The sequence below is a fragment of the Cuculus canorus genome, chromosome 1, assembly GCF_017976375.1.
Source record: "Cuculus canorus isolate bCucCan1 chromosome 1, bCucCan1.pri, whole genome shotgun sequence".
In the NCBI taxonomy this organism is placed as follows: Eukaryota; Metazoa; Chordata; class Aves; order Cuculiformes; family Cuculidae; genus Cuculus; species Cuculus canorus.
In genome coordinates this window covers 53,086,087-54,022,474 of record NC_071401.1, presented here as the reverse complement: position 1 = coordinate 54,022,474, position 936,388 = coordinate 53,086,087, and the positions used below count along the sequence as shown (strand labels likewise).

Here is a 936,388-nt window from a genome sequence, read left to right as displayed (position 1 = left end):
GAAGAAAAACAATTTCTGAAGTGTTAACTATCTTCATTAGCTACATAAGTAATTTATATACTTACCGTATGAGGACTGATATTCTATACCATCTGATAGACTGGATCTGTTGTCTAGTCTTCTATAGTAGCACACAACATCTTCACTAAAACTGTGTAATGTGTAGCCTTGAAACTGAGTGAAAAGATTTGAAGGAGTGTTTGTTTCTTTTTAATTTTGGGGGGGAAGACAAGGAGAGACACCATTTTTGGTAAATAAAGCCTGTACATCAATTAGCCCTTTCTAAATGAAGATCTTAGCTTGAACAGTACTGAGGTGGCTAAATAGCACTGGAAGAGACAAGTAGAGAAGTTGCTGTGGAAACATGCAGAGTTGAAGGCAACACAGTCCTGTCTAGCCATATGGGGCCTTTGAGAGTCCTGGGTCAGAGGGGAACTCAGTTAGTTAGGTGGAAACACTTATACAGAATTTACTTACTGCCAATAGTTCACCTCTAATGAACAGTTAACACTGATCACGCTTGCCAAAGAAGGTAAAAGCAGTTCAGGTTGTCACCACTCATGAGATCTCTCTGCTCAGAGGGAAGATGAACACTGTTGAAGCTGAGAATGGTAGGAACGCCCTGTAAACCACCTCTTTCGGTAGCAGAAGTTGGACCCCTTTGTTTCTGGAAGGACTTTGCTAAGAGGAAGAGTTGTACCACTGGTCAATAAACCATGAGTAAGACAGAAATGGATTGAGAGTTGTGACTACCTGTCTTAGCCTCCACACATGCCCTTGCAAGTGTACTTTGAACAGTAACTTTGTCTTTCTAAGATTTCTGAGGTTTACCAAACTAATAGCTTTTTTACAGTTTGTTTCTAACTTGACCTCTTTAAAGTCAGACTTAAGTAAATTCTCTTATATAACTTATTGCTCTCTACCAGGCAAATGTTTTGACACACAAACACTGCAAATTAGTATTCCATTATCCTGGGTGGGCTCTTAGCCCTACTTGCCTATGAGTTTAATGGACACTACTACAAATGGAGTTTGTACCTTTTTACTTGGAATCTGTTTCTGCCAGTGTTAATATTGCTATAAACATTAAGAGTGCTAAAATAATTTCCTCCCCTTTCACCACTGAATTTTATCCTCACCCAGTTTCCTAAGTATCCTCCTTGGGTAGTTTTGGATTTGGATGACCATCTTCACATCTAACACTCATCAAACCTCATATATAACAGCTTTTGGCGCACCCACCACGGTTCAGTACTCACACAAATGCTTTCTGATGTGTTTCTCTTGGACATCTTTTTCCCACTCCAGCACTGATGGACACCACACACACAGAGATGAAACAAATCTAATCCCAGGGATTTACTGCATTAAGAGTAAAGATTTTCAGACACCATCAATGAATGACAGCAGGAGGTACAAGGACTAACCATCTTACCAATAAAAAGTAAAAGATTGAATTCTAGATTATTTTATTATTTTCAGTACAAATTTTAAGATAAAGATAGAACTTCGGAAAATAAACATGCAGTATTGAGCAAATTGTGGCTTAACTCTACAAAATCTTTTCAATTTTTGAGAAAATCTGAATGTGGAGACGAGGCTCCTCCAATAACAAAGTTGGATGCGGCATTAATGACAAATGTGTAAATCACACAGAGGAGATACACATCTGTTTCTGGAAAATTACTGGAAATATAGATCGCATTATTTGAGAGTTTATAATTCTATGAACATGCTTCTAATCTGAGCAATGATCATTCCTGTTTCAAATTTAGATGGTGTAATAATGAAGAAAAAAGACCATGCCAAATTCTGTGGCTTACCAATACAATTCAGATGAAATCTGCTTGTGTCTACTGAGATTTTTTCTTCACTTTTCTGTAATTTAATACAAAAGCTTGAAGCCAAATTCACTGATTGTCACTCAATAAAATCAAGATCAAAACCAAAAAAAAAAAAGGAAAAGAAAAAGAGGGAAAATATGACATTAGTCCAATTGTTAAAAAACTGTGATGGAAGCCCTGGGAAATTTCATTCCTATTCCCTAAGTGGTTTATGCATTTTAAATGTAGGTATTCTCAGATAAAATATTGGCACAGTCCAGAGAGATCCAGTAAGATTTCAGACTGTCTGTGAGCAAACCTCATTGTCTGTGAGCTCTTATGTTTGAGCAGCTTTTTGTTATGTGCCTCTAAATGTGCTTTTGTCCTCCTAGAAGGTATGATGTCTGCTCCTGAGTTACCACAGCTTACAGTCTAGCAATTTGCAGAAACACATTAGAGCCTAAATTGCTGTGGCAAGGACAAACACTTATATCACTGCTGCAAAGGCAGTAATCTCCAGGAGAGAAGAGCCAAGACCAGTAATAGTTTCCCTGGTCCTAGTGGAAATTCTCTGTTAATGGGAATCGGAATTCCGAGTGCTAAAAATGTAGCCAAGTACCACTTCCAGCAGAAATGAGAAAAGGAAAATTGTGCACTAACTTACACTAATACATATATAGACATGCATCCACAGATAAACAGGTATGGACTAATGTATCAGCTAAAGATCACCGGCACTTTTTTTTGTCTTAACAGATGTGATTTCTTTTCCTTTAAGACATAAAAGGATTTTGGAAAGGCATCTTTCTGTATTTTTTTAAAAAAAGACAAACTACAACCGACAGAACAATCAGCAAAGAAAGGCAACATAAACATTAACTTCAAAGCTATTTCTCTCAGGTGCCCACCTACTAGTCTTCAATGAGGAACACTGGTCACCTGCCCACTAGAATACCTGGTTTCAAAGACCATAATTTGACTCTGAGAAAGATCCAATGTCATCAATATCAATTGTTCTTATTTCTCCTAGTTAAACTTAAACCACACCAGGCCAAAGTAGTAATTAACGTGCAAAACAATGTTATCCTGAATATTTTCTAAATCCCTGCATAACTGGAACTTTTTAGTTCTCTGGCAATACAGATACAAGCAGAGATGTATAACCTTTTGCATGCTAATTTTATTTAGTATTTTGTATATTTGTCAATTTTAGCACTTTATTTTGTATATTTGTCAATTTTTGCACTTTATTTCTCATTTGACTGTTGATTTTCAGAGCAGATGTATTTCTTGCTTTGTTAATTCGTGGCCTACTCAAAGGAGATCCCAGTGTTATTGAGGTCTGTAGAGCACACTTCAAAAATTATGGATACAAGGGAAAGCCAGTCAAGACATCAGGTACAGGATACTACTGCTGCTATGCAAAATTCAGCTTTTGCTTCCAGACAGACACTTTTCATTTGGCATCTGTGGATAATTTTAGTTTCAGACAAGAAATTAGAAGAATCCTCTAAATTCCTAAAACTGTGAATTTCTTCATTAGATAGCCTGATGAGGCAAGTGGGAAAACCAGCAAAACCCAACCCTCAAATTTCATGCTTTTCAGATAGGCCTGGGTATGTTTAGGCTATTATGTCATTTCTATTGACCGAGATAGTGGGTAACTGCATTTCATGAACCAAGAGGTCCTCCCCAGTCTTATGTTCACGAGTACTTTTTACTCCATGATGCAGCATACATTTTTCAACTTGTAATTCTCCTACAACCACTGTCACAAGGCATTTTATTACTTATAAGTGCCACAACATTTACCCCTCCAATCAAAAGATATCAAACCCTTGAGAGCAGATAGAGTAAGGCTGAGGGATTCCAAAGATTTCAGACACTCTTTGGTCTCAGAAGGAAAACAGCATTTATTCATCCGCTGCTAAGTGACAAGATAGGTTGCATTTTCCATATATCCATCATACACATCTTTGTAAGCAGCAATATTTGAGATTTCTGTTTATTTACTCTGTCTTCTCCATCACAGCCATCTTTTTGTCTTTCCCTCTACCTTCATTTATAAGGGTGAAAAGGCATATCTTACCAGTGACCCTGCCACCCAGAAGGACAAATTTAAGTCTATGATATGCCACTCTTTTCCAAGGAATTTAGCCCAATTGTCACAAGAGCTGCACAAGACAAGAATCTGATAAGGTGTTTGTGAGAGCTTTCAGTTTTAGACTGGTTGTACAATTCTAGGAAAATTCACAACACCACCATTTGCTTTATTTGATAGCTTTTTTTCTGGGCTACATTGAAGAACACTGTGGTATTGGGCATGTTGGAACCAGTACATTTGGCAGTTTCAGCAAAGAGGCTGAGATTTTAACAAGCAGAAGCCAAACTAGACCAACCTCTATCACTGATTCTTCCAAAATGGAGCTGAAGACAATACTTCTATAGGGCAATATCAGGAAGGTCATAGTGCTGCTGTGGGTGTTATTTGTTCAGTGTCTAGATAAAAGACACCAGGTTCTTTCACTATCACTTTGACGCATTTCAAAAACACAAAAATGGCTTGTAGAAAACACCTATAAAGCTATCAAATCTTAAGGCTATTAAATCTACATTTCACGAGGGTGAGTAATTATCATTTCTCTAACGTTGCTAGCTGGTTTAAATAAAATGTTCTTGGAGATTTGTGATCTACTGCACGTTGTATTGAAATAGCTTTACATCAAAGCCTGACACTGTCTTTTCACCTAATTATATCTTTGCTATATGATATATACACATAGAGAGCCTTTCAAATTGTGAGGCCAAAACCAAAACCCTTGCTTGCAGACCTAGCTTTGCCCTTTATTTCTCTACACTTCAGGCTATATCTCATTTATTGAAACAGCTTCAAAACAGTGAGTCTAAATAAAATTGAATTTGCTAAATTCAAATACCCAATCTAAATGTTGCCTTACCCTTTATTACACAGTAAAGTACATTGTGAGATCTTATGTTCTCACTTTCATAGCAAGAATCAAACAACTTGAAGTAGAAAATCCATAGTGCAGTGGAAGCAATGACAAATTTGTTACAAAGAGAACCTCTAGTAGATAAAAACTCCTAAAAGACTCCATCTTATGCCCTCTAAGAGAACAACCAACCAGAAGCTCACTCCCTGATGCCATACAGGTATTCATAGCCCAGGTTTAGATAATGAAAAGACCTATGCAGGAAATTATTCCAGTCAAGTATCCAGGAGGCCACATAAAGTGTCGCAGATTTTTTCTACAGATTGAAAATGGTTGTACCCATAATTTGCAAAACCTTGTAGAAGGATTTATTCGTTTCAGGAAGTATTAAGTCACTACTAAATTCTACTTAACTGATTAAGTCTTTAGATATACGTATGCAACACATGGTGGTTCCTTTCATGGAAAGATTGAAAATGTTTTATCTGTGCCTCTGTGGCAGAGATCATATTTAATCCTTAGCACTCTCTCTGTGTAGTCAGTACTTAGGACTTGTATTACGTCTCCAGATTTGTTTTATGTTTCATGTTTTGATTAAAACTTTGAAAGTATACTAAGGCTTCTTTCTATCTTTGCATGTCAATTTTCATTTATGTTAGGGTACTGTGAATGAATACCCATTTTAGAATGTCAGAATATTCCCCTACTCCCAGCTACAACTAAAAGTTGTTTGAAAAATAAAAATAATTTTTTTAAAAAACACTACTTCATTCAAAAAAAACCTGTAAATAACTCACAAGATCTATGTAAAAAGTTTCTGGCTTCTAGGCCTAAGTGCACTGGTAAACCTCTGTCTCACTTCTGCAAGTGCTGATAGCTGTAAGTCCCCACATAAAGGTAATAATTTATTATGAATAATAATTCTTCCTTAAGTCTATACAGAAAAAGTAACATCATTTGAGAACAAATTATGTATTTTGTCATGTCATTGATTCTAAAAGTAAAAGCAGTCCCTGGTTCCTTTGCAGGGAAACTTCTGGTGTTAAAATTCAAGGCTTTGCCTTCTGTTTTGTCAAGAAACAAAACAAATGTGATTAAATTCTATGAGTTTTCATAAAAAAACTAAGTAATATATTTTAATCTGTTAGTATGTAGGAAGATGAGTACTGTTCACTGGAAAAATATATGAGCTATTGAAAAAAACTTTGAGAAACCAATGCCAAAAGGAAAAGACATATTTCTTTTCCACCAAAAAAGGTGCTTGGGCTTTTTTTAGGACAGATGTATGTTTAAAGGAAGCATATGGTTCTTGGAAATCTGCTCCAATAAACTTTGTGTTTTAAAATCTTTGAATGAGTCAAAGACCTTGCTAGGAATGTAAAATAAGTTGAGTTTGTAGACAGAACAGACAGTAGTCATCTTGCCTTAGTTGAGTTGTCCAAGCCTGCCCAGACACCCTTTTAGTCATCTGTGAGATGTTTGCAGTACATGTTAACATAAGGTTTTATGACATGAAAAATGAATTGTCCTCTGGAAATGCAGGTCCTCCTCAGCTGTCTGTAAAAAAAAGCTTAGATGACTAAATTACATAATGTAAGCCTTTAAACAGCAAATAACCAGACCCATTTCCACCTCAGGTGTCCAGCATGAGTAAGATGAGTAATACTGTCTTAATCATCTCTTCTTCAACTTAAAGAATTGCAAATACATTTATGATTATGGAAATCTTTATTTGAAGGTAAGTTATTATTTTAAAAGGAAATTAAATTGATGTCAAATACACAAATTAAAAATGTTGATGCCTTTCCAAGGTCTAGAGAATAAATGAAAAACATAGGCTTAACCGCATCTGTCAATATAGTCATTTTTCCAATGTGTTGATTACAACCAACCAACACTGGAGCTCTATCAGCCCTGTGGCTGGAATGAATTGGAAATCATAACCTGGCCTTTTGCCTAACAATTAGCACTGCTACAAACTCCATTTGACAGGAGCACACATAAATTCAGCTTTCTGCTACTAGCTCTAGACTTCAAAAACAGCAGTCATTTCCAAGTGATATTAATGGAGATGGTTTGGACCTAAAAGGAAAGGTTGGTGCACTTTAGATCTTTGTTAATGAAATTAATGAACAAAGCCATAAAGTCTAATGGATTAAATATTACATTAGCAGTCCATTTCCAAAGGATTGATGAGTTCCTTGCTTGTTTCGAATGGTACTTAAAACTGACGACTAAGAATGGCCAGCAATCTGAAGATCTGAGTATCTCCAGTTTTGTTTACCAAAACACAACTTCAAAAGCATCAAATTGACCACAACCACCACCACTACCAAAACAGCAATAGGAAAACCTGGTGAAGTTCTTCTTGAAGGTAAGACTGCTGAGTAATGCTTCTTCAGGATATGGCTTAGTTTCACAGATGCCTTAAAGAAAGGCAAATGAGCCTGTTGCCAGTACTGAAAACACTATTTGCTGGTGGCAAAACTGACAGTATGTCTATATTACCACTAATTTACTGTCTATTTTTCTTCATTCACTAGCTCATAAATTCCAACAGTGCTGCTTCTAAGGAAATATCAATTGCTATGAAAAAAAAGCATGTAAATACGTCATAACTCTAAATGTTTTTGTAACAGGATTATTAATATTTGCAATTCACATAGACAGAAAACATGAAAGTTAATATTTTTCTAAAATATTGAGTCAAGGAAATCAGTTTGCTTGGATTTAGAAATGAACAATAAAGAGGACAAAATTACAATAAACAAAGTTACATTATTATTATATCTTCAAGTGATTTCTGGCTTAGTTGCTTGAGAGGAAGAAGAGCTAAAGCTTTCCCAACATATAAACACAAGAGTTTTCCTGAAAATACTACTGTACAAATAGTCTGTAATAATGCTTAAAGTATAAATAAAATATTTATTTCTGCAGTATATAATTTGTCAACTATTATTATCTTTATTGATGGAGAATTCCTCTCAAAAAAGAATGTAAAAGTTAATGGCAGGAAGTTTTGACTATATTGAACAATTGTTGTTTTACTATGACAGAACAGAAGTGAGCAAAGAGAGCCTTGTATTTATTTGCATTAACTTGTGTTTTATCTCCAAAAACTTTCCTCTGTAAAAGGTCAAGATCAGCTTGGATAACAAACATGATATGAATTGAATGATATCTAGTCAGGAGTAGACTTTTTATTGGAACAGCTTGGTTTGAGTCTAAAATTAGAGAATTTTAGAGAGAAAAGGTACACTTGATAATGTGTTTTCTTCCTTACCATAAAAGTTGCCTTATCTCCAGGCAAATTTTCTTCACAACACATATTAAAAACTGTTAACAAATGAAAGAAAGGTGTGTTGGGAGCAGGAGGGTGGATGGGAAGGAGAGAAGGAGAGACAGAGAGAGAAGGAGAGAGAGGAAGATTGAGAGAAACAGTGGGCCAGAGAAGGAAAGAGGGAAAAGGAGGGATGAAGGGGAGGAAGGGAAGAGTGAAAAGAGGAAAAGAGGAAGGAAAAAGAGAGAAAGAAAAGACAAGGCCAGACAAGCAGAAGAGAACAAAAAAAAGAAAGAAGGGGAGAGGAGAGGAGAGGAGAGGAGAGGAGAGGAGAGGAGAGGAGAGGAGAGGAGAGGAGAGGAGAGGAGAGGAGAGGAGAGGAGAGGAGAGGAGAGGAGAGGAGAGGAGAGGAGAGGAGAGGAGAGGAGAGGAGAGGAGAGGAGAGGAGAGGAGAGGAGAGGAGAGGAGAGGAGAGGAGAGGAGAGGAGAGGAGAGGAGAGGAAGCAAGTGAATAAGGAGGGAAGATTGTTAAGGTTCTCCTCTGTGTAGGTGTCTAAGTGTGAAGGTATTCCTGCCAAGCGGGTGTCCAACTCCTATTTTCAGAGGCAGCTGAGATGATGTAGAGTCTACAGGATCAATTCAGATGGCTAACCTGTAGGTGTTACTGTAGTGCAAACTGCAGCACTACAGACATCTTAGGGATATCCTCTAGCCACCTGAACAGACAGCTAGCCCCATCTGTGGTGCCCAAGGCATCCTGCCTGACCTCCAGCTACCACTCTGGAAGGTCACCAGTTACCCTAAGGTTCCTTGTTAGGTCTGCCCATGTTCCACAGATGCTTTTTGTACCCAATGGGGCCTCAAAAGGCAGGAGATTCTTCTGTTTAAGCACCTTAGGTTGCGCCCTGTTGGCTCCATTGATTGCAATGGGAGCTTAGACACAGGTCACACACAGACATCCATGTGTACAGATTTTGGTCATGTTTTACCTGCCTCGACTGCCATTTGAAATGCCTGCTATATGTCATGGGCCTCTTGCTGCTGTTCCAGAGATGTGTCTCCACCACAGATCCCATGTACTGTTGGTCATCTGTACTGGGTCCTTAAATCAGTCATCATAGTGTGGAGTAGACTGTCAAAGACAAATTTGACCCTCGTTTGCAGTGTGCTGTCATACAGAATTAAGGAATCGGGCACAGCCTGTTGGGATTAGTTAAGTCCTGTCTTTGAAGGGGAATCTAAGAATGTTGATCTGTCATAAATCTACAACACGGTAAATTGACAGCCAAGCAGATGGATGCCATACTTGGCTAAGATGTGACTGAACTGCAGTTCTTGTCGCCAGATTTTATTAGTATAAAAGTTAAGTATCAGGAGTAGTAGCTTGTCACCTGTAGGAATTTGGCAAAAAAAAATTTACTCTGAAGTGTCTCCCAGAAGTCATAAACTGGAAATAATAATTTCTTTTATTTTTGTTCCCATAAAACTGGTAAAAAAGATAAAACTCAAAAAGAGGTACAATTACACTGTGATTTTGAATTTTGGCATGATTTCATCTTTACCTCCAATGGCTTTTCACGTGTAAAAAACATATTCCAAAACATTGGAGCATTATTTGTAGTTGTCAATTTTTAGGCCACGGGAACTCTTAAAAATGAAATCATAAATTAGAATAATCAGCATTTAAAGTAATTTCTGAGGTCTGTTGTGGAACCATGGAGAAAACCTGAAGTTGATGTACACTTCATATGTCATTCCTATCCCACTGACTTTGACTGAGGAAGGCTTGCGATCAGATTTTCATTTCATAAAATCTTCTTCTGCCAAAAATACAGATGTAGCAATAACAATTTTTACTAGCTTGTCTTGCTGAATTGTCAAAAACTATAAAGTACTGTTAATATGCAAAATACTGAACTTCTAAATAGCATCAGATTGAAATCTGCGTAGTCAGTTTTTCTTTCAGAGAATCTTTCTAAATGTTTAAAATATCTTCAATGTGAATGAGAAAATGAATACAGTTATGTTCAGCCTTAATTTTTAATTATATTTTGCAGCAGCCAACATACCATAAGGTCACTGCTGCAGTGCTCTGTTACAGTGTGAAACAGAACTATGCAGTGTTCTATCACAGAGCTATCTTCCATGTTTTTCTTTATATTTGTTTCAGTACCTGGCTTTTTTTTTTTCACCATATTTTGTATTTTAGCAAACTGAAGAGAAGTGCAAAACACTACTGAAACCAGACGTCAGAATATGATTTCCACTCTAAGCTTCTCCTGGATTATAAGAAACACTATATACAAAAAAATACGGTTGGAAGAACCTACTGTTCCATGTCTTATTAGGAACTAGGGAATGTACAGTTCTCATGGTGCTAATAAACCCTTTTAACGCTACTATACAAAACTGCTGGGCAGTTGGTGATACTATGTAATGTCAGTACCGTGTAAGTGAAACTATGGATTATAAAGCTGTATTGGTGTGACATGGAGATTTTGAAAACCTGGAAAAGCTTCTTAAAACAAGGAGCTAGGGAAATACAACATATCAATTAGGAGACTTTCTTACATGATACAGAAATGTTCAGTGAGAATATGCAATCAGAAATTTGCTCAAACAAGTGTTGTCAGATGTGTCCCAGATAGTCTAGGACAATAAAAATGAAAATGTGTTTCAGTCTGGAAAGGGATTTTTCAATATTTAGAGACATCTGAGAAGTAGCTTGTTTATCTTTCCTTTTAAACAAAATAGCAACAACTCTCTAAGAGTTTTAATTGAGTGTTTAGCACTTGTGACAAGTAATTGATTTTCTTGTCATTTAATGTCAGCTATCCATAAATTTTGTTCCTAATGTGTTGAAATTTCAAGCAAGTTCAAGTTCTGAAACAGTAACTGTGCTGGTGTTCTAGGTAGCTCTTGCTTCCTGCTTCCTTTTTTCATCACACATCAACAGCAAATGACCCACGGTTATTTTCTAAATAACCATCATCAGATTTTATAAGTAGTTTGTGAGGTAGACTGATCTTTTCTTCATCTGTTTGACCATTATTTTTTCGAAAGGATGGGAGAATATAGTTCTTTCTGCTGGAGAAGGTCTCACTTTTCCCAGAGATTCCTTCAGCTCATGTTTGAGTTTATCTTCAGGATCTCCAAAATTTCTGTAAAGTAAAATAAGATAATTAATATAATTAAATGTATCTTTGTTAAAAGCCTTTCTTCTTTCAGGGCCTCTGACATTTCTTTTAAATGCTTTATAAAGAATACACAAGCTGCATACACAACTTTAGCTGTTTCTTGTTGTGTTTCTCTGTGCACTTGTTTACCTGTATTTATAAGGTAAAAGAATAGGAGCTACAAAGCCATGTAAATACTTCTGCGTAACATTTTTAATGGCAGCATTGGCTTGTCAAACACTAAATTACAGAAATAAAAGTTAAATTAACAGATTTGGTAAAACAAGTAACTTTTCTTCATTTATTAATTTAAAAGAACAAATGAAAACCTTTAGGCAATGCAACCTGTCATTTCATGAAAATTGTTCAGTTGTATGGATTTTCCTTTTGATGTGCTTGACTTACACATCTTCATCATCCAATCTTGGCTCAAGTCTGCCTTCAACAGCAACAGCAGTGTACATTTTTGAATCATCTTCCCTGTTTTCTTTTGCAAGCAACATAATTAATCTCCCTTCTGGAAAGGAAGAGACATTCTTTTATTTGTATATTAGCTAACTGTAGAAGTGTATGCAAAATAATAACAAAGAAGTAAATGCTTGAAGTTGTTCAAATTACAGCAGTGTAAATACTGAGCTTCTTTTATTCTTAATCACAGGTGGTTTAGTCAGTGGTTCATAACTTCCATTTATTGGAACCTAGTGTGTTTGTAGACCATAACCAAAGGACTAAAAAAGTTAAATAAGAAAGGCAATCTGATGTAAGTAGGTTTATGTTCCAAATAAAGGGGTCTGCATTTTCAGTGGAAAACTTAGGGGAGTACTGTTTGCAAAAGACTGAAAATTGCTGGTTGGATATAGCTATGGCTCCCTAAAAATACTCTCTTCAAGACTGAAAGGCGACACTAACCTGAGGAGAACAACCTGGAGAATTGATTTAGTATAAAGACTAAATCCTGCATGTGATCCAAAAGAAGTCTGTCCATTTGAGCCACCCTGTGCTCCATAATGTCAGCTTGAGTAGCAGGGCAAAAACTAGGTATTGAGAGAGACCTGTATTTTAGTAGGTGGAACAGACAAAACCAGCAGCAGTTAGAATAGCTGAGACCCCTTATTCTTGCTTTAGCCTTGTGAACTGATGCCCTCAGAGAAAAGTGGCTTGAATTTCATTTTTTTTTTTTTTCTCCCTAAATTGCAAGCTATAAAGCTAGTCTTAAGAGAGGAATTTAACTTGTACATTTAGCTGGTTTAGACTTCAGGATAAGCCAAGTTTAAAAGGTCTTGTTATACAGTGAGAAACATGGATGCAAGGAATAATTGGCAGGAGAGTGCTGACTGCACAATTGCAAATGAAAGATATTTCTCTCGATCCATTAAAAATGTCAAATCTTGGCATATACAATTAGCTGGCTTAAAAGTCTTGTCATTATACATTCAGTAGATTGTCAGTTGTGCATAAAACCACAATGCCTGGTTACATTTACTCCATCTTTCTATAGATAATTTTGAATTTTAATTTGTTATATCTGTCTTATCTGCCGTTTCATCTCAGGCAGAATGAACAAGAAGTTGCATGTTAACAGTATGCTGCTTTGTCTTCACTGTCCATGGGAACTTTCCAGGTTTTTTCTGTGTACCTAGGATGTCAGAAGCATGCTGGAACAGATTCTCATTTGCAGCAACCTGTCACTGGAGATACCTGACTGCCTGGGAATACATGCATTAGTATTGCAAGAAACATAGCAATTAGCTGCTTCTGAAAAGGAGCATCACCGCAGCCACATCTGAGTGAGGATGCATTTGTGACTGTGTTGTGGGGTGGGAAACCAGAACTCCAGCACACTCTGGGATGGTGTGAGCAACTGACTGCCTCAGTTCTTGTGTTTCATCAACTCGAGGCCCTAGAAAGTGGTGTTGATTAGTTGAACAGACTGGCATTTTTAGCCCTTGTCACCCAAGCCACAGAGTGATTCATAAAATGGGGCCCTCTCAATGTGTAGGAGAAGCAGAACGTGGTTGCAGTATTAGAGGGGAAAACGATGACCGCATTCTACAGTTTAATACATACAACAACCTCAGTTATTATGAGGCCCTGAAACTAAAACCTGCCAGGTCATGTGAATGCCCTGGTATGGAAACGTTTCAGGGAAGGTTACCCCTTTCCACCTTAAAGTAGCAGGCTGGTAAACTCTCCATGCCTTTGCTGTCCAAAGGTTGGCCAGCCCTGTTGTAGGACATGGCACTGAGACTAACAGGAAAGTGACCATGCAGGATCTGCAGGGCCAGACAAGGGAAAAAGAGGTGGCGGCATTGCCTTCCTCCTCTTCAGTAGTATCCGTGGTTGCCCACTCCCCACTGCTCAGCACCTGCAGCTGACCCAGGGCCTTTTCTGCCATGCTGCTTTCCAGCAGCTGACCAAGCTGCATTTGGTCACAAGTAGGTGTGAATGTGTTGCTGGATGCTTTCTCCCCCACCTGATGACTTCCAGAGTTAGTCCCCATCTTTTTCTGCAGGTCTCTCAGTGCAACTTCTGTGTGGGTGAGAAAGGTGTGTTTCCTCCAGCCAAAGCAGTGGTCCAAGTGGAATGACTCTGTCTTTTTATAGTGACTGGAAGAAGGACCAAATTGTGCTCATTTTTAAAAAGGGTAGAAAAGATGACCCTGGCACCAACTGACCTGTCAGCCTCACCTCTGTGCCTGGGAAGTTCATGGAATAGATCCTCCTAGAAGCTATGCCGAAGCACATGGAAGACAGGGAGGTGATTCAAGACAGTCATTATGGCTTCACCAGGGGCAAATCCTGTCTGATCAACCTAAAGGCTTTCTATTATGGTGTGGCCACTTCAGTGGACATGGGAAAAGGAATGGATGTAATCTATGTGGACTTCTGTAAAGCCTTTGACATGGTCCCCCACAACATCCTTCTCTCTAAACTGAAGAGATATGGATTTGATGGGTGGACTGTTCAGTGGATAAGAAATTGGTTGGATCGTCATTTTCAGAGAGTAGTGATTGATGGCTCGATGTCCAGCTGGAGATCCATGACAAGTGGTGTCCCTCAGGGGTCTGTACTGGGACCAGTGTTGCTTATTATGTTCATCAGCGATGCAGACAGTGAGATCAAATGCAATCTCCACAAGTTTGCATATGACATCAAGCTGAGTGGTGTAGTTCCCGCACTAGAAGGTGAGATGTCATCCAGAGAGACCTGGAACAGCTGGATAAGTGGGCCTGTGTGAACCTTGAGGTTCAACAAGGACAAATGCAAGTGCTGCACCTGGGTCAGGGCAATCTGAAGCTTCAACATAGGGTAGGGGATGATGTGATTGAGAGCTGCCCTGCAGAGAAGGACTTGGGAGTGGTGGTTGATAGGAAGATCAACATCAGCCAGCAATGTGTACTGCAGCCCAGAAGGCCAATCGTATCCTGGGCTGCATCAAAAGAAGCATGGCCAATGCATTGAGGGAGGTGATTCTCCTCCTCTACTCCACTCTTGAGGCCCCACCTGGAATATTGTGCCCAGTTCTGGATCACAAGCATAAGAAGGATATGGGACAGTTGGATTCAGTCCAGAAGATAACCATGAAGATGATCAAAGGGCTGGAGAACTTCTGCTATGGGAACTGACTGAGAGAGTTGAGGTTGTTCAGCCTGGAGAAAAGAAGGCTCAAGGGAAACCTTACAGCAGCCCTCCAGTACCTCAAGGAGGTGTACAAGAAAGCTAGGGAGGGACTTTTCAACAGGTTCATGTCGTGATAGACCAAGGGAGAATGACTTTAAATTGGCAGGGGAAAGGTTTAAATGGAACATTAGGAAGAAATTCTTCATTATGAGGTGATACACTGGAACGCCCAGGGAAGTTGTGAATGCCCCATCCCTGGAGGTATTCAAGGGCAGGTTGGATGGGGCATTGAGCAGTCTGGTCGAGTGGGAAGTGTCCCTGCCCATGGCCAGTGTGGTTGGAACTAGATAATCTTTAATGTCCCTTCCAACCCAAACTATTTCATGACTCTATAACAAGGAGAAAGAGGATGCACCCTGGCAATGGTGCAGAGTGCAGAGACAGGGTTTCCACAGAATTCCATCTTTGTCTTATTTCATTAACTACAACTTAGGTTTGTGTTCACCTACATGTAGGTAATGTGTGCAGACGTTTATTCTGAAGCCTAGATTTAAAATCCACTTGAGCTTCAGCGGAGGTTTTACTTTAGCTTGAAGAACAGTGTTTTTATGAAGAGAAGATTGCAAAGACTTCCTTGAATAGTATATGCTCGTAATGTATGCAGGGGTATAAGAATACCGCTGTCTGGATTTTGCTAAGATTTTGCTTTGGTGAAATTATGGGCAATAAATTCTATTGGTTGATAGTGCATTTGATTAAAATAAGTATTTCTTTGAGTTTAAACCTAATGACATTTTATAGGCAAAAGTAACTTTTTTTAAAATTATTTTTTTTTTATTGCAGTGCCAGAGAAGGGAGTTAAATCTCCATTTTCCTTTTTCTACTGCTTTTACAGGAAGGATAAGCTTCTTAATGAGCATGTGCTGGCATCTTTTAAGTATTCCCCTTTTGTATCTCCATAGCTGGCTAATGTTGCAAGATGTCAAGTAACACAGGCCTGAGAGAAAATGCAATAAAAAAGGCATTTAAATACTACAAAATAAGGGCTAGCAGTTTGCAGAGAGAGGTAAAGCTATGTTTAATATTTTGAGGATGAATTTATCGTGTGTATTACATTTCATATTCCAAACTCCTGTAAAAATCCATTTTCAAATCCTATAGTTCTCTAATGAAAATCACAACACTGTGCCAGAAATCACTGCAATAAAAGCTTTTATCCCTGGATGATAGGAAAAAACAACTACATTCACTTATCTTCAGGTAAAAGAAAAATTTCTGTTGAGTTTCCTAACACTTCAAACAATATGTGCTTTGCCTATTTTCCATTAGCTTGCATAATGACTTTTAAAACCTCTGTAAATCACCTGTTAGGATTTCCTACATGGGGATTATTCTGATACGATCAGCTGTGTTTGGTAACATGATGAATCTTATAAATGTCCTCCATTTATTGTATCCGAGATGTCTAGAAATTCCTCTAAAAAGCAGGCTAAATGGAGATCACTGGTTTGATTGAAAGAATTCTGGGGCAAAATAGACTACCTGGAAATGCATTATAACTGACACTTGTGAAAAACACTGCTGCAAATTCTTCTTTCCCCTGGGTGGCATCTTTATTTCCACTAGTCCTGGTCAGCATACTTCGGTACATTTGTCCATAGATCTGTGCTTCTCGGAAGAGTCAAGCCACCATATGGTGTATTAAAGAACTTGCTTAATAAATCTAGCTAAGAAGGCCTTTCTCTCAAGCTGTTTGTTCATTTGTTTGTTTGTTTGGTTGTTTTGTCACAGAGTTTCCTGGTTTGACAAACATCTGGGTCTAACAATGAGGACTGTACATTTTGCAAAGAGATTCTGAACCTCTATTATCCGCATCATTAACTTTCAGTGTTAGGAACTATATATTTCTGCTGATACATACCTGCCTTTGAGAGATTCTGAAAAAAAAATGAAATCTAACCCAAAATGTGATATTGACAAGCAATGACAGTATGTAGTGTTTGCCTGGTTTTCTTCTTTTTCTCTTCTGATTTTTTTCTCTTTCAAGTGTCGGTGAGAAGGAAAATTTCCATTCTGATTATAAATCCAGAAGTTAGAGGTAAGTGGCAAATTAAAAAGAAAATTGATTCTTTGACAGGATGTATACTAAATCATCCATCAAAACTAAACAAATATAATATTTATGATTTTCAGGACAGCTGACATTTCATATAATACCTGAAACCCCCCTTTTTTTAAATATGACTTCCAGTTTTTCATATTCTCTGACTTTTCTTTTATTCACCTACCAGAATACATCAAGGTATAAATTTCTGCAGATACTTCTCAGCTTCTGATGCACAAACATAAAAACTGTTAGATTGTTTTTGGTTTTGTTCCCTTTTCTCTGTAAGGCTCTCTTACTGAAAGATTTCAAGATGTGTGACACTGTCTTTTGTGCTTATCTCCATTTGTAGCCATACCAGTTGTTACTTGTAATTAGCCACCTAACCCACTTTTGGTCCCTCATGTAGTCCTGTCACACTTCAATAAGGCATAACACAAAATATTTTTGTTAAATATGTTGTCCGAAATACACTGAATCCTAGCATTTCCTTTGTTGTTTTATTTCTGTTCTACTATTTACCTCATTTATTATTTTCTTTTTTCTTTTCCCTACTTGTTCAACATGGTAAAACATGGTCTGATCTTTCCCTGTCCTGTAAAAGTCAGCATCCTTAACTGATCAATCATTCTAACCTCTTCTCTGTCACATAAAAGCGAATACGTCTGCCATCATCACAGAACGTGATACAATTTTATTGTAGAGTTCCTTCAAAACCTGAGGGAGGAAAATACATCACAACTAAAGGTCTCAATGATGCTGCAGAATTTTTCTCTCTATAAGAATTGTGATCTTTTCATCAATGTCTATCTTTTGAGGTCTGCTGCCACTAAAATTAATTTCTCTTTTATCATTTGAACTTGTTTTCTGTCTTTCTGCAATCTGGTTACTGACTTGCCTAATTTAATTCCACATTCACCCTCTTTAACGCTCTATAGCTCCACTTTCTCTGCTGTCTCTGTGCTTTCTATTAAATGACCCTCTGTGTTGCAAGAGTAAACACATAATCATCTGCTGTATGACCTTCTTCTTTGTCAAATTGCTCCCTCAACTGCACTTACACTGTGAGAACTGTTCTCACTGCTAAGTACACTGTTACAGGTTTCCATTGTCCTTTACTTGCATATATAGCAATGAATGTACCTTAATATATACAACAGTTCTGTAATGAATGCATTTTTCGCATTTCTTGGCTTTCTCTGTGGTCACTGAAATCAGTTCTTTTCCTTCTTTGTTCCTCCAGGGATTTCAGTGCTTCAATGCACTTTGAACTAGGACCCTATGTTGAGTTTTCCTGAACAGTGACTTTGTCTTTAGGATATGACGCTTGCACTCAATGTGCTTTTAAACACCAGGCAAGCCACCAGTGTAGCAGTGCTAGGTCATCTCAATAGAAGAGAATCAAAGGGAATGATTCTTTCCAAATTTTGAATGAAGCTTTGTTAAAAAAATGGCTGAAATTACAGGAGGTTTGTAAAGATCTTAAAATGCAAAGAGGTGCTGCATGGTTGGTAAAAAAAAAATTACTGGTAAAATTTAATAGCAGTCAAGTTAACAGCAGCCACTTTATCAAAGTTTTTGTAAAATTAAGTATCTTCTTGGTATACCAGCCCTGTACCACTGAGTCTTTTCAGTTGCTCATTGAAATGATGCTACTACCTACTACTTTTGGTACTCATAGAACTACTGTAAGTGCTACTGTTCGTAACATTACAGCATTAAAAAGAGACCTATTCATCAGGAGAAAACTGAAAGGAGAAAAAAAAAAAAACAGGAAAGGGAAAGAAAATGTTAATAAATATTCAAAAACTAAATAATTACTTAAACGAGTGATTTAATCGTCATCATGAGTTTAGCTATAACAATTTCCACTTACCTGATCTAGAATGGTCTACAAAGTACAGAGGAGTTATGCTTGGTGTCTATTACTAGCATATGCCCATCAATTTTTAATATTTATAACAATTTCTTTTATATTATCAATTTGTTTGTTTCCATTTTAACAAGGCTTGGACTGGCTTCTGCTAAAGTTTCCTTCCTTGAAGCCTTTCTTACTAGAATAAGTTATTTTATTTGATGTTTTGTCAGTTTAATGTTTAAAGTAAGCACCAAAGTAAACTGTACTTAATTTTGGAACAATTCAAGATCAGGCTTAAGCACCAGGTCAATACTATAATACTGTTCCTTCCTCATTAACAACAGCAATCATTTATTTAAATTGAGTGTAAAATAAAAATTCTTGTACATGTGTGCCTGTAGTGAATCTCTAGTGAATATGCCTGTTTATCCAAATCACTGTGTTTTCCTTGTCCATTGTATCTTATATTCCTTTGGAACACTATAGTGGAACATTTTTCCCAGAAGCAGATTTAGTTAACATTTTATGAGACAGACAACTTTCAGAATTCAGAAGTTATCAGGTGTAAGAACAATGAAGTATTTTGCTAGTCTGGTTTGAGGGATGAAATCACATGGTGCTGTCCTAGGAACATTGATTTTAGTCACTGTGAAGTGCACCATTATTATTCAGTCTGATTGATCAAGGAAAATATTCACTTCATTTAGATCAAGAAAAGCCATAACCAAATGTTACCACTTGATTCTTCTGTACACAGTCAGGAACATGCCACCTTTCTCATCTAAACCAATCTAATACACTATTCCATTTTGTTAGGAAAAGTAGACTTGTTCCAGCAACCAAGAAGTAGTGAGTGGATGATAAATAACTCAATGATGGTTAAGCTATATGAGCAGAAGTGAATGAAATAATAAAAAGGACAGACAACGTTTAAATCTTGCAAGTTACAGGGAAAGAAGGACACAATTCTGTTGATTTTATTTGAAATCATGTCTGTATCAGATATATCTCCTGCCAAACCGTTCTGTTTTGGAAACATATGGAACATTTTTATATTATCAGACATACTCGGTGAGAAATAATCCGCTATGACTATTTGTAAACAACTCAAAGTTGTTCCATTATTTTCTTAGACAACTGTCAATAAAGCTAACGTGATGTGATTTGGTTTTAGATGTGATGAGGAAGTTTCTGAGCTCCTGTAATGCTGAAACTAGAGGCAGACGGATTTACAAATGTGGTTTTACAAAATTTTGTTTCCTAAGTTCTCTAGATTTATTGGTAAATATATATATATATACACACACATATTCTGAGATCTAGAATGCTTTACCTTTCATGCATCGTAACGAACTATACTTTTCATTTATAGTATTTAAAACAAGATTAAACCACGATGGAGTCAGTGAGAAAATGTCACTTGTGTTGTACCTGCACATGCATTTCCTGAACATGATTTAAAACTTTGCTTTAAGCTAAAAGGTTAAAATGTAAATAGCACATTATCATTTGTTGCATATTGACTCTGTCCTTAGCTATGTGTGAAAGAGAGCACTATTCATACCCTAAGAAGCTTGCAATCAATGAGCTAAACCAGATAATGAGCAGAGCTTATTTTTGAAGAAAGAGACTACCTCTGTAGATCAATGTGAGATTTGTTCCCAGACTTTCATTCACCTAAGGCAAGTACAGTATTTGAACCATTTTATCAGATTTCGCAGAGTTGCTTTCCTACATTAGTAACTCTTATTGCTACAGAGTAGCAATAGGGGAAAAAGAACACAACCTCATTGTTTCCTGTACCTCTTTAGGGTTCATCATGGATATTCCACACAAATGGACAACACTGACCTTCAACCAGTGTTTTTTAGTTCTGCATTATGATACAGAGGCTATAATAGCCTAAGTGACAGGCTAACAATGAAACAACAGCAAAAATAATTACTACCAGAAATTAATCATATTGTTTTCAGAACACGGTTTAAATAAGTTGCAAATGAGATATAGGGCACACCTTGAAGAACAGTGAAAGTAAGATAAATTATCAAATGGTCATTAGACGTCTGTGTAAAGCTTGTTGCTGTTGCAGTTATCCAATAGTGTTATGACTATGACAGCTGAGAAGTGCAAAGCATGGTGAGATCTTCATAACAGGTTATCCACAGTGCTGGCATAAATATCTTTGTAGAAAAATAAGTCTCCTAGTCTAAATCATTAATTTTCTGTGAAAAAAATGGACAATAAACAAAGATTAATGGGTAGCAATTAACTTCATAAAATTGGAGAAGTCATTCAAGAAGTTTGAGGAGATTACTCTTTCTCCCAAACTTCAGTTTTATCTCATGTCATCTGCCATCTCTAATACCGAAGTCAAGCCATGGTGGAGTTAGAAGTGCAAAATTTGTGAGTACAGAATAAAATCCATATCCAGAAAGCAACTGATTCTCACTGAGAATCCTGATCCTACTCTAAGATTGCTGCATATTTTATAGTAGATAGTCACTAAATACAGTACAGTAATACTTCAGAAGCAAAGACCATACGTGTGCCTGCCATGCATTTTCAAGCCCACATTTCTCCAAATAATTTCAAGATCTACTACCTGAACACAGGGATTTGGGGATTTTAAGTGGGATTTTGGATTGGAATTTTGGCATTAAATTCTACTTCTATATTCCTGTATTTCATAGAATCATAGAATAGTTAGAGTTGGAAGGGACCTTAAAGATCATGTAGTTCCAACCTCCCTGCCATGGGGGAGGGACATCCCAATACAACAGGCCGCCCAAGACCCCATCCAACCTTGCCTTGAATACCTCCAGGGATGAGGCATCCAAAACTTCCCTTGGCAACCTGTTCCAATGTCTCACCACTCTCAAGGTGAAGAAATTCTTCCTAATGTCTAGTCTAAATCTGCCCTTCTCCAGTTTATAACCATTCCGCCTGTCCCTATCACCACAAGCCTTTATGAATAGCCCCTCTCCAGCTTTCCTGTAGGCCCCCTTCAGGTACTGGAAGGTCACTATAAGATCTCTGAGCCTTCTCCAGACTGAACAAGCCCAACTCTCTCAGCCTGTCCTCATAGGGAAGGTGCTCCAGCCCTCAGGTAATCTTTGTAACCTGTCCCAACAGCTCCATATCCTACTTCCGTTGAGGATTCCAGAACTGGACACAGTATTTCAGATGAGGTCTCACAAGAGAGGAATAGAGGGGCAGAATCACTTCCCTTGACCTGCTGGCCACGCTGCTTTTGATGCAGCCCTGGATACAATTGCCCTTCTGGGCTGCGAGCCCATATTGCCAGCTCACGTTGAGCTTCTCATTGACCAGCACCCCCAAGTACTTCTCTGCAGGGCTGCTCTCAAGCACATCATCTCCCATCGTGCACTGAAAATGGAGATTGCCCCAACTCAGGTGCAGGATCTTACACTTGGGCTTGTAGAACCTCAAGAGGTTCACACAGGCCCACTTCTTCAGCCTGTCCAGGTCCCCCTGGATGACATCCTGTCCTTCTAGCATGGCAACTACACCACTCAGCTTGGTGTCATCTGCAAACTTGCTGAGGGTGTACTCAATCTTGCTGTCAATATCATTGATAAAGATATTAAACAGCACCAATCCCAGTATGGACCCCTGAGGGACACCACTGGTCACGGATCTCCATCAAAAGCCATTGACCACTACTCTTTGAATATGATCATCCAACCAGTTTCTTTCCACTGTACCATTCACCCATCACACCCATATCTCTCCAATTTAGAGAGAAGGATGTTGTGGGGGACCATGTCAAAGGCTTTACAGAAGTCTAGATAAATCACATCCGTTGGTTTACCTGTGTCCACTGCTGCAGTTACTAGGTTTGTCAGAGGGGACTTGCACCTGGTGAAGCCATGCTGGCTGCCATTAATGACCTCCTTGTCCTCATGTGCTTTAGCATAGCTTCAAGGAGGATCTGTTCCATGATCTTCCCAGGCACAGAGGTGAGGCTGACAGGTCGGTAGTTCTCAGGGTCGTCTTTTCTGCCCTTTTAAAAAATGGGCACAATGTTACCTTTCTTCCAGTCACCAGGGACTTCTCCTGACTGCCACAACTTTCCAAATCTCATGGAGACTGGCTTGGCAGCCACATCTGCCAATTCCCTCAGGACTCTGGGATGCATCTCATCATGTCCCGTGGACTTACATATGTTCAGGTTCCTCAGGTGGTCAAAAACCTGATCCTCCGCTACTGTGGGAGGGGGTTTACCCCCTGGTCACCATCTGCTGTCCCATGATCCAGGAGGGGTGAGGAGAGAGGTTAACAATATTTAATGTAATTATAAACTGTCAATAATTTTCTGGTTCTTTCGCCATGATATGATTATTTTTAGGTACAGAGCTTCTATTAAAGCACTTTTTCCTCAGGTTTATCACTCTGAGCTTGCTGCTGCAACTGCCAGCACTACCAGTGAACAGCAAAATTGAGAATGATACAGCTGATAGGTTTTAGCCTTTATCAGCTTCATGCTAATTTAATGCAACACAGACTATTATTTGCATTACTTCAAAAGCAAAAAGATACTTCCTGTGGGATTACATCACTATTAGACTTTTCTTAGTCTATTATGTTTGAGTCAACACAGCATTCAACACAGGGATTGTACAAACTTCATTTATGATAATAAACTTAATGAGCGGCACTGAGAAATGTCTAAAGAACTGAATTATGATGACATAGTATTTGCCAAACAGAGCTTTGTGGCTTTTTTGTATTGTTTCATTAAAGACACACTAGCTCTTTTGGCACGCAATTGAAAATGAAAATAACAATGTGCATTTTAAACATCTGTCACACTGGGCAATCACTGGAAGGGAAATGAAAACAGATATCACATGTAAAATTATAACACTCAAATTTGTTCCTTATGAAATAAGATGGTTATAGTGTCTTGTAATGCTTTCTGTTACCGAAGCAACAGTTTTAGTGTGCACCGTTGACAAGGAAAGTAAGAAAGGATCAATATACAAAACCTATTTTGTTAGCAGGTGTAATTACAGTAGCCCAGTTTAGTATCAGAGGGAATGTCTGAAAATGGTAGTACATTAACCAAAGTGAATGGCACCAAATTTGGTTAATATATGCAACCACAGAAGAAAACTAATTAAAAAAAAAAAATTGCAAGGCTTCATGCTAACAGACTAGCTTTTGTCTGGCACCCAATGATCCTTTCTGGACCCAGACCAGAGGGGTTATCCACTGGCTTCCATGCCTGAGAAATTTAGCATCTGCAGGACACAATGTGGAAGAGCTACTTCTTCCTAGGAGAAAGCTACTCATTCCCCAGGAAAGAAACACAACGCAAACTTAAGAATCAAACTTAAGACTCCTTAGGATATAGATACAACTGAAAAGAAACTTCATCTTTTGCCCTAAGAGGTTTCTGAGTAGATTTAACAGTTATGACAAAATATATACAGGATACTCACAATAAAAGTGGCATTTAAGAGCACAGAGACACTCCAGGGAATTACTTTAAAAAAATAACTAAACTTTTAAATGCAATATTATGCAGGTGGGGTTGAGGGGAAGACACAGAGACAAGCTATATTAACCCTGCTATAGACTACAAGAGTTTCTATAATTTCCAAGGAAAATGATTATGGATGTCAGGAACATGAGAAAAAAACAGAATAGATATGCTCCATATATCAGAATTCATACTGCAACTATCTGAGGCTGAAAAATTTCAAAATGCTTTTGCTTCTATTTTATATAAATTGGATTTTATTTTATTTTGCTTACCATGCCTGATAGTCTGTCTTCTGTCTTTTCATTTTCTCTTTGCCCTCATCCTCTTGATCCCATTTTTGTCACTCTATTCTCTGTACAAATAAGCACATTATAACCTATTTACTCTAAATGAAGTAGCCACATGGTAGGGCTTGGCCATATCAATAATTTATACTGCATAGCAAAAAGGACTGGAGAAATACCTGTGATCTCTGTAAATCACCTTTAAAACTGGTTATATCTAGGATGTCAGAGATCAAAATGATTTGTGAAACACTGCATTTGGGGACAGAAATGTGAGAAGACAGTTTTCTCACTATGAAGGAAAAATACATATTAATTTATGTATTTTGTAGAACTTCTGGTGCAAATTTACCTGGTATGGCTTTTTTCCATCATTTCCCAGGACCAATATTCTATTCTAGCTAACAGTAATTGTCCAGTTTTACAAAAAAAAAAAATCATATGGAGCAGAATTTCAGACTACATTTTCCACTTGGGATTTCATGGCTAGATAGGTACATCTTCATTTTTTCTATTTATACTAGCTTTGCTCCACAGAAATTTGACAAGCCCGCATATGAAAAATCAGCATCTCCTGTTCTATGCCATATATTTCTGAAAACTACTTATTTTTTCCTTCATTTGTTAAATCCTTTAGGCAATTTACTTAAAACAAATTGATCGGTGTCATGTGGAATGTGCTGAAGATAAAGAGTCTTTGAGTAGGATGCACACAAGGTAGTCCTCTTCTACCAAAACATAGCAGAAGTTTGTAGCAGATGTTAGATGGGGCAAACTGTAAAGAAATAGGAGTTTTGAGTTAATGGAGCTGTGATCTGTGTGGCTTGTAATGAAGTCTAGAAAGAATATGTGTTATAAAGTAACAATCACAATTGACCCTATTGACAGTAATAACAAAAGCAAATCTAAATGCTAAAGAGAATGGTGGAATAATTTGGTCTGTTTGCTTCTTTGATTCGAGGTTGAGGTAATTTCATAAATGTCCCTTGTTATGTGTGTTGTAAATACCTCTACCCATGTTATAGTGATAAAGGCCTTGAACTATTTTTTTTTCATTAATTTCATCCCAAATTCTGCCTATGTCATGAAAAAAGAGGCCATGTCTTCACTGCTGTACAAGGCAGGTTTTCTGTGGTTCCTATGACTTAGCGAATGCCCAAGCCAAATCCCAATTAGTTATACATCAGGACAAGTTATCAATATGTAATAACATTTTCTTGCACTCCCAGTTATACAAGAGCAGGTTTTCGGAGCACAGGAGTTATCACTTTTGTTGAACGAGTATCCGTCTGGATGCCTAGCCTGGGACACCAGGCCATGGAACACATTGATGATAAGGCTAGGGAGAGCCACAGAAAGATGGAGAGAAGGACTAATGCTGAAAAACATGAAATTTTGTCTTTTTTCAGGATTTCTACATATGGTCCTAGAGCCTATTGCAAGATAGAGTGAGAGCAGGAGCTCTTCAGAACTCCGGGTTTAATTAGCTTCGGTCTGAAAATAAACAAAGAATGGATATAGAGTGACAAAGAGCAAGAGTTAATCTACAGTAAAATGCAGTCAACAAACGTGGGCCAAAGGTCTCCAATTAATAAACTGATGATTTAGACAGACTGTGTCAATAATTTCTGTGGTATTTAGGCAGCGCAGATTTCTCTAATTAAGGTCTCCCAGATGTGTGAATGCGTAAAAAATTCAGATGCTTTTTGTTCAAGAAAGAAACAGTTTAAGGAGAACTCACTGTATGAATGTCATACCTATATCACTAGTTTTGTTGTAATGTGGTTAAATGAAGAATAATTGTGTCCTAGTCCAAAAATGTCCTAGTCAATGAAGTACAGTAGTTACGCTTTTTTAGTCTGACATCTATCAGTTGTTTAACAAACATCAGCTCCTCATACGTTACTAATACTCTCTATTGTTCTCACATTTCCTTGCATTTTATAGTATTTATATAGAAATTATATGGGAAAAAAATACAATTTCTAACCACTGCAGGAAGCATGGAAGGAAGATCATGCTTGTGCCTAACATTCCAGAATATTTAGGGAGATTATTTTGGGAGTCTCTTTTTATCCTTAAAAATAACCATGCAGTTCCAAACACTACTTGTTGTGATTTAACCCTAGGAGACAGCTAAGCCTCACAGACCCACTCATGTACAGCAAGAAGGGTAAAAGTGAGGGAAACTCATGGGTGGAGATAAACCAGTTTAATAGAAAAGGAAAATCTGTGTGCACGAGCAATGCAATACAAAAAATTCATTCAGTTCTACCCATCAGCATTCTGGTGTTTTGCTATTTTGAGGAAAGCAGAGCTCCATGTAACGGTTACTTGGGAAGGCAAATATAATGACTACAAATATTATGAGACATCACCTAGGTCAGTGGAGATTAGCGGTCCTGGCTCTGTCCTCTCCCAACATCTTGCACCTCCTTATTGGAACCCAACATCTCATGCACTGGTAGGGTGGGCTGAGAAGCAGAAAGGGCCTTGACACTGTGCAAACACTGCTTAATATATAGCTAAAACATCAGCATGTTATCAATCCCATTTTCATCATAAATCCATAGTATCTCATAGTACCGTATGAGATACTATGAAGAAAATGGACTGTAGCCAAACTCTATCAGCCAACCCTAGTGCACCACCGTACTACTGTATAGTAGTTAGTGATCAAACTTTAGTCTTCTGTAGGGACCATTCCAATGCTGCATTAGCAGAATACAATTTTTGCAGCCTACATCGTGTTTAGAGTCTACCAGAAGATAAGTAATTCACAGTATATGCAACTTATAAACTTCTTGATATGCAACTTATAAACTTCTTGGTCCAACTTCAAACATGGCTAGAGGAAATGTTTACAAGAGTATGTTGGATTGCTCTGCTGCAGTTCACAGAGCCATTTTGAAAGAGCTATTGGCTGTTTTAATGTTGCATTGTGCAGCTAGGAATGGTGAAAGAGGAAGGTGAAAGCAAGCCAATAGTTATAAATCACTTCCAATTGAGCCTGATCTTTGAAAATAATGTAAAAAAAGGATTGCAAACACACAGAATGCTTAAATCTTGTTTGAAAAAAAACCAAATAAGTAAAGAAAAAATATAAGAGTGAAGTGACTATCTGCTTCAACCTGTTTTAAGATTATGTCAGTAACTATAGTCAGACCAAGTGTTGAAAGAATCTTAATGAAGTGGTACAAGAAACACAACAGAAATTTATTTTCCAAATAACCATAATAGCAGACTTTTTATGAGGAGGGTATCCATAGGAAAACGTATAGTCTTATTTTCTGCTACGAAATCATATCCTATTCACTGCAATGCCACTGACAATCTAAGAGCTTTTTTCCTGTCATTAACATAAAGAGAAATATTTCAATAATACCAACATGAATTTTGCCAGAAAAATTAATGATGATTTTTTTTCATTCCTGGCTTTTGTTGAAATAATAATAAAAATATATCCAGCAATCTTTAGTACCTGAATTTATTCAGCTTATAAGTTTTTGCTTTCCAGCACACCAACCCATTTTTTGGCCCACGTAAGCATATGAAAACTGAGCTACACTATCTCAACATAATGCAATTCTGGGAAGGCATCCAAATTCGGGAATGGTGTTTTATGATCAGCACATCAAAAATGTATAGATAACTCAACTCATAGTAAACTAAAAAAATATACAAGCAAGGAGTTTGAAGCTGAGATTATGTATTTTATAAAACTGATGCAAGAGACTATTCTGATTCTTTTCTAAGAGTGTCAGAGACCCTTTTCCATTTACAGTTATTTTATTAATGGGCAATGTAGTTCAAAAAGTCTTTTATGCAGCCAAGATTTCTTCTATGCAAATATTAAGGATTTGCAGACAGAACCACAAAACAGAGTGTATTGTCTTCTGTTTAAAATCTACCATAGCAAAGCTGCAATTAAACAATGTCTCATTACTTGCAAAATCTTTCCAGTCTAACAGTCTTTCTGCTTCAGTCATTTACTGTTTTCCTCACTCTGGAATCTGAAGGTTATTTGAAAAGAAAGAGACAGACAGTTTGTCTTTGCAGGAGAATTAGATTAGGGAAACAGTTTAGAAGGGATGAACTCCGGAAGTAGCAAACCTGAGAGTCTAAAATAATATTGAAAATTGGTTTCCAGTGCTGTTTATGTTCTCTGGCTGCAAGAACATGCAGTTTGGGATGATCAGTGTCAGCTAATAAACATGACAACTCCAAGAGGGAGTCATGAAATGACAAGAAAAACACCTGGTGAGTACAGCAGTACAGAAATCCCAGAACTTCAAAAGCACAGATTTGTAATAGCTGAGGAAGGTAGCAAGATATTAAATGTGCAGCCATTCTTTCACACATCTGTGACACGTTACTTGCAGTGGGAAATAACCTACAAGTCAGGTTTTCTTGCTGTTGGCCTTTCCGCCTTTTGATTTTGGGGCTTGTAGGATACCCAGAACACAGTCGCACATTTTAAGTTACATTACAATTTATGGAGCCTTTATAAATGAATCACCTAAAATAATATACTTAGTTTTAGGTACAATGAACATTGATTGGTAATGGTTCTCTTAAAATGTTCGCTTTAACCTTTAAGTTCTTTCTTGCAATTAAAGGGCTCATTTTAAGAGCAAATTTAATTATTACATTAGGCATAAGAAATGCTTATTTAATCTTCTGAAGAACAATTTTCTCTGGACAGATCACCCCAAATGCCATTGAAAGCTGAAATCTGCCACACAATTTTGTTTATTTTTACTGAAGAATGAATGACAAAGTCCAGGCTTAATTACAGAGAATAAAGTCCCCCTGAACCGTAAAGGAGTGAAAGTCACAGGTCATATTTTGGAACAATAAGTTAAAAATAATAAGCACATAAACAAATAATCCAAAAAGGAATCACCTCCAATAACAATAAAATCTAGTCTTTCTTTGTAGCAGTTTAATAGAATGGGAAAGAACAAACCTGTTGAATGAACTTGACTGAAAACATCCTTCACTCCATATCATGGAGTTTAAATTAAATTCAAATAAATTTCTGATCTCATCTGCCCATCACATTCTGCGCAGACAGTTAGAGTCTGAGGCTAAAACTGATGAAAACAATAATTTGTAGAACAACTTGCTTTGACCTTAAGAAGGCTCATGCATATCAAAGCAATAGAAAGAAATAGGGCTAGGGTCAGGCAGGCAGGAGAAAATAAGCAGCGCATCAAAAAGCTGTGTACTTCACTGTTCTTCAGGAAGGCAGTTTTATATTAAATTTTATCTCCCAGAAAAAAAATGTCATTCAAGATATTGAAATGATGGACAAGTAATTAGAAATTATTCCTTTTGAAAAGGTAATATGACTAAAGCAAAAGAAGTGAGGTGGGGCAAGGCAGGGAAAGGATGAGGGCAAGAAAGAAAAGTTAAGGGCAAGAAGGAAAGGAAGGGAGAGGAGGGAAAGGGGAATGGGAAAGGAGGGGAGATAGGAAAGGAGGGGAGACGAGGAGATGCAAAGGGGCACAAGGCAAGGCGAGGCAAGGAGGAAAGGAAGGATGTGCTTTCTGACTGGGAACATCTATCGCTTTCTAATTCTACTTATGTTGGATTCTGCACATAACAAGGTACATCTAATGAAGTAATTTCCTGTGTCATTTGAGACTACATAAGACACTCTGACCTCATTAGAGAGGAAAAATTCATGAATTAGACATCTGTATGGTGAAGTACAAGCTTAAAGAAAACTGTGGCAGATGCTATACAGCATAACATGGAGGGAATATCATTTTAGCAATTTAATTAAAACTGCAGATATTATAGCCAAATGGAAAGTTTAGTATGCCAGTTACAATTTAAAAGGGACAGAAAGAAGTTGAACTTGAAGACTCTATTACAGGATCCAGAATCTTGTGTTATGTAGCACTACATGTCCTGATAAGTGTGGTAGCAATATTGACTAATTCTCACATATAAATATATGTCTTTTTTAGTATGACAGGACTAATAAAATGCATATATTAGTGAAAATACAAGTTTTCATGTTCAAGATACTTACATCACTAAAAATAAATGATAGCGAAAGATACAGTACAGAAGGAAAATATGAAAAGTTAGTTGTATCTCAGAAATATACTGCAGAATTAAATCATAAAGATAGCAAGGGAAATGATTATGTTTTTGATAAAGAATATGTGGCATCTCAGCCTAAGTCAGACTACTCAGATGGAGTAACCTGGTAAATACCTCTACGAAATTAAAACTCCAAAATCATAAAGGTTATTAAAATCACTAACTGAAATAATGCATTTTGGTAAAAAATGGCTTGCTCACTTTTTTATGGCTGGAAAAAAGATTGTTTCATATTACTCAATAATTAAATCATCAGTGAGGGACATATTCCTTCATCAAAGGACTGCATCTTTCACTGTTCCTCATCCTGAAAGAATTCTATTTTGAAATATACAGTTATGCTGCTTCAATATATGGCATGTAAGGGATCCTCTGTTGATTCTGTTGCTTTACAGACTGCTGGTTATGTCCTCACCTGAGAAAACCTACATTGCAGTTGACTTGTCCACTCCTTAAAACGCCCTGCAGCAACGATAGAATTTTAGCACAGTTGAGACTATGTCTGAAGAGGAGACAGCTTATGTTGTTACTGAGGGCTGAACCTTCTACATTTGACCTCGGTGCAGTCAGAATTAAATTGCCTGGATATAGCCTACTGGAATTAATCTCTTTGATGCTGAAGTAATAGACAATTCAGAATCCCTCTGCTAATCTGGAGCTTCTCTGGACTTTTTTTAAGTTCTCCAGCAATTTATAGTGAATAGGATTTGTATTACCTATCTTTTGAGAAACTGGAAATATGGGCAAAATGTAGTTGATGCCTCATTTTGGCCTGATATTTCTACGATGCATTCTTTCCATTACTTACGTAGTGCAACAGGAAAGGAAATAAAGTTAAAATTTCCCATGTCTCCTAAGCATTCTCCTTATACTGACTATAGAATCAGAGTCATATAAGTGAGAAATGATTTCCAGAGGTGATCAAGTCCAACCTCATGCTCAGAGCATGTCTAGGAGATTGCTAAAGGCCATGTCCAGTTGATTTTTAAATATCTCTGAAGATGCAGGTTCCATGTTGCTTCTCTGAACAAGTACTATGGTATTTGACGACCTTTATGGTTTGGGTTTTTTTTTTAGGTAAAAGGATTTTATTTCATTTCATTTCCTTCTTCTGTGTTCCAACTTGTGTCTGTTACCTCTCATTTTCCACTCTGAACTTCTGCGAAGCTTGCCTTCTCTACTTTCTCACAATAAGTGCTTGTACGTGGCAGGAATAACCCACTTACCTTCTCTTCTCCAGGCTAAACCAACTCCATCCTTTCAAAATTTCACCCCTCCTCAACCATCTTGGAAGCCATCTCATGATCTTACTGCAAAATACCTTTTCTCTCGCTAGCTCTGTGAACAGAACCTGATACGTACCATTTACCCATCCTACGTACGCATCTGCAGTTCTCTTTTCTTAGTTCAAGGAAAAAGAAAATATTCACTGTTTCCAGTTGCACCCTGGATTGTTTACGAGAAAGAAACTCTGCTGACCACTCTAACAGAACAGAGGTTACACATGCTTAATATTATCAGTCAACAAACGTTACAGAAATCTCTTGGATAAATTGCCTCACAAAATGTTTTGAATAAATTATGATGAATTAGTAACTTCTTTTGATATTGAATACTTTTCATTCTTGAGTTGATAAGTATATAGAGCAGAATATACTACGCCCAACATACATACATACGTATATGGAAAACTTTAATTTGAATTTTCCTTTATTTCCAGTGTAAGTAAACTAGAATAGCTCAGACTCCTTGGAGCCAGAGTTTAATCAAGGGCTAAAGCTTAGGCTACTTTGTTCATTAACTCTAAATTTAGCCCTGGGTTTAAACTAAATGCTGAAACAAATGGGGTTTTTTACAACGTTACATCTTAACTCTTATAAAAATAAGTTGTTTGTATTAGTCTGCTCAGAACACAAACCAGAAAACAACTGAAAAAGGTTCCTCTTTGCAGGAAAAATTATTTTAATGGTTACATTTCTTTAAAACCAGAATCTACTCCCATTTTATAAGATGTCTGCATTGCGAATGCTTGACATATTTCACTGGTTATGAGACTTCATAAATCATAGAATGGAATCATACCATCACAGAATGATATCAGTTGGAAGGGACAATAAAAATCATCTTGTCCACCTTCTCCTGCCGTGAGCAGGGACACGTCTCACCGGATCAGGCTGCTCAAAGCCCTGTCCAACATGAACTTGAATGCTTCCAGTGATGGGACATCCAAAACTTCTCTGAGCAACCTGTTCTAGCGTCTCAGCACCCTTGTGCTACATTTTATCCAATCTAAATCTAGCTGCTTTCAGTTTAAAACCATTTTGTCTTCTCCTGTCGCTACTGAGGCTGGTAAAAAATCTCTGTCTTTCCTAAGCACTTTTGTATATTGAAAGGTTGCAATAAGGTCTTCTTAGAGCCTTCTGTTCTTCAGGATCAACAAGCACAACTCCCTCAGTCTTTCTTTGTAGGAGAGGTGTTCTAGCCCTCTGGACATTTTTGAGGCCCTCCTACGGACCTACTTTAACAGGTTCCTGTCTTTCCTATACTGGGCTGGAGGCAGTACTCCAACCAGGGTCTCACAAGAGCATAATGGTGGTGGGGAGAATCATCTGCTGGCCATTCTTCCTTTATGCAGCCCAGGATGTGATTGACTTGAGAGGCTGCAAGCGCACATTGCTGGCTCTTATCCAATTTTTGTCCACCACTATCCCCAAGCCCTTCTCCACAGAATTGCTCTAAATCTATTAATCCCACAGTCTGTATTGATACTGGGAACTTCCCTGACAGAGGTGCAGGACCTCGCACTTGGCCATGTCGAAATCTAAGAAGCTTATATGGGCCCACTCTTTGAGTCTGTCAAAGTTCCCTTTCCTGCTCCACTCAGCTTAGAGTCATCTGCAGACTTGCTGAGGGTGCACTCAATCCCAAAATGTATGCCATTGATGAAGATATTAAACAATGCTGGTCCAAATATGGACCCTTGAGGGATATTATTCATTACTGGTTTCCACTTGGACATTGAGACATTGAGTTATTGACTGTAACTCATTGGACATGGCTATGCAACCATCATTATCTGCCTAACAGTCCGTCCACTAAACACATATCTCCCCATTTGAACAGCAAGAATGTTGTATGGGCCCATATTAAAGGCTTTACAGAAGTCCAGAGAGATGACATCTGTATCTCTTCCTTTGTCCACTAATGCAGTGTCTCCATCATAGAAGGCCACTAGTCAAACAACATTAACTCAAATTATGTCCCTCTCTTCCATATATTTCCATATGTATTCCAGGAGGATCTGCTCCATGATCTTACTGGGCACAGAGATGAGGCTGACTGTTCAGTAGTTCTTAGAGTCCTGGTTTTCACCCTTTTACAAAATGGGTATAATATTCACTTTTCTGCAGTCACTGAAATTCACAGAGTCTTCTTTTGACTGCCATGGCTTTTGAACTATCAGTGAGAGTGGTTTGGCAACTACATCAGCAATTCCCTCAGGACTCTGTGATCTATCTAATTAGTCACATTGGCCTGGCATGTTCAGATTCCTCAAGTGGTCTCAAACCTAATCTTCTCCTATGGTGGAAGGACTTTATTCCCCCAGTCCCTACTTTTAAGGTTCAAGGACTTGAGAGATGTAGGAAGAGTGAGTACCAGTGAAAGCTGAGAGAAAATTTGTTGAATGCCTCAACTTTTTTCATGTCAGCTGTCAATAGTTCTCCAGTCCTATTTAATAAAAGCAGAGTGTGTGAATACATTATCTTTAATCTTTCTTTTTTGAGCCATGCAGCTGGAAAAGCCCTTAGTAATACACTTCAGACTCCTTGACAGATTTGACTCTAGCTTTGCCTTAGTTTTCCTGATCTGATCCGTACACATCTGGGAAGCATGCCTATATTCTTCCCAGGAGACATGTCGCTGGTTCCACTGCCTGTGCATTTCCTTCTTACGCTTTAGTTTGACCAGGAGGCCCTTCCTCAGCTGTGCAGGTCTCCTGCTTTCCTTGCTTGATAATATATTATCTTGCAAGAGAGTAACCAGACATTATTCAAAGGAAGAAAACTCTTAGGAAAATAAGTTCAAAAAAAAAAAAGATACATCAATGAAATTATTTTAGTCATCTGTGAGACTGTATTAAACTAGGAGTATGGTTAAAATACCCTTATGTTTTAAATGGTGGATTGTTAATGGAAGGACAAAGATTGCATCAAGCTCAGGTGTCTAAGTTTAAATTTCTTGTATTTCAATAAGTTTATAGGAATAATAAACTGATTTGCTAGGAACTGAGAAGAAATTTTTTTATAGTTCTTATAAGGCCACAAGTTCCACAAAAAAAAAAATCCCTCTAGGTATTCACAAGATTTTTTTTAAGGAAAAAAAAAAAAGAGTACAGTAAAGTCATGTTAAAGTATAGTTTTTATTCCTATGAGTAAGGATTGGATTTGCACAGAACATTTCATTTCTATTCTAGTGGGAATTCTGGGTTGGGTTCAGTTGCTTAAACATTAGCACCTAATGTCATCTGACATACTACAGGTTTCCCAGTTGTGTGAGTAGGATTGGCAGCCAGGTATCTGGACTGTCCGAAGATCTATGCCTTGCTGGAAGAGTGGCTGAGGACCAGGTAGGATTCCTCACTTCCTCTAAAATAACAGGAAACACCTAGATGACTGAAACCTATCTCCAGCCTTGTTTTCTACTTGCCGTCTCTTAAATATGCTATGTCCTCTTTGAATACATAAAATAAATTAACAAAATGCATAGGACCTTAAGTAGTAATGTAAATTGCATTAAAAGTCACTCAGATGTTTAACATATGCATTGTTGCAGGCTTCTAATATAGTTACTTGGTTAAAGATCTTGGACTAAATGCCATAAATTTGACTCCTGTGTTTTTGTCTTTGACACATCTATCTCTCTTCACCCCTTTTTCTCATCATCTGTTGTTCTTGTGGCAATTTAAGTGAACCATGTACTTACACACACCCCTGAACAATTAGTCTTGTCATATAGTCCTCCTGTAGAATTTTGATAACTTTTTTATGAATGATAACACGCTTTTCCATGACTCCAGTAACATTCAGCAGGAAATTGAGGATTTTATAAAATACATTTATTGCCAATTTTTTTTATTTTTGCTTTTTTTTAACATAACTGGGCTGTAGACTCTGATATTTATCTTTATTTTACTTCTACTGTACAGTTTCTCTTTAGTCTTTTATATACAATCTGTGTGATCAATGTGTTACTGACTATAAAATGTTGCTTAAAAATTTGTTCTGAATTTGCAAGTCTAGTTGCTTAAGTCTTTTTCTAACTGACTCTACTTCTGTAATTGCTATCTGCATTGAAATTCAAAAAAAAAAGAGAAGCTTATTGTTAAAATCTATTAACTTCTTTTCAATATATTAGATGCTGTATCAGGCAACGAAGTAGTATCATCACCCTATGAAGCTTTCATTGCAGTTCTGTATCCCAGAAGATAGTCCAGTTTGATCACTGGTTATAATGTAAATATTTAAGAATTTGCAACTAATTAAATATGGTATTGTTCCTACTAAATGTATCATAAACTGTAACAGAAGATCTTCAAATTGTTCAGAAAACTATAGAAAATTCAAAAGTTTGATTTATATATTAATATTAGTTGAGGACAGTTAAAAGTTTTTCCCCCCAGTAAAAGGCAACACAAGTCATCAGCAAAATGAAATACTGAAAAAAAGTTAATGATGCTGTAAACATTGTATAATTGTCATATTGATGTAAAATAAGTTGTATCTTCCTACCTGGTCAAGCCTATAATGGCAACATCTCTTTTTTCTATGTTGTATTCTTCACTGGACAGAAACTTGAAGCACTGCCAAGTGATAACTCCATCATTTTGTGCAAATGAAATTTCTGTCCAGTCGTTCCAGATGGTTAGGCTGGCATATGTCCCATCTAATTTTGGGCAGATAATCTAGGTGCTTCCTCTTTAGTTGACGATGATTCTTTTCATAACTATACATGAAGGGAGGACAAATCTGATGATAACAGAAAATGTTAATTACCTTTGGCTCTTTTTCAGTGGGTGCAGAAAGGTAGAGCCCAGACCACTAAATTCACAGTAGTATGATCAGTAGACAAGAACTGGCCAAGAGAGCTCATGGGAGTTCAATTTCTAGGAAATTAATTCAGGAAAACTATATGAAAAGCAAAATTAAATGTAATAGTTTAAGGATCTGGCACAAGAGCTTGCTGGTCTTGGCTATCAAAGGACACCTCAACTCAACTTTTCTTCAAAAAATTGTTTCAAGAGCGTAGTTTGTATGATAAAAGCATGTATCTTCAAATGTTCTACTTGCTCTTAAGGTCAAAATGAAAAATCTCTAATTCAAAGACAAATTCTGTATTTTGTGAGACCAAGAAAGGAAAGAAAGCAGGGTGATAAATAATGGAATCATTCGGATACACAGCAGTTTCAAAGTAGCAATTCTCAGACAGGAATCAGAAATCCCTTTGAGAAAAGCAGCTCTTTCATTCTTTTTACCACCTGTTTCTTCATCTCAGGTTTAGAAAGGACAGGTCATTAAGTAGAGAAGAAAGACAGTGCATTGCAGCTACTCCCACCAGAAAACTACCTAAAGCAAATTGTGCAGTGTTAAGCCCAGTATTTAATCTTTGAAGACCTCAGTTAATTGAAGTCTATGAGGAGGCTAAATACTTGACATAGCTAAATATAAGGTTACAGAGTCATGGTTGAGAATACATATTTAATTAAATAAATTTTGCACATTATATATTATACCTATTCAGAACAATCACTGTTGCTACAGAATGGCTTAAAAAATAATATTCAAACTGAAATGACCATTTATATGCCCAATCACTGATAAAGGGTGACAAAAAAATCTAAACTAATCAAACTACTCTATTTATCAACAAACTCTTGGTGCCATTTTCACTGTAGCTCTTTCAGAGATTTCATATAAATTCAATGCTTTTTGCTTTATTGACAGGTATATTATTAGATTAAAAAAAAAAGAAGGATTTAAAATTACTTATTTTATGGAATGTTAATTTGACTGTAATATAATATGTCAATTTTATTTAATAAAATATTATATCACCTTTTTATTCTGCAGAAAAAAAATTAAGGGAATGTATAATACTGAGGGAAAAAATAAGAGATTAAGAAGGAAATTTATGAAAAATGATTAGACAAATGAAGTGGCTATTTGTTTTTCATTCCCACTGCTATTTCTAGAAATATCAATGTTTTCTCATATAAGTCAATCTCGTTATACTACCTGCTTGATCTTGTTTTGCTCAGTCTTGCAGTGAAGTAATAATAGAGGATTGAAATCCTATACTCAAGCTGGCTATCATGGGACTTATTGTAGACTGCAAATAATGGGTTAAAATTGGTTTTGAGGCAGGAAAAAGAAGGCAGCTTCTTTAAGTATTGTACAAACATGGCATCTTCCCTTTTTCAAGATCTGGGCGAGGCTCCACAGGAAAATCAGTGCTTCCTACCAGAATACAAAAAATTTGCAAAATCTCTCTGTAAGTTAACATAGTGGTGAGTCTCTCTGTAACTTAACATAGTATCAACTGAATGTTCATTATTTCAAACTAAATTAATTCAAATCAGGTTAATTTGTGTAAATAACTATTAGTCTGTAGATTTTATTTAAACAGTCCTTTTTAAGAGTTCAAGCTTCACTGACCAGGTTTTGACAGGAAACAGTCACTAAGAGAATTTTTTTATCCTCAAATGAGCACAAGTAATTCATATAATATTGCTTCCTTTCATCCACTGTAAGACTTATACTAATCTCACTTTTCATTATGTACAACTGCACACACTGAGATTAGTCCTATTGATTGCAACTTGTTCTATTTACAGCATGTGACAAGTGTGAGTAAATGCGTGCAGCAACAGGGCGAGAGGACAATACAGAGCAAGAAATTTGGTTAAATTACTAGTAAATTAATATAGGCACTATGCAGTCCTCATGCATTTTGCCATTTTTTATACTGTAAGCATCCAAAAAACCTCATAACTCAATCTACTATTTTAAAAATTTTGTCACAGTTGCCTTTCTCCTTCTTGTATTTCTGTCTCTTCAATTGTTAGCAGCTCATTCATTATTAGTGTTTCTTTAAATGAGTGATTTGAACTTTTCATCTTAAGTCCAATTGCTCTCCTTCAAGATATTGTTATTGCATCTGTAGTACGAGACTTGTACTTTCATGCAAAACTGTCTAAGACTCTGACATAGTTTTCAAAAGTACACAGCTTTAATAATCTAAGGCACTCCATGGGAGGAGCAATCTGTGGGTTTTAAGTAGGACATCACACATTTTTATATTATTAATATTTCTATAGAAAATCATTCAGGTGAAGAGTAGAGGAAATAAGACAAAAGATGCCAAATAACTCCAATGGTTGGCGGAAATTGCAAGGAAATTTAAAAAAAAAAAATTACCTTTGAAATTTTAAAACTTAAGGCAGTTTTAAAAGTAGGATGCATTTTAAATCACTCCCTATCTTGCAATCCCCTTTTCCAAAGGAGACATTTGCAACTATCCAGATCCTCAGCAGAGAAATCATTTTAATACTCAATGCATAAGTCTTCAGGTAGATATTATATATCTATTTATAGATATATTTATGTAGATCTATATATCTATACATCTATATATATATAGATATATTTATCTTTGAAAAATCACAAAATATATTTGCAGGGGTCAATAAAGATTACTAGATGTCTTTCTTCAGAATGTTTTATTTTCAATATTTTTTCTATCATCATCTAGTTTATATAAGTACTATAATTATATATAGAATTATATTTTTTATCATATAAGCTAAACAGTTTTAAGTACAATTTATTTTTTTAAAAAAACAACGTTTCTGTGATTTGAATAATTTTCTTTAATTAGCTCTAGGAAAAAAAAGTTGTGTTCTTCCTCGTAAGATGTTTTTCCTCAAACAGAGGAACCACTGTTTGCATTAAGAGACTGTGGTCCCTATGCAAAGAAGACGAAGTTCCATTGCCTGACTTTCAATCAGAGAAACAAAAGCTGGTGCCTCAGTAGGCAGGACAGAAAATGTCCAACTGTGATAGACTCAGGGCCCCACCGCACCTGACAATTGGCTGTCACTGTGCTCACAGCCCATCCCTCAGAAGGCTCTCACATGACCCTTTTCAGCTTCATTACAGAGGAGTGTTTGGATGTACAGGGTTGCAAACGGTCCTGACCCTGCCAAAGAGCTGCACAGGCATAGTTTGCCCTTGGTAAAACCTTATGGGCTGTTTCTGATCCCTTCTTGTCCTTCATGTGCATGGGCAAGGGTTCCCAGAAAATTTAGCCTATACACTTCCCAGGGCTTCAGGTGAGCTGGTGGCTTTCTCCTCATCTGTCTTCAAAAGAAGTGTGAGTGATATTTGCTTTTTTCTAGTCATCAGAGACCTCCCTCTGTTACCACTTACCCTTGAAGGTGATAAAAGCCACTTTGTGATAGCAGCCAGGTCCATAACTACGTTCAACTCCATCTGGTTTACTGCAATGATCCCTAACTGGATCATTTTCTGCTGTGGGCAACCACCCCTTAAAAAATGTGGTGACATTATAGCTATAACAAAACAAAATATTGTTTTGTGTGATTTATTCTATCTTCTCTCTTCAGAAACTTAAAAGATATGGGAAATTCCAGGAAATCTGGGGTTTACAATTCTACTTAAAGATCCTGTGACTGGCAGGTAGGAAACCTGTGAATGTGAAAGGCTGAATAAGGGCAATGAATAGCTCTGACAGCATAAGCAGTCTAGTCATTCAAGCAGCTTATACTGAAATAAAAAAGAGAAAATAGAAACTTGATTTGCAAGCTTATATTTCTGGTTTACAAGACCCAGTAACCACAGAGGTCATATTTTGAGTTATCTGGGAATGTGTATTGGAAGCCCTCAATGCCCTGTATTGATTGCTGCTCTAATGTTTTAGAGTTCTTTATTGAAACCTCCTAAAAGTTCAGAACCCATTTCTGATCCTGCAAGAACAAAGCCCTATCGAAACCAGTTTCCAAACTAAAAAATAATACAATAAAACCCATTGATTTCCCTCTCTTTTTTTTTTTTTTTTTCCTGCAGTGGGTAGTAAGGGTGAAAGGAAAGCCTCTCTTTTGTCTGACTGATGTTACAAAATCTCCTATAAAATGCAAGACTTGTCAAAACACTTTGATGGAGAAACATTTTGTGGAAAAGTGGAAAAGAAAATCCCTTTCTTCATCTCTCAAGATTAAACATGGGTTTGAACTAGAGTTAAAAATTGAGATAATTCTTAGCAATGAACATACTAAAGGCTTGATTTCATCATTAGAGCCCGTGGTCTATAGGTTTCAATACAGCAGGAATTCTTGAGACATTTTTTCTGATCTTCAGAGTTAATGCAAAAGCAAAATCAGTGTTTCAGAAAGTTCTGCTTTGTTCCGTGACTGAGCCCTTTCTGCTAACTCAGGAACATATGAACATTAAATTCTGTGCATTGTATGCCATGACTAATAAAAAACAAACAAAAAAGAAATATATCTCTCTAATAATATACAAAACAAAAGAAAGTATTCTTAAGGGAACTCTTGCGCTACAAGCTGTTTTTCTAATGGACTTTTGGAATTAAAACATCAGTAATAATTTGGACCTCTGCAGATGCGTCAGTACATCAGTTCATTTCAAAACCCTCCCCACTTCCAGAATGATTTGATCTAAGACAAATCTCTCTTCTACATATTTATTTTCTAAGAAGCTACACTAAAACGTATGTATTTATATAATGACTTTTTATATTCTATATAGAATTTCCATAATGTATTAAAAGAAAGTAAATGCTTTAAAAACATCTATAAGACAGCAACCCACAAGTTTGTAGACCTAATTTTTAAGAAACTGGCATTACAAACATACTCTGTCTTTTAACTACACACTTTATTTTTAAAGCATTTATTCATCTAAGTGCCAAATATATTTAGCATGATTGTACATCTCAGTGTATTTCAGATATCAAAAAAAAATACGTCTCTGTAATTCCACCAGTAGGATTTTTGTTCTGCACATTTGTTAGATAAGACTATAAAGTTGATTTACTTCAGACAGACAGTACATCTCAAATTGGATTCGGAAGGCAAATTAGTATCTAAAGGGTTTGTGTGTCTCATAGCTTTCTATGGGATACTTCCTGGCTTTAGACTTTTCTCTATTTATGTCTGAATGTTCTGGTTTGACCTAAAGTAGAATCAGTTTTTTTAACTTCAGTTAAATGGGAGTGGGAGGGGGGAGGGACCTGGAAGTCCATCAGCCCAGTTTTAGCTGCTGAAATTGGCCAGATCAGGGCTAAACCATAACACTGACACCTCCACCCCGACACCTCTTTATGTAGTTCCACTTCAGAAGCACACTTCTATGAGAACTGTTAGCATTCTCACAAACTCAAGAGATAAGCCTGGATTTGCTCACTTATCTGAGGTAATGGTCAATTACATACAGACACTCTTCCAAAAGGTTTGATTTAGCAAATTCTTGAATCACATGAAGAACTGTAAATATTCATAATTTCCAGTTCTGGAGCTTGGGTTTTTTAATGTTTTTTTCCAATGTATTTCTGTTTCTTGAAATATATTTTTGAAAAAGAATTGTGTGCTATCCAAGTAACAAACTATCAATAAGTTTACAGCACTCTTACTGAGCAGATATTTATATATATATATTTACATATTTGTATATGTGTTTTTATGTGTTTATAGAAGCCCATTTCCACAACAGACTAAAACAAAATTTGGCCTCCTTGAAAAGAAGATAATATAGAACATACTGTTACTTTTGTCTACAGAAGAAACTGATATAGCTCCGTTTCTTTTTTTATTTTACTTAATTTTATTTCATTTATGTACTATGGTTACAGAAGAAAAAAATGTAAACAATGAAGACAGGACAAGGAGGAGGAAAAAGAAACAAGAAAACAAACAGGAATACGCCTTTGAGTCTTTTCTTTTTCCTAAAATACACTGAGAACAGGTGAAAACAGAGAGGACAGAAAAATAATTATGATGCAAGTGGACTATGAAAAATCTAAAACCATATTTGTCATTGATTTCATTGGCGCATCCGCATTACGTGGCATAGTAAGTTTTATCCTCAGTGTCAAGCATTTATAAGATTGTATCCAGAAATTTCAGTTCCCAAATTTAGTTGCAGTTTCACCTTACAGGCCTGGTTGGCAGCTGGATTTTGGAAATGGCATTGTGAAGCAACTGTTCTTCGCACTATTCAATTTTATAGATAGCATGATAGCAAGTGAATGTAAAATGCAGTGGAGAGACACAATGTCAGTCCTGGATTAATAAAGAAAGCTGAATAATTTTGCTGCCTGACATGACACACTGGAAGAAACTCACTGAAAATTTTCCATAAGATTACTAATTGTCTCATCCCCGTGTAGTTTAAATTTTGAAGAATGTAGAGCACAGATATATAGTACACCACAGACCATTTCTACCCAGTCTGTTTCATTAAAAAATAAATAAAACCTCAAAAAACTATAAATATGGAGGCCAATAGAAAAAAAGTCTCACCAGATTCTTAACTTCTTTCTATGCTTTCTACAAGCATATCACTGAAGAATAATTACCCATCTCAAGGTCTAAATTGAAAAGCCTTTTAAAATTCGATTGTTACACACTAGAAGGCAGTGTATTTGAAAGGCTGAAACACTTGTTGTATTTGTTGAGTATTTTCATAAGCCCCAATAAACATTGAAATTCATCATTGTGCCATGATATGGAAACTACTGTGAATCTAAACTATTTCTCTTCTTCAATCAAAGGCTGTCAATTTGAATTCTATCTCTTTCCATTACCAAGCTATTGTTTATATATAAAACTCACAACCAAAAAACATCAGAGAAGAAAATAGGAACTGTATTTACTCTTACTATAAACTTTATGTCTTATGCATTTTTATTTCTAATTATTCACTTTTTTTCCTTTACAGGAAAAGAATTTCAGCTCTGTGTCAGAATTTTGTAATAACTTTGGACAACATTTTCTATTTATCCAAACTAAAAAATATTTTTAAAGAATAATCTCCTAAAAATCTCTCCCTTTTAAAAGCATCAATGTTCTGAAATTATCTCATTTTTACTTTTTCTGTAACACATCTAATTTTCAGATAACACTTAATTTTTAGTTTGAAAAATTAATTTCATTTTAGACATAAAAAAATCGCAAAACCAAAACAAATTTAAAAAACCCAATGATATAAAAGAATGATGCAGTCACTTTTTGATTTGGAGGTTTATCAACAATGTGAGATTTTGACTTTCCATCTGACGTGACTTGTGGTAACAGGCACAACCAGGGCAGAGAAGAAGGCTGATTTCCAGATGTAGTTACTGGTGTCCTTGGCCTGATGTTGTTCCCGTGTTCTTCATGGGACTTTAAAGGCTGTGGTAACATAAAAACATAACACATTCCAAGTAGTATTCAAAATACCAAAAAGCTAAATGCTGTTTGGTCACATCGGAAGCAAGGGGCACTCAGGGTGTGAGAAACGTGCTTGGGAGGCTTGGGAGCAGGAAGGTCAGCAAGGGCCAGTAATTTAGCTGAGAGGTAGGAGCCATTCCCATGGAGAAATGGCTAGCTCATTCTAAAAATGGCCTGAGAGGAAAACGAGTTGAAACAAGGTACTCTGAACTCAATTGTCGGGGCACGAGGATGGCGACCTGAGGCATATGATGAAGACAGTAGAGATTGTCACATCTGGTTCAGCTATCTGGAAGGAGGCATTTACCTTCCCTTGCCCCAGTCCTCTGTTTGAAAAATGAGAACAATCTCAAAGGCTGGAAAAACGCATACTGTCTGACAGATATATCATAACAGATGACAGATACGAATCATGCCACTATTGCAACAAAAGGAGAAAGCATTTCTAACAGCAAACAGTGTTTCCTTATCTAGGATGTTAAAGGCTATTTAGGTCTTGTACACCAAGTCGTTAGAAGTCTTGTGTCTCCTTCTCTGTCTGCATGTTTGATTTCCATCTGAAGAACAGCATGGGACAGTGCACTTTCTCCGTTGCTATCAGATAGTTGGGATATATATGACTACTGACAACGTCAAAGGATTTGGAACTCGAAAGCACTCCCCAGTCTGAGAACATATGAGGGCTCTTCAGGAACTTAAAACTCTCTCATACATGTAGTGAATAGTCTTATGGCTCAGCTTTGAGATATTTTGAGGAGAAAATGACTGGTGTAGTAAGTCAAGGCTCCATTATGTACTTTTTTTCTTGCTAGAGAAAAAGAAATGATGAGAGGTAAGATAACATTTTAACTACAAGCTTCAGACACCAAGACTTTCAAAGGAATGATGACAATTGTGATGTGTACTGTGAATATATAGACTTTTCTAAATTATTCACTTTCTGGCATGCTGAAAAAATTATTTCCTGTCAAGAAAGATCAAATAACTTGTTATAGAGAGCTACAGAAGACAAATATAACAAATTGTCTTGCAAAGTAACATATCAGGGAGTTCCCCTGCCCACAGTAGTTAGAAAAGCACAGCAGGAAGCCAGAAAGGAAGCACTCGTTTTTTAGACAAAACCAATTTTCTTTGAATAATTAAATAATTTAATAAAGTAGTAATAATAATGCAGTTAGAAAAATAACATAACATATGCCAACTCCACGAGATAAAAGTCCTTTCTTTGCATCTCATAGAAGTAGTGTATAACGTGACATCTGGAAGAAATATTATAAATGGAAATAGTCACAAATTCTCATGTGGAATTTTTCAATTTAAAAAGTCATGATTTATTGAAACAATCTCTTAGTGAGAGAGTGCTACTGAATTTTCTGAGTAAAAATTAATTTACAATTGTCAAAGCTTTTATCGCTTCTTCAAAACTGTTTTCTGTTCTTCAGAAGAAAAAGATTTTTAATAGTAAAATATAAATACACTTATAAAAGCCAAATCTGAGATGGAATGTTCTAGAAATTACTGCAGTAGAATGCTCTGATTAATCTTTACAGATGTTTTTCTGTCCTGCATTTTCATTAAGATATATTTCTCATATATTCAGCATTTCTTTCCAACTCAGACGGCAGAAGTAATTTAGTTGCTTAAAAATGGACTTAGTTGCCATTATAGATGCTCTAATATTTTTTTTCAGATAGTTGCGTGGACCTAGCATGTCTCATCAGGAACCAAAGCAGTCGTAGGGCAGCAGATGGGTACCTCAAAGAAACCTTCATGTCTGCATTTAGGCAACTGAATCCTGCATTTTGTGACACTGCAAGTTGAAATTATTCGGTGAACATACGTGTAAACATCTTCACATTCAATTATGCCACTTCTTTTGACTTTTTTTTTGCTTTTTGCAAGAAACCAAGTGAAAAATTCATTTTTTTAAGTCTAATGCTAAATAAACAAAGGAATTCACAAAACAATTATCTACTTCTACTCTGATCATGTAAGTTACAAGAATGTTTGAATTGTCTGCCTGCTTTTAATAAGTTTATGTTGTTCACCCCAGGTTTTGATGAGTAAAACCTGCAAATGGAAGATTTAATATCTAACTTCATTGTTAGATAATTTTATATTATTAAACATAAATTTTCAATGTGCAAGGAAATCAGCTTTTGGACTTTTTTTTTGGTGTTTGTAGGGAGAAAACCAGTAAAAATATATGCACTAAATCAAGTAAAAAAAACCCCAAATTACTAGCACTTTCGGGTTTAGTTGTTAGTGTTCTGATCCTTGATTTACAAACCATATATCCTCATGAGCATCTGAAACTAAAATTGGGATATTTTAAGAAAACTTTGATTTTATTCTTACATTCATGCTTGCAATAAATCAAATTGCAGCAGTCACTCCTGAGCACCTGGATCACTTAGGAGAAAAATGTGGTTGCAGCAACCGGCATTGTAGTGTCTCAGAGCCAGAGAAAGCATCAAAACCATGGACAAAATGTCAAGAATTATTTTTTCTTCTCACTCCTTGTGAAAAACATACTATTTTTTTTAATATTAATTTTTTTTTTCCTCAACAATTTGAGGACATCCAGTGAATTATGAACTAAAAATGCTTCCTCTAGACTTGTTTTTTTTTCAAATTAATTGTTGCTCTGAACCAAAATCTCAGTTCTTAATATGTATTTACTTTCACCTTACATAGATTTGCAACTTGACAACATACTTTCTAATCTCCATCATGGTCCAACCCAGATTTCTGTATCTCAGCTTTTACCAGCTTTGGACAAATGAGGACACAGCATACCTTCGCAGGTCTAACTCACTTTGCAAACCTTACAAGAGTGATGTATTCAGAGTTCTACACTAGTTTTGCACTAGTAATAAAAACGAGCCTGCGTTTTCCAAACAAACAAACTTTTGGGGCAAATATAACCTCTTTTGTAGTCAGAAAAACGTAGTTTTAACCCTGCTAGTTTTTGTGACAGGTTTTACATGTTAATGGAAATAGTGAAAAATCTTGACTGGGAACAATAAAAGGGTAAATGCTTGACAAGATGCACGGTTATATCTGTTATGGTAAACAAATATTCTTAAAATATGTACTGCAACTTGTTGAAGGACTCGAAGGTTAGTTTGAGGCAAGGGACTCAGTAAATAGAAGTCATTTTGCCCACAGAACTTCTCTGTCATATGATGTATTTCGTTCCAGAATTAACTCAAAGACACTTCCTTTCCAATACAATGCATTCTTGATTTGTCAGGAATGTGACACACTCTATTAAAAGTGGATACTGGTGAGTGTCTTCACAGAGCAAATTCTGCTGAGCAGCCTGCAGAACTGTCATACTTTGTTAGAGCTGCTACCCTGCCCTCATGTCTCATTATGCATGGACAACTATGCAGGAAGGTATCAGTTAATGAAATTAATGCTGAAAATGAAACAAACCCAAGATCACTGTATGACAATGCCACAATATCTCTACCCACTTTAGAATATGCTACAAAATAAAGGTACAGCTCTCACTATTTCAGCTGGCTTCATTATATTATAATTGTTTTTGATGGGGTTTTAAATCACTTCAAATGGCTGTGGAAGGAATGTGTTACTTTTGTTGTTTATGCAAACATGTCTGAATTTACTATTCTCTTTTCCCTCTCCCTTTACATTACTCTGTTAAATCTCCTATTATGAGTTGTTAGGCAAAGATTTCTTCCAGTATTTGCCTCCCTTAATTTGTCTATGCTGATTTGAATAATCTGAACCTAAAATGCATGGGAACCCACAGATACTATTCACGATATACGTAGTAGATAACAACAGACGACAACTGAGAAAATCATGCAAAAAAACAGGAATTACAGTTCTAGCAATACTAATGTTGTTTTACCTGAATGTTCTCTGTGATTGTTATGGAGTTTTTCATTCTTGAAAGAAGGATCTGTCACTGAGTGTTACTAGAGTTCCCTAACAAAGCGACATCTGTCAGCAATAGCTACAGGAGCAGTTAGGCAATAATGTGTCCTCCAGCATCTCTAACATAGCAGTGGGAACCTGTAGGAATATAATGGAGTCCACTGGTTGTGCAAAATGGATTGTTTTGTGCTGTCTTCCTAAAAGGCAATTCCTGCTGCTCTTAAGAAAAACATCATTGGTTTCGCTTGGAGAGACCTTTCTTTTGTTCTAGTGATAGGGCCAAATCCAAATGCCCCTAAAAAACTTCCCCTTTATTCTACTCCATCCTCCATTTGGAAGGTTAGATGGGAAGGGTAAGACAAGCACAGAAGAGTTTGCTGTTGAAAACTCAGCATTCAACAACTAAGTAGAAGAGATTTACAAGATAAGAGAGATCTTAACTTCACAGTCTAGTGCTTAAAGCACTCCATAAGGCAATGGAGTCCTGGTTTAAGCTCTGCTTTTCTGTTTTACATTTAAGAGCCATTGATTTTAAAATACTTGTAGTAGCATAAAGAACTAATTCTCATCTGGGTTTTTAGCCACTCGGACAGTTAATAACGCTTTAGGCCTTTAGCTCTGAAGAGAGGCAATGAAGTGTTCTGGGACTGTTGTTAAATAACAGTATAGATTCTTCATGTTTTAAACTTGGATCCTACACTGCTCAGTCCTACAGAGATAATAATTTATGATAGTCATAATCTTTGTTATCATCATGCAATTCATTTCATTTCATCTTAGCTCAGCACTCATGATTATAACTTTTATAAAGTAATTTCAGTCAATATTCTGCAGGACCTTGATTCACAAGGGCATATAGGGATGGGGAAGGGGATGTAATATATTACACAAAAAAATCCAGATAATTTCTCTTGGTATTGTTTTATTCACTTCCTTTTCTATTCAGCCAATATATGTATTCTGCTGCTTGGTTTTTTGGGTTTTTTTCTTTCCTTGTGTCAGGTAAAAGGGAAGTCATTTCATAGTGTACACCATATATTCACCTGTTGTTTCTGACATAATGAATAAAGTTATGCACATTTGGCATTTATTTAGCTCATTCATATGCTAGATTGTGCTTTCTTGAATAATTCATTATGCTCCTTACACTCACGTAGACAAATTAAGATAGGCAAAACAGTCTGGGAGAGAGATGTGAAATTGTTGAGAAGTTGCCATTATTTGAGTAGAGGTTATAAAACAAAGCTGAACCTCTAGTAAACAAAATACATAAAAATGATTCAGAAATGCAAGATTTTTCCTATAAAAAGCTATACATTGAGGAATTCACAATATAAAACTCTCAGGATGCAAGTCTGTTAATAGAAAGATAATAGATTAAAAGATGGCTCTATAGGAACAGTACACTATAATTGTTAGATTAGTGCCTCACAACCACAGCCTTTTATTTTATTTATAGAGAGAAATCTACTCTTCTGAAAATAAAAAGGTTATCTTGTGCAATGCTGGCAGAAATGTTTCCGTTTACATCCTATTTAAAAAAAAATAAACTAAGCACGGAATCTTCAGTTGCTATTTTTGTATTTTCCTAGTCTGATTTTTTCCTCACCTATATGTGAACAGGTATCATTTCACGAGCTATTTGCTCAGACCCTACAGATCACTGAGAATCCAGAGATCATGAGTATAGAAACAGCCCTATATTTGGCTTCTTTCATTAGTCCTACTCAGATGAAGTGTCCTCAGTAACATAAGCTTCTGTAAATCTTTAGGAGTTAGTCTTTTGCTCAAAGCTGTTCGATAAAGCAAGGAATCAAGATTGATGTTTTGTTACATCATTAATGTGTACTATTCATCTTTACACATATACAAATACACATGCACACGTGCACATATTTTACAACATCTTCTCTTGAGGTTTGATTGAAGTTGGCTAGTAAAGAAGACATTCTCTGTGATTCTAAGATAGTAATGGTTTCTCTGAAGGTGTGTAGGACTTAAAAGTTGTAAAACGCATTCATACCACATGACATCTGATCCTGCATTTGGAAGTGTATTTCTGCAGCTATAAAATCTGTGTTTCCTCCTGCTGACTTCATTGGAATCTGAATTGCGCCTTCGTATCAAAGTAAACAGGGTCACCAGAAAGACTGCCATGCATGTGAATTCATAAATGACTAGAAACTAAAAAATATTTCATTCTATGCTCAATATATTAGGAGATGGGGGTTTGTACTATTTTCACTAGCACAAAAGAAATGGCATGAGAAGAGGGAAGTATTCACTGTTAAAATCCCCATGGAACTAATTATAGACACTAATTAGTTACAATACTGAATTAAAGAATGAAAAATAGACTGACAATAATGGGGTTTGACCTTATATTTTAAGTTGCTTTCTTAATATGTTCTTGTTTTGTTGCATTTTGACATTTTTTTACTTGGCCATCACTGAAAATTTATTTCTGGTGTCAGAGAGGGTTCAGAAAAGAGCGTTAGTGTTGAGAGAACTCAATGATTTGAACTGATATTTCGGGGGAAAAAAAGATTTCCTTGTTGCTTTTCAGAAAAACTTTTGTTTAGTAACAGTACAAAATACGAACTTTATTGCAGACACAATGACAAAACATGAAGAAAAAATGAGGAAAAAACCTACAAAGATCCTACAGGATTTTCCAAGCATAAAACTCTTAGGTGATAAGCGTGAAGTATTGTTAAGTTTTTTTTCTTGCTTGTAATTTTGGTTACAAAGTCTTGGACAACTCTGCTCTAGATGATCCTGCTTGAGCAGAGTTGAACAGGGTGATCTTCAGAGGCCCCTTCCAATACGTACTGTGCTGTGATTCTATGGTTAAGAGCTTTATCATCTGATTTTGACACAAGTAATTTTTGTAGAGTAATTTTTTTTTTCTCTTACTGTCTTTAAGTCAATTATAAGGACAATCCAGAGGGAAATCAGATTTGCATCATTCACTTTGTTTCTTCAGGAAAAAGAGAGTTCCTACAGTACAGCTGAGCTTAGTCTGAAGATGCCTGTCAAGTCCATAAAAGGTGGAGTTTAGTAGGGTACAAGTGTAGTGTTTTCATTCTGATGGAGTAGCACATCCAAGTGAAATGGTTTATGAATGCCAGAATCTCCCTGCTGCCTTCATTTGCCTCACATTCTTTTTATGACTTTACATAAACAGATTCATGAATTGCAGCAATGTAGAAGAGATGAAAATCGATCTTTCAATGCATCTAGATGATCTTTGAAAGGCAAGCACAGCCCTCAACTGCCATTCTCTTAAATTGTTGTTGACTTTTCTAGGCTCAACCAACCTACACACTGTGTTGCTGTTGTTAATGTAATGATTTCCCAAGCTGATGTGTTATTGAATATTTGTATTCAATGTGTGTATATATATATAAGCATTTGATCAATGTGAAAAAAAAATATTTTAACTCAAATGATGCAGATTCTTCTTATGCAGATTACTTTTTCAAATTAGCTATGAGAATATGTTGCTTAATTTTAAGTTATTTATCCATTGCATATAAAACTGTATTTATTACGTGATATTACAGTTACTTGGTTATGAATGAAGATAGATGTTAATATGCTTAGCCTTTTTTAAGTGTATTTTTTCGGGTTTTTTTCCTATCAAAATTAACTCCCTACAATCACTAGGGAAACGTATGACAGATATGATCAGTTCATGTTAACATACTAAGAGTTGTTTCTGTTTAACGTAGTATTGACTCTTGTTCTAAATCCAGGTATTAAAAGATTTTATATAAGTGCAAAATGCAAACTCTTAGGGTCAGATCCAGTTGACAAAGTAGATCTCAAGTAAAACTTGAGCTGCTTTGGGATATTTCTTCTGGTCTGCAGAAACCTGTGGTCTGTTTATAGATCTCATATGAAAGAGACCATCGTACATAGTTGAAATATCCATGAGTATCCAAAATAGTACTTGGCACTCATATACAGGCACTCAAATCTTACTGCAAAGTTATTATTTGCCTATGTGCCTATCTTCCCATTACAGTCAAATGGGAACCGGTATAATTTCATCAATAATATCACTCTGTAGACTGTACTGGGTACAAAGCAATTACAACACAGTAGTGATTGGCACTATTTTAAATACTATATGTCATTCGATTCAGTCTATACTCTTCCAGAAGGATATGGGACTTAAGTAGATCTTGTGTAAGGTCTGTCAATGTGCAACATCTCAAAAGGTACCAAAAGCCTTTGAGCGGACACCTGAATCATGCCTAGAATCTTCTGCAAATACAGCGGCATGTTCGATACAAGCTTACGAGGGGACACTTTTAGGTATCTAAAACTGGTTTGCAACATTTCCACATAGGCAATTTTCTTGCCTTCACTGTAAAGGACAGCATGCACAGCAGTTGTTTTAAAATTGAGAATATTACATACAATTTCCTGACAGTGCATTGTGTTTGTGTTACTTTTGTGCAGTTATTGGCTTTGGAGACCCTGTGAATTGAAAACAGAGCACCAGCTGACATTGCAGGAAATTATCTAATGGGTAAAAATTATAGTAGTATCCAAAAATTATAATCAAAATTTTAATAAAAAAAGTCTCTTTTGTAGAAGAAAGATTCCTTGTAATGCAATCTAATTTAAGATACTGTTGATTACAGCATTAAGATTACAAGAAATACTAAACATAGAGACCTTTTCAATCACTTTGCATTAAATTTCTCAGTTACTTTGCCTTGAAGTCCATATTTGTAGCTCATGACACTTGTTCTTAACAAGATATTGTATCTGTTCAATTAAAAGGAAACCACATATTTCCTTTTTTTATCTTAAATAATTAAAATATAAAATTCATCAATTCACATTTTAAATTTCCTATGTAATCAGAAGCAGATAGGAATCTGAAATATTTTATTCATTATGCTAGACAGTCATCACTTTATATGCACAACAAAAGCTTAAGTATAGTAAGTACCTGCAGCTGTTTTGTAGCAGATGGCTATAGTCATCATTTGGGGTTTTTTTATTGCTATCGAGTGCATAGTATTAGATTCAATGGCTCAGTTAAAAAAAAAAAAAAAAAGAAAAAGAAAACAAAACTCACTAACCAGTTTTGAAGATATAATTTTTCTGTTTCCTCCTTTTGCCTTACAATTGGTATATAGCTTCATCATACTATTCCCTCAGCTTGGTTAAGATTTTTGGGGTTTGATATGTTTCAAGACTCCTGCTAGATCATAGAGTCATAGAGTCATAGAGTCAAAGAATGGTTTGGGTTTGAAGGGACCATACCACACAGCTTGGTGTTGACCACAGACTTGCTGAGGGTGCAAACCATCTCACCATCTGTGTCACTGACATAGATGTTAAACAGCACCGGTCCTGATATTGACCCCTGAGGAACACCAGTCATCACCGGTTTCCACTTGGACATTGAGCCCTTGACCGCAACTCTTGAAGTGTGACCATCCAGCAAATTCTTTATTCACCGAGTGGTCAATCCACGAAATCCATGCCTCTCCAATTTAGAGACAAGGAAGTCACGTAGACAGTACCAAATGCTTAGCACAAGTCCAAGTAGCCAGTTTTTTAATTGTGTTTTATGCACCCCCTGCAGACATTCTCTCCTCTGAAGAAAAATTATGCTGATAGTATTTAGATTTCATTTCACAGCTTCAAAAAAATTACACACACTTCAGTCTTGTTTGGAGAAAGGCTGCGAATTGGGAAGGTAGTAATCAGGTGAGATTTTTCCAAGTACACTATCAATATAAAATTTATCCACTTGGTCTGAAATGTCAAAAAATAAGACAAATGAGTCCTAGCTACCTTTGGCAAATTTTAGCCCATTCCTCTTGGAAGGCAGGAAGGATCCAGAGATTACAAGGCTTAACAGGTTTCTTAGGTTATAGTCTGAGTCCACTGCTGATCAGTAATGACAGTTAAAGCAGAGCAGATCGATATTTTCCTCATAATTGCCTTTTGTTTCTCAATGAATTGTGATGCACAACTGCCTAAGAAAGTTTATACATGTACGCACTCATATGGAAATCTTTAAGAATCCTTGACTGGACAATAAATAACCCTCCCATTAGACTGTATTTATTATTTTCTACCTTCATAATGACCCTTATTTATATGCTAAGTCTATAGAGATGTATATTTTTGCTGAAGTTCCTTTACTGTTCTTTACACAGGTTTAGTAGGCTCTTCATGGAGAAAATTGCTCAGGTCTGGCAGTTTGAATTTCTAAAATTTTGCTGAAGGTCAGTAATTTCTGCACTGCATTCAATAAGGAGCAGTTGAAGACTTTGCATTCAGGAGTCTATAAATCTCAATAAGTAACTACTTCTAAAAGCTATGTTCTGCCTCTGTAAATTTCAGAGAATTATCTAAGAAGCATCTTTGGAGTGTCTTAGAAACTAGTCACACTTTGTAAGTTGACTGACTGATATATTAGGCACCCTTAGGCTTGCCCTTGCCATCCTTACAAACAGTATTTTTTCCTTCTCATTTGTACTTTACTTTACAACTTGTTCTAGTACAGTCTAAGCTAAGTGAACATCATGAGAAAGGACAATGAAGGGAGTAGCTCCAAATGAAAGTTCCACAGCTGTTTTATTCTAGTCTGTAGCATATAGAAGTAGAGAGTCTCATAAACACAGAATTAAAAGTGGAAGAAAGTCATAAAAGAGAGGAAGTCAAAAGATCTATAAACCATACTAAACAGCGTATCAGGAGAAGTGCTTGCTTTAATACTAGTTTTCCTATGCAGACTATTAAATGGAATAATATATTGATAGATGGAATACAACAATCTTACAGTATCTCTCTAGTCTCAACAGCATCTTTTATAGTCATTTTAAAATTGTTTTGAAAACTGAATTATTCCTCCCCCTCCCACCCAGACAGTGAACTAAGCTCACGCATGGACAAACCAAGATCACAACTCTGTGTGAAAGCTGCTGCAAAGTAACTTGGGAAGAGTTACTTTGAAAGACATTTGTGATACTATCACTTGGGAAAACTTGGCCCTGCTTTAGGTAGGGTTTTGGAGAAGACGACCTCCAGAAGTCCCTTCCAAGTAAATAATCCTATGAATCTGTTATTCTAAAGCCTGTTTTATCTTTCAAGGAGATTGTGGCTTAAATGACAACAGATCATAATGGTCCATCCTGGAAAGAAAGTAAGGATCAGAGCAAAACAATACAAACTACCATACTACTATATCATGCAACGATCCTCACACACAATATAGAATGAATGTTTACAGGGAGAGTGAGCTATAAGACTAATTCGTCCAACTGGAAAATTACATCAATAACCGTCCCCTACTTAACTCAGGGCTTATGCATAGGCAAAAAGAGGGCAGACTTCAAGTGCAACATCTTGTGACAAGACTACTGAGAGCCACCGAGCTTGTTACTTCATTGATAAATCTACCCGAAGACTAGACTACTGCTTCCAAATACCTAAGCACCTTTGTAGACATCACTGCACTGGCTGTCCTTGGTAGAGGCTTTTAGTGTTTTAAAGAGAGCACTAAATGCACTGTTGTGTGGGTTAGAGTCTGAACATGGTAAAAGAAGATTTTCCCTTCTCTTCATACCTTTCTTTTCCCTCCTTTAGTCAAAGGTAGACAGTTAAAAAGTCCTTCAGACCTAGAAAGGAAGGCCTAAGCTTAGATTTTAATCTGCCGCTGGAATTTCAAAACATGATGAGTATAATAGATTTTTTTTCTTTGAAGTACCTATCATAGTTATGCTGTTCTAATGTAAAGGACATAGTTTACTAACTTACTTAACAGAACTAAACGACATCGATATCTTTGCATTGTATCCCCCCATCACTGTCTAGTTAAGAGTACACTGACTAAATTCATTCTGTAGGAACAGATTGTTATTTGAACATGCTTTTCTGAAATTGTTATGAGTGCTTGAGTGATAACTGATTGGATGACCTACCTACACTCTAATAATGAACAGAATATAGAAAGTAATACAGCATATTAAATTGAGGCTATAAATCTCTTTCTATTACTACTGTCTTCCACAACACTAATGGAAAGTTCAGCTTTTTATGACAGCTTAAATAAGAACTGGAAAATGATGAAGCAGGAAGGATTAATTGAATGCCCAGGAGATACTGCTGTTGCTGGTCTGCTTTCTCTGTGTTGGTCTCCTTCACTCACTCAACAGTACAGATATGCATTCACCCTCCATTCAAATTGTGTATTTGTGGCAGATTAGGTTTAAGGGTCTTATTTTGCTTTGTTTGATGAGATTAATTTTTTGCAAAGTACATGGGCCATTCTTGTGATGACATTATTTTGTGCATGAAACTCAAAATTTCCAGTTAGGATACTTGCCCACTCTGCAACTATGACAAAACAGTGGTGTTGGGAAAAAGCCTTATTGCTAAAAATAATGAGATTGTGCTGTTGTCCAGTTCAAAAGTGTGTCTCAATCATTTGCCTTAACCACAGACTTTCAAATTCTCTTCAGAACTTAACATTCTTGGGTTTCTCCTGCATGATATCCCACCTGATGTGCATGTAAATTAAATTAACACTGTGAAGAAAAACTTGGTGTATGACATTTAAAAGGAATAATTATATCTGATGTTGACAGTTTACCCTTTTATAGAGGCCTTGCAGACTTTTTTTTTTTAGAGTGAATTTGGCTTTGGCAATAAGAAAGAGCATTTTTTTGTTGGCTTATTAAACTGCTTTGTTGAAGTATATTGATTTAGGGTTTAACACCAAGAGTCAAGACAGAAATTAATTACTATTCAGTATCTTTAATTGCAAGTTACCGTTCAAATACTCTAGGACAAGGTAAAGCAAATAGCACTTGTCACTAGTAATTGCAGACAGTTTTCACCATCTGTATTTGAAGGCACTGAGCTACTGCTTTCTTAAGAGGTCACAAAGGGTAACTGAGTGAAAAGGAGATAACACTTCTGAAACATCCAAATAACACTTCACTTTGAGAATTATTTTCTTTGTCCCCAAGTATTGCTTATATTCATTTTAAAATTGTTTAAATAAAAAAACCCAAAACATTTCATTTCTACTCTATTGCTCTTAGGAATTTCAGGAAGTCTCCATATCATTTACTTTTACTTACTGTGTAGTACTCAGAATGTCTGAGGTAAAGCGTTGGTGGTTGTCCCTTTTTTTAACAGACTCCTAGAAAGACCTAGTAGGCAAAGTACACCCTTTTAAGCAAAATGTGCACGAGAAATGTAAACAGAAACCTCTATAAAAATGTAATGGTCAATGGGAGACTGTGATTGCTTCTAAAATTCACAGATACCTCTCTTTCTGCCATGCAGCATATGTTGGAAACATAAGCAATTAAATAGAAGAAGGAAATTTACATCAGGCTGTTTCTTAATTGAGCTCTAATGGATCCCCTTTGAGACCCATCATAACAGAGAAATTCATATGTAGTCTGATTTGCATCTGTGCATTGAGCTGGCTCACAGGTGTTTACCTTTGCTGTCTAGCAATAACAGCCAGTTTTTAGGACTGATGTGATCTAAATCTTCTCAACTCTTCTAAGCAACACAGCACAGAGCCTCAAAAATAAGTGTGCTGATAACTCTCTGTGTATTTTCCTTATATACCTGCATCTAAGAACTCCTGTTTTTAAACTTTCCTCATGAAATTGCCACAATGTAAAGGTTCATTGTATAGTTAAGAGTAGAAGACAGAAAGCATAAACCCAAAACATATCTCTGCTACATGGTTCCTACCAACACCACTAGCTTTTGTTGCTTTCTAATGACTAGAAATTGCCACTGACAGAAGAGAAGTGAATGTGTGGTGTCAAGACAGTACCCAGGGAATTAGCAAGCATAAAATTTCCATTTACAATGTATTCATAATTTTCCTGTGTATGAAGATGTGCATGCATTGCACACACAGTAATGTAAACAGTTAACTAGTATGGATTGATGTGGAAAATGTTCAACCTTTTGAGAGATTAATACTGTAAAGAGATGAGCAGAGCTTATATTGCCATTAAAACTGCTCTATTTAGACAGACTTTTATTTCAGGTGCCAATCTTCACTCAGTGACCACAGACTATGTGAACTGCCTGGAAGCAGTAACACCTTCCTATGATGTTCGTCAATGACTTTGTTCTGATCAATCAAGTAAGCTATGATCTGCTAGGTTAGGCTCTAAACTGCTGTTGTACAGGACTGGTTAATGCTTATTCTTCTGTGTCTTTTTTTCCTCTAACTTTTGTCTGCCCCTACTGCTCAGCTGTAGTAAGAGAGGAGTTACTTGCAAGCCAGTTCAATGGATGCTTGTTTTATTCCAGACCGATCTCCAGAGAGAACTCTTCATGAAGCCTGTATATGCTAGCACATATGAAATTCAAAAGAGTAGCAGGACACATTAACAGCTTCTGAATCAAAACATGCTCTTCTTATATAGGATCTTTTGTGTGCTTTTCTTCAATATTCGTCATCGAACTTTGTTTTGATATTATTTAAGTACTTCAGATGTTCCAGTGTACAGTTAATACTTTGTTCAAAAGAAACTCATACAGTCAGTTAAATAATCCCTATGAAAGTCTTTTTGACACAGACATAAACTGAATTTTCAGAAAAATTTTTGTCCTCAAGTTCATTTCATAAGTATAGGACTAGACTTACAGTGATATGGAGTTGCAGAGCTCATCAGATTAACAAATAAACATACATACATATATATGGCTGTCAGAAGAAGTCCCTGGTGACTGGAAGAAAGGCAACACTGTGCCCATTTTTACAAAGAGTAGAAAAGATGACCCTGGCAACTACGAACCTGTCAGCCTCTCCTCTGTACCTGGGAAGATGTGCAACAGATCCTTCTAGAAGCTGTGCTAAAGCACATAGAGGACAGGGAATTGATTGAAGACAGCCAGCTTGGCTTCACCAAGGGCAAGTCCCACCTGACCAACATAGTGTCTTTCTATGATGGGTTAACCACAGCAGTGGACACGATAAAAACAATGGATGCAGTCTATCTGGACTTCTGCAAAGCCTTTGACACAGTCCTCCACAACATCCTTCTCTCTAAATTAGAGAGATATGGACTTGACAGGTGGATTGTTCGGTGGATAAATAATTGGTTGGATGGTCACATTCAGAGAGTAGCAGTCAATGGCTCAATGTCCAGATGGAGATCTGTGAAAAGTGGTGTCCCTCAGGGGTCAATACTATCCATATTGAGACCAGTGCTGTTTAATATTTTCATCAATGATATAGACAGTGAGATCAAGCACACCCTCAACATGTTTGCAGAAGACACCAAACTGACTGATGTAGTTGTCACACCAGAAGGATGGGATATAATCTAGAGGGACCTGGACAAGCTGGAGAATTGGGCCTGTGTGAAGCTCATGAGGTTTAAAAAGGCCAGGTGCAAGGTCCTACACCTGGGTCAAGGCAATCCTTGGTTTCAATAAAGGATGAGGGAACAACATGATTGAGAGCAGTCCTGCAGAGAAGGTCTTAGGGGTGCTGTTTGATGAGAAGCTCAACATGATCTGGCAATGCATCCTTGCAGCCCAGAAGGCAAACTGTATCCTGGGCTGCATCCAAAGAAATGTGGCAAGTAGGTTGAGGGAGTTGATTCTCCTCCTTTACTCCACACTTACAAGACCCAGCCTGGAGTATTGCATCCAGTTCTGGAATCACCAACATAAGAAGGAGATGGAACTGTTGGAGTAGGTCCAGAGGAGGGTCATGAAGATGATCGGAAGGTGGAGCACCTCTGCTGTGAGGACAGGCTGAGAGAGTTGGGGTTTTTCATCCTGAAGAAGAGAAGGTCCCAAGGAGACCTTATAGTGCTCTTCCAGTACCTGATGGGGGCCTACAGGAAAGCTGGAGAGGAACTTTTCACAAAGGCATATACTGATTGGACAAGGGGAGATGGTTTAAAATTGGCAGGGGGGAAGGTTTAAACTAGACATTAGGAAGAAATTCTTCACAATGAGGGTGGTGAAAAACTGGATCAGGATGCCCAGGGAAGTTGTGGATGCCCCCTCCCTGGAAGCGTTTAGGGCCAGGTTGGATGGGGCCTTGAGCAGCCTGATCTAGTGGGGAGTGTCCTTGTCCATCACAGGGGGGTTGGAACTAGATGGTTATAAGGGCCCTTCCAACACAAATTATTCTATGATTCTATGGTAAGCATGTATATAATGTTATATATGTCATACATGTATATTCTTCTGATTTTTTTCAAAGTTTCCCATCAAAAAAAAAAAAACCAACCCAAAACAAAACACAAAAACATAAAGCATTGTCTGGGGACAAATGACCAGGGAAGAAAACATAAGAAAACATTGGGAGAACTGAATGTTTGCTTACCTTAACACCATTTCAGTTTGTGTAATTGTGGGAAAGGTGCAGATGATCAGATGTCAAGTGCGAAGTAGTCAAGTGAATCAGTTTATTAAAAAGGTTGCCTTCAAATGAGTCATCAAAGGCAAATAATAATGTGTTTTATCTTCAGTGGGCAATTGACAGTCATGGTTTCCTAATATATATGAAGAGGCCAATCTATTAAATCTCATAACTAGTTTTCATTTCAGTAAGAAAATTATCACAGAATTTGAGATACAAGCTAGAAGTTTAGGAAGTAAATAAGCTGTCTGCAAGAATTTTGAGGGCAAGATTTCATCACAAATAAATGAAGTTGATAACCCAAAATTCTGACAGTAAAAAGAGTAGATTGTGTTTCAGATACTGCTAAGGATGCATCAAAATGCCTCTACCAATTCACTACTTAGATAAAGGCTATTAGATTAATTATTTTCTCAGTGACTAAATAAATTACGTAAAAAACACAACTTTCACTTTCAACAATATGTACCATGAATGTGTTTTAGAGACTTAAAGGTATCTTGCATCATTTCCATTTTCCTGACTTTTTATAGAAAGATAATCATGCCTAAACTGTCAAGATCTGGACAAATACCAGATTAGGAGAATTAAGTAATCCTTGAAAAATGAAGGGGTTTAATATAACAATCTACTCCAGGATGATATCTTACTTGTTTTGTATCCATTTTACACCTGACATGTTTCTGTGTATCACCTTAATTGTGTTCAACTCCTCAGCAGGGCAAAACTCAGGGTGACAGTGACAATGCATCAAATATGAGGAGATGACAGACATCAACAAACCTGAACTGATATCTTCATCGCTGTTTCAGTCATGCCAAGCGCTTTGTCAGCAAAGCCTCTAGCGTATATGCAGAGTATAAGCAGAAAGTGCTTTTCTGCCACCATAGTCTCACTGACCCTCTGAACTACATAAACTAAGTCTGACAAAGACTCTTCTCTATCAGCATAAATGTCTCTGCATAAGTTATTTTTCTGACATAATGATGTCAGTAAGAGGTGAGATTTTTTTCACACCTCCAATGGAAGCTCTACAGATAAAAATTTTGGGTGTAATTTAGACCAAGACTGCAAGACTAAGAAATCAGCATAAAAGAACCCTCTCTCCTTTGTGCCTGTATTGAGGAAAAGCTGAGATGGCAAGAGCAGGATTTGTGAGCCACAGAAGGATAGCATCAGCATGAGTTTGATGGAGGGCTGTAAAATTAAGTGTTCGTGTCACCCTCATTCAAAGATGATGTCAGGAAGCTTGGGGAGAACTTAAGTAGCATTTGGGGAGTGTTAGTGATGCTAACCTGTGATGCAGTTTTCAAGATGTCACTTTCTGTACAGTGATATATTGGAAAGATGTTTCTAGGAAATGGTCCATACAATGGAGGATGTTGTCTCCTTTACTATCTACAGGATGCTACTGGGTCTGCTGCCACTGTTCTTAGTCCAATGACAGTGCTCCGCCATATAAATGGAATCTATTATGAATGCTATCATAAATTATAAAGTTTCATAACTTTCCCTTCTCAGCTACAAAAATGTGCTACTCTAATGGATACATAACAACACAGGCAAATAATGTGCAAATATATCATGCATACAGGTACATACAAACCTAGATAACACATGTACCACTATATTAGATATAGTATATGTAAACATACACATTTGATATTGATATTGGTATTGATATTGATATTGTATCTAACCCATGCCTTGAGATGCTAATTTTTAGATGGTTTAGACTTATTTAGTGAAGCACAAAATGCAGTTTTGCTGGAAAAGTCCTGATATACCTTTCCCTACAGTGACAAATTCAAATGCCACTAGACATGCTCTAAGGTCTGATCCAAAAAATTTGTGTATGATAATTAGTTAAGTGTTCATTTATCATTATCATTACACACAAATATATGGTCTTATAACAGTATATCCAAAACAGTACGATATCTTTATGAAGGCAAGGCTGAAGTTCAGGACAGCTTCTTCTCATCTGACTGTTACATGTTATTTTAAACCTATAAAGTATCCCTGGAATAATTCTAGCAAAGTTGAAGAATTTAGCCCTCATGGTTTCCAATCATAGTTCATTATTAATGGTACTATTATAAGGCATTGCTTCATTCATAGCATTCATTTCAAATTTTAGTTCTCACGAATATTTGGTTTTTTATTTCTGGTGCCTCCTATTAACTATTTGTATTCATTTAATTTGGCATGGCTGCTTTGTCGGCAGTTCATAAACACATTATTACTGCAACTAGGTAATTGAACTTATGAACTTGAACTTGTCACATGGACAAGTAAGTAAGTACAAGTAAGTGCTTCAGACAATGCCCAATTGTGTAGAAGTCATTTTTGCTAGTTCTACTTGAATATCCACTCAGACCATGTAAACAGGTTTTCTTTTCTTGCTATCCATCCTTCTGTCTCAATGTCTCTTGTGTTGGTGGTTACAGAGGGAAACACAAAAAGGAATGTTCTTTCTCTAGAAAGAGGGTCTGCTAGGGAAAGCTGTTATTCAAAAGATGAGAACTTAAAATCTTTATGAAAGTTATTTCAGGCATTTACTCTTCTGGGCAGGCCTAATTTTCTACAGCATGAATGGTGCTTAACAGGCATCTCTGACTTACTGATTACACGACAAACCTGTGCTCCATCAGTCCTGTTTGTTGGTTGTGGAAGTTCCTTCTGCAGCTGGAGGAGTTCCAGCATCCTCTGAGGGAGTCTCCCTGGTCTCTTGCTGGCCTGTAGATGAAAGCCTAAATATTGAACCTCTGTGGTCTGAATTATCACTTAGTGAAAGGTTCCTCATACATGTGCCTGACTAGATAAATGAATCTTACCTTTGGCTGATAAATTAATATGTTGTTTTCAAGAAATTTTGCCTTTTAGGAAAACTGTATGGTGTTGAATACAGTACTTACAACTCCTAGTAATGTACATAACAACATTTTATTATTAATATATAATAATTTCTTTTAAAACGCTAATCAAACCTAATTATATTAGTAAAGGTTCAGCACTTGCACAGCTCAGATCCTCTTCAGGGATGTGTAGGTGTTTTCTTTTTATTAGGTTTATCAATGATTTTAACATCAATAAAACCTCAAATGCAACACAACTAACATTAAGTTGCTGTGGCTTGCATTCCAAGTCCAGTTTTAAAGTTACAAGATAAGAAGAGAAGGGTTGAGTCAGTCTTTTCAGAACCCAAGGGCGGAAAGAACAGGGAAGGGCTGTCCTCAGATCAGAGGCTCCTGGTGTTTGAAGACAGTGGACACGGCTGCTACATGTTTAAAGTACGTGAGCACAAAGAGCATATATTATACATTACTCATCCACCGAAACAAAGATGAGCAGGAGGGTCTTCCTGAAGAGCTTTCCCACATGTGAGAATCTGCAATTTGCCTTTGGAAAGCACAGCACAGCATAGTACAACGCCAGGCAGAGGCCGTCCCATCAAGTTCTGAAAATGGAGGCACCCTCGTGCTGCGCCTGTACCTGCCAGGGGTTTAGTGTGCTTTTGTTGCTTCTAATGAAGTATAAATCTACAATTGCAGTATGGTGGTGCACTGTGCAGCCACATTGAATCATTTAGAGCCAGCTGAGTCTAACAGACTGCGTGTTACTTCACATAAGCATGTTCTTAAAGCCCTAAGAACTTGGACTGAAATCAATTCACCTGAGACACTTGATACCTCTCTTGGCTACAATGACAATGTTATGCTGTAGTGGTTATTGTATTACCAAATGCAATTTCTTTGTAGAACACAGAAATGACAGTTCTGTGGATGGACATTGTTCTTTGTTTCCCAAAAGAATATGTACCACGTTAAGATGAATCTTCAAATCAAGGATTGTCAGTATAACAGTGGTTTCCAGACTCTGCAACAAGGATTTGAAAAGGAAAACTCATCTAATAGCTTGCCTACAACTAAGATCAGGCACATTTTTAAGTCCAGTTCAGTAATTTCTCAGAAATATGTAGATTGTCTCCACTTTTTCAACGTCTGCAGCTCTGAGATGTCCTTTCTATCAATGTCTTTTCTATTTCTTCAATCTTACAAATTTATTAGACTCAGTTATCTATCTGTTATGTCCAGTTACAATCTCAGTATTACAAGAGTATTTTGATTTTTTTCTCCTAATCAGTTTTCTGGATGATATCCTTGTTATCGTCTCTGTATATGAGACAGTATTGTCTTGGATTTTAACAGTAAAGTTTCAGATAGCTCACTTTAATACTGTTTCTCAGGCATCATTTCTTGTAACAATTACTTAAACAAATGTAAAATTCAGTTTCTAGAGTTATCAGTGGGGTTTTTATTTATATTCACCCAGTGAATATAACAGTGGACTGTTGTTCTTGTTTCACTAGTATTTGAAACATATTTCATATCTTTTAGCTCCAACAGCTGGAATTTCTGCGTATGAATGTGATATTGATGACCATCTAATAGATTTTTTTATGCTTCATTTCAGACAATAAATAGCTTAGCTGCTACTAAAACCTTTATGAAGGTTCCTTCGAACACCATGTAGTACTATTTTTAAATTAGTCATTTTCAGGAAGGTGAATCTCTTTCAATATGTCTAAACATCTACAACTACCACTTTTTAAGACAAGATGAAACATTTGCACACAGTTGGCAAACAGAAGGACTGGAAGGTAGAGGAGGTACAGCAGACCTGTGCCTCTCTGGACTAGCAAAACCAGGCTGAGCAGCATGCTCTAGGATTATAAAAACGGCTCCAGACACCTTTCTTTAAGCAGCTGAAGCTGTTCTTAGAGCATTAACATGAAAGAAATATGGGCACTTTGTGCATTTAACATTTATTTTTTTCCTATAGATCTTACTCACATATGTAAGGTGATGTATAATAGGGTCTTGTGTAAGTATATGTGTCAGCCACTTCATGGAAAAAACATACAGAGTTCATTTCTGCAGAAAAAAAGTACATATCTGAAAAGACACAGAACTGAAGCCCCTTTGAAAATGACAGATAAAATAATGCATCAAACTGAGTAAACATCTCAGTGCATCTGCACTTGTACAGGGACAACTGGGAACAGAGTCTTTTTTTTTTGTGAAGATTAGTTAGAAGGTGATGAGCTGTACTATCGATTTAAGAATTATAATTAATATTTTCCACCAAAAGAAAAGAAAAGAAAAGAAAAGAAAAGAAAAGAAAAGAAAAGAAAAGAAAAGAAAAGAAAAGAAAAGAAAAGAAAAGAAAAGAAAAGAAAAGAAAAGAAAAGAAAAGAAAAGGCTGGAAACATTTTTGTCTTTGCTGGCATAAATGCACAGCTCTTTTCTCCAATAAGAAGAAATTCCTTCTCACAATAAAGTCAGTATTTGATCTTACTGTCCCAATACTGCACTGAATTAAACTTATGGGTCACTTAGCACTTCTGAAATGAACAGCATTTATACCTGCAACAACAGTCTGTAATTAAAGTATTCCACAGTCTCTACTATGTGCCTTACAAAAAGGTTCAGGAGAGTAATTAACACTCTTAACTACAGCAAAAAGAGTTATTAACCAACACTAAAATAAACACATGGAAGCAATTGTAAACTAATAGGTTTGTAAATTAATAGGTTTGCAATGTGAAGATCAGTAAAGTTTAGCAGGCTTTTGAGAACTTACTGTAAGAACATCGCAGTATTTTTAAGTTCCTAACAGCAAAGGTGAACATTCTCTATCTTGTCTTAGGTAGGTATGTAAACACTTCTGACCTAAAAATTTCAACACAGAGATGAACGTCAGTTTGCATTGCTACCTGATTTGATGGTAAATTATACAGGCATTATCTTTACTATTTTATTTGTTAAAACGGAATAATTTTTTACTCCTGTCAGTAGTCACATGAGACTTGATAATTTTGAACCAACATGTAAGTATAACTATAGGTATAATGAATGTATCAGAACTACAGGTTTAATGAATGTATCAGAGTTCAGCTTCTCACTTGACATATTTCTTATAAAGTTTGATTTTTCAAGACTTTTTTTTTTTATAAAATCACAGCATTTTTCATATACAGATTTTTCCTGATTTTTTTGCTTGGCTTTTGTGGAATGAGGGCGGAAGGTACCTATTGGTCACTTAGTGATGTTAAGTGCCCTTCTTGTGCTTTAATGCTATCCTGAGTCCACTGACCCTTACAGGAATATGCCCCACTTTTTCTTTAATGGTGTTATTGGAGAAAGGCCAAGTTAGCACCACAGGCCTGAATTTTCACAGGAACTGTACAGCCACCCTCCTTTCTGCAGGTCAGGCTGCCTGTGCTCCAAGCCAGTGTCCATGTGGTACAACCACCTAAACTTGCAACAGACTAATGGGAGAACAGCTTGGGTGTCAGAAGGATGTCACGGAGGCCTTGCTGGAGGTCTCTGCTTTATTGCTCTGAAGATGCACTTATGCTCAGACCCAGAGCCCTGGCCCTTGTGTGAGCTGTGCTGTAGGCATGACCACACCTGACATGATCCTGGCCTGCTGATCCAATTCCTTGGCTCCACCTCAGACTTGGCTGGCTACTGCAAACTTGTTCAGTTATCGCAGGACTCTTGACTGGCCTTGGTGACCATCACCGATCCTGCTCTGCTCTTCTTGCTCATAAATTGCAGGACACTGCACTTCTCAGAAAGACTCCACTGCTCTGTTTCTCTCATTGTTGCCTTTGATGCCATATACGGGGGTGGAGACAGTGATGTTCAGAGAGACCCACCATTGCTGATAAGCTTCCTCCTAAATGTTACTCACAAGCAAAGAAATGCAAGGTGTCTGATAGGCTGCTTGGAAGGCAGCTTATCGAAAGTCTGAAACCGTGGACTACTTTCTCTCATAATGATTTACCAGAGTTACAGCTTTTTCTTTTAACCCTTTATTGAAGATCTGTGTTTGTTTTCTCAGCTTAAAATGAAAGAATCAATTATTATTGTTGATACAGGGTTGTCATCCTCTGGTGCTCAATAATCAGTCTGAATCACAAGGTAATTTTAAAACCAGCTCTGCTGGATATCGTTTTGCCTTCAGTCTTCTTGATTTATATATTCCAGCTTTTCTAATAATTTTATAATTTCATGTTTCTTTGCCTCTTTCTAATGAAAATACCACATTATCAGGTAATGATACAAAAGTTAGGACATATGAAAACAAAATAATTTCTTTTGTGAAATTTAGTGACTCTGAACAATGGTTTCATGCACTGTCATCTAAACCAAGATTGTTGGTACAGTGAGTTCAGAAAAACCCTTTACCCACAGTTCTGCAATGCTTCCCCATCCCCTGTGTCACATTTCATATGAATGAAAATGTGAGAAACCTTCCAAAATTTTATTGTAAATTCTTGGCTGTCTTATGCACTGACATGCAACATGCACCATGGTTTTTATTGTAAATGGTTCCTTGTGTCTTTCCAATCCAGTTTGAAGCCAAATCAGTTGGGTAGACCACATTCATGTAGACCAAATGATGATGTTGGTACAAAGGAACTTACTTTTGCTTTCAGCTTCACCTAATACATGAGGTAGTAGCAGATCTGTCAGCCAGTATAAATGTCTTGGAAAGAGGCGTAAAACTGGCAGCTTTTACAACAAAAGTTGCCTAATAGTTTCCTTCAGTAAGCAAGAAAAGTTTCTTACAGAAATGAAATGTTAAATAGCTGCCATTACATTTCTTTAAGCATACAATGTATCAGTTTTACCTCCCTGGAGCAGTATAAAAAGAAAACATAAAATGGTTTTAAAACTCAGACAAACACTGTAAAAATAATTACTCAGCTTTGCAAGCGTTATTATTATCCATTATGAACACATCATCCTGAACGAAGCACTCATCCTTTTTTTTTGGGGGGGGGGAGGTGTATAATAAAGTTATGCATTTTACAACACACAGGTTCATGTTTTCCTAATTGTGGTTTTATGAGCAAATAAATACTTAAACTCTTACTTGATTATGAAGAACAAGGAAAATTAATAGGGAAGACAACATGCCTCCCACTATACCTCCTAGAAACTTCTTTCTTATCCTAAAAATAGTCAGCAAATGCAACAGCAACTTCACTCACTCATATATTCCATTTTTACCAGTAACAGTAATCTAGTATCCTGGATTGCTTTGGGAGGTCTGGGTTCAAAAGTTCAAGGCAAATAGGAGACTTGGATTTCCACATCAAGTCCACATTGACCAGAGACTGACTGAGAGGAGGACAGAGGAACTTCCCATTATGATCTCTGGTACACCCATTTTCTGCAATGCTATTATGGCCTGTGGCTGTATGAACGCACTCACATTTTCTCACCCCTGCATTTAGGTCAAGACTATATCTTCCTGTGTACTACCGACTGCCAGAAATTGAAGCCACATAGCAAGTCCAAAAGGATCTATCAGTGAGATTCATCGTCACAAGGGCGTGAACACATGCAGAAATAACAAATAAAAAAAAAGTCAGTAACTTCAATTCTAAAAATTAAAGCATTGTATATTCATCTGTGCATAATATAAGGATGGAAACAATGTGCCATGATCTAAAAAAAAAAAGTATTTAGATTTCCATGTATTTTTTAAATGATTTTTTACCACTGCAACCCTCTGTAGGTAATACTGCATTTCCATACACACTGTTCCAGATTGCTGAATTTTCTGACAAAAAAGTAATTGTTTGTTTGGGTGTTTTAAAATGAGGAATATTAGTCTCCTAGATGGCTGTATATGTACCTTTTTCTAAGGTGTCAAAGGTATTCCAGAAAAAAACTTGCTTTTGTTTAAACCCCTTTGTTTTCCTTGAGTTTTTTAAATATTTGTTTTTTCAATTACATTTTTTGTTGTTGTTGGGGGTGAGCTTTTGATTTTGTTTTGGTTTTTTTTTTATTTACTTTTTTGTTGCTGACAGTTTTTTGTTCAATAGTCCAAAACAGATTAATATCAGGACTATTTATTAAATACTGTCTTTTGCTTTTCTTTACAAGAGAATTTTCCATTTTTTATGGCACTGGTTTGTACTGTATTTTAAACCTTGATTGTACAAATTGCCTAAAAGCAACATAATACTAATGGAGAAGTACAACTGAGAAAGGAGCAAGAACATTTCTTACATGTGGTTACTGCTTGAATTCTTTTTTTCCTTAATACAAATTAAACCAATGCTAAGGCTTGTAATGAATGTAAATTTGATTTAAATATGATGCAGAAAGTTTCTTTCCCTGTGACTTTAAAAAACATTATCAGTATGACCAATACTCCTAGTTTTCTTTGATCTTTTAGAAATATATATTTATTACCAGAGAGGTTGCTTTGATATAAGAAGAAGTTTAGGGATAATTTAATCCCTTTTCTTCACTTGGAAATCTTTAACAAATGACTCAATTTACTTCCTTACAAATCAGTCGATGACAGTAGGTACAAATTAAAATCATTAATCTCTGTTTAATGCATGGTGAGTTTGGACTGTATCCAGAAAGTGTGTTACCTAAATGCACTGGTCCAGACAAAAATCTTTGGAAATTACTGCAGTCTGGATAAAATAAAAGCAGCTGTCCCATTTCTACAGTTTAAGAGTAAAGACGTACGTTTCCAAAATCTTCACATCTATATACAGGTACAAGTTTTACATAATTTTGATGTCCTTCCACTTTGCTCTAAAAATCCCACTTTTATATAAAAGGGATGGATAAACAGTTAAAATATGTAGCAACAGAGATCAAAAAATGTACAGCATATGCAATAATGTTCATTGCTGCAAATAGTCATCAAGATGATTGTATTCATACTTCTGTATTTCCTACATGTTACTTCAGCAGTCAGTTGAACAGGCCTGCCCTTGAGTAGGGGGTGCTTTTGTTTTCTTGGGGTTTTTATTCCTGTTTTTTTTTAACAATTACTTTTCAGGCATTTCTTTTCTAACCGTGTGGATCCGTATAAAAATCTATTTCCAAATCTCGGATTTTCAGGGTCCTGTGGCAGAAATGATCAAATGTTTCTGACTTCAACCACTGAATCTTTGACTTTTACTTACCCCTTTTCACACGGACACGTACACCTTCCTGTATGCTGCTCCTTATGTGTTTTATACGAGCTTCCTGAGAGAAATTGAAGGAAGACAGTGTATCACTTTTGGCATAGCAGTGTGTTAATGCAATTAGCCTGCTTCTGATGTGCAAGGTACCTCTGTCAAGCTTTATTTTTTCCTTAATCACAGATATTTATGAAGCTAAAATGGCTTTTTTTGTTCTTATTTCTCTTGCAGTATAATTCAGACATGCTTCAGAAAATGTATACCTGCATTTATGACTTCCCTTCCCTAACTAGTGCTTTCTTTCTGCCTTCCTCCAAGTTTACTCCCAATAACCTTACAGTCGATGTTTCAGTTAGGAGTGGCCTAAATTTCCATGAGATTTTTCCAGTATATTGATCATTCTTTCGAATAGGAAGGAGTCCTGGAATTTCAGTGAATCAATACACTTATCTCCTCAGTGCAGCATCACTAATTCCCTAAACTAATTGAAATCTGACCACTTCAAACAAAGAACACTCGTTACAGAAATACTTTGCTTAAAAAAAAAAAATAAAAATAATCTAAACTGAACAATTCAAGATTATTTTCTATTAAATCTTTACAAGGATATCCAGATCAGTATAAACTCAGCATCATTTTTGCTTGATTCATAATGACTTAGCAAAGAAATATGCCAGCTGCCACAAATCTGAATAGCTGCAGCTTTTCAGTGCTAATACCATTATCAGTCACATTTGTTCTCCAACACTGTATTTAAGAAGTTTAAGAAGTTAAATACTTCTGTAATGATACCATTTCCAATTCATCATTTGTTGAATGACAATTGGTCTTTATGCAACACTTACAGCAAAATTAATAATAAGTATATTCTGTGGTGATTAAAAAACTACTGTTTCTTGAGGCACCAGCTATACAGTTTTGTAATTGTGTCTTCAGAAAGGTGGGAGTGAGAAAACAGCCTAAACCTTTACGAAAATTTTAAACAAATTAAAGAGTGCAACAAAATATATAAATCAGGAAATGCTGGTGAAAAAGGCTAGAAGACCCAGCCTGAAAAAACAAGAAACCTAGTTAAATTATCCAAAAGCCCAATTATAGAGAATGAGGAAGTAAATTGTTATAACAGCAACTTGAAGACTTTAGCTTTAATATGATAGAAAGAAAAAGAGAGACAACCAGCTTCCTAAACTAGCTAATAGACACAGGCATTTCAAGAAGTACTTTAAGGATGGGAAGTGACAATAGGTGACAAAATTCAAATAATATATTGGCAAGGGAATGTGGTGCTGGTACCTCCATTCTTTGATACCTGAAAGGTTCCTCTGAAGTCAAATCTGGATAGAAGACGGTTCAAGAAAAATTGCACCTATACTTGAATATCAGTAAATGTAATTTCTGAGACACCTGTGAATGTGAGTGGGAATGTTACCAGAATTAGTGGTCCCATAAAACTGGACTTCCAGGAAAAGAATCATATCTGTGAAAGTTTTCCGTGGGATCCCACGTTTGACCCGTTCCATGTGCCAGACTATTATGAAGTCAACTACACTGTGTTGTAGAACCCTTCCCGGTGCATTTCCCTTCCAAAACAACAAAATCCAGCTGGGAGATACTTGAAAAAATTATCATTCCCCTGGTCGCAACAAGGTAGAAAACACCATCGTATTGTCATTTCACCCCCTCACCATGGACCTGATAGTCCTCTTTTTAACTGCTCCAAAGTTATTACCTGTGAAGAAAGGCCAGGAGAAGGCCCTGAAACCTGGTTTGTTAACAGTATAAGAACTTCTAGAGACAGAACTGATTAGAGAAATGTGCATCTGCTGGGGGTACCCATCAGCAGGATGGTGAAACAATGATACCACCTGCAACTTAGCATATACAGCTTATGATAACCGATGTGCAGCTCCCTACACACGTTTTCCCCTTAGAGGCATTCCCCTACACACACAAATAGCAAACACCCTATCCAATTGGACTGTATGAATGGGATCTGTATGAATGGGATACCAGTAAGTATCCCACTCCCTTTGGGATGCTCTGATGGAAAATTTTACCCATATCTAACATTGATACATCATGCTGGACTAAAGCGTGCAGTGGGTATCCCTTCCATATGTCCCAATCGAGTCCAGGGAGGAGGCACATGTCTGAGCCTGTTACCTGTCCCACTTGATCGGGTGAGGGGTGGAGACAGAGAGTTTAAAAATCACCACGAAAGCCTGCAACCTCTCTGTTTGTCTGTTGGTCTTTCTCTGTTTGTCTTGTTTTGTGTTCGTGTGTTGCATGTGGACATTCACCACCTTCTGGACCCACCGGACAAAGAAACAGGTGCTCCTACATGCGAAGTTCCTAGGGTGGTGACTATCTCTCATCTTTCCTATTTCTCTTGCAATTCTTTCTTTGTTTTATCCTTTCCTATCTTTTCTCCCTTTTCTCTTTGCAACACATGTGGCTGCAGTGGGCTGTAGCTGGTGGTTTTGGCTTGATTTCGGGTTTGACTCCAGGCAGCGTTAGGTCTCCCAGTGCTGTGTTGGAGGTTCAGCTAAGTCAAGCAGACTGTTACAATGGTGCCAAGTGTTGTAGAGTAACAGGTTGTTTCATTCACTTTCACTGCTGCAGCTTTTCCTATCTGTGCTCTGTCCTGTAGGGGTTGTTTGAAGGTTTGAATCCAGTGTTTTAAGGGTATATATCTTGTTTAGTAAAAACTTACACCACTTCCCCTGAGTGATTTTGAATTGCTCTGGCACCATGCTGGGATAAAGACCTCACTTTCTTTTAAAGTGGGCTGTGACAGTATATTCTTGCCTTAAGGTCTCTTCTGCAGTATTTTCCTTAACATGATGATATTTTTTTAGTTTTAAACCCTGTCCAGCAGAAAACATTTTCTGGGAGATCTGGCAGTGAGAACTGGGTAGATGAATAGTAGCTGGGTAAAGCAGTGAACTCATTCTCCAGAAGAGAATGGACATGCTTCTCAAGAGTCTTTTCCTAATTCATTTTTTTGTGTGCTTGCTGGCTTACATGAGAAAGGGGAACTCTAGAGACCTGGCAAATATTCAAGCAGCTGCAAAGAGTCATTTTTGGGGCGAGACTTCCCAAATACCACAGTTGTGGTTTTTATTGTTGTGACAAACAAAAAGAATATAAAAATTACTGTTGTGTGCATGATTGTCATGTTGGACATTATATCCAGATCTGGCCCAACGGACAAGAGAAGACTCCCAAAATGAACCTGTAAAATCCCCTTCATTATTTGTTTCTGCTCTGTCCCCAAAAGATTGTCTACTATCCACATCTTCTGTGTGCTGATGTTTCTATGGCAATAGGACTGTTACATGAGAATTTCTGATAAAAATAAAAATATATAACGGAAGCATCAGTAGAAAATGAGTGGTAAAGTATCATCCATGTTTTCCAGAGCTAAATCTTTTAAGATCATCATTCCTGAAGCAAGTTAATTTATCTTTAAAAGATGCATAAAACATAGGCCAGTACTTGTTTCAGGACTCAGCCTCTGTGTCAAACATAGATTTCCTAACCTGTTGTGATAAAGCAATTAACTCAAGTTTTGAAGTCATCTATAAAAGAAAATACTTAAGGTTTCCATAGTCCGGTGGAGATATTTGGCTGAAAGGCAGAAATTACTGCAATTTTATTGTGCTAAGCTAAGATACATTCCAGCCAACAGCCTTAACACGGCACCTGAAGATTTTCATGACCAAAAATATAATTCAGTAAACAGTTTCTGTAACTACAGTGGATATTTGGGCCCTAAAAATAAATGAAACTATTCACTTCTTTGGAATTGTCTAAACTGTCTTATGTTAGGCAACAAAGCCTTCAAGATTAACTGTTTAGTGGAATGTTGATATTATTTTTTTCATTTTAATTATATTTTACCTGTAACTGTTTTGTCCTTCATGTTTATTAAAAGCAAACCAAATTATCGTTATAATGTGAGTATTCAATGATTATTAAATATTCAATGATTTTCAGTTTTCCTATAAGTGGGATACATCATTCTGGGTGACTTCTCATAACTTATAAAGCCTTCAAAACCAACTTAAAATGAATGCATCATTTTAGCGGTTAAAACTGAGTAAGATGGACTGCATCTTTACTATTTAATTTGATATTTGTACATTTTGCCAGATCCCCTTCTACTTTTCCAATAACATTCTTCAAGACGCTTAAAACAATTCATCTTGATTTCTTTCATTCAAAGAAAATTGAGAGTCAAATGATGCCATTTGTAAAAGGCAACTTTCAATTTAAACCATAACTGCTTTATTTATTAAAAATAACTTTCAAACTGTGCAGGCTCTAAAAAAGAAACCAAAAAAAACCACACATAAAAGCCAAAAATCATATTTCAGAAGACCAAGTTTATACTCATTTTCTTAACTTGCAGATACACCTATGTGGGAAATTCAGAGGTTTTCCTGTCTTTATGAACATTTATATTAACTCTTTTATCTCAATAAATGTATGGGAATAATGAGATTATTAGACATAACCTGCAGTATTTCTTTCAGATTTTAAATCTTCATCAATCCTTAGCATAATCCTAAAATTACATCCTTTTAACATTCACTTTCCATGTATTTTTAACTTGACCCATATTTTTTCTACCATGAATGGCTCATAAAATAAATGTTACTATTTTTGTCATTGAATTACCTAACCTGTTTCCTTTCTAAAGATTCTACCGACAGTGACTAGACCCTTCAAAGAGATTGTTTCCTTTGGGTGGTTACTTTCCCAGAAGCAAAATACCTAAATCTTTACTTTTTAATTTAGTGATTAACCTTAGGGATATAGATAGCAGTTTTTAAATGGTTAATTCAAAATTCTGGAGTTTGTTCTATTTTGAATGCAAAATAAATTATTAAATCATGCAGTTCTCACAATTTAGGTAGAAATTATTTTTTCTTAGGGTAGAAAATCTACTAATTTAATTAAACATAAAAATATTCATAAGGTGCTTGTATATAAACCATATTTGGTATGATACGCCAACTAGGTGCTATCTGCATGAGATAGGTGCTCTTCTTTCTTTCTGATAACAAGTTATTTAATAAACTTTTCCACTAGATCTTTAGATCATCTGTTTTTCCTTTGAGCTCCGTTTACATAGTTTTTGCTAGCACAGAGAGCAGTTGATGCACAATTAGCTGTTCGCTTAGGGTACCTTTGAACCTACAATCTTGCTCTCTTAATAGGACTTAAACAATAGGATAATAAAACACTGTCTGTTTTTTTTCAGGCTATTCATAAGACTTCTAGTAATAAGAGAGGTTAGCAGACCAACAAATGTGAAAGAATCCCTGTTTTCAGAAGTGACTATGTTTACCTTGAATCATGATGAACGGGCTTGATTTCTAAAGAACATTATGTACATTTAAAAATTAATGTCAATCACTTCTGAAAATGTATGCCTTATTATGAAGAGTCTAATTTGCTTCCTTGAAATTAGAACGTTTAGTTCTCTATTCCTTTAATTTTCAGCTATGTATGTACACTGTGACCTGTATTATTACTTCAAGTGATTCAGATACTATGTCAGGCTGAAAAGTACAAATAATCTAACAAAATTTGACATTTTAAAAGCAACGTTCATTCTTAGATTAAGAAGAGTGGTGTATTTTCGTCAATTGTAGGGACATCTTTTTATAAGCTTTTGACCTTTTGTAACCAAATTGTATTCTTCTGTTTATTGGGAAGACCAGAAATAAAGAACAGTGGTAAAGTACTTAGGGGTTAGCAAATTGATATCTGGTTTAAACCGAAACTATAGGTTTTGATTCCTCAGCAATTTTGAATGAGAAACTGTGTATAAACTCTCTGTATTGACATTGTGGTTTAGCATTTATATTTTCACTTCACCTGGAATCTCAGTTCTATGTACCTGCTTTGACAATACAAGTTATATATTTGCATTTCTGTGAAGTTATGGAACCAGTAAAAACATAAAAATCTTCCCTCGGTTAGCTTTTAGACATGACAAAATAAAAGAAAACAGATAAAGAAGATGAACAAGTAGATGAAACTAAGATGTCTTAGTAATATAAGCTTGCTTACATGATTAGGTGACCCTACCATATGAAAATCCTTTTGCCAATATGAGAGAGAATGGGTTGTGGTGGCTAGGATGGCTGACTGAAATCTTCCAATATGCATTGATTCTTTTTTTCCTTTAAGTGTTTTTTTTTCCTCATGATTTCCATAACTTTAAATTATATTCTCCAATGAAGAGTAGGTGCCTCTTTGTACCAAAAGTATGAATGTGTACAGTGATGATATGAGTGACTATATATATATACCGTTATATACTGTTACTATCTACATAGAGGTAATATCTCACAGAATAAGAGGTGAAAAGAGAAAAGGCTGAAGTATAAAGATAGCCTCAAATTAGGTGAAAGTTTTGGACAAGCACTTCACATACTTTACTCTGTGTTCACTTTTGTTAAAAGAGAAGTCTTCAACAGTTGTGCTCAATAGCGCCAACAAAGTCTAGTCCCTTGTATAATTGATTGAGAAAAAGGTAGGATCTCACTGGAAGAATCTCACTTTATAGACTAAATTAGCAGCTGAGAAGCCTTTGCTGTCTCCGTTGACTGTTAAGGATGAAATGAAGATCAGTCTCTCTAAGCACAAAGCAGTCCTTAAGAAGACCTTTCACTTAACTGAATCATGCCTCTAAGATGATGTCACATTTCAGGATGGTTCTTCAGTGCTTCCTTAACGCCAGCAGCCCTGTGTGATAGCTGTCTCCAGGGATAGTTCTAGGAAGGCAGCAAGTAAAGGAACATTTGGCAAGCTACATCATGGATAGAAAGCAAAGGGTAAAACTCAGGATATGTCAAAGTGAAGGGAAAAATAGAATTCTTTGAAACACGGTACTGATATAAAAATGCAGGAATTTTCTTGCTGCAGATTGTCAGGTCTTTCTGTGATTTTATTCCAGTGTTTTATTCCAGCTGTGTAGAGATTAAAAAAAAAAAAAAAGCAGTCCTGTGCACACATTTTTTCTAAATAACCATTATTGTACTGAAGAAATACACAATTTATATTTCCAACCAGATATAATATAATTGCATAGGCTTATGGTCAATATTGCCAAGACAGCTCGTACTCTTAAATTTGTGTTCAATAAGATTTTATGAATTTGGAGCTACGTGGGGGTAGATTTTGCTTTCCTGCTTGTTTTGAAGGTTTAAAATGGTCTGTTTTGCAGGTTGTTTTCTTCAGAGACAGCTGGAATCAGATGCATTTCTGTAAATGAACTGAATGTATACTTAGTTTCAGAGAGGTGAAAGCTTCTTTCAGCTGGAAGCAATTTTTCTCCTGTGGCACTCAATTCTGTATTCATATGAAAATACAGGGAAAAATGCTTGATGCCCATAGTCAGGCTCCTTAATCATCTGTATCTCTGAAATAGAAACAAAACATTTATACATATTTTTCTTATATATATAAAACTTACTTTCAGAAAACAAGTATTTCACTAACAACAAGGTCACTTGCATAGAAATGTCTACATTTGGTTGATCAAATCTGCTATAGGCAAGCTTTAAAGTTAAACAAATTTACCAGACCATTGTATCCATGCTTCACCAACCTAAATGTCTTCTGGAACTGTACAGTTGTCTGCAAAACTTGGAAAGTTTCTCTTGCCAAATAGATCCCCAAACCAGGCCCATTGTAGTGGGTTGTCCCATTGTAGCAGGCTATGGCTTCTAGCCACCAGCAATGGGAATTAGAAACAAAATGTCAAGCCTGAAGCACTTGAGGATCCTATTTCAGAGTGGTGGTTCCACATCAGCTGGGACTCCCCACTGCCCACAAGTGAGCTTCTCTTTCCAACTGGGAATGGGGTTGCATTTGAACAACCTGAAGTGCTCCTATTGCTCTTTTTTGTTTAGCTCTATTAGCAAGAGAATAAACTATCAAAATGCAATTTGTACCCACAGCTATTTAGAAGACATTCATACATATTTAAACTCTTAATTGTACAGGAGATATATACACTAAAAATTATTATTTATATAAGTTTTATAGTAATTACTTAACAAAAGACCAAGTAAATCACACTTCAATCTTCAAATGTGTGAAGGATATAACTACTGGTTCTAAAACTTAATTACAATTATTTCATTGGTGTAGGACTTTTCGTATTACACCGTTCTTTATGTTCCACAATGCATCCTTAATTTGCTTATGGTAGGATGTTTCCACCTTCACCAGTAGGAAAACATAGTAACAAACTAGCAAATTACAATTCTAGCATAAAAGTTGCAGCTGGAATTCAAAATCGGACTTTTTCTGTTCTAAAACTGTGCTTTAAAGGTGGTGTGTGTCTGTAACACAACACAACAGTAAACAAACTTCTACAAGAAACCTCAACTGAAAACTTCAGTTATCAGTAATGCTTCTACTTATGGACATATTGTGAACTTCCTCTATTAATCTCTCTATTTGACTGGAGTTGATCAGTCAACCCAAGTGTGTAACCATGGATAAAACAGGGAAGCCTAGCACGTCAATAAATAGTCCTTCTCTAAAGAGACAATGTTCATGAATAACTAACTGATTAACTCAGATCCATTCATTGAAATTTAGCACAGTGACATTTTTCTGGGTTTATTTATGGACATTAATTTGTTTATCTACTTCAAACATCTAATGACCACTCAGGTTTTAGTAATTAAACAGCATTTGAATCAAAGAAGTAATTTTCAGTCTACAAAAAGGAAAACAGTTGGCTAAATTCCCACTTCCTTGATAAGAAAGAGACTCATTGCAATATGGATATGTTTGTATGAGTCTAACTAGGAAAAAATAGGACAATAAGATTAGAAATAATGTATATAGAAAGGAAGACTTCAATGTGATATCTGATTCTTGGCTATTTTATCAAATATATCCCTAAGTGAAAACAAGAGCTGTGACAATGGCTATATTAAAAGTAGTAGTCTGTCACATTTGTAAATCTGTATGTTAACGTTTGTATTACAATCACTTTATTTCTAAATATTAAATGCTTTATAGTATGTCTTTAACAAAATTTATAAATACTGTACATCAAAGATCTTTGTATAGCAGACACAAGCCACTTTTTAAGAACTTACAAGCACAAATTCCCCCATAAATATAATAAAAACAGATCATATCTCAGAGGAGATGAGTAAAAATTCAGTTAATGCAAGAAACATTACATTGGACTAAGTACAAATTTGAGTGGTCACATGCTGGAAGCACTTGGAAATACACACAATAAGTACTTCACTCATATTTCAGTCTCTGCTAAACCACATTTGATGGTGGCAGAAATAGTCCTTTTGGTATTACTGTAGGATACCAGCTCTTATAAAACTGGGGTTAAAATAATCTGGACTATTGCTGACATGAAGATAAACCATTTGCAAGCAACAATTCACATGCACACCAAACAAGTGTTCTCATAACAGAAGAAAATACTGGCATGAATCTGTTTGTTTGTATCTCCAAGCCATGATTCAGCTCATCCTAATACAAATGTCAAAAACTGGGAGAGTGAATTCATTCCAAAAGTGCCCAGTCTGGAATTCCAAAATTAGGAAATATATTTCTCATCCTCTGTGATTTTGAAAGAGGTTCTTGTTAGGCTATCCACGTTGCTTAGTATCTACCAATAAGAAAGCTTTCCTCAGTAGTGAAACATCTTGTCTACTAGGGTAGGATACATCTCACTTAACTTTAGATAGCTAGAATTGAATTCAATTGCAATGCTCCTTTCAGAGTTAATAGAGATAAACAGGCATCCTGAAACATACTCATTGTCTATGAAGATCGTCTAGAAAACTAATCAAATGTAGACCTTTACTTGTTTGAATCCTAAAATAAATTACTAATTCTAGATACAATGTTTCCAGTGACAACCAAAACCATCTCTCTTTCCCTTTTCTCTCCCTTCACAATTCTTATAACTTAACGATATTATGGAGATACTTTGCAGTCCTATTAATGGTTAAATACCAGTTTAAGTAAATAACCTCATGAAATCCAACAAGGACAAGTGCAAGGTCCTACACTTGGGTCAGGGCAATCTGCAGTTTCAGTACAGGATGGGGGGTGATGTGATTGAGACTAACCCTGCAGAGAGGACTTGGGGGTGCTGATTGATGAGAAGCTCAACATGAGCTGGCAATATGTGCTTGCAGCCCAGAAAGCCAACCGTATCCTGGGCTGCATCAAAAGAAGTGTGGACAGCACAGGAGAGCAGGGAAGGGACTTTTCACAAGGACATGTAGTGATAGGACAAGGGTGAATGGCTTTAAATTGGTGGGGGAAGATTTAGACTAGACATTAGGAAGAAATTCTTCATTATATAAGGGGTTTCTCTTTGGCTATGCTAATGATAAGGCCTGTATTGAAAAATAATCAGTTACTTCAGTTTTCTGCTCAAATTCCAAATATTTCCTTCCTTTCTGACTAAGTGGAGGCTCCACTTTTCTTCTTTTATTATGACTTCATATATCCTCTGATCTATTTCTTTAATGATGCCAAACTGATGTGATGTTTTGCTACTTTGATGTACAGGTGACTCCAGAAGAAAACTCCAATCAGCATGGAAAGGCAGGTCCTGCCTGACTGACCTGTTTTCCTTCTACGACAAGATGACTTACTTAACAGATGAGGGAAACCCTGTCGATGTTGTCTACCCAGACTTCAGTAAGGCCATTGACACCATCTCACACAATGTTATCCTGGAGAAACTGTCTGCTCATGGCTTAGACAGGCATACTCTTCATTGGACAAAGAAGTGGCTGGATGGCCAGGCCCAGAGAGCTGCAGTGAATGGATTTAAATCTATTTGGTAGTCAGTTACAATTGGTTTTCCTCAGGGCTCAGTGTTGGGGCTTGTTCTGGTTTGTATCTTTGTCAATGATCTGGATGAGGGGATTGAACACACCCTCAGAAAGTTAGAAGACAACACCAAGTTGTGTAGGAGTGTTGATCTGCTTGAGGGCAGGAAAGCACTGCGGAGGGATTGGGACAGGCTAGATTGATGGGCTGAGGTGAACTGTGTGGGGTTCAAGCATCGGGTCCTGCATTTGGGCCACAATAACCCCATGCAATGCTATTGGATTGGGAAGAGTGGCTGGAAAGCTGCGTGTCGGAAAGGGACCTGGGAGTGCTGGTTGATAGCCAATTGAGTATGAACCAGCAGTGTGTCCATGTGGCCAGGAAGGCCAACAGCATTCTGGCTTGTATCGGGAACCGTGTGACCAGTAGAAGTAAGGAAGAGATCGCCCTCTGTGGTTGGCACACGTGAGACCACACCTCAAATACTGTGTTCAGTTTAGGATCCTCACTACAAAAAAGGCAGTGAGGTGCTGAAGTGTGTTCAAAGAAGGGCAATGAAGCTAGCTGATATAGAGTCTAGAAAAGAAGTTTGATGAGGAGCAGCTGAGCGAAGTTGGGTTAGTCTGTCTGGAAAAGTGGAGATTAAGGCGAGACATTTTCTTTACAACCATCTGCAAGAGGTTGTAGTGAGGTAGGTATTGGTCTCTTCTCCCAAGCAACAACGGATAGGATTTGAGGAAATGGCCTCAAGTTGCACCGGGTGAGGTTTAAACTAGATATTAGAAAATATTTCTTTACTGAAAGGGTTTTCAAGCACTGGAACAGGCTGCCCAAGAAGCAGTGGATTCACCATCCCCAGAGGTATTTAAAAGATGTATAGATGTGGCACTTAGGGTCATGGTTTAGTGGTGGATGTGGTAGTGTTATGTATAGAGTTGGACTTGATATCTTAGAGGTCTTTTCTGATCTAAACAGTTCAGTGATTCTGTGATTCTATGATTCTGACTGCACTGCAGCCTCTCCCTTCTGCCACCACTGGGGTAGATAGTGCAGGTCCCTTTGATGGAGCTGCAGTCTTTGCTCTCAGACGAGTGCCCCCCATCCTGCCTTGAGGGTCAGGTAGGGTGAGTGTTCTTGACCTGTGCAGATGGTCACATAATGGTGCCCAGCTGCCCTGTCGTGTGTACTTCAAGTCTTCACTCAGCCAGTGGAATGCCCCTCCTTCAAAGAGGTGCATTCCTTGTGCACTTTCTGACATGAATTGCTGCACCATGCCCCTGCTGACGTGGTATGTTCTTTCCACGGCAGTCATGTTCACTAATACTTCCTAAGGCTACTTTTGTGGGAGTGGAGTGGCTGCCAACAACTGGACAGCAGAACAACTGGCTACCATGGATTGCCTGGAGACCAATACTGCATAAAATTTAGAAATAAGATGGCTAGTTTTGTAAAGACAAGTGGTGGCATGCATGACCAAAAATTTTAGTCCACAACTTTCCTACATATTTTGGTATAGATCACCACAGTCTCTGACACCTTTAAATGAAATAAGTTGAAGACAAAGAAACCCACCTTTTTGTCTTTGACTTTTGTATAATCAATTTTACCACAGAATATGGGTAGAAACTTTTAAAGGGTGGAAGACAAACCCCCTTTTTTGTACCTGTCTGCTGCTCCTATAACCTATTTCTTTATGGAGATATATCCTACTTGTGCTTTTACTTGCAGAACTGCCACCTTCACACAGATTTCTGTGATACAGAGCTGTGTAAAACGGTGTACTCATTTACTTTCAATCTTATGTGCAGCTGAACAGAAACTTTTCTTTTGTACTTCTAATGCTTCAAATAGCTATCTTATTTGAACTTTACCACAGTCACGGGATAATGTGGCCACATGTGCATGAGAATAATGGCATTTTCTTCTCTCCTCCCTGCCCTCAATATCTGCCTAATTTATCCCTTTATTTCTATATACTTTATTTGTGTTCTTGCCAAGAAGCAGACTGTGTCTGCTTTTAGTAAGCAGAGGATAGGAAAGGAAGACAAGACTCGACTTCTACAACAATCAGGCACACAGAATGATTTTTCATAAAGATACCAAAAGGAAATATTTGAACACATTTTAGTATCATTTATGACTAAAAGCATGTTGAGCAATAGACAACTATGGTCTGTTGTCCAACAAGTGAATAAAATAGAGGCAGATGGCAATGCATTAACTCTAATGTGTTTATTCCAAAGAACCCAGTGCCAGCTGCGCTCACCAGAACTTCCCAATATAAACTTCCTTGTCCTTCATTGACACATGCCACCTAGTGACTTAACGCTGAATCACACCTTAAAAGCTATTAAGACTGACTGAGATTTACAACGTACCACGAGGACGATCTTGTTTCTCAATGTTTAAGGATATGAAATTGGCAATAGAAGTAGTTAAAGGTACAGTATGAAGCATAGCTTTACTTCTGAATGTAATTTCTTTCACAGACCTTCAAGGGCAAAGAAATGAAACAACAACAAAAAAAATCAGCCGTATCTGAATGATCCACATTTTGTCTTCCACTACATGTGTCTGTGAAACTGAAATACAAAACCAGAAATTAGGTCATTTGGGTGTCAAAATTAAAATAAAATTGTAAGACAGCATGTTTGCTAAAAGGCCAAGCAATAAATCTACTTAATGTATAAAAATAACAAACATTCCCTTCTTCTGACTTAGATTTAAACATTTTACCTAACTTTCTTATTTATCTATGTATATTTTCAGCTTTTTAAATGTCATGCTTATGCTCGTATGAGTTCTGAATTTTTATTTTTTTTATTTTACAGGAGAACACAGAAAGTGGAAGAGAGTACCTCTTTCTGACTGCTATCTCAGGCCATGTTACAGAGGTGTTTTGATTTTTGAACACAGCATCACAACTCTTACATAGAAGAGTGACATTGTGGTCTTTGTCTCAAAAACTAGAGGTTCATAAGCCATAATTTTAACTGTTTTAACAGTAACAGCAGCCCTAGAAAGTCACTAAAAGATACAACTATAGTAGCTTTAAAATAAAAACTGTTGTGCCTGAGCAGGCATTTCTAAGAAGAAGAGATGTGGGGATCTCTAAGGATTCTTCCTGCTTAGGAAACAACCAGAAAAACAAAACAAAACAAAACCATGGGGTACTCATGGTGCTAATCAAAATACTGTGTCTGCCTTCTCTCAGGAGTATTTTGATTGAACACTGTCTGAGAGGTTCTTCATTACACAGGCAGTCCAGGCATTAGAGATTCAGCATGACTTTATGTAATGCAGATCAGAAAGCATTTGATGGCAACTTAATAGTTGAAATGTAATGAATAATTCACTGTGTGGATACAGAACATCATTCTGTAACTTGCTATGTTAATAAAATTAAACTGCAGAGAAGTATAATCTCAAAACAAAACAGGATAGACTAAATCAAAATGACATTTATCATATAAGACTGTTAAAAGATCTTGTAAATTAATACTGCAATGTATTCCCCTTTGAGGAAGGGTTACTGTGTGACTGGTAATATAATAATTATGCCATGTTTGCCTATAATATTTCTTTCATCTCGCAGTTTTTGACCTGTTTCCCCAGAAGAAACTTCCCCTAATCTGCATCGGGGAAGCCGAAATCAAAAGGAATTTCTACTGCTGTACCTGTTGCCTTATTTGCCTGCAACTGTATGATATTCAACACAGTCTGTATTTCAACAAGATTTAGGAATTCAAATCTGAAAGATATTTCCCCCTCTGTGGATTTTGTTAAGGCTCAGAGCATGATTCCACAGTTTTAGTGGTGCAAGGTATTGCCTTGCCCAGCAGATGAATGCTTACTGAGATTTCAGGCTGCATTCAGTGAGCAACAGTATCTATAATCCTGAACCATGTCAAAATCATTTGTAACCACATCTGAGAATTCGATCATTTGGCCTGTTCGCACTGGAGAGGACTAACCAAAATTTATTTCTTTACGTTATTTAAGCTCCATTCTTTCTCATTTATGAAGTCAAAGGTTTACGTGTAGTTCAGAAGAAGTCTCAAATGTCTAAATTAAGAGTACATTTGTAATGCTGATGTTACATGAAAACAAACCTGGATTGGTGCTAAAGACTTGGGCTGGTGCTCCATCAGTATTTGACAAAAGACAGCAGGAGAAAGGCAGTTTTGTGTAAGCTTAGGCATTGATAGCAAACATTCAATATGCTCTTTACTTCAGGGGCTAAATATTCTTCCATGAGTGTTGGTTCTCCTTCAGCCTGTCATGGATATCAGCCTTGATAAATGGGACGATGGGAGTGATTCATCCTTCCTAATGTTGTGCATTACAGCTGACCTCAGTCTCTCCTGAGAATTCCCAGAGTCTGCTGAATTTATCGGTATAACCTATGGCTCATAAATAAAATTCTGAAGTAATTTTTACTGCAATTTAAATGTATTATATATATGTGTATTGCAGTTAAGTGTTATCAGAGAGGGTAATGAGGGCAACACAGACTGTATTGCGAAGGCTCTCCGCCTTTGAAATGCTGTGTGTTCATTTGGTGTTTAATAACCATCTGTTTTACAGAGGAAGAAGAGAGCGTACAGTGTAATACACCACAGGCTGTCAGTGCTATATTTACTAGACAAGGACAATGCCAGTCAGATTTGAATGACAACTTATTCTGGTCAAAACTAGACAGAACAGCTTCCTCCATCTTCTTTGCAGGTGTGGCATTTTGGACAAAATCTCTCAGGGTTTGACAAAGTAACTGAGTTTTTCAGAAACCTCACAAAGAGAAAGAGAGAGAAAGAGAGAGGGAAGAAGAGAAAGAGGAAGAGGTAGGATTTGTAGGTTAATGACCAACTCTGTGAGAAGAATAGGAACCTGAGTTCATTGAAGGATATTTACCTAAACGCTGGAGAATTTTTCCAAATGGTAAAGAAGCTGCGGCAACTGTTGCTTGGGGTAGGTTATTTTTTTGTTCATGTCAGCAGCATTCCCTATTTATCATGTCTCCTGCCCTCATAGGGATGACTGATAATAATCCCTCGGGTAGTATGAAAGTGTATGCTGATGCTATCAAGTGATCACTATGTTGGCCTAAAAGGGTTGCAGACCTTCAAACAAATGAGTAGTAGGTTAATAGTATAGTTCAGACCACCTACATTCTCCTGAGTCCTAAAGAAGAACTGCAGGTTGTCTACATTGGAAAGCAAAAGAGGTTAGGGAGCAAATGCAAGCACTGGCCTCTGATTACCACACCACACCACTGTAACTCCCCCACTAACCCACTATTCAACTGTCACAGCTATTTTTTCCAAGATTAAGCCTGAGCTGGATGAGGTATATAGTCAATTGGTAAAAGCCTAAGGATAAGAATACAGCAGGATTGCTCTTCACATCCTTCAACACAATCCAAGGACATCTTGGAGGCTCACATATACCTGAAGACCCTAAGGCATGCAACTAACATCCTTAATTTCACACTAAGACACCATTCTGGTTAGCTGCATAACGGCTCTATTTTATTCAGGCATTCCTAATGAAAACAGAATTGGAGGCAGCATAGATTGCATGTGTGGACTGTATGTATAAACTGCAGGGCTATATCTTATAGGACAGTCCTGTCTTCCCTTTAATAACTCTATCCATGTCTGGAGCTTTTAAAACAAATGAGCATACTATCATGCTACACTGCAGGAAAATATGCTTGCTTGAGCTATGTTGCAGTTCAGTGGTCGAAGTGGAGCAGTCTAAACTAGTCTTTAGCTTCTGGTAGGTTAAAACTGGCAGGCACAAAACCTGTTCACATGAAGTCTAACACAGCACAAAAGGCACAAGTGACTGCTAGTCACAGAATAAACAGGGTCAGAGCAGTGTGAAGAAGGCACATCTTAAAGATCTAAACTTACTTCAGGCAGCAAGCTTGGAGTGAAGCAATAATGCACTCTACTGCTAGTAACCTACTACATACAACTTACACATGGAACATTACCAGGATGTGCACTAGAGGAAGAATAAATTGAAAATGTCAGTTGTTTAAGATATAAAGAGTACTAAACGAATTTCTTTTAATGTAACTTATTATTAGTTGTTAAGGTTATATCATTACTACGTATCATTCCACATACACATTAGTAATCTAATAATAAACAAAATCAATAATATAAATCAGTTAAGAACTTTAAATGAAATCAACATAATCCATTCATGACTGTGTTGGTTTGGGTCTTTCTTAAAATGCAGTAGTTTAATGCAATTGAGCCAGAGGACATTGAACAGCAAAAAGTAAGCAGAGACACAGTGTATTAACTATTTACATTAACATTTACAAGTTATAATGCTCACTATATCAAAATACAGTAGATTTCAAAGTGCAGTCAAGGGCTTATACAAGTTAAGTCATTGTGGTGCAACAGCTTCACACAACTCAGCTGATTTGTGGTAGCCGCCTGTATACAGGCTCTTAGCTTGTGGTAAAGTAATTTGAGTTAGCTTAGCCTCCTTTCATTAACTTCTTACCCCGTGGGAACTTTTTCATGTAGTTAAACTTTCTGGCTGACACTTCACTTTCAGACTAATGCACAGCACTGAAACATCACAGCAAGACCAGTACGCAAGCCTATCCAGATTTGAAAACATGTACATCATTTTAACTTACACTGAAGGAGAGAGGAATTATTGGGATGATATTTTCTTTTTATTTGTGTCAGAAGAACATATTCTAGCCTTACAATACAGTGCAATACAGTGAAACATCCAAAATAAAGTTAAAGAAATCCAGATGCATATACTACAAATATTTTACCAAACCAAGGGATACCTTGGTAAAAGCAGCATTCTCCAACACTGTTAAAACTCCTTCAACTTATGAGCTATCATCAAGAATTTATCAGTTCTTAAACAATGTTTGACTATTGAGAACATTTTCTTTCTGATCTTTCCATTGCTTTTTGTCAAAAATAACTGAAAACAATAACAATAATAAGGATAATTATATTAATAATAGAAGTAAAATAATTAACAAAAAAGTGTTCTTAACCTTAGGAGGGGGAAACAAAACACCCTTTCTTGAAATGAACCCAATACTTCTAAATTTATTTGTATTAAATATTTTATAAATATATCTATTTTTTATATTCCCTCAAAATAACAGTTGTTTCCTGCTCAGCTTATCCCATTTTCATGGATGACTTACCTATTTTTTCAAGTTTGACTCCTTTTATCTGGTTCATGGACGAACTAGAAACTGTCTCTTCTGGGTCCCATTAAAAGCTCTCTATTCACAGTTCTTCTCCTCTGTGTTTTGTGGTTTATCTACTTTTGAAAGGGTTCAAAGTAGAAATATACTTGGTTAGGGAAAATATCCCATTTTGAAGAATGAGGTGGGTGTGCATACTGGTCTTTATTTTGTGAATACTTATGGGAGATGTGGAGGAAGAGGTATTATTCTCACCTAACTACAGACATCCAAAATGTCATTCAAGACTGACATCATCAAGTTTTATTGAAAATTGATTGAAAGAGATCATGAAGAACAAGTTAGGCCACCCCAACATAGGTAGCTAGGACAGGCCAGTTCAATCTGAAGATGCCTGTTTCTTTCCATCCATCATCACCAAAAAGAATTTACGATGACTACTTCCAACTTAGGCACCCAGCTTTCAGACACCTGAACTATGAAAGAGGCAAATGTTGTCTTTGGAATTATTCAACCTTACTGAACTGATGAATTTCATGCTGCTGAGGGTACTATGCAACCAAGTTAAGAACACTCCCTTTCATAAGCATTCTATAATGTATATACTCCTAGCACTTTAACTAGCCCATTGTTTTCATAATTTATTTAGGCAAGTCACCCAGTTACCTTTTAGACAGATTTCTATAGCCTCCCTTTCTTTTCCTATAAATGCAGTCTTTTTTTTTCTACCAGAATATGACATGCAAAATAAGTTTTCCATATATGTAGCACCCTTGTCTTAGCATCCCTCAATTAAAATACAATCTGTCTTCATATCGTATTCGAAAAGGGCATTCGTTCTGCAATAATCTTAAACTGGCATCTATCAACTACTCAGAGAAGTCTGGAATTTTCCCATCATAGTTAAACTATTGAAAAATGTCAATTAGCACTAAGTTAACTATATATTAAATACGTATTATTTTAAGTGCTTCCTTCTACAGTACCAAGAACTGGTTTTTAAACATAACAATGCTTTATTGTTATCTCTGTAGAACACTTCTGTAGCTATTCCTTTAAGTAAAAGAGACACCAACCAAATGAAAATATTTATGTGTAAGCAGGACCTCACAAAAATATGTTATATATGACTAGGAAAGGAAAAATGAGCAGGGCTGGAAGAATAACAGCAACAAGAGATATCACTATCAGAAATAAAATTAAATGTAGACAGGAACATCAAACAAGACTGTTGTATTATAAATAACCGTGTTCCTAACTGAAACCATAAATCAGACTTTACTTATCTTTAATCTCTCTCTTGAGCATTGTAGATGTATCTTCAGCTGCCTAAATACAGCCCTGACTGTCATTTGGTCCCTGGGACAGTCCAGTTAGCCATGAAGCAATGCATTCTGTCTCACATTTATCTATGCCTTGGACTAGATTTAGGCTTCATTTCTACTCTAAAACGTATATTTTCCCAGGCTGTTTTCAAATGACTTCCCTGGTTCACCTCAAGGAAAATTTTGAGAATATGCATTCTGTATGATTCTCCAGGAGTTGTCACGCAGCCAACACAATATGGTCTGGCACTGGCCCATTAGGGCTCCAGTCCTGCCTCCAAAATCCACCCCTGCCTGCATTTCATCTTCAGCTCCCACCTCAGCCCAACTACCTCTGCCAGTTTCACAAGCCTTGAAGGGTTTTTTTGGTCAAAAAAAAGATCAGAAGTGAGTATTTTAAGACAAGTGAAAACCACAAAGACTAAATGTACAACAATAATCAGAGAAAAAGTAATCCATTGTACTAGCAGAAATAACTGACACAACTTCTGAAAAAAAAAAAGTGGATACAATGTCAGCTACAGCTAATAAATATATGACTGCCTTTATGAGTTACAGATGTCTTAAGCATAATGTTTCTAAGTTAAAGCCCTTCCTATCCACCCATAAAACACACAACTTTATTTCCTTCTTTAATGTCTGACTTAAATGAATTTTTTTGCCTTGAAAATTGCAATATAAGTAAAAAATACCCATTCAAAATGTTCTTGCAAAGACCATTCTCCTTGTACGCAGCTTGATCATATTGCCTGCTGCTCTGCGTCCTTTATTTGACTGTCCATTCTTAGCTCAACTATAAGCTACTTGTCTTTCAGAGGGTTATATATGTACACCCACCTGTTATTTTGCTTTCTTGAATACCTACCCATTAACAAATTTAGGTGACTAAGAGATTGCAATTTCTTTCTTATTATCATCTAGCTTTCAAACCTATAGTTAATTATTTTTTAAATATAATCAATTAAAAATGAATAATAAAACATGTAAAAATGGAGGGAGGAGAGTTTATAAGGCAATAGAACTGAGAAAAAGTCAGATTCAAAGATTTTAGCTCCTGTGGTGTGTTTTCTATTGTAAGCACAACATTGACATGCTCTTATTACATGAAAATAGAATTTAGTGCTGTACAACTTCTGGTATAAAATTATTTGCAGAAATTACACCGCAATTTCAATAATAACACACCTATAAATAACCATGTTGAAATTATACTGATACAAACTAAACATGAAAAAGTAGTTCCGAATTTTTAAGTCTTTAACTGGTGAACTGCTATAAAGTCATAGAACAGAAACCATGATCAAACTAATAAATAAGAATGATATATTTTAATATTTAAAACAGAGGAAATTAAGATGAGAAAAGGTTTAGATATACTACATCTGGGGTCATTAGTTTTTAATTTAAATAGCTAAACATAATATGCCTTGGTTTAAAACATTAATTTTCCCCAATAAACCAAAAAATAATCAGCATCATCCAGGTGTAAAAAGTATGTACTATTGTCCTTTTTCAATTACTCCACTCTACTGTCCTGACTAATCTGCAACATCATTGTGATGAATGAATCAAGAGAGAGTAATATAAAATGAAGGTATTCGTTTTTACAGAGTGTTGTAAGCAGAAGCATAGAGGATTGTGATGTGCTGATGGAGGAATTTGAGAAACAAATTTAAAGAAGAGTGGCAGTACTCAGAATCTTCAAAGCTCATAATGTTGCAGTATTGAAGGAAGTAGGATATACAACACCAACCAAAACGTCTTGATTTTGTCAAGTTAATAAGAAACATGTAAAGCATGATGGATGCACACTTCAGCTTCAAGTCCAGGTTGGATGGGGCCTTGGGCAGCCTGATCTAGTGGGAGGTGTCCCTGTCCATGGCAGGGAGGTTGGAATTAGGTTACCTTTAAGGTCCCTTCCAACCCAAACTGTTCTATTATTCTATGTACTTCAGCAGCAGAATTACAACACGGTTTAGTATGTGCTATGACCTCTGACCACAATTCCTTTGAGGATTCTATTTAATATCATTCCCAAGTCAAGTTAGGCATTTGTTTTCCTAAACAGACTTGTACCTATCTTGTGCATCTTTTCACACAACAGAAAACAAAGATCTACTTTCATAGTGTGTTTGATTAATATTAAAAGACATTTTCAGTTCTCCTGCAAGCACTTTTGACAGTTGAATAGCTTTTATTCTAATACAGACATTAAAATCAACTTTGGAAATTGAAAAAATATGCTTTTGACTGTCGTAGAGACAATTGTTTTCTGATGGCTCCAAATTAATTTGCAAACATTCTTATTGAAGATATTCACTTTCATTAGCATTTTATTTTGAAGATTAATTAACAAAAACATATAACAAATCCATAATTAACAAATGTATTTGCTTTTATGTGAGAGTAGGTACAAAACTTGAGGGCAAACTCATAAGTTTATTACAAATGTTATGGAACAAAAGGGTAAGCACATACTTAAATGTCAAAAATTATTCTTAGTGTGTCTCAAGGCAGTTTTAAATGCCTGCTTTTTGTTAATGTGATTAATGCGCTACCTTTGAAAAGATATTCACAGAAGTGTGGCAATAAATTTGGTTAAAAATAACCAGAAATATTTCAGGTTTTGCCCTTGATTTTCATTAAAATCAGTGGTTTTTTTCTATAAAGTTTACCTATAATTCCTGACAAAAGTTTGTCCTTTGAAGTTTCCAGAACTGGCATATTTTAATAATATATATAAAAAATTCCCTTCCTGAAATCAGCCTCACATAGTCTGTCTACAACAAACATGGAAAATACTTTTCTTCCCATCTAGCATTCAGAATTGTATCTTGCAATGTTTCCATTGTTTTACAGAAGCATTTAATTACAGGAAAATTACAGCTGCAACCTAGACACTCTCCACCTGGTCTTCATCTGCCCTACCTTGTAGGTGAAAGCATTTCAGACAAAGTCACATAAGAAGGAAGTCTACCAAAAAAAGCAGAAAGGGGTACATCCTGTGCCTCTGAGACTGCGTTCGTATTTATATATCTTAATAATAGTGATAGTTACATTTTTTGCAACTGCATGACATGAATTCCTGTTTAGCTTTTATCCTGATCCTTTTTTGCACAATGTTACCTAGCCTATCATTCTTACCTTTGTGAAGTAGCACAGAACCTTGCGTTTGTGCTTGGAGAATTGCAGCCCATTCAGACAGAGGGTCTTTTTTCAGATTATTTACCCCATTTAGCTAGATAATTCTGAATTTTAATCTTATCCAACAGTGTGCTTGGAGTACATATATCTTGATAAAGATATATTCTTTTCTATCATTAAGTGTTTCAAGCATTCAAATTAAACACTGAAGATTGAGAACCTACTTTTCTAAAATGAAATATTCACAGAAGATTCTCAATAATGGAGGTAGAAATGAATTAAATAGAACTTGACCTAAGGCAGTAATGTGTTCATGTAGGATCACTGTCAGTGCTAGTTGACATTTTTTTCCAAAAAATACTTAATTCAGCAAGAACGCACATTTTGATACAATGAAAATAATTTGCAAATTTAGAAGAGTTAAAATAAAAAATATTAAAAGAAATATTTTGAGAACAAGCTGTTTTGTCTTAGAAATGAAAAATAATTTATTTTTTATATTTTAAATGAAACAATTTAAGATGTTGTATCTTTTTGGATATTTATCTCCATTAAAACCAGAAAGGGCTCAATAACTTGAAAATGAAACCAATATTTTCATACAATGAAAAGAAAATGTTTGACATTAGCCAGTTTGGCAGAGTTTTCGAGTTTCAAAAAGAAAAGAGAGGAAGTGTGGTAGTTTGATCCACAAGAACTGCATTTCCCACAGTCATTTGGGGGAAAATATTTAGTATCAAATGAAAAAATATATTTTTTCCTATCTTATTAATGTTAGGTGTTCTACTTTCATTGTCATATCATAGTTTCGAAATCAGAATATTTCCTTTCACATTTTTAAAATAGTGATAACTGTAAAATTAGTGGTTTAATAGTTGTTTATATACTTACATTTAAAACCATGTCTTTAAAATAACATTTCAAGTAAAACAGTTCAATTCTAAGATCAAAGATTAAGTCAGACACAACTAAGGTAATCCTTCATATTCTTCCCAGTTGTCCCCATAAATATCTACCACTGCTACTCCAGGATGAATGTCATTGTTAATCAAACAAATGTCTAAGCAATTGGATTGGAATAAATTGGAAAAATATAAAATAATCCCAGTATGAAAACACCGCTACACCTTTTCTGGCAAGTCTCATTTAATTATGGGCTGACTATTCATCTCTGGACAGTGATAAACAACAACCAATTCACCACAGCAGTAGTTAATTACTCCTCATTAGTTTCTTTCATTTCATTTTCATCTGAGAACTTAACTGCTTGAACACCCAAGCAACTATCTGTCCTTCCACTGCTACTGTTAGAGCAGCAAGAGGTCTTTCAGCTGACAAAGGACAACAGTGCTTTTCCCTCACTTAAGCACAGTGAGTGACCCAGTCATGTAGACTATAATCTTGCTGTGAGACCCAGGAGCCCAGCACCTTCCCATTGCATGTCTGAGCAAGAGTCAGACACGTTCACGGTTCCTGGTCCCCACAATTGCCATTGGCACACCATCTTCTGGAATCACAGGTGCAAAAAAAGAGACTTCAGTGTGCTCTAACAGGTCCTTTGGAGAGAGACCAAGACTGCAAAATGAAATGGGGAGCTACAATACCAAACAGCTCAAAAGTAATCACAGACTTTGGAGTTGGTCAATGCATTCTTTCAAGTACTTTAGTTTTATAATTTCAAGACAGAATTTTGAAATTCCATCCAAGTTTGTCTACATGTAATAGGTTTCAGATGTCTGCAAGATGACTGCAGTGTTTCTCTCTGGTGACAGTGAAGAGACAAAGTCTGTAGGACTGCCAACCAGTACTACCGCTATTGTCTAGAACTGAAAAAAATTACCACCATTTGTTTGCAAGAGCAGACGTTTACCAAAATTTTAGATGAGTCCTCGTATAAGCTTGAGCAAAGGCCTTCACCACAACACCACTGGCTGGGACTTGACTTGGGACAGTACAATTACTGTAGATAATTACTATAAATAGTAATATATGGCTGTATTATAGAGTTGGAGACATGCTGTACCACTGCGTGACAAAAATTTATTCAGCTATTATCTTATCTGAATTGATGTCCTGTTCTTTTTGAGCACTATTGATACTGATCGCTTTGGATTGTTGTCAGGAAAAAGACAAACGACCATTTAAAGTTAACCAGTTGTGGAAACGACCATTGTGAAACCGTGAAATTAATTGCTGAATTCTGACATTTCACTTCTCAGATTTCAACAGCACCCTCTTTTGAAGCTACCATGAACTATGTAAGAATTTGCAGCTATCATCAAAAGATCTTATTCCCATATAAAAGGCAGAACGTTCTCCCATTATGATTTCCTCCTGGAAATACTCCCTGCAGGAAGATAAACATATGGTAAATGTGAAAAAGTTAATTGGCTATATATTGGCTGTAAAAGTTAATTAGCTGCATAGTGTTCCATATATTGGTATTTTAACAATTTACCTTTGGATGTCAGAACTAGTCCTTGCATTTTCCTAGGTCTGTTACTTCAAAATAAGCTTTGAAAAAACTTCAAAGCAATAAGCAGATCTTTCTGTCCAGAGACTGCGTTCTTTTGTTAGCCATCACAGTAAAAAGAAGTGCCTTGCCATCTGAATTTGGAATGGATACTTAAAAGCTAACCTGGCAAAAATGTAAATTTTAAGCCAAATCAGTTCCCTGAATCAATTTTCTTACCACACAAATGCAAGGGCTCAACAAAAGGGGTAGTAAGATAATGACAGACGTGATTTGAATGGCTTTAACCTACCAAGAAACTATGGTTTAATTCTTGTCATATTCTGTCACTATGACTACTCCACTTTTTAGCCTCCTATGCTCAAGCTCAAATTAGTCTTGGATTTAGACTTTGAGGAAGCTTCAAAATACAGTGTGTTGGGAAGAGAGGGGAGCAAAGATCCCTTATGACAGTGTATCAAAGACCTAACTGAGCTGTACAGACACTCGGTAAAGGCCATAGCCAAACTCTCCCTACATTTTTCATACTTCCTACAGCTCCAACATGTGGCTAATGTCAGGCAGACAAATCCATCAGATTTCTTCATTAGAGGCTCAGTAGGGCAAATCAGAATTGTGGATTTCTGTGTAGAGGAAAAAAATCTGTTGATATTATGATGCCCTGTCATAGCTCCTATGAAGAGATGCTTACGCAAAAAGCTGCCAGATACTTGAAAGTCAGGTGTCAGTAAACTAACATGAACATCACGGTGGTCAAAACTCAGAGCACTGTTAACAAAAACTGTCAAGACCTGAATCCCTGCCCATGAACAGCACTTATATTTCAACTTAGTTCTCTTTGTCTGTTATGGACTGCTCCAGCTGGTTGTTTCCAAGGCAAAGCTTCTGTAGCAATGAGGCTGTGGCAGTTTTTGTTGAAGAATATAAAGTTCCAGGGGCCAGAGAACAAGGAAATCAATGTGTCCACTGGGACATGAGGCTCCAATTTTGTTCTAGCTGAGCAGGGAACAGAATTCAGGCTTTTTATTTTGTGGTTGAATGCTTTACTAATTTTGTAAACAAGTCCTGAAAAGCAGAAAGTACATCACTGCTATGTTCGCCTGATCCTTCATCAGCTTACTTGAGTCTTTCAGTGCACAGTCATATATGTAGTTTCCAGGATCTGGATCCTAAGTGGTGAAGATGCTTGGCTTTTTTCTCCTAATTTTGGTTTCCTAAGAAACTGGTAATTCTTAAAGAATCGGGATTTCAGGTATGTGTAGCTATTGGTTAACATTAGGCCTGCCACTGCTTTAAACATGAATTTTTTTTATTTTTTTTTTTTGATGGACTGGACTTTTTCCCTGTTGACTATATTAAGATTTTCCTTCCAAGTTCCTCTCCTACATGGGGTTTGGCCTCCAACTCTGGGAATGATGAGTTCAAGGAGTATTAGTGGTAATACCACTAATACCATACCTTAAAGTATGACTGATTAATAGTCTTTCCTAATGAAAGGGAACTTTCCCTTAGCCTGTCTCTATAACATGGATACATGTTAAAATCCGCAGGTCACTGCATGCCCATCTGCCCCAGTCTACAAGATTTGGAACTCCCTCCTGGTCCATTAGGACTACACACTGAGATGACCTCAGACTCAGATTTGCAGGTCACGTCCTTTCTCCACAGGCTGTTTTTATAGGAAGAAGGAGTTGCATCACATTCAGGTGAGTCCCCTGATCTGGGCAAAAAGATCAAAAGTGTAATCATTTTTCATAGTGGGTTTGTTAGCTCGACTTGAGGCTACTTGCAATGCCTGCGTGCCTGGTTTGGTAATGAAGCTTAGTTGCCCTCTGTAAACATACACCAGCTGCGGAGAGACTGATAAAATCTAACAACGCACGTGAGGTGTCAAAAAAGCTTCTCTCAAGTTCCTGTCATCTGTCACTAATCTATAAAAGTGTATCTGAGGACTTCATCTAGACTGAAAAGAAGAGCTTTCCTTTGTGTTGGAGATGTCCAGACTGACCTGGTAGACCCACAAGACCTTTCACATTATTCACTAGAAGGATAGAAAAAGCCGTCTTGTTCTTCAGGAGGATATTGGTTCATACAAATATAGGATATCTAAACATAGTGGGCATCTTTTAGCATTTTGGAGACTCCTGCAAGCAGGTTTATGAGGAGTGATTCACCAGAAAACAATGTTCAGAATCTCACAGCCCATTTGTAGGGCAGTAGCTTGTGCTGAAACTTAGGCGCTTTCTGTTTTGATACAGCATTGTATATATTCTCAGAGTGTAGATGCTTGCATTTTAGATTGAGTATTTTGTAAGGGTCTTGACCAAGCTTCTTGTTGGCAGATTTTGTCCTTGTGTCAGAATGGTGAAGCAAATGTCCTCACTGAGCACATTACAGAATCACAGAATCACAGAATCACAGAATTCTGTAATGTGATTCATAATTAGAATTACAGAATTCTGTAATCTGTGATTCTGTAATGTGCTCAGTGAGGACATTTGCTTCACCATTCTGACACAAGGACAAAATCTGCCAACAAGAAGCTTGGTCAAGACCCTTACAAAATACTCAATCTAAAATGCAAGCATCTACACTCTGAGAATATATACAATGCTGTATCAAAACAGAAAGCGCCTAAGTTTCAGCACAAGCTACTGCCCTACAAATGGGCTGTGAGATTCTGAACATTGTTTTCTGGTGAATCACTCCTCATAAACCTGCTTGCAGGAGTCTCCAAAATGCTAAAAGATGCCCACTATGTTTAGATATCCTATATTTGTATGAACCAATATCCTCCTGAAGAACAAGACGGCTTTTTCTATCCTTCTAGTGAATAATGTGAAAGGTCTTGTGGGTCTACCAGGTCAGTCTGGACATCTCCAACACAAAGGAAAGCTCTTCTTTTCAGTCTAGATGAAGTCCTCAGATACACTTTTATAGATTAGTGACAGATGACAGGAACTTGAGAGAAGCTTTTTTGACACCTCACGTGCGTTGTTAGATTTTATCAGTCTCTCCGCAGCTGGTGTATGTTTACAGAGGGCAACTAAGCTTCATTACCAAACCAGGCACGCAGGCATTGCAAGTAGCCTCAAGTCGAGCTAACAAACCCACTATGAAAAATGATAAGGGACAATAGGCTGGGTGGTAAGAGAGAGATATGCAGATCAGATGTGTTGCCTGAAGAGGCCAGAATCTGTCTCATTAGGGAGTTTATAGACATTTGTACATTATTTTCCTGGAACAGAACTGACGTTAGTAGCACTACATACAGTTGGACTAATGCTTGGAGACTGATACTGTGAATTTCAGAAAGCTGTCACTGGACCCTGGGTTTGCTATTTTTTGCCTTGCCTGTAACTCTGAGTAAAATGTAGCTATTGATCTGTGCTCGTTTTGCTTTTTATGGATAAACACGATCTTATTATAAACTATAGTATATTTGACTTAACTGACTTTTCCAAGTGGACGATCATCTTTGCTGTTTAATATCCCTTCATAGGTTATACTTCTGCATGCTGTGTATGTTGGTCAATATAACTGCATAGTACTTGAGTTACAGAAAATTACTCAAATAGACTTGTCCCAAGTCATTCAGCTGTAAATCAGAAAATGTAATTTGCATTTATGCTGAGAAACACTTGCATATTCTTACCTTTGAAAACTTTAATTGCTGAACTATCATTACTTTCCACAAAGTCTTTTAAATTCCTATTTTGTCTCTTTATTGGTAGACAGTAGTGAAATAGTTAGCAGCATTGAACCTCTGTCCTAACGCTTACAACCCACAAGCACTCAAAGAAACATTATTTAGATCTAATTCTCTTCTTTACTGCCTTTTTGCCTATCATCTCCTTCAAAGCAGTCACATTTTCCAAATACATATGTAAATACACTGGCACTCATATTGAACCTCCGTTCCAACTGTTTAAATTCCATGATTCTAAGAAACATGTTTAGATAGGAAAAGATATCTATCACCCCATGATTTGATTTCAGGGCAGGTAGTCTGGTATTTTTTCTCAGTTCAAGGTTAAAAACATATCTCAACTATCAACATTTCATGGTTGTCTAAATAAAACACTCTCATTCTAAAAATAGAATGTGCATATGCAGGCTGCACAGAAATGAAAGCAAAACATTATTTCAATTCTTATTAGTTTGGCAAACCAAAAATAAGTCATTCTCAAGCTAAAATTTTTTATGTATTAGCTAAGGGTAAAATCAATGCACAACTATGAGTAAAAAAAAAAAAAAAACAAACGAGAAACTCGGAACCAATTTCTTTTCCAAAGTTGAGGAAAATGGAAAACTGAAATAAGGGATAGCTTATCATAGGCACAAACTTCTTTTTAAATTTTTTTTATTTTGATTTTGCTGGAATACACAAAACTTCCACTCTATTTTAAAACTGCTGACCTCAGAATCTCACAGAATTGCTACAGCAGAATACTTTTTTATACATACATTTTGAAGTAGCTTTTTGGAGAATAAAGTGGCATCCACTTAAATTAGGGCTGTATTTGGAAACATAAAGCTGTCACACACAGGATTGGACAACTTCATTGTTCGTATACTGCTTTAGCCTTCCTTCTCTTTATGGATAAGTGAAAAAAATCTATTTGCTCCTACAAAAATTAAAACAAAATTCCCAGGGCACATCTATGAGACTATATATATGAGATGAAGGGGATCAGGCTCACTTGTACTTTTCTTGTTCAAGGGTTTTATATGTTCTCAGAGCTGGGATCAACACTTCTTCCAGACAGACAGACATGATACTGGAACTTGAATGTAACTTCACAAGTAGTTGTAGCACATTGATGATGCAAATTTGAGTAGGACATTGATTGCTCACTGTACTACACAACCTATTCCATGTTGACATTTTCCAGCTTTTTCAAAAAACAATGTGATGTATTTGCTCCTGTATAATTATTTTTTTGTTAAATGACAAATTTTATAAAGCTCAAATAACAGATACAAGAGAGTAGAAGAGTAAATTCTATTTTTAAGGCAAATCTTATGGTCATTTCAGGTTTCAATAATGTGTCTTAGTGATGAGTTTTTGATCCAAATCTTCAGAGGAATGACACTTTCAAAATACTGATTTTGTACTTTCTGAAGGGTAGTCTGCTTTTAAAAGTTTGAGGTTCAGCAATCAAAATAATTACTCTTTACAAAATTTAACACATATGGATAAAAAAAATCATATTTGACTAGAATATTATTTCATAGTTTTTCTACACTTCCAGCTAAACACAATATATGAATAAACAAGCCTGACAAACATCTGTGAATATTCCCTGATAATACGTTTGTTTTGCTAAGTCAGGGAATTATTTTAATATAGATCTTTTTTCATATTTTTCTTCAGGAAGGATGATATTGCTACATAGTGAACTCAGAATTCTGGTGAAATCTCACTGCTGTAAAAGGTGGATTTATCTTATTTAAACAGTAAACTGTGCTCATCCCTTTGGAAGACAGGTTCTGTCAAAGAACTTGCATTGATTCAAAATTAAATCCAAATAGAAGGAAAATTAAGATCTGAGGTGATGTTAAGACTTATTTTCTGCATATAGTATGCCTGCAAGTTATAAAAGAAATAGAGAAAAATTGCTCCTTTTCTTTTTAATGTAAAGTTTATGTTTTTAATGAGATTTTCTGCTTTCCAGAGATAGACTCAGGCTAATAATTTAGCTGAAGCTTAATTTATAATCTGGTTATGTCCATTTTGCATATTTAGATACTATTTGCATAAACAATGCAGCTACTATTACCAGCTTTTCCCTAAAGATTACAAAAACACTAATTAGTCTAATTTACATGAGGATAAAGATAGTTACCTGAGCTCATTTTCTGTTATTTTTTCCTTTTTCAAACTTAGTAAAATGCCTCTTTGTTTACAATTCACATTGTACCCTTATAGAACTATGTTCCTATAAATATTGTTGTTTGAAGTTTTTGAACATGGGGCTAAGTTCCCTCCAAATGGATTATTCTGTGCTTATATTCCCTGGATACCGATATCATGCACCCATTCAGCTGAAAATGAAATGTTGGAGTCCTGAGCATTCTCAGCACTATAAATAGCCTCCCCTTTAGTCTTATATTCTCACATGCATGCTCATAAATGAAGAATTTGTGGAACAAGTTAACCCCACTGCTGTGTTTGCCTTTGAACACCGAATTCCTCTTTTTTCTTTTTTTATATCTTTGTGCTTCTAGTTATGTCTATACGCATGTTTTCTTCTCCAAAAAGGAGACACAAGGCTATTTTAAAATTTGTGTGAGTAAAAAAGCATTTGCGTAGCTGAGTGGCTAGCAGGGTCAGATAGATTTAAATCCTTAGATGATTGACAGGTACATTCTTTGCATCCAGCATCATTGTAGTCGGTGAGCTAACGGGTTTCAGGGAGAGTGAAAACAAAGTTCATACCCAAAGGACTGCTTCTCCTAGTACCAGCAATAATAACCTCAAGTTTTATCCTTAGGCGACATACATGAAAAAAGGGTATACATAAATAATTTACAACTATCAAACATTAAAACACAAAAGGTTTTTTTGGAGGGTATGATGTGTCAATAAAATAAGACAAAAGTGAATAATAGCATACTTTGCTGTACTCTCTGACTGGCATCCAAACTGAAGGGAAAGTGGCAAGGACAGAATTTCCAAACTTATGCTGTGAGTAGTTCCTTGAGTTATAAGTGTGGGTATAAATTCATATAACTCGATTCTTCTGTTATCTGTGGTATAATTTTTTTCCATGTAGTACACATTTTCTTGTGGGTTTACAGGATCTCTCACAGCATTCCTGGTATAATACAATTACTATGGCTGAATAAGTATATTTTCCTGATTTTTTTCTATAGCTGTGCATCATAGATATGAAGCAACCATCGTGTTATGTCACAATGTAAAGGTGGAACATCTGTACAGGTTTAGCTGTATACTATACTATTTGAGGTGGTACCAGATACATTTCCCTTGGTGCCAGGTTTCCTTCTTCTGCCTACTAAGACAAAATCACCCAATTCCCATACTTTTGGGTTAGACTTCATGTATCATCTCTTCTACTATACATCCCCATGGTTACCATGATGGTCTGGTCTTGTACCTGGGATCCTGCAAGGATGCTGGAGCATACTGATGAGGCAACTGTCCTAATGCCAGTAGGAACAAGGATTCCTAAGGACATAAAAAGAAGCAAAAAGCTTAAAATATCAAAGTGCATGACTAGCTCATCTTTCCTTAAAGGTGCACTTGTTTCTTTAGATAGTACTCTTGTTTGCCCAAACTAGTTCATGTGCCTTTCTGAGAAATTAAGCATGAATCTTTTTAGTCTTTGGCTGAACTGGCTGTACCAGTACCATAACATTTCACTGTTGGTCCTTCAGAAGATTTGCGCTATACTTACCTGTTCCTCCTGCCCCAAATTGTCCCCAGAACACACCCTTTTCCTGACATTTTTTTGGAAGGAAGGTGAGGATATTAGTTTTCAGTGGGAACAGGTCCCTGAATAAATAGACATGTTGCATTATTTCTGTGGGACTATTGCATTAAGAGACAGGAGGTGATGGAAGAATAATCAGGTTTTGGCAATTATGTTGCAAACAAACTAGTTTTCTAGCTAATAATTTTTCCATCCTGCACTGTGGAGCAGCTCCATATTTGTCAAGAAACCATTCTCTTCTTCTCAGTAAAAATTAATAATGATTTTTAATGTAGCTTAACGTTGAATGAAAATGGTGCAAAGTACTAAAATTGTATAGATTATTTCATCAGAAAAAAAGTTCAGCAAGGATTTTGAGATTTTTTTAAAGATTGACTTTATTTGTAAACACTGCATTTTCATGCAGCACATATACTTTAAGGTTTATGTGTCGTACATACACTTATCCCAAAAATATTCTCTCAGCTTGTTTATTGGTCTTTCATTTCTGTTTCTTGTTTTAAATGCCTCTGTGAAGTTTCAGCCTGCATTACATGAAAAAGCCACAGCACTTGCAGCCAAAACTTTCAGAAAATATGAGGATGAATAACATATATTTGAATAGCAACAGGGCAGAAAAAAATATAACTTCAATAAGATCCATTTCCTCTTGTACTTTTAAAACATATTTTAAAACTTGCTTTAACTGATTAAAAGTTTTAAATTTTGGTCAGTGTCTACAATACATGCTACAATGAAAGAGCCAAAAGAAAGTCCTACATTTATCATAATTTTTTAAATTGTACAGCAAACGAGCCAACCAAACCACCACACCTCCATGTCTCTTTGGAGGAACTATGTGTTGCAGTCATGGAATTTTGAGGCTTTTTAAATGCCAATTTATAATGTTTTCAGAGTTTTGTCTTGTTTTGATCCCTAAGGTTGCTTCGAGACAGTACAGAGCTGCATAGTAACCAAGTGAGGCTAAACCTTCATCTTTTTTCTCTAAAACTCTCCCTGACAATCCTGATGTTGTCAGACATTCCTGTGGATTCATCATTTTACATGTCAGTTGGGGGGTCTCAGGAATACAATGCATATTATACTACTATATAGCACTACTTTTGAATGTGGATGGTACAGCCACGACTGTCCCTGAGCAGCAGCTGCAAGGAGAATGACTAGAAGGCTTTGAGATACTGAAATTCCCAGGCATGAAACAGGAACTATGTGGTTTGAAAGTTTGCAAAAATGCTCATGGCCCTTGAATGAGAAGTCAAAACAAATAAAGCTATAAGCACAATGTTAACTTTACATTTTATACTGCCTTACTTTCCATTTCATTTATTTATAAGAAGGAAAAAGAACAAGTGAAAAAAAGATACAAAAATTTCAGAGCGAAATGAATGATATAAAATCTGAAGGCTGCTTAAACCATGAGAAATAAGGCATATGCAACCTTTTCAAATATATCTGTTAAGTACTCTTTTAGGAGAGAAAGACAAAAGAAATGCTGATGATTTTATTTATAACTTCTAGTCTTAAAAACATGAGGCATTCATTACTGACTCATTTACTGATTTCAATATGATAATTTCATGCATGCAATGTGTGACTTGTACACATACATTTGCTTCAAAATTAGGTGGAAACCATGTTGTCAACTATTGTTGACAAGTTATTTCTTACAACATAGTATATGGTGAGGTGGCTGCGACTTTGGCAGCCAGAATGAACCTTGAGTGTTACAGCAAAATCTTGCAGTCTTTGATTTACAAAGTTTGAGTGGCTTGACTTTGTTCAATGAGATGATTTAATATGATTTAACAATGTGTGTTTGCAATTCTAACCATGAAAAAACATAACTCTGTGTTCCCTGATTTCCTACTTGACCCAATGAAAATTTAAGCCCTTGGTTTTCACTCATCACAGATCCTGTATATTTTTATAATATTTACTTTATGCAAGTAGGTCACCAAGAACCTCAAAGTTTCTGTGCTGTTTGGATGCTGTTGTGTACATGTAAAATGTTATTTCATTTGAAGATATGCAATTTGCTAAAGGGGTTTAGAGAAAATTACGAAATTAGACTAAACTATTTGCTGCACTGCATGCTTTTTTACTCTCCCTCTCCATTAGTGAAATAAGCTTGAATGGTCATCATGGTAAATTACCTGAATCAGCTAATATTAAATTGCTGTTAATTAAACTAATTTATGACTTCACCTACTTATTTTTATTAAGGTCAGTTCATACTTTTTAGTGTTGTTTGATTAATATTTTATCTCCCCATTTACTAAATCAACTCCTAACTGTTGGTAAAAGGATATATTTCCAAGTATTCTGGTTGTATCTTTTAAATCCCCCTAGTCTGTTTAACTGAATCCACAATGTATTTTATGTCAACAAGTGGCAGACTTTACAACCTCACAACACAGTCAAGGATAACACGTTCCACAGATATAAAGTAAATTGATTCAAAATATTGTTCTATTATGGCAAGAATGAGTTACTGGTTTTTCTCTCAAGGGTTTGCTTCCGTACATTGTCATATGCTACTGATGTATTTGTACATTAAGTACTGACCAGTGAGTTGTTCTATTTTGTGTTGTCTTTTTATTACTGACTGGAACATCACAAGGGCTGAGTTAAATTTTATCATGTCCAACTAGATTAGGTGAATGAATAGTCTCTTTGTTGTTTTTGCTCTACTGTCCACATATTTGAACCCCAAATGGTAAGAAACAGGATAAAGAAATCTCAGTTTCAAAGAATATGGAATAAAATCTGAAAAAAAAGTGTGGTCTCAAAAAGCAGAGAATCTGAGGCTGACTGAGTGGCTTGAATCTTTCTCTTCTCTGCAGACAAAAAGGAAGTGGCACTGTGTAGGATAATGAGAAATATATTGGTGGGGAAAATGTTTTCTGATTTAGGATTATTAGTCACTCTAAAAAATATTTCCTAAAAATTTTGAATGCACTGATTATCACATTTCTGTTCAGCTACTGGATAATATTTCATGAACCATTTAATCTGATAAAATCTGTTTTGTAAATGATAAGTACTTGCTCTTTTAACCTATTATCTTTAACTATGAAGAGGTTAGTACATTAATATGTGGGCCATTAATCCAATCCGATAGTGCAAGTTGCATCACAGAGGTTACAACAGGGACAGATGCCGGGTCCTGCACTTGGGGCACAACAACCCTATGCAGTGCTACGGACTGGGGAAGAGTGTCTGGAAAGCTGCCCGGAGGTGAAGGACCCGGGGGTAATGGTTGACAGCCGACTGAACATGAGCCAGCAGTGTGCCCAGGTGGCCAAGAAAGCCAATGGCATCTTGGCTTGTATCAGAAATGGCGTGACCAGCAGGTCCAGGGAGGTTATTCTGCTCCTGTACTCGGCACTGATGAGACTGCATCTCGAATACTGCATTCAGTCCTGGGCCTCTCGCTCCAAGAAGGATGTTGAGGCTCTGGAGTGTGTCCAGAGAAGAGCAACAAAGCTGGTGAGGGGGCTGGAGAACAAGTCTTACGAGGAGCGGCTGCGGGAACTGGGGTTGTTTAGGCTGGAGAAGAGGAGGCTGAGGGGAGACCTCATTGCTCTCTACAACTACCTGAAAAGAGGTTGTGGAGAGGAGGGAGCTGGCCTCTTCTCCCAAGTGACAGGGGACAGGACAAGGGGGAATGGCCTCAGGCAGTGTCAGGGGAAGTTCAGGCTGGACATCAGAAAAAAATTTTTCACAGAAAGGGTCCTTGGGCACTGGCACAGGCTGTCCAGGGAGGTGGTGGAGTTACCATCCCTGGAGGTAGTTAAAAGATGGGTGGATGGGATGCTCAGGGGCATGGTTTAGTGGTTGATAGGAATGGTTGGACTCGATGACCCTAGAGGTCTTTTCTAACCTGGTCATTCTGTCTGTGTGACGGTCCTGTGGGGAACAGGTTAGCAAGGTAGGGCATATATGTCAGGAGCACACTCCCTTTACCAGACCTCCCAGGGCAGGAGAGTGTAATGCATGTTACAGAGTTTTGCGTAGAAAGAATTATCCCCTCTCCCATTATAATGGCTACTGTCTATCATATTTTCCTTCTACTTGGCACTTGGAGACAAAAGAAGACCCAGGGCAGCTTGCCGGCTACATGTGGAAATCCAGCCTACATAAACTACGATGCATCCACTGCAGTGGTGTGTGTGCATGCGCTTACAATTTCATCCAGCATTTCCTGGACAGAAAAATGAGATGCAGCCCCACCCTCTACTATCTTAACAGCACTTTTCCTTGCTCTTGTGCTGTTGGCTTGTCACAACTTCTTTTCCCAAAGTACAGTCAAAGCTTGTGTCATTTTCCATTTGGTGAGGTGCTGGAACAAGTTGCCCAGGGAAGTTGTGGAAGCCCCTAACCCTGGCTTAACCTCACAACTGCATAAGAGCCCACTTAATAATCTCTGTATCCAATCTACAACTTCCATCTTGGTTTTCGATATATACAACTGATTTAAAGATTTTCAAGTTATAAGGAATTGACCACTTCCCAGTGTAAATTTCCGAGGACTAAATTACCTCATCATATACAAAAAAACTATGCTCTCTGTTTCAGATTTGTCCACCTCCAGATCTCAAGCATTGCACCTGTAATGTTTTTGAGTCTTTAAGCAATCAATTTGAAATCTTTTCCTGTATGGGTATAGGTAGACTGTAATCCAAAAATCTCTTAATTTTCTCTTAGGTAAACTGAAGAAATGGAGTTTCTAAAATCTAATATTGACTAGTACAAGAGGGATTTTTTTTTCATGTGTCCTCTAATCCTTTAATGATTCAATAGGAATCCTGATGGGTGAATGTCAGAATTGCAGATGGTGTCCCAGTAAGGGTAACTTATTGCAATAACAGTTTCATTGCATAAGATATGTTTGTAAATGACTGGGTCAAGCACTGTAGTAAATTACTCTGCATGGTGAGAAAACACAAAAGTTGTTACCATCATTTAAAGTCTCGCAGTTCTACTAAAGTCTACTCATTTTATGAAAAGGGGCCTCAAGACTTGTGCTAACATACTTTGAGTATATTTCCATTTCCTTTATACGTAATGTCTAAGGGTTTGGAATTTTTTCAATCCAATAAAATTAAGTATGCACAAGAGAGCAGGCATAGTGTAGCAAATGTAGGGTTTGTTGAAATGAAGGATAAGGAATGATTTTCCTGAAAACAGGAAGGTTAATTTATGCTTTTAGAATCTTCTTCATTTCCTGTTCTCTGCTTTTTTTCTGGGACAACTTAGACGACTTTTGAACAGTGCTGAAAGCAAGAAGAGTGATGCCACTGCAAAATTTACATACTATATCTCCACTATCACAGAGATGGGATGGAATCTTTGAAACTTGTTCCTATGTTGGAATTCTAAATGGTTTGTAAGCTAGGATTCAGTACATTAAACCAGCTCAGATAAGTACCAAAGCTGAGATGATTAAGTAATACTTTTGTTGGCTTCTTTAAATAGGTAAATATTGTTGGTAAAATTCTGTCCTTTTCCAGCATCTGGAGAATTATGCTGTGACTCAAACGGCATTATTCTACCACCCACAGAATGTTTTTGCTCAGAGTTCACAGAGAGATTGAAATGATAAAAATATATTTTAGCAGTGAATGCGTTACAGGAACATTTCTATTGTAGGGATACCAAAATCTGAATCAAAAGAACATCTACTTTAACCACTTTTTTCCAAAGAAGATTATTTCCTTTCTTGTTTTCTCTAAAACTCTAGTGAAAAAAAAAAAAGGATTTATTCATCCTGTATAGTATTATTGTTGTGTAATATTCTTTTTCCTATTTTCCTCCTGTTAGCTAAGGTTTTGATTGCTTACTGTGAATATTCATTCTATATATTTTAAATTGTTATTAAAATGAATATTCTTATTACTCTGTCAACATTTCATTCCATCAGCGTAGTCCTTAGTGAGAAAAAGTTTCTTTAGTAAATTCAAACTTCTTTTATAAGGTTTTTTTTCTTCCTAAAAAGGGTAGCTATCTTTGTTTTTTTAAGTTTATGTGGATAAAATTTGTATTGATGTGTTCAGCACTTCATAATTTGTGGCATTCACAGGATATTTTATAAAGGAAAATCAGAAAGGATAAAACACTAATATAATGAGTGGTGAACCTCAGGAGGAATATTAGTTCCACATGTTAAATGCAGTCTTCTCTTTCCCAAAGTAGCAGATAGGACAACTGAAGCCTTGCAGGTTGAAGCTTGTTTCAATTTTGTATTTTGTGGGATCTGCTGGCTGAAAATATCTGGTTTCACTCATCAACTACAATCACTAACATTCTGGATTTGCCCTTTTGGAGATTAAGATGTGTTTAGTAGCTAAACAGATAAGGGAAAGCGGAACTGTATGGGGTCACTTAATAGGTCACTAATGTTTTGTTAACAATCGTTTAAGCTAAGATCACTGCTCTTTCTGTTTAGAGACTTTGTAAACATCACCCTCCTCTGCAGAGCTTAAATACTTTATTTCCTTTGGAAAGTAACTGTCTTGTAAAATTCTGAGGTGCTAATACTTCGGCCCAGATTTACTAGGTTCAGAACATTTCGCCTACTACTAAACTTATACCTCCATAAATGTCTCTGGTACAAGTCTGATGGTCATTTTACACTGAGAACATTTTTACAGTGATCACTGTCAGAAGAGGTAGTGTCTGATTAACACTGGTCACCTTTTCTAGCTGTATCACAGACTGCAATGAACAGATAAGTAAACAATGAAGTCGCAGATAGATGAAGAAATATAGATGGGAATTAAAAGCCTATTGATAAAATCAGGTGATTATTTCCCATCAAGACTTCATGTTGTTATCCTCTTCACATGTAACACAATCCAGCAGAATTGAGTGGCCAATTATTAATATACATTTTCAAGCTAAAAAGCACAGAAGAAGTTCCTCTCAGATATTTCTTAAGCCTTATGTTTATTTACGTGATCTAGTTTTTTTTTAATTTAATTATTTCTTTTGTCCCTTCCTATGAGATTATTTAGTAGATAATCATTTATGTACACTAAATTGAAGTTTGCATCATTCATCATTATAATTTTATTGTAACTTAACATTTCAGGTGGCCAAATAACTTAAAGCATTTCTAGAAAGTGATCAAATATGCTCATTTAATGAAAGAATCATAGATTTGTTTTGCTTTCCAATAAATACATAAAATTATTTTTATGCTAAATGTTACAGCATATAAATTTTTCAGAAAACCACAATCCAATTCCCTTATGCCAATTAATGTTCTTAAGCCCAGATTCCTCTTTTCCCTCTTCATTTTTTTTTGTAATACTCAGAGGGAAGAAACCCAAAAGCCAAATAACAACAACAAAAATCAAACGCCCCAAATATTAAATATGATAAATGAGGTTTTGTATTAGAATTCTTTTGTTTATTTCTGTGGGAGTTATATCCAACCATCAAGGATCTTGGGGGGAAGAGGGAGGAACAAGAGGTGTTTGTCTGAAGTTTGACTTCTTTCTTAGCCATTAATTTAGTAATAAATCTCTCAATGTAACAAATGCTGAAACTCACGTCATAATCCAATCTATATGTGCATCATATAGAGAATATGTCTGAAAAATCTAAACGTAAAGCATCATTTTAAAGAAGTAAGTTTATTGTTCAAATCTCCTTTCAAAGCAAGGAATGACACCATTGCTTTTGATAATCAGGGAACAGATGCAATGTTTTCTTCATTTTTTTATCAAATAGAATAAAAGTATGATAAATATGTCTACTGTCCCATAAATTCATGATAAACTGTCATTATTTTCCAAAACAAATTTCTTGTTGATAAACTTAAGCTAGCAACTGGAGCATAAACTTCTTGGGGAAGAGCACAACTTCTATAGAGACACATATGCCTATTTGCAGTATTCAATATCTTGTCATTAATTATCTTTAAAACAATATCCTATTTTTACGTTCAAAAATCTTACACTGTCTCTGCAAGAGCAAAGTAGATTTCTTTCTTGTGTTATCAGTGCTTGCTTCCAGAAATACTTTGAAAAATATGAAGTTGTGGTTTTCAAATTCAGATGATCTGCCATTTTTCTGAGAGCAGATAAACATATTTCTAGAAGATTTGCAAAGGTATTTCAGGGTTGAATTCAAGATGACAATGGATTTAGTGAGTGAAATCTTTCTTATTCACCACAGCAGAAAATGTGCACTGCATGGTACTCATCCTGCTCTCTTTCACTCTGGTAATCACACTGTATTTCAAAATGCCAGTGTAACTTTATTACAAACTGACAAAAATGAGAATATCATGTGATGAACAGATTGCATATGGGATATGGAAATGTGCTCTTCAGCTAAATATTTGCATGTGCCTTACGTGTCCCCTGCGTTAAGACTTAAATTATTCAGTCTCCTGCTTAATCCTTGCATTTTTGCAAGATGTGTGTACTTTAGTATTCAAGTGATGTTCAGACTTGTAGATTACAGATATGATGCAGCAAAGCTCTGCCTCAAACTTCTCTGACAAGATTGTATGAAGTTTTAGGCTCGCATGCAGATTAAGTCCTTGGGTAGATACACAGAGAGGAATCACTAGGACATGGACTAACATAAATTCTGGGGCTCCTCAAAGCTCCTGGGCTGCAGCACTGGGTACTCAGGACACAACTCTTCCTCCTTACACGAAACAAAGGCTGCCTTTTGGACTCATTTGCAACACTGATCTTAAATAATGTGAAAGAACGCACAGACTTATTGAAAGGGTAAATTCTATCCAAAGCAATAGCTTTTTTTGATTTTCCTTCACCTTTTTTTTTTTTCGTATGTTTTATTCTACGGTCTGGTTAATTATATAAGGTGCATTAGCCCATTTTATATCTGGCCATTGTTCTAGTTGCTGCTATCTATTATTTGACAATCTGGTTTTGTATTATCAGTTACCTGAGTTGTTTATTCTGGGTATTGATTTGAAATTTTTCAGCAGCTAGAGTCACAAGACTCCAGTAAATCTAACCTGAAATCCAGACAAAAGGACTCTGCACGTGGATAGCCTATGCATGTCTAAATGCAGTCTACTGCACACAGCTAGACAGGCTGTACAACATTTAGCCTACCCATTTAAACATATGCAATCTGCATACATATAGTAAGCTACATGCAGGGCTGGTACGTATGAAGAAATCAATTATAATAATCACACTGAGATCAGAGTAGTTTAATACATATTTTTTTAAAAAAAAAACAAACAACTTATGGCTTTTGGAAGAGCTTTGTTAGATTTTTGAGGTTTGCACTTAAAAATTTCAGTACAATTTGTAGGAAAAGCAACCATATAGTGTTTTGTAGCTCTTCCCTGGTAAAAAGGAAATCATATCTACAAAAGGATCTGCATAGTGTATGTGCCAACATACCAAGATACCCTTAAACTGACATTAAGATCCCTGTGGTTTTAAAGAAGGTCTCCAAAGGCACTTTAAGAATTGTGAGTTTTGTTACATGAGTTTTCTGTAAATATTTATTGTGACAGGATTTATATATGTTTTAGCTTGAAATCAAGCAGCAGGAAGCCATTTTAGCGAGACAGAAGGATGTGCTTATTAAAGAAACATAGGAAGGGCATGAGCTAATGCTTATTTGTGAGCTGAGTCCAGTCACTCCACATGAACTGAAAGACAACAGGAGCTAATTAAAATATTCAGGAAGAAAAAAGTACAGAAGATTGCATTCTAAGCATAGATATTGCAGAGTTGCTGCTCTGCGCAGTCTCAAAGAAGGACATCCCAGTTTCTCAAGCCAGCCTCATCGTTCCATTTCAACAAGCAGCAAGAAATAAGTTGTTGCTGTCAATAGAGGCATATTCACGACCCCTATAGTTGGCATCTGTTCTACAGAACCATAAAGATGGAGCATGGCACCAAGTTCTTTTCAGAGGTTTTTTTTGCTTCTTCCTGGAATAACTTCATTGCCCACCCAAAAATCAGCATACTACGCTGAGGTCATAGAGTCATAGAACAACTTATGTTAGAAGGGACCTTAGGAAGTCATCTGGTTTGAAAATAGTGATAGTAATCTGTAAGAATTCCAAGTTTTTTTATAGTAAGCACAGAGAACAGTAGAAATGGGCTTATAAATGACCTTCTGCATATTCAGCGATCTTCGTTTACAAAACTCCCACTGGAATCACAGATAACACAGAAAAATGTCTTTTACATTTCTTCTGTTTGGAATTGATACCTGACTTGATATCCTGACTCTGCAGAGAAACTTATCTTCAAAGATTTGAGGCTGAAACTGATTCCCCAGCCACTGATTTCCAGACTCTTTCTTACCTCAGCACCTTCTCTCCTCTAGGGAATGCTGCCTTCACAAAGACACCACTCTAAGACTTTATCAGATAACAGAAATGTTTTAGTCAATTATCTGCAGCTTGTCAGGTTAGGCAAATGGTCTATCAAAGGCTGCCTGGAGGCAGCTGGCCACCTGCCATGCTGCATTACATGCCCGTGGGGTCATATGTTTTTTAGGTATCACTGGGGAACAAGCCATGCACAAGGAGCAGGTAAGACTGCTGGATGCCAGACAAATATGCACACCTTTATCTCCTGGGTTCCCACAGTTTCTCTGCTGTGTTTTATCTGCTTTGGAACTGATTTATTTTTAAGGGTCACAGCTTTGCGGTTGCTGCAGAGGAAACTGCAAAGAAGTACTTGCAGTAGGAAAAAAAAAAAGTGTCCTGCTTATTTTTCCTCTTGCTTTCTTCCAATAAATTCCTGCCTTTCCCACTCCCAGCACTTTTTTTGAAATCCTAACATTAAGACTGAATTTTGGAAAAAAAAAAAAGATGGTGATACCATTACACTCATGATAATTTTGCTGACAGAGCAAAAATGTATCAAAGGAAGATACACTGAAGTATCTTGATGAAGGGTTCATGTGGGGGTAATGAAAATAATCTCCAGAGAAAGAGGCATTCTCCTAAAACCTGTCAACCTGGAAATAAAAATAAAGCATCTGAGCTACATAAGAAATACACATTTTATAATTAGAGCCAGCTACTCTCTGAAGATTGGAGGGCGGCTGAATATGATACCTAACTTTGACAGAAGAGTTAAAGGTAATGCCTGGAACTACAAAGCAGTACTGGAGCGGTACAGAAAAAAAAATAGCTGCCACTAAATTGACCAACAAAGAACTGAATAAGGTTAGATCAACACCCATATCTGATTTTTCTGTAAAAAAATTACAAAATCAACAGAAATCCCTGAATATGAGTATTGTTAAAAGAATACAGTCTTTTCTTTTGTAATATCCGCAAAAAGTGTTCTGAAGGAAGTGAGGTAAACTTCTGATGAAAAAAACCTTTTTTCTCCTCCCGAAGCTTATATTTGTAGCTTGCTGAACATGAACACAAGGCTATAGGAGCCAGGTATTTATCTGAATTAGGTGGGTAAATATAGAAGAGAGGTTCTGCGGGCTTTCCTTTCCCTAGGAGGAGTGATTCTTTTATTCAATTAAGTGTGTGGAATTTAGTGTCCTAAGGATAAAAAAAAAAAAAAACCAAAACCTAAGACTTTCACAGTGATATTAATAAAAACTTCGTAGTTATGCCATTTAAAGGTCAAATGGACAGGAGCTGTGTTGAATCAAACTAGAAGCTACTTCTGGGACTGAAAATAAATTCCCTTCCACGGAATACCACTCAGTAGTCAGTCAGGGTGACCTCCTGGAAGGGAGGCAAAGGAGGTAGGGACTCTGCTTTCCTGTGAAGCAGAACATGCTTTTAGAAGGAAGATGGTATATTTGTTCAGTCAGTGATCTTGTAGAATATGTTAATTCCCATGAACTGCCCTGACCATGAGAGGTAAAAAAAAGTTTCTTACAATCTCTGTAACACTTGCAGGGTGTGGTTGGTGAACTGGAGGTTTATGAGGGATTTACAAGGTGTGTACATTCATTTGTTGGGAAGCGTCTGCTCTGCTTCCTGCTGGAAGTCAGAATTCACTGAACACACTTTAGAGTATGTTTTTTCCATACCAAAAGACATAAGTATTTATTTTATATTTAGTTTATCATCTGTTCTAGGCACATAGATCAAAACAAAATTAAGACTATAACATATGGACAGCCATACTGGCTTTGGCCAAAGGGTAGACCTAGCAGGTTGTTACTTCTCTAACAGTGGCCCAAAGAACATGCCAATGGAAAGAACAAAAAAGGACAAATTTGTCAACATAATCTGTCATCTTGAGCAACAATTGAGCAACAAGTTGCTCAAGTTATTCCTAACACAGAAGTTGACTCTGTGTATTTAGCAAACCTGGGCTCATTCTTTTCCATTAACTTGTCTAATCTCTCCAGGAACCCACATAAATCTGTTTAAAACATCCATGGTGAAGAGACCAGATTATCCATTCCTTTACATTCTATACAATATTCTGGTTTTATTATTAGGCATACCATGACAACCCCGTGACAAGAAGGCCGTGACCTTCTGTTAAAAGTGCCAAGAAAAATAAAATTATATAACTGTGCCTGAGGTGTATTTTACTTTAATCCTCACAAGAGGTTTCTCAGCTGTCTTTACCTAAGAACCTGGCCTTTCTTTTCTCACAGCCTTCACGTACATGTACATGTGCACAGGAATGAAGGCACCATTGCAACCTCCTCCTCCACCTTATTCACTGATATTCCTGAAAGATATTTTGTTTTAGAAAACTAAAACACCCAAGAAAGCTGACAAGGACAGCATGCCAAGAAATTAAAAGAAAATTTACTCTCCAGTAAAATCTCAGCTATTATCATAATGCACATTCAAAGTCAAGTCTAAGAAGTCCCATATTTTTGCTGAATATATAAGACTGAATATGCGAATCGTTAGACTCCCATTTGTTACAAAAATAAACCAGTAAATCACTTCTTTTGAAAATGTAATCATTATAGCTGTAATTTACCGACTATATTAAGACCTTTGATCTTTGTCAAAGAACACATCATATACTTTTAAATACATTGCTCCGAAATCGTAATTTAAAAAATATAACCCTTACATTCACAGCTCTAATGCATACATTATACTGTAGTTTTCTACCAAAAATAACGTTCATGTTCTGTCTACTGCATAACATTGCCTCAAATTTCAGTTGAAGAGAAAAATTATGATTCTGCAAATTGATAAGATATGAGCAAAAATTGTCGCCAACGGACATCTGTTGGCTTTTGCATCACTCAGGCCTATGATCTAAATAAAGTTAGTCTTTCTAGTGATAATCTATTGCATATTGAATATTTTCAGATCTGCAGTATTGGTACAATATACCTTGTTAGTATCTGGTATATGCTTGTTTAAAAGTAAATACTATTTCTCAAAGATATTAGTAACTAACATTTTTCTTTGACTTTGTATAACAAGCGCTTTCTTGTTTTAATTGTTACTTTCTAATAATAGTAAGATGGTGCAGGAAAACAACAATAAAAAGATGCTTAGCCATTCTTAGGAATCTCTAAGATAATCTTGTACACTTGAGAATCAGAACAGATGTTGCATCTTATCCATGGATTAACTACAGAAAAGCAGATTCATACAAGTATGTGTTTGAAAATGAACTGGATTTTGTGTATATGTGTCCTCATGAAAAAATGTATTTCCTTTTGAAAGATCTAGTATAAACTCAAAATGTGGCCTGAGCTAGAGACCAGTCAATTAGAAGAAAAGCATCATAACAGCACAAAGAAGCAGTACATAACAGTTAAAATTCCATCCCTTGGTCAGTGTAAGATCTACATGACTATATAAATGGTTGGATTTTGGAATTTTGCCATTTATTCAAGCTTTAAAAATGTTTTAGACTTCAGTGAAATTGACCATAAGAACAGAATTCATCTATATACCTGCACATCAGTCTGATGCTTTCTTTGTTTATTGTAGTGAAAAGTTACAGTGTCAAAAACCATTTCATTTTCCCCCTATTTTTGGAACTGGCCTTTCCTAGGGAAACAAGACGTGGGCTTTTTTTTTAAGAGAGAGTGTGCCATTGTGGCCCATTGCTTTTATTAAAAATAGGCAGATTAAATGACACAACATTAAATAAAGAGATAGATAGAAAATTATAGTTTTAAAAAGTTATTATTATGAACAACAGCCTTGGACAGTTTGTTGTAATCTTCACCTAAAACGAAGATTTTGTCTGGAATGGTTCTGTCCAGCCTTCGCGTCCTGTTGCTGTGAAGCCCAGGCATTTCGACTTACCCATTCAGCTGCTATGCATAAACTTCTAGCATTTGTTCACAAAAGATTTCATAAAAAGAACAGCTAAAATAAAATGCTGCTATTTGCCCAAAAATAGCATAGTCTGCAGATTTCATGAGCAACCAAATACTGCTTATAATTAATACGATATCACTGATTACCACTTTTAAACCTTTATTATAGGAGCCTAAGCCTCCTATATTATGCATAACTGAGCATATGGAATCTTAGATCATTTTTTTTACCTTCTGTCCCCTAAAATTTTCAGAGGAAAGCAAGCTAGATGTATTTCATTATTCTATATATTTAGCAGGTCTGTTTTCCCAGCCAAGAGTCTGAAAACCTTTACTAAGAGGACTTATCTAGCAGCTGTGTTGACAATTCTACTTCTGAGTGCAACATCAAGAGCAGGATGAGTTCTTCACACCTGTGCCTCTAGAGATTGCCTTTCGGAAAAAACTGGGCTTTGCATTAATTTTGCAGCAAATGCCATACAGTGTAATGAAAAAAAAAAGTTCCCCCTTCTAGCATAGAGTGATAAAGAAGAACAATTTATGCTGTGTTGAGGAAGTTTTTCTGTTAAGACTCTGAACACAACATGAAAAAACAGTTAAAAGGGACCTTTTGCTGTTGCAAAGTATGCCGTCATTGAAATGATCTTTGGAATGTTTCACTGGGACAAATTCATAGCTGTTTCAATCCCAGAGTGTTACCTCACCACTATACAATTAACTACTCTTAGGCTTTTAAAGAACCATGTCTACCTGTAGTAGACACTGTAGACCTACGGTAAGAACATTTTCTTCATGTGATTTCTTCATATTTGTCCAGACAGTTTTACAGAAAAAGCAGCATGTACAGACTCCGTGTTGGGGTGTGCAGCCTGGAATGTGTGTGACCTCATCTTTAATATCAAGGACATGTTCTCTATTTTAAAAAAATACATTGGAAACCTTTAGGGGGATGGATCTCCCCGTAGCATGAAGTTAAGATCCTGTCAGACCCCAGAGACAGAGCTACAGCTTCTGTGGTGCTTCAGGGCGTGGTAGTGCTGACAGAGGTTAGTGGTACAGGAGCAGTCCTCCCGCTGCAGAATCAACTGAAACATCAGAGCTATATCACCAACAGCAATTCTATTGGATGTCGGAGAATCTCACTGATTACTGCTCCAGCCCACGAAGCCTTCTTGCTAGAAATCCATTATGTGAAAGCTGCAAATCTGTGGAGCACAGATTTAATGGTGAATCTAGAAGTCAGCTTCTTGTTTTTGTGAAGTTGAGTTATAGAGCATTTTGACATTTGCCAAAGGTTTATTGTCAATTCAGATGAAAGATGCTTTTGCCTATGCAGTCCCCTTAATACCCATGACATTAGTGAGAGGTTTTTGATAACACCTGATAATAAATCTGTGTATCTTTCAATGTAACATTGTTTAGCCTGTATCAAAAGAGAAGTAATTTTAAAAAACCCCAAAACTTACCAAAACTTCCCTGCACAATCTCAATCTCTCGTCTATGTACTACATACTATGTTTAAAATCCACAACCATGTGTTTTTCCATCACATCCTTGAATTCTTTAGAGCTCGAGACGATGGCTGCTTGGCAAATGATGCAACAATTCAATATTTATTTTTGTCCTTTTTATTTAGAGATTCCATAGCTCCTTTACTGCACACAATAAAACTGTCTCAGCCATGGGGGGCAGAGTGTTCCAGTGGTTGGAGGAATTAATGCTGGCTGCTGCTCCACTTTGCATTAATATTTTTATTATGATGGAGTGTGAATTATCACTTTTAATCCCTTTTTATATAAGCATTTGGAAACAAAAGTTAAAATTCCTTTGTCTTCAACATTTTTGACACAGCCTTAGTAAAAAGTTTGCAAGAAATCAACCAGTACAACTTGATATGAATGAACACCTTCTATTTGGAATACCTTGGAAAAAAAAAGCCCAGTTGTGGTGAACTCAACATGTAGATGCACTGCAAAATCTTCATTTTAAGCAATCACCTATATTACTACATTGAACGTGTTTGTCGGAGGGGCCTCTCTAAGAGGGTAACTAATTGATTTTCAGTCTGACTGCCAAGCAACCAAAAATATTAAAAATATTTTTTTCAGTGCTATTATTTCTTTCAACAGAAATGCAAAAGAAGCAAAAATGTTCCCTGGTGATTAAAATGTTCCATTTAACTAAAATAAAATGCTTCATTTTGGTGCTTCTGCAAATGAATAGAATGTGTTGTTGCCTGTTACTAATGAAAGAAAAGCCAGCCTTCTACCCAACAACTTAGAAGTCTGAGTATTCACTAATATGCAGCAACAAAGATTCAAGTCCATCTCTGGAAAATACTAATCATCTTGTCAAGGAGGAGGATGGAGGACTTTATTCACCATCTTATATGCATTAATCTGTTTCTTATTCAGCAACCAGTGGTTGCTTGTGTCTCCTTCTGCAAAAACAAACTAAAGGGGTACTTTTCACGAGGTTTGAGTTTTCATGAAGTAAAATAGCTGAAAAACGTGTGGCCATCTCAAATAGCCTAATAGTGTGGGTCCTGAAAAAGGGGAGCTTTTAGCTCATGCCTATGATGTGCCTGGAAGCAGGTGTTACATTTCTAAGGGACTACTAAAGCCACTGTTTTAGAGCAAGTTCTGATCTGAGCTTCCTTTGGAGCTCTTCCACTTTGTACAAAATTAATTGCATGTGTACTGAGAACACACAACAATTCTCCCATGTGATGAGTAGATTTGTTGAAGCTGTAAAAATATCTGTGTTTAAACACGAGCTTTTAGGAGAATATGATGTCCCTTCAACATGCGGGACTATGATGCAACCGACTTGTCTAGGCTATTCACATGCCAGGCAAGGTTTAGGGGTGGAAGTGAGCATGATTTTCCTATAGCAGGTTTCCCATGCTATATAGAGGTTATAACAGCTAACATCACCTTACATAAAAGTGCTATCACATTACCAATGGTGTGAATTCAACTTGTATTTGGAAAAAATGCAGGGGTGAATAATCCCCCCTTTTTCCTAGAAAATTTACACTTTTCCTAAAAAAAATATGTAGCTGCACTCCTGAGTTAATCATAGAATCTCTTTTGCTATTTTACAATGATTTTTGCACTTTAAATCACTTTGCTGCTTTTCCTTTCTGCATCTTTGAATTTGTGTCAAATAAATTTCCTGTGGGTTGCAGAAATGTTGAAGACTGGGTTGTGGGGGAGTCTGTCATGCTTGATATGCGCTAAGATGCTTCTCTACTTTGACCACAATGCAGAGGAAAGTTGGAGCAATCCTGAAGAAATGAGATATCTGTAACATTTGTAGCACTGTCTTCATTCTATCTTGCAGTTAATCCTATGTATCTTACAAATGATCTGTCAGAACTTTTCTACATAATAAATCATAGAAACATAGAATCATAGAATCATAGAATCATAGAACCATAGAATCATAGAATAGTTAGGGCTGCCATGGGCAGGAATATCCCACTAGATCAGGCTGCCCAATGCACCATCCAACCTGGCCTTGAACACCTCCAGGGATGGGGCATCCACAACTTTCCTGGGCAACCTGTGCCAGTGCCTCATATTCTCATAGTGAAGAAATTCTTCCTCATGTCCAGTCTAAATCTGCCCCTCTCCATTTTCCCCCCACCCCGTTCCTATCCCCGCAGCCTTTATGAATAGCCCCTCTCCAGCTTTCCTGTAGTCCCTTCAGGTACTGGAAGGTCACTATAAGATCTCCAGGAGCCTTCTCTTCTCCAGGCTGAACAAGCCCAACTCTCTCAGCCTGTCCTCATAAGGAAGGTGCTCCAGCCCTCCGATCATCTTTGTAGCTCTCCTCTGGACCCGTTCCAACAGCTCCATATCCTTCTTACATTGAGGATTCCAGAACTAATATAAATATAAAGACCTTGCCTAACTTTTCATTAATATGATGTCACTAACATGAACTAAGAATTTATTATTTGTACTGGGCTGGTAACACATGGAGTTTTCTGTTTGGGGATTGCTAAACCAGTGACTTCCATCATGTCCTCCAGGAGCTGAGGCTGAGTGATAGCATGTGACACTGTTATAATACCTATCTACCAACTCCCCTCCTCCCCATCCCTAATTACTGCTAAGATTGTGGTATATAATTAAACCTTCTGAGCTAGCAGATCCACAGAGCTTTAAATGTCTCATGGACTGGAAGAAAGGAAGTATATCTGAAGTAAATTTCTTTTATGTTAACCTCCATCCCAAACCCTTGCTTTCCAACCTGCTCTCACTGGAGTGTGGCAGCTGTGCCCTAGAGACATCACACCTTAGAGGGAGGTTGTAGGGACAGGTATTAATCCCATCTTTCTAACCAGATTGTTCGATTCTAATAAAAACCACTCCTTACTCACCCCTTTCTGGTCTCCACTGGCCCTGCAAACATAGGAACTTTGATAGGAAGAGGGAGGACAAGTGCTGCACACACAATTGCTGTTCCTCTGCTGTGTACACAAGCAGTGTCAGAGCATCATCACTCAGCTGGTCAGGAAAAGGGGAGAGAAGAAGAAGGAATGGCAATGTGGAAGAGGGAAAATAGGGTAGGGAAACACATGACATCAAGTAGGACCTGGCTGCATACACTTGCCCAGACTGAAGACCGACACTGCAGTTACCTGACACTGCAGCAGTACTGGCATCTAATAATGTCAGTCTAACTTGAATGCATCTTGAACTACGATAGTGGCATGATGTTGCTCTGCAGCTCCTCACTGATAAGACAGTCTCTACGTCAATATTCTTTTATCTCTTCTGTTGGCCTTCACTTCATCCTGGGTCTGACATATTTGTCTGTATACCTCTGACAAAATACCACACTTCGATACAGTAGCCATAAAAAGCACAACAATAAATCCTTTCAAACTGTAACTTTGGATTTTACTATCAAATGCTAAAGAAGAGAGTATTTTTCTTACTCCCTAAGCAGAGACTGAATCGACCTTGCGGGAATTTTCTTCACTTCTCTCATTCAGTTCTTTACAGATGCCGTTTTGCAGGAGGGAATTTATGGTTTTGACGCCTGCTCTCTTCTCCTAGGGTGACACAAATTACCTGGGTCAAGGATAGTCTTTCTTGTTTGCTCCTCGTTCTCCCCTGTTTGATTCACAGAAACATTCTTCCTTCTCTCTCCTTTAGATGATGGACTTATCATCGCCATAGCTCTTCAGCCTGGGTGTATAAGCGTGCAACAAACAACAATTAATGAAAAAATGTACTTATGGGTCCCACTCCAAATCTGACATTACAGAGACCAATACCAATGAAGAGGATCTTTTTTTGACTTCTCTCTAGCGGGCTATTTGTAACTCGAGGGCTCGAAGCAGCTGGATTCGTGGTGAGGATGAAGTTTTCGGGGCTGTAGGTGCTTTTCCTTCCTTCTGCCAGCAAAGAGCAATCCACGCCAGGATTTGCTTTCCGCTCCCGTATTTCGGCAATGCAATGTGTAGCACGTTCCTGCATGTGTGTGTGTGTATATGTATTTGTACGTGTGTGGCTCTCCCTGGCTGTAGCTGTCTCCAGGATTTCTTCCTGCCTGGCTCTGGAGGCTGCTCCAAGCGCTGCGCGGAGCAGAGGTTCCCTCGGATCCCGTAAATGCAAGCACACGCATCCAGTGCAGCACACGCACCACACACACACACACACACGCACGCACAGAGCCGCTGTCCAGTCCATCCCCACGCCGGCTGCTTTCCCACCACCTCGCAGAGGCGGCAGGCGCAGCTCCGCGGCGGATCGCGCTGCCCGGGACTCCGCTCGCACCAACGCTCCTGCGGTGTCAATCTCCACAACCCACATTTTTAACCCTCTTCTTCCTTTTTTTTTTCTTTTTAATTTTTTATTGATTTTTTTTTTCTTTACCGGCGGGGGCTGAGAGCGCTTTGCGTTTGGAGAACGAACCGGGGGAGACGACGACAACGACGAAGCTGCCGCTCTCCTTGCGCCCTACCGTGCGCGCATGTGTGCGTGTGCGCGCCCATCTCCCCCCCGCCTGGCAAAAGTTTGCCTCGGCGACCGGGGGGCTCCCGGGCCGCCCCCCCCGCAGCTTTGGGGCGCGGCGACAGCGGCGCGGCGGCAGCGCGGCGGCAGCGCGGGACCTGCGCGCCTCGCCATGCCGGGGCTGCTGCTGCTGCTGCTGCTGCCGCCGCTGCTGTCGCTGCCGCCCGCGGCGGCGGCGGGGGGCGAAGGCAAAGCGCGGAGCTGCGGCGAGGTGCGGCAGGCGTACAGCGCCAAGGGCTTCAGCCTGGCCAGCGTGCCCTACCAGGAGATCGCAGGTAAGGGGATAGCGGGGAACAGAGCGAGGGAGGAGGAGGGTGCGGAGCGCTCCCCATCCTGAATCGCCGCGTTGGCTGCGCGTAGCGGCTCTGCCAGCCCGGGTGGCGCCCGGGGGCTTCTGTGTGTAAATAAATGAATAAATCGATATAAAAAGTAAGGAGGGGGATTAAAAAGAAACAAAAAAAAACCTCCTAAAAACAAAAAGGGGGGCTCGGGCAGCCTCAGCCGCGGTTCCGTTCTCCGGCTGAAACTTCTTGAGAGTTGCAGCGGGGCTGCGAGAGGCAGCGAGCGGCTCCGCGGCGGCGCTGCCGCCCTGTGCGGGGGGAATAACTTTGGCGTCTGCCAGCGGGGACAGGGAGGAGGAGGAGGAGGGCGAGGAAGGCAGTCCCGTGTGTCCCCTCGCTCCCCCGGATCCCCTCGGACCCCGCGACCCCCGGAGGGGCCAGCCCGCAGCGCAGCCCCGAGCCGGGCAGAGGCACCGGCTGCTGGGGAGAGGCGCCCCCGGCACATGCGCTCCGCCGCCGGGGACAGCAGGCAGCCTGTTACTTAGCTCTTCCTTCTGCCGAAGCGTGCCTACAACAGGTTATATCTCAATCTGTCTGCGAATGTGCTGGGGTTGGTGTTTTGTTTTTTTTCTTTTTTTTTCTTTTATTTTATTTTCCAGCTTTTCCCTACACCCTTATCCATATTGCATCTTTGAGACTGAATGAATAAAAACACGTACAGGGTACATAATCCTTTAGCAACGAGCGAGCGCGATGAAAAGAGAGAAATGATATGGGAAGGCACGAGCTTGGGCTGCTTGGTAATTGGGCTGCTTGAGTCCTCGAGAAACATTTCTGCTGTGCCACAGGCACTTCGCTGTTGGGTTCTACTGTTTGCAGAGTGAATTTGATGCCCCTCGGTTTGTTTGCTCCCTTTTTAAAGTTGGAAGCAGTAGATTTATCTTCCTGGAGGTGAAATAAAGCCACAGTCTTTCACTGTGCAGTATCTAGCTCTTTACATGAGGAATGATAAATCTGGGAAATCTCAGGACAGCAAGGATTTAGTTAACAAAAATAGAGGGAAGATTGTTCCACGTTGCCAGTGCAGAACAGACCAGATCTCTGCATAGCCACGTTGGTTCCTTCAGGCATATAGGTCTGACCCGCTGATGTGCTTTAGGGCAAAGCGGGAGAGTAAAGGGCCTATGAATCTTAACTATTCCACAGGCACCTTCATTCCTAAGGCTCACCAATGCTCTGGTCTTTCTCTCCTCTTTTTTTAATTCTTTTTTTTTTTTTAGGTTGCTCATCAAATCATCAAATCTCTCCCGTGAGCCACAGATACTTTAAATGTGCAGTCATGCTTTCCCTTCGCATACTGTTAACTCCATCTGTTTTGAGAGAGGGTGTTGGGATATGCCCTGTCCCATTTAAAAAAGTAATAATAATTTCTAGTGAATTTCACTCTTATAGTAACTTCAGGTAAACACTTGTTGCTTTCAGCTCACAGAGAAGTTTTATGGTCTTATTTATTTTTTGAATGCATGGTGCAAAGTTGAAATGCGTTTTTTTAAGGAATCCCTACATTTGCGACTTTCTGCTAGCATGTGTCAGGACACAAAGACTCAGGGTAGTCAAGTATTTGATAGTGGTTGAATCCAAGCTTACTCTTCAGCTTCCTGCTAAGCTTCATAAGTAGTATCTGCTTTTAAGTTTAAGAAGTACATGATTTGTGCAGAAATGAGGATGAGCTATTTTTTTCTGAGCTTCCTATTACAAGTTGTTTGCTTTCTTTGTGGTTTATTTGCCTTGTTGCTAGTTAGTGTATATCAATTTTTGAGCAGTTCTCTGTGTGTGGCTCTTCAAGCGACTCAGTTGTTGGAAGACTAGGATCTCTTTAAGATGTGTTTTGTAGTATGCCCTGCTTGTGCGGTGCTGAGATTGTGTAGTAACTGTTCATGCAGCATGTGCTCTTCTTAATGTGAAAGCTATGTATTTGCAGCCTTATTGAAAGTTTAATTAAAGCAATCAACATACAGATTTCAGAATAAGATTTTTTTTACATTATTTTTTCCCACCATACGGACTTAGTTAAGGAGACAATTTGTTACTGTTAGGAAATAAGTGTAGTCCGTCAAATATATCACGTTTTAAAGAGTTCAGAGAACTTTAATGGGAGTCATATTTCTGAACAATCGTGTTTTCATAAGGTTTTTCATCAATGGCTTGAAAATATAGTGGAAAACTACTATACAGTATGGTTTATGTGTTTTGATTTAACAGTAGTCATATGTTTTCATCTGTCATTTGTTTAAAAGCTATTTTCTAGCTAGGACTGTTGAAACTTGATAAACTGAAGAGGTGGTGCGTATGTACTGATAGAAAGTGTGTATGTACTGATGCAAAGAGCTGAGGAATCTATTAAAATTAGAGAAGCTACAAACACGGGGTACCCCCCTGTTGAATTGAGATGCAAAGCCAAACTTGTCAGTTAACTTTTGTAGAATTGTTTTGGATGGAAAACATAGAAGTGAGAGTTTTAAAGCCTGTCAATTTTTGCGCTGTAGGGCAAGGTTTTCCTACAGTCTTTTGTTGCATGTGAAATGTGTTGAGGTTGGTAATAATGTGATCACAGTTGTCTGCTATGCTTTTACAACAATGCTGAACTGTTCAATGCAGTTTTATAGTACTTATTTGTAATCAGCCTGCTGCGCCTGACATCTTGTCTGATCACCAAATTGTGGTGCTGTGACCTACATTCGAGTACAGCATATAAAGTTGGTTTCCAACATAGGTTGTCACGATAAGTCCTCAGTAAAGGAACTTTGCCTGAGATTGGGGGGGAGGAAGAAAATCTAAAGTACACAGAATATGCTGCTGTGGGCTTGATTCTGTGCATCAGTCGCATGCAGGGTGGGTAGCAGTAGCTTGTTGTGTATGCTGAGCCAGCCTTGTAAAATTTGCCCTCTCGTAGAGTGGCTGTATCCTGCATGTGAAAAAGAGTAGTAGTGTCAGGCTCATGCTGCTGTGACCCTGCATTCATGAGCACTGAGTGAAGCTCCTGAGGAATTTGCAGGAAATGTTTTGCTATGGGAATATCTTTCACTTAAAAGTCAATACAAAGGAAAAAAATTATAGCACATATCTGTTCGCAGTACTTGTTTAACTCCAACCATGATTTCGATAACTTACAGAATCTTAGGGGAAGCCATGAAAATATTAGATTTAGAGGTGGAATGTGTCTTTGCCTCAGAGTTTTCTGAATGTAAGCGAATGACTGTTTACAAGTAACGGATGTGTCTCATTTGTGCCTTTCCACTTCCAGCTGATTTAGAGATTTTGAAAGGTAAAGGGTGTGTTGTGTTTGGTTGTTTTTTTTTTTTCTTTTTTGTGGGTTGTGGTTTTGTTTGGGTTTGAGGGTGGGTTTTTTGTTTGTTTTGGTTTGTTTTTTTTTTTCCTAGGTGCTGATTAATAGTGTATTTAAAGAGGGACTAGAAGTTTTCTGGTAAAACATCCAACTGTAAAGATACTGAATTCTAAATACTGTGTAAGTTAGTGAGCTTTGTTCTCCTGTGTAGATGATGAACGAGGTGAAGTTCTGGCAATACAGAAACACCATAGCAAAAGTAACTGAAATGAAAGGAGAAGCAAACCCTTCATTTTGAAGGTCAGGAGTCACTTGAAATTGTGCTTTGATGAATGGGCTTCATACTGGCATAATACAGAGGCGTTGACTGAAGAAAGCTAGCAAACATAACACAGTTGCTTGTAGCTCTAAAGTGGTAATAATAATAATAAAAATAAACTCAGTAGTCACTCATGCAATTGAGCTATTAGTCCGTGTCAGATGTTCCCAAGATACTCTTGCTGAATATTTTGCTTTCCTTTAAGTAGCTCTAAAATGTAATGGTAGATTGACAGGAGAACAGCGGAAAATCCTCCTGGCTGAGTCTGTATCAAAGCACTTGTTAATTAATGCCTTCTTTTACTGTTTCTCCAGTGATGCCATTGAGATCCATGTGAAAAAAGTGCCCGTAGATCAGGAGATTCACAAATGAAGATTCACAGGCACCTTGTGTGGTTGTCTCAGGAATGTAAACAAAGGAATAGATTTACTGAAATCAATAATATAATGAATGCAAATCTGTGAAATCTGAATTGGGGCATTGAAGATTAATTCATTCCTGGTCTCAGTAATGACAGTGAAGACAGGCGTGGAATTTCATGTAAGCTTTGTACTTTTCTTGTTTTAGCGTTGTTGTAGTAGTATCCTCCACTTTGTGTGTGGCTGCTCATCACCTCTGTGATTTCAGTAACGGCACCATCCAGAGAGTCGCTGGTCACCTCTCTGTACAGACTCCCTCTTTTTCCTGTTGTGAGTACATGGTGCACACTTATAAACTGGCGTGTGCATTTAGCTAGGAGAAAGTATAGCTTTTCTAAGACCTGGCCGTGCTATCACTTTTGTGCATATATATTGGTTTGCATGTGACTGATGCCTTTAATAAGAGTATAATTTATGTATACACATCTAAACCTAAAGGAGCTGTTTGTAAGATTAGGGCCTTTGAGGAGAAATCGTGTGTTTTTAATGCTTATAATGCTTATAATGCTTATAAATAATTCATTTTTGACAGAGAATTTTAAACCTCAGCATCTGGAGTTTCATGATGTGACTTTGTGGTAGAGTATCTTTGAAAGAGGGACTTTAAAATAGGAAGGGCAACACTTTAATAATTAGTGTAATGATGAATTTCAGTGTATTGTACTCTAATCATCTTTTTTCTTTCTGTCGTCAGTCTGATTTATAATCAAAAAGCATACCTAAAGCTATAATATTTTCTACACTTCTGATTGCTAATGTGTTAAACTGTTCTAATGATGTATTAGTACTTATTTCATCATATGCTGTTGTGAAATACTCCTGAGATTAGGTGGTGTTCAGGCACCAGAGAGGTCAAGCACTATGTTAAAAGCTCAGGCGATTCTTTTTATATTACTGCAATAAAGAATATATTCATTTCATTTATATTACCACTTGGCTCTCATAAAAGGTCAGTTTCAGCTGAATGTACAATTACTTGCAAATGGCAAATCTTATAACAAGTGATCAACAATAAAAGCTTTTCTGGGTAATTTGTCTTGAAAATTACCACCTGCCATTTCTTTTGAATGACTTGAGCATCTTGCAGTATCACTTGGAGATCTCTGTCTTATTCCCCAAGATACATGTAAGAAAACTATGCATACTAATCTTCCTTTCTGCTTGGTAAAGTAAAAATACATAATTACATTATAGTTTCTAGTTGAAATAACAAGCTTGGTGCTTAAAACTCCATTATGGTATCAAAGTATCAGCAATCCCATTACTAGCAAAATGAAATCACTTTTTCAATGAACTACGACTGTGTGCTCCCCTTTGTACCTGGTTAATGGGTGCTGTATCCCTGGAAAGGGAACCTTCATACTGTGGTTTTGACTGTTCATACTACCAGGCATAATTATTTTAGCAGCTTAAGTAAGTGTAAAAGAATTAACACTTCTCACAAATTTCTAAGAACAGCGTATAAAGGTTGGTGTTTAAAAGCAGAATAGTTATTATGCTAAACAGAAAGAATACATTACAAGATGCAAAAGCAATTTAAAATGTGTTGCAGATGGCAGGAAAACATATGTCTGGTAAAATTCTTAGTACTTTATTCCTCTATATGTAAAACCAGCTTAAAAACTACTGAGACTACGGTTTACTTTCTTCAGTACTTACTGCTCCAGAGCTTCTGCGTGCATTCAAAAAATAAGTTTCCTTAATAATTTTTTTACCTCTCATTATAGGCGACTGTCACAAAGACTACTAGCACTCTCCAATGAGCTTCTTTCACTAATGTGACCTTTTCCTTCCAGCAAAGTGAAACAGTAGTACTTCTTTCTGTTGAACAATTACAAAACACAGAAGATGCAGCATTTGAAGGCAGATGTTGCAGCTCCGAACGGGAGCTCCCACTGCCTGTCAGGGCAACAGCAATTCAGGCCCTACCACTATGCCCCGCAGAGCAGCTCTCGGGTGAGCAAAGTCAGGAGTTATTAATAGCGGTGGGGAAGTTCGCATCCTGTCCGCTTGCTGTAGAAACTCAGGTGCCCGGGAGGAGGCTCTGCAGCACAGCGCCAGTCCAGGGATGGAGACTGCGTCTCCCCTTCCTGGCATCAATGGATTTAGGACAGGAGCCACTTTCGTTCCGTCAAAAAGAAGAGTCGAGGGCTGATACTCCTAATGCAAATAGCAAATTGCTCTCTGACTCGCCTCGCCTGCGAGGTCTGTCACCTTGCGCTTCTAATGGCCTTTTAACCGTGTCTCCAGCTGAGCAGCAGATGCAAAGGATACCAAGCATCTGGAGCTGGTTTGTTGTTTTTTTTTCCCCTCCTGAAAGAAGCATTTCTACAGATGCTCGACTGACAATGGATCCTTGGACCTGTTCGCTGACCTGTTGGGTTTAAAATAGCAGGGCAAATCTCCCGAAATAAGTGGAAGTCTCGACTGCTTTTAAGAGGTGCCTTGTAGGGCTGTTACATTAAATTAGGTATGCTTACAGTATAACACAGTTGTATCTATGCATGTGCATGCATGTGCATGCAGAGGTGAAATCATGTCTTTTACATTTAAGCACAGAAGGAAGTAGCAAAGCTGCACATTACCAGGATATGTATTTGCAAACCCGGTTGAAATGTTGTTTTACAGGCCCCATCTGAAAAACATGCGTGCAAACACACATGAGTGAAAACGTATGCACAGTAAAAAACTACATAGGGCTCAGTTCATATATGTCAGAAAGGTCAAAGGGTAAATCAGCCACGCTATTCCTACAGTTTGGGGAGTCCAATTAGTCCAAGCCTGATGCTTGTCTAAGGAGTAGGTAATATAACTTGCTCTCTGAGTCAAAAGCTAGAACTCTGTTGCCAGAAACAGATTCTTCATCCATCTCTGTAGCTGTAGCTCTTGCCATATCTGCGATGGTGGATTAAATATTTCTCTGCTATTTTTGGCCATGTCCTTCTGACTTGTATATCGACTTTCTAACATACAAGAGACTACAGGGAGACCCATCTGGCTTTTGTCTGAGTTTGTCTTGGAGTGAAGTCAACTCATGGGATGAAGCTGTTGTGCATGTGGATATCAGACAGTAGTATAGTACAGCACAAGGATGTACGTGGATACTGCCGTGGTTGTAAGAACTACGGAGGCATGTAGAAGTTCTGGCAAAATGCAGTCTATGAATGCCGTACTGCAGTTCTCATGTCATATGTCAGTGGTTTGCTTTTGAATTACGGTATCCTTTATGACCTTTGAGTTTTCCTTTGAGAGCCCATGAGCAGTCATTAATGTAGGAAAACAAAATGACTTTCTAAAATGGAAAAAAATTTTAAAGAAGTGAAGCATAACATCAGGGAAGAAGAGATCTTTATCCTACTAGAAGTCCAGTCATGCTGTTTGATGGTCATGGACAAGGAGGCTCCTGTCAGGTTTGTGTACATCTCCTGTAGGTTCTTTTCTGTTTAGGATTCTGTTTTCTGACCTCAGGAAATGTTTGTCTTTGAGCTACTTTCAAAGACTAGTACTACTAAAAATTTCATTTTTTTTTCTGGTGATATTAATCAAGTAATACAGGTGAAATTTTGGACAAAGTGTTGATGTTTATAGTTGCAGCATTTGAATCTAGAACAACGGTTTATCTTTCCCAGAAGATGCCATGTTGATCTGTGTTTTGGTTTCTAATAGTCTTTTGTGGATGTAGCAATCTGTGGTCTTGGAGTCCAAGTACACAACTCTAGACAGGGGTAGTGAGGCTAACAAAAACCTAACTGAGAGAATCAGTGAGACAATATAGAGTAAGATGAATTGTTGGAGAAAGGACCGTTATTGGAAGATTAATGAGATAATAAATAGGAGTACTTCTTTCTGTCATTGCTTGAGTCACTTCACATTCATTGTGCTAGGTATTAAGACCTTTAACAGAGTTAAAGACCTGTCTAGGAGAAGGAAAGAAGACTGGAAAAGTGCTTTCATGTTTTCTTGCAAGGATTCAGATAAATAGAGTGCAGAGAAGGAGAGAGGGAGTAGAGATGCTCCAATTATTTTTTGTTATTTTATTTTTTATGCCCCGCTTGGTCTTTGTCCATACAGTCCATCAATTTCGCTTTTTCTCACCATATAAGTGGTTGAACATCTCATCTCCAGCAGATTGTGGCAGCCTGACTGATCTCGTGCTCCAGAATGGAAAAAGTTATAATCAAAATGTATTGGCATTTTCATTGTTGAACAGTTCCTTCAGAGCTTGTTGCTTTGCTAAGTGGACAGTTCTCAATAATTCAGCCTCAGTATCTAATAAGTAATTCTACCATTGCAGAGAGAACAACACAGATTTATCATGGTTCTGTCTCTCATCATAAGTTTATGTAACTGTGCTACATAACCTGAGAGAGCAGCCTATGAGTTTCTGACTTATACCTCCTTTAAACCTAAAAAAAAATAAAAAAAAAATGTAAAAGGATTTAGTTCAGACTTCAAAGCTTTTTTTTTCAATTTTCATTGCACCTCATTTCATGGGAGTTGGCTGTCAGCAAAGTTTTACGTTCCCTGTTCCTGCCTCTTGACTGCTTTCCTTGCATCAAGTCTGGCTATCTGACACACTGACTTAGACCAGCAAGTTGATCTGATAGCTAATCCGAGAAAAAAAATCTTGAAGTTACTGAAGAGAATATATGGGAATGTGAGCCTGCAGTGATGATGAGAAGGTGATTGCTTTCAGGTAGATGTCTTAGAATTATCATGAAATTGCAAGAGGAAGACTGTCCATCTTTTCTGACATGGGAGCAAAATGTAACGCAGCAGAAATATAGTACTCTTATGGTGTAATTGAGAAGAAGCTACCAGCAGCTGAGCATTCTTGACTATTATCTCCACTTTTACACTTGACTGTCTATCTGCATCACCAAAATTTGACAAGTCATTCTAGCAAAGTCATCTGTTGTCCAAAACTGAAGGAGCTAAACATCTGCTTGGGATAAGGGATCATACTAGGAGTGCTTCCCTACCTTAGGGAAACTCTCTACTTTCTCTCATGTCAACATGTGATAGTCAATGTGGGTGTCTGCTGATTTTATGGTACATGGAAATTGGGGTTTATGAAGCAGATGGATTGGATTATTAGACCACAGGTTTATATACTGCTATTTATCATTGGTTTTGTGTTTTAAATCTTTTCTACACTTGAGAGTACCCATTCCCAGCTACACGCGGCTTTGACATGTAAAATAAAACTGCTCATAGTAGTGCTGAAATACAAGTTGTTAAAAGCCATGTCAGGACATTTTTATACATGTGGTAAGTATCCAGTTGTCAGTCAGCAGACTTCCAAAGCTTTTGAACAATTTTTAAATGTCTTTTAGTTTGTGAGTACCCTTATTCTTAAATATATGCTAGTCCTTAAGAAGCTTAAACACTGTAGTGACAAATCAAAGGTAAGGAATGCTGAGCGTCCTATGCCCAGTGGTTAAACATGAAGTGTTTACCATCTTTTTTCTTAAATTGACACAATATCTCACAAAGAAAGCAGCTGTATATACAAACTGGCTGTATCTTATTTTGTTGCATAAAATTGATTCACATTATAAATATGTAATATACATATCTATCTGATATTAGCTTTTGGCTTTACAAATTTATCCTATAATACTGCATATGAGCAATTTAGATTCCTTTGATAAAAACAGCTATATATCATTTTGTCTGTCAGCATTATCTGTGTTGTGGAGAAATACGGAGAATACCTCTTGAACAGTTTGAGATTTAGACCATATTCTCTTTCACCGGTTAGATACATTGCAATTTACTGTATTATTATCTGGTCTAAACTTTGCATGACATGCATGTATTTAAAACAGTTTAAAAAATGTAAAAGTAGATGCCAAAGGTGGCCTATGGGAAAAAAAAATCCTTACTAAAAGGAGGTCATGCTCATCAAATTTACAAAATAAGTTTTGTTGGCTCAACAGAGATTTATGTGTTTCTGCACAAAGAATCAAAATCTAATTTAGAAATGAAGGTATTTAAAAGAATGATGCAGGTGAGTTTTTTTTAGTGATTTGGTGAAAAGCCAGGAGCAATATTCCTTGGCTGTCACTATTCCAAGATATTCCATCATGCTGGCTATGGGCTGGCAATGAGCACTGTTAATTGAGTACCTGGAATGTAACTAAAATGCATTTATTAAATACAAACACCTGTCTTTGCAAGGTAGGACAGGTGATGAAGCGAAAGGACTCCTAGAAACAGCTTCCTGAAACTGAATGCTCAAATAGTGATTACTTTGTTCTTAAAGCTGATCTTCAGAAGTCCCTTAGCATTCTTTGAATAAGAACTCCAAAGCCTCTTTCTTCTTTAATTACCGAGACAGCATACTAAAAGCCATGTATAAATTGACTGTAATCAGATTGGTTGTGGGGCACGTGTACACTTCTGTTGCTAACTTTTTGAGTAAAAGACCTGATTTTTTTACTATCTCCATTGAATAAAGCTTATGGCAGAATTTGATCAAGATTTAATTGCAGGGTTTTTTTTTTGTTTTACAAAAGTGAGTAAAGGAGTAAGATTACAATTTAATTGTGTGAAGCACTGAATTACAAAGAAGGGACTGTCCTGTCTGCAAAGAGCTTCTGTTTTCTATTTATGCCAATATTTCTTCATGAGATTTACACAATCAGTATGTACTTAATGTTTAAAACTTTTTCTGTTTCTTAGACAACAAATGTAGTACAGATAAATATAATGCTTAATTTTTTTAAATTGTCCTTATAAAGGACACCAGCTTCATAGCCTGCTGAGATTACTGCAATAATTGGTGGATCCTTTGTGGAAGCATCTTTGTGCCTTGTTAATTAGTAACTTAGAGCCTGAATTTGCTTTTTAAAGCAGCTCCAGCTGGACACTGTAGATCATTGTCTAGAGATCTGTGATCAGTACAGAAGCAGGCCAAACCACAAACTCTTCGCACCTTTTGTACCAAAATCTGGTTACTGGTGAATATTTAAACATGTAAATACAGATCATTGCTCAAGTGGAGTTTTTCCTTATCTGATGAATGGATATAAATAACTCTTCTTGCATGATTTGCCTAAGAGACTTCTCTTCAACTGAGAAAACTGCACAGAAATATGTCCACAGTGTCTGGACATATGCCTATCCATTCATATGTACATCCATTCAAATGAACATCCGTGAATCCGAACAACCTCTTATGTTCAAAAAGTCTGTTGAAATTGTACCATATACCAGACAGTTTTTTTCCCAGGGTATATTATAACACTGTAGATAACTTCTGGATTATAAGTGAGGTCTAATTTTTCTTTTAATATTTGCATAGTTTTCCTTTCATTGTTACTTCTTGCTTCTTGGTGTATTCTAGAGTAATTTCCATTTTTCTGGTGACAGGATCGTCATTGCCATTACCATCATATCTAATGTACCTTTCAGGCTAAATCTGCTTTTGACAGAAGAGGAAACTGCAGAATTTCCTTGTCCTTTTTAGCAGAAGCACCAACAAAAAATCAAGCTCAAGATGAAAAAAAGTTATGTAGTTAAAAGCAGATGCATCCACATTTTAGTCTGTAATGTAGTACAAATCCAATACAGGTCCGTAAACTCTGGCTGGGCTAAAGAATTATATATGTAACTTTGCTACTGATTTATATACTTGTAGGGTATTTTTGTATAGTCCTTTCAACCTCATTATTGCAGGTATTGTACAGTACAGACAATAAACCTTTCTAGAAAGACTAATGGTGTTGGCAGATTAGGATCGTCATCATCTTAATGGCTGATGCATAAGTGCTAATCTTTTTGTTCGTTCTGTGGCTTGCCTGGTGTTCGGAGCTGATCAAAGTGCTGCATGCGATGACTGTTCAGATGAGTCATGTGGAAAGGACTGATGTAGCAGAATTAAACTTCTCGAAAAGGTACTTAGAGTTTCTATACCTTTGTATTAATTCAATATGGAAATATAGAGGTACAATCTTAATTAGTTTAAAGCAGCAAATATGAGATGAATTATTTACAGTTTTCAACAATAAGCTTCTTGGCAAGATGATAGCAACCACTAGCAGCCACGTTTTCTGTCTAATAGATATTTGTATTTTTCACTCTCATATGAAAGGCGTATTTGTACACATTACTAATATTTATTCCACAAATATTTGTTTCATTTTTTATTTACCCTACTGTGATCTACAAGTGCTAATCATTTGGACCCCTTTGGAGCAAAGGTACTTACTAACTTGGGTGGGATATAGCAGGAACTCGATATTCAAACAAGTTTTTGTTGAAAAACCATCTTGGTTGGTCTGTTTTTACAAGAGATACTCATGCATGCCTTTCAACAGAGGTAAGTTAATTTGCAAAGGCAAGCTAAAGAATATATTCTGTATATTTTCTCAGTTGCTTATGGGGGATGACTCTTCTTCCTTTTCTTTCGAAATCATTCTTTTATATACTGCCCAGAATATTTTACGTTTACATGAAATACACAGATGCATACACACCTACGTATTTCAAAAGAAGAAAAAAATAACAGATAATTGATGTTTTAACATTACTTGTGTTTGCTGGAACACTTACTGCTTCTACTGTGAGTTAGGATATTGATGTATTCACTGATACAGTCCCTTATTTTTAGGCAGCTTCCAGCCTTGCAGGATATAGTTTTCATGTAGGCGCATACTCCTCCAGGACATAATGCATGGGGAGAGTTAGTTACAACAACTGGGTGAATCTAACTTAGGAGAGAAGTCCCTCAAGTGATGCTGATGAGTGACAGAGTTGAGTCCTCATTCCTTACCTTTTGGGAAGACATCTTCAAAGGCCCTTTTTGGAGGGATGCATGACTTTCCTCAAAAAGTGATATTGACTCAGCGAAAGCACCTACACACATTTCTGTTTTCTGCAAGAGTGAGTCTTTTTGTGAAAAAGCAGTTGGTGTAACTATTGGAAGTGTACATGAATAATGTTATGAGTTTTGGGTAGGTTGTAGTTACAAAAATTGGTTGATTCTTCCTTAAGCACGTGCATGAAACAGAAAGCATTCTTGGAAGATGTTTTTATTTTCCTGTTAGCGGCAATGGGTAGTGGTGCAGACTGGTTCCTCAGACCACTGCTAAAGGGTTTATGTTTTGCTTCCTGTAAATACGTTTGTTTGGGGTTTTTTTGTAACTAATACTAAAAAAACAAATAAAAAAACATTCCATTGAGAATCAGGAGCAGAAATCTTAGCGTTCTATGCTGAAGGTGAAGCTATTTTCCTTCTAAGGTGTTCCACTGAAGTTAAGGTAGAAGAAAGAGGTCTTGAACATCCTGTGGGTTCTGTCCATTTCCTCTATAAGTTTATTTGCTTTCTGAGCCTAGACACAAACTTGGCAGTGGGAATAATAGCAGCTTTAAAATTTTCTCCTGGGGAAATTGTTTGATTTTAGAAGCACCTTAGAAGGTTGCAAAGGTATTGCTGGCCAACAGGCACAAAATAATTTGAATTAAAACTGAGCTCCGAGTTGCTGTTGGAAACCACCGGGATAATGAGTCAGTTTCAGAAAAAAATAGGTTCATTATTTTTTAATTGGGCTGCTTTTCAAGAAATCCAAGGTCTGCTTGTCAAAATGCAAGAGGTGTTCCAAATATCATGAAGTTTAAAGATACTAAGTTCTGATGAATTCTATATACCTGACATGACATGTACACTGCAAACTTCCCTAGTGAGTTTTCACTCATCTTCAGATGTCTTCTCACTTGAAAAACAACACAAACATCAGTTTAAGCACTATATAAATAGGAACGGAAGTAAGTACTTAGAATGAAACTTTAACAAGACCAAAAACATTTTGGCAAGATTATTTCAGGGAACAGTTAAAATAAATGAGAATAGCTTTCCTTTGTGGTTAACACCATTATAGTCTCATTCATTCAGGACATTATATTCATTCAGGACTTACACAGCAATTTTCAGACGAGTTTTGTAACAACAAAATGAGAAAAGCACTAGAAATAATAAGGCACTAGAAATAATAATTCACTAGATATTCAGAGAAAGCAGGGTGCCGAGTGGGCTGGGAGGACTGGGGTATGTCTACATTAGCTTGCTGCAGAACTGTCGTGCAGGCAGACGTAGGAACTAAAGAAGCATTTCTTGTACAGTTACATAGATATAAACATAACTGAGTAGGTGGTTAATTGGTGAAATGCGAATGGATGGACTTACTTTCTTGGATTGTTTTTTTTTCCTTTCACTTGAAGTATGAATTCACTCCTTATTGCCATATAATCCCCCTCCCAAAATCCCTCCCTTACTAAGATTTTTTTAGTAATATGATAGAAGCTTAGAACATCCCGTAAGTTTTCAATGTCTCCACATCCTGCTTAACACATCTCAAACATTTCTACCATCTCAAAATGCTCTTCCCTCTGCATCCTATAAGGAGTCCTTTACCTCTGTAGACAATTACCCTGTTTCATGTGCACAGTGTTCTAGGGAGAGTTTCTTTCTTTCAGTTATTTTGGTTTCATATTAGATGCAATAATCTCATCAAGAAATCATTTTTCTTGGGCAGTCAGGAGTAACATACTCAATGTCCATGGTTTTCGCTGACTAAGCTACTAGAGTTCCTCCACCTATATTGTTTCCTTGGTCCTTGCCAGGACTTTGTATTTAATTTGTTGCTTTTATAAAGATAACCTGACAGTAAATACCCAGCAGCTTCACTCCCTCTCACTTTTTTCCTAGTTGCTCAGTCTTTTACTAATGATTTGTTGATTTTTGGTCCATCCTAGTCCCCTATACCATTTCAAATTATTCTGCTTCTGCAACTCCGAACTGTAGTTTTATCTGCCAGTTGCTCCAAAAGAGGTGTCACTGAGTGTAGTCTTTTTACTTTTGTGATTTAGCCCTATTTAAGTGCATTTTCTGTCAGCCTCTTTCTGGAGCACTTTCTTACCATGACACACAGAAGCCTGGTTTTATCTGTATTTCAGAAATCATATGAGTATAAGGTCCATCATTGCAGCTCCTCCTGACTGTTGGATATACTAATGATTTTTACCAAAGCTGGTCAAAACTCTGTTGGATTTTAGTAGGGCCAGGACTTCTTTCTCTGCTCAGACTTTTCTTTCCTGAGCTGTTTATTTTGGGAGATTTTAATTATTTGTTCAACAGTTAAACCAATATGTAAGAAACATATCCTTGGGGATATGAAGGGAAGAGGAGTACCTTAAGTATTTGTGAAGGAACAAAGTGTTGAGGAGCAAAAGGAAGACACCCAAGTTTGCTTCTGCAGAGTTGTGTGCCAGTAGAGGAACACAGTCCACATCCAGTGATTCCTGTCGGAACAAAAGAAGCAATAACTAAAGTAATCTTTTGTGATTTTAGTGTGTGTGCTATTTATAGTAGGTTTGCTTAAATTTTGACAGTACCAGAATGTTGTTTACAAACTCTGATCTTATGACCCTTCTATAATTATAATTATAATATCCCTGTATTTTATTCTTAGACCATAACACTAAACCCCAATGACTTCCCATCCTTTTTCAAAAGGGATATGAAAACTGCTATCTATCTGTCCATGTTCCTGTCACAGCAGAGGTCCTAGGAATTACATGCCAAAATTCTCATATACCCACAAGAGCTGCAGGGGCAGCCTTCATGAGACAGCAGAAAGGGCAGGTCTGTGAAGGCTTCAGGAAGGAGATGACCGTGGCTTCCCAGTGGTCCCCTCACTTAGCTGTGAAGAGGAGTCCTGGCCTCACTTCCCGTATCCAGGTGACTCTACTCCAGGCACCCATGCTATGCAGCCCGCTTACAAATGATGTGGTGTGATCCAGGTAGGGAGGTCCCACCTGACCTGCGGGAGACTCAGGCTGGTCGACTTGACACACATGCATGCATAAGCGTGGTTTTGAAATTCACAGAATGTCAGGAATTTAACTTTAAAAATGCCCTTAACCACTCCTGACAGAATATATTTACTTACGCTGAGTAACAGCACCTCTTGTCTTATTCAGTAATTTGATACTGTGTGGATATCAGCTATGCAAGAGTGAAAGTGGGTGTTAGGATTGGTTTGAGTTTGGGTAGGAGGTCAAATTTACGTGTTAGGAATGACAGATTTATTACTTATTTTTCCTCGTGTTTGAAGGAGGGAGAAGTATTATTAGCAAATAACAGTACAGATGTATTTTTCCTTTCAATCTTCAGCACCGTGGGAAGAATATAGACAAAGGGCAAAACAAGAAAAGAGCAGTAGCAAGACAGTGTGGAAGGATGTGTTGAAAAGGCACTGTCTTTGCCATTCTGCTGTAGTCAGAGAAGTCAAAATCCACTTCAGAATTCAGGAATAAAAAATAACAGTTTGCTAGACTGAAACCTGACAAAATTGCCATGAAAATAAGCTAGCTCCAAGGAAAACCCTGCATGTCAACCCTTTGCTATGATGTTGACTTTTAAGATAAGAAGTATTATATATATATATATCTATATATATATCTATATATATATCTATCTATCTATTTGGGGAGTGGGAAATTATTTTTTCATTAGTACTGCAATTTTTGATGCTGTTATTTCGTAATCACTCTACCACGTTTGGAATAGAGACTTTTTTTTTTTTTTTAAAAGAAAAAATATAAATTCTCTCTTTTTATTGTCAAAAGGAAAAACTGGAGGTTTTGATCCAAAGGAAGCAGTTTCAGAATAATGCATGAAATAAGTCATCATTACCTGAAAGTGTAGAGCACCAAAAGTGGATGCAGTCTCAGTCTAAATCAGGACTGTACGAGCACACAGTGTGTGGCATCACAGGGCTAACTGATACTTTGATCTTTCCTTCTGGCCAGCACATGGCCAACAGGCATGAACTTTGTTTGTTGACATTTTTTTGCTTTAACTGTGTTTTCAATAACAGTGAATAAATCCAAATTTTAGGAGAGAAACACCAAAACTTTTTTTTTCCTTTAATTTGTGTAACCCCCCCCATAATTTAACACAGTAGCATATTGTGATTATAATGTGAACCCATGTGATGTGAAAAATATTCAATCAGCAAAACTCTTCTTATGATATATTCTGGGCTTAACATTAAACAGTGCTGATTTCCTGCACCACTTTGTTTACCTGTGACTAATTTGCCCTTATAATCATGATATAAAAACTAATGGTCAGGGTATGGCTATTTTACTAACTAAGATAGGCAGAACAGCCTGGAGTTCTGCTTTTTGGCATCATGCTATATATCTGTAGAACCAGGAAACAGTTCAATTAAAAATGAAAAATCCACTTACTCATCCATTAAAGAAAATTAGTTGTTATTACTGATCCAGGTTGTGGACACAAACAATGCAAATACATATGCTGAACCAGGTACTGTGATCACCGTTGTTTAAAACTATTTCTTCCACTGCAATTCATGAGTGTATACTGGTAGAAAAAAGCTTTACTCTGAACAGAAACAGAGCTGGAAAAAAAAGTAGGAGATAGAAGTCTGTGAAGTGGACTGAGATGATGGTTCAATTAGTATTTCTGTACGATGCAAGTAAAGGCGGCAGAATCAAACAGAAATACACTTTAAAGCCCACTGTCTATAGGATTGAAAGGAAAGCGAATGGTAAATTAATAGGATGGGAAAAGGGAGGAGGCACTCCGTGACAATGCATAGCTGCGTACAGAGGGAAATGGAGGTGAAGGAAGTGACATGTGGTACCTTCCCTTTGGATGTGAAGTTTTAATTTGGTTTGGTGTGTTTTGCACATAAATTCTATAGAATTGTATTTACTTTCAAAATCTCATCAAGCACAAGTGCTTGTTTGAGTATTTCTGACAGGATTCCTAGTCTCTGAACTTCACAGTTGTGATTAGTTCCTTCAACAAATCTTTAATACAGTTGCTTTGATTCTCATAATTACTCACTCTCACTCAGTCAAGTACCTTTTTCAAAGACTGAAATTGTTAAATATAAACTGTTCATGGTCTCATAAAATAAACGCAATTTTAAAGGATTTTATTCGCAGTGTGTGTTCCTTCTATGAAGAGAACATGACTACCTGGAAATGAACAGAGTGCCGTGTTCCAAGATACTCTCTTTAAGGATAGGTTAGGGGTTTGTTTTGTTTTTAATACATTTTTAATGTGTTAAGATGCCAGTGAATTTCCAAATACTTTCAAAATCCTGGGTTTGTTTTATTAAAGATGGAATTCTGTATTGTCTTTGTGATGTGAACATATGTATAACTCTGTGTAGATGGCTAAAGCAAAGCGTTTATTTGCTGGTGTCTGAGAAAGAACTTTTTTGCCCTCTGTGTGTGGTATCAGAGAGTCTCAGCTTATGAAATGATGTGCGATCCTAGCAGACAGAAAAGCAAGCAGAATGGAAGGTGCTGTTCCACTTGGAAATGAAAGCTGGAGTGGAGGCTGTATTACAAGTGTTCATTGTATGAAAGTCCTATAGTGCAGTGCAGGATCTATGTATATGCAGACCGCCTAAATTAGAACTTACAAGGGCGTTATGCATAATTTAGATACTAAGAAAGCGGTTGAGGCTGCTTCTTCTCAAGAGCTCTACGACCTCGGTAAAAAAACAGCCCTTCCCCCCCCAACAATAGCATTTTGTGTTGTGGGAAGGAACTTCAACTTGCTTATACTACTGAGACAGAGGACTGCCATTCTTCTGTGTATGTTTATCACCCAAAAAGAAGTGTTTAGCACTCTGAATCCCAATTCAATTTGGGCATCTACTTAATCAGGTTTATGAGCACTCCAATGGCTGGTGTTCTAGCGTATGGATGGATGCCCTGTGATTTCTCTTGAAAGTATATAGGTTTCTAAGATCTGTATGGTTGTTGTTTTGTTTTGTTTGGTTTTTTTTTCCTTTTTTGTAGTACATGAAAAAAACATAAAATATATGTATTTTTTCTGTTGCAGTTATTTGTAGTCAGTGGAGAGGGGAAGACTTCTAATTAAGGTGTTCTGCCTCATTCCCTAGAAGCGTTGAGAGGATGTACCTGCACTAGCATTTCAGTACAAATTAGGAGTGTGCTTTTGAAGTATAGGTCCCTATTGTCTCTACTTGCTGTTCTTGGATTCACATCACAGAGCAGTCTTGGAGAGCACAGGATGAACTTTTTTTCAGATAATTAGAAGATGTGCTTCAACCATTACCAGGTACTCAAATCTGCAGTCCCAGATCAGAATAGATCCGAAGCCTTTAATATGTATAATGTAGATATCGGGTTCTCACCACCAGTGTTTTACCCTACAGATTTACTCCTATTGCGCTGCACTGCTTGCTGATGTAGATGTAAGCACAGATTTATTCAAAGCTTTCTCACTTTTAGCTACTGGGCAAAGTCTGGGTCTTAAGCACAGGCAGTGTGAATCACTTTTCTGCAGTGAGGTGCCTGAATTTAAGACACTGAAACATTCACATTAGATGTCTAAAAGTCGGTGATATAAAAACAGTTCATCGTGTTTGTATCATAAAATAGAACAAGGCAGTGCAGGCAGCAGCTCTGTATCACTTCGTACTTCAGCCCCTTCAGCGAGTTATTCTCCCTGGGGGAGAATGCAATGAGAATCATACCCCATCTGTACTAATACAGGTCTTGACTGTTTGTTGTTTGAGACATTATAATATTACAAAAAATATGAACCAATAGAAAATAGTCAAATCAGCCCTATCTATCTATCTATCTATCTATCTATCTATCTATCTATCTATCTGTTGTTTCTCACCCTTCTCCACACTTAGATTCACTGGCTAGCAGAAAACAAATAGTTTGATCTTGTGCTAGGACTATTAACTAAACCATCTGAATTGTTACTAGTGTTAACTCTGGTTTCCTACCTTGTTCTCTCAAAGGCTATTTGTTTCACTGTCAATTTAGATATTGTTCTTCCCTCCCAGAAAACACAGAGCTCTCCATTCATTCAAAGCATAGTTTAACAGTATGCATTTCTTATGCTAAGGACGTAATACATCAAGTAGGGAATGATTCAGGCTTTTGTGATGTACTTTTTGACAACTTACTGATTCTTATAGCATTTTTAGTGTAACTTTCTTTTTAAAACTTAAAAAAATACTACATTAGCTCATATGTAGGACCAAAAAACACCCGACCAATACACTGACATATTTTTAGAAATTTAGAATTGTAACGTTAAGCATTAAAAATTTAGAAAATTAACATTATTGCAGGAGCTTCCATTTAGCTCACTTGTATTTATGAGTAAAGATAGTTCTAGCAGTATAATCATGCATAAATCCTCATACACAGTCAATGATGCTTATACAATAAATTATTCTCTTTGTCTCATATCTTACTCAAATTTTTTTCTGAATACAAAACTATAGATATTCTCATAGCCTCTTCTCTTGTAACTACAATGTCTGGAAACTCATTTAAACCCCTTTATTTTCACAATATTCTCTGGGGTGTTGCTTTCCTTCTGTAAGTGAGAAAGAAACATTTTAAAAGTTTCAGATGATGAAAGAATAGTTAGCACTTTATATTTTCAGAGCATCACTAACACTGGTTTCAGCAACACTCTCCAAGTAGATCTTCTGCATGTCAGACTCCACTGTGTCTGGTTTTGGACACCAGAAACTGTAAATGTAAATCTAAATGTTAAGTGTAAATGTAAATGGGGAATAATTTGTGAAAGTCTGACTGAGATGCAGAGAACTGTAGCAAGAAGAATGGTACAATGCAGTTCTCCACGGAAATGTTCTTGCTCTCATACTCACAAGATTATGCTTTCCCTAGATGCAACTCTCATCTCCATTCACTAAATGCTTTCCAAGTTCAGGGAAAAAGAAGACTGCATAATACCCAGTCCCATTCATTCTAAAACTAGCTTAGTCCTTTCAGCATTGTGATGTTTATGCACATGGGACAGGAGGTACAATTTTATTATATATGAATGTTTCATTTTCTATCTTTCATAATGATCTTTAAACAAGACTTCTTAGATGTGTATAAAAAGGTATAGTGAAGGTGCTGGAAATTGACTTTGTTATTGATATGCGATGTTTCTGTATAAAATTCACTCCACACCTGTTTCCCTATTGTCTTTGTTCTGCCCAGATCACATCTTCAAACATTAAAAGAAATGTCCTCTGTATGCTCTTTGTATTTCCCTGAAATCCATATAGTAGTATTGTAGTGAGAATTGTATTAAAATGGACAGGGAATATGATGACAGTCATGGAAAATGTGAGATCAATTGCACACTTAAGTCTTCTGTGACTTTGACTGGTAGATAAGATTGGGAAATCTGCTTCCAATGATGCCCAAAAGAGCATCACTGGACACACTATGGCACTCTTGTCTTAGCAAGATAAGGAGGAACTTTAGAAGGACATTTTGGGGTGGGGACAGGGATGAGAATAAACCCATAGTGTACAATTTGATTCTTTAAAGCATCTGAGTGGGATTCACATCCATACATGCAGGAAGAGGATTATTTGGGATTTAACTCACAGGTCCTCTTCTTTGTGAGGCCTATTCTGCTCCAAGGCTGACTCTCACTGGGGGTCCAATAGACAACTATTAAAGCACATCTTGCAAGTGGAGCAGATTTGTCAGCAGAAGGGCTGGGGAAGTCACAGTTGAAGAATGAATGTTTGGTTTATGCCCGAGGTCTTCCAGAGAGGAGAAAACCACAGTTTTCAGATCAGGTGGCAGCTGCTAACTGCTCTAAGTGCATTGAAGCACCAGGCTCATATGGATGCAGACTTATTTTAAGCACTCCACAAAAATGAGGACAATTCTTCAAAGATGAAAGCTAAAGCATTCATAATGTTTCTTGTAGAATAATTTACTTTTGGAAGACTAGACTTTCAGTTTACTCTTCAGTAGTTTATTATTGTTTCTGTTTCCTTTTGAGAGTTAACTTCGGGTATTGTATTGCAAAGCTCAGGACCTCCTCGAAAAGGAGAAAAACTGGCTTGTCTCCTCTTCTCTGGTTAGTGAGAATCACAGAATCACCAGGTTGGAAAGGACCCACTGGATCATCGAGTCCAACCATTCCTAACACTCAGTTAAACCATGTCCCTAAGCACTTCATCAACCTGTTCCTTAAACACCTCCAGGGAAGGTGACTCGGCCACCTCCCTGGGCAGCCTGTTCCAGTGCCCGATGACTCTTTCTGTGAAGAATTTTTTCTGATATCCAGCCTGAACCTCCCCTGGCGGAGCTTCAGGCCATTCCCCCTTGTCTTGTCCTCTGTCACTTGGGAGAGGAGGCCAGCTCCCTCCTCTCCACAACCTCCTTTCAGGTAGTTGTAGAGAGTAATAAGGTCTCCCCTCAGCCTCCTCTTCTCCGGGCTAAACAACCCCAGCTCTCTCAGTCACTCCTCATAAGATTTGTTCTCCAGCCCTGTCACCAGCTTTGTTGCTCTTCTCTGGACACGCTCCAGAGCCTCAACATCCTTCTTGCGGTGAGGGGCCCAGAACTGAACACAGTACTCAAGGTGCAGTCTCACCAGTGCCGAGTACAGAGGGAGAATAACCTCCCTGGACCTGCTGGCCACACCATTTCTGAAACAAGCCAAGATGCCATAGGCCTTCTTGGCCACCTGGGCACACTGCTGGCTCCTGTTCAGTTGGCTGTCAACCAACACCCCCAGGTCCTTCTCCTCCAGGCAGCTCTCCAGCCACTTTCCCTCAGGTCTGTAGCACTGCATAGGGTTGTTGTGCCCCAAGTGCAGAACTTGGCATTTGGCCTTGTTGAACCTCATGCCATTGGCCTCAGTCCAGCGGTCCAGCCAGTTCAGATCCCTTTGCAAAGCCTTCCTACCCTCCAGCAGATCCACGCTTCCACCCAGCTTAGTGTCATCTGCAAACTTGCTAAGGGGGCATTCAATGCCTTCATCCAGGTCATTGATAAAGACATTAAACAGGGCTGGACCCGGTACCAAGCCCTGAGGAACCCCACTTGTAACTGGCCTCCAGCTGGAGTTAACTCCATTGACCACCACTCTCTGGGCCCGGCCATCCAACCAGTTTTCAACCCAGGAGAGTGTGCGCCTGTCCAGGCCAGAGGCTGACAGTTTCTGAAGCAGAATGCTGAGAGAAACTGTGTCAAAGGCTTTACTGAAGTCCAAGAAGACTACATCCACAGCCTTTCCCCATCCAGTAGTTGAGTGATTTTGTCATAGAAGGTGATCAGGTTAGTTTGGCAAGATCTGCCTTTTGTAAACCCATGTTGACTGGGCCTGATCACCCGGTTCTCTTGCGTGTGCTTCACGATAGCACTCAAGGTTACTCAAGTTATAGCTGTGAGGTTACAGCTATAACTGAATGACATGAGATGAGCAAGTCGTAAGGTTTAGGAGACATACCATATTATGGTACCCCTCATCCAATGTGTTTTAAATGGTACAAGCCTCTCCTTTGTTATCAGATTACTGGTTTTCCTGTTTCACATATCTGCCTGGATAATTTTTTTTTCCCTATTATTATAATATTTCAGCCTCATGAAGATTTTGTTTTCATTGGTCTTGGGAATGTTTTTTGTTATGCTGAAGTTTGAAGCGCTTAATGCAGCTTCTATCTGCAGCTCTGTGACCTTGTACCAGACAGCAGTATGGTGTCCCTAAGAGTTTTCACTTATTGGTAACAAATGCTCCTCCTACTCCATAATTTTACCTGTCTCCACAGCAACTGACAGCTCAGATGGATTTCCCAGTAGAAGATCTTTCATGTTGAAGGCTTAATTTCAAGGCTTAATTTTAAATTCTAATTCTACAATGTGTGTGCTGCCCACATCTAATTCCATTTGTGCCTTCCCTGCGTGCTGAAAAAATTTCATCTTCTCTCTTCTCCCTCCTGTCTTCTGACATAATTGTAGTAGCTGGTGCCCCCAGTAGATTTCAAGGAGCATACTAGCCACAACCCCCGCAAACAAACAAAGCAATACAAAATGAAAACCCCTACCCTAATATGTTTTTCTCTTATTTAACTTACACCTCTATCCCTATGTACACATGTAACTACATAGAAGCAGTTTGCATCGTTGTCCTGAAAAGGCAGGACCAAATCAGGAAAGAGTATATAGATTACTTCAAGACATGCATACAGTAGTCAGTATTCCTAAAATAAAATCTAAATATCTGGGTTTTTTTTTTCAAATTAAAGTTTCTTAATCTATTTAGGTTTTTTTCAGAGATTAATTACAGAGGCTTTTCATAATACTGATTCATTGTGGTCTTCCTTCTTTATACTTTGCTAAGTATACCATCCTGTTGAAATTTTTGTGTGGATGTTGTGCAAGGTAAGGTTATACAGTAAATAATTTTCTGTTTTGTCTTGTTTCTAGTTACTTAATAATTTCTATAATTGCATTTTTGTTTTAACCACCACTAGGCATGAAGAATGATAAACAAAGGGTTTAATTTGACTATTAATACTAATGAAATTTATAGAAGCCTATGATTGTTTATCTGTAGTTAAGGCTGTCCTTTTTTGCCTTGCACATGCAGTACGTTGCAAATACCTACTTTGAATTTCATCTGTCCTTTTTCAGGGGTCTTGAACTAGATGATCTCCAGAGGTCTCTTCCAATCCCTGCCATTCTGTAATTCTGTGATTCTATGATTCTGTGTGAGTCAGTATTCTGAGATTCTTGTACAGCTCTTAAAAGGTAGTTTTAATTCTTCCTGTTCTGATTAACTTTTTATCATCAGGCTTTCTTTTCACAAATCACCCTCTTTTCTCAAATGCTGAAAAAGGAATTTCAGTGGGTCGAGAACCTGAGAGATGTTGCTGAGTACTCTTCCTTCTTTGTTGTGAATACTGACCATTTACTTCTAACATGCTTCCTGTCTCCTAGCCAGTTATGAAGCCATAAGAGACTAGTCCCTCTCCTCCCATGACAGTTGAATTTAAGGCCCTTCAAAGGATGTTATCAGAAAGAAAGCTTCTGGAAATCCAACTAATCTTTGTAAATCAGTTGCATCTTGCACACAGTGTTCATTCGTTTGGAGAACTGATACTTTGTGAGATGTGACTTTTCTTGTTATAATACATTCAAGAATTTTCTATTCATTTGATTCATGAGACTGACTTCTGTTGATATATCTGATGCAGAGGTTGGGATTCCTCTTCCCGTGTTTCTTAAATCCTTGTGGAGGTAAAAAACCCTCTCTGATACAAATGCAGCCTTGCTCTGGTGTAGAGCTTGATTTACCTGATAAAACTGAATGTGCTGTATGCTTTCCTATGTTCTAGACTAGTTTGGGGTACAATGCGAGATATAGGAATAAGAGAACCAGAGATGCCTGAAGAATTATGAAGAATCTGTTTTCTGGACTGAGAATTGCCAGAGGTCTCACACTGCTAAGAGATTCTTCGTTCAGTTATCTTACTTCAAAGAGGAAACTGAACTCATTCTTATCAGGAGTCCTAGAAAGGCATAAGCAATGCATTTTTTAATGGAAATCCCAGAAATGTGCACTAATCACCACGATAGATGAACAGACACATAGTTTTTAGATTGGTAAGAAGGACGTGTTGTGGTTACCTGACTTAGCAAGAAAGCGGTAAGTGAAGTTGCTATACTGTGATATCAGCATATTTGAAGAAAAGCCTCTTTCCTAGAAATGCTAACATTAAGTTCTTTCTTAAGGTTACTTATTGTATTTCAGACCAGAAAGATTAAGACATTGCAACATTATTCTTTTAGACCCAGGAGGATCAGAGAGAGAGAGCTTTCCTGAGATACCACTGTAAGGAGGTCAGTTTGCCTGGAGAAGTATACCCATAATCCTCAAGCAAACATCTTTTTTTTAAGCTAGAAGCACTTACCAATAAGATACGGGATCTACATTATTAATTCAGATGAGTACTTGCTATAACTCACATCGCATTAATTTTCAGAATAAATCCAAACAGCATTCTTCCTTTCAGGTAAGGAACAAGGCTTTTGTAATGACACTATCAATCTGAGGCAGAGAAGTCATGATTTCTATTTTGAGATCTATGGGAATGAATGCATGACTATCTGTACGTAAATTTACCATTTCTGCCATTGGTCATAAAAACTACAGGGAAAAAGAAATTATGTATAATATATGTTTTGTTTTGAATTTCCATATTTACAGTATGATCTTGTTTTCCAAGCAAGATAGATCTTTCCAAGCTAATAATTGTGAAAAATTGCACAGTAATTAATTTATGGACCCTAGTGGGATGGAAAGTAGAAAAGTGTAGCTGTGCTTACCTGGAGGTTTCCTTTCTTCAACAATAGAAGTCCTCAGATCAGAATATTCTAGAAATGCTGTGTAGAAATGTGGAGATTTATGTCATTATGGTGAATTCTTATGCTTGACAGTACTAGAAACCTTTTTTTTCGTTTTTCCTCAATACGTTTATTTGAAACAGTCTGTTACTTAGGAATGTAACATTGAATTAACTTGGTTGTCAAAGTCTGCTGAGGCGGATTGAAACTTCAGGGAACAATATAGGGTATCACTTGTTTGATTTTGGCCTCTTGTTGCAAGGACAAATCTGTGCCAGTCTTAATAGATCTTAACAGACTTCTGATCTTTGTAAAAAAGAGGAATTTCAACAGCTTACTGTGACTTAAGGTCACAAGGATGGGAATTTCTGTTCTTTAACTCATTCATGACGAAACCTTGTTGTGTATATATGAGGCCTATTAAATAGCCCTGGAATATTCTGATATTTTTCTTTTAAGCAGCTAAAATGCTGGCACTAGAAGACATATGAAACTTTCAAACATACTTAGCTCTGCTTTCTCTGTTCCAGTTTCCCCTAACACCAGGCCTGCAATTCAGCTGAGGCATTTTATTACAATATTCAGTTATGGTGTGCTTGGGTTGTGGAAGTTTTCACGATATGGTTTGCATATATGGGATTCTTTTCCCTGGGCTTCCCCCCTTCTAACCTCACCCCATAATGCAATGTGTTAAACTGTGGGTTATGGTAGACAACATTAATGGTAGCCTGCTTTCAGTGTGTTTTTTGTGAAGTGCCAATAAAAAATTAGGAGTCCCACAAGATAAGAACATGAAAAATTTAACCTTCTAGTTCATAGTCTTTTGATCACAATATTATTTGAATCAAGGAAACAATTATTATGTGCCATAAATGCCAGTATTTTTAAGGAGCGTTTCCCAAAATAATTCTGACAGATGAGACAGGCAAAATTTTTTCACATGGTCATCACATACCAAGGGTTTCTAAATACCTATATATGTTGCAAGAAAATAGTAAAAAAACTATTGCTGTAGGTAGTAGAACAACTAGCATGGTGGTCTGGGCTTTTGATGAGCCTTCCTCAAGAGTATTTTAGTGCAAACTAGTTGAAAAACGACCATGCTTACCAGAGATAACTGAAAAGTGTTGGCCTTGCCTATATCCTGGTAAAACAGCGTAAAGGTATTAAGCTATTGGGCATTAGGAAAGATTTATCATAATATAACTTGTTAAACCTCATCCAGCTGTCTCAGCCCATCGATCCAGCCTGTTCAGATCCCTTTGCACAGCCTCCCTACCCTCAAGCAAATTGGCACTTCTTCCCAGCTTAGTGCCATCTGCGAACTTGCTAAAGGTACATTCAATCCCTTCATCCAGGTCATTGATAAGGATATTGAACAGAACAGGACCCAGCACTGAACCCTGGGGAACACCACTCGTGACCAGCCTCCAACTGGATTTATCGCCATTTACCTTGACTCTTTGGGCCTGGCCATCTAATGGCAGACAGTTTCTCAAGCAGAATGCTGTGAGAAATGGTGTCAAAGGCTTTACTGAAGTCCAAGTACACTATATCCATAGCCTTTCTCTCTTCCATTAGGCAAATCACCTTGTCATAGAGGGCGATCAGGTTGTTTTGGCAGGACCTACCTTTCATAAACCCATGTTGGCTGGGTCTAATCAGTGGGTTGCTTCTGTGTGCTCTGTGATAGCCCTCAAGATGACCTGCTCCATGACCTTCCCCAGCACCAAGGTCAGACTGGCAGGCCTGTAGTTCCCTGGATGCTCTTTCCCACCTTTCTTGTAAATGGTCATAAGATTCATCAACCTCCAGTCAAGTGGAACCTCCCCAGTCAGCCAGGACTGTTGGTAGATGATGAGAAGGGGTTTGGTGAGCACTTCCACCGTCTCCCTTAATACCCTTGGGTGCATTCCATCCAGCTCCATAGACTTGTGAATGTCCAGTTGGTCGAGCATGTCTCTTAACTATTTCCTCTTGGATCATCAGAGCTTTTTTCTGCTCCCCCTCCCTGTCTTCTGGCTCATGAGTCTGATTACCTAGAGAACATCTTACCTTACTGTTAAAGATTGAGGCAAAGAAGGCATTAAGTACCTCAGTCTTATCCTTGTCCTTTGTCACTGTTGTTCCCCCTGCAGCCACTAAAGGATGGAGATTCTCCTTGGCCCTCCTTTTGTTGTTCATATATTTGTAGAAAGATTTTTTAATTATCTTTCACAGAATTAGCCAATATAAGTTCTAGTCGGGCTTTAGCCCTTCTGATTTTCTCTCTGCATGATCGCACTTCATCCTTGTAGTCGTCCCAAGATTCCTGCCCCTTCTTCCAAAGCTCATATGCTTTCCTTTTTTTTCTGAGATCCACACAGATCTTTCTGCTCAGCCAATCTGGTTTTCTTCCCTACTGGCTCATTTTTTGGCACAACTGTTGCCTTGCAGTTTTATGCCCAGGTTTCTTCTAGCCAGTAAATATAACCTCAATCCACATCCTATCAGCCAGTTTCTAACTTTGCTTCACTTAAATCTCAGCAACTTCTTTAATAGTGGCTTCTGACAAGAACTCATTGTACTTGTTTCTAGTCTAAAATCACTCTCCAGGCACTATGGAAAGTTACTCTTATTTGCCCTATGTGGTGAGCGTAAAAGTGGTTTTGGAGTAGGATCAGGTATCCCTAGTTGATGTAAACTACACACTCAGACCCCGCTTGTAGGGTCTTGGGGCCACAAGAGACCCCTTGTGTAAAAAATTCTCATGAAGCAGAATATCCTAGCCCTATCCTAGCCAGTAGGACCACATAACTCTATGGTTAAGATACTTCCAACCAGTTTCTAAGGCATGGACATAAGTATCTATGTGTTTTCATATTTACAGATGGATTGAGCTATATATATACACATATGTAGCTGTGTACACTTATATGTCTAATTATGTACGTATACTATAGATACATGTTTCATCAAAGGGAGATTGCACCTGGGAGGTCTCTGGCCATACATGAAATGCATTAGGAAGGTTCCCCTCATCAGACTTAACAAAATGAATGGCTATGAACACCTTTTTTTTTTTTTTTTTTTTAGGGTAGGAAAATGTCTAAGAAACTCCTCAGTATTTCCCAGACCCTTTTCCCCCTAACTAAACTTCCTAGAGCCAGTCCATGTCTCTCTCTGATACAGGTCCCTTGCAGCTGCTTTAGAAGACTGTTATGGTTCCTGGTTGATTCTCAAACCCCACAAATGTTTTGCTGTCAGATCAATGTTGGCTGTTTCCCGGACTACTTTGAGGGACTCATATTCACCATTGCATTAACCATTACTGAAAGCAAGTTGACTGAGAAGACTGAGTTTTCTTCAGTAAGGAAATTACCAGTTTTCAAGTATGTAAATTCTTTGAGAAAAATGGTTTTAAGCTCTCATGTTTTTGTGAGCGACATAATGCATACATGTGATAGTGACTGTGCAGGCGAGTGAATAGAGCTGATGCATTGTGCTGTCACTGGAGCAGCATGGATGTTACAGATTGTGACTACAGAAAGGTGTGAGAGTGAAATATTTGAGGTCCAGTAATGAAGCCGAGGTCAGTAAAGTTAAATCTAGTTAGCACATTTATTATGTTGCTTGCTAAAAGGATGAAGTCGATTTAATTCTTGGGTGGGAAAAAAACCCAGACTGCACATCTCAGTATTTTATTAGTTTGTGTTGTTTTAATCCTTCTGTCATACACTAGCTTAGTTTGCATGTATGCTGTTTACTGCTATGTAATGTGCTGAATAGTTTTTCCTTGGTATTGCCAGGGAACCACTGAAAAATGCTTCTTTCTTTCCTGTTTGTACTCATTCTTAATGTATCTCATTCTGAATGTCATTCCTTGGATGCCCTAGAAATAGTCTGTTGTGGCGATGGGCACTTTTAAGCGTTTCTGTACCTATATTTCAAGATTTGCCATGCACTTCCATCAGGAATGTCTTCTTATCTGTCATGTCATCCAGGCAGTGTTCTCTGTTTAAGAACTAAATAGCATGTCTTTAAAATACAAATTTGCGTTAATGGGACCTAAGACCAGAACAACAGCAACATAATTAAGTTGATGTTTACTAATAGTGATCCTCCTTGGCTGCTCTAGTCTCTCTGGAAGGTTTCATCGTTATTGCTTTTCTTTCAAGACAGACTCTCCCTCTATTAGTTGAAGCTTATTATCAGACCCTTTTTAGTTTGCTTGTGCATGAAGAAAATGTCTTGAAGTAAAAGCTAGCACTTCCTCCTCTGCCATCCCTGAGCTAGAATGCTCCTGTCTTTTTACTCTTTATGTCAGAAAGGCTCCTTCTTTTTTATTCTTTGCTGAGCACTCTTGGTGATGACTACTTCTAGCACCGAGGAAGAGGTGAAGGGATTACTTTTACTTCTTCCCCAAGGTTCTCAGAGTAATGCTTCAGTGATTGCTTACTTCAAAGAGGTGAACAGAGAAGTGCCCAAATGAGATGTGTGTACTTAATTTCTATGAGAATTATTCCTAAGAAGACTTATAAGGATTTCTCTAGGATCAGCAGACTATAATATTCCCCTCATTTACAGAAAAGTGAATTTTGTGCCTTTTCTTTTGTATTAGAAATATAATGAGTCAACAGATGTTTCAAGCTTTGGGCATAATATGTAATTTTTTTAGGGCACTCAGAATATATAGCTTTAGCTTTTATAGTATCTTTGACAACAAAAAAGTTAAAGCAGGTGCAAAATCTCAGCCTAGAAAAATAAAACAGTAATGTAACACCAAAAAAAGTCTGAAGCACAAAAGATGTAAAGATTTGATGCAGGCATTGTAACAGCAGTTTTCTGTATTTTATTTCTGAATATCAATAAATAGTTTTAGCAATTGGAAACTCTCACCTTCAGCCACTGTTTTGCTCCTTTTTATTGCTTGGGAGAGATTCGGTAAATGAGGTCATAAAAATTAATCCTTTTTTAGTCTAGGAACTCTTCAGAAATAGCAAGTCCACAATCAAAAGAATATGTGAGGGAGTCCCTGGTCATTGATCCTACCAATTTAATTCACATCATAATACGCCATTAGGAAACCCAGTGTGCATCTCCTGCACATTTATTTAGGTTAGGCAGATGTTGGTACAGTTTGGCTTATCACACTAGTTTCTGAAGACTTGCATGCCTGCTGTGAAGGTTACATTTCAACCACTGGGTCTCTAGATGGGAATGACATCAGACAAGCAATATTAAAACAAGACAAAACCAAACAACCTTCCTTTTCCATCAACAAAACCCACAGATTTCTCAGAGAATGGGAGTGATGATCTGATGGTAGTTTTTACAACAATACAATAGATAGAACATACCATAGAGGTACATTTAGATCCCTTTCAAAACCACTAAAGAATACGTGTAATTTCAGTAGTATTTTCTGCTATTGCTTGCTGTGAGTAGACTGCACTCCCTCTTCTAAATGGGAAGAAACTCTGTCCCTTCATATACATGTGCAGTTCCCTAAAAAAAGTGATGGCTCTGTATTAAAGTGGTTTCCTGAAAATGTTTTCAGCTACGGAAAGGCTTAGAAAGAATGGGTGATATACCATGTCTGATTACCTAAAAGCTGTACTTTAAGGATGGAGCTTTCAGAAGCTCTTGTTGAGGACCTTCATAAAACCTGTGGGAACAACCAAAGAGAATTCTGTGCCATTATGAAAATCTGCCTTAAACATTGAGCTCTCCATGTGCTATATGAGAATGTGAATTGGGCTCTCTTGTCACCAAGAAAAGACCTTGAGACCACTATGGATATGCCTTTACTCTGTCATGGGGGCATTTCTGCCTTCTGCCAGCACTGCAGAAATGGGAGTTGCCATAGCATTCAAGTACTGTCTTAAAAACTAGCAGTCGAATCCACATGGATTCAACTAATTTTTTCCTTTATTTAGTTCCGTTTTCTGGCTCTGTCTAACAATAAAACATGTTATTCCTTCATGAGATTGTATTTCTACTGTAGTTCCTTTAATTAAATGACATTAGATAGGTACTGGTATAGGATAAAAATACGGCTAAATTAGACATTCAGGGGCATGCAGACATTCCAAAGAGCCCCGGGCAAAAGTTGAAATTATGGTCTTTTCTAAATTGGGATTTATTATTAGTGTCATCACACAAAGCTCACTGTGCCTACTCAAAATATTGCAAACTGTCTTTCCAGCTTCCTCAGCCTCATCTCCTGGGGAGCCCTGGGCTGTATTTATGAAATACCCTTTTTTCCTGTTTTTTTTTTTTCTTTTCCTGTTTTAAATTTTTTCGGTATCCTTTTTCAAACCTGATGTGCGGTCATTGCTATAGGGATGGCAGAGTATATAGTGGAATGTTTACATGTGGTTGGATTTAATAACAACAGGGAGGACAATATGAGGTCCATTTATAAATCATAACAGATTGAAATGCATTGTATATAATAGCTTGGGAAATATAGCAGATGTATTGCCCAAGTTCAAGAGCAATTGATTAAAGTGCTATCGAGAGAGACATACTTGTAAGAGTGCAGTAACTCTGAGTCAGTGCTTAAATTCTGTTTTCCTGCCTGCTGGAAGACTTGTCCCTCGTTTTCTGTGTGTGTCATAAAAGCTACATGAATGTGTTGCTGTCTCTCCTAGTTTGAAGAAGCTGTGCACCCTGATCAGTGACACTAGGTATTATCAAGATACACAGTGAAAGGAGCAATTGGTAACTGTTGCATAGATTTCATAGAGGTGGCATCACTTTTGATGAGGGTCAGCTCATTCATTGCAGTGCTAGACGGTGCTTCCTGCTTATATTTTAATTTCTTCTCACTTGAAGAAGAGTGATTTTAATTCCCCCTCAGTACTTGAAGTCTTTTATCTCCTGCATTATATATTGGGTTTAAAATACTATATTAATAAGTATTTAAATATTTTATAAAAATACAGGCTTTATAGTTAATATTGTTCCTGCTGTTTCTGCTAGTTGACCTGTATTGCTAGTTCTTTCTAGATCTGAGGACAGTCTAGCTCTTTGAACGGGCTCCACTGAGGTTCAAAAAATGCAGGGGAGATTCCCCGGAAATTAGTAAATCTGTTGCTTAATCACAGGTAAAGCATACTGGCTGTGGGCTGCCTATCAGCACCCATCTCTCACCTATTGTTCCTTTCTATGTAAAGTCAAATTGAGTGTGCAGTGAGTTAACTATGGTATCTTACCATAGTGTATGTAAACATGCTGTCTGCAGATTTCTTTTTTCAGATGCCATTGTCAATGTCACTGCTTTTATATCCTTACCACCCCTGCAAGTATATGTTTCATTACAAGCCTTCTGTACTTTTCATGACTGCTAATTTTGCCTCTTTTATAATGCTGTTCTGCCGTCTGCTTTGGATGGCCTTTTTAAGGAGGTTGGAAATACAGTTGCCTTTGCAGTCACAAGAAGAATTAACCAACCCCCTCCCCACCTAATAAAAATACAGATTTAGCTATTGAATTCCTAGCATAGCCACTGCTAATCTTTAAATGCAAAGATTGGACATTATGTTAGGCATCACAGCGCTTTCTGTCATGCATGAGAATAGTATAGACTGCAAGGGTAAGAACTGAATGTGAGACACCGTAAGTGCTGTCAGACAAACAGGGAGCTGAGGGTTTCAAACCTGCCTCTGGATTGGGCTAGTTCCTTATGTTAACTGCCTGTTCAATAAACGGTTGTCACACAAGGAACAGCAGCATACTTCTCTTTCACCTGGCTTCCCTACCCTTGAAACTACAGAATCATACCCTTTGCTTTTTCTTTCTCATCTGGACTAAGATGAGAAAGTGGGCTCTTTCCCAGCCAGAATAATGTACAACCCACTTGTAAAGACACTTTCTAGGAAAGCTGGATGTTGAGGATAAAGCTTCAGCTCTCCCACCTCAAAGAAGCATCAAATCCATTAGACAAGAGTATATTGGGGAACTGGAAACATCAGATGAATTTTTACTAGTGCTGCCTGATGGAAAAAGAGTGATCCCAAGTACATTATTGAAAGAAGAGTTTTTTTCTTCTTAGGAAAGATTTTTGCCTTGTGTGTCTCTGCTGAGATCCAGAGAAGGATAGCACTTAGGGTATATATGGATATGCTTTGCTAATTGCTGACTACTTCCAGGCTAGCTGCTGCACTGTTCTCTGAGGTTAATTGGATCCTCCATCAGCCTGGGTTGAGTATCCACTTCTGTGATAGTACTGTACAATGTAAGGAGCTGTGCTGCAAATACCTGATTTCTTAATCAAGTCACACAGGCTGGTGCTTTGCATAACCTGCAAGGCAGTGAGAGACAGGGGCTTGAATTGCAGTAGACAGAGAAAGGGGCTCAACCATCAACTCCTGAAAACATCATGAGTATATCCTTGACCCACCGAATTGAGAGTTTGAAATCTTTTTTTTCTATTATACTATTCTGGCTGAAATGTGTAACTGTGGCAAATTTAAGTCTATGGGTGATGACAGGTGTACTCTTAGTTATTTTTTTATGGATTACCCTGAGATAGTCTGTTGTTGATTAACACCTGTGCAAATTACAAATTGAAAATGGGTTAAGCTACGTTCAGGTATTGAAAACCTGGAAAGCTGGCACTTTGTGTTAGATTTTAAAAGTGTTTGTTAACACTGTACTTCAGAGGTACTTGATCTTGGTCTGGTGAGTCATGAGAACATGTAATGAATCCAGTTCTTTGTGGAAGGTAGACAGGAGATTATCAACCTGATTTTTATGTTTGGATTTAGCTAAATGCTGACTTCTCAGTGTTTTCAGACATGGGGAAAATCTGTGTATGTGCTAGAGGAAAGTTTTAGACACCTAGGAACTTTTAAAATAGTAAAAGTAGTTTCTTTAAGTAAACTTTGATGTGAGTTCAGGTCTCCAGGATTATGTTCTTGAGTACAGGCATCTCTGGTTTTGTTTTGCTGAGCTACCTTAAGTGCCTGATTAACTTCTTTATTTCTTTTAGCTTTTTCCACTTGGACAACATGGATTAACCTTACAGTGTGCCTACAAGTGAGTGAGTAAATACCAAGGCTATGCTGCTCACGACTACCTTAGCATCTGGCTGTCTGTGGTCTAGCAGCAAGCTCAACTGGACAGCAGCAGCTCCTTGCATTAACGGGTCCTGCTGGCACCATGCACCTGAGTCCCAGCCTGAGCAGAGGGGGTGCGAGGAAAAAGCCATCTGATATTATGGACAAGAAAAAAAAAAAAAAGAAAAAAGAAAAAAAAAAGTGAAAGCAAAGTTCATCTTACTTTTCTTTTGAGAATTAATAGGTAGAGATCAGTTTTATTTCTGGAACTGCTAGCTGAGAAATACTTTTTAGATTTTGAAATTTTTTTGGCTGAGAGCTTGAAATTTGTGTCTTCTGTCTTGAGAAATCTTGGAACAGAACAGTCTTATTTATAGTAGACACTGGCAGAATATTGGACATATAATGAAGAATTATGCTATTTCTTTGAGTAACAACTTCTCATATCACTTCCCTCAGTCAGTGCATGCATTTCAGCATGGTATTTTTTTCAAGTCCTTTTGAACCAGAAATGCTGAGATAGATAGATAGTTATGATAGACCATCTCAAACTAATCACTAAAGATCTGCAAGAGCGGCTTTGATAGGGGAATCCCTGTTTTTTAACCATTATGTTGCTGTTTAGCTGTGGAATACAGAAAATGAAAAGAAAATTATTTTCAACTTAGCCTCATGTATCTTCCTGAAAAAAAAAATGGATCGTTAAACATGTTATTTGGTTACAAACTCCTGTACATATATTTGTGTAGGCGTGTCTGTGTGTGTTTGTTTGTGGGACTTGTGAACCTCATAAAATCTGAAAGACATTTAAATGTACATTAGTGCCTAACTGTAGAGGCTGTCCTGGTTCTATAGTAGTTGATAATCTACTTATTCCACTTATTTACTCTTTTCTTTTGCTATGCTCTGTGTGATTTTTATTTTTATTTAATCTGTTCCTATTTTTTGTTTTAGTTTTTCCCTCATCGGCCTGGCATCTTGGCTGTCTAGTCAAAGGAGAGACGTGCTAGTAGAATCAGAACCAAAGAGGGACAGTTTCTTATGGATTTATGTCTCTTGGTTAATAATTGAATCATAGAGATCTTCTTTTATCCCTGAATATGCATATATTCTGGTAATACTATGCAGACTGACACACTTGTCAGCAGAAATGAGCTGATGAGACTGTTAACATTCTTCATGTTAATGCTAGGATTCTGGTCTCTCTTCTATCCAAAACCTACTGTTTTTAAAATTTATAGGAGTGTAACTATCTTTTAGATTTCTGTCTTCTCAGTCACATTTGGTGGAAATTGGACTATTTAGTTAAAAATTACAAGGAGACGACAGGCAGACTGTATGATATTATTGTGCATCCCTGTTTCCATAGGAAACTAGGCAAAAAATAGCCTGATAGAAGTCAACTTTATGTTCTGCAAAAACAATGCCCTCCTGGTTTGCATGGGATAGGGCTGTAACATAGTTGAGGATACTCTGAAGCATTTACTTTGAGGAAGACAGTATGCATAAGCACACATCTGGAAATCCAAATACTCATCTTCTATTAGAAAAAAGCTTTTCATCTGAGCAAGTGTAGATAGGAGTCATTCAGCTATGGAAAGCCTTCTCTGCCCAAACCTTCCTATGATATCTCTTATGGATGAAGGCTGGCATCTTGTTCCATGTGTCTGTTATGAGAAAAAATCAATGAAGAAAAAGAGAAGAGGACTACAGAAAGGTAAAATGTTTTTTTCCCTATCTGCTATTGAAGATCCTTTTAAGTCTCTTCTTCTGCCTACACTGCCTCTCTGTTCAGAGCTTCATTCCTCTACAGATGTACAGGGAATATTATGAAACTAATTGGAAGTACATTATGAAAGAAATCAGAGGTACAACTTTCCAGTTGTATATTGCAGCTATAAAAAGCCTTAACTGATATATGACAAAGTGAAAGAAAGAATATTTGGCTAAAGTAAAACAGTGACTAAAACTCAGCATCCTGTACATGACTCAGAAGGCAGGAATAATTAATTGGAAATAAGAATAATCGGAAAATAATCTTATATACAAAACACTTTTGAATCATAGGATTATAGAATGGTTTGGGTTGAAAGGGACATCAAAGATAATATAGTTGCAATGCCCACTTCCATGGACAGGGACATCTTCTGTTAGCCCAGGTTGGTCAAAGCCCCATCCATCCCGCACTTGAACACTTCCAGGGGTGGGACATCCACGACTTCTCTGGGCAGCCTCTTCCAGTGCCTCATGACCCTCCTAGTAAAGAATTTCTTCCTTACAACTAGTGTAAATCTACCTCCTTTCAGTTTAAAACTATTACCTCTTGTCTTATTACTACATGCTCTGGTAAAAGCTCCCTCCCCAGCTTTCTTGTAGGCCCCATTTAGGTACTGGAAGGTTGCTATAAGGTCTCACCAGAGCCATCTCTGCTCCAGGCTGCACAGCCTCAGCTCTCTCAGCCTGTCTTCACAGGAGAGGTGTTCCATCATTCTGATCATCTTCGTAGCCCTCCTCTGGACCCACTCCAAAAGTTCCATGTCTTGCTTGTGCTGAGGGCTCCAGAGCTGGTTGCAGTACTCCAGATGCGGTCTCACCAGAGCAAAGAGGACAAATCACCTTCCTCAGGCTGCTGGTCACACTTCTTTTGATGCAGCCCAGGATACAGTTGGCTTTCTGGGCTGAAACCGTACATTGTCAGCTCATGTTGAGCTTTTCATCTGCCATTACCTCCAAGTCGTTTTCAGTAGGCCTACTCTTGTTCTGTCATCCCCCAGCCTATATTGATACTTGGGGTTGTCCCCAACCCAGGTACAGGATCTTTCACTTGGCCTTGTTGAACTTCATGAGGTTTGCACATGGACCCATTTCTCAAGCTTGTCCAGGTCCTCCTGAATGTCAGGTCTTCTCTCTAGTGCGTTGACTGCACCGCACAGCTTGTTTAATAACATGACTTCACACATCTCAGAAAATACTAAATTGTCGGGAAAAACAATACCATTATTTCAATGATACAAATGAAACTGGAGTAGTAGTCAGAGTCTATTAACCAAGTACAACAAAATCAATCAGTAAAAATAGCTTAACTTGAACAGTGCAAACTTTGTAGAATTTTGGCTGGGCAGACTTGTTGGAAATTTCACTTAGTGCTTCTAATTTGTTCTGTATGCTAAAATATGTAACACATGACAAGGGAAAACATGCCATCTCTGGGCTATTGATGAGTTATAGAACCTTTGGAGTAAGTACTCTTCACTTATGTTTCTCAGAGATTGCATGCATTATACTTGCAGTACATGTAACAGGCAAGTTATACGTATATTGGCTTATTACCTTCACTGTGCAAACTAAAGGCTTAGTCAATAGGAAGTATCTATATGTTTTTAGAAATCCAAATAATGATTGTTTATATAGTAATGCATTTGGAAATGCAAAATTCTGTGAGTGACCTAGTATGTCTAACCGAAGACTCTCATAAATCGAATACAGCCATAGATAATCCATCTTGTTTATATTAGATGCACAGAATGCAGCAATTTGTTGCAGGATTAAGCATCAAGCCTTACAATAGTTGCCTCAGCTCCCTCTGTAGTCAGTGGAGAGAAAAGAGCATCTCCAGGATGTGGTTCATCCCACGTCAAGTGTGTGACAAGCATAAAAGTGGACAAAAAAAGATATGTCATCTATTGAAGATAAGCAGTGTTTAAAAAATTGTTGCTGATATTAAAGCATGTCTTTTACATTCAGAGCAGTACTTCAGAGACACGCTGATTTTTGTTGCAACATTTGCAGCACGTAACATACAGGCAAATTAAGATACCTCTAGGCAATGGCAGAGGAACTGTTAGGTGAGGATTTCTTTTTTCTACAGCATTTTGCAGATGGACCAAGCTATGACAAGATGCAGGTATGATACTTCTTTCCCTCCAGTTTTCTCATAGATACTTAGTTTGGCTTACTGAATTCTAAGAATCCCTTTTTATCTATTGTTATTTAATCAGGCTAGTACTAGCAAATATATTCAATGGCAGTTTTATCATCTAAGGAGCAGACTCCGATTGCAGATTCCCAGAGTAATGTATCCGAGATATGATGTTATGACAAGTGCCATTTTTATTTCATTGATTGAGGACAGTAATGAGGTCAAAATCATACATCTAAAACTGGTTCATTGAAGCCTCTAATGAGCTGTGTGATATGAAAGCTTTTTTCATGTCTTATAGTATAGACACATACTGTGCAGTAGGAAAAATACAGAAAAACAAAATGCCTGAAAATTGTACATAATCTAAAGTCTACAGAAATAGCAAGATCATAGCAATACATTTTGAATTTGTTAACAGTTCTAATAACATATAGGAAATTCATGGTTGATTAAGGAGTTTCAATGTAGTAAATTGAGACTGCAATGCCACATTGGCTTGCAGCCAGAAATTATTTGCCATCGTCACAGGAGGAAGATATGTAAACCGAAACACATATTTATGAAGTTTGTTGCTGCCCACAGGTTGCACTGTGTACAGTCAGGGGCCCATTGTGTGGACACCTGTGGAGATGCGGATCAGGAGAGCAATGTTGATTGTCATCTGATTTAAGATGCAGTTGAGGAGGTAGGAAATACTCTGGAAGGACAGCTGAGAGCAGGAGGCTTCCAGTGCCAAGGGAACAAAGCCATGGGAACTAGCCCTGTGCAACGGTCTTATATGCATGTTTTTGCTTATTGGTATTTTTGCTTATTGGTGTTCTTATAGAATTTTTAATTATTTTTCAAAGTTTACTGTAAAATGGTAGGAACATATTTGTATCCATTAAGAGACAAGTGTGTTCACATACCAAATACATACTTACGTGGCTTCCTAGGTGTATCACTCCTACTTTACAGGATTGCATTCCTTTGGTTTGCAGTTTATAATGCGCCCAGTAAAACCACAGATGTGTGTTACTGTCCTAAGAGCTTATCTTAAAACAACCCATCTTGTGGTACCTTGCTTCAGACTACTGCATCTGTGACATTAATCACAGCTGAAAGAGTTGCAATTCAGCTTTATTCTGTAGGCTAAACTCAGCAAAAAAAAAAAAAAAGAAAAAAAAAAGGCAAGGGTAGAAATTATTTTTTTTTTTCGTTCTGCATTCATTCATGCAGTATAATGGCTCCTAGTCCCAATGTGCTGATGGTTTCATTCACGTCTTCCAAATTCTGTAAAAAACAAGACCAGAAATTAATTTTCTTTAGTTGACAGTAATTTATCTTAAAAATAAGTACTGAACTTAGTAATGAAGTGTTAATAGTTATAATAAGAAGAATGAGTAAGAAAAAGAACCAACTGAGAACCCCCATCCTTGAGATTTCTCCAAGTCAATCCGTCATCAGTGTCATGTTTGCTCATATTTGTCTGTAATTGAAATTATTTCATATGGTGTTAAACGTAGCATTTTATTCTTTATTATCCTCCTCTTACTGTTTCTCTCCGTCTTCTAGGGAGATCACAGTCTCCTTATCCAACATTTTTTGCATCAGGTGGACCTGACATTTTTCTTTCTCAGTAACTCATCGTTCTAATTTTTTTTTTTAAAATATATTTCTTGTAGATATATTTAGCATATGTTGTTTTCCTCTTGAATGCCAGCTGTAGTGTGGAGATCAAATTTTAAAATATTTAAATTAACGAATGTTGATGAGTGAAGGACAACTCTTTCTCTTGTCTATTTTCTTCTGATGATATACTGTAATACAGACTATATTAACTGTTTCAGCACTGTTATTCAAAACAATTGCATTACATTGCCAACCTGAAACCTAATATAAAAGTTTTTTTTACATTTAAAAAGATTCCCTTTAAGACAACACCACATTGACTGCTTTAAATCTTCAAAGATGTCTCTTGAAAGACTATCTTTTATTGTTAAGACAGGCTGCCACTGCTGTTTCTGTTATGCTTGCCTCTCACTGATTTTTCTGGGATCATAAGTAATAAGGCACTGGAAGATTTCTGTCCTCAGGGAGAATACCAACCATTATTACAGGATCATTCTATTTATTTCAGCCTCCTCTAATGTTTTTTTTCTTTCAGCCTAAGTAACCAGCCTGACCTGCCACAGAGGCCAAGCCGCAGTCATCTGCTCTCCTCAGGAGATGCTGGATACTTTGCAAAGGAAAAAGAAGCAGCCAATGCCAATGCAACAGAAAGCTACAAGGCCAGAAAAAGCCTTGCAATTTTGGTGGTGGCTCTCTTTCCCCACTGCCCCTTTCTTTTTTCTTCTTGAAAACTTGTGACTGTCTTTTAAGTTCATTGTCATCTCTATCCTTGGCTCTCCATACCTGGAAAAGGACAGGGAAAATTAAGACCGTTTTAAGCCATCTTTCTTCCAGGCCTAAGAAGAGTCTCAGTATCGGTATGGATGAAGTTGGGTGTGCTGTGTATGGACAAAGATGGATATACTGAAAGAGCGGAGCTACTCAAGAAGTTCCCATGCATCAGCAACCAGTTTTCTTTCCCTCACCTACCTGATGCAAAGCTTTCCGTCCTTACCTTGCATGTTTAGTGTTCCTCATCCTTCAGTTCTCTTCACACTCCTTTTTCCATCTTTATCTCAGATGTTTTTTTCATTAATAAGCTATATCCATGTTGGTCTTACATACCTTTCTTCCTCTCTACATGTCTCTTCAGTTTACCACATCCATGTGAGCTTTCCTGTAGATAAAAGTTTTATTCCAAGCTGAAAGGTGGGCCACAGGACCAACACTTTGTTTTTTTTCTCATAGTGTTTTGCATCACTTCTGTTTTTGAGATGCTGAGCAGCAAGAAGGAATACCCCAGGGGATGTCCTGCTTAACCATGGCAGCCTTGAACCAGGGCACCTTCAGGCAGTGGGGGATTTTTTTGAGCATCTAGTTGCCAAATTCATTTCCACAGAGCATGTAAGGAGAGAAGTCTTCCAGAAGAATTAGTGTTTTTTTCAGTCACTACTGTTTTTCAAGGAATCACAGAAAGCAGCTTTGTTTACGTATTTCAGTTTGCTGCTTCAGACTGTTAAGTGACAGTTATCTGATGAGACTGGAGAAGGAATTTGTAAAGCTTTGGCAAAGCAAATATTTTCCTGCTGTTCCCTGTCTAATTTTAGTCTGGAAGGGAATATCTGAAGAATTTTTGCAAACTTAAAAAAAACCAAGAAACCTCAACCAGATAACAAGTGACAATTTTTTTGTTGTTTAAAAATTATTGGCAAAATTAGAAAATCCTGAAAGTAGGAAATGGCATAGAAAATTCTGAGCAATAAGTGCTGAAACTTCCCATTTCCTGTAAACAGCTTCAAGGTTTTACTTTTAGCAGTATCTCTAGGAATATAAGAAATAATGCAGAAGATGAATGATACTGCTATGATCGTAATGATGATTTTAATCTGATACACATTATAATAGCTTCACAATATAATTAGTAGTTCAGATTAGGATTATTGAAGGTGTAGAGGTTTTGAATTTTACGAGGGTTTATCATGGTAGTTGCTTGCTGTGACAGATATTTTTTATAGCTTTAGCAAGCTTTAACAGGGAGAAGTGAAACAAAAAAGGTTCTTCCTTTATGCAGACTGCTGTTACTTGATAATTCTGTTTATACGCTTAGAATAGTGGTAGAGTAGTAAAGGAAGAAAGAAACTTTTTCTATCTTACATTTTAAAGACATTTCTAAAATTACTGCATACCGTATCCCTCTAATAACACTATGTACAAGGCATAACAGGACTATTACAAAGTGACTGTGAATGAGTAGTCCACCTTCCAGCTCCTTTGAACTTGTTTTTAACATGTGGATGTGCACATAAATTGGCACCAGAAGAATCTTGTTTTCTAAGTATTGCTGGGGAGAGAGAGGGAATGAGCGAGACAGACAGACAGGTGGACAGACAGGTGGTTCCAGCACTGCACGTTTTGTGTTTGATAGTCACATATACTCCAGCATGGATCTGGGATATAATTTTTTAATGTATTCAGCATAATACAGAGTGGATGCTGTTTAATACACATGGAAATGCTTTTTATGTCCTTTCCTCAGACGTTTTCTTGCAGAATTTTAATTTAGTTATTCATAATCCTCTGAGTTATTTAGAAATCCGTGTATTTTCAGCTACTATTGAGCTCTACCAGTTTATCTTCAAATTCTCGTGTTTTTCAAGGGAAGACAAAAACCCCGCATGAAGAGTAACAGCCTCGTCAAAAAATTAGTGCTGTACAATACAATTAATTTTTACATAGAGATGTCTCCATCAAAGTGATAATTCATATGAAAAAGTATAATAAACGGGTAATTCTTTAGTGAGAAGACACCATATTTCTCATGCAAAACCAATTTTACACAAAAAATACAGTCCTTGACAGAGCTTTTGTTCTTCTTTGTTGGTTCTAATTTAGAGAAATATACGGAATGAATATGGGGAGCAAAGAGAATTTCAGTAATTTGCTAAAAACACTGTAATACCGGATTATGCCTCCTGAATAATCATGTCCAGTATCTATCGTAGTCAGAACATCTTGCAGTCTCTTTGTACATACACTCAATGGTGTTTTAAAAGTAACGAGCACATTTTGCATTTTTTGTCTTTACTTACTCCATTCACCTGTTTACTGTTCCATTTTCACTTCATTTCACATGGTTATCTAGCAAAAGTATCCCAGATAGGGTGCATTCTGAAATAGCACAAGCTCTATTCTCTTTCTGTATGTTCTGAGGATAGTACTGTTCTTCCTTTATTTTTTTATTTTTATTTTTTTTTTTTGGCTTCATCATCTTCTTGGCATCTCCTAAACTTCTGGGCTGGATTTCACAATGTCTAATCTGAGTCACCTAAAAGGTGAGCCTCCTTGGTGTCTAGCTTAGGTTAAGCATCTTTCAGATGTCTGCACTGGGTAAATTGAATGTCCTAGCCCGTGACCACTTGTATGCAAAGACTTGTTGCTTCTCCTGGTAACAAAGTGAGTTCCTTGTGCAAAAAGCCAATAAATACATTTATTTATAGTATGCTGTTGAGGAAAAAGCTGTGCAGGAGCCAGAGACTCATTGTCTTTATTCCTGCATCTCCTCCATTTTCACAGAGCCATGTGATACCAGCTATACTGAAATAAAGTGTCAGTCCACTAAAACCATGTTTATTGTCAGATTTTGAATTAGTGCACTTCTGCTTTATTAAAATTGTTTCTTCTGTCTGTATTGTTTCCCTCCAAAATTACTCTTGGGATAAAGTGGTGGATTTAACCTTAAGTGATAGCCTGCAAAGAGCTACATGGGAGAACTGAATACTGATATCTCAACAAAACTGAGATAGCAGATTTCTAACTATGAAAGCTGTGAAGAAATACCACAAGGAAGTTGCATCAGTAAAGTGGAAAGCATAGCTTGAAACCTTCTTGGTATTCTCATTCTGAAAAATCAAATCTATGAAGAAGAATCAACATCTAGAACTCTTCTGTGGTTTTCAGATACTTCAAATTTTTCACCAGCTTTAGTCTTAGTGTTATCTCATGTTGCAGAAACACCGATAAAGTAGAAGCTTAATTTTTCCTAGTGCTTTATATAGAATTATACCCCTCAAATACAGTTTTTTTATCTTAAATAATTGTTAGAATGTTTAAAGTGGAGTTTTAACATTGATAACTGTCAAATAAGTTACTCTCAAACTATTGTTTTTTACTCTTGGGAGAGCTCATTGTTGTCTTTATGAGCCTGGCAGCCTGCTGAAACATTGCCAGATGATTAAGTAACTTCCCAATTAAAATCAGCATTTGATACCTAAATGCTGATACTGCATTGATAACCAACTAGAAAGTGGAATGACTTCACTGTTTTTATACATTAAACGCCTTTCTTTATACCTGACATGGCATTATAAAGGATTACTATTAAAGGGTGAAATATTTTCAAATTTTGGGGAGAGTTTTTATTTAGTATTTAAAATGTTCTTTAGATGTAGCAAGAATTTCCTGTTGAATAATCTCAACCATAAAAATTCTTCCTAATATTTGAAGTGTGAATGGTTCACATACTTTACAATACATACCAACAGGAATAACAGAGGACAAAGTTGAAATCAGTGCCTAGTTTCTTGTTGTGGGATGTATTATGACAAATAAAAACTGAAAGTACTGTAGGAGTTGAATATAGAATATCATTCTTCTGGGTGATATGATATACAGTTTATCTAAAGGTTGTACACATACAAACAACTACATCTTAAACGTCATTAAACCTTGAAGCTTGTGATAAGGTTGCTTTAAAAAATCAGTAGAATTCATATTTTTAGCTGGCTTTCTTGTCAGTATATTTATTATCAGTTTCACCGTTACGAGAGTCACTTTACTTCTTTCATAGCAACCAAAAAAAAAATCATATTTATCTTGTAGTAGCAAGAGATAATTATGTGCTGGTATTTCCCTTTAAACTGGGAAATGCAGTAATTCCTAGATTAAAATCTTCTCTTACCTGTACTATTCTGAATTTCCACAGGTTTGCAATTACTTGAATACAAGCACACAGTGTAAAGAAACTGTGACTATGATTCTTGAATGTTTTATGCTCAGATGATAGCAGGAGATTAAGATACCAAAGCTTCGTGACTATTGCTTATCAAATGAACCATGAGAACTGATCATGACTCTGTAACTATAGTGACCTGCATGTCTGAACTAAAATACACCAGGGGCACTCAACCTTTTTGATTGGGTTGACAATGCTTATTATAGGGCCTCAGTGACTTATGTCAAGAAGCACCCATTAGGTGAACAACATCAGTAGGAACTGGGTCAGAAGAAGGCTGAAGTGCTGGAGGTGTCCTGGTGGCTGTAAGAAATATAAACCAAGCTTTTGCTTAAATCCCTTTGGAGCAGGTAATGTCAATTGTAGCTTTTAAGTTTGATACCTGAGTAAATGAATTTCTTTTGTTCTCCCAGCAGTCTGTAGGTACCAACTTCTCCTGACAGACTATTTTAGGTGATACCTTTTGCTGTTCACTCAAATGGACAGTGGAAAGAGTCATGTGAACCATAGTTTTACTAGCATGATATGACATCTTACTCAAATGTGTTGGCGTGAGTTTTAGCGTGTGCTGTGTGAGGCTGGTGGGGTCTCTGCCTGCTGAGCTTTTCTGCCAGGGTTGATCTTGCGGTTTCCATTTCTTCACTGCTGTTGCTACAGGGTCACCTGGATTAAAGCTAACATGAATGCTCCTGTCCCAATTTTAGGTACAGCTGTGTGCACTGTGTACAAATGCCGTGTTCCCATTCATGGGTCATCAGCTTTCATAGTATTGTGGTAGGGCAAATCATATTAATACGTGGATAGTTGGTATTCATAGGATGTGATCATACACTGCTCTCCAGTTTCTGCATCAGAAATGATTTATTTAACTTTCATGCAAGTTTAGAATTTTTCTGTTGTAATTGACCTTTGCCATGTGCAATTAAAAAGCTATGCCTCTACCTGGGTTTGAGCTATTTTAAATTTATTTTCAAAGTCCTCGTTCCTTTTATTCGTAGAAAAAAGAACCAGTATGCTGTATCTACTAGTGATCTTTTTAATTGTTAATTTTTTAATTTTAGATCATGTCCTTAACATTTCATATTCAATGTTGCTGCTTCATGGAAATGCAAAAGCACTCATAGACCTGATTAATTTTGCTTTTCTTTTTTTTTTTTACTTAATTCATTTGAGCCCTTGGGTGAAGCTAGAACTTCCATAAATATGTGTTGCATGTCTTTTTACAAAGAAGAATATTTAAGTTCTATTTGGACTTCTTTTTAACCATGCAAATAGGAACATTATTTCTTTGCTTAAAAGGCTAAAGTGTTGGTGTTTTGAATCATCTAAAGTGTCTTCCCAGGTGACAGAGAGTATTCCCAGGAGAGAGCTATTTGACAGAGTTTAAAAACTAACAAAGATGAAGATGAATACTGCACTGATTCAAAAATATACAGAAACAAATATATGAAGGAAAGTTCAGGCCACTGATATTGGAGAAAATGCATATAGTAAGTATAATATGGAACTAAGGGACACATGGAGAAATATACAATAGTGGGTGTCATTCAGCATGACTTCTGTTGAAGGAATTTATGTCACTGTCTGTTAAAAGTCTTCTGAAAGAAGTAAAGAAGCATGTGGATCAAGGCTTATCTAATTAATGTAGTCTGACTGGATTTTCAGAAATGTTTCAACAAAATTCCTTATCCTTTAATAAGAAGTTAAGCTTCCATGGAAGGAGAGGGCAACATCTTCCCATAGTTCTATATTTAAGGATAGGAAGGAAAGTGAAATAATGAAATTAAGCATAAAAATAGTCAGTATTTGCAATAGCAGGACAGTGGAATGCCAGAGCTATTTATCCCAGTTTAGGGAGGTGACAAAATACTGAACTATTCAGAGTAGTGTACACAGAAGTGAACTCAAATTTTAGGATGCTGTGTAAGTAGGTGATAAAACTGCCGATGAAGTTCAGTAATGATAAATCCAAAGATGGGCATGCTGGGGAACCTCAGTCTTACCTATTCATATGTAGGTACTCTCTCTAAACCAGCTATTGAAGCTGTGAAAATGCATTTTCAAGCTTGATAATTCTATAAACACTGGAGATGGATGACAAGCTTGATCATAGGTGTGGAGGGATGTCCGGACAAGGAAATTCAACTAGACTAAGGATTCAGTAAGAAAAAAGAAGTGACTAAAGGTGGGTAAGTTAAAAGCATATAAAATCATGGTGGGGTTGAGTAGAAAAAGTTATTCACTTTGAGTTGTATCATGCATCATTAAATTATCAGGTAGCAGGCATAAAATGAGGAAAAGGAAATATTTTTCATTCCTTGCATAATGAATTCATGGATTTGATTTCCATAGGAAATTCTGGAATCCAAAATTACACAGAGGGTCAAAAAGTGACTGAATTCCCAGAAGAAGATTCCTACAAGGAGTGTCAGACCCTAAGATGCAAATCTAGTTTGCAAAGTCCTGAAATCGCACATTGCTGGGAACTGGAAGCACATGTTCTTGAAGTCTTACTATAGGATTGTTCTACATTTAATAGATTTGTAATGATAGCTATATTCATTGTACTGTTTCAGACACAGGATACTTTGGAGGACCTTTGTTCTGGATCATATGAAAATGTGGAGATTGCTTTCGCTGCTCTGGGCAGGTAGACCAGTATATATACGGTAGTGTCATTATGCTAATCTTTGCATCCACAATAACAAAGAGGAAAGCAGGAGTAGAATATAAATGAATTAATTGTCTGAATAAAAAGAAATATTTTGAAGGGTTTTTTTTTTTGTTTCAGTGTTTTTGCAGTTAGTTCTAGTAATATAATTGTCATTACTTGAAATGTAAAATGCACATACGGGTTAGTAAAGATAAGGGTCCGATGAATGTTCCCTTCTGTCTTCACGTACTGGCCAGGCATGGTTTCAGATCTTAGAAAGCTGCAATATAGCAGGTTTTTTTGGTCCAATAGGCAGAAAGGCAATGACTTCCACTGCAGCTGAAGAAAGGATTGATGAAGGAGACTGCAGAGCTGTTCTGCCCTCCTGGTGCCTACATAGGGGTTGCATGGGGACTCATGGCAGAAAGGTTCCTGTTTGTTGAAGCAAATCATGCCAGACCTCAGACCATAAATGTAGTGTTTCTCACAGTTGCGTTAATCCCTGTTTTAGGTCTTCTGTGGTATCTGAGCTGGGATTAATCCTGGCCAACCTGAAGGATAATAATGTTCTTAGATTTCCAGTTCTCATCTGCATTGTTAGCTGTACTTATCTTTATGCAAAAGTATTATTTTTTTCTCATATATCTGTGCCTTCAGAACACTATCAGGAACAAAAAATATCTCTTCCTTTACACTGTACAACATCCTTTGCACTTCAAATTAATCTTCAAATCCATTACAAGATTTGTTAAATCCTTCATTGTAACACTAAACCTTTCATGGTTTCTTTTTTTCCTGATTTATTCTTCTTTATATTTTTCTGTTTTCTTAGGTTGTAGGTTTTGGGATCTAACAATATAGTCAAAAGCTTTAAATTAGAATCCCCTAATCATAGAATTGTACTAAAAAAGACTTCAGTATTTGTAGTAGGTCTTTTTTATACATGGTTCTTAACTTTTTTTTTTTTCTTATAGTAAGAGCAGTTATTTTTTCAAATGAAAGGTGAGTCTTGAATAGTTATGTTTAAATGGATATCTAAGGAAAGTGCTAAATAATGTAAGACTTCTGGCAACACTGTGTAAGCTTAAGCCTCTGATGATATTTCGTGATCTGTTTGAAGTATATTTTACATTTGCACTCTGCAAATTTGCTGTATTTATGTAACAGAATAAAAAATAATGGGTAGGAGTGGAAGGTGAAGGTCTGCAGACAAGACTATTTTCTTAATCAAGGTCTTTTTAATTTGGACATTCAGAAGAAATCACATTATATAAAGATATTCATTCACTTGAACAATGAAAAAGGGAAAGACTGAACTGCCTGTATTATACCATTGGCTCCAGAGCAGGTTTCCTGACTCCTGTAAAGTATTGCTTGTGTTTTTTGTGTTTCGACCCTCAAATGCTGGAATGCTTTGTCTTTTTATACTTTAAGGAAGAATGACATCTATGCTATTAAAGGCATAGTGGAAAATAGTAGGCATTTTGATCTGCTAAAGAAAGAGTTAAAGATCTATTGGCAACCAAGGCCAGGGATTTCTTAAAGACTCTTTTTTCCGTATGTATACTTTTACAGTAATAAATAAATAAATAAATTCTTTTTTGATATCATAAAGGGATGAAGCCAAGATAAGATTTAAAATTTTAAATGGGTTATTTTGTATCATATGATTGTCAATTTAGTTTTCACAAATTACTGTGATTATATAGGCACAGCATACTTGCTAAAAATGTACTCTAATTATGTGCTAGGCTACGGTTGTTTTTTTTTTTTAAAAAAGAAATAGTACTATTTATAGAAATTAAATTACTATATTACTGTAATAGTAAACTTTTTTTCTTTGACATTTGATTTAGTGCAATTACTCACACTGACTAGGTACTTTAAACATGAAATTAAACAGTATTTTTTAATATGTGCAATTTAAGCAAAAAAATGGAATGATTCCAAATCCTCTTCAGTCAACGTATGCAAATATTATTTTTAAAGCATAATTTACAACTCTGAAAAAATATTTTTTTAAAGATTTCAAACCTAATATTATATAGGTGTTACTGCTTTGAATAATGTTATCTGTGAAAGGTTAACAAGTAAAATGCAGGAAATCTAGTGTCAAGACTGATGCCCTATATTTATATTTTTTGTGACATTTTCATTCAATTATATGAAAGTGAACTTTTCTTGGAGGTTTTACTGATTTTCCAGGAATTTAGACCACATTTTTTAAGAAGCAATTACTCTGAAAGCTTTAACCCGTTGCACTGGTCCAACCCTTTCTGACCCTTCTACTTATTTTTACCTCAGAGTCAATTTGACCTGAACAACACAAAACAGATTTTGTAACATGATTAAGAGGAAATGACATTGGGGGAGGGGGAGGATTTTATTACCTGGAGTTGTACCAAGATAAATCACCACAGTTCTGATATTTTTCCTTTTTTTTTTTTTCTCCCATTAGTTTTCACTGTTTCATGATTGTGTCTTGCAGCTTCAAAAAAATAAAAAAAAAAAAACAACAAAAGATCACATCCCTTCAACCCCCAACAAGAACAACAAAACCCCCTCTCTATCTGCTAGTTCAACTTCTTTCATTGTGTAATACAATAACGAAAGCCAGTGATTACGATTAGGGTTAAAGCTCTTATGCTGTTGACAGTGATCTACCAACATTTCTCTTGCTTTGAGGTGAGACTGAGAACAGAACCATTACTTCAAGCAAGTGGATGGAAATTAAAAGCTTCCTTTTCATGCTTTCAGTCACTGTGAAGTCTGTGGAAGGAATTTAACCTCTAAAACTGTATTGGTTCTATAAAAATAAATTAAACACCAATTCTCTTGATTTGCTTAAAGTTGTTGCAGGTTTTCCTTTTCTCTCCAACTGCAAAGACACTCCCTTGTTGAAATGGACATTGGAATTTGTGCACTGGATTTCAAGCTGTCACACTTGGCAAAATGATGCACCAAAATGCATGGCCAAGATGATGTCTTGATGGCTGGTTAGATAGGGCTGGGATTCTGATTCCTTCCACATATAGAAGATGGTGAAGCCCACTAGAGGGCTCACAAAGTATTTGAAGGCACTGTGTTCCTATACTGCACATTCTTCCCTGCAGGATCTGACCAATAGTGGGCCTGGAAAGCACCTGCTAGCATCTGGCATATGTGTAGTGAGTAGAGATCTCAGTTTGTTTTAAGGTCTGCTGCCGTCTACAAATTCCCTATATTTTATTGGGTGCACCAAGCCTCTGTAGTACCCTTGTACAGATGGCACTTCCTAAGAACCAGATTCTGCTCATACTTGTGCACAGGAGCATTTTCATTTGCCAGGAGCAGTTCAATTTTCTACTCTACCTCCCAGCACATAATTGAAACGTTATTAAAGATTGGATTCGGTTTCAGAATAAACACCTCACACAAGTACATACTCTAACTAGGGGTGAACTAGGGGTCTAGGCTCCCCATATAGTCAGTGTAATTTTAGGGAGGCCCGTCAACATGACCAGGAGCACTATTCAGCCTACATTAAAGTTAACACACTGAATATCATTCAGTTGGCTGTAATGGTCCCGTTTGAGATGCCCAGCTGGTTTACAGATGCTACTGCAGAAGGTTACATGCAGCATATCTGCTGGTTCCATTGGAGTGGTTTGAATGTGCTGTAAAGCCTCAGATGGCACAAAGCTCTTCTGTGCAGGCAGCTTAATTAGTCACCTTTGTTCAGCTGAGTAACTCTCAGCCTAGGGTAGGTTACAAATTTCTAGGCCATTATGATCAGCAGAATATCTGTCTCAGTGTGCATAGAGTTTTTAACTAAAGCCAAAGCAATTTCTAATAATTGATTTTTGCCCTCCTGTTGCTTTCCACAGAGAATAATGATATACATTCCTTAATTTATAAGTATGATTGTTATAATTCATTCTTTGTGTATTATCAAGACAAAAATTATTGCTGGTAGGGTGAGAGGACTGGAACTCCTTATCCTGCCTATGCTGCACTGTTTTCCCCATAGGACCAGGATGAAGAGTAACAGTTCTTTGGAGAAGACTTCCTGTTAAATTTACAATGGCTATCCATAATATAAGTGCAGTGTGCTCATCAGGACTGACAATATCCTAGCACCCTTGTATTGTGTATCAGCACAGTTGGGTCTCTTGACAAAGAAAGAGCTTCTTTTATGACTGGGAAATCTCTGTATGTCCTTTGAATATCAATTCAGTAAAACCAGTAGTACCAGAGTAAGTCAAGGTCATCAGTAATCCTCTGCTTCTGTCTGAAAAATTAAATATGAGAGGTTGAAAAGGCTATAAATGTTGAAAAACACCAAAACAGCTCCCAATATAGAGAAGTCCTACAATACAAATATCAAAGTGAGACAAAATGAGCCGCCATAATTTTTTTTCGGACTCGTACCAATGATAGTATTTTAATTTTTAAACCATTTTTTTACAAGTGGCTGCTGTGCACTCCCATCTTGAGGGAAAAAAGGCTTTCCAAGCCCTGAAAAAGTGTTTGGAAGCACATAGCTCAAACTAGAATGACGTGAAGGCAACCCTCTGTCCTTTATTATGCAGCAGGTAAGATTAGAGGATCACAAAGATCTTTATGGCCTTATAACCTACGAATAACATATTAATTTTTAACTGTGTGCTTTGGTCCAGTTCTTTGCAAGAATGCATATAAGCTTGTCTTTGGAAAAGGTGGAGCTGATGCAAGGGGTTAAAGTCAGGGAAGTGCTTTGCAGGCTGGAGCTTGAATCCTGGTGACTGAAATTCTTTCTGCCTTTCAGAATGTTTTTTGACTTCTCTTTTTTTGACGTGGTGGGCTTCATGCCTTCCACTTTATTTAAAAAAACAACCCCGTGCTTTAGGGTTTAAATTAGATCTATGAAAAAATACAACAGAACTAAATAACATATCGTATGTTTGCAATAACCTATTGAAATTTTAAAAAGTACTAAAAGTGAAGATATTAGATTCTTAATTAAACATCAACGGTAACATTAAACTTAAATATGTTGACCCATGAAGAATATGTCTTTGGCAGCAGTAATATGAATTAGCTGGCTTATAAAATGCAACTAGTTCTTCAAATATGTATTGGGGTCGTTACTTCCATTACGAAGTACATGTGCCAGCTAAAGTCAATAAATTTGTAGCAATGTGGTACACCTTGAAAAGTACTGAGAAGAGAAATAGTAAATGCATATGCCTACAATAAAAAGGACCTACATCTTTCTGTAGGAAGTATTTGTCTTTCCATCTCTCATTCCTGCCGCCTTTGGTACTGTAGTTTATGTCTCTGTAAATGTTTCTATAATATTACAAGTAGAGTTGCAAATGTAATTCATAGACAAATATACAATCAATGATATTTTTCCCTTTGTAAAATTTCTGTCAGTTTTTCTTGTAACAATTTGTTATTCATTCACACAGTATTTCCAATAACATTTTCACATGCTGTTGTCATCAGTCTTCAAAAATCTCAGATGTGTTGAGTTTACTGCTTCTCGGACAGTCTTCAGCTGCCATTCTCAGAGATGCCAGTTTTTCAGCTACCCACATGCTACAAGTTCTGCTGGTAGGATAGGTGCATCTATTCCATTTCATCTGTATAGATGTCAACTGATATGTTATTTAGGACTATGCATAGACAGCAACAGGAAAAAGAATGCATAGGAGCAGTAAGAGGGTTTGTCCTGGTCTTTACATGCTTCTACCTTTCGGCGAAGTTTTGTTTTTGCAGTCTTTACAGTTAATGTTTGTTTGCGATTCTTAGCACGTGTACATTAAATGTCCAAAAGTCTACAATAGAGTTAAGATTGCCAAGGGCACTTTCAGCTCTTGAGTTTTATTACTTTAAATTCTCATGCAATATGGTAGTGCATTTTAGAACACCAGAAAGTGATGAATTAAAGTAATGCTGACTTCAGATTATGAAAAACCCTTGCAGGTATGCCACAAAATATTCTAACAATGCCTGCCTGAACTAGGCAGTAGTACTTGTACAGTAGTATACTTAAGTAGCAATGGAATTGCCTGTGTTATATGAGAAGTACTTGAATTTGTTGCATATGACTTGTCGGTGCTCCATATTCCATTCACAGTATTAAGTGTAAATGTACTGAATAGCAAGAGATTAGTTGAAGGAGGTTGTCAGTGTTGTGAATGATGTATTAAGACATGGTGGAAGCCTGAGGCTTCTGGTTATTTTTACCTAAGTATAGGTAACTGCAAGTGAATTTTGTAAGCGAGGAATTAGACTCAAGTTACCCCAACTTAGGTATCTAATGCTGTTTGAGATGTCCTGGTATGTCTAAGGCAGGCACACAGGGCTTGTGAAAGTGACCCAGGCTCAGATGGAAATTGGAACAGTGGAGCCAGGTTCTCCTCTGTGTCTTCAAGAACATCAGGGGCAGCATTTGTTTCCTGAGTGCCATTTGAACTGGTCTAATGCATCCCACTGATGAGTAACTAATGAATACTAGTGAAGCTTACAGGTCTTCTATAGAGACTGTGTTGTATCTGTGTTACATCATCTCCGTGCATGCGTTATTGGTACCTCACAGCTTCTCAAATTGCTTTAGATGCTTGTATTGAAATAGTCAATTCTACACATAACTCTGTTTACAACAGTGGGAACTTCTTTGTATTTAAATACCTAAATATATCTCAATGTAGAACTGAGCATATCTCAATTTCAGTACTAAGATTCTGTAACACTCAAAGAAACAAAATAGCAATATGGATGATATAGATCACTGCCATAATAGGATTTTTAGGAAAAAATATTCTTGTACAAGGAATAAGTGATGAAGTTTGTAAGGGTAGGCTGTTTGATGAGTAGCAGATTCAGAGATAGAGTGGAAACCATACTTAAGTGTTTTCCTTTTGTCTTGTGCCTAATGCGCTCATCTTACTTTCACATAATGCTTTGTTTTCCCATAATGCTTCTATACTATTCAGTAGCATCTCTAGTGAAAACATTCTGACCCTGTTGTTACAGAGGGCAGAGCTGTGGTTAACATTGTTAAATCTTTCTTTGATTTTTTAGAGGTTTGGGGATATTTTAGTTCACATTTTGACACTGTCAGATGACCTCGACTATGCATGAGGTGATGAGTCAATCTTGGCCAGCAGCGAGATGCTCACCTTGGCCTCTTGCCACAGAGGTCATCACTGCAGCCCCCCACATCTACCAAAACCTTGCCACCTACATCTAATACAGTCAGAAACAGTAATTTCCTTTCTGTGCCAATGAAGGAAATACGTATTTTTCCCTTCTACTGCCTGTAGTTGTTTGAACATAGTTCTGCTGTTCAGGATTAACCCTTTTCCTGCTTTTTCTTATTCTTTTATCTTTACTTTTGTTTGACCTTTCTTTTTTAGGGTGAGGAAGAGGAGTAAATAGGGTTTGATGAGCTAAACAAAAGAAACAGGCACGTGAGAGAAACTGAATGAGATCAGTGATGATATACTATTTGAAAGAAAGGAAGAGAAAAAGAGATCATCCTGACATGTACATCCCACATGTGCAAACTTACTCTCCTCTTTACACTGTCCTGTGTTGTTGGCAGTACTTCTCATCCCTAGGAGTATGTTCACTAGCAATTATGAAGAGAAAGGGAAATCTGTAGTTCTCTGCTCTAATCACAAAGCAACCAAGGATCCTCACGTGAGGCACTGCAGCAGATGCTGAAATAAAAAAGCAATTATGGAAAAATAGTCTTTTTAAAGGAGTTTGTTAAAGGATGAAACAAAGTCTCTCATCTCTTTCTTCACATTTGTAGTTCTCCTTTGCCAGAATTCCCAGGAAGCAAAGGCCATTTCAGACCATTATTCACTGATGAGTCTTTATTTCTAGAAATAGAGTATTTTTGAATCTCTACTTCTTAATTAAAGCTACAATACCCATATCATATACTCAACAATTTAGCAAGGAATACCGGTAATGCAAGTAAGCTTCAGCTTTGCTTGACAGTGTCGGTATGAATCCTAAGTCAAGTTCAGACTGAGACAGAAGTATCGTGTTGCTCTGTTAGTATTTTTACCCATGTTTCAGTGGAAAATTATTATTAATGATATCTTGAAAGAGCTTTAAACATTTTAACTTAAAAGTTTGAACTTTAATCTTTTGTATTTAATAGAAAAGAAAAGCAAACCAAAACAAATTTCAAGCTACTTTCCTAAATGTGAACATCAAAATGTGTGTAAGATTTTAGCAATGTTGTAAATATACATCTTAATACAGCTAAAAGTAGCATTTTCTATCTTAGCTGCAGCAACAAACTTGAAGTACATGTTTAGTTGGTCATTTACACTTGATTTCAAGTCCTCAACTTCACTGAATTCCATTAAAATTCTTCTGCATGCAAATATAATCTGCATTCTCTGATTTGAGATACAGCCTTGAAAGTAAGCTTAAGAAATTCATACTGGTTTAGATACTCCTCATTATCAAGGAATCTAAATTTATTTATAATTGACCTTTTTCATTGTTGCTTAATGTCTCCAAGAAGTTTGGATTATCTACAAATATTTTCTGTACTGATTTTTTAACTAGCAAACACTTGTTACTACTGAGATGATTTCTGATATTGCACTGTTGTGATACTAAAAAAACACCCATATTCAGGAAAAACTAAAAAAAAAATATAGTGAAGTAGAAATTTATGGTTGTACTTATTTAGGTATGTTTCTTTAAAAATATTTCTTCTATTCATGCAGGTTGACTCCGGAAGTACCTTGTATTTATGTAGAAAATAACTTGGAGAAAAAAATTAAAAATTGTAAGACAAATCCAGATTTTTTTTTATCAACTGTTTAAAATCTGAAATTTCAGATTCTTGAATATACATGCAACACCAAGTACTAGAATAGTTTTAATTCCTAATCATCTTTACGGCATTAAGTTATCTTGCTGAGAACAACAGTATTTTTATGTACCTGTGGGAAAAGAGATAAAAACCTTCAATTTTAATCTAGGTTTTAAAAAAACCCTATGTGAGTACAGCTATTGCATTTTTGCTGATTTTACCTTAAAATATATATTTTTGATTACATCTTTCACTAGAGTATTTCATTGGTAAGGTAGTGATTTGTACCAGCTGAGGATAGAGCTTATGATCTCAGCTGATAGCTGACATTTTCCCCATACTCTCATAGATAATACACGGAACTTCAATCATTGATTTTTCACACAAGCAAGATTTTCCCATCAGTAGCTTTACAAGGTTATCTGTTTATGATCCTTTCTCACTTCTTGAACATAATTTTGCTTTTAATGCTAATGTTGAATCTTCTTGTAACGGTTGTATTCATCTTTTGTTACAGGGGTTTTAAGTAGGGTAATAAAATCTAGTGATGTGGTCATTGTCATATACTAAAAGCCTATAGTCAGACAACTTCTGCCAGAAGTGAAATTGGAAGCATTATCAATGATGATGTTTTGTAAGATAAGATGGGTTTAATTACGTTTTATAAGCTCTGATGAGAAATAACTGTACTTATAAAGTACCATTTCATCCCATTTATTCACTACACTTCCTTGAATGTACAGTATATGTTTCACAGGAAGCTCACCAAAGACAATATTTTTAAATTAATTATTTTTATGACTTAGTCTTTTAGCTTTTTTAAAAAATAGCACTACAGAAAATCCCTGGACTTCCCAAGGGCACAGTACTATGAGCACTTTTGATGCAGGGAGGGTTGTGGGACAGTAAGAATGCAGCTTGCGCTTTTCCAGGTTTACAAACCCGAGATGAAGAAGAAGATTAGTGAAACCGTTGCTTAATCTGCTTGGTGGTCCAACTGAACTGTGTTGCATGAGGGTAATTTCTGTGCCTGCTTGTCAACAAAGAACTCTTTTGTAAGGTTTAATTTTTGTGAATTGGTGATGCAGTTCTTCGCTTATTCTTTTTCCTTTTGCCCCTGAAAACGCTAGATCCATTAACTCTTATTCAGTGAATACCCTTGTTTCTCTCTTTATGTTCTGCGTTGTAAAGCTTGCAAAAAGAAGTCTGAAGTCCTCAGATAATATAAAAGTTTTTAGCAGGGATAAAAATCCACTGGGACCAAAAATATGTCAAAGCCTTGAGTTTTCTTCTCAGAAGTTGGTAAGTGAGTTAAATATTAAATTCTGTCTTTGCAAAGTATTCCTGTTGTATTAGTTATACAGAGCTCTTCAGAAATTTACTGCCTTTGCCAGAAGCTCGCCTTGTGTTGGCTAAAGGAGTAATGGTGATAAAGCAACAGGCACACACAAAAAAAGCCCCTCTTACCTGGCTTTAAATGTTTGCATCACAGATGAACAGGACAGTAAGTGTAAATGCCATTTTATGGAAAGAAATAAACACTTCTTGAACAGTGTTAATCTGGTCAGCTTTAGGGTAAGATACCTACTTCTCTAGACTAGAAAAAGTGCCAGGATAAATTACTTAGAAGTAGATGTCTGTGGTATAAACATTGGGACAGATAAATTCCCATTCAGAACATCTATCATTTTACACTGATGAAAACACAACATTTAATTAATGCTAACTGATATTTTGCATAAATAGAGGCAAATACACATTCATAACCTACATTTTTTGGTATCATTTAAGGAGATATTTTTCTTCTAACTGAAAATTCCATTTAAAGATGAGTGCTTCTGGAAATCAGTTTTCAGCTTGTTTATGGGAGGATTGATTGAGTTGAGCAGATTCTGCATTTAATGGCAAAATAACATAAAGCTGTAATATTTTAATTCCAATGTAAACCTCCTTGGTAAAATATTTTAAATACGATTGAAATGCAAAAGGAAGATATTATTAAATGAAATGGGCATGTTTTAATGGCACAGAAGCACAAGTTACTAAGTCACTGAGTATATTTAGGGAACTATACCAAGATGCAAGCTGGCTTTCAGTATATGTAAAACATAACAAACTCTTCATTTTCGAACATTTATATATTAAGTTAAATGTATATATGAGTGTAAACAAATCAGCAACATTTATGTGACTTACATCTTCTGAAAACTTCAGGCCGTGTGTCATGTATATCCCAAGAAAAATATTTAACTTTGAATTTGAAACGATGCGTCAGCAGATCACGATTTTTTAAAAATCACCTTTCATTTTCAATACTTATTCCAGAGAAAGTGCTTTTGATATGGAAAAACTTTAAATTAGAATTTTTGAATCCAGTACAACAAACTAAATTCTGTCATACTATCTGATACTTACAGACAGTAGTAATAATACTCTGAAAAGCAGGGAACATGAACTGAAGCATGTTTTAGAAAAGCTATTGTTCTGATTGGTAATGCCATTCATGTATAGATAATCGATACCAAAGGGGTAATGTTTTTAAAGTAAGTTCAGTTTGATGGACATGCCCAACAACTTCCAATTTCTTCAAAAATTGTTCTGTTTAATTTTATGTTTTGATTGGACAATTTCCGAGAACAGCAGTTTTCAAAATGTCTTCTGGCTAAGTATGAAGTTATGGTGAAGTCTCATTTATATCAGTGATCAAATGCTATTTATACAGTATTTCTATCTATCAAGAATAATCAAAATCCCTACTGCAGGGGAAAAAAAAAAGTGCCTCTCGGGCCTTCCTGGCTGTCCGTGATAAACAGGGCATGAGTGAAAGGCCATGGAGGTTGTCAGAAGGATTCCCATCTATCTCAGCACGTTGGATTTGGCTTGCTGCCACTTGACTCATCAGAATTAGCCGCATATTTTAATTAACAGTTGTTGGATGGCAATAGGCCTTTCCGAGTGATGAAGGGAGAAAGTAGCAGCATTACTTCTGTGGCAGAGCCTTCTTCACTATCCAAATCATGCTGAGACAGTCATCTTTCAGGAGCTATTTCCAAGCTAAGTAAAACTGTTGTAGTGCTGACAGAGGCACTGGTTTTCCTTTTGGACTGTAACTTGTGTCTGTTTTTGGAAAAAAAGGAATAATTGATGAATGAGGAGTCTTCCTTCTGAACTGCCTTTGGACCTTCCTTGGCCTTCTGGTTGGAGCTAACTAGGTTCTGAGTTGGGAAGCAGCGCAGGATTTTAGTTCAAACTGACATTGATGGCTCAGGTTTGATTTTGTCTTTTTAGAATCACAGAATAATACAACATCCCAGGTTGGACAGGACCTCAAAAGACAGTGTTGTCCAACGTTTTTAGTATAATAGAATTGTAAATTGTTCCATTAGATCTCTGTAGACCTGCAACACTGATACATAAAAACCCCACTGCTACTGACTGATATTTTCCAACAATTTCTTGAAAAGACTTTTAACTGCCTTCTAGGCAGCATCAAGGATCATTTCACAGTCACAAAATCACAGAACAGTGATTTTCCACACCAGGACGTGGAAACTTGTCCCTCTGAAGCCTGTGGTACCCAAGCCTACCCAACACAGGTTGGTAGCATCATGGCAAGATTGTATAGCAGCACATGGCCCTACTACCTTGAATCTAAGCCTTCACTGGGTCAGTTTTGTGCCCCAGCTAATAAGCATTAATTCTTCATTGTTGGTCTTGTGGGGCAGATAGTGACATAACACTGCAGGTCTTCAACACGCCTGTATCAAAGATCAAAACCCAGGAAAGAGTTATAATGCATCCAAGATAAGTTTTGTGCTTAAGTGAAAGGCCAGAGAAGATCTAACAGATTTGAAAGCCCTTAGAATATATATATTTTAAAGTAGTCATAAACCCAAATTGTAGCTAACCACTCCTTTACGACATATGAACTTTGAAATATGCAGTAGCATAATAGTTTCAATCAGAAAGCTCTGTAAGAGAAAACTGATTATTAAGTTTATGTTTACAAAAAAAGTTCAGGATTATGGTACAGCAAGAGCAAGTCTACAGGGTAAATAATGTCTCTCATAATTTTGTTTCATACGATTAATGTGACGTTCTGTTGGCTATAAATCTGTTTTGCTCTGTACGTTGTTCCGGGGAATATTTAAGTCGAATATGAAAAATGCAAAACAATATTGTATGAAAGTGGTTTTCACAGAGTATTCAATTCCTCTTTCTTATATATTTTATTTACTTTTATGTACTTTTTACATATTGCATAAGAACAAAGTTACTCGCATTTAAGAGTGTATTGTATCATTATAGAATCCAAATATTTCTGTCAAATGGATTACATAGTAAGAACCAAAAGATCAAAACAAATTTTTGTGGTGAGTGAACTACAAATAAGATGAGTGGCTAGGAAGTGGAAGTTATTAGAAGTGTGCATTTACTGCATTGATTAAGTTGCTAATTGAACAATTATTTTAGATTATGAAAAATATTAGTTTTTATAACTATTATTTAACTAGAAATCATTGTTGATGAATTATACCTGCTAAACAGCAAGATCACTAAATCCTTAGTACAAATAAAAATACTCAACCACAAAACTATGGGAACTGAAATTAAAAGTCTGGTGCTCTCGGATGCAGGAGAAATTTATAGAGTATTAAATATATGTTTATGTTGAAATTTATTATGCCATTAATAAAGAAAATACACATAATATTCTTTTTATGCAGTCTAGACTAGAGAATGAAAAAGTTACCTGCGCAAGGATCTTTCTCAACCCCTCCCCCAACACCAATGAAAGACTAAGCATTTTTTTTAAAGTCAGTTTGGTTTTCAGTCAGATGTACTTCAATCGTTTGAAAGTTGGTGATTTTTTCACTTTGTATAAAGGTTTCTAGAGTGGATCTTGTTCATATATGGCCTAACAATAAATTTGTTTAAGGAAGTAAATGGGCATCTGATCTCATTGATAAAAGCTTGTTGGTTTTATTAACAGCTGCATAAATCAGCTGCTTCACATGAATGCTGCCTTAATTTTCATACCATTTTACTGAAACGTATAGGCTTTCCTCCTAAAAGATGAGAAATATGTTAGAAGGCTTAATTTTGCCTGATAAGATGAAAATATATAATTTGTTTTATACTTATTACTCTAATTCTCCAAATGTTTTGTGAAATAGCAATAAACTATATATCTTTTAACAGATTTTACTAGTGTGTATATATGCTTTGCATATATATTGGTACAATTAGCTTTTGCCAGTGGGCAGTAAAATGGCTATTACGTGCTCTCCTTTCCATATGGGAATTAATTTCAGAATTAAACTTAGTTTATTGCAGAGGAAATGTGCTCATCCACTGGCAGGAGAGTGTTGTCTGTACCAGTGTTCGTCAGCACAGCCAGGGCAGTGGTAGTTCTGGCACCAGTACCTGGTAGGTGCTGTTGTGGCAGCCAGCACCAACACCTGGAAAGTGTAGAAACACTGGCAGGAGGAAAAAGGTAGTCCAGGTGACACTGAAACAGTATTTATGCCCTTCAAAGTAGCGTGTGTGTGTGTCTGTGCACGTGCGCGCATCTGTGTGTGTGAAATTACGATGTGGGGTTTGGTTTGTTTTTAATGATTATTTTTCTTTTGAGATCACACATGAGAAGAAGAGTAGCAACATACTCAGTCCTGAGAATAAAGGAGAAGAAAGTCCACCTAGTTGACACTGATCAACAAAGGGATTAGAAAACGGACTTTTAAGGACTCTGAGCAGAACCTGCCATAGCATCTGCATCAAGATTCCGGTATTATACAGGTTTCTAGTTCAGTGGTACTTTTGAAAACCTGTTCACTTACTTTACTATCAAGTTAGCTTAAATTATGTACATCTTGGCCTTCAAAAGCTTTAATGGTCTTTTCTGAAGCTACTCCACTCTGGTTTACATTTGATACTGTTTTAATATTTTAGCTACTTCCACAGAAATACTGCATGGAAAAAAAACAACCTATATCACAGTGATGAACAGAAGACGTAAAACACATCAGAAATTCTCTGTATCTCTGATGATGGGGTAACATAACCTTGAATAATAAATTTTGTAGTGTTGTTAGTTTATGAAATTATGAGTTGAGCATTTCTAATGTCTACTGACAGTGTTTGTTGACAGAAATCCTGCTTTGATGCATCCAGCCAGCTGTAAGGCCAAATGGTTTGCAGGACTAGAAGTGGGATGAAGAACAGTAAGCTTTGCATTCCTAATTCAGAACGTTGTGTTATTATTATCTTTTAATTGGTATCCTAGAATTTCTTGTTGTGGCTAATTTGTTGTAGAAGCTTTTTTTTTTTTATAAGCAAATATTCATATCACAAGTCAAAAGTTTCTCAGACAGATGAAATCATTAAATCATGGAAATGTAAAGCTTAAATTGACTTGAAGAGATCATCTAATTTATCACCTATACTGAAAGCAGGATCAAGTGTGTCCATATGTGACAGATGCTGGTGTTTATTTGTTTCCTGAAGTGAGAAAGCTTTTCCCAAGATCGGACATAAATCTTCTTTGCTGCAAATGAAGATAATCTCTTTTTATCTGCCACAGCCACAAGGAAGAACCAATCACTGTTTTCTACACCAACTTCTGCCTACTGCTAGTTAAGTACCTCTTTCATTACCCATTCCCACTGTACTTCACAGAATCACACAGAATCACCAGGTTGGAAAGGACCCACTGGATCATCGAGTCCAACCATTCCTAACACTCCCTAAACCATCTCCCTAAGCACTTCATCCACCTGTTCCTTAAACACCTCCAGGGAAGGCAACTCGACCACCTCCCTGGGCAGCCTGTCCCAGTGACTCTTTCTGTGAAGAATTTTTTTCTGATATCCAACCTGAACCTCCCCTGACGGAGCTTCAGGCCATTCCCTCTTGTCCTGTTCCCTGTAGCTTGGGAGAAGAGGCCAGCTCCCTCCTCTCCACAACCTCCTTCCTCTCAGATATACCTTCTGGGCCCCTTTCAGTTTTCCTTCATTAAAATTGGATGCTTTGGTCTTTTAGCATCTTTTTGTTTTCATTTGGGCTCTTCAATTTGTCTAGACTAACTTGCCCGAAACCACTGACAATTCTCTAGAAAAGGTGCTAAGTGGAAGAAAGATGCTTCTGGTGTTCCCTATAAAATATTTGTTATCAAATCCAAAGCAATACTCCTTTTTTTTCCTGCAGTGGTGTTACGTACATTCAGTGATGACTCACGTACATTTAAGGATTCATTGTAGAAGGCCAGAACCTTTCTATCGTGCCTCTGAGTTTCAAGGCTGTTGTAATTTTGGTATACATTTGAACCCTCTTTTTAAGCATCTCACTTAACTCTTCTGTATTGTAGGTCTGTAGTTAGATCAGTAGATTTCTTTGTCTTGCTGGGTTCTAGTTGTCTGCACAGTTATTTAGATGCTTGCATGGAGTCCTGCCATACCGGTTGAGCACTGTAAACACTGTCTCTTCTATAGCACTCTGCAAACATTGGATGAAGCTGGATCCAGGACAAACTTCTGTAGAGTTACAGTTGTCTGTTGTCCATTTTCCCACAGGTTGTTAAAGAAACTTCAGCAGCTTTTTGTGTGTTGATTTTCAACATGTTTTGCACCGAGACTCAACCTGCGTGTCCCATATAGACATTAGATGTGTTTGAGACATCTTGTGTTTTCTGCTTGACTTCCACCTGCCAGGACTCATAGTCTAGCAGGATGAGGAACTCCCAAAAGGTCTTTGTCTTTTCTATGAGCCTTGTGTCAGGAAACCTACTGTCCCTGGATACCTCTTTCTTTCATTCCCCATCACTTTTCAGATATTATTGTTGCCCTCTTCTTCCTTTTGCCTCTGACCCTATTTCAAAAACAATTTTTATTTTTCACTGTGTCAAAATATACATAAATATGTAAAACCTTCCTGTAGGCTCTTACTTACTGCAGGTCTTCAGACCTAGCTGTAGTGTTCCTTATTGCTTTTGGGGAGGTTTGGCAAATGAGTGTGTTTTCTTATTTTTCTTAGGAGTTGAAAGAATCCTCTGCCCCATGTTTATTTTCTTATGCCTTTTATTAAGACCCATTGGGAAAGAATTTGCACAGTCATTATTCCATTAAGTTGTTAGAGCCATGTTAATCTACAATTTGGTATAGCAAGTAAAAATAAGTTTTTTTAGTTTGATCTCTTCATTTGCAAAGGTAAATCGTTGTGTTTGAAACAGGACAGTAGCCTAACTGGAATATTGTTAGATTGAAATGTCAGTACTTACAGAGTTGTCATACATAAATCAAAGATTGGATTCAGTGATATTATATAACTTTCTACTTTTCTGATTTTAATTTCTCTTTACGAAGGATCAAATGCTTTTAGAAGAGATCCTTTCAAACTACATAACCTCTATGTAAAGACAATGAGCAACATTGATAAGGATAATTTTAGAAATGAAGCTGAGTGGCTCACTTTTTGCTATGAAAGACATGTATAACTTCAATAAATGTGAATATTTATATTTGGCTTGCAGGTTGCATCATTTGATTTGAAGCAGTTGTTGCTGATCTTACAGTTTCATTTTTAATATAAATTGAAACATTTCCAGTAATGTCGGGTATGTCGATGTGAAACCTTTCACTGAAGATAGTAATCATATTGGTAAAATATATTGCACAAGGATAGTAACACTTAGAAGAAGCAAATTTTGTGTTAATCCAAAAGGGATAGATAGAAATAAGTTGAAAGCCCTTCCTGGGTATTATTTTTCAACATTATTTGAAATAATGAGGATTGTTTGAACCTTTTTTATCAGTGTGGCTCCAGAATATATGCATCCATTTTAGTTCTCTTTGAAGGTGATCGCCACAGGAAATTAGCTTTATTATTGCATTGGTCTTACGCAGCAGAATAAAGCCTGAAAAATAAAACAAAAAAAAAAAAGAAGAAAAAAAAGTACTTTGCTTACTACATCTTCATTTTTTCTCCTTCATTTTTTTCAATGGAAATAATGGATTAACGTCTGGTTAAACTAGTTCCTTCTCATTTGGCAGTGTTTTTAAATTATGTTTGAGATTAAATGAACTAGCTATAGATTGAGTAGATACTGCTGAGACTTATAAATTGGATATAGATTCTTTTAAACATTTAAGTGAATTCCTATTATTGAACCTGAGAAATCTTTGTCAAGCACTAGGATTTGCCATCCACATAAAGAAATTTTTACCTTCCCTAATAATTCTGTTTACATTCAAGAGTTAAAATCTATGTAAAGTAAGAAAAAGCAATCAGAGGGATCATATGAAGGAAAAATACATGTTTGTTCTTTGGTATGTTTTAAGCGATGGCTGAATTTTGTTTGCAATCTCTTTATTGTTTCTGCTGAAAAATAAATATTTACTGACATTTTAGAGACCCCGTACAACAAACACAAATGAACACATCTATATTGTAAATTAGCTAATTCTATGGACTGTTCCACAATATACAGGAGAAGCCTTCTTGAGAAAAAGAGGGACACTAGAAGGAGTTAGAAAGACAACTTCTAGCTGCCTTGGCAGGCTCCAGTCCTGATTTGAACTCTTGTGGGCTGCAGTGGAAAAGTGTGATTTGTGACTGATGAAAATGGATTAATGCTGCTGTACACAGAGGTATCCAACAAACATTTTTTCAGTGGAGATACTGGACTTCACAGTCAGACAGTTGCTGTCAGCTTCTGGGTAGAAAGCAGCTGAGATGTGCATTGCCCTGACAGCAGCTTCCCAGGCTGCCTTCAGGTTGCTGGGTCCACCCTCACCCCCCTGTTATTTACTTTGACTTGTGTTATTTAATTATTTCTTTCCAGTGGTTGGCAAAATCCTTGCAAACTATCTAAGCCTGTGTATAGGTGAGGTTTTGAAAAAATAAGTTCACATGATGCTTTGTAGAAAACACCACTATATCATGGCCTTATAGACATGAACCCTTTATTCTATTTCTAGTGCCAAAGTAGATATTCACTTTTAAAAAATAAATAAAGCATCTTTTTACAGCAAAGGTAATTATACATTTTGAGTATGAGTGCCTCAGCTATACATCCTTATGTAAGATTATCCCATAGAGATTATGCTATATTTCAATAGTAAAGTCATCTTTCTGGTGTTTCATTACTGGTTGAGGTTCTAGAGGAAAGTTAGACAATTAAGTTTCTCTTTGCCATAATGGGAACATTTTTGTGACGACTTTTTAACATACTGGCCTCTGACACGTAATGCAGTTGCCTGCAGGAAATTTTAAAAGTGTTTTGAAGTGCAGTGTTGCCAGTAGATGGTTTTCAGTATCCCAGTTTCCCTTTTAACACTGACTTAGAAATGTACAATGTTCAGTCATTATGCACAAGAATAGACACTAGTTTACCTCTAAAGCAAATGAGATTATATGGAATGAGTTAAGGAAAAAAAAATTAAACAGACAGCTAGGAACTTCGTAGAAGTGTTTGAAACAGTGAGGGACAACAAGAGAATAAAGAAGGAGTGATCTCATAACAAACTAACTCGATTAGTCTGGAAGATTTGTACAGTGAGTTGCAAATAATAGTAGCAAAAATTTCATTAGGTTTACAACTTTAATATAATTACCTGTATATTGAAAATTAGAAGTTGATGAATGTGACCTCCCCGTCTGTGGGGATGAGGATGTTTCATGAACTATTTGAATTATCCAAAGCATAAATTTTCAGCTAATGGCAAACTCCAGCCATCTGCTGAGAGAGGAACACAGCAAGATGTGGAAGTGCTTGCAGCAGAAAGATTTAGGCAACATGATGATGCAGGGCAGGGAAAAGACTGGGATGTTCACTGCCTGCCTTCTGCTGGATCTGTGCTAGCAAGTCTTATCTCAGGTCTATCAGTTATAGGAGTAAAGTTTTAAAAGACAGGTGCTGTCCGCCATAGATAAGGACCAAGTTAAGGGCTATTCAGGTGAGCGGAACAGACACAAATCCACGGAGAGCAGCTGGCTGATGTTATTGTGATGTAATTGTATTTTTGAAAAGTTATAGCAACTGGAGGACATCCCCATGAGGGAAAGACAAATGTTATATGCATATAAAAAAAAAAATAGGAAAGAATATCTTGGGAGCTATGCACCAGTCAGTTTCATAGAATCATAGAATCATAGAATCACCAGGTTGGAAAGAACCCACTGGATCATCAAGTCCAGCCATTCCTAACACTCCCTTAAACCACGTCCCTAAGCACTTCATCCACCTGTTCCTTAAACACCTCCAGGGAAGGTGACTCGACCACCTCTTTGGGCAGCCTGTTCCAGTGCCCGATGACTCCGTCCGTGAAGAATTTTTTTTCTGATATCCAGCCTGAACCTCTCCTGGTGGAGCTTCAGGCCATTCCCCCTTGTCCTGTCCTCTGTCACTTGGGAGAAGAGGCCAGCTCCCTCCAGTGAACATCTAGTTGTAGAGAGTAATAAGGTCTCCCCTCAGCCTCCTCTTCTCCACGCTAAACAACCCCAGCTCTCTCAGCCGCTCCTCATAAGACTTGTTCTCCAGCCTCGTCACCAGCTTTGTTGCTCTCCTCTGGACACACTCCAGAGCCTCAACATCCTTCTTGTGGTGAGAGACCCAGAACTAAACACAGCACTCAAGGTGCAGTCTCACCAGTGCCGAGTACAGAGGGAGAATAACCTCCCTGGACCTGCTGGTCACAGTTTCTGATACAAGCCAAGATGCCATTGGCCTTCTTGGCCACCTGGGCACACTGCTGGCTCATGTTCAGTCGTCTGTCAACCAACAGCCCCAGGTCCTTCTTCTGTGTACAGCTCTCCAGCCACTCTTCCCCCGGTCTGTAGCACTGCATAGGGTTGTTGTGCCCCAAGTGCAGGACCCGGCATTTGGCCTTGTTAAACCTCATGCTTTTGGCCTCATGCCATTTCACCTCAGTGCCTGGAAAAAAATATGGAGAAAGCTATTGCAGAAACCATTTACAGATTCATGAGCACAAGAAGATGATTTGGAGCAGTCAGCATACATTCGCCAAGTGAAAAACCACATTAGATCAGGCTGATTGCTTTGTATGATGAAATAGTTGTCTCTTTGTACAAGAAGAGAGCAATAGTTGTTGTTTACCTTAACTTTAGAAAGGTTGTCTATGCAGTATCCCATTAGACAAATCAGGGCATCATGAACTAAAGGAGTAGACTGAGGGTGGGGGAGAGGAAATCACTTGAATCATCAGGCTGCAAAGGCTGCGATTTGCAGTACCAAACCCTCCTGTCTGTGGTGTGAGGGGTGTTGATTCAGGCTGAGAGGAGGGTTCAGACTATTTACCTCATTGGTAGCTGTAGGGAGTGTATAGCCATCTGGGAACAGGGAATGATAAGATTCCTCTGCTTGACACTGGTGAAAATACATTTCGGAAACAATGTCCAATTTTGGACTTTCAGGTAGGGGGAATGGCAAACTGGACAATGTCCAGTGGAGGGCCATCAAGAATCTTGGTAGACGGGAGAATTATGTCCAAAGAGAAGCAGAGAGACATGGTTTGCTCAGTCTGGATAAAAAAGTGCTAAGTATGATTTAACTCCAGTTTGTCACTACCCGTAGGACATCATAGAAAAAAACTAAGCAGGACTTTTTCAGAAGTACATAATGGAAGGACAATAAGGAACTGTCACAAACTATAGTACAAACTATTCCAACTGAGTATAAGAAAAAAACAATTTAGAGCACAATTGGTGTATCATTAAAAAAGCTGCCCAGAGAAGCAGCAGAATTAACTTCAACCTGTTCCTTGGAGATATTGAAAAGTCCGCTGGCTTGAAGCCCTGTAATCTAATCCAGTTTTGCAATTAGCCTTGCCTTGAGGAGAAGCTTGGACTAACCGCCTCCAGAGGTCCCTCCCAACCTTGTTTGCTTTATGGTTCTATGAAGGCAGCTAGCAGGAAGACCCTAGAAAAAATGTTGTTGAAAATACAAAGGGGGTTTACTCTCACTTTCTTTAACCTGCTTAGTGAGGACATAAAATGGTGTATTGCATCAAGGAACAGAAAGTGCAGATCATAATAAAACCAGTAAATTACAAGAAAACAAACTAGTAGGGCTGGTGATTCAGATCTCATAGCAAATAAATCAAAGGGAAGAACATTCACAAGCACAGACGGTTCTACCTAGAAGTTGTGTTCAAGGGAGATGCACAAACCATCTAAAAAGTGTGAAGCAGTTTCCTTAAGTAAACCCTGACTTTGGTGGCCTAAGGCTCAGGAAAAGAAATCCCTCAGCAAATGGATAGTAGGTCAAATTACCAAATGAGTGTAAATGAGGTAGCACTAATGTGAAGGGTGAAAAAACTGGAAAGGCCAAGACACAGAATTATGCATGGCATAAAAAGGACATAAGAGGGAACTACAGTCATTTTATAAATACATTAATAATAAAAGCAGGAAAAAAGAGCAGCTGATATTCTATCAAATGAAGAAGAAAAGAATTAAAAAAATATATCAAACTTGCAAAAATGTTAAATTTTTTTTTTCAGTTTTTCTTAACTGGGCCTACTCTACTCATTTAACACAACCACTAATCCTGTGAAAGGGTGAAGATGTCAGATTGGAATGATAAAAGAGCTTCTGAAAAGGCATGTAATGAAATCAGATAATTTTAAATGAGTCAAGTTTAATGAAGTTTATGGTATGTTATTTAAGTAACTAGATGACGCATTCTCAAGATCCATTAGCAGTTCTCTGTTGTGGAGAATGGAGGAATTTTCGGGAAACACAAAATGTGCTGACTCAGTGTCTTCCTTTATAGAGGAGAAGTAAGAGCTGGGGAATTCTAGGCCCATCAGCGTAGTTTAAATTTCATTAGAAAATACTTGAACAAATAATCAAATCAAATTATTTGTAAGCACCTGTAGAAGAGCAGGGAGATGAGTAATAGTCAAAATGAATTTATCGAGGAGAAATTGTGTAACACCAGTCTAATATCCTTTTTGTGACAGGTTAACAGTTCTGAGAAGTGGATGAACAGGAGATGTTATCTGTCTTGACAAATAAGTGTTCTGTCATTATCTCTTATGACATTTTCATAAGAAAGCATTAAAAAAGTAGAAATTGCATTGCTATTATGTGAGAGTATAATTAGTAAGGAAACTATGCAGAGTGTCAAGCTAACGTGTGTTCTGTAGCAATCTGCCCTTCATCTTGGATGTTTTTAGTAATGACACGGACAATGGAATAAAGATTAATCTAATTGAATTTCCACAAAAATGGGTGGGAGGGGAAGACAAGCTGAATCAGTAAGCAGGATGAGGAGTCAAAAAGCAAACAAAACAATTCTGTCATGACAAAGGGAAGTTCTTATTTCAGGTGCAAAAAGTCCTCATACAAGGAGGAACATGCACAGAATTGAAGCTTAGATGATCTGGGTTTGTCCTTTATTGTCATTGATGTAGTTTCCATGATTGTAATAATAATTCTTGGGCTCATTTTTTGAAAAAAAAATTCAAATAATTTTATTGAGAAAATTTTACAGTAATAGTTCATTAGGAAGGTAAATATATGTAAAGTTCATATAGATCTTCCAATATCCTTAACTTTGATCTCTTTTCAAAGCTGTTGCTTGCTGGAACAGTAGAGCTTACATTTTGGAATTCTAGAAAAGCATATTTTGCTTCTTCCCAAAACTTAGAATACAGGACATTTTGTTTCTACCTCCATGACTTCTTGATTTCTAGATAATGATGATAATTTTTTTATGTGCCTGATTTATAGCCCATTGTTGTGAGTTTAGGCTATAGTCTCATAATAATGGTTTTGGTTACTAATACAAAAAATCATGCAGTTTTTATAATGTTTTCAGCCAAGAGTTTTCTAGATTATATTCCTGAGAAATGTTAAGGGCCCAGTATTTTTATCAACTCCTCATAGGTGCTCTAGAAAAGCTCTATAGTACGTGCAAACCTGAATTTTAGGGCATGGATTTTCACCATTAGTAAAATATTGTAATGATCTTCTGTATGAGTTACAAACCCATTGGAAAGGAATCAGTATCAGTGTTGTTAAAATGATACTTCTGTAGGTGTGGTTATTGTAGGCTCTTTATTGTTAACATTTTTATTAACATTACATTTCTACACAGATAATTTTTTTGTATTTTTTTTTTTTAATTTTCATCATTCTTCACTCTCTGCTAACAAAGTGTATTTGGGAGAGATGTCTCATATAAAATACAAAAGGGAGAGTAAAATTACATAGTAAGTTCATCAAGACTGAAAAAGGTGCAGCAAATAAAATGATACCATTTATTAGTCCCCTTAAATTTTGGTTAGCTAAACTAATCTTATTCTAAGATGAGTAAACTAAGAAAACTTTCAAACTAAGAATTCTGCAATCTCTGCTCGAAATGCAGAAGACTTAATGTGAAATTCAAAAAAGAGGCATTATCTGCAGTTCATATTGGTTATTTAAATACATCATGTTCTTTAAGAGGAGGCCAAAAGCAGTAAAGTTCCAAATGCTTTATTTCACTCAAAGCATTCATCTCTAAAGGCTCAAGATTTGAAGCAAAGGGAGCAAAAAGAGCAAGCTGAGTCATGAAAGCTACCTCTTAGTTTCCTGTTCCAGAAGATTGGTGTGCACAGATAGTTTAACATTTTGAAATCTTTGAGCATGATCCGCAGAGGACCAGGAAGGGGAAAAAAAGGGGTTGCTGCTAAAGTCAAGAAGAGTTTTGCCAGATTAGTGACATACAGGTTAGACTCCAGGGCCTTGATTGAGCTCACCTAATTCTAGATGTTTAGGTATCACACCTCTTGTAAATCAGGCTGGGTCACTGTCACTGGAAAATGACAGCACTGAACCTCAGCTACTTCACCTACTTTGAAGCACTGAACCTCAGCTACTTCACCTAGATCAGATCCTCTTCTGAATGCAGCAACATCTCAGTCAGCAGTAATCTTATGTTTTGTACTGCATACTTTGTATTGCAGATTTTTTATTTCACCGCATCATATTGCATACAAAGTAATGTGACTTTCAGGTCAATCTGAGATGACGTTTCAAAAAGACAGCGTACAAAGCAGGCAAAAGCCACTAAAATACTTAAAACCAATAGTAACACTCTACAATAACAACTTAATCATTATCAATTCCTTTGGAATTTGTTTTAATACCATGGATCATAAGGTAATCATTTGGGATTAGTGTGGATGAAGTACTTAAAGGGTTTCAGTGTTAACTGACCACCATTTTGAAATGCTCCAACATGAATTTTGAACTTGGGAGCATCACACACTGAAGATGACTTGATTGTTAGGTAATTGCAAAGCTGTGGAAGCATGTTCTGTATGAGGATATGATTTAGGTCTGGGGATTGTTCTCCATGCTTACTGCACAAATTGAAAACTGCACATGGCATCTTTTTTTTTGAACTTCATTGAAGTTGTTGAATCAAGTAATGTAGACCTATTTACGTCGATGAATACCTATGCATAAAAAGATGGGAAGCTTAACGAGCAGCAATGAAGCATTTACAACTAAATTGCCTACATTTTGGATTAATTGTCAGCCACTGGCTTTTGAATGATGTTTTGTCTTTAATAACTTTATCTCCAAACTAAGCTGCATAATTCCAGTATAATATTTAACTGTTAAAATTTTGCTTTTGATTCAGAACCAGCTTCTTTCATATCGAGCACCTGTCAGTGTGTAGTAGATTCAAAGAATCTGAAATCAAATGGAACAATGGTGGTAGTAACTGCAAGTGATTATCTTTATGGTTGCAGACTGGTTTTCTGTGTACCTCCTTGGATTTTTTTATTTCATTCTCACATCTTTCTGAAACAGTCATCTTTTGGACTTCCCAAATTTAAGTCCTACTTAAAATATGTTTTCAATTTCCATTTTGGAAAATCTTTAGCGAAGTTTGAGTTCTTCCTGTGAATTGACACCTTTGACTCAGAGGTTATCATTCCTCTTCTTCTATCTTTCACAGTCTTTATTGAATTGGGAAATTTGCGTTTTTGTCTGAACTCAATTAGTTCTTATAAGAATGCCTAAAGTTTTAGGTATAAGAGTACCTAAAGTACTATGCAGCAGAATGCGGAACAAAAGTTACTAACCGTAGCCTGATTTGCATCTACTGTGTGTCACAGTGCAGTACTGTACAGAGACACTAGCTGTTGTCCCAGAATGTGTATTAACTGAAACAGTTAAAGTAGCTACACTTTCTAACAAGAGATTTTGAAGGAGAACTGAATTTTCCAGAACTGATGTTGAAAAGAGACAAAAAAAATATAATTCATGCCTGGGAAGTGATTAAGGAGATTGCTGGAGTGTACTAGAAAAGCAAACAGAAGAGGTTATCAACCATATTGCCCAGAAGCCAGAAAGCTTATGTGTTCTCTCTCTGCAGTGTCTGAAAGGAGGTGTACGGTTTGTGTGTGAGTGAGAATATTTATGGCATTCTGTATTTTGGGGCTGAAGTAACAGAATCTTACTCTTGTAAGTGAAAAAGTCAGAAAACAGACTAAACCCATAAGGCACTAGGGTTGTTTTGTTTCAAATTCTCTTGGTTTTGATCATATCCTTTGTGATTGACAACTGAGAAGAAATCTGAGCAAAATTCAGCACTTGCAGTGCTGTAATTAAAAACAAAATCCGAAGCTGAAAATAACACTTGCTCAAGTATTTCTCAGTTGTCAAAGTTCACAGGCAGTGCAGACTCAGCTGCCCATTTTTTTCAATAGCCAAAACAATAAATACAAATCTAATTCAGGGTGACTGAGTAAAATCTAGAAATTTTAGAGAAATAATTGAGCTCATATATGATATTAAAAAATTCTAATATTATCTCACTAGAGTGTGAAATATTATTTAGGAAACCAGAGAATGTTATTTATAGTTTTGCAGACTCCCTACTCTACTCATTTTGCTAAATGTCTCCTCGACTGTAACATGGAGCTGTAAATGTTTCTGGGTAGACTTTATGAAGAAATGAAGCGGTAAATTGCATTATGTTTTGTATTATCTCTGTCTGCCACTAAACAATGCAGCATCAAATTGAACTCATATGTACAACAGCTTTTACTGGAAAAAACATCAGTTCTGATAAACTCATTCTGTAAATAGCAAGTTCTCTTCCTCATACAATCTTAAATTGGTTTTTTTTTTGCCCTCCATGAGTGTTGTGCACAAGTTTTGAGCCCAAGTTCAGCAATTTTTGAGGTCTGTGAAGGTATTTTGTTTAGCCCATCAAACCTGCCATGTCCAGTTCCTGGGAGCTACCTAAATGGGGAGGGAGGATGCAGTCATCCAGCTGAATTTTTCTGGTTGTGGCACCCAGCTGAATGCCCTCTTACATATGGGCCCCTCTGCAACCCTTATGTGATGTGGGTAGCACACAGTGTAGCCCTCGGTTCCGACAGCTCCAGTGCAGCCGTATGCTGTAGGAAAGTGGTGGTAACCCATTTTACCACTGGGAGTATATCTGACTTTGAGAATCAAAGCAGCTGAACCAAGAATAAGAATTTAAAATGCATTAGTTGAGGAACGCTAAGTCTCCTTCTGGATATTTTGTTAAATTAAATGGTGTTTCTTCACAAGAAACCTGTCTATATCTGTGTGGTTGTATGCTTGTGTGTATTTAATATGCATTAAAGATACACCGTTGGTCAGTTGGTTTGCATCCCATCTAGAAAAACATTATTTCTTGTGGAAAAAGAATGGTATAGAATACCAGACTGCTCAATGGTTTCTTTAAGCCCCTACAAAGGTCAGAGAAATCATAAAGCAGTTGTTTTGAGTTACTCCTTTATCTGCCTCTGAGCAGGTAAATTTCTTCTGGAGTTAACCTACGGTGATCATTCTGTTGACAGTAACACTCGAAGATCTGGACATACTCTAGGCAAATAAATAAATAAGAGTATATCACTGACTGTGATATACTGTTTAATATACAGTGGGTTCATGGTAAGTCACAAGTTAAAGCAGACCGATTCCAGTCATCACAGAGTTCATTATTCTTCATTACCACCCGTTTAAAGATCATTACAGTGTAAGTGAAAAAAAGCACTTTTGGAAACAAAGAGGGATGAATGAAGTCTGAAATGTAAGCACCCAGAGGTTTTTATGTTTCCCTGCTGTGTGCCACTTTTTAGTGGCCCTTGTGGCATGTTTTCTTCCATTAAATAAATAACTTCTAAAAATTTGCTACGTCTTTCACCTCTAAAAATGAAGATGCAGTGCTCGGTATCCCTTAGCTCACAAAAAAGTACCTTGAAAGCTTTTTCTTGACAAAATTCCTTTCAACTTGTGGTAGAGGAAGAGTATGACATAAAAATAAATGTTCTATGTCATTGGTTGTCTAAAGAATTTGAAGGAAGCCTTCCTTCTTGGTTGTCTGTTTCGCTGTGCATTTCATTTCCACAACTCCTTTATGTATGTTGTAGAAACTTCACTGCTTTAACTGTAAGGACACTGATGCTGATTTAGTTCTTTAATTGTTTGCAGATAGTTAAAGAATTCTCAGTAAAGAAGCCTATAAGAGCAAAGAGATTGGCCAGTCCTTATGCAGATATTAATAAAAATTAAATACAGAATTTTAGAAATAAAAACCTTGTAGTAAAATCGTGTTCTAGAAGCTGTGGTATGTGTGTAAAAAAGCCCTACTGGTGTGAAACAGTTAAACCATAAAACAGCTGCATGCTCTGATGGCTGAAGAAATTCCCATTTTAGTGTAATGGCTCATATTGTTGAAAAACTCTACTGAAGATGATGAAACAAAAGAACAGTAAATGTTTTTTATTATAAAATATGATTAACTTTTCACATGATTGGGCCATATGAATGAGATGGAAGAGGAAAAGTTAATTTAAAAAATAATTAAAATTGATATTTGCAAAAGGTTTATTACCTTGATTTTTATTAAGGTTTTCTGCTAGCTGCCCTACTCCCTGCTGTGCCAGATTTTTCTGCGAGAAATCAATCATAGATTTTAACAGTAATTTGCCTGTCACCAGGAATTTTAATTGTCAGTGTGATCATTTGTTAAAAAACAGAGGTTGATCTGCCCTCTGCTATGCAGCATGTATTTCCATAGATTCAAATTAAAGGAATTGTGCAAGCATGTGTTATACAATAGAAATAAAACTGCTGGAAGAAAAATTGCTGTGTATAGGCAATTCTCTAGTGCTAATAATGCTGAAAGTGTAGATACCACTGAGGGATTTAGTACTATGGGCTATGGTATGTGCTAACGTGGAGGAACTTCTTTTGTATTACTACGGAAATTGGAAAAGTCTTTTAACCAAAGGAGTCTGTGCGCTAAGAAAAAGGGATTTTTCAATAAGCTGTCCTTTATCCCAGCTCTGTTCCAGGAAGCAGTGGAGGAGCAGCTGGGTGGGGACAGCTGCTGCCCTCCTAGGGTTATGGATGCTTTGATTTGGAAATTGAAACCCATGGTCCTATCTAAGAGGCCACATGGTTAAACTTACATGGATCCTCATTAATAAGGTCTGGAACTAAGTTATTTTTGCAGCAAGGAGAAAAAAGAAGATCCACAAGAAATAGAGATCTCTTTCCCAGAAACTGTGACTTCTAGTCTTGTTCTTTAACCATGTAAAAATACTGTTGCACTTTTTCATATATGAATTAATATTTAAAATATAATTTTGGTACAAAACCTACATGCATAAAGAAATGTGCTCTTAGTTGTTGGCAGCGCAGGCCATTCTCGTCTTTACTTTAGGCATTTGCTTCAGGCACTAGAGCTAGAAGGGTTATTGGCTACAAACCCTCTACCACTAGAGGATAGTGTTAGGACTTGAACTGCTCTGAGGAAAAATGTGTATATCCTTCCTCATTGGGTCTAGAAGGAACTTCAGGTCATTAAGCTTCAAACTTAGATATGTCAGATTTCATAAATGATGGAAGTTGGCACCAGATTCTTCGGCTCTGTTTTGAAACAGTCTTCTCTGACATTGTCCGCCTTTTTTCCTATAAACCAGATAGGATTTAAGGAACAAGGAAGAGAGAACACAATATATAGGTGAAACTTTATTTACTGATTTTAAGACTATGCATATTTATACACAGTCATTACTTGATGAAAACTGTGGAAGTATTCCTGATTTCTAAGTGTCACCTTGCTCCCATATGAATGGAGAATCTGGCACATACATCTAGCCATACAAAGACTGAGAGTAACTATGAAACTTGTTAGACTGTGTAAATCGCTGTGCCCCCTTTCACATTCTCTTTGCAACAGCCTTACACTGGTCTGATTCCATTAAATCAAACAGAATTTGACTGAAGTAAAACTGCAGCAGCACAGGTATGAGCCAACACAGTCCTTTGAAATCATACAAAGGTACTTATTAAAACAGATTATTCTATTGAACATCTGTTCAATAATAAACAGGCATCATTATTTAGTGACCAAGAATTGCTTTTAGTGTAATTCTCTGCACCTGTGGATGTTTTAGCTTCCTCTAGAAAGAGCTTCCTTTCATTGTGGACTTGGTGGAGTCTTTCCTATGAGGCAGAAATCTGCTCTGTGATAGAAGGAGGACGTTGGATGTAAAGGATGAAAGCACTCCTCACAAGTTCTCAGAAATGAGTACGTCAAGGACAAATAACCTACGCCAGAATCCAATATATACCTACTTTGTATTATCTGTAAGTAGGAAATTAGGAGGACAGTGTGATGTTAAAGAGATCTCTTTCAGATACTTTTAAGTATTGGAGAGGGCAAAGCTGCAGCCATGCCGTTAGCTAGGACAGCTAGCATTCGAAGCATCTCAACAGGCTGATTGTGAGGGAGTTCCACCAGGAACTTCTTTCATAGGTTGGCTTTCATCAGAGATCTCCCACCTCTAGCAGGAGGGATTATCTAGGCACTGAAATATAACTGTCATATAAAATAGAATAAAACTCACTCCCCTGTCCTGCATACACCAGTGTTCGGCTAGCAGGATATTTAGACTAGGGAGTTTAAAACATCCCTCCAACAGAGATTTATGTTAAATGGCGAAGACTGATACCCAAATGAAAAATACTAATGTGCAGCATGATGTCTGGAGTCCACAGAATGCAGAATGAGTTCAAAGAGCTGAGGCTGTAATTTTCTCTTCTCCTCTGGACACTAACCGGGTTTACATTTCTCTCTCTGCTGGTGAACACTCTTTTCTGTTGTTCTTTTTTACTTTTCTTTATGCCTCATTAAAGTTTTCTTGCAATATTTACTGAGGCCAGGATCCCACACACCTGGATGACTGCCAAGAACTCAGAATTTCACTTAGCACCAAAAATTAATGTAGTTATGATCAGGAAAAAAAACTTCATTGGTGGAAGTGACAGTCGGATAAATTCTGAAAGGCAAAGTTTATTAAACCCTTTCCTTTTCAAAGGAAAAAAAGATTTTTAAAAAAGGTTTTAATTTTTTTTTTTAAAAAAAGAAGGATTATGTAATCTATTTTATTATTTGTATGGAACATTGCTTCAGCTAAAACTGAACTAGTATTAAACTAAGCAGTTGTCTAAGTAATTTTTATATGACTCCTAGCTCTTAATAAAAATACAGCTGTTCACGTAACTCAGTATAACGCTGGACAGCAATAAACTGTCTTCCTCATTACAAGCTATGAATAGCAAAGACCTGCAGCTTTCCATGGCCTTTCTCAACCAGCAGCCTCACTTGGTGGTAAGGAAAATTGCTATCATCTTGTACGAAACCATTTTAGCATCACCCTGAGCTTAATAGAGCAGTCTTTCATTGCCTGTTAACAAGCTGAGCTATTGCCAGAATGTGTTTAAACTGACAAATGTTGTCAACGCTCTTTTCTAACAAAGGTTTGTGGTTTTTTTTGGTGTGTTTAGTGTGTTAACATTAGTTTGAATTCTGTCAAAACACATGTTGATTATTTTATTTTGAAAAAACAGTCCATTAGTTGAGGGTACAGAAATTCTCTAAGTAACAATAGCCAGATATCAGCGTACCGGTGATAAGTTGGAGCCCCATATGCTTGCAGTTAATTTCATCATGACTTCAAGTGCATTAAAATGTGAAGCAGGTACAGACATTAAGAGCAGTATTCTGTAGGCCAATCTTTTGCAGAGTAGTCAAGTCGTTGTTCCTATGCAGTACACAAGACATTGCTGTTATAGTGACAACTCACATATATCAAATGTGTTGGAATGACAAACACCTCATAAAGGCCCGATGTGCTGACATTCTACAGGCATTTATAGTCATATATGTGCTTGCATACTGATATAGCATGCATAAAATAGGACAAATGAAGGTACATGAGGTTTATAGAGGTTTTGTGTGATGTAAATGGTCGCATAAAGAGATTCAGGAAAAGGAACATTCCATTGCTCTGTATTCTGGAAAGGAAAAGATGAAACGTAAAACTGTCCAAAATTCTTAACAGGAAAAAAATTGAACATGAAAGCTTTGGGTGAGCATATTTCAATTTTATGATTTCATGAGTTGGGAGTATAATAAAGATGGATTATTTGTGCGGCAACAACTTTCAAATTGCACAAATGGTCAAGCTGGCTTTGACCATCTGCCCTCCATTTATGTAACACTTTCACGGGCAGTTAGAGACAGGAAGAGACAATAGGACATGCTAAAGAAGTTGATGGGCTGTTGTGCACTGCTGTAGGCAGCTTTCTTCCTGCTTTATTTTATTGCAACCTGAATTCCATAATTTACCACTAGGTAATCCTGTTCATCCTGCATGGCACAAAGTTATGCTGTAGTGTTGTACTTATCCAGCTGCCTACTTTGCTGAGTGCACGTCAAGTGGACCTAGTGGATGAAATGTATCATTTTTTGAGTGTTATAGAACTAGTAGTGGTTTTACTTGTAAGACTTAAGGTCAGGTTTTTACTTTTTAGTAAGCCTGATAAAAAGAAGTAATAGTTTTTATTTTATATTGGAAACATACTCATTTTATTCTCAATGTCTCCCCAGGAGCTTGAAGCTTCACCCAGTTTTCTAGATTGTAAAGTGAAATTGTATGTGAAGGGGAAGGAAGACAGGATTGTTAGTCTGGACTTTCTAAATTCAGCTGGTTTTCAGAAAGTAATGGTAAAAAATTATTTAGTCTTTTGATTTGAGCTGGAGAAAACAGTTATTAGGCTCTTTAGAGAGAGACTTCATGCAGTCCAGAAGCGACCAAAAAAACCCTTTAAAATAAATTAAGGATCTTTCATTGAGAGTTACTTTTTCATTCCACTTTCTAATATAAACTGTGTTGTAGCTTTTCTGTGACAATGTGGTTAATGTGTGGAAAAAAATAATTCTATAAAGATAGTTTTTCTTTATGCTTTAAGGAATGGCTGGAACACCGTAGTGATTAAAAAGGAGGAAAAAGAACTAATTAACTACCTCTCTTATGCCAGCTGTGGGTTCAAATCCATATTTCTTGATACTTTACTCAAGATAGGCAGATCTAGAAAGAAGACTTCAGAGCAAAGTAAAAGCTAAAACATAAAGAGATACAGAATTTCACAAGGAGGGGAATTGTCTGCCTTCTGCACTTTAAAAATCACATGAGGTCAAAAGGGGGACAGAGCAGTGCTATATGGTCCCCTGAGAAACAGTCTTCCTCTATATTCTGGGGAAGGAAGATTGTGCATCAAAATCAGGTGCTATAGCAAGCCTCAATACAAGCACTGTATTAGTTGAGGCATGGGGAAAATGAGAGGAGGGAGTAATGAAAAGGGAATGATAGAGGAAACTCCCACTTCATTTAAAACACTTGCAAATCACTAAGTTTCTGAAGTAATGTTTGAGGCAACTCTGAAATTTCATACATTATAATTAAAGAAAGCAAAATAAGATAGAGGTTTTTCAAGAATCTGATCTCCATTTTTCCTTTCCATGTCTGTGAAATTCCAGTGATGGTTAAATTGAGTGCTATTACTGCATAATAACTATGTTCTTCTTCATAAAATGTTTGTTCTATTATAGGCCAGGGTTTTCCTCTTTCCTTGGGCTATGGGATTTAGCACAGTTGTGTTAGTACTGAGAACTTTGTGCAAAACCCAGTAATTTCCAGTAGCTCTGCTTCTAATATCATAGAGATAGCAGAAGTTTTAACTAGCTACATTTTGCACAGTTTGTGAGAAAAATTTGGGCACACATAATTTAATTTCTAGTTCTTCTCCTTCAGGAGTTTCTGAAATACATGTTTCAGAATGCTGAACTGATTTGTTTTTTTTGGAAAGAAAATACATTTTTGTTAGCTGATTTGTAACCATTTACCTGAGATACGTCATTTTGAATGTGTAAATAAAAAATGGGCCAAACCAAATGATCAAAAATAGTGTATATGGATACATGAAGTAGAGAAAATGTAAAAGGTTAGAATACAGCATACTACTGGGGATGAGACCAATGTTTCTGTCATCTGGTCCTTATGACTATTTAAAAAAATACAGAAAACATTTAGATACAACGTACCATAAAGCAGTTTGGAAGCAGAAATGCTTTTTTTTCATAAACACATAGTTGTACTTCTGTTCCAAAACATGTTTCTGAATTGGACTTAGAAATGTTTACACTTACTTTCAGCAGATTTTAATTTTTGAAGAAGATTGTCAGCGCTAAACAGAAGCGTTTTCACTGAAGACTGCAGCTGCTGTAAGGAACAGCAAAGGAGTTAATATCAGCGAAGATACTTGCACATGGGGGATTTTTGTGAAGTTTGCGTAAAATATCTGGGACATTTCTCGACTTATCTTCCTGTGCCAATACATAAAGGCTTTCCAGAACAGCAGAGATGTTTTCTTTGGGTTTAAATTGCATTTATAAAATGATGATCAGATTCCTTTTGGTCAAGTAGATTTCAAATGGTCTTTATAGGTGCAGAAAAAAAAAAATTGAACAGCTTGCTGGCCACAGAAGGAAGGGATTTACTGGAAATCTGAGGGTGGCCCTAGCAAAAGAGTAAGGCTAGGGAATCTGAATTCAGATCAAATAGTCTTGGAAGCATGGGGAATTGATACAAATATAGGAACTTTGTCTTCTGAGAAGTGGAATGAATGTCTTAGTTAAAGGTTGCCATGCTAATTGTTTAAGAAATCCTTGTTTGATTGCTTTTGGCTGCATGTGGGTGAAACTCCATTATTTAAAAAACCAAACCAAACCAAACCAAAAAGAGAAAAAAAAACCCCTATGCACTTTCAGATGGTTTGTGGTTAGTATGTGGCTTCTGCTGTTTTATACATTAAACTATAAGCAGCGTAGTTGGCTGAAGAAAGGCATATGCAAACAATCCTATGGTTTGGAAGCGGATAACTGAAATCCACAATGTACATTTTATTTTCCTGCTTAAGTCATTTGGTCTCTTTTGGAGAAATAATTTAACAGGGCAATTACAAGGAAATGTGTGCACAATTTCATGTTAACCAAGGCAATGCTGAGGTCTGCTAGGAAAGAAGAGGATTTATTTTGGAGTCTTTTTATAAAAATGTGTCCTAATTAATATCTCAGGACTGTGTCTGGAATTTGGTTTCCTGTTTTGACTTTCAGTTTCACAAGATCTGCCTGTGTGAGACCCGAATCTCTCAAAAAATGCTTACATTAATTTTTATACTTCAAATCCAGTTTTGAGAGAAGTTTTTACTGTGGGGAGCTGAATTAGGGAGCTGAATTATAAACTGTATAGACTGTGATGATAAACCAAAAAGATGCAGTAGCTTTCTGATTACAGGCTTAAATTTTCAAATACTTGACACTGCTTGAAGCTTTATGAATGCAGACTCATTAATTGTCCTCTGAATTCTGGATGCAAAGATGGAAACATTACCTGGACAAACAACAATTCTGATCCTCTGTCTTCAAATGGAAATACTGAATGGAAGCAAAAGCCCATGTGACTCATAGGTAAATGTCCAGGTTTTCAAACAGGTTGCAGGGAGAAGCCTTACACTGACAGTTTAAATTTAGTGCTGTTAAAGAGCATGCTGTCATGTTGCATTGCATCCAGGAATGGAATTGCATTAATACAGCACAAAACCTCTGCTGCTTTTCTGTTCATTTCCATGTAAGGTTTTGATTTCATTGCTATCTCGAAACCTGTAGCTTTTGGTTCTCAAGCAGATTTTTGCCCTTCATATAGTCTGCAGTTTAGCTGCGATAGTAATAGCATAATTTATTTATATGAATACAATTTTGAGGAATGATCACGCTGATGGAACTTCCATGGTGGAACTGTGTGACTACTGGGCTTCTGACTTCGCTGTCTAAAACCAGAAATTCACATCTAGTATCTTCAAGGGCAGACGTCTGAAGCACTTACAGGATTTTGTGTTGATGAAATATTGCAGCAGCAGTATATAGATGATGATTAAGTGATATTGACAGTCATTGGTAAATTATTGGCTTGCTTTTACTATTACTGCTAAAAACCTTCAACTTCCACAGACTTCTTACAGCACAGGTAAACAATTTTACATAAAAATTAAAGGATCAAATAGGGAGCTGTGTATAAATATGTTAACTGACAGTAAAATTACGTCTCATTTATGAAAAAAAAGGCAATATTTTGTGTTGCAGGATTCATTCTTTATGTATGGATTTGTGGAAATGAATTTACAATAGTATCAAATAGTTTGCTAAACATGCCAACAAATGTCTACTTGCATTTCAAGCACAAAAATAAGTAGTGTTTTGTCTTGAAAAAACATTTAGTCTAAAGCCTGTTAAACTCAATAAGAGTAATTTTGTTGACTCTTAACAAAATGGATTTTTGCTTAATAAGTTTTCAGCTTTCCTCCCCAAACTTTATGTTTTCTAGGCACTTCATACCTACCATAATTACACTGTGTCTTCAGTGATTATGAATAGATTTACATATGATATAATCTAACAAAATACTCGTCATGCCCTTTCTGCCCATTATCCACTCTTCATTTATTTATGCAGTCTCTCAGAATTTCTGTTTTCTGGTATTTTCTAGTTAGGTCACATTTGTTCTGACAGATATGCTACATCCGTACTACAAGTTGGTGCGTTGAATCCATGATTCAGTATGTTCCTGAACTGTATATGGTGTCAGGAAAATTAACCAGTCAGAACTCCTTGATATGTTGATTAAACCCATGATCATAGAAATGCAGTGAGCAGATCTTTATCTGTCAGAAAGAGATCTAAACCCAGTTCCTTGGGAATGCTTTGGATTCCCCAGAGAAAATTGTGTTTTATAGTCACTGAAAGACATGTCTTCATTCCTCAACTCTTCTGTTGCAAGTTCTGAAGCTGATTTCTAAGGAGAGAATGGTTTCTTGTGCTTTGAATGCTCTGGAAATTGTGCTGGGGAGATAAAGCACTTATTTTAGCATGTTGCAATCCCTACTTATTATTTGCTAAGCAGTCCTGGATGAAAAATCCTGACTTCCACCTCTAGCTCAAATCTAATAAAAATAAAATAAAAATGGAAAAACAAGAAGAAACATTGTTAACATACTGTCTATTTTGCATGTTGTAAATGTTTGATCCATAAGTGGAAGAAAAAATGTTTTGTTTTCTGACATCAAGATTAAAACAGAAAGGCTTCTCTATGTCTGTATGCATTACATAGACAATTATATTTTCTACATGCCATTCAGGTTCATTTGGGGAAAGAACTGCTTCTTGGCAGGAGTGTTAGCTTTATAACTAATCTCCTTTCTTGAATGTCAGTACGGCGTTGGATAGATTTACTTATTCTCCTTCTGATATTTCTGCCTTACTAACTTCTGCCTTTATTAGGACTTAGTTTTACTGTTCCTCCAACTGCAACAGACATTTTCTAAAGGGAACAAACAAAACGTTGGTGGGTCAAATATAGATTCCTACATTTGACTATTGCCTCTGAGTGAACGAGATGAGGTGTTGCACTGCCCTCCTATCTGATGACCCGCTGAGAAGTGTCCTCATCCAATAAGTGTCCACTTACATCTTCTATAAGTCTGTATACTAAGAATACATTTTATGCAAACATGTATAGGGAGTGATGTATGTAGTCATTACTGACTTTTGTTAGCAGAGTAGTAACTAACAACTTTGAGAGGACAGAGAATTTATATTCTTGAGAATCTCCATCATATTTTTACAAAATACACCACTTCTGATTCCATAAACTACAAATGAATCTAAAATGTACAAGAAAACTGTAAGGTTCATAACACTGAGGTGTGGGTCAGCACAACATATTGCACTTGCCAGACTGCTAGTGTAGATAACCGTATTTCAGTCTAAAGGTGTCACAAGTGCTTAGTCGTGAAACAAAGCCATAGTTTCACTTAAGCAGTAAGAGCACGAAAAAAGGTCTCAACAAGACAGATGAGGTAGCGTAATGCTGAATGACAGCACTAAATACAGTAAGATTCAGCTGGAGAGTGGAAGAGATTATAGCATCTTTTGTTTCTACTGTCCCTTCTTTCTTTTTTGCATTTTTTTTTCTGCCAGCTGAGTAAAACACAAGCATCCATGTAATACACAATGCAGCCCTGTGTTTCCCACTCAGTGCTTCCCACTAGTCAGTCCTGTAACTGAATAAAGTCTGCCATCTGTAATCATTCTTTCATGGACTGTTATATGGGAAATGCTGCATTCCAGCCAGGAAGACAAAATTATTCTTAATGACTTTACTTCTGTGTTGACAGAACTATCCTCAGATTAATATTATTTTCAGTAGGATGAAAGTTTTACTAAGGCAAAATGAGATTTTGTATGCCCCCGGACTCTGGAAATGAAGACTACTTTTAAGCAGAGTTTTTGAGACCCTTAACTTTATTAGGGATAAAATTATCTCATATTTTCCGTGTGGTCCCTATCCTTTAAAACATTTTGTTGGTCAAGACCCTTAAATTCATGACTTCATATATGATTCTGAATCTTTGTAAGGAGGAAATGGTAACTGATACTTATGTCTGGTAGTAAGGCATGAATGTTATATTATGCTATTGAAATACGTTGGAGAGAAGGTTTTTGGAACCAAAGTATTAGTATTAGTGTTAGTATTAGTATTAGTATTAGTATTTATTAGTATTATTTTCTCCAGACTTCTAATAAACATGCTGAGTTTTACCTTATTTTCTTTCATTATTGTTCCATGTCTAAGACACAGTATAAAAGTGTGTGTTGATGTAAGGAAGGTAGGTGGCTTAAAAGTTGTTGAATAGCAGACACAAAATACTATATCATAACAATACAAAAAAAAGTGTTATTTTATTTAATAGAAACATTAGGAGTTGAGTGACAGACTGAATTTTTGGTTCAAACTAATGATTCAATTTAAGATGGCTCAGTAGGTGAAATAGGTGTGATAACACAATTCTGGAAAAATATAGTCCCAACCAACTATGCAGTATCATTTTCCAGATGTCATAGTAACATAATTGTATTTCTAAGAACTAAAGTGACCAAAGAATGCCTGAGAATGAAGTTCCAATGACGTTGAAAAAGAGATCGTATATCAGTGAGGTGACTGAAGAAAGATGAGGCTTCACCAGTCATCTGGAGAATGGAAAAGTCTTACAATAGCACAGGAGCTAGAAAAGCATATAGATTTTTTGGAAGGATCTCTATCCTATTTGAAAAGTAAGATTATAAAAGAAACTACATTGTTTTTCAAAGAATGCTATCATGTACCAATTCCTAAGTAGCAGATGCGCATTTTGTCTGGATTCACTGAGGACAGTTTGGTTATTACCCGTGGAGATTATAGTCAAAGATCGTGTCTGACTAGCAGTTTGGGAAGAAACATTTTGGCCTTTGGTATACATGTATAAACTGGGAAGCTGGAAGATGATTGAGCTATCCCAGAACTACTTGGAATTGTGATTATTTCAAATTTATACATGAAAACAGCAAGGAAGGAATAACACTCATGGTGATCTGAGGAGGGAAAAGTTCGGGGCGTTCTTAAAGTTAGTTTGAATTCTCATGAATGCCATCAGGTGCCTGAGTACTTAAATTACATATTTTAGGAAGCTAGTCAATCATATTCCAGCAGTGCTTTCAATCTGTACTTTTCACTTTATGCTCTAAGTAGAGGAATGAAGTTATACTTAAAGGAAGACTATAAACATTCTGATTGCCTGTAACGGGAGTGATAGATTTTATGTTGTACATCTTTTCATAGAGTTCTCTCAGGGTCCCTTCCCCTCCACAGTATTTTAGGATTTTATGAATTGATTACTGAAGCTAAAAAAAAAATAAATAGATCTTTTTCAGGACCATTTTTGCTGCATCTTGCTTTTCTGTCAAATGGATATATGGACTTCTGTAAAAGAAGTTTTTGAGATATGTGAAAAAGGACTGTTTGAACTCTGCCTTCCCTAGTGAAAAGTGCAAACAATTATGTTACTATCTCTTTGCTTATTATAGAGAAGTGAATAAGTAGGTGAAACAGGACTTACACAGGATGGAGGACAGGATTTTGCACCAATGAAGACACAGTTTCAGAATCTAAGGAAGGCACAGGCTGTTTATTTGGATATGAAAGGCTGTGTTTCTTAAAAATTTTGCTGAAAAGAGTCTGCAGGTTGGAGATACAACCTGAATATAAGTATCAAGAACTACCACTTGAGATAAGTCTTGGGTTTTGTATCTAACGATGAGGATGATGGAATTATTCACAGACATATAGAAAAGAAAGAGTAAAGAGCTCTCTGAGGGAACGGTAAAAGGAAGAGTTCTCTTTGAGTCATTATTATCTTAAGCTTGTAGTTAAAAACTTCTTGAAACATATTGGAGTGTTATTAACATATTGCTATGTTAAAGCAAAATTAGAGAACTAGTAATAGAAGTAGAAAGGAATGATCTCATCAATCTTAGACTCTGCTTTAAGAAAAATCTTGTGACAGAAGTATATGAAAAATGGGGGGGTGGGGGTCGAAATTAAGCTTTGATTCTGCTTTTGGCTGAGAAAAAGCACATGGAAACTTTTGGTGAAAGTTGTGTCAATGGAACACAAAGAGAGAAATCATGCAGAATCAGGAATTCCAGACAGAAAGCATGATTTGAGAAAAGTATCTACTCAAAGATAACTGTAAGAGAATATTTAAGATGCTGGTGTCAGGGAATGTATGTGGTTGATTATAACTAGTTTCTCTTGTGTTTTTTTATAAACCAGAAGTGACTGAGGGTTTGGACAAATATGTTCTGCCTAAAGAAAGTGCCATATCTATCTTTATTCTTATGTACAATACTGTATATCTGAGAGCCACCACTGTTAGATGGAGAGGGAAGAGGAAGGGATCAAAGGAGCATACAATGATGTCCCCGACTACTTGCCCAGACTTCAGCAGTTTATGTCTTCTGTCTTTTTTTCATAACAGTTCTTCATTTAATTTTCTTCCATGATTTATGCAACATTGCATTTTACATTACAGTAAATTCGATAATGGGGCATAGCCTGACATAATCCTCTCAGTCATTTCGGTGTGGAAAAGATAGCTATAGGTAGAAGCTGACATCTGCCCTAGTTGTGCTCCTGACTTGCTGTAGCAGAAGACTTTATCTTACAGATGCTTAACTCGGTCTGTTTCTCTTTGCATGATTTCCTTATTCTTTTTTACTTTTTCTGATCTACCTTGATAGCAGAAAGACAATATCAATAACAAGATTTCGAAGGGTGATGAAAAATTAGTATTTTGTGCCTTTGTTTTGTGAAAGGTGAGAAAGTAAAGGATAGTTCTTTTTGGAAAAGATTCTGTTACCACATGTTCTTTTTTATATGGCCTTATAGCTCTGAACTTTAATAACTGTGTGTTTACACAGCTAAGTACCTCTCAGATTTTGAGGATTTGGTCTGAGAATCAATATTTTAGCATCAGACTTTCAGGCCTATTCCTCAAATCTCAGGTCTTAGAATAAAACCCCTAAACAGCTGCATGACAAAAAGCACATCATTCTGCTCTTGTCTTGAAACGCTATGAATCTTTTTCTTTTTTCAAAAAGGAGTTTGAGTATGTGATTGTAACCTTAATTTGTTTAGTTAGTTTTATTTTTGAAAAATCTGTTAAAACTTAAGGTGTGGCATTTCTCATAAGTGACTTTTCAAGTGATTTTTTGAAAAGTAAACCCATTATTTTTTCTTCAGCTTACTGAATTTCCAAGAATTGATATTCTACCATATAATACACTATATAATGTATCTAATGTGCCTTCTTATGCATGGTACTTGTATATCATGTAACAGCGTATTCTTTCTTCTGTCTTATTGTGATGCAGTTGATTATTTTTTTTTGACAGGGAAATTTAATGTAGTTTAGTGAAGGTCTTATATGACTGGAGACTTGGAGGGGTGAAGAGATATGCCTTCTTTTGGAAGTCTGCTGTGTCATCTTTGTTTAATCATAAAAAATATGTGTCCATTGTCCCCAGAGTTTGGATTTACTGACAGTTTGACTTAGTATCTTAAGGATTTCTTAGGATCTTTTGTATTTTGTCAGTGAAGGTTGTAGTAGGCTAAATTAAAACAAAGTAAGTCCATAAAACCACTCAATCCCTTTTGCGTAAGATGTGACAGAAACAGCACTAATCCATGTCATTGATACCAGCTATGCCTGTACTTGAGTGAAGTTCAGACATTCATTTTGGTATTGATAAACCTAGTCACATTGATTATGAAATGTTTTTGAAGCCTTACACTTGCAATTTTGACTTTTTTTTTTCCCGGTACTTCAAAGAAGCAATATGACTAAGGCAATCAGAAGAAAATTGCTTTGCTTTGTTTTGTTTTGTTTTGAACTCCCATAAATACTAATTTGGTCATGGCATAAGAGGGCTGACTTGAGCTGAGTTATATCCGCATATACACTATTTGGCCCAAATTAGCTGATGCAGAGAAACACCATGTTGAATAGTAAATCTGAAAAATAGACTTCTCAACCCACCAAGGTATATACTGCCAGCTGTAATAGGGACAGGGAATCAAAATGAGAGACACAAGTATTACTAAGGCAGAACATCTTAGAATGATCTGGGATTCATTCTTCCATAAAAACCCTCAAACCCCTCTTTCTGTAACTTCAGTTTAAGAATCTTCATTTTTGACACAAATAGTTCTTAACAGTAGGAGAAAGCAAATATAGTGGGGCGTGCACATACCTTAGGGACTAAAGATTACTATATTACTAACATGACCTTCTTTAAGTGAGCATGAAAAATGTGACTCCCAAATTTTGTACTCACTAGAATGCAAAATAGGCTATGAAGTAGAAAAATAAATTACCAGTAGCAGAAGTAAAAAACAGTGCTGCAATCTAATGCACCAGTCATTGCAAAATAATTCTTGAAGCTGTCACAAATAAAGGAAGGATAATTTCTAACATGTGCATAAGTTACTTGAAGTGCCTGTAGTAAATGTTTGTACTTACAAGAAAAATGGAATTTAGGCCCATTTATTTCCATGTATCTTAAGTTCATTCTTTGGTAATATTGAATCATTTTGCCGTTTCACTACATTCAGACTGTTTTAGGGCATTTTTATGTTAGCTGCCAGACAACACTTTAAATTAGTTTATGCAAGTTGATAATATTTGGTTGTATTTGATTCACCGAATATGATTGGTTTATAAATAGATTTATTATGAACACCATGGCAGATATAGCCTGTATGCATGATAATTATTTTTTAGTTATGTAAACCAGTTATTTTGCTTTACCAGATACAGAATTTCTAAAATTACTAACCTACAATTTGCTGAGTTCCTGAAAGCATTAGGAAACTCTTTACTGGCATCAGAGAACCTGCCAAAGCCAATGAAGAGTCTTACCACACACAGAAATTATTTTCTCAAGGAAGGCAGCTTTCCAGTTTGGTGAAAATGATCTGAAACGGTAATTGTGATTTCATATGTTCTACAAGGCTCTCTTTATCAGTGATCTGGATGAGGGGATCAAGTGCCCCCTCAGTAAATTTGCAGATGACACCTAGTTGGTTAGCAGTGTTGATCCACTAGGCTGAAGGAAGGCTCTGCAGAGGAATCTGAACAGGCTGGGTCAATGTGCACAGTCCAATTGATGAGGTTCATCAAGGCTAAGTGCTGAGTCCTCCACTTGTGCAATGACAACTCAATTCAGTGCCATATGCTTAGGGAAGAGTGGCTGGAAAGCTGCCTGGAAGAGAAGGACCTGGGGGTGTTGATCGACAGCTGACTGAACAGGAGCCAGAGTGTGCCCAGGTGGCTGAGAAGGTAAACAACATTCTGACTTGTAGCAGAAACAGCGTGGGCAGCAGGACCAGGGAAGTGATTGTCCCACTGTACTCGGCACTGGTAAGGCTGTACCTCGAATACTGTGTTCACTTTGGACCCCTTGATACAAGAAAGGTACTGTGGTGCTGCAGTGTGTGCAAAGAAGCACAGTGTAGGCAGTGAAGGGTCTAGAGCACAAGTCTTACGAGGAGCAGCTGAGGGAAATGGTGTTGTTTAGTATGGAGAAAATGAGGCTGAGGGAAGACCTTGTCACTGTCTACAGCTGACTGAAAGGAGGATGTAGCAAGGTGTTTTAGTCACTATCCCTGGAGGTATTTAAAAGATGTGTAGATGTTGTGTTTAGGGTCACAGTTTAATGGTGGTTGGGCAGTGCTAGGTCTATGGTTGGATTCGATGACGTTAAGTCTTTTCCAACCTAAGCAATTTTATGATGTGTTTGTTCATGCCCCTTTTGCGTTGTTTTATAACCTATGGAAGCCAAAATAGTGGACTATAGGAGGATACTAAGGCCCCACAGAGATCAGAATATGATTTTTTTAACTTTTTCCCTGTAACTTTTTGGCTATTTTTCTGTATGATTTAGTCAGCATATGGTGGTTGTAGTCCTACAATTTTTCTTTTTTACTAGTTTTAAAATTAATGTCATCCTTTTGATCATCAAAAATACAAATTCCTGATAGATATTTGAAAAGGCCTTATTCCCAAGCAGCGTTTTCAAAAAAATGCTATATATTAATTTCACATCTTCCAAACATATTGTTCAAGGGAATAATATGATAGTGAGTTTTATTGCTAACCTTGATATGTGACTTTTAACAGACAGAGCAACAGTCTGTCTACAGCGGACAGCTAAAACAGTAAAGGCTACTTAATATGATGATTTGAGAAAAGGACACTGTCTGGGATGTTTAGCTAAATATGAACTTATTTCTCTAATTGAAAGAAAATCTTAGGAAACTTAGGTTAGTTCCTTGGCCAGGTTGTCCTCTGGTTGTGAAGTCCATTAGGTTGCCTCCCACTGCATGAATGACCACAGGAACCAGAGCAGTTTGCTACCTACAGAACTCTGCCAGAAGCGAATCGCAACCTGCAGTACCCATTACCTGTAGCAATAACCTGCCATAGTTATTATCATTTCCAAGCAGAAATAATGTTTCCTTTCCAGCTGTTTTATTTGGAACGACACGTTTCAAGCTCAGTGCCATCCTCCCTAATTAGGAGGCCTTGAACATCTTAGCCTAGGGGTTGTTCAAGCAAAAGGTATTCTCCAATACAAACATATTTTATTTCCAGTACAAGTATGCTTTTGTGGTCTAACTGCAGTTAGTTATTATAGAGACATATACATTTAGCTTTGGGCAAACACCGTGAGCAGCATTTGTATTCAAGACAATAGGCACTCATCAGTGTAAATTCCTGTCTACTATGCAAGGTGCATCTTTTGATCTTTTAGAAAGAGCTGGAAAATTGGATGGTGTTTGCAAAAGTCTTTCAGCTGAGAAATGTCAATAGAATAATCGTGTTGAGACCAGTACATAGAATTTACTTCTTGGAGGGGGGCACAGGGATAGTTACAGGTGCAGGAATGTAACTGTAGCTCTTTATTTCATACCCTGAAGTTCACAGATGCGAAATTGTGCACAGGCTCAGCATCTCTAGGCTGTACCACAGTCTCTCATTTGACATGGTGAATTGGAATGGAAATACTGAGATATAGGTTTTCACACTTCTTCTATGCAGTGTGTATGGAGATGCTTTCTGTGATAAATACTTTGCCTTCAACACACTAATGAATACATAAAGGCAACAATGAAGTGTGATTGCACTGTTATAGTTAGTGCATGATAACAAATGGGAGTAAATGCATAAGATAATTTCTTACTGAAATGTTGTTTCACAGTTTGGCTCCCCACAAAAACTCTTCCTCTGATGATTTTTGCAAATATACAGTGTTTAATATGTGTCTCTGCAAGTCTCTGCTCCCTATCCACAGTACTTCCATTAATAAACAGAAATAATTGGTGGAAGTTTAGCATTATTTTCATTCATCTATTGCATGTGATGTTGTTGATCCATTACTTGAAAACATTAATGTTGGAGTTTTTTTTATTTTTTAAATGCATCTGGAAAAAGCAATGTAATCAGTATACTTAAGTCTTTTCTCCTTCTTCTTAGGCATTGCTACTTTGAATGCAACACTCTTCAAAGTTTATTCTTTTAATAATCCTATAGAAGAATGTCAGGATGTTTGTGAAGTACAAATCCAAGTGCTGTACTCAGTGCAGCATTGCAGAATTGCCAGGATAAGCTGGTGGTTCATTAAAAGACTGGTTTTAGTATAGGAGAGAAGCAATCAAGAAGTGGAAATGAGAAAATAATCCAAATGGAAATATAGGGAAAGTAAAAAAAATGGCTTAAGGGAATGTGTAATATCAGTTCTTCCTTGCTAAGAAGGTGAGCATATAATATGTAGGAAGGTGAAAGTGATAGCTCGACGAATCCACTGCTAGAAATACAAAATATTCCTGATATCAAATGAAGTTCTTCGGTTATACTGATTCATAAGTGTCTTCTTTACTGTTCCTGAAGTATCCAGCAGCATGCAGAAGTTTAACAGTGCTTGAGCTGCAGAGGAGCACTTCAAAATAATCTCTCAGTGGTTTGCACATTAATATCTTCCTTTAATTTTCAGTAAAGTAGTTCTCAGGAAGGATTCCTTAGTCACTGGCCACAGAGGAGAGAAGGAGAGAACCTGATGATGCTGTAGCAACTGCTGAAGATACATCTAAAGATGACATCTAGTTCTTGAGAATGATTTTTTTTTTTTTTTTAAATACAGATATTTTTAGCTGTGGGATTGTACCCATTAGTTTTTTCAGATTTCCACATGAGAGTTCTGGAATAGAAATACTTCATTTTTTTATTTGTGTTTCTGTAAGTAAAGATCATGCTTAAAGAATAGAAAACAAACAGAAGATAGATATTATTGTACAATACTTGGAGATTTCAGGCACAGGACAGTGACATAAGAATATATGTAAGGGCGTATCAGATTAGACCAAATGTTCAGCCAGTTTATATCTTGACTAAAACAGATTAGCAATAGGGTATTGACAGCCTGGGCAAGAGTCTAGCTGAAAGTAACATTGCACAGAAATTTTCCCAGGACTTCTTGAGCCATAGTGGTAGTTTTGTAGTTAGTGATCCCCAAATGGGCTTTTTTCCCCTAAATTTGTCCAATTACTTTTGAGACTTTGTAAAAAATTTTCGAAGAGTTCCTTACCTTAATTTCATGTTGTATGAGACAAGTTATGTCCCCTTTCCTTCCTTCCTTCCTTCCTTCCTTCCTTCCTTCCTTCCTTCCTTCCTTCCTTCCTTCCTTCCTTCCTTCCTTCCTTCCTTTCTTCCTTCCTTCCTTCCTTCCTGGAAGTCTTCAGCAAGTCCATTAGCTTATCTCTGCATGACTGGCCTGAGAAGTCCTGGGCCACTTAGGGAATTACAGTTGGACTTGCTGATCTTAAAAGTTCTTTTCCAGCCTGAACGATTCTGTGTTTCATTACTGAGTGTGCACACAGGCACGACCATAACATCCAGTTGCACCGCAGTTACGATTGTGGACAAACTTGAGCCTCTTCATCATGGAAATCGTGCTGTACCAATCTGATTGCCTTCTACGATGGCATAAGTGGATGGGTAGATGAAGGGAGAGCAGTCACTATTGTCTACCTCAACTGCAACAAGGCTTTTGATGCTGTCTCCCATAACATCCTTACAAAGCTTAGGAAATGGGGGTTAGATGAGTGGACAGTGAGGCGGATTGAGAACTGGCTGAATGGCAGATCTCATAGGGCTGTGATCAGGGGCTCGCAGTCTAGCTGGAGGCCTGTAGCTAGTGGTGTTCCTCCAGGTCAGTACTAGGTCCAGCCATGTTCAATATATGCATCAATGACTTGCATGAGGGAACGGAGTGTACCCTCAGCAAGTTTGCTGATGATACAAATCTGGGAGAAGTGAAACAGCAGAGAAACTGATATACCAGAAGGCTGTGCTGCCCTTCAGCGAGACCTGGACAGGCTATACTGCTGGGTGGAGAGGAACCTAATGAAATTTAACGAAGGCTTATGTGGGACTCTGCACCAACCCTGCACCAGTACAGGTTTGGGTTTGACTTCCTGGAAGGCAGCTCTGCAGAGAAGGACCCGGGAGTCCTGGTAGGCAACAAGTTAACCAAGAGCCAGCAATGTGCGCTCATGGCCAAGAAGGCCAGTGGTATTCTAGCATGCATTAAGAAGAGTGGATCTTACCAATGCTTATAAACATCAGGAGGATGGGGCCAGACTCTTTTCAGTGGTGCCCAGTGACAAAAAAAGGAGCAACATGCACAAACTAGAACACAGGAAGTTCCATCTGAACATGAGGAAAAACTTCTTTACTGTGAGGGTGCCAGAGCACTGGAACAGGCTGCCCGGGAAGGTTGTGCAATCTCCTACTTTGGGGATATTCAAACCCCACCTGAATGCATTCCTGTGCAGCCTGCTGTAGGTGAATCTGTTTTGGTAGGGCGGTTGGACTACATGATCTCCAGAGGTTCCTTCCAACCCTAACTATTCTATGATGCTGTGATTCATAATCGGAGTTTACTTTCCATAGCCCGTGCCATAGAAGAACAGGGGAGGTGCCTTAGCTAGAAGGGACATGGAAAGAGAACAATCATGAACTTTCCTGCTCCCCTAAACTCTGTTATATCCAGAAAACTGTTAATATCTGCAACCAAATTGCCTTTCCACCTTCAAAACCTAAATATTATTGTTCCTTGTGCCCGTTTTTAAAAAGGGTGGAAAAGATGACCCTGAGAACTACCGACATGTCAGCCTCACCTCTGTGCCTGGGAAGATTGTGGAACAGATCCTCCTAGAAGCTATGCTAAAGCACTTGAAGTTCAGGGAGGTGATTAATGGCAGCCAGCATGGCTTCACCAGGGGCAAGTCCTGTCTGACCAACTTGGTGGCTTTCTATGATGGGAGCAGTGGACACGGGAAAACTGACAGATGTGATCACAGAATCACAGAATCACAGAATCACAAGGTTGGAAAGGACCCATTGGATCATCGAGTCCAACCATTCCTAACACTCCCTAAACCATGTCCCTAAGCACTTCATCCACCCGTTCCTTAAACACCTCCAGGGAAGGCGACTCGACCACCTCCCTGGGCAGCCTGTGCCAGTACCCAATGACTCTTACTGTGAAGAATTTTTTTCTGATATCCAACCTGAACCTCCCCGACGGAGCTTCAGGCCATTCCCTCTTGTCCTGTCCCCTGTCACTTGGGAGAAGAGGCCAGCTCCCTCCTCTCCACAACCTCCTTTCAGGTAGTTGTAGAGAGCAATAAGGTCTCCCCTCAGCCTCCTCTTCTCCAGGCTAAACAACCCCAGCTCTCTCAGCCGCTCCTCGTAAGACTTGTTCTCCAGCCCCCTCACCAGCTTTGTTGCTCTTCTAGACTGTCTAGATCTGTCTAGACTTCCGTAAAGCCTTTGACGCAGTCCCCCACAACATCCTTCTCTCTAAATTGGAGAGATATGGATTTGATGGGGGGACTGTTCAGTGGATAAGAAACTGGTTGGATGGTTGTATTCGAAGAGTAGTGGTCAATGTCTCAAAGTCCAGATGGAGATCCATGACAAGTGGTGTCCCTCAGGGGTCCATACTGGGACCGATGCTGTTCAATATCTTTATCAATGATATTGACAGCGAGATTGAGTGCACCCTCAGCAAGATGACACCAAGCTGAGTGGTATGATTGCCACACCAGAAGGATGAGATGTCATCCAGAGGGACCTGGATAGGCTGGAGAAGTGGGCCTCTGAAAATCTCATGAGATTCAACAAGGCTAAGTGTAAGGTCCTGCACTTAGGTCAGGGCAATACCCATTTTCAGTGCACGATGGGGGATGATGTGCTTGAGAGCAGCCCTGCAGAGAAGGACTTGGGGGTGCTGGTCGATGAGAAGCTCAACATGAGCCAGCAATGTGCATTCGCAGCCCAGAAGGCCAACTGTACCCTGGGCTGCATCAAAAGAAGCGTGGCCAGCAGCTTGAGGGCCCCTCTATTCCTCTCTTGAGAGACCTCATCTGGAATACTGTGTCCAGTTCTGGAATCCTCAATGTAAGAAGGATATGGAGCTGTTGGAGCGGGTCCAGAGGAGGACTACAAAGATGATCGGAAGACAGGCTGAGAGAGTTGGGCTTGTTCAGTCTGGAGAAGAAAAGGCTCAGAGGAGATCTTATAGCGAACTTCCAGTACCTGAAGGGGCTACAGGAAAGCTGGAGAGGGGCTATTCGTAAAGGCTTGTGGTGATAGGACCAGGGGGAACAGGTATAAACTGGAGAGGGGCAGATTTAGACTGGACATTAGGAAGAATTTCTTCACCGTGAGAGTGGTGAGACGCTGGCACAGGTTGCCCAGGGAAGTAGTGGATGCCCCGTCCCTGGAGATGTTCAAGGGCAGGTTGGATGGGGCTTTGGGCATCCTGATCTAATGGGATATCCCTGCCCATGGCAGGAGGGTTGGAACTAGATGATCTTCAAGGTCCAACCCTTACTATACTATGATACTGTGATACTACTATGATGTTTTCCCTTCTGCTTACTAATTATACAGTGTTTTTATTCTTAGTGGCTGTATATGCTATGAAATTCTTGCTTTACAATGCTGTGGTGTAAGGAAGAATTCTGAATTCCTGGTAATATATGCACTATTGGAGGTCTGTCTTCAGGTTTAGGGGAGTAATTCCTGTGGTTCTTTTTGCTAAATTGAGTGAGCATTGCCAGTTATCAGTAGTAGGACTGGGCCTAGTGGGTACAGAAAATGGTGAGTATGAGAAACAGCAGTGACTTCTTTTTCTGTGGTTATGTAATTAAGAGCATACCTCCTGGTTTGTCTTTAAAATAAAATTTGGATTAAAATATCCACACAACATCACTCAAGAAAACCTCATAGTATATCGCGCTTACTAGTGGTGCCAGTTGACAGTGACACAGTTCTCAAGTCAGTCACCAGCCTGCCTGGTTTGCTTTCATAAATTTAAAATACCTCCAAAGATCCCTGCAACAGTTAGGTCTACTGTTTTGTATCTTTTTGTGCTAGTGAGGATACTTCGCCCATCGAAGGCAGCTTTGCTTTGAATCATCTGCCAGGTATGATATCTAAAATGAAATGTTATCTCATAAGAATAAATATTTAAAAAATATATCATTCGGTTTGGTAATGCTTGGTTTTAAAATTAAAATATGGAGTCAGTACTCTTTTAGAGAGCTCTTTTTATTTTGTTTTTTTTGATTTGACTTTTACTAGTCTAAATAGGTTGACACTTACACAGTCACCATACTTTAGCAATACCACTAGATGTTTTTTTCTCACCTCTATCATTTCTGCAAGTAAAAAAATTAAAAATTTAAAAAATAAATTTTATATATTGCAGAGTTACACATTATTTTGTCCTTGCCTGACAGTCTTTCGGTAATGTGCAGAATGTCAATGTGGCTTCTTTAAAGTTCTTGCAGAGGTGATGCACTTTGAAATACATTGTTCCAGACAAATATCTCCCTACTGAAATTTGGATCCTGTTTTATCTGGGATGTTATGAAAATGTCAGAATTTCTGTTTCCTCAAGAAAGCTGCTTAAAATGACAGTTTTTTAGCTGTTACATAGGTGACAAGATGCTGTAGATGGAATATTTAGTATTAAAAAAAATGTTTTGCACACCTTCTACCCCTCTGCAAACCTTACCTCCTGTTTACTACACTGAGCTTCAGAAGCAGCTAGTTACATGCCACAGCTGAATTATCTTTTGACGTGAATGCTGGGTAAGTGCCTATCTTGCTGTCAACAATTTGAGTTGACACAGTAACTTTATATTTTTTAATCTGAGCAAGATTTAAGTTTAACATAACCTGGAAAGTTGACCCCTTCCTAATTGGCAGATATGCCTGGGAAATGCTGTACCTTGTATGCCAGAGGAAGAACACAAAGACTGCCAATGAATATGAATGTAAATTGATACGAACTACCACATGTTTGCCTAGATTAAGAGTATGTCAGTGATATATTTAAGCAATTAACTATGTCTCTCAGTTTCTGCTCCGAAGGCCTTTATAGATTTGTCTTTTTTTTTGTTTGTTTTACTTCGTGTGGTTTTGTCTGACCAGTGTCTTTCTGTTTCCTTTTTAAACAGAGTATTCCAGTCTTGCTGCTGTGTCACTAATTGGTTTTGTTGCTACAGTAGCATGATCTAAAAGTAAAACACTCTGTACTTGGAAAAAAAAAGACCTCTCACATATGCTTCAGTATTGCTGGGGACATACTTCCATACATTTTTTTAGACCTGTACAAACCTTTACTTTAATTGCCAAAATCTTTTGAATTAGTGCAAAATATATTCACTGTTGTGTTAATAGCTTTTTTCCATGACTGATTTTTGTGTATGTACTTCTAATGACTTGTAGTGTAGAGATATTAAATCTTAGTGGCCCAGTTATACAACATTTTATATAAAATATTTCTAGAGTGTCCCACATTTCATGGCTTGGCTCATAATTTTCATAAGCAGGCTCAAGCTCACTGCCTGCAGCAAGAACTCCTTCCATTCATTTGCTCCCTTCTTCCTTCCCTACTCCGTATCACTGGGGCATTCACGGGACATCTTTCTAAATTGACATTTTTTTATCTTGCAGAAGTGCAGCAAATCCTCCTTTCCAACCTCTCTTTCCTGAATTGGCAGTGTTTATTCCTTCACCAAGGCAAGCATTTCCATCCTTAGTGCTATTTAAAAGCCTTGCCTTTGATTTTCACCCCCCTTCCCTACCTCTTTAAAAGGTTCTTCTTTTATCTTGAGATGTCCACAAAACTCAAACGTGCCTGAAGATGGCAGATTTCCCTGGCACAGATTCCTGAATGTCCCTAACCCAGGACATCTGGAAATCCCCTATTTCAGAACAAAAGTTCAGCTAGCATTCACAGAATTAGGTTATTTCACAGAAAACTTTTTAAATTATCACAAACAGGCTGCTGGTCACTTCACTAGTTCCTCTGATGCTTTTCTGCTGAAGCCTTTTATAACTGCTAAGCCAACAAAGGTTTGACACTGTTTTTAAAGTCAGCTTCACATTTTCTCAGAAACTACCAGGTGCTGCTTTGATGCACTTTTGCATCTCTTGTCTTTTAGTTTTATTTAAAATAACTGTGTCCATTTTGAAGTTCTTAAAACATGCTCACATCTGCTCTTTTGTGGTTCATTGGATAAACTGGCTCACAGTTTAATGTTCTTAAAAACGAAATTCCACGTCCCTACCAGCATTTGCCTTTCTTGATATGACAAGTTAACTAGTGATTACAATCTTGAGGATCCTTTGTATTAGAAGAGAATATGACAATGTGGTTGAGGCCCTCTTTGTACTTCTTTTGTGAAATAAATAGGATTGTGTCAAAGTACCATTCCTGATGCACACTGTGGTAAGGGGATGTGCTTTTTATTCACAGATTTAGTTCTTCCACCTTTGCTGCCTGCTGCATCTGCTTCACGATGCATTTTTTAATCACCCTACCTCGGAGGTAGGTGGGCCTTTGTAGAAGGGAGCGAGCTGGCGAATCACCGTGCCCATGTCTGCCTAAAGGCAGCCTTTGGGCAGGGAAGTGGCTTGGGTTTGTTCTGAGTTGAAACTCTTGGTTTGGCAGTATCCTTCCCTGGAGCTGCTCAGGGGCTATCCCAACCATCCGAGAAACAAAGTGTTGGCAACTGGTTAATCTCTACAGTAACTTCTTAAAAGTCATGGAAATATATCAGAAATGTGAGCAAAAATGAAAGCTTTATTTTCTAGCTATGCATAATTTGGTTAAGCTGTTTCACTGACTAACATAATGTGAGTAATAATATTTAAATGAAATTGTGGTTGTTTTTCATAAAGAAATAGATGAAGTCTGGTCTGGATTGAACAGCCAGAGGAGGAGACAGAGTAGATTAAAACTGTATGAAGCAGAAATCCATATAGGGTGAAAGGATTCGATCAGACACTTATTGCCAGTAACATAAACATGCAAATGCATCCCACAAACACATCTATGCTTGCAAATACACCAAAGCAACTATGTCAGCATCTAAAACAGAACAAACTTTTTTTTTTTTTAATTGTTGGAAGAGCAGTTGCTCAGAATACAGATCGTCTGAAAGTACAATAAAGACATTTTTCCAAGGCTAATCTAATCTTACATTGACAGCACTGTACAACTGTACTGCATAATGGTAGCCACTGCAGAAATGCTGAAGCCGGCAGCATCTCACACCATCTCTGAAATCATGGAATATAACTTAACTAATATAAAAGCAATCCAGTATTTGTATGATATATATCCAAACTGTATTCTTGCTGAGAATTGTTCTGTCTTAGGTCTAACGTTACATTCTTGTTAAGGCATGTGCATCATGCTGATCTGCCTTGTGCAGACACAAAAGCTTGGTCCTCATTTGCTTCAGACCTCAGTCATCTGCAGTGTGGTGGAAGAATGCCCGCTAGAGTCCCTTCCTTATGGATAAGAGTGCTTTCTCTGACTGTTTGAGAACAGAATTGTTTATCGAGTGTGCCGCTGAGAAGGCTGTGCGATAATGAATTCTCTTTATTTGCATTTTTATGATGAGTGATGAGTTATAAGTTATCAATATTCTCAGAAGTTAATTACTGTTAAAAATCTGTGAGTCATCTAAATCTACAAGGAAACTTATTTATTGTGCTCCAGCAGAACATTCATCTTTGGTCAGCTACGTTTGGGCAAGCTCTGTTGAGGATGAACACTTGAGTATATTTCACTTACAGGGCAGCATCCCACTGGGAGATATCATCAATGTGAATACTGTACTGGGAAAAAATGAAAATGTAATTGTTACTCCTTGTATTGATATTAAGCATTGCATTTGTCTTCTCCTCTTTAATTCTGTCATTCAAATTTCTGTGTTTGTCATCAAGCATACAATGTGCAGAATCTTGTAACAGAACAAACCGGTATTTATATCTCATTGCAGGCTTTTGTGCTGGGAGAGCTGTTCCTGAAGGACATACCAATTTGTGTATTGTGCTTGTATGTAATTCTGCCGTGACTAGACAGATGGGTGACTATAAATGAAATATCCTCCTGTTCCCTTTGAGATGTATGCACTGATGTCCTTCTTTAGATGTTCTGTCATGGCAGTGCACACAATTAGCCACAGAATATTAGTTACTCTGCAGGATGCAAATCACCATCTTTCTGCAAGAGCAGTAAAGGCACAAACCTATCAAATGGCATCAAGATACTAGATTTCCACATATATCCAGCTTTTATTAGTGATTTGGTTGCTCACCAGCTGAGTCAGAGGGAGAGAGTATAATGAATGGACGATCTTATGTTTATTAGTAATGAACTACAATTTAATGTTTTCATCTCCTTGCCCATTTAAATGCAAAAGAGCACATTTCACTTTGTTATAAACCACATTCACTGATGTACAACTTCACTGAAATATCAATTTCTTCCAAAGCTTTTCATTGAGATGTAATAGCTTCACAGGGGAGAGTGACATGGTGGTTAAACACCAGTAATGGTCTAAGTCAGAACTAGACTCTTCCTTAATGTCCTTTATATAGAAAAGAAAAATACATCCTGGTGTTAAATTTAATGTTTTTTCAACCTGGAAGATTTCCCTGAAATTCTTTCTGATCTTAGTTACACCAATAGGTTTCTGACAATCTATTATCAGTTTGCTGGGTAGATTGCTTTAATTGAACAATAGATGGGTTTGATTAAACACTTTAATCTGATATGTGTATATAAAGAAAGACCTGATGTCTGCCAAGAATCATCAATAGACTTGCCATATTGTTCTTAGACATAAAATCTAACTAATATCTCTTGCAAAGTCCAGCTTTGATTCTAAATGTCTAGTGTGTACCTTGCACACTAGAGAATCAGGCTCTAAACTGGGACCTGAAACCCCAGGACAAGACATAATTTTTGACGAACAAGGCCTTTGATAGCTCCTGTAAAATGCTTATCTTTCTCAGTCACTGAGCAAATGTAGCAATTCTGTTCATGCATATTACATTGTGAACCATGTTGTAGAAAGATCTAGATCACTCTTCTTGCATTAGTTCTGTCTTGGGCAGTTAGTCATCTCACACTACTCAGACAGAATAAAATTAATGATGCTCTGGAGAAGCTAATTTCTCTCTGTTGATTATAAGGTAGCATAGGGATGACCAGCTAAACAAAAGTGTCATAGGTTGTTTTCTAAATTGGTGTTCAATAATTTTGCCCTTAAATACAGAAAAACCTTTTAATTATATACAGTCTGTATCGTCATGCTACTTTCTACTAGCGCTTCACTCAACAAAAAAATACACTTATTCTAAAGGTTGGGTGTGGTTTTTGGAAGGACTAAGTTATCATCAATTTTTAAATCATAATGTGAGTTCAAAAGTTAACTTTTTTCACCTAGACTTTTTTACTGTATTCAGACAGTTCCAATACCCATAAACAGAGATTCCTCTCGCCTACTCCTAGATAACAGTTCTGTATGTTCAGATCTGCTTTTATTTTAAGCTTTCTCTTGATATGTGATGAAGCACCACAAATTTACATCCAAATCTTACAACTGCATATTAAGCCCTTAGAGAAGACAGACAATATTATGTTGTTAACAATCCACTTCTTTCCTATTTCCACGAGAACTTGTTGATAAGCCTGGATGATATTGTAAAAACAGGAGATAGAAAATAGATCCATAGCAGTTAAAATGAAAATGCCTTTGAGAAAATGAGTCTTCAGCATGATATGCCAGGAATGATCTTGAGTGTTGGCTCAATATTTCTGGAAAGCCAGAAAACTGATTTCCATATCAATCCAATGCAAGCCAAATTTTAAGACACTTCTGGGACTCTGTGAGTGGATTAAGTAGTTTATGTAGATATCCTTACTATACTCTCCTGTCACAGTGGGAATATTTGACTTTGTTACTCATGGTAGATTTCAGAGTGACTGTGTTTTCCAGGCATTTTTTTCAGTCATTTACTAACAAGTCTATTAGAATTGGGGGGAGCTTAGTTGTCGTTGGGGGTTGTTTTTGTTTATTTGTTTCATACCTACTTTGCAGAAAACCTGCATTTGTTTTGGATTTCATGGTAGATTTCAGAGTGACTGTGTTTTCCAGGCATTTTTTTTCAGTCATTACTAACAAGTCTATTAGAATTGGGGGAGCTTAGTTGTCGTTGGGGTTTTTTTTTTGTTTATTTGTTTCATACCTACTTTGCAGAAAACCTGCATTTGTTTTGGATTTCATGGTAGATTTCAGAGTGACTGTGTTTTCCAGGCATTTTTTTCACTCATTTACTAACAAGTCTATTAGAGTTGGGGGGGAGCTTAGTGCAGAAAACCTGCATTTGTTTTGGAAGCGTTTTCTATTTTGTGTTTGTTGCTACAAGTAGTGATGTGTTCCAGAGCACAAGTACCTTTCAACAATTAATTATTTATTCTCCTGCTTAGGGCAGTATATTTGGTTGTCCAGTGAAGTCACTTCTGAAGGGTTAAGGCATTAGCATTACCCTACTTGTATTTAAGCCTATTATAGTCCTGCAACACTGCAAATGTCAAACCATCTGTTAAGTTGCTTCTGAGATTCCTGACTCAAGAGAGTTCTTGAAAGGGGATAAAGCTCACCCTGGTCACAGGCTTCTTTCAACGCAGATAATGCTGAAAGCAGTTTAGTAACATAGACATTACAATCACCTTGTTTTGGGTTTTCTCCTCCTGGAAAAAAAAAGGAAAAAAAACTGCTCAAATCCAGAATTTTTCATGGCAATAATAGAATAGTTTGGGTTGTAAGGGACCTTAAAGCTCATCTAGTTCCAACCAGGGACACCCTCCCACTAGATCAGGCTGCCCAAGGCCCCATCCAACCTAGCCTTGAATAATTCCAGGGATGGGGCATCCACAACTTCCCTGGGCAACCTCTTCCAGTGCCTCACCACCCTCATTGTGAAGAATTTCTTCCTAATGTGTAATCTAAATATTCCCCCTTCCAATTTAAAGCCATTCCCTTCATCCTGTCGCTATATGCCCTTGCAAAAAGTCTCTCCCCAGCTTTCTTGTAGCCCCCTTCAGGTGCTGGAAGGTTGCTATAAGTTCTTCCTGGAGCAGAGCATCTCTTCTCTAGGCTGAACAACCCCAACTCTCTCAGTCTGTCCTTATAGTAGATGTGCTCCATCCCTCTGATCATCTTTGTAGCCCTCCTCTGGACCCGTTCCAACAGTTCCATATCCTTCTTGTGTTGGGGGTTCCAGAACAGGACACAATACTCCAGGTGGGGTCTCATGAGAGGAATAGAGGGGGAGAATCATCTCTCTCGATTTGTTGGCCACAGGTAATGGTAATGAACCATTGCCTTCTAATGCTCTTTTTCATTCTTGTGCTGTCTTTTCTGGTACATTCGTTCAACTCTAGAAAGGTCTCAAAATCAGGAATGCTAAAACAGGTGCACCTGCTAGACTTCAGGAATTCATTTTGTCTGCTCGTAGCGGAAGTGATTTCTCAGTCTGTACAGAAATTGATGTAAGCATGGCAAACCCAAACATCCACAATTAAGATTAGAATCATAGAAAGCTCTTCATTTCTACAAGGCTCCACTGAATCTAGTAATTTTGTACCACCTAGATGTTCATTTTGTGAGCATAAAGTTATTGTGTATTACCGCTTTGAGACAAATTAGGTTTATTTCCATTCAATTTGAAGATAGCTAAATAGCCTTGCACATTTTTAAAATATGTTGCTTCTAGTAGAGTTACCACACTTTAGTTATGTCTAGGTGTATTAACGAGGCTAAAACTCACAATTTATCCTTTTTTTTTAATCTTTAAATGCACGTCAGCTCATAGAGGGTATACTGTGCTGGATTTGTCAGTACTGCCTTTGCCTTCATTTCTCTTGCCTGACAGTAGCTTCATTCTCCTGCTTGGATTTTGGCCAGCTTGTATTAACTTCTTACACTGATGCATGTATTCCAAGGACTGTGCCAGATCTGCATAGTATTGGCAAGATTTTGGAGTAAGCCTTGTGCCCCAGAGATCTAACATGTCTAGCCAAGTTGGAGTAACTGTTGGGAACCCCAGTCCTCTTGTCTGCCACCATTCGTTCTGGCTGTAAGTTGATGAAGCTCTTCCTCTGACAAAAGAAAAGAAAAAGAATAGAATTCAGAATTTTTGAGTCGGAACAGCCTCATGTCTCTTCCTTTGAGTGTCACTATATTATGAAGAGATGTCTTTAATGTATAAAATCTGTTAAAGTATTATGCCAAGCTCAATTTTGTATTCAGACTGACTAAAACTGTATTTGCGAAACACAATTTCCGAGCTTTTAGGTTCAAGTTGTAGGTCACTTCCATTAGTGAATTCAGAACAAAAGTTCAGCTAGCATTGGTTATTTCACAGAAAACTTTTTAAATTATCACAAACAGGCTGCTGGTCACTTCACTAGTTCCTCTGATGCTTTTCTACTGAAGCCTTTTATAACTGCTGGGCCGACAAAGGTTTGACACTGTTTTTAAAGTCAGCTTCACATTTTCTCAGAAACTACCAGGTGCTGCTTTGATGCACTTTTGCATCTCTTGTCTTTTAGTTTTATTTAAAATAACTGTGTCCATTTTGAAGTTCTTAAAACATGTTCACATCTGCTCTTTTGTGGTTCATTGGATAAACTGGCTCACAGTTTAATGTTCTTAAAAAAGAAATTCCATGTCCCTAGCAGCATTTGCCTTTCTTGATATGACAAGGTAACTAGTGATTACAATCTTGAGGATCCCTTGCATTAGAGGAGACTATGACAATGTGGTTGAGGCCCTCTTTGTACTTCTTTTGTGAAGTAAATAGGATTGTGTCAAAGTACTGTTCCTGATGCACACTGTGGTAAGGGGATGTGCTTTTTAGTTCTTCCACCTGGCTGCTTTGCTGCCTGCTGCATCTGCTTCACGATGCATTTTTTTAATCACCCTACCTCAGAGGTAGGTGGGCCTTTGTAGAAGGGAGCGAGCTGGCGAATCACCGTGCCCATGTCTGCCTAAAGGCAGCCTTTGGGCAGGGAAGTGGCTTGGGTTTGTTCTGAGTTGAAACTCTTGGTTTGGCAGTATCCTTCCCTGGAGCTGCTCAGGGGCTATCCCAACCATCTGAGAAACAAAGTGTTGGCAGCAGCGCTCCATTTCCAAGTCGTTTAACCAAAGCATAACCTGTCAGAGAAACTGTCTGTGAAACATAGCTGGAGTCGGGTAAGATGACCTGCAGAGGTCCCTTTCAACCTTAGCCATTCTCTGATCGATTCTGTGACTGTAAACAAACTGTATGGAAATTCTCAGTTGGAAAACATGATGGCCCTCAGCTATCCATTTAAGAAGTTGAAGTAGATGCATGTCTCCAGACTAACTCATGAAGATCTCATTTTTGTCTGTAAAACACTGTCTTTCTTCTTTTTGAGAATAGTGGAAATGTCCTGACTATCTCTCTGCTAACAGTTTGCTTAAGTTGTATGACTGCCCCTTGTTCCTCAGTTATAGATGAAGATATTGGAGTAAAACACTTTGCATGAATTTGAAGGGATGTCTGATCTTGACAGACGTGTATGTTTGAAGATGTCCAGTTATTATACATTAGAAGGAAAGACCTAGAAGCCGTCTGTATAAATTCAGTTTCTTATTTTGATCAGATGACTAAATAAACACATCCCATCCCTTCCTACGTTACAGAACTTCTTTTCTGCTAAACCACTTTTTGTGGTATTCTACATGTTTTGATCTTGAGAAATTGTCTTTATCAGTTTTAGTATTGGAACAAAACAAAGGGAGTTTCTAAAATCTAAATTGTACAATAAAGATACAGTCCATCTTTAATAGGCAACTTAGAGTATAAATTTACATAGAGTTTGATAAACATTTGCAGCATGAATTTCTGTTTCATAATATCCTTATCTGAATAATAGATTTTCCAAGAATTCTTATCGCCTTCATCTTCAATATTTTCCTATAAAATACCAATCTAATTTATCACAGAAAAAAAATGAGATCCATGGTTCTATCTTTTGCTGCTTTTAAACACATTTTAAGTAGCAGATTGGTGTGTAGTGCCTGAAAGAAACACAAAACCAAAAGCTTCTTCAAATTCTCTTTTTGTAACTGCTCCTTGGTCTTTCACTGTTTTTAGTCAGTTGTTCTGTTTCCATGGAGCTGTACAGATTAGTAGACATCTGTGTAGGGAAACAGGGAGAAAAGGCAGAAATCTGGAGTGTATGTCGTATCTGACATTTTCTGAAGTTTTCTTTCACTATCAGGTATGTAAAAATGGGCACATTTTGAGTGTTTTGAAAGTTTCAGTTACTTTTCAGGCGGAAGTATCATTACTGGAGCACTTCAGTAGAGCTCTTTTCTCCCCATTGAATTGTAAGCGTTCAGCAGATTATAGTAGCTGCAAAAGGGTTTAGATTTCATCCCTTCTTTTGTTGAGAGCAAAATAATTCCCTTTCAGTGAAAATAGCATTAACAATACTTCTCTGTATTTGTCAGACTTTTATTATGGTTTTGTGGTTGAGAATTCTGTAAAACAAGATTTTCCTTGTTGTTCAGGTATTCTGTGACATGATCACACTGAAAAGATTCATCAATCAATCAATCAATCAGTCAAGCTCTGTATGCCTATACAATGACTCAACAGTTAGTCAGTGTGTTAATTTAATTGATATTTACCCCTTGCCAGGTTAGTAAAGATGCCATTCTGGTCCAAATAAATTAAAAGTAGTGTTGTGTTAACGTAATAGCAGTTGTGATTAATTATTCATGAATTCTTATTGATGTGATTATTCTTTTGACTGTGATGTAAATGATATTTAAATCCTAGCTTCTGTTTTTGGAAAATCTAATGGCAAAGAAAGAACTGCCATTTAATCTGAGGTGAATTGAATCTCTGAAGAATAAAAAGAGAAAATAAAAGGAACTGTGACCCACATCCTATTATTTTCTTCAGGTCCAGGGACCATTACATAGTGAAAAGGTTAACAATTGCCTCTAGAATAACAAGCTTCAGGTTTTTCTGCTTTAAAAATGCATTTGTTATTTTCTCAAGTGCTGGAAACTACCTAGACAACTTTTATATCCTTATAGCCCTCAAATAACACTGAGACATACACAAAAAGCAAAAAGGTGGGAGTTGCACCCATTAAAAATAATGCAGGACAGAAATAGCTAAGTAGAGTTGACAAAGTAAGACTTTCTATCTGTGGACTTTTGTACTTTACAGTGATTTTCTGCCAATTCTGAGAGCAGTATCTTGTAGCAAGCGATACTGCTGCCCCTACACTTCCACTCCAAAAGGATGCAGTGACTTTGAGGTATTTCATTAGGAACTCATTTATAAAGGAGGAACATACGATCTCTTTCTAATTCTCAGATTTGGCTAATACTATCCGGTGCACTGGAAGGTACCAGAGTTATTCAGGGTGAAAAACTGATCAAGTTCCTTCCTTACTGTGGGCAATGTGGATAATTTGTTAAGCAGCATTAACGTTTACTGCAGAAGAGGTCCCTTGACCCTGAATCCCAAACTGTGTTATAGCTCTGCCTTCCAAATCCCTTCTCTTCTTCCATCATATTCCTCAAGGAAAAATGCCCAAATTTTTACCTCAAAACATTAAATGTCTGCTACTTAAAGTGGTGCATTGTGATTTCACTCGCTTCTTTGGTCTCGCTAGTTCCTGAAGAATTGTAGGAGAGATCCAGGCTGGCAGAAAGCACAAAGTGCTTCAGCAGAAGTGTTGACATTATACGAGTAATACAGAAAAGTGACCACTGGATACAGTAACCTAAAGAGATAAAAACAACAAAAGATGGCAGAAGACTTCCTGCTGCTATTGCAATTTAGTTTTGCCGACTCTTTTAAGGTGACTATTGTTCTGACCCAACCAGGACAGTCCAAGGGCAGCAGGATAAAACCATGGATCTCTCCATAAAATGTGTATAGTCCCCACCAAACTAGTGGAAGGCAAAACTATGCCAAACAACTGGTCCAAAAAGGAATTTATTTGTACAGGCAATCTTGGGAATAAAATTGGCATTGGCTTGTTAAATCTGTGCTCAGGGAAAAGAAAGAAAGTGAGAAAAAGGAGGAAAGGGAGAAAGAGAAGAAAGTGCAAGGACATTCCTTGAACTCCAGGTGCTCTTCTTCTCCTCCCTGCCCAGCCCTGTATTACCAGTGTTATTTATAGATTGAGGCCCTAAGGCGGAGGGATTCCCAGTGAACTTGTGCAGTGCTCTTTCCAGAAGGTTCTTGAACTGAGTTTGGTGGGGCTTAGTAGGGCTTTGGGGTCCAAGGTGAGTCCAAGGTATAGTTCTGCCCTTGTTCTCCCTGCCTGCAGGACTGCGGCATAACCTATCTGGGCAGCAAAACACAGCCAAGCTGCTCGTGAGAGTGAAATAAGGTGCTGAAGGACACTGCCTCTGCTGCAGTCTTAACACTAGAAAACAAATGGTTTAGAGCAAACAATCTGAGTTGCAAAAAAATCAGTCTCTGATGACTATCCACAGCATTCTCACTGTATTAATATCTGTGAAGACTGCACAGTCTGAACCCCAGGAATATGCCGTTTCCAACAGCTGGCAAATATTCTAACCAATATAATAAAATCTCTTCTGGGGGAATCACACGACCTAGAACAGGTAAATTATTTTTGTGAAGAGTCTACAAAACCATCTTTATTGCTGCTGCTTTTGAAAGAAAAAGAGTAATATCGCTGTGTTATGAGGAAAAAACAAAAGGTTTTCTCTCTTTGATTAAACGCAGTGCCTCACATTTGTCTTGCCCTGCCTAAAGTGCAAATGCAGGAACTTCACACAGCCTTTTTTTGAATTCGAAGCACTACATCCCTTCCCATCAGCAACGTAAGAACAATGCAATTTGGTTTGTGTGTTTTTTTTCCTTATAACTGTTAAAAAAGAGATGAACTCTTTCCCCCAACTGCAATTTAAGGTGTGGGGGGGGAAATGGGTGTATAATGTAGTTGGCAGCACTGGAATATCTCCAGGATGCTGGGCCTTATTTCCCTGAATTCCTAAAAACAAAGATGTCATGGGACCTCTAATTATAAGCAATCAGGGCCACAGTTCCATATTTGACATGAAAGATTGCCTCCAGCAGCTTAGGGCACCGGTCTGGGCATTTGCTCACTACTGGCTCAGAAATGCTGTGTAGTCACAGCCATGTTTCTGTGTTTGGTTGTTTGGTTTTTTTTTTTTTTTTGTTTTAATTTTGCTATATACATGGAGCCTGTCACAATTTCTTAATAACCAACACCTGTACATTTCACAATATTCTGTTCTATGGTCAGTAAAACAAGATGAACCAGTATGTATAATCCGGTCTATACTCCTTAACATCATTTTGCAAGAGAAGTGTGTGGAAAATGTAGGGCAATATTTTTATCTTAGTTCATGTGATTTCATGTGATAGAAAGTAGGATGGAAATGAATTTATAATTACAAGGAGTTTTGAAAACATTAGTGTATGATAAACAGTTACAAATTCAGCAGAAAAGAGCTGTGAATTAGAAAACAATCTACCTTCATACTGTCCTGGCTATAAAATCTGTCAGAGACTCTGTTTTACAACTCACTGAGAAAAGATAGATCCATACTTCAGTTTATGTGATGAAGTTGATTGGCATCTATCAATGAAAAAAAATTACTTCACGTGAAACTTCAGTTTCCTCAAACAAATCCTGTTACTCTTGTGTAAAAAGAAGTCACTGGTGTTTTCAAAGAAAAGGATGAGAAACTCCAAAAAAAAAAAAAGAAGTTAAAAGGGAAATTGAATGGGCTTGCTCTCACAGAATTATTTTTACAACATACATCAAATAGGTGATGAAAATGGAATAAATGGATCATGGTTCGTGTGCCAGTTTAATGAAATAACTTTATGAATTCCTTGAATTGAAGTGTCTGGGTGAAAGAAAGCATGAATGTGTGCAAATCTTCCCCTTACAACTATGAACAGTTCTAGTTTTTACTTTCAGAAGGGAAAAGTGGAAAATAATATCAATTCTAGAAAGTATAGAAAAAAATCTTTATTCACATACTGATTAATTAAGAAAAACCCACAAAAGTTATTAGATCGAATGTACGTATCTAATTTTTGCTTCTCATTTATGTTCAGAGGATATGGTAAACCAGTGATCTGCATGAGTAAATGAAATCAACATCAATGTATTGACTTCAAAACGAAAACTATATCAACATCAATGCTGCCTATTGAAATAAGTTTGGAAATGACTTTGATTTCTCAAGTTATTTTCTGTTTTAGAAATCATACTGCTTAGTCCTTCCTTTTCCAAAATTTTCTGTCAAGCTGTCAACTTTATAAAACGGAAAATTCCCAGCTAGCGGATGCCTGGAGAGAAAAAAAGCGGGTATCATCTCCATAGTCTTCGTATGTCAAAGAGGATTGTGCATAAGCAGTTTCCTTTTTTTATATGAGGAACCTGTAATTATTAAACCTGTATTTATTCAAATTCATGTATTGCTGAGTTTAGCTTAAGTCTGATCTGGCTGGTCTCTGATTAACAGTAAGTCAGCTCCTATGCATTGTAAGGCAATAACAACAGAAGGTTGTATAATAAGCTTTTATACAAGAATTGCATCACTTTGGGACAAATTATTTAAGTCAGCTGAAGTAACAATATAATTGTGTCCAGTGAGATTAAAGGCTGTGTGATTGCCTTGAATAACTCTAGGTTTTTGTCTGATGCGCAGTGCAGCGAGATCATTTTTGAAGTCATGTTGACATGCAGTGGACATCAATACCCTTTAAAAAAGGGTCACATAATCTTCGACCTTAGAATTTAGGAGGATCAGGCTCCCTGTCTTTGTTATACACAAGTTCCATTAAAGAAGCTTGCATATGTGAAAATAGGACAGAATGAGACAGACTTTCATCCGAATTTAATAGTGGGTTTTTTTGGCCAAAATTTACCCATAGCGATGTGGTTTTCTAGGCAAATTCTTGTCTGTTTGTGTCAACTAAATTTAGATTATGTCCCTCTTTGTGGGAATGTCAAGCTGAAAGCAGGTCAGGACAGATGTATTCACAGATGTAATTCTCAAATTTTCAGGATATGTGTAGGTGGCATCCTATGAGGGAGATCAAAATTTAACAAGCTAGCAACAGATGAATAGGAAAAGTTACATTTGACAGAAATACAGCTATGTGTTGTACAAAAATTTAATTTGTTGTTGTTATTACTAAATAGCTAATTTTTAACAAACAAACTATAACCTGGCTCTGGAGCCTTACCAGAGTGATAGTCCATGGAATAAGTTAAGTGGGTATTAGTCTGTTAATTATTGACAATTTAGTTGTAGTTGTGAGATATTACTTCACTGGACAAGCAAAAGAAAAAGGTATATAGATAAAAACATGGTTTTACTGGTAGGACCCACCTCCTCATTCAGACAGTCCAGGATTATTGTCCCCTTATTACCCTGTAATTTGAGGGCAAGTTCAGTGAACAACTGTGGATGCCACTAGGAGCTGTCATAGAGAATTTATTCGCCTTTGAACGGAAGGTGGAAGCAGTAGGACAGAGGCTGTGCTGCTTCAAAGTGGATAATTCTCCTTTTGCAAGCTTTTTAATACTATGTTTATAGTTTCTTAGTATGTCTCCCTAGGCTGTTCTTTGTAGCCTTTGCTGCTCTTGTCAGGAATAAAATTTATAGAAGTGTGGCCCAGGAGAACCAATCTTATTTTGTGTAGTGACTACGCTAGCAGCTCACAGTGTGTCTTACTGGAAACTTGCAGAAAACAGTAAAATACACACCTCTTCAGAAGCTGAGGGTCTGATGACAGTTTTTTTTTTTCTTCACTGCTGTTAAATACAGATAGTTGTGGTAAAGTAGGCTCTTTCTTGCAGTGTTTTAACTCTAGAGCAAATCTCATCAAAGTTTGTAAAAGCAAATTAAGTCAGTGAAGTTGTTGCATCCTACTTTATCAATGTAACCATCTGACTTGCTATGAAAGCCCTTGTTGCTCTTGGATTCCCTGAAGCGTTACAGACATCTTGAACACAAGAGAAAAATCCAGTCCTTGCTTTAAATAATGCATTATATGAATTAAAGGCCTAAGAAGATATGTTGATATTGAGAAGATACTTAAAGCAATAAGATCATCCAGTTGCCAGTGTAGGAGACGCGTCCTGGAAGAAGTGGTGCTACTCAAGAAGGGGAAACAACAGTTTTACTCCAACTGTGTTTTGAGGGTAAGGGTAGGAGAGAGAAAAGAACCTCTTTTTTTTAACAGACACTGTATATTAGATGTGAGTGATACCTGTAAATTCTTGTCACCAGCACTTTATTTAATTCATATACCCTGCAGATGTGCTGTATTACAGAAATGTATTTTATTTATTCTAAGTGAAATCAACCATTGGGTTTTGAGCCACTTTATAGGTATGCAGTGTCCTTACCAGTGTTGCTTTTGCAAATGTCTCAGAGAAATAAAATTAAAAAAACCATAAATGAATATGAAAATATCTGAAAAAAAAACTTTTTCAGATCCAAAGTCAGCCGGTGGGTTCAAAGGCCTTAAATTCATGATCGTCTAGACTAAGTGTGAGACTTGTGTATTTCTTCTCTAGTTTGCTTCAGTTACCACTCACTATTCAAAAATTATGGGATCTCATTGTGGAATTGATAATATTTATTCAAGTAAATATGAATTGACAGTTGCAGTGCATCTGTGTTTATACTGACTAGTTTACCCATTCTCCTTAATACTTTATCAAAAAAGGGATTTTTAAGTGGATGTCTGTGCAGTCACTATCAGGCTTACTCTCTGAACTTAAACACCCTTTTGTTTTCCTGAGAAGTGCCATGTTCTTGAAATATTACTGAATTAATCTAAATTCTTTAAAACCTGTAGTTAAGCTAAATCAGTACTGTCATTTATCTGAAAAAAAAAAAAAAAAAGTTTACCTATACAAGAAGTAATTCCTGTTCATGGATCTATTTCCTGCACAATAATGCTCCATAATTATAACATGAACTCTTAATAATATTGATATACCAAGTCTTCTAGTCCAGACAGAAGAACATAGTCGCAAATACTTTATTAACTGATCAGCTGCATACAATCAATTACAAAGAATCTGGTACTAATTATCTTTCCCTTTAGTTGCTTTATTAAGAAAAAATAACGAGTATTAACTTTTCAGTTGGGTAGTTCCGTGAGGCATGGAGTGCTTCCTTTTATAAATACGTAGACATTACTTAAAGCATTTCTTTCAAACACTGGCTTATAAGGCATACATTTTCATTCTGCTTTTCTTCTGCTTTTCCTTCCTTCTTTCATCTGCAGAGTTTTAAACAATTTCTAGAGGCACTAGCAGGGGTTTCTTGTGATGCTCTTGATAGCCTAAAGCACAGTTTAGGGAATAGCAATTATAGATACAACCTAACATAGAAAAAGTGTTGGAACAAAGTTGAAGATGCTAAATATTTCAAACCTGAAATTACGTGATTTCCTGAAGGACAAGCAATAGTCGTTTGCTAACCACCAGTTATTGATGTCAAGGTTGTTTTGTGTGTTTTTTTTTCCCTAAATTCTATCCTAAACTGTCTCTGTAGCAGACAGCTGAGAAAATATAGCCATGTAGCTGTTATCCTCTGTGTTTAGTTCTGGTGAACAGCAATTCCTTGGTGAGCAATGTGCTTACCTAGTGGTAAATGATTAAATCAGTAATGGGAGAAGAGAAACCTCTAAACATGAACAAGCAGTATCTAACACTCCCAAGTCATCATGGTCTGGGCTTACCTTTCAGATACTCATTTATTCGGCTGCTGTCGTTTGTAGTCTATATCTACAAGGCTAAATGCAGGGGTTCCTGGAGTGTTCCCTGACTCCTCTGTGGAGTGATGCAGGGTCATCTGGCAACACTGGTCACGGCTACCTTTCACTGAAGGAGGCTGATTGTCTTCTGTGACACAGTGCTTGGCTGTGAGGGCTTCTCAGAACCCCACATAGTGCCCAAGCGATCCTGATATGTTACTTACTCATCTGTACAAGTATGTGTGTACAGGGGGGAGGGGAAAGCTCTTTTCAGTTCAAAGTATTTGAAATTACCTGATGGTTATTTTGCATTCCAGTGTTGAGGTTTTTTTTATAGCATGATATAGAAGGTGTGCCATCTTAAAGACTGGTGATCCCCTTGTTCTCCACAATGAAAGAATTCAGTTGCTCATGTGTTACTGCCCATTGTACAACAGCTGGGCCTATGCTATAGCACAGCATTGCCTTCATGGTCTTTATATTTTTAAATACACAGTACTGGACCTTCACTACTAGTATGCATGCTCATACTTCCCAGTAGAGCTGCTGCCCTGAGAGGGCAGTACTTTACATCCACTTACTTGCATCTGGCATGGTTAAGACCAACAGGAGACTGCACTTCCTCAGTAGCAATGTTAGCAGTGTTAGAAGAGCTGCCAGGTGAAGCTCATTTCCATCATTACCAGTGACTACAATCTTAGCTGCCACAGCACCATTCCCACTGGCCCTGTCCTTAGCTGTGCAACCCTCTACTCCTACTTTCATGCTTTACAGGACTGCTGGCACACCGTATGTATGCTTACAAAAACAGTTCCTGCAGCTTTGGTGGAAAAAGGCACTTTGGATGTGTTAGCAAAGTCAAATAAATCAGCTTCTTTTTTTATGAAGTGGTAGATGCAGTAGTTAATTTCCAGGCTCTCCAGTGAAGCGTTTACACTCTCCAGGGTGAACGCAGCTGCAGTTCAGGAGATACTTCATTCTGAGGACAAATCATTCCTCAGCCAGGACCATGCAAAATTTGAGTTCTTCTGCCCTAGTCCTCTACGTGGTTCCAAGAGGCCGTGTACTTTCAAACACACCATATGTTCTGATGCCATACCCTTTGTTCATTACACGATGTGTACATACTACTCTGCACTGAAAGACTGCACAACAGCCTTCCAACTATTTCAGGTATTCAAACTGAAAAGACTTTTTCTAAAAAAAAATCAAACAATTATGTCTAATGGTGACAAAGACATGAGGGAGTGGGACTGGACTGCAGGCCACTGTACTGTTAGTCTGACAGGGGGGGAGTTTATTCACTGCATGTCCTGGGGCCCATGTCTTTAACTGGCAGATGCATTTGATCTGTCTGCTGCAGGATATTTACTTGCACGGTGTAACTGCATTACCAGAATTATGTGAAAATGTGAATCATGTATCAGAAGTGGAATAATAACCTTACAGTGGCTCCCTTTTTTACTGTTTTTACATTGCAATGTAGCTGGCCCATATCAGAAGGGTCGCCTTAGCCCTCCTTCATTTCCCTTACATTGGTGTGAAGAAGTAGGACTTGAAATCAAGACCTGAAAGAATAGCTGCTTGAAGTCATGCTCACACATGATGCCTTTTAATTCCCTGATTTTCAGAGAACGGGTTGCTCTTGCATGTCCACAGGGCATACCAGTGTCACTTTATGGTGCATCATAGCTTCATAGTGCACTCAGAGGGAAAACCACTCATTAAGAAGATGAACAGTGCCTGCTTTTCAATGCCTATTACTATCAAGACATGTCTGAAATATGCAGTGCACATTCTTAATGGGTACTGACAAAGTACTTTTAAGCACGTTGATGTTTTAAATGTATATTTAGACTAATGAACAAGATGTAGTTGAAGATTAACCTTTTGAGTCTATCAATTCAGTGGGACAGTCTCCCCCACTCCTGAATCCCGCTGTTTGATTTCTTAATGTTTTATGCATACAGTGATGTATTGGGGAGATAGTGAGACTCCAGTTCTCCTTGAAGCAACCCAGATCATAGAAAGAGTGGTAGTTCACCTGAGTAAAAAAGAACTGCATAGTAATAACATAGAGGACAAAGCACAGTCAAGATTAGTGAAAGTATGATCTTGACCTCAACAGTGACTTTGCAAAAATGGCACCGTAGATCTTCATATGGAATGTGTCTTTCAGAATTTTCAGCTTAAACATGCTTAGGTGGAGAGTGAAGCATTGTTGGTCTTCCAGACCTGCCATCCCTACCAACCCTGCCTTAGCTCTAGTGTTGCAGTCAAGCTCTCTCTGGCATAAGCCACTTTAGCAGCCAGTGTGCTTCTACTAAGCACCACCCACCTTCATCTGTTTTTTTTCTGCAGTTCCTGTGAAGGCCCACTTGAAGGCTATGACCATGCTCTTCCTGCATTCTATGGATGGGCACAAGAGCAACAGGTTTCAGTCATGCCATGAGGAGCAATAGTGGACTCCAGGAATACATATATTGACAGCTGCCTCTAATGTGGGCAATCTGTCCAGGGTTCTTTCCTTCTGTGTAGGCTAGACAGAGGGTGCAATTTGTTCTGTCCTGGTTTGCAATGCATATGAAACCATTAAACTAGAAAAGAAAACAGAGCTTTGATTACTTGACAGTAAAAATAGGAAGAGATGGATAATATTTTTGTTCAGTCTGAAGTACTGGTTGCTGTAGCAGTCAGCGTAAGAGCGGAGTGTTAGTTTGGGGAAGAAAATTTCTAGTTCCATACTTTCTTTCCCCTACTGTTGACTACTCATTTGTTTCTGCTAATTTCTAGATCCCACTTTCTGATACAGTTTACTCTTTTCTCTACTGTGTGCAGATGGTGCTTATAAAACATGTCATGACGGGACTTCTAGGCAACAGGGTCTAAGTCCTTCAATGGCTTGTCATAAATGCAGGATCATCCACCAAGATAAAACAATAAGAGAGACTCCCTAGATCATAAGTGCTATTGAAGTTCAAAATACTTAGGGTTAAGCCTTGAAATTATGTGACTAGTTTTACTTACCTTTCTCCTCTATTTATTGTCTTAGTAGCAATTTTCGTCACACTTAGCTTTAGGAATATTCTTGATGTCCCTAAAGTAGCAGGTTATTTGCCCCAGACTTCCTTAATAAGAAATGAGGGAGACAGATATGTTTAACAAACAGATCAGGCTAAATGTAAACATTAAATCTTGTATTTCGTTTATCACTGCAGAAAAAGGATGAAAGTGATTTTAGACTAGATCTCTGTTAAAATTTGCACCCTAGAGACTCTAATGCTAGGACTCACTGCATCATCTTTGTGTTTGAATTCTCAGATACACAGAAATGTGTCTTCTGACCTAGATAGATTAATCCGAATATTAGTAAAATAAGTCATGATATATGAAAAGCTACCTTAAGAGTGTGAGTATTCTACATTCACTAAGATAATAAAAAATAATCATTATAGTTAAATACCTAAACTCACATATGCTTATATGTGTGAAGTTCTTATCCACTCTTTTTATAAAAGTATGGGAACAGTAGGGGCTTCAGTAGCATACACTGTTCGGAACTTACACTTGCAGTACTGGTGTTCATTTCCAAAAAAAATTCCAAACCTCCACATCCAAAGCCTCAATGCCTTAATGAACAGTTTTCCTTTTTGTATATTCAGTAAGCAGAAACTGTGTTTATAAGCTTTCCAGATTTTAGTTGAACGTTTTGTGTGTGACAGCTTGACCTCATAGTAAGTGTGCCACCCTGCCCAGATTATTTCTTTCTACCTGAAACTTTTTTTCCTTGTACTGATTTTCTACTAATTTACCCGTTACTTTTTTCAAATACATGTAGTTCTGCAAGACTGTGGGATCTAGAGGACCAGACTTAGTGGGCTTTTTGTTGATGCAGAGTTGATAGGTTCCATGAGTCACATGTCCTTCTGGGACATCCAGTGCTTCAAGTTAAACCAGTTTGAATATTTGACTGCACCTTCTTAAAAGGACTTCAAGAAAAAATGTGCTTTTCCTAATAAAGTGCAGAAGATCTAAGCACTGGATTCCAACCACATTTGCTTTATTTTATACTGTTTAGATAAATAAGAACAAAAACAAGCTATAGAGAAAAGAGCCTCAGTGATCATGCAGATTTCATTGCAACACAATCTTCTTGCAAACCATATCAATGAAACACTTGTTATTTAGTAAAAAAATGATATACAAATCTGAAATTTGAATCTTTCACATTCTTCTCTATTGCATTTTTTAAAAATTGTAAAAGTATGAAGTTCCACTGAACTTTTGTGTAACAGTCATATAACACTGCTTTTTAATTCCACAAAATACCCTTTCCTTTAAAATTCGCACATATTGTTTACAGATAAGCTTATTGTGAACTCTTACGTAAATGTCCTATTTAAAACTAGAAGTCTTAGACATTTTGTTCCTGATACAAATGATCATTTACAGGAAATTGATGTTTCTCATTCAGTCTCCCAACTTGTGCAAATCTGTGTGAAGTTATTCACAGTCTTCCATACTTCATTAACTGAAATGATCACCTACAGGCTTCAACTATTTAGTCAAATTTCTCTTCCAGCACACTAATGAATAGGTCTCCTTAGCATATTGACTTTTAACTGTCTCTCTCACAGAAGATACTCTATACTCTACACTTTTATAGAGTATCTGTTTCAGTTAATTTATTTATTTATTGGTAAGTGACCCTTTCATGGGATTGTGACTTTTTAATTTCTTTTGTGTGCTAGGTCATGCTTTGATTGCTTGCCTTTCTAAAAAGAAGCAGATGATATGCTAGTAACTGTGTAGTCTGTGGTACTCTATATAATGACTATGATGGAAAAGGGATTTTTTCCTGGTGCTGAATATATAGTCAAAACCAATTTTCAATGAAAATGGAGCCATTAACACATGGTATTTGCACAAGTCAAGAAACACGTGTTTGGAGTAGGTTGGATTGGGTTCCTTTGCATCTGTAGGTGCAAAGACTTCTCTAATTTGGCCCTATGTACTGATTTGGGAACCATGGGCAGATAGATTAATAACATTCCTTCCATTATTTGTGGCTTCATGACATAAATGAATCTATAGTGAATTATCTTTTTACAGAGCTATCCAAGTATCTGATTTGCAGTCAGTGATTTGCCGCACTTAGCATTTTCCCTAGAGATTTCAGTTTCTAAGGATCAGGTTGTGAAAAATGTCCTTAGGAGAGCACAACAACTCCTCTCTCCCTGTTTAAGACTGACATTAGCCACTGTGGTTGTTATAATATCTCCCCTTGAATTGCACTTACCATATTTTCCAAGGGATATTTAAAAAAAAAAAAACTAAACCCAAACCCAACCAAAACTTATTTTGCCACTAGTTTCCTCTATTAAATAAGGTTATGTATGATGTCCATTTTCTAATATCTCCATTCCTCTTGATGCAGCTGGATGTCTTTAGACTTTTACTTTCTCTTGCCCACTCATGGGCTTGTTAAGAATTTCAGTCAGTGTAGTAATTTGAGGATAAAGGAGATTAGAAGAGAGGCAAACCATGTCTGTGCTCACCAGCAATCTCTTCATTAAGACAAGAGCAGAATAAGAGAAGAGTAGTAGCTGCTGTCTTCATACTTCCCTCTGATTTTGAAGGTATCATTTGGTTTGGGAAATAATTTCCTCTCATTGGAACAGTATCTTCTCACACAATGGAAGAAACACTGAATGTGTATACATTTTTGTGTTTACTAACTTCCTAATGATCACTCAAAATCAGGTATTATCGAAAATCTTTAGATGGAAATCACAAGTCCATTGCTTGTATGTTATGAAACAAATTCTTTATTTCACTAAACCTTGCATTTTTTAGCTTGCATTTTCTATTTAATGGGTCCTATCTGGGATGGATGAAGGAGGGGAACAGTATAGAAACAATATTGGACAGTTTAATGTCTTGAGCAGTTATTTCTCTTTCTCCCTCACTTCAGTACGTTGCTGATCTGATCTGAGACATGGCATTTGCATTTATCAAGTTGATAGAAATATTGTAGGTTGCTCTAATGGTTCTGAAACACATCAGGAGAGCAGCTTTAAAACCTGCCTGAGATTACACAGGGATCTCTATTAGGCATTTAGGAAGGAGACAGTACGTTGAAATTTTTCTGCCAACTCTGGTTCAGTCTCTTTTGGGGCTTGAACAAAGTCATTATTGGGACTCGTGCCTACGCCTTGCACTCTCTCTCTATGAGAACTTTTGGCAGAGTTCCTGCTGCCAGGGGCCTTTGTTCTGCTGTCACAGAGATTGAAATCTGCCTTTACAAGTGACAAATGTCTCCCAGGCGTAATTCCCTCAGCTTCAATAGAGCTACACAAGAGATGATTTTGGACATTTTCAGCAGTACTTTGTGATGCTAGTACCTATATGCATACAGTTTGGAGCACGTATTTAATCTGCACAAGATATTTGATAGCTGTTCAAGATAGATAAGTCACCTTTTGTCAGAATTATTGCTCTGTATATTCCACATTTAAGAGACTATGAAATCATTTACTCTCAGAATTTAACATTCTCAAACTTTGAGACTTTGCTTTCTTCAAAGAAATATAATATCTAGTCCAGCATAATGTATTTTTTCTCTTGATTTTTAATAAATCCTTGAAGAACTAAATAATTAGTAATATTGAATTGGGTTAGGACGTTAGGCAAATACAGTTTAATAGGTCAAACGCCAGAAATCTGAAAGCCCTTTTTTTCTCTTGGATTGCTGCCTTTCCAGCATACTTTTTAGACTGTGGCCTGATATCCACTAGTCCTGTGACTGAAATCAATTGCTTTTTCAAATCCTTTGTATGTGACCACAGTCAGGAATGAACTAGCAATTGAGCAATTAAGTGAGTGATGAGAGTTCCCATGCTTGAGCTTTATCTGTTTCTTCTTTTAGTTTGCAGTATGGATATGCACAATAATTCAATCGTGGAAGCTTTTAAGCTAATTGTAGCTGGACACAGTCTGCATTTTTAGGTCTATGCGGCCAAATATCAGGTTTAGAACTCCTTTCTGACCATCTTTCTAATTATTGTTGAGTAGCTCTGTCCAAGCTCTGAAAAATAATGTCTAATGCATTTTAGTACTCATAGAGTTAAAGGCAGCCTTTTGATGCTTTGGAAATCCAGTCTGATATATCCATTTAAAGATGATAGACAGTAAAATGAGGCTCAGCAAAGGACCACTCACTGGGACTTTTCCTTAAAACTTTAGCCATTTTGGAATATCCCATAACCCTCTGTTGCTGTCCCTTCAGTGACTGTGATGTTTGGAATTTGGGCAGAGGTGGTTCCTGCAGTCCCTTGCTTTTACACAAGTCTGTTGGGTAGCCAGCAGTGTTTGGTTTCCCCTGCCTTGACAGATGATATCCCTCTTTATGACCAGTGGCTTTACAGAATGGAACAGTCCAAGCAGTTAAGCAGTTCTATTCGTAATCTACTCACTCCCTTTTACAGCCACCTGTAAGCTTTTTTGATGATGGGTTTTTTTTTCGTTTGTGTTGTGTTTTGTGGGTTTTTTTTGTTCCAGTAAAATTTTAGTAGAGGAAGAACAGTAGCAGTGTTTAAGCCTTTCTCTAAGTAATCAACGGGATTTCAAGGATGGAGAAGTCCCTTGAGATGTTTTCAGGGCTGTGCAGGCCTGTGGGATCACAATACCCCAACATTTCTAAACTCAGACACAAAAGAGATGGTGAGTTGGTTGGGAAGATCTGTCCTCTAACAGCTTTTTCTCTGTTTATTTGTGTTACAACCTCTAAAGCACTGCAGACTGATCAAAAAGTGAAGGTACTTCATCCAGATATGGGTTGTGACAAGTGAAAACAAAAAAGTATTTGATTTTAGTGGATGTTTATTTGTGAACTGTAATGGTATCAGGAACACAGATGTTTAACAGATACTTACCAGAAGGCAAGGCTGCCTGAACAGGAGTAGGGGGTTTATTACTATTAGAAGCAATGCTAACTATTCATTAGGATTCTTTGGCACACTGGTACGCTGTATGAGAACACTTTATTTTGTATTCTGGGTTTAATTACCGCATTAGACCTTAGACCTCTGTGTGAACGAAAGCTTCCTGCCATCCTGCCAGCTTATTTGATAGCAACGATTGTTAACCTTGAAGGGAAGGCACCTCAGATGACATTTGAATAGTGTTATGGATTTACACCACACATTGTGCTGTTTTGCTCACTCTCCATTAAACCAAACGAGACACCTTCAAAAGGCTGTATTGATTGTTGACCACAGATCCTGGCTCTGCAGGATACCAGTCTATTCTTCAGAAAGGTCGTGCTCTCTCAGAATTTTTTTTGCAGAAAATACACATTGCATTGCAGGCAAGAACTCTGCAGATGACTACTTAACCTAGTTTTAATGAAGGTTACTGTCCTTCTGATCCTATTATATCAACAGTGCAATACCTTTTGCAAAATCTATGCATACACAATTTTTCAAATTCAGCTTTATTAGTCTAGTGAGTAGCAGTCATATTAAAGCTGTCATTGTTTTGTGTATGCTTCAGTGAGTTCTACCTGAATTTTAGAAGTAGAAACATCTCATTTACTTTTGACGTTTTTCTTCTGTTGCCCTTTACGTCTGCCAGGTAACACCTCCTCCTACATCTAGTCTTTTCCTGGTTATGTTCTATTTCTTTGCTCTTGTGAAAACACCACTGAGAAATGGCAACTACTCTGTTCACTTTTGACACACCTTACAAAGGAGGGGAGCCATGGATGTACCGATATATCTGCTTTTGTACTTTGGAGAGGTTTGAAGACTTTTCCGGTTTATGTATACATTTACATAAACATCTGCATCTAGTTTCCTTTAGACTTTCCTTTTTACAACTAGAGGAAAGTGCATGTTCAAATAACTGCTTTGCAGAACATGTTTAACCATACAGCAACCTGTAAGAGCAGATAAGGCAAAAGAAATCAGACAACCATATTAATGACAAATATCTTTCTGGGATTTTTTTTTTTTTCTATTTTCAAACTACATGCATTCTTGCCTTGTAGTCTCAGCCTTTGTGTCCTGTTAGAGGTACTGCATCACCCATGCAGACAGTTCCTAAAGTATTATATTCAGTATAAAGTTAAACCCTTGTTCCCAAAAAAAGACGTGACTTTGAATTCAATTGTAAACTGTTCAGGCACTTCTGATAGACATTTCAAAAGATAGGTTCATTTTTTACTTTCTCGGCTATATTTACCCATCAAGAAAATTACCTTAACTTGCGTAGCGTAGATTCTGCTACAAGTATCTAGATAATGCAATTTGCTAAGTGATTTTAAAATCCCATTGCAATAAACTAACATAACTGATACCTTCTGTTAAAACCAAATTAATACAATTTTTATAAGGACATACTAATAGTTGAATGGTTTGCTCTGATTGACGATTCACGTTAATGGTGCCTGTTCATTCATACATATACACTTGATTCTGATTTGCAGTTGCTGGAATATTATCTAGAGGACTGGGATTAATAATTGTTACAGAGAAACATGGTAGTTTGATAACGTCCAGAGATTGTTGAGAAATGGACTGACTTTTGGTTACAACTCTGAGTAGCCAAAAGCCACTGGCTCTGCACTGTTCATTAGAACACGATCAGAGGATTAGTAGCAGTACCCTGGGCACTAAAGGTTGATCTTCAGAATGACTGCTAGCTCCTGACTTCTGCCAGTGGTTTTCATGAGGCATTGTCGGTATTTTTAGCTATAATGTTAATTATAATACTATGCTAACGCTCTGTGAAACACTTTATTTTCTTTTTAGTGATGTACCAGCAGTTTTTCAACTACTAGGCAGTAGTGGGTTGCAAGCTGGTCTGTTAACATTTTTCTAAAAATTGTCAGTGGTTCTTTGCTAAAGCAGCATCTTGAAAAACCTCTTCTGTTGATGGTGAGGCATTTTAATGTGGCATTTTAGAGCCACCAAGGGCATATGCATTTGCAGTTCTCTTCTAGTAATCAATAAGGACCTCTGGGACTTTTTAGTTCTGTTTATCAATCACATTAAGTCCTGAAGTTTTGGTGTAAAGCGGCTATTAAGAATGAAAGCAATGAACAGAAGCGTGTGGGTGTTGATGCATAGAAAAAAAAGTTGTCTACTAGGCAAAAAAGAAACAGAAAAGCAGTTTTTGTTATAGAACATGTTGAGATTAGTTTGCTTATTTTGATGGCATAGTCAACGAAAAACAAACTTCAAAAAAGATGCTGCATTTTTGAATGCACAAGTTCATGAAGCTTGATGAAAAATAAAGCAAGAAACTAGAAACCTTCTAAGGTTATTTCTTCTTTAAAAAGATCAAATTACATTTTTAGACTGCAGTTTTTCTCTTTTGCATCTGCTATCTATTTAAATATGTGTTCATTTGCTTTGATGCTAATGACATCATTTCCCTATTTATAATAATCTAACGTGATAAGTCTAGTGAATCACAGACTTTATTTCCCCGAGGTCTGGAGTCCTTTCTATGTAAACTGAAGCAGTTGCTGATATAAACAGAATAATCAAAGCTACTAATCTGAACATGAGGCCTGAATTAAGGCTATTAAGTAAAACAATGTTATTAGAGACCTGAACTATAATTTACTTTACATTAAATTAAATTGAAAACATTAGCATTATTATTGTGTAAGAAATTAAATACTTCTACCTTCCAGACATGCACAAATACTGGTGAATTTTCCTGATTGCTTTTTATTGTTATCATTTTGGGAAAAATGCAGTCCAATATACACTTTTTGGTTTTGGCTCACTGAATATCACTGTAAACGTTAGAAGTAACTTTCTAGCAATTGAACAATGATATTGTAAAGGGATGTAAAAAATGAACTAATACATTACAAAATGTTTGAATAAAATATTCTAAGAAGAAGATATAATTGACTCTTCCTTTTTAACATAATTCTACAAATTACTCCCCAAAGTTAATCAGAGATCATTAGAAAATCCTTGATTTGTTTTTCTTTTAGTAAGATTATCAGGACACTTAGGAGGTGTAAAATGTAAATTGATCATTCTCTGGTGCTTTGGTAAATTAAAATTGTCTTCCACTTTTAAAACATTTTCACTTTTAAAATTAAAAAATATGAAATTAAGTTAATAATTATGAAATATAGGAACATATTTCCTTTAGCAGTTATTTTTCACACTAAGAATCGCAAACATTTTGAACACATTTCTCAGAATTTTTAAGAAAATTCTCAAAAGCGTTCAAATTTCTCAGGCATTTTATAATGGATGTGTGTTATACTTTGGAGTGATACATCTAATTTTAATTTCATTAGCTGACTGCTTCAAAAAGAAAAAAATATTTCCACACAGAGTCCAGAACCAGCTGTTTTATTAGTCTTCCCAGGTTCTCCCTAGTGTTAATGCCAGGGTAGCCAACCTTTTTTCCCCCCTCACTTCTGTGCTGATAGAAATCAGTGTACTGTCCTGTCAAAAGGTCTTATTTGGCCATCTTGCAGCTAAACTGTTTATGTGATTTAGGGACAAAAAATCTGTGGAGATTGTGTTGAGGCAAAGGAACTATTCGACTGCTATCAAAGCCTGCTTCTGCTCTCCCACTGCTTTTCCTGCTGACATATTTATTTGTTTGAGGCATGCAGTGGTTTATAAAACCCCTCTGGTCTCTTCTTGATTCTTCACAGCTCTTTCCAAATATGCATGCTGAGTAATTTGCACACTGAAGAGATGTCTGAGAGTTGTGAAATTATATTCATCCAAAAATATCCATATTCAGAAAAAAATTCCCATCTCTATTTGAGGCATCTGTGGTAGCTTATGGAGACAGGGCTTGCATATTGCTTCGTTGAATGGCAAGTTAGACTGAAGATGCATGTACAGATTTTTCCTCTGTTGCTATCTCTACTGCAGTTTATGTAATGAGTCTAATTCCAATGTTTCAGAAACTGCTGGCATCACTGTATCAGATAGTGCAAGTAATACTGACTGGAAACACTGTCATAAAAGTGGTGGTTATATCCTCAAAGTGGATAAGGACAAATTTGCTGAGCTGTGACAGCAGTTCATTGTTAATAAAGGCTTTATTGAATTGAATCTAGGTAAGCATATTTACTCCTTTGTGTGAGGAAAGCCATTATAATCAGTAAAGAAAGTATTGACTTGCAATATTAAAGTTCCAATGCATTGGCTATAATAAGTAATAAATATAATATTTAATAATGGTATACGTAACGATTAAGGAATAAGGAACAAGGAATAAGGAAATAACTTAGGCAACCAGGTATTCATTGGCGTCGTAGACTAGCTGTTTCTCCGAAGAAACTGTGTTGTTCTGGCCAATCAGAAATCAGTCTGCTGCTGGAAAAAAAATCCCAGCACCTTGTTTCAAAGAATATTTCATTTATTTATTTATCCATTACGCTGTTTATTGCTGTTTCAAATGAGAGAGACGGGTGTCACTTCATTGCAAATGCTGGCTGAACATTCCTTCTCCTTGCAGGGTCTTGGTCCCCTGTGCATGCCCTTCCTGCATATGCTTTAGACATGAAGCAGTCCTAGATTATCCCACCCAGAGGTGTGTGAATTCCAAGTGCGACACTTCGTACTCTTGCAGATATGACTTGGGCATTTAGGAAAGTCACTGGTGACATTTAGGAGGTCCAGCTCTTCTGGGACTATCAGCTGGAGGCCATGAGGTGTTGTTTCCTTTGAGTGGCACCAGGCACATATATTCAAGCAAGTAAATTGAACATTTGGTTATAATGAGGAATAAGAAGGACCCTGGGAGTGTTCACCTTGTGGCTGACACTGCTTTGGGCAGGAGGTTTGACTAGAGACCTCTGATGTCCCTTCCAAACTGAATTATTGTGAGATCCTATGAGAATAAGATAAATTTTGCGTTTGCACTGGTTTCTGATTACAACTATCTCTAGGGTGGAGATACTACTGTAATTTGGATATTAGTTTTGAATTCAGATTCCTAAAGGAGACCGTCCTTCAGCCTGACTGTCTTATTTTAGTACTCATGTTTATGCATAAGTGAAATTAGTAACTCTGAGATTGTGCACGGATTCTACATCACTTGTATTCCCTTTGCTGGGAAACAGAAATGAAGAGTTGGTGCTTTGCTGCTGAGATCAGAATTATATGTTACAGTCCTTCTTGTCACTGTTGGAAAGTCCACCCAGGCACCACAGAAAACACAAGCAAAACCTGCTGGTCAGCCATTACGCTTTTCTCCCACTGCTACAGAAAGTTATCTCAGATAAGCAGCTTGCTAACTCAATTTCTTTTAAGTATTTAGAGAAAGATTACAGTCATACAGTTGAAAAACTACTTGGAATGAAACCACAATAAACTGAATTGAACTGTGTTCCTGTTGTGAAAAAAATAGCCAATATGAGCAAACAGGCTTGGATAATTAATCATTGCTTGATGAATGTCATCCTTCTGCTCATTTCTTTTTAGCTGAGCAATAACTTGGTGAAAAGAAGACTAATACTAAAAAAAAGCGAAACAACTGAATGTTATAATGCCCATAATTGACTCATAGCTAAAGTGTAAACTTATTTCTGTAAAAAAATTTACCTCCTACCACTAGAAATAAATAAGCCCATAAAAGCAGCAAGAATGCTGCAACTGTAAAAATTGTTAGACGAAATAGTACATTGCGCAAGAAGGCAGTAAAAAGTGTGCAGAAAGAAAAAGCCCATACTTAAGTATTTACAGAGCGGAGATATTTTATACTCCTGGTCATTTCTGATGTCAACAGTTCAGCCAAGACGTTCATGCAAAGGTTGTGTAGGGATTGCCATGCAAAGATCTCAGGAGATTGAGAAGGTGAGCTGGGGTCATTCTAATGCAATGGCTACTGTCTTCAGAGATTCCTCTATCGCTTGAAAATGATAGGTTATGAAATAAAAAATTGCCATTACAATTAAAAGCAAATTCTCAAACAGCATTATGGAAATCTGTAATTAGGTGTTGATTCTTTGTATAGGGGAATGTAAATATTGCATTTGAGATTATAGACCTCGATGAAATGTTCTCATGACTTGAGAAAAAAGTTAAAATAGTTGTGTAGTAAATAAACTATTTACATTCTCAGCTTTTAAGTAGTTTAAAGCTGAATATTCCCTTTTACTGACAATTTTTAAAGGAAATTTTTTAAGAATTCGTATTTTCATACTGATGCCAGAACCATTATGCAGTGGTGTAAGACAGACACATTTACAGAAGACATTTGTTTTTTACGAAACTACAGAAAGTAACATGCCCATTCTTGCAAAGGTTGTCAATTCTTATTCATGTCTTATTATTTTTGTGACACTTATTTTGAGCTCTTTTTTTTGTTTTGTTCTAACAAGTAAGCATTCTCATGACATCAGTGATAAGGATATGTTTGGGTTTTTTTTTTTAATTTGAAATAATTAATTGCTTATAAAATCCTGTTCTTTTGTGCTTCTGGGTTTTGTTCTACCATGCAAATATATTGAAATAGAAAATTGTTTTAGTAAAAGTAAGTACTTATAATATCTGTAACTAAGCTAAACATTCTGGGATTGTTAAGTAATTCTGTTGCAATATGCAAATTTGAGGTCAGTGAGTGAATTAATGAATTTGGGCCAAAACTGGTGAACAATTTTCCCCAAGACATAAAAGAAATGATAAAATAAAATCAAATCTCATTTTCTAAAGGCATCTCAAATTCCATATAAAAATATTTTGAGACACTAATAAGTTAGCTTATTTCATTAAAAAAATCTTTTTAGGGAAAAAAAGCTTTTTAGGGAAATCAATTACAGCAGATGTTGATTGAAACTGAAATATGCAGGAAATATTTTTATCTGTGAAACTGAAGAAAAAGCCATCCGCATGCTGCAATGAAAATTAAACAGTGCTTGATTACTTTTTCCTAGTTTTAGAGTCACAATATTTAATAACATTGAGCTCTTACCCAGAATATTCAATTAGCAGATCTCAAAGCATCTAGAGAGGATTTAATTGCAATTATATTCATTCCACCCAAGATCTTTGAAAATAATAGAGTATTAAAAATCTGAAGACACAAAAGAATTGAAGGTAATGTCTAATGAGACATCAGATCTACCCCCCCGAGGGAGATTTTGCCTGTGATAAGTTTCATACAGAGTTTTCTTCAGAACTCTGAGAAGCAAAAAAACCCACTACATTAGATCTGTGACCAGACATTTAGTCTTTAAGGCATTGATCGTAAGTTACATATGTAAAAGTAATTGACTGCCTACATTGCCCTACTGAATATTCTCGGTTGTTCTCTGTTGGAGATACTGCACTGTTATTTTCCATACTTATTATTCATTTTATTTACCAGTTTCACTAGACTCTTGTAAATAAAAACTATAATTTATCTTATCACAAAGGTAGGTGCTCTGCTTGATGTGGGTTGTGTTGGCACATCATGTTGGCGAAGGCAAGAGAACAAACTGACTTCAAGTGTATAACATACAAAATATTGTTGCATGGTTAAAGAAACTTGTAAGTTGTGTTCAATTGTGAGAATAGTTTGGTTAAGCAAACTGTATTTCTGCTTGTAAATGTTGTTCCTAATGATCTTTCATCCAACTGTCATGTAAAGGACAAAACAAATTATCTCCTCCGCTGTCATATTCTGGACTTTGGTAATGTGTGAAGACTAACACAAATAAAGGTAATGGGAAACATTCAGTTAATGGTTAGTATTTCTTTATCTTTTAGGCCATTCAAAGGCTAACTTGCATTTGTTCTTGAAGCTTTTTCTGGCCCATGTCTTTGAGTAAAATAGTGAACTCTATTTAGTTATTCAGGATAACCATCTGATGTAATTACACCTCAGTTAGCTAATTTGTTCCTTTGTTTCATTATAAATAACCAAAAAAAATTGCAAAGCAGTATCTAGAAAGAGATTATTTCACAATATTTTTGGGAGATTACTGCCAACAATATTTTTTGCATATGTTAGAAGCCTCAGACTGAAAAAGCTAATTTGGTGATGCATTTATTGCTTCTTTGTTGTATAATAATGATGGTTTTATTTCATGGTAACCTGATTTTAGAGGACGCTGAAAGGAGATTTATGCAATCACACAGTCTTCCCACTCATGTCTCTTTAGAGCCCACCCAAGCTTAAAGGACAGTAGAAATCTCACAGACACATTCACAGACTTGGGGGGAAATCAGTGGTAGGGAACAGGAGAGAACGCAAAATTTATTTTCTTGTTGCAATATTCCAGAGAATTCAGCTTGGCAGTGTCTGACTGTGTAGTTTTGTGATTAGTGCAGCATTGGTCCTTCCTTATCAGTGGACATAGAGAGGGAGGTGAAGCTTAATGTGGTTAGGGAGAAAAGAAAAGAATAAATATTCTTTAGTTCCTAATGCTGGCAAACAGCACGTTGCTCTTCTGCTGCTCTTTTTCAGATGTGTTACAGAGTTGCCTGTAACTGCCTGGCAGTTGCCTGTAGTGTTTATATGGAGTATATCCGTTGGAGTGTTAACTATATGATGAGCACAGAGCAGTCCTATTGAGGAATGCAGTTGGCAGGAGATTTTTAATTCAGGAGTGGGCAATTCAGGAAGATCAATAGGTTTCTGACAATATCATTGATTGTGGGAGCACCAAAACACTATGTTCAAGTACTATTTTTGTTATCATCTGCCAATTTTAACAGCACCTCTGGCCAGTTAACTGAAGGAGTCCTTAGAAATAATGTATAGGTTACATTCTGTAGGTCTTCTACAGGTGAGCACCATTTAAAATCAATAGTAAGGGCAAAAGTATGTTTCCTGCAATGGAAAAAGGCTAATGAAGAAACAAGCAAGAAAATAAATGTCTTTGTTTCACAGTATTTTATATGCCATAAAAACTGTGGCAGGGTTGGGGATGAAGCAACCTTCATACACAAATATATCTGCAATTGTTCTGATTGCTAGTTCATGTTACTTAATGTGTTGGAAAGGTAAGAAAGCACTGAAAAAGTGCCTATGCCTCTGTCAGTTAGTGGAGATATACCTATCGCACTATTCATAAAGCGAGCATTATTGGTGAAAGAGGTAGTTATGTATTAGGAAACTCATAGCCTGAAGACCTAGTGTAGAACTGTCATTAAAGTGAATTTGAAATGAAGTTCATTCAGCTTAATTCATACATGATGCTGATGACTGATTTTCACAGTCAGGCTAATAGATCAGTTTTCTTCAGTCCTGCAATTACATTACTGTTAGAGCTTTCTTAGTTGGTTCCTTTTTTCCTCTAGTATTATGATTCTAATAGAATTTTTTAGTCTCTTTTGTTGCACATAAACTAGATTTAATTAGATATTGAAATCTCAATATTGAAAATTTTGCCTTTTATTCTTTGGAAGAAAAACTACTTTTTATTTTTATTCTATGCTTTTATTCCCACTCCCTCATCTGACTAACCTTAAAAAGATAATCAGTGCTTTCACAGACGCAGATATTTCGAAAAAGAAAATGCTTATGTGGCTTAAACTCAGTCATATAATTCATCAGTAGAAATGCTATATGAAGAAAAAAAACAGGATAATATGTCTTCAATCATTTTAAGTGAGGTTAGAAGTCTGCACATTTATATCAAAATTTATAATGAGAACATATTTTGTCATGTTAAGTGAACAGCAGACATTGAACAAATAGTGTTTGTTTTAACAATTTTCTTGAAAGAGCTTTTCTTTTAAGTAGCACGGATCAGACTGATCCCTAAGAGAAAGACACGAGAGTCCAAACAAAAACAAATCATTTCAGATGGATAAAAAAATTAGCAAAGCTGTATGTGGTTGTGCTAGTGCTAAAAACTCATGAGAAGAAAAGTTAGCAAGGCTGACTGGTTAATCACATATCATTAGGTAGGTACATACAATTGGACAAGTACTGGCATATTTGTATGTTGAAAAAGTGGCAGAAAAAATTCTATTGTTACATCGCTATTTCATATATTGTATTCTTACTGAGAGTCAATGCAGACAGCTTTTAATACTTTGTATTAAAATACTCTGCATTAAAATGATTTGTTTAAAAGCAAGAGTTCTCAAAGTGATATGTAGTAATTAATTTACTGAAATAATATTGAGACATTATTTAGATTATTTTTCTACTTCTTGAAGAATACTTTTAAATGAAGTTGGAGGCATGCAGCTCAATGCATTGGCATCATGAATCAAAGCCAGATCTGGAGGCACTATCTGTAATGTCATCAAGGTCCAAAGCACAATTGATACACCCTGCATAGTGAAAAGAACAGTGTCTCCTTTGGATTCATTTGATCTCTGTGGTTTATAACCCATGAAAGCCAAGATGATGCTGAATGAAAGCAGAATGCGAGTATGCATTGAAGATGAACTCTTCAAACTGTATATAGATTATAGACTAATTTCTGCAAGAAGTACAAACGATCACCAAAGAAATTATTTGCATATACTGAAGCAAAAGTCTTTTTGCTTCATACTGTTTACCTTGACATGAATAAGAAGGTAAAAACAAAACAAAAAAAGAATGTGTTTTACATGGTAATTTTTACAAAAGCTGGAAGCAGCTCCTAGTTTCTTTTCAGGTGGTTGTACAGAATTGGATGATTATAAGAGTATGCTATGTAAATATACTGATGAATAGTTTGTATCACGTAAGTTATGTGCCTGGTGCAAAAGACTGATCATCAGCTGTATATTTGGCAGAAGAAGCAGCATGACCTTTTCAAAAAGTATTTGGGTCTGCTCCCCAGATGCTAAATCTAACAAGACCAACTTTGCATGTATTTACACATTGTATTTGAACGTGTTTAAAATTACAAGAAGGTCATTGGTTTGGAAATAACTAAGACAGTCATTTAATGCAAAAAGTTGCATTTGCATGATTCACTTTCAGAAGGCTTAATGTGAATAAAAATATAAAAATCGAAAGGTTTTTCTCTAGTGATTTGATGTCAGCCAAACCTAGAAATGACTGGGGTTCCTTGTCCAAAAATATCTGCATAATAATGAGAGAGGGCATAGGCATTCAACATGGTATAAAAAAGGGAAAGCCCTTATTAGCCTGTTTCTATTTTCTTCAAGTGCCCCTGTAGTTCTCTCTCGGTTTCTGTAGGTGTCAGCCCCAAGAAGAGATGTCTGTTCTTCAGCCAAGGGATACAGAAACCCTTTGTGCACACATTGTGACCGGGAGGACTGTGTTACTGCTGTTACAGGAGGAGCTGTGCACTGGGACCCATGCTGATTGCTGCGATGCCTGTCACGAGTGTTTCTTGAAGTGCCTGGAATAAAGTAAGGGCCAAATTGCAGCCCGGCAAAGTGATATTTTCTTAGCAGAATGGTTGGTGTTGCCCTGCATGTCATGGGATTTAGCCTGAGAAGGGCAGTGGCTCAAGGTCTGATGTTATAATGATGAAGTGCAGTGTAAGGAGCAAGGGAGCCAAATCTATACTTCCAATAGTGGGCTCTCTAAGTGACATACACCAAGGATGGTGTCTGGGTTTCGATCTCAAGGGGAGTTTGCTAGTTCACTATAAAAAATAGGTAACACATTTAGGCTGCTAATTACCAAGAATCCAAAAGTGAATTGATGAGTGAAGTTATTTGAGTCAGTGGATCCTTACAGTGTTTATGACAGTGAGATCACCATTACTATTAAGTCATAGTTTCACAGGTAATTTGTGGGTAACGGCTCTAGCACCCAGATCTCCTATTTCCTTCTCTCTCTTTCAGTCTCTCTCTCATGTATCTGGAAAATTTTCCCGCAGCACAGAAGAGGTGAATCTAAGAAGATTTTTCTTTATTATGGCTTGTTTTCACAACCTAATAAATAGTTTCAGGAATCCAACAAAAATTCAAAGACTATTTTTAAAATTATATGCATAACACGTCATAACAGATTATGCTAATCTCTAAAAAATATTCAGGTTCAACAGTAAACCATTAATACAAGATGCTGTTTTCAGACTCAGGCTAGTGGTTTATGATAAACCAATTATATAAAAATAATTTGGGGGGTCTGATTGATATGGCCTATGTGTATCTGACGTTTATGGCCAATAAAGCTGAAATAACAAAATGGAAAAGTGTGTTACAGTACAAAGTCATTTTTTTATTTTTCAGGATCATGAAAAAGCAGAGGCTAGTCTGGTTTCTTTTTAAAATTTCAGATAAATTTATAGCCAGCAATGACATCTGAAATATTCCAGTTCCTGAAAGATTAATAAAAGTTTAATTTGATGGATAGGAAAGGTCCACATAAAACTGTTTCAGAACATTGCTAATACATATCCCTGGGTTTGTCATTATATTGAATTGTTAGACCTAGTAATGCTAGGTTCCTGTCACTCGATTCTGTACCGATCAGGCTCACTTGAGCAAAATACTGTTATCATGAATGTCTGCTGGTTTGCAGCAGAAACAGGAGACATAAGCGTAACACACTGATCCCGGTCAATAGCCTGTAGAATAAAGAGAAGCCGCCAGCTTCCCTTTCTCAGCTATATCTCTCTTCAGGTGTGATGCCTGTTTAGATATTTTTTTATGAGATTCAGTGTCACTGTTACTTCTGAGAACAGTTGAGAGGTGATGGGAGATGAGCTGCTTTGCACTGATGAGAAATGCTGCTCTGCTGTGGCACTTGTTAGTATTTCTAACCACACCAGACCAGTTGTAGCGTCCAGTTCTGCTCTGATGCTGATAAAAGGCAAGAATAACTTCACTAGTTTATGTAATTGCATTAACTTTAAATTCAGGCAAGTACATCATAGGCAGGCTTCTGAGTTTATTTTAGCTTTTCTGAACAGTCTTCTTGATAGAATCATAGAACCATAGAAGGGTTTGTTTGGAAGGAACCTTAAAGATGATCCACCGCCCCCTGCCATGGGCAAGAACACCTCCTGCTAAACCAGGCTGCTCAAGGTCCCATCCAGCCTGGCCTTGAACAATTCCAGGGAGAGGGCATCCACAACTTCCCTGGGCAACCTCTTCCAGTGTCTCACCACCTGCATCGCAAAGAATTTCTTCCTAATGCTCAATTTAAATCTTCCGCCTAACAATTTAAAGCCATTCCCTCTTGTGATATTACTACATACCCTTGTAAAAAGTCCCTCCCCAGCTTTCTTGTAGCCCCTTTCAGCTACTGGAAGGCTGCTATGTCTCCCTAGAGCCTCCAGGCTGAACAGCCCCAACTCTCTCAGCCTGTCCTCATGTGGGAGGTGCTCCAGCTGTCTGATCATCTTTGTAGTCCTCCTCTGGACCCATTCCAAGAATACCATATCCTTCTTATGTTGAGGATTCGAGAACTGGACATAGGACTCCAGGTGGGATCTCATGAGAGGAGTAGAGGGGGAAAACTGCATCCCTTGACCTGCTGGCCACACTCCTTTTGATGCAGCCCAGAACACGGTTGGCCTTCTGGGCTGTGAGTGCACATTTTCAGCTCATGTCGAGCTTCTCATCAATGAGCATCCCTGAGTCTTTCTCCGCAAGGCAGCTCTCGATCACATCATCCCTCATCCTGTATTGAAACGCAGATTGCCCCAACCCAAGTGTAGGACCTTGCATGTGTAGGGCATGTGCTGGGCATGGACATTTGTGCTTGCAATATCTGAATATTCTGAATATTCTAAAACATGAGACTATTTTTATATGCAAGAGGACAACAGTAGTGCAAGAGTTGTAAGAGTCCTCAAGCAATTATGTATTATTTTTCATACCATGAGACGGATGACTCACTTGCTGTTGAATACTTTATTATAGTTATGCCTATGCACTGCTATAATATAGTTCTCTCCCTTTTAGGGTAAATATTCAATAGAACAGTGAACAAACATTTGAACAACAGAGTGAATTTCTGAAAATTCAGTTAGTAAAATGATCAGACATTTTGTGCGGACAGTCTCTCAACTACATGAAACAATGTCTGCCTGACTTCAGTAAGAATGGATATCATAAACAAGTCAGTGTGAGATTCTAGGAAATTCTTTAAAAAGCCTTTTGCAAATGAATGGGCACACATCACATTTTGTAGAAGAATCTTGCCAGTGTTGTGAAATTATGTAAGTGACTGTAAGAAGAAAAACCAATCATGAAGTCAGACCAGGGCTGAAAGAAAATTCGAATTTTAATTAAAAATGATCCAAACACCCACTGTTAAGAGCCTTTCTCAAAGAGAGCTCAGTGGGAGTTACAAATCCTCGACATACAAGTTATCTCCCATTAACTAGAATGAAGAGCTATTTGTCATTTTTCAATTGTCAGTACTTTTCCTCTTTTGAGTCTTTAGCAGTCTCATAACTATGTGAATTAACATAACTTTTGAGATTAAATTTTATTTCCATTAAGAAATCTTTCCATGGCCTAGTCTGTTTGTCTGTAAATGGAATTTACTAAATAAATGTAATAGAAATAAATTTACTTTTTTAAGACCAGTAAAAATAAAATGCACTTTCATATGTAATCAGTGTTTTGAACATTTTATTACATTTAGGCAATATGTTCAGTTTCCTCTGGAAAAGCTCAATATAATTTGAGTGGCCTATGTGTGATTTTGGGTAATCTGGGACCTTTAAATGCTGATTACACCTAAACTGTTTGCATCAGTGATTTTGCATTGGTAAATGACTGCAAGATAGATACCACAGAGTATGCAGTCTTCAAAAAATAAGAAGAAAGAAAGGAAAAAAGAAGAAAATGTCTCTGCTTCATCAGTAAGCACAAAGTCTTGGTTCCTTGATATGCAACATCCTCACACCCTAGCTGTGCAAGAGTGAAATATTCAGTGTCTCCAAATATACTCAGATTTTCTTCAGGAGATTGTGCTGTGTAGGCAGTGAGGGAGCCAGGATGTGACCTAATAAATGGAGAGTCAGTATCTTGCAGGGTACCCGTGCTCCCTTGTGGGACAGAGTGGGCCAGTGAGAGTGAAGCACAGGGGTTCGTGGCGCAGGGCAGAGTGTGCCCGATGGCCTGTCTAGCTGCAGACAGGGTATTCACCCAAATTAATCTGATGTAAATTCTTCATGAAGACAAAACAGACCTGTAACGTTTGTGTCAGCTGGCTAATGAAGTTAAGCCCTTGGCCTTTGTTGCTCCTTTCTCGTGTCAGAAGTTTTTGGCAGAGCTGAACATGCTCTTCTTCATCCCTTGGCTGTTGTGGAGCTAATATCCAGTTTTTGTGAGGGCCTCTATCATCCTTCCTAGAAGAGTAGGAGAAGGGAGATCCCATTGACTTTCACTGGTCATAGGGGCCTTAAATGGTACAACCAAACAAAGAACAACCATAAAAAAACAAAATAAAAGATCAATATTAAAAAAATACATTCAAATAAAACATGAGTATAAAAAAGAAATATATGGTTCTTAGTACAGTCCATTGTAACCTATGAAACTGTTTACCATAGGCTATTGTGGATACTAAAACTGTTCAGGAGTCCAAGGGATAATCCCAAAAGTTAATGAAATAAACACCTTCAACATTTCCTGATTGCAGAAATGTCATCCTTGAATCAGGAAATCTGTGTGCTGCAGAAATGCAAGGACCAACTGAGTGTTAGAAATGTCTCCCTGTATGCTTACCTTATTCATATACTTTGATTTTGCCTGTTATTGGAAACAGGTTATAGGACTAAATAGAGTGGTTTATGTTGTTAATATGCTCAGCAGAGCTAAGGTTTCCACCTGTATCCTTTTGCCTCTCCGTGTGGAAGTGCTCTGTGTTACCTGTGTTTGTTTTTTGCTGGCTTTAAGAGGAAATGACTTATCTATATTATCAAGAGAGAGATACCACATTTAATATTTAAGAAGAAGGGCAAGCCTAAAGGGTGTACTAAAAAGGCTACAGAATCCTGAAAATGTATTTCTCAGTTTTCACTGGGAACAGTTGGGGTGTTTAAATTAGTCAAAACATGTCCCTGTAGGGACTTAAGCAAGGACCAGAAACCGTGAAAGCAACAATTGGCCAGTAACAACTCTCATAAGCATTTGGAAGAACATTAGTGAAATCTGTTTTCACATGAGAGAAAAAACAAGTGCTAAAGAGAAGAGAGATAAAGGGACAGGAATTTTACACAACATGGAACATGTAGCAATATTATACTTGCTATTGAATTTCAAGAAAAGATATCTCTGTCTTGTATTTTCAATTACAATGTGAGAAGTACAGGACATCCTTTAAATATTTGCTGACAAACCAATATTCTATATACGTTCATTGTTGTAGTAGTTATACATTTAAATAGTACTTGTAGTTTTACATAATGATCAATATTGAATAAAAAGTGAAAATGAAGTAAATCTACAGTAAAAGCTAGTTTGTAATGATAGACCTGTGGAAGAAATGTTTGAACGTATTTTTGAAGCCATCCAAAAAGAAAGTTAAGGCTTAAAGAAACTAAGACAAAGTACCTTATATCCATGAATTCTTAAATATCCTGGGTAATTATGATTTTCCATAACACTATTGGAACGAGTGCACAGCACACCTGAAAATCACATGCCTTATTGAAGATACAATTACTTCAGATTTTTTTCAGCAGGGGACACATAAAACTGTTCGGGTTTTTTTTGGTGGTTTTTTGTTTTGCTTTTTCTTTTCAGTGCACAAACATTTCAAACAAACTGTGATAATTGACATTTTATGTGTCGACAATGAACGCATACTATCTTGCTTTGGAAGACCTGTTCAAACATAGTAGTCATGTGAGCTGTGAAACAAATGAAGGAAAAAGAGAAAAAGACACTTTAAGGCTATAATTCTAAGAGTGTGTTTCATGCAATGAAGATTTCTGAGAAGGCTGCTTCACTTGAAACCAGAAGGTAGAAGATGATGGCAACAGACATCAAGATGAATAGATACAATTAGCCTTGAGTCTGGAGGACATTAAAGCAAAAGGAACACCGCAGTAAACATCAAGTAAACTGTCAGGGGGAGTGTATGCTCTGAAAAACATGAACTGGGAAGGACTGGAACTAATTTTAATCTACTGCCTCACAAAATGAGTTACTGCATTGCTTTTAATAGTAAGAGGATGTAGTTAACAGCTCACTTTAGGTAATGCAGATGATCTGATAAGTTATTAAAATTATACTGAGGCCTAACCAAAACCAGAAATTATGATGCTTTTAAAGAGGCCATTTAATTGTATATTTACAAGGAAAACATAGATGCATAAAAGACAACAAATTATTGTGTAATTTAAATATAATAACATATTTATTTACAAGAAAACATACAAAAAGGAAAAACTGACTTCTGATAACATGATTTTAAGTATAGGTCAGGAAGGCTTTTTGCAAGCAACTATGCCAATCCTTTTAATTCAGTTCCAGTCCTCAACTCTCTTCTAGGAGAAGCTGTATTTTTTATTTGTTATGATGTAAATTTCAAAACTCTACATTTGAAATTTAGAAAATGAAGTGTGCAAGAAAGATCCTCTGAGGAATTGAGACAGAGACTCAAAAGTGGCAGCATGCTATTGCCTACGCTGTGAAGTTTAGCTGTCCGTTGAAACAATTTATCTAAGGTTGTGTTCATGTTTCCATTTATGTTGAGCAATACAAATTTAAATCCATCCAGGCAGTTTTTCTCTGACATCAGAGGAGGAGAGGAGGGAAGGGTAGGTAGTAATTTCATGTACTAGAGGTTGATATTATAAATTACCAGTTTTAGTAAGGTCCAATAAAACATCTCGTAGTCAGACTCTGGTTCTGTATCTTCCTTCTGCACTGCAGTGCAGACGAGTTTGGAAAGTGCCTACCTGAAAAGTACATAGAAGTTAAGTATATATGAAATGTACATTTGTTCTCACCTCGTCTTAAACTCTTTGTTAGTATCTCCCCAAAATGGGGTATTCAGACTGTGTCTTACGAAGGCTCTGAAGGAGGAAGATATCGTCTGGGATGCAAAAGTGACAATACATTAAAGTGTAAGATTCACCTTTTCTCTTGCACCTTTGCTTTGGGAGCAGTCATCTCTGTTCTTAAATTCTGTCAGTTTGGATATTTAAGGTGAGATTGCTACTCATTTAGTGTTTTAAGGTGGTTGGTGAGGTTTCTTCGCTCATTTAGAATCTGCTTGTTCAAATTTTTTTTCAAAATTGTTTTTTTTCTGGAAATTGGTATTTGCAGTCCTTCCTGAAAACCTGTTGGGAAACTTGACTTTTGTTATCTAAGACTATTCAGTGTAGTAAATTGTTATCTATATTTTCATAGTGTTTAATAGCATGAACTGAGCATCAATTTTAATTGGAGCTGTAAAAACACAGATGGAAAAAGAAGGTCCGCAAAATATGCAGAAGATAAGAACTGCCAGATGGACAAATTTCAGTTGTGGAATACAAAGAATCAATTAGCTAATGCAAGTGCATGTTGCTGGCAGCTCACTCTTGGATTGGACAGTGGTTTGAAATGAAAGTTTCTTTCTAATCTGGAAGTGCAAGTGATTGGGTTTTAGTGAATCTGAGGGCTAGGCCAGTGAATCTGGGTGAATTTACTGTTCAAAGGTTGTGTATACACATGCTATTTAAAAAATTCTGCTTTCAAAGTTCCTGTGGTCTTTCTAATTGTTTAAATGTTTCCCTTGCTCAAGTTTTGTATTCAATTTACCACAGTGCAGGAATTAGTAATAAAAAGAGGAAAGGTGCAGGTTGCGTGAGTATTCTGAAGGCAAAATGAAGTAGAAAATTAAAGATATTTATCTCCATTATTCTCTTTTAAACTTGTTATTAACTAATCCAAAATGCAAAGAAAATGATAAATTATTATTCAGACTCTGAGAGCAAGATATATTTTAATGGGAGGAAAAACGGGCTGCTGCTTGTCTTTTGTGCTCCTCTCTTTTATGGAGTAAATGAGGTTACAACCATTTTGTGGACATCCTTGCCTATGTCAAGCAGGTGTTGAATTATGTGATGTGTTTTCATGGCAGACTGTACCAGCTGGTGCCAGTAGACATGTCAGTGATAACTAAAACACCTTACCAGTGATAAGAAAACATGAATTGCCTCTCGTGCTCAAACTAGTAATGGCATTAAATGAACCCATACATTTTTAAATATCAGTAAATGTCAGATAAATTTTAAAGAAATAAGTCAGAGATACATGAAAAATTACACTCCTGAATGTGTGATATGTTGGATTGGACCAGGCTGCCCAGGGAAGTGGTTGAGTCACCGTCCCTGGTGGTATTTAGAAGATATGTAGATGTGGTGCTTAGGGACATGGTTTAGTGGTATGGAGTTGGCAGTGCTAGATTAAAAGTTGGACTTGATGATCTTAAAGGTGTTTTCCAACCTAAACAATTCAGTGATTCTGTGATGTGCTTTTAGCTTGAATTTAGTGCTGCTTGTCTCTTAAACTTCACTCGGTGAAGGGATTTTATCATTTGGTTACCAGCTTTTACTCTGACTCAGAAGAAAAGTTATAGACTGCTTCTCTGATATTCATATCTTTCAAGTCATGTTTGCTGGATAAGTTTACAAACACATACTGCAGCAGTCGGGATACCAGAAGGTCTCCATATGCTGATGCTCATGCTGTCCTGGCAGGACCCCCAGAGTCCTGGCTATGCCTCTAGTCCCGCATGTTGATATGAGGGATCTGGGCATTATGGAGGAGTCTCCACAACATGAAACCAGGCCCCAGATCTCTTTCCCATCACTTACTGATTCCTCTTCTTAACTAGAGCAGAGTGGGTGAGTATTTGGTTTCCAGTAATCCTCAGAAAAAAATGTTTTCCCTGAAGGGTGGTAGTCCTGTGGATTAGAAATGCTTTGTGCTCCCTGGGGCCAGGTAGACGCCTGACTCTTCTGTCTCCCTAGGCTACATGCTGCTCAAAGAGAGAGTCTTGGATGTTTAATGTGAATAACAGCAAAGTAGTGCCATGTTTTACCAGCAGCAATAGCACTCCTTTCTCTGAAAACCAGAACTGGTCTTAGCTGTTTGTTGTCAGTTCAGCTGGCTCAGCTGGCATACTTTTTATCAGTGATGATTGTATATCAACTGCTCAGCTACAAACCTTTTTTTTTTAATCAAAGCACATACAGGAGTAACCCCTAAAAATTGTTTCAGCTCATATTGTACCTATTAGATTACTGTATATTGTGGTTTTAAACATTCTTTTCTTTTTAACCTCAGTTGTAATGCTCCATATTAATATTTTAAAAACACACCAAACAAATTTTCGGTCATCCTGGAACGTTGTACTGTCAGGTGATCTTGATGGATTAATGTCTTTGCTAAAATGTAATAAAGTGTATTTTACCTGAAATGGTTTTAATTGGGAAAGCATCACAGATTTGTATAACACCAAACCATTAATCTGAAAAGGGAATTATAGCAAAACCAGATGAACACACCTCATCAACTAAAACCAAATTTGCTATAATTATAGAAAATTACATAGTCTCTTTAATACATAAATTACTAGATAATGAAATTAGAGGTCACTACTTGAATAACAGGGATTGTTTTTGGAACAAATACACACTACCCCATATAATGGAGTGGAAAAGGGGCTATGATAAAAGCTTTTCAGTCTCTGCTGATGATCATAAGCTGAAAAAGACAAAAATGATCTTGAAGAATATTACTAGAAAGATGGTCATTAAATCATAATAATTATATAATACACTGTTATGCTCACAATATGATATGTTTAAGATGTAATTCTAACACAAAGAGGTATTAAGAAAGGTCTCGAAGTTCATGTTCTCCATATTGTTTTGTATTCTTTTCTAACTTCCTTCAGTCATAAGATGCACAATAAAAGGGAAAAAAATTCCCTAAGGGAAGGAGGGACTTAGTGACAAAATTAGCTCTGTACGTAACCAAGTTTAAAATGAGAAAGACGAAGTGTGTTAATAATAATAGTTAAAAGTCTGTCTTTTATAAACTCAGTGTTGTTTACTTACTTAATGAAAACCATGTCTGTGAATATCCAAGTAGATCACAGAAGAATCACCATTATGTATAACCAACAGAGTTCAAAAGACCTGAGGTGATTTCTAACTTCATGTTATCAGGACTGAACTTTTCATTAACTTTGCTTTGTAGTTTTCATACAACTTGTTTGTGGTTTCAGAAAACTTGTGGCTTTTTTTTTGCCCTCTAGCATAGATCCTTAAAAAGCACTAACACGTTTTATCACTTTTGTCCTAGGTAAGATTCAGCCAATGACCTCATACAAGATTTTGCAACTTTCAGTAGTTCTGGTTCAAACCCAGTCTTTGAACCACTGTTTCCTTTTTGCACTAGCAAAGTGCACTAAGGACAGTTCCCAAATTCAGGTGTTCAACACATGTGCTACTAACGTATTCAGACTTCTATTTTATTTTGGAGGCTGAAAGTAGAATACCTATATCTGTCAATATATATATCTGACAATATCAGTCACTGTGGACTAACTATTATCAGCATTGCCTATATTTAGCAGGTTAGCAAAAAGTTTAGTGAAATGCAAAGACTCCTATAGGTTTTTGACCAGTCTCCTGACAAATTCTGACTTTAGCTGTGTTACCAAACGGAATCCAGCTACATGATAAAGAAAAGTGCCACATATTTGAGATCGCTAAATATGTAATACTGACTGTCAGATTCCATTTGTAAGTCATAAAGTGATAGTGTAACTAGATATAAACCAAGCAAATCCTTGGAAAGAATAAAAATGCCTTGAAAGGCCTAGGTTTCATTTCATATTGTGATAGACTGGTGGATCACCTTCTGAGAGTACACATTGTTCATCAGAAACAAACAAAAAAAAAAGCAATGTGATACCAGAATTCAATCTTTATACATATTTTTCTCACTTTTAAAATATATAAGAAATATATACATGCATATATATGTATAAACACACAAACACACATATGCTTACCTAAATTAAGAAGTGAGACTGTAAATGAAAGGTGACATGGTTTGTGATTACAGTTGACCAATTAGGTAAAATAGAACCATAACATCCAGAAACATAGAAAGTGTTCTAACCTAGACTGTCTAGTTTCACAGAAATTACAACAGCTATGCAAACGTAATTGTATTAAAATGCCTTGACACAAAAATGCCACCTCGTCTATTAATATTACTTTAAAAAAAAAGACCTCTTGCCTTTTATTATTATTATAGAACTGCTGACACCATATGTTCTTTGAAAATAAATTCCATTGGTATTTCGTATGTCTCAATGATTTATATGTCAAATGAAATTACATGCACATAGTGTAATATAACATCAAATATTTTTTCATAGAACTTTTTATGACAATGATTAACAACATTTCTTTCCAATTGCTAATACTTTGTTTTCCTCAGTCTGTTCAAACCAATAATTCAAGGTTATTTAAGTTGCATTAAATGACTAATAAAAAGGCGAGTTAAAATATTTATACATGTATAAAATACACACATATTTTAATACATATAAAATAAACACTTATATGTAATATATGTGTATATGAGTATAATATATGCATACGTGTATGCATGTGTATTTAAGATAGTTTAAAAACTTTGTGTTGAATATCTCACAATATACCAGGGTTAGAAATGTTTGGATCTTGTTTTGCAAAAAGGAGTGTCTGCTATTTTTATATAATCACAGAATCATACAATGATTTGGGCTGGAAGGGATCTTAAAGATCGTTTTTTTCCAACACCCCACCATTGGCAGGAGCAACTCCTGCCAAACCAGGCTGCTCAAGGCCACATCCAGCCTGGCCTAGAACAATTCCAGGGAGAGGGCATCCACAACTTCCCTGGGCAACCTCTTCCAATGTCTCACCACCCTCATCATAAAGAATTTCTTCCTAATGTTTGATTTAAATCTTCTTCCTGCCAATTTAAAGCCAGTCCCCCTCGTCCTATCACTACAAACCTTTGTGACCAGTCCCTCCCCAGCTTTCTTGTAGCCCCCTGCAGGTACTGGAAGGTCACTATAAGATCTTCTTGGAGGCTTCTCTTCTCCAGGCTGAACAATCCCAAGTCTCTTGGCCTGTCTTCATATGGGAGGTGCTCCAGCCCTCTGATCATCTTTGTAGCCCTCCTCTGGACCCGTTCCAAAGAATTCCATATCCTTTTCACGTTGGAGGTTCCAGAACTGGACACAATAGTCAAGGTGGGTTTTCAGAAGAGTGGAGAAGAGGGGGAAAATCACCTCCCTTGATGTGCTGGCAATGCTTCTGGGGAGAAGTCTCATGATTGCTAGCCGTAGTTCTTGTGGGAGACTTCAACTTACCAAATGTCTGCTGGAAATCTAATACAGCAGAAAGGAAACAATCTAGGAGGTTCCTCAAGTGTGTGGAAAACAACTTCCTGACACAACTGGTGAGTGAACTGACTAGGGGAGGGGCCCTACTGGACCTGTTGTTTGTGAACAAAGAAAAGGCCTTGTGGGAGATTTGATGGTTGGAGGACACCTGGGGCATAGCAATCATGAGATGGTAGAATTCTCAGTTCTGGTAGAAGTAAGGAGAGGAGGCAATACAATGGCTACCTTGGACTTCAGCAGTCCTGGCTGACTGGGGAAGTTCCATTGGGCTGGAGGTTGGCAGATGTTACACCCATTTACAAGGAGGACTGTAGAGGGGATCTGGGAAACTACAAGCGTGTCAGTCTGATCTCAGGGCGGGGGAAGAGCATGGACAGGCAATCTTGAGTGCTATCACACAGCACACGCAAGACAACCGGGTGAGCAGGCCCAGTCAGTGTGGGTTTATGAAAGGCAGGTCCTGCCAAATTAACCTCATTTCCTTCTATGACAAGTTACCCTCTTAATGGAAGACTGTGGATACGGTGTACATGGACTTCAATAAAGCCTTTGGCACTGTTTCTCACAGTATTCTACTGGAGAAACTGGCTTGCACTGTCCTGGACAGCTGTACCCTCTCCTGGGTTAAAAACCATCTGAATGGCCGAGCCCAAAGAGTTGTGGTGAATGGAGTAAATCCATCTGGAGGCCGGTCACAAGTGGTGTCTTCCAGGGCTCGGTGCTGGGTCCAGTCCTGTTCAATATATTTATCAATGACCTGGAGGAAGACATTTAATGTACCCTTAGTAAGTTTGCGGATGACACTAAGCTGTGTAGAAGTGTCAATCTGCTGGAGGATCTTCAAAGGGATCTGAACAGGCTGGACTGCTGGGCTGAGACCAATGGCATGAGGTTTAACAAGGTCAAATGCCAAGTCCTGCACTTTGGACAAAATAACCCCTTGCAGCACTACAGGCTTGGGGAAGAGTGGCTGGAAAACTGCCTGGCAGAGAAGGACTGGGGGTATTGGTTGACAGCTGACTGAACATGAGCCAGCAGTGTGCCCAGGTGGCCAAGAAAGCCAATGGCATCTTGGCTTGTATCAGAACCACCGTGGCCAGCAGGTCCAGGGAAGTGATTCTGCCTCTGTACTCAGCACTGGTGAGGCCACACCTCAGATACTGTGTTCGGTTTTGGGCCTCTCACTACAAGAAAGACACTGAGGTGCTAAAGCGCATCCAGGGAAGAGCAATGAAGCTGGTAAAGGGGCTGGAGAACAAGTCTTACGAGGTGCAGCTGAGGGAATTGGGGTTCTTTATCCTAGAGAAGAAGAGGCTGAAGGGAAACTTTATCATGTCTACAACTTCCTGAAAGGAGGTTGTTGAGAGGTGGGTGTTGGCCTCTTCTCTCAAGTGACAGGTGGTAGGACAAGAAGGAATGCCCTCAAGCTGTGCCAGGGGAGGTTCAGATTGGACGTTAGGAAAAAATTCTCCACTGGAAGGGTTATTGGGCACTGGCACAGGCTGCCCAGGGAGGTGCTTGAGTCACCATCCCTGGAGGTATTTAGAAGAAAGGTAGATGAAATGCTTAGGGATATGGTTTAATAGTGGACAGGTGCGGTTGAACTTGATGATCTCAAAGGTTTTTTTTCCAACCTAATGATTCTATGATTATATGATACATTGGTAAGGAAAAGAGATAGAAGTAATATTTAAATTATGTGAATTATTATGTGAATGCAAGATATTAAATTTTCTATGAATATTTTTTCTTCCTTATAATAAATGTCATAAATATTATAAGAACTCTTACATATAGAGTACTGCTTCAGAACTTCATCTTGTGCATGTTTTTCCTTCATGTCTTCTGGCCACAGTGTTAATGAAATTAACTAATGTTTATTTCTGCTTTATTTTTTCCTTATTTATGTAAGGAGATGTCTACTGCTCACTTAGGCAGTCTAGCTCCACTAGGCTAGTGGCATGTTAGAGTCACTACAGAAGCGTAATGAAATGTCTACAGCAGCTGTGTATTCTGCACAGTATTAGACAAATTGATTTTATACTAACTTTATTTTTTTCAGATCAGCCAGAGGACATTTGTTTCATTGTCTTCCCTTGAAAGGAACATAAACAGAGAGATTCTCAGTGTCAGCTCCCCAAAGTGGTCTATGCTTTACTTTTATTCTAGACTGCAACTAAAAAAAAAAACCTATTTTAAAAAAAATCTTTGTTAGATGGTAATTTTGTGCTTCTTATCTTAGACTAAAAAAAAGTTATTTCCAATGTTATTTTTTTAATTAGAAGTAGGATTTTAGGTTAACATTAAAGAAGACTATGCATCATTAAATATTCTGAAATCGTTGGGTCATCTTAGTCTTGTCCTTGGTAATGAGCAACTTAGTACAGGCTGCAAAATTTGACTAAGAAGATGGTAGAATCTATGTAATGCACTGTGCATAATCTTGTGTCATCATGGCTTCATTTGAATACAAATGTTAGATACATCTTGGACTGCAAAATGTACAGTTATATCTCTTTACCACTCCATTCAATTTGATTTTCAGCCATCTAGAGCTGTGTGGAAATTCATATCTATTATGAGTTAAAATTTGACAGAAAACATTAACTGTTATGAGAAAAGTTTTGTGTACTGTGAGCTGTTCTTCAATTAGCCTTCTGTACACCAGTTTCCTTCACTAATTTGTTAGGGCTTTGTGTATGTAAATCCCAGACTCTAGTATGGTCTATAAAAATACTGTGCACGGGTCACCCAGATACGCATGCTCAGCCTTTCTTATCAGTAAAATCTAGGATAACTGAAACCTCCAAATTCAGGACCAACTGCTTCATGGACATCAATATTTGTTCATACTTTTTCTACCATGAAGTTAGTTTGTCTTTACCACAGTAACTGAAAACATGTCCCAGGAAGAGCAGTTGAAAAGAACATATAGTCAAATAGCAACATTTTATGTTTTTTTTCTCAAACTAAAATATTCTTATGTCTTTAATCTTTTCCAGATGCCTTACTTGCTTTTTCTCTTCATGACAATTTGTAAAAGGGAACCAAATAAAACCCAAGAAAGGCATCAGACAAAACCCACATTCAAGGTTTTCAAATTTAAGCTGTTTGTGAGTCTACATACGGAAAGCTTCATAGTAAATGCAAAGGATATAAAATACAGAAATGGACAATAATATAATTATTTACAGACATTACAGAAAGTAAGGAATTTATGGTACTTTTGAGGTCATTTTGGAACACACCCTAATTACAGAGTAGCTATCAATCAAGAAAAACAGATGAAACTCATGATTCTTTAAGCAGTCTAAAATTACACAGTATACATCCAAATGGGGTGCTTGTCATCATTAGAATCATTGTATTCATGGATATTGTTAAAGAAAAAAATAAGTTTTTATTGACCAAAAAAAATTTTGTTTCTTCTTATTTCAGTGAGTAAAATACAAGTAACAGCTCCTTCGATTCTTCTGACCTTAAGTATGTTAATTTATATGAAATCTTTACGTGATGATGAAGTCTCAGAGCTTTTGTTTATACGTAATATAGACTGATTTTATACCAAACCCAGTAACACTAAGCTATCACTATTAGAGGGATGTAGTGTAAGGAAAAAATTGACAGAATGAGTCTGTATATTAATAGTGAAATAAAATTATTGAGAATGACAGGATGAGGCTGAAAGATATGAAAATGGCATGCAGAGTGATATACAAAAATGTGACTGTGCATAAATTTGGTTTTGTTTTTTCCTCTGATGTTTTCCATTGAAGAACGGTTCTAAGATCCCTAAGTGTTGTCAAATGTAACTCACAAGATTTGGAAGGATCACCAGATGCTATTTTTTTCACTTTATTTCTTGGAGCTTCAGAAAATGCTAGGGATACCTATAGACAACGATTATTTAACCATCGTTGAAGAGTATTAACATAGACACTATTAAGAGCAGATCACATATAGCCATAATGATGCTTTGCTGGCAAAGGTCAGTTTAAGGGCAAAAGGAGTTGCTGGATACAGACTTGGGAGTCTCTTGGATGTAGTAAAAATATCATTCGTGATATATATTGGGCATTTCAGACTAACCTAAACATTCCAGGTGAACTAAGAAGGCATTTGGATTTCACACTTTAACTGGGAGAGGTATTTTTAATGCCTTTTACTAGCATCTTATTGAGGCTGTTAGTCTACTGACCTGAGCCTGGAGAAGTTTTCAAACCTGTCACTCATAAGACTCTACTCTGAAGGCATGATTAGATAGCTGCTAGAAATGAAAGATGTAAGCAATGTCATAAATGTCTACTGTCTCCCAAGACATCCTTATTTTGCCAGAGGAGCAGAATATTGCAACTGGACAAATGCAGCTTCCTCATTCTTGATTTCAGTTGGGATGACTTACTAATATAGAGAATAGGTAAACATGCTGTGTCTGGAGGGCACATAAATATGACCTAGTAATAATAAGCAGCAAATCTCATTCAGTATACTTCAGGAATACAGTTTTTCTTCATAAAAATTCATGGTGAGATAACAAGTGGTAAAATGCCTGTAGCATGCTTCAGGATGGTACCGTATTTTCTGGTTTTCCATTAGCTGGGTGTGCTAGCATGGACTTCTAAATTTACAGATTTGCTATGTCCTGGGTTAAAATTAGAGATTACATGGCCTGTAAATTCTGATAACCATTCATAAAATATCTTTCTTTCCCTCTTTCTTTCTCTCTTTCTCTCTTTCTTTCTCTTTCCCTCTTCATTTCTCAAAATTATCACTTAAATTACATTGTACCTTTTCTTTTCCAAAATAAATGCAGTTGCTAGAGATTAAGGATAAAGTCCTGTCCAACACAAAATTGTCAGTGACTTATGTGTACCTAGAATTTACATGAAATCACTGAGTTTTCCTTTCCATTGGGACAAAAGGGCAGATTCTGAAGCAATTCATAGAGCACTACTAGATATTGTAAAATGTTATTTACTCTTGGTAGCAAACCTCGAGCCCTGTTGAATGCACCAAAAAGAAAAAACCAAAAACATCCAAACATTGCATTTCCTCAGGTTTATCAATCTACGTATTTGAAATATGAGGTTTTTTTGTCTTAGAGGGGGATTTTTTTGTTTGCTCTTTGGTCTTCTATCTGAATGTATTTAGCACATTTTCAAGATTTTGAGGTTTACATTAATAACAAAGATCATGATTACTGAGTCTTGCATTCAGCGTTTTTAGTGTCATTCCGATAAAATGGGAACTAAAGCAAATTAATCATTCTGTAATAATGTTCCCAGAAGTCTTTGACCTCTCAGAAACAAAAATATTGGACTTTATAGCAGACAGATTCTGAAAACCAGCAAGACATATTGTTTGACAGATAGTTTTAAGAAAATTTCTTCTGATGAAATATAAGTAAGAACCAGCTCAGCCTTAAACAATGCTAATATAATTTTATTTAAAAAAATATTTTAACAGTTGATATTATACTTCAATAGTATAATATTTAAATAGCATAATGTTTAAAAATCTCAATTTGATTTCTTGTAGAAATATACCTAAAACATGAATAACTTTTAAAGATTTTTACTGTCTTTGTTGGTTTCATAGTATGAGAGAATTCTATGAGTTTGAATATTCTGTTATCAGGAGACATTGTATTTTCTAATAGTGTTTTTTAGAATTGTAGTTTAATTTAACAGTTCTGAATTTGAGAAACTAATGAATAGCATAGCTTTGAAATGATACCTACGGAACACCCCATCAGCTTTGTCAGTGTTCCCATTACTACTATTCTGACCTGCTTTTGTGCAAAGACTGGTTACGGAAGTGGTAGTTTGTAGTCTGTAGGACTTGAAGCAACCAAAGGACAATCAAATGCACTTTTCCCTTTTTCCTCAAGGCCTAAACTTCTCATGCAGAAGCACAAATCTGGTATTCTCACTCTGCAGATCTCAGTAATAATGTCAAGAGACCATTTAGCGGTAAAGCCTCTGCTTCCTAACATCTGGGTCCTCCTATGGAAGTTGAGGCTTTATACTTAGCCACAGACGTAAACTACCAGACTGGGTTTCTGTGCTGAAGGTAGAGTAGAGAGAGTACTATGCATACATACTACTAAGAAGAAGCATGCATACAAGTGTACTCATATGACAGTTACAGATATCAAAAGGTTCTTAGAGTTCTAATTTTAGTTTGGGAAAAAAAATTAAAAATTACATGCAGATAAAGAGATGTCAGATGTGAGAAGCTGATCAATACATTCAGGAGGAAAATTAGCCAGGACACTATCAGCTCAGATAGCTGAGCTATACTTGGATATTTACACTTTGAAGTCAAGTGTAAGTTTTTAAGTCATTAGCCTCCAACCTGTCTCTTGAACTGAATCACTCAGCAATATTTTGAGTTAACATTTATTCTATATTCCCTGTTTTTCTCATATTACTCTGTACTGAGACTAGAAAAGAACAACTATGGGACAATTACTTTTCATGGCACTGAACAGCTGATTTTTGATCAGTTTTTTTACTGTATACTCCTTTTTCTACTGTATAAATGATGATAGTGATATATAGAAAGAACAGTCTTTTCTTGTAAAGCCAGAATTTGAGAAAACAGTAAAGGAACTTTGCTCAAATGAATGATGAAAATGTCCTTTTCTTGTCTGTAAATTTTCATGCTAAATCTTTTTTTTCTTCTTTTTTTCTCTGTTCTTTGACATTTAGCTGTTACATTCAATAGCTATCATTAGGTCAAAGGTACTCTTTTGGAAGAAGAACATGACTCTTACTTTCCTTTCGCCTTAAGATTTAGTGCTGGCATTATTTATACTTTTATTCAAAAAGAGACACTTTCTAGAAAGTGATTCATATTCTGTCTTTTTAAAGAATGCAGAGGCAATACTCCATTCAAAGAAAAAAAAAGATTTTTTTTGGCCTTTTTTTTTATGTCATGTTTATCCTCTATTTCATTTAAACAATTGCTTCAGTTTTATGGAATGGGGCTTTATTGACTAGTCAGTCTAAAATGCAGTGGTAAATATTATTTATGAGCTAAATAAGTTGATTGTTATTTTCCAACTAGATGTCTGAAAAATATGAAACTCCTCATTATGATCGTCTAAAGAGAAAGCTCATTTAATCTCTGAAGAATAAATAGTAATGTTACTTCTTGATTTTCTGTGCATTTATTGCCAGAAACAAACTGAAGAAATATAAAAAATTCTCATCTGGGGAGAAAAAGCAATATTTTAGGAAAAATATTTGTTACTTTGATTGAAATAATAGTTAATTCCTTACATTTTGTAAGCAGTTTTTTAGATGACCCTTCCTCCAGTAATCTGAAATAGACATTGGGCTGCTGAAGGGAACTCCATTCTTCCTTAATATATATTCTTATGATACAGCAAAATTATTATGATACAGCAAAAAACTGCTTGCCTGCTGTTTTCCTTCTTCAAAACCACCCCTTAATCTGGCTAGTTACTTGCAAATACTGATGACATAAAAGCAGCCTCCAGATGCCCAATAAGCTAAGCTTGTTCTGAACCTTGAACTACTGTGAGGAAAAGATTTTCCAGCTAAGGAGAGGGAACTCATACTAAAAGGCTAAAGGCTACCATAAATCAGTTTACTTGCAGATGGAAATTAGGTGCTGCTTATTTGCAGGGGAATATATTTTGAAATTTGTCTTTGAAGATCTCACTAGAAGTGTTTAGAACTGCAGTGTTCCAGCATTGGTGGAACTGGACACCTGGCTTCTGTCTCCAGGATCAGAATACCGGGTGACTAGTATGATTGAAAAAAATGTTTGAGCATTAAGAGAAAATTTTAATTTTTAGACATTTAAAATTCACGTTATCATTTTTTTGTATGCATTTTGGTTGATGGGTCTTTATTTCAAGGAAAGCTGTAGTGATTATGGAATCACCTGACTGCAGGTGGCTGTGAGTCTAAGGAAGACATTAAATACTATAAAACTCCTCATAAACTCACAGCAGTGACTGCCCTGTAGCTGGTCTGAGAATCATTAGTGTCTGGGATGAGGCAAAGCAAAAGTTATTAACTCATTTGATTAGCTACAAAAGAAGGTGGGGCCCAGACTTAGTGCTTTTCAATCTATTAGAAACTATTTTTTCCTTCCTTTTCGAGTGATACTGAGTTTTGGAATGAGTTGAGAAGGGTGCATAGGTGGAGGTGTGTAAGAAGTATTAGCAGAAAAGTTCATAGATTCTGGCATCTTTTAGGGCCCTTGAGACAGAACAAGTTGAAGAATCACTGCATACAGTGTCTTGACAACAGGCATATCTATTTAGCATTTTATTTCTGATTAAAAGTACTATTTTGAAGGTGGTGTTCTGGCCATCCCACCTTTCAAAGTTTTTATTATTATCATGGAAACAGTGCTGGAATGTAGGAAGCAAAAGCTTTTTGGATGGAACTTAACCAGATGGTCTTCTGCAAATTTCATGTGCACTGCAAGAATGAACTAGAGTGAGACTGTAGTAAAAAAACACTGAAAACTCAACAGAAGGTGCTTTGTTCTACAGAACCCTCTGTTACGGTATAATGAATACTAATGTAAAGATAACCCACAATGCAAGCACAGATACAAGCCCAGGAACTGATTTTCACAGACAGCTAGACCACTTCAACAAGTCCCATCACTTTAAGAGAGAAATTGATGTCATGATGGATCATTTGTAGTATCAGCTTCTTTGTAGCTGAACCCATACAAAGTGTTTAGGATGAAGTTTGCAGGTTGGAGTTCAGCCAGCACAGGAGCTAATTTAACAGCATCTGGGCAGATGTTTGATTTCCTTCAATGCTGGTGTTATACGTATGGGGTTGTGATTTGTTTTCTTTGCAAATGTTGACACTGTTAAACTAATGATCTGAGAAAACTTATCCTAACATATTTATCTTTATGTGTATAAATGCACATATACAAACATATACACATATGCATCAAATGTACTGTAATGTTCATAAAGCCCTGTATTCTAACTGCCCAAGTGCCCTTCTTCCAAGTTGTTTCTCACAGAAATCTTGCTGAAAGAACTTTCACTGGTACGTGAAAAAAAAAGTGTGCTTAAATAGCTGTTTCTATGTAAAATGCATTAATGCAGTTAATTAGTATTGACCTTTTAGAATATTCATCATTCCATTGCTTTATTATGCTGAAAGTTCACTTTAAAGGAGGTATAGCTGGTCCTGCAGGGAGAGCCTAAAGGAAATCTCAGTTGGGTTTTATTTTTATGCTAATGGTAGAAAAAAATGGTTTCTGCAAGGTAGCCTTAATTTGCAACATCATTACACTTTCCATACTTATTTTGTGTTATTGTAAACTTTCTTATATTGTTTTATTCATCAGATGATTAGTTGGATAGAACATGGAAATTATTTATACAGAAATTGCTTAAGAGTCATGCTTCAGCGTATTTTTCTTGAAGAAATATCTTTATCCAAATAAGCAAAATAGTAATGATCCCCCAAATACATCACAAGTCCATTGAAAATTAATATTTGGGATTAGTATTAGGGATCTTTTAATACAGTATATGAATGGTTTCTTACAAGTCTTCATTAAGTTTGTGTAAGGATGCATAAGTTTACTGCAGGTTTCTACTTGAGTTTCCATGTTTTCTGTTTATATTTTTCTGGAGCTCTACTGTGCATATTTCATCTGTTGTGTTATGAAGAAACTCAAACGTGGTAAACATTTGAAACTTACATGTGATTTTTGATAGTGAACCTGTCCAAAAAAAGAGAGGTGATGCAGGTCATATCCATGGCTGGTCATTTTTGTACTCCATCATTCAGTCTTCCTACACGAAAAAGAAATTACAGTCTCTTGAGATATAGTTTCTGCATCTGCAGCGTTCAAGTTACAAATACAGGTTCCAAGAAACAAACTTTAAATCTACATGGCTTCTTATGCACATATTACTTATTTTGCAGTTTGGGAGTGCTAAGATATGCTTCCTATTGCATTGGAGGCTTGCACCTTACAAAACTGTAGTCTGGATTTCTACAGTTAAGAGTTTCTTTCAGTTCCTGCTGCTGTATTAGGGTTATTCCAGTGGTTCTTACTTAACGAGATGCTGGCACTACTGGATTTTCCATTTTACAAGTTACTATGGTATCTACCAAAGATAGGCTTAAGGGACAGGCATTCCAATACAGCTGCCATCTCAACAGGATTAATGCAAGTGCTTGATATTTGTCTATGAGGCTATGTAATGCACTAAACACAATTATCCTGCTTTCATATTAGTATCAAGTATATTTGATAGTCTCCAGTTTACCATAAATAATGCATCTTATTTTATAAATGTGAATGGAGTCACTGAAATTTCTGCGCTGAAATTTTTACACAGGTTAGAAAAGGAATTATTCATACATCAAAGAGTTGTTAGTTGATCAGTCCAGTGCAGGAAGCAACACTGTTCTGCTGCATTAGTGCTTGCATCTCTACAGCAGCAGCAGGATAACCTTCCTTTCAATTAGAAAGCTGTCTAAACCATCTGCCCAGTAAGTCAAAGAGGTAAATAATGTGTGAATTGGAAAGAACTGAATGTGTGTATAACTCTCAGACAGCACCTAGGTAAACAGGCTATAAACCCCAGTATGTTTCGGTGGGAACAGATGCTCATTAAGGATGTGCAACAGGAATGCAGGACAGTAGGATTTGTGAGGATGTCTCCAGGAGCTGGATATACACAGAAATAGTGTAGGTTTGATGTTCACATGTCTAGTTTAAGTATAGATTACTATAAACATTTGCAAATTATTTCTATTTTACATTTGCTTTTAAGGGCTTTTTATTCTAGCCTAACTAAATTAAAGGAAACGTTGAGATACATCAAAACACTCCTCAGCCATTTAAGGGAGAAAGAAAGCTTGAATACAAAATCTGGACTTGCTGGAGACACTTTTGCAATTGCCTAGCTTTGCAGTAAGTTATTTTAAGACTTGACACATAGCAGTAGCTTGGCTTAGTCTGAAAGTTAGTCCCACAGAAGCCAGGAAAGGGACTTTCCCACTCAGAGATGAGTGACAATGAGCAAGGCTCTTTAGTGTGAAAGTAACAGAAAATTCACATGAATATCCCGTGTCTCAGAGAAGCCTACAGTTGTACATACTAGAAATTAGAAACACAGCCTGTTACTAAGTGTATTTTCAAAACGTATCACAGAGGGGCAACACTTTGTCTGGAGTCTTTGTGTGATACTGTTCTGCTATATAAAACCATTTCTGCTGTATAGTGAAAATGTGAATTTTTCAATAGTGAAAATGAGCTAATTGGGCAGAGCTAGGCAGGTAAATACATAGAAGTATGGAGATAGCAGTATTCCCCCGAACTAGTTTGTTCTTCGGTGTCTGGGTTAGGTTCCAGGAGCAGGTATCCAATAAAGCATGATTAAAAATCCTAACTTGATTTTACTACTGCTCCTGTTCCTTCTGCTGCCATTCATGCTGTCAAAGGACAATTACTCTCATTAACCAAATGAAAGTACTGTTTAGGGGAATGCAAATTCAACCAATCTTACTCAGCACTTGGACTGTCATAAAGGTGAGCAATCTCTGACTGACTGATAAAATTTTGCACTTCCCATGGGCAGTGAAGCAGTGAATTTTTAGCCAATGTCATGCTTCTTTTTATGTCCAATGATTAATGTGCTGGTAAAAACTTTATACACACTTAATCTTTCATAAACAAACATATCTGACTGTCCTGCTAAAAGCTTCAGCATTTATAATTAAATTACATCAGCAGAAAGAAACCAGCTGAAACTAGAAGTAGGCAGTTTGAAAGCTTAATGATGATGTTTAAATCTTCCTCCATATTGCACTGTGGCATTTAAGTGAGATTCTTGATGTTTTTTATCGTGAGGGAGGGGGACATAGTAGTAGCTCCTTCACAGTGTTTTCCTGCGTGTGCTGTGTTTTGTTCTTAAGGAGAAAAAAATTGGGGCAGTGCAAAAGCAACATAAACATTTTTACAGAAATATGTTTGAAGAAAAAACTAAGGAAGACAGCTGTTGGTTGTGAAGATTGTAAAGAGATGGGGATTGACAGTCTTGGACTCTGCTTTACTAAGTTAAGGTGTTCGTAAGAAATAAATTAAAGCCAAAATTGCAAGACAGTCCCATCTGCAGGTCCTTAATCTGTCTCCCCTTAGAAAAGAAGGAAATTGAACTTTAACCTCCCAGTCTGTGAGAGGGGTCTTGAGCCTCTGAAGGACTGGGTAAAAATTGAGGCATTCAGGCCTCCTTGTCAGGTCCTACTTTTAACGACAAACAGGGACTGCAAAATTGGGGGAGTATGCAGGATCTCAGGTCACACCCTAAGTGCATGCTCAGTTTAGAAATAACACAGTTCCTAGATGTTTATTTTAGATGTTTATTTTGCCTAGATGTTTATTGGAACTGTCATTTCCCATAAAGTGAATTCATGAATACAGCCTCATAATTTCTCATATTGTTTCTTCCTATTACTTTAATGATTTATTATTACACATTAAATTTAGCATATCTTACATTAAAAAAATAAAGTATTATGTAAAACGTTTGTATATTTAAGATAATGTACGTGTGCATATAAGGTGTTTTCCGGGAGTGGTTGGAAGGAGATTTTTGTATTTGCATGTAATCCACTAAGTAAATAAATAAACAAACCCACTTTTAAATCCGTTTTTTTAAATACGAATTTACAGGTTTTTTTTTCAGTTGGGAAGATGTTAAGCTATAGTAAAGGAGAATAAATGACAAGATGAAATATTTGCACCCTGATTCTTTTTTTCCTTTTTTTTGTGGTTCCCTCAAAGCAGGTATAATACTCAGATCAGTCATCTAATTTATTAATTCCCTGAAGCTTGAAAGAGATATCTCAGGGCAAAAGAATGTAGAAGCCATCTGAAGCAATGCAGTATTCAATTATTTATTTGTCTCTCCCCTTAAAGACTGCTTCAGTTCCAGATCTTCCCATTTCTCCTATATAATTAATGGGATGTATAAAACACGGTTCAGAGAAACTTGGCTGGATTTAAAAGCATGTATGCATGTTATTTCTTTCCTACATCACAGAGAGTACATAGGCGTACGCACACCAGTTTCTGCTTATTTTTTCAGTGAATACATGACATGTGTTTCACTATGTGCTGAAAGTGAAAACACCTGTTTCGCCAGACAGGTTAATTGTAATTATAATTTCCAGGAAGATATCTGCATAGATGTATAGAATGCATTTATAAATATGTAAGTGGATGTATTTAATTTAGTCCTGAACCATTATTTTACTTGGTAGTACTGAGATAGATAGACCTCAGCAAGCTACGTATTCCTATTTATTTACTCACCATAGACAATAAATATTTTTTCGAATGGGAACAGAGATCTTCTTTCTAAAGTGAAGGCAAAAGGAAGATAAAATGTTTAGGTATGCTGGCTGAGTAGAACTTTGAATCTAGATTTTAAAGTGTAGGCTCTAAGGTGAGAACTACCACTGTGTTCTTCAGCTGCTTCTTTCCTTCTGTTTCTTGAAAAATAAAAAGAAAACAACTGATTGCCTCAAATGTGATATGTAGAATCATTGTTATGTCATTCAGGAGATTCCAAGTTGTTCAATGCAGTCCTTCATAAATTCCCAAATAGATTTCAGATCCTCTTCTACTCTTCATTCTTGTTAGCTTGGCATAATCAACCAGACAACAGATGCCTTATTCCTAGACATTCTCTTCTCTCCCCCAAGGGAAATGCCCAGATGGGAATAGATAGCTACAAGCTCACACTGCCCATGCTCTGAACCAACTTGGCATCATACTCGTGAAAGTAAGACTTTCAGAAATCAGGGGCTAGACTTTTAAAGGTATGTATGTGCCAAAGAGTATTTTAGAAACTAGGCTTTGCACAGCTGAGGATCTGAAACTCTACCTTTTTGTGCTTGTGGCTCTTTGGCTCCTAAATACGTGGAAGGTATTGAAATCCATTGACTTGTGCACCCGTTCATCGTAGTAAATTGTAGATAGTTGTTAGATTATAATAAAAATAAGGCTGGGTGTCAAGCAATGTTTTCAAAATACAAAAAATGTTTGGTTTTTATTTTGAAGTTGATTGTTTTAGACATTTAAATGTGATAAAGAGTATTTAGGACATTATAATTAGATTCCTTACTCTTGGCTGTCACATATATTATTAGCCATACTGAGGTAAAGATTGTGTGTGTGAGTCTGTGTGCGTGTATGAAATGCATAAGCTGATTTGTAGGTACAGAATTCTGTAAGAAATAAGTAAACTGAGTTATATGGTTAAACACAGGATGTACTTTGTATTTGGGTGTCCTACATAGTTTCTAGGTAAGTAAAATCCAATAAATGGAGTACTTTACTACTGATGAATCCTTCGGCTTCTAGTAATCATCAATTTCCCATAACTGAAGACTGGCCAGTCTTGTCGGGAACACTTATAGAAATTGTTTTCCACAACAAATATTTATAAATGTAGTGCATACTTTATGCTTATATCTCAAAAACCTATGATATGAAAAAAAATGTGCCTATGGATAAATGAATTCTCTTTCAGTGCAACCTCTCTCAGGTGTTTTAGACTGATCTGTGTAACTCGCAAGGTTCTGTGTAAGGACACAAATTCTCTATTGAAGTAGCAAGGACTACCATTTTCTTAAAATTCAGATCTTGTTTTACACTCTAATGTACTAATCTAAGCCTTTCAACAGAAGAAAACAGATGCAAAAATCATACTATTAAGTGTGGTAAATATAGTGATTTATAGAATTCAGCCTTTGCAAGCTGTCTATACAGAGGTTAAAAGAATTATTTATTTCTCTTTGTCTGGAGCTGATTTAGCACTAGAAACTCCAAAGCAAATCCAGTTTGCCCTTGAACAATAGTATGGTTTAGAAATGTAAGGCAGTTTCTTTATTTTGAAAACTGTGAGCGGTATGAATAACAGGTGAATAACAGGTTTCTTAATTTGCACACATTAAGTAGACCTTTCATGTTGTTTTTAATATGTAGTTTACAGTAAGTCAGGTCATGATGCACGGCACTGGAAGCAGGGTGAATGAAAGCACAACCTTTCCCTCCTCTTTGTGAGAATGGAAAGAGTGGGGAGGAGGATAAGTGTCTTAACAGCTGTCATTGCCAAAGATTATTTAAAAGCTGTAAAAGCTTTCATTTGCCTTCAGGAGTTGTGACATATGGTCAGAAATGGTTTGAAGATTTATTGTCATCTTTGTTGGATGAGATTCAAAGTGTTCCTTAACAAGGATATTGTCCCTCATCATCCTTGGAAAAATCCTTCAGAAACTGTAATGCATACAGAAAGCAGACAGAGAATAACGAGCCTCAGGTTTTTTTTTTTATATTTTTTTTTATAACGGAAGGTGATAATGGCAGGGTTTCTAGATTAAATAACAGACATATTCATGGTAAAAGTGAACCTTACTTTTTTACTTGCGGTCTAGTTTTTTATGACACCATTTCATCATTTGCATCAATGACAGATTGTTCCTTACCCAATTAATTCAAATTTCAGGTGCAAACTGTGCACACTACACATCTCAGGACCATTCAGTCACGATTTAGAGGCATAAAGCTTCTCCATGTGAAAACAGCTATCCGTTTTGTCTGGACCTCTCTCTCCCCACAGTTAACAGATGTGGATTTCACATTTTGAAGGCACAATCAGACCTTTCCTCCCATAAAAGTCCATCAAAACTTCTAAGGCTAAGAAAGTGACAGGAAGGTACCAAATGACAGGCCACCTGATCAAGCAAAGCAGAGGCTAGTGGCAAAGGGAAGACAACTGCCTGAGCATAGGAATGCTTAGAACGAAGAATAGCGCCAAGTATGTGCCTTCAAAAGCTAATGGGCAAATTTTCCCTAACTTCGTTTTCCAAGCTGAACTACATGGAATAAAATTGTGCTTGCTCTTGCTTACACTCACTACTGCACCTGTGGGAATTCAAAATAAAACTCATTGCGATGAATATTGAAAGGCACATTGATCTCGAGGTGTACAAGGTACCAGTGACATATGGCTAAAGGGCACCTATCTTATCCATCTTAAACTTTGCATAAGTGAGACGGATTTAAGCTTTAGCTAAATAAAATCCTCCAATTTTAGCAAGCTTGACAAGAATTTATTGTGTTCCAGTAAGAAAATAACACAGAAACATAATAGAATAATAGAATCATAGAATCATTAGGTTGGGAAAGACCTTCGAGATCATCAACTCTAACCATACCTGTCTGCTACTAAATCATGTCCCCAAGCACCACATCTACCTACTTTTTAAACATCTCCAGAGATAGTGACTTAACCACCTCCCTGGGCAGCCTGTTCCAGTGCTTGATAACCCTTTCTGTGAAGATTTTTTTCCTAATGTCCGATCTAAACCTCCTTCTGATGCAGCTTGACGCCATCCCCTGTTGTTCTATAACTTTTGACAAGAGACTAACATCTACCTCTCTGCAACATCCTTTCAGGTAGTTGTAGAGAGCAATAAGATCTGCCCTCAGCTTCCTCTTCTTCAAGACAAACAATCCCAATTCCTTCAGTTGCTCCTCATAAGAATTTTTTTTCAGCCCCTTCACCAGTTTTGTTGCTCTTCTGTAGACATGCTCCAGGACCTCAATGTCCTTCCAATAGTGAGGGGCCCAAAACTGAACACAGCATTGGAGGTGTGGCCTCACCACTGCGGAGAATCCCTGGACCTTCTGGGCATTTCTGACACAAGCCAAGATGTCATTGGCCTTCTTGGCTACCTGGGCACTCTGCTGGCTCATATTCAGTTGTCTGTCGACCAACATCCCCGGGTCTTTCTCTGACAGGCAGCTTTCAAGCCATTCTTCCCTAAGCCTGTAGCTCTGCACAGGGTTTTTGTGTCCCAATACTCCAGTCATATTTTTAAAGGTAGATTCACAGGTTAAATTTATGGTGTTTGCAAGGTAGAATTGAATTCAGTGTCCTTGACTGTTCCTAAATAATAATGATATATCACATAAGTGGGAAATGAATCATCTACATATATAAAACTTATCACTGTCTCCTAGCTGGGGTTACAACAGAGTCATCACAAGCAGGAGGAGGACAGGAGAATGCTGCTACATTAGTACTCCACTGGCTTATAGTGGTAAGAGGTGAAAGTGCTGTGCAAGCATTGTATGCTTTCGTGATGGCCCTGTGAAGACCATAAGGAAGGTGATCCAGCAGTAGCAACAGGCAAAGAAACCATGTAAATGCAGTTTCACCAGGGCTTCTTGGAGCACAAGAATCAAAGGAAGAACATTAAGGGAAAGACAGACTTGGTCGGGGAGTTTTGTCACCCCTTGACGTTGTCACTTATTGTCACTGAAACTTTCTACTCCTTTTGGGATGAGGGAGCTTATCCAAATCACTCTTGGTTTCCAGGTTGGATGAAGGCTCAACCAAGATTACATAAACTACTTGTTCCAACAACTGCTTACTATCTGAGAAAAAATGGAAACTACTTCATCAAATCTGCTGGAATATTTTAAACTAAACCTGTCCAGAACCAATCTTTTGCATTGGGGCTGGCAGACCTGCCTCTCATTACCTCCAGATGTTGCTCCATGCAGCATGCACAGTGGCTGCCATGTGCAACTCAACTAATTTTTTCCATACCTGCCACTGCATTAGGAAAATAGGCCACAACTCCCGTAACTTTGGTATATTTACTTCTGAAAATGTTTTTACCTGTTTTGTTAATTCTTCAGATTTTCCCACCTTTCTATGGAGCTTCATTCCTCCCAGCAGGAGCTTTGTTTTCTTGGCAGCAAGGCCTTCCTAAACCTTAGGCTGTACAGTTCTGGTTTTCATAAATGTGCATAAACCCACCAATTCAAGGCCTCCTATCTGTTTGCATTATTATCACTGGGTGGTAGGCACAACACAAATATTTAAAACAGAGCTGCTAGTCCTGCACGAGATGCTCTCTTCTATCATACCTGGGACACTGTGGTGCAGCAACTTGAAACCAAACTTCTAGGCATGAAGAGCACCCATGGCAGTGAAAAACATCCTTTTCCAGTGTATCTAAGGATTCCTAGAGGAACACAGCAGCGGTGGGAACACCACCAATAAGAAGAAGCCAAAGTGATATAGGTCCTCACAGCTGCCCTGGTATTCCTGATTATGCTGACAGAGAATCCCCTGCTGTCAGCAAGGCATGTCTGTGCCAAATACCGGGTCAGTAAGGCAGCCGCTGTCTCTGCACTCTTGGAGAGGAACATTTTCCTGGTGCCCATCTCCAAGTCGGGAGTATGGGATGGAAATAAGGAAGGATGCATAAAACCACAGGTGTCCACTACAGAGTAGAAGAGAAACCAGCCTTGATAAGAAGGGCAAAAAATCCTTTTCTCCTCACGTCTATATCTTGAATGAATAAAGATGAGCTATCCAAGGCTGTGGCAAAGCAGACTTGGCCTTTTGTGAGAGATGCATCAGTGTAGACCTGTGTATGGTGCCTCAGAAATTGCTTCAACAAGGCATGCATCACAGTATTATTCACACTTTCTGAGATGCAGAATTAAGTTCTAACAGTTTTTCTGAATCATTTGAGATTTACTCCTTATTAAAGCTAGTTTAAATCTTCTTGAGGGAGTTGGTAGCAAATATGTCACAGGCAGCATTTTTATTTTTTCTTTTATTTTTTATTTTTTATGTCTACTTTTTAAGGAAGGAAAGATTATACTTGGAAGCAAATCTTAGTCATTTTCATTTGATTTTTACGTGAATCACTGAGGTACCACTCCATGACTTAAATTAACCTCGTTGATACAGTTCTACAGAATCTTAAGACTCTCCAATGGTCTTTCTTTAATTTCTAATCTTTCTTCACACATGTTTTTTTGAACACAGAACCAAGTAAATATATATAACATAATGCATAAATTTATTACTAAGAACTTGAAATATCCCGTCCCATGGATAGTTATTGTCTTATTAAATAACTCATGAAAAGAAGTTTGAATTATCTACTTTAGCTGATAGCTAAAAGACCTGTGTAATGAATTTATAAATTTATCCTAATCAAATGCTGTTTTCCAGATATAATTTCTTGACTGAGCCCTGGGCTAGGGACAGGTCAATAAGGGGGTAATTATAGTGCTGCTACTAGCATGAAAAATAGTTGCTGTCCCTTATGGGAAATTTGCTGTAGACTACTAGGTCAAGATAATGAAGCACTGTTTGTCAGTCTGCAAAACTGCAAATAACAGTTGCTTTTCTTAGAAGCCGATGAAATCTGTGAAATTCTGTGAAAGACTTGCCATTGTTTCTGGAGAGTAATTCCAGTGAGAGGAACAAATAAGCTACTGTGCTATATTTAAAATATTACATTGCAAATGTCAGCATGCATAAGAATAACATATCATGTGGGTGAAGAGATCATTGCTTCTAAAATCAAATCAATATATAATAAATGCTACTATCAATCCTCTATTCAGTGTAATAGGGGACGTTTTCAAAGACCCTGCAATATGCCTGCAAGGAACACTCACCTAGCACTCCAAGAACAAGTGCTCTAAGTGATCTTGCCGTTCACATATCATGCTGCTTGTTTGTCCCTTACATTTCTGAGTTTGCACAGTGATCTGTAACTCTGTAGATAAAGAGGAAAGTGGCCCTTTTTTGCAGCTGTATGTTAATTTTACTTTTGTGCATACAGTGTAAGGAGCAGAATAACAGAGTTAGAATCTTTGGATCTGAGATAATAAGCACGTTGGAGAAACCTGAATTATACATATTACAGAATATTAGGACAATTAGGCTTTTGGCTTAGGCCTTGACTACTATGTAGCTATTAGTGTGTTGCATACCAAGGTCAGGGAAGATTTTATCTTAATTCTTTTTCTGGAGTAAAAATGTATATTTATGTGGTCTCAGAGGAGGAATAGGGAAGCACATAGGTGTTTAAATTCTTCAGTGTTGATTAAAGTCATTGAGACTGGGTTCTGAAATTATTTTTCATGGGTTTTGTTGCCACTGCATCTACTCTGTTTCAGTTTTAGTTTAGGGAATAGCTTAATACCATACTCTCAGTGAATCATTCATTTCCCATGAAACACTTACATTTTGAAATACAGAATGTAAAGTCAGTGACAAAAATACTGGCGTGTGGTTTTCTAACATCAGTTGCAGTTCATTGTAGTTCTACAACTATGTTGTCTACATGGAGGATGAATGAATGTGCATGGCTTATAATGGGATTAGGTCATATGGATCTTTTGAACATCTTTTGTGTCAAATCTCTACCCTATGAAATGTAAGAAGTCGGTAAAAAATTGTTGGAAAAGAGCGTGATCTTCCCAATACGCAAAAAGTGTCAGGGAATTTCTCTTATTATTGGTTTGTTTCTGATAGAATCATCCATATTTTTATCTCTTATTTTATGACATTTTTGTTATGAAAATTGTTTCCTTGACTTAACCTTTCTAATGGTTAAACATGGTTGGAGTAGTGTTGACTTTCTTTTGTCTAATGTAATGCTGCAAAAATAGACCTTAGAGACGTATCTCTTTCTGTCTCTTTTACTTCCTATGAGAAGGTATAAAGAGAAAAAGGCTGATAAAATATAAAGCCATTCACTGGAATGAAGGGCTGCTTTTCAAAAGCAGTACATAACCTGAAGGGATTATGAAGAGAAAAAATTCATCAGAAATAGAAAACCACAGAAATACATACACCGTATTTGATTACAATCTGAGAATTCCTGTTTTACCTTAGGAATGTTACGAATAGTTATTTTTCCTTCTGTATTATAGTTAATAAAACATTTGTAATTCTTATTAGGGACAGACAAAAGCCTCAGAAAAGAGAATACTTGTCTATGTCTGCATTCATAAGCACATGTTTTCTACTATGATGGAAGCATGGACAATGAAGTACCTTAAATTACAGATGAGGATAAAATAAAGAGTTTGGTTTTGTTTCAGTGTTGTTGAAAGTCTTCCTAAGACTTTACCACACAGCTCTGAGGTATTCTTTTCTACAAATTTTAGACCATATGCAATTTTTAAGAATTCATATGACTCCCTTCTCACTAGATTTAAATGCCAGTAATACCAGTAGTGACTTAGCATTTGACAGTATAGTTTAAAGAAATTTGAAGTTAACAAGTATATATTTTTTTCTCCTTGGTGCCCAGGCATAACTGTAATGAGGTTTGGAGATACTGAGTTTTGAAGCAAATCCATTTCCTTTCAAAAGTATGAAAAGCAAACTGATGTGCAGGTCTCTGCAGTGTATGGAAGATATGAGTAACCCTGTCAGATTTACTCTTTCAGTATTCAGCAGACTACTTAAGGAAAGAGATATTAATTCATTTTTAATGTTAAGAAAATACAGTCATTAAAAAGCAGATAACATAAAATGCCAGAAATGCTTTTAACATTACATGAAGTGCGCTACTTGCCTAAATAGCTCACTACTTTTGGAAATCTAGATATGCTGATGTATTAAATATTAAAATAGAGGTTGCTTTTTAAAATGCAGTGTTTCTTATCAGAAAAACAGTTTGAACAAGCAGTGCTGTTGTATAATGCATGATGTTGCTAATAAGAGAGTAATGGAAAATAATTTTTCACAGTGTAAAAATGACTAGTATTTTGAATAAGAAAGATTCTTTCTTTGTTCATGTTCTTTTACATGTATATAACAGTGCTGTCAAGCTGCACGTGATTATAAATTTGCAATACATTCTGAGTCATATGATGTCCATTCTGGGTTTTTATCCTGTTTTTGTATATTTACTGGTTATCAACTCACTAAGCAGGCTATACATAACCTTGATTACAAAGTCATTCTCAAAGAGTAATTATTAGTGTTTCAGCATTGGTTTAGATGAATGTGTTGGAAAGGTTCTGTGGGGTCTGTTCTACGTCTGGTGTTATTTAATATTCATGGTATTGATTTGGTTGACACAATAAGAACAATGCTTATTCAATTTTCAAATGACGCTAGCCTGTTCATGGTTGAACCTGCAGCATTAAAGGAAAATATTATGATATGCTGGAGAAACGATTCAAAAGAAAATAGGATGAATTTAAATGAAAAAAAAAAAAATCTGGGAAAACCAGCAGTTTAAGTACAGACTAGGGAATGATTGATTATGTAACATTTTAAAGAAAAAAGTTTCTAAGGCCACAAGGCATTGCAAACTGAGCAGAAGTAAAAAATGGCTTGATATTGCCCCCCTTTTCACCCCCAAAGTATATGGTAGGATGGATGAGCAGCGGGAGCATTTTCAGAAAGATATATAAAGATACTCTGTGCTGTGATACAGACACATTTTCTCCAGGTTTGAACACAACTGAGAAAAAGTAATTGCAGATAGTCCAGACAGAGTAATAAAAATTATGAGACAATATAGCCTCTGAGAAACTCAAGTTTTTCAGTTAAGAAAAAATCTTGAAATGTGAAAAAGTAACTATTGAATATATATATATATATATAAAGTTCTTCAGATTTATGGAAAAAAAAAGAAATAGGTATTTGGCATCATAAACTTTCTAACACTAAGGCCATGGAATGAGAATTCAAGAGCAAATGAGACAAAAATCTTTTAACAGTGGCAGAGACATTGAGAAGTGGGAGATGGACAAGAGCTCCATATTTGGTTCTGAGAGATTTCCTTGGCACAAAGAACAGTTCTTGTCCAGCCCAGGTACCATTCTTCGTCCTGCAGAAGACAGTAACCATGGTCTCACTTCAGGATAGACTTGGAGTTTATCGATAGAGGCCCAAACCTTTGACCTTATAAATCAGTGATATTTGAATTTTTTTCATAGTAGAAATTATGTGTTGGTAAGAATTAAGTAGCGTAGCTGTGTGGTCTTTTGGGTTGTGACTTTGAATTTGTATTCAAATGGACAGACTAACACAGTTTTTATCTATGCAAGTATTACTTTGAAGCAAATTCCCAAGGCACTGGATTTTTTTCCACCAAATAATTAGGAATGTGAAGTAGATGGAAATAACGTGTTACTGTGTGCTTAAGACCATGCATGAAGATCTGTTTTTTGGTTGATTGGTTTGGTTTGTCTTGATGATAGCAGTCAATTATATGGCTTAAGAGCAAGTACAACAATGTTTTCTCTCACCATTAAATAATAAATGATCACTATTATGGGAAATTGAGAGACTTCAAATAGGCCATATCACAACATGGAGCTAAATTTCTTGAGAGCAAGGGCCATCAGACTGGGAAGACCTGGGATTCAGTTTTCGCCCTTAACTTGCTACTGACTTTGAACAAATCCCTTTGTCTTTTCCTTCCTTTCCCTTAGGCCGCACTTGCCTTCTGTAAGCAAATTCTTTTGAAAGGAGTACAATGCGTGCCTCTCGCTGTGTGTTTAACAACATGGCCACCCTTGTTCCATTGGGTACTTTAGGGAACTATTATTATTTAATAACAACAACACTGTAAGACAGAAGAGGAAAGGTTGTAAGTAAGGTTCGTATGCACAGCACACATCTAGTCTGGGTAGACACAAGGCCTTGCAGTGAGAGATTATACTATTCAGCCAGAATCTGCTTTGCTGCTTATTCCCTATAAAATATTAATATTCATTGCTTACTATGTTATTCACAGCAACAACAATAAAAGAAACTGAGTAAAAGATTTTCATAATAGTCACTCTAGTAATCTGTATATATTCCTTGCTTAATCCCAGTCCTGTTGTCTTTTATCTTTGCCAGTATTATAAAGCTCTTAATAAGTACTTTAATTAAGAGATATACTTAATGTTATAAATATTAATGTTGGACATTGTGAGTCATAGCTCAAAGAAGGTAGACATGTTATCCCCAGACCATTTTATGCATACAGGTTTTTATTTAGATGGTGCATGCATTTTTGTTCTGAATCAAAAGACTTGATATGGTAATTTTATACCCATTGGTTTTGAAGACTACAATTCATAGTTAATATAAAGTTTCCAGTAATCCATTATTTGCAGATACTGTAAGTGAAATTTTTGGCTGCCTGTGAAAGGGATTAGATCCTTTAAGGCATTTTTGGGGGTAACAGAGTTACCTCAGTGTCAGGTAGAATACCTTTTCTGCATTATTTCAGTAGACTTATGCCTCCAATCTAATCACTAATCTAAAAATACTAATATTGAAACATGGGATGATGATGAATGGAAAGGCTGAGATGTTTAGGAACACTTGATCGAATATTTACTACTGCTAATACATCAGCACCTGGAGATCTAAAATCTTATCTAGGCCCAGTTTCTGTTTCAACCTTCAGTCAGTTCATGATTTCTCATTAAGAAGGTAGAGGTTGACCTGCAAGTTTAATATCAACCTTCGAGTAAATTTTTTTTAATTCAATGAAAAAAACCCCCAAAACAATGCCTGAGGGAAACTAGGTATGGCCACACTGAGATGCTGAGGAACAGTGTGTTCTTTGACACTGCATTCAATAGGATTATATCAATATGGTTATAAAGCAATAGTAGTAGTTGCAGATCATATTTAGATGAATAATTTTAAAAACAGGCAGATTTCTTAGGGAAAAATATTTTTCTAATATTTTTATACTGTTTTTAATATTTGGATGATATTGATACGAGTTTTTTGTAGAAAAGACTGGTTTCAAATGTTTTAGCCATTTATAATTTAAATTATTCTCAAATATTTTAATGCATTTTCCTTTTTCAGAAAGATGTCTCAGTTATATTTCTGAAGGTTAATGTTTATTTTCTGTGATAGCCAAGCACTATTGACTGTTTCAACTTGGTGCTTTTACATTCACATCAAGTTTCGGTTGTTTGAACGGTCTTTTGTATCTTGCAGTTACCATGAATAGCTTTAGACCATTTTTTAAATAACTGAAACTTCAGTGGCCAAGCTTGAACTCCCAGATTCTCTTTGCAGTCAAGGAAGAGGCATTGCCAGAGAGCAATTCATCTCGTCGTGAAATAGGGAACTAATCAGTCAAATCGATTTCCTTCTAGTGAAGTCTATTTTTCTCATTCATTTTAGATATCCTAACTCTCAAATTTAGACATATAATTTTTAGATATTTGAAATTATAGGAGATAAATCTTTTCCTATTTGCCAATCACTACTGTACATAGAAAAAATTTATTTAACAGAGAAGTGTTACCTTGAATTTCAAAGTTGTTCTTGATAAACTTTGTAACTTACTGGTTGAATTTCCAATGAGATCTGTTTATATTGTCATATACTTTATATTGAAAACAGTCTGCAGTATTCAGCAGCTGAGAAACATTTTGATTTCTTGCTTTGAAATATCTGAAGTCACTTATTCACAATATGATATTGTATGCCTGTGCTGATGAAAATTATACAGACATTTTTCATGGCCAGATTCCAAAGGCGAGAAAGTCATAGTTTTGTTTCGTATCAAAAAAGGAAAAAGGATTTGATTTTGTACTGTCCTTCAGTTGGGAATCATTTACGCGTGTGGCAAGAATGAAATTTCAACATGTCAAAACAGTTGGTTTTGTGTAATTCAGATGTGTCAAATATCACATGCTGAACATGAGAGTCCTGGCCATCTACTCTTTTGATTCCTTATGCTTATGCTTCTTTACATCTGCACCTGTGTATTTGCTGTACAATGCCACAGTCTCTCTCCTGCTTCATGACTCCCTGTGCAAGTGGTGCTGCACTGCCTGGTCTGGCATCTGCTGACCAGCTGCGTTTGCAATACGAAGTCAATAAATAAATAAAATATTAGCAGTGCTGTACTGCTTCCAGGACATTTCTCATAGCTTGGTCTTGCTTTAGAGGACCCATAAGTGGGCATTTTCCCTTTTTGCAGCCGTGTGTGCTATTGTGTAGCAGTCATGATAACATACAGAACCTGTCATCAGAAGTTTTCTGTAATAGTGTAAAAGAAACATGTACATTCATCTTTACTGCAAAGACGAAAATGGCAACTAAATGTATAAGATTCTTGTGACTCAAATCCAGCCAGTTTTCTGAAGGTTTATGGCAATACAGATATAAAGTGAATCTGAAAAAAAAAATTATTCGATTCACTAGGAAATAGCAGATTCAATATATTTTGTTGTATGTGAGTTTATCATAACTATGTGGCTAAAGGAGGCAATGTGATGTATCACAAAATAAGAAAAATAATTTGGTAAAGGAAAGAGAAATTATTACCCCTTAATCCAAAGCAAAACTACTGTGTAATCACCCGAGACTGGAAAGCAAAACTGTTAAAAAACCAAATCAGTGAAGCCACAGTCTGTCACTTTCAGGGGGTGAAATCTACCCACAAGAAGCATTTCTTCTCCTGTATACATGAAAAAGAAATAAATGAGACATTCAAATAATGGAAGAATCTGCATATTCATCATTGATACGGAAATGAAATTTGCTATGCCGACATGATAAGAGTTGCATTTCAGTAGCAATAATAATAAGTGAATGTCAAAGCATAAATTTTTAGGAGACAATTTGGTTACTTTGGCAACTCAAGCATTGTTAGTCACTTCTGATAAGGCATCCTTCTTTCATTACCACCTGTGGCCTTTGTCGTTCTGTTTCCTAGTAACATCAAATTGTTTTGATAAAAAGTAATTAACATATTCAGTTTTAACAAGACTATACATAAATTTGATCACTTTTTATTTTTTCTTCTCGAGGCAGCATATCAAAATTTGAAAGTAATCTTTGTTTCCTTTTCTTTGCCTTATTCCTAACCAAGCCTTAGAGAATTATACTAAATTACTGAAGCATCTATATATACAAGTCCTTTAAAATAGTACAATTAGGTTTAAAAATGTCAGTTAGGATTGCTCCTTTAGAGCAGGTGATATTTCATTAACAAGGGGAAAAAATAGCCTTGAGGTATAATAAAATAGAAAATTATTATTGTGAGAGCCTTGAGAAAATTGCAACAATTCAGAGATACAGAAAATAGTTAAAAACCCTTTGAAAGTGTAATTATGAATTATTTCTATTGTGAATTACTTTGATGTGTTTAACCACATTTTAAAGTCCTGGTGGTCCTAAGTCAGGAAAAACACTAACTTTTAAAAAATTTTGTACAAAGAATGCTGTTAATTTTTATCCAAAGGTTTGCTTGTTCTAACATACAGGCTAAAAAAAAAAAAAGAAAACCAAACCACATTTGTATGTATGTGTACATGTATGTGCTACAGACTCTGTTTTTCAGGATGTAGGTTTCTTTCCTTGCTGATGCACTTAACATGGCACAGAAGTCAAGGCAGGGAACTTATAGTGCTGGTGGCAGCAGCAGTTTCCTGAATTTAAGTTATTGATTATTTCAGTATATTGCACAACTGCACAATGGTTCAGGTGAGGAGTCCCAGAAGACCATCTTGTCCAACCCCTCTGCTCAAAGCAGAGTCAACCATAGAAGTTGCCGAGGATGGAGTCCAGCTGGGTTTTTAATAACTCCAAGGCTGGAACATTGTTGGCTCATATTCAACTTCTTGTCCATCAGGCTTTCCTAAAAATCTGCTTTCTTGCCAGTCAGCGCACAGTCTGTAGTGGTACATGGGATTATTGCTGCTCCAATGGAGGATTTCCCATTTCCCTTTGCTGAACTTCGTGAGAGTCCTTTTAGTCCATTTTTCAGTCCTGTTGAGGTCCCTCTGGATGGTAGGACAACCTTCTGATATATATGTTTGTTTCCTTTTCCTTTCCTCTTTGTTTTGTATAATCTGCAAATTTGCTGAGGGTTTACTCTGTCTCATCATCCATATCGTTACTGAAGTCAAGAAAAAACACATCCTCTGTTCTGTTCTTCCTTCATCCACCAAGCCAGTAATTTTACTGTAGAAAGCTATTGGTTTGGTCAAGCACAATTTACCCTCCATAAATCCATGCTGAGTACAACCAGTCACCTCCTTGTCCTTTCATATGTTTAGAAATGGCTTTTGGGATTATTTGCTTTATCACCTTCCCAGGGACTGAGGGGAGTCCTCTTTTCCCTTCTTGAAGGTAGAAACAACATTTGCTTTCTTCCAGGCCTCAGAAACCTACTTGGCTTGCCATGACCTTTCCAAGATATTCAAGAGTGGTGTTGTAATGATGGTAGCCAACTCCCTCAGCATCCATGAGTGCATCTAATCCATGTCTAGATTGTGTTTAGTTTACATGTTCCCTAACCCAATCCTCCTCCATTGAGATTAAGTCTTCTTTGTTCCAGCCTGTTTCAAAGGTCTCAGGACCGGGATTGCTGAAGGCCAGTCTTGCCAGTAAAGAGCAAAGCGAGGAAGGTGTTGAGACCGCAGCATTTTCCTTGCCCTGTGTTGCCAGGTCTCCATTCCTGTTCAGCAGTGAGCTCACGCTCTCCCTAGTTTTCCATTTCCTGTCAATATACTTGCTGAAGTCCTTCTTGTTGCCTTTTCTGCTGTTGCCAAATTCACATTCAGGTGTGTTTTGACTTTCCCAGCCAAATACGCTTTAACTTTAGACCAGCTAATTTTTTTAGGGGAAAGAGCAGTGCAAAATGTGTTAGTGTACATGTGGGTGTGTATTAGTGTGTGTGTATATGTATATGCCTGTATATATTTAATGTTACTGAGTAAATATAAATACATTGTCAGTAAATTCTACTGACTACTCAAACAGACTGAAAAGAAATGTGATCTTGTTCCATATTTTTTACATATTTCAGGGGCCTGAAAGAAAAAGAAACACTAAAAATTAGTACAGATAGCAGAACTGAACAGTTGACTGCTTGCCAGACTTCTGGAGTAGCAAGAGGTAACCATTCTTTTTCCCTGAAATATGACCTCACTGCTCTTGAAAAATAGGTATCATGGAGGGTGTTACTCATTTAGACTAATGTTGGTGAAAACTTATTGGCTTAGGAGCCTATTTTAGAAAATGTTTTCCAACTGCAAGAGCAGAGGCATATAACGACAGAAAGGTTAAGTATCTACCAACACCATATGCATCCCAGAAGTTTGTATGTAAGTAAAAGTCACCGAATTAATTTTAAATTCAAATAGGTTTAATTCAATTTGTAATGTTGAAATGGCAACTCAATAACTGGTTAATTAAAACCTTGTAAAACACTACATGCTACACTCATTAAACACACAAAACAGAAAAATCCTGTCTGTATATGAACGTGAGTTTGAACTCTAGATTGATGTATATTAAAGTGTTGGCAGTATCAATCCCATTGATTACAATCCAACAGCACCAGTAAATAGCAGTTTACAGAGAGATGAAAGGAATATATTCTTCAATATCTATAACTGAAGGCATAGAAATCGAAGAATACTTTTTTCTGTTGTAACTCAGACAAATATGTCAAATATTTTCAGTATGTGGGGTGTTTTTGTTTTGTGAAAAGTGATAAGTTCTGAATATATTAATCCACAAAGTAAAGCGCTCTATAAAAACGTCAAAATATTTACCATTTTGTGATGTCGCATAAAGCTTTTTATCAGTCATTCACAGTTTTTTCTTTTTTTCTCTGTAGATCTATACAGTTGCTAGAAAGTCCTGCATATGACAGCTTCTGATTAACTGTTCTTTCTTTATTAATAGTCTCTGATTTTGTATAAGTGTACAGAAATGTGTCAGTAAGTTCCTTCTGAGAATGCACTGAATATTGATGGTAATTGCCCTGGCATTTTTTTGGTATGCATTCTAGATCTTGAAGACTGCAAAAGATTAGAAACCGACTTGGGAGACTCCTGTGAATATGCTATGTGACCTTTAATCCTCTGTGCAGTTCACTGTAAGAGAATGGCATAAGTTAAAGAAAGCGCTGTTGCAGAAATTGCCATTCAGTAGTCTTTTTTAAGTATCATTTACTGTTTCGCTTCCATGATGAAATAAGTTTTCAGAAGCCTGACTCTCAATTTCCATGACTTTGTACTATTTTTATTGATTGGCTTTGCAAAGAAAGCTCTCATTTTTTTAGAAGGAATGGAGGAAAGCAGCTAGTTTTATGTTAGAATGTAAGGAGGAGAAGACTGCTTGCTATCATCAGCTTTATTTCTTAACATACTTATAATTTTTATTCAGTTTTTAAAGAACAAAGCTGAAAACACTTTTTCTAACAACATGTTTCTTATATTGGAATATTGCTGCAACTGAACTGGAAAGTTTAATGTGAATTGTGAATTGTTTACAAATGTTATATAGTATTTGCTGAAAACAAAACACTGCAATTTTAGAGAAAGTATTCCCTTCACTCATAAAATATAACGTAAGATTCAAGTCAAAATTTGTTAAAAAGAGAAATATAAAAGTATTAAATGTCACTTTTTTTTGGATCACAAAGAGTAATGTATTATGAAATTTCTGTTGCTCAGTCTCAATGGTTACCTTGAGTATGAGGTCTTCATGATCAGAGAAAAGGACAAAATTAATCAGATAAATTATTCATTAAAAATGATTGTCCATCAATAGTGACATCGCGGGAAATAATGGTCTCTTTTTATATTATACTGTTCAGGCCAAACTTAATCCACAAGGTCATTAATATTTGAATTTGATATTCTGAACTGGTTTAGTCAGCATTAGGAAGTTTAATGGAAATAACAATTTAAGGCCTTGATCTTGCTGACTTGTTCTTCAGAATAGGTTCTTGCACACCTCATGCTAGATTCTTCACAGTCTATGTCACTACAGGAAGGACTGATGAAAATTTAAAATAATGTTGAAGCTATAATAAACATGGGAAAAACTTCTACACAACAATTGAATTCAAAATTATTACATCATTTTACACAGTAAAAATCTTGGTTCAGATACCAGTGAGATCAGCAGAGATCCTTACTCTTTATTACAGTATTGAATTTGTGCCTGGAACTGTTAAGAATTATTCAAACACACACTAATATATGTTCAAAAAGACATTTTTTTCTCAGCTTAGGTAGAAATAAGTGCTATGATGCATCTCATCTAATTTATAAGCCACTTTAATTAGTCATTTTCTCTAAGTTGTCAGCTAGGATGTATTTGTAGGTAGGAGACGCAACCAAGAATTTCTAGAAGGCAGCTAAATTATCTCAAGTAACTACAGAGAAATGACAATGGTGAATGCACATACATGTACATCTGGTAGAAGAGAAACAAGAGATGTGATTTCATGTGACTTGGAAGACGAAACGTTTCTTTAAGTACTGCCATGATCATACCCTTTTTACCTGATGTAGACTTCTCTGCATCAGACGAATCCTCCCCCAGTGTCACTTATTATCACCTCTGACTTTGAAAGGTTAGAGCTAAATGTGGCTAACCCAAATGTAGACACCTACAATGTAGGAAGTTGTATAGCTGCAGCAAATAAATCCTACCTTCTTTGTCTCTAAAGTTAAATTATATCTACAAGAAGGGCCACTGATTATGTTATGGTAGCGTGAGTCAGAAGTTTGGTACCAAGTTGCTTGACTGCCTGGTAGAAGGCACTTGATGCAAAATCTCTGTGACTGTCAGCAGCTGTTATTTTCAGTCTCTGTAAATGGCAAGGGACATTTTACTCTGACTTTAACTTTAAGAAGATATCTGAGATTATATTCTAGAGAAACGCTACTTTGGGGACAAAATAAAGCAAAAAATCTGAATAATTTCTATCTTAATTCCTGATCCTTTTGCAGTTCCTTCAGTTTTGAATAGTGTCGGAAATGAACTTACTCCCTGTCTGCTACTATACTGCAGTTACATGGAATGAAAAAAGAACTATAAACTTATACATGAATTTGCATATTTATTTTTAACAGAATCTTGATCTGAAAATCATATAACGAAAGCTAAATCCTAAATACAAATTATATATATTATAACACTACTCCCATATGAGATGTGTTGAAATTAAAGGGCTACAGGCGTAGTGCAATTTTAGCGATATAATTATGGATCAGGACTTATAATTGGAAGAGAAAATAAAACAAACTTATCTAGCTCAAGCCAGCCATTCTCAGTATTGCGAAGATGCTTCACAAGTATTCCATCCCTTTAGACTAAAATCTGTTTGAAAAAATCTTTCTCCACCAAACACAGTTTTGTGGAACTAAATGCAGGTACACTTTTAATCCAGGAAATAAGTTACTTGGACAAAATAGTAACTGAAATGTATCCCTTTCCAAGGTGTAAAGGGATGAGGAAAGAACTGAATATTTATCTATGTGAATGACAGTGTAATTAATATTCTATAATTTAATTTTGTCCTCTGTAACTTGAAACCAGATTTTGGAGTTATGTCAATGTTAGTAATCCCTATTTTTGTCCATTCAAATATGATAATTTCTACAAAGCGTTGATGAACTGACTTTGTATATTTATAAGTATTTCTTTAGAGGGAGTACATTCGAAAAGCACTGTGTGTTGAAGTGGAGATTTGATTTAAATGCCACACCTACTAACAGTATTTGGATTTTTAGCACTAAAAATATGCTATCAAAAGGAATATTTATGCTTAGAAATTATATTTTTCTCTGTAACCAGAGTATTTTTTACTTTTATTTGAAGCTTGTTTAAGTAAGTGAAAGTATTTCAGAGACAATATTTCCACCAAAAAAAAAGCTGAAGATGCAAGAAGACAGTTGCAAGTATAGTTAATGTAGCAATATCACCTTGAGATATGGAAGCTGCATTCAGGGGACAGCAGGATATTAGGAAACCTGAGCTATGACTATAAGCAGTTCTTTAGAAAGAATGAGGACTGTGATAGGAAAACAGATATTCAGCTTTATCCTCCTGTGTGCCTGGGAGTTGATGTAGTGGAACAGAGTACTCTGCTGGGATCAAGGAGAGAAGGCATGGCCATCGTCAGTAAGATGAGATGCAGCTGACTCAAGAAAGTCCTTTTGCAAATAAATCAGACTTCCAGGCTAAGAATAGGAAGATAATTTTGCTTATATTATAGTACTGCAAGAACACAACGCTGCTGTCTCATCTGTGGGTGTGATCGAACTCTTGGATGAGCAGTAGGTTCTTTTAGGTGTACTGACTGATAGGCAAATGGTAGAAGCTAAAAGTAGTGGCAAAACAGATGAAAAAAAACAAGGAAACAAGAAGTAAAAAGTGAATAACCTTTTTGTTTAGAACTGGTGTTATTATGGTTTTACTACTATATGTTTAAATTTTGCTTTCGAGTATTCCTCTACAGTGCTTTGAAAAACACTCCAGAGGGAAATACAGCCAAGAGTGTGAGAACTTGAGTGGTGACTTAGTAAAAAGGAAAAACCAAAAAGAAACAGAATGCAGGTAAAATAGAGGTCAAACAGAAGACCATCTCAGGGCTGAACAACTCTCTACTGTATTTAAATTTACTGCTTTCTTTCTGGGGATAGAATTGGAAGGAACTGCCTCAAATTTACATGCCAGTACTATTAAGAACAGTGATAGTAGTAGTAATAGTATATATTTTGCTTACGTTTCTTCAGTTTCAGGGACATGGGAGAGAACAATTTAAAGGTGACCTTAAAAGATTGAGGGGAATATAGGTCTGCTAGTTTGACTTCTCTGGAAAAGAAGTTGTAAACATATTTAAAATTATGACAGAGAGGAGAATTAATCATCTGTTACTTACAGAAGATCACAGAAAAAGGATTCATAAAGGTCTTAAATATACTTGATTTTCAAGAATAACTTTACTCAGTCCTCCTCAGGTTTTCTAGGGGAGTAATAGCAGTTTAAAGGATAGGAGAGTAAAATTAGGAATAAATGGTCAGTTTCTCCAAAGTAGAAGAGTTCCGCTGCTCAAGCATGAGATGAAGCTTGTGCTCTTTAACCTCTTTATGAATGACTTAAATGAAAAAAAAAAAAAAAAAAAAAAAGAGGTAGCAGAGGGGAGATAAAACAGAAGTGATTAAGTTGTTGAACTTATCAAATTATCAAGGGCAATGAAATTAAAAGAAACCTAACTAATATATATTATAGTTATAGCTCTATGTAATAGTAAGTATCTGGGTGCACAAAGATGATCTGTAGATTAGATGTTATTTTTCAGGAGAGTTTGTAGAGGACAGTTACTAAATCTCACTTATCAACAACCGCAAAAAAAGAGAAATAAATCTTTGGGAATTTTTAAGAGTGGCCAGTGGAAAAAATCATCAACTTTCTAATGTCCAAATAAAAGTTTTGTCCTCATCTTGAATATTGCATGCAGTTCTGCTTGACTCTACTAAAAGAATATTAGAAGAGCTTCAAAATATTGAAAAGCAGTCAGAAAAAGATCATCAGAATTACAGACTTCAATGCAGCCACAAAAAGGGTTGTAAAAACCAATGAAGACTTCTTCCTCCAGCTACAGGAGGCTCACAAGTTCTGGTCCTACTGGGGGACTTCAACCACCCTGACATCTGAAAAGTAGCACAGCAAGTTTTAGGCAATCCAGGAGACTCATAAAGTGCATTGAGTATAATTTCTTAACTCAGGTAATAGATGCCACTACTTGACAGGATGCAATGTTGGACCTGATGGTTACCAATACAAGTGAGCTCATCACTGACATCAAGATTGGAGGCAGCCTGGGCTGCAGTGATCATGCATTGGTGAAGTTCACGATCCTGAGGGTTATGGGACAAGTGAGGAGTATAGTCAGGACCCTAAATTTAGGAAATCAGAGTTCCAGCTCTTCAAGGAGTTACTCGGTAGGACCCCTTGGGACATGGTCCTTGGGAACAAGGTAGCAGAACAGAGCTGACATGTATTTAAGGTTGCTTTCCATACAGTGCAAGAGCACTCAGTCTCCAAAATGTAGGAAACTGGTCAGGGAAGGGAAGAGACCAGTGTGGCTGAGTCAAGAACTGCTGATCAAATTGAAGAACAAGAGGGAACTGCGCAGGCAGTGCAAGCAGGGACAGGGAACCTGTGAAGAGTATAGGAACGCTGCCCGGTTCTGTAGGGGTGGAGTCAGAAGGGCCATGGTGTAGCTGGAGCTGAACTTGGCAAAGGAAGCAAGGACTAAGAAGAAGGGCTTCTACAGGTCTGTCAATCAAAAGAGAAAGGTTAAAGAAAGCATATCCCCACTGATGGATGAAAATGGTGGCCTCGTATCAACAGATGAGGAGAAGGCTGAGGTACTCAACAACTTTTTTTGCTACAGTCTTCACTGACAACCGGTTATGTCACCCCTCCTGGGTCAATGGACAACAAGATGGGGATGAAGGGGTATAGCTCCTCCCACTGTAGGGGAAGATCAGGTTCATGACCACCTTAACATATATAAATCTATGGGAATTGGCTAATATTGTTGCCAAGCCACTCTCCAGGATATTTGAAAACTCATGGCAGTCAGGGGAAGTCCCTGGTGACTGTAAGAAGGGCAGCATTGTGTAGAACTACTGACCTGTCAGCCTCACCTCGGTGCCTAGGAAGATCATAGAACAGATCCTCCTAGAAGCTATGTGAAAGTGCATGGAGGACAAGGAGGAGATTTGAGACAGCAATCATGGCTTCACCAAGGGCAGGTCCTCCCTGACCAACCTAGTAGCTTTCTATGACGACCACAGCAGTGGACACGAGAAAATCTAATCTGTCTGGATTTCTGTAAAGCCTTTGATACGATGCCCTACAACATCCTTCTCTCTGAATTGGAGAGATATAGATTTGAGTGGACTGTTTGGTGGTTAAGGAACCGGTTGAATGGTCACATTCAGAGAGTGATGATCAATGGCTAGATGTCCAGATGGAGATACGTGACAAGTGGTGTCCCTCAGGGACCTTACTGGGACCAGTGCTGTTTAATATTTTCATGAATGATATAGGCAAAGAGATTGAGTGGACCCCCAGCAAGTTTGCAGATGACAGGAAGCTGAGTGGTGCAGTTGTCACAACAGCAGGATGGGATATTGTCCAGAACCTCATGAGGCTCAACAAGGCCAAGTGCAAGGTCCTACACGTGGGTTAGGGCAATCTGTGGTTTCATTACAGGATGGGGGACAATATGAGTGAGACCAGCCCTGTGGAGAAGGACTTGGGGGTGCTCATTGATGAGAAACCTGATATTAGCTGGCAGTGTGCGCGCGCAGCCCAGGCGGCCAACCATATCCTGGGTTGCATCAAAAGAAGCGTGGCCAGCACGTTGAGGGAAGTGATTCTGCCCCTCTGTTCCTCTCTTGTGAGACGTCACCTGGAGTATTGTGTCCAATTCTGGAATCCTAAACATAAGAAGGATATGGAGCTGTTGGAATGGGTCCAGAGGAGGGTGACAAGAATGATCAGAGGGCTGGAACACCTCTCACATGAGGACAGGCTGAGAGAGTTGGAGTTGTTCAGCCTGGAGAAGACATGGCTCTGAGGAGATATTATAGGCCTTCTAGTAACTGAAAGGGGCAGAGAAGAAATCTGGTGAGGGACTTTTTACAAGGGCATGTAGTGATGGGACAAGGGGGAATGGCTATAAATTGGCAGGGGGACGACTGAGATTATACAGAAGGAAGAAATTCTTCACAATGAGGTGGTGAGGCACTGGAAGAGGTTGTCTGGATGTTGTGGATGGCCCATCCCTGGAAGTGTTCAAGGCCAGGTTGGATGATGCCTTGGGCAGCCTGATCTAGTGTAAGATGTCACTGCCCATGGCAGGGGGTTGGAACTAGATGATCCTTAAGGTCCCTTCCAATCCAAACCATTCTATGATTTTATGAAAAAAGACTAAGAGTCTTCAATATTGAACTTAGATAATTGAATGAGGTCAAAGGATGTGCTGGAGATCTCTGTAACATACAGAGAAAATGGCCAGATCATTATGGGTCACCATGTTTTATTTCATAAGGAAATCTTATTGACATTCAGTTAAATTGTCAGGCAGTAAGTTTAAGAGAAAACCTAAATTGGCACTTGTCTCGCATGACCCACAACTGTGAAATAAGTGTGGAACTCACATATGTATACAGGGGATCAGCTTACCTTTAAACTGCGAACTGCTGGGAGTTGGAAACGTGGAAAAAAAAGTATCACTACTATTCCCCTTTTCTTAAACTCCTCTAGGTATCTGCTGTTTGCTCTAATCGTTGCATCTGCAATGCTGAACAAAAGAGGTCCTGGACCCTCAGGGTTTGCAGGTTAAGTAACTCAGGGACTGGCTCCTTTCCATTTTTGCATTAGCCCATCTAAACTAGATTGGCTATATCTGGTTACATTATGCTGAGTCTCTTCTCAGTGTCATGATGGTATTACTACGGCCCTAGCATACAATTCTTTGTGTGTGTGTATGTGTATAAGTATGCATTTTTTTACTAAGTGTGCTTGAAATAAAATGAAGACTCTGTTGCAGCGTACCAGAACAGGCTTTTCTGACATGCTACGGAGGGTATGTGTTGCATGCCAGCAGCCATAAGGAAGTGATTATTTCCTCTACTCAGAAACCATGAGATCACATCTGGAATATTGTGTCTACTTTTAGCATGCCTAGCGTAGAGCAGACAGGGAGAAATCTGTGGGGCTGCTTGTCCCAAGGAGTAGATTAATCTACTCCCAGTCAACAGACATGTCTGATCTGAGTATACTTGGCTTTTTTTCCCTTGATTTGAAAGGCTGAGACCTATCCTGCCTTCTTTGAATTTGTGTGATGGATACACCTATTTACCAGAATCGAGGACAGATTTAGAGGAAAGACGGTATGTGAAGGAAGGTCTAGCTTTTACAAATAATACAAATATAGTACAGTAGTGTGTTGGGATTGTAGCTACACAGCTGTAGGTTACAAACTCTGACTGTATCCAGCACAAAGAGATTGCAGGTAGAACTGCTCCCATAGGGCAGGAAGAATATCAGGGGAGAAGAGAGGTACTGTATTGCAAATTTGTGGTCTGTAGGAATGCCTGGGATATCTCACTCAGGCTCAACACCAGCAGCTTAACAGGATCTTGATCTTTATCCACACTTAACCAAAGTATTTACATTATTTGGCATCCCATATAGGACATGGCTATAGCAGCAAACCTATGGTGCAGATGCAGGTGTACTAACAACAGCATTTTGTCCTTCATTAAATCAGTGTGAGTTTTACAGTTTATTTCAGCTGACAAAACATAGCATGATTTTTAAAAAACTCACCTAACACTTTAATTTGCTGGAATTATTAATCAAGAATCATTAAGAGGTGATAAAAAGTAGAAAATGTATGGGAGAATTGCCTTGACTACTGTTCTGAGATGTCTTTATTCATTTTTGCTTATAAAGAAAGCCAGAAAAAATATCAAAACATTTCCCTGTGGCTAAAACAGTGTTATTTTGCTTTCCTTTCTGGCAAAATACTAGCTTATAACATTTACATTCAAACAGTGTTTGGATCAGTGAAGTGGAAGTAAAAGTAACAGGGTTGTTGGGTTCTTTTATAATTGTGTGAAAGGAGCAATCACGTCACTTTATGAACAGCAAGTTCTTAGGTCAGGGAACATTTAGAGACAAGCTATAAAATAAAGACTGCTATAGTGAGGATATCAGTAAAATAGTAGAATCAGCACTTCTTACTCTATTTAACTGGAAAAGGATGAGGCCTACCTTGGGAACTAATGCTTCTTAACAGTATTTGGGCAGAGCGCCAAAAGGAAAATGCATTTCAGAAAGAGAAAGACAGGCTGGTAGTCAGTAGGTTAGGTAATCACAGCAAGCCACCCTAAAGCAGCTAAATCCAGGATTTTAAATTGAGCATGAATAAGACTTTCAAGTCCTTGTGGATGAAACTAGAAAATCAGCAGTGTATTTATCAGATTACTCGTGAAACAGAAGCTTGAAGTTTAGACATTCGCTTACTGTCCAATCCAAAATGGAATTTATATAAGTAACCTAACTAGTTACAGAGAAATGTTTTTACAAAAATACTGAGTTTAATACATTCAGTTAGGTCTACACGGGCTTTGGAATTTGTAATTGAAAGATACATTACCTTAAGAATGTACCCATCCTTGAATGGTCCAAGCAGAGTTCATGAAATTAAGTTTTTCAGGTCGTTACCACTTCATTTCCTTATGTAGTTTGTTTATTTGAAATTTATTATAAAGGGTAATAGATTAAAATAGTCTAAGTATAAATGCAGATTACTACTCCTTCATCCTTTTCTCCCTTAAGTTTTTTTAAACTATAAATGCTTTCATAAAATACAGCAAATGTAACTCTTTAGGCACATGCTGGGGATTTTTTTTTCTCAAAAGTAACCACATTCTTACATTCAATCACAATGAAGAGCTGCTGGAACAGAAATCTCCCTTCATGCTGATGAAAATCTTACTATAGTAGCTTTAAATGTGGTTATGATATGTAAATAGCAAAGGTAACACCTGAAACCTGCTGATATTAGAGTGATAGTTAAGGTGCTATTTCATTTTAAGAAATATTGGGAAAGGCTCTGGATGTAGTCTTCTTGGACTTCAGTAAATCCTTTGACACAGTTTCTCACAGCATTCTGCTTCAGAAACTGTCTGCCTCTGGCCTGGACAGACGCACACTCTCCTGGGTTGAAAACTGGTTGGATGGCCGGGCCCAGAGAGTGGTGGTCAATGGAGTTAACTCCAGCTGGAGGCCAGTTACAAGTGGGGTTCCTCAGGGCTCTGTACCGGGTCCAGCCCTGTTCAATGTCTTTATCAATGACCTGGATGAAGGCATTGAGGGCACCCTCAGCAGGTTTGCAGATGACACTAAGCTGGGTGGAAGCGTGGATCTGCTGGAGGGTAGGGAGGCTCTGCAAAGGGATCTGAACAGGCTGGACTGCTGGGCTGAGAGCAATGGTATGAGGTTTAACAAGGCCAAATGCCGGGTCCTCCACATGGGGCGTAACAACCCTGTGCAGTGCTACAGACTGGGGGAAGTCCGTCTAAAAAGCTGCCTAGAGGAAAAGGACCTGGAGTGTTGGTTGACAGCGACTGAACATGAGCCAGCAGTGTGCCCAGGTGGCCAAGAAGGCCAATGGCATCTTGTCTTGTATCAGAAATGGTGTGGCCAGCAGGTCCAGGGAGGTTATTCTCTCTCTGTACTCGGCACTGGTGAGACTGCACCTTGAGTACTGTGTTCAGTTCTGGGCCCCTCACCGCAAGAAGGATGTTGAGGCTCTGGAGTGTGTCCAGAGAAGAGCAACGAAGCTGGTGAGGGGGCTGGAGAACAAGTCTTAGGAGGAGCGGCTGAGAGAGCTGGGGTTGTTTAGCCTGGAGAAGAGGAGGCTGAGAGGAGACCTTATTGCTCTCTACAACTACCTGAGAGGAGGTTGTGGAGAGGAGGGAGCTGGCCTTTTCTCCCAAGTGAACAAGAGAGAATGGCCTCAAGTTCCTGCAGGGGAGGGTCAGGCTGGACATCAGGAAAAAAAATTTCACGGAAAGGGTCGTCGGGCACTGGAACAGGCTGCCCAGGGAGGTGATTGAGTCACCTTCCCTGGAGGTGTTTAAGGGATGGGTGGATGAGGTGCCAAGGGGCATGGTTTAGGGAGTGTTACGAATGGTTGGACTCGATGATGCAGTAGATCCTTTCCAACCTAGTGATTCTATGATTCTATGATTTGACACTGCTTTTAATTCCATTCATAAATATTCATAGCCATTAGTTAACTTTGACATCAAGGCTAATTTTGGTTCCCACATGTTAGTCTTTTTAAATGGGAGATATCTTGTGTGTCTTTATGAATAGTCACATCTATTAGCAGATGCAAAAGAAATCTAAGGGTTTCAAGTGTAATTCCATTCTTATATTATAAAGCTTAACAACATGTTAAGGTTAACTTTCATAACTTACTGTCGACTACTAGTAGGCCCTCTACTCTGCTGCCCATTTTTCTTCTCTTCAAAAGCAGAATTTAATGAAGTATTTGATTTTGCTGATTTGATGCAAAATATTTCTCTGACCACTTTTTTAAGATATGATTTTTAGACATTCTATTTGTACATATTTATCTTAAAAACATGTAATTTTCTTCCATAGCAGAGTTGTAACTGTCCTTCAGTCTACTACCAATAGTTCTGTTGTCTGAGAGACTCAGATAAATCCTGAATGCTGCATATCCCCCACATCAACCTGCTACCCCCTTTTAACCCACATCTCTATTGTATCTTATGACCTACTGTCTTAGCAAACTATGATGAAATTTCTCATTTTGAAGAAAGAAAAAAAAACCAAAGCAGCAGCCAGCATTTCACAGCATCTGTAATTTTCTCTTCAGTGTGAAGGTGCAGTTTTCCTTCTCATTGCAAGGCATCTTGTAACCATAGATGTCAGAAATAAATGGAAATAAATAGACATATGTGTCATCAGTTGGTCTTTAGAGCTGAAAGATTCTCAATACTGTGAATTGCTAAAGATGCTTTTTAAATACAATAATAATTGAGTTTTGATTTTAGAACGTGTTCTCTGTACATTTAAATTGACATCTATAGATATAGAAAAAATATATGAGAATTTTTTTAATACGTTATTGTGGGTTCATTTTGTTCTTTTATTATAGTAATCTTCATAGTAAATTATATCATCAATTTTAATCTGTCTGCAACTTAATATCCATCTTTCGCAAGTCCAAACACCATTCCTTCGTTCTCATTCTTGTGTGTAAATCTGCACAAGCAGAGGTGGAAGCTAACATGCAGCTGTGTCAAAAGCATGTGGTACATAACAGAGAAACTTATGACTGTCTCTTATGACCAGTGGAGGCAGTGCACTCTTCAGTTTTTCCACGAGTAATCAAACCAGAAGGTTCAGTGAATACCTAGAAATGTTTAAGTCAGGCACTAACTCTTCTATGAATGTCTACTGGGACTGTAGGGAATTATTGCAGAATCTTTGTGGCTCTGCACTCACTAAAAGGATACTGGGTGTTTTCTAGAGAAAAATTCTGAGGAACTGAAATAATTTTTAAGCATGTCATCCTCATGCTTACATTTATTTGTCTAGTGGCTTATGAAGACTTACAAGACATGAACTGTTCTTTGTTGTGAGAAAAGCATCAAAAAGGCTGCTAATCCAGATCTTAGGTAAAATCTTAAGTAAAGGTCTTGAGGGAGAAATGTACTAGCTCCCCTGATTTAGATCATAAGTATCCTATAGCCTTTCTGCTAAGATCAGCTCTTTTACAGGCTCGTCTTTCATTATCTTCCTAAGTAAAGCCGTAATGAAGTAATTGATTATGAAAGAGTGGTTAAACATAGAGTTTGAACTTTTTTACTATCACTTCAGATGATCTGTGTATATTTTGCTGCTAGAACAAGACTGAAAAGAATAGGGTTCAGCAAGCTCTTTCTGTCATTTTATTTAAAAGCGGTATCAAAATGAGTAATGTGGCTTAATTGCTAATATTTCTTTTATTTTTAAATTATTTTAAAGGATTTTCAGTAGGCACGACAATAGTGTGCAAAAATACAGTTGTCTGTAAAGGGCAAAAATGGATTTCATGGCAGCTTTTTGCATGCCACTGTAGAAGAAATAAAACAACATTTTCAGCATGAGAGAAGGTGCAAACTTCTGCCCATGAACACTTATTTAAACAAAAATTCTAATCTTCTAAAATGATCTAATATTTCCAAGTCGGTAGCCTTTTCCCCATAGGATTACCTGTGTATTATGAATACACAGTTGCAGCACATATGTCCTTATGCTGATCTTCTAAACCTCTAAAATCATACCATCGGTATCCATCTTAGATAAGATATTTAACATATCTTATGTATATTAATCTATTCCGTAGAAAATTGAATAGTTTCAGGAGAAGAGACTGAGAGATAAATACCCTGACTGGCATTCATCTCATGAAACTTTAGGTGCTGAAGAACTATTAAAGGTTTTAGTCTGAAGGTGGAATTTCCTTAATAGGAAGAGTGAAGTAGTTGGAAAAAAAAAAACAAACAAACCAGAAACAGCCATTAGTAAACCGCTCAATCCTAAACTGGTCATCAAGACTAGACTGCTGTTGAAGGTATTGAAACAGACAACAAATGACATTTATACAGCTAAATACAGGTGAGATGTATCCCACCAGTCTAGAATGGACAATCTGAGTACCAGAAAAATTTGGATCATGTTCCCTCAGGCAGAGGTAGAGAACTGAGCTTGGTTCTCTTTCATCTGGAGTGAAGTCTCTGTCCCGTGAAATAACTGACAGAGAAGCATGCCCAGCAGTGTAGCTCTTGCTCTTCCAAATTGTCTCTGCACCATGTAAACGGTGATGTCTTTTAAAGCACCTACTCGCTCCATCACTTACAGAAGATAAGTGGAGGAATACTCAGTTAGTGAACCCAACAGTAGTTAGATGCGTGCCAGAAACTTACCTGCTTATTTCAGTCAGTACAAATGCAGTCTGAGTGTGATCAAAAATGGATACTGGTGCTGGAAACACACCTGTGGTATTTTAGGTACCTGAGGGAGTCATGTGCTGACAGTGTTAGCAATAGTGCTGTGTGGGTTTTGAGGAGCTTAATTTTCTATTGAGGCATCTGAAAATGGCAACTGAAGGTTTATGTCCCGTTTGGGAATTCAGTGTAAATGAAATAAATCTGTTCTAGCTCTTTCCTAAGAGAAGTGGGAATACAAAGTAATTGTTTTGCATATTATTTCTGATGTATTTTGGGGGTGATTCTTGTTGTTCCTTATAGTATTCCCGAAGGATGGTCATAAGAAACTGTATGCTATAGTTCCTATATATAGTGACTGTCTTTTTTCATTTTTTTTTAAATCTTTTAAGAAAGTGTATCCAGAAACAACGAGTATGTTTAAGTACATCCTTAAAAAAGAAGCACACAACAGGACATCTCTTTGGCCACTAGAAGCAAGAGCTGTGCTTTAGTTATTGAAATTGTGTTAATATACTTCATATGCTGTCATACATAGTATATTTCTGTGTACTTTATGCAGTTACTCTTCTGCTCTGACGTATGTGTCTCTGCATAGTACAGGAAACATAAGAACCTAATTTTGGATGGTGAATTTGAACTAATCTGAAAATTGGGACTCATCAGCTTAACATTTAATATTGCATCTCTTATTCTTCAGTCCTCAGTGATGATTTTGGAGAAGGGAGGCTGAGAACAGTCATTTAACATAGATTCTCTATCCTCAAGTTTACAGAATGTCATAACAGCCTCATTAGTGATCCATACGTTTTCTTCTCCACTCAAATAATTTCATACTGCTTATTCAAAAAGATAGCAGTTCCCCAGCTGACTCTGATCTCTGACATTAATTTTGGTCTCTGTTGCCAAACCAAGGACTATTTTGCTTGGCTACATTTTCTTTAGTCCTAGATCCTAGTAGCCAATAACAATAAAAAAGCGTGTATGGGAGGGTGAATGATAAAGAACCAAATAGCATACAGAAAACTAATATCTAGTGAAGCAGTTCAGATGTCAATATTCGATGCCATTATCTTCCTTCTCAGATCATTAAACAGCTGATGATACTGAAATGGAACACAGAACTGCTTTGGCAGTATTTTGCGTGTAGCTATTATGCTTCCCTTCCTAGACTATTTGTAGAGGCATTGGGTGGAGTTCTTACTTGCCCCAAGGAAAACTTCCTTTACACTTTCATAAATAGCTGCTGAATTAAATATCCAATAATTTTCAAGCTTTCTGGGAATTTATGGGCTGAGTCATCCTACTCAGAGCTTTACAAACATGCATCATTTGAATAAAATGCATCTGGTCCTCTATTTTTCTGTATTTTTCTTCTAGAAGAGAGAGTAAATGGGAATCAACACATAAACAGTAGATAAAGCATGTGGATAATAACATTAAACTGGGAAATATGAAAGCACCAAAGCAAAATGGTACCAAAGTAACAGGAAAGGTAACACTATGCCTAATAACTAATTGTACAATAACTAATAGAAGCTCAGTTGCAAAAACTGTGTCTTATTATTAGAGTTGAAATATTTTAAAATTGTCTTTCAGAAGAGATCTGAGATACACAGTATAAAGATATTTAGTCACCTGTATGTTCAAGAAGTAGGAAGCGCCTGAAAAGCAAAATTATGGCAGGAATTTATTATAAATAAAATGCCAGTGCATTTGGGTTTGTATGTTTGTATTCTCGTGTGCCCTTCAGTGAATGAGATCATTTCCATCAAATTCTGTTCAATATTTCTCTGTCCTGTAAGATGCTTCAGAAAATATCAGCTGCTTTGTTCTTAAGAGGCCCTTTCTCTCAATGAAAACCACTGGGGATGCACTAAACATTCTTTTAAGGCCATATTTGCGGCTTTATAAATTTACCAAACTGATGCTATAATCAAAAAATAAAATAATAAAGTAATCTACCAGATAAATTTTGGAGCAGAAAAGAAAAATCCTTTCAAAATTAAAAATAGAGAACTAACATTATAAAAGTGCAGATCTGTACTTTACAGCTGCTGGGCTGAAGAGATGAAGATCAAAAGAATAAGAAAAAAAAAATCCTAAAGGAACTTCAAAGGTTCATGTTCCCCATTTCGGTCCAAGACTGGATCTTATACCTACAGCACTGCAGATTTAACCTTTTACTGAGGATGACTATTTCACAATTTCCACAGACTGTCCATTCCTGTATTCAGTTACCTTTACTATTAGAGAATGCTCATATTTCTTAACCACATTTTTGTTGTTGGAATGCAATATCATTTTTTCTTTTGTTATATGCTGAGGGCATGGAAAGTGGCTTATTTTCTTTCTCTTTACAACTGCTTCTTAATATTGGAGACTATTCTTATATTCCAACCTCAGTCATTTTTCTTCTAAGAACAATAAATCTGGCTGTTTCTGTAGGTTATGATTATTAGACATCTGTTTGCTCCCCTGTAGGATCTCTCTAATTGACCAATTTTTCTTTGAAATTCAAGGCTCAAAACTACACCCAACAGAAAGAGAAGGCTTTGCTAATCCCAAAGAATTATTGCATGTGGCTTGTAAAAAATATTTCTCTTTATACATCTCAGTATGGTGCCTTTTTCCAGTCACTTGGCGTTGACAGTTTACTATCAGCTGAGAATTCAATATATGCCTTAGACTTTTCCCATTACAGCTGTCTCTCTTCCAGTTGTTTCCTGTCTGGTATTTCTGCAGCTGATTGTTCTGTCTCGTTGAAGAACATTATGGGGTTATTGGGGTTTGGTTTTTTGTTTTTTTTTTTTTGTTTTCCATCATGAATCCCATCTTGTTTCTTTTAGACTACTTTGTGAATTTGTTGGTCCTGTTTCCTAAACATTTTTTTTAATTTATGTTGTTGTCTGTGAATTCAATAAATATATTGTCTATTCTGTCACCCAGGTTGTCAATAAAGTATGAAGACTATTGATGTACTACTGGATCTACATCTGTTGACTGTCATATATCCTTCCAGTCTTACAATGAAGTTCACTTTTCCCTGAGTGCAGTTCTCAAACCAGTATTGCATGTGTCTTAGAACAGTTTTGTCTTTAACATTGCTTTCTTAAAAAAGTGTCTTGCATAAGAAATGGCAAGAGCATTTTTTAAGTTAGTGTATCTTCTGCTACTCTGTTTTTCATAAGGCCTTATTCTCAGAAGGAAATAGAATTGGGTTTGTTCTTGACAACTATAGGTTGGCTGCTATTCATTTTCGTGTTATCTTTCAAGTTTCTAAAATTATTAATTTCTTCCAGTATTGTTTCAGGAACTGAAAGTAAGCTGAGTCATTTATAATTCCTTGTCTCTTCCTTTTCCTACTTGCTAAAGATAAAGGTTGTGTTTGACCTTTTTAAGTCTTTTGAAATGTCGTCGTCCTCACCAAATTCTGAAAGATAACCACAAATGCTTCTGACATTGTTGTAGTCATTGTTTCATGTACTCTGAGGCAAATTTCCCAAGATTCAGTTGACTTGACATCTTCTAATTAAGCCAGATATTCTGTTCTCCGTTCTTCTCAGTTTCTCTGTTCTCACATATTTCTTGGTCTCTGTTAAAAACGTTAGCTGCCGGATATCTACCTAGTAAATGCAGTAACCACCCTCTGATTTCTCCAGTACTAGTGAGACTCTTGAGCTTAGGTAACTAGTACAGATTGGTCTTCAGTGCTCTTGTATCTCCTTAAACCAAATGTGAACCTTTTCTTACAGATACTTTTCATGCTCAGGCAGAACTAATCTCTCTCCAGATAGCCATCATGACATATTATAAAGGCAGGCAGAAACTTTCTTATGGTCCCTGATAGGAAGTGGTTCTGGTTTTATTGTTTCTTTGGGTTTTTTCTCTTTTTTTTTTTTTTTTTTTTTTTTTTAACCATTAAAGGTAGGATTCATATCTAGTTTAAAGCTCTGTTAATGAGCCCCGTTAGCTTTTTGGTAATTATCCTTTTGCCCCTTGGGGACAAGCGTACCACATCCTTGGTCAGCAAGCCTGGTGTTATATAGGCCAACACATGATCAAAGGACCCAAAGTTAGGCTCCTTACACCAGGTGTGGAGCCAGGTATTTATTTCTTGGCTCTTCCTATTCCTTCCCTTGTCATTCCTTGTAGTTGGAATGACAGATGAGAACACTACCGGGCACCCAATCCCTTCACCGTACATCCCAAGGCCCTGAAGTCCCTTTTAATTGCCCTCAAAATTTTTGTTTGGATTTCATTACTACCTACGTGGAAAATCAATTGAGGATAATAATTGAGAAGCCTGATCAGAATTGGAAATTTTCTTTCTACATCTCTAACTGAGGCCCCAGGTAGGCAGCAGACTTCCCTATGTAATGGGTTCTATCTGCAGACTGGGCCTTCTGTTCAGGTAGAGAAGCAGACGGAGAAACAAACAAATTCTTAGAAATAAAGATTCGACTTGACATAAGTATCCTTGGTAGTGAATACAGTATTAAAGCAAAATTGTTTCTAAACAAAATTGTTTTTTCCAAAATTCTCCAAGATATATGACTATTTTTTCAGCCATCAGCAAAATTGTTATTTTTTCATATTTCTATGTAAACATCTTTAATAAGAGAAGAAGAAACAAAGCAGAGAATACATAAAATACAGTGAACAGAAGTGTTCTAGTATGTATCTAAAGTGGCAGGAAAAAAAATCGTGAGCTACAGATGCTGCTGGCATGCATTATTCCTGTTTCTCTTGCTTAAAATTAAAACATCCAAAAATATTTTTCTCTTAATCCTTTTTTTCAGGTTAGTGGGGTGTTTTTTTGGTTTTTTTTTAGAGAAGGCATATGGTTTATTTCATAGATGATAAGCCTAAAATTAATCTTGGAAAAAAAGTGAAACAAAGTAAACTAGATCACTTTAGATAGAAAACTGCAATAAATATAATGATTTGTCAGTTAAAATCCCGAAATAACTGCTTATTTTAGGGTAAAGGGAGTAGTGCTGCCCATTTATCATCATATGTAAATAATATTGGCAAGCCTATCTCTTGTATGTTGAGAGCACCACTAAACATTCACTCACAGAGGTTTATACTAAAACGTTTTGACAGCTTGCAGACTTTTTAACCCAGAGACAAGTATTTCTATGTGACCACTAATGATTCTAATGCATGAAGGGCAGCCACTAAGATGAAACAGTCAGAGGAGACAAAGCTACTAAATTAAATGTAATTATCAGATATTTGAAAGCATTGCTGATAGTGTACACCCTAATTGTGAAGCCCAAGATCCAGCTCCTAAAGGCATATGATTTATTTGTACTTAAGAAGTAAATAGTGTTGATGTTCTGTGCACTACTTTGGCTAAATGGATACGTCAAGAAGAGATAAAATCTGAGGTTTTGTTTGATCAGACGTACTTAGCAAACAATTGTTAGAGAATTAAAGCTGGCATTAACAATCGTCAACACTTAGCTGTTGGCTAAGTTGGTTGATCAGTTCACTGATCAAGTGTAATTAATGTGTCGTGTCATATGTGGAATGCAGCTTTAAATATACCACATCCTTTAGCTGTAGAGCAATATTATAATACATTTGGGAGGGAACTAACTATATTCAGCACTCCACTGAACAGTGAAAGGAGTCTGTTCCCAACACAGAGGAATTTACATTGCAGTCGGGTTAGCTTGTTCCTGTTTCTTTTTTCCTTTCAGTTGTCAGCGTCTTCACTGCTCTGTACCACTGTTACTGTCTCCCACTTCTATGTCAGTACTGTCCCAGCTGCAGGAGGTGATTTGCAGACAGGCACAAAGAATGAATCTCAGGAATCCAAGAATACAGAGAAAATGCAAAATATGAAAGCAGGAAAAAGAGACAGAATCTAAAAATTGTGGAGGAAAGAGGGTTGTTATGAACCATCTGTGTTTCATCTGTGCAAATTCATATTCTGGACAAGGCATTAAAGACAAACTCCTCAAAATCGTATCAATCGTATCAAGCCATGCTAGACTCCCTCCTGTGTTGCTGGTCACACTGTGAGCACCAGGCCATGTTTCTAGAATCTATTCACCATAAATCTGTGCCCTTAACCCCAAACTATCGTAAAATATCCTCCAAGTTTCAGTATAAATCACAAGTTTTGTAGGTTTATTTTAGGGGAATGAACCTCAGCATTCCTACCAATGCATACAGGCATTGCAAAACCTCTAATACTCAGGAAACAATGATGACCAATCTGCCTTCCTCAAACTTCGCAGCAGTGCCATGAAAATGTCTCTAATGTTGGCATGCAACAATGCAAGTTTTAACAGATTTCTTACGTGAAATCTGTGTGCAGTTGAGTAAGGAACTTAAAATATGAAACAAATTTCAACCTATTGGCTTAATTGTCAGTCAATTAATATTGCCACACCTTTATTTGGAACCCGTTTTGGCACTTAGAGAGAAGTAATAATCTGGACTCATTTTGATCTGAAAAGTACAAAATCCTTAGTCTGTAGTAGATCTTGATTTCTCACTTCCTTGTACAACATAAAACTATTAGGTCAAACCTTAACAGATACTAAATAGAATTTTTACAGGTCCAATAAAATACTTTCTTTTTTTAAGTTCTACTCCAAACTTTATTTCAGGTTTAAGAAATGTGTGGTCATTGCAGCCAGTTTGTTCACACAAACTTTAATTGCTCCCTTAGGATCTTGTAGGGCGTCTTTAATTTGCAATTGCTGCCCTAACAGTCAACGGTGGCTTTTAAATTTGTGACTTCCAGCACTGTCAACAGAACATTTATCATTAACTTTCCTATCACTGCTTTCATTCTGAGCCTTCGGTTAGTTTCTCTTTTTTTTTTTTTTTTCATTTAATTTTATCAAAGTCAAACTGAAACAATACAGCTCATCAGTGTTTACAAAATAAGGGTTGTGGCTATGTTAGCAAGTAGTGCAGTTCAGTAAGAGTAGATCCGTAGAGTCAAAAAGCTGCTGCTGAGGGCTTGATGTCTATATTATATGCATTTTAGAGTTTTTATTTCATTCTAGCTGTAATGGTTCTGTGGATTGTTTTTCTGTTAGATGCTGGAATACCTTAGGAGATGTCCTGCAGTGCATCTTTTCACTTGCTGCAGTTTAATTGGAAGGGAATGCAGTTTGTGCCTGCTGTTTGAGACATGGCATGAACCGAAGCACTGCAGGTGCAGGCACAGCTAGATTCACTTCAAAAATCTCACTCCTGATCCAAACCAAAACACTGAAGTAGCATACCCAAGGATTAAATACATATAGGACCTCTATGGGGCAAAAATAACTAAGGGAAAATGTTCTTTTTTTAAAAAGACAGAATGTCCCATGATTCTTGATCAAACAGTAGCAACTCCAATATGTCCACCCTGTGTTCACAGTGCTATTCAGCTGTGTGTAGAGGCACACAATAGTACCGAGAAACTTGCTCAGCCTTGAGGACATTAGTGAATGTTTGCTAAGCATCACCAGAAAGCCAACCTGCAAGACACAGTTATTAAGCAAACTGAGCAGCTAGAGAACTTTGAATCTCCACAATCTATTGAAACTGAATTCAGGCTACTCAGCTTGAAATAGAAAAATACTTCGTGTTGTGCTTGGAAAAAAAAAGACAATAATGTGACAAGCATGGAATGACCTGTCCACTGGTTTGATTTTCTGCTTTCTTAGCAGGAATTTATATTTGTGTGAATATATTCTGTAGGCATCTTATTTGTCCAATATATTCTGATCCCATTTAGAATCTTACCACCCAGGCAGAATATGTGGCAATGAGTCAATTACTGAATATCTAATTTTTAAAGTCAGTACTTGATTTGATGCCTTCTGGTTTTGCAGTGTAGGATATGCAATAGAATGTGATGGAAATGAAAATGTAGTATGAAATAGTTCATGCTGATGGCCTGATAGCCGTGATATGTATTTGAAGGAGTTTTACTTCAAGCTCATGGTAGTCTGTTTCTATAAACGTGTTAATGACCGAATCTTTTAAGGTGAGTATCTGGTGTGCATCTTTCAGTTCATTTTCCTTTTACATGTTTCATGTGCACTGAAGCTGCTCCATATTGTAAATCAAAGTGGATATTTGCTTCAAGCATTTACCAGATTGAACCAAAACACTCATGTGGATTCATATTGTTAGTAAAAGTTCCTTACTCTTCTCTCTGCTAGTTATCATTTTACAGATCTCCTTCACACTTCCTCAGTAATCTCTTTTCCTAGCCTAGCTTATCTATTTCCTCTTCGTATGAAAGTATGACGTACTTTTTATCATCCATGTTGCCTTCTTATTATCGCCTTGGGAACTGAACTGCAAAATTCAAATCCTTCACTGCTTAAAGAGCTCTCTAACTGTGTTACAGCAGGACTAAATGATGAAATTGCTCTTCCTTACTTGTGGGACCCTGTTCTAAGTCCCCGAACTGAAAGCTTATCATGTTCTTGTTCCTTAGGTTGGCACATGGTCACTGTGGAGAAGAAGCCTCATTCAAATATGGGGACAAAGTGAAGGAGAAGTGGAAGGAGGTAGTCAGGAAGCTGGCAATTTGCATGACTAAAGGAATAAAAATCTGACAAGGGGAAATTTGACTAAATTAAGATAAGGAAAATTAAAGAAATGGGAAAGACAGAGTAAGGAGGTCTAAAGTCACACATTTGCTTCAGAATTTGGATGAAAAGACAGTATTCCTCTTCTAATATCAGTCAAATAGACTGGCAAAACAGCATCCTGCTTGCACAACTGCTTCTGTTAGGTTGCCTATATTCATTGTTTACTTTGAGGCAGAGCTGGGCAGAGCCCAGGTCACCCCTTCTTGCTGCCCATGAGAGAGCTGGGTCACAGAGCTCCTTGCATTTTCAGAGGAAATGGATAAAATCTTCAAAATGTGCCCCCTGCAAAAAAAGTCCACTCCAGGTGCAAGCCAAATATACTTCAGCCCTTCTTGGAGATCTGTTTTGATCTGCAGATCCTCTTATGTTGTTCCAAATTGACACTAATATATATGTAGCCTGCAAAACTAACCGTTAATTAGCTTGAACATACAGTGTGTCTAACATTTAGTGGAGAGTTCATTATGATTTCACAAAGCATCTACGATATTTACTTTCCTTTGTTTGTATACAGAAAAAAAAAAAAAAAAGTGAGTTTAAAAGAGCAATAGACCCTTCCATAAACAGGGTCTGGAAAGGCTGGAAAGCAATGTGCTCAAATATTAGGAATTGGCAACATTATGGTTGCAGAGGTCCCTAGAGGTCACAACTGCAAGTCTAATTGCAGTTAGAGCAATATGACATACATTAAGTATTAGTGCTATTAAAACTCAGGCTCTGTGTAGCTTTAAAAAAATGTAGTGTACAATTTGGATGGCTTTCCTTTCTCTTTAATGAAGTGCTTTTTACTGTTAGTTCTTTAATACTTTCAGAGCAATTCTGCTATCAGAGATGTGTGCATATATTGTTGCACAGAATACATGTCTATCTCTATGAGTTTTACTATCCTAGTCACTGGTAATATCTACCAAATTACAATCATTTTTTAATTACAGGAGAACTGTTGTAGGACTGAGAATAATCCTTAATAGAAATCAAGTTATACTGGCTGTCCTGCTGTGGCCTTTTCTGCCCTGCAAATGGAGTAGTGCACTAACACTGGGAGCAAGATGCTGCTGAGTCACAGTTTTGCTGTTCTTCTGCAGCAGTGGACACAGACTCTCCTGCCACTTCCCATACAGAGCCTGTTGGTTTCTATTTAGTGAAAAAAAAAAAAAAGAGATTTGAGAAGGACTCCAAAACTTTGTCCATTTTGATCATGTTTAAAAATGTGATCTTCCTTTTAGATGAATTTGCTTAATATTATATTCTGCGATACAGTATTTGCTGAACTTACAGCATTGTCGTGTCAAGTTTTCAATCTCTGTTTACAGACATAATATGGAATTCTTGTTAATGTTGCCTAGCAGTGAGATTAAACACCTGCTAAGTGAATCAAATATATTGGCTTGCAGTTCTCCTGTTGTCATTAATTTGCTATTCGCTTTAATATGCCTGTGACCAACTGTGCTATAGTGGACACAAATTGAAAATACACGCCCCAAAATTTAAGTAAGTACTATTTGGCTGTAGTGTTTTTTTGGGAGTAGTAAAATACAACGTAAATCAGGTTAAAAAAGGTCTTTTAATGAGAATTTTAAAACGATACAGGAAGATAAGGTGCTTTTTCAGAGACGCTTCTAAAAAGATTTTTAAATAAATCTCTTTTTGTGTAGATTTTATCTGCTTGTGTAGTTTTGGAACAGAAATATAAATAAAACGATTGTATGATTCTATATGATGATATGAATACTTTTGTAAGTCAAGTAAAAGACATCTGAATACTTCTTGTGTGGAGGAGATTCTTTCAAATGTCCAAGAAATATCTGCTATCCCATTTTAATTTGCCTTAGTAAATTGACTCCATTGTTATTTGTTTCTGGTTTGCATAATAGCAACTTATACTCAAATTGTCTCTTCTAAGGAGGGTTTGCAGATGATATAGGCACATAGATTTTTTGGTAACATATAATCTGAATCCCTTTCATAAAAAGGTAACTTAAAGATAACATTGTGGTAAACACACTAATGCTAAAATGACAGATTTTCTTTAGAAGATAGGATAATCTTAATTGCCTTGTCATTTTAATGATCAGCTATAATAATTAAAAAATATCTTGAGGGCATCTTCTCATTTTAATCTACTATGTGAATAAATTCAGCAATTCATCTTGAAAGTAAATCAAATTAATAAAAAAATATATGCTACAGCTGTTGGTATAACAACACAGAAGTTCATAAGACGATAAAAGAAGTTACAATAATAAGAAATACTTGGTATGTCAAAAATTACAATGTTTTCTTGAACAATTTTGTCTGTCTTTTTCTTTTTATTTTGAAGTATTTATTTGTTACAAAATCTGATTTAAAATTTTCTGTAACATGAAACTGCCATTTAAGTCTGCTTTGTTAAATCTCAGGGGTTCTTTATTGTATGCTTCTGTTCTTCACATTCTCCTGCCCATTTTTTCTGTCACATAACTCTTAAGCCATGTCACCCGTTTCATGGGTGATTCCAGTCCTAAAGCCCAGCTGCTCTTCTGCTGCTTTTGTGGTCTCTTTGCATGCCTCTGCAATGCACTGAATATGTTCCCAATGAAGCACATCAAGTGTGCCATCTGCCTATGTTAACACAACAGGAAAACCTCTCTTGTCTTCTTGTCATTTGAAGCAAACCTCCTGCCATACTTATGCTTCCTTGTTCATGCAAGATGTGAACTGAAAAGGAACAAAATATCCCCAGGTTATTTCCCACTAATGTTTTCCAAGCATGTCCAGTCTAGCAATTTATTATTACCTTGACTGATTCTGTACTACGTGTAGTTCTAAATCAACCTGTTCATGTTCACAGCAGTTCTATATGCAAAAGTTTAGTAACAGGCCCTGCTACAGGTGATTTGTATTATCCAATTCATGTCATATTTTTATGTCCATTCCTTTTTTCTAATACTCTCAAAATCGATAATGAACAATGAAAAACAATAAAACAATTCATGTATTATTGTACTGTGGATAGGATCACCTCTATTTCTGTGATAAAGATCAAGTAGTTCTCTGATATAATGATGTGTTTAATTATCTGAGACTGGCAAATCCCCCCAAACCAGAAAAGCAGGATGTCAAGTTAGGCCCAAATAGGAAGACAGTGGTAGATCAAAGCTCAGGAGGTAGACCCTGTTTGTTTTCAGAAAAGTGGCTGTGGAGCATTGGAAGAAAATGTACGTGGTAAGGTGGGAGAAAATTTAGATAGGTGTCTTTGAAAAGTACAACAGAGGCTCTAGCTGTCGTGCTGCCATGGAGATATCCACAATTGTCACCACTTTAGGATATAGAACAACCCACCACTAGGGACAGACCCTTACCTTAATGGACACATGTTCACTGTCCAAAAGTTGCAGTATTTGCTGTTGCAGTGCACAAATGTCCACATAACAGAGTGATGTGGAGACTAGGTCTTTCTCTGCCTTTGAAATCCATATCTCAGTGGAGCCTATGTGCAACAGCTGCCTTTGATCCCTACTCTTGTAATGGGAAAAAACTACTTGTGCTAGTCAAGTTACCATCTTAGACGGATAGCTGAAGTATTTGAGAGCTAGGGTGTGGCAAAAGATAAGGGGTTCAATGAGGAGACAGCATGACTTCATCTGGTCCAAAGAAGAAAAGTTAATACTATGATGAATGAATTATATTATTAAATACATGCTTTAGCATGTATCCTATGTAAATCTTGAGTAGCCACTGAAGCTATTCTTTTTTCAAAAAAGAGTGCAGTTTCAAATAAATACTTTTTTTTTTTTTTCATTTTATGCACTTTTCAACATGAATCCATTTTATTTTTTTCACTTTCTGGTATTTTATGGAATCAATTATATTACATCTAATTAGGTGTTAAGTCTAAGTGAAAGTAATCAGAAGAGTATATCTTTTAATTACAAAGTAATTATGGAGTTATTGTGTTCTACAATTACATATTCATCCTCATTAAAACTATCACATGGTATATCCATAAGCAAAATTTCTTTTGAAGTCAGTATTTTCATAGTTTCAAAACATCAAGAATAATTACCCTAAAACATAATTTTCATTGCCTTAGAAGTGCAAAATGCTTAGAAAATCTGGATGTGAAACAATATAGGTGAGTTTCGTTTTGTTTTCTTACTAATCCTGTAAGCAGAAAGACCATTGACACATCTTCAGGTTTTTATCTTTTTAAACTTTTTCATTTATGGAAATAAAAAAATCTCTTTCTGGAGGGTTAAGTTTGCAGCAAAACTTGAAGCATTGCCAGCACTAAGAATAAGGAAGTATTTTACTTATTACTATGCCATTTTATTTAGAAAACAAGCTGCATCAGGCTGCCGGACAAAGCAAAGTGATACATATCTTGTCACTCACCCTTGCTTTAGAAGTGTAGCAATGCAATTCAGAGTAGTTGTAACCAGTGGTGCTTCACAGCAGCTTCAAAGAGCAGTTCCAAATCATCTCGCTAACAGATGGGCTTGTCGACTTGATCAGCAAAGTCTCAAATCCCTGCAGTCACATCTTCTTGGTTTGTTTCTGCTGGCTGCTATATTTCTTACCATGTTTATAGTTGACAAAAAATTTACAGCAAGTGATTTGTGTTGATGAATATTTCTTATCCCTAATTCTTTGCTGCACAGCCTTATTACATCTCCATTGTGGTGTTTCAGGCAAACATTTTAATTAAAGGTTGGAAAGGAAATTATGATTTGAATTGAAACCTTAATTTTATCATACATATGAGATTTCTAACATGCAGGGTTGTAGCTTTGTTCTAAATGTGGGAGCAGCAGGAAGTTGAAAGTTTGATGATAATCGGTGTATCAAAAACTCTAAAATCTAAGCAATAACTAAAAGGATTTCTCATACTGTAATCCAAATGGCAGAAAATATAGCTGTAATTAGTAATAATTTTAATTGTCGCTGTAATTTGCCTGTGATGAAAATCTCAGTTTTATTTTTCCTGCTTTCTTTATTGATGGCAATTTTCAGAAGAGTAGCATTCAGGTATCATTTTAAAAGAGCATTTCAGTACAAACCTCAGGGACTAGTCTCATTCTTTGGCTCTTTCAAAGAGATTTAACTTGCTTGACTTATTATGTTAAGAGATAAATCCTCTTATTAAGGAAAATAAACCAAATCACCGTATTTCTACTTCTCCGTACTTCAAACTTCTCATAGGGAACCTCTGTTAGATACCTTATGTTTTAGAGATATACTGAGAAAAGTTAGTGATGAGTTATTGATCATTGGAAATTGAGAAATTATCATTTTTTTTTAATTCATACTCATATGAATGAGATACCTAAAGATGATCACAATATTAACGTGACAGAACATTTATATTTCCTGTTTTCTATGGCAAAGAATGGCAAATTAAAGGTTCACAAGTACCAAAGGAAGAGTACTGAAACTTAGTCTGGATAACAATCTGTCCAGCTTCTAAATGATGATTATGGTTATTACTATGATTATTGGTTTTGTTATCAAACATTGGCTTAAGTAAAAGTAGGTATGTAGGTCAGTGAAAACCGTATGACAGATTTGATCTAACCTGGGAACCATTTATACTGTGAAGAAAAATAATGGAGCTATAAATTGCATGAAAGAATTTGTATACTAAATTAAAAAAAAAGCCCTGTTTTCCCATATTAGAGCATGATCTTTGATATAGCTGATATTCTTTAGACATTCTACAGATAAAATACTAAAAGTAAACTCTCAGCAATAGTTTGGGATTTTTTTCCATTTAAATGGAATAAAGACTGTTTGGGAACCTGCCCTGTGTTTGGGGTTTTTTTTTTGTTGTTAATATACTGCTAATGAAAAGGGGAGAGTGGATAGGATAGTCTGGCCTTCAATATTTTTCATAATGTATTTCATTCTTGAAGAAAAAGCTATTTCTTTCAGTAATCTCATAATGGAAGTTTAAAAAACTAGGAAGGAGAGAAAAGGTGAAGGCAAATCCTTTTAAGTGAAAAAAAAATGCTTTAATGAAGTGTTCTGAGTAGTTTGCTGGAGCTGTCACTCAAGAAATATGAAACAAACCAATCATCTACACTAATTGTTTTCCCCTGTTTGAAAAATATTTTATTTGGAAAAAACACAAAATCGCAATTGTGAAAAATGTTTCTGTTACCTTGAGAAATTGTTTCTTCCATAAAAAAGTTTAAAATTAAGGACTTATTTTTTTAATTAGCAAACAGCTCTTTTGTTCCATTTTAGCTGTACTCCTTTTTAAGTTTAAAGTAATTGAATCTTGCTGAAGAAACAACCCAAAAGCTTTAATCAGTCTTTTGAAAGGTAAGCCCTATTTCAGTAGTATGAAACTTCAGTTTCACTTAGTCTACAAAGCTCACTGGCAGATAAGTTAAACAGCAGATATCGTTTGAATTTTCCATTTTAGAGTAAGGACTGAAATGCTACCAGTAGAGTTTTCTTTTGGGTAGAGGGAGATATTTTCAGTGATGAGTAATCAAGTCCTTTTAAATTTAAACCTAATTTCATTTCATTCTGTTTCTCTCTCAGGTGCTTTTGAATCTTCAATACCTCAATCTTTTTTGATAGTCAAAATGCTGCAAATTAAATTTACCTTTGACAGTATCGGTACAGAAAAATAATTGGTAATGTGCTTGAATTATTCATGGAATAGTATTTTATTCTTTTAGTAGTATGTAAGAAACATATAATAAGCAAATGTTTTTCAGTGTGGTTATTATTGCCCTAATTAGACCTACAAACTTTGAATGATGGAAACTGATGATTTGGGCAACTGATTAACCTCTGGAAGCAGTGTTTAATGGACCAGTTTTGTTTCAGTTTTTTTTCTTCTTTCTACTAGAAAATCATTCCATGCTGCCTTAAACCCCCTAATGATAGAACTCCCAGAAACTTAACATGTGAACTCTTAGTTTAATTAGAGAGTGTACACACATACGTGTACACACACACACCAGTGCTCACACACTTATGTATACACACACACACCCCTCTCAAAGAAGGAAAACATGAAGAATTTAGATTACATCTATATCATCATCATCTGCAGCTTAAAAGTGCACACAAAGGAAATAGTGCTTGTAATGTACAAACTGGTTTGGATTTTGGTGCCCGTTTTCCAGAAGAGCTTTTCAGGAAAACTTAAATAGACTCTGCCAATGTATTTTTTTTTAGTTCAGCAACCTTAAAGCAGCAAGATGCATGTACGAAAACTCTTATGAAAGATTTATAAATAAAGGCTAAACAGCTCACAGTCTCTTAAATCCCTGAAATCTGTAGCAGGCACTCAGAATTGAGATTTACTGTATAGTTCAAATATACCATAAAGTTTGAACACCATTAGCTCAACCTCTGCTAAACTCCCCCAAAACTTAAGGTTCCTTGTAAATATCAGTGTGGCAGATGATAATGACATTTGTAAATAAAGACTGGTCTTTTGCAATGGGGAATAAATAAAGCAGAAAAGTATTGTTATAAACTACATTTTTCAAAGCTTAAAACACTGTGCAAGCTCAATTGGTAGACCAGGCCACAGTATGTGTGGTTAAAAACTACATGAGAATATCCTAGCTATAAATCAGAACAATAAATCAAGTTGAAGTCCACTGAATTTTTGTCAGCAGAGAATATACACAACAGAGGCAGTGAGCAATCCATGTAAAAATACATTTGAGCCTGCCTGCACATTTCTTGTGCTTCTCCTTGACCTCTCCAGCTCACAAGTGATGTATATTTCAAAAACAACATTAACAACAGCATACCCAAACACTTTGTGGATTTCTGAAATGCAGAGATCAGAGTTAAAGGCTTGCAATTAAACTTCACTTGCCTTTTTCCTGGAGAAATGATGAAAGCACACATATTGGAGAAGTATTATCAACAAGTCCAACTATTAAATAGGAAATGATCTCTTTTAAAGATGGATACTGATTCTATCATTCCATTTTAAGGACATCAGTACAGATAGAAATATTTTTGAAAGTGCTACTACTACACCATTTTAACTGCTACTGGTTGTATTCCTGCCATTCATAAAAGGTTATGTTGATTTTCTTCATTTGTAAATATTACTGTGCCCTGTGTGATTAAAATTTTTCTCTGAATTGCTAACTTATACTACAGACTGGAGAAGTGAGCCTCTGAGAACCTCGTGTGGTTCAACAAGGCCAAATGTAAGGTCCTGCACCTGGGTCGGGGCAATCCCCGTTTTCAGCACACGATGGGGGATGACGTGCCTGAGAGTAGCCCTGCAAAGAAGGACTTGGGGGTGCTGGTCGACGAGAAGCTCTACATGAGCCGGCAATGTGCGCTCGTAGCCCAGAAGGCCAACTGTATCCTGGGCTGCATCAAAAGAAGCGTGGCCAGCAGGTCGAGGGAGGTGATTCTGCCCCTTTATTCCTCTCTTGTGAGACCTCATCTGGAATACTGTGTCCAGTTGTGGAATCTTCAATGTAAGAAGTATATGGAGCTGTTGGAACGAGTCCAGAGGAGGGCTACAAAGATGATCGGAGGGCTGGAGCACCTTCCCTATGAGGACAGGCTGAGAGAGTTGGGGTTGTTTGTCCCGGAGAAGAAAAGGCTCAGAGGAGATCTTATAGTGACCTTCCAGTACCTGAAGGGGCTACAGGAAAGCTGGAGAGGGGCTATTCATAAAGGCTTGTGGGGATAGGACTAGGGAGAACAGGTATAAACTGGAGAGGGGCCGATTTAGTCTAGACATAAGGAAGAATTTCTTCTCGATGAGAGTGGTGAGACACTGGCACAGGTTGCCCAGCAAGGTTGTGGCTGCCCCATCCCTGGAGGTGTTCAAGGCCAGGTTGGATGGGGCCTTAGGCAGCCTGAGCTAGTGGGATGCCCCTGCCCATGGCAGGGGGGTTGGAACTGGATGATCTTTAAGGTCCCTTCCAACCCAAACTATTCTATGATTCTATATCCTTCAATATAATGAAGTATGTCTCTTGATAAAAACTGAGCACTAATCTCAGCTGGTGCAGGAATTTTGATGTTCTGAGGAAGAGTCTATACACATCTTATAGTTCTCAGTAAATATGTTTCATGAGTCACAATGAAATAGAAAATAATGTGAAGAATGTGTTAAAGTCTAGATGAGGCTTAATATGATACTTATATATGTGTTCTGCACTCATCACAGACCATGGTGGAAAGCATTATTCAGGTGTAGTTCTGAGAAGGGAATTTTTGATTTGTTCCTTTTCTAAATGTACTTAGAACTTGAAAAGAAAAAGATCTTTTTCAATTATTTATTGACCTTCCATTGCCCTTGTATGAGACTAATGACACTGTTTACTGGTAAGTTCTATTTACAATACCAAATTGGGCAAATGTGAAATAGAGCATTCAATTTCTAAGCACATAAAGCATTTTCTTTTACCTGAAAAAAATCAAAACATACATCTGATAGATATAAAAACATGCTTTAGATATTTATGCCACATAAACAGACACTTGTTTTTCTTTGTTAACTTTTTAAAGACAGTGCAGATGCATGCTTCATAAGGAGGAAAGACAGTATTAAATATGAAGATTCCCAGAGACTGTTTTTGGGATAAGGGAAATATGCTATTCTCCCAGGCAATAAGCAGTGCCACTTGGTGACATAGATAGTAAAAGGTATTAAACCCCATTTTGTTATAGTATCCAAGGTACTTTTTTTCCTCACCTAGTAGAGAATTAGCTTTATCTTTTATTTGACACAAGCATATTTGGGAGTCCCCCTCCTTTTTTTTTTTCTTTCCCCTTTTTTACTGTTAAATCTTACATCTTTTTTTAAATTCTTCTGTCATGCATTGCATTTCATGATTTATTTGTAGCTAGTAATCAATAATCAGGAACAACACTGTTACACAATACCTTTGGCTAACATAGATGGCATTTCATTGGCAGGCAGAGTAGAAGGCGGTTTTAGAGGGTAACTGATAGCTATATAAAAATAGTTTCAGAATATGTGCATGTTTTTAAATTTTAAAATATTGTTACAGTAACCTTGATATTCCACAAATTTTTTGATTACAAGTCCTGGAAATATTCAGAAGTCAATTATACAATTAGTCATAAATTTTCAAAACATTCTGTCAAAAAATATTAATTTCTTTCAGCATTTTGCAGAAAGTGTGGCTATGAAGCTCCATCATCAATCCTCAAATTAAAGTCCTAATCCATAACATAAGAGATCTGTTTGCTTATGTTAGGATAGGACAAATTTGTAGATAAGAAAATTTAATTTTCCATCAGGTATTGAGTACAAACTGCTCTCCACTGATCTAGCATAAGGAAGTCTTATTATATATAAAGAAGTACTGTTTTATTTACATATTTAGATAGCATTGACAGTGATGTGTACTAACATGCTCTGAGTTAGAATTTTAACATAGCATCATGCATACTATTTTAAGCCAGAGTTTAAAAAAAATTATATGGGGCTGCCTTTTCTCTGTATAATACTGTGAATACACATTTATAAGTTACCAATTTTAGATAAAATAAGATGAAGTTTTTAAGCTTTGAAATAGATATGAGATGTTTCATGGGGAAAAAAATGAACATGCACCAAGAAATTACAAAATATAAAGAATTTCAAATTGTTCTCAACAGTGACTTTAAGTTACAATGTAAGTCTTAATATTGATACTGGATTCAAGGCAAATATAGAGGTTTTTTCTAAGGTAAAATCAGCAGGGTCCTTTTTTTTCAAATGTGAAATCAGCAGCTGTGAAACCAGAGGATATAATATGCTCAGAAGATAAAGGCAACCCAGACAGAAAGTTGCAGCACCTTTCAAACAAAAAGAAATGTAGAATTCATAGGTTTTAGTAGGTTCCTTTAAAAACATTGGTGGCAGATCATAATACTACTACCTTAATAGATGCTGGGTAAGAAACTTATGTCACTTTTTTTCCCTTTAAACAATCTGAAGGGTTAGATTAGTATTGAAAACTGCAATAAGTGTTTTGAACCATACATTCTTTGCAAGTGATTACACAACGTATGTTTAAGGATGGTGGCAACTGGCAGTAACTATTTCACAACTTGCAATTCTCTTAGACTTATAGATAGTAGTACAACTATATAGTGTGGTAGACTCAGTTACTGACCTGAGAGAGAGTATTGTTGCAAATCTGTCAAACAGGAGTATTGTAGTCTTTAATTAAATATATACATTAGAACAGAGTATGAGGATCCAGTATACCATCGTAGTTAGAGCTTTTCCTTCTGTTTTCTGATAAGGGGTAAACCAGGTACAGGACAGGTGTAAATATACTGTAGAATAAATGTAAGAAGTACTGTTTAATACTGGTTTCAGCTATCTTAACTAACTTATCAAATTAGCTTAACTAAAAGCAAAATACATAAAACTATTTAAAATTATTATTTACAGTGAAACTTACAGCAGATAAGAAAAGGCAAAGTATTCTTGGGTTTCTTATGTCTATCTAGATATTGTTTCACAGAAGTCTCAAGAGAATTTGTTTACATTTCCATTGGATTAATGCACAATAACTGGCATTCTGCCTTAATTTTTTTCTTTGGGAGGAATGATATTTTAAGATTTTTTCCATGTGTCTTAATATCCTTTCAGCATTTTCATTTATATGATTTATCATATATTGTCAAAACAGTGAGTACATCCTTCAGGACCAAAATATAAACATGTCAATACAGTGCTATTTATTGCCACAAATTTATTTGCCTTATGGTGTTGTCTCTTTTCTTTTTTATCATCTACTGAATAAATGAATACATAGATCATTGGCCTTCACTGTTTCTATATTTGTAAATGATGAGCCAGCTATGCACCACGATGCCTAGGAAATATCAACAGTTTACCACCAACAGAACTTTCTGTTCTGAGAATACCGAGGTTTGCACATAAACACTTACGAACTGAAAGAAGAGCACATGTAGGTTTCTCCCAGTTGACAATTCTTTGCATTTGTAGTGCAAATTTTCTCGCATTTAATTTTGACATTTATAATGCTCTATTTAATGCCAATTTAAACAAATACATGAACAGTAAAGTAATTTCTGAAAAAGAGCAGCATCTCAGAAAATCCTTTTTCTTATTTCTGTGTAACTGTAACTGCAAGTCTCTACTTTTCTACAGGACTAACACATTTCACTTGCAGGGAGAAACAAATGAAAAAAAAATGTTGCCTAACTTTGAGATTTGTTATGGAATTGGTTGTCAAAACGACAATACCAATGTAATTTTTCTTTGTAGTCACTGAGACAAAAGTTAGTAGTGGTATAGTAACTGGTGATCTGGCAGGATTTGCAAGCCAGGAAGGGAATGTGAAGGAGGCTTTGGGAACTTCCCAAACTGTAGGGGGTTCCCAGAAGGTTTTTTGCAGTTATGCTTAGGGAGATGTTCTTGAACTTCCTGTAACTGGCAGAAGTTGCATGTATTTGAGTGTATGTTGAGAGTGTTCCTAGAGAAAAATTGTAATTGAGTGTGTCCCGGAATGTATAGGCTCCCAAATTGTAGTGAAATGGATTCATATCCTTCTAAAGTAGTATATACTCATGTTGGGCACTGTATGTTTCTTTTGAAATATTTTAAGTCAGTGAAATAAAGCAAATACTCCCCCATGAGCTTCCTTCTTGATAGCATATTTTGCATTTTTTAAATTTAAATTCAAGTATATTATTCAAGCATATAAAGCGCATTTTTTTCTACCATTCCTTCATTCCTACTCATTTATATAACTCATTCTGCCAATAAAGAAATTTTCAGTAAATATGCGGTAAACAAACTTTATTATAATGCATTTAAGTACCTGAAGCAAATTATATTGAAAGGTTATATTTTTCTTCTTTTATTTTACAAAAAAAAAAATCATTGAAATATTCATTTGAAACACTTCAAACTGGAAATGTTTTAGGCTTTCTGATTTTTTTTTTAAATAATTTTGGACCAGTATTAACCTGTACTTTCTTGCATTTCTGTTCTTGACGTAAGTGCTTTGGTATGAATCTTTGCACTTTGCTTTGCTTTGCAGAGATGTAAGACCTTACAGATGTGAGTTTACAAATTAAGACTCTGATTCCACCAAAATTACTAAAATTTTGTCAGCACACTTGTGAGGATTATCTGTCCAATGAATTGAAATCATACAGATCATCTTCTGTGTAGTAAATGCAATACTTTATGTGGGAGAAGTTTTTTCCCTTCCCCCCCCCCCACTACTATGCACTCTTTTTTTGTTTTCAAGGACAGTGAGATAATGCAGAAACAATAGAATAGTTTTCAACATCAAAACAAGTGTCTGAATATTTATAAGAGATGTAACTTAGGGAGAGGTGAACCCAGTAGACTATAACTTTAACAGGCAGATAATTTTAGTCAGATGTAAAAAAGTTGAAAAAGAACTGAAAATGGTCAGATCTTGCTTTTATTTAAATATATTGCTTAGACTGAATTAAAGACTGATCCCAGGTGAATATACAAACTGCTGGTTGTTTTCTGAAAGAAGAATGGAAACATAGCAGTAGAAGTCAGAAAGACTGCTTTTCCAAAGTGTCATAAGAAGCAAAACACACATGGAAAACATTTGTGCGGAAGAGGTATCATAAAGTTATAGATTTTGAAAACTGGAGAAAGAAAAAGATTTTCAGTCTGTTGAGTCATGCCAATTACCTTATCTGCAGTCTGTTCTACGGAATTGAACTGAACAGAAGATGCAGACAAGAAAACTCTCTTTTCATTCCGTTTGCATTAAATATTACTCCGTAAAAAAGTTAATGTACTGAAAAGAAAAATATCATCTTATTTTCTCTCTTCAAACCTTTATGAAACTGAAAAGCATTTTAATTTATTTTGTGTGCGAAATATACTAGGTAAATTTGTCACCTGGAGGCATCTACAACATAATACTCTCAGCATGTAAATCTTTGCATCTTGATAAGACGCTACCTTTACCATGGTTTGACAATGAAAAATCTTGTCTTCATTTTAATTTCTTAGTGGTATAGGAATATGATCATAGAAAAGAACTTTTAGCTTGCAGCAGTATTTAGGTGTATTATTTTAAATACTGTAAGGTGAAATGCAGGTTTTTTTTATCCACAGTTTTGCGAAGTCCTAGTTGCCTTAACTGTAGTTTAATGGCTGAATTGCTTAGGATATTTTTTTCAAGTTTCAGACTAAAACTGAGCTTTAATTCATATTTTTTAAAGTTTCATCCTGCTGCCCTTAGATAATTCATGATTTCAAAAGAGTGATTGTCCTTGAACCTAGCCAATGTAGTAGATTTCGGTGAGACTGAATAGTTAGCTCTGAAGAGTGAAGGCATTTATATATGTAGGACCGAGTGAATAAGGAAAACTATATGAAGGCCTTCTACATATTGTATATCTAAAGTTATATGGGTTTATAGTTAGAACCATAGAATAGTTTGAGTTGGAAGGGACCTTAAAGATCATCCAGTTCCAACCCCCCTGCCATGGGCAGGGACACCTCCCACTAGATCAGGCTGCCCATGTCTCCATCCAACCTGGCCTTGAAGACCTCCAGGGATGGGGCATCCACAGCTTCCCTGGGCAACCTCTGCCAGTGCTTCACCACTCTCATGATGAAGAAATTCTTCCCTATGTCTACTCTAAATCTGCCTCTCTCCAGTTCATACCCATTGTCCCTAGTCCTATCACTACAAGCTTTGTTATTGTGGTACACTGAAAACTAGCAATATAAATATGAGTGTAACTTTGAGGAAGAAACATCTGTCAGTAAAGTAAAAAAGGTCTGAATGAGACTGTTTAAACAAATTTCAGAAGTCTGGAATGGTACAGATTATATCCAGAAAAATAGTACCACAAAAAAAATAGTACTACTTTTCAGTATTTCAAAAAAAGAAAAGGCTAAATTTCAAATGAAGAGTTATCTGCTAGCTCTTCTTAAATGCTTTCACTCTTCCTTTTCACACTCCATATGCTTGATTTGTTACCCCTGTGCAGTTATAAGAGCTCCTAGCTGTTTTCCTCTTTTGGAGGGCTTTTGGCATGAAAAGATATGCTAATCAACATAACCTCCTCAATGTTACTGTGGAAACAGGGGTCCTGTGAAAAAAAAAATCAAGGTATTGCATTCACAGCAAAGCTCTACAGCATTTGGCAAAATCTTGAAAGCAGAACAGAATTACCAGCTGCAGTGTGTGTGTGTTGGAGAGTGGACCTTCAGGAAGGACGACTGCTTGTTCCTGGAGATCAGCAACCGTACAGTTTCCTCTAGATCTGAACCCATTCAGTGTGATGTTGGATCTTGCTTTCTTAAGAGCCATGTCTGAATTAGGGAGATGCAAGCGTGGCTTAACCAGAAAGCCGCTAACAAAAGAGGTTAACTTGTAGACCCAAAGCATGTGGCATAGCCAAGCTCATACCCACATTACTCTACCTCTTCTGGAGCAGAAGCTGCCTACCTGATTCCACACTTCATAATCCTCAGCTGTGCTTCTCATGTGGTCCCATAATAGGGTAATGCTGTGGCATTATTGGTGCATTTAGTGAGTTCAAAGTATCTGAAATGTGAGGTTTTGTTCTGTCTAATAAATGAGTGTAATTTGATTTTTATATTCTTCTTCAGTTGAAAGCTTATGAAAATTAAAATAGCAATGACATGGTTCTTTCTGGACAAATGTTACATTATTTATGTTCTCAATTATTAATATTCCTTGTCAGTCTCTCTCCTTTCATTTCCCTTTCTTTCAGTCCTGCTTTCCTTCCCGTATTTCATAAGCATTACACCTTTGTTTGAGAATTTAATTACTCTATCTAAAATCAAGCTGACGCTATCTAAGGGTTGTGTTTGAATCCTAGGTCACAAGTGAGCCTCATAGTTGCAAATGTATGCTTTGAATAAGTGGGTAAGAAAGGAAAATTTGACAAGTTTGACTGAATTTTCTTTTTGAGGTTTGTGGGTTCATTCACACTTAAAAAAGGACAACTTAGGCAGATCAAAACTGATGATACTACCTTGACTCTGTGAAATGAAATAGGTGAACTTTGTTCAGTTTTGAGTGGCAGAATTAAAGTGCAGAAATGATCATGCAATGCTATAGGAGCATTTAATAAAGTAAGATGTAGTCACTCAGAGAAAATGTAGTTCTATGGTATTTCTTTGATCAATTGCACTTTCACCGGTGTGGATGTGGCTCACTGTATTGCTTCCACCTTTCATCTAATTAACCTGTTCTGATGATACAGCCTCTTGTAAAGGAAATTCTGCAACATTCAGAAATCTGTTTTGCTCATAAGATATCTGACACAATTTCAGTTTGATCGTTTTATACTCTTAATGTGTCTTTTTAAACAAATCTTAGATGGTGTCTTGGCTCTGAATGACACATCGTATTAGCGTTAAATCACTGCTTGCTGCTTCTCATTTCAAAGTCTTCATTCACCAATCTGCAGCTTGAGATGAAGTCTGCAGTACCTGCCTTTAAAAACGCAGGAAGCTCAGTTCGTATCTTTACTCTAGAATTCATTCCTGAAGGAGACAGTTTTGGTATAGCTTTGAATCTCTTTTTGTATTACTTGTTTCATCTTCATATCTGTAGTAAACTGCAAATCAGCTTAGATATATTATTGAGGAACCACACAAGATTCTGTCACTAGCATACAGCCCTAAGTCTTACTATTATATGATTACCAGTTATTTTAAACTTTTTAACAGAATTCTGTGTTTCAGATTATTATAGGAATTTAAACTCTTTATTGTACAGTATTTCCAGTTTCTTGCAGTGGAAGTTTGCCTTAAGTAGTGCATGAAGTAAGAGGATGGTGCAGGTACTTAATCTGATATTTTCTTAGTTATCTTTGATATCGATACACTAAGGTTTTCTCAGCTGAATTTATCACCAGATTATGCATGAGTAGTCATTTAAGTGTGACCACACATTTATAGGTTATAATAAGGAAAGATTGACTGGCAATGTATTTAGCATGAATCATGCTAAATTATGACACATCATATTAGCATTAAATCACTGCTTGCTGCTTCTCATTTCAAAGTCTTCATTCACCAATCTGCAGCTTGACATGAATCATGCTAAATAATTGTATCTGAAATAAAACTTTACCAAAGAGCCAGTAGATTTGATTTGTTTTAGATCCTGTTTGGCCAAACCTAAAGAAAACAGAGTCTTGGGATTCTTGCATGGAGTTCACGATCATCCCCGGAGCTTCCTAGATTTTAGAGTGCTATAAAAAATGAAAATAAATAATTCAATAATCAATAAAAGGTTAATTGTAATTACATTATAAATTTTAAATGCAGAGATCAATAAAAGTTATGTACTCCAGCAGCTTGTGCTGCTGAATTTATATTTCTGGCATTATTTAACTTCAGATGTGTAAGTCATCCCATGGACCTTAGTGGAACTTTCAGGTGCAGAAATTATTGCAGAATTATCATCATCATCCCTTCAGAAATTTATTTTGAATGTTGTGGAGAGCTTTTTCATGTTTTAGGAAGTACTGTTAACCTAAGGTAGTTGCTTTATTGGTTGTCAAATGATAGCAAAGAGTAGCCTAGACTGGCTGTTTTACGACTTGTTTTTAATAGTTTTTATGTAAAGTTTTAAAACTTTGTCATGAGACTGCAGTATGAAGTATGGATGATAGCTCCATCAAGGTATAATTTTAGCTTTAGATTCTTTGTAATCATATTGTGAGTAGGTTAAATCTACTCAATCCTGCTATGTTGTTTTTAAAAGTATGCTGTCCAATGGGAAGTGGAATTCCTAAAGAATTCCTAAGATGTTGAAGAATGCAAGTAGCAACTTGATTCTCCCTTTAGGACATTAATCTTTTAACAGCAATATCAGCTAAAATTGGCATTGATAATTCAATCACTCAAGAAGCGAATTTGTATTTGGCAGAAAGGGGTTGGAAACATCTGCAACAAGTGCTCAAAGCTGTTGTGCTGAATAGATGTAGAAAATAGCCGTAAAGTTTCAGAGAATATTCATTAAACACGGTACTCATTAAGTAATTTGGGAACTCCACCAAATTGATTACACTGGTTAGAAGTCACCTCAAAGTGCAGACTTTCTTCCTTAGAAACCAGTACACAAGGAAAAACTTTAATGAAAAGCTTTCATATTTTCTAGTTAATAGAAGATGTACAGTACTTGCTTTTCCTTTTCTTTTTATGCATAGCTTTTAGTGAAGTTAATAGCACCTGCACTATAAAGTTCCTCATTATAAACTATAAATCTCTTTCAAAAACATAAAATGCAGTGAGAGCTATTAACCAGTAGTGTAGTGTATTTATTAGGATCATGAATCCCTGATTTGTAATTTAGGAAAGTGCCAACTCAGTGAAGAGCTTATTTACTGGCAGGTGTATATATTTTTGTATATGTCTTTTTTCATAAACCAGTCTAAGTTGTTTTTGTTGATCACTGAGTCTTAGCTTTTACAGACACGATTTGTTGCCTTATCTCATAAATCCATTATAAGGAGACCAGTCTTGGTGTTTTTCATCACAGAAGCAGCCAAACTTGACTCCAAATTTTCTGAGAATGGCTATCAACAGTCTCACAAGAATAGAGTGTAATTTTTTTGTGCCATGCATTTAATTACATATGTGTTTTTGTGCAAGTGTTCATCATTTGTACATAATATTTCCAGCCTGATTGTTTAAATCACCATCCCAGAGTGAAGCTCCATCTTCTGGTATCTCTTTATTGCTCATAAATCAAACTCAGAAAGAGTCACTACACAGGCTGACATTCAAGGTATGTGACATAGTTGTGCAGTGACTTAAAACCATATAGAAACAGAAGGGCATTCTTGTGACAGTGGACCTTTCTTTAGATGCTTTACACAGCTTATCATATGACTTAAGCTTTATTTTTTTTTCTTTTTTTCCCCCTCTGTAGCTACAGGCATTGCCTTTACTTGCCAAGGAGAAAGATAACTCTGGCAAGACTGGAAAAGACAATGTAATGTTGTTCACACATATAGTTTAATAGACATATACCTTAACTGAAACTTGTCAGTCAATTTTTATAACTGGTTTTTTTTTGTGATATGCAAAGAAAATTATATATATATATATATATATGAGCTCCTTTTAAGAGTTAATAAAGACAGTGATAAGGAAAAGCATAGTGTAAGTTTTATTAGGACATTTTCTATTAAAAATAATTCTAATGACAGTAAAAATCAATACTGTTAATGGAAAATAACAGTGTTACTAGAATTAGCAATTTAGCAATTTCTTCACCGAAAGGGCTGTCAAGGATTGGAACAGCCTGCCCACGGAAGTGGTTAAATATCCCTTGGGCATTAAAAAGCTGTGTAGATGTTGTGGATAGGGATGTGGTTTTGTCATGGACTTGGCAGCGTGAAGTTTAGGGTTGGACTTGCTCATCTTAAAGGTCTTTTCCAACCTAAACAATTGTGTAATGCTATGATTCTATTCCTACTAGTAACTCAAAGAAAAAAAAAACAGTGGTATCACCTGGTATGTTTTTTTATCTCTTTGCTTTTTTGCCAAGGTGACAAAAGAAAAATATTCCAGGCGATAGATTTTAGGCATGTATTACTCCAACACAGCATCAGAAAGTACTGTAATGTATGTACTACTGCTGCTATTGGGCCCACAGTAGAACTATATAATTCATACAGGGGGAAAAAAAAAAAAAAAGCCAAAATTTTACTCTTCTCTAAATAAATAGATATGATTCATACTGGAATTATGTGCATGTGCATTATTTTACAGATTTATTCTTGCTGTTTGCAGAGATTTCTATAGGTAACTATAGCCATTTCCTGTTACATGTGTAAATGAGCAGTGATTTATGTCAGAAAGCTATTCTACTTTGGGAAAGGGGTAGCAGCAAACTGCACAGGCCGTCCTTGGAAGTGAGAGCCACAGGGCTCCTTCTGAGGACAGCCTGGCAGGAGGAGTGGGGAAGGATGGTGTGAAAGCAAGGCTAATTCAATCTGTTTAATCAAAGACACCTAGAGAAAACAATACACATTTCCACGGGGAATGAGAAATCTTTAGATTTAGACCTCCAGAAATAATTGTAAGACCTGGAAGCATTATACCTGCATCTGCAATGCAGGCTCACATTTTATTTTAAAAACTATTTTATGAGTTTTAGAGCTGGGTTTTTACGGTTTTTGGGGTAAGGTGGGCAAAATTATTTGAGGTTTGTACTGATACGCCCAGAGATTCCTTTAAATTTCTACCTCTCAAATCACCAATGTAATTCATCTTACTGTGGCTGCATGCATACAGCAGAGGCCAAGGAATGCCTTATTTTGTGCACATTCTGAGAAGAAACAGAGATAAATGTATTCACGAGGCTTCCTCCATCTGCTATAGATCTGCGTAGAGTTTTCTCCATGAGACGAGTACTCTCTTTGAGTGATATCTCTCCATATTATGTCAGTTGAAGCGCACAGAGTAAATGGGAACTAAATAGAGTTTTGTCATCTTTGTAGGTAATAGCTGTTTAGCCATAATGAAGAAGTATTACCAAACACCTTCAAAGCAAATACAGTGTCTATCAGACCCAGAATATAATGTTCTTTCAGAAAATAAACAAAGAAAAAGGTTGGTTGTTGTTTTGGTTTTCTTTATTCCCAAACTCTGGGTAATGAAGATAATCACAAGTTAATCAGAGGTCAAGCAGCTGGTAAAAGGTTGTGGTTGTACTGGACAAATGTGCCCAAAAAGCATGTTTATAAGGTAACAGTAATTCTGTTATGGACCGATAGAACCTTTCTAGTTTATTGCTGCATCCTTCTATATTTAAGTAAGTGCTTTGAGTAAGTCTGTAAAAGTGCACAGTAGCCTTTTATTTTTGCAGTCAAAAATGTCCATTCAAAAAATAACTGTTACATAATAGAAGATTTAAGGCATAGATAGGGATTTCCTTGTAAGCTGACCTTTAGTCATAAAGGTCAAACCTTTGGCATAAAAACACTGGAAGGGTAAGAAACTTTGTTATGTTCAGTTATTGATTTTTAAGAGACTGACCCTTGCCAAGTATCACATGCCATAGAGGGCATTGTCAATAGTACAGTTATATAAGAGCTAAAAAAAATTGTTCATTCTTTTTATGTCTTAACATCATCATCATAGTCTAAAGCAAAACCAAAACCCAACTGTGTAAGACTAACATTAGATTCAGATCTCAAGGACTATTGGGAATAGTGGAAATCAGCAATCGTTGCAGCTGAGCTACTATCCTCTAAAAAGCTTTCATTTTCCTGTTGGCAGCAATTACTATGGCTGGCTCATATTATAGTTGGCTGGCATAGTTTCTGTTAATTAGAGTGAGCTAAAAGTTTTCAGAGCAAACAATATTCTGTTAGAAAATATTGACTTAAATAAATCCATGATATTGTAAGCAGATTATTTTTAGACTGCCGGACTGCCTACACTCACAAGCTTGCAGCATCAGTAGTGCAGGGCGCACCTACCCTGTGTCCTCCTTCAGACCAGGAGACCCCTTAAGTCAAGGATGATGTCATGCTTGCTCTGCATGGCTTCTTTAATCCAGAGTCCTTTCACCCTGAAGGACTCCGCTCTAACTGATTGTTAGAGTCATAGAAACATTTTGGTTGGAAAAGACCCTTAAGATTATCAAGACCAACTGTTAACCTAACACTGCCAGTTCCACCACTAAGCCGTGTCTCTAAACACCACATATACATGCCTTTTAAATACATTCCAGGATGGCGACTCAACTACTTCCCTGGGCAGCCTGTTTCAGTGCTTGATAATCCTTTCTGTGAAGACATTTTTCCTAATATCCAATCTAAATCTTCCCTGCAGCACCTTGAGGCCGTTTCCTCTGGTCCTTTCATTCATTACTTGGGAGAAAGGTAAACTATCTCAAGGACTAGTTTTGGAAGTACAGCATTTCCAGTTAGCCCCAGGCGACTACCTCTGCTCTGTCCCATTATGACTGTATTCTGTGGGTTCACAAACTAAGTAGCGCAGTCCTATCTCTGATATATCCTGTACTGCAATCACATCCTTGGATTTCAGCTTTATGTGACAAATGTTGATTAAAGTCTTTATAAATGCATGACTGTTTACAATTTCATCCTGTTACCTTAATAATAAAATTGTTCTGAGAGCAGCTGAAATGCAAAACCTGCTTGTACAGTGTTTTATGGTCATGGTAAAGCAATGTGCTGCTTGTATTCTCCTTCTCACTATAGTGCTATATAAGATATTTCTGCTATTATAGTAAGGGACATAATAAACAGCAAAAATCAGTTGTGGGGGAGGGGAAGTTGGCTGCTGTTCCCAGATGGAAACATGCTTTGAAATCAGAAAATTGCAGCCCTGTAGCCAGCAAGATGATGAAGCTGTACAGCCTTACCGTTTGCTTTTCACAAGGCACTGAGCACGACACCAGTAATACCCCCCCCCCAAGAGGTAACTAAAGATTCTTCTCACAAACTATGCTATCAAAAAACAATTGTCTGAGTGTGTATGCTTGGAAAATAAAATGAACCTGAGTGCTGGAGTAGTTTAGTTAGGAAGACTCTAGGGACTTCAGCGCTTTCTTTAGCATCTGTATAGTCCTAGTCTGAACAGGTTTTCCTCGGCCTCCACTTCGTAACTTATTACTGAAGCCTTCCCAAGGACAACAGGGTCAGGGCTTCTTCTAAATGAATGTTCCCTGTGGGACTCATAATGAAGAGACTGTTAACTAATTATCAGTCTGTTTGGAAGGCATTCATTTTTTAATTGACCTCAAGGCACTCAAAGAATAAAAGGAATCTGAGCAAAGATTATTTGGGTCTAAGGCAAACAAATGAGTCATTTTTTTCATGGAATAGTTGCACAGATTTATTGGAGTCCACTGGACATACCGTTTTTTCAACTGCAAAATTCCATTGGTTAAAATCAGGAGAATTGCGTCTGATGACATGATCTGTATGTTACAGACAGCTTTTCCTCCATTTCTACAGCCCATCATCACTTGTCAGGCCAATATTACAGTGGAATTAGTTTAAATCATTATCTGTTTCCTTTTAGTTTAGAGTAGGAAAGTTCAATTCTGAAACTTGAATGTCAGGTGCAATTTTAGAGAGGCTGCTTGCAGGGCTATTTTACCCCACAGAGAAGATAATTAAAAAGTCAGAAGGAGCCTTAGGACTTTGCAGTTAGGGAACAGGTTTTGTCAAACAAAATGATATTTTAATTTTCACCATTTGAATATTGGCTGAAATGATGATACAAGTTGCTAATTTAGTTTTAACTGCTAAATAATTTAATGCAGAAATTATGATACTGCTGTTTGGATTTTTTTTTTTTTTAAAGTTAAAGATGATTGTGAGTCAAATTCTTCTACAGCACTGGTGGGGTTTTTTTTTGCATGTATGAGTGACAGAAGGGTAAAAGTGTGTTGGAAGAGAATAATTTTCTATAATGGAAAATTAATGTGTGATCATGAAGAGTTCTCCCATGCTCCTGAATTCACTCGTAGAGCATTTAAATTGAAAACTAAAAAAAGTAGATGTTCAGAGACATCATTGCTGATATAGCAAAAAAAAAAAAAAATCTGAACGTTGAAAGAGTGGGCAAGGATCAAAGCTGAATGAGCTTTGGTTTTTTTTTAACTGTATTAATCATATTTTTAAAATAATTTAAAATATTATTTCAAAATAATTTTAAAATATACAGAAAATGAGGTGGAAAATGATAATTTAGGAATAAAAGTCCAGCTGTTCCCGTCCTTTATAATTCTGAGAGGTAGGAATTGTAGATCCATAGAACAGCACAGGTTGAAAGTCACCTCAAGAGGTAATCTGGTCAAAGGCATTGTAGGAAAGGGAGCCTAGATGGGATTAATTAGGGCCCTGTCCAATCATATTTTTAGAACCTCCAGAAATGGAGGCTCCACCACATCACTGTGAAAGTTGTTTCAGTGAACATAACTGGAATACCGTCATGAGATCCCTCTGAGTCTTCTCATCTCCATGGAGAAAAGACATAACTCCTTCAGTCTTTCCTCACAGGGCAGGTTCTCCAACCCTTTGATCATCTTTGTAACCCGACTTTGGACTACATCCAGTCTATCTTCCTTGGACACAGTACACCAGGTACAGCTTGACAATCTCTGAGTAGGGTGGGATAGTCATGTCTATCTCTGCTAGCAATGCAGGTGTGAATGCAGCCCAGTATCTGGCTTGCCTCGCTTGCTGCAGCAGTGCACTGCTAACTCGTGTTCAGCTTGTTGTCTATCAGGAGCCCCAGCTCCCTTTCATCAAGGCTGCTCCCCAAGCATGCAGACCCCTATGCAGTGCTATAGACTAGGAGAAGTGTGTCTAGAAAGCTGCGTAGAGGAGAAGGACCTGAGGGTGTTGGTAGAGGAGAAGGACCTGAGGGTGACAGCCATCTGAACATGAGCCAGCAGTGTGCCCAGTTGGCCAAGAAGGCCAATGGCATCTTGGCTTGTATCAGAAATGGTGTGACCAGCAGGTCCAGGGAGGTTATTCTCCCTCTGTACTTGTCACTGGTGAGAACGCACCTTGAATATTGTGTTCAGTTCTGGGCCCCTCACCACAAGAAGGATGTTGAGGCTCTGGAGTGTGTCCAGAGAAGAGCAACGAAGCTGGTGAGGGGCCTGGAGAGCAAGTCTTATGAGGAGCAGCTGAGAGACCTGGGGTTGTTTAGCCTGGAGAAGAGGAGGGTGAGGGGAGACCTTATTGCTCTCTACAGCTACCTGAAAGGAGGTTGTGGAGGGGAGGGATTTGGCCTCTTCTCCCAAGTGACAGGGGCAGGACAAGAGAGAATGGCCTCAAGTTCCTGCAGGGGAGGTTCAGGCTGGACATCAGGAAAATTTTTCACGGAAAGGGTCTCTGGGCACTGGAACAGGCTGCCCAGGGAGGTGGTTGAGTCACCTTCCCTGGAGGTGTTTAAGGGATGGGTGGATGAGGTGCTGAGGGGCATGTTTTAGGGATTGTTAGGAATGGTTGGATTCGTCCAACCTGGTGATTCTATGATTCTATGGTTCTATGACCCTGGCTTTTACTGAGAGTTTTGGTTATTCTGTCCCACATGCGGGACTTCACATCTGTCTTTCTTAAACTTCATATTGTTAATAAATTACCCTACCTTCTCACAAAGGGCTTAATGAAAGCAGGTCTGAAGCAGATCTATAAAGACAGATATGTCTAATTTTAACAAACAGGGTTAATGAGGAAGCGAAATCACATTAATCTGCAGGATGAAGGATGCAGAGCAATGTTCTCTTCCTTTAGGTTCTGTTGATGCATAGAGGGTGACCAAGTTTGAAAGCACATGTTGAATTTACCTTATTTATTTATAAACATTTATACATTGTTGGATTTATGAAGGAGTGTGGTAACTATATGTTTCTATTCTTACTAGTCATGCAGTTAGTCTTACCATTCTGCCAACACAACACTATCAGTCTTTTTAATTTATCATTAGGATAGAAACTATAAAATACTGACTGCAACAGAAACAGTTATTTCTGAAATTATTAGATTTGCAACATGACCCATAACAAAATTCTGGCTGATGCAAAATATTTTATGTGATGGTGCTCAGGAAATCTGGCAGTCAAATTGTTAAGGGTAATGTTATATTCCATAGCGTTTACTGCTCCTTCAGATTGTATCTTCTGCCAGTAGTTACCATGTTCAAATCAGTTCTGGCATTTTGATACACAATAGAAGCCTTTATTCAGCTTGAGAGTTGTAAGTAGCAATTTTTTAGACTTTTGTGAGTTTTGTAGCATGTTATGGGGACACCAAACTGCTATATATCTGAATATAAAACAAACACTTTATAAACTATTTTATCACACTTCAAAGCAACATTCTAGCAGGATTGCCAAATTCAGCTGCAAAACTTGCCAATATGGATCATGTGAAGGCAGGTGTGAGTTTACAGCTGTAATAAAACTGAAATTGAATACTGCTAGCTGAATTTGCAGTAGGCAATTGATTTGGTTTATGTAACATAAGTCACATGAGGAGAGAGATGTAGGTCAGCATCTTCAGACAGAAGTGGTGGTTAGAAGAGTTGAAGTAGGTCGTGGGGAACTGCTGAGATAATACTAGTTTGGTCTGGCAAAATGCTGGTTCAGTGTAACTGTGTTCGGTCAAACTGAGGAAACACCATTTTCAACGAGGAAACACTAGTCAGTGATACCCAATGCCACTTGTACCTTAAGAATATTTGCTAAAATTGACATAAGAACATAAACCATATGAAGTTTCCCAGGGCAAGAATTGGTAGATTAGCTTCGTGCACATTTTCAGCCTGCAACATACTTAAGGTGTGTAAATGCACAAATTAGTGATTAAATTCCTTTTAGAGTAATAGAACAAGATATTACAAAATACAAGTGGTAAATGAACCTGTTCAGGGAAACAGAGGAAGTACAATCATATAGCTGGCACTTATTTCCAATCCAAGCAGTCACTTACATCAGATATTTGCACAGAAGAATTGAAAAAAAAAAATCCAAAATAAATCACATATCCTTAACTGAAAAGAAAAAAAAAAAAAAAAGAAGTGATCAACAATCTACTTGTATTTTGAGAAAATCATGTCTGTTTTATTTTGTTCAAGGAGAGAACTGATGACCTGGTAGCACTAACATGAGTTGAAGGTGGCAGTTGAATAAGAATAAGCACAAAATGGTCATCACTGCTTTTAAAAAAGAATCTGAGATACAGAAACTGTTAGCGAGTTTCCATTCACCATTTCCAGGAAAGGGTCTAAGTTTTCGTTGTGACCCTGCAGCCAGTCATGGTCAGTACAAACGTGCTAGGGCTTATGAGACACATTTTCAAAAGAATTAATCTTTGCAAATGCAGGAATGCAAAATGCTTTTGGTTTATCTCTAATCTAATCTGAGCCTCTAGTACAGGAGACAGGAGAAGGAAAAAAAAAACAACTTTAAGCAGAATAAGATTAGTATAATATTTACATTATTATTTCTTTCTGCCAAAATGCAGGGAGTATATGACAGAAGAGGAAAAAAAAAACCCAAACAAACTAGAAGTGTTGGTTTAAAAAAGTTGATTATGGTTTAGCAAAGTTTTTTGATGAAGGCAGGTGGTTGGTATAGATGATTTAGGAAGACAGATCGCAAGGAGAGGAAAGCAATGAGGCGGTGTAGAAGTTGTGAGAGCGATTTTCATATTTCAGCAGTCAAAAGCCTCATGAATCAATGAAGATGCAGTGAATTAAAAAGAAGAAACGTAATGAAAATGCATGTATAAAAATAAGTGCAATAGGAATCTGAATGAGTTTGTAGCAGCCAAGCTGGGAAGTCATTTTTAGTAGTATAAAGTGTGACCATAAATAAATAAGCATGAGAAAAATTAATACTGCTACAAAAATGATTGCTCTACTGAGTTCAATATGCTTTAATTTGTCATAATACTCAGCATAACATAATGTCTTAAAAATCTAGACCCATGGCTGTTACTCGCTAAGCACAGTGACTTGATTAGCATTAGTTCAGCTGATGGTCTGGCAATTCTAAAGAACAGAGCCAGACATAAAAGAAAAGTCTTAACATGAATGGAGAACTGAATTTGTTTAAAAAAAAAAAAAAAAAGACTGCTACAGCACTAGAGAACATTATCATTATAGAAAGCATAAACTACCACTGTGGCTGGAACTGGGATAGTAGGTTTAGACAATGCTTTTCAATGAGCAAAAATCCTAGATTTATTGAGCAAGAGGGTTACAGACGTTATGGATTGGGTATATTTTTTTTTATTTAATCAATCACATGGCACTTTTTCTAATAACACACTATTTCAGCTTTCTCTGTCTTTCTGAGACTAGTAAAAACTCAGAACACAAATGTTACTAGAATTTCTTATTTTGTCTTATCGTGATACCTCCACAGTCACGTTACTTATTGAATAGCTTCAGATTAATGTGACAGCGACGTAATGGATAAAGCAACCATTATTTTGTGATTATCATTTATGTTTGACAGCAGTTGGCTTACCAGTCCCTGTATGTGTTGTTTATGGCTTAGATGCGTGATTTTGAGAATGAAGAGGAATTATTGTGTTGGGACGGTGTAGTCAACATGGGAAATAATCCGCACAATATTTTGATTGTCATGGGGTATCTCTTTTTCCAGGTTTATACAGTGGTTTTTTTATCATGGTGCTTTTTGTCATGACTGGGATTTGTGGCTAATACTGCCAAACAGTAACTGATAATAATGAAATGGTCCTTCCTGAAGATGTATAGCTGTGAGCTTTTAAAAAGTCTTGAGGCTGCTAAAAGACAGGTCACAGCATTATAGTTCACGTATTATGAACTCTTGCAGATAAAAACAAATTAAGTGATGGGTCAGGACTGAAGAATGACTAAATTTCTAATTAAAAGACTGCATTCAAAAACTTCAAACGAAAACTGGAACAGGGTGAAGGCAGTGTTTATTCTAAGCATGTGCAAACCTCTTTTTGATGCTGTTTTCAAAATGATGCAGCAGCTAAATATATGATACCCCCGGGAAGCATAAACCTTAGGGTCTGATTCTCCCCTCTACATAATAAGAATGGTGAAAAGTAGCCTTAAAGTAGGTATAAATTGCATTTAAATCTTCTTTATGGTTCAGTAGTGGTAGAAAGGAGCCTCGATATAAATGAGAATCAGGTCCCCAGTATTTATTTAACCCCTGGGCTTTGTATATCATTTTATTTGCACCTTTAAGAGATTTGCAGAGGGATTTTTAATCACGGTTCGGTGTACGGAAAGCTAAATGTTTTCATTGCCTTACAAGTAACGTTAATCATAGAGGCAGATCATTCTTTTTATTTCTCAAGAGGGAATGGTAGAATTTTCTGCCTTTGTACAAACTGAGCTAAATGTTTCTGACACCCATGGTATAGTGTCAATTGAAAATTCACATTTCATGTAATAACAGACCATTTTAATTTCATGAGCTAAAGAATTGGTTTCCACTTGCAAATTGTACCAAAGCAATATTGTCAGAAGAACTGCCACAGTACTTCAAGAGATAAATCTGTTGAATTAAGTAGGAGGTTTTCATTACCTTTTACATTACGTTTCCATATAATTTAAGCATTAATTAAACTCTCCATTGCTTTCTCCTATTCAACAAAACATTTGCACAGTCTGACAAGAGATGCTAGCCAAGAAAACATGAGGCACCCAAATATAGTCATTAAAATAAACTTACCCAAGTAGAAGGGAAGAAAGAGTAGAAGAGGAGACTGTTTTGGTGTGTTTGGACAAGTGGACCTGGACAAAAATACATAGCTTCTGATTTTAAGGTTTTGACAGCAAGACAGCTCTGATGACTTGTAACAGGTCATCTCAGTAGGTATTTCTCCAGGCATTTCGAATACAAACTGAAAGTAATTGAATTTTGAAGTATATATCTCTTTATGAGGAAGGCTTTTTCAGCATGATGAATCACTTCTGGCATGAGACGATTTTGCCTTCTGAAGCATCAAAACAACTCTGCAAAATGTGCCTCCTCTCCTTTATGAGGAATACCCAACTATGGGCATTCAAAGTGGCCCAAATCAAGTGGTCAAACCTTAAAGAGCTCTTTGGGTAGCCCACATTCCTTATCTGAAAAGACATCAAGTATATTTGGTTCTGACCCATTTCTATCTGCATTCAAATGTTTCTAATTCCTTTTTTTTCTTGTGATTCCAGGGGAACATTTGAGAATCTGCCCTCAGGAATATACATGTTGTACCTCAGAAATGGAGGACAAGTTAAGCCAACAGAGCAAACTGGAGTTTGAAAACTTGGTGGAAGAGACAAGTCACTTTGTACGCACCACTTTTGTGTCCCGGCACAAGAAGTTTGACGGTAGGCTGGTTATAATTTACTTATTATCAAGGTTATGGGATTTAAAAGTCAGTTATCCAGAATGAATTCCAATGTTCTTTTCTTTACAATTAGATATCATATTTGCAGTTGTCGGTTTGGCTAACATAAGGGTTAACTTGCAGCTGGTACGCTTATCAGCCTTGTGAGTATTGTCTTTAATTACAATAACATCAAGAATCGGACTGTCAAGCGCCTGCAGGCTTGGCTAATGTTGAAATAAGAGATTAGATATGCATAAAGAGGTTTATAGTTTTTGTCTCCTAATTTCAAATGCAAAATTTAGGTTTGCAATTATGTTCACTGTTGCAAGATGAACTGTGGATCTCCCATGATTTTCGTTATTGCAAAGCAGTTTTTTTTGTAGCTTGACTTTTTTTAGCTTTAAGGCTGCAGTTTTTCCCCGCATGATCTTCTTGTGATGTACAGTGTTGCTTAGAGGGCTTCTGGTGGCATCAGTTGCATTTGACAGGATTGTCCTGCAAACCATTTAAGCAGTATTGAACACATCTTTTATACTTAGAATTGGCAAGGGCAGTTTAGGGGGTTTATTTGTTTTTTAATCAGTGCTCCAAGCTCTTCTGGTCCTCAGCCTTTGTAAGATCTTTGCAAGATCAAGGGTTCAGTGTCAGAATTTGCTAAATACTTGTCTTTAATAATCAACATTAAGCAGTTTTTATGGTTGTATCCCTGATTGCAAGTCACAATGTATTGAGCTTTTCTCATGAACTGCAGATTAACAAAGAGCAAGAAAGCTTCAGTATATTCAGCCATGGCTTTTCCTAAATACGAAATCTAATTTTGTGTTCAATGTGTGTCTCTGCACATTTCTGCATATATGTAAGTAGAAAATACACTGGCACTAAGAGGTATAAATCAAAATTGCAACAAAGATTGCAGAGCTGCATCTTTTCATGTAGGTAGAAAGACTGTAAACAGGTGCAGTAAAGCTGGCTAACCCCAGGTAGTGGGGCACATGCACACATGTAAGAGAATGGCGGAAAGTTTATCCGTGAAGTCAGAAGCTTACTTAGAAACTCTAAGGTTGCATTCAGAAAAAAAGAGTGAAGATGTCACTAACTCATTAGGGTAATTCTGTATCATTCTCCTTATCTAATTAAAGATTTTTTTTCCTAATATTGATTATCCCAATATGACACAGAAGGGAAGATAAGTTTTAAAAGGGGAGAAGGGAAATGTATAATATGAGGATGAGGTGGATGGCCATTTCAAAATAATCAATATCTGGAATTTCCCTAATGGATGCATGACGATACAGAGAGTCTTCTTCTGAGAATCTTGCCTAAGAAAGCAAGCTGTGAAATGAGAAGAATTTGAAAAAATCTACTTTGAAACAGTAGATGCGTAATGTTCCTAGCAGAGATTGCAATGACATTCAGCAATGGGATTCACAAACCCTTATGAAAACTAGGAAAAGGAGCAAAAAACATGTCCAGCAGACAAGAAACACACAATATTGAAGAGTTCCAGCAGATATGGATTTTTCTTTTACCTCAAGGCTTTGGGTAGGACTAATCCAAATAAGCAGAACTATAATGATCAGCTGTTTCCTGTTCTGAGCAATAGACAAGTAATCATGCTCCAGTTCTTGGGCCCCCACTGAATACCTCAAAGAAGCTTAAAATATATTATACTCCCAGTGTAGCTGTAATAGTATCATCTTATTATCACTGATTCCCTTGCATAGTCCCATTGCTGAGCAGCTGTTTCACAGAGAAGCTGATTTCTTTTAAGTATTGCTCCATCAGCAGCCAAAACCAGCCCTTCCGGAAGGTTTTGTCATGAATGTTAATGAGGAGACAAATAGCTGTTCAGTGGCATTTTCTCATTAATCCTTTGAGTAACTACAGGAAAATTATAGCAAATAATTTTAATTTAAGCTAAAAAGATCTGAACCTGATAAAAGAGTCACTGTCTTCTCATTCTCCTTAAAAAGAAGTACAGTATTAGTCTTGGTAATGGTGTTAAAAATGAAGGAATGTCTAAGAATACCTGTCATGAACTTGAATGGATATGGATAGCCTTCAGCAGAATGTGTGAGGCACGATGCCATTTAAGGAAAATAACCTGAACAGTGTAAGAATCGATCTGCAGCTGCATTGATCTGTCTTACGGGGTCATCATTGCCCATGCTCCTTTTTATTTTACAGTATAAGAGAACAGGGATCCATACCCATTAGTGCTGCTTATATTCTTTGCAGTCATTACCACCAGCAGCCGTGTAAATTACAGGGCAGGAAAAAGTTTCAAAGATAATCCTCCAAAACAATAGCTGCAAGGATAGTTAGCATCCCAGAAACGCTGTATTCTCTTCTTTTTCTTGCACAATTTATGAAAGAAATTGGTGAAAAATAGTGGGTTTGAATCTTTCCTTGATATTAGAGCGGACAAAAATGTGTTTTGTGAAGCTGATTTCCAACAAACTAAGAACTCTTCATTGAGGTGAACTCTTGTAGCCAGATATAACTATCTCATTAAACTTGGCAAAAAAAAAAAGCATGGAAAGTCAAATAAGGGAGATGCTGGAAACTGGAATACACAGAGGTTCAGTTGTGTGGCCAATGCAAGTCTTCTGCCCTCTGCCCTTCCTTCCTCTCATTCTTGCTCCCCAGCCTGCCAGCCCTGCTTCAGCTTCAGATCACTGCCTGGAGCTTCACTGACCTCAGTGGACTTTGGCAGAGGAGAGGGAGTGCAATAGCATAGGAGCCCAATGGCACACTGGTGCTGTCATGGTCAGAGGGTGAAGAATGAACTTTCAGCAGGATGTTTTTTTCATGCTTTGCTTAATTTGAATGTGAAAGGGCACAATGAAACAGGAAGATTTTGGTTTTGTTTCTTTAACTTTCGGAAGGAGTGAATCAGAAAGGTTTGCCTTTTCCACAGACCTTTTTTGGAGGCAGGAGGCTTCTAAGGAGTGTGGGAAAGTCAGATAGATATAACATAATCTGTGTACTTTATGCAACTACTCATATTATTCTAGTGCTGCCATGTCTGTGACAGAACATAGGCTCCACCATATGAAAGCTGGGATTGCAGATATTTCAGCGTTTAGTTCTGGGTGAGGAGGTGGTGGTGTTTTGTTATGTTTTCTTTGTTTGTGTTACAAGATTTCAGTGTCACTTTGCAATGTGTTTCCCATCAAATGCAAAATCCACTGCAGGACAGGTGGGCTTTTAAAACTCCACAACTATTTGGCTGTAACAATGCTAGCAGGGCCAAAATTTCCATGTAACTACACTACTGTTTTAGCACACTACATAACTTCTGCACTTGCCAAAATACAGACCTTAAGAGCAGCTAGAAACCTTATATAAAAAGGTAACATCTCCTGGCTTGTAGTATGCAACTGTTTGCAAGCCTTCATTGGGCTATGGTGCAAGTTTCTAAACTTTACAGAGACTCTTTGAAAGGAAGGATTGGCTCAGTAGTAAGAACAGTTTCCAGCCAGAGGTGGAAAGTCCTGTAATCTGATTAAGTTCTGTACTGAAAAGCAGCCCTGTGGGGACTGGTGTCTTCTGCACGCTTCCTGCAGCTGGAAATGCACTTCATGCATTTGGATGGTTTGTTCTCTCTGCTGTTCCGCAGTTTCATTTACGAAGGTCAGTGGAGCATGGAGTCTTCTAACCACCTGCATCAGGTTTATGAAGCTGTAAAACAAAGGACAAGTTGCCTCCCTGTGCTGGAACAAGCAGACATGACCCACTCTCAAATTAATCTTATTAGAAATCATGTTGTCCAAGAATAGCTGAATCTAAACAGACTTTGAGATGGCAGGTATTCACTGTTTCTCTGCACAACAAAAAGCAAAATTTGCTTTGCTGAAGATTAGATGTCCACAGTATAGGGTACTTCTGAAGGTACCCTCAGCAGTCAATGGGGAATGATAGGTGCAAGTCATTACGGTCTAAAGTTTATACCTCAACTAGTTCAGGAAAATTCTCTTCCTTAAGTGCTTATTTCTTTGTGTGGCATAGAGAGGGCATTTATTTCAGACAGAGTTGCCTATACTGTGGGCTTACCCATTTATTCAGACAAATTCCACCCCAAGGAACGTAAAATAGGAATGAAACATTGATAGCCCTCTTGAGATTCTCATTGTACTTTATCTGCCTCTTTTACAAAAGTCATCTTCTGCTTTTTTCTTTAGTAATTTTTTGGGAAAAAGACATTAAGAATATTGAAGCAAGTAAGCACTATGGTGGTCAGTAGTTATCTTATGCTGTTAAAAAATTGCTGTCCTGCTGAATTGAAATGATGTTTAATCTTTGCTGAAGCTCTGAATAGTATATTTTTTTTAGTATTTCATGAAGGATTTTTTTTCTGAATTTGATGTCCAAGCTTTAAAAATACTAAACCATAAGTAAAATTACTGATTTACAAATACTAAAAATCCTGCGACTGAAGATGCTTCATACGCATATGGACAAGAATAGGATTAATAAGGGAGACAGCCTCAAGTGCATAATGCTGATGAAAGAAGTCAGTCTTCTGAGAACCAGCTGTCAGAGGCTCTTTTACTCATACCTGATTTTTACTCTGATGGTAGGTGCTAACTTGGCACACAGCAAGGACAAAACCATGTTGTAAGAGTAAAAAAAATCAAAACTGTATATAAAACCATGATCATATAAAACCAATACTCATATTTAGTGTCAATACACTGGACAGTAGGAACTATAGCCTTATAATTTCTCATTTGTTGTTCTCAGTCCTCATGAAATGCAGAAATACTGCTTTTTTAGATTAGCTGTTGACTATATTGCACAGACTTTATTGTCTTTTTGCTGCCACTCTTTTCTTAATTCTTTTGCCTGTGTGTTGAAACAACTGGAAAATTAAAAGGCACTGTAAAATATAATATCATGAAAAGGATCCTGGAATATTTGAAAAAATATTTAGTAGATCTCTGTCCCCATATTTCTGCTAACTAAAAGACTTTTTAGAGTTTATTTTAAATGAAATTAAAATTTCTTTTTTTACTACGGTCCTGTAGCTCACTGTAAAATAGGAAACGGCCCTTTTTCTCTGAGAAGTGGCATAAGAACATCGCATTTAGCAGTAAGATAGGTCCTTTAGGGAAAGAAGACAACTATATGCATATGTGTCATAAAAATACTTCTAGAGATATTTTAAAACTAGACAGATCAAGGTCCACTTGTGCTATACTTAGTGGTAACTATGAAAATTCCATATGTAAATTACAGCTCTGAGATCTTCAGGAAGAAGATGGGAAAGATGTGGCACTGCAGTATTGCTTCTGAATTCTTCCCTGCTTGCTATACGTTAGCTCTCATGCCTTACTCATAGCTGAGAGATAAAAATAAACATATGCTGCCTGCTCTCCCCTAGTGCAATCTAGCTGCTTGTCTGTGTAGGTGCTGGTAGAAAGGAGTAGCAGTCAGTCTCCGTGTGGACAGCCCCACTTGGTGCTGATGAGGGCTGACAAATGCCGTGTAGGCAAGCTGGTTAGCATAACACCATGCTTGCAGCACAACCGTTGTTAGATGTGACACCACCGTAACAAGAACAGTCGCTATTGCAGAATGCTACAGACAAAGCAAAAGCAGATAACCTAGACATAAATTCTACTAGATTATCCATACTGCAGTATTTCTTGCTTGTTTGTACTGTGCATGAACATTCAGGTATCATTTTCGAAATCTTGAAACTTAAAAAAAAAAAGCATAGCTCAATAGATATAGGCACCTAAATTGTTGAAATGTTCCAACTTTCCCAAATATATTGAAACACTAAATTTCACTGATTCTTCATAAAACTTTTTAATGGATTCATTTTCTGACATTATTGATACGATTCCCACTATTTCACTTCTTGGGATATTTAGATAAATTGGGATTTTTTATTTTCAACCTTCCCTTCTTTTCCAAGTTATATTGAAATGGTTTTGCTCTTTATTTTACATGCTTCACATGCTCACTTTACTCTGGGGTATATAGAGATTCATTTACAAGCTTTATCAGAAATAAACTCTTTCATTTTCTTCTAGTTGTAACCTGTGTGCTTTATGCATTCAGAATAATATATCACTGAAACATCAGCTGAATGTTTCAACAACATGCAGGTCAGTTACCTATAATTAACAGCAGGGATATTGTAAGAGCAATACATAAAGCAGGAGATTACCGGGGAAAGAGAAAGAGAGAGGAAACTAGGACTAAAAATTCTGTACAGTGAGATATCTATTATGACTATAATAACGTAAAGGACAGTATATACCTTACAGGACAGTCTTAGACGGGTAACTTGATGCAGCTTTTGTGGAAGATAGTCTTCATATTAATGGAGAGACAAGTGGTGGACAGCATTGCTACTTGAAGTATGTTTTGAAGCTATACCAAGAATTTTAATCAAATGAACAACAAATCTTAAGGGATGAAATATATCTTCTTTAATATATTGTAGGTTATTAATTTACTATCCTTGAATGAAGTTATTTGCTGTGAATTGGTACTTTTTTTGTCTTATCGTGGGAGCACTTAGGAGCTGTTTGCTATTTCTGGCTTAGAAAATTCATCAATGTGCAGCTAAAAGGCTGTCCTTGTTCTGAAAGAGCTACATTCATAGGGAAAACATTAGGCATATGCAAAGCAGGAGGGAGGTGAAAACAGCTTATTTCATTAATACAGGACATTTTTAGACCCATGAAATTTCAGCAAGATTATGGCCTAAAAAAAAGGCAACAGGAGCTAGTTGTTGAGTACTAACTTCAGTGAGTTTGTACAATGTATGTGATTTAATTTTCACTCTGATAAGAGCAACGTGACTACACAGGTACTAAAACTGTGCTGAGGAAATAAATTCTGTTTTATCTGTTTTTTCCTTCTTCTCACATTGAAGCATTTTCATAGGGGTATGTGGCTTAAGGAAGGCTTCAGCTCAAGTGGAATCAAAGTTTGGTAGCACCATGGAGTAATCGCTGGAAGACAAGGTGATCCCTGCTTGATGTGAATTGTTTTTTGGAACATATAAAATCTCTAGAGGGGAAAAATATGACAAGCTTGCATGTGAAAGAAAAATCTAACTTTTGCATTTAAAAATGAGGAAACAAACTATTATAATTTTTTTTTTGCGATAGTATATTTTATGGCACAGTGAAATTCTGTGAATTTGTGAAAAGCATCAGCACCACGTTTTTAATTTTTTCAAGTTTCTGATGTTAACACTTTGATCAGCTTTACAAGCTAATCACAAACTCTCCCAGGAAAGTAGTGGGTTTTTGGTGTCTACTGATGTATACATCTCCATAAATTTCCTTGTACCCCTGCAAGTAAATAACATTAATTTAAGCTCTCATTAAATAACTTGCAGAGGGAACCTGTATCACTTTCTCTGTCTGGTGCCTAATGAAATTTCAGTACTGGCCATGAGCTGAAGATCCTTCTAGGCTATGAGGAGTGGATTCTAGAGTCTCAGACATCTCAGGTTCATTTTTGGGTTTTATGCAGATCCAGCTAACTGGGATCTGTCGCCTAGTGAAAAGAGCTACAGCTAGTGGAGAGATGGAGCTGTGAAATTAGTTCTGTTTTCAGTCTGATACTCAGGAGCCACGTTTTTCCTATAGGAGTCTATCTTTGATATTCAGCTTCCTAGTCTGATGGCAAAACATACATGACCTAATATTTTAAAAGGCCACCGTGCACTTGTAAGCATGTTGATATTCAGCTTTTAGAAGTTTTGATTTATTTATTCACATATTGGATTTTAAGTCTAAATAAAGGCATACAGGCTTGACCATTCTTATCTAATTGTATATCAATAGAAGAGGAGATTCATTTTGTTTGTTTCTGTTAGCTGGAGATGTGAACCAGTGAAAATTCCATGTTAAGGTTCATTACATTCCTGCATGCTACTTAGTCCAGTTTTCCACACTAACCACAATCTGATCATTCTTGGAGATTACTTTCTGGACTACTCTTCTAGCAATGCAATCAATGTGAATGGTAACATTTCAGACAGAGACAAAATGCTACTAAATCAAATAACCTTCTTAACTACTCCACAATTGCATAGTGCATGCTATACCACACGTGGTATTTTTCTGTGCCAATGTGAAGCTTGAAGTGCCGTGTCTGAAAAATCACAGTGGCGTGAGAATGGTTTGGATTTAGGGGAGAAGAAACAGAGACATGATTGATGCTAGCATCAGCTTTCCAAATAGTCTAATGAGGTACATCCAATATCACACATCGCTGTCTCTAGGATGCATCCTGGGATTTGTTCTTGAAATGTCATTAATTAATAGAGTCCTCCAACAAATTCCTCCTTAAGCAGTCTTCCATTGTTTTGGCATAGTCATCATTTTGTCAATGCCAGCTATTAAGACACTGTAAAGTTTCAGTATCATTCTGTTCATTCTGTTGACTTAAAGATATTCTTTGGCAGATACACAGTTGTACTATTCAAATGTCGATAAATCCATGTCTATTTCATACTCTTTACATTGAGCATAGATATATTTCCAAATGCCAATAAGTGTACTGAAACAGATAAATTAGTATTCTGTGGAAGCTTATGTCCAAGCTGAAGTTATTTTATTATGTTGTATATTTTTTCAGCTGTCCACTGCCAGAGATTAGCTTCTCAAGCAATTTGTATGGTGACGTAATTAAAGATTGGGTTGAAATAAAATGTTTTGCAGGATAGGGTTACCTACATGATAGTCCCTCTGTTAAATAGAAATGAAGTGTTAAATATCAAGTGATTAATAAGGAAATTTAAATTAAGAATTTATACAGCTGATAATGGAAATTACCCTACAACAGACTTTTCTTTCTCTTACATTTTATTGTCCTGGTACCACACTCTTTGAATAAATACAGGCATACTTTTAGTACTTTTAGCAATTTCAGTGTCATGTAGTATCTGTATAGATGTGATCATTGGATCAGGACCTGCCTTATTAAATCTACGTACCCTTGTATAAGTACTTTTTTTATGCCATAACAAATTGTTATGAAAATAGAGAAGGCTTTGGAAAGTGAAAGAGAAACAGGGAAAGGTTTTCAAATGGCCCTTTAATAATGCTTCTTGTGGAAGGAAGGTACTTCTGGTCTGAATCACCTGTGTGTACTTGAATTCTATTTTTCTATTTTTTTGCTTAGTTCTTGAAAAGGATAAAAAAAAAAGTAGTATTAGTTCAAAGTAATAATTGACCAGTTCTAACAACAGAGCCAGAGAGACGATACTATTCTTGCTAGGATAATATCATGTTTAAGTGTTCACAGGAAAATCTAAAAGCACAGAGATTTATTTGGATTTTCTGGCATCTTACATTCCTACATTCTCTTCTTTTATGTGACCTTTTTTTTGAGCTGCTTTCTTTCATATGCATTGAAAACCATGACAGTACATAAAACTGGAAAAATCCCTGTTCAGTTCTCAGCCCAAAGATAAGTCTGTGCTAGACCTAAATATGTGCAGTCTTAATGCCAGGTCTTTGCATGGGGATCAATTCCATTTTCAGCTGATGCATGAAATAAAATACAGCAAGCCAAAGCAATGTTGTGCAACCATTTTTAATAAAGCACTTTGAAATAAAACTCCTTATCCTCACCTTCACCTGGACTATGTCTGTGATTTATGTAGTTACATTGCTGAGAAATGTGTTTCTCTAGTGTGATCTGGTTTTCTGCTTACGCATCAGTAGGTTGCTTGCTGAAACTTTATCACTGTTTTAGCGGAGGAAATGTTTTTGTTCATCTGCTCCTAAAGACACAGGCACATGGAAAAAAGAGTCATGCAGAAGAGGAGGGGAAGATCAGAGATGAGAGAAACACGGATGAGAACTCACTATACTTTTATGATGGCCTTAGTCCCATGAAAGGATAGATAAGCGTTGAAACCTGGTGGCCTGAGGAAGGCACCTCAGCAAAAGTCTCTCACTGGGCAATCCAAAGGGCTTTTTTGCTATTGCAGTCAATAGATTTATTTGTCAAAGGTTGCAGGATCTGGTAAATAAGCTAAAGGTATGAGCAGGAGATGGTGGCTATTGCCTGAGGACTGTTTACCAGCAGAAAGCTTTTGTTGTTGATTATTATGTAATATGTCAGTCTGACCTCCTCCTGGTACCTGCTTTTCTCCTTCAACTCGAAAGAGATTTTAGAATGTAAGGAGTATCTGTAATTAGGCCCTAAATGCACAGCTTGAAAGGAAGAAAACTTAGCACATCATAAACAATAGCAGTTTCCTGTTTGACTAAAATTTCATATGTCTTAATCTCTGTGATTTGCTTATCTAATGCTGATTTTGCAAATTCCCTAAACAGAAAATGTGTTACTATGCAGAGTGATAGTGACCTTATTGAAAAACTATATTGTATTAATTTATTTTTCCTACTTTTAAGTATACTTAGGAAAGCCATAATCCATATTTAAATTAGGACTAGCAGTGATGTGAGAGGCTTTTTATGCAATCTCTAGAATAAAAACAAATATGACATTACAGGAAAGCAGCACAGTCCCAGTGAACATTTACAGGAATTATTTGTGCTTCCCCAATGCAGTGCTGTAGGTGTGAAAAAGAAGATATCCCTGGGCATCCCATTGGCAGGTCTCAAACTGAGACTCAGGTGATAATACTTCTTTTGAGTTTGTGCAGTACTGTTCATGCCCATGTGAAATAAAAAAAAGTTCATACTGTGGCCATGTGTTATTTCTTGCTCTTGCTTGCTCAATATTATTTCTTTTGGCTTACAGAAAATTCTTTCTTTTTTTTTTTTTTTTCTTTACATAAGGAGACGAATATCAATCTTGCATTCTAAATGCTGTACCACTACTAGACATACTGGTAGCAAGATAATTTTCTGATGGCCATTTTCTGATGGCATCTTGGTAACATAAAAATTAATTTCCTTCTGCTTGCAAAGATTAAAAGATACTGCCTGAAGTTACTCTTGTAATTGACCTTAGTTTTCCTTGCATACCGTATGTATACAGAACCTGTGTTTGTAGGTGTGGGTTCTTTCCTTCTTTTTGTAATCTCCTTTTGCTACTCAAACCTTCCATCTTTCTCACCTGATAGACAGGTTTAGGGTGGTTGTAGTGAAGTGCATATTGTGCAAGAATTTTAGATGCCAAATGTCACCTTATTGTGATGGTCTTGCATACCGTCAGCCAACTATAAACCAACTGAACTGGTTTAGCTTGTTAAATCAGCAAAAATATATTCTATATTTTTTTTCAGATAAAAGAAAGGGAAGGAAGGAATAGAAAGAGAGAGAGAAAGAGAGAGAGAGGGGTGAAAATTCAATGGTCTGGCCATGTAAGTAACTCTTGCAGATTAGAACATAATAGTGTCGGAAGAGTAACAAAATTAGGAGGTGGAAATTTTGAGAAGGAGGAAAACCATAATTGAGTGCTTAGCTGCTTGCTGATGTTAAGTTGTGACATAAAAACATCAAAGCACCAATGCAGATTTCTCTTAGGAGAGAGCCAGACCCTCCTCCCACCAGTGCCTTTACCACTTAGTCTATTAAAAGACTTTATTAGACTACCCAGCGAAACCGGACACTATCACATTTGCTAATAGACCATCTATGAACAAGTGCAGCAAGTTCTGCAACAGCTAAAAGGTTTCTTCTCAGCTTCTGTTTGCAAAACATGTGTGAGTTAATGGAGTATCACATTTATATAGTGCTGAGGCATTGACCTGAAGTCTCTTCAGGAAATAGATCTAGGTTTTACCTAGATGTACTGTGCTTAACAATGGAAACAGCCCACAGTTTCTAATAAGATGATAATATTACTTGTTCATTAAATAATAAAGGTGGATGACAACTTGTCTATCCCGGAATCTTTACCATCTATACATTACTATGCCATTCCTTCTTGGAGGAAGGGAAGTTATTTTCCAAATAAGTCTCATTTCTCTGTGATTTCCAACTTCATTATTGAGTAAACCAGGGCAGCTCAAAGTTTACTGTAATAAACTAAGTTTGTGTGACTAGGGAAATAAAATAACCTGGTTTTGCTTCCAGAACTCAGTGCCATTTGGGAAGGAGTTTGGGGAATGGCATAGAAATGCCTAGACAGTAATCACTTCTAAAGCCACATTCCTCATGAAAGCATGATTCTGCGATTAGTCGCACAGATAATAAATGAACAGAACTTTTTCTGATGCTGGTGTCAATCTGTCATATTTTAACTGTTGAACACGGAAAATGCCTATGGGTTGTCAGGTTTTCCTGTTGATGTCTCTTCTCAAGTAAGATATGAAGAAAGGCTGAAAACAGATGTATCAATTAGTATTCAATAGATAAATTAACATGGTCTGAAAAATACTATCCACTACCTCATCCACTACCAAAGAAGACAGTTCTGAATTGCATATTCATTCTTCAGATGACAGCGATTGTTGTCAAATCTGCAGTTCTGAAATCAGGCTCAAGACATTTTGCTGAAAAGAAAATTTGTAGTCATAGTTGTCCTGTAATGTTGTATTTTAACCAAGTACATGATTCTCTCTAGCCACATAGAAAGACTTCACACTTTTTATTCACAAGTGGATGAATATGCAAAGGATCATTGTGCCAGAATGACAGAGATGGAAATCATGTGTTTTAAATTAGAACCACAAGGATGCTAATTCATTCTTTCAAGCAGCTTAACCTATCCAAATCTTGTCAAGTCTTTTGTCTGTGAAAGTACCTCAAATGTATTTTGGTTTTCGCTCCATGTATTTTCATTCTACTATTTAAATTTTCTCTTAAGTCGAATTGAGATTAGTTAATTAAAGTCCTGTAACTTCTTTATGAACTACAAAAAATATGATATTCATAAACATAAAGATGATGAAGAGACTGTGGCACCTAAAAGTAATCTGACTTTTCTGAGGTCACACAATTTGGTAGCAACAAAATTGCAAATAGAACAAGGGCTGCTTTTCATCTGCATTCTCTCATACCCTTGGATAACCTCACCTTTCTTGATGTTAATGACAAAGTTTTTAGAGAAAGTCATAGTCTTTCTTCATTTTCATTGATCTAAGCTTTTACTGCAAGCAAGAATTCTTTTGATTCTCTCTCATGAGTTTAATTTTCTCTCATAGTTACTTTTTAGTACTTCTTTGTAAACTACTTTCAGTTCACATTTTCAGTGTAGAAGTGTCCAGGTCTATACACAATATTCAGTGAGTACACCATATTGCCATAGAAGGGATTTCTGGTTTACAATGTTCTTTGCCTTATGAAGTGAAACTGTGTTTTTTTCCTTACTGCAACAGTGTGCTACACATTCACATTAAACTTACTACCCTCAGGTCATTTTTCCCCAGATATTCCTTTTGAATTTTTTCTTATTTTTCTTAAATGCATTCACTTGTATTTTTCTAGATGAAACTTATTTCACTATTGATTGCCAATCTGTACTTTTAATCAGCACAAGGTTTTTGTCTTACCTCTATGTAAGTTGTTGCAGCACCTCCCAATTTGGAATCATCTGCAAATTTAATTAATGTGCTGTTTACTCCTTCTTCCAGGTGATTAATAGATGATCCATTTGAAAAGAACACCCATTCTTTGTCTGACACAAGCTCTTTGGAATATACTACTAACATAACTAATTAGACTGCTGAAATTTTTCCATAACCTTCTCTCATCATTGATCTTTCAAAACAACAGTGTTCTTACATGAAACTTCTGCAGTGCAACTTCATGCCAGCTCACCACAGCTAAAGTGGGTCATTGAACCCTAGTTATTTATCAAACAAGGAAAGCCTTTTTCTTCAGATTTGTTACCAAACTGCAGTACTCTCTAGTCTTCTTAGAAACAGTGTTCATAAAAACGTTTGACTGGCACTAAAATTGCTTCCGTGAGTACCATTACTGCATTGACCACTCCATTTTCTGTATCTCACTGGTTATGATGTGTCTAGTATATCTTTAAACAGTAAATAACTGCTCATTTTTTATTTCCTCATTTTTTCTCCCTAGTAAACAAATAAATATATTATAAATAAATGTATTATTTCACTAGACCTGTCTGGGCTTTGATTTTAAGCGGTGAATTCTGTCCAAGGCATAAAGGCACCATTCTGTAGTGAGCGAACTATAAATAATGAATATTAAACTTCAGGATATTTTGCAGCACTCCTTAGCAGTTATTACTTCAAATACAGTTTCTCTGTTAGAAATTCTGTTTCAGTTGCCAAATTCTTTATATTTACCTTATTTCTGTGCAGAACTGGAAAACCAATATTATCCTCATGTCATACCTAACAATAGTGAACAACAGTTCAGCTCAGTGGTACCTACTTATTCCTCCTCTTAAGACTCTGTCTTGTTCATAAAGGCAAGGGAAGGCTGCATTTTAGGCTGGAGGGAGATTTTATGCCGCTTTCTTCTGGCATGTGCATGATTCCCAAGAGCCAGCTTTGCTCATAACTTTCAGAAGAGGAAGAAGGGTATTGCTTAACAACACATGCACTCAGTATAAATTCATTTTGTCGCAGCTTCAGGCTTTTACTCTTTCTTCTCCTCTCTGCCTATGCCACATTATTTGTCCTCCAGGAATGTGATCTGATATCACAGATACTGGAAGGTGGCAGCTGTTGCTAAATAATTGTGTTTGAATGATAAGTGTACTCTCTGATAGAATTAACTATTACAATCACTGCTTACTTAATCAGATATAAATAGGTGTGAATGCTTACCCAGAATATCAGCATACCTGTATAAAACAAACAAACCGACAAACAAGCAAACAAAAAGTAGGTTCAGGTGAAAAAATAATAAAGAAAGATAAGTTTACCATTGCATCTCCTCAGGACCAGAAGTGAGTCCAGAGGCTAAAGCGCAGGTGTACCTAGCATAGTCATACAGTCAGAAAAAATTAGGGATAAAAAATAAAAACAACCAGAACACTTGAAACAAAAATGTATTCTATGTTTTCAAGAGATGAAGATGATAGGAAATTTGTTTGCAAATACTACAAGTATACTTAAATGTCCATTCCTTCAACTGACAGCACGCAATACATGTAATTTTTTTTTTTTCTGACTGTCCTAGCACCTGTCATTATAGCTCTGAGCTATGCAGCATCTTAAAGCTATGTTCTCAGAGGACTGGTGGGACTCAGGACGTCATCTTGATCCTTTTCGCTTCAAACATCTGTGCAGAGAATACCAAGCTAAACATTCTTCCATTCTTTATACAGCTATGCTTGAAGATAGCTCACTAGTGAAATGATTGATTTATGCTTTGACCTTTACTATTCAGTAACTGATCTGTTTGTCTTTGCCTCTGAAAGACAGAATTGAGTGTCTTATAAGGTAGTCCTGCTGCAATTTGAAGACATGCTATTTTAAATGGAAACAACGAAACCTGGTATTTGAAAATGCTGCATGTGGAATCTCTTATTAGAAGTGATGGTATTGACAAAGATACTAACAGTCATTACTGTTCATATACTTTTGTGTGACCTGGAAACTTGACTAAGATTTATGTGTATTATATATTGTTTACCTTTGTAAACATGAATAGATGTAATCATTTATTCACAGAAGATTGCAGTAGAGGAATGCTTTTAATTGGGTATCGCATGACTAATCTTTAGAACATCTGAATGACTCTGAAAACACTTTCTCTGTTTATTACTCAGTAATTTCAACTTAATTTGATTTAGTTTTAAGTCTTGATTTGGGAAATAAGACTCCCCCAAAGAATGAGATGTGGAGGTATTTAGGAATGTAATATTCCCATTATTGCTTGTTAATATGCAAGTATGATCTTACAGTCTATTGCCATCCCTAGAAAGAGCACTCTGAAAAAATGAATATGAATCCATGATGTCCTGAAGTGCAGCAGGTGCTGCCTGTGTCATTTCAACATCAGTTTGGGGTTCAACAGCCTTGCAGGACTGAGATTGTCAGTTTGCAGGTGTTAAAATTAAAAGACTGTGAGGCCAGCTGCATTCAGGCACTGTGAGTGTTCATGGCAGGCATTCAAGGGCAAATCATGGTTGAACAACCTGATTGCTTGTCTGACAAAATGACTGGCTGTGCAGATGAGAAAAGAGCCATGGAGGTAATATACCTTGACTTTGGTAAGGCTTTTGACACTGTCTCCCACAGTGTTCTCATTTGGTATCTGAGAACACCCTGACTGACTAATCTGATTACTACGTGGGCAGAAAATTGTCTGGGCTGTCAAACTCAAAGGGCAGTGATCACTGTCTAACTGCCCAGTGGGCAGCTGCTGAAGAGGGGGTACTTAGCATCCTCCAGAGGACTGGTGCTGTGGCCCATAGTGTTCAGCAGCAGCATCTGTGACCTCGATGGTGACGCAGAACAAACAGCACAAAGTTAGGGGAATGACTGGCATGAGGAATGAGCTTTGATCCTGCAGCTTATCAAGGCATACCTGAATTAATTTGAGGACTGAGTCAACAGGAACCTCATGATATTCAGTGAGGAGAAGGCAAAAGTTCTGCACCTAGAAATGATAAGCCATGTGCAGGCTGGAAGGCACTTGCCTGAAAATTAGCGCCGCTGAAGGGACCTAGGGGTCAAGGTGGATGCCAGGCTGAATGCGGGTAGTTTGATTTTTGCCTTATTGCAGCAAACGTATACAGGGATACACAAGAAAAAGCATAGCCGGTGGAAAGAAATTATAACTCCCTTTTACTTGGTACTTCTGAGGCCACGTCTATAATACTTCATTTTTAGGCTTCCATTTCAAAAGAGGTATGGAGAAACGGGAGAAGGTCCAATAGAGGGTTACGGAATAGTCAGTAACTTATAGCACCTTACACAAAGAAGATCAGAGACAATAGGCTTGTTTAGTCTGACAAAGAGGAGTAAAAGAGGAACTGAAATAGCTGCTTAGAATTCCTTAAATGATATCTAGTGCCAAACATAATAGAACCAAACTCTCTTCAGAAGTGCCAAATGATATAACAAAGGGCAATGGCCACAAATTGCAGCTTGAAAGCTTTAAGTAAAAAAAATACCTATGTCTAGGAGGCAGTACAGCCCTGATGCAGGTTGCCCAGAGAGCCTATGGCATCTCTCTCCATGGAGGTTTTCCTGCTCTGGCGAAACAAAGCCCATTTGCCTGGGCTTTGAGTGGGAAGTTGCATTAAATGACATCACTTCCAATCAGCATTTCTGAGATCCTCTGGTTTGTCTGATGGCAATATCTGGAGTTAGCCTTCTGTAGGAAGATGAGGAAGTTTCTCTTCATGTTGTAGTCTAGCTTCAGTGCTTTGTGAACATTTATACCTCTCTTTTCTTGCTTTCCTCAGGCTTGGTAATATAGTTGTTCAGAGAGAGAGTTTTCCTCTCTGCCTTTGGCAGTTAAATCTATTCATCATCTTGTTTGGTTCTGAATCATATCCCGATGTCAATTTATCCACAATTTTTTCACTAGCATTTCAAACACTGGCCTCTCAGTTTCTGTTAATCAAGATATTTATGTTGGTTGCCATTGTTCCAAGTTCTTGATGATTCTTCTTCTTCTTTACATAAGACTCAGATATTAAAGATTCATCACCCTCCTGATACTACATCTTTTCCATTTAGCTTTGTTTTGCTCTGCATTTTTGGTACCTCTCTCTCCCTCCTTCTCACCCTCCTTTTTCTCTCCTTCTCTCTCTTTTCTGTATGGGGGAGTCAGCCAGCGTGTGAATGACCATCTGACCAAATTGTCACAACTCCCTTGATAGTGGAAAGAAATAGGAACTCTCGAGGCACAACGTATTTCCTATTTTAGAGTAGGTTAGTTTAGATGAATACATCTTGTATGTGGCTCCTTTCCTCTAATGACTACTCAAGAAATGAAAATTAACCCTCTCAGGGGTAAAAAAGTTAAGTAAGATGATATCACAATAAATCAGAGTGATCACAGTGAGAAAAACACTGTCCCCTAGTAATGGGAGCTATTCCTTCTTCATGTCGTAAGGACTCATCATTCCTTCTGTGTTCAGTTTCCTCTACCTAAATTTCTGTGTTGGCTTTCATCTTTCCACATATTTTTAAGATTTTTTTATTTACAGGCACAGTGTATGGAGACATTACACCCCTCCATTTTATGGAGCATGTTGTGTGTGCATGTATCAGAAGGCTTCAGGCGGTGAAATAGCTTTTCACATTCATAAAAATGATTGAAGGATTACAGTACCAGTTACATCACTGTTGGCTCTATAGATGCAGATTTCACCCAACAGAAACAAACCAGATTAAATACTCTTTTTCTGGTTATTTCCTTTCCATCTTTTATATTCCAGTTAACTTATTGGCCTCTGTTATGTTGAATACTATCAATGTTCCCTAGTCTAGGAAATATTATAATGTTACTGGCTGGTACAAAATGCTTCTGCTGTGCTTTAAGTATAGCAATATGCAGCCAATGAGATTTTAATAGCTCTTTATCACAGCTAGACTATAGTAATAATGCATCAAGACTTCAAACACTAACTTTCTCCTTATATGTGACTGAGGACATTGAGGAGTACAATTACACGGGAAACATAATTAGGATATTTTTACTCACAATGAAGTAGCCAATGCTATAACACTTATTTTCATTTTCCTCAGATTTGAACTTGGCTCACTTCAGATTTTAATGCAGAAAAAAAAAATCAATATTGGGCTAATTTTATAGATATAGCCACAACCCTCCAGATTTTTTATTTCCAGATATTCATAGAATCTCTGGTAACTCTTACAAGATGAGCTTTTCAAATCATATATGATAATGAAGCCATCTGCTTTTAGAGATGTAAGATCATCAGGTATCAGGTTTCCTACTCTACAAGATTTCATTAAAACTATGCTTTAAAAGAGGAAATGTTGGCCTAAAATTTGTTTATTAATTCAGTGACCTGTTTGTTTTTTTCTTTCTTGTTACAGGCATGTTGTCATCTTTTGGCTATCATTCTTGTAACATAAAATACAGCCCAAGAAATTTGCATGCATATGTAAGCATAAACTTGGGTATGTTATTAAGTAATATTGTATGAACATGGACACATTTATCTTTCATTCATATTGAAAAGTGTGGAATTGTAAAAATAAACTCTGATAAATTCTTGGCCTTCAAGTTACTGGGTGTTTCAGATCACTGAAACTAAAGTCACTTTCAGTGACAGCATAAACAAAGTTAAATGTGAAGTTAATCTGAAAGAGCAACTTTTGCATAAAATGGAAAACTGCATTTTATGAAATAGCTTGATAAAAGCAGGTTTCTTTCTACCTTTTATGAATTTCATGTGAGTAGCACAGTCAGAGACAATTGCAAGTCACAGAAAATACAAGACAATCTCCCATAATGGAAATTTTCTGATCTTTTTTTACTAAATGGTAGTAACTTTACCTCTGAGATGACACCATTCTCAATGTCCCATTCCTTTTTATCTCTTTGACACTTTAGGATAATAGAGTCTGATATTACTTATCCTGCCACAAGCCTTCCTATTTTACATTTGGTTACTCAATCAAAAAGTCTGACGGTAGAAAGAACCACTGTTCTAGCATAATGCTGGATGACCCATACTGACATGTTTGCTCTTTATCTTTCACAGGAACAAAGATGCAGTGGTATCTTTGCATTAGCCCAAAGATAGTTTGGGGATACTCATGAAGTGTATATTTTGTATTGTCTTTGATTTTCACTCCAGAGAAAAATCTTTCTTCACTCGGTCCCTATCTGCAGCTTGCATGCAAGAATCCATGTCCATTCTCTTTTGCAGGGTAGTGTTGTCTAGATTAAGAGATTTGTTGTTTTTTTCCATGTAAAACTGGTTCTGGAAAAAATCCACTGACTAAGGCTATTCTATGTTTTTTTTAATTTTTCTGCTTCCAGTCAATTGTGATGCCTCAAGCAGTGATTGTGGCAAATGTTGGAGTGTTAAAACATTATTGTGGTTTCTCCACCCTATTCTGCCTAAGGGAGCTTCCTTGCGTATATAAGGGTGGTCTGAATTGTGGAAATGGCAAGACAATGCTACACAAACGTTGTGCTCCAGAACAGACAATGAATATTCTGAAGTTCATACTATAATAGACAAAGTGATAAGTGGGTATTTTAGAATAGGCAAAGTGTTAAGTCAGTGTTTATAACAAAGATGTTAGAACTTGAGTTCAGCAAGATGGTTTCCTTACCACTTCTTAAATAGCTGATATGATTTATATGACTTACACCCTGGTCTGAAGCCCATTTTCCCTTCCCTTTCTGATTATTACATACAGGTTTAGGTAGTTTTATTTAAGTATTCTTAATTATTGCTTAACCACAGTCAGGTATTCCATTGCGGCACACACAAGTAGGACTTCTAGCATATTTTTGAAAATGGTACTTTTTTCTGTTTCACTTTGAAAAGCAGAATGATTTTCCTGACCCTGGATTCTTAGCTCTTGTTTTTGTTGGTTTTTTTTTTTTTTTTTTCAATATATAAGAAAAGTAGTTAAAAACAAATCACTGCATTGTTTCTGCCTTCAGCCAAAATGCTCTCCAGCATATTAACCTCAGGTAGAGTTCTTGAAAGAAAGTCTTTCAAAAATTAGGTACTCGTATGCCAAACATCTACTGTTTAGATGTTTAGATAGATTAGACTTTGTTGTAAACATTTTCCAGTGATATCTCGCTATGGTCAATCTTAGGCTGCTTTATATGGCACATTATGGCATCTCATAATAATAATAATCTCATAATAATCTTATAATAATCTCATAATAAGCAGTGATTGCTCTCCTTCAAGGAGAGTGATCTACCAATGAAGAATGAGCTAAATTTGTAAGGAAGCAAAATTTGCTTAAGGGCAGATATAATATGTTTCCCGATGATTTTACTCACCATTTATTCTTTTGTGATTATGGGATTAGCAAAGTGTATTGCTTACCTCTCTTCTCCAAAATTAATATAACATGTTTCTGTAGTAATAAAATTATAGACAAGAATGTTCACCCAGAGGCCATATGCCAACTTTGTTAGCTCTGTGAGGACATCGTGCATACCCTAAAACACCTCAAATGACACCAGACCCCTCTCCGTGGGTAACTGAAGTGAGCCATCAGCTTTTTCAAATGCAGGATAAGGCTACAGCAAGGAGATATGGACTGGAAACCTAGGAACAATGGTTTTCTTTAGGAGAAAAGGAAAAGGCAGTGTTTCTGTGATCAAATGACTAAAGAGAAGAAATGGCAACTCAAAACAGAGTAGGAAGAGTTTGTGACTTGTCTGTGAAGCTGTCAGGTGTCTCAGATGGCTTTACCAGTGCATGGCAAACACAGCACAGTAGAAGTTGAACAGGATTTGTATTTTGCATTGGAGAGTGCAAAAGGTGAGATAGTTTCCGCTGAGGTGTGTGGAATAACTGCCTGAATACCAGGAGGTCACATGAAGAGGATGTTACAGTGAATCAAAACTGGAGTTGTGTAGGCTAAAGTCCAGAGCTGGAGCAGCCAGGGACATTTTGCCTCCTGCTGTGTCGTGGAGGATGGTGAGAGGAAAATTAGATACCACTTCTAAATACAGAGGGAGTAAAGTATCATCTCAAAGTCAAAAAGCCTTAGAGGTCAGGTGTATATATGGCTTAGAGCAATAAGCAATACTTGTAAGGCAGAGAGAAAGTAATGAGAAGATGACAATTTGGATATTTTGAGACTTTCGCCTATCAGTTAAAAAAACAGCAATACAAGAAATCCTTTTGGGAAAGTGGCGTTGCTCATCATCGGAATGACACTAATTCAGGCTTCATTAGAACTGACATATTTTCTTCCTGAGATTTTTTTCTTTTTAAGCAATGTTTGTTTTCCTGCTCTTATTTCAAAGAATGCATTTTCACTTAGGTAAAAGTCAGAATCTCCATATAAATGGAAATCCTTCAGCACCATCACAGGAAAATTTCATTTTCTTGTGCAAGGATAATATTATTGTATACACTTCTTAATACTGAATGAAGTATAAACCAGAATATTTTATTTAAATGTAAATTTTGAAAAATGCGTTCAAGGGTATCTCTAAGTTCATTCAGCATCAAAATGCTGTTATTGGACAGAATGAATAAACACTGAAGCAAACAATACTTCAGCTTCTTTCTATGTATCTTTTAATATAAGATTTTGAACGAGTCTGGAAGCACTGCTACTTTTGAAAAGCAGCTTGTGGCAGGTAGGACATAAATCTGTAACTCTTTGTTTTGTTTCTCATTTGTGTTTGAGAAAAAAAGCAAGAACTTCCAGTGTCCTTCTCACATAAGGTATTTATCAAGAAAATTAATAATGGCATGGCTACTGGTACGGTGCAATGACTCTGCTTATCTTAATCCCAATTTCCCTCCAATTACTTTCTCTGTTTTACATATCTGCTATTGTATGCTTGGTGTTGGAGACAATACATTGAACTGGACAAACTTTTTTTCTGTTGGCTTGTTTTGTGGGGGTTTTCCATATTTTTTTTTTAAAGAAAGAACTCTTCTGACTTGTTGAACCCAGAATATTTGCCCAAGAACAATAGAATTGTAGTGCCCCACTCTCTTTCTTATTTCCTTTTGCCATAAGAAAGCTGTTTCAATAATAATTTCTGGTATATGAAAATTAAAGCAAGATCCTGCTATCAGGATTCTGTCTTCTTGCATCCAAAAAGGAGGAATGAAGGTGATGAAGAGTCTAAAGCATAAGTCCTATGAGGAGCAGCTGGGAGAAGTGGGACTGTTTGGTGTGGAAAAAAGGAGGCTGAGGATAGACCTTATCACTCTCCACAGCTACCTGAAAGCAGGTTGTAGTAACGTGGGTGTTGGTCTCTTCATCCAAGTAACAAGACTGGAAGAAAAGGCCTTAAGTTGCACCAGGGGAGGTTTGGATTGGATGTTAGGAAAAATGTCTTCACTGACAAGGCTGTCAAGCATAAATGATTCTGTGATTTTGTTCTTAGTTATGATGCACATTCATTGTGACATTCACAATCACACCTGGCAGCTTCTATTTGCCATTTTTAAATTGAGGTAATATTTAGTAACTTTATTAAGATTATGCCACACCTTGAATGAAAGAGAATGCTAAATACTGCCGATATCTTTTTCCTAGCTTGAGCAATTAAAAAAACATACTATTTGGTCACTACTGAGAACCAAATTGCAGCAAAATCCGATTTACAGCTGTACACAGTAATTATTAAACATCCACGAATAACTGTACATAAACAGATCAGCATTGAAATGTAATAAAATAGGAAAGTGTCATTAAAACGCAAACTGTGGCAATGAACAATTATAAAAGTCATCACTGTTGTAAAATAACAATAACGATAAATCAGCTGGTATTCAGAAGGATTAGTTTTGATGCCATTACAGCTTTTTCTCTTTCTATATTTTGCAGTGACATATGATTGTCCACTCTCTAACTCTTCATCTGTCTGCAGTACTGAAGTCTATTATATACCAAACCTGACTAATGCAAATCCTTCACCAAATCAATGACTCATTCCTGCAAGTAGAGACACATTTTACTTGAGAAACACAGCTTTCAGTAGATGGCTTTGAGAGCCTTAGATTCTGAGAGTATCCTCAGGTTCTTCCATATTCTTCAAGGGTAGGAGGATCAACATCTGGCTCCATTAAATATCTGAGAAGATCCATTCTTTAGGGAGTACTAATGAAAGAAGGATAAATAACTATCTCATTGGACCATGGAAGGAGATTTGCAATACAAGAAAAATAGTTTGGCAGACACAATGCCTAACATGATGAATATTTTATGACAAATATTCACCTTCTTATTGGCAATAAGAACTGCAGTATCATATGGTTCTGTCCCCCTCCTTCCCTTTTCTTCCTTTGAAAAATCTAAAGCAGTGTTTGAATCAAATAATAAATGAATATACTTGAATAGCAGTATTTGTCTGACTACAATTTTCAAGTATCAGGTAGTCTTGAGATATTACATTTCTTAGAAGCCTATTGTACTATAAGGAGTGAGCAGAAGTTAACAGAAAGAGCAAATATGCAGTGAAAAATCATATAAACATTAATGGATTTCTTTGGATTTCAGTAGTCTTTTTGTTGCAAACTTGAGTCCAGTATTTTTACATGCAATAGGAGCCTTTCCACAGACTGCAGTGAGCTTTGCTTTATTTCTTGCAATACAGGTATGAAGAGACAAAATTAGGGATACGTGTGCTTAGAAAGGGAACTTTCAATTTCCAGGTTATGCTTTCAAGTTATTATGATAACACCGATTAATAGTTTAGCTAATTGTAAGCTGATAGCAGCATCCATGTTATAAAAAGTTCTGCAACTTATTCTTGAAAAAACTCCAAGCTTCATAAGCTCTACCTAGAGAGCTCCTGTTCTCCTGTTATAAATTACCAGCTCCAGTATTATTGCGAATCCAAATGAACCCCCTGGTGATTACAGATTACAGTCACAAATCCAAAAGGTACAACACAATATACTTTTCTTAGCTAAATTAATTATTTCAGTTCTGGGCAACTCAATACTAAGAATTGAACTACCAGCTGGCTAATATGTACAGTCAAAACATTTAACAGCAGGTTTTTACATTAGTAACAGTAAGAATCCATTTCACGGAAGACAACAGAGAATAAATGATTCTCATTTTAAGAGTCCTTAAGGCTAAGTGCTTTATCCTCCTTAAATGTTCTGACTAACTAGCTCCACATGATGTCATCAAGATTAATTTAATGTCGGAAGTTTCTGCTGCAGAAGTACAGTAGATATGTGTACGAGGCTATGGGAAGTCAGGGAGACAAAGCAGAACAATTCACATAAAACTGAATTGTCGAATTTCATAACCAAGCTTTACAAGTCTTGGTTCTCTTTAGACTATGAGTGTATCTTCTTTTTCCAGTTGCTGATGTGATTGTAAGCTCAAAGATGGAATGTACTGAACTCCTCCCTACTCCCAAAAGTTTCCTCTTCCATGAGTCAACATGTAAGCTAGGCTTTTTTTTAAAGACTAATTTGCAAAGAAGTGGTGCCAACGTTCTTCTGGAAAGCATGCAAAAGAGTATATCTAGGAATGTGCAATCTTAGTTGGCTCTACAACTGAGCCAGCAAAGATATATGGTAGGTTGGATTTCGGTGGGGCTTTTTGGTCCTCCTCCACCTCACAGCAAACACCTTTTATCATATAGTTTGAGGAAACTATGTTAGTTATTAAAAAAACCTCTTATTCAACAACACAACCAGTAGCACTTTTGCTTTCTGGACTTCCATTAAAATGAAAGGATGCATAAATCAATTATGTAAGCATGAATGTCTAATTTCATTGGAGAAAACCCATAATACCTCAAATACTTCTGCCAGAGTAGCAGGTATATAGTAAGACTGTTAGAGACATTGATGAGTTTGCCTTGTTTTATGTTAGTTTTTTTTTCATGAGAACTCTGATCCAGGCTTGTTGCAATGGACAGGAATTTGTCCATTAATTGCAATGGAAAGACATGACACAGGACATTTTGAAGACCCACATTTTTCTGGTGTGACAGTTTGAGGCCGGGGAGATTATAGTAATGCATTTCAAATGACACTAGATGCCTCTGATAAAGAAGTTGAACTGAATGCTTACAATCCAGCCAAAATCATCATTTTTTCAGCTCTCTAGTAGGATGAACGGAGTAGTTCTCCAGATGCACTGATTCATTTGCCTGAACATATACAAACATTAGATGATTACCTAGTTGCTTTTGCCAAATTCTGCATTAGGTGTCCTATATGATCCAAGGTACATCCTCAGTGTCTCAACAACATTGTTTTTTAGCAACTGTTTTTCAGCAATTAAATTGAGACCCTTCAGCTTTCCAGATCTGCAGTCAATGTGGCAGGAAGCTTTCCCATTTCCAAAAGATTACTCAGATATGGTGGGATGCTTTGAATTACACACTTGCTGTGGAGGCACAGCAAGATTTAGATTCATCATGTCTGAAGCTAATGCTTGGTGTGGGCACCAAGAGATGCATTGGGTAACCTAATCCGGGAACTTAATGCAGGACATGATGTTCCCTAAAACTGAAGATAGTCAGTGGGGAATGTAGGATCTTCCAAAGGAAATTTCAGAGTAAAAGCATTAAATAGATGTTTTTTTCCCTCCATGCTATGCAGTTAAACCACAGCTAGGACGGACAGAATCAGTCGTACATTTGGGCCATTTGAAATTCCCTAGATTATCTGCCACATCATCATGAGACTGACTGATAAACACCAGATACCCCCAGTTCCGCAGCATTCTGGCATGGCAGCTGGATGCCAGGCATAATATTTTGGAGCATCTCAGGGTGCACTAGGTGTCATGTCCAGGCATCATTTCTTCTTGAATGGGAAAATGCAATTTTGTGATTCATTTGGGTTTTAGCAACTGGTTTTCAACAATTAATTTGATACCCAGCAAGGAATGATATGCACAACTTATGAGTGTAAAGCAATTATCTTCTGGCTAATATACAAAACAGATTAACTGGGACTAATGAACTACTACGCTAAGCATTAAGACGATCCCACAATGAGATAGCCAAAACATCTCCACTGGGCGGCCACTTAACAGTCAGGTGAGAAAAAGGCTGATGCTCGGCATTGCTGGTTTCCATTTCTGCTTTTTTCCTTTGAGTTTTATACCTTCCTATAAGTGCCCTTTTTCTTGAATTCTTCATCTGCTAAGCAGTTGCTCAGCTGCCTCTTTTTTTGCTTTCCTTATATTGCATAATGTAGTTAAGGGACTAGAATTTTGTCACTAGAATTTTGTCCAGCCTAAAACTGATATTCTGACAAACTCTGTCTAGATATTCCAATTTTACAAGACACCAATAATTTTTTTTTCAAGTATGGTTAATGAAAATAGTTACAAGAATTATTTTTAAAAGATTTTTTAAAATTATTTAATCTTACTGAAGAACTTTCTATATATTTTGAAACCAAGACATGTCACAGTGAGAAATAGTGACAGAGAAGAAAATGGAAATATTTCTGTGGCACACAGATGCACAGATATCTGGAAGATGTGTTAGAAACACTATTTTCAACAAGTACCTTGCATTTCATATAACTCACATTCCTCTAATTATGTATGAAATATCTCTACAGACTTTTTTTTCCAGAATGGGAAGGACTCCAGTTTGTCTTTTGAAAGGCTGGGAAGATTGCACCAAATGTTGGCATATAAGATTACGTTCTTGCTAGGAATAGCAAGAACTTAAATATTATCTGTTCATTTTTTATAAACTTGCCTGTGTATTACCTGCATATAAGCACATTAAAATATTGCCAAATTAAAGAATATCCCACAAATATCCCACTGGCTGTGAAATTACGATAAGTAAGTACATTAAATAACTCTTACAGAAAATTAGAAGACTATTTCAGGATCTGATGGAAGCAATTTATTTTCTTTTTTTTTTCTGTCCCACTTTAACTCTTAGATGGCCTATTTTTTCTTTCATCGCTGGGAGAGGACATTCTTTCATTTAATGAACAGTGGGATGAAAATGAGTAGAAATTTAATATTTTACTGTGGTAGAAATTATTTGTAACATTGTCATAATGATGATGATGATATTATGGTTTCCTTTCCTTTCCCTTTCACCAAGAGATGTAGAATATTTTACATTGACATCCAGATGACTTTCAGAGCTGCAGAAATGAGAGTGCTTAAATACATTTTGGGTTGCTCAAGGACAAAAAGACCTGTGAGAGAATACATCTATGTTTATTTCCTAAGCGTGCACATTTATGTCACCGGAATCAGTGGGATATAGAGAGGTGATTAAAGTATTGCTTGCATCCATTCCTTAAAGACAAAAGATATCATCCTGGTCCTGTCCTGCCCTATCCTAGTTAGGTTTGTAATTTTCCTTTGTTTTGAAAGCTGATTAGACAAATCAGAATAGATGAGGGAAGGATGTATCAGTTAAAAACTTAATATTCAAAAACTCAAATTTTCTGCAATTTCTTTATGAATCTGAGAACTGATTACTTAAGAATGAAAATTTCAAATAAAACTAGGCATTTTCGTATGTTTCAAATAGCACTTTAGAGCAACGACAAAGGACAAAATACTTTCAATTTAAAAAATAATATCCTGTGGCGATGAAGGAGACGCAGACTTCAGGTTTCTTTAAGCATAATCTTTTAGTCAGCAAGGCTTACAGAAGTCAAATTAAGAAAGTTCACTGGCTTCACTTTTTCAAGCAGATTTATACAGTTCTGTGGTTCCTGAACCAAGAACACAAACAGGATATTTTGTTTTATCTATTTCCCACCCATACTCTTTTGATTGATTTCAGTCACTTCTCCAGTCCACTTTTCCCAGGTGGGTTTTTCCAGACTAGCTTTCTCACAAACACTCAAGATTTGTTATCCTGTGTGTCTTGTTTGAAACACCTGGTCTTTCAATCGTGTTTGTTCTGATATACTTGGAACCGGCTTCATGCTTTATCTTAATCTGGATTAATCTTTCACATACTTGGTGTTGCTCCCACAATATCCTACTTTAGTTGATTTTTTTTTCTGAGTCAACTAGTTAAATTTCCTGAAATTCACAAAATGTTTTGGTTTAGGTGTACCTTATATTTTTCACAAAACAAAGATAAATCTGATTTTTGTATTTTGCCACTTTTAGACGAGGATGTCAAATGCAGCACATATTGAAATAGTTTGTAGACTTGATGAGACAATGTCTCAAATATCTTAGGTATTGAATCCCAAAGTCAATTTTGCAGAAATTTGAGGAGTAAGACATCGTGAAGGATATTGAGAGTTTCAGGAGAAACTATTTCCAGATGTTGAAACAGAAGCCAGATGAGTACAAGAACAAGTTGGTGCAGAAAATCATAGTAGAGAGAGCCTTAAAGCAAGAGGATAATAATAATGATATATTCAATTTGTCCAATCGCATATTCTTTATATGATATGATTTCTCATTTGCAGATAAATGAGCCATCAGAAACCCTGTCTGAAAAAAAAAGACATAAAACAGCGAAGTATAATTTTAATAGCAAAAGTGGTAGTGCCAAGTGTAAGGAAATCTAGCTATTTCTATCGAAATTAATGTGAATATTGAAATTATGTAATATATAATAATGTGTGCTACACCAGAACTGTGCAGAGCTAAAGCTAGAACAAGTTAGGTTAGAGCACCCTGGTTGTTAGACTACTGCTGTTAGAGATAAAACAAAACAAGGTCTAGGCCAGAATATCAATGCCTCATTAAACGGAATACACAGTACAATCACTTTGCTAGATGAAGAAAATTAATTTGTAATTGTAATCTAGTTCCTGACTTCCAGATAAACAAGTTAACAGACTGATGTTCAGTTTTGACTCCTCCTCTGAAGAATTTATCTTAGGAGTTGGGTTCTTATAGTATTATTATAGACAGAGGGAAAAAATAAGAACAAAGTTACTAAAAAAGGTCAAATTAGAAATTGCTCAAGGGAGACCTAAGAGCAGATGTCTGGGAAAAAAATATATATTTCAAAGATACAGAGAGATTTGTAGACCAAGGTGCTGAAGTCAGACCATGGAGTCAGATTTTTTTAAGGAATATTTGAAAAAATATGACAGTTCTGCCCACTGCTTATCTTACATAAGTACTGAAGATTTGTAGGATGGATTCTCTCTCTTTCAAATGATTGGACCCAAGTCTGTTACCTGATATGCCTTTGTTTCTTGCTGTCATATGGCACTATATGATGCAATAGCATGATAAACACATGATTTCATGCAGAAACAAAAAAAAAGAAAACTGAAAAAATCAAGGTAAGGAAAATGAACTGAAGATGTATGGAACAACTTTTAAAAATATCACACGGGCTTGTAGAGAAAAATATTTTTCTTAGAAAAATTGGTTTAACACAAAATGAAAGGGGCAAAGATTTGTGCTATTTCAGATATTGAATTTTGGATGCTTCTTCCATTATTTAATTCAAGTTTTTCATTATTTAGGCTCACATTTAACCAATCTCACTTTTGTATAATAGTAGGAGGGAAGGCATGGATTTAATATTGAAGAAAGAAATTTCATAAGCGTACAAAGTTTACAAAGTAAAATCCCTTAAGCTCTTTCAAAGGGCCGTAGTACCTTAAATTCCAAGAGGTTTATGCTTTCTGATGGTTTTTGACCTTTCAGTTGTAATTCTCCAGAGCATTATCCCAATGTAAGTTGTTTTAAGAAGAATAAAGGGAAAGCGGGAACCTGATGCAGTTCAACAAACAGAAGCGTGAAGTCCTATGCCTGGTGGGGAACAACTCCATGCACCAGTGCAGGCTGGAGGCTGACTTGCTGGAAAGCAGCTTGGCAGAAAAGCACCTGGAGGTATAAAGACATGGGTATTCTGGAGCAAGTCCAATAAAGAGTCAATAAGATGATTAAAGGACCAGAGCATTGGATATATAGGGAGAAGCTGAGCACTGGGACTGTTTTGCCTGGAGCAGAGACAGCTCGGGGTGGATGATCTTGTTGATATGTACCAATACCTGAAGGGAGAATGCAAAGACAACAGGGCCAACCTCTTCTCAAGGACAGGACAAGAGGGAGTGGGAGGGAATGGACACAAACGGAAATAAAAGAGGTTCCTTGTGAACCTCTGGAAACAGCTTTGGGGAAAAAAAAAACAACGTGAAATTCAATAAAGTTCATAGTACTTCAATGTTGGTGATTTGTGCAACTAAGAATTGAAGAATAACTGAGTGTCATAGGTAAGTCAGTATTTGCTATCAACTAGGGCTCTATGACAATTTGCAGAGCATCTGTTGATTTTAACTAGTGCTATCTCTGCTACCGTTTCTTAACTTGGGGGAAGTTCATAAGTTTTGTACTGAAATACTAATTAATTTAGAAAAAAGCTGTAAAAAAGGAAACCCTTCCCTCCCACAAATAAAGCACTCTTGTAATAACAGAACTGTAAATATAAAAAGTAGGTTCATTCTAATACTTGTGAAGTTGTTGTGAGAATATTATTTTAAACAACGTAAAACAAATACAAGTGTATTTTATTTTCTAATACATCAATAAATCTATGCAAAAAAACCCTCATTTCTACATTTCTAGGTAGCCTCTTATGTCACTTGTGAAAAAAGATTAAAATTTCTGAAGAGTTTTCAAACTGCTTTGTAAGAAATCTTTGCCAACTGTAGGCCCCTGATTCAGAATAAAATTCCCACATTCTAACAAGGAACTGTAGGGTATTTTATGAGATAACTTTAAATGTTAAATACTGTTATCCCCAGAAGTAAAATCTTTTGCCATTTGCTTACAAAAATGTTCTATGATTGTGAAAATAAGTAAAATAATTGCTATAAGATATCTAGAATTCCAAATATAGCTCTACATAGATGGGAGTGTGTAATCATCTTCATGATCTTTCAGCGCTTAGAAGAGCAAGTTGAGTTTCATCAGCATTTACGACTTAGACAAACAACTTAGGAAAAAGGAGTTATTAGGGATAGCAATTTGCTTAGCAATATTTTTTGATGAAATTGTAATTTTGTACTGTTGTTTTCTATGTAGCTGAGATTTTTGTCTATTTCATTTGAATGAAATAGCTGTTACTGGGTCAGAACAAGCAAAGTCAGAAACTGAACTAGGTCCCTTGCATCACACTGCAATATTCAAGTATTCTCTTTCATCTTATAATTTATATTCTTGTGAGAAAAGTTTCAGGGAAGTAAGAAATAGATGTACTTGCATAGAAGTACAAAGCAGGTATATTTTGCTTTGAATGGCATGCAGCAAAAATGCTTTTCAGTGCATCTTTCAATTCATGCCAATTTGCATTAGAAAAGTGTCTAAGTAGTTAACATATTTAAATGAGAGCTTAGAAGAGAGGCTTTATATTCTGCATTAAAGATAGGTATTTAACAGTGTTTACTGAATTTTTTAAAGCTTTGAGTGTTAAAAACAGTATCTTTCAAGAAGAAAATCTATTTCTTCACGTACATGCATGAAGGTTTTTTATGGAGACACAATGCTAAAAGCTCAAATTTGAGCTGATAATTTATGGAAACAATCAAACAGTTAAAGCAATTTTTAAGAAGCTGGTGTAATTAAGTTTGTCACATGCAACTTCAATAGTGTTTGGGGTTATATTTGTAGCTGCATCTATTCATGAAAATGTTGCTGAGAAATCACAAGTACTGCAGATTTTAAAATTAAATTGTTATTAATCTGAACAGTTGTTGAAAGAATCTCTGATGTATCAACCTGAGTTTCAAAACTATAATTCACAGCAGCCCATCGATGTATACAAAATATCTGTGTTACAGCATCCACTTAAAATCTAAATACTGTTTTGAAGAAAAGCTTGCACACTCTGAGGAGATGATATACACATGTTTGATTGTATCCTGTTGACCCCATTTTGATGGGACATTAACTTCCATTATGCAGTTCACTTGTATTTCACCTGATATGTCAGCCACAGTCTATATTGAAGACTCAGGGCTTCACAGGGTGTTCAGATAATATAGCCAAGATTTGCTGGGAGATCAAGACCAAGGATTTGCTCTGAAAGCACATAGCAGAATGGTTTTAGTGTAAATAAAGTTGTGCAAGGAAGCATGAAATTGAGAGAGTTCTTGAAGCCTCTGGGAATGGAGGAAGCTAGTGCTCCTGCCACATTTGACTCTCTTGGTTGGGTGATTTGTCTTCAAAATGGGGTGAAATGGGATAAGAAATCAAGAAGTGCCCATTATGCAGACCTTTTAAGTTCTTAGAAGGTTATAATGTTGGGAACCAGTAAAATGTATGGCAAAGGGAAAAAGTGTTCTTATCAGCAAAAGGTTATGGTGATATGAAGTGAGTGTATCAAAAACTTTACTGCAGTTTAATTTCAGCTAGTGATTTTTGTTATTTTTATTCTTTAAGTAGATCAACTATTATTACCAGCGAAATGCTTCACTATTATTAGTGCTGCCTTGCTTTAATTCTTTAAGGTAGTTCAAAAGTAGTATTTATAAATTGTTTCACAGAACTTTGGATGGGTTCCTGGCCTACTAGGCATATCACTGCAGCTCAGCTAGAGCATGTAAGAAAAATAATTAGTCCATGTTTTTGGAAAGAAGCAATTTTAGAGTCTCTGAACAAAATGCATCTGTGTGAAGTGATGTAAGGTTGGAAATGGGCAGGGTCATAGTTGGAGAGAGCTCATCCAACTATAGATTTAATATCAATAGATATTTACATTAAAGTCCTGATATTTCATTTAGAATGGATAAACAATGATTGTAGATCAATTAATTTATAGTAAAAGGCAATTTGTGAGGCTCTGTTTCTTGTATTTTAATCAACTGAGCTTATATTCTTACAGTCATTTTCTTTGAAAGTACAAGATACAGAAAATATAAATTTCTTTTCTGATCTTCTCTACGGACTTTCTTTGATTTGAAACCTTTGACTTCTCAGCGTTTAAGCCATACACGATTCGGTTGGCGGGGGGTCTAAACTAAAATGTCTGTGATCATGCTGGAAAAGAATTTGAAATGCCACGGGACACAGTTTTTTATATCCAGCTGTGTCTTTAGAAAAACATAGGCCTTGATATATCCTGCGGCATAATGCTTCATGTCTTGAGTGTCCTAGAATATCACAAATAACACTAGACATGTTTGTTTAGGCCTGAATTGACACCGAAACTATACTACACTTTTGGAGAAGGATACAGTTGCTTAAACATAGGTGCCTGATGTCATTCAAAGTGCATGATACTGTACGTAAAAGGTCACTAGAAACTTACATTTAAGGAACAGTATTCTTTGCGTGGGACTTAGTTTCAAACTAGAAGGCTTAAATTTCATTGTATACTGTACAGGTGCTTACAAGTGAGCCGAGCGTCTAAATTCCTGTCGTAGTCAATGGAGGTATAGTAAATACAGACAACAGAGTCTAACAACTTATTTATTGATCTCAGTTCAATGTCCATACTTGAAACTCCAACAGGAAGTAGACACTGCTTAGGTGATTGATCAGGGATTAGCTTTAAAGGCCCTGGTTGACTTGGCCAGAGGACCTTCTGGTTCCTGCAGGACCTACTTAGTGCCACTTGAGCTAGTGTGGGCTTTCTGGGATGTTTTTCCAGGGCTGTCAAATTTGAGACAGCACTTGCATCAGTTCTGGATTAGCAGCTGAAGGACAGGCAGGGATATGCTGGAGAACTTCAAACGGTGCTAGATACTTATGTTCAGGCGAATTAATCAAACTTTGCATCCCTGCTGATGATAGTGGGCTCTGGGGCATGAAATAAAAGCAGGAATCTTTACCTGAGTATTGAGTCTTATCCTTTATGTCTGCATTTTTCGCCCTGATATAGTTGTCTGTGTTCTTTGAGACACTTGTAGTACTCTGCCTGTCCTCTACTAGTGAGCCCAGAAGAGCATGAATCTCTCATAGATCTTGCATCGCGTTGGACAGGATCACGCAAACAGCTCAGATACAACAGGGCGTGTCAAAAGGCCCTAGACAATTTAGTTTAGGCAACTGTGGGAAATCCTTAGCATATATGTCCGTGAAGTGGTAATACTTCCAGTGCTTCAGAATCTGAAAGTGATCCTTAATTCACAGAATCACAGAACCACAAGGTTGGAAAGGACCCATTGGGTCATCGAGTCCAACCATTCCTAACACTCCCTAAACCATGTCCCTCAGCATTTCATCCACCCGTTCCTTAAACACCTCCAGGGAAGGCGATTTGACCACCTCCCTGGGCAGCCTGTTCCAGTACCCAATGACTCTTACTGTGAAGAATTTTTTTCTGATATCCAACCTGAACCTCCCCTGGTGGAGCTTCAGGCCATTCCCTCTTGTCCTGTCCCCTGTCACTTGGGAGAAGAGGCCAGCTCCCTCCTCTCCACAACCTCCTTTCAGGTAGTTGTAGAGAGTAATAAGGTCTCCCCTCAGCCTCCTCTTCTCCAGGCTAAACAACCCCAGCTCTCTCAGCCGCTCCTCGTATGACTTGTTCTCCAGCCCCTTCACCAGCTTCGTTGCTCTAATTGAAGTATAATGGCAAGTAGTTTGCAAGTATAAGTTTGTGAAGATTTTAGGGCATTTGGAAACAGGAGGGGGAAAAAAATTACATCAGCCATACGTCTGTACAATGAAAATAATAATTACATTTTTTTAAAAGTGTTATCTTTCCAATCAATTATAATAGATATGTCAGGTATCCCCTAAGTAAGATTTACTAAGATTTTCACAATGAAAATAGGCATACAATTTAAAATATGTGCACTTTGCATAATTGTTTACTATAACCCCATGGCTTTATGCAATCTGAGAAATGATCAATTCAAAACAATAAGGACCTGAAAGGAAAGGAATTGTTCATCACAGAAATGTTACTATTTTAAAAGATGTGTGATGAACTACAATACTTAAAGAGAGTACTTCTCACCTTAAGGTGAGGAGTGGAAGGACAGGTACTTGTTTTCCCACCAACAGAGATGTCAAGTGCTTCCAGCTTCGTTCTTGGCTGTATTTGCTGTAACATTCTCCATCAAATTACTTAGACAAAGATATGAATCTCCTCTGGGAACATATGAGACATGAACCGTGACTTTCTTACTAGGTATTGAAACTAAAGAGCATTGACACTAGTAAGTTTTATAGAGAAAAGAAAAGAATTAGTGGTTTTTTTACTTTTTAAGTGCTCATGCTGTTTTTTGATTTGTGTCCTGTGATATAGTGGAGCTTTACCAGTATATTGTCAGCTAACCAAGAATATCTCTTTTTTTGCTAGTTAGAGAGGGCAAACAAACTGGCAAAGAGTTGGTTTTGGCCGTAAAAGTAGTCGTATAGATAAAGCTTTTGTGAAAGGGGAATAAAAAACATATGATGAAGATATACATAGAAGTAGATTAGAGTGAAAGAGCATTGCTCTGTTATGGTTCAGGAGTCTACTTCCTAAATACTTGCTATTATGAGGAAGTGCCAAGCCACTAATTCTCTGGCAGCATCAATTATAACCTCAGATGCTCTTTTCCTGTTTTGCTTTGAGAAGTTCTTGAGCACAACCGATTACCATCAGTAAGCCAAACAGTTCTTCCCTATCTCTAATCCTTGCTGCTGCTTTGAAGAGTCTAGTTTCATTACATTCCAGTGTAGAGCTACTGGAATGTTCTTAAAAGCCATCAATTACTCATCATTTGGAACTGCTGTCTGCAATTAACCTGGGAGTAAGTTCCTTAGGTTCTCTACAGGCTCTTGTCTTTGCCATACTTCTTGGCTTTGATTGATTTGCTAAGTGTTTTCCATAATCCTTGTCCCTATAGGTTTTGTTTCTTTGAGTCTGCTGTGTTGTTACAGACTGCCTCTGCAGTGATGATGTGGACTTTTTATCTTTATGGACTGTCCTTAGGTTTCTGGCAATCAGCATTTACCTTGGTACAAAAGTTTGGATCCTAACTGCATCTTCCTTCATTATGTAGATAGGATGTAGTTATACATAGCTGCTTATCTGTAGGTGAGTTTAGGCTCTGACTGACCAACATTCATAATCAAACATAAACTGGAACAGAAAATTGCATGGTTTGCAAACTATAGTTCTGTCTTTAGACAGAAATATAATTTTTATAATTCGCCTACAACTGATATTCTTTACTAATAGCAAGGTTTTGGTTCTACAAATGAGGAAAATTAAATACTTTATTTGACTACAGAGGGACTAAAATAAATTCGCAGTATTTGTCTCTGGTCTGCTAATTTTCTGGGTTTTTTGTTTTGTTTTATTTTCCTTCCTCTAAATTGGCTCCATTTAATACTGAATTAATGTGCTGTCTCTCCCTTGGTCCTAATTTCTGCATCAGAAATTCTGCTTCTAATGCCACACATTACTGTATTTCCAAACTGCTGCTGTTCTGGGTGATGTGATTTGATACCATGTGTGAAGGACTTAGATCAAAGTAGACTTTTATTTGTACAGGACTAGGAGACCATATCCAGTGAGAGACAGAGGCTTACCCTTATTCATTTATATTTAGTTAAACAATTATACTTTGATACGTGTTCTTTGAGACCCATTGTTCTTAAGTGGGAATGTAGAAAATCATGCTGAGGCAGTTTTGTGGTATGTGCATTTTCTGCATTTTCTTTACCTATACTGCTTAGGAATAACTTACAGCCCAGTTACCTATGGCTGTAGTCTCATTGTTTGGCAACTTCTGCTACATTGCTATGGAAATACTGATTCCTCTGTCTGCTAGCTTTTCCTTATGTGGATTCTCAGGAAGTATAAGCTGTGATTTTACTTAACCTCCTCAATCTCTTTCATAGCAGGGAGCAGGGGATGACTAAAGAAAAAATATGTAAGCACCATGACATGTTAAAAGCTTATAAACCCTTCCAGTAGGTTTAACTCTGTCGTAACACAATAGAGCTGTTGCTGAAGGGGGACCGGAGGTCCTCTGCAAACTCTGCACCATTTCTTTACTCACCTACACTTGAACACATGCGTCTTAAAATTATAAGTACATGAGGATATCTATTTTAACCTGTAATGAACTTCAAAGTGCCATCTCTAATCTTTTGCAATTGTTTTGCTTTGCTTTCTTTTGCTTTGCTTTGAATGACAATTTTAAAGTGATGCAACCAACCCAAATTGCTTGTGAGGTAGAGAGACAGATGGCTGTGAACTGATCTTGTTAGAATTTGTTAAAATAAAATGACAGATGTACCTTAGAAATTGAATACAGGTGTTGCAGAGAGAAAGTTATTACTTCATGTCTGACTTTGTCTGGAGACAGCTGGTGCTACATCTTTTCTTCATTTTTTTTGATAATGGTCAGTCGGGCATTTTATTTTTGCTCAACTGATATGTCACTTTCAAAACAGTTAAGTGGCTCTAAAGATGACTACAAACAGTAATAAATAAAGAAGGAATTCATTTTCAGAGTTTCCAAGTATCCACAACTCCCAGTGATTTCAGTATTTTTTTTTCAAATTGAGGCTATCGATAAAAAAAATAAAATGGAAGCATTTTGTTGCAAATATATTTCTCTATCTGCACCTGAGTGCAGACTAATCAATAAAAATGTACCTAGGCATAATACCTATATTTTTTTTGCAAAGGAGATGGGTATTGATACATCAACATACCAAATATTAAATTGTTCTGTACCTGGTGCGTGGTACTTCCCATGTACTCTTTATTCTGGGCAGAGCTAACTGCAGAGTTATAGCATATATTACTTAATTAGGAAGATTCAGTGGGACTCCGTGCCTATATATCATCACGATTTACAAATTTTTTCAGAAAGAAAAAAAAAAAAGCAAATTAGTGTCTTTCTTATATTGACTCATTCAGCTGAAGAGAAACAGGGCACTAAAGCACGTGGTTTAGATGTGGATCAGAAAGAGAAAAGTGAAAAATTAGCTACCTGTTAGAAACAGTAGTGTTTAGTTTCATTCTGCTAATCAGTAAAGCAATTTAAGAGAAAGGAGTGGTTGACAGCTGGTGAGAGAAAGGAATGTTAATAAAGTAGAGGTGGCAAGATCATTATTCTGCATGGAGTTGACGGAAGCGGGTGGTGAATGCCTAGGAAATGTTTAGGAGTATATGGCAGAGTGTCCCAGGGAAAAATGGAATGTGCAGTATCTTTATTCAGTCCATAACTTTTACTGTCCAGTATAATAATTTGTTTCAGTTTCCAGGTTCATCTGTTGAAGGTATTTTATAGGTCTCACTTAATGCTCGGGACAGAGAGAACAGTGATAAAGAGACTGTTGTGTGAAAAATGGTTTCCTCTGATGACTGAATGTTTCTGTCTTCTGCCAACTGACTTTTCTTTTTGAAATGCAGCATTTGGTTTCAACTGTGTGGCTTCTACAAGGACATTCTGTACAGTGACTGAAATATAGCATGGGATGAACAGCTATAGGGTATATAGATTTTGATGACTCAGTTGTCCAACTCATTAACCATGGTAGCTTAGGAGATAAATTGAAAAGTTTTACACTTGTTGGTCTTATGTTGCTATTGTTTGTTGATTTGGGGAAATTCTCCCTCTAATAATGTTAAGTGAAGTTAGAAGATGCATTCTAGTCTAGGAAAAAACAGAGTGCCAGAGTGCCCGGAAATGTTTTTCCAATATATAATCTTATTTTCTGTATAGATTGCAACAAGTTAATTACATTAAAAAAAAAATAGGCTTCAGAGTAGAATGACATGTAACACTAAAAATGCTTGGTTAAGCAAGGTTGGAAGGTGTTTTTCATGGCAGGTTTCAGTACTGCAATAGTAATATGTAGACTTCATGTATAATTCATGTCTGTTTTAAAATATGATCCTGTTTTGTCAGAGGAGTACTGAGTGGAGGTCATCTTCCAGTTATTAACGTAGCGTTGTCCTCAAATCAAATGCTCTTGTGTTTGAGAACCTAATTGTATACCACTTTTCTCTGATTGGTCTGAGTGGTTCCTGGTGCTATACATACATAGTATTATACAATGAGAGAGGCTTATAGGCATTCAGCTAGGCACTAAATTTAAGAAAATTTTGAATATCTACTAATGCAAAAGAAACACCTCACGACACATGCTTAACTTTGAGCCCCTTCTAAGGAGGACACCTAAAATGATCAGTCCTCTTTGAAACACAGCAGCGTTGTCGTCATTAATTTAGCCAATTTTCTTTAGAAGTGAATATATAGAAATGCAGTTTGAAATTCTTGTTTTGTGTTCTACATTTACCTATATTTTATCTTTGGTTGAAATCAACATCATTTACATTAAAAAATTAAATATCCTTTGTGTGAAATATTAGAAGTTTTTTAAATAACTAGAAAACTATTTTGTGGTTTACTGATATATCTCTGATAATGATGCTAGCTGCTCTGGGAAAAATCATACTTTGTGCACAGTATTGTGAATCACTGGGTATGTTGATTAACCACTGGAGTAACGAGAGCTCTTTGAAACACCAGTAATGTAATACCTGTATTTACACAGCTGAACAGATATAAAAGTCTCAGAAATTATCATCAATTTTCTAACTAGATTTGTGTAACTGATATAGAGAAAGAAATATTAGGATGGGAGGAGGCTTATCAGATGATTAACTTTTTTTAAAAAAATTCACAGTGATGCATTGGTAGTATCCAAAATCTGTAACTGTTAGGCATTAACACATGGCTTGTGACTTATTATTTAATTTAACTGTATTTTTCTGCCCTGATTCATATTTTTTATCTACGAATAACATTTCCAACTAGATCTATGGACAAAAGTTTTCTTTGAAGTCCCTTTCATTAGTCCCTCTGAATATTGTTGATCACTTCTGCTTTTCGAAGTGATAGCATAGAGTCTATTTCTTGTAAGGATTATAAGTAAAAAGATTAAAAGTGATTTTTCTGCGGTATCACACTGTACTTGGTATGTGTCTGAATTACACTATCAGCAGCTGAAGACTTCATCTGCTTTGCACTGCCTATCATATTTCCCATTGACCACAATTGGATTTAATGGAATGAATGAGTGTGTTAGTACCAAAAGCATGAAAAGGATTTTAATTACTAAAAAAATAATTAGAGAACCCACCACACATTTGAACCTTAAAATGACCAAAATTAATATTTCAGTATGACAAATCTACTGTGGTAAAGGTGCTGGAAACGAGAGAACAATGCAATGTTCAAAAGTAACTGAATTAATGAGAAGCTGCAAGCTGTGCTCTATGAGATTACAGTGAGATGTGCAGCTCTGTAACTTGCAACGAGGATACTTCGGGCACTGGATCTCTGTAAATTATTAAAATGGTGATAAAGGCCTGATATAGGACTTCAAAATGATAGTGATAATAATCCTTAAATGAAATAGATAAAAGGCTAGGAAAAGACAGGACTGCATAAAAAAGTACCTTGCATTTTTTAGTTTGTTAACTGTGTTCTTATATGTATCTGCAACGACTGGGTAAAATTTTCATCACTTGAACTGATTTAGTCATTCTTGTCCCAGGAAAGCTTACCTAATCACCTAATCAGACAGGTATCACACCTTACCTTCCTCCTTATATGTTCTAGTGCAAGGATGGATTCAACATTGCATTTTTGCCTCATGAACTACATTAGAAAACAACGAGATTCCTATACTGGAATAAAATTGCATTGAGATTGTGCCGGTATCATTCCAACAGTTTGTCTCCATATCTCGTTTTATATGCATACAACTTTCCTAGCTGGGAAGGTCCCTTAAGTTACATAATGACTGGAGCACTCCCGAGACTGTGACTTCAGGACTCTCAAGGATGCTAGTTTGCACAGTTTGATCTAAAGTCCTCTGGAGTTTCTAGAATTGCTTCAATGCAATTTCCATCTGACTCGTGTGTAATTCTGAGCCCCTGTGTGACTACATTAGAATAATAAGTTATCCATCATTTTTGCAAGTAACTGTTGGCATAGTCTGCTTCTTTATAAGGGAAAACTGCTTTGGCAGAGATTTGAAAAACAGATAGACTTACTTGGGTACTGGCAAGGAGAAGTGGTCTTGGGCATTATTCTTTTTCTTGGGATAGAAACATTGATCATCTATTGCTCCGTTTTTCTAGAATGTTATACTGTTACCATAATGCTGAAATGCTGTTTGCGCACTGTTCCAAATCATGACTGTTGGTCAATCTGTCGTGCTTTTGTGGAATTTCAAGATTACTTTGGAGGCAACTATGTCTGGTCTCATACTTCCTTTTTTTTTCTTTTTTTTTTTTTTCATTTTTACCTTTTTCTGTCTCTGTTCTGTTATGCAGAGCCAGAAATGTTTTTTGGTCCCTTCATATTTCATTACTTGTGACAGAGTGTGCCTTGGGAGGTTCAACATCACTCCAGGTAATTTCATCAGTGTCGAAATGGATGTTAGCCAGTGGCCTTGACACTGCAAGTTAGTGTTTTATGAAAGATTTAAACAGACAACAATAATGTGTAGGTTGATATCTTTAGACTAGACTGTGGAGAACTCAAATGTCAAAAGCATACAGCATTCTCTTTACTGTTTTTCAAATTCTCTTGAAGGTTTTACATTTGCAAAAAGACACATACTTTGAAAAAATCAAAGCAGTAGTGATAATTTCCAATGAGTTGTCAAATTTACATTTCAGAATCTCTCTTTCTCTCCTCTTGCTTGGATGTAATAAAATGCCTTGAAGTCTGATAGTCACCCACACATACTAAAATAAGTCCCTGTTATATAAAACCCTGTTAAATAAAACCAGAAACTTTAAAGTGTTGACTCTTAGCTCTTGCAAGTGCTGTGTGGTAATCACACAAACACAGTATTTTATTTGTACAGTATGAAAGTTAACTGAGTCTATGGAATGTGACAATAATGAAAACATTTCTGAGTCTTTATTTAAACTGCAATGTTGTTAACTACTACTCAGCTTATGTTATTAATACGCAGTATAAAAAGACTTCTACAACTGAGAAGCTTGCGATATGTTGTTTGAATTTTGTATGTTACATTTTCATTTTGTAATAAAAGTGAGTTAAAAATATGGCTTACTATGTAACATTTCAGAAAATATTCCATAATAATCTATTTTTTCTAATGTACTGATAATTCTTCAGCTAAACAACTAAACATATGATCTCAAGTTGTATAAAAAATAACAGAAAATTTCTCCTACACTTGAATAATTTTGTTTCATTTATAAAGTTTTTTCCATTTTGATTTTCACAAAGTCCATTAATGAGAAATTATCTAGGTACATGAATAGGAGTTATGTGAGTTCATCTTGTTACAGGCTGAATTTGTTTGTTTTTTAATAATCTGACTGTAATAGGTCAGTTTGCCTCTTGTTAGGAATCAGTAAACAAGGGGGGTGCAGCCCTACGTGATTAGGGCTACAGATGCAGAAAAAATAAGTTCAAGTAGGTTCAGGATAAGCTTTTGTTTAAGGAACAAATGCAGGTTTTTTAGTCTCCAGACTAGGTTCTGTTTGCATAACTTAACATTATATCAAGGACTGTCTGACATTTAAAATAATAATTATAAACTAATGAATAAGAGAAAAGCAGTCCAGACAAATATAATCTATGTCACTTACTCAACTGGTTTCCAGAGGCATCTCAGAAGAAGAGCCAGGATGGTAGCTGAAAGGGCACTTTTTCCTAAGTATCACCTTTTGTATCTGCTGTCTTACTTTATGTTTTGCCAACTTTATTTATTTATTTAAAAAGAATTTTCTTTTTATCAGTTTTGAGTATGAGACTTACTTTAATTTAGGGTCCCTATTTTTGGCAAGTTAATAATCCTCCATCTGCTAGAACTATTAGTGTTACTTTAGTTGGTTACCATGGAAAAATTGTCTACAGTCTGTCTAGGCTTAGAGAATGGTGCATACCCATTCTTTATCTGAACAGATCCCTTCTTTGTATTTATTACCCACAGCACTCTGTACTCCTTCTAGAAGAATGCTGAGTCCTTGTATTTGAATCTTGGTTTTGCTTATGTATCCAGTAATTCTGTAGCCCCCGTTATACATTTATGTACAGTTATGCAGTACTTACATTATTACTATTCTTACTGTAACATACACTTCTGATAATTGTATCAGTGTTAAGTGCATCGATGTCCAGTGATTAACATATCTTGTAAAAAAGAAAAGTGTTTTCAGTTTTGATGGTCACAGAAGCAGCAAGAAAGTTTTAAAATATGCCACATCTGTATTAAAAAGTAGAGCATAGTTAGTCCTTCCAACAACGTGACTCATACTGGAAGTGTGCAAGGATATAGAACATGACAAGGCACACTGAAACTTTTATCAAACTCATCCATTGAGGTTGTTGACTGACAGATGAGGGACAGCAGTGAGAGGTTTTGTGTAATACAGCCATTGCTAGTGCAGTATTTTCCTTTTTTGAGTCTCTTTTATTATTAGATTTGCAAAAAAAATGGGTTAAATGATGCTAATGTAAACTCATCTTCCCTGAAATTATTTAATTTCTAATGTGGGCAGAGTCACTTGTCTTGCTTATATATAGTATGTCTGCAAATGGTTTTCTGGAGGAAACAAGTCAGTTAAATACATCTCTGTATGAGTTAATGTAACAATATCAGGCATATATTAAAAATGATTAACAAATAATTAAAGACAAGAACAAAAGAAGAAAAATTAATAACTTCAAACTATGTGGAGGTTTCTGGAGATTTCCCTCATTATGATATTTCTGATTCGGGTCTTGCTGACACGATGTTAACCAGAAATTACTCTGCCTTCCCATGAAGAGTTCCAGGCTCACCAAGAGACAGCTGTGAAAGAAGGTTTCCCTCTCAAATCCTCTTATTTTTTGTGTTTCTTATATTGAATTCTTAACTTTTCATTGCTGTGGTTTATCTTTTTGGTGTGTTTGTGTGTGACAACGGTACTCTCCTCTCAACTACTAGAATTATATAATGCGTTTACAAGTAATATACATTTTAATGATGGAACAAAAAATACAGCAAAACAATGCATTTAGAAAGAACATGAATGGGCTTTTCACGTATTTTTAACTTCTTTAAGGATATGCAGGATTCAGTAACAAAAACGGAAGCACTTCCTTATGTTTTTAAACAGACTTAGGGGAAAAAAACCTCCATACTTGGAAAGAGAGATTAGTCTGCCCAGCCTTGGCACACCTAAAGCATAGATGTGTAAAACTCAGCCAGTTCCCTAGGCTTCTTTTAAAGTCAGCAGTGATAAGCATTCCAGAGAGTAATTCGTCTTACTCTTAGATTCCTTTCTTAGCACGAGATTAATTTTCCTTTTTAGATTGCAAAGGGAGCCTGGAATGACTAGTTGATCTGGAGATGCCTAATCTAGGGCTAACTAATCTGTCCCATCATTTGAAGCAGAAGGCACTGTTGGACCATTTAGTCTGAATTTCTATATATCAAATTTCACATGGTGTCTGAATCCACCAATTTCAGCTAAAGCTGACAGGAAGCTGAGACAATATTAAGGTCAGCTTTAGCTCATCTGTTGCAGAGACTCTTGTCATTACATTACCAATCTGAATTCCCAAACCTGTATTAGAACACTCGCCTCTGCAAGAAAGTGAATGGGTGAACTCTCAGCCTTCTATTTTCCTGTCTCTGATGCTGAACTATAACAAAATCTGTCCCCAATGCAAGTGTAACAAGTTTTCTGATTGTAAATGATGAATATGGAGAATTATTCTATTCCAGCTACTAAGATCCTGTTTCATTTTAGTTGATTGTCTTGCCTGCCTGTGGCCTGGTTCCAGACATGAAATAATTGTTCCAAATTGTTGCTCTGCTTCAACAGCTTTTTGTTCATTTCCCATGCAGTAACTTTGTTCCCTCTCAGGCAATATCTTTCAGTATCCTCTCAAAACAGGATTGCCATGTATTAGGTGTGAAAAAAGTCCCTCTGAATACCATGGTTTCCTATCTATTTTTGAGAATGCTTGCTGTATCTAAAGTTTCATTTTCCCACCTTCAAAATATTGCCATATTGAAGCTCAGTTAATACCAAATGCAGCAGCTTAATCTTGTCTGACTCCAGTGTGTCTCATTAGATTACACCTGTTCAAAAACTCTCTGTACTAGTTTTTCTATAAAATTTTTTTATAGACTTAAAAGGGGTTCTTTTTTCCCCTTATAAATGCTTCCACAATAGTGTTCCAATATGCTGTGGCTCTCTGACCCCCTTTTATCATGTCACTATTTCTCCATCTAGACATGTATGCATCAGACTGTTATTTGAAATATCCTCATTAACAGCTGGATTTAGTCTTAGCAGCTATAGCTCTGGCTGTAGAGCAAATGATGCAAAGTTAGCAAATGGACACCATCCTGTCTTTCAAGTCCACATTTAAGGAACACAGGTATGCTGGAGATTTTTAATGAGCTTTTAGCCTGTGAAGTGTACAGTGCCTACTGTGAAGAAGGGCCTTGATGTCTGTGGTTTTAGAACAGAGAAATCTGGGATTTAATTTATGATGTAATAGTTAGCATTAGCCAGAGGAAATCACGTCATGTTTATTTTGTTGTTTCTTAAAGTATGTTCAGTTTCAGTGAATCACTGACTTTGCCCCATTTCCACAGATGAGGGAAATTCAAAGGATTGACTGGTCATCTAGCGTCATTGTCTCAAAATATAGGGTAACTTAAAATGTGCATCAGTTGCAATGTTGCTGGAAGTATTCCTCAGCTTGACAGTTGGCAGGGTTTGGTTTTTTTTGTTTTGGGTTTTTTTTAATCTCATTTGACATGTTTTCATACTGATCTGTAAGTATGGCAACAAGCTTTTTTTCCTATCAATCTAACTTTGATCAACTTCTGACTCCTCAAAGCAGAGTTTCACCAGCAGAACGCCTAAGGGCCACAGGGTACTTGCTGACATCCGTGCAAATCTCAAACAACACACTTTTGCTTTGCACAACTGGGATTTACATGTTCTTGTTTAGCTTCCTCCGCCGGCTTACTCACCTTTCACAGAGCAGCTTAATCTTTCCCAGCCTTATCAACCATTACTATCACATGTATACAAAGTTAAACAGCAATGTTTACACTCCTTTCACTGCTGGATGCTATTCTGCTTGATAAATATCAGCCACTAAACACACTTGGAGTCACAAGGTTCATCAGGGCTCAGATTTCTGCCAAAATTAATCAATGTAGATGATATTTATGTGAGTATTGAAGGACACGAGAGGGAAATATTTAATGAAGAAAATCTCCTGCTCGTCAACCTTTGCCATATCTTAATGTTAGTTATTGGTTTTTCCTCTTTCCCTTTTACTCAAGCTCTGGTCTATTTATTCTGACATAAAATAAGAATTATGCCAGTGGATCAGCAAGTCATGTTAGCAACCTGTGCCATGGTGGGAGAGGGGATTTCCTGCAGCACCTGGGAGTAGAAGGCCTTCAGCTTGGGCAGCAGCTTACCCTTCCCTTGTCCTGACCATCTGGAGCACTGGTGGGAAAACTAGATGCATGGTTATGAAGAAGAAACAAGGAGCTGCATATGACTAAACAAGGAATAAAGAAGTTTGAATCTACCAGGACTATGTACCTTCAGAAGTCTAAGAAGTCCAAACAGATACATATACAGCAGAATCACAGGTATATGGGGGAAGGCGAGAAAGAGGGCAAGGGGAACAAATAGCATAAATGCAGGTGAGGGTTAGCTGGAGGTTGGCTGTCAGCTGGTTTAGTTAGTTCTTATGTAGTAGCAATACAAGTAGCTAGTGCCAGTAGGAAGTTTGGCTATTCTTTCTGACACAGGAGTTCCCTGTTTCTACCAATCAGAGTATTGACTCTCCTTCCAGTTTCATCCCTTTGCTATTTATGTGCTAATATTCATTCAAAAGACAGTGCTTCATGCTAACCAATGGGAATGACAGTATTAAAATATCTTTTTAAATATACTTCCAAATGGTTCAGTGAGATTTGCTTATGTTCATAGCTAGCCAATACAAAAACACAAATGAGACTATAGATGTATATATGCTTTGTGATATATATGTGTTTTACATATAAATATGCAAACACTTTTAAAAAAACACAGTAGGGCACATTACTGAAGTTTTACTTAGAATCAGTGCTTAGAATACAAAGCGTTAGGGAATGGTATAAATCAAGGTATGCATACATGAATGGTAATAGAGTCTTTGCTTTTGTGTTCACATACATTTTTAACAGAAGCCGTATTCCAAAGACTCATTCTTTCAGAATGCATTGAAAGAAGATGCTGTCTGTAGGTTTCCCGGTTCTTTTGTTTCTAGTTTGAAGATGTGTACGATGGAACTGATGTCTGTAAATAGAACAATACCATCGTTAGTGCAGCCATCTTAAAAGTAGTATCTTTATACGTGGAAAAATAGGGCAGGCTTTCAGGAACTGATGCCCTTTTTCCATTCTTAAATTGAAGCAGCATGTTTTAGAGTTTAATACCTCTGTTGAGAAAATTTGCTCAGGTATCTATCAGTTAGACCATCTCTGGTAGGAATAGGTAGCTTATGAGCTGAGAGCCACAAGAGGAGAAAGTGAGAAGTGATAGACTAGTTCTCTCGTAAGGGAAAACGAAGGACAAAGTTGTAAAGAATAGCAGAGTCTGGAGGAAAGGAAAAGGAAATTCCTGGAACCTACATCTGAATATCAAAAAGGTATTTTTTACCTAGTGGATGAAATGCTGTTGTAACTATGTTTCTTACTTTCTGGATACACTATAAAAAATGAAGTGCCAGATTTGCAGAACTGTTGTGTTTCCAGTTGAAATAAAATCAATTAAGACTGCTCTGAATTAGGACAATATTATAAATCAGTGTATGAAGAAGTCAGGTCTCAAGTGATCAAAACTGCATGCCCAAAACTAGTGGGCATCTTAGTACAACTGCGATTAATTTTCAAACTGAAAAATGTCCGTAATAAATTGAATGTTAGGAATTTGTATTTATAAGGCATTCATTCACTACTGCAAAACCACCATAGAAACAATGATGAAGAAAATAATTTTATTCTCAATATGAGGGTTGAATAAACAGTGCTATGAGGTTTAGGGTCAAACACTGAATAAGGAAAATAACAAAAAAAACCCATCTTGCATAAAAATAAAAATAACTAGAAGCTTTGAGGAAGAAATATAATGAGTCATGTAACTAAAATATTATGATGGATATGTCAAAGAGGCTATAAAGTTGCATATGCATAGGCAATTTTTCTGATGCTTCAGAATGCTTGAATACATAACCATGGCATTATATTCACAAAGGGGTGTTCGTACTCTAGATTAATAGAATTCTGTATATTTCTAACTTCTTAAAAAATAATCTGCCATGTGATTGGCTGTAACTGTGTTGGTAATGAATCAGGATTATCAACGTTTTTCCAGACAGTGCCATGATGTGCTTCAGCTTCAGGAGTAATAAGTAACAATAGTATACTATGCATCATCTATGTACCAGCTGCTATAGAAAATGTGACATAAGGAATCCAAAATATAAAAATATTAAGAAACCTAGAAGTTCAATTACAATTTCTTTAAAGAAATGTACCTTACTGAATAGAGGCACTTCTGCCTATATGATGTTGGCTATAGTTCAATAGTAGATATTTTGTATGCAACTTTAACATATATGTTCATTTTACTTCACAATAGAGGATCTGTCAGTTAAATCACACAATATAATGTAACATGTGAAGGCTGATAATATATTTAATATGAGAAGCTTGCTATTAAAATCTTACTAATATTATCATATAATACTATGCAAATCTGTGGATTGAGGAAAATCAGAGGAGATAAGATCAAGGATAAATTTGTCTCATCTGATAACTACTGCATATTCTGGGGATATACCGTAAGGATTTACATATTCTGTATGAATATCTAATCATTATGAAAAGTAGGGTTGTAAGGTTGCCAGACTCCATCCTAGTAGACACAGGAAGTAGGAGTGGTGCAGTAGAAAAAAGAGCTTGGAATTTAATATCTTCGTGTAATCACAAATTCTGAGATAAAGAGATAATAACAAAGCCAACATTTTCATCACTATTCTGTTACCTTAGGCTTAGAAATATGGTGGTTGATTAAAACTTATAAGAAAGTGTGTGAAGAGAAAATTAAGATAGGGTGAAAGCTGTGTTCTGAATTCCATGTCATCATAGCAATGCCATCCTCTTTATTAACAAGAATAGTGTGTATCCGGGACAGGGCATAAAAGTGGCCCTCGGACGGTAATGGCATGCAGCTGCTCGGTCATCATCTATGGCAGTATTCTTTTATCACCATCACAATTGAAGTCCATTCGTCTTGGACAGCCAATGAAGATACATTGAATTAGAATGCAGTTTAGGTCTCTGAAGCACCATACTATTTTTTATCGTAGTTTTAATGTTGTTCCAAATGTCATCAGTCCTCAGATGCAGCAGAACCTCAACAGAAAGAATGGCTCACTAACAATATATAGTCCATTACACTGTATAGAAAAGAAACGCATGCCTTTACCTTGTTGTTGTGCACTTAAAAGAAACAGTTGAAAAGTGATGCGTTGTTCAGAAATCTTCTTTTCTTTTTCATTCTTTCATACTTCCCCTTTAAAATAAATGGTTTATCAGTACTCAAAGGGGTACTATTAATTCTTAAGTAATTTTAAAACTACTGGTTTTCATACAGGTTGTGTTGTCCTCATGTATTTTACAGGTCTTGTCAACTGAAATAAGAAACTTTGTTGTGTTAAACCTCCTCAAACACCTGGTAGACTAAATTCTCACTCTGAAGCCCTGATCTTTTGAATTCTGATGACAGAATATATTAGAGTGCTTCTGTTACTATTTTAAGTCTTAGAACATTTCACATTTTATTTTGCATAATATTTCGCACTAGCCAGTCATTCTTGGAAATATTTTTTTCCCTTTTTAATCATAGAAACCATGTCTTTTTCTCCTCTTAATGCAGGAGATAAATATAAATTCATAAGCATTTTGTTTGGGTTGTTTCATGGGAGCAGGAGGTTGTACTCCATTAAGTCTTTTCCCACTCCCTTTAAATCAAATTTGTATTTGTTTTATTATATGTAAGCAGGGAATATGTTAATACATTCTTTTACTGTGTGTGCTGAGCTGTAGCACCTGTATGTTGAAATGTAAGTGACAAGACAATCAAACAGAGAAAGAATTTAATTCAGAGAACTATAAAATATATCAAATTGCCTAAAGTAATATTCAAATCTTTGTCATATTTCAGCTGCATCTTCTGTAGTGATACATTCTTGATTCAAGGAATGTTATAAATGGATTTGATGGGTGGACTGTTCGATGGATAAGAAAGTGTTTGGATGGTCATATTCAGAGAGCAGTGGTTAATGGCTCAAAGTCCAGATGGAGATCCACGATGAGTGGTGTCCTTCAGGGGTCTGTACTGGGACCAGTGCTGTTTAGTATCTTCATCAATGATATAGACAGTGAGACTGAGTGCACCCTCAGCAAGTTTGCAGCTGACACCAAGCTGAGTGGTGCAGTTGTCACATCAGAGGGACTAGATGTCATCCATAAGGACCTGGACAAGCTGGAGAAGTGGGCTTCTGAGAACCTTGTGAGATTCAATGAGACCAAGTGCGACGTCCTACACCTGGGCTGGGGTAGTCCCCGATTTCAATACAGGAGTGGCCCTGCAGAGAAGGACTTGGGGGTGTTGCTTGGTGAGAAGCTCGACATGAGCCGGCAATGTGCACTGCAGCCCAGAGGGCCAACTGTATCCTGGGCTGCACCAAAAGAGGCGTGGCCAGCAGGTCCAAGAATGTAATTCTGCCTCTCTATTCCTCTCTTGTGAGACCTCATCTGAAACATTGTTTCCAGTTCTGGAATCCTCAATATAAGAAGGATATGGAGCTGTTGGAACGGGTCCAGAGGAGGGCTACAAAGATGATCAGAGGGCTGGAGCACGTTGCCTACGAGGACAGGCTGAGAGAGTTGGGGTTGTTCATCCTGGAGAAGAGAAGGCTCCGAGGAGGTCTTATAACGACCTTCCAGTACCTGAAGGGGGCTACAAAAAAGCTGGGGAGGGACTTTTTACATGGGCGTGTAGTGATAGGACTAGGGGGAATGGGTATAAACTGGAGAGATTTAGACTAGACGTAAGAAAGTCGATAAGAGTGGTGAGACACTGGCACAGGTTGCCCAGGGAGATTGAGGCTGCCCCATCCCTGGAGGTGTTCAAGGCCAGGTTGGATGGGGCCTTGGGCAGCCTGATCTAGTGGGACGTGTCCCTGCCCATGGCAGAGGGGTTGGAACTGGGTGATCTTTAAGGTCCCTTCCAACCCAAACTATTCTATGATTCTATAAAGAAGGAAGGTGACTAACAAAACTAGGATACCAGAGGTAAATATCACATCAAAAATTAAAACAAAAATAAAAAATAGAGTAACTATTGTGTTTCAAACCCACTTTTTACTACACTGTTATGTCTTGCATTAACAAGGCAATATATGAACACTATTTAAAGGCTGGTTGACTGACTACTACAATATGTTTCTGTCAGCATAGCAAAGTGCTGCAAAGCACAAAAGTTACTGCAACTGTGAGGCAAGAGAGTTGTCTCTAGTGAGGAGTAGAGATATGCTTCTAACAGCATATGTATAAATTTGAGTAAAAAGGTAGTAACTGTTACTAGTTACAGCAGAGTTTATCTACTGAAGTATCACAGAACTTAAACCCGGACAAAAAAATAAAATATCCAGTCTGGCCTTTAGGTTTTGTCTTGGCAATATCTGCGTCGAAGTAAATATCAAGATCTCAAATGCAATGCAGATATACCTCTGTAAAGCTATATGTGACCATATAACACCTATGGAAGACATTAGTTGGATAAAACTACTCAAACTTTCAGGAGACCAGTCACTGTGCTAGAGGAAGAATACAGTGTGCAATCAGAAGTGCATCAAAAGGAGAAATATATTTGAATGAGATATGCAAGATTTGAGTGGGTCAAATCTTGCCTTTTGAAAAAAGGTGCAAAAAAACACCCAAACAAACCCAAATCCAAATTCTTCACTCAGAGAGGGTAAGAAATTTCTTCCAGATCCCAAATTAGCAATCAGTACGATTTTGACATCTTAGGACTTTTATATGAAGTGTCAAACATCCTAATAATGATGACCCAGCAGTACTGTATTGAAAAAACTACTCTTTTGACAGTTGATGTTAACAGCCACCCAATATTTCCAAACAGAACCTGAGACAGCCTCGTGATTCCTTCTGTGCATCTAGCATCAGGTGGTAGCAAGATGTTCCTGAATACTCCACTGGAATGTAATTTGCAGACATGCATTAAGTCTGCACATGTGTTCTTGACCTCCAAGGCTGCAGTCTTATGTCCTCCTGGATGAAATTAGTCATTTGGGGGACCACAGTTATTCAATAAGAGAGGGAATTTTAAAAAATGAAGTGATTGCTGCTCCAAATTTGGAGGTAACTGTTCAGGGAACTTGTGTGTGATGGAGAATTAAACAAAGAACATTACAAATGTGATTTAAAAAAGCTCTTCAGCACCTTATGAACATATTATGTTTTCATTTCATTTCAGAACTGTAAAGCTGGGTAAGTTTGATGAGGTTTCAGGAAGGTTTCCAAAGCCCTGACATTTACTGCTATGGTCTTTGAATCCAGGTGTAAATGTGCCTGTATATGTTGGCTCATCTGGACTTCTGGCAGTGTCTGGGACTAATTCAGTGCCTCCTCCTATGTGTATTCTGGCAACGCCAGGGGGCTGGGCAGCCATATGCCACTATATTAATTTTGGCAAAGCTAGCATTGCTTCAGTGCACATTCCAAAACACATTCATAATGTAGAATCTGCTGTTGTCCCCATGGTGCTGGTGGTGACATTTTGAAATCCTAGAGGAACTCAATAGAGTTTTTTGTTGTTGGAGGGTGGGGTATGATTTTTTTAGTATTATTATTTTAGTTTTAAGTGTTGCAAGTAAGCAAGGGAAAGATGTCACTTGTGAAATGCTCCATATTTCTATAGAACATGTTTAGTTTTGCCTTTGGATAAGAAACATGTGATGACCCAATGCAGCTGAAGCTGGACCTTAACTATCTGATCCAGTTTAGAAAAATATTAGTAAATTCCTGGCTTCAAGTTTTAGAATTCGTTCTTTTTCCTAATAAAACTAAAACTCCTGTTTTGCTTGCCTTCAACATGAAATAGCCATCTATCCATGTGCTTTTGCTAGCTGAACTGAGTCAACTATTGCTCACATAAAATAATAGTAATAAAATAGAAAAAAATCTAGTTTTGAATTTTCATTATTTTACAACTAAAAAAGCTGTCTGAACAAGTCAGATCAAAATAAAATTATTGATTGTTGAAAATCTGATGTGTCTGATTCAGAAAGATTCCTCATCAAAGAATAATTTTGATTCTTTTGATAAAATAATTTATGAAAGCTAACTCTATAGCAGAGTGGGGATAAACATAACGGACTTGGAAGTTCTTGCAGATTTCTACTTTTACTGAACAATGCATCATAAAAACAAATTCAGATTGACTGTGGGAACTGTGGTTTATGGCTTCTTGGTCTCTAGGTGTTCATAAAAAGTGTTTTAAGAGAGCACTTCATTTTAAAGGCATTTCGGTCTTAACATGTCTCATTGCAAGGTAGTTTTTATTTAAATGAGAACTGTCTATTTTATTTTATTGCACATGCAGTTAAGAAAAAGGTAGAATTGTAATGCTGTGTGACAAATAATGCTACCGAGAAGATGAACGTGCACTTGACTAACTGTGAAAAACTAGTTAGTGAAGCATAATTTTTTTGACTGTTGTCTGATCTTTTACTGGTGTGTAAAAAAAACAGCAGTGCATCTTAACATTCTGTGGAGCAGTAAGGAGCATTTTAGAAGCTGCTCTTCTCTACAGTTTCCTCCTTTTTACCAATAGTTGTATAATGTTAATGTAAACATTTTCATGGCTACCCTAGTCATTTACTTCTTGCTGATTCAAGTTACAGACTGTAGCAATCAACTTGGTTTGTGGTATGACCACTATGGTATAAAGTAGACCATAGAGAAGGAGAAACATATTCTTTCCATTGAAAAATGATATTCAGTTACATGGTTTAGCCTGTATAGCAGTGGATATTTAAAGAATTGTTCTGAAGATTCAGAAAAAAAATCTAAGCTATTCTAAAATATTCTTTGTTTACTTCTTTAACACAAAGCATTTGCTTTTAATTTATGCATAATCCTGTGGAAGGAAATTCACTCATCAATCCTCTATTGAAGTTGATGCAAGATGTTTGATTTGAGTAATGGCTTGGGGAGGAAAATCTACCTGACATTTTTCTCTGCAAAGTAATGCAAGTTTTAGTGTAGTCAGATAAAATCCAGTTTCCATACATGCCTCATTAAACCAAGAGGAACTGTAGGCTTGTATTTTCAGAAGTGTAAAAATGTCAAAGCAAAAGTGTGCTGTCATTCAGAGGAGGAGAATATATAGGTTGATCATCCATCGGAAATACCTAGGGTGAGAATATTATATTAAATTTCTTTCTCCTTCAGAATTTTGCGTCACAGACTTCCAGTTGACATTTCCTTATGTTTCTTGTATTTTAAGTTCTTGTTCAAGACCTCTAAGGAGTGAGATTGAGAGGGCCATTGGATCTTCCATCTTGGGTATGACAGTATATGGTTAGTCTTGCTATATTTCTTCTATTGCACAAGCCCACATCTTTTAGCTGGTCAGTTTTGTTTCTCAACAAGTAGAGATGACAAAGACTAACAGAAAATTCATTGAGAGACATGTGGTCGGTTGGGTAAATATTTGCAAGAAGGGCTTTGGAACCACAGGTGAACCAGTACTTCCCTACTACATTTGAATTTTTATTTATGTTGTAAATCTTGCCACAGAGCATGGAAAATCAGTTTGCACAGGGAAATATTTACTAAGATATGTATCTATTTTCAGTGTTGTACTGGGAGCAAAATCAAGGCAAAATCTCTTCTTCATGGCTGAGTAGCACTGACCAGTGTAAATGGGTTTGCAATTTACACAAACAAATGTGATAATGAGGAATGAGGAAATATCAAACACGTTATCACAAATCAAAAAAACTTCATCAAAAAAAGACAAATTCCACAGAATTCTGTGACTTTATGTGGTGAAAAAGCAGTTTCTAGGTGACAGTTGCTTGTCCGTAATGTTACAAATATTATTCAGTAAGCAAAATCAAATGTGCTCTATAAATTGTGCTGGCAGTATGTCTAGTCTGTAACTTATAAAGAGCAAAATGCCTCACAGTCATGTTTCTTGCAAATAATTCAAATTTATTGTTGAATTGACTAATTTCTAAATGTGAAAACATGTAAAAGGGAGTAAATTAAGTACAACATTCCCTTGGTATTTTCTTTCTCCTTGATTCCATCCTAATAATGCTACTGTTGACATTCTTTCTTTGACATTTATTTTGCTCCATTCGGTAGTTCTGTAATTCTGTGAAAAATTAACAGATTAACAGATTCCACCGCTTAGTTTTATTCAGTATTTTGTTTTTATTGGCAATACTGCTTAATTTGGATGAAAGAAGTTTATCTTGTTTCTTGCCCAGAAAAAAAGTGTTCGTGAAATAATGGAAACCCAATGGGATAAGCTAGTCTAATTCTCAAATGTTTATATTAATCCAAACAGGTAAATTTGCTTAACTGCACTGCTGCATCCAAAGCTTAAAGTCAGAAAGAGTTTGGACCTTTCTGTAATTAACAATGACCTTAAAAGTCTTTATGTTTAATGATGGATTAAAGATAATGCGCCGCTACACTCGGTAAGACAGATACTGTTCATTATGACTCAGAATAAAAATGGGAGTGATCTAGAATGTATTTTTCTTTAGTTACTTTAATAATAGTGAACATACAGTTTTCTCAACTTAAATGGGAGATCTGGGGTAGCACAAGATCATTTTTACTTTCAGAGGTTTGACTGAAATGGATTGTAAGTTTTTTGCTTTAAATTATGTGATTATATATGGACTGCCCTGTAGGCTTTTAATTATTTTTTTTTTAATATTTGGGTTTGTCTATTTAATTTTACTATGGTTTCATCTTAACACTGATTTTTGGAAGTCATAATTTTGACTTCAAACCGTGCAGACATCATTCTCTGTTAAATTGTTGTAATTCTTTAGGCATTCTATGTAGTTTGAGTTTTTTTAAAGCTTTTTTAGCCTTATGAATTTTTGGCCTTGTGAAGGCAGTGAAATGCCTGCTTCCTTATAGACACAACAAGGGAAGGGAAGGGAAGGGAAGGGAAGGGAAGGGAAGGGAAGGGCAGGGAAGGGAAGGGCAGGGTAGGAAAGTCAAGGGGCGGGGAGGGGAGGGGAGGGGAGGGGAGGGGAGGGGAGGGGAGGGGAGGGGAGGGGAGGGGGGGGGGGGGGGGGGGGGGGGGGGGGGGGGGAGGGGAGGGGAGGGGAGGGAAGGGAAGGGAAGGGAAGGGAAGGGAAGGGAAGGGAAGGGAAGGGAAGGGAAGGGAAGGGAAGGGAAGGGAAGGGAAGGGAAGGGAAGGGAAGGGAAGGGAAGGGAAGGGAAGGGAAGGGAAGGGAAGGGAAGGGAAGGGAAGGGAAGGGAAGGGAAGGGAAGGGAAGGGAAGGGAAGGGAAGGGAAGGGAAGGGAAGGGAAGGGAAGGGAAGGGAAGGGAAGGGAAGGGAAGGGAAGGGAAGGGAAGGGAAGGGAAGGGAAGGGAAGGGAAGGGAAGGGAAGGGAAGGGAAGGGAAGGGAAGGGAAGGGAAGGATTTTTTTTAAAAAAAAATCCCACAATTTTCTGTTCTTGCCATCTCATTTCTTTTCACAAATATTGTATACTATTTGGAAGCTCTCAGCGTTCCATTCGGAAAAACTACTTTACATGTTAGATGTACCTCTGTATTGTACAGTCAAGTGCCATCTTAGCTCAAAGATAAAGATTCTGAATAAAATCTTAAGGAATGTATTTTGAGTAGTTTCTGCATTCTCTCTATGTCTAAGTATTTTTTATTATTATTATGTAAAAGAGTAAGCCTTAGCAGACTTTGAAAATGTGAGGATTTTATTTTCTCTCCTTCTATGTACAAAGCCCTCTACTCAACTTTTCCAGCTACATCATAAAATACTGTATTTGAGATTAGCTTCTAGAATGAACTACCACTCTTGTGGACTGTAACATACAGCTATTCCAGAATTTGAAAAGAAGTTCAATAAAATATTTTTTTATTTGTGTTCAGTTTTCTCTATTTCTTCATTCATAGATATATCAATGAATTTATATGTTTTTCTCCAGTCACCCCTAAAATGTAGAAAATTATGCTCATTTAGCAAATGAAGATGAATTATTTGAAGATTTGTTGATTATCTTTCGGAGATATACCTTCCTGAGAGGTTCTGATGTTGTTGGTATTATAGACACATTGGAGACCAAATAGAGCAAGTTAGAGCAACTTCAGTGTCAGTGACCAGAAAGCCTTCTTTCAACTGCCTCTGAAACTGTTTTTAATCTCCTTAAGATGCTTACAGCCTCTATGTAGACTTAGAAATTTGTAGGCACAGATCTCCTCCATATCTATCTAGATTTACTCCAGAAACGCTGTCCACATCTATGTGGGGTGAATAAACAAAATGTTTTCCAGAGAGTCTATACTCCTCTACCTTTAGAAATTTTCGGAATTTGTTTCAGACACGGATAGGTATGTTTGATGATGTAGAACATGTGGCAGCACCTTTACATAACATAGTGAAGTTTACCCAGGAATGAGGATATCAGCGGGTACAGTACTCAGGAGGGAACAAAAGCTGACTGGCAAGTAGGCTGGATGTGGAAACTTTCCGTCCCTCTTCATAAATCACTTCTATTGTTTAAAAACTATCTTTAAATGTTGTTTAGCTAAAGAAAGAGTATAAAAGGAAACATGGCACTTTGACCCAGTAATTAAGGAATGCATCTGTAAGAAGGGATCTTTTGTGGTGCCTGATGCAAGGATTAACCTTTGTACTTTACATAAAACAATCACAGGAGAAAATATAAAAAGTAATCATCTTTTCTGACTCTTTTTTTTTAAAAAAAAAGTAAGTTCTCTGAAAGATTTTCCAAAATTATATTTGTAGACTGGTGGTAGCAAATGAAAAAAAACAGTTTTGCCAAAAGTCCAGAGCATGTTATCTGTGTTCCATAGAGGAAAGGTTGAGAAAAGTTTGCAGAGATGCTCACTGCGCAGTGTTTTCTACAGGCTGACTCAAACTGAGCTCCAGCATGCTCCTTGGTTGGATCACCTTGGCTCTTAGTACTGTACTAGCAGGAATTAAAGCTCCTTGAATTCTCCGTTGGAAATAAGACATAATGGCAAATAATATATAGGCACCAAAATCTTCTGTTAGACTGTAATCTTACCATTGCTTGATACTTAACATTTCCTAAAGCAGGCCACATATCTAAACAATTATGACTAGACAGAAGGATTAGTTCATTAATTTGCCTTTGTGGAAGAGTCTCCAAAAATCTGGAGATCAGAGTTTTACGAAAAAATCAAAAAAATACATAAAATAAGAAATAAATAGGGGAATTGACCATAATTCAGCAGTCAGATTTTCATGGCTACATAGATCCCTCCCTAAAGAGGCTACTGTACCAACAGTGATTTGGCATGGTACAACTGTAAAAGGTTTTAACAAGTTTTTTAAAGAAACAAAGTTTCTCCTTAATTAGGAAGAAGCATTACTTTGTATGCTGCATCAGTGATATTGTTACTGAAGTACTACATTCAGTTCTGGTGATGATGCTTCAAAAGCTGTTGACTCAAACTAATTACTAAAGGATTAAAAGTGGTTGCATTCAGATTTATCTCTTGTATTATGATTTTAAAGCAGTTCTCTAGTTTAACAGGTAGAAAGTGACGAGTGGCCTGTTTCAAGGTTCCAAATGAATAAATGATTTCTGGCAATAAGCAGCTTTACAATGTAGCAGAAGTAAAAATAACCTGTACATGGAAACTGAAACTAGATAAAAGATCAGTCTAGTTGAAGGCACTGTACTTTCATATGTAATCACTGGGAAAATGTTCTCAGTGGTATGGTAGTTGCTCCATGACTTTAAATTCAAGCCATCACATTTCTCTCAGACAAATATGATAACCCTAGAAGAAATGAAGGACTTAATTCCTGAATTATTGCATGACTTATTTATAGCCTGTGTTATGAAAAGACCAGATGACTGTAAGAGTTCCTTCAGGCCTTTAAATCTAAACCTCTGTGAAGAGGCTACTGAAAAGAAGAGTTCATAGAAATTGAAGCCGACACTGGAATATAAACCCATGAAATAAAGTGAATGAAATATTGGTCCACTGGAGAAGATGAACATTCCCTTGCATTCTTTAATTTCATCCCGCATGACTAAGCTTTTGAATTATAGTTCAAAGACATAAAAAGACTGATTGTCAGAGCATAGCAGTATGTAATATTGTCATCTAATTAAATCCTTTTCTAGATCTGCATTTATTACTTGTGTTCATTACAAAAATATTGGATTTATACTTGTAGGGAAACACCATAACCAAATTTATCAGATATGTGTTTTGTTAAATTTAATTGAAAATTTTGTAGGAAGATGGGATATTTGAAGGTTTCATCTGGAAGCCTTGCACTTTTCAGATGGCTTTGCTGCTGCATCTAACCATGGTTTGCCTAGGAACAATAACTAATTAGATGGTTTAGAATTTTGTTGCTCATGATCCATCCAAGCTGAAGTTAGATGCTGTGAATTAATAGTATTAGTTCTTATGTAAAAAAAGGACAAGCAATGTAGTATTTAATTTGCTAATTTATTTATATATAACTAAGCTACATAAATACTTAAAGCATTAAGTAAGCTTTATGAAGATGAGCTCCAGTAGCATTGTAAGTACTGACAGAAACCCAGAAAGAGTCTCAGTTTTATGTTAATTAAAAATCACCTTGACAACTGAAGAAATCCTTTTGTAGACTTCTTAGAATTAATTTACATGTAATTAATCAAATCATCATTTGAGAAGACTTAAATTCATTTCAAGGAAATATACAAGTGTTATTTCCTGTTTTCAAAGTATGTTTGAAGCATTGTATGAAATGCAAATTTTTTTCTATTGACGCAGGTTTCCAAATTTCTTTGCTGTGAGCAAATGAAAAATCAGTGGAACATTTTTTGAAATGATCTATAAAAATCTTATTAATAGCTATTTTCTCTTTTATGGAATACTTTTAGCATCTATAAGAACAGAAAGAAATACACAGGACCATCCCAAAGGTCATCCTGTTTGTATAACCACACTTTAAAAGAACAGTTAAAACTGTTATTTGTTTCCTACAACAGGAATTGCATGCTATGCCACTTGTTCGCTTTCCACAAGCCCACAACCCACAAGACTGAAAAATCTATTAAGAATCACATATGAGTGAACCCACTAGCCTTTAACGTGCAGGAATAGTCATCAGTCATTTCTCTATCCCTTTGTTGTTCTAGTCTTACTCATCAACTAGGAATGAGCACTGCATGATTATTACTATATGTAGGATTCCCTGTTATAGTGGCCAAGACCCTTTAAGTTAATACTGAAATATGAAAGCTGTGCAATGAAAATCCTTTTGCAGTTTTGCAGTTTTGCTTGCTCAAAGTAATGTGTGTCCATCCCAGCTGAATTATTTGTGTGATAATCCAAGAAATTTTCATAAAGCCTAATTAATTTTATGGTAGTGTGTGTAGAATTAGTCCTGTAGATGCAGTGCACTTATCTTTATAAGCAAGACAGGCTTCACTGTCATAAAGAGTTTGCAAGTCTAAATCATAAATTTGTAGTATAAAAAAATAAGATTAGTATAAAAAAATAAGATTAGTATAAAAGTGGCACTAAAGCTTGTTGTAGATAATATAACTTCATGTTCTCTTTAATGTGTCAAAAGATATAGTGTGTCAAAACACAGATATAACAGTGGTCAACTGGATACCCAAGGAAGAATATAAGTAATCTTAAACTCTTAGACTGAACCATTGCTATACTCTCAATTGCTTTTCAATAATCTTATGATCCATAATCAGGTATTTTATGAGCCAGGGGTATTGTCTTTTCATCAAGTCTCTTGATGGATTTTTCCTTCCTATCAATGGAGCCCTTTTTGACCCTATGCATATGCCATTCACAGTTTTCAGATGATAGAAAAGTAGAATGAGGAAAATGGGTTTTTAGAGGAGCTAATGAACGCCGATTAGTGCAAGTGAAGGAAAGGTACTGTCTATTGTACCTTAACTGAAATGTACCTATTCCAGCAACTCGTGTCATCACTACAGATGGGTTGGCAGGCACTCAGCTGAATTAACACATCAAGCTGCAACCAAATGCATTTTCAGTTACCAAAGGGTAAATTCCGGTATTTGTCTATGATGAAAGAGGTGATGCCTTTAAATGAAAATATAGTGTGGTTTTACTAACCAAGCTTGGCCAGGACTGAGACTGTATTTCACACCTGAAATATGATGTCCCCTGCATCATTGTCTTGATGCTGCTTTCTGCATCTGACAGGTGTTTCATCAAAACAGAAGAGCTGCCATACCAGCTGAGCATAGAAGTCCGTCTAGCCCAGAATTTGTCTCTGACAGTTGCCGGTAATGGATGATTATAAGAGCAGGGCAAACAGTGATCAGTCACTACCTTGTTTAGGTTTTAGCTTACCACAGAAAACAGGAGAACTGCAGACTAAGGTGCTGCATTTTGACATATTTTAAAGCTAGTGCTTTCTGATGTTGGAAACCACAGATATCAGTTCAGCTGTTTTCTTCAGCAGTAGGAATTCAGACAGCAGTTGTACAATGAAATGTGATATAACCATTGTGCATCCACCATGTTTGTTGAAGTGCTAGCTGCTGGTATTTAGGGACTCCTCATTTCTATTTCTTTTTTTGTTCAAGCTGCTTTTGTAAGAGGAATAGGCTGTACACTAAGTAATTTTCCCCCTACAGCTTCTGGTGATAAACACCAGCTGTCAACAGTGAATGCAGTGACATGAGAAGCATACAATGATTTTCAAGACAAGGTCAAATGACAGGTAGTTAAATAATGTAGAAAGGATAATCTTCTGAACAAGAAAAAAATCTGAGGTTGGAGCAATGATTTTCACAAAATTTACAATCAGCAGATGGCAATGCAGAGGTCAAGCTCCCAGAAAGAATATATCATGTACCTGAATGAATAATTTGTGTTTAAATGATAGTCTATGAAAACTAATTTTTGCTATTGAGATACCTACCTGACCTTGTGATGTTACTGTTAACACTATTTAAATTGTTGTGTGAATCGCATTAAGAGATAGTACTTGAAATGATCTATTGCTACTATAGTCACATTTATATTGTTATATGTATGTTCAAAGGTCTAATGGTGCTGAAAGCACGAAAGTTCAGTTTTCTGTGTTTCACAAGCTGCTCTGCATCCCTAAAAGTGTCTTATGATGGGACTAAGACAGAAATCATGTACTTCAGAATTTAAGCTAAATTAGCTAGTTCTGGGATTTTGTCTAGCTGTTTTAGTGCCCTTCCTTTTATGTTTCTTTTTTACTTATGTCTGGCTTCCTGTATTTCATAGTGTCTCTTGGGAGGTGTTCTTTTATGTTGTCCAAAAGCCTACATTTAACTGATATAAAAATAAGCGAAGTGTTTTATAATACTTCCAGGACTTAATTTCAATCCTCCTTTAAGCAAGAGGATCTTCAAATTTCTTTATATTAAGAGCATCACGTATAGTTATTATGCAAAAGTTTAAGTGAAGTCAATAAATATCTTCTTATTTAGAACATGCTTTTAGAACAAAACCAAATTAATGTTTTTCTAAAGTGGACCTCTTATGTATGTTGAAAAAAATGCCATAAAACGATAATCTGAAATCCGCATGTAGCCATAGAACCCACAGTGAGCTGTCACAGACACAATAATATAACAGCAGTGGAAGATTTTTTTAATGGAAATGTCAAATACAATTGTATTAATAGGAAGTTAGTTCCCTATGGCAATGTAAGTACTATTTCATTGTCAGTTGGGAGCTTAAAAGATTCCTTTCCTTTTATATATTATATTTTAATAAAGGAAATTAAAACATCAATCAAAATCTATGGTAAAATCATGTTAAAGGTTTTAAGGAACTATGCAATGTAAGAAAATTCACAGATAAGGCTGCCACAATATCCAGAGATTAAAAGCAGTGAAACAATCCACAGGAATTGCTTGTCTTCTGTGAATTGTCAGTTGATGATGAGCTGATAGCAAAGTGAAATATTTCTTCCCAGTGAGCTGAAGGTGTGATATTGACTTTCGGAGGTGCAAAGATAACTTGATTAGGCTGAATTTATTCTGAATTTGCTTTCTAGTTTTAAAGAGGTAATCTCCCTCAGAACCTCATACACCCAGGACGTTCTCCAAAAGTTAAGGACAATTTATGAATTAGTGCAACTATGCTGATTTTTAAAGAGAGCAAAGTCGTCTTAGACCATTGTGACAAAGTAGACGGCTTTGAAGATGGTGTTTCCAGTAACCCTACTTACTGTTCTGAAAATAATCTTACCACCTAGGTTTTGAAAAGTAAGTTAATGCAGAGTATGAAGAACTGGGTGATTTTTTCTGAGTAACAAGAAAATAAATGAACTTCCATGCTCTACAATCGACTTGTGTGAGTCACATTCCTTCACTGGTCCAGAAAGTGTAAATAAAAGTGGGATTCATTTCCAGCAAAACAAGAAAAAATGTTATTGAAAGCTAAGTCAACAAACCTGAGCTGGTAAAAAGCAATTGAGAAGTGGACAATGGGATTCAAGTTTTGTATTCAGTATCTTGGCTTCCTGAATAGAAAGCTGTTTTTAACAACTGCGTTTCCTCCACTGTTACAAAAAATTTGTGCAGATCACATTTGAACCTCTAATAGAAGTAAGAAATTGTTATCTTTTTTCTTTTCTTTTTTTTTTTTTTTTCTGAATCTTATATCTTTATATCAATTCTCAATAAGAATTTAGCAATATTAATGAAATACAAGACTGGAGACCAGAACATAGTTGCAGCTACGTCAGAAGTAAAATTTACAGTGAATTCAGTTACTGAGTATTTTTTCCTCATTTACAGATTTTGGTGAACCTGATTCTCCTGAGATCTTAAGTGATAGCCTTAAAGAATTAAGTCTTCTATTTAACTGCAAAATAGTTATAACACAGAAGCAACAAATCATGAGACACATAATGATTGAAAATATCTGTAAGTAACGGAATCAGGAATTCCTTTTCATTGCATTACCTGCTAAGATCAGTGAGAGAAAGCAATAAAAAGGAACATTTAACACAACAGCATATCATGCTCAGTGTATAATTAGAGTCTGATACAATTCATGCTTTTAAAAGTTGTTAGCTTTTTTAAATCTTTCTTGTACAGAAAAGTGAATATAGAGAAACTTAACTGCCACTTTGCAGATTGTGTTTTATATGAGGAACATTGCAGGATCAGATTGCCATAGACATTTAATCAACTAAGTCAGTGAGGAAAGATCAAGAAAAGATTTTGATCTGAGATGTCAGGGAACTCTTCCAAACCCAGTCTTAAAAATAAACACTAAATATTGTTAAAGCAGATTCTCTAATGCTGCCAGTATAGTAAAATGTAGTGTAGGTAGGGTGCCATTACACGGAACCATGGTTCTCTTGTCATCCAACTTAACCATATCTTTCATCTGTTCCACCAGAATTATGTTTCAGCTGACAGTCATTTTAAATGATTCCACGCTATATTTTTATAATATTTTCTGATCATAACTTTTGTCCATTTGCATTAAAATTTGTATTTTTACTGACTTGTCTTCTGATCAGGTGTAATCTAGGGTAAAAATAGTAATGTATATTTTGTTAAGAAAGCTCTCCAGTGGTGTCAATCTTTCTCTATAAACTGATAATGGAACCTACATAATCAGTTCTGGGTGACTGCTGCCAGTTATAGAAAAAGTATAATTAACAAAAGTTAAGCCAAACTTGTGTTAATCTCTACCAATATGTTTGTTTTAAAACTTCAATCTCACATAGAAATGAAACTTCTAAAGAAGTGCTTCATATTGGTATAAATATATCCATATATGAGATCTTTATTTAATATATTATTAGAATAATTTACAGTTCTGTTTTTAAGGATAATTTATTATAGAGGAGATTTATCTCCTGCCATTTATGATAATGTTAATATTTGAGTTTCACTGAGAGTCTTTTAGGGTTTTTTTCAAGGAATTTTTTTTTTTCTTTCATAGAGCTACACATTTAGTTTGAGCATAATGGTTCAGTATCATGCCATATATTTAAGAAGTAGCCTTCTACTAATGTATAAGCATTCTGAGGTATTACATCTTGGAAAAAAATATGAGTGCAAGAAAAATATTTTACTACTGCATGACGAGTTTAATAGCTATGTGACTTCCTGGATGTTTGAAGAACAGAAAAATATAAGTTCCAACCTGCTACACACAAGATAAATATGCAAAGATCTAGGTAGTATCCTATTTCAGAACCAGAAGGAGACAAACAACTATGAAATTAGACTGATTAACAAGGCTAAGGGTAACCAAAATAAAAACAGTAGTCTTATATGAGAAATGTCATAAGGATCATAAGTAGGTAGGTAAAAGTTGAATATTTCTAGATACACTTACTAAAAAAATATTTTGCAAAATGAAATTAAAAAAAGGAAAATGTTTTTATGGCATCTTGTTATTACTACATGTTCAAATGAAAGTGAATATAAATTAACTTAAAAAGTGAAAAACAACATTAAAAAAAACCCCACATGAATGGAACATACCTCATGATCAAACAATTTGGAAACAAAATCACAATGCCATTCTGTAATCCAGTAATGCAGTGAAGGTGAATGAAGCACTGGCATCATAATGAAGTTTCAAGGGAACGCTCAGTTCAGACTAGACTAAAGGAAAATACATCCTGGAGATTATCAGAAGAAGCCATTCACCCTCAGAGGAATGTTCTTTTCTTTTACTGTTTTCAGAATATGGCTCATGTATGCTCAGTTTATGCTGATTTACAGGACAGGGTTTTTCAGGAACAGCAGTCCTGACACAACAATGATTCAACTGTCAGAAATGTTTGCCCTATCTGACAGAAGGGATGTGGTCAATGCTTCATAGAAAAGCAGTGATTAGGATCACACTTCTTGTATTTTCTACAGAAGGATAAACTGTACAGTCAGGCTATAGTTTCCATCTTCGTGTTCTTCTATGGAAAAATCCTGAAGAAAATGTGGCTAGTATTTTACTTTATCTTTCACTGTAGGACTGCTGTCTGGGTTGTAAGAGATAGCATGGGAGGAGATGTATACAATTTGTGCTAGATATGATTCTGTATTTCAAGATGATTCTATATTTCAAGGTAGTCTGTAAGGAGACATGAAAGGATGCAAGAAGCAAGATTCAACTAATTTCATAGACAGAGCTCTGTCATCACATTTCTTCAGAATAAAAAAGTTTCTCTACCTTTAAGTAGAAGTAATCTACCTTTAGCACCAAATAGTGGTTATATATGCTAAAATTCTAACACGTGTGAGCTCGTCTCTGACTGAATATATTCTGTTCGGCAAGCTGCCTTCACATCCTTTGCAATCACATTTTTTCTATGCTTTAAGTGGTTTTAGTTGTGCATGGAGAACATTTATATATGAAGATAACCCTGTACAATGAATAGTGCTGTCTTCTATTTTTATTCCTTCTAAATACTCTAAATATAAATAGGTAAAAAATAGAAGTAAAAAGGTACAGGGAGAAGAGAAAGCTAGTTAAAAATAATTCAGCATCAAGAAAGTGATTCAGTCGTCAAAGTGGAAGTTATACTTCTTGTCATACGTCACTTTGAATCTTTGGAGAATACTCAGATACCGTCATGATGGGTATTAGTGTAAGAATATTAATGTAATTGCTATTAAAATGCATCGGTGTGGGCAGGACTCCATTTCAGTTACATAAGAAGCTGTGAAATAATCTGTGAGCAATTTCTAGAGTGATAAGGAGGTAAGAGAAAAGAGGAGAAAACCCTGTTTCTGCCAGTCAGGATTATAGTTGTTCAGAGGAAATGGGCAAAGACGTATATTATGTTCTCATTGCTATTTGTAAATATGAATATACACATTCTTTATATTGTAGTTGTTGGTGATATCCAACAGTGTAACCATATGAGAAAATCAGAGCATGCAGTAGCATACTGGTTAAACTGTTAGAAGCAGCTCTTGTGGCATAGACCTAAGATGTGATACAGGTAAAGTGTATAATGAAAGCATACAATCATATGCTATGAACCCAAAACAAAGGAACTACCACCACACATCTAAGTCATAGCTTTCTTCATGTGATTTTGTATGTTCATATATATTACATGCAATTAATGAAAGTCTTATACTTTGCATGTTGGTTTGAAAGAATGTATTAGTCTGAAATTGAGTCAACACACCTGGTGCATTTACACTCCACAGTACAATATTTACAGGAAAAACTGCAAACTTTATCTAGGACAGTGTCAGGTAGTGATGAATGAATTTAGCGGTGGTATAACCCCAATTCCTTTCCCATAGGAGCTTTTGGCTCCCTTGTAAACATTTCCTTATTGGTTTCAGAATATGTAAGGTTTTCTACCAAATATTTTTGGACTTCTAGCTTTTACATGGCTTCTGAAATGTTTCCTTGTCATCAGGAGGGAACACTGTATGTAGTGGAGTACTGTTTTCAACAATCTGTGTAGTACTGCATGTCATTAATAGCAGTTGAATAGTTCTTTGTTGATGTGTGAACTTATACAGATTCACAGTATCCCCTATCAAGTTTAAGAAATAGCATTTGCATTGCAGTAAAACACAAAGTCAACACTTGAATAATTATATAGCAGTCTGCTACACTACCTCTGATGACTTTTTGGAATACTAACTTTATGCTGAAATCAATAGACATGTGGTAAAGGTCACAGAGAGTAACTGATATAGCAAATCTACTGTAACGTTACCTAATATATATTTTTCTCAGTTGTGAGAAGTAGCAATTAACTGTTGTATTTTCTATTTGATTTGTGAGTTCCCTTTTGATACCAAGCGGTTGTATTTATGCAGTGTTATAATTGAGTAATGTGAAATTAAAGTTTAGTTTACAATATGCCAACAGTCAGATCAGAGTTTAAAAGGGCTAATAGATGAGATTTTAGGACTTTAAGACCTTCAATAAAATGGTGTTTTGCTGTGTTTATTTCAGATCAGCATCATTCTCTCAGTGAAATGGGCATTTGGGCATGAATGCCAGTACAGGCAAAGAGATAAAAGATTGGTCCCTTCCAACTCAAACTGTTCTATGATTCCATGATTCTATGACTGACAAGTTCCGATGCTGGACTAGTGCACTTCATGTCCATACAAATTACTTTCACATAATGTCTTTAAAAATAATTATTAGTATTTATAAACATAAGAAAAATATGTGATGTAGATCTATGTTAGCGTACAGCAAATATATCTAAATTCTTGTGATACTCAATTTTATATTTGCCAATGAACACCAGTGCTTCCTAACTGCTAGCCAATACCATAGCATTACAAGAAGAAAACAAATCAGATGATAAAATATTAATGAATTCATTATAGTGGCCTTTTTTCCCTCCCTACTGAAGAAATCCAGCACCTGTTAATAGTACTTAGAACAAGAGGAAGAAGGAGAGAAAATGTAATTTCTCTGCACTATCCATTAGCAGCAGTTTTTAAATCATCAGCTGAAAGATGACACTATTCTTTGATTTCCTCCATGCCTATGGAAGAAGCATGAGAAGTTTACAGTGAAATCAATATCTCCAATTATATGGTGAAAATCTAGCTCGAAAAAAGGAGCTAGTCTTATCTTCTTCATTCCAAATAATAATAATAATAAAAACAAAAATGAAAACCCAACAGTATATAGCATTTTATTTCCCACCTCCTTATTTTGTAGAAATTATGCCTTTTAGCAAAGAATTAAATAGTAAGAAAGCGGAGAAGGAAAGTAGAGGCCTGGACTAAATAATGTGTTTTTGAAGACCTTCTGACTGCTGCCCGTTAATGACAGCATTCATTATCTGTCCAGATCGCAGTTGAACTCTCTTCTTCCCCACCGCCAGAGGAAGGGGAAAGGGAAATGAGAGGAAAGAGACTTGTGGGTTGGAAACTAAACCTACAGCTTTAATGGAATTATAATAACAATGACAAAAATAATTAGAAAGTAATAAAATATATACAAATATATGAGATTTTACCTCCACCCCACTCCTCGATGACTGTAGGTCACTACAAATACTGTAGAGCAGACATGAGGGGATGGGTTCACAGCTAGGAGGAAGCTGAGCTCAGGAACTGGATACAAGAATGCATAGATCAAGGATCAGGAACAATCAGACAGGTGAGGTCCTCACTGGATGTTGGCCATCACAGAAGAGAGCGAGACTCTCTTGATCTCTCAGTTTTATACCAAGTATGACATATATGAGATGGAATACTCTGTTGGTCAGTTTGGGGTCACCTGCCCTATTTGCCCATCCTCACAGGTGCGGCACCTTTTCTACCAACTCAAGGATGGCCTTGGTTACTATAGAGATGAGCGTAAGCATTGGCTTTTTGCATACCAATGCCCTGCGTTATCACTTTGGGAGACTGGTATCTCAAAAACATGCAGTTAGTTTTCAGGGAATGAAGTTATTACAGCAACAGAGTTAGTCACAAAACTGACTCTAATTTAGCTCAAACCACAACAGCAATCTTGTTTTCCTGTAAAATGGCAGGGAGCTTTGCTTCATCATCCAATCTCTTCAAAATTCTATTGCAGGGAAACATTTTCCTGTGGTTTCAGTCTCCTTACTTTTTCTCAGTTCTGAGGACATTTAGTAATGCTAAATATTGATGGAAAATAGATTCCCTTTTTCCCTTTAGCGGAAACAAACAAACAAAAAGAGATGCTTATGTTCTCATCTCTTCTTGTCTTTTTTTCCTGAATATGCCTACATATTTGTGCTGTCTCTGTATAGGCACATGCGTATATGTTCAGTCAGTGTACTGTCAGACAGAACGCACAGAACTTCAGAGACCTTGTTCAATCAAATGAATGCTGAAGATTAATGAAGAACCAAATATTCATGTTCATTTATATTGTGAGAGATCTTAAAATGAAATATTCTGACAGATTTTTACTTCCTTTTTTTTTTTTAATGGCAGATGTACCCTAATAATTTGAAATCCCTTTTACCATTTTTTTCTTCTGTTTTAACTTTCCCTTTCAAATGCATCTCTCTCTCTTCCTGTACTTAGCCCTTTTGTACCAGTAGTCTCCTGAGTCAGAAAGAATCAACATGACCTTGAGCAGAGATCGACACAGATGTAGTAAATTTACATAGTACCATGCAGTTTTCCTTGAAAATATATCACCTAGTGGAAAATGGGGACATGCATATGCCTAGACAACATGAAATGAAGGATAGCGTTGACCGAAGGCTTTTGACATATTAAACTGTTCTTTATAAAAAATTACAAACTTGCACAACTTTTTTCCCCTCTGAAAATCCAAAACTAAAGACAATGGGTCAGTATACTGAAAAAATGATGCTGAGTGAGGCTAATTCACACAAGGAGGAACCATAGGGGTTTTGTCATCTATGTGCTATTTGGACTCGTTAATTTAAAAATGAAATTACTTAAAGCAGTCCTTTCTTCCAGTTCCTGTCCCTTTGCCCTTAGTCCAGCTTACACACACCAGCATACAAAATGTTTTTCACATTTATTTTCACATTCTCTTAATTAGATGCAACTGTTAGCCTGTAACTTTTCCTGTTGACAAAGAACAGCATCAGCAGACTGATCCATATGAAGTGGTGGTGCATACTGCTTGGGTGATAACAGTCCTTGTGAAACAAGTTACAAAAACTATTCGTATTTTGTGTGTTAACACTACTACAGCTCTTGCCTTATACAGTAGATAGCAGCAGGAACCTTGCTAGTGACAGAGAAAATGGAAGAAAAGAAATCTTTTGTGACTACACATGGTATCCCAAAAGTACCTCTGAAATCCACCTATATTTTGAAGTTTCAGATTGGTCAGGCTGGCTGAATTCAAGCTACTATTAATATTATTAATAGGAAGTGTCAGGTAATGATTTCCTGCATGGTCCAATCCTCATAGTTCATCAGACGAAGAGAAGAAGAAAACTTGAAGATGTGTATTGGAAAACCTCACGTGTAGACAAACTGGGTTAGGTGCAGGTGTGTCAATTAAATAAGGAACACTAATTTTGACACAGTGCAGATGTGTATTACATTGGCACAATGAATCAGTCAGTCAAAAGCATAGTTTGCAGAAGATAACATAGAAGATAGTGTTTCCGCATTTTTTTCTTCGTGTGCTTTGACTGTAATTATAAAAAAAAAAAAAAAAAAACCAGTCAGTAGCTGGACTGCTCGCATGCAAAATGAGAGTTAAGCAGTGACCTTCCTTTTGCATAATTATAATTTTCCCCCCTGTGGCTTGACTGGAGTCTATCATTTTGCAAAATGGAGTTCAGAAACTGCTCTTCATACTTCAAGTCTTACAAAGTGAAAAGCTAATATGTTAATAGTATGGGTCAGTGGATGCTGTCATGATTTGTAAAAACCCGTACAACCTACAGATGTCTTACTTCTGCTTTTGCATTGCTCTTTGGTTCTGTTTTATACTATATAGCTGAAATACGAGGCATCCAAGCATATTAGAGTAGTCAGACTTCTGGCGAATTGATTTATATTTGCCTGGCAAGACCATTGAGCTTTTCTGCAACATGCAAGGAAGACAAAAATTAATATCCCTCTTGTAATACAGTGGTACAGATGTTTCTATGTTACAGCTACCTTCAAACACCAAGTGCCAAACTCCTTTGAAACCGAGTAAAGACACTGAAAGTTTAAATATAGTCTCCTCATGGAATACATTAGCTAGCTAAATGTTTCCTTAAACTTTTGCAATGCTTGTTGAAATTATGCATCAAGCAAATTGTATACTGATGGAAGTAACATGACAAGAGACTGGGGAATATTAGCATACATGAATAAATCATCTCATGTTCCAACATATTTGACTATGATAGAGTATTGTACTGGGCAGTTTCTGAAGTAGATTAACTTGGCAGAGAAATGCTGATATTTTTGAAAGTATCCTCCATATTCTGCTTAACTAGCATTTGGAAACATGGATAGTGGTTGGAAAAATACATTTAAAATATTATGTTGGTTAATTTTGAAAGGCTGTTTATTTGAAAGAAAGTAAGTCCGTGCTGACTAATCAGGTATGACCTATATATCTACATATGTTTATTTTAAACATGTAATCCTGTATTATTTCATAATCTAGTACTTTAAAATGGTTTATTCTGGTGACAGTACTGGATTAATCTTTATTCTTTAAGTATCTGATCCAACGGCCATTAAAGACTAGCATCAGGTACTAACAGAAAACTGGTTAGCCCCCCCCAGGACTCAATTTATGTAAGTAGTCTCTGAAAAAATGAACTTGGATTTATGTTCATTGGTTTTTTGGGGGGAAAAAAGTACTTGGAAATTTAAAAAGAAAAATGAAGTAAGATTTAATTTTTATCTTGTTTGATCTATGTTACAGAAAGAGCTTAAAACAAAGATCCCTAACAATTCAAAGATTTCTTAACTACATAAAAATATTGGAAATTGCTACTTTTTAGCCAGTTTCATGAATTTTTCATGTTAATTAGTCCCTGTGAAAGGTTCCTTTTCTGGTAAGTCATACCCACTCTTCACAGAATTCTTACTCTTTAGATAACTATTTTTGTAGCTTGTTTATCTGTCAGCTGTTCATTTTATTATGGTCACAGGCTTCTGAGACGCTAAACTTCTGCGGTAAACTAAGCTGTCATAGAGGCGACATACTTTTATGTTTGTTTTTTATTTCTTCCTGTCCAATGCAACTCTCCCTCTCACTTAAGGATTCTCGGCACTTAGCTAGAGTAACCGTTAGAACAGATTTTGCTGGCCAAAGAGTTTGTGGGGCTTTTTTGACTTAAAAGAAGAGTGATCAGTTAGAAAAAAAATTACCTCCTTCCTCAGGAAAGGTGTGACAACAGAGCCCAAATGTTTCTTATTTCAGGGAATGATTGTATGAAGACCTCTGAGCTTCATTGCTGCAAAGTGATACAGACTGTCTCGCAGCTATACTGCCTATGACTTCACTACCTCCCATATCATTCCTCTTTTGAAAATAATCTGTTTGGAACAGTTCAAAATGGAATGAGAAAGTAGACTAACGACTAGACAGTCTGGTATCTGATGATATGACTTGCCTGACCCTTAATTTATGCTCTTAAACCTAGACTCAGAGGCCCATTGTGATCCACATCAGCTGCCTCGACTTACTCATCTTTCCAGGCCTACCCAGAAACTCCTCTTCCTTCCAGCCAGACTTTTTGCAAATCATATAATTCCACATCCCTACCTCAAGTATTTGGACACTTTTCAACAGATGAAGCTTGGTTTTTACTGTCACAATGCCTTGATTCCGTATCAACTGCTGCTTCAATTTGTAAGGCTCCATAGTATGCACATATATTTCACCCGTGTGCTTAGTATATATAAATGTGCTTGTGTACATTCACATCTTGTGTCCACATTTTGTGGCTATGATGTCTTAAGCACTAATAATACAGAATTATATAAAACCTAGAGGAAACTTCATCAGATTAGTAAAACTAACTGGATTTGGTAACCTTATAAAGCTTTCCAGTCTCTTAAGGTTTTGGTTAAAGGCCCTGGTAGATAGCATTTTTTTTTTTTTCAGTAAGCTCATAAGCATTAAAACAATCTGTAGCGCAGACAGCATCCATTCTGCTGTTACTGAACAATTTGGAAAAATTAGCTCTTTACTTTCCAAAGGTGTACTTAGATAAGATATTATATCTTGGAATGAAAATAAGGAGACCACTGAATTAAAAATGAACCAGTGGAGCAGATCTGTTAATTTTGTTTAAGAGAAAGAGAAAAATATCTTATTATTAAAGGGCAACGTGAAATCTTTACCATTTTCTGCAGCTACTAGTTTATGTTCTTCTTTGTTGAATGGGGACCTGGATGAGCACCCTGCGTTGCCTTGCAGAAGTTTTTCAGTCATCAGTGACAAAAATATAATAAATAGTCAGGGTAAAATCAACCATTTCCATATGGAAGTAATCTCATTATGTAGGTCTGTTTGCAAATGGACCTTCTAAAACTTCAATAGAAGCACTAACTTTTTTCTATTACCTGCAGGTACGTGCATGTAAAGAGCAATTCCCTCCTCTGCTACATCTCTTCCTTAGCTACAGGAGATGAACTCATAAGCTTTAAACTTTGGCGTTCCCCTTTACTCTTTTGTATTGCTAATGTGTACTCATCATAGGAGTGAATGCACTGAGCTTGGAACAGCACACGCCTTAGGAAATTTCCTTGTAGGTAGCATTGCTATTCCTGACCTCTCCTTTGTAACCTGGAACACAACATTTAGGGTGCAGTTGATGAATCTGCTGGGTTTAGAGCCTCACTTGTGCACAGCTTTGTATCCCTGAATGACACCAAAAGATGCTACATCTGACCAAGATAGACCTTTTTGGGGAAAAATCACAGCTGTGCACTCAGAAAACTGGCCAGCACTTTTTCTGCTCATGGGGTAATGATGACATATAGAGCACTTTGCATGACCAGAGGCAGCCAAGTCATCTAAAGAGTCTTCAGTTTCATGTGGATCTCTGCAACTTAAGGGTTTAGGGAACACTATATATTTCTTTTATGGGTACTGTAGCAATTTGTGCTGGCCAGTAGATCAAGAAACTTCTATCAGTTCTCTCTTATTCCCACTGTTTTTGTTTTCCAGCACTGAGCTCATGTACCAGTAAAATCTCTTTCCCACCAAAGCTAAACAAGTACAGTTGTTTGGTTATTTTTTTTTCTCTGGGAGAACTCAGTAAAAATGTACTGAATGTTTTTAGACACACATAATAATGAGTATATGTAGAAATTAATTACATGATCTTTCTGAATAGGAAACTACCAGATTAAAACATAATTATGAAGTCATATAATTTTCAGTAAGTAGATCAAGTTTTAATTGCTACACTAATTATAGAAAGACAAGATACCTTTGAAATTATTGGACTGAACAATTTATCATATGTGGGAGTTGTGTTTTTTCCTCTCCTTTCCCTGTTCTGTTCCTTTACAAGAAATACAAGTCTTCACATAATCATGTAATAAAAGCTTTTTATTTAGTCATTTAGAAGTTTAACTTCTTGGATAAGACCAATGAACCATGGCATTAATATGCTAATTGGTACTTTAGGGATCTGTAAATGATTAAAGTCCTAAAGTATTTATTGCTGTTTCGCTTTCAGCCAATGAAAGAAGTAAGCAAACAGTCTAAGTTTAAAGTTTTGTTTGTAAGAAGATTTTGAAATGGAAAGGACTTTTGATAGTATTAAGAAAGGTATTACTTATTTGGATATTTCAGCCTCTTCAATATTTTTGCGTGAAATAAGACAATCCCTTTTGGGTATAATTTCATTCTTTTAGGATGTTTTTGCTAATTAAACCATGTGAAATATGAGACAGTGTCATTCAGCACTTTTTCTCTGACTATGAAAAATAATACAGAACCTTAAGGAATGAAAAGATCTATTCCAATGACAGAGTTTCCATCAGTCCAGGAATGAGACTCTATGGGGGGGCTCTGCTACAACTCATGAACACCATGAAACACTATACAGAAGGGCTTATATTACAGAGATAAGCTTGAACATAAAGTATTTTACAGCTAAAGGAAAAGTAGCTCCCTTAAGAAAATCAAGATTAAATTCAGTTTTGAATTTCTCAAAAAAAATGAACATCAGATTTATTTTCTGATATTATATTTTCAATAAACTGTGATTTAATGGTATGTTCTCTAAAACAGCAAATAAGTGTGTAGAATAGAAACTGTATTATTCATTTTTTTAAAAGGTACAGTATACGGTACACTAATCTGGTTGCATAAAGCCATCCCTAGAGATCTGTGTGCTTTCTGAACCTGTTTGAGAGCATGTTGTAGCTCTTTGTGAAGGTGGTTTGCGGGAGGAGGTGTCTTTCTGGGGATGGAAACAGGTACGATGATTTTCAGATTACGAAGAGGGAAATAGAAGAGACAGATGCTGACTATGATAAGGAGATGATGATGTATATATGATTAATATATTACTAAGTATGTTTTGGGACAGTTCTGTGTGACCTCTTTATTCAGATTAAAAGCATGTTCTTTAAATAACAGTAGGCTTTTAACTTAATCAGAATTTGCCTTTATACTGTCAGAACTCAAATGGAAATGTCATGGGCATTTAGGTTGATGAGACGTTGCAGCTACTATATCATTCTTGCTAAGGACAGTAAATGACTACGTTTGACCTTTCCTGCTGTATCCAGTTACATTGTAGACTGAAAAATTACAGGAGTTGTAAGTGTCTTCATTGCACACTTTACCAATACAGATCAAATCCTGTTTTGTGAGTATCCACTTCATTGTTATTCTTGAACACTGTCGTTTGTTGTTCACGTGGAATCATAAACCACCTTGCTTTCATGAGTCTGAATTTAAACCTATATGAAATATATTGTTTAACATAAATGCTGCGTACCAATTCTGAATGAAGCCATATATTAGAAGTTTGAAATCACAATACCAGATTTTTCATAAATTCAACAGCAATTCCATGCCTGGGAAATTAAATTACATAACTGCAAATTAAAGCCTTGAGTTTTATTGAAACACAACATAAAAAGAAATCCACAATATATATTTTCTATCAGACTTCATCTTACTTCAAAATGCATATAAGAGCATGTTGTACATGGCTACATTTTGGGATTTTTATTTTTTTTCTTATTCCAGGATCATTAAAAATCTGTCTTGATAAACAAGAAAAGACCAGTCTATCTTGTTATATGTTCTGTGAGTTCTATCATGTCATATTGATACATAATTCTAGCAAGGAAACTACTTTTTAGAGGCGAAACATGCTGCTACAGCTCTGATGACATAGTGGAAGGCAATTATGCATGTGTGTCACAATGGAGTCTGCTTTTAAAAACTTGAAATATCTGAATGAATTTAATAAAGTTTTCAAAAGACACCAGACAGTACTAGAAGTGATCAGAACATTGAAACAATCCTATAATGAAGTTCAGGCAGACCTTAATCATGCAGTTCTTCTGTGAGTATTTCTAGGCTAAATATCCACTACAGTAGCTGTGGCAGGTGTTGAATGTAATGACATTTGGAAGAAAAATATTTTTAATTAAATATAAATTCAAGAATTTATGAATTTCAATTCATTTCTACTTGTCAACATTATTTTATGTTATTTATTCTAAGAAAACAGTCTTCCTAATTTCTCTGATGAATGGATTTTATAGTAGGTTTTAAGAGCATAGACCTCTCTGTAAAGCTGCTTATACAGACTGCTCAGTTCAAATAAAATTTGGAGTTGTGTAATATAGAGAAAACTTCAGTGGTTTTGTCAAAATACAATAGAAGGATGCAGGTTAGATACAGTCCCACTGTAAATCACAGAAATATTCTCTAAAGAGAGAATACTCTATGTCTATATGAGCAATTTTGACTAAAACTATTCCTTTTAAGATGTCTCATTGTAAAAATTTCTTAAACTTCTTTCATTTTATTCCTGTTTACAAAGTTTAGCTCTTTCATTTACTGAGAGGAATCACGCTGTTTCTTTCCTCCCATGCTTCTGAATTGTGATAGACATGAGCATGACTACGTGTCCTAGTGAGAAAAAGTGATTATCTACACAAATAAGAGATAGGTTAGGTTTAGCATAGCGATGGCTGTCTTGTGTGTGGTGTATCCATATAGATGCAGAGTGCATATTTACCTTTACAATAATAAAGTGAAGAGGAAAGCAGGGTAGCTACTTCCTTTCCACTTACTCAAACAATGCTCTTTCCTGCTTCTATAGCACCATCCTATCTGATTATCTTCCATGTATCCAGAGATAAGCTTTCTAGAGCTATACTAGAATTATTCCGATTGATGGCTAGGAATCATTTTTTCTCCATTTTGATTAACTCTTTCGAGTTGGATCTTGACTCACAGCAATATGAATTTTCTTTCAATTCAAAGTGTGTTCTCTCAGTCATTTCCAAGATGAAACGTGTATGAGAGAAATAAAAGTATAGAGCTACAATGTGCAAGTTTTTAGTTTAAGACCACAGAAACATTTGATGAACATAAGCTGTATCATCTGAAATATTAATCTGTTGCTAGGTTTCGGTGCAATGGGCTGTTTTGCTATGCTCTCCACTAAGCTCTCCTCTGCCATACAATTTAGTGTGGAGCACAGAACAGCTCTGACTTAGCTTCCTCAAAAACTGGAAGCAACATAGTTGTTATGCTGGTATAGAACTGAATCTGAACTCATCAAAACTCCTTCTAGGCAGCAAAGTTAATTAGGGCCACACTAATGAATTTATACTGCTTTTGGGACCTCAAGTGGTTTTTTTGCCCTGGTTCTGCACCAACTGTATTTAATCTGTCTCCTTTAGGGATGTTTTGCTTGCTTCCATGCCATGCTCCACTGAAAAATACAGATATGCTAAGGAAAACTGTGTGAATTCGGTGCTCACAAATATGTTTTTCATAGATTAGAATATCAATGGATTTTGAAATATTGCTTCAAGAAAAGTGACAAGGGCTCCCTCTGTTTCTTAAATTAGACAGGAAATGTTTTGTTTTCCTTATTTGTGCAGCTCTCTGCAATAATATCCTGATGCATAAATCTGTGTGCACAGTTTGTAGGTGAATTCATGTAACTGAACACAGATATCTAAAATATAGATGTCTTCATCTGAGTTTATCATATTTACTTCCACTTATAATCCGTGGAGACCAAAAGAACTTGCAGAGTGCAATTCACTGCATCCTAAAATACGCTTCTAAATCTGACTATAGGATTTCAGTGCCTGTTTCTCCCCATTGACTACAGAAGAATCATATAATGACTAGCACAGATACAAACTATGTTGCAGATATCTTAGGTCAGAAATCCCATGCTAAATGACCAAAATATTTTCTCACTTAGCACGTATTATAAGGATCTGGGTCTCCCTGGAAATAACATCATAATGAATAATCAGTGTAGGCTTTAAAATACATAATTAAATCTGTAATGATAACATCCCTTCTGCATGTTTGTCAAAGTGTTTATGATAATGATAAATGCTTCTAATATTTTTTTAAAAATATATTGCAGATTTTCTTCACTTTTCATTAAGAAGTTTTAAAGCAAAATGGCTGTCATGTTCAAACATTCCAGTAGGTCAGTTCAGGTGAATCTGAGTGCCTACAATGATAATATTAATAATCATATTAAAAAAGTAATAACAGATAAGAAAATTAGAGGAATTGTTATGCAAATGTGAGGTAAGGGCCTGTACAGTTTTTCTATTTATCTACTAAGTGTCTGGACCTATGGATGGCTTCTTGGTTAGCAAGAGAGATTTTGAGCTGTTATATATTAAAGCAATGTAGCAGTAGGCCATTTCGTTATTTTTTTACATTTGTTGTCTCTCATATACCTTTCTAGTGTTGAAGTATTTGATTCAGGGGATCATCTTTATGAATAACACCACATTTTTATCAAAATACGCCAAGGAAGCCTCTTAACAAATTACCTAATAGTGTTTACGAACGTACTGATCATTTTTCAAGTATGCAGATTTATGTGACCTGAAGGTATTGTTCCAAATTTATGGGAGGATGATGTTTTAGAAGAAAACCTGACATCTACAGTCTCATTGCTAAACACCTGGTTTTGGTCTTAAATGTATTGGTATATCTAAATATACAAGTATACATAAATATAAACTGTTTTGTAAAGAAAATTACTGTTTAAGGGTCAAAGAAAGCCAAACAAATACTATGTGTGGAGGGTTTAAGTGTGTTGCTTAGATCTAGTAGTAGCAGCTGCCAAAACCAACAGAGGCCTTGAAGTTTGATGTCTGAACTTTGGCTAGTGACTGTAAGTTTTACGGTAGGCATCTCTATGAGGAGCCTGTGAGGAGAGGTTAGGTTATTAGTTCAGGTTTAAGTGGTTAGTTTATATGTCCCTGTCTGTTGGAAACAGCATGCCCAGAGCTGAATTCAGGTGCCTAAAGGCCACTCAAATCAGTAGAAGTAAGGTCCAGACTAATTTTCAGATTATTATCACTTTCCTCTCCAAAAGTGAGTTGGGCTACTGCAAAAAACTGTGCCGAGAGCATAAGCGGTCAGACATGTAGCCATTGAGTTATAAATCAGCCAGAATAGAGCATGGGCTATCCCTTGGAGCTGTTGTTCATTTTAAGGAGTTTCTTCTGCTCCTGCATCATAGGATAGAGGCCTTATTCTTTCTCTCTGTTGCTCAGTGCACTTTTCAAGCCTAGAATTATCTACCTACATCTTGCTGTGAGCTCGTTTTATTTTGTTCTGCTGAGTCTAGTTATCATTTCCTGGGGTCCTTTGCTGAGAAGGAAAACTACATTGCTATTCTGTATAATGAATTTAAATATCCTAATATCTTATATCATTGTTCGTTATTAGAATTTTCTGATAGGAAACACTTAAATGGGAATTTTAAACATTGCTCAATATACTATTGAAATCATTAACACTGAAAATATAAACAAGTTGTCTTCGTGCTGAACGTAAATCTCAAGGGGTTGAACTGAAAGTACATCATGTAATCATAATCATTGCATAAAAAGGAAAGATGATAACAATGATGGTAAGAGAAGCCTCTGGAATAAATTATAGCTGAAATTATTTTCATCTCTGATGTAAGTATTCTCTCAAACCCCTTTTTCAACACTTTAATAAATCTAGATCAGTGCAGTGAGGCAAGAGCATTCTTAAAAAGAAAAAAATCCTTTCATTGTATCTGATAAGGTGATAAACAGTGGCAGAGATTGTCTTTTACTCTTGTCCAGTCTCAAGATATAATATTTGTATTGCTTAGTGCCCAAGCAATGGGCATGTCAGTTCAGTGAATCTTCAGCAGAAATCAATAGATGCTTATGTATACAGAGGTAAATATAAAGAGGTTACATAGAAATAAATTGAGTACTAGGAATTATATGGTTACTGGCTGCTCTTATTGGAGACATATCTAACGCTGATGCTAAAGCTTCCAATTACAGTGTTTTCAGTTGGTTGAGTAGCTGTGAGACATCAGCCATTTGGTTTTTACTGAAGGCAGATATTAGTCCTTTAAAAGTTTTATTCAGCTTTATTTATGGAACTTTCTAAGCCTTACATTCCTGAATTTGAAGCAGTACTCTCCTTATAAGAAGGTTGGAGGTTTTCTCATTTTAAATAGCAGCATAATTCAATAAGCAGGAAAATACCTTGTCAGAGATAGCTATCAAAATACGTGCAGTGTTTACTGCTTACTTTCCCACTGCACTACCTAGAAGACTTGCACACTTGATTTCAAAGGAAAAAAAAAAAGTAAAAATGTATCTATAAAGAAATTTGTAGTGTCAGAATATTTTGCTGTATTTTTTGATTCTTTCATGAAGATTTGTGTGGTGCTTTCATTAAGACATTGAATCAAATGGAAAATTTTCACTTTTCTTACCATTTATGATATGTTGCTTGCCTATTACATTCTCTCTTTAAATGCTTGTCTACAGTATGTAGATCCTCTAGACTTATTTAGAATTTCCTCCATTTGTCAGATTTTATCCTTGGAGCTTGAAAGTATGACTTTCCAAGGCCCATGCAGCATTGCTTCTACCTCTCACAGCTTTGGAAACCTTCTATAATATAGGGTTTTCATTATTTAAAGTAGCTGATAGATCACTGCATAATGATAGAGTAATAGAAATGCATAAATAGGAAAGATCTCTTTGCGTGGCAAGAGATGGAAATATTGAAAGAAATAAAGCTAGCCTTTTGTGTTGAAAAAATACTTCACAAAAACTCATGGAATTGTCATATGTGGTAGCATTTGAAGGGTAAGAAGACATTTCATCTGGATGTGTTATCAAAGGGAATTTGCTGATATTATAAATTAAAAGGAAGGGAAAATTACATGAAATATTAGAAATGGTAAATTTCTTCTGAGAAATAGAAAATTGGCTTACTCATCTAATAATACTTGTGGTTAACCTTGGAAAGAGAAACAAACCAACAAATACCAAATTATTCTGTAAAATGAAATGTCCCAGGAAGAAATCCTTTCTTGTGGATATATCTCATTCTTTTAATGGGATGGGGGAAACAGTTAATTCTGTGGTTGAGATGCGTTTTCTGCCTAAGTGGCCAAAGTATTTTGTTTGTGTCATTAACTCTTATCACCGCTCAGTCACAGTGCCTGCACAAAGCATAGCACATCAGACAACCTATTTTCCAAATCTGATTTATTGTTCTTTTGTTGTCTTTTGTTGTTGTTATTGTGACATCCTGTCCAATTTCCATGGTCATAGTAAGTACTAATTTTTTTAGGGAATGAAGAGGAAATCCAACAAACAGATTATCCTCTTACACTGACCACAGGCAAACCAGAGTAAAATATGAAGTGGCTTATGGACCACTAAATTGAAACCATCTCGGTAAAAATACAGTAAAATGACAGTGCACAGGCATGCTTTATTTCAGTTCATTTCCAGCCTGTCAGGAAAAATTTGGGATATCAGTCCTCCTTTCCATTTGATTATTCTGTTACCGTAAGAATGGAGAGAGCCAGAAACATACATGTTGATTTAGTGTTGCACTGATGAAACCATTTTGTTTATGTGATGTGTCATTTTTCATTGCTTTCTTATCAAGGTGTTTCAGCTGCACCCAAGCCAGGTCTTGTAATTGCTTCGGTTGCTTGTGGCAAAGTTATGTCAATGTCAATTGCTAAATAACTTTTGACTGCTTCAGTTTGGATCAGTTAGAAAAGAAAGACAGTGCAGAATGGACTTATATATGCTGATGGTGTATCACTGTGGATTATAAAAGAATGCTTTCTACCAAAGAATGTGGCTGCTAGTAAATATGTTAAAGTATTAAACATGAAACTCTGACATAAGGTTTAGAGGAGTGAAAAAAATACATTTATATTAAAAGGAACTACAAAGCCATAAGGAGATCAGATGACACACACTTAAAATATCACGTAGAAATCTAAAGCTAAACCCTTACTAGGTAAAGCCCCTGATTTTAGCAAAATATATGTCCCCATCTGTGACTCAGTGGATGTGCAATACTTACTTAAAGGCAGAGATAACATCCGTTTGGGTACTGTCCACAGTCATTCCTGCACTTTCTTGAAATGAGGTGGTGGTGCAGCAGGGAGGGGCTGTGCATCAGTGGTAATTAGCAGTTAGTGGAATATGGAAGCTTGTTCCTCCTGCTGAGTAGACAGCTGCTGAAGCAGAGTCAGAGAAACACTATTTGTTTTTCCTCATGCCCATTAGATACAGGGTATGAAAATTTCAGAATCTGGTATCAGCCCTACACTATTTTAATATCATATATCAAAATGAAAGTGGAGTAAGTGTGAAAATCAAATGTGCCATCTGTCAGGCAAATCAATGCAGTATAGTATTTATCTCATGTTAACTATTTAACTTACTGCAACACACAGTCTTTATGTATACATGTAAAATGTAAGAGAGAGACAGGCACAACAGCTATTTTGCTGTGTTACAAGTTTGGAACAAAAAACTGACCATCAATTCTCAAATTAACACTTGTGAGTGACTCTCTGTCAGAAAGCCAAGTGGAACATATTTCTAAAAATACTATCACTTTTTTACCATTCTGAATTTTTCATGTCTATGACATTCACAAACTGCTATAGCTCAGGTAAGAAAATGCTCAGCTTAAAGTGATTATGTTTAGGAGCCAAGAAGCTCTGACAGGCCAGGAACTGAGATCCCAGTCTGTCATGAAGACATGCAGTAAAAGCACATGCGGGAAATCTGGTGAGAAAATACAGAAGAAGAGAAATGGCAGGCTCATTTTCAGTATCTGTCTTTGCTTTGAAGATATGACCTGGAAGTACCTTGAATGGTCTGAAATCAGAACAGGGTCCAAGCCAGAAAGAGAAACAGACTTATTGACGTGACCACCACTAGTGTGACCGTCTAGCACCAGTCAGTGACTTTCGTCTTTAACCATCCAGACTTGTTCTACATCCTGGTTTTGGCATCCCTTAGGAATGAAAGCCACTCAATCATTGTAGCAAAGAACCAGAAGACCATGACAGATGAATTACTGAGTTTCTGAGCTGATTGGAAAAAAAAATAGTAAACAGATTTTACTATAGAACTTCTGTGTGTCTTTGCTCCCTTGCTTGAACAGAAATGAGGGCTTCCTGAATACTACTCTTCTGTGTTTTCTTCATGTCCACTGTGAAACATTACATTTACAAAATAGCTCGTGTTCTTATAGTTACTGTGAACTTTGGAACTGATTAAAACTATGTGACTCATGAACACGTGCAAATGAGTTCACAGATAATATTCAAAGAGGAATAGAAAACAGTTTCCTTTACACAAACTGAACAACACATTCAGATAAAGGTAATATTTCTTGGCTCTATTGTGTTCCCTGAGGCTGAAATCACTACAGATGTTTAGTTCTGCAGAATGTGGTCTTTAACACAAAAATAGTGTTTTCTACACACACACAGAGGGGACTAGAATAGAATTTACTGCCTACTGCTTGCTTTCATTCTGAGGGAGACAATTATGAATGTATTTTACCTTCTCAAACAGGCTCTGTGATCCGTGCTTTGATGGTAGGTGCAAGAGCTATATCTAGTGGTACTGCCTTGGGCAGAATGCTCCCTATTATACAGACTTTCAGTCAGTAAAGAACAGTAAAGATAAGAAGATAGATTCTTCAAGATATGATAACTATATGAAGATACCAGGACTCCCTGGTCTCACAGGTCCTTGGTCAATATGAAGACGTTGCTTTCTCTATCTATACTTAGCAGCCCAGTTCTGCTGCTAATGATCTGATTTCAGTCTCCTGACCCCACCAGACACATATTCTTCTTGATTCTCACAAGTCAAGTTATGCATCTTCAAGAACCCGTTAGCTTTTCTGTAACCCCACCAACCCATCCAAGTTTTTGCTGTTCTTGTTGTAAATTGTTACCACATATATATTACACCATTCCCTAGAGCTAAATCGGTAGTGCAACTGAAGATACCAACATAAAGATTTTGGTGACATTCAAGGTCCTTTGGTAAGGATCCATGTTTGTGCTCTTTTGAAACAAAAAAATAACCATTCCAACTTCTCCACACTGGAAAAACTTTAGAGATCAAATTGCTGTGCAACATTAAGTGACATTTACTACTGAGGTGATTTATATTGCCAAATTAACATGGCCCAGAGTTTCTTTTGCCAACTCATCAGAAAGTTAATTTCAACAGTAATCAGAGAATGACATTTTAATATTATTTTTAATTTTTTTTTTAAATTGTTCTAAATGATAGTTTTGTTATTTCATTCCAGGAATGTGGTTTTAGAAAGGATATTCTTCAAGTTTTAACTGAACGGAAAATAAGTATTCCAGGCCACTTCCTTTGTCAGGATTTCATTTCTCTTTGTTCATTTAACATTTCTTCCTAAGTCTTCAAAAGTCTGTCATTTCGGATCCATGAGATGAGTATAGAAACAAAGCAAGCTATGTTTCAGTTGGATCAAGGCAATAAAGTATTTCTTGTTTTTTAAAGTTCTTGCTAAATGACTGTGCTCTTGTATTCCCAGAGTTTTACGATAACCCCACTTTTCAGATTTTGGAGTGTTTAACTTACCCATACATTGATAATCTTTGTGTGTTTCAAAGCCTTCCAGACTATTTTTGTGTTCACTATTTTCTTATGATTGCTTTTAATACTTTACATTCACTTAAGTCCAGTTAATTGCATTGATTTTTTGAGTCAATAATTCTAGAAGAACAGATTTTCAGTTCTTTGCCTGAATAGGCTTTATTATTTCCTAGTGATTTTTAAATGCAATGTTTAGTCTGATATGTAAATTTGTGCATGCTCCAAGATGTTTATGTACCTGTTGAAGATCAAGAGAAAGTAGGAGATGTAAACATCTCTTTCGAATCTGTATCTGCCTCTAAGCTAAAGAAGCTGTCAGGACAATTTAATTAAGCTTATGTTTTGTTTCTTAGACACATTTTGCTGTGCAGTATCAATAGTTTACACATAGGCAGTGAAAACACTTCAACATTTCAAATATGTTGAAAATATTTTATTTTAGTTGACTATCTTTTAGTTAATAGTCACTGCTCAGCTGCTTGGAGTGGTTGCTGTGTGTTTATACAGCAGATGCTTGAATTCCTCTTTCCTTTCCATGGTTACTCCACAGTTCCAGTTTGTCATTATCCTGCTTTTGAGATGGATGGATGTGCAAAATGATGGCTACTGTGGATATTGGTGTACCTTGAATAACCATAACTGAAAGAACAAAACTTTGTTAGAAATTAAATATTAACCCTCATTTACAAGATGGGTAAATGTCAAATATTGTTGTAAACATATTTATAATTTTATTTTTAAAAGAGGGCTAGCTAATTTTCATATATTGTGTCTATCACTATAGATTCCATAGGAGGAAAACTTGTCATTGTTGTGGACAGCAAGACAATGATAGCTAAATATATATTGGTAAAGCATATTCTAATGAAGTCTTTAGGAGAACTTTATACCATTTTAATTGTGGTTAGAGCCAAGCTTTATAGCTTTCCTCCAAGCTCGGACAGGAGTGATGTGTGATGAAAGGAATCTTTTATACCAGTGATATGGATTTATACTGCTCTCACAATGGGTGCATCTATACTGTCAGTTTCAATCATTCAATTTTTCAGTCCAGAAACCCGTTCTTCCTGGTTGTTCACACTTCATGCATGCAGAATCACTCCTGGAATCCGTTTTGAAGTGGACCAACTGTGTCTGCCTGCAGATAAGAGTCAGGAGGGGGTCTGTGCAGACTGGTCCAAGGATTGCTCCAACAGGCAGGAATGTTGCCATGCATTTTGGCACGCTGCACATCCTTTCATCTTCCTGCCATTGAATCAAAAACTTGACAGGCGCCAAGGAAGCCATTTAGCTTGTCTATTTCATAGACAAATATAAATTTTTAAAGAATTGTAAAAATATTGCTACAATGTTTCATACACTAAAATTAAAGCGACCTCTGTTAAGCCCTTGATAAGAGCTGGTGTCACACTGTGAGACAAATGCTATATGTGGTGTGCTGAGTGTGTTGAAAAAGCCTGTGAAATGCCTATCACAACCAAATTATATATAGCCTGAAGATGCATCTAGACTAATTTAGAAAGAGCAGGATGGGCTGTAATCATTCAGGACTCATTGACTTAAGGGAAGGGTCACTCCCTGGAGTGCATCATGAAAACCACGGAACTCAAATGTGTATATACTTACTTATACACGCACACACACACACACATATGCATTTAGACAGAAAGGCAAGGTTTGGTTTTGAAAATCTAAAAATGTAACCTAGTTGCAGGCATGATGAAGTGAATCGTTCTTTTTCTTCCAGTAGGACTGAGGTGTCAGTTTTAAAGACATCTAAGTAAGTCATAATAATGTAAATGTGAATTACCATCTTAGAGAACTTTTAGGTATCTTCCCTTGTATATGTGATTTTGATGTTAATAGTTTTAATTTGCTTATCAAAGCTAACAGTGGAAGGTACTGCAGATTCATTAACTTAATTTATGAGGACATACTTATTTTATCTATGTGAACTGGACCAGAACCAGCCCCCAGACATTTAGAGAGAGAATAGTCTCTCTGCAAATGAGAACATTAGACTCATCATTGGATGCAGGATGGTGTTTTTTTGACAAAAGCTTCAAAATTAATGTGAAAATATGCACTTCTTTTTAACTGTGTAAAGCTAACATACGAGCTCCACTGAATCTTAGCAGATCATTAGTATTGCTCTTTAAAGCACAGTGCTAAACAGCAGCACTATATATTACCTCTGAATAACATAAAAGTGTTTTAACATTCAGTTAAATGAATTCAGTTTAACTAACAACTTAAAACCATTGTACAGGGGAAAAAAACCTGAAATTAGGATGAAAACAATGAGCGAAGGCTGCACAGACTTTCCTTAAAATCTGCCTAGGACAGTAGCTGACTATCTCTGATTACAGAACCAATATTATTTTCAGGTGTTATTTTTTTGCCTTATATCCTCATGTTACTGCATGTATGCTAATGCATAGCTTAGTGCCTTGACTGAAATGACTTATTTAATGTCATTCTTTAAATTTCACTAGACAAAGCACGAACACACGAAATAAGTATCTTCCTGAACTTAACTGTGACACTGTATATTATTTTCCCCATTTTATATATATATATACATCTTTCCTTTTCTATGTTAAAAATATTTTTGCATAAAATTTTATATATGGACCTTATGTTTTGGTTTTTTTTTTTAGTTTCTGAGAACGTATTAGTAAATCTTAATTAAGCATCAATCAAATAGTTGAAATGCTAATGGAGAGTGAAATTATGAAAAAGATAAATATTATGCTATGGAGAGCTGTCAGTGTCTGGAGAAAAACAAAATCAAACATTCTCTCATTTAATGTTTAAAGACTTTTAACAGACTAAAGTTGTGGGTGAAGAGAAACTTGACAGCATAATACATTTTCACTTTGAAAGCCACTCCAATGAAGTCCTTCACAAGCAGCTGTTAGCAGAAGGGTATCAAGGACCACACTCAGAAGTAAGCTCAGTGATGTCTGATGAGTAATGTAGAAAGAAAATCTCTGTATTTGAAGGTGATACAAAATTATTCAGGTTATTCAAGAAAAAAAAAATTGTGTAGAACCTCAAAGACAGCTTTACAGATTAAGAAAATGGGATCATGGTTTCAGATAAATTTGCTGTTGAGAAATACTGGGAAATCTATTTAAAGAACATATGAGGTGTTTAACCAGCTAAAACTTAATTGCCTGTATTCAGGAGAAAGGGGAGACCAAAAAGACTTAATAACTTTGGTAAAGAAATCACAGAGAATAATAGAATAATAAAGCTACCAAAAAAAAAAAAAAAAAAGGCTTAGGTTTCTCACTTTAAATATACAAATGAAAGGATTAAAACCTGCAAAGGGAAGGAGAGAAGTGATAAAGACATGTAGAATACAGAAAGTTGGTTGGGCGCTGTGGAACGTAGATGGTCTGTACTATACTTTAGAAGTTTCAAACAACAAAATAGAAACATTTGGTACAGTAAAATCTAAAGTTTATGTCAACATATAAACTATGTAGGTGCATTTTCTTTCAGGTTTTCCCAAGGAAGTTGAACTTACAACTGCAAAAATGTTTGCAAATACTTACAGAAATCATCACAGCAGAAGTGGGTTATGTGGATTCTTCTGTCTCTTTTGCTAGCCAGCCTGGGAACTGTAGTAATTTCATGTCATCACCAAATGGATGGAAAGAACAGCAGATTTCTGTTGCATGCCACAGGGAGAAGTTCAGAATCTAGTGGCCAGAGACTTTTTTTTTTCAATAAATGTCCAAGAACATCATACATATACTTATGTCAACTTCAAAAGATGAACTTTACTTGCAAATAAATGCAAAGTGAGAGAGAAGTTACATTAAATAACTTGGTCATTTTAAATGAGATGAATGCATTAACAGTAAATCACCTTCCTAATATGTATTCACTGAAACTGCACACGAACTGAAAATATTTTTGTAGGATTTGTAAATGGATAACATTTCCTTCTGCAAAATTATAATTTTTATGTCTATGTATTTACAATATTATTTTCCCTTCTGTTTGTTTCTTCCCATGTCAACATAGGAAGAAAGACTTCAGCCTCTGTTACCATCAGTAAATGTGGCATATGGTGATATGTGTATCAGTCTATACACATTGATTTCTTTTTAAGGTTCCACAGACACTTTAACAATAATAAGAATAATAAAGAAAGATAGATAGATAGATAGATAGATAGATAGATAGATAGATAGATAGATAGATAGATAGATGAGCCTCGAGTTTTGCTCTTATTTTTATTAAAAATAAGTCTTTATAGATAGGAGCAATGAAAACTGATGTGATACCTAATGATTTACATGTATTGTTCTCTACATTCATTCTGTAGAAAATGACAGAAGACTTCATGTCGCATTACTTTATATTTTGCAAATTTACCCAGCACACACTTTCCAAGCCTTCAATTTGTTCTTCACTGTAAGGCACAAATCGGAGAAAAAGTCAGAAGAAACTGACAGAAAGATCACTACAAACATCAAAAAGTTAGAGGTGTCAAAGGCCAAGTCCACATAGGGAACAAAAGTGTCTGGAGAAAGAAATTTTTTTAGGAAAAAAAAGTAATATTTCTGTGTTGGGAATAAAATGATTGAGAATTGATATCTACACGGTCAAAAAATTGCTTTTGTAACCATGGGCTTGTCTGAACCAAACTAATTAGATGTGGAGCATTTACAGGTGAATGTTAATTAGCAAAATAATTTTTCATATAAGTCAAGTTAATTTTTTTACAATGATTACCTCCTCTTTAGATATTGGAAAAGCTAAGTATAATGAGGGAGGGTTCACCAAATATGGAGAACGAATGGTTATTACTGTTGTGTATTTTGTTTGTCTTCAAAACAGGATTGTTTATTTATGTTTTTTTAAAAGATTGATCATCTATGCCTAGGAAACCCTGTTTACTTTTAGTGTTTCCTTTAAAAAATTCTGTCTGACTCAGCATCTAATAATCTTTTTAATGTTAAAGTATTTTCTTCCCTATTCTATTTTCCTGGCTTCAATCATGGTACAGACTTGCATGTGAATGACACTACCAGAACTGTATTTCATCAACAATTAGAAAAACAAACACCTGTTTTTTTAGAGTTTATTTTTTAGATAAATATTAATTTACTGGATCCATCTGTAGTACATACAGTACATCACAATTGGAATATTCTTTTTAGATTCATTACAGATTTATTTTTCTTTATGCTATAGATAATATTTTGTGAACTATTTTACTAAAGTAGGGCAATTTTCGAGAAAAAGGTTTCTTATTATTGAAATTTGTATTAAAAATGTTAATCTTATGCTGTTAATATTCTAATAGCTGAGGCTGAGGTATTTTTGCCTGTGAAAACGTATTCAAAAGCATGTAGCGGTTTGCTGCTTGGCTTAAGGTAAAAGAGTTTCTGAGCATTCTGTAATGAGAATGTAATCCAGGAAAATTATTCATTCTTAAGCACAGGTTCTTTAGTACAGTTTTGTTACCTTCTGAATATGGTGAGTGTACTTGAAAGGACAGAAATCATTATTTTCCTGAGCTGTAAATGTTTCTCTTACTGAGACTGGGAAAACTTTGAGTAATTGGGGATTAGTGGAATAGATGGAAAAGTCATAAACTCATCTTTTACACACAGCTTAACTTGCAGAATATGTTTATTAACTACCTGGGATAACTTTGTGGAAAGGACACATTTTAAGAAGTTAAAAAATTGTATTAGCAGATGACCATTTTACATAAGAGCTGGAAGTGCAGTATTTATGAATATCCTGATTAAGAAAAATATTCCTACTGAGGAAAGTATACGCAAAGGTCCATACGGTAAAGCTGACTCTGAAGTTCAATTAGCAGAACTTTAAGTGGAAATATGTCAGTAAATTCTTCTCTGCTTTAGAGAAACACATACACCGCTGTTTTACACTCAAATATACTGTGAAGTTCTTTCCCAAAAAGTATACATGAGCTGTCATGGGTCTAAGTCAGGAACTTCTGTCTATATACACACACCACTGTGTGTGGCATTACACTCATAAATTTGTTTTATTTTGATGCTTTTTTTAAGGATTAAAACCATACATGAACCAGCTTTCCCAAACCTCATAGATGTGACTTTCAAGGGGGTAGCACTGAACTTGGTTCTAAACTGCATCATGCCATCAGAGACCATATTATGATTTAAGGAGCATGTGTCTTCTCCCTGATGAAACTTTTTCCATTTTCCCTTCCAGTCCTGATGCTTGTCAAATGCTTCATATTCAATTAGGTAATCCTACAAAAGAGGAGTTACTGTCTTATGAATTCTGGAAGGTCATTTGATTGTCATAAAACTCTATACCTACAAATATTGTTCCCAAATGAGTGCTCCCTAATATAATCCTAAATAAGTAGCTGTCCTTTCTGAAAGCCATGAATATTTTTTTTTTGATAGAGATGATGGAACAAGTAATACTCAGTTAAATGAAAGAGATTTCTTTAGACCAGCTTTGAAGGTTACTAGATAAACAAATTGTTGAAAGGTGAAAGGTGTGCTTATCAAGCTGGCATGCTCAGGCTGTGACATTTTATGTAGCTGATATCATGTCTACCGTCTTTAATTATGCATATTAGATGGTTTACCTTTTTGCTGCTGAGACAATATAAAGTGGTATTTGAGAGGCTTCTAGATCCATTTCTACTTTGTCATTTCAACATTGATTTCTATTTAACTGTGCATTGTTTTGAAACTAGCAATTGAGACTTCAACTATGAGGACATAGTAAAAGGTGAGTGTTAACATTTAATAGAGAGTATTTAAATGCCTCCGAAGTGCCACTACAAAGTCTTCAATAAATTGATCTACCCAGCTTAGTATTAGCACTATAGAATTAATGAATAAGAACAAAATTTATGGTATGATTGAAGAGAGTTGAGCAGATAGCTTTTTTAGAGACTTTGGGGATGGATTGATGACAGGCAAACAGACAGGTAGAGAAATGTATGTACACATGGGTACATATGCAAGCCCATAAATTCTGCTAGGTGTCCATTTGTGTATTTCGCTGCGGAAGTTTGTGCACAGTTCTTACATCCTATCCATGTGTCAGGATCTTTTGAAGAAATTAAGTGGAGACCACATGAGCATCAGTGTTTCTTGTTTAAAAACAGGCTTTTAAGCTGCTCTTCACTTGGAATTTGCAGTTTCTGATTTTTATTGGGATTTAAACACAAAGAGGTCTGTAAGTCTGCTGTGCACAGGTGTATGTCTGACTGTAATATAGAAGGGGATTGCTAAGAAAGCAGGTCAGCAATGCTTTAAACTGAAAATAAAAATAATCTGTAATTCAGTATTTCTTCATCTATTTTGGACTTTTGATATATTTAGGGTCTTGATTCTTCATGTTTCAATATATACAGTCAGTTGTGTTCCACCTGAAAGATTCTTATTACTATGTAAACCAGAAAAAAATCAAAGCAAGCCAAAACCAGATTAATTTTAAAAATTAAATACTAAGTACCCCACCTAGTAGGATTCCCATTTAAGCAAGAAGGGACAGCTGTCTGTTATCTCATATCTGTTTCCAAATCTTTCAAGATAAAGAGCAGGAAAAACATTGATGTCAGACACTCACTTACCTTGCCACTTCAAACAATAAAGACTGAGGATAGGACAGCCGCAGCATGTAAATAAATAATAAGATCTGATCTAAACCATTCTCTGCCTTTCAAAATATTGCAAATGCTAGTGATGGTGCACAGGCAGACCCAATGTCACCTTCGAGTAAATGACTTGATTGCACCCATTCCATTTCTATTCACTCTTTTGTGTGGCTTTTTCTTTTAAATTTATTTTGGTGGAAAGTAGGATTTCTAGGGACTTTTGCATATTGTCTTTTACAATGGCTCACTGAATCTTCCCTGTTGGGAGAATTGTGCTGATTTGGGTGTGTTCTGTCGGAAAGTACACTACACATTGAAAGTCTGCTGGTAACTGTTGTATTTGTGTGTTAGTGCAGCAGAAAGTTTGCCCTTGCTAGAGAAAGGGAAATTCAGAAAAGAAATTTCAAATTTCTCTGCCACAGGTGTTGAATCTTATCTTATTGGAACAAATGTACAAATAAACCCCTACAGTGTGATCTCAGGTTCAGTAAACAGCTTATTTATTAAGGTTAAACAGTGCTCCTGAGAGATATGCTAATGTACAACTTATTTTTAACAAACATAATTTGAACAGTTTTGCAGTCTGAAGGGACGCTGGGTTGGAATGGCTTATGTAGGAATGATGTGTGATTGAATCTAGCACTGGAAAGTAATAGGATATTTTGAGAAATTGTTTTTTTTAATGTAGCAAATGTAGTTTAGGTAGCAGATACCTTTTAAACATATTGATAAAAATCAACTCCATTTTACTTAGTAATTAAAATATATTGCATTTTTTCTTAGTCCAAATAAATATTTTAAATGTGCAGTACTTTCAATAAAGAGATTCCTTGAAAGGACTACATTTCCAACCAAAGGAAAAAGTAATTTTTCTTCTAGTACTGAAAATGTAATTCAATTAAATACTGGCATAAGTTCAAGGTATGAATTGAATTAAGAGTTAATGTAGTTTAAATAATGCATTGATTTAAAATTGAAAAGATATAGATACTGAATCTGTTGTAAAAAGTAAAAGGTTTCCTAATACTTCTGCTATGGCAGTGGTGGTTTATAAACCCAGAGCAAAACTATTGCAGCAGGTTAAAAAGGAGTATTTAAAAGCTTTCAACATAATGATGTACCTTATTATAGAAAACATAGCTGCACTCTAACAAATATTCATATATTAAATACTTAAATAGCATACTTATAAATAGTAATTATTTTCTTTGAAATATTCTTGGCTAAAGGGAATTATACAGCAAATTTTTAATGTCTAATGAAGCAAGTCATTCTTCTGGCCTGGAGAAATAAAAGCATAGATCACTGAAGGGCAACCAAATCTTCAGTTGTGTAAAGACTTGATATATGTTGAAAAGTAGTTGCAAAACTAGCAAACTGTTCAGCCATTGTCATTTTTTTACTGTTTTTTCAAGACACATCAGGGGTTTTTTGCATAAAAAAGAGGTGATTTTGTAATTGTCAGAGCTGCAGAATAACTCCAGATTCTCAACATCAAGGTGAACTGTCTTCCTGCCATTCACCTGTTGCCAGAAGGCAGCAGAGCAGTTGCACAAGTTTTACTAGGGACATATGTTGAAGATAAGTGTTACTTAGCTGTAAGTTAGGCATCATGTAACTGGAAATTCTCTCCTACTAGAAAGATGGATGGGATAAAAGATGTTAGGTTTGATTGTTCTTAGATGGTGTGGGAATTTATGTAACCAGGAAATATGCTGTATTTTCATTTGCAAACTGTGCAATTTTTGTGCAGAATGAGAAAATCCGATGTACAGAAAGCACCAGAAAGTTCATTTTAAGGTTCAAAACTCCTTTTAAGATTTGTGTCCACAGAAACTGTCTCAAAATCTCAGTGCTCAGACCTCGGAAACGTGGCAAAACAGGTTTTTTGTTGATGAAAATCAAAGTTACAATATTAAAGTCAGTAACGACAGAAGTATAAACATGAGATTATGCTGTCTTATTTCAGTTCATGGTCAGTCTTAGGTCTCCACTCTTTCAAACTGTATTTTTGAGTTTAATTTATTTGTTCTGATGATTGCATCATCAGATCGAGAATACAAGTGAATGAACTGTAGCAGCCCTGTTTCTGAATGTGTAACTGATGGTAGCATCACTCTTAAACAAGCAAGCATCCACCACATGCTATGCAAAGTACCATGGCTTTGCAACTGTCACAGAAATACAGTCATACATACTACAAATCAGAGTTATTTGAGACTGTATTTCCACACAAAAAGACAAAACTACAACAAGAAAATTGCTCAGATAATTTCAATATCCTGATGTTCTATCTTTTTATATATGCGTTCTCTTGCCATTTGTATTGGTAATGTATAAGGATCGGTATTTCATGCAGTTCAACATATTTAGGTTGGTTCTATAGCTCATCCCACCATCTCATTAATTATATGAAAGTGTGACACTGCAGTTATGGAAATAAGAAAATAATTGCTAGTAGTAGAATTCTACTATTCTGTTTATCAGTGTGAAATTTATAGATTTTGTTTCAAAAGCAGTTGAATGCTTTGTGAATGTAACTAAGTAAATTAAAAGATATATTGAAGTGACCTCTCTGTAAATAATATTTAACAGAAGTAATCAACACGAACTAAGTAAAGTGAGAAAAATCCCAGTACAGATTTATATATTGCTTATGAGAAGTTTCTTCATAGATCCATCAAGGTAATTTCCTTGTCTTTGCAGTGGAATGAGAACAGTAGATACATTTTTCTCTTTATTTTCAAATAATCATAATCTCAGAGCAGAGCTTTTATTTTTATTTTTGCAAAAATCAACAAAGAACAAAGTAAGGATGTGTATTTATGGATACATGTGTAGGAATAGGGTTTGTCTATGTGAACACAGCTTACTTTTTTAGCATCAGACTCACTGTGGATAGACAGAAAACACATTGCACAGAAAATGCATTTGATAGAATGGGCAGTGTTACGTAATTTATGTATCAGGGGAAAAGAAACTATGAACCCGTCCCTTAAATTCAAAAAGAAGGGCAGAATTCTTTTGTAAAATGCCATCATCATACACAAATGTAGAGCATGAAGACTTCCTGAAACCCTCTGGAAAATGTTAGATGCTTTCATAATGAAGTTGACTGCTTTAATAAGGATTTTTCACAAGAAAATTAGTAAATATTATTCTATACCTGTTCATGTAGATTTCCAGTTAATGATCACTAGAAGATGCAGGAATCCTCAATAATTAGAGTTTCCATTAAGCAGAACTTTGAAGAAATTGGGGAGGGGAGAAACAAAAATAGCTTTTTTTGCTAAAATCTGAACAATTTCCTTTCCTTGCCCTGTAGACTCTCCATTCAGGAATTCAAAATATTTATCCCTATCATGCTATATTTTAGTTAATGAATAGGATTTTTTTAATTAAAAAACCCCGATGTACCAACATAAAAGAGACTGATAACTATATCAACTGCATGCATGTTGCTTCTGATCGCAGCTTGTGACCTAACTATGAATTTGTCCAATTATCATTGATAACTATCAGTTATTTTCTGTAGGGGAGTATGTGATAATCCTTAGATCCTTTGGCATTTCAGAGCCTGACTAATCCTTGAGAAAGCCTTCTTAGCTGCCCAGATTATCCTTATACTTGTCTCTGACAGTTCTAGAGGAATCAAAGTTTGACTATAGACTTTGTCTGAGAGTTTGAAGTGATTTACAATTACCCAGGCCACTTGGTATTCAGAAGTGTGGAACTGAGGCTTTATACTTTATTTCATAGATTAAACGAGGAAAGTGAGAGAGTTCTGTTTTATTGTTCTTCAGTAATTGACTGTGCTCTAGACATGACCTGCTGTGTTTTTTAATTCTTGATGGATTTGCTTTAGTGATGGAGGCTTCCTGTTCAGGAAATTTGTGTTGCTGTAGTACAGTCGAGGGATATTCCAGAACAAGCAAATGTCAGGTCATCATCTACTGAGAATGGAATAGATTATTCTCATCAATGAAGAGTATATTCTTCATTCATTTATGAAATCTCCTTACCAATGAATAGTCTAAGAGTTTTCCTGAACTGTGGATCAAGCTGGCCAGTTGTGGACATGTGCTTTCATAGGAAGGTGATGACTTTACAGCTAATTTTTTTTTTCCTACATCGTTTCTTGGCATATTACTCACAATATGCACAGTTCTTTCTCTGATAACATGACTTTTCCTTGGAGCTTCTATTAATTTAATTGAGTCCCATAAGAAATTGGCTATGAGGATGTGGAGAAAGGCTTTAAACTAAAAGTACTGTTGAAGGTATCTGATTGCTTAATCCCATTATTACGTATTTTTAGCCGTGCACTGGAACAAACCATCCATTTTTATTGGACCTTTTAAGAATGCTTAAAAACACCTACAAAATATTTGCAGAAGGATTACCCAGGTTTCAGAACAATATGTTAATATTATGTGCCTCAGCATGCTGGAGAGGACACCTGAGCAGGAAGATCAGTTAGTTACTTCAGGGTAGCAGCCATATTTCTTCAAAGTTTATTCTATCAAAGGAGAACACTCATGAAGGTAAAGCTTAGAAGAAACACTTGTAGGAGAGATTATGAAATAAATCAGTCAATAGCACTGATTAGAATTTAAAAGAATGAACAGATGGTCTTTATGTGGCTGTAAGTATGAGGATAAAAATCAGCACATGTGTTTGCTAATACAACTCTGCTCTGAGAAAACACACCTGTTTACTTTTCTGATAAAAAAATATTGTTGATACATTTTTATTTACAGTTATATTTACAGTTAAATTACTCTACAGTGCTTTAGTCCCTTTTGTAATCAACAGATAAATAGCTTTAAACCACTTAATATTATTCATGTACGTGTTTTTCCCCATGGGTCCAATAACACTAATCATAACATCAAAATAGCAAGGTGATCTTTCCAGTTTCCTTAATCCTGTTTACACCATATGGCAAAGACAATCTGATTAGAAATAGAATGCACATTGTATCCTCACAACTGGAAAGCTGAGTTTCTTCCAAGTAATAACAAATGGAACTACAGTCTTTGTTGGGATATATTGGTAATTGGTCTCCATGTTGCTTATCTTCCTAACCACAATGGAATCAAAATGTAGCTACAACAAACTTTTCCTACATTGCCTAAAAAAAGAATGGACATTAAATATCTTTCCTTAACTTAGCCAAGACACAAGTGGTGCTGTGACAAAAGGGTTCACTGCCCTTTCCTAAAAAATGCCATCAAAAGATTTGCTGTGACAAGACCTCAAAGCAGTTATTGGATTTTCATGAAACAAGATCTGATTACAAGTATTCTTGAGCCATTTTGAATTTCAGAAACCGAAGAAGTGTGGCTTTATTTGGAATGTGAGAAAACAGATTGCCTTCTGTGTTCAGGTGACCTTCTGTGTTCATTGAACAAATCTACTAAAGTGAAAACAGATTTGACTATGAAACAAATATGTGAATATTTAACTACTAAGTTTGGAATGCAGTTGTAAAGGGAGAAATGAAATAACATGAATGTGTGTGTTCTTAGTGAATTTGCTGAAGGTCTTCCTTTGTTGCTTTCACGTTCCTGATAACTTTGAGAGAATTGACACCTACAGAGTTTCCTGAAACTGCATTTTCTTACTAAAATTCTTCAGGATATAAATCTTCTCTAGTGTCTTAATTCATGCCTTTTAAGAAATTTCTTCTAGTTCATCTTTATTCTACAATTCAATCAGAATTTAACATTACTAGACTAGACCTCTTAAATAAGTATAATTCAAAGTTTTCTCCAACTCTGGGTTCTTTTGGCATTGGTCTTTAAAATGGAAAATGCAACTGTATCATTACTGTCTAACCAGGGAACTTCTTTGAATGTACCTTTAATCATATTTCTTAATTAGCCTTTGCATGCTACGCTGCATTCATACTCCTCAATAAATTTTCAAATCTAATAAACAACAAATACTAATAAATAACAAGTAATAATAATAAAAATCAACGAAATATACATTTTCATGAGAGCTACCTTTACATATTTCATAATAAAAGAAACCTCTAGTCATTAAGGACTAGAATTAGATTAAGACAATATCTGCTAGGCACAGAATTAACCTGTTAGGCATGAAAGCATGCTTCCCCTTTCCTTTTCCCTTTGCCACCCTTCCTCCATCCATTTTACCAGTTTTAAAGCTCCTGATGTAATGAGAAAAACATATTCTGTCTTTTAGTCCAGCTCACATAAATTCAGGTGCACTGTGTGTACTTGCTAAATGGATATACATGATAGCGTGCTTTCTTAAGATAGCTAGCTCTGCAACTCTACTTTTAGCCATGATAGTTATGAAGAGTCATTAACCATTTGTAAACTTTCTGATATGTCATAATTTTTTTAAATGCATTTAATTAAGCACAATGCCTTTTAAAGAAAAAGATGCTAATATACAGCTTCAGCTTTTTAATTTGCAACAAAGCATGTGCTGCAGAAAAATAATTGGTACAAGTTCAACATTCATAAAGATTCTCTGATTTGGGACCAATCAGAGGCCTGATTCAGACCAACAACAAAAATCGTATTCTTTGATCCAAAACTCAGTAGATAGCTCAAGTACTGGGGCTTATTCTTACATCTCACATTTAAAATTACAGCCTTTGCAGGCACAGTAGCTGCCAATAATGGAAGGGAGTGGCACTGCGGGAAAACAATACCTGGTGAACCTTAAGTAGCCTGTGAAACAGAAGGAATCACAGAATAATTTAGATTGGAAAAGACCTTCATGATCATAGAGTTCAGACATAAACCTAACACTACGAAGTCCACCACGGTGTTGCGTAAAGTTGTTACTACAGCTGACTTCTATTGAAAGATCTTTATGAATCTCTAGGTCTCTCAGGTATTTTTTCTACTTGGCTTAACAGTATTGTATTGAAACTCAATAATTCAATTCATAAAATTCAATTAATAGTTACATTAAAACCTTTTCATGCAGACTGGCTTTTACTGCAAAGAACATTCCTGTGCGCCTGTAATCATTTGATTGTATTTATCTTAAAATCATAATCATAGAATGGGTTGGGTTGGAAGGGACTTTAAAGATCATCTAGTTCCAACACCCCTACCATAGACACGGACACTTTCCACCAGGTCAGGTCGCTCAAAGCTTCATCCGACCTGGTCTTGAACACCTCCAGGGATGCTACTTCTCTGGACAACTAGTTCCAGTGCCTCACCACCCTTACAGTAAAAAATTTCTACTTCATATCTGATCTAAATCTCCCCTCTTTCAGCTTAAAACCATATCCCCTCATCCTGTCCATGCAGTCCCTGATAAAGAGCCCCTCCCTTTTCTGTAGGCCTCCTTAAAGTACTGCATATGAACATATGAAAATGAAAGCTAATGGTTGTAGGCAAAATTACTATGCAAATGGCATTTGATATATTTTTAATGTCAATCTAACACAGAAATGAAAACCAAAGCAAATGTCTACAGGATGCCCTGTAGACTGAGGGTTTGAGAATCTAAAATCCCACAGGTAGGATGGATTTTTGGTCCAGGTCTGAGCTCTTACATACATTAAACTGAGCAGAAGAAACTTGGATCTTAATATTTTATTTTATTTTATTTTTTTTCCTCGGCTGGTGTGTATTTTTAAAAAGATATGAAAACACAGAACTCTCCAGCTGCTAGTAAACCTTCAGTATGAGAGCAGTTCAAACTACTTCATAATTAGATCAGTAGCAGCTAACACAGCAAAACTTCATGGCTTCTTGAATAGTTGGTCCCATTTCAGGTAAACAGTTCAGAAATCAGGTCAGAAGCAAATCAAAAATACACATCATGCCCTCAAGCCAAGAACCATGTTCACTATATCATTTACAAAACTTCATTAACTTGCTTACAAACCATGGGTAGAGAGTTATAGGAAAAAAACGTATAATAGAACAAAGGTAATTAGAAGATAATTTAGCCCCCCATATGCCCCACAGAGTTTAGCAGTTGGAAATCAGCCCACACTGTGAGTGAATTTCATTTAAGCTTTCTTCTCTTGCTTTGGAAATTGGAGAGCGACAAAAATATACCTTGTTGATAGACATCAGCCTACATTTCACCCCACTGAAAATTTTCCTTATCATGTACTAAATCTTATTATCCATATGGCTGTCATTTAGGCCACAGCTACCCCATTTATCTTTTATTGTTCTTTAATTTTATCCATATATAACAGAATTTCAGAAAACTTAATTCTTGTCATCTATCACTATACCTAACAAGCATAAAATTAACTAGAGAAAACAGTAGCTTTGCACAGATGGCCAAGTCCTATCTGATAATGGTTCACACAATGTCTTTCATTACCACCTGGATATATATTGCTGCTTAAGTAAAATATATATTGTCATGCTTTTGAGCTCCCCAGATGGCAACGAAGAGCCACATGGCCACTAGCCCCAGCAGACAACAAAGAACCATGTAGCCACTTGCTCACACCCTCTGCTTCTGAGTCCCACTGGGGAGCAGAATCAAAAGAAACAAAGGCAAAACTCATGGTTTAGGTAAGGACATGGAGGAATCATTTGCCGATTGCCACCACAGGCAAAACAGACTCCACTTGGGGTAAAAAAATCAGTCTAATCTATTACAAATAAAACTAGAGGAAGATACTGAGAAAGAAAACCAAATCCCAAAAAGATCATCTTTACGTGACTCCTCCCTGCTTCCTGGGCTTAGCTTCTATTCCCAATATTCTCTACCTCCTCCCCATGAGCAGTGCAGGAGGATGGAGAATGGAAGTTGCAGTCAATTCATCACACATTGTCTTTGCCCCTCCTTCCTCCTCAGGTGAAGGACTCTTCATACTCTCCCCCAACACCAGCATGGGGTCCCCCAGGCAGGAGACAGTCCTCTATGAACTTCTCCATCATGAGTCCTTCCCACAGGCTGCAGTCCTCCACAATGTGCATGGGTTTGCACAGATTCATGGCCTCCTTCAGGTATCCAACAGCTTCAACATGGGGTCCTCCACAGGCTGCAGGCGGACGTCCGCTGGGACTCCTTGTGGGCTGCAGGAGGACAGCCTGCTCAGCCATAGTCTCCTCCAAGGGCTGCAGGGTAGTATCTTCTTGGGCATCTGGAGCAGCTCCTTGCCCTCCTTCTTCGCTGACCTTAGTGTTTTCTGCAGTTCTCCCATCTGATGTCCACATAAATGCTTCTCTTGCAACTGTTGTCTGCAGAGCTGTTTCTCCCACATCTCACTTCTCTCTTTCACCACTGCAATGGACTGGACTGGTGCAACCAGTCACCTGTGTGCCTCCCACCTCTCTCTGCTACTACACCCTGTCCATTTATTTTTTTTCACCCCTTCTTTAGTATGTTACAACGGAGCCTGTAGCAGAATCTGCCCCTGCAGCCCCATCATTAGCAAAACCCTCACCATGCAAACCCAACACATATATACGTATAACCTTTCTCATTGAAATGTTCTCATCTGCCTGGTATGAAATTTGATTATAACATCCAGATCAGCTTCATTTTGTTCTCTACCATAGCCCCAGACCTACAGAACACTTCAGCCAGAGATAAATTTAAGAATGTGAACATCACTTGACTCTATTGGCTGGTGGTAAAATATATTTCAAATTAGAAGCTTTCCTTTGAAAGAGTTTGGATCCTAATGTTAAAAACGCCCTAAGTGTTTCGCTGAATCAGAGCTGCTAGGGAGAAGTTTAGAGGGGGAAGAAGTGATTGCCTCCATTTTCTAAATTTGATACTGTACAATTCTTTTCTACACAGCGATAGTTGTGATGGCTTGCAGGAATTCTTGATAGATAGATAACCCATTCAATCAATTAAGTAGTTATCACCTCATCACTCTTTGTTTCATTTATGGCTCATTTTAGAAAAGAAGTTTGTATTTTCAGTCTCTTTAAATGCTTTTAGAAGTGCTCAGAAGATGTTCTTTAGCAATTTCCCATGGGAGTAATTTGTACTTTATGTATTATTTCCATGGTAACTTCAGAGAACAAGAACAGGGTTGTATGCTATATTGCATCCATCTTAATTTAGTTAAGGACATGTTGTTGTTGTTTTTCTCAGGGTCAGTTTTCATTTAACAAAATACTAAACGGCCTGTAAAATGAAGATTGAAAAGGCAAATGTCCTTTAATATAATACTGTACTGAAGTCCGTTTTCACAGTACATTAGTTTTCATTTTTTAATAAACTACCGGGGATCTTTTTATTATTACTACTTTTAGCAAAGCAGCAACTGAAATCTATCGTATGTTATCTGTGGCAACAATATGGAATTTATCCTGAATCACTTGGAAACTTACTCCCTGAGCTTTTCACTGTGCTGTTCCCAGTTAATGAAAGTACTAGTAATGGACAGAGGCATCTTTTTTCAAGTGAATCCAAGCAGCTGATTAGTTTGATATATCCTTAGGAGACATCTTCAGGTGCTTCTGTCTTTCCCTCTTTTTAAATTACAGTGTTGAAGCAGTTTTCTCTGTTACTACCTGGCTCCACATCCCATAGATTTGTTCAGTAATATTAACAATTCTTGCACTCTCTATCCTCTTTAAACCAACCAAATGCACTTTAATTGGCCACAATGATTTTATGATCTTTTGGTTCTCCAATTTGTAAAGAATTTCTTAGAAATACTTAAATAAAAATATAAATATATATCAGTCAATGGGACTTCCTATTCAACTAGCATTGTACTGCTGCACAGGTAATGTAATTCTCTCCAGAGCCAGACTTTTTATTGGTTAACTTCATATTTATATGTGGCTAAATATGTATTCATTTCTAAGCAGATTAAATAAGCACAGGGATCATGAAGGACCTGAAACAAATGAAGCTACAAGAAATGAAAAAAAAAAAAATAAATAGAAAGCAGGTACTACAGTTGGAGATAGTGGCATTCTAGATAAAGATATTTCTTAAAAGATGAGGTTTCATTTCTCGTGTTTGTGTCCTCCTAAACATTAAGAAATACTATGTAAGACGTCTTCATCATGAAGCTCTCAGAGTGTGAAAGCGTGTTTTCCAGATCCTGAAATATACTGTGTGGAAGGTATTTTTACAAAATATCAATAGAAAATATACTTCAGGGAACAGTTGTGCTGTGTAGAGACAGAATTACATTATAGTTGTCTCCATTAAGATGTCAGTAGCCACCGATTGATTCTGTGAAGTCATTTCCTGTTTGCAGCAGGGGGAATGGTGATCTGCTGTACGATGGAGACAGTTGCATTTAATTATACATAATGTTAACTTATCAGCAGTTTAATGGCAGTCACTGTATTTGCATGTTTCCTTCACAACAGGGCCGTATTTTCATTGGAAAGCCTCGAGGATTTTAATATAATGTAACTCTTTATTTTGAAATTCTAAGTGATTTATACTAGAAATTTTCGAGGACAAACAAGCTGAAAATTGAAACAATGTTTCAACAAAACGTTTCTATAAGACTCCTCTTATTTTTCTAATTTTTGTAGGGAGACTGATTTGAATTTCCTGATTTGTTAGTTCTTTTTTCCCATCTTTGAAATGTTTCTCACTCCTGTTTTAGAATGCATTGATTTGAACACATGGATTCAAGCCCATGGCATTTGCTGCATTAAGTTTCCTCTGAAGCAGAGAAACGTGGAGATAGTATTTCATAGGAAGACTTTTCTGTCTTTATCTGTACACAGACACCTTCATCTGTAACGACACTTTCATCTCTCTTCAGCTCTCTTCTACTCATTTCAGCCTCTTCTCACTTCTTACAGGTCCTCCCACTATTTGCTCAACTTGGTGCCTAGAAAGGGGCAATGGAAACACTTGAGCATGTTTTGCTCATTACATGCCTTTTACAGTGTGTTTTCTTTTTATACTGTATTTGGGACTGAAAAAAAAACCATAGAAAACCACAGCTGACATCCAGGCTCACTTTCCTGTGTAAAAATGATCCCTTGTGAACAGCTTTGAGCGAGTGCATTGGAAGCAGGGTCATTGCATCTCTACTCAAGACTGTGATTTCAAACAAAGAGAGGAGAGACTCAAAATAATTGGTTATCAGTGGAGGTACCAAGTTCGTATATTCTGCATATATTGCAAATCCCACAGGATCCACAAGGATTGGATATTATGGTGAAACAAAAACAGAAAAAAATCAACTGCAAACACTATAGCAGAATCTCAAGGTTTTTTACATCTTTTTTTTTAGTCCCTGTGAATAATTTTACTGCCTATCCAGAAGTAATATCTTCATTAATTAAAAGAAAACCTCAATATGAAATTAACAGAAAGGTAATATTTGGTGCTTTTAAGTATAATATGTGGTTTAGCTATTAACCAAGGCGGCATTAAAGCAAAACATAGGATCACATTTTGTTTGCATTAAATGCAAGCTGACTACAGACACCTCCCAAAGATAATTTCCTTGAAATCATTTAATTTGGCATCATCTTTGGCTTTCAAAATGACTGCCTCACTCTTATTTCAGAAAGCTATTATATCAGAAGAGGCATCCAATCTCTTTTATCATAGAATCCTAGAATCATTTAGGTTGGTAAAGACCCAAGGATCATTGAGTCTAACAATCTAGTATTTAGGATGCATACTAAAAAGTAGCAGACCTGGGTTCTCTTCCCTGCTTATTCTATTGGAATTTAATTTTGTATTTCCCAGGTCGAAGGTAAGTTCTTCTTGAAGCTGTGTCTTTGTATTGCCAGAAATGTAAGGCACATGGGGCCATGAAGTGAAGTCTTAGGGAGCCTTTGTGCAGGTCCCGAGGTTGTCTTTCAGTCTGTGAACCTTTGAAGAAAAGAGTAAGGTATTCCTGCAATGCTGATCATTATGTGTCATGGCATTTCTCCATGGGACCTTGTCGTTCTCATAACTTACTCTTTTTGGTGCATGGGTTCTGTGAAAAATGTTCTATTCACAAATTTAATGATTATTGCAACATGTAATGATGCAAACCTTAACCAGCACGTTACTGCATATTTGAGAACATTAGACAGAGGGGACCTCTAAAGTCAACCTGACCTACCTACCACAATCCTGAACTGGGGGAAAAGTCTTAGCGAGCTCTGCGTTGTTCCATGATATTATAGATAAAGTCCTCTGAGAATTTAGGAGCCAAAATCTAAGTATTTGTTTAATGTATGAGAAATGTAATTTTTCAAAACTCTGGTTTTGACTGAACTTGGGTAGATCTGCGTTAGAGGTGACAATGATTACTTACTGGCAGAAAGGCTGTGCAGATGACCCTCTGTATTCTGCTTGCAATGGTAGTGGAGGTAGGGTCAGTGTCTGAAGTTTCAACTTTTTCTTCTAACTTTTAAAATTATCTCTACTTTTCAACATTTTGTGTTCTAAATCAGCTTTTGGGGCTATTTTTACCTGCAGTGCAGTGACTGTCTGCCAGTTCTCATTAAGATATATTTACTATCATTTGCAAAAGTAAAACTAGGCCATTAATCCTCCCTTATAGTGTGACCTCATTGTATATTGAGCTGGTGCTGCTGCTGCCGCCACTATCAGTGCTTTCCTCCTGAAGGTGACAAAATGCCTTGAAGATGCTAATGAGGTAGGAGTCCCAACACCCCTGAAAGATAATTAGTTAACTTTATTCTGCATTATAGATGGAAGAAATTCAGGTGCACAGAGGACTGATGATTTTCTCCAACAGGCATAATATTTTGAGACATAGTAATTCACAGGGCCAGAGTTGAACAAAGGCTTCTCTGTAGCACTGTACACTCCTATCATGAAAAGATATTACGGTGGCATATTTCAGTGTGAGAATGTTTGCTTTCTCCTTTTTCAGTCATCCCCTACTAATTCAAATGTATTTCAAGACGGGGTTTTGAATCGTCAAAAAATTAAACCTATTTCCATAACTCTTCTTGAGTCTAACTTACACAAATTAAATAGATCTAGGCAGCATCTCCAACTGTGGAGATTTCAAAACCAGACTGGAAAAAAAAACAGCCTAGAACGTCATCTGACCTCATGGCTGACCCTGATTTGAGCAGGAGATTGGGTGTGAGACCTTCTGTATTCTCCTACGTATTGATATTTTTGTGCTCTTTACTGCTAGAAACTGCATGCCCGTGGGAATTACGTGCACGTGTTATTAGCATATTGTTATATGTAGGAACTGAATATTCAAAATAAGATTAATGGAGATGCATTCTATTTGTTGTAATATAATACCATACCAATAGAACTACTTAGCATTAAAGGAATGATGATGTCTTGTAGAACCTCTCCTGCATTAAATAAGCAAATTATTTAATTATAACAAAAATGCTTCCAAATAGAAACAGATAATAGTCATGGAAGCTGGAACTAGAGGATGCAAAATGTAAATGGCTCAGAAAGCATTCATGCTACCTGTAATGTACATTTTTAAGTTGACTTAAAAGATATTAAAAATCTGAAATCAAATTATGATTCATCTGTTTCTTCCAAAATAATTGTAAAATATTTTTTGTCTCTGAAGTTACAAGAAGTTATGCATAACATTTATACAATGAGTGTGAGTTTACGTTGAGCATAAATTTATCATTAGCTTGCACCATCCAAACCCTAGAAGACTAGGGGCTGCAGCCTAAATACCACATTCTTTCGACAGATTAATGCATTAATTGGCAGACAGTGTATGTAAGCTTGTTTATTTAATGAAGTTCATGATGGTCTCTATGGGTGAACGCACACATTAAAATATTACAAAGCATGCCTAACACCTTTTCTTCCTTTAATTCCTGGAAGTTTTTTGTATTAATTTTCAGTTATTTTCTAGACTCTTCAAGCTTCAGGCAGAGGTAATCCATAATTAGGGAAATCTAAGGAGACCCTGAAATCAGGATTGTATTCTCTGTCTCTCAGTCTGACTCACACTGTGTCAGCAGGGAACTGAAAATAAACTATCATAATGCTCCATGGACCTTAGGCAGATGAGAATGCTGCCCTTTGTGGTTGACAGATTATTTCACCTCCTGCCTGTGTAGGCAAGCTATCCTAAAAATCTACTTTCTGAGGGTGAATAACTAGATCCAGGCTCTTTTGCAAGGTCTTTTCACAGACAAGAAGACAAGGAAAAAGACCTAATGACCCCATTTGAATGTGCAGTTCACGGTACAAAATCTGCAGCCTGTCAATCTAGTAAGAAAATTCTGCCAGTGAAGGTTGCTACAGAAATCAGTATAAAGAGACTGCCAGAAAGGAAGAATAAAGGAAAAGTTAAAGAAACGAAAATGCTGTACCAGGACAAGCATTTGCCGCCAGCTGCTGTAGTACATTACTTGTAAAACTTGATCCAGAGGTCAAACCTATTTAGCAGTGACTGCCTATAGGTAGTGTCAGGGTCTCGTCCTCGGTGCATGACTGTAAAGCACAGCATCTAAGTCTAACTCAGATCTATCTGAACTTTATCATCTGTCCTCAGTTGTCCCAAGTAAAACCAACAAGCATGATCTTACTTTGTTCCATGAGCAATGATATATTCGGAAGAGGTAAAAGAGAATAACAGAGTACAAAGCAATAGTCTCCTCTAATTTTGCTCACATGAAATATTCATAATTTGCATTCACTTTCTGTTTTCCACTCATGTTGAAAGCATACAATACAATACTTACAGGGAAAGCATATATCTTAGTATTCATCATCTTGTGATGGAACACAGTAGCAATCTGAACTCTGACCTCCTGTCTGTTGTCTGGCTACTTATTTGGAGATGTTGTGGGACAACTCAGAAAAGCATTTGAAGTACTCTATTTTTTGCATGTATTTTGTATATTTGACTATCATAATGCTGCCAAGATTGTAAATGCAGCGTATAAGCACAGTCCGGATAATGGCCATACAGCTATGGCTAACTGGGGGCTTCTTTTTCCTAAAGAGAGACATTTTAGTGCTGTAGCTCCTCTGATCAGAACATGTTCCATGACAGAAGAGACACAGTGTTCAGGCAATATGTTGACTGCCCAGCTTGGATATCCTACCCTGTTCATTAGCTATTTTCTGAGTGTGTCTGTACAATATGGATATTAGTCCTGCAAAGAACGCCTACGTATTTAATACTTAGCAGACTTTCAGGGTCAAGTCTGATTAACTTAAAACCATAGCAGCAGCTAGCAAGAAACCTGTGCCGGGGCACTGACTGCCAGCACTGATAACATCAGTGGACCAAATCCAGAATCAGCAAGCGAGGCCGACTTTAAGAAGTGGTCCATAAATGTGATCTTGAAGAGGTTTGCTACACTGCAAGACCTAACAATATTTTTTTTTCCTCAAGGAAGAACAAGATAACAAGAGGTGAATACGATTAGTGACAAAATTAATCCACAGTGCAGATTCTCTTTCACTTTTCTCCTGCCACAGTTGTACCAGCCCAAAAAACTTTTTCTCCTGCCACAACTACTCTTCTCCAGCTCCTGCGGAAGGCTCTGCCCACTATGTTCTTCTGCCTTCCCCAGTTTACCTCTTTTGCCTTTGTCTGTGCATGGGGAGCATGGACAGAGTCGGATCCACCTGGCTGTTCCTTATTTGTGATTTCTTCAGAAATGCCACCCTTGAAACAAACCGTATAGTGTTTTTTCTTTCATCTGCTTGATAATGGGAAGCCCTGTGTGTTTGGAATGCACAGCCTCAGCAGCCTCCTGAATCCTAGTTGTTTGCTAGGTCTTCAGAGAGCAGACCAAGAGTTAGCAACAGGCAGCAGAAAGCTCCAGCCCTCCTACTCTCTTCTTGCAATATATTTGGTCACCACCTCTGTCTTGGGGATTAGATGATTTTGTCAAGATAGCCATGACTTAAAAAGTCCCTTCACAGGTCTGATGCTAAGGCTATGCAAGCCACATGTCATGCGTGAATCTTTTTTGCTTTCTTCCTTTTTGTAGCAGCCCGCACTCTCAATACTGATCAATAAATTTCAATTAGCTACAGAGGCTTAAAAAATCCAGGCTTAAAAACAGTACAGCAGCTTTTAGCACTTTCCTTTGTCATTTTTTATCTTAAAAAAAAATGTAGCAGAAGTGTGGTAGAGCATATTAGTATCATGCAGTTAGATAAAAAATAAAGTCTTTATTTGGGTTCTTTCAATCTTTTTAACTGGTATGCTTTCGATTTAAAAGGGCACCACCAAGTTCCTGTGGAAAAACAATATCAAATAAGCAAGCTATTCCTTGCAAGTTGTTGCACTTGGTGGATGCTTTTCTGTTCTCTGTTGGGGTTTACCTTCTGGTCAGGGTACATACAGTGTAAGCTGATGCTCCATATACAATAATATTGGACTTTTTGCTATATCAAATGGATCTGATAGGAAACACATGTGTATTTCTAACCAAAAAAAAAAAAAAAAAAAGGATTTCTGGAGAAAGAGAAAACAAGAAAGAAGCGAAGTCCAACAAAACCAGACTTTACCAAACCAGCAGCTGATCTGTATTATGAACTAATTCTTAAAGCACCAACTTTGTAGCTGAGCCTCCTGCTTTTCAGAATATGTTACTAACCATATAGATCTTTCTATCTAGAAACTTTTGAAGGACTTTCAACACATGCAGAAAAAGAACTGGGGAAGGTGTGGGCATTTTTTCTATAGGATGGGAAAATTTTCCTTCTCAGGATTTTTCTTCAATGTGATGTTTCTTCATTGCTGGATATCTTACTTGAATTAGAAAAGCAGAAGCTTAAATAACCTATCATGGCAACACTGTACTACTTGATATTTCCATTCCTACTTTTCCCTCTTGAAAGTATTCTCATATATCTAAGTAAATTTTGGTATATATAACAATGGATGAGACCCTATCCCTTCCAAGTTCTCATTATGAGCCTATAAATTCAAAGGCATTCTGTGTGCTTAGTGCTTCTTGGAATATATAAAAAGTAAGGAACAATTTTTCAACATGGAAAGAGTGAATTATAATGGTGAAACTTTGGTTATTAGCTGGCATAGTTGACGTCAACAAGTCACACATCCATTCTGACCTCAGGTGGATTGAAGAATAAGGGTGACGTTGTCTTTTCCTATCCTCATCTAAAATCCATACATCATATATAGTAAACGGCTGTATCTGTTAATATTTAGTGTTATTGCACAGTTTCTATGACACTGGTTTCAGTCATATTGGTTTTGGTTTTTAATAACCCACAATTAACTGAGTCACTAAGCTGTCTTCTAATGTTCCTTTAACTTTGCTAAAAACACGCACACTGATTTGTTTGTTTTTTTCTAGTACACACTACACATATATGGTGTTTCTGAGATGCTTTGATTCACCATGCTGGGTGAAGCACCAATTGTTTAGAAAACAATCTCTGACTCCCATTGCAAAAAATCACACAGAAAGAACTGCCTACAATGTGTGGATAGATGAGCAGTGACCAAGCCTGGCTATGCATCAAATTTATGTCTCAGGAACTTTACTATTAATAATTTTTACTGTCAACTTTTAATATCAAAGAAGGAAGTAAAGCATAGTGTTTTAACACACTCCAGAACACTTTATTAAACAGCATAGTGGTATGCTGTTGTAAATTGAGGTCAGGAGGAAGGGTAGCAGTACTTTACAGGCTTAGGAACTCAATACTCTGGTATACCACTGGGATAAGAGTCTCTCTTCCAAGGCTGTTTGAATCTGACAGTGCTATCAACAACTCCAGCTCATTAAGACAACAATAACAATAACAGAGTGAAAAAAAAAAATAGAAGTATCAGAGATATAGGTAAAACCAATGATTTTGTTTACCTCAAGCAAAAAGGCAACCGAAAGGTACCCCCGGGACACCTGAGGGAAGAAATTCTAATGCTAATTGACATGATTTAAAAAGATGACTCTGTTACTGCCAACAGTCTAATTTGGTCGTTAGCTCCCCAATGTTGAAATAATCAAACCAGTTGTTATAATTTCAGTAGTTGTATAACGAGGTGTGCCTCAATGCACAGATGTATGTGCTAGAAGATAGGCTAAGAATGTGAAAAGAGCTTTGTAATAAATACATTTTGTATATCTTTTTATGAAACTCCACTCTTTAATGTAATTTGTCTGCTGAATGAGTTTCATTATATTTTGTGCAAATATGTAGCAATAATTTCTCATAAGGCCATAGAAACAGCAAAACCAAACAAAATTATCTACGTCTCCTTATTCCACCATTTCTAGTATTAAAAGGCTGACATTTTTACAGGAAAATAAATATTTGTTAAAGGGAAAATGTTTTGTGTTTTTTTTCCTCCCTATACTGTACGATTTCTTTGCAGCAAATGTCCCTGTGTTAAAGAATTCTAGTGTTTGCCTGGGTGTTGTCAAGGATGCAAGAATTAAAAAGCAATTTTGCTTACATCCACGGCAGATGTTACTGGCTTTCTAAGCTCAAAGGTTTGGTGCAATACTGTCCTCACATCTGATCCCCAAGTACGCTTTCCACTCTGAAAGTGTGTCCCATCAGTATAATGCATTTTTACTAAATGATGTGACAATGTCCTGTAATGGTTTACACCTGCTCTAACCAGACTTTTTGCTAAATCATGAGGTTCAAATTAAGAGTGAGAGGGGAAATAGATGATAGATAGATAGATAGATAGATAGATAGATAGATAGATAGATAATTTCCAGGCCCCAGTACTTCTCAGGAAAGCTGTCTGTTGTCCGCTGTTGACTTTTCTCTTTAAACTTGCTATAAACTTTTCCTTTTCTATAAGTTTACTACAACACAAAATGCCTGTTGTCATAAGAGCAGGCTTCAATAGAGGATGCTGAAGCTTTGAAATCAAGACTCTGTCTCAGTGAAAGGATTAGGTCAGTCAGGGTATGAATGTCTGAGTGAGAAGGGAAGCGGCCAAAAGCTCCAAAGATAACATGATCTTCTGTCCTGTGGAGATCAGAGATTCAGTCTTTAGTTTAGGTCAAGCAAGATATGAACAAAAACATATATGAATGTCTCTATTTCCAAATTCTTAAAATGTAAAATTTTGAAAGGTCTGTTTCAAAAGTTCTAAGTGGTCTTTTTTAATTAAATTTAAAAAAAAAAGTGCAACCCTCAAAAAAGTTGAAGTTTGAAATGAAATATTTGATACTAGGAACGGGTGGGTTTTCTTACACCTTGTTTTGGGCAGAGCAACATAAAAATACTGAAGATGAGTTTTTGAAAACAAATCTCTTGTTTATTTAGGTGGTATCTGCCAAGAATTCTAGCAAATTTGATAGAAATAATCCCCTTCCATGACATTACTACACTTTATCCCTGGATGGTATAAATGGGCCTTAGAAAATTACACTGCCAGGAATGGATTAAGAGAATTAACTTGCATAATGAATCAAATCTCTGACCTCTGCTTTGATTCACCTTTCAGGAGTGCCACAATCCACTGGGAGAAAGATGGAAGTGATAGCCTTTACGGAGCAGAGTAGATGAGTGCTCTTGCATGCAGAAGGGTTTTAAGGAGTCGGATTGCATGTGGGTCAGCCCAGTCACAATTTACTGCTGTCTACTGCTAGGGCAATTTGCATAGGGGAGATTTTTGTACAGCTTGTTAAAACAAGTGTAAGGGCATCATTGTAAGACAGGAGACTACACAATGGGAATATTAACAAGCCTGTAATCTGTCATTTGCTGTCTGATTTTTTTTTTCCTAATAATATCTTAAAGTATAAGCTCATTGTAACCTACAGAATGGGCAAATATCATAAGATTCCTCTTTCCACACAAAAACCTCCATCTCTGTTTGGGAGAGTAGCCTCACAACATGCCCAAGTAGTAGTTCTCCACTTGAGTAAAAATAATGCCCATGAGCTTTGCTGGTGTCTCCAAAGGGAGTAGAAGGAGTAAGGGCAGGAGGAGAGTTCTGCAGCTGCAAGCAGTCATGAGTCAGGGTTGGATTTCTGTGAGGTTCAAAGTTATGGAAGTGTAAAAACATGCACAATGTGGACAAATCAGTCATTTTAGCATGAGTTAAAAACAACCACAGTTCGCACCTGGATGTCAGCAAAGCATTTTTACCCCTTGATGTCATTATCTGTATGTGTGACAGAGGACGATTAAGCATATGCTTTCTGATATTTGAACCATGCAACGCTGTACCTGGTAAGGGAAGTGTCTGTGTACCTCAGACAGAAGGAGATTTGCTAGGCTTTCGCTCTTGTGTAGGGTTGTAGTGCATTAAAATTCTGTTCAGTATTGAGACAGGCTGGAACGAGGATTTGAATCTAACAGTTCTGATATTTGTAGCATTATATCACAACAATTGCATTTTGACTCCAGGAAACAGTTTCTCAATTTATTGAGAACAGATATTTGTGCTGCTAAGAGGAAACGCGCATTCTCTGAGCAAGGGAAGCCCTTGGTGGTGATGCAAGTTACCTTCCAAGTGGTCCCTTGGTAGCCTTAGAGCACACATACCCTGCTATAGCTTTGATTATACAACTCCTAAGTAGGAAAACACTGGTGCTTTGATAAGCTTATTGCTTTGTTTCTCTACTTGGAACAGAGCTGTCCTCATGCTGTCACTGCTCGCTTGCCTCATGACTGCTGTTCCCATTCTTAACCTCTGACTGATGCAACACACCACGTCTTGTACTGTCACAATCCCACCAAAGAAATTTCTAAACTTGTCATTCAAAGCTAAATCGAGTTTGCATGTAAACTGTCTTGCTAGTTGCTCTCTTTCACTTATTTTATATTGAGTTCTCATAGATCAAAAATCTTGGGCTTGCTGAGAAAGGAAGGCTACCATACCCCTTTAACTTGTAACAGTGAACTCTTTGCCAAAGCTTCCCGCTCTCTGGTGTGACCTGCACCCTTTGTGTGCCCCATATAGTATCACACATTTCACCAAACTTCTAGATAACAACACAGTTCTGCATTGCTTAGCAACCTTGTTTTTTCCCAATTACGCTTTGGGATTTAAACATGATGTGCAAACACAGAGAATGGGTCACTAGAAGTGCTCTAATCCAATAATGCTATCTTAATGAAATGCCAGTTATATCAGTCCCATCATTGTCATAGAGAGTTAGGTGGTTGTATGAAAATATGGCATTTTTATAAAAACCTGTCTATATTACCTCCTGGAGCTTGTACGGTATTACTGATGATGAAAAAGGCAAAGGAGTGGTTTGGAGGCTTATTTTTTCATAAAACTGTTTAATCAGGAAAGAATTAGGGCTCATGCTGATGTTATTCTTTATTCAATAAATCCTGTAGAAAGACACTCATATCTTAGGTAATAATTTTGAAGGAGAAAATTTCTGCAAAATAAGACTTTAGAAATCAGTTTTTTTGGGGACTGTTATTAAACAACAGAAATACATCTTGTCTGTTTTTGATAAGGGGACATGTATTAGCCGTTACCAAGAAGACATCAATGTTTAATATAGTTTAGTCCTCAAAGTCTCCAGTAATTTATATTTCAGCATTAATGTTTGTTTATTTGTGTAAAGCCCTCAAAGTACGTGAGAGGCTATATATGCATGCAGCAATGATTCTGCCTTGGAAAGCTAAAAATCCATTGAGGTGCCAGCAACTAAGGGACAAAAGAATACATTGCACTCAAGGAGGTATGTGGTTTTTACATTTAAATTTACAAAAATTTTAATACACTCCGAAGATTTGTAGCATAACATGTTATTTTTCAGAGTACATAAGATAATGCAATTCAAGTCTTACTGTTAAAATACAGGGCTCCTTCTGAAGAAGGTCTAGTATGACAATGACCTAACCCTTAAATTATTTTTTTCTCTAGTATTTCAACTGTCACCATGTGTACAGTGTCTAGAACAGCTCTTACTTTGTAAGTCTTTAAGCACCACAAGATTTAACATAATTAATAATGATAATTATAGGAAGTATATGCTTCTTAAGCACGGTGCAACAACTGAACAACATATGACAAGGGGACTGCCGGTGGTAATGCAGTAAGCAAACAAATGGGGCAACAGCCTTGTTTTAATGTACTACATTACGAGATGAGAAAGATAAGCTTGAGTGCAAGTAGAGAAACAATCCAATACCCCAGTGGGATGTTGTGCATCAGAGACAGAATGCAGTGCAGATCCTTTGAGATAAGAGTCCTCTGATCATATTTCTTGACTCTCAGCAGAAAACAAAGAGGAGTACATCTAAGAATGCAGATTGATATGCTGAGTTTAGGAACTGAGTTGAATGTCAGCAAGAGCTGGGTGAGGTAGAAATACGAAAGTAAGGAGTACACGACACACCTATGTTCTCCAGTCCACACACGTTAAGGTAGAATAAAGTTAGGCCCTTTGGCTATGTTCATCTGAGGAATATATTTATTAAGATAAAATGTAGTCTTCCATATATATGCAAATCTCCAAATAACCACAGACCATTTTAGCATATGGTAGAGTAAACCATATTTTTAATTATTAAAATTTTCAAAGATTTTATTTAAACTGTTAGTTTCAATACCATTTAAAATATATTTTGGGGAAAAAAACCCACACTAGTTTTATCTTTGTAGGCCTTTGAATTTTTATCTGAAATTCGTGCTAATCCAATACAACTACAGAATATTTTTATGGTTTGATGAAGTGCAGAGCAAAATGACAAAAGAAAGTAATGACATTTCTTCACATTTTCCTTGTCATTTCCTCCATAAGAGGAAATTTGTGACCATTAGCTGTTAAAGTGACCTGTATATCTTTTTAGAATATCTTCATATCCATAGGACCTGATACTTATTGCCAGTAAGACACTGCAGATTATATTCACATAAAAGGTTAATCATGTGCATAAGTGTTTTCAGGCAGAAGCTATTAAAATGTGAACTGCATGTGCCCTGGTAGCAAGGCAAACCTTGAAGAAAAATGAGACAGAAAAATTCCATTCTTTAGAACTTGCTGCTTATCTTGCAATTGATAGCCTTCATCTCACAGCCATAGTCTGAAGGAACGTCAAGCAAAGGGAGAGAAATCACATTACAATTATTTGGAATATTTTGTACCAAAGCTTAAAAAAAGCTTATAAAAACTAGGAGGCAATCAGGACCAACATCTCACTCCTAATGAATGAATCAGTTCCTCAAGTTTTAATGGCTTTTGCTCTCAGTGACATCAGAAAAAGGATACTGAATTACTTGCCTTTTGCCATAGGTTTGGAGAACAGTTGCTGCACATCAGCTAATACACTGGTAACACTCTCACACACTAAAATCTTCAGATACAGTTTTCAACTCACTGCTCAACAGAAGTGGTCACACAGTCCATTCTCACCTGCATCTATCAGTTCCCTCACTCTGATTTCCCTCCTAAAATGTTTTTAGAATCCCTAAATGCACCAACAAAAATATCTAATTTTGAAATTAAATAGAGGAGTTCAAAAACACATGTGGAAGCATGAGCTGCGAAAGCTAGGCACAGATTGTCTTTAATTCTAATAGGTGTGACAGGATCTTCTGTAATTATAATATTTTCATTGTGTTTTACTTATAATCAGATCTTCAGTGGAGGCTGGGTCCTATCCTCTACATTTCTACCCTTAGAGTTCTCTTCTGAGGAACACCATGATAGCAGAACTAGCATATAGCAGGCAAGAATGTTTCATTTCTTAATTACTATGAAAGATCTGTCTCCTGATATATTGCACACAAAGCATGTCAGCCTTGAAATATTTTGCAAATATCTCTGTCCTAGTTTTATTGGTACATTTTCTCTGGTTCGGCTTTGAAAGCACTCCTAAGAAATATTTTTTTCTAAATGAAGCTACGACTTTCTCTTTGCCCATCTGTACTTGACAGAGGAAGCTGAGCATATTAGTTGATTTATATAATGAAATAGCTGGGTAACGCAGTGGAATTCTTTCAAAACAATTCCTGTCAATATGCATTTGCCAGGCAAGGCTTGCTTTCTCTTTAGGTGCACTGGCTGAGCCACCACAAATACAGGAGCATAACTCGACTGCAGACTCCAGACAGGATCTAGCCTGAGTAAGGCTGCAGGGTTTTAAGATAAAAAGCATAAGCCCAGTGCAGCCAGTGAGGATTTTCCTGAGGCATTCACAGCCCTCATCATCCTAATACACTGCAGGAGGCTGAACAGCGTTAGAGGCAGCGCACTTGTCGTTACAGAGAGAGCAGAATTTGCCAGCGCAGGAGATGCTGTATACTTTCTTATAGCGGGGATGGGTTCAGCATCAAACTTTTTTAAACAACCGTGCCCACACAACTGAACAGTTACATGTACTTCAAATTCAACTACCAAGACCCAAGTCTCTGTGATAAGCTGCTAACATGGAAACCATCTTTTTCCCTTTTATTAAAAGTGCAAAGAAAAGAAAAGAAAAAGTCTCAAATGGCTGAAAATGAACAATATGCAGCAAGTCTTGCAATTCTAATGACCTCAAGACTTTTTTTTCAAAAATCCTTTCTGTTCCACAGTTTTCAGATTGTAATGCTCATAGTCATTACAGAAAAAGGTTAGCTGACAAGGATTGCAACTTTCACTACTCCAGATCTGTCTTGTTTCCCTGAAGACAAAATAAATCAAACACATGCAGAAGTGAGAAGAACAGATAGCCAGAGCAGAAAATACATCAGTGATGAGGGCTGAATGGTGCATCGCTGCTTTTGAAAAAAAAAAAGACAGGTATTGCACTCAATCTAGCCAGCTAGTCTGACACTCAGCAAGCTTTGTGGCACTGTCGAGCTGTTTGAGATATTATCATTAGCTGCCTTTCTAGTGATAAGCTTATTGCAATAGAAAAAAAGAAATAGAACATTGTGAGCAGCCAGGGCTAGCACACTTGCTATGAAATAGATTTGAAGTCACAATCTGCTAAACATATCTTTTGACATTCCCTGTTAATAAATCATGTAACTCATCGTGTAGCTGTAAAAGACATACTTCAGCCATTAGCAAGAGCCCAAACCTAATATATTGAGTGTTTCCATCCTCCAAGTCTATGAAACACAGCCCTAGTCTGTGGCTGAGTTCATCACATCAATAAGTCACTGAGTTGGTGGATGCAGTTGTACAAATACAGTGCTGGTCAGCTTTCTCCACCTTCCTGGTTTACTTGCACTTAATTTTAAGGTCTGCTTTCCACTGCAGTGTTTTTCATCTTGGTGGAAAACATGATAGGGCTTGCTGGTGTGATTCTGCAGTTGAAAAACATTGAAGAGTAGGAATATGAGGTGAAGATGAAAAAGATACACAAAAGCCAGTGGTGTTAGAATCCTAAGTGTCACATTTCAAATAAAGCTTGATATCTGACTGAGAATAGGGAAAATTAGGATACCCTTCATATGCCTTTTTGGTTTTGGTCTGGTTAGGTTATTTCTGAGGGTCAGGATGAGGAAGAGTGGGTTGGTGAGGGGAGAAGAGATAAGAACAAACTCCAGGAGGTGCCATGATCTATAATTCTCATTCTACCACTGCCGGACTGTGGATCTTCATGACTGTGGATACTCTCTCCTCTTTGTTTTGTTCATTAGTTAGGTGTCATATTTTATATCAATTTAAAGTAAATAATTTCTCATCCGTAGTACATATGTTCCACAGTTATTAGGTAATAGATATAGAAAATTTAGCTCTAAAATGTTCTATTTTGATATTGTAATTGTTGATGGACTCTATAAATCACTTTATGCAAATAGAAGAGTCTGATTTTTTCATTACCTTGGACAACTAAAATAATAATTTTATGAAAGTATGGTGCCAATTAGTTCCTCACTGTGAATTGGTTTACAGCTTAATTGGAATAAAGCTAGATTAGACACCATTTCCTCTATGGTCTTTGAAATATTCTGGGAAAGAATCTGGCCGAGTCCAAGATATAACTACGGAACAAAAAATGAGCTTGGAATTAGCTTTAATTAGATTAATGCAAAATCGACCTAAACCCAGCATGATGGCAGCCCCCAGCTATTGTGTTCAAGATGAAGAAGTATGGCAATGGGAGAATGTTTGGTAAAGCTGAAAGAAGGGGAAGAAGTCACCCAGAAGAATATCCTGAATGTACTCCATGACACCTCGCCATCAAGTCCTGCAAGAGGTCTTGTTGACTTGACAGGTGAAAAGACCTGGAAAAAATATTGCCATTGCAATTCAACTGCTGAAAACAGAAAAGGCTCCATGTAAACTGGAGACAAATGTAGACTGATGAAAAAGGCTTTAGTTTCTTTACATGATATACTTCTTTGTCTACTGGAGCAGTTATTTGCAATCAAGCCCAAACAGAGAACTTGCTAAAATGTAGAGAAGGATAGACTATTATTTCCAGAAAAGAAAAACAGTGATAGAAACATGGAAGAGTGATAAACTATCAGATGGAGAATTATAATTGTAGTATAGAAGAAGCAGGTTAATTGCTGTTTCCCTCCTACTTATAGGTAATAAGAGAGACTGAAATTGAGCATCAACACGCTTAATTTAATTTTTACAATTATGGCATTTTAAATTCTTATTTCTATTACTTGTAAACATTTTATGAAGTGGATCTTTGCTACCTATCGTGGCCCTTGTGATTATACTAGTACATTTAATATTAATAAAAGGGAAAAAGTTATTTCTGGATGTGATATTTCATTACCTGTTTAAGAACCTCTAAAGACAAGGAGTCTGCTGGGATTAAATGTGACTTTTTACCTCTTCCCCAAACAGACGATAGGCCTGTTCTGTTTCAAACCCCAGCCGATCAAGTTGTACTTTAGGTAAGCCTGAGACTTGCTTGGGAATATACTTGATCTTTCCGCTCTCCTTGATATTATGTCTCCAACTGCAAGCTGTATTAAATTTCTTTTTTAAAATCAATAATGATAAAGGAAGCATGCAAAGCTCATCCAAGTTTTACTCCATTGAAGCACCCTGACCTTCTATTTTCCTGTGTATCACTGCTTTAAATCTCAACATCTTGAAGTGCCTTGTCATCAAGATATCTGACTCCCTCTTTTTTCTGAAGACGCATAAGATCTGTGAACAAAGAGGTGAGATCTATATGTGGAGATTTCTTCATGTCAAAATCCAAGAAATCTTTCTGCTAACAGAGATAAATAGGGAATCCTAACCATTTTCTTTTTTTTAAAATAATAATAAAAAAGATTGATGGGATTTTAAGAGAGAAAATTATCTCTATTTAAAAAAAAAAAAATGTTTGAGAATAGCCAAGGTTGAAAATTAAAGAGGCAAAAGACAAGTCATAGAGAAAAAGGTTTAGCGTTAAAGTTAATAGTAATTCCAGATTTTCTGGTTACTGAGACTGAGACATGGATGAAATAGTTGAATCCCTGGCTCAGTACAAGTTTTATTACCCTAGAAAACACACAAAAGCACATTGGTGGAAAAAAAGTAAAAGTCAGTAGTAACTTATTCCTATTTCTAGAAGAGCTACTGGAAAAGATGTTGGTTCTGTGTCCATCAGTGAAATGAATGTATAATTAATTTGCTCTTTTTGCTTGGAAGACATTGTCTTTTTCTGTGACAGTTTTGATCAGAACAAACCATCAGACCTCTAAACCACCTCCTGCTGTGAATGATTAACGCTCAGAATCATAATAAAGCAAAAAAAGATTCTTCAGCATATGTTTTTCGTGGCTTTAACTTAGCATACCAGATTCAGCTTACGTCTTCTGTCATATTAAGGGCTATATTTTTGCACTTACAAGTGTCTCACAATTTCAACAGAATCATAACAACCATAATGCCTAATTTACTTTTCATTGTGAATTTTATACGCTTTGAAAAGGTGTCAAAGACTTTTACTGGGTGCTTATTCAGTGTTAGAAATAGACGGAAAACAAACCTCAACAGTTTGAATATTTCTGTTATTTCTTTGAAACAATTGAATTGTGCATCATTGTTGTAGAGCGGTATCTTTCCACACATTTTAGTATAAATTCATGGTTATTTTATAATTGCAAAGCTACTTGTAGGTGATATTATGGCTCTTTGCATTGTTTTTTAAGAATAGTATCTTGGTGTTGGCTCTATATCATGAATACTACAATATTCTCTCAGTGGAAGTAATGTAAAAAAAGTCCAAAATAAGAATATTGTCTCTGTACAACCAAATATTTTTTAAAGAATCTTTCAAAACATGCATTTTTAGTTGCATTGTGTAGTTCATGTATTGTATGTCAGTAATTTATAAACAATCATGTATTCGTGAATATAAAATTATTCTCTCTGAGTTAAAATCATCAGAACTGTGTTATTCTGTTTCGCTTTAACATCTAGACCAGTATTACCTTCTTTAAAATTCAATTAAATATTTTGGAGCACTAGAAATTGCACACATTTTGTCACTGAGATAAACCAAGACTAATAAATGTGTATTTATGGAAAACTGACTGCTGGTAGAATCTATCCATATTGTTTCATTAATTGAATAAAGTATTAAGCATTACAAATTGTGATGGATTTTAAAAGCTATCCTAAAATTGAAGTATTATAGTGTAAATGGTGACATCTGTCCTTCAAACTTCGTCTAACATGCATGATCTCTAATGTCCAAAAATATTTAATTGAATTCAGCTCAGCTACCCATACATGCAAATTCTGTATTGAGCGAAGTGCTTGCTGGATGAGACCACTGTTTGGATTGAATTACATATCCAAATATTTGTCATTTTGTTGCCAATTTGTTTTCCTCAGTTCCTACCAAAATATACCCCTGAAAAACTGACTTTATTTACAGACCTCTCGTCATTTTGTCTATTTCACATAAAATAAAGTGTTATTTACAGAACTTTAAAATATTTACTCTCCTTGAAATTGAATTTTACCATATGATTCAACTTTCTGGAACCACAAGCAGTGAATAAAATAGTCATGTTCAAAGTTAAGGTAGCCTGAGTCTACTTCTAGTAAAAGGCTTGATGTTTGTTCTTGTAGGTGAATAACACTAATTCTATTTTCTAACTTATGTTTGAGTAGCTGTTGTGACTATCAATCCAGAGCTTCTCTAATTATTCTCCGAAATGACATGAGGCTTTGGTTTCCATTTTACAGATGATAGAAATTTACCATGCCAGCACTGTAAGTAGAAGCACTATTTCTAGCAATTAGTTCTAATCAGGTGTTTGTTCCCTAAATCACATACACCTGCTTTTTACGCTATAGCATTCCAGTTACTGAAATACAGAATTCTCTTTGCTTTTCACTTGTTTACCTGATCGCATCGTCCTGATTTTTGCAAATATTTGTGAATCAATGGATGCCTTGTTTAGAAGCTCTCCTACAGAGCTTGAGCGTGAATCTTAATGTGATTTGGATCTGTTGTAAATTATCACTCATAATGATAAGCATGAAGAAATGACTAATGTTCATTTACACTATAGTCATTTTACATTCTATTAGACATATATTAAAAATCTCACTTGGGCACTCTTTGAGAAAGTCAGGGCTGTAAGGTCACAGATTTCATGTTAAACAAACCTCGCATTAGTCACAAAAGAGACAGCCTGTAGCTGTGCAAGATCTTATGGGTTTTATTTTTTGAGGAGACAAACCACTAATATACAGTATTTACATCTGGAAACTTCATCCTAGCAATGGTTTCTTAAGATTAATCTGTACTGAAACTGAGTTTTCTTCAGCTAATTGATATTCACTGAATGAGCTGAGTTGAACTGCCGAAGAATCCTTAATCAAGTATTTTTGTCATCCCAAGTCTTGATGTTGTGACAAAGAACCCATGAGTTTTGAAAAGGAATTTTAGATTATTCCTTATTATTAGATTATTGAGTCCTCTTTTCTTAGGACCCAAACCAGAAAGATGGGCTATTCCCAGTGCTATCATGGACCACAACAATTACTGGCTAGATACATATTTGCAGTGACACAATTATTGGGGTAATATTACTGCATGACTGAGCAATGTACCCATCAAACCTACAACTGAAGTTTGTGAATTAATGCTCAAATCAATTCAGCAAACTGTAATACATTAACTTGCAACTAGTCTTAATGCTGGAGATGGAATTGGTCCAGGAGTTGTTCTGTGCGTATTAAAAGTGGTCAAGAACTTCCTGACAATGTTTTGTTTGTCTTATTTTAGTTAGGAAATCCAATTATTTGAAACAGAAGCTTGTTCTTGGTTTGTGACAGTGTAAGAAGGCTTCTGCTGGAGTTCCTGGTCAAAACCAGTGGTGAGAGAGAAACTGGATTTAATGTGTAGGGCTGTGGTCTCCAGCATGAGAGGACTGTGCTGTGATGAACAGGATATTCATTATTCTGGATTAGCCTTTTTCAGGATTTCCTGCTTTAACTGTTCCACTTCATGTAACTAATTATGTCTTAGTTGATGAACCAGCGTCAGCAATGTCCCAAGTAACTCCCCTGACTACTGAATTTACCCTTGATAATTTTATCCAAGGTAGCAGTTCTTCAGAAAGGGACAGGCATAATAAATAAGATGCAAATTCAGTACCTTTATGAGACGCAGTGTCAGTGAATGGAGAAACAAAAATGGACATGAGCCAGACAGGAAACATTGATATAATCCAGAGCATATTGAAGGCCAAAAATCACGTTTTCTGGCCATAAAAGCAGTCATGGCAGTAGAACTGAAATGGAAAAAATAACTTGTGTGGAGATAGTACTGTATCACACCTGTGATAGCAAAGAATTAAATCCAACTCAATTTGAAAATATTAGTCCATTTAGTAAGGATCCCTAGGCACTACCCTGCTAGCCTTAGCAATCACCCCTCAACTGAAGATTGCTGCCACATATTATGCCTCCAGCTTTCTTTCTCTTCCTTCGTTTCTCAAGACTCTTGGGCATTTTTACTGCCACTCAATTATCAAGATTGTATGCAACAAAATATAAGAGAACCTGAATTTCTGGGAACTACAGCTCTAGCTAATCCACTAAGTTGGTTTTAGCAGAATGACAGCGGGATCCTGGCTGAGCTGCTTGCCCAAATAATGGCTACAGATTAGCTGTCATAATAACAGCTGTCAACAAGCAGTGTGCAAAAGAGTTTTTTGAAGTCACAATTACTCGACAACCTCTGTTCCCCTTGTTTATGAGAAGCATGTTTGATGTGCTGTCTGTTGCCCTCCCACCTAGCGTTATCACTGCTTTGGGCACCGTACATGCCTGCTGCTGCTTGCAAGATGAGTCATGCAGCTCAGCAAAGCAAATATTTCATCTGTGGAAAATGAATAAAAGTGACACCAGCATGCTAGCGACATGAGATCTACTGAAAGTAGTGCTTTTTCAGTCCAGCAGGAAACTCTTTTTCTTTTGCATTTTGGTTTGGTGTTGTCAGGAGGTTGGAAGTGACCACTCCATGATAGCTTTTGTCTGTAATTGACCTTTGCTGTCCTGACACAGTTGATCTTAGCAGGAGTAATTAATCTTTCACCCACTCAGAATATTTACTGGGTGGCTGGAACTTAGACAGATCAGCTAGAATTGTTCTGAGTCATCAAAAAATTGGCACAGAGAGAGACAGCATGAGAAAGGATAGAGGTCTTCTACAGACATGAGTGCGAGACTAAGCAAGGAAAGAAAATAAAGCATGCCTTTGCTTTCATTACAGATCAGCTGAACGAAGGGCTTACTAAATAACAATCTAAAATGTTGGATTGATTAAGATCTACTGTATAGAGAAAAATACCATTTGCTCTCTGTATAAAGCAGATAACTAATATTGAAAGAAAAAACATTATTTTCCTGATTGATAAGATGATTACCTGAAAATAGCTTCCCCATAAGATGATTTGAAAAGAAAAATATACAAAAACTGTTACAGCTCCAGTAGTGTATTTTCTTGCCTTTGCTTTTCTCTGCATTTAAATTCTGTCATTTGATGTGTTTTAAATGGTGTATAAATCAAGAAATCTAGTATTCTGAGAATGCCTAATGTGCATGAGGATACACATTTTGACAGTGCAGTAAGCATTATTGATTCAGCCAATTCTCCACAAAAAGCAAGTGCAGGAGGAAAAGTCTCTCAAGTGTTGTTTCTTATGCTCCCAATGTTTCAGTCTTATGTCGGGAAAGCCATTTGTGGATGTGGAAATTGCTGTTTTGGGACGCTGTTGCAGCTCCTTCCATCCTGTAAGCAGCCCAAGGTGACTAAGAAGAAGAGAAAAGATTGGGGGGTGTTGTTAACCCTTATCTATTACTGAATCCGGAGGATGAGATGTACCTACACCTTCCAGTGTGCTCATAGTGAGTGGCAGATCTTTCCTCTGTCTGAAAGTCTGTCATGGATTTGGCAAATCAGAGCCCATCTCCTTTATCCTGAGTAGATAATGACAAACTGTACTGACAATCTTATGGTAAAATTCTCTTTTAACTCTTCATAAGCCCAGCAAGCCTTCCATATGGATTTAAATGCATGAGGAAAAATTCAGGAGGTCAGGTCAGAGATAAGTTATTTACTTTCTTGTCTTCTAGAATTTGAATGCATCCAGAAGTCTTCACTGTATCTGTGGGAATTTGGACAGAAATTCAGTTGTTTTCTAAACCAACCTTCCTATCTGGGTAAATAGGATTTTCCAAACACAGAGTTTCAGAACAAGCATCATTAAAAATAAATAAATAAATAAATAACAAAAGTAAAAAGAACCTCCCAGTTATTCAGGTTAAGCATACACAGTGAAAAAGGAATTTGTTTAGTTCTCGTCTTTGTAGATAACACAGCTTTAAGTTTACTTAGAAGCCAGCACTGATCTAAACTGAATTTTCTATTTGAATTGCTTTCAGTTTTCTGTTCCCAATTATTTTTTATATAAAATTTCTTTTATTTTTGTTAACTGAAAAGTTGGAGGTTTTTTCCAAAGAGATCTTGCTTTCAACAGGAAATGTATTTTTTTCACTTGACTAAAAATTAATAAAATATTCCATCCAAACTGATTTTTCATTTTTTACCTGTGGCTTGCCAGCAAAGCACAAAAATATTGTTTGCCAGGCTCCAATCAAGAAATATTTAATGCATCATACAAAAATAGTAGAATGAGCATTTTACTTTCTCATAAATTTGATTCTGGATGCATTAATATTTGTATTTCCAGGCAAGTCACTTCGACAGTTGAAGTGCATTTGAAATACTGTTACAAGGAATAGATATTTTTGTCTGTTGCTCCTCTCATTCAAATTCAAATTTTATTATCTTGATAGGTGTACTAATGCTAACAAATTACAGTGATAGTTATAGGTTGGAGGGGGGAAGGAGGAAAGGTTTGATTCCCAGACCTTACACATTTTCACTTTTTTATTTTTAAGTGTACAATATCTCATAACAACAGATAATTGTGAAAAAATCACCTCACGCCGTAATGACAAAAGCAAGTACGGCAGTATACAGAAGCCATTATTTCATTTTGTAGCATCTTCTGTTCTACTTTTCTAAGTTCTGATTAACAGAGCTTCTAAAAAACTTTCAGACATTTTTAAACTGTCCTTCTACTAAGAAAAGATATTTTGTTGAGGACTCACAGTTTGGCCAGGTTATCCAGGGTTCAGGTAAAGCTTGTAGAAGTGAAACTTTAACTCAGCTATTTTTTTTAAGTTTTAGCAACATAATTTCCTTACCCTTTTGTCTAAGCTTCCTTGGAGATCTTGTTAAAGTTTTACAACTTGCTCACTCATCCCTGCTGAGGTTTAGTGTTTCTCTGCGCATTTAACAAATAAGATTTTGAAACTTCGGGATTTGGGATTTCTCTAGAGTATGAATTAAAGAATTCACATTTCCTTCCAGAAGTCTTCTTCATTAACTTTCATCAACTTGCTCCTATTGCAGTTTCACATTTTCCTTTTCTCTAAAAAGCAAAAATTTGAGTTTTTTAACTGCACACTATTAAGGTAAAGAAAAGAATGTGTTGGAAATTGAAAGTTAGAAAGAAGATACACCCTATGGCCCTGTCAAAACTATTGAATCTCCGTCATAAAACTAATCTTTTGCTATTTTTCCCTCTAGCTATAGACTGTGATCTCATTTTGCTTTATAAGCTAAGAAAGGTCAGGCCAACCTCCTCAGTCTTTGGATGAACAAAATCCTAAGAATTATCTGTGCTTAGGATGATGCTGATTAAGTTAGTGCAGAGAAAAACAAGATCTAGGTAGAACAGTTTGAATTTACTTTTCCCAGCTGTTTATTGCTGCTTCTCTAGGTAATCATTACAGCCCACGCAGTTGAGGTCCAATAACAGCTTGTGGGAGTCCTCCCACTCTGTTTCAGTGCAAACCAGCTGTATTAATTTGAGTCACTGATGAAGATGGCTCAGGCTCACCCAAATGCTGACTTATTAGTGCAGCTCTGTATGGGGATGATGAGCAACAACTGTTACTACTGAGACCTAAGGCTACCGTTGCTATCTTCAAAGTGAGTGATTTATGGTTGTCTGAGCTACGGTGCTATGGAAAGGTAATGACAGGACTGAACCTTAGAACATTGCAAGTTGTTTTGGGACATATGATTCTCATTTTTGAGAGCCTTTGCCCTTTAAAACGCTACACTGAAGACTTTCTGTGTAATTAACAGTGTTAAGTACCTAAAAGGCTCAAATAGTTTCTTCTTATTGTTATAAAAATGGATCCCCTTTTTCTAGACTTAAAAAAAAAAATAAGTGAAAAAGGGAACATTTTTCAAGTGAAATCAAAATTTCTTAATTTATATTATATTGCATGGATTATTTTTTCTCCATGCAAATACAAAGCAATGGTGGATAATAAGAAGCATGAACAGAGCTCATTTCTTTAAAAATAATTTAAGTTTCTCTTGCATATCTTTCTGTCCACAGCTAATGCTAATGTTAATTTTCTGATCAAGTTTGGACCAAAATACAGTTTGGAAGTTTTTTATTTGGGAAATACCAGCTTTTTATGGGTGGAAAATATTATTTAATATTTCTGTTTCGCACTACTTTACACTGTTGATAAATGCTATTAGACATGGCCCTCATGATCAATGATAACAATTTCACTAAATAGAAGAAACCCAGGAAAGTGCCTTGAGTGTTCAGCCTCTATTCATCCATACCATTTATTTTTCAGGTCAATCTTTTTATGTGTTTTGGACCTCCTTAACTAGCTGTCTCTAATAGCCCTAAGTGTTGTGGAAACAACCTCATGAGCAAGTACTTGTTTCTTTTTCTTTTCTTTTTTTAACACTGGTATTTTTTTACCAGTGAGTTAACTGACAGAATTATGCAATCGTTTACTAGATTATTTGTTCGTGTGTTTACTAAAGTTCAGCTGTGCCCTGTCCTACAGTTTCTAATCATTTTTTTTTCCTGAAGTTTCCTGGAAATCTTTCTCTTTCTGTGACATCCCTTGCCTCTACATATGAAATCATTACTTCTGGAGGAAAAAAGGGAGTAGGTAAAGCTTTTGTTCACATCATTTTTGTGCATTCAGGGACAGATGGTAGCTCTCTTGACTCTCACAGGTGACTAAGGATATGCAATCTTTGCAGTAATATCATTACTTATTATTTATTATCTGAGAGACACAGCAAGCCTCTGGCAAATGAGGGATTGAGTTGCTCCTAGTACCATCTTTCCGCTGGCCATTCTTGAGGGACATAAAATATTTTCCCCCAAGGCTATTTTTGTTACTCCTTCCTATGCAGGGAATTTAGAAAGATATCTATGTTCTTCCCGTGTGATCTCAAAGAACTCTACAAGACCCTTGGAGAGATTAATTCCAGTTATAATGACTGGATTGCAGTTTCTTACTTACTAAGTGGTACTTATACATACATATCTGTGTGCATAAATATATGTATACACGCAGATATATATACAACCAAGCATATATCTGAGAAGCTGCACTGATATCAGGAAGAAAAATGTTTCATAATTGGCACTGTCTATCCTAAACAAGTTTTAAAATAACTGTCAATAGCAGCATATGATTAACACTGCCATTCAAATAATGCTGTAGTTTAGAGGTGAGTTTCAACTAAAATTGCATTAATTTATTTTTATTTCTCTGAGATTAGGGAGATGACCTGCATAATTTTGTTACTCTATTTTGGGACATTGATGAACAGCAACTCTATGATCCATCTGTGTGGAAAGGTTCATATTAATTGTGATTCATAAATATTATCCCCCTGTTGGACTATTTTAAAGCAACACTCAATCCAGGTAATTATGGTCTGTTGCTTCCGCTGAAAGCAGACACTGTATAAATCCTTCAGACAAGATGGGCTTGTCAGGCTGAGAGTAATGTGCAGGTCCTCGGAAACGATTTATATTCAAGGTCAATTTGGTAGGTGTGTTTTCCAGTTTTTCATTTCTCAGAGCTGACAACAAACCGAACTAGTTGGTTATTCCCCACTGATGCTGTTCTAGTGATAGGATGATCGATAATCTGTGATTAATTTGGAGTCACTCATATGCTGGTACTAGGCAGTTTCGACAGCCTTACTTTAAGTATTGATTTCTTGTGTAATTTACAAAAGTGAGGTATACCAGATATGATGATTCTTGGCAATTTTTTGCGTTCTTCTTGTAGGCAACGCTCTTCATCAGAAGAAGCCCCATAGAGTGAACTTCAGTTGAAACAAAGTCTCACCCCTGCTCAGGAATAGTCTTGCTTAGTTTCCTCTCTCATTGATGGTGGATTTAAATTCAGTTTAAAAAAAAATACATAAATCTTTCAGCAGTGTATTAACAAGCATCTGTCCCAGCAACTTAATGTACTAGTCCCTCGTTACTGCATGTTTTCTGGTTTTACAAGGGCTTGCAGTCTCGAGGGTTGAGAGATCAAGGCATGTAGTGCTTTGTTATCCGTTCAAACAAAAACCCATTTGGTCAGCATAACTAAGGAAGTACATAATGCCATTTGACGAAATAAACGCAGGTTATATTTTAGAAATAGAAATGGAGTATTTTTTGCCTGGGAAAACATATAATGTTAAATCCAGTTTTCTTTTTTTTAAAAAAATGCTGTTTCCATTGGAATCAATAGCATTATTGTAGTTGTAAAAAGGGCTATTGATGTACATTTGGAGCGCGTAGAAGTTCATCTGATGGAAATGAAGGATAATAAAAGTGCTATCAGGGAATCCAGGATTTTTGCCCAATAAAACACCCTTTTGGATAATACATTATATTTGGCAATATCAGACAAACAGTTTGAAAGGTTTAATGAGGCCTAAGGATAACAGTCTATAGTATATGAGAAAAAAAAGTGAATGAGTTATAGCAAGAAAATGTTCCTCTCTGTGAATTGTGATCAATGACTCTTTTAATAGTTGGTTAATCTTCCCTGACAACTTCAAAACTGTAAAGAATTTTAAGCAAATAGAAAAGATTTGTGGTGAAAAAGAAGCTAGTTCACTTCCCCTTCTTACTGAAATCATAAAATGGTAAGGTATGTTAATCATGTTACAAATAATCACCCCTTGGGAAATTTGCTAAAATATATTTATTTAGTTGTTCTATTTCATTTGAATAATGAAATTATTTACATGAAGAAAAATCATAATAAAAAACAACCCCAGTAACTTTATATGAATAAAATGGACAACAGTTTAACTGAAGATCAAACAAATGTGCTGCTGATAATATTAAAAACTATGTGCTCATTTTCTGGGTATTTTTTTGGATTGGCAGGCTGCCCCGTGGGACATAAAAGGAATACAGGAATAAACTAGTTTGGGGTTTGATTATTTGTTTGACTTTGGGGCTGGTTTTTTTATCAGATACCAAGCTGAATGTATTTTGCATGTACCCTGCTGTTTTGCTAATATATGTCAAACTAGTCATATTACATATGGGACAGTACACAGTATCACACAAACAACAGGTAAATACACAGCTGTATATACAAGATGAAATCAGAAAGCAGTATGCAAAGCAGTCATCCAAATAGAGAATAGAGATGCAGTTAATGTGATCTGTTGAGCTGACATTTTCACCAAAGATGCTGTAAACACAGGAATACTCACCTTGTGTTGGCTGTATCTTGTGGCTCATTCTGATTAATTTTTTTTTTGCCTACTCTTGACCATACTAAAGGCATCAACCACTCAGCCTTGGCGAGAAGAACTTCTGCCTGGTGCAGAGCGTGTTGTATGATACTGCAGAAACAGGAAGGTCCTCGTGTCGGCATCAAGTGACGGGTGGGGGGTAAAAGAGTCTACAATATAGTTTTGTGATTGTGGCTCTCTCATGAGTACAGCAGTTTTAATTCTTTCCTAGGTGAGAATTTACCCTCAGCTTTGGCAAACATGCACATCTCAGGTGATCGAGGCTGTACTTTGTGTCTGTGTGGCACAAAGCAAGGGTGATCTGGAATATTACTTTATTTATTTAAAAATATTGTGACACAGTACCATGACACCTGTGTTATAATGGTAAGTAAGGGCATACTTTTCCACAATTTGCTGTTTATTATGTATGATATCAACTCTAAGGCTCTGATCCCATCAAAATTTGCTGACATGGCAATAATGTAAAGCTGCACTGCAAAACATTGCGAACAGCATGGAAACGCTTGGCTTAGACCATATTTATTTTAGAAGGAGTTTATTAATCGGATTCCCTTTCCTCTTCATTGATACATTGTGACCTAATTTTATTCCAGGTGATTTAGGCATCTGACCAAAATATCTAAGTAAGAAAACCTTTTCCCAAAAAACCCACAAAGTCAACAAGAAGAAAGAGTTTCACTACCAGAGATTTGGATCATAAATTTCAACAAATTGCAGGAAACTCTACGTTGTACGATAAGTCTACAGAAGTTATGTTCTTTATTTAAACTCCTAAAAGGAAGGTGTGTGAATCTGGTACCTGTGTACATTGATCTTTTTGAAAACCCATACCTATATCACTTGCAATAACTGAAATAATTTGTAAGAATTAACCAAAGGGATTCCTATCTCAAATCACACTGAACAGAAGATTTAGGTCAAAATTCTGAAGAACTACACATGTTTCTATGCCTCAGAAATTATCCTGCGGAAAGAAGATTAAATTCTCTTGCTAATTTATATGTGTACACAGTTGAAAAATATATGGTGGCCTTGAAAGTATCACTAGTGTATGAATCACTAATAGAAATGTTCGCAAAAAAGTATATGTCAGATTTTGCAGAACAAGTGGGTTAAACTGTCGATGAAGTTGTAGTTTATGTCATAGGGGCATTCATGGAATTCGTGAAGAAATGATGAACCTGGTTGTTCATTTCCATCACAGACCTGTTATTTTTCTGTTTAGTGTCTGTTACTCTGGCAGCTGCCATTGGCTTTCTTCACAGCCTACTTACGGGGGATGGGCAGCTGGATAAGGGACTTGCTCAGATATGGGACCTAAGGAAGCAAAGGGTTATAACAGCAATGACCACACTGCATGAAAATCCCAGGCAGGGAATTTCATTATAATGTTAGATCATATTTAGTGTCATTCCTGAATCTTTTTATTTTGGTTATTCCTACTCTTCTTCATCCTAAAGCAAAGGAAAGCATGCAATTTTGCATTTTGTTTGTTTGTTTGTTTAGTCTACAGAAAATATGATTAGTGAAAAGGAAATTACAATGTTTAAAATGAAGATAGGAATGACAGGAGGGTCATGGAGGTTTTTATCTTCAACATAAGTCCAGCAGTGAAGATACTCATGGGTTAACACATTTACCAGGGTATGCCAGCAGAAGTCCATCTGATGACTTGGTAATGAAATGACATGCAATATTCTATGATTGCCCTCAATTACCCTATGCAAAGCAAGAATTAATTACTAGCTTAGAAAAAGTTCACCTTTGTCCCTCATTTCAGGCTTTCATTTATACTGAGTGTTTCTCAGGCAATATTAATAGAGGTCCAAGTACTTCATATTTGATTTTTTCTTCTTTTTCCTTGTAATGGGGCTGATCCTTTTACATGATAACTACAGTCTAATCAATCAATGGCTGGAGTAAGCATTAAGGTATATACAGAGCATTTTAAAAGTGCTGAACCCACCCATGTACTGTTTGGCACTTTCTTGTCCAGAATTGTAGTACACAGGATGGTTAATTTGATCCATTTGTTTTGCAACAAAGACTGCCACCACCAAGTTATTTTAATGTAATGCTATAAATCAACTCGAAGGCTGCATAAAAAAAAATAAATAAGCCAAATAAAAACAACCAAGAGATTCATCACATTTTGTCTCTTCCTCCCTGTTGAATCAAGAGATCCATTGCTAAAAGAAAAACGACACTAAATGATTATTACTCTAGGCTCCCTTCGATTCCCAACTTGCCTATATAGTACTATATTAATGGAGTGAACTGGCTGCTTGCATGTGATTTTAAAATACATTCTGTCTGTCCATATTTAATACAAGTCTATATATAAATGCAGAGCCAGAACCAGAAATTTAAAGAGAAATTACATGAAAGTTTAAGTTATGATAGTAACGTATTTATTCTACAGTGAGGTTGACCCTTTATTCTGGTCTAACTTAACAGGTGGAAGTGAAGCTGTTAAAATAAAAGAGTGTAGTGGTATAGGACAACAGACACTAATAACTCTATTTGGTTCCAGACATTTTCTTGCAAAGAAAGAAGGCTTGGTAGATGTGCATTAAGGTTTTTAGCATGGGCTGGTAAAACATTCAAGTGCATGCTAAGGCTGCAGACAACTGCATGAAGAGTAAAGGTAACATGAGAAATCAGTTACAGACACTCAATAACTTTGAAAATTTCCACTCCTTGAATGTCAGCTGAGGAGAGCTGGTAGGAAACCGCTAGTGAAGAGAGAGCTTCTTAAATCAGTTGTTAAAATTAACCTGCTTGGCTCTGCTGTGAAAGGTACTGTAAATATTCGTTCACCCAGGAAAGACTGGGAGGTAGTTTCAAAAGCTCTCTTCTTTCAGCAAAAATCCATACAAGGAGACCTCTCATGTGTGTAGACATCTGAAGTGGCCATTCAAGCTTCCTTTACAAAAAAAAAAAGAATAAGCACTTCTAAAGTGCTGTTTTGCTTGTTTCTTTGGTAGGGATCTGATACAGACCACTTTAACTGCTCTTTATAAGTTCCTACTTCTCACTACCACTAAAAACAGAGCTCTAGAAAAGTGAATCTGTCGTAGCTCTGTACAGAGATCCATGCATGGGTGGATGAGATAAATCTCATATCCAAAGTGTCTTGAGTGCTTTAGTCCCATTTGGTGCTAAGTAAAACTGGTTTTTTTTGAGTCATAACTGACAGTTTAGGAAGGTGATCCTAGCCATATCCAATAATTAGAACATTTCAACTGAAAACCACTTAAAATAAGCTGTTTGCCTTTACACGGAAGGACACTGGAATATATGACACACCAGCTAGAATCAAGAAATTCTTCAGAAAGCATCTGCCACTGAGTAAGTGGTTTTCACTGTAATGGAGTGTGTGAGCATCCATGTCAATTTGGCATATTAATCAGAATATTGTGAATGAGTTCAGGATAGACAGCCAAGTCACCTAATCGTGTAAATATATTCTTAATTGGTTTCTAAATGAAAGGTAGCCACTGAGGTGGTCAGGCAACACAGAAACATGATCAGAAACTAGTCCAATAAAGACTCACTTACTGAAGACTAGCTTTACTTTTTGTTGTTTGATTTTTTTTTTTTTAACTTAAACTGCTGCCTTCATAGGATAGTGATACAGCTGAGGAAAAAGACAAGGTCAGAAGTTGTGCACACTTTGTTGTTGTTGTTGTCTACTCTTGTTTCCTACCTATTATTATGGAGGTAAATGGACAAAATACATACTTGAGATTGTTAGTTGTTTCACTGAGCTGTAGAACAGCTTTCCAGTGGTTTACACTGCACTGGGCACCTTCACAGCCAGACACACTAGAAGCTTTGCTGATCTGTAGCATTTTATTGGAAGCTCTGGCTCAGAAAAAATAAAAGAAATAACAGAAATAAAATAACAGAAAGAACTTAAATCCCTGGATTTTGTATGCCTGTGACGGAATACCCCCAACACAGTGAAGTATAGTTCTAAACAAGAAAGTCATGGATCTACATTTCGTTGCTGACTTTAATTAATAGAGAAAAGTTGTGGTAACACAGGATGAGTCTTGATGAGACAACCAGTTTGGCACACGGCTTGGTGCGAGGATATGTTGAAGGATAGCACTAGCAAAGAGACTTCTAACAGAGGAGGTACAGTTGGGTATCATCAGAATATCGTGTAAGAACACTGATGGTGAATAAATCAACACCACGGTGCTTTTCCCCTGGGCAATATGTAGTGTTAAATCTTTAGGGTGGGGTGAGAGAAAGGAGTGAAAGGAGAGCAACTGCATATATTCACCAAAGCATGTGGCTTTATGTGGTAGATCAGTGGAAGCATTTCAGTTGTTCTCACCCTGCTTGGGAATCCGGCGATGCTGAAGCCAGCAGAGACTTGCACAGAAAGCTGGATGATTTTAGTGTCTGAATTATATCTTTTTTATGACCGTATATGCTGGTGGAATGGTAGGAAGCTCTGTAGGTTTCAAATGGAAAATAAGTGCCTGCATGTTTTTGATTATGACATCATTATGGCTTACAAGATAAGGAACAAATTTAAAGTCTGGTCTGAAACTGTAAGCAATAACTGTTTCTCTGTCCTTCGGGATGAGACTAGGATGAAACTGTAAGGAGAAATTAAATATGTTATTAGACCATTGATAATGTCTGATTATATTTCATCTGTAAATGAATGTTTCTCCATAAATGACTGGTAAAAATAGGAGCTGCTGGAGGAATAGATTTGTTTTCCATTGTTTTTCAGGAATCTTTTCTATGCAGTGAAACATCCCTAATGAATATCCAATCTCAACACAGAACAGTTAAATGAGTAAAAGCTCAGAACAGTAAATTGTGGGCTACATTGATTTTCTGACCTGCATACACAGTAAATTTTTCACATTGAGGCTACCCACAAAGTCTTTTGTTTTCCACTTCTCAGATTTCAGTTTGAAATAATTGAGAGGAAGCTTTCAGAATCTCCTTTCAGAAACAACTTTTGGAGGTGACCTTTGACTTGGAAGGGACAGTAAAAGCAGTTCTTTAAATATTGCAAAATTACATTATTTTTGGGATACTTTTACTGTTTAACCTAGTAGCTAAGATGGAGATCATACAGTATTAAAATAAAAAGTGTGCATAGAATCAGTGATTACTTTTTTTTTTTTAAATTACTTGGATGATGATTGAGGAACAATTTAAAAACAAAACCATGTTGCTGAAAAATCAGGATCCCTCCAGTTAATATGCTTGCACACTCTGTCATTAACACTAGGCATAAAGGTTTTGGTTGGGACATAGAGAAGATAGAAAGAAAAGAAAAAATGGAGATCAAAGCAGAAAGCAAAATTTGGTATGAATGCTTAATTTTTCTAGAGAGGCAGTTACATTTCTTCCAAGATAGCAGCAGCATTTTTGTGTTTGTTTGAGGGGAAGGGGGCTTAAGGAAGCGAAGGAATAATGTGGGTAGTGTTCTTTCAAAGGGATTCCATCCCAATAAAGTTGATAGGAAGATAGGAAGCTTTGTGTTTGGTCTTCATACTACAAATAACCAATTCGTATCTAGTTGCTTCAGAGCCAGATCTTTTCCTTTGTCTGTTTAACTTTTGGGAAAATAGCCTGCTATTTACATCACTGATTTAAGATGTGAGTTTTGTCAGAGTTGCATGTATTTTAAATTTTTCAGGCTTCACTTTTCGTTTTAGGAAACTAGGTTTCAGGAATTTCTGAGGAAGGTGAAAGTAGAAAAAAAAAAAAAAACAAAACTAAAATTGAGCACTGAATTCCTTATCTACATAAATAAACTCTTTCCTGTTCTGGAAATAACTAGTGATTCTTGAAACTTACAATGCTTTTTCCATGCATTTACACTATGATTTGGTGGGAGATGACATTTAGGGCTAGTCTAATAATCAGATTCTTTCTAGCAGAGATTGTAAACATAACTTAGGGCTTCATTGCCAAAAGGTGGGTTGTGTATAGTACAGAAATGTGCAAAGCATTTCAAGGTAGCAAATTATTCTTACTTTTGAGAAATCAGGGATTTAAAACCTGTGCAATATTTGCGGTTTTGCTTGTGAGTCACGGCTAAGAATTAGTCTGCAGCTAGCAATTAAATGTTAGCCAGGGAAACAGCTTAAGCAGAAGGGAATCTTACCTGTAGTTGGTGTTTATCTGTGGTACTTCAAAATTACCTGTTGTGCAGAAACACAGTATTTCTCTCATCCCAATTAGCTTCTGAAATGTGTAACTTCTCTGACTCTAATATGCCTCTGAGCCATTTGGACTAAGTCCAGGTAAAATACTTTCAATTCAGCAAATCAACTTCCTGCTGCGATATATTGTTAGGAAGCACCGACAGGTGCCTTTAGTTTTGTAAATAACAATACTCTTCTGTTATAGAAGACTTCATGTAAATCAGAGTGTTCATTTCAATCTACGGAAAGGTACGGCGATGTAGGACAGAGTTCAAGTATCTGAGCAGTCAGATATAATAAAGGAAAAAATTCCTGTAAATTATATCATTAAATTAAAAATCACTAGATTTTCATTTTTCATTAAGAATTGTCTCAACCCTTATGGTGAAAGTGATGGTTCAGGAATATAGATGAGCTGACAAAATATGTCTGTTAAAGCCTTTCCAGATAAGAACAAAGAGAAGACACTGGACTTTGGCAGCAGACTTTAGAAATACAAAACTGTACTTAATTCATGTGCTGAAATTTCCACTGACTGTACATGTCAAGAATGTCTCAAAGGCATAAGGAGCTCCAAAAGTTTGATAAAAATTATTACACTCAAGAAGAACAGCTATACCTTTTGAACACTTTCATAATAATGTTTTCCACTAGTACTTTTTTAAACTGATAGTATCATATAAAATAAGGAGAGTAAAACAAAGTAATTTTCTCTTGAGGAGACCAGCCCACTTATGGAAGTGTGTTAGACCACAATGCTACACCTACTTATAAAAGACATAAAATGTCACAGCCCCCAGATGCAAAGTCTTGATGTTGTTAATTTAAGCTGTTGTACTATACATTCTTTAGGAGTTGCTTATTGAATGTTTTTTTTTCACCAAGTTCCAGTAAAAGACTTCATTATGATTTGAACGGTATTTAAACATGTGCATGCAAAATTGTAATTAATAAAGTTTTGCATTATTTTCCTGCCCTGAACTTGGAGAAATGAATAAGGTAACTCAGCCCCTTGCTTATAAAGCATTTTGCATATCATTTTCCAAAGGTCTCACTTCTTTTGTTGCTGGATTTTGGAATTCTCTACCAATCTTCCCAGGACCGAGCCCTTAGATTTGGAAACCTTCTATTAAGCTCAGTCTATGTTCCATAGGCCTGAAGAACAGAAGTGCCCATTACAATCAATTTGCCTAGATTTTGGATTTTTTTAAAGGTTGGGTTTCAAGGATTTTTGACAAATGGTAGTTGCTCCTATTTGATAATTATATGTTTAAAGCTGATTACACTTGAGCCTGAATAGCTGTCATCCTTTTCAAATAAAAACTTAAAAATCAACTTGCTTTATATTGAAAGGAACCTGACCACCCTACCCAAAAGCAGCACTTAGCACTCTTCCTTATCCTTCAGAAGTGCTTTGCCATGATAAACATAAAAGAAGTATTCTTTAATTTGGTTACTGTTCCTGGACACCTCAGTCTATTGTAGTTTTACATCATATATTTATTAAGATGTAAAAACAAATAACAAAAACTAATTTCTTCCTCTCCTGTCCACTTTACTGATCAGAGTATGAAAACCACTGCTTGGAGAATTTTGCTGATTGCTTATATTTTTCAAAGTAGAGGTCACTCAGTGTCACTTTTGGATGTAGATCAAACTGACTTTGGTGTTAAAAACTTTTCTATGTGTTGACAGTGAAGAACCTCTTCTAGGGAAGAGAGTACAAGCAAATGCTTCCAGGTAAAACAACTTCCTTTTGGTTTTAAGTAGGTTACCTCTTCAAAGTGCATTTCACTGTGCTTCCCACCCTCTTAAATGAATTTTTAAGGAGATGAATATGAAATAAGGATACAGACTGAAAAAGGCCACTGCCAGGCACTTTCTATTATCATACTCTCCTTTAGAAGAGCTGTTTTGAACCTTGAAGAGAAGATATATTTTTCTATGTCTTTATCTTTTTGCATTACAAATATTTTCTAATGTTGCCAAGCATGTTTCAAGAAGGAATATTTAATAATTATTTGAATACTCTAGGGCAGACAAACACAATGACATCCAAGACCAAACTCATTAAATTAATGTACTTCCAATGTGATATCACATAACTTTAACATTAATATAATAGAAATGGATGTTTCTATTGCAGCTCATATCAGTTCTTGTTGGCGAAAAGCCTCCTCTCCGCTGAGACTTGATTCACAGCAGTGATGGGAACATTAAAATTTATGAGTATCTCCTTAAAACTTCAACTTGCAGCTATAAACTTCTCTTGGTGACAACTGAAATACTTTTGCCCACTCAGAAATATCAATGAAATGGCTTAACAGACAATGTTCTCATTAAAGAAGGTAATTCTAATGAGACCAGTAGAAAGGGTAACATGAAGTAGCTCTTCAAGAAGAACTGTGACAGTTTTTTAGTCCTTCCCTTGGAGCTAGCTTGTTACATTCTCATTGCAACCTTCACTCACAGTTCAGGATTTTTCAGTTTTGTCGGCATGCAAAGAGCCGTTTAACCTTAACAGACCTTTCAGCGTGGTATGGTTTTGCTAGCCCTTCCCATCTCTTCCTTGATGGCTCCCACATAGAATCATAGAATCACCAGGTTGGAAAGGACCCACTGGATCATCGAGTCCAACCATTCCCAACACTCCCTTAAACCATGTCCCTCAGCACCTCATCCATCCATCCCTTAAACCTCCAGGGCAGGTGACTCAACCACCTCCCTGGGCAGCCTCTGCCAGTGCCCGATGACTCTTTCTGTGAAGAATTTTTTTCTGATATCCAGCCTGAACCTCCCCTGGTGGAGCTTGAGGCCATTCCCCCTTGTCCTGTCCTCAGTCACTTGGGAGAAGAGGCCAGCTCCCTCCTCTCCACAACCTCTTTTCAGGTAGTTGTAGAGAGTAATAAGGTCACCCCTCATCCTCCTCTTCTCCAGGCTAAACAACCCCAGCTTGTCATCCACAAGTTGTCACTGTTGGTGCCTTCTGCTGCCCCACACTCCTTTTGTTGATAAGCTGGCTGTACCTTGCCCTGCTTCTCTTCTGCCTGCACCAGTAAACTCTGGAAGCTGGCCTAACGCTATCTGTTTTGGCAGCTCTTTTAAGAATATATGTAATGTGCAAAATTAGACAGTTTTTCAGGTTACAGGAACATATTTAGCAACTTCTGTCTCACTCCCATTCCTCTCTAAACTTTGCACTGCAGTGCTGAAAACTGCTGTCTTAGAGTAGGCTGACCACACAGCCCCAGCGGATGAAGGTATGTGCTGGCAACTGCAATTCTTTCTCCTTTGCAGCAGAGGCAAAAGCAACAGTATATGTCTCAAGTCCCTTTTAACAAACGTGTTTCTCTACCTCTGCAAAGGGGGCATACAAAATGACTGTATCACAGGGGTTTTTTTATTGATCTCCTTTCTTTCCACCAGACGCCTAGAGAGTCTTCCTCTTCTGAGGCTTCTGTAACATGGGGCACACCTGAGGCAGAGAATATAAGGCTGGGTCTGTGCAGAGAGAGGTTACTTTTAAATCCTTGACACTCAGCTTATATGTATTTCAGCTCGCTTGGTACTTCATCAGCATCAAGGGTTCATAATTTGTGCAGTATTATCAGTACTGATCCAGACCTTCTGCAACTGTGTCTAAAAGAAGAGAGGAGACCTGGGCTTAATGCATTTTAGGGTCCTATATCTAAAGGGATGTCGTTTTAAGAACAATGCAAATAAGGTTAATTTCCAAGTAGGAAATCCTTCAGTAAGCAATCCATAGAATATAGATATCTTTTTTCTTAATAATATCTACTATAGTGTTTTTAACCACAGAGCACTTGAAAAACAATACCTTACTCCCTACAAAATCCATTTAACATTAATGGTACTACTGTCCGTGGCTGTTGTTCTGTAATCATCATAACTAATGGAAACACAGGTTAGGCTTGCCTTTTGGAAATTGAACACTGTTTATAAACACATTTTATAATATGCATCTTCACTGATTTTTTATTTTCCTGTAATAATGATAGCTTTGTATTTTGTTTGATGTGCAGCACAGGTTTACAGACATGTTGCAAATAACTAAGGTATAACTGATGAAGCAATTATTTTAGCTTAATTGACTACATTAATAATATAAAAATACTAAGGGGCCACTTCAGGGTCTTGATGGCTCTTACATCACTGACTGTCATCTGCTGCTTGAGCTGTAGCATTATCTTACTGAGCTAGAAAGGTCCTTCCCTGTCCTAGAGCGTTTTGAGACAATCTCAGTTTGTGCTTGTGACAGTCATCAATCCTAGACTGTTATTTTCTGCACTTAGGTGTTTGAAAGTAGGTGTTTATGTGCAATATTGTATCTATGGCCCCATTTTAGTTAGGAGAGACCTGGGCATTGATTCAGCTGCCCTTCTTGGCCAGCTATGCCCATTTGACGTGCTTGAGGGTACCCACAAGATTGGCAGTTGAGACAGAATAGCTAGAGCTATGGATAGCATAGAGCTGTGACCTGTACTTCATGTCCAGAATTACAGTATTGAGTAAATAATCTGAGATACTATGTGGTTCAGATACAGTCATAATTTCTTAAAATAAGGACATATAAATAGGAACAGAACAAATGAAACCATTCCTGTTAGAAGTAGAAATTGTGTAGAGGTGGCTGCATCTAAAACAGAGCAATAGGACCAGCACATTTATGTGCCAAGAGTTCTGCTAATGATGAGATAATGAAACAATGGGGATGAAAATTAGTCTTTGTCAAGAGCTACCTGAAGTATAGCAGAACTGAAAAAAATTTATATTATTACATTCCTCATGGTATACTTCATTATTTTGAATTTTTGTTACTACAGGTTATATTTTTAAGAAAATATATAATTATAACCCTATTTCTTATCTTGAAGTAAAGCCTTTGACATGGTCCCCCACAACATCCTTCTCTCCACATTAGAGAGATATGAATTTCATGGGTGGACTGCTTGGTGAATAAGAAATTGGTTGGATGGTCGCATACAGAGAGTAGTGGTCAATGGTTCAAAGTCCAGATGGAGATGCGTGATGAATGGTGTCCCTCAGGGGTCTGTACTGGGACTGGTGCTGTTTAATATCTTCATCAATGATATAGACAGCGAGATCATGTGCACCCTCAGCAAGTTTGCAGATGACACCAAGCTGAGTGGTGCAGTTGCCACACCAGAAGGATGGGATGTCATTGAGAGGGACTTGGACAAGCTGGAGAAATGGGCCTGTATGAATCTCATGAGGTTCAACAAGGCCCAGTGCAAGGTCCCGCACCTGGGTTGAGACAATCTGCAGTTTCAATACAGGATGGGAGATGATGTGCTTGAGAGCAGCCCTGCAGAGAAGGACTTGGAGGTGCTGGTTGATGAGAAGCTCCACATGAGCCGGCAATGTGCGCTCGCAGCCCAGAAGGCCAACCATATCCTGGGCTGCATCAAAAGAAGTGTGGCCAGCAGGTCAAGGGAGGTGATTCTGCCCCTCTATTCCTCTCTTGTGAGACCTCGTCTGGAATACTGTATCCGATTCTGGAATCCTCAACACAGGAAGGACATGGAGCTGTTGGAACAGGTCCAGAGGAGGGCTACAAAGATGATCAGAGGGCTGGAGCACCTCCCATATGAGTACAAGCTGAGAGTTGGGGTTGTTCAACCTGGAGAAGAGAAGTCTCAAAGGAGACCTTATGGTTACCTTCCAGTACCTGAAGGGAGCTACAAGAGAGCTGGTGAGGGACTTTTTACATGGGCACATAGTGATACGGCTAGGAGGAATGGCTATAAATTGGAGAGAGGCGGATTATGACTGGACATAAGGAGGAATTTCTTCATGATGGGAGTGATGAGGCACCGGAACAGATTGCCCAGGGAAGTTGTGGATTCCCCCTCCTTGGAAGTGTTCAAGGCCAGGTTGGACTGGGCATTAAGCAGCCTGGTGTGGTGAGAGGTGTCCCTGCCCATGGCAGGTGGGTTGTAATTAGATGACCTTTAAGGAAGTTGGAAGATGTCCCTTCCAACTCAAACCATTCTATGTTCTATGAAGTAGACTTTTAGTGATTTACCATAACTCAGCATTCTACCCCTGCAAGTTTTCAGATCCTTATGAATAGTTGTGATTGAAGAAATCAACACTTTTACTCATAGTAAAAGAAGAGGGCAACTCTGAATACACTGACAAAGGAGTTCATTTCAGGGTAATGTGAATAGATGATATGCTATCAAGTTTGACTGTCTTTCAGTGTTTGATATGGGATATGATATGCAACTGAGGTTCCTTTTGTGCTGCTTATTTCACTGGATTCTGGTATCAACAGCTAGGAGAGCTCGGTGTCCATGTCACTTCTTTATCTACATGTATTTTGTCAGTATTGACATTAAAATAAAAATGTTGAGGGTTTTATTTGCCTTGGTAACCTTACTGATTTTTCTCTCTCAGAAAGGCTTGCAATTGGTAAAAGAAAGAAAACTGGAATGATCAAAACCAATGAATGCTGACTGGGTTCAGGTGCACTGAGGATCTGTACTGACAAGATTTGCATGGAGAAATATTTAGGGCTATAGAAAGATATGTGATGATTTACATATAAATTGATTTTTTTAAAGGAAAAGGTTAGCTTTCAGGGATTTGAGGAAAGAAGCATAATGCAAATTATATTTTTTCGACTGCTGAAGAAGCTCAAAAATTAAATTATAAAAAATGAAATTAGAAAAAAACCAAAAGACATTTGGAAAGATGTGTTTCCATAAAAGACACAAAAATTAGTTGTTAAAACAATGGACCTTAAAGTTCAGAACTCTGACAAAAGTAAAATTTCGGAGGCTTTCTTGCCTCTGAGTTTTCAGGAACAGGAAGAAAGATATTTTAATACTAGTGAAATTTACCATGGATAGCATTTTGTTTTCTCTGAAGTTTTAGAATCATTCTTTGTTTTTGTAGTACATGAGAATGTTTAATACATGTGTTCTGGATATGATGCCAACCCAAAACCAAAGCTCTCAAATTCATTTTTATTTTGTTGTTGTTTTCTAAAACATTTTCTATATTTAGGGATGTTGGTTGTGTGTCTGTAAAATAATGTCTTGTGAAATACAGAACATGGGGTAGAGAGGGCATAGTGCACAGAAGCTGATATTCCAGCACCTGCCCTCTGTTCCTTGAGGAATAAAGCAGCAATTTCCAACAACCCCTATTTTCATTTTTGGAGGACATAAGCTTTCCTTAATCTCACTTCAAGAACATGTACCCATTACCTCTTCCTATACCAATCTGTAGATTTACTGTGTTTAAAAGAACTGAGAAATTGTATGTAACTGAAATAATATTAATAGTAGTAGTAGTAGTAGTAGTAGTAGTAGTAGTAGTAGTAGTAGTAGTAGTAAAGATGTCTCACTGCACAGCTGAATTGTTCAGGATTAACCACTGGGAAGAGCCTTTTCTGCCCTTCTCTGTTTCTCCTTAGAGCAATCATATTATTTCAAAATGGCAATAATTAAGGATTTAGTGAATGCTGCATCACTTCTTGGCCTGGCCAGAAGTTCAGTTCTCAGTGAATTAAGCACTTTCAAATGGGCAGTCAGTAAATTTTGGTAATTGCTTGATAATTGCTGAGAGTAAATAATGGCTTCCTTCAGGGATATTCTCTCCCACAAGGGAGGAAAGCAGAATGCAGCTCCTGCAAGCAAGGGGCAGCCAAGCTGCTGGCAAGCTCAGAGAAGATTAGCCATTGCAGAGGTCTCCGATAAAATGCACTAGCAAAGCAGCTTTGCCCAGGCCACTTCCTCTTCATGTGAAAGGAGTGACACAGCCTCGAAGTCTCCCATGCTAAACATTTAATGCATATTTTAAAAGAAATATTTACCATTTTGCTGGCCTTTGTTTCAAGTTTAATTCTCTTGTAACTTCTCTTAGAGTCACAGAATCATAGAATCGTTTGGGTTGGAAGGGACCTTAAAGATCATCTAGTTCCAACCCCCCAGCTATGAGCAGAGACACCTTCCACTAAATTAGGTTGCTGAAAGAACCGTAAACCTAGCCTCGAACACCACCATGGTTGAAGCATCCACAGTTTCTCTGGGCAGTCAGTTCCCATGCCTCACCACAGTCACAGTCAAAAATTTCTTGGAATCATAGAACCATTAGATTGGAAAAGACCTTTGAGATCATCAACTCCAACTGTACCTGTCCACTACTAGATCATAACCCCAAGCACTTCATCCACTCGCCTTTTAAACACCTGCAGGAATGGTGACTCAGCCACCTCCCTGGGCAGCCTCTGCCAGTGCTTGATAACCCTTTCTGTGAAGAAATTTTTCCTAATGTCCAATCTAAGCTTCCCCTGAACACAGCTTAAGGCCATTCCCTCTTGTTCTATCACCTGTCACTTGGGAGAAGAGACCAACACCCACCTCCTTAACATCTAATCTAAATCTACCCTCTTTGAGCTCAAAACCTTTACCCCTCATCCTATCACTGCACACTCTGATAAAGAATCTCTCTCCATCTTTTTCTTATCTTTCATACGAAGCCTTCATAGGAGAGGCTTGGTGCCTCTGCCTAGTAACTGGAGAACTTGAATGAGCAGCCAAAGTCATATACTGAAATAGGAATGGGGTAGTTTTCCCAGATAGTATCTGCGTGAGAAGCCAGCTCCTGCTGTCTTCTGCCACCATCGCCCCATCTGGAGCGAGAACCCATCCACTGTTCTTTGCTGCTGCTTGCTCAAGTTTCAGTTTTTCACATCAATTTCTGGACAGCATGTCCCAGAGAAGCATTTATCTTTTCCTAGACTAGTCTGATACTTCTCTGGAAGTGAAACGCTTCCTGCTAAGGACTGATGATAACGCAGTTCAGGTGATCCTTGTGGGATCTGCAGCCATACTCCCTAGCTCACCCCTTAAAACTTTACAGTTTCTCTCAGCTTCATAGTGTTACTATAAAACTTTATTAGTGAAAACACGGGACAGGACCTTATATAGTATTTATACTCTTAAATCAGAAGGGAGAGTTAGTATTCTGTGTATTTAAGAGCTAAGAGTTAGTTTTCAACTTGTACTTAACAGAGAATGTGGCTGGGCTTAGTTACCACTTAAAACTTTGAAGCGGAAATACAAATGCCCTCTTTATACCAATCATGAGCTGTTTGCAACACAGTGTTTTTCAGAGGGATTGGAAAATCCTTGCAAGACAGCAATACTGATTTGGAAAATGATATATTTTAAAACAGATTCACTCAGGAAAGATAGTACTAAGAGTTGCAGAGAAGCAAGTTTTACACAGTCCAAAGAAAAAGCTGAGATTTTTAGGTGGAGATGGTGATTGGATAAAGGCACCTACCTCTGCAAGCAAAGTGATGTTCTGTGCTTTTTTGAACCTTGTGATGCTTTCAGAAGACTCTGCAATTTTGACAAATAAACAGCACTATTGAACAAAGCACTACTCATTATGCCTTTCTTTTGCTAATGCAAACAACCTCCTATTCCCCCCACCCCCAGAATACGAGTTAACTCCCTTTATTAAGAGCAGAAGTCCTAAGTAACTGCTTCCAGCTTCTGATTTCTGAGTAGGAGTAAAATAAAAAAATACAATTCACTACGAAGACAGGGTTGTTATTTCATCACAGTAATTTCAACTAGCATTTCAGAAAATACTGGCGTAAGTATTCTGTTCTAGTCTTCTACATTTATCTCTACTGAACCTTGAGATCTGCTTGTTAATATTGTTGTAAACATCTAATTCCAAGCAGAACAGCCTAAGTTCCTAATTACCTGTTCAATTCTCAGTTTTCAATTGCAGAAATAGCATGTAATATTTCCCAGTATGTAGCCATATAGGTCTTTCTGAACACGACAGGAATTAATACTTACTGAGACTGCTAATCTCAATGACCGTGTAGCAGATCTTATTTACTCTCCCCCCTTCAAAGCTATAAAGTTTAGATTCACTATTAAGGACAAGAAGTTTGAGTTTTAAATCCTTTACAATCAGGTCAAGCAACTAACACCTTGTAAAACCAAGATTAAACAGCAAGTGATAATGTTTAATCCAATTCTGTTAGATTTTGCAACAGAAGACACACATAAGCAATATAAATCTTGTGCTGCGTTTTACTCCAAGGTACAAATTTGTTTGCTGTTCCTTCCCGAAGCTATATTAAAAATATTAAATCTTGGCTAAATTAAATGTTTGTATAGTGCTTAACATTTAGCTTTCTGAAGTATACTTTATGACTTCTGTCACTGTAATATGTAAGTACTTCCGATATTTGTTGTGTATGTTGTTAAGGCTTTCAAATCCACTCTGAGGCCTGTAGTTTGATTAGCCTCATTTTTCTGATGAGAAACTAAAGCATGAATTTATTTATAGCTCTTTTGCAATCCAGTACCTCATTTTGCTGGACCTACAAATAGCCTTCTTGATGGGTTCTTTAGGAGAAATTAATGTACTTGGCTCCTACAGCATCTGCCAAACCAGAATGCAGACAGACGTCGCTTGACTCTGCTTGCATGAGTTTGTGTGCTCATATCTTTAAATAGCCACAACTGGTAAAAAATCAAGAGTAAGAGCTAGGATGTCAGCCTTGAACACCTCCATCTGAGGCTACCATGTGAATGTCTAGCATTGTTTTTCTCTGATGTTGCTTAAAATGAGACATAGGTACTTACTTCTTACTGTACATGCTGTAGTAGCAATAGTCTTTTAATACTGAGGGGCAGTGGTATGAAATGCTGCATGTAATGGCATTCCCATACCTAAGTGCATTCAAGGAATAAGTTAGAACTTTCTATGGTCAATACATGCTCTGGAAGTGTACAGTAACATCCTTTTTGTATCTGATTGCTGTGATTTCACTCATTTTATAATATAGCATGTCAGTATCTTCTCTGAAGTCAGTGACCCCATGGTAACTGAAATAACGTGGAATTCCAGCATAAAAGGCCTTTCCATAGTTACGGCTTATTTGTCAGACAAAATTGCTACTCAGCCATTGCTTATATGGGCTGCCTAAGTGCTTCTGGGTTTAACCGCATAGTCAGAGATCAGGGCTTTTTGGCTTCTCATGACAGTTTGTCAGAGACTTCTAGTAATGATAAATAGATATCTGTAACCTGCAACACAAAGCTTAAAAATGATAAATAAACAAGAAGACGTGTATAGTATTAAACAACTCTTGTGCTAAGCTTTGGCTTTGTACTATAGGAATTAAAAAACAAACCTCTGAAAAAAATGAAGAACTTAGGAACTAATACATATATCTTTCCCTTCTTGTTCATTGCTATTCTGTCTACATTTTGGTTTTCAGTAGCTTTTGTTTTGGGATCCATGTCTTTGGAAGAACCAGATGTTACATCACAAATGCTGTTGATTTCTCATAGGGTGTTGTAAATCTTGATTACACGTTTTTCACAGTTCTTGAAGCTAAACGATATTTTTGCCTACCGCAACTTCTTTGTATCTTTCTTTCTTGCATGCTGTGATAAATTAACATCTTCTAGAAAAAAATGTACTTGAAATATACAAATTTAGTTGCACACTTAAAAAATGTAAAACATGTGAAATGTTTTCTTGGCTGAGGTTCCATTACCAGTTGGAGCACGTTAGCTGTGCTCACAGAGAACATCTTGTGATTTTGTTTCATTTCAAAGTAATCTAGTCACACAGTCTGAGACCATCCTGTTATGTGAAAGAAAGCATGGTTAAGTGCACCAAAAGTGCATGCCTGAACCAAACTAAAATGTTTACTGTTGATTCACCCTGAAATGTAAAGAATAGAGTCCCTGGACAGACATAAGCTTTCTGCTTTTTTCCATATCTCCATTTCTTTATTTCTTGTTGACAAAGAATTTATTTTTAAGTGATATAAGTATTTACATAAATAAAAAGAAAATTAGTGTTATCAATTTCAATTTAATGAGTACAAAACCAAAGATATACTATCTGTTCCTGTCTGCTAAGGAATCACTATCTCCTACTAACCTAAGGAAAGGTAATCAGACTGTAAAATACTCTTGTGTATGTAAGCTTCTAGTGTTGCAAATATTTTCAAATTATCACCATATTAATGGGTGAGAATATATTTTTTTATCATTTGCATTGGAACATTTTGTATAGATAATATTCAGCAATTTTTAATTTAAATCAAAATATTATAGGTCTTCCATTTCCACAGCATGATTTCTCTTCTTAAAAGCCTTTCTCAGCTTTATTGCCCAGTTACCTTTACTAGAAATTTGTTGCAGAAACTCTCTGTTCTGTTTAATAGAAACCATCTAATTCCTAAACAAGCTGTATTAAGAGCCTTTTGTTCTTACGCCTATTTTTTACCCATCATCTCATATAGCCTTCTCTTCTCCCTGGTATTTAACACTATATGTACTAGAGGGTAATTATATCTGGCCGTGGCCCAACCTTCATAATGTTAGGTTAACCATGACAAGCTCTTTTATTGTCCTGTGGTACGATGGGTTCTCTGTTATTTTGATTATTCTAATCGTCACATTAAAATGAGCAATAAATCCCATGTTGATATGCTTAATTTGTTATTTTATTTCTTTTTAAATGTTGAGAAGACAACTGTAAATAAATTCAATTCATTCATTGCCTGTTCCTTCCAATGGTCCTTTCTGCCTGTCCTTATTTTAATAGAAAACCGGTTTCTATAACTAGCAAATAACCCCTAAACGCAACTATGACATTAATAAGCTGTGGTTATAATCAAGTGAACATTAGGAGGCAGACATGATTCAGCAACTTGTTGCATCCCAACGGGACTTTTTGCTCTTTATCAGCCATCAAATCAGCAATTACTAAAGCGATTCATAGAAATGTAACTCCACACTAAGTTCCACCCTATTTTAAGCCAGCCCCAGCACAACACTTGCTTGACAAAATTGCTTCCCAAATTGTTGTCATCCACCATGCTTTTCCAGCTAGAGGTCAACGAGGTCTGTTCCGTGGATCTAATAGTTACGCTGAAGTTAGAAATAAAGTTTCTATTGCCTGGAGGGATTGGCTCATGTCATAGGAGAAAACTTGCTGGTCAATCAAACAAGTTAGCACATGCCTACTTGTCTTTCTCATCTTGCAGGGTTTGCAATATGTCCTGTCATCTCTAGACATATTTACCAGGAATGTGATTGTCACCTTTAGAAATATTTACCAGCAATGTGTTTGCCAGAATCAAACTCCTATGGTAGTGACATACAAACAACATACAGAACTGTCAGAGCTAAGATTTTGTAGTTGGTTTTGGGGTTGGTTTGGGTTTTTTTTCCTTTTTTTTTTTTCCCCTTATAGAAATATCACAGAAGCTTCTATAGTTGAAAATACCTTATAAAGAACTTCAAGATCTTTGGATGAAAAACAGTCAATAAATGCTAAGTATTTGTTGCTTTTCTTTGGGCTAGAATCATGTATGATAATATTATGCTTATTTAGGAGGTACAAGAAGAATTTCAATACACTATGCAGACTAAATATCATATAAATACTATGGGATTTATATACTAGTAGATAATAAGAAATTACAACATATGGAGAAAAATGTTGGTTTAGTAGCCTAATATTTATTTTCTGTTCTGTTTTATATAAATAGTATGAAGCTGTATAACCCTCTTGAAGGTGAAAATGTGTGAATGGTTGGGTCTTAACATCAGGTCGTGTTTTATCTGAGCTATCTGGATAGATAAAGTGATTAAAAGGACTGAACAATCTAACTAGCAGGTAATCACAAGCTTAGCTTTTTCATTATGGAGAGCAAACGCTGAGTGTTGATTCATATGACCATGTACATTGTGGACATTTTCATCTGCACCACTCAATGAAGAGAAAAAAGCACTCCAGAGTGCAGTTTATATGTCCTTAATGCACACTCCACATTAGGTCAAATCAACTGTATTCTAGGAAACACTAGTCCTATTCATCAACCAAAGAGGGATCTTACTGCGAGCAGTTTGGATACAGTTATCAGCACTGACAGCATCCAAAGTTAGGTGATGTCGATCCAAACTTTTCAATTATTAAGTCACAAATCAAACCCATTGGAGACTGCTACATCTCTAACGAAGTCTATTGCCAAAGTCACTCTTCACCTTGTAGTATAAACACAGACTTCGTGGAAGTGAATGATATAATACCCGTGCTTCTGTGTCGTGAATTGTGAAAAAATAGTGAAAACATTTCCAGACGAGTTAGAGAGCAACCATATCTTTAATGAGCTATATAGAATTAGAGGACAAATTTCACGGAACTTTATTTCCTATCAATGATCGAGTATGCGCATGCACACTTCTCTCCCATGTAGCACAGTTTATGCTAGCTGAACGTGTCTGATCATGGGTAAATTCTACCATGAATGAAAGAAAGCAAGAAAAAGTTTCTGTTTTTTTTTTTACGAGTTTTATCAGTAAAAAAAGTAGGTTTTTACCCTTATTAGTTTTATCAGGGTGGTTTTTTTTTTCCAGTTTACAAGCCAGTCATTGCGACGTAGATGCCTTGCAACTATAATAGACAGCAGTCTAGGGAAGTGCTCTTCTCTCTCACACTCATTAGGTGTTTCTCCAGGGACAGTTTAGAAGTGCTTTACTAAGAAAATAAACATTTAAAACAAAACAAAAAAAAAAAGGGAAAGAGTCATAAGAGGATGAGAACTCAATAAAAACCTAACATTCAGTCACTGACTATAAATACTTAAAGTAATATCGATGACTATGAATGAAGAAAAATGGCTGTCAGGGAACAATAGATCAGTCACAAAGTCTGAATATGTGTTTGTAGGAATAAACATTTTCTTGCCAAATAGGCACTTTTCTGGAAAGAAATGTATTTTTAAGTTTTTTTAGTTCATATAATTAGAAGAAGCCTACAATGCAGATTATTCCAGGGCTGTGAGTCTAAGTCAAGATTTCTACCATTATTTCTATTGTGGCATGAATAGATTTGCTCTTAAAGTTTACAAGCGTGGATCTAAGTAATGGTAGTCATAAAAGATGGTAATGAATTGGTAACCACGTCAGTTTTTAATAGTCATAGATTTATTATTTTCTGAGGTTTTATGAGAAAGGTCTAGAAATGTTCTGATTGATGCACAGTTCTGTATTTTATGCATACTTACGAAAGTGGTTAAATACATTAGTGTGCATAAAAATTTATAATACTGACTTTGAAAGTTACATCTCTAGCACATGCATAAACATACATACATAAGAGACAGTATTGTGTGGAAGGTATATAATAATGTCAGGGTGATCAGTTTTGTCTGTTTTCCACAAAGTTTTAGAGCCACATAATCTTACACCACTGGCTTCTTTAAGTGTTTAAATGACATCTCAGAAGTCATAATGGGTAACAACTGTTTTGATTTCTATGACTCACTCCGCATAGTCCAGATTTATTTGAACCTCTACCTCAGCTGCTTGGTTTTGTTTGTTTCTTTGTTTGTTTGGGTAGAGTTTTTTCTGTTGGGGATTTTTTTGGTGTGTGAAAAGGGTCAGTCACGTGCTTATCAAAAACTATACCACTTGATTCTTCATACTTGATGGTGATCTTCACTGTTTTGGACAGCGATAGATGTAACTTTTCCTTAAAGGTTTGAGGCTTCCAGCTCCAAAATGACTCTGTGATTGATCTTCTTGCTACAATTTGGTATAAGCATTTGCATTATATTTTCTTAATACTTTTCATTTTCTTTCCTTCTATGCACATCTTGCATTTTTAGCAACCTTTCATGGAAAACTGTGCGTTCTGCTCAAAATAAAGAGAAGTTGATTTTTAATATCACATTTTAAAGTGATCATGCTACCAATATAAGTAGTTAAGCCCAACTGGCAAGAATTATCTACTGGAGTGTGTGTTCTCACCGTTCAGAAAGTCACAGACACTGGCTTTAGACCTTGCTGGAACAAGCTTATAGTAAGTAGGAACAAGGAAAAAACTATATTACTGCTGTGGCCATCTGCATGTTCCTAACACAATCCAACTTTTTAAAGATTGTCCAAAATGCATATTATTACGTATATTTCATTAATGGTGAAATGTGAAAGACTAGTAAAACTGCTAAGAAAACTTGAAGTTGTGGATGACTGTAACCACGGGTTAAGTTTTGGTCCTTTTTTTAATCTCTTTTGATCCATGACAGTCTTTCTTAACCATAGACACAGTAATTTGGCCTTTAGGAACAGTTCATTGTCCCCACACTTTTGTTGACAATGTCTTCAATGCAGAGTCTAAGGAGAAAACAAGAAGCTCAGCCTTCAATATCAACAGATACATCCCCAACCCTTACCTGATCAACCATATTTGCATTGTTATACTATATGCATCTGTGAGTTACTACACTGGTAGTAGCCCTCAGTCTGAGAAACTCATATAATCATTGTGTCGTTTCTGATGAAGAAACATGGGGAACTGAAACTCTGCCTTGGCAGGTATATGGAGAATAAATCTTGGTGGAGTTCTGTAATCTTTGCTTTATGTCCATATAGCAAAGTGAAGAGACCACTGAGGTTTTAGATTGTATTGCTCATCCAGCAGCATGTGTGTTAAACATAACCAAACTCAGCCCACAGAAATGTACAAATGAGAAGCAGAACAAGGCAGCAAATGACCAGATAATTTTTAAGGGTGGGAAACATTTCTGGCACTTCAGAGGACCAGCAGTTTCCTTTTTTTTTACTTCCCCAGTCCTTCAGAACTCCCCTGTCCTCCCCACGTTAATTCTCAAGGTGCATGAGAGACAGTCTCCCACATCACATCATTAAGACTCGCATCAGGAATTTAAAAGCCTATCATTAGAAGTTTCCTGAAATAGTGGATAAAAAATAAACCAAAAATCAATTCATCTGCCAAGGTCAATGCCTTCTTGGGTAAAGTAGGAAAAAAAAGGAAGTAGTTTTCTGGGCACTTTTTGGCTTCTTTCAGAGAATGATATGACAGTTTACAACAGTGAAAGCACTCATACATTTTATTTTCTGAGCTTTTAAATCTGTGTTGAAAATCCTCTTTAATAACAGCTGCTACAGTTGTTATGATGAACTGTCACTTTATATTTCAATCTGGGATAGACATATCATTTGAGGGGCAGCAATTTGTCATCAAATCCACGTTTGTTCATTTGTTTGTTTATTTTCTTAAATTGTGTCTTTAGTAGTTTAAGAAATCTGTATTTGTTTTTCTCGTTGTTGATACTTGAGCAGGCAAAGTTTTATCAGACGTGTGACCCTAAGGTGATATATTAAGCACAAGTTTACCATCAATGTGCATTTTAGTTTAGCAGAACTTTTTCCAGCATTCGCTCAAATGTCTGTAGCCAAACAAAAAAAATCAAGTCAGAATGTTGTGCTAACAAGAAGCATCACCAAATGATAAAATATTAATTCTTTTATTTTATATGCAGATATGAGAGAAGAAGCAATTACCCCTACTTTAATTGTTTCATAGATGAGTACAATTATGATGTTATTCATTCCATTTGCAGACTGAATGTAAAAAATAACATCCACATCATATAGTCAGAGATTTCATTTTAAAGTAAACCTTACTAATGTTAGATATATTAAAGCAATAAACCAAGAGATTAAACTTTCATAAACAGTGAGAGCTCATTGTTTTGTAAATGGATGTATAATAACGTCTTTGTAGCTCAGATGAAACCATAAAACTGACTGGATGCTTTAGTCTTTCTGCAAACTTTTGATTTATTTTTTTAATCACTTGTTAGGGTTTTTTTTTTTGTGGCAATTAAAGATTGGAAATGGGCTCCAGTCTTCTTGCTGCATTACTCTTCTCTTATTGAACTGCTGTCATTTCTTTATGACGACAAGCAATCTAGAGGTGCAAAAAACCAATTGAAGCGTATGTGGAACCTGCTGCTACAGGTGTTTGTTACTAATAAATGAAGTGATTGCTGTTGTAGGAATGAGAATTTTATCTTTCTTTGTGACTTGTGCAGCAGGGAGTGGATAGGATACCTTTGAAAAGCTAGTGTAAACAGTCCACAATCACAGAAAGGCTATAGTTAGAGTTTATAGCTATGTCAGAGTTCATTTTAGGAAAAGGCTGAGTAGATTGGTTAACCAGACCATTATTTTAAGTTTGCTGTAGCTACAAATGAAAAAATGTATTACAACAGGTGTTATGGTCCATCCATTACAGATACCTGCTAATGTTCCAAACATTTTTTTTAAAAAAAAACAATACTTAGGTATACATAATTAAGAAAATGCAATATAATGAATGATAAATAACATAACTGCGCTAAAATGATTAAACATTCTATAATAAGCTGCCCACACTTATACTGTAACAGCCATTGACAGCAGTAACTAAACCCAAGACTGGAAAGCAGTTTCTGGAAGTCCCCAGTTACTTCCAAGTTCTACAGCTATGTCTAACAATTGTCATTTTTCTTTTTGAGAGATACTGTTCACACTTAACAAAAGTTACTAGGATGCTTCCTGCCCCCCTCTGTCATGTTATTGCTTCAGGGCTAACAGAACTAAAGAGTACTAAGAACATATTTTGTCATTGAACATATCTGTTGACTCAAACTGCCTTTTTTTTATATGGCAACTTCTGAGAGTAGAACAGCACCCTAGAGAAAAGTGCTCTCTGGAAGAAGGAAAGTAATAACAACAGCAAAATTTCACTTCTCATTTTCCATTGCAGTCCAGCTGCTCCGTGTCTGTACCCAGCCTACACTGAGGCGAGAATTGTAACCCGGGAATGCTTTAGCACTGATGGGATTGAGACTTTCATATTTTTAGATGCTAAATGACCTCAGTGACTTCTGGTTCTTCCTTTGCTTTTGATTTCCAACATCCTGCCTTGATATTTTTTATTAACGCATTTATTGAATTTCACGTTCATGTATTTAAAATGCATTATTTTAGTCTATCACATCAATTACTATCTGCATCCATTAATGATTTTTTTTTTCTGCTAAATATAATCAGCGTGGTTCAGCAAATAAGATTGACTTAAAATTAAACCAGAAAATTAACATCTAGATGTTCTGGAAGAAGGCAGCAAATCCTGAAATAGCATCCTGCTTTTTTAGATGATTTCCTATCCACAATTCACATCAGTCTGTGTGTTGCTAGGGTATCCTGACAGTATGGTATTCATTGAAATATTTTTAGTTGTGTGTTGTTTATATGAATGAACAAAGGAGAATTTTTAGGCCAAGTGTGAGATTTTCACTTTCATTTGTTTAAGCTGCAGAGGCTATTTGTATGTAGCTTTTGTGCTATAATCGTTTGTTTTTAGTTCTGCTGACATTGTGGTGGGTTAGCAGTGCAGATAATAACAGATGACAGTTCCTTTTGTGAAGTTAAGAACTAGCTGATTAATTGCTATTATATTACACTAGAGAGGAAACCTTGTAATTAAACCACAAAAAGCTACATTAACATAGTGTTAAGGGTCTGACTTAATCCCACAAAAGCAAAGAAAATCAAAGTTAACAGTGAAGAGTGTGATGTTACTGCGTTTTAGGCCAAGTGCTCTTCTTTGGAAAAGAGCTTAGTCTGACTATTGTGTTGTTTCTGTGTGTGATTAGGGCAGCTGCATTTAAATCAAATTAACTCCTTTGGCTTTTCTTTGTAAGTGCTTCCAGATTAGGCTTTATAAAAAAAGATTATTGAGTGCTCAGCTCAGCAGTTGTATTTGGAGTAAGGTCTGATACTAGATTTCATGCTTCCAGATAACTAGTCCTGGCTTTAAATCAGGGGATGAGCTCCTCAGTAATTCTTTTATTTGCAAATATATTTCCCAAAAGCCTACCAGTATAGGTGCATTTATGTGAAAGCCTACCTAGAATAGGTGCATTTATGTGAAAGTAAAATTATATTTCTTTACTTCTATCGCATAACTTTCAAGAAGAGGTACCTATTTTATTTGAAGGAGTACTTTTCTACAAGATAAAATATTCTGATTTTTAATACCCGCTCTGTTCTGGAGATGATTTTAAATTATTTCCACGGTCACATAGCATTCAGCGGTTTTGTCTCTTTGATACATACCGACTGAAGATTTCAAACCCCGTAGAAAAGTCTATGCAGACATACTAGTTAGGTAGGAAACATACCACTAAAATTTGTGCAGTTAAAAGTTTACGGTAAACTGATGATTAGTCTAGCAGGCTAATCACAATGACTTCTTCCCCATCTCTTCTTCCTCCATCCCATCCTTGACTACTGGAGAGTTATAACATCTGCCTGCAGCCCAGGTTGTTAGCTGCCGTACCTTTCTTCACAGTTGCTGATTGGAAGCTCTGATAATCCTGAAAGGTCTTGATTTGCTGTAGTCCCCTTTTTGTATGAACAATTTAGGTAATACCGAACTTCATTCTCTATTCTCTACCCTGTATGATCCCGTGGCAATTTCTTAGCCCATTTTGCAACTGTCATGGGTAGAAAATTACACAGATGTTGATAAAGATGGCAGTGAAGTGGAAAAGATAAATGATTATCCGAAAATCTCTAACGAAGAACTTAACTGCTTAGGCATGGGTATCCTTCCATCTTGTATGCCTAATGATTACTTTCACATATATTTATAGAAAATGAATGTCCAGTGCTTAGTACTGAAACCAGAGAAATCATAGAATCATAAAATGGTTCGGGTTGGAAGGGAAAAAATTCATGTGCAGTGAGTGAATTCTTGGCAATTTTAAAAAATGTGTACTGTAAGATTAGTTTCAAGAGTTTCTTACTATAAAGGAGAATAATGACAGATGAACTGTGTATATTAAAACTTCATGAAAACAGAAACAGGTTTTGAAATATTAAGAACTCTCTCAGTTAGGAAATTTAAACAATGTAAATGTACTCCTGAGATTTTCGAAACAGACTAGTTTGTGAGCTGTCACAGCTGAAACATTCAAAATGAGAATATATTTTTCATGTCGTTCTAAGGCTTGAAAAACAGTAAAAAGATCATAAACTTTATTTTCCAGTTTTCAGATTTCAGACTTAGTCCAGTACAAATTTTAAATGCACACTCCATCAAATCTATCCTACTTAGTTATCATGCAAATTCATCAACCATTGAATTTTAAATATGATGTAGTTGTCCTTGGTTTATGAGGCTAAAAGAATGCAATCTTACCTGCAAAGGGTTTGCTATTCTAAACTCTTAACCCTATTAATATGCAAGAAGCAAGTTCTGCAGAAGAAAAAGGCATATTTTAATATTTTTGAGCATTATTTTCTTTTCCTTTTTTCTTTTTTTTTTTTTTTATATATTCTGAAGCATACTGTTTTTCTGTGTTATCCTGGATCTGAGTGTACAACGTCCCTTTGACTTTCTCTGAGCTTTCCTGGCCTCTTTTATGTGCACTTCTGAAGTGCTTAATTTACTTTTAGTCCTCTCTCTCCTTCTCTCTCCCGGAGAGGAGTCCAGCTGCTAGCATCTACACACACAAGCCAACCCCCAGCCTCCTGGCTAGCTCACGGGTGTGCTGTAGTTCGTGTGCAGTTGATGCATCTGCAGCTTTAGCTGTCTAATTTATACGAGGCTTTTAATTATTTTTCATTCTTTTTCTAAATGAAGGCCAGACATTATTCTCACTAGCTTCAATAATATTTGTTGTCTAAGCAGACTACTTATAATAATTTAAATTTGCTTTATTAAACAGCAGAGCTAGGTGAACTGGCATTTTTAATAGATGCAAGCTATAGCCTTACAGATTGCAGGAGATTTTACCTATTTTATCTGCATCCTAATTGATGTATGAAGCACTGAACACTAAAACTGGCAGCTAGAGGAATCTTTCAGTACCTGTTAGAGCCTTATCTCTGTATTTGTAGATACATGACTTAAATATTTGATTTGTAAACACTTTTGCATAGTTGTGCTTGACAGCACATTTAAAATGGTTGTTCATGAGCTAGAAATCTCTTAACTTACAGCTACTGCATATATTGCACTGCTGGCTGTCATGATGCCAGCAAGATTTTTGCTCCATGATCAAACAGGAGTTTAAAATTCAAAGCGTTCAAGATGCTTATCATTATTGTCATTTCTATGCCTTCCTGAAAATGCTAAGAAAAACTTTTCCACTGTCAAAGCACCACCCACCTAAGATGCACTTTTAGGGAAGTTGCCAGCTCCATGCTGCATGAGTATCTTGCTATTTTTGCTGAAGGTAGACCCTTGCCGAACTCTGCCTGTTGGGGCCCACTTAATTTGAAATAGTTGGAGCACTGCACAGAAGCCAGACGCAAAAGGACACAAAAACTACATTGGCGAATGATCTGTCAAGTGACCCATGAACAAAATCGAGATTGAGTTGCCCTTTGAAATAAACCTATTTGAATTTTATTATCTCTAGAGCACCTTGTGTCTCTAATCTTGTGAAAGGTTAGTATTCCATCCATCAGAGCAAGATTAGAGCTCTAGTTGATGCCTGTGCTTGATGATAACTGCATGCAGCGGTTGGGGCTGGAGGAAGGAGATTCATTACCATCAGCAGTTCAAAGAAAGATTCGGTAAACAGATGCTCAGGGAAGCAGGTTCACAATATAGACCACGTATATTCCAGGTCAGGATAGCAGAAATCAAAGGAGCGGAATGTCAGTGAACATTTAAACCAGGCAAAGCAATGATACCTTATTTCCATCTTTTTATTTTGTGTTGTAGATTAGCAGAACCAAATGGATGCCGTCTATGAGGCTGAAATGTTAATCAATTGCTTGATTATCTATCAATTGCTTGATTATCTATCAAGCAAAAGTGAAGACTGATGGAATAAATGAGAAAATAATAAAAGAAAAATCCAAGACTTGTGGCTAGGTTAATGTCCACCTGATTTACATAGACAGAAGTGAAGAATACAAATTCTGTGATGTTAAAAAATAATGCACTATTTTTATTAATTTAGAAGTTCTCCTTCTCCTACCTGAGGTAAAAATCATTTCTCAAGTGTTATGTTTTTTTAAAGCTTACCTGACATTTTGAAAAAAGCTTTAGTGAATGGGCATCATTTTTCCATGTCCTTGTTTGCCTGAACTTTCTAAATTTTATATTATGCTCTGAATTATACATATGATTAAGTTAATAACAGTGGTGACCTTACTTCTCATTTTAAAAACAGAAATATGATTAAGTTCTTCTTTGTTCAGTGGCAATGTCACCTCCAGCCCTGCTCATTGCTTCAAGAATACAGGAATAATCCAAAGGATTAAAATATGTATGTTTTTCTAATCCTTTACTTTTTCTTGGTGGGTCTGGATTTGTGCTTCTGGCTTTTCTATTCATCCAGAGCAAATCATGTATTTATGATCTCACATTTGGCTTTGAAGGATAACAAGAGGCCCTTTGGACTTAAAGCCAATGTTTCAGCCAACAGCAAAATGATATGAGACTGAATTTTTTATTTGCTGTCAAACTTCGTGATACCGCAAAGGAAAAAGAAATAGATGATAAGTCTGAGATTTTCCAGAGGCACAGCTATGGTAAAGCAGGAGAAACTTTTGTATGCAAAGTAGGAACCAGTTTAGTTCTTAGGTAAAATTAAAAAAAAAAAAAAATTAAAATCAAACAATGCCAAAATAAATTTCAATTTCTAATAGATTAGGTTGATGCTCAGAATATAAGAAATGGTGTGTTTCAGCTAAATCAGTTTAAATCGAAGCCTGTGACAGAACATACAAACTTTGATGGCTCATCAAAATAAACTAAAATGTTTAGAGGCCAATTTGAAAGCAAAATCAAGGTTATTTGTGGTTTTATGAAGTATTTCTGAGTGACTCTTGATTCCAGAGACAAAAGTTGCTGTATCTGTGTAATCAACAAAAAAGATCTTTCAGTACTCTTTACAGTTACATTTACAGTTACATTTTCAGCTACTTAATTAATTTTTACTGTCTGAAGGGATAGTTTGCTGTAAGCTATGCATGGGCGTGGAACACTGATTAAAATCCTTAATGACTAAATACATAATAGGTAGGTTGTTTGGCACCTATTGCACTCATTGTGACATTAAACATAAAAATTTCAGTTTAATTGCATTGTATATGTACACATATTATGGGCAAGTCTGCTTGAACATGTGGTCTTTACAGGAAGGGAACATGTGACTAATAAAATAATGCTTCTTCAGTGAAAGTAGAGAATATTTTCTAGATAATGGGCTAAATGAGCAATATAATTTAATGCTGAACCATAGTATAAAATTCATCTATTGGGAACACATTTCTAATGATATGATTTGTAAATGTGGAAGCACTTAAAGTATTAAGGCCATCTAGGCTACATAAAATTATAATGTACTTGTGAAATTTCTTTTTATGGAAAAGGAGCAGTGTAATTAGTGTCACCTAGAATGTATCATAACTAATGTTTCATCTTTTGAGAAGCTATCACTGTTATAGTGTGTTTGGAAGTCTTCTCACAATTATTTACATCTTCATTCACGGAAGTATGTCGTCTCCCTTAAAAAACAGAAGATGTGTTCTCTCTTTTGTCCTTTTCAAAGAAATCCCTATTTTTTCTAGCTATACTGAGATATCAGCAGGCTGAGAGAGTCAGTGTTGTTCAGCCTGGAGAAGAGAAGGCCCCTTGGAGACCTTACAGAGACCTTCCACTACCTTAAGGGGCTACAAGAAAGCTGGAGAGGGACTTTTTACAAGAGCATGTAGTGATAGGACTGCACTGAATGGCTTTAAATTGGCAAGGAGAAGATTTAGATTAGACATTAGGAAGAACTTCTTCGTGATGAGGGCGGTGAGACACTGGCACAGGTTGCTCAGGGAAGTTGTGGGTGCCCCATCCCTAGAGGTGTTCAAGGCCAGGTTGGACGGGGCCTTGGGCAGCCTGGTCTTGTGGAAAGTGTCGCTGCCCATGGCAGGGGAATTGGAACCGGGTGATCTTTAAGGTCCTTTCCAATCCAAATCATTCTATGATTCTATGATCTGCCCCTCATTGCATCATACATCCAAATTTTTCTCCCAAATGACTAAGTATGTATGTGTTTACAAAACATAAAGAAGTCAGATAAAAAAATTCACAATAATCTCTTGCAATAAGCATTCATTTTACTTCCCTAAATCACTAGACTTCTAAAAACTTTACTCTTTCAGATAATGCAGTGATGGAAGCTCTAAAAAGCCTTATCAACCAATAATACATACACATATATATGTATTAATGAAAATACTAGCACTAATCCAGTGGCATCGATATGAAGAGACAGGCTCCTGCGGTGTGTGAAGACGTGCCCCCATTTTAAAGCCTAAACTAGATTTTTGATCTAAAGTCTTTTTTCTTTCCCCATAGAGAACATAAAGGCAGAGCTGGAGCAAGGCTTCAGGGCAAGATAGGTATCTGGAGTGAAATAGCATGGAGCCTAAACTGCAGGTCCTGCTGTACTTGACAAGATATATAGTTTTTAGGAACCCCGTTCTGCCCTTGTGTTCACAAGAGATGGCTTTTGTGGTATTGATAGACTGTGTCTGAGGAACCTCTGGAAAAATTAAGTTGAACTCTCGTCTTATGACTTTCTCCCTTTTATTCAGTTTCCATTTCCCTGTTTTTCTATCTTCTTTCTGACAATTTTTATCCCCTTTAACTTTTTCTTTCCTGTTTCACCTGTACTGCCTCATTTGTGGTTGCTTATCCTCCCATATTTTAGTGTTTCTGCAGTAGTATAGGGCAGAAAAACAAATATAAGGTCTCTTCTAGTAAACATGGGTAACCCCGGACCCGATACCACCTGCTGCTCAGTAGGACTTATCAACTTTCCAGCTTGATTTATCTGAGGACACTTAGTGAGAGTTCCAGCTCAAAAGTGACACAGCATTAATGTTATGGCCAAAAAAAATCTTGAGAAATACCAGAATATTACACAAGGAAATAGCTTCTAGCACTAGTTCTAGCCACTGAATGGAAAGAGTGCCTTCAAAACTGACCCTGACTCTCCACTCCACTAGGCTCAGAAGGAAGCATTGGACACCAACGAGAAAAACACGCCTATATCTATATGCCCCCATCAAGCTATCGGATAAAAAACATGTAATGTGAGGAATTGCGTGTGTCAGAGAAAGACAGATGAAGATTTTGTAGTAGGGAGAACAGGCATTTGCATCTCAAGATTGCAGAGAACTTGGAAGAAGCAGTAAATGGCAGAAAACCTGGAAGTCCAGTGACTTCTGCACAGAAAAACCCCAACAAGAAGACAAACAAGAAAACCTATACAAAAAAAAAACCAGGGACAGGCTCTAGATTTCCTAGCTCCTGCTGAACCACACCACTTCTTTTCATTGCAGAACCACAGGAAAGAGTCAAAGCTATTGTTTGGTTTTAGAGAGTCAGCATCTTGTGAGTTCTTGTCTTCAGTATTTTCAAGAGATTCAGCAACTAATCATCAGACCACCATAAAAGCACAAAACTTTGGTATCACTACATGACACACCCATTTACATGGAAACGTCATATGCAATACAGCAGCTCATAAATGGGAATGAGTCCCCAAGTAATCCCTTGTAGTTCAAAGAAATAGTAAATTATACTGTTTGAAATCTAATGTAACCCTAAATATTTACGAGCCTTGCAAAGATACTTTTTTAGTTCATAGTACCATATCTTACATCTAAATTTCCTTTTGACTGGATCACTTTCCCAGCAGACACATTCTTAGGAGGGGAAAGGGTTTCTATGGAGAAGGTAGGTCAGATAAAAATCAATCATGCAGCATGTTGATCCAGTGAATTGATGCCTGCAGATTATTTGTGTTGACTTTAAACCTATTCAAATACTAACTGTGTTTTTTAATCCCTGATCTTTGAAACATCCAGGTAGGAAAGTTTATTGACTTCACAAAGCTCCGCAGGGCACTCAAGGTCTTTCTACCAGCACATGAATGCAGATCCAGGATCTGAGAGGCTGTTTTCTTCAAAACTAGTAGATCTTTTCCTACATTTGTAGCTTCTTTGAAGCTAGCTGTATTATCCTCAGCCTTAATCCTTAACCTTATCCTTAATCAATAGTTTTATGCATTGCCTTGTTTTAAGTCACTGATTCGCTCAATCTGAACTCTAGGACCTTTGCTGCTCCTTAACTTTCCTACTATTACCTTAGAAAAATATTTCATCCCTCTAACATTTAAGCTGACTTCCTGACATTTAATTTAACTTAGTTTGATGTCATAAAAGAAAAATAAAGTTTGTCGCTTCAGTGAAGTTTGACCATGTAGATCAATTTACAAGCAAGAAATTCAGTCATACCTCTGCATTATTACAGTAACAAATAGTACTGCAAGCAGAGTCCAAACAGTCAAGAAACAACAGGGAAATCATTCTGGATTTAATACGGCTTGTCCTTAATGTTGCATGGGATTCCTTTGAGTGTGGATACAGGGAAATCAGATAAGCTCAAAAATAAGAAAATTACCTTGGAGATAGTTTTATCTTCTTTTGCTAGTGGTGTTAAAACATAACAGAAGTTATTAGCTGCATTCAGGGGTGTCTGGAAAAACCATCAACATGACTTCATTACCTCTTTAACTGCAGTCTTATATACAAAATTAATTTTATGTACATAATAATTTCAATTGGAAGTCAAGCTTCAACTGCTCTTACAGCAGGCTTCTGTTGGTTAGCTGAACTAGAAGTTATTGCAGTAGTATCTGTCTCAATTCCCACATCTTTGAGGATTTTTTTATATAATGCATGGATTTCTTTATAAATACTAAAATGACCTTGTTTCAATGAAAGAAGGATGAAATGAGATGGAAAGGAAAACTGCAATGGATTTACAACAATTACATAAAGTAAATACAACTGTGCAAATATGTCTTAGCTCTCTGCGCTTGCAAGTGGTACGTGAAAGTATCTGCAGTTCTAATTTTAAACATATTGTGATACAGCCAGTCCAATCTGTTTGATATCCATCTTTCCATACTGGGATTTAGGAACTGCACCTTCCTACTGGGTACTTTACCAAGTGCATGTGATCCAGTAGATGCTCCAGAAGAAAAAACCCTCCCTGAAGTTGAACATACCCTAAGAATTGGTTTTCAAACTTTTATGGCAGTTCATTACAGCAGTCCAATTTTGTTTAAAATGGGAGGAAGAACAAAAAAAGACACTACTCTAAAAGAGGCAAGGAAGCCCTCCTCAGTCCTAGATGTGCCTGAATCTGAGTAGAGATTTGTGCCTCCAAACCCCAGTTCTGAGGTATCAGTGTTCTCAGGATGTGCTTAATCACCACACAGTAAATAACAGTCAATTAAAATTTCAGTGTCTTCCTCTGGCCAGGTAGAGCCCCCTTCCAGACAAAGGACTTCTGCCCTTGGCCAATTCAAGCTGTGTTCTCTGAGAACAGGCTTGAAGATATGCAATGACTTCAGTGCCACATTCCTCCCCAGCACACCACCTGACCTCTAAACATTTAGGACTGAGTCTAATGATAGGAAATGCAGGTTCTGGTTTGAGAGCTGCTTGTCAAAATGATTGCCTACTCTTTTTTTTTCTTTCTTTCTTTCTTTCTTTCTTTCTTTCTTTCTTTCTTTCTTTCTTTCTTTCTTTCTTCAGAAAGGCTATATAAATTATTCTGGCTTCAATCAGTTTTATCTGTCTCTTAGCAAGAGACAGAAAATTAACAATTTCTTGTTAATTTTCCCCTAGTATTCTGCTCTACCTTTCAGTTGCCTGCATTAAAAGCCAACAAATTTTTAATATGTTTCAAAGACTGTTGTAGATTATAGGCATGGCAAAGGATTTTCATACAAAATGTTATATGGTAAATCGCTTTAACTATTGAACTGGATATTTAATAGCTTCTAGTGGTGCACAGGGAAAACTAGAACAGTCTCTATATTTTAAAACAATTGTTGCATTGAGTCCCATAGTTTATATATTGTTAATATCATTTTCATGAAAGCTTTAAATGTTTTTCAGAAGAAACTGTGGTGACTCATAAAGTTTTCATGAGTCATTATACATTTTTATGAACATAGGATGTAAAATTCATCATTCTGAAATTCACAGATATCCATGAAGTGCTACATGTCTCTCTTTGGTCATGGATATTCATGACAGTACTACTGCTGTAAGCATTTAAATGTTTGTTCATAAATTTTCTAGATCGTCACTTTCTGATGCCATGTGGCATTTTGCTTACATTTTATGAGTACTTCACTTGGGCATTTTCCACTTGATAATGAAAGTGGAACCTTCAGGGACAGTTATTAGTGTATATATAAATTATGTGAAAGCTATCTCATTGCTCTGTTTTTATTCCTAGTATTTTCTTTCTTAGTTATTGCTATAAGTTCTTTGAGAGGATCTTGGGAATTTCAGGTTTCATATTTATAATCAAGAATATATCATCAGTATAAAGTACCAGATGGAATAGAATATGAATTGAGACTCTAGAAAGCAGTAAAGATTTAAAAAATGATGTCCTAATATTTAATTTAATAGTTCTCATGTGAAAGTGGTGTGTTTCACCTAGTTGCAGGATTGTCTGTATAGAATCAATGACAGGATCAAGCCTCCTCTTTAGACGTACTCAATTGTTAGTAAATGACCTTTTGCAGTGAAGAAACAGTAAGTCAGCATTTAGAGGTTGCACCTGTCCCACAAAGTTGTTGAGAATGTTCTTATTGATTTCAGTGTTGCAGAATAACGTGTTGTAGACCTTTATCAGTGCATGTTATCAGCTTTGAGTAGATGACTTATCCTTTAACTCTGTATTAGTGCTAATTTGTACAATAACTTCTTTGTACATTAGCATTAAGTGATGCCTTAAATTCTTTGTCAGATTGTTTCCACTGTGTTAATGGCATTGATATATAAATATCAGCCTAACTTTTTTTTCCATTTGCCTGCACCTGATCTAACCTGTCCAGCTTAGCCCATGACAGATGTATTTGTGTTTTCTCCTTATCCTCTTGTCCCTCATTTTAGCCCAGGACAATGCTGTTTGCATTGTCACCACATTCTGTAATGTGGAGTGGTTAAGGATGGGGACTCAGTGGTCTCCCCTTCCCCTGGGAGTCCTTTCCTTGCAACAGCCTGACCCATAAGAGGCAGAAGTTGTGAACTCTGGACAGGAGGCAGGAAAAAAGATCACAGAGAATTATCTTCTATTATCAAGTCTTGTTGTATTCTGAGAAATAGAGTGATTAAAGAGGGAAGAGAGACTCTCATACTCCTTCGCAACCTTTTAGACTGCACTGGTTTCTAAAAAATTTAGTAGCATCCAAAAGATTTCATAATGTCATATTTACAGGTATTGAACATGCTAGAAAGGTATCAATATCCATTAACTGCTAAATCATTTTACCCGCAGGTGATTTTACTGAAGACATAAGTAGAGGATGTAGAATCATAGAATCATAGAATCTTAGAATCATAGAATCATAGAATAGTTAGGGTTGGAAGGGACCTTGAAGATCATGTGGTTTCAGCCCTCCTGCCATGGGCAGGGACATGTCCCCCTAGCTCAGGCTGCCCAAGGCCCCATCCAGCCTGGCCTTGAACACTTCCAGGGATGGGGTATCCACGGCTTCCCTGGGCAACCTGTGCCAGTGCCTCACCACTCTCATGGTGAAGAAATTCTTCCTTATGCCTAGTCTGAAATTTATAATTATAGCACACATTTAATTATCTGACTTGCATTTCTTAGCTTTAAATGGAATATGTATATATTCAAAACGAGTTTAAAAAGGAGAGCAATTTTCAACAGAACTCATCACACTGCACCTTTGGTGTTCCTAATGGGAGCTGAAACTTGTTTCGCAGTTTTGACTGTTGAGTGTTTCTAAAGGTCAAAGCTGTAAGGGAGTTTTAAAATTAGTTGTCCAAGCTCCCTAAAAAGTAAAAGTAATGCAGTGGTAACCTTATGCATATGATTTGTTCAATCTTCAATATGAATACAAATGTAATGTCAAAAATAGGGAAAAAAATCATCTGCTGCGGTATTCTTTGTCAGTCAGAAAGTTAAATTGAGTTCTTTTTGTTCTGTAAGGTTAGTTATTGTTAGAAGAAAGTCTCTGGAAACCCTCCAAAAACACCTGCAAAGTGAAAAAAATCTAGAACCTCAGAGGTTAATTTCACTTGAATTTACTTGAGATAAATCCCAGCTTTCACTAATTGATAACATTGTGGAATATCTCTTTAAAAAAAGAAAAAAGAAAGAAAAATATAGCCTTTGCAATAATCCTGCAGAAAAGATGAAAAGTTCACTACAACTTTTTTTTCATGAACGACTTTGTGAACAATGAAAGACAGGCAGAAATAGGGCAGTGAGAGGAAAAAAAAAACCCCTGCCATTGATGTATGTTGTGAATATAAGTGTCTGTAGTTAAAGAACCTCCAAAGAACATTTCTGTCCAAAAAGGTTATCAGCTTAAATGAAATTTAATATCTTTCTTACCATCAGCCTCATCAGGATTGGGTTCAAAGATGTGAAATGAAGTTAGGTACCTAAAGGCCATGTAGGATGTAGATGCATGAACGTCTTCACAGTAAATGGTAGAACACTGATTTTCAAAAAGCTCTGAGGACTTAGAAATGCAAATTCCAGTGACTACAAGCAGAAGAAAAAGGCGATAATGGGGAACTGCCTGTAGTTTTGGATAGTGTTATTGAATGATAGATGAAATAAATATGCCACTCTGAGCAATATTTGCGATAAAGGCTGATATAAGATCAGACCTATATTCCTGTCCAGAACTTCTGAAAAGCTCTGTACAGCTGTTCTGGGCACTGAGACTGCACGTCCAGTGTATCAGATGCACCTTACTATAACATTCAGATAATAAGTTCTTCTAAAAACGAAAACAAAGCAGAACATATGATAGTTACATGCAATTTCCTTTTCATCTTTTTTTGTGTTAAAACTCATGCATATGTTTTAGTATTGGGAACTGGACAACAACCGTTTCTAGCTTTGCATCTTGTCCTACAGTCATATGTTGGTTTTGCTTAAATTACATACTGAAAAGAAAATAAGGGGAATTTATGAGGCTGGGGATCAACATAGAACATCAGCTCCATAATAATACGTAATTGTTTATTTTATAATTGCTTCTAGATGGTTGTGACTATATTTTGTCGAAGGCAGTTACTGTATCATATCATGCTGCAATATTATTCCCAGTCCTGACACACTGACATATGGTGACAACTAGTCATCGCTTCGGAATTAGGCTATCTCCAGGGCTGAATTACATTACAACACTAGATAACCTAAGTTAAAATACAGTGAAAAAGTCAAATTTCAGTTTGCAACATAGCTAACGAGACTGTTTTAAGTCAGAGAGCAGTACCTACCTTTCAGTAAGAGGGTCTAGCAATGCATTGTGTCCTTTCACTTTTCAACTGAGTTATCTTATCCTAGGCAAATGTTTAATAACAATTCAGACTTCATTTGCAGACACTGTTATTATCAATCTTGCATCCTAAATTTACAGATAACGTTTAAAAATGAAAACTAGCTTAAATGTTATCTACTGACTGGAAAACCAGCATTTATATCTATATAGAGCATGTAATGTTTTGAAATAGCAATCTTCTCTCCCTTTTTTCAGTGGCTCAGTGTGCCTTAGATCTTATCCTTTCGAACTACCTCATAAGCAGAACTGAATGGGCTTCCACAGACCCTCTGACTAATAAATGAAAGCTCTATAAACTGGGACATATTCTGGCATATAAAAGGATCGCCACTTAAAATTAGGAAATATTATTTCCAGCATTAACAGTGCTCATGACAGGCTATTTTGGCAGCAAAAAAAAATCACAAGATATATATTTAAAACACTGTGAGGCTCTGCCCTATATAGATTCTCCTCTCCCACCCTAGTACTTGAGTGCCTTCCAAAAGCACATTAAGCAACATGACTAATGTCTGTCTCATCTTCGTTCTCTTACTTTGAGCTGAAATATTGCATTATTTTTCAAAAGCTACCTGCAAGCAGATGAAATATTATCTTTGCAATGAACATAAAATCTTTACATTACTGTGAAGACCATGGAAAATTTCAGCCATTATGGAAATGCTTAATGTTACTCCTGATGCAACTGGACAAGTGCCCAGTTATGCCAGGACACGGTCTCTGCACATGAGCATTGCAAAGCAGACTACCTTCTTGATGTACGGAAGATTTGCAAGCTAAAAAGGAAGTGATCCTTCACACCAGCATTCATTTAGATGGACAGGTTTTGATTGACAATTTTTCTAATTAGTACAACAGAGGACAAACTAAGAAGGTATTCAGTTCTGTAGTTGTTGCTGTTTTGTTATCCTGACCTTGCATAAGATATTCATGCAGATAACTCTCTTAAACTGTCTTTTGTATGAAACTGTACAGAAGACTCATGGCCTAAGTTTTAAATTGCAGAGTAACGTACTCTAAGCAATAGCTCTCCAAGACTAGAGACCTATGAAAAGACTAAAAATTAAATAAATCTTCAGAGGCCATTAGCTTTCCTACAGAATGCATATGTATGGCGTCACATTTGGACTAGCGTGAAATTTAAGCTTGTGGAGTTACTGGTAATGTTTGTACTGCAGTATAAATAAAGACTGTGACCGGCATGGACCGCATTTTGCTAGATGCTGTACAAGCACAGAATAAATGTCTGCCCCTCAATGAAAAGTTTGGTTGGTTTCCAACAAACTGACTGTGAGATTGCTTAATAATACCCCGAAAAATAAAGATTGTAGGATAACAATTTCAAACAAGAGGAGCTGCCAGCAACTGCGGTTATGCATTGCTCTGACTATCTTATGCAATGGCGTGATCTTTTAAGATAAATAGTGGGATTCCCGTTATACCTATGGATTGGGAGGAGCCAGCATGAGAATTGCTTACAGCAGCCCTCCAGCATATGGAGCCTTATGGGAGAGAAGTCGAGAGGCCTGATTTCACTGTTTTCATGATTGTCTTTCCCAGTTGTCATTCAGTTGTACTGATCTGAACACCTGGCTTCAACCTTAAACCCGATTTTAATTTGAGTCCCAAGTTCTCTGCCTTCCAGATGTTTTTACTACATCTTCAGCAGTAGAGCCAGTACACATTATTTCTTTGAAGGAGAAATGCTGAATGTATAAAATAGTAGTCTGGATGGTTCAGACATCAAGCATGTCACCAGGTCAGGGTTGGGAGTGAAAAAACAACTTTGTTTTGCTTTTCTCTAAAATAACTTTGTCAGAATTAGTGGGTAATTTGGAAAAACAACACGGAAGACTGTATGCTGTGGACCTCAAGTTTTTCTGCTTGTCACTAAGAATGACAAGGGTTTCTTGTTTGGTTTTGGTGTTTTTTTATTTATTTTATTTTTATTTTGCTTGTTGTGGGGTTTTTTGCTTTTCCCTACATAAACTATTTGGCAAAGGCATGTTCTTTTCCAGGTGGAATTTATTCCATGTGAAAAGCTGTGATTGTAGTGACAGTTTGGGCATTGATACATTTATTAGAATATATTTTCTCTTTAATAAATGCTTTGATGTAGAGAATATGTTCTCAATGTTCTGTGTATACATTTTCATCATAACGTCTTTGCAGTTATCTGGCAGATCAAAGACTGCAGCTCTGCACAATTTTTGCCAAAAAGAAGAGGCTCTTTTCTTACTGACTTGTAGAATGGTCCATAATGTTCAGTGGATTGTGCTTTTGGCTGATTATGGTTGCAAATCCTCAAATTTAGTTTAGATATTTTTCTTGTGCAGTCTTAATTGCTACCCCGTCATTAGCATTGCAGTAGTTCTGTGTTTTTATGAGCCACTATAATCACAGAAGGGCCCTATGTTAAAAGAGTATTCACATTATAGCATTAGTCAGGACTGTAAGAAGTCAGCATGTCCCTGCACTTAAGCGCATGCAGATGTGTCTACGGGCAATGAGCACATATTTAGAATTTGTTATCCTAGAGTTGGCCGCATGATAACTCCTGCATCAGTGCCAATCATTTAATCACAGCAAATATATGCTTTGCCAAAGGCATTGCATCTCTGCCTTCTTGTCTGCAATACCCCATTTAAAGGCCACAGCAGTTATTGAACTGTTTTCCAAAGGAGGTCTAAGAAGGCTGACAAGCAGACCTTGTAGGAAGATGGGATCTTCTAAAATTCTCAACAATTTATACCTGCTTTTGCAGAAGTATCCCAAGGGCTCCCAGTAAGAATAAATAACACAAGCCAACATTTAGAAATAGGTTATAGTTTGGGCCTGAGTAGATAAAAGGCATAGAAGCAGTAAAGTCTGAAGTCCTTTTGAAAAAACGTAAGGTTTGCTGTTCCAAAACCAACAACCAGCACGAACTGGAATTAGCAGGCTGGCTCGGACATGACTGATGGAGGATTCTAGTACTGTTCTTCAGTAGAGTAGCAAATTCTTGAAAATGCTAACATTTGCCTAGTATTAATTAGACACATAATACTTTTAAGAGGGATCCTGCTGATTTCCACTCAGGCCTCTTCCAGGTTTTCTTCTAGAATATTTGCAAATAAGTTTTCAGATTTATTTCTGTGATTTTCTCCTACGTTATAAGAACTTAAGCAAAATGGAACTTATCATTGTTATCTAGCTATTGTGCCCCTGTACTCAGCAGTGGTGAGGCAGCATCTTGAATACTGTGTTCACTTTTGGGCCCCTGACTACAAGAAAGACATTGGAATCCTGGAGTGTGTCCAGAGAAGGGCAGCGACACTGGCAAAGGGGCTGAAGAACAGTCTTACGAGGAGTGGCTGAGGGAGCTGGAGTTGTTTAGCCTAGAGAAAAGGAGGCTGAGGGGAGACCTTATCACTGTCTGCAACTACCTGAAAGGAGGTTGTAGTGAGGTGGCTGTTGGTCTCTTCTCCCAAGTGATAGGTGTTAGGATGAGATGACTTCAAGCTGCACCAGGGGAGGTTCAGATTAGACATAGGAAAAATTTCTCCACTGAAAGACTTATCAGGTACTGGAAGGCTGTCCAGGGAGGTGCTTGAGTCACCATCCCCGGAGGTGTTTAAAAGACAGGTGGATGAAGTGCTTAGGGATATGATTTGTTAGTGAACAGGTACAGTTGGACTCCATGATCTTAAAGGTCTTTTCCAACCTAGTAATTCTATGATTCTATGATTCTATGATTCTATTCTAAAATCCTTAGATTTTTAGTTAAGTCGTCATATTAATAACTTTACTTTCATCTTAGAAGTTTTAGTAGACTGGCTGCAGAGCATATTGCAAGGGATGGGGATTACTATGCCTGATTAGTACATGAATAAGAAGTAGAACTGCCCTCACTGAAGTTCTTTTAAATGGGTTTTTCATATTCACTGTTATAACTCTACGTCTTTCTACTTTCTTGAGGAATTCAGGTTATACTTTTTTTTCCTTACCTTTAAATTCAGCAATTTCCTATGCAAATATATAAATTTAACCATTAAAGCACTGTGGTAGCAACATATTGGAGCAAACTTAAGCAATAGTAACATAGGAATGAAATCAGAAAATTCTTGGTACCTTACTAATATTTCACTTAACACTTCCTTGTTTTCCCCGCAGAATTTTTCCGAGAGCTTTTGGAGAATGCAGAAAGATCCTTAAACGACATGTTTGTCCGGACATATGGTATGCTGTACATGCAAAACTCAGAGGTGTTCCAGGACCTCTTCACGGAGCTGAAGCGGTATTACACAGGAGGCAACGTGAACTTGGAGGAAATGCTGAATGATTTCTGGGCTCGGCTGCTGGAGCGGATGTTCCAGCTCATAAACCCCCAGTACCATTTCACTGAGGACTACTTGGAATGTGTAAGCAAGTACACGGATCAGCTGAAGCCATTTGGAGATGTACCCAGGAAGCTGAAGGTTCAAGTGACTAGAGCGTTCATTGCTGCACGGACCTTTGTTCAGGGGCTGACAGTAGGCAGAGAGGTTGCAAACAGAGTATCAAAGGTAATCTAAAATCAAGGGCTTTTAAGATTGAATTTGTTTCAAATTTACTAGACAATTGAAATCTTATCGTGTGCTTTCTTTAATATGGGGGGTGGGGGGGTTGGCTGCTTTTTATGTCTTCTAATATACCCATCCTATGTTTATAAATAGGGGCAACAGTTGGTTTTAATTCCTTCTGGACATATTAAGGCAATACTGGCGAGAAGGCAGTGAGATACCAATATACATCAATGTTATATATGGTAGTGATTGTCATTAGTAGTTCAAAGCTGGCTACATATGTAGAAGATTGCTATTATGATCAGAATTTAAATGTTTCAAGCAAATTTATGCTGCTGTTCATTTAGGCAGTACAGCCCTCATAGCATTCATTCATCATGCGACTGGGTGATGGATTTTGTTGGAAATGTCTAGTCATGTTTTTGATGAGAAAATAGACGAATAGTGACACCTCAGAAGCTTGAGCTTTCCCAAAGGATGGCTTGACTCACATTTATTTTGGTTTTAATTATTTATCTATGCAAATATTTAGGACTATCATAATCCTTGAGAGCTTCACATAATTAAAGCTATGTAAGAAAAAAGCACACACAACACATCTGGGTACCAGAAATGTTCTTGAATTACTTTCTCTTACACAGGGTTTCAAACTCTGATGTATTTTTCTGAATTGCTGTTCTAACCAGACAATTGTTTTGTGATCTGGCTGTTTCATAGTTCTAGTCAGTACTGTATTTAGACATTAGCTATATTCTGAATTCTGAATTTTCTAGATGAAATCCCCAGATACTCATTTCTGGTTGATAAGTGCATTCATGTGGTTCAACAAGGCCAAGTGTAAGGTCTTACACCTGGGTCAGGGCAATCCACATTTTCAATACAGGATGGGAAATGATGTGATTGAGAGCAGCCCTGCAGAGAAGGACTTGGGGGTGCTGATTGATGAGAAGCTCAACATGAGCCGTCAATGTGCACTCGAAGGCTGCGTCAAAACAAGCGTGGCCAGCAGGTCAGGGGAGGTGATTCTGCACATCTATTCCTCTCTTGTGAGACCTTATTTGGAGTATTGTGTCCAGTTCTGGAATCCTCAGCATAAGAAGGATATGGAACTGTTGGAAAGGGTCCAGAGAAGGCCTACAAGGATGATCAGAGGGCTGAGAGAGTTGGGGTTGTTCAGCCAGGAGAAGAGAAGTCTCTGAGGAGACTTTATAGCAACTTTCTAGTACCTGAAGGGGGCTTAGATGAGAGCTGGAGAGGGGCTTTTCATAAAGGCTTGTGGTGATAGTATGAGGGGGAAGGGGTATAAACTGGAGAGGTGCAGATTTAGGCTAGACATAAGGAGGAATTTCTTCACCATGAGAGTGGCGAGGCAGTGGCCCAGGCTGCCCAGGGAAGTCGTGGATGCCCCCTCCCTGGAAGTGTTTAAGACTGGGATGGATGGAGCCTCGGGCAGCCTGATTTAGTGGGATGTCCCTGTCCATAGCAGGGAGGTTGGAGCTAGATGACCTTTAAGGTCTCTTCCAACTCAGACTGTTCTATGACTCATGATTTTACACTTGCCCCTTGCAATACTTTCCTTTTACAAGCCTAAGTTTGCCTCTTTGTCAAGAAGACTGGCTCTCTTTAAATCACAGCCAGAAGGTGAGGTAGAACTGATACATTGTACAAGCTGGAAAGATAGTCAGTAAGTGATAGTCTGAGTTTCTGTCTAGGAAGCTGCATGGGAGGAAAGGATCATTTTGAACTTAAAAGTTGGTGAATGAAATACACAATCCTGATTACTGAGATCTCTTCCTCTCAAGAGCCTTCCTGAGCTACAGGGTGGCCTTCTCTTTTTTTTTCTGGCATTATCAATTCTTGCAGTCCTTTATTGGTGGTGACAAGGCATCAGCATAAAATCCCAGCCCACCTAGTCTAGTTGGGGACAATTATGGCTGTTTAGCCTCCAAGTGTGCAGAATGCATTTATCTGAAGCCATCTTTTTCCTCTGAAGAGTGGTGAAGTCCCCATGGTTCAGGTTTTAAGTGAAAGTGCTGACCTCTGATGTCACTGTTGTCAGTAGGCATTAGATCTTGCTGCATTGACTGGATGAGACTGTAGGGAGTAAGCGATGTATTTCGTGCAATAGATATGTAATTTCTGAATCCCAAACAGATTAAGGGACAAAGTGTCTGCTGACATGTCACTTCCCCTGTATACGTTACAGAATGTACAGGTGCCTCCCTTCTCACATAACCAGAAAATGTTTTCAGCTTGTCTGCTGGGTTTTTTTAGTACATAAGCCCTTCCAAGAACAGGGCTCATCAAAAGATCCCTGAATGATCCTATGATCCTTTAGTGAAGACTACTAGCTCTGGATTCATAATGTGAGACTTTTTGCAGTGTCACTTGCAGATGATAACCAAAGCTCAATAATGGTCCTTTTTTTTTTTTCTTTTAACATGAAAGCAACACTTTAAAATCTTTAAAATTGCGTGAGGATTGGTACAAGATACAGTACAGGTTCTTCTCTTTATGTTTATATAAATAGTGGTACTTTATTATATGTTTAGAATACTGCGTCTAGTTTTGGGGTCTGCCCATAGAAGAAAGATATTGGTGAACTGAGGTGAGTTCAGTGCAGGCCACCAGTATGGTGAGGACAGGAGCACTTGCCCTGTGAGGAGAGACTGTGGGACTGGAACTTGGTCAGCCTGGAAAAGAGGTGAATTTAGGGGCATCTAGCAGCAGCTCGTGGTGTCTGTAGAGAGGTTGTCAAGGAGATGCAGCAAAACTCTTCACAGTGGAGCATGGTGGGTTGTGACATGCATGAGTGGAAACAAGGACCAATTCATAAGGAGAAACTTCACCACAAGGATGCTCGAGCAGTGGATCAGTCGCCCAGAGAGTCTGTGAAGGCTGCATCCATGGGCCTGATTGTACAAAGCCCTTTGAGACAATCAGGTCATGCTAGTCTGAGTTCAGAGCTGATCCTTCTTTGAGGAGGAGGTTGGACTGGAGATAGCCTGAGTGCCCTTCCAACTTGAATTATCTTATGATCCCATTAAAAGGTTAGAAATGAATATTTTAATTAAACGTGGAATATACCTTGAGTGCAAGACTGACTTTGATCTTAAAATCTCAGTGGCTGTATTCAGCAAATGGTAAACAATTGTTAATTTTAGGGACTTCGCGTTATATGCATCTGGTAAGACATATGGAAAGAATCCCAGGTGACACCGAATGTTTAAGATTAATAAATACCCCGTGTAAAGGCTGTGATAACTCTGAAATCCAAGCTTTTGTGATCATAACTGTAGATTTTTATGCTTGTCTATCTACCACAGAAAATGACAAATATTTTTCTTTTAATATCGGTTTTAAAAGACTCTAACTGCTCTTTAGAATTAACATAACCATGCAACCAAAAAGAGGCAGGTAAATATTTTTTTGTTACTCTTTTGGAAGTCATCCAGATTCTACATGGATTTAGTTTTCATTGTACTCTAACACTGACAGGTTCTGTAATGCCACATCTGAGTAAGTCAAGAGAAATGAAAAAAAAAGAAAGAGAAAAGGAAAGGAAAAGAAGAATTGTTGCAGTTCTTTTACAGAAATCTTCATCTGTTGTCTGCACTGGCTGGGAGTGGAGGGGATCTCCTAGCTGCAACATCACAAGCTAAAAAGATTTTTTGCTTTCTATTTGTGGACCCATTATCTCACTGAACTGCTACTGTCAAAGGCCAGTCACATATAAAAAAGTTGAACCTCCACCTTAAGCACCACGAGAAAGAGATTTATTAATGAGAAACTTGGTAACAATGTCTCTTCTGTCCCTTTAATTTACTTCTCTGCCTCTTCTGGCCCCTTTCTGTAAAGGAGTTGGTGGGTCATGCACTCAGAAAGATTTTGTTCCCCATCTAATGTCAAGGATACATTCTTTCTGAAGATTTCTCTTCAGAGAGAATGTAATGTTGGCACTAACAGAAAATGATGCAGTCAGGGTACTCCTTGCGAAAGAGCTATACTCCCCTCTTTTTCCAATTAAGTACACAATTAAGTATACTCAAAACAGGCGACATATATCCCAAACATTTTTTTCTTACAATAGTATTTTGCTTTTTCTTATGTCAGTGAGATTATAATTTAGGTAAGGCCCAGTTAGATAAATGGGGATGAAGGGCAGTTAGGACGTGTCTTTTTCTATATTTTTTTTTTCTAATTATATTTCAATCATAAGCAGACATATTTGGTTCCATCTATTTGCGGTTGTAGAGCTTTGGCTGAACAGGGTTTTCATAATCTCCATGTCCAATTGCACGTTTTAATTTTCAGAGATTTTTAAATATTTTTATTTGTTGTACTAATACATTAAAAGATTCTCAATGTCTGCTAAGGGCTTGTAAAATGTCCACTCAATGTAGTGTATTTCCATTGGCTTGAGTAAACTTCAGCTCACTACATTCTATATATGATTTGTAAAGCTGTATATGCATAAGACAAAAAATGTAATTACTGTATTTCTTAAAGTGAAGAAAATGAAAACTATTTTTCATTAATATAGAAGAATCATAGAATCTTGGAGAATCTCAAGAAGGTAAGGAGCTATAAGAATAACTGAGTCCATCTCCCTGCTCCTCACAGGACTACCTAAAACTAAACACTATGACCAAGAGTGTTGTCCAGACAGTCCTTGAACTCTGACAGGTTTGGTGCTGTGACCGTTTCCCTGGGGTCCTGTTCCAGTGACTCTCCACCCTCTTGGAGAAGAACCTTTTCCTAATGTCCAGTCTGAATTTGCCTTGTTGCAACTTCAATATAAAATATTCAATATATAACGTAAGAACTGCCATTTTGGGCACACCAGAGGTCTGTGTAGTTGATTTTTGCCTCAATGACCAGTAGCTTAAAGGTAAGTGCAGGAGCAGAGCTTATCACTTAGTATACTTTCTTAAGCTATAAGACTTTTCTGGGCTTTCTGTGCTACAGGCTCAGAAATAATTGATGAAACTTTCCACCACCTGTTTTTCTACTAATTTCTTAGATCCTAAAAAATGTGTAGTATAGGCTTTTCTGCTTTGTTACCATTTGGTAGACAAAAATGTGTTATTTTTCTCTTTCCCCTTATGAAAATATAGCATATTCAAATGCCAATATTTTAAAACATATTTTGTTTTTCTGAACTTTTTCCTGGAGAAAACAAAACAAAACAAAACCCCCAAACATTTCTGACCAGCTGTGATTTAGTATTTAATGTTAAACTGAAGAAACTACTGAAAATATTTCTGAAGATGCTGCCAGCTGTGATTTCCAATAAGGTGGTAGAAAAGATGCATGCATATTTTTCATGTTCATCTTTCACTGTGTCTGAGCCCTGTATATTTTACAAGGAAATAATGCTAAGTTATTCTCTCTGACTCTGAACAAACATTCGCAGTGATCATAATACTCTCTTTGAACTGTCACTGAGTGGTGGAAAATGCAAGCAGAAAAAAAAAAATAGGATAAAGCACTCAAAATTTTAAAAAGTGAGGGTCTTTAAAACTTTCCAGGAGCTTATGATTCCTGAAATACTTTTCCAAAATATATTCGTAACTGAATTACAGCAATAATAAAGCTTGATGCATTGGAGATTTTTTTCATTAATTAAGGAACAGTTCTGGACCAAACACAGTGAGTAGAAAATAGAACATGTTCCCAAGAAAAAATTAAGACTGAAACTAAGGGTATTTAAAGGACAGGGTAAATCTCTAATCGGATGCAAATTTGCAAAAAAAAAAAAAAAAGCTAATATTTTTACAGCTACTACAGTTTCCCTAACAGGGTGTTATCCCATCAGGATGGCATTCCACTCAAATAAAAATTTTTATGGAAACAGTTTCTTTTGATATACATTTCATTGAAAGCTGTAGAAATCAGGAAGAAAAAAGCACACAATTTTTATGTTTCGTGAGCATGACTTCTCGAGCCTTGCTTTTGCTGATGTCATGTTTTAACCTGAGTAAATTCACATTGAGAGCCTATCAGTTTAGCAGAAAAAAACCCAACAAATAATGAAGTTTAACTTGTCAGTCCTATCCAAAAGCACAGTCATTAGCCTTCTGTCATTACCCCACTGCTGCTCAGAGTTCTAATTTAATCCCAGGCAGACAGTTACATCTTCGTTGGCTCTTGCACTGCACCTGGCTTGCTAGGAACAGCAAGTGAGTGCAGAGTACTCCTGTTTGCATAGATCTGGGCTTTCAGTTATTGTTTGCTAATTCTGCTTTTCTCAAAGTTTAGCTGGTTTGTGGTTTGGGCTTTTTTTCTTCGCATTATATACTGGGATGAGGATGAGAAGAATTGTTCTTAGTTTGACTTTCCCTTTCACACTTGCAAATTCATGCTAACGGCAACCAAAGTAGTTTTTATAGCAGGAGTAAAGTGAAGCTTAGCTCAGGGGCATCATTAGGAGCAGTTAGTGATTTTGTTAGTGGCATAAACATCAAAGATTTGTGACTCAGTCACTAAGAACTTATTTCATTAATGCATTTAAATATTAATTATCATTTATTGTGAAATATAAAAGGCTGTTACAATACTTTTGCACTGCATGGCATAGGCTATATGTCTCCCTTTTTTTAAACCAATTTAAACCACTCTTCCTCTGAATATTATTAAATTATGTTAATATCAGACTTCTTATTAGGAACCTGATGATACATGGGCAAAGTGAAACAAATTCAGTAATACAATTATAAGGTTGAACTCAAGATTAGTAGTGAAAAGCAGTCTCTAGTAATTGCCCGTGATTACTTCTACTCACAGAATGCCAGGCCACTGCTTTTCTAGTATGCTAAATCAATATTCTTTCATGGTTTATAAATAAACATTCGACAGTTTGTGAGAGCTATAAATAAAGGTCAATATTGAATGTCACACTGATTCAGAATGTAATTATTGGGGGAGGGGGAATATGGCATGCTGATAAGTCAGGTAATTAAAAGCCAAAGCAAATACTACTTTAATGCTGGAATACGTGATTTGTGGGGTGTGACAGATAAGGAGCTATCTGTCCTACACATTTTCATTTCATTGGCTGAAGAGATTTGGCTTGTTAAAGTCATAGAGGAAAAGGACATCTAAAAAGGAACGTGGCTTCCACTAAACATTAATTCTTAGTTCAAATTGTTAGTTTAGAAACAACCCAGCTGAGAAGACGCAGCTTTTATAATTGCTGGTGTCTATTGTTTTAAGATTATTTCAGACAATTTTGATTTTTAATTGAATTAATGTATCTTTCCAAAAAATGGACCATACCGTTCCATGAATGGACCACATTCTTTTTTCCTCTTCCTGTACATTGGTATTCCTCAGGCATAAAGTCCAGCCAAGGGGGTTTTAGGGCTCAGAGACGTCTGTGGCGTAGAAGCAAGAATGAATGGTATCTCCACTGGAGTGCTTTGTGGGAAATATCCTTTGAATTTAAGTTCTCCAGCTATAGAGGAAATCTTTCCTTCTTTCTTGGAAAGAAAAGGGACATAAACCAATCTAGTTAATTGGCAACTATTTCATGGGAAAATAAAACAGATGCCTTCCAGATATTTCAATCTTACTGCAGATGCACTGATCTGTTTTCCATTTTATGTGTACTGGAACATCAGATGTCCCAGAAAAGCAACTCAGGAGAAAAGGCCTAAAATGAAACAATGACTCCAACAAAAGGAAAACACAGGTAAGAGGTCTGAAAAAGCTGTGGTCCATGTTCTATCTATTAGAATTATCCAATACAATCTAGCCTGGCCTCTCCATTTCTTAGATCCCTAAATTTTATTCAGATAGCTTTGTATTGACCGTAGCAAACCGAGTTTAACCAAGTCAAGCTGCTCAGTAAGACACTGAGTTTTGATTAGTATCCCTTAAGATAGCCTACCAACCTGGTTTATTCCTACTATGTACCACTTCAAGTCTCAAAATTTGCAGTAGTCCTGTCTTCCTGGTTTCTTTGTATCAGTCATAAGCAAAGATCTTCTGATTACAGTGGTTTTGCTTGGTTTGTGTTTTTTCTTTAAATTTCTGTGGTGCTAAAAACACCCTGCAGTTCAGTTTTAGGTTAAACTTCTACCTATATATTACCAACCAAACTGAAAATATTTTAATTTAACAATGTCATTAAACAGTCTCATGACACATTAGAAAAAAATTATTCAAATCAAGTTTATCTAGAATTGCCAAAAAGCACATTTTACACACAATCCTTTGAAGTTTTCATACCAGTAGTATTTCTCACCTTTAAAAGATGATGATATAGGCCTGCAGAATCTATGTAAAGAAAAAACATAGGACTTTTTCAGAGGAATTCCTAGAACAAAGGAAGTATCCTAATGCATATCATAATACACAGCCAAGTCGTGATAAAAATGATGGATAAAAAAGAAGCAAAGCTCACCTAGCAACTTGCTGACCCTGCTAGATTTAGGCATTCTCTGTAATTAATCTTACAGCAGGTTTTATGGTTTTGCTTGTTTAGTACAGGAAAGTAAAAGAAAATTCAGAAGAATCAAATGGAAATAGGAAGGAGGTTGAAAAAATCTGAAGGTTAAGCAATGCAAGGAGATCTATATAATCTTTCAACATGCTGACTTTTTAGAATGCCTCTTTTTACAGATAGTCTTCATCTTGTTTCAAATGCAGCCTCTGGAAGCACTGTTTTCCAATCACAATTTGATAAAAGCAATTCATTTTATTTCTCATGTGAGCCAGGAGCACAAAAGCTAATAGGTTCTTCTGCCTTCAGGTTTCTACAGGAAGCATTAGTCAAGGAAATATCTGATTTATCTAAAATTTATCAGGAAAGCTAACTGGAATTTAAATGCATATCTGCGTAAGTGCTATACTAAACAAAATCATCAGCAACACATTGGAAAAGTCAAACTTCTTTGAGACTTTAAAATGACATCTGAAATCAGCAATGAGTAAGTTCAATTCTCAAGTTATTCAGAGGTCGGTGACAGTTGGCTTCATTGTCTGCTTAAGTCTTGCATCTCAAAATATAACTCAAATAAAAGATGGTATAAACACAGGAATACAAAATGAAGCATTTCATTGCCAGGAAAAAAACAGTTCTGGTAGTCTGTAGAATTTTAAACTTATCCCCATAGTCTAGTGTCTGCTTCTTATAGGAGTTTTTATGACACAAGCTTGATGAGTGTTTTCCATAATATTGCTTGGAGAGAAAATGTCACTTTTGTTCAGTCCAAATGTCTAAGGTTATCATCGCTCTTTTTTTCTTCTTTTCCTTTCCTCCTTCTCATTTTTTTTTTTTTTAAGCCCTTAGGAAGAATTCATTTATTGGGTAATAAGTAACTGTACCAGACAAAGCAGTGGCAAAGTAGAGCTTTCAATAAGATTAGGAGGATTTAGTTGACCTCAGCTACAGACATCTGTCACCATTATATGGCCAAAAGCAGAGCCTGAGTGGAGACAGAGAGGATCTTAAAACAAAAAATGCTTGCTTGTTCTTCATAATGGTTTGCCATCCTTTGGCAGCTGACATTTTGACTTTCCCCCACACCTCAGTGCAGTTTTAGCCTGCAAACAACTTCCCCAGTCTTGAAAATGGTTTTGCTTTTAAAACTGCTGGAGATGTTTTCATGTTCAGATCTTTCCTGGTACTGTGCAAGTTTGACTTCTACTCTTTGATTTCAGAAGTTTTATGAATTTTGCATGAACTCACCAATGGAGGTTACTGGATTTATTCAGGAAGCATCTACAGGCTTTCGACTTCACTCCAGCTTACTTGATTTTCACTATCACCAAGCAACAAAATTACATCTGCACTTGCCTTTTGTATTTTTCTTCTCATGATTCTTTCACTTGCACCCATATGTTGACATTATCCATGGGTGAAAAAGCAAGTGGGTATAAGGCAATATCTGGCAAGCTGACAAAGCTAAGCAGGGCTAGTACACTTAATTTGCATTTCCTGATTAAGTATTCTGCATTCCGAGTTGTTATACCAAAGCAGTTCTGTCCACAACAGAAGATGCTGATCTAATTATTCCATTTCAAATGGAGATTTTATGCATCCAGTCAGCAGAGGGAAGCCTGAACCTCAAAAAATATGCATCTGAATTTCACAAAATAGCCTTCAGCATTTTAGTGCAAGAAGGAGTGGAATTACAAACTGCATTGTTCTCTTCAGCAGTTTGCTGGCTCAACAGTACTACCACTCCCTGTGATGTTATCGCACATTGTGGCAGCTGTTACAAACTCTGTTTTTCAGACATGACCCAAAACAAGTGAATATATATGGATCTAAGCACTTAGTCTTCCCTGTCTGGGGATGGCAATAATTGACCACCTTGGTCTATGGCATCTAAGCTGTGTGAAGTCAAACCAGCTTAGGCATAAGAACCATGGAAACACATTGTCAGCTCAAGCACTATCTGCCTTTAACTTTATGGTTTTCACTGTTGATGGAACATGGAATTAGGTTGGAGCAAGTCTGTCTTAGTTTTCACCTATGTAGAAGTGACCGTCCCTTTTCACTATGCCAGAAACCAAACCTATATTAGATGACAAACTCCTCCTCATGAATTCCACACCGAAGGTAGCCTCTTACCATGTTTGCAATTTCCCTATAAGATTGCTATGCTCTTTTCAGATCTGGCCGCAATGTCTTTTATACTTGCCTATTTCCCAATGGAAGAGGGAACGGTTATAGGTATTTTTGTGCATCTAATGTCTTCAGGCTAAATCTATTGTTTTGTTGTTGTTGTTGTCTTTACCCAATCATATTAATATCACAGTGCGAATCAATTCATTGTTTGTTTGGAACACTAATTTTGTACAGTAGTTTGCAAAGGATATCCTGAATGAAAAAAAAATTCTTCCAATCTGAGTGTTAGTCTTGAATTTACACTGACATTTTCGTTGGATAAGTGGTGGCTATTTTAACAGTTAGTTTGAAATTCAGCACAGAAACAGCTCAAGGCAGACTGCAGCTTTTAGTCCTGGAGATGCAAAGGTAAACTTGAAGGGAGTAACCTGCTATCACATAGAATATGGGAAGATAGAACCAAAAGATATTCAGAAAGCTCCTGGCAACCTAGCCATCATGCTAAGATGTAGTTTTGTAGGAAAGATAGGCACTGTGTGTCTTTCATCATCACACATTTATTTGTAAAGAACAATGCATATCTGCTTTTAAAAAAACACATGTAGAAACCAGACCACAGAACAAACTGCTGTCAGAAACTGATCCTCAAAACTGAAGTTCTTTTGGGACCCCTCACGATGTTTCCTGGCCCTAAGTATGAGGTTAAAGAAATGTCTTAATTCAATACAACTTTTTGTTGTTACAAAATTCATTGTATGAAGCATTCAGCATTTCAAAGTAAGGCAATGTACCATCTGGATGAATGCAATTCAGGTTTTCACTTAAATAAGAGTTAAGATTTTGGGGGAAGGATGTTTGCAGATTAATTTATCCTCTGGAGTCTCCAAAGCTAACAGAAGCTGGCTGCCAATCTCTGCGACTATACATTTACCTTTTCTTCCATTTTATTTTAGTCTCCTATATAAAAATAGAATATAAAATAGTGGAATATAAAAAATTGTCAAAAATGCAAAAACATAATTATGGTATTACGTTTATTAAAAACTTGAAAAAGAGGGAAGGGAGATGAGGTGAGGTAAATGTTAGACCCAAAATGGCTCCACTGTCTTACTTTCACTCTGAAAAAAAAATAAAGAAAACATCCTATGGTGATGTCTTATTTTCAGTTTGATTTCCTGAAACTGCATTTGAGAGAAATGTCTTGAAGTCTTAGCCTAGTAGTGAAGCACTGTAAATGTACATATATCAGTACAGTGCATATTTTTATATGTAAAGGTCAATTCTCTATTTAAGATTCAGTCTGTGCCTCCCTCTCCCTCCTCCCACTTCCCCTCCTGAATCAGTAAAAAGTACTCGTAGCCATTGACTTCAATCTGAACTTGATTAGAGTCTGATTGTTCAGATCTGTATAAAATCAGATACAAACCAAAGTTTATTAAAGGACAGGCCTTTACAGGGAGACTGAAGAACTTGCTGATGGAAACTTACAGCTGAGGAAATTTGGGTGGAATAACAGATTTTCTGACAAGAAATGACCATTTGAAGGCATAAGAACAGTACTACGAATTAACATACATAAAATGTTTATAGACTATCAGAATATGTAGTTAAATTCACATAAAATCATCATCAGTTAAATTTCACCCATGTGATTTAGTTTAAACACACTGTAAAAGTTTAATACATCTCTGAAGTGCATAGCACATAGTCTACCAAAAATGTGTTCTGAACTGGGAGCACAGTGTTCGCAGTCCCTAAGGGCGATTCCTGTACCAATTAATTACAAACAGAAAAGCAGAAGAGATTACATACATGAAGAAGAATGTGAACAAAATTCAAATCTCCAGCTGACTTTGTAAATTCTTGCTCACTAAAGTGATCAAAGTGGCTGTCCGGGTTTGTTTGCTGCCCAAAGATTGGTACAGGAACAACAGGTACAGGGAAAACAGAGAAAACGGTGTATCTATGAAAATGTATTGAGATCCATCATCTGCTTTTTATCCATCCATTTATTTGTAAGAAAGTTTTTTCTCTATGAGTTAAAATGTTCTGTAATCCATTTTTTTGAAGAATAGCTATAGAGTGACAACAGAAAACACTATTCAAAAGAGGTGCTGGAGGAGAAAGCTCCACTAGAACCTGTACGTTTCTTAGAGTTTTGAACATTTTTATCATCTGATCTGCAGAGATTCAGTGCTACAAGGACATTCCCTTAGGCAATATCAATACAGTGTGAAGGTTTATGAGCCGAGATACACATCAAAAAGAATTTTAAAAGGCCTTGACAGATATATTGCATTAATAGTGCTGATGTAGTGAGGTAGGGCCTATGCACTAGGGTGTGTAAAGCACTAAGGTATTCTTACTGCTGGCTAAGATATGACATAGAACGGACTGTCACTTGGTGGAACAAAGAAATGTATTAAATAAATGTATTGAATTATTTTCTTTTTTTCATGACCTAAATTCTTCTCTTGATGATTGTGTGTCGCTCCTTAGTAGGAGGAATAAGTATGTATCAAGCAAAGATGATCCATTTCAACACATTTTTCTCTTGTCCTGTCTTCACACTTGGGCATGTATGTGTGCACGCACACATGCACACACACTCATACAGATTCATGAAGTGCCATGTTGGCAACTAAAGTATTAGGAGAACTTATGTGAGAGGTGAATTGAACTATCTTCCTTTGCACAAATTAACAGCTGTTGAGGTACATGCACTATGCAGCATATGAATAGAAAGAGAGGACTACAGTGTTTATATACATATGGGCACACAATCTAACTGCAGGTAACTGCATACAAATTTTGCTGTCTGGGCTTGTATTGACTACATGTTGTTACCATCCGATGGATAGTTATTGCACTACGTGCAATGCTGATATGTACATACATAGATCACAGAAAGCACAGTATTTTTGCAGCCTTAGTAGAGAGGAAAACATTCAGACAACAAGTACAGAGAAATACTTCAGGCTTTCTGCACCGTGTAGATTTAACTTTTGTAGCTTTGGCTTTTTCTTTTGGAGACAAAGCTGAAGCAATGCTGAGAGTCACATTTTTGTGCTGATTTTTATCAGTGAATAAGAACTTGAGTCTGCTATGTTGTCAAGTTGACATCCTTTAAAAACAGGGAGAATAAACAAATGCATTCTAAAGGAACCATTTTTCCCTATTATGCTTTTGCCTACATGTATTTGCAGCATGATCCTAAAAGCTTTAGAAGTAAAATGTTTCCTAAATGCTCTAAGACACTCAAATATAGCACTCTGTTTAACATGAAAGTGGAAATGGACAGGCATGAGAAGAAGAATGGAAGTTTTGGCAGATGAAAATGGTAGAAATGTGTTTATTAGTAAGAAAAGTTAAGACTTATAGTGTAGAGAACAATAAATGAGTTGAGAAGTTGATAAGAAGCAGAGTACTTAATGTGGAAAAAGGAAAGGAAATGCATTCTTGGAAGCCAAGATTCAATGACATAACAAGAAATTTATATTGCCTTGGATAGCCAGTCATCTGAGAAACTAAGTTAAAAATGGAGTGACTTGATGCTGTTTCTATGATCCCTTGAGAAAAATAGGCACCTCTAGGGGGAATTCACATCTGTGCAGGTTCAGTCATGTTCTAAAGCTAACAGTCTCTCTCCAGCAAAGGAGAAGGAACAAAGAGAACCACTACTGGCCACTCAATGCATGGATCAGCCTATAACTAGTCCAAGGCAAAACTGCCTGATAATGTGGACATCCTCCAAACTTAATGAAACTTCCTCTACATGCAAAGATGAGAATTACCTAAGGTGTTCTTCCCAACAAGTCTTACATTCATTTTTTTCCTTTTCACTGGACTGGAGAAAACATACTTGTGCATTTCACTTGTAATATTTAATTTTTTGAAATTAACTTCTAGTCCACATTTTTAAATTAGCTTTTAAGTTGCTATCTTTTTATCATGGTTAGGATATCATTAGAGAAGTGAAGAATAGCGATGATGCCTCCCACGTAGATGTATGGTAGATATTTCTTACCAAAAAATCATCTGATTAAATTCACAATTCCAGTATCTTGTTGTATAACCTGTGTTCATCCAAGTATACAATATTGTAGTGATCGAAAGCTAATTTTGCAGATGATAGATAAAGATTAAAATAAGACAGAATCAGCCCTAATTTCCTTTATATCTAAAATGTGGTGCTTCTTCATTCACTCTTCTGAAGTCAGACTATAAAAAGTGGGGTGGATGTTAAATTGAAATGAAAAATGTTCTCTTTAATCTGTTGCTCCAGGTGTATGTGGATTATTCATTATTAGCATAAGGAGAACTTGTAATTAAAGAACAGGTGACATAAAAAATAGGCGGAAGTCTATGGTTTATAGAGATCAGCTAGTATGCATACTTACAAATGCAATTTGATTTTCTTACTAATCAAGAGAGAAAGTAATTTTTCAATTAGTGTTGTTACGACATAACTACAAATATAATAAGTAAGAAACTTACACCTGTTGGTTAGTACCTTCTAAGACAAGAAATGCCTAATTATAGAAATTTCAGTCTGCCTGTTTAAATTTTTGTCAGCGTTAATATTATTGATGTACTCTGTTCACAAGATAGGAATCTCTATCCCAATACAACTAATTTTGTTCTGATTGCTATCAAAGTTTTTTTCTGATTTCTTGGCGTGAGGTAAAGTTGAAGATTTTGGAGAAGTTGCCTCAAATGAAATAGTGATCAGAGTGCAATAAGGGGGAAGTGAAAAATCTCACTTTCCTGTTTTTCTTAGTGTGAATGTTGTGGGTCAGAAACGGACATTGGCAGGTATCAGGCATAAAGCATCCAAGAAGCACTCCTGTCAATATCCAAATGGTAGTGTTTGCTGCTGGTAGGATCTGAAAACAAGTATAATTTCAGGAGAATAAAGCTGAGCTTTTTGTAAAGGAGTTTTTTTTCTTAAATGTCAGATTATTTGAAGCAAATATCTCCATCAAAATATATGTGCAGGTAAATGTTACTTGAATATCAATGTAACTCTTCCTTGATATACACAAGAAGGATATGGAGCTGTAGGAACAGGTCCAGAGGAGGGCTACAAAGATGATCAGAGGGCTGGAGCACCTTCCACATGAGGACAAGCTGAGAGAGTTGGGGTTGTTCAGCCTGGAGAAGAGAAGGCTCCGAGGAGATCTTATAGCGACCTTCCAGTACCTGAAAGGGGCTACAAGAAAGCTGGAGAGGGGCTGTTTACAAAGGCTTGTGGGGATAGGATGAGGGGTAATGGGTATAAACTGGAGAGGGGTAGATTTAGGCTTGATATGAGGAAGATTTTCTTCACAGTGAGAGTGGTGAGGCACTGGCACAGGTTGCCCAGGGAAGTTGTGGATACCCCATCCCCAGACATGTTCAAGGCCAGGTTGGATGAGGCCTTGGACAGCCTGATTTAGTGGGATGTCCCTGCCCATGGCAGGGGGGTTGGAAACAGATCATGTTTAAGGTCCCTCCCAACTCAAACTATTCTATGATTCATGATTCTATGATTTTTTAGTTCTCAAACAGTTATGTTCCATTTAACCAGGTAGATTTGCCTTTGCTTCTTATCAATTTGGACAAGGGGAGTGGCTGTTCTTCACTTTGGAACCTTCTTTTTTTCTTTTTTCTTTTTTTTTTTTTTTTTATCCCGAAAAGCTGATAGATTGCTGAGCTTTCCTTTCTGTTAAAGAGCATGAAATGAACCTGGCAAAAGAGTTACTGCCTCAGTAAATACAAACAGCTATTCTGGGGATGTGCCTGAGCATTTTAATGGGTCTCATCCAAAGCATGTGGTTTAGCTAATGAGAGAATTTACTTCAGGTTGTTCCATAAATTGTATTCTGGTGTACTCAGAAAGGTATAAACTGGGAGAATTCTCTTCTGCCTCAGGAATTTCAGCCCCCTTTTCACGAGCTTCAGAGGGGAGCTGTAGTTAGAAGTAACAGCCTACACTAGTCTGAACATAGTGCAAGTGGGAGAGAGCTGCTTGATTGTGTAGTCTTTTCTCTGCATCCTTATCAGTCACTCTGCTTCATGGTACGGTAGCCTTAAGAGTACTTAAAAAAAGTTTTATCAGTCTGATATGTTATATAACTCCAGTAGTAGTTTCAACTATGCAGTCAAGAGACTAAAATTTTACATTGTGTCAAAAACTACTTTCTGATATAGACATTAATTGCAAAAATTGAAAAACATCTTGCCTCTGTTTCTGGAAGAGGGGAAAAAAAATGCATTCCTGTTTCTCTAGTGCAAGTTTTATACACTTTACACAAGTTTTTGTGTGTATTTCTCACAGGAAGAAAAAATATCTTGGAAAACTTCCTAAACTAAGAAGTTAAGAATTGTAGATGACCTTTACTGACTATTTATTTTTATGAAGATTTACTCAGAATCACATTTCTCCAATCGTGCAGACCCCTTGGGTTGGTTCTGTAAGCAAAAGAGTGTTACTTTCTTCAACAGAATTTCAGATGATCTTTACTTTAACCTAGATACGTAGGTTTGGGGTGTATTTGCCATAGGTTTCTTTAGTTAGCAAAGAAAAGAGATGAGCATCTTCAGAAGGCATTTCCCATCTCCAGTCACATGAACTGACCTCAGGATGTTGCTGTCTTTCTTTACCAACTGTACAGGATAAAATAACTCTTAGAAGTCATATTTTCTTCCTTTAAATTCTTTGGTACATACGTTGTATTAGGTAGGGGAAAAAAAACAGCCTATCAGTATTAACATGCAATACAGTATTTCACAATTCTTAAGTTAGAGATAGTTAGGATTTTTATTATGGATTCTTGCATTTAGCTATTCTTTCTTTATTAAATAACTTACATACAATTGTTAATGACATTTTATTCAGTATTCATTGGATAGTTATTGTGGAAAATATTACTGAAAGGTAAGAAGATAGATGAAGATAATGATTTTCTGCAAAAATCAGCTGGTTTAAATTTTCATTTTAACAATTTTAATGCAGTTCAGTGATCTGATGTATTAGCAGAGTTGACTAAATAATAGAAAATAGATTGTTTAATACGTTTGAATAAAAGTAGACCAATTTTACTTCATTGGAAGTAGTATTTCTGGAAATACTTTAAAATCCTCAGTTTTGGAAACTGTAAATTAATTAATCACAATATTTATGTGAGGAGCCTGCTGTTAGTTGTTCAAGAGCTGAATGATTTTGTTTTTTCAATGAAAGATTGAAATAGATGGCTAAATGGTGAGGCATAAAATTACCCAATTAAAATATATAGTCTGTAAATAAGTCAATTTCTTAAATTCTAGTGTGCAAATACTATTGAACAATGAAGATGACAACAGAAATAGAAATTAATCAGCATTTGAAGAACATCCTGAATCTCATAACCTGTACAACTTGCGATGACATTTCATCAGATATACTGATTAGCATTATGACACGGAGCCTGTGTCGTTCTAGCCATGAATCTTGTTGAATAATAATCTGTTTTGTGGCATTTCTATCACACATTCTCCTTGTCACCCCTTCAAATCCCAGATAACTAAAACATCGATTAAATAATTAATTAATTAAACTGGGGGTGTTTTTTGTTGTTTTTAATAAAAAAGCTCTTATTAACTCAGCCAAATTTAGATAGGTTTTTGACTAGGAGCTCAGTAGCTTCCAGTCGGCAGTATGGATATAAATTGCATGTACCGGTGTTGCATCAACAGCTCTAGGAAAGTCATAAAATGGATCAGGCTCAAGACATAGTTTTATAGTACTATAGACACAGTACTGCTGCAATACCCCACTTGTCGATCACATTGGACGTATTTACACTTTACTCATCTTTTTACTCCCAACTTTTGATGTGTTACATTAAAATCATGAAATTAACATGTGTTAACATATACCATGTATCATGTATCATATATCATATATCATATATCATATATCATATCATACAGTTTATGTCCGTACAACTTAAGAATTTGTATGGCTGGAAAGGTTTTTAAAACATGATTTTAAAGAGTAATATAGAAAGATATATAAGTAAATTAAAGAACACAGGACTTTGATCAGCAGAAGAAGTGATGAACAACAGGAACTGGAAACGTGACTAAGGCGTGATTAATGAACCAATTGACTTTGCTTTTTTTGACACCTAGTATCCTATAATCAGTCACAGCATGTGCTTCACTGAATAAATTTCCTGAAGGCAACTGTAATGTGCGAATACTAGGCTCAGCCACTCTAGCCTATCGGTGCTTCAGACAGGTTTCTCCCATAAATGCATGTTATATAAGCACTTGAAGGTTGTACCCTTTGCTGCGTACGCTGGACACCTGTGTTCTTCATGGGCTGTCCAGAGTACCTTCAGCAGTTCAGCCTCCCTCTGGCAGACTCAAGTGCCTGAAATCATCCTCTCTTCTGTTGTTCACGTGTCTCATTTTGGCTGGGTGTTTGGCACTGGAATGCCACTCTCACAAAAAAAACAATGCTCTTCATGCAGATGGGAAGGCCTTGGCAGTGCAAGATACTCTCCCCACCTCAACCCACAGTTGACTAGCAGCTGTGTCCCAGAAAATTGGCATATTACCTTGCAAGGGGCATATTGCCATCCATAGACAATCAGGAACCTCGGCAGCAAAATGATCACAAATGAATATCAGCTGTTAATGCTCGCAAACTGCTTCCAAGTCATTGGGGTTGGCTAGAAGCATGAAGTCTTTATTCTCTTTATTGCTTATGCAGAAGTCTCTGTTGCACACAGCCTGCTGTCTTTCACATAAATAAATCTAGATGGAAGAATATTTCTCCGTACGATATTAACAGCACATATATCTGTGTTCTTTCGTGAATGTGCAGTTTTCAGGAATATTTTGAATTGAAAAATCATAAAATATGTTAAACATATATTAAACACAGTCATGGGTATAGACCATAACTTCTTAATCAGGAAATCAGAGAATGCAATAAAATAATGCAATAAAAACTGTATTTCAGGAAAACTTAGCTATCATTTAAAAATGTGATTCTGATCAGAAAACTATGTCTGGAGCCATTTTGAATTTATTTTTATTTGCAGATTTATTTATTATATTATTATGTTTATATAGTCCATTTTAACAGATTTCCTAAAGGAAAAAAAAAAAAAAAGGAAAGAAAAAAGAAGATAAACAAACAAACAAACAAACAAAACGAGAAGGAACTTTGAAATTATTAATTAGTAAACCTGTACGTTAAAATAGACTTGGTTTGGCTCTTATGAAGCCAGGGTCCCTACACAGGGTGCCATATACACTGAGCCAGGGTCCCTACATAATTCTGTTTTGTGTCCAGCTGGATGGACAACTGTAATGAGGAGCAGGATGCTGCACTGAACAGTTGTGGAGACCTATGAGCGAGAACAAAATTGAGTTAATTCTCACATAATCCTGTGCAGTTTATAGTGTGAAAAGAGTGAAAAATACTGGTCTTTGATTTTTCTTGCTGAATAAATATGATACTGAATGCATGTAGCTGGATAGAATGTTGATAACATGATGACATTTCTGCGTACTGTGTTCTCATACTGGAAATGAATTTTGATTCATCACACAGTTTTTAGGGAAATTTTATTTGACCTTTTCTAAATACTGCCTCCACTTATCCCTGGACAGCTGACAAAGTCTTTTTTCTCTGTAACGTGGCATTTGTTAGAACCTAGGAAAGTCAAGGTTGGTTTTAAATTACTGGCCTCACACATTTAGTTATATTATGAAAAGTTTGGGTCAGCCTTAGCCTTGTTAAGCAGAGTAATGAACCGCCCCCTCCAAAATTTGTTCCAATATTGTTGGAACATTTTAACTTCCTGCCTAGTGCTTTTCCCACGTACTTTGAGACGATTAGCCCCAACTACATGGGTGAGACAAAGTGACAGGAGACTGAACCCTGGCTTCAAGGTTAAGTGGCACAGGCACTTTTGCATGCCTCTACCACTATGTCGAGTGAAAAGTGCCTTCCACATCCATGGACAAACTAAATTTCTTTTTCCTAACTGGGATGAGTAAGCTTGTATCCTGGAAATAGAAAGGGGGGTGGGGGGAATATTATGTGCCATTTTTCAGCACCTCTCCCTCCTTTCACAGGGAAGTGTGTTGTCGTGATCATTGTGTCAAGTTTCAGCTGGGCTCTGCGTTGTAATTGCTAGTAGAGTAGTGATACACAATAAACTGGCTGCCAACCGGTCTGAGAAATCTCACAACAGGGTGGGAAAGTACACAAGAACCTCACATGGAAGGAAGTATCTGAAACACAGCTCTTGTCCAGCTGCTCTGAGGATCTCTGGAGTGCAGTGTCTCCAGCTGCAGGTTTCTCACATAGACAACACAAACTATGAAATCTTTGGGAGTTCCAGCAAGTGACAAATTTACAAAAGGGAAAGAATACGCTGTCAGCACTGTTCTCACAGCCCATTTTAAAGTTGTGAGAATTCAGTCTTTAAAAGCTTAGAATGGGCATATTTTTTTTTTTGAAAATAACTAGAATGTCAGTAGGTGGAGATATCGAAGTTTATGCCCCTTTGTTTTATAAAGTCAGCCTATATTACTAAGCTGACAAGGTGAACTTGCTATGAGAATTAGCATTCACTGTTTGCCAGGGCTTCTGTGCCTTTATTTCAGGGAGTGGAAATGGTGCTAATCACACAGAGGGGGCCATGCACCCAAGATGATGTGGGAGTGATATTTTGTGGGGCTACCTATTCCACATGCTAATGGGAAGATTAAATTTTCTCTGCTCCCATCGTGATAAATCCATGTCTGTCTGGGACACTGAGCTGCTCCTCCAAGAGAAGCGTCATGCCTGTGAATAAATCTGGCAACATTTTACAGTAAATTAGAGTTTGGCTTTATGGTGCTTTCCATTCTATCCTCACACAGAAAGGATTGCAGATGTCAATTATTTTATCTTTTAAAGGGAGAGATATGAATTTTTTCTGTACTTTTCTTGATCCACCGCGTTGAGTTTACAAGACCTCTAAGGCTGACTAAGTGCATGTAAAATAGTGATAGGAGAGAGCATCCTGTTAAGAACAAAGAAACTATAAAATGATCCAGATGCAGCTGCGTCTCAGAATTACTTCATATGCTGGCTCTTAAACATCTTGCAAATGCTGTTGACTCCTCTTGAATGCAGTTCTTGTTCACTGTACACTAATCCTATTTGTATGCAGTGGCTATGTAAATTTCTTTTTATAAGGTTTTTTTTTCCTCTGGTAAATTGTACTTGTATACAAGAGATCTTGATGATGTTATGATTCATAGGAGGAACCAATATATTACACACAGAGAGGCATGACAATCCATGCAAAAGAGTATGATGAATCTCAGGTGGATGTCTGAGACCCTCTTAAAGGTTATAAGGAATAGAAAAATCTAATAATAATTTTTTTCTCTGAATATGAAATTCAAAGACATCTTTGCAGATGAGGCTGCGGAGGCAGCCTGAGCTGCACTGATCATACACTGGTGGAGTTAAAGGTCCAGAGTATTATAGCCAGGACCCTAAATTTCAGGAGAGCAGACTTGCAGCTCTTCAACGAATTACTCAGTCCCAGGACCCCCTGGGACATGGTCCTCTGAGACAAGGGAGCGGAACAGAGCTGGAAAATATTTAAGGAAGCTTTCCATAAAGCACAAGGGCACTCAGTCCCCTTATGTAGAAAATCAGGCAGGAAAGGGAAGAGACCGGTATGGCTGAGTCGAGACCCGCTGGTTAAACTAAAAAAGAAGAGGGAACTGCACAGGCAGTGCAAGCAGGGACAGGGAACCTGGGACGTGTATAGAGACGCTGCCCAGTTGTGTATGGATGAAGTTAGGAAGGCCAAGGCGCAGCTGGAGCTGAACATGGCAAGGGAAGTAAAGACTAACAAGAAGGACTTTTACAGATACGTCAATCAAAAGAGGAAGATCAAAGAGAATGTACCCCCACTGATGATTAGAAATGGTGATCATGTGTCAACAGACGAGAAGGCTGAGGTACTTAACAACTTTTTTGCCTTAGTCTTCACTGATAACTGGTCTCCTTGCCCCTCCTGGGTCATGGGACAGCAAGATAGCGACCAGGGGGGTGAACCCCCTCCCACAGTAGAGGAGGATCTGGTTCGTGACCACCTGAGGAACCTGAACATATATAAGTCTATGGAACCTGAACATATATAAGTCTATGGGACCTGATGAGATGCATCCCAGAGTCCTGAGGAAATTGGCAGGTGTGGTTGCCAAGCCACTCTCTATGATATTTGAAAATTCATGGCAGTCAGGAGAAGTCCCTGGTGACTGGAAGAAGAATAAAGTTGTGCCCTATTTTAAAAAGGGTAGAAAAGACCACCCCGAGTACTATTGACCTGTCAGCCTCACCTCTGTGCCTGGGAAGATTGTGGAACAGATCCTCCTAGAAGCTATGCTAAAGCACATGGAGGGCAGGGAGGTGATTAATGGCAGCCAGCATGGCTTCACCAGGGGCAAGTCCTGTATGACCAGCATAGAGGCTTTCTGTGATGGGGTAACTGCAGCAGCTGTGATCTATCTAGACTTCTGTAAAGCCTTTGACACAGTCCCCCACAACATCCTTCTCTCTAAATTGGAGAGACATGGATTTGATGGATGGACAGTACAGTGGATAAGAAACTGGTTGGATGGTCGTATTCAAAGAGCAGTGGTCAATGGCTCAAAGTCCAGATGGAGATCCATGATGAGTGGTGTCCCTCAGGGGTCCATACTGGGACCGGCATTATTTAATATCTTCATCAATGATACTGACAGCGAGATTGAGTGCACCCTCAGCAAGTCTGCAGATGACACCAAGCTGAGTGGTGTAGTTGCCATGCTAGAAGGACGGGATGTCATCCAGAAGGACCTGGACAGACTGGAGAAGTGGGCCTCTGAGAACTTCACAAGGTTCAACAAGGCCAAGTGTAAGGTCTTGGGTTGGGGCAATCCCCATGTTCAGTACACAATAGGGGATGACATGCTTGAGAGCAGCCCTGCAGAGAAGGACTTGGGGCTGCTGGTTGATGAGAAGCTCAACATGAGACGTCAATGTGCACTCGAAGCCCAGAAGGCCAAACGTATCCTGGGCTGCATCAAAAGAGTGGCCAGCAGGTTGAGGGAAGTGTTTCTGCCCCCCTATTCCTCTCTTGTGAGACCTCATCTGGAGTATTGTGTCCAGTTCTGGAATCCTCAATGTAAGAAGGACATGGAGCTGTTTGAACAGGTCCAGAGGAGGGCTACAAAGGTGATCAGAGGGCCGGAGCAACTCCCATATGAGGACAAGCTGAGAGAATTAGGGTTGTTCAGCCTGGAGAAGAGAAGTCTCAGAGGAGATCTTATAGCAATTTTCCAGTACCTGAAGGGGCCCTACAGGAAAGCTGGAGAGGAGCTTTTCATAAAGGCTTGTGGGGATAGGACCAGGGGGAATGGGTATAAACTGGAGGGGTGCAGATTTAGAGCAGACATTAGGAAGATTTTCTTCACCATAAGAGTGATAAGACACTGGCACAGGTTGCCCAGGGAAGTTGTGGCTGCCCCATCCCTGGAGGTGTTCAAGGCTAGGCTGGATGGGGCCTCAGGCAGCCTGACTTATTCGGAGGTGTCCCTGCCCATGGCAGGGGTGTTGGAAGCAGATGGTCTTTAAGGTCCCTTCCAACCTTAACTACTCTATGATTCTATGATTTCATTGCTCCATATGATGAGCACTCCATGGTTTTTGTGTATGTTATTCTGTTACTGTTTATAGCATACCTCAATATTTTGGCTTTGTACATTAGTTCTGACCTGGCAAAAGACCTAAAAGCATACTGAGCTTTAAATTTGAGGTACTAATTTAAAATTAAGAACATCACTTAAATACTTTTCAGCATCAGGGTCATGGGCTCCACTAATAAAATCTACTAGGTTTATTGAATTTGCAGAAATATCTTTTTTCTTTTTAAAGTGTGTAAGTTTTGTTAATGCTTTCATACAGTGGTTTTGGAATGTTTAGCTACTATTCAGCAAAAAACATGTAGAAAGAACATGTATTTTTCTACAACCAGTAGTTCATGGCTTGTGGCACACCAGTGCAAGATGTCACCCTTACACCCTGGGCAATAAGTATTTAACCTTGTGTTAAATACTTACTGCCCAGAGAATACTGACATGCTCATTGTTAAGGCAGCATCAGTAGGGATTAAAGATAAAATTTATTTCATTTAATTTTTTTAGAGAGAAAAATTTAAAAAGATTGCTAAATCTAAATCTCTCTGTAAATAACAACAGTGGTTCTTTTTGAGGCCGTTATGCTCAAGGATAGGGACTAATACAATATTTACAATAAACTGATTGAAAAAAGATGATTGAATTATGTAGACTGATGTTTTGCTAAGAATGAAATAATTGTAATTTTTTAAGAGAAGCCTGAATCCCTCTAATGCAAGTTGTTACTCTTTCATTGCAATCACTAAATTAAGATTTATTTTGCATATTACACATATGCCATTAAGGCTTAGAGTTTTAAAAGCAGATAGGGTTTTATGCAGTTTAGTCTGAGGCATGACAGAAGTGGGATTCCTTGAATTCTGAAACTACTCAGCAATTTCTAAAAATTTGGACTGTGAAATGTTCGTTGTCTGAGCTTCTGGATTCCCTAATTACCTTTCATAGTCTTCATTTAACGTTTAGTAAAAAGCAAACACCTACAAATTTGCTATTTGCAAAATAGCTTGAGACAGAGGTGATTTTTTTTCTGGAATATGTAAATCTTACTAAAGGAAACTCCAGGCTGTAAATAGTACAAGCATGCCTAGACTTCTGATCCATATTTGTTTCACTGAGCTTTGTGAGCTGATCCAACAGTTCTGGGAAAAGTGTTTTCCTTAATTTGAATGCATTTAAAGCATTTGCATGTTTCCACATAGCAGTCTCATGGTTTTGGTTGGTTTGGTTTGTTTTTTTTTCAGGGCAGTTTAGTAGCACGAGCACCAGGTTGGGTTCTTTTGAGATCCAACAGCTTGGTTATTAGATGGGGGGAATCTTACAATAAGGCTTGTTTCTACTGATTTTTCCTTTCTGTCTTCTTCTTCTTCTTTGTTGTGTTTTTCCTGCATCAACCCAAGATAAAAACATTGAATTATTATTGATCAATTATGAATTGTCCTGTCTGTAAAATTTGGGCTAGTGTTCTTGCATTAACAGAATAAGATCTCTGTACAATAGAATTTTTATGACACCACATGTACAGCGCTAGAAACATGGCTTTTCAAACGTTTATCTGTAAAATACAGGGGAAAATAAAGAAAGAGCATGGGATACTCCTTTGAAATACAGGGACAATGCAGAAATAAATATGTTCTTCCTAAGGAATAGCAGATAAATTTCCGACTCAAGAATGCTGCGCTGGATAAAAAAGAATTAAGTATTGACAATTGAATATTAATTGATCATAAAATGAAAGGATAAAACTGCTCAGATTCAAGTGGGTATAACTAAGTTATATTTAGTTCAATCTAAAAAAGATTTGGCCACAGTCTATCTTGAATTGAAAAAGTGTTCCTGGTGTCCATGTGTCAACAGCCCAAGAAAGATATTGAAACAGTGATGAAGACTCAGAGTAATGTCATTAATAGTGAGAAGTAATTAATATATAACCAGTATACTGAAGGAGTTCTCTAATTCTTTAAGAAAAAAAAAATGGTGCAAAATGATTTAATCATGGCTTTTATACACATATGTGTGGAAAAGCAGTTTGATGTTCAAAGAGGCTTGCTTTTAATTAACTAAGATACATGAAGATGCTTTGCCTGGAAGCCGAAACTAGGCAAATTCAGGCTCTATTCATTACACACATTTTTAATTGTGAGAGTAATTATCCATAGAAACAGCTGTTCAAAGGTGATGATGGCCTTCCTAGCACTTGAAATTTTGAATATTAAATTGGATATTTTTTAAATAGCTTTTCCAAAAATCTCTGCCATGTTTTTAACCTAGTTATTTGACTTGAAGTGGGAATTCATTCCAAGACTTATTGGCTGTGTTTTGCTAGTCTTTCAAATAGAAGACTGCAATGGCCTTTTTGGGGTTTGAAATGCTATCAATGAAAAGGGAAATAACTGAACAGAACTACTATAATAAGCTTATGTGAAAACTTAGTCTGATCCCACTCATTTACTAAATATTATAGCCGCACTTTAAGCACACAGATAAGAAAGCACAGAAGAGGTTCAGTGAGGGAAATGTGTCTTGAAGTAATTGTAGTATTTTGATTCTCTGCTCTAGGGAACTGAAAGACCTTCACAGAATAATCTAACCGTCTGTAAATTTAGTAGAATTTATGTGACCTGTGTGAGCTGCCTGATATTATTATTAATGCTGCTGCTGATGATGATAATAATAATAACAACAACAATAATATTATGAAATTTCATCATATTTAAGCCCTTAGTCCTAGACTACAGTGCCCATGTGCCGGATACTATACAAATGCAGACTTTCCTTTCACAAACTGTGTGTACGAAGGAGAAAATCTCCATCCTGTTTTGTCTACAGAACTGTACCAGGACAAACCAAGTCTTTCCAAAGTGAAACCTATGCCTCACATTGTTTCTAATTCAGGGAGTTTGGAAATATGATTTTGGAAAGTGTATCATGCAGAATGTGAGACACACCTCTGTATTCACAAAGAAAGCATTAGAAAAATAGAAGCCTTTTCACTTTGATATGACCTCTGCTTGAATGAAAAGATAGAATAACTTTTTCAGTTCAGTTAAACCTTTTCATTAGTTTAGTCAAATGGAAAATTTCTTTATTCAAATTCGTATCCCTCTTTGAGGGGGTGAGTTAATAAACTTTCTTTGGAATAAATCATCCTACTATTTTAAAAAATTCTGTGTTTTCTAGTGAAGTATACATATTTGTTGTTCAGTGAATTAGTTCTTGCAATGTTAGGTACACAAACTGCATGCTAGACTTAAAAAGGTAAAATGATTAAGGAGTAAAGTAGGCTAGGAAGACGTCTCCATGCAGTGCACATGAGTGTAAAAGATACTTAAAATATGTATTTAGCATTGGTGACTGGGCAAACGTGAATTATTGAATCAGAGGAACAATTTGTTATTTATGAATGTCAGATTACATAAATAATCTGAATATCATTCATGACAGTAAGGTTTCAACATCAGTCTAAATGCATGCCCAAAAGTCCTTGTGAGTATTTAAATATATGACAGCATCCTTGGTACTTCAAAAAATCAGGTCACTTATTCCAGCACCAATAATGATATAGGAGATTTGAACAAGGCATTCGTTATTAAAAAGCTTTCATCAGATATTAAAACTACTTCTGTGAATGACATTTGCAAATACATCTGGATATTAAATCAATATAATCCATACAGTAATGTGTGATCTTGTGTCACGTTGAACATCTTGTTGTATTTACCTCAATTAGGAAGCATGTAAAACTTTCATTTCTTATCCTTTTTAGCACGAAAGGTATATCATAATAAATGATGATTGTGTTTGGATTGTTAGCTGAGAAGCAGTAGGATTTTTTTCCTGTCGAAAGCAAGAACAAGACAGAGACAAGGCTCTGTGGGACTGTAGAATTTGAATTACCATATATTTGGAAATACTCAATAATCACTTGTGTGTGGGCTTCCATAAAGCTTTTGTGAATGCACTAGGTTCAACACAAACAGCACTGTCAATTGTGTGTTCGTCACAAAAGGGAATGAAATGATGCTGATTTCATATAAAACTCTCCAAGCATCCAGCTCTTTGCAATAAAGCTTACCATTTACAAGGTATAAAGGCTCATGTTCAACACTAGCAGCTTAAAAAAGAGAATTACAACATGCTGTCATCTTGTCCATTACAGGAAAAGGAAATAGTATCAGACAACTTTTAATACTGCAAAATGTGTTTGCACTGGTCCTTATCAAAGTACAGGCTGAACTTCTAGTATATCCTTGTGACACTTCACTCCTAAACTGTCTCTGGACAAGAGCACTAATTTTGTTTCATTATCCTAAGATGTGGCTGTTTACATCCTGCTTTGGAGCAAAGGTTCAGGTATGGGCTGTAGCCCTGCCACATGGAAACTCACCCAAAGTCAGCAGGGAGGCAGAATGGCAGCAGATACTCCAAGTTGTGGCAACCATTAGTAACTCACATTTTAGCTTAGAGCTACATAGCTTTCTGTTTTGAGTTGGCTTCATTTAAGCATTTGGGTTTGGCCCTTATTCTTGATCGCTGAGGTATCTGGTTAGTTCTCAGGAGCAATGTGGGAATCAAGCTTTTGCGGAAGGGCTCAAGTGTCAGCCTGGATGCTGTAAAATTAGTTCCCAGCCAGGACGGGGGCCTGATGACACTTGCCCTTTTCCTCTGTTCTGTGCCTGGAAGGCCTTTATGTTTCAGCAGTGGTCTCAGAGATACAATTAGAAATCATCACCCATGAATAGAAAGGACTGAAAGCATTCCTACAGCCATGTCCTCTTCTCTGTTGGGAAGGGACAGATAAGAGCTGAGACTTTCCATCCACTGCGTGCATCAGAGCTTGACGTGGATGGCAGGTTTCCTTTAATACCTCCAGAGATTTCAAAGTAGATGCCTAATAGCTTAACAATCAAATGATGGGCACATTTAACAAATTAGTATTTAAGCCACTGTAAATATACTAACTGTGGCACATATTATAAAGCTATATGTCTGTAAACGGTTATCTAGATTATAACACTGCAACCATCAGATAACCTTTAGTCCTGAACCAGGGTTTTAATTCCTTCCAACATTATCTTATTTTTTTCTTGTTAACCTGCCCCTGCATCCTTCATGTTTTCTTCCTCTTATGGGAGTTTTACTGTACGTTGACTCTTCCATGTATTTCCTTTCCCTTATCCATTTCATCAGCTACATCTCCAGCCTTATCTCCAGCTCTATTTTCTAATGATATAGTTCATCTGTTATTTTTCTCTGTATTCTTCTCTCTTGACCTTGACTGCAAACCCTCTGTTTGCAGCTGAAGAGTATTTTGGAAAGTAGCTTTCACACTGTGAATAAGCTGTTTTACAAGAATTATTTTTCCAACATTATGTCCTTTGACACTGGGATTATATTATATTCCTGGAGTTCTTCCTTTCCCACCCTTTTGGTTCTTTTCCACTGTGAGATTATTCCTCTTTAATTAAGATTTTATGCCCTCTGTCCTCTTTGGGTTTTTTTCCATCTGATAATTGATCATTATAGCATTTATCCAAATAAATATCAGATAAATTTCAGTGTTGCCTGTGTGACTAGTAGGACATCCTGAAGTCAGTAGCGTGCTCTGATTTCTGTTCTTCCACTACCTATACCATTGGCATCATCTTTAAATCAATGTTTCCCTCTTCACTTTGCAAGCTATCAGTATTATTCTTTTCCTGTTGTCTACATATAATTTCACTTTGAGAAGTTTGGGTATTTTAATTCCTTTGTTATGGACTACTAAAGAATTACCTTAATCTCAAGTGTTGCATTCTGTTCTTAGTTTCAGACTCCAGAAATCACGTCAGAGTTCAAATCAATTTCACTTTCCTGTGCTCTGGATGCATTCTTCTTGTGCTGTATAGATTGTCAAGGTTTTGGTGAAGAAATAGGAAACAATTGCTATTATCCATAGACATACTATAGACTATGCTGCTTTGAATTTCGTCTGGTCAATTGGCAATGGATTTTCTTTCTAGGAGACTAGTCCTACTCTCCTCACTGATAATTTTGTGCAAGTGTTTTGCAAAGGGCTATTCTTTGCTATCGTCCTGTGCTGAAAACCACTGTGCTATTTACAGGCTTCCGTCTAGTGCTTTTATTAGGGTTAACAAGACTGGAGCTACTACATTTCACTCAGAAGAATAGTGCAGATAATTTTTCTTAACTTCAAGATAAAACTATTTGTACAGTATCAGTGTGAAACACTTCTGGTCTCACTTTATCATTTTCTGCCTTTCTTCACTAGGAGAAAAGGAGAAAATGCAGTATTGCCATCCTGTTATTCCTTCCTCCTACGAAACATCTATTTCTACTGTAGGTGGCAGTTAACATTGTTTGTCCCACTTTATCTTGACTAAAGTAGTGGGAGGAAATCATGTGTCCTGGGGAGCTGCTGTGTATATAGCCTATTTCTCTATTAGGCTAGTGAGTGAGTTACACTTGAAGTTATGACATGCTTTCTTTCCTCCACTTGAAGGTCAATGGGACTGCCTGATTGTTAGAGAATGTCATTGTCCTCTACTTTCATGCAGGTCACAATCCCACTTCTCAGAAGGGAAGAAAATCTGAAGCACATTGCACCTGTCTCTTTTTTTCAATCTGTCCTTTTGATGAACAGTAAAATATTACAGTAAAATCCTACCAGTCTTAGCTAAATTATTAGGGCTACTTATAAAGTATATTGCTTGAACAGGGATGGCAGTATATGAAATATTATGTGCAAAATGGAAAATACATCATGGTCATCATGACTCCATTAAAACAAACCGTCTAGTAAGTAATGATAGACACACAATGGAATCATGAAAGGAACTGAGTCAGATAAATGATCAGAGGGATGGAACATGTCTCTTATGAGGAAAGGGTGAGAAAGCTGGGGTTGTTCATCCTGGAGAAGAGAAGGCACTGGGGACACCTTATTGTGACTTTTCAGTACTTGAAGGGGGCTTATAAGGAAGATGTGGACAAACTTTTTAGTAGTGCTTGTTGCAGTAGGACAAAGGAGGGTAGATTTAAACCACGTATCAGGAAGAAATTTTTTATGGTGAGAGTGCTGAAACACTGGAACAGGTTGCCCAAGGAGGTGGTAGTTGCTGCATCCCTGGAAACATTCAAGGTCAGGCTGGATAGGGCTCTGAGTAACCCAACCTAATTGAAGATGTCCCTGCTTATTACAGGGAGATTGTACTAGATGGCCTATAAAGGTCCCTTCCAACCCGAAGTAATCTATGATTAGTTCTATGATTCTGTGATGCTATGATACAAAACTAGAAGCCAAAACAGTTATTTTCTAACATTACCAGAGAGATCAAAACCTAACTTACTAGAAATTGCAAATATTAGCCACTCTTCAAATTGTCTAAATCACTTAAATATGAGAACAAACATGTTTTTCTATTCAGTAAAGGGTAAGGAAACAAAAAAAAATAGTTACTCCTCCTCTGTTTGGAGTGGATATTTCATTTTGAAAGTCTTCTTTATATATTCTATTAACATAACTATGGAAATAGTGATATCAGATGGCACTGAAAATATCTTCACATAAACAAACTATGATTACTTATTGCCTCCAGATTTTAAGGCATGTTAAGCATATATATGTATGTAAATCCTTGAATTCATACTTTAATTTTCTAATTAGATGTTTATGTAAAATTATTACAGCCCATTAAAATAAGAATTTTCATCCATTACAATAAGAATTTTCCCTTAATAATTTTTCTAAATGAAACAATTTTTATTTCATGTTCTGTATTGGTGAATTATACCTTCAAAAACAAATGCACAGTAAAGTTAGGAAAATAAAAATACTTGTAAAAACTAATATAACTAAACTGCAAATAACAGGTAAAGCACCACTCTTCTGTCTTTTGTATCTAAAGTTAGGAGGAAAATAAAAACAATCTTAAGATAAAGTAAACATGACTTCGTTTTCAGAGGAATTAAAAAGTTATCACCTCTCATGATCATAAAAGCTGGCAGGACTCAGCATTTTTGAAAAGCAGAACATACTCATTTAGAAAAACAAGTATAAATTTCATGTCTCTCTCCACCTAAGCAAATGGTAGAGCCAAAGACTGCCTCCTGCAGAATCTCCTTAAGTTTCCTCTTTGTTTATGTGCATCTATGAATATGCCATTCCTCTTGTAGAAAGCTAACTTTCACACATTAAGTCTCTGATCCTGGAAATGGCAGAATAGGTCTTTGGTTCTTGAGCTCAGTGGTTATTTTAAGACTAGATCTATAATCAATTGCTCTACTCCCCGATAAAGAGTCCCTCCCTGTTTTTTTCCTGTAGCCCCCTTTAAGCACGGGAAGATTGCTGTAAGGTCTCCCTGGAGCCTTCTTTTCTCTAGGCTAAACAATCCCAGTTCTCTCAGCCTGTGCTCTTATGGGAGCTTCTCCAGGCCCCTGATCATCTTCACGGCCCTCCCAGGACCCACTCAAGTGGATCCATGTCTTGCTTATGCTGTGGACCCTAGAACTGAAATAGTACTTCAGGTGAGATCTTATGAGAGCAGAGTAGAGGAGAATCACCTCCCTTGAATTACTGATGACACTTCTTTTGATGCAGCCTGGGATGCAATTGGTTGTGTGGGCTGCTAACACACACTGCTGGCTCATAATCAGTTTATCATCCACCGGTGCCCCCAAGTCCTTCCCCATTGGGCTGGTCTCAATCCATTCATCACCCAGCCTGTATCTATGTTTGGGATTGCCTCATTCCAGATGCACAGGACCTTACACTTGAGCTTGTTGAACTTCATAAGGTTCACACAGGCCATCCTATCTAGCATGTTACTGTCCCTCTGGATGGCATCACTTTCCTCTAAAGTATCAACCATACCATTCAGATTGGTGTCATCTGCACACTCACTGAGAGTGCCCTTATTCTCACTGTCCATGTCCTTGACAAAGATGTTAAATACATCAGTCCCAATGTGGATACCTGAAGGACCCCACTCATCATTTGTCACTATATGGATGTCAAGCCATTGATTGCAACTCTTTGAGTGCAACCGTTCAGCCAATTCCTTATCCACCAGAGTGATTCACTCATGAAATCTGTGTGCCTCCATATTGGAGACAAGGGTCCAATATATGGGACAGTGTTGAGCGCTTTGCATAAGTCCAGTTACATGACATCAGTCACTCTTCCCTTATCCAACAAAGTGCAACCCTGTCATAGAAGGCCATCAGATTTGTCAGTCATTTGTCAGATTTACCCTTAGTGAAGCCATGCTGGCTGTCACCAAACTTCTCTCTGTTTTCTATGTGCCATAGCATAGTTGCCAGGAAGATCTGTTCCATAACCTTGCCAGGCACAGAGGTGACACTTACTGACCTGTACTTTCCTGGAACTTCCTTTTTTCTCTTCTTAAAAATGGGGGTTATATTTCCTCTTTTCCAGTCAATAGGAACTTCACTAGTCTTCCATGACTTTTGAAATATGTTAGATAGTAGCGTAGCAACTTCATTTGCTAGTTCCCTCAGGACCCAGAAATGCATCTCATGAGGTTCCCCTGGACTTGAACATCTTCAGATTCCTTAGAGGGCCTCAAAACTGATCTTCCCCTATGGTGGGCAGTACTTCATTCTCCTAGTCCCTGCCTTTGGATTGTGTGTAATGAGCAGTGTGGCTAGAGCACTTGGTTGTGAAGACCAAGGCAAAAAAATTATTGAGCCTGCATTGCTAATGTCCACAGTGAACATTAAACAACTCTAAAGATAGTTTATTTTAATGTATGTGTATTGCCACTCATATTTCTACTCACTGAATGTCAATATTCTGCAGTTTGGAGGTGGGGGGGAGGGTTGTCACTCACCAACTTCTAAAGAATTTTTTGCGAGTTTTAGCTGAAATAATGTGTTGATTGAATCCTGTGTTATGACATCTGGAACACTAACCCCAGCTGTCTTTGGAATCAGTGTTCATGTGGCATCAAAATTAAGCAAAACAAGCTCACTCATTTACATATTATGCATATTTATAAAACCACAATTTTCCTCTATCAGTAAAAATCTGGGTGCACAGAGAAATCAGCCCAGCTCCATTGATTTTAAAGGACCTGATACGATTGACACCAGCTGACATTTTGGCCTGCTGTTTTTAGCTGTGATTTACATTGAATCACATAAAGCCAGGAATCATGATGGGGCAAATATGTAGAAATGCTTTAAATCTTTTCTTGAGAAGCTTCTGCACAACTGTACTAATTTCAAATCCATGAAGTTTTACAAGCAAAAGATCTAGAATAAAGCAAAAGCAGCACTGGACCCATGAAATAAGCTTGAAAATGATTTCTAGCAGAGTATTGGGACATAAGAAGTAAAAGCTTCACCATATATGAAGTTTCACTGCTGTGCCCACCACGTAGGTGGAATGGTACCTCCAAGATACGTTTCTACTGCAGTATTATTTCTTGATTTACTTTTCAGCTTCCCCTGCAGCTGGAAACTCTCCCTCAGTTTTAATGAAAATAAAATCACAGCTGGGTAAGAAACATCATCTGCTGGAAAATAATGAATTCTTCACACTTCATGGAATAACATAAATAAAGAAAAAACACAGTAGGATATCAAAGATTACACAGAGGAGTCAGTGACTGACAGAAATAAAGGAAGGACCTCCAGCTAAAAACACAAGGTTGGGGAAACATGGTCCCAGGGGAGGATTTTCTGAGGAATAATGGAAATGGCTCTGAGCATAGTTTCCTGGGGAGGGGATGAGGTGTAGGACCGCAGCTGCAGTAACGCGCAGGCTCACATTGTTCTGGTCACCTGCAAAACCAGGACACGCTTACAGCTTTTGAGAAGGGATCCAGATGTGATAGCTGCAGACATTTTCTTATACGCATGTGCATGTGTGTGCATGTACATATGTATTATAAACAGACATGCACACACGTGTCCATTAAGATCTTTTTCTATGGCTGCCAAAAGTTTAACAGTGTTATGTCTCGTAGGTGGACATGCTGTATTACTGACATGATTGCTTGATATGTTAATAGATTTAAATATTTGTTTTACAAAGGGACATCATTAACTTGAAATCTTACATGCATCTGAAAGTATTTTTGCCATTTCAAGATCTACATAAAGTTACGATAACTGTAAGGTAGCAGGTTGAAATAATTCACCTGGTGTTCTGTTTATTTAGCCTGTTTGACAGCATCTCATATATGAGGAGGGTTCTCCAGTAACACAGTGTCACCTTTAGTAGTAGATATCTTCTTGAAAACAAAGAGAAAAGTCATTCTCAAGGGGAAAATTTTTCTGTCTTTCTCTCTTTACTATCTGTCCCAGATCCAGGAATATTTTTAAACGTGTCTTTCAATGTAAGTGTGAAAAAAGCTGAGGAAAATTATATTTGTATGCTTTTAACAATTACATTTCTGTAAGTTTCTGTGCTAAATCAGTTCCACTGCTGTGGTAGTTAGTGGGCACATATAGTCCTTGAAACTACTTTGAACTCATATGAAACAGAATCAATGTTAATTTGATAATCTCCCTTTAACAGTGCTTATTGTACAGCCAATGCTAGTTAATAGGAATATTCATTTCTCTGCCAGGAAGCAGTTTCACATAAGGTACCTAATGGATATTTCAGACCTCATGCCAGATATCATGGATACCTGAGAATTTACTGTTCCTTTCATAGATGCAGTAGTAGCTTGAATAATAAATTAGAAGAAGTCTACTTTATTTTTGAAATATATGGAGATCTCACAGAAGGAAACGGTGCTATCACTATGGATGCATTTGCTAAAGATGACCTTTGGTTTACACTAGAAAGAAACTGAGGCTTTGGTGCTCCAAGGATCGATTGCCTTTTGTAAGTGGAGCTGCCCCCATACAGCTGTGTTTGAGCATAGTAAGGATTAAAAAATGTAGAGGAAAGAAGGAAAGTGATTCTGAGAAGGAAATAGACTGAAGCTAATTTTTTCTTGAAACTGTGAGATTTGGCTGTGCTCTGTACCTCCACAACAGAACCTTTATTATACTCTTAGCAATGGTGGTTTTACCATCAATGTCTCCCACTCAGTTTTCCGTCAACATCTGTTTTTATTTTCTTGTCTTCTTTCATATTTTAGTAGCCATTTAAAACAGGACTGCCAGCATTTTCTAGACATATTTAAAATTGGCAAGTCAAGGAAAGAAATATTTTTTTATTATTTTTTCCCATAATGTTATCTCTCATATTGGATTTTTTACTCAGTTTAGGCACTCCTCCTCAAATGGTGGGATATTACATTATTACTTGTAAATGGAATAATTGCAATTTGTCAACCAAAAATGTTGCAAACAATTTGTTCAGAAAGCAATGGTAGGAATGGCTGTGGAGTGAACAAGCTGTGTGGAAAAGATCAGTCACTGTAATGGAAACAGGCTATGAATTACTTTATTGTGGATAGAAAGGCTTCTGTTAATCTGTTAAAATAAAAAAAATAAAAGAGCAAAGCCATCCATTTGCCACTTCCTATATGTTTTATTTCCTTTTTTTTTTTTTTTTTTTGAGAGGTAGTTCAGATCTCAGAGACCGTTTGCCCTCTTGGCTTTAGGTGATATCTCTATTTTATCACTATTATTTAAATAATTGACAAGTCTCCAGAGTTCAGGTTACTTAGTGACTTCTTGGTTTCAGTTTGGCTTCAAGATAATTATAAAAAAGTGCAGTGTTTTATTAGTTACATAGCAGTCAAAGTACTGTCAGACAAAATAAGAACTTAGTGTTCTAGGATCAACTTACAAATTAAAAACAAAAAAAGAGAAAACAGGAAACACTTATTTTAGTAATTTGTTATTTAAATGGTACATCTTAAAGGCTGGCTGATTGCCTCAATGGGTCCAAAATATAAGTCATATGTTATGTTTGCTTTATAGTATTAGGCTGTCTAAAGCAATAACACCCAACGGCTGAAGTAAAATGTGTTGTCAAGCAAATAGCAAAAGAGGGAATTAAAGGAAACACCTGTGTCTTGTTATTAGAAATCATATCCATGCTGGACTTGTAATAGCCTAAATAATACAAATTTAGCCAGAAGTAACAAAGCAGATGGAAACATCTGTATATCATATGTGGTGACAGTTATTGTATAGCAGAGTGCCTAGCCCTGTTTTCCCCCTAAATAAACATTATTTGCATAGTAATTTTCACCCTTTGAATCTTTAACCCTTGAAAAGCTTTGTTGCCTGGTGAAGATAGCATAGTTTATATTAGAAGATTAATATAGAAAGACAGTCTTGTCCTGATATAAATACACAGGTACAAACGTAAGTCATGTAAATGTCCAGTATGGAAGTAAACAATCATACTGATTGGCATATGTGGAAAATAAAACATTAAAACTTCCTTGAATGCACCCTTTTCTCCCTAAGTAAAAAACTCAGAGGAGAAGCTGTAACAAAGCTGGGTATGGCTGAGATAGCAAACTACACATCGTATACAGCCGGATTGCCTCATCATTATTACTCAAAGGAATTTAGTTCTCCCTAATAACAGGTGTCTACAGTGGAAGTACAGAGCATGTGAGCAAGCTGTTCCGTTCTAGTCAGTGCACTCAAAGGAACGGGGAAATCATTCAGCTGGAAAGATGTCACTATCTATTTTAGTGTGAGCTGAATATCTCTGCAGCCTCCATCAACTGTATTGACTAGGTTCTCCTCTGGCTGTCATGGGAACTTGGACATTATTGACCTCACTTATGGACAAAGGCTGTGAGACATCTTAAGCTGAGTGTCTGAAACCCAAAGCTGAATCCTGCTTTTGTAGTTTCCTCATACAGATTTGGTTCCTAGGATCACAGCATCTGCAGTGCATCAGTCACTCTAACTCTCTTCTAACTTTTAAGAGAACTCTGTTAGGTGCCACCTGATCATGGTGGGAATGATCTTTTTTCTACTACATTCATTCATTTTTGTGCATAATCTCTTCTCCTGCCAATAGTTCCTTGGAGAAGGGGAAGAAACCCAAAAGCAACAATAAAAGCAGATCATATGCAATGTGTGAAGTATACAGGACCTTAAAATGAAATATATGAGTCCTTGTAAGATGAATCTGAGTGAAAATTCCAGAAAAGGGTATTCTTAAAAAGTGTCCGCTCTTTATAAAATACTTAAAATAGCCCAATGCAATAAATCTCTTAGATGTAAATTTTCTTTTTCATCCTTCTAAGGCATAGCTTTAAATATGATTTTTTTCAACTGGAAGATCTTCTTTATTTTGCCAGTAGGCTGAGATGGTTGCACACTGGGCATGTTTGGCCAGAATAACTCTAAGATGATACAATGGCAGATGCTATACCAAACCTTGAGGTAGATGAATTTAACAATACATGGGATGATGAAAAAATACTTTTCTGGGAGTGCTTAATGACATGTATTATGTTTTTTGAGACATGAAAGTGTTCCAAGAAGATATATTTGGAGTTTAACTAAGAACTAACTCCTTGATTATACAAACGAGTGGAGCCTCTAAACTGCTGTTCTGCTTCAATCTCTGGCTTATATATAATGCTTCTGAAGAAAATGTTGCCTAAAGCGCTTATCCAATTGTGGAACTTCCTTTTGACAAAAAGAAAAAAATTCTTTCTCAGACCATCTATGCAATCCATGAATTCATTCACATTTCTGAGTTATTTTTGTAACTTTTGGCATATAACAGCTTTAGATGTTACTACTATTCATATAAGTACAGAACCACTTTAAATTCTCACAGTGTTGCCTCAGTTTCTCACAGATGCTCTACCTAGATTCCATTTTGATTAACTTGATGGCTTTGAGTCGCTTTCTGGGGTACCTAAGGCTAAGCACACTCATTGTTAGGAGATTTTTCTGATGCAAGAACAATGATTGTAATTGCAGAAACAGTAATTTATTTTACTCTGGCTTTTCCCTTCATTCCACTGAATTTATTAGTAAGAAAGTAAGAGCCATGCCCTCTTCTATTCTTCATCCAGCTATTGAGCGTGTTATATAATAAAAAGGAAACATACTACTAATGAAATTACATTTCTTAATGTATTATTCAGCAATCTCCAGGGTTTCAGTGTTATTTTGTATTGCTAAACACTTACTGTATTCATTATTTAACATGCAACAAAAATGCAGATAAGCCAGGCCATTTGGGTGGTAGATCAGAAGGCAGAGAATATGAATTAATCAAGGAATGTCTTTTCATATCAAATCTTTTTCTCCTCTACCACCAAATTCAGAAACAGTGCAAAAAGCAAATCTCTGCTTTAAAAAATACCTTGCAGACCAGTTTTCCCTGAAATAAAATTAATCTCTTGTATTCTCATCTATTTATCTTCTTCCTCATTTGGAAGGGACCCATGGCTCTGTGCATCTTTAGACTCAGAGACCACCTATCTATTTTCTGACCTTCCTTACTCTGCATTTAGAAGATACTAAACACATTCCTAGATCTCTTAGTTTCTAAGTTGCTCATACATATCAATGGCAGTTACTGTCTCATTCTGTGGCATAATGTTGACTAATGTACTTTGTTGGCAGATTCTGCTTGTGAGCCTTTGTGCACTGTTCTTTAAATCTTTAGTGGCAACCAACCTGATAAAGCTGATGAAAGAAGGAAAGCTAGAGAAAAGAAAAAAGAATGGAGAGAAAAATATGGTAGCGCTTTCTCTAATCTAGTGAAGTTTACTGTTGAAAAAGCGTGATTTAACGTCTTCAGTATTTTGTACCACTTGCTTGTGTCAGAATCTGGGATGCACACCTCACATACTTCCTAAATGTCTCCAGTAATGACACTGTCCAGTTATTCCTTTTATAGACACTTGAATTTTGTCAAGATCCTGTGCCATTAGTTATGGATGGTCTATGCTCACTTATGGCTTTAATAACCAGTCTTTTTATTTTGGTTAGGGTGTAACACTCCTTTAAGGACTTCAGCTTTCTAAAGCTTTGTGATACGTTGGGACATTCAGGGTAGCTATTGTCACAGATAATGGTGTGACATTTTTCATTCAGACAAGATCCAAATATCCAAGATATTTCTATATAAGGTCCCTATAAAACCTAAAATTATTTCCTCTTGAAAACTCTTTCCACATGAAATTGTCTGGCTGAGGCTGTCATGTTCCTTTATCTTCAGAAAACCTCAGGGCAGAGTGCCATGCCATTCCTGTATTCACTTTCTTTCTGTCTCAGCTTGTCCCACCATTATTTGTTCATGTTTTGGTTCCTATAGTGCCCTGAATTATATTTTAATCCTGTATATGCCCTTTCCTGACTTTGATGTGTTTTCTAAAAATCCAGTGGTCATTGACCTGTGTGTCAGAATATGATCGCTCACCTGAAAATAATATACTTTAAGCTTCGTAGCTAATGTGGGGGGACAAACAGCCCCAAATCAAAAATTGTGGCCCACTTAAGCCCCAGGGATTCCAAAATCCAAAGAGAAAGACCCTAAAGCCACTAGTGTATTATCCAAATTTGAAATGTAAAAAGCTGTTGAATAAAAATTAACCTGATTTTGGAGCAACAGACTCATGATTGCTGAAGGCTCTTGGCTGACAAGGCAGCAGTGGGAGCACCTGCAGTGGAGCCCCTGCTGTGGAGTTAGCCTCCTGCCAGATTTTCCCCATGTGGTAGTAGTGGCAGAACCTGCAAATGCTCCACTGGGATTCCTGCTAGGTAAGTGTCAATGTATTTCATTTTGTAGGTGAGCCCCAGAGCAAATTATACTAATAAGGATTCCCAAAATGGGTGTTTGGGAAGGACAACATTTGAGTATAATGATGGATATTGCAATGGATGTGTTAATACTTAATTAGATAACCTACTTATAGACATCTCTATAGCACTCATTACCAGAGCAGCTGTGATCTGATTATATCAGCAATCTGAACTTTATCAAACCATTAACTTATGGCATTAACAGTTTAGGAAGAGAATCACAACATAAAATTGATGTCATTACTGTTATTGTAATAAATGATATAGCGCAGTTGCAACAGATGATTTACCATATGAGATGATTTACCAATCCTTATTAAAGTTAATACCTGTATGTTTGTCAGCCATGGAGCATTATAGTTTTTAAGAACACGATGCTTAAGACGTGATACTATGACTGAAATATAATCTCTTAGGAGGAAGCTTTATGACTGTGAGTAGTCTTATTCTCTTTTGGAAGCAAAGTCCAGTGCATATGTTACTGTATACCTTGTGACAGAGTTGCACGTTGTACCTAAAATAACAGGGCCCCCGTTTGACAATGCCACCTGGAATAGGTGCCAGAAAATATATGCGTAGTGGCCTGTGAAAGAACTCATGCAAACCATGTAGGACTCACGTGGTCCTGAAAAGAGCTGAAACATGTCCAACATTGCTAAAATTTAGGAAGTCTGGAAGGATGTGGATTGAACAACACACTTCTTTCACCCTCTGTCAGCCGCTGTGAAGAACTCCTGTTTTTCTGTGCTGACAGATGGTGCACTGGACTGGTACGTTAGAAATTCTGGTTACTACCCACCTGCACTGGGTCTGCAGGGCAGTACTTGCCTGAGGTAAGGCTGAAATCTGGATTGCATTTGTTTTTCAAAATCAGTTGTGTGCTTATTCATGAGCATCCTTTCCTCACTCACTAAAACTGAATGGTCTCATTTAGGGCTAGAGATTGGGTCAGCTTTCTGCTAGCATTCCTTGAGTGAAATGTACCGCTTCTGAAAGGGTGTTAGACTGACGGCGGTAGAAACTAAAGTTATTTGCTTATCCACAAAATAGTTTCTGTGGACTCAGTGTCAGAACATGTTTGCTAACACGTATACCTGTTTGTGGTTTTGTTTGGGGTTCTTACACTTGGAAAGCCCAATGTCGAAAGTAAATGGAATTTTTCAGCCTCATGACCCATGAACTATTAGACATGCAATTTACAATCTGCAGCAATCTGCACTTGTGTTTTTTTTCTGCATGAAACAAAAGAAGCTGATTTATTGGACTAAGACCATCAACTCATGATGTATGCCCTCAAATAGGCCTTGCTCACAAATATCACAAGAGAACTAACATTACGAAGGCGTAAGTCACAACATTATTTATCAATCCTCTTCAGCAGATCTAGTATTTTTCATGTTGTCCTGTTTGTAAACTTGCTAAAAGAAGAATCTGAATAGGACAGCATGATTGTTAGCATATTCCCAGTCTACATCCTGATTTAGCTCTTTTTCATTTCATCTTTAATATCTATTCTTTTAATTCAGAAAGAGACTGTCTTTCCTGTTTGCACTCTCCAAAAGACATTAATTCAAAATCACATTAAGGCAAACACTCTAAATCACTCAACAAGAATAGAGGTATAAAATCCCAGTAACTACACTCTCTCTTCCCAGCACTGTGATTCCCCAGTGAAATGGAAAGAACAGGACATCCCACTGGGTCTCTTATAAAACGATGCTAGCATTACAGAATCCCAAACTCAGAGGAAAATGTGATAGAACTGTAAGATAAAACCTATCTATTATCTGTTCATGAGAAACTGATAGGTGCCTGTGACACTCAGGCTTTTATCTCACGCTCCAAAATACTTCTCTCTGTGGAATCTAGCAGAATATGCCTGACCATCATTTGGACACTTAAGTGTCCAACAGAAAAGAAGATATCATTATGTATCTCAGACTGGCAGAGCTTGTTTTATGGATGGCTGTGCAAAAGGTGGTGTCATTTGTTCTTTTCCTGTTTAATTGTTTTGTGCAGTAACGTTTTGGGGTGTTGCAACTCTATAATTTTGAGTGCGTATTTTGTGAATATGCTTCAGTTTAAATGAACCAAAGACACTCACTGCTCAGTGGATGTTGTGGTGCTTGCAATGACACCAGCAGGTTTTTGTGATTGAGTGTTATAAGCATGCATATTAAGGACAGTCTTAATGACCCTGATCCAATAAAATGTTAATAGGAGTCTAATAGTAAAAGCCAACATTGTCTTGCTAATTTCACAAAGATAATGCACAAACTCATTGTTTTCTGGATGAAGACTACAGTGCATTCCCGCATTTGGCATATAGATTGTCCTGAGATATATTCTCCATGCTTAAAATCCTTTCTTCAAAAAGATATTGATTTTTTCTTGTGTATATTTCTTGGGAGTGAAGAACATTTCTAGATGCTTATGCAAACATTTTATTTTGCCCGAGATACTTTCTAAGAAAGCAAAAATTATCAAAACTACCACACCCCAAATTAGATTTGCATTTTTCATTCAAAAGATGCGAAAGGATGATGTTGGTGCTTTTGTCACTAAACTAAAGGCTAAGCCCTCCTCTTTGCTGTAAAAACTCACTATTTCCTTATGTAGAGTAGGTGACTACATCCAGGAAATGTGAGGAAATTTTTTTAACAAGAAGTAGGGTGGTAGATAGCCTGACCCTCAGATTCTTGGTTCCATTCAGCTTCCATAAACACAAAAAGAAATGTGGTTCTTTATGCAGAATATCTGTGTGTTTACATTCATAAAATAAAACTGTTACCAGGTTCCTCTTACAATTTCAGTTTTATTTAAAAGCAGAGAAAATCATCTTTTAGCACCTCTAGAGACAGAGGTGGTTTCAGTGGTGTACAACTCCAGGCTCAGTCCAGAGAATATTTTGTGCATACTCTCATTCCCATTAGCAGCATTAAACTAGCTCTTTATGTTGACAGATTCAATACAGTGCTAAGTAATTTATTATTTTGAGTCAAAATGAAGAATGCTCGAGGAAGTCTTGAGTAGAATGTAGGAAAGAAAGTTTTGCGAGTACCTTGACCTTCCCATATGTGTTCATCAAAAGATGGCTCTGAGATCATTAAGTGACGCTGCAGAAGCAAGCATCCTAGACATGTTTGAGCATTGCTGCGAGAAGTGTGCATGGAAAATCAACACCCTTCACGCTCATGAGCTTCAAATTTGCTGTACTTTACAGCTATAATAGGAAGAGCATTCACCTCATACAACCACAGAAACGGATTGGTTTAGTTACTGGTTTTTACTCCAAAGAATAAGGGACATGAATCACCTTGGAGTAAAAATGACAGTTGAGGGAGTGAAGTCTCTCTAGAGATGCAAAGATACAAGAAACACTCTGCATCCCTTACATTGCAACAGGCTTGGTGTATTTGGTTTCCTTTCAGCACTTGCACTTGTGTTGTTAGTTTGCCATCCAGCCCAGGTGCCACTGCAGAAATGAGCAGTTTGTAAATGAAGAAAAAAGAAAACTTATCATCAGGGACATGGCACAGAAATCCAAAACTATGCAATAAAATAAAAGGCAAAATCTACTCTTTGTTTGCATGCCAAATTCTAGCTAAGGAAATTAACTGCAGCTTGATAAGGGTCCTGCCAGAATTTTCTGTAATCAAATCAAAATTCAAACTCCGTCTTGGAGATCCTATGATTTTATTGCCACTCATGCATCCCAAGTAAACTACCAGTGTCTAAACATTTCGTACACCAGGCAATTTGTCAGATTCTGAAGATGACACCATAATTCCCATAGCATATTTTTGTACTGAGTAATGTTTTCTGCACCTTATTCAGTACTCTGTGCTCTGAGTGCAAATAAGTTCCAACATTAAATGCTTCAGTGAAGTCCTTTTCACTTCATCTGTAGATAACATTAGAACAATGGGGACAGGTTGGGATGTGTAAGGAAAAGGGATTCTGTTTTCATTAACTAATATATGAAAAGTGAACAGATCTCCTGGGTTTCTGCAGACAAACAAATTCTCTTTATGTTCACTGAATACCAACTTTGAGTAATACTGGCACCAGGACATTATGCAAGGCAGACTCAAAGGCACTAGACAGTAGCTAGGAGGAGACAGACCCTCGAAACTCTATGGGAAGTGTTTTCCCATACTGAGGTGGAATGGATGTATCTTGAATATCACAGCACTGTTATGTCTTCATTCCTTTGGCTGATTCTCAAGATTTCATTCAGCTGAAATATGACCTTAAAAACAACTCAGTGTTTATGTGGACAGAATGCAATTAGACCACATTTTGAAGCCTGCTGCATGCATCTTTGATTTTGTCAGGTTTTTATATTTCACAAATTTGGAATCGAGTTTTAGAAATACAAGGAGAGTTTTATGGACATGTCTGATTTCATAATGACCTTCTCCAACATTACTCTCAAAGGATGTCATAACTCTGGGTTGCTTCTGTTAAAATGAAATTATTTAGCCTCGTGGCTGACCCACAAGACGAGTCTGTGTTTTACCATGATTCTGGCAATTTACTTTTCCACCTTGGTGTGCAGCAGTTGTAGGACTGGCACACGCCCATTTCCTGCTTCCTTAAGTAGAAAAAAAGTTGCAGGTTTTTCAGACCATAGAAGTAAATTGAGAAATTATATTTCAGTTGTGGGAATGCTTACCTGCAGCACTACAATAAAACTGTAGGAAGGAATGTAGTCTCCTAGAGTTTACAAAAATGCTTACTGGAATTGAATTAATTAAAATGTTGGTAAACAAAATTGGTTTTCAATATTCCAGTATCAGAAACTACAAGAACTTGTAATTGCTAGTGATATACACATCTACATATAGTATTCCAGTGTTATTTTGTGGCTTTAAAAAATTGAACATCCAAATATGGTTAGGTATTTGGTATGAAAGAGCTGGCAGCTATCTTAAACCTTTTGCATTCTGTCAAAAGTTACGGCAGGTTTTGAAATGACTCTGCTCAATACTGTGCACATGTAAGTAGAAATCAAAAACACACAGTGCAAAACTGAAAAATAAAAGGTTAATTTTGTTTCCATATGAAAAGGCTAAAAAGTGCTGAAGTTCACTTGAGCAAAAATATTCCGTTTGTGTTAACCTATATATTTACAAACAAAACCGAGTCCTCTTAAGGACTGCAGTTTGGTGAATTGTAAATAAAACTATTCACAATAAGAATTATTGTAGTATATGTTACTATGAGAAAAAGAGGTACAAAAGAGGTATTTTGAGAAAAGAAGTACAAAATTATAGCTTGATTTCTTCCAGAAATTGAAAAATGCTTTTGAAAACCTTGAAACAATTTTTTATTGCCATTTTAAAAAAAAAAAATGGAAAGCATGTATCTACTTATTCACAGAATTTCACAAATTGAGGAGATCTTGATGACAGAGTTATGATTTTGGTGATGGGAAAAGCAGGCGTCTTTTATTTGCCTGGTTAAGAATGGTAGAAGATATTGTTAGCCCACCACATTGGAGTATTAAGAAACAGTTCATAGGGAGAGTTTTGCCAATCCAAATAATTCTTTTTGGAAATTGTATCTGGGGTTATTTTCAAAGCTTATTTATTTTCTGGATATTTATGACTGCTATATGTGCTCTGAGTAAATACTTTAGATGGAAAAACCCTATTTTTTCATCCTTCAAAGAGGACAGAATTAGATGAGCATTTTTTTTAAAGGGTGTTATTAGTAAGTAATTTATAGGCTTAGCCTGTCAGTATTCAGTGGCATCTGAGGCCACAAGTAGTATAATGTCCCTTTACACTTTATTTTTCTGTTTAGGCTCGGTAGAGAAATATCTTACTGTGCAGTTGGAATAGAATGTGAGAACCAGTGAGTCATGTAACAAAGTGATGCACATTTAAAATTAACACATACGGTTATGAAATGCAAAGGTATGAGAAGGGAATTTGGAACAAAAATAAAAATAAAAAAGAAGAGTGAGAAGAAATTTATAAAAAGATGGAAGTTTGAAAGTAAAAGAAAACAAAGTAAAAGGAAAATAAAAGATAAAGTTTTATTGAAAGATATTTCAAATCTTCACTTCTGCAGTGGTCATTTCTAGTCTCTGTTTGGCTTTGATGCTTCTTTCAATGGACTTTCTCTGTGCCAGTTCCTTTTCTTTGCTGTTCAAACAGCTCGGAGCTGCTTCTCTTAATTTTTCTTATTCCCTTTTCTTCACATTTGTCATCTCTCTTCTGAATAAAAAATGTCTCCTCAAGGTATTTCTTCACTTTTTTTTCAGGATTCTGCTAGTGGCTTCTTAGAAGCTCTGATAACCAAAGCAAATTGTTCCCCTGCCTAGTTTTCTACCCTGTTTCCAACATATTTTCACTCTGGATGTTTTCTGGGGTCTCGGTTTCTGTTACTGCCAGTGCGGTGCTAAGTTTTGCATTCTGGCTAGGTTATGATCTTTGCAGTCCTACAGGTCTCTTATTAATTTTGAAGAGGACTGAGGATAAAAGCACCAACCTTCCTTCTCAGGAAGCCACATACTGAAAATTTGAAGCCTGCCTTCTGGTTCAGGCATAGTTAAAGACCTTGGGATCCGCCTGTGTGTGGCAGTTAGGGAAAAGAGAGCTCTAGAAACATTTCCAAGCCAAAGAAGGCAGTGATTCTTGTGTCATAATACCTCGTGTCACTGCAACAGGGACTGAGGGCTGGGCTGGTTCCCGTAACAGTGTTATCAGATGCCCTCACTGTGTCATATCCTCCCGTAGGTGTGAACAACTTCACCCAGCAGCACATGGTATAATGGGAGCATGAAAGCTACATTTGAACATCTTTTTGTTGAAGAGTACATACAAAAAGCTTTATATTTTGGCCAAAGCTTCATCAGTTTAAGTTCCTTCTTGCTCAATTAATAGTTCAATCGAGCTGGATTAACCTTCAGTCAAACCAAGTCATATAGCTTTATATTTGCAGGGGATCTAGAGTACATGCACACACATATGCACAGAGTGACAGTGACTTAGCTGAAATAGTAATCTAATTTTCCTTATTTTAAAAGTAATATATTTTACATTAATTTCAATTTTGCCCTTGTCATAAATGGGAACAAATTTACTTTAAGCCAAAAGATACCCATTTAGGGACTTCGGTCACTAAATTTATCCCCATAGGTTCCTGGTTATAGTCTTAGATTGGGGTAGCTCAACTTTCCTTTGAGAACAAAATAGTAGTCAAGTAGAGAATGAATTCTGAGGCACTTCAGAGGGAAATAACTGAAACTAGCTATTAAAAATACAGAAAAGGAAATGCAGCGCAGATGAACGAGGTACTTTGCATTCAAAGCAGAGAAGAAAGTATTGTGAATTTAAATTAGTGTAATGACCTACAGAAACTACAGCAAGGTCTCTGGAATTATTCAGCCCTGGCAATGAGGAGATGTTAAGATTTTGTTTTGTTTAGAGTTCAAGATAAGCACAAGCACTGCTAGCACTGATTTCACCCTTCACATAGAGGAAGCATTGCAGAGAATTTTGTTTTCTAGGCAATGTTGGTTCCACTGTTCCACATTGTAGTGTTGGTAAATAGCATTGCTCTGTTTTTCCTCTTTTTTTTCTTTTTTCCTCTTTCTTGTTTTCCCTTTTCCTCTCTCTTTCCTCTTTCCTAGAATCATAGAATCAATCACAGAACAGCCTAGGTTTAAAGGGACCCCAACAGATCATCTGGTCCAGATTTCCATGGGAAAGGAAGCCTAGATGGGATTAACTAGCACCCTGTCCAATCACATCTTGAAAACCTCCAGTGATCAGGACTCCACCATGTCCCTGGGTGAATGATTGTTCTCATTGTAAAAGATTTCTTTCTTATGTCCAGTGCAACTCGTAGTTGTCGCCCTTTGTCATTCCCATGTCCTCCTTTGGAACAGAGAGCTTCCATCCTTTGTGTAGCTGCCCTTTAATGACTGTATTTAAGTACTGGAATATTGTGATGAGATTCTGAGTGACCCTTCTTCATGGAGAAAAGACCTAACTCCTTCAATCTTTCCTCATAGGACAGGTTCTTCAGCTCTTTGATCATCTTCATGGCCCTCCTTTGGATCCTCTCCAGTCTGTACATATCTTACTTGAATTGTGGGGACCAGAACAGGACACAGTGCTCCAGGTGCACTCCTTTTTCTTCTTCCCTGTTTCCCTTTTCCTTCATTTTATTATTGCAGTAAAGAGGCCTGCTTAATTCTCATTCTTCAGTTTTACATTCTGGTGCTTTTCTTAGTCTCTTCCCCTCTCCTCTCCTCTTAACCATCCCCCCACCCCACCCTCAAAAAAAAAAGCTTAATTTGAACTTTTAGACATCTGAAGGTGGATAACAAGAGGAACCATCCATTCTCTATTTCAGTAGTCTGTTGATGACTTGTTAGAAGCCTTGCTTTTTTTTTTTTTATGAGAGTTGTGAGTCTCTGGAGCCTAGTTCACAAAGTTTAAATGGATAAATTGGGCAATACTGGGAATCAAGCTTCTGAAATGTTTCAAACAGTATAAGTCTTCATTTCTTGAGGTCTGTCTTTGAAAAGACAAGTTAGATATTTATTTCAAAATAAATTAAAATTAATCAGACTGTTATGATAAAATAATTATATTTGCTTTCTTTTAAGCCTTAAAAATTTCAAATAAATTTTGCATTAAAATCAAAAGAGACATCTTGGCCTGGAAAAGTTTAGGACTTATGTTTGCTTTTTTCCCAAGAAGATTGTGTCCCTGGATAACCAGGCTGTGATTAGCAGCATTAAGAGGTACAGTACCCGAATCGGCATTTCCAAGCTGTTTGGAAATGACATCTACACTATTTTTACATGTGATTAACTTCTAAATTAGTTGTAATCTCTCAGGGTAAAAAAAAAAAAAAAAAAAAAGATTTAAATGTCACTGTGGACACTTCAATGAAGACATCTGTTTAGTGCACACCTGTGGCCAAAGAGAAAATGTTATGTGCCTTTTATTTCAGTAGAAGCTTTACACAAGAGAGGATGACAGGAGCAGGCTCAGGGTGCTGTATGTCTGCTTGAGATGTCTTGTATTTTACCCTGATAAGAGAGAGAATATGAGACTAGGTGACCCATTGTTTTGTCCCAGTATGACAATTTCTATATTCCTTTAATGAAAGGAACAAAATGATATGTGCAAGAAAGAACAAAGAGATATGGAGATAACAGCCAATTAGTGGATCAAAGGCTAATTAGGTAAGTTCTAAAATAAAGTTTTGAAGGTGATACAGGCAGCTGAGCAGGGAATTGTCATAGAAGAGGATAATTATGCTCTCTATACAACTCAGGAAAGGACAACCAAAGAGCTCAGTGGTGCTTGAAATGGTAAGGAAAAAAATATGCTTAAATAAACATACATAAGAAATAGTTCCTTTAAATGAGTTGTTCTGGAAGTCACGTATGGAATTTGGACCAAATGAATGATGAGACTGATATATTCCATTTTCAAATAATTCATGTTCTTGTTGTTTATTTCTTACATTTGAGAATCATCAACAAACTCTAGGACATGAGCTATTTAATAAATACAAATATATATAGAGAGATATGCATGCACAAATATGCACACACTCTCACATAAACACCATGCCTGCAGTTATTCTGAAGTATATTATTCGAGACTGAAGGCATAAGGCTTAGTTTGCTCCTGAATTAATAGCTAAGTGATGGTATAACATTTAGAGAAACAGGAAGGTTACTTGCAGATTGATTTATTCAGCTTTTCCAGAATCTTACTAGTTTAATGACAATTTGTCTACTGAAGGGTATGAATTTTGAAAGAAATGAAAGAAAGAGGGATGATTATGCTGTGTGCAACTGGAAGCATTAAACATTCAGGCAAGTATGAATGGTATTAGAGGCAAGTAGTGCCCAAACCAATAATGAATCTACAGAAAGGTGTTCTGTATGTATGCATCACCTTTCTTCATCCGCGTAAGTACACCTCTCCCAGCAAACACTGATGTGCTTCCTTAGTGAAAACCAGTCCTCACCACATGCCTCAGGCAGCCCTTCTCCCACTCCCTGGAGTCTGGCTGCTTGAAGGCAGCAATCCTCCACTTGGATCTTGCTGCATGCATTTTAGGGCTTGTGAGGCTGCACTGAGTGCCAGAGTGGGGAACAGAGCCACCTGAAAATCCATCTTTTCTGAGTTTGCTATAGGATTGCTTTTCAGAGTAGCTCTGTGGTCATGGATTCACCAAAGCTATAATGCCAGCACAAAGGAAATGACAGGAACTGACAACCAAGTCAGGGCTGTTGCTTTCTGCTTGTGTACGAATTGACTTTGTCAAATCATGAAATGTCACCTTTATGTGTTCTTCCCTCTTTAGTCTCCCAAATGTACCAACTAGTTTCTTTTGCATGTTCTGATTCCTTTTCCCTACATGCAGCCAGTATTTGGCTTTCATATGGTAATTCCTTTTATAAGATGCAAATAATGGAATATATAATATTTATGAGTTATTATAGTCTGGCTCCAAAAGTCACCATGTGAATTAATATCCTCCCTGGCTCAGTGCTACAGCATAAACTACCAAACAGTTATGATGCTAACATACATCAGCTTTCCATCAAACTAATAACCAGAGATAACAAGCAAGTTAACTACATTTAAGCATGCTGAATGTTTCTCTCGTTAGATATTATCCTTTAAAAACTTTCAGTGTTCTAAAACTTTGCAAAACTGGATTTATGAATTTTATCTTTGTTGATGTGTTTTGTGATTCATACCACTAGTAAGTTCATTCCTTATTAAAGAGTGTGTAGAATCTTTCTAGGCAAAGGAAAGGCTTACTAATGTGGTCCTGTTATCACCAAGGACAGACAGTGCTTTCAAAATGTGCCCCCCTGCATCTTGCCTGAAGGTCCTTGTAACTTTCAAAAAGAACTGCTAAGTTATACTGCTTAGATGGAGTGTTCCTACATGGAGGGTTTTTTTTCATGTTCAAACATAAGAAAATATTCAGCAGTAGGGAAAATGTGCTGTTTGAGCTCTGTGCCCTGCAAACTTCACATGCTCAGAAATATATCTATCACATACACTATGTTTATTTTTATTTAAAATACCAAACTTCCATCACAAAGGGTAGTCTTCATCTCACAGAAGTGTAATAATCTAGAAGTCAGACATTTAGTAGGTTATGCTAGTTATCTATGCTTGCTGCCTCAGTGATCAGTGTGAGATGGCAACTCCAAAAGCAACTTGGTTAAACTTAATATAGTCATCGAATAAACAGAAGGGGAAAGAGTTGCCCTCTGGGACTGCGTGTCTCATAGAGGGCTTAAATTAATTGAGATGAAACACACTGCTCACAGTTAACTATCTTTTAATGTAAAATGTTCTACTGTCAATTAGAAATAGGAAAAAATAGCATTTATTTGGAAAACAGAGGAAAACTGTACTTTTGACAATTGATTAAATAGGGATAGGAAATACCAAAAACACTGTTTCTTTTTCCACTTTTACTACAACCTGTATGTATTCATTGTACATTTATGTTGCTTGTTTGTTTTTGCAGACTGCTACATGGGTTCCTTAGAGGGATTCTGTATTCTTTTAAGGAAGAGAGATTATATGTATTATCTAATTAACTAACATCTCTGGCACTTTTTTTTTTTCCCAAAATATCCTCTGGCTTGATGTCTGGAAAGCAAATAAGTACTACCAGTAGCTGAAAATGAGTGGGGCTTTTCTTTGGTTAAAATTTGTGCAGTGTTTGCTTTTTAAGTTCAACTCATATACATCAGTTAGACAACAACCATCATGTCTATGCTTCTATTTCTTTGTCCATTTCAGCTTTCATTATATTTTGCATAGTTTCTCTGTTTTGGGGTTAATTTCTTGAAATCTAGATCTTTAAAACTGCAGTTCAGAAGCAGCTTATATGCTGACGTTATACTATGCAGGGATTCTTTTAATAAATCTTTATCCTGCAAATTGTGCATGGACATAGCAAGTACACATTCAGATGTGTATATTCAGATGACATATTCCAGTGTATATGAGTAAAGTTATTCACGTAAGATAAAGCCTAAAGGTGTTTAATTCTTTGCATTCTTATATGCTGACATACTGTTGTCAGTTTTACAAGGTCTTGGACAGTGCAAAAACTTTTGAAAGTGAATTTGCTCTTCTGAAGGTGACGGCACAGTGTGCAGCAAGTATGTATCATAAAAGATGCCATTATCCTGTGAAGTAGGTTAGATGTATTTTCTTGTCATAAGAAAAAGCAATACATGGAATTCTCAATGTGTTGCTCAATTCCAGTGATTTTATGGAGCATTGCAACTATTTCAATGTTGTGCTTTTTCATTTTAAAATATTGTTTTCTTCTTTACAAATACACCATTGATGGCCTTTCCACTGCTACCCTCTTTTTGGGACCAGTCATAATTGTATTCAGTTTTGGGCCCCTCACTACAAGAAAGACATTGAGGTGCTAGGGCACATCCAGAGAAGGGCAATGAAGCTGGTGAAGAGGCTAGAAAACAAGCCGTATGAGAGGCAGCTGAGGGAAATGGGATTGTTTAGCCTAGAGAAAAGGAGGCTGGAGGGAGACCTTATCGCTCTCTACAACTACCTGAAAAGGAGGTTGTAGCAAGGTGGGTATTGGTCTCTTCTCCGAAGTGACAGGTGATATGACAAGCAGAAATGGCTTCAAGTTGCACCAGAGGAGGTTCAGGTTACGTATCAGGAAATATTTCTTCACAGAAAGGGTTATCAGGCACTGGCGCAGGCTGCCCAGGAAAGCTGTTGAGTCACAATCCCTGGAGGTATTTAAAAGACAGGTAGATGGAGTGCTGGGGGGTACGATTTGGTAGTGAACAGGTATGGTTGGACTGGATGATCTCAAAGGTCTTTTCTAACCAAGTGATCCTATGATTCTATGAATTACAACGTCTTTTTACAGAATGATTACAACTATTATTTAGATGCTTTCATCTTTGAAAGTTGTTTCTCATTTTCTTAACTGAATGTTTAGACCTCCTTCCTTTATGTGTGTTATTTGAGAAAAAATAGCTAAGTGACAACTCTTGTTTTAAAAGCAGAGTTCTTTTCTACAACTCTGGGTTAAGCAGCTTCTCTTGAAAAAAGACTAGAAACACAAATTCTGAAATCACACTCAACATTTAAGAAGCTGAGGAAATATGTACAACCTGAAGAATGAAAGACATTGCTTCTCTTTTGATCATTGGATACAAACTGAAATTTTAGAGATATTGTATAATGCTATGCTGAGTTTATGTAGCAAAAAGTAGCTTTTAAGTTGGTTAAAAGGGTCATGATTTTCCTCAGTCTTCTACTTTAAAGGAAAAACAAAGTTGAGCTCCAAAATATAATTAATTTTGATCAGTTTTTATTTTTAAATAGGACCATAAAATCTGTTATGAAGCACTGTTGGCAGAGGGGGATAAAGAAAGAAAAAAAAAAACAGTAAAAAGAAAATAAATTGTTTTATTTAGGCAGAAGACTATTCAACTGAAAGAGAGGATTACAAAGCAGGTTTGAATCTTTTTCTTGGAGAAAAATCAATGAGGTCAGTACCAAGTAACATAAAGGCTAATGATCTGGATGAGAAAGTAGGCAATGAGCTGGTTGTTTATTAATAGCAGTGCTGTAGGTTGCTTTACTTAATTACATGACTGGGCAATTAAAAGCAAAGTTACACAAATGCAGACACCTCTCTCCCTGAGCAGCATGATGCCTATGAAATTCAACTAAGCTGAGTAAAATGCTTATGGGTGAAAATAACAGAAGTAACAATTTTTTTTTAATTATTTTTAAACTGAAAGATGAGAAGTCATGAGAGGAGGATGGAGAGAATGGCTCTTCTAAAAAAAAAAAAGTTTTCTTTTGAGTTTTCTGTTTAACATTATTTGTGCTGTTTGTGACAGATTAGGTATTAAAAAAAAACCACAGAGGATCCTCTCAAATAAGAAATTTAAAAAAAAAAAAAAAACCAAAACAAACAGAATGTGATAAAGTCATAATGATGATATTGTGAACTGAAGAATATTACTCTCTTGCTTAATTATGTCTTATGTCCGTCTTTGATCCTTTGACTTTAAGGCAGTTGCTCCTGTGACTGAAACAGCCATCTCACAAAGGTGCATATAAAATAAATAGCATCACCCGGAATGTCCTAGTGAAATGAGGATTTATTATATAAAAAAAAAAATAAGAAACCAAAACCCAAACCCCAAAAAACCCCAAAAAAAGCCTTCCCATAATAAAAGCAGTGAGAGCTATGGAAAATGAGGGAGGGGAAAAAGCAAATCTGATTTATATTAATGAGTGTGAGGTGGGGGTGTTACACTACTGAAAGAACAAAAAAACCTTTAGTAAACTTGGCTGGGAACGCTAGGGCACACTGAAAGTTACAGAAGGAGATGTGGTGACAGTTTACCCCAGACTGTCCTCAGATCCTATTCTCGTTGATATAAGCTGTTCTGATTTCTATGAAATCAAGTGTTTATGCATGACTCACTTCACCACACTTGTTTCCATGGAGGAAAACAAGAATCAAGTTGAATAAAGAGCACGTGTCTGGGTTTACATATAAGTAACTCTGACTTGATATCCATTACTTCTCTGGTTAAAGAAGAGAAAACAGAGTCATAATAAAATCTTAAGCTTCAGGGAGATAATCCATCACCTACAGAGGTCAGGAAGGCATTTTGTCTCCCCTATGAAGAATATTGCCTTGGGTGCACTAGGCATATTTTGTCTTGCTCAAGAGCATGAAGTGTTTGATTATTGCCAGTGGCAGGCAGAGCACTGTGATAGACCAGTATTCTGATCTGCTCTGACAAATACTGTGTTTCTAGGTTTAATTTATTCAGGTTTAAAGTTTTCTTATGAAGTTGATAGAGGCATAGCTACTAGAGAGACAATATTATTTAGCTTGTCTTGGAGAAACACAGTTCAGAACAACATTTAAGCTTCTAAATAGAGTAAATTATTCCTGATGGAATAAGCAATCTGAGAAAAGGGGGAAGAAAAAGTGAGTCTAATTTCTAACGCCACAGGGAGGTCTTGACTGTTCAAAAACTGTCTAAATCTTAGGAGCTTTGCTTTGAACAGATAGCTAATAGCACTGGGCAGGAAATAAGCCTGATTAACATTTTGTTAGTAACTTTGAGCACAAAAGATGTACTCACAGCAATAGCCAACACTTATCATCTTCAACGAAGCTTTACATTTAAGAAAAAAAGAGCAAATTGAAGCTATTAAAATTATACTAAATAAATTAGGATAGTAATTTTTTTATTGCTTATCACTTTCTCTTTAAAAAATATATGTTTGGCTATCTCCAGTTCTAACTAAGGAGGACAGGTTAACATTGGTTTAAATGGGTTATGGCACATTTATATGCATGCTATTCACCTGTTAATAGTAGTTTGTATCACAACAATCTCTGCTGTACTTTAATAGAAAAAATCAATTAGTAATATCTACAATAAATAGATGTATTAGGTTTATTGCAAACTGTTTACATCTATAACCTTTAGGCCTTATTCTACAGATTTGAGTTTAATTCCTTTCAATGCATGAGATAGTAGTTATGATTATTTTGCCCTACAGAATAATTCAATGTAAAGCTTGGATGGGCCACATCTTTTTCTCTTTGCATTTTCGTGGTGCCACTACAGTGAGTAATTGTAAATAGATTTGGGAAGGGAAAGAGGTTTTCTTGTTGCTGTTGATTTGGCTTTTGGTTTTTATATTTTTTTAATGGAAGTATTTCAGAGCAATTGCTCTTCTGTTTGGTTTTTTTTTTATTGTTGTTGAATATTTGTTAGCTTAATTTTGTATGGAACACAGGAGACAATAAGAGAAAGCTCACAAGAGTTAAGAGAGACAATATTTGCCCATGCAGACAGAACAGAATAATCCCTTCAGAACCTATAATCAGTATATCTAAAAGTCATAAACTTTTTGTGAGCAAACCACTTAGCTGTAGACAGGGATTTTCAGACATTTGGGAAAAATGAGGGGCAGTGAGCCAAACTTTATTTTAAGAATATATTCCACTCTTTTGTAGACAGCTCACTTTTCTCTACAGGAAAAAAAAAATAAAAGAGAAAGAAAAGGAAAATGAGGAGGTTGAGAAATAGATGGAAAGGCATGTAAGTGAGAACTGCAGAGGTAGATGGATACTGAGGTATTCATCACTATGAAATTTTCTTTCTGGGGATTCTTTTTTCCTTATTGTTACAGTTTTTCTGGTAATTTTGTTGCCACACGGGGTTTGCTCTCAGTTGTTTTCAGTAGGCTGAACTTGACTAGCTGGGTCCCCTCAGTGTCCCCAATTCCCTGGCTGCCTGTGGACCATTCATTTCCATCTGGAGTGGGCTTCTGAAGGCTCAGTGGGAAGAGCAAGTCTGTTGTTGCATTCATTAACGAGGAGCTATGTACTGATAATAAAGGATATGTGGATTTCATTAAGTTTTTATGTAGATTTCATTAAATTTTATATTTTATTTTCAGCTTTTCATATATGTATTAGCTTATGAACTTCTCCAGCATTTTTTTCCTAAGACTTGTGTCTCAGGTGTGCAAAATGCTGACTGTGTTTGTCTTCCATACCCCAGAGACAGGTTTGTTTAACCTATTCCTCCTGTGCTGAAACATGAGCTTTCCGAGCCATATGTTCAAATCATTGGCTTGAAACATTTAGAGGACCTTAGAAACTTCCCCCCCTCCCCGAGTATTAACATTCCTTTTATTTAAAATTAGTGCCAGGTGGTTTGTAAAAACACTGACTCCTTCTATTTCAAGTCATTAATTATTCAAGTTTCATCCATTTACTTTTTATTTCAGTCTAGAGGAGTTCTGATTCCTCAATGAGGAAAGGGACCACAGAAAACCAGAGTTTGTATAAACCTAGTGCTTTTTAGTACACAGTATTGCAATCTGTTCAGAGGAGTGGTGCAAGTGTGCAACCTTATTCCTCCTAGAAGAACTCAGAAAACATGCAAAGAGTTAACTGCTGAAATTTAACTTTTTGAGATTCAGTGTTTTTCAGCTCTGAAGAAATTCTGTGCAGAAAACACGTATCTGGGAATATAATCAATAGCTTGCACCTGTACAGTATATGTATGGTGCCCCAGGGCCAGTGAAAGTTTGGTATGAGTCCCATAAGGATGCTTTTAAACAAACTTTCCAACTGGTCTCTAGTCTTGTTCAGCATCACTTTTGCTCTTATATTAAGAATTACCAGTATAGATATGAATTTGCTCCGCTTTCATATAGCCTTATTTAAAAGATCAATAGAGAGATGGAAAACCCATAAAACGGAGTCGTTTTGACTTGGTCATATACTAGAAGATTATACCTCCAGACAGAGACAGAAGACCATTTTCTCTGTTGCTTAGATTTAGATTTAGCCTGTCATATTGCTGCCTTGCTGAAAACAGCATGCTCATTTGAATGTTTTTTCACAGTACTGTATGCAAGTGTGTCTGTATGCAGACTCTGAAAATTCAGAGGTTATATTTCTTAAGGGGAAATGAATCTTATATTGTTGTAATGGATATCTTCAAATCTTGTGTTCTGTATTGTGAAACAAAACAGTAATCCTGTATTCTGCCTTGGTCTGTGTCAGCTGTGCTGAGATACTTGGAGGGAATCACATTTCTCCTTCTGACATTTCTTATTTCCTGAGGATGATTCCTCAGGATGTTTTGCCTTTCACTTCCAGCTTAGTGATAGAAAGAAAATCAAACCTAGACTGCAAACAGACAAAGCTGGCCCAAAATCTTCAAGAATACTAGAAGTGTTATGTTGTAGGATACCTGTAGCCTAACTTGAGGCTAAAGCCAGCCCTGCATGAGATGAAACCCTGCATGAGCTGTAGTAGGAGAGAGGTGAGGATATAGCCTCTACATACTTTGCCCCCTGCATTAACATTGCTTACTGAAAAGACTCTTTATCTCTACCCCTACTCCAGAAGGATGTATCAAAGACCTCAGAGCAAGCTAATTCACAGATTTCCTTTCTGGAATTCTGTACCATAGGGAAGGAAAATGTATTTGCATAGCAGGCAAAACATATATTCCATTTTCTGTATTCAAAAGATATCTATTACATTATCTTCCCCATAAAGGAAGAAATAACCCTCAAAAAAGAAAGTATGCAGATATAAGTTTAGCTTTAAATGGCAGCATTTTAATTCATACCTGTTGATGTCACTGAATCAGAGATTCTCCCAATAATTTTAAATGCCCAAACAAGAGAATTCCTATGTGGGAGTATTTGTAGACCCCTTGGATCATGAATGCTGGAGGTCTCTTGCTCCATCCTAACTTGGCAGTTATTTCTTCAGACATGCACTGGAGTCAGAATAGAGTGAAGGGAATGGCTTTTTTCTACCATTTTAGAAAACCAGGAGTTGGATTTGTATCTGAGCTTCACCTTTCAGAAAAAGGAATTGGCAGTCCTCATTACTGACTATAGAATTTTCCTAACAGACATGGATCAGTCAGGTCAATAGGTGAGGGATATTAAGGCATATAGAACACGAATGAGAATCAAACATCATCAGCTGCTTTTCTTCATTCTCTTGCCTTGAACAAAGAAATAGTCAACAGACAGTCTCGGCAGTGCACAGAGCTGCCAAATTCTTGGGCTTTGCCCTTTTTATTAAACAGAGTATGGGAAATAGGAGAGAACAGGGAATCCAGAATCACTTTCATCTGTCTCGTTTTCCCATCTCAGATGTGATAGCATCACCTAATGTACACCTTAAATTGTTTAACCATTCTATGCATCTGCTTAGATAGTCCATCACATTCTTGGATAAAAGAATTGCAATTATTTTTCCCCTATGTCAATGTCAAAATATCTTTTCTCACATATTGTAAATGCACTCTAGGATTCTGACTGCCCCGTAAATTGTCTGGATTGGCTCCTTGGGTAAAGCAAGGAAGAGTAAGTAAAAGCAACTGTTAAGCCTGCACTGCACAATGAAGCCTGTAGCAGCAACCTGCCAGTGGGACTCATCCAAATTACCTGCAGAGCCAGGAGCAGCACAGATGTAGCTGTGCCCCACTCTGAGATAACCCATAGAGAGGAGAGCTCATCTGAGAAGAAGGCATAATATCAATTAGCACAAAAACTGCTGGGTTTTTTTTCAGTGTCTCAGATATATTTAATTTTCTATATATATATAAAATATTGAAAGGTTGTTTTTTTAACTTAACCAGACGCTACTTTGTTAGTGCTTATGTATGCTGTTCCACAAGGGCTTGAGTCGGTTTTCTATTGTATTCTCTATATCATAGCTCTGATAAAAGGTTTGTTCTGTTTGCCTCCCTTAGTGCTAAAAGGATTGATCTTTTCCTTGCTTTCATTGTGTCTCAGACATTCAGTGAGCAGCAGTAAGAGCAAAGATAGAAAGAGGATAGTCTTAAAGGCATAGATTATTTCCTTCATAGATGTCTATGAACAGCTTTCTCTTGAGTACACTGGAGTACAGTAATAAAATTCCGAGGACATTAATCTGATTTGTAAAATAAATAAAATTAAAGAATTATCCTTAGCAGCTCCTCATATACACACACACAATATCCATCTATCTATCTTGTAATTGTAGGTGTCTCTATCCTAAAAAGTCACCTCACTCTCCATCACAAGTTAACTGATACTAGTGGAAGTGGATTGTGGGCAAATCATATCTCTGGAAGTGAGAAGCAGATTTCAATGAAATCCAACAGGAAACCTTCTATAAGGTTTACTTCTAAAAGGTTTACTTTTACTGCTGTCAGTAAACTGTAACATTAGTTTTGTTAAGAACTTGTTTATAAAACAATTTATTCTTATGAATGTTTGCACAAGCTTGTGTGATAGTAAGTAAGTGGCATGCTTAAAGAGCAAAACAACACAAAGATTAAATAATAATATTACTGCTTTGTGAGTGGAGTTTCCTTCCTCAAAGGCTGTTGTTATTTGCAAGCTTTCATTTGCAAGCCTTAACTCGTGGATAATGACACAAATTATGCAATACCTAATAGGATTTTCAATTTTTATTTTAGAATATTCCATTGGTTAAGTGTTGGACTTGATCTTAAAGGCCTTTTCCAACATAAATGATTCTATGATTTAAATTTCCTGAAGAAAATTTATTTTAATTTCCTGTTTCAAGTTTTTCCCCTGGTAATCTGTATCTGTGTGCTCCCTAGTCCACCAGACATTTACACTTCTGTCTTAATGGTGTTTTCTACAATCTCTGCTTTTTCTTTCTCTTTCTTATCGTTCATCCCAAAAGAAAATATTTGCATTGCAGTTTATTTTGGATGATCAGTTATTTCCTTTCTCTGATTGACATAAATCTACTGAGGGGATTCTAACTTTTGCCAGAAGTATAAAAGCCAGACCATTAACACCGTAACAATTGTAACTCAAATCCAAGACTTTTCTTTCTTTCTTGAAGTAGCACATAGGGAGATGCCAGAAATCTTTCCAATATTCATCCTGGCCTTTATATGACAGTGATATTGGAAACTCCTAACTGTTTATTGATCCATATATAGAATGCCTTCATCATGTCAGTGTTGACTTTTATGTGGCCAGTAAAGGTCATGCACCATCTGACAGGTTACTCTGGCTGAAATTAAAAAAGGGAAAAAAAAGTAAAAACTTTAATTTCTTCCCTTTCAGGCCAGCATTGATATGATTAGTGGCTAAATTATTGAAATTAAAATAAAATACTTACAATGACTTTAAACTACACACAAACATTTCAGAGTACCCATTAAAAAATTTAGATCATCTTTAGTTTTTACTATTGCAATTTACCCTCAAATAAAGCACAACCTGTGAGCAGGAGTAAAATGACTGGATCTACAAATAATATCGGGTCTACAAAATTATAGAGAGTAAAGAATTTCCACTTATTTTAGAAGATTTTTGAAGGTTTTCTTCTTCTTCACCATTAAAAATGGAAATGTATTTTACTTAGGAGACAAATTAGATTCTAAAATCGCTCCTATATTCTCAGTATTTGACATGGAAGGAAGAGCACTTTTCCAGCTGTTCACTTTTTTAGTCCATGAGTACATAACTATAAATAAATACTTCATTACATTTATTTTGCTTACTTTACCTAGCTATGTTTGTTGAGATGATGTAGAAGGAGAGGTTGAGAAAATGGTGTTTGTTCAGTCTTGAGAAGAGAGGGCTTTGTGGACATCCTGCTGCTGTCTGCAAATGCTCAATGGGATATTGCAGGTGTGCAGTGTGAAGAGAGACAATGAACCCCAGTTGCAACACAAGAAAATATAATTAGATATTAGAATTATTTTTTTTGCCCATGAGAGAGGCCAAGCACCAGAATGGATTGCTCAGTGGAGACTCCATCCTTGGCAATATTCAAAATAAAATAAAAATAAGAAAGCTTACCTCAATTGAGTATTGATACTCTTAGTGATGTAGCAGCTGTGTCTTCAGTTCTCTGGGCAATACTTTGTAGCTGTCAGCTATATTTTTGGCAAAGTTTGTATGAGACAGGTAAAGTAGCTGGAGGTTAATATTATCATTGTAGTAGTTGAGGGAATGCAGAACTGAGCTAACTTAGGTTTTATTTAGAGGTGCTCCGGAAATTAAGTAGTTCACCGATTACTCGTTAGTGACTATCTTCAGGGCACTGTAAATAAACAAATAGTACATTGTGATGAAATCATACTTTTCATACGTTATCTTATTTAAACTTTAACTTCAGCATTTAGTTTACAGAAATGCGTCTGTAACTTGCCAGCAAAATCGGGAGTCACTGATTATGCTGAACACCTTTGCACATCAGTAACAGAAGATCTAGTGCAATACAAGGCAGACAACATTAGTGGGATTTCTCTAAAGATGTAATGACAGCTTTAAGGAGTCCTCATACACAAAAGACAGAGTACTGATGGCAACTCTGCTCGTCACATGAAAGTGAACTGAGCTTAAGAACTGGCATTGTTTTTTCGTGTCTCTGACTATTGCCTGTTCTAAAACTGTTCCTGAAGTAACCAAAGAGCTTTTTTTTTTTCTGTAATATTGGTAGCACTGATCTCAAACACTTTGCTGAAGACTATCCCTGAGGCTCAAGCTCTGCCAAGCCTTCATGTGAGCTTGCACTGATTCTACATCATACTGAGATAGACATGTAATGAAGCCTTGCAGAGCCTTCCTCTTCTTCCTCTATGCCATCTGTCTCATTGTGAAGTAGGATGTTCAAGCAGAAAAACATGTGATGTCACAGCGGTGCCTTGGACTTTACATTGAGTAGTCCAGATACAGGCATCTACACTGGAGACATCAGAAATGAGGGACAATGATCTGGCACTCAAAGGGAAAAATAAATAAACAAACACTTAATCAACTCTAGAAACAGCAGTTGAATATTACTGTGTCAAGTAGCCAGTTTTGACCCATAAAGCAAATCAAAAAGGGGTTGGAGGGAGAGGACAGAGATAGAGGAGAGCAGGATTAAAACTGCGGGGCAAACAGTAAAGTGATATACAGCACAAGCTCCACAGGCCACATACATAGACAAGAATAAAAAATAAGCGAGAAAAGGACTCAGCTTAGGTTTATGTCTTACAATACAAGGAAATACAAGCAGGCTGTAGAGCTATTCTGTACAAATCTTCATAGCTGCCTCATATCCTTTAATCATATCTCATTTTGGAGAATGTTATGTCTTACATCTAAATAAAACTAACATGTATTTTTAATTAGCTACAATGACTTTAATTGAATGAGAACAGAAAGAACATAAAGACTGCTGAAATTAGTCAATCCAGCCAAACTTCACAAGTAAGTTGCTGCTGGTCCGCTTCAATCCGAAGGCAGCGTGCAGTTAAGCAAAGGCTGCCCCTAATGACACGTGTTTTTGTCTCCACCTCAGAAAGCCCTGCAATAATCATCATAGCTACTGAGGAAAAAGCACGTCAAAAGAATCGATGTAAATCGTTGTTATTTTTGTGTAAAGCAAGCAGAAGCAAAAATGGCCCTTTGCTTTCAGCTGCATTCTGATTGTGGTTCTGGAAGCATGGGCTCCTGAGTGCCTGTGCCCTGAACATAACCCGTAAAAGGCACTCCATGAACACTTAGTCATTAAGTATCCTTTCATTTCGGTGAGACTCCTTTTCTTGAAATGTTCTTTATGTATTATACATCATCAGCACTATTTTTGTTTAGGCACATCAGGAACCATCCCACAGTAATTAAAAATCATTATTCCATTAACTTTCATGCCTAAAAAGAATTAATGACTCCATGAATCATAATTAAGGCTTCCACTTCTTTTGGCAAGCAGAAGGCCAGACATTCAACAGACCTTCTTGTTATCTAGTTTGGCTGTTCTAATGCTTCATTTTTCATCTTGCTTTCATGCTAACTGAGATCTCCGTGCTTTTCCTCCATATTTCTTTACTGTAAAGTTTAATCTTTAGATGTAGGGTTGGAAAATGCTTACTGTATTTTCCCAAATGACAAAACTGATAACTTGTCTTAACCTTGCCCTGCTGGTTTTCACCAGCAATTAGCATTTTATCAAATACATTTGGGAACTACAGGCCTGTCAATCTGACTTCAGTGCCAGGGGAGGTCATGGAGCAGGTCATCTTGGGTGCTATCACATAGTACACATAAGACAACCAGGTAATCAGGCCAAGTCAACGTGGGTTTACGAAAGGCAGGTCCCACCAAACTATCCTAGTTTTCTATGACAAGGTGATCTGCTTAATGTATGAAGGAAAGGCTGTAGGTACAGCGTACCTGGACTTTAGTAAAGCCTTTGACACAGTTTCTCACAGTATTCTGCTTGAGAAACTGGCTGCCATTGGCCTGGACAGGTGTACCTTTTGCTGGGTTATAAACTGGTTGGATGGCTGGGCCCAAAGAGTGGTTGTAAATGGAATTAAATCCAGTTGGAGGCCAGTCACAGGTGGTGTTCCCCAGGGCTTAGTATCGGGTCCAGTTCTATACCATATCTTTATCAATTCTCTGGTTGAGGGGATTGAGTGTACCCTTAGCAAATTCACAGATGACACTAAATTGGGAGGAAGTATCGATCTGATTGAGGGTAGGGAGGCTTTGTAGAAGAATCTGGACAGGCTGGATCAATGGGCTGAGACCAACAGGATAATGTTCAATAAGACCAAGTGCCAAGTCTTGCACTTGGAACACAACAATCCCATGCAGCTCTACAGGCTTGGGGAAGAGTGGCTAGAAATCTGCCTTGCAGAGAAGGACTTTGGATGTTGGTTGACAGCTGACTGAAGATGAGCCAGCATTGTGCCCAGGTGGCCAAGAAGACCCATGACATCTTGGCTTGTATCAGAAACAGTGTGGGCAGCAGAACTAAGGAAGTGATTTTGCCCCTGTACTCAGCACTGCTGAGGCCACACCTCAGAGGCAGTGTTCAGTTTTGAGCCCCTCACTACAAGAAAGACATTGAGGAGCTAAAGCGCATCCACAGAAGGGTAACAAAGCTGGCGAAGGGGCTGGAAAATATGTCATATGAGGGGCAGCTGAGGGAACTGGGGTTGTTTAGCCTGGAGAAAAGGAGGCTGAGAGGGGACTTTATCACTGTCTACAGCTGCCTGAAAGGAGGTTGTAGCGAGGTAGGTACTGGTCTCTTCTTCCAAGTGATAGGTGATATGACAAGCAGAAATGGCTTCAAGTTGCACCAGGGGAAGTTTGAGGAGAAGTTGCTTTGCCGGAAGGGTTATCAGGCAGTGGCACAGGCTGCCCAGGGAGGTGGTTGAGTCATGATCCCTGGAGGTATTTAAAAGATGGGTAGATAAATTGCTGAAGGATATGGTTTAGTAGTGGTCAGGTACTGTTGGGGTCCATGATCTCAAAGCTCTTTTCCAACCAGATGATTCTATGATTCTATGATTTTATTATTTGTTAGCAAAGTAATAGTCATGAAAGGATGTGGTACCATTTGTGTATGAGGCAGGTAATCAGTTATCTTAAAGCAGTCTTCAAATATATTAGCATAAAATATTTGTAGGTATTTAAATAATAATTTAGATCATGTAAATTACTTATATGAATAATCAACTAAATATTAATAAAGACTTTATTGAAAGCACCTTCAGGAAAATCAGCCATATCCCAATGCAGTTTTGAAGTTCAGAGGGAAAAGTGTGGATACTCTATTAAAAAAAATAGTGGCAGGATATTTGTTTTCATTATAACAATCCAGGGGAAAGCAAAATTAGTATTAAAATATGTAGCTACTTGATTTGCCACAAATCAGATGTTCTCAAGAAACAAACTAATGTAATTTGTTGGCTTTCACACAGCTGGTCTGTTCAATGCTGCTTTCCTCTTGAAACCTGGACCTTCTTTCCTCTTCAGTTATTGCTTTGCTTAACTTCTGCATCTTCCTCCATTTTGTAGTAGTCCTGTGAGTCCAGTCATCTCAGCTTTCTCCAGGGTGATCACTGGTCAAAGTTAAGCCCTAATAATGGAACACCTAATGTAATGGAAGCCAAGATCTGTAGCTGCATGTAAACAGTAGTGCTGTGCTTCTGAAATGATGGTAATAACCACAGTGCCTGTAACTGAAAACTTCCATGCAGAGGAGGATTTAGGCTGTTAGCTGCTACAGATCAATTTGCAGTTGGATTTCTTGAATTTTTCAGCTGCAGCATAGGGCTTTTTATTCCTAGAGCAGTATTAGTTATAATGAATGTGTATATGCAATTGAAATTATGATTGTATAATATTTATACAAATTAATTGGCTCTGATAGGATACTGGTGATACTGGCAGAGATGGGGTTTCTTCCATGCAGCATTTTTCCTTGTGAATGGCAGGAATCCCTCTTTTATCTCAAAAACCACTTTCTTACATCATTTTTCACCGAGAGTAGCAGACCAAACCTTGCAACATGGCAGAGGTATGACACTGCCCTCTGTTTGCTAATTGTCTATTTCCTTATTGTTTTTGCTCTTTTCTTTGAATATTTGAAAGAGGCTGTTTTGAAAGTAGTCCTGCCTTCCCTGATTCATTTGTCAGATCTGTCTCTGTGCTAGCAAATAATACCCCCCAGGTCACCCTTCTCTCTTAGATCTTCACATCTAAGACTTATTTATTTTTTTTTTTCAAACTAGAAACAGAAAACATCCTGTGAAGATACTTCCTTCTGCTGAAGAAGGGATGGCAGGTTAACAGGAATTCCTCTGCTGTGCTGTTATAAATCCTATTTCCACATTAATTCTGAAGAAGAGACTGCTGAAAGAGCTGTTTGTTAAATAGTGGGGTTTTTTCATTGTTGTCTTAGTGGCGATGCAGGCTTTTTTTTTTATGCAGTGCTCTAAGCTATGAATACAAATTATTTGTGTTCTTTTTCCCAGATTTCCTGTGAGACCACAGTGACAAAGTCACTTTGTCTGGTCAACCAGGAATTTACAGACCTACCTTTGTAGCACCATAGTGAGAGCTGTCTGTGTCCTGGGTGGTGTTCAAAGATGTCCATAATTCTTAAACTGTGGTTGAGGTTTTTTACAGAGAGTCAACACCTCATCCGTGAGTCTTGGCTCCTGAGTGGCAAAACACATAAAAGAGTTTGATTGACTTACCGTCTGACAGTACTTTTTATTGGCAAGCTAAACAAGTGTTTTCAAAAAGCAGAAGAGATCAAACCACTCCAGTGTCTGAGCGGAGGTACAGTCTGGTCACAATATGGTTTCCCAGGAAATTTGGATTTTGTTCTGTGCCCATTTATCGTTGGCATTGATTAACATTTTGCTGGAAATTTGCCACATCATTCTTCATGTTCTTCCCAGACTTATAAAGGATTTTTACAGAGATGCTCAGTGAAAATCTAGTGCCAAAAAATTCTGTACATTTAATGAGAGAAATTAAATTTAAATAGAGATAAGAAACAAAAATTTATTATGTCACAAGTGGAAGTTAGTTGTTAGCATAGCCAAATATTTTGCTCATTATCTAGTCTTGCAACAGAGAGAACCTTTTTCAGCATTAACTTGAATAAATATTAAGAGCAGCATGTTGCAGTCTCCCTTGGGGACAGAAAAATCTTGTAAAGATCCTACCATATGTATTCCTATAAGCTGCTATTCAGAAGGGAACAATACACTCTAAATTCTTTGGAAGATATAACTGTACCACAAAATAGAAATGAATAGTAGGACATTGAAAGATCCCCCATTCCCCATCTTTTCTCCCTCCCCCAGTAAAGCAGAATATTTTCTAAGTTTCATCACAGCAGCTTTCAGCAGAGATGATTTCTTGCCCAAAGGCACAGGAAGATTAACCAAGTATATCCAACTGCTCAGCCAATAACTCATCTGAAAAGGAGTCTAAAGAGCAAATTGTAAGCTTCACAAATGCAATCAGTTTATCAAGGTCAGATAAGGACAAGAGCCTGAATGGATATGATTCAGGATAAAAATTGAATAGATACTGATACTGTATGATTAGAACGAAAATGAGGCCACCTGCTGAATCGCAGGGGTGAAATATCACATTCTGCAAAAATGCGCTGTCACTAGAGCATACACGGTCTGAAATCTCTGCTGATGACAAGAAATTAGCTTTGTAGTCAACAGGTCTATTGATGCTTTCCTTTTACAAATGTACAGTGGAATTACTGGTGAGATTAGGAGGAAATTCGTAACACATAAATGAGATTTTATGAGCATTTTCTGTTGTGTCACAGGAATAGCAGTAAGCCTCTGATGATGACCTCTGGTGTTATCACCATTAGTGATGGGGCAAGATGTTATTTGCTGAGAGACTGACACCTGACAGGTGAAATATGGGTATCTTTTAAGTAATTGAGGGCAACGTTTTAATGGGAAAACTGCTGCATAAATAAAATAAAGTCAGCAAACTAAATTGCTGTGCAATCATGGATGTGTTAAAACAGAAAAGAAGCGCCCTGTTCTCCAGATAATGTAAGGGAAGAAAGAGTCAGAGGGGAGTGATTCATCCCACGATGAATCCTGAGAAGAAAGAACGTGTCATGGTAATTGTGCCATTCAGCAATAGTAGAAAACAACAAACAGGCTGAGGCAAGTTAAAAATATTTCTGATCTTTGCAAATCTTATCATTAGAAACAAACTGCTTCATTTTTGTTGTCACTCTTTAATTTGTAGCTCACAAAAATGGATGGCTCGTTATTTCCTAAATAAAAACACCTTCACTTAGATACTATTTTTGCTATAGTGTTGATTGTCCCTCAGGATAGTTGGGAATGAGCATTTAGGCTGTCAATTTGCTGTAGTGCTATGCTTATATATGGGAGTCACTGGGGGTCAAACTGCACATTTCTTCCCATAACAAAAAAAATTTAAATATCCCTAGGAATCTTTCCCTGTGAGATTTTATTCTTCCTGAATATGTTGGTGGATTGTAGAAATGCATGAAAGAAGCTGACTGAGCATTTGAGTCAACACTGTCTTTCTTTCTTCCATCCTGCTGCCTGGATAGATAATCACCTGTATCCCCAGCGTTTCATGTTTTGGTGGGAAAACACAGCTGAAGTCATCATCATATGGCAGCATAAAGGTCTCTTCTCCAGAGATGTGAGACTTTGACACCACTGAGATTACTGTGAAAAAAAGCTGTCTTTGGCTTAGTGTTTTGGTTGAAGCTTACAGGGTTTTAGAAAGCAGAGATGAGGTAACTGCTGGCCAGTGTCTCTTACTGTTTCACATTAGGAATGCCCATTCATATATAGACAAAAAATTATCTTCAGATTGCTTTAAAATAATGTTCATACTACTTAATCTTGCAAGCCAGCAGTCACTTTAGATACCTGTGTAAATATATAGACACTGAGTATGATCAACACCTCTTTTTTTATTGCTTACATACTGAGTTTCCCTTATTTTCTGGAAGCATTGGTAGTAATCTTACAGTTAAGTTTTCTGTTACAAGTTTCATCTTTACATATGATTTACTCTGTCTTTCAAAAGAAACTTGCTACATGAAATGATTTTTGAATGCTCTTCAGCCAGAAAAGTTTGTGTGTACTTACACATTGTGTATATGGTGTAGTGAGACTGAGATTAGTCAGAGGTTAGTTAGGCAAGAGACTGTAGAAATCAAGAGGCAGAGAAGGAAAATATTTCCTTTCCTCTTTTATTTGGTTCACACGCTTGATTTCCTTTCCGTATCAGTAAAGCCTGGGCCATTACAATACTTTAGAAAGCATTCCTGGTTTGATTTATATATAAGCTGCAGAAAATTTATTAATTCTTCATTTACAATCTTACAAATACAACATAAACCCATGTAAAATATGTTTTATTTTATTCCTCTTACATGAGAAAAGTGATAGCTTGCCAATGTGTGGATGACTAGTCCATTGCAGTTCTTGGCAATGGTTCCTCCAACTACTCCCTCCAGAAATAATCCTACTGTATCCTTTGTACAATATTTATACATAAACTTGCCACTCAAGCAAATAAATTGCTAAAGAAATACATAGAGCATTTGGTTGTGTGAAGCTTCTGTTCCTATTATTCTGCTAATGGATAAACTACTACTCATTGCCATGAGTGAAGAGAGTACACTGAGTATGAGCAATGGAACAAGCTTAGGGTTTGCCTATTTAATTTTTACCTATTTAGTTTTATAGTTAGGTTTCAAATGCTTTGTGTTTTTAGTGTACCCAAACACTTTCAAAAGTTTTGCTTTGTCTTTAAAAAGACTTAAAATATAAGAAATATCCATCAGTTAGTTTACTGTTAATGAAACATAACAAGGATTGGAGTGCATAACAAGTATATTTGTAGACATCAAAGACAAAATCTCAAACTTCGATCATATTAGTGTAAGAAAAAAAATAAATTAAATTCAGCTGAAGTAGAATGAAATATCTGAACTCTGAGAGAAGAGAAACAGAGAAAAATCAAATGTCATTATATAAAAATGGTTTGGGGTATTTTTTTCCCAGAAGTCCTGAAATAGTTCTGCAAGTTATTTTTTGTATCAGACAAATGTGGAATATGGAGGCATCTAAAAAATTACTTTAGGGGAAGGCTAGGAAAAATAATCCTATATGAATTTTAACATCACAAATTTGAGATTTTCTGGATCTTTACCAAAAGATACAGTCACAACAAGAAAGAAACTCTTAACTTTAAAGACTACATATTTCTGTCAGACATTTGTAGTTATATCTCAGCTACATCTTAGTAGCCTTTACTTTTGGAAGTACTGATGCTCTGAAAACTTTGTTAGAAGCAAGGTTGTTTAAAATGCTTAATAACGTAAAAATATATCAATGAGTAGCTGCACCAGTGGAACTCGCCACTGCTGCTAAGGTTTCATAGATTGAGATGATTCACTTTCTCACTAAACTTGACAATTTTTGGAAAAATACAAGGGCAATGTGTTCTTGTTTATCAGAGTCAAATAGTTTCAAGCATGTATGGAAACTGCCATATCCAGAAGTAAATTAATTTTTTGTTTAATTTAGTTTTAAAAATTCTAGATTGACTAAACCAAGCAAAGAGAAAGGTTTGTCTGGATGAAAATCTGATGCTATAAGCAAAGTAATAAGAATGTATTATTACAGAGCAAATAAAAATTATTAGGATAGAAAGACACTACTTAAAAAATTCCTCTGCTTTATAGAAAGCTGTAAACCTTTGTAAAGCTGTAAAGCTTCTCATTCATTTGAGCCAACCTTTCAGCAGAACCAGGAGTAGGAACACTGAAGCTTAGCCCTCGTTCGTAATGGGAGCACTGGTTGGCCTTTTTTTTCCCTTTTCGTACAAGTGTATATTGTGCACCAGGCAGAGATAAAAGCAGGACAGATATGACAGTTTCAGTTAAGAACAGAAGGTGATGCTTTGCACGGTGGACTGTTGCTGATGTGGTGGTAAACAGGTGTTAGACTTGTGCTAGTAAAATCATTTCAGTCCAGTACAAAAATTGTATATAATGAGAAAATTAATGTACGAAAATTATTCTAAGTGCATTTGGAATTTGCAGGAACAGTAACAGCTACTGATCAGTGTGCTATGCACAGCAAGGATGCTTTGGGTACACAAAACAGATCAAATCAGTGCATCCAAAGCAGATTTGGGTTAATCTTGTAATATTAGGTGATCAGATGTTTTTTTCTAAATAAAAGGTAAGATTAAGTTAACATAAATGTTTCTTCTGAATGCTATTATTATTATTATTATCATTACAGATTTAAATTTTTTTCTTCTGTACAGCAGACATGTCATTCCTCTGCCCCATAATCTTAAATGTAATATATGAAGAGGAGAGTAAAAATAATTAAGAATGGTTTATAGAGAGATGGACCAAAGATATAAAAACAAATATTGTAATTATTAGGACCTAAGCTTAAACTGGTAAAAAAAAATAATATTTCCAGTACTGAAAAGAAAGTAAGTCCTGTATCCTCTTCCCGTAGATAGTATAGTCAAAGCCAGCCATGGAAGAGCATGAAAGAGGAGAGAACAGTGTCCTGAAGCCAGATTTACACCGACTCGGCCTTTCTGATATCATTCCTGCCTTAATTTGTGCATATAATTACTCTGTATCTTTGTTCCCCTGCAATTCAATTGAAGCTCCTTCCAGATTTTATTCATCATCTCTTAATGTAGATCAGATCAATTAGCTAGAAAGAAAGCCTTAGGTAACTCACTCACACTTAAATGTCTAATTTCTGAGCAGCTGAACCTCGCTTTATGCTGCCAGTTATGACCATGGAGTGCTTTGCAAATGCCATGCTGAGGTATTTTCCAATTCTTTCCTGTAATCTGTAATCTCAGTCTAATGAAACAGCTCTCATAAACTGTTTTTTCAGAGCCTAATTATGTTGTGAGAACCTTCTTTTATCTTCCCCTCAATTTCAATACCTCTCTCTTCTTCTTAAATTGCTCCCAGGCCTCTGTTCTTTTCTGATTTTCTGCTTTTTTTTCTTTCCAACATACTACTTTTTAGCTGAAGGCTCTCTAGGGTCTGTCCTGATCTATTCCCTCCTTCTGCTATGCCACACCTTAGGGTAATCTCATCTAAGAACAATCTAAATTACTATTTTTCCTACCGGGAAGGTATGAAATTTACTATCAATACGAATCCTGTTTCCTTCCTTTCAAGCTAAAACCTTGTTTCTCTGATACCTCCAGGTTACTTTTTCTCAAATTTACCTGCAAAATATTTCTGTTACCTTTCTTTATAGCATTTTAACGCCAGCATCATCTTTCCTGTCAGTAGGTCTTGTATGAGCTGCAGATGTTAGTCTCCACTTGTAATTTCCTTCAGATTATGTCTAAGTATGTAGATTAATTGTACATTTCAGCAAATGAACACTTTTGCCACACACTGACATGCTTTTAGCCAGGTTCCCAACATCTATGTCATTCTTTTCTGGCCCGGACTAATGCAATCTTGCTTTTGTAAGTGGCTGGAGAGCAGTCCTGCAGAATGGGATCTGGGGGTGCGGATTGATTATAACAGTGTGCCCTGGCAGCCAAGAAGGGAAAACTGCATCTTGAGGTGTATCAAACACAGCACAACCAGATGGTCAAAAGAGATGATCATCCACAGCGTTCAGTGTTGATGTAGCCTCAGCTTGTGTATTGTGCGCAGTTCTGGTTCCCACAGTTTAAGAAGGGTGTGAAGGTCCTTGAATACATCCAGAGGAGGACTCCAAAGCTGGTGAAAGGGCTGGAAGCAATGTCCTGTGAGGAACAGCTAGGGGTTTGTCTTATTTGGAGAGGAGGAGGTTGAGGGACAACCTCATTGCTCTTTACAGCTTCCTGAGGAGGGGAATCAGGAGAAAGATGTTCTGATCTCTTCTCCCTGGTGTCTAGTGACAAAAGGTGTGGAATGGTTCATTTTAGCTCCCTTCCAACTGAAATCTTCTGTTCTGTTCCATCGCATTGCATTCCGCTCTATTCCACTTCATTCCATTCCATTCCATTCCATTGGCCAACATGATTAACGTCATGAGAGGGTAAAACATCATGAGAAACTTCAAGAGGAGAGTTTACCTATCTGTTTCACTCTAATAGTATCTCAGGGGTGAAAAACATAAAAATATAAAAATCACCCAGTCTGCTAGCCAGAGTCTTGCAACCTGACAGTATCATGAGGGTAAAAAGGCCTTTTTATACTGCAGGGTCTTGATTTATGACTAGAGTTCATGATAGTAATTAAAAGGAAGAAAAATAGGGGCCAGCTGCAGGATTTGATGTAATATACACAGATACATTTTAACAGGGAGGGACCTTTTGCAGGAAGTACTAGAAACTAATTTGTATTTATTTTACTTAACAACTTGCAACGATGTACTTTGGGTAGGCAGGGAGTACTTAAATGATCTTGCAATAGTGTAGGTTAATTCTTCTCAGAGAAAGGATCTGGTGAAAAATTTTACTGCCAGGTAAAATAAACTAATGCGAAAATGAGTGTATGCAGATCCATAATCTTGAAAGTGCGCATACAAGGTTAGAAGTGATAATATGTTCCTTTGAAAGTGGTATTTTGATAAATATCACAAATTTATCACATCTCTCATAGTTCCTGAAGGGGCAGTATCTACTCAGGCTGGTTGACAGTGGGTTCTTTATTTTATTCTGTACAGTGCAGTTGAATTGCGTTATATTATTAGTAACTTCAAACTCATAGTAGATTTCTGTATGCATTAAAATATAGTGCAGCAAGAACTCCCTCAGTCAAGAAAAGTGTTCTTTCTGAATTACCAGTCTTCAATAACTGAATTCAGCAACCGTACTTATTAAATCAAAACTTTAGAAAAGCATAAAACCAATAGTCCATATAGGTGAGAAATATGTTTCTGAAGATTTAAATTGCTCAGATGTGAAAATCAGTGCAAGCTATACAATCACTCTGATATTGTGCTCATAAAGGAATTTTCATAACAATATGGAATTACCAATTTCATGTTTTATTTCTTCAGGGTAACAGCACTGGCTAATTTAAAATCATTTATAGGAGGTGAAGATATAAATCCAAAAATTTTTCATTTTGTGATGCATAGGGAAGTCTGCACAACTGAACCTGTTTTACAGGGATGGGCTACTCCATTATATTAAAAAGGGTTTTTTTCACTCCTCAAAATTTAGACAGGAAGGTGTCAAACTTTTCAAATATGAAGTTTTGCCATATAGGCCTGTGGGACTTAGATACCCACATCATAATTTGGTCATTTCTTGAAATGGACAAACGGTTTTAATCTACATCTGATTTAAGAGCATAATTCAACTATCAAATATTTTTTTTCTGAGTTGAAACATGTAGATTCCTTCACAAGATGTCTCCTTCCTGTATTAGTTTTTTATTAGAATTCTTCATTTCCAGCTACTGTTTTTTCACAGGAATTATTAATACGCATGAAAAGCCACTTTGCATTGGAGTCAAGTTGTCAAACAAGAGAATTCAGATGGCCTTGAAGGCAAAACAAGCTAATTTGTTTATTATACAAACTGCCTATGAGCAATAAGTCTGGCAGATGCAACTTAAAAATGTAATAGGCGATGAAGGGAGGCAGTTCTCCAAATCTAACAAAAAAAAAAGAAGTTTATTTAGTCATGCTCTAAATAAACTCTTACAAACTATTTCAAGCTTTTGTTTTAATAAGTATCTTTTTATACACTGTATTTATGCAATAGGCTTGTTTACTAAAGTCATAAGTACGTAAGTCTCACAGTCAGAATATTGCAATGTCTATCCCAATGTATTAGAAAGAGAAGTGTGAATGAAATAACTTTTTTTCATCTCCTTACTGCACTGTGGGATAACTAGGGCTAAATTCTCTGCTATAGTCATTTTGCTTGCCTAGTGGAACATTCCTTTGCACTTACCCTGTCTCTGATATCTGAGGAATCTTTAAAAAACATGTGCATTCTCTAGGGAAAAGGTATCCATTTAAAATACATGTGCTAAGAATTAAAGATCCTCATTAGTAGTTTACGTCCAGTGCACGATTCTAGATTACCATTTTCTAGCACATCATTACAAGCAGCGTCATATGCAGCTGTGTATCAGCTCAGAAGGGAACTATCTTGAAGGTCATTGTAGTTGATTTTCTGAATTTGTTAAATAAAAACAATTACAAGCACAGTCTCAGGTTTGTTTTTTTTTGTTGAACCTCATGGTTACTAATCCATCTAAATATTCATCATGAGCTAGCATCAAAATTCAAGGAATTAGTGTGTTCCATAAAGGCTACCTTCTTGCAGGCACCCTATTCCAGTGTGTGTGTTTCCTCCCTGCCTCCCCAGCTGCAAGCAGGTCCATGAAAGATGCTGTTCCTGGGAGCAGTCCTTGTTGGGGGAGTTGGGAAGATTGCTGGAGCCACTGGTCTTGTTGAAAATCAATTCCTAGACGCCTTTTATTTCACAGACCGAAGAACTCAGGTGACTGCCTTTGTGCTCTTGTAGCACAGCTGATCAGGGTCAGGGAACAGTTTCTGTAATGCTGTTGTGGCATAAGGTGGAACTGGGGAGAGCAGATGCAGTGTTGAGAATCTCAGTGACAGCAGTTTTACCCTGTTGGTGCATAAACCATTTAAAAGGCTTCACGTATATTCTCTATTCTTCTACTGCTGTGGGCCTGTCAAACACCAGGAATATCACCTGTCCCCTGACTGACATGTTAGCTCATGGCAAATAGAAATGAGCAAATGTGTTGGGAAGAATATTGCAAGCAAATATAAAAATAAAGATCTTATATTTGGGGTAGGATGTTTGCTTTAGAGCAGCTTCAGATTTAATTAATTCCAATACCCTGAAAGCAGGCAGGAAATCACAAAACATCGACTTTGGTATGTTTTGTGTGTTTAGTCTGCCTGAGGCTTATGCCTGGGGTTTTTAAAGAAGCATGGTAATGTTAAACCGCAAACCAACAAAAGCAGTGAAAAATTAATTCTAAAGAACATATGTGCTCTGTCTATTTCTTTCCAAGTGCCAGAAGACTTTTAAATTCAACTGTCCATACTTCAGTTCTGCAATTCTTACTGTAACAACTAGCCATTGCTAACAACACCAAATATTTAAGGGCATTCCTCTACTTTGAAGACTATGTTGGGTAGTTTTAAGTTTAAATTGTTCATATTTTATAGAACAAATGTTATAAAGAAAACAAATTAAGTAACGAAAGCAAAAGAACAAACACCCAGTCCTAATTCAAACTGATTCTCCTCATGAATTTCTTATAGAGTTATAGTTTTTCTTCTTTATAAGGAATATAGAAAATACTTTGAGATGTTTTGTGATATTTCAGCCACAGATAAATGAAGCAGAAAATGACTGTGTTAGAGACTTGTCAATTAAAGAAGAAAAAAATCTTCTTTGCATTTTCTGTCCTTTTTTTTGCCAGATTTATTTTTCTTCCTCTATTAGAGGATTTTTTTCAGAATTTAAAAGCCTGAAGAAAAAGCTTATATGTGGAAATGAAACCCTCGGTTTTGAACAAGGGAACAGAATTTAAGCTTAGTACAAGCATGTGAGATTTGTTAAAATAGTTTTTCATTTCTCTCAGTGGTAGTGTTTTATCTCTAAACTATGTTGCCCGATGCATTAAGGAGTAAGGTACATGTGCTCTGTGTGGTTGCTTTGAATTTTTGACATACAAGTAAACATTTTAGAAAATGTACCTTGGGCCAATATCTTCCATTGCTTATCTTATCAGGACACGCACAGTACTAAACTACAGTCCACACATGAACTGCAAAAAAAACAATAGCGCTTCTATAGATGGAGAAAGATACTCTCCTCTCTTCTCCTCTTTCAAATTTTCTGAGTCCCTAATTTATAACACATGATAAGCTATTTTTAGTAAGAACATGCAATAAAACAGATATTGCTAGTGTACCATTTTTATTTGTATCTCTTTAGATAACCCATTCCCATATACTGCACAAGAAGTTCACAGTTTATTATTTATGTTCTCTTTTTAAACTGGAAAACCTCTAAGCTTTCCAGCTTTCCTGCTTGGGTGTGTGGACTTAAAAGACTTAGGAACTTTATAACTGAAATCAGGGCACAGATTCCTTCCTGGTTTTGAACACAAGTTGAATATCATATCAGTGATATGATCCTTACACTGCTAAATGCCATAAGATCGACTGGTTTACTGGTTCCCTTCAGGGCAAATAAGACTTTTGGCCCCAAGTTCATTGTTACTTGCCATGTCTTAAGAACAACCTTCCTGGAAGTACTTCTTCTAAGTCATCTTCTTGCTACACAATGCTGCATTCAGAAGCCTATGTGCAGGAAATTTCTTTTCTCACAAAGTGAGGTTGGGGGGTTTATTAAAAACAGCTACTGCAAGTTCAAGTTTCCGTAGTTTCCTACATACTTTCCCCTCTACAGTGTGTTCCATGCCTCAGTGCACCAAAACTCTATCTAATAAGATGAAAACATATTCCTCAAAATGTCTGATTATGTGTATTTTCTTGTAGATGTTTAAAGATACTGTGATACTTTACAGGATTTAAAGATTAAAGTCTCACTAGAGAAGTTCCACTGAAAATATGAAGTATAATGCAAGTGACAGATTTTACTATATTTTCAAGAAACAGAAACTAGCTGTAAGGGAGAATTACACACATAATTTTTATCTTTTCTTTAAAAAAAACAGAATAGCAGAAATAATCTAAGCTTCTTGCAACAGTCAACTATCCGTTTCCCCTCACTTCAGCCCATTTCTATCCCACTGAGGTTACGTGGGTCCATTATCTATACATATTCTGTATTAAGATATCTGTGTTCTGCATGTTTTTCTATCAAAGAGTGAGGAAATCATTTAATAATACTGCCTAGAGCTTTCCGTTTAAATTTTCATAGCACCTGGGAAAGATACTAAGTGAACGAGCATTGACTTTCTGAGATAAAAATAAACCTATAGTGCTTTATTTTTTTTGGCAAAGAACCAGCATTTCATAATTTCATCCTTTTGGTTTGTTATGGGCTATAACTCAACTTTAATGATCTGATTCAATGAAATGATAAAATCCCAGCTTTGCTTCAGCTTTTTTACTTTTTAATAGTGAGATTTATTGGTTCATGCAGTTTTTCCCATCTGGAGGTCAGACACTGTCAAATTGCTTAGCCTGCGGTATGTGTTTGTTACTTGGGCACAAGTGAACGCACAGATTTCTTTAATTGGATTATCAGAAGACTGATGATTGTATCACTAGAGAAATAACAAGGTTCATGATTTTGTCATTTGCAAAAGACATGGTCGTCTGCCAGGGTTTTTATTTGTTCAATGTCAATTTTTTATATCAATACCTTTCGTGGAGTGGGGAACCCTAAACTGGACATAACAGCCCAGAGGTGGTCTCACAGTGTCAAGCGGAGAAGGTAAGTCATCTGCCTCAATCTGCAGACTACACATCCCAGTATGCTCTTACCATTCCTTGCCGCAAAGCAAAGTAGGAAGGAAAGTGAAGAGTTACTGATCCATTTGGCAATATCCTTTCTCAGTAACTGCTGTTATTAACAGTAAAATGGGTAAAAAACTCATGTTCCAGCTAGGGAAAATTACCCATTTTCTTTATTACTTTAATACTTAAGAGAGACCTAGACCATAGTTCCATGAGGACAACATCAGACAGGTCAAATGCTAAAACCGAGGTGATATAACTGTAGTCAATTTGTCATAATAGGCTCTGCGTCAGGAGCTGCTGATAGATCTCTGATCAGGAGAGTTGTATGGAACAAGGGCAGAGCATCCTGTACTCTTCCAGATCAGCTAAGACTGTCATCAGGAGGAGGCTTATGGTGATCTCCAGTGGCCTGCAGCATGACTGTGCTTTGCCTCTCTGGGTGGAGAGTTCCCCAGGGTTTACTCTACTGGATATGTGTTCCCACATTAAGGCAACTGCTAATGAGCAGTGTGATTTGCCAGCTTTTAGAAGCTGTCAGTGGATGTCATGATGCAACACTGATCACTTGGAACTGATTTTGGTGGTCTCTAAGGTGCTTCTGTAATGGGGTAATTGGGGATATTTCAGACTAATTAGGCAAAAGTACTACTGATTAGTTGTTTTGTTCTCGCCTGGTCCAGATCTGTTTTGTACTGCTCTTGTTATTCAGCAATGCTCAGACTTTACCTTAGCCTCATCAGTGGCCCTTTCCAGTGGGACAACCAACTTTCCTGGAGCTCTAAAGGCTAAAAATGTTTGATACTTATAGATATTTCTCTCTAATCTTATCACCTTGCTCCATTTATGCTTTTGTCATATGAATAAACTCTTTTGTACTATGCTGAAGACTAGTTAATCATATGTCAAGAGATCAAATCATACTTGCATTCCCCCCCAAAAAAGCTATGATAGAAAAAGCTTAACATAGCACTTCTTAATCATATAGTCAATACAGAAAAGAGCTATGTTGGTTCTATTCTTTCAATGAAGTACTCCACTCTGTTGTAATTTCTGCTTCACAATATCATGTTCGTAAAAACTTAGGAACACGATATTATAAACAAGGGCTATTATAAACAACATCGTGTTCCTAAAAACTTAGGAACACAATATTATAAACAAGGGCTATTCCATTTGAGTTTTACGTAACCTTTCTTCTGTGAGGTTATCTGTAGAAGCAAGGACTGTTCATCACCAAGTGTGTTTAATCTTCAGATGACAGAGTTAAATCTAGAATCCATTTTTCTGCTGCCAGTGAAAATCATGCATTCAGTCCCTGTAGTCAGCACTTGCATTTTCAAAATTAGTGAACATTTTGAGACAGCTACACAGAGATCAACAACTTGTGTGCCTGATATCTGTCATTCTTTGAGTGATATTTTATTTTTAGCAGGATATTCTTTTATTAGAAATAGAATTTCAACACAGAAGTCATAAAGACTCCCCATCTGACAGGTGCAGACACCTCTGTGCTTACCCATGCATGCATACATTTGCTTAACACAGACTATGCACACCACATACACTTTTTTTTTTTGTTTTTCATATATGAAACAGAAAAGAACATCAGCAGCAATGTTACTCAATAATTAGCTATTATTGAACACAGCATTAGGCTTTCCCAGAGCTTGCTTTCTTACTTTGTAAGTGTGTGTTATCTGGTAATATCTCTCTATGGTTGTTTTTTTCTTGCACATCCATTCTTTAAAATGAGGGAAGAAATAGGCTCTTGGGAGTCCATTTAACAGATTCATATTTGAAGAATCAAGTGTTTGCAAGGCAGAATGGTTGACAGATTCAATTTCCATTTCAAATTCAAAGTCAGCTTCATTCTTATTAAATAAGTATTGACTTTCTGCAGAGAAATTCTAATCAAAACGCTCCTGACAAAGGAAAGGAAATTGAGTGTTAAAGAAAGACTACATGGAAGAAGATAGCACATCTAGTGCCCCCTCTTTTTCAGAAGAAGGATATGCTTTTTGGAGCTTTAAGCTTGATGCCCAAGCCTCTCTTCAAAGCAAATCTGTGAAAATAAATATTGAAATTTTGGACAATTTTCTGATTACCTAGGTTTTATAGTAGTGACTCACTTCAAACTACAGTGACTGTTAAAACTGTTGGAGTCACAAATTCTTCTCTGAGATCTAGGGCAAATCCTTAAATCTAATCTTCTTTTTCCAGGAGCTTTCCGTAAGACCTGGAAGATACTGGGGATTCTTGTTTAATACTGGAAGAAGTTGTAGACAATTTACAGAGGTCAGAGTGAAAAGGTATCACTAAGATCCATTGGGTTTGGTCATAGAGTCAAGTTCCTGTAGAATTTGCATGTTTTAACAGACAGGCTCCTGATCAGCCTGATGCATCTGCTTAATGCAGAGTGTTTTTTCATATGACTTCCAGTAGTCCTTCCAAACCTAAATTTTTCCTCAATGCTATGGTCATCAGTGAACATAAATCTAGAATACAAAACCCAGCAGCTTACAGCTTTGCACACCTCATCTGCATCCTGGCCCCACAGCAAAGTAAATTTTGAATGTTTCACTCTTCCTTCCATTTCCTCCCTTTTCAGATTCCATTTATAAAAACCTGTTGAAAGCAGCAGTGTTATCCAACAAGTTCCAGCTTGTCAGGAGCACAAACCTAAAATGTTCATTTAGCAGAACTAAGTTTGTCTGTTGACTCTTGCTTCAATGTAATATATTTCAGTTTTTCTGTCTAAACAACATGACAAATCACTTTGCCAATTTGTAATCCTGGTCAGCAGCAAAGAAGTTAAAAGACCAGAAAAATGCAGACTGTTACCCTGCCTCCCCCTCCACCAGAGGGCTTTATGAATGGACTTTTATAAATGTTGTTAGCTTTTCAGCTTCAAGATATTTTAAATGATGGATGAACAAAGGCATCATCTGTGCAAACACTGGGATGTTTGAACCCAGAGGAAGGTTCAATAATTAGTCATGCAGAATATTAGTAACACCCTTTGGTCATATTCCAAGTTCCTCCTGGATTATGACACAATATCACAAATCATCACGTGCTGCCATTGGTGTTTTCATAGAGGAAAATCTTCCTGGTGGTAGTAACGAACCTTGGAATAATATTTAACTCTGATTTTTCCCTTATAGTATACAGAGGCTATTTCATTCAGAAAACAGCATTTTCTGCTTATACTTCTGGAAAATGAACTATTTTTTTTTCCTCTTTCCTTTCCAACCCTATCATCCCTACAGAACTGACTGTGTTCACCAGTAGAAAATGTCATAGTTTTCTACTGTTTATATTGTCAGCATAACTACCAACAGTTAAATATGCAGAGCTCTCTCTGTTATAGCTTCAAATGTGTACTAAGATGCACCTTTCCAGCCCAACTGAGGGCCCTAGGTTACATGGAGGGAGGTAATGAAGGCAGGATTTGAAAGCAATGCTTTGTCTTTCCCAGTTGTACCCAAAGGAAGCATTTGCTCAGTGGAAAGGTTTTCAGATGATATTGTGCATGGAAGAAACAGCAGAGTTTAGCTTTGAGACTGCTGGAATGTTTGTAGAACAGACATATAGATAAAAATGACCTTTCAGTCAGAAGCTAAGGAAATTTGATCTGGAAATCATTGGAATATAACAAATGTGGAACTTTATGCTACCATTTGTTGCAAAAGCACCTTCAAAGTAGGACTGCACTTCAAGTCATTCATTCTCAAATAGAATTGAACTTAGGGACAGTATGGAGATAGAGATTATACAAAGAGCAGTAGAAAAGAAATAAAATATCTTTCTTTTCAGCTTTAAGGTTCTCCAGCAACTAGCAAATTTCACAGTTATTGTTATTGACAGTGAAGGCCCATATGGCCTTAAAGATACCAACACAGTGCTCACACATTACTCAAAAAAATATCCTATTCACATAACATTGTACCTTTAAATTGGCTTATTGTGCACTTAGTATCACTTCAAAATAATAAAAAAAAAGCAGTTTGGGCAGACAGGTTTAAAATGGAATTCAGTCAAGCACACTTTCCTGAATAAATCAAGCTAACTTCAATGTGCACATAGCTGAAAACCTCCTGTGATTAAATATTGGCTCTGTATGGCAAGGCATTCTGGCTGTAACTTCAATTGTCTGTTTTAAAACACAGGCCTCCTGCAGAAAAAAGATTATTTAGTTAGCTAAATAAAGTGCTTGTTGAAAATCCAGAGAAATCATTTGTGTGATAAATAAGGTTGCTTATTACCAAGCTAGGATGATTATAGCTATTTTATGAAATTTTAATTACATTATGTGGCTGCTCAAATATTGGTTTTGAACATTAATCAAGTTACTTGGGAAGCATTTCACGGAAGGGAAAATAAAAATGAAATGGCTTATTTACTTATCCCAATGTATTAAAAACAAAATTCAGTGGGGAAATCATGAAAAAGCCATCAGGGAGAAAGCACTGCCTAAAAGTGTTCACAGTCAATAGAAGTCTGAAACAAATTTTCAGTTGAATGATTCACTAGCACTGACTTCTAGCATCTCCATATTCCAGACAACACTGTATACTTTAAAAGCCATGTGTATAGTATTATAGGTAAGTTTATAGCATGAAGCATTCGGATATTTTACGTGGTTAGGAAACCATAAGATATTATCATGGTACTAGATAAAGAACACATCTACCAGTTTTGTTATTCAAAACACAAAGCTATTTATGGTTTCTGAAAAATCAATAAAAATTCTTGGTCAGAAAGAGAGTTTGCAGTGAGGAAAGGTGAATATAAGTCTACATTAACTGGACAGATATGAATTGATGCTGAACTGATGTGACAGGTCCCATGTTTTTCCTTTGCATATGTTTCCCATCTCAGTGATTTATTTCCTGTGGCAAATTGCTCAGGACAGAGGCATCGCCAGAAGTCTGCTGCATTTTTTCATTTTATGTTTTTATTAGCCTTCAGAAACTTTCCAGATTTGTATCAACGTTGCTGCCTGGAATAGCAATTCCAAGGTATTATCTGTGTATGCAGTTTTACTATGTACAGATCTGCACCGATGGCAGCAAAAGCCTCCTGATGGTGCTTCATCATTTGCATCCATGAACTCATAGCTGTATTCAACAGAGCCCTTTAAAGGCATGCAGGCAACCATCTCTTCTGCACTGCATGATGAGAGAGAGTACTAAATGTGACTTAGCTCTGCTTTTCCCTTATCCACTAATGTAGTGACTTGGCAAAAAGCAGCCTTTTGCCTTCCTTTTCTCCCTTGCAGAAACTGAATGAAGACTTGGCAGACTTCTGCCCAGTCAGCCCAAGAGTTGCAGTTTATGGGTTTCCTCAGGCCCACTAGGAGGAGGGAAAGGACAAAAACAATACAACAGATGTTGGTTTGCCTTTTTGTCCAGCTATATGAAAAAAAACATGCCTTGCATCTTGAAGGTGCTGCAATGGTCCACATGCTATTCACTCATCAGGAGCCCTAAAAGCTGTTGCTTTCCTTAGTTACCTTCAAACTGGGTATCCTTTTCCAGAGAAGGGCTGGCATTTAGAAACCCTATAGTACAATATTTTTTATACTAAAGAGATCGGTTAACATGAAGTACAGTCAAAAATATAGCTAGTCACTTTGCTGGTTTTTTGATACTACTTTAAACAGCCACGTCTATCTTTCCTGTGTAACTAGCTATGCAAAAGTGATCGTGGGTCACCAAAGGAGATGAGAATGGTAATAATAATAATAATAATAATAATAATAATAATAATAATAATAATAATAAGGTAAGTAACATACATTTTCTTGAACAATAATGTTTAAACTTTAAGTATATCAACGTTACTGTGTATGTTTATATATATGAACCTCCCAAGGCATAAATTCATTTTGCATTTAATTTATACAAATTGACTTACAGTGGCTTTGTAAATATTCCTCCTTCCTAAGAAGGCTTATCTAGCCTTAGTGACAAAGAAAACTATTTTGTGCCTGTCTATGCAAGTTTGTATCCTTAGTGGAATGTTAATTCATAAAATGAATGTTTGGATTCAGTGAGATCCAATAAAAATTTTCATCCTTTTGTTGCTTCATTTTTAGTCTGAATTGTTTACTTGGGTATGTCAAAGAAGGTCCCCATATTTACCTGTATTATTAACATCCAAACTTTTGATTCCAAGAGGAGAAAAAAATTTGAGCTCCTATGTGTATGTTTTTCAGCTTTTCAGCTACCTATGTAGCCAAAATGAAACATGATAAATCTTACAAGGAACACAGTGAAATAGATTTGCTGAAGACTGCTGAGGGCTATGCAGCATTTCATAACTTCTGAAGACACTATTAGAGATAGTACTTGTTCCATTGCATTTCTCCTGGGTATGTCTTAAATTAACTTTGAATAGTGGGAGACCAAGGCAAAAGAGAGACTTTGAAAGAAAATGAAATTTTCAGCTCAAGGACTATCCAGGACCAAGGACATCCACATTTCAGTATTTTGCCCTTCCTAAAGTTCAACTGAATAAGAACTGAGTAAGGATATTTCATGTTCATATAATCATGTCATTATTTTGTTTTATAATACCTTTCATTCTGAAGAACGCCATGAAACTTCAATATCCCTGTGAAGAAACTGGGAGACATACTAGAGTATAGCCGGTGAGAAATAGCTTTTTGTCAAGACAAAGTTTCAGGATTTTAAAAACACTGCTTCTCCAGTGTTTTCCCCTCATTCTGTTAGTGACCAGTGAAAGGTTCTGCTTGAGTCATTATGTCTACTTTAGCCTAAGTATTCTTCATACCAAACAAAATTCACAACTAAATGTTTATTTACTACTCTGGCAGAAAAGGAAAGGAATTTGCAGTCTCTCCTGTTGGAACTATTCCACCTTTGATAGGTAATGAATCCTTCCCTTGAAAAGGCACTTGAGGCTTTTCTTCTACAAGTAGCCCAGGACAAGGTTGTAGCTGCTGAGAATTAAAATGAAACTATCTTATGCTTTCTCTGCACTATTGAGTGTGTAACTGTATATATTAAGTAGAATTAAAAAAAAAATTAATCAACAAAAGAGATTGTCAGAAATTATTGGAAAAGGAGGAATCCCTTGCTCCATTCTCTTGCATTTATTTTGATATAAAACCTAATATTTTACTTCAAAATTGTCTTACTGCTTTCTCAGTGTGGTTGATTGACACTGGCCAGGATTAACTACTCATCCAGTTGCTCATCCACTCATCCCCCATCAGGATGGGGGATTGAGTTTGAAGAGAAAAAGCAAGAAGACTTTTGGGTCAAGATAAAGCCAATTTAATAAGTGAAGGAAAAAAGAAAAAATACCACAAAGGATGAAGAGAAAATCACTCCTTATGCCCACGAGCAGACTGATGCCCAGCCAGTCTTCGAGGTTAGCTCTTCCAGCTGTGTCCCCTCCCAGTCTCTTGCCCATGCCCCACCTACTCATTGGGGAGGCAGCAGGAGAAACAGAGAAAGTCTCAGTGCAGGCACTGTTAGGCAGTAGCTGAGAGCGGTATGTTATCAACACGTTTTTAGTATCAAATCCACAACATAGTACCATACAGGCTGCTATTAAGAAAGTTAATTCCATCCCAGCCAGACCCAGTATGATCTGCTAGGGCAAGAGATTGCAATTTTGATAATTCAGCATTTCCTGGTGGACAAGATGGTTTACTGGAAAAATTGCTAAATAATTCCCAACCAGCTGTATACTACTAAATCTGTTCTAAAATTTCCTAAGTACATGAGAACAAACCTTGACTACCTTCCAAGGAACCCACACAAAGTTAAGTGTGTAGAACTTGATTTATTTGCTTTGAAGTGATAAAATTACTCAGTTGAATGCACTTAGATTGAAAATCATCATTCCCTAGAATCTAGATTTCTAAAGTTTATAGACTATGCTACTAAATTATGTCCTTCAGGATGTTTCTCATAATGTTGCATTCACAATAAATAGCTATGAAAACCAAGGAAAAAATGGGGACAATATAAAACCATAGGATTATATATATAGAAAAAATACATTTAAATTAGTAGGTGGCTTAAGTTGCCAAGGCATAGTAATTATTTCCTATCTTCCTGTTATTTGTTGCTGTATTCTTCACTATATAACTTAATATTCTGCACTCTCAACATGATCAGTGTGTTCTTTTAGTTCATATATAACAAAAAAGAATATTTTTTAAAGAAAACAAACAAAAAAAAATAAGTGCCTTATGCTCAAAGAGCTCTGAGAGGTTACAAACCCACTATATTATAAATAAGAAACACTGGATGTAGAAATGAAGTTGGAAAGGATATTTTCAAATAAGTGATTTGGAGCTATGTAAAAAAAAGATAATGTGCCAAAATACTTAAACCAGAATGAAAATTGAAGGAGCTACAGTAAAATTCAGCTCCAGTAAAGGTCACATTTAGACCTGATCTTTTGTCTGCCCTTAGATGTTTGGAAGCCAGTAGAGCCACTTTCTCTTTCTTTCAATTCCTACTCCTCATACAAGAGAAACTTCTCTCTGATATCCTTCCTTCTAGCATTTGCCTTTTCTTTTTTTTTTTTTTTGCCTTGAGTCTAATGCAATAGTGCCATTTGCTTTGCCTCCCTGTGGATTTTTATTTAATTGTCCAAACATTCCCAAACAGTTTGGTAAGGTCTCAGTCCCACTGAAACTCAGTAAAAGGTAAGCATTTCAGTTTACAAGACATTTTATAAAGGGTAAGCTATTTTCAAAAATAGGATGATGCCTCTGAGATAGGAAAGCTGTGAGCCATGGTGACTTACTTTCTAGGCCAGATTTTTATCATTAAGCTAATGAAATATATTAATGCAAGAATAAAAGTCGAGATCAGTTTTCACACACTTTTAAGTCCTATGCTGTAAAGCCAGATAAATTGATAATCTGAAATTGTGCTTAGCCCAGAGACAATTCTTCTCTGAAACTTTCTCAGTTGGTTTGGATGTTCTAGTATCCCACTGATATGACACACCTGGACTTGTATCTCTGAAGATCTCAGTTTTTAATTCTGCTCCAGAATAAGCAGTTTGGTTTTGCAAAGTGACATTCAAATCACTTCCATTTCGTTCTCCTGTGGAGCAGCCTCACTTCCATCTTGAAGTTGCCTACTCTAGAGTATCTGTTAGCTATTTCAACATCTCATCCAAGCTATTTTTCAAGTAGAAGAGTCATTGTATTTCCTTGTACCAATTTTTCAACAGAAATTTCTTTAAAATTATTCTTGAGTATTCGGTGAAATTTTGTTGACAAAAAGAAACATTGATGTACTGTGCCTAAAACATCTGGCAAATACTCTGCACACTCATTCAAATAGAAAGAGAACCTCCCTCATTTAAGTTCTCTAGTTAGCATGGAATGGATACACTTGTAAATTAGTCAGGAAAACCAAACAGCACTGGTGATTATGTGTATGTTTCTTAGTAATAAGGGTAACTTATCATTCTTCTAGTGGTTAAATTTCAAACCAGCATCACATCCTGATCCTCAAGGACAACATGATGGCTTATCCCTTTAGATATATCTCTTATATTGTATTATTTTGTTAAAAGGGTGCCTATTTTCTGTATAAGAATGATGATTTTTCTAGATATCTAGGTTGATTTTAAGTTGAGATCCTTTATTACACTTGCATTTGCTTTCGATATACAGTCATTCACCATATCTCTACTGAGAGCAGTTAATTTAATAATCTTAAATTTACTTTCTGAAGAAAACATCTTATAGAACCAGAGAAAGCAAAGCCCTTAAAAAGAGTTGGTTAGTTTTGTGTGGCATGTCATAGAAGGAAAATGCCAGGCCATCTATACTCCTATCTGCGCTGCCCGTTCTGAGCAAGTATTCAAACCTTAGTGGGATCACTTCGTCAGATACTGAATGGAGGTCGTGATGTTACTTTTGCTGGAAAATTTAGTCTGATCATATAATATAGGGAGGTCGAATGTCAGATAACATGTGACTATCTCTAGAATTTCAAATCCTTTAGTTGTGATACAATTTTAATCATATGCTTACTTTTACGCTCCTTGTTATTTCAGTTTTCGATTGTATTTTGTGTTGTAACTTTTAGGGTAATTTACTGATAATAAGGACGCATTCCATGTGGATTTAATACAAGAATAAATTCAGCATTAGTTAGTCAATTATCAATGAAAACAGAATTAGAAGAATCTTGGCTTATACAACAACTTGCTTATATATTCTTCCAAAACAAGATTTTCTGTGAAGATAAAAGGACAGTATTTTATGACAGTAGAATTTCTACAGAAAACTTAGTGTTTCAGCAGATTTTCCACGTAGTAGGAGTTTTCTTTGTTTCCCTACCTTCCCATTTTTTTCTGTTACAAGCTCTTTAAGTTTTCTTCTATCATAACCTCATTCATTCTTATAATTCAGTTTAAGGATGTGTTTAGTATTTATAGCTTTATTTCTTACTGTGTGTTCAATTTAAATGTATTTTCTATAAATTCCAGAACTCTGTACAGCTCTGTTCAGATTATTTACATTCCTGTCTGGAGATTCTTCTTACTTTTTGCAGGGCTTATTTTTAAATAGATACTGAAGAGATAAAAATATATGAACAGACTTTCGAAGATGCTGAGCAGACAAAGTTTCTATTGCTGTCAACAAGACCTTTGTACAGGATCTTAAAAAAAATGTGTCAATAGAGTCCAAGTTGAAGAATTTTTTAGTAAAAATTATTTAAAATTTCAGCACTGTACAGATGTAAATTATTTAAAATTTCAGCACTGTACAGATGTAGTATCTGAATGTTAAGATATTCAGATAAGTGACTCACGTAGTTTAAGAAGGTGAGTGAAGCAGTAGATGTCTTCTGCATCTATGGTAACCACTAGGAATGGAATGGCATTTTATTTATGTGTACTTGGAAGCTGGATGGGATTTTACTGTCTGTGTGTAAAATAAGTTAGTGTTATTGATAGACCTATTCTTGACATCTTTTTGTTGTTCATGTTACTTCTCTCCATTTTGTGGCAGCCCCTGACAACCAAAATTGGTTTTACTTCATCCATCCTTCATATAAGAGAAATAAAATAGTGAGTACTGGCATGTCCAAGACAAGTTTATCTATATGATATCACTTCTCTTTCATTTTGATCTGTCACTTTGTTTTCATTCCACATTCATCTTCACTCCCAATGAAGAGATACACATAATGCAATAGTTTGCTGACTGAATGCAGAAAGCTAAGTTTTGTTGTCAGTTAAGCCACATCTAGTTGAAATGATGAAATACGTTTGAAAACATGATTTGAACTCCACTTTAAAATATATTTTTTCTAAATGTGTTCCATGTGCAGTGTACTTACTTAAATGCTACCCATTCATTGGTTTTGGCTTTAATGTCAGCCTATTTGTGTTGAGTGACTTGTTAAAGTACTTGTCTATTGTTGAAGTCAGAGGAATTGTTATATATTTCATAGTTCCTGTGACTATTTATTTCTTATTCCTGTAGAGTTTAAGGCTGAATCATGAGAATGGAACAATAGCTAGCTGCAGGTTTGTGAGAATGTTTGTGTGTATGTCTGTATTGTAAAGAGCAAGAGATAGAAACATGACCTACTCTGCATTATATCTGCCTGAGAATAAATTAACAATTCCAGCTAAATTTCTCATCAGTGAAGATCTTTTTTTTTTCCCATGACACTGACATCATCATGATCATTTGCATTGTTCACATGAACCTTTGCAGAAAACTCAGCAAGTACAACTGAGACTTTGATAACGTTTGGAAACAGGCTTAAATTTTACCATTTGTTCCTGTTGAATGTATTGATAAAGTCAGATTCAAAATAATTGTTTTATTTTTTTTTGTTTCTTAATGTGAAGACATACAAAATGAAATTTGTCACAAAATCAGGTATATTCTTAAAATTTAGATTGTATTAGTATCAGTCAATAGCAATCAATCTCTGTATTAGTGAAAATTATCGTACTAGATATTAAATTACTAGTTTATGGCATTCTATTCTATTCTATTCTATTCTATTCTATTCTATTCTATTCTATTCACAATTCATAGCATAGAATAATATTATCATATCAGGAAAAAAATAAAATATTTAATAAGAAGTGGCTTAAAGACAAGTTGATGAACTTAAAATATTAAGGGACAGAATGACTTACAGTAGAAAGTTTCCTTTGCAACAAGTTAAGCTTTGTTGATTTTTCAATAAATTTGAGCTTTCTGATATGATCTCATGTGGGCATGTATGTTTATATTTCATTTTACATTTAAGTGAAGGCAAGTATAATTTTTCTACTGCTGTGTCACAGATCACCTGAATTCTAGAAGAAATACAGGTAGAAAAGCACACAGATGTTTTAGATGATTTCAGCAGTAAACAGGATTTATTTCCTGCTGTGTGAGAACATAGTCAGGGTGACACAGTAATTGTTTAAGCAAAACTTTGTTATCCCTGGTCTTGCTCATAATTAAGCCTTTTGTTTAAGCACAGAGGTTAAATAAAATTATGATGATGGTTGGATAATCATCAGAACATTCCTCTTGGGATTTTTGCTGTTGGATTAACTCCTTTTGGCTCTATGGGTGCATTACCTAATTCACTTACATACAGGCAAAAGAATGGACATAAGACCTGAATATTAGTCAAGCAGAGAAGGGAGTTGCCTGTGAGCTTCTGGACTTACTTCATGAGGTCCACTGTGGTAATTCATAATGGGTAGCAGAATGAGTACATATAAGAAACAAAGCAGCATTTATGTCACCTAATGACCATTACTTTTCATTATGCTTTGTTTTAAAAGGTCTGGATGGAACAAATGAAAGAAAAAGAAGTTTAAGCCTCTGATCATATTGCTGTTCATTTATTGTATCAATTAACGTTGTTTTGAACAGGAGTGAGGAAACTATATTGGCAATTGTTTGTTCCTGTATGCCTCTTTAATAACAATCTTTTCATAGTTAATATTTTCATAAATTGCAATACAAATCAGGTGCGTTTTTTCATTTTTGGCAAATATTGTTGACTTTTTTCCCAATTTATTGATTGTCATGTTTACTTTAGAAAATGCATGGTTTTGTATGTTTTTGTATCACACAGGCGCTATATTAATGAAAATTTTACATTTGTAGACATTTACTGTTGTTTCCAGGATTGGCATGGAGAACTAGTTTTTTAAAATAGTTTTCTTTAAAAGGGAACGAGGTCTTCCTTATGCATTGTGTTAGAAAAAGACAAAGAAATAGTCATCTTGATGAGTCCTGTTGCAGTAGTCATCCTGTACTCTGTTAGTTTTCTGGAGGTGTTCTTGGCAATGCAGAGCTATGCATTTTGCCCATATTTGTTAAAAATACTTTCTAAGGCATGGAAGCACTCTAATAATTAAAGTCTAATTTCTGCAAGCACCAGGTGCAAGAGGCACCATGTGAGGAAAAACATATTCCATATTTCTAAATGTCATGAGCTCCCATGATACAAAGTTCAAGTAATATCATGTGTGGCTGTAGCAGATGATAGAAATCCATACAGCACATTTTGCAATTGCTTCTATCTGAATATTTCAATAATATGTCAAGAATTACAGAAGTTAGTATATGTATGCAAACCCACAGGCTGGTGTGTATCTGTGTAGTTTTTTTGTGCTGATGAATTTTAGGTTTAGAAAGATACGTTTGCTTTTGGATCATCTCCCTTAAACAGATGGTATCTTTGTGATTGTTGTGACTCTTCATTGTTGCTGCCGGCTGATGACTCACCAAAGGAAAATCCCAGCACGCTCACTAGGAGAAAATAAGGCTGTTTGGTCTTCTTTGCTACATCTAATTTTCTAACAGAATTTCGACAGATGTGACAATTTTGCTGAAATGTTGTCAAAATAATAGCAACAAGTTGACAAATCAAATCTAGCTCATGTTCAGTCCCCTGGTATTATACCAGTTCATCTGCAATAACAAGGGAATTTATATCAGTGTCATCTTTGACAACTTGATCACTTTAGAAGGCACATTATCAATTTATTGTCCTTCCCCATGCCTTCCTTTTTGAACTGAATGCTATTCTTTCCGGTATTTTGTACAAATAAATATTAGCAAAGGTAAAATAGTGTTCCCTGATTCCCAACAGGCAAGAAAAAAATAAGGAAATTATAAGCATAGGAATTTTAAATCTGAGATCAAGATATGAGGGATGCTAAGCTTTAGTAGAGAGATTTACTGTTTTGTGCTATTGGCCAATGTAAAAGTGAGAATAGGAAGACCAAAAAAAATACCCAACAAATGGAGTTCCACGCTTTGTAAGTGCCAAACAGAAATCTTCAGGAGTACAGTGTGGTTATAACATCTAATGAAATCTGGTAAACATGCTTTGTGAGAGAAGTTATTTTGCTCACTTCGCCAAGTTCTGCTGGCTCTGCAATGACTATTTTTTAATAAAACTTTTTCCTCTCTTTGCTGAATAGAACTGATCTTGTCAAAGATTTTGTTGAAATGACAAAGGGAAGAGATCAAACCAAAAGGATGGGTGGCCTTTTTGAAGTATAAGTATAAATATGCCTGCTGTGTCTGATTCTGAACAGAGAAATACCAAATTCTCACTGCCCAAAGAGGAGCTTGGCAATGCATTCACTGCTTATACAACATACTTCTCAGCTTTGTAGCTGTTCTTTTTAAATGAAAGATTAGTCAGTTATTATTTACAGGCAAAGAAAACCCAACCATACTTCATAAATTGGTGGTCATGCAGGAGAGGGATTTGAACCTTAGGCTTTCAGGCTCTGTCTCTCTGTCTCTCAGGGAGCTCTTCAGTATTTTCTAGGCTCAATTGTTCTGTTCTGTGTCGTGAAAGAGTCATAAAATGAACTGTGAAAGTGCAAGTTCACAACAGATAGCATGTTAAAATCGAAACTTCCCACTTAAAGTACTGTTAATTAATCAATAAGACATTTCAAAGTATGAAGCTTCATTCTAATGTTGGAAAGAGAAGAAAACTTTTCTTTATTTCTTTTTTTCGCTGCGCGTATTGTTTCAAGGCATCAGCATGAGATTTGTTATTTGTAGGTAAAATAGTCCAAATGCTAGCTAAAAGCCTAATGTATTCTCTGGGTTCTTTGTCCAATGCAATTTCCTTGCATGTACAACAGTATTTTCCAGTTTAGTGTGATCAATAAGTATTTATATGTATTCATTCTGGTAGGCTATAAACTACTTTGCTGTCTGTCCAGATCTCAGTGCATAAATATCAAGATCAGAAGTGACAGTAATTGATGCATTTGTTGTCGCACTCTAGAAAGGTTAAGGGCTAAATAGTCATTCACCATTTTGCTGCAGTGAAAACAGAATGTAAAATTTTATAAAAACTAGAACGTAATGGTGACAAATCTGAATGAGGTAAAAAGAGAGAGAGACACATGAGAGTGTCATGTGAATTTTAGTGTCAATGTTCCGCACTTAGAGGATATAAGGCGGTGTGAAAAAAATGTAGGAAGGTAGAGCAGTTGACAATCCACATCAGGAGTGAAAAGGAGCGTGAAGATGATTAATACATGGCATGATTTCTGTAAACAAATAAAAAGGTAATCATCGCAGTTGACAATTTATTACTTTATATAATTGTTTTGTATATAAAATGTTAATGAAAGTTGAAATAGATCTGATATTTACCTTTCTACATCACACTAGGTAATGTAAAAAATATCATTTACAGAGGTGTGGCACCTCTAAATGTCATTACAGTGTACCATTTTCAGTATAACATCTTCTGGCCAACTGAAGTCCCTGTGATGATAGCTGACCAGGGGTAGCGTACCAAGAAAGCTGAGAAAGAAAAGAAAGGACTAAAAGGGTTATATTAGGAAAAAACGGTCTTCTGAAATAGTTGTCCTGATCCAAGATAAGGATTTTAACTCTACATATTCAGCTTCCTCCCCTCCTTTTTTAGTATTAATTAAAAAATATAGCTTGAAACATGTCAGACATACTGATTAAAATAGTCATAAATTAAATATTCCTTTATTTTTAAAAAAGAGGAGAAGAGGAACAAGTTTGGGTTAAAATTAGATCCTGAATTCAAGTCAGTTTAAACTTCTACCACAGTCACAGATGGCACTGTGTACAGCACTATTACTTCTGTCTTCAAGTGCTTATAAAGCTGAAAAGAAGAGCAAGTCCAGCACTGGAGTCTCACGCTGTTTGTGCTGTCTTTTAGCAGCGGCTTTGTGGAGAATCTAGAAATAGCCTGGTACTGGTGAAGATGCTTAAACATAGCCTCGGCTTGAATAAAATTTCTAAAAGTGTTCTGGTGAGTTGAAGCTTAAACTGTCAATATCCAATGTGCTTTAGATTTTTAAATTACTTTGAGCCAGAACAGCTCAGCTTTGCAGATTTTCTCATTGGACACTTTGGAACGTTTTCTTCTTTTTTTCTTTTCTACCTTTCTCTTCACTGCCTTTGTCCATGTAGATAGAGAGATCACAGACAAGCCATTAACAGCACCTTAATAGCAATTGCAGTGCACCTTCACCAAAGTTCAAGGACCAGAACCTCAGCCTTTTCAAAGAAGCATTTTGTTTGTTCCAGTCAGCTGACAATACTGCTGCAGTAGTTTTGCAAAATGCCTGAAAATGCCAACTAAAAGAATTACATGTGCATAGCCTGTGGATTGTTAGAGAGTTTAAAAAAAAATAAAACCCCAAACTAAACCATTGTCTTGGGAGCAATAGGGTTTATACTCTTTAGAGGAAAACAGGTATATAGACTGAAAGGCACTTCCTCACAGCAGTATGGAGAGTCCTTTTTTTTTTTTTTTTTTTAATTCAGAATTTGGGTGTTGGTTGAAGCTGGATTTCTTCTCCCTTTCCTCTCCTAGTGCAGCTAGTCACTCTTTAGATCCCTAAACCGTTCCTTCGTTGCAGAAGAGCAGAGGTTTTCCTGTAAGTACTGTCTGATTATGGGTAATTGGAAATAGGGCAGGTTTTTCTTCTGTTATCAGGCATCTGATAAACTAAGTATATTTGTGAAAAAACAGTACAATGATTTATTTTCCTTCTCTGTTTTCAAATGGCCTTTTCACAAATAATTTCCAAAATCTGGTAAGTTGCATAGAGTCTCCTAATTACATGGTGTAACAGTGATTTGCACTGTTTTATGGCACTTTATGTGAAAGAAATCTTATAAAAAAATGTCAGTCTAGCATTTTATCTTTTAGCTTTATTCTGTCTCAGAATAGTTAGTATAAGAATCCATACATTTGAAGGGTCGAAACTCATAGCATACATTTCATTGTTCTCCAGCGTAGCTAGTGCAGTGGTCAAATACAGTGAATTGTGGCATTTTGAAAGCTCTAATTATTATTAAAAAGAGAGAAAGACTTGTGTGAATCACATTAGCTCACAGAACCTGCTGTTCTGGTCTTGTGAAGCACATAGGAAAGTCTGTGGGTTTTTTCCTATAGGAAAAAATAAATATTTCCTATCTAAGATATGCAGAAAACCGCTGGGCTTCATGCACCACTTTTCCTTTTTCCCTTCATCAGAAAACAACTGTTGTCTATATTTATATCTAGGGCTTTTTGAATTACCTTTTTTAACTCCAATTTGTGTCTTACTCATTATCATGATTATTTAATTGCAAGGTGATGCAGTATGGCACAAGATAGTGTTTAAATAGACAGCTAAGGCAAACACCATCCATGGTCTCTGGAATTTCATTTATGTCAGAAGGAAAACCATCATAATAGAGATGATGCTCAGAGACCAGCTGAGGATGTTCTTTCCCTCCATGGTAGAGCTGAAAGGAAGGAGGAGGAAAATGGCTGCATCATGACCTTTCCTCCTCAGGGAGCCGACTGTGTGAAATTAGAAGTCTTCCCGTGTTGGTTAATCCTTGAAGTGACTATGATTGCTCAGAATAAAGCGAAATAGGTCAGAGCATTGGTGACATTGAGAGGGAAATTTTGACTGACTCCGGTTTGACCTTTGGGCCACACAACAGACGAGGGCAGAAGTCTGACCTTGAGTAGTTCTGTCTTTTGCTGTATACCACCTAAACCGCAAAGTTGCTTTGTAAAGATAACATTTACATTAATAGACATACCAAAGGGATATATTTGCCAAAGCCGAGGGCAGTGATCTTGCCTGCCTTTTTCTAGTTCTTTACTAATCTGTATTTATGTAGTCAGTGCAGGCAAATCTTTTGAGACATGCAGATTCATTTGCAGGAGAACCACGCCAGCGGCACTGTGTGATTAGCAACCTTCACCTGAAATCAGAAAATTTAAAAGAAATGCAGTCTGAGATATGTTAAAAGCACATATTCAAAATGTAGTTTTGCATTGACTGAGTGCTTGAAATAAAGTAGGATTTCAATCTGGAATACTAGTTATTGTATTATTATTGTATTATTATTGCAGTTATTGTATTATTATTGCAGTTATTATTTCTACAGTACTTCTGATATTCTAGCCACCTTACTGTCCTCAAAATAAATCATAATCCCTGGTCTTATCAAACTTTAAAATAATTTTCAGCTATTACTCAATGAACAGATGGAAAGAGTGAAGTAGAGATAGGTAGGCTCAAGCTGGACAGTAGTGAACATAAAAGATAGAAGGATGCATCAGTCTGTATTTTTACCAAACCCTAACTTCGTATTACGAGTCTTAAAAAAAAAAAAACTAAATTAGGAATAACTGCCTTTAGTGACCCAATATTTCTGTGCATAAGCTCACTCAGAATACTGAAGATCTAAAAACAGATGTATCCCAATTCTACTCTGCATATACTGTAGATGTGTGTAAATGAGTTGCAGACATATCCTTGACCACATTAAAAGTGTACAGTATCTTTCAAAAGGCTCTACCGGAGCTGGTAGTACTACACTGCTACCAGTTCCAGAGTTTAATTATCCTCCAGCTTAAGAGTCTCCGTGTTAAGCTTTATTATTTACTTCAAGCATACATCTAAGCAATCAAGATACATAAACTTAGAATTGCAAGTTCAGTGCATTGTGAAGTCATAGGTGAAGATGCAGCCCTTTGGAGTACACTATTCATAAAGATCTATCCAGGAAGTACTAAAATTAAATAGCTTTAAAGCCAGCTGCTAAATTCTGCTCTCCATAAGAAAGCTTAGTTTGGTTATTACCAGTTATGAGTTTTAGATCCTGTAAAGATCAAGTGAACGATGCCCGATATATCTCCCTAGATTGATTTCACTAAACATCATGAACCTTTGCAATGGTCTGCGTGTTATCCTGAACATGCCATGAATTTCATCATGTGTTGCATTGCCTCTCTCTACTCTTCTGCTATTTCTTTCACCACCAGCACATCTGTTTATTTTTCAGCTCTGTATTAAGCTGGCTTTTATTTGATCTTAAAACCTAATAAAAAAATTCTTATACCTTTGTCTTAAAATCCAAAGAAGGAAGCAGTAATTTAAAAGTGTGTGAGAAATTAGTCTAACTGGGAAATAAGGTTGAGCATGCCAATACTATGATTTATTTTATTCTACATGTGTCTGCAAAGTGCAAGAATGATCATTTTCAGTCAATAATGACCTTGTTTGAATGACCTGTAACACAAACTAATGGGTTATTCAGAGCACCATTTACATCTGTTTGTCTCTTCCCTTTTTTTTTTTTTCTCATTTTTTCTTTTTTTTCTTTTTTTTAATTGACATTTCACGGCAAAAAGTGACTAAAAGCTGCTCACAAACCTCCCAGTGCAATAGATCCATAAAATCAGGACACCTTCAGGTGACACCATCTCAGGAAACAGCCCATGCAGCACTCCCCCAGTAGCACCTACATTCCCACTTGAGGACAAACACCAAGCAGAAAGTGATATGTCCTTCCAAATCCTGGAAACAGTACCCGACATGCAAAGCCAGACGCCACTGGCAGTCACCCACCGGCGCCTGGAGTCAAGAGCTGTCATAGACATCTGTACTTTCCCTCTCACTTGCACCAGGCCATTAAAGGGATTCTTGCTGGCTACCAGGAGCTGCTACACACTGCCGCAGCCCATGCCCTGTGGCCAGGGGCCCCATAGGGCTGGACTCCTGGGTGCCAAGTTTTGCAAAGGAGCAGCTGTTTCCTTTCCTGTGCTTGAGTTTGGCTTAGGAGATAGAGAAAAAACCCTCAAGTTAAGGGTGCAGTGCGGGGTGCAGTGCAGCAGAGTTTGCTTGTCTTATTTGGATCACACCATTCAGATGACTTGCAAAGATCTTAAAATGCCCTTTTTTTCCTCCTATGATTTTTGGGAAAACTGAGGAAACGGACTAGTTGATGATGAGAAAATATGATTTAAGTGGGACTAACGGCATGATTATACACAGAGTAAGGGAGCCAGGATTTGGCCATCTGTTGTTATGACTGATAAAATGTGTGCACGCTGTTTGAGTGGTATAAGGAGCTTGTGCAAGTGGTGTGTTTTGAAAACGGCATTTCAAAAGAGGTATGGAGGAAGTGGAGGGAACACTTTTTTTTTTTTCATTTGACATAGATATAAAGGTAAGAAAGAACTGGAAAAGGAATAAACTGCATACCACAAGATAACAATTCTGACCTTTAACATCTGGAAGCCTTTTGAAGGGGACACAGTCTGGTGTCATGCTGAGTTAGGTAGGATAATTTGTAAAAATGCTTTGGAAGTTTTTCATCAAAATGCCTCATCCATATACAAGTAATATGCTCTGTTAGACAGTGTCGCCCGACCTTGTTATGTCTTATTCATTCCTAATTAGAAATGAGGCAGCCAGATGTGAAAGGTCATTACACTAGTTTTGATGACACCTATCATGGCACATTTGTGTCACCTAGATATTTATTAGAAATGCACTGAACAAGCCCAGCTCTGTCTGCTATATTTTTTTTGCTGTGTTCAAGGACCCGCAGGTAAAAAGAATATCTTGTCTACCCAGATGGTTATTGCCACATTTGGTTTTTAACTACTACAACATCTCATATTGCTAATTGGTTCACATTCTGGTGCTAGCATACAGAGATGTTATTTTTGCTAATAACACCATTGACAGCAATTCTTCTGTAAGAAGCACCTCTGTAAAGTATGAAAGAAAAAAAATTAGGGACTTCACCAGGCAAAAGCAAAGGTAATTTTTTTTCCCAAATACAAATTCATATGAAGTATATTTGGAGTGCTCTCTTAGTTAAGAGTGTAAGTTGTGGGCATTTTTCTCCTGTTGTAGCTTTTTGAAAAGTCAATTCAAACATGTTTATTGAAGTGCTCAGAAGGAAAAAGGCAATAAAAAGCCAAAAAGGCTTCTTCAAAAAAAAAAAAATCAATTTGTCTTTACACAAGAGCATTTTCATTTTTAAAAACCTACTTTTTGTATTTCAGCATATATGAAATATTTAGTAGTAATCATATTTTTCATTTTCATTTATGGAAGGTGACTTCTGATATACTATTTAGTCTGAATAGTTTTTTATTTGGCAACTACCACCCTTAAAATCAATTGCACCACTTGCTAAAAAAGGCACCATTCCATCTGAATCCAGGATAACAGAATCTGGCTCAGAATTGATACTGTCAAAATTGATTGATTGTGCTATTGTCTCCAACTCACTTGATTACTAAAAAAATCTGGGCCATTTGAAAGTCCTGAAAAATATGCATGTGGCAGTTTCAACCCTCTCCAGTAATGACATATATAAGGAGTATCGTTTGTTAGTTTGGGAGGAAAGAGCTGTGATCCAAAACGTATACTGTTGTGCAAGCACCAATACACATCAGCAAGTCAGCAAATTACTTATCCAATGTTAATATAAGGGCATTTTGTTACCTACATACTAGAATTAATTTCTCTCTTTTCCTTGAAAACCAAGATAGACTCTGATGTCTCTAAGGTTTACTACGTATGCATCTATTTTTCCCACAGTAATAGAATGCCATTTGTGATGGAATTTTCCGGTAATTTTCAAATACATCTGTAGCATTTTCTTAAGGTTTCAATACGCAATGAAACGATAGTACACATTAATCTTTACTACAGTTCAACAGAGAATTTCAGTTAAGACATCCAGACTCTTGCTGTGATAAAGTTTGTGTGTTGTGTGTATCCTAGATATGTATGGCAACAGAAGTCTCAATGGGACTGAGCATGTCTTGTTCAGACAGCGTGTTCACAGTTTCTGTCCCTAGTGGTTTAGCAAGTTCTACTGAGGATAGTACAAATGATAACATTGCCCTGTTTGTAGCTCAGTCAAATCTGAACAGATTTTCCCAAGGATAGCCACAGACATTTCTCTAACATTCTCCAAATTTCAGACATTATCCACAAATGATAGGAGTCTGGTAAAAAACTACTCTGAGGATTTTTAAAAGCCAGAAGTATGCTTACAATGTCAAGGGTTGCATAGCCTGAACAGGAGGTCATTTGAACTTTAAATCACTTGCTTTTCATATTCATGTATTAGCAAGTCTTCTGAGATGGTCAACAGATACAGGGAAGGGTTATAGGGGAGAGTACACATATATCATGGAACAGGTTCAGCTGGAAGTACTCCCATAATCAGTGATAGAGATGCCAAGTAATGGCAAATGTTTGAGACATTAATGGTCAAAGATTGCATCAAGAAAAAAGTTTTTCTAGGTTTTCTTTCAAATCAATGTATATTACAATAAATTGAGAGCACTTTTATGTGTTAATAACTAAAAGAACTCGTGTACATTAAAACTAAGTGGGAAAGGTGATATAAATCTTAAGGCTATTGTTTAAAGCTAAAACCAAATATGATGATGAGGCAGTGACTTGCCAGTGTTGTAAATGACTTCTTCACACAGCCTTAGCTTGGTGACTGTTATATGAAAAATCGATAATGTTTTAATCATATAAAGTGAAATTTTAAAACAAAAACTTCTGTCATGCATTTTATTGTTAACAACAGGAATTGCTCATGCAAATTCATTATGTTCTTTATGCGGCCCACTGTTCAAGAAAAAATGAACACAAAGATTTAAATGCAGTTTAGAGCAGATGAAGCCTGGTCTTGAGTGAGTAATTTAAACGAATAGAAATTACGTTAGCTCTTCAAACAATGAAAATTTTCAGGAACATTGTGCCATATAGTTAGTCTGTGAAAAATCACGTTTTACTGCAAATGGTAGATCTTACTCTGAGCACACACACTGTTTACATTAGTCTAATTTCTGAGTTCAATGATTTTTCACACTACTTAACATTTATTTTAAACTACTCATGTATTTTTAACAAAACCTGATTAAGAAATCTCTCAGATGTTTGAAGAATTCTGCACAAATTTTAAGGTATTGACTACAGTAGCTTTAGGGTTTTTTTAGTTCATTTTCAAACATCAGATGGGTTTTCTAAGGGCATCAAAATGTTGACCATTCTGACTGAAGTTTTCCCTTCTATTTCCTGTTCCCGTGGGTAAAGAAGAGGGGAAGAAAACAAAAAAAAAAAGAAAAACAAAAAAAAATGAAACAAAAAAAAAGAAATAGAAAGGAGACATAACTTGAATTTTTATATTACATAGTAGGATCAGAATTTCTGTTCTTTGTGGAGGCTGCCATAGTGCTTCTGGATAGCTGATGTGTTATAATCACAGGTCAATATTTTGTGGGTCAGATGTGGATCGGAAGCTTGTTATTTAAACATAATATCAAAAATGAATAGGGGAGAGAGATTACCCTCTCATTCATTTGCTTGGAAATTGTGAGACAATTGATTAATTAAAAAAAAAAACAATTACTTTTTTATCTGCCATTTAAATGTATCAGCTGTATAGCAGGTATTACCTGTGGTATGAATCAGTTTGGTCTAAGGTAAATGCTCAGAATCCAAGATCAGAGGGGCAAGACAGAATGAAGTCTGTTGTTCCAAGATGTATGGCAGCCTGGATTTGCTTAATGAAGGAAATTGCAGTTCCCCATCTCTCCTAGCTCCATTCATCTTCCCTTAAAAGAAAGTTGTGCTGGTATGGGAGCTGGAACATAGTCAAAATACTGGATCCAGAAGCAGCAGGAACACCAGATCTCTGTGTTGGCAAATACGTGAATTTAGCCAGCAGAAATTATTTCTTTTAAAGTAAATTTAGCAGTCTCTGAATTATGATGAAATAAATAAATAAAATATACATTTGTACATTTCCTTCCAGACTTGGAGGCCAAGACATAAGCGCTCACTGCTTTTGCTATCATCCGCCTTGCCAGTAGCATTATGAAAGCAATCGGGGAGAGACTGGTCACGCCAAATGGCACAAGCTTTACCATCTGCTGACTTTGCATAGAGCAAAGTTTGTTACACCATATACAGAGACTTTAAGGCTTCCAGAAATCAGTGTTGTAATTTGTAATTCTTTTTTTGGGTTCCTTGCTCTTATAAAAATATTGTATTGCTTGGGTTATTCATCAGTAGCAGCATGAGCAGTCCTGATTGCCAAAGGAAAATGGGAAGACATAGAGCACAAGGCAAGATTTTCTTTTTGAGTCCTGATGAATTAATCTTTTGTTTCCATGGACTCAGCTTTTTACTTAAAGTAACTCTTGGAAAGCTCCATCCAGAAATTGTACAAAATCCCATCTCCTATTTTTCTGGGGAGATGGTGGGGGTTCAGAAGCAGGTTCCACAGTGGTATTATGGAAATGTTAACATTACAGATGATTAAAATCCTTTCAGTTTTCCATAGGTGAGACTAGTATAGCAAAAGACTTTGTAAGGATGGAAAAGAAGTTACTTAATATTATGAGATACATCAGACTCTGTGACCTTTTTATTATTAATAACTATTAATTTGTGTTATAAATGGTCATATTTTTACTCCAGCTATAAAAGGAGACAGCTTTCACAATTTGTTTTGTAATTCCTAGTCAAGTGACTTGAAAGTGTTATTTTAATGCCACTTAATTCTTTGCTATTGAATCTCTGCCAACTTGAAATAATAAAAAGAATTGATTAAAATATGTTATAGGAGACTTAGTATGTTCAGCTGCTCTGCAAACTAAATTTGAAAACATTAGCATATGACATAGTTAGCCTTCTCTCGTTCAAGATTTAGCCAAGTTCCGGCTAACTCATTGTCTGATATCTGGCATGAGTGCAGATGGAGGACGTTAAAGTCTTCTTGGCAAACAGCTGAGCAAGCTTAATATAGAAATTATTAAATGAATGTTGACTGGAAGGAACATATGTTGTAAAAGCTTGGCAAGCATTTTATCTGATATTCTTTTCTGGTTGCAAGCCATCCAGTAGTTACAGCAACCACAGATTTTTGTCCAGGCTTAAATGTGAAAAGATAAAGGGAGCACAAAAGCTATTTCAGGTCTCTTTGTAAATAATGTTATAGAATATAATATAGCTTTAGGATTAGTAGGTCACTGGTATTCAATCACATCTCTATTCCATGATATCTTGATTATCATTACTGATTGGAAGTTAGATGAAGAAAATGTATTCTGACAGTCACCTGCACTGGTTCCATGTTTGCACAGGAAAGGTGAGTTACATTAAGTTTAGCCACTGATTCACGAAGACTTTACCAGCATATGTTCATTTTTCTCCACTCCCAAGTATAATTACTCTGTTTCCATGATGGAAGATGAAGATGCTTGTGGAAGCAAGGAATCCACCCATTTTTAACACTCAACCAAACCTTCCTATTATCATCCACACAGGATAGAGAGAAAGTTTGTATTGTTATTCCCAAGCATCAGAGCAGTAAAATATATACATAAAAAGTTAAAACACCATTAATGTTTGGCAGGTTTCCCATGGTATACCCTTCTTACATTTGAAACCATGCATATGTAATCATTGCTTGATGAAATCTGCTATCAGCAGAATTTGAAATTATGGGCTTTTGATCTGATATGCTGAAAAATTTAAAGATTTACAGTATTTACTTAGCACTTTGTCTTCTTAACTTCTTGGAGTTTTACTTCAAATACTTGGCAAGTATTGTTATATAATGGGAGATGCTATAGAACTGGGGCCAAGATGTTAAGGAATAGCGATTGCTGACACGCTCTGTGGATTATTATTCCTAGATTTATTCTCATCACATCCATTTTGATTTAGGACCTCATTAAATAATAGTCTGAATAAATTTGTTCTTAAGTGTCTACCTAGTTTAAGTAATAAGTGGACCTCATTTTTCTTTTGTGTGTTTAAATTAGCTGATATACATTTATCTAAGTGAATAAATTTCATTGCAACTGGATGTTTTGTGAAATCCTATGAGCAAGTATTAAAAACAGCATTAGGATCCTAAAGAGGCTGTGGCAATCTTAATTAGTTTTATAGACTGAATCCAATTATTCTTCATTGGAAGCCACGCTGCATGATTCCAGTGCTTCCTCTTGGTAAATAGTCTACTTCACTATTGCAAAAGAGAAAGCGTTTTTAAGAGGCTATCAAAATATTCTTTTTTGAACTAGATAATTGTCTGCACTAACTTGATGCCTGTCATTTTGACATAAGTCCAGGGATCTCCAGGACTTAAACCATAAATTATTACTGCTTGAAAAGAAAACCTGGGACCATAATACTGAGGACAATCATGTCCTATATCCCATTCAGACCAATCCAGAGCAGCAGCAGTAGTATACACTCTCCAGTGGGTCATCCTTTTGTCTACTTTAGAAGTGTTTCCTCGGCATTTGAGACATACTGCTCACCTAATTCCAGGTGATCTCCCACTCAGGAGACTGCATGATAGCCAGCAGTAGAGGCTGAAGCATGGGTCTCTAAAGCTAGCAGCACAGGTCACTGCTCTTGGGTGTAAAAGCTGCTGAGGGCAGGAAGGGGTGAGGATTTGTATCAGCTCTTGTCATCTGTTGAGTAACAAAACCAGTGGTTTACACAAATGTTTGCAATTCTAATGAAGAAGGCGTGATGGCATGGAATTTAAGAGAAACCTGATTAGCCTTGTTGTCCTTGGGTAGTGAGAATTCAATCTTTTTCTATTCAAATACTAATTAAAAAAAAATCTTCCACTGATTCTAGTGATAATGATTTCACTATATCTCCCTTCTTTATGGGGCTAATGTCTTAATGTTTAATTACTGTTAACAGGACCTTTATGGGCAGAATAGAAAATTTCATGTACTGTAATAGCATTAACATATTAAAGGTAATTGTCAGGTGGCCCTCTTAGGATTACTGCTCCTGATTGAGGCCTGTTCAGCTTTTTCTTCATTGTCATTTAAACTTCATTAAGTATAGAAATTCATTCTTTTTACTCCTTTTCATAGTAGACTTGCAGTCAAATTTTGTACGCACGTAATTCATTTTGTTTGATCAATAGAAATTTGATCTGATTGCCTTCTGATTTGGAATGGTCTGAAAGATGAGTTAGATTTTTCAAAGTCAAAATAACCATAGAAATAATTGTTCTGTGTAGAAGTAAATAATTTAGCAACTATTTTTTTTCCTTTCAAAATGTTCATATTTATATAAATTTATCCTTAAGTGACTGGAGTTTAATATTGCATCAAAACTCTAATAATCTACTTGTGTTTTGGAAGGATAACCCTGACTGGTGTAAAGAAGCAAATTTTTTAAAAGTAATTCTTAAAAACAGTGCATAATAGTCCACATGCTGCAGTACCGTCAAGAAGCTTCTGACACTTGGAAGAAGAGGCGAAAATATCAGTAGCATAGGCCTTTGTAACAAGAGGTTGTTTTTCAATTGTTCTGCCGCTAAGTAGGATTAACATGAAAATAATACTTTGCATTGTTTTAATTGGCAGTTCTACTAAGATTAGGACAAAAAGCAGGTGATGTTGCCACATGTAGCTCTTTCACCATTATTTTTCCCAATCTTGTTTGCTTTGTCAAACAATAACATGTACGTTCCTTTCGCCTTGCGATACCAGCACAGCAACTCACATTTTCGGGTGACACAATACCTGCTGGTTTAAAGCAATGAAATATACACATCTGTTTTGCACCTGATTTGATTTGCACAGTTCATGATGATCCTTGAGGAAGCAGTGAACGCTTTGCTGTCAGGAGATGCCAGCTTTGGAACATAAGGTCATGTTTATATCAGGGAAGCATTCACGTGGGCCAGTGATGAAGTATCATTCTGCAAAAGCATTGTGTGCAGAGATAAAAGGTCTTGGCTTTGGTGTCACAAAAATAAAGCCTAAGCTGGGGCAACACATGCTAAAGTCTGATAAAAGTAAAGCTTCCTTTTTTTGTCCTCAGTCTTAAGGATTTGTTACTTAAGCTTGTTTTAATTAGTGCTTTTTGTAAAGAAGCTTTTTTCTTTGTGGAATTTTATTTGATTTTGTCATTTGTACCATTTCACTGTAGACGAGAAACAATTTTCAATCCAAATGAATATATTTGATTGTGCAGGGACACCAGCTCATCATTTTTGCCTCTCTATTTTACTTAAACTTTACAAGATGTGTCAGTTTGACTGACATGATAGACTTTGATGGATAAAACAAGTTAATTACCTTACAAATGTCCTATTGTGATACAATATAACTGGATAAGAAGGAGACAAAGATTGCCTTGAAGTCAGTTATTTCTTTTATGAGGACAAGATGGAGATAATTATTATGTAGTTATTTTACACGATGTGCCATCAAGACATCACAGAGCTGTTTCCCACTTTGCACACTGGTGTCTCTGGCTCTACTAGGCACTCATGAACAAAATATGCTGGCACCTCAGCCTTTGCATGAATGCCATGGTGGATGTAGTGTTTAACATTTTCATCATCGTTGTCTTCACTAGACTTGTTGAAAGCAGGCAGAGGAATTAATCACTTGAAACTAACAATTTAGATTCACTCCACTCTTTTCGTTTTAGCTAAGGGCGCTAATCATAAAAGTGATATGATCCACTGGACCGTAGTCCGACAGCCTTTGCCTTGGAAATATTCAAACGCTTTTAGGGATTCACTTTGTCTCTGTTTCCTGCAGAGTGAGAGTGAGTGAGTGAGTGAGTGAGTGAGTGAGTGAGTGACTGAGTGAGTGACTGAGTGACTGAAACTCAGCAAGGTGCTTTTGTCTACAGACTAAATGTGCACAACTGCCCTTAGAATGACAGCAAAAAAGCTGTGTCCCAAAGTGCCTGAGTCTGTTAGGTGAAACAGTGAGCTTTACTTCACCTTTTTCACTATAGCAGGAAAGGAGGAATTTGCTTGTCAAGATCGTTCTGGAAAATTCCTTGTCTCTGAGCTCCTAAAATGATGCTACTGAGAAACTTTGTTAGAAGGAAATATAAATAATCAGTGGTTAAGAGTTTAAGGGACTTGAAAACCACCACTGCAATGTAGTGTTCTCCTGAATAAACAGAGGAAAAGGGATCAGAAAATACGTGTATGATCACTAGTGCTTCAGATAAGTATCTTATATTGTAAATAGAGAGAAGCTTAGAGGATTGGCTCTGTTTTGACTGTGGGCCGTGGTTACAGAATGATACTAAAACCATTCAATCTCAATACGTTATCTGTCATCAGCTCATAGATTGCAGGTGAAGAAGTAATGGACCAGCAGACACTATTATGATAAAAAAAAGTCAATTCTATTATAATAAAAAAGTACTTTTTAAATTGTCTTAGAGATAGAGTTAACACTGTGTTAGTGAAATCTGTAAGTGTCATAGCCTGGGAGAAAGGCTGAGAAATAATTAGAGGGAATAGAAGAAGATTGAAAATATGGGCAAAAAGTTCTGTTCAGTGTTCATAGGGAAAATGAACAGTCACACACCCAAAGGAAACAAAGGAATCAAATTCCCAGGAAAAATATTGAGATTAGAGCTATTTAAAGAACAATAGGAAGATCTAAAGCAGTATTTATTAAAGAAAAAGAACATGGTAAATGAGCATGAGATTACTCGCTGTATTAGACAGAAATGTCTAATGTGAAGAGCTAAATTTCAAGCAGAAAGAAGAAATATTTCATAACTGTAAAAAGGATATAAAAACTAGGTGGAAAAGTATAATTCAGAAAAGGAAAATTTGTTTCACAAATTGACAAAAACTTTATATCTAGCTTCTTACTAGCCTTCCAACAGGATCAGGAAATAGCTTCTTCCTGCAGGAGAGGGATGGAGGGGATCTGCACTGAGAAGAAAAATCTAGATTCTCAAGAATAGATGGCCAAAACTATCTCTTTGTCTTTAGCTTTAGCAGTTTTCACACAAAAACATATTTTCAATAAAATACCCTAAATTTATATTCAGTAGGTTATGATTTGGAAATAGAAGAGAACAACCATCTACCACTATAATTTCTATTTTACAGAGAAGGTTAATCTGTAGTTACTTTTATTCTATTTTATGGTTATTGTACAAAACTATCCAGAATCTTCAAAGCAGGAAAGATCCATTTTGCCATCCCAGAATTCTTTGCTAGTTTTTTCTCAACAAATTGAGTTGTAAGTCATTTTCAGGTGGTTTCTCCGATAAGCTTAGGCAAGTGTAATTTCATGCAGTGCAATTCAGACTTACATTCCCACTGTGAAAGAGAGCTCATCAGTCTGTCTTCTGGACAGAAAGGCAAAATCCTTCAGAATTACTTAGTGTCAGTTATATTTTCTTTGCAGTGCAATATAACTCTTTCCTGGGAATGGAATGTACTTTTTTCCATTTATGGCCAAGAACAACCAATATAATTTTAACCAAGCTTCTATAAGTATTTAGAGAAGCATATATTTATGAGTAGTGCTGTATCACAGAGAATTAAATGCTCTGTTTAGCCAAAGAATGAAGGTGTCAATGAAAGTTTGTATCCCTTTTTTCTGGAGATTGGTATGGGTAACAGCCTGGTTCAGCATCCACAAATAGCTTTTCAGTTTAGCTTGCCAGCAAGAACATCACTTAATGCAAAACATGATGATGTGTTGGACAAAGCTCCTGAACTTGTTTCCATGTCTCACACTGGCCACCAAACAACTATTTGATGGTATGAACAGAAGTCAGGATCCTGCGGTGACCTCTGCATGGAGAGAATGCTTTTCAGGACTGGGGCAATGGTATAGCCATTATCAGTCTGCCTTCAGACTGGAGACTGAAAATTAAATAGTCTTTATTTTCTTGTCCAAGACAAGCATGTCAGGGCTGCTTGAGGGAAGATTTTGTTTGTTCTTTGTAAATCATACGTGAATGAGTTAAAAATGCGTTGATCACTTGATTTATCTTTTAAATCATCAGTGGTTGTTGAATTTTGTCACGCTGATGCTCCTATTTTGTTGTTGACTAAGAAGTAATAGTCTTTTGTCACTCTTAAAAAGATTAAAGAAAGAGATCATTCAGCTTTATTTTCACATTGCTACCTTATTTTCTATTAGTTTAGTAATCTTCATTTCAGTGAATTACTTAATCTTTTATTCTAAAATCTTCACTTTTAGAGCAAGGGCCATAATATCATAGAAATTCAAGGTAGAAAAACAGAATAAGAAATGGGACAGAGGCTTTTTGTTTTATGTTTCAATATTACCTTGATTCCTGTATGACATTATAAAGTGGCAAACGTACTTGAAGATTAATTGCCTTTCAGCCAATAGTCTTGTAAAGACACAAAAGGGCCAAAATTTTGTGAAGAAAATATTGTTGTCCTGGATCAATCATCCTGATTTTGTTCTTAAACTATTAATAAAATCAGTTGTGAGATTGAGTGAGTTATCATAGGTCCTTCCAGTATTGAATTATTAAATGTAATTTCAGTTTATGAAAACTACCTTAATATAAGAGAATTACCTGTTAAAAAAATGAATTCTTTGAAGTGAAGAAAGTTGATTAAGTGGCTTATTTCTGTGAGACATTGGCGGGAATGAGGAAATCCTACGAAGTATAGGAACAAAACTGAAAAGACAAGGCAAACACAGATAAAAAATTCTTGGTAGGGGATGTTGTGGCACCAGAGGATGGATTCAGAATATGAAGGGTGCTATTTGCAATAATTTTGTCATCTGGATTTAATTTGTTTGTGCTGAGGAAAACATTTTTATGCAAATGTTTGAGCAGTTTGAAAGTATTTCTAAAAATACTTGTAGTTCAAGGCAAGTTCTGTATGCTTAACTGTTCTCCAGCCCATTTCCTGGTGTTTTACTGCTACCTTAAAACATAATGAGCACTAACTTCCCCATCCCCCACCCCAAAACCTCCTTATATATGTACAAGATGTGTGAAAAGAGTGAGGGAAGAGTTGTTAAAAGACTGAAAAAGAAGTTTCAGTTCTGTAACTGGACTTGGAGAGATCCACAAGAGATTGACTTGGCCTCAAGGACTGGGATACGCAAGAGAGGTGGGTTTCTTTAATTTAGACAAAGATAGATGAAAGACAGTCTAGACAAAAAGAGCTAACTCTGTAAGTCTGCACACACTGCAAACAAACTACTAATCTCTACACTTATTTAACAGTTTCACTTCCCTGCAAGCTATTTTCTTTACTTATTGTTGATTCTCATACTAATGTCATTCATTGATCATTTACCTCCTATATACATAATCATTCCTACTGCTTTATTTCTCTCCTTTTTTAGGGAATCTTTATGAAACTTGTGGCATCAGAAATGGTTCTTTCTCAAAAACTCTTTGCCTCTGTGCGTTATAGTAGCCTCTGTTACATTACAGTTCATTACACTCTAAAAGCATAAAAGCTTTCAAGGCAGTTGACTCTGTTAAGGTTGCATTTGCCTATTGCGCCAGACATTGTACACTTATAGGATAAAGAGCAAATAAGTATTTAGGCTGAAGTGGTCTTCCTCTTTCTCTAACTTAACATAATACTTCTATTGAATGTTTGTCAGTTATATAGAGGAGTTTCTATGTGTCCTTTTGTGATTTTCTTACCCCTCTAAATAACAGTCCTATTTCGAAATTCTCTAAAGCATTACATTTCTTTTTCAGTGCAATTACTTACTGGAAAACGATTTTTATCCTCTAGTTTGTTTGTGCATGTCTTTGTTCTATTATAGGAGCCTGATTATAATGCCTTAACCCCATATTTAGATTCTTAATTTTAACCAGCTAGTTTTCAGAAGAGCTGAGCAGTGTGTTCCATGCAAGTTAATGGATTTGTTAGATGCCTGATTGCTTTGAAATTACCCAAAGACTCAACTTTGTTACAGGTTCTTAGTTGGAGGGGTTTTTTTCGAAATCTTGGCTCAGATACCTAGCTAAATTTTTCACATAAATTAGGGGTTGTAATTTAATGGATAGTTTGTAATTTATCATCTGTTGCTCTTAACACCCACCTTGTGCTCATCATTTACAAACGATACCCAAAAAAACCACAAAACTTGGCACCAAATATAAAGAAAATCAAATTTAAATTCTATAACACTAGAGGGAAACTGTTATCATGCCAGAGAACTCAAAGATATTGGGCTTGTTAAATGAGATGAACTAAATATATACAGTAGCACTCTCAAGACAAAGCTCAAAATTTGCAAATCCTTTTTCTCTTCTTTGAAATATAAGTGTATTTCACTTCAACAAAGAGATGTGCCTTTTTATCTTCTTTATGAAGTGTCATAGGCATTCTCTAATGCAAATGAAAAATGGTACTATGTAGGTTCAAAATTCCTCTTCCTTTCCTGCAGATGACATCTTCACTTCTGAAATATAATGCAAATAAAACATGATACCAATGAAAAACAGCAATCTGCACACAAAGAAAAGGGGGGGGAAGGGAAGGGAGGTGGTTAGAATGCATATAAGAAAAGGCATCTTCATGACTTCAACAAACAGCAGGACTCCTTTGTGCAGTACTGAGGATCTATTCCCCTTTGAGTCAGGAGGGACATCTGCTTTAATTATTTGCCTTCAGACCTCATTTTTAACAATTCAAGTGAATTGCCAAATGGAGGTGGCAGTCTGGCCCTTGAGGCCAGGTGGTGTCTTCCCATCAAATTCACACAGGTCAGGATTTCATTCCTAGAACAGGTTTGTTGTTTCTGGTGATTTTCATCTTCTGTGAGTTTGAGGACTTCATGTTACACCAGTAGCATGCGAGGGTTCTGGTTATCTTTCAAAACCTGTGCTCTCTTGTTACAACTGCTTCTGTTCTACATGGGATTCTTAGGAGATGAGAGCATTTGTTGTGGATAGTATAGCTTTAAGTTTAATGTCTTGGAAGGCATTGTCACTTGGGAAGCTAATACTTCTAACCTATGAGGGCTGGGTGGGTCAACCGCTAGGTATTTTTCTAACTCTCCTCTTACAATATTTCAATTACTTTTGCAGCTGCTTCCAGGTTAATTATCTCCAAATCAATAAATATTACTGGATGTTGAAGGTGTGATTCCTAGTCATGTCTCATTTAACTTCCAGACCCAATAAAGACGTCTGTTGCATTGCCACTCTTGGCATTAACTTCTATCTAGCCTCAATCCGAAACTTGCAGTGATAGTTCCTACCAAGCATAGGACAGGGTTCACTCAAAATAATCTTTCGCCACCAAAGCAGACTCTCCGATGACTCTGCCACAGGGAGACCTCAATCAGGGCAGGTTGCTCTGAGCACAACGGGTTCAGTTTCACAGTGACCTCCCTAAGTGCAAATAAAATATCGACTTGTATCAAGAACAAGCCTCATTTTTCACTTTAGGTGTGAAAACTACAGCCTTATTGCTAATCTTCTCATTTGAGCTTGGCCATCAAAATCACGTCACAAACGCAGAGCAAATCAGACTTTGGCAGCTGTGCACAAAGTGAGCCAGCTGTGCATTTGGGACACTTCAACGTCTAGCAGAGTTTGCCCTAGGTTTTCTGTCATGGGCTTGCAGCTTTTTAAAACCTGCTCTTGTCATGGCTTAGCCTGGGTTAGCCTGCTTGTATAGCCACTGCCTTTTCTTCAGAGGAAAGAAGTGAAATAGCATGTAACTGCACATTAGCTTGCAAGAGAGCTCTAGCTCTCGTAAGGGAACACAGAGGTATGTAAGCTCTCTGAAGAGAGTAGCACTTTTTTTTCATTGAACCCGGTATTCAGACCACACACAAAAGGGCATTGCAGTAAGAAGAGCTCTTCAGTCACTGGAAATTAAGCTCTTCCTTAACATTACCTGGAAAAAGACAGACTTACACTGCATTGTCTTCAGTGAGCAGTTCAGTTTTGTATCTGCAGAATTAGGGTAATGGAGATAACAATGTGAATTTTAATTTAGAGTTTGTGAGGCAGAAGCTGTAGTGCTCAATTTCACATAAATACTTAGATGAAAAATAGCAGCGTGTAGCAAAGATAGAATTTAAATTTCCATATGTGACAATCAGAAAATTCTTGTAGTCAGGTTTCTGTTTCAAAACGTTTTACTAGCTGAATGTTTACAGTAGAAGAATTACGATATGTTTAGGAAAGTGTGTTTGATGAGATCTCATTTGGGGGAATAAATCTTTTCTATAAAATTAAAGTTTAATGCCCCGTCAGTTTAATAATTTTTTCTATTATGGTTATCTTCATTTGCTTTTCACAGAGTTAGTGGATACATCGCAATGGCAAAATAGTCTGGCACCTATCAGTGGTAGAAGAAATGCACTTACAGCAGGCAATAACAAAGATTCATAAGGAACTGTAACAACAAATTTTATATAAATAAACTTTCCATGAATTTATGTCTTCTTGCTGAATGGCAGTCATTAACAGCAAGACATGGCTGGCTTCATGAAGAGTTCTAGGAAGGCTTGATTCGTTGTTGTAACTTTATTAATATGAAATTGTGAGCCTGAATTAACCAACCAATTTAGATAAGACCATCTGTTGTCTAATAAGTTGTGACTGTAATATGAATAGTTTTGTAGGAAGTGTATTACGAGATGAAGGACAAGCAGATCTTAGTTTTGCCTCATTAGCCTCTAGGAAAAAAAATGTAGTTCGTTTTGCTAGTATGGAACATGGAATGTGTTGGGGTTTTTTAACTCTTAGTTCATCCTGTGTACAAGTAGACCTCCCATCTGTATCTTCTCTACTATATGATCATGTCAAAAACAAAAATAAAATGTTGTGTAGTGAGTGTTTCAGAGCACTCTTTTGGTCACTCATTAGTGGCGATAAATTATTTTCTTCTTGCTAGATTCAGTTTGATGCCACTAGATACCCTGACTGCTGTGGAGACGAAATGGCAGGCACTAGATTATCAACATTATGTCAACATACTTGGTTTTGCTTTGTTTAGTTGCCCTCCCTGGGCTAATACAAGAAGCTAATATCAGCTAAGTACTGAGAGTGTTGGAAAATGGTGCTTTTATGTCTGGATGTTTGGCAATAAGAAAATGGACAAAGCACATGTAATGCTGACTTGTCAGCTCAAACTCTCCCATATCTCTCTTGATTTTTTATATTGATGTTAAATAATTCTGCAGAGTAGATTAAGCTTTACTATTCGCTATCATTCTGAATTTATAGAAACTATATCCTGATAAGAAAGAGGGATAAATATTTTCTTTGGTCATGCAAAATCAAGCATTAATCCATATGCATAGAGATTAAGACAGAAATAAGTGCTGATCTGTATGGCACTGACTTTTCTAAAAACACATTTAGAAGAATGCTGTGTTCCTTGATAAGCTGTTCCCTCCTCTTGTGTCTGAGTGTCTTTGAATACAGGAAAGCAAAACAAATGGCTAACAAGGAATATAGTGCTACTAATTAGAAGATAGTAGTAAAAATTGTAAATTATGCTGAATAAAACATAGCCTTTCAAAAACTTGTTCATATGCCCTTAGGACTCTGTGTGATTTGGAGTATTCAGTAGATCCTGGCCAGAAGAGTTCCTATTTGCATAGTTTTGCAAGTCTGAATTTAGAAAGTGAAATGAATAATGAGTATTGGGAATCTCTGCAAAATCAAACAGGCTGGAGTTTTACAGTTAGGAGGACACTGGCTGTATGTGACACTGAAAGTGTTGGGTGTCAACACAGCAGTGCACCCTGGAGTCGTCATGGCTGCCAATATCAGAATATCACCGAGTTCTTGAGTCTCTTATTAAATGCAGTTCCTTCATTTATTTGCACCGGTATTTGCACTTCCAGACTGCCTGAAACAGTAGCACAATATATTACAGAATAAAAGTGCAATGAAAAAAACTCATGAAGAAAGCCTAAACAAATAAGATACTAAACTGCCTTTCACTCCTCATAACTGAGTTCCTTGCAATGGATATTGTTATGTGAAAAATTACTTCAACACATTTTTACGTTTCCGTGTTTCACAACACGTAGATACAGGAAAATAAATCAGCAAATGATACCAAGCTCTTCAGTCCCCCTTTCTCTCTGCTGTGTTGGTGCCTTCTTTTCAGTCTGCTGAGATTCAGGATCCAGTGCTGACTCTGAGAGCTAAGGCACCCTTACAATAAAGAGTCCCATTTCCTAGTCAAAGGCAGAAAACCTTCCAGTATCTTGCTGAAAGCAACCTGACTAAGTCTGGCACCAGGATCAAGGTAGGCTGTAATATGTAGGATGGGGATGGACCTCAGAGCTAGAAGAAAGTGAGGGCATACTGAGCACTGAAGGCCAGTGTGCTTCCAAGCATCCAGGAAAGCAAAGGAATCTGAAATTGATTCTTTTAATAGAAAGATCCAGTTATTGTATTGACTTTTTCAGAGAGGGAGGATAATGAGTTTTCTGTGCAACTTAATGAAATATCACCAGAGTAGAAATTACATAATATGAGATCTTTAGACAGGCTTGAAAAAGCATGTTTTGTATTTCCAGAACAGTAAAGATTCATTGCGGCTTCTCATTTCTTAACAAACCCTGAAGCAATAATGCTGTCTCTTCATAAATCCCAGTTTATCGGTCTGGACAGGGAGCTGCTTTATGTTTGCATTCATACGGTTTTAAAGCTGTAAAATAGTATCCACAAAAATTTCTGAAGCAACTCGTTTTTTAGTAAATCCATAAAGAGATGTAAGGAGCAGGAAGCCTTTTGTATTTGCGGGAGCACAAAGTCTCAGCTAGCAAACACAATCCAGGCAAAATGAAAATATGTATTGAAGGTGCTGATCATTGACTTGCAGAAGATCAGAAGGTTCTTTGCACATGAAAAAAACCCCACACATCAACAGTATGCCCAATATCTTACAAATAATACTGCAACATTTCAGTAAGGTTCAGTTCATTTTCTTTCTATCTTTATAAGTTGTTTCTTCTAACATCTTTTTATATTTATTACTAGTATTAAAAAGGAGTGTTTACTTCCGAGGAGTACAGAAAGATTTAAGTAAAAGGAAGTTGGTTTTCAGCAAAGACTCGGATAAGTTAAACCTATAACTGTTTTCATGATGTTGTGGGAATTATTTTTGGGAAGGATTTTAACACCTGTTACCTTTTAGAACTGAAGATCACATCTTGTATATGTGAATTCTGCTGAATATGATTAATCCCAGAAAGCAGCTATTGAAGCCTTTGGAGAGGGGAAGAAAAAAAAAATGCTTCTATTTTAAAGCCAAGGTTATAGTCAAGGTTAATTTAGGGTGTCATGAAAGTGTGACTGTGACAAGATTTAGTGACAATGTAAGGGCAAATTAATGCAAGATCAGTGGCCTGACTATTGATTCTTATCATGGGATCCTGCTGAAATGAAGTCATTATTTAATTACCCTTTTACTTACACTATAAATGTTTCCCAGAATAGACTCCACTCAATTTTGATGTCTGCCGCTCCATCTTCACTTTTCTGCTGTGTTCATAAGTGAGTAGGGAATGGGAATAAGCAGTCAAGAAAATTTTCATTTATTATACTTCACATGCTGTCATTTTCCCACATAAAGCAAGCAAGCAAATGTTTTCTTTCTTCCATTCAGAATAATCGGTGATCTCAATATAATTCTGAGTAGAGGAAACGTCTTGAAATCTCTGAAGATTTTCAGATCAAAATTTCTACATATTTCATTCAAACAAATAAAGATTCAGATGGTTTTCCTACTCTTCTTCAGCAGTTCAAAACATTTTTTTTTCCACTGTGTTTAGAAGTAGACTCTAAAGTTGCTCTTCATACTAAAGCAAGTGACTGAATTGGGAGCTACAAGAAGTGAATATGTACTTTATTGGGACTTAGGATACAACAGCAGGGGCTTTGTAATAGAAATCTATCAGGAAAGCTCAAACATCTATAAAATGACACCAAAATTCACTGATTGTCTTGATTCTGAATCATAATATCAGATTCGAATTTGACAAATTTGTGACTAATAAAAAGTTATCTTTAATTAAAAATTTAATTTGTCTGATGAACCAAGCCTCACATTTTGTTGAATTACACATATTCAGAGACTCAACATTTAATAAATGTAACTGGTTGTTATTATAATGTTATTATCTGAAAAATGATATGTAAAAATGTGCAGAATTTGCATTTTAAATGCAGGATTATGTTTGTCATTTTAGAACACGGAAGCATCAAATTCTGTTCTTGTTTAATACATTGTACAGTGCAGTCTTGCTCAGGAGAAGAATTTTAGATAACTAATAAATGTATTAAGGGAAAAATCACAACTCAGACTCTGGTTTCATCAAAAGTTTATGAGATATTTAGATTATAATTAATTAAACAAAGGGAGTGAATTAACTTTTTTGTTGTTTGGATCGAAGTAATATGTAAAACCAATCTGCAGATTTTAATCTGACCCTCATTGTACCCCACCATATTTATGAAAACTTCATCTCTATGGCCTCTCTTTTGTGTTGTATACTGTATTTTTACATAAACATGTTTTTAAATAAATTTTAAAAAATCTAATTCTCAGAACATAAAAGATAAATGTAATACATGAAACAAACATAGTTTTCTGCAAGACAGTGTACTGTGTACTTTTAGTGAGATGATAGAAAATTGTCATTTAGTCCGTGGTGTGGACTTTCCCCCTGCAGATGTTATTCTTATTTTAAAACTTTTACAGAGAGAGACATAAAAAGTCAGCATATTAGATGAGTAAGTAACGTAATAGCTTCCTATAATAACCATCTCCAGTTGCTGCTTACTAATCAGACATTCAAAAAATAAACAAATAAAACACTGTGCATAAGGGGTTTGCTTGCTAGTTCAGTATCATGTGATTAACCATTAAATGATAAAATAGGAAGATTATAATGTTGAAAACCAGAAGATTAAAGACATTTCTTTTCTCTGTTGTGCACCTATGCTCATGAGTAATAGTGTTAAAATTTTCACATCTGTTTTCAACCTCTACAGAGGGAATATATATATATATATAAATTGGAAAGATAATATAAAATGGTTTTGTTAATGCTTTTCCTCTGAATGGAGAAATCCAACTATAGTGAAATTATTTCTGGTTCACTTTGTCTTTCAGTGTCCTTGACAACTGAAGAGTTTGAGAGAGAGAGAGGTGCTTTTGTGTGCTTCAATATTTCAGTCTTGGCTCAACATGTTTCTCTTTGTCAAGTCTTTTTTTTTTTTTTTTAATTTCTTTAACTTTTCCTTATCATAATAGGTGCCCAGCAGTTCTTTTTCTCCAACCTCTAGCAGCAGCAATGTCACTAATCTCACCACTTTGCGTGTTCACGCAGCCAGACAGAAGTGTGCTGGATAGAAGAAGAAATGGGAAAATGGGTTGTAAAAGGCCGATTATAGTAGAAACCCACTTCAAGAGTCATTTCATACAAAGAAATATTTCTGCAGCATTATTTTGTACTTTGCTATTCCAATATTATCTACCACAGCTGTCTTTGCATTTTATGTACCCATTTGTAGCCAATGAACAGAACAGCAGGATCAGCTCTGGTGTTTTGGCACATAGAAAAGGGCAGATCTAGGCTACCTGACGTATCATAATCTTGTAACTAAAACCTGACCTTTCTATATTAAGAAAGGATTCAGCCACCCTCACAGCTCCATTTTCTATTGTCCTTGAAAGCCCAAATGTTCTCTCACAAAAGGATAAAAAAAGTCTGAGTGAATGGGTTTCTGAGTTTGGAGGACTGTAACCAAAACAACAGAGAATAATACAGGAAAAATGAAGGCAAATATATATATATAGTCTTTGGTGTAGACATTAAAACAATTCCAAGGTTTTTAATTTATGTGTTTTATAATAATTTCCTGATTATTCTACCTAAAATCTGAGACACATATACACCTACCTAAACCTAAGATTAAATAAGCCCTGTGTTTGTTTCTCTCCGTTATCTCTAAAAAGATAAAAATAACTTCATCAGATGTTGATGTCTAAGTTGTAGATTTGTACACATAAGTGAGATGAACCCCATCTTTGTCTAGCTCAAACTTTATGTTTGGAATAGTCCATTAACCTGGTGCGAACCACAGGGTTATATCCACAGTGAATGAAGGGTTCTGGGGCATGGCCCACCATAGTCACTGTTCAGACCATCCTACTTATGAAAGCTGCTTCAAGTGTTGAACATTTTCAGGTTATTTTTGTGACCTGAGGACCAGGCCCCATGATGAGCACATGTCAAGTTAGGTGGCAGATGGCACAGTGGTTTTGCTTTTGACATTTTCCTGGGTGTTGTATGTTATGTTCCTCCATTCTGGCAGCTCTAGTAGCATGAAAGTATCTGAGCATGCTCAGGGAAAAGATTTCCAGCACTGGGAGAACAGAGAGATGGGAGACACTCAGCAAGATAGGGAGGGATGCTGTGGAAACCAAATGGATGTAATTGAGGGAAAGTTTTCCTATAGACTAAGGAAAGACCTTACTACTCTCTACAACTACCTGAAAGGAAGGTGTAGCAAGGTGGTGTCCATCTCTTCTTCCAAGTAGCGAGTGATAGCATGAGAGGTAATGGCCTCAAGTTACACCAGGAGAGGTTTAAACTAGATATTAGGAATAATTTCTTCACAGAAAGGGTTGTCAAGCACTGGAACAGGCTGCCCAGGGCAGTGGTTTAGCCACCATCGATGCTTAAAAAGCATGCAGATGTGGCCCTTAGGGACATGATTCAGTGGTAGACTTGGCAGTGTTAGGTTAACAGTTGGTGTCAGTGATCTCAAGGGTCTTATCCAACCTAAATGTTTCTATGATTCTGTGACTAGTTGCAACTGAAACCAATTTTACGCTTGCTAGACCAAGTAAGAAAGATAGCAGAAAAATTCAAAAGATAGCAGCCAGTCCTTACCGACGCTCATTATTCCAGAAAGTTTTCTAGCACGGAAAACTTCACATTTGAAGTTTTGCGCTATATGCTCTTAAAAGTGTTGAAGTTCACGTTTCTTTTTTAATTTCACTTATTTAACAAGAAGATATAACAAAGTCCATCAAACAAAACCTATGTTTTATCTGATTATTTGTCTGTGGACTATTCATGGTATAGGTTTCTGGGACTGGATTGAGATGCAGAGTGGTGGTGGCAAAATTAGGTGTAAAATAAGCAAAAACAGCAAAAAAAAAGAACTAGTTGTGTGCCATGTTTTTTCTCTGTGAGTTAGAAAATGATCTTTTGATGAGACAAGAGTAAACTGGACGTACTCAGTTGAAATTGACCTCAATAATGAATTTTGAGGTCATCCATCAGATGGCATTTTACTGACATGGTGACCAAGCAGGTGATCCCAGTTTATTCCTTGGATGAGAGATCCTTGTGCAGCAGAATCCAGTAACTGTTGGCTTGAATTGGCTGTTCTGTTTAAATTATCTTGTGTAGAGATTCTGAAAATAAAGTAAAAATAAGCAAATGTACTCTTTCTCTTGGTCTAGAAGCAATCTTTTAAATCCAGGCACTGGATGGAATGTCCAGAAGACCTTGCGCAGCTTGGAACCTCACTGCACTTGCCTATGGAAAAAAACCTTGGATCTTATTAGTTGTGCAATATTTATTCAATTCACTCCTCTGCTGTTTAAGAAAGAAAACCAGGTATATTTGCCCTCTAATTTGTCATCAGAAATGTTTCAGTGGCCCTATATTTTAGGACTGGTATTCTACTTCAGACATTTATTTCTAGAAATAAATGTCAGAAATACTGTCAGAAACAATGTTCTCTTTGCTGAATAGACACTCACAGTGAAATTTTACCTTTTTATGATGATTTGTGGTCCCTGGACCAAAACTGTGAGGTTCACAATCTGTTCCAATATCCACCCCTAGATACACGGGACACTACCAAGTTTGTGGCATTTCTCCTATCCATCGGAAAATTTGACCTCTCTGTTAAAGGCTTTCAGGAGGGCTAACTTCACAGTGTGTTGTCTTCTTCACTGAAGGTGAATATTACTGCACTGACAAGGAAATCTCCCCCAGCTTGTGAAATACCTTTGTGTTTTGGACATAACTGGGACTTTCTTTACTTTTAAAAGGTTTGGAAAGAGTTTGTGGTAATATAGCTGACAGTTCGTCCATACCGGAGATGGTAATGATTAGACATCTTTCAGCAGGCATTATAAATGGATATCTGGCATTGAGAGTGCCTTTATGGTTTGAGCATGTTTATCCTTGTGGTTCTGGAAACTAGACCACTAGGTGGATTGTATTGCTGTATATAAATTGTATTCCGGCATGTTTTATAAATCAAGTGGCTTAATCAGATAAAGACAGATGCTATGAAATAGCTTAAATACGAATTTATTGTCAGGTAGCCATTATACAATGCTGTATGGTACTCTTATTGGATTTTCTAAATTAACTGGAAGCAAATTCAGACATTTGCCACCTAGAGACATGGGTAAAATTATCATTCGGTCTAATCTGTGTGGTCCTCTCAGGTCCAACATAAATGGGGATTTTGCCATCTAGCAAGGACTGACACTTCACTTAAAAAACTACAGAACATTTTTCACTTTTTTAAAGGAGAACTTGGCACGCCAGAGGAGAAATAAAAAATTCTTGTCCTGACCTGGCTGCAGGTGTATTTAGGACCAGTTCAATCCACAGTACAGTTAAGTCTGTTCTAGCTTATTTTGGAAAGTTTGCAGAAGTCTCTTGTGAAGAATGACAGCAACAGGGACAAGGGCAGTCTCAGCTACAAGCCTTCCTCATATCAACTGCATCTCTGACCCAAGATTTCAGGACTCCTCCATGAAAAGCATAGGTGCAATGGCTGCATCAACCCCAGGGAGTATACAGGCTCAGCAGGGTGGGTGGCGTTGAGGCTGTTGATTGTATAACCAGAAGATCTGTGGAAGCATCACTGAAACAGATTCCACCTGAAAAAAATACACAGGGTGGTTTTATGCATCACATACCAACACTAAGGCATTATGTGGCCACGGTACCTGAAAGAACTCCAGTTCTGGGTTGATGCATGGAGTTGATGGAGGAAGTAGTTACTCCTTCCTATGCCCTCCAAATCCATTTAATATAAAATCTTCAAGCTAAGGATGTATCAGATATTAAAGTGATAAGGAAAGATGATGCACTTGATCTTAGCCAACAACTGGGAAGTGTGCGTCTGGGAGAGGGGCTTCAGTACGTACTGCAGAGCACTTCCATCCCACTGAGGATGATATAGGATCAGTGCTTTCAAGGGCTGTTGACAGATCTAAACTATAACACATAAAAGAGTGATTTCTGTACTTGAGAAAGTGATAACTGTAAATCAAGATGATTACTGTAGCTTGTAGTGATAACTGAAATTCTTGTTTTTTAAATTACTATGGCAAAATGTCTGAGCAAAAAAAAAAATTGGCTATGGGTTTTTTCCCAGTTTAATTTCTTCTTTTTAGACCTGCTGCCTTCTAGGTCCCTGTCAGTCCAACATAGAACGCATTTTCTTACTCAGTTTTGGATAAAGGAAAACAATTTAAATAACAGCTTGCATGTTGAGAATTCATGAGGAACAGAATATTAAAAGGAAAGTTTTCATTTGCTTGTAGATTCTACTTCTGTTTTGTGCATCAGCTTAAAATTCACAGTAGATTAAATGAAGATTTTACATTTAATCTATCTCTATGTAAAAGGAAAAACCAAATCTTATTGTCAGATATATTTTTATAGTGTAGATTTTTATCTGCTACCTGCAAGTGTTAAAAAACAATCAGTTTAAACTGAACACCTTTTCTTTCATTGGGTACTTCCTTATTTCAAACCAATGCTACAATGTCCTAACTTTCTATCAGAATATTTTTTTAAAATTATAGTATCTAAGCTATAATTCTATAATACTAGGTATAATAGAGGTATTAAAACCCTTCTGTTAACTATCAGGGAACACGACAATGCATCTAATTTCACTATACATGTACATGATTTTAGGGGTTGAATGTTTATGATGACATCAGTGTGAAGGAGGAAGAAAGTTGGATCTTTTACACAGGACTGCTTTCTTTGATACAATCCAATAAAATATTCTCAGGGAAATTATATACTTGACTTCATACCATGTACTCATCCACTGATAGTACTTTGGATTATGTTTTTCTGTAGTGCACAACTCAGAGACATAACACTGAGAAGAAATCCCTGCTCTTACTGTAGAGACATTAATTCCCCTGACTATTTTCAGTTTAATCACCTTCCTATGTTTCTCTTATAGTGATCTGGAAATAGGACATTCAGACATTATTGAAGACCTCTCTGTTGTTACATTTTGTTTCTATAGGGAAAGAGTTATGAGGGAGGTAAAATAAAATAATATAAAATAAAATAACACTGAAATGATGGGAAGATGATGCAAATTTACTCTGTAGTATGCAGTTCCAAAAACTGCAAGTGCAATACTCAGCAGAAATGTGGGCGCACATCCCATAAACAGGCCATTCCAGACCATAGTCACCATCCCAAGGTGCACTTGAGCATCTGTTAAATATTTTATGTATGGCATTTATATTTACAAGCAGCTTTGTGAAAATCTAACAAGACCATTTAAAAAAAAAAAAAACATAAAAGAGGAAATGCTAATATGGAGCTAATAAGGTGATCTCACATGATTTGGGCCCACATAATGCAGTGGGCATTTATGGATCCTATAAATAGATGGTGAGTTATTTATAAAGCATGTCTCTGCTTCTGTGTACCCTGAATATATTACCAAGACATTGTGTATCATAACGAGGAGCTTGTGGTTGATTACTAGAACACAGCCATGTGTCTGCCTAGATCTTGCCTGATCTAATACCCTTTTTCACTTTAGAAGTCAGGCAAATAGTTTAAGATGTTTCTTTTTTTATTTTTGCCAATTGCATAAGATCCACACAGAATTTATTTTACTGTCCTGCCCATTGTGCTGCATCTTGTTCTTCATTCACATCAGGAAATTAAACAGGAGCTTAAACAAAGCATTTTGTTCTCATGTGTCCCAGATAACCAACATCTTGCTTTCTACTGGACTGGAGGGTCTTCAGCAAATAGTCAATCTTGAAAGTAGGCTTTGCATTCCTTCCTGAAGTGGTGACTGTATTTTTGTACTCGTCTTATCTCTGAGAAGGCGTGACCACTTATTGCTAACAATTAGACTTAATGTTTCATTTCAAAACTCAGCACTCTTTGGGTTTTAATGTTTTCAATTTAATGGAGAAGGCCCAAGAACTTGGACAACTTCGAAAATCATGTTTTCTTTCTAAGGAGATCCCTTTGCTTTTTTTTTTTCCCAAACAGCCCAGGCCTGCTTATGTCATTTTACCCTTTGAACTCACTTGACAATTGTTCCATGTGGGAATATAATGAAGCTCAGCAAGTAGACAAAGCTATCAACCTTTTATTTGCCTGCTTTACTATCCCTGCAATATAATTTCTCTCTCTCTAGTAGAATACCCTCTTAGTATAGTACTAGTCCATCCAGTCCCTACCTTTAGTTGCTGCAAGTTTGCAGCCCAGACAACTCATCAGTCATGCAGGAAGGCACCTGTAACAAATCTGCATATCCTTACTTGCTGTGTCTAGGAGGTTGTCATTGTCAACAAGTTCAGATAGTGATCACCTTACAATAAACTTTAAAGTGTCTTTTGCATCATCACTCCTTCCATGTTTCTTAGAGCAGGAAGGAGCTGGAACATATTGGGTCAATCTGTTGTCACTTGTCACCTCAAATTATTGCATAACATATCATTGACCAAGACTGCCAATATTATGTATGCATATATTTCCTTCTCATCAGGGCTACTGTGATCTTGCTGACACTGCACAACTAAGACATCCTACAGCCCTCTGCACCACTCTGAGTTTCATGCCCTTTTTAAGACAGTAAAACACAGGTCAGTGAACAATACGCTTGTGAGTACTTGTGAGTGATCAGAGCAGTTTTGCTGCTTTCTCTCTCTATTTGAGAGGACTGATTTTCTTCTCAAGTGCTTTTCTGTTTTGCACTGTGTATCATAGATAGGCAGTCAGCAAGATTACTCTCAGGTCTGTAGTCTGCATTTCACGCTTCTTGGGTACTGTAGGTAGGACTGACTTTGAACAGTCCTCACATCATTTTCTTATCCAGATTCTGCTGCACAACATGTCTAACTGCTCAATTTGATCATTATCCCCTGCTGTGGTATCTCTTCTCTTTTTCTGCTTCAAACCTTTCTCTGAGTTTTCCCTCTTGCTTATCTGGGGGTTTGATTTCCAGATCATCAAGGACCTCCCCTTCTATTTCTGATTTGTATCTGGGCAATACTTAACCTACTTCTCTGCAACACTTTTTTCCCTCTCAGTGAGCACAAAGCCACTTTTGTTTGATTATGTGAAGCCTAGTCTGACATTTTTTTCCTCACCATTCTTTCCTAATGCCTCTTTCAATGCAACTCTTCTTCTGACTGTTCTACAAGGCAATTACACATCATTGTTCAGTAACATCATCCTGCTTTTCTTTTTGGAAAAAAAATGTGGATTCTTCTTGCTTAACTTTAACCATATGCATGAAGATATTTGCTCATGGATTAGTCATTATAGTATCACAGGAAAGAGTAATAAGAAATCATTTTTGATGCCTGTTTTTAGGCTGAACTGAATCTGTTTTGTAAGAGAATGTAGGTTAGATTTTGGTATGTGCCAAGCAAATCACAGTAAGTATCTCTCCTAAAATGCTGGACTTCATGGATTATCTTTTTGATGCCTGAATTATACGAAGTAGTCAGTTTGGGGGAGTTCTGACCCTGTTGCTTACTGTTATGTCCTATTCTATTTTGAGCCCCGGAAAACTTAGTACGTGATTTCTTGTTTTAAGAAAACCAAGACCCTTTATCCATTGCAAACCACAGATATTTCTGCTTAAGACCGGAAGAAATGAACACGTTCCCTTTTCAGTGACATACGGTGGTATTTTTTCTCTGGGAAGAAAGCAGAGGAACTACTTTTTATTAAGAAAGTGTATTAAAGTTTAAGTTCCAAAAGAGATGGTGGGATTTGAAAAGCCCAGCAGCTGTGCAATTCCTTCCTTATTTCTCTTTAACAGAAAACTTCTCGTCGCCTGGTAGTGGAAGGAAAAAATTATTTCAAAGATTTCTCACCTTAGTTTTGCCCTTGAAATGCTGGGAAAATAACAGATGGAATATATACCTGAATTTCTTTTCAATGTGGGTTTACTCTAACAGCAGATGAGAAAGAGAAAAAAATTTCCAGAAAATTTGCATGGCAGATTTTTCAGTTCAGTAATTTCTCATAGGATGAAAACTCCCATATCCTGGAGTATTTTCTCAGCTTCCACTATTTTCAGTCTAAGAAATTTTTGGTTTAATCATACTTATAATCAAAGAGCATTTTTCCTTCCAGTTTGTTTGAAATCGATTAAGTCTTTGACAGGTGAAATGGTATTTAAGGACATCATTTTAACATTTACATCTGAGAATTTTATTTTGTAAAAATTTAAATTACAAAAAAAAAGAAAATACTTTAAAACATCACTCAGAAGTGATTCAAGACTAAAAAAAATAACTTTACACAAAATAACCTTGTGACTGCAGCTTTTCAAGTGGTTTTCTGAATTTGGATCTTCTGTATTCAGATAATCTGAAAAAGTAATTTTCCTAGTTTCCTAAAAATAGGAGAAGGCTGGTTTTTTTTCCTCTGTAAATATAGATTCAGCCTCACCCAAGTAAACATCTGAATAATTTGTCCTTGTGTGGTTTTGCCCTTGATTTCTGTGAGGAAATTGTGAAATTCCACCAGTCATCTCTCTAGCAATGAATTAGTATTTGATGTATAACCTCCTGATGTAATCCCTTAGCTCCTTGGAGTCCTTATTTTCTTGCAGCCTGTTTCAGAATTACGTGTTATGATAACTTGGGCAAATCACAGATGAGTGTGATACTTATGAACAGTGTTGAAAAATTCTGATGCATAACTTTTAGGGGTTTATCCATTTAAATACATTTAAAAATTGGTTGTGATGTTTCATTTTTTTTATCTGTAAAATGAAGGAGCAATATTTGTCCACCTTCCAGATGTATACACACACTGGAACACAACTATGGATGTACTCAGATGCCAAATAACTATGAAAAATGCCTCAAATTTTAATAAGTGTTGGAAAGAAATACTGTTCCTATATTTCTTATGATTTCAAAATCATAGATAGTAGAAAAGGACATCTCAGTTGGACAAGAACAATGGCTGAATATTCCACTTTTTTTAGAAAGTATTGTATTGGATATGAAAATATTAACAGTAAATTTATCATGCTTTTTCTCATCCTATTCTCAAGATTTACTGTCCCAGAACTGTGGGAATCTTGCAGCTGTTTAACTGGCTGAAGTCATTTACTTTGATTTACGTATAATTCAAGCACAAAGTCAGACACTAGTACAAAGCTATAGTACTCAGACCAGGTCTTCTGCCTTTCAGTCATCTAGGATGCTATGAATTGTTAAAAAGATAGCTATTTTTATCTCTAGAAAATTAGTAATAGACTAGACTTTTGGTTGATATAAGCAAATATTCTCAAATTGACCTTCTATAACATAAATTCCCAACTGAGTATGGCTGATGCTGTATTTCCATTTTTATATCAGATTGTGCTATGAAGTCATTGAACTGAGATCTTAGCATCTAAGAACCAGACTGAAACAATGAGAATTACTTCAATAAAACATTTAGATATCTTATGAATATTTCTATGTAATTAGATATACATAGGCATATTTTCAGCTGAAATCTGCTGAAAAGAACTTGCTTGATATCTAAGTTATTACATGAAATCAGCAGTAACGTAGTGCTCATGAAAATGAGCACAATATGGAGAAGGAGAAAAATTAGTCACTTGGATCTAGCAGTAAGCAAGTCTTGTTTGGAGAGGAGAGGAGAGGAGAGGAGAGGAGAGGAGAGGAGAGGAGAGGAGAGGAGAGGAGAGGAGAGGAGAGGAGAGGAGAGGAGAGGAGAGGAGAGGAGAGGAGAGGAGAGGAGAGGAGAGGAGAGGAGAGGAGAGGAGAGGAGAGGAGAGGAGAGGAGAGGAGAGGAGAGGAGAGGAGAGGAGAGAGGAGAGGAGAGGAAGTTACGTCACTGTTACAATGGGCAAATGGGTTTGTATCTTTTTCATGAGATCAATGCAATAATCAGCAATTCTTAATTAAAAGGTTTTCGTTTTCCTTCTCTTCTGAAATCACAAGCATGAACTTCTAATTCTTACCTCCCATTTGATTTTAAATATAGTTTTGGATGGAACTACTAGAAATATACTGTGGAGCTTTTTGAACAGGAAATGCTAGGATTGGACTGTGGAGTTATCCACATATCTGTTAATCTTTTGGTGGAAGAATGTTGGGAAACTTCTATTCTAGTGCAGTCTGCATTTCTCTCTGAGTTGGTAGAGACGTGCCAATGTATTCAAGATCAAACTCTGACATGGACACATGTGTAAGCATTTTATTATTATTGCCCTAAGTTCTATTTGAAGGCCTTCAGATATTTAGGCTATGAACAAAATTATACTTGGGAAACTTAACTCATTTTTCCATCATCGAGTTGCAGACAGACTACAAGAAGATGCAAACAGTAACTTAAGGATGTCAATGCCCCAGTTTCTCAGACAGTGCACCGTGCCTGCACAGGACACATGACATCAGCTTGCTGAGTGGGGAGTGTTAAAGACAGGAATTAATTTCAAAACTCTCTCTATGGACCACCACAGAATTATAGGAATATACCTCACTTTCTTGTATAAAGCAAAACGCCCAATACCTCATCTTGAATGCTGAGTAGAAGTTCCTACGTTTTCTCCAGTAACTTCCTTGTTAATGCATTTGTAAAGCTTGTGAGAAATAACATGTAATTGTCTTCTGCCTCCCAGACTACAGGTTATTCTAGTGTGGAGGCATTTTAAAAGAGTATCTACTTCCTGGGCCAGCTGGCTAGAAATTAACTGGTTCCTCCTGGCATTTTTTCCCCGAGGTCGTCACACTAAGAAATGACACTGTGTGATTCCTAATAGGACCGGTTCCTTCAGATGTATATAAAATGTAGGAAGGAGTTGTGGCCCCTGCTTTGGTCTTTGGTGTGGCACTCAGTTTTGATTCATTTTGCTCATATTTGAAAGATTTTATTTTATGCCAGGAAGTACAACAGGATCTGGACCTAAGTATGGCTTTATCCTGTGAGTTCAGGTACATACAAAATAACTTTGGAAGAACACACCTGCTTTTTTACCAGACCACATATACCAGCTACTTCTCTCTCCTATAAATACAAGTAGAAAAGCTGCACATCAGTGTATTTCATCCTTCTAAAGGTTACCAGTTGTTTAATCAGTTTGTCTGACTTTTTGTATCAGAAAAAAAGATTTATATTTGTATATCTGACAAAGCCGAGGCTTTTGATTAAAAAAAACAGGTCAAATACATAACAAAGCAGTCTTTGCAAATGCGGTGTTACAAGAGAATACAATTTCATGGCTTTTACCCAAAGTTCTCTCCTCAATTATTCATATTTGCAAGTTCACCATTGCAAAACCTGTCTACTAGATGAAATAATATTCCTTCTAGAATTTCTGAAAGGGAAAACAAGTGTTCAGTAATGAAGCCCTTAAGAACTTTGCTTTTTCATTTTTTTGCATGTATGCAAAAACATACATCGAGATAAAGCTGAAGCTGTCAGAAAACGTTACAAAATGCAGTAATGTAACATGTCCTGCGGCTACCAGCCTCAATTAAAGCTCAGAAAGGCACTTTTCTAATGTGTTGCATTCCACAAACACATATACTAAAATGAAGATGTCCTAGTCAGTCACAGAGGCAGCATGATATAATTGATGACTCCTCCATAGCAGTTTCCCCAGTTATGTCATTCAGTGTGATCTAGTTGATTTATAATATATGATTTACATAGGGACTAGTTATTTCAAAACTTTGAAGTCTGTGCAAATTTGTCTGCTGTGATGAGGTTAGAACCAATTGCAATGTATTTTAAAAGACAAAAAAAAGAAAAAAAAACCCAATCTGCATCCATCCACAAATGTTAATTACAGAAAAAATATCGAAACTCCTGAGCTGACAAACAGCTGTCCTTAGCAAATGCAGACTTTTAATACTTCTGTATGAAATTAATATCTGCCTTTTGACTGAGCAGCAGGAAACCATTATTAGGTGTGAGAGACTGAATATTTTTTTTTCAAGATGGGAATGAGAAATGGTCTTTGAAAATACTTTTCATGGCATTTACCAGCAGCAAGAAGTAGCAAGACAATTACAGGTGGTTGAAAATCAAATTTCTCTAACAATCTTCAGATTTCATGTGTTAATAGCTTTCAGAAATACTCACATGACAAGTTGAGTAATTTTTATATTTGTGTTTTTACCAAGATTTCAGAATGTTAGAGCAAAATTTGATTGGTTTTTTGCATGAAAGATATGTTAGCTGTTGCTGAGGAAGGAAAAAGACCTGACAGCATTCCCTGAAAATAAAGGTACCGAAAAAACAGCTGAAGCTGAGAACTGCAACTTGGCTGCCCACTGAAGGCTAGATTCACAAAGGTGCTTAGCTGCTGTAACGTTGCTTTTAGCCTTCAGACTCCCAAAGTAGCTGAGTTACTTTAATGTTTCCCTGCGCTACAAGTGGGAAGGGTTGGTCACCTAAAGGTTCACCAGTACTGCTAAGTGACAGGGGAATTTGGAGAAAGCTTAAGCATGGGACTTATCATGTGCTCAGCTCACAGCTTAATTGTTAGTCCTCCTCCTGGGTGCGTTTTGACCTCTCCCTCTGGCTTTCTCCATACAGTGTCTGTGCACTGTTTTGAAGACAGATATCACCTCCAGAAAGCTGCATGAAAGTACCTCTTTTGTTTTGGTCCCCTCTCTTCTTTCCAACACTAATCCAAGTGTAATCTAAGCACTATCAAATGTAACCTTCTGTCTCACTTCAAAACTGCAGCACTATATTTAGCTTTCTTTTATTCCTATTGCCTTCAGTATTGCCTCGTGTTATTCCAAACACTTTGAGTTGAAAAAATACCCACACAAAATAATTATTATGTATTTTAGTCACTCAGTCACCAGGTGGGACCCAGAGGAGATGTCATGCCAAATACTGTGTAGTAGTATGGGATGTGGTCATCTTGGATCAGGAAGTGCAGTAAGCAGTGTGAATGTAAGCCTTCTCTGAAAGGAAGGTCTGCAACATCCAGCTTGGTCACCAAGGGATGCTGGTGTTGGTTTTTGTCAGACATACAGATACGTCAGAGGCTTCTGTAGAAACTTTCTCCATCTGTTTTCTGCTTGGAGTCATAGCTTGGACTCTTATCTTATATTACTTCTCTCTAAACAAAACCCAGGGCACCTTCATTTCTTGTAAAATGCTGTTGATAATGCCAACATTTTGCACAAGGGATACTGAAACATTCATACAAGATGTAAGACACCTGAGTCGCTCTCGTTCTTTTTGAGTGATAAGAATTTGTCCTGACTAGTTCACTGTGGACTGTGTTTGGGAGTATTCTGGTTAAAGCTGTTCTGTAATGCAACAAGAATGCAAGATTCACTGGACCAACGTAGATATTCTAACTGGCCTTCAAGATCCTGTCCTAGCAGATCAGGAGTGTGATTTGGATCACTGGCAGAGAAGGACATGATAGCTAGTTACCTCTCAAACTAGTGATAAAATAAGACTCATATAAATATTTATGATATTTGATTTATATAAATATAATTTAAAGATGAGGAACTTCTTCTCTAGCTATGCTTTGCAAAAATGAAATTGCTGGGAGGGTTTTTTGTGCAAGGTCAAATCCTATATAGGTGTATGTGCTGTCAGCACAAGTACCAAAAGGGGTTTGGGAAGGCGTGGATGGGACAACATGTGGATTCCAGCTGAACTTAAAGGTGAACCCAATGCTGACAACTTTGCACTGACAAGACTACTCCAGCTGGGAAGAAGCATAATCATAACCATGAAAGGAATTTTGCTGATAAAACTCATTGCCCACAGACAGAAATATCTCTGGCTTTAAGCAACAATTTCAAAGTGATTTTGAAAATTCCATTGTTGACCATAAGTATATATATTCTGCTTATATCCTGCTTTTGGTACTAATCTTTTTGTAAAAATCAGCCTGTTCTGGGTTTGCACATATAAAGATAAAACAGTTTGATAAGTGACAGAGAAGTAGTTCTTAGCAGTGGAAATAACAAAGTCCAGTTTTTCTTATATTCGGATTTTCTGCTGTTTAATAAGGTGAAAGTTCCCCCTGTGTGTTTTTAACCTATGTGTCATTCACAGCATCATTCCTCCACATGGATTCATTGGTATCTGTAAGGAACTGACCTCATGCTTCAACCTTTTCCTCAATAAAGGCATAAATAGAGCCTTTCTCCTTTTCTTTTCCCAGCTGTCTGTTTTCAAAACCAATGCAGGATCTTAATGTACTGAGACCTGAAGTCCTCAGTCAAATTTGATTGAAATTGGCTGACAGGTTCAAAACTACTGGAAAAGAATGGATAAATATACCTTCACATATAACATCAGTGTGTTGCGTCGGTAAAGTGCATTATCCTAGGAAAGCAATGCAAAAATCACTTTTGAGCATACTCGGAAGCATCTGCTAGAACTCTTTAACAGTGAAAATGTCCATTGTAAAGAGTACATTCTGCATAGTTCTCTAAAAATCAGTAATTTGACATCAAAAAGGGAGAAAGGAGTTCCAGAGAAAAAGAAGGGCAGTGTCATTTTAGTTATAATCCTAGTACTACAAACCACATAAGTCAGTTTAACACTTACTGCCACAGCGCAAAGTCAGATTCCTGCTTTCGGCACAAGTTACCTTGAATACAGAAAAACCTTCAAATTCATATTTGCATTTATTCATAAACCAACAGAGTGAGTGAAAGAAGTGCCTTTGCTTTGCACTCTTTTGTCTAGGAATTTTGAAGACACGGAGGAACCTGTGGCCCTTTGTCATTGCACTAGGATTTCGCTCCAGCACAAGAAACTTATGCTCCACTGCACCATGACAAGATGCTATTGCAAGGAGTACCTAACACGCACTTTTAATCCAAAGTTGAATGTCTGGCCTGAAAACATGCATTTTAGTAGCAGATAGGATTTTAAGAGTCTGTGATGAAACAATTAAATATGGAAACGAGAGTGTAAGGAACTTCATATGGTTGTGAAATGTGACCAATTTGTGCAGTTTAAATTTAGATGTAGAAGATTCAGTGGATGTCCTCCAGAAGATGATTTATCCTGCCCTTTAAGAAGTGGGTAAAGAAACAACCCAAAAACAACCTCTTTCTATCCATTGAACACGGACAACACGTTGCTGAATAGATGCCCAGCATTTTGATGACTAAAAGAGATGGGGTGAAGGATCATGAGAAATAACAGAGATCCTATACAAAACGCTTTCCCTAACCTCCGTGCTCCCTCTCCAGGAAACCCATACCCTTCTAATGCAAACCATTAACATTTGTCACTACAGATTTGTATCTACACACTGATTCTTCTGTCAGCCATGCTCAGTGCGAATAACTATGACTGGAGATCCTAAATTCATCGTGTGTCTCTCCATCCACTCAGGTGGCTGTTTCAGATTCACCACGTGCAGCTATGTTGTGCCATGCTGATATGTAAATTGAAATGCATTAGGCTGTTTTCTATAATGCTTTTTATCACTCAAGATATTGAAAGGATACAAAAAAAAATTAAAACATAGCCTGTCTGATCTCTTTATGTAATTGTCTGAGAAGACAGAAGGGTATAGTTGTCTGAAAACAGAATGATATCCCTTTGTCATGGTGCAGTCCTGAATAATTTTATAGAAATCATGTAGATTATTCTGGATTTACTGTTCTTTAATAAAGAGAAGAATATGATCCAGGGATGGTGTGACTGACAGTTGTAGCTTGAGTAGGAAAAGTGTGGGGTTTTCTCAGGATCCCCTGTGTTAGGATTAACCAGTAACTGTCCAGACAATCCCCTGGATGTTGTTCCTTTGCTTTCCAGTAGATTTTGTGCGGGAGGGCTGGGCAGGCAAGCAATGTCATCAGTAGGAGCGTGTTGATTTCTGCATTCTTGAAACTCACTACTGGCTGTGCTAAATGAAGATAATGGGCAGGAATCGATTAGTCTCATAGGAAGGTGTTATTAAGGGTAGAATTCTTTCCACAAATTGCCCCTTCTGTACTTACTGCTTGAGAGGCATAATCTCAGATATCCCGAAATTCACAGAACAGGAGATTGATTTCCTCCTTTTTCTTTTTCTTTCCCCCCCTTAAACTCTGCAGGTCAGTCCCACCCCTGGGTGCATCCGGGCGTTAATGAAGATGTTGTACTGCCCTTACTGCAGAGGACTTCCCACTGTGAAACCTTGCAACAACTATTGCCTCAATGTAATGAAGGGCTGCCTAGCAAATCAGGCTGATTTGGATACTGAGTGGAATCTGTTCATAGGTAAGAACAGTTTAAATATTAGTGGAAGGAAATGCTGGTAATAGCAAACACTTGCAGAGTTCTGTGAGGTTAGAAGACAATGTTGATCAATATCTGCAATGAAGCAGCTGCAGGTGCACCTCACTTTCTAAATGACATTCCCTGGCTTCCAGTAAGAAATTACTCTTCCCCCTCTGAGCCAGTCACATTTGGTACTTCATATTTCCAAAGGAATGATGTGATGTTACAACTTCTGAGCTGAATTATTACATGGTATGTAAAATGTTGAGAAAGCTTTGGTTGAGGATTTGATAACAAGCTTAACGTGGCAGAAATAGTGTGTGTTACAACTGAAAACTAGGCTTTTGAAAGCTGAGAAGGTAATAACATTTTATAACATCCAGGCAACGTATATTACAACAGCTGCTGTTCTTAATTCTGGTAGTATATAGGCAAAAAAAATCAAAAATTTTGTACATGAGAAATTATTAATTCTTAGTTCTTGATTAAAATATGTTAATGTCTCCCTTTCAGTGTGCTGAATAGAAAGTACCGAACATGCAATCAAAATATTAGAATGGAGCAGAGAAAATGTATTTAAGGGGAACTGCTATTATGGTTTTATTCATATGATACTTCGCTCAAGTAAACTGCAGGAAAAAAAAAAAACACACAAGAAAGAAAACTCTTCTAAACTTGCATTTAGATATCTTGTAGCAAAAAAGAATCCTGGAAGTGTAACACTTATCAAGAAATAAGCGCTTCAAGTTGCTTGTGATGATATGCAGGCTAAGATGAGGAATTAGACAAGGCTAATAATAATATAAAATGAACAGAAATAGGTAGTTACACCAGTCATTAATAAGCATCATAGGCTAGACTAGATTTCAGGAAAAAAAGCAGCTGGAAAGCATGCAATAAAAGTGTTTATTGCAACCAAAGAAAGGAAATGTTATATTTTTACTTTTGGAAAGACAAAATATGAGCAATCTCATTTTGCTTCATTTCAAATCCCACTGACCAATGTGACTCTGAAAACTTGACTCCGACTCATTCATGGATTTTCACTTTGCACAGAGGTGATGCAAGATGGATAGGGAGAAGAAAACAGGTTGAAAAACTAATCAGAGTATAAAAAGTAAAAAATTGCTTTGAGTGTGCTATAAAAATAACATAAGCCAAAAATGCAATACAACAATAATAAGAAATGGCGCAAATAAACATGCCTTCTCAGTCTCTTGTACTGGTTAAAGGAGCTGACATCAGAAGCAGCACTGTATGTAGGGATATCTGCAGGATTACTGTTGTGAAAAGAAGTCAGATCATCATCAGAAGACTAAGAAGGAGCTGATGGGAAAACAATGTCAACCTGGTAAAGACAATGCATAAGCTACTTTCCCTGCAAAATTAAAGAGTGAGTAAGAGCTGAATTGTCACTAATTCTGATCAAAGAAAATAATGTAGGCTTTTAGGGAGGGGAAAAAAGTTTTAACTAAAATAAACAGTAGAGTTTTTATTAAGGCAGGAACCTGTTCAAATCAAAAGCTGGAAGGTAAGATTTCAGGTCTTAAGAGACTTCCTTTTCTGGTGCTTTAAATTCAGTGAGAGTGCTGGGAAGGGTGAGGTGTGTGTTGGAAAGTGTGGAAATGCTTACAGATTCAGACTTCCAGTCTCTTTGATGCAAAGCCCTTGTCTCCATCAATATCTTTCAGATTTTGATTGCTTCTGCTCTCAGTCAAGAAAAACTGCATGAAAGCTTGTACATTAAGTTAAAACATAGTGCTAATTTATTAAATACCGTGTAATACTTCCTTAAAGGAAAGCAGGCTGCTGTGCAATTATCCCATCAAGTCAGTGATGACAAGGCAGTATAAAGTACAAATACATCAAGACATAATTCCTCTTTCTTCCACCTACACAACTTTCCCTGTACAGCTTGATAGGAGAGGGAATAGAGAAGGAGAGGCAGAGATTTTCCTGTGTTTGGAAAAGGTATTCTGTTTTATCCCATTTTTGAGGCTTCTTACTGCTTTGCGGGAGATGAGGGTCTTTAGTCCTTTCCTTATGAAAGATTGAAATGCAGCAAGTTGTCTCCATCTCTGAGAGCTGTCAGAAGCTTTCTAATAACACATGCAATTCCCTTACTACTAAACACAACAGAACTTCTACTCACTGAATTAAAATGAACAGCAGCACTTCACAGCACCGCTGAGCTATGAAAGATTGGAAATTATGCATGAGCAGTTTTCATCCCTGTTCTGATACTAGGAACCATGCACTAGGAAAAAAAAAAATAAAAAAGATAATTTTGTGCACTAACAGTCTATGTGTAGGCAGGAATCCCAAATGTTAGTGCATATTCATACACAACAGGATAGTTTTGCTTAGCTCATAATCTGTGTATTGCAAGATCATTTTGGCAAAAGTTGGTACTAGGAAAAAACTCTCAGATATGTTTGTCCATAACTAAGTAAATACTGTAGTTTGGACTGCATGTTTTGATATAGTTACTGTAGTTGTCCAGCAACACCCAAGATCTGCAAGTGAGGAGAAGCAAGAAAGTAAATAGGCTCTGTGACAACAAGATGTGTTACATATTCCACCTAGTTTATAAATACAAAAAGTTAGGACTGGAATCACATTTATATAGCACTAATAAATCTTGCATCTACTTTCAAAGCTAGGGAGAATGGGACAGCTTTCCCTAAACATCTGGTGCTTTCCAAGATTTTATAGACTGTGAAAATTGGTGAGAGGTGAAACAGCTGCAGCAGGATGACACATAGTTTATTATACATTTCCTATTTGTGTCACCTTAAGGTCTGTGTCCTTTTTTATGTAACAATTCATTACTTGCTTTTTGTATTTTGTTGCCTTCATTATCTTCATTATTGCACAATAAAAGCCAAATGTAACACATCTCATTCTAGCAGAATTCCTCTGAAACTCAGAATCTGCTTGAGAAAGGAAGATAATCTTTAGTAATTCTATTATCATTATAAAACTACGATGTATGAATGCTTCTTCCTGATGTCTGTATAAAATATTTACAAGGTATTTAAAAATAAACCAGCCACACTGACTTTGAAAACATGTATTTTGACAAAGCTTGCTTCTGATGTTTTGCCTGCTAGTTAGCCCTTATAATCTCTTTTGCACCAGTTTAAAGCAAAGTTAGCAAATGCAAGAAAAAAAGAATGAATAGGGTAATTGTACTGCTGAGGAAGGAGATTGCCTCGGGGGAGGAGCTGACTGATTCTGTGGAATGGGAAAAAAATGGGATTTTTTCTGTCTCATGGCCCAACAGATACAGTCAAAATTATGCTTCTCTCCATGGAGCTATACCAATTAACAGTGATAAGGATTGGGGATCCCACTCTTCATTCTGTCACGGAAACACAGAAGAGACAGAGAAAGCTATTCCCAATTAGAAAGTTTCACATCCAAACTATCTTTGGGAATTACATTCAATTTTAGCAGTACTGTTATCTTTTTTTTTTCTCTAGCTACCTTATATTTCCGTCCTTGTTTCTATCTTGAGATTCTTTGATGTTTGTAACATTAGCTTTCTCTACAATTGATCATATAATTCCCTTGAACTGCTCTTTTTCTCAAGCAGGAATGTCAGTCAAGGAATGAGCTCCCCTTAGTGGACCGCTGTTTTGTTTGATACCCTCATTCAGCTTCAGAATAAACACCTGAAAACAGAAGATTTCCATGTAAGCATGTGAATCTCATTCTGCGATTCAGGAATGGCAAAGTGGCCATAACCCATTCAGGTTTTTTTGCGGGACTTCCTTCACAATTAGCAGTGGGGTTAATTTCGTTCTGTCTTGAGGCAAAAATGTAGATGATAATAAATCTGCATGTCAAATAAGATTGTGAGCCAAATATAATGCTGTTTACTTAGAATAATTCAGATCAACAGAAGAGTAAAAATCCAGGTTTAATGACAATAATGACTGTACCTGGTCTTCTTTTGTGGATATCTAAAGCAAATCATAAATGCTTTGTTCCTGTATTTTGTGAACAAAATGTACATTAGTGTAGTGCCTGTGTATAGTCCATGGATTGCTTTGCTGCAGTCCATGAAGATTTGCCACTGCGTGTCTGTTTATAGCAGCAGAAATTACAAGTAATTTTTTTATTCATAGAAATTAAACAGTAAATCAGACACACCTTGACCTTACTGCCATGTTTTAATAGGTGGGAGATTGTGTGAAACACTTCAGAGGATGTGCAGTAACAGAGATGTGTAAATGTCTGATTCTGACAGCTCGGGATCACCTCATCCCTGTCTGTGAAAAGGAGACAAGGGACTCTGGCACTAATTCATATCCACAGCCATCCTTCTGCTCAGGCTGGAAAGCAAGTGGCTTGCTAGTAGTATATTCAGTATTTGACAGTCTCTGTAGTACAACGAGGCAGATCAGCATGTGGTGTGTTTTCACTGTTGTATTCAAGGCCAGCTAAGTTGACATCCAGGCTCAGAGTGCCAGAACCACCTTTTACTGCCACCACCTTGCTAGAGCTCAGCCACAAGGGAAAATCATACCCACAAGGTTCCAGCAAAAGCTTCTTCTGCCAGTCTTGAAGTTATTTCACTTACTGTCAGTGAATCAGCTTTGAGACCAATAAACTTTCTTATTATTGTGCTCTAGCAATCCCTCTTTTTTCTTCCCCTCAGTATGACTCAGACACCTACCTTAGGAGACCTCTTCATTTTAAGTAAAACTCCCCATCAAAACTTTAGCTATTTACTCATAATGAGACTCCTTTAGACTGATGAAAATATGCAGTTGGTTTTATTTACTGCTTACAAAAGCCCTCAGGATTATGTGTTTTCTCTGTATGCGCACAAGCACAAGGATAAACCTTTGCCTTTAATGCTTCAAAGGCCCACCCAGACCTGTCTTTCTTTACAATAACTGTGCTCTTCAATACTCACTTTAGCTCATAGAAAAAAAAACTAGTCCATAATTGTAATAGTAGTTCTTCACAATTTTCATGTTCCTACGTGTAGAACTACTGTAATTAAATACAGCCATAACTTTGTCAGCAGCTACATATTAGGTTCATGAAAATACAGAGCCTCTGAATTGTATTGAGATAACGTTCAAAACAGATTAGGGTTTTTTCCCCCTTTTTTGCTGAAATGTACAGCATCTGTCACTTCTACTTACCCTTACTCACTACAGATGAAAAGCCCACAATCTGTTGCAACTCTCAGTAGACAAAAGTCTTGTTCCTGGTCAATCATGGTAAATTAGAGCTCAAACCAAGGATTTTAGCAACCTTGCTTACTTGGCACTTGTATTTCTTCCTTCTGCCACCCTCCTTCTTAATCATTACATGAAAATATGTTGTGATATTTATTATATGTTAGCCTCTTGTAAGGGCTCTGGGAGAAAAAATAGGTTATATTATATACATATAAGTTATATTGTATATGGAGAGGCATTGCAGAAATTTCCTGTGGTCCAAGGGTACCATTATTCAAAATTCAGTTTCTGCTAGAAATTAATGTATTTTGTTTTGATGAGCTTAGAATGGGTAGTTGAATGCAAACACCAGAATTTCATACTGTGCATCTTGTGCTTATATGAAAACTGATAGTATTCATACTTAAGGAGGCTGAAAAATCAAAATCTATATGTAAAGCCTTATTTTCATATAGTGACAATTTATCAGACTTTTAATTTTTCAGGCTAAAATCATCTTTCTTGATTTATTCATGAATGAAATACATCATGACACCTCCAGTGAAACCATCTTTGTCACCCATGAGAATGAGAATAGGGAAAATTATCTTAACCTAATGCTTTTCATCCTTTCTATCTATTTCTAAGAGAAACTTCAGTGCCTCCAGAGTTTGGAGAAGTAATATTTTCTTTAGGCTCTTGTTTGTACAGACTATAGTGGCTATTATTAGACACCAATCTCTTGTCCCAGTTGAAGTGGAAAGGTTTAGTGGATGGCTCTAAGAGTTCTGGAGCCCAATCCTGATTATATATGAAAAAATTGAATCTGTATTTTAGAATTATTTTTTTCCCATTTTAGCTTATGTTTCACAAAAGCGAGAGAAAAGGGGCGGAGTACTCTGTTGTGTGATGTAACTGCAAATTCAGTTGCTCAAAAGTTGACAACAATGAGATTTGTAGATGTAAATCTAATGTTTATGAAAAAAAGCCTTTAGTATGCCTCAGGCCCGCCAGTCTCCACAATGCGTAGAAAACCTACCCAAAGAAATTTGCAATGCTGTTAAAAAAACAAACGTAACATCATAAAACAATTGCAGCGGTTCAGGACGAGCATGCATAGTTGTACACATAAACAGTGAGCCCAACTTGATAACACCTGCTTAAGAGAATATAGCGTTATAATAAGCAGTAGCCTTCATGATCCCATATTTTCCTCTTGTTTTCCAGAAATAGTAGATTCGCTGCCCACAACTTCAATGTAATACCAAGAGCTATCACTAATTCTTACAGTATATAGGAGCACTCATGAAACAGAGGGAACATCACCATTCAGTGAGCAAAATAGCATGTAGGAGGAGGTAACTGTATTTGCTCTTTCCCTACTGTTTCTTTTCCCTCAGAAGTATAGAGGATACACAACTTGGCCTTGTAATTCCTCAGATGGTAATGACTTCAGCCTGAGAGAAGCTTTCTGAAGTTGTTGGATTGCCGGCAGCATGCAAATAGTGCCAGCAATTGCCTGCTGCTTAAACTCTACTTACCCTGCTAAATCTCCATGTCTCCCCCCAGGGAAATAAAGTTTCTTGCAAGCAGCTCACAGCATCGATTGCCCTGTATATTTGCTTTAGAACACATCACTGAAGGAAGAGGTTCTTTTCAGTGGGACTATGGGGATCTTCTGCTCCAGTTATTGGCTCAGGAGGGCTGGGACTCATTTGGTTGATCTTGCTGTTCGCTGACACCATTGGCAGCTCATTACTAGGAGGATGCACCCTGGAAGGATGCTACTGGCTTTACTCAGCACCACTCTTGAAAACTTCAGCTCCTAAAGAACGGCTGTGGATTTCTGAAGATGCAGATGCTTAGTTGAATGATTGATAGCAGCAAGCTTCTTGGGCTCCTGAGCTTTGACATGACCTATAGAAATGAAGCACGGTGATTAACAACACCAATTTTGTTGAGCATAGAAAGACATTAGTGCACATGAAACACACCACCCATCATCATGCCATGCAAGAAGTACAAATACAGGATCAAATTCAGCAATTAGCAATTCTAGAATTCTGCTTTTGCCATCAGTACTCACTACTCTTGAACTGTATGATTTCTGCATTTGCAGGACAAACCTACTCAAAACTTGAAGTGACATGAGAGCCACATAGTCAGCATTTTCACCAGGCACAACAAAGCCCTGAGCTGACCACAACAGTTAGATGCTACAACAGCTCTTGAAAATAACAAGGTAGATCAGCATTGTCAAAAAAAGTTTGAAAGATATTATAATGAAAACCACTGGACCCAAATGATTACTTTATGGTTCCATTTTCATTCTTCATCTCCAACTGCTTCACATCATTTTACATCAAAGTGAAATGACTGGCTAGGACACACAGTACCATTTTGAAGATGCATAGAATAGCAAATTTCTCTGGAAGTGCTGGGGAAGCTGTTTTGCCACTGCCCTTTGAAATACTATGAACGAACACAGGGGTGTTACATGAGACATCTCTAGAAACAGGAGAATATGTTAATTATTTATTAATCTGATACTATGTGAATCAAGTATTATTATTTTGTACTTTTCAGAGTCTATAGCTATGCTCTCTCAAGGGACTTCTTGCTTCCAGGAGTGCAGAAAACAATCCTGCTCTTTCTGTCCTAGGATACTATGTATATTAACACCTCAAAAGAGTTTTCTCGTCAGTGAAGGAACTGATCTCTCAATTAATTATGCTTATGTAGGTCTGCATCTCTGTCTACCTGTGAGAGCATCCCTCAGGCACTTCACTGTGCTGATCTCCCTATCTCACAGGCCAGGAACCAGCTGGAAAATATTGAGCCTCTTACCTGTCTGGTCTGGGGGGAGTTGGGGCACCTGGTCTCACTGGCACATAACACACACACAGACTCCAGAACTTTGCCATGCTCATACAGTTCAGTTAACTAAGAGAGAGCTACTTGGATGTGGTGCTTTTATTTTTTTCAAGGAATACAAATCCAAATGAATTTAATTGATTTGAACTTGCTACTTTGACCGTACTTGATTGAGGCAATGGTGTATTACACTAGGAATCATACAAATTATGTTAGCACTGTAAACATAAGCTCGGTTACACCATCATTGGTTTGATCAGTATTGATAAACTTAATCCCATCTGAATTTTATGTTTTCCAGACACTCCTATTTTTAAGGAAAAATATAATGGTGCAATAATTTGAATTTTGCCCAGAGGAATACTGAAGGTTGTATTGCAAATTCTTTCTCTGTGTCCTCTTTTCTGCATTTTATTTCTGCTTGTATTCAGCTGTGTTTAAGACCATATATCTGAGAAAATAATTTTGTTGCACTGTGACACCATTTTATGCTATTAAAATATTTTGTCTTGGAACATACATCTATTTTAGAAAACTGCAGAAATAAAAATCAATTCTCATACACTGAAAATAGAACTTGAAACTATGTAATATTTTAAATAATCTTATTTTTTCTGATAGGTTGATTTACCAACTATTTCAGATTTATATAAACTTCATATTAGAAACAAATGTCAAATTATGTTTTCTGTTATTCAGGTAAATGTAATAGAAAGGTGCATATAACTCAGAGCAGATTTGTTCTACAGCAAGAAACCTCCCTACTTTACTCCTATCAAAATACATTGTTATAACTGAAAATGCTTCGCTGAGGTTATTATACAATATCAGTAAAAGAGGATAGGCGCAAATCTCTTGTACAATGATGTCAAAAGAAAATTGATATTGATTTTCTTTGTATTTTAATTTTGAGCCTTTGCCTGATGAAGGCTAATCTGTTTATGATATTGTATTAGGTAGCATATTATCTTTCTTGCAGTCATGCCCCATGAACTTAAAAGCAAATAGCACTTTTAAAAAACAAACAGAAACGAAGTAGTGTTGACAACCAGCCCTAATTTCTTCTTACAAATAAATCCTAGATCTGCACATGAAAAATGCATTAAAAAAGAGACACTGGGTTGTAAATACTCTGCCAAATTCTATTAATGAGATATTTGAAGATTTCTTAGTATCATTGCCTTATGATTTTTAGCCCTTGAATTTCAGAGCAAGTTTCTGTTTGAAGTTTCTTGAAGAATAAAAGCTCAATCCAAATCTCAGTACAATTATCCTGTAGGCAATCTCAGTCTAAATCACTATATTTTCTTTACTTTTTAACTGCTTATGCTGGTCTTTTTTGAGTCATACATAAATGACTCCATATTACCAAAAACTCCAAACCTTATCAGCAATATGGCATAACTACTCAAATATATAGTTCTGTATGGATATTATGTTAAGTACATATGGTCCTTAATGTAAACAAATTTTCTTTTTTTTGCTTACAAAGCCATACAGATATACGAGAGCACAGATTACACTCAGTCAGCTTTCTCATTTCAGAGAGACTACAAGGATAATCTAATAGAAAATGGTGAAGAATGATTGAACTGTAAATTTCTTATGACTCGGCAAGGAGATTATGATAAAGATCCCTACACAGTACCTCATATCAGTGCTAGATTTAGCCAAGCAAAAACTTAAACTCATTGGAAATATCAGAATTTTAGTAAAACAAAAGATTTATTAAATCTTTTCTTTCTGGTAAGGGTCTCATGGATTCCCTTTTTGCAATATGTCTACCTTCTCCTTCTTGTAAAGAATGTTTTGGGTTGTTTTCAGATGCAGGAATTATTGGGAAAAACATAGATTTTTTTCTCCTTTCTCTCTGCCTTACTAACAGAAAGTCTTCCAATTTCTGTAGTCAAGAGAACTAATTTGGCCCAGAGTGGTATGACAGAGCTGGTATTACCAAAATCCATTGCACATTTTTCCAACCCTGGAATCTAAAGGTGTTCTGATGCATTTAGAAGATACCAATGTGTTTAGAAAGTAATATGATGGTAATATGAAAAACTCAGCAACTATATTTCTTATTTCTCTGTGTTACTCAGTGTCAGCTGCGCTGTAATATAACATTCAACATCCCTTAATATCATTTATATTGCAAGTTAACCTATGGGAGCTTAAACACCCATGACATGTATTTTTCACTTAGCCACCAGAAGCATACACTGAACTTTCCATGTCAGTAGGAACACACCGTCAAAATATCACACTTCAATTTGCAGCAGCAGTAAGGAGCCTTTCTATTTGTCTTGTCTTGTTAACTCTTAAAACACAGATAACCATGTAGGAAAACGTAGCAGCTTAAAGATAAAGAGTGAAATTTTGGTTCCACTGGATATTTGTTTTTGACCTCAAAAGAGAATCCAGTTATTCAGCCAAGCTCTGCAGCTCACTGTGATGTTGTGAAATGAGATGAATGTCAGTCTTTGCTTTCAGTGTTTAGGTTGCTACAGTGTCTTGCACTAAGATCAACTGTAGGATGAGATGAAAACCATCACTAAACCATATGATGTGCCATATGTAGTCAATGGACAGTGCCAAAAAGGCAAGAAGTTGTGCCGATCATGAACCAATAAAATAGAGAGCACTCACAAGTAGCTAACTTGGATTTCTTAGATGAAAATATACAAAAAATCTTCCGGTAAATTTCACCTACGCTAATAGGTAGGATATTAGGATGTAGGATGATATCCACTGGCATTTAGTTATACTGCAGCATCCTTATTTTAATGCATTTGTTAAAGAAATCTGAGAAACAGGATGTAGACTGTCTCTGTCATAGGAATATGAGTGACAGTTCTGGCACATATAGCTACAGTTTGTGATTTCTTTTTAATTTATGCACTTAAAAGAAGGGGTTTCTGTATTTCTCATGACAAACTAAAAATGAATCTGTGAATATTTTGTTAGTTGAAACTTTATTGATATCTGCATTGCTTTAAACATACACTCAATCTGCTTCTCCTCTTTGTACTGCATTTACTCTTTGGTTAGTTCTTCATATCAAGCAGAAAATGAAATAGTTGTGTTTCTCTTCTACTTTATCCTGGGAGATTTTCTGTCAGGAGAACATTTCTGTGGGAGGTATGAGAGATAGCTCCTTCAAGCTATGCTGATGGCTAAAAACACATTTCAGTAATACAAAAATCCTCTCTTCCAGTTATTAATAACTGACTCTAAGATAAAAAAAATTAAAATGACTAGAGAGTTTTGAGTCCTTTCAAAATATTTAGACTCTCTTCTCCATTTATCGTTAATATGTTTTTACATTATCTTTTAATCTTTTATTGATATAAGTGCATATTATATTTATTTTGTCCAAATGATTATTTTGTCCAAATTATATTTATTTTGTCTGTAGCTGCCAGAATGATTCATATAAAACCTAGTTGTCTGACAGATGCATGTTTTGGAGAGTGTATATTTAAATTAACAACAACAGAATTGCTAGGAAGCAAAACTATGGTAATGGTATTTTAGCACCTTTCTAAGAACCTCTGACATTTCAGTTGTAATCAAACCTTCCTATAAAAGTCTAATAAAAGCTTAATAAATTACTGCAGTTGAAATCAGAAGGGCAGCACAGCAGAACTTCAGCTGACAAAAATAATTTAGTGATAGAAATATGACAGCAAAAAATACATGAGGATCTAATTCTACTGATGTTGAGTGTAACAAAAATAATACAAAAAATGAAGTCATTTTGTCAAGTTATCTGTTACTGACACATGAGGAGAACAAATATTTATTTTTCTTTCTGTGAAAGCACCATCACGGTCCCTAGCCCCCATTCAGTTCAGGAAGATAAAAGTCACTTGAGTCTAAAGTTCAAGGAGTTTTCTCTCCCCTTAAAAAGAGGGGTTTAGTAGTTTGCATATCTAATTATATAAGTCACGAAGTCAAAAGCAGAGTTGCTGCATAAAGTCACTTGGATAAGGTAAGGGTAGTCTTGTATAACGTTTCAAGTTGAATTCGTGTTTATTTGAAATCTGACAATATTAAACCAAATCATAAGCCCAGACAGTGTTTACAAGAAGATACTTCTTTTCTCAGCTGTCAGTCGCTGTTGTCCAAACTGAACAGGCTACAAGGCACAACCTCTAGGCAGCTACTCTTTACAGGGAAAGAAACCATCTAGTAAGGATAACTTGTGATTTTTGTAGAATAAACCATCTCAAAGTGAAACAATGGGTTACAAATAGCTTTTCCAGAAGTATAATACATGACACTGAAATATAATGTTCATTTTCTCCTCATTTCACCCTCATCTCATTTGATCCACATGGTGATATAAGTCAAAATTGTGTAAAGCCTTGTGACTTTATAATACTCTGTAAGTGGCAAGAATGCAGTCCTTTTCAGTCAATAACAGTATACTTAGTTTCATTGTTCATTGCGGGATTTTTCCAAGTTGTGCACACCTCTCAGATTTTCTGTGTTCCATGTAAATATGCAAAGCATGTTGCACACAGCAATCTTGTGTCATAGCTTAACCAATGCTGTAGGAAATTTATCTCTACTTGCCACAATTGTTCATTTATTTTTCTATAAGCATTCTGTGTTGTTAGAGCTTTCACCTCTATGGATTCCTGAAACAAATGTTTAAACTAAACAATTTTTCTACGGGTGGCAAGAATAAGCATTTATGAGGGAGGATCATCTCTCTCTTTTTTCATTTTTAACTTGGTCACAAAATCTATGTGTTATTAGTACTCTTTTTTTGTTCAAATTTTAAATTCTTGTCTATAACCCTACACAAAGTTTGAGAGATCTGGGAATACCATACAAAGTAAATAGTTCTACCTAAAAAGAGTCTTTGTTTATGTCATGTGGTGTTTTAGTATTTCATCTCAGTTTATTTGCAGATCTTTTTCTTGGAAAATCCGCCTCTCAATATATGCCACACATTTATGCTAAGCTTTCATAACAGTGATAAAAGACATTCAGGTCTCTGATTTACTGTGTTTCAGGTGAGGACTTTTTGAGGGGAGGAGAGGAGCTTTTCTGATCTTCACACACTCTCTCTCACACACACACACACACACACACGGTTAATTAGCTTTTCCTGTAGTCCAAATTGCTTTTCAGTACTTATGAAAATATACTCTTTAAAATAAAAAGCAAAAATGGTATTGAATTAGTAATTTCTGGATGGGGACTCTCTGCTTTTCATTACTTTTACTGAAATTCTATTGAAAGTAACAGAATAAATACCTATTATGTAGCCATATAACTCCGTGCAGAAGAGTTAGGATTGAGGCAGATGAGTTTGTTATGAAACACCATTATTTTCAACAGAAATTGGGTAGCTATTGAATTTCCTTCATTTCAGTCTGAATTCCATAGCTATTCATCTGTAACGAGCCTTAGTTATCTATCAGTTTTCTTTAATTTAAATAGATACAGACAAGATAGAAAATTCCTTTTATTTGATTTCAATTTGATTAATGGATATTTTGATGAAGTATGTATAAAAAGCTCACCAAGTCCAAATTATTATGGGTGACCTCATTAAAGACAAACCTGGAGAAGTTAGATAATACGGAAATAAGAAAGGTAAGAGAAAAGCTGTAGAGTTTTACTGCACCATGTTATACACAGATGAATTTTATTTATTGTTCTTATTTATTGAATGAAAGACTATGGGAGGTGAGTGAGTTCCCATGTGTATATTACAGGTCTTTTTATAAACAAAATTTAAGAGCATTAAAATGTTCTTACATTAAAATGCTGTATTTAAGCTTAGGCAACAAGCTGCTGCGTGAAGAATACAGCTGTAGTTCATTTATTTGGGTACATAGAGCAATTGCCTTTGTAGGCTTTAGGGAATTGCCAAGAATATGAATGGGCACCGTCCCAATCAAAATATGTTTTTACAATACGCCTGTCTGAAAGAAATAATGATTCGAGACTCTGTAAACGTATCTTAAGTGAATTAAAGAAACACAGAAAGATAAAAAACAGGCCTTTGGGAATCATAGTTTTTGCTTTATTTGACCACAAGCTAGTGAAACAGCAGTTTGTTCCTGTTTTCCTAATATGTAAACTAGACAATTCTCACAGCATTTATGAAGTGATGTGTATGATTGCTAATCAAAGCAGAGCACCGGGATTAACACAAGCTATTTTCCAATTATTGCAGTAAATTGTAGGATGAATTGCTGTCATTGGGGGCACCTAAGAACACCATGATGACTTACACATCCCTTCCCACTATTTGAACAATAAAGGTTACATATCATCACTAAATGGAGGATTGTATGCCTAGTGAGAGGGACACCCTTTTTTGTCAATGCATGTCTATCTCCACAAGAGCTTACTGGAGTAGGGGAGTTTGTATAGGTTGGAAATTCAGATCACACCAAAAAAAAGCACTATTACTAAATGGCCAGGAAAATACAGATGTCACATGTTTCTATTGCAGTCAAGGTACAACCTGAACTTTATTTAGTTGAGGTACTAACATCTGACTTACCTACTAATTACAATATAAAAGAGCAGCACAGAATTGAGCCTAAGCTTGCTGCCAACATTCCCCTGAGCTTCCAGTTGTACTGAGCTTGATGTCCCAGCCATGTCTACTGGTACCTCTGAGGCTAGAGTGCATATTCCTGAGTAGAATACTGTTTTCCTTCTTACTACAGAGACTGAAGGAATGAGTTAATTGCCTTTTTTAAGAAAAGAAATGCACAGGCAAGAAAAGATGTCAAATAACAGTCTTAATCTCTTTGATTTTCAATATGTACAATTCCTGCAGGTATGAACCTGGAAAGAGATTAATTATCACAGTTTAGAGCTTATGTACTCATAAACTGTTACTAAGGCATCTCGAAACTCCCAGAATGATTCAGACTCTGTCTCTACATCACTGACTTTCAATCTGAAAAGCCTTATTCAGTTCCCAGTTTTTAAGGTCATAATTTTTAGATTTCAATTTACATTCAAATAAGTTATCGTGACTATCTGAAAATTCACATAAATGTGGAGAATTGTGCCTTTAGGAAGCCCTAACCTAAGACAGCTGAGATTATTTGTTTCTGTGCAGAGGCTCACTGTGTACATAATGTATGTAGCAATGATTCATAAAAGCATAGGAAGCAAACAATACAGATCTCATGGGCTCTGAGCAGCTGCTGACCGACGCAGATTGCACCCAGGCGTTGGAGTAGATGTGCATTTAACATGCTTTTCATGCAGAATTCTGAATGTTGCCTGAAGGTGTGGCTTCACTATTGGCTGACCTAAGTTGATCTAAGCTGATGCTGATTCAGAAAGTACTGCTACAAGACTCACATCCTTGCACTATGCTGTCTTCCAGCCCCAGCACTGGGGGCCAGAGAGCTGATCTCTATGAAAACCACTTTTTCTTTATTTTCTTTTTTTTTTTTTTTTAATGAGTATGTTTAGTTAAGTTTATTCTCTGATTTGGCTCTCCCTGTGACCCAGTGAGTCCTGGCACATGGTGAGAGAGGGGAAGTGTGGTGAGCTGGGAGACTTCAATAACCAATGAAACAACACCCAGAGATGCTCTATACTCTAATTTGTTTGCATTGGTTATCTTAGTTTATAACCAAAACTTTATTTTAAAACTATTCTATCATTTTTACTCACAATTGCAAGGGGTCTAGCCAGACCGTCCTCAGGGATTCACTAGGTGAGGTGTAGTCATAGCCCAGTCAGATTTCGACATTCAGGAATCAGCACAATACCTGAAAACTAACAACTGATGGCCTTCCTCTTCCTCAGAGGAGACAAGAAGAGCCTGAAAGCCTCCTACTGTGGGTCCTCCTGTGTGACGGAGCAAGGATCTGCCACTGTTGTTGCTACTGTCTCATGTGAGAGGGAGTTTGGGGCCAGTGCTGTGTTTTTCTCCTAAGCACACGGTGTGGCACAGAGGGGGAAGGTCCTGCTAGTCCTCTGCTAGTCCTCTGAAGGCTGCATCTGAACATGCTACATTTGGGAATAGCTTCCTATTCGCCACCCATCCTACTTAAGCCAGTTAAGGCAGACCCCACACGGCAAACGTTGTGTGTTTGTACCACTGTATCATCAGCAGTCCTCTGAGCTTGTGATCCTCCACTAGAAGAGCACTGCCAACAAAAAACAGGGACAAACAGCATGGTGGGAATGAGCTGGTTGGAGAAAAGGGCAGCAAGGAGAGAAAGACAGGTCCCAAGGCCAGTGATGTCAACACAAATGCCAGCCAGGCTGTCATTTAAGAGATTAGTTTGATGTTGTGGAGAGATGAAGCTATGAGCAACTGCTGTGAACAGATCAGTCACATTTCTGTCCTTGCCATGTGTTTCTACCATGTCTTTTCCAGCAGCAGTGGAGCTCTCAGCCTGCAGGGAGCTGACTAGGACTAGAACAGCAGGAAGTTAACCCCGTCACAAAAATGGAATAGGTTTTCTGCTGCCTCAGCTACAGAAATTGTGGCATATGCCATCAGCATTGTGGCATATGTGGCATATGCCACAATTTCACTTTACGGTAGGAGGAAGTAACTCAAGACAAGAGACGGAATGCTAATATCATCTTCATCAGTAGATCTTTTAGGTGCATTCAGAAGTGATGTCCCTAAGGTGCAGAGTCCTGAGAAATTTGAGCCAGTCTAAGAGCTGGAAGCTACTGAAAGCAGAGAACCCCTTCTAAGCCATGTGATTTTTCTGCTTCCTTTCTCCTGACCTTCTTTCCAAGGTTTCTCCAGCCTACTAACCTGGTAAAAAATGAGCCATGAAGGGAAAAATTATTTTAAATTCTCAGCCAGATTAGGGAGCAATCATCTCAAGTAGAAATACAAATCGTAACTTCACATGAGATGGTTGGGTTGAGGTCACCATTTACAGTTGATGACTGAGGCCAGTATTGCTGAAAAGGTGTCTTATCACTTTTTACTTCTTCATCCTTGTGACCTCCTACAGCTAAGTATTTGTACTGAATACTTTGCACTCACTTTGACGCCAATAAGATGTTTTTGTGAACAGGACCATTGCTCAAGCATGAAATAAATAGTATCTCCACCTAATATTTTCTTCTTTTTTTTTACAAGTTTAGTTTTCTGGTTCATTACTAAGTTACCTTTGCTTATTTCCCCATTGGATCATCATCCAATGCAAGCTAGAGCCATTGCAAAATAAGCCATGGGTGCTCATAACAAAGAGTGGAGATGAGATGTAGGGTGTGAGAGTGGGATCTCCCTCTATCTTTTTAATGTTACTAGGCTGGTAAAAACTTACCTGTTGCTCCACCTTAAGGATATGCTTTTGATTCTTTATTAGAGTTATATGCAACATAATCTTGAAAAAGCATGCAACTCCAAAGAAAATAGTCAATTATAAAATAGTTTAATTATATGCTTGCCATATATGCCAGGTTATTTTTCTAGTTTTACTAATTGTTAGATAAATCCTGGTTCGCAAGTTCTTTTTTAAAAGAAGAAAATTAGTTATGTATAATTTTCTATGATTGCATTTGTGCCATTCATGCTGTTTCATGCTCCTGTATGAAGAAATAATGATTTTGTTTTATTTTAATCTTCAAGTAATCTTCTAAAAGACATCTTGCAACATTAATACAGTTACTATATATACTGCATCCTCCCATATGCAATGGACCAAAATATTTTAGAGACTTAAATATGTTAATTAACTGGAAATAATGAAGAAATAGGAGAGAAAAAGAGCAATTAAAATAGCGGCAAACTATTAAAAAAAATGTTTTCTGGTGTAATTTAGTCTAGTGGACTACTAGACTAAGATATGTGGGAAAGCTGACAGAGGTGGCAAAAGGTCTATTTGAGAAGGCTCCTGCATGAATAATAGTGACAAAATTAAAAAGTACTCAGAAGAAGATAATACTACATAGAAGGGAAGCTGAAATATGAAGCACAGACAAAGTCTGGGTGATACCTTGTCATAAATGTTTCAGAGTATTTTGAGAGGTCAGCTTTAATCTGGACTCTGAAATTAATGTCATTTTTAATATATTTGTGTTTCATTGTATCCATGAAAAAGTAGCAAAGTTGTGAGCACAGACTGACAGTGCAGAAAACTGAGTAATACTGCTTCAGGCCATCTCATAACTGTGTTGACAATCCCCCTCTTTCCTTGTGTTTTTTTTGAGGTGTTTTGGTGAGGAAATCAGAACTATAATAGCAGGTTTGGGTATTCAGCACTGACAGTAAAAAATAAGAGAAGGCATTGCTAAAAGAGTTGAGGATGAAAACTGTGATTAAATTCACACACACAAAAAAGTTATAATTTACAAAGAAGAAGTCCTCTCCATCATCTGGATTACGAGTATTTCATCTAACTAGATATTATTTCCTCATAGCTGTGCTTTAAATAACTGGGTTGCTATTTGTATAGATATTAGCAAGAACTAGACCACAATGAAAAGAGTTTGTGCACATGAGGAAATATCTCTTTTGATGAAAGGTACCCAAGAAGGGTAAAATACACTTTCTTGTCAACGCACAAAATTCACACTCCTGAATCGTTATAGTAACTGTTGCTTCAGAGATGGTTAAGCGTGAAATGGGTATTTCCAGTGTTCTGAAGGAATGACCTAGACTAGATTGGTGTCATATATTTTTTTCTCTTACTAGTAGCATTCCCTTTGCATAGTAAATCCATAGCTTCACCCTCATGTTTAATAGGAAAATGTTTACTATTTCAAGGATTCATTCAGCTATACATTATCTTTAAAAGCTTTTTGTATGGCTGGTATGTTGCTACAGCCTTTTAAATCACAGTAATGTCACATTGTGTTAATTACAGAGAGCTTCCCAAATAGATATTTTAGTTCACAGAGTGTTCGATGTTATCTCCTAAATAAACATGAGGTTTTCTGTTACCAGAATGTTCAACAGTAGCACAGTTCTGAGACAAGAGTTAGAACATGAGGAGGACTGTAATTACAGCAATTACGGAAAAGTAATTTACTGGTTGTATAAACTGAACAGCTTTGAAAGAGAGTGGATCAACCATAAAAGGAAGTACAATATTAAAAATAAATATTTTGGGGTCTGCAAAATTGTTGTTATATGGATAAGCAAACTGTAAACATTTTGCCTAAAAAGCATGTATTTTCATTTTGGAGGCCTTTATAAATACAAGTTTGTGAGTTTATAAAAAGACTTAAAGATGTCAGAATATGCAGAGATATGCAGAGCTGTCGTTTTGCATCTAGTATATACCCAGGGCTTACTAAAGAAACAAATAAATACAGCTGAATTTGCATGTCTTTGGGGAAAAAGAAAAAAAAAACCCGCAAGCTCTTACATTTTTAAACAGGTAAGTCAAACATTTATTTAAAAGGAAATTAATAGGTTAATGCTAATGTGTGGGATAAAGACTAGAGTAATCTAGAGATAAATTTGATCCAAATACTTCTCCCAAATGTAGATGCAGCCTTACACTGCATTTAGATGGCTCAGAAGTCAAATCTACTTGCAAACAGTTGTGTTCTAGCCCAGGAATATTCAACCTTAAGTTTTCAATGTTTGGTCAAGAGAACGACTGGGGTTTGTCAGCAGGGATTAAGGAAACCAAGTACATATCCCATATGAAATATCTAAAGAGGTTCGCACCTTGACCACGTAGAGTAAATGCATTTTTGAAAGTGTATAAATACAAGGACAAAACCAATGTTCCAGCTAAGATTGTTATCAAATCAGGCTATCTTTAAAGCCAGGTCTGTGCTGTGGATAGCTGTGCTCTGCAGTACACCCCGACATGCTGTTCTCCTGACTGGAGTTCAGTGTGCCTCTCTGTGCCTCCATCCTTCCCATGAATATCAGAATTTAAGGAGGAGAGCTTCACACCTCAACTCCATCCCAGGTGGAGATGGGAGATGGCCTGGATGCACGCCCAGGGCCTGAGGGACACAGCAGTATGTCATGTATAAACAAAGCATAAATGGTTTACTTGAAGTGAGAATGACAGCATTTAGATCTTGCTCACCCATCAAGCCAGAGCAGCTCAAAACCAAACGCAATTGATTGGATAATGATAATAGTCTTTCTTTGATTTGATGCTTGGAAATGGATGGTCTGATTATCAGTTGCCTATTACCTGCACATTGTGATTTTACATTCACATTTGCCTCTGATTAATAACATCAATTATGAGCACTGGCCATATTCCATAGTCAAACCAAACCACATGGCAACTATATATTCCATTGCTTTGTTGTAAGTCCCAGCATTTAATTGCATTATCACAATACTAAGGCATTACAAGCAAGTCAGAAGCAAATAACAGGGCCTGAATAAAGTCATTCAAGCTTTGAGGACTGTTACCTAAGAAACTGTCAGCTGTGTCTTGCAGGAAGAAAATTAAGATTTCTGTCTATGAGTTAAATGCTATTGAAAACTAAAGGGCTGGGCCAAAACCATTATAGAAAATAAACTGCTTTAAAAACAACCCTGCTGCTCTAAATGCTTCTTTTTATATGAAGCATTTGACTTAAATGGATTGAAGTTACTCTTAACTGTATGAAGAAAGGTACACTGAAACATTTTTAAAAGCTGTTGTATTCCGCCTTTAAAGCTTTGGTGTATTAACTTGGCAGAAAATTGCTTATAAAAAACCTTACTTATATGAACGACAAAGCTGAAGAGGTCTGTATGCTATGGGAAGAATACATCACTTTGTCAGTGTGAAAGAACACAGGTACCAGTGGGGGCTCATAAAACGAAGAAAGAGTTTCCAAGGGATGAAATACCATAACCTTTGGTCTTCTGTTTTGCAGCAATTTTTCACGCATATTTATAAAGCATGTTTTTAAAATCAGTGAAGTTGAGCAAAGGAGGAAAAAAGTTAAAGGGTTATCTATTTGTACCTTGCTAAAAATTCTCATTCAATACCTCTGATTTCTTAATTGCATGTTTCTAATGTAGTTCTGAAGGACGGAGTAGGTGTGGAAGTGCCAGGTCTTTGAAGAAATCTGGCAGACATTGTATTGAATTCTGCAAGATCTGCTTAATAAAATCTGCAATATAATGTCACTGACTAACTACCTGGCTTTAACTAGGATTAAATTATACACCCCGGAAGATATAAATGAGGTTTTAAAATTTATAGGATGGCTCAAAGCATTTATGATTTTTCAAAAATGGAAATTCTTGTCTTGTGTTTAACAGGTAATAGTCTCCTTTGGATTATTTGTTATAAAGTAACTTCATTCAAATAAAAACACTCCCCTACCAAAATAATCTTATAACTAAACACAATGTGACTCAAATAAAAATACACACCAGGAAGATAAGTCCAACTGTATAGCAGAAATGATCTTATGCTTTCAGAAGAACAGAAAAGCCTAAACAAATATACTTTTGTATGCAAAAAAAAAAAAATTATTCTTTTAAGAATACCCTCTCCAAGTACTATGAAAAAAACACTGAACTTTCTTCAGATGTCTAGGGATCAACAGGCCAAAGGTATTCATTATAAAACAGAACTTGAATTCCATTTGAGAAACTTTAAAAGCAGTCTCATTATCGGCAGTTCTTCTAATGTTGACTGTGGTGGTTTAATAGATATCTGTAATGGAAGCAAATGAAAAAGATTGCGATGCATTGCTTTTGAAAACTATATTTTTGCATAAAATCCTGATGTATTTTAAGTTAACTGAAAAATAAGACTCAAGTTCTTACAGTGGAGAATTGTTTCAATTTTATATTTCTTCTCTGAGAAGGAAACTCATTCCATAAAACCTTATTAAAACAACCATTAAAATAAAGATAATTTTCACATTTAATTTGTTGCAATAAGTGAATAATGTGGCTTTGTATCATTTTAAATTCAACTTTATAAAAAAAAAATAATTTTCTTATCAACACAGAAGAAAATGCACCAAAAATTGCAGGAAGCTTTTGCAGAGTTAATTTGGAGTGGGTAAACAAACATTCATTTGTAGGGTAAATTCTAAGGAATAAATTGAGTTGAGATATTAGGATATAAAGGGGAAGAATATCTGATGATATTTAGAAAGGTATGAAGCTGATAAGATGGACAAACGCAGAGTGCTGTGGTAAATGCTATCAGGTATAGAGGACACATTGAATGCTGGTGTGAAGTGAGAGAAATCCAGTCCAATTTGGATAATGGGGGAAAAGCAACAGAAATTTAAAGCTAGTTTTGAATAACCTGTTACCATGTTGAACAAATCTTTAAAAGAGTAGCTGTGGTTCTGAAGATCAGTCACAGTTCAGATAAAGGAACCCAGTCCTTTGTTTGGAATTAACACTGCTTATTTCCATCTGTTGTAGGCAGGACAGGTTAATTCTACTCTTCCTTCCAGACAAAATTTTTTAAGAATAGAAAAGTCTGCTACTTTCTTTTCACGTGGGAAAGACTATCAAACAAGTTTCACTTGTCTGTCTGTGATGCGGATAGAAAGAAGCCAGTGGGGTGCCTTTTATCTTCGCGTATCTCTGTTCTCTTGGCCTTGAGAAAGTCAACTGGGCAAAGTAGGTAAGTTCATAAAGAGCAGCCTTGCCTTGAGCTTGAAACGCATTCAAAGGTGGGATCCCTGTTTGGTGATACTGATAAGCTTTGCTTTCTTTGTGCATCTTAAGATGCGCAAATGCCCTTGTCCGGCATATGGGAAAAGAAGAGAGGAGGTGAGCTAAGTGATCCATTCTATGTCTGTTCCCTGGGGAAGGTGAATACATCCATGCCCCACAGCTGAGATCCACAGGGCGGCCTGGAAGGCAGGTCAGAGCACATGGCTCTGGGACTGAGGAGGGGACAGATGGTGCTGCAAGCCCAGATTGTGTCCTATCACAGTGTTAGCAACTAAGTCACACACCTCCAGGTGGAAAACGTTTCCAGTCCAACAATATAGACATAGCCAAAATGCACGTATAAGTTACGATACGTAAAAATTTCAAAATGCAGTTGAGATCAAGGTTTGTACAGAAAGCGCGGTTGGACCTAAGCAATGCAAAGCATCTGTTTACTGAAAACAGGAACAGGATAAGTAGCATGAGGAGGATGACACCCACGTAATGCATTAAAGAGGCAAATTAGAGGGAAAATAGTATTACTAAGCTATTTAGACAGTAAACAACATTGGGGAAAAGATTGTGCCCTCTAATGGCTTTATGAATTATCTTCCCTATCAAAGAATTATCTGCTTGTGGAATGAAATTGTTTAAAAAATGAACAGTATTTACATCACTATTTACAAAATGATTAAAAAATGCCAGTGGCATATCAACAACGGACCACAATCCTTTCTTTCTACAGTGTCAAGGTAGCAAATTTGCATATAGGTAAGTCATAGTGGGAGAAAAGAGATTTCTTACACATTTCAGAATTGGTCAAGTTCATAAGAGTCACAAGCAATTTTCTCAAGGGCTTATATCTCTCTAATGGAATTTTACTGAAGATTGATTACACTACCTTAATAATTAGAAGGTCTTAATAAGCAGTTTACCTTTGATAAATAGTATTGTTAGAAACTACCGTACTCTTGTTGTAAGATAATAAGGTTGAAGAGTCAAGTTTTAGAATGCATTTTAATCTTGGTGTTATGTGGTAATTAGAGGCAATTAATAAACCAGGAATAATTACCAACAAAAAAATTCAATACCTTCTCCTTGTTTAAGAAATTCTATACTTTGTGTAGATGAGATATTCGCATAATAGAAAGGTTCTTAAAAGGGAAAAGACAGTTTACCTCATTTTGAATCAGTCAGGGGAAAAAAGACCTCGAACAATAGGACCAGAAGCCACAACCAAGGGCTCAACACAGAAAGCTCTCTGGAGGAGCAGAGTCTGCAGTGAGATCCACAGGTAATGGGGCCATAGCCTGAACTGGCACCTTTACACAACTCACAGCTGTGGTGTTGTGAACTACCTCTGCATCTATGATATAGCTGAGGAGCTGACTCCTGAGCTGGATGAAACCCCATCCCTGATGTGCAGAATGTGTTAGAGATTCTCAGCTTCTTCCTAAGGGGCTATATCTGCCTTTGTAGGAAGGACTGTGGACCATCTTTTCTGTCTATCATTTATGGTATAAGTTCATTGAAAAATCAAATAGGCAGATGCTACTCATTGCTCTAGGATCACCCACATAAATACTGAGCATGTTTTTTTAGATATGTGAACTCTTTCACAAGAACTATCCTAATTATCCCAAAGGCATTGCTGAAAACTCTCCCACAGCACACACTGTGGAGGAGAGGTGAATTTGGCCTTGGTCCTGGTCTTGGGCTTTTTTCTGCACGTGTCCCCAGCTGCAGACTGAGAGGTATTACTGCAACAATTGCAGCTTTAACAAAAATCCAAATGGAGTGGATTTGAGGAAGGGGAATAAAACTGGAAGCCTAGAACTGGGATCCTAGAAGTAAGACAGTTCCCTTATCAACCTTACATCTCATTGCCTATTAGTGAAAATATATATTGTGGCAGGCTCCCACTTGAGGTGCATAATTTAGGTATCAAATATTTTTGAACAAGAAGAAGAAAATATTCTTCATCCTGTAGCAGTGTGAACTAACAGTAGTTCCCTTCCTCACAGGAACACCAGGATTCTTGTGCAGTTCATAAAGCAGGTAGTCACTTTTTGCAGTAATGGAATATGTCTTAAATATTAATCAAGTGAAAAAAGAATCCATCACAGGGTAATTAAATATGTTAATTCCCCTCACTGTCCCAAAGGGATTGATCATGACTCTTAAGTGGGCAAATTTCATTTACTTTATTTAAAAGCAGATGCAGTATAATCAATGTTAAATTTCCTGATTAACCATAAAAGCCCTGTTTGAATAAGTGATCTCTGGCATTTAAATAGATTTTGATATGTCTATAGAATGCATGCAAGCAGGGTTTATTAAAACCATAGGCCTGGAAGCGTAGTGTGATATGCGTAGAACTGGTTCTTGTTTTGTATAAATGTTAATATCCTGTGTAGATGACCTTGCACCTTCTTTCACATATATTTTTGCTCAAGGCAGCAAGTGAAATTTGAAGACTAACTAGAAACAACAGTGTGGCAGAAAAAGTAATTTTGATTTGTGAGGAATCAAAGTAGGATTTTCTCTCATTAGGAGTACTGATAAATAATCACACATCTTAAAAGCTAAACTGTGTAACAAAGATAAGGTAGTGAACATAAGAAGAATTAGACAACATTATAATTTCACTAAATATGTGCATAATGTAAACAAGGAAAAGAGTTCCCTAAATCTTTGGGATTTATAGGCAACCAAGGCAACTTATTTTATAGGTTGGTGGTCACATAAAATCAGTTTCAATAATATTTTCTTTTAAAAGCTTGCTACGTTTTTTCTTTAGTGCTGTTGCTGTGATATATTCTGTGTGGCATGACAGAAATATAATAGTGCATGTTGCTGTAAAAGTTGTTCTGCCACTTGTTTCGGATAACTTGCGTAACTCACAAGTGGCATACTGGCAATAAAACCTTTATAGCATTCTACACAATTACTGATTGCAACTATGTGCTGATACATACACTTATGTATGTCATAAAGCACAGGCTGTGCATACTGCTTAATAAGACAAATGTCAATATAACCTAAAAACGGCAACAAACTTTACCAACATAAATCTGTAAACTTCAGTTTAACAGTATAAAGCCAGTCGGAAAACTGGCTGACAACAAACGGATAAGATCAGTCTGGCCCATGGAACAGAAGATTTCAGTAAACTATATAAAGTAACATGTTATCTACACTTGCTTCTCTTACAAAGCCTCATGGTCATTCCATTCCCATGGCTAAACTGATCCTAGGAAAATCAGACATTAGAAGTGCTGACCTAAAGCTAGGCTTGTGGAAATACTGAGGAGCAAGGATTTTTGATACTCTACACTTGCCACAGAAGAGACTGCAGGAAGAAGACTCGCCTTCCCCAGAAAGCGAATCTGCAATGAGGCAGAACACATGCAACCCCATCTTGTCCATCATACCACCTCACAGCTTCATTTATCACTATGTGCAGTTGAGAATTGGGTGCAAAATTCATACAGCTTGAACATCTTTTTTAATAATCAAGGTATGTCATTTCATCACAATTGAAAACTTTTGTGGGAGGATGCAAGTTGCTGTGAAACTGTACAGGTATCTCTCCTGATAAGGGCATCAGATGTGTGGAACTGAATTGAAGTCCATCATTTGTAAGAGGCACTTAATAACGTGGTGGTTTTATTCTTCTTTCACAGTGAAGACTGAAGTTTCAGGACAATCCAAATATGGCTTGATGAAATTTTTTTTAATACCACTAAGCATATCTCGGGTAGCACAGTGCTGTCACTTGTTACTCAGTACAAGCTTAATGAGACAGACAATCAGAGGAATGTCACAGTGACAATACGTTTTGTCAAGGTTATCAAGAAAAGTTAGTGAAAGGAAACATAACCAGATTAATCGTACATCCACTAACACAACACAATTTCAAAGACACTATACCTTTTATCTTCTACAAATATTGGTAGAATCATAGAATCAATCATAGAATCACTAGGCTGGAAGGGACCCTCTGGGTAATTGAGTCCAACCATTCCTAACACTCCCTAAACCATACCCCTCAGCACCTCGTCCACCCATCCCTTAAACACCTCCAGGGAAGGTGACTCAAGCCCCTCCCTGGGCAGCTGTTCCAGTGCCAGAAGTTTCATTCCGTTCTCATACCATTTGCAGGCCAACAACTGGTTACACAGTCATGAAAATACAGTTTTTTTGCATCATTTCTATACAGACAGTGGTGCTTTCTGAAGAGAAAACAGAGAGCTAATTTGGAAACATGGAGAGCAACTGTGACCTGGACTACAGCTAGGGCCCTGTATTGGCTTTCCAGCCTTCTTGATTTAAGTCTGTGGTTACATTAGTGATCTCTGATGCCGTCCTTGTCCAGTCTTAGTTATTTAGACTGTAAAATTCCAAGGCCAGCATGTATTCTAAATAGAATGTGCCCAAGCATGCCACAAGCTCATTTTTGGCTTCTTCTCCTAACATGCTATAAGTGATATACTAGTAGTCAGACCTATGATTTTCAAGAAAATTCAAATACTAAGGAACTGACAAACTTTTATGACCACGCAAATCAGTATTGCAGCTTTGGTCTATGATATATCTGATGTTCGTAGGATGTAACAAGAAGAGATTTAATAGAAAATATAGATGTCTTATCATAAGTAAAAGATTGCCAGATTTCCTAATTGTAGTCAAATCAAAGATAATAGTAAAATGGCACAGTGCATACCTTAGTCTTAGGAACAGAGTTCATGCTTCTCCGTCAAATAATGCAAATGCTTCTCATAAATAGCATGCTGGCATGCTTCTTTTCCCCATTTCCAACTTTATATCATTCCTTATAAGTTTAGGTACTGTGCTGGGTTAATTTTGGCCAGCAGACAGACCACCACCCTACCGCTTGCTCACTCCTCCTGCTGAGCAGAAGAGGGGAGCAAATAGACTGAGAAAGCTCCTGGATCAAATGAAGACAGAAAGATTGCTTACCAATTATCATCATGGACAAAACAGACTCAACTTATGGAAAATTAATTTAATTTATTGAAAATTAAAATGGACTTGAGTATCAAGAAACAAACACGAACATTTAAACAATGCCTTTCTTTCCTCCTTTTCCACATTCAGCTTTTCCCCAGACTCCAAACTCCTCTATTCACCCCTGAGAAGCACAGGGGGAGTGGGGAAGGGGTGTGGTCAGTGCGCAATGATTTATCTCTGCCCCTGCTTCCCTGTCACATGTTTCCCCTGCTCCACTATGGGCTTTCCATGGGCTGTATTCCTTCAGAAAAGAGTCTGTCCCAGCATGGATCCCCCACAGGCTGCAAAAGGCTCTCCACTCCAGCACTTGGAGTACCTCCTCCCCATCCTCCCTCTCTGGGATGAGACAGTATGAAGCTGATGAGTCTATTTTAGTCTATTTTCAGTTTATTTTAGTGTTCCTAAATGTTCTGTCTAACCAATGGAGACAGATGGGAATCTCCGAGGGGTAATTCGAGTCTTGAGGAATCACCAACTGGAGGTGTCCATGTCTCTCTCATTTTTCTATAATACTGCAATTGTTTCTGTTAAATTGAACAAAGTAGATCTCCAGAGGAAAGCACACAGCACCTTCTATTTATCCCTTGTATATACTTCAGTGAAACTGGAAAAGAATTACAGACATTGAAGTGGATGACACAAACATACCACTGAGCTACCTTAATCAAGCATAATTATATCTTTTTATTTGCTTTAAATTTGCCTACAAGTGCAATAAAATAAAAGCACGTATGCAATAGCAGACATTTTTAATATACAAGGGATGGCAAGTGGGCTGTAAAAAACATAAAATAGTTTTCAAAGCACTGAACCCAGTTAGCGTCAATTGACACATTTGTTTAAAAACCCATGGCAGGAAGCGTTATAAGTGCTTGGCACATCATCCCTTATCACACTGCTTATTTTTCCAGCAGTACAAAATAAGTATTGCATGAAAATAAGAATATTTTGATGTATGTTTTAGTTTCCCATAAAAGGAAACTGGTAAACGAGATGAGGTGATCATTGTCTGCAATACTGAAAACACAATAGTGACAGGTCCATGGTTTGCAGTCTAAAGGCTTTTTAACTTGTGCATCATGGAATGCCATTGTGGTTGAACATGAGAGAGTTTGCATTCCTCTTTGTTCTTATTTGAAAAAGAAGCAACTAAGCAAAGAAAAATCATAAAACACATTTCACCAGCTGCAAAATGAAATGTATCAGGTGGCAGTTGTCAGAATGTAAACTATTCATATAATTTAAATTATCCCACCTTTTCCCATCACATTTTTTTTTCTAAAAGAACATCTCTCGCCTTTCAGAGTATGAGTGGTACTCCAGAAAAGGAGATTCTGGGAGCCAGTAGGACCAGTAATATTCTGTAGCAGCCCTTCTTCATTTCTTTAGCAGCTGGGAAACGTTCAATATGAAACTCTGTAAGTAATTTAGAGGAAAGAAACTTTTTGAGCAGGTGTGCTAAAATAATTGGTGTTGCAATGGTTGCACAAAATCACAGATTTTAATGCATCAGAGCTGTTCTGAGAGGATTTAGCCAGCTGAATACTGAGAAGTATCAACATTTGGGGTTAGGATCACTTGGCAGCCAGGTTATCCTAAATTATAACCCTTGATTTACTGAGTCCTTTTGTTGCCCTCAAAAGACTGCCTCTGTTTTTCCATCTGTGAAATGTGTAAAGTAATATTGGAAATGAAATAATCAGTCAGAAGCTTCTGGCTTCCTGAGTGATGTACTGAAAAGCTTGTAAAATATTGAATTATAATTTCACAAATATATTGAACCACTTCCTGAGGGAATATCTTGAACATTAGCCATTGTGCACATTAAATGAAACAGGATTCCTTTGGGAAAAATAATTAAAAGTGGTCATGCCGCATGTGCACAAGAGGCAGCAGTAGATTTAAAACTTTACGTATAATTTAAATTATGACATTTCCTGATTTTCAACTTCTTGCCTTCACATCTTTAATACTTTGGAACATAGTTCTACATAAGCATAAAATAAACACACACAGACCTGTGCCTTTGGAGAGCTGCAGGGAGATTTTAGGTTCAATGCACATAAATGTGAATACTCTGCAGGGAGGAGAACCTTTTTTTAGGTGTGGTAGTGCAGGCCAGTACAACACAACTTGAGCTGATGGTATATTTTTATTCATCCTTTTCAGCTGTTCTTGTGAAATCTCTATGTCTTATATCCTGCAGATGCTTGACAACACCCCTAGAATAAGTAAGAAAAAGTAAAATCAAATGATGCTACCAAAAAATGACAGACAATAAAATGGAAAGCAGTGCTAATCATAAAGGGGAAGAGATGGACACAAATGTTTGTGTTGAAGGGCCCAGGAAGAAAGGCAAAATGATTTTGTTACTTGGGGCTGTGCTGCTCTTTGATGCTGCTTGGGAGTGGCTGGATCCTTCAGATGCTACCACTTTCCCAGCTCCAGCACAGTCCTGAGCAGTAAACATAGTTAACCTTCTAGCAAGGTCACAAAGTTGTCCCTTATCTTTTTAGCTAAGTGCATCCAAAGAAGAGCAAGCACATCCAGAAAAGTCCAACAAAGGGCCTACAGCATAAGTCCTGTGAGTAGTGGCTGAGCCAACTAGAGTTTCTTAGCTTGAAGAAAAGGAGATTCAGGGGAAACCTTATTTCTCTCTCCACCTACCTGAAAGGAGGTTGTAGCAAGGTAGATGTCTGTCTCCTCTCCCAAATAAGAAGTGACAGGATGAGAGGAAATGGCCTTAAGTTGCACCAGGAGAGGTTTAGATGTGATATTTGGAAAAATTCCTTCACCAAAATTGTTGCCAAGCATTGGAACAGGCTGCCCCAGGAAGTGGTTGGGTCACCATCCCTGAAAGTATTTAAAAGACTTGTCAATGTGGCACTTAGGGACGTGATTTAGTGGTGGACCTGGCAGTGTTAGGTTTACAGTTGGACTCTGTGACCTTAAAGGTCTTTTCCAAAGTAAATAATTCTATTCATTGGTTCATTAGATCAGGCTGGTCTTTTCTTGGAATGGAGCCTCTTGAGCTCGTTAGTCTTTATTGCTTTGGAAAATTGTAAACCCCACTTTCCAGTACTGCTGGTGCTGCATATCTCTAATATCATTGTCCAAGATAAGTTCTTTGACTGTCTCAGCATGGAAAAACTGAAGAAAATATTTTTAGTGGAAAATTTCTCCTACCTTTTCTCTGTCTGCAAAACACTCAGGGGCTCCAGGTGACAAACTTGGAATAGGTCTCTAATATTTAATTTCTGAAAGAAAACCATAGGGACAGACTGTATCTTAATCAAGGTGAGTCCAAAGAATACTTCTTTCTGTTGCAAACATCCATATAATGGCTTCACAGATTAAAATGTGTGTTTGTTAATATGCATTAACCAACTGTCAACTAATGTCTTGTACGGTCCTCCACCAACAGGGAGAAGTTTGCTTAAAAATACAGTCCAAAATGAAACAAGGTGCTGTAATGTTTATAAAGTTCTTACTAACATGACAACAGCTTGCAACACTGAAAACTGTAATATTTATTTTTAGAGTAGGAATCAACCAACTCTAGTAGAGAGAGCTGGTCTAAAGAGAACAGAGTGGTTAGGTTACTATAATTGTAACACACTATAGCTTTGGCAACACTTCTCTTTCCACCCTTGACTCCCTTGCCTTAGTTCCTATACATATTTATACTTTAACCTGTAAATTAATAGTTTTCAAAGTAATACTGTCAGCACTCCATGAACTCTTCCCAGTAGAGCTTTTATTTGATGTTGAAATGCCTGTTTTAATTGGAAAGAAGTGGGTTCACAGATCCAGTATGGCAAATAGTGAATAGTTTGTCAAAGTGAACCTGAACTTTTAATTTCCTTTACAGTTCTCAAGATGTAAGACTTTTAACTGACGGTATTTATTTTACTTTTAGAGTCCTGAAATGTATAGGTCAAACGTGTTTGAAAAAAAAGGAGTTATCCCTTAAGAGATTTTGTGATTCCATTAAAAAATGTGATTTTAATTTATCAGATCCTTAGTTTAATATTAATTCATGTTGTGGATTGACCCTGGAGAGCAGCTAAGCACCCACAGAGCAGCTCGTTCACTCCTCTTCACAGCAGGATGGGAAAGAATTGCAAAAGCAGAAGCAAGAAAAATTTGGGGTTAAGTTAAAGACAGTGAAGGAAAGAGAGAGAAAACCCACAATTGTTGCAATGGTAATCACTCACCACCTTCCACAGGCAGACTGATGCCAGCCAGTCTCCAAGCAATGGCCACCTGGGAAGACAAAACCCCACAGTTTTACTGCTGAGCACAATGTTGTACAATAATGGATTTCCTTTTGGTCAGTTCAGATCAGGCATCTCAGCCGTGCCTCCTCCTAACTTCTTGCCCATCCCCAGTCTGCTCACGGAGGGTCAGACTGAGCACTCAGGAAAGCCTCAACACTCTGCAGGTGCTGTTCAGCAATAGGCAAAACGCTGGTGCATTGTCAGCTCTGGTTTAGTCTCAGTTTCAAAATGCATAACCATACAGGCTGATTCTAAGGAAGTTAGCTCCATCCCAGACAGGCCCAGCACAATTAGCTATTTAAATAAGAAAGAAAGGTATTTATTAGTATTTCTTCATGGTCTTTGGGTTCTTTTTCCTTTTCTTTTCTTTTCTTTTCTTTTCTTTTCTTTTCTTTTCTTTTCTTTTCTTTTCTTTTCTTTTCTTTTCTTTTCTTTTCTTTTCTTTTCTTTTCTTTTCTTTTCTTTCCCTTCCCTTCCTTTCCCTTCCCTTCCCTTCCTTTCCTTTCCTTTCCTTTCCTTTCCTTTCCTTTCCTTTCCTTTCCTTTCCTTTCCTTTCCTTTCCTTTCCTTTCCTTTCCTTTCCTTTCCTTTCCTTTCCTTTCCTTTCCTTTCTTTGTCCTATTCTAAGACTAATTAGTACCAGACTGGTTTACTAATTTACTTAAACTGTCAGGACATCCCTGCAGTCTAATCTGCAGCATCAGCAAAGCCTTTGCTACAACCTCAGCAAAGAAGAAGAGACCTGTACACGGCAATATCATTTATATATGTGTGTGTATATATATTTGTATGCACTGATTGTGTACCATTTCATGTCCATGCATTAATCACAGAGGTAAAAGATATATCTTTAACAAATTTGGAATATTATACGCTGTTTTAAAGAAATGAGACAACAAAATATTTGGAGGTACATTTTTGTATCACATACACTATTTACATTTTCATATGGTTTGCATTAATTAAGGAAAAAAAATATGCCTACTGGGGTTCTCATTTAAAAATGCAACTTTTTAATGTCTTTGATGATGTTTTGGTATGGCTGGTAAAAAAAGAACCCAGAAGTCCAACACAAAAGGAGAGAATACTCAGGCGGCCCAGCAACAGGAAAGCGATAAGATTTCTTTAAATAACTGAGTTATCCCATCCTGATTTAGCATAAGATTTTGCAGATTAATTACTGGAGACAAGTTTTGTCACAAAGAATGTTTCTATTACTAGTTGTGATTATTTGCCTCTTATTCATTTTTTCTTCTAAATGGTGGCAATATTCTCCACAATAGTAAAGAATTCAAGAGGACAAATAATAGTGAATAGCAGAAAAGCTGAACTATTTGATATACAATAAGCTACCCTGATTGTTTGCCAGATAAAACATTTGAACAGATTTTTCTTCATTTGAGAGAAATCTAGAGAGCTGAGAAAACAAGCTGTGGCACTCATCCTCTGGGAACTCTTCTAGAGATCATAATATGTAGCATAATTTGCTTGTTTCAGGATTAGCGAAATCATCTAGTGAAATCTATCCTTCATAATGGTTTTAACAGTAATGTGGTGATTGCCACTGGTACTGTTTTACAATTAAAGCAAAGCTCCATTACATCCATTTACAATGGATCCTAGATGATCTGTCGATGGGAATGGGGATATTGCCATCCAGCCCATGAAAAATGTTTGCTTGGCTACAGAAGTGATGGACAGCTGTGTTGGCTGTGACTTAGTTACAGAATTCTTCCAGCTTTTACTTGTGTCAGATTGACAGATTGTCTGTCCCCTTTGCGTTCTGAATTATCTACCCATTTTTGCATGAGTCTTTACCCTTCTGGAATTATGCAGAATGAACAGAACAAACAGCAGACGTACCTCAGAGAGAACTGGGAGAGTGTCTTATATTAAATATATAGATAAAATATTGGACACGTGTTCACATTTTCTTTCTTGATGGCAAACTTTATTTTAGGTAAAAAAAAAAAAAAAAAAGAACAGAAGGAAAGAATAAGGAAAAATTTCAGTGGATGCAAAAGTACCTCTGAATGACAGGCAACAAGAAAATAGGACCTTTCCATTCAAAACTCCACAAATATCGTCTGAACAAATGCAAATATTGTCTGGAGTAATGGTGCCTAAAACTGTTGAGTACATTATAACTTTTAATTCATTTTTAAATCACAATTACTATAAAAACTTATTAGACCATGCAAACTGTCACAGAATGGAGACTTTTTCCTGATATTTTCCCAGAGAGATTTTGTCATCAAATAAACTGGAGATATTAAAAATTCTTATGTTCCTACTGTTTTCAGTGATGTTTTAAAGTTTATATAATGGGACAATCTGATTCACATGGTGAATATAAAGAGGCATTTAGAACAGTCCTCAATGAACTCTAGGAATTTCCTGGATTGCCTACAGCTTGCCATGGCTTTGCAGGAGATGTCAGGGTGTTTAAGTCCTCCAGGAGGATGAGAGTTTGCGAGTGTGAATCCTCCTTTAGCTGGAGGAAGAAGGCTTCATTTATAGGCTTTCCTTGATCGGGTGGCCTGTAGTATACGCCAACCACAAGGTTCCTTTGGCTGCCTCAGTGTTTTATTCTAACCCACAAGCTTTCAACCTGTTCATGGCTACTCTTCCAAGACATCTCTTCACACTCTATCCATTTCCAGATATAGAGGGCAACATCTCTACCACTCCTTCCCGGCCTGTCCCTTCTGAACAGCCTGTAGCCATCAATATCCACACTCCAGTCATGGGACTCATCCCACTAAGTTTCAGTAACAGCAACCAGATGATAGCTTTCTAGCAGCAGTAGTCTCTTTAGGACTTGCTAAGTGCTGGACATGTGAATTGAAAAGATGGCAATGAGTTCATGTGATGGGAAGGCTGGCCAAACTTTTGTTCCTGCTTAGTTGTCAAGACATGCATCGAGTACCTGCATCAGCAGCCTGATTTTCAGGAAAGACCAGCATTCATGGCCTCTGTCACGTCCATCTGACAAGCTTCAGACAGCTTGACATTTCCATGTATCATAGCTGTGACAGTGGGTCAGAAGGGTTTTTCTCTTTTTAACTTCTGTAAGTGGCATATGTTTATCCATTCAAGCTTTTACTTTTTCTTTCCCTTCTGAATAAATCAATCATTTTTAACTTGGGATAAGTAAGGCTGTATCAGGGATACAGCACTTAATCAATGGACAGATTCTTTTCCTCCTAGTGGACTACAAAGAAGGTACCCTCCAGTCCTTAATCCAGACTCCAGCCTGATGAATGAGTATTAGTTGCATAACCAAAGAACAAGAGGAAGAAAAAGATATGCCTGTTGCAAATAAGTTGTTTCAGAGCAGAGACTTTTAGTGTGGCACGTTTTTACTGTAAAAACGCTGGGTACAATTTCTTCTTGTTGGATAATTGTCAATAAATCAGAATCTATACCAATTTGTACTTAAAAATAAAATTAAAAAAACCCAAATACTTTATTTGAGTGATAGCAGCTGCTTCTGTAAAGGGAGATTCATGATGTTGATACATATACACTGTTGCTGAACTGTCTTGATAATTCAAGAAGAGGACTCTGCGTTCAAGAGTAATTATACCAAAAGCAGTGTCAATAACACCAGAGTAATCTTGAACAGAACACTCACAAAAAATGGAAGAGTTCTTCTGGGACATTCAGTGGTATTAATAAGGATTTCATCAAATCAAGAGATCTTATTAAAGAGATGTGCTGTATATATCTTAATGACAGACTATTTAAGAGCTTATCAGGATCCCAAATGAGAATTGTAATTACCTTAATGGGATGCTGATTCTTTCCATACATAGGACACGAGCTGTTGGAAGTAATGTCTTCATCTCCTAATTTTTTGACTTACTGTAATAGAATAAGAGATGCAATTCCTGTAATTATAAAGAACAAAATAATTACTCCTTTAAAATTGAATCACTGTTGAACTTCATTAAAATATCTGTACTAAACTACTATTTACCTTTTCTATTAAGCCTGGGTTACATTTAAAGAGAATTTATTGGGTGGAATATACTACTAAATTAGAAGGGACTAAGGCTATTGTTTCTGTGCATGACATCTCAATCTTCTTGATTTTCTTAGAACCTTCTGTTGCACTCAAGAAAATTCCAGTTTTATCCCAGGAGTGTATTTTTTTCCAGTCATGTATAATGTATATATTAAAATACAGTTATTTGAGGAAATGGCAACTAACCCTCTGCTAGAAAGATACTATAAAGGTATTTGCAGAAAAGGAATTTAAAAGAAAAACAGGGAATATGACTATCTTTCTGTGCAAATACCTGTGTTTATACGTCCTTTGTTAGCTATCATGCTTCTGGATTCACCAGGTAAAAATTTTCTTGATCAAAATGTTTCACGGAAAAGATCCAATCATAAGAATTATGGAAAGACCAAGAATAACAGTAAAACCCTTCCTTTTTTTTCTCTCTGAGTTGAATAAAGCTGTTTCTCATCAAGAAACCCCCTGAAGGGGAAAGCTGCATGAGTAAACCACTTTTACTAGACCTCTCCTGGCTGGAGGTGATAGGTCTGCTATTTCAAAGAAAAGTATTTGCAAAGTTCTCCTAAGAAAGTACCTCTAAAGATGAAAACAAGAGAGGTCAATTTGATTAGCTTTTCCTTGTGTTGTTGACTGGGGCTGTTATGCTGCTCATTAAGCAGCCTCTAACTATTAAAATAGGGGCAGATTTATCCCAGCATCACTGCAAATAAAAGAAGACAAAGTGGTGTGGATTGGCTTGGATTTCCTCTACTTAAGAGTAGCTGTATTCACAGAAGACAGCCCTTGTCTGCATTACGTATTATTAACCTATGGACTCTATTTCATGCTCCCTCGTCCTTAGGATACAAATTTTGTGTGTGTGTGCGTGTGTGTCTCAATTCAAAGGGTCTGATACAATTTGAGGATTCTTAAAAAAATTGTGATATTCCTATAGCATGAAAGATGATTGCTTTGCATGATCGGTAGCATATCAGTTGGTACGCATGGTTGGTTGAGGGTATAAAGCTTGCTGGAGGAGTGATCTACAGAGGAAAGACAATTCTGGTGCAGTTTTATCTCATAAAATATTTACTTTCAAAAGGCATAACAGAATGATATGTCCTTCAAGCAGTACTCCAGCTTATTGGAGTTATCCAGATCATAGACAGGAAAGTAAACTATCAATCAAGTAGCCCAGGTGATCAAATGGCTCAGAAGACTTATTAAACTCTTAGAAAATTGAGCTGTACATAGCTATGTGAGAAATACTGTGGCAGCTGCAACACAGGAGGAGAGGAAGAGAAAGTTTTTTGAAATACAGTTCACTAGTACAATGCCTTCCTCTGATTTATCTTTTGTTGAAGTCATTACAGTCTTCCCAACATTCAAGCATCTTGTCAAAATTCCCATGAATGTATTTGGGATAAATAAGGAAAAAATTACAAATTCTGTTATGACTGTGAACATGCAGTAACTTTCTTAAATTATATTTATGGAAAATATCTTCATGTTTAATCACTAACTCAGAAAATGTACTGATTTTTCCGTTCTTTCCATTAGTGAATGGGCACTAGTGGATGACAACTTGCGGTGTAAATCTGTGTTTTGCACTAAATTATCTTTAGCAGCTGGTAACAGAGGAGAAAACCAAAAAGACTTAGAAATTATATTTTGTATGGAGGACTAGCTTCCTTAGCCTAACCCTATGTGAGAGTACTGCCCAAAAGTACAGTATGTCTAGTACTGCCCAAAAATTGCTTTTAAAATACTTGTGATAAGGCTTTGTAGCTACCAATTCAAGAACATGTAAGGTGAAGATGCAACAGCATTTTATCTGACCTTAAGAGTACCCTCATTTAGTTCAAACCAAACATTAGCAGTCAAGCAATTCATGACTCTTTTTTCTGATGTCCATGAAGCTACTGACTTGTGACATGTTTTTATTAGAATATCATTTACATTTAACCCTCAAATTTTCATGTAGTCATTAGTCAGTAAAATAGGAAAGCAAAGATGATGATGATAATGAAGCGCTGCCTGCACGCATGTGTTCCTGATCTATGTATTGACCAGGTGAAATGAGCTGAGGCTCTTTCCTCCTAATCTTAGTGCCAACTGCTTCTGCAAGGAGTCACTGAGTTTGTAAGAGGAGAAGCAAAACAGAATTATTTTTAAAAGTTTGTTTGGCAGAGGGATGTTCAAAGTTGCAATGAAAAATGTTTCTTGCTTAGGGTGGTATTTCCTCTGCTCTGGTATCCTTGTGGGGCATGCTCAGGCTTACATCTCATTGCAAGTTGTCGCTCAGCCCCATGAAGTAAAAACTGAGTCAATAAAAGTGTGCATGGCCCTCAGCCTCCTTCTTTACACTGCTAGAGCTTTACTTCTGTCAACCTTTATTCAGGATGTTTTATAGATCATGTACTTTTTTCATCAGCTTCTCATTCAACTTCACTAGTCGGAGTCACTGTGGATTTATTCTGAAGTAATGCATGAAACAATTTGGTGTGACTGATTTTCTTTCACTCTCTTCTCAGCCGAGGCACATGTATATTGACAATGACAGAAAAAATGTCTGTTATCCAAGTTATGGCATTGGTTGGTTAGCTGGTTGGTTCATGTATTTGGTTTTTTGATACAACAGGCATCTACGTACTGATATATTCACAGCCCTGCTCAAGACTTGTACGGTCAGTAGTGCAGGCAACATTACAGGCTGGAACTTTGCATTCATACAACATACTGAGTTAAACATCCCTTACTTATCTGCAGTCTAACAGTATTTCAGAAGAAACACTTGTTTATACCACAGGCTATATTGGAAGTTTTGTGCTCTCTTGTTTACTACACGCTTGGTGACTGATTTTTACTATTTACAAACATTTAATTTGGAATCCTAAAATCCTACAAACCTTGTGCACCCTTTCCTCATCCTTACACATCACAGATAACTTACAATCTCTTTTTACAGCCAAAAGTTTCAAATACACACAGTTTTAGCTCAGTCTCTTTCATGACCAACAGATGGGAATAATATTCTTCTAGGAGATACTATTTATTGTCAGCTTTTTACAATTTTCTAAATAGGCAGAAGTAATTGGATGAATGGATAATTATCAGTAAAATATCCCCAGCTTGTCTCCCTCATCTGACAACAAGAGTACAAGAGATAACTATTCTGACACTTGAGCTATGATTAATCAATTCAAAAGAAGAGTTAACCGCGAACAAGACATGATAAAAATCTAGCTGGAATATGTTCTTTTTGTTCTGAGAGTATTAGGACAGGTCTATGTTCGGTGCTTGATCAGGTGGAATTGCACAATTTCTGGCCAGAATAACAGTTTCTCTATCTTCCATATGTTGGGGTTCTTTTACATAATTTTTAACTGTAGCTGTATGTGGGTGATATTTTTATTTGGTGAAGGCCACCTCAAGTTCAAACGGATCATATGATATCAACAATCATGTCATTTTTCTTAACAAAATAACTACCATTAAAAGATTCTGCAAGATGCAAAAGAAAAACTAGTCATACTAACCTGCAAGGTGTTTGATTCTTCATCTTTATCTTGACTCATCTTAGGAACTGCTAAATCTTTCCTGGAGTACATTTTTTGCTTATTTGCAAGGATACAATTACGGAGCAATTTTGTCTTTAGGCAATAGAAGGATGTGTAAGCAGAAGGTGATGACAGCTGAAGGTTTTTTATGTGGTTCTGTAATTCACTAATTAAAAAAGATCATTCTAGCAAACAGAACTGCCTCTTGAGATAATGCTTACTGAACATTTCAGTGACTGCATACCTTTAAACTCTGGTCAAGATTGCTACAGTTAATAAGATTGCATTCAACGAGGCTGAATATTGTAGCACACAAATTAGTTTTAGCTTTCATCAAAGAATTTTGAACTCTTTAGCATATTTATATCTCTTCTATTTACATTTGCTGAAATAATTGAATTTGTAAAAATTATAAGCCTGCACAGAACTCTTTAACTGTGTGTATTGATCATTACACAATATCAGTTTTACCTCATTTATAATAGAGTCTTCTGACATACAGACACTGTTACCATTCTTTTGGGAATCATTTGTTTTGGGAGATATACCAAAGACTCCTTACAGTGTGATGTGTACAATTCTGACTGAATCAGCTTTCTTCAAGCACAGCCTGCAGCTTTGGGAAAACCCCTTGCAGAATATGCCTGATAGGGTTTGATGAGGTTAAGGAAAACCTCCTCGGGAGCACTCACAGAGATGACCAAACTTTCTTGTTGCTCTTCATGGACTCCTCTGTCTCTTGGAGGAAAACTAAGAACAGTACGCTGCTCAAATTAAAGGAAAAACTTTACAAAGCCGGTGGCCATTAATAAGGCAAAGCAGCTATTCTCATCTTCTGGGATGCAGTCTGGGACTCAGCAGCTAATTGCTGATGTTGTACTACTACCAGAAAGAACAGGAGATTTCTGTTTGTTCAGATTACAGAATCCCTATTTAGGATGCAGTGATCTTTAACATTAAGGAGCTGAAGGTTTTAAAATATCATGGGCTGGTAGTTGTTGCCACGGTGGAGCCTCACCACATGTTCTGTCTTAGCAACAGGCTCTGCAGGATGATGCATATAGCAAGACTCCAGTGATACAAATGTGATGCGATTTACACTTCATCAAGAGGGGTGGAAAAAACAAAACAAGCTTATTAAGTACAATATATAGAGGAATTTTTCAGATCAGAAGTGACCGAAGACAACTTCGGTCTTATGATATTATGATAGGGAAATAATACGTTAGTAATGTAGCTGTTCTTTCTGATATTGTCAGGTTAGTTGAAATTCTTTTAAAAAAAACCAGTCTCATGGGTATAGAAGCAATGCTCCAATTTTAACACTCTATTAGTCTTCTTCTCTTTTTCCTTTTACTTTTCTTTTTTGAGAGCTCCTTATATCTGTGGCTAGAAGGATTGGTACAAACTTGGTGTTCAGCCAGGAAAGCAGCACATTCAAGATCATTTCCTTTCTCATTCATTTTTTATCACTTTTCATCATCAAGATTACCATATTCCTGCAGTTCTTTGTTAACTGTTCTTCCTATCCATGAAAGTTTTGTAATTGGAAACCACATTCACAGTGTTTGGAGAAACTAACAGCGAGTCCCACCAAAGCGCACAGGCACCGATAAATTAGAATTCTCAGTCCTTTCAGTAAAGCATATGGAGTTTAAGATTCACAAGTAACATAAATGCTGCGAGTATCATTATATCTGCTCTTCAGGTGTCTGGCTCCCAGGGTACCCTAACTATGCAGAGTATAGAAAAAAAGACACATTGAAATGTATTACAGCATGCCATTTTCTAGATGTCTGGATTCCCTGAGAGATTCCTCTCTTTATGAATACTTCTTCAAGCCCAGGAACTGCATCAGATTTAAGATTCCTCCTCCCACTGATTTAAATGGGCCATTAATTTCACTTGGATGCGGGCATCTCAGCATCATTTCTTTATTTAAGCCTGAGTGCCAGACTGTTGCTTTGTGCTGCATATTTTACCAAATTTGAAGTAATGGCAGTATGAGAGACCTTTGACTATGCAGTTTGGCTTTGATGGTAGTGTGGAACTAACATTTGGGTTTGGAGCCCCCTTTTTATACTGGTGGTTTGTGGGGTTTGTTTTGTTTTTCCTGTCATAACACATTCAATCACACTCTTTTAGCTTGTTCTGCTTTTCGTTTTTCTTTATCCACATATTATCTACCTTAATCCTAAGAGCTTAATGTTTACAAAAGAAAATGCTGATTCTATGTTTGAAAAAATAAATATAGGGTAAAGCTTTGCAGTTTCTACCGTTTCACATGTGCTTTTAATTAATAACTGTTTCATCATGAATATTTTCACCAGAACTGGAGACTAAATAGAAAAAATATTAATTAAAATGGTGTCAAGTAAAAATGCATAATGTCCCTTTATAAAATGAAAAGGTTGAAATAGTAAGGAAAGATAATAATTGGAGATTATTATAGCGTCTCCCAAGTGAAATCCTGTCCATTTTAATAAAATTTGTATGAAAACAGCAGGAAACTATATGAGGCAATACGCACACTAACTAAAGTGCATCAACTATCAAACATCAAACATGTTTGTACTGCCGAAGACTGGTGCTGCCTTTTGTTTCTGGCTTTGCAGAGCATGTTATCTGGGGCACTGGTTTCTTAATTGAGTGGGATAGTCTGCTTTTCACTCAAGGTTGAAGCTGACTTCTTTGAATCAGAGGCTGAACTGAAAAGGGACAGGAACTGCCACTCTGACTGTACTTCAGGAATAAGCAGAGCCCAATTTTCTGTCTTCCTTCTCTGGCTCACACTTGACACGTGGGCAAAACAGGCTGAGATTCAACAAGCATTGTTTACAATCTTTCATACTTGCTTTATATGGCTGCCCACAAGTAGATCAGCGGACTTTCACACATGTTCTTCACTTGACAGGGTGAGTGATAAAAGAACCAGGACAAAGTAAGAAACCTTGCTTGCGTTTTCCTGGCTGGGCTCAAGTCTGTGTCCCTTGTGCTGTCTCAGAGACTGTCTCCTGAAGCTTCCCGAGGCCAGAAGATTTCCATGGCCATGACTAGTAGACAATAAGCCACATACGCTCCTCTTTTGCCAGAAGCCTCCTTTTGCCACTCTTTATTTCTTCTGTGTATCTTTTTTAGTTTCCTGCTTTGTCACTTTATCTTGCTGCCCTGAATGGAAAGTTTGCATTTTTACATTTTGCTCCCTTTTACAGAGAAGGAGGATGAAAAAAAAATACTTTTCTATCTGTAAAAGGCCTCCTGAGCATGCCTCCTGTGTAGACAGGATGGTCATTAAGGTTAATGACTCTTCATTGTGTCTAATATGGTGAGCAGTACAGAGCTTTTCAGAAAATGACAAAATTACCCATCCATAGATTGAAATAAAAAAACACAGACTTTTCACAATAATTTTATATGGTTGACTAGATCTCATAAATTGTACATTGGCAGACTCCCAAATCATCAAAACAAAGAAATCTGAAAGTATTTCTCCAAGATAAAAGGATGCAAGTGCTTTCTGCACTTCAGTTCTCCAGGAGATTTTGGGTCACTGGTCAATTCTGGTGATTCCCACTGCCATTTCTAGATGTTGCATCTATAAAATTCCACAAAACTTATTTTGAGTGCTGAGCAAAAAATGATGGAGTTAACAGAGTATGGCTAGACTGATTCCCCTTTGTAACAGGGCACTGAATATAATTATATACAGTGAACTTGAACTCAGCATATATGAAGTAGGAGACTGAAAATTATCTTTGAGATTCAGTTTAAACGTACAGGGTCTTGAGGGAATACACTTAGAAGCACTTGTCAGTCTCACAACATTTGCAGCAAGGATGTCTCAGCAGAAGGGCAAATTACAATATCTTCTGAGAGCACGAACGTATCTCAGAGTAGCCAAGGATGTATAGTGTTAAGAAATGCCTAATAGAATTCGATCTAAATCTATGTAATCCATTAATCATCACAATTTTAGTTGCGTTAGGTTAGCATGAGTTTTTAGTGCACTGAAGAAGAGTTTGCTGGCTTTAACTTGAAATGAATTTTAAATGCTAGTGATCTAAAAGTCAAACAAACTGTTTGTCAAACTGTTGCTGCTCTGAATAAGGCAGCTCCTGGTGGATATGTGGTGGCCCACATGAGGGTCAGCCCCACTCAGAGTTCCCACATGCTGGGACTGCAATCCAGAGTAGAGGGGAGTTATGGACATAGCAGGGCAAGGCCAGCAAAGGGTCACTGAGATGGCTAAGGGTGTGCAGCATCTCATACAAGGAGAGGCTGAGGGAACTGGGACTGTTGAGCCAGGAGAAGGGAAGGCTCAGGGGAGAACACGTCCATGTGCATAAATACCTGATGTGAGGGGAGAAAAGAAAACAGAGCCACGCTCTTCTTAGTGGTGCCCAGTGGGGCAGTGAGAGGAAACGGACACAAACTCAAAGACCAAAAAAAAAAAATTTGCTGTGAAGATGGTCAAGCACTGGTGCAGGTTGGCCAGAGAGGCAGTCTCCATCCTTTGAGATATATTCAAAACCCAGCTGGGTGAGGTGCTGATCTGCAGCCTGCTGCAGCAGCTGCCTCTGCTCTGAGCAGGAGGTTGAACAAGGGGATCTACAGAGGTGCCTGCCTGCCTGAGCAATCCCCTGTGATTCAGTGCACCAGGGAGCATGCTTCACTTCAAACACAGGTCCTCTGCAGGAAGCCAGCCTCATCCCTCTCTAAGTTACAGACAGGCTTCAATCAGAGTAAAGCATAGAGCAGCCAGGAATGAAAGGTGATGGGAACAGAGGCATGTATCCCAGGTGCTGCAAGTGGAGCTGTTTGAACTAAAAAGCAAAATCTGCAGACAGGGTCTGAGAAAGCACCAATATGCTGTTTGCCAGAGAAAGGCTGCTGCTCTTCACAAAACCAGTCTTCAAATATTTCATGCTGTGAAGAAGGCAGTGAGATGGGATACTCTCTTTCCTTCTTTCTACTCCAAATCTGCCCCAGAAGAGAAACACTACATATGTAGATGTTCCACACATACATACATTTTTCAAGTTGTAAAAAGTAAACACTTCTTTTGTTACAGTGAGCAGGTAATGGTGAAATCTTTATGAAATTGGTTCTTAGAAAGATAAATTGCACAGCAGGATCCAGCAAAATCCTAAAAGGGTAATTCAGCAATAAACATTCTGGGGCATGAGAGCTGTTTAATTTTAAAATTGTTACCACAACTTTTCTAACAAAAAAAGCTTCCATATTTTCAAGCCTGTTAAATAAATCTTTCCTGTGTCTCAACTATATGTGCTAGAAGTGCTTGAGAGATTTTGCAAATATTCCTTATAGATTTACCTGTTCCCTGATAGATACCTCAGTGATGGAATGCTGAAACCGTTGCTCTCATAAACCATCATGCTACTACCATCACAGCTACCTTTGTGTCAAAGGCATTGCCCTGAGGTAAGAGTTTGTAGAACAGACACTCCGGAGATCCATGAAAAGCAATCCTTTCAGACCGATGTACAGAAAAGTACTCAATAATCTTTATTTTATTGAAATATTCATGGCTTGACATAACCATGGTAATCTCATCTTCTGAAACAAAATCACTGACAAGATTTTATATTTCCTGGGGAAATTACTTTAGCACTGAATACTTCAGTGCTGTGCTTGATATCTGTGAGAGTAGGAGTATGACATTCTTCTCCAGTTCATACCGCTGTTTACAAAGATGTATTTGGTAAGAACAGAGATCCAGTATTATTTCTCAGATCTGATTATTATTTACAAAGTAATTAGCTTGTGGCAATTTTTTCATACGATGAGCAAGCTGAGACAGGAGAAGCATTTGATCGACCCACTTTGTGACCTTATCCTGACTTTCCAGGCCACTTTTTGACCTTTGCTGTTGGGTGCTCTCATTCATTTGCCAAAAATATGAAACTTTTTCATTCACCTTTCCTGCACCTACCATCTTCATGACTTATCTCTTGCTTCTTGCTGCTGTTCTTTGTACACCAGGGCAGAATCGCGTAGAACAGCACAGTAAAAAAAGCAGTATTCATATACATTTGGTAGCGTCATGAAATAATCTGAATATCATTTTGCCTACAAATCATAAGTAAAATTCTAACTAACTACTGAAAAAATTCTAACTACTGAATTATGTTTTTTTTCCCATTGAATTCATCTGAGCCAAGACTGGAGCCCAGGTACTCCCATATCCATTGGTTAGATTCATTACTCACAGAGAGACACAACTATTTAAATCCATGAATAATGAGGTATTGACTATTTTGCCAGAGAACATCATGAAATAAATAGTAATGACATCATAGAAATTGTTCTTAGAATACGAGACTTTAAGTTCACAACAGTGTTTTTAGACCATTTTCTTGGGTTTTGGGGGATTTGTTTGTTATGTTTGGAGGGGAGGGGTTAAAATACTCTGGCTTCTGGTATTCTGATTTCTTTGTGAATTTGATTATGCAAGTCTAAATACAGAATGTTATCTGACAATAGATCTCAATGTGCCGTAAACAAAAAACAGTACTTCTTTTACACAAGATACTTTTGTGTAAAAGAATGCATCTTTGTAAAAGGAAAGTAAAAAAAATATTCTTTTTATACAGTATTTCAAATCAATTTAATTTTCTTATAATTAATCGTATGTCAGTTCGATCTGTGGATTCTGAATATCATTTTTGAATACAGAAAATTGAGGGGGAGTTATGATTAATATTAATTAATCAAAACAAAAGCAGTTCTGCTCAGACATAACCCAAAGTTAACAAGCAATGACTTCTTCCGTCTACTCCCTAGCAGAAGGGGAAGAATACTTTTAAGAGAGTGCTATAATCTAGTTTTAGTATAAATAAGAGTGAAACCACTTAGGAAATTAATCACTGTTCTCAGTCTTCTGTTAAAGAGCTGCCTTACCTGCCCAAATATACTGTGTTCAATTTCCTTTTGAGTGGTTGTTTTCCTTTTAGATCATGTATCAAGTTGGAGAAGCTTAACGCTCTCTTTACTCAGAAAGAATGTTTCATATATTGTGTTTTTACTCACCGTAAGTTGACCATTGCAATGATCTGGCATTTGAATTTGGACAAATTATACAGAATAACAAATATAGCAATTAATCAGAGGCTTCCTTAGGAAGCAAAAAAAAAAAAATGAGTATAATCAATCTTCGAATGTTCTACCTTACCTTGCAGTTTTGATTAACAAATGCACTGCAAACCCCTGTTGTGCCTAGCAAATCTGTATTTCCAAAGCTATCCAGCAGAAATGGGACGAAATCTCAACAATCCACACTAATTTATGCAGAACTCAACATCTGTTGAGGCTCCTGAATTGGGAGTCAGGAGTCTTTTTAAAATGTGCGTCGTCTCTAGAGATAGATGTGTTCTAAGCTGACTGCGGAAGGTTACTGTACTCCTAAATTTAGTAGGTTCCTAAAGGAAGGTTACAATTCACTCTATAAATTTAGATGCAATGAATCTGGGACCAAATGTCTTGAATTACCTTTGCAAATCCTAGCTAGTCTCTGAGCTTCAGAAAATCACTTTAAAATTAAAAAAACATGCAATTGTGATCTACATACTCCATTCCTTCTCCTCCAAGTATGAAGAGACACCTTAATTAAAATTTGAGGTAACTTTCTTGAATCAGGCTTAGGCATCCCAAATTTACTCAGCTGATACTTCTGTTCTGCATTGTAATTTTGCTTGAAAATTATGTAAACTGAAGCAATTTTTTTAGGAAAAAACTCATCAAGAAGAGAGGATTCTTCCAAAGAGTAACTTATGAGACAGAAACTTACAAAAGCATGACATTTGTGTTAACTTAATCCCAGTCTTCTATGAATTTCAAGCTTAGACTATAAGTTTTATTCTGCATTTAATGTAATAATTCAAAGTATACTGCCTTTTTTTATTTAACTTTGCCAATAAGATGTTTATGAAATAACTAACTCATATACTTCTATATCCGGTTACTCAAATATTATTAAAACTTCACATTTTATAGTTTGCCTATTACCATTTTTTCAAACCAGATTTCCACTCTAGCAGTTGAGTCAGAAAAATCAGATTACTGACTTACGGTTTAGCAACCTTATCATTCTTCCCTTTAATTAGAGTACCAAGATAATAATGATCCTCTTGTCAGGCAGTTGTGACCTCAGGTTTTCTTAGCACTGTGTGATTTTGCTGAAATTGAATTGAATCTTTGACAGTAAATAATGACCTTCAATCAAGAACATTCCAAAGTCTTTGTTAATGAGGATCTACAACTTATTCCTCCTTTTAATTGAGCAATTTTATGCCTTCATTTTCCATGCCCCACAGTTCTCTTTCTTGGCAGGTGAGCTATTGTTCTTTCTTCGTATAAATCTTTTGGGGTTGTTTTCTATGACTAGTCTTTGCTTTGATACCCATGAGATGTAGTTTATAAAAAGATATTTGAAATACAAGAAAAACACAAAGAAACAGCACTGCTATTTTATTTGCTGGGGAAACAATACATCCAAAAGCAGAATTGCCTTTTCATTACTGCACACTACAGCATTAAGCACTGCAGTTTAACATTATGATTCATAGTCACCTGTCTAACCTAGAATGGAAACTCGTTCAATCTACATTTATACTTTTGTTTAATGCCAAATACTCCAGTACAATTAAAGAGGTTAGAATTCGATAATAGACAAAGTCATGATTATTCAGACTTTTTACAATTAGTTCTCCTGTTTTCAGTATTAGAATTAGATGGACAATGTTTCCTGTCTAAAATATTCTAGAAAATACTCTTAAATATTCTAAACCACTTCACGTTTTACACTGAAATAAATTTCAGGGTTTTTTACACCATGGATGATGTAATAAGGAGTATAAGAAGTTGATACAGAAAGAGGAGAAGCAGAATCCAAAATAACCAGGTAAGTCAGGAAGCTAAATTTAGACATGCCAGAGCCTGTGCTCGATAGAGGAGTGCTGCATCACAGTGTTGCAATGGTCAGGACATTAGATGTCTTTTCCTCTGGCATTGGAGGATAAAAAAAGGGAAGTTGCCCTTGACCTATGAAATCACTTGGGTGAATTTGCTCAAACAAATTCTTTCCAGGAATCTTTTTTGGTAGAGCCACATTTTCTGATGAAGTGAAACAGTAAAAACCACAATATTTTGATTAGTGATGTCATTTAGAATGGCTGACAAGACTAGCTAGTCAACAATCAATATTCTGTTCAGATTAATAAGTACCAAAAGTCATTACTGTTTCATAGATACAAAATACTTTTGCTGAACATGACCATGTCAGCTTATTTCATCCATTGCAGTGATCATTAGCACAAAATCTGGGAAGACAGCTGGGAGGATTCCCAGCAGTAGAAGAAGTGAACTAAAGAGCAAGATGGTGTAAAGAGAGTGGGTGACTGACAATACTGCAGAAAAAAATAGTGTTATGATCCCTACATCACATTTCAGTCTCAGGCTCACAGAACTTGTACCAATTTGTCCTGGCTGAATAATAATGGAGTCACAGAGTCATAGAATATTTTGGGTTGAAAGGAACCTTCAATGATACCTAGACCAACCTCCTTACTGTGGGCAGGGACATCTTTTACTAGATGTGGTTACTCCTAGTCCCATCCAACCTGACCTTGCATACTTCCAATGATGAGGCATCCACAACTTCTCTGGACAGCCATCTTCAAACAAAATTACATATCAAAATGAGGAACTGATATATCAGCTTATACATTAACATTTTTGTAAGACGAGAGGTAACAGTCACGGAAAAATAGTTTTGTTTCATAAGGAATTAAACAGCTGTCATGTTTCAGTGACCAAGTACATTTTATTCAGATCTGAAAGAAACAATTTAATATCATGATATAGCATCTGTAGCTCACTCACTCATTTAGATAAATAGGTGTCAGAAATCTGATCCAAAGGGAGTTTTTCTCTCAAGTTTCAAATAAATTTAAAACTATATAATGAATTAATAATAATTGACAATAACTTAAAACATTTAAAAAATATATGAACCAAAATCTTCATCTCAAAGAGGACAGAGGCTCTCTCTTCACAAGGAACTATGTGGAGAAGACAAGGGGTAGTGGGTACAAGTTGCACTGGGAGAGGCTTTGTCTTGATATAAGAAATAATTTCTTACACTGAGAACAATTAATGATTGGAAGAACCCCACCAGGGATGTAGTGGAGTCCCCATCACTGGAGGTTTTCAAGATGCATTTGGATATGATGCTAAAAACTCCAAATTTTTAGCATCCTTTTCCTTCAAAATTTGGACCAGATGGTCTTTCAAGATCTCTTTCAGCCCAAGCTCTTCTATGGTTCTGCCATTCTATGATTTGAGTCTGACTTTCTACATTATTTTTTTCCTTATAAAACTTCTAGAAAAGAGAAACGTTGGCTTAACTTAGTGCTACCTTATACCCTTGAGAGTCCTTACTGTGTTATCATCAGATCAGGGTCAGCCCTCAGCAGTACTTGGATGGAAGATCTATTGACCGCTTTTAACTAAATTCGGCAGACAGGTAGTGATTGAAAAAGAAGAGAGACAGAGACTGAGTACGTGGAACACAGCAGCAAGACCCTCTGGTGCCTACAGAAATGCCAGAAAGTAACTGATAGACACATTGGACTTCATTAGTTCTGCTGCTAGTGAAACAACTATTGATAGCTAAAATTTACAGTAATGTTTTGCTGTTGAGTTAAATAGCTACACAAGAAACTTCTTGTTTATTTGAAATTATACAATGAATTAACGAGTTGCAAATTGTAAACCAATCCAACTTCAATAAATACCATTATGAGCAGCACTAGATTTACCTACAGAAATGTTCAAAGCAAAATTGTTCTGTGACTACAATAAGATTTAAAGCACAGTTATGCTCCCTAAAATATAAGTACTTAAGGAAAAGCTTACCATATGTTTAAAATTATCTGCAGTTGCATTTATGATCTGTGATAACAGTGCATATATTTTCTGGATTGCAGCACTTTAGAGGTTTTCCATTTTACTTTTATAGTGTTAGTGTACAATTCACCTCCAGCAATTTATAGTAAAGCTTTAAAAATTCAAATAATAAAGAGTTTCTTTCTATGGCTGTGAGTAGTAATTTAACTTTACATTAAAACGTTCACTACAGAGAAGCCAAAAATAGCTATTGCAAACAAGTTTAATAAAATGTATTTGCTCTTCAGTGTGATGCCAAATTCCAAGAAGGGAATCTTGTTCTATGATTATCATTGATATTATTTTTAAAAGGGAATTTATGGTAACATATTTACTCGTGTATAGTGTGGGACTTTATTTTCTTGTCTGAAATGAACAGAGAAATATCAGGCACTGGTAATCTGCAGTTTCTAAAAGTGTCTTCCCCAAATCGCCTGGGCCTTCACGTGGTCTGTTATGGTTCTCTTTTCTCTGGTAAATTTGCACAGAAGTAGGAGTTCAAGGAACACTTCCACCATGTGAATTACATGATTTGCAAGTGCTAGTACTTCACAGAAAGACGGTTATTGCAAGGCTGTGGATATGTGGAGAATTTCCATCAATGGTGAGACTGCCCAACCGAGTCTATAAGCCATCCATGTCATAGCGCTCATGGACAGGCAGGCAATTGCATGCCAAAGGGTCTCCTTGACCAGCCTTCTGTCAGCATTTGCGATGCTCACTTGGCTGTTCACTGCAACGCACTACCTGAGTGATGAAGTTAGAGAAGCTTTACCTTGAGAGAATGTGGCTCAAACAAGTAAGCTATGCTGCATGAACCAAACCACTTAGTGTTAAAAAATGAAGTTAAAAATTAATTTAAGATATTAGAAAAAAAAAATTGTGAGTGTCACTCAGGGCAATGCTCTTTCTCTGGAATTCCAGTACAAAATCATTGAGATATAGTGTTTTCAGATGCCTGTATTTCCAATTAGCTGCTTGGTAGCAGTTTATATTTGAGGATGTTTTGGGAATGAGTCCCAAAGACTCGAAGGAAGTCCTGCAGGAACTGCAACAGATCTTTAGTACCAACTGATGGTTATAACAGAAAGGAATCATCCTTTATAACCTATTGGTCTTGAAGGAAGATCATTATGTTCAAAGTAGTAATTTATCCTTCCTGTCAATGGAGATAGACAAATAGCTTCAGAGGATTATTAAATTCTTCTTGAGTTAGAGGTCTGAGATAGGTCAGGTGAATTCCTTTTAGGAAGCATTTATTTCTTTCTGTCATCAATCATAAAATAAATCCAAGTTGTGTAACTTACACCTGATACCCAGCACTTACAGTTCTAGGAAGAAGAGCAGAATCACACCCAAGATCACTTTTAAAGACAGCAGGAATTTAGTCACAGTCACTAATTCACATAAACATATCTTCATTCTAGACATGTACATGTGTATAAATTCCAACTAAGGCATCCAACAGAGTACCTCAGTGGTACAGAGTAAAAATGTATGGAAAGGTATCTTCAATGCTAGAGCTCTTTCAGTGAAATTCAGTATTTTAAGATATGTGTCATGGTTACCAGCCTGAGTTCCTTACTGCTTCATTCATGTCTGCTCAGTTTGTAACCATTCAAGAAAGATACTGATTATTAACAATAAGAATATGCTATATTTTGGAATTATTAAAACATTAGATATTTGATTTGCTATGTTTTCAATTACATAAAAATACCACTTTTATTTGTATTGATAAGAGTTGTGTTTTTAAACAATGTATTATTTCCTGCCTTTGATTCATGTGCTGTTAGACTCAAAATGGCACTCTACCTTCTGACTGAAAAGAGAGAAGAGACATTTCTGATAAAACATGAAGTTTCTCTAAAATATTCTTTATTTCTTTTCTGTATTCATCGGATGGAAAATACGTGATGAATTGATGTGGCAAGAAACTTTCATACTTACTTGTTTGAGATGAGTTTACAATGTCATCCTGAATTCCCCCATGGGAACTGTACACCCATTGATAAGCTTACAGTAATTGAACAGATTATGTCCATAGTATATCCTGTATCATATAGGTATTGATATTGAGCACAGATACTTGCAGATTAGATACATACTTATGAGCACACAATATTCAGAGGAAAATACTTCAATTCTTGTGCAGACAGCCAGAGGTTCTTTCTTCTGTAAGTTAAATAACTTTGTATAAACTGAGTGAATTATTTTGTCAGCACTAATGAATAAAATTAAAAGACATCACTGTCCACCCATGGAGCAGACTGACTTCTCCACTTTTTGCCATCACTGAAATTCAGTTCACCATCCAGCTAGAAACTTTTCCCCAGAATCTGTGTTTAGGAAGACAGCATTCTGCCAAAGTGTTATTTAAATTCTCTGTTTCAACTTTAGTATGTGGTATCAGAATACTTCAGAAATCTTTAGCACTCAGTTTGGCACTTCGTAATTGTTCTCTGTGAGTCTGAGCATTTTGTAGTTCTCTCCACAGGAATTCCTCAGGCATCCCAAGGGCCATATCAACTCATTTATTGACAGAAGTCTTCACCTACCGTAGTGTTTAATAGTGCCTCATAAAAATCAGAATGTGTAGTAGGGTATTTAGGAGACTATAATTTTTTATGCCCTTAGAATACAACATCCAGTTAATGTATCTTTGATTATAACTGATATGTCCCCTCTTTCTCTCAACTACTTAATTCCTTCCTATGAACAAAGGGATTTTGCTGTTTTTGTTGAAAATACACAAGCTACAGAATCTTCATGCTCTGAATTTGCAAAACTTTTTTATTGTACTTCAATTCTAACATTCTTTTGGCACCTAAAATTCTAGATGACTTTAATAAACTTAATTTCATGAGAATGCTTGGGCCTTCCAGCTCCTATGACATATCCAAAGTACAGAGAGGTATGTGAGTTTTCTTATGAACAAATACTATTTTATATAAATAAAATCATAGAGCGATGAAAAGGAAAACTGTAAGCTTCATCCTCAGTCCTTTGTGAATCAGAGGAGGTATAACTGTTTAACTGTCGTGAAAAAGGGTCCTGATCTTAAGTCACATTAAATTTCTGCTGCTTCAGTCAATTAAGATCTCTGTTAAGGCAGATATTTGCACAGGCACAGTTCTATTGGGATGCACAACTGCCACATGAACCAGGGTTCTCAGCTGGCTGACTATATAAAGCTAATACTTTCGAAATCATGCCCAAAGTGACTTGTTCCCCAAAATAAGTGGTAAAATAGGAAGGAGGCCCCAGAACTCCTACCTTAATACACGTTATAAAGTAGTTGCTATTGTTTTCCAGGATCTAAATAGTAGAATTTATTCATTGGTCACCTTTTCTACCCCTCTGCAATCTTCTTCCCCAGAGAATGTGAAAGCTTAAATACACTTCCACATCCCATCCCCATCCCCCACCCTCTGCATGCCAAAATTAAGAGAAGGTTTACTGTTAGCTTCAGTGAGACTCAGTCTTTGGTTTGTGGCATCCAGATTTAGATATGCCATCAGTCTTTGAAACATGACTCTCTTTTTCTGCATTGATGATCACTTTTTTTCCCTAGTGCTGATTGCAGGCTCTTTAGTGACATTTCATTATGGAATCAGAAGGACATCTCCTTCAAGAGGCTTTTGTGTGTGTATATTTATGTTTCAGATTAGGCTGTGTAAAGTCAAAGCAGCAGAAAGCAACTGAGGGACAGCTTGAGGGTTTGAAGGTACACAGCGTCAGGGTGGCTTGCGCATCCCCTCCTCACCTTGCACAAAAGGCAGAAATAATCATCCTGAGCTGGGAATTTTTGCAGGCATCCAACCTTTTTATTTCCTTCCTCCCCGTTTTTTATCTATGAGAAAGATGCCTACAGCCCAATGGAGCAATGTACAACACAGACCCTGGAAATAGGTTGCCCAGGGAAGTCGTGGCTGCCCCATCCCTGGAGGTGTTCAAGTTCAAGTTGGTTGGGGCTTGGAGCAACCTGATCCAGTGGGAGGTGTCCCTGCCCATGGCAGAGGGGTTGGAATTAGATGATCTTTAAGGTCCCTTCCAACCCAAACCATTCTATGATTTTATGATTCTATGATTCTATGAATATTTCTGAAAGTCGCATCCCCCCTTGCCCAAACCAACACAAGCATCTTTCTTTCGAGCAAAAGAAAGTTCTTAAAACTTTAAGATGCCACTGGTAATGAAGAAAAAAAGTATATTTCTTGAAGGAAAATGTGAATGCATTAGCACAGAAATGTATCAAAGAAATGCTGCTACCTGGAGCAGTCCGTCTGCTTTCAAAAGCAGGTGAAAGTGTTTGGACAGTCACACCAAGTAAAGAGCTGGCTGCAGCAGCAGTTTTTATGGATCCTACTGCTGCTCCTTTGAGAAGTCAATATGTAAAACTTACTTCATACGCCTTTTCTACTCCTTTTTCAGCTGAAATGTAGCGTTGCCATCTTTTCTATTTATACTTTTCTTTGATTCTACTAAGACAATCATGTCTTCTGGTTTACTTGAATTTGTCCCAGCCACCTGAGTACCTAGACAGAATGCAAGGGACAAGGATTAATTAGATCACAATATTTCTGTGTAATTAATTTGCGGTCCATCAAGCAATAAATTTTGCAGTGCAGTTCCTTTATGACTGGCTTCCAGCTGCAGCAGCTCAGTCGTCTGCTCTGTCTGCTTGCAACCCACTTCCCTGTGTCCGTTCACAACTAGCCTTTTCTGAAAACATCTTACCTTATTTCCGATTTTAAGGTTAAAAGTCTGAAGAAAGAAGATTATATCAGACAATAAGAGCTCATTTCCTTTCTTTCCTTCTCTACAGGATGTGTTCTCCCAAAGCCATTTCTGTCAGCCAACAAAGACTCTCATGTTAAAGGCCTCTCAGATATGGGTGATGACCTTGAGTCTCCCTATGGTTTATTATAGCTTGTGGCTTCTGCTCTCTGCTACTGTATTGATTTATAGATTTATAATAGGGTATTTGGATGAATTACAGTATTGTCTTAATCAGGGCTGGCAGGGGCATAGGACACTAGGAAAGGATTCAGTGGCCCTAGAAATGCCTTTCCAGCTGAGCACATCTCTATCAGATAACTGTCTATCACGAACAATAAAATAGTCAGGGTGACAGGGATCTTGATTTAAGTTACCACAGTTTAGCAGTGGTACCACAGTTCTTGTTATAGAGAGATAGAATGAAAAAAATCTGGTTTTTATTATCAGGAAAACCTGTTGCAATCAAGAAAACATTACTAAGACCAGTAATATCTGTTAGGATAATGAATAATTCAGCGTACAGAATAATGTGAGACTTATTAGAATTTCTCTTCTGCCTTAACGTCCTGATGCTTACATAAGTGTGTTTTATCAAACACTCATCAAAGAATTTTTCGTATGGAAGGTCCTATCACTCAAAGTAGAAATATGTCTTAAATCAGTCAAATCTCTCTATATCTGCTCAGAGCTTCTGATCATCTTCTGTCAATAGAATCACAAGAACACAGAATCATAAAATAATATCTTTACATAAATTGGCACAAATAGTAATTCCAATAGCAGGAATGTTTACCAGCTTTGATAGTTATCTCAGAAATTTCGATAGTGGACCACTTGACTTAATAATTACTGATCACTAAATATCATCCCTGTTTTTCACCTTTGCAAAACAGAAATTATTCACTTAGCCAGAAAGAAAACTATGATCTCTCAGAAATCCCCTGGCTAATATGTTCCTAGCAAAAGCTGCTTTATTCCAGATGTTACGGAACATATGTGTATATGCACAGCACAGCAGAGAAGATTTGCACAATATGTCACAAATTACCAGGGAAGACTTAAAATGTCATTACAGGATATCCTCTGACATTTCTGGTTTCATCATTAAGTTTTTTTAAGTGTCTTCTGTAGAAGACTTTTGATACAAGATCAATGCAGGAATTTTATGTTGGTTTTATGGATGTACTTCTATATTTGCCCAAAAGCCCATGGTTTTAGATTTATAGATTTTCTACTAGAATTTATTTTTTTTTAGATTTGTATTTTTTTTCTGCTAGAAATCTTTAAGACTTATTAGCCTCATGGCATTAGGCACACTAAGGTATCTATCACATATTCTCCAAAAAGGACATCTGTCTGTACTTTTTAAGCACACAACTTCATTTACATGTCATCTTATCATGACATTCTAAAATACCAAAACCAGCAGTATCATTGAGTAGATCCCCAAACCATCAAGTATATCCAACCCTGGTTTGGTTCTTCCCCAGTTAGAAATACTTAGGACACCAGATGCTTTGCATCATGATGGAAGGTCAGTCTATCTGCATTTTATACAACAATAAGCAACAGGTGCTGTAGCAAGTACATATAATCCAGTATTTTGGTGTGTAATAAGTAAGAAAGATTTAGCTGAGCTAATTTTCACTTAGTGACTAAAATTAACTGATCTGTTTTCTGAGATATCTGTAACATTATGAGAAACAGAAATTGTCTTAAAAAACAAAGCTCAAAATGGGAACTGCATCCATCTCTTTAAGTAAGAGCCTGCATCATCATTTTCCATGTGTATGTATGGTATTTCAAGAAAATGCATCTGTAACATGAGCCATACATCCTGATCTAAGGATTATGTTACAGGCCATACTGAGGTACACTTTTAGCCCAACCAGGCAACCATAATAGATGTATTTCCAATGCGGAGAAGCCCAGCTTCCTCCAGTGTCTTCTTATTTCATCAGTCTTTGCCAGTCAACTCCGAATGACAGCAATTGCCTTGCTCCTGAGCCACTGTAGTAAACTGAGGTTTAGCATCTCCTAATTTCTCCTGAGAGTAAAACATTTTCAACAAGATGAAAGTAAATCTAGAGTTTTCTCAATTAACAGCAAAAGCTGTATACCATTTCTTCAAAAAACAACTCCATTGTTCTTATTTTCTTACCTGTACTTTTAGCAAGCATTATGATCTAGCTGTAGGCATTCATCCCAGAAGACATAACATAGATAAACTGGAATATTTATAGCATTTTTTTTTGAAAAATACATCCCTATTCTGTATGTTTGTAGAGATTAGCGGGGGGTAAATGGAAATACAGACATCTAAGACTGGATATTTTTTACTTTTCTTATTATGCAAATGAGCTTAATAGTTTTTTAAACTATTCCTTGAATATCAGCCAAAGAAATATATATTGTATTTCTGGGTCTGATTTTGATCGCATTTTTCTGGGAAAGAAGTGAGTCTACTGAAGTCAGTCAAGTGTCACAAAAGGAAAGCTAGAACAGATAAAATCAGGTCAGTTTCGCTCACCATTTCTCTACGTTCACTTCAGAATCAGCTCATGCTAAATTGCATCAGCAATCTCCACAAGATAAAAATTTAAGAAAACGAAGCTTCACATGAATGACATCTGGAAATGTTAAATGACTTCTTGAATCTGAATGAAAAAGCAAAGCTTCACATAAAGCAGTTTAGCTTAGCTGAGATGACTTTCTGCTTAAGCTCCCTAAGTGAAACACGTTATTCTACAAGCATGAATTTGAAAATGTTTTCCCTAACCACGGCATTTATATTGACAGCTACTGTGTACTATATTGGCCACTGTCCAAACATCTTAATACTTACATTTATGGCGTTTTCCCTTGTATAGAAATTACTCTGAATATGGGCTAGACTTTAAATTGTTTCCGCACAGAATCTGACTTTCCTGGAGAAGTTACCTTTAGTGACATACGGAAGAAATAGGCTTAATTTTGGCAATTAAGCCGGACATATTTCAAATATGGTTACTGGCCATTAGCACAAATTAGCTCAGACTGGGTACATTTACATAATACATTTTTTGCCAGGAAAATCCGTTACGAGAAGCATCTTGTTTACTGGGCTATTTAGGGTATAAAAAGCAGCATCAAAATGTTACTTTATACAAAAAAAAAATAAATTAAGTTAATATATCTATGATAACCAGTTTGTGATGACCAATAAAGCAATATACTGGTAAGGTGCAGATGTGTCACAATTCCAGTCTGAACCCAGTGGTTTCAGCAAATTGTGTGATTACTCTCTAAATGTAACATGATTTGAAAATTGTCCACTGAAGCTGAAGAGGTCACTAAGAATGAGCATGCTCTGAAATTTGATTTGTTACTAGATTGTTCTAGATTTAGGTTTTTGCACCTGCAGTGCAAATATATTTTAAAGGCTAATGTATTATTAGGCTTCAAGTAATGCTAAGTTTCTACAGGTCTTTAATATTGTTATTAAGTATAATTAACATTACAACAACAGTGACACATTTTTGGAAAGCAAACATAATGTAGATCAAAAAGGGTGAGTCTTAGCAAAGGACATCTCAAATCATGCTAAACAAAATGCCCTAATAAATGATACAAACAGTGGAACTGCTCCAGTATCAGTTAGAGCTACTGGGAACATTTCCATTCAATTTAGTGGGTGTTAGATCAAGCTTATTTGCAATTTGGGAGCAATGTTAGATAGCAGCATTGTTAAATCAGTCAAAACAGTTAAATTTTGCCTAAGCCAGTCAGGCCCCTGAGACGATCAGAATAAAGTCAAAGAAAACAAGTAAAGAAACGTTGAAACATAGATATGATTGCTGATCTCAGCGTGCCTCTATTTTAATAATTTTTTTTTTTATTATTTCACATCTCAAAATACTTACAAATTCAAGTTTTATTCAGGAAAGTAAATGGACTAGTTAATGCTTCCTTCAGAACTATTTCAGGGTTTCATTCACTTTTTAGTTCTGATGCAACATGTAATATGAAATGCTTGACCTGACCCTTTTGTCCTTTTCTTATCTAGAATACTGTATGTTATATGGCATCAAGTTATCTTGGTTCCTGCATGATTAAGTAACATCATTTGAGATACTTTGATGTCATGGCACATTACTGGAAAGATTAAGATACAGCATTATAAATGAATAACATCACTATAAAAATAGCTTAATTTTACTCTATTTTTTGGGACCAAAAATGTAATTCATAATATTTTGGCAGAGCTAGCATAGCTATACTTAGCTAATTTAATTAGTAATATTTGTATTTCATTTATCCTTGTGTATTTCAATTATTCTTGTGAAAAGAGATAAGTAAGAAAATCAGAAGTGTTTCCCTTCCATGAAAGGCAGAATAGTACTGGAGCATAACAGTTTCTTTCTTGTAACTAATCAATTCTATGAAAATTTATAGACCTAATGCAATAAAAGGCCAAAGGTAAGGAAAAAGATCATAAACTAATGAAACTAATATTATTAACACAGTATTAAAGCAATCAATTATTAAAGAGACATAAAGGTTAACTGCCCGTGAAATGAACATACTAATTTAATGTTATTTTATTTTATGATGTACTCACAATTTGTTTCTACAATTACTGGAGTGGCTCAAGAGAAAATCTTATTCTTGCTTGTGTCACATTAAAAAATACCCACCTACAGTCCAGATTTATGGTAAGCATATATGCTGGAGATTCTGGCAGCATTCTCCATTTGTCACTGTAGAAGTATATCCATATTACTTCCTCAAGGTCTGACCCTGCTTCCCTCTTCCAAGACAATTTTGCTCATAATTAGGTACCTAAGTTTGTGTGAGGTGGATCCAGGCCCAAGCTTTAAAGGCTTCAAGCATCTCCACTTAAGAATTGTGCTCATGGAGAGCTGATCACCTTCCTGGCAGCAATGAACTGACAGAGATATCTGTAATTATAACAAAGGGGTTCTTAAGTAAACTTGTTCTCCTGGGTGAAAACTGAAATTGTTTACAAAACTGTTCACCTGGGTTAATATTATCTGTTTGGGACAAGAATGCCAACACACTTGATTGGCTGATGGTGATTTGGTTTGTTTTTGCCTGAGATGCTGTTATCTCAGCTTTGTGAGAATTGATTCAAAGAGAGGTAATCACAATGCATATCAAATCTGAGAAGGCGAAATGATAAAATATCCTTGCTGAATTAATGAGGTATTGAAAGAAATTAAGAACTCTGCTGTCTTCAGTCTGGTTTCAGAGATCACCCAGACCTGGGAGGACATCAGGAGGTCTGGCACAGCCTCCTGCTAAAAGCATGGTCAGCTGTGAGATTACACCAGATTGAAAAGGGTTTTATAGGGCTCCATCATATGTGTGTAATATATGAAACATATTTCTGTCTCTCAAATACACTTCAGTTGTGAATTTCCTTTCTGAAAATGAAATATGTCTTATAAAATAAGTATATTATGGATTAATGAAGAAAAATAAGACTGTGTGCATTTCTGTACAATTGACATACATGTAATAGATGGATAGATACATAGATATATGCTAAATCAATGCTGCGGCAGTTTGTGGTCTTGATTTTGATCAGTAGTCATCTTCCTGGATTGTGGGGCCTGGCCTTGCACATAAGGTTTTTCCACTGAGGGTAAAATATGGCTCAGAGTGCTACCTGAAGGAAAAGTGTTTGCAGGGGGATGGGTACACATTTAATGAACCACAGTAAGTGAAAGGATGCAAAAAGTCAGGAACAGTTGCTGAGTATGAAAAGTAAGAGTGTCCACCTGACTGAGGAAAATGTTTACTTGGCATGACTTCTCTGTTATCTGTGGTTGTTACCTGGGCACTTAAGAAAATTAAGGCTTCCTGTATCTGTTTTCCCCAAAGATCTATGGTGCTACATTTTTTTGATAGCTTGCATCCAATCTTTTCATTCTCGAAAATGAGCTAAACATTGCCAAGACTGGTGCTTAGAGGGGGCCCAAGTGACTAGTGTACCTTTACCATATAATAAACTAAAATATTGCTTTGACTTTCCTGTGTTTTCTTTTTAGGTACTTGAAAAATAGGAAAGCAATGAGGGCTTGTGTCTTGGGGATGAGTAGAGTGAAAATGCAGCAGATTAGTGACATCTCTGGGAGACCCATAATTGCAAGTAGACTTAGGTTTTGAATCTTGCCCATAAACAACAACGCAGGCAGACACTGCTGGTTCCTTTTGATATTTCATTACACAGGCGACGGCAAAGAGGTGCACTTTCCCAATGGTTGTGGGTCTGGCAGCATGATTGTTTTGATTCTTTTTGTCTCACTCTAGGTCTCACCAAATGATAGAAATTTCCAGCTTGTACGAACTTTCCTGTTTCTACTCTTCATCTGACTCTTCGTCTGCAACAGAGGGAGCTGCTTCCATCTCCCTCAGGAGACGCCCAGGCAGCATTTCTTTTTTTAATTTCTCTCTCTTCTTATTCAGATGAATTTGACATAGAAACTACCTCATGTCTTGGCTCATTCACCTCTGTGCTTCCTGATTTGTGAGCATTTTCTCGCTCAGGTCTGGCAGTAAGAGACATGCTGAGGAGAGAGGCACAGCATGCGACTTCACTGTTCATGGAGTGTAGTGGTAGGGCATTTGCCCCAGATTTAAATTCCCCCTCATCAGCTTTCTGCTGTGAGAAATCATTTGATTTGTATCCCATCACAGGACAACTCCACTACGATAAGGTATTTACTACCCATTCAGTGTCATTTTGTTTCTTGAGGGGATTACTACAAAAGGTATTTCTTCTTTCACCTCTCTCCCTGCTCAGCTCTTGTTGTTCATTTGGCCCAAACCACATCCCTGAACTGCCCTTCTTGACCAGGGAAAGAAAAAAAAGAGACAAAAATAGGGCTTACTTACGTGAAACTGAGGTTTAACAAGGCCAAATGCCGGGTCCTGCACTTGGGGCACAACAACCCTATGCAGCGCTACAGACTTGGGGAAGAATGGCTGGAGAGCTGCACGGAAGAGAAGGACCTGGGGGTGCTGGTTGACAGCCGACTGAACATGACCCAGCACTGTGCCCAGGTGGCCAAGAAGGCCAACGGCATCTTGGCTTGTATCAGAAATGGGGTCACCAGCAGGTCCAGGGAGGTTATTCTCCCTCTGTACTCAGCACTGGTGAGACCGCACCTTGAATACTGTGTTCAGTTCTGGACCCCTCACCACAAGAAGGATGTTGAGGCTCTGGAGCGTGTCCAGAGAAGAACAACAAAGCTGGTGAAGGGGCTGGAGAACAAGTCTTATGAGGAGCGGCTGAGAGAGCTGGGGTTGTTTAGCCTGGAGAAGAGGAGGCTGAGGGGAGACCTTATTACTCTCTACAACTACCTGAAAGGAGGTTGTGGAGAGGAGGGAGCTGCCCTCTTCTGCCAAGTGACAGGGGACAGGACTAGAGGGAATGGCCTGAAGCTCCGTCAGGTGAGGTTCAGGTTGGATATCAGAAAAAAATTCTTCACAGTAAGAGTCATTGGGTACTGGAACAGGCTGCCCAGGGAGGTCGTCGAGTCGCCTTCCCTGGAGGTGTTTAAGGAACGGGTGGATGAAGTGCTTAGGAACATGGTTTAGGGAGTGTTAGGAATGGTTGGACTCGATGATCCAATGGGTCCTTTCCAACCTTGTGATTCTGTGATTCTGTGAAACAAGGATAATCTGGTTTCTGGCAAGAACTAGTATCTTTTAAGTCTGACTCCCTCATGCTGCTGTCTGAGCCACAGAAAGCCTATTCTAATGCCCTCATAATTCCTACCCTTCTGGGTAAGTGCAGAAACCACTGAGTCTTTGCAAGCTGATATAGCACGATTTGTGAGATTTTGTATTCAGCCAGTTGTCTTCCTGCTGGTCATTATTTGCAAATAGATTTACAAATCTGATTATGCCCTTTCCCAGTTTACAACAGTGGGAGAACGGAACAGGATATTTGCTCTCTAAACCTTTTAGGTCTTCACCTAAAGCAGAACTTGCAAGCACACGAGAAACAGTGAGTACTTATCTTACTTACAAGCTTTTGCAACCTTACTTTCTCATGACGGAACTATGTAATATTTTTAGTGTACCAGGAGATATGCTAGAGCCAGAGAAAAATTCACTTCCATTAGTACTTTCCATCAGAGGCTGCATTTCTAACACAAAAGCTTCTAGGTCTCATAGTTTTTCCTGTTAGCCTTGTTTCTGTAGCAGAGACAGGTGGATTGCACAGGTACAGGTGTCTGGCACCTGGCTTTAAATGTGCTCCTCTATTCACATCTGAGTGAGCAATGCATCCCAATGAATTGGATTCAAAATGAGCAACCCTTGAATGGAAAGATTGAAAATTCCTCCCATTTAATTCTACCAGTGCCTACTGTAGTGATCACTGATTTGTACCTAACACCAAGGAGGTGGCAAGTTTTGGATGGTGGATTTTGGATCTACAGCCTCCTAAGCAAGACCCTGAGAGAGAAAAGTAGTGTGTCTCTTCAAGTTCCCCAGTTCAGCAAAAACAGAACAATAAGTTGATGCCAAGATAATTGATCCTTTGAAAGGTAGCATCTCTTAGCCCCACCTAACAAATCTCTAATACAATCTAGCATATGTCCTCTGAAAGAATGTCAGCTATCAGTCATCTTGGTTTAGCTGTGGAAACTGAAAGTTTTTCCAGTAGTTTGTTTGTGGTTTTTATATGTACTAAGGAAAGCTTTTTCATTTGAAGTCAGGGGATTCTATAAAAAGCCTGAAATTCATTTTTTTCTCAGCGATTTTTTGACCTGTTCAATCAAAAAGCCCCTGAATGACAAGTAAAATCTTGATCAAAATGAAAGCATTTCTACTGTCACTGCAATGTCTCAGAAGGAGAAAAATAAAACTTACTCATATCTCTTCTGTTTGTTTACTCCATGTAGAACGTTAAGACTTTCCCAGGAGAGGTTTCTTCAAGAACGTATGGCATAGGCCTTTTGTAGACATTTCAGAAATAAATGCACAAAGTTGTCTACTTACATTCCAGCTGATAAAAAGGTACACTTGCTAATACAGTGCAGAATGACTACAAAACCTGAAGTGAAAGCTATTATATTTTATGATGGTCAGCAAGAATTAGTTTACACTTTTGTAGCAGGATTTCTTTTATGAAAGAAACAAGTGAGGTAAATGTGTAATGTAGTTCCCTGTGCAGAACAAATTTAATACAAGGTAGTGGTTTTCAGGCGTCACTGGCAAGTTGACTAACTTTACAGGTCAGTCACAGCAATCTGCCAGATACTTCATAAGAAGAGACTTAGACTAGTTCTGTGGAAAAGCGCACAGGCACAGGCACAGTGTTTATGAAAGAGAACCTTAGCTTTGGCAGGGTGCACAGTATCTTTTGACAGCAACTGCATAGACGCTCAATTTTCTGCCTTTTGCTCCAGACCCGGAACTGGGACAATAAATATCCCAAGAGGAGGAGCTCTGCCCTTTATCCCACTGTTTGAATGGCAGACTCTAGGGCTCTATTCTTTGCCTTAGACCTGAACAATGGCTAGCACAATCTAGAGAAGAATTCTTCTCCTTAAATTCTTCAGCCATCTAAAATCCACGTATCTAGTCTAAGGTGGCCACCTGCGATGCCTTCATAGTAGATGGAGATAGATGGGTGCATAGGACTCATGAGATGAATCATCCTCTTGAGGTGCCTGCTCCTTTGCTTCTTCATTGTCTGCAGAGAGAGTGCATAAATGATATTTTTATATTAAACACAACTTTTACAAAATTAAAGATAATCTTACCAGAAAGATTAAACAGTTAATATGCACAGCACCAAACAGGCAGTTATTATAACCAGAATTCTTTTTTAGTATTGCAATATAAGGTTGGTCTAAAAAATATTCCTCTATATCCTTTGCAGTTGGCACCACGGGTATTTTATGTGACAGTATGTTCTGTATTTTTCCATAATAATAAGAGTTCATACCTGCCAACACTTCAGTAAAGAAAATGTTAGGAATCCGAAGTGTCCATAGAACCATCTGTCGTTCTGGTCTATACTGCATGTGCACAGGTCAGCTCTTGCCTTTAAGTCCCAAACAAAACTAGTCTTCATGTGGCTTGGTTTTCATCTGCACTGAATTCAAAATATCCACATTGTGTTTGATTTGCTGATTTGATGGTTTGATTTGCCCACAGAACATGGAGTTACCTTGGGTAAAGCTAGTGACCACTTGTTTTACATTCCTAGATGACCAGAAACCCAGTGCATTGTATAGTGAGAAATCTGGTAGGCTATTGCTGAAAGTCATCAGCTGGTACGTTATTGCTAAATGTCGTAACATTGACAGTAAATGTGGAAGATAAATTTCTATCATCAAACAGGAGATTGTTTGAGTAAATAAAACTCTGAAAAACAACTCTTTGCAGTAGTACAGTACTGGAAAAAAAAGTTCAGCTATGTACTAAAAGTCTATACAGTCTGGGAAAAACTGCAAGGAGGAGTATCCACCTGAGATACATGAAGAATCTCAATACACTGAACCTTGATGTGTTCCTGTGAATCTAAATGGAACAAATACACAACATGAACCAAGAGGTACAAAAAACTTGTAGCAAAATCTGAGTGGAGTTTAGATGCCAACTAGGCACCAAAGACCAAAATGTACCTGTATTATGTCATTTTTTAAAAAAATTACAACATATCACAACCAAAGTAAGATGACGCCCTAACACTGCATGAAATGCACAGTGCCCAAGACAGTACAGAGTCTCTTCTCTCAAATGCATTAATTTCAATAGTTAACACCAATTCAATACATAGTAAATCCAAGGAGTTATGGCTTGTCCTAAAGCAATTACTCTAAATTTCTTGGTGGTCGCTGTTGGGATTCACCAACTGACTGTAGCCATCTGAGGCAGTACGTATTACTGAGATGGGAAAGCATATTGAATGAGGAAGAAAAGAAATACTCGTACAATGTGCTAGCTTGCTATCCATCCACCCAACATGACACATGAAGCAGTTTAGGAGTAGAAGCAGATGGCACAGTCAGCTAGAATGCAGTGGACCTCTGCACTCAACAGATGGCATCAACAGGATGCAAGAAAGTCTGCAGTGTCCTTGTGGACTCAGGATCACAACAGGAAGGTTTCCAGAGGCAGCTACTGAGGGTCATGCCACCGCATTAATAGCCAGCACGTCATGTCAATTCAGCACCAGAAGAATAACTTCAGAAATTAATTCTGTATACATTTCTCCTTTACTTGATCTAAACCTTTAAGGACAAACATCCCTATTCTTTCAGAAAGTTGGATCCAGATTCAAAATTACATCTTAAGATGATCTTTAGAGGCTGTTCCCTTGTCTTTTTACAGCTTACTACAAATAATATGTCGGTGTTCCTAGCTGTAGAATAATATTTTTTCTGTGCAATTCCTATTCGTTTCTTGGAAAGATCTTAATTTTTTTCCTGTTTATCTACAGTTATCCTGAAATCTAATTGTAATAATTGCTTTTTCATTTGTGAAAGCTAATATTTGTCATATTCTGACAAAAAGAAAAGCAATGGGGGGTCAAACCGTTGAAGAGTATGATTGGCATGTTTTCGTTAATGTTATGTTCATATAAAGGCATGTCCAAGATGTTCTAGGTGGTTTGGAGGCCAGTGGTTCCTAACTGGTTTCCAGTGAAGGACCAGTTAATCTTTTCTGAAATCCATTCTGAGACCATCTCTCTGTCATTCGTGGGAGGGAGCGAAAGGAGAGATAATAAAGACAATAATGAGAAATTAACTAAATGCAAATTATTTTATAAAAACAGGGTATTCTAATTAAGAATATTTTAATTGCAAATATTGATAATAAGAAAAATAATTAGTGATGGAATTATGCCTGAGGATAGATATCAACATCAGTCAGAAGTTATCTCATGACACCATCAGTCCACGACAGAAGACATGGGACAAATGTTGGATGTTCAGAGATTATTGTATTTTTTCCCTTTTTGCTTGTGAGGAGTTAAAGCACCATGTTTGTAGTCAGTCCATTTAACATCTACAGATGCAATTTGATATGCAGATCTAGAGTATGAAGATACAATCCTTGCCTCAATTAGTATAAGATCTATATTACAGTCATGCAGCAAGTAGAAGGATATGAGGCTTTTTGCATTTGGTAAATACCTTGAAATTACCTTTTCGGCACACTATTATCTGCATCACAAATTTCTGAAATTATTTTTCATAGATACATACTCACAGGTCCTCCCATCTAAAACTAGTTCGGTAGGATGTCTGGGTGTTCTCACTGTATGAAGTCTGGATGCTTGCATTATAAACCCTGCACAGATAGATTTTATTTAGATTTTTAGGTTCTTATGACAATAGTTTCGTATTACAATGTGCTTATAAGTCACTTAGCAAAGCAGTGCTCTGGTCTAACATGGAGCCAGTATCTACAACTGTAGTATTAGGAGTAATTTATGGAGATACTCAAATATATACCATTCACTGAAAATTTTCAGAAGTTTATCCACATTTCTAATTTTGACATTTTTGTCTCACATTTGGCTGTGTTCATATTCTTCATCACGGCTGGACCAGATTTTGGACAAGTATCTCTGGAGATACTTGTCTCTCCCCATGGTTAGGAAATCAGGCAATCTACAGACTTGAACATTCTTGTAAGATCATACTTTACTACATTTGTGCTAAAACATAGCTGGATTAGAACCACTAGGGAGAAAATTTTTTTAAAACACTGTATCTTAAAAGTTACGGTGATTTTTTAGTAAGAGTAATAAGTAATAAAATAGAAAAAACAAAGTTGTCTTAACACAGCCTGCAAAAAACTTGAATTACCCCAATCAGAGATCCAAAAGAAGGAAGAATACAAGGTTTCATGGTTGATGCAGAATAAATATGGAGTTTCCTCAGTCCTTCCATGGCATGAGAAGGTACTATTCCAGTCACCACAATAATACTTTTAACACTAACCTTGTTGAAACTTGGAAGTCAGTTTGTTAGAAATGGTCCAGCTTCAAAGGGGAAAGCAGAGCGTTCATCTGCTGGTTTTAGTAATCCATGCATGGGTCTTGATTTTCTTTGGAGTTCTTTCTAAAATGCAAGATGCATCATCTAGTTTATGATTTTTACAACATCTATCTTGACAAAATATGACTGGAATGAGAATAATATGGCCATGGTGCCAGAACGGTGAGAACAGTAATGATGACAACCTCTCTGTTTATTATGATCATCATTTCATTCTCACTATTACACCAAACAATATAATTTATTGCAGTAATATGACCTGGCTATGAGTGATTATACAAATACATATTTTATATTGTTCAAGGGGTTTACATATTCATGCTTTCCTGATGAAAATATATTATGTACCAACAAGAAGAAGGTTTTAGACGAAAAAGAAAGGAAATTTCTTGTACTTGGCAGCTATCTATTTGAGAATCAAGCAGGGTATGAGAAATGCATACAAATGTGACACTTGCCTGTTGAAACTAGGATTTCTATGGATCATCTACTAAAGCAGCACTTTGTTTTCGTTTTCTGCATCCTCATCCTGAATTATGCGAATTTACACTTAATAATAGATTAATCTAAGTTTAAAATATATCCAGTTGCCAAAAATAGAAAATAATCCTTTGGGTAATGCATCTCAAATGGTTTCTGAGTAAAAAGAACTTGTGTTGATTTACCATCTAAATAGCCTTTAAAGCACTGATCCTTAACGGTATTTCTTAGAGCTTTGGGACTTCCTTTCTATAAAGAAAAACAGCAATTAAAAATAAAATAAAATAAATTAATTTGTAGCTGAAATATGTCCTCTTTTAGCAACATCTGCTTGGTCTCCAATTCACTAAAGATGGACTTAATTGTGAGAATATTTGAGTATATAAGTAATTCTATTCATATTAAAACTCTACAGTACTCAGTAATTCTACTCATGTAGGTCATAAGCGAGTTTTTTTCACTTAATCAAGGATTTGTAAGACCAAAGTGTCTAAATTGCAAAATACCTTCATTTAGTATAGATTTTCATTTTGTCTTTTGGAAGAAGTCGATTTTGATATTGTTTTGTAGATCAGATTTTAACAAATTCATTTTCCATCTAAGAAAACAAATTTAAAGGGAGCTATTGAGCTTTGCAGAGCCTTTATAGCAATCTATTGTGGGATCATTTTTTACAAGGAAGAATGAGGTACATGGTGACCTCAGTCATAATTCATGTTAATGCAATACGTATTATAAGCTTCTCAAAGACATGAAGTATTAAATTTCTTAGACCAAAATGCTCTGGCATCCAAAGGGCAGATTTAAAATATTTTTGATGGCTATTTATAATCTAGTTGTGTCCGACAAAAATTTATCAATATATTGTAAATAATCTTTGGAAGGCTGCTGTAACAGAGTTATAAATTAAAAGAAAAGTACCAAAGTTAAACATGTTAAGCGGGCTTCTAAATCAAAATTAAGCTTAAACCAAGGTTAGTGTTTTATGTATATGTGACTGCTGAGTTGTGCTTGATGAATTTCACACAACTGTCATTCTAGCAAAGCATGTATATGTCTTTGCTAAGAGAAAATTTACAGTTGATTTTGTTATTGTTTTTTGTTTTTCTCTTTTTTTAAATACTTACAAATAATACAACTTTGCTGCAGGCATAAATTTCGGGTGTACTCAGCCAGCTCTAACCTGACCATGCTCTCACGGCTGGCAATTGTAAAGCTTTCATTGCAGCAGTGCTGTGCTGGTCCTGAGAATATTTGAAATATCACCTGAGAGCTGTTTTCTGCTGAAAAAGACCAGTCTCTAAGTGATGAAAGAACAAGAAACCAGCTGTCTGAATAGTTCACTGGAAATCCTTTATGAAGCTCTGTTAGTAAGAGAAGAAAGATATTCCCATACGTTAGGTAGTTAATAACTTTCTCTCAATTACACAGATTTCATGCACACTTCTGGACTGCCAAACGTGTAAATTATACCGGTTAGCTAGTAGCATGGGTTTTGTTCTTTTTGGTTTAAATTAAAAACATACCTTTTCCATAAGGCAGTTGTACATTGCACATTAGCTAGCAGTGTGTGTACTCCCCGATCCAGCTCTGAGAGGACGGGTATCCTGGCAGCACCAACGGTGCCCAACATCTCAGCAGTGTAAAAGCAAACTGATCGCTGCAGAAGACCCAGTCATAGAAGCACATGGCAGGGCCAGGACAGGCGGTTTGGCTTTTCAGAGGTCAAAATCTTTCTTTGCCCCTTTAGACAACCAAGTGTGATTTAATACATTTTTTATTATATTGTGAAGTTGAACTGAAGCATTGACAGTGACAATCATGTTTCTAATAGTGTTTTTCTGCTGCATTTTCAATCACAACTGTCTGTCTTACAGCGTCCCTAATAAAATGTGTTTTATTGGTGAGCACGTTCTCTGGCAAGTTCCTAAGCACTGAAAATAAAATAATGTCAGTAGAAATTTAGAAAGAAAAGAATGACAGACACATTAATTGATATCTCTCTGGCTTTGAACAGTCAAAGATACTTCCGACTGCAGTTTCCATCAGGCCTCCTTTTGGTCTTTAAGTAATTTAATGACTTTGTTTAGAATAATAGCAAAAGCATTATGAGAAATAGAACATTATTGGTTGTGTTAAGATTAAAGGAAAACTCGAAAATACAATAATCTGGAAAAATGGCATTTTGCAATGTATTCTCATTAAAGATTTTAGGATTTCTTTTTTCAGAAGCTATGCATACAGCTGAGAAAATGAACTACCACATGCTTAACATCAGTCTTAAATGCTGATATTCAGGGAAATTGAGCTTTGCTGATTTAGAGTCATAATCCCTATTTCTGTGTTAATCACACAGCTGTAAATATCAGAACATCAAGAAACACAGAGAGTTCTGCGAGAATACCTTATATGTCCATTACACACTTCAGAAAATGTCTACATTCAAAACTGAGTAAACTGCTCCCATAGAGGAAAACTACACAACCTTTCTCTTCTTTTTCAGACTAACACTGCATTAGCAAGGTGTTCATTCTAATTACTCTTTTTTAGAGGACAGAAGTCACAAAAGGAAAAGAAAATATTCCATCCTCCAAAGAGATGTAGAGGACTACATCCTTGTCCTTCCAGGAATCAAATGTCTCAGAGGCTGTTTTTCTTCTGCAAAATGGTGACAACAATGTTTTTGTCACAGGCAAGACTGGCAGTTTAAGATATTTATAGTCCCACGTTTCTAACGAACAAGGAAGATAGGCAGGTGGCTTGGGATGCGTTATAATCTGATAAGATTATCATAGGACTGAGATCCTGTAGGATGTACCACAGATGGGTGCAGAGATGGTTGTGATTCAGAACCAAAATCAAAGCTCAAAGTACTACTTTTCAACTAAAACAAATTGGTTTTCAACAGAGATTGAGTTTTTCACTCTAATGCAAATCTTCTCCTGACTTTCTTTTATTCTTCTTACTAAATGGCAGACAAAAAGACTGACAAAGTATGTGAAAACCACACATGCCAGAAACAAATGTGGAGGCAAATAACTTCTGTATTTTTCAGTATTATTTTCATACATGTGTTCTGATCAGGTATAGGAATTTCTGAGTGAGAGCTCTGAAACACAAATATGTTTCATTTAAACCAGAGCTTTTAGGACCTTTTTCCTCTTTTTCGCTGTAGGCTTATTTCCTAACCATGCAAGTGAGGAGGAAAAGGAATTTTCCCTTGGCTTTCAGTGAAAGAAAAAGCTCTCTGGTTGACAGAGCAGGTCCTTTGGCCTTGGGGGTCCAAGACTGCAGGAAATCCTAGAGCACATCCTGCTTTTGTTACTTGCTTTTGTGATGAGTTGCACCTGGGAGTTAGCCTCTTCCCTTTTTATTGCTCACTCTATCCCTGGGCCTTCCTTGCACAATACCGGTAATAATTTTACTGTTCTTACAGATCTTGGATAAATACATGATGTATCTGAGTGCCAAGAACCAGTCCCTGAGGGAGTTCACTGAAAGGATTTGATGATGAACAAGAACTATTCAAATTTACAATGACATTTTGAGACCTATCAGTTAGCCGTCTTTAATCACTTTAAAATATCCCTTGCAGAGCTTTATAATAATTTTAATTTGTTAATTAAAGTGCCGTGTAACATCATGTCAAATGCCTTCTGTACGTTTAATTCAACACTTTTACCATCTCCACTGATCTGATGACTCATAAAGACACTATTTAAATCTGATCTCCATAAATTTGCACTGACTGAACAATTACAGTTCCATCTTTTAGGTTTTTACTTACTAGATCTGTAGCACCTATACCATTATTTTCCCTGAAATGTTTCTCCAACTTTCTTCAAGTGTTTCCTCTTACTGAAAAACTGCCCACATTTAAATGGAAATGTCAGTTATCAAACTACTTCCTCCTTATTCCTTCTTCCTTCATTATCCTTATTTATAGCCTTATTTATTTCACATTACTAGTTAAAATGTTTTTCTTAATAAAAATTTCATTTAAAGTATCTATAAAATTAGGCAAAAAATATACAAATATTTCCTACTTAGAAATGGGAAAAGCAAAAATTTACAATTTTTAAGATCAATTGTGATCCTTAAATAAAGGTACATGAGCAATTACTCTTTTTTTAAAAAATGTAACTGCTCTGAAGAAATCTTAAAACAAGTCTTTATGATTGAGAAATAAAATTATGTCTCCATCGTATAATTTTTTTGTACAGAGAAAGATAAATTATATGGACTGTTAAGACAGAAACAAAATCTATTCATTACCAACAAAGCACAGTTTTGAAAGAAACATCTGGGCTTACTTGTGGCATCAAGTCTTGTGTCTTAATTTTATTTTAAGGAAGATACAGTTTTTCAAATAAATTACCTCCAGCTTTGTAATCTAATTCACGACGTGCTATCTTTTTTCTTCTTGGACAGAGATCATAACTGAACTTTAACTTGGAGCACCTGCATTTTAAATATGGAGATTAATACAGTGCATGAGGAATGAAAAAAATAGGGATATGTACTCCCAATCTACGTTTAATTGATAGCTACCATTAGCAGAAATAAGAGCTTGATTTTCACACTGAGAATACAGCAAACCATGTGCTTTCAAGTTCTGACTGGTAAGTAAATAGAAAATAACAAATTATCTTAGCACAGTAGATAATAATAATAATAATAATAATAATAATAATAATAATAATAATAATAATAGACCTCTGTCTTTTACATCCTCTTTGGTTTTACTTACACCAATATAGTCATTGCTCTATCATTTTGGTGTTTATTTATAGTATTACAAAATCAAGAATTACAAGATGTCTTGTACAGCAACACAAAAGCTTCAACTTCAGAGCTGCCTGTGGGTATACTGAAATGAGCAGACACTGTAATATCCAACCACCTAAACACTGTCAGGTGAATGGAAGTTTCATAGCAGGACTAAGTTTTATCATTTCATAAAATGACTTCTCTATCACTGTCACCTCTACATGACTCAGATGCACTGACTTTGACATTAAAAGTTTTGATATAGTGTCAGGCCAGGATTTGTCATAGCATTTTTGAGGAAGAAGAAAGTGGTGTTTGAGAAGTGGCATATGAAATTTCAGGAGATGTTACAATGGAATGTACATGGAAAAAAAAAATCAACTTGCAATAGAAAAGCAACTCTAGTATTATTTGTAAAATAATTGCCTGTAATTCTGCAGCTGAATGGTATGAGGAAGTTGGGTAGGCTTTCAGACCGTGTCTTAGAACACAGGAGTACAAACAGGGTACAGAAATGCTCTTTCAAATCTACTTTTTAAACTGTAGATAAAAGATCTTTTGTCCATATCAAACTCACAAAAATCTTTACAGACTCTTAGATATTCTAGTAATAATGAGAAATATTTGTAGATTGTGTTCTCTTCTACTAAAGCATGAGCAAATTAACTTTTAGGGCCTGAAATATGCAGCTATAAAAAAGAGATATAAAGCCAATGTTATTAATAGATTTACCAATATGTATCTTAACACACCACTCTAGACAAATCTGTTTCTCTCCCTTTCACATAAAGGATTATTGTTATTTACTCTATCTAAGTCTTTAAAGGCATATTAGTTTAAAAAAATAAGCATGAATGTATGTATTCTGAAACTGATTTACCTCACCTAAATACAGACTCTTAAGGGGAGAGGTGCAGCGCAGGTATTTCCAATGGGCAGTCCAGACCTGAGCTCAGCTAAGTGGTCTTCTGGAGTATATGTTTCTCTGCAATTATAACTAAACGAATCTAGGTCTAAACCCCAACCTACCAAAACTGATGGAAAGACCTACGTGTGTTTGCATCTTTGACATTTTTTTTTCTACGAGCGATTTCCTGATAACACTTCCTGGTCAGGACTGGGAGCAGGTAGGTAGTGATGGTGTGCTGAGGTGCTCCTAGTCATGCCCCAACACTCTGAAGCTGCAATGGCACACTGCTCCCTAGGAACAGAATCTGACTGACAATCCAGTATTGGAAGAGGAATTAACAAAACAGAGGTGAAAAGAGAGCATATAAGCTGAGGAAAAGGCAGAAAGGAGAATATTGATAATTTCACTACATTTTCTTGTTGTCAGTTGCATAACTACTAATGCTTAGCATGAGCTGATCACTTTAGCTGCGTTTGTGTGGCTTTGCTTTTGTACAGCTAATGTAGTTGCTTATTGCATAGACGTGTGTTTGATGATGTCTCAAGACTTGTGTAAAGCAGGGAGCTTTAGAGGCACAGTCCTAATAGCACTGAGCAAATGAGAGTTCTTTGGCTAATCAGTAGATATTCTCTTGTGGACACCTTGCTACCATTGGGTTAATTAGAAAACAGCTGGCACTGGCTGGGGGAAGAGGGAGGTATAGGGAGATGGAGTTTGCCGCATCCCTATAATATTTTATTATCTTTCTCTAACCTTTTAGCCTTAATTGCCATTTTAGGAAGTCTAACACAACTTAATGAGATGCATGGTTTCTGAGCTATACCCCTCAAGTCGTGGGAAGTGGTTTTGCTTGGGTAAGTGAGTTTAATCCTCTGGGGTTTCCTGTGAACTGTTCAATTTAATTGGATTACACCAGGGGTCTGACTGGGTGTGACGAGGGCCCTCTTCACAGGCCCTTGATTGCTTCATATGGTGTTCATCCTCTTTTACCTAGACCTGGTGGGTTGTAAAATGGGTTGTGAAAGACATTAGTTCTTAAGACTTAGTAAAACATAAAGTTTGCAACTAGGGCAGGATGTGCTTATTTCTGGGGGAAGATGGTTAAGGAGAAATGTGGACACATAGGGTACCTACAAAATTAACTGAAGTATCTGACAGCAGGTTCTTTGTTTGAGCTTATGTACTGAGTTATCACAGTGCCTGGTGTTTAGAACAAATACTTCATAGCAAGGCTATCGGGAAAATATGAGCATAGCAGTAATAAGATCAAGAGCACTTTGTTTAGAGCTAGTGAAAAGGGATAGCATAAGAGAAAGAGTGAGGAAAGAAGAGTTTAATAGATGTCAAGCTACACACAATAACTTTCAACCACCTCTTGGTTTGGTGGTTGAAGAGGAGCTCCTTGGGGAGAGAAGCCTGAAAAGATAAAGAATTAAAGCGTTCTATAAACAACCACAAGTGAAACTTTACCTGGACCAAGAAGTCATGCAAGAGATGTATGTGAGGTAGGGTTTTTTTCAGTCTAACTCTCATACAGCCTTAAGACATTTAAGTGTTTTAGAATCTGGTGCAGAAACTGCTGTACTGTGGCACTGGTAACATGAATGGGAGGAGCTGACACATGCTGTGGTGTGGGCAGATGATACACCCCAGTTTTGGGAGCAGGATTTCACATACTTCCTTTCCTCTCTACTTCCCAACACTACTCCACTTTCCTGTAGGAAATAGCTGCACAAGTAACCATTGTCACACACAGAGAGACCCCGGTGCTATTGCAGCAGTTGCTGAAGAGAAAAAAAAGACAACAAGGCTGTCAATGAAAAGAAAGAAGCATTAATATTTTACACCATGGAACTGAATTGGATATTGAAATGAAGAGACTGTGAGATTCAAAACCATCCCTGATATATTCTGGGAATGCAATGAAGTTTCAGGTGAACAATTTTGAAGTAACTGCACCATTATCTGTAAGGTTAGAGGTAGTATCTCTTGGATGAAGGCAATCTGAACTTTTATCTTGGGGCCCCTGGGTCTTGGTGGCTGGAAAGGAGGAAAAATGCAATAGGATAGTGTTCTAAAAAATAGGATAATGTTCTGAACATGCAGTCATAAAAATGATGGAGATATGAAATCATAAAATCAGGAGTCTCTTTAAATACTTTCTGGTCCTCAGAAATACTATAGATGAAAGGACTGACAACTCAGTAGATTAAATGCGTTTGCCAGAAATAACAGTAGGAAGAAGCTGAAGAGCAAGAAGAAGAGTGTGCCTTTGTAAACCATCTACTGTAAGAAAGGGAAAGCTGCTTAAATGAGGAGGGAGAAGCAAACACAAAGACCAAACAATGTGGGCAGCTTTTTTCTGTTGCCATGTGTAAGTTCTCATAAAAGCATCAAGCATATATATACAATATAATGCTATACAAGTGACTGCAGCATGAATATTCATCACCCTAAAGCTGTACCGTAGCCTAATACCTTCCTGAACAATTTTAATTTTGTCCTGTACATAGTAATTACTGTGACATTGTCACCATGGCAAAGACTGTCAGGTACATAAAAATTAAAAAGACACATGATACATTTAATTCAAGACTGGTCAGAGGAAATCTGTAAAAGACTACAAAGGAATGATACAAAAATCTGAGATAAATGAGAAAGTCAGAGGAGGAGAGGAGAAAAATTTCATGCAGATGTCATTTGTAACAAAGAGTAAATTTTAAACAACAATTTAAGACATTTAAAAAAAAAAAGTCAGAATTTTGAAAAGGAAGATAAGATTGTAATCTTATTCTTAAGAGAAGGACAAACATAGTTTATACTTCAAAATGTGACGGTAGAGGTCCTTTATCATATTTTGAAATTAGATTAAAGCAAAAGAAAAAAATGAAAAGATAACAAATTGATGGCCTCTGGATGACAAAATATATAGCAACATACAGGAGATGCAAACAAAAATGACATGAGAAGAGATCAGTAATCTAAACCAAATTGTTAAAGTTCTGAATTAGTAAATTTAGGCTCATTACATAAGAGAAATAAATCAAGAAATGTCTTAGTTCTTTGGTTAAGGCACAGCATGATACTATATATCCAGTAGGGATAAAGGAAGAATTTAGAGGAAAATAAATCAATCTTTGGCTAGGTCTGTGTGTGGTAAATATAACAGGATTGCAGATGTGAGTAGGGCTCTTTGCAATTGTGTTCATAACCTAATTAAGGGTGGTAATTAGGACACAGGTAAAACCACAAAAGGAAAAAAAAAAAGGATGTTAAATTTCAGAGTGTGTTTTAGAAGAATGTAAAAGCACAGGATGAAATCAAGTAGGATAAATCAATAGAGATAAAGGACACAGAGGGAAATGGAAAACATTCAAAGATAAATTAATGTATGCCCAAGGGTTATGCATGTAATCTAGCTAAAAATACACCAGAAATAAAGAAGGCAAATGTTGATGAACAAAGAAGCACAAACCTGAAAATACACACTCTAGCTATATCCAAGGGACTGGGTAAAATGAGTACAGCTGAAAAACAAAAGGTCTGAGATGGAGCTAATAATACGTTTACCAAATAGCAAGAATACATTTTCCGGGAAAAAACATATGTATTTCTCAAGGCAGAAAATAAAATACTCTTAGATGTGAAAATAGTCAGAAGAAGATAAAGACCAAAATAATTACCAGGAGTAGGATATTATGTGTAAGTTGCTGAAAGAAATAACTGAAATTGTCAAAGATATTTTGGACTCAGAGAAGGAACTTTTGTGCAAGAGGACTGCAACTCTGATATTTATTTTTTACAGTTCATCATTAGAACACTGCAAGGGACTATATGAAAATCCTAAGATTACTTCTAAATGTCTCTTCCAAATTCAGCCATTTAAACAGCCAATTTATGTGTAATTTTGTAGGTAGTACACACATTATTAGAAGATTGACCTCTTGATATCATTGATTTCTGTCCTGGATTTGGAATCATCAACATGTCCTTAGAAAAACAGCAATAGCAAATCACAAATACCACATGTCCTCAGAGATACACCGTGTATCTGCTGTGTACATAATTCTGACTAATAGCAGAAGTTATGAAAGCTGAAAGTCTTCCAAAGTTTCATGATAGCAGATTGAGAAAAGCTTTAGAAAAATTTAAACTACATTTCAAGAAAGTGTGCCAGATTTGTCAAAACCATACTTTAGTTCAAAACAGTGAATCCATAACGTCTCTGTGTGATAATGAGCATGACCAAAACCCAGCCTGCCTGATTCCGATTTTTCAGTGAAGCCACTTGAGATCTTAATTTTTCTGAGAACCTCTTTTCTCTTTCCACCAAATATAAAGCATCTGTACCGGGAATTCTTAAAAGGATCACAACCTTAAACACTTAACTGAGGTGCCTCAAGTTGTGGGAGGGTAAATTAGGTCCAAATATAGTTTATTACCATAGTTACAAAAACAATTTCTCTCTATACATAATAATGAAATGAGAAAATCGAATGACTAACTGCCTGAATTAAGTTGATAAATGCACTACAATACAGTAGGTAGAATGGCCCCAGTGAGATAGCTGGTTGAAAATGAGGAATTGATAATCATTTTACACCAGTAGGTCTTACTTGTTACAGCCCATAAACTGTGGTTCTGTAATTTTCCCAAGTATATGACCTTATTTTTTTTAACCAAGTAAGAAAATATCTTGGCTTGACAGAAATTCTGTTCACCCTTGATAAAAAGTAATTTAAAGGCTAAAATGTAAGGTAAGAAAACTTTATATCCCAGGAAGCAAGAATTCAGAAATCTCTTTAGCTGGAGGAAGAAGGAGAGGGAGAGGACATGTAGTTTCTGTTTCCATTTTGAACCTGATCCTCTTGGTCTTTGCACCTTTTTTTGCCATTTCATGTTAATGTGTCAAAAAGATCAAATTTCTTTTCAGAGTAGGAAATAAACTGAATTAAGCTTGTAAAGGTATCTAATGAAACTCAGAAAAAAGTAAGGTCGAAATTTAGGGTATTTGAGAAACCGTTCCCAGATGACAAAAAAAATCCAAAGGAAGTATTCATACAACCTAATATTAAGACCGCCTATCATTAGAGCGAGATGAACCCTGCCTTAGCAGTGCTGGTTTCCATCTATACACGTGCCCACGGATGGTAGATTGACCCTGGCCAGCAACTAAGTACGACCCCCAGTCAATAGTGCATGCTCTCCCAGCAGGATGGGGGCAAGAATTAGAAGAGCAAGCCGAAAACTTGTGGGTAGAGATAAAAAAAGTTTAACAGGTGAATCAAAGCTCTGTGTGAAGCAAAGCAAAAAAAAAAAAAAAATATTCATTCGCAAATGGTTAGATGGTTAGTCATTCCCGGGAAAGAAAAGCCTCAGCATCTATAAGGGTTACTTGTGAAAACAAATATCATACCCATGAACATCAGCCTCTTCCTCCTCTTTTACCTTTCCTTGAGCTTTTTTTTGCTGAGCATGATGTCATATATTGTGGGATATCCTTTTGGTAAGTTGAGGTCAGCTGTCCTTTCTGTGTCCCCTCCCCGTTTCTTGCCTACCTCCAGCGTAACCATCAGGGAACAGCAGGAGAAACAGAGGAAGCTTTGATGCTGTTCAGGCACTCTTCATCAATAGCCAGAACGCTGGTGTGTTACCAACACTGGTTTAGTGTCAAATCCATAGTACAGGATCATATGGGCTGCTGTGAAAAAACAATTAGCACTATCCCAGCCAGACTTGGTACATTATGTGACAAACGAATAAAGAAAGAGAAGAGACATTTAAGTTACGATAAAGTATGGTGACAGGATTTTTTTTTTTCTGGGAGTTAAAGACTTTGCAAAATCAGAGCACTGAGATTCTTGAATTCCTTTTCATTCAAGAAGTGAGGACAAAATTAATTGCTTTTAAGGTGCAGCCTGATAAATTTATGGAAAGCATTATAGCAGAAGAGTCTTGAAATACCACATCTCCTCTAGTCCTCTGATTTTTATTGTTTGGAGTTTTGCAAAAAGAAATATATCAACATCCAAAAATTGTTTTTACTCCCTTTTCTTTTGAAGAATGATTAAAACTCATAAATCTGTAACACAGTATCTGCAAGTAATTTGGAATTAACTAAGCTACTTGATATCCGTTATCTCAGACACCGGTAGCTGTTTAGCTGAGGTAGCACAGCTCAAAATGGTATGACAAAAGCCACCCATCAAGAAATCAGTTAGCATGCAGTGGGCTCCCTGCTGCTGCAGTCTGCCAATAATTTAAAATGTGTTTCGGTCTATCTGCAAGGACTGCAGGTCAGATACCATCAAAAGGCAAAAGATAAAGGAAATTCCTTTCCAGACAGTATGCAAGCAAAGTCCACTTCCAGGCAACTGAGGCATAAATAGCATGGATCAAGATGTTCCTCGAGATAGTCCACTCAGTCACATCTTCTTATTGATTCCCAACACAAAGCAGGGATGAAAGCCATCCCCTTTTATCTTCTGAAGTGTGTAGTTTGCCTCCGGTGGTTCTAGACAACTTCATTCTATGCACTCAATCTACTTACAGTAGTTGAAATAGGCTGAAGCAATTTAGATTCTCTTCTGTAGAAGATGGAAATAACTACTCCTCCCTGCAGAGAGACACTTCTAGACTACTCCTTAAGCACACTGATGGTGTCCTCATTCCTCAGTGACTCCTCTCAATCTTTTCAAAAGGAGATGGTGAAACATATCATTTATAAGCTTTTCTGATGGAGTATCATACTTCTTTTAAAAGGATATTTGTAGGAAGAGAAATCATTAGGGTTGTTTTGTGAGCAAAACCTGACAGCCAAACTGAACTAACCCCACGGAGCAGGAGGGGAGTTCCATATTTTTCCTGTTTTCTATATTTTCAGAAAGTAAAATTTTTTAAAAAATTGGCAGAGTTAAAAAAGGGTGTATAGCTCTTTATCCGCTTGTTTTTGAGTGTTGAATTAAAGTGAGATGGGAATTTCCTATGAAGCCTGGCTTCTGTCGAAGGACTTCATTAATATGCCTCAGATAAAGCTTTCTGCTGCTTCCTTAGAAAAGGGTATTGTAATACCAAGAGAAAATATATTCCTATCATATTCAAAACCAGGACAATAAGATCATCACTCTGATTGAAACTGAATACAACAGTCTTTGCCCTGGGATTCTCTTCTGACTGATAAGCATTCACAAACTTTTTTTTTTTTTAAAGCTGCATAAAATGTCTCTCAATTAGATTCTCCTAGTAGCTTTCCACAGATTAATAATTCTCTCTGCTCTGAGGTGCTACATATCTTCACAGGTTGGAAAAATCTGTGTTCGAAGGAATGACAGATACTGGAATTTGTAGCCCGACACTCTGCCCCGCTTTGTGGAGCACAAAGACTGGCTGAAGCTTCAGACAGAAGAATCAAACCGCCCTTCTCTTCACTAAGGTTATCTTCAGCAGATATTTCCTTTGATTTTGCTACTTCTTCACAATCAGCATAAGGATTATATGTTAAGAAGAGATCGCTCCTTCCTTTGTTGACAGTCAGAAGAACAAGGCTGAATAATCAGTCACAAATGCATTTCTTAATTTTGGGTTTTCCCTGAATCTCCTTTTTTTCTAAAACATATAGCAGCAGGAACTTGAAAACATCAGGAGTGGGTAATGTATCTAGAATTCTTGTCTTTTGCAATAAGATGCTTTCGTTTCAAGGGGTTTAAGTTTTACTCCAAAGAAAAGTTAAGATATACACACAGCAAAGGGAAAAGACTGCTATATTCATGATTGAACACAATAGAAACTTCTCTCAAGAATAAAAAAAAAAAGTTATCTCCTAAAAGAGAGATATTTTCTAAGGTCACATATATGTGGTACAAAGAGAAATAATGTCATGTAGAACATTTTATATCTCAGATCTCTCTGAAGAAATGAGGCATGAGAACAAATTTCCTAACACAAAAGCTCAAGAAGTCCCCTCAGGAGCTAAGCCAGATCTCTGGCCCAATTAAATGCTGTATCAAATTCAGAGTTAACGTATTCACGGTTGCTGATGTGGAGTCTGATAAAAGGGTTTTGTGCAATAAGATGTAATCTTTAAGTACTTTTCAAGTACATGCAGTAAATAATACAGTTTGTCTTTGTTTCCTGTACTCCTAAAAGGGCAGTAATGTTCACTGGTAGTCAGAAAGCACCAGGTTATATCCTGTTTTCTCTGGGTCTGCTCTGATACAACCCTTTCATCTCAAGAAACAGTATAAAGTAAGGATCTCCTGTTATATGTTCCTCTTCAAAACCATTTCAAACTCATTGTCAAAAAAGAATAGTATAATCTAGAGATGTTTTAAAGGCTCCAGTACCTGAAGGGGGCATACAAGAAAGCTGGGGAGGGACCTTTTACAAAGGCATGTAGTGATAGGACTAAGGGGAATGGCTTTATACTGGAGAGGAACAGATTTAGACTAGACATAAGGAGGAATTTCTTCACCATGAGGCACTGGCACATGTTGCCCAGGGAAATGGTGGATGCCCCATCTCTGGAGGTATGGAGGGCCAGGTTGTGTGGGGCCTTGGGCAGCCTGATTAGTGAGAGTCGTCCCTGCCCATGACAGGACGGTTGGAATTAGATGATTTTTAAGGTCCCTTCCAAGCCAAGCTATTCTATGATTCTATGGTTCTTGAGCAGCCTTCTGGTACAACATATTTAGGATGGATGAACGTAGATTGCCCACTATGGAGCTGAGGATCAGGAGGCTCCACTTGTAGAGGCTCCAGACCAGTAATGACTAGCTCCCCTGGAAGCCAGATATTTTATGTAACCCTTCTCAGGTTACCCCTACACTAGGCAAATATCACCAAGCAAGAAACTTCACTGTCTATAGCAGTAAGTCTGGATCCCTTTGGTCTGTTCTAACAATTCATTCAATTCTCTGGCCTAATTTGACTGATATGCTCTAGAAATGTTTCCCAGTTTGCATGCTACCACAAAGGAAAGTCTCGATGCAGCCCATACTGCACTGGCTGGTCCCACTGCTCGGTTATATATAGCTGCTGTTTCAACATCCTGCCAGCTAGACTCTTAAGCAAGGATCTGGTGGCATTCTCACTACCTCCTCTCTCCCACATATTAAGTCAGGAGTCCAGGAGCTTGGGGAAAATCAGGCCCCTAGGTGCTTCCAGATAGGTACCTGCTACACAGTCAGAAGTGCTAGCTGGTGCCTCCTTTAATGCTTTAGGCAAGCATGTTCAATCAGGATGACTTCTGCGGTGCCCAGGTCCAGAGGGACAGGCATAGGTCTGAGCAGTGCCTGCAAGCACCCAATCTAATTAATTTAGGAGCAAAATCAAAGTGCCCTGTCTGTCTATTTTTTGAAATGTTTCGTTAGGATATTTCCACAGTTGAAATCGGAAGAGCTAAAACATTCCTGTGTGACATGCCTGTGAGTCTTTAAAAGACATTTGGATAGTGCCCTTAAGAACTTGTTTCAACTTTTAGTGAGCCCTGAAGTGTTTAGACAGTTGGATTAGAATGATCATTGTAGGTCCCTTCCAATTCAAACAGTTAATTCTATTCTATTCTATTCTATTCTATTCTATTCTATTCTATTCTATTCTATTCTATTCTGCATTAGATGGAATGGAAATTTGTAACGTGATTAAAAGCAGTTTTTAGAAAAACTAAATGCTCTTGTTAATCTTATGCTGCAACACTTCCATTGAGAAAAGATGCATACTAGGCTTCTCACTGAGAAAAATCATTTCTTTCCAAAACGTTAGTCAGTAAGTATCCTTAAAACCCGGCCTCATTTTAAAAACAAATTTAGCATCATCTGGCCACAGGTAAGAAGGATGGGAATACTTGAGATGTCCAGAAGAATTGAACAGGCGTGAGACAAAGACAACTGATGATCAGCATGGCTAGCAGACTCAGTAAGGAAGGTAGACCCCAGACAGCTTTAGCAGAGCCATTCAGTTATCTATATCCCAGACTCCTGCTCTAGTAGTGTGTATCATCTTGGCCATGACACCAGACCCACCCTGCCTCTGCACATTCTGTCTCTTAGCAATAACCCCAGGATCACTGCTGGAAAACGGTGGAGAGGCCTAGAGAAGGAAAGCTCTATGAGCTATCTCACAGTGCAAATCAAACTCTTTACCTCCTCTCCAAGCCAGCCATGCCAGACTTGGACTAGCTCCATACAAAACCATTGTTTTGACTCTGCATGGTGTAGAGAGACCAAGCATTATTAGTTTAGGCTCTTTAAAGTGTCCGAATCACTTCTGAGACAACTTGACCTTGGAAACTATAAAGTGACCTTCCCATGGCACTGTGTATTAGAACATAATCCCTGACAGACCAGACCTGGCTCGGCAAGTAACCAGTACAATGTCCCTGCATCTGCAATTCAACTAACCCACAACTTGTAAACCACTCACAGATAATTGACAGTTGACAGGGTAGATTTCATTTCATCTATGTAAATTCTCATTAATCTGCAATTTCTAAGCAGGAAACTGGGGGGAGGGAGGGTAAAGGACATTTTACTGAAGTGAATCCAAGTGAAACATTAAGAAAGTCATTACATCAAATTGCAGGAATAATACATGAAGCAGGATGGGTTTGGAAATTAAACAAACCCATGTTCTCATAGACTGTGGTATGATTTATATCCAGTTATTTTCTGTGTGGCTTCCTTGGTTGGGATAAGTGGAAGAAACTTACTAAAAGGACTAGAATAAAGCAGATTCCTTATCACAATTGTCGAATCAAAAGTAATCTGGCCAAACGCTGCCACCCATTTAACAACAGAAGTTCTGAAAATAATTCTTGAATTTATTATTAAACAGACTTCTCTGTGCAACAGAGCTGCTATACACAATAACTCTTTATGCCATTTTTGCATGTGTATGAGAATAACCATTCAGTCTTTTCAGTCTTCAGTGGTCTTATTGTTCATTCTCAACAGTGTATTTAAGTGCTTTGCAGTGTCTTTCATCTTTGAACAGGGAACATAAACATTCTTCATAGTATTCACTAGACAGCCCTGCTTGGTGTGGCATAACTAACCAACTGATTTTAAGAGGTAGTAGTTGGCCAACTGTTCTCAAAAACACTCAATAAATGGCAGTATAATTCCTGTCCCCATGGGGATAAGGCACCAAAATTAGAAACATTATCTTATATGCGTCAGGCAACAGACCCCAAACAGAGCAAAGGAGAACTTCTGGGGTGTTAAGATGTAGAAAAGGATTGATTGGAAAGGCAAAGCTGTTAATTATAAATAGGAAAAATGCTTATGTTTGCTCATTCTTCATGAGAAACAGCTCAGGTGCTAAAAATATATCTGACATTTCATAGGGGCTTGGTCAGTTTATTTAGCATAAAAAGGAACAAATATGTTGTTTATACTTTAAAGCATCCAAAAGGCAACGCCTTTGTGCCCTATAGAAATTCTGGAGAAGGCTAAAGCAAACAAATACATTCCTTTTCTCATTTTGCCATGCTACTTAAAAACCTCTACCTCTGTCCTGAAGAGAAATTATAAAGTTGCAACAAGCATTCAATTGCATTACATTCCGGGACAGTATCCATTCTAACAACAAGCCACTAATATCAGGGTGGGGAAGAGGAGTTCAGTATGTTCTTATGCCAACAGTGTTGTGCTACAAAGGTGTCAATAAAAAGGAAAAAAAAAGTCTAAGTAGATCTTTGCCAGTACATATGGTTTGACTTTGAAAAGCAGCCTCCAAAATTTCTTCTAGAAGTATCTGCAGGATACGAATTGCTTACGTTAAAGTAAATCCAATGCATAAGAGGTCACCTAAAAATAAAGTATTGATTTTTGATTTGCTCCAATATTTCTATTCCCAGTGAAGTCAATGGTCAGACTCATTCATTGGCAGCAGAAAATATAACCATATTTATGATAAAAAGCAAGTAATTTAGAAATACCTATAGAAATAGTTACAGAACTAGATATAGCTGCCTTGGTATCTCTGAATGGATGAATCCTCCTGCTGTGAATTATTTGTGAGGCACACTTTTTCCTCTCTTTCCCTAAGGAAGTCTGCTGACATAGGGCTTGAGTGCTAATGAGTTTCTGCAATTCCCATAACTGGTATAACAGATGCAAAACCCCATCCGAATCAAACATTTGGCTACGGGAGTATCAGGAAGAAGCATCTGGGTTTTGGCATATGAAGCACTTTTCAACATTTCAGTGCAGGAGGGGGGCAGGGAAACAGCGAAGCCGAGTATTAATGTGCCAAAGACATTGTTATTATTTTAAAGTAATAATGAACAAGCAAAGCCATATGTCTTAAGAAATACAACTCAAAGCAGTTGTGAAAATCCTTTCTCACAGATGCTGACACTAAAAGCAAAACCTTTGGATTCCGTGTACAAGATAGCAGCATGATGCAGCTTTGTGTTTATACAACGCTACTACTAACTGGGAACGTTTCTGTGAAAATATACAAAATTGGATGAAGAGATAATTGAAAAAGTTAGTTTGTTCATGTTAGAGACAGGGACAGAGGGACTGAAGGTACCCTCATCTTGGTGGATGAGAAGCTCAACGTGAGCCAGTAATGTGTTCTTACAGCCCAGAAAGCCAACCGTATCCTGGGCTGCAGCAAAAGAAGTGTGACCAGTAGGTCAAGGGAGGTGATTCTCCCCCTCTGCCCCTCTGCTCTGCTCTTGTGAGACCTCACCTGGAATACTGTGTTCATTTCTGAGATCCTAAGTACAGGAAGGACATAGATCTGTCAAAATCCAGAGGAAGGCTACAATGATGATCAGAGGACTGGAGTACCTCCCACACAAGGACAGTCTGAGAGATTTGGGCTTGTTTAGTCTAGAGAAGAGAAAGCTGTGGGGAGACCTCACAGCAGCCTTCCAGCCTTCCATGATTCTATGACTCACCAGACAACTATTTTGTGGTTTGAATATGACAGCCGGGGAAGGACCATTTTTTAATCTAGCACTTCCTCTAGCAAAGGTGTCATGACTTTCATATGAGCTCTGGGAAATGTATCATTTATGTATAGCTTTTAGCACTTTTTCACGGCTGGCAATACTGTCACTGATATCCTGGTGATCTGGAAGAACAGAAGACCATGCAACACTGAATTACTATAAATTCAGTTCTGATGAGTTGCTTTACTAGCTTATAACACTTTACAACATGATCCTTGCCACTGTGGAGTTTTACTTGATCAGAAAAAATGTCAGGGCTTGAAAGGAGGCACATGAAGTAAGGCAAGTGTCTTAAAGAGCTCTTTGGTTTGCATTAAGAGAAATGATTTGAAAAAGAAAGCTGCATTTGCAGCCTTAATATTTCATTTGTAAGAACTTCTACCTACTTCTTGAATAGTTTCCTAACCCCTTATTGAGTTCAGTTGCTGTTATTTTTTCCACATTCCTTTCGGCTCTTGAATTCCTACTGCTTCAAACAGAAACTTGAATTATTCTCAGTTCAGACTGGATATTAATTTTGCCATTTACTATCCATTTCTAAAGATGCTGCTTTTAATAGGTCAACTTTTGTAATTTATTTTCTAAAGGAAGCTATTTAATGTAATCTTCTGTGAATTCTTGATATTGGCTTAAATTAAACAGAAACTATAATAGAAGGCAGAAATGGGGAGGGGTGTAAAAGGGGATAGGACACACATAGGGGATGTATTTTGTTCCTTGGTTCTAAACCATCCTCTCATTCTCTATAAACATTCTTCTGTTTCAATTTAATTTCCATCTCTTATTTTCTGTATCTTCATTTGCCTGTACTTCAGGACCATTGTTCAGGAATTTATCTCTCAGCCCTTCAACAGGGATGTCATCCTTGGATCTCTTGATTACTCCAGCTCACAGCATGATGGAGGCCTGGTCTCACATCCTGTCCTCACAGGATAGAAAAGATATATTTATTCAAAATGGCCTAAATTAAGCTGGAGATGAGAGAAAAGTTTAGTGAGATCCCACATTTTTTAAACACAGCATGGTTAGCTAACTCCCCACCATCTTGACAGGTTGCCCAAAGCCTGTCTTCAATGTGATGGCTCCTTCGTTCTTCTCAGGACCTCCACACAGGACCTCACATCCACACACTTCCTTCATTTTTCCTCACCTTCTCCAGATCAGGAAAGCAATCTTGTTCTTGTTTTCCCCTCTGCTTCCATATCTTTTTCCTCCCTGTTCTTCAGACTCAATTCCCACACTCCCCTGCATTGCATCATGCACAAGAATTGCATCTTGCAACAAGCAAGGAAGGGGCATTCCCCAATCCTAGAGTCTTTGACAGCTACTGATAAATGCCATCTGCAGGTTCTGTTCGTGACACTGCCCCAGAAATATACAATGACATTGTCACTGGAAATTCCAGCTCCGGAAACACCAGTTCTCAAGCAGGTCCCTTCACCACCTGGCTGAGATTACCTCCTGTCACTCTAGGTATTTCCTCTGCAGGTAGCAGTGCTATTTCCCTATGCTGCCTTTGTGTTCATGGAAGAGAAATATACTCTCCAGGGGTGTGATGCATCCTATCCCCACACTGGTACCTGAAAAAGATGAGCTGGTGGTCCTGTGCAACCAGGTCACCTTTAGTAATCTTCACAGTGTACATATTCCTATGCAGTGAGGGCAGCTGGCTCTAGCATGGGACTGATCTGCTCTGCCAACAGCATCTAATCACCTTAAAGCTGTAACTGTTCAAACTGCTTCTTATGAGCTAAAAGGAGAGGGGAAATTATGCACATGAACATCTACCACTGCTGTGTGTCTTTATTTTACTCTTTTGAAAGGGGCAGTTACAAGGTTCAGTTGTCTTAATGAAGGCCAAATCCTTTTCATTTGATTTGTTTGGTGGCGATACTACCTGCCTTAGTAAACCCATGTCTAACTGCTCTAATTTTCACTTCAGAATATATAGCAGTAAGTAAGAGCTGCAATGAACCATTCTACTGTACAGAATAGAGATACGACTCTATCTATACCCACTAGCTGGGCTATAGTTTAGATGATACTGCAAAATTGTTTCCTGCTCCTGAATTATATATATCAATGTTGCTTTTGCAGCATTTTTGCAACCCTGTTTTGACTCTTTGGTATAATTTGGAATTGTGCATAACACATATAACAGAAAATATATATTCATGTTTCATTCATTTTTTTTCCAACAATAGCGACTTGTGATTGAACACAGGGAGTAGTTCAAGGGCACAAAGTATTACAATGCAAAAGGAGGGAACTGAGAAATGACATTTCATTAGTTAATTAATTCAGTCAGTGATTTTATGCTTACGATGTCTGTAATTTCTTTGAGGCTGTTCCAGATATGCAACTAAGCCACTATTCCTCATTCTTTCTTGTTCTTTCATTTGCAATGCAGTCATGCATTTCTATGAAATAAAGATCAAGTAAAGCAATAGTAGTCAGGGTGGTTTAAAAATGAGCTGGAAACACTCAGAATAGAGAGCATATTTGTCTATAAGCTGAGCTGTTAACTATCTGTAGCTACTGGATGTCAATTAGGCATAACCAAGCACCCATAATACCCATTGCTAAATCGATTATTTTAGCAAAATGCTCAAAAAAAGACTGTAGCCTCTCTTGTCCTCAGATTTCTTTAAAGAAGAAATAATAAAGAAGAAATCTTCTTTAAAGAAGAAATCTCTTCCTTTTTTTGTCTCTTTTTTCTTTAAAGAGTAGAACTGTAAAACCTAAACACATTATCAAGTTGAATCAAACTAAGTAGTTTACCAAACTATGCCAAGAAAGTAATTAATAGGTTGTTGGACTTCTCTCTAGGTAGTGTACATACATGATTCTTCTCCTCTTTCCTGGTTTTGAATGCCACCTATTAAATGAAAGACTCCAAGGTATTGTTGCTAATAGCAATGTTATTATTTTTCACCTCATTTTATAACATTTTCAGATGCACGGGATTTTTTACACTTTAAAGAAGAAATAAAATCACACAGAAGATGGTCAAACACTGGAACAGGTAGCCCAGAAAGGCAGTGGATTCTCCATTCTCAAAGATACTCAGAATTCAACTGGGCTCAGCCCTAAGGGATCTGAGCTACCTTTGAAGCTGAATCTATCCTCAAAGTTAGACCTAATGACCTCCAGGCATCCCTTCAAATCTAATTATAATTAGGACTAACAGGTGATAGTCTTAATCCAATACATGTAGCTTGTGCTTTAAGCAATTTCTTTTGGAGCGGTGGTTCACTAAAAGTCTCAAATTTGACAGAAAGGCAAGTTATTCAGGATGATTTTTAGACATGCTGTGCCTGGTTCTGTTTTGGTTTTCTATCTTCTTAAATATGATCTGTAGGCTGTAACTTTAAGAGAAATTAATGACGAGATGCTGCTGAAAGAGACTTAAAAAGCACTTGGTCTTACCTGATCCTCTGTGCAGTTCCTTCAGGTAGGCAACTTGTGGTCTTTTGTGCTTTAAGTTTAAACTTTGTTTTAAGGAAGGAAAATAATCCAACTACATAGGGATTACCACGTATTTAAGCTGGACATTTTAGGCTTGTCTTTAATGTTTATATTACCATGTTTATTACCTCTTTCTGATAGAGATGGCTAAAAGAAGTCAAATTAATTGTGCTTTCAAAGTGTCTTGTTCCTGTTGAATGATGTTGCCTAAATTAATTGGTTAGCTCAGCTTTAAACATCTATGCCATAGATGCTTGAAGTTAGGTGAGGTAGATTCCAGCTAAGATTTTGGGTACTTTGGAATTGTGTGGCTTGGGAAAATATGTATTCTGTGGGCATTTTAAAGCCTGTATTTCTTATTTTTCTGTAACTACCAGGGTGATTCATTCTTAGTTCAGGAAGTCTTTGGTCAGAGGCCATAGCAAATCATGTCCAGGAGCAAATCTGCTGAAAATTCTATTTCCCATTCTCTCCCCTGGGGCACAAGGACTGTTGCATATTTTAGGAAAAGGTCTTGATTTAGAAGTGCTGAAGACTGAACACACTACTGAAGAATGGAGTTAGAGATTCTTATTTATTTATTTAAAGAGAAATACTGCAGTCCGCATTCTAGGCTTCTGATGAAGCCTTTCAGCAGGAATTTAGGAAAGGACTCTGCTTTTGACCCACTTTATTGATTATGTCTGTTGGAAAAGAAAGATGTCCAAGTATGGATTACCTTGTCATCATGCATGTAGTGGTGAAAGTCCTTTGCAAATCTTAATATCACAGAGAAAGGCTTAGAACTGTTTGTCTTCCAAAGCAATACGGTCCCTGACTCATCTTTGAATGCATCATCATGTGCATCTTCTGTCTTTTTCATTGTCAGCTTTAGATAGTTTCTGTTATTTCTGCAAATATGAATACAGCCTAACTTCTGAATTCAGGAAAACCATGAGTGTTGCTCAAGGTACTGCTGTCTTTTGGAGAGGTGGAAAGATACTCAGTTTATTGTCAGAGAGTTGTTTCTGTATTTAGCTTTGTTTCCCTTTTAAGGGACATCATTATGTTCCTCTCTATTTCTTTGCTTTTTCTGTGCTGCCAGAAATGAAGTTGTGCAAATTCTTCATTGTAAAATGAAGAAATAAATGAAATGTTCTTCACTTCACATTTCCTTACACAACCGAACCAATAAGTGAACCCAGAAACATCAAAAATTAATGGAATTAATCTCCTTCTCATTAAGGATTTAGGTTGGAAATCATGTGGAGAGCAACAGTGCAGGTTCCTTTAATTCAGTTCAACATTAAAAGAGACATTTTGGGGATGCCTTTGTTCAGGAATGCAAAATGAAACAAAACAGTTGTCTAACTTACTGGAAACTGAATCTACTGAGGGGTAGAAAGCTCTAACAATCATTCCTCTTCCTTTCAACTGCTCACCTTCTTTATTTTTACCAAGAAATATGTAAAGAGCAGGAAATAAACATTTCATTTAGAATTTTCAATGCTAAATAAATTTGCATTTACTTCACTTCTTAACTTTTTGTCTCACTTTAATTTTCTCTCTGTTGTGACAGTAACAGCAGTAACATTAATACATAATTAGATGGGTAGGAATGTGCTCAGAGTCAATAGCTTGTAATAGCTCCTTTGGAGCCATAGTAAAGTATCTTCTACAGCAAATACATGGTTATGGACTTGTTAAAACAGACATTACTTACCCAGTAGTCCATTGTGGCTCCTTGCAGTCTACCATTTGAGTGTATCTATATTTAGAGTCATATTGATCAGTAATTAAAAGATAACAGGGTGGCAAAATGGAAATATATCATAAACAATCTTAAAATAGTAATTTATAGAAATGGTAAAGACATCAGGAACTGGCAAATGTCTTTTGCACTACTTTTGCTTTATTATAGAAACCAATAAACTCAAAATTATAACTGAATTTTATGAGATTCCCTTGTGTAGGCCAAGAAGCTTACTTCATCCAGAATTAATTTTTAAAACAGAGCTATTAAAACTAAGGAGTCAGGCAAGTTGCACCATGTATACAGTCTTCATCTACTCATTGTAAAAATTTACTGTAACAGTGGTGAAGGTAAGTACTGGTAAAGGGAATTCAGCCACTTTTAATTCCAGCCATGTGGAACTTTCTCACCTCTCATTAGCCTGTAACACCATACAGGTGATTTTATCCACTTTTCTATTTTACAACTACATTCACAGAAATACAATTATAACAATTAATTGCAAACAGTTAAAAGTCTCTATTAGAATATGCCTAGAAAACATGTTCAGGCATGACAGTCTTTTATACTATTCAAAGTGCCACATTAGTACTAATCTCTTATGATTTCCACATGGTACTCCAGATATTAGGAAATGATTAAATGTAAATCCAGAAAGAACAGCTACTCCTCGCTTGGTTTACATTTCCCTCCACAAGGGGACTGCAATATTATTACTTGTGTTGTCTGTAATGGAATTGTTTAATTCACAATAGCTCTTGCAAATATAAAGATTTAGTTACCATGGTTGTAACTCACAGAGAAAAAGGGGGATTTCTGTTATGAGCCTATTCTTAGAAGTGTTCCAATCTCTGCATTAACATTAATTAGCAAATTCATCTTTCATTCTCTCCCACATGGGGCATATTCAGTCAGGGTTGGGTCAACAGGGAATTTAATTAATTTATCAGCAAATTGGATTTTTCATTAGGTGTCCTTGCTTTGTTGTATTTTTTTTCTCCCCCAGAAATTTTGGTGGTTTATATAACTATAAGGGTTTTTTTTAATCTACATTTCTTCAATGCAGATGTTGTTATTGGTACAATATTGAACAGAAACACCTCATTTATAAAGCTTATCAAAAGAAAGGTTCTTGCTAGAACTTGCTGGTCATTTCTAAGCTGGTACTGATGTTAGTGGGAACTCTTTTTCTTATGCAGGCTTGCGGTCTAGTGGGAATATTACTTTACGGTAAACCTGCCAATAGCTGGATGTATAAATGCCTGATATTTACGGCTCAAGTATAAAGGGTATCAGTGTGTGAGAATTCAATTCAACGAGGCTAATCTCAAATGCAATTAATGTTCACATTCTTTATGTGCCCCTATGGTAGTCTGTTTGCCCAAGGAATTTATTGGAAGTGATACATTTAATTAAACTTCTTGAAACACTTGGGCAATGATATCACTTAGGTGATAAGGCATCACTTTTTTGAAAGTGGAAAGAGGAACAGCATGACTGGTATTCATTCTGTACTGCTTTACCTTTAATGGAAGGTGTATGTGGTTCTGTGGAGGGCGCAAATGCAGATCAGAAATGTGTCAAATGCAGATCAGAAAATGTGATTTCCTCATGTTCTACCAAGATCCTAAATAAGACTCAGAAAAGTTTTGATCTTGTGTCAATTTTGATTCAGCTTCAGTAAAGTAGTTGCTATATGTACAGTGCAAACAAAGGTGAATAAGCAAGAAAATTTGCTAAAATGCCCCTAGAAAAATAATGTGGCTTGCTATATTTCATTTGGGATCATTACTTTGCTAATAGAAATATTTTTCTGCCTATGTAACATCTATTCTTTATAACTTTTTAACCATATAACTTTAAAGAGACGTCCCCTTCTTTCTACCAAGATATCTTCCATCCAGTGTTAAAATGTGTGTTGTTACAGAAATGACAATATGAATTCTCATAGGAATTTTATTTTTACTTTTTTCTTGTGTTTTTTTTTCAATAAAGCCAGGCTGTGGTACCATCACTCTGTGCTGATTCTACTCAAGACTGATACTCTAAGATAAATGCATACAATGCGTGAAATTATTTAACAGCATGTTTTTCACAGTGTTCTCCAAATAGCTCAGCACTACAAGTGAAATCAGGGAAGGCTGGCTGGGTGATTGAGTGAAAATTTTCTTAGTGTGCTGTATATCTAAGAGGGAATTCAGGAGGGTAGTCAATGAGAATTTAAATCCCCATAGCCTGGATTTTGGCACCCTCTGTTTAAAAAATACTCATTGTAGAACAAAGTGAAGATGAAAATACACATGCAGGTGGGTCTCAGGAGGACAAAAAGGCAACAGGAATTTTGGTTAAACACTAGTGTAGTATCATTGGCATTGGAAAAGATCTTTAAGATCATTGAGTCCAACTCAAAGATCACTGAGTCAGCTGCCCAGTCCACTAAACTGTGACCTTAAGTGCCACATATTTGTGTCTTTTAAATACCTACAGGGATGATGACTCCAACACTTCCCTGGGCAGCCTCTTCCAGTTCTCCACAACACTCTCAGCGAAGAAATTTTTCCTAATATCCAGTCTAAACCTCCCCTGGTATAACTTGAGTCTATTTCCTCTGGTCCCATTGCTTCTTACTTGAGAGAAGAGCCCAACAGCCACCTCAATACGACCACCTTTCAGTGAGTTGTAAAGAGCAATAAGGTCTCCCCTCAGCTTCCTTACCACCACGCTAAACAACCTCAGTTCCTTCAGCTGCCCCTCACAGGACTTGTGCTATCCTTCACCAGCTTCTTTCCTCTTCTTTGCACATGTTCCAGCACCTCAATGTCTTTCTTGGAGTGAGGGGCCCAAAACTGAACACACTCTTCAGTGCTGAGTACAGGGGGACAATCACTTCCCTAGTCCTGCTGGCCTCGCTATTTCTGATACAAACTAGGATGCTATTGACCTTCTTGGCCTCCTAGGCATGCTACTGGCTCATATTCATCCAGCTATTGACTAATGTCCCTGGGGTCCTTTTCTGCCAGGCATCTTTCTAGCCGTTCATTCGCAAGCCTGTAGCATTGGATGCGGTGGTTTTGGGACAAGTGCAGAACCTGGCAGCTGGACTAGTTGAATGTCATACAGTTGGTATTGGCCCATTGATCCTGCCTGTCCAGATCCCCCTGTAGAGCCTTCCTGCCCTCAAGCTGATCAACCCTCGCACTCAATTTGGTGCTGTCTGTAAACTTATTGATGACGGTTCACTCAGTCCCCTCATGCAGATCATTGATAAAGTTATTAAACTGAACTGGCCCCAAGACTGAGCACTGGGGAGCACCACTTGCAACCAGTTGCCAACCAGATTTCATAGAATCACTAGGTTGGAAGGGACCCACTGGGTCATCTAGTCCAACCATTCCTAACGCTCCCTAAACCATGCCCCTCAGCACCTCATCCATCAGTCCCTTAAACAGCTCCAGGGAAGGTGACTCGACCACCTCCCTGGGCAGCCTGTTCCAGTGCCCAATGACCCTTTCCATGAAAAGTTTTTTCATGATGTCCAGCCTGAACCCCCCTGGCAGAGCTTGAGGCCATTCCCCCTTGTACTGTCCCCTGTCACTTGGGAGAAGAGGCCAGCTCCCTCCTCTCCACAACCTCCTTTCAGGTAATTGTAGAGAGCAATAAGGTCTCCCCTCAGCCTCCTCTTCTCCAGGCTAAACAACCCCAGCTCTCTCAGCCGCTCCTCGTAAGACTTGTTCTCCAGCCCCCTCACCAGCTTCGTTGCTCTTCTCTGAACACGCTTCAGAGTCTCAACATCCTTCTTGTGCTGAGGGCCCCAGAACTGAAAACAGTACTCAAGGTGTGGTCGCACCAGTGCTGAGTACAGGGGCAGAATAACCTCCCTGGACCTGCTGGCCACGCCATTTCTGATACAAGCCAAGATGCCATTGGCCTTCTTGGCCACCCACAAATCTTTGGGCCTGGCCATGCAGCAAGTTTTTTTACCCAAAGAGTGTACCCTTCTAAGAAACAAGCTTTCAGTTTCTCCAGGAGAATGCTATGAGAAACTGTCAAAGGCTTTACTAAAGTCTAGGCAGACAGAATCCACAGCCTTTCCCTCATCTGCTGAGTGGGTCACCTGGACATAGAAGGAGATCAGGTTAGTTTGGCAGGACCTGCCTTTCATAAATCCATGCTGACTGGGCCTGATCACCTAGTTGTTCTGTACATACCATGTGATGGTAGTCAAGATGATCTGCTCCACGGTCCTTATAGAATCTGAAATTTCAGAGATTTTCTACAACTACCTAAGTATATGGGAAATACGTGGTGAGATGACTAAGAAAGTTTGCTTTGAGCCTATGGCACCTAATATAAATTCAATTCATATTTCAAGATTATCTTCACAATGGAAAGTCCTTCTGAATTCTATTGGAAAAAAAATACAAACAAAAAAACCCATGTAATCAAAACATTAATGATGAGTTTCACATACACAGTTCTAAGACAGGCAGTAAATTCTGCAGTGACACCAGTGTCCTGGACGTGCTTTTTCTTTCAAAAAATGAATGCATAAGAATTGTGATATGTTGGTTATATTTTTATTATAGAAATATTTGGATTAGAGTTTTCAAATACAGATAAAGATACAGTCCCAAAACTTGAACCATTAGACGTCCTTCAATAAGAATTATGAAAAAGCCTAATCTGCTGTGTAAACATAATCATTCTCCATTACATCTGTATATGTATATGTCTTGTTCAAAGAACATTAAAAAAAATTAAATATATTTATTTTTTAAAAATGCTGATTTTACATCTTTATGTATCCAGAAAAATCCAAGTAAGAAGTATTTTTCTTAGGGTACTCTATAGGGAACTTTTCTAATAAGCATAGGAATCCTTTCAAATGGCAAAAGGGATAAACAAACAGTAGTGCTGAACATGTGGTGCTTTCATGTCTTTTCCAATCTGCCAATCTCAGTTGCAGGAGAAGGTAGATGCTTCTTGAATAATATGAATGCTTTCTCTTCTTGTTCTTATGTACTGACACTGTTTCCATGATACAGAATACCATGGAGACATTATTTGTGTTTTTAAACTGCCATATTTCTCCAAACTTAAACATAGGTTACTGTCGGGGGTCTATTTTCATCTGTGGGGAAACAAGCATAAAGAAAATGTTTGCCTTTGAAAAAAGTCTCCTAATACCTGATTAATAAAAATAAGGATAGGGGATTAAAGAGACAATAACAAATGAGAATGTATGTGCTAACTGCAACCCAGCATGGATCCATGCATCTTACCAGGTGTGAGTGTGCTAGTCTTCAATCAATTCACAGAGCTTCACTGACAGTAAAGTTATAAGGTATTCTTCAGTCTCATTAGTTAGACTGTCTGCTCATCATGTGGAGATGTTGAATGCTGAATTCAAATGAAAGAATTCAGACATCCCAGAGGGGATCTGCTGAAATTACTTTGACAGCATTTTGATCTTAAATATTATTTTCATCTGTGCAAAGTCATGAAAATTTGTAAAAACATAATGTGGTCTTTCGGATTGGCCTTTCTTTCTTTTTCAAGGATCCAAAGCACACATTGGACCTGCACTCGGATCTTCTTAGTTGCACTTCTAGCCCAAGGGCAATTCAGAGCTATTTAAGACTCCTAAACTTTCGCAAATTCTGCATCACATTGAAGTCATAAGGCAGAGAAAAATTCTCTCTCATTGATTTGATGTCTTTTCATTTAATATACGGTCTTTGGAGGGACAGCTATCATAAGATTGTCTACTAACACAGCGCTCTGGGAAACCTGTCTAAAGCCTTTTGTTCAACCTGCACAGCCACTGGAATGGTAAAAGATGGTTATATTACACGAAAGAGCCAAATCTGAAAAAGTTTTATTGTTCTTTCTTTTTTTCTTAAATAAATACAGATACGTCTCACTGCCTCTTAGAAATTCATGAAAAAATAATATCACTAACTTATTGCAGACTGGTGATGAAGCTTAGCATTTGCTTCTATGGCGAAATGTAGAAACATAATTATACTGCCATTGTAGGAAGAGCATAACTCAGCAAGCAGGACAAATTCAGATATTATTCAGAAATAAGAGCATCCATGCAAAGAAGCGTATTGGTAAAACTACTCCAGTGAGTATCATCAGAATGAGAAGTCTTGCCTCTTGTCATGGAGAGTAACATGATAATTTGGAGATAAACTTGAATTAAGCCCTAGGATTCAAGTATTTATGAACCCAGTCCAACTGAGACTGACATCTGAATATTGCACTTCATGATGGCCTCTTCTTGGAGGGTGGAACATCATATGTAAAACTAATGACTAGTTCTTAAAAAGAAATTGAGGAATATCTGTTATGAGAGTTAAATTATACTGATAGATAAACTAGAGCAACATGAATTTATAGTCTGACTTTTCTGTAGCTTTATGTTAAGAACAAGTAGATAAATGCTCAATTTAAGTAAATAAATATGGTAATGTGAAGCATTTGAATAAGTGGAACTTGGGCGGTATATCGTTCTCAGTTAATCATAATTGTGTCTGATACCACTGAACATCATTTAGTGGTATTTTACGCTTCATTTTATATGAATTATAAATAGGATAGTAAGATGCATGTGCAGATCAAAGCAAATTTACTTTAAAAACTCCATGCCACTTTTTTATTTTATGACAGTTTTGCAGTAGAACCTCTAGCCCATACCTCTGCATTTCACTTTTGATTTCTTTTTAACAAGCATGAGTATCAAAACTATTCATCACTGCTGTTGTTAGTCTAAAAATAATTTTAGAAATGCTAATAATAATGGTTGCTACCTGCTCCTTCCATTAGTCAGTTCAAACCCTGAGACCACACTCACCTCAGCTGTGGCATACATCCTTCCAGTTCCTTTTCTACAGGCAAGCAAGCTGACCCTCCTCTGCGAGACAGAGGGCATACATGGTATTGAAACATGCATAAATCAAAAAATCAAACAGGCAGCTCCTGTAACTGTCAAGAAAGTGGTGTAATTTGCACCTGGTTAATATCACTGCTGTAGAATGGAAGATCATTTAAATTTATGTAGAAGAGGTGAACCTGCATAAGCTATTTTTATTAAACCCAGATAATTTTGTGTTTTGCTCTTCTCCAGTGCAGACTCAAGCTGGTGTTGCAGGAAAGGTGAGACAAGTTTTCTGAACAAAAGCAAGCTTAAGATGACACACAAACTAGCATATCACTTGCAAAACAATCCCTCAGTGTGCTGTTGGAGAAAATAGGGCTGTCATATGCCACGAGAAGTTATTTAAATTGTCTATATTCTTGCTGCTTCTGTAGTAGTACAATCACCAAGATCCTTTAGAGCATTCAGGCTGTGTCCCTAGGTTTAAACATCAGACAGAATCAAATAGAGTTGTGAGTTTTCTCACACTTATATGCCTTCACATTCAAGGATGACCCCAAAAAGTGACATTTTGGTTCCCATTGTCACATGAGAGATCTTCTGAAAATATCTGATTAACAGTGATAAATTTCCTGAACAAGTCTGTCATCTCCTTCTTATGAACCCTGGTAACAGAACAACTTTTGAGAGTATAAACAGGCAATGTTAAGAGTTCTTCCACACAGGAACAAATCTTTTGGATTATATGTAGTTAAATAAAACATCAACAGTATAAAATATAGAACCACACTTGAGGTGTGATATGTTTTATCAAACCTATAATCTGCCAGACAGGCAGGAAAAATCTTTAAATGCAGACTGCAGCTACTACTGAATTGGCCTTAAGGTCTCTAATACTACAGAAATACTAATAATTACACTCTGTCTCTAACTCTGCTAAAGCAGATACTCGTTCAGAAGCCCACATGTTATCACTCAGCTTTACATCTAAACTATAATGCTGACTGATGTTAAATACTCCGCAAACATTTGGCTTCTCCATCTTGAAAAAGTTTGAATAAAACTAAATGTGATGCAGAACAGATCAAAGAGGATGAACAAAGAAATATAAATTCTATGCCAGGAAAGACTCTATGGACCAACACACTCCAGCTTAGAACAGAGACACCTCAAACAAGATATTGCAGTGACCTATAAAACCCAGAGAGGCAAACGGAATGTGCACAGAGAATTTATTTCCTGGCTCTCTTTATACAAGAAGTGAGAAATATCTGATTAAATCAACAGATAGCAGATTGCAAATCAGCAGAAAGAAGTGCTTTTCCACGCATGCCACAGTTAAGCTTCAGATATTAGTGCCAGATAGTGGTGGTGTGGTTGCCAGAGAAGTTTTTATGGGTTTTAGAAAAGGGGTAGAGCAAACACATGAATGAGAAGTCAGGCAAAGGCTTTCAAATACACCGTATGGCACTTCAGGGGTGTTTCAGTATATGCCTGACCTGCTCTTCCATGCTTTCTGAGGCAGCTGTTACTTTACTAGCCACTGTCAGAAAATCATGAATTATGTGAACCTCAGTCTCAACCAACAGAGCCATTTACTGCTCCTAAAACTACCTTAAGCATCCACAAAATTTAAACCACCTACTTACTTATTTAATGCTACATAAATCAGTGTAACAATTGTATATGTGTTGTATATAGTGATAAACAGTATTTCTGTAGCAGCTTTCTCTTACATGGAACTTAGTATTTCTATTCCATTATATCCCATCCTGTTTTCTATTTCTATATTATTTGAATAGACGTAGCTGCTTCCATTAATAATACTGGGAAGCAATGATGTAAATCCTCATGCACAAATACAGAAGAATAGTCTTCCACAGTCTATTATTGTGAAGAACAATATGGCATTACCAAACTGTGAAGTAAGCCTATGAAATATTAATTACAGATTGATTTAGTCTGCCTGGAGTTCAGCATTAATGGTTTCACTTAATGTTATCTAGTTTTTAAAAATTATGGCAAAAAGAGAGGGCAGAGGAAATCAAATGGAGCTGTAGAATGTGCTTTAACTCTTTGCTTCTAAAAACCTGTGTTCCGATTCCTACTGTCCCATGCAAACATGACTTTACAGTGTCAACCTGTGCACTAGTGAATGTTAGTGTGATCATAAAACTACTACACAGCCTTGGTGTGAAGAGTCAAGTTTGCTGCAGGTCAAAAGGGTTTTTCACCAAGGAGAGCTTTTAAACACTTTAACGGTAGTTCTCAAATGAATCTGAAAACTGAGAGCATCTCAAGGTCACAAAAATTAGTTGAAACACAGCCATGGTCATCAGCATCCCTATACTGTCGAGCTACCAAAGGAAATAAGCAATACAGAACTTCATCTACTTCTTTTTCTTATCTCTTCTTGCTGGAGTTTGTGCAATGAAATGGACAGCCATGTTAATATTACAACATAGTAGTTCTGTTAGCAACCACCGAAATAAATTAGACCCTGAAGTCCTATTTTCTAGGTATTTGGCTGAAATAGCTTTATAGAATAGCTGTTCTACCTTGTTCTCTCTAGGGATATTCTTGGTAATTTCAGTGGCAGCTGCTCAGGAACTTCACATTGTGGATCAGCTCTTGAGCAAATTCGTACCATACCAATGCAAGCGTGTCTCAGACCTTTTGTTATCCAGACTGGGGACCTGTGGGAATACACCATGGCAATCAATTGACCACAACTTTGATTTCCTTTCTATGTAAACCAGGGAATGGAGGATGTCCAAATGCAAGTTTGATGTTTGTCCTGGTGTACGGCATGGGATGCAGTACCAAAATTATAGAATCAAGATATAGAACCTGAGAAGCCTTTTATTTCAGGCCAGGCTTACTATTCAATTGTAAGAATTAGAGGTATTTTTTAAAACGATAGGTGTTTTCTCTGGAAAGGAGCCAGGAGACACAGGCATAGATCTAAGTAAGGGAGCACTACACAAATAGTGAAATGCTTTGGATGAGCAGAACCTATACAACAAGAAGGCACCTGTAGCCACACTGATGGGTGCATACCATCCAAAGCACTCCCTTATCCAGAAGCTTCATGCCAGTGTTGGCATGACTGCACAAAGCTGGTGTATCCAGTCTTCATTTTGTAGTTCTGGAAGAGGGGCATTGGGTCTGCCCAAATCAAACCTATGACAGTGCCCTAGAGTTCCCTCTAAGCCAAACTACATGACAATCACCTTTATAGGCACCACAAATTAAAGAATTTTTTTTTTTCATATCCCTGTGTAAATTAAACAGATATTTTTTATTACTATTTTGTTTATTTGGCAACATCTTTATACACATATAAAGACTACATTGTGATTGTCAGCATAAATTTAAAGCTTTTTTACAGGATCTGGGCTGAGAAGTGAGGAATGACACTAAATAAAGAGTTACAAACCTTACATTATGAAATTCATGTGTCAGTTCCCTTTACAGATCTTGTTCTTTGTTATTTTAGTACATCATTTTTACTATTTATCTAAAGCACTTGGTATTATTTCTAATACTGGCAAGATTATTTCCTTTTTTTTGGTACAGAAGCGCTCTAGGCAAACACACGTGATTTACAGCCAACAGAAGAAACTTTAATGCTTTTCTTCATTCCCCAGCTGAAGTAAATGTATTATTATTAAAGCTTTGCCAAGGTCAAAAATGCTGGCTTTATTATAAAGTTAAAACATTTACACAGAAGGAAAACTTGATGAGGATTTTGTGAGTCCAGATTATCTCAGGTGTTCCTGTAGGAAAGCAAACTATGTAACAATAAAAAAAGAATCTGATAACAATATTTAAAATGCTCATGTTTCACCCACCATTTAATATGACATCTGTAAGGAGGAATTGAAAGAGGAGTTACATGAGGTAGCCAAGAACACTGACATTAGATTGTGAGTTATTTCATCAGAAAAAAATGTACTTTTACCTTACATAAAGGTTTAGTTAAGCCAGTCTATCTATGACATTTATTGGACATTTAACTTTCAATTACCCAGATACTATTAAAATCAAATTTATTGTCTTGGCTTCTTCTATAACTAGCATCAGTGTCTTTTGAATGTAACAGTTCTCTTTCAGTCAAATATAAAGTAGTTAATCATTTAGGCAGGTAGCTTTGAAATAAATTGAGTGGATAGACTATGGCTTTAAAAATGTGTAAGTTTTTCTAGGTAATTTAAGAGATGGGAAAAAAAGATTTTCAAAAAACAATTTTATAAAGTAATACAGTAGAAATTTTGTGTTTCATTTTTGCCATTAAAAAAGAATATTTTCAAAAAGCTTTTAAACCCACATCTGGAAAGGAATATATGAAAGTATTATTATTATAATGCATATGTGTCTATAGAATGTACATCCTTTCTCCTGAAAAGTTTGTTGGGATTTTTTTAAATCATAGAAAAATTACCGTGGAATGAAATTACAGTAGCAATACATTTCAGATGTATTAGATGCAATATATTTTTTTAATCTTACTTTTTCATTTGTTTTAACTTTCTATTAAAAGAAATAAAGGACAGCTTAAAAGGTGCTGTGTATTTCTCTTTGGGGTTTGTTTATCTTGCTGATATAAATTGCATACTGTAATGTTTCTTAACATTTATAGAGAAAGGATTTTTACATTACTTGTGATAATTAAACTGCAAGATAAACAGAATTATATATGATTTAATTATTTTAAGTAGTATTTTTTAACCTCATAAATCAAGCAGGAGCTGCAAGATAAAGAACATTTTGGTTTATTCTTTTTTTTACACATTTTACAAGTTATTTTAGATTGTCTGGCATAAAACCCAGGATCACAAAATAATTTAAAATAGTCCTGTGTGATTAATTGTGATATATGGATGAAAATCTCTTACTCTATTTACATACATATTATCCAGAATTGAAACACTAGCTTTCTTGAAATCAACAGGAGTTTAGCTATTTATTTTAGCAGAGGCAGACTACACTCTTGGGAGCAAATCCTACCCAAGCTATCTCAACTGCTCACTTGCTCTGTAATCAATATTATTCATCTTTTTTCATACAGTACTGTTGGAAGAATTTCCTCTTCTTCTCCAGCCATGCAGAACAGCTCTTTGTTTCACTTCCTTTATAACTTGTTTCTGATACTGGTTCATAACTAGTCTCTTCTCTTGTGTTCTTGGTGTTCTCCCATTACAGTCCTTGTCATTCTAACATTTAATAAGAAGTCCTTTGTGCCAAACAAAGGGATGTTCTCTGTTATTATAAATTCACCATGACTTTTTTTAGTAAAATTCAGCTGCCCTTTTCATAAAGTGCTGGTTCTAATAAGAACTACTTGCTAGGTCCTTTTAATTAAAAATAATTTTTAAAGTATTTTTCAATGTAAACCAAAACCATTTGCATGCAAATACGTCAGTGGAAAAACATGACCGCATGCTTATACATATTACTATTTTTGTTTATGAACGAGTACATTGAGAAGAAGTAGAGAGCCAAGTAGTTCAAATAAGCATATGCAGAAGGGCTTCAAAGAAAAAGCATCATTTTAAAGACAGAAAAATATCTCTAGTGCAGGCAGATTCCTTTGGTTATATGGACAAGCTTTTTACAAAACTAATCTTTTTTTTTTATATACTCCATTCATCCTTCAAAAACCTCTTTCATGAGACAATGTTTAGTTTAAACTTCAGTATAATTATAACAGGAACCAGCAGAATTTCTCCCTATTTATTTACTTGCATTCCAACTAAAATAAAATAAGTTTCCAATCCCAGCGTTGTACATGCACACACACGTCACCAATTCCCATCACATCATCCAATATATAACTACATTTACAATCTCCCTCCCAGAAGTCAATATTGTGAGTCTCTAAATATATTGGCATTGACACTAAGATTAACAACAGGACTTTCTCCCAGCAGTGGTGGCCTGAGAGAGCTTGTAAAGCATTTTTTAATGACATAAAAATCCATATTTTGCAGAGAAATTGCCGTATTTTTTAAAAGTTTGCTCTTTGCTTGTAAATGTCTGAGGAACACTAGTGCAATGCATTCAAATAATCAGCATGAAATGAATCATAGATTCAAACATTGCAAGCACTACTCTTTTTGCCTTTAAAAACCAAATTTAAAGTGGTTGCATGTTACTTTTCTACCAGGAAGACTTTGTTTTAATTATGAAATAATATATGAACATAATAACATATCCACCTATTTTAAAGGTTTGACTCCTAAGTTAAAAAAATGATTCTGCCTAAAACTATAGAAGGTGACTTGCAGCCAGAACAAACTGTGGTTTCAGCTGTTTAATGTGTATGGTCAGTACTGTTGTAAATTGTCAGCAGTATGTCTGTACCAAAATCTGAAATAGCTACCTTACATACTTTCAAAATCTGAACTGGATCTTGATATGCATTGAACAAACAATCAAAGATTATTGGCAATGTATGCTCTGTCAGCTTAATAGATAGCTTAGAAAACACATAGCATGAGTTCCCTGATTTTAGAAGCAGTTGCAATAGTAGCATCCGATACATTTTTCCCCATTAAAGGAAAAAAACTACTTCAGTATAAAAAAGCCCATAAGAGTTTAAAAAGCTTGTTTCACCTTTAAAAGGATTAAAAAGCACTTTGTTGAGCTTGTAATGCTATGCTAAAAGACTCCATTTAAAAAGGCTATCTCCATCTGTCTGTGTGGTGAAATAAGTATATGGTTAAAAGATTTTTGTATAGAAGAAGACTGTTTATCCTTTCCCTGAATCAGCTCATGTTTTTGATGGACTTCTGCAGAGTTACTTGGAGGAAAATTCAAATTTGAGTCTACCATGGAACCACAGCGATGATTTCTTGTTATATACCCTACTTTCAGAGGCACCCCTCTGACAGTGAACTGGCAAACTTCTCCAGGTCTTTATGGGAACATCCAGCTGGCATTGCACAGGAAAAAGAGAGACTTGATCGCCCTCAGGATGACTACTCAGCCAAGAACCAACAAAGAGATACACTAACTGCTTATATAGAAAAGAAACAAGTGTCTATTACCTTAGACCATTTTTTATTAAAATGCCAGGAGCTTGAAAGTTGTCTTGCAAGCTCCTTTCATTCTCTGATAGAAGTGGGAGGAACAAAGTTCTGCACTCCTAAGATTCACCAGCTTGAAAGACCTTTCAATATGCATAATGAAAGGTCACCAGAAGCAGGCTGATGAAAAGAAGGATAATTTCCCTTTCAACGAATAGGGACATTATTCTCTTTAATCACATAAACACCATTTGGCTGTGCATTGTTTTCTTTTTTGCAAGACTTCCCTGGTTAAGTGCAGTTATCACCCTAGAACAATAATTATGTTTTGGACTCTGTGTGGGTAACTCACTTCAATACGCAGAGATGAGTCCTACAGCTCTGAATGCCCACTTCGATGTTAATAGAATTATTTTATAAGCATAAGTTAGGGAATAATATGATCCATTCTCTTTCATCTTCTGCCTTTTTAGTGGATAGCAACTTTACCAGGCCATCTGTTTTCCATAAAATATTTATATATACATATGAAAAAGAGAGACACTTAGAGAGAGAGAAGTAGGACTCTACGGAAATACTAAGAGAGTATCTGAGGACAACTTTAAAAATGCAACGTATTTAAAACTTTTTGGATAAGACATAACGTATAAGGAATCAGGGGAGGAAGGCAAGAGACTGGCATGGCTGAGTCGAGAACCCCTGGTCAAACAAAAGGGCAAGTAGGAAGCGCATTGGCAGTGGAAGCAGAGACAGATATCCTGGGAAGAGTATAGGGATGTTGTCTTCTTGTGTAGGGCTGAGATCAGAAAGATCAAGGCACGGCTGGAACTGAACTTGGCAAAGGATGCAAAGAATATTAAAAAGGACTTCTACAGATATGTCAGCCAGAAAAGGAAGGTCAAAGAAATGTACCCCCCGTGACGAGAAAGACTGGCAAACTGGTAACAACACACAAGAATGCAGCTGAGGTACTCAACAATATTTTTGGCTCAGTCTTCTCTGGTAATTCTTCTTTCCACACTAAGTGAGGACAGGCAAGGAATGCACTTAAAAAGGGAAATCTTGATCTGAACTAAAATGCTAATATAAATGCACTCACTGTAGTTGAACTATTTTGTTGAACAGCTAAACTTTCTGTTAAAGCTAAATACCTAACCTAGGACGGCATTTCATTTATGTGTTCAAAACAAAACTATTTTGAAATTTCAGATCTTAAAAAGAACTAAAAAGATTTGGCTTCTCCTTAATCTTTTTTTTTTTTTCCCCTAGAATATGATCTGTCTTTTTGTGTCATTTTTCAGATGCCTTTATTTCATTGTCTAAGGAAGGTGTATCAAAATTGCAGGTAGCATCTGATCAAACAAAATTACCTTCAGTCAGCAAAGGAACAATTTCCATGCCCTTTAACAGCAACTAAAATGAATAACAAAGCTTGCTGTTGAACAGATGCACATTCTAGAGCTTTGTTCTTGGGTACCTTGGATGTAGCCCTTACATTCCTGAATGACTCTCTCCTCTATATGTCAGTGTGGAGGGAATTTAAAAAGACTCTTCAAAGGGCTACTGAGTGGGTTTGTGTATTTTCTTAGAAATTATCTCCTACATTTTGCAGCACACCCATTTTGAAAGGAAATATCCTTCTATTATATTGTCCTTATATTTCCTCCATTTCTTCCAGTCAAAGCCTCTGTCTCCTATATCCTCCTTCAGAAACAAACATTCTAATAACACGTCAAAGAAAGGCTGATTTCACTCTTTTAAAAATAAGCATATATTGTTTGTCGTCTTGCTAGGGACAACACCAAAATATCCAGAAGCTTTAGCTCTTTCAAAGAAATTCAGGAAGCAGCCTAATGGACAGCAGAAAGGCAAGGCGGTATGTGAGAAATTAGTTTGCAACACTTTTTCTTTATTTGTTCTCTACATAGCCTCTGTTTAATTAACAGATCACAGAATGAGAGAAAAAGGAAGGAAATTGAATCTTAAGTTATTAGAAATCCAAAGACTGCATCTCTTCCACAGAAGCAGCTGTTTCTTCTGGGAAAAAAAAAAAATCTGAGTTTTTTTGAAGAGGGAACTAACCTGATGAAAGAGGGAGGGAACATACTATTTTCAAACTAGAGGCTCACTTGACAATTTGCAGAACAGATTAGGCTATGAAAAAAGAAGTGATTTAAAGGGAAAAATCAAAAAGGCAGCTGACGGTCTACTTGCCACTGCCTTGCTGAGCAGCCCATTCTCACAGCACTCTTGCTGTACTTTCTCTTGCTACATTAGCTCTAACAGGCATAGCAGTTGGTTTATTCGTACAATCAGGCATAAGTGCTAAGTGGTGAGCATGAAAATAGAAGGAAAATAATTCTATGCGTTCATCGGTATCAGTAATTTTCTAATGCATATGCTGATGTAGCCATTTCAAATCTGAGCGCTTCAGTTCAGTGCCTAAGTTTAAGCAGGATAAATCAAAGCAGAACAGAAATCCAGAGGTGAGGTGGGGAGGAGGTATAATGGGTCAGGACACAGCATGGGAGGCATGGGACATCAGTTATCGGTATGTGAATTGCAGAGACTCTCCTTGACCTCTCTGCTGGGTAGGTGAGCAATCTCCTCATCACCACTTCAAAGCTGCAGCACTGCCAAGCTCTGAGTCACAGTCTCACAGGGATCAAGGCTTCTCTAGAGATCTGTAGAGGTGTACTTGACCTGCTGGGGCCCAGAAGGGTCACAAGCTGAGAATGAGAAACACTGAGTGCTTCTCATTCACCCACCAGGGAAGGACTGGGATATTGCTGTGCCCAGCTATGGTAAATGGTTACAGTGCCAACACATGTAGAAAGGGCAGTGAGGGAGATGAAGGCATGAAAAAATGGCAACATTAGGCACATCGCCCATGAGAAGCAGGAAGCCACTTGCTTTTCAGGTCTGTGGGTGGTATAAATCAGAGGTAACAAATGCCCAGGGCTCCAAGGTTTTTGGAAACCCCTTGGGAGCTGAACTGCTAGTGTGGCGCTTCACTGAAAAACATCCAAAAGCAGCCTGTACTGACAAAAAATACTAATTCTTATTTCATTACTAAAGAAAGTCTACTTCCTCTGTGCCCACACCTTCACAAGACTGGAAGAAAATATGTGCTTATTTAATGTTAGTGACTTTAAAGCGCAAGTAGAAGAAATCTCATATTACCAATGAATCAGTTTGACACTTTTGTTGGTGACACTGGGGTCCTTTTGTCTTCATAGAATCATAGAAACATTTAGGTTGGAAAAGACCCTTAAGATCATCAAGTCCAACTCTTCCTTCCCTTTGTACCTAGGTCATAATTTTGTCTCCTGCATGCACTGTGTTTTGCTTGCAGACAACGATGTGCCCAGTTGAAGTGTTGCAGAGTAGTCTTTTAATTCATTTTGCTCAAAGTTTGCAGCTTGCATCTTCAATCAGAGTGAAAGTACTTACCCAGATGTAGCATTCAGTAATCAGCAGGGATAATGCACAAGCAATCCATCAGTGCTCAAAGCTATTCTGTATGGGCCCTCTCAGGGCCCTAAATTGTTTATCATAGGCAGAATCGATGCATTACATTTTGTCCCCAGCTTTTCTAAAAAAAGCTGTGGACTCATTTCTGGAATTATTCCAATATACTAGATCTGTAACTAGCTTTGAATCAAGGTCAGATTGTATTGTTAGGGTACTGACTTTTTGCTATCACATAAAACAATTGCTGCATTCCCTCTGCTTCCTCGGTTAGAGACAAATGTGTGCCCATCCACCCAAGGTTCTGCATGCACTGGTACACACCAGAGCTTAGCCGCAAGCGCTATCATTGCTTGATTCACCAACCACTTACATTACCATATTTTTTTTTGTTGAAAACTCACTGAAGAGGAAAAAACGCAGAACTCTGCATCCTGAAAACTTCTCTGAGCAGAAGTTAGGTGAGGACTTCTTGCTTCCCTGCCAGTGTGCCTGCTAGTTAAAATCCATAAGGACTACATGTGTGACTTAATTTTTATACACATTTGTACATGGTCTTTCAAGAGCTCTACACTGGGCAGCAGAGTGTTGATCAGCTCTCAGCTACACCAAGTCACAAAAAGACATCTATAGAAAATACTATTTTGTTAAAACAAAACAATTTAAGCAGATGTGTCACATTATTTTATCACCATTTTAAAGTTGTACCCATTTGGATGTGGATGTATGTGTATTTCATGCTGTGGGGTTCTGCTTTAAGTATGCAGGACTTGTGTTCATACACCCATACACGCACATACATATATGCACACATATACACATTCATATTTGCCAGCCTGCACATAAATATCATATGGTTTATTTGGCTCAGCCCTGCCATGCAGACCACCCGCATGGAGATCCCCATATTCCTGAAACTCCTGCTCCGTAGTCATGACCAGACACCTCACAATCTCCCATCTCCAGCCAGGTGGTTGACAAGATATTATGGCTTCATCATGAGGCAGGGGATGTTCTGCCACCCAGCTGAAGAGATTTCCTGCTACCCTGTCCTGTAACATGTGGAGTCCCCAGGAACTGGAGCAGATAATTGCTCCATTTTACAAATTATGAAGCTGAAACCATTAAATAATTTATCTCATTGTTTTCTGTAGTATTTTCCCCTTTCTGTGGATAAATCATAATAATGTACAAGCCAAAAATACATTACAAAATGCTTCCATTATCCAGGGATGGTAACCGTCTGTGCCCAGCTGTTTGCCTGGTTTCTTTGTTGGACTCATGTGCTGGTCAGTTTTAAGCACCGTAAATAATCAGTCCCTGCCAATGCACAGAAAATGCCTAAAATATTTCATGTGGATAGAACTGTCTTTTCCTGTCCTTCATCCCTGAATCTACCTAGTCCCTCTTACAAATTTAGCAAAAGAATGGAATGATAAATTTCATTAGATTTCCTTTGGTAAATAAATCCAAACCAGTCTCTTAACGACAGGAAAATGTCATTTAGTGGCTTTTGGGGCCTGTATTTTTACAGGCCTGGAAGTTTCTACTAGAATTCATAAATGTATGTAGCTATTGATTTTATTTACCATAACTTTGTACCAACAACTAGCAAACAGATTAGTCAGATATACATCTGTGTGTCTGAAAGGTTTGTTTACTTGCACTTTCTATTATGAGATTTGTACGCATGCAGGCAGAGGTATGTGTGTGTGCGCACACACGTGTGTGTATACAGTCACACACACATAAAGCACAGCCCTACAAAATACAAGTGCATCTACATCTAAATGGGTAAAACTTCAATCTTCTCTATCAAAATAGAATGATAGAATCACCAGGTTGGAATAGTTAGAATATATAGCCAAATCCTCAATAAAATACTAAAACCGGGTTTCATCAATGTCAATATATAAGGAGGAATTATTTTATCACGTTTAACTGTGCATTTCAATATTAAGCAACAGATCGATCAGATTAAACTTTGCAATTAAAATTCTCTGATTTTTTTTTAAACAAATCATGACAGCTGGAGGATCTCATCAGATGTACTGATAATAGTGCACTGGATACAGCATGAAACAAACTAAGAAAAACATTCAAAGGTGTTAAGATTTTTTAAACTGTTACAAGAAGACAGATGAATCATTACTTCGGCAAAGCCCTCTGCTTTGTAGTTCTGTGCTGTAGGATTCATCATCTCTGGCTAGAAAGATACCTTATTCAACAGCTGCAAGACATTTATCCCCATAACATAGCTTTACTCCGTGTTCTCATTCCTAATCTGATATATGCAGTCTGCTCCTTTTTCCAGCAGAGTACTGGCTCCTCCGCTGGCAGTACTAACAACAGTGGAATGACTCTTTTCTTGGAGCTGAAGCTGATGTAAGGCACTTTGGTTGGCCATCCCTCTTCTGGATGTACTTTTCTCCTGGTTTAGCTGCAATTGAGAAAGATTTGTTACTTACATGCCTTGGAGTGCACTGCAGAAAGCTTAAAGGGTGGAAGACACCTGTCTCTTCTGACAATTTAGTATGAAAATGAACACATTAACTTAGAAATTCAACAGCCTTGGATATGCAGTCTCATACTTCTTCACTATCCGGAATAAAAGAAGTGTCTGTTTATTCTTTTGCTTCAAAGTCATTTAAACTCTTGGCAAATAAAATGTCTTTCTGGTGACTGCATCCAATTTATGCATGATATTTGGGGGCAAATGGGACGTGAAGCAAATTTGAGTTAATTTTCTAACAAAATTAAATGCATTGTAAACCTTCCAGTAATATCTAGGTTTTTTTAATGTGTGACCCAAGAGGAAAAAAATGCAAATGCCATCAGAGACTTTTCTTTCCCCTAAACAACACTTGCACAATCTGCTTCTTACTGCAGGAAAGCTGTAGGAACAGACAAGGTGCTGTACATTTCAGATTGGACTGTCATTACCTTATTTCCCATGCCATCCAGCAGTGTTTTTTTATATGAAGAGATTGGAGATATCCATGCCCAATACTGTCCGCTTTTGAGAGAAGGGAAAGAAATAAAAAGCCTGCAAAGGACCATGTTTTTTTTATTGATGACACATATAACAGTTCATGGAGAATGTGAGCAAGTGATTGATATACACTGACTAGCTAAGTGTGAAACAACTGAGTTGAATGTGAACAGGAGTATTTTATCTGATTGTCAAGAATGTACACAGTGCAGTCTCTTTTATAAGCAAATCCATAAAACAACTAATCAAAGAGGATGCCATAATGGTAAAGGGATAAATAACTACATAATGACAGCATTTATCTGAGAGATCAGATTCTTTCAAATGTGATTGTCTACAAAGCAGCCACACTTCAGAAATGCTCAGACTTATCATAAATGACAATAAAAATAAAACTCCATCTTTAAATGAACAAAAAGAAGTTCAGAACAAATGTGTCTTTAGTGACTTCTGTCCCCATGCATAATTGTTTTTTCTTCAGTATGGAAAGGATTGAGATTCAGGAAACGGACAGCTCTACAGGATAACTCTCCATGGGACAACTCTACATGGATAACTCTCCACGGGGACAATTCTCCATGGGGAGTATTAGGGTTATGGTTTGAGGCTCATCGTGTACTGTTGTCCGTGTGGCAAGCTGGCCGTGTAGAATTGCCCCAAGAAGAGTTGGCTGCAGAGCTGGGTGTTGAGGGCTGGCCATGGAGAGTTTTCTCAGATCCTTGACATTCCCTTATTTTTCCTCTGTATTGCAGATTTATTTTTTTTTTAATTATCTAGAAGAACCCATAAATCTGCTATCACATCCTGCTCACCATTTTTCTTAGGAATACAGTGTGTTGGGGAGCTGGAATGAATGAATGAATGAATGAATGAATGAATGAATGAATGAATGAGCGAGCTGGCATGTAACTCATTACACCCTTCCTGATCAGCATTTATTGTTACACCTTTGTGCTTCTCCACAAAATACAAAGGATTAAAACCCACTTACTGTTAAAAACAAGATTTATTTATAGGCATGTTTTTGCATTAGAAACAATTAATTTTTATACCAGGCATACACTGGAAGGCATCTATATCCTGCATATCAAGATGTCATTTTACCATTGATGTTTCCTTTTTGATTTATTCTGTGGAGGCATTCAAAATTTCCTAAGCACTTTCCAAGCACATGGAGGTTACTGTAGAATAACAAAAGTCTAAGAACAACAATAGATGTAGGAAAGGAGCCCAAATGAGAAGCAGAAATTGGGCAGAACTTTATTCTTGATGCTGTTTCCACAGTGCCCTGGTGCCATCCTGCCAACTGTTTGCTGTGGCCCATCTTTCACCCCTGATTCACACTACTGTAATCGTTTGACTTTGGCTGCATTTTCCAGCACCGTGATCCCCTATGTCAACTTCAGCAAAGCAGCCTCTCTCCAATACACTGTTCCCACTCCATGCTTCTGGAAACACGTTTTCCTGCAGTGTGCACATCCCTTTCTGGAGCAGTACTTGCTGCTATAGAGGAGGTCTGGTACCTCCTTGCATTGGTCACAATCTTCCAACCCACACAGTGTGCCTCTGGGTGCACCCACTGTCTCGCCCTGAAATCACCTCTTCCTGCAAACACCTGGGATGATGGGTACCACTTGAGATCCTGAAGCAGATGGCAGCACCAGTTTGAGTACCTGTAAAAGCCACTCTAATATAAGCTGCCTTTTGAAAGGCAACACACTTCTCGCTTCCACAATCTTTTTGGCTGCTCTGTAGTAGGTCACATCCTTTGGAAAATTAACCTACTTAAAAAAGGGATTCAGTTTCCAATCAGCTCCATCCTTCCCTGCAGCTGTCTCTGTACTCCCTAAGAACCAGTGCTGGCACAGAGCAGGTTGAAATTTTGTCCGCAGTGGTGTGGGAAGAAGTTGTCACTTTTTCAATTAGCTTAAACAGGTTGTGTGACTGCATCCTGAGCTGGGCAGGCACAGTTGGCCAGTCTTCTGTCATCTGCTTTCTCATTTCTGACAGTCTCTTGGAAGTTATTTCATCCATACTAACATCCAAGTCAGTCCTCTTTTTCACTACACCATGTAGACTGCCAGGCTGTACCATGCAGCAGGATAGCAGAAGGACAGGAGAAAGTGCCTAAGGAGACACATGAACAATGTTGTGTCCCTCGTTGTTCCTCCAGGCAGCTATCTAGAAGGATGTAATTATTCCATAATAGCAGTCATTATTCGCTACATTTCAAAGAACAGATTTTATAAACTTAAGTGGATTTTCAGTTCTACTGAACCACTTATACTAAAGGAAACCACAAATATTAATTATAGCTGATCTGGCATGTGCTTTTTTTGTAACTGGCCACTCAGTTCACAGCAAATGGGTTTCTGGTCCTTGATTAGATATTCTAGCCTTCCCATAGGAAAGAAGGAAAGAAAAGCTTTGTAGTAAGAGGTGTAACAGAGGTAAGGAAATATTTCATATTCCTTCCTTGTCAGAGCCTCTTTCATTTTAAATTAGTGAGATTCCTTCTTATCAAAGGAAAGATAAAAGTAAGAACTGTCCTTCCATATACTGTCTTTATAATACATCTAAGTGACTGATGTTTCAGTGAAACACTTCTGTGTCATATTTCTGTGAAGAAATTACGGGCTGGGATGTATGACAAGGCTAAACAAACTCATCTGAAACACAGAATCAATAATTTGTCCGTAAGTAAAAACTCTTCAACAGATACTTGTATAAACTAGCACCAAGCAGACAAATATTTGCAGAAAAATAAACAAATGAAAAGAAGTTTAACAATAGGGTGAGTGCAGGGAGTGAGTTGAATTTAATGGCCATTATGTTTCCATAGATATATATATAGAGAAATGTTTGAAATAATCAAAATAAATATTTCTATTCCCTGGTTTGAGTGAACATCACCAAAAGGACTGACTTGTTCCAGTTTGATTTGTGCAACTCACCTTTGAAAAAGCAGGATGTCTTACTTGATTTTCTAAACTAAAATATAGATAGTCTTTACCTGCCTTAGGAGAAAAGATGTTGCTAGGCTGATATAAGTATTATGAAAGCCTTTTTGTATTCTTCTGTGGTTGAGAGAGGAAAATAATTATACCAAGTTAATCATCATTATTTGTATTATTCACTGTTATCTTTCTGTATAGAGCTTGTGGGAAACAGTGAGGACAAAAAAAGTCTGAAATCTTCCTTTACTGAAGTGAAACTCAGTTGACATGTCTTTGGAGGCTTTCTTTAGTTACTGAATGCTGGCAATATTAAATGCGTGTGAAAAGATTTCCCCTCCTAGCAGATATGAACCGGTATCCAGTGCAGCACATCAATATCAGATGATGCAATTTTTCCTATTTTCTCCTTGAATAAATACATGTTTTAGGAAAGTAGACATTCCTGTATCCATTTTTAGAGTAGTGCTTGCTGTTCTTTTTCTGCCTCCTCACTTTTGCTCTCTTTTCAAAACACAAAACCACAATTTCCCACATAAATGCTGTCCTGTTCCCTTTGACAAACATTGATTTTTCTCACTCATGTTTTGAATGGAGCCAAAACTGATATGCCTTATTGTCTTTAACAGGAACAAAAATATCAGCTTAACTACCACCTAGCCTTGTCTTGCCAAAATATGTTTATTTCTATATAGTGTTGTCCACAGCTATCAGTAACAGCACTGGGAATAATAGTTATTCATTTGCTGCCATGCACTCAGCCAAGGGGAAACAAAACTGGATCATTTTTGCAAAACCTGAGAATAGGAATGAATAACCTTCTCCAAATCACATTGTTGAAAAGATGCTTTGTGACTGTATTAGACCTTGGATTACAGCCCATGCTTTTGGCAGATGTAAGTATTAATAATAATCTTAATATCTTCATTAAAAGGTATAATGTTTAAAGATCATATCTTTTTTTACATTTTCGTATTCAGAAAATCTGATATCAGTATTATTTTTGATAGCAATAAACCATGGGTGCAACAGCATAGTATAGAGCCTAAGTTTTCTTCTTCCCTGTTCTTGCTTATGTCTGTATGAATCTCAAAGAGCTGCAGTGAAATCAGTGTTAGTAACCCAGAGCTACAGCCAGGTTAGTGGTAGCAGAATTGCATCAACCTTTGTTATTCTACTAAGCAGAGGAGCTGGATTAAGTGGATGTGCGTAAAGTTTAGGAATTGCATGAAAACTGACCTTGAGCACAGGTCAGTGACAAAGGAGGAGCTCAGGTGAGTAAAGAGGGTGGAACAGAGCTGTGCAGAGCCTGGAATGCAGAGGCACAAACCTGATGCTCTAGAGGCAGCTGCTAAACAGGGCATCCAATGCGAATAAATTCACAATGAATTTAACCTCTAAATAAACCAGGTGGGTGGGACCTCCCTCTAGAAGTCTCCAGAGCTGACTTCATCTCCTTAAGGAGTGTGCAGAGAATCAGGGAGGACCATTTCATTAAGTGTAAGCACTTATTGTAGGAACAGGTTAAAACTCAAAGTTATGGAGAATTGATCCCAAAACATTCCCATACCTTACTAGATTCCCTAATCTGTCTTTTCTGACATTCAGCAGTCTTATGGGGAAATATAGATAATTCATATTCATATGGCCTCTGACCTAGAAGGCTCACCAATGTGCAGCCAGCCAGCAATCTTTCTGTGAAAAATATTCCATTTTTAAATTTTTCACCCTCAGTTAAAACAATTTTTTTCCTGCTGTGAAAGCATTAGTGGGACCAGATCTTTTATCATCTGGCCAACATTGTCTGTGTGGTGTTATTTATGTTTATGATTATTACAACGTAGCAGGCAAGAGTCCTTGTGTGATGAACATTAGCTTTTTATATTACTTTGGCCTTCACTAGACTGGATGAACATTTTACTCTTGTTCTCTAATCATTTAAAAGATCAGGACACAGATAATTTAGAATAATTAAGGAGCTCAAGTGTAGCCTCTATCCTATTGATTAGTTCTATTTCATCCCCATAAGATAGTTAATGTATCTAGGCAAACATACAAAAATTGCTGGTTCTTTCCAAGAGGAATGTCAAAACAATAAATAGATTAATCATACCAGATGTATTGATTTGTGACAACCGTGATGTATGCAATCATTTGGGATTCAAACTCTTATTGGGGGGGGGGAATGATAATTTTATTTGCTGCATTGGGGCTCATTGGGAGTAAATGCTGTTAGGCATCTCAAAATTCTCTGCATAGTGGCAGGCTTCTAAACACAATGAGATATCTGCAGTACATTTCCATATTAATCAATAAGATGAAAGGCAAAAATCAATTTTGTCTGTGCAACTGTGTGTGACACCTCCCTAAGAGCCATACTACTGGGATGGATTCACGCCAGCAAATCTGGCCATAGGTTGATTGTTTATTTATGGCAAGGAAAGGCATAAAGTCAGCTTAATGACAAAGTAGCAAGAAAGATGTTACATATAGGATGCTTATTCAAAGATCCGGCATTAGCACCTGGGAAATTCGTATTTCAGATCTTAATAGCAATTGTAGGCTCCCACACAAAACAAGTTTCTTTCATTCCGAAGGAAAAACAGGCTCAGTTTACCAAAGGAACTGGGGACCATCCAGATGTTGTCTGATAGTCATGGCAACACTAAGGAATTTGCTACGTAGTCTCGGGATTAACAAGGTATCATTGTTGTAACATTAAGAAATGAATAAAATGTGATTCTCTAGCTTCATATTCTACATCCCCCTTCCAGTACTGGAATAGACAATGAACTTCAGCACGTCCATGTGTCTCCCACAGTTTGGCTGGTCTCTATTACCTCCTCCAGTAATTCTTCTAATTCAAGAGTCTATGATGTTCTATTACAACTTGTGTCATATTTGAAAGCTTACATTTATAACTTCTACTACAATGCAGTCCCCAAGACAGTATTGTACTGTAGATTTATTCATGAACATAAACATGTTTTCTTTGGTGCTCTATTCCTTTCCTAGTTATTCTCAATATTCCATGTTGGGTTTTTTAATGATTGCTAAACTGATGTTATGGTAGTATGAATTGAAAAGCTTGAGTCTGAGTGACAATAGTCATCTCAGAATCCTTCATTGCCTAAAACATACCAGAAATTTCTTTTTTCTTATCACTTGATTCCATTTTACTGCTCAGTCATTCAGTATCATGAGGTCTTTCTCAGATTTTCTGGGACAGTCTTCATCTTTACTCTGCTGAACAGTAACACTAGTGTGTTTTTTCACCTCATTCTTTACCCTCATTCACAGATCACTTATGGAATGATTACAACAGCAAAGTCTTAGGTATAGAGTACTGTGGAGTCTGTTAAAAATGTCTTTGGAGCAAAAGCTATCCCAGCCTAAGCTTTCTACAACTAACTCAGATTGTAAACTTAACTTCTAGATAGGTGCAATGAATCAAAGCCCACCCACAGAAACAAGAAAAGTCTAGATTAGGAAGGGACCTGCCGAGAACCTCTAAGAGTGCAACTTTCAGCAGAAGGCAGAGCCTTAGATTAGAATCATAGAATCACCAGGTTGGAAAGGACCCACCGGATCATTGAGTCCAACCATTCCTAACACTCCCTAAACCATGCCCCTAAGCACTTCATCCACCCGTTCCTTAAACACCTCCAGGGAAGGTGACTCGACCACCTCCCTGGGCAGCCTGTTCCAGTGCCCGATGACTCTTTCTGTGAAGAATTTTTTTCTGATATCCAGCCTGAACCTCCCCTGGCAGAGCTTCAGGCCATTCCCTCTTGTCCTGTCCCCTGTTACTTGGGAGAAGAGGCCAGCTCCCTCCTCTCCACAACCTCCTTTCAAGTAGTTGTAGAGAGTAATAAGGTCTCCCCTCAGCCTCCTCTTCTCCAGGCTAAACAACCCCAGCTCTCTCAGCCGCTCCTCGTAAGACTCGTTCTCCAGCCCCTTCACCAGCTTCGTTGCTCTTCTCTGGACACGCCCCAGAGCCTCAACATCCTTCTTGTGGTGAGGGGTGAACACAGTATTCAGGGTGCAGTCTCACCAGTGCCGAGTACAGAGGGAGAATAACCTCCCTGGACCTGCTGGTCACACAGTTTCTGACACAAGCCAATATGCCATTGGCCTTCTTGGCCACCTGGGCACACTGCTGGCTCATGTTCAGTCGGCTGTCAACCATTACCCCCAGGTCCTCCTCTTCCGTGCAGCTCTCCAGCCACTCTTCCCCCAGTCTGTAGCGCTGCATAGGGTTGTTGTGCCCCAAGTGCAGGACCTGGCATTTGGCCTTGTTAAACCTCATACCATTGCTCTCAGCCCAGCAGTCCAGCCTGTTCAGATCCCTTTGCAGAGCCTCCCTACCCTCCAGCAGGTCCACACTTCCACCCAGCTTAGTGTCATCTGCAAACTTGCTAAGGGGGCACTCAATGCCTTCATCCAAGTCATTGATAAAGATATTGAACAGGGCTGGACCCAGTACTGAGCCCTGGGGAACCCCATTTCTGACTGGCCTCCAGCTGGAGTTAACTCCATTGACCACCACTCTCTGGGCCCGGCCATCCAACCAGTTTTCAATCCAGGAGAGTGTGCGCCTGTCCAGGCCAGAGGCTGACAGTTTCTGAAGCAGAATGCTGTGAGAAACTGTGTCAAAGGCTTTATTGAAGTCCAAGAAGACTACATCGACAGCCTTTTCCCCATCCAGTAGTCGAGTCACTTTGTTAAAGGTGATCAGGTTAGTTTGGCAAGACTTGCTTTTCGTAAACCCATATTGACTGGGCCTGATCACCCGGTTCTCTTGCATGTGCTTCATGATAGCACTCAAGATTGCCTGTTCCATGACTTTTCCCAGCACTGAGGTCAGACTGACAGGCCTGTAGTTCCCTGGATCCTCCCTGCAACCCTTCTTGTAGATGGGCACAACATCAGCCAGCCTCCAGTCTGGTGGAACTTCCCCAGTCAGCCAGGACCGCTGGAAGATGATGGAAAGGGGATTTGAAAGGACATCTGCCAGCTCCTTCAATACTCTTGGGTGGATCCCATCCGGCCCCATAGACTTGTGGGTGTCTAGCTGGGCAAGCAAGTCTCTAACCACCTCCTCTTGGATCATGGGAGCCTCATTCTGCTCCTCTAACTCCTGGGTTTATACAAAGGGGGAACAACTTTCCTTGCTATTAAAGACTGAGGCAAAGAAGGCATTAAGTACCTCAGCCTTGTCCTTACCCCTGTCACTGTTGTTCCTTTTGCATCCAATAGGGACTGAATATTCTCCCTAGTCCTCCTTTTCTTGTTAATGTATTTGTAGAAAGATTTTTTATTATCTTTCATAGATTTAGCCAATTTGATTTCTAGTTGGGCCTTAGCCCTCCTGATTTTTTCCCTGCACGATCTCACTTCCTCTCTGTAGTCCACCCAAGACGCCTGTCCCTTCCTCCAAAGCTCATTCTTCTTCTTTTTGATGCATCTCAAGTTCTCCCTGCTCAACCAAGCTGGCTTTTTCCCCTGCCGTCTCCTTTTCCGGAACACAGGGATGGCTTGCTCTTGAGCTGCTAGGATTTCATTTCTTAAAAGCGCCCAGCCCTCGTGGGCTCCCTTGCCCTGAAGGACTGCCTCCCATGACATGGATTTTCAGGACTATGACATGCCAAGCCAAGTCTGAATATTTCTAGAAAGAGAGATTCCACCACATCCCTAGTTGACCTATTCCAGAGTTTAATTGTTCACATAGTGATCTATTTTTCTCATAGCCAAATAGAGACTTGCATCCACTGTATCTTGCCCTGTCACTGTGCATCCATGTGAAGACAGTTTCCCCATCTTCTCTGTACCTGCCCTTTACTCACTGAAGACTGATCATGTCTCCCCAGTTCATTCAGCCTTTATTTGTCAAGTTCTCCAACCCTCTCATCATCTACACAGCCATCCACTGGAACCTTCTAACCCAAGGAATGGTTAAAAATTCATTGTTAATCCTAATGCAGCACTGAAGATGCACTACACCCAGCAGTAGAGAGAGACTATGGAGCAGAAAATGTATTCAAGGAAAAGAAAAGATAGAATGAGGACCAATGTCCTTCCGTAAGTAAACTGCCAATAAGAATAGCAAGTCCTTTAGGGTTAAACTGGGTTTTTACAGAAGACATTAAAGTCAAAGATGCCATCACACTTATTAGTAGAAAGATTATGTGTAGACTAGATGTTGCAAAAGGGTGATGTTATTCTTGAAATAACCGAACAGTTTCCTGAAACAAAATTCTTATAAAAGATGTCTCAGTTCTCAAGAAGAGATAACTAATTAGTTAAGCAAATTAATTATGTTTTCATAACTGTACCATAAATTCTGTCAAGGTTGGAAGAAGTTCCACTGCACAAAATTCAGGAATAAGGAACGAAATAAAAAACAGTGCACAAAATATAATCACTGTAAATTCTGAATATGAGGAGGCACTTGAAAAAATGTCAGGACTGACATGGGAAATATGAATTATAAATCATTTGTGATGAAGAGGATAAGGAAATCAGATGCATCAAGGGAGTCGGGACAGTTTTCTGACTCAGACATATCAGCCAAAAAGGGCCTCTGCATAACAACACTAATGAGATCTAAATTTAAAAATTTAATTTGTTCTAGATACTGCAATATTAGAGAGGTCTTCTGAAGGAAATTTAAAAAATGGCAAAAGATCTGAGGAAATGACTTATGGAAACAATAAAATCAGCATGAAAAGAGTGACTGAGCACAAACTGGAGGAAAGTATGATAGATGTCTAGAAATATCTGAAGGTTGTAAAAACAAAAAAAAAAGAATAGGACTGTGTAAGATTATGTGAGTTGGCTTATTAGACATAGCTGAGTAAAATTGAGCAGCAGAAAAAATATGCCATATAACTGCATGAATATTCTAATAGTGACGTACAGTAGACAATAAAATAACTTTCTTAAAAAAAAGTAGGAAGAATATAACTAAGCTATTTTAAAATTGGGCTGAACAGGGAATGTATACCATGGGTAGTAACCGTATGGGCAGAGGAATGGCTGAAAAGATCTTTGAGGTTCTAACATCTGTGACTGTACCAAGATAATGCAATCTATATACTCAGGATTTTTTTTTACTGAGGAAAGGATACGTTAAATATGAGGTTTGAGGGTATTATTTGCTGTTTTCAACCATATGAGCATATCTGATAAGAGTAAGAAAGATGGACTTTTTTAGAGGTTTCCAAACCCCATATATCTTGAAAGAAATATGCATACTAGTCAACAGTAATAGAAATTTAAATAATGGACTATATTAGGCAGCATACAGGTATGAATCAATGAAGGTTATTTATTTTATTTACTAACATTTTCTGTGACTGATGATGAGACTGATGATTTAAACATCTCTTGGCATATGGAAAAGCAACAAGACAAGTTTGTTCACCAGCAGTGCTTCCACAAGGATGGTCTTTTTCACTTGACCTCTTCTCTCCACTTTCCTATACTCATTCCTCACCTTAATCTGTTTCTTTCTTTGCCCTTGTTTTCTCCCAGGTAAACAAACCATCCTGGGTACTTTTTCCCCACTGCTCCCTGTTTTGCTAACAGGCTGTGAAATCCTGCCAATCTTTATGGCACTAACTGTGACTTTTGTTCAGCTGCCTACTCTGTTACTTATTACTTTCAGGAAAACCTCACACCACATCCAACATTTTATCATGTTTTGCTCACTTACCTAAGCTCAGAGCAAGGACTAGACATTTCCCTGCATACCTTGACAGATAAGCTTAACTGAATATTGATAATTGAATAGGCAAATAAGAAATATTGATATTCTCTTTGTACATGTGGAAACATAAGTTTTAAGAAAAGTTCCTTCCCCCAATGAAAAAAGACCAGATTATAGAAAGTTATGTTATTATGCCAATACATAAGTGAAATTTCATGATAGTCAGAGAGAAATCTGTCAATTAAACCTCACCAGAACAGAACCATTCAATGTTCTCACACAAATAATACTATGAAAACGGAACTCTGGACCCTAAGAAAAGCAGCCGTTTTGGCATCACTGCCGTGCCTTACTCTTATTTCCTGAGAAAATGGTTCTTAGCACCTCATTAAACATGAGGTGAAGTTTTACTTTCCTGTTCTTGAATTTTTTTAGTAAATCATAATCTAGCAGTGAAAGTTTTGGCAGAGTATTACAGAGATGCATTTCCACTGTTATTATATTTCTAAAAAGTCAACATGTACCCATATTTCACTTTTCAATTTTTATTTTTTATTTTGTTTCATTAGTTTACCATCTAACACTCTAAAGATTTTATGGCCACTATTTATATTTAGTGTCATGATGGAAAATTCACTGAGTTTTGCCTACATGATGTGTTAAATACAACCCAAATTCCTGCCTCCCTTTGCCCTTGGTCAGAAGGTTAGGAAGCTACCAAATGAGCACAGCTTTGCAGCCCAGCATATTAACAGTTATATTCTTTGCCAAAATACCTATTGCCACTCTCAAGGTCATAGTCAACAACGATATGTTGCTCAGTCTCTTTACAACTCATTCATCTCTCTTCTTCTGCAGTTTTTGGACTTTCCCATAGACAAATCCTTTGAGGCTTCCCAAATGAAAATCTATTCTTGCATTCTTTCACAAGAAGTTATGTGAACCAGCACTTCACAATTCTTCATAAGTAAGTGTTAGACTACGTGTATGGGCCTACAAAAAGCAGAAACCTCCTGAAAGGAAATTTAGAATAAGATCCTCCTCCTTTTATTTCACCCAAAACCAAATATACCATAACATTTTGTGAAGGACATGCAATTTAGTATTCTGCCATTCTTTGTCTCCCTGTCTTAGAGACTTCCATCCATAGATGCTTTTCTGGACTTCCCTGGGGAGAGCTCAGCCGCTAATGGAATCTCACTGATAATTTAGAAGTAGAACAACAACAAAGTGTGTGTGAAAGGAAAAACTGATATCGCAGCCAAACTAACAGACTCAAAAATGCCTTCCTTTATCAGCTCTTTGAGACTTCCCTATCAGACCTTCCTCACATTTTCTTGATGCTAGAAAGGTGGCATTGATTGTTTTTATAGGGATGCTGTCTTTCAGTCAAGGTTCGTGTTTTTTTCACTTGTTAGACAACTCGTAAATCAGTGTACTTCTCCCTGCTCCTTTTGTTTCAATCCGGGATTTGCTAGGAAGCTTTCTGGAAACCTGGCCTAAAGGAAATGTAACATAAACAGGAAGATATCACTTTTGGTACCAAGATAAGTCCAAAAGACAATGGCTTGATGCAGTTGCTAGAAAACAGGGACAGATTTTTGTCTGTTTATATTATTACTCTATGCATTATTTTGCCTGGAGATGCCCAGGATTCACAAAATATCATCGTATCTTGAGATTTCACACGTGGCTTTCTGAATTTTTAAGTCACACAATAAATCGCTTAGCATAGTGTTCACTTTTGTCCTGTGCTTCTCATTAAAATGGTACCTATAAATAAAGAAGAAAAAAAAATCTGTGAGGCTAACCAAAAACTTCTGCAGGATCTCTTTCTCATGTACTGTTCAGTATGAAACAATGTCCTTCTAAGATCCACTGTCAAATATTTATGATATTTCTTAGACAAGGGAATATAAGGCAGTTAAACAGAGCTGCTGTGCTCAGCCAGCAGAGACATTTTGGGGCCCCTGGAACTACATCCTCAGACCCCAGTAGATTTGGTTTATTTACTGCAACAGGAAGGTCCCCTCTCCTGTTCTGAGCAACACACATCTAGTAGGAGAGGTCGAGAGCGGTAGCACTGACAATGAATCTTGTGTGCCGTATGCTCTGCACTTTCTCAGGACTGTTTTGCTAGCCCATGTCCTCAAGTGAGCAATTAGTCATGTTTATTGTTTCCGAGTCACTAACAAACCCACAACACAAAAATGACTTACCTAAAATGAGTTTCCGATCCACTCACCTCACAGCTAGATGCCAGCTTTTTGCCAAGTGCTATGGTATATGGAGAGGGAAGGCGCGTACTTGCACTAAGAAAAACAGGTTTTGAAAAATGCAAAAGAGGTAAAAATGAGGAACACATAATTGAACAATACAGTCCAAGTGTATTAATAAAGAACAGGCAGTCAATTAATTGATAAGTTTTCAGATATTGATAGCACAGAAAATAATTAAGCTATCAATACCTACTATTTGAGCTGATGAAGACATTACTAAATACACACAAAATCCCACTGAACTGAATTAGGCTTTCTTTGAGTTCAAGGATTTGGTTTAGAGAATTAAGATTTTAAGACTGAGGCATATAGATGTACAGGCCCTAGCTTAATTCCAGTCTGCTCCAACATTCTCTCTCCAAAACAAATATACAGCTAATACAAAGATGTATCTGTCATCAATAAAGGTGTGAATACTTAAAATTGAACTTTTCCTTTGGTCTCTAGCCATACCATATAGTGTTAACTAAATAAAAGATTGCAGGGTCAAGTGATGCTGTTGGCTCACAGCCTCACTGCTCCAGGCTAGCTTCTCCACGGATCTGTATTTTGAATAGCTGCCTGGAGTGGTCCAGAGCCATTCCAAGACAAAGAAGGAGACAGCAAATAAAGAACATGGACAACATGGGAACTACAGATTGATTTTACTTTCTGTTCTCTTTTCTTCTCTTTTCTTTCCCTGCTTTTTAGCATAAAGCTACTGCCTATGTGATTGAAACATAAATTTCACTCTAACCTTAACTCAAACCCAAGCTCTTGAACGCATCATCAGACCTGTACCATACTATATCAAACAAGGAAACTTAACACAGCAAAAAGCTCTCAGAGACCTTTGTCAGCCAGGAATTACTCACATTTCCTAGCCTCTGCCCACTTCTAGTCCAAAGACTAAGGAAAGACTAAGTCTATGGATCTGGTTAAGGTCCAGAAAAACAGAAGCTGTTGAACTAAAGGATGTTTTTTTCTTAAGAAACAAATGGTCCAAGTCAGGAATAGATCTTTAATCTGCATCTCCTAGAGCCATTAATTTTGAAGTTGAAGGTTCTTTGCTTGAGAAAAGGCTGTTCTTACCACTAAGGCTTGTGGTTTTTGTTCAGATAAGGATGATATGCTTTTCTGCTATGTAGCTGAGATCCCATTTCAATACTTAATTCAGAACTAGTGCCCCATACCATCAGAAGAAACGGCAAGTAGACTTAAACAAAACCTTTTCTCATGAAGGGTCTCCAGCAATTACCTATTTACCCAACTCGATTTCAGCACAGCCTCTTATCCCAAACACGTACTTGAGCTCAGAACTGGACTTGTCCAGCCTGCTAGCTCTCAAACTATCGCGTGGTTGTACAAGGAGGCATTACATCCTTGACTTAAGTTGTTGGCCACTCCTACAGATAAATCAAAAGAAAAAAGGATAAAAATAAAAGGTTATGACTGCTTTATGCAGTAAACCTAATCGTAACCCTAATCCTGAACTAAACCACCAAAATCCAGCCACCAAGACCTCTGCCCTAATACTGTCTAGTACTCATTGTGGCAGTTAAGATTTAGGCTGAGCATATTACCACAAAGTGCAGTGTATAAATGTTTTATACAAGTCATCCTAACTGTGTGAGGAAGAAAATTCTTTATATTAGGCCATACTTACAAATTCTCTTTGTATGTGGAAAAATTGCTAACTTATTGCAGGAATCTGTATGTGTGTACACATGTGTGTGAGTGTGCATCTGTATGCGTATGAAGACTGTTTGCTTCCTCTGTCGGAGTTAGATGCTGTTTTTACTGAGTTTCCCACTGGAAAGGGTTTAAACTAAAGAATTTTAAAATAATGTACAGCCAAAATAACACGTCTGTTTGAAACCAAATTCTATCATCTCATCATTTCTCACAGTTACCAACAAGGACTATAAGCCCCACTCCTGGGGGGCTACACAGCACTATGAGCTTTTCAGCCTAAAAGTACTCTGAAATATTAAACTTGAATTTGCAAATGTGCTTAGGTACCACATGACATGTAATTTCAGTTTCAGTGGGATTTTTAAGCATGCATTGAGTGCATATAGCAACATATTGTAGCCCTTCAGTCAGGCTGCATGCAGGTATCTGGGTCTGAGCTGCTGGAGTGAGACACCAGGCTCTTTTTCCCATACATCCATGCACACCTGTTTTTGTGGAGTGGGAGAAGAGGTCCGTGTAGGCTGAAAGAAGTCCCAGGACTTTCATGCCAAATATGGAGCTAACACTGCTATTGGGGCTCTGGGGTACTCTATGCCTTTTCCACATAGCTGCCATGGGACTGGAGTTTACAAAGCACAAGTGGGTTCTGTTTTGGAAGGAAGTCTGGTTAGTACCTTTTGGAGTCCAGGTCTGAGGGATATAGAAAAGAGTATGTAAAGATATGTTTATCATGTTAAAATTGCAAGTGGCATCTGTTTAAAGCTGTTAAGATGCTGAAAATTTTAAATGTTAACATGAGACAAGTATCAAATATGACATTCAAAGGTGTAGTATAAATACAGTTTATTGCATAGTTATTGCCACAGAAATTGTGATGATTCTGCATCTGTGTGTAGACAAACTTGTGATGTATGACAAAACGTTCTTTACTGTTATTAATTTGTGTTCAGTTGCTTGGGTTTTATTTGTTAATGAACAGAACAAGATAAAATTTATGTTGGAGAGGGACTGTAATATAAATTAAGTAAACAACTGTTTTTAAAATCCAAAACATAGAAAGAATACATTTTTCTCATACAACTTTCAACCATGTTTTGAAAATGTGGTAAGGTAAACATGGTTTATACCTATAGCTATGGCAGAAATCCAATATTCATCTATTGTTCATATTGCAAGAAAATGAGATCATTAAGGTCAGAAAGAACAGCTGCTTTAATTATAACACCCTGATATATCATATCACAGTTTTCTTCATCTTCCATAAACTCTAAGAACATACCCTGGGGACTCATTTCTATCATCCTGCTTTTTGGGGGAAGGAGATTACATAAGTACACTCCAGAGCACCGGCTGCTTTGAGTGGTGTGATGCTGTGCAAAATAACTTCACTCCAAGTTCAGTAATACTATGGCAGTTATTATGAATCTAACTTTTACAGTCTTTACTCCTCTTTCTGTGGTGGCAGTAGTAGGGGAAGGTATTTTTGACAGCTGGAAAGCTGCCCCGCTTCATGGTCTTACTGTCAGACATCCTCAGAGGCTTCTGCTTGGGAGCGCTCAGTACCCACACCTCCAGCTGGTGATGCTGGTCTGTCTGGGGCACCTGAAGGTATCCCTTCTTTAAGGGAATGGCTACTTTGTGTTTTAACAGATGCTATGCTTCTGGTAGCGGAGAGATTAGAGGGACCATTCAACATTGAATCAGTCATGGATCCTATTGATGTCAAGATTTCTGAAGCCATCATGAACATGCAAGAAAACAGCATGCAGGTGTCGGCAAAGGTACTGTGTGAGTTGTGCCTTCTCTATTGCTGAATGTCACAAGCAGGGGGAAAAACATCTCCACCATTTTTATGTCCAGACTTTAAGAAATATTGTCCAGACCACTAGAGACTGCTTTTTCTCGTTCAATAGTTCATTGTTCAACTGCCTTTGAATCCTTCATCTAGTTAAACAAGCTTGAAGTTTTCAAAAGGGAGTGGCGAGGAGAAAGGTACGAGTCAGTAAGCTCTAAATTAATAGCTGTAAGAGATTTAAGGAAAACAGAGAGTGCTGAAAATTAGTGGTAACTCTATAAGCAATATCCTGCAGAGTACATCTGGTAACTTCTGGTCGTGTCTCATCCATGATTCCCTGTATTAACTTCCAAACACATTTTGATCTGTCTAGGTCAGACTGAAGCACAATGAGCTTGAGGTGAATACAAAAATTGTTCGGTTTAACCTCCTTTAATAGCCACTCAAGGGAAATATCATTACATCAGACAGCCTCTGATTAACAGACCTCAGTTTGATAGAGTTTTGTCTGGATTCTGACACAAAGATAAACAGAGTTAATGATACCAGCTTCCTCCTTTCCATTTTTAGTGTGTGTGTATACACGCAGATCACCACCACCTCTGAACCTCATGTTAATAAGATCCTCTGAATTCAGTAGCAGGTGCTGTTGAGCCAACAGTCAACAGTTAATGGCTTTTCCTTAATATTCATTAGTGCACCGTGTCTCAAAATTTAAAGTTAGCAGTTTGCCAGGTTCTCTGCATTATGAGTTTCTACCTCTTACTGATCGTCAGTATTCAGTTAGGTGCTGGTTAGACTGCTGTCCAAGACAGTGAATTTCCACTGCCTGAAGGAAGCTACTGTAGCTGGGAAAAATGCGGGGACAAAAGGCAGGAGGCTGAGGTTAATGTTCTTCCTGCCAACCCAAAATTAGATGCTTTTTACGGTCCCTTTGCAGCAAGTTACTAAGGATTTTGTTCAAGATGCATTTTACTTTGAACCTACATAAGTTACTCAGATTTTAAAAGCAGCCTACATCCTGTGCAATCAGACTTTGTTCTGTCAGCAGTGATCAAGACATTTAAGAGCCAAATTCTCTCAAATATTTTGGGAATTAAAGGCTAACTTCAGCAACTCAGCCCTTGTCTCAAAAAAAAAAAAAAAAAAAAAACCCAGTATTTTTACTGAAAACTCACCCAAGGCTCAGATGTATCTCATTTTCCTTTTCACTTGCTTGGGTCTTACAGTTTTTCCATTAGTCAGGAAGCTGCCTCCCCTACCAGAGTCCAATGACATCACCTTGGCACAAGCTAATCTCACTACTTGTTTGTAGCAGAGCAAACAATTTCTCCTGCCCCTCAGAAATATTTTATATGCAGTAAAGGTTAATAAATCACAGTAATTCCATTTGAAATGTAAATTTTTTCTTCTAAGAGAAACCTTAGCCAGTGCTAGTCTAATCCTGAGGATTAGAAACATTATATCAGTGAAATTTAATTTATTATATTTTTGTAGATAACAGAGTTGTCCATCCTTGAGGGGCTTTTGTATATTTCTGAGTAGACCATTACTCTCCTAAAATGTGATTTTCTTGTTTTCCTAGGTTATATCCATCGTTTTTCAGGTCCTAACGCATGGAAATGTTTTCTTCTTAAAGCAAAGTATAAGAAGACAAAGACTTTGAGTTTAGTGCTGTGTTCCCTTATGCCATGTCAGATCTGTACAGATGATATATATGAGCAGACTTCAAATCAGTTATCTGTCATCTAATTTTTCCCCCCTATACATAGTGACCACTTAGAGTTTCAGTGAAAATGACAGATCCCTTGCTGGATGTAATGGGGTGCATGGAATGCAATTGCAGACCTAATGTAGGAGAAAAGCCATGCTTGTCAATTATTCTGAGATGCCACTCAGAAAGCTTCAGGCAGGGTGCCAAAATCACGCTATTTTCTATTTCTTCAAACAATTTTGTATCTTGCATTTGACTGTATCCACTGAAAATGTGGTGACTAGGAATCATAGCTATTTTTCCACAAGTCAGTCAGCGTGTTTTTTACAATGGGAAAATGATGATGCACTATTAATGTTATGCCTGTAACACCTACATACATATAGATTAGTCTTCACCACTGATATGCAGCTCTTTCTACCTAAAAATCTGACTGGTGTCTAGGAGGAGGCTCTATGCTATATTCAGTAGAATTCTGGGCCATTTTGTATAATAATGTTTCTCTTTGAAAAGGAATGGAGTAAATGAAAATGAACAGTTTCTTCCTCAAGTACCTCTCACAAATCTCATCCTCTTTGCAGGCAGGAGGCCCAGAGTTCATTTAATCCAAAATCCATCCCTTTACTGCTTCAAATATTTATATAAAATTGCCCTACTTCAAAAGTCATTCACATTAAATTGCACAATCTGTCTTGGTATCACAAAATTATGTTTTGTATTACACAAGCTGCAATAATATATTGAAATATATATATTGAAATTTATTTGAGAAAAACAGAAGTATGTTTGACATAACACATTGACTGTACATTGCTGTGCATATGGAGGCAAAATTAAGCAAGTAACAATGCACACTTAACAACATAATATGTATATAAATATAAGTAAGCATGTATACTTTTATGTGCATTATGATGCTTCCATTTTAGACATCAGCAGAAAAAAAAATCATGATCTTCATAACTCTTTGGTTTTGTGGTTTGTCTCTCCATTCTTCACCTGATGTAGCACTGAAGATTTTGTCCAATATTTTTTCCTATAAATATGCATCTCCTATTCAGCACTATTCTTCTGAGGAATAGTCTTCTTGTTTACGGCTATACTAATAAATAAAAGGGGGGCAAGGACCAGTGCCTGATCTTGAGGGCCAAAGTGTCACAGCCTGATTCATTTCTATACTGCCGAGAGCTACCTTCTCCAGAGCTGTTTTCATTCTGGAAACAGCAAGTTGGAGCAGTCCAAGAAAAAGACAATGAGTTAACAATTAATCAGTGTAGACAGTGAGGGCTTATTTCTTGAGTTCCCATCTTGTCTTTCGTTTCCACAGGAGACACAAATCCTCTGTCTTCCACTCTTGGTGGGTGCACATCAATATTGAGACAAAGAATTATAGAAGTGCCACATGTACCTCTTCTACCTTTGTACTTCCAAGCAAGGACATACAGTTTCAGCCATATCCTGGTATCTGTCACTACAAGAAATGGAGCATCGCTGTTCCTAGGCCATTAACTTTTGCTGTTTGTGTGCTGATTGTGGTTGACTCTTAGAGCACAGTTCACATTAACCAGGTAGTAGTATTACATTAAGATACTCCAGTTCATCCTCAGGCTGGAATCTTTCTTTGTTTTCTTGATACTTCTCTGCAGTCTATGTTCAGCACTGGCTGTCTAGAAAGTCTGACCGCAAATCTCTAGGCTTCATATGCTCTTCCCCTTGTGTGGCTGTTATGTCCCTGAATGACAGCCACATGAGGTCCTTACTTTACCTCAGGGGAAGTAACATTCCTGACAGTCACAGTACCTGGAGATGCCTTTCAAAAAGGAGCAGTAGTCTAGAAAGTCAGACCCCAATGCCTTTATGCTAGAGGAATCTAAGTGCTCTCAATCAAACCCGAGTTTCCCTTCTTTAAGAAAAGGCAAGGACTGAAGATCATCAAAACGAGCTTCCATAGCTTCATCATATAACACCCCATTCTGACAGTGTACCTTCTGCAAATCAAACCACACCGAGCACAAAAACAATCAGTCTAGGCTGCCTGAGATGCCTCCTAAGGCATCAGCACTTTTTTAAAGTAGGCTTTGCAATCTACCAGACTTCAGTGGTGTTCCCTGAAGGTTGTCTCTGGTATAAATCAGATTGAAATAGATTTGCCCTGGGTTTCTCATTATAATGTTGGAGATGCATTATCTTCATTATTGAAATCTCTTTGTTATTCACCAGTGTTGTCTTTGGTATTTGAATGCTATAATGACAAACTTGGTGCTCAGCAACAACTTGATTATTTCTCGAGTAGAAGTTTCATATTCTGTATACTGTTTCCCGTGGCTCAGTTCATACTCAGGACTTAGTCATAGCATACTTTTACCTTATTCTTATTCTCATTCTCCCTGAGGTAATTCAGGGATTCATATTCAGAGAGTCATAACATACAGATGCTCGTTTCAATCCTGGCCAAAACAAACATGGTTGAAGAGCCTTCACAATCTTCCCATAAGGCTGTAAGTACCATTATCTTTGATTCCTGCTCCAAGTCAAAGAGTAAATCCTGCATCTGTTCCACTTTAACCATACGAATGTTTAGCAGTTGACATTTCCAGACACTGCTCATTCAAAAGAAATGGAGGAAAGCTCAAAAAAAAAACAGCAGAAAAGTTGTTATAAAATCCATTTGTCTTCAAAGTTGAGAAAATTACTAATCTGGTTGCATCAGCATAATTTTGTCTTCATTGATACTCAAAACACAACATGCTGCACTATTTTCTTCATTTCAAACAGTTTGGTTCTATACACATATGTTTGGCTGCTGTAAGTGTCATTTGGCTGCCACGCCAAGATTTTTCCACTTTCAAAAAGACTATCCCATAACAGAGTCTCCCTTTAGTAAGTCTTAAATCTGGTTTTGTCTGAGCTGATGGATGTGCCATTTTAACCTATAGATATATGTTCTTTTTGGCAACTACTTCAGCTAAAGGGGTGAATGAGCTCCATGACATAGCAGACTACATTTGCATTATTAATAAAGAGAAAATATTCATAAAACTACATACAAGGTTCTTAAAATAGCCCCCATGTTTCATATTAACAAAACATCTTCGATAAGCTGTTTTCGTTCCAGAGCACAAAAAATACAATGGCATTTCAGGAAAAACAATCAGTGCTATTCTTCCTGAAGATGTAAGAGCCAATAGAGCACAATCATATAGAGGCACTCAATAAGAAACACTGAGCACTAGCACACATCTAAATAATAGTATGACTCAAGGCCTCATAGAGAAAAAAATCTATCTGCTGGGATTCGAAACCTTGAGTTCTTCTGGGAAAAGAGCTCTTTTTACAGTATCTACTTCCTAGCTGAAGTGGAGACCTCTGTTTAGTAATTCTTCACTGGCTCCATCGATTTGATCTCGTGGCTTGCTTCATATCCCTGACTGTAGAGATCTAGTACCTTTTTGTAACACTCTAGCATATCTCATTTGAGCTTCAAATAGCTGCAGTTCAACTGGGAATGGTCTTGTGTTAAGACAGTCTTAACAGATATCTTGGATATCCCAGGACATCACAAACTATTTTAGATGCTCATGTGAGACAAACTGAAGGGAGCTTTTGGTCTCCACTGTCTACAATTGGAGCTTAGAAGTTTGGCTTAAATATGGATACCTACATGTACACAGCTAGATTTACGTTTCTTAATTTCAAGTGGAAACCCTTTTCTAAATTCAGATGAGATAGACTGCACCAGTTACATACAAAATAGAATTTTTTCCACAGAATTTGTAATGAAACACCTGGATATTTTTCCAGACATTGCTCAGTATCTCTGAGTAGCATTGTGAAGAAAGCATTTTATGTGCTTCTTCTTAGTAGACATTTCTTAATTTCAGGTATCAGCTTTACGTTTTCTAACCTGTCAGTTAATATCTGGTTGCAAATTAGAAAAAGTCTCTTTTGCACTCAAAATTTAGTTACTGAATATTGTATCCTCACTGCATTTTTGCCAGGTCATTTTAAAGATAAATTATATCTTTTTCTGTGATATAAAAATTACTATTTAATTTCCATCTCTGTTATTTTCTGGCAGTATGTAAATTTGTTCATACAAAACTACTCACTACAACTATTTGTACAAAGATAAATGTCACTAAGTCTGTATTGGGGGGTGGGGGACCAGTGCGCCACGAAAAATGAAATATAAATTATGTAGGCTCACAGTTACTTACTATGCATGATTATACAGGTAGACTAACAGTCATACACTGTGAAAATTTAGAAGATTCAGTGCCCTCAATTTCTTTTCCCGTAAGAGTCCAGTTCCATGTTTTGGATAGTTGTCCAAGTACCTGATTCCTTAATTGACTAAATGAGATTTCATTACTATCTATATAAATGGTTATATTTTCTGTGCATAACTTATCTTCAGTCAGAAGAAATATGAGTAAACTTGTAAATATAACTGATGCTCCCAACATATGTATTTGGCCCTTTAAAATGTACAGTGTCATACAAAATCATGTATAAATCATGAACATTAATCTTAGTCAAATTTGCTTCACAAAGGAAAAATAAGATTCTTTCCTCCTAAAAAAAATGAGAACTTTACAAGCTAGTGTCATCTTTCCTAATTCATTAAATGAATTTATTATCAAATAATCTTTATGACTATGTAGGCTAGTAACTAGTAAAAAAATCTTACAGATATTTTCAAACCAGATCAAGCAGTATTCTACTTATAAATTAAAAATCCCAATGGCCATACAACAGCTGACTTGCTGGATTTTGAGCCAAAACAAACCTGATGATTGGACATAAATTCAGTATGAAGCAGTTTTTCTCAGCAAATTTTGAATCATTTGGGGTCTCTAAATTAGCATTGAGAGACCTAACTAAGAGCCTATTGTAATGCATCCTGAAAGCAACAAAAGTCGTGCCATCCTTGGCTATCTCAGGACAGACCACTCAAGTTGGAAAATCTGAAAATCTGAAAATCTAGGAGTAAAACGTAAGTCTTTTTGATCACTGGCTGACAGCAGAGCTTGTGAGCTTGTTATCTAATTTTCCATACAAAAAGGAATAATCTGACTCTACAAACGGAACACAGCACCTGCACAGGATTTTTCACCTCCAGAAAGCTCATTCAGACAGATAGTTTGTGGCTGGTTTTCAAGTTTTGTAAAATATATCTTATAAGAAATTCTGACTATCATTTTTCTTCTGAATGGAGACAAATTGTTGAAACAGCCAAAATACAATGGTCACACACACACAAAAAAATGGTTATTCCAGAACTCAAAAAGTTGATATGAAGGGAAACACTAATATCCTACTTCATCAGATTAAAAAATTAACTATATGAATATTTTGCCTCCTTTCAGCAATGTAACTTCTGCGAGCGTGACTCTGGGATATATACTTGATATTCAGTAGTCAAAAGTGTCCTCTGTGCCATTAGTATCCACCAGATATATGCTACTGACTTTTTTCCAAATGGAAATATGAAAAATTCCATAACCGTGAACATTGTATTTTACACCTAGAAAACAAACACACTAGCAGAAAATAATTCTATTGCCCACTGTGCCTTCCCCCTCTTCAAGGGAGAAACTTTCTAGGGAATAAGCAAGTTATCCAGTTACAAGACTATTTCATCTTTGACCTTTTCTCTGAGAGTACAAACAAAATTGCAAGTTAGGAAGAGCCGTGAGTAGAGATTATGAATGAGCTTTGATTCTGGGTAAATACCACATTTTAACAAAATCTAAAATAATTATCGACTAGGTCCTGCCACACACCTCAATATCTTTCATAGAATAGAATCATTAAGGCTGGAAAAAAATTCTAAGATCATCAAGTCCAAACATCAATCCAACACCATTATGCATACTAAAACATGTCCATAAGTGCCACATCTACACTCTCTGTTCTATGAAATGCTCCATCTACACATTTTTCCTTTTGTTCATTTCTCTTCCTGGAAATACAGCAATTAAAATGCTTTCAGAGATTAACTTCTTACAATACTCACCTTCCTAAATTAAGGGATTTCTAAGGTCCCTGTATGTTTTTGTGCCTTCTCTGAGTAATTAGAAAGGCTTATTATTAGCCTGAGTTTTAATGCAGGGCAAGTGCTCAATTTACTACTATCCAACAGTCAGTCAAACACAGGTTCAAATATGTGAAAGAGAGAATAAAAAGGCTATAAAAAAAACCAGCTTCCCTTTTTTTTTATGATTTTCGTATAACCCACAATGTCTTATTCAGGTTTTCCAAGGATGTGGCCAACCTAAACCAGCACCTGCCCTGAGATCTTCCCGTTCTGTCCCTGAAAACTTCAATACTCGGTTTAGACCATACAACCCAGAGGAGCGACCTACAACTGCTGCTGGCACAAGTTTGGATAGGCTGGTAAGACAAAATATATTTGATTTTCAAATTAATAGAAATGGCTTGATAATAGAGTAGAAGAGTTGTAATCTTCCCACAATTTTTTAAATAATTTCATAATCACTCTATAGTTTCTATGCCAGCTCTTACAGCATTCAATAAATCTTTTTTTCTCCATTGGAAATTGTACAGAATAGCATTGTAGGAGAACAATATGACTCGGTTTTTTATGTATAAAGATGTTAGAAGGGAATAAGCTCTTTCTAGGACACCAAAAAAACAGATGAGCCACAGCAGGTACTTTGCAGTATAAATTCTCTTTGAAAAGTGATCTACAACAATATTTTATTTTTTTTTTATTAAAAACATTTTTATGTATTAAAGCAATTTTAACAGCTGGCTTTTTAACACATAAACTTACAAAGGAACATTGATTTTTTCCATTTCCTTACTTAATTATAAAATTACTACTGCTTTATTTCCACTCATCACAAAATCTCACTTTTATCAGCTAAAACTACAGTGATCATTAATCTCACTTTATTTATTCAATCACTCTGAAATCAAGAATTTAACGTAGGATTATTTCCTTTACTACCAGTCATTGGATTCACATTTCAGACTTTGATGTTCCTGCTATTTGTACATCTATAGATTTATAGTGGGCTAATTATTATAGCTGCTAATAGTGTCTCAGCAATCATCTCAAAGTAAAGCCAATGAGTGGAATTAAAGTGCTGTAAAGCATCTAAATCAAAACAGGCTCATACCGTCCACTTGACAAGTCTATTGCTGAACACTTGCACAGTGTTTGTCTGTCTTGTCTAGGAGTCATGCTCAGGGCTGTAGCAAGAGTGGGGAGAGAGGATTGCCCAGCTGGAAACAGCCACCATTACTTGGGGATATGAGGTTTCAGTGACCTGCACTGGGTACTAGGAAAGTGCTGGCTGCACCAGGGCATTAAAATGTCTTGTTATGGTTCTGATCCTGAGCCTAAAATGTCTAGAGGTTTCTCTGATGTGCAGTTTAAATCACTGAGCAGGAACCCAAATACACTAATTCAGTTAAGGACCCAGCTATCTCCTTGATATCATCATTCAGAAAACTTCTTTGACCGTTACAGTAGTTTTCCACAGTGCCAAGTCTTTTCAATTGCTTCTGTCTATGCTGTATTCTATCTACGTACTGTATTCTGTCAATCTTCATTGCAATTCAACTAAAACAACACATTGGCATTTTCAGTTAGTACAAGGGATTACCTTGCAGCAAAAAGCAATTTTTGTTAGATCTTTGCTATTCTGGAAATGGTGTAGCCTGATTACCCTAAAAGGAGAAGAAGAAAAGATGTTACCCCCATTGTAGACTTAGGTCTTTCTACCATAGTAGATTTATAAACCAGTGTAGCAGGCTAAAAATCTGGTTGGTAATGCCCAATCCATGTTTGCAAGTTCTCAATTTTACCCTTCACTTTAGAATCAAAGAGCCAACTCTTGTATATTACTCATTGCAGAGGCCTGGATCTTGACCTACAATTGGCCAAGGTAAAGTGAAAGGTCAACAAAGCCTGTAGGTTTCAGTCATACTCTGGAGAAAGCTAAAGGTGGCAAATAGAGGAAGCAGAAGGAAGTACATAAAAAGGAAGGCTGGTAACACATTTCACCTTGGTTTCCTCTTATGTTGTAGTGGCAGTTCAAGCATTTGAACAATGAAAAAGGCATGTTTTAGAGACATTCTACAAGCACACAAGGAGAATACTTTTAAACACATTAATATCTTTTTTAAATGACAAGCTTCGAAAACGTTTAGCAGCATCCTGAATAAAGTAGAGATGTCTCATATGCTGCTGACCTTTAAAGGCTGTAACTAATGAAAATTGCCAATGCAGATCATAGAATCATAGAATTGTAGAGTCACAGAATCATAGAATCATAAAATCATAGAATCATAGAATAGTTTGGGTTGGAAGGAACCTTAAACATCATCTAGTTCCATCTCCTCTGCCATGGACAGCACTAGCACACTACCTCAGGCTGCCCAAGGCCCCATTCAACCTGACGTTGAACACTTCCAGGGAGGGGGCATCCACAACTTCCCTGGGCAACTTGTGCCAGTGCCTCACCACTCTCATCGTGAAGAATTTCTTCCTAATATCTAGCATAAATGTACCCCTCCAGTCTAAACCCATTCCTCCTTGTCCTATCACTACATGCCCTTGTAAAAAGTCTCTCCTTGGCTTTTTTGTAGGCCCCTTACAGGTACTGGAAGGACATTATAAGGTCTCTCCCCAGCCCCCTTTTCTCCAGGCTGAACAATTCCAACTCTCTTGGCCTGTCCTCATAGCAGAGGTGCTCCAGCCCTCTGATCATTTTTGTCGCCCTCCTCTGGACCCATTCCAACAGTTCCATATCCTTCTCATGTTAAGGACTCCAGAACTGGACACAATACTCCAGGAGGAGTCTCACAAGAGTGGAGTAGAAGGGCAGAATCACCTCCATATGATTTAACTAGTTTTTTTCATGCATTATTTCAGAAAAAAACAAAGAGCTTAGCATTGCTGCTGTTACTTGTAGAAGCATTCAGGATAAATATATATATATTACTTTTTTCTTGCTGGTGATATTTGAAATAACTATTCATGGCCTGTTGACAACAAGTGTTGATACCAAATCCATCTCCAAATGGCATTGATACACATATTAATATTCTTTTGGGTTGAGACCAATCATCCCTCAAGTCAGATGTGGCCACTGACCTCAGCTGTAGCTAGGAAAGGCTGTTAACATGGATTAGAGCAGAAGACCTTGTTTCAGAGTGGTAATCCCTTAGCAGCACTTGGGAAAGGTCACTGGCTGCATCTCACACCAACTTAGATCATTTTATTCAGGAGGATGTAAATGCTACACTCCTGCCTTACAGGAACACCGATCAACCTGACTACAGTAGATGTGAGCATTTCATGTGCTGAATCATTCCCTGAGTCATGTATCTCTCTTCACTAACTATGGAGAGAGCCTAGAGTATCAGCTTCAGTTAGATCCTCCTAACCTTTGCAAAGCAAAAGAACATGAGGAGAATCCCACTCAGCATTTTTCCTGTCTGCACACTGATCATTTTCTATTGCTTGCTTAATGCAAATGTACAGCAATACTAGTATTTTGATAGCACCATCAAATAGTTAAAGCCACTTTTTATTATAACTGATATAAGAAACAAATCTTTTCTTGCAAGTCAGCTGACTGTTAAGTCTTGCGTTAGTGCTTTGAGAAGTCTGTTCTGGAGTTTGTATTCATAAAACAGCATCAGACCACCTAACTTTAAATTGTCATTGCAAAGTTCAAACATGCAGCTATGCAAACCTCAAAAGAAGTCACGAACAACTTTGCTTTCATCTGTCTTTGACAGCATGTCATCAGAAGAGACCAAGATTAGAAAGTATTCGCTCTGCATCTCAATCTTATAAAAACATGCAGAATATCTGAACCAATGCTTTTACTCCTGTTCATATCCCTTATAACCTGCTCATATTTATAAGCTTAGTTCAGATGAGCATGTTGTATCACATACATTGTACAAAGCATCCTTCATAAGAAGCCTAAACTGAAATCATCAGGTACTGAACCCTTCCAAGAAAGTGCTACTTCATCCTTGCCTGAACGTGTGTGACGAATCCAGCAATTCTGTTTCAAGAGAAAGAGCAGCTTCCTTCTGTTATTATCATAGCTAACCAGTAAGACTTAATAAACAGTTAACAGATCAAAAAAAAATTGTGAGAAATGTTAAAAAATTAAATATCCCACAAAGGCAGTGCTATAGCTGGTTTAAAATACATCAGATATGTTTAGAAAGTTATCTAGAGCTTGAAAGAGTTGTCTAATCAGATGTAAAGCACCATCTGAGGCACTCCAGAGCATATGAAACAAGGGACTGGCAGATATGGCATAGAACTAAAGACCAATATAACTCTGCAGCAGCAGTGAGGAGCTGGGTAGAAGACACTGCAGCATCTCAAGAAATGCAAGATACCTATGCTCAAGCAACTGAATCATGTCTTCACATCACAGGGCCTAAAAGTCAGGCTCTTTCTGAAGTCAGTGGAGAGAGATACATCTTTGGGGAGTGATTCACCCCATCTGCCACAGACACCTCTCACAAATTGAGAAATACAAGGTTTAACCGAGATATTCAAAGGATGTATGATACTGAGACACGTAAGATTATTGAAGACATCTAATTGAGCTAGTAGATAGGATGATCCTTTGAGATGCCCATGCCCTCCTGGTCTGGCAGCTGAAAGCTGAGTAGGACACCATAGAGGATGCTTCCTATGTGGCAACCAAGCAAGAACAGAACTGAGCCCCAGCTTTTCTCTGCAGGTCCCTTTAAGTGGAAGTCAGCTACATAAACATAGTCACCTAATGCTAATTGAGGTCTTCAAGATGTCCAAATATAAAAGCAAAGTTACAGGACACCTGGCTGGTAGTAAGATGGAATACCTCACAGCTACTAAATTCACTTTCTATGCCTATATTTAGGTAACTGGAGTCCATCCTATTTCTCTACTGACTGTAGCAGAAGCAAAAGTAAGGACTCTTCTCATTCGCTATAGGGATCCATAGTGTAGATACCTGCAACTAGCTATCTAGATCTGAAGCTTAGGTGACTGTAGTTTTTAATGTTAACAGAGAGAAATAAGGATCTTTGTTTAGTTGTCTAAATGTAGGCTTAATTGAGACCAAATATTTCTAAAGCACGATGCAGCTCATCCTAAAGGATACGTTTAAACAGCTCAAAGTAATCATTCCCTATCCCTCTACTACAAAGTAACTACCTTAGGCTAAGCATCTAGCAAGTACGTATAACATTCAGTAAGAGAAATACTGTCAGAAACTAAATAATTTTAACCACTGAGCTCAGTTGCTTATGTAGAGTATGATCTAAGATTTCTCATTTAAAATCAACTGCTTATAAAGACATTATCTTCTCTGCAGCTGCCTGTTTGGTATAACCTGTGGTTTATTTTGTTTTGTTTTGTTTTGTTTTTCTGTTCCCTGAATCTGTTTCCCTCTTGCTTCCCAGAGGACTATCTGGAGGACAATGCAACATGGTGTAAGCTTTGGTATTCTTATTCTTCACCTTCATTCCCATTTGTCTTTGTACAATGCTGGGCAAAACACTTCTTTAAGTTTCATCTTCACCATCTTTACTCTGTGTATGTCTTGTAGGCTAAAATGCTGGCAGTTCTTTTTGTAGTTTTGCATTCTGACTGATTTAATTCTGCCCAGTGCCCAGAGTTACTGGTTCTTTCCAGTATTTTTCTCTTGCTTCAAGGATGATGTCTCACCTCCAGAAAGGAGTGCATGTATTCCCTCAGTGAGTTAAAGCTGGTGTAAATGTCCCCATGGTTTCAGACCTCACATGTGTACGTGCAGCAATGGAGACTGCAGTGGCATTCAGCTCCAGGGCTTGTGCCTTGAGATAGTGGTGGAGCAACAGAAACAAGATCCCAGGCTGAGGATTGCCCCTGCCTTACTGTCTGATCTTAGCCAAACCTCAGTGTGAGCTTCATAAAGTAGATTCCCTTATACTTTTCCAGCTTTGTAAGTTTTATGAATGCTAGAGGTCCCTGGTTTCAGAAAAACGACCCCCTCAGCAGGGTTCAGCACAGCCCAAGGGCAAGGCAGGAATGTAGCATCACGCATATATGCATCATCTCACTTGTGAAGCACCTCAAAGCATTTATCTTGGACTATTATATCCTGCTTCTTAGCAGGACTAATTAGTCTACAGAGAGCATCATGCTAATATAGCCTTACTACCTCCTGCGTTTGAGCTGCCTCAGGTACCTCTGTATTGCATCACTGTATAGCACAGTGCTGCCTTAATTCAGCCAGAATTTCTCCTGAGAACATACTGCAGCCTGACCTGGCTGGACGTGTATAAAATAATTCCACATTTTCTTTCAGGAGGACAGAGAAACTTTCTTGATTTTCCACAAGGGAGCTGATGCACTATTAACCATATAATGCATAATGCACATGCATACTATGGAGATAGGCAACTGAGAAATTGGCCATGGCATTTTGCAAGTGATTTACATTCAAGTACACTATAGTGGCTGTGTAGATAAGTAGACGAGCATGCACCCAGTCTGAAAAAGAAAACGTTTAAAGCTCTTTACTCTGAGGAGAGGCATACATTGTGTCACACTATGTAGGATAGTGTACTTTCATCTTCCCTCCTACTTCCCTTAAAATAAAAGTAAATAAATTCTCAGTTTCCACAAGCAAAAGACCCTGAAACATTTGGTTTTGGAATAAACTGGGATGTATTTTAATTGTCCGTTCAGTCACATTTTACATTTTTTTTTTATTCCATTGTGTAATCATTTTTGTTACAATAAAAAAATGCCATAGCAACCTAATGAACCTGTTGTGAACAATTCCTTCCAAGTGCTGTAAAACTACATGAAGTAGAAAATATCATTCAAATAAAAAAATAATCTACTTTGCATTTTAGCTATGGAAGACTATAGTTAACAAGAGAGTGTACTGTGAAGACATTGATCTGAATTGCTCTGGGAATCCTCTGGGGTATTCCTGAAAGTGGAGTTTATGTTTCAGTTTGTTGCAATCCACTTAGTCCAGAGTCTAGCAATGTTAAATATATGCAGTAATAGCCAAATTTTCCTGAGACAGGATGTTTATTTTCTACAGTTTGTTTCTCAAGAGGCCCTGGAATAAAACCCTATAAATCTTAGAAAGTTTAAAACACTGAGATGAAATTTTCAAACATGTTCTGCATACAGAGGCCATAGGGAAAGACAAAAACAATGAGCCTGTAAAAGACTTCATAGTTCAGGAGATATTAGTCACACTCTTAAGAGTGAAGATGACAGGCTCATGCAGGCATTTTAGAAGCCCTCTGACTTCCCACAGGCCACTGCCTCCCACAACCCTTAGAAGATGTGCTGTTGGACATGCCATTTCACCCTGTTTAATGTTAATTAGCAGATAACGCCTATAAAATGTGAAGTCTACAGCTCCTCCAGTTTTAGGGTTTGTGTGTTTAAAGAGTCCTATTACTTATTAGCCACCTGGATATGATATGCACAATGAATAAATATACTTTACAACATTTGTTGTGGTCATTTGGTGTCAGATTTAGGATTTGCCTTGTTCTCCAAAATTAGGTGTTTGCATAGTGTCAGGTTTTGTTTATTCGTAGTTTCTGTGTCACAGCAATATCTAAGTAAGTTTAAATCTGTGTGAACACTTTTTTTCCTCATGGTTAATACCAGTTTAGGTGGAAAAGTCAAATGAATGATGGTGGCTGTCAGAACTCTCCTGGGAGACCTGCCAGAGCCCTGTTTTTAAAAATGGTGATATTATTCCACACCCCAGCTGAATGGTTCTGCATGCTGCTGTATCTAATGCATTGCATTCCGTAACACGCACGAGGTAGTTACTACAAAAGAGCTCTATTGCAGTGGTTGCTCTGTCTTCAGGTGGAATGGGTCTGTCTGCTGTTAGGACACTGCTAAGAATGAGTAAGAGAAGTCTGTCTTCCAATAGTAACAGAAAATACAGCTCTCTGCCTTAATTAGTTGTCAAAAAAAAAACCCAGCACAATCTTGATTACCATGCAGTGTCTGCCTTGCCCAAGTAGTGATGTGTTGCCTGTCTCATTGAACACAGCGTCTGCTTGAGTATCTTCTAAAAATGTACTTGCTAGTACTGGTTGAATTTCCTTTACCTGATGGGTGTGAAGACTGACTGAGGGTCTCATTTCCAGGAATGTCCTAGAGGTATGAATAGAATTATGTATCCCTGTTACAGAGATGGGGAATACAAAACCTGTAGACAGAATCCACCTCTGATTACTAGACTTGTCTGCACACGGTAAGATAAAGAAATGGCATAGTCATGGGTCTTCAGCTGTTGAGATATTGTGTGATTCCTGAGCTTGCCTATTAGGGTAAAGAAAAGCAGGACATACAGGCTGGAGTTTGAACATCTGTGCCATATCAAGCTAGACTAAAATAAAGTGGGATTTATCTGCCCTAACTTTTCATGTTTCTAACATTGCTATCTAAGTCTGAGCTATCACCTCATTCCTTTGTTAATCAATGGAGAGAATTGAGCACATCTAGACCTTCCATAAGATCCTCATTTAGAGATGACAAGAATCTAAATTACCCTCTGAATTACCCATTTCTCCCCACTGAGTATGAAGAGAATCTGGATGATTAGCTCAGACATCCAATTCGTAGATGTCTAAATGTAACCATAACGCTGGACTTTGGAGTTAGGTTCTATGAATCAAATACGCACAAAGGATATTTTGGTCTATAAAATATATTGATAGATAGTTCTAATCCTGCTCCTAATCATACTCATTGTCATGGTATCATCAGGTGCCTAGAAGGATGGCTAGTCTCCAGCAAATATATTTCATTCCAGAAGCTGCACAGGTTTTATTCAATGGCAATTCTCCCTTGTAAATCTTGATTAAAATCCTCTTCTTTCCATTTGATATTTTAGCCTCTGCTCAATAAAGACTAGAGGGTTTTTTTTTTCCAATATACAGAAAGTTTGTATTATAAGCTTCTGGAAGATGAATCTAAGCAGGAAATACATCAACACTGCTCTTTGAGCTGAAAGATAGATCACATTTCATTTCACGTGCCTGTGCATGAATCTGTGCAGATGGAAAAGTGAAATCCTAATGTTCTTGTTAATGCTAAAGATAGATAGTGACTATATAAACATCCTCTGCACTTTAGCATTTTGACGTGATATTAAAAGAAAAAATATGGTTTAAAAATTGGTAGCAGGGCTTGTACTCTGTACTTGCGGTGCATAAACCACGCTCATTTAGATGCTTCCAAGAAACATGACAGTAACAACGACTGACTACCTGCCTGAAAGGTGTTACACTGTAATGAATTCTTGCATTGTTAATATGAGTACAGTCTACAAGTTCTAAGTTTCCATAAATAATGGAGTTTGTAATATATCACCAGTTCATTTACCACCAGAGAAACAGAGGTTCCTTTTGTGCAAGTGACTGCAGACTATAAAATGTCTTTTCAGCAACAAAGTTAATTGTGCGCAAGTGTAGATGCAAACAGAGAAATTAAAGCTTTGATAATTTCTGAATTAATTGCGAAGAGTGATTCTCACTCTCCAAAGAAAAATCTGTGTTATATTTTACTAGCAATTAGTTCCTTCCAGCCTTATGCAGCTGTTTGGGTTTTTTTTGCCAGACTGCAGCACACAAATATATTGAGGACTCATAACAGAAGTGTGCAATGCGGGACTCCACTTGTAACAAATCGTAGATTACAGGAGACTGAAAACTGATTTCCCAAGCCAAATATCTCATACATTTTTCTTGGGTTGTAATAGACAGAAATTGACACTTTATGGACTTTTATGTGTATTAATAGTGGTTAGAGGGGAGGTGAAATACAAGGACTAAAAAGGTTTACCTTCATACAGACAGTGACCCTTTTGTGAACTTTCTTTAGTCAAAACCAAATATTTTACATTAGGAAAGATTTCCAATATTTTCTTCCTAATTTCTTCCTAATTTTATCTTTCATCTCCCAATCATAGGTTGTTGGGATAGCAATACTGGATACTTCTTTAACGTAGCTGCCTGTAAACAGCAAAGCCCGAGTGGCTAGTTACAGATATTCATTGATGGCAAAGCCTAACAATACTAGAGAAGGGGGAAAGAAAGGATTCATCATATCTAATTTTATTCATCATCAACTAAGGGCTAGTCTAAGGTGGTGCATCTGGTAGCAGACCCAGCAGCACTTTTTTGATCCTCAGTCTGGGTGTAGACCCTAGCAGCATCACAGCTTCACACTAGGGCAAACTGCATAGCCCTCACACTACCACTCCGTACTACTCTCCAGTAGGAGAATACTTTCAAGACACTCCAGCAGATCCCATTCTGGCATATGCTGAGATACATGGTAACAGAGAACTCCAGCTACAGAATTAGGACTTAGTAGCATGGGCTATGTCCACAGTTGGTTAAGCAAACAGATATTTTTAGGGTATAATTTGCAGTCTAATGTAGACATCTGTCAGGTACTGCCTGAATAACTACCTGCAAGTGCCAATGTCTCTGTGTCACAAACTACGAAGAACTCAAGGCTTGACAAAATATATAGCTTACAGAGGGTGAAAGCTGAGTTAGATTAAACCCTGCTAAGCAATCAATACCTGACTTCTTCACAAATAGCCCTGCTGAAATGAACGTGACTGATGCTATTAGAATTTAGGACTTAGATGTACTCACCGGGGACTGTAGATTCTCCCCAGCTCACTACAAGTTCTGGCAGCTTTGTAGTATGGTGGCAGCAATCATAAATGACCATCATGTACATGTCTTTGTCGGTTTTCTTGGGTTTTTCTTCTTCTGCACTAAATGTATGTCATGTACATGTCGTTTCTGGTACATAAGAAATGGAATTCACTGTGTCTTATTCAATGTCGATAATATAGGTGTTATGTAGAGCTGAGTTTGTTAATCTCCCATGGTAGCAATGGAGAGCTAGTCAAGTGGTCAATCACAGGCAGAATTCACTTGCTGAAACACAAGTGCCTCGTGCTAGATGAGGTGCACTGAACTATCCAGGCATTTGCAAGGAGCTAACAGACGTGATAAGGGTCCCACAGGAGTTCTTCAGTCTTCTGGATACTCCAAAACAGCATTAGATTCATTTATTTCTGCACTGAATGAGAAATCTAGAAGCTACTCATAAGATCATAAATTAGACTAAAATGAGGCTACCTGGATAACTCCCTAGACTCCACTGACAAAGACGTCAATAGGCTGTCCAAAGAGAGGTGTCTAGGGCCTTCACACGAGGGTCTCAGGTATGGTGCAGATCCTACTGGACACCAGGACTGGCACATGGAAGAGAGAAGGCCTGCAAAGGCACTGGATACCTGTGTGAAGGAAACTGAATCCCACTCTAAGTCTTCACTGCCGGTGGAGGGGTTTTGACACCCCTCTCACACGTCAACACCCCCACTGAGAGCTTTTAAAGTCAGACAAGTCTGACTCACTGCCAGAGCTTGCTGGACAACTGACATTGCTATTCATATGTATGGGAGCAAACCACATTGCTAACAGATAACCAGCTCTTAACAGTCCCTAATATAACTGCATAAATACTGCAGAGGAACCTAAATGAAAACAGACTGGAATAAAAGGTTTTTTTCTTAAATAGTCAAGCTCATAAAAATTTCCAGTACATAATAACTGTGTTACCTAAGTAACTGCTACAACGACTAAAATGTAAAGCTAATTCCTTGAAGTGTATCACCTTTTTTAATACAACATTCCTACAGTGCTCTTATATTAGAAGTATGATACATATGCAGAAATGGCAGGAATTTAAGAAATGCATTTCTTCTGCTGAGAAAAGCATCAGTTCCTTATAGAAAAAAATGCATCACATAATAAATAAGCCTGAAAGAAACATCCTTTTCCCATGATCTCTCAATGAATGTTAATGGTCTTAAAAATCAAAGACATTTTAGAAATAATAGAAATAATATATATATTAAAATCCTTTCAACTCTTATTCATTCATTCAGATGAAATTCAGTTGACAAAATAGAGGTATCTAACCCTAGAACTAGGCAAATGCTGTATTATTTACAGCCAGCTGAGATAAATAGGCACTTTCAGGTCACAGTTGATCAGATCTGCTTTAGAAACCTCTACTGGATTAAGACTCACTTGCATCCTTAAGTTCCTGATTCTCACCATTGACTGCAGAAGAAGAGTTTGTAGCTTGATTGTGGATTCTGGTGTCCTGCAAGATGAATTTCATTCTCGGACACTTGTCTTACGAGCTCTCAGTCTACAAACCAGGACAGACTATGAAATTAGTATCATACACATTGACGGTATTTCTACTTCTTTTCTTTTGGCAACAAGTGGTTACCCTGTGCTAGGCATTGAACACATGTTAGAAATATCTTCCTGTCTTGAACACCTTAATGAGATCTTCCTTTCAAGTATTCTTTTCTTCTGAAGTAGAAGATGTAGGGTTCTCAGTCATCACTTAATATCTCTGTATGATTTTCTAAGCATCCATTTAAACTAAGGGAATGGAGTGATCCAGAAAAATTAATCAGCTTTTTCTGTAAAGCATGATCTTCATAATTTCCAAGTTTCCAAGAAGTCTGAATTGGTAACCTCAGTTTCTACCATGAGGGAAAGAGGAGAAGGTTGTCATAGTCTTCCTCTTATCACTTATGCTCACCAATTCAGTTCAGATTACAGCTCCAAGTGCAGAGTAGTAGAGAAGCAATATAGACATTCATACAGGACTCCTGGAGACTGAATACCCTCCTCTTCATGAGATATAAGGCACTTTCTCAAGTACTGACGGGACTGGGAAACCATGGCTGGCTTTATTGTAACCCATCTCCGAGACTGCGATGCCACATCGTTGGGAAATAAGAGGACAGCTCCTGTCTCAATCTCACCTGCATGTCACAAAGGTCATTCACATTCTAGCACAGCTCCTTAATCCCAGTTTAGCCAGAGTTCACACAGGTAAAGACTTTTGCTGTTAAATGGAAAACGGTGAACTCACCTCTTCTCTGCTTGCAGAGAGAGGCCCAGCTTCATCACTCTTTTCATCAAGTCACTCCTTTCTTGATAGAAATCAGTGCGGCAAAACTGACTCCCTTAAAAATCTCTTTTATCATGAAATCAGCTGGATATAGGCACGTAGACCTACATGTTTGGACAAAAAATACTGTCTGTATAATGTGCAGGAATGTGACCAGCTGCAAATTGACTTGGTAATGTCCTGAGACAAAACCTCTGGAACTCTCAAGCTAGTTGAGAAAGCACATTTAAAAAATCCCATTTCCCATAGGTTGCAATGCTGATTTATTTCTGTGTTAAAATGTGAAATAACACAGCTGGCAAACACTCTTTCAGAAATCTAGACGTAGTTAATGATATATAGGGATATATTCTTCAATGTCATTTGTTCCTTAATGTCTCCCCATGGCAAAGGCACCATAATCACTTCAAGGCCACTCATAGCCATGCTAAAACACTCTCATGCCTTCCTCAGCCATTCACTTTATCAAAGAGAAAATAGAGATTAAAAGGGCATAATTGCAAGAAAGAAGATGTGACCAGGATATTTCTGCATCTTATAACCACCTAAAGATTTAATTCTGGCCTCCTGGACCAAATGACCAAGGCTGCCCTCTCTGGCATGTGAGTCATACTTGGCCAGTATTCAGTGATTGTTAAGGAGGACAGGAGCAAGTTGCTGAACTTTGCACCCTGACAGCTGCTCACGAGCACTCATCACAGCCACTCTGAAATCTCTCCAGCATATGCAAGTGAATTTACCAGGCTCTCAGGAAGGGCTCAGTTACTGTATGTTGATCATACAGCTGAATTTAGACCTACACTTTTTCCCCATGTGAAGAACTAGAGTGTCTGACACTTAGAAAATCCAAACATGCTTTGCACTTGTTCAGGTAGCCATGCCCTGAACCAGCCAGGAATGTTTTGTCATTTTGCACTATTAATAGTGACAGATAACAGGATTAGGGCAAGTTCAACAGTAAGGTTCTCTTTAGGATTCATTGCATTTCTGAATGCAATGCTATCTAGTCTTGAAATCTTATTGTCCTAGTTGTTGGCTTGCTGAAGTGTTTTCTAACAAAGAAAGCAATACTTACACTATAGTCCAGGCTAATGACAAACTTCCAGGAAGGATTTCAAGGCTCAGCCTTCATTTGCACAATTCACCATTTAGTTTTAATGAATTGAATGGCACAGTCAGGGGAAATGTGCACTGATAAGAACATACCTGTGAATGCTTCATCCTCAATGCACTGATGGAAGTTGCCATAGTAACTTATCAGGATAAGTTAATCGAGCTTTGCCTGTTATCAGAAACCAGACAGAGCAAAGAATCCCAACTATGGATATTTAGGCAGCTGTTAAAAGTCAGTTTGAAGTTCACCTAGAGGTAAATAGGGAAAGAGGCTGTCAGACAGAAATCATAGGTGTAAGATGTTGGTATAACGGAATTACAGAGGCAAATGAGGGGATGAGGCAGAGCAAGGAAAGCGTTTTATTTGTTTATTGTTATTATTTAAATATTATTCTGGTTTAGAAAGTTTGCTTATTTAAATAAGATTCTGTTATTCCATATGGTTTTCTCCAGTCTTTATGTGACTCCCATATCATATTTGCTTAGTCAAAATAATTTTTCAACTCTCCTCAGGGTCAGTCCAGCATAGGAAAATTAAATTGTCCTAATTCTCTTTCATATGAAACCATTTATAACCTCCAGGAACCTACACTCACTTTCTTTTACAGTTTCTGGGTGAAGATTTGTATAGAAGAAAGGCAACATGATTTTCATGGGCCAATGTAGGGATCCACGCTGAGCTGGCAAAAAAAAAAATTGTTTCATGGAATATGACAGCCACCGAGAAAGTGATGCAGAGAAAGATTCTGGATTCTCCACTGAGGATGCCCTGGAGCACACAGAGGAAAGACACAATACAGAAAGGCCTTAACAAATTTCCCCATGTTGTGAACGTGCAGGCTGGGGGGGGGGGGGGGGGGGGAGGGGGGGTGAGCTGGCCAGGAATTTTGGTTCTGGGAATTGGCTGTATGCTTAAGTGCAATTTCAAGGATGGTCAAAGCTCTTAAAGTCTTTGCTTGGAAACACAAAGGGTGTTCTTGTCTCCTATCTCCAGTAGGCAAAGAAGTCAAGCAGTAAAGCTTTTTTCCTGTATGTAGAGTTTTCAATTTGTGTAGGTTTTGGATGTGAAAAGCCACGACAATGTGCCAAATGCAAGAAGGTGCCTAGTGCTCTATACCTACTGGCCTATACCATAGGGGACACCAGCACTGCACTGCAGCCTGGTGAAAATATCCCACAGCTTTGAGTGCAGAGCACACCACACAGGCTGCCACCACAGGAGTAAGCAGCTACTCTGCACTGCAAAGTCAGGGGAGGGAGTTCAAAATCATGAGCCTTGATTAGCCCACTTGTGAATACAGAAGGAAAGCCAAGAGGTGCTTTTCACCAACAGAATGACCAACTTTGAGCCTTTGGGGTGCATATGATACAAGCCAGCCTGAGCTAACTTTGCCCTTCATCGGATGAGGTATTAGACCTGAAAGGATCCAAATCAGTTTGAATTTCAACAAGCTAATCAGAAAGCCCAAGGTTAGCCTGGCTTGGGAAGGTGCTAAGCATCCATCTAGTTTCCATGAAGAGCACTCATCTGCACATTTTTCTTTTGATATTTTGCCATGTTTTCCTAAGTAAGAAAATAAAATTAGATAAAATTGCTAAAACCACCTTGAAAGGAAGTGTAAACATTGCAGAGGTTTGGCTTGATAGTACATTTCTTAAACTGCTGGAAGCCTTCTGTGGGATAATATGAGTTGTTATATGTTCTCAAAATAATTGAGCACAAGAAGCACGTCAACATAAACAGAGGATGGGTAAGACAGTTCACATAAAATAAAAGTGACTCTACCTTTTCTCCCACACCTGATTGCATTCAAACATTTTGGAAAAAAAATCATGGTACTTTTTTTCTTATTTATTTTTATGGACACAATCCTTTTCAGGGCTTCTGACAAGATGATGGATCTATTAATCATATAAACACATTGCTTTTGCACCAGGAACTTGAGTCAGAAATTCATATCCTGACCACATCAGCCCTTGGCCACTGTATTTCCTTTGAAAAGCAGGTAGGAGGTATAGGCAGATAATTCTTGCATGTTTGTTCTTTATCTGGTTTCAGTCAGGCCTAGAAACAGAAATAACAAATGAAGTATAGTAAGCTTCTGGCCTAGTCTACTGTCTCAGGTTGAAGCAGAAATGCAGCTGTATTTTACAGATTCCAAACGTTCAGAAGGGTGAAGTATTCTAGTTTGGGGGTGACTGTGAGCTACATTCTGAAGTGGAGCTTTAAAAAAAAAATCCTAGCTGGGTATCTCCTTGCTTTGATGCATAACCAGAAGCTGGATTACATCTGTAGGTCTGCGTAGTCCAGGCAAGAGTCCTGGAGAATGCCATTCCCAGTCAGACATCAACTTGCAGTAGGATGGATCTGAGAGCACTGTCCTCATTCCTGTGGTTTTTTGCACCTTTCCAGTTCTTCAGTATTTCTGCTGTTGGAATAAGAGCTTTCAGATTGTCTGCTTGCATAGTCCAAGCCAAATCTTATAGAAACTATAGTCACACTGGTAAAGTCCTCACGGATTTTAATGATGTAACTTATGCTCTCCTTCATTGTTTTTTTTGTTTTGTTTTTCTTCATCTCTTTTGACACAGCTTTGCCTTTCTCTTGAGTCTGCAGTAGAGTTCTAATACTTTGCTTTTTCCATCACAGGCTGTGGCTATGCATACGATAGCTAAGTTATAAATTCAGCTTCATAAGCAGTTGTACTGTAGAATAAAATAAGACAGGCAAAGCATCTGCAAGAAACAAAACTTGTTTAGATGTAAATGTCTTTGATCAGCAAATGTGGCAAGGGCATGGGGAAAATAAATAGGCTTATCTTAAATTAGGACATAGTTTAAAGTCATTCCCAGTGTGAAAGTATTCTCTTTGCACAGCTGAAACATAAATGATGTAGGATCAATGTTAGATGTTGGCTAGACTATTCTAAAGAGGAGCCTGCAGAAACTATGCTAACTCATCACCGCCAATAAGTTTACTTACTGCATGCCTCAAGACAGAGAAATTGAAAGAGCATGTAAAACTAGGAGCAAGTTGATGAAGAAATTAAACTACAAAATGACAGGAAGAAGACAGCAAATGTAATGACCAGTATAGGCTGGTTCAACTGGTTGTTTCAATTAAAATCATTATAAATGCAGCCTCAGGAAATAAAAGCTCCCATTCCTTTCAACGCTGTTTATAAAGTTTTGCTCCAGTAATGAAAAATGGAAACGAGCCTCTCTAATGAATTATAGCAATTATCTCTCTGCTGGGGCGAGACAACTCTGAATCCTGTCATATTCCCCCAAGAAAAGAAGCACTGTGTGCTGTTATTCACCACACACCTTGCGAAATTGAGCATTTTCTTATTATTGTTTCTCTGAAGCATGAGGATGCTCAACCGTCAGCCTGTAGCACTTGTGGATTTCACGCTGTGAGTAACCTTCGACTGGGGTGTGTTTGCACAGGGAGGTCTCTGTGTATGAGCAGCTGGTTGACTCGGAATTAGATTGATTTCTTACACTGTTACAAGGCAGTAATTTACTCAAGGATTATGAATCTGGTTAAAATAAAAGCCAAGATGTTTCACACTTATGGAACAGACAATTTGTGCAAAAGGAAACTGGTGTAAATCGTATTTTAAACAAGAACATTTCTTTTCTATGCCACCTGTAATGGAAGCTAAGAATGTTAGTGTTTCCATGTTAGTAGGACTTAATCTAGATTTCCTGGTTGTTCTTATACAGATGTCATAAGTGATGCACTAAGGTGAAAGGACTAGTACTAAGATTAAATCCATCTGTACTCATTCCTCTATAGAAAGAAAAGCTGTGAGTACCTCATTTTACCAAAATTGCACATTTTTCCCACATAAATAATTTACATTCAAACTGACTCAAATACATTTTCATTCAAAACCATTATCTAAAAATGGAGGAACTTTCTCATTAAATTAAACTGAGCGAAAAGCGTTGGTAAATGTCGTTCATTGCAGCTCAAAGTCTGTTATCTGTAGGACTTTATTCCAATTTAAAAAAGCATATTTAATGTGTCCTACCATGAAAAATTAAGTTGATATCTACCCATACTAATAGAAGCTGAAATACGTTGTCTGGGGGATCACTGTTGAGGGATCAATAGGTCTTCACTTGTGACGCACTACAGCCATGCTGGAGATTATTTTTATGCAAGAGGTTATGTAAAATCAAAAGCATCTGGAGCATCTGGGATGTCTTTATCTGAATGTTTTCAAGTGATAAAAGTATACATTTATTTGCATATTTGTATCATATACATATATTACATATACATATAGCTGAGTTTTTCAGACTCGCAGACTCAAAAATTCTTAGGAAAGAAAATTTTGAACATCCTATGCTTGTAACTCCATTCAACAGAGAACAACCTCTACAATTAACAGTTTAAAATGGGCAGAGCCTGTTTTCTCTCGGTCTTTTGACAGTGATAAACTTTTTGCATCATGAACAGCCTCAGCCATAAATCTCACTTAAGGCTAAAGCTGTGTATCATCTGATTGTCACTATTCAGCCACACCACCCTGTACTTGCAGGCTCTGAGCCTGAATCCCACAATTCATAGTCACGTATCAGAACTGCATCAGGAGCTTTTGTCTCGACACATCAGCATGATTTCTGAAGGTAAAGCTTGCTTCATCCTTCAGGGTTACGTTTTTCCAAACGGTGGCTGGGGGAGCTGCCTTCCAGGAACCGGGGTGCACCTGTGGCCACCAGCTAATCAAGAAGCTTATAACTGCCAGGGAGCAAAAAACAACAAGCAGATGAGTTGCCTGCCTCAAGAGTTTGCACAGTTCATTGTACTGTGAAACAGAGAGAGCTGAGAAGAAAGAATGATACTGGCTAATTTCCAGTTCATTTCCATGATACCTTATTGAAATGAAAATATGCCGAAAAGCTGCACAGTGTGGAAGGGGGGCAGACCCCTGAGGCTTTCATGTGAGGAAAGCAGAGTCTTTGTAGGACAAGACTTCATCCTGTAGCTGCTGTTTTATCCCTGTGGGCCTAATTGTTATTACTGCCCACAAGTAACCTAATGGCAAGTTGCCATCTATTTCAGGTCTCTTTTTTTTCTTTCCCTCCCCTTACGCAAAGTCTTTAGTGGTTTCTGATTACTCAATGAGATACCGCTGCTCTTTTCCCTCCAGTTTTGAACTTTACAAATGAAAATGTGTCGTGGGTCAGCTCTGTACTCTGCATTAACACAGACTAAAAAGTCAGAAGCAAGCTCTGTGTGAGCTGGTGTATCTCTGCCACCTTGCACTGTGCCACACCATGGGAAGCTGCCAACTGGTGTCCTAGAGGTAATGAAGATATTTAAGTACCATTCTGCACCTCCTGACCTGCCTCTCCACAGGACTAACTGGTTCAATTAAAACGATGCTACCATCCAGCCCCTAGGTTTGTAATGAGCTTTTTCGGGGTTAGCCTAAGGATCTCTGACTGCCATGATGTAGCTGCACCCCTTGTCCATCCTTTTCCCTCATTCCACTCCAAATAGCACACAGACTTCTATGTCAATTCTTTCTCAGAATTTTATCTCTCCTAGAGGGACATGTTTCATGTTGTTGAGGTTGTCTCTTAGCTGGGAGTTCTGCACCCAAATCTGTATGGTCCAGGGCCTGATTTTGATGTGTCCAGTCTGATGTGTAAACTACAAATGAACTCACGTCACTCCAGCACATTAAAACATAAAGATGAGCCCAAGATGGGCTTCTAGACTCCCTGTAAAGTCATCAAAAGCCATCCAGCCATACATTTTTTCAAGACAGGCTGAACTGACCTTTAGAAACTACTGCAGTGGGTGTTCACACAACTAGGCTAGCCCAAATTTTTACTTTTCAAGTAACTATACTTAGGTGAGATGAATGCTTCTTAGTAGTGAATAGTATTGGAAGAAGTATTGGTTCTTTTAATGCCTTAGTCCTCTAAACAGTGACTTTAGAGGCAGTATGGCTGTGGCAATGCTGCTGTCTTTATCACAGTTGGGACTCTTCATTAGTGCTGCAGCCAGTTGGCTCCCCTTGCCATGGTGTGGGACATCCCCAACAGGCTGGTACTTGCCATCATCTGAGGTAGGATCGCAGAGTTGCTGACTCAGGAAGACCCCTGTAGAAATGGAATGAGCTGAAAACATCGAGTAACCATGCTGCTAAACCTCTTATCTTCCCACGCCTGGTGGCCTCAGGAGAACAGGAATAGATCTTGAAGAATTCAGTGTTTTTATTGGTAGAATTCAGTATGAGTTTTGCAGGTAGTTTTTGGTCACATAATAAATATCATATAGAATAGGACAGCCCAAGAGAGTGATTTAAGTCACTTATGATTTTAGCCCATTTAGACAGAACATGTTTTGATAGATCCAGATACAAGGTCATGTACCTGGGAACAATGACTACCTGCCAGACCTAAAAACTATGAGACTATCCTGCAAAGGAAAGACTTAGAGGAACTGAGAAGACAGCAAGAAAAGGCAAGGTAGAGACTACCACCTGCTGTGGGAAAAAAAGGCTAGCCATCACGCATGCAGCAGTGAAGAGTATAAAGGATTTATGTCACTGTCTGAAAATGAAACTGATGGGTCCGCTTACATCACTGAATAAGAACATGCTGGAGTCATCAAGGGTTGGACCACTGATCACCTACACTGTTCACATGTTAATTCATTCTTCATCACAGTTTTGGCCCACACTAATAAACATCCTCCAAGACATAGATACAGTTTGAACGATATCAGGAACCATTCCCAAAAGCCAGCAGCTGGGGCACAAAGTCAACCTGCTTTTGATCTCCTCAATCCAGCATATTCCTACACCACTATCTTAGAATCTGCTATCCCAACATCACCCTCAGAATGCTTTGCCCAGACAACTGGCACACTTCAGGGCACATAGCGTGTGGGCTGTGGGAAACTCTGGGCAAGTGCTGTATAGAACAGATGCAGGGATTTTCTGCCACTTGGCATCAGGGCCAAACTCTTGAGATCATTTCTAGAAAAAGGTATGCATTTTTTAAAATGCAGACTTTAACAACAGTGGTGAAAAGTCAGAACAGTATGGACTGTGTGTAGAGGCTAGGAAAAATGCCTTTCAACAAAAGACTGAAAACCTCAGAGAATCAGAGAATAAAAGAATGGTTTGGGTTGGAAGGATTCTTAAAGATCATGCAGTTCCACCCCCACTGCCATGTGCAGGGACACTAGATCAGGTTGCTCAAAGTGGTTGTGTGTACATATCTGCAAATGAAAAAAGTCCAAATACTAAAAAACTTGATCTAAACAAGAAATAATAAGTTGGATGGTGACCTTATGAAAATGTTACCTTTGAAACAAGACATTTGGTTTAACAGTGTGGATGGTTAACCACATGAGCAGACTCCAGAAGAGAATAATGGGTTCTCCCTCTGTTATTTTCTGGTAATTTCCATCTTTAGTAAAGTTCAGGGGCTGATGGGTGAAAGTCCTTTTGCAAGAGGTTAAGACTATGTTCTGTCTCTGCAATATCAACAAATCCAGATTTGTTAATTCAGAAGATAAAGAGTTAGCTGGGAATATCTTTTACATCAGAATGGATAAGACTTGAAATAGATCTTGAAGCAGATCCTAAAGCTATGTGTAATGTGTTCTTGTACTAAGTGTACAGCTTAGTAAGAAATGAAGCAGTGGCTATATTCTGTTCCTACTCCGTTTTTCCAAGAGAATTTCGTAGGTCACTCCAGGTAGAGCGCATTACAATAATCCAGTCATGAATTGACAAAGGCATGTGGCAAGGTGTTATTGGAGTTGTGAGGTTGTGTTTCACTTTTCAGGCATAGCTGAAATATTATTTGGGGCTATAATTGCAAGCTAGGCATGCAGGAGGTTCTTAAGATCGTACAATATGGTGGAATGGCCACCTGCTACCTCACAGACACAGTTGCACTCTTTCAGCTTTGATGCTGATATAATGTTTGACAGCATTCACACCTTCTCTTCCCAGTTCAAGTCGTCTCAGGCAATCTGCTATACATCTACAGACAGCTAATCATCTTCCAGCTGTCTCACTCACAGGATTACTCAGTTGGCTCATTGCACCAGCAGGTACCAATGGGACAGATACACAGAGTTTCATCAACATGCTGTGTGCTGCCTTCACCGTGCTATCTACTGACACCCCCAGTTCCATTTTGAGCTAGCTCAGTTGTTTCTTTATTGTGCCTGTAATGCAACTCATTCAGAGCTGGAAATAATCCCTAAGCTAGAAATAAAATGCTTGACTTTCATATTTCAATGGAGGACTGCTAATTAGGCAAAAATCTCACACCGTTTTATTTATATAGAAAGCAAATTTGATTTTGAAACCACTGAGAAGCAATAACCATGGAACTTTATAATGTCACTGTTAAAGAGATTTTTTTCAGGATTTATTTACGGTCTAATTTTATACAAACTACCTGCAGTGCTGTGGGCATATAGGAATGCCAACTAGGTGCAAGGAAATAAGATGCCATCTGAAAAAGTCATCTGCTCTGTGTCTAGTTCCAATAGAGGACTCCAGTACTTGCAAGTTATGTTACAGAACACCAAACTTCCAAGCAGCTGGATCCCATTGTTGAGTCCAAAAAATGAAGGAGAATGTATTGGCACAGGAAGCCAAAGAAGCTCAAAAGTATTTTTTAAAATATGTAGGATGAATAGGTGGTGAAATTGCAGTGACAGATAACTGAAAATTTAGGCACTGGAGTATATCCAGTAAGCCTATCTTACTTTTGGAGCCAAGCTGCCTTCTGAGGGCAGAAATATACACCAGAACTTACTGTTTCTGCTCTAAATACAAGTTCCACCTTGCGATAGCAACCACGCATCTCAGTGGTTCGATTAGTGCCTCACAGAGTGGGAATACACCCACTGTGCTCACATTTCTAGTTGGCAAGGCTTAGGTGGCTTCACCTACCACAGATGAGATTTTAGGGTAGACTGTGAGATGCACCTCACTTTGCTGATACATGTACTGCAATCTCAGCACTTCAGTCCAGCTCTCTCATTCAGTGTTTGAGGCCAGGCAATTATCAAGGTTTGTAGTGTTATACTGGAAACAACAATGCAGCCATGCTGACTCTCAGCGAGATGCCTGTAGGAATTCTTTCTAGGAGTGACTATGACTCTTTTTAACCAGGCCTTAAATTATTTCTGAACAGAAGTACTAAACAATAGAAGATAGATTAGTATCTTGCTGAAGATTTTCCTCCCTCACACCTCAACCCCAGGCCCAGAACACACTTTCCATTTACCCATTATCAGCAGAACGAATGTAAGTATGGGACAGCCAGCTCTGCAGGGTGGTTGTACCATAGTTCACAGTTTATTTGGCCATCAACAGCCTTCTCTCACACAAACCCCATGCAAAGTCAGCTTTGTCTAAGGTCTCAAACAATGGGGTAAATTTGTCCCAGTTACAGCATGTTGCAACACCTTGGAACCATCCAAAGCCTCCCTTTCATTTTTAAGGGCTTTACTTTTGAAGTTATTTAGGTTATGTGGAGCCTGAAAAGTAGATGCTGTCTCCAGACACTTCTCTTCTGGCAACATTTAAAATTCCTTGTCCCAGAAGGGAGAACAAGCTTTCCCCCTACATTCCCACTCAGGGCAACGTTCAAAAGTTTTGTTTATATACGCATCAGCTTAAATCTCTGTTTCAAGTGGTATGACCTAGCTGCAAAACCTGCCAACTCCCAGATGTTCTTTGTCTCATGCTGTATGCTTATCTCTCGGAAGACTACCCTGGGTCAGAACATGCCAGTGGTTACCCATATTTCTTTCCTGTGTTCAAAGCAATCATTTTAAAGCTGCATGGTCTTTCTCACAAGCTCTCATCTGAGTCTTGTCTAGGTCGTATATTACTTCTCAGTATGAAAACTGCAGGGTCTTGCTAGATTGACTATAAAATATCTGCAGGTTGCTGCAGGTTTTTGATTTGTTGCACAGTACTAGATGAAAATCCTTTCAGCTAAATATGAATGAAGACTCAGGGTTTATATAGTGGCCAAGAAGAGAAGGTCGTCATAACTCTACCCTTTGAAAGGAAAAGGAGGGCTAAAGGAGTGTAATTAAGAATTTCTTCTGCAAGTAGTAGGACAGCATTTAGTAAGCTGTGTATTTGAACAGCTTAGGGTAGTAATGGCAACAACTGACAATTATGCCACGTTTGCTGCTGACAGATATTTGGGCTGGTCCCAGCAGTACTGAGCCCCGTGCCTTTTAAAAATAAATTTGCTACCAGCTGACAAAAAAAAGGTGCACTATTAGTGGTTTAGGAGAAAGGGAATGGCTCACAAAACTTCATCTTTGTAAACCTGAGAGAGACTCTGTGCTCTTCCTGAGCATTTATCATCAGAACCAAACACAATGCTTAATGACTACATTGCAAAAAACACCAAGCAACAAATGAAGATCTATCATGTTGGTACACACAGGTAAGTAGGGCAAACTACTCGTTCCTGGTCCAGTTGGCAGCGTGTTTCAGAAAAGGCAGAAGAAATCCTATCCAGTTGTGATCCGACTGCCCTCATACAGACAGAGTAAAGGGTTTCTGGAGGCTCCTACCTGAGCTGTGCGTCAGGACTCATGGCACCAAGGCTTCTGCATGGGCACACAGACATTTTCCACTAGAGAGATTTTTCTACTAGAGAGATTTTTTTTCATTTCTTTACTCCCCACTTTGTCCCAACACTCTTCTTACACATCCAGACAATCTCAGATACATCACATAAAAATAAATATTGCAGATCTGGGCTGGATTTATTTTTCATGGCTGCTGCCACCAGCTGTGTTTGCTGTACAATCTGCTGCCCAGAACCACCACCCTGCTGAGATATCTCTACCCAGCAACTTCCCCACAGGGCTTTAGTACTTTTAGAAGGGGATCATTAGCAACAGGATTTTCATATAAGTTTTGCAACAAAAGAGAAATTTCCTTTGCCCTTCTTAAGAAAAATAAAGTAGCTACAAACTCTGAACCATTCTAACAATGACTGTCTCATCCTACTGATTAGGGCAGGTTGGGTCAGATATTAAGGTGCATTTGGCTTGGTTTGGCTGCCAATATTTTCCTAAATGCATGGGTTACAGCTCTGTTTCTGCCTCTAAATATTTCAATTGCCAGAAAAGCATTAACGTCTGTCTAGTCTAGTGGGAAGCCTACAGACCCACTAACAGTTCTCAGGAAGCTCTCTCCCTGCAAGAAGTGCTTCCAGAAAGCCTCTTCACTCTTCCAAGGCTTCCAAATAATTGCTTATACAGAGAGTAGAAAATAGTCAAATCTTCATGCACATATTGTCCAGAACGCATTACCCACATACATGAAAATCATTAATTCATGGATCTAGTTGAAAGATAGAGAATAAGTTAGATTTTGGGTTTCTTTTCAGATTTAATTTCTAAGGGAGCAGAAGACTGATGATGATTATTATAGTAGTATTATTCCCACATCAAAGAAAACTAAGACACGGTGTAACTCCATGTGAGCACATAAAGCCTCTACACACTCCTTCCATATCACATTTTTTATCTTCATAGTGGCTACAAGATAATGATAAATCAAACATGATAATCTTCTAGAAAGAAAATGAACAATTGGACTGCTCTGGAAACAAATATGATTCAGGGCATTTTCAAGTTTGTTTCAAACTGCCAATTGCTCATGGCCAAATGTAAATTCATTAAGTATGACAAATTAACAGAATTCAGTGACAAACAGCCTTAGGAGATCAGTGAACAAAATTATCGCAATCACATAGAAAACTGTTGGTGAAACCTTCCTGCCAAACAGCTTTGAATATCTTCAACACTTATTTGTCACCTACATAGACTACATACCAGTGAAATATCTTCCTGGCTAGAGTATTTGGACATCATAAGTCTAGGTGACAATGAAGAGACACCCTTGCCAACAGCAAATATTTTCAGAAAGAAATCAGACAGTTCTTACTGCATGTTAAGAATTACACTTCATTTTTAGGGGCATTCTATGTCTATAAGAAAAATTAAGTCAGGTAGCATACGGTGATCATTCTGGTGACAGAAAAATCTTCGCTTTGTGAATTCCCTTTGATTCTCATGCATTAACATGAAAAAGTCAGGATATGCAAGAGATAGATGGCCTTTAATGGTTATCCAGCTCTTCTGGCATTGCAAACTCATGAACGGGACCTCTGTTTTGTCAGAATCCCTCCAGAATTTTGTCAGAAAAAAATGTGAAAAAAATCCTGATATATAACTTTCATTCCCTGCATTTTCACTTTATACGAAGTATGATTGCATCAAATTTTAGCACATAATATCAAGTAATATCTGTTTCTCTAATTTCCCTGTCCTTTTTAGGTTTCTCACATGGATAGTGTGGGATTTTTTTCTAAAAGGATATCAGTGAACTATATCCTTCTCATCTGTCCCCATTACCCGTCCTGTCCAATTTCTTTCTCCTTGGGAAGAAAGAAGAGTAGAGCTCATTTTACATTTCAGACACTAAGTACTTTGATTCACCATTTGAGATTCAGATTGGTCACTGAGTAATTCTTCTTCTAACTTAGGGAGTTTGGTTTGGAGCTCTTGACCTCAAAGACACACGTTTTCAGATAGATATAAATGCCTTCAGTATTTTGTATGTAGACATCTGCATTTGTGTCTGCTGGTACTTCTGGTCTACCTGCACTTCACAAAATGGAATTGTTTTAGCATTTAAAAGGGTCCATATAAGGAGCATTAGCAATCAATAAATGGACTCTTTCAAACTTTCCCTCGTGGCAAGTGAAAAACTCTAAAAGGCATTGGAGCAAAGCTTAATCCCTGGACACCATGCATATATTAACCTCTACAAAGACTTTGATCAAATCCTTAAATATCACTAGCTTCTTTTCTGTTTCTTCTGGGTCATATAACTTCACACACAACATAAGAACTGACCTTTATTGTTTGCAGGCATGCCTGAGGATATTTACATCATCCAGATACAGCCCAGAAATGCCAGTCTCTGTTCCTTAAAAGATCTAATAACTCACAGTGGATGGAGAGCAGAATTGCATACTCATAGAATAATTTAGATTAGAAGGCATTTCTGAAGGTCATCTGGTCCTCCCCCTCCCACTTCCCCTTCATATACCCATTCAGTTCTAAGCAGGGACTAATTCAAAGTCTGTTCTATCCCCAGTTTACACCAGGTTGCTCAGGGCCTTGCCTCAGTCAAGTTTGGGAAATCTCTTAAGATGGAGATAACACAGACTGTCTCAACAGTCTGTTCTGATATTTGGCCACCTTCACTGTGCACAAAATTTTCCTAAATGGATTGGATTTTCCCATATTGCTGTTTGTGTCCAGTGTGTCTCATTCTTAGGCTGTGGATCTTTAGGAGTCTGGCTCCATCTTTTTGTAATCTCCCGTTAAGCATCTGAAGAAGGTAAAAAGATCCCCTCTTTGCTTTCTCTTCTTCAGTCTGAACAACACGTTTCTCCTCTCCTAATGCGCCATGTTCTTCAACCTCCTTACTATCTTGTAGTTAGAAGTAGTCAGAGGTTTGTGTAGGAACTTCCTTCTTCCTTCCCAAGCCAGCGAAACCAGTAGTCAATTAATGGATTGCTACTAGGACAGAGAACCCATTTGACTGAACACGTGAGAGAGAGCACGAATTCCCCAAGAGTCAGTGTCTCACAACGGCATTTCAGTACTCAGCAAAAGCAGCTTTCCCTCCTTCAAAATCAACCCTTACCTTAAGACTGGACAGCATGAAAATAACATATCCATAGGCAAAAGCAAAAGCAAATACAGCCTCCTTAGTTTTATACCACAGCCAATGCTTTGATAACAGTGTATGCACCATAAGAGCACTCTATCAGTGGTGAACATGCTGTGCATGGACAATACCAGCTGGGAATCTCCACAAGCATTTTCTGCACATGTTGTGTGTAGGACCTCTGAAGTTTGATTATTCTGTTCATTTTTCAGAAATGAGGGTGTCTGGATGTGAACCCCTCAGTAGGCAGCACTGGCAACGTGTCAAATTTTGCTCAAGGGACATCAGAGAGAGAAAGCCTTTCTAATGCATTGTCAGGTCAATTAATGTCTGCATTCCCAGTGGTTTCAGCACTGCTGAGACTCCGAGGAAAATAAAATAGGACTATATAACTAGTTCCTCCAGTGTAGAATTTAAAACCGTCTTGCCCACAAAGAACCTGACCCCTCAGTAGGTCCTGTAGGGTCCCAAAATATGCCTTCTCTGCTTCCAAATGGATACATGGGGGAACCAACTCTTATTTAGATTGCTTCTTGCTTAAAACAAGAGGAAAGTAAAACCGACTTCACTTACTGCTATTTGTACGTCTCTACTGCAGTTGCTCTCCCCTGCCAAGCAGGCACTACTGGAAAAGTCTCCAGTGAGTAAGTGCATGCACATCCCCACATGCAGAGCAAAATGCATACAGAGATAACGCATGTCAAAGACCTCCAATTACTGAACAGGTAAGTAACTTTGCTCTTAGCACACCGCATGACTGAGTCCTAATTGAGCATCATATTCCTCCTGGATGCAAAAGCAAACCATTACGGACAAATGAGTCAAAAAGCCAAAATAAAAATCAGTCAGATATCTCAAGCACGCCTGACAGAGCTATTTAAAGGATTCTGACCATTAGCTACCACTTCAATGATATCACTTTTCGTACTGACATGAAAGGTAGCAGAGGGCCTATTTTCTCAGTCCCTCGCTTCTTCACAAAAAGACACAAACATCAAGCACAAAATATTCAGAAAACTGTAAGCTGTCTTTGTCACCATCACATCTTCATCTGTCTTTAGCATTGGGTTTGGGGATGGGGAGGTTACATGTCTGAACAGCCAAATACTGTTTTTAAGGCTTTTAAAACAATAGTCTTATATGAAAAAGATGAGTCCGTGTACAGACCATTACATCAATTTTTAACGTTTGGGGCTCACATAGATTCTGCTGACTCAATAAAAGCATGTAGACCCAGGTATTTAAATGTATAATAACACATCTTTTCAATATTTGTGATATATGATACAGTCACCAGCAAGATTGTGGTTGGCATAGGTTTTCTTCCTTTGTTCTTACCAAAAAAATTGTTGTTTCAGGCCAGTGGTATCCAGTGTAGTTTGATGCATAGTTTTACAAAAAGTAAGAGAACACAATTTTGGACTGGCTTTGTTTAAAATTAAGCCATTCCTCAGCATATCTTGTTCTCTTAGACTTCCTTCACACACACAAAACAAGTCTTTACAGTAGCACCTTACCTTTTAACTAAAAAGAGAGCAAATACAAATAGCAAGTCTTAAAATCAAATCACTTCTCTTATTTGACTCTTGGCTGAAACTCCTCCCTTACTGAGGTTATATTCTCTCTCAATCTATATTCTTTATTTTCCTCTCAAACAATGAGGTACTGAAGTCTTCTGTTATGAAAATTAAATGATTATCCTTTTTGTAATTCAACTCATCAGTACAGTTCAATGGAAACACCAGTGATACAAATTTGAATGACAGTTTTGAGCTACGTGTATCTATCTCTTCATTAGGACATGGCCCAGTGTTCAATAGCAATCTTCTCATCTCTGACAGTGAATTTTAGATCAGGTCATTTAGGGCTAGATGTAAAAAGAACAGACACAGTGAGTGAGTCCATAGCTGAATCCAAATCTTTGAGTCGCTATTTCTATCATATCTGGGGACAGTTTTGTGCCTTGTTGTGAGATGCAAAGCAAATTCCAGAACTTAAACCAACAATCCGCAGGATTGGTCTTGGAACTATATAAAACAGTGCTATTTATAGTGTTTTCAGTAAAACGTTTCTAAGGATGCAAAGTTACTCATAGGAAAGTTTAAAAGTTAGCAGTGGCCAGAAAGGTTTTGCAGCCACTAGCCTAGAGATAGCCAGGCACTGCTTAAGGCAGGCTAACATTTTAGCTGTTGACTTTCTTGCCACGATCAGTAATTTACTCATCAGTGTCAGGAAGAACTTCAACATACAGTGTGGGTTATAGATCTGTGTATGTTCGGCACAGCTATCACCTTGAACCACTGCGCAGAGGTCATCTTCTAAAATGGGCATGAGTGTTACAAAGCTCATTACCAGAGCATTTACCCGCACATGGAAAGTCTGGGTTTAATTCCTTTCCTTTGATGAAAAGACTCCAACTTCCCACCTTCCTAGAAAGGGCCTTATCCATCACCGGTTGTCCATCCTGCCACAAGAACATCCTCTTGGCTGAACTTGATAGCATGCAAGAAAGACATCAAAATGTCTTAGGGAAAAGTATGGGAGCAGAACTGAGCCTAACTTTGAAGTGCAGTGACTAGAAATCTCACAGCCCTCTCGGTAGCTGTTAATGTGTCGCTGAGGTGACTTGCCCTCATTTCAAGTTACCACTGTACATTGGTTGTTGGCCTCTGTGCCAACAGTTTTGTGTGCACTTGATGTAAGAACTGATGGCTTGAGTACGTAGACAATCTGTAGGATCAGATTACACGTACTTTACTACCACTCATTTTAGATGCAGTGTGGAAAAATGCAGTACAGCAGGAAAGACAGATATCAATGCTGAGTTTCACTGAAGAGTTTCAGAGGCAACGTGAACCCTGAAACAGAGATTGTTCTTTGTGAACCGGTGTCTCTTTCCTAGTGAGTCTCACCTCAGGGTGTTCAAGCAGCTGTTCTTCTCCGTTGAAGGTTTATTTCTGGTTTTGCCTTCCATGTCCCTGGGTACAGAACCTTTCCATTGCAAACAAGAACTCCTCCTTTGACTGTCAACACAGCAGTTTTTACTTTCTGTCAGTAGAACACCAGTCAGTTTAGTGTTGTGATTAAAGGATATTAAATCTTGCCTGTAAAATTTATTTGTTTGGGCGTGGAGGAAAGCTGAAATACATTACTAAATTGTGAATGCATCATCAGTGTTGCTTATTCTATTAGAACTAATGATAGGTAAAAGAGATACAGAAGTGTAGCATAAAATTTATAGCGTTCATTTTTGACAATTTGTAATTTTATGGCACCTGTTATTTTGGAATGCCTTCAGTTTCGAGGAACACTGAGATGAGGTCATTTAGACTATTATTGATTCTCCCATTATGGCATCACTCATAAGTATTTAAAGCATTTAACCTTCCATGAGGAGCTTTGAATTATAAATGGCTTTCTGCAATAAGGACAACCTGCTGTTTTATAGCGGTGACAACAGATGTGTGATCTCTTTCATGGCTGCCTCTAATGATGCAGTAACATCTCTGATTCTCATGTTGCTTGGAAGAGTAGTTTCATTGAAGACAATGAAACTACACTCATAATAGAGATATAGCAATCTTCTTTCTTTTTCTATATACTTGAAATCTTTTCATCTAGACTGGACTGTCTTTCTGGAGTGGTTAGCTGAGTTTAGAACCACAGTGAGCAAACTAACTCTTGTCCCAGGTAAACAGGAGGTACCAAACAAGTATTAACACAAGACACCAGGCTGATTTACCACCAGGCTCCACAGTTAGGCTAATAATACCATACTGAGCTTTTGCAGCAAATGGCCTTGTTTTTCAGCAGGTCTGAGCACCCAGAATGTTCCAGTGATTTTGCAGGAAGCATCCGCTTATACCTCCAAAGACCACAAGTGTGGACATAAGGACAAACTCACATACCTTCTTAAAACAAACCCGGGCACAATGTTCACAAAACAAACTGCATATAGAAAAGAAAATCTACAAACTAATATTAAGTTCAATGAAGTCAATGTGAAAATTTCTGTTCATCTTGTTAGGTCTTCAGTGAGAGTCACAAGGCAAATTCTGTAGGTGTTCAGAGGATAAAGTCACAGCTTAGAATTAATTCCAGCCTAAATGTGAACAATTAAAGCACAAACAAAAATAATAAATGTATTCAGTTCACCTATTTCCTACCACTAGCACTTTCAATTTAAAATATCCTAGCAACTGAATTTTCATCCAGTTTTCACATCCTTAAGTACACATTATTTTTTTACCCTTAAGTAAACATGATTTTTGTACCAATTAGCTTCCAGCCCTCTGGAAGTACATGGCTGCCCAGGGATACAGATCTCCTAAATGCACCCATCTGTAGTCTGTGTCCAACCTGTAGACCATATCTTCTGAGTTACTGGAAGAGAAGCACCTCCCATATGCTGCTCATCAATGTCAAATAACCATGAGATATGTAGGTTTGATTCTTTGAACCAAAAAGAGACGTTCTAGCATTTAGTAGGCACCTAATTTTTTATCTGTCCGAGCTCAATACATTTGCCTAGATATGGTACCTATTGCCATTTGAAATTACGTAGATTACATGAGGTATCTGCATGGGGCTAGCACATGTGACACAAGATACCTGTCACAGGGGCACTTCAGCATGATAGCAGGCATGAAACAACACCTAAAAGCCAGGTAGGGTTCTCTAGGGCATCCACAACATCAATGGCAGCCTACAATTGGGTACTTGAACTGTGTCTGTCAAGTTAGGCAAAGGAGTTTCCACAGGTAGTGGGAATGGCAACCTGACCTGTAAGGGCTTATTGATACCACTAAATAGAAAGAGAGCTAGTATATGATCCTGGCATCTTGAGACTATACAATGTAAACTGTGCCTTGTTCACATTGCAGAGGACTGTTTTCCACCAAATTAAACTGCCTGCATCCACACAACGTATCACTGGGTCTTGGATCTCCTGTGAGTCTCACATTGTGTTGCTGTAGTTTTCGAAAACACTGTTTATGCTCATGTGTGTTTCCAGTACAAACAATCTGAAGTAATGTGCGAGCTGTGCTGCAGTCCATCAGTGTGGTAGCATGAAACCAAGCGTAAGTGTCATACACCCTTAAACATGGCATGAAGATATATGGTTGTGCAAGAGAAGGCAAAGGCTGCCAGGACTGCATAACAGAGCAGCATGGGGCAGAGGGTTTCACAAATACATAGTCTTATGTGCATTGCCTGCCAAAAGCAGTCCCTGGAATGACCTCTACCCAAGCCATGCTGGTGCATTATGATGCCCTCCAACGCAGCACCAGGGAACAAGTTAACAATTTAGCACCATGAACCATTCAAGGTCTCATATTTGTGCTTTTATTTAGCAATCTAGATCTACCTTTGGTGTCTAGTGGTTAGTATTATTGATGCTAGGGTTAAAAATGCATACCTTTACAAACGTATTACCATTTATAATTTTTCAAATATAGGAGAAATCTAAAGTAGGGTGTGCTTGAAAATTCGACATTATTTTGTGCTATTTTGTCTCCAGCTTGGAGAAAAGGATTTGGAAGAGCAATTCTGCTTAGTCTTCCTGGAACTTTGCATGCCAGCTCCCTCAGCACACCATACAAAGCAGTACATTCTAAAGCATTACTGCCTAAGATGTGTGAGATCAGTGTATTCATTGATGCGACCTAGATCCCACAGAGAGTAGATGGTCTGTGGATAATGTGTACGCTCCCAAAAACAAGAGTCAATGAGAATTAGCGCTTAATGCTGTATAAAAACTGCTCCTGGCTACAATAAAGCTAATCCAAATTAGTACCGTGATGCAATACTACTTTAAGTTTTAGTGGCTTTCCTGTTGTGGGGAGTGGGAGGGCTCTGGGGAAGCAAATGATCAGGACATTGATTTAATATCAGTTCTTATTTAAGTTTCTTACAATGAAGTCCGTTATGCTGACTCTCAGGCTATGTATGTTGTTATTTGGATTCTATATAAAGAGAACAACAGTCTCTTAGAAAGACATTAGCACTTTTGTTTTGACTTCTGGGAGTGGGAGGAGGGAATGCCTTACATTTGCAGTTATCTTTAAATTTTTAAACATTATAAATCACAGGTGATTTGTATATGATGTATTTCCATATCAGCTCAAAATACATTCCACAAATATTGCTGCTAGTAGGAAAGCCATGGTTTCATATGATTTTGCTGTTCATAAACAAATTTTCTCTTTACAAGCGGACACATGGATCATTTTGTGACTATGGTACTGCAAACTCCCATCCACAAACCTAAGTATCTGTGGCTTTCATAGTGTCATTACTTTTGCATGTGATGCATCTCATACAAAAACGTCTGCAGGACTTTGGTCTGCATTGTGAGTATTTTGCATGTTATGAAGAAATATTTCCCAGATCTTATAGGATGCTTCAGTCACCAGGTATGGATTATTATTTTTTTGCCAGTAGCACTTCTTCTTCGCTCAGGTAAACACATAGAAATCATCCGTCTGTTGAGAGAAAGTAGGTTAGCTTGCTGTCCCTGTCTGCTATCTGCTTTCAGTACTGTATTGGCAAAACTCTGTTTGTGATGAAAATAAGGATGGTCAGAGCTGCAATGCAGGCTACCACTCACCAAGTTCAAGCAAGACCAGCTCTTAGTGTTTGGAGTCAAATTAATGTGAGAAGAAGTCATTTCAACACATTGTAAACTTTATACAAAATAATGTTGTTATTCCTTGTATAGGGATACATGTACACATTGTACATTATTAAAAGGAAATTTTAGTTCTGTTCCTAGAGTTATCAGGCAAGTCTTTCTACAATTGAACTTATTTTCAGTTTGCCTATTGAGCTCACTTGACTTGTTGCTGTGCATTATTTGCCCCCTCCCCACTATTATAATGGGTTGTTTCTCTTTCTGGTAATAATACTCCATAGAGTTTTCATAAAGCTGTGCTATCCTTAGGGGGTTTGCAGTGTATTTTCTGGGATTTTTTTTTTGTGCTTTGTATCTACTGAATTCCTTTGGAATTTCAGAAAATATAAGATCTTAGTAGACTCTGAATCCAGTCTAAGCAGCATCACCAAATCGAACTTGTCAGATTTTTTTTAAAAAAAAATGAAATTATAGAGATTTTATTTGCCTTTGGTGTGCAATGAAGATATTTTTCAGAAAGTTAATCCAAAGCAGCTACTGTGACAACCATGGTGTTTTGAAAAAACAGTTAACAAGAATATCATAGAGATTATATTGCTCTGAAATTCTTTGTCTGCTGATTCTTTATTAATACACCATTGGACTGGTATGAGAAAAGGCATTTTAAAAACATATTTTGTGCACAACATTTGTGCAGCTCCTGGACCAATTTAAAAGCAGGATTGTCAGTGCCTGTATCTTCAAGCTGTATTCAAGGGCACCTTGATTTAAACTGTAACCAGTGCCCCAGTGTATAGTCACAGGGTTATTTCTGTTCTTTGGGGAGAAAATCAGGCTGCTTGTGCACATGTCCTTCATGGCAGAATATCTGTCTAGAGAGAGGAAAGCAGATGTATGTACAAGGCTAAAAATCCCAAATATAGCCTCTAATAGGTGTGATAATTATTTTCAGGAAAAAGTTATAAGATGCAGTTTAAATCCATGGGGCACATTGTCCCAATGAACGTGTAGTGTATTTATTAGAGTACTCAAAGGATTTACAGCTACTCCAAAGAAGTACATCTACTCTATGACTACAGGCAACATTAGTTTCTAGGGAAAGTTTCTTGAAACTTTTTTTAATATGCTTTAACCTCTTGCATACTGGCTTGATATATCTAAAAGTGAGTTGCTCCCCTTAGTCCTCATTGACTAAAGCTAGATGACAGCTTCCAGCTGCTCTCAATGCTCCGTCTGCAGTGGCTTCACCACCTTGAGTCTCAACTTCAGAGTGCTCAGACTGTCAAGATTCAAAATCTGTGTAATTTCTGGTTTCTGGGAAAGTAAACCTAATTGTAAAGACTGGATAGGAACCATAGGTCTCCAGCAGTACCTAATTTAGACTCTCGGGGATTGCAAGACACACAATGGCATGCAGCAGCAGTTAAGTGTAGAGGGAATATATGTCTATGTATGTATACAGAATGATCTCTTGATCCTGAGAAACGAGTATGCTAAACATACAGCCCAACAGTAGTCCATATCTACACTGTGTGCTTGGCTTAGCCCAATACGAACTCAGTGCTTTGACCCAACAAATCTCCTGCCCCATAGATGTACTCACACTAGTAGGCTCACAGCTTAGAGGTGCCAAGGAAGAGTCTCTTAAAACACCTCCCATCTCTGTCTGATGGCATGAGCACTGCTCCCCTGTTCACTGTCAGCCAGGATTTGAGACATCCTGTTTAACACCTCACAGGGACAGAGGGAGCACATGCATGCAGTTGGGTACAAGTAGGTACAAGAGGTAGCACCCACTGACTGAAGCATAGCTGGTGGAAGCTGTTTCTGTTCCCCATCTCTCGTACCCAGATGTGATAAGGGTTACCATTCTCCAGACTCACAGAATGTGGGAGGCTAAGTCTCATCCAGTGGGGCCAGCTTAACTGCAAGTGTTTTCAGAACAAAGCTGGAGTTACCATAACCCTGGGAGATGGTTAGCAAGCTGGACCACAACTTCAGTATACTCCAACCATACAGGACAAACAGATCCAAATCTGAGACAGCTGAAGAGGGAGATTCTGTTCTGCACAAGGGAAAAAAGGAAATGAGAGAAAGATAAAATAAAAATAGGAAAAAGTAGAAAAAGAAAAAACCCAATGAAACAAGAAGGAATTATTTTTTCATTGCCTTTCATTGCAAGTTATTACTGCTGTTACAACAAAGTTGAGCCTCACCACTTTTCCCTGTAGCTGTGAACTCATATGGCCAGTGCTGTGTGACTGTTCCTCCTTGTATGTGCTCATTTGCCATTGAAAATGTTAACCAGAGAGAATATGCTTGATATTTAGGGCAGAGTAGTCAACAACTGTTAGTTCTGCTGGTAGGTCAGGCTGTTACTCAGAAATATCACAGGATGATGTTGCCAGTGCTGACTAAGGGAGAGGAGGAATGCCAAATGAAGCAATCATCACAGTGTTTTGCTTAGGATGGAAATCTCAATTAGGATTCTATACTTCTCCTGCTTTTTATTCTTCCTCATAGCAGTCTTTTCACACAGTAGCAAGACATTAACAGTGCAGAATAAAAGGCATGATAATAAGTATAATTTTCCTTTTTTCTCCTTGAGCACCATATTTGCTTCATGTTCTTCCTTCCATTATATGTAGGAATTGCATAAAATAAAATTGATGATAAGCTGTTTCCACACGGCTTTTAATTTTTTTCAAACCACCCCTCTCTGAGTATTTGTATATTTGAAAGTAACTGTACATTTGCTCTCTTTCCTTCACAAACACTGGGACCCCTCTAGGAACCTGCTGTTCTTGTACGCAGAGATGTAAGAGCAGTGGATAGCAGCAGTACAGTCTGTCTGAAACCCATTCTCATCTCTTTTTTTTTTTAATCCCCAGTGTCATCTCACATATTATAAAAGACTTCTGTTCCTCTACTTCTTTTTTTTTTTTTTTTTCCCAAAAATCTCCCTGTGTCTACTGTTACGGGCTTTGATGGACAGATGAGGTATGATAGCCTGAGACACATTTGACAGACTATGACTTTAGCCTGCATAAATTACTGTCAGGGAATTTTTAGGGAAGTACTGAAGTAAATTTGCACTGACTAAAAAATGAGTTATAAATTATAGGATGATCACTGCTGCTGAACAATTTGATGGGTAAAACAATTAACTAAGTTTACACTTTAGGTGAGTCCTCATAATTTTTCCTTATCGTTTAACCTCTCAGACTGCTCTGAGACCTTTGGAGGAAAACATTTTAGAAGGGTCATTTTCCCACTACCTCACCAAAAGTCACATTTCTTTTCTTGTTGTGTCTTCCTTCTCACAGGTAATTCAGAGATGGCAGTGACTGCTCTTTCCTCACATACCCACATCAGCTTCTATGGGGATTAGCTGAGACCCTTCCACTCTGTGCCAGTACTTTCCTTAACTTTTTCTACTCCATGTCACCAAATCCCAGGCTTTTCAAATAATATTCTTGAAATACTCCAATTAAGAGAATAAAAATTAAAAAGTTTGTGAAGCTTGGGATCCTTATGGGAAGCTCCTGAAAATATGCTTCACGCTGTGGCCTATATTTTATGCATTCAATATAAGCAGCAGCTTTGCCTCAGTAAGAGTAATTTCTTTTGTCTGGCAAAGAGCTCCTGACTGGAAAATATCACTGTTTTTATAGCTAAAATCGACAGAAAATGTCAATGTTTCTATTATTATCTTTATCTCATTTGTGACACTACCTTTTGTGAGGATGTATTTTTTCCATTTTGAGTTTTTTCTACCCTGCAAAGAAGTTTTGGGTTAGTTCTTATAGACAAAACTGCAAATTTTCTAGATTTTTCACCCTGTGTCTTGTGAAACTTTTTTCTTAAAATCTGTAGTCTTCGCTACTATAGTAAAACAAATTCAACTTTCCAGTCTTTGTTACTATTACTAAATCCTCTAAAACATGATTCCTAAAGCTTCTAAATTTTGGAGTCAAATAAACTGCAGCACTTGTTACTTTTATAATGTCATCCTTTTCATGATAGCCTCATGGCCATGGGAACATAGCTTGTGATCACCAAATGCCTGGCATGGTCTTGCGTGAATCCTTGCTAAAATGCGGCAGCGAGGTGAGGTGGGGAAGGCAATATGAAAAAGAGACAAATAAATAACCAGCGTGTAGCTGTCTCAATCCTGAGGGAGCTGGCACAGAGACTAGGCTGCTTTTAAGATACCTATGCGCACGGAGCAAGCATCGATCTTCTGTCCAGTTACTCGCTTCCATCAAGGGGAGTAGTCAGCAGGATGCTGCCTGTCAGCTATAGGCAGCTCTGCAGCAGGCAACACTCAGTTATACCTGTTTGTGCTGACAGACAGCTGTGAAGAGCAGGCAAGGGACTGCCCAGGCTTTGCAGGAAGAATGAGACAAGAATATTTTACTGTTCTTTGTGAAGTGACTCCCTAGCTATCCATCGCAGCTTGATTGCTTTGGGTCTTGTAGCTTTGTTTTCACTACCCACCCTGCCTTCACCAGCCCACAGAAGAAGATACAGAGCATCTTCTGCCTGCATCCTGGTTGGGACCCACACATCTCAGTGACAGCATCCTTGTTGCTGCAAAGCCATGCAGCCTGCCAGGGCAGCATGTCTGCCCTCCCTCTACAGCCTCTGTGATGCAGGGGCCTCTTGCATTAGCACTAAATGTAAGAGGAAGGGACAGGCACAGCAAGATGGTTGATACCTTTTGCCATTTGTGCCCGGAGCAGAAGGCAGGGCTGACATTGCCACTGCACAGTTCATCTGGGACACCAGGCATAGCTGCCTTCCCCGTCCCAGGTCATTGGGAGCGTTGGCCACAGCTTGTCTTCCTTCAGGTCTTCCCAGCTCTGTATCACCTGCCTTCCCAGCTGGCCCCAGGCTGCTGCTTTTCCTTTACTCTTGGGAGAAAAAATCAACTTTACACACATAGTTGCCTGACTCAGGTCCATTCATTCAACAGTGTCCAGAAAGTGGTGTGTGCCCCTCAGCAATGTGGTGACACAGTGCGCAGATGCCAGCAGCAAGCTTATAGTGGCAGGGAGATGGATGGCAAGCTACAAAGCCTGCCCAAGAGCCACAATAAATACTCAAACAGTAACACCAGCCAGCATACTGTGTTTACCTGTTCGATTTAAATACAGCTTGAATTGTGCTATATTGTCACAACTGTTAAGTAGACAGCTCCTTGGAGGAGTGGGAAGGTTTATTACATAAAGCAATACCCAAGAAGGGAAAACAGACTTTTCATTATGAAGAAAGTGCTAGAGATGCTGGAGTAATGCTTTGCTTATCCAGCGACTCCCTGTTTAATTTCAAGCAATTTTCTTTGCATATAATTATTTTCCTTCATACATATATGTAAAAAATACAAGTATTCCTTTCTGCTCTTCTCTATTTCTATTTGGAATGAAAACTCCTTGGCATGGACACCTCATTCAGATTCACACTGTATGCTTTAAGTGCTTGCTACTGTCTCTGCTCTTTTCCATACAAAATTTCTCTGTCAGTGTTTGCTCTTTAAATTGTCCAGATTAGATTCCACAAATGGTTTTTCAGAGTGTATTGAGTTTATGCTAGAGGTGAGCATCGCACCTCGAATTCACACTGCTCACTAAGTCACAAGGCTCAGACTCAGATTCCAGATACAAGCATGTGTATTGCGTTTGTATGGCAAGGTTTTAGGGAGCGGAGGCGGGGGGAGGGGGTGTCACTACAGGGGTGGCTTCTGTGAGAAGATGCCAGAAGCTTCCCTCGTGTCCAACAGAGCCAATCCCGGATGGCTTCAAGATGGACCTGCCACTGGCCAAGGCTGAATCCATCAGCGATGGTGGTAGTGCCTCTGTCATGACATATTTAAGAAGGAGAAAAGGTTACTGTGCAACAGCAACTGTAGCTGGAGAGAGGAGTGAGAATATGTGAAAGAAACAACTCTGCAAACACCAGAGTCAGTGAAGAAGGAGAGGTAGGAGGTGCTCCGGGTGCTGGAGCAGAGATTCCCCTGCACTCTGTGGTGAAGACATGGTGAGGCAGGTTGTACCCCTGCAGCCCATGGAAGTTACTGGTGGAGCAAATACCCACCCTGCAGCCCATGGAGGACCCCACACCAGAGTAGGTGGAAGTCCAGAGGAGCTTGTGACCCTATGGGAAGCCCATGCTGAAGCAGGGTCCTGGCAGGACCTTGGACTCCGTGGAGAAAGAGGAACTCATTCAGGAGCAGGTTTGCTGGCAGGATTTGTGACCCCGGAGGGTACCCATACTGGAGCAGTTCATGAAGAACTGCAGTGCACGGGAAGGATTCATGTTGGAGAAATTCATGGAAGACTGCATCCCATGGAAGGGATCCCATGCTGGAGCAGGGAAGGGGGTGAGGAGTCCTCCCCCTGAGCCAGGAAAAGGCAACAGAGACAACATGAGATGAACTGACCACCACTCCCATTCCCTGTCCCCTGCACTGTTCAGGGGGAGGAGGCAAAGAAAATCAGGAGTGAAATTGAGCCCAGGAAGATGAGAGGGATGAGGGGAAGGTGGTTTTGATTTTCAGTTTTATTTCCTATTATCCTACTCTGATTTGATTGGTAATAAATTAAACTGATTTCTCCAAGTCAAATCTGTTTTCCTGTGATGGTAATTGGGGATTGTTCTCTTCCTGTCTCTATCTCAACCCATGAGCCTTTTGTTACATTTTTTCTCTCCTTTGTCCGGCTGAAGAGGGGAGTGATAGAGCAGCTTGGGTGAGCACCTGGTGTCCAGCCAGAGTCAGCCCACCACAGCAAGTCCTAGCACTTATAGCTTCCAAGTGAACCAAAAAACTAGAAGGGGTCCATTTCCTGATTCAGGATGAGACGGAACAACCAATAGTGCAGGATTATCTAAATTCATGACTTTCCAGATGGCCATGGCAGAAAACAGGAAATCAATTAGTCTCATTAGATTTTTGCTGCTTCAGGATAAAATTTTGTGAGAGCACCTCATTACTTTGTAGCACTTCAAACTGGACTTAAATTTTCTCTCTTTGTTGGCGTGATGCTCAAGCACTAACAGTAGCTGGATCCATAACCAACTCCTATGTCTCCTGTCTAGACCTGCCGAGTCCCTGGCAGCCCTGAGAAAGTTGTGTGTGGTTCTTCTGTCAAGATCAGGTAATTGGAGTACATAACCCTATCATGAAAGGACAAGAGTGTGCAACTCCCCATCAGCAGAGCATAATCCACCTTCTCCTCAGTAGGAAGGCAATGAAACTCATTAGTATATTGACATAGTAGATTTACAGTACAAGGTTCTCTCTGACTCAGATTGTTTCCCTGATAAGTGCTTTTCCTGCTGAGCCTGCTTGCCTTGCCAGAAACATCATTCGGTAACTTTTCTGCCTCTGAAAATATTATCGTATTCATCCTAAATATTTTTGGATTTTTATTTTGAACTTAGAAGTTTCAAACAATTATATTTGCATGCGATACAACACCAATTCATTGAATCCTCTCTCATTGCTGAGGCAACTCTGAAAATGAAACTATGCATCTTTCTCAGAGAGTCTGGAAAGAAAATCTGGCAAGAAATAAATACAGAACTCCACTTATCCACAATCAGTACATGCAATGTCACAAAACTTCTTTTAACTTTTTCCTGACTGTATAAATTCACCACTTGTAATAATGTTGATTTGTATATTTGGATTAAAATAATCCAGAATGCAAACATCCAGACTGTTGATATCAAGCTCTAGCTTCAGTGAAGCTGAATGACTGGCAACCAGAACCATCAGGGGAGGGATACCTACTTGAACATTAATTCTGGCTGAAATGAAAATGTCACATTGGAGGAAGCAGGAGTTTGCATTCTGTGGCTGCAAGTTCAGGCTGCCCTGGTAAAACATTACTACAAGTTATGATGTGGAAAAATGCACTTGGCCAGCTTTAATTCTGCAGAATCACAGAACCATTTAGGTTGGAAAGATCTTTAAACCTAACTTTTCCAAGTTCACCGCTAAACTATGACCCTAAGTGCCTCATCTACACACCTTTTAAACACCCTCAGGGATAGTGACTCAAACACTTTCCTGGGCAGTTTATTCTGGGGCTTGACAACCCTTTCAGTGAAGTAATATGTCCTAATATCGAGTTCAAACCTCCCCTGATGCAACCTGAGGCTGTTTCTTCTTGTCCTATCACTTGTGACTCAGGAGAAGCGACCAACACCCATTCCACTACAACCTCCTTTCAAGTAGTTGTGGAGAGCGATAAGGTCACTCCTGAGCCACCTCTTCTCCAGACTAAACAGACCTGTTTCCCTCAGCCACTCAGCACAGACCTTGTGCTCCAGACCCTTCACCAGCTTCATTGCCCTTCTCTGGACACGCACCAGCACCTCAATGTCCTTCTTGGACTGAGGGGCCAAAAACTGAGCACAGTATTCGCGGTGAGCCCTCTCCAATGCCATGTGCAGGGAGAAAAAAACACTTCCCTACTCCTGCTGGCCACACTATTTCTGATACAAGCCAGGATGCTGTTGCCCTTCTCGGCCACCTGGCTCCCATCCAGCACCCCTAGGTGCTCTTCTGCCGGGCAGCTTCCCAGTCATTCATTGCCAAGCCTTTAGCGTCGCATGGGGATGAATTTCTTCACTCCTCGCAAGCACCTGCACTTCAAGCTGAGCCTGCGGGGCTTGGCGTTCCCCTAGGACGGGAGACAGAGTCTGGAAGCTGCGACAGGCGACGGGACAGGCTGCCCGTCCCCTCCCGCACACTACACGCACCCATTGCCTCATGCCTGCGCCCCCCCGCGCATCCCTGCCCTTGGCTCATCGTCCCCCTTTCTCTCTTTCCTTTCCCTTTTTTAAGGCGGAGAGGAGGCCGACACCTACTGATAAACCTGCAAAACTGCACCCGGAGAGGGGTGGAAAGGCTCGGTGCCTGCCCGAAACCCCCCTGGGCTGATGGGAGGCAGGGATTTACACCCCGTCTGCACAAGGAGTGCTCGGGGGGACGGGAGTTTGCACGCGTTTCTCTCCATGCACAGGGAAAAAGAGAGAACAGATTTCCAGTAACCTTAAAATTAGAGCTTAATGGGCCAAGAAAGGTGCAATAGTCTGATTAACTAATTCATTGATCACTTTGCAGTACAAGAATATGCCAGTTATGGAAGAGCAGGAGCTTTTCAGATAAACTCTCACAAAAAAAAAAAAAGAGGTAGCTGGGTGCTGAAAAATGGACAATGCCAACATATGCCTGAAAATTCCACAAGGAAAACTGTACTGGTTTTGATATTGTATGGACGACATTTCAAGTATTTTACAATAGTGAACAGTAAATTCTAAATCTTAAAGTGGATCCTTCATCAAAACTCCCGCTTGCACACTCAAGCTTTACATATTTCTTTGTTTTCTGTATTTTCACCTTTAGCACAACCTTTTCTCCGTAGCTTTGTCTATTCTGGGCAAACAGCTGGATGTGCCACTTGTGGTTGAGGGAGAGGAAGGTCAGATGCCCACATGATGCTGCCGGAGTAGCCCTCATCTTATTGCTGAATCTTGAGTTATTTCAACGTATTGAGAGTTTACTGAGAGCTTCTTCAGTCTGGGAGGCAATGGAGCTATGTCAAGAAGTAACTACTAGAAGAATTGAAGTTACACATAAGGCTACTTCAAATATGAAGTATAATTATTGTTCTTGCTCAGTTTCAAAAAGATGCATCCCAGTTCTTGCTGCCCTTAGAAGCCATATGCTTCCCACAGCTGCTGGAAAGCTTGAGCTACTTGTCTATGATAACACATGCAGTTCCCTGCAAAGCCTTGAGTTTTAAGAGAAGAAACAGCCACTTCACTACTGGGTACCAGATGAATATTTCCAGGACAAATGAAAGTCTATATCAGCTTGAAATATTCTATCAGTAATTGTTTACATTAGCTATTAACGATTTTGCCTGGAGAGATGAAGGACTGTTCACAAAGAATCAGTGCTTTACGGCTAAGCCTTGCCACAGAAAAGCCTCTGGCACTTTTTCTTTAAGATTCCAGCATATTTCTGGTTCTACTTTTATACTTATCTGCAATGAAAAGGTGATTCCTCTGAGTGCCTTGGGTTTGCTTAAATCAGATTTATAGACCAGCTTTTTACCACTGCTCCCAGCTATTACAGGAAAGATGCTTCGAGTTCCTACAGACTTCCATTTCAGGGACATTTCCAGCAGCTTCCACTTTCCAAAAGCAACACTTTTATTTACTGGGGAGCCAAGTGCAGTGAACCAGGCCTGACATACCTACTTAAGAAGGCAGACAGGTTGTTCAAACCAAGAACAAGGATGAGAGTAAACAGCCACACTTCTGGAAGGGAATAAAAGTTTAGCCCAGGTTGCTGCACCACTTGACAGACTTCTCCCCTCCCTCTCCCTCCAACCAAAAAGAAAGTTGAATGTGGGAAGAGTTTATGTCAGGCTCTGCCTGCCTGTAAGCAGTGCCATTTTTCTTTTATTAAAACCAAGTCTCCATTTGTTGATGTGAGGCAGTGCTAAGCTCTCTGCAGATCTGTGGAGATTGTTGGAGGTGGAGGTTAAGACACATAAGGAATGTGCTTGCTTTGCTTATATTATTTTTGAGCAAGAGGTCGTCAGCTCCAAGCAGCGACATTCCAGCCCCTTACACAGGCAATGACACCTGTCCTTGGGGCCAGATAAGATGCAAGGCTGTGGCACAAGCATTGCCAGGGCACAGATGGCACGGATAATTCTGCAAGAGCATGTCAGCATTCGTGCAGACCTATTACTTACTTTCCTTAAAAATCATGAATAGGCCACCTGCATTGCTTTAAAGTCACTCTTTCAGATGAAAGCTTAGTGAAACAAAACGCAACTAGGCCATCCAAGACAGTACACCAGGAGGTCACATAAAACTCAGAAGCTGTAGGAGACTTGCCCAGGTCACCGCAGGCATCTCAAATGGCACTAGAAACTTAAATGAGTCAATGCCAGGTTGCTGTGGACTATACTGCAGATGTAGATACGTAACTATAGGAGTGTTAGTATAGGAGCTGAATCCACTTTAACTCTAAAGTTATGTATGAGTTAGTCTGAGAATTCAGTAGGGCCAATAGTCATTCTTTACTGTTATTAAAGGCCTTAGCTATTTTCCTGTCAAATATGTGGATAGACCTTAGAGACAATGAGAGGGGAAAAAAATCCTTTTATTTCGATTTTAAATACTCTAGTGAGAAGAGCCTTGCTTTGGAAAGTCGCCTAGCTCATTTGTTTGATTTCACAAATTACCCAAGCAGCCATTTGTGCTTTGTAACTGGGATTCAGCATTAGTTCTTGATTAGAAGAGCTGTCATCTGCTTTTCTGTACAGAAACATAAATCATGAGCAGGCAGTTATCAGCAGAGCTCCGGACCATTTAAGGTCGCAAAGTCAAATTTTTTAGAAGAAAACAAAAAGCATTTGTTGGGCAAGAAGGGCCCAAGTGAAATACTCAGAACTTATCCGTACTGAGAAAGTATCAATAACCATAAAATTTCACAGCCCCCTTTTTAGAACCGCAGCCTTAACGTTTTGTAGGGGAAATAAAGCTTTGGTTAACCTTGGCACTCGCAGACCTCATTAAAATAACAGCCTGTCACTTTCGAGTTTAAAATAACAGGGTTGTCAGTTTTATATTCAGCAGTACAATCTACGGTCTTATTCCCTGGGAAACACTGCGGGTGTGCTTGGAAGGGCTGGAGGCAGTGCAAAGGCTGAGCAACACTGCCATCTCGAGGATCCTGGGGGACACCATGCCCTAGCCCCCCTCGATCCGTAACCCAAGCACTGCACTTTTAAAGAAGCTGAAAAGATATTCTGTGATAAAGCACGTGCTGTTTGGGGAACTGCTTGGTATTTCAATTTATTTTGTAAGGAAGTGTGGAAATGTGTAATGTATGAAAATATAGTCTCTGTCTAGAGCAAATAAAGCTCTGCTTCATAAAATCAGAGAATCAGAGAATCACCAGGTTGGAAAAGAGCTCTTGGATCATCGAGTCCAACCATTCCTGTCTGCCACTAAACCATGTCCCTGAGCACCTTGTCTACCCGTCTTTTAAATACTTCCAGGGATAGTGACTCAACCCCCTCCCTGGGCAGCCTCTGCCAGTGCCTGATGACCCTTTCTGTGAAAAATTTCTTCCTGATATCCGGTCTGTACCTCCCCTGGTGCAGCTTGAGGCCATTCTCCCTTGTCCTCCTGCCTGTCACTTGGGAGAAGAGGCCAGCTCCCTCCTCTCCACAACCTCCTTTCAGGTAGTTGGAGAGAGTAATAAGGTCTCCCCTCAGCCTCCTCTTCTCCAGGCTAAACAATCCCAGCTCTCTCAGCCACTCCTCATAAGACTTGTTCTCCAGCCCCCTCACCAGATTCATTGCTCATCTCTGGACACACTCCAGAGCCTCAACATCCTTCTTGTAGCGAGGGGCCCAGAACTGAACACAGTATTTGAGTTGTGATCTCACCAGTGCAGAGTACAGGGGCAGAATCACCCCCCTGGACCTGCCGGCCATGCCATTTCTGATACAAGCCAAGATGCCATTGGGTTTCTTTGCCACCTGGGCACCCTGCTGGCTCATGTTCGGTTGGCTGTCAATCAACATCCCCAGGTCCTTCTCTTCCAGGCAGCTTACTTGTTCAAAATCAAAACAGGTCATCGTTGCTGAGGTACCTAATATGCATTGAACTTTTGAGCACCTTATGGGCTGTTCTAAACAAAAAAATGCACCTAAGCTTCCTAAGGTGCCTTAAGAAAACCTCTGAGAGAGACACCCTCTTTAGATGCACTCAAACACCGCAGTGAAACTGAAGAAGCTGAGTTCAGTTACTTATACGTAAGTGCCTAGTGCCTCTGAGACACTTACATGAAGCCAGCAGATGTAGTAAAGAACGTATAGCAGACACATCTTTCTCAAGGGGCAGACCCTAAAACTTAGGGGGGCAAGTAAGCTGCTTCTTTTTAAGCCGAGTTTTCAAGGGAAACTGTATGTCAATTAAAATACGCAGCTGTCCTATATTAACCTACTTGTGACATATGACACTTGCCCTCACTGTGACGCCTACACATAGCCGAGACATAAACATAACAAACAACTAGAAACAGTGTATAGTGTGCTTGCTGACCCAGTCCTTTTAAACAAATAGCTGGCCATTAATTTTAGAATGCTTTTAGATTAAATCCCTAATGGACAGAAATACTTATCAATGTAAGAAAGTACTGTGCAGTTTTCTGCTGGTACAGCAGAACATAAATCAGATCTTGATGATCTCTCTGTTCTTCCTACCTGGCCATGGCCATGAAAAAGGGTGTGCTTTTCACAATCCCACATGCCACTCAAGCAACCAAGTTCTGTATCCATAAATCTGTTACCAAGCTGCCCATCATTATTCAAGTTTTACATCATTTTTAATAAAGACTGCAAGGGTGCTGGGTGTGTGACTGACTGTGTTAGACACATCTAGGGGAAAGCAGGCATCAGGCAGTAGAAAACTGTCTGGGTTTTCACCTGGAGATAATGTAGCATGAAGAAGTGGCATTAGTTAAGTGTTGCTCATGAATTAAAGGGCAAAGGAGTACGTGACTAAAGAAAATACACAGACACAAACGTGGCTTGTGATTGCCACTTTCATGTCTTTTCTCTAAGGCAAAACCCCAGGCCTCTTTCTACTCTCCGTCTGTAGCTGTTCTGTCAGTGTGACACATCAGTAAGATATACTTTACATGCCCTGCCTCAAGTCCCTGAAATTACAGTGCTTTGTCACAAGCATCCACTCGAAACATCTTCCAAGTGATTATGCCACCATGTACAAGCCCACAGCATATCATCCAGAGTGGCACTCTTGTACACCAGAAAAGCAACATCCCCTGAGCAGCCAGAAACACTTGTACTTTTTTCCAGGGCATAAAGGTTTAACTCTTGATGGAACTTTGTATTGAGGTGTTTCTGGGCATCCCCAGGGAGAAGTTATCAACAAAAAGGCAAGCTGTATATTCTACTTGCATTTCAAAGAGAAAATCTTCCTGAATTGCAGAATAAACAATAAAAAAAATGCAACGCACAAACATCAGGAAGGAAAAAAAGAATGTTAATGAGAAACATTTCTTCTTAACACAAGCAAGACTCTTTTTTTTTTTTTTTTGCATTGAATCTAGGTCAGTTTTGGACACGTTGCACTATCTTTGAACATTATTTTAGGATCTTCTGATACTTTCCTATCTGCACCTATCTGTGGGGAATATGTTGGTGGGGATGATAAATCTGGAAAGACTATGAGCTGGACTTGGCAAGGGTGGAAGAGGAGGATAAAAAGGGAATTTACATTTTAAAAATTATTTTAGGGCCTCCAACTTTAAAATTTGCTTTTTGGTCCCCATTGCTTCTAAGCACACTGTATCCCCCCACCAAAGAAGCACAGTTCCATTGGAAAGTAAACCAAACTGGATTCCATGGGTGATTGGCTGCCCACTTCACAAGGGTCTTACTGGGATCTTTGATGACTTGTAAAGTGTAATCATCTTACTTCTAGTTTTGCATAGCATTTTCAATGCTTTTTTGAATTATCCTTGTGTGTCTTTTGATTTATCCAGATGTCCTGAATTAAAACAATGAATGCTAGGTCTCTTTCCTACTAAAATTATGGGCTTGCTTTTTAGCCCGCTTCAGTACTTTGGAGTGAAAGGTGAGTAAAGAAGAGAGAAACATTGGTCAGCTTTGTTTACCTTGTTATATCTGAGCCCATGCTGGTAGGACTGGAACGGAGCTCATGGATGCTGTTCCAAGTTCTGCTGAGGAACTGCATGACATATGTGACTGCCTTGGGCACAGAAGAAGTCAGTGGCAGAAGTTAAGAATTGAACTGTATTTCTCAATGCAGGGCATGTAACTATGCCATTTCCATAAATCTGGAGATGAATTTGTCTTTGTAAATTATGCAAATATTTAACTTTTCTCACCTACACAGTAGTGCATTTCTTCTGCTAGCAATTATAGATGAAGGCCAGGCTATTCAAACATCCATTTCCGTACATCCCCCAATAAATTAAAAATGTAACTATTTGTGTGGCTCTTGCTATGTCATTTTTCTTACAGGAGAGAAAGTATTGCATTTCAAAGCAAATTTAGTACTTTCAAAGCAGCTAAATGTAAGTAGCTCAATACAATATCAAGGCTACATCAGGAAGACAGCTAGGGAAAGTCAGGGTCTCCACAGCCAAAGAGATCTGGCTGTCTTAATGCAAACAAAACTCTGCTAGAGAAAGTAGAAAGGAAAGGCATAAAATATCGAAATTGCATATGTCTCATGTTTAAATGTTTCTACAGAGGTTTAACCAAGCTAGAAAGTTAGTCTTTAATTCAAAAAAATAGGAAATACCAAGGAATCATTTACAAAGCCACAGATCACTATGGGGATATAGTAGTCTGACCTCTAAATCACAAGCAAGCAATATTACCTGTATCCTTAGTGGGTTTTATCTCCTTTTTGAGGGATTATACATATGTTACATATCTTTTAAATGCTGGTGGTGATCCAAACAACGTATGGAGGAACGTGAGTGGCCATGGGGACTAACAGACTTTCTGTGGCCATGCTTGAGAAGTTCCTAGGACTGAAGCCACCAAAACCCACAAGCAGGTTTTTACATGTCATGGCAGGCATTACATTGCCTAATTCTCTTCTGCGTTTAAAGTTACATTAAAAGTATTCTAAAGTTGTTGTCTGTCTGAACGCTGAACGTTCATCTTGCAGAAGTGAACGTGGCCATCAGGCTACTCCCTGAAAGAGGAGGTGAATCAATTGATATTCGCAATTCTTCTTTAAAGGACATTAGAAATGACATTGCACTTCCAGAAAAACATTTTCAGGGTATGGTTCGAAGAACTGTTTAGGAAGATGTGTATACTCCACTACCAAATCTAAGAGGGTTAACAGAGTTCTGGTCACACAGCAGGGAAGAGCAAGACCTTTGAAGGCTGAGACCACCGGTCATTTAAAGCTCAATGGTTAAATAATGTAATGGGGAGGGGTGGATAGCTATGGAGGGAAGTATCTGAGACTTATAAAAAGTATTAAATCACAGCTGAATTAGAGGTATCTAGAGAGGGCTGCAAATGGTAACCTGTTCCTAAGCTGTATTCATTTTTGCTGGTGTTGCTTTTTGTGAGTCATGTAAATGTCTCCCTCCCCCCCAGGTTCTAAAATGGGAATGACATCTCAGGGGAATGTCTGTGAGATTTAATTGGCTGTCATTTACCAACAATCCCAGGTAAAGTAAGACCATCTTACTTTACCAGGTGCACTTCTGAAATGCAAACAAAAAACCTCTTCATTGTTGGGAAATGCAATGATTTGTTGTCTACGTGCAGTACATGTGTGTAAACATCATCTATTGTCTTCAGAAGTGACTGGGGAATGGGAGTTCTCATTTTGATTTTCAGTGTCTGGAAAGCCTGCGCAGTATGTGAGCTGTGAGAATCTGTCTCCATTCTTTTGCTGACTTCCAGGAAAATACAAGGTTTGTACTCCAAATTACAGCCTTTACAAGGGGTGTTGACTCACTTGTGGTTTGAAACAGAAGTTTGCAGTCCTCAAGCATCAGCTGTGTTTTGATTATGGTAGAAATCAGAATACAACTCTGAACATATGAGTTTTGAATAGCTTAAAATCACTTCCAGATAGCAATGAAGTTACTGCTCTGAAAACTAATTATTCATCGCCAGTATCAATCAGATTGCTTGTGTAAATAGTTATCCAAGCATAGGCGAGAAATAAGAAAATCTGTCCCTTTGACTCTTGTGTTCACCAAGTTTATATGAATGGACTCTCCTCCCTATAAACCCTTCCCCCTACAATTTTCTACAGAATTTTTCTATCTGATCTACTGCATGGTGGGCTAACAGGAGTTTACCCCCGTCTCCGTGAACACTGGACAGCTTAATTGAGTTCATTGTGCTGGTTAGCTGTACCAGTATGGACTTTGGGGCAAAGCATCAGAAAGCACAGGCATCCTGAAACCGTCCCCGATTCTGCTGAAGGCTTGCCTATGGTCTGTAAACTGGAATTTAGTTTTCGTCTTCCCTATTGAGACTTTAAAGGCTTGCAAATGCTGCTGGTATCTCATACAAAAACAAAGCAAGTAAGGCTTGGCAAGGGGTGTGGAGGAGATTCATAAAATGTCTATCACGACAAGAAACACTGTCAACGACTCATGCAGCCAAATACTGTCCTTCTTATTTCTTATGGATGAAAATGCAGACGGTGCTTCTGAAATGTGGCTGTTTCTATCTCCTGGCTTGTAAAGTGACATTCCACAGTTTAAGCGCAGCAAAGCGGCATGGACCATTTTCTCAGAGATCTATCATGTCTTCAGAACAAAAGATAAAAGACATAAACAGCCAAGTACAATACTGTACCTCAACAACGTAAAAGCCAAACTGAATAGAAGAATGGAGAGCTTTTATTTCTTGGGGTTTTTTTTAAGAATAAAGCTCAGTGATTTCCTTTGAAAGCTATTCAACAAGCTTCCCTAAACCCTATTACAACTTAATGTGAAATGCATCTGTTTCCGTAAGAACAGTGGCACTGTTCATCCTTTGTAGTCTGTCCTTTGTTGTGCTTTCTATCTATTCTTGTAGATTTTTCCACTCTAGTAAATGAAACACAGAACAAGAACTGATAACATTTTAGCCATTTATTTTTTAGTTGATGCTGAAAAATCAGTTTGTTCCTGCTTACTGCCTGAATCATGCCAAATCAAATTATTGTTCAAGGAGTTTATAACATAAAGAAACTGCTTTGATACTGCCCTAACATTTTTTGGATGTGAAGTCTGTTTCCAGCCACAGATATTTATCTACACCTAACAGCAAAGACGAAAATAGTCTCTGCATGCATGTATATATACACAAACTCCTCACTGTTACTGAGATCCAAAGGTACTGCAATGTATTCAGCCTGTGTATCATGAATCAGTTCAACATCAGCTCTGCACTGCATAATTTTTTTTAAAACTCTGTGTGTAGCTCTAAATGTAATATTTATCTAAGGCACGACCAAGCTGGTGGGTGAGACATTTTACGTGATATAAACTGTTTAACTGGATTTACATTCAGCGGACTGTAAGGCATATTAATTGTTAGAAAGATATGTCTAGAAAACTTTAGACAAATGAAGACTACGAAAAGCAAGGTGTATCATTAATTAACTAATATCTTGGCTGTGGAAAAAGGTGACTGATTATTTGCACTCTCCTGCCCCAAATGCTGAGTGCCTTGCTCATAAATACAGTAATTTAAGTTTTAGTACCTTCAGCCTTTTTAACCTTCACCATCATCACCATTAAAGAATTAAACAACCTATTATTTAACACGATCATTAGTGTGGCTGATGTTTTTAACCTGCTTCCTTCTCATTGTCTCTTAATCAGGTAACAGACATTAAAGAAAAGCTAAAGCTCTCTAAAAAGTTCTGGTCAACATTACCCTACACAATCTGCAAGGATGAGCAAGTGACAGCTGGTCCATCAATCGAGGAGGACTGCTGGAACGGCCACACCAAGGCAAGGTGAGGTGGACCCCTCTCCACCACACTCAGTCCAAATCCCCATCCTGCCTTGAAGTAATCACAAAGTTCAGGGTATTTCACAACACTGTTTATAAGAATGAAACAGAAATGGGGAGAACAAGTAATAGTCCACACACAGCTTGTGGCTGAGATTACTTCTTGTCAAGGTGCTATTAAAGCCAGGATGTGAGTCAGGGTAAATGTGCACAGCGTGTCAGCATGTGAACACAGAAAATGTTCACTGGTTCAGCTCCAGAAGGATAATTTATATCGAGATTTCAAAGAGCTCTTTAGCTCCATTTAGCATCCCTGCATTGGGACTGACAGCTTGTGAAGCAATTGGACTCTTGGGATATCACACTGGGATGAAACAGAAATTGGAATTTTGGCTCTACTTGCAATTGGCTGGCAAAGCTTAGGGCCATTTGCAGGGGGGAGGGGGTAAAAAAAAAAAAGCTGAAAAATAGCCAGCAGAGAATAAATGTTACATTCCTACTTATCTTGTGTAGAAGGCTTGACCTTATATTACTTCCTCAGAAATGCTATGGTCATCTGCCCTTGTTCACGATGACTTTTCTATGAGTTTTAATTTTGAAGTTTGCTTGGCTTTGGCTGTGGCAGGGCTGGAACTGGCAGATGAGCAGGTGCCTCCAGAGGTCCCAGTGGATTCATCAGCTGATAGGGGAGAGAATCTGATTATCTCTGCTGAGAAGGACAGAGAAAAATTGGCTCAAGAACCACACCTGAGGCAGCCAGGTTTCAGGTCTGCGGCAGTAGCCTGTGCTTTGGGGGAGGCAGGAGGATCGAGAGGCTTGAATGTCTGGTGAGCACTGAATCTGGAGAGCAGTAATACTTTCTGACTGGCACTCAGGGACTGGAATCTTTATTTTCCTTTTACCTAATGATTCAAATGAAACCAGCATACAAAAATGAGCCAATAACAAAAAAAAAAAAAAACCAACAGCCAAAAAAAAGGCAAGACAAGCACACAAAATATAAAAGCTCAGTGAAAATAAGACACCATACAAAGGAAAAAATCGCTAACGTGTAAAATCCTCTTTTGCATGGATGGAAGGACAGATACATAGATAGACTGCACCCACCCCATCATCCAGACATTTTTATAAGGAACACTGTTTCAGTTTTTCACTGAACACATAGTCTAGCCTTACTACATAATGCTCAAAATAATTCATTTTACAGATGAGAGCAGAGGGCTGTTTGGGATGCTGCTAGTCCATTGAACCCACTTTGAAACACACATAAACAAATCTGTCCAAAAGCATGGGTCACTGCTCAGTTCCTAAGCCCCAGATCCAGAGAAAGCCCCTGGGGACTCTGAGAAAGACAGCTAGGAGGAGCATCTGGCTGTTACAGGACTCATCACAAAGGAACAGTATGAAGAGAGAAACAAAAACGTGATTTAATCTTCCTCTATATTATCTGGAGGTCTGTCAGTTGGTCTTTGTACTTTATGACTGCAGGCTGCATTGGTTAAAAGGAGTTTCCAGGCCTTCCAGCTGGATGCCATGCATCGTATCAGGATGCATGCATTAGTAAGAGATATATGCTAGTCTTTCTACTAAAGAGCAGCCAAACAAACCAGTTAATATCCCTCGTGGTTTCCATGAGCAAAACTGATGTTTGTGATACAACTCATTTATACCTTCCATCTCCCTTGTGCTCATGTACTGAAGGGTCTGGCACAACTTCCAAATTTGCTGGGAGTTATGGAGGTGTGTTTTATGCATGTAGTTTTCTACCCTCCTTTTGCAGTATTTATCTTATGAGAAGCCTTGTTATTTTCATGATACCTTATAAGAGTAATGTTCTGTAGCCACTGAGAAAAGCTACCCTCTGCTGATAATCTCCTTGATTAATTTAACACAGCCATCTCACTGGAATCACAGCTTCAAAGTATCAGCTGAAAATATGGTTTCTGCAAGCCCAGCCACTGCTCCTTTGTTCAGTTTCTATTTCATATCCATTCAGAGAGAAAATGTACAGTCTTAGTCTTAATAACAGAATTTAATAAATGTTTCAGGTGGAGAGAACCGTAATAAAGCAGAGAGACAATATGGAATGCCATGGCCTGTATACAAAATAATATTGAAAACAACTAGGTGTGAAATCACCTCTTGACTAGTGAACAAGAACGTTTACTGCAGCATAAAGAAAAATCATGTATGTTTCCTTGATCATGCTGATTAGTATCTGATATCAAATGTTAGTCTGCAAGAACAAAATGGAAAAACCTGGCCAATATGCATATATCTGTCTGTGTTCATTGTGTCACCCACCATAAGCACTCCTGTGTTATATGAAGAGCTGCATTTTGAATTTCAGAGAATGTGACAACAGCCCATGATAGAAAAAAAGGAAATTTATCCACCTTCTGTTTTCCCACACATTAATACAACAAGTAAGAGGACAACACGGTGTTCCCTGCTGTTGGGAAAGGAGATTGTTGCTGTTTTTTTATCAGATCCTGTGGTGGTATGAAGAATTAGAAACTTCAAATTGCCAAATAGACATTACACCTCATGTTTCATTTTACATCACCTTTCAATGCTGCTTTCACAGGGGAAAAGAGTTACAAGCTTGAGATCACAAAAAAATGAAAGCTAGGCTTTCTCCTGAGGGTAATATTACACCAAGGTCACTTGTGGTTATTACACTCCCTGGATATCACTTTGCCACCATGATTAATTTACAGCAACACCAGGTCGCCAAATGAAGGTCACCAATTCGCAAGTAGTCATGGAGTAACAGAGTCATCCATTTGGCGTTCTGGAAGGGTGCACTTAGCTCATGGCTGATCCTGTACAAAGAATGGTTTTAATCAGGCCACATTAGGTAGAAACCAGGTGCTGTGGAAAAAGGAAAATATTTATTAGGTGGAAGAATCTTTTTTTAAAAAAATCCATATTAAAAAAATAATTAAAACTACTTCAGATAGTGGGCATTTTAGAGAGATGCTCAACAGGACTTCACCATCCTAGCTGTATTCACAAAAGAATTTGAGCATAATTTCATTTTTAAAGAATTGTCTTCTGCCAGGTGCATAGATATAGCTTTTTAAAGATATTTAAAATCTAAAGAACACAATTAAGACCAAACTTTAAGTTTATCTCCTTCACTATATGCAGATAAATTCTTAACAGCTGTTAACCTCTTCACTAATAGATGTCCTCCAGAAATTAAGGAACTTTCCCAAGAATGGTGGAATTCAGGCTTTCGGATTTAAATGAGATCCAAGGTATTCGCCCTTGAATAAGTGACTTTTACTGAAGTAAGAATGGTAACCAACCTGCAACCACTCTGGTGGCCAGAAGAACCTTGAATTGCTCCAACCAACTCATGTCAACCAACTTATTTCAACCAACTCATGTGAGACGTTGCGCTCATGCACTATAATCCTGGTGCTCCTGCTAACCAGAACTTTAGACCTACTAATATGTCTTAAATCTGGAAGTCTGTAATCTATGGAAGAGATGAGACCTGTGTTCCTGTCCATGAGGAACCTATCACTTCTCCAAGTACAATGAATAAGAAATAGAATTATACACAATAGGGAAAAAGAAACATAGAAAGGAATAAAAGGGAAAATGAACACTGTAATTTTCAACGTCTAGTTCAAAACTACAAAATGTTTCACAAAAAAAAATAGCATAGTCTCAGCTGGCCTGAATTTTTTCTTCTTCTTCTGCCGTAGGTAGGTGAGTGCCTACTTTCTCAGCACATTGCCTCATTCCTGGTGATATTCAGGTGGGAAAAACAAAACAAAATCAATGCCTCCCTTGGGAAAGTTGCTCATTGCTGACCATCAAGGCTTAGAAAAAGAATAAATTGAATGTTCTTTACCCGGAGGTAGGCAAGGGTAAACAATTAGCATCACTAGTAAAAGTGTGAATAAACCACTTTTTGGTAAGTGCAAAAACTGCCTGCTCTTAATTGATGTCTCTAGTTTATTTTTTCAGTTTCTTCCTTCCAACAAACTGGCAGATGAGTCATTTGCTCCCTTCCATTCTGTCTCCTTGAACTTTTCTCTAAGATGGAGGGGGGAAAAAAAAAACCACCACCAAACTGAAAATATCCTATGGGGATCACCTCCTGAGCAAACAGAATCAGATAAGGTGATCTAGTTAACCAAACAAGCACATTTTCCACTGCACTTATCTTTCTGGACCAGATGTGACTACCTACATTCAGCTCAGCCTGAATAAGCCTGTACTATATCTTGTACTTGATTGCCTACAATTTTATGCACCTGGAAAAATTCCAGTACTACCTAGATAGGATGCTCCAGCCAAACTGTAAGTGGCTGAGGAATACGGAAAACACTGCCCTTTAAGGCAGATGCCTTTTAAATACCCCAAGAGTCCTCCTTTTTTTGTTGTTTTATGCACAGCTACAACCTTTATATGAATAACCTGAAATATTCATCAGTCATTTTTAGACTTGAGCAGACACCATGGAACATTGGCTGGATATTTTAAAAAAAAAAAAATGTTTTTAAGTAGACTTTGTGGTGCTTGGCTATGATGTGCCAAAAGACACCTTTGTTGCATCTGCTGAGACAAGCAAGAATTGTAGAAAGGCTCAGAGGAATAGAAAGCATTAATATTTCAGAAAACAATGTAAATCACACTAAAATCCTGACATAGCTGTGCAAGGAGCAAACAGCAGAAAACAAACAGTATTGTTCAGATTCTCTATACTCAGAGGGCTACGAGAGCTTTTCTTTTTTACTTATTTTTTGCTAGAAGGATGCAAAGAGCAGACCCTGATTCAGATTGGCAATTCTCTTCATTTATAGCAGACTTACAGTTCTTCTAATGGCCAGGCATACAAAGATATCATTAACGAGAGCAGAAGCAGCAGCAAAGCTTAAAATTCACAGGGGTGTCTCCGCTTACAGAACTGCAGCAGAAGCAGCTGTGTTGAACAACTTTGCCCAGCCAGCAACAAATCTTCTGTCAAAAAGTGGTCCCAAGGCATGGCTTCCAATTCAGTATAACTTAACCCTACCCCACACACATCAAAATGCTTTTGTCAGAACATGTGCCGGGCTGCCTCTCAGAGACTGTCACTCACGAAACACCTTAGGCTGCACATTCCCGTATCTGTACCAGTCCTTTAGGAAAGGAAAACAATGCAAAGATATTTACATTCAATATAGGCTTCTCTGCCTTTTTTTTACCCCTGAGAAAGCAGGTGAGTTAGCTCAGTAATGAGGGCAGAATACAAGAATACAGCCTCACATTCAGATCTGCAAATTCATTTAAATGTAGATGCTTGTGGGTGACATAATAAGGAGTCATTTGTGTTGACCGAGCAAGAGTAGTGTACTTTGAGATTCTCCAGCGTGTCTGGGATGACACAGGACATTACCTCCCATCTTGACCAGAATCTGGGCTAGAACTGCTAGAACATTTTAAAAATCACCAAAGTTAAGGTGCTTGAAGAGAGCCTCAATAACCTGTCAGTGTGGTCAATGAGGCAATTTTCAGCTGCCTAAACTCACTTCGCTACTAATGTGTGAGATGACCTGAATAGTCAAGACACCTTCATGGAGCTGACAAGTTAGATCTATGGGATATTCAAACCCTACTGGAGAAGCAGCAGGACACCAAGCAGCATATCCCCTGATGGATAAAGTGGCACTCAAGACTCAACTCAACTGCCTAAAGAAAGACACTTAATATAATTTTAGATGCCCTAGATGTACAAGGTACTGCCCCTCAAGCGTCTAGATGTTATGTAGGACCTATGGGAGGGCCACAGCTTTCAGGGCTAGTAATAAGAAAAGGAGGAATAACCAAGAGCATTCAAATGGCGCCAGATGTCTATGTTTGTGAAACTAAATCCCAGTAGATGAAATCTAATGAACTAGTCATCTGGCCAACGGCACGTGGGACTCCAACAGCTGTCCCTACTACAGTGACAAAGAAACTCCTGACTACTTTGACTAGTTCTTGTGTTGATTATCTGGCAATAATGTGACTCTGCTCAAATGCAGACATTTGCATTTAGAAACATAAGTTTTGGTATCTGTATAAATCTAAAGCAGGATCCTCAGCCTCTATAATTCTTTTCGTTTATGCCCTAAATGCCAAGAGGCTCATTCACCTGGGAATTTAAGTATAAAATCACAGAATAATTAAGGTTGGAAAAGAACCTTAAGATCATCAAGCCCAACCTTTAACCTAGCACTGCCAATTCCACCACTGAACGATGTTCCTAAGCACCACATCTACAAATCTTTTAAATACCTCCCGGAATGGTGACTCAACCACTTCCCTGGGTAGCCTGTTTCAGTGCTTGATAAACAGAATTTTTTCCTAATATCCAGTCTAAAGTTCCCCTGGCACAACTTGAAGCTATTTCTTCTCATGTTGTTACCTGGAAGAAGAGATCAACACCTACCTCACAGCAACTTCCTTTCAGGTAGTCGTAGAGAGTCATAAGGTCTCACCTCAGCCTCCAGAAAAGCTCCAGACTAAACAATCCTAGTTCCCCCAGCTACTCCTCATACAGCTTGTGCTCCAGACCCCTTGACAGCTTCATAGTCCTTCTTTACTCACACTCTAACACCTCAATATCTCTCATAGAATCCTTAGGATTGGAAAAGACCTCTAAGATCACCCTCTTGTAGTGAGGGGCCTAAAACTGAACAGTATTCAAGGTGCAGTTTCACCAGTGCTGAACACGGGGACAATCACTCCCTAGTCCTGCTGGCCACACTATTTCTCATACAAGCCAGGATGCTGTTGGCCTTCTTGGCCACCTGGGCACACTGCTGGCTCACATTCAGCCAACTATTTACCAATATTCCCAGGTCCTTTTCCACCTGGCAGTTTCCAGCCACTCTTCCCCAAGCCTGTAGCATTGCATGGGGTTGTTGTGGCCCAAGTGCGGGATCTGACACTTGGGCTTGTTGAATCTCATACAGTTGGCCTCTGCTCATCAATTCAGCCTGTCCCGATCCTTCTCTAAAGCCTTCCTACCCTGAAGCAGATCAACACTCCTGCCCAATTTGTTGTCATTTGCAAACTTACTGAGAGTACACTCAATCCCTTCATCCAGATCAGCGATAAGGAGACTAAACAGAACTATCCCCAACACTGAGACCTGGGGAACACCACTTGTGGCTGACCACCAACTGGATTTAGCTCCATTCACTACAACTATTTGGGCCCAACCATCCAGCAAATTTTTTACCCATCAAAAAGTGTAGATGTCCAAGCCATGAACAGCCACTTTTTCCAGGCAAATGCTGTGGGGAAAAGTGTTAAAGGTTTTACTAAAGTCTAGGTAGACAACATCCACAGCCTTTCCCTCATCCACTGAATGAGTCACCTGTTCATAGAAGATCAGCTTCATTTGGCAGAACCTGCCTTTCATAAAGTGATGCTGACTGGGCCTGAGCCCCTGGTTGTCCTGTAACCTTTTGGCACCTAAACTTTAAGCAATCACAAGATAATTAATTTCTTGTGACCCACGTTGATTATGGCTCCCTTATACATCTAAATGAACTGCACTGGACCATTCTCCTGAGAGATTAATCCCTCTGTGCCAGGAATACTTTGGGGATCACGAGATCCCAAGGCAGATACTGGGTTTGGGAAGGGAGAGTGTGATAGATTGACTGAATCACTTCCTACGCCCGAATGTGCTGGTCCTTTTAAAGTTAGATGATATTCAGAAGGACACTGATCCACACTGATCACAGTGCAGAATATAAACCTCAGTAAGAAAACACACACCAGAGACTCTAACTGCTTTAAATCTCCAAACAAACTCATATTCTCTCCATATGAATAGCTTACAAAGAAGTCAGTACATTTTTCTTTTTTTATTGATGATAAGACAAGATGAAATCAAACATAAATCAGCCAAAGAAAACCTGTGAATTGCCATTCAGACCTAGCCATAGCTTCTCATGGATGGCTTGTAATAAACAGCAGCTAACCCTTCATAAAAAAGGAAGGCAATCCACATGAATGCTCAGTGATTTCAAATCATTTCTAGCTGCTAACGTCTATGGCCATTGTCATGGACAAGATACCGGGCAAGATGGACATCCTCTCTGAGCTGGTAGGGCAATTCTTACATTCTTACTTTTTTTAATCAACCGCACCTTGAAATCACTGATTTACTTCTAGGCTGAGTAATTTATCTCCAGCAGCCATTTCATTTGTAGAGACATGTGACAGATGGAAGCGCTGCTCCTTTGCAGCCCAGAGCTTGCCTGTGTGCCAAGGTCTCCATCCTGCTGCCTCCAGGCAGCTCTGCAGAATTATTTCCAATTTCTATCTTTGGTGATTCATAGCACTGTGATCTGTAGTCCTCTGTACAAGGGGAAGTGGCTCTGTGCTCTCACCATAGTTAAGCCTGTACCACAGGAGCCTAGATGGGATCCCTGCAGCATTGTTATTTCTTATTATGGTACTAGTGAAACAACAGGACACACGCTTTGAGGCTGGATATTTTTGGCACTCATGTTTTGTTCTCATATGTTCACATTCCCCCAGGATTTTTCTCATGTAAGTTTTCAAAGGCCACTGATGACAAATGAGTCTCATCTTGCAAAGCAAGTACCTGTTATGATGAAACTAAAACCTTCCCTGGTGAAGCAAAGCAGTCATCATTGTGCGAACCTCCAGAAGCAATAAAAAAGTTGTCTTCTCTTAACATGACTTTAGCAGAGAAAGTCCTTTGTTCTCCTTTACTTTCACATTCACTTTTAAGGGAAAAAATTATATTCCAGACCAATATGCACTGGCACCAGCACCAAATCTGAATATTGACAGAGAATTAGGCTGGCACAAGTGAGAATGTAGTAAATACTCTTAAACTGTATTTGGTACCAAGCATCGTGAAAGTTTGCCTTTAGTAAGCTTGACTGCGCTATTATTACTGGCTGAGAACATGTCCACACAAGGAGTCCCACGCAGATGCCAGCAGGATAGCCTGGTATGCAAACTAATTTCAAAACAGATCGTATCCTAATAAAAAACATGAACAAAGGGTAGATCTGCCCCAAATCCCTTGCAGTCTAAATATGAGACAAAGATAGTAGGTAAATAAAGACAGACAACAGAGAACAGGGAAGCAGTGATAGACCATTTTCTCAGGATACTATGCCAGCACCAAAAAATAATGCCAGCCTCTTATCAGCCTAGCAGCTGTAAAATGCACAGATATTTTTTTAACAGAGATCCAAAATAGGAAAAAAGGTAACTTTGCAGATGCCTAAAGGAGAGTTTTCTGAGGATAAAGACTAGCAGGCGACAAAGGGTGTGTATGTAATGAAAGACCACGAAGACTTTTACCATAGGATGATTGGAGGAATGGGCTGATTTTTGCAGGGGAAAAATACCTGCAAAAGCACACTTGCTGCCTGATGAGCAGCTTAAGACTGCATTTGCCAAGGTCAGAGCAAAGAATCCTGCAGTAATCTAGAAATGATAAGCTAAGAGGCTAAATAAAAAAGTCAGTTGTGTCGATGGATAAGAAATGCCTCCCCTTAAAAATGTTAAGCGTAAAGCATGTGGGAGGTACAAGTATAGCCTGTTTGTAAGGAATAAGGAACAAATCAAAGATAACAGCAGAGTTTGGTAAAGTCACAATGGTGTTTATGGGCTCAGATGTCAGATGGGCTGGAGATGTTGTTCATGGTGGTCAAAAACAGGATGCAAAGAAGAACTGGAGAAGAAAATTAATTGAATGCTTCCTTTAAACACGGAGAGCCACAATGCCTCAAGATAGCCTTCTAAATCATCTCCAAACAACGAATATGCTATATATAACAGAGGAGTTCATAGTCTTTAAGTTAAAAGAAATAAAAATAGAAGCATGCGCTGTTGGATGCTTTATTTACTCTGCAGCCATTCATAACAGTAGAAGATCACAGTGACTTACTGCTGTCTGGTCAACCTCTTCCACAAAGCAGTTGCTGGGAAGTATATGTGGAGAGTTAGGAGGTTGGAGACCTCCACACAGTAGAGCTACTAAAATGAGCCTTTAGAGTCTGTAAAATTAAAAACTATATTTTTTAAATAGTTTCACTGGAGCTGTGTAGGAACTGTGTAATCATTATCAGCATGTAATTGTTTAGCACAGCATTTACTGTACAGTCTTTTATTTCTGAAACTTTTTGCATTTTAAACTAATCATCCTGCTGTATAGATACTTGCCTGAGATTATGAACGATGGCTTGACCAACCAGATCAACAATCCGGAAGTAGATGTGGACATCACAAGGCCAGACACTTTCATTCGACAACAAATCATGGCCTTGCGTGTCATGACGAACAAACTGAAGAATGCGTACAATGGAAATGATGTCAACTTCCAGGACACAAGTAAGAAACCATTCACAAAATAAGTATATTTTTAAAACAGATTTACAAATCTCTTCCATTAGAATATTTTTCTTTGGTCTTTGTGCTCTGTGCTGCTGACAACATTTTAAAAAAGTCTTTTTCTAACCCATGAAATTCCAGTTATGTATTTGTTTCTTTCGCTTCTCTTGCTCACCTTCATGTCAAATGCATCAAGACACTGAGGGCTTTCCATAATGCCAGCAGTCCACTCGTTTTTCAAAAACACACTTCAGCACCTAGTGAAATCATGATGGCTTTGGATGATTTACTGAATGAAAGCACAACAAACACTTTCCTGTTCCCAATATGTTTATCCCCACCACGGTGCCGGGTGGAACAGAAGAAAAGGACGAATGCTGTAACTAGTGGCCCTCACGTTGTTTCCCTTGTTCCTTTGTGCCAGGTGACGAAACCAGTGGCTCGGGCAGCGGAAGCGGCTGTACAGATGACATCTGTCCCACTGAGTTCGATTTTGTCACAACTGAAGCACCATCAGTCGACTCCGACAGGAGGGAGGTGGAGGCTTCAGCCACGCAGCCTGGCTGGTCACTGCAGACGTTGCTTATTATCTTCATTAGTTTTGTACTGCAGAGACAGTGGAGATAATCCTGGATCTGGTCAGAGAAACTGTCTTTTAGCTACAGAAACAGCCAACTTTCATCTTTTCTTATACTCTTGGACTATGGACCATGCCACAAACACTTGCAGTTTTCTACAAGAAGAGAGCAGTACGGCAATCTGCCTCCCTTTTTTGTTTTTCCAAAGAGTACCAGACACCAGACCGAACTGCTTCCTGCTTTTTTCAGATATCTCTGATGACAGTATCCACTCTTGAGAGAATTCTTTCTCAAACCTTTATTACAGGAGACTTTCTGAGCTTCATTTCCTTTTATGCTGCAAATGTAAAAAAGGATCTTACTGTGTGTGGTTTTCCCTAACAAGAAAAAAAGGAGGGGGGAAGAAACTAAGAAAACAGTTTTCTTTCTGAATCAGGCCTGACTCTAGGCTGCTGCATTTCAACAGAATATCAAGGAAACAAAAACAGTCAAGAAAGGAATAAAAAAAGCAACTATTCTTCACTGACAGCCAGGTTTCCTTTAGGAACTTCTGTAAGATGATTCAGGTCATCAAAATAATCAATGCTATAGGGAGGAAGTCTGGATTTTTTTCCAACACAAAAGTATGTCTCAACAGTGAATGTCTTGCACTCCATCTGCCAACCACATCAGATTGGTATGAAGGTAGAAAAGCTGAAAAATAAGCTTATCTTTTAGTATAATAGTAACTCCACTAGCTTCAGAATATCATGTTACAGTTGGTTAGGATTTCAGTCTTTATGCCCAGTAAAAAATTGAGTAGTAGCATGATCTCACCTAGCTTCTTTTAGTATTTATCCATGTTATGCAATTGGCACAGATTTCCACTTAGCTCACCATCAGCCATGGTGGTAATGCTAAACAACGCTTCCGACAAATCTCCCGTCAAGGGTTTGGACAGAAAATAATCTCTTGTGATATAATCTCTTTCCTTTTGTCATTGTTCTGACATCAATTAGGACTTTCTGCTACCATGTTCATTATCCTACCAAGATGATAATTCTCTAATGGACTAACAACAATTGGATCAATAATGTGTTCCACACCTAACTACATCTTTTGTGTCAGTTAATTTCAATATCACAAGGATTTCTTCTGCAAAATTTCAGAACAAACCAATATATAGTACTGACATGGAGATTTCTTTCACTTTTTTAGTCTTAGTATGATCATCTATTTTTATATATATAAAAATATATAAATCACAGATTTTAACTTCTTAATTACAAGCTCAGGGTTGACACTTCTTTGTAAGAAAAAAAATCTTTGGTCAACCAGCTCTTCTTTTTTTGTGCTGCTCTGAAAAGTAACCCTTTAATGACTGGTGAGCACAAAAATCAAAGAGACTTTTTTTACATATACAGTTGTCCGTTTCTTAACATGTTTGTAGGGTGGGAGAGAAAAAGGTCTCTTGTATGCATTTGTGGGGAGCATATGAGTTTGTGTGATAGGCCTCGAGAAGGACATGGATGTTATTTGTGATGGCAATTTTGCTCTCAGATTCTTCAAGGATACATTGCTTTAATAATCATTGCCTAAATGACCATTGTCCTAGAGAGACAACTGTGCATCTGGTTGTAAGATTGGAGGTGGAAGCTGTTTAAGTCCTGGACAAATGAGTGTCAACAATTAGACATCAAAACCTTCCCTTTTCCATCAACCACAGACAAAGGGCTTCTGTGACAATTCTGCATGGTGTTGAAATGATTTGCCAGAAATTAATTTCCTAATTCTTACAGAGACTCTGGAAATGGTATAGACAGATTACGGAAACAGCATAAAACCATCCAACCATATTATGATCTAGTAGCAGAGCAGGTAGACCATATCCATTGCAATCTCTTTTTCTTGTCAAATTATAATTAGCTATTGATTTAGGCATGAAATTAAAGTAGAAAACACACAGCACATTAGGATATGGTATACTTAAGCACTTTTACCAAAAAGTATTTACAAACTATCTATATAGTATATCTAATAAAAGAATGCATATGTTTTGAGCCACTTGTATGCCATTCTTTTTTTCCCATTTGTTTGTTTACTTCAAAGTATGATGATCTGTTCTTCTTGATCCAGCTTAGTGTGCAGGACTTGCTGGCTAGGTGTTCAAATCACGCACGTCTTACATCAGCTGTAGCAGTGCTTCCTGCTGCTCCAATGGTTCACTCGATAGCAGATCTCATGATTCAGCATTCAATGCCTTCAGAAAGTTAAAGAGCAGAGTTCAAGCCAATCTTTACAAACTTTTTCATTGGCCCTGAAAGAGCAGGTACCAAGCAGAAAATATTTTCTTTGATTTTTTTCCTAAACTTGCATACACAGCTTTCTACAAGAAGACACCTTTAAAGCTCTCCCTGTAAATCTCTTTCTATGTTTTTTCTTCCTCTCAGCAACCTTGCTTCAGGGCAAGTTGAGCGTCATTTTAATTTTTCCTACTGTGTGATTATTCGGTGGTAATTGATACTATTTCCATCTGATCATTCTGGATCTGGAAGCTTATTGACAGGTAACAAAGTCCTCTGAGGCAGATCCACTGTTCTACCAACTCCGCACTGCCGCCTAAGGAGGTGATGGACTCCTAAGGCCTTTCTGTTAGCTTTGGCCCACATTTTGGTAATTTGATGACTGTTTTCAGCTGGTGCAGCCAAACTGGGTGTCCAAGGTGCTCTCAGCTGCTTTTAGACCTCCAGGGACTTATGTGGGTAAGGACTAAGAGGAACGTTCAAGAACTAGGGGATTTGCTAAAGGCTGTTCTCACTTGGGTTGTTCACAGGAGGGGCCCTGCTCTGCTTGGACTAGATTTTGCAAACTGCCAATGAAACAACAAACCAGACAAATCATTGCCAAAATGTGATTGTCTTGTGCGAGTTCTCCTAGAAATTTATGTCTTCCATATTATTTCTCCTCTTGTTTTCCTACTATGCATGGTAATATCTTATCAGGAGATGGCGATGACTTTGTGTGAGGTATTAGGCATACATTTCTTTAATAGTCCCTAAAGATTGAACATTCTTCATACATTGCATTTTTTTTTCTGATATTAAGAGAGCTATTAAATCTACAGAGCAAATGAAATTGGGAATGAAGGAAAGAAAAAAAAGAGCATTCATGTTCATAAGTGTGAAAATCTACATAATTTCCAGTGCTTCTATTTTTATATCTATAACATCCACTAACTCTCCTTCTAAGGTAATTTTTTGATGTGCCATTATTTAAATATGTGTCTTCTGTTAGCAGCTGGTAAAGTAAGAAATGAAAAAGAAGGCAAATACCTGTTGAAGAAAGAGGACCTAAATCCTAAGGAAAAAATACTCTGATTGTATGAACTCTTTATGCTCCGCAATCCAGAAGTTCTTTCCATTTTATGTCCTTCTACAGTGGAAGCCCTTGAAAAATTAGATTTAATGAGTAACACAACCAGTGCTGTAGATCCCTGTGAGGTTTTCCACTTTAGTATTAATTGCATTGATTTTACATTGTCCCCAAATTTTTAGCATTCACTGTACTGCAGATTTTTCTGCTGATGATTTCTACTTACACTACTATAACTGCAGTGCAGACTACCTGAATTCTGACTAAACTTAGGCCTTTCCAAAAAGACAGTCAGAAAGGATTGAAAGAAGAGAGTCAAGATTTCCTGCTAAAGAGGGAGAACAGAGGAACCTGTAGCTCAGAGGTCTGGTAAAGGCTGATCTATCCCATTTCCCTAGGAGTTCTGCCCATGGAAAGCTCTCATAATCAGAGTCTCACTTATAAAAATTATCCCAATTCTGCATTTTTTTAGGAAGGTTGATTCCCACAGCTGTGTGAACCAGTTTGAGTTGTTTCCATGCAAAATGGCTGTGAGCTAGAGGTGTGCTTGGGAGGTGGACTGTGCACGCAGTGTCTCAGCAGGCAGCAGTTGCCTTCAGTTTATTAATCAACTCTGAATCATTATCAAATGTAACTATACTTATTCACTGAGGTTATTTTATTACTTCAACATGAAAAATAAATTACAGCACCAATGCAAGTTATGGATTTTGGTTTTAATTTACTTCCAAAGATAATCCATTGAAACTGAGTACAGAAAATTTTTTAACTATCCTGCAGAGAAAATCAGATTTCTGCAAATTTCATTATGGAAACAAATATCTGAACAAACTTCAGGTATTAAGAAAAATTCCACATTTCAAAGACTACAAAGTTATATTTACTATATCACCCCAGAAATTTTCAAACCTGCTGGATGAGAATGAATAGAGTTAACAAGTGGAACATCACACAGAACTGCAAAACCCCTAATTTCAAAGGGAAATTCAGCAGTCAAAGGCTAACACTTAACTGTGGGGCTGAGAACATGTTCTCAAAAAAGAATGCATACTTCCAAGACAATTACAGCAGGTAATGCACAGAACAGGACAATGTTTCCATTATAGCTATTCACATGGACTGTGAGGATCACATTAACACGTGTGATTATGACCCTTTGTTGATGAAAAAATGATAAAGGTCAGAGTACCATCATAATAGGGAACATGAAAGATAAACAATATATTAGCCATTTTCTCATGTGTTAAAAAGCATAGGAAATCTAATGGAGAACCAAGAACTTTGAAACTGACTCTTAAATCAAACTTATAACATGAGGCAAGAGGTCCAAGGTCTCAGATTAATTCAGTCAGAACATTTTCCAAGAGTCTAACCTATTCAAATCTGCTGACCAATACAATCACTTGAGACTAATTTGCCGATGTAACAACATGTTCACTTACAGTACTCACTGCCTTTTCTAAAACTGACTACATAGTTCGCAATTCTTATTGTGCATCACTTGTGGTTGTATAACAAACTTGTGCACTGCACCTGTGAGAAATCTTGTCCCCGTAACAAAGCAAATGACATCTTTGTCATTAACCAAGATTTTGACTACAAGCAGGGAGAAAAAAAGTAAGTCCTTTTTTCTGGAAGTGGTTCATATTTTATTTGGTTTTGATTCTTACTAAAATACCAACAATTGTCCACAAAAGAGGTGACTTTGCCATCCGCACCAGTAAGATTCAAATTTTACTCCAAAGCAGTCGCAGTACGTCTACACAGCTTCCCCACTGCTGAGGTCTCTGGTCTGTTTGAAAGCTGAAGAAAGTCACAGAGGTTTGTCCATAGTTTAAAGTCAACACAGTTAAATCAAACTGTTTCAAGAAAATTAGTCAGTATTTCAGTCAGCTCTCGTTTCACCTTTATTTTTAGTTATGTAGCATTGTACTTAACAGTGTAACATGCATGAAAGGCTGTTGTCTCATGGCACACCGGATAAAAAATTATTATAGCTTTTTCTCCTTTATTCTGACACCAGGAAATCTGTGAGGCTTGAGACTTTAAGCACTAGGCAGCATCCAGTGGTGTAGTTTGTTTATTAAAGTAAGAAGAGTTGCATTAGCAAAAGAAGTTGTCTTTTTTCTTGAGAGGGACTAGGGAAATGGAGTATCCCTGTTCATCATCAGCAAAAAAAAGAGGCACAGAATGGTAACTATTTATCTTAGATATTGTGAAGTACCATCTGTCAGTATCTCTGAAGACCCTTTAAAGACAAATTTCCAGGGAAGACAAATAACTTCCTCTAAAATAGAAATCAATATTATTTTCTTCCTTGAAGAAAATACAAAGTACGTGGCTTTCACTTCCAAGTGTAGAGTAAATTGGAAAGAAATCTACCTTCTGCAGAATGAAAGGCTAGCCATTCAGACAGTTCTGTTGCTTTCGGCTCCTAGAGATGCTTTTATACCTCTCCAGGGTTCTGCTGATCTCCCACACAGATTACCTGAAGTAAGGATCTTCCTGGGCATGCAGGTTCTCCCTGCCAGTGGAGGAGATTGTTCTTCCAAGATAGTAGAGAGATAACTGAGTAGTGAGTGAGGGGAGTAGTGATTTCACAGTGAGACCTAGCAGATCTGTGACCATGGGGATTAACAATAAAGGTGACTGCAAATCACACGAGGGACAGTTCCTCACAACTGTCCAGCTCTTGCTTTCAACCTATTGTCAGTGAAGTTTCTTTGTAGTCTGATTATAATCATCTACTTGTCCAAAGGCCCAAATACTGCTTCCAGAGACAGTGATATTTCTGTAGTTTGCTGCAAGCTTTCTTTCTCTCTTAGTTCCAGGTACACTGGCTAATTCTATATCTTTCAGTGTCTGAGGGAAAACCTGCTACCTAAAAGAAGTCTTTGTGTGAGTAGTCCTTTCTTCCTAAAAATATGCGTTATTTATTTAGGCACGACAGTCTTTCACATCTCTCACAGAAGTGATTTAATTCCACTAAGCATCCTGTGAATTTTCTTCCCAGATCTGAAGAGGTCACACATGGAGGCTTTGGAGAAACCTAAACTCCAGTTACCCATCCAAGGTTTCACAGAGGTCTCTGACATTCTACTGAATACCTCAAACACCATGTTACAAGTGGGCTGTACTCTTTCTTCCCCTTCCTCTCCTCACTTCTTACCTCTAAGTATCATCCTAAGCCTGAAAAGTCTTCTGAAATTAAAATTTCATCAATGCTAATGCATTCTTTTTTGTCAAATCTGTGCTTACTAATGATAAACATTTCTAACTAAATTTTCTTGTCTGGCTCTCTTCTTGTCTGCTGCATGTCCTGTCTGTCTCTGAATCACCGATGTCCAATTATGACCATTTTCTTCTCCAGGCTGAGCTGTCTTTTCGGTCATTTTTAGCTCACTGCATCTACTGTCTCCCTTCTCTCTATCTTTGTGCCTTTGGTAGCACTTAATGCTTCTCTTCGCAGATAAAGGTTGAAGCAACAAAGACATTTTGTTCACTTATTTAATGGTTTTCTCTAGGTTTTAGCAAACTCCACCTTTAGCTTTTATTCCCTGTTCTAAACATGTTCTGCAGGTGTACGTTCTTGACCATCCGACAAAAACCCTGATGACTCTTTTTCCAACCTAGTGTATTATTAGAGCTTATAGACTACGTTTTGGTTTATTCATTCAGCTGCAGTAAAATTGTTTCTTCCTTGTAACTATAGAATATAAATTGCGTTTTGTATCCTCTGCTGCACTGATGAGCCAGCAAGGCCAACAGCAAAAAAAAATGTGGCTTTTCTATAGCAAGATTAACTGAACAAGTAACAATACCAGGTAACATTTCACTTCAGTTCTGAAACTGATTGGTTTGAGGTTTGGTGCTGGATATTTTCTTTCCTTTTATTTTAGTTTAACATTCTGGGCTTCATTCAAGTTATTTTTACACGGGTTATGTGTATATTAGATTATATGCATGTAACATAATTACAGATGCACTGTTTCAGTCCTTAAATAAGGCAGACTTATTTTGAGTAGTCAGTCAATGTCAGTCTGCTTCTAAGAGCTACGGAGTAGTAATAATTCTTAAAAGTCTGCCCAAAGAAAAGTTGGAGGAGTTCAGATTTCAGCTTTATGTCATTAGTTGAGTTTGAGGCTGCAGGAATATTTTGTAAATAATTTGTGAATATGTGCATGTACTCGAGGGAGGAGAAAGGGACCACTTGCATCTCCAAAATATTCTGAAGCTTCTTTTCAACTTCTACCTGATCTGAACACAAATTTACCAATGGAGGATTTGCATTCAGATGTTCAGGGATGTAAAACTACATAAATTTATGGACATTTACATACTGGGTTGTCCTAGGCTACTTTGGATTTTTGATGAGCAGTATCATTTTATTTCCACTAGCAATTTTGTTACATTTAACAAATTCAAAGAAAGAGTGTTATTTAAGTAGGTCAGATGTCTTGATTTGGGTATCAATTGACATTTATACTTGCTTGTTAAGCTTTTACGGCTCTAAATGTATGAAAATTGCTTGAAAGCATGCAGATTGTTATCTCCAGTTTTGATGCTGTATTTCTAGATTAGTATTTGACATAGTTAAACGTGAATTGATGGAGGTGATATTTGAATGCAAGTGAAGTTTAGAAGAAGATTGGGTTTAGACAGAATTAGGGTTGAGTTGAAAAAAATCTCATTAAACACTAAACTTGCTTTTCTATGGATCCAATTTTAACAATTCAGCCTAATTTGACACAAGAAAAAAAAAACTATATATACTGTTTCTAGATTATACCTGAAACTATATGGCACAGCTGCAGCTTTGGTAAAGTCCCAATCAAAACTGAAGTAAAAAAAAAAATCCCGTGTTCTCCCGTCACCAAATGCCGCTTACAGAGATGCAGTATTTAGTAGCATATGGCAGCGTATATATATAAATATAGCAGTGTAGCAAGAGAGAGCTTGAACTTTTAAGGAAAAGATTCTTTATGGCTTTGTAACTTCAGAGAAGTAATGTATTATGGGCAGAAAGAGAAAAATTTATGGAACGGTTTTGATACATTTGTGAAATAGGTTTCACAGAGCCCAGTACCTTTTGTGTAAAATGCCTTAAATTAACTTTCTGTAGGGCTAATGCAATCGAAAATTTTTCTGTACATAGCCTTTTATAATAATTACTTCGGATGCAAACCTAGGCTTTTCTTTCCACCACAATCATATGCAGCCTTATGATTACTAATGACAATAGACAGACTATGAGAGCTCTGCTCTATTAGCTGTAAATGCACTTTTAGTTCACTTGTAGACTTAGAGCTTGAAAGCAAGAAGCAGTGACAATGCCAAGAGCACTGAGACCTTCCTGATGGTCAATCCCTACATTCTCTCAGGCTTGCAATCCTTTCCCACTGGCTCCTTTTCCTCTCACCTCATCCATCTTCATGAAAACCAGCTGTGTCTTAGGGCTTAGAGTCATCCCACCAGGAGCACATTGCTCAGCAGGGTTGTCTTTCTAGATCTCTGCATTTAGTCAAAAGACATGAGCATGTCTGTATCTAGGAAGAGGCTTACCTTTCTTCCCTACACAGATAGCCAGGGACGACAAGGCCTGTCATGAAGGCACTTCATTTGAGTGCCTGAAGGTAGATGCCACTGGTGAGATGGGAGGGATCCAGGCTTTGCCCAGACTTTGTCTTGTCCTTCTCCTTGTTGGCACAATTGTGTCTTTTCTTCATGCCAGTGCTGGAGTGCGGAGCTTGGAGAGGGATCCCATCTTCAGAAGTCATAGTATAATGTAATGACTTTGTTGCTGGGCCAAACCAGGCCTGTTTTAACTAGATGTACAACCAACATGCATTCCTTGTTCTGGATACTGCCCAATGCTGTTATGTTTATATTCTTCCTTATAAGACATTTGAACCTGTCAACTGCCCTAGCTACAAACACACAATACAGCTGCCTTCAGTGTGCAGATGCACAAAGGATGGAGCTCAAATACGTCTCTCCTGAAAGCCCAAATGCCTTTGCAAGCCTGGTGAAAGCATTGTGCAGGGCTCGAGCCAGATCAGAGAGTTAGCGAGGACGAAGGTGTACATCACCAAAGGGTGGAAAGCAGATAAATACAGTGCCTCAAGAATGAGAACTGCAATAAAGATACCTTTCAGGTATAATCATTAACGCACTTAGTGATTCATCAGTCTCAACCCTTACTGCATCAATGAAAGGAAAATACGCATCTTCTAAGAGGTCGGTAGAGAAAGCAAAGTCAATATACACAGGTTAATGCTAACAAACCACTAACACACCTCTTGCAAAATACCTGATCGTCATAGACAGAAAATAACTTTTTCAAATCTGAAAGTAATTAAGTGCAGCTTCCTCTGCATCCCCACCATCTCTTGGGACTCCATAGTGAGGAAAACCTTTTTCTTTCCCCAACTTACTTTTTGGGGGTTGGTACTTGAAATGCTGCAGAAACAAAAAGCCCTAGCTGTAAAGCACCCACTTTTCCTCTTTGTTCTCCTTTTTGTATTTCTGAGAATGACACGCTTACATAGTGTGTGTGAGCGTGCATCTCTCTCCCTGTATATATATTTATTTACACATAGACACACACACACATATATGTCTATAAACAGTCACAAGCTTGTAAATTTCAGGTGCATGTGCTATAAAAGAGTATTGGAAGAATTCCATTTACCGCAACCCTTGACAGAGACCTAACAAGGAGAGTCCCAGGCAGGGTCTTCTGCTTTAGAGATGTTTATAGCTTGTGTCTACAAATGTTGTTGCAGTTTTCTGAAAAAGCTATGGAAGAGAGTGAGTTTGCAAATATTATTTGGCAACATCTGCTGCTACTAGTAAGGAAAATGTATACAAAAGACAAATATCCAGATAAAATCAGCAGCTTCAGTGGTATCCTATTCACAGTATTCCAGGGCTTTACTGTAAGGAATTTCATTATTTCTTGTTTTATTTGAACGTGAAAAAAAACTCGTAAAAGTTCACTGAGCTTTTCAGAATCCCTACCTCCTTCCTTTCAGGCTACAATAACTGTTAAATGATGACTTTTCTATATTTATGAAAATATGTTCTTCGAGAATGAATTGGGTAAAATATTGATGATCAGAACTGTCATCCTATTTGGTGGGTTTTTTTAAGAAAAATATTCATCATTCACAGAAAGTGGCTCTGAACTTCTAATGTTATCATCTGGCATGACCCCCCTTAACTGAATTACAGATTTATAATCATACTGCCACTGTCCATCACACGAGAATGACATGACACAACAATACCCAATGGACTACCCCCACTGCCACTAGGTCTTTTTCATCACATCTTTCCTTTCCACATACTTTCTTCCACAAAGTTTAGATTAGTAGAAGTTTAGTAGAAATGCATTCATATTTCCCTGTGGATAGAAAGAAGAATGTTTGACATTTTCAAGACAATCATCTCAGATGGTACTGTTTAGCCCACTGCTTTTCCATTTCCCCTGAAGTCTTATACTAAGTCCAGCGCACAACATTTAATGTGTTTTTCACAAACCAGTGATCAGTAATGTAAATATCATTTCTTCCCTCAAGACTTATAATGAATTCTGTGTTTCTTAAGCTTGTTTCTTTCACAATTTGTCATGTCAAGGATGTTAAAAATGATATTTGGAAATGACAGAGCAGTTTAACCATAAACTGCTCTGTTCCTGTCCATTAGTAAGAGAAGGTTGACTGCAGGTATATTTTGTTGGAAGGGTTGTATTAACAGTCATTTACACACACATAGATATATATATATATTTGTAGTCCTGCGCCTGCTTCTTTCATGTATCTTTAAAATTACTACCAGATAATGAATGACTTCTTGTTAAACTCATTTTTCGTAATGCATCTTCCTAAAATATAGGCATTAGAAGACCTTGCTGCTCAGCCAAGGCAATTTTGCCTGGTGCAATATTATGTTACTAGACAAAGGCATTTGAAAAAGGCCATATATTTTATTTTCTAAATCAATACTTTCTTTTGCTGCCTACTGAAAAATCCTTCTTTAGTGCTTACAACACATTTGAGAGTTAGAATAGGACTGTAATATTCAGTAACAGACTGAGCCAATAAATAGCATTGTTAAAGATTAATTTTATTTGCCTTGCCTTTTGCCTGCAAATGTTATCCACATAATGCTTTTCATGTACCTTGTTAGTTTCCCTGCACCATAGTATACATATATTAATGAACATGTATTTTCATTGACAACAGTGTAAGACAGCTTATTTTTCTCATAGTGTTATTCTACTCTTTATTCATGTGCATATTTTAAATTTGCAATGGCTTGTTGGAAAGTCTAATTGATTGTCACTGATTACTAGCCAAAGTGTTGCTTTTGCTGAGAAACCATTACATAAAATTCTGATGGTTACATGGAAGTTTAATTCTGATTATTAGATCTTTAGGATATTCTTTTTAAAATAACAGCAAACTCTTTACCGGTGAATCTCCACAAAAACACTGTGTTAAAAATGTTAGAAAAAAAGTTTTTGCGGTTGTCTTTATAATGAGAAATAAAAATACTTTTTTCAGTTAAACAGAAGATGTATTGACCTTTATATTAATCTTGCCATAATTGTACTGGCAAAGCATTAGAATATAGACTCCACAACTGACTAGCTCTCTATGCAGAGAGAGCAATATGTCAGCTAAAAAAAAGATCGTATTGCTTGTCAGGAAAGTCTTAGTGATACAACACACAAAGTCGTATGCAGACCATCTACTACAGGTATCCAGTTGCAGCAGCTACTGTGATGTGCAAAATCAAGAAAACATGAGGAAGTCAAACTATCTGCCACCCAATGCCATGAGCTCTCAACTGTGTACATTATCAACAGACAGAAATAGGGAAACATATTCTCTCCACCTGTTGTAGGTATGCATACGATATGTTGCTCCTACTTCTCTCCATTGACAATACAGAGGATCCTTGGTCTGGCATCACAGTATAATAGGCTGTGTGAGTGGTTCATAACCATCTTTGGCTTAGAAACCATTATGGATATGCACAGTGCCATAGTAGGTGGTTTGCACACAATCCATTAATCCAGCTATTAAAAATAAGTGGCCAGAAGTAATAATTTTTATTGAGGTAACTATTCCCAAGGTGTATGGATAAGGACTCCCCAGTGTAACTTCTCCTCTCAATCCAAAGTTTAAAAGTGTTACAGCAATCTGGACAATGTAATTTACACTGTGTGAGGACTATGCAATGGAGGATCAGAAACGCCTTCCCCCGCCTCTCTGGCCCTCCTTCCACTGAAGCTAGTGAGAGTTTGCCATCAGCTCCGGTACCAAGAGAAGTATATCTAGCAGGTTTGATACTAAACATTTGAATTTGCGCTATTATCATCAGTGTCTATCTCTCAAACAACAGTGAGGACACTTCATTAGTTCATAATTACAACAGTAAAAAAGTGTGGGACGATCTTTTACACTGTTGCTTAATATTCAGTACTGTATGTATATATATATATTTGACACCTCAGTGAAGACTTTGACATGCCTTATTCATTCTAGTTATTTTTACAGTATTGGTTTTGTTAGATTGCTTTACCACATACAAAATAAAACTATAACTGCTCTGACTTAAAATTGTCCACTTCATTTTTATCCAAGATGTTTTAAACAAATCTAAATCATGTTCACGAGTTCTTCTCATTGTCATCACCCTTCACTCATGCCATGAAGGCAATGTATATTGATGGTTTGAAAACAGGGATTTGATATTCTCTGATAGACTACAATAAATACCTGAAGTAAGTACCTGCCTCGTGTTTTGTGGTTTCTCGGCTGCAAAATGAAAAGTGCTCTCTGCCGGCCAGCAACGTTAATCCCATGATTGTCAGCTACTGGAGAATCATAAGGTAAGAAGAATCTTTAAAATCATATATGAGGCATTCATTCTACAGCATTGTTTTCCCAGTTATATTTATGTGCCAATGATGTTCCTCTGAAATCTGCCAGAGAAGTGAAGATCATTGTGGAAATGTCAAAAGCCATGACATCTAAGGATGAAGTTTCAAGCAGTAGTTGTTTATTTATTCTTTTGCAAAAGGCGAGAGCTCTATATATTACTATATGTAAGATGGTTTAAAATATTATATGCAATTGTTATTTTAACTTACTTGTTAGTTCTGATTTAATGAGATTAAGAGCTCATTTAATGGTAGTGTTTTATTGCAACTGTTGAACACCATTTTTTTTTACTTAAACTGTCCAGGATATAGGAGTCTTAAAATGTAAATCAATGTTGTTCTTTAAGAAATCTGGGATCTGTCTAATGAAAGTGGTCTGTTTCTTCATTTTAATTTGTCTTATTCTAATTCTTGCAGTGGAGTCTAAGATTTCATGTGGAGTCTTTAAACTGTCAATACAACTTCCTCAAATTTTTTTCTGTTGATTTGATTCTAAGCTTAATGATTTTGTTCAGATGCCTAAGTGTTGCTCTCTGGTGTCACTTTAAACAGCTTAGGCTAGCCAAGACATCTGCCCAGAGCCAGCAGACATGGCACAGGACCTGCAGAGGCCCTACACCCTTCCAGATTGGCAGATGGACATCCAAGTGGGATAGTCTGGAGAACCTCAAATTAAACTAAAGGCCTGTGTTTAGGCAGCAGAATCAAATTACTAAATTTGAGTGAGCTGAATTCCACCCTAATCAGGTATAAACTTAGATTTGAGCCAACTGAATGTCACCATGAGGTGAGGTTTTGTTGTCTAAATAGAGGCATCATTGCCATTATGGGTACCTGCAGGCTTGGTTCAGCTGCCCACTGGGTCTGTCCTATATCCTTTGTTTACATCTTCTAGTCTTACTCATTAGACCTTGGATTTTCTTGTATATCTCAAATGATATTGGACACTTTTGTGAAGCTCGTTGAGTCACGGCTGATATTGCATTCCAAGATACCGGTGGGTAGCTGGCAGATACACAGAGCAGCAAGTAGCCCACAACTTTCTAGAGAAAACGCATAGTACTGTTGAGCATCTCCAATGGAACTACATTAACTACCTCTGAGTACCCACACTAGGTGTCTAAGACAGATAAATCCTGCTACCTTCTAGATGTGTCTGTTGCCAGATGTGTCTGAACTGAGAGAGACTAACTCATTTTATAACAATATTTGCAAACAACGTTTCAGCAGGGTTGAGAATGCACTCACTCATTTAGAGCAGACTGCTGTGTTCCCCATTCTAGACCAAAACACTGGCTTTTCAAATAAAAAAATAAATAAATTTTGCAATTTACAGCCTCTGAAGAAAGATTTCCAGGTTCTAATAATTTCACAGTATTCTTTACTTTCTTAATACAAAGCAAATCTTGCTGTGCATGTTTTGTGCTCTACAAGGAGGAAAAAACAATTGCCTATCACAGAAGAACTTAGCAAAAGCATCAGTTTAAATTCTGCTACCTTTCTGAAGAGAAAATACCTGCAATGGTGCATAGAGTCTTCTGACGATAAATAAGTCGTTTTAATTATTATTCTTTTCTCAGACACTAACCACAAGTTTCTATTAATTAATGGTGCCTTGCTTTAAATCCTGCTGGAACAGAATGAAAATACGAATTGCTGGAGACTTGATCCAATTAAGTGTCCAAAATTTAGCTGCCTATTCAAACACCACTGAATCTATTTAGTCTAGAAACACTATGATGGTGATTTGCTCTGCCAGATTTCTCATATTTGTTTCATGACTGTATGAAACATGGCAAGTCTATTATGATTCTTTGTCTCATCAGAATGTAAATAAAATTCAAGGAGAAATGAAATGTGAGAAAGTATTTTTTAAAGTGAAAGTATAACTAGCTAACTGTTTGAAAACAACAGATGCTTTTATTTGAATGGCAAGTAAAAGTTCTGATCTGTTCTTTATCTGTCAGGTATGTTGAAAACCACCCTTTAGCAGTGAAATGATATAGATATACTAATGCGGCTTTACTGAATTTGCTTGCACTTTCAATATTATAGTTTTAATACACTACAGAAAATAATATCATATTTGTATCTATGAAATGCATATCCATTCACTTGAATGTTTGGCTATTATTGATAGCAAATATTAATAAATCAAATTAATTGTTGTCAGTAATCCAGGAAAAACTGTGGCCTGAGGAAACATTTTCTGTTACACTGCTGAGCTGAGACAGACCAGACACACATCAGATATAGATGCCAAGCTAATATAAAAATTGTGCAAGCGTTAAGAATTTGCAATATGATGTAAATGCAAGAAAAAACTCCCCTGAAACTGGAACCTGCATGAGGTATGATATTGTCTTATGAGCCTACAATATAAGTGCAGAAACTCCTCAAAACATTAACATTTTAACATTAGATGTTAAAAAAATCCATCTTTAAAGTGTAAACTTGACTATACTGAAAACAATTGAGAGTAACTACAATAAAAATGGTTAATATATGGAAGAACAATTTGTGCTGCACATTTCATAGTGCTTTTTAAAAATATAGCTAGGTTTAAGGCCCATTCTACCTTCTTCCACTGTAATGAATACATATGTTAGAGAAGGATGAAATAGATATATTTGCAAAGCAAGGCAGAAAGAGCCAAAAGGACAAGGCAAGCAATGTGGAAGAGAAGGGAGACTGCAGAAGTCTCCAGAAGAACCAGCAGAGGTACAGTTTCTAGGCACCTTTCCAGCAGAAAACATGGAGCTGGGACAATCCTGCACTGCCATGAGAAACACTAGACATTTGGATAGGCTTTTTTTCCTTTTCCCAACTGTTATGAAGCTTTGAAAACATTGTTTCCCTATTCACTAATTCTAGCTTTGTGTGTAGTAACAGTACCATTAAATGTTGAAATATTTGAGGGACAACCTCCCTAAAACAAAGTTCTTTAACCATGGCACAGCCACAGCTAAAACCTAAGGGATTTCTATTCTAAAGCAAGCTGCTCTGCTACACACTTCATGAAATGTGGAAGGAAAAAAGTCTAACATTCCCTGGCTGCAAAATTAATTTACTGGAACGTTTTAGGCAAAGGCAATATCCCTAGGCATTTTGTTGTTCAGTAAATTCCCATTCCCGGTCACTTCGCTCTGTAAAACCTGCTTTTACCCGGCTTCCAAATAAGTCATGGACTATTAGAGAAAAGGAAAGGGTGTAATTTTGTGTATTGCTACTAGAGATGGGCTTTCCAGATAAAAACCACACTGATACTGAGAATGACTGACAGCTACTAAGGCAAAAATGAGCATGAGACAAGCTGTTGTGATTAGTTGACACAAATTCATCTGTCTAAATAACACAATTAAGTATACCACAGAAACACACAACTAGGCAATCCCCTAACCAAGCTAAAAAAATTTAGAAACAGGCAAGACTGAAATGAAAAGTACCACTTTTTTTAACTTGCTTCTTAGATTTAAATAGAAATATACTTTTTATCTTTCTGTTCATCAGTCCTAGCACAGCCACCAGGGTATACTTCTTTCTTACCAGCAGAGAGACATAGTGTAAATGAGCACTGAGCTCTGTCTTCTCTCTCTCCATATGTCATGTCACTGATTTTTTTATCTGAGAGGCTGAATTTAAAAACAACAAATTCTACATTAAAAACAGATGTATTCATTGTTTTTGCAAAATCATAAGTCTTATCCTAAGTTTATGCGTGAAAAAGGGTTGGTGGGAAAAGAAAAAGAGGTATGAAAAAGTGTATTTGGCCTGAATAAAAAGATGATTTTTCCTTCTGTTAAAAATCCAGCTTTTTCTTTTCTCAGGAAGGATTGTGCTTTGCCTTCACAAGTGGTATTTTTCAAAGCTTTAAGCTGAATTCTAAATCCACGGGGTTTGGCATGCAGAGTGGGTGTACACATCTGCAGAAGAAGCAGGCTTTCAATGTCTTGTCAAAGCTCCTGTCTCCAGGCTCAGGGTGGAGATGCAGCTCCCTCAGGATGTGACACAAATCTGAACAGTCTTAGAGCTGCTCTAAATGAAGCCATTTGTTCACATATTTGCTGGACAGCTATGCTAAGGGGACCAGCAAAAGTGCAGCATGCCAAGCAAGAGCACACCTGCTAACCATCAAGCCAGTTATTGACATAGGTCCTAAGGACTGTAAATAAATTTGATGTGCGTCTACAAGGGCTGAGTACACTTGCTCTCTTTGCAATGCCTTAGCCATGCACAGCCAACTGGAGCAACACAGAAAGAAACAACTCTTTGGCAAGGTCTCCCCATCCCGAGCAGTCACGGACTGTGTGATGGCAGGATACAGCAACATGACAGAAATTGGACAAATCTGTTGATAAAACCAGACTGGATTTTGTAAGCGTCTGACTAAAATGAAGAAGAAACACAATGAAGGTTTAATAAGCACTTCAGGTTCTAGCTGAAGTTGGTGGCAACCAGCCCAAAAGAAGCCAGTCATCAGCCTTCTTCCTGACAATAACAGCTTCTTAAAAAAAGTTTTAGCAGCTTTTCAGTTAACTCAAGCAGAGGAGGAAACTGTGAAACTGTTACAGACATTTCAGCCTTAAATCCTCCACATAAAAAAAAGATGTTTCCAAGCAAAAGGAAAAGAAAAAAAAAAAAGCACCAGTGAAATCTCAGGAGTTAAAGGAAGCCACAAAACGGGACTTTGTGGCCACACCACTGAATGTTTAAGCACTTGTCTCCTGGGCATAAATCCTCCATATCCAGAACAGACAGCTGATCTCCCTGCTATGTGACCACAGAATATCAGGAACCACAGAAGGAGACCCACCACAGGCAGAACCACAGTGCTGAAAAAGGAACTTTTTAATCTAGTCTGTGAGAATGCCAGAGGACAGAAAATACTTCATCTGATCTGGAGATAAAGTGACTATCTCCTTTGTCCGGGCACTTGTTGCCAAGGGCAGTGGTTGGAGTCCACTGGAGTTGAAGTTGCTATAGGGTTCATGGGTTTGTCAATAGGCCAGAGACAGCAAGGCAGTGAAGAAGGGAGAGAGGAATAGGGAGGAATCATCTGCAGGAAAGAGACCCCACCACTTATTCCTCCTCTACTGAATACCTATATGTCTTTTCGCTGTTAGCTGTTCTTCAAGCTGGCTCTAAAATCCACATCACTCAGTCTCATCATGATGTTTACTAGCTTAGTTGCTGTCTGCAAATTTCATCTGTCCTGGCAGAAGAGTGCCCTCAGGACCCTTTGAAGGGTCAACACATGGTGATGGTAACATCACCCTCAATGCAGACACGATCAGGGAAGAAGATCAGGACAGGAAAAGTGAACCAGATGTGCAGACTCTGCAGTGAGGTGCATACCCAGGGCTTGCCTCTGATATTTTTTCCTTGGAGGGCACTCTGCTAGTGTCAGAGCAGATTTTACATCTATACAATGCAATATCTTATGCTTTTGCTTGATCTGAAACCCAGTGCATAGGCAACATCTGATGTCCTTGGTTTTCCAGCTTAGAAGGAGTTGGATGACCCCTCACAGGAAGAGAGAGCTGATGTGTAAAAAGATGACCAGCACTGTTACCATTTCTTCCAGCCACGCAGGTCTTGAAAAGCCTGGTTTTAGCAAAAATCTCTGGATTATGAATATCTGCTGTGTTTCAGGTGCAGGAGCACTGAAGTGGATCTGTATCATAGACGCAGCCTTGTTTATAACCTGATGTTCTCTATGCAGCTGTGTGCAGGGCACTGAAGTGGCTGCACATGCTGCAAAAAGGGCTAAAGCTGGTACTTTAGGATACCAAGTTCCCTTCCTAGTTGCCGTCAGCCTACACGCCTGGTTCTGTGTATATCTTCACTACTGAATTAGCTGGTAGTCCTTGAATCTGCTTCTCTTCTCCTCCCCTCACAAGCACAAGCACACAACTTGTCTTCCAAAATCAGTGTAAAGCAAGGAGTTAACAGAAGCAGAAGGTCAGTACTGGCATTGCAGCTTCCAGTTTTACAATAAAAGCCATAGGATGTGGATGTTTTATACTGCTTCTTTCCTAAATCAGAGGCAGAATCAGAAGAGACTCCTTTTCAAGCATTGAGCTAAAAAGCCAGCAAAGAGATTTAATTTAATCCAGAAAACAGGTTCTCACTAATTCCTTCTGAGAATTTTCATGATAATCATTTTCACAAATGCACAGGCCATGACTGACAGAGATGATGTGGCTGCCATCAGCTTACTGCAAAGTCAAAACAATTAGGCACCTGACCCACTGGATGACTCAGAAAGAGGCATTAGCTGCCTACGGATCCAGTATAGAAAACGGAGAGAGCAATTAACTAGTGACTAGAGAGAATTAGACTCCTCAGAAAGATAATCCACACAAAAGCCCTACACACAGAGCTGGAAGCTGCATAGGTCTAGCTAACAAAACGGCTGAGAAATGGATGGTTTTGAGTACCTCTCCCCCTCCAGAGCTTAAACATCTCATTTGTAGCTGTGTTACATGCTCCTGTGTGATTCAGAGCCTTTTGTCAGAAGAAATCACCAGTTCAGCAGGAATTATTTTTAAGAGGATGGTGGGGGTGTTGATAATTACACACATCTTAGTTCAAAGCCATTCAGCACTGCACCTCCCATCTGTCAGCAAAGTGTCTTGAGTAAAACCTAACCAGGAGATGGATGTGCTGGTCCTCACCCTTCCCTTCTGGGCTGGGTGACTGCTCAGAACATGAGAGGAAAAAGCAATGGGCAGAGGGGGTCCATGGGCACCAGTAACCCGTCCCAGGTGGGCACTGCCCTCCCTGTCTCATTTTGGTGCCCACACTGGCCCCAGCACCGCTGGCAGTGTGAAGGCAGGGCACTCAAGCGGGCACGGCTCCATGCCCCCACCCCATTCTGACTCCAGGAGCTGAGGTCAAGCTTAGCACTGATTTATGAGACCAAAATCCCAGGGTCTCCTGGGCCCTGTGGAGGTTGAGGGGTGGTGTGTTTTGTTTCTCTCATCTTAGGAGTCTGTGGAATCTTTGCCTCCAGTTACAGGAAGAAGAGTCCGTTTTCATCTTACCCTGGCAGCAATAGCTTCAGCACAGTTTATGCAACAACAGATTGCAGGTATTTACTAACATCTGCATAAACCAGCAACAAAAAAACGTCTTTTCTGTACTTTGGGATGAGTGGAACATTAAACAACGTAAAATCAGCTTTTCAGTCTTGCTACAGGATTTCCTCCAACAATTTTGTAATGTGTCCATGCTCAACTTCCTTCCTTTGTCAGTATTTCATATAAAGTTTACCTGTGCCTCTTCCTTTCTCCAAGGACACAACATTCTTTGGTTGCTAAACCAAGGCTATAGTCTTTAAAAAGGGAGAAAACAGGTAATTTTCCAGCAAGCCGCGAGAGGGCAGGTTGTGTTCTCTATACAGTTTGCTTCAGCCCCATTTTTACAAGCAACTCTTAAAACCAGTAACAGTTTTAAAGCCCTTGTTATTGAACTAAGTACCAGTGAGTGGAAAAAGTAACACACAGATCTTTGTCCCTAGCGCTTTTTATGTGCAGAGGATCAATCTAATGCCCTCATTGCTCCTCTCCTAGAAAGGAAAACAGCTTTCTACTCAATTTACAAGTAAGAACTGAGCAACTCTCCTTGGTTTTACCCACACGCTCTTAGGCAAAATCAGTTCTAACAAGTTAGCTGCTCTGCTACATTTTATACATTTCTCTCCTGGCTCTCTCCTTCATGTACCTCATTGCCACTTGTGCATAACCAGGCCAGCTTGCAAAGCAAACACATGGGACAGTAGCATCCATATCTCTAAGCTGGTAAAGCTAGTTGGGCACACACTATGCCCTGTAAGCCCAAGGAGAAATCCACCCTTGAAAGGAGCAGCCTAGCCTGTCTCCTAAACTTTGACATTCACATCACGTGAAGGAAAAAAAGGTGTCAATCTCCATCCAACAGCATCTCTCTACACCAGTATTTAGCAGGAACCGGTGCGTATGAAGACCCATAGTCTTGCAGTGCTGGGAAGTGGCTGACATCTCCTTAAGAAGGACATGTGCATACCTCAGACCTGGCCACAAACTGATGTTGATCAGGGTCCAACTGATCTGACACATACCTAAACCAGGTGTCTAGAGACCTTATCTGATGTCCTCAACACCAAGCAATGTTGGTCCCTACACAGTAACTTCCCCCAAAAAATCAACATGAATTTGGAGCTAAGGTACAGGACTGAGCAGCTGTAAAAAAAGTCATACAACCGTTGATATCCTGGGCACGAGCCAAGAACAAGTGCACTGGGACCCCTCAGACGTACCACAAAACAGCAGAAACAGCAGCAGATCATTGTCCACCCGATGCAGCAAAGGCTATTCAAGTGTGTGGTGAGCAAATAATAATTTTCCTTGCCCCAAAATGTCTGCATTTTAGAGGTAAGTTTTGTGAGCTACATATATTCAAAGCAAAGCATAAAGACCTACTGAGAGCTTCTTTCCCGTTCACATGGATAGTATTGAGCAGGTCTAGAAGAAATACCAAAAATCATTACTAACTGGAATTCTTTATTCAAGGCTACAAAAGCAGAGTTTTTCTAAGATTCAGGATCTTACAAAAGGCAAAATCTGAGCACTCCATTAATGTAATGATTATTCCATTAAAGTAATATACTAAGCACAAAAGCTAACATGAACTGTTCAGGACTTTATTCATTGTGTAAAAACCCTGTCTCAAGATAACACAGGTAAGCCACGTAAACGTGGTCCAAACCTATGTCTAAATAAAGAAACATATATGGAAAGTATAAAGGAATGTTTAAGAGAGGGTCTAGGAAGTATCACATCCAAACCTGCCCCCACCTGCAGACCGGGCTAATGCAAGGAATCTCAGTCCTGTTACATTGAGTCCTGGGTTCCAGACTTTGGAAAACTAAGTCTAGATACATGAAACAGTGCAAAATAGAGAGTGATTAGCACCATTTTCAACTTCTGCCACAGGTCCCTAATGGAAATAAAACACAAATGCATACCTAGCTGTAAGGGAACTCCTGCTCTCAAATCTTAAGATAATTTGAGTTTAGAAGTTTACCTACTGCTAACAACAGGTTGGTTGGGAAAAACATATTGAATTGATCATGCTTCTGAAATAAACTGTAAGCAGGGGGTTCATACAGTAATTTGCCAAAGAGCATGAAACATTTAGAACGTTAAAAACAAGACTATGCTATTCAGAATAATTATTGAACTGTAAAATAATATGTTATTTGAATATATATGTAGAATTAATAACTTTCAGCATATCTCTAGTTGTTACATGAAATCAAAAACACATTAAAGTGAAAAATTATCTTGGTTATTCAAGTTGGTTTTCTTCTATTCGGATTCTCGGCTGTTTTGATCTAAACCTATAGAGGATGACTTACAAGTGTCACACACCCCAGATAACATTTGGTAATGAGAGGAGTCTGTCCTGACTTGGGCCTTGCACATACGGACGCAGAGACTTCATATAGTACAACTGACAAGATAACAGGAAAACCTGAATGAAAACAATGTAGTCAGCAGCCAAAGGAGTGTGTGATAAACTCTCAGCTAAGATCTCAATAAGGCAATCAAGGTCCCTTCCTACAAGAATAAGCAAAGAAACAAAGAGAGGGCACTAGGCCTCTTCCATGTACTTTTTGGGGCTGAAGCTCACGTTCATCAGAGGCTCAAAACCTCTTCTCCTCCTTCGGTGCTGGAAAAGCACAAGCAGCAGAATGAGCATAGTCAGTGCTATAAGTGCTCCTCCAATTGTGGATCCAACCACGACAGCCCACATTTGGGTTTCTTCAAGTGAATCTGGAAATACAAAACATCTGAGGTGAGGGTACATCATAATTTCATTTCTCAGATCACAGGTAAGAAAGCAAATATCCCACAGCCTGGTAATCATGATTACTTGTGTGGCTTAGAGGCCCACAGGCCACAGGGGAAGCTGGTAATGCACCATGTAACCAAGACGCATTCCAGAGGTGGCAATGTTTCCTGCCAGAAAAGTCTACAGCTGCATTTAAACTTCAGCCTTTCATAAAAATTAAAGTCTTGAGAATGGGAACGATTAACAGTGACAAGACCAAAAGATCATTCTCTTATCTAATTTCGCCAAAATTATAAATTATTTAAGCAATTCTTTCTATAATGACATTTCAGCATAGCTGTTTCCAAGTTCTTTTGGTCAACAGATAACCTTCCAGTTTTCCCATAGAACACAAAGCAGCCTATTGTCAAACTTTTAACTGAAAACACTATTTAGTGTGATTGTGCCAACAAGCTCCAGATCACATCCTCTGATTTTGCATCACTTCTTGGGGAATCACTTCTGTCCTCTAAGATAATGTTGTCCATTCTTACAACAACTTTGCTCCACTTGGATGAATAACTTTATTTTGTGTTTTGGTTTTATGCTTTCAGAAGAAAAAAATGCCCACTGTCTTGTTCTGAAAAATGCTACATATACTAAGAAGGCAATAACTACATTTGCCTAAACAGTCAGAAAAATCTCTCAAAGGGGTTTAAGATATTTAGAAAGTATTTAGACATAAGCTTAAATCCAGATGGCTCACACTGACTAGAAAAGTGATTAAAAGTTGTGAGCCCCAATCTATGTTCTCTGTAAACAAAAGAGTAGAGGGCAATCATGCCTAAGTTCATTAAGGTTTCAAATTGAGTTATTTACCACTCTACCATGTCTTAAGTAAGAGCCAGCAATGTTTTCCATATTTTGATTTCTAATGTGTTTACATGATGTAGAATTAGAAAGTTATATATTTACATAAAGAAGAAGAGTTTGGATGTATAATTTTGTTATCTGAACACAGACCATGCAAACAGGTATAGATATGCTGCTTCACAGCGAGCTAACAATTTATTTAGGTGGGAATTGAGGTGCAGCAGAATCACAAGCAGCCTTTTTTCATCCCTGGGTACCTCATGCCGAAGCTGCAGCAGCATTTCCAGAGTAGGAGGATGGACAGTGGTCCAGAGGAAGGCAAACATGAATTCCATAAAAGGTGAAGTTTATATTCTATGGGGAAATTTTGGGGATACCTGTGAGAAAAGCTCTGCAGAAGCAGCTAACATGTCTCCACAAAATCAGGGCTCCCCTACAAAAATGCAGCCTGAGGACCAGGATTTCAATCTTTTGGAGTCTACAGGCCTTTAAATAGTCTTCACAGATTAAAACCACAGACACTTGGTAAGCATTTAGAAGATGTTTATGGCCATAAAGATTAGATAAGCATCTACTGCCTCTCACAGGAACACTGAGGTATGGAAAGAAACCGCTCAGATTTAACCTTTGGTAAAGCATCTGAAGCACAGTTTTCATGTATTTCTTACACTTGTGCCTTTAACAAATATCTGCAACTTGTGCTGCAAATTCTGGATTCCGTGCATAAATACTTTGTTTTCTTCAGTTTCATATTTATCTGATTTGTGACAAAGGTAATTTGAAATTAATAAATGAATGCTAAAGCATATTGTAACTATGGGCATGGAAAATCTTAAAAACAGGGATTTTATAACAAAACACCAAGATGCATCTTTCCAGATTAATGGAGTTCTTCTCAAATGAGATTCATGGTATGGTGCTATTCAGAGCCCTCTGCAAAAGAGGTATTTTGTAATGACTGATGTCAGCCAGACAAGCTCCCTGGCAGAGTGTCTGACCTCTGAGAGGTTGAAGGATCCTGTAAGAGGCAAAAACAGTGCTGGGAGCAGGAGTCAAACTTGAAGACTCCTCAAGCCCAAAGGGGAACCGTTATCAATGCTGGAGCAGTTCAAGTTGATGCATTTTGCAGCAGTGCAGACTAAGGATGTGCACACTTGTAGTTAGCATGGTTTACCTGGTGAGTTGTAACTACCTGTGCTACAATATGTGATTGCTAGTGAGCAGGTGAATAGACCCAAGTGTTTTGTGAAAGGTGCCTAATTTTCCATATGCCTGTGTCATTGAAATGGTGAGATCTCAACTCTTGGCCTGTAGCAGCCTCCACACCTCTGAGACGTACCTGGCAGGTCAACGGCATAGGTATATCCGAGCTGCTCCGCAGTTTGGAAGAGTTCATTGTTGGTCACAGGAGGGAAAAAAGGGACCATGTTGTAGAGCCTGTTGTGACCAATAGGGGCCAGCTCCTCAGGCCAGGCTTTGTCAGGGGGGTTAAACCGCTTCATCCACTCATCAAAGATGGCATCAGTAAAAGAGTGTAGAACCTGCAAATCCAGGTATGGGTACATAAAGTTATTAAGCTCTTTCTGAACTCGACAGCATTTAAAACATTCTCGCATAAGGTGGCAGCAGCCTTTAAGAGAGAAGAAAATAGTCTAATTTAGGTGGAATTTACAGAATGGGAGACCAGAAAAGCCCATGACAATGAAGTAAATTGATCTCCTGCATGAGGCATTTTGCCGTGTATGTCCTTGTTGCTGCTTGTTCGTAATAAGCTCTTTCTCCAGACATTTTAACATCATCTGGCAGTGAATGGGCAGGTGAGGTCCCCTGAGCACATTCAGGTGAATGTACCTCTAAAACATATTTCACTCTCTCTTGTGTTTGAAAACATACGGAAAAATGTGGAAAATTTTATTCATTCACAATCATTTGATAGTGTGCCACCAGTTCCACAGCTCCAGGTACCCACAAATTTGATCAGGTCTTGCCTGGTAAGTCTATAAGTCGATAAAGCACTAATATAGGAAAGTTGTTTCCAAGTTGAGTTCAGACAATTATTACAGTTTGGGGTAGTTCAAATCAGTTTCTGATGTGCTTATATTTTTTAATTACCACACTGGAAAAAAACTTAGAAAATACTTTATGGAAAATAATCTTGCATCTAAAATTACAGCATAGTGAAAAGAAGATTTCATTGCATAAGAAAAGAATTCATGTAGGAATCCAAAAATTATTAAGGAAATAAGCTGGAGAACCACCAGTGCATAAGTATTTTGCCTAATTTTTCCAAAAAAAAAAAAAAGATTGCAGACTTAAAATAAAGGTAAGAAAGAAACTAACTGTATTAGAATTTCCCTATATAATCACTCAGGTTTAATATAACAAAAAGGAAAATAAATTGGCATGAATTTATTAGGAGAGGAAGATATATAGGCAGAGTCAACTGTTGGCCTTTTATTTGCACATTGCTGTTTGTGCTGCTCATTGCAGTACAGCACTGTACCAATGCATCAGTGAAATCACATTATTTCTGTTCCCCAAGAGATCCTAAAATTAGATGTGCTTCTTTTTAGCCTGTGAAGTTTTAAATAGAGAAATAAACTACTCCGTCTGTGGCTCTAAAAATAACTAACCCCACTTTCAATTTATCTTGTTGCTGTAAAATTGTCTGGTCAAAGCTAGTAAATTTAGATATCACCTAATGAAAGGATTCATGGTAATGTGACTTGGAATGGCAGCTCTTCTCCCTGAAACTTATTATATATTTCACAAATCTTTCTGAGAGTTTTTATTTGACCATTACGCAGGCATGGCAAAGTTCAAGACAAGAGAAAAGAAAATTATTCTTTTCCAGTTAAAGGACTTATTTTGGGGGAATTCACTTTGCTTCTGCTTTGCAAATCTCTGGTAAGAGAGTTGTGTTTGAGCCACAGGCACTGTCACTCACACTGGGGGAAAAAGACATACCACAAAGATGGGATCATTGGCAGCTGCGTGAGGGAGGACACTGGTCCCATTCAGGAAAGAGTGAACCAAATTATGGAGGCTCAGCATCGGTGAGTTAAGGGCTCCATCTGGTTTATTGAAGCCCTCCAGTGCATTCCTGCGGATGGGTAAAAGCAGGATAAAGTAACCATATTTTGCTGACAAATGGGCACATAACAAAAATCCGTGACCCAGTCAGCTCTGGAGGAGTCAAGGGACAAACCTGAAACTGAAACTGGAATTGCGGAAAAAGGGGGGGCTGTCAAACTCCTGCAGGGAAAGGCACTTCTTGACATCCTCTGCCGTGGGCAACTGCTCACTGGAACCCTCCGGCAGCCTCCGTCGCAATGGCCCTTCATCACTCCCATTGCACAGCGTGACCAGGCGGTTGTAGTCATCCAAGCTGAGAGTAAAACAGAAAGAGGCACAAATTAGAACAAGGTGATGATGCCTGGCTTTGTTGGCTTTTTCTCCCATAGTACGAGAGAGGTCTTGGCTGTACATGTGGGAGAGCAAGGGTTAGGGACTGACATCTCCTGGGGCATCTCAGTTCACCTCCTGTGGCCTGGAAGCTGAAGGTATCACGTGACTGCCACTGTGCCATGGCTTTTCATGGCTCTACATCCTCTATGGAACATCAGTCATTTGGGCAAGACTCACCAGGATCATCCTACATGGAGAGAACATGCTTTAAAAAAGGCAAGCACAACTCCATTTACACCTACTCCTCTCCTGAGAGCTCTGGAAAAAAACAGTTTTTGCTGGACAAGCTAGAAAACTCTTGAATTATGAATGGAAAAACTTTGAGTCCAGAATAACGACTATTTTATTTAACTCTTAACAAAGAGGGAAATAAACAGGAAAGTCCCACAATGGGATGGACTAAGCAAATGTGAGGAATGACAGAAAACAGCATTTCACTTTCCATCTTTCATGCCTTTTTGAAGAAAAGCTACTGCAATATATTACATCCTCTTTTTCAGGGCATGGAGGACATCCTGCTGTTGCAGGGTTTTCCTACTAGTTAATGGGGAGCAAGTCTTTTGTATTAGGGACAAAAAAGAGAAGGAGGAGGGAAAAAAGTGTAACACTTGTGAAAAAAATCTATTCAGTATGCCCTATTCAGTATAAATGGAGATGGCATTTTCAGAAACATCTGAAGAAAACAAAAGCCCTTCTTATTTTAATCTTGGCAAGGAAAAATTTCAGGCACTTCAGTTTTCAAGAAAAAAAAAAATATTTATCTTAGAGAGAAAGTAGGTGCAGGATTTAAAGATAAAATTACAAGTGGTTCTTTAGGTACCCAGAGAAAGAGACTTTGAAAAGTCCTGAGCTCTTGGTACCTCTATCTGACTGACAGCACACTGCCCTGGAGCAGACAGAATAATATTTTAGGAGGGTTGTAACCAGCAGCATCTTATGTTGTAGCACCCCAATCCTGCATATCAAAGCCCTGCCTTCACCCAAATCAGTATATGCCTACAGATTGCTGGCAGCAAGCTCCTGGCTGTCTCTGTGTTATTTCACATGAAATCTCAGCCACTTCGAAGTCAATCCTCAGACTGCACTAAATATTCCAGGGTTAAGATCGCATTCAATACAAGGGAACAGATTTTTCAGCCTATCTCTAGCTTCCCATATACCAAAACAGTTTTCTATTTCTGCTGTCAAAATCAGTGGTGTGTTTGTTACAGAGAACAAACATGCAGACATTTCTTCTTTAAAAAGATAGTTGCCAGTGTGCAAACTCTTCAAACTTTTGGCAGCCATAAGTCAGCTGAATAAACCAAAAACCTCTACCAAAAAAAAATCATCTTAAAAAAAATATACTGCCATAAAACTAGGAGGGAAATATTCACAGCACCATCTACTCACAAACTGATCTGATTCCCAGTTTTAAAAGAGACATTTGGGCTCTTTTCCTGCCACTCACTCACACTGAGAGAGCAGCCTGTATCCTCAGTGGTGAATGAAAGTAAGGTTTGGTCAGTATGCAAGCTTGCCCTAGATATTCTCATACCTGTTACAAACTATTTGCCACCTAGAGAATCTGGAGCTCTGGCTGATCAACCCCAGGTCGCCTGGTCGCGATGCTCCAAAGAGCTGGTCTGTGCAGACGTCACATTCATTTCTACCCGTGGCAAAGTTCCAGTAGGGAAGTGCAAAGGAGTCATTACCCATCAGTCGCTGCAATGGACAGAAACACATTAGTAGGGAATCAGCCTTCAAAGGAAAGAGAAAGAAAGGGACTCCTGCAAGTTGTTTCTCTTAGTATTCACTGGATATTATGCTTTTCATTTAACGTTTCAATTACAAACACTTCACAGCACTGCTCCAATTCCTTTCAAAAGACCAGTCAGTCCTAGCGAAGATATTGTCATAGTTACACTAGTGTTGGCCTGCATTTCTTTTAGGCTTTCTACCAACAATATTCTGCAATATTAGGCTTTCTACCAACGCAAAGACCAGGCAGGAGAGCAGGAGCAGAGATGAAGCAAGTGTTAAGGAACAAAGAGGCTTTCTGAGTGATGTAAGTGGGTAATAGAAAATTGTGCATGTGGTTTGCTTTCACTCCAGATAGGCTAGCCCTGGAGAAGAATCTGAACTTGTGCTAATAGAGGAACACAGTGCATTTCCTTATGTTTGCTTGTTAGAATATGATTTCACACAGGCAAGATCCTGCAGCTATTTTGATACCAACCATTTTCATTAGAGATCTGCAAGGCTGAAACACAGTACCATTGCCAATGTAGAAGTAATGCAAATGGAGATGAGTCAATGCTTCAGCAACTGACTATCTGGCACGTTAACATGACTCTCTCTAAAAGATGCACTGCTAAATATATGCATGTATAGTATGGCACGTTTAATATTCAGAGTTGCCTTCATTAGGAGGGTATCTTCAACATCAGCAGACAATATCTGTTACCAAGTTTTATGTGTAGGTGTTGCTTTGATTTTACTAATAAATACTCTTAAAGCAGGTCTTCTGTGCTTAGTTGTGGAAATAAATTAAAAATATCACCATGATAACCTTTACATCATTGTTCACACTGAGAAACTGTTTTGTCCTTAGGATCTTGAAAGCACTAATTTAACTTTAAACAAAAAAAAGGGAATAATGAACAAAGACTCCTGGGGGTTTGGGTAGGAATCTGTTCTAGGAAACAGCTTACCCTTGGCTGGCTCGACAAAGTCACATAGCAAAAGACAGAAGCTGCATGAGGAAAGGGAAGGCTGTTCGGCTTACCTGCAGGTCTCTCTCCAGCAACAGCAAGTGGTACCTATGCCAGGTAACAAAGGCAGGTCCCTGATGGGAGAAATCGATAGCTGTGAAGGGGCGTCCAGGTCCTACAAAGGGAAGATAAAATAAGCACTTAGGCACCAAATGAGGCTCAAGAGAAAGACAGTAGTTTCTTCTATTACCTGGAGTGGAGTTAAACAAAAACCTGCAGCTCTGCACCTCTGGAAAGAGTACATACATCAGAAGCTACAACTCTTAAATGGGAGAAGTGAAACAAACTCTTCTGTAGATATCCACTTCAGTGCTTCTAAAAATCTCACGTTCCGCAAAAGCTGGATATTGTGAAGAATTCTTGTCCCTTTATTGGATTTTGGTTTTAAGAACCAGTCATCCTGTCTAAAATCCTAGCTTCTTGCTAATATGTACCAATATTATCTCATTCTATTGCTCAGTGGCAGGACTCACAGTGTGTGACTATCAAAAAAATCTCAGCATTTTCCATAATCTGCCAACTGTAATTCAACAAGTCCTTTGCCAATTTTCTTCAAATTGTGCCTGTTATTTCTTGTCTCGTGCTCTTGTTATTCCATATGAAAACTAAGACACTCAAAGGCTAGGAGGATCAAAAGACATGTGGATTTGTTTATCACCGCAGCAAGTGTCAGCCCAGATACAGATCTATTGATCACTGCAGCAGCACTGGAAGTTGCCTCTTTCCCTTTGCACATGACCATCCTGTACTCTGAACGACCTTTGCTCTTGCTAGGCCAGAAACTGCTTCCTTTGGCCCTGCAAAATGGAACTGTGTCAGAAGGGGAGACTGAAGAAAACTCACTGCTGGGTAGTAGATACCCTCAAGCAAGGAGGTAGATATGGGCTGTTCAGCTTGCACACAAGAAGGGTAGAAAAGCCATGCTGCTGCCTTCTCCTGTAAGAGCTGGGCTTTGTGAAATAGGGCTGGCAGAGGTACTTCTGTTTGTAAGAGCAATGAGGACTAGGAAACCTGATTTTGGAGAAAGCATGGGGTTAGACACCCACATCTCTAACCTGGTTTGGTTTTAAAGTAAGTTGTGGTTAGTCAGGCAAATCCCATTATTAGTGACTTGCTGAAGGCCACAGAAAGCAGTAGTAGTTTGATCCCCAACAGCTCTGTATGGTCCCTGCCTTAACCACTGTGGAGCCCCTTTCCCACTGCTGTCGCATCTGCCTTGTCCTGTGGACTAGAAATGCCTTTTTAAAGTCAGTCACTGCCTGATCACACTTCAGTTCACCCAACAGTGGAGCCCATGGACTAATACCCTGTCAGACAGATACACTAGGACTGTGGCTAGTGTGCTCCAGCCACTACAGGGCATTTGGTCATGGGAACCAGGTCATGGGAACTATAGCAGGTCTGAAGCAGACCTTCAGCTGCAGGTGGCCACCAGCTTCTCACCACCAACCATTTCATTCCATAGATCTGCTCTCACTGCAACTCACTTCTAGCTAAAGTAACACAGCAGCGTTAAGCTTACTTACCTTTGTTCAGCAATGATACTTTTCACCCTTTCCTTTACCTGCAGAACCCCTTGGATAAGAAAAGCACTAACCTAATAGCGTGTCTCTGACTGAGTAGTAATGAAGCCAAACAAAGTAGTTATAAATACTACAGTTCGCAATTTGTGGTTCCGCTCCAGTAGGGCCCAGCAGACTTAGCCAGTGCTGAGTTGCAATTACATAGTCTGGGTGAATGGTTGTCTTTGCACGATCCAGAGCATCAAAGAACTGCTCTCTTTCTTCTGCTGTCAGGGAGTGGATATCCTTCCTGACAACTGGTGGCTTCCTTGTATTGCAGTCAGGGCCAGTCCAGCCAAACTTGCAGTCACCACAGTTATAGCCAGCAAAGTTTCCTGAATCAAAAGGGAAAGAGCAGTCATGACATTTGAATCAGAGAAAAATAATAGCAAAATGCAGAAGAATTAAGAATTAGCACTCTTTTTCCTCAATGATGCCAGTTCCTGGAAGTGACAGCAGCTGAGCAGACTGGCAGCTTTGCCAACTGCCTAACAAGAGAGATGGCTCTCTTCCCAGAGTCACAGCAGGGCCAAGAATCACACTCAGCTGATTGAGGAGGTAAAGTGCTGGGTAAGGGATTTGACACCCCAAGGTGCAGAACTCTGCAAAGCCCTCAGGCACGTGAGGAATCTCACTGAACAGAGGGCTAAACACTTTACATTAAGCATGTGATGAAGTTCTTTGCTCTAATGGTTCTCAAGTACCCCCAGACTTCCAGGACCAAACCCAAAAAGGGGTCTGCTCACGTGGATCCTTAAGCAGAGGAAAAAAAACCCAAACAAAACACTTCTCTTAAGGACAAAAATTAGGAAAAACTAACATCTGTTAGCAGTGTATCTGGGATTCAGCTCAGTACAGGACAAGCACCAGGGGTGCTGCAGGTCACGCTTTAAGTATTATTAAATGTTGCAGCAATAAGAGCTTGAGCAACACTGCAATATCATTGTACCCTGCTGGCATTGTTCCTAAGTCAAGGGTTCACTCTAGACTATTAGTTCAGGCCCTCTACTGTGGTGGAAGAGCCCAGAAAAGGAGAGTTTGCTTTAAGCATGGCTTCTCACCCACCATGGCAGACTGCCAGAAGCAGCAGCTTGCTTTGCCTTTGCCAGGGGTGACAGTGAAGGACCGTTCTTATGGTTGACATCTGCCTGCTGTCTGCATGCAGGCAGGCTGCTGGCATAGCAGCAGTGTAGGACAGGGGACATTGCTGCCAGTCAGGGGAGGGAGCAGAGGGGCAAGCAGGTTTCTCTGGGTTCTTCCCTTGGTTCTCCAAAACCTGCACTGAGAATCCCTACCCCTGCCCTCCCTGCAACCCCATGCACACACTCACTCCAAAACAACCACACCAATCGTCTTCCAAAATGCCACAAAATCGTACCGCTCCCTGCATATATCAGTGCTGCTTGACCCATGACAGGCTTTGGGCCAGCATGGAGGTGGGGAAGTGGCTTATGAAGTGTTTCTGGATGGACAGACATTCCTAGGCTGTAGGCTTGAGTCTACAAGTAGAACAACAGTTAACACTGAAGATTTCAGATTGTCAGGGGCTACAGGGCTTATTACGAAATTCAAAGACCTGCAGGGTTACAAGACCTGTTACCAAGAAGGCTTTGTAGTTTACGGCTAGCCCTAGGATAAGGGCTGCTGAGCTCTAGACATTTGTGACAGACTCCTGTGAGACTCTCCAAAAGAACATGACGACTCTTAACTGTAGGTTTGGAGAGCTTATGATTGCTTTGGAAGCTCTGAGATCTACAGGTTTACATGCTATAATAGATTTACAGACTATCATGAAGCTTAGGACCAGCGCTAAGGGACCACAACGATGACAGCTTCAACTATGTTTTGGATCATGCACAGCCCAATGACATGCCATGAGGACAGTTCAAAGTACGTAGAAGCAACTGGGCTCAGTTGCCGTGTTCCAGCTAGGAGGCACCCAAAGGCAGGGGTCTGCACTGGTTCAGGAGGCTGAAGACTCCAGAAAAAGCAAGTAGCTTATAATTTTATGAAAGAAAGAAGATTGTATGGATATGTTATTATGATGAGGGCAAAGATTAAGATATAAAATCAAAATCTAAAATAAAATAAATTATAAATAATATAACATATAAAACCAAAACATTGATTTTATCACAATATCCTGACATTAACAAAGAGCACGACTGATGTTGTGAATTTGGTGTACTCTGTCTGTATACTTGCTCATTCGTGACAACTCGGCCTAGCTATTAGGGCCCCTCACATACTCCAGCCTGTACCGTCCAGATGACAAATATCAGGAATATCTTGCAACATTGCCTAATTAGGTCATGTATATTGCACAAGGTTCAGTACACGGACCACAAGCTTCTGGAAAGGAGCTGTTGTCCCCTCACACCCAAAGGAACAACTCAATCCTTTTTAAGAGGAGGGAAGCCAAGCCAAAATTAACTATTAAGAGATCTGTCAACAACCTTTTTTGAGACTGGAGGTCACCCTTCCAGTAATTCACATGACCCATTTATTCACATCATTGAATAAACATCGCAGTGAAATATAGCACTAACCAAATCAAAGTTAGTACAGGACCAGGTTTGTCTTGGGACCAGAACAGGACTCCACTAGTCACTTGTTGAGGCTCTGCTTCTTCCTGTCTCAGTGAGTGTCCTTTGAATCTACACAGCCCTACATGCCCAAGATCATTTCATCGGACAACATCCATTTTTTATGTATACTCTATGTGCCACCTCAGGCTATGAAAAGAAATTTGTAAAAGCCTGCAAAAGTTATTTTTGTGGGAAAAAAAGCTTTTCTCTGCCTTTACAGCACTGGAGACAGGTGAACCAGTGACTCCTCATCTGTTTCCTTGGGTAGGAGCTAATTATATCCAGTTGCTATTCTGCAGGATTTTCTCTCTTAATGGCCTAATCTCTGAAGTAATCCAAGGGGTCCATTCTTTCTACCACTTCGCTAGACAGTTTTCGATGGGACATGAGCTTTTACTGAGTAAGAAGGAAGGACTGCAGTGAAGAAGAGATTAGCAAACAGAAGGAGCTGATTTCCAGGCAAAGTGCTATTTCACACGGCAGTATTTCTGCTGATTGTGTCAAACGTTTTTGTAACATCCTCAGGTCTATTTGGCAGGGTTCCCTTTCCAGAAATGCATACAATAACAACGCTTTGTAAAAGCGAATGTTGCTTTATTTGTCATTTTCTTTCAACAGACTTCATGCATCCCAGGACTGTCATTATGCAGCAGCCAAAACTTCAAGAACCTGATGGGGATCTGTGGGATTTCCCACATTGCAAACAGGGATGACTGCAGTGCTCAGACCTAGGTTTTTTTATGTCTCTGCCAAATCGCTCTTTCAGCATTTGTTTCTAAAACACTGTGCAAGGCCACTGGTCTGGAAATGATGCATTGCTGTTTTCCAAAAGCTCATTTACTGCCTTGTGGACCTCCCACATCATAATGCTGCAAAATGTATGTCCCAGTCTCTTGTAACTTAACTTCAATGTCAGTTATGCTGGTGATGGTAGACTTCAATGGTATAGCTCTAGGAGAGCAGGAAAAGTAATGTCATATCACTAGGATATAGCATACAGTGGACCTTTTTAGTAAGACAGTTCTAGACCCTTTTGAACACAGGGACCACAGGAACATGCAAGGATTCAGGCCTTAGCATTGTTTAGCCTGCAGTGACTAACACATAGCAACTCAGTGTACAATCTCTCCGAGGCTGTGTCAGGGACAACGGAGGTTTTTCTTACTTCTTGTTCCTAGAAAAACATAGTGTGGGAGGTAGTTTTGGCACACAGACAGGAGGTAGTGTCACAAATGGTGTCTGAATGCTCCCTGCTGGTTCCACTACTTTCAAGAATTACTATTGTACTGCTGCTGGGCAAGACAAATAATCTTGAGTATCTTCCCCATTAACCCTCTTGTGTGGAGATGGGATCACATGGCTCAGGAGCTGTCATCTTCTGTGCCTAATCTCGCCATCAGTAATGGTTCTCTTTCCCAATGAAGTTGTGTGAATCTGACTGTTTCTGTAGGCGCTATTGCCATGCTACATCTCCCAGTGGCCACAACAGTGAGAAAAAGACACTTCTTATGACACAACACTTGGTATGTGTTAGTATACACTGCTGGTCTGTGCTAACACCAGTTATCACATACCGCTGTAGCTGCTTCTCAACCCCAGTGACTGCTTGAGCTCACAGATATTTTTCTGCCTCTGAACAGTCATAGCATGTGGCTTGCCTTCAGACACTGAGCATAACAAAAACCAATAACTCCATCAACTCAGTGTCTTTTCTTCAGTGAAAAGGAACCCATTCAACACTCTCCATCTTCTGCTTTGGTTTACTGTACGAAGATGAAAGCTGAGCAGCTATCATGCCTCTTCCTTACACAGAAATCAGCTTAATAAATGTCATTTATCAGATGGGGAGAACGGACTCATTTTCAGTCTTCTTCAGCCATTGCATTAAAACAAGACTTTTACATTAGATTTGAAGCACCAGCATACTGCAGTATCCCAAAGGTAGGATCAGGATTGCTACCATGTGAGACAAATGGTTAGCTTTTCGGTCTCTTGTAGCTCTTAATTTGGACATACTGTTAGGCTGCAGGATGTGTAACATCTGCACCTAACAAACACTCTAACAGGGTCATCAAGGTATGGTTATAATTTAGTATTATCCTGCAGCCACATTGCCCTATTATATATAATGAATTATATATTCATTGCCCTATTATAAGTCAATGAAGAAATTACTTTAAAAGCTCATTTTTACCTAGTGGGAGGCCCATCATATCAGCTACATGGCCTAACTGGCAATTTGCTTACAGTTATAAAATAGAATTTAAACCTTCTGTCTCCAACATGATTACATATTGCAAAGGATTGTGAAAAGATTTAAATACTTTTTTCTCAAAAACTTTTATGGAAAAAGTAATAATGTTCAGCACATGTTAACTTTAAAAACTGGCAAGAAAAAACTTTTTCTAATTATGTTTACCTCTTCAGTGAACTCAAACTATGTCATTGTTTAATCACTGTCACAACCTGTACTAGCAACCACATGACTGACCACAATGTTTTTTCACAATCATCTTCTGTACTGAGATTTTTAAATGCTATATGGGATCTGTATCACATTAGTACAACTTTATCCTTGAGAACTCAAAATAGCATTTTGTTCGTAAGTCTTCTAAAACAGTATTCTCCTAAACTAAATCTAATTATCCCACTGAAATACTTTGAATGAGCATATTTAATTTGTGTAACCTACCATAGGTAACACAGTCCTCGATGTCTAATAAAGACCATACATAAGACCACATTACTCTTGTGTGCAGACAGCCAACCAGTGTATAAAACAGAGTGAAAAAAAAAATATAACAAAATACTAATAGACAGAGACACAGGTTCACCAGCATTATAAATGCATCAGATCTAAGACAAATCCCACACAGCTGTGAACTTTTTAGCAGCCTCCTAGAAATGTCTTTGCCTCCAGCATCAAGCTGACCACAGTAGAGTAGAGCCCAGGAAACCTTTCTGAAAATCTTCCTTAAGGATGCCTGCCACCATAATATTTTGTCATTGGTATGTTTACATAATAAAGATGGCAAGGAGAAAGAAGAATACAGGTGAAATAAAAATGCAGCGAGAGAAAACAAATTTAAAGAGCTGAGGAGAGCAGACAGCTCAGCAGAAGTAAGGCTGAATGAAAGGACACTACATTCTGGTCACGTAACCTGGGACTCAGCCCTGCAAATATCGAATACCGGTGCTTACCTCTACTTAGACAAGCAAATTAATGCCTGCCTATGCAGACCATTTCTGTCTGTACTACTCTTCAATTTACTCCCAGATTTTGATCCCCTAATTAGTCAGACTGTGTAAATATTGATGTATGTCCGTGTGCTTCAGAGCTCTACTGATTCAGAGTCTGTGCCAATATGTGAAACTTGACTTTAGTTTTGGAGATATACAAGAACGTTTTAAGTGTCTGGAAAAGTACTTCCACATAAGCATTTGGAATCTAGTCAAAGGAAGACATAAAAAATGATTTATACTCCAAAGCCTGTCGTTCTTATTTTGAGGAGCTTTAGTAATGCCATCTACCCATCCATTTAAGTCATCTGCCACTAGCTCTCTGCTTTCAGTTGATAACAGTGCAGCAACACTTAACCTTGTGGGCTGAAATTTTCTGCAATGCTTCTTCTCAGACTGATCTGGGCTTTTTTGATACTGAAAGCCAACATATATTTTAAGAAAAACAGTTCAGCTGGTTCTAAGAGTCAAGTTGAAGGAAAGCAGGCTATTCCTCCCACGTTAGCAAATTCAAACAACTTTATGTTTCCAACAAGAAATTCCAGGCTGCTTGGCTAGCAGGTGACTTCAGTGCTAGAATGTGCTTTTTGCCTGAGTCCTGGTAGCATCTCCTACTAGCCCTGCAGAGCAGCCTGAGCTAAGACTGCAGGTCCTGCTCATTTTAACCCTCCTTCAAACAGGGCCGATGCTGAAAAGAGGTGCAGTCACTGTAGCCTGACCTGACCTTACTTTACCTTCCTACTCCCTTCTTCCTGCCAGCACTAGTGAACCCATCTTTCTGGCCAGGTTAGCCTTCCAGCACATCTGCTCCCTGATCCATTTGGCCTCCAGCACATGAACACAGAGGCCCGTGTAAAGTCACGTGGGAAGGAGTGGCTGCAGATGGAGAGAAAAAGGACAGGATGGCCTTTTTGGTGGTCATAAAGACCTATTTCAGATCAAAGTGAGTTGTAGACTTAGTTAACCACCCTAGGAAATACCCTGGCCAGACAACCATTTTCAGTGCACAGGGGTATGTCACACTGCAAAGTACTACTCCAAGAAGAATAAATCTCTAATTAATGAGAACTGATCCAGGTTCACTGTGCTATGATTAACAGTTACAGGGGTTTGAACACAGGACTGAAAGGTCCTCAGTTCTGTGGAGAAAGTTGATGGGTGGCTACAGGAACAACTTTGGGGGCAAAGAGGAAAACTCGAAGGTCTGCATGAGAGAAAATGCTGAATAAGTGCCAACAGCATCATGAACACAGTAGTATCTTTAGGAATAGTATTTTTAGGAAATTGATAATATTCAAAGCCTTATTGATGTCTTATGCCATCAGGATTGTTTCTGGCTTTCAGAGCAAGGTTAGTAGACCCATTCATCCCCGTTCCCTTCCCCCAGCACCCCTCTCACCTGTGCACCGACAGCTCTGGTTGAAGAACTTGAGGGGCCACCGTTCCCGGTCATCCACATTTCGAAGGGTGTAGAGGCCACTCCAGGGCTGAGTGTCCACCTGCACCTCCTGACACTGTCCCCTGCCCTGCAGGGACCCACAGACATTGCCTGGCTCTGTCCCTAAGGGCGGGCAGCAGCGCTTCAAGCGAAGGGCATCTACTGTCATACAGGCACGGGGGAACTGTGCCTGCACCTGGGGGGGATAGCAGCAGCTCAGGTAGCCCAGCCCAGCCCAGAAGAGCCACCTCAGAGTGCCCATTATAGTTGGGTGCAAGCTCTGTCTCTCCACTGGACCTAAGCAAGCGGAGCATGGAGATTGCCGCTGTGGCACAACCTGGCTTTGCTGCAGCTCCATGTCCGGGCCAACCAAGATAATCCCTCTCACTGCTGAGGATGTTAGTGTCGGGTGTTTGTTTAATCCTGGTCTCTAATTGCTTTGAATGCGGTTCAAAAGACACGAGCTTTGGCTCTGCAGTGCCTGCCCAGCAGCCACAGCTTTGAGCAGAGTTTATATAGAGGTTGGGAGAAGCCCTCATTAGAGGGATTAGCACAGCACAAATCCTCGTGTTTTGCACATGACATCAAGAAAAGGCGCCAGCATAAGTTCTGCAGGCTCTGGCGTCTTGCCAAGAGGGTGAATACCTCAGAATTATTTCTCCAAGCCTTTCAAGAGCTTTGAGAAATTGATGGTTTCCTTTTAGCTGAGGTGGCTGGAGAAACAGGTTTGTTTTTCTAATCAAAACCCTGTAAATGGGTAATAAATAAAAGACGAAACTCCTTCTCTTTTCAGTTCATTCCCTGCAAGATGATGCTTTCCACAAAAGCAGTAGCAGTCGAAAATTAACTGGAAGCGCAGAGGATATAAGTGCATCACTGACAAAAATCCATAAATGTGGTAGTAACAATTTGGGATGCAAAGTGCTGACTGCACAACTCCAGCACTTGGAAACATCTGAGTGGTAAACAGAGAGGGTTCCTTTCTTAATAGCCTTTTCACATGCAAAATAAATTATTTAATTGTTTTTAAAGGGTGAGTGGTCTTTGTTTGCTCTTTAATCCTTTCCCCGTCATTACACCAGAGGTTATTTTGGGGCTGATCTGGCTTCTAGACTTTCAGAACCTACACAGCTGAACATTTATTGCCCATCTTGCAGGAGACAGTCTGTAAGATCAATATACGCACCAGACATGCAGACAAGTGGTTTTGTTCAGGACATCGACAAAAATTACTTTAAAAAGCTGATAACATGCAGAAGGTTTTGCCCACAGTGCAAACCCTATGCACTAGAGTAATAAAATGAATAAATCAAAATAAAGTAGTGGTAAGTAATGAGAAGGATCTGGAGCAATAGCTATTAGTTCAGCTCCACCAAACTGAATAAAAACTGGCAATCCCCTCTGATTCACAGAAAGCTTTCTCTACTCTCTCTGCTCCACACTTCTGATGTTTAACCATTTTTTTATACATACATAATGAAAACACCTGTAGTTGTATCTGTACTATTCAATATTTCGATGGATGTTCAATCAAACCATTCTGGCAGAAGTCATCTATTATCTATGCAGCAAACTTATTGCCATCACGCAGCTAAGGAGTTCATCCACACTGCAGACACTGTCATCAGCACTTTCAGGTTCTCCAGTCTTTATATAAAAAAATTATTACTTGCCAGACAAATTAAAATACAAATCTACTTCATTTTTGGAAGTTCAAAGCCAATTAGCAAAGCCACATAGTCTGAAATTAATTTCAGCTCCCCTCCCTTAGGATACAGTTTACCTAGAACTGGCTTTTGCCTGCTAGTCTTGACACAACTAACTCAGAAACACTGAATACAGCACCTCTAATTACTACTTAGCACTTGAAAATATCTGTCTGGTGTGGGAAGAATCAGTCTTTGAATCTACGTTAGAAAACATCTTGAACCTAAGTTATCAATATACTATCTGAAAGCAGTTAAAGTGAACACAAATTTATCAGCATCGCTAAAAAAAAATAAAAAAATACGGACAGGATACAGCTAAATGAATAAAACCCTGAAATGAGGTGTCTGTATGTAAGATATGTGTCTATGCAACCACCACAATCAAAGATGGCTCAGTTCAGACACCTACCTAGTGCCATTTGAGAGCCTATATGAGATGAGAAGAGTAAGCAAAGAGAAAGGCAAGGTACTGTGGCAGGCCACGTAAGGAAAGGCAAGGAAAAGTGCTTCTAATGTACTAAATGAAGAAGGAGAAATATGTAATTTTCAGAGAAGTTAGTGTGTGTAAAAAAAAGAGTAGCAGATAGATGCTAACATGGAAATTACTCAGTGTGCAGAGGAAAGAAAACTGAGTAGAAGAGCAGCACATAAGTTGCTTTTCTTATTGCTTCCCTCCGTTATAACTACATAATTTTATAAAACTGGGAGCATGCTACAGCATGCAGTTCCAGTATAGATGTAGGGCTAGCCTCTTATCCTCAGTAATGCATCAGGAGTGTCTTCCCTGGCCAAGAGCACCTGGATGGATAGAAAAAAAAAAGACAGACAGATCCTGCATCCCGGTGTCACCATGGCAGTGCCCATTGCAGTCCTGCCAACATTATCAGCCACATGCCACTGCGTGACACTCTGTGCAGAAGACACCAAGCATAATCATAAAAAGACAACTTGTCTTTCAATTAGTCACCAGGAAAATGGCAGGCACTGTCTATTCCTTAGCGCTTCACTGTGGAGAAGTACCCTCAGCTTCCCTCCAGCTATTACACTTAAATAAAGGAGCCATTGTTAGAGCTGAACAATATCAGCACTATACCAGTTTACAAAATAGCACGTTGAATGACTTTTTATTTACTATGGGATTTTACTGTCTCTTGAAAATTTATGAGTGCTGGGTGTTGGCTGTGTGCTAGCCTGCAGCTGTCAAAGGACTTTTCAGGCAGCAAATCTGAGTACATATGCAGTGGCCAAAGTCCTTTTGGTCCAGACCATGACCATACCACCTTGTCCACACTTCTGAGACACTGGGTAAGGCCACCACACCTAAAACTGCTAAATTTATTAGTTAAAATGTTTAGTCTTTACTCCAAAAGTAGAACACAGTATTTCAGCTACCTTACAGTACGGATTCATACAAAGGTTCACCCCTAATATCAAACTTATCAACCTATCATTAAAGTTAAACATTAAAGCAAACATATACCCATATGGATGCCAACACATTTTTAGGATTAATATGTTCACATTTTTAGGATTAATATGTTCACTTTTTTTCAGGAAAAGGAATAAACAAAAAGAATACTCCAATGTACAAGTAGGGAAATCATTAAATACAACTCACTCAAGTAACACAGAATTCCTGAGCAGTAAGTAGGCAGTGGGTTCACATTTTTTTTCTCAATGACAGTATTGTTTCCCAGGCTCCTTCTACTGCACAGATTAGCATCAAGCCAGAAAAGTATTTAACCTTTGGAATTTCTGAAGGAATTTTGGCCAAAATATAACATTCTACATATAAATTTATGTGGAAATTGATATATCAATAGAAAGAATAAACCACATGATAATTCATAATGGCAGGTGATAATTCTGGAGATAGGAAAGATAATTCTACAAGAAAAACTGGAGGCACGTAAAAGTTCAAGGTCCAAGTGGAAAGAAAAGAGACAGGATGAGCAACACCCAGACATCTGCTCCACAGACAAAAGAATTTTCAAATTAAAAAAAAAACATAACCAACCTCACCATACGATAGGAAGCAAACTCACACAGTCAAGTGAATCCAATGTATCTCAAGCCAAGCACTCAAAAGTGAGGAGCATTTCTGGAAATTTTGTCCATTGTGAATATTTTTATTTTTCTTTTCTTTGGAGAAAATATTATACCTCTAATTTCTTGTTCTGCCAAACCACCTTTACATTAACTTAGGGGTATTTACATTGCCATGAACCTCACCTGAAAAAGAACAAATCATACTTCTGTCAAGTAAAATTTCAAGGTCAATCTGCATTAGCAGGACCTAAAAAGAAACTCAAATTATAATACATTAGTACATTTTTCATTGTTCCAAAGATCATGCAACATAACTTTATCTTATGCATGACATGAAACTGGCCATAATAAGAATGTTTTGAATTGAAATAACCCCTTGCTAATCTTCACCCAAAGCTTATATCAAATCCACCTTTTTATTCCTATAAATATTTTGGCTGCTGTTTTTAAGTGTTGTGAATTTGTGTGTTCCAAATTTCATCATCTAAGGCATGTGTTTCCAGCACTGCCAGCAGGAATGTATTGCCTGAACACTTATGAAAGTCATTGGAAAATGTGTGAAGCAAAGGTATTCATTAAGGAAGGTGGAAGTATATTCAAGACTAAAATACCTTCATTATGCATCTACCATGTTGCTTCTGTCTAGGAGCTACGTGTATTTAAGTTCTCATTCTGGCAAATTGTTGTGACAGGACAAAGAGTAATGGTTTTAAATAAAGGGAGGGTAGATCTAGATGGATATAAGGAAGAAATCTTTTACAATGAGGGTGGTAAAACACCGGGTTGCCCAGCAAAGCAGTGGAGGTATCATCCCTGGAAAAATTCAAGGTCAGGTTGGATTGGGTTCTGAGCAACTGGTCTAGTTAAAGATGTCCCTGCGCACTGCAGGAGGGGGTGGACTAGATGACCTGTAAAGGTCCCTTCCAACCCAAAGTATTCTATAATTCCATGATTCTACAAATAAATATCTTAATTGGTATAGTCCATGGAGTGTAAAGAGTAACTCACCTGGAAGAGAGATCTCAAAGACATAATTTTCCTAGGAGATTTGGGAAACCAAGAATATGCTAGATGGCAAGTAGAATAGAAAGCAGTTAAGTGCCCCAGCAGAAGTAAAGACTTCAGAGTGAGATTATGCATAACTAGCCACCAGGAGTGACACAATTAAGCCATTTGACACTACAATGAGCCATTTTAAGTGGCCTGATCAAAGAAAAACTTTGAATCTTAAAAAAAGCTCCTCCTGAATATTAAAAGACAGGCACTAAACAAAAATCCGTGGGAAGAAACACTTCCCTACATCCACTGATCCTGTTTTTATCTGACTCTCCGAGTTACTCAGGTGCAATGAGATCTACACAAAATCTTGTAAGTCATAGCTCTGAAAAAAGCAAATCCCCACTTGCAGAAGAATCTTTGTTTTCTTAGGCTTACATCTCAGTACATCTCAGTACATCTCAGCAGTATATCTCAGAAAAATAGTTTCTCTAATATTTCAAGATTTTCAATAAATTGCAATAAGGGATGACCTGAGAAGAAGAGAATAGTTGCCATTCTGTTTCCTCATTTGTTCATCCACTACCCATGTAGGTTTCTTTATGCTTGCACAATTAGCTTTCATTTCTACTAAGTGTGATGATAAATCCTCAGACTTTGGCATCCTTTTACATAGGCTTTTTGATTCCTATCTCTATGCTGGGACTTTCTTCCTTTTCACTTTGTTACCTATCCACAATCTATCTCTGTTCCCTCCCATCCTCCTTAAGAGTAGACAACCTTGAACCTTTTCTCCATTCTTTCTCCTCCCATCTCATTGTGCTTTCTCCTTCTTACATAGGCTCTTATTCAAACATGTCATCTCTCTTCCTTCCTCCAACACAGATCACTGCTGTTTCACTTCCTTACCTTTTGTCTTCCTGTCCTGTAGCTGGGAGAATGATGCCAAAGTTTGGGCATGCAGAGCAGCTCTGAATATCTCGTGATACTGTCAGTGCACAAAATCCCTCTTCATAGGAACAGTCTCATCAGCTCCTGCCTTCTTCTCATTTATGTTATTTATCCAGTCCTTTCTAATTTGTGGACTTCTTTTCTTGAAAACCAATTTACAGGCTAAAACATATTTGATTTGTTAGAACAGAAGAGCAACTCAGAGAAGAGTAATCTGGTCAGGTCTCACAGAAAATACACAAGACTGCAGCCACAAATTCAGTCTGAGTTAAAGACATTTTCACAGTCTTAGGCAAGTTTCATTTACGTGACAGCCATAAGGCTGCTGTGCTGCTGTGCTCATACCCCATCAATTTGGACACTGGATTACTCAAGCTTTCTTTGTGTTACCAATTCCACTCATCAATCTTTCTGTGGCTTTACCTGCAGGCTTTCTCGTGACAGAGGATGAAATTTATCTCATCTGATCTTAGACATCTATTGATTACAGATGCCTACACTTAAGTGGTCACCCAGGGCTTTCTTTATAGGATCCTCTCTTAATGGAGAGATATAGATATTTTTAGGTTGCAATTCACTTGCCTGTCTTCTGTACCCACATTAGAAAGGGATGAATTGCATTGCACAAAGGCCTAACCTTCTCTATTTATTTATTGTAAGGGCACTCTAGGGTTCAGCAGTGCTCAATATGCATGTCTACATTTAGACAGATGAATCCCACCTGGTTTCCTCACTGGTTCCTCCCTGGGCCTTGCGGTCCAGCTGAACTTACCTCCCACAAGTCTGAAGCTGACTGCAATAGGAAATTCTCATTACTTAAAGACAACTATGTCCAAATTCGATGGCACTTTGCTTCTCACTTCTCTAAGGACACACATTAGTTGAAGCATGTAATACATAGAAATTGTTTAGAAAAGTCCTAAAATCACATATTGCTTTCATATGGCAGATGTCTGTAAACTCTTCTGAATCTGTGTAAACTTTTCTAAATCTTTCTACAGTCTTAAATAAACATTATTTAGAAGTCGCTGACACATTTTTAAACTTCTAAGTCAGGTATTGCCTTAGTGTAGTTTTATTCATTTCTGTCAAAAGTAAGGTATGAGCAGTTCCATTTCCTTTGTAAGATCTGTCTTCTGTCCTCTCTTCAGAGATCATGAAGCAGTATCATCATTCAGATAATGAGACTCAATGTCACTCTATACCTAAACCAGCATACTTTCTCCAGTGTCCATAATACGTAGGAACATGGATGAAAGCTTGAACTACTTACAGTTTAGATAAACCCAGTGCTGATGAAACCAGCCTGTGTGAGCAACACCACTTATCTCAGAATCTTCAATTGAAAAAAAAAAGAAGTTTAAATAATGTCAAAGAGATCTGCCACTTGAGAGCTTCTCTATATCTACCTCTGCGCTACTGCTGTGGTGAGTGTCTGCCCAAAGGCAGTCGAAAGAAGAGTTTATCTCCAGAGTGATTTCATCAGCTGCTAGTCTGGGCTAACCATAAAGGCAGTCATCAAATATAAGGTATGATTCATTTAAGGAATCCAAGTATCTGGAAGGCAAGATTACTAACTGTCATTACCCTGTGGTTCCTCAATAGTCTATAAGGGGAAAGAAACACGGGACATCTCATCCCATCCCATCCTCAGACAGGCATCTTGACAAGGTCAGATGATCTCTCTCTGTCCTAATTTCTTTGTCTTGACCTTAAAAAGAGGTGAGGTAGAATTGTTCAAACTTAAACAGGCGACAAACTTTTAAATGGCTAAAGTGAAGTGAGGTGAATCATACTTCAAATGGCTGTGGCAGGAGAGGGCCTGATTTTCATAGAGGAAATACATGCTCATTGACCAAAAATAAATTGAAGAGAGATGTAAACTGTTTTAAAACCTAGTTTGGGCACATTTGGAACTTTATAAATGTTGTTCAAAACCTGTAAGGAGCTTGCAGCCTGGCTAGCATGCAGGCTCATGATTCAGCACTCAGTCAGGAAGGCACAAGCCTAAGACCTCATGTGCAGCATGGAATCACAGAATCACAGAATCACCAGGTTGGAAAGGACCCACTGGATCATCGAGTCCAACCATTCCTAACACTCCCTAAAGATGTAGGACAGATGATCACATCTCAACAATTCAGCAAAGCAACAAATTACCCCAGTCACAGAGAAAGAAGAGAAGGAAATCCATACCTCGCTTTGTACCACGTTTAAAAAAAAAAAAAGAAAGAAATCTGAAAAATAGTACAAACAAAAAATGTCAGAAATCTCTAAAGCCTTGACCTTACATTAACCTCTCTGAGCCAGTTCCAGAAGATACTCTTCTCTCACAGTTTTATTCAAAATATAAAAGCTACTACTTGCCCCAATGGAAAATATAAAATGGGGAAAAAGAAGATATTCATCCCTTATGTCATGTGGACTAAATCCCAAGAACATTGTTGGGCAAAGAAATGAATGCTCTCTTGCTTTAAGCAAGTACAAGTATGTACATCCAAACAAAAATATAATGTTTCCCCTGAGGTTCACTATGAATAAAGATAGCATTGATAACCATAGCAGGACTGAAATTTAAAATTTCACTTAACTGCCCCAAGTCCATCTTGTGAACTATACCATAAGTTCTATATTTCTACATTACTCTGAAACAGGAGTTCTATATTCCTACAAAAAACACAAAGCAGAAACCCTGGGATATATTGCTGGAAAGTAAAAAACCAGCAAAACCCCTAAAACTCCCAAGGAACTGGATTAGAAAAAAATCTCCTTACACAGGGTCCCTGTACTGAACTCAAACAGGACAAAGCTCTCCTAACTTGCTCACTCACAAGGGAAAAAAAACTCAACTTGAATATAGAGTGCCAGATTCTAGAAATGTATCATCAGCTGAAAAATTTGAGGGTTTTTAAGTGCATTTCTTTCCCAGAAAGCTGAAAAACATAATTCTAGTTCTTCCATTGGACCAGAAACCAGAGACAATAACCAGGATTTTTTATTAAAAATATACATAAATCATAAAAACTAACTGTGCATTCTGGTTTACATTTTCTAAATCCCTTGTATTGATCATACTGCATACCTAAATGAGGCTTACTGGATGTGCAGAGGATGAAGTCAGAAATCTGTTAGTCAAGAGGCAGAAACAAGTCTTTTCTATAAAGAAACCAAATTTTCAATAAAAAAGAAGGAAATTTTCCTGTGTATAAGATTGAGTAACATTTATTCACTGCTGAAAGTCAGGCAAGATCATAACAAGCATCAAGCACAAGGACAAGGAGAGGACTTCTGAGTACATGAAGGAGGAGGAAGATCTCATTCAAGGAACACCTGAACTTGTTAAAATTCTCAGAAAGCCTATGGAAAATGCCAGGCACAACAAGCTAGTCCTATCACTGTCAGGAATAACAAATAGACATATTTCAAAGTTAAGTCTATTAGTCATGTTCTGTGGCTGCAGCAGAGCTAGGATGTGGGGTACACCTCTCCCTGAACTGCTCCTTCTGCTTCAGTTTCCATTCACTTAAACCACTGACTCGGTAGCTAAAGATGGTCATGGAAAAAAACACGTGAAACAAATCCATCAGATTTTGAATATTTGAGTAAGGCTGAAACAAAATTGTAAATGTGATTTTTTTTTTTAGCTCTGAATCCCTGTGTGATATCAACTTCATTATTTGACAGTCATTAAAAAAAAAACATGTGTACCACATCTGTAGTGGCAGAGAAGTTTTCCAGTTGCAGAGAAGGAGCTTTGTGGCTGAAACATAAAGGCTTAGGCAGATATGAAAGCAGCTTGGATCTGCTTCCTAGCAGGGGGTTCATCTTAAGGGAACAAAATAACAGAAAAATAACTGGAAATGGAGATGTTTGCTGTCAAGAAGAAACCTAGAAAGCAGCAATGCTAACAAAAATATAGTGTAAAGAAGATAAAACCTGAATGAAAAATGCCTGAATATTGTGTGACATAAAAGCAATAAAGAAACAACACTCAGGTTATTTTCCCAGAACCTGCCAAATCACATTAGAAACCTGCATCAAGTCTGCAAAATCAAACAGACAGAAGTTTAAAAAAATACCAGAATTAAGGTTATCCCTTAATTTTATCCTCTTCTTCCACGTGAGACCCGAGGCTGTATTCAGTGTGCACTATCCAAATCCCATACCAAACAAATATTAGATTTTCTTCTCAATGTCCCCATTGCTATCACCCTTAGTACTGCAGTGCTCACAAAAATTCTGTTTAATGTCACAAAACCTCCGAGAAGGGAATTGCTATTATAGGTATTATCCTTTGTTTAAAACTAGACATTTCAGAGACTGCCACTGCACAGAACTGTCATGCATCTGTGTGTCTGGGTATGCCATGGTAAATCATAGAATCATAGAATGGTTTGTGTTAGAAGCGTCCTCAAAGATCACCCAGTTCCAATGCCTCTGCCAAAGGCAGGGACACTTTCCACTAGATCAGGTTCCTCATAGCCTCATCCAATCTGGTCTTGAACACCCCCAGGGACTGGGCAACCACAACAAAGTCAGATACTTGGAGGGGGCAAAAGTGAGTCACAACCTTTGTGGCTCTAGCAGAGCTCAGTGGCAGAGGGGATCCAACCTCCAGCACAGCACTGACAGTGTACAGCCAGATCCCCGCCTAAAAAAGTCTTGAGCAACATCCTGGCCCCCAGGCTGAGGCCCTGGCTGGCTCGTGTCTGCACTGCATAGGGAATCACTCCCTCCAAGTGAGCCTTGGAAAGAGTTGTCTATCAGGGGACTAATGCACAAGCTGGGCAGACAGTCAGAAGTCCAACATCCAAGCTTGCTTCGTGAATCTCTTAGCCAGCAGCATGGAAGCGGCCAAAAACTAAACAGTCTGTCTGTCTTTTGCCTCCTTCATTACACCTCTGCAGGAAATTAATACCTTCCTAATTCATTCCCAAAGCACTATTAATGTCTTTGATGAATAACTAAAAGGTTTTTTAGGAAAAAAAAAAAGTATTTACTTCTGATATCACATGCACAGGAGTACAGATGAGAAGTCACAAGTAATCTTCATGTTACTATTTCATTCTGTCCTCAGGTACTAGACAGTGCAGTCTTAATAGTTTTTTTGAGAGCTTAAAATATCTTTAGGAAAAATAGTAATATAAGCAGTTACCCTATCCCTTACCTGTCTTATTATTAGGACTCTAAGTAACACTTCTTGTGTTGGCACTGCCAGGATATTCAGCAGCAGCGAGGGCTCTATGTGTCAGAAAAGCATTTCAGCAGCAATGCTCGATGTGATGTTCTGATTAAAAAAGGACCGGTGATACCTTTTCATGAACAGATGAAAGATACTGACGAGAGGTAAGGAGCTGATTTACTGCTGTGTTTTGCACAAGTGACACTGAAAGACCTTTTTCTGTGCATTGTTCTGGTGTCAGTATATTAAAAAGGTTACCAAAAAATACCTAAAAGCAGGACAAAAAGAGTTTCGTTTCTTTGGTTTATCAAAACAAAGCTGGGTGCTGACTTGACTGCTTCATGAAGACCAAATGCAAGCTACTAAGAAGATCTTTGATCTAACAGATAAAAAGCTTAACAGAAATAATAGCTAGAATTTAACAAAGGGCAGATCCAAATTAAAGAATGTATTTTGAACAGTTGCAACAAACTACCAGGAGAACTAATGAATTTTCTGTCTCTTCCCATCTTCAAACCAGAAACAGATGCCCTTCTTAAAAATATACTTTGGAAAAATCCACATGCTCTTTCCCAGCTTAAAAGCAAAGAAAGGGTTTGGGGCAATATAGGAACGGTTAAGACTACATGGTACCAATTACCTCAGATTCTGGCCTTGAAGTTACTCCTTAGCCTTTCTGTGGACCAGAAGTAGTTTCAGCAATCTGTTGGCAGCAAAGGAATAGCGAGGTATGGGAATTTTGACTTCCACTCCAGATTTTGGCCAGAAGCAATCCCACACCCTTCCATCTCTGCTTCCGTCCCCTTCCTCCTTAGAGCTCCTCTTCCATTGTGCCCCTGCCCTCCCACACCATCCCGCTCCGCTCCACACAGTTTCGCTTTCTCTTTTAGCTTCCCTCCTTTCATCTATAATGAGAGGCAGAGGAGGGCAAAGACACCAGGAAATGAAACTTTATGCTTTCACAGAATCACAGAATGGCTGGGGTTGGAAGTGGCCTCGAGATCATCCAATCCAACCCCCTGCTAAAGCAAGTTCAACTGCAGCAGGTTGCACAGGAACACATCCAGGTGCAGTTTGAATATCTCCACAGAGGGAGACTCCACAACCTCCCTGGGCAGCCTGTTCCAGTGCTCTGTCAACTTCACCGTGAAGTTTTTCCTCATGTTCAGGGGGAACTTCCTGTGTTCCAGTTTGTGCCCATTGCCCCTTGTCCTGTTGCTGGGCTGAAAACAGTCCGGTCCCATCTTCCTGACATCCACCCTCTAGATATCTTTAAGTTCTTCCATCCTAAATGGATGTTTCTGGAATCCTCAACATAAGAAGGAGATGGAGCTGTTGGAATGGGTCCATAGGAGGACTGCAAGGAGGATCAGAGGGCTGGAGAACATCCCATATAAGGACAGGCAGAGAGAGTTGGGCTTGTTCAGCCTGGAGAACAGAAGGTTTTGAGGAGACCTTATAGCGACTTTCCAGTACCTGAAGGGGCTACAAGAAAGCTGGGGAGGGACTTTTTACAAAGGCTTGTGGTGACAGGACGAGGGGGAATGGGTATAAACTGGATAGGGGCAGATTTAGAGTAGACATAAGGAAGAACTTCTTCACCATGAGAGTGGTGAGGCACTGGCACAGGTTGCCCAGGGAAGCTGTGGCTGCCCCATCCCTGGAGGTGTTCAAGGCCAGGTTGGATGGGGCCTTGGACAGCCTGAGCTAGGGGGAGGTGTCCCTGCCTATGGCAGAGGGGTTGGAACTGGATAATCTTTAAGGTCCCTTCCAAGCCAAACTATTCTATGACTCTGAGCTGCCAAGGAGGACAGCAGGCATACGCAGCATTGTGGAGGCGTGAGCTGCCTGGCATTTCTGCCACTCCAAGGCTTGCTTTGCAGCATGTCCTGCTCTTCTCTGCAGCACAAAGCACTAGAAGAGAGGATGAGGAGGCTCCATGGCTCATTCCCTCCTGCGCAAATCACCTCTGTAAGTTTTTTTCACAGGCACGTGAAAAGCTGGCTTTTTGCCGAGATACTACAGGTTGTATGGAAGGCTCTGCATAGCCAGACCCCTGCGTGCAAGCCCTCACCTGGCAAGCGTCCACACCACCGTTCTGTTAACAAAGGTTAAACTGCATCGTTTCCCTGAATCTCACCATAGGAAACACGGGGGGCGGGGAGGAGGAAAATTCCCACTGAGCGAGACAAAAGGGAATTACTGTTACAGTTCGATAAAACGGCATAAATGACACTCACGATGGGACGTCTCACAGACGGGCTGCCATGAGTTCCCTAACGCAACACCTCTTCCGCAACCCTCCAAAACAGCGAGGGAGAGGAAAAGGTTTCTGCCGAAACCCGGGATCGAACCAGGGACCTTTAGATCTTCAGTCTAACGCTCTCCCAACTGAGCTATTTCGGCTTAGCGCACTAAGCACTTTAAAGGGATACTACTAAAGTGTTTCCCTCCACCACCATCGGGGTAATTCCTACGCGAGGAATTAAATGGGGCAGCCGTTTTTCGTCCTGCTTTACCGGACACTATGAATGCCACAAAGCAGCTGATGACGGGTCTTGGCAAATAAAATTATACCTTTAATGCTAAGGCAAACTCAGCAATAACACAAAAAGGCACGTGTCCATCTATTCACAATCCATAACCTACATGCATTTAGTATAAGGATAAAGGTGTTCTGCTTCTGTATCCCTGGCTTTTTGAGGGGTAACAGGAACTAGAACATCCTGCAGAATTTGGGAGAATTAAGTAGGCAGTAGTTTTGCTTCAGTTTTCAGAGGCTTTATTTTGCACTCTGACGAATTATGTACAGAACTGACATACCATGAGTAAAAACGAGTAGAGAAGGCACCTCCACCCTTATTTTTCCATCGGCTTGCTCGGAGATATGTGTTCCACAAGGGAATGTTACGCCTCTGCATAAATCAGAAAGCCTGACTAAGCACAGTTGTAAGAAAAAAAAAAAGTTTATTTTCACATTATCAGTCAGGCATTTATTTCAACGGGCGACTGTTATCACTGCTGTGGCTGCAGGTCAAAGGAAGAAGATGCACCCCAGTGCACCCACTAGTACACGCGGGGCTGCTGCTGGACTTTCACCTCTCCAGTTTGTATTTATTTGCACAACCCAGGGCTCTAGAAAAAGCTACATGTGAGAGCGTCCCTCATTCATACTCCCTGCGTGCTGTGTAGGGAAGAAATGCTGCTTTGCAGGATTGCCCACTGCTACTCCCTCCTGTTCATCACAAAAAGCTAAACCTCTCTCTCCTTCACAGTAACAGAGGAGTTTAACAAATCCCTCCTTTTTTTTTGTCTGTGGAAGAAGCAGCCTTTTCCCAAACTACCCCTCCAAATATTTGATGACATACACACCCATATTTCTTTTTACTTTCAGAGTATTTTTTTCCTCAGGTTGTCCCCTTTGGGAAAGTCTTTTGTGAGCAAACACTGTTCTTCCCGAGCTGATATATTTTCAGAAGGCAAAATCACAGAATCACAGAATCACAGAATCACAAGGTTGGAAAGGACCCATTGGATCATCGAGTCCAACCATTCCTAACACTCCCTAAACCATGTCCCTAAGCACTTCATCCACCCGTTCCTTAAACACCTCCAGGGAAGGTGACTCGACCACCTCCCTGGGCAGCCTGTGCCAGTACCCAATGACTCTTACTGTGAAGAATTTTTTTCTGATATCCAACCTGAACCTCACCTGACGGAGCTTCAGGCCATTCCCTCTTGTCCTGTCCTCAGTCATTTGGGAGAAGAGGCCAGCTCCCTCCTCTCCACAACCTCCTTTCAGGTAGTTGTAGAGAGTAATAAGGTCTCCCCTCAGCCTCCTCTTCTCAAGGCTAAACAACCCCAGCTCCCTCAGCCGCTCCTCATAAGACTTGTTCTCCAGCCCCTTCACCAGCTTCGTTGCTCTTCTCTGGACACGCTCCAGAGCCTCAACATCCTTCTTGTGGTGAGGGGTCCAGAACTGAACACAGTATTCAAGGTGCGGTCTCACCAGTGCTGAGTACAGAGGGAGAATAACCTCCCTGGACCTGCTGGTCACACCATTTCTGATACAAGCCAAGATGCCGTTGGCCTTCTTGGCCACCTGGGCACACAGGTGCCGAGGTCTGGGCCAGCAGTTTGGTGACTAAGCACAAAAACTCCTTTACAAAAGATTTCAGCTAAGGAGAGGTTAAAAATAAACCCCACATCATTGTACTAAAGAGATGTGCTAACAACATAGTGATACAAAACCTCATACTCATGATTTTGCCACCGGCAATGATTGTTCTGATGAGAAATGATGAACGTAACCACTTAATGAGCGTGTCTCCTACGGATGCAGCTCACATAATCTTGTGATCTTCGGTACAGATAAACTCTGAATGTGTGATGATAGGTGTGGAAGTCAATACACTACCGACTTCAGAGTTTTCATACATTACAACAAAAATCAGAGTTATCAGAGTTATCAGCAACAGGTTATTCTATTTTTTTCTTCCTTTTAGAAATCTTTGGTTTGGGAAGTGAAATGGAAATAACTAAAAGTAATGCAAAACAAAACAAAAACAAAAAAAAAAAGGACGATTCAGTCTCAGATATAATATATTTAATAAAACAGCCATTTTTTCTCTCCAACAAAATTTATTTTTTGTATGAAAGTTGCTCTTACTGAAAAGTAGAATGATATTAGCATTTTGTGTCTATTTAAAGAGCATAAAATCATGGTTTTAGCAAAAGGGAGCATTCTGAGCCAAAACTATCTGCAACTTTCTCCTAATGGGAAACAGAATTTTGTTCCCCAGAACAGGGAATGGAAAAATAAACAAACTACACTATTTTTTTTCACCTGCAACCTTCCTCCTATACCTAGCAAAGGACACCATAAACAAAGAAAAGCTATTCTGCCATATTAGGACTATGTAAACCAATCTCAAGCACAGCACTTTAGACCCCTTAATGCCAGGCAGCATACAAATGTAAGCAACAAAGCCAGCAGTGTGCCCAAGTGTCCAAGAAAGCGTCTTGGCTTGTATCAGAAACAGTGTGGCCAGCAGGACGAGGGAAGTGATTCTCCCCCTTTACTCAGCACTGGTGAGGCCACACCTCAATACTGTGTTCAATTTTGGGCCCCTCGCTATAAGAAAGACGTTGAGGTCCTGGAGCGTGTCCAGAGAAGAGCAACAAAGCTGGTGAAGGGACTGAAGAACAAGTCTTATGAGGAGCAGCTGAGGGAATTGGGGTTGTTTAATCTGGAGAAAAGGAGGCTGAGGGGAGACCTTTTTGCTCTATACAACTACTTGAACGGAGGTTGTAGAGAGGTGGGTGTTGGTCTCTTCTTCCAATTGATATTACAAAAGGGAATGGCCTCAAGCTGCGTCAGGAGAAGTTTGATTGGACATTAGGAAAAATTTCTTCATAGAAAGGGTTATCGAGCACTGGCACAGGCTGCCCAGGGAGGTGGCTGAGTCACCATCCCTGGAGGTGTTTAAAAGGCAGGTAGATGAAGTGCTTCGAGATTTCGTAGTGGACAGGTAGTTTGAGTTGATGATCTTAAAGGTCTTTTCCAACCTCATATTTCTATGATTCTGAGCACCAAGACCAGACTGGAGAAAGCCTTGGAGAAAGCAAGGACTTTTCTCTACCACACAAACTGCAACAGATACACACACAAAGGCCCCACTAGCCACAACTCACAGTTCAGGTGGACTGCAGAGAGCCCTGCCTCGGCTGCCCACTTCATCGACTTTCAACTTCTTTCACCTGCTGCTTGCAAGAGATATGCTGAAGGGCAGGCACAGCACACCAAGATAATGGGGTAGTGATATTGGTTTTCCCCAATGCCCAGTGGAATTCAGGAGCTGGTTCCTGAAGATCAAATCCAACCCACAGTAGTAACCCTCAACACAGATGCAGAACAGACAGTCATCCCCACGTGTGAGCCTCTCATCCATGATGGAGCCCGTATAGAAACCCTTTGCCGAAGGCCAGCTCATCTCTTTTGGAAAGCTTTAGCAGTTTCTTATTGGTGTAACCTTAATCTGTTCTCTGACACAAACCCGAGAAAAGTGGAGTGAATGATTGCTGTATTCACAATATTTTACACCACTACCTCTGCCTTCCACAGAAATGAGTCTTCTCATCTTCCACATAAAATCAGCAAGATATAAAACCTAAGGGCACGATACTTCTCCACATTAACAGTTCGCTAGTTGATCTTTCGTCCTTTTCTTCCTACAGGAGTCAGAAGGCTAATGGCAAAATAAGCTGTTTTCTTTAACAGTTAAAAGACTTTTTTATGAAAGGAATGCTTCTAGCAGAGCACTCACTTGCTAAAGCAACCCGATTTGCAGCAAACTAGCTTGAAGCAAAAGCCTTCCAGATTAATTTCTTTTAAAATATATATTTTTTAAAAAATGTGTTTATATTCATTTATATATACAAAAAATAAAAGTAGGAATATTGAGTCAAAAATCTCAAACACCTTGAAGGATTAAACTATAACAGCTTCCACTGAAAAATTAATATATTCTTTTGAACAATCCTCTCCCAGTTGTATCATTGTTTGGACAGTCACAAAACATCAAAGCTTCCATCTTCAGGAGCTAAACATTCAAAACAACTTTCAAAAGATCTATTCAATAAAGTAATCGCACACTGCTGCTTTCTTCTGTGTTATTTCTGATCCAATAAGACTATCCCAAGGTACTGATTTTTAATGTTGTACCTATTCCTAAAAGTAATTTAGCAAATAATGTCTATTTCCAAAATTGAAAATGCATCAAAATGCATCACATTACCAGTATTCCAGCATAAACAGGTGTGAAAGACATACTTCCATGCAGCTCATCCATAGCAGCTGCCACAGTACACATAACTAGAACAGATCATAGCAGTAGTTCAGCTATTTCTAGTATTGATTTCTGTAAAATACAAACCAATAAGATAAGTAACTCTATATATTCAAAGGAAGCTGTATCTAAAGAAAACACAAAAATTTAAGAAAATATTTGAATGGTACCAGCAATGTGTGTTTGACAATGAAATTTAAGTGATTTATGGGTAGAAACTTAAGGTTAAGCATCTGGTGAGCCAAGTATTCTGGTACATATCAAGCCTTCTAACTTCTGTCTTTCCCAATTGGGCGCTTTGACTACCAAAACAAGTATCAGAAACCCAAGAAATACAAATGCAATGCAATTCTAGCACAGTAGTATCATCCCACTTGGTCACAGAAAACTCATCTTCAGTAACACATTCCTAGACTTTAGAACATACACTTGGTGCTAAGGTAAGGCAAGAGGCTTACTGTTCAGCTTTCTTTTCAGGTGATTCTTACCCACCAAAAGTAGTGTTTTATCAATAGCACCATGAAGCACACAAGAAGTATGATGAAGTTGGGAACATTGTGGGTCCAAAGGCAACACTGCCTGTAGGCTCTCTGGGTCAGTACTATTAAGTTTTATGTCCAGTTACTAGGGGAACTGCACCAGCAGCAAAGCTAAGGCAAAAGGCCAAGCTTAATTCTTCCCACACCCAGGGCAATGAGGAAAGGACTTCTGTACATATTTGTGTTTTGAGAGTCTGCTCTCAAATGAGAAGTTGCAGCAATCTGAGTACACCATGGCATCCCAGCCCTGCACTTCTGCAGCTCTAGCCAGGGGCCACAGAAGGGTCTGGGACTGTGCCAAGTACAAAAGATGAAGTGATAAAACCAAGAAGAGTCTTCCCTTCTATGTCTGCCACGTCAAAGGAAAAAAAGGGAACATAACTTCTCCAGGATCTAAGAAGCACTAACGAACATAAAAAAACCCCACCATCTACTTTTTCTGTTTCACTTAATTGAGAAACCACTTACACCATAACTTTTACTACTAAATCAACTTAGAAAAAAGATTTATTGACATCTTTCTGGAAGTGAAGCTTCTTTCCAAACTTTACATGAAAATTCATATATTGTTTCATCTTTAAAATGTCTGTCACCAAAGAAAAAAAATTCATAAAACACTGTGTTGAGTAAGGTCTACCAATCCACAATTCACAGGAAAAGTGTTCACCATCTTTCTCCATAAATAGCCTTTCTATGACAGGAAATAACATCACTGGAATGTTAACTGTGTTACAGTATTTCATGTTTGTTACCATTACAGTTATGAAAAGGAAATCAACATGAAAAAGACAGTAATACGGTAAAAAAGATGACTTCTAAAACAGAGCATAGTTTAAGAAAATGCTTCTGGAAATCTTAGCAAGAACACCTGCTACTTGAAACATTTCCCCTCTTAAAAAAGGGCATTTAAAGTTACAGAGTAGGTTAACACTTTTAGCAGTCATCTACAGAAAGAAATAATGCACCAACAGAGGAAAGGACTGAACCGTATCAGGGCCCTAACTAGCTTTTATCAACTGACATATATTCTCCAGAATATATAGCATTTTTCCTCTTGATTAAAAATAAAACAACTCTCTAAAGTGACAAAAATACATAACACTGTAAAAAACAAACCAATACAGATTAACAATTGCAGAACTAAAATAAATGTCAATGAAAGTCAAAAGCTGTAATCACAATTAATTATTCTTAATAAGGCAGATTTTACCTCAGTTACACTAGTTTACAGCATTATAAATATCCTTCATCATGTACATTCTTTAAAATCAACATACAGTGAGAATATAGTATTGCATCAAGAGCTGAAATAGACAGGTTCAACTTATAAAGTGCCGAAAACCTTCCAAACTTGTGCCATACTGCAGTACTGTATTTGTCATGGTTCATGTATCTGGAATACATTAAGAGTTCAGTGTGGCCACTTGATTGCAGGCTTCGAAAAAAAATACTGTATGAGGTAGAATAAACTTCTTCATGCTCTCCGCCACCTTATGGACTGCTGAGCTGTGCAAAGGGTTCTGTCACTGGAAAGGGCTCCAAAGCTTTCTCCAAGTTTTTCCAGTTTTGAAAGTTTTCTTTGTACCATTCAACTAGTATGAAGAGAATGTTGATGAGTCAATTTGACCAGAGAGAACAGAGAAATTCAAATATACCACGTATGCAAGACTAACAACATCCAAATAGTTCATTATTCAAAATTTTTAATCTATAATATTAAAAAAAAACTGGTTTAGATTTTGATTTTTTAATGCAAGACTTACTCTAGCATTAAAAAGTAAATAAATCTAGTACCTGATGCTATTTCTATTATGATTAAACTTTTTTTTTTTAATTAGGTAAGTTCACTACTTTAAAACCAGCCACTTTTATGTAAATTTGAAGTGTCAAATTCATTCTCTTTAGCTTCTTGTTAACTAACCTATATACCTAATTCCCACTCTCTCTCTCTCATCCCACCATTTCTAAAGTGTAAAAGGCACCAGTCTTACTTGTTTTCTTTATTCCTTCTTTCCAAGGCACTTTAGGTCTCCATCCTAAGCTGTGCATTTTTTCTGAATTCATTGGGTATCTCAAGTCATTGGTTGGCCTGATGAAGTATAAAATGCACAGAGAAAACAATTTGATTAGACTTTTTCATTAATTAGAGATGCAGTACCTCATACTATCTGATTTTAGTTTGAAGACAATGTTTCAATTTTGAAAATTCCCATCAACACAAACAGATTTTATTGCTTTCAAAAAATACACAGCAGTTGATTGCAGCTACAACAATACATTTCAGTTTGTACAGCCACCTTACTTGGAAATGACTAGAATAAATATGAATTAATATCTTATTGGCACAAAAATTAATGCAAAACTCCAATCACTGCCAATGTATTTGTGCAAATCAGTGCATTTCCAACTCTTTAGGCAGTCACTATGTAAGCAGTGTTTTTCAATATCAGCATTCATAATTTTCATCCTCAAAGCCCACAAATTTTCACACACTTCAGGTCTGAACTACACAGACTTCCAAAGCACAGCACTTCATTTTACACAAACTTAGTAATACTGAACATGTATTACAGAATCTCAGGCTGCAAGTTTCAACACAAAAGGAGATTCCCTGCATTCAAGTATGAAAAATTTTCAGTTCCACAGTCTGGCAGTTAGGTTGCCTCACCTGGCATTCCTGCATTAGTGGCACTACCATACCAAAAAGTCAAGCTATATGTGCAGATGGAAACCAGCTACTTATCACCACTATTAAAACATGCTAATCTCAAGCAGAAGCAGAATTAATTTTTCATAGCAAGTAACCCCCATGACCTTTAAGTCGCTCATTACAGAATTAAATAACCATTAGTTCAGTATCTTAATCTTTTAAAAAGCCTCAATATTCTACAAAATATGTATTCCTAAGTGGTTAGTTTTCCCAAGTCCACATACGTTTAAACATTAGTGGACAAGGCCCGATACACGTGAAGAAACATCTCAATCTTAATTACACTGAGACCTACTGATCAAACACATCGTGTGAGCCCAAGGCAATTTGTTCAAAGTCCTGCCATACACTCAGATAGGATTCTGAAGAACACCTCCTTTTAAAAACAAAAATTAGTACATTTAAAGACACTTCAGCTGCCACAATAACAACCCAAACATGAACAGAAAGTGAGAATTCTAAAGACCATGATAATACTTAACTGCTATCAGCAGAAACATCATTTCTAATCACTCTGGAGAAAGAGTGATATCTAAAGTAAGCAGAGACTCATTGTTGCTGCAGAAAAGAAATAGAGATAAAAGAACAGGACCAAACCAAGCCTCATGTTAAAGACGGAAACACACTTGTTGCATATTTATAGAAGCTATCCTTTTTTGCTGCTGCACTAACATTGGCACCTCAGAGCTTTGCACTTCTGACAGTTCCAGCTTAAGACAGGAATCTAAAATGAACTACACTCTGCAGGTGTGTATCTCTGCCTGTGGAGAGAGTGGGTCTTACCTATAAAGCACATCTAAGTCTGAACTAATCACATTAACGTCAAAATACTAAAGCTAAATGAGAGATGACAGCATTCACCTCACTCAAGTAACGTTTAATACAAAGTATGGAATAAACTACCTGAACTACTCTTAAGAAAAGATCTAGCCACTGTGTAAAACTTGTCCTTTTCCCAGAGCAGACTTCAGTAGTGAGAAGCCTGAAGAAAGGTTGGATACAGACAGATTAACATTACACATTTCTCTTCAAGACACATACCCTGACCTAACAATCCAAATAAGCGGAAATCCAGTTTTTCTATACAGTATCCTGTATGGATCATGTCAAATCCACTAGCAAAAAAACCTCAAAAATTAAGAAAGCAAACCAGCTCTTATTCCCTCAGAAGTTTTCCCTCCTGCAGAGCACAAACACTTTCAGAAAAATCTATTTGTCAAGAGACCCAGAAACCGTCAGAATAAAGCTACCCTCCATATGCTTTGCTATTTCCTTACCTGTCTTTGACATAATCCATCCAGTGCTCCATTTCAGATTCGGAACTGGTCTTCTTTATCTGTCATGAGGAAAAACAAAAATCATTCCCCTAAAAGTACATTAAGACAGTGCAAGATGCAAGTATAACTTTGTTAACAAGATTTAAGCCTGTTAAAAAAAAAAATCTGCAAACATAAATGGTCTTTTGTATAAACTACTGAAATTATCAAAACTATCTAGAACAATTCCAATACTTCTCCTTCATCCAAGCACTGCCTAACCATTCACAATCAAATTGTTCGATTTTAGTAGTGCCACATTCCATACCAAAAGCAGCCAGTGTGGAAAAAAGTCTTCCAAGTGGCATTTAATCCTTATGCCGGTTAACCCAGGATAACTGATGCAGCAGTGCAACGCACAACAGCCTGTACTGCAAATTTACATGGCACAATTGCCACAGAAAGGGTAACACATGGTTCTGCAACAACTATCTTTTAAGACCCATCACAAGCCTAAGCTCTCTTCAAGCTACAGAAGGTTTACAGTAAAATTGTTTATACGTGCAATGACTGGTAAAGAAAAGCATTTTAACTGCTTACTCACTAAATGGATTAACTCCTTAGCAAGCTGGGCAATGGACATCTCAAAGTTAGTTCCAATGTTATAAATTTCACCTGGCTTCCCCTCCTTCAGGACAGTAAGGAATGCTTCTACTACATCAGCTGCATAAAGGAAATTCCTTCTTTGAAGTCCAGAACCATGAATACAGCTGAAAAACAAGGAAAAGGCAAGAATTTTTTTGTTACTCCTCAAACAGAAGCAGTCAATGCATTAGACTGTTCTAAGCAGTTTTGCTGTTAGCTGTTACCTGAAGATATTTTAAGTAGCTGACAGGCAAACAACCATTTAGTTTAAGGAAATCCTATTATTAAAATAAGCAATTTAAAACTTAGTTATGAAATTATTTTACAAACTATAGCACGTATTTATAACTGTAATTACGGTTTCAGAGCACAAATACCACAAACAAAAAAGCAAATTACATACCATTTTCTGTTCTGTTGCAACAAAGATATAAACTTTGGAATAACCTACGGAAACGAACAAAAAAAAAAACATTAGTCTTATTATAGAAGCTGTTATTCTGCAAAGAACGTGGATCTTCACCAGTACCAGGCATATTGCTCTCTCACAGTTTACTTTTTGAAATGTTTACCTTAGTTACTAAACATTCCTAAGTACAGCACATGACGTGAGTTAATGTAATACATGACATGTGAGTTAGTATAATTTGTAGGGGAAGAACCCTGCTAGACAGAAGACAGTTGAATATCCTTGGAAAACTAACAAAAAAAAAAGAAAATACAAAACATAGTTGTTGTAGTAACAATCATGTAAATAACTAGACATCTCTAATTGATGCTTTACTGACAGCCAAAAAACACGTGGGTTTTCTATTGATGGTAAAAAATGTTAGTGCAAGACCAAAATATATAATCACAGGTAAGCATGGCCTAATAGACTTACAAGACATTGCTTTTTTTCAAAGGTCATTCCATTCTTATGAGAAAAAAGTAACACCACCACAACCCTAATTTATAGTATGCTGAGAAACTCAAGAGTAAAGCACAGTCTTAACTCACTTTTTCTGGATACTGGTGTGGTCCATAAACATTACTGCTCCGTGTGATAACAACTGGGAACTTAAAGAGCACATACATGTGATTGCATGAGAAAACATATACCAGTAAAAAAATTGTAAGCTTCTTGTCAATCAATACATAATAAGCCGACACATCCACAGTGCTTATTAAAAAATCTACAAGCCCTTACAAACATTAATGGATTAAGCTATTCATACTTCTGTTGAACAAACAAGGAATTCCAGTCTTCTCAGCGTCACAAGTGCCAAATGCTTGTAATGTCTCAGCCTTGCTATAGAACCACCATAGGACATTACATACACATAGTAGGTTGACTGAAGACTGGCTTACTACTATGTATTCCAAGGAACTGTTTCACAGTCATTAACATTTTATTCAAGTCTGCTTTATGTCAATAATAAACACTGCAGAAGGACATGTAAAGAACAAAAGACTAAACTATACAAAATTCTAAATGTTTTTGCTTAAACAAATCTGAGTCATAAGTTTTTTCCGTTCTTTTTTTTTTTTGCTTTCACTAGAAGCCTAATCTTAAAACAATTAATACAATTTGAACTTTGTATAAATTCTACTTCTGTATAAATTGATTTCCTTCAAGCTTTACATTGTTTTTTAAATTGCTAGTGTTCCCTTTGATCATTTTATCAAAGGCATTTAGACATTACAGTTCAGGTTTTAAAAAAAAAATTAAGAACAGCAGACCTCTCCCCACTGTCTTGAAGCGTATCTCCACCAATAAGTGGTGGACATCCTCTGACACATCCAAACTACAAGAATAGCAACTAGGAAAGATGTGGCACTGTGTGGACTAGTACTGATTATTCTGTTATACTCTCATATACATAATAGAGATACTTAAGTATGGGCTGGAGACTTTTTGAAGTTTGCATCAACTTACCTGGTACCTTTCCCAGTAAGACTGAACAAAACACTCTGCTGCTGCTTTAGAGGAGGCATAGGGATTTGTTGGACGTTTTGGCGAGGATTCATCAAATTCCTAAAATCATAAGATTTGCATTGCTCAATTTCTTTTGCCTAGATACATCAAAGTTACAGAAGCTGCAATTGCAACTGAAATAAAAATCCCTGAATATCCAAGCACACTAGTCTAAGAAAGTCGCCCTTACACTTATAGCAGAAGACCAATAACAAAATGCGGTGTCTTTATTTAACACAGAAGGCCGCTGAAATACCAGCAGTAATATTTTTATACTTCTAGCAGAGTATCTCACAGTTGCAGATCCTTAGATTTTTATCTTGTAAAATAATCACTGTTGCCACAAGAAGGATCAATCCTTTCCAGGCTCATATGGCCTCAGAATGCCACTGCACCACAGCTAACATACTGACTTTTCAGTCCTATATAAGGGGTCCATTCTCTCTTGTCTATAAACTTTACTTCTACATGAAAAGTAGAATTTTAACTCAAAGCTCTCCAAAGCAAGGCTTCAAAAGTTCTGGCCTGTTCTAGAACAGGTAACTTCATGGCTATTCTGTCACTTCTATCTAGTTCTCACTTGAAAAAAAAGTTATAACAATGAACCAAAGAAAGGAGGGAATCTACACTGCCTTAGGTGCATTTCATAACAATCACCCTAATATGTGATTAAAAGACTCACTGCTCTTGTCTGACCTTTGCCTCTAAAATGAATTGATCCCGATTTACTTTTTTACCTTCTCCTCACCCCAACAAAACCTTACTTCAAGATATTTTAGTATGATTCACTAAGAGAGCTGCAAACAGATTAATTGAAAGTGCTCTTCTCAAGGCCTTGAGGCATAAAAGTTCACTGAAGTTGTCTCAGCCAAACCACAAGTCTACATGCAGGAAAACAAAATCCTTGGGTAAGACAAAAGTCTACAGATTGAAGTTGCCTTGAAGGATCAGATAAAGACATTGCAAAACCAAGAAAATACACATGACTTTTCAGAAATATATTAATATTTTCATGCTCTATGGCAAGATGCCCTAGCTGTTATTTACACCTTTATTGAGTTAAGCATGCAAAATTTGTATTTTTACTGAGCTAAACTGCACTTCCTGAATTAAGGTCAGGCATAAATTGGAAAGAATCAAGAAGATTTCCACAGAACAACAAGAAACATCTGCATATTTCTTCCAGTAATATACGAACATGCTCAAATTGTCAGTACCTACAGTTCTGTTAGTATACTAACTCGAGCATAAAACAGTTCTGTCTGTCAAGCTCATAGCCAAAGCAGAGCAGGCAAAAAAAAAAAAGAACAAAAAAAAGAACATGCTGTGTGCATTACTGAAGTCTCATGAATGCTCCAAGGCAAAATGTGTATAATACAAGCCTTTGATACCATTTCTGAGGAGTATTCACATGTCATTAATGACCTCAATCTCACTGCTTTAGGCAATACACTTCCAATATTAAAAAAACAACCAACTCAGGACAATTTTGATACTTCGCTTTCTAGAAACAACCAGTACTTGTTTACACATTCCAGCATTTTAAGAAATAGCTAGAAAGTCATATGTTTACAGAGGCCAAGGGAAGTTTTGTTTTCACTATTAAAAGCAAGTAAAGCTAGAAAACCCCTCATACACTTTCAAACTCACCTCATCAGTGCTACCTCCATATACTTCATCTGTACTGACATAGACAAACTTCTCCACATTGGCTTCATGCGCAGCAGCAACTAGTACATGAGTGCCATAAACATTCACATAGGTGAATTCCAGAGCATGCCAAAATGAAAGATCTACATTAAAAAAAAATCAGACAATCCTGATTAAAGTCAGGCAAGACAGTTTCCTATTGAACTATAATGTTAGAGTTTGCAATATAGACTGGGACTTTACCGCTAGCTCTTTGATTGTCAGATAGCAAGGTCATTATTAAATGAAGACACTTTCTACATTTACTTTAAGACAAAAACCTTGCTCTCAACAAGATGCTGGAATCAGGAGTGAAAGCTTGTTTACTATAGACAGTTCAATGGGAAATAGTATCTGCTAACTTTAAGTAGCGGCATAACTATTTTCCCGCTCTCTACTAAGAAGAGTCAAGCTCAGTAACAAAACTATCATTTAAACACAGTCGCAAGATGCAGTAATATATACCTATTACTGTCAACCAACTAGCACATTTTAATTCTTAGAATTGTTCCACTGATCTAATGAACTTGTCCATATCAGATCTGACAGTTTTGAATAGTATTTTTCTATAGAATTCTTTGAGCATTTCTCCTCATGATGAAAGCAATGTAGTAGGATCAGTTCTCAATAACAGCATTACTAAAGAGTGGTAATCCAAAATAGGCATTTAAGTGGAATTCACTCTCTCTCTTTTTACAATCCAGGCAGGATTCTGAAGGGAGCTATGTCTCATCCTTCAGCTTCCACACTGTGTTTCTTCCTGCAAGGTTGGAGCCAATTAAGCAAAAACTTAAGACTATATAGAAATTCCTTTTTCACTGTCTTCATGACTCTACCAGTACACTGCCAGTTACATTTGTGTCTAGATGGAATTTTTAAATATAATGCAAAAGGAATTAACATTTACGTGCAATGAAAGCAGACAACAGTTAGAAGAAGCACTTTTTAAATTAAGTCTGTGAACCCCTTACCATTAAAAGGGCCACAAAACATTGAATCATACAATTTAGAGACAAAGTGTATCCTTGTTTTATATGAAGGGAAAAGACAAAAAATATTAGCACGTATTTCAAACAAATATTCCCATGGGAAATACTAAAACATGCAACAATGCTCACCTACATGTGTTTGAGCTGCAAAATGAAGGACTATATCTATTTTCTCAGTTTTGAAGAGCTGTTTTATAAAATCAGGTTCACAAATATCTCCCTAAATAGGAAAAAAATTAACAAATTATTTTTGATGGAATATACTAAGCTTTCATTTGCACCATTCGTCACAAACTACAAGGATGCACAGAATACAAATAGCACTACAAATTAAGTTTTGCGCAATTTATCAATATCACATGTAAAACAAGACCAGATATAAACTCCACACATTTTGAGCAACAGCCTCAACAAAGCTTATTAGACAACAAAAGTTAGAAACAGCATCTCCCCCAAAATATACACAACAGAATTATAGTATGCAGCTTGAATGCTGAGGTAAAAATAAGTTCCCACAGCAAAGAGGGTAGTTGCTTGAGCCTGGCTAACAGTGACACCCAGTGGCATTGTAAAAGGTGAAGTGGATTTCCACTTATGTCAAAATAGAAGGTTGCATGTCTTTGCAGAGATTGTTTTCTGTGGTTCATCCTATTAACTTTACTTTTAAATTTATGTATTTAGAGAAGAGCAAGGCATTGGCACACAAGCCATTCTCTAGTTTGACAGAGAAGCAACAGCAGCTTTTAAAGGTAAATAGAAGCTGAGAAGAAGCAATATTGACCTATTGGCTCAGCTTAAACAAGATAGTGCCTGAGAAGAAGGGCTGTCTTGGGGAGAAAAACTTTTATATTTTCAATACCAAAGCAATTAACTAGAAATATTCAAACACACCTATGTTTTAAGAAGTTCTCAAGCAACAATTCTGAACAACAGCCTCAAAGTAGTACTATATGTCAGAAATGAAAGATGAACTGAATTTCCTATTTCTCATCCCTGAACACCCTGAACTGAAACACCCCAGTAAATACTTCAGCCTCATACACTATTTTGAGCTAAACAGTTACAAGTATTGACTTTTTTAAACTGATATTCAAACTCTATACACCTGTGCTGAGAAGCAACAGAAATTATGATAAAATCATACCTTTCCTACAGCACCTTATGCAAATTTTCTGAACTTTTACTTCTCTGCCTTCATAAACAGGTTTCTTTTCTACAGCACCACAACAGTATTCACCCTTCCTGGTCTCTCCTAAGGCCAGTAACAGTGTTACAGTTCTAATCCTAGGACTTGTCCATCAGAGAGTATTTTTTCCAGTGCATTATTTTCCAGTCAGTGTAAACTGGCTGGCTGCATATCAGCTGCACATAAGCTCTAATCAACCTTCCTTCACGCAAAACAAACCAACAAAGCCAAAGAGTTGGAATGAACTACACTGGTATGAGTTTTGTGAAAGCATATTCCTACTCTAGCTCAGAAGCAGTATAGCTACATCATTCCTTGTTACTATGCCCCTGCTTCACATAGGGATCTCGCTGTTTACAGGATGCCTTCTAGAACTCCATGCTACTCCTAGAAATTAAATGTTAATATATATCCAGGTAATGAGTCTTTTTCTACAGCATTCATACATTTCATATCACATATTGGAAATTGCCATGAACATTAGGAAAAATAACCAAAATCCCAGTTCAGGCACACTGAAACTGTGTAAATTTGCTTAGCAGACATCCTCTTTCCCCTCAAGCAACTTCTATCCCAACAGCTCAGAGATATATTTCTGAAATAAAGAGGTGGGTTCACAAAAATGTGAACAGCCTCAGAGGTCACCAAACAGATGAGGACAAGTTCAATTCCCAACCTTCCCTGAATCTAAGGGATATGTTTCACTTACACCTACTATCTCTGACAAAGCTGCCCCAATGTTGCTACTTCAAAAATTAAACTATATGTATTTCTCTGATGTCCTGCAACCTCCGGCAGCCCAGTTAGACAGGGAGACCAGCATCAGTACTGACTTCACAGAGAAGAACTTCAGCATATAAACCCAACAGTAAGAATGCTTATCTGAACAGTAAACCTAAACCCATCTCCTGTCTGAAGATAAAATTGTGGGAACAGTAAACTGATTTAATTGGCAAAATTATAAAAAGAAGAGGCATACCTTGAATGTTCCCATGATACACTGTTCCAAGACAACTACAAACTACACAGCATCAACAGCAGCAAAAGCAAGAATGTAGCCTGATGTCTAGTGCTAACTGAACAAGAAAGAGCATGCTGCACACCACAGAAGATGAGAAGTGGCAGTGCTTGAAGGTGCAAAATCTAAGACAGCATCAGAGAAGCATGGAGGAGACAACTCTGAGTCCATCTCATCCATACCATCTATCAAAAGTGAAACAATTATCCCTAAAACCACTTATCTCCATAATCAGGCTTTCACAAATTATGTGCCTTCATTATACAATAAAATAGATCAAATTTCAAAAGATTACTTAATTTAAAGGAAAGAACATACTACATATTGTCACTGACTTATGTGGGTGAAATATGAAGTCTATTAACAAGGTACCAGATGAAGTTAATGC

At 37.4% G+C, this 936,388-nt stretch overlaps 3 protein-coding genes, 1 long non-coding RNA gene and 2 other non-coding genes across 8 annotated transcripts in view; 1 reads left to right on the top strand and 5 right to left on the bottom strand.

Moving 5' to 3' along the window:
* The first annotated feature begins 123,168 nt into the window (after positions 1 to 123,168).
* GPC6 (glypican 6) lies at positions 123,169 to 880,492 on the top strand. Of its 3 annotated transcripts, XM_054070836.1 has the most exons (10): positions 123,169 to 123,582; positions 353,840 to 353,998; positions 529,594 to 529,985; positions 665,868 to 666,033; positions 795,274 to 795,404; positions 803,388 to 803,531; positions 808,587 to 808,616; positions 856,151 to 856,287; positions 866,482 to 866,657; positions 867,082 to 880,492. In XM_054070836.1, the coding sequence occupies exons 1-10, from the start codon at positions 123,267 to 123,269 to the stop codon at positions 867,282 to 867,284; spliced, it is 1,854 nt and encodes a 617-aa protein (XP_053926811.1). In that variant the 5' UTR covers positions 123,169 to 123,266; the 3' UTR covers positions 867,285 to 880,492. The 3 variants fall into 3 exon arrangements, with proteins under 3 accessions (XP_053926811.1, XP_053926821.1, XP_053926831.1); XM_054070846.1 differs by lacking the exon at positions 808,587 to 808,616; XM_054070856.1 differs by lacking the exons at positions 856,151 to 856,287; positions 866,482 to 866,657; positions 867,082 to 880,492 and having other exon boundaries at positions 808,587 to 809,848.
* Positions 490,813 to 529,683, bottom strand: LOC128852652 (uncharacterized). Its single transcript, XR_008450618.1, has 4 exons — positions 529,552 to 529,683; positions 502,440 to 502,498; positions 493,061 to 493,097; positions 490,813 to 491,528 (listed from the first exon to the last, which is right to left on the bottom strand). It is a non-coding gene; the product is annotated as an uncharacterized LOC128852652 (long non-coding RNA).
* On the bottom strand, positions 653,498 to 653,686 carry LOC128851020 (U2 spliceosomal RNA). Its single transcript, XR_008448311.1, has one exon. It is a non-coding gene; the product is annotated as a U2 spliceosomal RNA (small nuclear RNA).
* Positions 880,493 to 889,077: 8,585 nt separating the features above from the next.
* DCT (dopachrome tautomerase) lies at positions 889,078 to 906,770 on the bottom strand. The gene is made up of 8 exons (XM_054056869.1): positions 906,238 to 906,770; positions 899,046 to 899,345; positions 897,463 to 897,563; positions 896,233 to 896,399; positions 894,436 to 894,615; positions 894,195 to 894,330; positions 892,567 to 892,768; positions 889,078 to 890,356 (listed from the first exon to the last, which is right to left on the bottom strand). The coding sequence occupies exons 1-8, from the start codon at positions 906,632 to 906,634 to the stop codon at positions 890,175 to 890,177; spliced, it is 1,665 nt and encodes a 554-aa protein (XP_053912844.1). The 5' UTR covers positions 906,635 to 906,770; the 3' UTR covers positions 889,078 to 890,174.
* A 12,726-nt stretch (positions 906,771 to 919,496) lies between these two features.
* TRNAF-GAA (transfer RNA phenylalanine (anticodon GAA)) lies at positions 919,497 to 919,569 on the bottom strand. Its single transcript has one exon. It is a non-coding gene; the product is annotated as a tRNA-Phe (tRNA).
* A 5,470-nt stretch (positions 919,570 to 925,039) lies between these two features.
* TGDS (TDP-glucose 4,6-dehydratase) overlaps positions 925,040 to 936,388 on the bottom strand; it is a 14,526-nt gene continuing 3,177 nt past the window's right edge. The window contains exons 4-12 of the mRNA XM_054055938.1: positions 933,926 to 934,016; positions 932,769 to 932,911; positions 931,080 to 931,178; positions 930,161 to 930,220; positions 929,565 to 929,608; positions 929,121 to 929,286; positions 928,538 to 928,596; positions 926,542 to 926,639; positions 925,040 to 926,142 (exon numbers count right to left, since the gene is read on the bottom strand). Coding sequence (XP_053911913.1) covers positions 926,042 to 926,142; positions 926,542 to 926,639; positions 928,538 to 928,596; positions 929,121 to 929,286; positions 929,565 to 929,608; positions 930,161 to 930,220; positions 931,080 to 931,178; positions 932,769 to 932,911; positions 933,926 to 934,016 — 861 coding nt within the window. The 3' untranslated portion in view covers positions 925,040 to 926,041. The remainder of the gene's footprint in view (positions 926,143 to 926,541; positions 926,640 to 928,537; positions 928,597 to 929,120; positions 929,287 to 929,564; positions 929,609 to 930,160; positions 930,221 to 931,079; positions 931,179 to 932,768; positions 932,912 to 933,925; positions 934,017 to 936,388) is intronic.

Excerpts from the sequence above, each read along its gene's own strand:
- DCT (XM_054056869.1), bottom strand. The coding sequence starts at position 906,634 with ATGGAGCTGCAGCAAAGCCAGGTTGTGCCACAGCGGCAATCTCCATGC. Across the intron at positions 899,346-906,237 it reads CCAGAGCTGTCGGTGCACAG|GAAACTTTGCTGGCTATAAC; the intron begins GTGAGAGGGGTG and ends CTTTTGATTCAG. Across the intron at positions 894,331-894,435 it reads AATTCCAGTTTCAGTTTCAG|GAATGCACTGGAGGGCTTCA; the intron begins GTTTGTCCCTTG and ends ACCCATCCGCAG.
- GPC6 (XM_054070836.1), top strand. The coding sequence starts at position 123,267 with ATGTGTGCGTGTGCGCGCCCATCTCCCCCCCGCCTGGCAAAAGTTTGC. Across the intron at positions 803,532-808,586 it reads GCACAAGTTTGGATAGGCTG|AGGACTATCTGGAGGACAAT; the intron begins GTAAGACAAAAT and ends CTTGCTTCCCAG. Across the intron at positions 856,288-866,481 it reads AACGGCCACACCAAGGCAAG|ATACTTGCCTGAGATTATGA; the intron begins GTGAGGTGGACC and ends CCTGCTGTATAG.